The sequence below is a fragment of the Mobula hypostoma genome, chromosome 4 (genome assembly GCF_963921235.1).
Source record: "Mobula hypostoma chromosome 4, sMobHyp1.1, whole genome shotgun sequence".
Taxonomy (NCBI): Eukaryota; Metazoa; Chordata; class Chondrichthyes; order Myliobatiformes; family Myliobatidae; genus Mobula; species Mobula hypostoma.
This window is the reverse complement of record NC_086100.1, coordinates 134,339,072-135,492,504: the sequence shown is the minus strand read 5'-3', so window position 1 is coordinate 135,492,504 and position 1,153,433 is coordinate 134,339,072. Positions and strand designations below refer to the sequence as shown.

The following is a 1,153,433-nucleotide window of genomic DNA, read 5'->3' as shown; positions in this document are numbered from 1 at the left end:
TTAATAATAAATTTCATGTCATATAAGACAGTGATGATAAAATAAAGTCTGAAACCTGAAATGTGTGATACGTATCTGTTTAAAATTTAGTAGAAAAGTCTATATATGGAAATGTTACTTTTGTGACAATTTTACACTTTTGTCAGTAATGCATTTGAGGAGACTCTGTTCTGTGTTTATTACACTCCAGCTGTAGATTCCCTTATTTAAAATAAAGCTTTACTAATTCTCTAATATCCAAAACGATTATAATTTACAAAAATTAAAAGATTAAATCTATTGCAAAAGCAAGCACAGCCACAGTATTATACCTGCAACCTTAAGCTCTCCCTGGTTTGAAGATACATGTGGATGAAAATTCTACTTTCAACAACGAGGTGACAGGAGTTGGGTGCTACTGTGCAAAAGTATAGATAGCATCCTGAAGGAGCTTAGACACTTCACCATTGTTACAAACAGATATCAGGAACCCTAATCAAGATTTGATAGTGCCCTGTTTTCCCAATTTGCTGCCAATCCTATGCTATCAATTTTCTTAATGCACCTGGCCAAAGAAGCCTTCTGCCGCAAGAAAAACAACAAGCTATTCATAGCACATAAAGAAGATCAAAGAAGTGGTATACGCAGATTTGAAAGGCTATCTCTTCCAAAAGAGCATCATACAGTAGGAGAAAGAACATGGAATAAAAATAATTAAAGACAAGGGACCATCACAAATGAGTGGATGTTTTTACCCTGGGTTGTTTTTGATAATGTGCATTATATGTACATTGTATCCCACCTACGAATTTTGTGCAATTATCTTTAAAGTTTTACTTTAATGGAATTTCACACAAAAATTGCAAATCTGCTAGTCCGCTCTTCTGTGGTTTTAGAGATCTGGAAATATGGTACTTGTTATGTTTTGTTGTGAAAACATGGTAGCTGGAAGTCTGAGTCTAACTTTGCTTTTACTTTAAGCGAGGTGCGCATGTATGACATATGCCATTTACGTACTTTTACATATAACTCACAATGCATTATGTAAACAACAAAGAATGCTTAATCAAAAAATATATTTACAATATTACTCAAATCTTGCTGAGTAAAACTCGAACATATCACAGATCCGAATAGAACTTTTCTTCTTGGCTACTGGAACACTGGTGTTGCTTGTGGGCTCAACTCTACTTTGGAAAGAATTTCTTTAACCTTCATGCTCACTGGCTACCTTATCATGGATGGTATTAGGAACCAGATGGGCTTTGTAAAACTTGGAGGTGGCATTTTCATTTAGCATCATCTTATCCTTGATACGTTTGAGTTTTACACTCAAATACGCAACAGTCTTCCCTGTTTAGCTATAAACTCCAACTCAATATAGAATGCATCTCAACTTATATTCATATATGTAAGTTGTATAAATACAGTATACTATAGAATACAACTAATATTTAGACATCCTCAGCATAGTAAATTTTAAATACTACTGATCTTAAATACCGTTCAGATCTAAAGATTTAAAGACTGTGGAGGCTTTCTTACTGTTATGGGACAACATCTTTTCTGACAAGGTGAGGGGGTTACTTTGCTTGGCAGGAGAGACTTATGACTGTGAAATAATCTCAGGTTCTAGGGCCTCCTCCATGGTGGTTGTTTGTGGGACTGCAGGACAGCTTTAGACACCTTTCTTCTGAACGCATTGGCATCCCAAAAAGTGCATGGCAAGCTTCACTGGATGATGTGTATCATAATATGTGAGTACAGTGTCTTACGTCACCATCTTCTTCACCTTTTGGAAAGCCACCTTACACTGTTTTGTCCATTGCCATTTCTTCCTGGTCGGCAGTAGTAAGTTCACCCCGGAGCACAGCAGCCAAGTTTGGCAGGAACCTGTTATAGAAATTGACAGATCCAAAAAAGGACCACAACTCTGACACGTCCTTTGGCCTTGGAGCATCCACCACAGCTTGAATTTTTTCAGTACACTTGTGTAAATCTTGTTTATACAAATCTGCTCGGTATACAATGTCTAGTTATCTCTTGTGCAATCGAACACATCTACCCTTCCAATGTAGCCAGCCATTTCTGCTTTTTATTATCACTGAATCCATAAGTTTGTTTGTTTTCTACTTTTTTTAAAACTTGACTGTGTTCTTTTCCAAAGAAGCAACTTGCTGCACTTTTTTAAAAGAAATGTCGAATGTCTCTCTGCTCATTTTGTTTTAACTTGAAATTTTTAACACTGCACTTCAACAGGTAGACAGCTGTCTTGAGTTCTTTAAAACTTACTCATCACCAACGTTATGTTTTGTAACTCAAAAACATAAAAACTAATTGACAGGAAAACAAGGGAGCTGGGAATGTGAGCCTAACTTCAGTTTTCCTTCAAGTGAGGTGCATGAATATGACGTGGCAGAGTCATGAAGTTTGCCAATTATGTACTTTTACATATAATCAGCAATCTATTATGTAAACAACAAAGAATGCATAATCAAACAATATATTTACAATATTACTGAAACACAGTATTAAATACACAACACTATTCACTACATTTGTAGAGAGGTCCAAATTTCTGCCATGTTTGTCCAAGTGTGGGTAACAACAGCAAGGCGTGCTGGAAATACTCAGCATGGCAGGCAGATTCCATGGATAAAGAAATGGCATTAAAATATAAGTGGAATTACCTTTTTCCTTATGAGGGTGAACCCAAGGCCTCAGTAGATGAGAGTGTGGGGGTAAATGATATCACCAATGACATGGCTGTATAAAAGCCAGACTGTTCTCCTCAGAGTTGATCAAATTTCCCAACAGTGACCGTGTAATTTTCCCTTTTAAAGGATTGCAGAATATTTGATCCCTGAAGAACGTCCTGATTGAGTATACTTCTCAGAAAATATCTATATCATAACATTGAGGGAACATTAATATTTCTAACAAAGTAAAAGGTTACAACTGGTGGATGTGATGTGAGGTTCTGTCAATAATGCCACCCGATGCCTGAGGAAAGCTAACTGAATGTGGCTGTTCAGGTAGTGCATGTGATGATGGGATGGACTACATGATGGTTTCTTGATGGACGTTCCTTGTTGACACCATGAAACACAGAGTGGCGTTTAAGGTTGGTGCAGTAATCACTTCCACATTTACAAGGACTGTACGTTGCGTTGTGGTTGCCAGTCTGGTTTCAGCTGCCGACATGATTTTTGGATTTCATTCTTACGGACGTGTAATGTTTCTTTTTTATAAAAATACTTTATTTTCAAAATTTTCAAAAAAAAATGAAGTCAGCAAAAACATACCAGCTCAGACATGTGTAAAAATGAAATAAGCAAAAAAAAGGGACATAACATTAGAGGGATGCCTATTGTACAAAGTGCTTAAAAATACTAAACATTAAATCTCAAATGAGGGCCGTGAGAAATCAGCTGGGGGAAAATTGCTCATCCGCTCCCGGCCTCATCCAGGTAGGCAAGAAATGGATCCCAGATAGCCGAAAAATTTTGATTGAATTGGTTCTCAAGAACCTAAGTTTCTCCATCTGTATGACTGAGATCGTATCAGCCATCCATCTCCGAAAGGAAGGGGGAGAGGGTGATTTCCATTCCCTCAAGATAAGTCTTTTGGCAACAATCATCCCCAGCAACAGAGACTGTTGTATGGCTGCAGGGAAACAAATAGTAGATTGTGAACAGCCATTGATGGCGAGACCAGCTTCCAAGGGGAAGGATCTTTTATAAGCCTTCGAGTACCAGTCAAATACTTTGGACCAAAATCCAGTCAGTAATGGGCAAAACCAAAAGGTGTGTGATAACGTGGCTTCCATCCCTTGGCATCTATCACACATTGGCGAGACAGAAGGGTAAATCCTGTGCAATCTAAGTTTAGAGTAATGGAGATGGTGGACAACTTTAAACTGGATCAGTTGGTGCCTGCTGTTAACAGAGCAAGCCTGTATCATAGACAAACTCTTGTCCCAGGCAGCTTCAGACAATTCAATGCCCAACTCCTCACTCCAGGGGTCTCTAATCTTCATAGTAGACGCTACAGTGCAATTATCACACAAATGTACAAACTTAGAAACAAGATGCCTGGAGTCAGAAGTGTTCTTTCAAATATCAAAAAACATATGTTTCCCTGGAAGAATTTCAAAATTACAAATCTTAGATTGAATGTAGTGTCTAATTTGCAAATAACGAAACAAGTGCGAATGAAGCAGCTCAAATTTCTCTTTCAGCAGACTAAATGTTGCAAACCGTCCCTCTATGTACAGGTCTTCAATAGAAACCAGACTCTTCTCCCTCCAAGCATGGTAGGTTTTATCTGATCATGAGGATAGAAAGCAGTGATTGAAACAGATTGGTGTTTGTACAGAGGTCTCTGGTAAATTCAGAATGCTCCTAATCTGATTTAGAGTTCTGATGGAATTTTTCAAAATGAAACTTAAACTTTTTGGAGTCCCAGGCCTCTCTAACTTGGAGAACAGCATGGCTGGCAAGGAGGAATTGACAACAGAGTTGGACTCCATACATAGCCACAAGGGAGCCCCAGGGGCTAGGTTATCCGGAGCCCCCTGTTGCCAAAACATTAAAGCCCTAGCACTGACAGCCCAATAATACCGCCTAAATACAGGTAATCCCAGCCCGCCTTCAGACTTTTGATAGCTTCATGATGAATTTTCGAAATGAATTTTTGAAATCCTGTGATTCTTATAATTCCAGATAGAAGACAATATTATGGAGTCCAGCTCTTTAAAGAAAGCTGATGTAAGAAAAATGGGGAGATTTTGACAAAGATAGAGAAAGCTAGGAAGGGAAACCATTTTAATTGAATTTATACAACCAATCATGGACAGAGGTAGGGTTTTCCAACTTTCTATATTCTGTTTAAGTTTTGAAATAAACTCCGCGAAGTTTAATTTGAATATTAATTTAGGATCTTTGGGGATTGTCAAGCCGAGATAAGTAAAGTGATCTTTAACTACTTTGAACGGGACACTTTCCAAAAAACCCCGCGTGTAATCGTTGGAGAGGGGCACAAAGTCACTTTTTGTCCAATTGGTTGAGTATCCTGATAGTCTGCCAAAAGAGGTGATTAAAACTAGAAGAAGAGGGACTGATTTTTCTGAGTTTTGTAAGCAGAGTATCACATCATCAGCATATAAACTAATAAGTGTTTCAATACCTTCCACTTTCAAACCCAGAATATTTGGGTGATTTCTTATTTTTAGGGCAAGGGGCTCTACCGCGACGGCAAAAAGGGCCGGTGAGAGAGGGCAACCCTGCTGAACTGAACGGTGTAGGGGAAACATAGCAGAATTGTCACCATTAGTTATAATAGAGCACATTGGGCTGGCATATATCAGTTTTACCCAAGATACAAATGACTCGCCGAACCCAAACCTGTACAGTGACTCAAACATGTAAGGCCACTCAATCCGGTCAAAAGCCTTCTGTGCATCGAGGGATAAAATTGCTGCCCCACTAGCTTTCCCATGATCAGCATACACAGTATTAAGGAGGCATCTGACATTGGAAAAAGCGAACCTACTCAGGACAAATCCTGTCTGATCCTTGTTCTCCACAAATAGAGATATATCAGAAGCACTAATGCTGACTGGAAGAAAGAATCTGCTTTGGAGTTCCACCCTCTTCTGTTCTTTTTGTTTAGTTCTTGCTCTTCTAAAATATCTGTGAAAGAGTGACTTGGTTACTCTCCACAAAGAGACTAATTTTGACCATTTTTGTAAACTTCTTGTCTTTCTAATGCACTCTCAGCAAGCACAGTGAGGTAAATTTAACTGCAAATACAAATAAGAGTAAATTCTAGGTAAGTCTGCATGGACCATGCAAATTTCAGCCAAACAAGCACATGTTTGGAATTTTTATCAGTGAGTCTGTGCATTAAGTTCATACCTAACTCTTTATAGTGCATGATGCAAGAGGGGGTTATTCAGGCCATCAGATCTCTGCCATTTTCCAGCAGAGAAATCCCATCAGAACCCTCCCCTCTCTGTTTTTTATTTATTTATTGAGATATAGCACGGAGTAGGCCCTCCCGCCCTTCGAGCCACGCTGGTCAGCAATCTCCCAATTTAATCCTACCCTAATCATGGGACAATTTAAAATGTCCAATAACCTACCAACCAGTAGGTCCTTGGACTGTGAGAGGGAATTGGAGCACCCAGAGGAAACCCAGGTGGTCACGGCGACAACATACAAACTCCCTACAGGCAGTGGCAGAAACTGACCCGGGTAAAAGGTCGTGTTAACCACTATGCTACTGTGCTGCCCTGTTTGCTTTTGCCTGTTCCAGAATTGCTGCAGAGCATAGAATGTAGAACAGTACACCACAGGAACAGACACCCTGGCCCACCGTGTTGTGCCCAACCAGTTAAATTAGTAATAAAGTGGCAAGCTAAACCAATCCCCTCTGTCTACACAATGTCCCTATCCTTTCACTTTCCTCACATTCATGTGCTTATCTAAACATCTCTTAAAAGTGTCCAATGCATCTGCCTCTGCCACCACCCCAGGCACCCACCACTCTTGTGTAAAAAACTTACTCCTCACATCACCTTTGAAATTACCCTCTCTCATCTTAAATGCATGCCCTCTGGTACTAGACATTTCAATACTGGGATAAAGAAACTGGGTATCCACTCCATCTGTGCCTCTCATAATCTTATAAACCTCAATCAGACCTCCACTCCACGGCTGCCACTCCAGAGGAAACAACTCAAGTTCGTCCAACTTCTCGTTAAAGCACATACCTTCTAATCCAGGCAGCATCCTGGCAAACCTCTTCTGCACCCTCTCCAAAGCCTTGACATCCTTCCCATAATAGGGTGACCAGAACAGTATGCAGTACTCCAGATGTGGCCTAACTAGGGTTTTATAAAGCTGCAACATAATTTCCTGACTTTTGAACTGAATGTATCGACTAATAAAGACAATTATGCCATATGCCTTCTAACCACTCTGTCAACCTGTGTAGCCACTTTCAGGGAGATATGAACTTGAACCCCAACTTTTGGTGTATTTGAAGAAATTAGAGCACCCAGCCGAAGCCCACGCAGTCACAGGGAGAATATGTAAACTCCACATAGAGATCAGCCAAGTCAGGCCCAAATCCCACTACCTGGAGATGTAAGGCAGCAGCACTAATTACTGCAATAATCTCACGGTAACCTAGTGAGGTTGATAAAAGTAAGTATTCCTGACTATTGTACAGGATCTCTCAACTTGCTGCGGTCATACTATTCAATACATTTGGACTAACGTACAAAAAGATATTTTTCCTTCAGCTTTGCTGGTCTGAAATTGTAACGATGGATCAGAACAATCTTAATAGAAATGCAAAGCCCCTTACAAATGTAAGTAAAATTGCTGTTCCTTCCAACAAACTGAAACCTTCACTGGATATAACTGTGAGTTGCACTTTATTAAGTATTTTTAAAGTTTACTATTACAAAATTTATGAATTACATTATAAAATGTAACTAGTTAAAAAACAATCTACTTTTATTTCTGTCTCAGAATGGTTAAATCATCTTGACATTAAGTGACCAAATGTTTGATTACAGCCAGTTACAGCAATGTTTGAAGTAGCAGTGAAGGAAAGTATTGCTGGTGTATTTTCCTAGCCACTAGAGAGCACTCTAACATTAAGAATCAGCAGAAATCACATTCTCAAAAGTCTGGAGGCTAAATGAAACAGCTTACTTCATTGTACAACATTAAACTGTCCCTCTGAAGCCAAAGATTTTTACTTTTCTCTTTATTTGAATCCTCCAATGTAGTTGTTGCAATTTTAATGTGTTTGTTATCCATATTTATCAGTCACTGTGCAAAAGGTTTCTGTTGAGTAAGTCCTCGTTTTTGGTAGTAATAACCGTTCTTTGTATTGTCTGGGTGCTTCGCACAGGATGAATTGTGACTAGGGCACTGTGCCTGCATTTTCCTTGGACTATGGGAATATTGCCTGTGGGATGCTACTGGCTACTATTGGGTCTGTAGACTGTAATGTCAGACTGACATCTTGGCATTTTTTTACATTCCAGATTGAAGGGCAACTTTCAGTCCACAATGATGCAAATCGCACAGTCATCTGCAAAAGGTTGGAATGATTAGGGTAATTGGCCTTTCTCTTGCTTCATAATCACTTTGTTAACCAAATCCAGTCTATTAGAAATGAGCACTGCCCCATTGCTTCAAAAGCAATGACGCACCTCTAAAATATGCACACCATTGTAAAACAAAACCGGTCATTTCACACATAATAGCATCTCTCACTAGCCACATAGTGACATTGAAATGAGTTTGTGAAGTGCTGTTATTTGGCAAATTGGTTTATTTTTGTCACATATCCCAAAGTATAGTGAAAAATTAGCTTTGCATACCATGCATACAGACCATTTCATTACAATGGTACTTTGAGGTAGTACACGGGAATCAATAACTGAGTGCAGAATTAAGGGAAACAATAACAGAGAAAGTGCAATGTAGGTAGGCAGCAAGGTGCAAAGTCACAATGAGGCAGGTTCTGAGGTCAGGGGTCCATCTTATCGTACCACGGAAACATTCAATAGTCTTATAACATATTCAGGCTTTTGTACCTTTTGCCTGAAGAGGGTGGGGGAAAAGAGAGAATGTCTAGGGTAAGTGAGATCATTGATTATGCTGGATGCTTTATTGAGGTAGTGAGAAGTGTTGACCGTGTCCATGGAGGGGAGGCTGGTTTCCTCATGTGCTGAGCTCCTCTTCCTGAAGTCAATGACTTAGTTTGCTGACACCGAGGGAAAAATTGTTGTCATGATGCCATGTCGCTGGGCAGTCTATCTCCTTCCTGTACTCTGACCCATCATTACTTGAGATACGGCTCACTACACTTGTATCATCTGTAAATTTGTTAACTTCCTAATAAAGCAATCTTAACATTTCACTTGAAAGATAGAGTCCTAGAAGTGAAATCACATTGGTACATGACAGGTGCACATTTGTCATCTCTACTGGAATATTGAAGCACAAATGCATTAATGTGTAACAGTGTAACCTTGAACAAGGCAGAAGAAAAGCCTTCCTGAGAATTTCCTGAACAAATGGTCCTTTCCTGAGCTGTTGCTGCAGAGTTTGTCATGGAAGACAGCCGTGGATTCTTCCCTCATGCACTGTTGGATTAGATCTCTTAGCATTCCAGTTTCTTTGGTGAGAGCTGAGGTGTGGCTCCAGCCAGGCCAATCCTTGCCCCAGGCACCTATCTCCAGAAAACACTGTCGATGCGTTAGAAAAGCTGATGCATTAAGTGGAGAGAATCCTTCCCTGCTTCTGGTTGTTGTATTTTGTATGGGATTCTGGCTTTAAGAACATTCCACGTGATGGATTACAGCATGAATAAATTTAAGTTCAATAGATCTATTTAATATCAGAGAACGCTTACAACGTACAACCTGAAATTCTTACTCTATGCAGACATCCTGAAAACAGAGGATGACAGGAAAAACTTTAGAATTCCCAAAGCCCCCTTCCCCCTCCCATGCACAAGTAGCCTCAACCCTCTCCCTCCCTCCACTTATTCCAGCATAAAATACCAGCATTCCCACTGCCCACCATACAAGCAACAACAAAGCCCCCAAAGAGAGATCATGGTCTATAGTACATCAAAAACTAACTGTTCACTCCAACAATTTTGACATTCTGTAAGATTGTAAATGTATCAAATGTACCATGTACATTGGTTTGGAGTAATGTTGTGGGCCACAGGGCCTATTGCTGAGTTGTACCATTCTATGTTCCATGTTCAACAGTGAAAAACCTGTTTTGCATGCCATCCATGCAGTCTTTTAATTAATGCATTGAGGTAGTACAAGTGAAAAAATAACAGAATGGAGAATAAAGTGTTACAGTTATAAAGTGTGGTGCAGGTAGACAAAGTGCAAGGCCTTAACGAGGTAGATAATGAAATCAAGAACCCATTTTATGGTGCCAGGACACTGTTCAATAGTTTTATAACAGCGGGATAGAAGCTGTCCTCGAGCCTGGTAGTGTGTGCTATTGGCTTCCATACCTTCTGCCAGATGGGTGGGGTGGGGAAGAAGGAGAATACGGGATCTTTGGTTATGTTGGCTGGCTTATCAAAGCAGTGAGAAGAGTAGACAGAGTCCATAGAGGGGAGGAAGGTTTCTATGATGTGCTGAGCTGTGTCCACAACTCTCCACAGTTCATTGTGGTCCCTTACATAACTCCTGAACTTGCATATATGTGTGTACTAACTGTGCTGAAGGCTAAGGAATCAAGCTGTTGATACATTGCACACTGTGTTATGCAAATCACTTCCCCCATAGCTCTTTAGCCCCTTAAAAAACTATTTCTAACTGAATACAATTTCTACCGCAACACCTCCTACAATACACCACTCTCATAGTATCCCACCAAATTTTCGCATAGATAAATTTAATTGGTAAATTTATGACATGTACCATCTAACATAATGAGTTTGGCACGACAGTGCGGGTTAAAGGAATGTTATGTAGGAGGGGAGGGTTAGATTGATTTTAGAGTAGGTTAGAAGGTCAGCACAACATTGTGGACTGAAGGGCCTGTGCTGTGCTGTAATGTGCTATGTTCTATGTTCTATGTCAATGTAGCCTTTGTCCTTTCCTTTCTGGGTCCAGGACTGGAATCTCCAATATAGAGTTAGAACCTCACTCAACCTCCCAACTTTGGTTAAACCTTTTATGATAGACACACAAATTCAAGCCTTGCATTATAATCTGGAGTGAAGCTGAGAAATCATCCATCTTAGACAAAGTGAGTTGATACTTCACAAAGAACTGTTATTTCGGTTATTGTTAAAATATTGCAGATGCTACATATAATAGCAGATTGTTGGTGTATTACCTTGTGATATTGCTGAAATAACTTATTATTAAGTATTCAGACGAGAATGCAAAACATCTGAAGCATTTCTTAAGCAGGAGAAAAATAAAAAAAAACATATGTTCTATTGATGGGAATTGATCTGAAACATTAGCTCTGGTTGTCTCCTCAGATGCTGTCGGACTTGGGGGTTTAGAGTATCTTCTGATATTATTTCTGATTTCCAGCATCTGCGGTATTTTACTTTCGAACATGCATACACAAAGAGATGTTTTTGAATGCTTGCTGTTTTGCTTCAGGTGAATAATTAAGTTTGTCTTTAACTGTCACTTATGAACCATGTTGTTGCAAGCTATCGGGCAAATAATCGAATCTGCAGCTTTCTGATCCTTGATATTCCACTGTTGAAATCAACTTGGTTTGGTTATCCTTAAAGTGATTTAGAACATAGAATAATGAAAATACAGCACAGGAACAGGCTGCTTGGCCCATGATCTTGTGCCAAACTAATTAAAGTAGTAAATAAAGACCTCATTAAACCAATCCCTTCTCTGTACAATATCCATATCTCCCCATTATTTGAATATTCATGTGTTTATTGTATTTGTCTCCAACATTAACCCTAGCAAGGCATTCCAGGCACCCATCACTTTCTGTGCAAAAAACTTGCCCGGATCACCTCCTTTTGAACTTTCCCCTCTCACATTAAAAATATGTCCGTTACTACTACACATTTGAACTCTGGGGTAAAAAATTCTTGTCTGTCTACTCTATCAATGCCTCTCATAACTTAATAGCCTCTGTCCCTCCACTTCCAAATCTTCCAGGTTCCACTTACAAAATGTTCCACAATTCATCTACAGTGAATTAGCTCAAGGTTACTCTTATGGGTTGCTGGATATGAATGCCTGGCTTTGACTAATCAGCACTTTTATGGCTGTGCCTCAAAAGGTCTTTAATATTCCCAGCTGTTGTCATTTATTTCTGCCAGTAATCTCATAAATACTGTGAACAATTGGGTTGACTTTCTATCTGTTACTCCAAGCTGCGCTGGAAAGCGATGGGTCAATGAAACAGACTGCCCAAACCTCCTGTTCTGGGCATTGATTCTGGCATGATTCTACTGAACTCCAATTTCACAATCCTAAGTACTGTGCTCTGTACATGCTACTAAGTGCTGCTATGTGTGTTTATGGACTGGCATAAGTAGTTTTGGAAATGGTTCCAGGAAAAATAGCTTAACTCACACATGTGCGCAGATTCCACTTATGTCTTTCAATTTAACCCTCTATTACTTATCTTGTTCATTGCCAACATCAACAGAAAAATCTGCAGAAACTGGACGTATTTTTGTCCCAGTTTTAGACACTTATTTATGAAATATCAGAACAAATGATCAGATATCATGGTACAATACATTTAGACACAATGTGCAAATCAAAAGAGGGTATGTAGCAATATTTTAGGACTGTAAAGTCATATCTGGCACTGACATTAATGCTGTCATCCATTTTGTGAATTATACCAATGATTAGAATTATAGTTTTGAATAGCCAACACTGAAACCTTAAAAAAAATGAAGAAAAAACAATTTGAGTTAGTGATGTGTTCTCTCTCTAAAATTTTGCCAAAGATAATAAGTCAATTTGCATGTCAGGCATGCGATTACTGTGGAATATCTCAAGGGCATAACATTATGTTCTTATTCTTCATTCAAGGGTAAAGAAGATGAAATTTCACTTTAACAATAGAATATTATTTTTTGCATATTTTTAAAATTTCAGAAATATAATCCTAGCACAAAAGTTGTTTTAACAGTCTTTGAATGTTCAGATAGACAAATGCAGTTGACAATGGAAGTTAGATGAAATCACTTAACTGCAGTTTTAGAGGAGGGATTTACTAACCTGCTGAATTCATTGGTCGGTGGCAGAGTGAAGATACATCTCTACCAAAGCAGGTGTAAGGCACTCCTTCCCTCCGCTAGCCCACAGGTCACCCTTGGGCAAGTTGTAGCACGTTCTCACCATTCCCCTCCCCTGCTGATCAATGTCACATGAAGCTTTAGGAGCAGGTGGTGGATGGTCAAATGAACAGCTGGTGCATATCGCAAGTCCTGGTTATAGGACCACTGATGCCATGCAGACAGTCTCTGAAGAGTGTTGAAAATGGCTGGGGTTGCCCGTCTTGTAAAGACATTACCCCAGAAGAAGCAATGGCAAACCACTTCTGTAGAAAAATTTGCCAAGAACAATCATGGTAATGGAAAGACTATGACCGCCCACGTCAAACGACACAGCACATAACGACGACGACAAAATGAATAGAGTTTTGGCTTTCCTCACAGATGACAGAATCAGAAACAGGTTTACTATCCCTGATATATATCGTGATATTTGTTGTTTTGTGGCAGCAGTACAGTGCAAAACAGTGCAAAATTGCTATATGTTTCAATAAAAATTAAATAAAAAGTGCAAAAGGGGTAGTGTTCATAAACCATTCAGAAATCTCAAGGCAGAAGGGAAGAAGCCGTTCCTAAAATGTTGAGTGTGGGTGTTCAGGCTGTCATACCTCAACCCTGATTGTAGAAATGTGTATAGGCATGTCTCAGATGGTGAAGGTGCTTTATGATGGATGCTTCTTTCTTGAAGCACCACTTTTTGAAGATGTCCTCAAAGGTGGGGGAGGTTTATGCTTGTGGTGGAGCTGATTGAGGCTAAACCCTCTAAAGCTTCTTTCGATCCTGTGTATTGCATCCTCCGTACCAGGTGGTGATGTAACCAGTCAGAATGAGCTCTACGATACATCCATAGAGATTTGCTAGAGTCTAGGTGACATACCAAATCTCCTCAAACTCCTAATAAGTATAACTGCTGGAGTGCCTTCTTTGTGATTGCATTAATGTGCTGGGTCCAGGATAGATCCCCTGGGATGTTGGTGCCCTGGAATTTGAAACTGCTCACCCTTTCCACTTCTGATCCCTCAAGGAAGATTTATGTGTTCTTTCAACTTCCTCTTCCTGAAGTTCACAATCAGTTAGTCTTACTGATGTTGGTTGTGAGTTTGTTGCTGTGATACCATTCAACCATGTTTCCTTGTTACCATCTGAGATTCTGCCAACAACAGCATGGTCATTAGTGAATTTATATATGGCGTCTGAGTTATATACAGCCATACTGACATGAGTGTATAGAGAGGAGGGCGGTGGCTAAGCATGCATCCTTGAAGTGCACTTACTGCAAGGAGGAGATGATATTATTGACCCAGAATGACTGTGGTCTTCCGATGCGGAAGTCAAGACTTCAGATTCAAGATTGTTTAATGTCATTTTCAGTACACAAATGTAAAGGAGAATGAAATAATTGTTACTCTGGAGATCATGCAGCCCAAAGAAAAACACAGTAAGATAAAAGACACAATAATAATTAAAAACACAATAAATATAAATACATAAAATAGTTTATATACTGTACATAGAATGATTGTATATCCATAAAGTGAAACTAGGCACAGGAGTGGCTGACAGTAAGTAATAAAGTATTGGTGGCTGTGGGTGTGGAGTGCTGGATTAGTGGGTGGAGGTGTTGATCAGCCTTACTACTTGGGAAAGGTAACTGTTTTTAAGTCTGATAGTCCTGGATTGGATGGTATGTAGATGATGAGGAAAGTACAAAGGCTCAGGTTTTGAAGCTCATTGATTAATGCTGAGTTAATATTGAATTAATATTGAATGCTGAAATGTAATCAATAAACAGCAGGTTTTGCTGGTCACAGACCAAGTGGAGAGCCAGCTGTTTGAACGGAATCACTTTTATTCATTTGTAGATTGTCTCATTTTTCATGTGCTGTTCTGATAAAAACTCAAAAGTATGATAGCTAATTGTGCAAAATGCTTGTTTAATTGCTCATTACATAACTAAGTTATCTAATGGTGATTCTAAATATGAAAGCACCATGCAAGAATACTGCTGTATAAACAATGCTTGAACAAAATTTCCAGTAGATGGAGTTGGTAAACTAAAATTTATACTGATGTTTTGATTTAAATTATTATAATCTAGAAATTCCATTCCATAGCACAATATTTTCCAGTGCTATCAGTCTGAACATTGCTTATTTCAAGAGTTAAACAGATTTCCAACAACTTCAGGGTAAAATGATGCAACATTCACTGTTTAACAATTCCAGGAAGTTAGGTCACATTGATCTGTGGAATGCTGATAATTGGCCAATCCTAGAACTACTAAACAGTGCTATTTTTTTCTGCAGTAGTATTACTGAAAGAAGGACTTCAGGAGCAGGATCCAGACCAGTGCTGAAAATCCCACCCCAGGCCTTTCCTGAGCTTCTCCCACCTAGCAGCCGCCAACAGTGTTGACTCTCCTCTTCCCCCACCTTCCCACATCCAAATCTCATTTTCCCATTCCCTCACTCCAATGTCCTATCCTCTTGCCATTCCAATCCCAAGTTCTGATTTGGTCTCTTATTCCAGGCTCTTTCTATCCCAATCACAGTCTATGTATATTTTCCTGTACCTTGACATTGCACGTTGGGGGTGTATGCAACGGGTAAACAATAAGGGTATGGGCACTTTGCAACATTGGGACCAGAAATGAGGCAGCATTCATCCTGCTTCACAATTCCTTTTCACATCCTCTTAATTTCTAGACCTCTTTTTGTACATCAAAATAGTAGAAATAAAATGTCTTAAGTTTTCTGCTTCAAAGACTTCAAATTTGGTTAAAATAGCAATCGGATCTAAAAGAATGATCTATTATCAATTTTTTCAGGAACATGTTTGATGCAGTTCAAACTAAAAGCTGGTTCATCTAATGGCAAGAGCTGCCACTGATTGAAGTTTATCTTCCTTGATAATTCTATTTACAATCCTGCCTCCAGTCAACATTCCCAGATGGCAGATGGAAATGCTGATGATTGGTTGACCTACTGTATGTAATAGGAATTTTTCTCATACATGTTATTGTACAGTACATAATGGGAGCTTTTAATTGTATCTTCTGTCAAAATGCACACCCTTGTTTTCTACGTTCACAAGAAAATCTTTACTGTTCAAAACAAAGGGGAACTGTCTGATACCTTGATGTTGAAGTAAAGTGGAGAGGTATTTTGGTTTGAAGTGAAATATAAGTCATAAACCAATTCACCAAGTTTTAGGAGGATCAAGTGGCGATTCGTGTTGGTAACATGAGACCAATGTCCCCTGCGATCATCAAGGGTCACCCTTCATTCTAGGTTCTGGATGCCGGTAGCGTTCTGGCCTGCCTGTTCATACAGCAAACTGTCAGGAAGGGAATTTTTGAAGGATGTTGTTTGTAAATAGAACAAGGTGTTTTCCGAAGAACAGCTTTCATGTATTATTTATGGCTTAGCATAATGATGAAGGAAAATTTTCCCTGCATCACATAAAGGCAAGATCTCTTAATACCTTCACTTTTGCAGAATATCATTACTCTCTTTCTATACCTTCAGCAGATCCAGATGTTATCTTATTCACTCTCATGTCCCAGTCATTCAGTTTGAAGGGGCAAAAAACCATAATGCGAAAAACAACCAAGGCAACACACACAAAATGCTGGGAGAACTCAGCAGGTCAGGCTGCCTCTATGAGAAAAGTAAACAATTGCCATTTCAGGCTGAGACCCTTCTTCAGCACTGAGGTTGAAAAGAATAATAGAAAATAAATCATGAACCCCGAATGAAGGAAGAAGTGCTGAGATGGAAAAACATATTTAGAGTCTTTGTAAGGAGAAGGATTGCTACAAATATTGTATTCATTTACTGCTGTTTTCTCTAGAAGATGCTAAATAAGGTGGAGTAGCATACTGTGACGAAAGGTAATGTCCTGAATTATTTATGAGCAGGATAGCATGGACACGTATTATGTAATGAATATGTTGTGTTCACTTTGGGAGCACATGGCCACAACTGGTTGATGTGGTGATGCCAGTGATGTCCATCTATGATAATTTCAGAGAGTACTTTCTCCACTTGTTTGACAATCTGAACTGGTACCTAGTGGTCTTGCCCATTGTGATACTGTCTGGTCCATACTGCAGCTCAAGGCTTGAATGACTTCACCTGTCAATCACGGCCTGTGTGGCTGCCTTTGTGCAACTTGACCATCTGCTGGATCGGATGTTGGATGCCATGGTTGTATTGCATCCAACACCCTGCAGTTTGCCTCCCAAAAGTGCTTCAGCTGGAGATCTCCCCTTGAGGCCTGGACGTGGCATAATGTCAACAGAAATGGGTTGAGTACCTTGGCCAATATTTCCTTCCTCTTTTGATCCCAGAAGCGAATGCTTGAAGGTATTTACAACCCTCTCTGCTTGGCTGTTTGACTGTGGATGATATGCTGATGAGTGGATGTTGGATGTTGATAATTCTGATGTTCTGGCAGAATTTAGCAAACTGTTGTGAACTGCATTGAGAGCCATTGTCAGAAACAAGTGTTTCTGGCATCCCGAAGCAGCTGAAGATCTGCAGCAGTGGAATTGTTGCAGTACTTTTGGTCAAAGTGTTTGTGGAATCACTATTCGGTTTCCAAACATTAGGCAGGAGTCTACAGTTATGAGTGATGTATGATATCAGTAAAAGGATATGACATCTTCCTCAACCTTGACTGGCTATCTGTCGACGCGGTATCTGGAGGTAAGCTGAAGAAGAGGATCTGCAGCCATTTCTGCTCTGATCTTGTCAACTGTGACTGGAAGATCTTCAGCAGCATCTGATGCAACCCAGTGCACTTCACAATCAACTGAAATCACAGCCACAACTGTGTCTTTATTTTCAATAACTCACTGATTCATAAGCCTGGAGAGGGCATCTGCCTGAACAAGTCCCTAGGTTGATGTATATTTGATTTCAGAATCATAGGCTAATTAAATCATCGCCAATCTTTGTAGATGGTTAGCTGTATACACCAGGATGTCTTTCTTAGATCTGGAGATGGTCAACAGTACCTTGTGATTCGTAAGGAGTCTGCCATGAAGCATCTTGTAGAGTTTCTTCACAGCAAAGATAATTCCCAAGGCTTCATGATTCCAGTGTAACTCCAGAAGCAGCATCGAAATGGAATTTGGTAATGGATGCCACAACTGACTCACGTTAGTTCTGTCTGATCTCTGACACCGACATCGTTGATAACCAGCTGATCGAGGTTAACTTCAGCTGAACCGCTCAAATTGAGTTTGCTGCCGTTGTAGAACTGCGTGTAAGTCTTCTGCTGAAATTGCCATGTTGATATAATAGGGCACCTCATTGTCAGTTTGTTGGGTTCACTCACCAATAACTACTGATGAAATGCGGAGCCACGAGATAGAAAGGCAGAATATGAAATAAATCTTTATTTAGTAAAACTACGCACCACAAAAGCCTCAAAACTCAACAGTACATCCCAAAGCATGACTATTATAATTGTTTACCCTAAGAACATACAAGACCTTGATAGGAATATCAACCTACCAGTGAAAGTCAGCCTGGGATTGGTTGTTGCCATAGCAGAACATGTTCCAGTTGGTCCTTTATCTATTGTGACATGAGGAATGTAGAAAGTACTACAGAGCAGCATGGAGAGCTCTCGAAGGTGCATCTGCTTTCATCCAGATTCTTCTTAGATTCGGCACATGCACAGTTCCCCTCTTATTCTGCTCCATATTTCTTGGATGTAACTGCTTTGGTCTCATTTGATGCATCCTAATTTATGAATGGTGCATTATATCTGTGTTGGATTCTATGTACAAATATACCAAATGTACAAACATGCATCCAGATCAGTCAGAATTATCTAGCATATTAGAAACCATCTCCATCTCTCTGGTGATTTTACACACACACACACACACACACACACACTCACTCAAATGTTAGATGTTGTGCATTTAATAACTCAAGTTGAATTTGCTCATCAGCTAAGTCTCACACGTTCTGGTCCCACAAGGCTTCATTTTCTGAAGTTTTCAAAACTGCAGTGTGAAGGCAAATTCTTCAATACAACCTATTGGTCATCAATGATTTTGTCTGACCTATGGCTTCTGCTTCCAAGTTTGTAGCTTTCCATGATCACTGAAGATATTGGATTAAAGTGATTCTGTGATCTCTTTATTGCATCATCAAATCAAAAATCTTCTGCCTTGTGTAGTGTCAGCTAAAGTAGGACTTGTATCATGGCTGTCATTATTGGTAAATTTGTTTTCTTGTGCTCCTGCATGGCTTTGTTTGACCAAGCAAACTTTTACCCTTGCCTTCAATTTCAGCAACATTGTTTACCCTGAGTCACATCTTCATTAGCTTTATCTAAGAGTTGAAGGGGTTTATCATGGTTGACATGGTTCCCAATGCAGCCAGGTTGGATCTAGGCTACCTTGTTGGACCAATCCCATTTTAACGTTTACAAAGCTCATTTGTCCAGAATGCACTACTCTGTTTCTCCTGTGGTCAAGTTTGTTCCTTGTAGGTATTGTAACTAACAATGACATTTCAGATTCACTTTAGCACCATGCATTTGACAATGGCCTTACTTCTTCAGAATCAGAATCAGAATCAGATTTATTATCACTGGCATGTGACATGAAATTTGTTCATTTAGCAGCAACAGTTCAATGCAATAGATAATATAGAAGGAAGAAATAAATAAGTAAGTAAGTAAATCAATTACAGTATAGGTATATTGAATAGATTAAAAGCATACAAAAATCAGAAATACTGTACATTAAAAAAGTGAGGTAGTGTCCAAAGGTTTATTTGCCATTCTTTCTTTGTCATCGATGTTAAATAATTGTGCATCTCGTTTATTGGTTGATAGAGAAGTGGTGGTGGTGGGGGCATTGAATGTACTTGGAAATGTAGAAATCGCTTAAAAAAGGAGGCTACTTAACTTTCGTACTGTGCAGATGCACAAAACAACATACATGTTCATATGCAGGGACATTGTGCTCATTTACAGAATAATCTGTATGTTTCATCATAGCATAAGGGTACTGCCTTATGCATTATGCTATACCATATACAGAGCACATACAATTGAATGATATTTTCAGATAAATGAGGCCTTATTTATTTGTGGAAATTACCTTTCTACTAAAAGGCACAATAGGAATGGAAGAAGAATTGTAAGCATTGAGTTGATAATGAGTGGAAGGTGAGATAAAAGTTTAAAATATCCAAAACTTGATCTGCACTTTCTCCAATGCACATACTTCTGTGCTCAGCATTGAGAACGTTGAGAACCAGAAGGCTAGTCAATTTTTAAGGAAACTTCAGATTCGTATTGAGATTGACTTATCGCATGTTCATTGAAACATACAGTGAAATGCATTATTTGCATTAACAACAAACACACCCAAGGTGTGCTGGGAAGTGTTGTCATACATTCCGGCACCAAGATAGCTTGCTCACAATGCTCAGTAGAACAATGCAGAACGTAGGAAAACAGAACACAAGTGACAAAGCAACAACAGCAAAACAAGCCCCGTTCCTCCCAGCCAACACGCTCAACCACCGATGCATGCACACACAGAGTCCTCTAACTCAAGAACAAGCCATCTTCTTCAGCCTCCATTCTCTAGCAGACTCATGGATCTGCGGACACTGGGCCTTCAACATCCTCAGAAGACTTGCCAAGATTCGGAGACTTTGGGCTCCGGCCATTGGGCCTTGCCTTCTGGAGATGAGGGTAGTGCAGTGGATGTGACCTACATGGATTTTAGTAAGGCATTTGACAAGGTTCCACACGGTAGGCTTGTTCAGAAATTCAGAAGGCATGGGATCCAGCGAAGTTTGGCCAGGTGGATTCAGAATTAGCTTGCCTGCAGAAGGCAGAGGGAGTACATTCAGATTGGAGGATTGTGACTAGTGGTGTCCCACAAGGATCGGTTCTGGGACCTCTACCTTTTGTGATTTTTATTAACGACTTGGATGTGGGGGTAGAAAGGTGGGTTGGCAAGTTTGCAGACGGCACAAAGGTTGGTGGTGTTGTAGATAGTGTAGAGGATTGTCGAAGATTGCAGAGAAACATTGATAGGATGCAGAAGTGGGCTGAGAAGTGGCAGATGGAGTTCAACTAGGAGAAGTATGAGGTGGTACACCTTGGAAGGACAAACTCCAAGGCAGAGTACAAAATAAATGGCAGGATATTGGAAGTGTGGAAGAGCAGAGGGATCTGGGGGTACATGTCCACAGATCCCTGAAAGTTGCCTCACAGGTAGATAGGGGTAGTTAAGAAAGCTTATGGAGTGTTAGCTTTCATAAGTCGAGGGATAGTGTTTAAGAGTCACGGGGTAATGATGCAGCTCTATAAAACTTTGGTTAGGCCACACTTGGAGTACTGTGTCCTGTTCTAGTTGCTTCACTATAGGAAGGATGTGGAAGCATTGGAAAGGGTCCAGAGGAGATTTACCAGGATGCTGCCTGGTTTAGAGAGTATGCATTAAGATCAGAGATTAAGAGAGCTAGGGCTTTACTCTCTGGAGAGAAGGAAGATGAATGGAGACATAATTGAGGTATACAAGATATTAAGAGGAATAGATAGAATGGACAGCCAGCAACTCTTCCCCAGGGCACCACTGCTCAATACAAGAGGACATGGCTTTAAGGTAAGGGGTGGGAAGTTCAAGGGGGATATTAGAGGTAGGATTTTTACTCAGAGAGTGGTTGGTGCATGGAATACTCTGCCTGAGTCAGTGGTGGAGGCAGATACACTTACATTTAAGAGACTACTAGACAGGTATATGGAAGAATTTAAGGTGGGGGGTTATATGGGAGGCAGGGTTTAAGGATTGGCACAACATTGTGGGCCAAAGGGCCTGTACTGTGCTGTACTATTCTATGTTCTATGTTCTATGTCCTACTTCCGATTGAACTTCGGGCTTCGATCTGGACTTCCAATCAACCTTTGTGCTTTGACCTTTGGTATTCACTCAGGATTTGCCGATGACGAATGATGACCTGAAATCCCGCCTCGAGCTTCGGACTCGACGATGACGGGCCTCCTGAACACTCGGCTCTGTTTTAACTATAAAAGCCAGTGCACACCTGCCCCTGAGATCTACAGTTCACAAAGCATTATAGCTGTGCTGTTTGATCACTGGAAAGGAGTCTGAAACTCAGGTTGAACATGAATTCCAATTTGCCCCATTTCTGGGTTCAATAAAAACCTCTCCCCATCATACCCTGATGGTCTAAACACTTACAAAATGCAGGAGGAACTCAGCAGGCCAGGCAGTATCTATGGAAAAGAGTAAACATTCGACGTTTTGGTCCGGGACCCTTTATCAGGACTCTGAACACTGAAATTGCCAAGCTTCAGTCTATCGCTGCCTGAAACCTGACTCTTCCACTCACTCCTGTCCCTGAATTCTTATTGCAGATTTATCTTAAGCATCATTTCTTACTCTTTTTCACCTTTTCCAAAGGACTTAATATCCAGCTGCAGTTTTACTTGCTGCTCACTAAACTATCCATGTTTCGTTAGTGTATCTAAGAAGTGATTATTTAACTGTTGGTAATAAAACATCAGCACCTGATTCTGACTTAGTCTGTGTGAAAAAAAACATAAATAGCAGGTTAATTACAGTCTTAACAATGTTGAGTGCCACTAACTCCCTCCTAATGTACGTTTACCACCAAGACTTGTTAAATCAAAGTATAATTAGTATTGCCTGAACATTAGTTTAAAATAAATTAAACTACTTAATTCTGAGAATGGGTGCTCTTTTCTTCATGCTCTCCTGATAGTTATTCTAGATCTTGCATACATCTGAATATTTGTAGGCCTTGTGGCTGAATATACAATAAATTGCATGGTGACAGAATTGGAAATTAGGCCAGTCATGTTGCATCTGGAGTATTGCGAGTTAATCAATGACATTACTGTGGAACCACTTTGCCTAAGTAAACGATATGTGATTACAGCTGCCTAAAAACACTTACATTTATATAATATATAACAAATAATTTAAAGATGTTGGTTTGCAGATGTGAGGGTAATCAGTGATCAGCAACAGTGGAAGGTTTTGCAGAGGTCACTAAAGATATGACCAAGCAAGTAAATTGAGACCAAGCTTTGAATAAACTTAAAAAGTAGGCATTTTAAGCCACAAGATAAAGATTATTTCAAGAGTTTGGCCAAAAGGGATAAAGATTTTGCTTTTAAGTGTAGAGCAGTGATGGAATTGGATGCAAAGCAGCTTGTTACTGGGATGAAACTGGGCTCAGCCTATTACGTGAAGTTAGATGAGATTGCAAAGTCCTCAGTGGTGAAGGTATGTGTATGTTTTTGTAAAGGAGAGCAAGATCTTTGAATTTATTTCATTGGAATTGATAAAATAATTCTTTTATATATAGGCATCCGTTAGTCTCGTGAGACCATGGATTTGCGCCTTGGAAGGTTTCCAGGGCGCAGGCCTGGGCAAGGTTGTATGGAAGACTGGCAGTTGCCCATGCTGCAAGTCTCCCCTCTCCATGCCACCGATGTTGTCCAAGGGAAGGGCATTAGGACCCATACAGCTTGGCACCGGTCTCATTGGAGAGCAATGTGTGGTTAAGTGCCTTGCTCAAGGACACAACATGCTGCCTGAGCCAAGGCTCAAACTAGCGACCTTCATATCACTAGACCAACACGTTAACCACTTGGCCACGCGCCGACACAAACAATTCTAGAGGAATGGAAACATGCTGGATGGGAGAAGGGTAGTGTAGTTTTATATACTGTTGTTTGTGTATCATTTAAGACCAGTTTGGTGAGAATGGATTAGCCTGTTCTGTGACTAATGGAGCTAGTGATTAGGATTGTGCAGTTGAGGATAAAGTTAGAATAGAAGAAATAAAATGTAGAATATTCCAACCTACCCCACTACACCCTACATGATGCAGAAATTCTAGTGTATATTTCTTACTGATTCAACAAGCTAGATACAGATGGATCTAATTATCCTGTAATTAATTTTCTTGGGAACATCTTCAAAGTTTCTGATGAAAACTCATAAGCGTATGACACATGTAGTGCACAAACTTCTTTATTTCAAATTAAAAATAATTGCATTATTGGAAAGTGCAAGTTTTTCAAAGTCTGTGTTCAGATTTCTTAGTAACATTGGTTAATCTTCTAAAAGGACCGAGGATTGTCAGATGATTTTTACAGGTGTGGTCCTTTGTATTCTCTATCTGCAGCATCCAGACAGGAACGTAAGCAACAGGACAACTGGGAGAAGGTGATCGGAAAATGGAAAAGAGCCAGAAATACAAAGAACATTCAAATAATCAAGCTGGAACCCTGCAGAGTTTGAAACTGGGCCAATTTCTTCCTTGGCCAGGAATGGAGGAGTTAATTGAGTCACCTGAGACTTTCTGAAGAGGGGCATATGGAGCACTACAATAATTGAAGTTTGGTGGCCTAGGAAAAGTAACAAATATCCTGTTGTCAGGGGATAGTTACGTATTTATAAGTAGTGTTTGAAAAATATGTTCCCTATCTATTGTCACGATAAATTAATATTAAAGAGGCTGCAAATGGTAAGCATGTGACCAGTGATCAAAGTACATATGGAATTTAATGGTGTGCAGAATATTGATGGAGCTTTCCTCTAAAATCATGAGAAAACATGGCAGAATTTGGGTTATTACCTTCAGGGTTATTGCCCGTGGAACATAAAAGACAGGCAGGCAGAATAAAATTAGATAAGTTTGGGGTAAGATTGACAACATAGCAGAAATCATCATTTTTAACTCTCCAAGGGCAAGAGAATAGTTTAAGAGGGAATTATTGTACTGAGGAGTGAAAGACCAGTTCTAGAGGAATTCCATGGAATTACGTACAGAAATTACAGAACATGTGTAACAAAGTACTATAAGAGTCTGTTGAAGTAGTCGACATCATGATGTAAATATAAATAGATATAGGATCAAATAATAACAAGAAACATAGAAACATAGGAATCTACAGCACATTACAGGCCTTACGGCCTACTATGTTGTGCTGACCATGCGCCGAACCTACTCTAGAAACTGCCTAGAATTTCCCTACCACATAGCCCTCTAAGCATAATGTACCTATCTAAGAGTCTCTTAAAAGACCCTATTGTATCCACCTCTATCACTGTCACTGACAGGGCATTCCACACACCCACTACTCTCTGTGTGAAAAACTTACGTCTGACATCTGACAAGAAGGAATAGATAAAAATGAACATGACTAAAATCAACAAGACAGCTTTAACTGTGAATTTATTTTAACGCAAGCGATTCTGCAGATGCTGGAAATACAGAGCAGCACACACAAAATGCTGGAGGAACTCAGCAAGTCAGGCAGCATCTATAGAAAGGAATAAATAGTTGATGTTTCCAAAAGACCATAAGATATAGGAGCAGAAGTAGGCCATTTGGCCCATTAGCCTATCGAGTCTGCTCCACCTTTCAATCATGGGCTGATTCAATTCTTCCAGTCATCCTTACTCCCCTGCCTTCACCCCATACCCTTTGATGCCCTGACTAATTAAGAACTTATCTATCGCTGCCTTAAATGCACCCAATGACTTGGCCTCCACAACCGCTCGTGGCAACAAATTCCACAGATTTACCATCCTCTGACTAAAGTAATTTCTCCATATCTCTGCTCTGAATGGACGTCCTTCAATCCTGAAGTCATGCCCTCTTGTCCTATACTCCCTTACCATGGGAAATAACAATACCTAATCTGTTCAGGCCTTTTAATATTTGGAATTTTTCTATGAGATCCCCCTCATTCTCCTGAACTCCAGGGAATACAGCCCAAGAGCTGCCAGACGTTCCTCATACAGTAACCCTTTCATTCCTGGAATCATTCTCGTGAACCTTCTCTGAACCGTCTCCAATGTCAGTAATCCTTTCTAAAATGAAGAGCCCAAAATTGCACACAATACTCCAAGTGTGGTCTCACGAGTGCCTTACAGAGCCTCAACATCACATCCCTGCTCTTATATTCTATACCTCTAGAAATGAACGCCAACATTGCATTTGTCTTCTTCACCACCGACTCAACCTGGAGGTTAACCTTTAGAGTATCTTGCACAAGGACTCCCAAGTCCCTTTGCATTTCTGCATTTTGAATCCTCTCCCCATCTAAATAATAGTCTGCCCAATTATTTCTTCCACCAAAGCGCATGACCATACCCTTTCCAACATTGTATTTCATTTGCTACTTCTTTGCCCATTTCCCTAAACTATCTAAGTCTCTCTGCAGGCTCTCTGTTTCCTCAATACTACCTGCTCCTCTGCCTATCTTTGTATCATTGGCAAATTTAGTCACAAATCCATTAATCCCATAGTCCAAATCATTGACATACATCATAAAAAGCAGCGGTCCCAACATCAACCCCTTTTGAACTCCACTGGTAACCGGCAGACAGCCAGAATAGGATCCCTTCATTCCCACTCTGTTTTCTTCCGACCAGCCAATGCTTCTCCCATTCTAGTAACTTCCCTGTAATTCCATGGGCTCTTACCTTGCTAAGCAACCTCATGTGTGGCACGTTGTTAAAGGACTTCTGAAAATCCAAGTACACCACATCTACTACATCTCCTTTGTCTACCCTGCTGGTAATTTCCTCAAAAAATTATAGTAGGTTAGTCAGGCAGAATTTTCCTTTCAGGAAACCATCCTGACTTTGGCCTATCTTGTTATGTGCCTCCAGGTACTCTGTAATCTCATCCCTAACAATTGATTCCAACAACTTCCCAACCACCGATGTCAGGCTAACAGGTCTATAGTTTCCTTTCTGCTGCCTCCCACCCTTCTTAAATAGCGGAGTAACATTTACATTTTTCCAGTCATCTGGTACAATGCCAGAATCTATCGATTCTTGAAAGATTATTGTTAATGCCTCCGCAATCTCTCCAGCTACTTCTTTCAGAACCCGAGAGCACATTCCATCAGGTCCAAGAGATTTATCCACCTTCAGACCATTAAGCTTCCTGAGCACCTTCTTAGTTGTAATTTTCACTGCACAAATTTCACTTCCCTGACACTCTTGAATGTCTGGTATACTGCAGATGTCTTCCACTGTGAAGACTGATGCAAAATAAGCATTTAGTTCCTCTGCCATCTCTGCATCTCTCAATACAATATCTCCGTGTCTCTTATTACAATATCTCTAGCATTATTTTCTATTGGGCCGAGTCCCCTCTTCAGGACTGGAAAGGAAGGGGGATGATGCCAGTTTTAAAAGGTATGTGGAGAGGAAGGAATGTAAAATGTATTTTAAATATGTTTTGGAACCTTCCTAGATTTCCACATACATAAAATAGCCTGATTTGGGAATTGACAAAATAATATCAAACTTTTTTAATGAGAATAAATTAAATTCTTACCAGTTTGTGAGGAGCAGTACAAGAGACTGAAGGAAGACAACAGATTTTTACTGCATGCAGATGTTTGGCTGTTTTGTGCAGATAGTCATCTTAAACTGCTGGAGACAGTGGCTAAGAGTGGAAGTATATTCTTAATGTTAAATATAATACCTGGGCTAAGATCTTGAATGGAAATGCACAAACCTTTAAAATTAATTGACAGATGGAAAATGTGGGGCTTCTTAAAGAGGCAGAGAAGCTAATGCAGGGGTTTTTGTATGAGATTCTTGAAGGGAAAAATCAGGAGGTGATGCTGCCCTTTTACAAGGTTTTGTTAGATTGTATTTGAAGTACTGTTGTAGCTGTATTCATCCTACAGAAGGGATATCAGAAATTTGAAGAAATGAATTTGGTAGCATGGAACCAGGAATGAGATACTGTTATGGTAAGGTACTTGAAAATCTAGGGTTATAGCTTATTAAAACAAAGAAGAAATGCAGAAATATGCTGCAGATTAAGTAACATCTGTGGAGACATATTTGGAGTTAATGCCTCAGGTTAATGACTATTCATCAGAAGTGTCAATGGAAACTATGGTAGAAAAGAATATTTGAATTGAATGATGTTCTGGCTATAATTCAGTATCCAAGAATGGAACCAAAGAAAGGTGGTTTCATCTAGCCCTTGATTTGATCAGCTGAGTCAAAAGCTGCTGAGAGGTAGAGTGGGATAAGAACATAATGAGAACATAAGAAATAGGAGCAGGAGTAGGCCATCTGGGCCATTGAGCCTGCCTCGCCATTCAATAAGATCATGGCTGATCTGTCCGTAAACTCAGCTTCATCTACCTGCCTTTTCCTCATAACCCTTAAGTCCCTTACTATGTAAAAACTTATCTAACTGTTTCTTAAATATATTTAGTAAAGCAGGGATAAGCAGGGATGGTTTGCCATGGCTGTAATCAATAGTTTAGAGCCACCCCACTCTCTGTAAAATTACTCCCTTCAATACCCCATAACTCCTTTCACATTTTACTTGGATATTATTGACAGTTCAAAAACAAATTGTCTTGTGGGTTCACAACAGATCCATCAGATCCGAGACATATTGGAGACTAAGGTATACATTTAGTCTTGTCTTGGATCATTCTTTCTTTAGCCACACACTGTACACATGTCCCAAGATTGGGTTTAAAAATGGATCAACATTAATTTCTTTTGCATTATGGTTTCCATTGTCACATTGCTTGTTGCCAATATCACCAGCTGTTAAATTATCTCCAGCTTTCCAGCTTTTCACTGTTTGCTCTTTGTGTATGCATGTGTGTGTGTGTGTGTTTCTGCCCGTTTTTCCTTTTTCTTTTTTTATTATTCAATACCGTTATAACAGTTTCCCCAGCTGTGGGTAAACAGTCCTACTGCCTTGTGGGCAGCCTTGGGAGAGATGAAGACTACAGGAGTAAATCCAGATAGAAAATCTGGACCGGAGCCCCTAAATATCATTGAACATCCTTCCGGCAGCTCCTGCAGCCAAACTGGTGCCAAACATATTGCTTCATAAGCTTTCCTTTGGACTACACTGGTGAGGCTGAGAGGGGGATCTTGACGACTGGGCATCTCAGGATCTCCATACCTTCAGCCCAGGCTTGTGAAGATGATCATCATCACCCATTGTCCTTTGAGATGGACAGCCACCAACCACTGTTAGAACATTTTTAACTACTAACTGCAACATTCACCAGTTCTGAAAAAGTGTTCCCTGTTGAAAGTTTAGCTGATCTCCTGAGTGTCTCAAACATGCGTGCTGTTCATTCTTTTTTTTTGCTTTGCAGTTACAGAAAGCATTGGGGGTAAAGTGAATTACCCAACCACCTTAGTGGTGCAATTCACTATGATAACAAATACAACTCAAAGTTTGTATGTTCTTAACCATCTTTTTCCTGTCACAAGGTCTTTCTGAACATGGATAGCATCAGCTGTTCTGATAATGAACACTGTGCTGTTCAGAAAATGACTTAAAGATGTGCTACAATAAATTACAGATGCACACATAGATTTTACTGGTTTATGTAATGCCAACATGAGCACATATATTATATTGCAAAATATCTGAATCTCAGCACCTTACTCATACAGAAATTTTGTTTTTAACCCTTGATTTTCATTTTGCTATTTACTCCAGTTTCAATCACAAACTTCTGGAGGAGAATGGAGACACAAAAGATTGCAGATACTGGAACCCGGATCAAGAGACAATATACTGGAGGATCTCAAAGAATTGATCAGCACCTGATGTAGAGTTTCGACCCAAACTGTCGACAGTTCTTTTCTATCCATTGTTGCAGCTTTTCCAGCCTGGATTCCACCAACAGATTGTTTGTTGCTCCCATAGAAGCTTAATTTTTAACTGCTAATTCCTACCCCAGATTTATCCAATTTGTTTCTGTTTGTTATAGAGCTACAGTATAGAGAGTCCACCTAACTAGTCCCAAGTTCCTCCATACAGAAGTTTCACCCTTCCATTTACCTATCTAAGCTTCTCAATTGGTACTATTGCACCTATCTCAATCACTTCTTCAGGCAGCTTGTTCCATATATTCACCACTCTCTGCATAGAGAAGTTGTTTCTCAAGTCTCTTTTAAATCTTTCCCTTCTCACCATAAATCTATGCACCCTACTTTGGGATTCCTCTGCCCTGGGGAGAAGATTGTTACTGTTCTTCCTATCTATGCCTGTCATAATTCTAAGCATTTCTATAAGTTTGCACATCATTATCTTAAGTTCCAAGAAGTTAAGACATAGTCTGGCCAACCTCTCCCCATAACTCAGGCTGTCTATTCCTGGCAATATCCTCATACATCTTTTCTGCACTCTTTCCAGTTTAACCACATCTTTCCTATAATGGGGGGGGGGGACCAAAACTGTACATAGTACTTTAAATATTGCCTCACCAATGACTTATACACTGCAACAAAATGTCTCAACTCCTAAACTCAGTGCAGTGAGTGATGACGACCAGTGTGCTACATGGCCTTTTCATGACACTACCTCCCCGTGATGCTATTTTTGATGAACTGTGCTCTTGTATCCGGTCCCTCTGTTCAATTACACTCCCTGGTGTCTACCATTCAGAGTACTAGACTCATGCAGTTTAGACTTTCCAAACTGGACCACCTCACAGTTATCTGTATTGATATCCATTTGCCACGCCTTGACCCATTCTCCTAATTTATCAAACTCCCCCTGTAACCTATGGTAACCTAGTTAATTATCAGCAACACCTCCTAATTTTCTGTCATCCGCAAACTCATTGAGCATGCCTTGTGCATCTGCATCTATATCATTTATACGAATAAAGAATAACAGGTTCCTATGCCTAAACTTGCAGCACACAACAAGTCATTGGCCTCTAATCTGAGAACTAATATTGAACCACCACCCTCTGCTTCCTACCTCTGAGCCAATTTTAAATGTACCTAATTCCATGGGAGCTAACCAAAAAGACCAGCATGTCAGGCAGGGCTTCACTGAGGCCTTGCTAAAGCCAAACAGACGACATCCAGCCCAGTGAGTTATGTCTCCCTGAGTACAGCTGTGCTATTGTCCCTGATAAGTAATGCAACACCCCCCACCCTTTTACCTGGTACATTAATCCCCATTTCTGCCCCTCTCTCAACCAAGTTTCAGTAATGGCTACAACATCATAGTTCCATGTACTTATCCATTGTGACAAGAATACACATAGATAAGATGTTAGCTGTCCTGTGTGATCAGCAGTTGGTCTGCCACCTGTCTTCAAGAGAGAGATAAGGAACACAATGAAACAGCATCTGGAGATGTGTAATGAAGGGACGGGAGAGAGAGAGCTGTCTGGAGCGGCTTCCCCCTTTGAACCCTGAACTGTTTGAAGTGATGGACAGGCGATACCCCAGCAGGGGGATAAAAAGGGACAGGTTCGCTAAGGCAGGACACACGACACCTGAGGTAACGAGACCCTGGAAGCGGTGCGCCTCTCACGAGTCGGTGGGAAGTATCGGACCATAAACGCACAGGGTGGAAAGGTACGATCAGCGGGAACCCAGTGTGTGTCCACCCTTGCTTGGGTGCCGGGTTCACTGCAGAGGATCGACCGCATCTGGAGGAGGGGTCACAGTCGGTGACCTCAGGTGACATCACAAAGGACCCGCTCGAAAGCTGCTTGTGAGCAATATCGCCGGTCTGTGAGTGGAAGCCGTTTCTGAATGATCAGTCGTTCCCGTTCTCTCTCTCTCTCCCCCCACGTTGTCCATCGCCATGGCAATGATTACTGCGAACTGAACTATTAAATCGGACTGGACTTCTGTGTCACTTTGAAATTGGTCACTTACCCCTAGACAACGATAGAGCTTGATTGATGCTGTTATCTTAATTCTGTGCACATGTGTGTTTATCATTGCTGAACTGTTGCATTTATTATCCTTTCGATTACTGTGTTGCTTGTTTCTTTAATAAAACTTTCTTAGTTCTAGTAATTCAGACTCCAACTGAGTGATCCATTTCTGCTGGTTTGGCAACCCAGTTACGGGGTACGTAACACCATGCTCGAAGCTGGAGGATGCTGCAGGAACTCAAAAAGTCAGTATCTGTAGAAATGAACAAACAGTCAATATTTCGGGCTGAGATCCTTCTTCAGGACTGGAAAGGAAGGGAGAAGACACCAGAATAAAAAGGTGGGGGAAGGGGAAGGAAGATAGCTAGAAAGTGATAGGTGCACCCAGGTGGGTAGGAAAGGTAAAGGGCTGGAGAGAAAGGAATCTTATAGGAGAGGAGTGTGGACTATAGGAGAAATGGAAGGAGGAGGAGATCCAGGAGAAGGTGAGAAGAAGTTAGAGGCCAAAGAGGGGACCAAAGAAGGGGGGAGGAGGAGGAGGGAATTTTTGTTTTACCGGAAGGAGAAATTGATATTCACGCCATCATTTGGAGGCTACCCACACAGAATATAAGGTAACACACATCAAAGTTGCTGGTGAACGCAGCAGGCCAGGCAGCATCTCTAGGAAGAGGTACAGTCGACGTTTCAGGCCGAGACCCTTCGTCAAGACTAACTGAAGGAAGAGTTAGTAAGAGATTTGAGCCGAAGAAATTACAGATGGGGAGCAGTGAGAGATGGTTTCACTGAACTCCCGTTGAAGAGAAGATTTAAACTTCTTTAGTGTAGGCGTCACCGGAAGAGGCTTCGCAGTAGTGAATTTAAAAATGCAAACACAAGGAATTCTGCAGATGCTGGAAATTCAAGCAGAGGTGCTCGATGAAGCGGTCCCCTAATTTACATCAGGTCTCACCAATGTAGAGGAGGCCACATCGGCATCACCGGACACAATTGCTGACCCGGGCAGATTCGCAGCCGAAGTGTTGCCTCGACTGGAAGGTCTGTTTGCGGCCCCAAATTGAGGTGAAGGAGCAGGCAAATTAACAGGTGTAACATTCTGGGCTGCTTGTAGGAAGGGAGTGGGGGTGAGGGTAAAGATATGTTTGGTGGTAGGATCCCATTGGAGATAGCAGAAGTTGAAAAGAATGATGTTTTGGATGCAGAGGCTCATGGGGTGGTAAGTAAAGACAAGAGAAACTCTATCATTGTTAAGGCAGTGGGAAGCTGGGGTGAGAATGAACATTTGGGAAACAGAGGAGGTGTAGGTGAGAGTAGTATCAATGGTGGAGGAAAGGAAGCCCCATTCTTTAAAGTAGGAGGACATTTCTGTTGTCCTGGGAAGGAAAGCTGCATTCTGGGAACAGATGAGGTGGAGATGGAGGAACTGAGAAAAGGGTGCACATTTTTACAGGAGACAGGGTGAGAAGTGACATAGTCAGGATAACCATGGGAATTGGTAGGTTTATAAAAGATGTCAGTCTACAGGTTGTCTCTGGAGATGGAGACAGAGAACTCAAGAAAGGGGAGGGAGGGAGAAATGGATAGTGAATTTAAGGGCAGGGTGGAACTTGAAGGCAAAGTTGATGCAATTGATGAGCTCAGCATGGGTGCATAAGAACATAAGAAATAGGAGCAGGAATAGGCCATCTGGCCCAACGAGCTTGCTCTGCCATTCAATAAGATCATGGCTGATCTGTCCATGGACTCACCTCCACCTACCTGCCTTTTCCACATAACCCTTAATTCCCCTACTATGCAATAATCTATCCAATCTTGTCTTAAATCTATTTAGTGATGTAGCCTCCACTGGGGCAGAGAATTCCACAGATTCACCACTCTCTGAGAAAAAACAGTACCTCCTCATCTCCATCCTAAATCTACTCCCCCAAATCTTGAGGCTATGTTCCCTAGTTCTAGTCTCACCTACCAGTGGAAACAACTTTCCTGCCTCTATCTTATCTATCCCTTTCATAATTTTATATGTTTCTATAAGATCTCCTCTCATCTTTCTGAATTCCCGCGAGTACAGTCCCAGGCGACTCAGTCTCTCCTCATAGTCTAAACCCCTCATCTCCGGCATCAACCTGGTGAACCTCCTCTGCACTGCCTCCAAGGCCAATATATCCTTCTTCAAGTAAGGAAACCAGAAATGAATGCAGTGCTCCCGGTGTGGCCTCACCAGCACCCTGCAGATTTGCAGCATAACCTTCCTGCTCTTAAATTCAACCCCTGCATGAAGCATTGCCAATGCAGTGGAGGAAGAGTTGGAGAGCATTACCAGGGAATGCTTGGAACATGGACTGTTCTATGTCGCCAAAAAAAGGCAGGCATATCTGGGGTCCCTACTGGTGCCCATGGTGCTCGGGTCTGGAGAAAGTGGGAGGAGTCAAAGGAAATATCATCGAGGGTGTGGACCAGTTCTGCCAGACAGATGAGAGTGGTGGGGGGGGGGTGGTTGATTCTTTTATTGAGAAAGAAATGGAGAGCTTTAAGGCCTTTTAGATGGAGGATAGAAGTGTATAGAGACTGGACGTCTATGGTGAAAATGAGGCGGTCAGGACCAAGGAATTGATAGTTAGTGAGGAGATTAAGAGCGTGAGAAGTGTCGCAGATGCAGGTGGGAAAGATCTGAACCAAAGGGGATAGAATGGAGTTGATGTATGAGGACACAAGCTCAATGTGGCAGGAGTAGGCAGAGGTCATGAGTCTAGAAGAAGGGTCTGGGCATGAAACATTGACTGTTTATTCATTTCCATTGATATTGCCTGATCTGCTGAGTTCCTCTAGCATTTTGTGTATATTGATTTGGATTTCCAGCATCTGCAGAATTTCTCATGTTTATGGCAATGGATGTGCCTGGACACTCTGGTTTGTGGATCTTAGGTAGGAGACAGAAGTGAGCAGTGGGGGTTAAGGGAGCTATGAGTTTGGTGGCAGTGGATGGGAGTTCTCCAGAGTTGATGAGAGAGATGTCCCTCCACTGAGTTAAGAATTTAAACGCAAACAACAGGAATTCTGCAGATGCTAGAAATTCAAGCAACACACATCAAAGTTGCTGGTGAACGCAGCAGGCCAAGCAGCATCTGTAGGAAGAGGTGCAGTCGACGTCCTGACGAAAGGTCTCGGCCTGAAACGTCGATTGCACCTCTTCCTACAGATGCTGCTTGGCCTGCTGCGTTCACCAGCAACTTTGATGTGTGTTGACTGAGTTAAGAAGTTCTGTTTGTTTATATTCCACTCTAGTTTTTCTCAACACAGGTCTGAAAAGAGAACTTCGCAAATTAACAAAAAAAAAATCATGTAATATATTGTTACCCCATCATGGCGCCAACAATAGAATTTAAATCTGATATAAAAGTAACCTAATAAGCCCCCTACAGAAATTCTCATGGATTTTTGTCTAATGAATTTAACTTTGCTGGTGGAAGTTTCGTATGAAAACCACACAGCAAATAAACATTTCTCCCCATGATATATTTTTTGCATTAGTTTGACAACAGTGGACCAGGGAAGGATAGGGAAAGTAAGGACCTAGCTTCAACTGAGTTCACATTTGTCCTGCTGCTCCCTTGTTTCTCTAGTGACTGAGAGGAACATGACAACTTGCTAAGAACTTAAACTCCTAAAATAAATCTAATCGAAGTTTATGAAGCCCTCATGTTTAATTTATAATTCCCTCATGGTAGGTGATGATGTGATGAAAAATTGCCTCAACTACCAGTGAAAAACAATCTCCCATTTATACAGTATCATACAATACTGCCCAACTAATTTTCTATCTCCAATTTAGGGACACTTAAGCTGCCTGAAATATCCTCCAATATTGTATTTCATGCATAATTTGATGGAGTGACAATTGAGTACAATATTTGCCTACAGCTGTTTGGTCAGATGTCATCTGATGTCTTTATACAAATGGAAATAAAATGTATGGATTTCATTTTACTTGAAGGGAATCTTTACCCGGCCCTTCATTTGATCCACTTGCTATTAATTTCCTTATAGAATATGCATCCCATTTGTCTGATAATCTGTCACGCCATGACAATGACATATTAGCTGATTTTCAGAACTCATGTAAAAATGGTCCAGTGAAGAATTTGATATTTTTTTCTTTTCCCCTCCCCTCTACATGGAGATGATTGCAGAGGAGAAAGACTAAAGGCTGGGCACTGTGACTGCATTGTTGTGGTAAAGAATGGCATTCAAATGGTAAAACTCAGTATAATCAGGTGTTAGATAATGCCTTGAGTTCTAGCAAGAGCTCTGAAGTCTGCATTACTTAGCACATGCCAGGGTTAAAGACATCTACTTGATACTTGGAAAGAATGTGGAATGAGATCCAGATATCCTGGTCCCTGTAAGGAATTAATGATGTAAAGAGGACAAAGAAAGAGTCCTAGTTTGAGAAATCAGGGTCAAAATAGAAAGGTAAATTGCAGGGCAATAACATTTCAGAGTTCTTGATGCCAGAAGCAGAAGACAAAATGCTGAGACAGATAGAGTTAGTAATGAAGAATGAATTAAAGGTAGAAGTGTGGATTGATCACCAGCCAGAGTAGGAAACAGAATATCAAGGGTAGTAGTGATGATTCAACTTCAACCAGAAAAGCTGGAAACAATATCAAATGCAAAAGAATGCAAAATGTTTAAAACAGAAATAGAAACTGGCAAAAATGCTCAGGTGGTCATGCAACAACTATGGTGAAAGAAATAGAGGTAATGACTTCTGGCATTGGACTCACTATTAGTGGAACGAAGAGATAACAATGAATAAGACACCGGTGGTTATAGTTTACAAAATCTTCAAGAGCAATAATGGTTTTGCAGAGAATCAAAAGCTGAGAGGAGCTTTTATTGCAAAAATTTATATTAGGCTTGAGGACTTAGAGAGTTATCGAAGCAGCAACAGGTGAAGAAAAGTTATGAAGAGGAAGAGAGAATCTGAGGTTAAATTTATAAATAATAATAGCTTCAATAATAAACTAAAACAAATCTGTGTGAGTCCATTCTATGGAGACCTTCAGATGATGTTTAACAGCAGCTTGGTCATCTCTCAGGCTGAAGTACACAGGAGTTCCCAATGAATGGATACTCACAATGCTGCAGGACCAGACGGCATCCCAGGGCGGGTACTCAGGATGTGCGCAGCACAACTGGCAGGTGTGTTTACAGACATCTTTAATCTCTCCCTCTCCCAGTATAGAGTGCCCTCCTGCTTCCAAATATCCATGTTGTTCCAGTATCTAAAAAGACCAAGGTAACATGTCTGAACAGCTGGCGTCCTCCTGTTGCACTCACCTCAATAATAACACTGGACAACAAACTTTTTCAGACGTGTTGCTTCCTCAGAATTTTTTTTTGTTTATGATAGACTGCTTGAAGATGAACACAAATATAATTTCAGACTACTTGTATCACGTAGGAATTTGGAGGAACAACATATTAACTTTTATTGAATATAATGTGTTTAATTGCATAATGGTGCTGATGCTTTGCAATAGTTCAACTAAGTTAAAAATATTTTGTTAATGATTTTCATTTGTACTCAGTGTCTGAGGCTTCTCGCTTAATTGTCCAACAACAATTCACCAGCATTGATGGATTCCAGTTGCCCTAGTACCTTTTCTCCATGACCGCAATGTCCTGCTGAAACCTTTCACCATGCTTGTCACTAACAGCACCAGGGTTTGCAGGGAAGAAGTCTAAATGAGAATGCAAAAAATGAATCTTTAGTGACATGTTGCATTTCATGGTTTTATATGCTTGAAGCATGCTTTCAACCAGCTGCATATAGTTTGGTGCTCTGTAGATGCCGAGAAGAATTTTAACAACTTCCTTGAATGCCTTCCATGTGATTTTCTCTGGTCCCACTAGAAATTCTTCAAATTGCCTGTCATTGATGACCTATTTGATTTGTGGACCAACAAAAATGCGTTCCTTAATCTTGGCATCAGTTATTCTGGATGCATCTGTCTCAAATATCAAAATCCTTCATAGAAATTTTTGTGCCTGGTCATAGCAAATTCCATCCTTACAGTCCTGAACCCAATAATTATTGCTAAAACCTGTCCTGCCATGCAGCAGCCACACCGCCCAAGCATGCCTGAACAAGATAGGAAACTTACCAGCTTACATTGTAGGCAACATTTTAATTGACTTGAATTATGAATTGAAATAATAAGCATGTTTATTTAAAAAATGGTGCGTGATAGGGAAATTTCATGGTGATTTTCATGATCAGTAGCCCAAAATTCATAAGATACACCTAAAGGTATTCAGGAAGCAAAATCTTTGTTGTCCAGTGTAAGCAAATGCTTTGAGAGGCTGGTCAAGGACTACATCTAACTTTCCACTATTCAGGACATGTACAAAGGCAGGTGTGTAAAAAGGGCCCGAGGGATCATTGGGGACCTGAGTCACCCCAACCACAAATTATTCCAGTTCCTACCATTTGGGAAATGGTACTGCAACATAAAAGACAGGACCAACAGGCTCCGGGACAGCTTCTTCCACCAGGCCATCAGACTGATTAATTCATGGTGACACAACTGTATTTCTATGTTATATTGACTGTCATGCTGTACATACTATTTACTTTTTTTTTGTGTGCCATACCCTGCCAGAGCCTTGGCGACCACTTTTTCAAGTGGTTGTCTTGGAGGAAAGATTCTGTGAGTGGTCCCCCACGTCCTTCTCACAGCGCAGTTTTTTTTTACGGGGCCAAGTTGTGAGCTCGACACTCAACCTGGCACAGATGGAAAGCGTGCCCGGGGGCGGCCCGACTGGATTCGAACTCGGGAACCTTCGCTTCAGGTCTGGCGCTGATGTCACTGCGCCATCAGCCAGCCTCTATTTACTATAAATTACTATAAATTGCACATTGTACATTTAGATGGGGACATAATGTAAAGATTTTTACTCCTTATGTAAATGAAAGTTATAAAGTCAATTCAATTCAATTAAAGAGTTTAGACTAAATATTTTCAAAGGAAATGAAGAAGTGGCTGAGAGATGAAACAAATATGTAGTTTTTTTTTACTTCACTGTAAAAGATGCAATAAATGTAACACAATTAATGGGACACAATGTATTTATTGATGCTGAGCAGATTACAATAGCTTATACCATAAAAGATGAAGGACAGGAGAAATTTATAGACTAAGGCCCGAAAAAAATCTGCAGACCTCATAGTCCTAAGAGCTACACAGACCTATGAGGAGGCTAAAGAAATTGTGGATGAAATGGCGAAGCTATTTACATTTTACCCGGATTCTGCAAAAATGTACCAGCAGATTGGAATGTACCAGATGTTACATTGGTACCTAAGAGAGGAAGAATGGAGCAAGTATGGATTCATAGAAGTATTGACATTGATTATTGGCAAAGTATTTGAAATCCATAATGCAGACATCCCATCCTGCAAAAACTCATTTCAGGGAGGTAGCACCATCAATTTGCGGGAGACTCCTGGGAGAGGTGGGATGTCTGCAATAGAGTAGCTCCTTAGCAGCGAGCCAGCTAGTTTAAATAACGTTAGCTATACTAATGAACGAATGACACCTGTTAAACTCACCTCAACATGTCTTTTACAGTCTTAACCCACCATGGGCAATAGAAAAGTCACTGTTGCAAACAGTGCAGCGAGCAACACTGTCATTATTTTGACCCCTATTAGGCAGGGGTACACTTTAGGGTAGTCTGGGGTGACGTACGTTTTATATTTTATTTGGAATACTCTGCCACTCTGACTTTTTTTGGAACTCTCTTGCTCTTGCTCTTTCTCTATCGTGCGCATGCGCGCTCTCTCGCTCATGGTCGCTCTCACTCGCGCTTGTCTCTCTCTCTCTTACGCTTGCTTTCTCGCTCTCCCTCTCGCTTGCTTTCTTGCTCTCACTCTCTCTCTCTCGCTCTCTCGCGCTTGCTTTCTCGCTCTCACTCTCTCTCGCGCTTGCTTTCTCGCTCTCTCTCTCTCGCGCGCGCGCTCCCTCGCTGTCTCTCTCGTGGTCGCTCTCACTCGCACTCGCTCTCTCACACTTGGTTTCTTGCTCTTGCGCTCGCCCTCTCGCTCTCTCGCGCGCATTCTCTCACGCTCGCTCTCAAAAAAATCAATTTCCAGGACATTGTATATAATTTGCGGGCATCAGGGAGCCACTATTAATTTGCGGGAGACTCCCGGACCTTCCGGGAGAGGTGGGATGTCTGCATAATGATATTGTAACAGGACACTGAGGAAAATCATGATTATGTAGTCAATATGGCTTATATGAATGGAAAATTGTGTTTGACAAATCTAATAGTGTTTCTTTGTAATAAACGGTTATTACATAAAATCTAATTATATTAAATAAGTTATGTGATTGGGGGTAACATTTTAGAACAATTATAGAATTGGTTAAAGGATAGAAAACAGAAAGCAATAATAATCAGATACTTTTCAGGTTGACAGCCTGTTATTGCTTGTGTGCCACAGGGATCACTTCTTGGCCCAGAGTTACATATGTAATTAACATTATCATGAATGAAAAGAGAGAGGTCTAGAAATTGATATCTGGCTTAAAAAACATGATGTTTTTCCTATGGGAGTATTGCATGGCACAGCAATCATTATTTCTGTAAACCTTTGTAGCAATGATTGGTTTGGCTAGGGGTAACGGAGGACCAAAGGCAAATGCCCAAGCAGAGCCTGCAATTTTTGATGGCTGGCCAGACAACAAAGGCTGGATCAGGGCCTGGCCTGGTGGTGTTATTGGACGCTTGGGAAGATAGCACTTTGTGTCTGGAGGAGGAGGTGTGGCAGATTCCCGAGTCAGGGTGCCAAAAAATTGAAATCAAAGAGTTTGGATAAATTAGAGTTTGGGGTGGAGGAACTGTTGAGGTAGGGGTGAGAAAGTAGAGGGCTGTTATCTTGGGAAAACTGGCAAAATAAAAGGAGTGGAAACAAATAAGTGGGGATTTCGGATGGAACAGCTTCACTGGAACCAGTCGTCCTGGGAGTGTCCAGTGGCTGTCTTACCTCAGAACAAAAGGCACGATTTCACTGGCAACATGCCTAAAGAAACATTGCACTGGGAATGCCATCAAGATCTGTTGTGACGTGAGGTTTCTGAGGTGTAAAAGTGATTCACAACTAGAAGTATCCAGTCAAATTTCCATAGTGATGTGATTTGGCCAGGTATGTAAGAAAATGCATTGCACTCTCTCTTTTCTATACCAGAGTTTTCAGGCTTCCTGGTGATTCTGTGCACCACAGTTTCAGAGGAGACGTTGTATTGTGCATAATTAGGCACTTGGCAAGAACCAATAAGAAGTTATGTTTAAGCAGAGCTGCCACTGTGTGAGTGGGCCAGTGTTAGAGTGGGGAGTTCAGGCATTGGCTCAAGAGGTTTTGGTGAGAAGGGTGAATGCTGTAGACAGAGTGTTTTCATTTTTTTTTCTTCTTTTCTTTCTTCTTCCACAGTTAGAACAGTGGGGTGTCAGGCAGGATAGTGGGAGGCTTCTCTTGCGGGATGTGGGAAAGCAGGGAGACCTCCAGTTGCCCTGATGACTACCATGTAAGAAGTGTATCCAGCTGCAACTTCTTTCAGACCGTGTTAAGGAGTTGGAGTTGGAAATTTATGAACTCCAGATCATTCAGGAGGCTGAAGGATTGATCGACAGAACTTACAGGGAGAAAGTTACACTCAAGGTACGGGACACAGATAAACGGGTGACTGTCAGGAGGGGAAAAGGGGATAGGCAGACATTGCAGAGTATCCCTGTGGCCATTCCCCTCAACAGCGGGTATACAGCTTTGGATACTTTAGGGGGGAGTGATCTAGCAGAGGAAAGCCACAGGAGTCAGATCTCCGGCACTGAGTCTGGCTCCGTGGCTCAGAAAGGAAGGGGAAGAAAAGGTGAACTGTAGCGACAGGGGATTCATTGGTTAGGGGAACACACAGGAGGTTCTGTGGACGAGAACTGGATTCCCGGATGGTACGTTGCCTCCCAAGTGCTGGGACAAGGACATATCTGATCGAGTCCACAGCATTCTTAAGTGGGAGGGTGAGTAGCCAGAAGTCAAGGTCCACGTTGGCACCAATGACATAGGTAGGAAGGGTAACAAGGTCCTGCAAAGTGAGCTCAGGAGGTTAGATGCTAAGTTAAAGGACATGACCCCCAGGTTTGGGGGCGGGGGGGAGGTTTCAACAAGAGTTGCAGGGGATGTGAACCAGAGTGCCAGTGCTGACAGTGGTTTTGAGGAAAGATGTTAAGCCATCAAACAAAGTCAGGAATTGAAAGGTAGAGCATTGTGGGACTAATGTTCTGAGGTGTATATTTCAATGCAAGAAGTATTGTAGGAAAGATGGATGAATTTAGGGCATTGATCAGCATACAGAATTATGACATTATAGCCATTAATGAGACTTGGTTGTAGGATGGGCAGGACTGATGGCTCAGTGTTCTAGATTTCCATTGTTTAAGACGTGATAGAGCAAGATGGATTAAAGTGGAAGGAGCAGCATTACTAGTAAGGGAAAATGCTACAGCTGTGCTCAGACAGGACAGCTTGTGTACTAAGATATATTTGATTGGTACTGAGGAATAAGAAAGGGATGATCACATTAATGGGATTATATTATAGACTACCCAACAGTCTGTGGGATTTGGAGGAGCGAATTTGTAGAGAATTTGCAAGAAACTTAAGGTTGTGATAGCAGATAATTTTAACTTTCCACATAATGACTGGGACTCCCATTCTGTAAAGGGGCTGGATGGGATAGAGTTTGTCAAATGTGTTCAGAAACGTTTCCTTAATCAGTACATACAGTAGATGGGCCAGCTAGAGAGAGTGCGATACTGGATCTCCTATTAGTGAATGAGACAGGACAGATGACTGAGGTTTAGATAGGGCAGGGGTGGCCAACCTTTTACATTCCATGTGTCAATTTTTTCATGCACAAGTTCAGATGCGCCATACAACTCTTGTACACCCATTCAATTCTTGTAAAAATATGTTAATATAGACATATTTAGCATTTTTACATGGTATATTGATTTAATATAAAAACAAGATAAACGTTACTTAGAAGACAAATATATTTTGTCTTCTTTTGATTTCTTCCTTTTTCTTAATCACATATTCTTTCCATAACTCAGACCCAAGCACTAGCTTCAGTTTTTCTTCTATTTCATTCTGATGTTGTATTTTATAGTATCTACCAATATCATGTCTTCTATTATGTGAGAAAGTGTTTTCACAAACAATGCACAACAGTTTTCCTGACGGACCTGCTATAAATAAGAACTCATTTTCCCACTGTTCATTGAATTCATGTTTACTATCACTTTCTGCTTTTCTTTTGCATCGTGATGGGTAACTGAATGTAAATTAATTTCGAAAAAGTACAAAACTGCGAATGTTCACAAAGGACGAACAAAGCACAACTCCGTAGCGCATGAGTGTCAATTGTAAACTGACTGGCAAAAACCTGTGACGCACCACTGGTGCAGACACCTGGCGCCTCAGGATCAAACAAGTATCAAACATGTATTGAACAGTTATGGAATGACTGCAGAACAAAAGTCCTTTTTTCCTAGTTCGACTCATTGAACAGTTTTTAAAAATTGAAAACAGATTAATGTGAAAGAAGGTAACATTCACCAAAAGATATGCACGAAATAATAAAATCACTAAAAATAATTGCTAAGTTTTAGATTTATTCTCAGTAGAACCCATTTCTAGCTCTAAGCTACTTGAATTCCTGTTTTCCCAATTTTTTTTTCTACAAATCAGTTTTTGGTTAATACTTCTTGCATGAGCAAGCTTACTTTTTTATTAATATCACTGCGGTGCAATGCGCCACTTCTAATCATCCAATGCACCACCTTTGGCACATGTGCTACAGGATGGCCATCCCTGAGATAGGTGAATACTGTACTTTGCATTCAGTGATGATAATGCCATTAGTTTCAAGATAATTATGGAGAAGGATAAGTCTGGTCCTTGGACTGAGATTCTAAGTTGGAGAAAGGCCAACTTTGATGATATTAAATTTGATGTGGCAAGTGTGGATTGGGACAGTTTGTTTTTTTGGCAAAGGTGTTCTTGGTCTGTAGGAGGGCTACACAATTGAAATTTTGAACGCACAAAGTTTTTATGTTCCTGTCAGAATAAAAGACAAGGATAACAGGTTTAGGGAAACTTACTTTTCAAGACAAATTGAGGGCCTGGTTAAGAAATAGGAGGAGGTGCAGAGCAGGTATAGGCAGGACAGGGCAAATGAGGTACTTGAGGAATATAAGAAATAGGACCATAAAACATAGGAGCAGAATTAGGTCATTCAGCTGAACGAGTCTGCTCTGTTATTTCATCATGGTTAATCCCTTTCCCCCTCAACCCCAATTTCCTGTATTCTCCCCATAAACTTTCACATCTTGACTAATCAAGAACCAATCAACTTCTGCCTTAAGTGCACCCAGTGATCTGGCCTCCACGACTGCAGGTGACATTGAATTCCACAGATTCACCACCATCTCTCCTCATTTCTGAGGATGACATTCCTCCTCATCTCTGCAAAAAATACAAGATGCTGGAGGAATTCAGCAGGCCAAGCGGCATGAATGGAAAAGAGTAACCAGTGGACGTTTCTGGCCGAGACCCTTCATCAGGACTGGAGAGAAAAGATGGGGTCAGAGTAAAAAGGTGGCGGTGGGGAGGAAGAAATGCCAGGTTGTAGGTGATAGGTGAAACCAGGGGGGAGTAGGTGAAGTAAAGAGCTGGGAAGTCGATTGGTGAAAGAGATACAAAGCTTGAGAAAAGCGAAACTGATAGGAAAGGATAGAAGACCATGGACGAAAAGGAAGGGGGAGGAGAATCGGAAGGAGGTGATAGGCAGGTAAGGAGATGAGGTGAAAGAGGGAAATGGGAATGGGGAATGCTGCGGGTATGGGGACATTTCCGGAGGTCTGAGAAATCGATGTTCATGCAATCAGGTTGGAGGCTGCCCAGACAGAATATGAGGTGTTGCTCATCCAACCTGCGTGTGGCGTCATCGCGGCAGTCGAGGAGGCATGGACTGACATGTTGGAATGGGAATGGTAAGTAGAATTCAAATGGGTGACTACTGGGAGATCCTGCTTTTTCTGGTGCTCGGCGAAGCAGTCTCCCAATCTATGTCGGGTCTCACTGATGTACGGGAGACCTTATCTCCTTACCTGCCCATCACTAACCCTTGGTTCTCCTCCCCCTTCCCTTTCTTCCATGCCTCCTGTCTTCTCCTATCAGGTTTTTTTCTTTCCAGCCCTTCCCCTACCTTTTCACTCTGACTTCTCATCTTCTTTTCTCCGGTCCAGATGAAGAGTCTTGGCCGGAAATGTCGACTGTTTAACTCTTTTACATTGATGCTGCCTGGCCTGCTGAGACAGATGGTGGTGAATCTGTGGAATTCATTGCCACAGGCGGTTGCGGAGGCCAGGTCACTGTGTGCACTTAAGGTGGAGTTAGCGTGTGAAAGGTTATGGGGAGAATACAGGAAAATAGGGTTGAGAGGGAAAGGGATTAGCCATGATGAAATGTCAGAGCAGACTCGTTGAGCGGAATGGCCTAATTCTCTTCCTATGTTGTATGGTCTTATTTCTTATACTTTTCAAGTACCTCATTTGCTCCTTCCTGCCTATACCTGCTATACATCTCCTCCTGTTTCTTCCCTAGGGCCGCAATATGTCTTGAAAATTAAGTTTCCTTAAATCTGTCATCCTTGTCTTTTATTCTGACAGGAATAGAAAAACACTGTACATTCAAAATTTCATTTTTGAAGCCCTCCTACAGACCAAGAACACCTTTGCCAAAAAAAAACTGTCCCAATCCACAGTTGCCATATCAAATTAGAATTAGAATATTAGCCATATTAGAATCTCAACCCAAGAACTAGACCTATCCTTCTCTGTAATTACTTTGAAACTAATGGCATTATTATCACTGGTTGCAAAGTATTCCCCTGTCTAAACCTCTGTCATCTGTCCTGTCTCATTCACTAATAGGAGATCTAGTATCTAGTATCACACTCTCTCTACCCAGCCCATCTACTGTACGTACCCGATTAAGGAAACTTTCCTGAACACATTTGACAAACTCTATCCCATCCAGCCCTTTTACAAAATGGCAGCCCCAGTCAATATGTGGAAAGTTAAAATTATCTACTCGCAACCCCCTTATTCTTCGAAATTCCAATGAGTACAGGCCCAGAACCTTCAATCACTGATCATATGATAACCCCTTCATTCCCAGAATCATTCTCGTGAATCTCCTCTGAAGCCTCTCCAATACCAGCACATCCTTTCTTAAACACTACTACTACTATGTTGACTCAGGCCTAGGGATCCGGCGTCGGGCATGATGACGGACTCTCCACTTCTCCCTCTCCCCCATCAGTGTGTTCAGTTCATCTACATTAGCTGTGCCGCTGTCTTCTAGGAGCGTGTTGACCATAGTCTTGGGAGGGCGCCCAGGGTTCATCCTCCCATGCTTGGGCTCCCATATGATGACTAGGCTGGCAGGTAGATAGCTCGGGGTGGCATAGACAGTGCCCCGCTAGTTGCAGTCCTCTCGCCTCGATTTTAGTGGTGAGCATCAGTAGGTTATCATAGAGCTCGATGTTCGTCATGTGCTGTTGCCAACTCATGTCACGTTCTTAAACAAGGGGCCCAAAATTGCTCATAATACTCCAAGTGAGGCCTCACCAGTGCCTAATACAGCCTCAGCATTACATCTTTGCTTTATATTCTAGTCCTCTTGAAATGAGTGCTAAAATTGTTTTCGGTTTCTTCACCACCGATTCAACCTGCAAATTAACCTTTAAGAAATCCTGCACAAAGACACCCAAATCCTTTTGTACCTCAGATTTTTGAATTTTCTCCCTGTTTAGAAAATAGCCTATGCTTTTATTCCTTCTACCAAAGTGCATGACCATATACTTCCTGACACTGTGTTCCATCTGCCACCACTTTGCCCATTCTCCTAATCTGTCAAAGTCCTTTTGCAGCCCCTTTGCTTCCTCAACACTATCTGCTCCTCCAACTATCTTAGTATCGTCCGCAAACTTTGCCACAAAGCCATCATTGACCTAAATCATTGACATACGACATAAAACGAAACAGTCCCAATATATACCCCCGTGGAACACCAGTCATCACTGGCAGCCAATCTGAAAAGGATCCCTTTATCTCACTCTTTGCCTCCTGCCATTTAGCCCACGCTCTATCCATGCCAATATCTTTTCTATAATACGCTGGCTTCGAATCTTGTTTAGCAGTCTCATGTGTGGCACCTTGTTAAAGACCTTCTGAAGACCCAAGTACACAACATCCACCGATTCTCCTTTATCTATCCTTCCGTTAGAATACTTTTTCATCTTTGAGATGTATTTTTTCTATGCCTTTCAATTTGCTCCCAGAAACTACAGCCATTGCTGTTCTGTTGGTGTCCCTGCTAGTGTCCCCTTCCAATTGTCTTTCATCCCAGCTCCTCTCTTATGCCTTTGTAATTTCCTTTACTCCGCTGTGATACTGATACATGCAATTTTAGCTTCTCCTTGTCAAACTGCAGGCTGAAGTCTATCATATCATTATCACTGCCTCCTGTGCCCGTCACTTTTGTAGAGATCATACCTTCCCCAGCAGAGATCCCAATGATCCATAAACTTGAAACCCTGCCCCATACACCAGTTCCTCAGCCACACATTCATCTGCTGAATCATCCTATTCTTACCCTTACTGGTGTGAGTCACAGGCAGCAATCCAAAAATCATTACCTCGGAGGTCCTGATTTTCAGTTTTCTACCTAGCTCTCTAACTTCTCTCTTTGGGACCTCCTCTCTTTTCTTTGTTATGTCATCAGTACTGGTACAGTATATACTAAGACTTCTGGCTGCTCACCCTACTCCTTTAGAATGTCGTGGATATGATTTGAGATGTCCCTGAATCTGGCCTGGGAAAGCAACATACCATCTGGGTCTCTCTATTGAGTCCAACATCTCTCCATCTACTCCTCTACTTATGGAATCTCCTATCACCACTGAGTTTCTTCTGAGCCATAGTGCCAGACTCAGTGCCAGAGATGTGGTAATTGCAGCTGCCCCAGTAGGTCATCCCCCTCACCATATACTTGTTATTGAGGGGAATGGTCACTGGGGTATCTGTACCAGCTGCCTATTTTCCTTCCCTCTCCAGACTGTCACCCATTCATCTGCCTCCTACATCCTAGGGCTGAATACCTCCCTGTACCTCCTACCTACCATTTCTTCAGTCTTCCTTATGAGCCGAAGGTCATTGAGTTGCAGCTCCAGTTCTTTAACATGTCTTCTGAGGAGCTGCAGCTTGGTGTAGCTGGTGCAAATGTAGTCATCCGGCAGGCTGGATGTCTCCCAGAATTCCCACATTTCACACACAGACCAAAAACCTGGAGCCATTCTTGCTGCCCAAGCTATACACTTGCAAGAAAAAGCTTACCAGATACATACATCGCCCACACCTGTTATTGACTAAGTTCGTTGAGCCAAAGCTAAAGTCTCCCCTCTCTAACAATGGCTGCTCCACTCACTTTGCCTTATTTTTGTTTCATTTGGCTAATCATTCCCAAACTCCGACTGGCCATTATTGAAGCTCTGAAGAAACAGCTATGAAGCGCTGATTTTTAAATCTCTCTCCTCGACCTGAGTGAAGACACTGTTACTTTTCGCCTCCAAACTCCGATTGGTCACTGTTCAAACTCAAATGCAAGAGAACACTTAAGAAGGAAATCAGAAAGGCTAAAAGAAGGCATGAAGTTGCTCTAGCAGACAAGATGAAGGAGAATCCCAAGGGTTTCTACAGCTATATTAAGAGCAAAAGGATAGCAAAGGACAAAATTGTTCCACTGGAAGATCACAGTGGTCATCTATACATGGAGCTGAAAGAGATGGGGATGATCTTAAATGGATATTTTGCTTCAATATTTACTCAGGAGATAGACACAGACTTTATAGAAGTGAGACAAAACAGCAGTGAGGTTAAGGACTGTATGTAGATTACAGAGGAGGAGGTGTTTACTCTCTTGAGGCAAATTAGGGTGAATAAATTCCCAGGGCTTGACAAGATGTTCCCTGGCTCCCTGCGGGAGTCTAGGGCAGAAATTACAGAGGCCCTGGCAGAGATATTTAAAACATCCTTAGCCATTGGTGAGGTGCCAGAGGATTGGAGGATAGCTAATGTTGTTCAGTTGCTTAGGAATGGCTCTAAGAATAACCCAGGAAATTATAGGCAGGTGAGCCTAACATGAGTAGTGGATAAGTTATCGGAATGCATTCTAAGGGACCAGGTGTATAAGTATTTGGATAGACAGGGACTGATTAGGGATAGTCAACATGGCTTTGTGCATGGTAATACATGTCTAACAAATCTTATCAAGCAACATACATCAAAGTTGCTGGTGAACGCAGCAGGCCAAGCAGCATCTATAGGAAGAGGCGCAGTCGACGTTTCAGGCCAAGACCCTTCGTCAGGACTGACGAAGGGTCTCGGCCTGAAACGTCGACTGCGCCTCTTCCTATAGATGCTGCTTGGCCTGCTGCGTTCACCAGCAACTTTGATGTATGTTGCTTGAATTTCCAGCATCTGCAGAATTCCTGTTGTTTACGTAACAAATCTTATAGAGTTTTTCGAGGAAGTTACTAAGAAAGTTGATGAAGGCAAGGCAGTGGATATTGTCTACATGGACATTAGAAAGGCCTTTGACAAGGTACCGCATGGGAGATTAGTCCAGAAGGTTCAGTTGCTCGTCGTTGAAGATGAAGTAATGAATTGGATTAGACATTAGTTTCGCAGGAGAAGCCAGAGAGTGGTAGTGGATGGTTGCCTCTCTGACCAAAGGCTTGTGACGAGTCGTGTGCTGCAGGGAACGGTGCTGGTCAATTATTGTTTGTCATTTGTATCAACAATCTGTATGATAATGTGGTAAACCAGATCAGCAAGTTCAGGACATTAAGATAGAGGGTGTAGTGGACAATGAGGAAGACTAGCAAAGCTTGCAGTGGGATCTGGATCAGCTGGAAAATAAGGCTGAAAAATGGCAGATGGAATTTAATGCAGACAAGTGTGAGATGGACAAATCAGGTTAGGTCTTACACAGTTATAACTCCTGGAAAGTGCCGTCACAGGTAGATAGGGTCATAAAGAAAGCTTTTGGTACATTGGCCTTCATATATCAAAGTACTGAGTACAGGAGTTGGGATGTTATGTTGAAGTTGTAATAGACGTTGGTGAGACATAATTTAGGGTATTGTATGCAGTTTTGGTCACCTACCAACAGGAAAGATGTCAATAAGGTTGAAAGATTGCTGAGAAAGTTTATAAGAATGTTGCCAGGGCTTGAGGACCTATATATTAAATAGTTAAATTAAATAAGTAGTGCAAAAATAAATAAAAAAGTAGTGAGTTAGTGTTCAAACTCCATTAATTCAGAAACTGGATGGCAGAGGGGAAAAAGCTGATCCTGAATTATTGAGCGTGTGTACCTCCTTCCGGATGGTAGCAGTGAGGATAAGGCATGACCTGGGTGATGGGGGTCTTAAATGATGGATGCCGCCTTTCTGAGGCATTACTCCTTGAGGATGTCCTGGATGTTGGGGAGGCTGGTGCCCATGATGGAGCTGACAACTCTCTGTTGACAAGCTTACAACTCTCTGCAGCTAATTTTGATTCTGTGCAGTAGCCCTCCTCCCATACTGGATGGTGATGCAACCAGTTTGCATGCTTTGCACAGTACATCTGTAGAAATTTGCGAGTGTCTTTGGTGATGTACAAAATCTCCTCATACTTCCAATGAAATATAGCCATTGTTGTGCCTTCTTTGTAGCTGCATTGATATGTTGGGTCCAGGATAGATATTGACACCCAGAAACTTGAAATTGCTCACTCTTTCCTCTTCTAATCCCTCCATGTGTGTTCTCTTGTCTTACCCTTTCTGAAATCCACAATCAGTACTTTAAAACATAGAGAAACATAGAAACATAGAAAATGTACAGCACAATACAGGCCCTTCAGCCGACAATGCTATGCCGAACATGTACTTACTTTAGAAATTACCTAGGGTTACCCATAGCCCTCTATTTTTCTAAACTTCAAGGAGTCTCTGAAAAGACCCTATCGTATCTGCCTCCACCATCCTTGCCAGAGCCCATTCCGCAGACTCACCACTCTCTGCATAAAAAAAAGCTTACCCCTGATATCTCTTCTGAACCTACTTCCAAGCACCTTAAAACTGTGCCCTCTCATGTTAGCCATTTCAGCCATGGGAAAAAGTCTCTGACTATCCACACCATCAATGCCTGCCTCTCATCATCTTATACACCTCTATCAGGTCACCTCTCATCCTCTGTTGCTCCAAGGAGAAAAGGCTGAGTTCACTCAGCCTATTCTCATAAGGCATGCTCCCCAATCCAGGCAACATCCTTGTAAATCTCCTCTGCACCCTCCCTATGGATTCCACATCCTTCTAGTAGTGAAGCAACCAGAAATGAGCACCGTACTCTAAGTGTGGTCTGACCATGGTTGTCTATAGCTGTAACATTACGCCTTGGCTCTTGAACTCAATCCCACGGTTGATGAAGGCCAATACATCATGTGCCTCCTTAACCACACAGTCAACCCGCGCAGCATCTTTGAGTGTCCTATGGTCTCAGACCCTAAGATCCCTCTGATCCTCCACACTGCCAAGTGTCTTATTATTAATACTGTATTTTGCCATCATATTTGACCGACCAAAATGAATCACCTCACACTTATCTGGGTTGAACTCCATCTGCCACTTCTCAGCCCAGTTATGCATCCTATCAATGTCTGCTGTAACCTCTGACAGCCCTCCATACTATCCACAACATCCCCAACCTTTGTGTTATCAGCAAACTTACTAACTCATCCCTCCACGTCCTCATCCAGGTTATTTATAAAAATCACAAAGAGTAGGGGGTCCCAGAACAGATCCCTGAGGCACACCACTGATCACCTGCCTTCTGTGGGCAAGGCAGTTCTGGATCCACAAAGCAAGGTCCCTTTGGACCTCATGCCTCCTTACTTTCTCAATAAGCCTTGCATAGGGTGCCTTATCAAATGCCTTGCTGAAATCCATCTATACCACATCTACTGCTCTACCTTCATCAATGTATTTAGTCACATGCTCAAAAAATTCAATCAGGCTCGTAAGGCACGACGTGCCTTTGACAAAGCCATGCTGACTATTCCTAATCATATTATTCTTCTCTAAATGTTCATAAATCCTGCCTCTCAGGATCTTCTCCATCAACTTACCAACCACTGAAGTAAGACTGACTGGATTATAATTTCCTGGGCTATCTCTACTCCCTTTCTTGAATAAGTGAACAACATCTGTAACCCTCCAATCCTCTGGAACCTCGCCCGTCCCCATTGATGATGCAAAAATCACTGTCGGAGGCTCAGCTATCTTCTCCCTCACCTCCCACAGTAGCCTGTGGTATATCTCATCCGGTCCCAGTGACTTATCCAATTTGATGTTTTCCAAAAGCTCCAGCATGTTCTTTTTCTTAATGTCTATATGTTCAAACTTTACAGTCCACTATAAGTGATCCCTACAATCGCCAAGGTCCTTTCCTATAGTGAATACTGAAGCAAAGTATTCATCAAGTACCTCCGCTACCTCCTCTGGTTCTATACACACTTTTCCACTGTCACACTTGATTGGTCCTATTCTCTCACGACATATCCTCTTGGTCTTCACATACTTGTAGAATGTCTTGGAGTTTTCCTAATCCTGCTCACCAAGGCCTTCTCATGGCCCCTTCTGGCTCTTCTAATTCCATTCTTAAGCTCCTTTCTGCTAACCTTATAATTTTCTAGATCTCTACCTAGTTTTTTGAACCTTTTGTAACCTTTTCTTTTCTTCTTGACTACATTTTCAATAGCCTTTGTATACCATGGTTTCTGTACCCTACCATCCTTTCCCTGTCTCATTGGAACGTACCTATGCAGAACGCCATGCAAATATCCCCTGAACATTTGCCACTATTCTGCTGTACATTTCCCTGAGAACATCTGCTCCCAATTTATGCTTCCAAGTTCCTGTCCGAAAGCCTCATATTTCACCTTACTCCAATTAAATGCTTTCCTAACTTGTCTGTTCCTCTCTCTCTCCAATGCTACGGAAAAGGAAATAGAATTGTGATCACTATCTCCAAAATGCTCTCCCATTGAGAGACCTGATACCTGACCAGGTTAATTTCCCAATACCAGATGAAGTACAGACTCTCCTCTTGTAGGCTTATCTACATATTGTGTCAGGAAACCTTCCTGAACACACCTAACAAACTCCACCCCATCTGAACCCCTTGCTCTAGGGAGATGCAAATCAATATTGGGGAAATTAAAATCTCCCATCACGACAGCCTAGTTATTATTGTACCATCCCAGAGTCTGTCTCTCTGCTCCTTGATGTCCCTGATACTATTGGGTGGTCTATAAAAAACACCCAGTAGAGTTATTGACCCCTTCCTGTTTCTAACTTCCACCCACAGAGGCTCAGTAGACAATCATTCCATGACTTCATTCTTTTCTGCAGCCGTGACACTCTAAGTAGCCATTCCTGCCCCTGAGCCATCCAAGTCTCTGTAATGGCCACAACATCACAGCTCCAGGTACTGATCCACGCTCTAAGCTTATCCGCTTTGTTCATGATACTCCTTACATTAAAATAGACATATCTCAAACTATCAGTCTGAGCGCATCCCTTCTCTATCACCTGCCTATCCTCCCTCTCGCACTATTTCCAAACTTCCTCTATTTGTGAGCCAACTGCCCCTTCCTCCGTCTCTTTAGTTTGGTTCCCAACCCCCAGCAATTCCAGTTTAAACTCTCCCCAATAGCCTTAGCAAACCTCCCTGCCAGGATATTGGTCCCCCTGGGATTCAAGTGGAACCCATCCTTATTGTACAGGTGCGTTGGAGGGGTCATGACTGTGATGTGACAACACTGTCCATTTACCTGGACGAAAGACATGCCACCTGCCAATCAAGGTTTGACCCCTCCTGGCCCATCAATTCACACCTAACCATTGGCCCCTTTAATTAGCCTTGTACTTGACCTCGGGCAATTGGCCTTTGTAATCAGCTTAACCCTGCTGGCACCGAGCCATTGGCTTCCCTGTGAATCACCTGGGCTGGACTCATCAGCCCTGCTGCACTATGAAGGAAGCCGTGCGTGCTTGACCCTCTCTCTTTTTTTGCTCCCTCCGAGGCACCACCCTGCCATTGGTGAGTTGTGCATTGAATAGGGTTAGAGGTGTGGGTATCGTCCCTAATATCATAAGAGCCGTGCCCGTACAGAGTCAAGGGTGTCGGGTATCGTATTGACTTTTCCCTTGGTTGTATGTGTATGTGTGTGTGTGTGTGTGTGTGTGTGTGCATGTACTTTGTTCCCACGCAATTTTATTAATTGTCCATGTGTATTTTATTGCTGATCCGACTACTGTAAATTGTGTGTGTGTGTGCGTGTTGCTTCTGTTGCCATTTTCCCGCATTTAGATTATGAGAACACTCAGTCCTCTTTTATTGTCATTGAGAAATGCATACATGCATTAAGAAATGATACAATGTTTCTCCGGAGTGATATCATAGAAAACAGGACAAACCAAAGACTAACACTGACAGAACCACGTAATTATAACATATAGTTACAGCAGTGCAAAACAATACTGTAAATTGATGAAGAACAAACCATGGGCACGGTAAAAAAAGTCTCAGAGTCCTGAGTCGATCGACTCCCGAGTCCTCGATAGCAGGCGGCAAAAGGGAGGAACTCCCTGCCATAAACCTCCAGGCACCGTCAACTTGCCAATGCCTTGGAAGCAGCCAACCACAGCCGACACTGAGTCCATCTGTCCGAAAACTTGGAGCCTCCAACCAACCCCTCTGATACAGCCTCCCGAGCGCCATCCTCTGCCGAGCGCCTTCGACCTAACCCTGGCTGCTGAAACAAGCAAAGCCGAGGATTTCGGGGCCTTCTGCTCCAGAGATTCTGGTTACCACACAGTAGCAGTGGCAGCGAAGCGGGCATTTCAGAAGTTTTCCAGATGTTCCTCCGTACTCTCCATTTGCCTTCTGTAAATAAAATCCTTTACTACCAAGACGGTGTCCAGAGTCCTCGCCTTTGAGACCTATCGAATCTGTTTCCTCACTTACAACAACAGGTCACGCCTGCCCCAAAAGAGGCCCCAATGATCCAGAAATCTGAATCCCTGCCCCATGTTCCAATCCCTCAGCCATACATCTATCCTCCATCTCACTCTGTTCCTATACTCACTGTTGCGTGGCACAGGCAGTAATCCTGAGATTACTACCCTTGTGGTCCTGCTTCTCAGGTTCTTTCCTAACTCCCTGTAGCCTTTTTTCAGGACCTCTTCATTTTCCTATCTATATCGTTGGTACCAATATGTACCATGACCCATGGCGGTTCACCTTCCCACTTCAGGATATCGGGAATGCCGATCAGAAACATCCTGGACCCTGGCACCTGGGAGGCAAACTACCATCTGTATTTCTTTCCTCATGCACATAATTGTCTTTCTGAACCCATAACTATAGAGTCCCCTATCACTGCTGCCATCCTCTTCCTTTCCCTGCCCTTCTGAGCCACAGGGCCAAATTTTCTGCCATGGCGCGGCCACTGTTGTTTCCCCCAGGTAGGTCTCCCCAGCCCGCAACCGTACTCAAGCAGGAGTACTTATTGTTAAGGGGGACAGCCACTGGGGTTCTTTCCAGTATCTGAGTATCTGACTCTTGCCCTTCCCTCTCCTGACTGTTACCCACTTATCTGTCTCCTGAAGCCCTGGTGTGACTATTTGCCTCAAGCTCCTCTCTATCACCTCCTCACTTTCCCTGACCGGACGAAAGTTATTGAGCTACATCTCCAGTTCCCTAACCTGATCCCTAAGGAGCTGCAGCTTGACGCACCTGGCACAGATGTGGCCATCTGGGAGTCTGGGAGTCTCCTGGACATCCTATATTTGACACCCAGTACAGAACGCTGGCCTTGCAAACATACTTCCTATTCCTATTCTTCACAAGTAACTTACCTCGCCTCGACGCGTTATCACCGAAGCCCTGTTGAGCCAAAGCTCATACTCTGACTCCCTCTACTCCAGTGCCCCCTCTATAAAGATGTCTTCTTTTAAAATTCTTCCCACTGGTCTAACTCATTGACGTCCACGCACCTGCTCAGTTGTGGCTCAATCTTTGGTGCCTTTGGTCTCACTGACGTTGAGTACAAGGTTGTTGCTGTGACACCACTCAAGTAGCTGATGTATTGCACTCCTGTAAACCTTCTCATCACCATCTGAGATGGGAATGTTATTTTTCTTTTGATGTTTATAAAGGCAAAACAATAAAACAAGTAAAGTGTGTTTTTCATTCTCAGTTTCAATTGAAGTAAGTTTACAAACACGTATGGCTAAATCCTTTGCATTTTTGTATCTTTAGTGGGGACCGGAGAGGTTCTGGAGGATTGGAAGGTTGCGGATGTTGTTCCTTTATTCAAGAAAGGGAGTAGAGATAGCCCAGGAAATTATAGACCAGTGAGTCTTACTTCAGTAGTTGGTAAGTTGATGGAGAAGATCCTGAGAGGCAGGATGTATGAACATTTGGAGAGGTGTAATACGATTAGGAGTAGTCAGCATGGCTTTGTCAAGGGCAGGTCGTGCCTTATGAGCCTGATTGAATTTTTTGAGGATGTGACTAAACACGTTGATGAAGGAAGAGCAGTAGATGTAGTGTATATGGATTTCCGCAAGGCATTTGATAAGGTACCCCATGTAAGGCTTATTGAGAAAGTAAAGAGGCATGGGATCCAAGGGGACATTGCTTTGTGGATCCAGAACTGGCTTGCCCACAGAAGGCAAAGAGTGGTTGTAGAGGGGTCATATTCTGCATAGAGGTCAGTCACCAGTGGAGTGCCTCAGGGATCTGTTCTGGGACCTTTACCCTTCGTGATTTTTATAAATGACCTGGATGAGGAAGTGGATGGATGGGTTAGTAAGTTTGCTGATGACACAAAGGTTGGAGGTGTTGTGGATAGTATGGCAGGCTATCTGAGGTTACAGCGGGACATTGATAAGATGCAAAACTGGGCTGAGGAGTGGCAGATGGAGTTCAACCCAGAAGGTGTGAAGTGGTTCACTTTAGTAGGTAAAATATGACGGCAGAATATAGTATTAGTGGTAAGACTCTTGGCAGCGTGGAGGATCAGAGAGACCTTGGGGTCCGAATCCATAGGTGGTTCAAAGCAGCTGGGCAGGTTGACTCTGTGGTTAAGAAGGCATATGGTGTATTGGCCTTCATCAATTGTGGAATTGAATTTAGGAGCCGAGAGGTAATGTTGCGGCTATATAGGACACTGGTCAGACCCCACTTGGAGTACTGTGCTCAATTCTGGTTGCCTCACTACAGGAAGGATGTGGAAGCCATAGAAAGGGTGCAGAGGGGTTTTATTAGGATGTTGCCTGGATTGGGGAGCATGCCTTATGAGAATAGGTTGAGTGAACTCAGCCTTTTCTCTTTGGAGCGAGGGAGGATGAGAGGTGACCTGATAGGGGTGCATAAGATGATGAGAGGCATTGATTGTGTGGATAGTCAGAGGCTTTTTCCCAGGGCTGGAATGGTTGCCACAAGAGGACACAGGTTTAAGGTGCTGGAGAGTAGGTACAGAGGAGATGTCAGGGGTAAGTTTTTTACTCAGAGAGGGGTGAGTGCATGAATGGGCTGCCGACAATGGTGGTGGAGGCAGATACGATAGGGTCTGTTAAAAGACTTTTAGATAGGTACATGAGCTTAGTAGAATAAAGGGCTGTAGGTAAGCCTAGTAACTTCTAAGGTAGGGACATGTTCGGCACAACTCTGTGGGCTGAAGGGCCTGTATTGTGCTGTAGGTTTTCCATGTTTCTATGTTTTCTATGTTACTAGATTAATTTTTCAAAACAGGTAGAGTGTCTACGTAGAATTGAGGTGCATACAAATTTCAATGTAGACATTCTAAAAGATGCTTTAGTTAGAAAAGTTAGCAACAAACAAAGTTAATATATTATTCAATTCCAGAAGTTGTTATGAATCATATTCCAGTTCAGATTATACTCAATACTGAAAGGACTGAAAGTACGGAGAGAGTAGGTAACTTTAAGTTCCTTGGTGTTATCATTTCAGAGGATCTGTACTGTGTCCAGCACATAAAGAAGACATGGCTGTACATCTACTCTCTCAGATGTTTGTGAAGAATTGGCATGTCATCTAAAACTTGGTCAAGCTTCTATAGATGCATGGTTGACGTTATACTGACTAGTTGCATCATGGCCAGGTATGGAAGCACCAATACCTTTGACCAAAAAATGCAATGAGTAGTGAGTGTAGCCCAGTCCATCATAGGTAAAACCCTATCCACTACTGAGCACATCTGCAAGGAATGTTGTCACCGGAAAGCAGCATCTATCATCCAGGGCCCCCACCATCAAGGCCATGCTCTCTTCGTGCTGCGGCCTTCAGGAAGGAAGCACAGGATTCTTAGGCCCCTATGCAATGGGTTCAGGAATAGTTACTACCCCTCAACCATCAGGCTCCTGAACCAGAGCGGATAAGTTCCCTCACCCTAACACTGAACTGATTCCACAACCGATGGTCTCACTTTCAAGAGCACTACAACTCATATTCTCAATATTATCTATCTATCTATTCATTATTTTGGTTTATTTTTGTTTGTGTATGGTTTTTCATTGATTTTATTTGCTGTGAATGTCAGCAAGAACAGGAATCTCAGGGCAGAATATAGTGACATACATTTATTTTGATAACAAAGTTACTTTGAACTTTGAATTTTGAGTAACAACGCCTTGTTTTTAAAGTGTAGGATAATCAAAATAGATCTGGAGATGTGAAGTTTGTTATCTCTCTGCCATGGTCTACTCACCGCATGTCACAATGGTGGGGGCATTGAGAGCAAGGGTGGACCCAAGTGCAAGACACATCTTGTGAGGTTACTTAAATTGAGATTATTGTTCGATACCAGGAGAGCAAGGCAGGAGCAGGAGCAAACTGGACAAGGACTCAGGACTACGACTAGGCTGGGACTAAGGGTCTGGGCTTGGACTCGGAATCGGCTCCCAGAACTAGAGGAGATATGAAGAGGCTAGGGTATGGACTCCGAGCCCAAGACTGGGCAAGAACCCAGTACCTGGGTCTTGCCTCGGGCTCAGACCCCAGAACCAGGCATGGACATGACATGGGCTAGGGAGAGGAGGAACATGGAAAACAGAGCCTCGGTCTTGGGAGAACAGGTACATGGAACCATGGACACATACACAGAACGCGGAGTCGGGACCCTTCCTTGGGTACAGGACATAGGGCCGGGACTCACACACAGAACAGAGAGCCGGGACCCCTCCTTGGGTACAGGACATAGGGCTGGGACTCATGACCCTCTGCGGGGCAATGGCAAGACAGCCTGACTTACCCCACGGAGGCGAGGACAAGGCAAGACAGAACACGATCCCCCGCGGGGCAATGGCAAGATGGCCTGACCTACCCCACGGAGGCAAGGACAAGATACAACAAGACATGACCCCCTGCGGGGCAACGGCAAGATGGCCCGACTTACCCCACGGAGGTGAGGACAAGACAAGACATGACTCCCCGCGGGGCAACGGCAAGACAGCCTGACTTACCCCACGGAGGCGAAGGCAAGACAAGACATGACTCCCCGCGGGGCAACAGCAAGACGGCGAGACTTACCCCATGGAGGCGAGGATCAGACAAAACAAGACATGACCCCCCGCGGGGCAACGGCAAGACGGCCTGACTTACCCCACGGAGGTGAGGACAAGACAAGACCTACACGAAAGCACACCAGACAGTACCTATCTAGCTCCAGTAACAGAACTAGACCGAAGTGCAGGCGAGGGCTACAGACGAGGGCTAGAGGTGAGAGGGGCAGAGAAGGGATTCAGACAGGGGGGTAGGACAGGAATCACAGACCACCAGGGCCAGGACTTGACTCGGAACTGGGAAGCCGCCAGGACCCGGACTTGACTTAGTACCTGAGTGCTGCCAGGGCCAGGACTTGACTTCGTACTTGAATGCCGCCAGGGTCAGCACTTGACTTGGTACTCGAATGCCACCAGGGCCAGGACTTGACTTGGTACTTGAACGCCCTTGGAGCCAGGACTTGACTTGGAGCCTCTGGGTAGTGGCGAGCTCTCGACTTGTCCCAGGAACAGTAGACAGCGTCTCCTGATTCTCTCCGGCGGGTTAACTGACGGACCCACCTTGATGAGGAAACTTTGCAGGCTTGCTTCGGCGAGGTAACTGGACAGGGTTGCTCCGGTGAGGAAGGGCGAATTACCGACTCTCGCTTCGGCAGAGACTAGGCTTGCTCCGGCCAGATGACATCAGCACACTGTACCTTTGATGACTTTGCAGACGCTCCCGTGCCGAACGGCTGAAAGCCGGAGACCATAAACTACCGGTTCAGCCGAGCGTTGATTGCCTCTAATCGCCAAAGCCGAGGGACACGGGAAAACAGGGAATCAACGGTCCGGCTCGTAACATAAACAAGGTAAATTTAAAGGGACCCCAATCCGAACCATGACATCGCATTGTTATTGAAAAGAGCCTTGTTTCTTTATATCATTTCAAATTCATTTCAGCTTTTGAAAATGCACAGTGACAACACCAGTGGGTGAGGTTGGAGGGGAGAAGAGCAATTCAATTTATCTTCAAAGAACAACAGTCCAAAAACTATGTAATGTTGCTATGTGTGTGTGTACCACAATATAATGATTTTAGACACAAATGAAAACAAAACAGAAGAAAAAGAGAAAAACATAGTGCCATACAGAAGACCAAAGCTGGGGCGTTTGTCATCATGTGGTGATGCATATTGTGTTCCAGGCTCACTCTTCCAGTGAAGTTTATATTGCAGTTAATATCATTGCTAATATCAGGACTTAAGTGGAAAAATACAGATTTTTATAGAGTGGTTTACACAGGATTAACATGTGGAAGTACAAAGTAAATTTCAAATTAAGCTTAAGCCATGAGAAATATTGAAATTGCAAATGAGAAAAACTGTTTCAAAGATGGATGCAATTAACTGAATTTGATAGAACAGAATTTATTGATTATGAAGGGAAATAAAATGTAAAAATTGTACTATTTGCTGCTTTATTCTGTGAAAAAATATGAAAACGGCTTGCTGATCTGCAAGATAAAAAGAGAATCCGATACTGTAACAGCAATGTTAAAGATTCATTACTTTCCTGTTTCTGTGCTTTGCATAATACTGTACAGGGAATTGGAATTGTTGTTGATTTGGAGTATTATTATTGCACGTAATGAGATGCAGTGAAAAAACTTGGTTTTGCAAGACATCCATGCAGATCATTTCAAACCAGAGCTCACTGAAGTTGTACATTATAATGGAAAGCAATAATAGAATATACAATATAGTGTTACATTTACAGAGAAAGTGCAGAGCAGGTCGACAAGGGCAATAACAAGATAGAACATAGGACATAGAACTTTATGGTATAGTACAGGGCTTTTGGCCCACAATGTTGTGATGATCTGAGATTTACTCTAAGATCAATCTAACCTTTCCCTCCTACTAAACACTCCATTTTCTATCATGCATGTGCCTATCTAGGAGTTTTGTAAATGCACCTAAAGTATCTGCCTCTACCACCACCCCGGGTGTGGTATTCCACGCACTCATCAATCTCTGTGTGAAGAACTCTGGCATTCCCGCCCCACCACACTTTCCTCCAATCACAGTAAAATTATGCCATCTTGCACTCGCCATTCCCATGCTGGGGCAAATGTCTCTGGGTATCTATTTGATCTATGTTTCTTATCATCTTGTACACTTCTATCAAGTCACCTCTCATCCTCATTCGCTCGAAAGAGAATAGCTTTAATTTGCTCAATCTATCCTAATAAGGCATGCTCTCTAATCCAGACAGCATCCTTTAGGATGTTCTTTGCATCTTTAAAGCTTTGAGATCCTTCCTATAATGAGACGCCCAGAAGTGAACACAATATTCCAAGTGTGGTCTAACCAGGGTTTTCTAGAGCTGTCACATTACCTCACGGCTCTTGAACTCAATGTTGCAATTAATGAAGGCTTACACACCTTACACCTCCTTAACAATCCTATCAACTCTTGTGGCAACTTTGAGGGATCTATGGACATTGACCCCCAGATCCCTCTGTTCCTCCACACTGCTAAGAATCCTGCCATTAACCCTGTATTCCAACTTCAAAGTTGATCTTCCAAAATGAATCACTTCACACTATTCTGGGTTGAACTTTATCTGCCACTTATCAGCCCAGCTCTGCATCCTGTCAACGTCCTGTTGCAACCTACAACAGCCCTCCACACTACCCACAACTTCACCAATCTTCATGTCACCTGCAAACTTACTAACCCACCCTTCCACTTCCTCACCTAAATAATTTATAAAAATCACAAAGAGCCGGGGTCCCAGAGCAACATCCCCATTGATCACCACTGGTTACCGAGCTCCAGGCAGAATACTCTTCATCTATTACCACTCTCTGCCTTTATGGCCAAGCTAATTCTGTATCTACACTGCCAGGTTACCCTGGATCCCAAGCACTCTGACTTTATGAATGATCCTTTCATGGGAACCTTATCAAATGCCTCACTAAAAACAATATATGTACACGACATCCATTGCTCTGCCTCAATCTATGTGTTTTCTCACATCCTCAAAGACTTTAATCAGGCTCGTGAGGAATGACCTGCATCTTCACAAAGCCATGCTAATCAGACTATACTTCTCCAAATAGAGTGGATTCCGGTTAATAGAGCCATTGGTTAATCGGAGCAGCTGCTTATTTGGGACAACTCAGAGAATGAAAGCTAATTGAGCAAGTATCCTGGATTCCCTTCATTTATGCCACTTAATTGGGACAGGAGACTGTTATCGATGTTTCTAACTCGCATCAGCTGTGTACACTTATGTGGCCGTTAAACACTCCTCCATGCTGAGAGCAAACAGTTTATAAATGGCATCAGTTGCATGTGTTAGTGTTCAAAAAGCAGTGATTTTTGTCACTGATAGTTGGCGTGGAATTAGCAATAAGACACCTCAGAACTGTTTTGCTCACTGTGATTTCAGGCATTCAGACATGGAGAGGCCAGAAATGCCTGGGAGTGAAAATAAAACAATTTCATTACTTAAACAAGTTAGAAACTATGAAGAATTTGAAGGTATTGAAGATCATCTTGAATGAAAATGAGAATTTGGAGGATGCAGTCATCAGAAGAATTGCATGAATGCAGCCCATTATCTGCGCTAGATGTCTGTACAAATTTTTTTCATTTATAGTGCATGAAAAGAACATGGCCATGTACTCACTGGATGAATTCTGCCATCGATAACTATTAGGAACTATAGTTTTATAACATTGTAGTGGTATTGTTAGTATTCTAATTTGTTCTGTATTTAATTTAAATACATAATTTGTTACTTACTTAAATGGTAGTTTGTCTTTTTTATATGGTTTAACTTTTTCCATGAAACTTCTGCTAATTGGGACAGCCACTTAACTGGGACAAAACATACTGGTCATGATGTGTCCCAGTTATGTGTAAATCCTGTCTCTAAGACTCCTCTTCAATAATTTGCATACCACTGAAGAAAGACTCACTAGTATGTAATTCCCTTTCTTGAACAAAGGAAAAACATTTGCCCCCCTCCAATCATTTTGTATTACTCCTGTGGCCAACACCACAGTTGCAACAATCTTTCTTTGCTTCCTGTAGAAACATGGATATATCCAGTCTGGCCCTAGGGACTTCCTAATGTTTTTCAAAAGTCCTAGCACATCCTCTTTTTGAACCTTGACGTGTTCATTGTCAATGATGTCAAAAGTTCATCTTCAATGTACAAGAGGTCCATTCCAGAGTCTTATAACAAAAGGATAGAAGCTGTCCTTGAGCTTGGTGGGGCATGCATCAAGCTTTTGTATCTACAATGGGGAGGGGTGGGAGGGGTAGTGAATGGTGGGAGGACTATGTGGAAAGGTCCAGATGATTTTTTTTGAGGCAAGGTGTATACTAATTTTTTTCAAGCTAATTTGGCTGAGTAATTCAACCTTTATACCAGAATTAGAATTGCCACCTTCTCACTGCTTGCCCATCACTGGACATGTCATGTGTGCATATACAAGGTGAATGGTGGGCAGATATTGGATTAGTTCTTTCACAGAAAGTTGAAATCATCACAAGAGATATTTTACCAGTTAGACCATCTTGTTAATAATGCAATTACAATTTGATCAATGGATTTATTGATATTGAGAAAATTTAGCCATATGGGAATGGTACGATATTTAGAGTAAGTACAATCTTTGGAAAGTCATCTCACAGATGAAGTGGCAATTCCAGACTAAACTTGAATCAATGAAGGATGTTCGACAGTCATTGCAGGGGTTGAATGCCATCACTTCTTATAAAGTTAAATCAAACAACGTAGATGACAACAGGGCTTTGCTTCCAGATGAACTCAATGCCTTCTTTGCTGACTTTGACCAGGAAAGCTTTGAGGAAATGTCATGAACTCCTGCAGCCCCCAGTGTTCCTGTAATTTCAGTCTCTGAGGCTGATATGCAAGCATCCTTCAGGAGGGTGAACCCATGAAAATCATCCAGCCCAGAGAGGGGACCTGGCCAAGTACTAAAAGACCTGAGCTGGTAAATTGGCTGGAGTGTTCACTGAGATCTTTAACCTCTCACTTTGGCAGTCTGTCTGCTTCAAGCAAGCTTCAATTATACCGGTGCCTAAGGAGAACGTGGTAACTTTCGTCCAGTGGCACTTAATCCACAGTGAAGAAGTGTTTTAAGAGGTTGGTGATGAAACATATCAACTCCTTGGAAATAATTCAGAAGATGTGTAACTCAGGTGGTTGTTGGTTGGGTTGACTTGTTCTCTGACCTTGGCAATTTACTTGCAAACATTTCATCACCAAGCAAGGAGACATCGTCAGTGTGTTGTTGATTGTGGTGCTTCCTCCGAATGCTTGGCCTTTATATACTGAGTGGACGTTATTTCAGAAACAATTGTGATGTGGGGAGGAAATCTCGTCGCTGATTGGCTGTATGGTGAGCTTTGTGCATCGTGGTCTGGAATTTTGAACGCATTGGCTCATAAATAGGATTGAGGTCTGCGTGCTTGTCCACAGAATTGTTCATGGAAAACCATGCTTCCAGGAATTCTGTTGCATGCTGTGTGTTTGAATGAACCAAGCTATTAGACACGATCAATGTGATCTTCAAAATCCAATGCAAGGACTGTAGCAAATATTCCATCAACCAAACTGGGAGAAAACTATCCACCAGGATCTGTGAACATTGGGTGTGAAGTGACATGACCAGGTCTCTACCCATGAAGATGAAGATGGGCACAAATTCGACTGCGCATAAGTGAAAGTTATGTTGCAAGCAAACACGAGACACACAAGAGAATTACTAGAAGCATGGTTTTTCACAAGCAATTCTATAAACAAACAAATTGATGGCGATCCTATTTATGGGCAAAATTCCAGGCCACAATGCATGGAGTTCACTACACAGCCAATCAGCGATGGGATTTCATCCCCCCATCACAAATGAGTTTCTGAAATGACATCCAATCAGCTTATTGAAAAGTATATGAAGTCCAAGCATTTGGAAGACATACACAATCAACAGCACACTGATGATATTTCCTCACGTGGTGATGAAACATTTGCACGTAAATTGTCAAGACTGGAGAACAACCGAGTATCAACTCTTGCCTGAGAAGTGACTTGGATCCACTCCACTTTCCCTACCAGAGCAATAGGTCCACAGCAGATGCCATCTCATTGACTCTTCACTCAACCCTGGAACATCTGGACAGCAAAGATGCATACCTCAGGATGCTCTTTATTGACCACACCTTAGCATTCAAAATTATCATCCCCTCAAACCTAATCAATAAGCTTCAAGACCTTGTGCAATTGAAACCTTGCTGTCCTCACTTTCAGACCCCAGACAACTTGGATTGGTAACATCTCCTCTGCGACCTATATCAGCACAGGTACACCACAAGGCTATGTGCTTAGCCCCTGCTCTACTCTTATGACTGTGTGGCTAAGCATAGTTCCAATGCCGTATTCAAGTTGCTGATGACACCACTGTGGTAGGCCGAATCAAAGGTGGTGATGAATCAGTGTATAGGAAGCTGATTATTGACTTCAGGAGGATGAAACCGTAGGTCCATAAGCCAGTTCTCATTGGAGGAGCAGAGCTGGAGAGGGTCAGCAACTTTAAATTCCTTGGTGTTGTTATTTCAAAGGATCTGTTCCAGCACATCAGAGCTGTCCTCCTTCTCCAAAGAACGAGGTTTCCCATCCTCCACCATTGATTCTGCCTTCACCTGCATCTCCTTCAATTCCAGAACTTCCATGCTCACCCATCTTCCTGCTGCCTGAACAGGGATAGAGATCCTCACCTACCACCCACAAGCCTCTGCATCCATCACATCATTCTGCCCAACTTCTGCCATCTTAAATGGGACCCTACCATTATACATCTTTACCTGCCATCCCCCCACTCTCCACCTTCCACAGGGATGGCTCCTGCTGTGATTCCCTTGTCCATTCGTCCCTCCTTACTAATCTCCCTCCTGGTATTTACTCTTGTAAGCAGCAGAAGTGCTACATTTGCCCATTCACCTCCTCCCTCACCTCCATTCAGAACCCCAGACAGTCCATCCAGTTGAGGCAACACTTCACATAAAAATCTGTTGGGGATGTCTACTATAACAGTTTTCCCGGATGCGGCCTCCTCTACATTGTGGCAATCTGACGTAGTTTGGGGAATCTCTTTGTTGAGTATCTTAGCTTCATCTGCAAAAAGCAGAATTCCCCAGTGGCCAACCATTTCAATGCCTATCCCCATTCTCATTCCACATGTCTGTCCATGACCTCCTCTTCTGCCATGATGAGGCCACTCTCAGGATGGAGGAGCAACACCTCATATCCGTCTAGGTAGCCTCCAACTTGTTGGCACGGACATTGATTTCTGTCACTTCTGGTAAAGAAATTCCCTTCCTCTTCACTCTTCTTAATTTTCCCACTCTGGCCTCCTATCTCTTCTCTTCACCTGCCTATTGCCTTCTCTTGGTGCCCCTCCTGCATCCCTTCCTTCCATTATCCTCTCTCATTTACTATTAGATTCCTTCTTCTCCAGCCCCTTCGCCTTTTCCACATACTGCCTCCCAACTTCTTAGTACATTCCCTCTCCTCCAGTCACCTGGCTTCATCTATCACCTTCAAGCTTGTCCTCCTCCCCTCCCCCTCCTTTTTATTCCTACCTTTTCACCCTTCCCTTCCAGTCTTGATGGAAGGTCTCAGCCTGAAAGCTTGGCTGTTTATTCATTTCCATAGAAACTGTCTAACCTGCAGACTTCCACCAGTATTTTATGTATGTTGTACTAGATTCTCGGCAACCGCAAGATCTCTTGTGTTTAGAAAGAGAATGCTCAACTGTTTCTACAGCTACAAGCACATACATCAGGCAAGAAGATGCATATTGCAGATGTACGGATTCAAGTGTAGTTTCTCACAGGGAAGACAGGACTCTGAAGTAAGAGCATAGACTGAAGAATGAGCCTATAGCAGAAACAATGATGCCAAATCTACTGCAAGGTATACCAACACTGCAAGATTTGTTATGTAGTCATCAGAGAAAGCCCGGTAAAGCCACACAATATTTCCATGTTCAAGATGAGTTCCGGGTTTCTGAGGGATTGCTTCAGGAGGTAAAAGAAAATTGATGCCAAAATTTCTGAGGAAGCACAGATTAATCACACTGGGGAGAGAACAGCTGTTTGAAGAAAGCTTATCATACACTTAACTGGCCAAAAATAAAAGACTTCACACATGTGTGATGGGTGCAGATCAAGCAACAGGGGATATTCTTAGTCTGAAACCTATCATATTAAGTCTGCTGGTAGATGGTAGATTGTTTTCCCAATTTCCTGGAAACGAACTGCTTCATTTCAAACACATCATCAGCAACCAGTCACAAGCAGACGGCCATCTTGCAAAGACAATATTGGAGACAAGATGGAGTAGAATATGGCTGGAAGTTTGTTTCCTGTAGGTTTGACTTTGCGGGAATTCATTAATACGGTGCTGTCACTACACTATCCGTAATCCAAGTGGAAAGGAAAGGTTGTTATAAACAATGCAGCTCAACATGCTCATAATGCGCATAAAAACAGAAGATGCTGGAAACACTCAGCAAGTCTGGCAGCATCTGAGAAACAGAATTAACATTTCAGGTTGAAGAATCTCAGGCTGAAAATGATAACATTCTTTCTATTTTTATGGAAATCTGCTGTGTTTTTTGAACATTTTAAGATTTTCTTCCAAATTTCCAGCATCTGTAGTTTTTTAAAAAATTTTCTGATATGTATATTTATTGCTGGATTGAAAACTCATGTTGAAGTTTTATCCTGAAAGCACAGTAGGTACATTAAGAAGTTTAAATTGCATGGACATTAATGTTTGTAAATTTATTTAGGTTTATTGGACATGAGGAGTACAGATTCTGTTCCATTGAATAGTAAAATCAGTCTTAATTCAATAAAAAAGGAAGAACATGGGATATGTTACATAAGCACATGGAAAAGTATATGTAAACCATATGGCCCTTTGAGCCTGCTCCATCAGTGAACAAAATCAGGATTTTTGTTCCCTACCCCTATATTGTTTGATACCTCCAAAATCCCCCCAAAAAATCAGTCTCAGTTTTGAATTAAAAGAATGGCAGCTTCCATCGCCATTTTAGAACGAAATATCCAAAGATTCAACAAAATTTAGTGCAGCAACTTCTTTTCAATTTAGAAAAAATTGGTCTGGAAAATGGCACTATTTTTTGTCCAGCTTACTCTGCGAGCTTCACATGAGCCAGGAATTTCCTTGGTGTGTATGACAATAAACTAATTTACATCTGTTTCAAATGGTCTACTCTTTATTTCCTGACCACCTTTTTAAAATATTTCCTTGACTAACTTCTGAAATTTTATTACCCAGATCCACTCGTTTGGACTTCCACTTCTAGCTTTTCACTGTCTATTCTAAGGTGCAAATTCAAGGATGTGGCATTATTTTCTGTCATTCTAAACATTGCAGCTTACTGTGGACATTTTCTCTTTCAAAACATTCGTTTTGCTTGTACTAGGAATCTTTACAGTGGTTTTGGGCAAAATGGGAGCAGCAGGAACATTTTTGGAAATTGTCAAAGCAAAATCCTGTGAGTGCTGGATATCTGAAATAAAAGTTCTGGATACACTACCTATCTTAATGTCTACAATTTGAAAGGCGGTAAAGTGCCCGTTCTTTATGCTTTTGATGAACTTCATTGGTTCAGTGTAAGGGGCTGAGATATTTAGGTAAACGGTGAAAACATGGGAATTATGTAGCAGAAAACCGTGATCACACTTGCAGAATGAATGCGGGAAAGTTGTTTTTTGTTTGGCCACCCCATTGTAGAAAAGAGAACGTTGTAGGTAGAGAATGCAATGTAATATCTTGAAAGAAGTACAAGTAAACAAATGCTTCACATGGAAAAAAATATTGAAAGCTCTGGTTGGCAAAACGTAGTTTTTTGAATAAATTATAATGTTTAATTGATGAAAACTATCAATTTAATACTTGTTTGTATTAACTTTGTACAAAAGTAAAATTGAGTCCAATTATTGTCAACTAAAATCATTAATCCAGCATCACTTAAATTCTTATGTCCTGGTGATCTTGCAGTTCAATAGGATCAATAGGTGCATTTAATGTCAGAGAAATGTATACGATATTCGTCATTAGGTCACATCTGGAATTTCCAGTTGGAGGACGATTTCCCTCCACGCTGCTCTGTCCCGACACTTGTCCACAACATCCCTAGTCTTGTCCAGCTTGGCTCAATCCTTGATGTTATCCAGCTGAAGCACCTTCAATTACTCCAAAAGACTGAGGTTTGGTAAAATACTGAAAGGCTTTTATTCGCTGTACAATACGACCTCCACAGTGAGTGTCTGCCCCCGGACTGAGGGGGAGGGGCAAGGCGAACACCTTTATACAGGACTCTGTGGGAGGAGCCACAGGGGCAGTCAGCAGAGGGGTGTGTCCAGACAGGTAACCGAGTTACAACATATATACATGGTTTACCACACCAGCCACATTGTTCTTTGCCTTCCTCTTCCTTTCTTTCCCTCCACCTTTCCATATAGCAAGTCCAACAAGATGTTATCTCTCTGTGTAATGTGTCCACAATAAGCAACTTTTAAATTCATGATCTTCTCCAGCAGTATCGGTGGTCTATCAACTGCGGACAAAACCCTCTCATTTGAAACTTTCTCTACCCAGCTGATCTTCAACATTCGTCGATAGCGCCACATACGACATGCATCCTGAAATTCTTTTTCTTCGCAAACATCCATGAAAACAGAGGAGTGCCCCAAAGAATGAATGACAGTTAAACATTAGAACCCCAAAAGACAACAACTGAATTTTCCCAGCTATCATTGGTTACTTTAGTGATAGCATGTGATTTCTAGAGGTTTGCAAACCTTCATCGCTTCTCCCACCACCACTCTGCAATCCTGTGTCTCACAGTCACACCCCCAACAGCTTTTGGGTCCTCGGAGCCTCCATTTTACACCCACTCCACCTTCCCTTAACACCCCAACCCTCATCTCTTGTTAGACACTGCCAACCCTTTCCCCCCCTCTGATCCCAGCTCTCATCATGCCGGGTCTTTACAATTCACTATGACCTTCCCCTCTCTGAGGCAAAACGTTCTCAGGGAGTTCCTTACCCACCACGACATTGAGCTCTTCTTCCATTGCCTCCATCTCTGAGCCTACTTATTTGATAATGATTCCACACCCTGCTTTGATGACCTCTTCTCCTATCTCCAACCCTCTTCCTCGTCTTGGACACCTCATTCTGGTTCTCTGCCTGCTTTGGATCTTTTCATCTCTAATTGCTAATGAGACATCAACCATCTTACCACTCCTCTCTCCTCCTCCAACCCGACCCATTAAACACACTGCCCTCCACTCTCTCTGCACCAATCCTAACCTTACCATCAAGCCTGCAGACAAAGGGGGTGCTGTTGTAGTGTGGCACACAGACCGGTACTTGCTGAGGCCAGGCATCAACTCTCAGATACCTACCCCTCAAGGAGGAACCCACTCCACACCATCAGAAAACTGTCTCAGACACTATCACTGACCACATCCACTCTGGAGAACGCCCAACCACTGCCACCAAGCTTATAGTTCACTTACCTCACACCGCTCACTTCTACTTCCTACCCAAGATCCACAAACTGGCCTATTGTGTCTGCCCACTCCTGCACACTGAACTTGCTTTGACAGTGCCAGCGCATCAGGACATCAGAGGTCTGTGAACACTGTGGCTTCCAGCTGCCAGGGTCTCTACTGTACATTATAGTCACCCTTTTGGGGTGATGCTTCCTGTGTGACATGGGTGCTCAAGTGCTGATGAGAAGGCAAAGAGCAATAAAACCTTGCTGGAGGCCAATGGCAGCAGGATCCAGACTTATGGGACACAATGGGTGATGCACCACTTCAGAGAGTGATGTTACACATGAGACTTCGTCCTGGCTGAAGTGGCTAATCCTGTGCTCAGTGCATATTTCCTGTGTGCCCAAGGATTGTTAGTCAATCTTAGGAACTGCCAGCTTGTGGATGTCAAGGACTTTGGGCTCCAGTAAGTTGCCCACAACAACTCTGTCAAACTCATGTACCACCACATGTGAGTTTACTCGATTGCTAGGTGAATTACAGACCTCACCAAGCCCACATTCTTCACTACAGTAGCAAAACATGGGGCTGACCATCACACTCCCACATCCGGCCTGCCAGTCCGGGCCCACGTGCATAGATTGGACCCAGAGAAACTGGTAACCGCAAAGGCTAAGTTCACCAACGTGGTAAGACTCAAAATTATTTGCTGGTCGAATAACCCCTAGGCTTCATTCCGCCATATGGTCCCTAAGTCCAATGGTGGTTGTTGTCCACGTGGTGATTACAGACGCCTTAATGAGGCCACTACCCCCTGATCATTACCCGGCCCCACAAATTCAAGACTTTTCAGCATATTTAGCCGAAAAGTTAATTTTATCCGAAGTTGATCCAGTTAGGGGCTACCATCAGGTGCCTGTGCGCTTGGAGGACATTCTCAAAACAGCTGTGATAACCCGGCTTGGCCTTTTTAAGTGCCTGCGCATGCTGTTTGGGCTGAAAAATGCTGTGTTAAAAGACTTAGATTTTCTTTTTATTTATCTGCATGACTTACTTGTCTCCAGTGCATCCAAATCTGAACACGTATCTCATCTCCGCACACTGTTTGAGTGCTTAAGCCATCATGGGTTGATTATTAACCCTGTTAAATGCCAGTTTGGTTGTCAACTGTTGACTGTGTCGGCCGTCGCATCTCCGGAGAAGGTGCAAAACCACCCCCATCAAAGGTAGCCGCTGTTATGGATTTCCCACCGCCCCACACTACTAAACAACTACAGATGATTTTAGGTATGGTGAATTTCTATCATTACTTCATTCTGTGAGCTGTTGAACTTAGGCTTCGCCTGTATAGTGTGCTTAAAGGAAATACATTGAATCAAGTGTTTGACTCGTCAGCGGACATGACCAGGGCATTTGATGAAACCCAACAAGTTCTTTCTAACACGACCCTACTTGTGCACCCATAGCCATTACAAATGATGCCTCAGACTATGCTGTGAGGGCTGTGCATGAACAGTTGGTCGGAGGCGGGTGGCAGCTGTTCGCCTTCTTTAGTCGGCAGCTCTGCACCCCCGAAGAGAAGTACAGCACGTTTGACCGTGAGCTTCTTGGTCTCTACCTGGGCTGTCTGCCATTTTCTTTTTCTTCTCGAGGGTCACCGTTTCACCGTGGTCATTGACCACAAACCCCTCATGCACGTGATGGTCAAAATATCAGACACTTAGTCTGCATGGCAACAGTGCCACCTGGACAACACATCCGAGTTCACAATGGATATACAACTCATCAAGAGGAAAAATAATGCCGTAGCCGATTGCCTCTCACGGCCAGCTGTTGAGGCTGTGCATATCGGGGTTGATTATACCTTCGTGGAGGCTGATCAGGTTACTGATCCAGAGGCCTGGGTTTGCTGAACAGCAGTCACAGGCCTGAGGTTGGCTGACATTAAGTTTGCAGAGGCTGGGGTTTCTTTCCAGTGTGATCTCTCAACCGGTTGCCCATAGCCCATCGTGCCCACAAATTGGAGACTGACTATTTTCAACTCCAAACATGGCCTCTCATTTCCAGGCTGGAAGGCCTCACAGAAACTGATTGCAATAGAGTTTGTTTGGCACGACCTCAGAAAGGATGTGAGTGATTGGACTGCAGGCGTGTGGAGTGCCAGCGGGCAAAAATTAACCGTCACATTCAGGTGTCATTGGCACCTTTTGAGGTCCTTGAGCAACAGTTTGACCATGTCAATGGGATCTTGTTGGTCCTCTTTTCTCCTCCTGTGGTTTCACGCACCTTTTGACTATGATAGATTGGACCATCAGAACCTCCGTATTAGGATAGATCACACCACGGTGCATCACCTGCAGTCCAGTGGCCTATACAAGTGGCTTCATTGCTCCTTGAAGGCTGCTCTTCGGGCTTCCCTGACTGATTAGCATTGGCATGATCGGCTCCCATGGATCGCGCTGGGGTTCATACACTTCCTCCCTCCCCTCCATTCAGAGTCCCAAACAGTCCTTCCAGGTGAGGGCAACACTTAACCTGCAAATCTGCTGGGGTCGTCTATTGTGTCTGGTGCTCCCATTGCGACCTCCTCTATATTGGTGATAACCATTGTAAATCAGGGGGTCATTCGTCAAATGCCTCTGCAACATTCGCCACAAGCGGGACTTCCCGGTGGGCAAACATTTTAATCCCGATTCCCACTCCCAATCCGACGTGCCGATCCATGGCTTCATCTTGTGCCAAGATGAGGCCATCCTCAGGATGGAGGAGCAACAACTTACATTCTGTCTGGGTACCTTCCAAACTGATGCTATGAATATCGATTTCGCCTTCTGGTGAACAAAATCTACCCCCCCACCCCCCACACTTCCTTTATTCCCCACTCTGTCTTTATACATCTTCTCACCTGTCTAATACTTCCCCCTGGGTCCCCTCCTCCTTCCCCTTATCCTATTGTCCACGCTCCTCTCCTACCAGACTTTTTCTTCACCAGCCCTTGACCTTTCCCACCCACCTGTCTTCACCTATCACCTTCCAGCGAGCCTCTTTCCCCTCCCCCCACCTTTTAATTCAGGCATATCCCCGCTTCTCTATCAGTGCTGAAGAAGGGTGTTGGCCCGAAGTGTCGACTGTACTTTCTTCCATAGGTGCTACCTGACCTGCTGTGTTCCTCCAGCATTTTGTGAGTGTTGCTTTGGGTTTCCAGCATCTGCAGATCATCTCGTGTTCACCCAAGCTTTATTCACACCAGCGATTTCACACATAAGCCTGACCTAAATGTAAACATTACGTGTCCCACTCTCCTTCACGCAGTTGCTGCTCTTATATCTGAAGAGTCATCAGAACTTACTGAGATTCACAGAGCCGCAAAAAATTTGAGGGTGATATTCAGAGGTGAATTAATTCTATTCAGGAAATCTTAAAAGTACTGATGTTATCAACTGTACACAGGTTTAGCTCATTCACATGAAATGCTAGAGCCAACATTGAAAAGTTGGCACAATTTGTCATTCTGGGGAAGCTATTGGGGATAGATGCAATGTAGTAAGCTTCTTGGCAGAGGGTTCAGAAAAAGGAGGGAGAGAGAAACCGGGGAATTATAGACCGGTTAGCCTAACATTGGTGGTGGGGAAAATACTAGAGTTAGTTATCAAAGATGTGATAACAGCACATTTGGAAAGCGGTGAAATCATCGGACAAAGTCAGCATGGATTTGTGAAAGGAAAGTCATGTCTGACGAATCTCATAGAATTTTTTGAGGATGTAACTAGTAGAGTGGATAGGGGAGAACCAGTGGATGTGGTATATTTGGATTTTCAAAAGGCTTTTGACAAGGTCCCACACAGGAGACTAGTGTGCAAACTTAAAGCGCACGGTATTAGGAGTATAGTATTGATGTGGATAGAGAATTGGTTGGCAGACAGGAAGCAAAGAGTGGGAATAAACGGGACCTTTTCAGAATGGCAGGCAGTGACTAGTGGGGTACCGCAAGGCTCAGTGCTGGGACCCCAGTTGTTTACAATACATATTAGACGAGAGAATTAAATGCAGCATCTCCAAGTTTGCGGATGACAGGAAGCTGGGCGGCAGTGTTAGCTGTGAGGAGGATGCTAAGAGGATGCAGGGTGACTTGGATAGGTTAGGTGAGTGGGCAAATTCATGGCAGATGCAATTTAATGTGGATAAATGTGAGGTTATCTACTTTGGTGGCAAAAACAGGAAAACAGATTATGGTGGCCGACTAGGAAAAGGGGAGGTGCAACGAGACCTGGGTGTCATTATACATCAGTCATTGAAAGTGGGCATGCAGGTACAGCAGGCGGTGAAAGAGGCAAATGGTATGCTGGCATTCATAGCAAGAGGATTCGAGTACAGGAGCAGGGAGGTACTACTGCAGTTGTATAAGGCCTTGGTGAGACCATGCCTGGAGTATTGTGTGCAGTTTTGGTCCCCTAATCTGAGGAAAGACACTCTTGCCATAGAGGGAGTACAAAGAAGGTTCACCAGATTGATTCCTGGGATGGCAGGACTTTCATATGAAGAAAGACTGGATCGGCCAGGCTTATACTCGTTGGAATTTAGAAGATTGAGGGGGGATCTTATTGAAATGTATAAAATCCTAAAGGGATTGGACAGGCTAGATGCAGGAAGATTGTTCCCGATGTTGGGGAAATCCAGAACGAGGGGTCACCGTTTGAGGATAAAGGGGAAGCCTTTTAGGACCGAGATTAGGAAAAACTTCTTCACACAGAGAGTGGTGAATCTGTGGAATTCTCTGCCACAGGAAACAGTTGAGGCCAGTTCATTGGCTATATTTAAGAGGGAGTTAGATATGGCCCTTGTGGCTAAAGGGATCAGGGGGTATGGAGGGAAGGCAGATACAGGGTTCTGAGTTGGATGATCAGCCATGACCATACTGAATGGCGGTGCAGGCTCAAAGGGCCGAATGGCCTACTCCTGCACCTATTTTCTATGTTTCTATGTTTCTATAACACCATAATACATAGGAGCAGAATTAGGCCATTCAGCCCATTGAGTCTGCTCTGCCATTCCAGCATGGCTGATTTATTATCTCTTTCAACCCCATTCTCCTGCTTTTCCTTGCAACTTTTGATGCCCTGATTAATAAAGAACCTATCAACCTTTGCCTTAAATATACCCAATGACTTGGCCTCTACAACCATCTGTGGCAACAAACTCAACAGATTCACCACCCTCTGGCTATAAAAAAAATCCTCATTTCTCTCTAAATGGATGTCCCTCTATTCTGAGGCTGTGCCCTCTGGTCCAAGACTCCCCCAGTACAGGAAACATTCTCTCCACAACCACCCTATCTAGGCCTTTCAATATTCGATAGGTTTCGTTGAGATTCCCCTTCATTTTTCTATATTCCAGTGAGTACATACCCAGAGCCATCAAACAGTACTATATGCTAACCCTCTCATTCTGGAATCATTCTCATGAACATCCTCTGGACATTATCCAATGCTAGCACATCTTTTTTCAGTTAAGGGGCCCAAAAATACTTACAATACTCCCAAGTACAGTCTGACCAATGCCTTATAAAGCCTCAGCGTTACATCATGCTTTTGTATTCTAGTCCTCTTCCTTACCACTGACTCACCCTGCAAGTTAACCTTTAGGGAATCCTGCATGAGGACTTCCAGGAAAGCAGAGGAACATCTGGAGAAATTTCTGAAATGCCCGGTTTGCTGCTGCTGCTACTGTGCGATCGAGAATCTCCAGAGGGAAGGCCCCAAAATCCTCGGCTTTGCCTTCTGCTGGCGACCAAGGCTGAGGTCGAAGCGTTCGGCAGAGATGGTGCTCAGTACTTGGTGTTGGAGGGCTGATCGGAGCTGGAAGTTTTCGGATGACTCAGAGTCGGACTGTGGTCGGGCATGGCAGGGAGAATTTTCTTCCTTCTCCCGTCTGTGTGAGATGTGGGACTTTCGAGAGACTTTGAACTTTTTTTACTGTGCCATGGCCTGTTCTTCATCAAGTTATGGTATTGTTGCACTGTTGTAACTATATGTTATAATTATGTGGTTTTTATTAGTTTTTCAGTCTTGATCTGTCCTGTGTTTCTGTGATATCACACCGGAGGACTATTGTATCATTTCTTAGTGCATGCATTACTAAATGACAATAAAAGAGGACTGCGTGTCCTCATAATCTAATCTAATCTGATCTAATCTAACCTCTGAGTTTTGAATTTGCTCTCCATTTAGAAAATAGTCAGCTCTTTATCCTTTCTATCAAAGTGAATGATAGAAGGGAATTTGCCCAGTCTCTCAATCTGTCTAAGTCCTTCTGCAGACACTCTGCTTCCTCAACACCACCTGCTCCCTCCACCTATCTTCATATCGTCTGCAAATTTGGCTACAAAGCCATCAATTCTTTCATCCAAAGTATTGACATATAATTTTAACGCTCAGCTATATTGGCTCGTATATATCTAGGGGAAATCCCGCCCGACGCCCGCCTGGACGCCTTCAATTGGGTCGGTTGCTGTACCACTGCCACTCAAATCAGTTCCAAACATCAATCATCAGCCAACACACACAGTACACTTTACCAAGTACACTTTATAGATATTACTAAGTCTATGAAGTTAATACAAGTTCGATACAGAAAAAGAAGGAACGGAAAAAGGTGCCAGACTTATCAAAGTTCAAGTTCTTCGTGCACAAGTTGGAGCTCAGGAAGTTCTTCAGGACCACCCGGACCCTGTGGACTTGCAGCTCGGGACCACCCGCACCCCGCCGACTCGCGGCTCGGGACCGCCCGGACCCTGTCGACTCGCGGCTCAGGACCACTCGGAGTGATCGACTGGTGCCTTCCCGCATGTCCGTCGTCCTCTCCGTCTCTCGTCCCACTCCCCGCCAAAAACCCCCATTCCCAGTCACATGAGACAGCATTATCACCCCAAAAAATGATAACATGAACACCCATTGGCTAATAGCACCCTGCTGTCTATATTAACCCAGGCAAATGTCTAGCGAGAGACTTTCTCGGCATTTAACATAACATAGAAGCCATTCTAATCCACATACGCAGCAGTTTAATAGATTAACGTAACAAAGAAGCCACTTTAAATTTAACATAACAAAGAAGAAACCCCATACATAATACTTGGAAAAGAAATGGTCCCAACACTGAACCCTGTGGCACACCACTATTCACCAGCAGCAAACCTGAAAAGGTCTCCTTTATTTCAACTCTTTGCCTTCTGTCAGTCAGTCAATCTTCTATCCATGCTGGTATTTTTCCTCATCCCACAGACTCTTATCTTGATATGCAGCCTCACGAGCGGCATCTTGTCAAACGTCTTCTGAAAATCCAAATAAACAACATGCACTGACTCTCCTTTTTCTATCTTGTCTGCTATTTCCTCAAAGAATTTCAACAGATATGTCAGTGAAGATTTCCCCTTAAGGAAATCATGCTGACTTTGGCCTATTTTGTCATGTGTCTCCAAACCCCTAAAACCTCATCCACAATAATAGACTTCAACATCTTTCCAACCATTGAAGTCAGGCTAACTTCCCTCCCTTCTTAAAGAGTTGAGTGGCATTTGCAATTTTCCAGTTCTCCAGAACCATTTCAGACTCTATTGATTCTTGAAAGATGATTACTAATTCCTCCACAATCTCTTCAACTATCTCTTTCAGAACCCTAGGTGTAGTCCACCTGATCCAAGTGACTTATCGACCTTCAGACTTTTCAGCTTCTCAGACACCTCCTGAGCAACAACACTCACTTCTGCCCCCTGACACTCTCACATTTCTGGCATTCTGCTAAGGTCTTCCACAGAGAAGACTGACACAAATAATTATTGAGTTAGTCTGCCATTTCTTTGTCCCTCATTAATACCTCTCCAGCATCATTTTGCAGCAGTCCAGTATCCAGTCTTGTCTCTCTTTTACTCTATATATCTGAAAAAAAATTGGTACTCTCTTTTATATTATTGGTTAGCTTACCTTCATATTTCATCTTTTCTCTTTTTATGGCCTTTTTAGTTGCCTTCTGCTAGTTTTTAAGAGCTTCCCAATCCACTACCTTCTCACTAATTTTTGCTCTATTACATGCCCTCTCCTTTATTTTTATGCTATCATTGACTTCCCTTGTCAGCTATGCCTGTGTCATATCCCCTTCAGAATATTTCTTCATCTTTCCGATGTATCTTTTCTGCACCTTAGATTAGATTATGAGGACACTCAGTCCTTGTTTATTGCCATTTAGAAATGCATGCATTAAAAAATGATACAATGAGTCCGTCCGAAAAATTCGAGCCTCCGACCAGCCCTCCGACACCGAGCACCGAGCGCCATCCTCTGCCGAGCATTTCGAACTCACCCCGGCCGCTGAGCAACAAGCAAAGCCGAGGACTCGGGGCCTTCTCCTCCGGAGATTCTGGATCACGCAGTAGCAGCAGCAGTGAAGCAGGCATTTCAGAAGTTTTACCAGATGTTCCTCCATACTCTCACGTCCGTCTCCATCAAATCAGGATTGTGCACGGCACCCTACTTGACAGATAACAGATATCATCATCACGGGAGTGGCTGCTGTGAGCTGTATCACGCCACAATCTTCTCCTCCCCTTTCTCCTCCGCCACCTTTCAAATTGCTCCTAGAAATTACAGCCATTACTGTTCTGCCATCATCCCTGATCGTGTCCCCTTCCAATTAAGTTTGATCAGCTCCTCTCTCATGCCTCTGTAATTCCTTTTACTACACTGGTTGCATTACTGATGATGAGTCCCAGAGCACACCAGGTTAATTAAACCAAGTGGTGAAAGGCATGGGAAGATTAAAGTGGCTCCACTACTCTAGACAGTACAGCCCCACATACCTCAACACACTAAACTCCACAAGCCTATCTCTTCCAGCCCAACAAATATATCCCTCAACGCTACCCTCAAACCTAATGCTAATGTCCAAGTGGGCACCCACCTCCACTAACCCTAAGCGCACCCTGATTTACCCTGGCCACACCCCTACAATCCAGATGACTTGTGAAGGCAGGAGTAAGATCCCAATAAAGGCAAGTGTTGGACATGATCAAACACACGGGCCAGATCAAAGTGGCAGGATTGCATGACACTGAATCTCGAGTGACAAGATCAAGAAGCACAAGAGGGATGATTTTCCCACTGCCCACATAATCTCAACCCAATTCAAAATTGCTATTCCCCTCGTAGGTTCAGCCACAATGTGCTCTAAAATACCATCTCGTTGGCACTCTACAGATACCCTCTCTTTGGATCCAGTACCTACCTGCTTTTCCCAATCTACCTGCATATTGAAATCCCCCATGATGATTGTATCATTTTCTTCTTTTACATGCCTTTTCTTTCTCCGGATGTAATTTGTAGCCTACATCCTGGCTACTGCTTGGAGGCCTGTATATAACTCCCATCAGGGTCTTTTTATCTTTTCAGTTTCTTAACTCTATCCATAAGGATTCAAACCATGAGAGATAGATTTCTAATAATTAATAGCAGGATTAAAGGAGAATAAGAAAGATGCTTCTTTGTACAGAGAATGTTAAGAGTTAAAAATTCTGTGCTCAGAATTGTATGCAGGCACTTTGAATACATTTAAAAGTTACTAGGATACTGTATATTTGAAGAGGCCTGAGCCGCAGTGTTGCACACTCAGTGCTGCAATGTGGATTTGAGCTGGACAGCTTTTCTTAACAAGGCTAGGCATAATGGGCTGAACAGACTCCTACCATGAGATAAATTATTAAGCAGAGAGTAAGGAGTCAAAGTGGCGTAAGAGAAGAGAAAGTACACCTTATAGATTCCCAGATAGCCACAGGAAGGTACAGCACAGAAACAGGCCCTTTGGCCTATCTAGTCTGTGCCATTCCATTTAAACTGCCTACCCCCATTGACCTGTACCCAGACCATAGCCCTCCATACCCCTACCATCCGTGTACCTATCCAAACTTCTCTTAAATGTTGAAATTGAGCTCGCATGTACTGCTTGTGCTGGCAGCTCATTCCACACTCACAGCCCTCGTGCTCCCTTTAAACTTTTCACCTTTCACCTTTAACCCATGAGCTCTGGTTTTTAGTCCCATCCAACCTCAGTGGAAAAAGTCTGCTTCCATTTACTCTATGTATACTCTTCATAATCTTGAATACTTTTATCAAATATCCTCTTAATCTTCTACATTCCAAGGAATAAAGTCCTAACCTATTCAATCTTCCCTTATGATGCAGGTCATCCAGAACCAGCAATAGCCTTGTAAATTTTCTGTGAACTCTTTCAACACTACTTACATCTTTCCTGTGGATAGATGACAAAACTGATCACAATACTACAAATTAGGCCTCACCAAAGTCTTATACAACTTCAACATAACATCCCATATCCTATACTCAATACTTTGATTTATGAGAGCCAATGTGCTAAAAGCTTTCTTAGTGACCCTATCTACCTGTGATGCCATTTTCAATGAAGCGTGGACCTGTATTGCCAAATCCCTTTGTTCTTCTGCAATCCTCAGTGCCCTACCATTCACTGTGTAAGTTCCACCCTGGTTGGTGCTACTGAAGTGCAACACCTCGCACTTATCTGCATTAAATTCCATTTGCCATTTTCACCCCATTTTTCCAGCTGGTCCGGATCCCGTTGCAAGCTCTGATAGTTTTCCTCACTGTTCACTACACCCCCATTCTTGGTGTAATCCACAAATTTGCTGATCCCTGTGGCACTCCACTAATCACAGGCCTCAAATCAGAGAGGTAATCATCTACTACCACTCTCTGGCTTCCCCACAAAGCCAAAGTCTAATCCAATTTACTGCCTCATCTTGAATGCCAAGTGATTGAACCTTTTCACCAACCTCCTATGACCTTATCAAATGCCTTGCTGAAGACCATGTAGACATCATCCACTGCCTTGCCTTCAACCACTTTCCTGGTAACTTCCTCTAAAAACTCTATAAGATTGGTGTGACATGACCTACCACACTCATAGCCATGCTGTCCCTAATCAATCCATGTCTATCCAAATACTTATATATCTGGTCACTTACTGTACACCTCCGTTTGAATGGTGTCAAAATACTTCCCTCCACTTCACTATTAAAAATCTACTCAATAGTGATCAAAGTTGGCCATTAACATCAGCCCTCAAACTTCATCCTGAATTTATTGATTATGACAATATTGAGTGTGTCTGTTCTAGAGTCATAAATTTAAACCAAGATCTAAGTCTCACCTGTAACAGGTCTCTCCTGATATGAAATGATGGTCTCTTGACCTTAAAATGTATCTCATTATGATGTTGCAGCTTATTGTTTACTTGCAGCGCACTTTCCCTGCAGCTCTTACACTTTATTCTGTATTGTTATTGTGTACTGTATCTATTTTGCCTCAATGCTCTGTCTAATGTTTAATTTGCATGAACAATGTGCGAGAAAAGCTTTTCACTGTATCTCGGCACATGTGACAAAAATAAACTCATTCTAATTCTAGTTTAGGGTGTTTTACAATACCAATCCACTGTATATTTCAAATATTGATTCACTTAACTATTTTAATCTTCTCTGAAGCATTTTATCTGTCAATCACTATTTCAAGATGTGGGACCCTCTTCCCAACCAAGGAAGAGATGCTTCCAGCTAACAAAGCAGATTAAGCACAATTATATTATTTTAAATGGAGCACATTTTATTCTAAGGAGTAAATTATGGAAGAGTATGATTTTACAAAGTATTTTCAAAACACAAGGAAAATTCTTATGAACTGTGAAATCATACCACTAGGTTTCTGACAACCAAATCATCCATCACAGGAAGCTGGCTCTGAGAAGAAACCGTTCCTGGCCTGAGGCTGAGCAGTGGACTTTGCATCTTCCATATAGCTCCTATCAGTCCTTATTGTCTTCTAACATTTATACTGTCTGACAGGCCTTGGGGTTACATCACCATTTCTAAAAAAGTAGTAACAGTATAACATTTCCCAAAGGTAACCATCTTTCTACTTCTGCTAAGTCTTTTAAGAATAACATACATGATACAGCAAGAGCTATTGGCTTGAATAAACATTGAGGGGTTAACCATGAGACTATAATGTCATTATTATCGGTGCACAGTATATTAACAAAATGTAGTATATAAAGGCTTAAGAACCATATTCATTACCAAGATATCCATGTCAAAAATGCTTGTTAGCTCATCTTTTTGATAGATCATGTTATTAGACTGATTATCTGTGATAGATGCAATAAAGCTCCCCCGCCCCCCAAATATTCATACAAAGATCAACTACCACAAGAGTTAGCTTGGTTTCCATTATGGCGGGCTGGCTTGGTGTGTTAGAAATTTGGTACTCCTGCATTGGTGCCTTTGGTTTCCAGAGGAGGCTCTGTGACTACCCTTTTATTAGAAGTCAGACATACTTTACAATTTGCCACAAGTCGCTTCCAGTTATCAATATACAGTGTCACCAGTATATTAGTACAATACCAGCTAAATATCTATGAGTGGTTTGCCTGTCACCGTGATTGTTTCCAAATCCTTCTTTGAATCAGATCTTACTTATTGCTGCTTATTGGCAGGAGATATTTGTTTGTTCTATTTTTTAGGGCAGCATACCCAAACCTTACAAACACCATCAGCCTGTCTTACTGTACTGTGCAGACACAAGAGACCGCAGCTGCTGGAATCTGGAGGAACTCAGCAGGATGAGCAGCATCAGCTGGGTGGGAAGGAACCATTGCTGCTTGTATTTTTATCCTGCTGGAATTCTGTTGGAATTGGGTTTAGTAGTGCATAGGAATATCCTTAAAACATCATCCTGGTTACTTTTCTTTTGATTCTTGTTTAGTGCGAGTTTGGGAGGTGTTGATTGGGGTAAAGGAGCAATAATATAGAATGAACTGTCTCTGTCTGCTCGTGTCATCGGATATGTCCACACAGAGCCTCCTCTACTGCCATGATGAAGCTAAACTCAGGTTGGAGGAGCAACACCTCATATACCGTCTAGGTAGTCTCCAGCCCCTTGGTATGAACATTGAATTCTCCAACTTCCAATAATTCCCTCCCCCTCCCTTCCCCTATTCCAGTTTCACTCTGCCCCCTCCCCCAGCTGCCTATCACCTCCCTCATGGTTCCGCCTCCTTCTACTACCCATTGAACTTTCCCCTATCCCCTCCCTGCTTCCCCTCCCCCACCCCCACCCCTTTGTCTTTCCCCTTACTGGCTTTTCACCTGGAACCTACCAGCCTTCTCCTTCCCACCCTCCCCCCACCTTCTTTATAGGGCCCCTGCCCCTTCCCTCTTCAGTCCTGATGAAGGGTTCTGGCCCGAAACGATTAGTCAACGTTGACTAATCGTTTCCACTGTTGCTGCCCGACCTGCTGAGTTCCTCCAGCAGGTTGTGAGTGTTGCTTTGACCCCAGCATCTGAAGAGTATTTTGTGTTTACTGTAGGCTGCTTCTTGGGTGCCGGCATCTCTGAAGATATATTCTGGGCCCAACACATTGATGCAATGACAAAGAGTACTATTTGGAAGGAGCTTAAATCCCCTGTTCTAATGTCTATTTTTTCCCCTTTCAAGGTGGCTGGGGTCCTGTCAGCATCCATGATCTACAGCTATGCTCAAACTGCATGCTTCATGGGCGGTTATTTCTAGTTCTTTGGAAGTAGCCCGGCAGGCAGCATTTCTGGATCTCCAGAAGTGACTCGGAAGATGTCTGCCTTCAGGGTGCGGCCTTGTGTAGCCCTGTGGATGACACCATTCCTTGCCAATGTCGCCAACTGAAGCGCTGTGGGAGATTGAAACATTGAGCAGCGGGTGCGGCTGTCAGGGGCCTTTGCACTCGAGTGATCACTCGCTCTCTTACTCTCTCTATGGCGAGAGAGAGTTTGCTGCTGATTCTCGAGCAGAGGAATAAGTGACACTGAAACAGCAAGCTGCTGGCCTCCCCTCTTGCTGTTGCAGGAGCGATATCTCTCTCTCCCTCAGCAGTGAGAGAGGGCTCGTGGGATGTCGAGGTGTTGGGATGAACAGTAATTTTTGATGGACTATAGATCACGGTCTCTGGGGCTTGCTATTGCCTGCATGGTGGGTGGTGGTGGGGGTGTCTGTTGTTCTCTGCTAGAGTAAGTGGGGGGATGCAGGGGGGAGGGTTGTTGCTTGCTGCTGCTTGTGTGTAGGAGGAAGAGGAGCCTTTGAAGTTCTAATGTTTTTCTGTCATTCATTCTTTGGGTTTTATTTCTCTCAGTTTCATGGATGTTTGTGAAGGGTAAGAATTTCAGATTGTAAGCTGCACACATTCTCTGACATTAAATGGAACCATTGCAAGTTACAAACTAATGAGTTAACAAGAGACATCCTAACGTTCTATTTCCTCTCTATCTTGTTTTACGACAGTTGCCACCCAGCTTATTGGTGCATTACCACCACAATCATAAAGATCAGATAGTATTTTCTGCAGTGCTAAAAACTGAAGTTACCAAGAACATTTTGAGTCTTGAGAGTGAATATCCACCACACTATCTTTGATTTATTCTCAATGTTTAAAATAAGGGGACATTGATAAAAGAAATCATAAAATCAGGGTTACTACTTGTATTTAGCATAAGGCCTCATGGGCTCAATGGAGTAAATTATTCCCTTCCATTTCTAATGTCTGTATTATTTTCAGGATCAGATATTCTACTCAATAATTATACAGGTTTATCTCTACAAAGTTTATGTCATTCATCTGCTTTCAAGACATTATGTTTATTAATATTACTTTAAATTCCAAACTTCTAAAACAAACCAAAAGGTTAGAAAGCCCTTCTGAATAAATAAACTTTTTAAAGTAAAACCCTTTTAAATAACCTCAACCTTTTAGAGTCATGGAATCATACAACAGAGAAACAGGACCTTTACCTCACTATGTCTATCAAATACTTAACTGTACTCATCCCATTTTACTGAACTTTGTCTGTAGTCTCTCTGCTCTTTTCATGTTTAGACATTTTGTTTATTGTTTGACCAATGGAGCTGTAAAAATATTTAAATTGAGTCTTGCGTGTACTAATCAGCTTTGGCAATTAAGTAGTTCAGATTCAGCTCATTTACAAATTTTGCTCAATTAGTGAAATATATGGTAAGATAGCCACAAAAATTTACCACACATTTCCACATTTCTAACTTGAGGAAAATTGTATTTGGAAAAATAATCAGCCACTACCTGTAGTAGTAATAGAGAAACAGAAAATTCTGGAACCTAAAAATCCAACACAACAGTTGTAGAAAAAAACCCAAAAAGTTTTAGGTCAAAAAACCTTCATTAGTGCCAGTGAAAATGAGGAAAGAGAGGAAAGAAAAAGGTAAGGTATACAAGAGAGTGAAATGCAAGGAAGTAAAATACAAATAGGGCAGCAGTGCAAGGTGAAAGAGGCTGATACTGAGCAAAATACAAGCTGCCAGAGGATCTCAGAGGACCATGCAATGTCTATAGTGGGAAATGAATTGCTGACGTTACTGATCGAGACCCTGCTTCTGTTAGTAACAGGATGACTATAGAAACAAAACCAATCTAGAGAATGTGTAAATGGGAGATTTATCATCTGAAATTGCCAAAGAAAAATGCTGTGAATTTTGGAAAGTTGAAATATAACTGCTGGGGAAGTTCATGACCTGAAATTATTGAATATTGTTGAGTCCAGAGGACTGAAAGGATCAGAGAATCTAGGCAGAGGATCAGATGCCACTTTTCAAGGTCACATTGAGCTTCATTAGAACCATTAAGGAGGTTGAGGAAATAGTGGCTGGAACAGGACAGGATGCAGAATTAAAGTGTTAGGAAATGAATGACGTACAGAAGTGTTTCAAGAAGCAATCATCCAGTTTGCCTTTGGTCCCCTATTTAGATGAGACCACACTATGAGCAGTAAACTAAATAGAATTAGATTTAAATACCTGGAAAGTGTTTGAAAATTGGACAAAATGATGGAGTGTGGGACGGGGAAGATGTTGCGTTTCATTTACTAGTATGGGAATATGTTGTGAGGAGGAGAACTAATACTGACAAAGATGGAGGAGTGCAGAGAAAATGTTCCCTTTGGAAAGTGATGGTGAAGTTGAGGATAAACATGTTTGGTGGAGGACTGAAAGGTGGAAAGCAATGAAATTCATTAGGAATTTGGGGTTTGTTTTAGACAGGCAAAAGCTATTATAATCTACTCTTTATGTTTTGTTTGATTCAATATATAATCACAAATTAATAGTGTGTTAAATAATACACATCAACAATGACATTAATGATCAGAAACGGAACATTAACGTTATCATGGAAAAGGATAGAATCAGAGAGGACAGGAAAATTTTTAATTGGGGAAGGGCAAATTATGAGGCTATAAGGCTAGAACTTGCGGGTGTGAATTGGGATGATGTTTTTGCAGGGAAATTTGCTATGGACATGTGGTCGATGTTTACGGATCTCTTGCTGGATGCTGGGGATAAATTTGTCCCGGTGAGGAAGATAAAGAATGGTAGGGTGAGGGAACCATGGGTGACTAGTGAGGTGGAAAATCTAGTCAGGTGGAAGAAGGCAGCATACATGAGGTTTAGGAAGCAAAGATCAGATGGGTCTATTAAGGAATATAGGGAAGCAAGAAAGGAGCTTAAGAAGGGGCTGAGGAGATCAAGAAGGGCGCATAAGAAAGCCTTGGCGAGTAGGGTAAAGGAAAACCCCAAGGCATTCTTCAATTATGTGAAGAACAAAATGATGACAGGAGTGAAGGTGCGACCAATTCGAGATAAAGGTGGGAAGATGTGCCTGGAGGCTGTGGAAGTGAACGAGGTCCACAATGAATACTTCTCTTCAGTATTCATCAATGAGAAGGAACTTGATGAAAGTGAGGACAATATGAGTGAGGTTGATATTAAGGGAGAGGAGGTGTTGGAGTTGTTAAAATACATTAGGATGAATAAGTCCCCGGGGCCTGACGGAATATTCCCCAGGCTGCTCCATGAGGCAAGGCAAGAGATTGCTGAGCCTCTGGCTAGGATCTTCATGTCCTCATTGTCCACAGGAATGGTACTGGAGGACTGGAGGGAGGCGAATGTTGACCCCTTGATCAAAAAGGGTAGTAGGGACAGTCCGGGTAATTATAGACCAGTGAGCCTTACGTCTGTGGTGGGAAAGCTGTTGGGAAAGATTCTTAGAGATAGGATCTATAGGCATTTAGAGAATCATGGCCTAATCAGGGATAGTCAGCATGGCTTTGTGAAGGGCAGATCATGTCTAACAAACCTGATAGAGTTCTTTGAGGAGGTGACCAGGCATATAGATGCGGGTAGTGCAATGGATGTGATCGACATGGATTTTAGTAAGGCATTTGACAAGGTTCCACACGGTAGGTTTATTCAGAAAGTCAGAAGGCATGGGATCCAGGGAAGTTTGGCCAGGTGGATTCAGAATTGGCTCTCCTGCAGAAAGCAGAGGGTCTTGGTGGAGGGAGTACATTCGGATTGGAGGGATGTGACTAGTGGTGTCCCACAAGGATCGATTCTGGGATCTCTGCTTTTCGTGATTTTTATTAACGACCTGGATGTGGGGGTAGAAGGGCAGGTTGACAAGTTTGCAGACAGCACAAAGGTTGGTGGTGTTGTGGATAGTGTAGAGGATTGTTGAAGATTGCAGAGAGACATTGATAGGATGCAGAAATGGGCTGAGAAGTGGCGGATGGAGTTCAACCCCGAGAAGTGTGAAATGGTACACTTTGGAAGGACAAACTCCAAGGCAAAGTACAAAGTAAATGGCAGGATACTTGGTAGTGTGGAGGAGCAGAGGGATCTGGGGTTACATGTCCATAGATCCCTGAAAGTTGCCTCACAGGTAAATAGGGTAGTTGAGAAAGCTTATGGGGTGTTAGCTTTCAAAAGTTGAGGGATAGAGTTTAAGAGTCGTGGGTAATGATGCAGCTCTGTAAAACTCTGGTTAGGCCACACTTGGAGTACTGTGTCCAGTTCTAGTCACCTCACTATAGGATGGATATGGAAGCATTGGAAAGGGTCCAGAGGAGATTTACCAGGATGCTGTCTGGTTTAGAGAGTATGAAGTATGATCAGAGATTAAGGGATCTAGGGCTTTACTCTTTGGAGAGAAGGAGGATAAGAGGAGACATGATAGAGGTATGCAAGATATTAAGAGGAATTGATAGAATGGACAGCCAGCGCCTCTTCCCCAGGGCACCACTGCTCAGTACAAGAGGACATGGCTTTAAGGTAAGGGATGGGAAGTTCAAGGGGGATATTAGAGGAAGGTTTTTTACTCAGAGAGTGGTTGGTGTGTGGAATGCACTGTCTGAGTCAGTGGTGGAGGCAGATACACTAGTGAAATTTAAGAGACTGCCAGACAGGTATATGGAGGAATTTAAGGTGAGGGGTTATATGGGAGGTAGGGTTTAAGGGTCAGCACAACATTGTGGGCCGAAGGGCCTGTACTGTGCTGTACTATCCTATGTTCTAGAAACTCAGGTGTCATCCATGAAGTGAATATACACGAGGAAACTTGAAAATCCTGCAATTCTCTACTGACTCTAAAAGCAAAAGACTATTGTTTCCATTATGGTTTTATGATTTTATGATACCATTTTCTTATGTTCCCACATTATAGAATAATGGTTCAGAATTTTCTCACCACTGTCCTCCAAGAAAAAAACACCCACATACCTTTGGCTTTCTTTCAAGAGGATTATTCTGCTGGGAAAATGACTTGGTAGTCAGCACTGCCCAGCAGTAATACTTTGTGAATTGGGAGAGGTGTTGCATGAGGTGGCCAAAACAAGCATCCCATGCAAAGAGGAGAAAGAAACTTGATGGCTGGCCAAGTTATGCTTCTAGACTTGGACAGAACTGTCAAACAATATCCATGTATTAATGGAACCTGGATACTTCTGAAGATTTCAAACTATTAAAAACATTCCTCAACAAAATGTTTAAAAAGGTGTAATTCAATTCAAATGCTTCATCCAATCTTAATGCTAACAAGTCCTGCACAACATTTAAGCACTTTCAAATACTTTAACTGTTTACAATCTAAATCAAATGTATCTTAAAGTATTTTAAGCCCTTCAAGAACTGACAACGCAATCTCTTTTGATAACACCATGCCGTGCTAAGCTAGAGATCATTGCCAATCAGCCAATCCTCTATCCATGCTAGTATCTTTCCCATAATTCCATGGGCTCTTATGTTGTTAAGCAACCTCATGTGTGGCTCCTTATCAAATGCCTTCTGAAAATCCAAGTACACAATGTCCACTGATTCTCCTCTGTCTATCCTGCTTATTGCTTCTTCAAAGGATTCCAACAGACTTAACAGGCAAGATTTTCCCCTAAGGAAACCATGCTGACTCTGGCCTATTTTATCATGTGCCTCTAAACATAGGTATCTTGAAATCACATCCTTAACAATTGACTTCAGCATCTTCCCAACCACTAATGTCAAGCTAACTGGCCTATAATGTCCTTTCTTCTGCCTCCCTCCCTCCTTGAAGAGGGGAGTGACATTTGCAAATTTCCAGTCCTCTGGAACCATGCCAGAATCTATTGACTCTTGAAAGATCATTAATAATGCCTGCACAATCTCTTCGGCTACCTCTTTTAGAACCCTGAGGTGTAGTCCATCAGGTTCAAGCACTATCTCCCTAGTTACAGCAACTGTATACACTTCTGCTAGTTTACCTTCATATTTCATCTTTTCCCCCCCTTATGGCTTTTTAGTCGCCTTCTGTTGGTTTTTAAATATTTCCATGTCCTCTGACTTCACCTGATTTTTGCTTTATCATATGCCCTCTCTTTTGCTTTTATGTTGGCTTTGTCTTCGCTTGTCAGCTACTGTTTCACCATCCTGCCTTTAGAATACTTATTCTTCTTTGGGATGTACCTATCCTGCACCTTCAAATTGCTCCCAGAAACTCCAGCCAGGCTGCTCTGCTTTCATCTTTGCTAGTGTCCCCTTCCAACCAGCTTTGGCCAGCTCCTCTCATGCCTTTGTAACTCCTTTTGCTCCACTGCAATACTGACACATCTGCCTTTAGCTTCTCACTCTCAAACTGCAGGGTGAATTCTATCATATATGATATATTTATTAAAGAGCTGATATGACTTTCAGCAAACTTATATAACTTGGGTTGCGAATATTGCAACAATAAGTGACAGGTTGTGGATAGACAAGCAACACACATCAAAGTTGCTGGTGAACGCAGCAGGCCAGGCAGCATCTCTAGGAAGAGTTTCAGTCGACGTTTCAGGCCGAGACCCTTCGTCAGAACTAACTGAAGGAAGAGCTAGTGAGAGATTTGAAAGTGAGAGGGTGAGGGGGAGATCCAAAATGATAGGAGAAGACAGGAGGGGGAGGGATGGAGCCAAGAGCTGGACAGGTGATTGGCAAAGGGGATATGAGAGGATCATGGGACAGGAGGCCCAGGGAGAAAGACGGGGGGGTGGGGGGGGGAGAAAAACAGAGGATAGGCAAGGGGTATAGTCAGAGGGACAGAGGGAGAAAAAGGAGAGTGAGAGAAAGAATGTATGTATAAAAATAAATAACGGATGGGGTACTAGGGGGAGGTGGGGCACTAGCGGAAGTTAGAGAAGTCAATATTCATGCCATTAGGTTGGAGGCTACCCAGACGGAATATAAGACGATGTTCCTCCAACCTGAGTGTGGCTTCATCTTTATAGTAGAGGAGGCCGTGGATGGACATGTCAGAATGGGAATGGGACATGGAATTAAAATGTGTGGCCACTGGGAGATCCTGCTTTCTCTGGCGGACAGAGCGTAGGTGTTCAGCAAAGCGGTCTCCCAGTCTGCGTCGGGTCTCGCCAATATATAGAAGGCCACATCGGGAGCACCGGACGCAGTATATCACCCCAGCCGACTCACAGGTGAAGTGTTGCCTCACCTGGAAGGACTGTCTGGGGCCCTGAATGGTGGTAAGGGAGGAAGTGTAAGGGCATGTGCAGCACTTGTTCCGCTTACAAGGATAAGTGCCAGGAGGGAGATCAGTGGGGAGGGATGGGGGGGACGAATGGACAAGGGAGTCGCGTAGGGAGCGATCCCTGTGGAAAGCGGGGGGGGGAGGGAAAGATGTGCTTAGTGGTGGGATCTTGTTGGAGGTGGCGGAAGTTGCGGAGAATAATATGTTGGACCCGGAGGCTGGTGGGGTGGTAGGTAAGGACCAGGGGAACCCTATTGTCACCTGTGAGTCGGCTGGGGTGATATACTGCGTCCGGTGCTCCCGATGTGGCCTTCTATATATTGGCGAGACCCGACGCAGACTGGGAGACCGCTTTGCTGAACACCTATGCTCTGTCCGCCAGAGAAAGCAGGATCTCCCAGTGGCCACACATTTTAATTCCACGTCCCATTCCCATTCTGACATGTCCATCCACGGCCTCCTCTACTGTAAAGATGAAGCCACACTCAGGTTGGAAGAACAACATCTTATATTCCGTCTGGGTAGCCTCCAACCTGATGGCATGAACATCGACTTCTCTAACTTCCGCTAATGCCCCACCTCCCCCTCGTACCCCATCTGTTATTTATTTATATACACACATTCTTTCTCTCACTCTCCTTTTTCTCCCTCTGTCCCTCTGACTATACCCCTTGCCCATCCTCTGGTTCCCCCCCACCTTGTCTTTCTCCCTGGGCCTCCTGTCCCATGATCCTCTCATATCCCCTTTGCCAATCAACTGTCCAGCTCTTGGTTCCATCCCTCCCCCTCCCACTTTCAAATCTCTTACTAACTCTTCCTTCAGTTAGTCCTGACGAAGGGTCTCGGCCTGAAACGTCGACTGTACCTCTTCCTAGAGATGCTGCCTGGCCTGCTGCGTTTACCAACAACTTTGATATGTGTTGCGTGAATTTCCAGCATCTGCAGAATTCCTGTTGTTAGGTTGTGGATAGAGATGGTTGTGGAATGGACTACAACGTCCCAATGTTTAACAAAAATCTCAGGAGCATCATAGTCTGGGTGGACTAAATAGTTGCCTGTTATGATATATTCTGTGTATTCATGTTATATTCTGTAGTGTTATATTCTGGCTGAATGATAATTAAACTTGAACTTCTTTATATCAAACAATGTTTTGAAAGAAATGAGGAGAAAGACATTTTAATACCAGATGATACACAGGGGACCAGATGGGCTGTGAGTGGGCAAAGATCTGGCAAATGGAGTATGAAATGATGAGAAATGAATTTAACTATTTGTCTTAATCTCAATGGTGAGAGGACTGAGATGCAGAAGGTTCCTGGGTTTCCTAGTGCATGATTCACAAAAAAGAAGGCTGCTACAGCAGTTAAGTAAAAAAGATTAACAGAGTTTTCTCATTTATTGATAGAGGACTGAATACAAAAATAGAGAGCTTATGCTTCAGTTATAAAGGACTTTGGTGAGATCGCGTCTGGAAAAAATGACCTCCTCATGTTAGAAAGGATTTAATGCAATGCAAGATTCACGAAGCTAAGACCTGGATTAGGAGGGTCGGCTTATGCAAAAAGTTTGGACACCTAAAGATTTTTACAGACTAGCTTAATTTGTCACATGTACCGTACATCAAAACATTAAATCATCCGGTGAAATGCATCGTTCTGCGACAATGAGGATTGTACTGGGGCTGGCTGCAAGTGTCAGCACACTTTCGGCAGCACCATTGCATGCTTACAACTCACTAATCTTAACAGTATACCTTTAGAGTGTGGGAGGAATCCGGAGCAAACGCAGGAAACACACGCATTCATGGTGAGAACGTAAAACACCTCACAGTCGGCAGCTGAAACTGAACCCTGATCAGTGATCGCTGGCACTGTAAATTATTTGTGCTAACTGCTACACCACTATGCCTCCTAATGGAGTTCAGAAGAGTGAAGAGGAGTACATCAGCAATAAGATCTAGGGAGGTGTTTCAGAGAGGATGCTTCGTTTTGGGACAATCTATAGAATTAGGGCTCATTATATAAGTATAACTGACATTCATCTAAGGCGGGAACAAGGCAAATATTTTTCTCATTGGGTAATGAGTCTTTGGAATCTTTTTTTCAAACAGTAGTGAAACAGAGTTCAATATTTTTAATACAAGGCAAGGCAAAGAAACATTATTGTAATAGGCAAAAATTCAGAACTGAGGTTACGATTTGACCATTTGGAATTTTATTAAATGGCCAAGCAGTCTTGAGGAGCCTCCTTCTTTTCCTTGTTCGTATGTTTGTTGTCCCTGAAATCCGACAATTAAACTCTAAAGGCAACATTCCAGGCCATTCAGATACAAATGCAAAAAATCCTGGGAGTGTTCCCAGAAGGAAAAGCATTTTGTATTCTGGATGCATGTTAATCTTGGAAACTACAGTCCTTTTGAGATTTCAATTGAAATATATAAAGAGATATAAAAGAAAACTTCCTGTTTATCATCACCAATTATAAACAATTGCAAAAGTCAAATTGACCCAGTACTTTTTATCATTATTTTGATGTGAAATACAACACTATTTGTAACTTACATGAAAGAGAAAGATAGACCATGGGGGAGAAAAGTTTATTTTCTGAAAGGTTTTAGTTTTGCAAAATAACTACATGAAGGAAAATGTCTTTGTGTGGGCAACCATTTACTCAGTGGTAAAATACAAGTAATTAAAATTTGCCAGTCAGAATTTAGATCATTTGAGGGTAATGATAGAATTATAGGGTTAGTTATGCAGCACAGAAACAGCCTCTTCAATTCAACTTATCCATGCTGACCAAATGCTCGTCTATGCTAGTCCCATGTTTGACTCATATCCTTCCGAACCTTCTTTTATCCATGTACCTGTCTGACTGTCCTTTGAAACTTAACCACGGTAGCTGCCTCTCCTGCTTTCTCTGGCAGCTTGTTCCATATATCCAGATGGGTTTTGTGTGATAAAGTTTCCCTCATGTGTGTCTTAAACCTTTTTCCTCTCACCTTAAATCTATGTTCTCTAATCTGAGACTCTCCCGACCCTGGGGAAAAGCCAATGACTATCCATTTTATTTACTCCCTTTATGATTTTATATACCTTTATAAGGTCACCCCTCAGCCTGCTACGCTCCAAGGAAAATGTTCCAGCCTATTCAGACTCTTTTTGTAACTCAACCACTCTAGATCCACAACATTCATGTGCATCCTTTCTTAGAATCAGAATCAGGTTTAATATCGCTATATAATAAATAAATAAACAAACAAACAAACAAATAAATAAACACACACATGCATACAGTGTGTGTGTGTGTGTGTATATATATATATAGATATACAGTGTGTATACTGCATATAGTAGGACATTTTCCACTACACTTAATGACAACATTACAACATTTTTATAGCTGGGTGACCTGAAGTATGGACAATACTTTGTGTGATTTCACCAGTGTTATGTACAGTTTCCAAATAACCTCCAACTCCTGCAATCAATACACTGAGCAATGGAGATAAGCATGCCGAACACCTTTATCGCCTAGTTTACCTCGATCAACTATATCGCGTCTTTCAGATAATCATGTAACCATAGGTTCTTCCTATAATGAGGTGACCAAAGCTGAACACAATACTCCAAGTGTGGTTTAACTAGAGTTTTATAGAGCTGCAACATTACCTTGTGGCTCATTAACTCAGTTCCCTGACTAACAAAGGCTAATATACCCTATCAACTTGCACAGAAACATTAATGAAACTAATATACCTCTTGATTTTTTTTAATGTGTGACTTTTCTTCTAACCCTAAACTTGCCCCACTGAGAACACATTTGAAATATCCCTATTAGATATTCTAGTGATTCCAGGGACCATCACATTTTGCTATCTGCTAACATCTCATCTCAGTGCAACTACATAAAAGATAGCCTACAGATGTGAATAATAAACTATTGCAAGACCAAAAGTATAGAGCACTATGTTGCACTGGAGGGTTAGAATTGAAACCTGGATATTCTGGGCCCCTACTTGCATGGAGGTACCTGTGGAGTGTTTTTGAATGAAGCCTAGGGAAGGAGCAGTACCCATGTCAGATACCCTCAGCTGAGCTCTGCAAATCCTGCATTGGTTTTAAAGAGGTGAAAACACAGCAAAGCTTGCTGCTGCCTTTTATCCCCTAAATTTATTTCAGAGCAATTTTTTTTTGTGGAGCCAGCTGGCAGGAACTTCATGCTCACACAAATTCTGAAATAATGTCTTCAGATTTGTAGAAATCTAACACCAATGGTTAAAGGCGCTTGGATTGAAAACAACACATGAATTTATGTATGTATTTCCTTTCATGCCCTGAGGACTTCCAAAAGAACTAATTTGAAATGTAGGCAATGTTGTAACGTGGGTAACGTGTTTGGGTTCCACAAACATCACTGTGATAATGACTCATTAATTGGTTACTCCCACCCATTCTTCTTTAATTTAGTGCTTAAGGTCTCATAAGACAATCTGAGAGGGAAGATGGCACCCCGCCTTAAAGGCTCATCTGAAAGAAGCTGCATTTGTCAGTACAGCATCTCACCAGATTTGTCAGCCTGAGGCAGAAACTAATGGTAGAGCAGGAAAGAAGACCCCACAGGAGAAAGCACTGCCACTAAACCAAAGAACAGGAGTAGCAAAGGGGATAAATGATATAGGTTTATTGAGTAGTATTACTCAAAAAATGATCCGTTTAGGGATATTCTTACATTCCCAATGCAGATCCTCATATGCTGGGAGGATGGATTGGATTATTGTTGGCATGGACCTTAGGTCTAAAACTTAGAAAATTGTTTAATGGCTACTCTGCACTCAGTCTTGTGCAATCTAATTATAGATTAATACACTTTCTCTCTGGTGCTTGAAATCCCCTCTCAGCATTATTTCATGCATCAATTATCCATTATTCTGTAGCCATCCCTATTTGTACAAATTTATACCCAATTCATACGGCAGATACTCTAACACATGCAATTGAGCTAAAATGACTTTCATTTCATTTTAGAGATACTAGATAATAGAAACGTTTATATTATTGATATGCAATGCATACTTGTAGAAATTAAAAGATCACAATTTAGCCCATAAGTGTACTTCTTATATAATTGAAGTCTCCAGATGCTGTTGACAGAGACCCATTTAACATAATTTATGGAATTTATATTTTAAAAAGAAGTTATCTGCATCTGGAGACTTCTGAAATTTTGATTGTTTTTAAGTGACAATTTCCCGGTCAGCAAAGTTTATTGGATATGACACACTTATTAATTCTCATGATTCTGTCTCAAATTGAGTACTATTAGTGAATGGTCAGCCTAAAGAAAAGTACATTAGATAGGAAGTATTTATGAGGCTCTTCAGGACTCTGAGGAAGGGTCTCAGCCCCAAAATGTCGAATGCTTATTACCCTCCATACATGTTGCCTGACTTGCTGCGTTGCTCAGTAATAAGTCTTACTGACAGCAACCATATATGGTTGCCCTACTCCCTTCTGTTGCACTGTTTCATTTCCAAGACAAGATACTTAAGAATGGTTCAGTGCCCTTGAGTCAAAATGCAGCTGGTTCCAACTATACGCTACGGATTTGAACTAGGGCATGACAATGCAGTGCACCATTGAGTAATGCATAGGAAGGAGTGCTGTCTTCCAGATGAGATGTTAAACTGAGGCTCTGGTTGCCCTCTCAATTAGTTGTAGAAGATCCCATAGTGCCTCAGTGAAGAGGATCATAGATTTATTCTTGCTGTCCTATCATATATTTTTCCTTTAACCAATATCTCTAAAATACGTTAAATAGGCATGATTTTATTAAATGTGGTAATTTACTCTGTGCTGAATAACCATTGTTTTCCATTTATTACAAGAAGGACAACATTTCATTGGCTGCAAACTACTTTGGAACAGTTCTATGAATTAATTTAATTTCTTGTTGACTTCAAGACATTTTCTTGTTTTGTCTCTGTTCAGTCTAACACTTCACAATTTATGCTCTTTATAAAACTAATTATTTTTTATGTTGTTTGTCAGTCATCCCGCATTGCCTTAATTTCTCAGTACATTTTATGAGCATTATTCCTAGTGGTACTCCTGCCTTTTATTATTGACTTCCTTGCTCTGTTTCCTGGAAAGATATTCAGTGTTATCTGTTAACTTCCACATACATATCTGGAAAGTATTCTTGCATATATATTGTGGAAACTGAGCTTTCAGGTATCCCTGGCAACTCACACAGCAAAGGCTTGGCCATTCTAATTACATAGCTGATCTTAATATCTCGGGGCATCTGAATCCCTCCCTTATTCACCAACTCTACAGTAATGCAATTAGTTTTCATACTGTATCTTATCCCACTGTTCCTAGACCAACTGGTTTTTGTAACTGGGAATAATTCTGACATTGTTACTCCTGTTTCCTTTTGTCCATCTCAGTTCCATTTCTTACTATTCCTAATGCAAACTGTGGCTGTTCTTTACCTCTAAGCATGTTTGCATCTCCAATTCATTTCTTACCTTGACACATGGAGGTGCTGGTGTGGTTCGATGACTGCATGGAAATACTTTGAGGTCACAACAGCACCTATCTAATTTCTTTAAGCCAATGATGTTTGTGTTTTTCATTTTTTTCCCTCTCCTCGCATTCTTATCTCTCCAGCGACATCCTTCACCACTCTTCAGTACTCAAAGCAGCCTGTTGCTTCATGGTTCACTATGGTGTGCATAGAACATTTCTCCAAGTTTAGCACACTCAAATGATGCTGTAATTTCCTCCTGGTCTTTCTTGCTTAAAAATGAATAATCATACACTTACGCCGCTCATTAATTTACTCTCTCTGTGGAATTTACAAGAATATGTGCTTTAGAAACTCTTCAGAGACGTGATGCCCTCAACTAATACAAAATAACAAAATATATAGAAGATGTTAGCGACAATCAAGAAATCAAGATATCTGCATTTGTATCCCTGTCCACAGTTTCTGCCTGACCGTCTAAGCATTTTCTAGTTTTCTTATAGATTTCCTGCATCTGCCATTGTTTTTGATTATTTTGCTTTTAACTAATGCTTATGTTAAAAAAAGAACTAAACCCCAGACTCAGAAGCAGTTATTTTTTGTGGTATAATAGATAGATGAAAATTGCAGGACATCATGCAATTTACACAATTCATATGCACCATCTTTGCTTTCAGAGTGAATTAACTATTTTTTATTTGCTTATAATATCAAACATAATTTAATGTTTGATTCCCCTGATATAGTTGTAAGTGTAACAATATCAATCTGCAATAAAGAATATGGAACTTGAATTGTTGTTTGGGAGCAGTAGTAAATGGTGTCCTTATTGGATTATAAGAAGCAGGTGGACATGCACTATGTACAACCATTATTTGGCACCATGAATTACATAAGCATTTAAAGATTCTAACCTATGGCAAAAAGCTAGAAAACAGATTCTCTCACATGACTGTGTGAAACTGAATATTGACGGGACTACGCTGTCTGCAATAACCATTGGCAATTATTCAACGTTGCGCAAATGCACAAGAACTACAGTGTTTAACTGGACCAGAAAGTAAGATTTCTCAGTGCTTAAGACTGTCTGCAAAACTGAGAGAAGTCAATCAATTGCTATGATCTCATATAAGAGCAAAAGACATAGGAGTAGAATTAAGCCAGGCAGCCCATCAAGTCTACTCTGCCATTCCATCATGGCTGATTTATTATCCCTCTCAACCCTACTCTCTCCTTAACCTTTGACACCTTCACTAATCAAAAATCTATCAATGTCTTCTTTAGATTTACCAAATGACTTGGCCTCCACCACCATCCGTGGCAATGAATTCCACAGATTCACCATGTTCTGGCTAAAGGATTTGCTCCTCATCTCTGTTCTCAAGGGATTTCCTATATTATGAGGCTATGCCCTCTGGTCCTAGACCGCCCCACTATAGGAAACACCCTCTTTATCTAGGCCTTTCTATATTCAATAGGTTTAAATGAGATCCTCCCTTATTCTTCAAGCCCAGAGCCATCAAATCTTTTCATACATTAATCAATGCATGTGTATTATATGGATAAGTACCCAGTTTTAAAGCTAACTCTTAACATGTGATCATGTGGAATGCCTGCTGTGCTCTCCCTTTTCTGCAGAGAGGCGAAAAGTATAATACAATTATAACAATGCATCTAAGCTAGAGATACTTGGTTACACTTCATAATTATCAATTAGATTTTTGGACCAGACTCTGCCAGACCAGGCCTTCACAACCACATTCCAAACAGCCTGCACAGTGGGAAAAGCTGCAAAGCATCATTAAACAACGTTGTGGAGATAGCGCCTGCAAGTGCAAAATAGGCCAGCTGTTGGCAAAATCCCCATTAATAACTTGTCGATTTTTAAAAACTAATTTTTAATCATCCCATTTGGGTATTTTCCACTAGTAAGTGCACAGATAAGGTCTCAAGAAACAGCAGATATTTATGACATTTCTCCCACTATCTAGTGCTAAGAGTGTGTATTGATGAAATGAAAATTGGACTGAAGATGCACTCATTTTTGAAATTGACTTATCGCTTAATCTTTTAACAGAATGTTTATAGACCATTACCTATTACTTCTACCTAAATTTAGAAATACTGATTACATATCATCTTATAGTATGCGATTAATCATACTCTGTTAATTTTGTACTCATTGTATTGATCTTGCATTGAACTATGATGTTCTCAAAAGATCAATAGATTATGCACAATTAATGTTTTTGATATCTTATACAGTACTGTTAGCAATTGGTCTTAAATATAATGACATATTAAAGCAATTATTTAATCCTGTTTTTCATACTGATTTTCAAAAAAAAATCCTGGCATTCAAATTGAGCAATTTTACTTTTCCCAGTAAAATAATGTCTGTAGTGAATATTTCCAGTACTGTATTAGCCACAGATTTTAAACTTTCAATATAGAAAGTGTTTTTAGCTGTTTATGCGCTTTAGAAGTGTCATATGCAGACAAAGCGAAACAGAAGTGTGTGATGCAGTATCACATCAAGGTTATGATCCCTTGTAGCTGGACCAATGCATTTTTCCAACGGTATTCTTTGATGATGTTTAATAATGTGAATGGATGGCATCTCTAGCTGGTTTCATATAGATCGCACTGGAAATTCAGTTCAACAGTCCCCAAGGTAAAATCACTGAACCCAGAAATGAATGGCAGTAGGAATGCTTTTAGAGGTTATAATTGGAAACAGGTTGGTGTAGGGAACATTGGAAGTTATCGCTAATTAGCTTCAATACCAGTGCAGGGCCTTGTCAATGTTCAACAAAGAAAGTCACTTCTAAGGATTGAATGGAGGGATACCATGGTGTCTCTGTCCATTTACAATTATTTATATCATTTTCTTGTGTGTAAACTGGGTTTCACGATTCCTGCCTTAATATACAGCAAAGGAAATTTCCTGGCTAGAAAGCGTTTTGTGATTTCCTGTGTAAGTGCACAAAACTGCTCAAATCAACACCTTTGATCTATGATCTTACTTGTGAGCTTTCTCACAAGATTTAAATTTCCAAATGGAATAAAAGTCCATGGAACGATTCCCTACTGCTTATTGATTTCAAATGCTTCTGAAGTCAATATTATTATTCATTCACAATCAAAAGCTGTGTATTTACTCTTAGGACAAACGTGCTGCTTATGATGTGTTCCATGAAGCTGATAATGCCTTGTTATACCCAATTTAATTGATATATCTAAAGTGGAGGCTTTGATCAGCTTCCAAATCAATTATTCTGATGGTGTCGTCAATTTGAAATCTGCTAAGGAAGAACGTCTTAATTACTTCGTCCTATTTCAAAGCACACATCTTATCTTTATAACATAGGATTAAATTACAATGCTACTGTGACACTGTAAATTCCTTTGGGATCAATAAAGTATCTATCTATCTATCTATCTACTTATGAAGACCCTTCATCTTTCTTTCCTACATAAGGAATAACAGTAGTTAATGTACAGTCACCATTGTCCTTGTCTGGGGAGGCTGATGGTCTTGCTACCTTAACATATACTGGGGAAAGAGATAAACACATCGGATATCTAGACTTCGCGCATATTAATATCTTTATTTGCATGTTCATTTCAGCTTTGGGAATATATAAATTATTGGCTGAGTGACAGGGTATCTTTAAATCTGTGGTAATGTAACATGTGGACTTGTCTGCACAATCCCAGTGTTACATTTGTTATATTTTCATCCTTCATTCCAATAGATAAAACCAGTAATTTAAAAAGTTAAATTAACCTAAAAGAAAATAAAAGTAATAAAAATATATGGAATTGTTGCAATTTACTAATGCCTTACAAAATAAATTTCCTTCAGATTGGGGTTATATATGGGAATGATTATCTTGAATGTTATTGCAAGGAGGTCTAGTTTGTGTCAATAATGATTTTTCTACTGTGGTGGACTGCAATGATTCATAGGGACAATTAATTTGCCTATTGAAGTCAATCTCATTTTGACATGTCTATATACAAAATCAAATTCTCCATCTTATATGAACAGTATTTTGAAATCTGAGTTGCACAGCATAAAATTTTGTTGGTATTAATTGTGGAAATAAAGATACTTTTTGTCCGTGTACTTCACAGAACTGTTTTAACAATTTTACATTCCATTATTAACATCCAGTGGCTGATTTGTTATTTCAGCCTCTTCTCATCAGAGTGATCTTGCGTGACGGCCTACTTTTCTTGAGCTGAGTGTAAACCTTGATTAGAAGGGGCAAGATCAAGCCAGAAGTTGAGGCAATGGGGAGGAGAATGGAATCTAACACTGGGGAAGGCAAGACCAAAATAAAATACCAAACATAAAGAAGAAATTACACTCTGTATGGGCACAAATAAGTGAGCTCTTGTCAATCACAATTGCAATGTTCTTGCAATCAAGGTAAACTTCAGTTTACACCCTTGCTGTTGTCCAATCCTATTTTCTTTAAAATCCTCTTTCTTTTAATATGCTTCATCTTGTGCTGGAGTTTCTTTCTGCTTTTTTCCATTTTTCTTTTTTTCTTAATTCCTCTCTCTATCCTTTCCTTCTTAATTTGTGTTTAAGAATGGGTATGTTGTAGGAAAGCATTTTGGTGTTATTGGTATTGGTTTATTATTGTCACATGTACCAAAATAGAGTGAAAAGCATGCTTTGTATACTACCTGTATTCATACAGATTGAATCATTACACAATGCATTGAGGTAGAAGGTAAGACAGTACCAGTGCAGAATATAGTATAAAAGCTGTAGAGAAATTGCAATTCAGGCAAATAACGAAGTGCACGATCATACAAGGTAGAATGTGAGGTCACGAGTCCATCTTATTGTACAAGAGGTCCATCCACAAGCCTGATATTTCCGCTTTAGTGCAGGAAAAAGTGTTTTAGGGTGGTTGAATGGGAGAGTGACAGCAGGATTAACAGAGGAAAACAGAGCTAGTATTAGGTATTTCTCTGTGAAGACTATGATCAATGCAACACTGTGATTTTAAGACTTTCTCTTTCCAAACCATCTCTTGACTTGTTTCTTTTTCTCTAATATTTTGCTTATTTGACTACATCTACTGCCCGCCTCCACTTACCTTTCTTTTAATCATGTTATCCCCCCCTTTGCCTTGCTCTTTTCTCAGTAGTAAACTTCTATGTAAGTGCATTTCATTGTCTTCCACTTCCCACCTCTCTTGTCTATTATTCCCTCTAACTATTTCCGCAAAGGAAACAGTTTACTTCCTTAAATCCAGATTAGGATGAAGAAAGACACTATATGACACTTCAACTGTCACACATGTGCTTTACCCGAAGGAAGCTTATGCTAATTAGTAGCCAGCCTTTCATTTACAAAGATCAGGGGAGCTAGTGAGACATTCCAACCATTGATGTTCATTGACTTCAGTATAATGTTCCATGGATGTCATACTTAGTCAAATGTTGTCTTGATGTGAAGATGTGTCTTGATGTGTCTTTATTCTCATCCACCTCTGGAATTTATGTCTTGAATCCATGTTTGGACCAAGACTATGATAAGTTATGGAATTGTGTGGTCCTGGCCAACTCCTAACTCGGCATCAGCGAGAAGATTGTTGGTGAGAAAATGCCACTTGATGGCACTGTTGAAAACACCTTCCATCACTTTAGCAATGGTTACAAGAAGACAAGTAAGGCAGTAATTATCTGGATTAGATTTGTCCTGCTTATATGAGCATTTTTTAACTTTGTTGGAAAGATGCCAATGTTGTAACTGCAGAAGAAGAGCTTGGATAGAGATGTGATCAGTTCTGGAGTGCAGATGTTCAGTACTACAGATGGGTTATGGTCTGGTCCCATAGCTGTTGCTGTTTCCAGAGCTCAGCTGTTTTATGATATCACTAAGAGTGAGTTATGTTGGCTGAAGTTTGTATTCTGCTGTCATCAAGATCTCAGGAAGAAGCTTACTTAAGGTATTTCTGGCTGAACATTATTAAGGTTGGAAATGGCCTTGGAGCTTTCTTATCCTCTTTGCTGTTAATTGTCCATCATCATACATGTGGTGGGACTGGTCCTCTTTGAAGTGATCTGTCAATTATGAAATCATATAACTTTTTCTACTACATATCATTTTTGCTCTTTAGAATCGTGTCATGCAGCTTCACTGGGTTGGTGCTCTTTTATAGGTCTGCCTGATTGTTCTCCACGTATACTCTGTACTCCTACTGAACCAGACTGGTCTTTGAACTTGTTAGTAATGATAGAGCGAGGGACTTTTGAACCCTTTTCTCCCAGGTTCTAGTGTGTATATTTCTGCTGCTAATGGTGATTTGCAGAAAGTTGCCAGATCTATTCAAAGCCTGTCCCATTTAATGCCAAACAACACAGTAGAGTATGAAGATGCCATGAGTGGTTTTCATTTTCACAAATGCTGTAGTAGACAGACTTTTCAGCGTAGATAGATTGGGAAAGGCAAAGGCAAGTTCACTTATCCCTAGAACTGGTTTACAAGTCCCCTTCCAAAGACTCAATCTGATAGCTATGGCCTTCGAGATTAATTCAGCTAAGTCAGTACATGCTGCTTTTGGCAATAGTCGTTGAAATCCTCAGCCAGCATGCAGTCTATGTTCTTGCTATTTTCAGAGCTTCTTTGGAATGTTTTCACCATGAAGGGCAATAAATCATCAGCTGAGGGAGAATGGTAGATACTAATCAGGTGGGGGGGGGGGGTTTCTTACCAATGCCTGACTTGAATCCTTAAGAATGTATGGGAACTGGAGTCAATCTTGAGAACCCTCAGCGACTACTCCCTCCAATCTGAATACTACAGTGCCACCCTCTCTGGTGGATCTGTCCTGCTGGAAGAGCAAGATGTACCCAAGAGCTGTGATGGAAAAAACTAGCGTATTTTCTTCACATATGACTTTGCGTTACAACCATGTCAGGCTTGACTAGTCAGTGGAACAGCCCCTCCAGATGTTTGGAAGGAAGACTTGGCAAAATTGATGAGGTTGGGGAAACTTTAACTTGTCCAAAGATTGTGCTTAGTTTGATGCCACGTTGTCTGTTTGGCTTTCTTTGTTCTGTTTCATGATAATGATTTTGATATAATTGAATGCTCTGTGCGCCATTTCAGAGGACATTGCATTGGAGAACATATGAAAGTTGGCTCCAGTGAGTGGTGGTTATTTGTGTGCAGCTCTTGAAGGAATCATCAAATATTCCCATTCAGATCTATCACAGCTGAAACCAGTAGCCACAGACACTGCAGTAAGCAACCATGAAGGTATGGTCAAGGGCAGTGGAAGTGTGCTTATGGATCTACTTTGCATTGGTGGACCAGATCATATCCAGAGATTCATTTTAGGATTTGAGTCAATATGTGACAGTCGGCACTGACCATCAAGATATGTGGATGATTATATTCTCCGGGAACATACTGGGCCTACACAAACCAGAACCCGTTGAGGTCTGGATCTGTGACGTTCAACACTGGTGATCAAGAACCCTACAAGAAGTCCAGGTACAACCTACAGAAGACCGTCATAGGAGTGAAAAAGCAATTCTGTGTGAAGTTGGAGACACAATTGGATGCACAATGGCTGTGCAGGGTTTTTATGGAATTACCTCCTATAAGGCAAAAGCTGACGGCATAAACTGTGGTGATGCTTCACTCTCCGATGAGCTCAACACCTTTTATGCACGCTTTGAAAGGAAGAATAAAATGCACCTGAGCAAATCCCCATGTTTGAGTGACCCTGTGATCTCTGTCTCAAAGGCCTAACATCCTTCAAGAGAGTGAAACTTCATAAGGCATCAGGCCCCAGTGGTGTACCTGATAGGGCATTGAAAACCTGCACTAACAAATTCTCTGGGGTGTTTGTGGACATCTTCAACCTCTCACTACTGCAGTCAGAGGAACCCCCCCCCCCCACTTCACAATGGCATCAATCAAAATGCTCAGAAGAGAAGAGAAATGAAGAGGACTGCAGTGGAGAAAGGAAATTCTATCGTCAGAAGGACAGAGACAAGATCTGTGGGCCCGTTAGAGACACCCGGATGGTACGTTGCCTCCCTGGTGCCAGGGTCAGGAATGTCTCACATTGGGTCTACGATATTGTAAAGGGGGAGAGTGAGCAGCCAGAAATCTTAGTACACATTGGCACCAATGTCATAGGTAGGAAGGTGAAGAGGTCCCAAAGAGAGATTTTAGGGACCTATGTAGAAAGCTGAAAAGCAAACTTCCAAGGTAGTAATCTCCAGATTGCTGCCTGTACCAGGTGCTAGTGAGGGTAAGAACAGGAGCTTTTGGCAGATAAATGTGTGGCTGAGGAACTGGTGCATGGGGCAGGGGCTCATGTTTATGGATCATTGGGATCTCTTCTGGAGGTGGTATAACCAATACAAAAATGGATGGGTCGTGAGGATTTAAACTAATTTGGCAGAGTGATGGGAGAGGTTGAAGGTTGTGCCGAGGATGAGGTAGTGTGTAGTGACATTGCTAGAAAGGAGAGGCCGGTGATAGGACATAATTGCAGTCAACAGGATGAGTTGCAATATATAAGGTGGATAAAATCGAAAAGGGTGAATATATGACTGTAGGTGTTATACCTGAATGCACGTAGTATACAGAATAAGGCAGATAAACTTGTAGCTAAAGTCAGATGTTTCAGTATTACAGTGGAGTAAAGGGGATTACAGGGGCATTTGAGAGGAGCTGGCCAAAATTGATTGGAAAAGGACACCAGCAGGGATGATGACAGAGCAGAAATGTCTGGAATTTCTGGGACCAATTCAGAAGGGGCAGTATATGCACATCCCAAAGAGGAAAAAGTATTCTAAAGGCAGGATGATGGAACTGTGGCTGACAAGAGAAGACAACGCCAACATAAGATCCAAAGAGAGGGCATATAATAGAGCGAAAATTAATGGGACATTAGAGGATTGGGAAGCTTTAAAAAAAACTAAAAAAGTCATAAAGAAGGAAAAGATGGAATATGAAGGTCAGCTGGCAATAATATTAAAGAGGATACCAAAAGCTTCCTCAGATGCATAAAATGTAAAAGAGAGGCGAGAGTAGATGTTGGATCACTGGAAAATGATGCTGGAGAGGTAGTAATGGGGGACAAGGAAATGCTGGACAAATTGAAGAAATAATTTGCGTTAGCCTTCATTGTAGATGACACTAGCAGTTTGCCAGAAGTTCAGGAGTGTCAGGTGTCAGAAGTGTGTGAAGTTGTCTTTACTAGGGAGAAGGTTCTTGGGAAATTGAAAGGCCAGAAGATAGATAAGTCACCTGGATCAGATGTTGTACACCCCAGGGTTCTGAAAGAGGTGGCTGAAGAGATTGTGGAGACATTAATAATGATCTTTCCAGAATCAATTGATTCTGGCATAGTTCCGGAGGAATGGAAAATTTGAAATGATAATCTACATTTCAAGAAAGGAGCGAGGCAGAAGAAAGGAAATTATAGGCTAGTTAATCTGACCTCAATGGTTGGGAAGATGTTGGAGTCGATTATTAAGGATGTGGTTTCAGGGTACTTGGAGGCACATGATAAAATAGGCCGTACTCAGCATGATTTCCTTAAGAGAAAAGCTTGACTGCCAAATCTGTTGGAATTCATTGCAGAAATAACAAACAGGATAGGCAAAGGAGAATTGGTGGATGTTGTGTACTTAGATTTTTAGATGGCCTTTGACAAGGTGCACACACGTGGCTACTTAACAAGTTAAGAGCCCATGGTATTACAGGAAAGGTACTAGCATGGATAAAGTATTGGCTGATTGGCAGGAGACAAAGAGAGGGAATAAATGGAGCCTTTTCTGATTGGATGCCAGAGACTAGTGGTGTTCCACAGAGGTCAGTGTTGGGACTGCTTCTTTTCACGTTACATGTCAACGACTTAGATGGTGGTTTTGTAGTGAAGTCTGCGGACGATACAAAATTAGGTGGAGGGGCTTGATAGTTTAGAGGAAGTAGAAAGGCTGCAGAAGGACTTAGAAAGATTAGAAGGGCGAGCAAAAAAGCGGAAGAAGGAATACAGTTTTGGGAAGTGTATGCTATCCATTTCGGTGGAAGAAATAAAAGGTTAGACTATATTTTAAATGGAAAGAAAATTCAAAAACCTGAGGTGCAAAGGGACATGGGAGTCCTTGTGCAGGATCCCTAAAGGTTAATTTGCAGGTTGAAATGGTGGTGAGGAATGCAAATGTGATGTTAGCATTCATTTCGAGAAGACTAGAATATAAAAGCAAGGATGTAATGTTAAGGCTTTGTATAACACTGGTGAGGCCTCACGGAGTACTGTGAGCAGCTTTGAGGGTATACTGACATTGGAGAGGGTTCAAAGGAGGTTAATGAAAATGCTTCCAGGTTTGAAAGGCTTGTCATATGATGAGCATCTGATGGCTCTGGGCCTCTACTCACTAGAGTTCAGAAGAATGAGGGGTGACCTCATTGAAACCTATCGAATGTTGAAAGGCCTTGATAGAGTGGACGTGGGGAGGATCTTTCCTGTGGTGAGAGAGTCTAAGACTAGAGGACACAGCCTCAGAATTGAGGGGCATCATTTTAGAATAGAGATGTGGAGAACTTCTTTAGCCAGAGGGTAGTGAATCTGCAGAATTTGTTGCCACAGGTGGCTGTAGAAGCCAGGCTATTGGGTATATTTAAGGCAGAGTTTGATAGAGTCTTGATTAGTCAGGGCATGTAAAGATACAAGGAGAAGGCATGAAATTGGGGCTGAGAGGGAAAACGGATCAACCATGATAAAATGCTGGAGCAGACTTGACGGGACAAATGGTCTAATTCTGCTCCTGTATTGTATGGTCTTGTTGTCTTACGTGGCTGCCTGAGAAGAGTAGGGTGAGCTGCCTCAATGACTATCACCTGGATACATTCATTTTCCGTGTGATGAAGTGTTTTGAGCGGTTGATGATGACTAGAATTAACTCATATTTGAGCAAAGAGCTGGACCTGGTGCAGTTTGCTTATCGCCGCTGCAGGTCTGCAACGGGTCAATCTCACTCAACCTTGGGCCACCTGGACATGTGCACAGTGCTGCCCTCTTCAGCCTCCTCAGAGAGTAGAGGCATTGTCAGCTTTCTTGACTATACAGGTTTCCCCCGCCATCTGAAGGTAGAACGTTCCTACGAAATGGTTCGTAAGCCGGAATGTCGTAAAGCGAAGAAGCAATTACCATTTATTTATGTGGGAAAAATCTGCGAGCGTTCGCAGACCCAAAAATAACCTACCAAATCATGCCAAATAACACATAAAACCTAAAATGACAGTAACATATAGTAAAAGCAGGAATGATATGATAAATACACAGCCTATATAAAGTAGAAATACTTCTCTACAACGATTGCCTGCACAGATCTCCGTAACGAAAATCTCACGCAAGTGCTCTCGGCAGAAAATCTCACGCAAGCGCTGTTGGCATAAACGTGCTCTCCAGTAACCTTTAAACTATGAAGCTGCCAAATCTACCAAATAACACGTAAAAATACACAGCCTATATAAAGTAGAAATAATATATGTACAGTGTAGTATCACTTACCGGAATTGGGAAAACAGCACCGAGCACACTGATGATGGTGTGTTAGACTGAGTCATCGCAGGTTGGGGTGGTGCAGTGGCCCCCACCCTCCGGGCCGCTGACCCGATACATTGCCATGAAGAACGTAGCGGTAGCCGGGAGGCACACAGCACATCTTTAAGAAAAAAGCCAAAATAAACATGCTAATTAATTAGGTGCTGCCTGGCACATAATTGTCGGCCAGATCAGTGCCGGTTGCTGATTGCATCGCCTCTGATCTGGGCCGACAATTATGTGCTAGGCGGCACCTAATTAATTAGCATGTTTATTTCGGCTTTTTTCTTAAAGATGTGCTGTGTGCCTCCCGGTTGCTGCTGCATTCTCCGTGAATCGGTACAGTATCTGTCCGGGGCCCGGGGGTTGGGGTGGTGGGACATGGGGGTGTCATATCATCGTTGATCAGGGCAGGCAGCTCATCTTCTCCTGTGACTGCCCGCCTCGATGTCGAAGGTCGAGGTTCATCGTCTGCTGTGGCTAATGTGGAAGGCTTGCTTGACTGCTGAGCCTCGCGCATTTTTCTATCACACAGTTCTTTGTAAGCACTCAAACCAACCTGCAAATGTCCCCTAAACCTATGTACCCTTTCAAAATTAAAGGCATACTTTATCATTGCAGCGAAAATCTCACGCAGTTGCTTCACTTTCGCTACTGCATTCGGTTTCGATTGTTATCCTTTCCTCTTCCATTTGCATCAGCTCTTCATCTATCAGATCTTGGTCATGGGATGCCAAAACCTCTTCAACATCATCTTCGTCAGCTTCCACAAGCCAAACTCACTTTGTCCTTGCTTCGTTCACCATGATCGAAACGCTTAATTATGTTTAGTTTTACGCTAAGTGTAACACCCTTACGAGCTCTTTCAGGCTTTTCCGACACCTTAGAACTCATCTTGCTAACAGCTGCTCAACGCAATGTGTTAAAGCAATGCCAGTGAGAATGCAGTTTCGAATCCGGGAGAGTGGCTGCTCGGGGCGTGCACTGCCTTTTATTGTGCGCTGATTTTTTCGCGCTCTGTCTTTCTTCGTAATAGTGAAAACACCTTCTGAAAGCAAAAGCAGGGTACTAATGTAGGTGTTTCGTAACAGTGAGATTTCGTAAAGCGAACGTTCGAAAAGCGGGAGACACCTGTATATATGTTCTGGGACCATGTACGAAATGTGTACCCCCATGAGTTTGAAACTACTTGCAGTCCCTACTGCTGTGTCACCGATGTTAAGACGGGTGTGAGTGGTGTGAGTTCCCCTGAAGTTAATAACCATTTCCTTTGTCTTGGTGACATTGGGGAAGAGGTTATTTGCTCAGCACCAGGCCTTGAACTGTTCCACCTCCTCTTTCTAGGCCATCTGTTCATTGTTGGAGATGAGCCCTATCACTGTCATGTCGTCGGTGAGCTTGATTGTGTGATTACTCTGGTGTTTGACTGTGCAGTCGTGCGTGAGCGGAGTATACAGCAGTGAGCTCAGCACGCAGCTCTGGTTGAGGGGTGGGGCGTGCCCCTGTTCAGAATAATGGGGATGGAGGAGTGGTTGTGCATCCTGACTACCTGAGGACTGTGGTTAGAAAGATGCACAGTGTGTATATACACTGAAAAGTAGGAACTTGTACACTAAGGTTTGAGGGACAACAGTGATGAATGCCGAACTGAAATCCAGAAGCAACATTCTGATATAAGTGTCCTTGTTTCCTGGGTGTGTCAGGGCCAGAAACATGACGTCCGTTGTGGAGCGGTTCTGTCGGTGCGCTTTCTATTGAGCATCCAGAGTAGCAGGATTGGAGTTTTTCATATGGGCCAATACCGGTCGTACAAAGCACTTCAGGATGATTGGTGTCTGTGCCACTGGGCAGTAGTCATTTAGTTATGAATGTGAAGAGTTCTTTGGTACAGGGATGATTGATGGTGGCTGATTTGAAGCAAGTGGGGAGAACAGCCTGGATGAGTGAAATGTTGAACATGTCCATGAAGACTTCAGTAAACTGCTAAGCACACACCCTGAGTACTTGCCTGGGATGTTGTCAGCCTTACAGGGATTGACACTCAGCAGATTTCTCCTTAGTCTGCTGTTGTTACACACAGGATCTGCTCACCTGGAAGGTAGCTAGTTTTCTTGGCTGGTTTTGTGTTGCATGACTCGAAGCATGTGCAAAATTTGTTTAGAGCGTTGGGGAGGGAGACGTCACTGCTACAGATGATGCTGTTTTTCCTTATGTAGTTAGTAAGGCCCTTGATGCTCAACCATATACACCAGGAATTGTTATTGGACAGGTGTTGCTTAATTTTTTTGTGCGTCGGTGGTCTTTGCCCTCTTGGTGCTTTAGATGAGATTTCTCCCGGTTGCTGAAAGAGTTGTTCTGTCACCAGACTTGAAGGTAGTGTCCTGGGCATTTTAGTTGGAAATGCACCCCTGCCAGGGCTTCTGGTTGGGCTATGAGATAACCGTACTTGAGGTACCAACGTTGTCTACACACTTGCAGATGTAACTCGTGATAGAAGCTGCATATTTCTTGAGTCTGTGTTTTCTCTGTGTTTGTAGCAGCCTCCTTGAACATCTGCCAGGTGGTCCGTTTAAAGCAGTCTTGAAGCCGAGAGAATGACTCGTCAGATCATATAGTGATGGTCCTCTTGTCTGGTTTCTCCATGTTCATAATACACCTTATCTATTTGATTGTTTCAAAATTTTATTTTCTAGCTTTTAGGAAACATATGAAACAATTGTTAAGTTCTAAATGAAATATCCCAAGTGTACAGCTGTGTAATAGATAGAACCTGAGTATTTGGGTAAGGACAAATACACTTCATTGCTTTCAACTAATAATCATTGTTTTGCACAAAAGTAGTAAGCTCACCATTTTTAAGAGAGGTTGAAAGTATCCAAATAGGGTTTTCAATAAAATCATAGGAAGGCATAAAGACAATATAATTTGCAAACTGAACCATGTTATTATGAAATTTGTAAATTCCTGAATAATTTATCTTGTTTATTCTGACCACATCAATTTAGGAGAAATGCAGCAGATTAATTTCTTTAAGCATTTTGAGTGATTTCAGGGGAAAGGATAACAGCATCACATATTTAAATTTCAAGGAGGTGTGATGGATAATCGTTAAGACTGACTTTGGAACTTCATTGTCCACTGGGACTACAGGAAATTATAACAGGTAAGTGTACCAGATCAATCAAAACATTTCACACTGAAACGTCCATAGAAAATATTTACACAAAGATTTTAGTAGAGAGCCTAAGGATTTTAATATATTAAAGATTATCTTAATGTTTTTCTGGAGCCCACATTCACACCTGATTGGACCCCATTTATGGCAAAGATATCCGATCTCTTTGGGGATCTACATTCCAATCCTACCAGATTCTGTCAGTCTTGCTTCTCCATTAGTTGAATCAACACCAGAAAATGTCCCCTAGCTTTAATATGTTTTGCAGTTTTTGGACTTGGATAATTTCATAACAAAGGAGAAGTTTTCTGAGGTAGACCAATAATTTGCTACCCATTGAGTTTTAATGTTTAGCTCTTTACAAGCTATTGCTTTTAGCCTTCTGTCTACTGCTCCACAGTGACTTTATACTGTATGTCATTTCAGTCTTTCTTTGCATAAGATTTTACTTCTGTTTTGAGAATCACATATTGTTTTCACATTTGCCTTTCAAAGAAAAATGAGCCAGTGGAGCATCTTTATTATTTTTAGAATCTTCATAACAGTATTATCTTTCCAAATATCATTTTAGAAAAATAACTAATGGAAGTGAAATAAAGCAATGTGCATGATTTGTCATAGTTGGGGAATTGATTTGAAATTAATGCCATCTGGAGGCAGGGTTTCATTACCATGTGCTCCTGACAAATTGGTGGTAGAAAATGGTCATTCCAGGCTTGTCTTGCTTCCAAACATCCCTCTACAAATTATGGGTGGTTTGAAGTTCAGCATATCAATTTCCAATGCAATCTAAAGGAGCCCTCCAATGTAAACGTCTACAAGCATTTAGCAAATACCTTGCTGCTAGATCACAGTCATATTTGAAAATAGACTTTTCTTTTGCTTGGAGAGACAGTAGCATCTTCAGTAGCCTTAAAGTTGTACAAGCAACTCATTTCTTGAAACTGAAAAGGCAGAGGAGCATTTGGAATGTGTGAAAGAACTGCATAGGGTTGTGAAATTACAGAGTTATTACCTGAGGGAGCACTGCATAATTGGATTGTACTACTTCGGGGAGAGTTTCAAAGATCTGTGGTGCTTACTACAATAAGGTTCCATAGTACTCCGTCACAGCTGGCAGCCAGATTTGCTCTAGAACTCCATGCTCTACCAGGGATAGGGTTTCCAGCAGCATCAGTCACTCTATAGCCCCTGCTTGCAGTACGCAACTGACTAATGAACAATTTATTCTGATTTTCCACAGGCTCATGGATAGGAAGGCCTTCGGAATATCATCTAATACTTTGACAAACTTCTATAGATGTGTTTTGGAGAGTGTATTGACTCTCTGCATCACGGCCTGGTATGGAAACACCAATGCCCTTGAATGGAAAATCCCACACAAAGAAGTGGATATGACCCAGTCCATCACGAGCAAAGTCCTCCTAACCATTGAGCACCTCTACATGAAACACTATCGCTGGAAAGCAGCATCCATCTTCAAGGACACCCACCACCCAGGACATGCTCTCCTCTCATTGCTTCCATCAGGAATAAGGTACAGTAGCCTCACGGTTTGCACACCAGGTTCAGGAATAGTTACTACTCCTAAACCATCAGGCTCTTGAACCAAAGGTGATAACTTCACACAACTGCAATTGCCCAATCATTGAAATGCTCCTACAATCAATGGTCTCACTTTCAAGGACTCTTTTTCTCATGTTCATGAAATTTATTGTTTGTTTGTTTGTTTATTTATCTATCTATCTATTTATTTATTATTTCTTTCTGTTTGTATTTGCACAGTTTGTTGTCTTCTGCACTCTGGTTGAACCCAAGTTGGGTGTCTTTCATTGACTCTATTATGGTTATTATTCTATAGATTTATTGAGTATGACCAGAAGAAAATTGAATCTTGGGATTGTATATGGTGATGTGTATGTACTCTGGTAATAAATTTACTTTGGACATTGACAAAGCCCAGGAGGGGAGGCTGGTCAAGAAGGTTCAATCGCTTGACATTCAGGATGATAAAGTAAATTGGATTCAACATTTGCTTCTTGTGAGAAGCCAGAGAGTAGATGGTTGCCTCCCTGATTGGAGGCCTGTGACTAGTGGAGTACTGCAGGGATTGGTGATAGGTTCATTGTTGTTAGTCATCTGGAAGATAATACAATAAATTGGATCAGCAAATTTATAGATGACACCGGGATATGGACCAGGTGGAAAAAAATGGAGTGAAAATGGCAGATGGAATTTAATGCAGACAAGTGTGAGGTGTTGCACTTTGGGAGGACAAACCAGGGTAGGGCTTACACAGTGAATGATAGGGTAATGAGGACTGCAGTAGATCAGAGTGATTAGGGAATGCAGATTGATAATTCCTTGAAAGTGGAGTTGTAGGTAAATAGGGTCATAATGAAAGCTTTTGGCACATTGGCCTTCATAAATCAATGTTTTGAGTACAGAAGATGGGATGTCATGTTGAAGTTGTAAAAGACATTGGTGAGGCCTAATTTGGAGTATTGTCTCTAGGGAGAGAAAGCAGGCAGTGTGCGTGCCATGAGTTTCCTTCTAATGATATGAAACTCACCTGCTGACTTCCCAAATTTTTTATACCTTCCAGAAGCCACAAATCAAAAGTGTGTTAACTATTTTCCCACCTGATTGAAGCAATGCCTCAAGGTGGTAGCATCCCTCATCAAATATCCCCAACATCTGGGACATGCCACTGTTTTGCTGCTATAATTGGGCAGGAGGTACCTACCTAATATTCCTCACCATCAGGTTCGATAACTACTTGCCTTCAACCGTTTTTTTTTAATCAACTGCCACGAGATGACTAGAACTTAGCAACACTATGACTATTTTGGTAACTTTGCACTAAAGTGGACTGAGGTTTATGTTCTACTTGCATTTTTCCTTGTAAAAAATGTTCAATTTATTCCTTCTTGTGACTGCTGCTTATATGACACTATGCGCCTATGATGCTGCTGCGAGTAATATTTTCATTTCACCTGTGCATACATGTGCAAATTTGGCTTTGACTTTGATTAGTGCTTCAACAATAGTCTTAATACATGTCATCATCCAGGACAAACGATTGACCATCCATTCACCACCCTGTACATTCCTTCCTTCCAGCAATTGTAACCATGAAAACTATTAAGTTACAATGACTGTATCCAGTCATGGTAACTTAAGCTGATCCTGGCTGCCACATGACTTCACTATATCAGAGAAATTCCCTTTCTTCTACCCTAATCTTAGATCATGAGAACACTCAGTCCTCTTTTATTGTCATTTAGAAATGCATACATGCGTTAAGAAATGATACAATGTTTCTCCGGAGTGATATCACAGAAAACAGGACAAACCAAAGACTAACACTGACTGAACCACATAATTATAACATATAGTTACAGCAGTGCAAAGCAATACCATAATTTGATGAAGAACAAACCATGGGCACTGTAAAAATAGTCTCTAAGTTCCAGAGTCGATCGATCCCCAAGTCCCCGCTAGCAGGCAGCAAAAGGGAGAAACTCCCTGCCATAAACCTCCAGGCACTGTCAATGCTGATGTCTTGGAAGCAGCTGACCACAGCCGACACTGAGTCCATCCATCCGAAAACTTCGAGCTTCCGACCAGCCTCTCCGATACAGTCTCCTGAGCGCCATCCTCTGCCGAGTGCCTTTGACCTCTCCCCGGCGGCTGAAACAAGCAAAACAAGGATTTTGGGGCCTTCTGCTCCGGAGATTCCGGTTACCACACAGTAGCAGCAGCAGCGAAGTGGGCGTTTCAGAAGTTTTCCACATGTTCCTCCGTACCCTCACGTCCATCTCCATCAAATCAGAATTGTGCTCGGTCCCCTACTTGACAGATAACAGACGTCACCACTGAAGTGGCCGCATGTGCTGCCATCGCACCACCATCTTCTTCTTTTGTGCCATCCAGACTAACTTATTCCTCTTTTTCTCAGTTCTGGTGAAGAGTCTCTATCTGAAACATCAACTGCTTCTTCTTGCAAAGTTGCTCCCTGACTTGCTTACCTTTCCAGCACATTATTGTTCCCTGTTTTTGTATCATGTTGGCTCAGTCCTCTTTATCTGCAATGTATTAGCCTGGCCAGCTGGGCAATTCCCACAACCTGGCTATCAACAACACATTGATTGCACAGACCTACTAGCTTAATATGCTCATAACTATCACCATAAGCCATTTTGACTTGTCCTATCACTGACATTCTCTTTGTTCTTCACATCCCTACCCTTCCTTTCCTACTGCTGAAAATTACTTTGTATCTCTCTCTTTCACTGTTCTGATGAAGAGTCACAGATTTGAAACACTGGCTGTTTTTCTTTCCACAGATGCTGTCCGCCCTGCTGAGTTTGTTTAGCATTTTAGAAACATAGAAACATAGAAAATAGGTGCAGGAGTAGGCCATTCGGCCCTTCGAGCCTGCACCGCCATTTATTATGATCATGGCTGATCATCCAACTCAGAACCCCGCCCCAGCCTTCCCTCCATACCCCCTGACCCCCGTAGCCACAAGGGCCATATCTAACTCCCTCTTAAATATAGCCAATGAACTGGCCTCAACTGTTTCCTGTGGCAGAGAATTCCACAGATTCACCACTCTCTGTGTGAAGAAGTTTTTCCTAATCTCGGTCCTAAAAGGCTTCCCGTCTATCCTCAAACTATGTCCCCTCGTTCTGGACTTCCCCAACATCGGGAACAATCTTCCTGCATCTAGCCTGTCCAATCCCTTTAGGATCTTATACGTTTCAATCAGATCCCCCCTCAATCTTCTAAATTCCAACAAGTACAAGCCTAGTTCATCCAGTCTTTCTTCATATGAAAGTCCTGCCATCTCAGGAATCAATCTGGTGAACCATCTTTGTACTCCCTCTATGGCAAGGATGTCTTTCCTCAGATTAGGGGACCAAAACTGCACACAATACTCCAGGTGTGGTCTCACCAAGGCCTTGTACAACTGCAGTAGTACCTCCCTGCTCCTGTACTCGAATCCTCTCGCTATAAATGCCAGCATACCATTCGCCTTTTTCACCGCCTGCTGTACCTGCATGCCCACTTTCAATGACTGGTGTATAATGACACCCAGGTCTCGTTGCACCTCCCCTTTTCCTAATCGGCCACCATTCAGATAATAATCTGTTTTCCTATTTTTGCCACCAAAGTGGATAACTTCACATTTATCCACATTAAATTGCATCTGCCATGAATTTGCCCACTCACCCAACCTAGCCAAGTCACCCTGCATCCTCTTTGCATCCTCCTCACAGCTAACACTGCCACCCAGCTTCTTGTCATCCGCAAACTTGGAGATGCTGCATTTAATTCCCTCATCCAAGTCATTAATATATATTGTAAACAACTGGGGTCCCAGCACTGAGCCTTGTGGTACCCCACTAGTCTGTTTCTATTGCTGAACCACAAAGCCCACTATGAGAAAAAGAACTACAATTCCCCAGTTCCCTGACATCTAATAATCCTCATCTTAATAACCAATTCCCACAATGTCCCAGCATTTGCTACTTTGTTTAATGGAATTTCCTTTTCTACTTAACCCAAAGATCATCTCAAAGTTATTGGAGGCCTGGTAACGTCCTTAAATTATGGATACCCAGGGACACAGTTATTTGACTGGAATCTGAGCTTCCTGGCACATTTGGAAAGCCATCCAGAGGCGGAAGGGAGTGGGGGTCGGTCAGATCTGGAGAGTTGCCACCATGCCGTGAGGCTTAAATTCCTGAGGTGCAATTTCCATTTCTGCATCCATGGTGCTGGTAATTTGATCAGTAAAGACTGTCCAAACTTAAACTTTTCCCTGGAATTTTAAAATATATCTTGCAATTGCTGCTGACATGTATATATTCATCCATATAATAGCTTAAAATAGCTCAGAACTTGCAATAATAAACATTTGAAGTAACAGGAACGATTGCAATAATTGGCTGAGGAGAAATTCACCTTTGCTCATCAGCGGTAAACGTGGGTGAGAATATTGGCAAGCATTTGTATTTCTCACTCCCCCACAGTTTATTTGAATGTGTACAAAAACTGAAACTGGCATCTTATATCCCTTATATGTTGATTCAGCTGATACAACCTTAGTCCATTTTTAACCCACCTTCCTCTAATAAAATGTACTAAGTATCTGGGGAGGGGATTGCAGGGATTAATGCACCGGATAAACTCTGATATGTGTAGCATGAATTGATGACACTGGACGCTCTGGCTTGTTTGAAGGTGCTGCTGCTCAGTCTCAAGCCAGAATCCGAATCAGAACCAGAATCAAGTTTATTATCACCAGCATGTTGTGAAATTTATTTTCCAGCTGCAGTACAGTGCAATACATAAAGAATTACTATGCTACAGTAAGAAATATATACATATATGAAATTAATAGTGCTAAAGGAGAGAAAATAGGTAACGTTCATGGATCGTTCAGAAATCTGACGGTGGAAGAGAAGAAGCTGTTCCTAAATTGTCGAGTGTGCGTCTTCAGGCTCCCGTATCTCCTCCCTGATGGCAGCGATGAGAAGGGGGCACGTTCTGGATGGTGAGCGTTCTGAATGATGGGTGCAGCCTGCTTGAGGCACCACCATTTAGCTGTCCTCAGTGGTGGAGAAGCTGGTGTTCATGACGGAGCTAACAACAATCTGCAGCTATTTTTTTTGATCCTGTACATTGGAGCGTCCATATCGGTGGTGATGCAACCAGTCGGAGTGAGGTCCACCATGGAAACATTCTGGCAGGCTGCATCACTGTCTAGTATGAGGGGGGTGGGGGCTACTGCACAGGACCGAAAGAAGCCACAGGAAGTTGTAAGATTAGTCAGCTCCATCTTGGGTACTAGCCTCCGCAGTATCCAAGACATCTTCAAGAATTGGTGCCTCATAAAGACAGAGTCCATTATTAAGGGCCGCCATCACCCAGAACATGCCCTCCTCTCACTGTTACCATCAGGAAGGAGGTACAGGAGCCTGAAGGCACACACTCAGTGTTTCCGGAACAGCTTCCTCCCCTCTGCGATCCGATTCCTAAATGGACATTGAACCCTTGAATACTACCTCACTTAAAAAAATATTATTTCAGCATTATTTTTAATTTAACTATTAAACAAACAAACAAATAAATATATATATTACTGTAATTGATTTACGTATTTATTTTTTCTACATTATCATGTATTGTACTACTGCTGCTGCTAAGTTAACAAGTTTCACGACATATGCTAGTGCTATTAAATCTGATTCTGACCCTCCTTGAGATATTGAAACCCAGGAACATGAACCCTTTCCACTTCTGATCCCTCGATGACGTCTGGTGTGTATTCTCCTGACTTCCCCTTCCTGAAGTTCACAATCAATTCTTTGGTCTTACTGACGTTGAGTACAAGGTTGTTGCTGCAACATCACTGAATCAGCTGATCTATCTCACTCTGTACAGCTCCTTGTCACCATCTGAGATTCAGCCAACAACAGCTGTGTCATCTGCGTAGTTGTAGATGGCACTTGAGCTGTGCCTAGCCACACAGTCGTGTATATACAGAGAGTAGAGCATTGAGCTAAGCATGTATCCTTGAGGTATGTACGCATTGATTGTCAGCGAGGAGGAGAAGTAACTTTATAACTGCACTGACTGTGGGCTCTTGACTTGGAAGTCAAGGATTTAGTTGCAGAGAGAGGTACAGAGACACAGGTTTTGTAGCTTATTGATTGGTACCGAAGTGGTGTTGAACACTGAACGGTAGTCATTACAAAGCAGCCTGATGAAGGTCTTGGTGTTGTCCAGGTGGTCCAAGTCCGAGTGGAGAGCCAGTAAAATCACATCCACTGTAGACCTGTTGTGGCAGAGGGCAAACTGCAGTAGATCCAGGTCCTTGCTTAGACAGCAGTTAGTTCAAGCCATGACCAACCTCTCAAAGCACTTGACGTTAGTTGATCTGAATGCTACCAGGCCTTAGTTTTTGAGAGAGCTCACTCTGCTCTTCTTGGGTATGAATGATGCCCTTTGGAAGGAAGTGGGAACCCCCAGCTGCAGCATGGAGAGGTTGAAGATGCTCTTGAAAACACCAGTCAGTCGATTGACGCAGGTTTTTCAGTGCCTTACTAGATACACTAGGGCCTAGAGCTTTCCCAGGGTTTAACCTCTTTTTAGGATATTCTGACATTGGCCTCTGTAACATGGTTGTTGGATGCTGCACAGATTTGCTCATGCATAGTTTTATTCTCCCTTTTAAAGTGTGCATGAAAGGCATTGAGCTCATTGGGGAGCAAAACATCACAGCCATTCATGATGTTAGGTTTCACCTGATAGGAAGTAATGGCATGCAAACACTGCTACAGGAAATGTGCATCCAATAGCTTCTCTAATTTAACTCAGAATTGATTTCTTGCTCTTATGATAATGTTCCATCGGTTACCTGAACTTCTTGTAGGGTTCTGGATCACCAGTCTTGTATGCCATGTGTCTAGCTAGGTTAGGACAGGAACTTGAAATAACTCCAGAGAATGCCTTCAACTTCTCTCCATCATGCCTTTTGTGCTGATTAATATCATTGACCATATTCATTAGCCTATTTTATTGATTGGCTTTTAGTTAAGATACAAATGTGTAGTGCAGAACACTCATGTGCTATGTGGTAGAATTTCTGGGCAAATTAAGGCATCCATTAGTCTTGCTAGACCATGGATCTGCACCTGGAAAGTCTTCACTCTCCAGGTCACAGGCCTGGGCAAGGTTGTATGGAAGACCAGCAGTTGCCAATGCTGCAAGTCTCCCCTCTCCACGACACCGATGTTGTCCAAGGGAAGGGCAAGGGCCGATACAGCTTGGCACCAGTGTCGTTGCAGAGCACTGTATGGTTAAGTGCCTTGCTCAAGGACACAACATGCTGCCTCGGCTGGGGCTTGAACTTCAGACCTTCAGATTGCTAGTCAAATGCCTTAACCACTTGGCCTCGTGCCCAATACTTTCTGTATTTATGAAGTACATGGGATAAGCACACAAAGAACTTTATTTTCTCCTTTCCACACCAGTAGGTTCAAGAACAGCTACTTTCCTTCAATCTATTGTGACAAGCCCTTTTACCTCCCAGCTTCTTACATCATTCCCTCTCATTTGCTCCCTCACCCGTCCATCATCAACCTCTCATCTTTATCTACCTAGCTTTTCCCTCACCTTTTTTATAGAGGCTATCTCTCTTCTTTCTTCCCAGTTCTGAAGAAGGGTTTGACCTGAATCATCAGCTGGCCGTTTTCCTCCATTGATACTGCCTGACCCACTGAGATCCCCCAGCATTTTATGTGTTACTTTCCTTCAACCATTTTATTTTTGAACCAGCAGGCAAAACCCAAATCTCCATAATCACCACATTGATCACCTTGCACTAAGATGGGACTTTGTTTTGTGCATACATGTACTTGTGCTTATGAAAGTAAACTTGATTTTGACTTTGTAACTTTGACTTTAATCCCACCTGCTTGACAGTCTCAGACAGTCTTTATACTGTGCCATTTTTAAAAATGATACCCAAGATGTCCCCCATGGAATGGTTCTGATTGTGGCGCGAGGAGAATGATTGAAGAAGTCAAAAAGGAGCCAAGAATTCATGGATATGTCCATGGGACCCAGACATTATTGTAAATCACAAGATCAAATCAAAACAATTCTCTGGTGTGAATATGGCAATTCCTGTTACCAGTCTAATTAATTTTAAGCAGCAAACAAAGAAGCTGGAGGAACTCAGTCGGTTAGGCAGCATCTATGGGAGGGAAGTGGTTTCCGGTCGAGACCCTTCATGTGGTTACATTGATTGTCCACTTCTTTTTATAATGCTGTCTGGCATGCTCACTTCCTCTGGCTCCTTTGGGTGCTGCTCCAGATTCCTAGCATCTGCAGCCTCTGTGTCTTTACTAATTTTAACAAGTTCTTGTATAATATAAATGTACAAGGAGGCTGGAGGGCAGTGTTGTAAGCGTTCAGCATGATATCCTTTGTAACTATTGGGTTTTAATGCTTTTCTTGGCCTTTATATTTCAATCCTTCAATCAATAGCTAGTGCAAATCTGTTGTATTTCATTGGTTTACATTGTCAGTAATCTATCTTGCTTTTGCTATTTGCAGTACAGTAGGGGAACTTTTCACACACTTATCATTCTCTTTGTTAGAGGGAACTGCGCCGCGTGTGCGCAGCCCCCTGATGAAAAATGATATCGTATCTGTTAAATAGGGGCCGTGAACAATTCTGATTTGATGGAGATGGACGTGAAAGGACAGAGGAACATCCGGAGAAATTTCTGAAATGCTCGTTCGCTGCTGTCGTTACTGCGCGGTCAGGAATCTTTCGGAGGGAAGGCCTCAAAATCCCCGGCCTTGCTTGCTGTTGGCAACCGAGAAGGAGGTCGAATCATTCGGATAGGGATGGCGCTCAGTACTTGGTGTCGGAGAGCTGATCAGAGCTTGAAGTTTTCGGATGACTCAGAGTCAGACTGTGGTCGGGTATGATAGGGAGAATTTTTCTTCCTTTTCTCCGTCGGCGTGAGATGTGGGACATTTGAGAGACTTTGAACTTTTACCGTGCTCATGGACTTCTTCATCAAGTTATGGTATTGTTGCACTGTTGTAACTATATGTTATAATTATGTGGTTTTGTTAGTTTTTTTCAGTCTTGGTCTGTCCTGTGTTTTGTGATATCACACCAGAGGAAATATTGTATCATTTCTTAATGCATGCATTACTAAATGACAATAAAAGAGGACTGGGTGTCTTCATAATCTACACACAAAACAAATACAAACTCAATTTCTCTACTCCAAAAGAAATCCATATGAATTGTAAATAAGACAAGTTGTTATGAGTCAATTATTTATTCAACTAAACAATTTAAAATTCAGAGATTTCTTAGATTTTAAAATAATACAAATTATGTATAAAGTAAAAATGGACAGTTACCACAAAGTATCCAAAGGTTGTTTAAAATGAGAGAAAGTCAACATCATTTGAGAGGAACTTGTATATTTCAAAAACAAAGGGTAAGAACAAATGTAAGAAATCGTTGTATTTCAGTCAGAGGGGTGAATCTGTGGTACAGCTGTGGTGAGAATTTAAAAACATGCACCACACTTAACAAGTTTAAAAAATTATTTAAAAATAATTTAATAAACAAATATAAAATACATGATTTAAAATGAGTGGGAGTAATGTAAATAAATGATACTTGGAATTGGAATTTTGTGTTAAAAGATTATGAAATTTTCTGTTTTGATGTGAAGATTGACGCCCTAATGCGATGCCAAATATGTTTTTGTATAAGTAAAAGGGGTAGGCGTAATAAGCTGTAGCTTCTGCCTACACCCTTTTGGTCTGTTTTAAAGAATATCTATGTTTTTGTTGTTTTATGAAATCATCATTGAGAATGATGTTTTTTGTTATGTTTGTACTGACCAAAATAAAATTTCATTCATCAATTCATTCTTTAACGGCAATGAATACAGTAATTTATTGTTTAGCTCCCACACTTTTATTTCAATTGCAGTTTATACTTGCAGGTGAAGATTCTGGTAGAGTTATTGTGGTGGATTGCGGAAAGTGCTGAGGAAATTCCAGAAAGTACATCTGTCTGCATTCAAGATGTAAACTTCACAGGTGCTGACTGAGTGAGTGTGGGTTTGCAGTGTTTTCAGCTTTTATTTCAGGATAACATACGACTTGCAAGTACAGACTACTACACCAGAGCCACAGATCTGGAATCCAGCACCATGAGGTAATCTCATACCAACTAATGTCTAGAGCTAATCAAATGTAACAAGTACTGGTGGCTATGAAGCCACCTGGGATCTTCAATTAGACAGATTTAGTCGGTTCTCCCCCAACATTAAAATATAACAGAGATTCAGACACCAGTGACAGAGTTGCATAAATTCTGGGCAAGATCAACGTAGGTACACAATGATGGTTTTGAGCAATAGAGTCACACTTCTGCTTTAAATATGACTAGCATTTATTAGGACACCAAACATGCTTTCATGCTTCATTTTTAACACATAGTCATGTTGTCGTTTACGTTCATCAATGAAAGTAGATTCACCGTCTGTGTGTGCTGTTTTCTGCACATATTTTGCCTTTCATTGTGTCTGTCTTTTTTCCCCATGTCCTTCAAAACCAGAGGACATCTACTTAAGGGACCAGACACTCTGATGAATGCGGATAATATAGAGTGTCTTTATATCCTTGGTTTGCTTTTTAGTATTTGGGGTTACAGAAGCTTGCAGCATTGAGTCAGTATTTTACAGATTTGTTGAGAATTATTACTGTTCTGAGTCAGTCTGCTATAAAATTACTAGAGTACCCATTTCTCCTTGGGGAAGAGAATGTGATTCTCAATTCATTTTCTCACAGTTTGCATGGTTAACCATATGTGACAGAATCATTCAACCAAATGAAATGTTACTCAATTTTTTTAATAGACAGACTGGAATTGCCCTTAAGTTGGTCAGTGTTTGTTGTTTTATCATATATATCAATGTTTCTCTTGAACCATCTGACATTCCATCCATCATGAATGTAGTTCTATTTGCTGTGGGTCTCAGCTTGCTTTAAATTAATGTGAATGATCCCATATCATTCAAGTATATGAGTGGCGTTTTGAGGTGCGAAGAAATTTTTTCTCCTACCTGTATTTCTCACTTTCTTGCATTCTTATTTTTCTTTTCAGATGGACATTGTTGAACAGGATTTTTGAATAAGGTTCTTATTTTGCCACCCTTTTCCCTTTTAGGTACCTCCTCCCCACTCTTTTCTCTTTCTTTTACTGAACCCTTTATTTTACTTTCACTACATTTCTGAAGCTCATGATGGTGGAGGCTCGCAAACAGAGGCAATAATATCAGCCAGATATTACTTCAAAGATGGACAAATCTTTTGAAAGACCAAGAATGAGGTTTCGGGGAAATAACAGAGAAGAGCAGTTGAAGCAACATGATCATACTAAATGGTAGCAACACACACAAAATGCTGGAGGAACTCTGCAGGTCAGGCAGCATCTATGGAAAAGAGTGAACAGTCAACATTTCAGGCCGAGACTTTTCTTCAGGATTTAATGAACCCCCTTCCTTTCATTTCAGTCTTTCCAAGTCTTGACCAAAGCATAACAACAGCTATACTCCCTATTTACCCTAGTCCTCTGTAAATGTTCTCATATTTGTGATACTAGTAGAGCAGGATTGAACAATCCGGTGGCCTTCTCCTGTTCCCATTTTTGTGATTTCTAATGCTTTGTGTGTTATCAAAATGGGCATTGTTTTCTGATGCCAACCCAGGTACCTACAACAACAGCAGGAATACTGTAAAAAAATTCTTGATGAATGTGTTGAATTACAGCTAGAAACTTCTCCCAACAGTAGCTGGATGTGGACCACAGATTACAATGGGAAATAGGAAAATGTGTCAAAAGGGCAATGTTATGATAGTCATGGGAGATTTTAACATGTAGGTCGATTGGGAAAATCAGGTTGGTAATGGATCTCAAGAGAGTGAGTTTGTTGAATGCCTATGAGATGGCTTTTTAGAGCCGTTTGTCATTGAGCCTACTAGAGACCATTTATACTGGATTGGGTGTTATGTAATGAACCAGAGACGATTAGGGAGCTTAAGGTAAAAGAACCCCTAGGAGGCAGTCATCACAATATGATTGAGTTCAACTTGAAATTTGATAGGGAGAAAGTAAAGTCTGACATAACAATATTTCAGTGGAGTAAAGGAAATTACAGAGAGAGGAGTTGGCCAAGGTAAATTGGAAGGAGATGCTGGCAGGGATAACAGCAGAACAACAATAGCATGAGGTTCTGGGAAAAAATGAGGAAGGTGTAAGATAGATGCATTCCAAAAATGAAGAAATACTCATCTAGCAAAATAATACAACCGTGGCTGACGAGGGAAGTCAAAGTTAATGTAAAAGCAAAAGAGAGGGCATACAACAAAGCAAAAATTAGCAAGAAGGTAGTGAATTGGGGAGCTTTTAAAAACCTACAGAGAACAATTGGAAGAATCATTAGGAGGGAAAAGATGAAATATGAAAGCAAGCTAGTAAACAATATCTGTTAAGAATGAAGTAATAGAGTACAAGGCACAGAACAAGATAGGACAAAGACAGAATGGTTTCCTTAAGGGGAAATCTTGCCTGACGAACCTGTTGGAATTTCTTGAAGAAATTACAAGTAGGATAGATAAAGGGGGTGTAGTAGATGTTGCATATTTGGAATTTCAGAAGGCCTTTGACAAGGTGTCACACATGAGGCTGCTTACCAATTTAAGTGCTCATAGTACTACAGGAAATTTACTGGCATGGTAGGAGGCAGTGAGTGGGACTAAAAGGATCCTTTTTTGATTGACTGCCAGTGACTAGTGGTGTTCCGTGGGGGTCGGTGTTGGGACCACTTCTTTATATGTTGTATATCAATGATTTAGATGATGGAATAGATGACTTTGTTGCCAAGTTTGCAGAAGATACAAAGATCGGTAAAGGGGCAGGTCATGTTGAGGAAACAGGTAGGCTGCTGAAGTAAGTAGACAGATTAGGAGAATGGGCAAGAAAGTGGCAAATGAAATACAATGTTGGAAAATACATGGTCATGCACTTTGGCAGTAGAAATAAATGTGCAGAATATTTTCTAAACGAGGGAGAAAATCCAAAAATCTGAGATGCAAAGGTACATGGGAGTCTTTGTGCAGAACACCCTAAAGGTTTACTTGCAGGTTGAGTCTGTGGTGAGGAAGTCAAATGCAATGTTAGCATTTATTTCAAGAGGTCTAGGATACAAGAGCAGGGATGTGATACTGAGACACTTCCTCATGGCATGGGGATAATGCACTGGTGAGGCTTCACCTTGAGTATTGTGAACAGTTTTGGGCTCCTCATCTAAGAAAAGATGTGCTGGTATTGGAGAATGTTCAGAGGAGGTTCACAAGGATGATTCTGTGAATGAAAGGGTTTTTATATGAGGAATGTTTGATAGCTCTGGGTCTGTACTCGCTAGAATTTAGAAGGATGAGGGGGGATCTTGTTGAAACCTTTTGAATGTTAAAAGGCCTAGACAGAGTAGATGTGGAAAGGATGTTTCCCATGGTGCGGGAGTCTCAGGCAAGAGGGCACGGCCTCAGAATAGAGGGACGTCCATTAAGACCAGAGATGTGGAAAAGTTCCTTTAGCCAGTGGGTGGTGAATTTGTTACCACAAGCAACTGTGAAGGCCAGGTCATTGGGTGTATTTAAGGCAGACGGTTTTTAATTGGGCATGGGGTCAATGATTATGTGGAGAAGGCTGTGGAGTGGGGCTGAGGAGGGGAAAAAAGGATCAGCCATGATTGAATGGCGGACCAGACTTAATGGGCCAAATGGCCCAATTCTGCTCCTATGTCTTATGGTCTTATATATCTATACAAGTTGTTCTTCCATCTTGATAGTTTCAGGATGAGTCAGTATATGAACACCCCTGCAAGGGTTAAAGGCAGAATCTTCTTACCTATCTGCCCCCCCATTTATCACTCCATCTGAGAGTGAACAGTACTGTACAGATAGGGAATTGAACTAATACCTTCCTGGCTGAATGCTGTTACCATACCATGAGGTATAATGTTATAAATTTAAACAATTTCATAAAAATTATTAAAGTAGTGTTTTCAGAGCTTTGAATGATGTAGTTCTGGGGAATTACCACAGTAGGCAAGTAATTCCAGACACTGCAGCTGAATAAACTAAGAGACCCATGAAAGTATGAAAAGCATCATTTACTGCTCAATGCTGGTACACATGAACGATTACTGTAGGGAGAGCTCAGTCCCTTTACATGCACAGGTCAGGAAAACATAAAAAAATGCATATCACCTGATTTGCATTTGGCATTATTGAGGATAATTTTCCACAGTTATTAACAAAACGGAGGACAATAATCCTGCAAACTGCATCAGGCATTATTACTGTTTGTTACCTTGTATGAAAATTCAGACATAGGTATCTGTGTATGTACTAAAACCAGAAAATGGGAACATGAGCCATTGCAATGAAAGACCCATCCCAAATCCCTTCTCCACATCTTCCATCCCTACTTTTTAACCAAAACAGTGGGGGAGAAAACATGGTTGTGCTATAACCAGACACAAAATATTAGGGTGTAGTTACAATACTTTTAGTCCATGAAACATTTAAGTTCATTTTATTATAACTTTCCTGAAGACTGTCTGTCATCACTGACTCTCCACCTGCTATACATCCTCATACCTTCCCAGTGTGACGAGAATACACATAGATTAAGATGTTAGCTGTCCTGTGCTGGCACCAGTGGGATCAGCAGTTGGTCTGCCACCTGTCTTCAGGAGAGAGAGAGATAAGGAAAACAATGGAGCAGCATTTGGAGATGTTAATGAAGGGACGGGAGAGAGTAACGGAAGGAGAGCTGTCAAGATTGGCTCCCCCTTTGAACCCTGAACTGTTTGAAGTGATGGACAGGCGATACCCCAGCAGGGGGATAAAAAGGGACAGGTTCGCTAAGGCAGGACACACATGACACCCCGAGGGAACGAGACCCTGGAAGCGGTGCGTCTCCCACAAGTCGGTGGGAAGTTTTTTGGACGGCTGGTCGCGGGACAAGCCATAGACGCACAGGGTGGAAAGGCACGATTGGCGGGAACCTGGTGTGTGTCCACCCTTGCCTGGGTGCCGGGTTCACCGCAGAGAAACAATTGTATCTGGAAACGGAGGGGTCACGGTCGGTGACCTCAGATGACATCACAAAGGGCTCGCACGAAAGCTGACTGTGAAGGTCTGTGTGTGGAAGCTGTTTGAATATTCATTCATTTTGCTCTCTCTCTCCTTCCCCCCACTGTCTGCAAACTGAACTGAACTAAATTGAACTGAACTTTGCGTCACTTTGAAACTGGTCATTTACCCCTAGACAACGATAGAGCTTGATTGATCCTGTTATCTTAATTCTGTGTACATGTGTGTTTATCATTGCTGAACTGTTGCATTTATTATCCTTTTGATTAGAGTACTGTGTTGCTTGTTTCTTTAATAAAACTTTCTTAGTTCTAGTAATCCAGACTCCAACTGAGTGATCCATTTCTGCTGGTTTGGCAACCCAGTTACGGGGTACGTAACATAAGTGGGGTTCTCGTCCGCAATTTTGAACGCTAAATTTGGGACGGAGTAAATTGATTGGGTCAAAATTCCCGAAAGAAAGAAAAGACAAACAGCAGAAATGGAGGCTGAGGAATTTATAAAGGCGCCGACCTTGGAGGCATTAGAGGATGCCAGGAAATCGGAATTGGTAGCTGTGGCCAAACGGTTGAATCTTGCTAAGGGGAAGTCGACAATGAGGAGAGAGGAGATACACAGAGCTATCGTAGAGCACTATGTATCTAAAGGTGTGTTTCCCCAAGGGGAGCTGGAGGTGGTGTCTATTGAAAAACCTGCTGGAGACGCGGTACAGGTGCAGCTTGAAAAACTGAGACTCGAGTACGAGTTCCGGGTATGGCAGTTGGAGCGAGAAGAGAAAGAGAGGGACAGACAGTTGGAGTGCGGAGAGAGAGTTAGAAAGGCAGGAGAGAGAGTTAGAAAGGCGGGAGAAAGAGAAACAGTTAGAAAGGCAGGGGGAGAGAGAGAGAGAGACAGTTGGAGCGAGAGGAGAAACAGAGGGAAAGGGAATTCAAGCTGGAGAAGTTAAGGATAAGGGCAGAGCAGGGGCCCGTGCCGAACCAAGGTGGAGGGTTCTGGGCGACCCAGGAGGTTAGGCTGGTTCCCCCATTTGACAATATTGACATGGATCGGTACTTTCTCCATTTCGAAAAAGTTGCTATCAGTCAGGACTGGCCGAGGGATAAGTGGGCTGTTTTGCTTCAGAGTGTACTGAAAGGGAAAGCCCAACAAGCTTACTCAGCTTTGTCCGCGGGAGATGCCCAGAGGTATGAGGTGGTGAAAGAGGCCATCCTCAGGATTTATGAGTTGGTACCGGAGAGGTTCCGGAATGCGAGGAAGCAGTGGGACCGCACGTATTTAGAGTTTGCCCGTGAGAAGCAGACATATTGTGAGCATTGGTGCGCCTCGAAGGGGGTAGAGGGGGATTATGACAGACTGCTACAGCTGATCCTGATTGAGCAGTTTAAAGGTTGTGTCCCTGAGGGTATGAGACCCTACCTAGATGAGAAAGAGGCAGTCACGTTAGCCGCAACTGCTAAGTTAGCGGATGAGTATGCGTTGACGCATAAAATGAAGTTTGCCCCGAGTAAAGGCTACCAGAAGGGTAGTCAGGATGGCGGGGAGAGTCCGCCAGAAAAGTCAGAAAGTAAGCCGGGGACTAGTGAGAAGGATAAGGTAGACCGGGAGCAGTCTGGTAGGAAGTCTCCTGGGGTCGTCTGTTATAATTGCGGGAAAGTCGGACACTTTGCGTCCAGGTGCTTTGCCCCAAAGAAGGAGATGGGAAAACGAAAAATGGCGATTTTGACTGGCTGTATCGAGCTGGTAAACGAACCGCTAGGACAGGACAGGTCTGCCAAAGTTCAGGAAGGGTGCGAGAAGTTTATCTCAGCCGGAATGGTGTTAGTGAAGGAGGGGTTAAAACCAGTTCCAATGCGGATCTGGAGAGACACGGGAGCGTGTCAGTCACTGATACTGAAGAGTGTATTAGAGTTTAGCTCAGAGACCCAGACTGGGGAGGTCAAGGTCAAAGGTATTGGGGAAGGGACAGAGGCAGTCCCTTTGCACCAGATACACTTACAAAGCAACCTGGTCTCTGGACTAGTCACGATCGGGGTGAGGTCCAAATTACCGATGAAAGGCGTGGAAGTCTTGCTCGGTAATGACCTCGCCGGGGGAATTGTGTTCCCGGCAGTGAGATTGACAGGTCAGCCTGCCAGCATTGAGGCCCCGCCCATGGACTCACAGGTTCATCACGGGACTGCGGTAGTAAATTTAGTTGAGACGTTTCTGCCAGCCTTGTACGAGAAGGGGGTAGAAAGTGAAAAGAAGGAGTGTAGTGAGGCAAGAGGTAGTGAGGGAGCTGAGACAGACTTAGCATTAGCCAGGAAAGAATTTGTGCAGGCGCAGGAGCGAGATGAGGGGCTGATGGTTTTGGCAGAGACAGCTCTCTCTGACACAGAATTAACAAGGGAACCAGTAGGCTATTGTGTGGAGGAGGAAGTGCTAAGGAAGAAAAGGAAACCAAGTACCGTACCCGCAGATGAGGAATGGGGGGTGGTGCAAAAGAGTTATGGGGATGAGATTTTTAACCTGGCCCACAAGGTACCCCCAGGTGGACATTTTGCGGTGCTGGAGGAAACAGTTGGTGGAATCATGAAAGAGGTTTACCGGCTGCACCGGAGGAAGGGTGTTATTGATTATGGCCGACGCGAACTGAGACGGTCACAGGCTTTTGATATGCTAACAAACCTAGTCGGTGTTAGCACGGAAATCAATGAAGCTAGGGGCCCCCTGATAAGAGAAAAAAACCATTTTGAAAAGATGAGTATGGTATCGACCAGATGGGAGAAGGCTATTGTTTTGGCCAGCTCTGCTGATAAGGTCTCTCCCTTAATCCCCGAACAAAGCGACTCTTTAGGAGAAGTAATTAAACGACTCGCACACGTGTGTTTGATTGTCCCGACGTGATGCAAAGAACTGGGAAGTTGGGTGGTGTTTGGCACACTAGGCCAGCCTAGCGAGCAACATTCCTATAGAATGAGTAATTCAGTGACTAAAGGGCTGACGAACACAGAGGTGTGTATTGGCAATGTAATACGGCTGTCTGAAGCCAGCTTGATAGTGAACCTTGAAAAAAATGAGTTCGGCCACACGAAGGTCACTTACCTGGGAATTGTGGTGACACAGGGGCAGCTGGCAGCGATGCAAGCTAAAGTGCGGGCTATCTCTGACATCCCAACCCCGACAGACAAGAGGACCCTCAGAAGGCTCTTGGAGATGGTGGGGTACTGTAGGAAGTTTTGCAATAACTCTGCGGTTACTATCCCTCCCCCTCCTACTAAGCCCTTGCGAGAGAAAACTAAGTCGGAATGGGACGACCCTTGTTATTGTGGTCCGGGACGAAACCCAATGAGAGGTTACATTGATCGCAATTCATCAGTGTTTTTGGCCACTATGAAGTTTGCTAAGTTGGAGCCTGGTATAAGGGATTATTAATAACACATATAAAAGGAACAGAAAATGTGATGGCTGACTGTCTGTCAGGTGTTGACAACTTCAAATTCGCTGTGTTAGCCAAATAGCTGATAAAGATGTGTATTTGTGTGTATCAAATAATGTATTCATGTTTGTAATTTTTACCCCGGTAAAAATCCTTAAAGGAGGGAAGTGTGACGAGAATACACATAGATTAAGATGTTAGCTGTCCTGTGCTGGCACCAGTGGGATCAGCAGTTGGTCTGCCACCTGTCTTCAGGAGAGAGAGAGATAAGGAAAACAATGGAGCAGCATTTGGAGATGTTAATGAAGGGATGGGAGAGAGTAATGGAAGGAGAGCTGTCAAGATCGGCTCCCCCTTTGAACCCTGAACTGTTTGAAGTGATGGACAGGCGATACCCCAGCAGGGGGATTAAAAGGGACAGGTTCGCTAAGGCAGGACACACACGACTCCCCAAGGTAAAGAGACCCTGGAAGCGGTGCGTCTCCCACAAGTCGGTGGGAAGTTTTTTGGACGGCTGGTCGCGGGACAAGCCATAGACGCACAGGGTGGAAAGGCACGATTGGCGGGAACCTGGTGTGTGTCCACCCTTGCCTGGGTGCCGGGTTCACCGCAGAGAAACAATTGTATCTGGAAACGGAGGGGTCACGGTCGGTGACCTCAGATGACATCACAAAGGGCTCACACGAAAGCTGACTGCGAAGGTCTGTGTGTGGAAGCTGTTTGAATATTCATTCGTTTTGCTCTCTCTCTCCTTCCCCCCACTGTCTGCGAACTGAACTGAACTAAATTGAACTGAACTTTTCGTCACTTTGAAACTGGTCATTTACCCCTAGACAACGATAGAGCTTGATTGATCCTGTTATCTTAATTCTGTGTACATGTGTGTTTATCATTGCTGAACTGTTGCATTTATTATCCTTTTGATTAGAGTACTGTGTTGCTTGTTTCTTTAATAAAACTTTCTTAGTTCTAATAATCCAGACTCCAACTGAGTGATCCATTTCTGCTGGTTTGGCAACCCAGTTACGGAGTACGTAACACCAGTCATTTAACTTCCCTCTCCTTCTCACACTAACTCACTACTACAACGATTCCAATGCAATTCTCACATGTGGATGAGTAAATTGGCCAAGAAATATCCGCAAGACATTGAATCATAGGGTACTGTCTCGGGGTCTGGCTGTGAAAAATGAAGACACTACTGGAATCTTACAATGGGGTAAGATGGCTATGCAGACTAGCTGATGAATTTTAGCTGAAAATAAGCTTACTCGGTAGCCCTCAAGCTAATTCAGCTAGTAAAGGATCATACCTTGAGCAATCAGGAGCCTTCGGATGCTGATTGGTAGCTGTGAGTAGACCATTGGGTATTGGATACTAGTGTGAGGAGGTGTGGCATTGAATAGGTGTTGAGTGATTGAAGTAGTAAACAGTGGCCAAATTTCTTGAACATCACCCTTGCACTGGCTCCAAAGCAGTCAAATATGGAGAATTACAGCAGATGAAACATCTCGTGTTTCTCCATGCCTATCCTGAAATATAGGTCTCCTATTAACAACTAACTCCCTGCTTAAGTCAAAATAAGTGACCTCTTCATGGTTAGCACTATGTGCTGTATGTCTTCTACAAATGGTCGGCAATTCAATTTAGATAAAGGGCATGGAGTAGTACTTAAATAACATATTCTGCTATTAACATAAACTGGACTGAAATTTGTGATGCTAGCACCACCACCTACAGCAACATTGGGAATAACATAAACAAGTGGCTCATGCAAGCTCAATTTCAACATTTAAGAGAAGTTTGGATAGGTACATGGAGAGTAGGGGTATGGAGGGCTATGGTTCCATTGCAAGTTGATGGGAGTAGGCAGCTTAAATGGTTTCAGCATGGACTAGATGGGCCACAGGACCTGTTTCTGTGCTGTACTTTTCAATGACTCTATGCCGCTATAAGTTCTCAGTGGATATGTTGAACTATGACTGAGCTCTATGGTTGAATATCTCTGCTACTTATTCTTCTAACTGTACAGTTTCAGGACAAGTCCAAATATGAACACCACTGCCTCAGTTAGTGGCAACACCTTTTTACCTACCTACTCAGTTCTAATTCCATCTGAAATGGAACAGTCCTGTACAGACCAGAAATTGACATTGGAACCCAGTGGCTAAGTGATGGTACCACATCATACGAGTAGCTGGGATGGCCCGTTATAACTGGTGCTGCACCTCCTGTCTTAGCAAAAGTGTTCACTTCTTGCTTTCTATATCAAAAAGTTAGGAGTTCATCTCGACTAAATTTCTTAACCATCACCTTTGTAGTGTCTTTAAGGAAGACAACTATTGGAAGTATAATTAAAGTGATGTACTATATTTTCCCATTAATCTAGCTGAGTGCCATGTTCAGCATCTGACATAAGAACAGGTGGGATTGTGACCTCAGGCATTTGTTGATATGCCACTAAATCAACTTAATATTTCCTTCAACTGAGTCCTCTCTTGCCTTTTTTTCAATGAACACAGAGCTCTGATGCAGGTAGATGAATTACAGCAGAAGCTCACATTGAACACTCCCAATGCCGGGAATTCATGCAAATTTTTGGTAGAAATCCTTTCTTGTAACAGAATAGTTTGCAGGTCTTTAGCATGGATGAGGAGTGGTGAATGATGGGAAATTTAGGTGAAAACAAAAAGTGTAGAGAGGCCTTTTCAAAGTGGGAAATGGGTTAAGGAGACAAAATAAAATTTTATGACTAAACAGTAATTTCTAAAAAATAAATGACTATAGGTCAAAAGAATTCAGAGATTCGCTGAATGTCCAAAAGTATTCAGTTTGTGTTTGCAACCCTGAGGCACATTACATGCTTTAATTTTATTTTCCTGGGGAACATATCCATACTCTGCAATGAAGAAGTACATTTTAAAGGATATTATTTAAAGATGGATGTCTATAATTAACAAAGAATATAAATTTTTAAAAAATGGGTTCAAAGTGTACATCAGCCCATCTAACAGACTGAAGTGCTCAATTCAGCGTGCCAATCTGTTTCAAATGATTGCTGTGAAATTTATACCGAATGCTACCAATTGTGTGCAGATTTTGTTGACAGCACTCCATGACCCTGTCATTCCTCAGACAAGGTCAAGCTGGTGAGGTCAAATTCTAAGACTGTTAGGCATAAATAAAAATACATATAATGTCGACCACTAACTCCGTCTGATCCATGGAGAACTTCTAGCATATTGAGGTCTTTCATGGATATGCATATTGATCCAATCTGTGTTTTAGTGAAACTAACAGAAACACCAGCAGTTTGCAAGAAAAACATGAAGTTGCTAATGTCTTCTTCATTCTTGCATAGAGTCACAGATGTTCTTGCATCCAGGAGTGATTTATCATGAGTAAATAGATTTGACAATTTCTTCAAGGAACCAACATTGTTAGGGTTTGTTTATGCTGTTTGCAATAAAAATGTCAGAATCTCATGACGTTGGACAGCTCTTGATTTGCAATTTGCGTCTCTATGTTCAGTACTAAGGGTTCATTGTTGAATTTAATGCTGCACCTGTTTAATGACCTTGATTGTAAAATGGCAAGACATTGATGGATTGCAGAGGAAAAAAAGGCTACCACCAAATGATGCAAGTTTAGTAGAACTGGGTGCAGCATATCAATTGAATCCTGGTGGAACAAAATTTCAAGGTAAGGAAGATGATCATAGATCAATTAACAAAAAAAAATGCAAATACTTTGTTTCCCAGGCAGATTGCTGATAAAAAATGATTGTTGGCCTTCTATAACTAAATGAGTTTTATGTTTTAACTTACCAATGAAAGGGAAAAAAAGAATAATTTGATCCTTTTACTCAGTTTTTCTTAGAAATGAAATTGAATGGTCTGGTGCATTTTAGAGTTGATACTATTTCGGTCTCCCGCTCTCATTTCAATTAAAATTAGGTTTTTGAATTTGTGTTACAATTAAGGTAGGTTGCCATGAAAAGAAGCTACATATATTCCTGGTGAAAAATCTTATATTCTGACTGACTTTAAGGTGCATAGCAATCAGGAATGCTAAGCAACATTAATAAAACAGAATGATCTTTATGCCCAAAGCTGAAAGCTGCTCCCTCAGTTCCCAAGACTGAGATATTCATTTAACTGGAACTGTTCTTCCCTATCCAGCTCAACAGAAGTCCTTTGAGGATCAATGGAAAGTTAGATTTTAATTGTTTAAATCTCCCTAATAAAAGAATTGCATTATTTTAAATACTCCTTATTTTTATTGAAATGAATTCCACGTTGGTGTGTCAAGGATATAAATGAATTGCACATAAATGAATTGCACTGAATTGCACTTGAGACTCACCCCACCCCAATATTGGAAAATGAGATGGAAGATTTGCCCATGATTTGCTGAATGTTTTCTAAACTCAGCTCAGAATCAGATTATTTCACATTTCCTCATCACCTTCCACTATGCCTAGTAATACATTCTCACAAGGTTGTGCAGTACTGGCACGGTTGCAGCTGGTTGGGAGGTCCCCCACCTGGGTTTGGATCCGACTGTTGGGCAGTCCTCACCTATTCCCTAAATCACCGGGGCAGCTATGCATGCAGGAGGAAGGATGGGCTCCAGAGTGTTGTTGTCCTTAGCAATGTCAAGCTGGCAGGAAAGAGCATCAGCCTTAGCATTCTTTCTGCTTGGATGACAAGTGAAGGTAAAATTAAACCAGTTGAAGAAGAGGACCCAAGGGGATTGATGGAAACTGAGTCTCTTGGCATCACAGATGTAGCAGAAGTCCTTGTAATCTGTCCATACCAGAAAAGGGTGCTCTGTCCCCTCCAGCCAATGTCACCATGCCTCCAGAGCTTCCTTGACAGCTTGAAGTTCTGGATTCCCGACATCACAGTTACACTCTGCAGGAATCAAGCATCAGGAAGGAAAATCACAGCTGTGCCACCAATTATCTATGAAGAGCATTGGGAGTGTACAGTCCAGTTCTGAGATATGATGCATCAACCTCGATGGTGAACGGACGGAACGGGTCCAGATTTTGCAGCTCTGAACAGTGGTGAAACATCGCTTTAGTTCTGAGAAAGCTTGGTCTGCTTCAGTTGTCCGTAGGAATCCTGCCGAGGTCGTCTCGGCAACTGCATTTATGTAGGCCATGAGTGAACTGCAGTTTCTGATGCAGTGGTGATGAAAGTTTGTAAACCCCATGAAACACCTCACCTGTTTGACCATATATTGTTTGAGCCACTTTGAGACTGCCTGAACTTTACGTGGATCCATGTGAATATTGGAAGGGTTGAAGATATAGCCCAAGAACAACACCTGCTGTTTGTGGAACTCACACTTCTTTGACTTGGCCAAAAGGTTTCTATTGAGAACCCTCTGGACATACTGGGCATGTTCCTGGCGAGATCAAGAGCAGATAAGAATGTCATCCAAATATACAAAAACAAACATCAAAACGATTCACAAAAATAGAAGCCCACCTCTATGGAGAGGTTGACAGATGAATAAACTTCAGGTCAATGCCTCTTTGATGTATTCTTCGACAGCCATCAATTCAGGATGATAAAGAGAAAAAAGGCGGCCATGGGAGGCCTAGATTAGTGTATTCAATACTTCAGTTATATTTGAGTAATATTGTAAATATATTGTTTAATTAAGTATTCTTTGTTTGTTTACATGATTTATTATGGGTTATATGTAAGAAGTATGTGAATGGCATATGGCATTATGCTACCACATCACATGAGAACACTTCACTGAAGAAAAATAGGACACAAATATTCTGAGCCTCTCGTGTTTTTCTTTCAATTAGTTTCTGGAGTTACAAAACATAACAGTGGTGATAAGGAAGTTTTAAAACAAACCCAGACGACTGACTACATACCTGCTGAATTGCGACACTTTTTTTCTTTGGAAGGGGAAGGAGATGTTTGAGTAAACAAAAAGGCAGAAAATGTACGAAATTCACAGGTTCATAAACAGTGAGTACTGGGTGATAATATTAATAAATGAAAATAAGCAGAAATGGCTTCCTACATTGGAGAGTGAGGCACATTCAATTGCACATCAGATAACTAGATGATGTAAACTGAATGAATTGGACAGTATTTTGAAGCAAATGAAATAGCCAATGAAAAGCTAGTGCCACTACTATTAAGTATAATAGGTGGAGAAGCATACAGTTTACTTAGACAGTTAACTGCTCAAAGCAAACAAGCGAAAATGAACTTTGCTGATATTGTGAATGGAATGCAGGAATATTTAGAACTGTTGTTGATTGCAGAACACTTTGGGTTTCAGAAGCAGAATCAAAAGGAAAGGAAGTCCATTTCAGGTTACATGGCTGAACTAAAGAAATTGAGTATTATTAGTTCAATGATGGGCTTAATGATTCATTGAGAGATTGTTTAGTTTGTGAAATCTTACAAGAAAACATTTAAAAATGCCCCCTAACTGAAGCACAACAAACATTTAAAAGAGCAGTTGAAATCGCTCTATCAATGGAAACAGCATACAGAGATGTAATTGAGTTTCAGTCAGGAATGAAAGTGAGTGTGAACAAAATTGCAACATCTAAACAGAAATCTGCCTGGCTGAATAAATTGTGTTACCGTTGTGGCAGGGGTTCACATACACCAGGCCAATGCAAGTTTAAAGGTGAAACTAACAGAAAATGCAACAAAGTAGGACACATACAAAGAGCATGTCGGACAGACAAAAATAAATGGAATGCACAGGGAAGGCTCAAAAGTCAGTTTTGAAAAGAACACAAATCTGCATGCTGTTGATGGTATAGGTGCTGTCATGTCACTGGTATGAGTGATGGAAGTGAAAACCCCATAGCCTTTGCTTCATGTTCCCTTACCGCTGCAAAGAAAAATTTTGCGCAGATTGATAGAGAGGCCTTGAGTCTGGTATGAGGTGTAAACCGTTGCAACCAGCACTTGTATGGAAAAGACTTTACCCTCATTACTGTTTATCAACCACTACTGTCTATTTTCAATCCACAGAACAGTGTTCCACTAACAACATTGCAGCATCACTGGATGATGTGGATTATAATGTGTGAGCGCAGTATCTGACATCACTATATCCTTTGAGTTATGAAAGCCACTTCCTACTGCTTTGCTACTCTGAAAGTAGTTGTCGTAGTGCATGAGTCACTTCTGCCAATCCAGTCTCTGCTGACTAACTTCTTCTTCATGAACTTTGGGTTGGGCTGGGCTTGTCATTCTGCGGGTATCTGTCACGCTGAGTGAGTCATCTCGCTAACACAGCCTCCACTAACTTTAACTTCTCTCCAGCCTAACCAAAGAATGTCAGGGCCATGGTCCGTTGTTCTCTCTGCACTGGGTTCATTCTTGCCATCGAGTCTTGTTGATAAGGATGCACAGTGAAGGCCCAGTGCAGAGGGACAGACAATGAACAGCTCCGTGAATTTTAATCAGAATTGTGCAGAACAAAAGGAAAAATAATAAATGCTAGGTCAACAGAGCCTTTAACTAAAACTCTCGAACTAAAGCTAAAGCTGATGCTGCAGCTCGGAAGCAGTAACTAAGTACTAAATTTATTCTGTGCTTTTAGAGCACCAATCTAAACTGGAGCCTTCCTTCCTGGAATGAGGACTAAGGTAAGCAGGGAGAATAGATAGATAGCTAGATAGATAGATATACTTTATTGATCCCGAGGGAAATTGGGTTTCGTTACAGCTGCACCAACCAAGAATAGAGCATAAATATGGCAATACAAAACCCACAAACAATCAGACAACAATATGCAAACTATGCCAGATGGAAATAAGTCCAGGACCAGCCTATTGGCTCAGGATGTCTGACCCTCCATGGGAGGAGCTGCAAAGTTCGATGGCCACAGGCAGGAACAACCTCCCATGACGCCCAGTGTTGTATCTCGGTGGGATATGGCCAGAGTCCAACAGCAAAAAGTTCAATATCCAGGTTACAAACATACACCTCGATCGTAATATGACCAGTATTGCACCATCCGTTGTTAACCAGAACAGCAAGCCCCCAACTCCTTTATGCTTACCGCTCTCAGTGCACTTCTGGTCAGCCCGAATGGTCTGGAAGCCCTCCAGGGAAAAGTTTTGGTCGGGTATGTCCTCATGCAGCCCTGTTTCAGTAAAACACATAGGATATCACTCTGGATCACTCTGATCCCCTCCCCCTCCTGTCTTCTCCTATCATTTTGGATCTCCTCCTCCCCCTCCAACTTTCAAATCCCTTACTCACTCTTCCTTCAGTTAGTCCTGACGAAGGGTCTTGACCTGAAACGTCGACTGCACCTCTTCCTAGAGATGCTGCCTGGCCTGCTGCGTTCACCAGCAACTTTTATGTGTGTTGCTTGAATTTCCAGCATCTGCAGAATTCCTGTTGTTTGAGGATATCACTCTGCTTTGGTTTTGGGGTGGGGGGGCAGCTAAAGATGGTGCTAGAGGGCAACTTCTCCCGGTTCATCAGTGAAACAGTTAAATTCTTCCTGTTTTCCTTTTCAGAGGGGCTGGGGTCCTGTCAGGCAGCGTGTTCCCATTCTTGGAGCTCACTGGAGGGCCACGTTTCGCTATGTCTGGGTTCGGCCCAAAGTCAGGCATCTTCAGGGTGCAGCCTTGCATGGCCCTGTGGACATGAATTCTTGCCGGTGCCATGAACTGGTGTAGTGGGAGCCAGAATATTGAAGACAGTGAGAGTGGCTGAGGGGGAGCTTTGCACTCAGGATCAATCTCTCTCTCTCTCTCACACTCTGTCTCTCTCTCTCTCAATGGTGATTGAGAGCTTGCTGTCAATTCTCGAGTGGGGGAACTCGAAATAAAAAATAGTGCTTCAGACTGACTGTCTGTAACATTGAAATAGTGACTGTTGTCTCCTCTCTTGTTAGTGAGAGAAAGAGCCTGAGAGATGTTGAATTTTTGAAGTGAATAGTTACTGTAACTGTCTCAGAGACATGTTTCATTGAGATGTTTATTTTATGTGTTTTTGTCATAAATTCATGATTATTTTATCACCTTAAAATATTTTACATAAGGTTTTAGTTAATGTAGAGTTTAATGGGTCACATGACCAGAGTTTAATGGGTCACATGACCAGAGTTTAACGGGTCACAGAGTTTAATAAAAGTATGACTGTAGTATCGACTGAGAGATGTATGTTTCAAAGTTCTTATGTCTTTTATTTTCTTGTAGTTTTCACTGTGTCTGCTGAAGAAAGGGAGAGAGAAATAAAATAAATCTTCAAGGATATCTGTATGTTGTGTAGCCATTATTTCATTGGACCGGTGCAGTTACAGTGAAAACGTACCGCCGCTCCTCGCGCCAAGTCAGTGCCGCCAACTGCTGCTCCTCGCTCCGAGCCAACAGAGATACGAACTGCTAATTCCACATTTAACAGTTTATGCCTGCTGTTAGTTTCTATCATTTGCTGCATTTCTCTCGCTTGTCCACGCATGGGTGGAGCTTTCGAACATTACATCTTGTGGTTTAATTAACCTGAGTTACGATACCAGAGGACATCCATTTGAGTGTAACTGTTTCAGAGAGAGTGAAACCCAGGAAATCTTCATGGGAAAGAAAGTTAACCCCAAAATTGCTGGAGCTTAAGCAACAAGAGGCTTCTCAGAGGGAGAGTAAATTCATCAAGCTATATGGAAGCTGGAAAGAACAAGTTAGAGCTACACGTACCAAACTTGAAGGTGAGTGCTCTGACCAAGACTTAGGTGACACGATGGATGCTGTTGAAGGGCTGGAGACACAAGTGAGAGATGTGTATGAAAATATACGATCTCAATCGGCACCTTCTACTGAGATTAGAAGAAAAATGGATTCCTGCACAGCAGTAACAGCAGATTTGATGGAGCCAATGAACGTATGAATGAGTGAAGAGGAGTTTGATGCTAAGGCAGAAATCGCAAGACTTTGTATGGTGCTTGAAAAAGAGTATGCCCAGTCAATATTTGGGACTAAAATCTCCAGATCCACTGTACGTAGCCAGCATTCAAGCTGTTTATCAGAACAGCAAAGCATTACAGTAAAAGGAGCAGGGTGTGCTGCAAAGCAGGCCGAAATGGAGATGGAGGAGGCTGTCGCTGTACAAAGGCAAGAACTTAAAAGACTAGAAAATCAGAGAGATCTTCAAGTTATAGCCACAAAGCTTAAGGCTTACTCTGAAGCTGACTCAGGTGAGGCCTTGGAGGAAAGTAGAACAGCAAGCAGTGAGCAGGCTAATTGTCCTCCCATACCTTATAAAGAAATTAAAAGGGAACAAACATGTGTGAACAAACAAACAATATTAACAATGAAGCATCGTTCGTACAAGCCCTACATGACACAATGGTTCTCACCAGATTTCCTACACCCGAGCCCTCAGTCTTCTCGTGGGACCCACTTAGGTTCTTAGAGCGGAGCACAAGTTTTAAGGCATTGATAGAACGGCGATGCATAAATGCAGCTGACAGGTTGTTCTACCTACAAAATTACATCAGTGGTGAGGCACGGTCTGTATTGGAAGGAAGCTTCTACCGAAAAGATGATGAAGCCTACGACCAGGCATGGGAGGCTTTGAATGCTCGTTATGGCCACCCCTTTGTAAACCAGTGTGCATTTAGAGAAAAACTGAATAACTGGCCAAAGATTGGCTCAAGGGAGTCAGTTAAACTGAGACAATTCAGTGATTTTCTGACAGCCTGCAGCAATGCCATGCCATACATCAAAGGGCTTCAGGTGTTAAATGATTGCGAAGAGAATCAAAAAAATACTCAGAACACTCCCTGACTGGGTGACCTCTCGCTGGAATCGTCGTGTCACAAAGCAGTTGCGGGGGTGCTGTTGAGCCATGAGCAAGCAGGACGCACCCTCCTGTAGCTCCGCCAGATTTGATATTAAAACTTCATTTACACAAAGTCAATTTGAGGTTTAGGGTGGCAAACGAAGGGGAGGTGCTCTTCAATACATAACAGAAGGAGAAAGAGTGAAGGAGTGCGCTACAAAATGCCGAGAAGAGGAATGGCTAAGGCAGGGATGAACGATAAAACAGGCCCAATTGACGCCTTGGAGCTCACGAGTGAGGGCCACGTGGTGCCATGTTCACAGAGTATGGACAACAATATGGTGTTGGTGGCCATAGATTCGCTACATGCAGAGCTAACTACGATGAAGTCAGACATCTGTAAGAAAATTGAAGGAAAAGTTGCAGAGGTAGCGGTCGCTTTGAGAAGTGAAATTGCTTCGTTGAAAGTGGAAAATGACGTTGCGATTACTGCATTGAAAGCCCAGCTGAATATACAAGATCAAACTTTGAAAGAGATAGCAGAGTCGGCTAACGGAGCTTTGGGCATAGTTGTGGAGCTGGAAAGCAAGGCGAAACGACTTTGTGGGCAAGTTGAACAGCTTGCTGAAAAATGCCTGGATTTAGAGGGACATTCGAAACGACAGAATCTGAGAATTGCGGGCCTACGAGAGGGGAAGAAAAATGGACAGAAGACGAGATTTTGCAGCACAGATGCTGAAAGAGGCTCTAAACCTGGAAGAAGCTCCGGTAATAGACCGAGCACATAGAGCACTTGGGAAGTGCCCAGGGGACGACGAGCCGCCGCGACACTTGATCATGAGTATCCGTTATTGCCATGTATTTGAAGGTATAATGCAGAAGGCGATAGGTACCAAGAATCTACAATATTAAGGACAAAGGATTCAGATCTTCAGAGACCTTCCATCCACGGTGGCTAAACGACGTGCGGCTTTCACACCGGTCAGGAGGTTGCTGTAGGATAGACCCGGAATCATGTTTGGCCTCCTCTATCCCGCGAAGCTACGAGTGACAATTAATGGAACTGAGGTGGTGATTACAGATCCAGAAGAAGCTGGCCGGTATGTGGAACATCATTTGGGAAATGCTGAGAAGTGACTGTGCACAGCGAGAAGAAACCCCTTACAGAATGAAGATGCCCCAAGTAAAACTCCACGGTAGGAAATTGTGAACATTTCGAACATTAATGAGGCCCTGCCTCTAATCCCTGTAGAAAACAGGACTCTTTGAGTTATATTTGGATTATACTATGTCGGATTAAGGCCCTATGAGTGCAGAGATAGTAATAAGAGTTGGTCTAAACTGGTGTTGTATGAGGAGTATGTTGTTAATGGTGCTAGACTTTCTGGTGCTAGAGTAAGTTATAGCTTTGAGAATCACACTTACTTTAACATCTTGATAATCTCTGTTTGCTAGTTTTTCTCGTTTTTTTCCATTCTGATGCCAGATTTGGCTTTGTGACCATCTATATAACTAGGGAGCTACTAAATTGGTTCAGAGAAGTGTTAGAAATCAAGAAGTTATTTTTTGACTAGGTGCATTTGTGTATGGAGATATGTTACTTTTGTTGGTTATTTCGAGCTTTCAAGGGTGATGGGGGTTGACGGGGGAGGGAGGGACAGGGGTAAGGGAGTGCTGTTTAGGGTCCATTCATTTCTAATGACCGATAGATTTACAAGGTCCAGAACAGATCAAAAACATTATCATACAGATGTTAAATACTGAGAAACCCTAGTGCCAAAATACTAACTAATCAGACCTTCTCGGAACCATTCAATTTGCACAGGGGCAAAAGACAGGGCTGTGCATTAAGTCCCTTATTGTTTGCGTCGGCCCTGGAACCACTGGCGGAGACTATACGTTCTCACTCCGAAATTTATGGATACAGTACAGAATATACTATCAACAAAATTTCACTTTATGCGGACGATCCTTTGTTGTTTGTAACGAAACCATATATTACTATTCAGTTTTGCTGGAATAATCAATTTATTTGGCACTTTCTCGGGGTATAAGATTAATTGGGGGAAAAGTGAATTATTCCCGGTCCGAGTAGAAGAACAGGAGGGGCTTAAACAATTTCCATTCAAAATAATTCTTGAGAAGTTTACTTACCTTGGAATTGCAATAACCAAAAAGTATAGTTCTCTATTTGAAGCAAATTTTATCCCTCTAATTGAAAAGATTAAAAAGAAAATAGAATTTTGGAAGACACTCCTAATTTCTTTAGTGGGTAGAGTAAATGCAGTCAAGATGATCTTTCTTCCCCGAATACTCTATCTATTTCAGAACCTGCCCCTCTATCTTACCGAAACCTTTTTTTAAAGGATTAGATTTGATAATTCTAACTTTCATATGGAATTATAAAGCCCATCGAATTAGGAAAGAACATCTCTGCAAGAATAAGACTAGTGGCGGGCTGGCACTACCCAACTTTATTTTTTACTACTGGGCTGCTAACATCAGCCATATAGCATACTGGATAGATGATACAGTTGTACTTCCCGGATGGCTGGAGATGGAGTGTGAGGATTGCCTACCATATTCCATAAGGGCAATCATTATGTCCCCTATTCAGTTAAATAAAGCCTGTTATAGAGGCAATCCCATTATCCATAGCACCATACAGATGTGGAGACAAGTGAGGAAGCATTTGAAACTCAGAACATTATCTTTTCTTGTACCTATATCAGCGAACTCTTCTTTTATCCCCTCATGTATAGATGGGGCCTTTGATGCATGGTGAGAATTAGGGATACGCAGCCTTGGAGACCTATACATACGTCATTTTTGTGTCATTTTGGCAGCTCCAGGACAAATTTGGATTGCAAAAGAGTCATTTTTTCAGGTATCTCCAGCTAAGACACTATATAAGATCACATCTTTCTGGTTTTGAGACAGCAGAACCTGATAAATTAGATAATCGTTTAAGATCACATTTAGGGGCAGAACACATCATTGCCTATCTGTATGATGCCATACAAAACAAGAGTCATAGAACAGTGGATAATATTAAAAAAGAGTGGGAAAAGGAGTTGGGTACAGAGATAGAGGAGGTTATACGGAATGAAGCTTTGGAGTATGTTAACTCCTGTTCCATCAATGCCAGGCATTGTTTAATACAATTTAAAATCCTATGTAGACTACATTACGTAAAAGTAAGGATTCATAAAATATTCCCAGAGGTGTCCCCAATGTGTGAGAAATGCAAGTCCTCGGAGGCAAATTGGTTACATAGTTATGCTTTATGTCCCAGGAATCAACAGTATTGGAAGCAAATATTTGAGCTCCTGTCGAAGGTACTAAAAGTTCAGATAATACCAGCCCCATTTTAATAATTTTTGGAACTTCTGCGAGGTCAAATAAATTCCAGGCTACCCAGCAACAACTCCTGACCTATGGCATACTTAATGGAAAGAAACTCGTACTGATGTTCCGGAAAAAGGAGGAAACTCCATCACTCAGACAATGGCTGGCTGCATTAATGGATACTCTGCATCTAGAGAGGATAAGATACATTATCAAGGACAGACTCAAGGAATTTGAAAAAATCTGGCAACCATTACTGTTGTACTTAGAAGAGACCGACAGCTGAACGAAGTGTGGGGGGGGGGGGCAATAGGACCTAAACAGCACATATGGGAAGGGGAAAGGAGACGGGATGGTAGGGTTTCCTTTGCTTTTTGCTTGTTTACTATACATACATTTATTTGACTTTCATTATGTTGTTATAAGAAAGAAAAGAAAAAAAGAAGCATTGTACTTTAGGGCGTTGTTGGTTGTGGTTAAGCTGATGTTGTTTCACAATAAAAACATTTGAAAACAAAGCAGTTGCGACAAACGGGGGAATTCCCAGATTTCAAGAAGTCTGCTGATTTTGTGGCACAAGAAGCAGAAATCGCATGCAATTCTGTAACATCCTTTCATGCCTCGAAGCCTACTGAAGAAAAGCCATCTAGAGACATGAAGTGCACAAAGGCTAACGCGTTCATCGCAAATGTGCAAGTGTTGGATAAATCAAGCACAGTGATGGAAACATACAGTGCTGTGGAGAACAGCTCAAAGGATTCAAATGGATTTAAGAAGGTAAACACTTCGTTTTCATCTTCAAACCCAGTCACATGCATGTGCTGTGAAGGAAGCCACTGCATCCACTAATGGCAGAAACTTGTCAATAAGACTGTGGAGGGCAAGAGAAGGTTCATATTGGACAATAACCTGTGCTTTGGCTGTCTTAGGAGAGGATACAATTCAAAGGATTGTAAGAGCAAAGCTACTTGTGGCATATGTAGGAAACATCATCCAACACCACTTGTTGAAGACCGTCCTTTTGCTGCAGCAGACACATCTTCTCATGTTATGCAAGAGGAAGGAAGTACATCTTCTCTTTCTTGCTGTATAGACAGAGGTGATGGTGGGAGCACATCCATAATAGTGCCTGTATGGATTTCTTCAATCACCACCCCTAAAACAGAGACCTTAGTGTATGCCCTACTGGATATACAGAGTAGCAACACTTTTGTAGACCAAGAGGTATGTGAAAAAATGGGGGCAGGATTAGAACCAGTCAAGTTAAAGCTTACCACAATGATGGGAAAAGATTCCATTGTTCAGAGTGGAAGAGTTAGTAGGCTTAGAGTTAGAGGGTTTTCCTTGCAAAGTTTTATCAACTTGCCACCTGCCTATACCAGAGATTTCATCCCACTCGAACGTTCCCACATTCCTACCCCTGAAACGGCCAAGAAGTGGAAACATCTGAATGGAATAGCACAGGAAATACCAAAGTGGATGGATTGCGAGGTCAGACTCCTGATAGGCTACGACTGCATGAGAGCATTGGCACCACGGCATGTCATCACGGGAGGTGACGATGAGCCGTGTGCCATCAAGACTAACCTGGGTTGGAGTGCTGTCGGCAGCTCACCACCGGTCGCAAAGTCAACAGAAGTGACAGGTCTGTGCCATCGTGTATCTGTCAAGGACCTTCCACCATTGACACCAGCCATTGCCATTAGAGCCCCTAACTCAGACTACAGAGCTACAAACCCTGGGGAAAAGAGCATGTCACAAGTTGACCACAAGTCCCAGGTCAATGAGCCACAGTCTTCGGAAGTTCAATCCCTGGAGAACACACCTACAGTGGAGAAAGGAGAGGTTTACAACTTGGAGCAAGTGAGACACTCAGTGCCTGAGAAGCTCCAACAGTCAGAGTTTTGTCTCAGAGTGTAGTCTCGTGAAAAAGGTGAAATAATTACACAGCTTGAGCAGGAAACAAAAGCTTGCCAGCAAGAAACTATAAACTTAAATGAAAAAGGCAAAATTTTAGAGGATGACCATTCTCTCCTCCAGGAAGAACTTGAAAATGTCAGGCAAAGTCAAGAATGAGAGAGAGTATCTGGAGACAGAATTACTAAAAAATATCAGCAAGACTGATCAATTAACTGAAGCACTAAAGACACTTTATATGCAGAATAATTCACTTGTCAATAAAGTAGACTGCTTCAGAGAAGAGAAACGTCATTTGATCAAAGAAAGAGAAACCCAGGAAGTAAAATTGGCGAAAGAGTTTGAGGAGCAGCTCCGGTCTGCTCAGAGGGGTAAGACCACATCCAAGGGTGAAACTAAGGAATTGCAAGAATTGTTAGAAGAGAAGTAACAGGAAATGATTCAGTTGCAGAAGGACAGTATCAATGACCCCAAAAGCCTATAGCCACTTACCCCAAACCATTTACTTACCATGAAAACCTTTGTCCCGCTACCTCCACCAGGAAAATTTATGGCAGAAGATCTGTATGCCAGGAAAAGCAGAGTGCAATATCTGACAGAGCAATTCTGGAGTAGATGGAAGAAGGAATATCTCGCAAACATCACCCTCAGACAGCGCTGGCATTCCTCAAGACGAAATGTGAGGATTGGAGATATTGTCATTGTAAAAGAGGAAGGGATTCCTCATAGTGAATGGAGACTTGGAAGAGTGCTTGATGTTTGTAAAGATGAAGGTGGACTGGTGTGAAGAGCCACAATACAATTAAGAAATAAAAAGCTAGGAAACAAGCGTCAACGACTCATTAATCCATCCATTCTTGAACGCCCTATTCATAAGTTAGTTGTCCTTGTAGTAAACAACTAAAATATGTTGCAATGGAACTAATTTCTAAACACCTACCTGTGTGGAGAGTTTAAAGCATCAGACTTGATCTTTGAGTTTGTTACAAATGCCAATTATTTGGTTCTGGAAATTACTAGATTTATTCAAATATTTGTATAAAGGTTATCATAAATCATAGTAATTTGTTGGGAGTGTAACTGTCTCAGAGACATGTTTCATTGAGATGTTTATTTTATGTGTTTTTGTCAAAAATTCATGATTATTTTATCACCTTAAAATATTTTACGTAAGGTTTTATTTAATGTAGAGTTTAATGGGTCACATGACCAGAGTTTAATAAAAGCATGACTGTGGTATTATGGGTCAGAACAACATGGAAGCAGAGAAAGACACATGGCCCAAAAATAACCTTATTCTGCATGTGGTCCGAGGGATGCACACGGTAATTGCTTTTTTTATTTGTTTTATATAATGTTGTTGATGTGCATTTACATGGACAGTGTGATATGTTTTTAGTGATTTTATTTGATTTCAGCACACTTTTGTTGTGCTGATGTGTTTGGGACCGTTTATCGGCGGACACTAGCTTGAGAGACTTTAAAAGACTGAGAGATGTATGTTCTAAACTTTTTATGTCCTTTATTTTCTTGTAGTTTTCATGGTGTCTGCTGAAGAAAGAGAGAGAGTGAAATAAAATAAATCTCCAAGGACATCTGTATGTTGCGTGGACATTATTTCATTGGACCGGTGCTGTTACATTTAGTTTTTGATGGACTGTAGTCCATGGTCTCTCTTTGGGGGCTTTGCTGTTGCTTGTATGGTGGGTGGTGGGAATGCTGATGCTTTATGCTAAAATAATTGAGGGGAGGGGAGGGGATGGGATGGGGGGAGAGTTGATGTCGCTTGCTGCTGTTGTGCATGGGAGGGGACAGAGGGATTTGGGGCTCTTACATTTTTTTCTATCATTCATTCTTTGGGGTTTTTTCTTCTGTTTTCATGGTTGTCTGTACAGAGTAAGAATTTCAGGTTGTATATTGTATACATTTTCTGAACCATAATAGCATGTAACATCCTCAACCATCTGGCTGTTGAATCAGTGGGGTTTTTTCTCCAGTGCTGCCTAAGGATCTTGGCCCAAAATGTCAACTGTTCTTTTTTCCGTAGATGCTGCCTGGCCTGCTGAGTTCCTCCAGCATTTTGTGTGTGTATGTGTGTGTTCCAGCATCTGCAGATTTTCTCTTGTTTGTACTTTGATAATAAATTTACTTTGAACTTTGACTTAAAATATTCATTGCTTTTCATTATCACTTACTTTTTTCTTGAAAGGCAGAATTGCAGTTGACCCCAAATGGTTATTAATGTAGCAAAAGGCATCAATAATACAAAATAGAAATCATTCTTGGAAAAAATAATCTCACTTTTTCATTGTTCATATTTTTCTTTAAAAGAGAACTAACTTCTCAAGAGTACTTCTCTAAATTACACTTTGTACTTCTAATAGTTCATTTAAACAGAGATTTTCCTTTATTGTTGTGCTTAAGAGGTCCTTGCAGTGTGACTTGGATCTAATATCTTCTTACTCTTAAAAAAAAAAATCTGCCCACAGTAGAGTAATGCATGGAAGCTATTGTGGTGGTGGATTTTAAACATTCTGGAGAAAAAAAACAGGTTTTGAAGTTATAAGGTGTATTTTTTTTTTGTGGTACTTTGGGTATTTGGGAGTGATTATAATTCTTGAAGAAAATAATTAATTTAGAAAGCTCATGAGTAGTTAATTCAGGTAGCACATTATATTTTACATTATTCTTCATGAAATATGGGTGAACCTGGTAAGGTTCACACATTAATGAAATAAGGTGAAAGGTAATTGATATTTCATCTTCAGTAATCACCACATCCTGTTCTCTGCTTGATTCAGATGATGGTGTTCCTGCTGTGATTGGAAGAAAACCTTGATTACAGTGAGGTGTTTGCTGACATAATTTGTGATTTATTCATCCAGGCATCTGTCCTTTGTATCACTTTAACTTTATTGAAAATATCAAATCACAGACCAGCAACTGAACAAGGCATAGTTCAAAGCTCCTCTCAAAGTTCTTGCCAGAGGAAGTGAGGTGGTTCATATTGAGAGCCCAACTACTGTTTGACCTATCTTTAAGCAGACCAGTACTTCCAGTCTCCAGCCCATGCATTATAACTTTGTGGTAATACAATGAAAGCCTTTACTATCATTTGGGGAGCAAGACGTCCACAAGGATCTGGAAGAGCATGAAGGAGAGGTGAAGCATTAACCAATAACACCTTCAAACGGTCAGCACTTTTTTTATGTTTATTATGCTCTATTTATGTTCATTGCTTGGCGATGCACTGTCTCTTCCTGCTGTTCAACGGGTTTGTCATTCCAACATTATGGGTGCTGCACTTGAATAAATACTTATAACCAACAATGAAAAATCCACAAAAAAATGCTGACAATTCTGTCCATAGAAAATTCAAGAGGATCCTTAAGAATCACCTTGCTCAGCTCTTTATTGTCCGTGTTCTGCACTTATTTGTCCAACCTAGGTGCCTATTCTGTGATAGGGTAGCAGTTCCCTTTCCTATGGACCACAGCCACTCTTCTGGAACGTCCCGGCAAGGAAGGTCAGAGTGCGATGACACTGGACACCTGCAATTCTTCCCAGAGACAAGGCCGAAACAAAGCTGGTGGTGAATCAGGCTATGGGAAGCAGATTGAAATTCTGTTTGAATACTGCCACAACAACAACCTCTCACTCAACGTCAACAAAAGCAAAAAGCTGATTATTGACTGCAGGACGAAGAAGTCAGAGGTCCATGAGCCAGTCTTAATTAGGGAATCAGAGTTGGAGAGGGGGATTAACTTTAAATTCTTTGGCATTATCATTTTAGGAGGATCTGTCCCGGGACTAGCCTGTCCACCATCTACAAGGCTCAGGTCAGGAGTGTAATGGAATACTAACCAGTTGTCTGGATGAGCGCAGCTCCATCAACACTAAAGAAGCTTGACACCACGACAGTCCACTTGAGTGATGCCCCTTCCACAAGCATCCAGTCCCTCCACCATCAACCAACAGTTGCAGCAGTGTGTATATCTGTAAGATGCACTGTAACAACACACCAATGTTCCTAAGGCAGCATCTTCCAGACCCACGACCACTACTGTCTAGAAGGACGAGAACAGCAGAAACCTGCGAATGCCATCACTTGGAAATCCCCCTCCAAGTCACTCACCATCCTAAATTAGAAACATATTGCCGTTCCTTCATTGTCGCTGGGTCAAAATCATGGAATTCCCCCCCTAACAGCACTGTGGGTGTACCCACACCTCAGGGACTGCAGTGGTTCATGAAGGCAGCTCGTCACCACCTCCTCAAGGACAACTAGGAATGGGCAATAAATACTGGCTTAGCTGGCGACACCCACATCCCATAAATGATGAAAAAAAAATGGCCTGCAAACCCCACCAGAGTTGACATGCATCTGATGTCACCTTCAACCTCTCCCGGAATTGTCTCTTGGCTCTTGAAATAGCCCTCTGCACATTATACCTGGTTTTCTTATTTAGACCTGGATCGTCAGACTTAAATGCCACAGATCTAGCCCTCAGCAGACCACAAACCTCCTGGCTTATTCATGGCTTTTGGTTTGGGAATATAGAGTAAGTTTTCATAGGCACCCACACAAGTTTTAATGAAGTTGATGACAATAATCATACTTATCCAGGTTCAAAGGTGACTCCCTGAACACAGTCCAGTCCATTGATTCAAAATAGTCCTGCAAGTTCTCCTGTGCCTCTCTGGTCTACACCTTCATGGAATTTACTTGGCTCATTTAAAGCTTTAGTTAATGATAACCACTCAGAATGCTGATGTTAGGAGATATGATGGTTGTGACGTTGAATGTTGATGGGAGATGGATAGGCTCTTTCTTAGTGGAAATGGTCTTTGTTTGGCACTTCCGTTGTACAATTGTCACCTGTCATTTATCAGCACATATCCGGATTTTTTCCAGGTTTGCTGCATGTTGATGTGGACTGCCTCATTTCCCGAGAAGTTGCAAACTAAAGTGAATATTCTGATAACATCAGCAAATATGATGGAAGGAAGATCATTGGTAAAATAGCTTAAGATGTTTGAACTAAATCTCTGATCTGAGGAAGCCCTTCAGTAATATGCTGGCACTAGGTTCAGAATCAGAATCAGGTTTAATATCACTAACACATGTTGTAAAATTTGTTGTTTTATGGCAGCAGTACATTGCAATGCATAATAAAACTATAAATTACAATAAGGTGTACATACACAAATATTAAATTAGTACAAAAAGAGAGGAAAGAAGGAAAAAAAATACTGAGGTCGAGTACATGAGTTCATCGTCCGTTCAGAAAGGAAGAAACTGGCAGAGAGGAAGAAACTGTTCCTGAAGTCCTGAACTGCTATTGTGACTCCCGTCTCCCCTTCCCCGACCACCACTCTGCAACCCCGTCTCCCTCAGATCCCACTGTCAGCTCCTGGGCCCTCAGAGGCTCCATCTTCCTCTCACCCCAACCTTCCCCTCTCCACTGACACCCCCAGCCTCCCCCCTCCCCCCTCTGATCCCAGCTCTCATCCGTGCCGGGTCTTTACCGTCCCTTCTGATCTTCAACTGTCTGAGGCAGAGCGCGTTATCCTCAGTAAGGGCCTCACGTTTGTCCCCCTTCGCCCACACCTCAGCGAGCTCCGCATTCGCCATGATGTGGAACTCTTCTTCCGCCGTCTCCATCTCCAAGCCTACTTCTTTGGCAAGGACTCTTCCACCCCCACCGATGACCCCTTCTCTCGTCTTCAACCCTCCTCCTCTTCATGGACACCCCGCTCTGGTCTTCTGCCTGTCCTGGATCTCTTTATTGCTAACTGCCGACGGGACATCAACCGTCTCGACTTCACCGCACCTTGTTTCCATTCCAATCTCACTCCTTCCGAACACTCTGCTCTCCACTCCCTCCGCACTAATCCTAACCTTACTATTAAACCCGCTGATAAGGGGGGTGCTGTTGTAGTCTGGCCTACTGACCTCTACCTTGCCGAGGCACAGCGACAACTCGCGGATGCCTCCTCTTATTTACCCCTCGATCGTGACCCCACTAAGGAGCACCAGGCCATTGTCTCCCACACCATCACCGACTTTATCCACTCAGGGGGTCTCCCATCCACTGCTACCAACCTTATAGTTCCCACACCTCACACTTCCCATTTCTACCTCCTACCCAAGATCTACAAATCGGCCTGTCCTGGCAGACCTATTGTCTCAGCTTGCTCCTGCCCCACTGAACTCGTTTCTGCATACCTCGACACGGTTTTAACCCCCCTTGCTCAATCCCTTCTTACCTATGTTCATGACACTTCTCATGCTCTTAAACTTTTCGATGATTTTAAGTTCCCTGGCCCCCACCGCTTTATTTTCACCATGGATGTCCAGTCCCTATATATTTCCATCCCCCATCAGGAAGGTCTCAAAGCTCTCCGCTGCTTTTTGGATTCCAGACCTAATCAGTTCCCTTCTACCACCACTCTGCTCCGTCTAGCGGAATTAGTCCTTACTCTTAATAATTTCTCCTTTGGCTCCTCCCACTTCCTCCAAACTAAAGGTGTAGCTATGGGCACCCGTATGGGTCCTAGCTATGCCTGCCTTTTGTTGGCTTTGTGGAACAATCTATGTATCTGTCCCCAACTTTTCCTTTGCTACATCGACGACTGCATTGGCGCTGCTTCCTGCACGCATGCTGAGCTCGTTGACTTTATTAACTTTGCCTCCAACTTTCACCCTGCCCTCAAGTTTACCTGGTCCATTTCCGACACCTCCCTCCCCTTTCTAGATCTTTCTGTCTCCATCTCTGGAGACAGCTTAACTACTGATGTCTACTATAAGCCTACTGACTCTCATAGCTATCTGGACTATTCCTCTTCTCACCCTGTCCCTTGCAAAAATGCCATCCCCTTCTCGCAATTCCTCCGACTCTGCCTCATCTGCTCTCAGGATGAGGCTTTTCATTCCAGGACAAGGAAGATGTCTTCCTTTTTTAAAGAAAGGGACTTCCCTTCCTCCACCATCAACTCTGCTCTCAAACGCATCTTGCCCATTTCACGCACACCTACTCTCACTCCATCCTCCCATCAGTCCACTAGGAATAGGGTTCCCCTGGTCCTCACATAGAAACATAGAAAATAGGTGCAGGAGTAGGCCATTCGGCCCTTCGAGCCCGCACCGCCATTCAGTACGATCATGGCTGATCATCCAACTCAGAACCCTGTACCAGCCTTCCCCCCCCATACCGCCTGATCCCTTTAGCCACAAGGGCCATATCTAACTCCCTCTTAAATATAGCCAATGAACTGGCCTCAACTGTTTCCTGTGGCAGAGAATTCCACAGATTCACCAATCTCTGTGTGAAGAAGTTTTTCCTAATCTCGGTCCTAAAAGGCTTCCCCTTTATCTTCAAACTGTGACCCCTTGTTCTGGACTTCCCCAACATCGGGAACAATCTTCCTGCATCCAGCCTATCCAATCCCTTTAGGATCTTATACGTTTCAATAAGATCCCCCCTCAATCTTCTAAATTTCAACGAGTATAAGCCTGGCCGATCCAGTCTTTCATCATATGAAAGTCCTGCCATCCCAGGAATCAATCTGGTGAACCTTCTTTGTACTCCCTCTATGGCAAGGATGTCTTTCCTCAGATTAGGGGACCAAAACTGCACACAATACTCCAGGTGTGGTCTCACCAAGGCCTTGTACAACTGCAGTAGTACCTCCCTGCTCCTGTACTCGGACCCTCTTGCTATGAATGCCACCCCACCAGCCTGCGGGTCCAACATATTATTCTCCGTAACTTCCGCCACCTCCAACGGGATCCCACCACTAAGCATATCTTTCCTTCCCCCCTTCTCTCTGCTTTCCGCAGGGATCGCTCCCTACGCGACTCCCTTGTCCATTTATTCCCCCCCCCCATCCCTCCCCACTGATCTCCCTCCTGGCACTTATCCTTGTAAGCGGAACAAGTGCTACACATGCCCTTACACTTCCTCCCTTACCACCATTCAGGGCCCCAGACAGTCCTTCCAGGTGAGACGACACTTCACCTGTGAGTCGGCTGGGGTGATATACTGCGTCCGGTGCTCCCGATGTGGCCTTCTATATATTGGCGAGACCCGACGGAGACTGGGAGATCGTTTTGCTGAACACCTATGCTCTGTCCACCAGAGAAAGCAGGATCTCGCAGTGGCCACACATTTTAATTCCACAACCCATTCCCATTCTGATATGTCTATCCACGGCCTCCTCTACTGTAAAGATAAAGCCACACTCAGGTTGGAGGAACAACACCTTATATTCCGTCTGTGTAGCCTCCAACCTGATGGCACGAACATTGACTTCTCTAACTTCCGCTAATACCCCACCTCCCCCTCGTACCCCATCTGTTATTTATTTTTATACACGCATTCTTTCTCTCACTCTCCTTTTTCTCCCTCTGTCCCTCTGACTATATCCCTTGCCCATCCTCTGGGTTTCCCCCCCCCCTTGTCTTTCTCTCTGGGCCTCCTGTCCCATGATCCTCTCGTATCCGTTTTGCCAATCAACTGTCCAGCTCTCGGCTCCATCCCTCCCCCTCCTGTCTTCTCCTATCATTTTGGATCTCCCCCTGCCCCTCCCACTTTCAAATCTCTTACTAGCTCTTCCTTCAGTTAGTCCTGACGAAGGGTCTCGGCCCAAATCATTGACTGTACCTCTTTCTTGAGATGCTGCCTGGCCTGCTGCGTTCACCAGCAACTTTGATGTGTGTTGCCTGAAGTGTTGAGTGTGTCTTCAGGCTCCTATACCTATTGCACCCCTCATGGTGGCAATGAGAAGAAGGTATATCCTGGGTGATGGGAGTTCTTAATGATGGATGCTGCCTGTTTGAGGGAATGATGTGGAGACTGGCGCCCGTGATGGAGCTGGCTGAATTTACAACTTTCTGCTGCGTTTTCTGAACCTGTGCAGTGGCCCCTCCATACCAGACAGTGATACAATCAGTTACAATTCTCTCTACAGTACATATGTAGAAATTTGTGAAGTGTTCGGTAACAAACCAAGTCTCTTCAAGCTCCTACTGAAATATAGCTGCTGTTGTGCCTTCTTTGTAATTGCCTCAAAATGTTGGACCCAGGATAGATCTTCAGAGATTTTAACACCTAGGAACTGCTCACCCTTTCCACTGCTGATCCCTCAGTGCGGACAGCTGTATGTTCCCTCAATTTCCCTTTCCTCAAGTTCACCATGTTGAGTAATGTTGAGTGCAAGGTTGTTGTTACAACTCTACTCAAACGCCTGATTTATCTCTCTCCAGTACGGCCTTTTGTCACCATCTGAAATTCTGCCAACAACAGTTGTGTTATCGGCAAGTTTATAGATGGTGTTTAAGCTGTGCCTAGTCACACAGCCATGGGTGTAGAGAGAGTAGAGCAGTGGGATAAACGTACATTCTTGAGATGCACCAGTGTTGATTGTCAGCAAGGAGGAGATGCTATTTCTAACCCACATTGTTTGTTGTCTCACGATGAGGAAGTCAAGGATCTAGATGCAGAGGGAGGTATAGAGGCCCAGCTTTTGGAACTTATTGATTAGTACTGAGGGTTTGGTTGTGTTGAGCATTAATCAATAAACAGTAGCCAAATGTGTAGGTGTTTCTATTGTCCTGGTGATCCAAGGCCAAGTGGAGAGCAAGTGAGATTGCATCCTCTATAGACCTGTTGTAGCAATAAGTAAATTGTAGCGGGTCCCGTTCTTTACTTAGTCAGGAGTTGCTTCTGGCCATGACCAACTTCTCAAAGCACTTCATCACAGTAGATGTGAGTGCTATTGTGTGATAGCTGTTGAGGTAGCTTACGCTGCTGTTCTTGGACATTGGCATGATTGTGGGAACCTCTGACTGCAGCAGTGAAAGACTGAAGATGTCCTTGAATACTTCTGTCAGGTGCTTGGCACATGTTTTCAGTGCCCTACCAGGTACACCATCAGGGCCTAAGCCATGCAAAGGTTCACCCTCTTGGAAGATGTTCTGTTGTCGGTCTCTAAGATAGAATCACAGGGTCACCAGATGCTGTAAGGATTCACACAATTGTAGTTTTATTCTCCCTTTGAAAGTGTGCCTAAAAGTTGTTGAGCTCATTTGGGAATGAAGCATCACAGCCATTCATGATGCAAGGTTTTGCCTTGTAGGAAATAATGACCTGCAAACCCTGCCAGAGCAGACTTGCATCTGATTCCGTCTCTAACCTCATAGGAGAGGAGAAGATGGCCGCGTGACACAGCGCGCGTGGCCACTCCAGTGATGAATATCTGTTATCTGTCAAGTAGGGTGCCGTGCACAATTCTGATTTGATGGAGGCAGACGTGAGAGCATGGAGGAACATCTGGTGAAACTCCTGAAATGCCTGTTTCGCTGCCGCTGCTACTGTGTGATCCGAAATCTCCAGAGGGGAAGGCCCTGAGTCCTCGGCTTTGCTTGTTGCTCGGTGGCCGGGGCGGAGTCAAAGCACTTGGCAGAGATGGTGCTCGGTGTTCATTGTCGGAGGGCTGGTCGGAGGCTCGAAGTTTTCGGACTGACTCAGGGTTGGCTGTGGTCAGGTGCTTCCAGGATGCTGCATTGGCAAGCTTGCGGCGCTGGAGGTTCATGGCAGGGAGAGTTTCTCCCTTCTACTGTCTGCGCGAGATGTTGGGGCTATCAGGACTTTGAGACTGTTTTACCGTGCCCATGGTCTGCTCTTTATCAAATTACGGTATTGCTTTGCACTGTTGTAACTATATGTTATAATTATGTGGTTTTTGTCAGTTTTAGTCTTGGTCTGTCCTGTGTTTCTGTGATATCATACTGGAGGAACATTGTATCATTTCTTAATGCATGCATTTCTAAATGACAATAAATGAGGACTGAGTGTCCTCATAATCTAAAAATTGAAATTGTTTTTTCACTGTTAAAATAGCCTTCCGTAGATTGTACCTGGACTTCTTGTTTCGTTCTGGATCACCAGTATTGAATGCCACAGATCTAGCCCGCAGCAGACTACGAATCTACTGGTTCATGCAGGGCTTTAGATTTGAGTATGCCCGCTATGTTCTCAAAGGCACACAACTCCTGATGGAACACTCCCAACCTAGATGCTGCTGGCCAAGGAACATGCCCATCATTGAATTACAAGGGGGCATAACAGGAAAGAGAGAAAACTAAATGGGGTGCAAAATAGGACAAAAAACAAAGGACAAAAAGTGGGAAGAAGGAGATAGTTTAGGAGTTAAAAAACAAGAGACAGAAATGTTGAATGTGTGATTTAAAGGACAAGAAAGTTCAAGGAAACAACTTGTATTTGGTCCGAATGGGAGGAAACTGTAATTGTCTAATAGATTAGTCTTTTCATGAAAACCGCTGTTGAGTTAAGAAAAGATTTTTGAGAAAAAAATGTCCTCCATGGGAATCTAGGAAATGCTTTTATGGATATTGTAGGAATTAATTAGAAATATTTGTCATTAGTTTGTGACTGCCAGATTTCAGTTAAGCTGTAAATCACTGGTGCAATGTTTGTTAATGTATGACGTTGATCTATGATGTGTCCACATGCACAATCTCATTAGTGGAATAAACAAGATGCACATGTTCTCCCAGCTCTCTGTATCTTCTCACAGACTCTTAATATTACCTGACTGTCCACTGTTAGAATAAGTAATATGTGTGTAATAACGAGAAAATCTGCAGATGCTGGAAACCCAAGCAACACACACAAAATGCTGCAAGGACTCAGCAGGTCAGGCAGCATCTGGTTCTGCCTGATGCTGCCTGGCCTGCTGAGTTCCTCCAACATTTTGTGTGTGATGTGTGTAATAACATTAGGTAGGTTTGAGAGAAATTAAAATGGCTTATCTAGAAATAGACTAAAGGTACTTTAAAATTTCCTTTTTGTATCAGCCTCATACCTAGCAGTTTCATACCTAGCAATTCATTCTAGGCATCTCCTAATCTCTGTGTGGGGTAATGAAACTACTTCTGACATCTTCCCTAAACTTTCCTCCACTCACCTTAAATATCCTCTGGTATTGAGAGCCATTGAAAAGACAGTCCCAATAAAAGGCAAAACATATACAGAAGATAGCACACACAAACAGCAAATTTACTTGTATTGGTGAAAGTAAGCAATAAAATGAGGATTAGCATGTGTTAATGAAGTTCAAACGCAGGTGTGGTGTAATAATAGATGCTAGTTATACTTAAGGTAGGAGTGTGAATCCATTGCTCAAAAATATCAATGTGTATATGGTTGGGTTTCAGTTTTCTCCCCTCAGGACTTGCATCCTTTTAAAATTATTTTTGCTGGTTTTGCTGGTGATATTGGCAGTAACATACACTATCATACATGAGCATATACACACATATGAATTAGGAAAAGGAAAACAGCATCTGTCCCCTCCAGCTTCCTCAGCCATTCAGTAAGATGATGTCAAATCTGATTGTACCATCAGCTCTGTAGTCCTGACTACCCTGATATGCTTCACCCCTTCCTTAGGGCAATCTATTGTTGCCTTAAACTTACCTAAACACTCTGATTCCATTTTCCTGAGAGAGTTAGTAGATTCACAAACCTTTCAAAGAAAAAAGTGACACATCTCAGACCTAATTGGGCAACTCATTCTTTTAAATAGTAACTCCAAAAGATTAAAGGTTAGCTTTATTTGTCACATGTACGTCAAAACATACAGTGAAATGTGTCAAATCATATCAACAAGGATTGTGTGGGATGCCCAGCAAGTGTCACCATGCTTCCAGCACCAATATCGTATGCCCACAGTTCACTAGCCCTAACCCATATGTCTTTGGATTCTGGGAGGAACCTGGAGCACCCAGATGGTCCCTACTGCACCCCAATCCTACAGCCAGTGCTCTAAAATGTGGCTCTAATACAACACAATGCTGCCCTGAGATTCACCCATGAGAGGAAACATTCTCTCCACATTCACCCTGCCAAGATCCCTAGTTATCTTATATGTTTCAATCAAATTGCTTCTGATATACAATAGACACAAAGTTGGACTGTCCAACATTTCCCAATAACATAACCTACCTGTCAAGCTTTCATATAATGATTCTGAATGACGGTAGCTAGTATTTTTTTTAGGAAATAGGACGATAATACTTTGGAGAAAGTGTAGGTTAAAAATGATGGAATGGGTGCATGAAGGTGGAAGAATAGCTTTAGAGAGTTTAATTTGGAAGAAAGAACAAATAGAAATGAAAGACAGCTCCTTTGCATTTTATGGTTTCATTTCCCACATGTTTGCTGCTATTTGCTTTGTAGCATGAGTTTATTTTTCTTGGTTCCTTCTGTTATGGTCTACGAAGCAATGTGGTGTGTGGTAACTTCCTCCTAATCCCTTGCTGCCCCATTAAAAGTTGGGTTATTCTATGGAAAATAGAGTTTTCACAGCCACTGAGATCACAAATTTTCCCAGGGATTTTTTTCCTTCTTAAATGATGCTTATTTTAATCCATTTTGTATCTAAATTCTAGGTTTCCAATGAGTAATCCTCAACATTGAGTTTCCTCAGTAACTGAAAGATAAGGCTGATAAATAACAAAGATGTCACTCTCATTTTATTTATTTGTATCTATATAAAACAGCATCTTGTATTAAGGTATAAAAACGCACAAGAGAATTCACAGGAGTATAGACAGCAAAAACATACCAAAGAAAGCAGATTCAGAGTCTGTGAAGTTTAGTTGGGTCTTGATATTTTGTATAGGAGCACAGGAATAAGAATAAACCAATCATCCTGGTTATATTGCAGCTTCTTTTCATTTCAATACTGTTACCCATTTTCGATCTATAATCTGTCAGTCCAATTACCTTGCAAAAATCTCTCTTAAAGCTAAAATTGACCCTGCATTTACGGCCTTTAGAGGGAGAAAATTCTAGATCTCTGTCATTCTGAATGGAAAGCTAATTTATGACTTTGCTGTTGAATATCTGAATTATATTTTTAAGATTACCAGCAGGGAATTAGGCTTGATACCTTTTACTTTTTTTTTTGCTGCTTAGAATTCCAAAACATCATTTGTGGTCATCATATTGATGAGAGCTCATTCACTGGAAATATATGGGGAAACAGGATTGTACTATCAATCAGCAAACAATGCCGACTTGAAGGCAGTATTTCCATTTTGGATTTGAATACTCCAGCTGGTGTCTTCACATGAGCTTGCCAAATGATCATTAACTAACAGCATTATTGAAGGGGATTAGCACCTACTTAGTTGTTAATTGATTTCCACTGCCTGCTGCCTTGATTCTACAAGTGTTTGATGCTTTCCACATTTGTCTCAAGTTTCGAAAATACACAGGGAATGGAGTGGCAGATGTCTTGGAGGAAATGTTGCTGAGTTCTAGACTTATGTACAATCCTCCAACATCTGAGTTGTCTGGTATCTCTTGTGTTCAATCGAGTTGCTCTCAAGCTATGTAATTATTGACATTCTCCTTGCAAAAATGTAACATGATGGGTAAAAGAAATTCACGCAGCAGGAGGACACCAATGCTCAAGAATTTCAGGGAGCAATTTTCCTCACTGGTCCACAGTGGGACGTCCACAATTCAATAAGAAAAGCTTCACTGTGATCTACTATTTTCTCCAAGTGAAACTGTAAACTCAGAACAGGCACCTCAATGAAAATGTGACAACAGGAATTGATATAGTTATGAAATTTTAAAAATATGTTTTCAATATAAATGTACCAATTCACCCAATAATGTGACATATTTAACTGACTGTTTATGAGTATCGAGATGGTGAGAATGCACACTGTACTCCAGATGTTCAAAGCTAATTTTGTTGAAAAAACAGCTTTCATACTGTGAGACTTAGGCAAGGTAAGTGAATGGGATCAGATCGTAAATAAATTACAGCTGGAAGTTTACTGTGTACTGTTAAAGTATAAACTAATAAGTGAATATTTAGAGTCAGTGTGGATACTTGTATCTGAGTTTCTTTTATTTTATACAGCACTTCTGCAAATATTGCTGACACAAAGTCAGTCACCATAGTAAATGCTCTTGCTCTGTAAAAGAGGCACAGGGAAACGGAGGCTCCATGAATTTAAAATGAGCATAGGAGATAGTGCCCTAAGGATGGTGATAAGAGTCCTGCTGAGTATAAAATGAGTGTGGCAAATAGAAGCACAGAGGATTTAAAACCAATCCTGAAAGCAGGTATAGTGGATATAAATGGACTGTGGGGAACAAAGGCCCATGAGTCCTAAAGATCAGGCACTTACTTAGTGAGGTATAAACAAGCAAACAAAACTGGAAAAGTCAAGGTAAATGAAGCAGGAAATAATTCAATGGCAATGCTGTAATATTCCTTTTGTTCTAGTCATTTAGTTAATCTAATAAATAGAGGTATGTCTAGACATTTCAGACCCAAGGAATACCCATCCTGTGCATATGGGAACGTCAGAATGCTATAGTACCTGCAACTGAGCATCAGCTTCAGGAACTATTGTCAACTGGAAATGCTCAATCCCTCAATTTTAAAGGTTGAGCGGCTGCTGATATACCTGCTGTCCATCCATGAGGTTGAGGGTCCTGGGGTTAGAACACTCTGGTCATCCAAGGCTCAAGGAAGGGCAGGCAGAGAAGAAGAGGTAACAGGCAAATGGCAAATCTTCACTTCTCTAATCTGTTGGCTCAGAAACTCTCCTAATCTCAGCCTCAGAGGGACACTGAGGGACAGACAACGTTTCTTCCAGAATTATACATTGCCTGGCTGGCTACAGAGGAGGCTTAGCAGCCAGAACTGTGCTTGGAGTTACCAAGACTTACCTTCTCCCCCACCTCCCTACCAAGGTGCACTGAAATTTCAAGGAAGATGTGCTTAAACTGTCATATAAGAAGGGAATAAAAACTTAGAATGTATTCTATCATAGGCATTCCCTCTGTTCTCTACACCTCTCATCTTCCCTGCAATTGTAAACATGCTTGCATTCTCATTTTCACATTCCAGTGGAGAGTCATGCACTGGAGTGTTGAGTCTCTTTCTTTCTCCATAAATAATGCGTGACTGACAAGTCATGCCATTTGAGTTTTTTTCAGATTTCCATCATCTACAGTTCTTTTGCTCCATGCATAATTTAAAAAATCAATTTTAAATGAATGTATATAGATTATGAAAGTAAGTGATTTTATCGGCATGGCAAGATGTTGACTTTGCTTTGATGTTGCTTAACCAAATTCCTTTCAAAATTCCCTGTACTTTTACTGATCGAAATAGTGCAATGTAGGATCAATCCAGAGAGTTGAAAAGAGCATGGAAATGCAATCTCCAAGTGAGCAGCTGGCTATAGAGCTTTTGAAAAATTTTTTTTTGGTTAAATTTGCCTATTTTTTTTCAAGCAGGAGTGCATCTTTATTCAGAGGTAAGACCGTCAGTGAGCCATCAGCATAGACTGTCAAGTTGGTGTAAGTTGGAGTATATTCCTTCATTAAGATTTCAGTGTTAACAGTTTAAATACAATCAAAATAGACTGCAATGCCCACAGTGATGATTTGGTTTGGATATAAAACATCTTCTCCAATGAACCACAGAGCCTCTCTCTATAACTGGATCCTTGACTTCCTTATCATGGGACCACAGTTAGTGTGAATTGGTAATAATCAACACTGATGCACCTCAAAGATATGTGTTTAGCTCTACTCCCCCTATGCTTATGACTGTGTGGCTAAGCACAGCTCAAATGCCATCTACAAATTCATCAATGACACCACTGTTGGTAGAATCTCAGATCTATTTATTTATTTATTTAGTTAGAGATGCAGCACAGCCCTTCTGGCCTAACGAGCCACATCGTCCAACAATCCACCTATTTAACTCTAGCCTAGTCACAGGACAATTCACAATGACCAATTTACGTACCAACTGGTACATCTTTGGGTCTGCAGGGGGAAATTGGAGTATCTGAAGGAAACCCATGGACTAATGGTGAGAACGTACAAGCTCTTTACAGACAGTGCTGGAATTGAACTCCAAGCTGTAATAGCATCGCGCTAACCACTACGCTACTGAGATGCCATTGTGGTGACAAGAAGGTTCATCAGAGTGAGACAGATCTGTTGGTTGAGTGGTGCTACAACAACAACATCACAACCCATCAGTAAGACCAAGGAGTTGAAGGTGGGACTTCAGGAAGGGGAAGTCAGGAGACCATACACCAATCCTTATTGAGGGGTCAGCAGTGGAATGATTAAGTCGCTTCAAGTTCCTGGCTATCAACACCTCAGAGGGTCTATCCTGAGGCCAGCATGTCAAGGGCTATACTTATTCGAAGTGTGAGGAGATTTTTTATGTCACCAAAGACTAGCAAGTTTCTACAGATGTACCTGACTAGCATTCTGACTGGTTGTGTCACGGCCTGGTATGTAGCCTCCAGTGCACAGGATCACAAGAGGCTGCAGACAGCTCCATCACATCTTCAAGAGGTGGTGCCTCAGGAAGTTGGCATTCACCACTAAGGACCCCAATCATATGCTCCCTTCACATTTCTACATCAGAGAGGAGGTACAGGAGCCTGAACACCCACACTCACCAATTTAGGAACAACTTCTTCCCTTCCGCCTTCAGATTTCTGAAGAGTCCATGAACACAACCTCACTATTCCTTTTTTTGCAGTTTGTTTTATACTAATGTATAATAATTGTAATGTCTTATACTTTACTGCTGCCACAAAACAACCAATCTCATGATATATGCCAGTGATAAAAAAACATAATTCTGATTCTCATTGTCATTCTGATCATAACCTTTCTTCTACTGCACTTGAGTGTTGGACCAAACTGGCTTTGCGAGTCTTTTGGTCTAACACATTGGGCCAGTGTCTGCTAATTTGGAGCAGATTCTTCTCAATAAATACACAAAGTTTAACAATGTTAAAAACTGCAGTAAAATATGTATTTCCAAACTTTATGATGCAAACTATTTAACACTCATCTGAGGAAGCTCTGTGCCATCTTTACCAAATGCAATGCATGCTTTCACATTAACACACACCGAAGGGACATATGAAGGACCTAATGATTTAAGGTACAATGAAAAGCTGCCTCAGTTCATCTTGTTCTTGATTTAATGCCTCACTAAGGTCTTTTCAAGGATTCCCATATGGTCTGAAACCGAAGTCTTATGGTTTGTGCTGGATTTGTAAAATTTTGTGGAGCGTTAATCATTTCTCAAAATAAAGCTCACTGTGGACAAGAGAGTCTGATGAAGAGTACCCAAATATAACAACAAGCAGAATTTCATCAGGAGATGAAATCCACCAAAACCAACCTGTAAAATATAAAACACACTTGAAGGTAAATGGAAAGCAGTGTAAAGAGCTAACTATTAGGTTTCTAGTTTATCTTTATAAGCATATTCTATATGTTTGTTGATTTGTTTAAAGATTCGATGGATTAATTTAAAACATAGAAATACAAACCATGACTTTGTGTGTGTGGTGTGAGAGAATGCAGTGAGAGTGGGGGTATCAGGGTGCAATGAGAAGAGAATGGTGAATACATCTGACTGTGTAAGTTACGGTGGACATAGTCTGGCAGTGTAGAAGTGTTAACGACTGGTCTCGCTTCACCCTGTCAGCACTGAACATGTTATTCCACCTTTTAGTAAACATACTCGTATTATTACGTAACTGCGTACAAAGGATCTTTGTCCACACAATTCCAAATTGTGAATATTGCAAAAATTTATGAATTATAGTTCATTTTCTTTACTCTTGGCAGCTTTTTCTCTGCTTGTTCCCAGCTTCAACCTTGACATGTGGGGAAAAAAAATATTCGAGTAAACATGTTAAGAGCAAATTTTGAACATCATTCTCAGCTGCCAAAGTTTCATAGATATGTCACCTAGCGGGTAAACGTCTACTGCCTCATGATCTGCTAACTCAATCATTTCCTCATTTGCCATGATTTTAGAGGATTAGCATCCAAGTAGAAAAGGTAAAAGTTCATATCTATACTCAAGGCTGGCCCCCATGTTCAGATAGCAAATTGATTCCTTCATCTACCTACAGGAATTAACCTTCTGAGATGGCATGCAAGCCCCAGTATATTCACACAGATTGGATTAGTGAATTTTATCTTATGAGATAAAGAGTAGAGAGAGAAATATTTTGAGATACAGATCCTGGCCACTTGTTTGTAGTTCAGGAGAGACAGAATGAAATACTCAAAGGAGTCATTAATGGTGGACTGAAGATTGGGAAAAACTCCATTGAAAACGTGAAAGCCTTGTATTCTTGATGCCAGGTTCTATCAGTCCAGAATTATTACCATTGCTGAATTTTGAAGGCCACCATCAGCTCTATTTTGCTGGGAAACACTTCAGGAATGAAAACAACCCTAACAGTCAGAGCTGGTCAGTTGAAATATTGGTGGGCATTGATAACAATGAGGAAGAAAATCCTGGCAAACTAACATTTTTGTATTTTGTCATTAAAATTAGCGTTATATTTCTCGTGCAGACTAAAGATAAAGGTATGAAACCAAAATTCAACATGATTTATGTGGGTAAAATGACACTGTCCAGAAATCCTCAATGTTTGGAACAGATGTTAAAATTGAAATAGACGAATAATGTCTTGCTTGTCACTCATGTTCCAGTTTATTATTTCTGTAGCCTTGTGGGTGGTGAGAAAACATTCCTGCTAATGCTGGAATGAAAATATGGAAAGCAAAAACTACTCTTTTCACTTTTTTTTCCAAACAGGAGCTAAACCATGACTAAAGTTTGTAGAGAAAAGAAAGTCATAAAACTATGGGTAGATTTTGGACTTCAGATAAAATAAAAGCAAAGCCCTTGGTTAACGTACAATATGTGATGGCACTATTGGTTATTTTAAATGTCTAAATAAATGACTCTCAATATTCAAATAAATAACTTCTGCAGGAGGATCTAGTATGAATCTTTCTTATTATGATTGGTTTTATTTGCTTTTTACATAGCAGGAGAGAGCTCTAATTTGTTAGTTTGGTAAAATTAGGTCACAGTGTTAAACAGAAATTATTGTTGTGTTACTTGTTTATCAGTACTGGGGACATTAGACTTAGTTCTTGCTGTGAGTGAACTAATGATCAATTAACTTAATCATAACTAAATCTAAAGCATCTATTTCTGCCATTATACCTTACAGATAAGTAGCCTGAAAAAGTTGATTATTTTTGTGTGGTTTTTTCCTAGTCCTTATTCCAAGTTGTACCTTCTCAAATTTTTAACATTTGCCTTTCTTTTTGTATACTCATTAGATTAAAAGAGATGTCTTATATATACCTTATTTGTAGTGTTTAATTTCATATTTGTACTTGTTGAAGCTGATTACACAGTGCCTAAGGAATATTGGTACATCTCCAGTGTTTCCATAAAGCCTATCTCTTAACACTGAGAATCAGATTCTTTATGATTGTTGCGTTGTCTCTAAAACTAACTGTTCCTTCAGATTATGGTGACCAAGATCTGAATGCAGCGTTCAATATTGCGGTATGACCAGGGCATTAGGTAAGACATGTTTTGAAATACACTTACCTGACTGGAAAAATAATATAACATTCTGTTAGTTTTTACTTTTGCTGCTTCACTATATTTTGACAAGACAAACAGTAATTTCATGAAAACCTAAGGATGATTTCCTCCATTAGATATGCTGTTTCAATTTCCTCTACCATAACTTTACTTAATTGAAGATCTTATCTGATTTTTATGGATGCTTAGCTGCATCCTGTCAGCTGGCTGTCACCCTTTCTTAGTCTTGGTATCAGTTATGAATTAAAATAGAGTCATAGAATACTGCCGTGCAGAAAGAGACCCTTTGGCCCATCTAAACTAGTTTTTGTTGTACTTCTGATTCCAGGTTTGTAACTAGGTAATTCAGTATTTCCTCTTTCACATTGGACCTGACATTGCACCCTTGACAAACACCTCATAATTCAGCAAAAAGTACAGTTTTCCATGAATTCCCATTGCTTTATTTTATGGAAGATTTACGAGATAAACTTGATAGTGTATCTTCTGTAAACCCGTGTGTATCACACTTGCATCAGAACTAGACTTACCTCAGTTCAATCTGTCACTTGGACTTTCAAGTTGAGCAATCAAATGGGACACAGAAAGGGAAAAGGGCCAGTCAGAGATCAGGTGCTGGTGCCATAGCCATCCAAGTAGCAGGTATACATCTATGTTGCTGGTAATTGTAATGCTCGTGCATGTAAGAAGCTCTAGCTTCTTTCATTGGCTCCTTAAATTTTTAGAGACAGAGCTGATGCTAGAGGCTGGAATACTACTAAAAGGTGTCTCCAAGGGATGATGCATTCTGGGTGTAGTTTCTGGAGGAAGTAACTGAAGGCGGAGGGAGGACGATTTGCACCAAGGTTCTCTGATACTGCCATGGAGACACAGGTTATGACAATGGAAATAAAATTGGTAGGAAAGTCATTGGAGGGATCAAGAATGATATTAAAACCATAAGACATTGGAGGAGAATTATACCATTCAGCCCATCAAGACTGCTCTGCCATTCCATCATAGCTGATTAATTATCCCTCTCATTCCTATTCTCCTGCCTTCTCCCCATAAACTTTGTCTCTGATTAATCAAGAACCTATCAACCTCCACCTTAAATACATGCAATGACTTGGCCTGCATAGCCAGCTGTGGCAATGAATTCCATATTTTTACCACCCTCTGGCTAAAGAAATTTTCCTTCATCTCTGATCTAAATGGATGTTCCTAAATTCTGAGGCTGTGCCCTCCAGTCCCAGTCTCCCCCCCTATAGGAAAGATCCTCTCCATATATACTCTTACAGACCAATCAGAATTCGATAGTTCTTCTCTCATTCTTCTAAGCTCCAGCGAGTATAGGCCGAAAGCTAGCAAACACTTCTCTTATGCTAATCCTTTCATTCCAGGAATCATTCCCCTGAGCCTGCTCTAGACCTTCTCCAGTGTCCACAACTGCTTACAATACTCCAAGTGTGGTCTGACCAATGCCTTATAAAGCCTCAGCATTACATCCTTGTTTTCATACTCTAGTCCTCTTGGAATGAAAGCTAACATTGCATTTCCTTCCTTACTACCAACTTAAACCACAAGTTAACCTCTAGGGAATCCTGTATGAGGACTCCCAAGTCCATCTGCACCTCTGATTTTTGAATTTTCTCTTCGTTTGGAAAATAGTCTACACCTTTGTTCCTTTTGCTAAGGTAGTGATCTGCACTTCCCTACATTATATTCCATTTGCCACTTCTTTGCCCATTCTCCCAATTTGTCTAAGTCCTTCTGCAGACACCCTGCTTCTTCAACACTAATTGCTCCATCCATCTTTGTTTCGTCCGCAAACTTGGCCAAAAAGCCATCAACTCCGTTTCTCTAATCATTTACATATAGTGTGAAAAGAAGCGGTCCCAACACTGACCCTGCAGAACACCATTGGTCATTGGCAGCCAAGCAGAAAAGGCCCACTTTTTCCCATTCTTCCTTCAGCTACCTCTTTCAGAACCCTGGGTGTACTCAGCTGGTTCAGGTGACTTATTTATCTTCAGCCCTTTCAGCTTCTCGAGGACGTTCTCCTTAGTAATAGTAAGAAAACTCACATCTGCCCCTGACACTCTCAAATTTCTGACATATTGCTGGTGTTTTCCACAATTAAGTCCGGGCTGGCATGACGCTATTACAGCTCAGAATGTTAGAGTTCTTGTTGGTTTTTAAAAGCTTCACAAGCTTCCCACTAATTTTTGCTATATTATATACCCTCACTTTTGATTTAATGCTATCTTTGACTTCCTTTGTCAACTGTGGTTGCGTCATAATCCCCTCAAAATATTCTTCACCTTTGGGATGTTCCTTGGAGGTGTCTGTCCTAAGCCTCACAAATTACTCCCAGAAACTCCAGCCATTGCTGTTCTGCTATCATCCCTGCCTCTGTAATTTCCTTTACTCCACTCTAATACTGATGCATCTGATTTTAGCTTCTCGCTCTCTGCAGGGTAAATTCTGTCATGTTATGATCACTGCTGCCTAAGTGTTCCATTATCACCCGAATCAAATCTGGTTTATTATACAGCACCTAATCCAGAATTGCCTTTCCCATTGTTGGCTGAAGCACAAGTTGCTCTAAAAAGCTATCTCATAGAAACATAGAAAAACTACAGCACAATACAGGTCCTTTGGCCCACAATACTGTGCCGAACATGTACGTACTTTAGAAATTACCTAGAGTTACCCATAGCCCTTTATTTCTCTAAGCTCCATGTACCTACCCAGGAGTCTCTTAAAAGAGCCTATCGTATCTGCCTCCACCACTGTCGCCAGCAGCCCAATTCAATCACTCACCACTCTGCGCAAAAAACTCACCCCTGACATCTCCCCTGTTCCTACTTCCAAGCACCTTAAAACTGTGCCCTCTTGTGCTAGCAATTTCAGCTCTGGGGAAAAAGCCTCTGACTATCCACATGATCAACCCCTCTCATCATCTTATACACCTCTATCAGGTCACCTTTCAACCTCTGTCGGTCCAAGGAGAAAAGGCCAAATTCAACCAACCTATTCTCATAAGGCATGCTCCCCAATCCAGGCAACGTCCTTGTAAATCTCCTCCACACCCCCTCCACAGCCTTCACATCCTTCCCACAGTGATGCGACCAGAACTGAGCACAGTGCTCCAAGTGGGGTCTGACCAGGGTCCTGTATAGCTGCAACATTATCTCTTGGCTCTTAAACTCAGTCCCACAATTGATGAAGGCCAATGCACCGTATGCCTTCTTAATCACAGAGTCAACCTGCGCAAAAGTTTTGAGTGTCCTATGGACTCGGACCCCAAGATCCCTCTGAACCTTCACACTGCCAAGAGTCTTGCCATTAATGCTATATTCTGCCATCATAGTTGACCTATCAAAATGAACTATCTCACACTTATCTGGGTTGAACTCCATCTGCCACTTCTCAGCCTATCTCTACTGCAGTCCTCTTCAACCCTCTTCCCATCTGAGCCACAGAGCCAGACTCTGCAGCTGCAGTTTTTCTCTGCCAGGTCTTCCCCACTGCACCCCCCCCCACCCCAGCAGTATCCAAAGCAGTACATTTATTACTAAGGCCACAGGGGTATTCTGATGAAGATACAGGGGTTCTGCTGAAGAGACTTTCCATGATCTGGCTGGTAGTTCAGACTAAACGAATTATGTAGAAGTTAGATGGAGCAGATTTTTCCTTCTTTTTATAATTAAAACATATCTGGGCAATTTTCCACATTATTCCAGTACTATAATGGTTTGGCTGGAACTGCAACTAGTTATGGATTACAAATCTACTATGCAATAGCTGAGATACTGTCTGGAGCCATGGGCTTTGCTGTATTCGGCACTATCAGTTGTATTTTGGTAATACATGCAATACATTGAATTGGCTGAAGATTAACATCAGTGATGTTAGAGATCTCAGGAGATCAATCACCTCTGTCTACTTCTGGCTGAACACAGAAAGTTTTTAGCATCACAGGCTGGGAGATGATCTACCCACGGCAGACACACCAGTTATGACCGCACTGGTGGGAGTGACCACTACATGGTTCTTGTGGATGCTAACTCTAGGTTTTGCACTGAGGTCACCCTCCGATATGTTTGTAACTCTTCATTCATATGTAGGTAATAAACTCAACACAGATATGGCAGTTCAAAACTAGTGAGCCATCAATACCTGTGGAAATATGTACTGGCATACCTGGAAATTTTCTACTTCATTGTGTAGACACCAGTATGAGAACAGTTTGACTAGAAATGCAACATTGAAGGAATAGCTCTCGAGTCAGGGAACTCAAGGTAAAAAAAGTAATCCTCAGACTGACTGTAACGTTGAAACAGTGACTGTTTGTCTCCCCTCTCACTGTGGAAGGAGCAATATCTGTCTCTCCCTTGTTAGCGTGTGTGTGAGAGAGAGAGAGAGGGAGAGCTTGAGGGTTGTTGGAGTAAATAGTTAGCTTTTTTTTCATATAATTTTTATTGAGTTTTCAAGTGATACATAACAAAAAAAATCTACCCCCCCTCCCCTTAACCCTCCCAAATGGTTAGCTTTTGATGTATTGTAAACCATGGTCTCTCTTTGGGGGCTTTGCTCTTGCTTGCATGGTGGGTGGTGGGAATGCTGGTGTTTTATGCTGGAATAAGTGGGGGGAGGGGGAGGATTGATGCTTCTTGTGTGTGGGAGGTGGATAGGGGGCTTTGGAGTTCTTATGTTTTTTTTCTGCCATTCATTCTTTGGGATTTTTCTTGTTTCGAGAATGTCTTCAGAGAATGAGAATTTCATGTTTTTCTATTATACATATTCTCTGATATTAATTGGAACCATTAAACCATTGAATAGTGTTATGCAACCTGCTGTTTTCTAATTTTTGAGGCATATGATATGTTAGAAGTTATCAAGGTTCCAAATTTGATCATCTTATACTTTGTACAAATAATCTGCTAATAAATTGTTTGAAAATAATTCTAAAGAGATTTTAATATATCGTTTCTTGTATGGATTGTCTTGGGCTTGAGATAAGGCAGGCCATTGATGGGTTGTTCTCCAAGATATCAGCTTATATGAACTTCTCCTTGGCAGTAGGTAGAATGAGTGGTCAGATGGATTTGCATCATTGGCTGGCATCTCACATCTTTTGCTCACACATGGTAATTTGAGGATCACCAGATGCAATAGTAGCTTCTATCAGCAACAATAAATTTCATTCTCTCACAGTACAGCTTGAGCTCAACTACAGGTAACAGCTCAATTCATGAGACTATCATAAAGCCTTTATCCAATTTACCAATCCTCTTCACACAGAGAAGCAGATTATGGACTGAACAAAAGCACGTGATCACCCTTTTCATGTTTGGCTCATGGCAGCTATGGTGAATTCCACCAAAAAGGTGCAAGTGTGTTATAACAAGAGACATATAACACAGAGCAAGGCAGTGGCATATTGAAGATATTGCATCAACTTACCAGGCATATTGTAGCTAACAATATGACAATAAATTAAAGGTTCATTTACCAATCCATATTATAAAGTAAAGAAAATATCAGGTATTGTTGTGTAAATCATTAAATTCTATGTTTGTTCTTGATAAAAGACAAACTTTTTGTGGGTTTTCAAACACTAGCACTTTTAATAACAATCAGGCCTTCTAGCTCCACACATAAGTGCCTACTCCTTGTTCACCGACATCACCTCCAGTACATGGTAAACCTCCCGCAATGCACTCTGTGAACTGAAGTTCTTTATTATGTACACACATAATAACACATCTTCCATCTTTTAAGAAAATCAAACACATTAGCTTCATTAACTTCAATTGCCAAATACAGTCCCCCATTCACTCAGTCACTCTCAATCCATCTCTGGGGTAACTTAACGATCCCTTTTAGACTACTATGTTTCCACAGATGTCTTGCTTTCATTTGCTGCATTAATACCATTGTCCTTTTGAGAACTCTGATCTACATGTTCATTTCTTTCACATCCTTCTGCCAAGATGCTGTCTGTTAATTTCTGTTTCTGTTCCTGCTTTGGGAACATAATTTGCTCCATGTGCCTCATAATGGAGTCCTGGACTATATCCATGTGATCAGCAAGTCTTTGCACAAGTTCTAATTGAGTCTGTCTCAATTCACAGAGCTCCTTCTGTTGGCTGCGTATTGTAGATAGCAACTCCTTCTCTTGGTTTGCGCTGAACTGGTGCTGTTGTTCTGACCTTGGGGTTTGTGTGGTCTCTTCCTTTTTATTTTTCCTCTTCAGCTTCGGAGAGCATCATGGAGGTATTTTTGATTTCCGGTCTTTAATTAGAAGTTGATGAAAGACAGACTTTGAACCATTGCTGCATGATGTGGAAGCAAGCCTGGTGACTCTGTTCAGCCCTGGCATCCTGACTGTCATGCTGGTGTAGCTGATATCAATCTCTATGGAAGATGGAGTTCTTGTGCTCCTCTTGCATAACTTCTCTGGATCTCTAAGTTATGAGTTTCTTGAACCCCTCAAAGACATCTGCATACTCTTTATTGAGTGTTGCCTGGTCACTTTTGGTCTATGAAGCCACTACAAAAACTCTTTCCATCAGGTTGAGTCTTTCACATGCAGTCAGACCTAATATTGGCTGTACTTGCTTTTCAACAATCAGTAAGCTGTGTCTTTAGGTGTTGTCCTTTGTGCTTGAAGGTTGCAATACATCCTCCTTTTACTAGTATGCTCTCTCCAGTATAGCCTGCCATTTTTAACTTCACTGGATACTTCTTTCTATTTACTTTGAGAGTCTTGTAATCTTCCATAGACAACTGATTCACCTGGGCTCCAATGTCAACTCTGAATGGAATTATTGTCTCATTCACAGTCACTGGAACAATCCATTCTGTCTTACCCGCACCCACAGTGTGCAGAGAATCTATAAAATCTTCCGAAATTTCCTCATCAATAGTGTGCACCTTCCTGTTGGTAGCCCCAGCTTTGCAGCACTTTGGAAAATAATTCTTCTTCCCACAATTATTGCAGGATTTTCCATAAGCAGGAGACGTTTTTGGGACGTACCTAGCTCCACATTTGCTGCATTTGCTGTTTGAGCTTATCACTTTGGTTTGCTGTTGCTTTGTGAAATGTCTTGTGCTCTGCCTCATTTTCACAGCATGCACTGTCTTTTCTGCCCAGTGCAGCTTTTTACCTTGTGCTTGTGTAGTCTTCGCTCCCCTACATATATTCACAACCTTTTCTACTGTCAAATCTTTTTCATGGAGCAAGCTTTCTCTGAGCCCACTATCTGGGATTCCACAAACTTTTTTGTCTCTGACAAGTGAGTCACTCAAGTTTCCAAGCTCACAGGACTTACTCAGTGTGTGAAACTCAATTAGGTAGAGGTCAAAGCTAACACCTTATTTCTGTTTCACTAGAGAAGAACTTGTATCTCTCAAATGTGACATTTTTACTTGGGACAAAATACTCCTCTAATGTTATCATCAGTGTCCAATTTAAAGTCTGTCTCATGAATTTTGAAAGCTGTTCTAGATGTTTAAAGCATCTTCGCCAATTATGTAGACATTTTCAATTTTCCCTTTGTGCTTCTGGCTCTGCTTGCTGCTGAATATATATTGAATCGCCGTTTGAGGTGTTTCCAATTATCAGCTGGATTGCAGATAAACTGCATAGCTGCCTGAGGATTTAAGTCACAGACTCTCGTTTGGTATGCTTAATAAATCCCATAAACTTCAGCAGCTTCGAGACACAACATGCTCTCTGGGCGACAACGTCTCTTTCTTAGTCACTCACAGTATTCAGGTATGCTTCGTATTTAGACCTCACGCTAACTTCTCACTTCATGTTATGTTTGTTTCTGATAAAAGACAAACTTTGCATGGGTTTTCAAATGCTAGCGCGCTTATTAATGATCGTGGCTTCTAGCTCCACATCTTAGCGCCTGCTCCCTGTTCACCAACGTCACCTCCATTTCCAGGTGAACCACCCACATTTCACACTGGGAACTGAAGTTCCTTATTATGTAGACGGCACACTAATATGAAGACCATCAAACACCCAATGCGCAGGAAAAAAAAATGTCATGCAAACAGTAAAAGTAAGCAACTAACATTCAGAATGGAAGTTCATAAAAGTGAGTCCGCAGCCACGAAGCCAGTCATCACTGCAGCTGGTTCAGGAACCTGTTTACTTGCAGGCCACGGCCTCAATTCAGTGCAGAGATGAATAAACAAGACCTTCCAACCCAATGATCCCGTACTGCCCAATTACACCATGTGACCAATTAACCTAATAACCAGTACATCCTTGGAATGTGGGAGAAAACTGGAGCACTGGGAGGAAACCAAGCGGCCATGGTGGAAAATGTACAAACTTCTTACTGGCAATGGCAGGAAATGAACCTCAGTCACAGGTGCTGTAAAGTGAATTGCTAACTGCTACACTACTGTGTCACCCAAAAAAAGCAATTCAATCTACTTTCTGCAGCTGTTACTATATTTAAATATGCATTTAAATCAATGCATATCAGCAATATTTAAACAAAAACAGGCCACATACAAAAAATATTTTAACAGTACAAATTTAGTCTGACCAAAGGTGTAAAAATCTTCCTTACATTATTTCCCAGATTTTGGAAGGACCAATAATTTAAGAGAACTTAAATAATTAATTAAAGAATTTCCAAAATTTTGTTGAGAGTAGAAAGTTATAATTACACGGTGTTAGCTCAGTGGTCCCCAACCTCCGGGCCGCGGACCGATATCGGGCCGCGAAGAATGCAGCGGTGCAGTGGTGGCCAGGACGCACCCAGCATATCTTCAAGAAAAAAGCCGAAATAAACAAGCTAATTATTTGCGTGCCAGGCGCCACCTAATTAATTAGCTTGTTTATTTCGGCTTTCTTCTTCAAGATGTGCTGGGTGCGTCCCGGCCACCACTCCACCCCTGCGTGCTTCGCGGCCCGGTATTGGTCCGCAGCCCAGAGGTTGGGGACCACTGTGTTAGATAATAACATTCAGTCCAATGGTAGATACATTTCCTGGCTCATGTTGGATGGTCAGCTGGTGTCTTAGCTCTTGTGACTGAATGAGCATTAAGCAACTGCCAGGATGGACCCCTTTCTGAAGCTAATAGCTGGAAAATCTGTTCAAAGATTTTGACTTAGAAAGGGTGTAGTTAACTTGATCTCTGTTCTGTGGTCCCTTCCACACAATGTGTTGTCTAATCTTTTATATTGTGATGTCAGAGAAACTTACACATCCTGTGTTCCAAATGTTGGAACAAACAAAGGGCAAATTTCCTCTGAAAAATGCAACTAATCAAAATAAAGTTCATGCTATTGCAGTTCTTAAAATGAATCTGTTAATTCAGTTGCATTGAGAAGCCATTGATGCTACTACTGTTCCATTTGTTTATAAGGTTAACTGACCATATTGTTTCATCAGCAGGTTGAGGTACTACCAATGTTTTTCTATTCTGCTGCATGATTATGCCTCATGTATAATTCATTTGATTAATTTAAGCTATTATTGACTAATTCTGCATGATCGGCTTACTTATACCTTGCAAGATTATGCAAACATTGTACATCTTGTGGAGATTTGGATGACTCACAGTTCGTTCTCATCTCCTAAATATCTCACACGGCTGCTGCCGGATTTTAAATGCTCATAAGAGCATATCATTTGGAAATATGAAACATGAAAATTTTTGGCGTGCTTCTGCACACTTTTGTGATTTAAATTACAAAGAGTAGAGTTCTCATAAAGATTTAGAAAACTGGTGTTCTGTGTGTGGCCTTTGGCAGTCGTGGGTGATCATCTGAAGCATATAGCCCTAAATATACAACGAGAATAAAACCAGGGGAAAGGAAGTTCTGTAAGTTCAACTTTCATCTCTTACAGGCCAAGAAAAGCAATTCAGTCTGCTTTATGCAGCTGTTTCTATATTTAAATTGCAAATATATTTCAGCAATATGTAAAAAAACAGGCCACATTTTAGAGAAATTGTTATTTTAGCACAGAATAATGATCTGAGCAGTAGAAATATATTTGGTTGTAGACAAATATTAAACAACAACTGTTTAATTCACAGGAAACATAACTTCACAGATGTAGTTTGTTAAACACATTCAAAAGTAATTCTATTCAGATGACAAATTCTATTTAATCTAGCACTTTTTGCCTGTCTCAGTACTTTAACAGAACAGAATCTGCTTTGTTCACTGCAACATTATTTTGCTCTTATAATAAGGTTTCAAATTTGTGGAACAAAATAAAGAGCCCAACTTCAGTGCTGCTGTTAAGTTCTGGATAAGTCCTTGTTTTGTACAAAAGTATACCATCCAGATGTTGCAAAATGATGAGTTAGTTAAAAATAGTTTGCAAAAGTTTTTTGTGCAGGGATGAAGAGCAATCAGTACTATAGACTGGATCTGTGCATGAGTTGAGATAAACTACACAGAAGAAGCAGGTGCTGCTCAAGAATGAATTTTCCCAAAATATTTACTGTTACTTGACCCAAAGTTTTTGTGTATTATTAGAATACACATGCTTGTGATGATTGGATAACAATGTCCAGTACAAATTGCTGCCAAAATCACTTCCATCATATTAATATTAAGGTACCAGTTGAACAACGTAAACTGGGATGATGGAATTATATTGATATAACTTAAGAGGCAGAAGGAAAAGATAGGCTTGTAAAATCAGTGGTGCCATTCCAAGAGATTAAAGCTATTTCAACTTTACTAACTCTCCGAAAGCTGGGTTCAAAGTGAGACGACTATGGAGATCTTGGAAGAGATATCCAAAAAAGCATGAGCAATGCATGGCAACAAATTTGTGGATGATGCTAAGACTGGGGGTGCAGTGAATAACGAGGAAGGCTATCATGGCTTTCAGAGGGATCTGCTTCGGATGGAAAAACGGCCTGAAGAAAGATAGATAGGATTTAATACAGACAAGTGCGAGGTATTGCACATCAGTAGGACCAACCAGAGTAGGTCTTACACAGTAAACGGTAGAACATTGGAATGTGATAGAACAAACGTGGTATCACAGGTAGATAGGCTCATAAATAAAACTTTTGGCACATTGGCCTTCGTAAATCAATGTATTGAGTACAGGAGATGGGATATTATGTTGAAGTTGTATAAGATATTGGTGAGGCTTAATTTGGAGTATTGTGTGCAGATTTGGTCATCTACCTACAGAGAAAGTATAAATAAGATTGAATCTGTGCAGAGAAAATCTACAAAGATGTTTCTGGGTCTGAAGGCCTGAGTTTTAAGGAAAGATTGAATAGGTTAGGACTTCATTCCTTAGAATGTAGAAGATTGAGAGGAGATTTGATAGAGGTATACAACATTATGAAGAGTATAGGTAGGGTATACTTTTTTCACTGAGGTTGGGTGGGACCACAACTGGAGGTCATGGGTTAAGGGTGATAGGTGAATATTTTAAAGCGAACATAAGGGGAAACTTCTTCACTCAGAGGGTCGTGAGAGAGGGAAATGAGTTGCCAGCACAAATGCTGCATGTAAGCTTAACTTCAATGTTTAAGTGAAATTTGGTAGGTATATGGATAGTAGGGATTTGGAGGGCTATGGTCCCAGTGCAGCTTGAAGGGAATAGGTAGTTTAAATGGCTCAGCACAGACTAGATGAGCCAAAGGGCCTGTTTCTGTGCTCTACTTCTCTATGACTCTATAATAAAGAAATTATGATCCAAATTAAAGCGTGATGAAACAGAAATATGGGAGTTTCCACCATACGCAGAGAATAGTCAGTGATAGATAATCTCATGAAATGGATGAGTGCCTTGGACAGCCATCTCTTGGCTTAATGACTTTACTTTTCTGGCCAGATTCTATTATTTCGTTACATCTAACTCGTTATGAGCCATTGCTTAGTCAAATTAATGAAGCAGTCCACTGCTGGTCAGTTTAGCTTTATCAATAAATAAATACCAAGGAAGTCACAGGTGCTGGAAACTTGATATAAAAAAAGAAAATGCTGGAAACACCGGGCAGGTAAGGCAGCATCTGTGGAAAGAGAAACAGAGCTAACATTTCAGGTTTAAACATTAATCTTTGAAGTCACACATGCTAAATTTGAAAGGGTCCTCCTAGAAACTAGTCTGCACCAGCTTTGGCGTACTCAAATACCACTGCATTTTGCTAGGCAGCAGAAAATTGTGAAGTCCGCCAACATTCAATATGAATTGGAGTAGAGGAGATATAAACCGAGAAGTAAGCATTGAAACAAGATTTGTGCCGTTTCAACAGACTTCACTCAGTTCAGCACAGCTCCTGATAGTTCGTTGTGTATACATCAGTGAAAGACATCATCTCTGAAATAAACATTCCCTGATATAGCAAAGCAGCAGCAGGCTTAGGGCATTCAGCAGACAGACTTTGTCGGAGATAGGAAGACATTTATTCATTGAAAAGGACACCCAAGTCCTGCTTAAAGAGACACATGGCAGAAGGGAGAATCTATGCCTCAGAATTGGAGAAGATTTTCCAGATCCAACTTGAGATGAGTCTGGTTAGAGAGGCTGCAATGATCAACTCCAAGGGTGTGAACCTCTGCATATTGGACTTAACACAGAAAGAAAGTTCAAATCCCTTAAAGGTATGTCAGAGTGTTCTGTGTGTTACTGTTAACAGCCTCAGAAAGGGGATCGTCATGGATACCCTCTTTACCATAAGTACCAGCTGGCCCTTTGAATCAAACTATTTAAGCACATGAAGAAGATGCAATACACTGCATGTCACAATGAACCATGTCATGGGTTAATAAAGCTGACAAGTCTAACTATCCTGAACATATGATTCTGCTGGGCAAGGAATAGTTTACAAAATTGGACTATAACAGGAAGGATATATTCAGCTTTTGTGCTGATATCTGGAGTTGTCTAAATATAAGGTTTTTTTTTACAGAAGCTTCACAGAAGCTGTTGGATCTAAAACACAAATCAAATCTGTTTTCAAAGCTGTTTACAATATGCTCATTTTTTTTAATTCCTTGAAGATCCAGTTGGAAGCATAGCTTAAGACATTGCAAGGGAGTGGAGTTAGAGCCAAAATAAATCACAACGCTAGGTCATCTCCAAAGGGGATAACAAAATAAGTCCCTGTTGTGAAGAAACTTTAAAAGGACAGTTGATAATAAAAACAATTTTAACCACCTTCCAAATGTACACTTAGCACTTTCTAGCTTTTCACGAAACTTTAACTATTTCATGCAAATACACAGCATTAAGAGTCAGATATACTTCATAATCAGTACATGTAATGGATTTTACATGTATACTAGATTGCTGTACAGAGACAAATCTTCATCAAATAATGAAAATGTGTAAGGATAAATTCATATAAACAGAGCTGGTATATCTTGGTCAGCAAGTAGATGCAAACGGACGGAAATTGTTCAAAGCAAGGCTGATGCAATAAAAAAACAAACATCCAAAGTATATTGCACACTTTCACTCGTTTCTCGATTCTTGACTGACCTAATGATGGTGCTAACACTGCATCAGTTCTTAAGAACTTGAAATGGAATTAGATTGATATGCAACTGAACATATTTGAGCAATGTTAGTTGAGTTGGGTAGTGAATTTCTACCGGTTCTCTATGATCTGACGGGAAACTCAAAGCCAACTTGTGATCCAAATTATAATAGCGTGTCATCAGCCATTTCAAAGGTGATTGGCAGTAACAGTATTTAGTTTTTTGTTTTATAGTCACAGAAAAATACAGAACAGAAACAGGCCCTTTGACCTTTCTAGTCCTTGCCGATCTGTTTATACCGTCTACTCCCACTGACCAGCACCAGGACCATAGCCCTCCATACCCCTATCATCCATGTACCTATCCAAACTTCCCTTAAACATTGAAATCGAGCTCACAAGTACCACTTGTGCTGGCGGCTCATTCCACACTCTCATGACACTCTGAATGAAGAAGCTTCCCCTCCTGTTTTTCTTAAACTTTTCACTTTTCACCTTTCACCCTTAACCCATGACCTCTGGTTGTAGTCCCACCCAACCTTAGTGGATGAATTCTTAAAAATAAAAAAGCAGAAGTAACTAATGTAAATCAAGAAAAAAAGCTTTAGCAATTATTTTGGTGTGAAAAATTCCCTTTGTTATTATTGAGAAACCCCTTTTTTCTCATTAGAGGCCAGTCTCAGGTTGCAAATGCCTGAAGTACAGCCATCTGCTCCCATAATATTTTTAAGTTCAAGTAGATACACATGCATGAATGGAGAATTGTTATATGGTTATTGTGCTTTTATATATTTGATATATTTGCAATAATGTGCAGATACAGGATGGGAGTGATTTTTGTGTATTTTTTGACTTATGGACAAAATTGACTTATGGATATTTGTAAAAATTGCAACCTTTTGTTACTTGTGACAGATGCAGATCACAAACTTTTATTACCAATTTTAGGTTACCACAGCAAAACTAACAATGCAACCTTGGAGAAAATGATGGCAATTTTGCCATCATAACGTGAGTGTATACAAAAGAATACCTGCAGGCATTCTGACTTCTACAAGGGACTGGCAGCTGTTGGTGGACCTCGAAGGGCAGCTGAAGTTCCCCAACCATATCGCAGCCACCACCCTGCGACCAGACATTGTCCTAGTGTCTGAGTCTACTAAGCAAGTGGTGCTGCTGGAGATAGCATGGGAAGATAGCTTGGAAAAGGCCTTTGAAAGGAAGCTCTCCAAGTTTTCAGGACTGGTCAGCAACTGTCAGCAGGCTGGATGGAGAGCGAGGTGTCTCCCAGTGGAGGTTGGTTGTAGGGGATTCATAGCCTGTTCTTTAGTTAGAGCCTCAGCATTTTGGGCATCGAGGGAGAGAGGAAGAGGAGAGCCATCCGCAGTACCACCGATGTGGCAGAGAGGGCCTCAAGATGGCTGTGGCTCAAAAGAGGGGAGCCATGGAGTCATAAGTAGCTAGCCATCTGGACACAAGCTGGGGTCTGATCAGCCCCGGCTGGGTCACCTGGAGGAGGTTGTATGATGTTGAAAGACCCGAAACACCTGATGATTCCAGGAACATCACTGAAGATGTGTCCAGAAGCATCAATAGATGTATGTACACAGCGACCATGGCAAGATGATTCCTGGAGCGGAAGCCCTGTTTGTTTCTCATGTATCCTGTTGTCTGCAGATATGATCTTTGTTGCCCAGTTCATTACTAAGGGTAATGAATACAATTCATTATTAAGGAATTATTCCCTATAGAGAAGAATAACCATTACGGAGTAGGAATTTAGTAGTTCTCTTAAAAATAAAAGGTGTCAGGAACAAAATCAAGAACTGTGCCAAGCTTATAGTAACTGTAGCAAGTCATTTGGTTCCCTAAATCATGAAGCTCTGTGGATCCTTGCTTGCCTGCTAAATTTTATCTCCATGTTGAGACTTGTGCTTGTTTTTGTGATTGCCATTGTCCCAGAAGCTTTGGTGCTTCGCCCTTCAACATCCTGATTGAGTTCAAAGATGTGTGATTCCTTTCACGTTTTTCACCACCTTCCTGATTGCCTACCTCATCTGAGAAGATTCAACATTCAACAGCAGTATCCTGCATTGATTTGATGGGAAACATTTTAAGCTTGGCTGCATGCAAGAAAATTAATCTCAGGTTTGTATATTGTGACATATATGTACTTTGATAATAAAGTTACTTTGACTTTGCAAGTTAAAACCAATTCATTAGCAGGGACATCCATGACCTTAAGTATGCATGATGGCTCAGTCTCTGGAGGACTCTCAAGTGAAACCAAATTGCTTCAATGCTTCATTTTATAGGCTTGCACTGTACATGCTCATTGCAAGCATCAAGGTCCTCCATCAAGCCAGCCAAGTATTCTCCTTTCTGTCCATGAAGATCAGGATAACGATTAAAGGTTAGTTTTGTTTGTGGCGTGTACATCAAAACATACAGTGAAATACGTCATTTTGCATCAAATCAGATCAGCGAGGAATTGTGCAAGAGGTGCCACATTTCCAGCACCAACATTGCACGCCAACAACTTACTAATCTAACAATACGTTTCAATGACGTCACTGCTTACTGCCCTCTGCATGAAAGCAAAACCTGAAACATCTGTAATGCCACATTAAGGCCCTTAAGGGCTTTCACTAATGCATGAATACTGGGGATAAAACGGGAGGATCACCAGGCCAGCATGTGTGTCCTCTATGAAGCTTCAGCCACTGGCTTTGAAACATTCCTCTGGACAAATAAATTCTGATGTGTCAGGATTCCAGAGAACTGCCTCGCTCACCAGGTACTATTCTCCCGGCTCTCTGTTGACCACAAGACAGTCTATAAAAAACAGAAGGTGGAGGGTAGCCCTCATGCACAGAGGAACCAGTGCCAATGAACGGGAGAAGAAGCTGCAAATTGTTAGACATTGTGCCATTGGGTCCATCAAGGCACATGACATTGCAAGCGTAAAGAACAAGAAACTAAAGTGGCCAATGAAAGAGAAGGGATCCAGTAGGGAGACACAAATTACACGTCACAGAGCAACAATATGTGCTGAAGAATGTATGTGTCTAGAGATAGTCTCCCCAGCCACTTGAAGACCCACCAACCTTGTCAGGTCACCATTGATACTGGGGTCCCCCAGTGATAAACAATGGAATATTGTTTGCAACAAGAAGATGTAATTGTGAATAATCTATCCAGGTTACTGTGTGAACTGCCTAAAATGTTACAATAGGCACACTTAATGTCAAAGAAATGTATACAATATACATCCTGAAATTCTTTTTCTTTGCAAACATCCATGAAAATAGAGGAGTGCCCCAAAAAATGAATGACAGTTCAATGTTAGAATCCCAAAGCCCCCACAACTCTCCCCTCCCACACATTGGCAGCAGCAAAGCAATGATCCCCCCTCCCCCACCAGCAAGAAAACATTGGAACTCCTCCCCCACCCCCACCAAGCACTCAAGCGTGCAGTAAGGCATCAATAAAGACGCAGACTTGCAGTACCCCAAAGGCTGCTCATTTACCCGGTATTTGACATATCTCTCTCTCCCCCTCCCTCCCCCTAATAAGGGAAAAAGAGGTGTCCCCATTTCACAGTGAGAAGGGAGACGTAACAAAACAATTCTCTGATTTATAGTGTTAGAAGTCTGTTGTGTCGCTTTTTCCGAACCCTGTGCCCAAAGAACTCGAGTCCCTAGGCTGACAGCCAGCAGCCAGCTTGCTGCTTTCGATCTTCCATGTACTCTCACGACACATCAGGCGGCAGCACTGGCCTCGAATCACCCCATCTCCAGAGCCACAAAAATCCGGCATCCTAAAGGCGAGCTAGTCTTCCAGGCCACGTCCTTGACATATCAAAAAATGGCCGGTCGTGAGGCCCTGAGAGCGGGTCCCACTTCCACAAAGAACTGAAATCTGCATGTAGTTCCAGGTCCAGGTCTTCAAAAGAACCCTGAAAGGGAAATAAAGAGGTACCAAAGATAGAAATAAAGCTGTTTCTGAAGATGCAAGCAAAGGAGTAGCCATTAGGTGCCATCATCCTCCTAAGCTCCACCCACAATGGGTAATGAATAGTGAAAGTATGATTTTCGACATCCAGACTATGATTTCCCAGTCATAGCCATGGAGATTACTCAGGCAAATCAGCAAGATGTATTCCAGAAACAAGTCTAGGAAGATGCTCTGAATGTCCAACCAGAGATTCACAGACTAACTTTGGAGGAGAGTATGAGGAGGCAATGATGGAAGCAAAAGGCAGTGACCTTTGTTTCAATGAAACGACGTACTAAGTCGAAGTGTCACAATCACCAAATCACCGAAAATGTATGAAACAGAATCTCGGCGATGTAGTACAAGTCTGTAGTTCAAACAAATTGTTCACTGTATTTTGAAAGTGAAGTCGGAAATGCAATGTTTTTTTTTAAATGACAACAATAATAGAGACACCTGAAGTCAGTGAAGTGATCATAATCATGAATTTATTCCTAATGTCGATGTATGCTAAACAACTGCTGTAAACTCAGAAGGCACAGAGTTGAGTCAGGTGGTTACAAGTTTATCAGTTGGAAGTGCTAGTTTGATCTTGTTGGTAAGTAAACAGCTGAGCCATTTGGAGCAACATAGAAACCAGGCGATGGATTGAATTGGTGATGATTGTATATATGTGTGTCCAGAGGGGTCACAAGCCTTTTTTTTTGTAAAATATTAAGTTCCGTGGTATATTTATGAAAAATAAATAAATTATTGGATTCAGGAGTGGAGTGATGGTGTGTGTATACATACTATGAACAACAGGGGTTGGTGTATATAACTGTTCGGTTGAAGTACACAACCTTATTTACAAACTCCTGGTGTTCTGCAGATTTTATTGTGGTTACAAATCACTAGCATATGTAAAATCTGTTACACGGAGTCTCGCTGGAGAAAGTCGAGTTGGTTTGTCAGGGTCAAACCATCATTTGTCTCTGCACTCTAGAATCCCAAGCTCGGATAGTGTTGTACCCATGTATAACAGCCATCTCAAGTACCCGATTTGAATGTAACTAACACAGGACAGCTCTTAGCTCAATGAAGGTCCCAACACTGTCTCCAGGAAAGTATATTAAACTTGGCAGTTCTCTGGTGAACATAAAAATTCTCAGGCAGTATTAAAAAAAAAATCAATGTTTTCTGTGCTTCAAAACTGACGTATTTTTCAACACTATTTAAAACAAATTATAGACCATAAGATATAAGAGTAGAGTTAGGCCATTTGGCCCATCGAGTCTGCTCCACCATTTCAACATGGCTGATCCCAATTTTTATCTCAGCCCCAATTTCCTTCCTTCCCCTGTATCCCTTTATGCCCTGACCAGTCAAAAATCTATCAGCCTCTGCCTTAAATAAACATTAAGACTTCAATTCAAAAAAAAACTTTATTGTCATTCTAACCATACATCAGCTCTGCAGGGCAGAATGAGACAGTGTTTCTCAGGGGCTGTGCAATCATAACGTAACAAACACAACACTAAATAATAAACATAACAATAAATAGTAAAACACAACAGCTACATGTCAGTTAAATTCAGTTATAAGTGTCCAGTTTAAGTTAAAAGTGTCCAAAGCAGAGTCAGGTAGAGCAGCTATTTAGCAGTCTGACTACCTGTGGGAGGAAGCTGTTTAGTAGTCTTATGGTTTTAGTTTTGATGCTCCTGTAATGTTTGCCTGATGGCAGAAGAACAAACAGTTCATAGAGAGGGTGTGAGGGGTCTTTAATGATGTACCGTGTCTTCTGGAGGCATTGACTCTGAAAGAGGTCTTGGACAGAAGGTAGGGAGACCCCAAAAACCTTCTCTGCTCCCCTAACCACCCTCTGCAAGGCTTTTTTGTCGACAGCACTGCAACTGGAGTACCAGGTTGTGATGCAAAGGGTCAGCACACTCTCAACCACGCCTCTGTAGAATGTAGTTAAGATGTTAGTGGGGAGTGATGCTTGTTTAAGCTTCCTCAGAAAGTGCAATCTCTGCTGGGCCTGTTTCACAATCCCAGTGGTGTTCCTGGACCAGGTGAGATTGTCCGAGATCTGCACCCCAAGGAACTTGATGTTTTCCACTCTCTCCACTGTGGAGCCGTTGATGCTCAGGGGTGTGTGTTCAGGCTGAGACCGTCTGAAATCGACGATCATCTCCTTGGTTTTGGTGATATTGAGCATCAAGTTGTTATCCCTGCACCAGCTCTCTAGGTGTTTGACCCCCTCGCTGTACATTGTTTCATCATTTTTACTGATGAGCCCCACCACTGTGGTATCATCTGCAAATTTAGTGATCAGGTCCTCCTTGAATCTGGCTGCACAGTCATGTGTTAGCAGTGCAAACAGCAATGGGCTAAGCACACAGGCTTGTGGGGATCCACAGCGGCCTGTGGCAAAGAATTCCACAGATGCACCACTCTTGCTAAAGAAATTCTTCCTCACCTCCATTCTAAAAGGTCAAACCACTATTCTGAAGTTGTGTCCTCTGGTCTTAGACTCTCCCACCATAGGAAACATCCTCAGCACATCCACCCTATCAAGCCCTTTCAACATTCAATAGGCTAAAAATCTCTCAATTAGTTGGTTTGGAAAAGTTGACTGCATACCTTTTGGATGTCCGTACCAATACAGCTTTTGCAGTTGAACTGAGGATATTTATTGTGCAGTATTGATGCTGTCAATGAGTTTATAAGTCAAGAATCCACTTGATCTTTTGAAGTCACATACCAAGGTAACATTATGGACTCTGATTGCAAACTGTTTCCAGAAATGATGAAAGATTCCTGATGTTGTCTGGTCTGGTAAGTACGCATAGCATTTTCTGCTTTACTTCCTGCATCTGGAATACTTTGTTTATTAATTTTCCTTTCCTCACCTTCATTATATTGGGATTGTGACAGAAAAGGAAGGCTCTGGTATAGATTAAAATACTTGATTCTGAGGATGGGTGCGGAGATGTGGAGGGCAGCAGAGTGGGGTGAGAGTTGATGGGTTAGATGCCGAGAGAATGTTTCTTAAGGGACAAGTTCAAGTTGAAGGGCAATAGTTTGAAAATAAGATATAGACAAGTTGAAGTTTCTGGAAGAGTTGGCTGTCCCGAAAGCGATGAAGGCTGGATCAATTATTATTTTCAAGGTCATGCCCTCTTCTTGTTCCTACCATTTGGGAGGAGATATAGAAGCCTAAAGATCCACACTCAATACTATGGGAACAGCTCCTTCCATCAGGAATTTGAATGGACCATGAACTCATGAGCACTACTTTTCTATTCTTCTTTTTTGCATTTTATTTACTTTTGTTACTCACAGTAATTTTTAGGCCTTGTACTGTACTGCTGGCACTAAACAACAAATTTATGACTTCAATGATAATAAATCTGATTCTTATTCTGATTCTAAGGTAATGAGGCATAGGGATGAAAGTGGAGCTGAAGGCAAGGTCAGATTGGACACAATCTCAACGATTGGCAAAGCAGACTCAAGCTACTATGTGCTACCTACTGCTTCGACTACTCATGTACTATAGATTGAATACATTAATATAATGTGTGGCTTTATCTGTTTTGCAGGTTTTTCATTAACTAATAATGCAGAACAGCCACAGCTAGAAGCTAACCATATTTTTGTTGCATTATTAAACAAATAAAAAAAATCCAAGTTTTGCAGCAGGAAGGTGTTGTGGTCTTAAATCAGATTAAAGTTTGCATATATTGTTTGCAATTCTGGAAGGATTATGGCTATACAGTGGATTATGGTAAATTGGAACACACCGGGGCCAGTATATTTTGGCCCAATTAAGCAGCTGCCCCAATTAGCTAGCTTCATGGAAATTGTTTAAAAGGTATAAAAAGGACAAACTGAGTAACAAATTATGCATTTAAATGAAATACAAAACAAATTAGAACACTGCCAATACTACCACAACACTATAAAAACTGTGTATTAGTTCCTAATACTTATTGATGGAGGAATTCATCTGTATCACATTCTTTTGACTCTAAATGAAGAACAACATTGAAGATACCTACTCCAGATAATGGACTGTCTTCATACAACGCTATTGATGAATGCATCCTTCAAATCATTGTTTTCATTGTAACATTCAAGATGATTGTCAATACCTTCAAATTCTTTGTAGTTCCTAACTTGTTGAAGTACTGAAATCATTTCATTTTCACTCTTGGCTGTTTCTGGTATCTCCCAGCCTGAATGCTTGGAACTGCAGTGAGCAAAGCTGTTCTGAATTGTCTTACTCCTTATTTCTTACCAACTATCAGTGACAAAAATCGCTGCTTTTTGAACACAAACACACACAACTGATGCTATTTAAAAACTGTTCACTCAAAGCACAGTATGTGGCTAACTGCCATGCAAGTACGTGCAACTGACACTAGTTAGAAACCGTTTGACACCAGTATCCTTCTCCAGTTAAGGAGTATAGTGTCCCAAATAAACAAAGGGAAACCTGGTTATTTTTTTGATTAGTTTTTGTTCTTTAAGAGTTGTCCCAAATAAGTGGCTGTTCCGATTAACCGATAGCCCAACTAACCGAAATCCAGTGTATTCTTAATAGTATTCCCAGTAGTTGAATGACAGACAACTTAGAGGGTCAAATGATGTTTAACTGATGTTAGTGGTAAAATATGTCACATTTTGCATTAAATAGCTTTCACTGGCATAAGTGCTGACAGAACAGGCACTGAGCCGTATTTGTGATTGTTTTAAAGATTTGGTTTCTGAATGAGTAGGACTTTATCTGATCTCCATCTAGTTCATACAAACTCTACATTGAGCTATCAATGACTGCTTTATGTACCTGTACAGATTTCATACAGGACTCAATACTGTTAGAATTTTGTGGCACAATCTGCTAGTTTTATATTTGACCTGACTGCATCCTTTTTTAATTGCCTGACTAGACTGTTTGAAAAATACAGCTATATACTGGATCTACTTATATTGTTGCATAAGTTAAGTTGAAAAGGTCAACTTTATAGACCCACGTTTTTAAATGAAATAAAAAATAAACACCCTTTTATGCTTTTAACTAGTTTGGGATATTCATACAATGATTAGTTTAGATATTGAATTCTTAATTGCCTTTCTGGTGTGCTGATGCAGGTGTTTTATCTTAAATGTCATTGACTTTTTTTGAAATATTTATGCATTTTGTTATTTTTAAATTTTCACTTAAACACTTCCTTAGGGTCGATATGAACACCTTCTTTGAATAATGTAATCTTGTGTATCTCCAGTCTTCATGACATTTCAAAGTGTTAAATGTAACAATCAAAATAGGTACGACTTATTCTGTTAGAGAGAAAGCTGGCATAATTAAAATAAGATATGAATTCCTTTTGAAAATTTGCAGAGGAAATTCTATTTTAAAAATCTATTTTCCAAAAACAGCAGAGATGTTAACACAATATAAAACGTTAATGTTTGGAACTGTTTTTTTAAATGTATTTTTAGAGTTTAGATAATATACGTTAAGTATTCTTATTTTGATTCCATGTTGATTAAGATTCTGGCATTGCTTTAGCACAGTGATACAGCTCCTGAGTTGTGGATTACTAAATTATAGATACAATTTTTCATTCATTTTTCAAATGGAAAACTCAAGTCCTAATTGGCATTTCTTCTCCTTTTCATAATCTCTGAATATTGTTTCACTCACATCCTCTGAAAGTGCATTCCACAACTTCACTATCCCAGGTTATAAAAATGGTTTTAATGTTTTGTGAGTAAGTTTTAAAAATTTGGTCTTATTGACATATCCTTTTGACCTAGACTTGGATTTGGTATATTGTGGTATAATTAGAAGAGGAGAGGAGAAGATGGCAGCGCGATGCAGCACGCAGTGGCCACTCCAGTGATGAATATCTGTTATCTGTCAAGTAGGATGCCGTGCACAATTCTGATTTGATGGAGGCAGACGTGAGAGCACGGAGGAACATCTGGTGAAACTTCTGAAATGCCTGTTTCGCTGTCGCTGCTATTGTGTGATCTGAAATCTCCGGAGGGGAAGACCCCGAGTCCTCGGCTTTGCTTGTTGCTTGGCGGCCGGGGCAGGGTCAAAGCGCTCGGCAGAGATGGTGCTCGGTGCTCGGTGTTGGAGAGCTGGTCGGAGGCTCGAAGTTTTCGGACGGACTCAGAGTCGGCTGTGGTCGGGTCTTCCAGGTTGCTGCATCCGCAAGTTTGTGGCGCTGGAGGTTCATGGCATGGAGAGTTTCTCCCTTCTACTGTCTGCGTGAGATGTTGGGGCTATTGGGACTTTGAGACTTTTTTTTACCGTGCCCTAGATCTGCTCTTTATCAAATTATGGTATTGTTTTACATTGCTGTAACAATATGTTATAATTATGTGGTTTTTGTCAATTTTAGTCTTGGTCTGTCCTGGGTTTCTGTGATATCATACTGGAGGAACATTGTATCATTTCTTAATGCATGCATTTCTAAATGACAATAAACGAGGACTGAGTGTCCTCATAATCTAATCTAATCTGTCACACCTTGCATCACATCTTCACAATTTAAAAACCTTCTGTCAAATAACCTGTAATCTTGCTGTTCTAAGGAAAATGCATCCATTTATAAAGGCTGTCTTTGTATTTGCTTACAAGCAGCATGGATACTTGAGGCTGCACTTTTTTGCTTTAACATCCATTTTGTACAGAGGCTGAAGCTACATTGACAAATTGCAGTGTTATTAATGTTTTATTTTGATTCACCATTGCATTTTGATGTTTATATTCTATCCTTATGGCTACAAAAGCAAGAGTTCCATTGAATGAATTTATTTTTATAGTGTAATCCACTTCAAATTCTTTGAACCCTTTCTGAATCTGAACATCAAACACACTTCACTGAGGTTTGCCATTTCAAAGTGTAGTTATTGTCTTTTCACCAAACTGAATCGCAAAGCCACATTTTCATTCCACAATCTTGACCATATTTCATGCTAAACCCTTTCATTTCCCCACTTTTATTTAGTGTGCTTATTTTGCTATCTTCTGTGAATTTGGTCAAACTTCATGATAACATAGTAGTTAGTGCGACGCTATTGCAGCTCAGAGCGCCGGAGTTTGGAGATCATTTCCAACCCCATCTGTAAGGAGTCTCTGTACGTCCTCCCTTAGGAATGTGTGGGTCTTCCCCAGGTGCTCCAGTTTCCTCCCATAGCCTAAAGACGTACCAGGCAGGTTAATTGGTCATTGTAAATTGTCCCATATTAGGTTAGGGTTAAATTGGGGTTGTCAGGGCTTGAAGAGTCAGAAAGGCCTACTCCGTGCTGTATTACTAGATAAATAAATAAACCAACAGAACCAAGTTATTGCAGTAATGCACACAATGAACAGAAGTCACTGAAGAACAGTAAACTCTGAGCTCCCTGCTACCCCATTCCATTCACTCTGAAGAGCAGGGCCTTTGATGATTTGTTTTCCTTTCATGCGATTTTGATCTAACTCCATATCACTTCACATTCCCTAATTGTCTCAGTTGAACACCTGGCCAAAGTTACTTCCTAGAACTTTGCTACCAATTTTTCTGCTTCAAGAATATGATATCCACTGAATGTTCCACGTCAATTATGGGGAAGAAAATTGTTACCTGTAAGATCATATCTTTTTCCAAAGATCACAGATTACCTAAATTGTTAAGGAATGAAACAGCACGATGGTTAATTAAGAAATGAAGGTTGCTTTAAATATCAGAACTCAATTATATAAAACGGAGATAAAGTCCATAACAGATGAATCAAAGTAATGAATGAACATTGGGCAGCTCTTTCTTCACCTTGTTCATCTTCTTGAGCTTGTCAAGATATGGCAGGTCAAGATTAGTATAGATCCACATCCCCTACCCTCTTCATCCACATCATCTCTTCCACCTCCACTCCTCTCTCTTCACCATCCTCCTCCTAGATTGTGTTCTGCTTTGTCTGTTTTTATGATGGATTTTAGTGATTGTGAAGACTCTTAAATTATCATCAATTGATAGCACCCCTCAATATACCCATGCAATTTTAAAAGGCAGGTACACTATAGTGTTCCACCATGGTGACATATATTTTACTTGTCTTCCTCCCATACATAGTCTTTCCCAATCACCTTCACAGTGCTTCCCATATACAATCATCCCAGATAAGCAATGTCTTGGAGTCACCAGAACACACACCTTCCATTGTACTTCCCAGATGAAGATCACTTTTTGAAATTCTGGAAGTTGAAGATAGTCACAAGTTAAAAACTCCACTGTGTTGGTTAACTTGTAGCCCAATTTTCAGTGCATTAATAATGCTCTTTTACTTATTATTTATCAACCTTGCAGCTATCCCACCCTGCAAAAACTCATTTCAGGAAGGTAGCACCATCAATTTGCGGGAGACTCCTGGAACTTCCGGGAAAGGTGGGATGTCTGCAATAGAGTAGCTCCTTAGCAGCTAGCCAGCCAGTTTAAATAATGTTAGCCATGCTCATGAACAAATGACACCTGTTAAACTCACCACAACATGTCTTTTACAGTCTTAACCCACCATGGGCAGTAGAAAAGTCACTGTTGCAAACAGTGCAGCGAGCAACACTGTCATTATTTTTGACCCCTATTAGGCAAGGGGGGGGGTGTGCTCGGGCCAGACTTTAACTTTAAAATTAGGCAGGGGTACACTTTAGTGTAGTCTGGGGTGACGCATGTTTTATATTTTCTTTCTTTGGAACACTCTGTCATGGTGCTTGCTCTCGCTTTCTCGCTTTCTCTCTGCTCTCTCTCGCTCTCTCTCTCTCTCTCTCTCACCCACCCTCTCTCTCTTGCTCGCTCGTTCTCAAAAAAATCGATTTCCGGGATATTGTATATAACTTGTGGGCATCAGGGAGCCACTATCAATATGCGGGAGTCTCCCGGAACTTCCGGGAGAGGTGGGATGTCTGACATTGTGGGTGAAAACAGCCTTCACCATGTCCACCAAGTCACTTTTTGTTCATGTTTGAGGAAATGCATTTATTGCTCATCCTTAGGCTTGCTTGAATATTTCTGAGAACGTTTAAGAGTCAACCACATTTCTGTATGTCTGGAATTACGTATAGTCAGATAATATAAGGATCTCTCTGAAGGCCATTACTGAGGCAGATGGTTGGGGGGGTGGGGTGGAGGGGGGGTATTTACAGCAATGGTTAATATTACCAGGACTGGCTAAATCTAGATTCTACAATATTGGAGGCTGAACTCAGGCTAAATCAAGGGTTTTTCCTTCTGTTAAGATAGTCTTGCCTACAAGACATGTCCAACAGCATTGCTATTAACAACACATAACACAAACAAAGACGTGTAATAGGGCTTCTAAATGCTGCTTTAAATAATTAAATAATGCTTCCCAGCTGCTGAAAAATTATGTGTTTTCTTATTCTCAGTTGCGACAAAAGTTCCAGGACCTGAAACGTTAACTGCTTCTCTTTGTACAGATTCTTCCTGACCTGCTGAGATTTTCTTGCATTTTCTAGCATTTTCAGTTTTTTATTTCAGATTTCCCGCATCTGCAGGTTTTTTTAAAACCTTCATTTGCTGACTAATACTCAAGACTGCTGAAATAAAAAATTTGTTCTATACTTGGACCATTAACTGCTTTAGAGCTTTTCACCAGTATGGTTAACTCTTAAGTTCCTTGAAGTTATATAGCAAGACTATGCATGGGCAATAAATTGCTTCTTGAAAAGTGACACATGCTTGCCTGCTGCTTTGCTTTTCCTCTGCTACTGTCAGTTTGGTTATGTCCTATTCCTTGTTCAATGCATTTTTCTCCACTTTGATGTTCAAGTCACCAGAAGTGCAAGCTGTTATGGAACAGAATATTTGATTATGTATAGTGCCAGTGAATAACAGATATAATAATACTGTGTCTCCAGTCATACTGTGGCCCTTTTTGACCTCCATTGGCATTATAGAAAGGCAGATAAGGGATTTGGCAATCATGAGCAGAAGAGGAATTATTATCAACTATTGGCAAACTTACATAAATGGCTTCACTTTTTACTTGGTAAATATTTTCAATATTAAGCAAGTATTTTGCCCAGTACCATATGTACAATGTAGCAACAGCTGCACTTTGAATTCTGCTTTTGAAACTCAGACCCGTTACTATCAACCAAACCACATTTCAGAATGATGCTGCATCTAGGGTATTGAATGTTTAGTCTTAGCAACCAAAGATGGATTTCTCCTTTCATTTTGTGACCCGAGCCTTGAAATTCTGTAGGAGCTCTTCTACTTTGCCGCAGGGACTCTAGAGTTACACGGATGACTGCAAAATTTCAGAACTTTGATGTCTTGCGAGAACTGATGTAGTGAGTGGTATATAATTATCATAAACATGAAAATATTGACAGTAATGGATACTTAGGTGGCAAAAGCTCAGCTTGTTAACATATGTGTCTCACATTCTGTTGCTATCCATTTTCTTCCCTCATTCAGCTTTTCTCTTCTGTTTTTCTTTGTTTTATTTTCAGTATCTTTTAGTAGATATGTGGCTGGTAGCTATTGACATCTTTGATGTAGGTTCAAAATTTGCAGGGAGGTTACAATTTCAAGGTTGTTGCTGCCACTATGCTTGCAAGGAAATAAAGCAGATTTCTCTGTTTCCAGAGCATGTCTCAGCGGCAGTGGTGGAAATGTAAGGTCAAAGGAGATGGCTGAGCTGCTCTGTCAGCTTTTTATTTGTTTAAGGCTGACCTTTTGTTTTCAAAACTCTTTAAGTTTTTAAAAAAGTTTCTCTGGGGAAGTCATAGAAAGGCCTTATATCACCAGCTGTTGCACTATTGAGGGGAGACTAAACTGAAACTTGTTAAGATGGAGTTTGAAGATTAAGTTGGTGAAATGATCTCATTCAGACCAAATGTCTGAAATCTGCACTGCTCACAACACTTAAAGTAAAACTAAAGCCTAGAGTTTTTCAGATATATTAAAATAGGTAATAAAATGACTTTGTGAGGGAGATTGCACAGTACTTTTTGTAGGCATGAGTAGAGAGGAATTTTCTTACTCAACGCAGAAACATGTTACCTGTGGTGGGAGTAAAACGAACCGTTCAGGAACTGAGCATAAATTGAATTGGGAGTAAATGGATAGATTTAGAATTTGGTACCAGATTTTTTGATGGATGATCAGATGCGCCAGAGAGAGACTCTCCTGAACTTCTTCACGTCAGCAAAAGTAGGTCTTCTGTCTATATGTACAGTTCAGTATTAAACAGTGATCAAACATACATAGAAACATAGAAAACCTACAGCACAATACAGGTCCTTCGGCCCACAAAGCTATGCTGAACATGTCCTTACCTTAGAAATTACCTAGGGTTACCCATAACCCTCTATTTTTTCTAAGCTCCATGTACCTATCCAGGAGTCTCTTAAAAGACCCTATCGTATCTGTCTCCACCACCATTGCCGGTAGCCCATTCCACGCACTCACGATTCTCTGCGTAAAAAAAAATTACCCCTGACATCTCCTCTGTACCTACTTCCAAGCACCTTAAAACTGTGCCCTCTCATGCTAGCCATTTCAGCCCTGCGAAAAAGCCTCTGACTATCCACATGATCAATGCCTCTCATCATCTTATACACAACACTATAGTGCACCGCTGTCTCTGAACAAAACTGCCTTGTGTACTGAGTTAAAACAGAAAATGCTGGCATCATTCAGCAGGTCAAGCAGCATCTAGGCATCGAGAAGCAAAGTTAATGTTCCATATTGCGGCCGGTTCTATCTTTGACGCTAAAGCATTAACAACCCTTTACTTTTTTTCATATTTCCAGCATCTGCAATTGTTTTCCTTTCATGTCCTGAGTTACAATTTGACTTTGCCTATGGAAATGCCAATCACTTTTTGCTTTGTTTTTCAGCTTCAAATCTGTGATGTAATGTTTAAAAATACACGTTAACCCTATAATATTTTTCAATATTCACTGATTACATTCTAATAATTATTAATATCCATCAGTACAACCTTGGTATTGTTCACAGAGCTAGTGTAGAGCACGGTAGAGGTAAACTGATTCAAATTTATTAGGTTGCATACATTTAAATGTAGAAAAAGACTGAACACAGAGACAAATACTTTTTCAGTCTTTAGAAAGCTTAGAAGTATATTTGTTTGCCACCTTTATCCAGGGTTGATGGAAATGTGATGCAGAAATAGACTTTCTCACATGAGGTGAAAAGTGTCCACTGAGGTCTACAATGAATTTGGTGGACTAGCAACTGAGATGCATGCATCATACACCTTGTTTGATACTGAGGGAAGAATAATTGACTGAAATTCATTCCTTCAGGATGATACAAAGTACATGCAGTCAATTACAGTTGAAGTGTAAGCATTATTGTGTGAACCAATGCAGAATTCGGTGCATTTTGATAGTGGTGTTTGAATGTCTGTGGCAAAAACATGAGCAAAACACACTACTCCTTCCAAAATAACATCATGGAATTATTAAATTGAATGTATGGGGCATAAAATATGCAAAACTTCCCCATTACTGTGTAAATTATTAGCTTAGCTGATGCCTTAAGGGGCTTTAGATTTAGGCATAAGAGTTCTATTACTGAGCCAAAACTAATAAATGTAAGTGCCACTTACAAATACATAAAGTAGTTTTGAGTGGAATTATCCTTTCTGACACTTTAGGGCTCTGTGCCCAGAGAAACAGTGCACCATTTATGGTAATGAATAGTGGCCAGATTAAATAATATTTCCAGCACCAGGTATATTTTCTCTTAGGATAATAACACCTATTAATATAATGTATTGGATAAACAGTTTATGACTGAATACTATTATGGGAAACACTCAATATACAATTGAAAGTTCTGCATTTCTCAGATATTTCAGGAGTTTACACTCCAAGACTTGGTTACGAAGTGCGTAAGAAACATTGGACCTTCGCAACTGCCTCCTCCCATTTATTGAAGAGCTCCTCCTGGGATCACCATGTGGATTCTGTTCATACAAAGTCATAATGGTTATGATCTTCATCACATGTTAGCTTCAAGACATATGCAGGGTGTTACATTAATCACTGTAGATGTCATTTTTGATCTCACAAAAGTCTTTGATTCCATCAGTCAAAAAGCATTGTTAAGTATCTTTCTCAAATTTGTTTGCCTGTGGAAATTTATATGCATCAAGTTTAATATGGTCGCAATATCATGTAAAATTTATTGTTTTACTGTAATAAAAACTATAAATGACAATGATAAGAATATATAGAAATAAATTTAAAAAGTAGTGCAAAATGAGAATAGAAAAGTACTGAGGAAGTGTTCCAATCACAAACAAAAGAAAATCTGCAGATGCTGGAAATCCAAGCAACACTCACTAAATGCTGGAGGAACTCAGCAGGCCAGGCAACATCTATGGGAAAAAGTATAATTGATGTTTTGGGCTGAGACCCTTCCTTTCTGCTGAAGGGTCTCGGCCCAAAATGTTGACTGTACTTTTCGCCGTAGATGCTGCCTGGCCTGCTGAGTTCCTCCAGAAATTTGTGTGTGTTGCTGAGGAAGTGTTCATGGGTTCATTGTCCATTCAGAAATCTGATGGCAGAGGGGAAGAAGCTGTTCCTAAGACATTGAGTGAGTGTTCAGGCTTCTGTATCTCTTCCTTGATGGTAGCAATGAGAAGAGGGCATGTCCTGGGTGATGATGGTCTTTAAATATGCATGCTGCCTGTTTGAAGGTGTCCTGAATGTTGGGGAGGTTAGTGCCCATGATGCATCTGGCTGAGTTTAAAGCTTTCTGCAGCATCTTATCATCCAGTGTCGTGGCCTCGTCACACCAGACTGTGGTGCAACCACTTAAGATGCTCTGCATGGTACATCTGTAGAAAATTGTCTTTGGTGACATACTAAATCTCCTCAAACTCCAAATGAAATACAGCCACTGTCATGCATTCTTTGTAATTGCATCAATGTGTTGGGCCCAGGAGAGATCCTCAGAGATGTTGACACCCGGGAACTTGAAACCGTTCTCCCTCTCCTTCATTTATCTGCTGCATGATGCAAGCCATGACCTTAAACAACATGGTTCATAACAGATCCAGTCTTGGCATAGACTGGTTTAACTGTCCAACATCATCCAAGCACTTGACTTCATCTTTCTCACTCTGCAATTTACACCCAACACTCACTGGAGAAGAATTAATTTACAGGACAAATTTATATGTTCAACATATATTGTCTGTACTTCGGAACCAATGTTGCCGCAACTTCGGTTGTCAAGCTGTGTATGCATGCATTTGGATGTTGAGCTCCAAGTCATTGTTGGTTTGTTCACAGAAGAACACAAAAGAATGCATCTGGTATCTGCAAAACAAGGGACCATTGCGAATCTGTCCATGCTGGACAACACTGTCTCTGGCTGTTTAAGGTCACCATAAGGTACTGGAAAATGTGGACTGAACTCCATGTCTTGGCATCAGTCTTTCAATGCTGCTTGTTTTTATCAAAGTTGATGAGAAATTCGCTTTATTCAAACAGTTGCAATGTGCGGAGAGTTGATGTGGACTAATACATGCAGCTATTGGTATAGTTTGGATGACACTGAAAAATACTCAGCAGGCAGGCAGAGGTAGGAGAAATATGCAGTTAATGTTTCAAGTTGAAGACCCTGTGTTAGAACTGGGAAGGGGATAAAAGAATCTTGTTAAACTGTAGAGAGGGTGGGAGTGGATAGTCTCTGATGGGATAAAAGAGATTTCCCAGAGAGCAGTGAATCTGTGGAATTCTCAGCCCAGGGAAGAATTAGAGGCCACTCATTAAAAATATTTAAGATACTGTTAGAGAGAATTTACATAGTAGGGGATTAAGGGTTATGGCCAAAAGCCAGGAAGATGGAGATGAGTGCATGGTCAGAGCAGCTATGATCTTATTGAAAGTCGGCCCAAGCTTGATGGGCCAGAAGGTCTACTTCTGCTTCCATTTCTTAGGTTATTATGTAAACTCAGAAAGACTATAGAAATAAGGTAACCTGTTAATAAGTGAATGAGAGGGGATGAGATAAAAGCCCATCTAATAATACAGATGAATGACTAACATTGGTGGAGAAATCGAGTTACCAGAAGTTGTAGAATTCAATATTGAGTCTAGGAGACTGCAACATTCCTGTATGGAACATAAGGTAGTGTTTCTGAAGCTTGTGTTAGGCCTCATTTTAATAGTACAGGGGGCACAATAGACAGTAGGTGCAGGAGTAGGCCATTTGGCCCTTCGAGCCAGCACCGCCATTCACTGTGGTCATGGCCAATCATCCACAATCAGTACCCCGTTCCTGCCTTCTCCCCATATCCCTTGACTCCTTGACAGACAAAGGATTGGCAGCAGGATGGAGAATTAAACTGGTAAGCAACAGGAGGCTCAGGGTTGCAAATGTAGGCTGAACACGGGTGCTTCATAAAGTGGTTAGCCAATCTATGTTTGGTTTCTTCAGTGTGGAGCAGACCACAGTGTGCACACAGCACGGATGAAACATTTTCAATAGACTAATGACTGGGTAAAGGAAACAGCCTATTGCATAGAGTGATGGATGGAAAAGGTGCACTTCTAGTAAAATTAAACTCTTTAGGAAGCCAAATAGATACTGTTGGTAAAGTGTGTGCAGTTAGAATTCAAAATATTCTTCTGAGTAATAGGTGGACAGAGATGTGACAACAAACAGTATGATTCTATAATAACAGATTTACTTTATTAACTTCTGGGCTGAATCTTACAGATTCTATGTATCCCAGCAAGGTTATTCCAGGAATTATTAGTCTCAACAAAGATATTTTAAATAGAATCCAAATACAAATTCCTGTTACGCACATAAAAGTTGCTGGTGAATGCAGCAACTTTTATGTGTGTTGCTTGAAATTCCAGCTTCTGCAGATTTCCTCATGTTTGCGTTTACAAATTCCTATTATTTTACTTAGATTTCTAAAAAGAAAGCTGTCACAGCCCTTGAATGATACATTGGTGTTGGTAGTGAGTTGTCGGAGTTTTGATAATGCTGGGATTTTCCATTGTCAGATGTAGATAATAAGCTACAAAGTACACTCTGTGATTTTCTACAGATGTATTGTCATTGTGTTGCACAAAAGCTTCAGGCTTGCAGAATGCTGGTTCTGGTGATGTTTGGCGCTATAGTTTGTTTCCTGGTTGGGCAACTGCATTAGTGATATCAGGTGATTGGCACAATGATAATGGGTTACAAACCTAATTCTTGATACCAAACAAGGTAAATTCCTTGAGGAGAAAATACTGGATAATTCCAAGCTCTTTTTAAAAATAATTTCTCTGTGAATCATATAGATGTCATATGACCATTTTGCAAGAACTCATTATTAGTCTGGAGCCATGTACCTATTTTCCGTCTGTCCTTACTGTATTTTGTGTTGCGTGTTTTATTATGGGTTACAGTAATTTGTCACGTGGGTAGTGGCGCGGTAAAAGTAAATTGGCATAGTCACATATTCACCCTTTGCGCTGATAGTTTAGTTTAGTTGTAGGGCGGTGAGACAGGGAATGAATATTTTTTGTTGATCATTTATATTGTTAATATGTTGTTAATTTCACTATCTTTATATATATAGGCATCTGTTAGTCTCATGAGACCATGGATTTGCGCCTTGGAAGGTTTCCAGGGCACAGGCCTGGGCAAGGTTGGAGATGGAAGACCAGCAGTTGCCCATGCTGCAAGCCTCCCCTCTCCATGCCACCGATGTTGTCCAAGGGCAGGGCATTAGGACCCATACAGCTTGGCACGGGTGTCGTCGCAGAGCAATGTGTGGTTAAGTGCCTTGCTCAAGGACACACACGCTTCCTCAGCCAAGGCTCAGACTAGCGACCTTCAAATCACTAGACGAACATCTTAATCACTTGGCCAAGCGCCGAGACAATTTCACTATCACTAGGTTAGTTTCACTAATATTGCTAATTTTGATCACTCATCTTTGCTAGCTTTGTAACAAAGGGTGAAATGTACTGTTTTTCTGACAAGGGACTCAGTTTTTTGGAAGACGTCATGCAGTGTTGAGTCCTTTACTTAGTCTCTCAACGGGTTTCCGTTTGTTTTTCAAGATAGCACTACATTTTGTAAACAAAAAATAGTTATACCAAGTGAACATCAGTCTACAGCAAAGGATTACCTCGGACCTGTTGGTGAAATTGGAATCGCAACTTGCAGTAGGATAATCTGCAACCTTTTATTGATTCATTCTGTGCGTTTGTGGTTTGAACACAGATTTGAAAAGTCAGCACTGCCTGCCCACTGGGGACCATTGCTTGATTGTGTGGTGTTTGCTTGAGGATTCGTCACTTTGTTTTACTGAAGTACTGAAAAATTATCCTAGTTGTCAAAACTTGCATTGAATGCTATTAGTTTGGTTTGATTTAAGTGCTGTGGATGTGTGGACAGTTTATTTGTTGCCTACGTTTATCACCAGCGCATTTTACGAATGTTCTGTGGGCAAACAAAGAGTTAATTGCAATTTGTGCAATAAGAAGAAAGTAGCATGAGTGAATTGAAGCACGGAAATGACATCAGCAACCTTGAAGTTGGGGCTGGCAAAAGAGAAATTAAACCTACTGCCAAAGCTTTGGTGAGTAGAATAGAAAGTCTTCAAAAGGAAAATAAAACAAATGTGAACAAAATTAAAGGTTTAATACCATCAATTAAGGATCTTATGCAAAATAAGGAAAATGCCTTACAAGTGCAGTCTCATCTTGAGGATTTGACTGAGCTCTGTGAAGCTGCTGCCAAGCAACATCAAGTACGAATTTCATTACTTCCCAAGGACGAGCAGGAGACAGAATGAATGTTTTTCAAGCATTGATAGCTAGAGCAGTGCATTCAAAGAGGATGTGAAACAATGGTTGACCCGGGCATGTTACAGTGAAGGTCATGTTGCTGCAATCAGTGAACATGTGTCTCACCTTCAAACAGACGATGTTTCTCAAATTCCAAAGCATGTTTTGACTGCATGTACAGCAGAATGACCCAAAAGGTGATGTGACACTGTGTGGTAGTGTGTCAAATGTCAACACTTGAAGGTCTGCTGCAGGAAAGGAATCCCCTCCACACACCTTAAAACAGAGGCTGATTTAACTGCATTAATGGCCCTTCAACAATTATTGAAGGATAAATGTGTGCTGGAAGAGCAAGAGGAATGACTAGCTACAGGGTTGTGGAGAAGGGAGGAGCAACTACAGTAAAGGAAGGAACGGTTTAAGTTGAAGGAGGAATTTCCACATGTTTGGTCAAAGTTAATGTGCTAAGGGCTTCAGGTGTGGTGAGTGCTCAAAGTGCTCCAGCAGGTCAGTCCAATGGCATGAATTCCTATATTGAAAAGGTACAAAGAAAAACAAAAACACTCAATGTCAACGCTGATTCATTTTTTTCCTCAAGTGTCCGTGAAATATGAACCAGACCCCCAAGAGGTAGCTCAGTGTGTTTACTCTCAACTTGTACTAATGAGACACTCTGAATCTATGTCATATCCAACAGTTCAAAGTGCTCATGGGGGACATTCACTCACAGCATGGAATCACATTCATTTCAGACGATAGAGGTCAAAATGTATTAAAGATATTATGAGCAAGCAAAATGAAAAACAAACTTATTGGGAAAACATCAATGCATTTTATTTTTGCTGAAAAGAGAGATTTGAACATTTGATGGTGATCCATTGTCGTATCATGCATTCATGAACCAATTTGAAAAGGGTGTTGAAGGCAAGACAGGCAGCCATAGTGACCACCTCTATCTCCTTGAAAAGTAGACGAGGAATTGCCCCAGAGAACTTGTCAGAAACTGCCAGCATGTCAATCTTAAGAAAGGATATGTGAAGGCTAAGGCTTTAATACAGGAACATATTGATAATGAACAGAAAATTGCATTAGCCTACATGCAAAATGTTCTTTCATGGTTACCTATCAAAGCTGAAGATGTGAAAAGTCTTTTTCTTACAGGCTGTTGCAATGCCATGGAAGAACAGCAGTACATGCACGAGATGGACATACCTGGCAATATGTTAATTGTCGTAAAGAAACTGCCCTATATGCTTAGGGATAAATGGAGAATGGTGGTCTGTGAACTGCAAGAAAGGCACAACTGTAAGACCATTATCACTGACATTGTTGATTTTATTGAAAGGTAAGTAAAGATTGCTACAGACTGGGTGTTGGAATATACAGGATCATATGCTAAGGGCTTATCATCATGGGCAACAAGCAACGTGTGAAGAAAACTAAGCCACAGCTTTGTTCTAAAGCTTAAGGAAGCAACTTTCCCAGTACTGTGGCCTCTGTGAAAAGTAAAGCTAAAACTGAACCTGGAACTAATGGAAGGGAAATGGTATCCACAACCAAAGGTGCTTGTCTGTTCTGCAAATGTGAACACACATTGGATTTCTGCCCTCAGCTGGAGAAAAGGGTTCATAGTGATTGCCTTCCTAAAGGAAAATCGTTTCTGTCTGGCAGTTTGTGTACAGGACACATTAGCAAGGATTGCAGGAGGTGCCTTTCATACAAGGTATGCAGTTTTAAGCATCCCAGCATACTCTGTGTTCACTCTAATGAAAAGGGTACAGAGTCAAACAAGCAGTGAAAGAATCTGATACAGCAGTGAGTAGTGCCCTGGTATCTAATGACCTTGGAGGGGCTGGCAATCATGAATGTAAACTTCCCATAGTTCCAGTACAATTGAAGTCTAAGAAGGGTAATAAGACAGTGGTTACTTATACCTTCCTAAAAGTGTTCTGCACAGTGGGCGAAATGCACAAGCTCAACCTCACAAGAAAAAGGACACACATTCTCTTATGCACCAGAGGTCAAGAGAACATCCTGAGTAGCTGCATTGTCTCAGGATTGGAAGCGGTTGGCTTAGATGGTGAAAACTATTGCAAACCACCAAACACCTACACACAGGAAAGTATGCCTGACCATGGAGGGAATATTCCATGACAGAGGAACCTCCAGGGTGGTCTCAACTGCAACATGCCCATTCGACAGGGATTGATTCAGAAACTGAGCTGCTGATAGGGACAAATCAGAATCAGAATCAGGTTTATTATCACCGGAATGTGTCGTGAAATTTGTTAACTTAGCAGCAGCAGTTCAATGCAGTACATAATATAGAAAAAATAATAATAATAAAATAATAATAATAACAAATAAGTAAATCAATTACAGTATATGTACATTGAATAGATTAAAAATCATGTAAAAAAACAGAAATAATATATGTTAAAAAGTGAGGTAGTGTTCATGGGTTTAATGTCCATTTAGGAATTGGATGGCAGAGGGAAAGAAGCGGTTCCTGAATCACTGAGTGTGTGTCTTCAGGCTTCTGTACCTCCTACCTGATGGTAACAGTGAGAAAAGAGCATGCCCTGGGTGCTGGAGGTCCTTAATAACGGACACTGCCTTTCTGAGACACCACTCCTTTAAGATGTCCTGGGTACTTTGTAGGCTAGTACCCAAGATGGAGCCAATAAAAAATGTGTCAAAAGCATTGGAGCGGTTGCAAGTGATTTGCAGTGTTAATGATGGACTCTATGCAATCAGAACAATGCTGGGTTGGACTGTAAATGAACAGCCAGAGCTGACAGTTAATGGGATCTCAGTTTTGAACTTGGACGAGCTTTGGCAGCAGCAGTTTAAGTCAGACTTCTCTGAATGCAGTCGGATGAATACCTGGTTTGTCAAGAGAAGACCACATGCTCATGGAGCTGGTTACAAATTCTGCAAAATTGCTGGACGGCCACTACCTTTGAGAAAGAAGATTTAACATGTCAAATAACAGGAAGCTTGCAGAACAGCATGCTCAAAATCTGAGGAAGAGGTTAAAGAGGGAATTTGTCATTTCACACCAACTCCACCCCTTTCATGAAGGATGTGATCTCCAAAGGTTATGTTGAAAGAGTGTTGAAGGAGGATTTGGACGCAGTGATGGGAAAGTCTGGTATATTCCACATCATGGTGTTTACTAGCCCAGAAGAGGGAAACTTTGTGTTGTGTTTGACTGTGGAGCAACTTTTCAGGGAACATCACTTAATGTTCACCCCTTGCAGGGACCGGATCTTACTAGCTCACTGATTGGAGTCATAACCATATTCAGAAAGGAACCAGTGGTGATAATGGCAGATATTGAATCAATGTTTCATCATGTTAAAGTACCAGCAGAAGATGCAGACCTGCTGACATTTCTCTGGGGGCCTGATGGCGACCTCAGCCAAGATGTAGTGAACTTTGGAATGGTGGAACATTTCTTTAGGGAAACTTTATCACCGAGCTGTGCCAACTTTTCCTTTAGGAAAAGCTCAGAAGACAATGAAGAGCAGCTCAGCTGTGAGACAGTGGATAAGGTTTTGTATTGCTTCTATGATGATGACTGCCTTGTTACAGTGTTCTCTGAGGAAGAAGCGATGCCCCTCTATCATTGCTTTGTATCTATTTGTGCTAAAGGTGGCTTGCGACTCACAAAGTGGATAAGCAGTAGACATAATGTGTTAGGGGTGAAGAGCAAAAGGCATGAAGGATTTGGATTTACATCAAGATATACCTTTGGTGGAGAGCGAGTGCTGGGTGTGCAATGATGTATTCAGTCTGAAAATTTCAAGTTTAACATCACGATTCAAGATAGACCACTCACCAGAAGGAGGATCCTCTCCACAGTTAGTTCCATCTATCATCCTTTAGGAAGCTTGAGTCCAGTGGTGCTAAGAAGATCCTACGAAATCAACGTTAGAAGGAGCTTGGCTGGGATGATACTATGCCAACATCAGTTGTTCATAAGTGGACAAGCTGGGTAGGAGAACCCTGTCAGTTGAAAAACTTTAAGGTTGTTAGATGTTTGAAACCCCTGGATTGTGGAGAAGTTACTGCTGCACAGTTACACCTCTTTACAGATGCAAGCGAAGATGGCTATGGAGAAGTGACCTAACTATTGCAGTGGGTTCCATCCCTTGTATGGAACCCACTGCTGCTACAATGGCAAGCCGCATGGACAGATTGTGGAGGAAGGAGTTGCATATGCAGCTTCATAATTCAGTTTTTGGACTGAGAGCATTGCTGTACTGAAATATATGAAGAATGAAATTTGCAGATTCTGAACCTTCATTGCAAACAGCACTTCATAACTTCTTAAGGTCTCACAGGCATCTCAATGCAGGTATGTGAACACTTCAAGCAACCTGGCAGGTGTGGCTTCCAGAGGGTTGAAAGCCAGGGCTTTCCTGAAGAATGAAACATTGGTGTCAGAGTCTCAGTGTATTCTTCAGCCTGAAAAGGAATGGCTATGAATCCTGCACAAAACGCTGGAGGAACTCAGCAGGCCAGGCAGCATCTATAACATTCCATAGACTCTGGTTGGCCTGCTGAGTTCCTCCAGCATTTTGTGTGTGTTGCCTAGATTTCCAGCATTTGCAGATTTTCTCTTGTTTGTGATTGGGTTGTGAAGCTGTTTGTTTTGAAGAATACCTGCTAGATGGTATGGAAGTCAAGAGGTGTGCTACAATGAATGCCCTGCAGAATGAAGAGGAGGGAGATGCGGTAACACGTATCACTTCTCGTCTTGTACCCACTTGAGGAAGATAGTGGCCTGGACTCTTAGGTTTAAGAACCTACTCTTATTTCTTTGTCAGGAGAGAAAGCAACTAAACATGGCTCTTGCTCAGTCTGACTTGGATGAAGAAGAACAAGGGTATTCTTTAGAGAGAGAGAGATGGAAAGGGTCAAAGGTCAGATTGGCTAAGGTCATCTCTCATTGGAAGAGCTCAGAAAGGTTGAAATGAAGATCATAGGGTTTTGCCAAATATAGAGATTTCCAGATGAATTCTCAAGTTTGTAAAGGGGAGAAACTGTGAAAAGGAACAGCATATTTTCAAGCTCAGTCCAGTACTTGAAGATGGTGTCTTGAGAGTTGGTGGATGGCTTAGCAGGGCAGCCTTGCCTTGAAGAGTCTAAACATTCTGTTACACTAGCAAAGGATCTCCATGTCTCAGCCATCCTTCTGAGGCATATACATGAAGAGGTAGGACATGGTGGCTGTAACCAGATGTTATCCAGTTTGCAACAAAAATACTGGATTCCCGGTGCTAGTACAGCTATAAGAAGAATCCTGTTTAAGTGTGTTGTTTGTAAATGGTTGCACACAGCTGCAGGATGCCAGCACATGGCAGATCTACCTCCGGACAAGGTCTCTCCAGATGAACTTCCGTTTACACATGTAGGAGTTGACTACTTTGGACCTTTTGAGGTGAAGAGTAGTAGGAGCCCTGAGAAGAGGTATGGTGTCATATTTACCTGTCTAGCTATACGAGCTGTTCGTATTGAATTGGCATCTTCTTTGGCCACAGATTACTTTGTTAATGCATTTCGATGCTTGAAAACAAGATGAGGACAGGTTTTGAATTGCGCTCCGATAATGCGACAAACTTTGTTGGCACTGAGCGTGAGTCGAAAGAAGCCATTGAGATGTGGAACCATTCAAAGATCAGTGATGTCCTTCATGAGAAAGGAATTAAGTGGATTTTTAACCCCACCACCCCCACCCCAGCTTGCTCACATCGTGGAGAGACATGGGAAAGATTGATCAGGTCAAGGTGAAAGGTCCTCAATCCACCATGAAGATACAGAATCTTGACGAAGAGAGTTTCCACACAATCCTTTGCGAAGTAGGCTATTATCAATGGCCGTCCAATTAGTAAAGCATCCTCAGATCCCAATTGATTTGGAAGCACTAATACCCATCCATCTGTTGCTTCTGAAGACCTCACCGTCCTTACCACCAGGGGAGTTCCAAAAGGAAGACATTTAGGCTCATAGTAGATGGAAGCAGATCCAAAACATGCCAAACTTGATTTGGAAATGATGGGTTAAGGAATACTTACCACAGTTACAGGAATGTCAGAAATGATCAGGCATAAAGCGCAATTTCCTTCCAGGAGACATTGTGCTTATAGTTGATAACACAGCACCTCACAACTCATTTATCATTGGAAAAGTCATTCAGGTCTTTCCAGACAGAAAAGGATTTGCTCAGCAGGTGTGCTTCAAGACCAAGACCAGCTGTGTGGTGTTTTACAGATCTGTCTTTTATAGGAGGCAGAGGTTTGAGGAGCTACAGCTCTGGAATCATCACATACTCCAGTTGTTTGATTTCATGACTTTGACTTGACAGAGAGTGGTGGTAAGAATCACTCTGTACTGGGCTAAGTGCTGGTAACCTCTGGCCGAGATGACAATTTAATGATTTGACTTGAAGAAGAAAGAAGAAAGAGGCTATTTGCATAAATGTTAAGATGCTTACCCTTGTCCCCTATTTTTGTAGTATGTACTTGTAATTATTATAGTGTCATAATGGGAGCTGGGATGTAGGAGTCATGTACCTTTTACCTGTCTGTGTGTATTGTATTGTGTTGTATGTTCTATTATGGGTTACAGTAATTTGTCACGTGGGTTGGGGTGTGGTAGAAGTAAATTAGTATAGTCATGTATTCACCCTTTGTGCCATTATTTAGAGAGTGTGAGCTAGGGAATGAATATTTTGTTGACTGATAATATATCATTAATATCGTTAATTTCACTATCACTACACTAGTTTCACTAATGTCACCAATCCTGATTGCTCTTCTTTGCTGGTTTCATAACAAAGGATGACACATACTTTTTTTTCAATTTGGAACTCAGTTATTCAGAAGTTTGTTACATAATGTTGAGTCTCTCATTCAGTCTCTCTGCGGTTTTGGTTTGTTTTTCAAGTAACCACTGCAAGTAACATACTTGCTTGGCTTAATGATTGAATTTCACACACACAGAGAAAAAAATAAATTAGGTGACTAGTTTAGTTCCAACTTTTTCACTTTAAATTAATCATAATAATAATTCATGATAGAGGATGAATTTTAATCTGTTGAAGAACTGAAACTTGATGGAGTAAATGTTGGTTTCTTCAATGTAGAGGAGACCACAGTCTGAACACTGCATGGAAGAAACTCTTAGGGTAGACTAATGGATGAATAAAGGAACTAGCCCATTGCATTGCAAAATGATTTATAATATTCTGTACTGTATTTGCCAAAGTTATTTCAACTCAGCCACAGTATTTCCAGGTTTCCCAATTAACTAGGTTGAGTGAGTATGAGAACATGATACATAATTCTGTTTTCTCACAATTATTTAAAAGCACATGGCAAGTGGGACCTTTGGTGGATTCTGAGTTGGCTTCATGAATCAGGGAAGGCAGGAAGTACTAAACCTTCCACTAGGTTCAGTAACTCCTTGCTTGTTTGATATTGTAACTATTGTGATGAAAGAAGAAAGCATAGGCAGCTCCAAGAAAATAAAACTGAAGGTTGCCATGGTATTGAGCAGCTGGAATGTGGTTGCTTCCTATTGGGGGTCATTGCTGCAGTCTATTGACCCAGTCAGTCTAGGAAAGGTGAGTACAGTAATACATACCTATTCTATATATTTCAACATACCCTCAATACTACTGTAAATATATAATTATGCCTATTCTATTTTCCAGTTTGCAGGAGTAATATATTTTCTTATATAATTCTGCAACAATCTCAGCACTCTGTTTGATATTTATTCTGCACAATTTAAAGTCAAATATGTTTATTTCTGGGAAACTAAACTGAACACGTGCGGAAAATCACTTTTTCAGATGTTTGAAAGATGTGCTATAATGATTAATTCTAAAACCTTTTTTTTACCCCTTTTTACTTACACAGGAAATAGTGCTTATCTTCATCTATGCATGTTTATTTTTGTAGCCTACACAATTCAGCCCTGCTGTCCTTACGTCAGTTTCTTCTTAGTTTCTCAGTCTGCAATTCATTGAACTTGCTTTTTGGATGACATCACCAACCAAAAAGAGAATTATACATTTCAAAATTATCACTGGCTAGCCAACTAAAGATTCAAAACATTTCAAATTATTTGGGAATGCAGCTTCCAAACAAGGAAATAGTTCTCACTTTACATCATCATGTGTAGATTTGAATTGCAATTTAGCTCACAGATAACACAGAACAATTCTTTCAGGAAAGTAAGTCATATCCTGCAAATGAAATTTGCTTAAGGTAGGCTTTGGCACCTTTTTAACAATGACGGACACATTTACTTTAAATTTCAAAGTATAATTTATCCCTCAATCAAAAACAAATTTTATCTTTGGACTATAACTTAGAAAAGTCTGCAATGTAATACTCATACCAACATTGCATGATTTTGCTGACACTCTCTCAGGTGGCCTACAAAGGATATTTTATTTAATATTGTGAATTACCAGCAAGGTTATTCCTTCCATCATATGAGTGGTGATCGATAACTTTGTGGCCTAAGGTAGACGGAGTTATTAACTTCAAACTTTCTGCATTTTCCCTCAGAGTTGCACTGCATGTGCATATAACGAGAGCTGTATAACTCATCTCCTTCTACCTTAGGCCACAAACTTATCAATCACCCTGCTGTGGATCACCTGGAGGTCCAAGACGCTCTCGTGACATGCACGTGCAGTTCAACTCTTTGAGTGAAAATGCAGAAAGTTTGAAGTTAATAACTCATCTCCTTCTACCTTAGGCCACTAACTTATCAATCACCCCTCATACATGGCTCCTGGAACAGTATGAATAACTTCAGCTAACTCAGCAATGAATTGTTTCACAACCTATATGGACTCTCTTCCAAGGAGTCTACAACTCGTGCTGGTCAGTGTTATTTATCTATCTACGTATCTATTTACTTATTTGTATTTGCAGTTTGTCTCCTTTTGCACACCGGTTGTCAGTCTTTGTGTGTAGTTTCTCACTGAATTGATTTGTTCTACTGTGAATGGCTGCAAGAAAATGAATCTCCTCAGGGTAGTTTATGGTGACATATACAGTGCATATTGGACAAGAAATTGACTTTGAACTTCGATTCAGTGATTCCATGTCAATATGCAATGGTTCAAGGCAGAGTTAAAGTGAAATTTGCTAAGGGAAATCTGGCTTCTTTGCTTGCATAAGCATTGACTCTGGACTTTTCAGAATTAGAATACTTGAACATGTTCTTATGTATCAAGCATTAATTTGTTATTTATAGGTTAATGAAAAAATTCGAAAGCTGTAGTCAGGCAAAGAGGAATAGTAAGGTCAAAGAGAAACCTTATCATTATATCAGGGTTGTGCTACTTACAATGGAGTCATCAGAAGGTCATGTCTACAAGCTAAAGACGGTGCCACAGTAGCATTTGGGGACACTACAGTAGTTTAGTGGTTAGTGTGAGGCTATTTCAGATCAGGACATTGGAGTTCAATTACGGTGTCCTCTGCAAGAAAGTTTGTGCTTTCTTCCCATGGGTGCATGGGTTCCTTCAGGTGCTCCAGTTTCCCCTCACTGTCCTAAAACATACTGATGAGTAGGTTAATTGCTCATTGTAAATTGTCCTGTTATTAGGCTAGGATTAAATCAGTGGGTTGCTGAGTGTCGCGGTTCTGTGGGCCCGAAGGGCTTGTTCCACAGTGTATTTCTAAATAATAAATCAATAAGGCAATGTGCTCCTGGCCAGTTTGCAATGTTTCAACTAAATTCAACCAGGGAAGCTGGGATTCTCCTAAATATTGAATTGGAAACAGCACCCAACCAACATCCTTGACTCCATTTGTGGGAGAACAGTAAAGCAGAGCAGGAAGCTTGTTTGATGTTATTAGCTTGTTGGCACAATATTATTTAGGCCCAATATCACCATCTGCTGTATCACAGTGAACCCAACCACTCAGTTCCATTGGAAATTTATGAAAAGAGCATTTTGCACTAACGTAAACAGATTGTATATGTGTCGCCGGCTTTTCGAACGTTCGCTTTACGAAACCTCACTGTTACGAAAGACCTACATTAGTTCCCTATTTTCACTAACAGAAAGTGTTTTCACTGTTATGAAAAAAGGCAGCGTGGGGGAAAAACAGCGCATGAAAAAAAAATCAGCACACGCCTCGAACAGCAGCTCTCCCCCGGATTCGGAACTGCATTCTTGCCGACATTGCTTAAACACGTGCCTGTGAGCAGCCGTTAGCAAGATGGTATCGGAAAAGCCTAAAAGAGCTCGTAAGGGTGTTACACTTAGTGTAAAACTAGACATAATTAAGCGTTTTGATCATGGTGAACAAAGTAAGGACAAAATGAGTTCGGCTTGTGGAAGCTGACGAAGATGATGTTGAAGAGGTTTTGGCATCCCATGACCAAGAACTGATAGATGAAGAGCTGATGCAATTGGAAGAGGAAAGGATAACAATCGAAACCAAATGCAGTAGTGAACGGACCGCGGACAGATACCGATTCGCAGAGAATGCAGCGGTAGCCGGGAGGCACACAGTACATCTTTAAGAAAAAAGCCAAAATAAACATGCTAATTAATTAGGTGCCGCCTTGCGTCGCCTCTGATCTGGGCCGACAATTACGTGCCGGGTGACACCTAATTAAATAGCTTGTTTGTTTCAGCTTTTTTATTCAAAATGTGCTGGGTGCGTCCCGGCTACCGCTGGACCCCTGCATGCTTCGCGGATCGGTATAGGTCAGCGGCCCAGAGGGTGGGGGCCACTGCACCACCCAACCTGCGACGACTCAGTCTAACACACTATCATCAGTGTGCTTGGCAAGCTGTCTTCCCAATTCCCGTAAGTGATACTACACTGTACATACATTATTTCTACTTTATATAGGCTGTGTATTTATATGTGTTATTTGGTATGATTTGGCAGCTTCATAGCTTAAAGGTTACTGGAGTGTTTTTGCCAACAGCGCTTGTGTGAGATTTTCGCTACGGTGGACAGTGCGGCAATGATTGTGGAAAAGTATTTCTACTTTGTATAGGCTGTGTATTTATCATATCATTCCTGATTTTACTATATGTTACTGTTGTTTTAGGTTTTATGTGTTATTTGGCATGATTTGGTAGGTTATTTTTGGGTCTGCGAACGCTCACAGATTTCTCCCATATAAATAAATGGTAATTGCTTCTTTGCTTTACGACATTCCGGCTTACGAACCATTTGATAGGAATGCTCTACCTTCGGATGGCGGGGGAAACCTGTATTTGAAAATTATGACGGTCAGCATGCGAATAGTTTTTACTGTATTCTTATTGCTGTAGTCAATATTAAAACTTTAGTGTAGCAGCAAATTCACACGATTCTTGAAGTTATTTTCAGATCAACCATCCAGGATAGGTGGAAGTAACACTCTAAAGCAGCACACACAAAACGCTGGAGGAACTCAGCAGGTCAGGCAGCATCTATGGTAATGAATAAACAGTCACTGTTTTGGGCCGAGACCCTTCTTCAGGACTGAAAATGAAGGGGGAAGATGCTAGAATAAAAAAAGGTGAGGGAGGGGAAGGAGGATAGCTAGACGGTGATAGGTGAAGCCAGGCTGGTTGGAAAGGTAAATGGCCGGATATGAAGGAATCTGATAAGAAAGGAAAGTGAACCATAGAAGAAAGTGAAAGAGGAGGGGACCCAGGGGAAGGTGATAGATAAGTGAGAAGGGGTAAGAGACCAGAGTGGGGAATAGAAGAAGAGGGGAGGGAAGAGGATTTTTTTTACCAGAAGGAGAAATCGATATTCATTCCATCAGGTTGGAGGCTACCCAGATGGAAAAGAGGGTGTTGCTCCTCCACTCCGAGGGTGGCCTCATCTTGGCACAAGAGGAGGCCACGGAATGACATGTCAGAACAGGAATGGGAATCAGAATTAAAATGTTTGACCACTGGAATGCCCCGCATGTGGCAGATGGTGTGGAGGTGCTCAACTAAGCGGTCCCCCAATTTATGACGGGTCTCACCAATGTAGAGGAGGCACATCAGGAGCCGCGGACACTGGACAATCCCAGCAGATTCTCAGACGATGTATTGCCTCACTTGGAAGGACTGTTTGGGACCCTGAATGCAGGTGAGGGAGGAGGTGTATGGGCAGGTGTAGCACTTTGGCTGCATGCAGAGCTAAGTGCTGGGGGGGTGATTCGTGGGGAGGGATGAATGGACAAGGGAATAATCCCAGCAGAAGGCATGGTGGGGAAGGGAGGTAAAGATATGTTTAGTGGTAGGATCCCTTTGGAGACGGCAGAAGTTGTGGAGGATGATGTGTTGGATGTGAGGCTCATAGAGTGGTAAGTAAAGACAAGTGGAAATCTATCTTTGTTAAGGCGGTGGCAAGATAGGGTGAGTGCGGATGTTCAGGAAATGGAGAAAGTGCAGGTGAGGGCAGCATCAACAGTGGAGAAAAGGAAACACATTCTGTGAAGAAGGAGGACATCTCTGATGTCCTGGAAAGGAAGGCTACATCTGGGGACAGATGTGGTGGAGGTGAAGGAACTGAGAAAAGGGAATAACATTTTTACAGGAGATAGGAAGAGGTATAGTCAAGGTAACACTCTAAAGTTCTTCCACAGAAACAAATAAACTCTTAAACAATGAAATAAATTTTAGATCTGAATAGCCAGAATGTAACCTTTTACAGTTTCTAAAGAAATTTTTATATTGCAGGAAAGCTTTCTGTTCAGCTGAACTGTGAATGCACAGGAAGAGGAAGAATATATGAAGCATATTCACGTTTGTCAGTTCAGTTCTAGATGGGAATATCTTATGGTTTAAAAGAAACATGCACGGAACATAATGTAGTACAATTAAACTAATTATTAATATGCAGTGCCACAAACAATCTGCTGGAGTAACTCAATGGCTCAAGTAGCAGCTATGGAGGCCAGGAATTGTTAATGTTTTGGCTCAAAGCCCAGCAACAAGACTAATACAGGGTTTTTAGCCATTATGTTGACAATTCCTTTCCCCAAGAGACACTGTTCAACCCACTGAGTTCCTGCAGCAGACTGTTGTTCCAGATTCTAGCATCTGTTATCTCTTGTATTGCCATGAATATTTAGCATCTTAGGAATGGACATAGAACATTTCAACGTATTTATTTTGTATTTATATTTCTTCATGCACTTTGTGGCCTTCCTGTGTCAGGTTGCTGATTTGGTGCTAAATATTTTAGAGGCACTTTTTAGAGGCTCCCCGCCCCCCCCCACCCCGATTCTTCTACACTCAGCAAGTACCGGCCCAGAGCCATCAAATGCTTCACCTTTTCATTCCTGGAATTGTTCTCCTAAGCCTCCCCTTGATCCTCTCTAATCACAGCACATCTTTTCTTCATAAAAAAACACGAAACTGCTTCATAATGCTCCAAATGTGGTCTGACCAATGTCTTATAAAGCCTCAGCATTGCATCCTTGTTTTTGTATTCTAGTTCTTTCGAAATAAATGCATTTGCCTTCCTTACTACCGACTCAACCTTCGCACCTCCAATTTCTGAATTTACTCGCCATTTAGAACATTGGATCCTGGTTAAGCAATAACTCAGTATTTAAAACTCCACTCATTCCCAAATCCCTCCTATGGCCTCACTCCTCCTTATCTCTGTAATATCCTTTAAATCAAAGATCAGGGGTTCTGCACTGTTGCCATTTTAGCTCCTAGATTTAATTGTTCTGCTGTCTGGCAGGGGGCGGATATGGGGTGGCTCTTCAGCTGCCTCGGGTCAATGCTCCCTCAACCTTTCCATCTCTACCTCTTCTTCTTCTCTTTCCTGATGCAGACCTTGATGTACCCATGCATGACTTTATGGTGTGAAAATATTTTTGACAGTGCTTCTATAAAAACATTACTGAGTCATTAAGTGCTCTATTTGTTGTCATTGCCTTCTACTGTACAATGGATTTGTGGATGACTTGACTGACAAGCAACTGGTGCCAATTGCCAGGAAGGTCTATGTGTTGGTTACCTAGGATGCATCTCAACGTCATGAAACACGGATTCTATTTTCCCTTATTATCAGAGTTTTATATATATTTCAGTCCGTTAACACTTCATGTACATATGCTGCTGGATTCAGATGCACATTATTTACTCAAGGTAATACCTCTCCTCCATCTACTGCATTGTTAAGATGTCCTAAGAATGGAGGGAATTCATAGAGGAAGTAACCATCTACCCATCTCTTTAGGCTCTAAGGACCTAGCTACTGTAATATGGTCACAGATTGATATCAGGTACTCTACATTAAATTAAAAATTTCTGTAGCCACTATTTCTGGCACCGGTGCTATTCATTTATTCAGTTGTCTGGGAGAAAGAAAATTCAGCAATCAAGTGTAAACCATTTAATAGTCAGAAGCAATCTAGTATATTTTTATTAATGGGTGTCAAAGATGGCTGAATCCCTTGTCGTCCAAAGTATTTTACATGTTTTTCCAAATGGTCCATCAAGGAATCATAGACCCTTTCATAGGAGTTTTCTTTCTTGCATTGTTCCCAAACAATCTGAGTTTTTGTGACCACCTCACACCAGCCACAAAATTCTTCTTCCATCTATTCTGCTTTAAAGAGGCGTGAAGAAGTCGATGTTTGAATGTGAACTTCTGTCCACCTGACTGCTGATTTTTTTTCTCTCTAACATATTTTATTTGTTGGCATTTATTTCCTGTAATGTGCCATTTATGTTCATGTCTAGCTTCTGTTTCCGTGTCTGTCTCAGACTTTGAAGTAACTTCCTGTTGAAGGTTGGATTGGTTTTGGTGTACACTGGAGACTGTGAGACCACTCTCAAAAGGCTTCAGCAGGAAATGTTTCAACTTCATACAGATTGGGTTTTGTGGATTGATGTCCAAAGCATTACATTTTTAAATAAACTTTGTTGCCTTAATGGATTTTAAAATTCTGTATTTTGTAAAGTGATAGAAAATACCTCAACCACCCTTCAAACCTAAAATCTCATCAGATTTACTCAATTTCAGTAGAAGTGTTAAAGATTGACACAATCCATATTATTTAGTTTTAAAATCATTACTATAATGAGCACGACTACAATTAATGGTGTCATAGTCAGTATTGCATATTGCACTTGGAGTATTTGTAATCGTGGGTGGTTTGGGTTTGAAATCCTGTCAGGGTTACTAGGGGAGGCAGGCTGAATTACAGCGTTCAAAGGGAGCTGGAAATGTATCTGAGTAAAAGGTAATGGAGTGGAGTTGGCTGAAATGGTCGTATATAGAACTGGTACGGACTTGATGGGCTGAATGTTCTCCTTCCTTACTGTAACCATTCTGTGATACAGTGCAAAGTATTCACATGATTAAATAGACATTTGCTATTTCATTTTTCACTTAACTTTGAAAGTTCAACTTGTTGAGTTATTAGTGACTGTCAAAATCAGGGTAAGGTTGTGAGTATTGGTTATTGTCTGTGCAGGAAGGAATCAGCACAGCTGAGTGATGAGTAGATATACCTGTACATAGCCAAAGTCAGAGTTGTGCCATATGGATGCTTATTTTGCAAATATGGCAACCTCTACTGTGCCTCCTGTTTTTTTTTTCACAGACTTTGACTAATCTCCCTCTAATTTTCCACTGAACTTGACATAAAAAGCAATGTCACAAGTGAGTGTTACTGACTACCAATCAACCTCTGACACTAAAAAATAACCACTGAAAATGTCAAGTTTGAATACACTTTTGGAAGATCTTAAATCAAATATTTATGTAATTTCCCTACACTTTGTTTATGTACTTTTCTCCCATATTTCACCCTCATGATCTATATTTTTACTATGACACTTAAAATAATCTACAAGAGTTCACCAGCCAAAATTGTAAGCATTACTCATGGCTACCCCTATTCATTCAGTCCCCAGTTACCATGCTTTTCCCTCTAACCTTTGTTTACTCTCATATTGACCAGGAACATAAGCTGATGATTTGGAACAGAGCTGCTGTGCAGATTCACCTCATTCATCATCCTCGGTGATTCTGTAATTGCGTTGCAGCCAGCAGGTACAGAATACAGTGGGGGTTAGCACTGGGAAATCACATCTCAACCTACAGCTGAACTCACCAAGACCAGTTCTGAATCATTCTGAGCAGAGGTGCTGGATACGTTTCACCTCTGAACCTCCCCTTTCTGTCTGCGTAAGTGAATGTGGGTGAGTTTCTTTAATTTAATTTTACATTTAAAATTTACTTTAAATTAAATAGCTCACATATTTTACTTAATTTACATCTGACCAATTTTAAAGTAAATTTTTAAATGTATTTTTACTCATTGTATGAATTTTTACTCATTGTATAAATTTTTTAATGTATTTTTAATCATTGATTTCATTTGAGAAGTTAGTATCCGAGATCATTCACCTTTGACAGCATGAATCTCTCACCTGTTCTTCCAAGCTAACTCTTTGAGCTCCATATCTCAACAATCTTGTCAATAGTCTACCTTTTTCATTTCCAAGCCTAGTGATGTCTGCCATCTCCAAAGAGATCCTACCACTAAACGTATCTTCACCTCCCCACTCCCCCCCCCACCCCACCTTGCCTTCTGCAGGGATCGCTCCCTCCAGGTTTTCCTTGTTCATTCATTCCTCCCCACTAATCACCCTCCCAGCTCTCATCCCTGCAAGCAGCGGAAGTGCTACACCTGCCTATTCACCTCTTCTCTCACCTCCATTCAGGGTCCCAAATGGCCCTTCCAGGTGAGGCAATACCCTTATCCCTGTTGATAAGGGGTCTTGGTGTCCGAGATCATATCTCCATGAAGACGGTTACACATGTTGGTAAGGTGGATAAGAAGGCAAATGGCATGTGTGCCTTTATTAGTTGAGGTATTGACTTTGAAAGTCCTGAAGTTGCATTGCAGTTTTATAAAACTATAGTTAGGCTGCATCTGGAGTACTGCATACAGTTTTGGTTGCCTCAGTTTTAGGAAGGTTATCAAGGCTTTGGAGAAGGTGCAGAAGATTATTATGAGGATGTTGCCTGGATTAGAAGGCATGTGCAACTCCAAGAGGCTGGACAAACCTGGACTGTTTTCTCTGGAGTGCAGGAGGCTGAGGGGAGATCTGATGGAGGTTTATAAGATTATGAGAGGCATAGATAGAGTAAAAAGACAGTATCTTTATCCCAGGATTGAAATGTGTAACACGATAGGGCATGAAGTTGCGGTAAGAAGGGGTAATTTCAAACGAGTTATGAGTGGCAAGTTTTTACACAGAGAGTGGTGGGTGCCTGGAATGCACTGCCTGGAGTGGTGGTAGAGGCGGAAATATTAGAAACTTTTAAGAGGTGTTTGGATAGGCACATGAATGGGAGGAAAATGGAAAGATATGGACATTATGTAGGTAGAATGCATTAGCAAGAGTGGCTATTGGATTACTATGTTAACTGGATTGGGACAACATTGTGGGCCGAAAGACCTGATCCTGCGCTGAACTGTTCTATGTTCTACGTTCTGGACCGCTTTGCTTTATTGCATGTGTGGTGACGTTTTCTCTGTTTCTAGTAAGCTCTTACTAGCTCTTCTTTCAGTTAGTCCTGACGAAGGGTCTCGGCCCAAAACATCGACTGTACCTCTTCCTAGAGATGCTGCCTGGCCTGCTGCGTTCACCAGCAACTTTGATGTGTGTTGCTACAATGTCGTTGTGAGCCACTTTCAGATTTGAAATGGTGCTGTGGCTATGATCTGCAGTCTTGGCAGAGTCTGCACTCATGAGCTGCCTCATTAAGTTTCTTTTCTATTCTGGGCCAATAGAAAAGGCTACAAGTGAGTGTTTGTATACTATGAATAATCCGCGTGAAATGTCTTCATTATTCTGCTTCATTGTCTTCAGATATGAGCTACGTCATGGGCCAAATGAATGCTGTCTTGCTCTGCTGAGAGTTTGTAAACTCTAATGGAAAGGCTTGATAGTTTCATGCAGACATGTCTCTGCCTCAGTCAAATTGCCCATTTTATGCTAGTTTACTTGATTTAATGCTGAATGCTCTCGCTATTTTCTACAATCCCTTGTCATGCCTGTAGGGTGAACATTATATTCTTTACATCTGATTCAATGTCTTTGGAGAGCAATCTTGTAAATGTATGCACTGTGGCATTCTGCTTGAGTGCTCAGTATTCAATTTTAGACCATGTTGGCACAACATTGTGGGCCAAAGGACTTGTACTGTGCAGTAATATTTCAAGTTTAACTTGGTTCATTCTTGAAGTTTCTGTTATTAGAATTGCGGACCTGAATCCAAAAGGTGTCCAAAGTAAATTATATTACAGGGTAGAGTAAGGAGTGTAAACATATGCATAATTCACAGCCACCGACATTGAGTTGAGGTTCACTCTAAGAGTCTGGTTTGATGTGATGATGTAATGACATGAATTTTTATTTCTGCATATTATGTTCTGTGTTTGGTTGACAATAAAGGAGTTGTTACGGTTTCCCTTAAACTTAAAACACCTCTGGCATTTTATTTACAAACATCCACAGTATGTTTAACAAGAATGGGAAGAACTTTGTGATCATAAATATAATTGTCTCTGCCACCTTTCCTATTTGTGCACATTTCCTCTTTGCTGTCTGTGTGCAAGACTTTTCCTGGCTCTCAACTAATAATGTGGTTTATAACTGCCCAAAATGTAGAATTCTTTGACAGAGGTTACAAATCTTCCGTTGTTCCATTCCAAATTGCTCTGCTTATCCTTCTTCAGTGGTGCCAGGATAATATTGGACCATGTATTGGAAAAGTTAAATTTTGCTGACATTGCAGAGCGTTCATGCCTCGACCTTTTCCTTCACAGGCTGTTGTCAAGAAAATAAATGATTCATTTGGTCCACTACGCTCAGAGACTTCAAGAGTTGTATATTATGTCAAAGCCTCCTGAATGTCTTCAAACATTTGAAGATTTTTCTTTTCTGTAGCTGTCACAAGCAAGATATTGTCTTTGTTGCATAGATAATGTTGGACTCCCTCTAGCATCTTGCTTATGATGGCTTGAAGAACAGGGTTATAATACAGCATCTTGGTATATTATTAAAACCTTTTATGAATGTTAATTGTTGGATAGTGAACACTTCAGCTATGAGTTTATTTTCATAAAAAAACAAAACAATCTTCTACATGCCATGCATAGACTATGAAGCAAGAACATTGCAATTTTCAGCCTTTTCCATTGTTTTATATAATGACATTTTTCTGCTTCAGTTTTAGAAAAAAAAATTCTGCTTCAAATAATTACTTGATTATTCTTATCTGACATGGTGATGAGATGGGAAAAATAGAATACACTTCCTGAGATACAGTAAAAACCAACCACCCCTTGGAAAAACAAACATGAAGGACTGTTGTGCTAAAGGCTGATGAGAGACAGTGCATGAACAAAATTGTAAAAGAACACAGTATCCAAATTCAAATTTGTGTTTTTGAGAAAAATATTAAGAAATAGCTTAATATTGTTAGAAATTTTGCAAGTTGTTTAAGATTTCTGGATGCATGAATACTAGACATGCAAGAGTTTACTGTATAATGTACCATAAGACCATAAGACATAGGAGCAGAATTAGGCCATTCAGCCCTTCAAATCTCCTCTACCATTCCATTATGGCTGATTTATTATACCCCTCACCCTTATTCTCCTGCCTTCTTCCCATCACCTTTGATGCCCTGACTAATCAAGAGTCTATTAACCTCTGCTTTAAATATACCCAAGGACAATCAGCCTCCACAGCTGTCAGTGGTAATGAAGTCCAAAGATTCAATACCCTCTGGCTAAAGAAATTTCTGCTCATCTCTGCTCTAACTGGATGTCCCTCTAGTCCGAGACTCCCCAACTATAGGAAACATCCTCTCCATATCTGCTCTATCTAGGCCTTTCAATATTTGATAGGTTTCAATATGATCCTCCTTAGTTTTCTAAACTCCAGTGAATACAATCCCAGAGCCATCAAACTCTCATCATATGTATCATATGTTGACCCTTTCATTCTCGGGATCATTCTCATGAAGCTCCTCTGGACCCCCCCCAATACCAGTATATGTTTTCTTAGATAAAGGGACCAAAAGTGCAATTTGACCCAATGCTTTATAAAGTCTGAGAATTACATCCTTTCTTTTTATATTCTAGTCCTCTCAAAATACATGCTAACATTGCATTTGCTTTCCTCACCACAGACTCAATCTGCAAATTATTCTTTAGGGAATCCTACACGAGGACTCCCAAGTTCCTTTGCACCTCTGAGTTTTGAATTTTCTCCCTATTTAGAAAATAGTCTGTGTCTTTTTTCCATCCACCAAAGTGCATGACCATACTATTCCCTACACTATATTCCACCTGCCACTTCTTTTCTCATTCTCCCAATCTACCTAAGCACGTCTGCAGACTCCCAGCTTCCTCAACATTATCTGCCCCTCCATCTATCTTTGAATCATCTGCAAACTTGGCCACAAAGACATCAATTCCATCATCCAAATCATTGACGTATAATTTGCAAAGAAGTTGTCCCAACACTGACCCTTGTGGAACACCACTAGTCACCAGCAGCCAATCAGAAAAGGGGCCCCTTTATTCCCTCTCCTTTCCTCCTGCCAGCCAGTCAATCTTCTATCCATGCTAGTATCTTTCCTGTAATACCATTGACTCTTATCTTGTTAAGCAACCTCATATGTGACACTTTGCAAAGGCCTTCTGAAAATCCAAGTTTACAACATCCACTGAGTCTCCTTTATCCCTTCTGCTTGTTATTCCCTCAAAGAACTCCAACAGCTTTGTCAGCCAAAATATCCCCTTACGGAAACTATGCTGACTGTGGTCTATTTTATCATGTGCCTCCAAGTGCCCTGAAACTCCATCCTTGATATTGGACATCTTCCCAATCACTCCCCAATTACTATCTCATTTAGAACATAAGAACATAAGAAATAGGAGCAGGAGTAGGCCATCTGGCCCATCGAGCCTGCCCCACCATTCAATAAGGTCATGGCTGATCTGTCTGTCATTTTCCAGCAGTCTGATATCCATTCTGGCCTCTCTACTACTCTTTATATATCCGGAAAAAATCTGTTAAATCTCACATACTCATTTTAGGAAGATGCACAATTACAGTGTTGAGAGGATGATTCTTCAACATGACTAAATTATTTTAAAATTGCAGATCATGAAACTGCCCTTTGGCCCACTAAATGACCCATGAACATTAATCCCACTTTATTCCCCACACATTCCGTCAACTCCCCGCCACCCCCAAAGCCTACTCCCATACATTCTAACAATAACTTACTTCCAACCTGTACATCTTTGGAATGCTGCAGGAAATCGAAGTGTTCGGATGGAGAACACACAACACAGACAGCACTGGAGGTTAGGCTTGAATAGTGAGAAATAGCAGTGTACTGTGCCTCATCACTAGGAGTTTCGCATGATCTTTGTTTTCTGGATCTGCAGCTGTAGTTTTCCATGATCTTTGAGGTGTTGGATTAGAGTGATTTTACAACCTCTCTATCACCCTATCAAATATTTTGCCTGTCTAATAACAGATGTCCCACCAAAGAGGCCAACTAGTCAATCTTTATTAGCTATCATATGGTTTTGTTCTGAGCAGGAATACTTTCACCAAAACTTTTATTTTCAACAATGTTGTTTTCCGCAAGGAGCACGTGCTTTACAAATGATTATAAGACTCTCATGGTATTTACCATAAACATCAGATTCCCATTGTGTTTGCCATCTGCATTGTTCTTGCTTTAGCAGTGTACTTGAAGATTGGCAAGCACTCCGTTTTGTTTCTCTCCCCTGAGTCAGAATGCAAGTCGCATCACCTTGAAGGTGCGTGCTGAGGTTACTGTGAGTTTTCATCCAACCTAGTGATGAGTAAATAGGCACTTGAAATATTCTACTTCAAGATCAGGCTCAAGTTTAATTGTCACTCAACTATATACGAATACCCATGAATACAGGAAAATGAAACATTGAGGACTGAGGTGCAAAACACAGTACCAACATTCACACACAGCACAAGGCATATATAGCATATACAATTATGACAGCAGCAAACATACTGTCACAAAAAATAGTCCAAGTCCCTGAGTGTCATGTTCTGTAGTTTGATGGTGTATGGGATGCTGTCGGCAAGAACAAGCCTGCAGAAATCCAATCATCACGCACTAGTCCAGCCGCTCATGAACGTAATCCAGCTTGTCTTCCACCGACTGAACACTGGAGAGAAGTGTTGATAGGAGGGGCCAGCACCCAACTGAGCATGGACACCAGCCATGCCACACTGCCTCCAATGTCTCTTCCCATGGCAGCTGCAACAGGTGACCTGGTCTGTGCAGCACCCCCACCATCAATCTCGCCAATGATTTGCAGTATTTTACATTACCAAATGACTTCATGGCTTTGGGTAATTTTAATTCCTTTCAAAACTTTATATGATGCTGGTTAAAAAATATGGAAAACACAAAATACTCTGCAGATGCAGGGGTCAAAGCAACACTTCCAACACGCTGGAGGAACTCAGCAGGTTGGGCAGCATCTGTGGAAATGATCAGCCAACATTTTGGGCCGGAACCCTTCGTCAGGACTGCAAAATATTGAAAAATATGGAATCTTTTCAATAACTATCATGAAATAATCAGAAAGAATCATGCTAAGTATTAACGATCTCCTTCATTGTGAAATCTACTGCAGAAAAGTAGCATGCTTTCCTCTTATTGGTTTTAACAACATTGGTTTTCTAAGAAAAGACTATTCTAATGATAGAAGTCACAGCTCATGATCCATAACGTAACAGTTACAAGGTGTTAAACTTAAGGACTGACGTCTCAAGTAATTTGCACCAGTAGGCTTGATGGTAAGGTTGGTAGAGCCAAGCAGTCACATGGTGTCTTTCAGCAAGAAGAATTACTTTGTATGAATTTCAGATACTACACACTTTTGATTATAACTTTGCTACCAAACGTTAGAGGTATTCTTTTCATGAATTTAAACAGACAAAAGCAAAGTTCTCAAGGAAGAATTTCAGTAATCAGAATATAATCCTTGAAAGTCCAATCAGTATTATGTGGACAAAGTATAATTTACTGCAGCTGTGTTAAAATCAGTTCAACATGCTGCTCCAATTTTTAATCTCACTTCATATTTATAATGGGAATACAGAATTGATCCATGAGATTTCCTAGATTTGGCCTTTATTCATTGCCAATTGATTTCAGAAGGTTATTTTGAAAGCACGTTTGAGGATTCTTCCATTCCTGGGTTCTCAGTCACTTTATGCAGACCAGTAGTTTCCCATTAAAAAGTGCACATTTTTTTTTACTCACTTTGTCATTCCTACTTAACCTGCTCCTGATTATTTGTTGCTTCAACCAGTTTTCATTTTTGGGTTAACTGCAAGTCGTGCTCTTACTGAACCCCTGCTCTTGCCATGTCAAGAAAAATTAGTGGTCTTATGATGTGCATTAGTAGCAAAAACCTACCCGATTTAGAGTTGAGTTTAAGCTTGGAGTAAGTTGAAGCGATAGTAAGTAAGTAATAGATGAGTTTGCTTGAGGCAGAGGGCAAATTTGTTCTGGGGTTAATGTATTTTGAGTAAAAATTATGAGGGATTATTAGATTTGTCAAAATATTTTCTGCAAAAATGAAACTGCGACATAACCATAACTAGTCAAATGTTCTTTACAATAAATAAATTGTCCTGCGGAGTTTATTATGATTAAATATTCATAAAATGTGAAGGAGCATTGGACAGATATTTCAGGTGGTGAGTGAATCTAGAGAATACACAGAAGTGATGTGTAAATATTCTTTCTTTAACAAATTCAATTTTAGGCATTGCATAGAAAGCAAGCTTTTTTGACAACTTGTTTGAAAATGCATGTGTTTTCTTAGGCTTGAAAATCCAGACATTTTGTCTATGCTACCTTACACTATCACAGGCTGTTGTCGGTACCTCCAGTTGAACTCTGTCTTTTGTGTGTTTTCCCCCTAGCTGTTAGTCTGTGGTTTTGTATTGCCATGTGCTCCTGTCCCCACTCCTGCTCTACTCTAGCCCCTGTATTACAGAGTAATCTGTCTCTCATCTGCTTCTCATTGTTACCTGTATTGCTGCCGCCTGTGCCTCATTGTGCTCCACCTATCACCCGCCTCTCTGTTTATTGCTCAGTGTATTTCAGTCCTGTGTTTTCACCTGTTTGTTGCCAGATTGTGCCAGTGAGTTTTCCTGAGCTGTTCCAGCATGTGTTTCTGTACTCTGTTGGAATATTGATTCTACCTGTTTCTGGTTTTTGGATTTCTCTGGGTGTTTGGATCTTAGATGCTGACCTTGTTTGCACCTTGGGATTTGATACTCAATTAATACCATTGTGTGTACAGTACTAAGTCTGTGATTGGATTCCAGCTCCAGCATCCTGACAGTACAATCTGGCCAGATTGGATCCAGCAGATCCTGGAACAACGGAGTGTTACTGGTGAGACTCCAGAACCAGCTGGAGTCTGTGTTTGAGGCAGCGGAGTTGCTTTCTGCTGATGTAGCTGATTTTGGGGTAGACTCAGTCACTCCAGCTGCCCCAGAACATCTATCAACATTCTGTGACTGCATCTTCCACCCTTCCCTCTGTGTTGTTGTATACTTCTCCTGTCCAAGAGCCCTGTCTGCGTCTTCCAGAAAAGTACTCAGGTGAGCCCGCTACCTGCCGCTCTTTTTGGCTGGAACTTGGAGGCAGAGTTTGACACCTTCCTGAACAGCCTCTCTGAAGACAAAGATGAACTGGTCACCCAGGACCTTCCTGCCACCTTTGAAGCCCTAGGGTATTTAGCCATGCGTATTGATGTTTGCCTCCAGCAATGCTGCTGAGAGAAGGGTTCCAGAAGGTCCCTGGGGGTGCTAAGTGAGTTCCAAGCTCCTCGTCAGTCTACCTTGCCCTGCCGTTTGCCCCCATCTACAATTCCTGCTTCAGAGCCCGAGGCTATGCATGTTGACCGTACCCGCCTGACGCTGACTGAAAGACAAAGGAGAATCAGCACCCTCTCCTGTCTGTACTGTGGCCAACCAGACCACCTCATCTCCACCTGCCCAGTAAAAGCCAAGCGCTCACCAGTAGGACAAGGAGTACTGGTGAGCCTGACACCTGTCCTGCCCTCCTCGACACCACTCACTCTCATACCTGCTTCTCTGGAGTGGGGGTGTCCAACAGCAAGCAGTCTCTGTCTTGGTCGATTCTGGTGCGGAGGGGTGTTTTATCGATTCCGGCTTGGCTGCCCAGTGGGGATTACCCACGTCTGCTCTCCAGTCACCATTGGTGGCCAATGCCTTGAACGGTCAGAGACTAGCTAACATCACCCAGGTCACAGCCCTGGTGAGTCTCAGTTTATCCGGCAACCATCATGAACAGTTAACTCTTTGTTATTGACTCTCCTCAAGCTCCCATTGTCCTGGGCCATCCCTGGTTAGTCAGACACACACATTGACTGGCTCAGTCCAAGATTGTAGGCTGGAGCCCATTCTGTCACTCCCACTACCTCCGTCATGCTCAGATCCCCTTGTCTTCCCTCGAGGAATTTCCGGACCTTGGTCCTATCCCTCCTGAATACATGGACCTCAAGGCTGTGTTCAGCAAGTCCTGGGCCACTTCCCTGCGGCCTCATTATCCACATGTTTGCGTCTTTGACCTCTTGCCTGGAACATCTCCCCCAAGGGGCCGCTTGTATTCCCTGTCTGTACTTGAAACAGAAGCCATGAATAAGTACATTCAAAACATCTCTGGCTGCAGACATCATCTGGCCATCTTCCATCCCCTGCTGCTATTTTGTTTCCTTTGAAAAGAAGGACGGCTCCTTGCGTCCATGCATTGATTACTGGAGACTGAATGAAGTCACTGTTAAGAACCATTACCCTCTTCTGCTCATGACCTTGGCATTTGAACTGCTACAAGGAGCCTCAGTTTTCACCAAGCGTGATTTCTGTACCATCTACCATTTTGTCTGCATCTGCAAAAGGGACGAGTGGAAGATGGCCTTCAACACTACTTCAGGCCATTACGAGTATCTGATCATGCCATTTGGTCTCACCAATGCCCCTGTCATCTTCCAAGCCCTGGTAAATGATGTTCTCAGGCACATGCTGAACCAATTTGTTTTTGTATCTCTCGATGATATTTGATTTTTTTCAAAATCCTTGCTGAACACTGGGACTTCCAGTGAGGCACGAAGCAAGGTGGCAGCACAGCACTGTGCGCTGACGTATAACCCTCCTTTTTCAAGTTCTTTAGGGCTCATAGATGGTCTTAATACAAGGTTGAGTTGGAGAAAGATCTAACTAAAGACATGACCTCAAAAAATCCAAATTCAACCAGGAAACAAGATACCAGCAGATGACACCGAGTGATTCATCTGAGGAAATAGCTATGCTAATTAAGCAAACAATGACAATAGAGATGGAATCACTGCAAGAAATGGATATGGCAGAGAATGGTAACATTCTCCAGTCGTTAAAGGAGCAAGCAGACATTCATGCTGAAAAATTTAGCACGGTCTTCAACAAAATAGACAACATTCAGGTTTACTTATGCAAGAATGAGAAAGTTACTAACTCCTGTCTTGTGGAGATGACTAAGATATGGAAGAAGCTGAACAGCTTGGACAGGTCCAGGAGAAACAATGTGCGGCTGGTAAACTTTCCGACAGGCGCTGAGGGTGACAATCCAAGAGGTTACCTCCAGAAGATACTGCCTAATTGGATTCCAGCGCTCAAGAATTCCCACAGCACTCCACTGGAGATCGATAGAGCACATAGGATCTTTTCCAACAGCACCCCAAGACCGTAGGCCATGATTTTTAGGCTTCTACAGTACACTGACCGGCAGGCTATACTGGAGGGCGCGAGGAAAGCCAAACCTACTCTCCCTGATGGCACCCAGCTACAGTTCTTCGCCGACTACAACCCCAGCATGATGCAGGAACGGCAGGGATACAAGGAGATCCGCGCTAAGCTTCGACAGAAGGGGATTGATTTGTTCCTCATATACCCAGCGATGTGTGATGAATATCAAGGGCATGAAGATGTCATTTAACTCAGCAGAGGAAGCGAAAGAAGCCCTGAATTCATCGGTGCTGGGAGATATCTTCCATTGGTGATGGAAGAAGACCCTGGGCAAAAGTCCACATGCCCCTTGGGAGGAGATGGAACTGCATTAAGAACTTGGAGCAGCCTGTATGCGCAATCTAACAGGCATGGGCAAGTTGACATCCTAGATGTGAAGTTTTCAGGTTATTCTTTTATTGGAAAGTCAATCGTTGCACTTGTATTCAGTTAATTAAGGGGCCAATCTGTTTCTGAGTATTGCAGGTCAGTTTTAAGGTAATGGCTCAGTTAATTTGTTAGTACAAGGATAACATGGTAAGGTGATATAAGTCCGCCTAGATTTACTTTTTATCTTTTACTTTTGAAGGTGATACTCAATAAACCCAAACGTCATAATTCATCAAGAATGAAGCTGCAAAACATCAGTTTGTTCTGAATAACTTTAGAACGTTATGTCTCCAGTAGACCTGATTACGTTCCTGGGTGACAGATAAGACATCACTGGCGCCATCGCTAAGCGACGGTCTATTAAAGCAACAATTTCTCACAAGAGTTCTGCTGGGGTCTTGATTATGTTATAATATATTTGAAACAGAAATGGTTTTAATTATATAGGTTAAGGGGTTTGTCCAGGTTTTTTTTTCCTTGTCTCCTTGTCTCTTTGATATGATTGTCTGAGAACTGCTTTGCCTTTCTAAATTGTTGGTGCTAGAGGGGGGTGGTAAATGTTAACGTTCAGTGTCTGACATTGCTCAGTGACTTTCAAAGATGTTACAAAGTAAAGGGTTGAATGGAGGAGTGATGGGAGGGGGGTGGGGGTGGGAAGGGGCTCCACCACCAAACTTACAACAACAGATCTAGGTGAAGATGAGCAACACAGATAAATTAGAAACATCTTCTAAATGATGACTCCCACCTTTCCCTTACTGAAAAAACAGTCTGGCTGGCAGGCCTGACTGCGGCTAAGAAGATTGTAATCCAGCGTCGGAAACCTCCCCATGATATTTCAAATACTCACTGGTTTCGGAGCTTTTTGGACATTTCTTACCTGGAACTTTCATCAGCAAGAGTAAATGATGCACGACCAAACACAATCTTAATGTGGACAAATTTAATATCTAACTTAAAAGATCTTTTGTTAAATAGGAATGATTTGTCTGTGTATGCACTACTATTCAGTTGGTTGGTGGAGGGGAGAGAGGGGTGGAGGGGGGATGGTGATGAAGGTTGGTGGCTGGCTGGGTTACAGTCAAAATGTAATTGGCAATTGGTTGTATTGAATGTAATTTGTGTTGCAATAAAAAAAATTACTAATAAAGATAATCCTTGCTGAGCATACAGGTCATATCCGCAGAGTTCCCCAGCACCTTCTGGAGAACCAACTCTTGGTTGAGAAATGTGAGTTTCATTGCAATAGTCTCCTTCCTGGGGTATGTTATTTCAGGCGGTTCCATTCAGATGGACCAACAGAAGGCCAAGGCGGTAGTCGAATGGCCCCAACCCTTGACTCGTTGGAAGTTGCAATGCTTTTTGGGCTTCGCTAGCTTTTATTGCCGCTCCATCAGAAATTACAGTACACTGGCTGCACCACTCACTGCTCCTACCTCATCGGCTGTCAGAATCTCCTGGTCCCCTGCTGCTGAAAGGGCATTCTCTGACCTGAAGGAACCTTTTACCTGCGCGGGTCTGAAATTGGTGTAGGAGCTTCTCTCTCTCGGTGCTCAGCCAAGGATGAGAAGGTACACCCCTGCAGCTTTTTCTCTCACCACCTCACTCCCACGGAGTGGAATTATAATGTCAGAAACTGGGAGCTGCTGGCTGTGAAGTTAGCTCTGGAGGAGTGGAGGCATTGGCTGGAGGGAGCAAAGGTGCCTTTCTTAGTCTCGACTGATCACAAGAATCTGGAATATATCTGTACGGCCAAACATCTCAACTCCCGTCAAGCTCGTTGGTTTGTTTTTCTCAAGATTAATTTTACTCTGTCCTTCTGCCTCAGTTCCAAGAATGGAAAACGTAATGCCCTCTCCTGAAGATTTCCTTCCTCTGAGACCCCTGAGGTACCCATGTCATCCTCCCTGCTCTGTCTTGTGGGTGCAACACAATGGGGAATTGAATCCATGGTGCAAGCTGCTCAACAGATCAAGGCAACCCCTAGTCAATTCCCCACTAACCGTGTTTATGTTCCCAGTTTTGTACTCAGTGTACTCAGGCCTTCATCAGTCGGTGGTTCTGGTGGCCCTCCATGGGAGATGACATCCGCAACTTTGTCTCAGCCTGCTTGGTCTGTGCTCAAGGTAAGAACTCTAACCAGTCACCTGCTAATCTGTTACAACCGCTGTCTGTCACCAAGAGACCCTGGTCCCACATTTTGTCACCGGTCTTCCCCCATCAGATGGTAACACTGCACCACCATTCTCACAATAATTGATCATTTCTCCAAGTCTGTACACTTAATTCCTTTACTTAAACTCCCCTTGGCCAAAGAAACGGTCAAATTACAAGTACTGCATGTTTTTTAAATTACATGTTTACCTGTAGGTGATGTATCAGACAGGGGCCCTTGATTCACATTCAGCTTCTGGAGGGCATTCTGTAATCTTTTGGTGCCTCTGTGAGTCTGTCTTCAGGATTCCACCCACAGACCAATGGCCAGACCGAGCGGGCCAACCAACAGCTAGAGACAGTATTGCGATGTCTGGTCGCTCCAAGGCCCCACGTTACCGCCAGAGCCAGCGTGTGTGGCTTTCAACCAGAGACCTATCCCTCAAAGTGGATTTCTGCAAGCTCGCCCCTTGCCTCATCGGTCCCTTTCCCATTGCTGAGGTCATCAGCCCTGCTGCTGTATGTCTCAAGCTCCCCTCCACTCTCCGCCACATTCGTCCCACCTTCCATGTGTCCCACATCAAGCCTTCCATGAGCCTCCCCTTGTGTCCTGTCCCCAAAACGACCGCGCCCCCCGCCCCCGCATTGCTCATCGATGGGTCAGAGGCCTTCATAGTGCGTCAACTGCTGGACGTTTGTCACTGGGGCTGTGGCCTCCAGTACCTTGTGGACTGGGAGGGCTATGCTCCGGAGGAGAGGTGCTGGGTCCTCGCCTGTAACATCCTGGACCCCTATCTCATCAGGGACTTTCATCACCAGCACCCAGCTCTTCCTGCTATGATGCCAGGAGGCATCCATAAGGAGGGGGGTTACTGTCAGTACCTCCAGTTGAACTGTCTCTTTCTGTTTACTCACCACCCCCCCCAACTGTCAGTCTGTGGTTTTGTATTGCCATGTGCTCCCGTTCCTGTACTACAGAGTACTCTGTCTCTCATCCGCTTCTCATTATTACCTGTATTGCTGCTACCTGTCTCATTGTGCTCCACCTATCATCTGCCTCTCTGTTTATTTCTCAGTGTATTTTAGTCCTGTTTTTTTTTCCACTTCTTTGTAACCAGATTGTGCTAGTGAATTTTCCTGAGCCTGTCCAGCATTTGTATCTGTACTCTGTCTGTCTGAATATCGACTCTGCCTGTTTCCTGATTCTGGTTTTTGGATTTCTTTGGATGTTTTGATCTCTGCCTGAACTTCGATGCTGACTTTGTTTGCACCTTGGGATTTGTTACTCAATTAATATCACTGTGTGCACAGTACTGGGTTGGCAATTGGATCCCCGCTCCAGTGTCCTGACTTGTAATTTTACATGTAGAGTTTCATTGCTTTAGATGTTCTGTATTACTGGAGACAGATTTTAAAGAAAAAAGTAAAATACTGTAGCGGTGTGCTACACACAACGCTAGAATAACCACACGGAGTCGGTGAGTTGGAGTTGCGATGAAAGCAATTTATTCAAACTTCACGGCCTGCTTTAAAGCCCTCCCGTTCTCGCCCTCCCTGGGTGGGACTACTGTGGGGAATGCATATTCCCAGACCCTTTCAACGCGTGGGATTTTCCCCCTGCTGGTGAAGATGGCCTGGCGCCCTTTTTGGGGCCAGCCCTCTGCCTGCGCGTTCGTGTGTGCCAGAAAGTGGGTCGCCACATAACCCCCCCCCCCGAACCGGCGATACCTCCCCCAATGTCCACAGTCTGGATCGGCCTCTCTTTGGGAGGTCTGCCCCTGCGCCGTGGTGCCTGAGCCTGGACCGGCTGTGCCAAGTCCACATGGGCCAGTTTGAGTCGGTCCACCGTGAAAACCTCCTCTCTCCCCCCAATGTCCAGCACGAACGTGGACCCGTTGTTCCTGATCACCTTAAACGGCCCCTTGTAGGGCCGCTGTAGCGGTGCCCGGTGTCCGCCCCGTCGTACAAAAAGAAACTTACAGTTCTGCAGGTCTTTGGGTACGCAGGTCGGGCTCTGTCCGTGCTGTGAAGTGGGGATGGGGGCCAGGTTACCGAGCCTCTCACGTAGTCTGTCCAGGACTGCTGCGGGTTCTTCCTCTTGCCCCCTTTGGGCTGGTATGAACTCTCCTGGGACTACCAGGGGTGCGCCGTACACCAACTCGGCCGACGAGGTGTGCAGATCCTCTTTGGGCGCCGTGCGGATTCCGAGCAGGACCCAGGGCAGTTCATCCACCCAGTTAGACCCTTCCAGGCAGGCCATGAGAGCCGACTTCAGGTGACGGTGGAAACGCTCCACTAGTCTGTTCGACTGTGGGTGGTAGGCAGTTGTGTGGTGTAGCTGCGATCCTAAAAGGCTGGCCATAGCTGACCACAGGCTGGAGGTGAACTGGGCTCCCCTGTCGGAGGTAATGTGGGCCGGTACCCCGAAGCAGGCTACCCAGGTTGCGATCAGTGCTCGGGCGCAGGATTCGGAGGTGGTGTCGCTGAGCGGGACTGCCTCTGGCCATCTGGTGAACCGGTCTATCATAGTTAGGAGGTACCGCGCTCCTCGCGACACTGGCAGGGGCCCCACGATATCCACATGGATGTGGTCGAACCTCCGGCGGGTGGGTTTGAACCGCTGCGGTGGAGCCTTGGTGTGCCGCTGCACCTTGGCCGTTTGGCACTGCATGCACGTTTTGGCCCATTCACTGACCTGCTTACGAAGTCCATGCCACACGAACCTGTTGGAGACCAGCCGGACGGTTGTCCTGATGGAGGGGTGCGCTAAGTTGTGAATGGATTCGAAAACCCGCTGGCGGCAAACTGCTGGGACGACAGGGCGGGGTTGGCCGGTAGCCACGTCACATAGTAGAGTCCTCTCACCTGGGCCTACAGGGAGGTCTTGAAGCTGTAAACCGGAGACTGCAGTCCTGTAACTGGGGATCTCAGCGTCTGCCTGCTGTGCCTCTGCCAGCGCTGCATAGTCCACCCCCTGGGTCAGGGCCTGTATGGTAGGTCTGGATAGTGCGTCCGCCACGACGTTGTCCTTTTCAGAGACGTGCCGGATGTCCGTCGTGTACTCGGAGATGTAGGACAGATGTCGCTGCTGGCAGGACGACCAGGGGTCGGACACCTTCGTGAATGCAAAGGTAAGCGGTTTGTGGTCGGTGAATGCGGTGAAGGGCCTATCTTCTAAGAAGTACCTGAAATGCCAGATTGCCAGGTATAGTGCCAATAGCTCCCGGTCGAAAGCACTGTATTTGAGTTCGGGTGGTCGTAGGTGTTGGCTGAAGAATGCCAGGGGTTGCCAGCGACCCTCTGAGTTGTTCCAGCACTCCACCGACCGCTGTGTTGGATGCGTCCACCGTGAGGGCAGTAGGAACGTCCGTTCTGGGGTGCACTAGCATCGCGGCATTTGCCAAGGCTTCTTTGGTTTTAACAAAAGTGGCTGTGGCCTCTTCGTCCCAGGTAATGTCCTTGCCCTTACCCGACATTAGAGTGAATAGGGGGCGCATGGTTTGGGCTGCTGAGGGGAGGAAACGGTGTTAGAAATTCACCATACCCATGAATTCCTGCAGGCCTTTGATTGTGTTGGGTCGGGGGAAGTTGCGGACCACGTCTACCTTGGCAGGCAGTGGGGTTGCCCCGTCCTTAGTAATCCTGTGGCCCAGGAAGTCGATGGTATCGAGTCTGAACTGGCATTTGGCTGGGTTGATTGTAAGGCCGAATTCGCTCAGGCGGGAGTAGAGTTGGCGGAGGTGGGACAGATGCTCCTGCTGACTACTACTGGTTATGAGGATGTCGTCCAAACAGATGAATGCAAAGTCCAGGTCGCGTCCCACTGCGTCCATTAGCCGCTGGAAAGTCTGTGCGGCATTCTTTAGACCAAACAGCATTCGGAGGAATTCAAAGTCCGAACAGGGTGATAAGTGCTGTTTTGGGGATGTCGTCCGGACGTACTGGGATTTGATGGTATCCCCAGACGAGGTCTACCTTGGAAAAGATCCTTGCGCCGTGTAGGTTTGCTGCAAAGTCTTGAATGTGTGGAACAGGATAGCGGTCTGGCGTTGTAGCCTCGTTCAGTCTGCGGTAGTCACCGCATGGTCTCCAGCCCCCCGTTGCCTTGGGCACCACTTGCAGGGGGGAGGCCCATGGGCTGTCGGACCGTCGTATGATCCCAGTTCCTCCGTCTTCCTGAACTCCTCCTTCGTCAGTCGGAGCTTGTCCGGGGGAAGCCTTTGAGCACGGGCGTGGAGGGGTGGTCCCTGGGTCGGGATGTGGTGCTGTACTCCGTGTCTGGGCATGGCTGCCGTGAACTGCGGTGTCAGTACTGATGGAAAATCCGCCAGGACCCTGGTGAATTCATCGTTGGACAGTGGGATGGAGTCCAGGTGTGGGGCTGGCAACTTCGCTTCACCCAGGGAGAATGTTTGAAAAGTGTTGGCGTGGACTAATTGCTTCCCTTGCAGGTCGACCAGCAGGCTGTGGGCTCGTAGAAAATCCGCCCCCAGGAGTGGTTGGGCCACGGCGGCCAGTGTGAAGTCCCACATGAACCGGCTGGAGCTGAATTGTAGCCGCACCGTGCGGGTGCTGTGGGTTCGTATTGTGCTGCCATTTGCGGCCCTCAGGGTGGGTCCGGGTTCTCTGTTGTGGGTGTCGTAACTTGTTGGAGGTAAAACGCTGATCTCCGCTCCGCTGTCGACCAAAAATCGGCATCCCGACTGCTTGTCCCAGATGTACAGGAGGCTGTCCTGATGGCCAGCCACCGTAGCGATCGGCGGCGGCTGGGCCTTGGCGTTTCCTGGGAATTTGCAGGGTGGTCTACAGCGGCGGGCCTCTGTGCCCCACCACTTGTGGTAGAAGCACCATTGTTTGTTGGGCTCTGCTGCCGGGCCTGGTCTGGTCTGTCGTTGGGCACGTGGCTTGGTGATCTGTGCAACGGACACCCCTCTCTCCTTCTTGGCATTCCACAACACATCTGCTCGGGCCGCTACCTCCCGGGGGTCACTGAAATCTGTGTTGGACAGCAGCAGGTGTATGTCCTCGGGCAGTTGCTCTAGGAACGCCTGCTCTAGGAACGCCTGCTCAAACATAAGGCAGGGTTTGTGTCTTTCAGCCATGGCCAGTATTTCGTTCATTAATGCCGATGGCAGCCTGTCTCCCAAACCATCCGGGTGCATTAAGCGGTGTGCTCGTTTGTGCCGTGAGAGTCCAAAAGTCCTTATGAGCAGGGCTTTGAATGCTGTGTATTTGCCGTCCTCCGGGGGCGACTGTATAAACTCCTCAACTTGTGCAGCAGTCTCTTGGTCGAGAGAGCTCAGCACGTAGTAGTAGCGAGTGGACTCCGAGGTTATCTGCCGAATGTGGAATTGTGCTTCTCTCTGTTCCAACCACAGATGGGTCTCAGCGGCCAAAAGCTTGGCAGTTGTAACGAAACTGCGTGAACAGATGCGGCGTTGGTCATCTCTCGCCCAAATATCGTTTGGGCCGTCGGGGTCACCAATTGTAGCGGTGTGCTACACACAGCGATAGAATAACCACACGGAGTAGGTGAGTTGGAGTTGCGATGAAAGTGATTTATTCAAACTTCGCGGCCTGCTTTAAAGCCTTCCCTTTCCCGCCCTCCCTGGGGCGGGACTGCTGTGGGGAATACATATTCCCAGACCCTTTCCGCGCGTGGAATTTTCCCCTGCTGGTGAAGATGGCCTGGCGCCCTTTTTGGGGCCGGCCCTCTGCCTGCGCGCGCTGTTGTGAGCCGGTTCATGTGTGCTAGAAAGTGGGTCGCCACAATACACTTTTTTAAGTCTTGTTGAATAAATTTTTTGAAAGGATTTGATCATGCCTGTTTTGGTGAAAATTTGTCAGTCTGATTAGTCTTGTAGTTAATTTTAGTGCTCACACCAGCTGCAGATCCCTCTTGAAGAAACCACACTGGAACAATCAGCAATCACCGAGGCAAATCGAGAGCATTCCACAATGCAGATGACTTGTCCTTTGTAGATGGTAGAAAGGGTTGGGGATTTGAGAGCAGAGTCACTTGCTGCTCAGTGCCCGATATCTCACCTGCCATGGGAATCTGTTCAGAAATTCCACTGAGCCTTCAATGAACAGAAGCTCAACTGTCCATCTGAGGTCCTGTTCAGTGGTGACCCCAGGAGGCTGATGTTACGGGATTCAGGGATGGCTATGTTGCTGAACATCAAAGGCGGGTAGTAAGACTCTCTTACTGGAGCTGGTGATTGCCTGGCACCCAGTGGCACCTATATTACTTGTTACTTTTTAGCTCATGCCAGAACTTTATCTTTAGGCTTGAACTGATTCAGATAGACGACTATCCTGTGAACAAGGACCATTCTGATATCAGTGTTTATGGAAGGGGGAAGGTAATAGATGAGGCAGCAGAGGAACTGTAGCAATATTATGTGGCTGAGATGATTGATCTCCATCTACCTTTGTGTAAGAGGGAAGGAGCCCACACTTTCATAGAATGTAGCCTTTTGATGATAAACAAGACCCGTTCTTTGTCATCCATCATCGTTCAACAAACGTAGCAGGCTGCAGTGAGCTTCGGTCCTCCACTCTCTTCACTTCATTCACCTGAAAAGACTTCTCAGTGAATCATGTGCTGTAAATCTTTAAATCCCATCACGAATACTGATAATTTGCTCAGTAAATTCCTGGGTACTGATGAAAGGTTCTCTCCCGGAATAAAATAAGTGCATCAAATTTAGTTAGTTTTTATTTCAGGCTTCAAGCAGCTGTGGCATTTTTATTTTTGCTTCAATAACAGATATTCATCTTGGGAGAATTTGGTATGATTGTCTAAGCAGCTTTGACCCTTAGAAATGTGTGATTTCTAAACCCACACCTTAACAGTGGGCCCTGCCCTATTGACATCTACTCTGCAAGCATCACAAAGGATTCACCATTATGTGACTGACTGTTCTACTGGAAAGGTTTCATGAAGATATTGCACTTCTAAATATTTGTCAGTGCAAAAGGGAGTAGGAATGGGTTTATTTATTTCTGTTTTTGCAGCCTTTCAATATGACTCACTTGGCTTTTGCATGGTGTTAGTGGAAGTGTTTTGAACAGCCATTATTTTATATAATGAAGGATAAGGTTCATTATGCACCTAACTGAATTATTTGTGATTTTTAAACCAGTACTTCGTTCTCCATTGCAATGTTAGCAACTCAGAAAACTGTATGCAGTAGATCCATATGTTTCCTGCATTAAATTTGAATCCTTTACTGCAAAAACTTATTATTTGAACCAAAACTGACTGTGGTGCTCTTCCATGGTCACTTTCATATTCCTTATCTGGATTTGGTGCTTTTTAATCTGAGACCACTATTGCTATGTGTGCTCACTAAGCTTCTCATTCCATGTCCAGATCTCCAGGCAGTTAAAATTAGGCACTGTTCCAAAGTCGAGTGGTAATTACACAAGGTGACCTAGTATGACAATGATACCCTGCTGTTGTTTTTATTAAACACATTGAAATTGATATGGAACTTTCTATCTATAGCTGAAAAGTTTGCAACTAATTTGGAAAAAACACATCAATTGATCAATGTTTGGGGCTTGTTAAAAGTTTAGGGTCTGCCTTGGATTTTCTCTTGTTTACAGCCTCTCCCATTTATGGTCTGAACATCTTGCCTGCACCAGTATTTAATTACCAGGGGTGTAAAAATAGGATGCTCTTGCAATCTGAACTTGCGATCGGTGGAACTGGCAAGCAGTTAAAAGGACAGAAAGGGATCACTTGCTAATATCCTGTATTATTCTTGAGGGTGTCACTTCTAATCTGCTCACTTGACCGGGTTACAGAAATGTAGAAAGAATGCAGAGCTCATCTTTAGATGTTCAGTTTAGATGAACATCAGGTACCTAGTTGTTTTTCCATCTTTGGACCCTGGCAGGGACTGATTTCCCCATTTAGTTTGCCATATGTAAAGAGCTGCCAGGGCCAGAACAACAATGTTTGCATGAACAACTTCTGTTAACCACTTCTGTCTGTCCCTTCCCTTTTATTCCTGATGCACTAGCCCCCATCACCCCATTTCTTTCCCTATCACCCATCATCCTGCCCATTATCTGCACATTCCTCCCACTGGGTCCCCTCTCCTTTATTCCATGGTCCGCTGTCCTCTCCTATAAGATTTCATTTTCTTCACCCTCTGCCCCAGAAGGCTGTGGAGGCTAAGTCTTTGGATGCTTTCAAGAAAGAGATGGATAGAGCTCTTAAAGATGGCGGAATCAAAAAATATGGGGATAAGGCAGGAACTGGATACTGATTGTGGATGATCAGCCATGATCACAGTGAATGGCGGTGCTGGCTCAAAGGGCCGAATGGCCTTCTCCTGCATCTATTGTCTCTTCACCTATCACCTCACAGCTTCTTACATCATCCTCACTCTCCTCGCCCTCACCTGCATATTGACTTCCATGCCTGCATCCACCTGTCCATCACAAACAAGAGAAAATCTGCAGATGCTGGGAATCCAAGCAACACACGAAATGCTGCAGGAACTCAGCAGGCCAAGCAGCATCAATGGAAAAGAGTATAGTCAATATTTCGGCCCAAGGTACCTATCAATGCTAGCTACAGTTGCTCTAGGAGGGAGGAGAAGATGGCGGAGTGACGCAGCGCATGCGGCCGTTCCAAATGATATCGATATGTGTTAACTAGGGGGCTGTGCACAATCTGGATTTGATGGAGACAGCTGTGAGAAGCATGGAGGACCACGTGGAAAAACTTCTGAAATGCCTGCTTCGCTGCCGCTGTTACTGTGCGATCGAGAATCTCCGGAGGGGAAGGCCCCAGATCCTCGGCTTTGCCTGATGCCGGGGCCAGGGTCGAAGCGCTCAGCAGAGATGGTGCTCGGTGCTTGGTGTCGGAGAGATGGTTGGGGGCTCGGAGTTGGATTGTGGTCGGATGCTTCCAGGATGCTGCATCGGCAAGTTTGTGGTGCTGGAGGTTCACCGTCTGCATGAGATGATAGGACTTCCGAGAGATTTTGAGACTTTTACTGTGCCCATGGTCTGTTCTTATCAAATTACAGTATTGCTTTGCACTGTTGTAACTATGTTATAATGTGGTTTTTGTCAGTTTTGCAGTCGGTTTGTCATGTGTTTCTGTGATATCATTCTGGAAAAACATTGTATCATTTCTTAATGCATGCATTACTAAATGACAATAAAAGAGGACTGCATGTCCTCATAATCTAATCTACTGTTCTACTCCTTTTTTATCCCCCCTAAATGTTGATGGGTCATTTCCATAGATGCCCCCTGACCCATTGTGTTCCTCCAGCTCTTCTGTGTGTTGCTCCAAACTTCCAGCATCTGCAGTCTCTTGTGTCCCCTCCCCCCAAATGTTTACAGGTTTTTATCTTGTCTTTGATATTTACAACAAGCCTTTCTGTCTTTTCTGTTATCTCCAAGTTTAGCTCCACTGAATGCACATCTGAACATACAAAATTAGGGGCAGGAGACGGTCACTAGGCCCCGAGCTATTTAAAAAGATAATGGCTGATCTGAAAGTGACATCAACTGCTCATTATTACCTACTCAAGGTAACCTTTTGCCTCTTTCTTAAGATTCCATCTATATTAAAAACATTTGAAGACTCTGGTTTCATCACCCTGTCAGAAAGAGTGCTCGAACAGTTCACAACCCCCGAGAAACGCATCTGCCTGGAGTTCAGTAGTGCACCAGCATCCAGCATTTACCCAGGGGAAATCCACCCTTGGCTTCAGTGCCAGATTAGACCAGGTGCAGGATGTATGAGCCATTCAGAGAGTGGATCTGCAAGGAAACAATGTTTGATAAAATATTTTTTAATTACTTAGTGTTTTTATATCTTAATGCATTTCATTTTTATATTCTATAAATGTCCCTAATATTTAGAAAGGTTTAAAAAATGGCTGGAGCAGGACGTTGCTATCGAGCAAAGATATCCAGAGGAGTTTTGTAGCTGGGGCTTTTTTCTGGCACTTCCATTATATCACTCAAAGCTTCACCCCTTGGGTCGAAGGTCACCTCAGTCAGCAAAATGAATTGTCCAAGTCTGGACTTGGTCAGGTGAAACTTGGGCTGAGTGTTGGCAGTGGGCTTTAGTCACCAAAGTTCAATTTTTCTAAGGCAGATGTATTGAAAGGAACAATCTGTGATCTAGGCCCTAATTTTCATTGGATCTCAAGTGTGTAAGCATGTTACCAATCTGGAGACACAAGAGACTGCAGGTATTGAAATCTGGAGCAAAGAACAAGCTGCTGGAAAAAGTCAGTGGGTCAAGCAGCAGCTGTGGACACAAATGGATGGTCAGTGTTTTGGGTTGTGACCTGCAACAGGATGTTGATTATCCCTTTCATAGATGTTTGATCTACTGAGTTCTGCCAGCAGCTTGTTCCGTGCCACCAGTCTCGCTTTGCGGACTTCATCACTGCATTGCATTGTAGAAAAGGTCCCAGCACAGTAGGTCATTGCCTGGTACAGCAATTCCAAAGCACGGGAGTATCCTCTTTGATGGGCAGAGGCTCCCATCATCAAAACCATCTGCGTGATGCACTGCCCTGCCTCAAGGAGGCTACATTGATCAGCAAGTTCCCTCACTATCAGAGCCATCATCTCGGGGGGGTATAGTCAGACTGGAGGTAGAGAAGCCTGAAGCCCCACAGCACCTGGTTCAAAAACAGGTACTTTCCTAAAATCATCACGTTTTTGAAGTGACCTACCTAACCATAAACCTATGTCAGCAATGGAACTCAATAACTCAATAGAACAACTCTTGCACTATTCTGGACTTGTTTCTAATGGTATTTGTGAACTCGTGTCTTGTTTTGCATAGCTTTTTTCACTTCCATGTAACGAGCATACAGTTTGTGTTCTGAATCTGCATGCCTGTGGTGCTACTGAAGCGAGCCATTTATAGTACCTGGAGGTCACCATAACTGAGCAAATGATATACAGCTCAACTTCACTCCCACCTCTTTTATCCTGACGAAAGGCCTCGGCCTGAAATGTCGCCTGTGCTTCTTCCTGCCTGGCCCTTTTGTGTGTGTTGCTTGAATTTCCAGCATCTGCAGATTTTCTTGTGTTAACATTCTTTTTCTACCAACTTATTGAACTATTCATTCTTGCTTCACACTTAAAACTTAACTCATTTTGTTTCCCACAAAATCTCACATGCATCCATTACAGCTTCCAAGCAATTGTCCAAATTGGGCCCAGCCAAAGATGATGTAAATACAATTAACGGCTGCTCTTGAAGTGCATGAAACTAGTGACTTTTTGGGAGCAGTAAAGGAGAATTAAATGCAAAGGAATACTTGGCTATAAATGTGTTCAGCAACCTTCTTTATTAGCCTAACTGTCTCTTCTAATTGCTCTTTACAATGTTTTTGCCTGGTGGAATAAGCAGAACTCCATTTCCTCTACATATCTTTCATCTGTGTATTTGTAGTCCAAGATAAATATCGATTCATGGCCTTTTCACTGATGATGTCTGCAACTGGGAGCCAGCATTTGACTCTTCCTTGGTCAATGGGAGGTGTATTCTTGGAAGGCTTACGTACCTTTGAAGCTTTGGCTTCGCAAATAGCTACAGTGCTCGGTCCAAACCCAAAACAACACTGAGTTTGAATTCATATTCCATTGACGGCTCTTGTATGTAACGCTGTCTGAAAATGGCAGGAATGTGATTCCAACCATCACTATAGTTTTGTTCTTGAAAATGTTGATTGCCAATTATTTCAGTGATCAATATTTCAGTAACGTAAAGGAAGCTGAAAGCACAATTGTGAATGGTTTGACTTAATTGAAGTTGGCAACGATGCCAAGTTTCACACATAGTGAAAACTGAAATCTCTCCTGAGGGACTGAGATTTACAAATTGGATATGAAATGGATGTGCAAGGGAGTTACATTAGGTCACAGCTGAAAATGTGATGTGATGAAACTCTGTTAATCAGGTAGCATATGGCTTTTGTGCCAAATCACCATATAATGTTTGTTTTGTATAGCAGATGCATTCCTGTATTGATGGCCAGGAGAGGCCCAATATCATGAATGGCCATCAGTCCTTTGCTCACGTCTCAAAGGGAAGGAACAAAGGAGGGGTGCTGAGATCATCAGTGACAAAGGGAGAAAAAGACATTGGACTATGTGTGCATGGCAAGCGGATTTTGAAGTTATTGTATCACTCTTGAATTAAATCCTTAAACAGAATCTGTAGAAAGGCGTTTTTCAGGTTACAGCTTCCTTCTCTCCCACATCTATACACACCTCATCTCAGTCCACCTTCTCATCCTCCAGTAATCTGTCCTCTCTGATGGATGGTAGCTGGGCTTTTCATAGCAAAGCCTTAGAGTATGCAACCAAGTACTGTGGGGCTTCTCTAGAGTGAGTCAGGCAGAAGAGGGATTACTTTAGAACTCAGGTGACTTGTTCATTGAGATTTATTGGGGTAGTCTGGCTCTTGTTAATTTTCTGCTGTGTTTGTATGTGTTACAGAATTGCAGTCACCCATTTGGAAACAGTATGGGGTTTACCTACCACAGCAACAACAGTTGCAGTGAGCCACAACCTCATCATAACTTTCAATTTCTTGTTTATTGCTGTATTTCCTCCTTTATTAACATTTTTTTTTTGCTCAGTAAACCAAAATAGCTTTAAATTCCCAGGTGTTAGCATACTGGATGGCCTTTCCTGGGCCTAGCAAATAGATTCAATCATGAGGAAGTTGTCTTTGCTTTCTTAGGAGGTTAAGGAGATTTTGCATGTCACTGAAGACTCTGATACAGAAAAACCTTGGCAGATATACTGTAGAAAGTATCTTGACTGGTTGCATCATGATCTGGTATGGAAATCTGAATGTGCAGGAACGTAAGAAGTTGCAGAGCAGTCATAGAAACACAGAAACATAGAAAATAGGTGCAGGAGTAGGCCATTTGGCCCTTCGAGCCTGCACCGCCATTTATTATGATCATGGCTGATCATCCAACTCAGAACCCCGCCCCAGCCTTCCCTCCATACCCCCTGATTCCCGTAGCCACAAGGGCCATATCTGACTCCCTCTTAAATATAGCCAATGAACTGGCCTCAACTGTTTCCTGTGGCAGAGAATTCCACAGATTCACCACTCTCTGTGTGAAGAAGTTTTTCCTAATCTCGGTCCTAAAAGGCTTCCCCTTTATCCTCAAACTGTGACCCCTCGTTCTGGACTTCCCCAACATCGGGAACAATCTTCCTGCATCAAGCCTGTCCAATCCCTTTAGGATTTTATACGTTTCAATCAGATCCCCCCTCAATCTTCTAAATTCCAACGAGTACAAGCCCAGTTCATCCAGTCTTTCTTCATATGAAAGTCCTGACATCCCAGGAATCAATCTGGTGAACCTTCTTTGTACTCCCTCTATGGCAAGGATGTCTTTCCTCAGCTTAGGGGACCAAAACTGCACACAATACTCCAGGTGTGGTCTCACCAAGGCCTTGTACAACTGCAGTAGTACCTCCCTGCTCCTGTACTCGAATCCTCTTGCTATAAATGCCAGCATACCATTCGCCTTTTTCACCGCCTGCTGTACCTGCATGCCCACTTTCAATGACTGGTGTATAATGACACCCAGGTCTCATTGCACCTCCCCTTTTCCTAATCGGCCACCATTCAGATAATAATCTGTTTTCCTATTTTTGCCACCAAAGTGGATAACTACACATTTATCCACATTAAATTGCATCTGCCATGAATTTGCCCACTCACCCAACCTATCCAAGTCACTCTGCATTCTCTTAGCATCCTCCTCACAGCTAACACTGCCACCCAGCTTCGTGTCATCCGCAAACTTGGAGATGCTGCATTTAATTCCCTCATCCAAGTCATTAATATATATTGTAAACAACTGGGGTCCCAGCACTGAGCCTTGCGGTACCCCACTAGTCACCGCCTGCCATTCTGAAAAGGTCCCGTTTATTCCCACTCTTTGCTTCCTGTCTGCTAACCAATTCTCCATCCACATCAATACCTTACCCCCAATACCGTGTGCTTTAAGTTTGCACACTAATCTCCTGTGTGGGACCTTGTCAAAAGTCTTTTGAAAATCCAAATATACCACATCCACTGGTTCTCCCCTATCCACTCTACTAGTTACATCCTCAAAAAATTCTATGAGATTCGTCAGACATGATTTTCCTTTCACAAATCCATGCTGACTTTGTCCGATGATTTCACCGCTTTCCAAATGTGCTGTTATCATATCTTTGATAACTGACTCCAGCAGTTTCCCCACCACCGACGTTAGGCTAACTGGTCTATAGTTCCCCGGTTTCTCTCTCCCTCCTTTTTTAAAAAGTGGGGTTATATTAGCCACCCTCCAATCCTCAGGAACTAGTCCAGAATCTAACGAGTTTTGAAAAATTATCACTAATGCATCCACTATTTCTTGGGCTACTTCCTTAAGCACTCTAGGATGCAGACCATCTGGCCCTGGGGATTTATCTGCCTTCAATCCCTTCAATTTACCTAACACCACTTCCCTACTAACATGTATTTCGCTCAGTTCCTCCATCTCACTGGACCCTCTGTCCCCTACTATTTCTGGAAGATTATTTATGTCCTCTTTAGTGAAGACAGAACCAAAGTAATTATTCAATTGGTCTGCCATGTCCTTGCTCCCCATAATCAATTCACCTGTTTCTGTCTGTAGGGGACCTACATTTGTCTTTGCCAGTCTTTTCCTTTTTACATATCTATAAAAGCTTTTACAGTCCATTTTTATGTTCCCTGCCAGTTTTCTCTCATAATCCTTTTTCCCCTTCCTAATTAAGCCCTTTGTCCTCCTCTGCTGAACTCTGAATTTCTCCCAGTCCTCAGGTGAGCCACTTTCTCTGGCTAATTTGTATGCTTCTTCTTCGGAATTGATACTATCCCTAATTTCTCTTGTCAGCCACAGGTGCACTACCTTCCTTGATTTATTCTATTGCCAAACTGGGATGAACAATTGTTGTAGTTCATCCATGCAACCTTTAAATGCTTGCCATTGCATATCCACCGTCGTGTCATTTGCCAGTCTATCTTAGCTAATTCACGTCTCATACCTTCAAAGTTACCCCTCTTTAAGTTCAGAACCTTTGTTTCTGAATTAACTATGTCACTCTCCATCTTAATGAAGAATTCCACCATATTATGGTCACTCTTACCCAAGGGGCCTCTCATGACAAGATTGCAAATTAACCCTTCCTCATTGCTCAAAACCCAGTCCAGAATAGCCTGCTCTCTAGTTGGTTCCTCAACATGTTGGTTCAAAAAACCATCCCGCATACATTCCAAGAAATCCTCTTCCTCAGCACCTTTACCAATTTGGTTCACCCAATCTACATGTAGATTGAAGTCACCCATTATAACTGCTGTTCCTTTATTGCACATATTTCTAATTTCCTGTTTAATACCATCTCCGACCTCACTACTACTGTTAGGTGGCCTGTACACAACTCCCACCAGCGTTTTCTGCCCCTTAGTGTTATGCAGCTCTACCCATATCGATTCCACATCTTCCCGGCTTATGTTCTTCCTTTCTATTGCGTTAATCTCCTCTTTAACCAGCAACGCCACCCCACCTCCTTTTCTTTCATGTCTATCCCTCCTGAATATTGAATATCCCTGAACGTTGAGCTCCCATCCTTGGTCACCCTGGAGCCATGTCTCTGTGATCTCAATTATATCATAATCATTAATAACAATCTGCACTTTCAATTCATCCACCTTATTACGAATGCTCCTTGCATTGACACACAAAGCCTTCAGGTGCTCTTTTACAACTCTCTTAGCCCATATGCAATTATGTTGAAAAGTGGCCCTTTTAAATGCTCGCCCTGGATTTGTCGGCCTGCCACTTTTACTTTTCTCCTTGGTACTTTTTGCTTCTACCCTCACTTTACACCCCTCTGTCTCTCTGCACTGGTTCCCATCCCCCTGTTGTGAACTAACCTCCTCACGCCTAGCATCTTTAATTTGATTCCCACCCCCCAACCATTCTAGTTTAAAGTCACCTCAGTAGCTCTCGCTAATCTCCCTGCCAGGATATTGGTCCCCCTAGGATTCAAGTGTAACCCGTCCTTTTTGTACAGGTCACACCTGCGCCAAAAGAGGTCCAGTGATCCAAAAACTTGAATCCCTGCCCCCTGCTGCAATCCCTCAGCCACGCATTTATCCTCCACCTCATTGCATTCCTACTCTCACTGTTGCGTGGCACAGGCAGTAATCCCGAGATTACTACCTTTGCGGTCCTTTTTCTCAACTTCCTTCCTAGCTCCCTATATTCTCCTTTCAGGACCTCATCCCTTTTCCTACCTATGTGATTGGTACCTATATGTACCACGACCTCTGGCTCCTCACCCTCCCACTTCAGGATATCTTGGACACGATCAGAAATATCCCGGACCCTGGCACCAGGGAGGCAAACTACCATCCGGGTCTCTGGACTGCGTCCACAGAATCGCCTATCTGACCCCCTTACTACTGAGTCCCCCATCACAACTGCCCTCCTCTTCCTTGCCCTACCCTTCTGAGCTACAGGGCCAGACTCTGTGTCGGAGGCACGGCCACTGTCGCTTCCCCCGGGTAAGCTGTCCCCCCCAACAGTACTCAAACAGGAGTACCTGTTGTTAAGGGGCACAGCCACCGGGGTACTATCTATTACCTGACTCCTCGCCTTCCCCCTCCTAACCGTGACCCACTTGTCTGCCTCCCGTGGCCCCGGCGTGACCATTTGCCTGCAACTCCTCGCTATCAACTCCTCACTCTCCCTGACCAGACGAAGGTCATCGAGCTGCAGCTCCAGTTCCGTAAAGCGGTCCCTTAGGAGCTGCATCTCGATGCACTTGGCGCAGATGTAGACGTCCGGGAGGCTTGGAGACTCCAGGGCCTCCCACATCCGACACCGAGAACAGCAAACTGCCCTCACAGTCATAATGCCCCTCTCCTCAAATAACAACAGAAAATGAATGCCAAACCTTCTCAGCCATCTCAGCCCAATACACCATGGGCACATCTCTCCTCACTATCACAGGCGTCTGCATGATGTGCTGCCTCAGAAAGGCATCGTCCATCTGAACAGCTACATCCCTTCAGTTATTTGGTTTTTGAACCAAGCTGCACAGCGCTAACCATACCTTGTATAGCAATATTACGACTACTTTGAATTACAACGTATTTGTTCATTTTTGTTCTAATTGTGATTGTTCTTGTATAAGTTATGTTTAATGTATGACTTCCTTGTGAACGTTGTATTGCTGATGCTATATGCCTTTCATCTGCGTAAATAAGGTTTCCATTGCATCTGTGCCTATCTGTACTTGTACGTGTGACAATAAACTTGATTTTGACTTTGGAAGATAAGAAGAATTGCTTTAAAATGAAGGCATTGTGATCATAGGCAGGATCCTGGGCTTTGACTGTCATAATGCAAAGCCTTTGGTCTTTCATATTGCAGAGTTTAAATGAGTCCCATTCAAAGCTATTTCTATCTGATTAATGGAACATCTAACACAGGGATTACAGGGAAGTCTTAATCCTCCAATAAGCACTCTGAGCACTCCACTTGCTTATCTGTGGCAAGGATAAAAAAAATTGAATAAAGTGAAAAATGTGATGAGTATTCACTAGCTCAATTGGCATCTGTAAACAAAGTAACAGTTTATTTCACAGATAAATTATTTTTAACAGAACAAGTAAGATTAGAGTTGCAGTTTGTTTTAAGCAAATACTGAGGCAGAAAAAAGGAGAAAGAGAGCCATATGCTAATGAGAAAATCAACATTAGAGTAGAAGAAGGCAGGATAGATTATAGAGTTTCCTTAATTGAGAGTCATGGTCACACATTCATGCCATATCATCTATAGGTGCTGATATCTCAAGCAGCAGTTTGAAAGGAGCAAAGCTGATCAAGAAATGCAGTCCCTCTGGGTTCTAATTTTGATTACAATGGGTAGGGGATTTCAATAATAAACATTTTGTTACCACATTTCAAGCAATTGTGAATGAAATTGTGAGATGGAAAATTGTTCCCTAAATACCATTTGTGGATAAAGCTTATAGAGGGTCAATTTTCCCTTCTACATCCTCCATCTCTTAATAGTTTGGCTTGTTCTTCATATTTTTGAATGTCTGGGAACAACTGATCTGTGCAAAATAATGATTTAAACTTATAAGATAGTCGAGCAGAGTAAAACCACAGGTAAACTGACAAACCCTGAAGTTCTAAACATAATTGTAGAAAAGGAAACAGGTGTGTCCAATTTGCTTGAATTTTGATTATCTGTCAATAAAAGTTTACTACACAATATAAGTGTACATGGGATTGTGGGTAATGGTATGGATAGGAGATTGACTAGCGGAATATACGGAGCAAGATCAATGGGTCATTTTTAGACTGGCAATCAGTAACTCATATGGTGTCATCAAAATCAGCAAATCAGTGATGGGAGTTCCATTATTTCCAGTTTGTTTCCAATAGAGAATTTAGTACTAAAACTCATTCATTGGTAGGTTCCATCAGCTCAGAATTTTCTGAACCAGTCACTGACAAAATTCACTTATTGCTGTGAGAAATAGGAAGCTCAATCAGATGATTGGATTTGGAGGTGCTGATGTGATTTGCATCATTGAAACTAGCTACTGTTGAAAAAAGTTAAAGTTATCTTGAATATATTTCAATAGAAAGCTAACATACCTTCATGTCAGAAAGTTTATGAGAAATTGAATTGGATTGACTTTATTACTTACATCCTTCACATATATGAGGAGTAAAATTATATTTATGAAAAATTATATTTAAGAAAGGAACAATGAAAATTCAAAGCTGGAAACTTTAAAAAAAGATTCACGATTCAAGATTGTTTAATGTCATTTCCAGTACATAAGTGTAAAGGAGAATGAAATATTTGTTACTCTGGATCCAATGCAGCACAAAAAAAAACAAACACAATAAGATAAAGAACACAATAATAACAAAACACAATAAATATATAAGATAGCTTATATACACAAATTGATTATATGTCCATAATGTGATGCTAGACACGGGGTTGACTGACAGGAAATGATAATGTAGTTGGGGGTGTGGAGAGGTGGTTTAATTGGTGGAGGTGTTGATCATCTTTACCACTTGGGGAAAGTGACTGATTTTGAGTCTGGTGGTCCTGGCATGGATGCTACGAAATCTCCTCCCTGATGGGAATGGGATAAGCAGTCCATGAGCAGAGTGGGTAGGATTCATCATGATGTTACTACTCTTTTCTAAATATATACGTACTTGTTATCAGGTAGGCTGGTGCCAGTGATGTGTTGGGTAGTTCTGAATACCCATTGTTGAGCCTTCCTGTTCACCGCAAAGCAGATTCTGTACTCTGCAGTGATGCAGCATGTTAGGATGCTCTCTACTGCTCATCTGTAGAACGCCTTGAGTACAGATGTACATAGTCCAGCTCTCATCAGCCTCCTCAGAAAGTAGAGACGTTGGTGAGCTTTCCTGATCGTGTAGAATGTGTTTTGGGACCACGCGAGAATGTGCGAGATATGCACTCCCAGAAGTTTGAAACTACTCAGAGTTTCCACTGCTGTACTACCGATGAAAAGAGGGCTGTGAGTGATGCAAGTTCTCCTGAAGCCAATAACCACCTCCTTTGTCTTGCTGATATTGAGGAAGAAGTTATTTGCCTGGCGCCAGGCCTCGAGCTCTTCCACCTCCGCTCTGTAGACCCCCCGTTGTTGTTCCATCGGCGAACTTGACAATGTGGTTACTTGGGTTTAAAGGCCTTGCAGTCATTTGTGAGCAGAGTGTACAGCAATGGGCTCAGCACTCAGCCCTGGGGGGACACCTGTGTTGAGAACGATGGGGAGGGAGGAGATGGGCTCAGCACTCAGCCCTGGGGGAACACCTGTGTTAAGAATGATGGGGAGGGAGGAGTGGTTGTGCACCCTGACTATCCAAGGTCTGTTGGTTAGGAAGTCCAACACCCAGTTGTGCAGTGGTGTATTTAGACCAAGGAGTAGGAGTTTGTTCAGCAAGGTCTGTGGGACAACAATGTGGAATGCTGAACTGAAATCCAGAAACATCATTCTGACATAACTTTATGACTAATTTTAAACATTAGTTTAACAATTTATAGCTGTAAAATATATTATTGTAAAGCTTTCAGATTGCTTAGGATGCCTCTGGCTTCAGTCAATGCAACTCACCTTTGTCATGGAGATTTGATGTAAGGTCTGACTGCTTTACTTTCCTTGGCCTGCCTCACGTAACTTCCTCTCAACCAAATTCTGCAGCCTGGTGTGTTTGTGTTGTACCCTTATCGTGTGGTTACTTGATGCCCTCCGTTAGTTAGGGTTGACCATAGAAGTTGCACACCCGCTGAATGTGATATGTAAGCCAGGACAGTATGATATGTGGAGCAAGCTGTTACCCATGTAGCAAGCTCCCCTTTTTGACACAGCTGATGAATCCGAAGGAAAGGCAGAGGCTGTTAGATTTTGTTCCAGCGCAGGGATTGCCACTCAGCGTTGAACTTAGCATAGGTCTACGTTAGGGACTACAGGTCCAGATTTTTCCTCAGGATTTACTCCTGAAGCCTTCCCCATGAATTACTCATGAATGTGACTATTTCTTCATAATAAGTAGTAGCTGCAGCTTTCAAAATGTATATTTACTGGCAGTTTTTTGCAGCTATGTCATATTATCATGTACTGAATGGTAGTGGGGATGGTGGAAGGAATTTTAAAACACATAAATGTGTTGTTGCATCTCAGTAATAAACCTAGGAAATCCTAGAAAGTAATGGTAAAATCCTGAAATATGTTATAAAGGTTAACAGATGGTGAAGAGTTGGTACAAAGTAGAAATTTAATCTTCTGCTCCAAGTTATATCCCCACACAGATCAAGGAATGCTGTTACACAACATTTATCCATGACATTTGGCCCCTTGATTAAATTATTGACTATAGAATCACTCAGCCATAATTTATTCGGCGTAGTATCATTTACTTGTTGAATGTATAAGTTCTACTGTGGCCTCCAGGTGACTTCTTAGGAATTTTCTTGAACTGTGCGGAGAAGATTGACTGGTTGCAGACTGGTGTTATCAGCAAAAAGACATATGGGGTAGTGTTCTCAGTGGCTGTGGGTACACAATTCAAAAGCATATTTAAAGATATAAACCTCCTGATAGTTTGCTAAAGCAAGTAGATATCATATGAAAATTATTTGCGATCTTAAGCCACTTGGACACACAAAGGTTAAATTCAATAGTCCTCAGAATTGGGCACGGTAATGGTAATGCACAATCAACCACACCCAATGATTACAATGCAGACAGGATGCCAGCTGCAATCTTCCTGATCATTACCAAGTTTTTCTCCATTGCTTAAAGCTTGTCTTCAACTATTAAAGGGGTTATGAATAGCTGAAGCAGTTACCGGGACAGTTTTCATTTTGAATCTGAATTGGGAAACAGAGAAGAATGTCACTCCAATGCTACATTGGTAAAAGAATTGGAAATCAGATATGCTATTCTGGGCCAATTGTCATACTCTCTGGACATATGCTCACAACTGGCAGTAGGTAGCTATGCAGATCACTGTCAGCCTCCCAATGAACTGGATGCAAAGCCAGAAGTCCAATGACCTCACATGAATGGTCAAGAACTGTGAGTGCATTTTCTAACTCCTTATCCAATTTACAGTATAACTAGTTACAAAAACTTATTTCATTGGAGTCCCATTGGATCCAGAACTGGCTTGCCCAAAGAAGGCAAAGAGTGGTTGTAGATGGGTCATATTCTGCATGGAGGTCAGTGACCAGTGGAGTGCCTCAGGGATCTGTTCTGGGACCCTTACTCTTCGTGGTTTTTATAAATGACCTGGATGAGGAAGTGGAGGGATGGGTTAGTAAGTTTGCTGATGACACAAAAGTTGCAGGTGTTGTGGATAGTGTGGAGGGCTGTCAGAGATTACAGCGGGACATTGATAGGATGCAAAGCTGGGCTGAGAAGTGGCAGATGGAGTTCATCCCAGATAAGTGTGAGGTGGTTCATTTTGGTAAGTCAAATATGATGGCAGAATATAGTATTAATGGTAAGACTCTTGGCAGTGTGGAGGATCAGAGGGATCTTGGGGTCCGAGTCCATAGGACGTTCAAAGCAGCTGCGCTGGTTGACTCTGTGGTTAAGAAGGTGTACGGTGTATTGGCCTTCATCAATCATGGAATTGAATTTAGGAGCCGAGAGTTAATGTTGCAGCTATATAGGACCCTAGTCAGACCCCACTTGGAGTACTGTGCTCAGTTCTGGTCGCCTCACCACAGGAAGGATGTGGAAGCCATTGAAAGGGTGCAGAGGAGATTTACAAGGATATTGCCTGGATTGGGGAGCATGCCTTATGAGAATAGGTTGAGTGGACTTGGCCTTTTCTCCTTGGAGCGACAGAGGATGAGAGGTGACCTGATAGAGGTGTATAAGATGATGAGAGGCATTGATCGTGTGAATAGTCAGAGGCTTTTTCCCAGGGCTGAAATGGCTGCCACAAGAGGACACAGGTTTAAGGTGCTGGGCAGTAGGTACAGAGGAGATGTCAGAGAGTGGTGAGTGCGTGGAATGGGCTGCCGGCAACGGTGGTGGAGGCGGATACGATAGGGTCTTTTAAGAGACCTTTGGATAGGTACAGGGAGCTTAGAAAAATAGAGGGCTATAGGTAAGCCTATTAATTTCTAAGGTTGGGACATGTTTGGCAGAACTTTGTGGGCCGAAGGGCCTGTAATGTGCTGTAGGTTTTCTATGTTTCTACAATAGATTGTTCTCAAATCTAACATTCATGCTCAGTTGCTCCCCTGCACACTTTGCATAATTTACAACTGTATCTCACAGTTTGCATAATTCAACAGATTAAACAGCTCTATGTGATAGTTTAAACGCAACCAACAGGAATTCTGCAGATGCTGGAAATTCAAGCAACACACATCAAAGTTGCTGGTGAACGCAGCAGGCCAGACAGCATCTGTAGGAAGAGGTGCAGTTGACGTTTCAGGCCGAGACCCTTTGTCAGGACTAACTGAAGGAAGAGTGAGTAAGGGATTTGAAAGTTGGAGGGGAGGGGGAGATCCAAAATGATAGGAGAAGACAGGAGGGGGAGGGATAGAGCCGAGAGCTGGACAGGTGATAGGCAAAAGGGGATACGAGAGGACTATGTGATAGTTGCTCTCTCCTCCAGGAAACAGACGTGCCTTCATGTCCTAATGTAAAGGGAGGAGCTCGCCATCATTAGATGGACCCTTAAAAAAAAACTGTGGCCAAAAGTGGAGATGAAGTAATTGCAAACTTTATCTTCAACCTTACACACAACTTATACTGAGCCAAGAGCCCACACTGTCCTGCACTGAAGCAAGGACTCTTAAATAGGCAAAGCACAGAAGCACACAGTCTTTAGGTAGGCAAGTAAGGTTAGTACAGTCGGGCAAACAGTTGGCATGGAAGGGCCCATTTCTGTTCTATTTGACTCTGTGCTATGCTGGAATACAGACCCAGACTGCAAACTTCAAGGGTCTTGGAGCCATTATCAAAACAAGTTCTGAGGTGATCCTCCAGGGAATGATCAGCAATGCAGAGCTACCGCCGTGAGCCTGCACCAGAGGCTTCACGCAGCAAGAATGAGCTCAGGATTACAGCTTTTGCAAATTCCATCATTGCCATTCAGTCAGTGTGACTTGCTGTTTCATGTCACCCAGCTAGCCTAGATCACTGCCACTTGAAATGACACAATCTGAGGCAGAGGCGCCAAGCTCCAAAGGTGCTCAGGGTACTCAGTTGCCACTTAGATTCTCCCCCACTGCCTACCATTGGTCAGCATGAAGCCACTGGAGGACCATTGCATGGGAACAGGAAAATAAGTAAAGGTCTATGGAAGACAGGAACTAAGTGCAACTCTGAGTGATTACACATTGATTTTGTGTCCTTGGTTTTGATTGATGTAGAAGTATAACATTTTCTGATCATGTATGACCTCATATTGAGCTCAAGTGGACACTTGAGCTGTGAAGGGAGGAGAAGATGGGAACTGTGCTGTTATAATAAACATATATTTTTAAACTTTTATTTATTGTTTATAATTACCATTGGCAGGTCAGCATTTAATGATTTACACAAATGGCCTTGAGAAAACGTTGAGTTGCCAAATGCCTATTAGACCGCAGAGGCCATTACATGCAACATATATGACTGTCCTAATAGCAACACACATGACAGATCATGCATTGCACTGACCTGAATGAGTATAACTAGACAGTTTAATAAAAATAGCCAATTCATTACTAAAGCATAGTATGAATATTTATGTATTTAACTGATTCAGCATAATCTGAATTGCTTTTGGACATATGAAATTTTTCAGTTCTATCCCCATATTTAGTTTCTGTATAGAAGGCTAAATTATTCCCCTAGGCTGCTCGGTTTTAACTCTTTATTTATGACAATATTTCTAGCCTGAGTAATGCATTTCTCCCCCTTTTAGATATGAGTTTCTCTAAGGTTTAACCCTATATCCTCTTGGTCCAGAATCATCAGGCTTTTCCTGGAAATTGCTTGAAAATTGGATCTTGTGTAGCAGAACCTTTGTTACTGTATCTTCCTCTTGCACCATTCAGTGGTGGATACATTAGACATATCTCAAGCAAGTACTCGTTTAGTAATGAATTTTATATCTCATCAGATCAAAACAACTCAATAATATGCTTGGGATAAATACAGCTACCATGTGAGTAGGGGGTTTATTTTTGTCTGCATTGCAAACTGTACCTCACAGGGGCATGACAGACAGCATAAGTAACTAATTTCTCATATTCATTCAAATTGTCAGTGTTTTTCAAAGAAATATTACATCTTTAGATGTCTGTATTTTGAATCAAAGCTTTTTCTGTTAGCAAATTATGAAGTCAAAACCCTATTTTTATGGAATTGTAAAGCAAATTCACATCAGGCAGTAGTCTATTAACTGAAATGGCATCAAGTTTGTTTTTTCAATTAATTTAAAGTAACTCCAGATGTAAAAGCACTGAAGGTTTATGTCAGACTAAAACCAGTGAATTCACTACCAAAAACAACAATCTTTTGTGAAAATGCTTCAGTCCTTTATAGACTTCTTTATGACTTTCCATAGTCAAGCTTTTCCACAGACTAAAGTATTTTACTTCTCTGATTATTTTTTCACCCCTACAAAAGTCCATGCGGTTTAATTTTGTCCCATATATGTTTATATGATTTTTGTTCCAATGTTTGTAATTAGAATGAAATCTTCAGTTGTATACAACCATTTTAACAATCAACCTTATGAATGATTCACCTTTCTATATTAGAGAAATTCTGTAAGACTAAAATACATCAAGTTTGTTCTTGTTTGAATTGTCCTGAAAATTGACTATTCTGCACAAGTATTTGCATACCCTGCAAGTTCACTGAACATGCATATTTTAAAATATATTTTTAATCTTATATTTAAATCTATAATATTAATAAGCTTGTACTGCAATCAGTATGAATGACAAGAAAATAACCTTATAGATCATTAGATTTCCCTTAACAGAGAGAAGACTACAGACAGGACCACCCCAGAAGACATAACCTGGTACAAGGACAGGTAGTGAAAGACTTTGGGGCTGTGGAAGATCTGACTTATTGAATCCAAATGCCTATTTGCATAACCTTTTAATATAATCACTTAGTTATCACTATTAATTTCTTTAAAATAGGTTGATTTCATCAAAGTTAAAGATAATTACTAGAATAATTATTTGAACCTTCTGGCAGTGGCACAGCATTAATTGAACTCTAGAAGACCCCTGATGGTGGTAGGCATTTTGTAACCATTTCTTTTCTTGTTTTCTTTTTATTATTTCTAATGGGAACCTCCAAGGTAGCATTCAAGAAAATCAGTTATTATAATATTAATTCAAATATACTTGGACATAACAATGGCAATAAAGTTGCATTACAGGTCATCTGGTATTCTATTTCATCATGTTGGTATCATGTTAAAAACAGAAATATTTGACGTTCAGTTCATACTCTGAAATGGAGGCAGGAAGGCCCAAATTACACCATAATGGTTTGAAGTTACACTTCATAAAAGTGAAGTAAAGACAAAAACTCATTTTTATGGGATCTCAGAAAGAAACTACTCCACAAGATTGGATGGATGAAAACAAGATATAACTTTCCTGTGTATTATACGAAAAAGATGAAGCAATATGAAACTGTTCGATTAGGGGCAAAGTTGGGACGATGTGCTGGAGCTCAAGTTGGACATTGACATAACATTAACTATTATGCAATCAGATCAAACTTGAGAAAAAAATGACTTTACCAAAATGTTCAACTGATGTCAATTGTTTGTCTGTTGGTAAGTAAAGATCCATGTGAAGCAGAATAAAACTGCAGATAAGGATAAAGATTCCTCATTGATAGGTCAAGTTAATCAACATATCATGACTAAAATTGGAGTATTCAGCAGGATGATGCATGGATTGGAGGGATATAGTTGTAGGGAAAGATTGGATGGTTGGGTTTCTTTTCCCTGGAGCAAAGAAAGCTGAGAGATGATTTGATTGTGGTATTTAAAATGATAAGAGGCAATGTTTAGGACAGATGGTTAGAATCTTTTTTCCATAGTTGGGATATCACTTACAAGACGGTATTCTTTAAAGGTGATAGGATGGATTTTTTTTACACTTGGGTTAATATCTGGAAAGTGCTGCCAAAGGTGGTGATGGAATCAGAAATAATTGTTACACTTAAGAGACATTTAGACAGGCACTTGAATAGACAAGGCAGAGACAGGAATAGTCCTTACTAATGTGAATGTATTAATGTAGATGGGTTGGTATGGATGTGGTGGGTCAAAGAACCTAATTCTGTGGTATATGACTCTACGACTTTAAGTGTTATGACTTCTACTTCAGTTCCACCCATCTTTATGTGGTATGAGAGAGAGGTAGAGAGAGAGAGAGAGAGAGAGAGAGAGAGAGAAATGATTTCAGATATTTGATTTCTAATCTAATAGAAGAGATAATATGAATCTTATAAATTAGAACTGAACTGACTGCGTGGCTACTCAAGTCTTCTAGGCTTCTTCACCCATCTGTAATATTATGGCTGATCTTTAATGTCATACCTTCCTTTTTTATCTTGATATCTTTTAATTCTCTTATTTTTGAATAATGTAACATGAATAAAACCTCAAGTCTCTTCGGCCATTCAATCATATCCTATCTCACATAAAACACAATTTAATTTCCATGCTCATCTTGGTAATTTTTCCTTATAAAATTATATCAATAGTCGGCATTAATAATCTATAAACCCAGCTTATGGGAAAATGCGCTCCGATTTTATTTCCTTACTTATATGAAGGAATGTATTCTGAGTTCACTGCTAAGCAGCCAATCTGTAAATTTAAGCTTATTCTCTTAAGATTCACCCCTCAGAAAAATATGATTTTACTCTATCTATCTTGTTTATTGCTTTATTATAAACACCTTTATCAGATCACTCTGAATCTACTGTACTCAATAAAAAGCAGTTTTTTTGCATTTTTGTTCAATTTTTATGTTCTCATAAGCTTTTAAACTCATGAACATAGGACTATCTTCCTATGCCTACAGGCAGGTAACTGAATTACCATCAGCCATGCAAAAGTCCCAACTAGGGATTTTGAGAAGGTTCTTTATTCTGTGTTGAAGTTGATATATTACATAATCACCATGTACAACTGCTACATTAATCACACTGACTGAGTGGTTGGCACTAGTATGCCCTTTCCTTTCTCTCTCCGCTTTTTGCTATGAGCTGAACCGAGGCGTACTCCTGACCGTTCAAAGGGTCAATATGCTAATAATCCAAATGAGACATGACTTCCAATATCTAGCCACTTCTTTCCCTTGACACAGCAACATACTAGCTGAGAATTCTTACTTCTAAGGTAAAGCTCTGGTGCCGTGAAGTATTAAAACTGCAGCTTTTTCATTGATTTAAAATTAAATTTCACCCATCCCCTCTGCACTGACCTGAGCAAACAATACCTCACATCTCTTCTCCTTTTCTCTCTGTTGTCTGTGGATGCTGTTTGATATATTTTTTTTATGTTATGTGGTAGTAATTTTGAATTACATTTCAGGTTATTTAATAACATTTCAGTAGTTACAATGAAATACATTTTACTTGAAAATAATTCAGATGATGAACATTTCTCAAATTGTAAAAAAAAACTTGACAAAAACCTTCCCAGTACCTGTACCTCTGCTTTCGAACCAAACTAGTCTCATGCTGAAGTAGAATGCCATAGGCAAACAGACAATTGCTGTGTAATAGTATTTCTGAAAGCATCTTGGGATATAGGAAGACTAGATTGTGAGTATATTTGCCATGTGAACAATCAAGTAACACAGAAGGTAAGGCACAGGTTTCTGTTTCTCTCTCCATCTGAATGTCAGACAACTGCATATTCCAATCTGGAATAGTACACCAATTGGCCAATTTCAGTAACAGAGGTACACATGTAATTTCTTATTGTATAGCTGCTCACTTTCTTGCCCCATCAGGTTAATGTAGGTACAGTTAGACTCACTTTCTGCAGTTATTACCCCAAATATCATTTTGGTGAATCTGTATAGTGCTTCCTCTAGAGCCCATAACTGAGTGTGGTACTTCAAATGATGTCTGACCATGCAAATGATAACAGACTGCTTAAGAAGCAACATATTGGTGATTCAAAAATTGTTATTTTCACCTCATCATGCTCTTTGTTAAACTATTCCAAAACATATGAAGCATAAGTTGCCTCAATTTTTTTGTCTTCCATGAGATGATTGTAAACACTCTGATTACTTCTTGAATTCTATAGTATCAAATATCACCTGAACACCCATATCCGTTTGCTGCTCCAATCTTTCTAATTTCTCAATATTAAGAAAATACTCCTGTTTGATCTAGTGAACTCCATTTACAACAGTTTTTCTCACTCAGCTTATTCAAGTTCCTTTTTGAACTTTTAATTCCATCTGCATAATTTACTGTGCCTCCACACTTAAATATTTCATCATTGGAATGCAATGCTAAGGCACCAAAATCTGTTAAGTTATCACTTGCCATTGATAATCCATTCCTGTTGTCACAATCAAATTTCTATTTTTCAGACAATTTTAATCTATCAAACAATTTTCTTCCAAATCTATATATTTTTCTCTGAAAATGCCTAGTGTTGAAACTTATAAAGTCCCTTCTGGAAATCCACTAGCTTAGGTTTATAGATGCACTGTCATTTGCTTTGTTTGTAGTATCCCGAAACTATTTACCTGGATTACTCATGTAAAATCCACGTACAAATCTGTGCTTGTACTTATTCAATTGTTCAACCAATCTATCTCCGTTGAACAGCTTGAGTAGCTGTCTCTATTAAGACACATTTTAAACTTAGTTTTGTTCCAATTCTTTCGGTGGTTATAACTCTCAGTTGTACTACCATCATAATTATCATTATATTTTGTAATATTATTTGTACCTGTGCCTATGTTACATTTGTAATCCTTTTAACAAATGTTTACCTTACCATTCCTTGTAAGGTCCCTTTCAATGTTTCCCTTTGCACCTTATAATATTTTATTTGTAAGCTTTTCTTCCTTATAATAGCTCTCTCAGTCTGATGGGTTTGGACACAGCACAACTGTGGAAGGGAAAAATGTTAACTAAAAGTCTATAGAGTTACAAGTAGTAGCATCAGGGATATGTTTCCTGGACATAATCCAAAAGCCAGGCTAATGATTCAGAAGAATGTTCAAATTCCATTAGGGAATTTAAATTTGGTTAATTAAATAATGTCCCTATATTTGTTCATGCATTAGTCTGCCAATCTGCATGTCAACTGAGAAAAGTCACAAATTTGAGCGCTCTGTGAAAAGAGCTGACAGCTGAAATAGCAACTGGCGACTTAAGTTGAGCTCCAAGTATAAGGTTTGACCAGAATGGTTGCCTTACAATAATTGAATAAGATTTCCATCAGTAGTTTAGGATCTGATTTCACAACTTTTTTTTCCTTTTGTCTGTGAAAATCAGAAGCTATGAGGACAAATGTGATGGGATGTGAACTGCATGAAATGTTTATTAATCAGATGCAGGTACATTTGAGATGAGTGTGTGTGGTATATACTGAAACTCATGAAAGCAAATGGAAATGATGGAGGTTTAAGATGTGGACAGCTGCTCCCCTCCACTTTACAAGAAGATGCAAATTTCTGACATTTATTCAGAAATTTTACAACATTTCTAGATATTAGAATCATGGAGTCATACAGCACAGGAACAGACTCTTCAACCGACTATCTTATGACTACCAAGTACCCAGCTATATTAATTCTATTTACCAGGATATTATCAAAACATTCAAAGTTTCAAAGGTTCATTTATTATAAAAGTATGTATACAGTGTACAACTCCGAGATTCTTCTTCAGATAGTCACGAAACAAAGAAAAACCATGAAAGTCAGTTCAGAGATAAACAACAAACCAACCCCCCCAAACACAACCTTGCACAAAAAAGAATGGCAACATAATCATCAAACTTCCCCTGGCACGAAACGCAACAGAACATCAGTTCCCAAATCCCCCTCTCCCTGCACAACATACTCACAAAAGTGCAACAAGCACATTGACCCCCAAACCCCCGTGGCTCCACACAAAAGACAATGAGAAAAAATGGTGAAAAACAGAATATAAAAACCATAAGAATGAAAAAAGAGGGCATAGTCCATAGTCCAAAATCCTTATGCAGAAACCTAGGTAACATTCACCAACATTATTGAAAGAGAGAGACTTCAGGCACAGCAATAGGCCACACAGGCTTCCTCTTCGACAGCAGGGTGATCCCACCCGTGGTCAGAAGGCCATTGGCATTAGCCCTCTGCATTTGTCAACCTTCCTTCTCACTCAAATCAGCAAATAATGGAAGCTTTAATCCATGGCTCATGTTATGTAATTCAGTCTTAACCTCAACAATTATTTATTCCAGAAAGATCTTAAATATTAAAATCTCAAAATAAATTATTTACTCCACATTGACACAGCAGTCTTGGTTTTATGAGGGAAGGAGGTTATGGGGTAGAGGGTAGTATTCTATAAGTTATGAGAGGACATTAGAATTGGCAATGCAGCAGTGCTTAATCACATTGTCATAGCACATTTGTTTTTAATAGCAGCATTTGCTTTCTTATCTTTAAGCATATTGTTCAAGCATTTTGAGAACTTGAGAACAAGCAATTTTTCACCCAGAATACATGGTTTATTTGGAACAGAATTTTTATTTGTGATTGTGCATGTAATCACAATGCCAAATTTTAATTCTATTTTCTCCTTTATGTTCACTAATTGTTGGGCTTGTTCATCAAAGGTTAGCTTGCATTTCCTATTTTCATGATATTTCCTGCACTTGATCTTAGCACAATGGTCTACAAGGGGTTTACAAGGTATCACAAACTTTTTTGATAGTTAGGTCTTTAAGACATACAACACTTGCTACCTCAAAAAATATAATTTCTTTATGATTGTGCTATAGAGTGCTGGGTGATATTGGACCTCTCCTAGTAAACTAGGTCATCATGGGCACGGATGGAAATGTTCATATATATTTTGGGTCAGTAAGTCTGGCCCATTGAGAACAATAATGAAAATTGCACAAATGCAACTGTTATGTAAAATTTGGTGTTAATCTTGAAAACAGCTCCTTTTATCATGTTTATTCTTTAGAAGAAATCACGTTTTTAATGGATGTGGTAAATTCAAATTATTTTCTTGGTATTTCGATTCACAATGCTTGTGACAATGAGTACTAATTGGGGATTTCATGTCGGGCCAGAATTTATTTCCAGCAACAAGTTGCACAGGTTTGCCATTGATCAACATGCTGAGGATGAGTTTGCCTTTTGTGGGTCGGCTATTATCTGTAAATAAACAGAGGGAATAAAGAGTCAGCATTTTGTGCTGAGATGATTTACCAGGACACTCATGGTTATCAGGACTCATGAGTCCTGACGAAGGGTCTCGGCCTGAAACGTCGACTGTACCTTTTCCTAGATATGCTGCCTGGCCTCCTGCGTTCACCTGCAACTTTGATGTGTGTTACTCATGCTTATGTTGTACTTATCATGAAAAGTTTGACTTTGTACTAATACATAATAGACCTGCCAAAGATATTGAATATTTCTGAATGTCTGTAAGGATAATTGCTAAAATTAACCATTAATAAAAATAAATAGAGTAAAGAAACACTTGAACTACAATAAACAAATTGAAACATGGAAGTCAATTGATCAAAAAAACTTACCTAATACCTAGTTACCTTGCAAAGTTCCTGTACAAAATGAATGAATTTGCTGTTCCTCTTCAGGGAGTATAGTTGGGCTCTGCCGTTGGAGTTTATGTGGAATCCAACATTTGTGTTTATTTGGAGAGTTGCTGGTGAAGAGAACCAGCAAGTTTGGGGCTTCTATGTTCGCATGGGAATCGTGAAACTTGGTGGCACTTAAGTGCAGGAATGCCAGCAGTTTGGTGCAGACCTACCAGAATTCCCCAGTAAGTTCCAGTCCATAAAATCTTAGGCATCTTCACACTAATTGAGTTGAAAGAACATCTGTGAATATATTTATAGTCTGTAGACTATAGTTGCCTTACATTACAGTAACATGCAACCTGTTTACACACTTCATTATAAGTGATTCAACAATTTATTACTCAATATTGCCTTGTTATGCATAACTTAATGATGAGCTTTACCTGTAAATTATGGTGGCCTAAGTATGATTAATTGCTTTGGTCTAACACTAGTGGAAAAAAGTAATTGCTTTAATCTGGAGAACTGAGCAACGGGAGAATGTCGACCATGGCCATGTTCAATTTTTAACAATCATTAACTGAACAATATAATACAAAAATAATATTCTTTATTGAAACTACATTTGTAAATGTTATCAGAATCAGGTTTATTATCACTGACGTCAGTTGTTTAACAGCAGCAGTACCGTGCAATACTGTGGACTCCACTTAACTGGGACACATTGAGACCAGTATACTTTGGGCCAAATAAGACAACCTGAGCAACAAATTATGTATTTAAATGAAGTACAGAAAAATTAGAACATCAACAATACTATAAAGCTATATTAGTTTCTAATACTTATCGATAGAGGAATTCATCTGCACCTTTTGATGGTAAATGAACTAAATCAGTGCAGACACCTAATGCAGATAATGCACTACCTTCATACAATGCTTTTCATGATTAGATCCTCCAAGTCTTTATTATAATTGAAACATTCAAGATGATTGTCAATATCTTCAAATTCTACTAATTTGTTGAAGTAGTGAAATTATTTCATTCTCACTCCCAGCTGTTTCTGACATCTCCAAGCCTGAATACTTGAACCTGCAGTGAGCAAAGCAGTGTTAAATGATCTTCCCACTTATTTCTTGCCAACTATCAGTGACAAAACTTTTTGAAGACAAATCCACAAAACTGATTCTATTTAAAACTACTCCCTCAAAGCACAGTGTAATGTCTAATGGCCGTGCAGTGCATGCAACTGACACAAGTTAGAAACTACTTGGCAACAGTGTCCTGCCCCAACTAAGTGGCATAGCGTGCCAAATAAACAAGGGCAATCTCAGCTATTTTCCTGATTAGTTTTTGTTCTTTATGTCCCAGTTAACTGATGGCCCAATTAACTGGAATCCACTGTACATAAAAAATTCCTGTTATAAGTTACAATAAGAAATATAAGAAAGTAAATCAGTAGTGCAAAAAAGGAACTGGAAGTGAAGTAGAGGGGAAGAAGTTGTTCCGAAAATATTGAATCTGTGTCCTCAGGCTCCTGTGCCTCCTCCCTGATGGTAGCAGTGTGAAGAGAACATAAGTGATACCTTCTTGAGGCACCAGTTACTGAAGGTGACCTTGATGGCGTGGAGGCTAATGCCCATGATGAAGTTGACTGAGATTACAATCCCTTTCTTGATATGTAAGAACCCAGTTTTGTTTTGAGAGTCTAAATCCCAGTTTATTACGGTGCATCTCTAATGCATCTGTATTATCTTCTATGCAGTGGTGTGCTGGGGCAATGACATCTTCACGGGTGATGCCAACAGGCTCAATAAACTGATTAGAAAGGCTGGTTCTGTTATAGGAGTCAAACTGGACACACAGGTGGCTGTGGTAGAACAAAGGACCTTATGGAAAATCCTGGCAATTCTGGACAATATTTCTCACCCATTTTGCAAATACATTTTTGTTCATAAACTTTTAAATTATATTTCCAGTTCTCATGTCCAAGATTTTTTTCTGTAGATGGTTCAGAACACGTGAGCTTAGCACTTATAACTCTGGAATCCACTCCCCATATTTTGCCAGTATGAGTAATGCTCTTTGAGCCTTACATTCTTTTGATTGTTTTATTGGTAGAATGTTGGTCAAGTTCTTCGGCATTGCATTGTATAAGCAGAATAATAGAGCAAGTGTTCTCCTTTGCTCTTGGTAACATATTATCCAAAATCAATACTCTTCTGCATCATTTACAGAAATGACTTAGATTTGAGAAATAGAATTATAATTAGAGAATTTGCCTCAAGTTTCAAATTTAGTAAGAATAGCTAAGAAAGAAAATCTTCAGTTAAATACAAGATGAGATGATCATTGAATGAACATGTAACAAGAGAACATGATTCTACTATCACTATAAGATTTATCAAGCAACATTCAACGGCTGGTTGATACATTAGTAGATTAGAGTAGAATTACATTTAGCACACTGACCAAAAAGACATATGGAGGTTGTCATTTGGTGACTTGAAGATTCCCTCTTTCCACCTGAAGACAAGATCAAACGCCCACAACTATGTACGGAACTGGATTAATCCTGCTACAACCCAAACTACAATGGGGGGGTGTTAAAAGAAAGTATTTATCCATTATTTTCAACTGCAAAGAATATATACACACTGATATGACAGATATTAAAGAGGAATAACATTTAACAGTTGAAGAATGATTTACTTTTGCATTTGCTAAATTTGTAGTATATCATTAGTAAAGCTGACAACATCATAGAAAGAGTGACATCACAAAATATGAAAGAAAAAGCAGGAGCATTTGTTGATCACTCTCTTCCTGCAGTTCCTTACGCACAGTAATCTAAATTATGGTGCAAAGTTTACAATGAATGCACATGTGAGAAAGAGAATGACTTCTTGGATGATCACTTCAGAAACAACCAGATGCTTGCTTTGAAGCAGATCATTGAATGGTGATGCAATTCCAGCATACGTGCCTGAGAAATGTCGGTTACTTTAAACAACCCTTTGGTTCAGGATAACATAAAGCTTTGTATATTTATTATTCCCAGATGAAGTGTTAACAACTTTTGTATAAGATGAGAAACTGTGCATACACTTGCTTGGGTTGTTTCCCATCCACTTGGGTGTCCATTGAGATTGTGTGTGGTAAAGTCATTTAGTGTGCATTGGGTAATTAAGGAGAAGCTGACAATAGTTTTCCAATGAAGCTGGTAATACACAGGTAACTGACTGAGTGAATCAACGTAAATCCTTTTCATTGCAGCCACATAGGAACTAATTTTATCCAGTTCTGAGGAGAAAGTATCTTCAGTATATGAAATGAATATAATGTCACTAGTTACACTTGTGATATTTGATGGGGGGAGGGGGAAGTACTTTAGGATTGATCTTCTATGCCAGTTCCAATTCCTCTGCTGGTAGTCATTGGCAATTCCACATGAAAGTCCCGGATCATATTAGCTGCTGGCTAAACATAGAACATAGAACATAGAATAGTACAGCACAGTACAGGCCCTTCGGCCCACAATATTGTGCCGACCCTCAAACCCTGCCTCTCATATAAGCCCCCACCTTAAATTGCTTCATATACCTGTCTAGCAGTCTCTTAAACTTCACTAGTGTACCTGCCTCCACCACTGACTCAGGCAGTGCATTCCACGCACCAACCACTCTCTGAATAAAAAACCTTCCTCTAATATCCCCCTTGAACTACCCACCCCTTACCTTAAAGCCATGTCCTCTTGTATTGAGCAGTGGTGCCCTGGGGAAGAGGCGCTGGCTATCCACTCTATCTATTCCTCTTATTATCTTGTACACCTCTATCATGTCTCCTCTCATCCTCCTTCTCTCCAAAGAGTAAAGCCCCAGCTCCCTTAATTTCTGATCATAATGCATACTCTCTAAACCAGGCAGCATCTGGGTAAATCTCCTCTGTACCCTTTCCAATGCTTCCACATCCTTCCTATAGTGAGGCGACCAGAAATGGACACAGTACTCCAAGTATGGCCTAACCAGAGTTTTATAGAGCTGCATCACTACATCGCGACTCTTAAACTCTATCCCTTGACTTATGAAAGCTATCACCCCATAAGCTTTCTTAACTACCCTATCCACCTGTAAGGCAACTTTCAGGGATCTGTGGACATGTACCCCCAGATCCCTCTGCTCCTCCCCACTACCAAGTATCCTGCCATTTACTTTGTACTGTGCCTTGGAGTTTGTCCTTCCAAAGTGTACCACCTCACACTTCTCCGGGTTGAACTCCATCTGCCACTTCTCAGCTCACTTCTGTATCCTATCAATGTCTCTCTGCAATCTTTGACAATCCTCTACACTACCTACAACACCACCAACCTTTGTGTCATCTGCAAACTTGCCAACCCAGCCTTCTACCCCCACATCCAGGTCGTTAATAAAAATCATGAAAAGTAGAAGTCCTAGAACAGATCCTTGTGGGACACCACTAGTTACAATCCTCCAGTCTGAATGTACTCCCTCCAGCACGACCCTCTGCCTTCTGCAGGCAAGCCAATTCTGATTCCACCTGGCCAAACTTCCCTGCATCCCATGCCTTCTTACTTTCTGAATAAGTACCATGTGGAACCTTGTCAAATGCCTTACTAAAATCCATATAGATCACATCCGCTGCACTACCCTCATCTATGTGCCTGGTCACCTCCTCAAAGAACTCTATCAGGCTTGTTAGACATTATCTTCCCTTCACAAAGCCATGCTGACTGTCCCTGATCAGACCATGGTTCTTTAAATGCCCAGAGATTCTATCTCTAAGAACCTTTCCAACAGCTTGCCCACCACAGATGTCAGGCACACTGGTCTATAATTACCCTGGACTATCCCTACTACCTTTTTTGAACAAGGGAACAACATTCACCTCCCTCCAATCCTCCGGTACCATTCCTGTGGACAACGAGGACATAAAGATCCTAGCCAGAGGCTCAGCAATCTCTTCCCTCGCCTCATGGAGCAGCTTGGGGAATATACTGTCAGGCCCCGGGGACTTATCCGTCCTGATGTATTTTAACAACTCCAACACCTCCTCTCCCTTAATATCAACATGCTCCAGAGCATCAACTTCACTCATATTGTCCTCACCATCATCAAGTTCCCTCTCATTGGTGAATACCGGAGAAGTATTCATTGAGGACCTCGCTCACTTCCACAGCCTCCAGGCACATCTTCCCACCTTTATCTCTAATTGGTCCTACCTTCACTCCTGTCATCCTTTTGTTCTTCACATAATTGAAGAATGCCTTGGGGTTTTCCTTTACCCTACTCACCAAGGTCTTCTCATGCCCCCTTCTTGCTCTTCTCAGCCCCTTCTTAAGCTCCTTTCTTGCTTCCCTATATTCCTCAATAGATCCATCTGATCCTTGCTTCCTAAACCTCATGTATGCTGCTTTCTTCCACCTGACTAGATTTTCCACCTCACTTGTCACCCATGGTTCCTTCACCCTACCATTCTTTATCTTCCTCACCGGGACAAATTTATCCCTAACATCCTGCAAGAGATCTCTAAACATCGACCACATGTCCGTAGTGCATTTCCCTGCAAAAACATCATCCCAATTCTCACCCGCAAGTTCTAGCCTTATAGCCTTATAATTTGCCCTTCCCCAATTAAAAATTTTCCTGTCCTCTCTGATTCTATCCTTTTCCATGATAATGCTAAAGGCCAGGGAGCAGTGGTCACTGTCCCCCAGATGTTCACCCGCTGAGAGATCTGTGACCTGACCCGGTTCATTACCTAGTACTAGATCTAGAATGGCATTCCCCCTAGTCGGCCTGTCCACATACTATGACAGGAATCCGTCCTGGACACACTTAACAAACTCTGCCCCATCTAAACCCTTGGAACTAATCAGGTGCCAATCAATATTAGGGAAGTTAAAGTCACCCATGATAACAACCCTGTTATTTTTGCACCTTTCCAAAATCTGCCTCCCAATCTGCTCCTCTGTATCTCTGCTGATACCAGGAGGCCTATAGAATACCCCCAATAGAGTAACTGCTCCCTTCCTGTTCCTGACTTCCACCCATACTGACTCAAAAGAGGATCCTGCTACATTACACACCCTTTCTGTAGCTGTAATAGTATCCCTGACCAGTAATGCCACCCCTCCTCCCCTTTTTCCACCCTCTCTATCCCTTTTAAAGCACTGAAATCCAGGAATATTGAGAATCCATTCCTGCCCTGAGTGCCAGCCAAGTCTCTGTAATGGCCACTACATCATAATTCCATGTATGTATCCAAGCTGTCAGTTCATCACCTTTGTTCCTGATGCTTCTTGCATTGAGGTACACACATTTCAGCCCTTCCACCTTACTGTCTTTGCACCGTTTATTCTGCTTCTCTTTCCTCAAAGCCTCTCTATATGTTAGATCTGGCTTTACTCCATGCACTTCTTTCACTGCTCTATTGATCTGGGTCCCATCCCCCTTGCAATTTAGTTTAAACCCTGAGGCTGGTAGTAGTATGTTTTACAATACTCCGTGTTGCCAGCTGCTCCATTTTACTGCCCAGGCTTCTCCACAGCAACCAGTGCAGAAAAAGAGCCTTCCCTGTAGCATCAAATGACCCTGCCCAATCAGGATCACCACAACAAGGCTTCTGCAAACACGAGTATTATTTATAAGCTCCAAGGAATAATGACACGCAACTCTGGCTGATCTCCAATGTTCTTTTTGTAGGGTTTGCATGTTATTCTTCTGACAGCATGGACTTCAGTTTTTGCCACATATCAAAATCACGCTGGTAAGTTCCTAGGCTATTGCAAATAGCTCCTGGTTTAGGTGTAAGGAAGAATGTTATTGAAAAAGGGGGAAGTTAATGGGCATGTGAGAAAAATAGATCCGATGAGGATGTATTGGGAGGCAGAATGTACTGAAGATCAGGTTGAATAATGAAACTACTATAGGAACTCAGCAGGTTAAGCATTTGTGGAGGCAAAGGATAGTTGACGTTTCACCAATGTAGGAGCAAAATAGGTCTGGGTAGATGATGGGTGGAATCTGGTGAGCAGGAGGATGATAGGTGGATGGAGTCAAGTGGAAGAGGGAAAGGGGGAGGTTGATGAAGCTGCCGATGTAACCATGGTTTGGTACAACCTTTATGCAGCCTTGAGAGAAGGTAGACGCCATCAAAAAAGGGGCTTGTTCAAAGATTTTGGTATGGAACATGAGATATGGGTTAGGATTTCCAAGGAGAGAATAGTTGACGATAGTTTCCTTTGACAAGACTTTTTCGAAAGTGTGCAATATGAGAGAATTAGGAAGGGGAATTACTTGACCAGCATCTTATTAGGAATAGAGCTAAGGAAGCAGTAAGTGGACATTGATGGGATACTACAGGAATTCTGCCCTTAGTGATCCCATATCTAGTGAGAGCCAAGGTATTTTCTGCTGTGTACTGATAGGACCATGAATTAATTCAATATATAGCAATCATTCCTAAACTGGTCTTTTCTCCCATAATTATGTCAACAATGCTTTTCTTTGTCATTGAGCTTATGATATCTTCTAGTACACTAGCCTTGAATTGGGACAAAGATAGCAAAGACGTGATGAGTTTTGGCAACATTCTTGGGTGGTCACTTCTGTTGTGATACCTACCTGCCACTTATAGTGAAATGACTCTCTCCAGAGCTTGGTGGGGGGATAAGGCCAAATAATGACCAATATTGTATAAATAATGACTAATGTTTATTTTTCTACTGTACCTGCACGCTGTAGAACATAAAGGTGTAGGATGGATGATCACTGAATGGAAAACCAGGGATTCACAGTTTTGACATTATTCCCTCGGCTGCAAATGAACCTTGATTTTGCGCCTGAGATGGTTGACCGTAAAACTTTACTCGACCATGCTCAAGTGTAGGAGAAGCATGCAGAATAAGAAATTAATACACCTTAATCTTACTGGTTTTATGTCTCAGCACAGGAAAAATAACATGTTGAAATAAGTTAAGGTTTGACAAATATGTTGATAAATGGGTGAGACCAAAGGCCTCTGGGAATTTTGATTTTTATGTTAAATCCTTGCACAAAAAGGATCTGCATTTTTACAGAAAATATGATGCTGACACCAGGTGCTGGCTCATTTATCTACATTACACAGGACTTATTGCATAATCTTCTGCACATAAATTCTATTTTTGTACTCTTGTGTTTCACTGCCTTCATACACATGTACTCTTTGGGTTTTCCTTGACCCATGCCTTATACATCATATGTTTATTTTCCTAGGTCTCTTTGAGGACTGGCTTATTAATCTCTCTCAATCATCCTTTTGTTACAGCCCCGGTCTACTTTGAGCAGCACAATGGCCAGACTGAAAAGTCAGATATGCACGGCTGAATGAGCATTGCCTTTATCATGGTACACAAGTATGATTTTTGCTCCTGCTGTGACATTACCCAAACAAATTGTGGTTATGCTTATCTATTGAAGGCATTTGCTCTGGAAATTCCATTGAATATTCTACCAATAGTCCTTCCTAAAGTTCAGCTTTTGTGTAAGATTTGGGCCCAAGAAACAAGTCGGAAGCAACTTTAAAACCTACCCGATCTCCAGAGAGAACTAAGTAACTTCAGTGATTTCCCCAGAAGGAACATGGCATCAGAAGTGTGACATTTTGACTTCCGTTTTCATCTCAAAGCATATCTGCCCAAAGCTGGTGATATAACAAGGAGTGGACAAGGAGGCAATAGCTCATTCCTTAATCACTTAAAACTGAGAAAGATTCAGAGGAATAACAAATAAAGAATGGTGTGAATGATACAACATACATGCAGGCAATACTACAGATTTGGAGGCCATTCCGTAAATCATACTCATGACAGATCTTTGAAAGGGCCATACAGTTAATCTCATCACACTGCTCCTTCACCAAATTCCAGCAAAACCATTTTTCAAAAGTTTGTTTGATTCCCTTTCTTAAAAGTTATTTTGAATCTATTCTGATTCCCTTTTCAAACCATGCATTCTAAATCACAGCAACAAACTGCTTAGTATTTTCGGCCTTGTGTTACCTCTTGAGATTCCTTAAATCCGTACCTTCTGTTTTAAAAGTCTGTGTTTGGTCACAGAGCTCCTTATTTAGTCTGTAAATTCCTTCAAGATTTTGAACATCTCCATCAATTTCCCCTCAGCTTTCCCTGTTTAAGCATAACAATACTATCTTCAATGGTGTCTCTAGGTAATTGAAATATTCTCAACGTATCACTCCAATGAATCTCTTCCGCAGGGGAAGGCATTGATATCCTTCTTGAAGTGTGGTGCCAGAATAAATGAAATCTCTTCAGCTAAAAATAAAACAGTGATTTTTTTAAAATGGGAAAGTTTATTTTTAAGCTTCTTTAAATTTGTACTCTATGTCACAGTTTATAAAGTCAATGGTCCTGCGTACTTTTTAAATATCTTGGCATATCTACAGACTTGCATTTGTACCCCTTTGAAAGTCTCTTTATTTCTTTATTGAGAGATACAGCACAGTAAAAGGCCCTTCTGCCAATTAATGTACTAACTAGTATGCCTTTGGAATGAGGGAGGAAACCGGAGCACCCAAGGGAAACCCAGGCAGTCATGGGGAGAATGTACAAACTCCTTCCAGACTGCACTGGAATTGAACCTGGATCGCTGGATCTGTAATAGCTGTATGCTAACTGTTATGCTACAGTGCCACTCAAACTGCTTAGTTCATATATCCTCTCCTCATTCTTATTGTCAGATGAATTACTTCATTCCAGACGAGCTAAATCTTCTTTTATGCTTAATTCGATGTCGCCAATACTGAGCCCCTGAGGAGACCTGCAGATGATGTGACGAGCAGCTGGGTCATCACTGAGGCCGAAGTGAGCAGGTATTTCCAACGGGTGGACACTCGCAAGGAACTGGATGGCATCCCAGGGCAAGTACTCAGGATGTGCGCAGTACAACTGGCAGGCGTGTTTACAGACATTTTTAATCTCTCTCTCTCCCAGTGTAGAGTGCCCTCCTGCTTCAAAACATCCACCATTGTCCCTGTACCTAAAGAGACCAAGGTAACATGTCTGAACGATTGGCGTCCTGTCACACTCACCTCAATAATAAGCAAATGCTTTGAGAGGTTGGTCAAGAATTACACCTGCAGATTGCTACCACCCACACTGGACCCCCTACAGTTCACCTACCAACACAACTGATCAACGGATAATGCAATAGCCACAGCTCTACACACTGTCCTTACACAGCTGGAGAAGAGGGGTGCTTATGTGAGAATGCTGTTCTTGGACTACAGTTCAGCACTCAATATCGTAATTCCCTCCAGGCTCGACAAGAAGCTCAGAGACCTCGGCCTTCACCCTGCCCTGTGCAGCTGGATTCTGGATTTCCTGTCAGGTCACCGGCAGGTCATAAGAGAGGGCTCTCTCACCTCTGCCCCTCTGACCCTCAACACAGGTGCCCCTCAGGGCTTTGTACTAAGCCCCCTCCTTTATTCTCTGTATACCCATGACTGTGTTACCACCCACAGCTCCAATCTGCTAATTAAATTTGCTGATGACACTACACTGATTGGCCCAATCTCAGATAATAACGAGTTTTCAGAGAAGAAGTCATCATCCTGACACAGTGGTGTCAAGAAAACAACCTCTCCCTCAATGTCTCAAAAACAAAGAGCTGGTTGTGGACTACAGGAGGAATGGAGACAGGCTAACCCCTAATGACATCCATGGATCTGGGGTTGAGAGGGTGAACAGCTTTAAGTTCCTTGGCATAAACATCACCGAGGATCTCACATGGTCTGTACACATCAGCTGTGTGGTGAAAAAGGCAAATCAGCACCTCTTTCACCTCAGATGGTTGAACAAGTTTGGTATGGGCCCCCAAATTCTAAGAACTTTCTATAGGGGCACGATTAAGAGCATCCGGACTGGCTGCATCACTGCCTGGAACGGGAACTGTACCTCCCTCAATCGCAGGACCCTGCAGAGAGTGGTGTGGACAGTCCATTGCATCTGTAGTTGTGAACTTCCCACTATTCAGAACATTTACAAAGACAAGTGTGTAAAAGGGCCCGAAGGATCATTGGAGACCTGAGTCACCCCAACCACAAACTGTTCCAGCAGCTACCATCCGGGAAATGGTACCACAGTACAAAAGCCAGGACCAACAGGCTCTGGGACAGCTTCTTCCACCAGGCCATCAGACTGATTAATTCATGCTGACACAACTGTATTTCCATGTTATATTGACTATCCTGTTGTACATAATATTTATTATAAATGGCTATACTTGCACATTGCATATTGCACATTTAGATGGAGATGTAAAGATTTTTACTCAGGTGTATGAAGGATGTAAGTAATAAAGTCAATTCAATTCAATTCTTCTGTGTTAAATTTCATCTGGCAGTTACCCATTTCAAAAGTATGTCCACGCCAAATTAACTGTTTTAACTTTTCTTTGATTTTGACTTTTTCTTGTGAATGCGATTTGAAAACATAGAAAATATGCCCTGAATTTCCAAACACAGGTCAGTAACTTATAAGAAAATTACCATGGTCCCAATATTGACATTTAGAGGACCTTACTGTATGCATATAATTAGTTTGAATAACACTTGTGTTTGAATCTTCTTTGCTTTTTGTCTCTTAGTTAATTGATATAAACCTACCCTTGGCCCTTTTTATCTCATAGCAGTTTATTTTTCCAACGTGTCTGCCAAGTGGTGCTTTGTAACTTACATTTTAAAAGTTCATATGCACAAAATCAAGTGTAGTGCTGTTTGTCGTCTGTGTCGTTTTATCAAAAGGCTCATTAGGTTTGAAGAGCATGATTTAAAAAAACTGTACTGCCTTCCGTCTGTTAGCCATTGATTAAAATGTGAAACATAAGGAAGGGGACATTAGATTAGATTAGATTCAACTTTATTGTCATTGTGCCGAGTACAGATACAATGCAGTTAGCTTCTGACCAGAAATGCAAAGAATAGTGTTATTTAGAAAATAACTGCGAATAAAAAGTAAGTGCTACAGCCACAAATATAAAAGTACTGAGACAGTACAATATGGATGCAATACTGCTTAACACTGTGATGTGAGGTTCAGCAGTGTCACAGCCTCAGGGAAGAAGCTCTTCCTGTGCCTGCTGGTGCGGGAGCGGAGGCTCCTGTAGCGCCTACCGGATGGGAGGAGAGTAAAAAGTCCATGGTTAGGGTAAGATGCATCCTTGATAATGCTTTTCGCCCTGCCCAGGCAGCGTTTAAGGTAGATGTTCTCAATGGTAGGCAATTGGGTGCCGATAATCCGCTGGGCAGTTTTCACCACACACTGGAGTGCTTTGAGGTCCGATATGGGACAATTGCCACACCACACTGAGATGCAGTTGGTGAGTATGCTCTCAATGGTACAGCGGTAAAAGTTCATCAGTATCCTGGGATAGAGGTGAGCTTTCTTGATGCTCTGCAGGAAATAAAGGCGCTGTTGTGCCTTTTTGATTAGGATGGAGGAGTTCAGGGACCAAGTGAGATTCTCGGAAATGTGGACACCAAGGAATTTGAAGCTTGATACACGCTCCACTACAGCTCCATTGATGTAGATGGGGATGTGAGTGTGGCTCCTAGCATGCCTGAAATCCACAATGATCTCCTTGGTCTTCTGGGTGTTAAGGGCCAGGTTGTTGTCGGCACACCATGTGGCCAGGTGCTGGACCTTATCCCAGTAGGCCATCCGTCATCCCCTCTGATCAGGCCAGCCACCGTGGTGTCGTCTGTGAACTTGGTTATGGAGTTAGAACCATGTACAGGAACGCAGTCATAGGTGAAAATTTGGAAGATATGCCAGCTTTTGACTGAAGACCTGCTCTCCCCTTCCATTTGGAAAACAGTTCTGTCTGCTTCACTCAGACTCACAACTGTCTTGACTTTTGTTTTGCAGCTGGATCCTTACACCACATCTGGTGAGATTTCCCTCATTAATCAGGAAGTAGGCATCACTGCATGGAGAAGGTGACTGATGTTCTCTTTATGTAATCTTCAAACTCGATTAGGCCTCAGTCGAACCAGACCAGCAAAGAAAGTATTGCAGACAGGGAAGTTTCTGCTGGAACCATTAAGAAAAAAGCAGATTGCAACCAAAGACCCTTACATATTTTGACCATTAAAATACCTCCAGTAGTGTAAAATACATCTTCAGGCACAAAATCACTGATATTGAATGTTCACTGCCCAGAATGATTCCGATAAACAATTAATGATATCATTCATTGTATAATTCCTAACCTAGTTTTCCCCCTTATCATTTCTTGGCTTGGGTTTTGATATATCACTCAAGCATTGATGTGCATTCACTCCTCAAGGTGGGTTACTGTGGTCGTTGTTTATTTGGTCAAGTATCACAGAAAATCTCATAACATTATCACATTTCTTCCTGTCCCAGTTTTAAGAAAATATATAACCGTATATATCGCAGTTTGGGATTTCTTCTATTGCAATTTCATTTAGGATCTTTGTAAATACTCTGGCTTTTTTTTGGAAGAAGTGAATATTGAAATGTCTGAAGTCTGTGTAAACATCATGCAGCTGCCATTCTGTTGATAGCAGTCCTAATGTCACAGGTGTATCCTGAAGATAGAAGTTTGAAGAAGTTTGGTACGGGCCCCCAAACCCTAAGAACTTTCTACAGGGGCACAATTGAGAGCATCTTGACTGGCTGCATCACTGCCTGGTATGGGAACTGTACCTCCCTCAATCATAGGATTCTGCAGAGAGTGATGTGGACAGCCCAGCACATCTGTAGATGTGATCTTCCCACGATTCAGGACATCCACAAGGACGGGTGTGTAAAAAGGGCCCGTAGGATCATTGGGGACCCAAGCCATCCCAACCACAAACTATTCCAGCTGCTACCATTACCGCAGCATAAAAGCCAGGACCAACAACCTCTGGGACAACTTCTTCCATTAGGCACCAGACCTCTTAATTCATGCTGATGCAACTGTAGTTCTATGTTATATTGACTGTCCTGTTATACTTAATATTTATTATAAATTACTATAAATTACACATTGCACATTTAGAAGGAGACGTAATATAAAGATTTTTACCATGTATATGAAAGATTTAAGTAATGAAGTCAATTCAATTCAATACTTGTAATATCATCACTAGTATTAATAGGCTGAGGCACTGTAAGATCAATATAGGATACAAGAGGAATATATTACCTTCTGATGCTAAAACATACCCCTCTGTTTTATATATATATATAAAATTCTCATTCTCATTCTCACTCATATTTGTTCCTGTAATAGGAGGGAGGTATCAGATAAAAGTCCAGATTTTAGCCATTATGGTTATGTTTAGTTTTCTGACCCACTCTGCAAGAAGCTCTAAAATAACTACAGCTCAATGTTCCACAATATTTCTAATAAGGAAGGGATTTCTTAGACACAAGAGATTTTTCAGGTGCAGGAAATTTTATGCAACTCGCACAAACTAGTGGAGGAACTCAGCATGTCAAAGACTCAACCATAAAATATGCCTCAGTCATTATTACATGTCCTGGAGTTAAATGTATTTACAGAAATTAACTCAGCATTTTGTGTGGTTATCTATGTCAATATTATAGAACACCTTTCATATAAAAGTGTCAAAATTCTAACTACTACATTTATGAATTGCTGTTAACTTTGTGTCTATCTCTATGCCAACTGCATTAATTGCTTCAGCTTGCCATCCCCTACGTCTCAGACACACAGATTCAGCAAAATGTGAATGGCTGGTCAATGGCTGTAGGATAAAAACCCCACAGTAAGCTGATCCTTTTCACAAAATCAGGGGGTAGCAGGCACTTGCATGAGAATTCCTCTTGCGAGGACATTTCTGCTCTCTGCAGAGTCGTCTACGATCCCAGGTTAAATTCCACTGCTGCAGGATGCAGAAACAAAGATCCATCTGGTTAGACCAATTGATCTCAACCAGGTCTTGGAAACTCCTTTCAGGCAATATTTGGGTGTATCTTGGAACCATCTTCTGAATAAAATGAAGGTGGCTGCTCTGGAAGCCATTGTTGTCTGCACTATTTTCTCTCATTTCTCTAACATCATAACCATATGCGAAGCTACAACCTCTACCAGCTCCCCAAGAGATTAAGGTTTTGGGAAGTGACGGTTCTTTCTTGCAGATTTTGTTCTTACTCATACCCTGTACTTCATCCATCGATAAGTATTTGTACAGCTATCAAATTTTATCTCTTGACTGGGTGTCTCTGAGTTGCTGCTTGAGCAGGTAATGCTTGAATTATTGAGAAGCTACAGATCTGAAAGGGAAAGATATGTGGAGTTGGAATTGCAAGAGTGGACATGAAGATAGCTAAACACTCTCTGAAGATTCTTGAGGATGCCTGTCACTGAAGAGATTGATCTTGAAGAAACAATGGATGACTCTAAATTCGTTGCAACATTTTTGAAAAAAACACTTGAATCTCACATTGTGCTTTTTACCAACATGTCTGCAGCCTTACTCTCTCTTATAGTCCATCTCATCTGTCTCTGTATTTTCAAGAGAGATTCCTTCTGTAGGAGCCTCAGGGTGTTCCTCTTCCTGCTAGAGCAGGGGTGTCAAACTACCGGCCTGTGAAGGAGTCCAATTCAGCCCGCGGGATGATTTGGGGGGAAAAAAAGTATATTCACGACCATTTATTATGTATCTGTACGGCAGCCGCTCTCTCTCCCACCGCTGTCTGCACCGCCTGCTGCGCCGGCAGCTTGTTGTGTGTACTCAGAAAACAATAGGCGGCAGTTAAACCACCCGCTGTGCATAAACACCTACCACCCCGCACTGAAGACCACTAGGGCCCCACTTACGTCGTCAGACACAGTGTAAACACACAGAGTACTCAGGTAAGTAACACCTGTAGCAAAGCTGAGACTGTTTGTTGCTGTGGTTCAAAATGCTTTCCAAGAAAAGAAAAGTTGACATCGAAGGTCGGATATTCAACGATAATTGGAAAGATCGTTTTTCCTTCTGTGAGGTCAACGGCAAACCTGTGTGTCTGATATGCTCGCAACAAGTGGCTGTGGCAAATGAATACCATATCAAACGACACTATGAGACGTCACACAGAGAAAAATATGACAAGTACACAGGACAACGCAGAACGCAAAAGGTAAACAAGCTTGAAGCAGCTCTGAAAAAACAGCAATCTGTGTTCACCAAAAGTCGAGAGACTCATGATGGAGCTGTCAAGGCCAGCTATATTATTGCCAACAAAATAGCTGCTGCGTCGAAGCCATACTCAGATGGGGAATTCATCAAAGCGTGCATGCTGACGGCGTCTGAGCTGGTGTGCCCTGAGAAGAGACAGGCTTTTAGTAATATCAGCTTGTCAAGAAATACTGTGGAAGAGAGAATCGGGGACCTTGCAAGAGATTTGAACAGTCAACTAAAAGACAAAGTGACACACATAAAAGTTGCTGGTGAACGCAGCAGGCCAGACAGCATCTCTAGGAAGAGGTACAGTCAATGTTTCCGGCCGAGATCCTTCCTCAGGACTAACTGAAAGAAGAGCTAGTAAGACATTTGAAAGCAACTTTTATGTGTGTTGCTTGAAATTCCAGCATCTGCAGATTTCCTCATGTTTGCATTTAAAAGACAAAATGAAGTCATTTATTGCCTTCTTTATTGCAGTTGATGAGAGCACCGACGTGACTGATGTAGTTCAGTTGGGAATATTTATTCATGGTGTCAATGCATCTTTCACCGTCACCAAGGAGCTTGTGGAGATGGTGCTCATGACAAACACCACAATAGCGAATGACGTTTTTTCCAGCCTCGTCGAGGCCTTGGACAGACTGGGGTTGACTGGAGTCACGCTGTTGCACCGTCCATGGTCAGGAAAAAGGCAGGAGTTGTTGTGAAACTCAGAGAGGAAGTTCAGACAGAGAATCCAGAACAGGAATTCTGGAATTTTCATTGTATTATATACCAAGAGGCGTTATGTAGCAGGAGCCTGAAAATGGACAATGTCATGGATGTAGTAATCAAAACGGTTAATTTTATTAGAGCCAAGGGACTCAACCATCGGCAATTTGACACTCTTTTATTCGAAAGTAATATTGGGCACGGCCTACCTTACCGCTGGTTGAGCAGAGGGGTTGTGCTCAAACGTTTCTTTTTTCAATTACGTGCGGAAATTGGACTATTCATGAATGAGAAAGGGAAGCCAGTGGCAGAGTTGGATGACCCAGACTAGCTTCATGATCTTGCATTTTTGGTGGATATAACAGGGTACTCAAATGTGCTTAATGTTAACATGCAAGGCCGCAACAAACTTGTTATGGAACACTACGACAGCATTTGTGCCTTTCAAATTAAATTGGGCTGTGGGAGATGCAACTATCCTGGAGAAACCCAGCTCATTTCCCCTTTTTGCAGTCTGTGCGTGTCACTAATGGGAATAATGACAACATGGACATGTACAAGGACAAAATATCCCGACCGAAAAGTGAGTTTCAGAATCGTTTCCAAGTCTTCACTCAGCTCGAGAAGGAATTCTCACTATTTTGCTCGCCGTTTGCCGTCAATGCAGCATCAAATGTGCTGGAGGAACTCCAAATGGAACTAATTGAATTTCAGTGCAACTCGGCTTTGAAATATAAATTTGATACTGTGGGTCTGGACTCATTCTATCAATACCTGGGACCGATGTACTCCAAGATGACAGACTTTGCCTCAAAGATCCTTTGCATGTTCGGGACAACATATCTCTGTGAGCAGGCGTTCTCCATAATGAACATTAACAAATCCAAACTGCGCTCGCAGCTGACACACAGACATCTAAATGATATTATGAAAATCACAACTGCCCAGAAATTGGTCCCTGATGTCGACAGGCTGGTTAAAGCCAAGAGGTGTCAGGTGTCTGGAAGCAGCAAGTGAAAAATGAGTGACACTGTTTGATGCACTGTGACATGTAAGCAAAATGCATTATGAAATATTGAGTGTCATAATATTGTCATGCATTCATTTTCTGACTTCTATTATTGTAAATGTGATCACTTCAATAAAAATTAGAAGCTAACTGTGTTCATTGTCTGAGTTTGATTGCTGGAAGCAGGCTAATAAAAATTAGGTGCAGTTGTGTAGCCTACATTTACAATTTGTTACGTTAGGTCTACATTTGTGTCTGCTAATGTTCGACTTCAAATGGTTTATTAATGGAAAGCGTGTGGCTCCCAAAACAATCTTAGCCGAAATAGCATCATTTTTTCTCTCTCTTGTCACAACTTTCTTGTAGCCTACGTCTGTAAGTTAATACCAATGATAAAAATAATGCTTGCTAGGCAATCTTCTTCATAAGAAACAAAATTGGTAAAGTGAAACACTTTGTAGTTATAGCAGAGACTGAGATACATGAGAGTAGGTTGAAAAAATGAAGGCAACGAAAGCTGTGGGAGCACGCTCGCGTGCACAACTGATCCGGCCCGCATGAGGTCGCATTTTGCCCAATCCGGCACGTGACCTAAAATGAGTTTGACACTCCTGTGTTAGAGCTATGCCATTGGTTGTTCCGAACCACTTTTTGTTCACAGGATAAGGACATAATGCTTAAAGAATGTGAGTGTCCTGAACATCTGTTCTCTTTCAGTGTTTGCATCCTATCTCAATGAGACATGCAGGTGCATTTTCCTTGCAAATGAGCTGATCCTCAAGACCAGCAGAAGCCCTGGGGGCCGCCAATGTGAGTTGACAGCAGTGGAGAGTTAAGATGGATCTTGACTGCTTACACCAGGTCCTTTTCACAAAACATGGTTTATGAAAAAAAAATCACAGCCACAATCTGCTGGCATCATTTCAGACTTTCAGTAGATTTCCTAATGAGGAATCATTCATCTTTCAGACTCTTTGATGTCAGCAGAGCAGTTCTGGAGCCAGAATCGCAAGAGTTTGGTTTGCTTTTTCCCTCTCAAACGTAGGCACATAATCTTTCCAAGTACTGAATAACAAATAGATGTTCCGAAAAGGGGCTTTCTCACACTGTCAAGTGTTGTATTTACTCAGGATGTTACACAATAGGATAATAGATATTAATTATAGAATAATTGTTTCAATTTATACAGTATATCAGAGAAAACAGCTGGAACAAAATATCTGAGAAGGAACTTTAATGTTGACTATTATAATTTAAAGCAGCAGTTGCTATAGGAAACAGCATTTAGTTTATTTCATACTTTCGGCTCACTGTTTCACACCAAAGCTGGCTGTTACCTATTGGCACGATTGCAATGGGAACAGGCAGAGAGAAAATATCTAAATAAATTGCAGACTTCTTTCTCAAAGCAAGCCCCACTTTAAAGGAGAACTTCTTTTTGAAGATACACCGACGTATTATTATCCAATAGATAGAAGTGCCGACTATTTATTGATCTCAATAATTTTATACATAAGTGACTTATGGGTGTCCTTGAAGACTAGACTGATGGATTGTGTGCTTGAAAACAAAGGAAAATACTTTATTATTAAATATGTTTTACTTAAAGTTTTGAATAATTTCTGTTCAAAATGAAGCAGTTTAAGAATGTACTTCTACCACAAGCTGCTGTGCTAGATATTAAATTTTCAAGGCTAATCCATTTCACAAATACAGAATACTCTTGGCTGGTTTTCAACACTGGACACTCATTTTTCACTGAAATAGAAGAAAATAGGAGCTGGGGAAGGGGACTGTCTTTGACCCATGGATATAATTCAATTTTCAGATAAAGTCACAAATGTACATGTAGCATTTCTAGCTGTTTCCAGCAAAAGGATTTAAATGTGTGCTAAACAAATTTCCTTATCAGTTAGTGGACCAGTTTTTAAGCACATGCAGGCAAAGAATACAGATTTGTATTGAGGGGCTGATCTCTTTGTTTTTAATGTTTCCTAGGCATCCTTACAGAATGGTGGTGTGATGTCAGCCTGCTCTCAAAGGTTAATGAGGGTAATTAACACCAATATTTTCACATTGCTTTAGAAATACAGCCCCCCACACCACTTTAAGCAGGAGCAATGATATTACTGTAATTTATCCTCGCTATCTGCTAGATGTTAAAACTGAAAAAAAGTTAAAAATAGAGATTCCTCTGAACAACTGCCACACCTAACTGTTAGCAGCTGCACCTAGAATCTTGCTATGTCTATGAAGGTTCTCAGTCTATCAAGCAGTGGTAAATCAAAGCAACTGGATTTGCTGTGTTGTCTAGAAGATGTTTCACCATTCATCTGAGAGGCTTCTTCGGTTTTAATCTATGGTGGGTAATTTTCCGGTTTATAAACTCTGAGTTGTTTAAAGGTACAGCAATCACATGAGAATCGTTAAGAGTCATAGAGGTAACGAGAGGGTGATTTGTTTTATCTTTGCATGAATGGAGGTGTGAACTGTTGAGGAGACGGATGAATGGCGAAACATCTTCTAGACAACACAGCAAGTCCTGTTGCCTTGATTTTCCAGCTTTCGACTTTCTAGCTCTTAACTCCATCCCTCCCTCTCCTGTCTTCTCCTATCATTTTGGATCTCCCCCTCCCCCTCCCACTTTCAAATCTCTTACTATCTCTTCTTTCAGTTAGTCCTGCCGAAGGGTCTCGGCCCGAAACGTCGACTGTGCTTCTTCCTATGGATGCTGGCTGTCCTGCTGCGTTCCACCAGCATTTTGTGTGTGCCTTGATTTACTACTGCTTGATATCTAGAATGTCAATGTTAACTGCATTTTAACAATGAGTAAACAGGTAATTGAAACTGCTTCATCCATAATCAGCAGAAATCTTGAAAGGAATAAATGCAGACTTAGTATATCTGAAACTGTTCACAATATTTGGCAGTGTTTAATCAATGCATTTGTAATTAATGCCTACTATAGTAATGCTGGTTTATTAGCAGAGTCATAGAAAAGTACAGCACAGAAACAGTCCCTTTAGCTCATCAAATCCATGCCAAAACCATTTAAACTGCCTACTCCTATTGTCCTGCACCAGGACCAGAGCCTGTGCTACCCAATGTTCCTATGCAAACTTCTCTTGAACGTTGAAATCGAGCTTGCATGCATCATTTATGCTGGTAGCTCACTCCGCGCTCACACAACCCTCTGAGTGAAGAAAATTCCCCTTTAAACTTTTCACCTTTCACTCTTAACCCATGACCTTTGGTTGTAGTCCCACCCCCCCAGTGGAAAAAGCCTGCTTGTATTTACTGTATCTATAACCTTCATAATTTTGCATACCTCTATCAAATCTCCTCTCAATCTTCTACAGTCCAAGGAATAAAGTCCTAACCTATTCAATCTTTCTTTATAAGTCAGGTCTTCCAGACTCACCAATGTCCTTTTAAATTTTCTCTGTACACTTTCAACCTTATTTACGTTTTTCCTGTAGGTAGATGACCAAAACTACATACAATGCTCTAAATTAAGCCTCACCAACGTCTAATACTACTTCAACATAACATCCCATCTCCTGTACTCCATACATTGATTTATGAAGGCCAATGTGCCGAAAACTTTCTTTATAACCCTGTCTACCTGTGACGTCACTTTCAATGAATTATGCACCTGTATTCCCAGATCCCTTTGTTCTACCACACTGCTCAGTGGCCTAGTGCTTACTGTGTAAGACCTACCCTGGTTGGTCCTACTGATGTGCAACACCTCGCACTTGTCTGCATTAAATTCCATCTGCCATTTTTCAGCCCATTTTCCCAGCTGGTCCAGATTCTGTTGCAAGCCATGATAGCATTCCTCGCATTCATTACAAGCCCTATCTTGGTGTTATCTGCAAATTTGCTGATCCAGTTAACCACATTATCATCTAGGTGGTTGATATAGATGACAAACAACAACAAATTCAGCACAGATCCCTGCGGCACTCCACTAGTTACAGGCCTCCAGTCAGAGGAGCAGCCATCTACTACCTTCTAACTTCTCCCATAAAGCCAATGCCTAATCAAATTTACTACCTCATCTTGAATGCCGAGTGACTGAACCTTCTTGACCAACCTTCCATGTGGGACCTTGTCAAATGCCTTGCTAAAGTCCATGTAGACAACATCCACTACCTTGTCTTCACAACTTTCCTTGTAACTTCCTCAGAAAACTCTATAAGACTGGTTAGACATGACCTACCATGCACAAAGCCATGTTGAGTATACTTAATCAGTACATGTTTCTTTAAGTACCTATATATCTGGTTCCTTGGTATACCTTCCAAAAACTGTTGCACTACTGATGTCAGGCTCACTGGCCTATAATTTCCCGGTTTATTTTTAGAGCTTTCCTGAACAGTGGACCAACACTGGCTATCCTCCAATCCTCTGGTACCTTATCTGTTGTCAAGGATGATTTAAATATCTCTGCTAGGACCCAGGCAAATTTTGCAATTACCTCCTACAGGGTCTGAGGGAACACCTCGTCAGGCCCTGGGGCTTTATCCACCCTGATTTGCCTCAGGACAGTAAACACCTCCTCTGTAATCTCTACAGGGTCCATCAAGTTGATGCCACTTTGCCTCACTTCTACACACTCTGTGTCCATCTCCTGAGTAAATAGAGATGCAAAAAATCTACTTAAGATCTCCCTCCATCTCTTTTGGCTTCACGCATTACCATTCTGATCTTCCAGAGGACCAATTTTTTTTCCTTGCAATCCTTTTGCTCTTAATTTTTGTGTAGATTTCCTTAGGATTCTCCTCCACCTCATGCCTTCTTTTAGCCCTCCTGATTTCTTTCTTAAGTGTTCTCTTGCACTTCTTATACTCCATAAGCATCCCATTTGTTCCTACCTGCCGATACCTGCTATGCACCTCCTTTTTCTTATCCTAGGCCTCAATATCTCCTGCAAAACAGGTTCCCTACACTTGTTATCTTTATCTTTTATTCTGACAGGCCTGTACAAGCTTTGTACTCTCAAAATTTTGCCTTTGAAGGCCTCTCACTTACCAAGTACACTTTTGCCAGGGAACAGCCTGTTCTAATACACACTTGTTAGTTGCTTTCTGATCCCATCAGAATTGGCCTTTCTCCAATATAGAATCTCAATCCGCAGCTCAGACCTATCTTTTTGCATATTTACTTTGAAACTAATGGCATCATGATCACTAGATGCAAAATGTTCCCCTACACAAACTTTTGTCAGTGGCCCTGTCTCATTCCTTAACAGCAGATCAAGTTTTGCACACGCTCTCATTGGGACTTCTGTGAACAGAATAAGGAAACTTTCCTGAAAACATTTGACAAACTCTATCCCATCTAGTTCTTTTACAGTATAGGAGTCTCTGTCAATATGTGGAAGATTAAAATCACCTACTATAACGTTATTTTTCTAGCAGACGTCTGCAATCTCTCTCTAAATTTGTTCCTCTAAATCATTTGGACTGTTAGGTGGTCTGTATATTGCCCGATTAACATGGTCATCTCTTTCTTAGTTCCACCCATAACATCTCACAAGATGAGTTCTCCAGTCTCCCCTGACAGAGCACAGCCATGACACTTCCCTGACTAGTAACACCGCTCTTCCTCCTTTAATCCCTCTCACTCTGTCGCATCTAAAACAACTGAACCCTGGAATATTAAGCTGCCAGTTCTTCTCCTCCTGCAAACAAGTCCCACTGGTGGCTACAACATCATAATTCCAGGTATTGATCCATGTCCTGAGCTCATCCGCCTTTTCTGCAATACCTGCACTGAAATACGCAGCTCAGGACACTAGTCTCTCCACGCTCAACCTTTTGGTTCCTGATTTTGTCTGACGTCTTAACAACATCTCCACAACTTCCCCACTGGCTGTCCTGGCACTCTGGTTCCCATCCTCCTGCAACTCTAGTTTACAGTCCAGTGCGCAACAATAGCAAACCTTCCCACTATGATATTAGTCCCCTTCCAGTTCAGATGCAAACTGTCTTTTCTGTACAGGTCCTATCTTTCCTAGAAGAGAGCCCAATGAGATAAAAATTCTATGGCATCTCTCCCACACCAAATCCTTAGCCTCATGTTAAACTGTACAATTTTCCTATTTCTGGCCTCACTCGCTCTTGGCATGGGTAGTAACCCTGAGATCACAACCCTGGAGGTCCTGCTCCTTAATTTAGCACCTGACTCCCTGAACTCTCTTTGCAGAACCTCATCACTCTTCCTACCTATGTCATTGGTCCCTACAGTACATGGGTGCTCACCCTCCCACTTAAGAATGTTGAGCACTAGATTCGCAATGTCCCTGATCCTGGCACCCAGGAGGCAACATACCATCCAGGAATCTCATTCTTGTCCACAAAACCTCCTATCTGTTTCCCTAACTAATGAATCCCCCATCAGCACAGCTCGCCTCTTCTCTCCCACCCCCTTCACTTCTGAGTCACAGAGTCAGACTCAGCATCAGAGATTTGCTTTGTAAGTTATTGAAGGTTCAATGGGACAGCTGCCAAAAATAGGCACGGCCATCGTGATGGACATTAACCTGAAATAAATGTAGCTTGCCATGCTCTGTGCAGTTGGATTTCTATAAGACTATAAGACATAGGAGCAGAATTAGGCCATTCAGCCCATTGAGTCTGCTCCACCATTCCATCATGGCTGATCCCAAATCCCACTCAACCCCAAACATCTGTCTTCTCGCCATGTCCTTTGATGACCTGACTGATTAGGAAACGATCAACTTACACCTTAAATATACGCACGGATTTGGCCTCCACTGCAGTCTTGGCAAAACATTCCTATGTGCATTTTACTTTCTCTGTACTCTCCCTTCTAATTACCAGAAGTGCTGAAATTACTCAGAATAGTCTATGCGTAATGATTAACCACAGCAGGCCACTGGAAACAGCTGGTGGATTGGCTTTCAGAAATTAAAGAGGCAAAATCATATATTGCAATGTCATATATTGTCAGAGAGGGGATCCTTGAACCCTCCTCTCAACATGCCCTATAGTAAGGATGGATAAAAATGGATAAATTGCTCTAAAATATGAATGCTGTGTGCAGAAGTTCAATAATCTGAAATATATCTGCCAGGAAAAAAAGCAAGTCCTAACCGACTGGCTCTCCCATTCATTCTGCTCTCCAATGTCTGCTTGCTGAGGGAATGGGGCCTGCAGTCCTTGGAGTCACCTGATGCCGGTGGCCAGAGGTGGGGACGTCGTAAGCAGTGTGCGAGGAAGTGGAAGCGAGGCGAGTGGGCAGGAGTCTGTGCTAGGAAAAAAGCAAACCCTAGCCGGCCAGCTCTCCCGTCCATTCTGCTCTCCAATGGACATTATATTGGACGACATCCGACTCCAACGAAATACTCGGAGGGACTACAGAAACGGACGGAATCCCGGACGCCGCATTTCAGCTGTTTATTTATGTAACAGTTTTACCCCCAAGCCATCGGCCTATCAACCTACTGCCCTCTGCTGTGCCTATTGTCTTGTTTATTATTTATTGTAATGCCTGCACAGTTCTGTGTACTTTATGCAGTCCTGGGTAGGTCTGTAGTCCAGTGTAGTTTTTGTATTTTTTTAAGTAGTTCAGTGTAGTTTTTGTATTGTTTCATGTAGCACCGTGGTCCTGAAAAACGTTGTCTCATTTTTACTGTGTACTGTACCAGCAGTTATGGTTGAAATGATAATAAAAAGTGATTTGACTTGACTTAACTTGAATAACTGGTCAAGGTCAGTGTATCTTCTAATACCATATCCACTCAACATTGGCCTCAGCCACTGCTCTTTTCACCTCACCAGATCTCTCAACAACCAATCTTTATCATAAAGTTAAGCAGTACAGGAACAGACATAGCTTGTCCATGCCATTTACGGAGTCCCATTTGCCTGTGTTTAGTCCATTTTTAGTCCATGTATCTTCCCAAATGTAATTGCAGCCACCTCTACCACTTCCTCTAGCAGCTTGTTCCACATACTCACCATTCTCCATGTGATAAACTTTTCCTTCAATTTCTTCCCCTCCCAGCTTAAACCTATGCCCTCTATTTTGAGATTCCCCAACCCTGGGAAAAAGACTGACGATTGACCCAATCCACCCCCCCCACCCCCAATTCATCTGTAAAATGTTATAAGGTCATCCCTCAGCTTCCTTTGCTCTGGGGAATAGTTCAAGCATATCCAAACCCTCCTTATAACTCAATCTCTCCAGTCCTAGCAACAATCTTGCTTATCTTTTCTGTGCCCTCTCTAGCTTAATCACATCCTTCCCGTTGATCCGATGTGCAGACAATACTCTCAGCACCATCTCACCAGCCTCTTGAACATCACGTCCAAACTCCTGTACTCAATAGCATTTTTACAGTGAAAACAATAATGCTATATGCCTCCAAATCACAGACAAGAGAAAACCTGCAGATCTGGAAGTCAAAGCAACACACACAAAATACTGAAGGAACTCAGCAGGCCAGGCAGCATCTATAGAAAAAAGTACAGTCGATGGTCGGGGGCCTCGACTCGAAATTCCACAGATGCTGTCTGGCCTGCTGAGTTCCTCCAACATTTTGTGTGTGATGCTATATGCCTTCTTCACTACCCTGTCTAATTGTGTTTCTACTTGTACCCCTTGATCCTTCATTTCATCAACACTCCACAGGGCCCTGCCATTTGCTGTGTTTATCCTGGCTTAGTTTACCTTTCCAAAATACATCACTTTACATGTTTCTGAATAAAATTACATCTGCTATTCCTTTTCCAACTTTCCCAGTTGATCCAGTTCCTGTTATAACCTTAGACAATCTTTTTCACTGTCCATTATACCATCAATTTTATCATCTCTAAACTTACTAATCATCTTTTCTATGTACTCTATTACTTTCTGTGTAAATATTAACATACATATCAGAGGCCCTGCACTAATCCCTGTGGCACACCACCGGACATTAGCCTCCAATATGGAAATCAGCCCTCCACTACCTCTCTCTGCTTCCTACCATCAAACCAATCTGGTATCAATTGCTCAGCAGACTCGAGATTCCATGAGATCTGATCTTCCAGTCCAAGTTACATTGTGGGGCCTTGTCAAAGTCCTTACTAACATCCGTATAGACAACATTCACCACACTGCCCTTGTCAATCCCCTTGGTCAGCTATCAATCTGAACTATGACTGAACATTCAAGTATTTCACCCCTGTCCTTGATTGCTGCAAGCCTCAAATCCACACCTCACAGTTGACAAGCGTGCACAGAGCATCCTACAAGCATATTGCATAACGTTCACACTTCTCTCTCTCTCTCTCTCTCTCTCTGTCTGTCTTTCTCTCTCTCTGTATCTCTTGCTCTGTCTCTCTCTGTCTGTCTCTCTTTGTCTGGGTCTTTCTCCCTGTCTCTCCCCATCACCTTGTTTCATGTTTAGAACTGAATGTTCAACCATTTTTCATTTCAAATGAGAGCATGTTTTCACAGGATCAGTGTGACATATTCTACTGCTTCCAAGAGCTTTTGGAAATGTCAAGGTTTATTCTGGATATTATTGGACATATTACTACTTCAAGATTATTATCTATGATCAGATTGCACTGTTAATTTCATGGCTCCCTGCCATAGCATGGAAACTGCTCCAAATGAATTCGAATGTGGTAGATCTTGAGCAGATTTCCCTTGCTCTGTTTTTTGTGAAGTGAGTCAGAACATTGGAGGTTGATAAGTTCAATGGAATACTCAATTTCTCCATTCCTAAAATGGGCTAGCAAATAAATTCACATTATCTCCGTATTGATCTCCATATCAATTCACAATCTGTGAATTGCAGCTTAAATGAATACTGGAGCCTGTTCACAATTAGATCCTGAGTCCAATGGATCTCACAAAAGACTGGCAGGCAGGTAGGATAGAGAAAGAGATCACAGCACTGCTGATTCCTCATCATTTTATGTTTCCTTATGACACAGAAGGTGGACATTTGACCCATCAACCTATTGATAGCTCTCAGAATAATCCTGTTAATCCTATTTATCTATTTTTGCCATGCAACTTATTTTCCCTCGCCTGGCCATCAACTCCACCCCAATTATCCAACCACCCACCTTGTAAGAGGAAATTTACAGTACATAGAACATAGAGCATAGAATAGTACAGCACAGTACAGGCCCTTCGGCCCACAATGTTGTGCCGACCCTCAAACCCTGCCTCCCATATAAGCTCCCACCTTAAATTCCTCCATATACCTGTCTAGTAGTCTCTTAAACTTCACTAGTGTATCTGCCTCCACCACTGACTCAGGCAGTGCATTCCACGCACCAACCACTCTCTGAGTAAAAAACCTTCCTCTAATATCCCCCTTGAACTTCCCACCCCTTACCTTAAAGCCATGTCCTCTTGTATTGAGCAGTGGTGCCCTGGGGAAGAGGCGCTGGCTATCCACTCTATCTATTCCTCTTATTATCTTGTACACCTCTATCATGTCTCCTCTCATCCTCCTTCTCTCCAAAGAGTAAAGCCCGAGCTCCCTTAATCTCTGATCATAATCCATACTCTCTAAACCAGGCAGCATCCTGGTAAATCTCCTCTGTACCCTTTCCAATGCTTCCACATCCTTCCTATAGTGAGGTGACCAGAAATGGACACAGTACTCCAAGTGTGGCCTAACCAGAGTTTTATAGAGCTGCATCATTACATTGCGACTCTTAAACTCTATCCCTCGACTTACGAAAGCTAACACCCCATAAGCTTTCTTAACTACCCTATCCACCTGTGAGGCAACTTTCAGGGATCTGTGGACATGTACCCCGAGATCCCTCTGCTCCTCCACACTACCAAGTATCCTGCCATTTACTTTGTACTCTGCCTTGGAGTTTATCCTTCCAAACAGTAACCAGTGACACTAAGAACTAGCATATCTTTGTGATGTGGAAGAAAATCAGAAGACCCACGGGAAAGGCACACTGTCACATGAAGAACCTATACTCTTCAGACAATTGTGCCAGGATCAGTTCTTTTACAATAAGTCAAAAACAAGATTTTACAGATATCAGTTATTCCTGTTCTGATGGTCAGTAAGGAAAGACACATCACAAAGCCTCTTGGCATATATATGGTATGTCATGGGTTTTTCTTTCACTGTCACAAAAACTCTAATCTCTGACAGCAATACCACAAACCTTTCCAAGACCTTCCTAATGCTGAGCCATCTTCAAAATTACATCACCAAACCCAACGTTAACTTCTAAGTACATTTGAAATTTATGACGTTAATGTCAGGTGAATTTGTTGAAGTTGACCATGGTGACAATGGTGGTCATCATTTCAGAGAAACCAAATATTTGGTCAGATGTTAGAGATCCTGTGGAATTCACTACCACAAAAAGTGGGAAATACACTTCAGAAGAAATAGATTTAAGAAAACTGCTTTTATTTTTCTGTTTCTGAATTTGCAATGGATAATTGATGCCATTGTTGGAGTGAGACATTATTAGCTTTGGCTCAACAGGCTTGGATGAGCATAGACTTGGGCAAGCACAGTAGGAGGTTCCAACCAATGAAGTTTCTCTTAAGTTTTTTTTTCCTCTCTTGGTACATAGATCGTGGACTGAGGATGGATCTGGGTGTAGTAGTACGTTCATTGTGTGAGATGTGGGAGGCAACTATCAGGAAGTGCCTATCAGGAGAAGGAAAGGGAATAGGCAGCTAGTACCCCTCTGTAATAAGTATACCGCTTTGGATACAATTGGGTGGGGGCAACCCAGTAGGGGAAAACTTCAACGACCAGGTTTTTGGCACTGAGACTGTCCCTGTGGCTTAGAAGGGAAGGGGAGAGATGATGATTGCAGTAGTGATAGGGATTCTATAGTTAGAGGAGCAGAAAGTGAACAAGGCATGTTTCCATCCAGGTTCCAGGTTCATGGTTGTCTCGAATCTGGTCCATGGCTTTCTAAAGAGGGAGGGTGAACAACCGGGAGGTACATATTGGTAGCAATGACATAGGTAGGAAAAAGAAGGAGGTCTTGAAGAGAGAATATGGGAAGTTAGGCAGAAAGCTTAAAAGCAGGACCTCCAGGATAGTCATCTCTGGATCGCTGCCTGTGCCATGTGCCAGTGTGGGTAAGAATAGGATGATTTGGCAGATGAATGCATGGCTGAGGAATTGGTGCAGGAAACAGATTTCTGGTACATTCAGATCTATTCCGGGGAAAGTATGACCTGTAAAAAAAAAAGATGTGAATCCAAGGGGACCAATCTCCTTGCAGGCAGGTTTGCTAGAGCTGTTTGGGAGAATTTAAACTAAATTGGCAGGGGATTGGGAACTGGATTGATAGGGCTGAAGATAGGGCAGTGGGTATACAAGTAGATGCAGTGTGTAGTGAGTCTGTGAGGAAGGACAGGCAGATGATAGCGCAAAATTGCAGTCAGTGGGATGAGTTAAAGTGTAACAGGGGGACATAATCAAAAAGGGTAATGAATACAGGACTGAAGGTGATACATTTGAATGCACCCAATATACAGAATAAGGCAGATGATCTTGTAATCTTGAAAGGCCGAGTTTAGGAGGGTTAATGTGCCTAATGGCGACTCCTTTGCTTACATCTTTGGAAACAGCTCTATTTCCATCTTTAATATCTCTATTTTTCCATTTCAGGGTTCTTTTGAAGACCCTGACCTGGATTTACATGCTGACCACGGTAATTTGAGGGAATGGGACCCGCTCTCGGAGTTCCATAACCGACTGTTGTTCGGCATGCCAAAGGCTCGGCCTAAATGTGCGGCTCAGATTCAGAAGCCTAGGATCTCGGGGCTCTGGAGATGGGCGGATCGAGGGTCAGTGTCAGGACAGGAGACCCGGTATCTTTGCAATTTTCAGGCACAGAGCTTGAAAAAAAGCGACGTAATGGACTTTTAATATCGTAAACTGGTGAGTTGTTTGTTATGTCTCCCCGCTCGCTGGGAAAATGGAGACATCATTTTCTCGCAAACAACAGGAATTCTGCAGATGCTGGAGATTCAAGCAACACACATCAAAGTTGCTGGTGAACGCAGCAGGCCAGGCAGCATCTCTAGGAAGAGGTGCAGTCGACGTTTCAGGCCGAGACCCTTCGTCTTCCTAGAGATGCTGCCTGGCCTGCTGCGTTCACCAGCAACTTTGATGTGTGTTGCTTGACATCATTTTCTCCCTTATTAGGGAGAGAGAGAACCTGTGGTATTTTGAATACCGGGTGAAACGCCAAGACTTTAGGTTAACTGCAAGTCTGTGTCTTTGCTATTGCTTTACTCACACTTGAGTGTTCGGTGGTGAGTGCTGATGCTTTTTTTGCCGGTGGGGGGAGGGGGGATTGCTGTTCGCTGCCACTTATGCGCGGGACGGGGGAGCTGGGGGGGACTTTGGGGTTCTAACATTTAACTGTTGTTCATTCTTTGGGCACTTCTCTGTTTTCATGGATGGTTGCAAATAAAAAACATTTCAGGATGTATATTGTATACATTTCTCTGAAATTAAATTGTACTTTTGAACCTTTATTACAGTTGGAGATGAGCAGGTATGATGTTATGGTCTTCACTGAGTTGTGGCTGGAAGAAGATCATAGCTGGGTGCTAACATCCAAGAACAAACATTGTATGGAAAATACAGGCAAGTAGGCAGAGGAGGAGGTGGCCCAGTTAATAAAAATTGTAATCAAATCCTTAGAAAAAGCTGACATTTGCTCGGAAAATAAAGAATCTTTGTGGGTAGAGTTAAGAAACTGCAAAGGTAAAAAGATCATGATGGGAGTTATATACAGTCCTCAGGAAAAGAGAAGGCACATAACAGAACAAAAATTATTGGGAAGTTAGAGGATTGGGAAGCTTTAAAACCAAAAGAAGGCAACTATAAAAGCCATAAAGAGAGAAAAGATGAAATCTGAAGATAAGCTAGCCAATAATATAACAGAGTATACAATTTTTTTCCAGATATACAAGGAAGAAAAAGAGACGAGAGTGAATATGAGACTTCAGAAAATTACTTTGGAGAGGTAGTAATGGGGGACAAGGAAATGACAGATGAACTTAATAAACATTTTACATCAGTCTTCACTGTGGAAGACACTAGCAGAATGCCAGAACTGCGAGAGTGTCAGGGGCAGAAGTGAATGTCATGGCTATTAATAAGGAGAAGGTGCTTGGGAAGCTGAAAAATCTGAAGGTAGATGAGTCACCTGGATCAGATGAAGTACACTCCATGGTTCTGAATGAGGGAGATGAAGAGATTGTGGAGGCTTTAGTAATGATCATTCACTAGATTCTGGAATGGTTCCTGAGGACTGGAAAATTGCAAATGTCACTCCACACTTTAAGAAGGGAGGGAAGCAGAAGAAAGGAAATTATAGGCCAGTTAGTCTAACTTCAGTAGTTGGAAAGATGTTGGCATCTATTATCAAGGATGAAGTTTCAGGGTACTTGGAGCCTTTTCATAAAATGGGCCAAAATTAGCATGGTTTTCTGAAGGGGAGATCTTGCTTGACATATCTGTTGGAATTCTTTGAGGAGTTATGGGGTTAGACAAAGGAGAGTCAGTGGATATTTTTGATTTGGATTTTCAGAAAGCTTTTGACAAGGTGCTGAACACGAGGCTGTTTAACAAAATAAGAGCCCATGGTATTATGGGAAATGTACTGGAATGGATAGAAGTTTGGAACCGCTTCTTTTCATGTAAGTCAATGATTTGGATAATATGAAGGTAGATGGAAAAATAGGTAGTGTTAAGGAAGTAGGGGATCTGCAGAGGGACTTTGACAGATTGGGGGATGGGTAATGAATTGGGAGACAGAATATGATGTAGGGAAGTACATAGCCATGCAGTTTGACAGAAGGAGTAAAGGCATGGACTATTTTGTAAATGGGGAGAAAATTCCAGAATCAGAGGTGCAGAGGGTCTTGGGAGTTCTCATGCAGGATTCCATAAAGGTTAACTTGTAGGTTGAGTTGGTGGTAAGGAAGGCAAACACAATGTTAGTATTCATTTCGAGAGGTCTAGAATACAAAAGCAAGAATGTAATGCTGAGGCTTTATAAGGCATTCGTCCACACTTGGAGTATTGTGAGCAGTTTTGGGCCCCTTATCTAAAAAAATGAATGTGCTGGCATTGGAGAGAGTCCAGAGGAGGTTCATGCAAAAGGTCCCAGGACTGAAAGGGTTAACCTGTAAGGAGCATTTGATGGCTCTCTGCCTTCTCTTGCTGGAGTTTAGAAGATTGAGGGGGGATCTCATTGAAACCTATTGAATACTACAAGGTCTGGATAGAGTGGATGTGGAAAGGATGCTTCCAGTAGTGGGGGAGTCTAGGATGAGAGGCCAGAGCCTCAGAATTGAGGGACGTTTATTTAGAACTGAGATGTGAAAATGTTTCTTTAGCCAGATGGTGATGAATCTGTGGAATTCTTTGCCACAGATGGCTGTGCAGGCCAAGCTATTTGGTATATTTAAGGTGGAGGTTGATAGGTTCTTGATTAATCAGGACATCAAAGGTTATGGGGAAAAGGTGAGAGAAAGGGGTTGAGAGGGATAATAACTCAGCCATGATGGAATGCTGTCAGACTCAATTGGCCAAGTGGCCTAATTCTGCTCCTAGGTCTTATGAACTTATGGTCTTATAATATAGTGTTAATGGTGCTTTCTTTGGTTTAATCACCCACTTTCCATAATGCACGCCAGTCATTGAAAGGTCATGATTATATTGTCATCCAGTTTGTCCCACTCTAAACCCCAAGTTTTAATCTTTGGCCAGATTGGTAAACAAAATCATGCTTCCTTATCATCTTTGAAGTGATGCTAGTCCCACCAGTTCGTTGTCAACCTCAGTCCATTCATCAATCCCTGCCAGATGACTGCCATCAGTTCACAAACCAGAGAAAATCTGCGGATGCTGGAAATCCGAGCGACGCACATGAAATGCTGGAGGAACTCAGCAGGCAGCATCTATGGAAAAAAATTACAGTCTACTTTTCGGGCCAAAACCCTTTGACAGGACTGGAGAAGAAAAGCTGAGGAGTAGATTTAAATGGGGGGGGGGGGGATGGGAGAGAGAACCACCAGGTGATAGGTGAAACCTGGAGGGGGAGGGATGAAATAAAGAGCTGGGAAGTTGATTGGTGAAAGAGACAGAAGGCCATGGAAGAAAGAAAAGGGTGGGGGGGGAGGGGGGAAGGGGGAAGGAGCAAGGAGCATCCTTATAGTTTTAGGTATTGAATTCTACAGTTTTGGGGCATAGTTCAAAAAAAGCAGACCTGCTAATTATCTTTTGAGGGAGATTATTTTAATGTAAGGGACCAGCAGAGAGCTCAAGCAGTATTATAAACTGTAGCAATGTGTAGGAATACTGCTCTGGTCACTTTCTTTATGAGGGATTTAAAATTCAAATCTGAATCAAGGATATCACCCAGGTATGTTATTTCTGATTTTACAAAGGGAGCCAAGTTATAAAGAAGTTTATTTCTTTAGGCTTTGAGATCAACCAAAGCTACGTCAGTTTTATCTTCAATTAGTTTTAGGAAATTATTGCTTGTTCATTTATTTATTGTGGCTGTACCAGAAGTCAGAGAAGGTATGGTGTTATTATCATCAGCCTCAACCAAGATATACAATTGTCATCTGCATAACCATGGAAATCAAGTTTATGCTCTCCATTGATGTCTCCTAAAGGCAGCATGTATAAGGGGAAAAGTAAGGGACCAAGAGAGCTTCCCTAAGCCACAACAAAAGGTACATCGTATCTCTTAGAAAATTGGTCTCCAAGACAGACAAAAAATTTCTCTCTTAGATATACTGTATGAACAAACCAATTAAGGGCACTACCAGAGAGGCCACCCCAGTTCTCAAGGTGATCTAGGAGAATACTGTGGTCAATTGTGTCAACAGCAGCGCTTAGATCTAGAAAAATTGGAAATGAGACTGTTGGCATCAGTGCTGAGCCTAATGTCGCTGGTATGGGCTGTCTCTGTGCTGCGGTTTGCTCTAAAACCTGACTGAAACTTTTCTAGAATATTGTTCTCATTCAGAAAGTTGTTGAGTTGGTTGAAAATTACTTTCTCAAGAATCTTGCTCAGGAAATGAAAATTTGATGTAGGCCTGTAGTGGATATGTGGCAATCTCAAAGCCATGTTGATGACACTCTTGATACATTGCAAGTTTGTGTGTTTGCAATGTTTGTTGGCTGTCTTGAAATGGAGAACATCATGCAACAGATGTTGCCAAACTACAAGATATTAATATATCTAGAGCCTGAAAGGTTCTGGATGCATAGATATTAATTGCTAGAATAACCTTGACAGTACTGACAGTCCAGTCTTTGACCTGCTGTGAAATTGGAAGTGTGCATGCAGCAGTCAGCATGTTTCAGTCTTGATGCTCTTAGTGAGGTAACGTTGTCTCATATGCTCTTCCACACTGATGTTCATGTTGGATAATTGCTCCCTGAATTATTGGGATTATAGAACTTCTGCTGGGATCTCTTACCTTTCTCCTTCCCCCTTCTAGCAGTTCATCCTGTCCCATTTTCATTCTGGTCACTGTCTGTGTGTACAAGAGGTAAATACCCACTAATGCCCTCTTGTCTGGGAGCAACTGGTTTGTGCATAAAGCACAAGCTCAAGACAAAATCCATTTGCCCTTGGCACAATGCTCCTGTAGATCCTAAATTAACTAAACATTTATTGAATCGCGGTTTGAAGATCCACTAAGCGAGGATGAAGTGTTTGGCGGGAGCAGGAGCAGCACAACACACAGGTGTCCAACCTGGTGAGACGAAGGAGGGGCCAGGCCCAGAGTCACCCTATGGTGCCCGGAACCTCCAAGTGTTGCAAACTAATCCCTCTAACATGAAGTGTAACAGGAGGTGGATCAAATGGCCTGCAGCTAACATGACTTCACTGTGGAAGCAGTTTGATGACGATGTTAACCAAATTCTGGAGGCAACGGCGAAGGGAGGGGTTGATAGGAAGCTGCAAGCCGTGACAACAATTATTGTCAGTATCGCAGTTGAACGGTTCGGAGAAGAGGAGAAGGAAGGCTCCAAAACATCTTACTCGAAGAACCAAAGAGTATTGAGGATCCACAACATCAGGCAGGAGATGAAAGCGCTGAAGTCCCAAGGAGACTGCTGAGGCAGGAGAAGAGGAGCGCATTGGCTTGGCCCAGCTGATGTGCATACTACGAAAGAAGATCAGGGTCCTCCGCCGGGCAGAGTGGCATCGAAGGCGGCGTTGTGAAAGGGCTCGAAAACGTGCTGCCTTTGTCACCAACCCCTTCAAGTTCACCAAGGAGTTGCTGGGGGAGAAGCACAGTGGGAAACTGACCTGTTCGCAGGAAGACATAGACCAACATCTGAAGAAGATATATAATGATCCTGAAAGAGAGCAGGAGTTGGGAGAGTGCGACATCCTAATAGACCCACCTGAACCGGATGTGCAGTTCGACATGTTAGAGCTGCAACTAAAGGAAGTCAGAGAGGTCGTCCGCAAAGCAAGGGCAAGCTCGGCTCCAGGACCAAGCAACACCTCGTACAAAGTGTACAAGAACTGCCCCAAACTCCTGCTGTGTCTGTGGAAGATCCTGAGAATCTTCTGGAGAAGGGGGAAGATCCCAGAACAGTGGAGAGTGGCTGAAGGGGTGTGGATCCCGAAGGAGGAAAATGCCACCCAGATAGACCAGTTCTGCATCATTTCCCTGCTGTGTGTCGAGGCGAAGATCTTCTTCAGTGCAGTTTCCAACCGGTTGTGCACCTACCTAGCAAAGAACACCTATATTGATACATCAGTCCAGAAGGGTGGCATTTCAGGGATGCCGGGCTGTCAGGAGCACATCGGTGTGGTGACACAGCTCATCAGGGAGGCCAGAGAGAACAAGGGCAACCTGTCAGTGTTGTGGCTCGACCTGGCAAATGCATATGGCTCCATTCCACACAAGCTGGTGTAGCTCACACTGACCAAATATCACGTCCCCAGCAGAATCAGAGACCTTAGTGCTGATTATTACAGCAACTTCAGGATGAGGGTCTCTTCAGGAGCAATTACATCAACCTGGCACAAGGTGGAGGTCGGCATCATCACAGGGTGCACTATCTCAGTGACACTGTTCTCCCTAGCCATGAACATGCTCACTAAGTCTGCTGAACCAGAGTCCAGAGGGCCCAGAATGAATTCCGCTCAACGGCAACCACCTATCAGGGCATTCATGGATGACCTCACAGTCACCACAGAATCAGTCCCAGGCTGCTGGAGGATTCTGCAAGGGCTCGAAAAGCTGGTGGAGTGGGCCCGGATGTGTTTCAAACCTGCCAAATCAAGATCGATGGTGCTGAGGAAAGGGAAGGTGGAGAACAAGTTCCGGTTCAGCATCGCAGGCACAGCCATCCCAACCATCACAGAAAAGCCAGTCAAGAGCTTAGGCAAAGTTTTTGACAGCTCTTTAAGGGACACAACATCCATTCAGACAACCTGCACCGAGTTGGATGGCTGGCTGAAATCTGTGGACGTCTGGCCTACCTGGGAAGTTTAAAGCCTGGGTGTATCAGCATGGCATTCTTCCCAGAATCCTGGGGCCCCTCCCCGTCTATGCAGTTCCGATCTCGACAGTCGAAACCTTAGAGAGGAGGGTTAGCAACCACCTCAGGAGATGGCTGGGGCTGCCAAAGAGCCTGAGCAGCATCGCACTCTATGGACACCACAACAAACCGCAACTGCCCTTCAAATCCTTGGAGGAAGAATTCAAGGTAACAAGAGCCAGAGAAGTGCTACAGTATAGGGACTCAAGTGACCCGAAGGTGGCTAGAGCAGGGATCCAAGTAAGTACTGGCAGGAAGTGGAGGACAAAGGAAGCTGTTCAGGAGGCAGAGGCAAGGCTGTGTCACAGGAGGCTGGTGGGAGTGGTCACGTGAGGCCGAGCTGGGCTAGGATCCTTTCCAACTCCCCAAATGGACACCAGAGGGGAGGAAAGGGGTCGTCTAGTCCAGGAGGAGGTGAGAACAGTACTGGAGGAGATGAGAACCTGCAAGGCAGTGGGAATGAAGCAACAGGGAGCTTGGACAAGATGGGAGAATGCGGTTGAGAGGAAAGTGACCTGGGCCGATCTTTGGAAAGCTGAACCACTCCGCATACAATTTCTCATCCAGGCAGTGTATGATGTGCTTCCAAGCCCATCAAACCTGCACACATGGGGTAAGGCAGAGTCATCTGCGTGTCCACTGTGCTCCAAGCAAAGAACACTGGAGCACATCCTCAGCGGCTGTGCAAGGGCACTTGGTGAGGGACAGTACAGGTGGAGGCGTGATCAGGTCCTGAAGACCATCGCTGAAGCCGCCAGCGCAGGAGTTGAGTGGGCGAAGCGGTCCCGACCCTCCAAGCAGACCATTGCCTTTAGTCAGAGCTGGGGAGCAGCCAATACCTGCCAAAAGAACATCTGCAGGCATTCTGACCTCTGCAAGGGATTGGCAGCCGTTGGTAGACCTCGAAGGGCAGCTGAAGTTCCCCAACCATATCGCAGCCAGCACCCTGCGACCAGACATTGTCCTAGTGTCTGAGTCTACTAAGCAAGTGGTGCTGCTGGAGCTGACAGTCCCATGGGAAGATAATTTGGAGGAGGCCTTTGAAAGGAAGCTCTCCAAGTACGCAGGATTGGTCAGCAACTGTCAGCAGGCTGGATGGAGAGCGAGGTGTCTCCCAGTGGAGGTTGGTTGTAGGGGATTCATAGCCCGTTCTTTAGTTAGAGCCTTCAGCATTTTGGGCATCGAGGGAGAGAGGAAGAGGAGAGCCAACCGCAGTACCACCGATGCGGCAGAGAGGGCCTCAAGATGGCTGTGGCTCAAAAGAGGGGAGCCATGGAGTCATAAGTAGCTAGCCATCTGGACACAAGCTGGGGTCTGATCAGCCCCGGCTGGGTCACCTGGAGGAGGTTGTATGATGTTGAAAGACCCAAAACACCCGATGATTCCAGGAACATCACTGAAGATATGTCCAGAAGCATCAGTAGATGTATGTACACAGAATAATAACAACTGACGTAAATGAATCGGTACCAAATCGGCAAGCACTAATTGTGTCCTTTAGATAGCAATGGTTGTGGGAGTGGGGAAGGGGCAGCTTCCTACTGCTAGCTATGCTTTTGAAAGCACAAGGCTAAAGGATGCTGTTTGGAGGGCCGTTGTGTTTCAGTTTGGTCTATGGCAAGCATTTGCCTAACCAATATGGCAACTCTCAAACTTGTACACATTCGTGAGTTGCTAAATTAACACTAATCTGACAACTGAAGCACCTGAACAGCAAGTGGAGAGAGAAAAAAATATGCAGGCACTTCTTGTTTGAGCATGCAGCAAATGTACATCATTAAAAAAAGCATCAAAGTCTAGACACTGTATATGTTCCTTCATTTCTTATTGGCTCATTGCATTGTTAATATCTGGTCATTCTGCCCTTGAACCTAAAACTTGGCTTCCCTTTATGCATCCTAATGAATTATGTGCTTTAAATAAATATGACTTTTAAATTGCATGTCATTCTTCACCTCAGTTTATCACAAATCACAGCAGTAACTAACCATCCATTAGCAAGCCAGATTTCTTGTCTGGTTCCAACCTGGATACTTTGAATGTTTCCCAGGTGATTTGTTCTGAGTTGAAACCTTGCTTTCTTTGTTATACATCTGGCTAAGTTTCACTACAGAAATAAATCATTCTACACCATATTCAGAAATCTATTTTCAGACAAGCTCTTTTCATTATGAGTCCAGTCACCTTAACACTGAGCCATCAGACTAAAAATCATCATATTCCTGTTGCACACCTTTCCAGTCCTACATATTTTCTTTCAGCATTTAATATCTGAGACAATCAGGAAACTCAGTTCTCACATCTCTCATATCTTTCAGCGGAGAGCTGGAAAATCTGGTGTAAAGCCCACATGAATGTCCTGGATGTCTTGCTCTGTGGGCGATCTATTTCTTCAACTTCAGCTGCCCCCTGCACGGGTCCGCTGATGTAAGACGGGTGCAGGGGACTGAGTACACCAGTTAGAATATCCAGTTCCAACTGGACAGGACATTAGCAGTCAAAGTTGGAGTTTATTTTCTATGTCGGGTCCAAGTATGCACAGGTGCAATGAAAACCTTCCTAGCAGCTGCATCACTGGTACATATCATTAGATAAGCAGCATTCACATGTAAAACAGAAATATAACAAACATTGAAAGGTGCAGTGCCGGAACCGGCTCTTTGGCCCGTGATGCAGTGCTGAGCTCTTCAATTGCCTCACTAAACTAATTCCATTTACCAATACAATGTCTATGCAGTCTCTTATTATTTTTACATGTACCGAGATCTAGAGAAACTCATTGTTTTGTATGTCATCCATACAATTGTTTCAGTACCACAGTGCATTGAAGTAGCTCAGGGGAAAACCGTAACAGAGCACAGAATGGACTGTTACAGCTACAGAGAAAGTGCAGTACAAGGCACGATGAGGTAGATTGTGAGCTTAAGTCCATTTTATCATACTGGGGACCATTCAATATTCTTATAACAGCAGAATAGAAGCTGTCATTGAACCTGCTAGTACATGCTCTCAGGATTTTTGTATCTTCTGTCCAATGGGGATGAGGGAGAGGAGAGAGTGATGGGCTGTGCTGGTCCCATGCTGAGTGGAGTATATAGCATAGGGACGGGGTGGGAGATGCAAGAAGGTGATCCAGACAATGTTTTAGGGGAAGGGGAGAGGTGTGTTGTCACCTCTCCTTAAATCCCATCCTTTTCCCTCATATGTCCTCCTCTGACACCTTCCCTCACTCCCAGTTAGCTCACAAAGGAACATCTACCTCTCTGTGACATCACAAGGCTGCCTCATCCTGGCAACAGGTGACACTTAGGACATCCATTTCCGGGGTGCGTCCAGAGAGTGAGGAGCATCTCATAACCTCTCTCCAGCCAGCAAATTGCCAAAGGTCGGATTAGAAATCACCAGTTTCTGCATCAACTCACTAAGCTACATTGCTGAGGAAGATGGAGCCAGCAAACAACATGACCCAATGGGAATGTTCTTCAGACGGTTCATGAAACTACTTCTTTTACCTCTTCTTTCAAATATGATTCTACTGAGATTAGAACCTGTGATTTACACAGTTGCTGGAAATCCAAAGCAGCACATACAAAGTGCTGGAGGAGCTTAGAAAATCAGTCAGCGTCTAGGGAAGAGTAAGTCATCGATATTTTGGGCCGAGACCCTTCATCAGGATCATGGAAAATGCTAGCATTTGATGGTGTGTTTTCAGCCCAATTGAATGATCTGTCTTCAAGGGAGTTCAGTGGGGTTTGGAGTTGGCTGAAAGGACTGGAGGCCAAAAACGTAGAGACAGGGTGTGAGTCCATGATGGACTCCATTTCACGCCAATCTCAGTGATTAAAGCATTGATCAGATCAAAATCAATGGGGACAAGAGTGGAAGGCAAGCTGTTTTTCAGTGCTGTCTGCTGTGTGTGACTGTACTCTCTCTCACCCTCTGGCTCGCTGATGCCGGAGTATGATGCCAGATTATTAAGCCTTGGGAAAGGTTTAATCAATGTGGTTTGTTGCTTGGACATTGCAGTGTTTCCAGTTCTTGGTTACTCCTTTTTGATTGCTATTTTGTATGATTCTGATCCCCTCTCTTCCCTTCACCCCATATCCCACCCAACTACCCTCTTCCCTCTCCACCCCCCCCCCGGTGAGCTCATAAAGGGATATCTACCTCTCTATGGTGTAGATATCACATAATATAGAAGGAAAAAATGTAAATAAATAATTAAATCAATTACAGTATAAGTATATTGGATAGGTTAAAAATCATGCAAATACAGAATATATATTAAAAAAGTGAGACAGTGTTCACAGGTTCAATGTCCATTTAGGAATTGGATGACAAAGGGGAAGAAGTTGTTCCTGAATTGCTGAGTGTGTGCCTTCAGGCTTCTGTACTCCTACCTGATGGTAACAGTGAGAAAAGGGCATGCCCTGGCTGCTGGGGGTCCTAAATAAAGAATGCTGCCTTTCTGAGACACCGATCCTTGAAGATGTCCTGGGTACTTTGTAGGCCAGTACCCAAGATGGAGCCGACTAAATTTACGAAACTATGCAGCTTCTTTCAGTCCTGTACAGTAGCCACCGCAGCACAACCCATACCAGACAGTGATGCAGCCTGTCAGAATGCTCTCCACAGTACATCTATAGAAGTTTTTGAGTGTTTTTGTTGACATACCAGATCTCTTCAACCTCCTAATGAAATAAAGTCGCTGTCTTGCCTTCTTTATAGCTGCACGATATGTTGGGATCAGGTTAGGTCCTCAGAGATTGTGACACCCAGGTACTTGAAACTGCTCACTCTCTTTGATCCCTCTATGAGGATTGGTATGTGTTCCTTCATCTTACCCCTCCTGAAGTCCACAATCAGCTCTTTTGTCTTAGTTACACTGAGTGCAAACTTGTTGCTGCGACACCACTCCAATAGTTGGTATATCTCACTCCTTTACACCCTCTCATCTCCATTTGAGATTCTACCAACAATGATTGTATCATCAGCAAATTTATAAATGGCATTTGAGCTATGTCTAGCCACACAGTCATGTGTATACAGAGAGTAGAGTGGTGGGCTAAGCACACATCCCTTAGGTGCACCAGTGTTGATAGTCAGTGAGGAGGAGATATTCTCACCAATCCGCACAGATTGTGGTCCAGTTAGGAAGTCAAGGATCCACTTGCAGAGGGAGGAACAGATGTTCAGGTTTTGTAACTTATCAATCAGAATTGTAGGAATGATGTTGTTAAATGCTGAGCTATAGTCAATGAACAGCATCCTGACATAGGTGTTTGTATTGTCCAGGTGATCTAAGGCTGTGTGAAGAGCCATTGAGATTGCACCTGCCATTCATGGTATTAGGTTTCGCTTTGTAGGAAGTAATGTCTTGCAAACCCTACCAGAGTTATCATACATCTGATGATGCCTGCAACCTCATTCGGAATTGTTTCTTTGCCCTTGAAATAGCCCTCCGCAAATCATACCTAGTCTTCTGGTACAGACCTGCTATATACCGAGTTTTCTGGTATAGACTTGAATGCCATAGATCTAGCCTTCAGCAGATGACGTACCTCCTGGTTTATCCGAATGAACCAAATAAAATCCAAATGGGAATACAGAAAATGAATCTTTAGTGACATGTTGCAACGGTTTTGTATGCTTGAAACATGTTGTCAACCAGCTACACATAGTTTGGTGCTCTGTAGTTGCCAAGAAAATTTTCAACAACATCCTTGAATGCCTTCCATGCAATGTTCTCTAGTCCCACTAGAAGTTCTTAAAATTGCCTGTCCTTGATGCCCTATATGATTTGTGGACCCACAAAAATACCTTAATCTTGGCACCAGATATTCCAGGAAATCAACCACAAACAACAGAAAATCTGCAGATGCTGGAAATCCAAGCAACACACAAAATGCTGGATGAACTCAGCAGGCCAGACAGCATCCATGGAAAAAAGTACAGTCGACATTTCAGGCCAAGACCCTTCAGCAGGAAACATCTGCCTCAAATATTGAAATCCTTCACCTTCCTTGTTCATCACTTTCACTAAAAGTTTCATAAGCCCCAGTTCTATATGAAAAGGAGACAAAAATGTCTTTGTTGGGTCTACAAGTGGTTTATGTGTCACCCTTTTCTGCCCTGGAACCAACTGCTTACGGAGTGGCAAATCCTTTTTAATATAATGAGATTCTTTAGCACAGCAAATGAAACAACAGTACTTGGTGTATTTGAGCTGCATTCTAGTAGCAGTGCTACTACTTTCAGATCACTACAGATATTCCAGTTGTAGTTGCTGTACTGTATGTGTTTCAACAAGACTTTCAAATTTCAGTAGCTTTCTTTCATGTGTATCACAAAGCTGATTGGTATTGAAGGGTTGATATTGCCATTGTGTATCAGCACAGCTTTCAGGCTGAAGAATCAATGAGCAGATATCATTGTTGTGGGTCATGCTAGCAACCAAAAACATGCAAAAGCCCATTAATATCAGTGCAGAAACATAGATTATCAACCTGACCAAAGAATTGCATCAAACCTTCTCAGCAAAAGATGAAAATTTTTGTGCCTGGTGACAGCAGGCTCCATCGTTGCAGCCTCAAGCCCAGTAATACTGTTGTTGCCTTTGATAAAGCCAAGTCCCTGATCAGTTCATTTAATTGAGATAGAGTTATCAGAGGAGGCTCACTCGACATAAAGGATTCGAAATCTTAATCAGTATCTGTGTCATTTTCCATTCCTGGCTTGTGCATCATGTCATCTTCGTCTGCCTCTTCTAGCCGCCATTTCTCTGGTGGCTTCGTTACTGAAATACTCTGGTCATGTGGCACAGGTCTTACGGCTGAAGGGAGGTTGGAAGATTCAGTGGGTTTCATGGTTTTAGCAGAGAAACCAAACACACTGGTCAGACAGAAGTAACAGTCTGTCACACGATCCTTCTGCCCTCCCCATAACATTGGGACAGCAAACGGCATTGACATCTGAGTTTCTCTGAGCCAAGCTCTAATAAAGACTGTGATGTTGCACAACAACTGCAAGGAGCCCAGGCTTTGACTTGGTCGCCAATTTTACACCCAAGCTGGAGCTCATAAGCTTTCTAAATAAGAGGAGTCATGTTCTTTCTTTGAGATTTAAATGTATACTTGCCACAAATATAACGTGCAATATTAGCAAGACATTTTGCTATCATAAATACTCCTCAAAATATAATTACTTTATTATAATGATTTCACCCAATGTTATGTGCATAGAGCATGCCCATCAATGTGATCACAAACCAATATACATGTAAATACAATGCACAAAACGGTGTCTGCATGATGGTTTTATAGCCTTTTTAAAACCCTGTCCTGCAATGCAGCATCTGCCCTATCTAAGCATGCTCAGGCATGCCTGGACAATATAGAAATCCTTTCAGCTTACATTGTGGGCAACATTTTAATTGACTTGAGTTATGAATTGAAATAACAAATATAGGCGATTTTTAAAAACGGGTGCATGATAAGGAAATTTCATGGTGATTTTCATGATCAGAAGCCCAAAATCAATAAGATACATCCAAAAGTATTCAAGAAGGAACATCTTTGTTGGCCAGTGTAACCACTCTGTTTTTGACTTTGACTGCAAATGGTTTATTGTATCCAAATGAATAATAGTTTGGAGTTTTTTATTTTTTAGTTTGGAATAGTAGTATGGAATTGTTGATCAATGTGAATACAATATATAAATGGTGCAAAGAGAATTGATGGCATAATTGCACATATTTTTAATGACTGAGCCATTAAGCAGAGGCGGCAGGAAGTAGAAGAAAGAAGTGATATTGCATGGCATCCCCATCAAAGTACTTGCAAAAATCTATCACTGTAGGGGAAGTGAATCTTGTGACTGTTTACACAGATAAAATATAATCAGTTTTGTTGGGTTTTTTTGCTGTGTGATCTCTTCCAGTCTCCATCCCTCGCTCATTTGTTTCAGGTTCACCTAGTAAACACTTCTCAGTCACAAAGCACAGGAGCACCACACTAATCTTTCTGAGTGTTTAATGCATGAAAGACCAGCAAATTCAGATACTGCTACTAATTATTAATTTTGGGGAAAAGCAGGGTGCAAATGCTTCAGGTATAATGGTGCTGTGTTTATTCATACCAAATTATTTACTTACAGAATATGTTTTTTAACATAAAACAGATCAGATCTGCTGGAGAGAGGACCTGCTATCAGTTCAGGAAGTAACACATTTGAAAAGTGGTTCACAAAGCACCAACAATGTAATTTAACCGAGGTGACACGACTGAGATGTGAGCTGGATGTTTGTAAGAGTTCTGTTGTCTTTATTTTCTTTTGCTCCTTATTAACTCTGAAGTCGGTCTTCCTGAGTAAGCTGACTGCAATGATTTAACCACAAGATTATACATGTATCCTTGTGAATATATATTTTTCTTTGAAAACCTTCACAAGAACATAAGAAACAGGTGCATGAGTTCATCAACTCACTCCACAATTCAGGGGGATCATATTTGCTTTTAGTGTCACTCCCCACATACTCCTTGACTAATTTCTAGTATAAGTGGCCATCAGACACTGCCCTAAATGTATTCAATGAGCCATCTATCTATAGCAATCCAAAGGCAGGTTCTCCACGTGATCGGATGGAAGCAGCTCATTCACAACATATTCACAATTTCTTGAACTTAAATAGAGCACTCCAGTAAATCCAACTGTGGCTACTCTGTAGGAAATTATATAAGCTTTTGTTCCTATTAAAACAAGAAAAAGAAGAATTGGGCTTGTCAGGAATACAGCATCCCTCAGTTGCTTTGCAGGAACTGAAGCTAAATCTTTATAACCATGTATGAAGAAATTTGTACTTGGTGGTATGATTTAACAATGGCAACTAGTTTTAAATGTGTTACAGGGTGTGAAACAAAGATTCTGTGCTTATGTGAATAAAGTAAAACTTTATTCACAAAAAACATATCTTTTTACAAAAAAATGGAAACTTATAAAATTCTGAGGTAACAATCCAACTATATGAAAGTGTTTTTGGACAGTAAAGTCTTTCAAGCAGTAATTATGATCAACATGAAAACAGTCTCTTTAGCCCACTGAGTATACATGTATATCGTCAAATGAAACAAAGTGCACCTTGATCCAGAAAAACATTGCTTCATTGACAGTATACATATATACGGTTGAATAACAATAAACTTAAACTTGAACCTTGAGTGGTGCCAACTCTCAAGCACCAACTTTTACACTCATACTATTCTAACTCCTTCCATTCTCCCCACAAATCAATCAACTTACCTCATCTTTTATCTCCCACCTACAAACTCTCAAGAGTTTACAGGTGTCAATTAATCCACATCTTTTTGGGGATGTGGGAGGAAAATGAAGCACCCAGAGAAGCCCAGACAAAGGGAAAATGTGCAAACTCAACACAGACAGCATATTTAGTGGCCAGACACTTAGGCAACATTAGAAAACCTACTGTCTGGAAATGTAGAGCAGACTTGACCCAAAAGCAGCACAGTGGCAATGATTTAGTGGTGAGTGATAACTTTTATAATAAAATGAAAAAGAAACATCCATGAGGGGCCACAAAACAAGAGTGAACAGACACTAAACATCGCGGGGAACAAGGTAATTGAAAGCTAGGAACAATTAGTTGAGTGAGGCTGGCTGGTTTGATGAGTGAACAAGGGTTGTGGATGAGAGCTGGGTTTAAATAGGCTGCAGGTGATGAGTTGGTAATGAGTGGCAGGTGACTCCTGTTCACTGGGTTGAGACCGGGAGGTGCTTGACTGTGCAGGCCTGACAGGACCTCTCTCTCTTCCTATGGTCAGCAGCCGATAGCCCAGGAAGATCTATATGGGGCCCAGAGGAAGTCCTCCATGACCAATGGATCCAAAGTGGAACTGGATGGCACCCAAGGCCTCTCCTCCAGGCCATACCCTTCCCAGTTAACCAGATACCGCACACCCCATCCACACAATGTGAGTCCATCAACCAGTGAACCATGTACACGGAACCACCTTCTACCATCACACACAGACCCAAGGCCGGAGTACTCTGGCTGGGCACCACTGGCAGTAGGCAGGGATAGCAGCTAGGATGACCCTTTATGCCCTCTTCCAAGCCTTCCAGCCGCAGGAACCAGGGCCCTAGTGGACAGGGACTCCATGTTGGCTCCTGAACTCAACTGAACATTTTAGACTTTTTCAAAGACTTTGTGGTTTGTTGTTTCATGTTCTGTGGCGTTTTCACTTGTTTTTCTCGCTTGGATGATCTGTCTTTTTTGCGCGCCTTGGGTGTTTGATGTTTTGTTTGAACAGGTGCCATGGTGTTTCTTTGTTTTGTAGCTGGCTGTGGGAGGAGAATCTCAGGGTTGTGTACTGCATACGTACATCTTGATAATAAATATACTGTGATATTCTGGGTGGGGGAATGGTCAGCAGCCTGCCCCCATGTTTCTAATGAACAGTACTGTTTATTATTGTTGTGTTAAAATGATTTTCTGAGATTATGGTGGGAAGTTGCAGTTCATTTATTGTTACATTTTAGCTTAGGTTATGGAGTTATTTGCTTGTGTATTTGTGGGTCACCCTAATTGTAACTGGGGTGTATGATGGTTACTTCCCCCGTCGGATGAGACTGGTTGGGATCACTCTCTGGGTCATGGTTGTTTGTTTTGTGTCTATCATAATAAAACTGTTATTGAGTTAAAGAGCTTCCTCGCCAGTCATCATGGACCAAATGCTGGCCACTTTGGTGTTAGGAGTGGGATGCGAGATCGACAACGAGATTGAAGAGCTACGATGTCGGATAGAGTGCCTTAAGTACCCGGGGAATAAGATGAGGGACCGAGCAGTATCCCCCCACCGCACCCACGGGCAGGGTTCGTGAAGACGGGAACCGGAGAGAGGACCTGGGAGCCAAGCATTGTGCTTTCCCAGAGAGCCCCGATGGAGCGAGCGTACCCAGGCTCACCAACCCAGGGGACAGAGCCGAGCTCATCACTCACGTCCATAGCGACCCGTACCGAAGAACCCAAGACGTAGTAACCATGGGAGGATGGGCATCATGGCATACGCTTCCGGAACAACAGGAAGATCAAAGGGCCTCAATGATTTGCACCTCAAGGTCTACCCTGAAGCTCCCCAGATACGACGGTACGAGCCGCCTGGATCCTTACCTGGTGCAAATCAAACGCTGCATGACACAGAGGGTGGAATCCCACCGAGACGGCGGTGCACCTTGCCCTGGCACTGGAGGGTGATACCCTGTGAGCCCTCCTCAACCTAATGCCGGCGGAGCAGCGTGACTACAGGGGCCCTTGTAGTGGCGCCGGAGTGGTGTTTCGAGCAGAAGCCTTGGGCGGAAGCAATGAGGGAAGAGCTGTGCAGCAGACGGCGCCATATGGGAGATAACTTAGGGGCGCTTGCAGCAGATCTCTGGCACTGTGCTCGGCGTGGCTACCCACAGTTCCCTCCCGCGGCCCGGCCCGGGAAGAGCTTGCCCTCCACGCCTTTGTAAAGGCGCTGACGTCGGAGTGCCTTTGGCAGCATGTTCGCCTGATGTCGCCATCATCACTGGACGAGGCGCTGGCTGAGACGGAGAGAGCAGAAGCGATCTTAAGGCTGATTTATACTTGTGCGTCAACTCGATGCCGTAACCTACGCAAGTGGCCTACGCTGTTGTGAGCATTTATACTTGTGCGTTGATGTGTCTGAGTCATTCTGCAATTCGGGCACATCGCACATGCGCACACACCTGCCCACGCAAGGCTTCATGGTCATGGTAGTCTTTCTCGGAGTAAACAAGTTTAAAGCGAGCGTCTTTTTCGTAAAAGCGAAATGTGTCCTCCATTATTTCAGAGGTCTGTATTGCAGCCAGAGTTCCTTCCCTGCCCTTCAGTTGGCTAATGGGAAGCTATTGCAGCACAGAAGGAAATGAGATGCTACCAGACGGACCAGTCACAGTTGTCGCGATCTGCGTTGCTGCGACGCGTAGTTACATTTTGGGAAAGGTGCGCGTCAGGCTACGGCGTAGGAATCTGCGTAGGCTTTGTGTAGAGTTTGCAGCTATGCCGTGCCTACGGTGTCGAGTTGACGCACAAGTATAAATCAGCCTTTAGCTGCCCAAAGTGTTCCAGTATCGCCCTGCATGCAGCGAACCTGGGCTTGTGTCACCGAGGCGGAGGAGGAAGCTGACGAGGAGGAGCCCATGAGACAGGTCTGATCAGCGCCGTGCAGTGCCCGCCGGTGGCCACAAAATGACCTCTGCTACCGGTGCAGTGAGGCAGGTCATTTGGCTTGGGAAATGTGGATTGGGCAGTGCTGCCCGAGTACTCCAGCAGAACCCCTCCGTTGTCGCCCCTCCGGGTGGGCCGTTTTGGGGAAGAGCAAGGCTTTTACATGGACAGCATGGTGGAGGGCATCCGATGCCATGCGTTGGTGGGTTCTGGGTCAACCATCACTATCATCCGTCCTGGTGTTCTCCCCAACACGGACCTGCCATCCCCGCCTGGGTGGACAACGATGGCATCCAACTGGCTACGGTCACTGGTGACTGTGCAGCGATGTGCGGGAAGAGGAGGCTGTGCATCACAGTGGGGGGGGGCGGCGGGAACCACAGTGGAGCTCAAGGTGTGGCTCGCTGACATCTGACAGTCCTGCATCACTGGCCTGGACCTGTTGTCCCGCTGGGCGGCCCGTGTGGATGTGTCGGGGGAAACACTCTACCTCGGTGCTGAATCTGTGGCTCTCCAACAGGCCAGCTCCAGGCAGCAGTCCCAGCAGGGGCAGCAACCACCGCCAGTTTCACAACGGCCCGGGGCAGTGCAGCACACGCGGCAGCAGCCCAACGCAACACAGCTCAGCCACGGGCAAGCGATCTTGACAGCACTTCAGGTGAAAGCCAGCGACGACCTCCCCGCCATGGCCCAGCAGCTGCGCAGTGAACAGGTAAGCAACCCCGTGTTGGCCTGAATGAGGGAATGGCTGAGTGTGGGACGACGGCCAGAGTGGGCAGAGGTCTTCACCCTGGACCAGAGACCAAAGCCCTAGACTTACATTGGGGAACACCGGATGTTGCTGTTCAGGTGGTGGCAGTGTCCGATGGAGACAGACTCCTGCTCTACTGGGGGCTCTGTGCCGTGATGCTGTGGTCGGTGCAGGGACTGGTGGGGGCTGGCCATCTCAGAGTTGCAAAGACGTGAGGCAGGCTGCATGAACGCTTCTACTGGCCTGGGTACAGGCAGGACGTGGAGCTGTTTGTGCACGGCTGTGACGCTTGCAAGTCCAGAAGGGACTGGGCTGCCAGTCTAGGGTGCCAATTCAGCAGTACATGGTGGGGGCCCCAGTATGGGTCTACAGCTCCTCCCGGAAGAAGGGACTATGCCCCAGGTGTGGAAGTCACTAGAAGGGGCCGGGCGAGGTGCTCGACCGCATCTCCAGTGTGGTATATTGGGTGCGGCTGCCTGAGCAGAGGAAGGCAGTCGTGCTGCACCGGGTCCGGCTGGCAACGTTTCAGTCCTTGGCCACCACTAACCCAGGAAGTTTGAAGGAAGGAAATGACACACTGAGTGCCCTGCCCCTTGCATCACACAAAACAGGTGGCAGTGTCAACACCTACTGGATCCTTTTGTTGCAAGGACGAGGCTGAGGATGAACCCAAGTGCAGGACACTGGTGCGGAGGCAGAGTCGTGAGGCGTTAGCACCGCCACAAACGGGGAACCGGTTCCAGGAGCGTCTTTACACAGAGAGAAGGTTTAGATTAGATTAGGTTAGGTTATGAGGACACTCAGTCCTCGTTTATTGTCATTTAGAAATGCATGCATTTAAAAATGATGCAACGTTCCTCCAGAATGATATCACAAGAAAACACAGGACACTACTACTACAATGACTCAGGCCTAGGGGGCCGGCGTCGGCCGCGATGACGGACTCTCCACTTCTCCCTCTCCCTCATCAGTGTGTTCAGTTCATCTACATTAGCTGTGCCGCTGTCTTCTAGGAGCATGTTGACCATAGTCTTGGGAGGGTGCCCAAGGTTCATCCTCCCGTGCTTGGGCTCCCATATGATGACTAGGCTGGCAGGTAGCTCGGGGTGGCGTAGACAGTGCCCCGCTAGTTGCAGTCTTCTTGCCTCAATTTTAGTGGTGAGCATCGGGAGGTTGTTGTAGAGCTTTACGTTCGTCTTGTGCTGTTGCCTACTCACATCAAGAGTCATCCGGAGCATTCGTGTATAGCAACCATCTAGAGATACAGGACAAACCAAGACTGAAACTGACAAAATCATGGCAGACGAGAAAGTCTGCAGTTTCCTGAGCAGAAGGGAGTTTAGGGAGGGCTTCGAAGTGCACTGCCTTGGAGAACCATGGTGAGTATGGTGGTGTTTCCGTGTGAAGGGGGGAGACTGGTGACGAAATCTAGGGCGATGTGCGATCAAGGACGACCAGGGACAGGTAGGGGATGAAATAATCCTGCAGGTGGCCAATGGGAGGCTTATCCACAGGTGCAGACAGAGCGTGCAGAGACATAGGAACGGGTATCCGCCTTCACAGAAGGCCACCAAAAGTGTCTTTTCAGGAGAGCCAGGGTCTCGAGATGTGTGCCCCCACCAGAGAACCTGAGACCTGACGGAATCAGGCACAAAAAGTCGATCAGTGGGTCCATTGCCTGGGTCAGGGTCATACTGTTGGGCTTCCTTTACTGTGGATTCAATCTCCCAAGTGAGGGTTGCCACCACGCAGGATGGTGGGAGGATAGTCTCTGGGCTGGAAGTGTCCTCCTTGGAGTTGTATTGGCAGGAGAGTATGTCCGACTTCCTATTCTTGGACCCTGGACTGTATGTGAGGGAAAACTTGAACCATCCAAAAAATAATACCCAACGGGCCTGGCAGGAGTTCAATCGTTTGGCGGTCTGAATATATCCCAGGTTCTTATGATCAGTACAAACAATAAACGCGTGTTCCTCCCCCTCCAGCCAGTGCCTCCACTCCTCCAATGCTAGCTTGACCGCCAGTAGTTCCCAATTCCCCATGTCGTAATTCCGCTCGGCGGGGGACAGTCGGCGAGAAAAGAAGGCACAGGGATGAAGCTTTTTGTCCGGACTTGATCTTTGGGACAGGAGTCGGAGGTGTCAACCTCAACAATGAATTGATGGGAGTGGTCCGGTTGGACCAGGATGGGAGCGGTTGTGAACCGCCTCTTCAGGTCAGTGAATTCCAAATCAGCCGCGGAGTCCTAACAAAGAGGTGTGGTAGGCGAAGTAAGTCAGGTAAAGGGCGCCGCCACCCGACTGTAATCCCTCATAAATCGCCGATAAAAGTTTGCAAACGCCAAAAACCGCTGAAGTTACTTGCGGGTCATGGGTCTGAGCCATTCTTCCACCACCCGGATCTTCTTGGGATCTACCGTCACCTGCCCGTTCTCGATGATGTAGCCCAGAAAGCTGGCTGAAGGGACGTGGAACTCACATTTCTCTGCCTTCACAAATAACTTGTTCTCCCACAGTCTCTGGGAGGACTAGATGGACATGGTGAGTGTGTCCTTGGGGGCTGCTAGAAAATATTAAGTTATTAACTAGGTAGACAAACTCGAAGCGATTAATAAAGTCCCTCAATACATCATTGATTAGGGCTTGAAAAATGGCAGGGGCATTGGTAAGGCCAAACTGCATGACCAAGTATTTGAAGTGTCCCAAAGGTGTATTAAAGGCCATCTTCCACTCGTCTCCCTCCCCTGTCCCGACTAGATGGTAGGCGCCTTGAAGGTCCAACTTCGAAAAGATGACGACTCCGTGAAGTGGTTCAAATGCAGAGTTAATGAGGGATTGTTGGTACTTATTTTTAACTGTTAGATTGTTTAGGCCTCGGTAACCAATACAGGGACGAAGTGACCCATCCTTCTTCTCTACAAAGAAGAAACTGGCACCTACTGGGGAGGATGAAGGTCGAATAATGCCTGCCGCGAGGGACTCACTAATGTATTTCTCCATGGTCTTGCTCTCCGGTCGGGATAAGTTATAAAGCCGACTGGTGGGTAATGAGGCCCCGGGGAGAAGGTCGATAGCGCAATCATACGGGTGGTGCGGAGGCAGGGAAAGAGCCTGTTGTTTGCTGAATACCTGTCCCAGGTCATGGTATTCTGCGGGGACTCCGGACAAGTCGAGGAGTTCCAAGACAGGCAGGGTCGCGGTAGCCTCCCTAGGGGGTGGAGCCGACCGCAGACAGGTGGCGTGGCAAAACGGGCTCCAGCTGGCTATCCTCCCGGTAGACCAGTCGATGTAGGGGTTGTGGTGGTTTAGCCAGGGATATCCTAGAACTACAGGAGCTTGAGGAGAATGGATTAAATCATACCTCCTCTCGATAGTTTCCGGACAGAATCAAGGTCAGGGGTGGCGTACAGTGGGTAACCCAAGCCAGCCATTTTCCCATCCAGTGCCTGGGCCTCCAGAGGGGTACTTAACGGCTTCCGAGGTATTCCGGCCCGGGAGACGATGTCCTCGTCCAGCAGATTTCCCTCAGCACCGGAATCCACCAAGGCGGTTAGGGACAGAGACTGTCATTGATAATTCACGGTAGCCGGGGTCTGCATCTGGGTCTGGAGGACTGAAGGGAGTGTCGTCCAGTTCACCAGGGTCCCCCTTTCGACTAGTGAGCCCTCCCTTTTGTCTTCCATCCCAGCTGCATTGGTTCCTCCCCCAGGGTAGTGGGGACGGTTGGAGCAGGAGCTATCCTTGGAGCCACTGGGGAAGGGAGGCTGGCTGAAGATGATAAGGTGGGACGTGGGCCGACCCGAGGAGCGGGGGTGACTGGTCTTTTCTCTCAGACGGTCTTGAAGTCGATTATCGAGCCTGGTGGCTAGAGAGATCAGAGAGTGCAGGCTGTCCGTATCATCCCTCGCTGCCAGTTCCACTTTTATCTTATCTGAGAGGCCCTGTCAGAACACTTCCCGTAGTGCCTCGTCACTCCACCCAGTCGGCTGCTAATCTTCAGAACTTGATGGAGTATTTTGCCACGCTTCGCAAACCCTGACAGAGAGTTAGCAAGTGCTTAGCAGCATCCTTACTGCGAATGGGCTGTTCAAAGACCTTCCTCATTTTGGAGGCGAAGGAGGAGAAGAAGGAACAGACCTCTGGTTGGTTGTCCCAGATCGCGGTGGCCCATGCCAAGGCATTCCCTCATAACAGCCCCATGATGTATGCAAGCTTTGATCTCTCTAAGGTGTACATACATGGATGTTGCTCAAAGACCAAAGAGCATTGTAATAAGAAGGCCCGGCACTTCCCTTGGTCCCCAGCATAGTGTTCCGGTTCAGGTACGTACGGCTCTCGAGGGGATTGGGTTGCCGATCCACGGGGTGTAGCCATCCCATGCTGTGCAGTTTGGTCAGTCAGGGTTCTTTGAAGGGACGGAGTAAGGGAAGCAGATACTCGGTCAACCTGCTCACTGACCTTCCTCACATTCGTGGACAGTGCACAAAGGTTTTCCGTGACCTCTCTGAGCAGTTGGTCATGGGCGTCCAGTAGGGAGCCCTGGCTGGCAAGGGCCTGTTGCATGGGGTCTGTGTCCGCTGGGTTCATGCTGGGCCAGTTCATTCTGTTGTAAGGACGAGGCTGAGGACAAACCCAAGTGCAGGACACAGGCGCAGAGGCAGAGTCGTGAGGCGTTTGCTCCACTGCGAGTGGGGAACCAATATCCAGGATAGTCTTTACATGGAGACAAGGTTTACTCAGAGCATCCAGGAGATGATGCAGAGCTTAGACTGACAGTCCCAAGGAATCAGGAAACAAGATTTACTCACACTAGAGTCGACCAACAAACTGGCAAAGCATGGCTGTGCCGCCTGAGTTTTATCCTATGTTCGCTAATGGGAACCAGGTGTGCTGTAATTAGTGGAACTGGGAAAGATTGGAAATCAGACGAGGGGATTAAGGCCCAATTCAGGAGGTAATAGCAAGATGGGGAATTGCCAGACGGGACCATGACACTTTTGGACCTTGCTCTGGACTCTGGGGTTGCCGGGGACGGATGACCCCTTGGATGGGGGTGTGATCGACAGCTTGGCCCTGCGTTTCTAATAACCAGTATTGTTTATTGTTCTTGTGTTAAAATGCTTTTTTGGGATTATGGTGGGAAGTTCCAGTTCATTTATTGTTATGTTTTAGTTTGGGTTATACAGTTATTTGCTTGTGTATTTGTGGGTCCCCCTAACTGTAACCGGGGTGTGTGATGGTCACCTCCCCCGTCTGTGTGAGACTGGTTGGGTTCACTCTCTGGGTCATGGTGCCCGGTCTGTTTTGTGTCTATCACAATAAAACGGGTGTTTAGTTAAAGAGCTTCCTCGTCTGTCATTATGGACCAAATGCTCGCCACAAGTACTTTGTAAACTAGTTACTTCAGCCTACACAATGATCGATATAAAGTTGTTTATTTTAGTTTCAAGTACCGAGATCCAGTGAAACTCATTGTTTTGCATGCCATCTATACAGACAATTTCATTGCAACAGTGTCTTGAGGTAGTACAAGGGAAAACAATAAGAGCAGAGAATGAAGTGTTAGTTACAGAGGAAGTGCAGAACTGGGTATGATGAAATAGATTGTGAGGCCTGGTCTATTTTATCATACTGTTGCCCATTTAATAGTCTTATAACAGCAATGTGGAAGCTGTCATTAAGCCTGATAGTAGGTGCTCTCCAGATTTTGTATCCTCTGCCTGTTGGGAATGAGGGAGAAGAGAGAATGATGACTCCTCAGTTACTTTTATACAACATGATATTATCTCTGATCCGAATGGTAGATTTCTACTGGTTAGTGGTCTACTATTTAATAAAAAGGTAGTTTTGGTTAATGTTTATGCTCCCAATATGGACTGTCCGGAATTTTATAAATCATTATTCAATCAGTTCCCAAATTTGAATGAGTTTTCATTGATCTGGGGCAGAGATCTTAATACCTGTTTATCTCCAGTTTTGGACCGTTTGGCTCCTCTACGGACCTTACCTAATAAATCTGCAACTTTGATTAATTCATTCCTCTCTGATTCTGGGTTGACGGACATTTGGCGTTTTTTGCATCCTCAGGAAAAAGATTTTTCTTTTTTTTCACATGTTCACCATTCCTATTCAAGAATTGATTATTTCTTTATTGACTCTCGTCTTATTTCTTCAGTGATTAAATGTGATTATGACTCTATAACTATTTCGGATCATGCTGCACTTAAGCTTTCTATTAAAATTCAGGCCAATACACAAAATAATAGACAATGGTGTTTTAATTCGCTGTTGCTTCAGGACTCGGACTTTGTTAACTTTATGAATGAACAGATTGATCTTTTTTTTACAATTAACTATACAGAGGATATTTCTGTCAACATTCTTTGGGATACTTTTAAAGCTTATATTCGTGGTCAGATTATCTCGTATTCTGCTGCTTTGAGGAAGAAGCTGAAGCAGGAGGAGTTGGTAATTGTGGACAAGATTAAGGAAATTGATAAGAAATATGTTACAGCTCCCTCTGAGGAGTTATATAAACAAAGAACTGAACTTCAAATGGAACACAGTTTATTACTTTCGTCCTCGATTGTAAACCAATTAAAGAAAACAAGAAGTGAATTTTATGTACACAGTGACAAAATTGGCAAACTGTTGGCTAACCAATTGAAGTCTAATTATGCCAAATCTCAAATTAATCGGATTTATAATCAAAATGATCGACTGATACTTGATCATGCGGGGATTAATCAAACCTCCTTTGATCCTTATATCAATCAGAGTCTTCTCGAGACTCTAAATATATGAATGATTTTTTAGATAACCTAGATTTCCCTGAGATTTCACAGAATATGTCTTCTATGCTAGATACTCCCATTACCACTGATGAGATTAACAATGTTATTTCCTCTATGAACCTGGGGAAAGCTCCTGGCCCTGATGGGTTTACCGCAGAATTTTATAAATGTTTTGCACCTTCATTAATCCCTTGGTTCTGTAGGGTTTTCGAGGCTTCATTAAAACTTGGTAAACTTCCCGAATCTTTCAATAGAGCATCAATCTCTCTAATATTAAAGAAGGATAAAGATCCTGCTCAATGTGCATCTTATAGACCAATATCTTTATTAAATGTTGATTCTAAAATTTTTTCTAAATTATTAGCAAACAGATTAGAAAAAGTACTTCCTTTTATTATTTCGGAAGACCAAACGGGTTTTATTAAAGGTTGTTACGCTTCTTATAACATTCGCACACTGTTAAATATTGTTTATACCCCCTCACAAAATGTTCCTGAGTGTGTTATCTCTTTAGATGCTGAGAAAGCTTTTGATAGAGTAGAATGGCCTTACTTATTTAAGGTGCTTGTAATGTTTAATTTTAGCTCAAAATTTATATCCTGAATCAAACTGTTATATCATTCTCCTGTGGCCTCGGTCTGTACTAACTCTTTAAGCTCACCTTTTTTCCCTCTTTTTCGAGGTACTCGACAAGGTTGTCTTCTTAGTCCTTTATTATTTGATATTGCATTAGAACCTCTTGCAATTGCCATTCGAGAATCTCCAAATATTACTGGGATAACTCGGGGCTTAAAATCCCATAAAATATCACTCTATGCTGATGACTTACTTTTATATATTTCTAATCCTCAAAAATCCATCCCTGCTGCTTTAGATTTATTAGCACAATTTAGTCTTTTTTCAGGTTATAAATTAAATCTTAGTAAGAGTGAACTTTTCCCGATTAATAAACAACTTCCCTTATATCATAACTTTCCGTTTAAATTGATTAATAATTATTTTTCATATCTTGGGATTAAAATTACTTGTAAACACAAAGATTTATTTAAGATTAATTTTTTACCCTTAATTGACCATATTATTCAACTTTCATCTAAATGGTTTCCATTATATTTAACTTTGATTGATCGTATTAATTCTGTTAAGATGTTTTTTCTGCCAACATTTTTATATATATTTCAGGCATTACCGATTTTTGTTCCAAAATCTTTTTTTGATAAAGTTGACTCAAAAATTTCTTCATTTATTTGGCAAAATAAAAACCCGAGACTGGGTAAAATACGTTTACAGAAAGCTAAGAGAGATGGAGGTTTAGCATTACCTAACTTTAGATTCTATTATTGGGCAATTAATATTCGACATATGAAATTTTGGTTACTTGACCAGGATATACTATCCATTCCTAAATGGGTAGCATTGGAATTACAATCTGTTCAGGGCTATACACTTGGCTCTATTTTAGGTTCCTCTCTTCCTTTTGATTTGAAATGGCTCAAACAGGTCTCTGACCCGATAGTTAAATATACCTTACTTATTTGGTTTCAATTCAAAAATTTTTTTGATCTTAACCAATTTGGGCTAGCGATTCCTATTTTAGGTAACATATTTTTTCCTCCCTCTTTCACAGATCGTGCTTTTCAAATTTGGAAGACTAAGGGTATTTCACGGTTTTTGGATTTATTTTTAGATGGTTCCCTTATGTCTTTTGAACAATTATCTAATAAATATAATTTATCGAGAATACATTTTTTTAGATATCTACAAGTTAGAAATTTCCTAAGTACTATACTTTCTTCCTTTCCAATGCTTCCTCCTACATATATTTTAGATACTATAATTAACCTTAATCCATGTCAGAAAGGTGCATCGGCTATGATTTATAATATTATAATGAAACTTAGGAAAGCTCCATTTGATAAGATTAGGGTAGATTGGGAACAGGAATTGGGTTCTATCATTTCCGTGGATGACTGGGGGCAGATTTTACAATTAGTCAATACTTCCTCTATCTGTGTTAAACATTCCCTAATTCAATTTAAAGTTGTTCATAGAGCACATATGTCCAAAGATAAATTAGCTCATTTTTATTCTCATATTAATCCTTTTTGTGATAGCTGTCCGGGGCAGATAGCCTCTTTAACTCATATGTTTTGGTCTTGTCCTACTCTGGAAACGTTTTGGAGAGACATTTTTAATATTATCTCAAAGCTATTGAATATAGATATCTCTCCTCACCCTATTACTGCTATCTTTGGATTACCTAAAATTTCCAGTAATCTTTCCCCTTCAGCCCGTAGAATGATTGCATTTCTTACTTTAATGGCGAAAAGATGTATCTTACAACATTGGAAAGAGCTTAATGCTCCAACTACCTTTTTTTGATTTTCTCAGACGATATTATGCTTGAATTTGGAGAAAATTAGAAGCAATCTCTATGATTCCTCACTTAAATTTGAACAGACCTGGAGATCTTTTATTCAATATTTTCATTTAATGTAATTTTTTTTCTTCTCTTTTTTGCTCCATATTTGTATTCCCTTCTTGTTTTTTTTTACTGTTTTTAATGGAGGTCGGGTTTGAGGACGTGATTTTAAGTTCTTTAACTCTACTTGGTTCCAAGTTAGCCCATTGCTTTGCTTGCTTTACTTTTAGTTTAGTTGCACGGTGGGTTTTTTTTGGGTTTTTTTTTTCCTTTTCTCTATTGATATATATATATATATATATATAAATTAGGATACTATTATGTTACCTTATTATGTTATGTTTAAATTTCATTGTTTGTATCATTTTTTTATCTGTATTAATATCTCCTGTTATTTTATTATATTCTAACAGTGTATTAGTGCCTATATGGCTTACCTTTTTGTATACTTATTCAATAAAAAGATTTAAAAAGAAAGAAAGAAAGAGAATGATGTTCCTTGTCCCATGCTGAGTGGGGTGGACAACATCGGGAGGAGTGGGGGATGCAAAGGGCAGATGCAGACAATGTTTTAAGGAGGGAGAGATGTGTTGTCACTTCTCATTAAATCCCCTTTCTTCCCCTCCTATGTCCTCCTCACCCAACCCCCCCTCCCTCCCCTACCCCCGGTGAGCTCACAATGGGACCTCTACCTCTGTGTGACATCACAAAGCTGTCTCGTCCTGGCAACAGGCAGTGAGGTGAAGTTTAGGGCAGACATTTCCAGGGTATGTCCAGAGAGTGAGGAGCATCTCAGAGCTTCTCCATTGGTCAGATTAGAAATCACCATTTTCTGCAGCAACTCTCTAAGCTACATTACTGAAGATGGAGCCAGTGAACAAAGCAGCCAATGGCAATGCCCTTCAGACAGTTCGTGGTACCACTTTTACCTCATCTCCATTCAAATATAATTCTACTTGGACTGGAACCTGTGATTTACATTTTGCTGAAATGGCCTCAGACCGATTGAGTGATCTGGTGCTTTGCTGTCTTCGAACGAGTTCAGTGAGGTTTGGGACGGAGTGTGCCCAGAGGCCACAAAACCCGGAGATGGGGTGTGAGTATGATTGACTCCACCTCATGTCGATCTCACTGATTAAAGCATTGAGCAAGATTGAAATTAACAACAGCGAGTGGAGGTTAAGCTAGTGTTCAGCACCGTCTGACTGCATTTGACCGGTCTTTCTTTCCCTCTCACTTGCTGATGTTGGAGGAAGGTGCTGGAGTCTTGGGACTTGGGCAGGGTTGAATTAATGTGATTAGTGGATTGGACTCTGCACTTCATGTTAAATGTGTTTCTGATTTCTGATTACTCTTTTTTTATTGTTGTTTTGTGCGTTTGTCTGGAGCAGTCTGGCACTGTGGGTTGCAGTCAACAGAAAATTGAACTGAACTGAACTAAACTGAATATTTCTGAATTTTCTTGAAGACTTTATAGTTTGATATTTTATGTTCCATGCGTGTTTTCGCTTGTTTTTGCCGCTTGCGCAATTTGTTCTTTTTTTTGCACGTTGGATGTTTGATGCTTTCTTTGAACGGCTTCCATGGTATTTCTGTACTCTACTGCCATGATGGGGCAGCTTGGAGGAGCAACAGCTCATATTCCATCTGGGAAACCCCCACCTTGATGCCAGGAACATTGATTTCTGTTACTACCCCCTCCCTCCTTCTCTCTTTATCCATTCCCCATTCCGTTTACTGCCTCACCACTCCTCTTCACCTGCCCATCACCTCCATCTGGTTCCCCTACTCCTTCCCTTTTTTCCCATACTCTATGCTCCTCTCCTAGTAAATTCCTTTTTCTTCAGTCTTTTAGTGATTCTGATATATAAAGTTGATAATAGGAAACATTTTATTATGGCAGAGGGCATAGTTTTAAGGTACAGGGTCAGGGACAGAGAAGGGTGATTGGAATTTGCTTCCTGAGTGACTGGTGGAGGCAGAGACTCTCACAACATTTGAGAAGTAGCTAGATGAGTGCCCACCTGTATAGAAGGCTGGAAAACGGGATTTTGTAGAGAGGTACAATGGTTGTATGCACAGGATGGGCTGAAGGGTGGTCTGTTCTTATCTTATACCTTCTCTCTTCGAAGGAACCTCACAAACTATTCAGTTTTACCGGACTGCCTAAGTTACTGGATTTGCATTTCATGGGTTGAACAGATGATCCAAGAATGAGTTCAAGTCCTACCATTGTGACAGGGGAACTTAAATTAAGTAATCAAGCAAACTGATCAATATAGTTGACTCTGAGTTATGGGAAAGTTTGAAAAGATGGAATAGGTTAGGACATTATTCCCTGAAGTATAGGATAATGAGGGGAGCTTTGACAGAGGTATTCAAAATTATGAGGGGTATAGATAGGGTAAATGCAAGCAGGCTTTTTCCACTATGGTTGGGTGAGGCTAGAATAGAGGTCATGGGTTAAGGGTGAAAGGTGAAATGTTTAAAGGGAACATGAAGGGGAACTTATTCACTCAAGTGGTGAGTGTGCCAGCGGAACTGGTGGATGCAGGTTCAATTGCAATATTTAGGAGAAGTTTGCCAAAGTAGATGGATGATAAGGATAAGGAGGGCTATAGTCCAGGTGCAGGTCGATAGGTCCACTGCTGTCTCATTTTATGGAATTTGGAGTGAGAAACAGCAAATAAAATGTTATCTAACAGCACTGATCCAGAAGGATGACAGTGATTGAAGAGAATGACTCAGGGGTATTTAGGATTGAGAAATAGCACTGGCCTTGCAGCAGTACCCATACCATACAAAGGACTTTTAAAACATCTTGCAAATATCTACTTTTAGTTAAGACTTAATGTTGTCTGTTAGTATTTGCCAACAGAAATGTGGGCCTAGAGTTAAGAAATATTCAGGTTATGCAGCATACAGAAATTCCTCTACAGAAATTCAAGCATGGTAAATGGAAGATGTGTTGTGTAGCTTTGTGCAACATTGTTCATCGCATCCTTCATTAAGGATCACCATCCAGGACACGCCCTCTTCTCTTTACTACCAACAAATAAGAGGTACAGGAGCCTGAAGATTCACTCTCAGTGGTTTAGGAACAGCCTCTTCCCCTCCACCATCAGATTTCTGAATGGTCTGTGAAGCTTGTCGTATTGTACGGAAGGGGATTGGAATATAACCACCCACCCAAACAGTGACAAGAACTGGTAGCAAAACTCTGTCTGCAGCCTCATGAGTGTTTTATACAATCATGTTATGATAGTGGTCTTCCTAAAGCAGGTGGGGACCTCATTTTGAAGCAGGGAGGGGTTAAAAATGTCTGTAGATACTCCACTAGCTGGTCTGTGCAGGATCTATGGCAAGGTACACCATCTGGGCCCAGTGCTTTCCGTAGGTTCAGTCTTTGGAAGACTGATCTTAGATCTGTGACAGTGATTGTGGCCTCAAGTACACTGAAGACTGTCGGGGTGGGTAGGATATTCCAAGTTATCTTGTGCAATATGTAGACAGAAACCATCAGTACATTGGCCAGAGATGTGATGTTGTCAGCAATGCTGCCCCGTAGGTCTCACTCTTTTCTCATTTATTTGTCAGTCAGACTGGGTTCCTCCACCTTCTTATCCTCACCATTGGACTCTGACCAACCGGTTCTCACCAATCATTGATGTGCCCTACCCTTTCTTACCCCTTGCCAGTCATTCCCAGGCCCCGACACCTCTCACCATCCTGTCAGTTAATGATAAGGCACCACCCCTTCCTTCTCCTGTCAATTAATTGATATTGTGCAGCATCTTCATAAGTAATTGTCAATCAGTGCGAGGTCGTGCCTCCTCCTGTCCTAGTCAATCAGTTGCTCAACATCTACTAGTCAATCAGAGGTCACCTCCTTCTTGAACCAGCCAATCAGAGGCTCCATTTGCAGTTGCTAATCAATGAAAGTTTCTGCCCCTTCTTGTCCAGCCAATCAGCCCTAAATCCAGCCTTTTCACTCACCTATCAATCAACCTGAATCTGGTCTTTCCTACTCCTTGAAAAAAAAAGTCATTGGTGTTTCGAGCCTAAGCCTTTCATTAGGGTTGGAATGGGGACTGCTTTGTTGATCACCTTCAGCCCATCCGCCACTAAAGGCAGGATCTCCTGGAGGTGACCAATTTTAACTCCACTTCCCATTGCCATTTGACATGTCTGTCTATAGCCTTCTTGACTGCCACAATGAGGCCATTCTCGGACCTCATATTCCATCTGGGTAGCCTTCCATCAATCGCAGGACCCTGCAGAGAGTGGTGTGGACAGCCCAGCGCATCTGTAGAAGTGAACTTCCCACTATTCAAGATTTTTACAAAGACAGGTGTGTAAAAAGGGCCCGAAGGATCATTAGCGACCCAAGTCACCCCAACCACAAACTGTTCCAGCTGCTACCAACCGAGAAATGTTACCCCAGCATAAAAGCCAGGACCAGTGAGCTCCGGGACAGCTTCTTCCACCAGGCCGTCAGACTGATTAATTCATGCTGACAGAACTGCATTTCTATGTTATATTGACTGTCCTATTGTACATACTATTTATTAAAAGTGACTATACATTTCACATAGCACATTTAGACGGAAACGTACAGATTTTTACTCATGTAAATAAAGGATGTAAGTAATAAAGCCAGTTCAATTCAATTCAAATTCAATCTGATGGAATGGTATGGACATTGATTTCTGAGGCTTGCATTAATTCCCTCCTTCTCTTTTTTTTCTCCATTTCCCATTCTGGCTCCACAACCACTCTCTTCACCTCACCTGCCCATCAATTTCCTCTAATGCCCTTCCTCTTCCCTTTCTTCGAAAGTCCACTCTCCTCTCCTATCACTTTCCTTCTACAGCTCTTTACCTCTTCTCCCTATCACCTTCCAGCTGCTTACTTCATTCCCCTCTTCTCCACTCAGTTATCTTCCCCCACAGCTGGTCTCACCCATCACCTGCCAGTTACTGCCTCCATTCTCACCCCAGCATCTTAATCTGGTTTCTTCCCCTTTCCTTTTGGGTCTTAATGAAGAGTCCTGTCCTGAAACATTGACTGTTTATTCTTCTTTATAGATGCTATTTGACTTGCTGAGTTCTTCTGGCATTTTTGTGTGTTGCACGGTAATTATGGCATCTGCAGAATCTCTTACATTTGTAATCTGTCAGTCCTATATACCTCTCACTTCCCTTTCAATCATTTCACCTTCCCATCCATCCTCCACTACTCCCGTCACGTTCAGACCATCAGCCTTCCAGAGACCCTAGTGACAGCAAAGGCAGGAACCTGGAGACACCAGCATCTCCACCCACATCGCCTTGGAACACTGCCAAAGAACACCTAAAATCCACTTATCCTGCGGGAACCGAAGATCTTCCTGGCTCGACCAAAACCAGCCTGCGAAATGACAGAGAGAAGGTAAAGAAATCAGTTTAGTCTGAGACACAGCTGTAGGGTAAATCTTGCTGGCTGGGACAACAGTTATTTCCGAATTTCTGTGCACTGCATCTATCATGAATCCCCATGGAGTCCAATGTTGAAGAGATCTCTTGTTTGGATTCTCAGCAATGCACTGGGGAACCATCTTCTGGATTCAGTATAGGATCAGTCCAAGGTATTGGATTAGACAACTCAAGGATTTTAGTTTTGGTATGATGATTAGGTGCAAAGAGAATGGGAAGTTTTAATTCATATTTTACATTTGTTTATGATTTTAGTAATGTTTCTATATGTTTTCAATTAACTCTTATGGAAGATATTAAAATGCCTTATGATATTGACAGGACAACTTCTTGCCACATTCTCGCCTCTGCCAGATATCATGTGGAGCTTTCTGTGACCAGATCTCTGCACTACACTGTCCATGCTCAAATTGCCGTGTGAGACTATCACCCAGCCTCTGGGTGTGGAGGGCTGTGGGTTCAGCTCCCAACATTTGACCTGGTTCTTAAGGACATGTAAGTGGAGTTACTGGGAGTCATATCAATGTCATGCAGCCAAATATCCGGTGAATCATAACATCATTTTTCTTCACATCAGAATTTCTCTAATTGTCCAAGGTATATAATAAGACCATAAGACATAGAAGCAGAATTAGGCCATTCTGCCCATCGAGACAGCTCAACCATACCCACATGACTGACTTATTATCCCTCTCAACCCCATTCTCCTGCCTTCTACCCATAACATCTGATGCCCTGATTAATCAAGAAACTAGCCACTCTGCCTTAAGTATACCCAATGACTTGGTCTACACAGCCATCTGTGGAAGTGTATTCAACATCATCTGGATAAATTTTTTTTTTTACTTACTTTTGTTCTAAATGGACATCCCTTAATTCTGAGGCTGCACCCTCTGGTCATAGACTCCCCCACTAGAGGAGACATCCTCTCTACATCCCCTCTGTCTAGACCTTTCAATATTGGATAAGTTTCAATGAGATACCCCCTAATTCTTCTAAACTCTAGCAAGTACAAGCCCAGCACAATCAAACTCTCCTCAAAGGTTAACCCTACCATTCTTGTGAAGCTCATCGGGACTCTCTCCAATGCCAGCACATCCTGTCTTGGATGAGGGCCCCAAAACAGCTCACAGTACTCCGTGTGGTGTGACCAATGCCATATAAAGCCACACACATCAAAGTTGCTGGTGAACGCAGCAGGCCAAGCAGCATCTGTAGGAAGAGGTGCAGTCGACGTTTCAGGCCGAGACCCTTCGTCAGGACTAACTGAAGGAAGAGTGAGTAAGGGATTTGAAAGTTGGAGGGGGAGGGGGAGATCCAAAATGATAGGAGAAGACAGGAGGGGGAGGGATAGAGCCAAGAGCTGGACAGGTGATAGGCAAAAGGGGATACGAGAGGATCATGGGACAGGAGGTCCGGGAAGAAAGACAAGGGAGGGGGGACCCAGAGGATGGGCAAGAGGTATATTCAGAGGGACAGAGGGAGAAAAAGGAGAGTGAGAGAAAGAATGTGTGCATAAAAATGAGTAACAGATGGGGTACGAGGGGGAGGTGGGGCCTTAGCGGAAGTTAGAGAAGTCGATGTTCATGCCATCAGGTTGGAGGCTACCCAGACGGAATATAAGGTGTTGTTCCTCCAACCTGAGTGTGGCTTCATCTTTACAGTAGAGGAGGCCGTGGATAGACATGTCAGAATGGGAATGGGATGTGGAATTAAAATGTTTGGCCACACATTTTAATTCCACATTCAATTCCCATTCTGACATGTCTATCCACGGCCTCCTCTACTGTAAAGATGAAGCCACACTCAGGTTGGAGGAACAACACCTTATATTCCGTCTGGGTAGCCTCCAACCTGATGGCATGAACATCGACTTCTCTAACTTCCGCTAAGGCCCCACCTCCCCCTCGTACCCCATCTGTTACTCATTTTTATGCACACATTCTTTCTCTCACTCTCCTTTTTCTCCCTCTGTCCCTCTGAATATACCTCTTGCCCATCCTCTGGGTCCCCCCTCCCTTGTCTTTCTTCCCGGACCTCCTGTCCCATGATCCTCTCGTAGCCCCTTTTGTCTATCACCTGTCCAGCTCTTGGCTCTATCCCTCCCCCTCCTGTCTTCTCCTATCATTTTGGATCTCCCCCTCCCCCTCCAACTTTCAAATCCCTTACTCACTCTTCCTTCAGTTAGTCCTGACGAAGGGTCTCGGCCTGAAACGTCGACTGCACCTCTTCCTACAGATGCTGCTTGGCCTGCTGCGTTCACCAACAACTTTGATGTGTGTTGCTTGAATTTCCAGCATCTGCAGAATTCCTGTTGTTTGCTATATAAAGCCCCTCAGCATCGTACTGCTGCTCCTATATTCTAGTCTTCTCAAAATGAATGTCGATGTCCTTACTGTCAACTCAACCTGCAAGTTAATCTTTAGGGAATCCTGCATGAGGACTCCCAAATCCCTCTGCACCTCTTATATTTGAATTTTCACCCCATTTAGAAAATAGCCCACACCTTTATTCCCTTTGCAAGTGTGCATGACCATGCACTTCCCGCCATTATATTCCATCTGCCACTTCTTTGCTAATTCCCCCAATCTGTCTGTCCTTCTGCCTCCTTAACTCTAACTGCTCCTCCACCTATCTTTATATCATCCGCAAACTTGTCTACCAAGTCATCAGCTCCTTTATCCATATCATTGACATATAATGTGAAACAAAGCAGTCCCAGAACCAATTACAACATATTTGTCAGGCAAGATTCCTCCTTTAGAAACCATGCTGACTTTGGCCTATTTTATCATGTACTTCCAAGTGCGTTGAAACCTCAGGCTTATTAATAGACTCTAACATTTTTCCAACTATTGAAGTCAGGCTAACTGGCCTATAGTTTGCTTTCTTCTACTTCCCTCCATTCTTGAAGAGTGGAGTGACATTTGCAATTTTCCAGTCCTGAGAAAACATTCCAGAACCTGAAAGATTATTACTAATGTATCCACCATCTCTTCAGCTACCTCTTTCAGACCCTGAGGGTGGTTTATCAGATGACTTATCTACCTTCAGACTTTTCAGCTTCCCAAGCACCTCTCCTTAGTAATAGCAACAAAACTCAATTCTGTCCCCTGACACTTTTGAATTTCTGGCATACTGCTAGTGTCTTCAACAGTGAAGACTGATGCAAAGTACATATTGAGTTGTCCACCATTTCTGTATACCACATTACTACCTCTCCAGCATTTTCCAGTGGCCCAATATCCACTCTCGTCACTCCTTTATTCTTTACATATCTGAAAAAAAACTTTTATATTATTGGCTAGCTTGCCTTCATATTTCATCTTTTCTCTATGGCTTTTTTAAAGCTTTCAAATCCTCTTTCCTCCCACTAACTTTTGCTACATTAAATACCCCTTCTTTTGCTTTTATGCTGTTCCTTGTCAGCCACAGTTGCCTCATCCTCCCTTTAGAATACTTCATCGTCTTTGGGATGTACCTTTCCTGCATCTTCTGAATTTACTCCAGCAACACCAGTCATTCCCATTCTTCCACCAGCTCTGCAGTGTTCCCTTCCAATCAACTTTGTCCATCTTCTCTGTCATGCATCTGTCATTCCCTTTACTCCTCTGTAATACTGATAAATCCAAACTTACTTTCTCCTTCACAAACTTCAGGGTGAATTCTAACATATTATGATCACTGTCTCCTCAGGGTTCCTTTACCCTAAGCTTCCTAATCAAATCTGGTCATTACATAACACCCAATCCAGAATTGCTGATCTCCTCATGGACTAAACCACAAGCTGCTCTAAAAAGTCATCTTACAGGCATTCTATTCTCTCTCTCTCGTAATCCAGCACCAACCTAATTTTCTCAATCTACCAGCATATTCAAATCCCCCATGATTATTGCAACATTGCCCTTTTCACATGCCTTTTCTATTTCCCATTGTGATTTTTAGCATACATCCTTGCTACTGTTCAGAGGCTTGTATGAAGAGTAACTCCATTAGGGTATTTTTACCCTTGCAGTTTCTTAACTCTACTCACAAAAATTCTACATCTTCCAATCCTTTGTCACCTCTTTCTAAGGATTTTATTTCAATTTTTTTACCAACAGACTCACCCCACCCCCTCTGACTACCTGCCTGTCCTTTAAATACAATGGGTATCCTTAGATGTTAAGCTCTTGACTATGATCTTCTTTCAACCATAATTCAGGGTTGCCCACAATATCATACCTGCCAATCCCACTGCGCTACAAGATCTTATTCTGTATACTGCATGTCCTGTATTCATCACCCTTTTTGATTTTGGTCCCCTGTTGCACTTTAAATCATCTCACTGACTGCAGTTTTGCCCTGTCATCTCCCAGTCCTTCCTCACAGTTTCACTACACACTGGATCTAGTTGTATACCAACTGTCTTATCCTCAACCCTATTACTCTGGTTCCTACCCCTTGTTAAATTAGTTTAAACCCTATCCAACAGCTCTAGCAAACCTTCCTGCCAAGTTATTTGTTGCCCTTGGGTTTAGGTGTAATCCATCCCTTTTGCACAGGTCATACCATCCCCAGAAGAGATCCCAATGATTCAGAAATTTGAAAACCCACCTCCTGCACTAATTCTTTAGCCACATGTTCATCTGCCTTATTCTTACCCTCACTGGCATGTGGGACAGGCAGCAATCCAGAGATTACTACCTTGGAGATACTGCTTTTCAACTTTCTGCCTACCTCCCTCTTTTCTCTCTACAGGACCTCCTCTCTTTTTCTAACTATGTCATTGGTACCAATATGTACCATTACTTCCAGCTGTCCACCCTCCCTTTTAGAATGCAATGGACCATTCTGAGACATCCCTGACCGTAGCACCTGGAAAACAACATCTGTGTGTGTCTCTTTCACGTCCAGAGATATCTGCTTTCTGCTCCTCTAATTATCGAATCCCCTATAACTACTGCACTCACCTTCCCCACCTTCCCTTCTAAACCACAGTGCCAAAGACCCAGTTGCCACAGCTTCCCCTTGGTAGATCGTTCCCCTCAACAGTATCCAAAGTGCTAGGCTTATTACCGAGGGGAACACCCACAGGTGTACTCTGCAATGGCTGCCTATTGCTTTTCCCTCTCCTGACAGTCACCCAGTGTACCTACTTCCTGTAAAGTAATGGTAATTACCTCCCTGTAGCTTCTAACTATCACCTCCTTGTTTTCCCCTATGAGCAGAATGTCATCAAGATACATCTCCAGTTCCTTAATACAGTCTCTAAGGAGCTGCAGTTCGATGCACTTCATGCAGGTGTAGTTATCAGGAAGTCTGGCTATGTATTAACTGAAAAAAAAGCTTACTACAAACTTAGAACCTCTGCCTGTTCTCACCTAAGCTTATTGATCCACAGCTGGACCATTCCAACACTGTCCACTCACACAATAACCGCTCCACCAATGGCTGCTCTGCTTGCACCTCCTTTCTTTCTATTGACTGCAGCCCACTGAAAAGCACCTGAGGTCTTTTTAAACCTTGCACTTCATCACAATGGATAACCTCTCATGTTGATTGCATCCCACCAAAAAAGGGCTTAAAAGTACCCAGACTATTTTTAAACCTTGCGCAGTGTCACCAGCCAATGACCTCTCACATTGATTTCAGCTTGCTGAAAAATATTAAAAATATTCCCAGAATTAATAGGTAAATTTTCTTTATTAATCTGTAAGTTTTAAATTATTTCCACTTCCCCACAATGTGTTGGATGGGGAGATGGCCATCAGCATCAATCTTGCTTCCTACCTCCGTGTCCTTGCTCTTTCAAGCAGATGCACAGGACAAGCAAAGAAAGGAAAAACAGTCAGGTTTTCAGGAGGTGGTTTGGATCCAATGATTATTACTGAAATGTTGAGCAGAGGAGGCAGTAAGTCCTCCTTCAACAACTCTTCCACTCAAAACCTACCAGAGAAACCAAGAGAATCACTAGTTGAGAAAGGATTGGAAGAAACAAGAAGTATTAGGGTAAGAATTTGCATAGTCTTTGAAGGGATCAGGGAAGAGAAAAAAGGTACTGTACAAGATAGTTTTATTTCATTTACAACACATGGAAATCAGGATGGTGAGTTGCAAATGTTATGTACCCCGTAACTGGGTTGCCAAACCAGCAGAAATGGAATGCTCGTTGGAATCTGTGATTACTAAGAACTGATAAAGTTTTATTAAAGAAATAAGTAATACAGTACACTAATCGCAAGGATATAAATGTAACAGGTTAGCAATGATAATATACACATATGCACAGAACTAGGGTAATAGGAATCAACCAAGCTCTATCGCAGTCTAGGGATAAAATGATCAGTCTTAAGTGAAGCAGAGTTCAGTTCAGTTTAGTGCAGTTCGAAGTAGTCGCTGCTGTTGTACCGTTGGAGAGAGAGAGGAAGAGAGAGAGTGTGAGAGATGCAGTTGGTTTCAGGCAGACCTTTTGATGTCTTCTGATCCCGCTGTGGTCACTGACTGTGACCCCTCCGTTCCGGATACGATCGTTCTTCCGCGGTGAACCTGGCACCCAGGCAAGGGCAGACACACACCCCAGGTTCTCACCGATCGTACCTTTACACCCTGTGAGCCTCTGACCAATTCCCGCGAACCGGTCCTCCAAACTCTCACCAATTTGTGGGGGCACGCTGCTCTTTCCAGGGTCTCATGGCATGTCATGCCTTAGCAAACCTGCCCTTTTTATTCCCCTGCTGGGGTATCACCTGTCCATCAAACTTCAAACAGTTCAGGTTCAAAGCAAACGGTCTGTCAATATCTGAATTGTGTTTCTTTCTCATTAATCTCTCTCTTCTCTCTTATTAGCATTTTGAATGTTTCTCCATTGTCTTCTGTTATCTCTCATTAGCATCATACGTCTGGTAGCTCTGCTTGGCGTCACACATGACACAAAGTATAATAAGGATATGGCAGTATCCTTACTTTTTCATAGTTCATATGATAAAAGTGAACTATGAACAATGAAAAAGTAAGGATACTGCCATATCATCCTCATTGACCACAACTGGCTAAAAGGACATAGAAGAGAAAATTTGTAGGAAAATTAGTAGAAAGAGCTATAGAATTGTTATAATGTAGCACTTCAACTATTTTAATAATAGACTGAAATAAATGATTGTCACAGGCAAAGAAGGGAAGGCTGAACCAATTGCCCAATGACAATGAAAAGAAGTTACTTGTTCAGTTCATTTTCAGTCCAATGACAAAGGAGGCTGTGCAGAATCTGATTCTTAGAAAGGATGTGTGTTCAGTGGACCTTGTGCCATTGTTGAAACATTTGGAAAGCTGTAATTTTAGTATCATAAGAATTACATTAACTAAGAAACAGCAGCATTTAGCCTGAAGTAAAAGAAATTAATTGGAGGAAGGCCAAGTTCAGTGTGTTAGAAACACATCTGGTTGGGAATCAATAAATGTGAGACAAGACAGTAAACAGCTGTAAATAACTTTTAAGTAGGAGATGGTATGAGTGGAGTCCAGGCACATTCCCTCAAGGGGGGAAAGATAGGTCAATCAAAGGAAGAGCTCAAAGTTTGTTGAAAGGTAGAATTTAAAGTGAAGCTGAAATAGAGGCGCATGACAAGTTTTGGTAGGATAATCCAGGGATCTAGAAAATTCTGAGATTCTGTGAGAAAGGAAATGAAAGTGCACTAAGGAGAGCGGGAGATACCATTAAAAGAAACACAAAAATCCATATACTTAAATGGGAAAAGGAGAAATGGATTCAATCAGACTGAAGTCAGACAGCATGGGCAAATGACTGCGTTAATAAGAGAAAATCAATGCAAATTTGTTAGAGGCAGTCTGTGTTTGACTTAATGGAGAGATAATAATAATGATGAATTTAATTCCATGTATATGTCACGGTCCCGACCGTTAGTTCCTCATATTCTCCTAATTCCCTTTTCCCCGTGTTATCCTGGGCTCCTTGATTGCGGCACCTGATTCTCATCTGAACCTGCAGCATAAAAACCCTGGCTTTGCATCCACTTATCGCCAGATCGTTGTTTCAGCCAATGTGGTAATTCATGTTCCCGGCTGCTTAGGATTGTGTACTCAAAGTTTTTCTTCAGTACTGAGGTTTGCCTGTGTAACTCTGTCTCCCATGTCAAGATAAGTATTGTCTGCCATCTTCCGTTCCTCCTGTTTGCTGTTCAGCTCCAGCAACACTCCGTGTCAAGATAAGTGTTGCCTGCCGCCTGCCTTTCTGTTCACCCTCCTGTTTGCCGTTCAGCTCCAGCCACGCACCCGCCCTCGTCTGCATCCTAACTCTATCTCCGTGCCAGTGTCCTGCGGTTGGGTTCACCTATTCATTGCAACAGAACAATCTGGCCACCATGGACCCAGCGGACACAAACACCCTTCAACAAGCCCTCGCCAGCCAGGGTTCCCTACTGGGACAGCACAACCAACTCCTCCGGGAGGTCATGGAGAACCTTTGTTCTCTGTCTGCTCACGTCACGCAGATCGGTAACCAGGTGGACCGCGTCTCCACTCATATCACTCAACCCAGTTCTGGAACCCAGCCTAGCCAGCCCAGACAGCCTGTAGCGGCAACCCCCCACGTGTCACCAACATCCCTGCCCAGAAAGCCTCACGTACCAGAGCCGGAGCACTATGGGGGAGATTTGGGAAAGTGTCGGGGTTTCCTCCTTCAGTGCTTCCTGGTGTCTGAACAGCAGTCATTGACTTACTCCTCAGGTAAATCTAAAATTGCTTATGTCATGGGGTTGCTGCGGGGAAGAGCCTTAGCGTGGGCCGCAGTGGTTTGGAACAACCAACCGGATATCTGCTCCTCTTTTGCTAGTTTTATCGTGGAGATGAGAAAAATCTTCGACCACCCCGTCCGTGGTAAAGACGCTGCCAAGCATCTACTCACTATCCGCCAGGGCTCCCGCAGTGTTGCTGAATATTCAGTGGAGTTCCGGACGTTAACAGCCGACTTGGGATGGAATGATGAGTCACTCCAGGGGGTTTTTTGGAATGGACTCAGCAACCTGGTGAAGGACGAATTGGTGGCAAGAGACGACACCGACAGGCTGGATTCCCTGATCTCTCTAGCCACCAGGTTGGACAATCACCTCCGAGAACTCCATAGAGAAGGAACTGGTCGTTCACCACCTTTGGCCACTCCTCGGCACTCTCTACTGCCTCCCGCCAGAACAAACCTCTCTCCTCCTTCTGCACCCTGAGTAGCTCCCACTGCCCCGGGTGAGGAACCCATGCATCTGGGACAGAACTGCCTTTCTCCCACTGAATGACTCCGGAGAATGAGAGCGGGTGAGTGTCTATATTGCAGTCAGTCCGGCCACCTCCTTGCCACCTGCCCTCTTGGGCCAAAAGGGGGGACCCTGGTGAGCCAGAAAACATTCCCTTTTGACTCCCGACCCCAGATGCAGCTTCAAGCCACTCTGTGTTACAGCCAACAGTCCTTGCCTCTGCTAGCACTAGTGGACTCCGGCACAGAGGGAAACTTCATGGACGAAAACTTAGCCTTCCAAGCCAGTACTCCTTGTGAACCTCTGTGTGGCCCCCTGGATGCCCGGGTGCTAGACGGTAGACTCCCGGCCCGTGTCACACACTGCACAGAACCCCTGCTCCTCCTTCTCTCTGGAAACCATCAGGAGCAGGTACGATTTAATCTAATTTCCTCTCCTCAAGCCCCTATCGTTCTCGGCCACCCTTGGCTTAGCTGTCATAATCCCCACATCGACTGGCCCACCGGGAAGATAGTCAGCTGGAGCTCGTTCTGCTATTCCTCTGCCTGCAATCAGCCCTTCCCCCAGTGGAGATCTCTGCGACCTCATCCGCCTCCAAGCCCCCTGACTCGTCCACGGTTCCCGTAGAGTATCACGATCTGGGAGAAGTGTTTAGCAAGCAACGGTCCCTTTCTCTGCCTCCACATCACCCTTACGATTGCACGATTGACCTTCTTCCCGGAGCCTCATTACCCACCAGTTGGCTGTACAATCTGTCCCGCCCAGAAAAAGAAGATATGGAGACGTATGTAAATGACTCCTTCACAGCTGGCATTATCTGACCCTCATCTTCCCCTGTAGGCACTGGTTTCTTCTTTGTGGGGAAGAAAGACGGCTCGCTACGCCCGTGTATCGACTACTATGGCCTGAACAACATTACCATAAAGAATAAGTATCCCGTGCCTTCTATCAACTCAGCATTCAAGCCTCTTCACTGAGCCACAGTATTCTCTAAATTGGACTTGCGGAACTGATCAGGATACGGGAGGGAGATGAATGGAAGATGGCCTTTAACACCCCACTTGGTCATCTTGAATACCCGGTGATGCCTTTCGGCCTGACCAACGTTCCTGCGGTGTTCCAGGCTCTGGTCAACGACATCCTTAGGGACTTTATTAACCGATTTGTTTTTGTTTATCTGGATGATATCCTAATCTTCTCCTGTAATCTCCCGGAGCACATCCACCATGTCTGCCAGGTTCTTCAGATGCTTTTGGAGAACAAGCTATTTGTTAAGGCAGAGAAGTGCGAATTCCATGCCCATTCTGTCAGTTTCCTGGGGTACATCATTGAGAGTGGGTAGCTGAGGGCGGATCCCGAAAAGATCCGGGCAGTGGCAGAATAGCTCAAACCCACGACGCTTAAACAACTCCAGCGGATTCTGGGATTCGCCAATTTCTACTGTCGCTTCATTAGGGACTACAGCTGGGTGGCAGCGCCCTTACTCAGCTCACTCTCCTGTGACCCCCTTCCATTAGACCCCCAAAGTGGCCTCAGCCTTCTCTGAGGCGTTTCACCTCCGCACCCATCCTGTCCCATCTGACCCATCTCGCCAGTTCATTGTGGAAGTAGACGCCTTCGACACTGGGGTGGGAGCAGTCCTCTCTCAATGCTCCATCCCAGACCAAAAGCTCTATCCCTGCACTTTCTTCTCTTGCCGTCTATCCCCCGCTGATCGGAACTACAACGTTGGGAACCAGGAGTTGTTGGCCGTCAAACTCGCCTTGAAGGAGTGGAGGCACTGGCTGGAGGGAGCAGAACACCCATTCCTTGTCTGGACAGACCATAAGAACTTGGCATACATCCAGACAGCTAAATGCCTTAACTCCAGCCAAGCCTGTTGGGCACTGTTTTTTGGCCGCTTCAATTTCACCATCACCTACCGTCCTGGTTCCAAGAACGTGAAGCCAGATGCCCTCTCTCGTCAGTACGTCTTCGAGGAAGACCCTTCCAATCCGGATAGAATCCTTCCACCATCCTGCATTATGGCTGCCCTCACCTGGGAGATCGAGTTTGTAGTTAGAGATGCCCAACGGACTCAACCCGACTCAGGTGATGGCCCCCCCAATCGTCTCTTCGTGCTTGACTCTGTCCGCTCTCAGGTTCTCCAGTGGGGGCATACTTCCCGTTTCGTCTGCCATCCTGGAATGGCATTTCTGCCAGTAATCCGTTATCCTGGAGCACACATCTCCCTTGGGTTGAGTATGCCCATAACTTCCTGACCAGCACCGCCACCGGCATGTCCCCTTTCGAATGTTCCCTAGGCTATCAACCCCTCTGTTTCCTGCCCATGAAGATGACATCGCCGTGCCTTCAGTTCAGGCCCATCTCCACCGGTGCCGCAAGGTCTGGAAGGATGCTCGCTTGGCCCTGCTCCGCTCAGCTAACCACAACCGGAGTATCGCTGATTGCCACTGGATTCCAGCACCCAACTATCAGCCTGGTCAGAAGGTTTGGCTCTCTTCAAAAAACATCCCCCTCAAAAGTGAATCCAAGAATTCACCCCCCGTTACATCGGACCATTCGAGATCGAAAGCATCATCAACCCCTTGGCGGTCAAACTCAAGCTACCCAGATTCATGCGCATTCAAACCACATTCCACTGAAAGCTGTGTCTGTCAGCCCTTTGTGCCCTCCTGCTGAACCTCCTCCACCTGCCCGAGTCATCGACGATCACCCAGCTTACACCGTCCGGCGAGTACTGGATGTGCGCCTCCGAGGCAGGGTTTTCCAGTACCTCATCGATTGGGAGTGATACAGTACTGAGGAGCGCACCTGGATCCCCTGCTTTTTCATCTTAGACCCTTCTCTCATCCGAGTCTTCCATCTTCCATCGCGACAATCCGGGCAAGCCTGGTGGTTCGCCTGGAAGCTCCCGTTGGGGCGGGGGGGGGTGTGGTTACAGTCACGGTCCTGACCGTTAATTCCTTGTATTCTCCTAATTCCCCTTTTCCCACGTTCTCCTGGGCTCCTTTATTGTGTCACCTGATTCTCATCTGAACCTGCAGCATAAAAACCTCGGCTTTGCATCCACTCATCCCCAGATCATTGTTTCAGCCAGTGTGGTAATTCACATTCCTGGCTGCTTAGGACTGTGTATTCTAAGTTTTTCTTCAGTATCGAGGCTTTGCCTGTGTAACTCTGTCTCTCCGTGTCAAGATAAGTATTGCCTGCTACCTGCCCTTCCTCCTGTTTGCCGTTCAGCTCCAGCAACGCTCCATGTCAAGATAAGCGTTGCCTGCCGCCTGCCTTTCTGTTTCATCTTCCTGCTTGCCGTTCAGCTCCAGCCACGCTCCCGCTGTCGTCTGCATCCTAACTCTATCTCCGTGCCAGTGTCCTGCACTTGGTTTCACCCGCTCGTTGCAACAGTATAATTTTTTCTCATTTATGTATTTTTTTTCTTGTAGCCTAATTGAATTGAGAATGAAGGCTACACACAGGTCGGAGTAAGAGTTTTTAAAAAGGAGCACATGCAGGCTTTTGGCTTTTACTGGCAGCCCAATCAAATTGTGAATCATTAATAAGGACAAATAAAAATAATGTGAGAAGGTGCTTGGCAAGCTGAAAGGTCTGAAGGTAGATAAGTCACTTGGGCTAGATGGATTACACTCCAGGGTCCTGAAAAAGGTAGCTGATGAGATTGTGGAGGCATCAGTAATGATCTTTCAAGAATCAACAGATTCCGACATGGTTCTGGAGGACTGGAAAACTGCAAATGTCACTCCACTGTCAAGAAGGGAGAGAGGCAGAAGAAAGGAAATTATAGGCCAATTAGCCTGAGCTCAGTGGTTGGGAAGACATTGGAATTGATTATTAAGGATGTAGTTTTGAGGTACTTGGAGGCACATGATAAAATAGGCCAAAGTCAGTATGGTTTCCTTAAGAAAAATCTTGTCTGAGAAATCTGTTGGAATTCTTTGTGGAAATAACGAGCAGGATAGACAAAGGAGGATCAGTAGATGTTGTGTACTTCAGATTTCAGGAGGTCTTTGACAAGGAGCTACACATAAGGCTGCTTAACAAGAATACAGCTCACAGTATTACAGGAAAGATACTAGCATGAATAGAGGATTAGCTGATTGGCAGGAGGCAAAGAGTGTGAATAGAAGGAGCCTTTTCTGGTTGGCTACTGAGAGTTCTTGGTTGTTTTGCAGGGGTTGGTGTTGGGACTACTTCTTTTTACATTATATGTTAATGGTTTGGATGCTGGAATTGATGGCTTTGAACCCAATTTTTCAGAGGATACAAAGAAGGGTGCAGGGACTAGTAATGTTGAGGAAGCAGGGAGGCTATGGAAGGACTTAGAAACATTAGGAAAGAGGGGAAAGAAATGGCAGATGAAATATAATGTCAAGAAGTGTATGGTCATGATTTCTGGCAGAAGGAACAAAATTGCAGACTATTTTATAAATGGGCATAAAATTAAAAAAATCTGAGGTACAAAGAGACTTAGGAGTCCTCATGCAAGATTCCGAAAAGGTGAACTTGCAGGTTGAGTCAGTGGTGAGGAAAGCAAATGTTAGCATTCATTTTTAGAGACCTAGAGCAAGGATGTAATGGTGAGGCTTAGAAGGCATTGGTGAGGCCTCACCTGGAGTATCGTGACTAGCTTTTGTCCTCTTATCTAAGAAAGAATGTGCTGACATTAGAGAGGGTCCAGAGGAGCTTCACAAGAATGATTCCAGGAATGAAAGGATTATCATATGAAGAATGTTTGATGGCTTTGTGCCTGTACTAGCTGGAATTTAGAAGAATGTGGAGGAATCTCATTGAAACTTATCGAATGCTGAAAGGCAAAAATCGAGTGGATGTGGAGAGGATATTTCCCATAGTAGGTGAACCTAGGTCTAAAGGGCACAGCTTCAGAATAGAGGGATGTCCATTAGAATGGAAATGAGCCAGAGGGTGGTGAATCTGTGGAATTTGTTGCCGCAGGTAGAGGTGAAGCCAAGGTCACTGGGTGTATTTAAAGTGAGGTTAATAGACTCTTGATTAGCCAGGGATTGAAAGGTTCTAGGGAGAAGGCAGAAGAATGGGGTTGAGAAGGAAAGTGGATCAGCCATGATGAAATGGCAGAGCAGATTCGATGGGCCAAGATAGCCTGACACTACTCATCCCTTATGGTCTTACGGTCGATAGGGATTTTCAAATGACATTTGTGAAACTACGACATAATTCATATGTTAGAAATATTGAAGCTCTGGAGATAAAAGGGCAGTGCCAGATGGATTTAAGATTGGCATCCTGACAAGAAACATAACAGGTGGTCACATGGCAGATTAAATTTAATGTGAACATGGTCAAAGCAACATTTTTACTAGGAAGAATGAGGGAAATGTACACACTAGATGCTGAAGCACAGAACACAACATGATCAAATCCTTGAAAGTGGCAGAACAAGTTTGAGAAAGTTGTTAACAATGTGTAAAATGCTCTAGACAAAATAAATATAGGAATATAATTCAAAGCTATGAAGTTGTTATGAATATTTAAAAATCATAAAATTGTGCCCATTTCAAAGCAGTGCACTTCAGGTACATTTACATGCCTTGGACATCCTGTGAGAAAGATTCTATAAGAGTTCTTGGCATGAGGAATTTCAGCTGTATGGTAAATACCTGGAACTGTATTTAGAACACAATGTTTATTTGGAAGAGATCATGAAAGATGCAGGCAGGTTAAATGTACAGAATAAGCTTCCGTAAGTGAGGAGAATTAGAAACTATAGATTTAAGGTAATCATTTAAAGAACCATAGGCAATATAAGGAATCCCGTTACTAATGTAGCATCTATTGGGATCTGGAATGCATTACTTAAGAGCATAGTAGAAACAGAATTGATCGTAGCTTTTGAAAAGGAAATCGACACATTTGTAGGAACAATGTTTAGGTTGCTGGAGGGAAAGAAGGGACTTATAAAAGACCCAATACAAGAAGCCAATACAAGTCTGATGGGTAAAATGGCTTCCTTCTCTGCTGTCGAGATGTGGCACTGAATCTGATGGCACAATAGATCTATTTACAGCTCTCCCTTCAGCTGCTCAGTGCCTTGGCTTCATGGCTTATCGCTATAGCTTCATTAGCTAGCTGTTTCGTAATTAGCTAGTTGTACGGTTTTAATGCGATCACACAGCACCTTCCAACGATTGTACACTTCCATCAGAAAGCTGCATTCTTCCTCCCCAGTTAAAAATATTTTGTGAGAATTTGCAGAGTGGCTTCTTAGTTTAGTCAGCAACCACACAATGCACTAAAATGCTTAGAGAACAGGAATTAGTCTAATGATCAAATGATTAAAAAAAAAAGCTCTGAATGCAGAAGCGGAAGCAATTCAGAGTGAAGCAGTACATACTTGCCTCTGCCCTGAGTGGTAACAAATTGGATTCAGTCAGAAGCAGCCCTGGTGAGATAGTGGATGTGGGCAACAGAAATGCTATATCAGTGCAAAAAGAAAGCTCCATTATGAGATGAGGATTAACACATTCTGTTGAGTTAGGCTATGCTCTATCCAGTTCCTATTAATTCTTGCGAAAGAGGATTTGTTAAGATTTCAGGCAAAAAAATTATACCACTTAGTCCTGATGATCACAATATGTGAACAATTTTAAAATGTAAATTTATGAACACATGGATGGCAGTGGAAACTCTAACAAAAACTAACAAACTGCTTGGATAAAGCCAACACACTAAAACTGCCTTGAAAGTAGGTTTTTTGTTAAATAATTATCATTTGGTAGCTGAGCTGAAATGAGTTGACAGCTCTCAGACTTTTGAGTCATAACAACGTGGCTTCAATGCCAACTTTGGTTCTGAGGAAATAATCTGTTTACTGCACATATGGCCATATGAATTGCTCACTTAAATTGAGATGTGCTCCACAAAAGAAAGAGTTTTATTTCCTGAGGTAGTGGCTGATCTATGACTGCCAGCAATGAACCATGCCAGAGAATGCCTGTAATCTACACTCAGTGCCACATTGTCAGGTACATCTGCACACCTGCTCATTAAAATATCTAAACAGCTGATCATGTAGCAGCAACTCGATGCATAAAAGCACTGTCAAGATTTCACTTGTTCAGATGAAACATCAGAATGGGGTAGAAATGTGATCTAAGTATCTTTGATCAAGGAATGATTGCTGGTGCCATATGGGGTGGTTTGAGTATCTTAGAAACTTCTGATCTCCTAGGATTTTCACATACAACAGTCTCTAGAGCTTACAGAGAATGGTGTGAAAAACAAACTTCCAGTGAGTGGCATTTCTGTGGGTGAAAATACCTTGTTAATGAGAAGGTCAGAGGAGAATGGTCAGACTGCTTCAAGCTGATAGGAAGGCAACAGTAACTCAAATAACCATGTATTACAACAGTGGTGTGAGAAAAGAATTTCTGAACACACAACACATTGAATCTTGAAGTGGATGGGCTATATCAGCAGAAGACCTTGAACATATACTTAGAGGTCACTCTGTTAGGTACGGGAGGTAGCTAATAAAGTGGCCACTGAGTGTATATTGCAATTTATTAATAATATACAAGAGATGATGTTAACTATAACAGTCTGGTGGATGGTCAGGTATCCATTCCTTATTTCAATTTCTCTACTGAGAAAAGCAACAAAGCTAGAAGAAGCTTCTAGAGTTTTGTTCACAATACATACAGGAGATAGGTGATATCAATTTGCTTCAACTGCAACAATATGTAGACAGCCCAAGTGACATTTTGCGATAGCTAATGTCTTCACATGTATTGAGGGAACCACACAGAAAGGAGTCAAGCCCAAAGCACAGAAGCAAAACATTCTTCTGAACACACACATGCATATCTAAGCCTTCTCTTGCTCTGACTTCCTTCTCCTCCCTCACTTTCCAATATCTTAGTCACAGGATTGTGTGAATAGCCTTTTCTGTCATTTCTGTTGGTGGGATTTAATTGAGGCTCACTAAAACAGTCCAGATCTCAATTTATGTAATACATTTATTGCTTAAAGGAAAAAAGTAATGTCCAAAATACCCTTGCTAAAAGTTAGCTCCCATCTGTGTGAAAACATAGACAACTTAACACAAATGGATCATATTCCCTTTCCACATGTAGCATTTGCTTTGTTCGTCTGTAAGTACAAAGACTTCCCCTAATAAATAGCAAATGTAAAATCAGTTCCATAGGAAACTGTGTAAAATGAAAGCAAATTAGGCAACTGATAGAGCAATCAGATGTATTCTTCAGTGAAACATTGCTCTCACTACTGCTTTCTGATTGCCTTCCAGCAATTCACAAACAATCACAATATACTAAGCTGATACCTTAAGAACCTTTGTTCTTGCCGCTAAAGGAAATGAGGGGAAAACTTGCACAAAGTAAATGGAAACCTGACGTGAATTGTTTTAGAATGACAATAATTTATGTATAACAAGACCTCTACTTTTATTGACCTTCAAAATACTTCCTGATTAAATATTGTAGTTTCATCATCCTTGATAATCAATTTCAGTCTAAGCTTTTAAGCTGCCTCAGTCAGCCTATTCACTTTTCTTACATGTCTTTCTGATAACTTAAGACTAACTTAATGACTCTGCAGAACCCAAAACTTTGAGAGAATATTGTCTTTCTGATAACTTAAGACTAACTTAATGACTCTGCAGAACTCAAAACTTTGAGAGAATATTGTCTGTCCAACTGCTTTTCTGTTGACTGTTATGACTTAATTTAGAGACCTGTCTAACAGAATTAATGAAAATAAATGCTAAGAACATGTAAACGGGTTTGGCTACTCTGATGATGCTGAAGCTCTCTGTGAGGTGGTTTCAGGTAACCTTGAATTCAAAATTATAATGTTCACCATCTCTCGGGGATTCCATGTGAACAGAAGATTTTCCCAAGGGACCTTTACAGTCAATGAAAATAAATCAGAAGTCAAGCCACAATCCTTTCACTGTCATCAATATTATCATTGAAGAAGTGAAAGATTTCATGTGCATGGGTGTTAAAGTGGCAACAGAGACTGAGAGATCAACTCAAAAGTTAGCAAAATAAAATTAATTTTGGTAATAAAGTAATTAGAAATAAAAATGTAAAGGTTCAGAACAGCTTAGGACACCTAAAGAGGCTGTTCCAAGGGGATCTGAAGAAATGCACAGAATGAGATGAAGGCACGCAGTCTGATGTTAGGTAAGTCACTTCTTATCCTTCTTAGCGGATGATGATGTGACTTGATTGGATAAAGCCATCATTTGGCCAATGAGCTGAATTCGGCCAATGATACAGTGAATGATAGTATGCTGTGTTGATGGATGATACAACATTATTAATGGGAATAGAAGATGACAACACACTGTGAACTGTGGTGTATGATCACTTCTTGTACTTGGATCAAAAACTAATTATTATGTTACCCTAAAGTGCAAGGCTCCCCTGCTTACCATGGCACTAGAATCAGCTCCAGGCTTATTACTGCTGATAAATTTAATGAAATTTGCTGTTTTGTGGCAGAACAGGACATAAAAATTAAGTTACAAAATAAATAAGTAGATGAAAAGACAAATACGAGGTAGTGTTCATGGAGTGTACAAAAATCTAATAGTGGAGGGGAAGAAGCTGTTCTTGAACGAAGGTTTTAGTTTTAATTGCAATTGGATGAGCGGTGAAAAGGGAAGATAAGGCAAAAGTCAGCAATGAAATTCCACTAAATGGGTCTTAAATGTCTGCATGAATAAGCATTCATATTTCCAATTGTGTAGGAAATCTGATAATAGTTTTTCTTGATCTTTATTATCAGATGAGTGATGTATCAAGATATACACGAAGTAGTAGAGCAATACTATTCCATATGCCCCCACATTCTCTAAGATATATTCATTTTACAAAAGCAGTTGACACGTAATGGTTGAAAACCAAAAGGAAATTGAAAAGATGATTATTCAAAGTTAAAGTAGGAAGTTGTAATAATTTTCATTGTTCAACTTCACAACCTTACACATGGAGATTGAGACTAAGTGCTTATTGCATCATGTATGACAATATTATTTATTTTCATCCATAGGGCCATTGGTAAGGTTATTTTTCTTTGACTTGTGGTAACATATCACTCAGTAAAAGTAAGTCACTCTGGTTCATAATCCAAGTAAAGAGTCAACATCACAAAGGGCATTTGCTTGTAAGAAAAGCTACTAAATTGTCTGATGTGCTTCCAGGAAAATAATCTAGTTGAGTTGCCTGTGAATCCAGTGGAGAGCCAGGATCTGCAACTGTATCCATATTTTGATTGGACAGGAGAGAGAATTTGAAGATGTAGAGCCACTCTATTTTCTGTTTGACTGTTTTTCTTAATGTGATTGAGAACCATAATGAAATTTGATCCAGATATGGTAAATCAGTCCTGATAAAGGGTCTTGGACAAAAACATCCACTATTTATTTCACTCCACAGCTGATACCAGACTCGTTGAGTTTCTCCAACATTTTGTGTATGTTGATCAAGATTTCCAGCATCTGCAGAATAACTTGTTTGAAAGTAAATATTATTTTACTAATATAGTTATGTTTGTCTCATTCATAATCAAATCAGAGAGACCTTGAAGTAAATAGTACTTGTATTTTCAATAGTTTATACATTTGCAAAATATATTATGATGTATATTCAGAGAGAGTTCAATTTGTTTCTTTTTCTGAATTTGCTTTCAGAGATTTAGAATGAAAATCAAAAGCCTGCAGATGCTGATAACCCGAGCTGAAATCAGAAAAGACTGGAAACATTCAGATGGTCAGATAACATGCTTAGAAGGAATAAAAATTTAACATTGAGTTGAAGACATATCCATTTTAAAGTGAGATCAGGATGGAAATTGACAACAAAAGTAATGACATTTTTGAATTCTCTTTGAATGCAGGAAGGAACTTTGACCTGAAGCAATGACTCTGTTTCTCTTTATATTTGGCTTTGTCTTGCTGGCGGTGCACTCCATTGTAGTATGAGACTAACTGCAGTTTGGACATATCACAACAATGCTTAAAAAGGAGTTCTGGGAAATTACTATTTTTGTATGGAAGCTTGCTTATCTTTGTATAGCAGAGATACAGCAGACAGTGTTTCTCTGTATATTCTTGTTTAATAAGACATTTTGTTACTTTGATTGACTGACAATCCTCCAGTATCTTCAAAAGTGATACAGATAGGTATGTCAATAGAATAATGCATTGTATCTACTATAATCTGAATTTCAAAAGCTTTGATAAGTACTTGGCATGACTAAGGCAAGATCATTTTGTATCAAACAATGGAATAGAAAATAATCCTAAATGTGGAATAGCATTGGAGACACCAAAATGACAGAAGCTTTCCTAAGGGTGGGCTATGATTGGCTGTATTAAACTTAAGTGGCGTGTTGAACTTGCTTCTTGCAACTCACAACTAAGTTTGCCATGTGCATTCAACTGTCAAGTGTGGAACTAGTGGTTTTGATATATAGACTTTTCAAAATCATTTAAATTGTTATAAATGGTTAAAAAGCTAAAATAATCAAAAATAGCTGCATGAACAGCTTCTCACTGTAAACTGAACATGTGACCTTCTGACTTGTTACTGCAATACCACTACCCACTGAGTCATTGCTGACACCTAACTCCACGTCCTAGCTCTGTGATCCTACAATCCCAGTGGGAATTTGGGAACATTTCAGTCAAAGGGAGCATGGATCAAAGAGCAGACAATCTCCTCGCCCTGAGCCTCTGATCTGTGTTCTGCTGTGTAGCTCCCTGCTGGCAGCCTGCAACTGCAGAACTAGTTCTGTGGTATCATCACCGACTAAGAGGCACAAGATCATGAAGGCAAATCAATTAATTTGTGATTGCTCCCAGCCTACTTTGCAATCTTTTATTGCAGGTATAAAAAATACATCATATGGCATCACTGCAATAGGCCCGTCAGCCCCTGACGTTGTGAGAACTAATTCAATTATTTAAATGCCTAACTAAGCTATTCCCTTCTGCCCACCACCGTAGAACAGTGCCTGGCACCACACAGTGCTTCTGTGCTCGTAAGTCGTTATACTGCTGAAAGATAGAAATAAAGATATTGCAACATCCTGAAACATGGATTTGAACTACATGGGCTGTGGTTTCTAATCCTCATATAGCAATGCACAAATGGTGGGATAGATATTTTTAAACTGAAATCATCCAATTAGCTTCTGCATGAACATTTCATCATGTTTCCCTCTTTATGCTTTGTGTTGACAGTATATGGTTCCTCTCCAGGGTGTGTTTACATTAAAAAGTGATGCTTCTATTCACTGAAACTTTAACAATACATAGTTATGTAAAGGAATTTGTGTTGACATTAAGAACCAAAAATATGAACCAAATGTGTGTTCCTGTTTAATGTTGCAAATTTCTGATGTTGCAAAATTGAGAATGCCTGATGTTATAAGGCATAACATTGTACAATCAATCTCTTAATAAAGCTATTGTCTTGATAACAGTCCATATAATAAAGCTTCCATCGCAACTGCCTTTCTAGTTATCGTTAGCTTATAGTCAATGTGTTTTTCATTTGATTTTTTTTTATCATGAATGACAACTTTCAGGAAAACATGTTATTCTGAAAATCTGATAAATAACTTAAAAGGTATAAAAAACATACACAAATTGCAGGAAGACCTCAGCAGGCAGACACTAGCTTGGTTTGAAAGCTTGATTGTTTGTTCATTTCCACAGATGCTGGCTGACCTGCTGAGTTCCTCCAGCATTTTGTGTGTGTTGCTTTGGACTTCCAGGATCTGCAGAATCTCTTGTGTTTATGAGAGGTATAAATAATGAAAGGCAAGAACTAAAGTTGGGGTGTTCCAATTTATTATCACCACACGAGTTCTGAGCTGCTGTCAGCAGCGTTGTTCATCATGTAATCCATAAAAAGCTTAAGATATAACTTTTCATATCAGAACCAGGCTGCAGTGACAGAACAGATAACAGCTCACCCCTTCTTCTCACCCCAACACTTCTGTTTACTAGTTGGAGGGTAGAGAGAGGCTAGGTGTTATGGTTAGCACTGGAATATTTAGCTGTCTAGAGTTTGGGCAGTAGTTTAGGTAATAGGTGGACACTGTGTCTGGGTTCTCAGTAATACCACACCACCCCCTCTCACTCAAAGGCCCAAAAGAACAGCATTCATTAAGCTTTATTTCTGTTCTTTGAAATATTGTACTTACATAAATGAATCACAGAAACACCAAAGGAGCATCTAATTGTTATACATAAAATGATTATAGGATATGATAAGGGCAGTAGGGAGATTCTTTCTTCTTTAGTAGCAAGTGAGAAGAGGAGCAAATAACCTTAATTATGACCAGAAAGGCAAGGACGAAGTCAGGAAACCCTTTTCCAGTAAAAAGGGTTGAGATTCTGGTACAATTTGCTCCAAAAAGCTGTTGAAACCGAAAATTTAAATGTTAGTATTTTTATTAGGTAAAGGCAAAAAGTACAGTGGAATCAAGACAGGTAAATAATGCAGGCTATAGATCACCTATAGTATAATTGAATTCACATTATTTCATTGAGACAAACCAAGTCTTGTTAGTTTTCATGGTATCATCCATTGCAATCTTGCAGCTCTTCAACACATTGAATTTTAATTAATTATTGAAGGAAATCCACTTAGGTTGGCTAGTTCAAAAAAAAGTAATTTAAGTATCTTTGGACAACCTAACAGATCCATCTTAAAAAGCCAAGGTCAAGGCCATAATGTGTAGCATTGTTGTTACATGTTTTTACTTTTACTTTCAGATGTCATATAAGAAAATACAGGATAGGTGCAAAAGTGATACTGGTATAAAGTTGCTAGTCCAGTCTTCAAATCTTTATCAAAATAAAGTGAGACTACTGCCTGTGCAGTCATTTATTTTAATGAAATCCATTTCCTTTCAGCACTTAAATTTTCATCCCGTTGCTCTTAGCAAATCAATCACCTACATCTTCTAAACAGCAATATTTAAGGACAGACAGTAATGTTATAAAGTGATATTCAAGGATACATTCATACTTACCAATTGGAAAACAGATCTTACATTCATCAACATCCACGGTGAGATTAATGTTTCAGGGCCTTCATCATTAAGGTGATTTACCTGAAACTATGGAACAGTACAGCACTGGACAGACCATTTTGTTCCCAGTGCTGTGCCAACCCTGATGCTAATTTATACTAACATACATCAAAGTTGCTGGTGAACGCAGCAGGCCAAGCAGCATCTATAGGAAGAGGTGCAGTCGACGTTTCAGGCCGAGACCCTTCGTCACGAAGGGTCTCGGCCTGAAACGTCGACTGCACCTCTTCCTATAGATGCTGCTTGGCCTGCTGCATTCACCAGCAACTTTGATGTATGTTGCTTGAATTTCCAGCATCCGCAGAATTCCTGTTGTTTGCTAATTTATACTGAACATTCTTGTCCTGTATATCATCCATAGCCCTCCATTCCCTTCATATTCTTGTGTCTATTTAAAGCCTCTTATAATTGTGACGGGATCCTGAATTACCCCTATGAACTGTGCTCGTTTACCCCCTATTAACTGTGCTTTTGAAAAGAAAGAGAGAGAGAGTTATTTAACATCGATATCTTGTTTTTAAGAGAGAGAGAGAGACAAATGCTAACTGTTGGACTGTCACTTTAAGGCACTGGAAGTAACTTTTGGATTTCTGCTGAGTTGGAGATGGCACTGAGTAGCACATAGATTGCTACGGTAACCGAGGGCGGTTATTTAATGGACACTCGATGTTATGATTTTCGGCAGGTTGTTGATACTTCTCAAGGACTTTTGCCTGCTTGCATTTCTTACACAGAGAGAGGAAGGAGCAGTTATTTGAATGACAGTTGATGCTCAGCACAGGAAGATAAAATAGGAGGTCAGATGATAGACCTCAGATACATGTTTTGGACACTGAATGAGCATTGTTGTGCCTGCAGAAAAGGTGGGTTTTGGAGGATCGATCAGTTGCTCTTGCAGTGAAAAGAGGAAAGGGGTTGACTGGTGGGGAGTTGTCCATGTGTCCACCCTTGCCTGGGGGATAGCTCCACCACAGAAAACCGGTCCCCTGTATTAAAGTCACAGCTGGTGACTTTTAAAGGATTTCGAGGGACAACGAGAAGATCGACGGCGTCAGCTCACCTGAAGACTCAAATCTCTCCCTCTCTCTCTCTCCATCACTACTCAACTCAATACCACGAACTGAATTGAACTGAACTTTACTCATCATTGTAAGACTGTATCTTTTTACCCCTAGACTTAAAGAAGCTTGGATTTTCATACAAATATTTCCATACTTACTGATATATATATATAAAATCATTGCTAACCTGTTTGATTTATCTACATTTATATTACTGTATTGCGTAGTTACAAATAAATATTATTAGTTTATAGCAATACTGGACTCCAAAGTGTTTTCCATCTCTGCTGGTTCCTTATTCCTGTCATAGGGTATGTGACATAATTCATGCCCTCTAATCCAGTCAGGTTCCTTGTAAACTTTGTCTGCACCCTCTCCACAGTCTCGACATCCTTCCTATAATGGGGCAACTAGAACTCCACATATCATCCAAGTGCATGTTGCAGCATAACTTTCTCATTAATATACTTAGTCCTACCGGTGAAGGCTAGCATGCCAAAGGTCTTCTTTACTACATTGTCCACTTTCGTAGCAATTTCTGTAAAACTATGGATCCAGACTCCAAGATCCCTCATACTCAGTGCTATTAAGAGACCTACCATTAACTGTATACTTTCTCCTTCTATTTGAACTCCCAAAGCATAACACTTTACAATGGCCTGGATTAATCTCCACTTACCACTACCGGGCCCATTTCTGTAACTGATCTATATCCTGGAGTATTCTTTAATAGTTCTTTAATAATTCACAGCTCCACCAATCTTGGAGTTATCTGTAAATTCACCCATCTATATTTTCTTTCAAGTCATTGAAACATAACACAAGCAGAGGTCCCATCACCAATCCGTGTGGAACACCACTTGTCACAAACTCCAGCTAAAATAGCAGCCTCCAACTCTTTCTGTCGTCTATAGGTAAATCAGTTCTGAATTCAAATTTGCAATTCACCCTGGATCCTTTCCTCTTCATATTTGAAGAAACCTACCATGACAGACATTATAAAATGTCTTATTAAAGTCCATGTAGATAATGTCCACTGCCTTACACTCATTAAGCTCTTCTGTTGCCTCATGTTTGTAAGGCAATGGTCTGCCTTACACAAAGCCATTCTGATTGTTCCTAAGCAGGTCATGCTTTTCTAAATACACACAAATCCTATCCTTTAGTATCCTCTCCAATAGCTTCCCAAACACTGACATGAGGATCATTGGCCTGCAATTATTTGGATTATCCTAGTTCCTTTCTTGAACAAAGGCACAAAATTTGCAGCTCTCCAGTCCTCTGGGATCTCATCTGTCAATAGTGAGAAGACAAAGATCTTTGTCAAGCCCCCAACTATCTACTCACTTGCTTATTTCAATATTCTGGTATATATGCCTTCTGGATCTGAGGACCTATCCAAATTAATGTTTTTCAGAAGACTCAGCACTACTTTCTCAGTCTCAAAATATCCCTGTCATGGTCCCGTCTGGCAATTCTGCATCTTGCTATTACCTCCTTAATTGGGCCTTAATCCCCTTGTCTGATTTCCAATCTTTCCCAGTTCCACTAATTACAGCACACCTGGTTCCCATTAGCGAACATAGGATAAAACTCAGGCGGCACAGCCATGCTTTGCCAGTTCATTGGTCGACTCTAGTGTGAGTAAATCTTGTTTCCTGATTCCTTGGGACTGTCAGTTCTAAACTCTGAATCATTTCCTGGATACTCTACGTAAACCTTGTCTATGTGAAAAGACTCTCCTGGATACTGGTTCCCCATTCGTGGTGGTGCTAACGCCTCGCGACTCCTCCTCTGCGCCTGTGTCCTGCACTTGGGTTCATCCTCAGCCTCGTCCTTGCAACAGAACGAACTGGCCAAGAATGATCCCAGCAGACATGGAACTCATGCAACAGGCCCTCACCAGCCAGCGCTACCAACTGGGCGCCCATGACCAACTGCTCAGAGAGTTCACGGAAAAACTTTGTGCACAGTCCACGAATGTGAGGAAGGTCAGTGAGCAGGTTGACCGGGTATCTGCTTCCCTTACTCCGTCCCTTCAAAGAACCCCAACTGACCAAACCGCACAGCATGAGATGGCTACACCCCATGGATCGGCAACACAATCCCCTCGAGAGCCGTACATACCCGAACCAGAACCATACGCTGGGGACTGAGGGAAGTGCCAGGCCTTCTTATTACAATGCTCTTTGGTCTTTGAGCAACAGCCATGTATGTACACCTCGGACAGATCAAAGATTGCATACATCATGGGGCTGTTACGAGGGGATGCCTTGGCATGGGCCACCGCGATCTGGGACAACCGACCAGAGGTCTGTCCTCCTTCGTCTCTGAAATGAGGAAGGTCTTTGAATAGCCCATTCGCAGTAAGGACGCCGGCCGCCAAGTGCTTGCTAACTCTCTGTCAGGGTTTGCAAAGCGTAGCAAAATACTCAGTTGATTTCCGAACATTAACGGCTGACTCTGGGTGGAATGACAAGGCACTAAGGGAAGTGTTTTGGCAGGGCCTCTCAGATAAGATAAAAGATGAACTGGCAGCGAGAGATGACGCGGACAGCCTGGACTCTCTGATCTCTCTAGCCTCCAGGCTCGATAATCGACTTCAAGACCGTCTTAGAGGAAAGACCAGTCGCCCCACTCCTCAGGTCAGCCCATGTCCCACCTTATCATCTTCAGCCAGCCTCCCTTCCCCAGCCGCTCCAAGTATAGCTCCTGCTCCCTCCGTCCCCACTACCCTGGGGGAGGAATTGATGCAGATGGCACTGAACCGTCTCTCCCCTACCTAACAACTTCGGAGACAGAGAGCTGGGGACTGTTACTATTGCAGCCAGCCGGGATATTTCCGGGATTCCTGTCCTCTGCGGCCAAAAGGGAGGGCTCACCAGTAGAAAGGGGAACCCTGGTGAGCCGGATGACAGATTATTAAGGGATTGGACACGCTGGAGGCAGGAAGCATATTCCCACTGATGGACGAGTCCAGAACCAGAGGCCACAGTTTAAGAATAAGGGGCAGACCATTTATAATGGAGTTGAGGAAAAACTTTTTCACCCAGAGAGTGTTGGATATGTGGAGTGCTCTGCCCCAGAAGCAGTGGAGGCCAAGTCTCTGGATGCTTTCAAGAAAGAGATGGATAGAGCTCTTAAAGACAGCGGAATCAAAGGTTATGGGGATAGGGCAGGAAATGGATACTGATTGTGGATGATCAGCCATGATCACAGTGAATGGCAGTGCTGGGTCGAAGGGCTGAATGGCCTACTCCTGCACCTATTGTCTATTGACACTCCCTTCAGTCCCCCAGACCCGGATGCAGAATTATCAACAACCTGTCCCTATCCAGTGCCGAGGAAAATCTGCTGGACGAGAACATAGCCTCCCAGGCCGGAATACCTTGGGAGCTGTTAAGTACCCCTCTGGAGGCCCGGGCGCTGGACGGAAAACTGCTGGCTTGGGTTACCCACTGTACGCCACCCCCGACCTTGATTCTGTCCGGAAACCATTGAGAGGAGGTACGATTTAATCTCATCTATTCTCCTCAAGCCCCTGTAGTTCTAGGATATCCCTGGCTGAACCACTACAACCCCTACATTGACTGGTCTACCGGGAGGATAGCCAGCTGGAGCCCATTTTGCCACGCCACCTGTCTGCGGTGGGCTCCACCCCCTAGGGAGGCTACCGCGACCCCGCCTGTCCCAGAACCCCTTGACTTGTCCGGAGTCCCCGCAGAATACCATGACCTGGGACAGGTATTCAGCAAACAACAGGCTCTTTCCCTGCCTCCGTACCGCCCGTATGATTGCGCTATCGACCTTCTCCCTGGGGCCTCATTACCCACCAGTCGTCTTTATAACTTATCCCGACCGGAGAGCGAGGCCATGGAGAAATACATTAGTGAGTCCCTCACAGCGGGCATTATTTGACCTTCATCCTCTTCGGTGAGCACCGGTTTCTTCTTTGTAGAGAAGAAGGATGGGTCACTTCGTCCCTGTATTGGTTACTGAGGCCTAAACAATCTAACAGTTAAAAATAAGTACCCACTATCCCTCATTAACTCTGCATTTGAACCACTTCACGGAGCCGTCATCTTCTCGAAATTGGACCTTCAAGGCGCCTACCATCTAGTCAGGACGGGGGAGGGAGACGAGTGGAAGACGGCCTTTAATACACCTTTGGGACACTTCAAATACTTGGTCATGCAGTTTGGCCTCACCAATGCCCCTGCCGTTTTTCAAGCCCTAATCAATGATGTACTGAGGGACTTTATTAATCGCTTCGTGTTCATCTACCTAGATGATATCTTAGTATTCTCTAGCAGCCCCAGAAACACACTCACTATGTCCGTCTAGTCCTCCAGAGACTGTGGGAGAACAAGTTATTTATGAAGGCAGAGAAATGTGAGTTCCACGTCCCTTCAGTCAGCTTCCTGGGCTACATCATCGAGAACGGGCAGGTGACGGTAGATCCCGAGAAGATCTGGGTGGTAAAAGAATAGCCCAGACCCATGATCTGAAAGCAACTTCAGCGGTTTTTGGGGTTTGCAAACTTTTATCGCCGATTTATCAGGGATTACTGTCGGGTGGCGGCGCCCCTTACCCGACTTACCTCATCTACCACACCTTTTTGTTGGGACTCTGAGGCAGATTCGGCATTCACTGACCTGAAGAGGCGGTTCACAACCGCTCCCATCCTGGTCCAACCGGACCTCTCCTGTCAATTCATTGTTGAGGTTGACGCCTCCGACTCTGGGGTAGGAGCAGTCCTGTCCCAACGATCAAGTCCGGACGAAAAGTTTCATCTCTGTGCCTTCTTTGCTCACTGACTGTCCCCCGCCGAGCGGAATTACGACGTGGGGAAGCGGGAACTACTGGCGGTCAAGCTAGCATTAGAGGAGTGGGGGCACTGGCTGGAGGGGGCAGAGCACCCGTTTATGATCAGTCCAAACAATAAGAACCTGGGATATATTCAGACCGCCAAACGTTTGAACTCCCGCCAGGCCCGTTGGGCATTATTTTTTGTTTGGTTCAAGTTTTCCCTCACATACAGTCCAGGGACCAAGAATGGGAAGCCGGACACGCTCTCCTGCCAATACAATTCCAAGGAGGACACTTTCAGCCCAGAGACTATCCTCCCACCATCCTGCGTGTTGGCAACCCTCACTTGGGAGATTGAGTCCATAGTAAAGGAAGCCCAACGGGATGACCCTGACCCAGGCAATGGACCCACCGATCGCCTTTTTGTGCCTGATTCCATCAGATCTCAGGTTCCCAGGTGGGGGCACACATCTTGGTTCGCCTGCCACCCCAGGAGTGATTGGACCCTGGCTCTCCTGAAAAGACACTTTTGGTGGCCTTCCATGGAGGCGGATACCTGTTTCTATGTTTCTGCATGTTCCGTCTGTGCCCGTGAAAAAGCCTCCCATCGGCCACCTGCACGACTTCATCCCCTACCTGTCCCTGGTCATCCTTGGTCGCACATCGCCCTAGATTTCATCACCTGTCTCCCACCTTCACACAGAAACAACACCGTACTCACCGTGGTAGACCGGTTCTCCAAGAAGGTGCACTTTGTAGCTCTCCCTAAATTCCCTTCTGCTCAGGAAACTGCAGACCTCATCTGCCACGTCTTCTGCCTCCATGGAATCCCGCGAACATCGTCTCCGATCGAGGTCCCCAATTCATCTCACAGGTATGGAAGGCCTTCTATCAGGCCTTGGGTGCCTCGGTCAGCCTGTCATCTGGCTTCCACCCACAGACGAACGGACTCACGGAACGGGTCAACCAGGACTTGGAGGCATCACTACATTGTATTACAACCAACAACTCATCTACCTGGAGTGACCACCTCACGTGGGTTGAGTACGCCCACAACTCCCTGGTTAGTACTGCCATCGGAATGTCTCCCTTTGAGCGCTCCCTTGGGTACCAACCCCCACTGTTCCCCGCACAAGAAGAGGAGGTTGCGGTGCCATCTGTTCAGGCCCATATCAATCGGTGCTGCAAGGTTTGGGAGGACACACGCACGGCCCTGCTCAGATCAGACGATCGCAATAGGAGGATTGCCATTCGACACCGGACTCCTGCGCCTGAGTATCGACCTGGGCAGATGGTGTGGCTTTCATCCAAAGACATCCCTCTCAAAAACAAGCCTAAGAAACTCGCCTCTCGCTTTCTGGGACCTTTCAAGGTCGAAAGTATCATCAACCCCACAGCAGTCCGACTTAAACTACCAAGATCTATGCACATCCACCCTACTTTTCATGTTTCCCAATTAAAACCACTTTCTGTCAGCCCCTTATGTCCTCCAACCGAAACCCCTCCACCAGCCCGGATCATCGACAACCATCCGGCATACACCGTCCGGCGGCTACTAGACGTGCGCTGTCGGGGCAGGGGCCTCCAATACCTGGTCGACTGGGAAGGATACAGCCTAGAGGAATGTTCCTGGGTTCCCCGCTCCTTCACCCTGGACCTCTACCTCATCCAAGACTTCCATCGGGACCATCCGGACAAGCCTGGAGGTTCACCTGGAGGCTCCCGTTGGGGGGCGGGTGGGGTGGTATTGTCATGGTCCCGTCTGGCAATTCCCCATCTTGCTATTACCTCCTTAATTGGGCCTTAATCCCCTCATCTGATTTCCAATCATTCCCGGTTCCACTAACTACAGCCCACCTGGTTCCCATTAGCGAGCATAGGATAAAACTCGGGCAGCACAGCCATGCTTTGCCAGTTCGTTGGTTGACTCTAGTGTGAGTAAACTTCATTTCCTGGATACTCTACGTAAACCTTGTCTCCGTGTAAAGACACTCTTGGATACTGGTTCCCCTTTCATGGTGGTGCTAACGCCTCACGACTCTGCCTCCACGCCTACGTCCTGCACTTGGGTTCGTCCTCAGCCTCATCCTTGCAACAGTCCCAGCATATTAGTATGCCCTGGTCTGTTTTCACTATCTTCCAGTTCTTCTCCTCAGTAAATAACTGACAAAGTACTCATTTATTAGTTCAGCCATGTCCTCTGGCTCCAAGCACAAATTCCCTTTTTTTAAAAAACCTTTGAGTGGACCACCTTCTCCTTAGTTATTCTTGTTCTTATACAAGTATAAAATGCCTTGAGATTATCCTAACCTTGTTTAAAAAGGACATTTTATGGCCTCTTTTGGCCTTCCTAAACACCTATATGAGCACTTTCCTGCTCTCTTTATATTCCACAAGGCCCCAATCTGATTTTAACTTCCAAAACCTTTTTCTTTCTGACTACATTTGGAACATCTCAGGTTTCCTTTGCCTGCCATTTCTGTCCTTATTCCTTATGGAACATGCTGAACCTGAGCTCTGATCAGCTGGCCTTTAAACAACTCCAAGCCAGGCAGGGACCTGCCCATCAGTATCTGTTCCTAATAAATGTCCCTTAGCTCTTGTCTTAGCCTGTCATAATATGCTCTTCTCTTATTTAGTACCTTTCTGTAAATTATGATTATATCTTTACTCGTAACTATCTTAAAACATAATGAACTGTTGCCATTATTCACAGGATCTTCACACACACTATCAGGTCAGTTTCACTTCCCAAATCCAGGTCCAGTATGTTTGCATGTTTGCTTCTCTAGTTGGACTCTGCACATATTGTTCAGGCATCCCTCTTGAGTGCCCTAAATAAATCTTACCCATCTAAACCTCTTGATTTAAAGAAGTTCTTATAAATGCTGGGGAAGTTAAATCTCCTACTATGATGATCCTGTTTCTACACCTTTCCATGGTGCATCTATGTATCTGTCCTCTTTGTCTCAGTGGCTTTAGAGAAGTTTATAGGATAACCCTGTTAGTACAATTCTGATGGGATTATACTATAATCTTCTTATTTCTGACCCCCACCAAAATTGCCTCTGTGAATGAACTCTCCAGTAGGTCCAAATACTGTGTGACATCCTTCCTCAGAAGTGCAGGCTCTCCATCTCTTTTTTGTCCATCACTATCAGGTCTAAAACAACAAAACCTAGGACCGCTAGTCCTGTCTCTCATACAACCAGGTGTCAGTCATAGCAATAAATCACAATTCCATTACCAGTATAGGCTCTAAATTCTTACCCATAATACTAAAATAAACTGTTACATGCTCAAGGAGATCTGTTTTTTTTGTGAGAATGCTGTAATGGTCTTTTGGAGATCACCTGATGTGATTTTCCCGCCGTTGTGAGGTCACGTGATGACATGTGCCCCATGACTATATAAGGGTTGACTCAGGTGATGCAGTGGGATTTTGAGTTTGTAGATTTCCAGGTTGAACGTGTTGTGCCTCCATTACTGTTGCGTGTTTGTTTCTGTGACACAGTATCATTTTTAAAACGGAAGGTGCGTTCTCTTACAAGATTTGTATTATTGAACTGGAAATTTGTGGCTGGAAGTGCCAACTTACTCAATTCCGACAGTTTTGAAGGGAGAGTGAAGAATTCATCGAAGTGAAGGATCGAGAGAAGTCGGCATCGGTTGGCAGTTTAATAAAGGATCGACCTTATTGAGTCTTCGTTGAAGAGAAGCTGCATTGAGATAACTCTTGCAATAGAGCAATAAGTTCATGCACTAAGGCGCTCTCTCTCTCTAAAAGGAACTTAAGGTCAGTCGATTTAAACTGTTTATTTTCGTCATCGGGAATCCTGTGGACAGAACCAGCAGTAAAGGTGCGTTGGTGAAGAAATCGTTCTCCAGAGAAGTCTCTCCCAATTGAATGCGTAAAACTGTTGGACTTTTGAAGTTATCGCTTTAAGAACTGTATCTGACTGTATCGCTTTAAGAACTGTTTTCGCAATTAACGGTTTAAGAACCAGAGCTGAGTGGAGTTGATGAACGGCTGCGTACCTGTTTAACCTCCAGTCAAAGTTTTCCTTTGTTTTTTTTTCCCTTATTGTTTATATGTGTTTAATAAATGTTTGGTTGTTTTTATAAAACCTGTCTCGATTAATATTCATTGTTGCCGGTTACGTAACATAAACACACTTAGTCCATTGGGCCCAGCATGTTTATTAGTCTATCCTTTGCTGTCTTTCCTTTCAATCTTTCTTGTCATACCACCTTTCCTGCCCACGACCCTACCAGCTGTTACAGTGTTGCTGTGTTTCTTGTCTTCTTGCCACACTGTTTAAACCCTCATGAGTAGCACTACTATCTCTCCAGCAAGGACACTGGCTCCCCTCCAGATGTTTGTGCCTAGAAGAGTGCCCAATGATCCACAAATCTGAAGCCACCCTTCCTGTACCAGCTCTTTAGCCATGTAAAGAAGTGTACAATGTACAGTATCTACTTCTGACCACACTAGCACATGGTATGGGTAGAAATCCTAAGATTACAATTCTGGAAGTCCTCTTTTGTTTTTAAACTTTTCACCTAGTTTTTAACTTTCCAACATTTTGCAAGACCTCACCCTTTCTACTGCAATTGGTACCAATATAGACCACAACCTCTGGCTCCTTACCCTCCCCTTTCAAAACATCCTGTACCTACTGCAAGACATCCTTGACCCTGGCACCAGGGTGGCAACATGCTATCTTGGTGTTGCACGGGGTGACTAAGGAGAGCCCAAGTGCAGGACACCGGCACGTCAACTGAGTTGGGGATGCTGGCGTAGACGTAAACGTAGAACAGCAAACCACAGGAATCTTGACAAGGAGACAGGATCTATATGGACTATCTTGAAACTAGAGCAGAACTTGGAATTAAACTTAGAACTAACGGTTCTAAGCGGATGAGAGAACGAAGTATCACACAAGAATAGACCAACAAACTGGCGACCTGTGTAGTGATGCCATTGTACTTATTTCACAGTCTCTGATGCAAACCAGGTGTACTGTAATTAAGTAAACTAGCAGCAATTGGAAATCTAATGGCTGAGATTAAGGCATAATCAGGGAGAAAGGAGCGTTAAAGGGGAACAAGCAAACCGAACCATGACAGTTCCCTCCCTCAACGGGAGCCCTCTGGCGATCCCCCAGGCTTGTCTGGATGGTCCCGATGGAAATCCTGGATGAGAGAAGGGTCCAGAATGTAGGAGCGGGGGAATCCAGGAATGTTCCTCCGGGCCGTACCCCTCCCAGTCAACCAGGCACTGGAGACCCCTGCCCCGACGACGGACATCCAATAACTGCCAGATGGTGTACGCCAGATGGTCGTCGATGATCCGGGGGGTGGCGGTGGTGGAGGGGGTACGGTTGGAGGGCACAAGGGACTGACAGAAACTGGTTTTAACTGGGAGATGTGAAATGTAGGATGGATCCGCATTGTCGTAGGTAGTTTGAGCCAGATTGCCGTGGTGTTGATAATGTTCTCAAAACCTCGAAAGGTCCCAGAAAGCAGGGGGCGAGCTTCTTGGGCTGGTTATTCAGGGGAATGTCTCTAGACGAGAGCCACACCATCTGCCCAAGTCGATACTCAGGAGTAGGGGTACGTTGGCAGTTTTCCGGTTACGGTTGGCTGAGTGAAGCAGGGCCGTGCGTGTGTCTTCCCAGATTTTTTGGCACCTGTGTATATGGGCCTGGACTGACGGCAACGCAATCTCTTCTTCCTGGGCGGGAAACAGCTGGGGTTGATCATCAAGAGAGCATTCAAAAGGGGATTTTCCAGTCGCGGTGCTGACCAGAGAGTTGTGGGCGTACTCTACCCATGTGAGACGATTGCTCCAGGTAGACGGGTTGTTGGCTATTATACAACATAATGCCGCCTCCAACTCCTGGTTGACCCGCTCCGTTTGCCCGTTGGTCTGTGGGTGAAACCTGGATGATAGGCTAACTGAGGCACTAAGGGCTCAACAAAAAGATCTCCAAACTTGTGAAATGAATTGAGGTCCCCGGTCGGAAACAATATCCAAAGGGATTCCCTGAAGTAGGAAAACGTGGGTGATGAGAAGGTCTGCGGTCTCCTGCGCGGAAGGGAGTTCAGGGAAGGCTACAAAATGCACCGACTTGGAGAAACGGTCCACCACAGTTAGTACGGCAGTGTTTCCACGTGAGGGGGGTAGCCCGGTGACGAAATCCAGAGCGATGTGTGACCAGGGACGACCAGGGACAGGCAGGGGACGAAGCAATCCCGCGTGTGGCCGATGGGAAGCTTTTCCATGGGCACAGACGGAACATGCAGAGACATAGGAATGGGTGTCAGCGTCCATGGAGGGCCACCAGAAATGTCTCTTCAGAAGAGCCAGAGTCCGATCGATTCTGGGGTGGCAGGCGAAACGAGAAGTGTGCCCCCACTGGAGAACCTGTGATTGGACAGAATCAGGTACAAAGAGGCGATTGGGAGGTCCGATGCCTGGGTCAGGTTGAATCCATTGGGCCTCTTTGATTCCGGACTCGATCTCCCAGGTGAGGGCAGCCACTACACAGGATGATGGAAGGATGGTCTCGGGGTTGGGAAGGCCCTACTCGGAAACGTATTGACGAGAGAGAGCATTGGGCTTCCCGTTCTTGGACCCCGGACGATGGGTGAGGGTAAACCTGAACTGGCCAAAAAATAATGCCCAACGGGCCTGGCGAGAATTCAGGCGTTTGGTGGTCTGGATATATTCAAGGTTCTTATGGTCTGTCCAGACGATGAACGGGTGTTCCACCCCCTCCAACCAGTGTCTCCATTCTTCCAACACAAGTTTGACCGCCAGTAGCTTCCGGTTCCCCACATCGTAATTTCGTTCAGCGGGAGACAGTCGGCGAGAGAAGAAGGCACAGGGACGTAGTTTTCGATCCAGGCCCGAACGTTGGCACCACAGCCTCCACAATGAATTGACAGGAGGGGTCCGGTTGAATCAGAACGGGAGCAGACGTGAAGCGCCTCTTTAGTTCCGCGAATGCTGAGTCCGCCTCGGAATTCCAAAGGAAAGGTGTGGCAGGTGAGGTAAGTTGGGTCAGGGGAGCCGCCACCTGACTGTAGTTTATGATGAACCGGCGACAGAAGTTCGCAAACCCCAGGAACCGTTGAAGTTGCTCGCGGTCTGTGGGTTTGGGCCACTCCGCCACAGCCTGGATCTTCTCGGGATCAGCTCTCACCTGTCCGCTCTCGATGGTATAACCTAGGAAGCTGACCGAGGGGACGTGGAATTCACACTTCTCCGCCTTTACGAATAATTTATTCTCCCGCAGCCTCTGCAGAACTTGGCGGACATGATGAACGTGTTGCTGGGGATTGCTGGAAAAGATTAGGATGTCATCCAGATGGACAAACACAAAGCGGTTAATAAAGTCTCTTAGTACATCGTTAATCAAGCCTTGAAAAACTGCGGGGGCACTGGTGAGGCCAAAAGGCACGACTAAGTACTCAAAGTGGCCTAAAGGGGTATTGAATGCCGTCTTTCACTCGTCCCCCTCCCTTATTCGGACCAGATGGTAGGCACTTTGTAGGTCCAACTTCGAGAAGATGGTGGCTCCGTGAAGTGGTTCAAACGCAGAACTTATCAGAGGCAGTGGGTATTTGTTCTTCATGGTTATATGATTTAGGCCTCGGTAGTTGATGCAGGGATGTAGGGAACCATCCTTCTCCCCACAAAGAAGAACCCTGCGCCCACCGGGGAGGATGAGGGTCGGAAGATGCCCGCCGCGAGAGATTCACTGATGTAACCCTCTATTGCTTCCCTCTCTGGCCAGGACAAGTTATACAGCTGACTGGTGGGTAGAGGAGTTCCGGGGAGAAGGTCGATAGCACAATCGTATAGTCGGTGTGGAGGCAGGAAAAGAGCGTGTTGTTTACTAAACACTTGTCCCAGGTCGCGGTACTCTGCTGGAACCCTGGACAAGTCAGGGGTTCAATGGTAGGTGAGGTCGAGGCGGTTTTTATAGGAGAAAGAGCCGACTGCAGACAAGTGGCGTGACAAAACGGACTCCAGCTGGCTACCTTCCTGGTGGAGCAATCAATGTAAGGGTTATGGCGGCTTAACCAGGGGTACCCAAGAACTACTGGAGCTTGAGGAGAGGAGATTAAGTTAAATTGTACCTGTTCCCAATGGTTCCCAGAGAGAATCAAAGACAGTGGTGGGGTACAGTGAGTGACTTGGGCCAGAAGTTTTCCATCCAGTGCCCTGGCCTCCAGAGGGGTAGTCAACGGCTCCTGAGGAATTCCAGCCTGGGAAGCTATGTCTTCATCCAACAGATTCCCCTCAGCACCGGAGTCTATCAAGGCAGACAAGGACAGGGACTGTTGGTTGTAGCTTACAGTGGCTTGGATTTGCATCCGGGCTTGGGGGACAGAAGGGAATGTGGTCTGACTCCCCAGGGGCCCCTTTCTACTGGTGAGCCCTCCCTTTTGGCCAAAGGGAACAGGTAGCACGAAAGTGGCCAGACTGACCGCAATAGAAACAATCCCCTGCTCTTAATCTCCAGAGTCGCTCTGAGGGAGAAAGACGGCTCCGTCCCAGCTGCATTGGTTCCTCTCCCGGGGTGGTGGAAACGGCCGGGCTGGATGCTATTCTAGGAGTGGGAGGAGGAGAGGGGTTAGGACTGGGAGTAGATGGTAAAGCATGCCGTGGGGTGGCCAAAGGACGACCGGTTCTCTCCCTCTGTTGTTCTCGGAGTCGGTTGTCCAGCCTGGTGGCTAGGGAGATCAATGAATCCAGGCTGTTAATGTCATCCCTAGCTGCCAACTCGTCCTTTACCTTGTCACAGAGGCCTTGCTGGAATACCTCCTGGCGTGCCTCATCATTCCAGCCCGAGTCGGCCGCTAGTGTCCGGAAGTCCATGGAGTATTCGGCAACACTACGTGAGCCTTGATGAAGGGTGAGTAGCCGCTTAGCGGCATCTTTACCATGGACGGGATGGTCAAAAATCTTCCTTATTTCTGAGATGAAGGTGGGGAAGGAAGAGCAGGTCTCTGGCTAATTATCCCAAATCGTGGTGGCCCATGCTAAGGCGTTTCCTCATAACAACCCATAATGTAAGCTATTTTAGATCTGTTCGTGGCGTACGTGGATGGCTGCTGCTCGAACACCAAGGAGAATTGCAGCAGAAAAGCCCGGCACTTCCCCAGATCTCCGGCGTAGGGTTCTGGTTCAGGTACATGCGGCTCTCTTAGCAGACGTGTTGTTGACACATCGGGCGTCACTAGCACAGACTCTCTAGGCTGGTTAGACGGAGTTCCCGGAGTTGATGGGGTAAGATAGGTGGATACTCGGTCGACCTGTTCACTGACCTTTCTTACGTCTACTGACAGGGAATGGAGGTTTTCCATGACTTCCTGGAGCAGCCGATCATGCAAGCCCAGTAGGGAGCCCTGGCTGGCAAGGGCTTGTTGCAGAGGATTTGTGTCCGCTGGGTTCATGTTGGCCAGTTTGTTCTGTTGCACGGGGTAACTGAGGAGAGCTCAAGTACAGGACACCGGCACGTCGACTGAGTCAAGGATGTTGGCGTAGACGTGAACATAGAACAGCAAACCAGAGGAATCTTGACAAGGAGAAGGGATCTACAGGGACTAGCTTGAAACTGGAGCAGAACTTGGAACTAAACTTAGAACTAACGGTTCTAAGCGGACAAGAGAACACAGTATCGCACAAGAATAGACCAACAAACTGGCAACCTGTGTAGTGATGCCATTGTACTTATTTCACAGTCTCTGATGCAAACCAGGTGTACTGTAATTAAGTAAACTAGCAGCAATTGGAAATTTAATGGCTGAAATTAGGGCATAATCAGGGAGAAAGGAGCGTTAAAAGGGAACGACCAAACTGAACCATGACACTTGGAGATTCAGTTGTAGTCACAGAAGTTCCCATCTGGACCCTCTACTATTGAGTCCCCTGTCACTGTGACTCTGCCTGAATTTATCCTTCCATTCTTTGCTTCAGAGCAAAACACAGCATCACTAATCCTGCAATTGCTGCTGGTTTCTGAGAGGTCACCAGACCTCCTCAATAGTAATCAATCGGGTAGAGCTGTTACAGAGGGGAATGGCCATAGAGGAATTCTGCACTGGCCTGCTTACTCTTCTTGCTTCCTCTTGAGTCAGCCATCTATCTGTAGCCTTTACCTGAGGTGTGGCAACTTCACTAAAGCTCTAATCTGTGATATCCCCAGCCTCTCACCTGCACCCGCACCTACACCTCCACATTGTTGACCCAGCCTGTGATGAGCTGTAGCTGGGTGCACTGTTGTATGAGAGAAAACATGAGGTTCACTGATTTCCAACATCTTGCAGGAGGAATAGTCAACTGGCCTGGGGATAGGCAGGTGATAGAGAAGGGACGCGCTCATATGGACTGTTTGAGATGTGTTTATTTTAACGCAAGGAGTATTGTGAATGAAGCAGATGAGCTTAGAGCGTGGATCAGTACTTGGAGCTATGAGGTAGTGGCCATTACGGAGACTTGAATGGCTCAGGGACAGGATTGGTTACTTCAAGTGCTGAGTTTTAGATGTTTCAGAAAGGACAGGGAGGGAGGCAAAAGAGGTGGGGGCATGGCACTGTTGATCAGAGATAGTGTCACGGCTGCAGAAAAGGTGGACGTCATGTCGGGATTGTCTACGGAGTCTCTGTGCGTGGAGGTTAGGAACAGGAAGGGGTCAATAACTCTACTGGGTGTTTTTTATAGGCCGCCCAATAGTAACAGGGATATTGAGGAGCAGATAGGGAAACAGATCCTGGAAAGGTGTAATAATAACAGAGTTGTCGTGATGGGAGATTTTAGTTTCCCGAATATCCATTGGCATCTCCCTAGAGCAAGAGGTTTGGATAGGGTGGACTTTGTTAGGTGTGTTCAGAAAGGTTTCTTGACACAATATGTAGATAAGCCTACAAGAGGAGAGACTGTAATTGACCTGATATTGGGAAATGAACCTGGTCAGGTGTCAGATCTCTCAGTGGGAGAGCATTTTGGAGATAGTGATCATAATTCTATCTCCTTTACAAAAACATTGGAGAGAGATAGGAACAGACAAGTTAGAAAGGTGTTTACTTGGAGTAAGGGGAATTATGAGGCTATCAAGCAGGAAATTGGAAGCTTAAATTGGGAACAGATGTTCTCGGGGAAAAGTACGGAAGAAATGTGGCAAATGTTCAGGGGATATTTGTGTGGAGTTCTGCATAGGTATGTTCCAATGAGACAGGGAAGTTATGGTAGGGTACAGAAACCGTGGTGTACAAAGGCTGCAGTAAATCTAGTCAAGAAGAAAAGAAGTTTACAAAAGGTTCAGAGAGGTAGGTAATGTTAGGGATCTAGGTAATGTTATGGAACCGGAGGAAATAGCAGGGGTACTTAATGAAAACTTTACTTCAGTATTCACAATGGACAAGGATCTTGGTGATTGTAGTGATGACTTGCAGCAGACTGAAGATCTAGAGCAGGTAGATATTAAGAAAGAGGATATGCTGGAGCTTTCGGAAAGCATCAAGTTGGATAAGTTGCCGGGACCGGATGAGCTGTACCCCAGGCTACTGTGGGAGGCGAGGGAGGAGATTGCTGAGCCTCTGGCGGTGATCTTTAAATCTTCAATGGGGACAGGAGAGGCTCCGGAGGATTGGAGGGTTGCGGATGTTGTTCCCTAGTTCAAGAAAGGGAGTAGAGATAGCCCAGGAAATCATAGACCAGTAAGTCTTACTTCAGTGGTTGGTAAGTTGATGGAGAAGATCCTGAGAGGCAGGATTTATGAACATTTGGAGAGGTATAATCTGATTAGGAATAGTCAGCATGGCTTTGTCAAGGGCAGGTCGTGCCTTATGAGGCTGATTGAATTTTTTGAGGATGTGACTAAACACATTGATGAAGGAAGAGTAGTAGATGTAGAGTATATGGATTTCAGGAAGGCATTTGATAAGGTACTTCATGCCAGGCTTATTGAGAAAGTAAGGAGGCATTGGATCCAAGGGGACATTGCTCTGTGGATCCAGAAATGGCTTGCCCACAGAAGGCAAAGAGTGGTTGTAGACGCGTTATATTCTGTATGGAGGTCGGTGACCAGTGGTGTGCCTCAGGGATCTGTTCTGGGACCCCTACTCTTTGTGATTTTTATAAATGACCTGGATGAGGAAGTAAAGGGATGGGTTGGTAAGTTTGCTGATGACACAAAGATTGGGGGTGTTGTGGATGATGTGAAGTATGAAATGGTTCATTTTGGTAGGTCAAATATGATGAAGAATATAGTATTAACGGCAAGACTTTTGGCAGTGTGGAGGATCAGAGGGATCTTTGGGTCCAAGTCCACAGGGCTTTTTCCCAGGGCTGAAATAGTTGCCACAAGAGGACACAGGTTTAAGGTGCTGGGGAGTAGGTACAGAGGGGATGTCAGGGGTAAGTCTTTTACTCAGAAAGTGGTGAGTGTGTGGAATGGCCTGCCAGCAACGGTGGTGGAGGCGAATACGATAGGGTCTTTTAAGAGACTTTTGGATAAGTACATGGTGCTTAGAAAAATAGAGGGCTATGGGGAAGTCTGGTAATTTCTAAGGTAGGGAAATGTTTGGCACAACTTTGTGGGCTGAAGGGCCTGTATCGTGCTGTAGGTTTTCTGTGCTTCTTTGAAAAGAAGGTTAGATTTGACTGATCATGAGGAAAGTGCTCAGAGCTGCCGAGCGAATCATGATGCAACATATTCTGCTGACTAAATCCTGTTGTGTCAGCAGGAAGGGTAGATATCCAACCATTTATCATCAATCTTCATAGTTATGACCAACATTAAGCAAGATATCAAATTGCTAACTATAAAGACAGATCTAAAAAAGCTTTTCAAGTGTGAAAATTAGGCAGAGCATGTCTGTGAAAAGCCATGACCAAACTTTAAAGTGAAGATAATAGAATGAACATCAAGAATCTGGAAGTGAGAGAGAAGCGTTTTTCCATATGCGTTTATCATCTGACTGAGGCCAAGAGAAAATATAGAACATTGAAACAAGCTCAACTTGGCTCAGCATTCCCACACTGACTTCATTGTTGCATATGTGGAATTGGAAATTTAATGGTTTAGAGAGGGGGAGAGAAGGAGAGGGAAGGAAAAAGAGAGAGGGAGAGAGAGAGGAGGGGGAGAGAGAGGAGAGGGAGAGAAAGAGTGAAAGAAAAAGAGAGAGGGAGAGAGAGAGTGAGAGAAAGAGGGAAGGAAAAAGGGGAAGGGAGAGGAGACAGCGAGAGGGAGAAAAAGATGAAGGCATGGCCAGCTATTGTGGGGGATGTACCAGGTTAGCTTTGAAGGAATGCAAAGCTCCTTGAGGTTCTCATGCCAAAGGAGTTTACAGAGATCATCTAGGAGCATAGAAAGAAAGAGAAGGATGAGAACACCAGATGTAAGGCACTACAGGACAAGATGTCAGGTAAGATATCAAGCATGTAAATGGTGGCTGAATGGGATGGTTCAGATTTTTGGATCATTTAAATTTTTTGAGAAATATACAGCACTCGCCAAAATAACACTGGATCAATCAGCTCTGGAGGTAAAAAAAAAGTACAGATGAGGCAAGAGTTGAGATGTATAATAATGAGGGAGATACTATTAACAGAGATAAGATGCATTATAATGGGAAAGTTGGATGGTCCTGGTAACAAGGATATGAGCTTGAATGGCCTAGTCTTAGACATATAGGATACCTGGGTTCCCTGTGGATTGAGTCTGTAACCATGGAAGGAATATAGTTGGTAGCTGGGGGATAGCACTACGAACATTAACCATAAACTTATCTTCCCATATAAAGCATTTTTTAATAAATGAGGTTATAAATTAAACTGGTGCCGGCTACCCTCAGATAACAAATTAATTCCATTTTTACAGTCATCATGAAATGAAAATTTCCATGAAATACATTAAAATCACTCAATATGATAAATGCACCTCCACAGTATTGTAATAAATTCCATCAAAGGCATATTTCTTATGCAAGACTAATGTATGATCAGGATACTATTGAAGTTGGAGAGCTGCGACAGATCTTTCGGAGCAATTAAGTCATTGCTAATTGTCTCTCCTGATCCCTAGTTATGGGTTTCAAACTTAAAACCTTCCACAATCTCTCCTGGTATGAAATTTCCTTATTTCTATTTTAACCTAGGCAACCTATTCATATTCTATACCTTCACAGTATGGTCCGGGTCAATTTTGACCCAGCCCAAGAAACCCCTCATAATAAGTGTCTATACCAAATTTTAAACCACAGATCTATTTAGAAGGTATAAATTGCCTATCTGACATTAATAAATGGGTGATTAATCCTTAATTAATGTTTCAGAGATCTAAAATCCATTTCAATAGATATGGGTCAAATTTGACCCAGATCAGCCTCAATGTACAAAAATTTGTAGCACCTGTGCAAAAGTATAAAAACTTTTAAATATTTTCATATTTGCGCATTTTTAGGTCACTTTAGGAAAAGTCATCAAATTTCAGCTAAAAAAACGGCACTTAGGGTGTTTTTACTGCTGTCAGATGTCAAAACAGGTCAAATTTGACCTGAACAGTATGTAAGGGTTAAATGTGATATTGATTGTCTGTTTGGTGCAAGTAAATGTCAGGCCTGCACAGGCAGGCACCTCCCAGTCTCCACCCATCTGACAGGAGTCTCCTCATTTCCAGCTCAGCACTTGTAGCCCAGTTCTCATCCACAGTCCTTGTTCGTCCATTGAACCAGCTAGCTACTTCTAGCCTTCAGTTACCTTGTTGCTTGTGGTGTTTAGTACTTGTTCTTTCTTGTTTTGTGGTTTATTATTTTGCGGATTATTATTAAAGTGAGCACACACCCAGAAGCGACCATCTGCTTGCCACTCTCAACCAACTCTCTCTCTCTCAATACAGCAACTCTGCACCAGTCACCCTCCTCCCTTGGAGCCCTAGAGTCCTACGTCCAAACACTTTGATGGATCCCCAACCTGATGCTTCAACTTCCTGTCCCAGTGTGCTTTGCACTTCAAGCTCCAGCCATCTCTCTATTTTACAGTCCGAGTCAAGATTGACCTTGTCATATCTCTTTTGACTGGATGAGCTCTGACCCCACTGCTAATTAGAGCAAGAAGACCTCTCCTTGAAACAGCTAAAAGGATTTAATTGCTGAGATGCACTGGGTTTTTGATCATTTGGGAAGTGGAAGGGAGGCAGCAGATTGGATACTTCGCCCATGTCGAGACTCATCTTGTGCTGGAGTACACCATGGAATTTAGGACCCTCGCAGTGGATTGCAACTGGAATGCAGAAGCACAGCTGCCCCATTACTATCTCTGTCTCTTGAAGTGCTTGAAAGATGAGCTGTCTACCTGGGAGATGTCCACCAACCTCAAAAGCCTCATCAGTCCAGCCCTCCGTATTGACTCGCATCTTATGGAATGAGTAGCCAGTATCCCTGTTCCATTCCCAGAACCATTTCAGGCTGGACAACCCTCTTCAGTAATGCCTCCACAACCCATGCAGTAAGGGAGAACTTCTGTTCATCCCTCATGAGCGTGACCATTGGTGGAGAAACTACTTGTGTATTTACTGTGGAGCAGCTGATCATGCTGGCATCAAATGACCACTGCTCCCAGGAAAATGGCAACACCAGGTAGTGACAAAGAATCTTCTATTTGGTAAGCTTCCCCTAGTCCCTCACTCCAGCCTCATAGCTCGACTCTCTCTCTCTCTCCCTCTCTCTCTCTCTCCTTCTCTCTCTCTCTCTCTCTCTCTCTCTCTCTCTCTCTCTCTCTGTCTTCCTCCACACCCTGAAAGCTCTACACACACACACACACACACAGGAGATTCTGGTGGATTCCTGTTCAGCAGGCAACTTTCTGGACTGGGCACCTTGAACTCCCTAAAAGTTATCTCTCACCCCTTCTGCATCACAGCCATTGACAGTTGTCCCTTGGGGTCTGGGATAGTCAGAGCACTCACACGGCCTGTACTCATGATCCTCGGAGAGCACCGTGAGTTTATCCAATTCCTCCTGATCGATTCCCCCAGCACTCCTCTCATCCCGAGTTACCCCTGGCTCCCCACTCCCAACCCTCCTTTTGCCTGGTCGTCTGGTTCACTGCTGAGTTGGGGTCCCACCTGTTGGACCACCTGCCTGCCTGCAGCCTCAGTTGATTTCACCCCATAAATCCATGGAGACGGAGGAAACTCTTGGCCTCCCCAAACTCCCACAGGAGTCCCATGCTTAGCCATCGCCTTCAGTAAAAGGGAAGCCAGCGCCCTACCAGCTCACAAACCACATGATTGCCCAATCGACCTCCTCCCGAGTACCACCCCTTCCCGATGTTGTCTGCTCTCTCTCTCCCCTCGTGAGATCCAAGCCATGAATGACTACATCTCCGAGTCTCTATGACGTGGCTTAATTCGACTATCCCAGTCAGAAGCTGGTGCAGGATTCTTTGTCAGAAAGAAAGATGTGGCTGTCCATCCCTGCATTGACTGCCATGGACTCCACAAAATCACCATGAAGAACTGCTCCCTGCTCCTCTTGATCGATAGCACATTTGAAACACTCCGTGGGGCCTCCATCACCAAACTGGATCTACGAAGCATGTGCAATCTGATCCACATTCATCAGCGAGATGAGTAGAAGACGACATCCATAAAACCCACTGGCCACTATGAATATGTGGTGATGTCTTTCGGACTTTTCAACAGTCCAGCTGTTTTACAAGCCTTCAGAAATTAGATCGTCTGAGACATGCAGCACAGGTATGTGTTCATCTCGGTGACATCCTCATCTTCTCTAAGAACCCCCAAGACCATGTCTGTTACGTCCATTCAATCCTCTGCGTCTCTCAAAAACCAGCTATACTGCAAACCTCAATCAACTCTTTCCTGGGATACGTCCTTTCACCCCACGACCACACTTCCTCAAACAGCTGCAGAGCTTCTTGGGCTTCTCAGATTTTTACCATGATTTCATCAGAAACTACAGCCAAGTTGCTGCTCCTCTCACCTCCCTCACCTAGTCACCTACCTCACAGATAACCTGATTTGCTGCTGCAGACTATGCTTTTGAGGAGCTCAAGAGATGCTTCACCACCACTCCTAGTCTCTGCCATTGGAACCCCTCTGGACCTTTTTTGGTAGAGGTGGATACATCTGACGTGGGTGTCGGAGCCATCCTCAACCAGCAATTACCAGTTGGGAAGACACACCCTTCTGCCTTCTTCTCTTCTCATGCAAGTTCAACTCTACACAGCACCGTTATGGAGTAGGAGACAGGGAGATACTCACCATTAAATAGGCCTTGGAGGAACAGGAACAGGAACATAGGCTGATGGAAAGCACCAAGTCCTTCCTGATCTGGATTGACCACAAGAACTTCATATCCATTCAACAGACCCGCTAACTCAACCCACCTCAGGGGCCCTCTTCTTCAAGCAAATCAACCACCATCTCCTACTGACCTGCTCTAAGAACACAAAGGTAGATGCCCTGTTACATAAGTCTGACCCAGCTGAAACAGATATTGACCCTCAGTCCATTATCCTATCTTCTCAGATCCTTCCCCTGATCATCTCAGACCTTGATCAAGAGCCTACTGCAGCTGACACACCTGATAACCACATGTACTGTGTGGTCTGAGGCACTTTAGTGGGCCCACTCCTTGCGGTGGTAATCACCTTGAACAAAAAAAATTTGCAAATTTGCATAGTTGGAGGTGAAGTTCTTCGGCTACCAACTGTCCTTACAGGGTCTACAACCAGATTCAGACAAATTGGCAGGAGTTTGGAACATGGAAGAACCTACAAATGTGTCAGAGATCCCCAGTTCCTTGGAATGCTAAACCAGTTGGGAAAGTTCTTTCCAGATTTGGCAGAGAAAACAAAGCCACTATACAACTTCATATCTCAGAGGAATGTTTGGCCCTGGGACACAAGAGAGGTCATTCTCATCACTTAAAGCAGAGCATATCGCTCGGCCAGCATTGGCAATCTTTGATCCGAGAGAAGCAACCAAGGTCTCAGCAGATGCCTCTTCCTTTGGCATAGGGGATGCTTATGTAAAACTGCAGTAGTGTATGGAAACCAGTGGCATATACATCAAGAGCACTGACTCCTACTGAACTGCATCTTTCCCAAATTGAAAAGGAGATGCTGGCACTCGTGCGGACTTGCAACACTTCAGTAACTACTTGTTAGGCACTAAATTACTACTTGAAACATACCACAAGCCATTTGTCAGCCTCTTCAGCTCGAAACACTTGGATGACTTACCTCCACATCTGCAAAGATTCAGAATGAGGCTTATGTAATATTGATATGACATTGAGCACGTGTCCAGCAAATCTTTCACAACACCAGACACACTGTCAAAGATGCCATGCAAAAGTGAGTGAACGGAAGCAGACTCCGCCCTCATGGAAGATACCAACATCTATTTAGAACAGGTATGTGAAAGCTTCCCTGCAATACCGAGTAAACTGGAAAAAAAATTTCACTGATTTGAAAAAAGACCTAATCTGCAGCAAGGTCAAGGTCATGCAATGCTGTGAGCATGAATTGCCAGCTGTTCCAAAAGGTGCTCATGAACTCAGACCTTACTGGCTTGAAAGAGACACTATCACCATTCTTGATGGTTTGCTGCTAAAGGGCTCCAGAATTATCATTCTTGTTTCCATGCATGCCAAAATCATCAATCAAATCCACCAAGGACATCAAGGCATCAAAAAATGCCACCTAAGAGCAAAGCAATCTGTGTGATAGCTTGGTCTGAACACATAGCTTGGAGATTTTGTAAGACAATGTGAAGCATGCAGAAAAATGCACACAGAAAATCATGCTGAACCTCTCTTTCCCACAGAACTGGGGCAGCATGGTAGCATAGTGGTTAGCACAATGTATTACAGTACAGATGATTTGAGTTCATTTCCTGCCACAGCCTGTAAGGAGATTGTATGTTCCTCTCGTGACCATGTGGGTTTCCTCCAGGTGCTCCGGTTTCCTCCGAATACCTGTTCATTGGTAGAGTAATTGACCATTGTGAATTGTGTCATGATTAGGCCAGGATTAAATCAGCAGTGTGGCTCGAAGGGCTGGAAAGGCCTATTCCACACTAGAGTTACAAATTACACGTGGACTAAGATGTTAACTGTCCTGTGCTATCACCAGTGGGATCATCAGTTGATCTGCCACCTGTCTTCAGGAGATTCAGCCCGCTTATGATCAAGACTCCCTCCAGGTGGTGGGCCAGCAGTGCTAAAGCACCACCTCCCACTGGTGAGCTTAAAAACTTGGCATCTGCCTCTATCAGTCACTTCCATCCAACAGATAGTCTGCTCTTCAGGTGTCTATGCAACTACTGAAGGGTTTGCAAGATATGTATACATTGTCTGACTATCTGCCCCTCTGGACATACTTGGTCCACATCCATGCTGATCCTTTCCCGGCTGTCTCAGCTACAGCCCTGCTGGTTGACTTGATCTCTCTTCTAGTGAAGCCATGGTCACACAGCACTTCTGGAGAGTGAATGCAATAAACCCACGGCAGCCTACTTCAAATGGATAGCATGAGACCTTCCACCCTCTGTCTCTGTACTCTGATCTTAATTCTGCATACTTGGTTAACTTGCGCTCATGGGCTCCATCGATGTTGTCTTCCCAGGGGACTGTGAGTTCACCAATAACCACTTCTCTACTGCTGTCAGACCATACGATTATATCTGGACGCAATGTTGTGAAAGTCATTTGCTCTGCGAAACTGCCTTTCCCGTCCAGGTCAGCCTTGACACACCAATCATTGGCTGAAGAAAGTATGCTTGATCTTGGGCCTGCGCTGTACACCCTTGACTTGGAACCTTCTTTCACATATGCGATGTTCTGTGCAGCATGGGGCATGAGATAAGTTGTGCTGCGTACTCTCTGCTCAACCTCTTCTGTTACAACTTTGAGAACATTGTAATGTCTCCAAGTGTACATGCCGCTGGAAAGATTGACTCTGCATGCACTCAAGATATGTTGAAGAGTTCCCTTCTCACCACAAGCAGCACACCTGTCTGTCTTATCTTCATACCAGGTGCTGAGGTTGGCAGGTGTTGAGAGCAGATCGTACGCTGCTCTGCATAGAAAAGAAATGCGGAGCGATTCCATCTGCCACAGAACATTCCAAGATAGATGTCGTTGTTCAACACTTTCCCACCAGGTCCAAGCCCCTTGTTTGGCCAGGCCATCTGTTTTAGTTAACCTCTTCTCCTCTTCTACCTCTTGTATTTCCCGTGTTACAAGCTCACGGCACTCCTTACCTGTAGAAGATGACCACCACTTGTGGGTTGTGCATCCAAGTCCCTGGCGGCCCAGCTGGATAGCCCCAACTGTCTCCTTGTGCTTCAATCTAGACTCTGCTTCATCAACTGCTACATGGGCTGACCACTTCCTGCTTGATCTCACATCCCGCTGGGTGTTCTTGGTGACAGGGTCTTTTGAGTCTCGAAGCATCAAGAATGATCTTACCTTGGCTACCTTGACCTGTTCAACAAGGGTTTGCACTGGGATGGTAAGCTTTGTCTGGCTACTGTAGATTGCAACATTGGTGAGGCTGTTCAGTACTCCAAGCCACTTCTTCACATACTTGTTGATCTTCCATTCCATTGCCTCAACATGGAACATTGCCACTTCATAGACAGCTAGTGGCCACATTATCCGTGGCATCAGTCTGTACTGCAAGCACCATAACTTCACCTTGCCAGGCAAGCCACACTTGTCAACAGATATCAAACATTTGCTGATCTGTTCTCCTGTCTCTTGAACCCTCTTCGTGTTTCTCAGCTGCTCTGTGTACCATCGCCTGAGGCTCTTAACTGGTTGGTCCTGAATGGATGGAATCTCCTCTCCATAAAGGGTGAAATGAAAGTCAACCAGCTTTCCTCTCCTAAGAACAAGGCTGCTTGACTTCTTGGTCTTGAACTTCATTCTTCCCCAATCCATCAGCTCCTCGGGTCTGGATAGTACATTTTCCACTGCCTCCGTGCCGGGACCCAAAAGGGTAAGATTGTCCATGAATGCTCGTATTGGTGGTAACTCCTCTCCGCCATCAAGTGCGACACCTGGTCCCACTGATTTTGCAACCCTCACAATGACCTCCATGGCTAATGCAAAAAGGATGGGTGAAATTGCACATCCCATTGGGATTCCAACATCCAAGCTCTGCCACCTAGTTGTAAACTGCTGAGTGGAAAACCTCATCCGGAAATTGTTGTAGTACTGCGTAACAAAGTTCCTCACCTTAGCAGGAATCCATAGGAATTCCATCGCAAACTCAATCAGGACATGGGGAACAGAACCATACGCATTTGCCAGATCAAGTCAAGCTACAGCCAGATTTCATCTCAACCTTTTTGACTCTTGGATGGTATGCCATATCATACTAGAATGTTCAAGGCATCCTGCGAAGCCTGGTACTCCTGCCTCCTGCACAGATGTATTTACTAATCCACTCTCTATCACAAGTGAAGATATTATTTCTGCCAGAAGGCCAAACATAATCTTCCCCTCTACATTCAGGAGTGAAATTGTTCAGAACTGATTCAATGTAGAAGAATTCTCTCCCTTCGGGATGTATACTCCTTCAGCCTCACTCCACGACAAAGGAACAACACCTTGTCTCCACACCACCTTTAACAATCTCCACAAGTATTTCCTCAGCTCTTCACACTTCTTGAACACCTTATACAGCACTCCATTAGGTGCTGGCACTGAGTCTGACCTTGTCTTTCTGATGAACTGTTCGATTTCTGCCAGTTTGGGTTCTGACAGATCGAACTTCACTCCTGGCTTGGTAGGCTTCACAAGCCCTGAAATGTCAAGCAAAGGAGCCTCCCGCTGTTTGTTAGAGTAAGTGCTTGCCAAGTTCTTGTTGAGAGATGTTAAGCTGCCCACTCTTACTTTGTTCAAACAGTTTCTTTGTGAACTTGTGACGGTTCTCAAAGAACGACTTTCTTGGCTTCTCTCTCTTCTTTCTGTTTTTACGTTGTGACTCCACACAACAGAGTGATGCTAACTTTCTTTGAAAATGCTCTCGGAGATTAGCAAGCCCTGGCTGGTCACCCTCACTTGCTACCTTCCACCTCTGTCTCAACGTTCTAAGCTCTCTCCTCAACCTACTAATCTCCTTCTGGCGCCCGCCTGGCTGCTGTGTAGGCTTTGCTTTCTTCAACTCAACCAAACCAAACCTGTACTTTCCAACATTGTAAATCATATCGCCCATCACTTCCAACTTTCTCTTTGATGTTCCCCTGAGAGTGTTCTCCAACACCATACTGATATCCTCATCAAATACACGCCGAGCCTTCTCATCTCCCATTGCTGGCAACTTGACCTTCCTCTTCTTCTCTACTGCCACACCACCGCCATCATGCGAAGGATCTACCTGGGTACTGTGGTCTGAAACCTGACCTGGGTTATCTCTCGTCTGACCTGGAGTATGATGACTCTCTCCAGAGCCAATCGCTGTGGCTTGTGAATCAGTGGTTGAAAAGACCACATCATCTGTGCTTGGTGAAGTAATCTCATCTTCATCCACTGGGATGGAATAGCACCTCAACTTTGCTTGGTGGACTCGTAAACCTTTAATGCTGGAAAATGCTCTCCCACACCAACACACTGGACACTCAGAGCCTCTTATCCTAGCTCTTGGTCGTAGTCATTTCCTGTAATTAACTGTATCCAATATCTCAATAAATAAAATCCCAGACTTTCCACGGTAAATTGCAGGCACAAATATTTTTGAGCTGAAAAGAGACAAATATCTTCTCTCTCTGGTTTACTTCTCATGGACTGCTGAGGTGTCCAGGCTATCCTCAGCAGCAGTTATACGGGACCTGAAAGCTGTATTTGCTCACCATGAAATATCAGAGACACTTGTGTCAGACAATGGTCCACAATTCAGCTGTGGGGAGGGGGAGAGGGGGATAATGTTGACAATTCCTTTTTATGTTTATATAAGAGCATAAGATACATACTCTGTTAAGTGAAATGAATTGCTCAATTTCAGTGACAATGATTTCAATGCAGTTCTATAGACAAGAAGCACACACCTAGTTCTTTTTGTAAGAAGGGGAGATGCTGTGGTAGTTAATAAGTTAATTCCATTCCACTCAGTTAGCCGCTCCCACATGGGAGGAGTTCACGGACTGTACAAGCAGCGTTATCAATGGGATATCCTACAAAGCTGGCCTCTGGGATCCTCTGCCCTGTCCTTCAGTATCGAACACAACACTCCTCACCACTCTGTGACCATCCAGGCACAAGAAGGCCTCTGGATTTTCTACAATGCCAGTCTTGGTAGCCCTCCATGGTTGGAGGTATGGCAGTTCATCGCTGCTTGTCCTCAAGGTGCTCAGTTCAATTTCTTTAACCAGCAGCCGTCTGGGCTCCCGCGACCCCTGATGGACCCTCAATGCCTGCAGATCCAAATATCATCATGGATTCCATCACAGTGTTTGTCACCTTCCGAAGGGGCCACAGAGATCATGGCAGTGGTGAATCACTTTGTTGCCCTCAGCAAACTTTCATTAGTCGCTGAGACATAGAAACACAGAAAACCTACAGCACAATACAGGCCCTTCAGCCCACAAAGTTGTGCCGAACATGTCCCTACTTTAGAAATTACTCGGGTTACCCATAGCTCTCTATTTTGCTAAGCTCCTCTGTATTTACTCCCAAGCACCTTAAAGCTGTGCCCTCATGTGGCAGCCATTTCATCCCTGGGAAAAAACCTCTGACTATCCACACGATCAATGCCTCTCATCATCTTATACACCTCTATCAGGTCACTTCTCACCCTCCGTTGCTGCAAGGAGAAAAGGCCAAGTTCACTCAACCTATTCTCATAAGGCATGCTCCCCAATCCAGGCAACATCCTTGTAAATCTCCTCTGCACCCTTTCCATGGCTTCCACATCCTTCCTGTAGTGAGGCGACCAGATCTGAGCACAGTACTCCAAGTGGGGTCTGACCAGGGTCCTATATAGCTGCAACATTACCTCTCAGCTCCTAAATTCAATTCCACGATTGATGAAGGTCAATGCACCGTATGCCTTCTTAACCATAGAGTCAACCTGTACAGCTGCTTTGAGAGTCCTGTGGACTCGGACCCCAAGATCCCTCTGATCCTCCACACTGCCAAAAGTCTTGCCTTTAATACTATATTCTTCATCATATTTGACCTACCAAAATGAACCATTTCATACTCCACATCATCCACAACACCCCCAATCTTTGTGTCATCAGCAAACTTACCAACCCATCCCTCTACTTCCTCATCCAGGTCATTTATAAAAATCTCAAAGAGTAGGGGTCCCAGAACAGATCCCTGAGGCACACCACTGGTCACCGACCTTCATACCCATCTACAACCACTCTTTGCTTTCTGTGGGCAAGCCAGTTCTGGATCCACAAAGCAATTTCCCCTTGGATCCCATGCCTCCTTACTTTCTCAATAAGCCTTGCATGGGGTACCTTATCAAATGCCTTGCTGAAATCCATATACACTACATCTACTGCTCTTCCTTCATCCATGTGTTTAGTCACATCCTCAAAAAATTCAATCAGGCTCGTAAGGCACAACCAGCCCTTGACAAAGCCATGCTGACTATTCCTAATCAGATTATACCTCTCCAAATGTTCATAAATCCTGCCTCTCAGGATCTTCTCCATCAACTTACCAACCACTGAAGTAAGACTCACTGGCCTATAATTTCCTGGGCTATCTCTACTCCTTTTCTTGCAACCCTCCAATCCATCCGGAACCTCTCCTGTCCCCATGATGATGAAAAGATCATTGCCAGAGGCTCAGCAATCTCCTCCCTCGCAATCACATCCTATCTGGTCCTGGCGACTTATCCAACTTGATGCTTTCCAAAAGCTCCAGCACATCCTCTTTCTTTACATCTACATGCTCAAGATTTTCAGCCCACTGCAAATCATCACTACAATCACCAAGATCTTTTTCCATAGTGAATACTGAAGTAAAGTATTCATTAAGAACCGCTGCTATTTCCTCCGGTTCCATACACACTTTCCCACTGTCACACTTGATAGGTTCTATTCTTTCATGTTTTATCCTCTTGCTCTTCACATACCTGTAGAATGCCTTGGGATTTTCCTTAATCCTGTCCGCCAAGCCCTTCTCATGGCTCCTTCTGGCTCTCCTAATTATCCTTTTTAAGCGCCTTCCTGTTAGCCTTATAATCTTCTAGATCTCTAACATTACCTAGCTCTCTGAACCTTTTGTAAGCTTTTCTTTTCTTCTTAACTAGATTTACTACAGCCTTTGTACACCTAAGATAACTTTCCTATCACGAGGAACATACCTATGCAGAACTCCTCAAAAAACGTCCCCTGAACATTTGCCACATTTCTTCCATACCTTTCCCTGAGAACATCTGTTCCCAATTTAAGCTTCCAAGTTCCTGCCTGATAGCTTCATAATTCCCCTTACTCCAATTAAATGCTTTTCTCTCTCCAATGCTATTGTAAAGGAGATAGGAATACGATCATTACCTCCAAAATGATCTCCCACTGAGAGATCTGAGACCTGACCAGGTTCATTTCCCAAAACCAAATCAAGTACAGTCTCTCCTGTTGTAGGCTTATCTACATATTGTGTCAGGAAACCTTCCTTAACACATCTAACAAACTCCACCCCATCTAAACCCCTCGCTCTTGGGAGATGCTAATCGATATTTGTGAAATTAAAATCTCCCACCATGACAACTCTGTTATTATTACACATTTCCAGGACCTGTCTCCCTATCTGCTCCTCGATATACCTGTTACTGTTGGGTGGCCTATAAAAAAACATCCAGTAGAGTTATTGACCCCTTCCCGTTCCTAACCTCCACCCACAAAGACTCCGTAGACAATACCTCCATGACTTCCACCTTTTCTGCAGCCGTGACACTATCTCTGATCAACAGTGCCGTACCCCCACTTCTTTTGCCCCCCTCCTTGTCCTTTTTGAAACATCTAAACCCGGCAATTGAAGTAAGCATTCCTGTCCCTGAGCCATCCAAGTCTCTGTAATGACCACCACATCATAGCTCCAAGTACTGATCCACACTCTGAGCTCATCAGCTTTGTTCACAATACTCCTTGCGTTAAAATAGACACATCTCAAACCGTCAGTCTGAGCGCGTCCCTTCTCTATCACCTGCCTATCCTCCCTCACACACTGTCTACAAGCTTTCTCTATTTGAGAGCCACCTGCCTCTTCCCCAGTCTCTTCAGTTTTGTTCCCAACCCCCAACAATTCTAGTTTAAACTCTCCTCAGTAGCCTTAGCAAATCTCCCCACCAGGATATTGGTCCCCCTGGGATTCAAGTGCAACCCATCATCTTTGTACAGGTCACACGTGCCCCAAAAGAGGTCCCAATAATCCAGAAATCTGAATCCCTGCCCCCTGCTCCAATCCTTCAGCCACACATTCATCCTCCACCTCATTCTATTCCTATTCTTACTGTCACGTGGCACAGGCAGTACCTTTGCAGTACTGCTTCTCAACTTCCTTCCTAACTCCCTGTGGTCTGTTTTCAGGACCTCTTCCCTTTTCCTACTTATGTCGTTGGTACCAATATTTACCACAACCTCTGGCTGTTCTCCCTCCCACTGCAGGATATCGAGGTTGCAACCTGAAACATCCTGGACCCTGGCACCTGGGAGGCAAACTACCATCCAAGGTTCTTTCCTGCATCCACAGAATTGCCTGTCTGACCCCCTAACTATAGAGTCCCCTGTCACTACTGCCTTCCTCTTCCTTTCCCAATCCTTCTGAACCACAGGGCTGGAGGCGACGGAGACAACAGACCTTATTCTGCAACACATATTTCAGCTTCCATGACTTCCCTCAGGACACTGTGTCGGACCACAGCCCACAGTTGGTCTCTCATTTCTGGCAAGCATTCTGCTCCCTCCTCCACACCTCAGTGAGATTGTCCTCCGGTTATCATCTGCTGACCAAGCGCAGGTCAGGAAGAACAAATCAGCAAGTGGAGATGTTTCTGCAATGCTTCGCCACTTTTAAACCTTCCATATGGAAGAATTATCTACTCTGGGCCAAGATGTCCTCCAATCTACACACCTCCTCTGCCATGAGTATGCCTCCCTTTGAAGTGCTTCATGGCTACCAACCACTGTTGTTCCTTGTGGAGGAGCCAACATGGAGTCCCTGTCCACTAGGGCCCTGGTTCCTGCGGCTGGAAGGCTTGGAAGAGGGCATAAAGGGTCATCCTAGCTGCTATCCCTGCCTACTGCCAGTGGTGCCCAGCCAGCGTATTCCGGCCTTGGGTCTGTGTGTGATGGTAGAAGGTGGTTCCGTGTACATGGTTCACTGGTTGATGGACTCACATTGTGTGGATGGGGTGTGCGGTATCTGGTTAACTGGGAAGGGTATGGCCTGGAGGAGAGGCCTCGGGTGCCATCCAGTTCCACTTTGGATCCATTGGTCATGGAGGACTTCCTCTCAGCCCCATATAGATCTTCCTGGGCTATCGGCTGCTGACCATAGGAAGAGAGAAAGGTCCTGTCAGGCCTGCACAGTCAAGCACCTCCCGGTCTCAACCCAGTGAACAGGAGTCACCTGCCACTCATTTCCAACTCATCACCTGCAGCCTATTTAAACCCAGCTCTCATCCACAACCCTTGTTCACTCATCAAACCAGCCAGCCTCACTCAACTAATTGTTCCTAGCTTTCAATTACCTTGTTCCCCGTGATGCTTAGTGTCTGTTCACTCTTGTTTTGTGGACCCTCATGGCTTTATGTTTTTCATTTTATTTTAAAAGTTATCCCTCACCACTAAATCATTGCCACTGTGCTGCTTTTGGGTCAAGTCTGCTCTACATTTCCAGACAGTAGGTTTTCTAATGTTGCCTAAGTGTCTGGCCACTAAATATGCTGTCTGTGTTGAGTTTGCACATTTTCCCTTTGTCTGGGCTTCTCTGGGTGCTTCATTTTCCTCCCACATCCCAAAAAGGTGTGGATTAATTGACGCCTGTAAACTCTTGAGAGTTTGTAGGTGGGGGATAAAAGATGAGGTAAGTTGATTGATTTGTGGGGAGAATGGAAGGAGTTAGAATAGTATGAGTGTAAAAGTTGGTGCCTGAGAGTTGGCACCACTCAAGGTTCAAGTTAAAGTTTATTGTTATTCAACCGTATATATGTATACTGTCAATGAAACAATGTTTTTCTGGATCAAGGTGCACTTTGTTTCATTTGACAATATACATGTATACTCAGTGGGCTAAAGAGACTGTTTTCATGTTGATCATAATTACTGCTTGAAAGAATTTACTTTCCAAAAACACTTTCATATAGTTGGATTGTTACCTCAGATTTTTACAAATTTCCATTTCTTTGTAAAAAGATATGTTTTTTGTGAATAAAGTCTTACTTTATTCACATGAGTACAGAATCTTTGTTTCACACTCTGTAACACATTTAAACCTGGTTGCCATTGTTAAATTATACCACCAAGTACATGGTTGGTTATGCATGGTTCATGCATGGTTATAAAGATTTAGCTTCAGTTCCTGCAAAGCAACTGAGGGATGCTGTATTCCTGACAAGTCCAATTCTTCTTTTTCTTGTTTTAATAGGAACAAAAGCTTATATAATTTCCTACAGAGTAGCCACAGTTGGATTTACTGGAGTGCTCTATTTAAGTTCAAGAAATTGTGAATATGTTGTGAATGAGCTGCTTCCATCCGATCACGTGGAGAACCTGCCTTTGGATTGTTATAGATAGATGGCTCATTGAATACATTTAGGGCAGTGTCTGATGGCCACTTATACTAGAAATTAGTCAAGGAGTATGTGGGGAGTGACACTAAAAGCAAATATGATCCTCCTGAATTGTGGAGTGAGTTGATGAATTCATGCACCTGTTTCTTATGTTCTTGTGAAGGTTTTCAAAGAAAAATATATATTCACAAGGATACATGTATAATCTTGTGGTTAAATCATTGCAGTCAGCTTACTCAGGAAGACCGACTTCAGAGTTAATGAGGAGCAAAAGAAAATAAAGACAACAGAACTCTTACAAACATCCAGCTCACATCTCAGTCGTGTCACCTCGGTTAAATTACATTGTTGGTGCTTTGTGAACCACTTTTCAAATGTGTTACTTCCTGAACTGATAGCAGGTCCTCTCTCCAGCAGATCTGATCTGTTTTATGTTAAAAAACATATTCTGTATGTAAATAATTTGGTATGAATAAACACAGCACCATCATACCTGCAGCATTTGCACCCTGCTTTTCCCCAAAATTAATAATTAGTAGCAGTATCTGAATTTGCTGGTCTTTCATGCATTAAGCCCTCAGAAAGATTAGTGTGGTGCTCCTGTGCTTTGTGACTGAGAAGTGTTTACTAGGTGAACCTGAAACAAAATGAGCGAGGGATGGAGACTGGAAGAGATCACACAACAAAAAAAAAACAACAGAACTGATTATTTTTTACTGTGTAAATGGTCACAAGATTCACTTCTATAGTGATAGATTTTTGCATTTATTAAAAATAAGATTATTCCAATGAAAATTAATAAAAAGATTTAAAAAGAAAGAAAGATTTTTGCAAGTACTTTGATGGGGATGCCATGCAATATCACTTCTTTATTCTACTTCCTGCAGCCTCTGCTTAATGGCTCAGTCATTAAAAATATGTGCAATTATGCCATCAATTCTCTTTGCACCATTTATATATTGTATTCACATTGATCAACAATTCCATACTACTATTCCAAACTAAAAAATAAAAAACTCCAAACTATTATTCATTTGGATACAATAAACCATTTGCAGTCAAAGTCAAAAACAGAGTGGTTACACTGGCCAACAAAGATGTTCCTTCTTGAATACTTTTGGATGTATCTTATTGATTTTGGGCTTCTGATCATGAAAATCACCATGAAATTTCCTTATCCTGCACCCTTTTTTAAAAATCGCCTATATTTGTTATTTCAATTCATAACTCAAGTCAATTAAAATGTTGCCCACAATGTAAGCTGAAAGGATTTCTATATTGTCCAGGCATGCCTGAGCATGCTTAGATAGGGCAGATGCTGCATTGCAGGACAGGGTTTTAAAAAGGCTATAAAACCATCACGCAGACACCGTTTTGTGCATTGTATTTACATGTATATTGGTTTGTGATCACATTGATGGGCATGCTCTATGCACATAGCATATTGGGTGTACTCATTATCATAAAATAATTGTATTTTCAGGAGTATTTACGATAGCAAAATATCTTGCCAATATTGCACGTTATACTTGTGGCAAGTATACATTTAAATCTCAAAGAAAGAACATGACTCCTCTTAATTAGAAAGCTTATGAGCTCTAGCTTGGGTGTAAAATTGGCGACCAAGTCAAAACCTGGGCTCCTTGCAGTTGTTGTGCAACATCACAGTCTTTACTAGAGCTTGGCTCAGAGAAACTCAGATGTCAATGCCGTTTGCTGTCCCAATGTTATGGGGAGGGCAGAAGGATCGTGTGACAGACTGTTACTTCTGTCTGACCAGTGTGTTTGGTTTCTCTGCTAAAACCATGAAATCCACTGAATCTTCCAACCTCCCTTCAGCCGTAAGACCTGTGCCACATGACCAGAGTATTTCAGTAATGAAGCCACCAAAGAAATGGCGACTAGAAGAGGCAGACGAAGATGACATGATGCACGAGCCAGGAATGGAAAATGACACAGATACTGATTAAGATTTCGAATCCTTTATGTCGAATGAGCCTCATCTGATAACTCTATCTCAATTAAATGAACTGATCAGGGACTTGGCTTTATCAAAGGCAACAACAGTATTATTGGGCTTGAGGCTGCAACGATGGAACCAGTTGTCACCAGGCACAAAAATTTTCATCTTTTGCTGAGAAGGTTTGATGCAGTTCTTTGGTCAGGTTGATAATCTATGTTTCTGCACTGACATTAATGGGCTTTTGCATGTTTTTGGTTGCTAGCATGACCCACAACAATGATATCTGCTTATTGATTCTTCAGCCTGAAAGCTGTGCTGTTACACAATGGCAATATCCACCCTTCAATACCAATCAGCTTTGTGATACACATGAAAGAAAGCTACTGAAATTTGAAAGTCTTGTTGAAACACATACAGTACAGCAACTACAACTGGAATATCTGTAGTGATCTGAAAGTAGCAGCACTGCTACTAGAATGCAGCTCAAATACACCAAGTACTGTTGTTTCATTTGCTGTGCTAAAGAATCTCATTACATTAAAAAGATTTTGACACTCCGTAAGCAGTTGGTTCCAGGGCAGAAAAGGGTAGCACATAAACCACTTGTAGACCCAACAAAGACATTTTTGTCTCCTTTTCATATAGAACTGGTGCTTATGAAACTTTTAGTGAAAGTGATGAACAAGGAAGGTGAAGGATTTCAATATTTGAGGCAGATGTTTCCTGCTGAAGGGTCTTGGCCTGAAAAGTCGACTGTACTTTTTTCCATAGATGCTGTCTGGCCTGCTGAGTTCATCCAGCATTTTCTGTGTTGCTTGGATTTCCAGCATCTGCAGATTTTCTGTTGTTTGTGGTTGATTTCCTGGAATAACTGGTGCCAAGATTAAGGCATTTTTCTGGGTCCACAAATCATAGTGGGCATCAAGGACAGGCAATTTTAAGAACTTCTAGTGGGACTAGAGAACATTGCATGGAAGGCATTCAAGGATGTTGTTGAAAATTTTCTTGGCAACTACAGAGCATCAGACTATGTGTAGCTGGTTGACAACATGTTTCAAGCATTCAAAACCATTGCAACATATCACTAAAGATTCATTTTCTGTATTCCCATTTGGATTTCAGGTCTCGGCCTGAAACGTCGACTGCGCCTCTTCCTATAGATGCTGCTTGGCCTGCTGCGTTCACCAGCAACTTTGATGTATGTTGCTTGGATTTCATTTGGTTCATTTGGATAAACCAGGAGGTACGTCATCTGCTGAAGGCTAGATCTATGGCATTCAAGTCTATACCAGAAAACTAGGTATATACCAGGTCTGTACCAGAAAACTATGTATGATTTGCAGAGGGCTATTTCAAGGGCAAAGAGACAATTCTGAATGAGGTTGCAGGCATCATCAGATGTATGATAACTCTGGTAGGGTTTGCAAGACATTACTTCCTACAAAGCGAAACCCAATACCATGAATGGCAGATGCAATCTCAATGGCTCTTCACACAGCCTTAGATCACCTGGACAATACAAACACCTATGTCAGGATGCTGTTCACTGACTGTAGCTCAGCATTTAACAGCATCATTCCTACAATTCTGATTGATAGGTTACAAAACCTGAACATCTGTTTCTCCCTCTGCAAGTGGATCCTTGACTTCCTAACTGGACCACAATCTGTGCGGATTGGTGATAATATCTCCTCCTCACTGACTATCAACACTGGTGCACCTAAGGGGTGTGTGCTTAGCCCACCGCTCTACTCTCTGTATACACATGACTGTGTGGCTAGGCATAGCTCAAATGCCATTTATAAATTTGCTGATGATACAATCATTGTTGGTAGAATCTCAAATGGAGATGAGAGGGTGTAAAGGAGCGAGATATACCAACTATTGGAGTGGTGTCGCAGCAACAAGTTTGCACTCAGTGTAACTAAGACAAAAGAGCTGATTGTGGACTTCAGGAAGGGTAAGACGAAGGAACACATACCAATCCTCATAGAGGGATCAAAGAGAGTGAGCAGTTTCAAGTACCTGGGTGTCACAATCTCTGAGGACCTAACCTGATCCCAACATATCGTGCAGCTATAAAGAAGGCAAGACAGCGACTTTATTTCATTAGGAGGTTGAAGAGATCTGGTATGTCAACAAAAACACTCAAAAACTTCTATAGATGTACTGTGGAGAGCATTCTGACAGGCTGCATCACTGTCTGGTATGGGTTGTGCTGCGGGGGCTACTGCACAGGACTGAAAGAAGCTGCATAGTTTCGTAAATTTAGTCGGCTCCATCTTGGGTACTGACCTACAAAGTACCCAGGACATCTTCAAGGACCGGTGTCTCAGAAAGGCAGCATTCTTTATTAAGGACCCCCAGCAGCCAGGGCATGCCCTTTTCTCACTGTTACCATCAGGTAGGAGGTACAGAAGCCTGAAGGCACACACTCAGCAATTCAGGAACAGTTTCTTCCCCCCTGCCATCCGATTCCTAAATGGACATTGAACCTGTGAACACTGTCTCACTTTTTAAATACAGTATATATTATTTCTGTTTTTGCATAATTTTTAACCTATCCAATATACATATACTGTAATGATTTATTTATTTATTTATTTACAATTTTTCCCTTCTATATTATGTGTTACATTGAACTGCTGCTGCTAGGTTAACAGATTTCCTGACACATGCTGGTGATAATAAACCTGATTCTCATTTAGACTTCTTCCCTGCAAGTCTTGGCACTGTCAGTGACGAACATCGTGAAAGGTTTCACCAGGACATTGTGGTCTAGGAGAGACGGTATTAAGGCAATTGGAATGCATCAATACTGGCTGATTATTGCTGGACACTTAAGCGAGAAGCCTCAGACACTGAATACAAATGAAAATCAACTTCCTTTCTTTTTTTTTCTTTATTAATCTTTTTATTGATTAAAAAAAGCATAAATACAGTCAAGAGGAGAATTAGTTCAAATATATATATATCAGTAACAATATAAACCAAGATTAAGATAAACGTCAAAATCGTAGATATTGCTAACTAGTATAAAATATATAATAATAAAAAAAATGAATATAACAATTCTCCTCTTACCAGTTTATGAAGAGAAAGAAAAAAACATTGAGTTTTAAATGAAAAGAAAAAAAAACCACTACACTATAATAAAACAAAAAAAAAAGGGACTGGGCAGTACATTCTGAGGATACCACCAAAAAAAGAAAGAAAGACTTTCTGATCAAATCTAAAACTTCGAAAAAAAGATTGAAAGAGTAATAAATCAAATTAAATGGAAATATTGGATAAAAGGTCGCCATATTTGCTCAAATTTAAAGGATGCATCAAATGTCCGACTTCTTATTTTCTCTAAACTTAAACAGGACATAATGGAGGAGAGCCAGTAAAAGACTGCAGGTGGATTAGAATCCTTCCACTTCAGTAAAATGGCAAAAATCATCATCAACAATACATTTTAGCTTAGTTGAACTATTGCAAAGTGTCAGCACTGTTATGCAAATAAATGTGTTATATATAATAAAAGCTAATTTATTGTTTCTCCAAATTCCTACAAGTTGTCTGAAATTATATTTGTGTTCAACTTCAAACAGTCTTTCATAACCACAAGAATGTATCTGAGGGAGCAATACTTTTGGAAAAAAAATCTGTTTATTGTAATAAAATGTTGGCAAAATAAATTCCACAGCTTTGTATTTTTAATGTGAGCACAACATGTTTTCTGCAAGTGTCTAGCCACTAAACAGTTAATTTTTGTTACAATTGAACACAGGCACTACTTGTTTACTATATAGTTCTAATTCTCCCTAGTTGCCTCATCTCGTGGTTTATAAATTTTTTTATGCCATGAAGCCTTGTCATTAACCGAGGGTTTTGTGGACGCCAGATTGAGAACTCCTGCTCTACAGTTGCAGTTGGAATAAATATATGTAAGGTAGAAATCAAGGCAATTCTGAATAGTTGACACATCTCTCATTAATATTTGTTTAATAAAATCAGTTCTAAAAATTTCACTGATTACTTAAAATTTCAGGGGTCACATTTTAGAGCTCACTCAATTAACAGCAATAAATATTTAATACACATATGAAACTTCACTTCTAACCCAAATAAGGTATGACACAAAAATATATTATTGACAGTAAGATACATAGAGATTGTCAAAAATTCAAAATGGGAAAATAACATAGAGTACTTGATTTTGATCCATCTTCAGTTTCCATTCTGTCAGAATATCAATATTTCTGATACCTTGATGATGTAGGTAACCCTTCAGAAGTCTGAGTTGGCCCTTTTATCATATTGGTGAGCTGCTAATGGGGCAATGCAGACTTCTACCCATTACCCTTCTCTCAGAATGAGAAGACTGACCATTAAGCCTCTGCCAACTTAAATCAAGTACAAATCAGCAATCTCAATCAATAGAGAAAATCAGTAATTGGGAGAAAATGTGTTTAGTATCTATTAATATTCAGTGCATTTATGTAATGCACAAAGGTCTTTTCATGTATTTGTTTAAACAATATGTTTTATGTTTCATATGTTCCCAACACTGCAACCTGTTTGGGAACATGAAAGGTGTTCACAAATGTTCAATGATTACGGTAATACTGATATCTTTAATAGCTGAGGTGGGGCCTAATCGGAGGGCAAAACCACTCCGAGTACAGATGGCTGATAGTTCTGTGCTGGGAGTTCCATTCCCAGCAGAGAACCACACCAGCATCTACTATAAGCTTAAATGTTGCTCAAGAGCTGCTGGTGAGCGATTTTGGTCCAGTAGAAGATCTGCCCAGTAACTCCATGACTCTAGCATTAATGCTTATTTTCACATGGCATTCTGAGTGGTCAAATGCCTTAGTGGCGTCAGTGTACTGGATAGAAATGTTGGGAGTTGGTTCCTGAGAAATGAAGGAGGTATATTATGTTTACGTGTTAACATAAGGCCCTGAAAGATTCTTAAGAAATGCACTTCTTTATTTCTTTAGTGGAATATTTATTTTCTATTTCCCTGAAGATACCCATCAGAAGATCCTGGTCCTTTATGATCTTTGAGAACCCTTTCTCATCTGTTAAACCTTCAAGTATGCATCCCAGTAACTGGATCAAATGTTGAATAGCACTAATTACTCCTATTGTCTCACATTAACGAAGGATTCTGGGAATATTACTGGGAGAACTATTCCAAACTAGTCTGAGCTGTGGAAATAATTAGCCTTACTTTCAGGAAATGAAGGATGGTGAAGTCAATTGAACAGGAAATGGGAGGTGGTGTAAACCAAGCTGGGAAATTTATTTGAGTCTTTTTTTTTCTGCTTCGTTAGCCCAATTTCACCCCAGAGAGAGCTTTGTTACTCCTTAATATGATGTGAAAATAAAGTCTAGACTAATGAGATTTGTAAAATAGAAGTCTCACTTACCATTGGAAGTCTGCCCCTTTTTTTTCTGTTTCTTGGCAGCCCTTGATTTAGGTGCCAGTGCTTCTGGGGGAAGCAGGGGAAGTTTCATTAAGGTATTGAAATAGAAGTCAACTTATGAGGTTACAGTTTCAACATGATGCTCATGTCAATTGATATAACTGCTGCAACTTTGTCAACCCATGCTCACATCCTGAGCACTACAGGTTAGAAGGTGACAATATCTTGCTAATTAACTGAACCACCACTTGCTGCAAAGGAAACATGAGAAAAAAACTAAATTTTCTTGATTCTTCTGGGAATTTTGAGCATTATGGCTTGCACTTCAACTTATTGCTGCAGGGAGTGATCTTTAATTTTCTAAGTACAGAAATGCTAATCAGCCACAACCATAAAAACCTGGCATTGTCAATTGGTGGGCTGCACTGAGCAAAACACATTTGCCATCTAATTGAAAACATCCCCTGAAATTCTCACAATGTTACACTCCTTCAATACTGCACAGAATTTTTTTGGGGGTTTGAACTTACAAACTTTTATCTTGCAGGTGAGAATGCTTCCAGGTAAGCCAAAATGATCTGGTTATGCTCGTACATGTGTACACGTGTAGCATATTTTGGCAAAAAAATTTATTTTCAAAGTTTATTTTTATCAACCATTCTGGCTCTGACATCAATTTGCAAATAATTCTGTTTGTCTCTTGGTTTTTAAGCAAAATGTGAACCTAAATAATAATAGGTTATTCTTCTGAAAGAGTATTGTATTTGTAATAGTTATTGAGGGTAACTAGGTAACTCATTGTGTAGTTTCTCACATCTTCGCCTTTCATATTCTTCAAATTGTTGCTTTAAATGCACTTATATACTTCAACTTTCTTTATATATACATGTAAGAATAGGAATGGCCCTCTGACCTCGGGAAAACAAGGAACAGCACAGCACAGTAATCACTCTTGGCCCTTTCAACCTACATCAAGATCAATCTAACCCTTCCCTTCTACATAAGTCCCAAATTCTCTTTCATCTATGTGCCCGAATGTCTTAAGGAGATAACTTAATTTATCACATATACAGCGCATGGAAACATACAGTGAAATGTGATATTTGTGTGAGAATTATGTCGCCACACTTCCAATACCAGCAGAGTGCCCACAACTTACTAACCCTATGTCTTTGGTATGTGGGAGGACAATGGAAAGCCCAGAGAAAACTCACATAGTCTTCACAAGAATATAGAAACTCCTTACCAATCAGGATGGGATTTGAAACCTGTTCAGTGTTGGCTGGCTCTGTAATGATTGGGTGTAGCAGCTGATTATTCAAAACACCAGCAACCTTTTGCCATCTGCAAACTTACTAACCCACCCTTCCACTTCTTTAACTAAGTCACAAAGATTAGAATCCCTGAACAGATTACTGTGGAACACAACTAGTCTTGGACATCCAGGCAGAATAAGCTATATCTACTACCACTCTCTACCTTTTGTGGGCAAGCCAATTCTAAATCCACATAGCTATTCTCCTGGATCACATGCATCCTAACTTTCTAAATGAGCCTACCATGGGGAACCTTATCAAACACCGTACTAAAATCCATATATACCCCATCCACTGCTCGACCTTCATCAATTTGTTTTATCACTTCCCTCAATTCCCATAGCACCCTGGCATGCATCCTGTCCAGCTGTGGGGACTTATCTATCCTAATGTTTTTCAGAAGTTCCAGGACATCTTCTTTCTTAACCTTGACATTTTCCAGCATTTTAGCCTCTACTATGCCTCCTCACATTTATCAATCTCACTCTCACTGGTGAATACTAAAGCAAAGTATTCATTAAGGACCTCCCCTACCTCCTCGGACTTCAAGCAAATATCTCTTCTTTTATCAGTCCTCTCCTCAATCTAGTGATCCTCCTGTTATTCATCTATGTACATAACATCTTAGGGTTTTCTTTAAACCTCACAATGCCTCTTCATGTCTCATTATAGCTCCTAAAACCCTTCTTAAGCCCTTTCTTGGTTACTTTATAACTCTAAAGTTCAATTATCAAGGTAAATGTATTATCAAAGTACATATATGTCATCATATACAACCTGGGATTCATTTTCTTGTGGGTATACTCAAGAAACCCATAATAGAATAATAACCACAATAGAATCAATGAAAGACTGCGCCAACTTGGCATTCAACCAATGTGTAAAAGACAACAAACTGTAAATACAAAAACAAATAAATAATAATAATAATAAATAAATAAGCAATAAATATTGAGAACATGAGACGAAACGTCCTTGAATGTGAGTCTATAGGTTATGGGAACATTTCAGTGAAGGGGCAAGTGAAGTTATCCCCTTTCATTCAAGATACTGACAGTAGAGGTGTAATAACTGTTACTGAACCTGTGATGTGAGTTCTGAGGGTCATGTGCCTTCTTGTTGATGGTAGTAGTGAGAAGAGAACATGGAGATCAGGGGGTCCCTGATGATGAATGCTATCTTCTTGCGACAACACTTCATGCAGGATTTTTCTTTCAAGGGCTTTGGTGTTCCCAAACCAGGCTGTGTTGCAACCTGTCAATATACTTTCCTTCGCGCATCTCTGTAAGCTTTGCAGACTTCTAAGGAAGGAGAGGAGCTGCCATGCCTTCTTCTTAATTGCACTCATGTGCTGGGCCCAGGACAGGTCTTCCAAAATAACAACACTGAGGAATTTAAAGTTGCTGATCCTCTCCATCTCTGATACTCTGATACTCTGCTGAGGACTGGCTCCTGGACCTCTGGTTTCCTCTTCCTGAAGTCGATAACCAGCTCCATGGTCTTGCTGACATTGAGTAAAAGGTTGTTGTTATGGCACCACTCTGCCAGATTTTCAGCTTTCTTCCTGTATGCTGATCCATCACCATCTTTGATTCAGCCTACAACAGTGGTGTCATCAGCAAACTTGAATATGGTATTGGAACTGTGCATAGCCAAAAGTCATAACTATAACGTGAGTAGAGCAGGAGGCTAAACACACAGCCTTGTGGTGCACCTGTGCTGATGGAAATCATGGGGGAAATGTTGCTGTCAATCCAAACTGACTGGGGTCAGCAAGTGAGGAAATCCAGCATCCAATTGCACAAGGCGGTATTGAGGTCAAGGTCTTGAAGCTGACTGATTAATTTTGAGGGGATGACGGTATTGAAGTCCAAACTGTCATCAGTAAAGAGCATCTTGATTTATGCATCTTTACTGTCCAAGTGTTCCAGGGTTGAGTGAAGAACAAATGAGATGGCATCAGCTGTGGACTTGTTGCTCCAGTAGGAAAATTGGAGTGGATCCATGTTGCTTCTCAGGCAGGTGTTGATATGTTTCATTATCAACCCCTCAAAGCCCTTCATCACTGTGTATCTAAGTGCTACTGGACAATAGTCATTGAGGAAGGTTACCACTTTCTTCAACATCGGTAGAATTAGAGATTGTTTGAAGCAGGTGGGTACCTCAGACTACCGAAGTGAGAGGTTAAAGATCTCAGTGAACACTCCAGCCAGTTGATCAGCACAGATCTTTAGTACTTGGCCAGGTACCTCATTTGGGCCAAATGCTTTTTGCAGTTTCACCCTCCTGAAGGCTGCTCACACATTGGCCTCAGAGACTGAAATCACAGGATCATCAAGGTTGTGGGAGTTCGTGATGGTTCCTCAACGTTTTGATGGTCAAAGTGAGCATAGAGGCCGTTGAATTCATCTGGAATCGATGCCCTATTGTAGTTGATATCATTTGATTTAACTTCATAAAACGTGATAGTAACTGTTCATGTGTGGATGTGAACTTCCCTCCATTAAGGACATTTACAGCAGCAGGTGTGTAGAGAAGGCCTGAAAGATCATTGGAGACACCAGTCACCCCAGCTGTAAACTGTTTCAGCTGCTTTCATCTGGCAAATGATACCACAGCATTAAAGCTAAGACCAATAGACTACAGGACAGCTTTTTTTCTACAAGCCATTAGACTTATAAATCCACATGTCTGCACATAGCAATAGAACCATAACACAAAGATTTTTACTCCCTCACATTGTGGACAGATGTAAGATTTAAATAAATTCAATTCAATATTCAAGCCCCCGCAACAATATCAAGGATTCTTTGTTGATACATGCTTAGATTGGAAATGTCACTTCGCCCATGAGATGGCTTTTTGGAGATTGTATCTGGACCTCTTGTAACTTTCTTGGTCACCAGACTCTAAAGAACCCCATCTGATTCTTGCTTCCTAAACCTATGCTTCTTCCTCGTCTTAACAAGAGGTTCTGCTTTAATAAAGCATGGTCGCTTCACCCTGCCAAGCTTTCCCTGCCTCAATAGGACAAACCTCTCCAGAACCCCATACAAGTGCTCCCTAAACAACCTCCATATTTCTGTTTACATTTCCCCAACTTACACTCCAAAGTTCCTGCCTAATGACATCATAATTCAACTGCCCCCCAGTTAAATACTTTCCCATACCATCCGCTCTTAACCCTGTCCAAGGGAGTTATGGCCACTGTCTCCGAAATGATCACCAGCTACGGGATCTGTCACCTGACTAGGTTCATTGCCTAGAACTAGATTTAGTATAACCTCTTCTCTAGTCAGCCTGATTACATATAGCGTCAGGACACACATAACAAATTCTGCCCCATCTAAACTTTCTGCATTAAAGAGCTGCTAATCAATATTAGAGAAGTTGAAGTAATCCATGACAACAACCCTGTTATTTTCACTCCTTTCCAAAATCTGCATACCAGTCAGCTCCTCAGTGTCTCTGATGAATTGGTGGTGGAGGGGGCAGAGTCTATAGAATACTCCCAGTGGAGTTACTGTTCTTTTTCTCTTTCTGACATCCACCCACACAGACTTGGTAGACAAACCCTTCATGAAGTTCTCCTTTTCTGTGGTTGTGATAATATCCCTGATTAGCAATGGCACCCCCCTCCTCTTTTCCCTTCCTCATGTCCCATTTGAAACATCTAAAAGCCCGTAACACCCAGTAGCCATTACTGTCCTTGTGGCAGCCAAGTATTTGTAATTGCCACAGTTTCATAGTTCCATGTACTGATCTATGCTTTAAGTTCAGCACCCTTGTTCCTGATAATTCTCACTTTAACATAGATACATTTCAGCCCAAGAATCTGACTGCATTTATACCTATCTCTCCTCACCATAAGACCACAAGAGACCATAAGATATAGGAGCAGAATTAGGCCATTCAGCCCATCAGGTCTGCTCCGCCTTTCCATCATGGCTGATTTAACATCCCTTTCAATCCCATGCTCCTGCCTTCTTCCTACAGCCTCAATTACCTTTATTTCCAGAACCTATCAGCCCAAGAACCTCACAGTCTCTCTACACATTGCATCTACTTTTACACCAACTGTACCATGATCTGACCTATTGCTCTGGTTCCCATCCTCCTGCCAAGCTTGCTGAAACCCTGGTCAAAAGCTCTAGCAAACATGCTTTACAGGACATTGATCTTTTTTGAGTTCAGGTGCAATTAACCCCTTTTGTATCAGTCATAAATTCCCCAGAAGAATCTCTTGTCTGAAAAAATGACTTGGATTTGCTCTAGTTTGCCTACCCTCACAGTAGGTAAACGGTAGATGCTATTTCATTGACTCTTCACTCAACCCTGGAACATCTGGACAGAGGAAATGCATACATCAGGATGCTCTTCATTGACTACCACTCAGCATTCAAAACTATCATCCCCTCAAAACTAATCATTCAGCTCCAAGGCCTAGGCCTCAATCCTCCTTTTGCAACAGTATCCTCGATTTCCTCACTTTCAGACCCCAGTCAGCTCAAATTGGCAACAACATCTCCTCCACAATATCCTTCAGTGCAGGTGCACCACAAGGCTGTGTGCTTAGGCCCCTGCTCTAGTCACTTTACACTGTGAAGCTTCAATACCATATTTAAGTTTGCTGACAATATCATGGTCTTTGGCGGAATCAAAAGTGGTAATGAATCATCATATAGGATGGGAACTGAAGATCTGGCTGAGTGGTGCCGTAGCAGCAACTTTTCACTCAATGTCAGCAAAACCAAGGAGCTGATTATTGACCACAGGATGGGGAAGCTGGAGGTCCATGAGCTAGTCCACATTGTGGATCAGAGGTTGAGAGCGTCAGCAGCTTTAAATTCTTCGGTGTCAGAGGATCTGTCTTGGTTCCAGCACGTAAGTGCCATTATGAAGAAAGCATGGCAGTGCCTCTACTTTCTTAGAAGTTTTCAAAGATTTGGCATATCATCTAAAACTTTGACAAAATCCTAGAGATGTGTGGTGGAGAGTATAGTGACTGGTTGCCTCATGGCCTGATATAGGAATACTTATGCCCTTGAATAGAAAAGTCTACAAAAGTGGTGGACGTGGCCCATGGGTAAGGCCCTCCCCACCATTGAGCTCATCCACATGGAACATTGTTGCAGGAAAACAGCATCCATTGTCAAGGTCTCTCACCATCCAGGCCAGCTCTCTTCTTGCTACTGCCATCATCAGGAGGGAGGTACAGGAACCTCAAGATCCACACCACCAGGTTCAGGGGCAGTTTTTACCCCTCAACCATCAGACTTCAAAACAAAATTATAACTTCAGTCAATTTCACTCAACTGAAAACTAAATGGTTCCCACAACCTATGGACTCACTCTCAAGGCCTCTTCATCTCCTGTTCTTGATATTTATTGCTTATTTTTTCATTATTTTTCTTTTTGTATTTGCACATTTGATTGTCTCTCACACATTGGTTGTTTGTCCATCCTGTTATATGCCAACTTTCATTGATTCTATTGTTTCTTTGTATTTACTGTGAATGCCCGCAAAAAATGATTCTCAGCGTTGTATATGATGACATATATGTATTTTGATAATAAATTTACTTTGAACTTTGAACTCTAAGAGATCCCAAGATCCACAAATCAGAAACCGTGCCTCCTGCACCAATTCCTCAGCCACCCATTCATCTGCCAAGTTATCTCATTCGCACTCTCACTGGCATGTGGCAAAGAAAGCAATGCAGAAATTACTACCCTTAAGTTTCTGCTTTTCAGCTTCCATCTTACATAGTCTCTCTTCAGCACTCCATCCCCTTTCCTAGCTATGCTGCTGCAGCCAATTTGTATCACAACTCCTGGCTGCTCACCTTCTCCTCTTAAAAATGCTGTGGATCCGATCTAAGACTTCCCTGATCCTAGCACTCAGGAGGCAACATATCATCTAGGCATCACCTTCACATAAAGAATCCCTTTGTCTGTTCCCCTTACTAATGACTCTACTATCACCATTTCTCTCATCTTCTCTGCCCTTCCATTCTGACCCACAAAGCCATACTCAGTGCCAAAGAACCTATTGCTGTGGCTTTCCCATGGTCAGTCACCCTGCCCCTCCCCACCAGTATCCAAACTGGTAGACCTGTTATTGAGGGGAACAGCCACAAGGATACTCTGCACTGTTTGCCCATTCTCTTTCTGAATCCTGACAGTCATTCAGCCACTTGCCTCTTGCAACTTAGTTGTGACTGCCACCCCGTACTTGCTATCTGTCAACCTTTCCGTCTCTTGGCTGGGCTGTAAGTCATCCAGCTCCAGTTCACTAACACAGTCTGTAAGGAGTTGTAGCCAAATACACTTCTCGCAGATGTAGCCCTCAGGGACTCTGGCGGTCTCCCAGACTTCCCATATCATGCAAGAGGAGCACACCACTTCCCTGTGATACATTCTTGCTGTTCTATCTTTGTAATGATAAAGAAAGAAAGAGAAACATGACAAAAGCATGAACTTAGCCTCCAGCTCTTCTTGCCAAAGCCCAAGTCCCCACCCTTACTCTATCCACTCGCACTATGTCTGCTCCTACAATGGATGCTCTGCTTAAACCTAAATTCTTTTTATTGACCCTTGCCAATTGCCTAATTACCCGATCATTTGAAACAGAACAGAAAATCCCAACAGGCTCCGCTTTTAAAATCTCAAGCAAAGGCTTCTGCTACTGGAAACTGCATAGAAAGTCCCAACAGGCTCTGATTTTCAAAAGCTTCATAGAGGTGTGGTAAACCATTTTCTTTTCCCTAATGGTTCGATTCAGAATTTGTGCTGGAATTTGAAATACAAGAAAGAATATACAGTGCATACAGTGGAAGACACGTTCCATTTTTATTTACCATGTGGCTTCTTGGTTGGATATTGATGCACTATCAATTACTCCAAAAGACTGGAAGTAGAGTAAATACTGAAAGGCTTTTATTAACAGTAAATGGACCAACGCCCATGCTGAGTATCTGCCCTGGACTGAGGGAGGAGCAGTGACACAATCACCTTTATTCAGGGGTCTGTGGGAGGAGCCGCAGGAGCAGTCAGCAGAGGGGCGTGTCCAGGCATGTCCAGACAGGTAACCCGGTTACAACCTATATATATACGGTTTACCACAGATATTAACATTGCAAATATTTTTGTTTACTATCACTATCACTATCACTAAAGAAAATAATTTTATTTCTGTTTTGATTAATAATATCTCTGGACCCTAGTAATTTGTGTAGGTAAAGTAATAACTCACTATTTGCTTATGGGGAATTCCCAGTTACTTGTCATCTGGGTCTCAGGTAATGTTTGCAGCATTCCCTTTCCATCCACTGGGAACTGTGTTTCCTTACTTCCTTTCAACTCACTGGGTACTTGGCTCCATGCTCCTTTTAAACTACCCTGGTTTGATGGAAAATTTATGATCAAAAACAAGGTGGATGAAGAGTAAATTTGAATATTATTAGAAATTAGCATCCAATAGTCTGGAAAACCTGCCAGTCCAGCATCATAAACTTTTGAGTGGCCATCCAAAGTTATGACAGACTGATGCAGGAAAGGAATGACAAGTACATGAATTGCACAAAATTTGGCAAGATACAGCTGTGTTTGTGGTGGGTTGTAGCTTTTCCCGAAGAGTATTGAAAGTTATGTAGCACCACAGGGGAGACGATAATTAGCCCGATTATATTTGCGCAGTGGAGAGTAATGTCTATCGGAGTTGGGCTAACACAAGATAAACTCCTGGCTGTGAACCTACAACCCCACAATACCCTATTTTGTGACTTTTCACTGAAAATTCCTTCAGTGAAACAATGGACTATTTCTTAGTGCCAACACACTGTTAAAATACTGTGGCTTGGCAGCAAATTCTAGTCATATTTCAACCACATGTACATTGGAAAAAAAATCAAAAGATAGTGATCTGGCACATTATTCCATCAGCTCAGGAGTCTTGGTTTTCTAGCCAGTTATGGAAACAATTAAAAGCAGGGCTTTGCAAGATTTATAGAAACATGATGAGGAGTTCAGTTGAATGTGTGCAAACGTAACACACTAACAATGTCTAACAAAGTAGAGGGTCATCAATCAAAGTTCTTCTGTATTTCTAATGAACTGGACTTCTTCAAGTTTAAAGTTTCTAAAAAGGAAAACAAAGTCAAAGGAGAATATAATCTAAATATTTGCCTTCCTCTTACTGTTCTGAACAGGAAGGTAAAATGGCAAGGAACCAGTTTTCAACAACTTTTGCATTGTGGCTCATCAATAGGAACAGCAGTTACTTTAGAAAAATGTCATGCTAATTCACTGTTCTTGTATTGCCAGTAGGTTCAGTTTGATCCTGCAGATCATTTGCATGTAGTTTTCTACTTAATAATTGACCTTTAAAGTTATGAATTATGTCCTTGCAGCAAATGATTATCATAATTTGTTATTTAGAACTATCTTAATTTATGTGAGACTTCCTATGCAGCTTCCAAACTATTCAGTTAAAAGGGCTGAATTGAACAAGTATTTAATCATAATGCACAAAATGATTATGCCTTCAGTGGATGGACAGCAAAATATATATAATTAGCAATTTTTCTAAAGACAGGGAGGGTTGAAAAAACATCTTAATCATTTGAAAGTAATGAAAACTTTTACCTAAATCAAATTATTTGAAGGAAACTTCCTTGATGTGCTTTGAAGAAATTGGAGCTATGATTTTACTGATGCACTAAGCAATGATGTCACCTTTGTTGTCCCCTAGTTTAAAACAATTAATCAATTCAGAAACAGGTAAAACTGCAAGTTTCTGGCAAGCAGTAAAAACATGTGAGAGGAAGATGGAATCATAAATTATTTTCCTTATGTTTTTTTTTAATTGCGCTCATTGGTTTCATCAATGTCATTGCCTTGAAGGTCTCTCTTTCATTTTGGGCACCAGTTGTCAGTGTAGAGGGATCAGGCTTAACAAAGCTCAGGCAGAAACAAATACATTTAACAAGTCTAGTAAAGAGTCACAGATTCACAACTGCATCATCATACCAAATTATGCAGCAAAATCAAGGATTCAACCAATGGTCATACATGATTTCTGCATATTGCACATACAGCTTTGTGTTCGTATCCATTCAACTGGGAAACTCGCTCTGGCCTTTACAAATGTGATTCACTTCAGTGCACCAAATAACTGAGCAGTATCAGATATGCACCCAATGTCATCACTTTGTGTACTATAATCATTCTAAAAAGTGGAAACGTAAGACCAGAGGACCATAGGATATAGGAGCAGAATTAGGCCACTTGGCCTATCAAGTGTGCACAGCGGTTCCATCATGGGTAATTTATTATCCCTTTCAGCCTAATTTTCATACCTTCTCCCTGTAACCTTTGCCATACTGTCTAACTAAGTATCTATCAACCTCTGTTTTAAATAAACTCAATGACTCAAGGAAATGGTAGGTCCATGAGTCAATTCTCATCCGGTGGGTCAGAGGTGGACAGCATCAGTAACTTAAGTTCTTCAGTGTTATCATTTCACACAATCTGTCCTGGGTCCAGCACTTAAGTGCCATTATAAAGAAAACACGGCAGTGCCTCTACTGTGTTAGAAGTTTGCAAAGATTTACCATGTCACCTGAAACTTTCACAAACTTCTATAGGTCTGTGTCGGAGGGTATATTGTCTGGTTGCATCACAGTCTGGTGTGGAAACACCAATGCCCTTGTACGGAATAGCCTACAAAAAATAGAGGATACTGCCCAGTCCACCATGGGTAAGGCCCCCTCTGTCAGGGTGCTGTCACAGGAAAGCAGTGTACGTTATCAAGGGCCCCTCACCATCCAGGCCATTCTCTCCTCTCGCTCCTGCCATCAGGAACAAGGTACATGAGGCACAGAATCCACACTACCAAGTATGGGAACAGTTTTTATCCCTCAATCATCGGGCTCTTGAACCAGAGGGGATAACTTCACTCAACTTTACTCACCCCGTTATTGAACTGTTCCCACTGAAGTAGACTCACTTTCAAGGACTCTTCTTCTCATGTTCTCAATATTTATTGCTTATTTGTTTATTACTATTATTTCTTTTTCTTTTTTTCTCTTTCTTTTTGTATTTGCATAGTTTCTTGTATTTTTTTTACACATTGGTTGTTGTCCATCCTGTTGGGTGCAGTTTTTCATTGATTCTGTTGTGGTTTTTGTATTTACTGTGATTGCCCACAAGAAAACAAATCTCAAGATTGTGTATGGTGACATACATATACTTTGATAATAAATTTACTTTGATCTTTGAACTTTGACTTCACCTCCACAGACACCTGTGACAGTGAATTCCACAGATTCATCACCCTCTGGCTACAGAAGTTCTTTCTCATCTCTGTTTTAAATGGACATCCCTCTATTTTGAGGATATGCCCTCCGGTCCTTGACTCACCCAGTATTGAAACATCCTCTCCCACCCACTCTATCTAGGCCTTTCAAAATTCGATAGGTTATGATGAGATCCCCCTTTATTTTTCTAAACTCCAGTGAGTACAGGCCCAGAGCCATCAAATGCTCCTCATATGCGAACACTTTCGTTCCCAGAATCATTTTCCCGAATCCCATCTGGTCCCTCTTCAAAGCCAGCACAGCTTTTCTTAGATATGGGAACTAAAACTGCTCATAATTTTCCAAGTGTGGTTTGAGCAATGCCTTATAAATGCCTCACATCCTTGCTCTTATATTTTAGTCCTCTTGAAATGAATGCTAACATTGCAATTGCCTTTCTTACCATCACCTCAACCTGCAAGCTAACCTTTAGGGAATCCTGCATAAGGTCTCCCAGGTCTCTTTGTACCTCGGATGTTTGAATGTTCTTTCTGTTTAGAAAATAGTCTATGCCTTTATTCCTTCAACCAAAGTGTATAACCTACATTATATTCCACCTGCCTCTTATTTGCCTATTCTCTCAATATGTCCAATTACTTCTGCAGACTCCCTGCTTCCTCAACACTACAACTCTATCTATGTCATGATCCGGTCCGTGAAGTCTGGATTCCGATTCACGGTCCAGACCATCGTTCCTTTTTCCAGGTTTTCTGGTTTTCCCTTTTTTCTGTTGGGTGCTCTAGTTGAGGCAGCTGATTAAAATTTTGGGCTGGCTACATAAATAGCTCCTTGGTTCAGCTTCAGTTGCTCAGTACATAGTGGAAAATGGCACACCTCAAGGTGGTGTGATTAGCCTGTTACTTTTCATCATTATGATCAATGATGTCTTCACAAAGGTACCAGTGAATATAGGTAGGTCACTGTTTGTGGATGATGGGGCCTTGTGGAAAAGAGGCAGGAACATGGACCATATAACCTGGAAACTACAAGAAGCAATTGATGAAGTGGTGGAGTGCTGTTATGATTGGGGATGTAGATTTTCAGTAGATAAAACTCAAACTGTATTTTTTTTACCAGGAAAAGGGTTGAGGTAGGGAAGAAGTTAAGGATGTATGGGGTTGAATTAGAAAGGGTTGCATCATTTAAATTTCTGGGAGTTATATTTGATTCATGATTAACATGGGCAGACCATATCAGGAAAGTTGAGGAGAAATGTAAAAAAGTAATAAATGTGATGAGATGTTTGACTGGTAGGGAATGGGGAGCAAGTTGTTCAGCTTTGAAGGGAATGTATGTGGCTTTAGTAAGATCTGTATTGGATTATGGAAGTATAGTATATGGATCAGCAGCTAGGTCTCTTATAAGGAAGCTGGATGTGATTCAGGCTCAGGCCTTGAGAGTGTGCAGTGGGGCTTTTAAAATGTCACCAGTGTCAGCCCTACAGGTAGAAATGGGAATAATGCCTTTGGAACTAAGAAGGATGCAACTGATGGCAAACTACTGGGCTAACTTGCAGGGGCACAATGATTCTCACCCTACTAAAGGAGTGTTGCAGGAGTGCTGGGAAAATGGGAGGTTTCAGAGGGATCCCTTTAGTCGGGTAGGGAATGATATCGCGAAAGAATGTGGAGTATTTGATGTGAGGATAAGTCCTTCAGTAGTTTATCTGGTTGTAGCTCCATGGAAGCTTGTATGGCCTGACATAGACTGGCATTTGTTAGAGGTAAAAAGGAAGGAAAGATATAAAACAGATTTGGTAAATGCATTTAACTGTCATGTGATGGAAAAGTATAGTGATTATAATCACATTTATACGGATGGTGCGAAGGAACCTGAAACAGGAGTGACAGGGTTTGGGGTGGTAATACCAGCAAAAGAAATTGGAATCAGCAGAAGAACATCTAATAAGTTAGGGGTGTTTACAGTGGAGATGCTGGCAGTGTTGGTTGCGTTGCAATGGGTGCAGAAAGCCAGACAAGCCAAAGCATTGATATGTTCAGATTCATCCTCAGTTCTAGCAAGTTTAAGGTCTTTTCACACAAACAGTCGGCAAGATGTACTTTATGAAGTCCTTCAGTTAGTTACAAGAATTGCAAATCAGGGAGGTCAGGTAAAATTTCTATGGGTTCCAGCACATGTAGGGGTGAAGGGGAATGAGAGGGTGGATGAGTTGGCAAAGAGTGCGTTAAAGAAAGAAAATGTGGAAATGCACATTAGTATCAGTAAAGCAGAGGTTAAGTGTGTAATCTGGGAAAAAGTCAACCGAATGTGGCAAGAAAGATGGGACAGGGAGGGGAAAGGGAGGCATTTATATCAAATACAAAAGAGTGTTGCAGTTACTAGGGTAGGTGATGGAAACAGAAGAGAGGAAATTGTGTGGACTAGGTTAAGGCTGGGGCATTGTGCATTAAACAAAACATTGAAAATGATAGGGAAACACCAGACAGGATTGAGGGAGGAATGTCAGGAAGAGGAGTCAGTAGAACATGTAGTTTTGTGTTGCAGGAAGTATGGGATACAGAGAGAGATGATGAGAAATAAATTAAGGGAGTTGGGGATGCAGGAATTCACATTAAAAGGGTTGCTGGGCATGGGTGAGAGAGCACAAGTCCAGGTATTTTTAGTGTTTTTAAGGGGTACAGGGGTTTTTTATAGAATATGACAAATAAACAGGAATAGGATACTAGGATGGTCAAAGATGGGAGGGTGAAGTGTAGGTTTGTGTGTGTGTGTGTATGTATATATATGTGTATATGTGTGTGTGTGTGTGTGTGTGTGTATATATTATACACACGCGATTGGGTGAAGGGATTTAGAATGTATGTCTAGTGCACATTCTGGAGCAGAGGGTGGCGGTAATGCGCCATTAAGCTGGATGCCAACCGCCGTAAAACAAGATACAGACAGACAGCTTCAGTTGCTGGATTGTTCCCATCAAAACCCCCTGTGTGAATCCCTTTTTGGCCCCTTCCTCCTGAAGCCTTGCCCTGCAGCCAGTGTCTGTAGTCTTGCCTAGCCTCACCTCGCCTGATCCCCTGCAAACTTCGCCTGCACCACTGTCAAGTTCAACTGTTGGAGCAAGACTGGAGACTTGCTGTGTCAGGATAAGAAACTATCGGTGTCTTGAACTGTCTCTGTGTCTGTGCCTTTGCTAGATAAGTCTGGCTGTTTGCTGGTGCCTAGTGTTGGAAACTGCCTGTGTTCATGCCTTCACTAGGTAGGTCCGGCCATTTGCTGCTATCTTGTGTTGGGAACTGTCTCTCTGTGTTCTGTGTATGAGTCCCGGCCCTATGTCCTGCTCCCGAGGAGGGGTCCTGACTCTGTGTAGAGCCCTGGCCCCAAGTCCTGAGCCCAAGGAGAGGTCCTGGCTCTGTGTTCCTGTCCCTCCCTCGACCAGGTCAAGGCTTTGTGTTCTCGTCCTGTCCATGTGCTTCATCCTGTGCTGGAGTTCCCTCGTCTTGCCCAGGAGTCTCTCGTTCTGTCCTGTGGCCTCGCCCAGTCCTGCCTCCCAAGACCACATCATGTCTTCGCCTAGTTCCGGAGTCTGAACCCAAGTCAAGACCCAGGTTCTGGGTCCTTGTCCAATCTCTGGCTCGGAGTCCGATCCCAAGCCTTGTCATGCCCTCGCCTCAAGGACCCCAAGCCTCGTCATGCCCTCGCCTCGGACCCCAAGCCTCGTCATGCCCTCGCCTCGAGGACCCCAAGCCTCGAAGAACCCAAGCCATATCCAGTCCTGTAGTCACGTCATGTCCTCACCTAGTTCTGTAGTCTGAGCCCGAGTCAAGACCCAGGTTTTGGGTCCTTGTCCAGTCTCTGGCTTGGAGTCCAAGCCCAGGCTCCTAGTCCTGGTCCTGCTTGCCTAGCCAATGTTCTAGCCCAAGTCTGTGTTCTTGTCCCAGCTCCTAGTCTGCATCCAGTCACGTCCCTAACTCTAGTCTCTAGTCCTGTCCTGTTCCTAGTACTTCAGTGTCTGTGTCTTACATTTAGGTCTGCCACCAGCGCCCCATTATGACAATCTATATTTCTATTGTCTGCAAACTTGGCCAAAAATCCATCAATTCTATCATCCAAGTTGATGATTTATGACATGAAAAGAAGCGTTCCCGAACCAGACTATTGTGGATCACTACTAGTCACTGGCAGCCAACTAGAATAGGCCCCCTTCATTTGAACTCTTTGCCTCCTGCCTTTCAGCCAACCTTCTATCCCTGCTATTATCATTCCTATAATATCATTTGTTCTTATCTTGGTAAGCAGCCTCATATAGCACCTTGTCAAAGGTCTTCTGAAAATCCAAATATGTAACATCCATTGACTCTTTATCTACTCTGTCTGTTATTTTCTCAAAGAATTCCAGCAGATTTGTGAGGCAAGATCTCCCCGCATGGAAATCACGCTGTTTTTGGCCTACTTTATCATGCATGTCCAAGTATCCTGAAACCACTTCCTTAATGAACTCCAACATCTTCCCAACCACTGGAGTCAGGTTAACTGGCCCATAATTTCCTTTCTTCTGTATCCCTTCATTCAGAAAAGAATGGTGTAACATTTGGAATTTTCTGCCTCAGGAATCATTCCAGAATCTAGTGATTCTTGAAAGATCATTACTAATGCTTGTACAATTTCGACAGCTTCACTTTCAGAACCTTGGAGTGTAGTCTGTCTGGTCCTGGTGACTTATTTACCTTCAGACCTTTCAGCTTCCCAAGCACCTTCTTAGCAATAGCAAATTCTCTCACTTCTACCCACTGGCACTTGATTTTTGGCATCCTGCTGTATCTTCCACAGTGAAGACTGATGCAATATACTTATTCAGTTCATTTGCATTTTGTTGTTCCCTCCTTTACTACCTCTCCAATATCATTTTCCAGTGGTTCAATATCCACTCTCACCTCTTTTACTTGTTATGTATCTGAAAGTTAATTTGGTATCCTCTAATGCTATAGGCTCGCTTCCCTTCATATTGCATCATTTCTCTCCTTGTGTTTTTTAGTTGCCTTCTATTGGTTTTTAAAACTTCCCAATCTTCTAGCTGCTCACTAATTTTTGCTATATTATATGCTCCCTCTTTTGCTTTTATACTGACTTTGACTTTCCTTGTCAGCTATGGTTGCCTCATCCTCCCTCTAGAATACTTAATCTTTTGGATGTATTTACCTTGCACCTTTTGAATTACCTACGAAACTCCTGCCACTGTTTTGCTGTCATCCCTGCTGGTGTCTGCTTCGAATCAACTTTGGCCAGCTCCTCTCTCATGCCTCTGTAATTCCCTGTACTCCACTCTCGTATTGATACATCTGACTTTATCTTCTCCTTCTCACTCTCAAGCAGCAGGTAAGTTCTATCATATTATAATCACTGCCTTCTGAGAGTTCCTTTAACTTAAGCTTGCTAGTCAAATCTGGGATTTGATTACACAACACCCAATCCAGAATTGCCTTTCCCCAGTGGACTCAACCATAAGTTGCTCTGAAAAGCCATTTCGAAGGCATTGTATAATTTCCCTCTCTTGGGATCCAGCACCAAGCTAATTTTCCTGGTCCATCTGCCTATTGAAATCACCCATGACTATCGTAACATTGGCTTATTGCATACCTTTTCTATTTCCCATTGAAATATATATCCCACATCTTGGTTACTTTGGGGGCCGGTATATAACTCCCATCAGGGTCTTTTCATCCTTGCAGTTTCTTAACTTTACCCAAGGGTTCTACATCTTCTGGTCCTATGCCACTTCTTTCTAACATGCAAGCTGGGCTTATAAATTAGTCTAACAAGGACAGGTCAACAAAGTTAGAATGAAATCAATGAATGAGGTCAATATTTTGCCCACAATCTCTGTCAGCCTCCTCTTCATAATATAACCATATACCAATTACAACATTGAAACAGGCCATCTCGGCCCTTCTAGTCCATGCTGAACTCTTACTCTCGCCTAGTCCCACTGACCTGCACTCAGCCCATAACCCTCCATTCCTTTCCTGTCAATATAGCTGTCCAATTTAACTTTAAACGACAACATCGAACCTGCCTCAACCACTTCTGCTGGTAACTCTTTCCACACAGCTACCACTCTCTGAGTAAAGAAGTTCCCCCTCATGTTGCCCCTAAATTTTTGTCCTTTAACTCTCAACTCATATCCTCTTGTTTGAATCTCCCCCATTCTCAATGGAAAAAGCCTATCTACGTCAACTCTATCAATCCCCCTCATAATTTTAAACACCTCTATCAAGTCCCCCCTCAACCTTCTACGCTCCAAAGAATAAAGACCTAACTTGTTCAACCTTTCTCTGCAACTTAGGAGATGAAACTCAGGCAACATTTTAGTAAATCTCCTCTGTACTCTCTCAATTTTATTGACATCTTTCCTATAATTCAGTGACCACAACTGTACACAATACTCCAAATTTGGCTTTACCAATACCTTACAATTTCAACATTATATCCCAACTCCTATACTCAATGCTCTGACTAATAAAGGCCAGCATACCAAAAGCTTTCTTCACCACCCTATCCACGTGAGATTCCACCTTCAGGGAACTATGCACCATTATTCCTAGATCCTTCTGTTCTACGGCATTCTTCAATGCCCTACCATTTACCATGTATGTCCTATTTTGATTAGTCCTACTAAAATGTAGCACCTCACATTTATCAGCATTAAACTCCATCCGCCATCTTTCAGCCCACTCTAACTGGCCTAAATATCTCTGCAAGCTTTGAGAACCTACTTCATTATCCTCAATGCCACCTATCTTAGATAGATAGATATACTTTGTTAATCCTGAGGGAAATTTGGTTTCGTTACTGCCGCACCAACCAAGAATAGAGTGTAAATATAGCAATACAAAAACCACAAACAATCAAACAACAAAATGCAAATTATGCCGGATGGAAAATAACTCCAGGATCAGTCTATTGGCTCAGGGTGTCTGACCCTCCACGGGAGGAGCTGCACGTTCAATGGCCACAGGCAGGAACGATCTCCCGTGCCAAGTGTTGTATCATCTACATACTTACAAATCCAATTTACCACCCCATCATCCAGATCATTAATATATATGACAAACAACATTGGACCCAGTACAGATCCCTGAGGCACACCGCTACACACCGTCCTCTAATCTGACACACAGTTATCCATCACTACTCTCTGGCGTCTCCCATCCAGCCACTGCTGAATCCATTTTACTACTTTGATATTAATGCCTAACGATTGAACCTTCCTAACTAACCTTCCGTGTGGAACCTTGTCAAAGGCCTTACTGAAGTCCATATGGAAAACATCCACCGCTTTACCCTCATCAACTTTCCTAGTAACCTCATCAAAAAATTCAATAAGATTTGTCAAACATGACCTTCCACGCACAAATCCATGTTGACTGTTCCTAATCAGACCCCGTCTATCCAGATAATTATATATACCATCTCTTAGAATACTTTCCATCAATTCACCCACCACTGAAGTCAAACTCACAGGCCGATAATTGCTAGGTTTACTCTTAGAACCCTTTTTAAACAATGGATCCACATGAGCAATACACCAATTCTCCGGCACCATCCTTGTTTCTAATGACATTTGAAATATTTCTGTCAGAGCCCCTGCTATTTCCACACTAACTTCCTTCAAGGTCCTAGGGAATATCTTGTCTGGACCCGGACACTTATCCACTTTTATATTCCTTAAAAGTGCCAGTACTTCCTGTTCTTTAATCATCATACTTTCCATAACTACCCTTCTTGTTTCCTTTACATAACACCATTCAATATCCTTCTCCTTAGTGAATACTGAAGAAAAGAAATTGTTCAAAATCTCCCCCATCTCTTTTGGCTCTGCACATGTCTGTCCACTCTGATTCTCTAAGGGACCAATTTTATCCTTCACTATCCTTTTGCTATTAATATAACTGTAGAAACCCTTTGGATTTATTTTCACCTTACTTGCCAAAGCAGCCTCGTATCTTCTGTTAGCTTTTCTAATTTCTTTCTTAAGATTCTTTTTACATTCTTTATATTCCTCAAGCACCTCATTAACTTCAAGCTGCCTATGTTTATTGTAGATCACTCTCTTTTTCTGAATCAAGTTTCCAATATCCCTTGAAAACCATGGTTCTCTCAAACTTTTATCCTTTTCTTTCAACCTAACAGGAACATAAAGATTCTGTACCCATAAAATTTCACCTTTAAATGACCCCCCATTTCTCTCTTACATCCTTTCCATAAAACAAATTGTCCCAATCCACTCCTTCTAAATCCTTTCGCATCTCCTCAAATTTAGCCTTTCTCCAATCAAAATTCTCAACCCTGGGTCTAGTCCTATCCTTCTCCATAATTATATTGAAACTAATGGTATTGTGATCACTGGACCCGAAGTGCTCCCCAACACAAACCTCCATCACCTGCCCTATCTCATTCCCTAACAGGAGATCCAACACTGCCCCTTCTCTAGTTGGTACCTCTATGTATTGCTGCAAAAAACTATCTTGCTCACATCCAAACCATCCAGCCCTTTTACAGAATGGGCTTCCCAGTCCATGTGTGGAAAATTAAAATCTTTCACAATCACAGCCTTGTGCTTACTACAAATATCTGCTATCTCCTTACAAATTTGCTCCTCCAGTTCTCGGTCCCCATTAGGTGGTCTATAATACACCCCTATAAGTGTTACTACACCTTTGCTATTCCTCAATTCCACCCAAATAGCCTCCCTAGATGAGTCCACTAATCAATCCTGCCAGAGCACCGCTGTTATATTTTCTCTGGCAAACAATGCAACACCTCCCCCTCTTGCCCCTCCAATTCTATCACACCTGAAGCAACAAAATCCTGGAATATTTAGTTGCCAATTACACCCCTCCTGCAACCACGTTTCACTAATTGCTACAACATCATATTTCCAGGTATCAATCCATGCTCTAAGCCAGCGGTCCCCAGTCACCGGGCCGCAGACCGGTACCGGGCCGCAAAGCATATGCTACCGGGCCACGAGGAAACGATATGATTTGGTAATATGAGTCAGCTGCACCTTTCCTCATTCCCTGTCACGGCCACTGTTGAGCTTGAACACACGCGAGACCATTACCCGTGCGTCATCCATGTCAGCACGGGAAGGAGATCAACTCCTTGAGCTTGCAAATGATGGCGGGCTGAAAAGTATGTTTGACATCTCTGCCAGCATTCTGGATCAAAGTCATGGCTAAATATCCCAAGATAGTCACGAAAGCACTGAAAACGTTGCTTCCATTTCCAACATAACTCTGCAATGAATGCAACGAAAACTAAATTGCGGAATAGACTGGACATAAGGAACCCCCTTCGAGTATCACTGTCTCCCATCACCCCTCGATGACACTGTCTTGTTGCAGGGAACAAGTATTCAGCCCAGGACTCCCATTGATTCAACGATATTGGTGTGTTGCAATGATTTTATATGTTCATACCGGGAAAATATGTGCTGTGTGTTTAATATCCAAATGTTACTTAAAATGTTATGATGCTATTGACTTATAAGTGACTTATATAACCATATAACAATTACAGCACGGAAACAGGCCATCTCTGCCCTCCTAGTACGTGCTGAACGCTACTCTCACCTAGTCCCGCCGACCTGCACTCAGCCCATAATCCTTCATTCCTTTCCTGTCCATATACCTATCTAATTTTTCTTTAAATGATAATATCGAACCTGCCTCTACCACTTCTACTGGAAGTTCGTTCAACACTTACTTCAAGCTCCCCTGTCCTCCCCTGATAATTGACTTATCACTATATTCATGCGAGGAAAATATGCACTGTGTTTAATATTAAATTTGTTTGATAAATCCTTTTAGAAACAAAATTGAGTGTATTAGCCACTTATCACCTATATTCTCGTTGTGATTAACACCCCCCTCTACCCCCCCCCGTTCTGTTTTAGTGAACAGATTCGCCAAAAATGATTTGTAGAAAAAAATTGGCACGTACACGCATGCACACTGGTGCCCGTGCAAGGCTTCATAGTCATGGTAGCCTTTCTCGGGGTAAACACAATGTATTTGACTGCTACTCTTGTCCGTTGGCAACCCTACCCCACCCCTCCCCCAGTCGGCCGGTCCGCAAGAATATTGTCAATAACAAACTGGTCCGTGTAGCAAAAAAGGTTGGGGACCCCTGCTCTCAGCTCATCCACCTTTCTTACAATGCTTCTAGCATTAAAATAGATGCATTTAAGAAATTCTCCACCTCTTACTCTCTGTTTATCCTTAATGGAGCAAACAACTTTGTTATCTTTTTCTTCCTTGTTCCCTAAATCTTTGTTCTGAGTGCTCCTGATCTTTGTCCCCTGCTTATCCTCCCTCACACACTGTCTACTAGCTTTCTCTATTTGTGAACTACCCTCCTCTCTTCTAGTCTCTTTAATTTGATTCCCACCCCCCAATCATTCTAGTTTAAAGTCAGTTTTGTCTACAAGTATTACTGACAGTGACCTCAACATCTCACTATAAAACTGCTGTGACCATTGACCCTATAACTGATGTGTCTCAAGGCCTCCTGTGGCATGGAGGTCCAAACCATTATATGGGCAATGCCCAATCAATAAGAGAGTCCAAAGCATGCTCTTCCTGTCTTACATCCCCTACACCCACAAACTTTGTGTGCAGTTTTCAATAGCAGTCGAGGTATGATGATTGCTTTAGAAGGAGTTCTGTAAGAACTGATTCAATTCTCAATAGATCATCTCTGCAGTCAGCTGGCATCAGAATCTTGACTGGCAAAGTTTTATCACATGCTTCAGGGTGAACACTATGCTAACAATTTATTCACCAATTTTCCAATCTTTTATAAGTCACACAGAGTCCAGTAAGTGAACCAAAAGTGACTAACTTCAAATTTCATGGCAGAGTCCACTGGTGGAGATAATCAACCAGGTGATCAAAGGTTTGGTTAGAAGGTGGGTTTTATGGAGTACCTTACAGGGAGAAAGAGGTAAAATTATGGAGAGTTGTTGGAATCAAAGTAAAGAACAGTGCCAATGTACCTTCAAACAAGATGGCGGAGTGGAGAAGTCAGGAAGGGACAAGAAGCCATAATCTCAAAGCGATGTAGGTTACTGAGGGAGGGAATAGCGAGATCATAAGAGAATTTTGAAAATAATGATGGTGAATATGGTAGTGATGGGTGAAATCACAGAACATATAGCAGAGAACATTTTAATATTACACCAACTTGGCGAAATGATCAAAACTCTCTCCACTTGGCTCTGATAGTTAAATTATTGAAACAGACATACAGCTCTGTAACTGGTTTTCACTCCTTCTGCCAGTGCTAATGCCTCAGTTTTTAATTGTGTTGCAAACATGGGCTAATCTGGATCAGTTTTACTGCTTGAGGACACTTGAGAAACTCTTGGATAGGCACATGATGGGAGAAAGATGGTGGATTATGTAGGAGGGAAGGGTTAGATTGATGTTAGAGTGGGTTATAAGGATGGCACAATATTGTGGACCGAAGTGTCTGTACTGTGCTGTAACGTTCTGTGTTCTATTACAGCACTGTACTGACCCTATGGCCCACAATGTCGTGCTGACCTTTTAACCTGCTCTACGAGCAATCTAACCATTCCTTTTTACTTAGCTCTCCATTTTCCTATCATCAATGTGCCTATTTAAGAGCTTCTTACATTTCCCAATGTATCTGCCTTTACTACCAGCCCTGACAGCATGTTCCATGCACCCACCACTCTGAAGTATTCTTTGGAATACTTTTTTTTGGAATGTATCTATCCTGAGCCTTCCAAATTGCTCCCAGAAACCCCAGCAATTGCAGTTCTGCCATCATTCCTGCTAGTGTTCCCTTGTAATCAACTTTGGCCAAGTCCTCTCTCATGCCCCTGTAGTTCCTTTTACTCCACTTATACATAATGATGCACTGATTTTGGCTTTTCTTTCTCAAACTATATCATATTATGATCACTATCTCCAAGGGTTCCTTTGCCTCAATCTCACAACTAAAGCTTGTTAATTGACAAGAGAAATTTCTGGTTAATTCATTACCTGGATGAAATGTCTATTCTTTGGGCACTGAATAAGTAGTTTGGCACTTCAGTGTCAGTGAAGAATTCAAGTCAAATAACAATGAGATGCTGGCTGTAACAATCCAAGTTGTTTAAAATTATTTTAAAGGAATTCCAATTAGCTTTACTGTCTTATACTCTCTTAATCATTCTTCTTTCCTTCCTTCATTAATAGCTTAAACATTGGGCGTGCAAGTTGCCACAGATCTTCACAAATATTATACTGTAAACATCAACAAAGAAGTTCAAAGTAAATTTATTATCCAAATACATATATATCATCATATACAACCCTGAGATTAATTTTCTTGCAGGCAATTACAATAAATTCAAGAAACACAATGGAATTGAGTGAGGTGATACTTTTTGTTTTGAATTCTAATGGTTGAGGGGTAATAACTGCCCCTGAACCTGGTGGTGTGGATCTTGAGGGTCCTGTACCACCTCCTTGATGGCAGTAGTGAGAAGAGAGCATGGCCTGGGTGTCGAGAGACCTTGGCAATGAATGCTATTTTCCTGCGATAGTGCTCCATGTAGATGTACTCAGTGGCGGGAGGGCCTTACCTGTAACGGAATTGGCCATATCCACCACTTTTCTAGACTTTTCTATTCAAGGGCATTGGTATTCCCATATTGGGCCATGATGCAACCAGTCAATATACTCTCCACCACACATTTCTAGAATTTTGTCAACGTTTTAGATGACATGTCGAATCTTCGCCAACTTCTAAGAAAGTAGAGGCACTGCTATGCTTTCTTCATAATGGCACTTATGTACTGAACACAAGACAAATCCTCTGAAATGATAAAACCGAGGAAGAAAGTTGATGACCCTTTTTACACCTCTGATTCCCCATTAAGTACTGCCTCATGGACCTCTGGTTTCCTCCTCCTGCAGTCAATAATGAGCTCCTTAGTCTTGCTGATAATGAATGAGAGGTTGTTGTTGTGACACCACTCTGCCAGATTTCCAATCTCCCTCTAAATGCTGATTTATCACCATCTTTGATTTTTCCAGTGACAGTGGTGTTATCAGCATACTTGAATATGGCATTGAAGTTGTCCCTTGCCACATAGCCATAAGTATAAAGTGAGTAGGGCAAGGGGCTAAGTGTACAGCCTTGTGGTGCACCTGTGCTAATGGTGATTGTGGAGGAGATGTTGCCAAATTGGGGTCTGCGAGTGAGAAATCGAGGATTCAGAAAGGGAGGGGCTGAGGCCTATGTCTTGAATCTTACTGATTAGTTTTGAGGAGATGATGATATTGAATACTTGGCTGTAGTCAATGAAGAGCATGCTGATGTATGTATCTTCACTGTCCAGATGTTCTGGGGTTCAGAGAAGAGCCAATAAAATGGCACCTGCTGTTGGCCTGTTGCTCCAGTAGGGAAATTGGAGTGGATCCAAATCACCTATCAGGCAGGAGTTGATATGTTTCATCACAATGGATGTAAATGCTACTGGATAGTCATTAGAGCAGGATTCCATGTACTTCTCAGGCATCAGTATAATTGAAGCCGCCTTGAAGCAGGTGGGTACCTCAAACTGCTGAAGTGAGAGGTTAAGTACATCAGCTCAGGTCTTTGGTACTCGGCCAGGTAACCTGACTGAGCCAGATGCTTTCTGAGGGTTTACCCTCCTGAAGGATACTCTCATATCTGTTTCTGGGACTGGGATCACAGGGTCACTAGGGCTATGGGAGTTTGTGAAGTTGTCTTTGATGATCGAAATGTACATAAAAGGCATTGAACTCATCTAGGAATGAAACCTTGTTGTCACCTATGTCACTTGGTTTCACTTTGTAATAAGTAATTGTGTTTGGCCTCACCACAGCCGTCGAGTATCCTTCAGTAATTCAGTTTAGATTGGAATTGCCAATTCACATGTGAGATGGCTTTCCAGAGGTTGTACCTGGACCTCTTGTGTCTTACTTGGTCACCAGATCTGAATGTCACTGATCTGGCCCTCAGCAGATTGCGAAACTCATGAATTCATCCAAGGCTTCTGGTTGGGGAAGATTCTGAATAATTCTGAAGAAAATGAAAATAGTTGGAGGTGACTCACTAGACAAATTTCCCTTTTTCTGTGGGAAATGTACTGTATGGATTCCATAGTTTGGGCAAATTAGGTTTGTGGAAAGTTTTGTTGGACACTTTCAAACTAGATGCCTTACAATATTGTGGTAAACTGATTGAGAACATGAATAGCAGTATATTATTAACAGATTTTCTGTAAAATGACAAAATGTTCTAATTTTCCTTTATTCATTTGATTTAACATACTTTGCTTTAGTCTGCACAGAGTGAAGGTATGCTTTAACTATTAATGTTTTTTACCATTAATGTTTTTTACAATTAATGATAGTTGTTTGGAATGTGACCAGTTGCTTTGCTGTCCATTATATCTAGTGTTTCTAATCAAACTTTTTCTACTAATGTTTTGGTTGCTTTTTAAGTATGTGAGGGAGGATGTTGAATTGGAATTATTTCCCATATTCAAAATTATACACTGCACTTATTTCCCAATAAAAACAGAGTAATTTCAATTACAGAGTCCTGACGAAGGCTCTCGGCCTGAAACGTTGACTGTACCTCATCCTAGATATGCTGCCTGACCTGCTGCGTTCACCAGCAACTTTGATGTGTGTTGCTTGAATTTCCAGCATCTGACAATTCCTCGTGTTTGCAGAGTAATTTCAATAGTTATTTCTCTGGCCAGGCTCATTGAACTAGCCAGTACCATCATAAATATAAATGCTTGTCATATTAACTTATTCTTTTCTCTCTCCACAGTTACAACGAAGATGCTGACTATTTCAAGTATTCCTGTTGTTTCAGATTATTTGCAGCTCACTTCTGCGGCATTTTTTCTTATGTCTTTTAGTCCCAAACTAGAGGACAGTTTTAAGGTGAGGGAGGGAAAACTTAAAGGGAATCTGAGGGGCTCTGAAGAGTAAGTTTTTTCACGCAGAGAGTGGGTACATGAAATGTGTTTCCAGAGGAAGTGGTAGAGCTGGGAATAATTACAATGTCTGTGAGACATTTGGACCATTTCATTAGTCTTCACTGTGGAAGACACTGGCAGTATGGTGGAAGTTCCAGGTGTCAGGGGTCATGAAGTGCGTGAAGTTACCATTGCTAGGGAGAAGGTTCTTAGGATGGTACAAAGTTAGGTGGAGGGGCATGTAGTTTTGAGGAAGTAAAGATGCTACAGAAGGACTTAGACAAATTAGGACAATAGCAAAAGAAATGGGAGATGGAGTATAGTGTTGGGAAATGTATGGTCAGGTACTTTGGTGGAAGAAGTGAAAAGGTTGACTATTTTCTAAAAGGAGAGAAAATACAAAAAGATGAGGTGCAAAGGGACCTGGGAGTCCTTGTGCAGGATTCCCTAAAGGTTAATTTTCAGATTGTCTGTGGTACAATGTTAGCATTCATTTCAAGAGGGGTAAATATAAAAGCATGGATGTATGGTTGAGACTTTATAAAGCACTGGCGAGACCTCACTTGAAGTATTGTGAGCAGTTTTGGGCCCCTTATCGTTGAAAGTATGTGGTGAAACTTCAAAGGAGGTTCACAAAAGTGATTCCAGGGTTGAATGGCTTGTCAGATGAAGAGCGTTTGATGGCTCTGGTCCTGTATTAACTGGAAGCCAGAAGAATGAGGGGTGACCTAATTGAAACCTATTGTATGGTTAAAGGCCTTGATAGAGGGGATGTGGAGAGGATTTTCCCTGTGGTGAGAGAGTCTAAGACCAGAGGACACAACCTCATAATAGACGGGCGTCCATTTAGAATGGAGATGAGGAGGAATGTCTTTAGCCAGAGGGTGGTGAATCTATGGAATTCATTGCCACAGGCAGCTGTGGAGGCCAAGTCTTTATGTAGGCAGAGGTTGATAAATTCTTGATTGGTCAGGGCATGAAGGGATATGAGAAGAAGGCAAGAGATTGGAGCTGAGAGGAAAATTGAAACAGCCATGATGAAACGGCCTAATTCTTCTCCTGAGGACTTATGGTCTAAAGTATCACTCTATTACATTAGGCATGTCTTGTATTGTAATGCTTCTTAAGAAGGAGACAAGTTCCAACATAGTTCTCAGCATGAATCTCTTAAGACTAATTCTGCATTTTTCTTTGACATGCTCAGTACATACTTCCAGTTGATTCTCTCTTCCTAATAGAATTACTCAGAGTTTACAGTATAGAACTAGAGCACTCATTCTAAACTGTTTTTTATCCATATAAAACCTACAAGCTTATCACCATATTTTATTTCTAACCCTGATTTACCCTGTTGTCACCTTGAATCCATTTACGATATTCTAGCTCACAATGAGTCCCGAATTCCAGCATTGTCTTGTTAAAGAAGTGATTTTCCAGAAAATGGATTGTGAAGCATTATACAAAATGCAAGACTAACTCAGCAGGTCAGGCTGAGTTCCTCCATAAATTCCTTATGAAACATTACTTACTGTAGTTTCCTCACTATTGGGGAAATGTTTCTTTAGTAAAACGCAAAGACATAGTTAATCCGTAAAAACTGTGCACATGTGGTTATGCTGCATGCAAGTGAATATCTGATATCTATCATAAAGCAGCCTCGTGAAGTGACATCATTCATTGTGCAATGCTCATCCATGAGATTTGGCAGCAGAAATTGGACAAGGATTTTCCACTCATCATAAAATGTCAGTCACTCACGTACACGCATGTTTGTTCAGTGTTAATGTTTGTCCCATGAGGCTGTGTTGTGTGAGGTGAAGCTGGATGTCTGTTGTCAGAGGTGAGGCAGACATGCTCAAGTATTCTGAAGAAGGAGGGGGAGAAAGCTTTGCCTCTTTGAACTTTGTTCCCCGAGAATCTATGTAAGCCATGCTCCTCCCATCAACTCCCCAAGTATCTGGAAGGTAAGGCAGCGTTCTAGGACAGTGTTGGCAGCATTCTGTAACTTTCTGCAGCAAAGATGGAGATATGCATGTTGCCTGGTCAGTTTTCTACCGCCTGACTCATTGACCTCTTGACCGTCTGATCCTTCAATACTTCAGCCTCTGTTATTCATCGCATGATTAGGAATGACTCTGGTTTCCCAGACAGAATGAGATAGATGATCCTTTTCCATGTGGTAGAGATCATCAGGCTGAGTTGGTATGTGGGCTGTGGGCTTTCCAAAGACCCAGGCGGAGAAGAACTGTGCTTATGTAGCACTTTGGGCTCCTCTTCAGAAGTCAGTGCTCAAGTGCTATCACTACATATGTGTACTTCTCATGGTTAACCAAGAGTTGAGGCAGAGAGTCTATCAGCTTCTTCCTTGTGGGGCATAGATTGAGAGAATGCACACAGTCTTTTATCTGCAGGTTTGGGGAGTCACAAACTAGAATGCATAGGTTTAAGGTGAGAGGGGATAGGATCTTGATGAGAAACCTTTTCATGCAGAGAGCAGCCAGGGGACTGAAACTTGAAGGGAAACCTTTTCAGCAGCGAGTGGCCAGGGGATAAAAACTTGAGGGGAACCCTTTTTGTGCAGAGTGTGACCAGTCTACCAAACGAATTTCCTGTGGAAGTGGCTGAGACAGGTACATTAGCAACATTTAAAAAATTGTTTGACAGGTGCATGGATAGGAAAGGTTTAGAGGGATAAGGGCCAAATGGGACGGGCTTGGATATGAATCTTGGTCAGAACAGACCAGTTGGGTCAAAGGGCCTGTTTCTGTGCTGTCTGACTATGACCTCCATTAGTGCTAGAACAAATACAGCTGAGTGCCTCTGTACTGATTATCCTGTGACAATGGTGAGCCTAGTGAAAAATGCTGTCTGGGCTCTCATTCAACTGTCTACACTGCTCTTGGGGAAGCTGCCTTATTTCACTGAGAAGGTTTAATTTTCATCATTGCCTGTGATCTCTGACACATTCCAGGTGTGAAAAGGCTCAGGCATTGCCTGAGATCCTTTCAGCAAGAGGAGGAGAAGGAGAACAATAAGGAACAGGTCCTTGAGAACGTTGAGTAAAGATTAAAGTTCATCTTTATTTGTCACATGGATATGAAACATTGAAGCACACAGTAAAAAGCATCAATGTCCAGCACAGTCTGAGGATCTGCTGGGGGCAGCCCACAAGTGCTGGCATGCTTCCAGTGCCAACAATTTACTAACCTTCACCTGTAGGTCTGTGGAACGTGGAGGAAACTGGAGCACCCGGTGGAAACCTATGTGGTTATGGAGGAGAATGTTCAAACTCCTTACAGACAGCAATGGGAATTGAACGCTGATCTCCTGACCTTCCAAGTGCTGGTATCGTAAAGTGTTATGTTAACCACTATGCTCTGCATAGAGGCAGACCGTCACTAGACATACTGAAAGAGGCATTTTGATTTCTTGGAAATCTTCTTGCGGATCACACTCCACGTGCTCCATTCACATGCTTTGTATTTGTTTGTTAATGTCCCATGATGCAAAGTAACTGATTCAGTTCCAGTCTGCGTTTCAGATGCAGAAGGACCTCTCCTTAGCACCATACATAAAGCTTTGCCTCTTGTCAGTACTGAAAAATGCAACAAGCTGTGACCAATTGGCTGCTCCTACCGAAGAGCAGATCATACTTCAGCCGCATCTGTAGCGCTAATGGGAAAGGGGGAAAGCATTAAAACTTCCTTCCTTTAATAAGTGTTCTATGCCTCAAGCAAGCAATGAGTCAGGATGGATAATAGTCACTTTGAGGAACGTCAGACAGTGCTTCAACAGCAGCAGCATCTGTGCTCATGATGATCCCTCAGCATTCAAAGAGGAATCATTCATTCCTATCAAGTGGATTCATTAAAGAACCTTACAGACAAGTGCTGTGATTGAAGGGTAGTCAACTGCGAACTCGCTATCAGCAATGGAATTGGCAGTCACACTGCTTGTGGAGTCTGCAGTTGTTTGACTTGAGGCAACATCAGAGCAGACTCTGCAGCTGGATAGCCGTGTTTTTATTTGTGCTGTCTGGTTTGCAGAATTGAGTCCAGAGTGGACTGCTGTCTCAGACAACAGTGAACGAAGCGACTTGGTGCTGAACAGAAACCTCAGGAGATCTGAGACAGAGAAGATTTACTAGAATGTTACTTGGGTTTCATCACCTAAGTTACAGAGAAAGGTTGAACAAGTTGGGTCTTTATACTTTGGAGCATAGAAGGTTGAGGGGGGACTTGATAGAGGTATTTAAAATTATGAGGGGGACAGATAGTTGACGTGAATAGGCTTTTTCCATTGAGAGTGGGGGAGATTCAAACAAGAGGACATGAATTGAGAGTTAAAGGGCAAAAGTTTAGGGGTAACATGAGGGGGAACTTCTTTACTCAGAGAGTGGTAGCTGTGTGGAATGAGCTTCCAGCAGAATTGGTTGACGCAGGTTCGATGTTGTCGTTTAAAGTTAAATTGGACAGCTATATGGGCAGGAAAGGAATGGAGGGTTATGGGCTGAGTGCAGATCGATGGGACTAGGTGAGAGTAAGAGTTCGGCACGGACTAGAAGGGCCGAGATGGCCTGTTTCCATTCTGTAATTGTTATATGGTTATATCTCTGTTCCCACATGGTTTAATATTGCGAGTTTCAGTACCATACAAAACAGCAAAATGATGAAGCAGAAACAATGCAGCAATATAGATTAAAAAAACATCAATGGCACGTGTTTAGGTATAGTAATCTACCCTTGTAGCAACTTTGCCAGATGCTGGCCGGTTACAGGTTGTACCATGATAGATAAGAATTTGAAGTGGGAACCAACTAGGTGTAAATTCCATTGGTTTGAGTAATCACTTACAGTAATGTCACAAAAAAACAACAAAAAATGTTGCTCTTGAAGTTTGCTGGAAGTTTCAGTCATGATGCAATCCCTAACAGAAGCAAAGGGTGTTCTCTGAACATGCAAGTGCTTGAATTCTCCCTAAGGTTTGTTGATGCTCACTTTGCTTTCAGGTTTCTTTCATTTATCTAGCTTAATTACAATCCACACCTGACTTTCAGTCAAAACTGTAATAGATCAGAGCCAAGAGAATGCAATCCAGCATCAGCTGCCACCAGTAAAATGAAGGGAAGGAGGAGATATTGACTCAAAATATCAGAGTAATAAGCAAAGAATAAGTATTCTGAAACAGGTCAATATACAAAGTTTCTCTTTATTACATCAAAATCTCCTGTGAGAGCTGTAAGTTAGCTCTGCACCCTCCTCCCCAGCACCTGTACAATCTACACTCTGCTGAAAAGGAAGAACAGAGGACAAAGAGTCCCCATGTCAACGTACCTGCAACTGACAGGCACTAACACAGACACAAGTACTGCAGGGTCAGAAGAGACAGGTCACAGGCCTGTGTTTCATGTGGAGCAATTGATGGGAATGGTAGGCCACAGTCATGTGCAGGAGGTGTGGGAGCATGGTGGTTAGAGTAACACTTTACGGTTCCGGTTCAATGCCACGGCTCTCTGTAAGGAATTTGTATGTTCTGCCCATGACTGTCTAGGTTTCTTCCTGGAGCTCTGGTTTCTTTCCACATTCCAAAGACCTATAGGTTAGTAAGTTATGGGCATGCTATGTTAGCGCCGGATGCATGGTAACACTTGTGGGTGACACAACGTTTGGATAAAAAGAGCAGAAGTAGGCCATTTGGCCCATCAAGCCTGCTTTGCCATTCAATCATGGCTGATCCAATTCTTCCAGTCATCTCCACTGCCCTGCCTTCACCCCATATCCTTTGATGCCCTGGCTAATTAAGAACCTATCTATCTCTGCCTTAAATATGTCTACTGCATCTCCTTTGTCTACCCTGCTTGTAATTTCCTCAAAGAATTGCAGTAGGTTTGCAGGCAGGATTTTCCTTTCAGGAATCCATGCTGGGTTTGGCTTATCTTGTCATGTGCTTCCAGGTACTCCATAATCTCATCCCTAACAATCGATTCCAACAACTTCCCAGTCACTGATGTCAGGGTAACAGGTCTATAGTTTCCTTTCTGCTGCCTCCCCCCACTTCTTAAACAGCAGAGTAACATTTGCAATTTTCCAGTCATCCGGTACAATGCCAGATTCTTGAAAGATCATTGTTAATACCTCCACAATCTCTCCAGCTACTTCCTTCAAAACCCAAGGGTGCATTCCATCAGGTCCAGGAGATTTAATAAACGGGCAGACTATTATTTAAATGGGGAAAGAATTCAAAGTTCTGAGATGCAACGGGACTTGGGAGTCCTCATACAGGATTCCCTTGCAGTTAACCTCCAGGTTGAGTCGGTAGTGAAGAAGGCGAATGCAATGTTGGCATTCATTTCTAGAGGAATAGAGTATAGGAGCAGGGATGTGATGTTGAGGCTCTATAAGGTGCTGGTGAGACCTCACTTGGAGTACTGTGGGCAGTTTTGGTCTCCTTATTTAAGAAAGGATGTGCTGACATTGGAGAGGGTACAGAGAAGATTCACTAGAATGATTCCGGGAATGAGAAGGTTAACATATGAGGAACGTTTGTCCGCTCTTGGACTGTATTCCTTGGAGTTCAGAAGAATGAGGGGAGACCTCATAGAAACATTTCGAATGTTAAAAGGCATGGACAGAGTGGATGTGACAAAGTTGCTCCCATGATGGGGGAGTCTAGTACGAGAGGGCATGACTTCAGGATTGAAGGGCGCCCTTTCAGAACAGAAATGCAAAGAAATTTTTTTAGTCAGAGGGTGGTGAATCTATGGAATTTGTTGCCACGGGCAGCAGTGGAGGCCAAGTCATTGGGTGTATTTAAGGCAGACATTGATAGGTATCTGAGTAGCCAGGGCATCAAAGGTTATGGTGAGAAGGCGGGGCAGTGGGACTAAATAGGATAAAATGGATCAGCTCATGATAAAATGGCGGAGCAGACTCTGGGCCGAATGGCCTACTTCTGCTCCTTTGTCTTATGGTCTTATTTATCTACCCTCAGACTATTAAGCTTCCTGAGCACCTTCTAAGCCATAATTTTCACTGCACAAACTTCACTTCCCTGACACTCTTGAATGTCCGGTCTGCAGTATACCACTGTCACTGTGAAGACTGATGTAAAATGCGCATTTAGTTTCTTTGCCATCTCTGCATCTCTCATTACAATATCTCCAGTGTCATTTTGTATTGGTCCTATATCTACCCTTGATGTTTTACCCTTTATATACTTAAAATCTTTCAGTATCTTCCTTGATATTAGTCACCAGCTTCCTCTCAAAATTGATCTTTTCTTTCTGAATGACCTTCTTAGTTTCCTTCTGCAAGTTTTTAAAAACTATACAATCCTCTATCTTCTCACTAGCTCTGGCTTCCTTGTATGCCCTCTCTTTTGCTTTTACTTTGGCTCTGACTTCATTTGTCAGCCACGGTAGTGTCCTTCCCTTTGAAAATTTCTTCTTATTTGTAATATATCTGCCTTGCACTTCCCTCATTTTTCGCAGGAACTCCAGCCATTGCTGCTCTGCAAATGCCCCTTTCCAGTCAACTTCGGCCAGTTCCCTTCTCATGCCATTGTAATTTCCTTTATTCCACTGAAATACCCACAGATTGGATTTTATTTTTTCCCTCTCAAATTTCACTGTGAACTTGATCATATTGTGATCACTGTTCCCTAAGGGTTCCTTAACCTTAAGCTCTCTTATCACCTCCGGATCATTGCACAATACCCAATCCAGCACAGCCGATCCCCTAGTGGGCTCAGCAACAAGCTGTTCTAAAAACCTATCCCTTAGACATTTTACAAATTCTCTCTTGAGGTCCAGTACTGACCTATTTTTCCCAATCCACTTTCATGTTAAAATCCCAAACAATTATCATGACATTGCCTTTCTGACATGTCTTTTCTATCTCCTGCTGTAATTTGTAATCCACATCCCAGCTGCTGTTTAGATGCCTGCATACGACTGCCATTAGAGTCCTTTTGCCCTTGCCATTTCTTAACTGAACACATAGAGACTCTGCACCTTCCAATCCTAAGTCATCTCTTTCCAATAATTTAACATTATTTCTTATACACAGAGCCACACCAACTCCTCTGCCTACTAACCTATCTTTCCGATGTACCATATATCCTTGGACATTCAGCTCCCAATGGCAGCCATCCTTTAGCCAAGTTTCAGAGATGGCCACAGCGTTATATTTGCCAATCAAGATCGTCCATTTTATTCCTTATGCAGCGTGCATTCAAATACAACACTCTCAGTCCAGTATTTGCTGCTTTCTGTTTTAATTGGTATGGCCCATGTGCAGAAAGAGAGTGACAGAGTGAGAGACTGACACTGAAGCAGGTCAACAGTTCACTGACTTTAATGAGAATGTTACGTACCCCGTAACTGGGTTGCCAAACCAGCAGAAATGGATCACTCAGTTGGAGTCTGGATTACTAGAACTAAGAAAGTTTTAATAACGAAACAAGCAACACAGTACTCTAATCAAAAGGATAATAAATGCAACAGTTCAGCAATGATAAACACACATGTACACAGCATTAAGATAACAGGATCAATCAAGCTCTATCGTTGTCTAGGGGTAAATGACCAGTTTCAAAGTGACGCAAAGTTCAGTTCAATTTAGTTTAGTTCAGTTCAGTTCGCAGACAGTGGGGGGAAGGAGAGAGAGAGCAAAACAAATGAATATTCAAACGGCTTCCACACACAGACCTTCTCAGTCAGCTTTCGTGCGAGCCCTTTGTGATGTCATCTGAGGTCACCGACCGTGACCCCTCCGCTTCCAGATTTGATCGTTTCTCTGCGGTGAACCTGGCACCCAGGCAAGGGCGGACACACACCAGGTTCCCGCTGATCGTGCCTTTCCACCCTGTACGTCTATGGCTTGGTCCCGCAACCAGCCTTCCAAAACTTCCCACCGACTTGTGGGAGATACACCGCTTCCAGGGTCTCGTTACCTTGGGGTGTTGTGTGTGTGTCCTGCCTTAGCGAACCTGTCCCTTTTTATCCCCCTGCTGGGGTATCGCCTGTCCATCACTTCAAACAGTTCAGGGTTCAAAGGGGGAGCCGGTCTTGACAGCTCTCCTTCCGTTAAACTCTCCCGTCCCTTCATTAACATCTCCAAATGCTGCTCCATTGTTTTCCTTATCTCTTTCTCCTGAGGACAGATGGCAGGCCAACTGCTGATCCCACTGGTGCCAGCACAGGACAGCTAACATCTTAATCTATGTGTACTCTCGTCACAAGAACTGTTGTGGAATTTAGAGAAACAAATAACAACAAACTTTTGGCCAACAGGTCCATTAACTAAAACTCTCAAACTGAAAGTTAAATGCCAGCAGTGTGGCTGGAAGCAATAACTAAATACTAATTGAATACCGCTCCTATACAGTGTCAATCAAAACTGTAGTCCTCTTCCCGGACAAGGGTAAACAGGGAGTGTAAATGATGCTGTGCTTTTGGTTAAGTTTTGGTTAAGACTCGAACGAAAAGGAATTAAATACCACCATAATGAAACAGTAATGATCTGCAAAGTGCATACTCAAGAGCACAATTGCCAAACAGGTTTTGCAGCCTGCCTGCACAGGTGCATAGAAACTACAGCAGAGTCCATGGTTATGACAAAGACCCCACCCCCAGCCACAGCCCCCGATGTGCCACAGGCCTGTGCCTGCTGGAAGTTCCAGATGAGAGATGGCCAGCCAGATGGGAGGAGTGACCCCATTCCTACAGTTTGGAGTGCACTGTAGCAGAGACAAACGGCCAGTTGGGAGGTCTCCTACATGGGTCTGGATCCAACTGTTGGATGGACTTCACCTCCGCCTCTTTTCCTCAAATCACTGGAGTGAGGAATGATGGGCTCTGGATAGGCATTGTCAAAATGCCAGGAGAGAGCTTTAACCTTGGTATTCTTGCTGCTGGGACAATAGGTGAGGGTGAAATTAAAATGAGTGAAGATGAGAGCCTATTAACTTTATGGGAGTTGAGTCTCTTAGCATCCCAAATGCAGGAGAAGTTCTTATGATCTGTCCAAACCAAACAACGATGCTTTGCCCCCTCTGGCTAGTGTCACCATTCTTTCAGGACCTCCTTAACAGCCCAAGGTTCTCGGTTCCCGATATTGCAGTTACTCTCGGCTAGACACAAGTGATGTGAAAGAAAGGCACAAGGGTATAGTCAACTATCTGCAGAAGAGTGCTGAGAGAGTACAACTCCAATGCTGACTCCTGATGCATCCATCTCAACAATGAATGGCTGGGATGGGTCTAGATGTTGGTCTGGGTCTGGGGCAGTGGTGAAATGTCACTTTCGTACTGAGAATGCTTGGTCTACTGCGTTTGTCCAGTGGAATCCTGCAGACATCTTCCTAGTGAGTGCTTTTATAGGAGCCGTGACCGAGGTGAAATTTCAGATGAAGCAGTGATAAAAATTTGCAAACCCCATGAAGTGCCATACCTGCTTGACTGTAAATGGTGTGGATCACTCTGTAACTACTTGAACTTCACTCAGGTCCATTTGAACAATGGAAGGGGTAGGTATATAGGCCAAAAACAACATCTGGTCTTTATGCACCTCACACTACTCTAGCTTGACGTACAGGTGATTCTTGAGGAGCCGTGTGAGAACTCTCCAGACCTATTGGACGTGTTCTGGTGAGAGCAGGAATGAGAGCAGGAATAGGTCAAAACAACAATGAACTGATTAAATGAGTCCCTGAGCACATTGGTTACTAGGGACTGAAAAACAGCGGGGGCATTTGCCAGACCAAAAAGCATTACAAGGTATTCATAGCTGCTGGTGGAGGTGTTGAAAGGTGTCTTTCACTCGTCCCCTTCTCTGATACGAACAAGTTTATAAGTATTGTGCAGATCTATTTCTGGATAAACCCCAAAGCCAGTGTCTCTTTGATGTACTCTTCCATGGTCATCGTTTCTGGATGAGAGAGAGAGAAGTGTCAGTCATGGGGAGGACTAGTACTGGGTAAGAGGTCAATGGCGTAGTTGTATGATTGGTGTGGAGGCAGGGAGGTGCCCTTCTTTTCACTGAAGAGCTCAAGAAGATCAGCATATTCAGCCAGAGTACCAGGTAGATCCACATCAGTAATTGACTCAGGAGGGGACTCACAAGTTGGAGCTTGAGCTGGAACTGGGCAGGTGGATAGGTGTGCTTGTCCCTTCTCTTGGAGTGCTTTAAGGGACCAATCAATCCTTGCAAGCACCAGTAGGCAGTTCAGGTGAATCAACCAGATAGAAGGAGAGTTGTTACAAATGGTTGCCTTGTAGCACAAGTTGGAGGGGTTCGGTGGAAAGGTGGATCTGCTGGTGCCCAGGGGTCAACCATCCATGGCCTAGATGTTGATCTTCTCTCAATTTCTGAGTCAGAACTCCCCACCTTTGAGTCAAAGAGATGTCCAAAAGATTCCTGGATGCCCTGGAGACGACAAACGACTGTCCAAGACCCCCCATGATAAGGAAGCTGGGAGCATCACATAATTAGGGGAAGCCAATAGCAGGGAGACCGACCCATCAGGAATTCCCTCCCTGTAGATGGATATCTTCCATCACTGGGAGCTTGGGACATGATACTGGAAATATCCTGGATCGCAACAATAGAGGCAAGAACCTGTTCTCTTGTGCCAACCTTGATCCTTCTGAGACAGGCTCATGCACCCCACTTGCATAGGCTCCTCCATGGACTGGGTGCTGGGTGATGAGTGAGAGGGTGATAACAGATAGTGATCCAAAGTGTAGGACGCGCGAGACATTCTTTCCCTGCGTTAGTCACTTATCTGTCATCAGCTCGAAAAACCAAAATTAATCAGGTCATCCAGACTATCTTGCCCATCAGGGAGAGAGATCTCATGCTGGACCTCTGTATTCAGTCTGCGTTGGAAGGCAGTGATGAGGGATCTGTCATTCCATCCTGTCTCCACCACAAGTGTACAGAGTTTAACTGCATATTTCCTCATCATCCCTCTACCTTGCTATAGGCCCAAGAGTCTGTAGGCAGCCTCCTGACCCCATAGTGGAAGGTCAAAAAATCTCCTTAACTCAGCAACAAAATGTCAAAATGATGAGTGAGTGAAGGACCATCCAGGAGATTTACCATGTATGCCAGATTATGCACATCATCACCAAACTGACTACGCTGGCCTGGAAAGTCAGCTCAAATTGGATAATGAAATTCCTGCAGCTGTCAGGGTCACCAGAGTATCTGCCCGGTGGAGGAATATTTGGTTCTGATATGGACACGAGAGTAGTCCGTGGTGAGCTGCTGAACTGATGCTGTGAGAGATGATACCTGTTCTTCCAGCTGCAACTGGGCTTGTTGAACTGAGATTATCTATCGCATTGCTCTGGTCACTTCACCCTACACAGATTCAATCGCCTGTAACTTCTCCACTACCTAGGCAATGAATCTCAGGGCCAAGTTCTCTCTCTGTTGAATCTATTTTTGTGGTTGTGATTTGCTGACACAATGTTTGGATATGGCCCAAGTGTGGAGGGTGGGAGGGGGAGAGAGAGAGAGACTGAAGCAGTTTGACAGTTCACTGACTTTAATAAGTTTTACTGTGGAATTTAAAGAAAAAGAAAAACAATAAATGCTAGGCCAACAGTGCCATTAACTGAAAATCTCAAACTGAAAGATAAATGCTAACTGTGGCTGGAAGCAATAGCTAAAAACCAAATGAATACTGCTCCTTAAAGGCTGTAATGGTAGTCCTCTTTCCTAGACAAGGATGAGGATAAGCAAGGTGCAAAATGTTGCTGTGTTTTTGGTCAAGTCTTGACAAGACTCGGACAAAAAGAAGGGAGTTAAATACCACCAATAATAAAACAGTAATTAGCTGGAACTTTCATACTCACAAGAACAGTTGCTGGACCGTTCTGCAGCCCACCTGTGTGAGTGTGTAGTCCCTGTAGCTGGGTCTGTGTATATGACAGCAGGCTGCCCTAACACATCCATGGGCTGTGTTGGATATTGACATGAACAATGCATTGCACTGTGTGTTTTGATGTTTCAATGAAAATGTGACAAATAAAACTAATCCAATCTTTCAATCTTTACTTTGCCAGATGCAAAGGGTAGGTAGCATTTGTTAGCTTCCTGGGAGGAGATCTTATACAATAGGATTTCCCTGAGGTCGATAATAGGGAGGTATTCCTTCAATTCAAAAGGAAAGAATAATAACAGTCAACCCCTCATCAGGTCAGGAATATGTGAGTGTTTGTGTATGTATACGTGTTTGTATGCACATATATATGAGTATATCCCTGAACTAAGGTATACTTCCAAGTGTTAGGCTATTCTTCTTGGCATTCCTGATGCAGTAAAAAATTTGTTCTCATTCAGCTCTCCTTGTGAATCAAAAAAGGAACTTTATCTTTCAGCCATTTCAAAGATTAGCTTTATTTCTCACATGTACATCAAAACATAGAGAGAAATGCGCAGTTTGTGTCAATGAACAACATGATCTGAGGATGTGCTGTGGATAGACTGCAAGTGTCGCTATGCCTTTTGGGCCAACATAACATTCCCACAACCTATTAACCTGCTCACCTTTGGAATGCAGAGGAACCTGGAGCACCCAGAGGAAACCCGTGGGCCACGTGGAGAACAGGCAAACACCTTACAGACAGTGGTGGAAATTGAACCTCAGTTGCTGACCCTATGAAGCATTACACTAACTGCTACATTACCGCTTTGGGTGTGTCACAACCAGAAGCGCCTACTTGAATTTCTGGACTGGAGTAATTCACCCTAAGGAAAGCAATAATCACATTTTACTTTGGAAAATAACAAATTTTTGAATTTCTGGGCTGACTTTTCTTTCCTCCCCAGCTTTGAGATGCTGCTCTTTTTGCCTACTCCAATCATAATTGCTTGCAGGTTTGGTGCTGATAGATTTATCGAGTGCTGGTCAATGTAAGTTATTGGTTCATCTTTTTTTTCCAGACATTATGGTAGTTTTGAAAGAGCACATGGCTAGTTTTTCTAACGGAAATGAAACTAGTGTTGAATTGTAACTTCAAATTCCATTCGTAATGCAGCCTGAAATGGGGAATAGGAGAGCAACCTTTCAGATGAGGGAAGAAGAGGCATGGGAGAAGAGCCCTCAGCAGCTGGCCTGGCCAACATTGATGCTTAGGGAGCAATGTTTCTTAAAAATCAATGATTTATGAAATGTTTGAAATGTTTTGGCTCAACCAAGGATATACTGTTGTGAGTATGGGCTGTACATGGGTTGCAAATCGAGTTTTATAATAAGGCCAGAACCAAATTGCCAATGGCTGCAAATATTACAGCAGCCACCAGTTCTTATCTTTTGGATACTTCATACTGGTCCAAGGATTTTTTGCAATATTACGATGCTCAAGGAACAACATGTGACCATATGCATGCCCTTGATAAATGGGTAGACTACAGAAAAATATCATTTTTTTTCAACACATTTTCCATTTGCTGCTGAAGTTTAGCATCACTGAAACAAATGTTTTTATTTTATTGAAGGTTGCTGTTCCTCATTCTTTCAACTAGAAAATAGCTCTAGTATTGTCTGTTACTGTAATTGAAAAAGTTTAAATTATCTTTAATGTGAGCACTTAACAAATATATTGCTACAATTCTTTTTCAAGTCCATGGAATGTGTGTATAAATGATGCTTATCATCTGTTCTTCGCTGATTTCAGAGGGGGAAGTGAAATTTTGCTCCTCATTGCTGATGCTTGGTTATCATGCCATGATCTTCTCTTCTAGCGCTGGGTCGCAGTCTTGAGCAGAACCTATTGCAGAGCAGATTAACACGAGAATTATGGCTTTCAGCCTCATTTGTAGTTGTTGGATAAGATTGATTGTGTTAGCCCTTCTAACATTGAAAATTAAAAACATAATAGGGAATTCATAGGGTACCTGTACTAGCTCGCTGTGCCTGTGCAATGCTTTGATACAATATCTAACTGAACAATTCAAAACTCATTATGATTTCTTGTAATGATTTGACATAATGCATGCTTAAAAATAAACTACTGTGATGAGGTAAATATAAGGGGCACCAAACTTAGTAATGACTCTTTCTTCGGTGTTGATCAATAGTTCTGCAGTGTTAGCCAAGTGATATCCTTGAATGAAAACTAATTTCACTGTCAACTTTCTGAGGGAAATTAGAGTACATTGGCCAGAATCTGGATTTCTCCTTATGGCCAAGTGCTTCACTCTCATTGTGCCCTTCGTACCCTGGGATTCTGGACTCCAGTTTGGAATCACCCATAATATTGGAAAGAACGGTATGATTAATCTTCTGTGTAAAATTAATCTGTGGCCTTTTCTGATTGGGGTGAAGTTATGGCTCACTCACAGATGTCAGTTCTTATTAGATAAATAGATATCATATATGAATCAGATAGCTTTAGTTTCTTATTATATTTCTCTGTGATCAGATACTAAGACTTTAAAATGACTTTGACCTTTGCGGTGTTGCCAAAGAAATAGCATGTCTGGATGAAAATACCATAATTGCACTGTCTGTAACTTGTTCTGTTCTGCTTTAGCACTTCTTTTTCTGGGACCAAGGCATTCATAACAGCTTAACCAATCACTTCATTAATGCAAGCAGGTCAGATATAAACATGAGAAAATCCGCAGATGCTGGAAGTCCAAGCAACACACACACAATGCTGGAGGAACTCAGCAGGCCAGGCAGCATCTATGGAAAAAAAGTACAGTCAACGTTTTGGGCTGAGACCCTTCGCCAGGACCTGATGCTGCCAAGTCAAATATAAACCTTGGCTGACTGTGAAGATGGACTTTGAAACTGACATTAACCAATCAATGATCAACTCTTTTTGCAATGCTCTTGCTTCTAATGCGTTAATTGGAGAAATAACACATGTGGTCCTGCAGTGGCAGATTTGATGGAACAGACAATCACAATCCAGAACATACCCTCTTCAAATGAATATGATCAGAGAAGAGGTACAGGAGCCTGGAGACCAAACTCAATGTTTTAGGAACAACTTCTCCCTTTCCACCATCAGATCTCTGAAGGTCCATGAAGCCATGGACACTACTGTGTTATTTGTCTTTTGCATAATGTATCTATTTTACAGTATCTATCTTATAGTAATTCTTATGTCTTGCACTGTACTGCTGGCACAAAACAACAAATTTCATAGCATACAGTATGTGAGTAATAACACACCTGATTAAGGTTTTGGTTAAAAAAAAGTAAAATCCAAGAAGGAAAATGAAGAAATGCATCATAAAGTATGACTGATTATATAATGTGCATTGTGCTTGATTTTGAAGCAGTATAAATGTTTGGACTCAATAACATAGAAAACAACACCCATAGTAAATTGAAGGTCCTGATGAAGAGTCTCAACTCCAAGTGTCAACTGTATTTTCTATTGGTGCGGCCTGGCCTCCCGAGCTCCCCCAGCATTCTATATGTGTTGCTTGGATGTGTAGCATCTGCAGATTTTCTCTTGTTTACCCATAGTAAATTGTCTGTTCTGTCCAGGAAGAATGTTTGTCTGTTTATGACTGCTAAACCCATAAATGCTTCTGTTGCATATTTAATCACTTTGGCAGGTTTGTTGATGAATCCAGTTTAACTTTTTAAAAATCATTAAAACCTTTTTTTTGTTTCTCATTACTTTTCCATTACTGGGCAATAGCTCTAGATTTGCTTAGGTTTCTCCTGAACTCCTGTTGCAGAAACCTTGGTAGGAAAATGAAAGAACCCTGAAGGTAACCACCTCATTAATCAATATTTATTTTCTTCTGTTCAGTGTGCTCGATTGATCTTCTATGACACCAGAAGGATTTCTGTGGAAGTTCAGGGCTAATACCTCACATAACAGTAAAATACAGTTTCAGATTTGTTTCCATGTTTAACTGTTTAAAATCATGGATTTATTCCATTTTTCTTTTGCTTCTTTGATGTCATGTTCTAAATATAGTCACCCACATATCTGTTCAGCATTGTACTGTAAAGGCTTGAAAATAAAATCAAATGAGCAATCACAAGCCTACCAATGGAGAAAATCTAAGTCCACTGATTGTTCACAAATATTACAATGCACCAAGTTAGGGTACAGACCAAGCAACACACACACAGTGCTGGAGGAACTCAGCAGGCCAGGCAGCATCTATGGAAAAGAGTATAGTTGATGTTTCCAGCTGAGACCCTTTGGCAGGACTGGAGAAAAAAATCTGAGGAGTAGATTTAAAAGGTGGGGGGAGGGGAGAGAGAAACACAAGGTGATAGGTGAAACCTAAAGGGGGAGGGGTGAAGTAAAGAGCTGGGAAGTTGAGTTTTGGAAGAAATAAAGGGCTGGAGAAGGGAGAGTCTGATAGAAGAGGACAGAAGGCCATGGAAGAAATAAAAGGGTGGAAGGAACACCAGAGGGAGATGATGACAGGCAATTTCCTCCCTCCCCTCCCCCCATGTTTTAAGTTTGCTCATCTTTTTTTCTCCAGTCCTGCTGAAGGGTCTCGGCCCGAAACATCGTCCCTTTTCCATAGATGTTGCCTGGTCTGCTGAGTTCGTCCAGCATTTTGTGTGTGTTGCTTGCATTTTCACCATCTGCAATGAAGATTTTCTTGTTGTTTGTGATAAGGTACAGACCAGCCTGTTCTCTGATCATCTGCCCTCTCCATCAAAAGTGTTTTTCCATTAGCAATTCAACAATTGTATCACTGTTGTAGAACAGAGGTACTTCTTGTTCTAAAAGACGGAGAGTATAGTCTAAGGTGGATTTATCAAAGGCTATTAATTTGTGTTGTATATGAAGGTGAACACAATGAATGTGACATGAAGCAAAGATGATGTTACAGAGCTGAAAGTAGTAGAACCGTGAGCATTTCTGGCACATACTAAAAAGAGCATTGATTTCCTTGAGCAAGCAAGTGTAACAGTGTTTCCCATGTACTGTATCTTCTGTAAGGTACCATAAGAGCATACGATAGCAGTAGCTGTTCCCTTGAACCCACACTGCCATTCAACTAGAATCCCTATTTGGCCAAAACTCTATTCATTTCAATTTTACAGAAATTCTGAAGCTGGGTATCTGCAGCACTGGGATAGAGAGTTGTGAGGATCATTAACTTTCTGAGATGAAGCTAGGCCTGTAGGAGAAGTTGCTGACCGTAGAGACAGTAATTCATTGGCGGTCACTACAGCATAAATGAACTTTTCCATGAATTGACTGAAAAATTACAGTTGTTTACGCATCATATTAGAAAGAGCCAAGCCTCAGATGGCTCTGGATACAGGCTCTTGGTTGTGAGGAAGAGAACAGCTGTACGACAGTGACTGTGAGAGAAGGAGGGGATGTCATAAGTCTGTCCTCCTGGGATATTTATGTATCTAAGAACTCTTCTTCTCCTTTTTTGGCAATCCTATTGGATTAAGGGTGACTTGCTTCCACTCTGTTTATGTGGGACCTGAATTGACAGATGAGGAAATGCAGGAGCCTTTGAATCTTCCATAGATGGGAAAAGAGGTGCTTGATGGGTAGACTACGAGGTAATCTTCCGCTCATTACACAGCGCTTCTGTGTACTTCTGATGCATGCACTTGAGGTGTTCAATGCCATCACTGATACTGCTTCACCGTTTGGGATTCTCAGGAGACAGTGGAGATATTGCATTTTGTCAAGGAGGCATGTGCACATCCTTTATTTTTTCTGGCAACCTGGTACGTCTTCACTTGACAGAGATCTGACAGCATCTCTGTTTCAAGGATATGGTATTGAGCACATGAAAAATGGTGTCCTACCCAAAGAGCAAACTGACTACAATTAGGGAATCAGTGTTGAGGGACATATCATTGTTCCTACACTTTTTTAGCCTTCTTCACTGCAATGTTGTTTAATGCTGCCATTATTTCCTCTGTGTTTCACTGAAAACTTCCAAAAAACCAATGCAAACCAAATTAAGATCCAAACTCAACATTACACTCTGTCTGAAGAGACAACCTACCCCTTCTAGATTTTCCAGTTGCACCATGGTGTGCTTGGATTAAACAGCTAGTGAGTTTCTGATACATGGTAACATTTTACCCTTTTAGCTTCTCAATCCATCTACTCACATTGCTTAAAATTATGCTCAGTGGCCACTTTATTAGGTATCTCCTTTACCTAATAAAGTAGCCATTGAGGATATGTTTGTGGTCTTCTGCTTCTGTAGTCCATCCATTTCAAGGTTCAATGTGTTGTGAATTCAGAGATGCTCTACTGTGTAACACTGTAACACATATTTATTTAAGTTTCTGTTGCCTTCTTGTCAGCTTGAACCATTCTGACTATTCTCCTTGATCCACTCTCCTTAACAAGGTGTTTTCACCCACATAACTGCAACTCACTGGAAGGCTTTTGTTTCTCACATCATTCTTTGCAAACTCTGGAGACTGCCCTGCATGAAAAGCCCTGGGACCACTCTGCTGCCAGAGAGGGGAGAGCCTGCCACTGTGTCTGTAGAATGTTACCCAGGTTTTCTGCATTTTGGATATGGACTTGGTCTATAGACTGTTTTCAGTCTTATAGTTTTTTTATATTCTATGTTTTTCACCTGGTAGTTCACATTTTTTTGTGTGGGGAAAGGAAATTTGTGCATTAATGCCTTTTCTTTCTTGGTTTCATGGCTGTCTGGAGAAGAAGAATTTCAGAGTTGTATATTTTGATAATAAATAAACCTTTGAGTTTCGAAGATACTCAAACCACCCTGTCTGGCATCAACAATTGTGCCACAGTCAAAGTCACTAAGATCATATTCCTATCTTATTCTGATGTTTGGTCTGAAAAACAACTGATCCTCTTGACCCACACACATCAAAGTTGCTGCATGGCCTGCTGCGTTCACCAGCAACTTTGGACGTGTGTTGCTTGAATTTCCAGCATCTGCAGATTTCCTCGCGTTTGCGAATCTCTTGACCATGTCTGCATGCTTTTCTGCACTGAGTTGTTGCCACATTTGCATTAACAAGCAGATCTAAATGGGGTTAAAATTCAAAAATCAGAGGTGTGAAGAGACTAACTAGGGAGTCCTTGTGCAGGATTACCTAAAGATTAACTTGCAGGTTGAGTCAGTGGGAAGGAAGGCAAATGCAGTGTTAGGATTCCTTTTGAAAAGACAAGAATATAAAAACAAAATGTAATACTGAGGCACGGTCAGACCGCACTTGGTGTATTGAGAGCCAGTTTCAGACCATAAGACCTTAAGATATAGGAGCAGAATTTGGCCATTTGGCCCATCGAGTCTGCTCCACCATTTCAGCATGGTTGATCCAATTTTCCTCTCAGCCCTTATCTCCTGCCTTCCCCCTGTATTCTTTCATACCCTGACCAAATAAGAATCTATTAACCTCTGACTTAAATATATGTAAAGACTTGGCCTCCACAGCTGCTTGTGGCAAAGAATTCCACAGATTCACCACTCTCTGGCTAAAGAAGTTCTTCTTTATCTCCATTCTAAAAGGATGCCCCTCTATCTGAGGCTGCGTCCTCTGGTTTCAGGACCCTGACGAAGGGTCCCGGCCCGAAATGTCAACTGTACCTCTTCCTATAGATGCTGCCTGGCCTGCTGCATTCACCAGCATTTTTTGTGTGTGTTTCTTGGATTTCTAGCATCTGAAGATTTACTCATGTTTGCTTTTCTAATGTATGAAGAGCATTTGATAGTACTGGGCCTGTACTCGCTGGAGTTTAGAAGAATGTGGATGGATCTTATTGAAACCTATTGAACATTGAAAGACCTATTGTAGATAGTGGATGTGGAGAGGATGTTTCCTATAGTGGGTGAGTTTAGGACTAGAAGACACAGCTTTAGAATAGAGCGACGTCCATTTAGAACAGAAATGAGGAGGAATTTCTTTAACGAGAGGGTAGTGAATCTGTGGAATGCAATGCCACGGACGGCAGGGGAGCCCAAGTCATTGGATATATTTAAAGCGGATGTTGATAGGTTCTTGATTAGTCAGGGCGTCAAAGGCTACAGAGAAAAGGGAGGAATATATGGTTGAGAGTTCAACGTTCAAAATGTAAAGGAAATTTATTATCAAAGTACATATATGTCACTATATACAACCCTGTGGGTATACACAATAAATTCAAGAAACACAATAGAATCAATGAAAGACTGCATTCAACAGGACAGACAGACAACAAATGTGGAAAACTATGCAAATAGAAAAGAGAAAAAAAATCGACAATGTAAGATGAAGAACCCTTGAAAGTGAGCCCATAGGTTGTGGGAACAGTTCAGTGTGGAGTGAATGAAGTTACTTGCTCTGGTTCAAGAGCCTGATGGTTAAGGGATAATAACTGTTCTTGGACCTTGTGGTGTGGATCTTGAAGCTCCTGAACCTCTTTCCTGATGGCAGCAGCAAGAAGAGAGCATGGGCTGGGTGGTGGGTATTCTTGATAATGGATGCTGCTTTCCTACGGCAGTGTTTTGTGTAGATGTGCTTAATGGTGGGAAGGGCTTTAGCCATGAAGGATTGGGTCATATACATTACTTTTTGCAGGATTTTCCATTCAGTTCATTGGTGTTTCCATACCAGGCTGTAATGCAACCAGACAATACACTCTCCACTACACATCTATAGAAGTTTCTCAAAGTTTTTGATGTCATGCCGAATCTTCACAAACTTTCAAGGAAGTAGAGGCACTGCTGTGCTTTCTTCATAATTGCACATACGTATAGGGCCCAGGACAGATCTCTGATGTAAAATAATGGAGGGCTATGGGTAACCCTAGATAATTTCTAAGGTAAGGACGCTTTTGACACAGCTTTGTGTGGCCGAAGGGTCTGTATTGTGCTGTAGGTTTCCTTTGTTTCTATGATATGATAACAATGGGGAATTTAAAGTTGCTGACCCCCTTCATCTCTGATTCCCTGATAAGGGTTGTCTGATGGACCTCTGGTTTCCTCCTGCTGAAGTCAATAATCAGCTCCTTGGTCTTGCTGACATTGAGTAAGTAATTGTTGTTGTGGCACCACTCAGTCAGATTTTCAACCTCCCTTCTATATGCTGATTCCTTTCTACCTTTGATTTGGCCCACAGCAGTGGTGTCATCAGTAAACTTAAATATGGCACTGGAACTGTGCTTAGCCTCACAGTCATAAGTAAAGCAGGAGGGCGAAGCAGATAGCCTTGTGTTGCACCTGCGCTGATGGATATTGTGGAAGAGATGTTGTTGCCAAACTGAACTGACTTGGGTCTGAAAGTGAGGAAATGGATGATCCCATTTCACAAGGAGGTATTGAGGCCAAGGTCTTGAAACGTATTAAGTTGATTTGAGGGGATGTTAGCATTGAATGCTGAGCTGTCCAGATGTTCCAGGGTTGAGTAAAGAGCCAATGAACAGGGATTGGCTGTTGACCTGTTGTGCCAGTAGGCAAATTGGAGTGGATCCAAGTTGCTTCTCAGGCAAGAGTTGATATATTTCATCACCAACCTCTTAAAATATTTCTTCACAGTGGATGTAAGTGCTACTGGATGATAGTCATTGAGGCAGGTCACCATGTTCTTAGGCACTCGTATGATTGAAGTCTGCTTGAAGTATGTGGGTACTTCAGACTGCCAAAGTGAAAGGTGAGATATTTCAGTGAACCCTCTAGCCAGATGATTGGCACAAAGTCCACCAGTTACCCTGTCTGGACCAGATGATTTTTGTGGATTCACCCTCCTGAAGGATGTACTCATGTCAGCCATTAAGCTGGGTGCCAACCGCCGTAAAACAAGAAGAAGAAGTTGAGAAAAGACTGAAATCACAGGGTCATTAGGGTGTGTGGGAGTTCATGAAGTTTTCTCCATGTTTTCACGGTCAAAGCAAGCATAGAAAGCTTTGAGCTCATCTGGCAGTGAAGACTTGTTGTCACCCATGTTGCTTGGTTCACTTTGTAAGATGTCATAGAATTCAACCCCTGCCACAGCTGTCGAGCACCCTTCAGTGATTCAAGATTGGTCCAGAATTGCCACTTTGCATGTGAGATGGCTTTCCGAAGATTGTACATGGACCTCTTGTATCTTAGTTGGTCACCAGACCTGAATGCCACTGATCTGGCCCTCAGCAGATTGCAGACCTGGATTCATCAAGTGCTTCTCGTTGTGGAAGACTCTGAATGATTTTGTGGGGGCACACTTGTCTATGATTGTTTTTATAAAGTCTGTGACAGCCGTGGTGTATTCATTCAGATCCACTGATGAGTCTTTGAATATTGCCCAGTCCACCAACTCAAAGCAATCCTGGAGCACTGCTTTGCCTCCCACGATCACCTCTTTGCTTTCCTTGCCTCTGGAGCCTTGCTCTTTAACCTCTGCCTGTATGCAGGTTAATGAAGCTCAGCTAAGTCATCAGATTTCCTGAAATGTGTTCAAGGCATGAGAGAGATAATAAATTAGCCATGATGGAATGGTGGAGGAGACTCAATGGGCTGAATGGCCTACATTTCCTCCTATGTCTTCTGGTCTTATAGTGTACAGGTGTATCTAATGAAGTGGCCACTGATTGTATTTCCAGTGCACTTTTTTTTAATGAGAAAATATTCCATCTTAAATATTTTAATGTTGTCATTATTTTAAAACAACAGATCAAGATTTTACTGGCTTGTCTTTGTGGACAGTGCATTCATTTGCATTGCTGCACTGCAAAATTGATTTTTAATTATCCAGCAGGATGCAGGGGAAATAACTGAACTTTTGCCACCATCTCATTAGTGAAACAATGCAGCTAGTGGAATAAACTGAGATAATTGTTTATATAAAAATATTCTATTAATGACATTTTAAACTTCCATCAAAATCTCTCAAAATTATAAGTTTACTTTAAGCGTTTTAAAATAACTTGCAATTTCTTGAGATTTTAAAGAAAGTTAATTTGTTTTTGAAAAACAAATCACTGGTTTTTATCCAGTGACAGGAGTTGGTTCCCACTGTGGTTAATTATTTACATATGCATTTCCTGTTCTTAATATAAAGATTAAAATTCAAGTGATTCAAAGATATCTGCAAATCATTTAGAGGTATCTGTAATCTATTTCCAGGTCTCTTTAAATTATTTCAATAAATCTATACATCTTGAAATGGTACTAAATGATAAATTGACAGATCTAATAAGTGAAAGTCATGTGATAGCTAATGTACTGTAAGTCATTTTAATTTCTGGAAATGCATTCAACTTTATGAAACAATACAGTGCTGTCCTGATGAAAGGTCTCAGCCGGAAATGTAAACTGTTTACTCTTTTCCATAGATGCTGCCTGGCCTGCTGAGCTCCCCCAGCACTTTGTATGTATTACTTTGATTTCCAGCATATGCAGGTTTTCTCTCGTCTGTACTGTTCCATATTCTATATCCTTTGCTAACATCAGAACTTCATTGTTTTTGTGAGATGACTTATCTATGTCCGTGCATGCTGATTATACTGATTAGCAGGCAAGTATTTCTCTATGGTCGTTGCATTTGGCTAGAGCTCCATCATTTCAGGTACTGTGCTCATGTAACTTCCCTGAACTGGGAGCAAGGCCGCTCTACCTTGACCACCTCTGGAGAATGCATTAGTATGGATTCCATTTCACTTCACAAGGACGCTCCTGAAGAAAATTATTTTTTGTTATCTTGGGGCACTGACCAAACTGACCACTGTTGTGTCCTGTCAGCTTACAGAAGTCCTGCTGAAGGGTCTCGGCCCGAAACGTCGACTGTACTCTTTTCCATAGATGTTACCTGGCCTGCTGATATCCTCCAGCATTTTGCGTGTGTTGCTTGGATGTCCAGCATCTGCAGATTTTCTCTTGTTTGAATAACATATGTGTATGGTTTCTGTCCCCACTCACCTCCTAAAACTCAAGAACAAACTTAAATGGACATGTACCAAATGGCAGCTTCAGATGTGAATTGTAGATTTAAGATCTCTCACCATATTGAGAGATCAGGAGGTAAAATTATGCTTCTCACTTGATTTTACTCTGCCACATGATTTTTGTGTGAGTAACGATACAAGGTATGATTTCATTCCAAACATGTGTTGCCTATTGGGTGTTAGAATATTAATCCTCTGCCGCCTTGATCTGAATTGAATTAGTGCCTTGAGAAACATTGATTCAACTGAGCAATTTTTTGGGTTAGTTCTCTACTCCACAAGAGTAGGACATGACCTCATTATCTAATTCTTTCGTTCCCCGTCTTCACTTCCTTTAAGTGACAGAGATTGGAAGTCCGTCTGAAAAGCACCATGATTCCCTCTCAGATGCTGGAGCTGAAATTCTAGTGCCCTTTAATTCATTGCTGAAATTATGTAGCATTATAATTTCCATGCTGTTGCTAATATTACAATAAGTGATTTGAAGAACCTTTGCAGAAATTCAACTTCATGGTATCCAGGTGATCAGGATACAATTAAAGAAATTGTCTGTACTGTTCTATATTCTATATTCTCTTTATTCTTTGCACTAAGTAGTGCAAAGTGATTGTTGCAGAATAGTGTACTCTTGCACCATCTTTATTAATTACAACTGTCATACAGAACAATGGTATATTATTTGGCACTATTCATATTTAAAGGATTAGTGATTTTGTTAAGGAAAAGCTAAAACTTCAGTCTGATTTTTCCATCCTCCCCTCCATGATTTCAGCAGGACATCTCTTTAGGGATACAATCTCTTGCCAAAAGTACAGAGGAGACCAGAACATTTTTGATCAATAGAACTTCAAAGTCAATGTTATTTAAAAAAAATGCTTGTCATAATACCCTGATAGTTTCTGCAGAAAGATGAATGTATAAATGTAATTTTGATGCTGACATACATGTAAAGTGGAATCACTGGAATGCTCAGTGAGAGGGATAAAGGCTGATGCAGTAGGCATCGCATCTGAAAACAATTCACCCAGGAAAAACGCTTGTTCCCATGTTGACTCTGTGGCTCACCCTGCAGCAAGACGGAAAAAAATTATAAACATCACCAGACAATATGCAGGACAGAAATTTCCCAATAAGCTACATATGCTTCCTCAGTAACTTGAAAGAGAATATAAAGATCCCTGTAGTTGTAAGGGTGAAGTATACTGTATATCTTAATTCCAGAGACAGGAATAATGTTCTACAATGAATAGGATAATGGTTCAAGGCTACAATGGAAATGTGCTAAATATTTAGTAACCAGAAGTACATTGAGTTAGACAGTGGAAATATTACATGAACAAATTACAAATTCCATTTCCCGTTTTATTGTTGCTAACAATTGAGTTATTGGCCTTTTGCATGTTCACTCTCATTAATAGTATTCCCATATCTCTCTACTGCCTGAAGGTCACTGGCTGAGCACCATACTAAAGACCATCTTAGAGGAAATATAAATGTGATGCTTTGAGTTTGTCAATTACTTGCAGACATATACCCATCAGAGTAGCTTCCTTTGATCAATTCTTCATTTCCCTTCAAAGTTTTTCCCAGTTTGCTTGCTTGGCTCTGTACCTCCGTAATTGAAATGGCCTTGAGGAAAAGAAACAGAAAATTAAAACACAGCAGAAGTGATTTAATCCCATAGGAAGAGTTTTCCAGAGCAAGAAGGTTTAGGGTAATGCAGAGGAGGAGATTTTGTTTCATCCAGTGGATGTTTGGGATCTACACTGCACATTCTCTGAGGGGGTGGTAGAGGCAGGTACTCCTTTCTGCACCATTTAAGCAGTATCTAGACAATCACTTGAGATGCCAAGGCATATAAGGTTATGGAAGAAGTGTCAGTAAATGGGATTGGTATACTTGATCGTCAACATGAACATAAGGACTGAAGGGCCTGTCCCTGTGCTGTCTGATACTATGACATCGGGTCACAACTGGGCCACAGAGTTCCCCTTTTTAAGGGATCACATTGATGATTAATTCCCCAACACACTGCTGGTATGCCAACCACTCCTATCTGTAAGTGCACTGCCTGATAAACTGACACAGGAGGTCGTATTTTCATTAGTTTGCAAACAAACTGTGAGGCAAAGAAAAGTAGTTGTATAAAAGCAGCAGAACCTATCGCTGCAAAATAAATTTCCAAGGTTAATGCAAAACAACAAATAGACCTCAAAAATGAAACAAAAACCAAAAACACCAAACCAGAAACTAATCGGTAAATACTGCATGGTCTCTTTAAAATTGCTTTGGTCAGGGTCCTTCATGCCTATTTCAAGGGTAGATAATTTTATAGAAATTAAGATAATCTTTCAAGACACATTTTCCATTTTGGACAGCTGAGGTGCTTCAGCTGTCAAGCTCTAACCATACCTGGCACAATGCGATGTCATATGGACATGAAGACCACTCACCAAGCCTATTGAAAAGGCTTATACAGCACTAACTAATTGGCTGTTGATTTGGTATTACAGGTTATTGCTTGACTTTTTGAATTTTATTGTTGTTTTGTATTATTTCTTAAGAGTCTGAGCAGGAAGAAGTTCTACTGCGTTCGTATTGTTGTTTATCATAGCCTCACAAACAGTTTGGCTGTACACTTGGGTGGTCTGGTAGAGATGCCTGTGGGACAAGAAGAGGAGGAGGATCAGGAAGGAAATGCCATAGAAAGGGAGAAGCTGCCAGAAATGAGGGAAGAAATAGGGCACTGAACAGAGAAGCCAGGCTCAGCTGGGGTACGGTAAAGTGGTTTTGAGATTGAATTATACTCGATTTGTAATTCAGAGACCTAACCTGAATATCTAGAGACATATTCAGGTTCCACCATGGCAAGTGCGGAAATTTAATGTAATTAATTAAATATATTTGAATTTAAAAATGTGACTGATGGCCACTATGGAATTACTCGATTGCTGACAAAATTCACCTCATTCACTAATGCTCTGAAATCTCTTTTATTGAATTGAATTGAATTGGCTTTATTACTTACATACTTCATATACATGAGGAGTAAAAGTCTTTATGTTACGCCTCTGTCTAAGTGTGCAGTGTGCAATTTATGGTTTGGGAACATTCAGTTGTATAAAGCAAAGTTTGAAACCATGGATATGGTGGTTAAACCACCTGCCACGGACAGCCACTGACTGCGGCCTTGGCCTCTGGGGAAAGCACTCCTCAGTAACCTTTAGCACTTATGGCTAAATTCAGAGAGCAATCTCACAGATTAGCCAATTTACAGCCTGACATTCAAGTTCAAGCTCAAATTTAATTGTCGTTGACATGAACACAACCAAATGAAGTAGCATTCCTCTGGGTCCATGGAGCAAAACAGATCCAACGGTCACACACAGTACACAGAACATATAGCACATATAATGACAATAGTGGAAAAAGATACAGCTACAATACTAATAAAAAAATCATGAAGTAGCCCATATCCTGAGGTGTCATGGCCTGTAGAGTGATGGTGCATGTAAGTTGTCCTGGAGATATGTTTCTACAAGAACGGCCTGCATCAACTCCTCATATCGTGCAAGGCAGCCATAGATGAACACGATCCAGCTGGTCTCCTACCGAGTGAACACTGGAGAGCAGCACTGGCAGGCAGGTTAGCCCCCAGCCCCGTGTTGAATCCAGTACGGCACAGCAAACGCCAGCACCTCCTTCTCCGGCCGCCGCAGTAGGCGAACTCTAGGCATGAGCAAGGGTCTGGTCTGCAGCACAACTGAGGCCACGCAGCTCCCTCGCCATCATTCTCGCAAATGAACCAGTGAATGGGGCTCACAGTATTCTACATTACCAATGTCCAACAAGGTCTTGAGATCACAACAATAATGTCCAAAACAATCACCAGCACCGTCCATTGGATCATGCACCACTACTGACACTTTCTTCCCTGAGTGGCTGAAGCAGGCTGCAACATGGTGTGCAACAAGTTCAGTTCCACTGCTATCCAACAACTTGCTAATGGGGTAGACCAGCAGTCCTTGTGTTCTTAATATACAACAGTGTCTTGTGAATGTGTGAAAGACATAAAGGAGGAAGAATTACACCTTTGGTTAGACCCAGAGAAGCTGTTGCATACAAGTGCACCATCATCTTAACTGAAGAGTTATACTTAGACACATGTTTTGTAGTCAACATTCCTGATCACTCCCTTTGCATTTCTGTTCTTGTCCTGCCCCACCAGGAGGACAGTCTACCCAGAGCTGGCATCTGTATTTCAGTGGAAATGCCCTTGTGTCAACACTGACTTTGGACCTAATAACGTGTTATGTCTTTGGGATAGGCATAGGTACAGAAAAAAAACACAATCATTGGTCAGCAGATTGACTTTCAGGACAGTAATGAATGCAATTGTCAGATTGTAGCATAGAGGTAAGGGTAGTAAGGAAAGAGTATTCATAGTGTCAGCCATTAGATGGGGTTATTATGAATGAACTGTGAAATGCACAAACTTCCCCTGAACGGTGCAAAAAGCCAAAGATTTTATCGATGTGGCAAATCCTCCCACGATGCAAAATGCTGTTGGTTCAATGAAAAAGTCTGCAGAATGTGTCACCGACCAGGTCACATGGGGAGAATGTGCAAGGCAATCAAAAAGCACAACTGAGTGAAAAGTCTCAAACACAAAACTAAGCAAATCATAAAGTTACTGAATGTAAAACAGAATCAGACAATATAAGGACTGACAAGGTGAGCTGTCCTATCTAGAACTGCATAGTATAACTGAAGCAGATCACGAAATCATCTGGATCACAATAGAAGCAACACACATTAAATGCTGGAGGAACTCAGCAGGCCAGGCAGAATCTATGGAAAAAGAGTACAGTCAACATTTTGAGCCCGAAACGTCAACTGTACTTTTTTCCATAGATGCTACCTGGCCTACTGAGTTCCTTCAACATTTTGTGTGAGTTGCTTGGATTTCAAGCATCTGCAGATTTTCTCTTGTTTGGATCACAATAGATGTGTCCAGTGTAAAACTGAAAATGGAGCTGGATATAGGGTCAGCTTTGTCCATAATTCCAGAGGCAGACTACAACAGACTGTTTTCTAAGTCACCATAAGAGAAGACTTCAGTGATACTGAAGACTTACTTAGGCAACAAGTGTCTTCAAAAGGCAAACTGAAAGTAAATGTGATCTATGGAGCCCAAACACAACTGTTAGAGCTCTATGTATTCAAAAGTGGAGGGCCAGCACTTTTCCAACATGAATGGTTGAGAAAAATCCAACTAGATTGACGGTCAGTCAAAGCTCTCAATGTGGCATCAACAGGCAACATCAGCCCAAATGGAAGCACTAAGCAGAGACTGTCACAGCTGCTTAATGCTAATGAGAAGGTGTTTGAGAAGGGAATAGATAAACAGATTGAAGACTTGGCCAAAAGCTGTTTGGGACGCCAAAAGGTTCAAAGTCCTCCCGAGGCAGCGTTACACCCATGGGAGTAGCCAACGTTGCCATGACAAAGAGTACATATTGACATTGCTGGGCCATTCATGGACTCCATGTTTCTGATTACTATGGATGCTCATTTGAAGTGGCTGGAGATTATACCGATGAAGTCAACCACCTTAGCAAAGACTGTCTCAGCTCTGAGGACTATTTTTGCCGGAAATGGCTTACTAGAACAAATTATGAGTGACAATGGACCACAATACATGTCAAAAGAATTCTGACTATACATGAAGAAAAATACCATCAGACATTTCAAGTCAGCTCCTTACCACCCAGCCATGAATGTGTTGGCTGAAAGGTTTATCCAAACCTTCAACAAGTCCACTAAAGTGATGGACAAGGAGCTCATTTCTCTGCAGTGCAAGATGGACAACTTGCTTTTTGTGAATTGGAACTCTGTTCATGCAATGATAAATCAAACACCTGCAATGCTGATCATGAGCAGGAATCTGAGATCTCGCATAGATCTCCTGAAACCAGATCTCTGGAGGGAAGTATAGAATAAACAGCATTATTACTGAGAAGACAGGTAGACACCTGGTAGAAGAGCTACATGAACTGGACCACTAACACAGTGAATGCTGGAGATCAGATATGGAGACGTCATGTGGACCAGATACTGCATGCTCAACCAAAGAACACACCTAAGCTGATTGTATCCAACAAGATGGACACACTACAGTCACCGGACTTACCTCTCAGTAATGATCATGTCATTGACAGCAACATGACACCGAAAACTGAGAACGTTGTCTTAGACAAGACACCACCAAACCTGATACCACTCTACAGGTCCAGAGACACTACCCTGAAAGAAGCAAATCGCCACCCAGAGGACTGAACCTTCAGAACTGTGAAGTTAGTTATGAACTGTTATTGTGAAAGCCTGTTTACTTGGAATATGGGTTCATGAAGGGGAAATTGAATGTTTTGTACCTATATAGTTTTATGTTTCATTAGTCCAAAGGGGGAGAAATGTAATGTATGGATCGATTTCTTTTAGAGCAATGACTCCCTACCCCCCAACACTACCTATTGGTATATTGTCTTTGCATATGTTTTTGTCCATGCAAGTATATTGTTCTCCCTCTCTCACTGCAATGTGAATATACTGTTAAAGCCATCTCCCACATATATGCTTTTATTTAATGGGTATGTAGTTGTGCACAGACACAGCAATTATCTGCATCTTTTTGATTTCCAGCATCTGTAGTTTTTTTTTCAAAATGTTATAGGGGATGTTTGGTTGAAGTTTCCATCTGCAAATTCAGATTTTGAGAGTGAAAACATGAGAATCGAAGAAGATTTTCAGACTACATTAACATGGCTGCAGTTGATGAGAAAAAAACTATATATTTCTGTAAATTAGATTAGATTAGATTACGAGGACACGCAGTCCCGTTTTATTGTCATTTAGTAATGCATGCATTAAGAAATGATACAATATTCCTCCGGTGTGATATCACAAAAACACAGGACAGACCAAGACTGAAAAACTAACAAAACCACATAATTATAACATATAGTTAAACAGTACAACAATACCATAACTTGATGAAGAACAGTCCATGGCACAGTAAAAAGAAGTTCAAAGTTTCTCGTAAGTTCCACATCTCACGCAGATGGGAGAAGGAAGAAAACTCTCCCTGCCATGCCCAACCACAGTCCGACTCTGAGTCGTCTGAAAACTTCGAGCTCTGATCAGCCCTCTGACACTGAGTACCGAGCACCATCTCTATCCGAACGCTTCGACCTCAGCCTCGGTCGCCAGCGGCAGGCAAAGCCGGGGATTTTGGGGCCTACCCTCCGGAGATTCTCGATCTCACAGTAACAACAGCAGCGAACCAGGCATTTCAGAAATTTCTCCAGATGTTTCTCTGCTTCTCATGTCTGTCTTCATCAGATCAGAATTGTCCACGGCCCCTATTTAACAGATACGATATTATTTCACCAGAGAGCTGCACGTGCTGCGTCGCACTGCCATCTTCTCCTCCCGCCTTTTAGAGTATATCTAAAAATGATAGACTAAATTAAACATGTGTTTATTATGTTTATAAATTAAACATATGAGATGATGCAATAACCTGAAGATATGAGGTTATTATATATGAAAACAAAGAGGGAAATCAGGAGGGCTAAAAGAAGGCCTGAGGTTGTTCCAGAAGACCAGATGAAGGAGAAGTCCAAGAACTCTACAGATATATTTAGAGCAAAAGGATCGCAAGGGACAAAATTGGTCCTCTTGAAGATCAGCACAGTCATTTATGCTTGGAGCCAGTAATGGAGGCAAAACAGCAGTCATGGACCATGTACAGATTGCAGAGGAGGAGGTGCTTTTATGTTAAGGAAAATTAGGGTAGATAAATCCCCAGGGCTTAACAAGATGTTCCTTTAGACCTTGTAGGAGACTGGTGCAGAAATTGCAAGCGCCCTAGCAGAGATATTTAAAGTGCCCTTAGCCAAGAATGAGATGCTAGAGGATTAGAGGATGGATAATGTTTTTCTGTTGTTTAAGAATAGCCCTAAGAATATGATAGGAAATTATAGGCCAGCGAGCCTGATGTCAGTAGTGGGTAAGATATTGGAAGTTATTCTAAGGGACCTAATATAAAAGTGTCTGGATAGACAGGGACTGATTAGGGATTGTCAACATAGTTTATGCATACACGAGGAAATCTGCAGAAGCTGGAATTTCAAACAACACACATGATGGCATGAACATTGACTTCTCAAACTTCCGCTAATGCCCCACCTCCCAGTCATACGCCATCCATTATTTATTTATTTATATTCACACATTCTTTTTCTCTCTCTCCTTTTTCTCCCTCTGTCCCTCTCACTGTACCCCTTGCCCATCCTCTGGGCTTCTCCCCCCCACTTTTCTTTCTCCCTGGGCCTCCTGTCCCATGATCCTCTCATATCCCTTTTGCCAATCAACTGTCCAGCTCCTGGTTCCATCCCTCCCCCTCCTGTCTTCTCCTATCATTTCGGATCTCCCCCTCTCCCTCCCACTTTCAAATCTCTTACTTGCTCTTCTTTCAGTTAGTCCTGATGAAGGGTCTTGGCCTGAAACGTCGACTGTACCTCTTCCTAGGGATGCTGCCTGGCCTGCTGCGTTCACCAGCAAGTTTTATGATAGTTTATGCGTGATAGGTCTTGTCTAAAAAATTTTATAGAGGAGGTTGCCAGGAAAGTTGATGATGGAAAAATATGCATGTTATCTACATGGACATGAACAAGGTCTTTGACAAGGTCCAGTTTGGCAAGTTGGTTAAGAAGGTCATTCACTTGGCTTTTAGGATGAGTTAGTAAATTGGAATTGACATTGGCTTCAAGGAAGAAGCTATAGAGTGGTAGCACATGATTACCTCTCTGACTTGAGGCCTTTGATTATTGGTGTGCTGCAGGGATTGGTGCTGAGTCTATTGTTGTCATCTACTATACATGGATGTTAATGTGGGCAACTGGTTCAGCACATTTGCATATGACAAGATTGGAGGCATTGTGGGTAACGATAAAGGCTATTAAAATCTTACAACCAGATATGGACAGCTGGAAAAGTAGGATGAGAACAGCAGATAAAATTTAATGCAGTCAAGTGCGAGGTATTGCACTTCGGGGGGACAAAACAGGTTAAGTTGTACACAGTGAATAGTATGTCACCAAGAAGTGTGATAGAACAGAGGGATCTGGGAATACTGAAAGTGGCACGCAGGTAGATAGAGTCATAAAGAGAGCTTTTAGCACATTGGCCTTCATAATTGAATTATTGAGCACAGAAGTTAGGATGTAATATTGAAGTTGTCATTACATTGTTGTTGGTGAGGCCTAATTTGGTGTACCGTGTGCAGTTTTGGTCACCTGCCTATAGGAAAAATGTCAATAAAATTGAAAGAGTACAGAGAAAATTAACGAGGATGTTGCTGGAACTTGAGGACCTGATGTCTAGGGAAAGGTTGGGACTTTATTCCATGGAACACAGGAAAATGAGGGGAGATTTGTTAGAAGTATATAAAATTATGAGAAGTACAGATGGGGAAAATGCTAGGAGGCTTTTTCAGCCAAGGATGGGTGTGACTAGAACTCTAGGTCAATGGCTAAGAGTGAAAGATGAACTGTTTAAAGGGAACTTCTTAGTTTCGAGAAGTACATGGATGGGAGAGGTGTGGAGGGCTATGGTCCAGGTACAAGTCAATGGAATTAGGCGTAATACTAGTTTGGCAAGGATTAGAAGGGCAGAAGGGCCTGTTTCTGTGCTGTAGTGCTCTCTGATTTAATGGCTCTATGAGTTCCCAACAGGACATCGATGTATTGAATGGGAAATCAGAGTTGTCACACCGAATGTGTTAACAAGTGATTTATTATAAGAGATTTTTTGGTCTTGTAAACATGAAGACAATAGCCAAAGATTTTTCATGTTGGCAACAAGTGCAGCATCTGTCAACAATGCAGAGCCAAGCCAACAAGGAGCAGGTAATTGAAGCATTCCTATTCTTTTTCAATCTGTTCTAGCCTGGTCACTTCCATCATTCAATAATGCAATATCTGATCATCAATGTTTTGGCTTTCACTAGAGGAGAAATAATGCCGTTTGAAACTCAGAATAGACAGTTGTGATGGCTGCTACTGTACTGTTCAAAGGAGCTTCAGTCTGCCACAAGGACGCATCAGTTACCAGATTGTATAGTTCGAGGTGAACATATTTACTCTTGTACTCAGATCTGTTATGTTTTGTAACTTCAAAACATTAAACTAATATAGGAAGACACAAGAATCTGAAATGCAGGTCCAACTTTTGTGTTTACTTAAAGCGAAGTGCATACATCATCAAGCAACCACATGATACATGCATGACTCATTTAAAGTAAACATGAAGTTAGACTCACATTTTGGAAGACAGGGAGTCTGTTTCAGCTCTTTTTTTATGATTATCATCGCCCAGTACTCACTCTTTATGAATCCAAGAATTTTTCAGTTTACTGCATTTGTTTTTGCGGGTCTAACCATGTTTATTTTAAGCTAGGAACACATGTATCACATGGTAGCACAATGACGTACACTGTTCACGTATTTATACGTATAAGGTGAAATGAATTATTTAAATGAACAAGAATGCTTAATCAACCGATATATTTATACATGATTACTCAAACGTTATTGAAATATTAAATACACAACACACCTCCCTGCTTAGCTATAAACTCTAACTCAATATAGAATGCATTTCAACTATATACCTATGTAGCTATATAATTCAACTACTTTACAGACGTCCACAGCAAAGTAAATTTTAATTTGTTCCATTCAGGCCAAAAGAATTAATCACTGCGGAGGTTTTTTTTACTCCTGTGGGCTAACGTCTTTCCTGACAAAGGAGGATCGTGTTGCTCAGAGGAATTGTGAAAGTGACAAAAGAAGTGATCCGACTGCAACAGTTTTTGCAGTCAGCAGATCAGAGAAAGCTTCTGATATGTTAATCAGGCAGTTACTTGTGAAATGTTGCTTGGTTTTAAACTGGAAGAGAGTTCAAGGAGCTTCAGGAAATTTGCAAGCATTTGGCTTTTTGTGAGTATAAAAAAACAGAACCTACTCTGTGTGGTTTAAGGTTATTGCGCGAACGTCACGTGGGAGACAAAAAGCTGCTTGTAAATGCAGATGCAAGGACCAAAGCCCAGCTGAATGAATGGAAGGCCAAAAAGAAAGGAGTCAATGGAGATACAAAAACAAAAGGATTTGTCAGATGATGTTGTGGATGAGGAAACCAAGAGGAGAGTTCAGATCATAAAGGGAGCAATAGGAAGATTAATACCTAGTTTCAGTAGTCTAAATGGACCTTCCCAGGATCAAGATGAACAAACTAGAAGAAGAAAGGTGTCCACAGCTGTCAGAACTACTTCCTGCAGTCTCAGAGTGAACACCTACAACCACCATGGAGGAGGCCCCCCCGCCCACCCCCCCAGAACCTGAGGTTGCTGCATAGCCACAGGTCTCACCTGCCCAGCAGAGTGATCCACCCTGCCAGGAAAGATATTATCCCACATGTGCAGAAATGGTAGAGTGCAAAACAAAGACAGTAAATAGTAGAATTCACAGTGAGAATTCTGCTAAGAGTGAGTACTGGGTGATAATAATCATAAAAAAAAACGCAAAAATTGCAGGCTACATCGGAAAAATTGAGTAGCTTGATTACACAATGGGTAACTGGCTCATGTATTCTGAGCCAATTCAACAATATTTTGAAGCAAATGAAATAGTCAATGATAAAAAAATAGCAATTTTGCTGAGTACTTTGGGATTAAAGGCATACAGTTTGCTTTGAAGTTTAACTGCTCTAACCAAATCAGCAGAAATGAACTTTCCTGATATTGTCAAAGTAATGCAGGAACATTTAGAACCAAAGCTATTATTGATTGCTGTACATTTTAGGTTTCATAAGTGGAATCAAAAAGAAGGGGAGTCCATTTCAGCAAATTATCAGTTCAGTAACAGTTTAATGATACACTGAGAGATCTTTTACTTTGTGGAATCTTAAAAGAAAGCATTCAATAATGGTTCCTAACTGAAGCACAACTTACATTTAAAAGAGCAGTTGAATTGCTGTATCAATGGATAGAGCAGACACAGATGTAATTACGTTGCAGTCAGGAGTGAAAGTGAGTTTGCACAAAATTGTGACGTCTAAACGGAAAACAGCCTGGCCAACGAATTGTGTTACCGCTGTGGCAGGGGCTCACATTCACCTAACAAATGCAGGTTTAAAGGTGAAACCTGCAGAAAAAGAAACAAAGTAGGACACATTCAAAGAGCATGTCAGACAAACAAAACATAACAAGCTCCTCCTGCAATGAAGGCCAACCTTGCATATGGTTTCTGAATTGCTTGCTCCATCTATGGGTTATCCTTCCAAGATATGTTAATATGCAAATTTTTCAGAAGACTAATGGTAACTGATTACAACCACAAAAGACAAATTTGTTGAACATGGTTTCCTTTGATAAATCCACCTTCGCTCTGCCCAATCCCCGTACTATTTACTAAGAGCTATGCTACCCTTTCCTTAATAACTAATTTGAGAAATTTTCCTCCAAACCGTATCAGATTAATTGTTTTTTTTAAACTTTTTTCTTTCTGTTCCTTTTTAAAATAACACAGTTGTCTTGAAACAAAAATCAGGTTTCAATAAATTGATGAATAGTTGTAACATAAAGAAGTTCCTTTGATGGTAGTAGTGAGTACCATTGTATGTTCTGAGCATCGAAGGGCATTGTTTCTTCTGCAGTGGAAGCCACAACCTTGGTGAACTGCAACTGCACCTTAGTGCTTTCCTTGGCTTATGCCAGTGACAAGGCTAGAACAGATGGGAAAAGAATAGGAAATCCTCAATTAACTCATAACCTCAAAAAGGTATGACTTAACTGTATAAAACATATTATGACCCTTAAGCCTGTTTTTTAGCTTTAGCTAATTTCTTCTCTGCATGTCTCCAGCCTTTCACAATACTTTGTAAAACTTCAGGCCTGTAAAATTCAAATTAGCAGAACCAGAAATAAGATAAAACTGTCTGGCAGGTGAAGAGCTGACATAGTCTAATTCACTCTAGTATAGAAACCCTAAGCGTTCCATTTTAGTGAAAGATAATTCAATGCAGAGAAGTATAAACACTACAGGTTTATCTTTACTGTGGAAAATAAAGGTAATGTAACTTTATTGTTTGATGTATTTAACATTCACTGTCTGCTTAATCCTCAGTATTATGTTGCAGCGTTATTAAATATGAAGTAGAAAAAAATTAATTACCATGAGGTGGTGTGTTGCTTTCATTGGCAGCATAATATAATTTGTAGTAGCCATGGGGAAATATGACAAGTCTCAGGTCTGCTCTTTCGGGCAACATCTGCAGGACTTCTTAAAATACAAAATAAAGGTAAAAATAATACTGGATATTCCGCATTGAAGTGAAACCAAAACAATCCCTATGAAATAACATAAGACATTAAAAATGGATATTTATGCAACCTCTCAGAGGTTTTGCAGATCTCTTGATGAGATTATGGCACAACACCAGAAAAAAGTGAAAACAAAGTGTGGAAATTTTCTTGCAGTGTCTGCATCAATGGCCAGCTCCTTCAGTCCTCGTGAGACAGCTATGTGCTCTCCTCCTTGCTGCTCTCCTACCTCCTCTCAATACTATCCAGCCAAACATTGAGGCAGTCAGCAGCAGTACAATATTAACCTTCCTTTCGAGTAGCTTTCCAATCATAAATAAAATGAGAAAATGCTTAGAAATTAGTGAGCAATTTGAAATGACATTACATCTAACCAATAGGTTATTCACTATCCTTTTAAACAAAGATTTGTTTGACTTTAATCATTAATTTCAATGATTACAAAAATTCTCTGGCTATCCATCCCATAGGATGATGATGGTTCCTTTCAGTCAGTTAGTGGGGTTTGATATGTGCATCCTGGAGTGTCTGTACAGGCCGATCCTTGACAGACACTGCTTGCCACATACTTGGCAGGTGAGGCCTGGAGGGGCAGCAGGGGCAGAAGCTCTGTTGTGGCGCTTCCTGTGCCTTTCCTCTGTTGCCTCGTTGAGCTTGTTCTCAGCAGCGTCCACACTTATTCTGATGGCGTCCCTCCACTGTGAGCGATCTTGAGCCAGATCCTCCCATGTTGGTGGGGCAATGTCAGCTTTCTAGAGGCTCCTGTGCAGAACATCCTTGTATTGTAGTCGCTGGCCTCCTCATTTTTGGGTATCACTGGACAGTTGGCCGTACAAGGTGTCCTTGGGCAGTCTTCCATCAGGCATTCTGACAACATGTCCTGCCCAGCGCAGTTGGGCTGACATCACCAAGGCTGAAACTACTGGCATTCTGGCTCGAGAGAGGACCTCAGTATTGGAGACCTTGTCTCGCCAGGTGATCTTCATCCGAGAATATAGGTGATGCTGCTGCGTAAGTGTCTCTGATATGGGCACCATGTCTCACATTCGTATAACAAGGTTGTTATGACAACGCCCTGTATACCTTTCACTTGGTGGCCAACCTGATGTTCTGTGACCAAACTCGATCTTTCAGCTGACCAAAAGCAAAGCAGGCTTTTCTGGTTCTTGACTCAATCTCTACATCCAGAGAAGCTGAGGATGTTATTATGCTGCCCAGGTAGCAAAACTTGTTGACAGCATTGAGATGAGTGTCATCAATGAGGACAGTTGGTTCTTCGTAACTTGAGCCAGGAGCCAGTTGATACAAAGCTTCAAACAACAGGAATTCTGCAGATGCTGGAAATTCAAGCAACACACATCAAAGTTGCTGGTGAACGCAGCAGGCCAAGCAGAATCTGTAGGAAGAGGTGCAGTCGACGTTTCAGGCCGAGACCCTTCGTCAGGACTAACTGAAGGAAGAGTGAGTAAGGGATTTGAAAGTTGGAGGGGGAGGGGGAGATCCAAAATGATAGGAGAAGACAGGAGGGGGAGGGATAGAGCCAAGAGCTGGACAGGTGATAGGCAAAAGGGGATACGAGAGGATCATGTGACAGGAGGTCCGGGAAGAAAGACAAGGGGGGGGCACCCAGAGGATGGGCAAGAGGTATATTCAGAGGGACAGAGGGAGAAAAAGGAGAGTGAGAGAAAGAATGTGTGCATGAAAATAAGTAATAGATGGGGTATGAGGGGGAGGTGGGGCCTTAGCAGAAGTTAGTGAAGTCGATGTTCATGCCATCAGGTTGGAGGCTACCCAGACGGAATATAAGGTGTTGTTCCTCCAACCTGAGTGTGGCTTCATCTTTACAGTAGAGGAGGCTGTGGATAGACATGTCAGAATGCTGTTGTAGTCTGGCGTACTGACCTCTACCTTGCCGAGGCACAGCGACAACTCGCGGATACCTCCTCTTATTTACCCCTCGATCGTGACCCCACTAAGGAGCACCAGGCCATTGTCTCCCACACCATCAGCAACTTTATCTGCTCAGGGGATCTCCCATCCACTGCTACCAACCTTATAGTTCCCACACCCCGCACTTCCCGTTTCTACCTCCTACCCAAGATCCACAAACCTGCCTGTCCTGGCCGACCTATTGTCTCAGCTTGCTCCTGCCCCACCGAACTCATTTCTGCATACCTCGACACTGTTTTATCACCCCTTGTTCAATCCCTTCCGACCTATGTTCGTGACACTTCTCACGCTCTTAAACTTTTCGATGATTTTAAGTTCCCTGGCGCCCACCGCTTTATTTTCACCATGGATGTCCAGTCCTTATATACTTCCATCCCTCATCAGGAAGGTCTCAAAGCTCTACGCTTCTTTTTGGATTCCAGACCTAATCAGTTCCCCTCTACCACCACTCTGCTCCGTCTAGCGGAATTAGTCCTTACTCTTAATAATTTCTCCTTTGGCTCCTCCCACTTCCTCCAAACTAAAGGTTTAGCTATGGGCACCCGTATGGGTCCTAGCTATGCCTGCCTTTTTGTTGGGTTTGTGGAACAATCTATGTTCCGTGCCTATTCTGGTATCTGTCCCCCAATTTTCCTTTGCTACATCGATGACTGCATTGGCGCTGCTTCCTGCACGCATGCAGAACTCGTTGACTTTATTAACTTTGCCTCCAACTTTCACCCTGCCCTCAAATTTACCTGGTCCATTTCCGACACCTCCCTCCCCTTTCTAGATCTTTCTGTCTCTGTCTCTGTCTCTGGAGACAGCTTATCCACTGATGTCTACTATAAGCCTACTGACTCTCACAGCTATCTGGACTATTCCTCTTCTCACCCTGTCTCTTGCAAAAACGCCATCCCCTTCTCGCAATTCCTCCGTCTCCGCCGCATCTGCTCTCAGGATGAGGCTTTTCATTCTAGGACGAGGGAGATGTCTTCCTTTTTTAAAGAAAGGGGCTTCCCTTCCTCCACTATCAACTCTGCTCTTAAATGCGTCTCCCCCATTTCATGTACATCTGCTCTCACTCCATCCTCCCGCCACCCCACTAGGAATAGGGTTCCCCTGGTCCTCACCTGCCACCCCACCAGCCTCCGGGTCCAACATATTATTCTCCGTAACTTCCGCCACCTCCAACGGGATCCCACCACTAAACACATCTTTCCCTCCCCCCTTCTCTCTGCATTCCGCAGGGATCGCTCCCTACACAACTCCCTTGTCCATTCGTCCCCCCCCATCCCTCCCCACTGATCTCCTTCCTGGCACTTATCCGTGTAAGCGGAACAAGTGCTACACATGCCCTTACACTTCCTCCCTTACCACCATTTAGGGCCCCAGACAGTCCTTCCAGGTGAGGCAACACTTCACCTGTGAGTCGACTGGGGTGATATACTGCGTCCGGTGCTCCCGATATGGCCTTTTATATATTGGCGAGACCCGACGCAGACTGGGAGACCGCTTTGCTGAACATCTACGCTCTGTCCGCCAGAGAAAGCAGGATCTCCCAGTGGCCACACATTTTAATTCCACATCCCATTCCCATTCTGACATGTCTATCCACGGCCTCCTCTACTGTAAAGATGAAGCCACACTCAGGTTGGAGGAACAACACCTTATATTCCGTCTGGGTAGCCTCCAACCTGATGGCATGAACATCGACTTCTCTAACTTCCGCTAAGGCCCACCTCCCCCTCGTACCCCATCTATTACTTATTTTCATGCACACATTCTTTCTCTCACTCTCCTTTTTCTCCCTCTGTCCCTCTGAATATACCTCTTGCCCATCCTCTGGGTCCCCCCCCCCCGTCTTTCTTCCCAGACCTCCTGTCCCATGATCCTCTCGTATCCCGTTTTGCCAATCACCTGTCCAGCTCTTGGCTCTATCCCTCCCCCTCCTGTCTTCTCCTATCATTTTGGATCTCCCCCTCCCCCTCCAACTTTCAAATCCCTTACTCACTCTTCCTTCAGTTAGTCCTGACGAAGGGTCTCGGCCTGAAACGTCGACTGCACCTCTTCCTACAGATGCTGCCTGGCCTGCTGCGTTCACCAGCAACTTTGATGTGTGTTGATACAAAGCTTCCGTCTTTTTCAGGCTGATTGTCAGTCCAAAGCTTTTGGCTGCACAGGCAAAGCGACTGGTGATCTCCACAGTCATCAGCAAACTGTAGCTCATGTGCTACAATGTTCCTGACGTTTGTTTTTGCTCTCAATCTTGCAAGGTTGAGGAGCCTGCCATCAGCCCTCATTTGTAGGAAGACCCTAACTTCAGGTCTGATATGCCATCCTGAAGAACAGCAGCAAGAAATAGTCCAAACAGAGTAGGAGCCAGAACACAACCCTGATTTACGCCGTTGCTGATGGAAAATGGGTCTGACAACTCACCACACATGTTGACGCGGCCTTCCATGTCTTCATGGAACTGACGGATGATGTTGGTTAGGCGTGAGGGGCAACCCAAATTTTGGTAGGAGCTTCCACAGGCCATCTCTACCAATGGCGTCAAATGCTTTGGTTAGATCAATAAATGTGACAGACAGACTTCTCTGCTGCTCAACACATTTCTCTTGGAGCTTCCTCAGTGAAACAATCATGTCCACTGTACTACGGTCTGTTCAAAAACCACACTGGCTTTCTAGAAGGATGTTGTCACTGATGTTAGACACCAAGCGTCTAAGGATGATCTTCGCGAGGCGTTTTCCTGCAACTGACAGAAGAGAGATGCCACGGTAATTGCTGCAGTCTCGCTTGTCTCCCTTGCTCTTGTAGATGGTCATGATTGATGCATCTTTGAAGTCTTGTGGTAGTTCTGCAGCTCCCCACAACTTTGTGAACAGCTGGTGCAGGCATGATGTCAGTGTGTGACCACCATACTGGTAGATTTCAGCTACAATACAATCAGGCCCTGGTGCTTTGTTGGGTTTTAGCTGTTTGATGGCTTTGATGACCTCGTGAAGAGTAGGGGGAGCATCTAGCTCGAATAGTATGAGTCGAGGGTGTACATTATTGACATTAAGAGTGAAATTGCACCTTTACCAGCATTTTGATGCAAACTATTACAGAAAACCTTTAACTTATCTTCCAGGAATTAAAATACTGTATGTTAATTTATGGATTGTGAACCTTGAAGTCACTTTTTTACAACCAGGGTGTATTTTAAAATAAGCCAAGAAATGAAATGATGGCATTCTGCTGAAAGTTATAGCCATATTCTCAAAATCTATAAGTCAAAACGGATTAACACCAGTCCTGCCAAAGGGTCTCGGTCTGAAATGTCGACTGGACTTTTTTCTATACATGCTGCCTGGCCTGCTGAATTCCTCTAGCATTTTGAGTGTGCTGTTTGGATCTCCAGCATCTGCAGATTTTCTCTTGTTTAACATTATTGCCTGATGGGTTTTGGAGAAAGGAATTCACTTTCTCTTTAATAGCCTCCATTATCTACATTTTCCACATGCTGAAAGTCTGACTTTTAAATCAGATACCATTATTTCAATTATTTCTATATGTTATAATGTGCACCATTAATTTCTGAAGTTTGTAGTGAAGTTACAACATGAACAATGTAGACACCAAACCATGTAGCCATATAAACATTCTATTTTTCCTCCAATTTATCTGAGAAGCATTGAACTTGACAAAAGGTGATAAACTAAAACACCTGCTATTTCATATCATACATATTGTGTTTCAACATTATTTTTTCGGGCAAAGTTTTGGGTGGTGGGAGGCTGATGATCTGGTAGAAATTAATAACATATTTAGAAGGCTGTTCTTTAAGTTTTGATAGTATAGTCACCTGCTATGTCATGTGTGAAAGTCTCAAGACTTAGAAAGCTATTGGTGTGGTTAAATACATAAACAACCTTGTTCAATAATGACTAGAGTCTTTGAAGTTAGTTTAACCATCACAGTGACAAGCAAGGGAGGTATGGATTTGTGCAAGGAAGAAGGGTAGTTTAAGTTGGCACAGATTAGAAGTGCAACTCCCAGTTGCTGTACACACATCTACTTCCATTTTGCACATGTAATCATACTGTTCACACATCTAGTTCCAGTTTACATGAGTAATCACTTGGTCAAGTTCGCCAATAACATGTCTCATCACCAACAATGAGACAACCTAGAGAGAAGATGAAAGAGCTCGAGGTCTGTTGCCAGGCAAATAACCTCCTCCTCAATTTTAACAAGGCAAAGGAGAGGGTTATCAACTTCAGGAGAACACGCAGCACTCAAACCCCTCTTTCCATTGGTGGCACAGCAGTGGAAACTGTGAGCAGTTTCAAACTCCCTGGTTAACACATTTCACACAAACTCTCATGGTCCCAGAACACATCCTAAACAATCATGGAAGCTCACCAATGTCCCTTCTTTCTGAGGAGACTGAAGAGAGCTGAGCGCTGCAGATCTACACTCAAGTCCTTCTGCAGTTGTGCAGTCATCAGCATCCTAACACACTGTATCACTGCATGGTGTAGGAGCTGCACTGGAAGGTTCTGCAAAGGATAGCCAAAACTGTCCAGTGCATCACTTGCACCAGCCTACCTGCCATCAAGGACATACTGTATATACAGAAAGGTTCCTGAAAAGGGCTTGTAACATCATGAAGGATTTCATCCTGCTCATGGCTTGTTTGTCTGACTGCCATCAAGGAGGAGGCTATGTGGCATCCATACCAAACTCAAAGCAGTTACTTTCCCCAAGCAGTTAGGCTAATTAATGATTCCACGCACTGATCACCCCTCCACACCCCACACCACTTCATCTTTACAGTAGAGGAGGCCATGGATAGACACCTATGCTCTGTCCGTCAGTGAAAGTGGGATCTTCCAGTGGCCACAGATTTTAATTCCACGTCCCATTCCCATTCTGATATGTCTATCCAAGGCCTCCTCTACTGTAAAGGTGAAGCCACACTCAGGTTGGAGTTATATTCCGTCTGGGTAGCCTCCAACCTGATGGCATGAACATTGACTTCTTAAACTTCCGCTAATGCCCCACCTCCCCCTTGTACCCCATCCGTTATTTATTTATATACACACATTCTTTTTCTCTCTCTCCTTTTTCACCCTCTGTCCCTCTCACTATACCCCTTGCCTATCCTCTGGGTTTTTCCCTCCTACCCCTTTTCTTTCTCCTAGGCCTCCGGTCCCATGATCCTTTCATATCTCTTTTGCCAATCAACTGTCCAGCTCTTGGCTCCATCCCTCCCCCTCCTGTCTTCTCCTATCATTTTGGGTTTCCGCCTCCCCCTCCCACTTTCAAATCCCTTACTATCTCTTCTTTCAGTTAGTCCTGACGAAGGATCTCGGCCCGAAACGTCGACTGTACCTCTTCCTAGAGATGCTGCCTGGCCTGCTGCGTTCACCAGCAACTTTTATGTGTGACACTACCTTACTATTTTGTTCTATTTACTTGTTAATTTATTTTTATTTTTATCTTTCTTATTTAACCTATAGTAATTTTTATGTATTGCAATGCAAAACAACATATGTCAGCAATAATAAACCTGATTCTGATTCTAATTCAGTGGCTGTGAGCACTCAGTTTTGCTTTAAGTTGATAAGTCCTTTAAGGATTGCTTTTTGTGACTAGCTGCTTTCTGGTCTGCAACAATAAGTGCAGAAATTCCAGAGGTCCAAAAATAAAACAAATTGCAGTTTGACTTCCTCGTGTCTCACGCGTATCAGTAAGTGAACTCTGCAATGGACTTTGCTAGAGGTTGAGTGCTCACTGAGCATACACACATTACAGCAATATTCACACTTTATTTAAAACTCTAGAATGGCTGCAGCACCAAAAGATGTAGGTTGGCTTATCAGTTCAATGCATGTTTCTATCAGAGTTATCTAACAATACCATCCCTCTGCTTTTCTCCATAAACCCAACATATTAGAGAGAAGTAGCATAGAATAGGAAACTGTAGAATCCTTGTGTGTAGAGTTAAGAAGCTGCAGGGGTAAAAATCCCTGATAGGAGTTATATGCAGGCCTCTAAACTGTTGCCAGGATGTGGGATACAAATTACAATGGGAGATAGAAAAGGCATGTAAAAAGGGCAATCTTAAGATATTTATAGGGGATTTCAATATGCAAGTAGATTGGGAAAATCAGGTTAGTGTTGGATCTGTGGTGGATATCCACTCCTTACCCAGTGTACTCCTTGTTTGTTTTGCTAATCTTGGCTTTCTAAACACAGCTTCTGCTACTTGTAAGATCAAAAACATTTGTAAGTATATTTCCAGCTTACAGTTTGCTTTGTTTCTGGTTGTAAAAGGAAGTCTGACTTCGGTCCTTAAAATGTAAATGGGAAGCAGTAATCAGTCTGAAGTTAAAACAACGTACTGTCCATAGAACAGCGTTGCAGATGCTCTTTCTGTGAGAAAGCAGATGCTGGTTACTCCACCTGTCTTATGCTGGTATAAGACAATGGGTTGTTTAACTTAGATTGTTTTGAACAGACAAGTTAACTCTTAAGTTGCTTAGTTCAAGGAAGCTTTCAGAACAGAATAGATAGTATACTTTAGCAAATCAATAACTGATGTGTTCACAGTTGGAAGAGTTTATGTAGTCAGAGAAGTTAGTATTTACAGGAATAATTAGGATCTATGACTCCAAAATGCTTTTAGACCACCTGTATTAAATGATATCCGAGAAAATATCATATATGTGTAGTCACCCAAGTAGTAAGGAAAAGGGTATAAACGTAGAGAGCAGTTCTGGTTTATTAGGAATGGGGTGAAGGAACATGGAAGAAACATGGGCTGAACTGGAATCCATTCCTCCAACTTTGGTTTCTATGATGGACAGTTTGTTTGTCTGCATTATGGTATGTCTTGTAGGCTTTAGTAATTGTACCTGTGTTTTTGAAATTCTTTGTCCTTTATGTTTAAGAAATGCTTTATCTTTAGGAAATGGATTATGTTTAGGAAATAGTTCGTATTTTGGAAATGTTTAAGATAGAAATAATCTAAGTTTTATATGTGTTTTAAGAATCTTGTTTGGATTTAAACATTTAGCATTGAAAATAAATTAACTGTATTTTGGACTATGTTGTTAACTGGAAATATCTACTTGGTAGGGAGAGGGGATCTACCACTTGACTTGTGAGTATTGGCAGCTAAACTCTCTGTCAAGAATAAGCAGAGAATTAAATTAGACTTTGAAGATTGGGTAATTATAGCATAATCTCCTTTTAGTGAGAATATTCATGGCTTTTAAGGTCTTCATTTAAACTTAGAAGTTCGCAGTCAGCAAATCCAATGCCATCACAGACCCCAAGAGAGGGATGTTATAGATTGCCTATTTTTAGAGCAGGTTGTGGTTCAGCCCTCCAGAGGAAAGGCAATTCTGGATTTGGTGTTGTATAATGAGCCAGATTGGGTTAGGCATCTTAAGGTATAGGAACCCTAAGAGGCAGTGATCATAATATGATTGAATTGAATATGATAGGCCAGTTAGTCTGACTTCAGTGGATAGAAAGATGTTAGAGCTAATTGTTAAGGATATGAGTTCACGGTACTTGAAGGCACGTGATAAAATAGGCTGTAGTTAGCATGATTTCCTTAAGGGAATATTTTACCTGACAAATCTGTTGGAATTCTTTGAAGGAGTAACAAGCAGGGTGGACAAAGGAGAGTCATTGGATGTTGTGCACTTGCATTTTCTGACAACGCTGCTTAACAAGTTAAGAGCCCGTGGTATTACAGGAAAGATACTAGCATGCATAAAGCATTGGCTGATTGGCAGGAGGCAACGAATGGGAATAAAGGAGCCTTCTCTGGCTGGCTGCTGGTGACCTGTGGTGTTCCACAGGGATCTGTATTGGAACCACTTATTTTTATGTTATATGTCAATCACTTGGATGTTGAAATTGATAGCTTTGTGGCCAAGTTTGCAGACGATATGAATATAGGTGAAGGGGCAGGTAGTTTTGAGGAAGTACAGAGGCTACAGAAGAACTTAGGCTGATTAAGGGAATGGGCAAAAAAGTGGCAGATGGAATACAATTTTGGGAAGTGTATGATCATGCACATTGGTGGAAGAAATAAAAACATAAGATTATTTTCTTAATGGAGAGAAAATTCAAATATTTGTAGTGCAAAAGGACTTGGGAATCCTTGTGCAGGACTCCCTAAGGCTAACTTGCAGGTTCAGTCAGTGGTGAGGAAGGCAAATACAATGTTAGCATTCATTTTGAGAGGACTAGAATATACAGTAAAAGCAAGGATGTAATTCTGAGAATTTATAAGGCATTTATCAGACCCCATTTGGAGTGCTGTGAGCAGTTTTGGGCTCCTTATCTAAGAAAGGATGGCTGGCATTGGAGAGCAGACTTTTACAAAAATTATTCTGGGAATGAAAGGATTAGTGTATGAGGAGCATTTGATGACTCTTGGCCTGTACTCTCTGGGGTCTGGAAGAATGAAGGGGAATCACATTGAAACCTATAGAATATTGAAAAGCCTGGACAGAGTAGATGTAAAGGATGTGTCCCATAATGGGGGAGTCTAGGACCAGAGGCTCAGCCTCATAATAGAAGGACCTCCCTTTAGAACAGAGATGAGATGGAACTTCTTTAGCTACAGAGTGGTGAAACAGTGAAATTCATTTCCATAGACTGCTGTGGAGACCACATTATTGAGTACATTTAAAGCACAGATTGATAGATTCTTGATTAGTATAGGTGTCAAAGGTTACAGGAAGAAGGCAGAAGAATGGGTTTGAGAAGGATAAATTAGCATGACAGAATGGTGGAGCAGACTTGAATTCTCTTCCTATGTCTTATGGTCTTCTATATTTTCTCATGTTTATTACTAATAAATTGTTGAAATCACCATTATTCTATAATGTGGAAGTAAGTATGTTGATTCTGATCATTCTTGCAATTCCTCTTTTCTGTCACACTCTGTTTTTGTTTACTTTGTTAATTTATCATTTTTCCCTGTAACCAGGATCTATGCCAATTTTGTACTGTTGTAGACTTTTAGTTACATGCTGTCATTCACCTCTTCGGTCATCCATAATTTTTTTGGCAAGTAGAACCCTTTCTCCTTAGGGCCATAGGCTGATTAGGTTCTTTTTTAAACACCCACTGCTTATCGTCTATTGATTTATACACTCAGTTTGTTCAGTAATTTCACATGGCAAGGAATATATATGAATTCATAAATCTGCCTGGTTCCAGATCACATTTTTCTAACCTCACACCTACATGAAACACTGCACACTATTGCAGCCGAGATTTGGTGGAAGCCAGCATGTCTCGGAGATAAGAGTTGTGGGATCAAGGCCAACACCAGACCTTGAGTTGATATGCTTCAGCACAGTACCCAGGGTGTGTTCAGAATTGGGGCTAAGTTCATCACCAGTTACATAATGGCTTAACTGTGTTATCCTTAGCTTCAGAAATTCAAGGAGTTGAAGTCAGTTAAAGTTAATATAGAAGTAGAATATATTACAACCACTCTGCATGTGATTGCGGATGTTTTTAAAATGTAACATTGGATTGAAACCCTGTCTATTGGCTAAGGTGGAGGTAAAATCAGAATTAGGGCATTATTCAAGAAATACTGAGAAGTTTTTCTAGTGTCCTGGCCACTATATAAGAAAAGTCTTTTATGGTTGATTCTAAGCTCATGTGTACACAAGAGCATTCTTTCCAAAGGGTTAAATAGGGTAACTACTGAAAAAAAAATCACCTATATCAGTCATCATATTATTGCCAATCAGTCATTTACAGTGCCTATTAAAAGTATTCACCCCCCCCCCGGAAGTTTTCATGTTTTATTGTTTTACAACATTGAATGACAGTGGATTTAATTAGGATTTTTTGACACTGATCTACCCAAAAAGACTCTTGTGTCAATGTGAAAACTGATCTCTACAAAGTGATCTAAATTAATTACAAGTATAAAACACAAAATAATTGATTGCATAAGTATTCACACCCTTTAATATGACGCACCAAATCATTACTGGTGCAGCCAGTTGGTTTTACAGTCAAGGTGTTTCAGTTGAATGTAGTAAAAATACACAGGTATCAGGAAGGTCCAACTGCTGGTGAGTCAATATCTTGGCAAAAATTACACCATGACGACAAAAGAACACTCCAAGCAACCCAGCAAGAAGGTAAGTTAAAAGCACAAGTATGGAGATGGATACAAGAAAATACTTATACTAAATTTCCAAGTCACTGAATATCCTTTGGAATACAGTTAATTTAATCATCAAGAGAAGGACAAAATATGGCACGGCTTTATATTTGCCTAGAAAACTGAGTGACTGTGCAAGAAGGGGGTTAGTGAGGGAGGCCACCAAGAGATTTATGACAACTCTAGAGGAGTTAGAAGCTTCAATGGCTGAGATGGGGGAGAATGTGCATACAACTGTTGCCCGTGTGCTTCACCAGTTGCAGCTTTATGGGAGAGTGGCAAAGAGAAAGTCACTGTTGAAAAAAACTCGCATGAAAACTCAGCTAGTGTTTGCCAGAAGGTACGTGGGAGACTCCAAATTCAGCTGGTAAGAGGTTCTATGGTCCGATGAAACCAAAATTGAGCTTTTTGGTCATCAGCCTAAATGCTATGTTTGGTGTAAGCCAAATACCACACAACATCTAAAACACACCATCCCTACAGTGAAGCATGGTGGTGGCTGCATCAAGTTGTGTGGCTGCTTCACTGCAGCAGGCTTGTGAAGGTAGAGAGTAAAATGAATGCAGCAAAACATGGAGAAATCCTGGAGGAAATCCTGATGCAGTCTGCAAGAAAACTGTGACTTGGGAGAAGCATTGTTTTCTAGCAAGACAGTGTCCCCAAGCATAAAGCCAAAACTACACAGGACTGTCCTAAAATCAACAAAGTTTATGTCCAAGTCAGAGCCCAGGCCTCAACCCAATTGAGAATTTGTGGCTGGATTTGAAAAGGGCTGTCAACTCATGATCCCCATGCAATCTGACAGAGCTTGAGCAGTTTTGTAAGGAAGAATGGGGGAAAATTGCAGTCTTCTGATGTGCAAAGTTGATAGAGATCTATCCATACAGACTTAAGGCCATAATTGCTGACAACGGTGCACCTACTAAATACTGACTTGAAGGGGGTGAATACTTATGCAATCAATTATTTTGTGTTTTATATTTGTAATTAACTTAGATCACTTTGTAGAGATTTGTTTTCACTTTGACACAAAACAGTCTTTTTCTGTTGATCAGTGTGTAAAGCCAGATTAAATCCATTTTGATTCAATGTTGTAAAACAACAAAACATGAAAACTTCCAAGGGCAGTGAATACTTTTCATAGGCACTGTATAATGTTCAGGCAATGGGTATCAAGCAGCTGAATTTTATGGCCAAGATAAAGCATGTTTAAAACCTAGCCTCGTGAAAACATACATGAAAACTTACTCACTTTAATTTAGGGACACCTTTCTCACCATCAATATTTTGTGACAAAATGAGTTTACTTGAATCTAGATGAGGACATCAGATTGTCTGATTCTACCTGAACTGCAAACCTTTCATTTTAAAAGGAAACTTCATTGCTTCTTTCAAACTTGAGAAACTCTCTTCAGTCAAAATGTTCAAATAATTCTGGCAACTGTACAGCAATATGCTTGCTTGCTAAGTTATGAACTCTAATTCACCAAAATCAGCCCATTATGGGACAACTTTCTGACTCCAAAGCCCTCAGGAAGTTGAATTATCTTGTGTGGAAAGTGTCACAAATTACAATTCTGTTTCCTTTTCATTCAATGAATGTGAGTTTTGCCAGCGAGACAGCTTTTATTGTTCATTCCTAAATAGATTTAAGAAAGGGGTAATGCACTTCCATGTTAAATCATTCAGGGTTTGTGATAAAATAGACTCACAAGGCTATAATTGACCAGACACACAAAATACTCTGCAGATGCTGGGGTCAAAACAACAAGCACAACATGCTGGAGGAACTCAGCAGGTCAGGCAGCATCTGTAGAGAGGTTGACTGTTTGTTTCCACAGATGCTGCCCGACCTGCTGAGTTCCTCCAGCGTGTTGTGCATATAATTGACCAGCTTGTACCTGACCAAATTTTTGTGGAGAATGTACCTAGGCCATACTTTATTTTATCTGGTAGATGTCAACATTGTAGTTGTACTGGTAAATCCTAGCTGGAGATGTGGCTTGTGCTGGAACACAATTCTTCCACATAACCTCTGGGATATTGATGGATCTTTCTGTACCTGGGGCTCTTAGCTGGTCTGCACGGATTAATCAGAATGATTAAGGCAGGATTCTGTTATTGAGGAGTTATGGGGAGGATGCTGAGATGGATCACCAATTTGGTATTTCCATATGCAAATGAATCACCCTTGTTTGTTTTACATGAATTGTTCAGACCTGTTATTTTTGAGGATGTAAAGTTCATAGCCTTTTCTTCTTACAGGGAAGTATTAAATATCTACAAATTGGATTTGTCAAGACTATAGAACTTTACATTGTTAGATTGCTTAAACAAATCTCAGGGCCATCCTTTCTCAAGTAACTCCCATTGTTTGGATTCCTGCTTCTGGCAGTATCCGGAGTGATGCTGATAGAAGAGCATTTAAAAATGGTTGAAAGGTCTTATTCCATAAATAATACAATGTAAGGTTTTTCTTTGGTTTTGCTATGAAACAGTTTTCCCAATACTGGCATATGTTAATGATTGCAACATGAGAGCCTTGGTTTTGTGCAATATCTGTGTTGGTGGCGGGGTGGTCTGGATAGTTTAATAATGTTTTTGTTTTCTTTTAGTGGTTTGATACAACTGAGTGGCTTGCTAGGCTATTTGAGAGGGCAGCTATGAGTCAACCACATCGCTGTGGGTCTGGAGTCACATATACACCATATCTGGTAAGGACAGCTGATTTCCTTCCCTCAATGATATGAATAAGAAAGATGGAATTCTAATGGAAATCTATTAGTTTCATATGTCATTATTATTATACAGTATTATTGACATGGGCTTTTGATTCCAGATTTATTTAATTAACTGCACTCAAATTCCACAGCTAGTGGAATTTGAACTCATGTCTCCAGATCATTAATTCAGGCCTCTGGATTTCTAGTTTAATTACATAACTACTCTGCTACTGTATCACTAATCAGATTATAATTAAAAGTGTTCTTAAAATGTGTTTGAATATTTTGCAGAGCTTTAATCTTCTGCAGAAGAAATAAAAGTTTGTCCGAAATCCTTTGAAAAATATGAATTTAAATAGGGTTCTTTCAGCTCTCACACCACAATTAACTCAACTAAAGTATCTCCCCAGAGTTTCATTTTGCTTTTGTGGAAACATGAAAGATAAATTCTTGTATACAATTCTCCTCCTACAATGTATTACTGCTTATGTAAATGATAATTAACATAGCTTCTATCTGATCATGAATTTGTCTAGGCTGGGTGGGATTCCCTGAGGATAGACATAAATATTTTGTGTTTTGTCAAAGGAAAGTTCTCCCTCAAGACAGATGTATCCCTACAGGCAGATTGTGGAGAGGACAGAGCAGATCAGAACAGTAGATCTTTCAATTAAATGATGTCAGTGAGTTGATTGGCAGCTGAAAACAATCTGAGCACCTCAAGTGGTTGGCCATATACATCTGCTATAGATTCTTGATCAATAATCCATTGGCAAATGAGAGCTAGATGTTATTAAGACCATAGTCCCAATCCTCCCAAGTGAATTACCTTTCTCATACTAGTAAATAAAATTGTATTTCATGATTAATAAGAAATCACTTTTAAAATGTTCATATGTAATAAAGAAGAGAGATTTTTGGTCTGCCTGCTGCAAATCAGAAATGTTTACCAATCTCTTAGATAGTTTTACATGCATTTAATTTCTTCAATACAATGATGTGTTCAATGGAACGGTAATGTTTTCTCCACAGCATATGGAAACTATAATGCAATTTACCTTCTGTACAAGTTAATTGTCAAAGGTTTAAAGATTCAAAGTACATTTATTATCAAAGTAGGTATGCTGTATACAACTCTGAGATTCATCCTCTCAGAGACAGCCACAAAACAAACTGTGGAATCTGTTCAAAGACAAACATCAAACCCCCAACTGTCCTTGTTGATTTCAATTCTCCTTGATGCTTTAATTGGTGAAAAATGGAGTCGATCATGGGCTTACCCCATCTCCAGGCTTTTCAGCATCTTGGCTTCACACTTCACTCAAAACCTCACTGAACTCTTCTGGAGACAGCAAAGTGCCAGATGACTCAATGGGCCTGAAAACACAACATCAAAATGTAGATCACAGGCCCCAGTAATAGGGGAATCGTATTTGAAAGAAGAAGAAGAAGTAAAGAAGTAAAAGAAGTAATTTTGTGAACTGTCTGAAGATGTTGCCTTTGTTTGCACGGCTCGCTGGCACCATCTTCTCCATGACACACATGTGTAATCAATAATCAATTGAGTACTCAATAATCAATAATCAATGCAATGTACTCAATAATCAATGCAAAACTTTAGTAGCTCCTTTCAGATATCAGAAATATTCTGAATTAGTGTGCACAAATGTTTCTAAGCACATGCAAAATTTAAAATATATTGTAAGCTAAAGATCTACTGATTATTAGGTGAACAGAAACATAGACAATTCAGGTGGTTTAGTACAGACTGTTGTCCATGTGACATATGAAAATAACATTTCCTTTTCCAGGGGTTTAGTGGTTAACTGAATTCTATAAACAGTGCAGTAATTATACAAAGTTATGTTGTAGTGTACCGACAAAACATGCAATAAAAATAAATCACTCACTAACAGTTAAATTATCTAAACTTGTTGCAAATGTAATCTTGCTCTTAATGGAAACACCATGAGTTGGAAATATTCAGACCACCCAAGATGTTATTTTTGTTCTTATTCCTGAATGGCTTTGTATGGAAATAAATTAATTCTTGTAGCAAAAAAACCTGATAATAGGAAGTACAATGTAATGGAGGACACATGGATAAGAATAGAAAGGGGAACAATATGTCTATCGTGGACTGTATAAGATGTTTTCTAAATTACATTGTGCCATGCTGAAACAGTGAATCTATGCATGACTTCTCTAGCTCTCATCATGAGCTGATGACCTGGGAAGTTAGTCACGTAATCAACTCAAGCTGGGCTAGCTAGGACAAGCATAATTGTACAGAACTGATTACTTTTCTCCAAGAGTTGATAATGCTGTTCTTATCAGCATTTGCCAGGCATACTGTCACGATATGTGCTGGCAATGTCAGAACTCAAGTGCAACAAGAATTTATTGGTAATAATTCCAAAAGATCATCGGTGGCTCAGCCGAGTGACACTGTGAGAAGTAACAACCTCAAAACTAGGACCCCACGATCAGCGTTAACCGGGCATCTGGATGAATAATACAAACAATATGGAATCCATGCACTTATCAAAATAAACTTAACAAGCTTAAACAGAAAGCACCAAGAAACAGCATTACAAAGAATGAGTCACTTGAGAAAAACACAAGGAATTCTAAACGATTAAACAGCAATTAACCAATTTAAGTGCTTAAAAGCCTTGGAGTCCAATGCTCTCCAGTGCCCCACACAGGTCTACGGAGCTCATACACATACGTGCTCCCTTGGGCTGTCAATGTAATCACAGCCCTGAAACAATTCAGAAGGAGGAACTTCTAGTATCCTAATGTTAAATTATTGGGAAATGATTAAATATTTTGAATATATGGTTAGTCAATTTTTGTTGGATACTAATTTACATTTGTTTGTACATGTCTTCCTCTTAGACTTGATCATCTGGACATATGGCTGGTAGTGATGGCTTTTGCTGATCTTTGGTCAACCTGAACAATTAACCGGTTAGGTTTACTTGTATTCTTATTATGAATCGCAGTATGTGGACTGAGACAATCATTAACATAGTAGAAAAGAAACATCTTTCAAAGTCTATTTTATGTTATTGTAGGGCATGACACGTGGCTGTGTTATTTTCAATGTCAACTGTGTGCTGAAGTCAAAGCTACTGAATTACTTTCAAATGCATCTGCTAAGCTTTCTCTATTACTAACCTCAGCCAATGCAGCTTGAAAGAGAGATTTAATGGTAATGTTCATGTAAGCGCCTTTGAACCTGATATCAGGGAACACCAGATTTGATACAGTTACTGCAACAGTTGAATCGGACGATGAACTCTCTTTTTCAGTGCACAGAGACACATTTCGGTAGCAAGTTCGGGCTAAACCACAGGTACAGGGAAGCAGGTGTGTCCATTCGTTAACTGCAAATCAGTATGACCAAGTGGATTCTGATGCCAAATAGCTACATGGAAAAGCTGATATGGATGGATATCGAAATGCTTGGTGCGTTGTGTCAATTGCTTGAAAGAATAGAATCAAAATGTTAAGGATCACGTGGCATTCGTCTCCAACCTATATCAGGACCATGAGGTGTCAGAAGATTGGAACTGGAATTGGAATTGGTTTGCTTTTGTTGTCACATGCACTGAGGAAGAGTGGAAAACTTGTTCTGCATACTGTTCGTGCAGATCAATTCATCACACAGTGCATTGAGGTAGTACAAGGCAAAACCAGAACAAAATGCAAATCAAAGCATACCAGCTGTAGAGTAAGTGCAGAGTAGGTAGACATGAAGATGCAAGATTGTAACGAGGTAGATTAGGAGGTCAAAAGTCCATCTATCGTACGAGGGAACTATTCAATAGTTGTATTGAGGTGGGATAAAAGCTATCCTTGAGCCTGGTAGTACATGCTTCAGGCTTTTGTGTCTTCTGCCTGATGGAGAGGGGAGAGGAAAGAATGCATGGGAAGGATGGGGTCTTTAGTTATGCTGGTTACTTCACTGAGGCAGCAGGAAGTATGGTCAAAAGAGGGGAGGTTGGTTTCAGCTGTTTAATTGTTATTTCCTTTGCAGTAAATAAGCAGAGCAAAAGAAGAATAGCAAAAAGGCTCCTGAAGAAGGGTCTCGGCCTGAAACATTGACTGTTTATTCGTTTCTATAGATGCTGCCTGATTTACTGAGCTCCTCCAGCATTTTGTGTGCATTGGTGGGGAATAGCAAGGTAGTGTTTATGAGTTCAGAAATCCAATGGCAGACAGGAAGAAAGAGGGGAAGTTGCCATCATCATCCTGAAATATTCCTGTTCTTAGCTTGTCAGGTTTGTATCTAAGCTGCTTTTATAGGAAATTTATAGCCCAGGTTTCATTATTCTAGACTTAACAATGAACCTGTCAATGAAATATTTCCTTCAACCTTATAAAAATTCCAGGTATCAATTGATCCCTTTTATTGCTCCAGTTTTGGGATCCATATGAAATTGCTTTTATAGAGAATTGATTATAAAAGAGATAACTTTATATAGCAATATAGTCATACACAGTGACTTTGAAATACTTTTTATAAAGGAATTTTATGAACTTAAGTATATTATGTCTTTTGTGCCATATCTGGGTCTGCTTTTTATAGTTAAGACAGATTTAATCTTTCAGTGTAATGTATGGAATTATGCACTCTTTATATAATTATCCAGCTTCTGGTGCTATATCTGAAGTTTATAAATATGAGATGAAATTCAAGCACCACATTTGTAAAGAAGCATCTACATCTCTGAAATAGAGGACCCACAGGGCGTACTCATGTTATAAACTGCCCATTATATACTGCCCATTATATTGCTGAATGCAAAAAGATGGGTTAAGGGAGCCTAAAACTAAAATGCATTTTCCCACACATCTGCCGTTACCTCATCCTCCAGCTGCCATAATAGGGATAGGGTTTTCCTTATCCTAAACACATCTTTCCCTTAAATTTAAATCTGACCAAACTTAAATTAATGAGGGATGCTTAAAAGTTGTGGCAGGACTTGAATATCACCACCTCTTATAAAGGTAAATCAAATGACATGGGAGACAGCAGGGTCTCGCTTCCAAATGAGCTCAATGCCTTCTATGCTCTCTTTGCCATCAAGACGTGGAGGAACCATCACAAACTGGCATATCCCCCAGTGGTCTGGTGATTTTAGTCTCTGAAGCCAACGTGTCAGCAGCATTCAGGAGGTGAATCCACAAAAGGCATCTGGCCCAGATGGGGTTCCTAGCCAAGTACTAAAGATGTGTGCTGATCAACTTGGTAGTGTGCACACTGAGACTTTTAGACTCTTGCTTTGGCAGTGTATGGCACCCAACTTCTTCAAGCAAGTTCAATTATGTCGGTGCCTAAGAAGAACGTGGTAACCACCCTGAATGGCTATCACCCAGCAGCACTTACATCCACAGTGATGAAGTGTTTTGGGATGTTGATGATGAAACATATCAACTGTTGCCTGAGAAGCCGTTTTATATGATTGAATCCACCCTGAAATTTGAGGAGGGGATAAAGTCAAATGTATCAGTATTACACTGGAGTAAAGCTAATTACAGAGGCATGAGAGAGGAGTTGGCCAGAATTGACTGGAACACATTACTGGCAGGGATGATAGCAGAGAAACAATGGCTGGAATTTCTGGAAACAATTTGGAAGGCACAGGCTATATACATCCCGAAGAGGAAGAAGTATTCTAAAGGCAAGATGACACAATCTTGGCTAACAAGAGAAGTCAAAACCAGTATAAAAGCCAAATAGAGGGCATATAACACAGCAAAAAATTACTGAAAATTTAGAGGATTGGGAAGCTTTTAAAAATCAACAGAAGGCAACTAAAAAGTCATGAAGAAGGTAAAGATGAAATACAAAAGTAACACACACAAAATGCTGGAGGTACTCAGCAGACCAGGCAGCATCTATGGAAAAAAGTTCAGTCGATGGTTTGGTTCTGCCAAAGGGTTTCGGCCTGAAATGTCGACTATAGTTTTATCCACAGATGCTGCCTGGCCTGCTGAGTTCCTCCAGCATTTTGTGTGTGTTTTTCAGATTTTCAACTTCTGCAGATTTTCTCTTGTTTGTAAATACAAAAGTAAGCTAGCCAATAATATTAAAGAGGATACCAAATGTTTCTTCAGATACATAAAGTGTAAAAGAGAAGTAAGAGTGCTGGAAAATGATGCTGGAGAGGTGGTAATGGGGGACAAGGAAATGGAAGATGAACTTTTGCGTCAGTCTTCACTGTGGAAGACCACTTGCAGTATGGAGTCAGAGATCATGAAGTGTGTGAAGTTACCATTACTACAGTGAAGGTTCTTGGGAAATTGAAATAGCTGAAGTTAGATAGGTCACCTAGACCAGCTGGTGTACACCCCAGAGTTCTGAAGGAGGTGGCTGAAGAGATTGTGGAGGCAATAGTAAAGATCTTTCAAGCATCACTAGATTTTGGAATGGTTCTGGAAGACTGGAAAATTACAAATGTCACTCCACTCCTCAAGAAGGGAGAGAGGCAGAAGAAAGAAAACTATAGGCCAGTTAGTCTGACCTCACTGGTTGGGAAGATATTAGTGTCCATTATCAAGGATGAGTTCTTGGCGTACTTGAAGGCACATGATAAAAATATGTGGTAGTCAGCATGGTTTCTTTAAGGGAAAATCTTGCCGGACAAATCTGTTGGAATTCTTTGAATATCAAAGCAGGATAGACGATCAGAATCAGTTTATTATCACTGGCATGTGTTGTGGAATTTATTAATTAGCAGCAGTTCAATGCAATACAACATAGAAGAAGAAACAAATAATAACAGTAATAAATAAATAAATAAATTGCAATATACATATATCGAATAGATTAAAAATCGTGTAAAAACAGAAATAATATATATTAAAAAATTGAGGTAATTTTCAAGGATTCAATGTCGATTTTAGAATCGGATGGCAGAGGGGAAGAAGCTGTTCCTGAATCGCTGAGTGTGTGTCTTTAATCTTCTGTTTCTCCTACCTGATGCTAACAGTGAGAAAAGAGCATGCTCTGGGTGCTGAAGGTCCTTAATAATGGATGCTGCCTTTCTGAGACACCACTTCCTGAAGATGTCCTGGGCACTTTGTAGGCTAGTACCCAAGTTGGAGCCGAATAAATTTACAACCCTCTGCAGCTTCTTTTGGTCCTGTGCAGTAGTCCCCCCCACCCATACCAGACAGTGATGCAGCCTGTCAGAATGCTTTCCATGGTACAACTATAGAAGTTTTTGAGTGCATTTGTTGACATACCAAATCTCTTCAAACTCCTAATGAAGTATAGTCGCTGTATTGCCTTCTTTATAACTGTATCGATATTTTGAGACCAGGTTAGGTCTTCAAAGGTCTTGACACCCAGGAGCTTGAAACTGCTCACTCTCTCCACTTCTGATCCCTCTATGAGGATTGGTATGTGTTCCTCCAATTTACCCTTCCTGTAGTCCACAATCATCTCTTTCGTCAGTAAGTTGAGTGCCAGCTTGTTTCTGTGACACTACTCCACTAGTTGACATATCTCGCTCCTGTATGCCCTCTCATCACCATCTGCGATTCTACCAACAATGGTTATATCATCAGCAAATTTGTAGATGGTATTTGAGCTATGCCTAGCCACACAGTTATGGGTATAGAGAGAGTAGAGCAGTGGGCTTCGCACACACCCCTGAGGTGCACCAGCATTGATTGTCAGTGAGGAGGAAATGTCCAATTGGAAGTTGAGGATCCCATTGCAGAGGGAGGTACAGAGGCCCAGGTTCTGTAACTTCTCAATCAGGATTGTGGGAATAATGGTATTAAATGATGTTATTCAGATGGTCTAAAGCCATGTGAAGAGCCATTGAGATTGCATCTGCCATTGATCTATTGTGGCATTAGACAAATTGCAATGGGTTCAGGTCCTTGCTGAGGCAGGATTTCAGTCTAGTCATAACCAACCTCTCAAAGCATTTCATCACTGTAGATGTGAGTGCTACCAAGCGATAGTCATTAAGGCAGCTCACGTTCTTCTTCTTAGGCACTGGTATAATTGTTGCCCTATTTGAAGCAAGTGGAAACTTCCGCCCATAGCAGTGAGAGGTTGAAAATGTCCTTGAATACTCCCGCCAGTTGGTTGGCACAGGTTTTCGGAGCTTTACCAGATACTCCATTGGGACCTTCTGCCTTGCGAGGGTTCACAAAGGAGAATCGGTTGATGTTGTGAACTTGGATTTTTAGAAGGTCATTGACAAGGTGCCACACATGAGGCTGCTTACAAGCTACGAACCCATGGTGTTACAGGAAAGATTCTAGCAAGGATAAAGCAGTGGTTAATTAGCAGGAGGCAAAGAGTGTGAATAAAAGGGGCTTTTTCTGGTTGGCTGCCAGTGGCTTGTGGTTTTTCCACAGTGGTCTGTGTTGGGACCAATTCTTTTTATGTTATGTCAATGATTTAGATGGTGGAATTGATGTCTTTGTTGCAAAGTTTGAAGATGTTATGAAGAGAGGTGGAAGGGCAGGTAGTTTTGAGGAAGTAGAGAGGCTACAAAAGGACTAGGACAGATTAGGAGAATAGGCAAAGATATGGAAAATGGGATACAGTGTCCAGACGTGTATGGTCATGCACTTTGGTCGAAGAAATGAAAAGGGTGACTATTTTCTAAATGGAAAGAAAATACAAAAAACGAAGGTGCAAAGGGACTTGGAAGTCCTTGTGCAGGATTCTCTAAATGTTAATTTATAGGTTGAGCCTGTGATAAGGAATGCAAATGCACTGTTAAAATTCATTTCATGAGGACTAGAATATAAAAGCAAGGATGTAATTTTGAGAATTTATAAAGCACTGGTGAGGCCTCACTTGAAGTATTGTTAGCAGTTTTAGGTCCCTTATCTTAGAAAGGATGTGCTGAAATTGGAGAGGGTTCAAAGCAGGTTCTTGAAAATGATTCCAGGATTGAATGGCTTGTCATATGATGAGCGTTTGATGGCTCTGGGTCTGTATTCACTAGAATTTGGAAGAATGAAGGGAAACCTCATTGAAACCTATCGAATGGTGAAAGGCCTTGATAGAGTGGAGTGGAGAAGATGGTTCCTATGGTGGGAGTGTCTAAGACCAGAAGACACAGCCTCTGAATAGAGGAGTGGCCTTTTTGAATGGAGATGAGGAGGAATTTCTTTAGCCAGACAGTAGTGAATCTGTGGAATTCTTTGCCACAAGCAGCTCTGGAGGCCAAGTCTTTATCTATATTTAAGTCAGATGTTGATAGATTCTTGATTTGTCAGAGCATGAAGGGACACGGGGAGAAGGTAGGGGATTGGGGCAGAGAGGAAAACTGGATCATCCATGTTGAAATGACGGAGCAGGCCCGATTGGCCAAATAGCCTTATTCTGCTCCTATATCTTATGGCCTATGGTCTTATGGTCTCATGGTCAATTTTCCTACCAGAGCAACAGGTCCACAGCAGATGCCATCTTATTTGCTCTTCACTCCATGTGGATCATCTGGACAGCAAAAATGCATACATCAGGATGATCTTTATCGACTACAGCTCAGCATTCAATCCCATCATTGCCTCGAAACTAATCAATAACTCTCTTGGCCTAAATACCTCCTTGTCTAATTGGATCCTGGATTTTCTCACTTGGAGACCCCAGTCAGATTGGATTGCCAGCAACATATCTTCCATGATTTCCATCAGTACAGCTGCATCACAGGGTTGTGTGCTTAGTCCCCTGCTCTACTCACTTTACACTAATGTTTGTGTGGCTAATCACAATTCCAATGCCATGTTCAAATTTTGCTGACGATGCCACTATTGTTGGCCGATCTAGGAGAAAGACTGAAAATCTGGCTGAATGGTGTCATAACATCAACCTCTTGCTCAATGTCAGCAAGACCAAGGAGCTGATTATAAACTTCAGGAGAAGTAAACCAGAGGTCCATGAGCCAGTCCTTATCAGAGGATCAGAGGTGGAGAGGGTTAGCAACTTTAAATTCTTAGGTGTTATTATTTCAGAGGCCCTGTCATGGGCCCTGCACATAAATGCAATCGTGAAGAAAGCACGGCAGCATCTCTACCTCCTTTGGAGTTTGCAGAGATTTGGCATGACATCATAAACTTTGACAAACTTCATGCAGTGGAGTGTATACTGACTGGCTGCAACACAGCCTGGCATGGAAATACCAATGCCCTTGACCAGAAAATCCTATAAAAAGTAGTGGATTAAGCCCAGTCCATCACGGGTAAAGACCTCCCAACCTTTGAGCACATCTACACAAAACACGACCACAGGAAAGCAGCATCCATCATCAGGGACATCCACCACCCTGGACATGCTTTCTTCTCACTGCTGCCACCAGGAAGAAGTAACAGGAGCCTCAGGACTCACAGCACCAGGTTTAGGAACTGTTACTACTCTTCAGTCATCAGGCTGTTGTACCAAGGGGGATAACTTCACTCAACTTCACTAGCCCCATTATTGAAATGTCCCCATATCCAGTCGACTCACTTTCAAGGACTCTTCATCTCATGTTCTTGATATTTATTCCTTATTTATTTACTTTTATTATTTCTTCTTTCTGTGTTTGCAATTTGTTTTCTTCTGCACTCTGGTTGAATGCCCTGGTTGGTGCGGTCTTCCATTGATTTTGTTATGGTTATTATTCTATAGATTTATTAAGTATGCCCACAAGAAAATGAATTTCAAGATTGTATATGGTGACCTTCTCCGTGGATTGTCACCTTGTCGTGGTGGAGAAGCTTGTGTGGTCCTGTGATCCCGAGAGCAATGCCGTCTGGAGCTATGCTCCTGGTAGGGTCACCCATGGCAGTAAGGTCGTGGGTGAGGTCCCTGACAAAGAACAAACCAACTAAAACCTCAACACTGGAACAGGCGGATGAAGTTACTTCAAACTCAACGGCTGTGAAGGCGGATGAAAGCTGCAACAAATCCATCAGCTCCAATCATCGTGGTTACCATGCCATTGAAATCAGTTGGTTGATTTGTGAAGTATCATGTGCTTCTTGGAGTGCAACACCAAGTACACGTTAAACAAATACACGCACAGGCATCTTCACTCTGTGGGCCACTTCTTCAGAATGAAGACCATCATCCTCGACCTTGAGGGATAGCCATGACAACGACGATATGGTGACATATATGTACTTTGAAAATTAAATGCACTTGGAACTTTGAACATGTTGAGGTCAGATTATAATCATACCTATTCAGCTTCTTGGCATGCATGCAAATACTATATAATTGTAGAGGCTTCAAGCTGTTGCAATGGCTTGCTAATCTATTTTCTATTAGTTCTCTAGGATTGCTGATGCTTTATTTGTCCCAATAGCTCAAGTTCAGATAGCAAAGGAAGGTAAGTGTAATCATTAATCACTGCACCACAGCAATGCCCACAATCCTAGTAATGCCAAGAATTGCTTTCTTGACAAGACTGAGGAAGTTTTATTCTTAGGAAGGTAGCTGCTCCCTTACACAACAATAGACAACAAATTATATCATGTTTCAGGTATCTCCAGCTCCTAAGTGGAAGGTTCCAGTGGCATTAAAGATCATATCCATTTATCTTGACAGGCACTGGAAAAACAGTCCTTACCCTGATCTTTGGTTGAAATTGTTTCTGGATTATATGAGGTTGGTCTCACCATAGTTCAGATTTCACGTTGTTTGTAGGATTTAGAGAGGAGGTCTCTGAAAATCTTGGGTAGATACAACCTCTTTTGAAATGCCTCTCCTCCTTCTCTTCCTTCCTCTTCAAACAGATTATTATGCTTTGCATGCTGTCTGTTCAATCTCTCTGTCATGCTGTGTTCCAAATTGGATGTATTTAAAAATCAATTCCAGTACCTTGAACTTCTGCTACAAAGGACTCAAGTGAGGAATTGTATGGAGCAGCCCACTGGGCTTGAATTCTCTTCTCATCTTCCGCTCACTACTCCTTGAAGACCTTAGCAATGGTAATTAGGCCTGGATGCCTTAAGCACAAACTGAATTGAAGTAACAGGCAAGCAAAAAGAATCAACAGCTAACCTGTAAGTAGCTGATGATGGCTTTAACTCTTGCTTTGGTTTTGGAGTGAGGGAGACTGATCGGTGGGGGGTGGGGGGTGGGTGGGTTTGAGGGGGAGGGGTAGATTGGACTCTGCTGCTGAAGTTGTGTTCAGCTGTACAAGCTTAAACCCCTCATTGTTAATTGTATCACTGAGCTCCAACTTGGTTGATGTTAAATGCTTCCTTAAACTATATACAAACTTTGTACTATGTATACTTATGACCCCTTTCCTAATATGGCATTTATTAAGATTTAGCTTGCATTTTCCAGCACATTGATAACAATGTACTTCCTCAGCAGCCTAGATAACAGGAGGGGTGCAGTTGTTTTTTGGATGCTTACATTTGCAAAACAACATATCATATATCCCAGCACATATATGCAGGTGAAAGCTCCAGAAAATGATAGTTTAGATGCATTGTAGTGGCACATACAGGGATGCTAGCCTACTTTTATTTCATTGTATCTGTCAGTCGCTTACACAAATCTACACTCAAATAAGATGCCACTTGTGTAGAGTTTTATATAGTATATTTTTAGTCCTAAGCTTTCTGAAGTTTAATTGAGGATGTGTTTATCACAAAAAAAAATGTAGATATGAGAGACCATATGGAGAATTTTGGCTCAGCAATGTAGAGTGATTATACAAGTGGAACACTACTGCTCTTTCCAGGTTCCAAGCCTCACTCCACCACTTTAGTATATAGACCAGTCTTGGGACTGATCAGTTTTGTATTACGTCTCTCATTTACCACACAGACTTTGTACTGACGACCCATTGATAGTGTTCTAGTCAAAGGTATTTACAAGACCTGTAGCCGTTCCCTTAATTTATGAGTCCTCAAGCATAACATGCAGCCAAGAAGGGCACAAATCTTTCCTCTGGCCTCACAACAAAGTTCTATTCAACTATTAACTTTGGTCAACACCCTACTCATTCATTCCCCCTCCCCCACCAAATGTACTGCTAAAATCACTAATGAACAGAGGATTCAGGGAAAGAAGTGGACTACATGTCACTCGAGCTTGGCCCACCATACAATAATACTGAGATTGATCTGACTGTGAGCTACTCTTCACACTTCCACCTATCTCCAATCTGTAGATTGCACCCTGGAAACAAAAAATACCTAGTTTGAGGATGTGGTGATTCAATTGAATTTATTAACATTGCTTATTGTCTTATAGTTATTCAATAAATCTGATTTTACTCTCCATTGAAGAAGAGGGAAGCAATTTTACATCATCTTTGTCTTAAATGCATGGCACCTAATTTTTAAATAAAGCTAATGAATTATTTGGCGACAGCCTCAGTTCTTTCTCTGCACTTGTAGCTTAGTCTGATATATTAATGGGACATGAGGGATCATAAGGATTTGGATCTTCTCCAATGGACATCAAATGGGTAGCTTGATTTCCTGCTCATTGCTTGTCTCATGCTTATCAGAATCAGGTTTAATATTATTGGCATATGGCATGAAATTTGCTGTCTTTGTGGCAGCAGTACAATGCAATACATGATAATAAAAAACAGTGAATTGCAGTATATTAATATATATATATATATATACAATATTTAAATTAAATAAGTAGTGCAAAATATAATTTAAAAAAAATAGTGAGGTAGTGTTCATGGGTTCAATGTCTATTCAGAAATCGGATGGCGGAAGGAAAGAAGCTGTCGAGTGTGTGCCTTTAGGCTTCTGTACCTCCTTCCGAATGGTAGCAACGAGAACAAGGCATAACCTGTGTGATGGGGGGTGGGGGGGGGGTAGTCCTTAATGGTGGACATCACTTTTTTGAGGCATTGTTCCTTGAGTGCTAAATTATTTCAGCTTTGCATTCTGGCATTAATGGAGGTCTTTTGAAAATATATACAGTATGTTGGAAGTTTTATAAATGTAGCATTTGAAGTCATGTTTGGTTTCAATAAGTGAACTTACAAACACTGACTGTTAATTAAGAAATAAACTGTGTTGAACTTCCTTCATATAGATCAATTATTCAGTTGCGTTCCCTCATTCCTATAGTTTGCACCCATGAATATTCTTTCTTTGATCTGAATTGCTGGTATCATGTCCTGAACTAATTTTAATGATGTACTCTTGGTGCAGAGAAATACAGGTTCTGTATTTACCAATAGACCTGTACCTGAGAGAAGATAAAATTTGCTAACTCCAACTTTTATGGGTCCCCAAAATGGCTGGAATTTGCTGACAGGAAAACAAGTTTTAATGAGTCATAGTTAGCCACACATTGAGCACAAATATTCACTTATCATATGCAATTGCATCACCGTTGCTATAACGTTCATAGAAAGAAAGAGACAATACAGGAAAAATACTGCCTGTGGTGATTCAGTTGGATTTAACAGTAGGATCTCATACTCTTTTTAAAAATATTTTTATATTTGTTAATAGATGGAAAGTGTTATTAGCAGGTGACCATAGTCAGTGTTGGGGGCAGCATCAGTAGGAGAGAAGAGGCAGGAGATTTGGGGTTGATCTAGGAGATGTAATGAGAAGAAAGGAGTGAGATATTGAAACCTGCATTTCACTGTACCTTTATGCATGTGACAATAATAAACCAATACTGTTACCAATACCAGTATTTCACAAGGGAAGATGTGAAGAATTAGGTCTTGGTGTGGATAGGGTACCTCTAATCAGATTAGTGAGTAGAACAGCATTGAAGAATAGAAACCATAGACTTCCTTGAGAGGCCACTGGGAGCACTCTTGAACTTCACACTTAGGAGGGAGTAAATTTTAGCAGCATTTTACTCCTGATTTCTTAAGCCTTGGAGAATGTACATGGCAATTGTTAAATTTAAATCGGTCTCCTAACTGTAGAGTGGAAGCGTGAGTTAAAATGTATTCATAAAATAGCTGGCTCCCATGGGTGGAACAATTACACATTACAAAGCCTCCTGGCATAGAAATGGGATCAGATATGTTTGGTGAATTGTGGAATCAGACTATTTTTAGGAAGGCTTTAGCTTAATCCTTTTCCAGCTATAAATTGACCTTACATATGAAAGCCGATGTTCTAATATTTAGGTGACTTCTATTATTAGTCTTAAATAGTCCCATTTTAAGCATTTTCTTCTTATTGTTAGTCCACATAATCAATCAGGATTCCTTTTAGTTTAAGAGCTTTGGGTGTATATATATGTTTTTCATGGATTTGCAAGTTGATTGCCCAGTAGATTTGGTATGCCTTCAGGTTGTGAGAGTGTTTGCTTAGTTATAGAGTTTGATTCATTTCTAAGAAATCTTGATATACTTTTCACAGCTTGTAATTTTCCCCACAAATGTTTGCACAAAAACAGGCTATTCCCTATGATAGGTCAGTGTTGATGTTTATGATCTACATGAACCACCGCCAATCCCTCATTATTCATAGACCTAAACGGTACAGAAGCAGTTCCATTGACTTATTGAGTTCACACCAATCAGTAACCATTTACACAAATACGATTTTATTCCACATTCCTGTCAACTCCCTCTGCATTCCACCATTCGCCTACACTCTATGGGCAATTTATAGTGCAACTGAACCTCCTAATCCACAAGTTTTATGATGTGGCAAGAAACCAGAGCACCTGGATGGCCACAGAGAGAACGTGCAAATTTCACACGGAAGCTGTGAGGTAGGAGCTTCCCTGGCTGTGTCACTGTGCTGTTCCTATCTTTCCACAACCACCTATTCTTCTACAAGTTTTTTACACATTTATGCATTCATCTATGTGAAGTAACTCAGATATCTATTTTGGTTTTATCAGTGACTCTCTAATATTGTCTTACCTTACTTATTCATAAGGCATGTAGACCAATAGCAAGCCAGGAATATAATTGTAAAATATCTTTTCACTAAATGGCTTTCTTGGCTATTCCAAAATCAGCTATGTTGTGAACTTAGAGTTACACAGAGAACTGATCATGGAAATATGGCATGTTTTCTTTCTGAATGGCAAAGTGATTATTTCATGGTCAGCATTATTACCACTATTGTAAAAGCAGAACATGCTGAATACAGGTAAAGGGACTTTGCATCCGATTTTGGTAAAGTTAGGGTGCAGAGAAGGGAAAGGTGCGTGATATTGTGGATACCAAAAAGAAATGAATGACATAGTATCATAAACACAAGGGATACTGCAGATACTGGAACTCCAGAGCAATACACACCATGTGCTGGCAAGATCAGCAGGTCAAGCAGCATCAACGCTGCCCTCAGTTGCATCTCTTCCATTTCGCACATGTCTGCTCTTAACCCATCCTCCCACCACCCCATCAGGGATAGCGTTTCTTTTATCCTCACCTACCACCCTACCAGCCTCCATGTCCAGCACATAATTCTCTGTATCTTCTGCCACCTCCAATGGGATTCCGCCACCAAGCATATCTTTCCCTCCCCATCACTTCTGCTTTCTGCAGAGATTGCTCCCATGACCATTCATTTCTCCCCACTGATCTCCCTCCTGCCACTTTTCCTTGCAAGCAGAACAAGTCCTACACCTCCTCCCTCACTACCATTTAGGACCCCAAACAACTCTTTCAGGAGAGGCAACACTTCACCTGTAAGTCTGTTGGGGTCATCTGCTATATCTGGTGCTCCCAGTGTGGTCTCCTGTATACCGGTGAGACCCAACATAGATTGGGAAGCTGCTTTGCAGAGCACAGAAAGCTCCATCTGCCAGAAAAAGTGGGATCTCCCAGTTGTCACACATTTCAATTCCACTTCCCAGTCCCTTTCCAATATGTCAACCCAAGGCCTCCTCTACTGTTGCAATGAGGCCACACTCATGTTGGAGGAGCAACACCTAATATTCCGTTTGGGTAGCCTCCAACTTGATAGCATGAACATTGATTTCTCAAACTTCCAGTATTACTTCCCACCCATTCACCCATTTCACCATTCCCCATCCCCCTTTCCCTCTCTCACTTTATCTCCTGCCTTTCCATCATTTCCCTCTGGTGCTCCTTTGCCTTCTTCTTTCTTCCATGGCTTTCTGTCCTTTCCTATTAGATTCCCCCTTCTCCAGCCCTGTATCTCGCTCACCAATCAATTTCCCAGCTCTTTACTTCACCCCTCCCCCCTCCTGGTTTCACCTATCATCTTGTTTTTCTCCATCCCCTTCCCCCACCTTCTAACTCTGACCTATCATCTTTTTTTCTCCAGTCCTGATGAAGAGTCTCAGCCCGAAACATCGACTGTACTCTTTTCTATAGATGCTGCCTGGCCTGTTGAGTTCCTCCAGTATTCTGTTTGCAATGCTGGCTAAGTTGCTTAGCTCAAGGAAGCTTGCAGACCAAATGGATAATACTACTTAGCATATCAAAAATGGATCTATTAATAAGTTGGAATGTTTATGTACTCAGGGAAGTTAGCTTTTCAGCATCAATTGTGGCTTGCTGGGATGTGTGTCTCCGGGAAACTTTTAGAGCGTTTGTGTTAAAAGGTATCTGAAAGATTATCACATGTGTGAAGTCACCCAAGTGGTAAAGAAGCTGCAGAAACTGATAAAGAACATTAAGAAGCATGAAAGAAACACTGGCTGAAATAAAGTCCATTCTTCTGACTTTGATTTCTGTGATGGACGACTAGTTTATCTGCATCATTGGTACGTCTTTTTAGCCTATTGGACCTGTGTTTGGAAATCCTCTGTGTTTTAGAGATGGTTTGTAAATTGGAAGTCTTTTATGAGATATAAATCCTCTGAGAGCTTTAAATGTTTTAAGGATGCTGTTTGGATTTAAATGTGTATTACTCAAAATAAGTGAACTTTGTTTTAAATTACTTTGTTGGCTGGAAGTATCTTCCCCTTGGTAGCAATATCCACTGCTCAAATGGTGGGTATTTGCAGCTAAACTCACCATCGAGAATAAACAGGGAATTAAATTAACCTGAAAATTGAGAAGTTACAGTATAATCTCCCATTAGTGATAGCACTCATGGCTCTTTATATCTGGTAGGGCTTGCGTTTAGAACTTTATGGTCAGCAATCCCAGTATCATCACACCACCATACTAATCACCTAAATAAACACTGGGCAATGTAATTATTTAATATTTCTGCTTTCTATCATCATCTGTGTGTTTGTTAATGTATTTTCTCTGAACTGGTCTATTCTTATCCTGATGTATTTGTTGCTCATTGTATGCCACACCTGCACCTGCTGTCCAAAAGACAGCAGCTCCAGCAATGCAACAGCCTGCTGCATGATCTTCAGACCTCGAGGTAAGAATGCAAGTCTGAATCAAGGCTGACGTTTTGATAAATATTCTCAATGTTTGTAAAATATTGGGAAGTGCCAGATCCGTACACATAAATGGGTAATGGTTCTTCCAAAAGCCTAGATACTTCAGGGTAGGGCCATAGTGATATTCAATTTGAACTAGCTGAGCTCTTATCCTGAGAAATGTCCAACCTGCTTAAAACTAGGTGATGGAATGTTCAGATACATTTGGTTGATTATTTTTAGCAAAAACTTAGCAAAAACAAAATATAATTTGAAAACAATAAATGTTAGTTTTCTGATCCCGAGTATTCCTGGATTTGGTTGATAATTCCACTAGATATTAAAGCTGTATTCCAGTGTTAACAATAGTACTACCATGTTTTTATTGTTACCTCCATCTACATTCTGATCATTATTAGGTGCTAGTTTAGCTTGAACCAATCTGAATTAAATGTTCATTTCTGTGAGGCCAGGAGGATAGCATCAAACAAAAAGGTTCCTTTACTGCCCAAAAGTCGATTTTGTTTCATCAGCTTTTCAACATTCAGATCTGCCCCCAAAAGTCTTTCTTCCTTTAGCCTGGTAGCAGAACAGATTGCTTGCGGTCACAGAACTTGCTTATAGACTTCAGAATCTGGCTACATCTTATTATTCCAGGGATAAGGTTGCGGTGGATTGGATTCATCACTGGTCATTCCTGCTTAAGGCATGTAAAAGTATCAGATGAACTTACACTCATCTCCTGTATATTCAGTTCTGTTAATATTAGTGCATGTCTACAGTTAGCAACAGAAGTCAAATTTCCCTCTCTGCTTTCTCAACCATCACTCACCAGTTTTCAAACTGAACTGTACTTCCTGTTGTGACTGCCAAACGGAAAGTCAACCTGCTTTACTGACTTGGTGACTTGGCCAGTTAAGGTAAGAATTCCTTGAGTAAAATTTTACATAATTGAGATGTGGGAATACTTCCCATTATGTTCTTTCACCTGTACAGGTAATGATACCCAATCTTCAGTTGCCTTCAGGAATTCCGTGGCTTGGCCAACAGCAAAAGGAACTTATTAGTATGGCCCCTCTTTAAAAATGGAATCTGGGGAATTGAGTCCACAAATATTGGGGTTGGAATATTTTAATGTACTATTTGAATAGATGCCAATTGTTGTTCATTTCAGTATAGATTATAAATTTTGACTTCTGCAGTTGTTTGAAATTGATACTTAAATCTTTTAAGTATAAACAGTACTCTGCACAAGACCACCCTGACATTTTGATCTAAAATTCTACGTATATCTGTTCTCCATTTATTTCTAATTTTTTTTTCCATTTACTTTCCAGCTGCCCAAAAACCACTGGAGTTATACTCCTGCAGATGCTAGCCGATCTTTAGCATGGTGCAGTCATGTCTCAAGAAGCGTGTCCAGCCACAGACACATTAACAGGACTGAGTGGCTGTTGGATGGACGAAGTTTATATGTGGCCCACCTAGCTAGAAATTGAGCATCGGTTTTATATCTTGACATGCTACGAGGGAACGAAGGACTCTTTACTTATACAAGCTGTGACAGTGAGAGAAAGAGAGGGAAACAAAATGCTGATGTTGAAGTTTACTTGTGTGTCTCTTCTCTGATCCCCTTTTTTGGCTATCCACATCCATAACAGTCACAATATTATCATAATTAAAGACTCAGCATATCTTACTTTAATATATAAAACCTTTTGAAATGGAAATACTCAACTATGCAAACTCAATTTAGATATTTGTATTTTCCCAGCTAAAATATAAATCTGTTCAGTATAAGTATTTCTGTTGAAACTCTTTGCCAATCTGAAATGCCTCACTATAAATATAAACTCCGTTGTAACTATTGAAATTATGTTTGCACATATAGAATATAATATAAAACTCTGACATTGTAATATCTAACAGGTGACATAGATAACCGGGGGGGCGGGGGTGGTGGGGGGGAAGAGGAGGAAATAGATGAACATCCAGATTACTAAAGCCAGGAAGGGAGAAAGAGTGTTTAACATAGTTCTGGACAAAAAACAGAGCTAACATTTTGGCTGTTTAACCACTAGACAGTTTTTACCTTGAAAATAAGAACACTCAGCCATTAGGGCATTGGAGCCAGATAAAAAGAAGAAGTTATAATTGAGTTAAATATTACAGCAAGGCAACAAATTCCAAATTTCCAATGTATATATTTTACCACAAAATGAGCAATACTGATCTTCTGTTATGTATTAAGTCTCCAGTCATGGCTTCTGCACAAACAACATCAGGTGCTGACACATATCCTATAGCACTCCAAAGCAGTTGATTCTCAGCAGATCTGCATTTTATATCATTGCTTTAAACAGCTGTGATGCTTCTGCTGCCGGACTGTGGAGTCATCAGTCGGGTCCATCCGTCTTCAGACGTTTCAGCCCCTAACCCGGAACATCCTCAGGATGGTGGGACAGCAGAGGGTGATCAGTCTTCTACCCCTGACAGCCAGACTTCCAGCTACTGCCGTCCCTTCGCAGCCAAACCCAACTGGACGCTCCCTCTGCTGCTTGGCCCATGGTGTTAACGGCTCTCTTCCTGGTTCTCCCTTGTATCCCTAAAGCTGCCATCATCTTCCAGCATGACATGGCGGGAAATCCTCTTGCCCCCCACTTCGACAGGGAAGTTCCACGTCTGCCAGCCTTGTCGTCTGCAGACCGCTGCCAGGTCTTCGTACCTCACAAGCTTCCTCTCGTGAGCCTCTTGGCATCGGGCCTCCCATGGTACTGTTAGCTCTATCACCACGAGATTCTTTGCACTCTCTGACGATAGTAGAACAAGTGTGGTCTCTACTATTGGTGGGAAACCAGCTTCTTTCCAAGATCGACCTTCATCTCCCAGTCCTTTGCCATGCTCAGGATACCGTTTCTATGCTTGTTTGTTGTTGCAGCATGTTCCCCGGTCCTGATGAAGTTTGGTTGGCTGTCCTTTGTGTGGTCCTTTTTCCTCTCTGTCTCCAAAATGTGGGCGAGTGCTCTCAAAACCTCGTCGTGTCCCTGGGAAAGGGCAACCTGGCACGAGGAAAGGATATGCTCTAGGTTGGCTGGTTTCTGGCACAGATGGCACGTTGGGTCTTCTGTTATTCCCCAGTTTCGCAGGTTTGTTGGAGTTGGTAATACATCGTACACAGCCCTCAGTGAGAACTGGTGTTGGAAAGATGTATATTTCCATATGTCATCCCATGTCAACACTCTCTGTTCTGTTTCCCACTTTGTCCAGGTCCCTTGACTCCCCATCTCCACGGCTCGCACATATCTTGCCTCCTCCTCTTTCTTCCTTAATTCCTGCTGGACCAAGTGCCGTCTGTCCTTAGGATTGGCCTCCTCCACCTGATTGCTGACTCACATCCTAGGCCTTGTCTGCCCTTACACACTATTCCGACAACGTCTCTGTGGCGAAGTCGGGACTCTGCCTCCTCTACCGCCTCTGCCGCCTTCCATTTGCTCCCTGTCTGTATCTTGACTCCTGCTTCACTGACCTTGTCGTCCTTGCAGTCTTTGAGGGTCATGATGAGGCGTGCTTTCCCTGCTTTAAATTCCTCTACAACTGAGGAGCGGGGCAGCCGGGGCTTGGCTGACTTGCTGTATAGCCCTGTTGAAGAGAAGCACTACGGTACTCTGAACCACCTTCTCAGATACCGGTTAATCTTCCTCTCCATGTCCCCAGTCGTTGACAGGGCAATGTCATACAGCATCATTGGCTACATTAGTCTGGGTAGGATCCACACCTTAAACTTTCCTGGTAAACCTGATTTGTCGATCTTTACCAGCCTTTCTGTTGTTTGTTGCTCCAGACGTCTGCAGTTGTTGACATCCTTCAGGCTGTCATCATACCATTTCCCTAGGCACTTGGTGGGGTTTCCTATGATAGATGGGATTTCTTCATCCTGGATCTTCAAGGTGAACTTCTGGGTAAGTTGACCTTTCTTTATCACCAAACATCTGGATCTGGCAGGTTTAAATTTCACTCGTGCCCATGTGGCTGTCTCGTCCATTGCTTGGAATATCCATCTGGCCTGGATATGTGTTGTGGTTGTAATTGTAAGGTCATCCATAAATCCTCTGCCTGACGGCTGTCTGATATTAGTGCTTGCCTTTGGCCCTCTGGTCTACCTTCTCCCAGCCTCTATAAGTAGATTCATGGCCATGATGAAGAGGACTACTGATATAGTGCAGCCATTCACAATACCCTTCTCTACTTTCTGCCATGATGTTATGTAGTCCTGCACTCTGAACCTTGATCTCTGATCTTCATCCCTCCCTGGATATCTGTGTGATACCATGATGTGGTTATGAACATTCACAGCTGCACCTTGCTGAGAATTGAAATGAGCTACTGAGTGGTAGCTATTTGTAGCATTGTGATATGTTGAGAGGATAGTTGTGCAAAGGGTTTATGAAAATATGCAGTTTTGATAAATACGAGTGCAATTGTAATTTTGTTCAATTTAAACCAGATGCTTTATTAATATGTAAATGATAAATAATAGAGGGCCACACATTAACTTGAACTCAGTGCATGAACATTTGGCATAACATATAAAATATGACATCTGGCTTTTCAACTTGAGCTAACTTCAGAAAGCTGTTACTTTTTCTGTGTCAAACACTTCTCTCCCTAAATAACCTTTGGCTCCATAATGCTTGTCCATGATTTATGTACTGTTTCCATTTTGAGAGAAGCGCCATCTGCCTATTCTTACATAACCGGTCAACACAGCATGCTGGAAAAGCAAAAATGGTGCAGACGGATAAGTTTCTAATCTTGCACTTCAACTTCCCAACTCCCCAGCCCGTGGTCTTTCTGTCTATACTTTCTATACATTTGTTTTTTGTCACTATGCTTTAACAGATTAGGTATGCTTTCCTATATTCCTTAGAATCTCTGGAAGGATACTTAACTATGTGTGGAGAGTTTGTGAATCCAAGCCCCATTATTGAAACACAAAATTGAGGCAGCATTGTCAGTGTCATGCCAAATATGTCAGGAATGCCCTTTATTCTGCTTGAAGGAGGCTGGAGGAGAATTTTATTTAACATTAATGCATTAACTGACACCATCAAAATAGGGTGTCAAGTTATTTATCTCATTGTAGTTTGTGGGCTCTTACTTTGTCTAGACTGGCTGCTATATTTCATTGTACTGTAAAAATTGCATTTCAGTAGTATTTAATTGGCAGCAAAGTAGTTTGGGGTGATCGGAGATTGTTAGCGGGTAATAAAAAAATGAAACCTTTTCTTTACTCTATTTCACTTCGCTGCTGCTACTTTGAAAATTGCTCCCCTGTTTCTAATGAGTTGTAAATATATTTTCCTATATGCTTAGCTTTCCATTTACTTTCGTTATATAGAAGGCAATATTATTATAACCTCTTATACAGTGAACGATCTTACAAGGGGTTCGTAAAGGGATTTCACCAGTTGCTCTGGCTACTTGCATATGTTCTTCGTTCATGAGGTTTCTTATACCATCCTCTTTTTATGTACAGTATCTGCCAATGAAAACCATTTTCTGCCTCACTGTAGCTGCTTTCCTTTGAGCAGTTAACATTACAGTGCTAATTTTAAGAGAAATCATGTGCAGATAATTATACAGTGTAATTTTTGGGATCTTAAAGCCTCAGTGTCATTTGTGACCCAAAACTGACACGTGCCCAATATTGGCAGGGAAAGCATTAGTAATATTGAAGAAAAGAGGACAGTTAATTTAGTTCAGTTGAAAATCCACAGGAAGGAACTCTGACAAAGTAAATGAAGAGATAGAGAGTTGAGAGAATTTGGAGAAGTATGAGTAAGACTTGCCCCTCAGATCACAAGAGGGCTAGTAGTCTTGTATAGGTAGTGACTATTTCTCGTGATCAAACTCCTTCAAAAACAAAACCTGAAGCAATTATTTAAGCATTACTATTTGTTGATTTGGCTTGCCATCAGCATTCATTGGTGTGCGCAAGATTTTAGTTGGCCAGCAGATAAAAAGTTGAAGATAGTTGAAGTTAGTTTCACAACATTGGAACACAATGGTGATTTCAGCTAAGTTGAGATTGTGGGAACAAGAACACACCCAGATTGCTCTGAAGCTCTTCTGCCAACTTATGCTCTCATAACATCAATTCTTATAGGCCAAAGGAAGGGTATAGGTTAAATTTGAGTTTATCATTTGGGTTTGTCCATCACAATGAGGAACTCCTGGTAGAGTAGCATATTTTTCTAAGAGCTTCCCAAATTCAAGCAGTAGTACAACACTGATTTGATCAAGGAACTCCAATCTCAAATAAAGATCATGCAGTTAAATATTCTTTGAAAGTTACTCCCTTGAGATTGGTTATATAGTCAATAATGAAAGATTGTTGTTAAGAATTTCCCCCAGCATTTTCTTGCCAATGTTGATAGTTCAGGATTAAGTGTAACACTTTCTACAGAGATAACATTAGTGATCAAAGATTTTTTTCAACAAGTTAGATCATTACCCATTGAGGTACTCTAAAAAATTCATTTAGTTTGCAATCGTTGCTATCATTAAACATAATAAAGTGTTTGATGATTTTAAATATTGTGCTAAAAATATTCATTCTGTAGGATTCATTTCTCCTGTACAACAAACCTCTGGACTTGCAGGATCTGGGCAATTTAAAACATGACATCCATTGTTTGCTCACTTCTGATAACCTTATGAAGTGGCCTATTAGACATTTGTTGAAATCAAATTGTTTGCAATTCAAGAATGTAGTCCACCAACTGCTTGGAAGAATGAATATTGTCCTGCTGGAAAAGTCCCATCCTAAGGTAAATCAAGCCAAATGCAGTGAGTCATAAGTATAAGAATTTCTGACTGGATTCTTACCTATTCAAGAGGAGGATTTGGAAAATAGTGTGCTTTTGCTGGATATAATGGACTGTAGCAATTTAATGGGACAGCCATATAAAAGTTAATATGGATAGAGTTAAGAAATTTCTGAATGCAATAATGACTCACAGTTTCTGGAAAGTTCCAGCAAAACTATGAGATGAGAAGGCTCAAATAAATTGGCATTAGCAGATTTACACTGTAAAATGTGTTTTGTTGACAATTTCTGCCTTTTGGTGTGCATACATTTGTATTGTCTGGAGTGTATTTACTTAGACCTGTCCTCATGTAAGAGGACAGCATGAATAATAAAGATTTCCTGGCTTGTTGACAAAATTAATATTGTCATTGTTCTTTATCCAAATATATAGGGGTAGTCACACCTGAGGTTCTTTTATATTGGCCTGAGTGAGACTTCTGGAGGTGAGTTGTAGTATTTTTCACAGTTTTTAAAAAATTTTTATGTGGTGCTCTGCACTATAATTAACGAGAATTCTATCAGTCACAGTACAGCAAACTTTTCAAAGGTAATTTTCTTTCTGCATTCAGAGGATCAGAAATGGCTTTTGCAAAGGGCCCAGGGCGATTCTGCATAATATTGGAAGAAGCAAAAATCAGCATAGCATAATAGAAAGTACCACAGAATTAAATCACTGTCTCACTAACACAATAGTTGGAAAATTCTTTGGAGTTACCCACACCTTTCTGAGATAATTCACTATCAGGTTAGTGCTGATGTAAAGCATAGGTCACATCACCCATGCTAGCCTCTTATATTTAGGAAAAGCAACATTTGTTGGACAATTAAGAACCTAGAATGTTCTTCCGTTTGCTCAATACATGGGAAACCTAGACTGAGTCCACAAATTATTTTTTCTAGGCTCATAAAGGCAGAGAGTTAGCTTTCTAGTTATGTTCACCCAATCTGTTATAGTCTTCATTATATTGTACAGAAGACATCATTACTTGGTTCCTTCACACAACTCTAGGGAGGTTTCACGAGTGTGGCATGGTGTTAAAACAGACGGATGACCAGGCAATTGTGAGCAATGCACTTCCATTCTTATATTGAAATATAGTTGGAAGAGACAGGTGACAGTAGAATTTCAAAGATTAACACATGTTATGAAACTTCTGGTGATTATACAATCTTCATTCCATTATCACTCAATGTATATCGCTATTTTAATTAAAATAATGTAATAATTGATAAGCATATACAGTTGGGCAGAGAGTACTGTTATATTCTATTGGGCAGAAGATGCAGAAACCTGAAAGCACCTACCACCTGGCTCGAGAACAGCTTCTATTCCACTGTTGTCAGACTTTTAAATGGCTGTCTTGTGCGGTAAAATGGTCTCCTGGCCTCACAATCAACTTTGTTATAAACTTGCAATTTATCATTTACCAACACTGTATTTTCAAAGTTTTTACACTGTATTCTGCATTATTATTGTCTTACCTTATTCTAGCACAATGCACGGTGCAATGATTTGATCTGTATGAGGAGTATTCAAAACATGCTTTTTGCAGTGACAATAATAAGCAATTTCAGAGATCCTGCAATTATTTTAAGACTTATTAATGATGCACTTGGCAGGCTGTCATTTAAAAATGTATACTTTAAGTAAAATAGAATTCTGAATCGTAAACATTTGTGGCAATCGAAAGTGTATTTTGATGTTTAAGGCTCTAGAATACTGATACCTGACCTTTAATACACATTTTTGAAGAAGGTATTCCTGCAGTAGTTGGGATACATTGCCATATGCTTAGGATCTCTATTCTCTCATCCTGTATATAGGGAAAGCCACATGGATCCCAGAAAGATTTTACCATACATTTTCAGAGTGGCGTTTAAATGTCTGAGCTTCTCAAATGGGATGTTAGTCAGGAGATCATAAAGTAACTGAAGATTTCTGTTAAAAGTTTACGTTACTTCCTTCTTTTTCTATTAAAGCCTGCACTGCCAGAAAGCTACATGAGTTTGTCAGTTATCTCTTTTTCCACTCCTCTGATTACAATTTTAAACTTTTTCTTCTTTTCTTTTAATAAATAAAATCATAAGAACTAGGCCCATCGAGACTGCTCTGCAATTCCATCATGGCTGATCCTAGAAACCACAACCCCTTATACTTACCTTCTCGCCATATCCTTTAAAGCCCTGGCCGATTAGGAAACTATCAACTTCCGCCCAAAATATACCCATGGATTTGGCCTCCGCTGCAGTTTGTGACAGAACATTCCACAGATTCACCACTCTCTGACCAAAAAAAAATTCTCCTTACCTCTGTTCTAAAAGGTTGCCCTCAATTTTGAGGCTGTGCTCTCTAGTTCAGGACACCCCCACCACAGGAAACATTCTCTCCACAACAACCCTACCCAGTCCTTTCAACATTCAATAGGTTTCAATGAGATCCCCACGCATTCTTCTAAATTCCAGTGAGTACAGGACCAAAGCTGCCAACTGCTCTTCATATGTTAACCCCGTCATTCCTGGAATCATCCTTGTGAACCCCCTCTGGCCTCTTTCCAATGACAACTCTTTCTGAGATATGGGGCCCAAAACTGTTGACAATACTGCAAGTGCGGCCTGACTAGTGTCTTATGAAGACTCAGCATTATCTCCTTGCTTTTATATTCTATCCTGCTTGAAATAAATGCCAACATACGCAGGAGGCCCTTTGGGGTTCTCATGTTTAACTGTTGTTCATTCTTTGGGGCACTTCGCCGTTTTCGTGAATGTTTGTGAAGAAAAAGCATTTCAGGTTGTAAATTGTATACAGTTCTCTGACATTAAATTTGACCTTTGAACCTTTGAACATTGCTTTTGCCTTCTTTATCACAGGCTCAACCTGTAAATTCCCCTTCCAGGAGTATTGTATGAGGACTCCTAAGTCCCTCTGCACCTCTGATCTTTGAACCTTCTCCCCATTTAGATCATAGTCTACACTATTGTTCCTTTCATTAAAATGCAATATCGTACATTTCCCAACACTGTATTCCATCTGCCATTTTTTTGGCTGTTCTTCCAATTTGTCTAAGTCCAGCTGCAATCACATTGCTTCCTCAGCACTACCTACCCCTCCATCTATCTTCGTATCATCCTCAAACTTTGTCACAAAGCCATCAATTTCATTATCCAAATCACTGACAAACAATGTGAAAAGTAGTAGTCCCAATACTGAGGAACACCACTAGTCACTGGCTGTCAACCAGAAAAGGCCCCCTTTATTCCCACTCACTGTCTCCTGCCTGTCATCCATTCCTTTATCCATCTTACCGATGTTGATAAAGTAGATGTAGAGAGGATGTTTCCTCTGGTGGGGGTATCCAGAACTAAAGTTTCTATAATTTATAATAATTATTATCTTTTCTCTCTCTGCTAGATTATGTATTTGCCACAAAGTCATCAATTCCACTATCTAAATCATTGACAAACAATGTGAAAAGTAGCGGCCTCAATACTCACCCTTGAGGAACAAAACTAGTCACTGGCAGACAACCAGAAAAGGCCCCTTTATTTCCATTCGCTGCCTCCTGTCAGCCATCCCTCTATCCATGCCAGTATATTTCCTGTAAGACATTTGGATTTTATCTTCTTAAGCAGCCTCATGTGTTTCACCTTATCAAATGCCTTCTGAAAATCCAAGTAAATGACATCCACTGCCTCTCCTTTGTCCACTCTGCTTGTTATTTCCTGGAAGAACTCTAACAGATTTGTCAGGCAAGATTTCCCTTTACAGAAACCATGCTGACTTTGACTTATTTTATCATTAGTCTCGAAGTACCCCAAAAACTCATCCTGAATAATAGACTCCAACACTTTTCCAACCACTGAGGTTAGGATAACTGACCTATAATTTTCTTTCTTTTGCCTTCCTCCCTTATTAAAGAATGGAGTAACATTTGAAATCTTCTAGTACTCCGGGTGCATGCCAGAATCAAGTCATTCTTGAAAGATCATGACCAATGTGTCTGCTATCTCTTCAGCAACCTCTCTCAGGACCCAGAGATGTAGTCCATCTGGTCCAGGTGACTTACCCACCTTAAGACCTTTGAGTTTGACTTGCACTTTTTCCTTTGTAATAGCAAAGCACTCATTCCTGCTCCCTTACACTCACAGAACTTTGGTACAATGAAGACATATGCAAAGAACTTATTAAGTTCATCTGCTATTTCTTTGTCCCCTATTACTACCTCACTATCATCATTTTCCAGTGGTCCAATATCAATTCTCACCTCCCTTTCACTCTTTATATAACTGAAAAAGCCTTTGGTATCTTGCTTTATATTATTGGCTAGTTTGCCCTCATATTTCATCTTTTCCCTTCTTATAGCTTTTTAGTTGCCTTTTTTTGGATTTTAAAAGCTTCCCAATCATCCAACTTCCCACTTACTTTTGGCTACCTTATATGCCTTGGTTATTATGCAGTCCTTTACTTCCCTCGTCAGCCACGATGCCTACCCCTGCCATTTGAGAAACTTCTGTGGGACATATCTATCTTGCACTAACTATTCCCAGAAAATTCAGGCATCTCTGCTCTGCTGTTATCCCTGCTAGTATCCTCCTCCAATCCACCTTGCAAGCTCCTCTACCATGCCTCTGTAATGCCCTTTATTCCATTGTGATATTGATACATGTTATTTATGCTTCTCCCTCTCAAATTGCAGTTTGAATTCAATCATATTATGATCACTGTCTCCTAAGGGTTCCTTTCCATTAAGCTCCCTTATTAGATCTGGGTTACTTCTAGATTTGCACTGAAATATCCCAAAAATAATTTGAAAATATTAACACATATAAAATGAACCACTTTCTCCTTCCTAAGAATTAGCCCAAAGGCAATAATCCATGCAGAATAAGGGACATGAGCTACAGTCAAATTGCCTTATGGAACAAAATGGATGGAGAGTTTATGTAAAAAAACTGGTCCTTAATTCCTAACTAAGACCTTTACATCAAATTGGATAATACTCAGAAACATTCTTCAGTTGAAGTGTACACAATCTGGTAATGTAATGTATAAAGCTATCTGCTTAGAATAAAAAATAGCATTTTTAACAAGATCAGAATAAAATTAATTAGAAAACTTCCTTGAATTCTAGAGACACAAGGAACTACAGGTGCTGTAATCTGAAGTAAAATACAAACTGCTGGAGGAACACAGTAAGCTGAGCAGAATATGTGGAGAAAAAGGAGTTGTCGGCATTTTGGGTCAGGATCTGTTGCAATTTATTTTTAATTTTAAATTCTGCTTTGATGTGAAATGTTTCTTTTCACTGGGATATCCAAACATTCAGATAATATTCTAATAATTGTACTTTTTCTACATGGAGGGTACAGCAAATTTTTGTGGTGTGTTATCACTGATAGATGGAAGAAAGCAACAATAAACAGGATGTAAATGGCTGTTTCCTATTATCTTTCTTATTAAATTTAAAAAATTCCATCTGTTTTCCCTAATAATCTAATGGATCTAATGTGTGTTTCTTGAATGCAGAAAGGTGATGGCATGTGTTAGAACTTTGCTGTTTGTGAATGCATCACTCTCCTGATACTGGGTCCAAATTGGCAGCTCCAAGTTGAGTAATAATGATGTTTGTGGTGGGGGTAACTCACCTTTTCATAATGCAGTTTAAGGATATCTTCTATTGCCTTTGTGGTTGCTGTGGGAGAACATGGCTAGTTTTCCTTGCAGTTTCATGGTGGGAGCCTTCTTGTCTGCAGACGTTGTCATCCTGCCAAGTTTTTCCAGAACTCAGATACAGATACCTGAATTTAAGGCAACTCAAATCCAAATTCAAAATTCTTCCAATTGTTCTTTCATATATATGTCATTTGCAGAATTCTTCCAACTTGAGAAATTAAATTATGAGGTTTAATGCCAAAAACATAAAATGAACCCAAAATCATCAGGGATTGCTTTTGGTCCTTGTGGGCTTTTGGCTGTCACAAAGTCTTCATTTATTTTGCTTGATATGATACTGTAGAACATTAGAAATGGAAGAAACTTAGAATGAAGGTAGTTGATTGAAAACATAAGTTTTAAAGTCAACATAAGATTTTAAGGCCTACATTTTACACTCCTTATATTTACACAAATGTAGTGAAACCTGAAGTGTTCCTACAATGTTACTTTTAGAGTACTGTTACAGGCTTTAGACAAGGAAAGTGGAGGTGTACTATTCACTCATAAAATTTCAGTGTGGTGATTCATTCAGGCTGGCAAAGGTTGCTGCAGGTTTTTTGATAATGTTTTTCCACAAGATAAGTAACGAGAATAGTGCTTTTAACCAAGCATGTTATTGAGGTTGAGCAGCACTAAACTAATGGCAATGGCTGATGCAAAATGTATCAGAAGTAATACCACACAATCCACATTGCTCTTGAAGGCATATACCCACTCAAAATTCTACCTTGCTTTCCATTTTGGAGAAAAAATGTTCCACTTACTGCTAGGTTACCTATCAATTACATATAGCATAAAATTATACAAATTATTATTCATTGAAAAGATGTTAGTATAAATATAGCTTAACATATACTTCAGTTTTAATCCGTTCAAATATAATTATAATATAAGTCAAACAATTAATCAATATGAACTCTTCATACAGGTAAACCCAATAACTGTTCAGTAGACTTGACATGAAAAATCTCACTTTTGACTATTTGCTTTGACTGTACATAATGAGAATACACCTATTAAATGCCACAGTTGTCACAATAATACATTGATTCTGAAATAATGCCATATCATTTATATAGAAATAACAATTTTTAACTTAACTTCTTAATTCTTCCCCATCTCTCCCAAGGGTCCCCAGTGTATGCTGACATTGCTTGACCAATCCCTTGCAGTACTCTACACTTAATTCACGTCTATTCTTTATGAGCAGTAAGGAAGAAATCAAACTGAGACCAGCAAGGCTGAAATCAATGCAGTCTTCATTTATTCATTGTCTTCATATCACACTTGGCAACCTTGCTCCTCTGTTCTGATTCTTGGCCATTGGCTTAAACAATTCCCTCCTCTCTGTTCACAGCGTGGACTAACATAGGAGGATTAGCCTATCTTTGCCATTTGCTGAAGTTAGTGATCTAAGTGTAACCACGTCACTGAAAGCACATAAATTCCTAAAGCTACCTTGGCTTCCCCTTTTCATCCTGTTTTGTATATGGACTCCATTCATTTGATTTCATTCTCTCAATTTCACAGTCTCTACTATCCTGTTCTGATGACAAAACCTTCCATATGAGCACCTCTGAGAATATTTTGCTTTTCCTTAGTTATCTACCATAGTTGACAGAGAACTTTAATGTTTGTCCTCAGTTTTGTTCTCACCCCCTTGCCCTTATCTTCCACTGGGACTGAATATTGAATTCAAAAATTCCAAATCATTAGCACTTTCTATCTGTGTCAGAACCAGCTAGTTCACTGTAAGGTTATCTGTTGTAATATTAACTCATTTTTCTCTCTTGTACAGGTGCTGCCTGATTTGCTGGGTGTTTTTTTATATTTTCTTTTCCTTCAGATTTCCAATAGTTACTGTTCAAAGTAAAATGTATTATCAGAGTACATACATGTCACCACATACAACCTTGAGATCCTTTTTCTGAGGACATACTTAACAAATCTAAAGAACAATAACTGTAAACAAACGATCCAAATGCAGATAAAAATAACTAGCAATAAATATCGAGCATGAAATAACAATACAACATCCATCAATATAATAATAGAGTCCTTAAATGAGATCTTAAATAAGTGTAGCTATGCCCTTTTGTTCAAGAGCCTGATGGTTGAGGGGTAGTAACTGTTCTTGAACCTGGTGGTGCGAGTCCTGAGGCTCTTGTGCCTTCTACCTGATGGCAGCAGCGAGAAAGGAGTATGGCCTGGGTGGTGAGGATATTTAATGATGAATGTTGCTTCTTTGCAGTAACGTTTCATGTAGGAGTGCTCAGCAGTTGTGAGTGCTTTATCCGTGATGTACTGGGCCGTATCCACTACCTTTTGTAGGATTTTCTACTTAAAGGCATTGCTGTTCCCATACCAGGCCATAATATGGCCAGTCAGCAAACTTTCCATCACACAATTATAGAAGTTAGTAAAGGTTTTTAATGACATGCCAAACCTGCACAGACTCCTGAGGAATTAGAGGCACTGTGTGCTTTCTTTGCAATAATATTTATATGATGGGTCCAGGACAGGTCCACTGAGATAGTGAATTTAAAGTTACGGACCCTCTCCACCTTTGGTTCTCTGATGATTCCTGGTTCATGGAACTCTGGTTTCCCTCTCCTGAAATATACAATCAGTTCCTTGGTCTTATTGACATTGAGTGAGAGGTTCTTGTTATTACACCACTCAGCCAACTCTTCAACCTCCCTCCTGTATGCTGATTCGTCACCCCTTTTTGATAAGGCCCACAACAGTGGTATAGTCAGCAAACTTGTATATGGTGTTGGAGCTGTACTTAGCCATACAGTCATAGGTGTGAAGTGAGTAGAGCAGGGGGCTAAGTACATATCTCTGTGCTGCTCCTCCACTGATGGAGATTGTGGAGGAGATGCTTTTTCCAATCTAAACTGATTGAGATCTACAAATGAGGAAATCCAGGATCCAATTGCACAAGGGAGTACTGAAGCCCAGGCCTTGGAGTTTACTGATTAGTTTTGAGGGGATGATGCTGTTAAATGTCAAGCTGTAACTGATAAGGGGCATCCTGATTTATGCATCTTTGCTGTTCAGATGTTCCAGCGTTGTGTGAGGAGCCAATGAGGTAGCATCTGCTGTAAACCTGTTGCTTCAGTCGGTGAATTTGAGTGGATCCAAGTAACCATTCAGACAGGAGCTGTTAAGCTTCAACACCAGCTTCTCAAAATACTTCATCACTGTTGATATACAGTAAGTGCCACTGGGCAATAGTGATTGATGCAGGTTACCAAGTTCTACTTGCGCACCGGTACGACTGAAGTGTACTTGAAGCAGGGGGGTGCCACACACTGCCGTAGTGAGAGGTTGAAGATATCTGTGAGTACACCAGCCAGCTGGTCAGCACAGGCCTTCATTACTCAGCCAGGTACTCTGTCCAGACCAAATGCTTTCCGAGGATTCACTCTCTCGAAGATACCCTGCATGTCATCTTCAGTTACTGAGACAAAAGGATCATCGGGAGACATGGGGTTGTGTGATGGTTTCTCTCTGTTCTGGTGAGCAGAGGAGACATTGGGGTCATCAAAGCAAAGCTCTGCTGTCCCCTATGTTGCAAGATTTAGCTTTGTAGGAGGTTATAGCATTCAACCCCTGCCACAGCTGTTGAGTTTCCCTTGTTGATTCCAGTCTAGTCTGGCATCTCCACTTCGTCCGAGGGATAGCTTTCTGGAGGTTATACCTGCAACTGTTGTAGCTTCCTTGACTTTCAGACTTGATAGCCTTGGATTTGGCTCTCAGCAGTTTCCAGATTTCATTCTTCATCCAGGACTTCCGACTGGGGAAGACTCTGAAAGATTTTGTGGGGCCACACTCGTCGACAGCTGTTTTAATAAAGTCTGTTATGACCCTGGTGTAGTTGTTCAGAACCTCAGATGAGTTCTTGAACACAGCCCAGTCCACCGACTCAAGGCAATCCTGTAACCATTCCTCTGCCTCCCGCGACCACCTCTTAGTTGTCCTGATCTCTGGAGCCTGGCTCTTTAAGCTCTGTCTGTATGCAGGTAGAAGGAGTACAGTCAAATGATCTGACTTGCCAAAATACGGTCTCGGGAAGGAACGATAGGCATGTTGTGTTCCGTTTCCAAAAGCAAAGCTGTAGAGACAGTTCAGCAGTGAATAATAAGTTTGATGACAGACCACAAAATAACAAGCCATGAGGAGCCACAAAACAAAAGAGAACAGAAAATGAACACAACAGGCAACCTGGTAAACTTTAGGCAGGGAGAGTAAAAGCTAGGAACAACTGGTTGAGGTTGGCCAGTGCAATGAGTGAACAAGAACTGTAGGTGAGCACTGGGGTTAAATAGACTGTAGTGAATCTGGAATGAGCGGCTGGTAAATCTTATTAGCTCGGTAGAAACTGGGGGTGCCTGCATGTGCAGGCTGGGAGGTGCCAGCAGGAACAAGTCTGACAGCATGTTTTTTTTTTGTCTTCTTCATTCTCTTCATCTCTCTTTCTTTCCCCCTTTTCTCCAGCTATCACTTTTAAACCCATTTAGTAGATAGCACAAGAACATGGTGTCACTTGGATCACCATGGTCAGTGAAGGCAGACGTTAAATTTTCTTTGAATTTTTTGTCATTTCCTTATCTTGTAATCTACTAGAGATGAACAATAGTCTGTCCTGTTTTAACCACATAGGTGCTATGTCCAAGGAAGTTCTCAACACATCTACTTCTTCAGGATCCTAAAGAAATTTGACATTGGACTGACCTTTGACCTTCACCAGTTTTAAACAATGCACCATAGAAATCATTCTATCCAGATGCTTCACCGCTGATATAGCAACTGCTCCGCTCGTGACTACTAGCTATGTTATGAACACAGATTGACTTATCGTGAAAATCCAGCCTACCTGCCATGGATTCTATCTACACTTCCCACAGCCATGGTAAAGCAACTAGCATAATCAAAACCCCACCTAACCTGGACATTGTCTCTTCTCCACCATGCCCCCCATCATAGAGAGGGTATAAAAACCTGAAAGCATATGTCACCAGTCTCAAGTTCCGATTCTACCGAACAGTTTCCGGGTACAATAAGACAGACTCTTGACTTCACAACATACTTCATTAAGGCCTTGTACCTTATTATCCGACTGCACTGCACTTTCTCTGTAACAATTTTTGCTGCATTCTTTTATTGCTTCCCCTTGTGCTACCACATTGCAGTGTCGCAATGAAATGCTTTGCTTGGATGGCTTGTGAAACAAAGCTTTTCATTGTACCTTGGTACAATTGGCAATAATTAAGCAATTCAATTCAAAATGTAAAGGTTTCAAAGGTACATTTAATGTCAGAGAAATGTATACAATATACATCCTGAAATGCTTTTCCTTTGCAACCATCCATGAAAACAGAGGAGTGCCCCAAAGAATGAACGACAGTTAAATGTTAGAACCCCAAAGCCTCCCCAGCTCCCTTCCCTCTCACATGTAAATGGCAGCAAGCAACAATCCTCCCTCCCCCCACCAGCAAAAAAAAAACATCGGCACCTGTCACCATGCACTCAAGCGTGAGCAAAGCAACAGCAAAGACACAGACTTGCAGTTACCCTAAAGACTATATTGTTCACCCGGCATTCAACATACCACAGCCTCTCTCTCTCTCTCTCACTCTCTCTAATAAGGGAGAAAGATGTGTCTCCGTTTTCACAGTGAGTGGGGAGACATAACAAACAACTTGCTGGTTTATGATGTTAAAAGTCTGTTACATCACTTTTTTTGAGCTCTGTGCCCAAGGATCTCGAGTCTCTGGGCATACAGCCATAGATATTCCGACTCCCCCAACAACACACGGGTGCCCTGCCGTGACACCGACCTTCGATCCGCCCGTCTCCAGAGCCTCGAGATCCTAGGCCTCCAAAGACAAGACGAGATCTACGGCTGAGCCCTTGGCGTGCCGAACAACGGCCAGTTATGAAACCTTGAGAGCAGGTCCCATTCCCGCAAAGAACCATAGTTAACGTGTAACTCCAGGTCAGGGTCTTCAAAAAAACCCTGAAAGGGAAAAATAAAGATATTACAGCTGGAAATAGTGTTTCTGAAGATGCAAGCAAAGCAATCGCCGTTTATAAATTTAATTCCATACATAGTCTTGTCTAAACTTTTGCAAACTTTTCCTTTTCATATCGCTTTTACTGGAAGTCTCTGGAAGTGCGGCTCGTTAGCACCTCGCTAACAGCCACTGGATTCTGAGGCGAGAACCTACCTTTTTCCGGCTCCATATGTCTAGGGAGTATATGATTTTGGTTCTGCCAAATATGTGGGACTGGGATGTCTAACCCACCCAGACCCTGTTTTATGTGAATGCTGTGTGGTTTACTGCCTCTGCAATAGTCTGACGGTTTTAAATAACAGATCGCATACTACATACAATAATATAGAAGTAATTTATGAATGTTAACTTAACCAAAGTGTTAAGAAAAAAAAACAAGAAGGGCCCATTATACTTAAACAGTCAAATGTGTGTAGGTTGGAGCTCGAATCTTCCAAAAGCCATATTCATCGATCCTTGGTTGACCTCCACACCTTGGCTCCATTGACTCACGTTTTCCCACCGGATTGAATCCTACAACCAGTTCCCTCCAGTTTCTTCTCTCTTAATCTCCCACTGAACAAAGATCAAGACCAACCTTAGTGTCCTTCACAAAACCTCTCCATCCAGCATTCTCAAGAACCTTATCCCAGTTCCACCATCCTGATTGGATGACACACATTTCTCAGCATCCCGTATCTTCAACAATAACCCAAACAGGCTGAAAGCAAAACAGGCTGCTCTGATAGAACTGTTAAAATGAAATACCTACAGCATAGCACTAAAAATGTGAAGCAGGGTGTTACATATGGATGCTATGTAAACCATTTTTTATGTTTCCAGATTATTATATATTCCATTTTCTCTTCCTTTATATTTTTGCTCCTCGTTCACTTAGTCCTTAGACTTGCTGTTCTATTTTGCAACATGATAAATGTTTCACTTGATTTAATACCATCTTTAACTACTCTTGTTAGCCATGGCTAGACCAAATTAATTGGTTCTCTTTTTATGGATGCAACCTTATTTGCTGAGTGTTTCTAGCATTTTCAGTTTTTTGTAATTCTGATTTCCAGCATATTCAGTTTTCTGGTTTTCATTTAGAACTAATCATCAGATATGCAGTCCCCTGAGTTGTGCAGTTGAAAGAATATGATTAGGTTGTCACTCAGCTAGAAGAATCTACTATTTATGTCTTTAACTTGCCAACTCCCAACCATTGATATTTTCTAATCCTTAGTGAATCTATCCAGCTGTCCTGTGTAGTTATTGATCTATAGATCATTACACTGAGAAGTAGGGAGAATACTTCAATGTTTCTGTTAAGCTAACTGGCAAACATCAAGATTCTTCTGTAAATGAAACATGATGGCTCAGTTGTGGGAGGCACAGTTCTAAGGAAATAATTCTAATGCTAGTGAATATGTTGGGATTAGAAAATGTCTAAAATAGGAACAAGTCAGTACACCACTACCTAGGGCAAGCACTTGGAAAGCAAACCTTAATGCAGGAATACAAAGATGAAAAAGGGCAGAACAAGTTGCATCATCATTGGAAGTTCAGCGATGATTTGTTAGCATTGACCCCAAAATTCTGAGAGCTGGGAACAAAATGGGCTTGACCTGTTTGCTCCTCTCTACCTCTTGCCTTGTCTCCTTCACCCACTCACCTCTGTCCCACAATCACGAGGAATTCTGCAGATGCTGGAAATTCAAGCAACACACATCAAAGTTGCTGGTGAACGCAGCAGGCCAGGCAGCATCTCTAGGAAGAGGTACAGTCGACGTTTTGGGCCGAGACCCTTCGTCAGGACTAACTGAAGGAAGAGCTAGTAAGAAATTTGAAAGTGGGAGGGGGAGGGGGAGATTTCTGTCCCACTTTTTGTTCTTATTGGATCAAGAGTTCAGTAATTGGTGTGATAAGGCATGAACCAATTGATTGCACAGAATGCTACTGAGAGATCTCTTTCCAAGACCTACGTCTGGGAATTAGCCCTATATGACTGAAATTGATCCCTCAGGACAGACTTTTCCTCATTTTGGAATGACATTTGTTAGATCCATAAATGCAACAATTTGTAACTGATGAGTACTAGACAGGGAGTAGGGACCTGCCACATTGCTTGTACCAAAGAATATGCTGATTGAAACCATTTGGCTGCTGTAGCCACTGTATAGTTTAGTAGCTTTATCACTTTCTAATATTTCACATAGGCTGTTTCAGGTAGAACATTGGTAATTTGACGACTCAAGATAATGTAATTCATTCAGGATGTTAAAATTATATTTAATAATGTTTACACCAATTTGCACTTTAGCATTAATTTAACACAGCAATAAATGATTTAACATTAAAAAATAAAAATCAACAATTTAACAACTTAGGAAGGGAAAATAACTTTATAAAAATGCCAAATATGCTTTTTGATTAGATGAGGTTTCAACGCTTGATTAAGATGCGCTTAAAATCTCCTCCTTACTGCTTAAATGTTATGGCACTGAAGAAGAAAATTGTCAACTATAAATTCTGGAGCATTTAATGACTTCAATTACTAGTGGTTAAATCTGTTTATGGATTAGCACAATGTCAGGTTAATGATATACAGTATCATATCAGCCTTTGAATGTTTCACTCAAAGGCTGATCTGATAAAAAATGTTATTCTTCAGGACAAGTCTATGTCTATTAAAAGCCACGACCTAAGGTTTGAAAGCCACTCAACATTTAAAGATTCCTTTAAAGCTCTAAAAGGTTCAAAAGTTCAAAGGCTCATCTTATTGTTGAATTATGTATGTTAAATACAATAGAACTCTGATATTCATCTTCCCCAGGTAGCCATGAAACACAGAAAAACCACAGGAGTCATTGAAAGAAAAGACATCAACACCCCCCCCCACACGAAGAAGAGAAAGAAACAAAAACTTGCGAACCCCAACCCCCGCAACCCCTCCCTCGCACATAAGCTAACAGATCACCCATACAGAAAGAGGCAGCTGGAACATTAAAAACCCAACCCCCAACCCACTCCTTTGCAAAAGAGCTGCGACAATAACATCGGACCCCAAACCCCCTCCCTTGTTAAAAAAAGGACAGCGACAGTAGGATCAAACCCCAACCCCCTCTCCTGCACACAAAAAACCAACAGATCGCTCACACAAAAAAACACGGACAACAATGACAGACTACAAATACTCAACCCCTCCCTCACTCTACTCTCAGTTCTTGAAAAAAATTAAGGTTGATTTTACTTGGATATTGCTATCCTTTATTGATTGTAATAATGAGAATTAATGAGAAAAAATATGGATCTGGTTCTTAGCCCTGTGCTCCAAGTCATACAACCAGACATGGTAAACTCCCCTCCCCCTCACCCTTTCTCCCTTCTTTCAGCAACTGCTGATGAATATTTAAGCCTATGACAGATGATTGGAACTATTTCAAGTTACTCTTTACCCAGGAGCTGTTTTGATGTGCCCTGTGTTGTTGTGTGAGCCAGCTCTGTCTTTTGATCTACAGCAAGAGCAGAATAAATTAAATTCAGTATAACAATGTTGAACAGCTAAGTCTGAGGTTGATTGTTTGTTTCCCAATAAGGCATATCTTATTCCATGGGAGATATTTGTGATCTGACTTGGTTATGCTAAAAATAAAAACAAACTTTACTTTTACTTGTGGGTATACTAAATCAATCATGAGCATGCCAGCCTTTGGAAGAAGTTTCTGCCATTATAAGCCATGCCTTGTATTTCCATATATTTTAGAAGTCACTCGAATTTTCAGGATTCTTCCAATCTCAAGTCTTAATAAGTTTAAGGCCCACTGTTTCTTTCAAATTACTGTTGTATCTTAATTGCAATTACGGGTACTAATAGAGAAAAGAAAACAGACAGAGAATGATCATGTGCACAATCATGCATGTAACAATAATTTTGTACTTTCTATTTTTTTCACATTTTCTCACAATATGGTTCATCAAATGTGTTGGCTTTCAGAATATTCCCATCATTCCTGGCCCCAACTTGTTTTGCTGCATCCTATTCTCTGTCATACAGTGCCTATAAAATGTATTCACTCCCCTTGGAAGTTTTCACGTTTTATTGTTTCACAACATTGAATCACAGTGAATTTAATTTGGCTTTTTTGACACTGATCAAAAGAAAAAGACTCAGTGTCAAAATGAAAACAGATCTCTACAAAATGATCTAAATTAATTACAAATATAAAACACAAAATAATTGATTACATAAGTATTCACCCATCCTTTAATATGACACACCAAATCATCGCTGGTGCAGCCCATTGGTTTTAAAAATCACAAAATTAAGTAAATGGAGATCTGTTTTTGGAGACGTGTATGTGGTCGAGGTGTTCCAATTGATTGTAGTATAAATACACCTGTATCTGGAAGGTCTACTGCGGGTGAGTTAGTATCCTGACAAAAACTACGCCATGAAGACAAAAGAACACTCCAAGCAACTCCGCGAAAAGGTTACTGAAAAGCACAAGTCAGGAGATGGGTACAAGGAAGTTTACAAGTCACTGAATATCCCTTGGAGTATATTTAAGTCAATTATCAAGAAAGAAAAAGAATATGGCACAGTTGTAAATCTGTCCAGTTCAGGCTGTCCTCAAAAACTGAGTGACTGTGCAAAGAGGAACTAGTGAGGGAAGCCACCAGGAGACCTATGACAACTCTGGAGGAGTGACAAGCTTCAGTGGCTGAGATGGGAGGGACTGTGCATACAACAACTATTCCCTGGGTGCTTCACTAGTCACAGATTTCTGGGAGAGTGGCAAAAAGAAAGTCACCATTGAAAAACTTCAGATGAAATCTTGGGTAGAATTTACCAGAAGGCATGAGGGAGACTCTGAAGTCAGCTGGAAGAAAGTTCTATAGTCTTTTGAAACCATAATTGAACTTTTTGACCATCATACTAAACACTGTCTTTGGCCTTAGCCAAACCCCACATGTCATCAAAAACACACCATCCCTACTGTGAAACATGGTGGTGGCTGCATCACGCTGTAGGGATACTTCACTGCAGCAGGCCCTGGAAGGCTTGTGAAGGTACAGGGTAAAATGAATACAGCAAAGTACAGGAAAATCCTGGAGGAAAGCCAGATGCAGTCTGCAAGAGAAGTGTGATTTGGGAGAAGATTTGTTTTCCAGAAAGACAATGATCTAAGCATAAAGCGAAAGATACACAGGACTGGCTTAAAAACAACAAAGTTAATATCCTGGAGTAGCCAAGTCAGAGTCCAGACCTCCATCCAACTGAGAATTTGTGGTGGCACTTGAAAAGGGCTGTTCACTTACAATCCCCATGCAATCAGACAGAGCTTGAGCAGTTTTGTAAAGAAGAATGGGGAAGAATTGCAGTGTACGGATGCGCAAAACTGATAAAGGCCCACCCACACAGACTCAAGGCTGTAATTGCTGCCAAAGGTGCTCTACTAATGTGGGGGGGGGGGCGGTGAATGCTTATGGAATCAATTACTTTGTGTTTTATATTTGTAATTAATTTTGAATGCTTTGTAGAGATCTGTTTTCATTTGACACAAAAGAGTCCTTTTCTGTTGATCAGTGTCAAAAAAGCCAAATTAAATGCACTGTGATTCAATGTTGTAAAACAATAAAACATGAAAACTTCCAAGGGGGGTGGTGGGTGAATACTTTTTATAGGCACTGTATGTGCACTATCTCTCCCTGATTCACCTGCCATTATGTATAATTGGGGTTATTTAAAGTGGCTATTTAACCTATTAACTATGCTGTTCTGTTTCTATTTCAGATAGTTTGAAGGGTATTTTGATCTACTTTGCAGCCTCCAAGCTAAAGAAGTTAGTTAAGATACTGGCCCCTAGTTATCAACGAATTATCTTTTATAATGTGGATAGAAAAATCAAAATAAAGGAAATTAGAAGGAAAATAAATGGTTTAGTTAATGGCTCTCAGACTAGATGTAAAGAGACTTAGTTTTTATGCGTCTCAGGACTTTAGTGTCATGGTCTGGCCCATGAAGTCCGTATTCCGGTTCACGGTCCCCGGTCCATCGACCCTTGCTCCAGGTTTTCCTGTCTACCCTGTTTGTTTTTGTTGAGCTCTAATTGAGTCAGCTGATGCTCGTTGGGGCTGGCTGCATAAATACCTCCAGAGACCAGGGCGTGGCTGCTGGATTGTTCTTGTCCCCACTCCTTGTATCCCTTCCCCTGTCTTCTGTTTCCTCGCCTGAAGCCCAGCCTTGTCTTGCCGGTAACTATCGCCTCGCCTGAAGTTCTGTCTCGCCTTGCATTGCCTGAAGCCTTGCCTTGTCTTGCTGGTAACTCTCGCCTTGTCTCACCTGCAGTCTTGTCCTGGAGCCACCCTGTACCTAGCTCCCTTCCTGTCCCTTGCCTCCGCCCAGGTAAGCCAGGCCGTCTTGCCGTTACCTATGGTTTCTTCTGTCTCTTCCTGTCCCTTGCCTCCGTCGGGTAAGTCAGGCCATCTTGTCATTACCCACGGTTGGTTCTGTCCCTTCCTGTTCTATGCCTCCGTTGGGTGGTGATCCGCGCCCTGCCCAGGAGTACCGCGCCCTGCCCAGGTGAACTGCGCCCTGCCCAGGAGGAGCCCACCTAGCCTCAAGCCTGAAGACTCCAGCCTCCTGCCTAGCCTCAAGCCTGAAGACTCCAGCCTCTTGCCTAGCCTCAAGCCTGAAATCTCTGGCCTCTAGCCTCTAGCCTCAAGCCTGAAGACTCCAGCCTCTAGCCTCTAGCCTCAAGCCTGAAGACCCCAGCCTCTTGCCTCCTACCAAGCCTCGGCTCTAGCCTCCTGCCTCCTGCCAAGCCTCATCTCTAGCCTCTAGCCTCTAGCTTCAAGCCTGAAGATCCCAGCCTCCTGCCTCCTACCAAGCCTCGGCTCTAGTCTCCTGCCTCCTGCCAAGCCTCATCTCTAGCCTCTAGCCTCTAGCCTCAAGCCTGAAGACTCCAGCCTCCTGCCTCCTGCCAAGCTTTGCCTCTAGCCTCAAGCCTGAAGACTCCAGCCTTGTCCTGCCTGCCTGCCAAGCCTCGTCCTTGCCTAGTTCTGGGGTCTGAGCCAGAGGCAAGACCCAGGTACTGGGTCCTTGTCCAGTCTCTGGCTCGGAGTCCAAGCCCGGGCTCCTAGTTCTCTTGTCCAGTCCTGTTCCGGGTTCCCGGTTTTCGTGTCCATGTCCTTGCCCTCAGCCTGTATCCTAGTCCTGTCCCTAGTACTTCAGTGTCTGTGTCTTGCACTTGGGTCCGTTCCCAGCCACCGCCCTATGACATTTAGGAGATCCACTCTCATGTTCTGCAAACCTCATGACTCTCAGAAGCAGAAACTGAACATCCTGTTAAACTGCTGAACCTGAAACAGGATATCCCAGGGTTGTGATGATGTAATACTTGTTAGATGAACTGAGCAACGTATTCCCATCGTTGTGAATGCATGCACTCTTAAATTACAAAAGCAGTCAGGTAAAGATTTTATTGGTTGAAACTCTATTAGAAATCAATAGGCTGATAACTTACAAATTGATGCAGTAAAATTCCCAGGAGTTGACTGACCTCCATTGACCAACCTTCTCCACTGACTAACTGAAGTTAAGTGCAATATCCTGGATCTTGACAGCATTGACAAAACCCCGAAGGTATCTTCATTATTGCAGATGATTTTAATCATGTGAACCTAAAGGCAGTCCTGCCTAAATTCCACCAGCATGTTGATTTTGGTGAAAATACATTAGACCTGGTTTACGCTGACATACCAGCTGCCTATAAAGCAGTCCCTCAACCCCTCATTGGTCTCTCAGATCACTTATTTGTAATGTTAGTTCCAACATACAAACCAGCGGTCAAGCGGGTCAAGCTAAAGGTGTGAAAACCTGGTCCAAGGGTGCAGTCTCTGCACTGCAGGACTGCTTTGATGATACAAAATGGAGAGTTTTCAGGGAGGATGCTACCTATGGCAACCATGTTAACATTGAGGAATATGTGGATTCTGTGACCAGTGACAGAGAGAAGTGTACTGAGGGTATTACCATCACGAAACACATCTAGGTGAGGGCAAATCTGAAGTCATGGCTTACTGCAGACATCCGTGCCAAGCTGAGGGATTGTGACGAGGCCTTCAGATTAGGAGATGCGACAGCTCTCAGGGAAGCAAGAACTGTGCTTTTCCACTCTATCAAGAAACTGAAATGGGAGCATTTTCAGATTTTACACCATTTCTTCTATACTAGAGACACTATAAGATCATAAGACCATAAGATCATAGGACAAAGGAGTAGAATTAGGCCATTCAGCCCATCAAATATGCTCTGCCATTTCATCATGGCTAATTCTGGAACCCATTCAATCATGTACCACCAGCCCGCTCAACAAATCCCTCGATGCCCTGACCAATCAGGAAACTATCAACTTCCACTTTGAATACACCCATGGACTTGGCCTCCACCACAGTCTATGGCAGAGCATTCTGCAGGTTCACCACTCTTTGACTGAAAAATTCCTCCTTCCTTTAGTTCTAAAAGGTCACCCCTCAATTTTGAGACTGTGCCCTTTAGTTCTAGATACCTCCACCAGAGGAAACATCCTCTCCACATCTACCTTATCAAAATTCGGTAGGTTCCAACGAGATCTCATGCATTCTTCTAAATTCTAATGAGTACAGGGCCAAAGCTTCCAAACACTCCTCATATGTTAACCCCTTCATTCCCAGAATCATCCTCATGAACCTCCTCTGGACAATACATCCTTTCTGAGATAAGAGGCTCAAAACTGTTGACTCCAAGTGTGGCCTGACTAGTGTCTTATGAAGCTTCAGCATTATCTTCTTGTTTTTATATTCTGTTTCCCTTGAAAAAAAATGCCAACTTTGCATTTGCCTTCTTTACCACAGACTCAACCTGTGAATTAACTGTCTGGGAGTCTTGCACAAAGACTCCTAAATCCTTTGCACCTCTGACATTGGAATTTTCTCCCCATTTAGATAATAGTCTGCACTATTGTTCCTTTTACTAAAATGCATTGTCGTACTTTTCCCAACACTGTATTCCATCTGCCACTTATTTGCCCATTGCTCCAAATTGTCTAAATCCTGCTGCAATCACATTGCTTCCTCAGCACTACCTACCCCTCCAGCCATCTTCGTATCATCTGCAAACTTTGCCACAAAGCCATCAATTCCACTAACTAAATCATTGATAACAATGGGAAAAGTAGCAGTCCCAATACTCACTTTTGAGGAGCAACAGTAGTCACTGGCAGACAACCAGAAAAGGCCCGTTTATTCCCACTCACTGCCTCCTGCCTGTCAGTCATTCCGTTATCCATGCCAATATATTTCCTGCAACACCTTCGGATTTTATCTTGTTAAGCAGCCTCATGAGTGGCACCTTATCAAATGCCTTTGATCCAAGTAAATGTCACCCACTGCCTCTCCTTTGTCCACTCTGCTTGTTACTTCATGGAAGAACTCTAACAGATTGGTCAGGCAGAATTTCACTTTACAGAAACCATGCTGACTTTGACAAATTTTATTATTAGTCTCCAAGTACCCCGAAATCTCAACCTCAATAATAGACTCCAACACTTTCCTAAGCACTGAGGTTAGGATAACTGGCCTATAATTTTCTTTCTTTTGCCTTCCTCCCTTCTTAAAGAGTGGAGTAACATTTGAAATCTTCTAGTACTCTGGGTGCATGCCAGAATCAAGTGATTCTTGAAAGATCATGACCAATGCGTCTGCTATCTCTTCAGCAACCTCTCTCAGGACTTAGGAATGTAGTCCATCTGGTTCAGGTGACCTATCCACCTTAAGTCCTTTTAGTTTGCCTAGCACTTTTTCCTTTGTAATAGCAATAGCATTCCATCCTGCTCCCTGATACTCACAGAACTTTGGTACAATGAAGACATATGCAAAGAACTTATTAAGTTCATCTGCCATTTCTTTGTCCCCTGTTACGACCTCACTACATCATTTTCCAGTGGACCAATATCAATTCTCACCTCCCTTTCACTCTTTATATAACTGAAAAAGCCTTTGGTATCCTGCTTTATATTATTGGCTAGTTTGCCCTCATATTTCATCTTTTCCCTTCTTACAGCTTTTTAGTTGCATTTTGTTGGATTTTAAAAGCTTCCCAATCATCCAACTTCCCACTTACTTTTGCTACCTTATGTGCCCTTTCCTTGGCTTTTATTCAGTCCTTAACTTTCCTTAACGGATGCCGAGCCCTGCCTTTTGAGAACAACTTCTTCTGTGGGACATGTCTATCCTGCGTCATGTGAATTATTCCAGAAACTTCAACCATTTCTGTTCTGCCATAAACCCTGCCAGTATAGCTGTCACGGTCCTGATTGTTTACTCCCTAGTTTCCTCTAATTTCCTTTGATTGTGCCACGGTTCCGACCGTTAATTTCCCAATTGCTTCTAATTTTCTTTGATGACAGCACACCTGGTTTCCATCAGGTTATTAAAGTCTATCCCTAGCCTTGTGGCCCATCAGGCCAGTGCTTATGCCGGTTTCTGTGGCGTGAAGTGACTGAGAGTATGAGACTCCCCCATGGATAGGACGCCAGTTTATCACGAGTTTAACCCTCAGCATTTGCCGGTGCCCATTTTCAGCTGGGTGGACTGGAGCAGTGGGTGGTTAAGTGCCTTGCTCAAAGACACAACATAATACCCTGGACGAGACTCGAACCCACGACTTTCAGATCGTGAGCCCAATGCCCTAACCACTTGGCCATGCAGTACGTTTCCATCAGGATCTGCAGTATAAGAACCCCGGCATTACAAACCCTTGTTGCTAGATCATTGGTCTTTTTCCTGCATGATAACTAACATTTCCCGACCACTTGGAACCATTTGTTCTAAGTTTAGCTCCAGTTTCAAGATTTTCCTATGAGACTGTGTTTCTCTGAGTCAAGGCTTCATGTCAAGATCCCTCCTGTTTGCTGTTTGGCGTTTACGCCCGTGTAAGCATCCTAACTCAATCTCCGTGCCTGTGTCCTGCACTTGGGTTCGCCTCATTTGCCACGTTCCATTGCAACAGAACGATCTGGCCACAATGGACCCAGCGGACACGAGTACCTTGCAACAAACCCTCGCCAGCCAGGGCTCCCTACTGGGTCTACACGATCAACTTTTCCAGGATGTCATGGAGAACCTCCGTTCCCTGTCTGCTAATGTAAAGAAGATCAGTGACTAGGTGAACCGAGCATCCACTCATCTTACCCCATCCACTCCTGGAACTCTGTCTAACCAGCCCAGACAGCCGGTAGTGGCAACCCCCTACGTGTCAGCAACACCCCTGCCAAGACAGCCGCATGTACCCGAACTAGAACACTACGCTGGGGATTTGGGGAAGTGCCGGGCCTTCCTTCTGCAATGCTCCTTGGTGTTCGATCAGCAGTCATCCATGTACTCCACAGACAAGCCGAAGATAGCTTATATCATGGAGTTGTTGTGGGGAAGTGCCTTAGCGTGGGCTACAGCTATCTGGGATAATCAGCCAGATATCTGTTATTCTTTCCCCACCTTTATCACAGAGATGAGAAAGATCTTTGACCACCCCGTCTGTGGTAAAGATGTCGCTAAGCGTCTACTCACTCTCCGTCAGGGCTCACGTAGTGTTGCCGAATATTCCGTGGTGTTCCGGACTTTAGCAGCCGACTTGGGGTGGTACGATGAGGCACTCCAAGGGGTATTTCAGAATGGCCTCAGCGACATGGTGAAAGACGAGTTGGTGGCAAGAGATGACACCAGCAGCCTGGATTCCTTGATCTCCCCAGCCACCAGGTTGGACAATCATCTTCGGGAACGCCATAGGGAGAGAACTGCCACTCCATGGCACTCTCCACACCGGGAGTTACTGGCTGTCAAACTCACTTTGGAGGAGTGGATTCATTGGCTGGAGGGAGCAGAACATCTGTTTATTGTCTGGACCAATCACAAGAACTCGCATACATCCAAACCGCCAAAGGCCTGAATTCCTGACAAGCCCGTTGGGCATTATTTTTCGGCTGGTTCAGGTTCACACTCACCTATCGTCAGGGGTCCAAGAATGGGAAGCCCGATGCTCTTTCCCATCAATACGTCTCCAAGGAGGACCTTCCCAACTCCGAGACCATCCTTCCACCATCCTGTGTTGTGGCTGCCCTCACCTGGGAGATCGAATCCATAGTCAAAGAGGCCCAATGGACTCAACCTGACCCAGGCAACGGACCCTCCAATCGCCTCTTCGTGCCCGATTCTGTCGGGTTGCAGGTTCTCCAGTGGGGGCACACTTCTCGTTTCACCTGCCATCCCTGAATCGATCAGACTCTGTCCCTTCTGAAGAGACATTTCTGGTGGACCTCCATGGACGCTGACACCTGTTCCTTCATCTCTGCCTGTTTATGTCCGTCGACCACCTGCTGGATTGCTTCGTCCCCTACCTGTCCCTAGCTGTCCTTGATCACACATTGCGCTGGATTTCATTTCAGGACTACCCCCTTCACATGGGAACACTGCTGTATTCATCATGGTGGACCGCTTCTCCAAAACCGTGCACTTTGTAGCCCTTCCCAAACTCCCTACAGCCTGTGAGACAGCCGACCTTCTCATCCATCACATCTGCCACCTTCTTGGGATTCCTTCTGACATTATTTCTGACTGGGGTCCCCAATTCGTCTCTCAAGTCTGGAGATTTTTTTGTCAAACCCTTGAATCCTCAGTAAATCTGTCGTCCAGCTTTCATCTGCAGACAAACAGTCAAACAGAATGGGCAAACCAGGATTTGGAAGCAGCATTGCGCTGCATAACCGCCAACAAACATCTTTCTGGTGCACCTGTCTCGCTTGGGTAGAGTACACCCACAACTCCCTGGTTGCACCACCACTGAAACGTCTCCCTTCGAGTGCTCCCTCGGTTACCAGCCCCTTCTGTTCTCCGCTCATGAAGATGACATTGCTGTGCCTTCTGTTCGGGCCCATCTGTGCCGGTGCTGCAAGATCTGGAAAGACACACGCGTGGCCTTGCTCCGCACAACCGACTGCAACTGGAGGATTGCTGATCGCCATCGGATTCCTGCACCTGATTATCGGCCTGGGCAGAAGGTTTAGCTAACTTCTAAAGACATTCCCCTCAAGAATGAACCCAGGAAACTCGCTCCTCGCTACCTGGGACCAATTGAGATTGAGAGTATAATCAACCTCTCGGTGGTCAGAATCAAACTGCCAAAATCCATGCACATTCATCCCACATTCCATGTCTCCCAATTGAAGCCGGTATCTGTCAGCCCTTTGTGCCCTCCTGCCGAACCCCCTCCACCCGCCCTGATCATTGACGACCACCCAGCATACACTGTCCGGCAAATACTGGATGTGCACCACTGAAGCAGAGGCCTGCAGTACCGGTCCTGATGAAGGGTCTCGGCCTGAAACGTCGACTGTACCTCTTCCTAGAGATGCTGCCTGGCCTGCTGCATTCACCAGCAACTTTGATGTGTGTTGCTGGAATTTCCAGCATCCGCAGAATTCCTGTTGTTGGCCTATAGTACCTGGTCGATTGGGAGGGATATGGCCCGGAGGAATGTTCCTGGATTCCCCGCTCCTTCATCCTGGACCCTTCCCTCATTCATGATTTCCATTGTAACAATCCAGACAAGCCTGGTGGTTCGACTGGAGACTCCCGTTGAGGGAGTGGTACTGCCACGGTCCTGATCGTTTATTCCCTAGTTTCCTCTAATTTCCTTTGACTGTGCCACAATTTCCCATTTGCTTCTAATTTTCTTTGATGACAGCACACCTGGTTTCCATCAGGACCTGCAGTACAAGAACCCCGGCGTTACAAACCCTAGTTGCCAGATTGTTGGTCTTTTTCCTGTGTGATAACTAATGTTTCCCGACTGCTTAGAACCATTTGTTCTAAGTTTAGCTCCAGTTTCAAGGTTTTCCTATGAGTCTCTGTCTCTCTGAGTCAAGGCCTCATGTCAAGGCTCTGTGTCAAGGCTCCATACCAAGGCTCCGTGTCAAGATTCCTCCTGTTTGCTGTTCAGTGTTTACGCCCGTGTAAGCATCCTAACTCAATCTCCATGCCTGTGTCCTGCACTTGGGTTCGCCTCATTTGCCACGTTCCATTGCAATAATAGCCCTCCAATCCACCTGGGCAAGTTCCTCTCTCATGCCTCTGTAATTGCCTTTATTCCATTGCGATACTGGTACATGTGAGTTATCCTTCTCCCTCTCAGATTGCAGTATGAATTCAATCATATTATGATCACTGCCTCCTAAGGTTCCTTTATCTTAAGTTGACTAATAAAATCTGGGGTATTAGCCTGTAGCCTTTGGGTGACTACCTCCCTGTAGCTCCTGTCTATCACCGCTTCACTTTCCTTAACAAGCCAAAGGACATCGAGCTGCAGCTCCAATTCCCTGACATGGTCTCTAAAGAGCTGCATCTTGATGCATCTGGTGCAGATGTGGCCATCGGGGAGCTGGTAATCTCCTTGATATCCCATATCTGACACCTAGAACAGAACATTGGCTCTGCAGACATACCTCCTATTCTCTCGAGTTAATTAAAAAAAGAAATAAAGAATGAACTTACCTACTTACCTTGCCTCCGCCTGTTCTCACTGAATCTTTGTTGAGCCAAAGCCTCACTACTCTGACTCAGACTACTCCGATGACGACCACTCCCACGATGACCGCTCCACTTGGTGGTACCTCTCTTTTCTAGAGACTGGGTTTTTAAAGCTCTTCACCAGACCTGCACGGGAATGCTTCAGTAGCATCTGTGCAGAATTCCAATCGAAGACTCATGCCAAAAAACTTCCTGCTTTTTTAAGCTCTTCACTGGACCTGCATGTGATAATTTCTGTCGCATCTGTGCTGTACTCCAACCAAAGACATGAGGCACATGTGGCAGGGAATTTAGAGGATTACTATGCACGTCAGTGACCAGGATACTTCACTCCTTGGGAGGTTGAATGTTTTCTATACCTGGTTTGATATGCAGAACAAAGTGCTGGTGAGGAAGGCATCCCTCTCCTCAGGGATTAGTTTCTCCGTCTGGCTGGAGCTGAGGTGAGGAAGCCCCTGGCCTGACTCAACCCATGCAAAGCTGCGGGGCCTGATAATATACCAGGTCAGGTTCTGAAAGACCGCGCAGCCCACCTGACGGAGGTGCTGATGGTTATTCAACATCTCTCTGGAACAATTCATTGTTCCCTTGGTTTTCAAAGCATCATTCCAGTGGCAAAGAAGGTGAGTGATAGTATCCTGTATAAATTACTATCATAGGGTGGTATTAACATCAACCATTATGAAACGCTTTGAGTGGCTGGTCATGGAACATATTAATGCCTTTCTCCCGGCTACACTGAACACTTTCCAGTTTGCTTCTCACTCAACTGATCCACTGACAATTCAATAGCCTCTGTCCTGTCCTGCCTGGAAAATAGAGTCTCATTTACTGGAATGCTGCTTATAGACTTCATTTCAGCATTCAACTCCATCATACCCCAGAAACTGGTAGGGAAACCGTCCTCGCAGGGTCTCAACACCTCTCTCTGCAATTGGATACTGGAGTTCTTAACAGTAAGAGCACAGTCAGTCCGTGTGGGCAGCAACGTCACTCGTCCCATTACGCTGTGAACTGGCGGTCCCAAGGCTGCGTGCTCAGCCTGCCTGTGACTGTATCACAGGATCCAGCTCAAACCGTGTCATCAAGTTTGCAGATGACACAAAGTTGTTGGCCTTGTCAAGAATGATGATGAAACAGAGTGTAGAGAGGAAGCGGAGCAGGTGGTGGATTGGGGCGAGAAGAACAACCTGAGCCTGAATGTGGAGAAGACAAAGAAAATCAGGAAGATGCAGATGAACCATCCTCCTCCGCGAATACATGGCTCCTCCATAGAGAAAGTTAAGTGCACCAAGTTTCTGGGAATTCACATCACAGATGACCTCACCTGGTCCCTTAATAAAATCCTCCTGAACAAGAAGGCATGGCAGCGCCTCCACTTCCTAGGAAGATTGAGGAAAGCAAGGATCCTCCCCCCACCCCACCATCTTAACTGTGTTTTACAGAAGAACTGTCCTGACAAGTTGTATCTCCATTTGGTCATCTGGAATGGGAGCAGTCGAGCATCGGTCTAGAAGTCCCTACAAAGGACTGTGAGTACAGCTGAGGGGATCATCGGGGTCTCCCAACCATCCATCCAGGACATTTATCAGGAGTGCTGCATATGCAGGGCCCTTAGTATTATTAAGAATCCCACCCATCCATCCAACATCCTCTTTGACTTTCTCCCATCAGGCAGGAGACCACGATGCGAAAAAACAAGACCGGTCAGGATGGGAAACAATTTCTTCCCCCAGGCTATTAGGCTTCTGAACTCAGGGCGGCATCGTATTTGAAGTGTCATTGGTTACTCTGTTCCGTACCTTACAATTTTTAATATTAATGAACTTAAGTTTGTTATTTACAGTATGTGAGATTCATCGGTAGATTTTATTTCTTCATAAGTTATCTGTGCTATGTGTGTTAAGTGTACTACTGTACTTTACACCCTGGTTTGCAGAAACAATGTGGGACTGAGGAGGGGAAAAAAAGGATCAGCCATGATTGAATGGCAGAGTGGACTTGATGGGACAAATGGTCTAAATCTGCTCCTATGTCATATGGTCTTATGGTTTCTATATACATTATATGGTTACATTATATAGAACGTAGAATAGTACAGCACAGTACAGGCTCTTCGGCCCACATTGTTGTGCCGACCCTCAAACCCTGCCTCCCATATAACCCCCCACCTTAAATTCCTCCATATATCTTTCTAGTAGTCTCTTAAATTTCACTAGTGTATCTGCCTCCACCACTGACTCAGGCAGTGCATTCCACGCACCAACTACTCTGAGTAAAAAACCTTCCTCTAATATCCCCCTTGAACATCCCACCTCTTACCTTAAAGCCATGTCCTCTCGTATTGAGCAGTGGTGCCCTGGGGAAGAGGTGCTGGCTATCCACTCTATCTATTCCTCTTAATATCTTCTATACCTCAATCATGTCTCCTCTCATCCTCCTTCTCTCCAGAGAGTAAAGTCCTAGCTCCTTTAATCTCTGATCATAATGCATACTCTCTAAACCAGGCAGCATCCTGGTAAATCTCCTCTGTACCCTTTCCAATGCTTCCACATCCTTCCTATAGTGAAGCAACCAGAATTGGACACAGTACTCCAAGTGTGGCCTAACCAGAGTTTTATAGAGCTGTATCATTACCTCATGACTCTTAAACTCTGTCCCTCGACTTATGAAACCTAACACCCCATAAGCTTTCTTAACTACCCTATTTACCTGTGAGGCAACTTTCAGGGATCTGAGGACATGTACCCCCAGATCCCTCTGCTCCTCCACACTACCAAGTATCCTGCCATTTACTTTGTACTCTGCCTTATATACATGTATATGGTTAAATGACAATAAACTTGACTTGACTTGACTTGATTGTAGGAGGTTCACATCTTGCATTCCACTGATGGTGACCACTCTAGAATGAACAGGGCATCCACTGCTTCACTTTGTCAGTAAATTATATTGAAATCAAATTATTGTCAAAGAGCAGTATAGCACAGAAGCAGGTCCTTTGGTTCCCACTGTCTTTGCTGAGCACAATACGAAACCAAGTCTCTCCTGACTGTACATGACACATATCACTTTATTTGCTGCGTATTCATGTACCCATCGGACATCCTCTTAAATGTCACTACTCCTGGCAGCCCATTTAGGGCAGCTACAACTCTGTTTAGAAAAGCTGCACAACTTCTTAAAACTTTCCCCCTTTACCTTAAAAGCATTTCATCTCATATTTGACATTTTTACCCTGTCCATGCCTTTTCTAATTTTATAAACTTGATTCGCTGTCTCCTCAGCTTCCACAGAAAGCAGCTTGGTTTGTCCAACTTCTCCTTCTAGCTCATGACCTCTAATGCAGGCAGCACCCTGATAAACCTCTTCTGTAGCCTTTCCAAATTTTTCACAACCTTTCCTTAAATGGAGTGACCAGAACTCCACACAATGACGCATAAAAACCAAAGATACCATTTCGGATCCATGTGAAAGGATCCTGTGCATTATTTCCCTTCCTTAACTTTAAAAGTCCGTCTTCTGGAACCAATACACACACAACTTCTATTCCTCGGCATCCTGGTTTCATCAAAGGGTCTAGAAGAGTTGTCAGGCCGCACTAAACACAAACCAGAAAGCAGAAAATGTAACACTGCTGTTCAATAGTAGGAAAAGTGCCTATATCTATTCCTGCAGATGCAGTAACAGGGCAGTGAAAAATCAGCGGTATCATTTTGCAGAGGCTACATGATTTCTGTCTGCTCAATCAAAAGTATGTGTGTGGTATAGGTGCTGAGATAATTGATCAACCATGATCATGTGGATTGCCAGATACTTTTTTCCAGGGCTGAAATAGCTAACACGAGGGGGTATAGTTTTAAGGTGCTTGGAAATAGGTACAAGGGGGATGTCAGAGGTAAGTTTTTCACACAGAGAGTGGTTGGTGCATGGAATGCACTGCCAGCGACGGTGGTGGAGGCAAGTACAATAGGGTCTTTTAAGTACATGGAGCTTAGAAAAATAGAGGGTTATGCAGTAGGGAAATTCTAGGCAGCTTCTAGAGCAGGTTACATGTTTGGCACAACATTGTGGGCTGAAATGCCTGTAATGTCCTGTAGATTTCTATGTTTCTATGATCCTGTTGAATGGAGGAGTACTAAAGAGCAAATTGGCCTATTCCTGCCACTTTAGTATGCTCTCTTATGATTACAATAGAAATATAAAAAAATAAAAATACTGTAATATAAGTGCACAGATAAATATAAGGTGAGTATTGAAGTAAAATTCAATTCATGATCATCAATGGATCATAGAAACATAGAAACATAGAAAATAGGTGCAGGAGTAGGCCATTCGGCCCTTCGAGCCTGCTCCGCCATTTATTATGATCATGGCTGATCATCCAACTCAGAACCCTGCCCCAGCCTTCCCTCCATACCCCCTGATCCCTGTAGCCACAATGGCCATATCTAACTCCCTCTTAAATATAGCCAATGAACTGGCCTCAACTGTTTCCTGTGGCAGAGAATTCCACAGATTCACCACTCTCTGTGTGAAGAAGTTTTTCCTAATCTCGGTCCTAAAAGGCTTCCCCTTTATCCTCAAACGGCGACCCCTCGTTCTGGACTTCCCCAACATCGGGAACAATCTTCCTGCATCTAGCCTGTCCAATCCCTTTAGGATTTTATACGTTTCAATCAGATCCCCACTCAATCTTCTAAATTCCAACGAGTACAAGCCCAGTTCATCCAGTCTTTCTTCATATGAAAGCCCTGCCATCCCAGGAATCAATCTGGTGAACCTTCTTTGTACTCCCTCTATGGCAAGGAGGTCTTTCCTCAGATTAGGGGACCAAAACTGCACACAATACTCCAGGTGTGGTTTCACCAAGGCCTTGTAAAACTGCAGTAGTACCTCCCTGCTCCTGTACTCGAATCCTCTCGCTATAAATGCCAGCATACCATTCGCCTTTTTCACCGCCTGCTGTACCTGCATGCCCACTTTCAATGACTGGTGTATAATGGCACCCAGGTCTCGTTGCACCTCCCCTTTTCCTAATCGGTCACCATTCAGATAATAATCTGTTTTCCTATTTTTGCCACCAAAGTGGATAACTTCACATTTATCCACATTAAATTGCATCTGCCATGAATTTGCCCACTCACCCAACCTATCCAAGTCACTCTGCATCCTCTTAGCATCCTCCTCACAGCTAACACTGCCACCCAGCATCATTCATACTATTCATTGCCTTCATTGTCAGTTCTTTTGAACATCGTTGAAGAAACCTGCTGAGACATGGTAGGTGATAGCTGGATACACTCCATGTGTTTACTTTGAAACTTAATGGGAAGAGGAATTGGTAGGAATTTCCTGCATTTTAATAAAAGCACATAATATTTCTCTGAATTTTCCATCTTTCAAAGCAGCTGGACTCTAGCAGAGAAGACATGTAGTCATGGTTAACTTTGCAAAGCTGGAGATAGCTTTGATTTGTGCAAGGTTGAATATCATTGATTTAGCTCATTCTGTTGTATAAGGTGATCTCCCCAGGGATCCCTATCAGGAAATAAAGTGGATTTAGATCAGTTATAATCATCTGTAGCTTTGGGTAATTTGTCATCACACCTATTATAATGTCACCACATCAAATATTCAGTACTGAATTTCAAGGTCAAATATCATTACAGTCATGCTTATTTAGTGCAGTCACAGCCCAAAACCAGTTCTGCTCATTTGTTATAAGTAGTATGGTATTAGGTAGGAATTTTTACACATGGCGGATTGACAATACTGTTTTGATTAACTCCCTGGCCTGAACCATAATTTATAGTTTGGGTTACTAGCTGTCTATTTTAGGTAGGTTTGGCAAATCTTATTAGATAGTAGAATTACAGCTAAGAGTTTGCAATCAATGGCACACATTCTGCACTTTTCACTGACCTACATAAATGACTGTACTCACCTCGTGCAGATTTCCTTATTCCCTCTGTTCCATTACATTCCCAGTGCTGTAAAAGTCGAACTAGCATAGGATTTATACAATGGTAGGATTTGTGTGTATTGGAATCCATTTGCCACTCCTTGGTCTACTTGCTGAACTGATCAAGAACCTCTTCTAATTGACAATAACCTTCACTATCAACAATAGTGTCATATTTTGTGTCGTCCAAACTTTTTGATCAAGCCTTGGGTATTTGCATCCAAATCATTTATATAAAAAAGAATAACAAAGTTTCTAGCACCAACTCCTGAGCACACCACTAGTTACCCACCTCCTTTTCAAGAAACAACCTTGAATCACCACTCTCTACTTCCTACCTTTGAGCTAGTTGTGATTCCATCAAGCCAGCTCTCCCTGGATTCCATGGGTCTTATCTTTCAAGACCAGCTTATCAAACTGAACTTTGCTGAAGGCCTTGCTAAAGTCCAAATAGACAACATACACTGCCTTACCTTCATCTAACCTTTTGGTCATCTCTTCAAAAAAATTCTAAAAGGTTATGAAGCACAACTTTCCATGCACAAAGCCATGCTGATGACTCCTAATCAAGCTCTGTCTATCCAAATGTAGGTATATTCTATCCTGTAGAATCCCCTCCAGTAACTTCACCATTAGTGATCTCAGGCTGACCAGACCATTGTTCCCTGGCTTATCTTTACTATCCTCTTTAAACAATGGAATAACGTTAGCCACCTTCAAGCCTTCGGACATTTCACCAGAATCTAGTGATGAAACAAATATCCCTGCAAGGGCCTCTGCAGATACTTCTCTCATTTCCCACAAATTCTGAGGATGTACTCGGTTAGGCCCTGAAACTATCCACCTAAATGTGTTATATGACTGGAAATATGTCCTCCCTGGTAGTATGAGGTGCTCCAAAATATGTTCACTTATTTTTCTTATTTCTTGAGCAACCATAATTTTCTCAGTAAACACCAATGAGAAGTATTTATAAAAATTCCACTCATCTCCTGTGGTTCCAGGCATAGGCAAGCCTGATGATGCCTAAGGGGACCTACACTTCCCCCAGACACTCATACTCTTAACATAATTATTGCATATCTTGGGAATCTTCTTAACCTTATTTGCCAGATCCAATTCATTCCCTCGCTTTATCTTTTTGATTTCGCTTTTCAGAGAATTCTCAAGCTTTTTGTAGTTAACTTCCTAAACTTCCTAAACTTCCTTTTTTATTTCTTGACCAGAGCCTCAATGTCTCTTATCAACTTGCACAAAATGTTGGAGGAACTCAGCAGGTCAGGCAGCATCCATGGAAAAGAACAAACAGTTGATGTTTTGAGCCAAGACCCTTCTTCGGTATGTTGCTATGGATTTCAAAGTACAAAGTTCAAAGTAAAATTTGTTATCAGAGTACATACACATCATCACATACAACACACAAGAGAAAATCTGCAGATGCTGGAAATCTGAGTAACACACACAAAATGCTGGAGGAGCACAGCAGGTCAGGCAGCATCTGTGGAAAAAAGTACAGTCGATATTTCAGGCTAAAATCCTTCGACAGCACTGGAAGGTCAGTAACTGTTCTTGAACCTGGTGGTGCGAGTCTTGAGGAACCTGTACCTTCTACCTGATGGTAGCAGCAAGAAAAGTGCATGGCCAGGGTGTGAAGATGTTTGCTGAAGGATGCTGCTTTTCTGCAGCAATGTTTCATGTGGATGTGCTGATGGAGGGCTGATGTACTGGGGCCGAATCCACTATCCTTCGTAGAATTTTCTGCTCAAAGGCATTGGTGTTTCCATACCAGGATGTAACACAGCCAGACATCACAGATCTATAGAGGTTTGCCAAGGTTTTTGATGACATGCAGATTCTCTGCAGACTCCCGAGGAAGTAGAGGTGCTGTTGTGCTTTCCTTACAATTATACTTATATGATGGGTCCAGGACAGGTCCTCTGAGATAGAAACACCCAGGAATTTAAAGTTACTGACCCTCTCCACCTCTGATCTTCCAGTGAGTACTGGCTCATGGACCTCTGATTTCCCTCTCCTGAAGTCTAAAATCAGTTCATTGGTCTTATTGACACTGAGTGAGAGGTTGTTGTTATTACACCACTCAGACAAGTATTCAATCTTCCTCCTGTATGCTGATTCATCACCACCTTTGACGTGGCCCACAACAGTGGTGTCATCAGCAAACTTGTTGAGGGTGTTAGAGCTGTACTTAGCCACAGAGGCATAAGTCTGGGGCAGTTGGCTAAACACGCATCTCTGTGCTGATGGATTTTATGGAGGACATGTTTTTGCCAATCTAAACTGACTGGGGTCTGCAAGTGAGGAAATCCAGGATCCAATTGCACAAGGGGGTATTGAGGCCCAGGTCTAGGTGTTTACTGATTAGTTTTGAGGGGATAATGGTAATAAATGGATAGTGGCTGAGAAACTGGTGCAGGAGGCAGGGCTTCAGGTTCTTGGATCATTGGAATCTCTTCTGAGGGAGGTGTGACCTGTTCAAAAGTGCACCAGAACCCAAGAGGGACCAATATTCTCGCCAGCTAGTTTGTTAGAGCTGTTAAGGAGAGTTTAATCTAATTTGGCAACGGGGGGGGGGTGTTGGGAACTAAAGTGAAGGGACTCAGGATAGGACGGATGGTAAAAAAGCAAAGATAGCATGCAGTCAGACTGTAAGGAAGGACGGGTAGATGATAGAACAAAATTGCAGCCAGCAGGGTGAGTCTCAGTGCATTAGGGATGCAGAATCAAGAAGGGTAGCAAATGCAGTATTCAAAATTTTATATCTCAATACATGAAGTGTAAGAAATAAGGTGGATGATCTTGTTGCACAATTACAGATTGTCAGGTATGATGTTGTGGCCATCACTGAATTGTGGGTGAAGGACAGTTGTAGTTGGGAGCTGAATGTCTAAGGGTACACAGTGTATCAGAGAGATGAGAAGGTAGGCAGAGGGGGTGGTGTGGCTCCGTTAGTAAAGAGAGGGGGTGGTGTGGCTCTGTTAGTAAAGAATGGCATCAAATCAGTAGAAAGATGTGACATAGGATCAGAAGATGTTGAATCCTTGTGGATTAAGTTAAGAAAATGCAAGGGTATAAGGACCCTGATGGCAGTTATATACAGCCCTCCCAGCAGTAGCTGGGATGTGGACTACAGATTACAATGGGAAATAGAAAAGGCATATCAAAAGGACAATGTTATCGTAGTCATGGGAGATTTCAGCATGCAGGTCAGTTGGGAAGATCACTTTGGTAATGGATCTCAAGAGAGTGAGTTTGTAGAATGCTTACAAGATGGCTTTTTAGAGCAGTTTGTCATTGCACTTATTAGGGGATCAGCTATACTGGATTGGGTGTTATGTAATGAACCAGCGATGATTAGGGAGCTTAAGGTAAAAGAACCCTTAGGAAGCAGCAATCACAATGTGATTGAGTTCAACTTGAAATTTAATAGGGAAATAATAAAGTCTGATGTAGCAGTATTTCAGTGGAAATTACAGTGGTATGAGAGAGGAGTTGGTCAACGTAAATTGTAAGGAGCTGATAGCAGGGATGACAACAGATCAGCAATGGTGTAAGTTTCTAGGAAAAATGAGGAAGATGCAGGATAGATGTATTTCAAAAACAAAGAAATACTCAATGGCAAAATAGTACAACCCTGGCTGACAAGGGAAGTCAAAGCTAATGTCAAAACAAAAGAGAGGGCATACAACAACACATAACTTAGTAGTAAAGCAGAGGACTGGAAAGCTTCTAAAAACCTACAGAGAGCAACTAAAATAATCATTAGGAGGGAAAAGATGAACTATAAGAACAAACTAGCAAACAATATCAAAGTCGATAGTGAAAGCTTTTTCAAGTATGTAAAAAATAAAAGAAAGATGAGAGTGGATATCTGACCAGAGAAATAATAAAGGGGAACAAGGAGATGGCAGATGAACTAAATGGGTATTTTGCATTAGTTTTCGCTGAGGAAGACACTAACAGTGTGCCAGATATTGAAAGGCGCTAGGGAAGAGAAGTGAGTGCAGTTACTATAACAAGGGAGAAGGTGCACAAAAAGCTGTAAGACCTAAGGGTAACAGAAGTCACCCAGACCAGATGAACTGCACCTTAGGGCTCAGAAGGAGGTAGCGGTAGAGATAGTGGAGTCATGAGTAATGATCTTTCAAAAATCATTGACTCTGGCATGGTGGCAGAGGACTGAAAAATTGCAAATGTCACTCCACTCTTTAAGAAAGGAGGAAGGCAGCAGAAAGGAAATTATAGGCCAATTAGCCTGACCTCAGTATTTGAGAAGATGTTGGAGTCAATTGTTAAGGATGAATTAATGGAGTACTTGGTGACACAAGACAAGGTAGGACAAAGTCAGCATGGATTCCTTAATGGAAAATCTTGCCTGACAAACCTGTTGGAATTCTTTGAGGAGATTACAAGAAGGATAAATAAAGGGGATGCAGTGGATGTTGTATATTTGGACTTTCAGAAGGGCTTTGACAAGATGTCACACATGAGGCTGCTTACCAAGTTAAGAGCCCATGGTATTACAGGAAAGTTACTGGCATGATTAGAGCATTGGCTGGTTCGTAGGAGGCAGTGAGTGGGAATAAATAGATCCTTTTCTGGTTGGCTGTCGGTGACGAGTGGTGTTCCGCAGGGGTCGGTGTTGGAACTGCTCCTTTTTATGCTAAGTATCAATTATTTCGATGATGGAATAGATGGCTTTGTTGCCAAGTTTGCAGATGATATGAAAATTGGTGGAGGGGAAGGTAGTGTTGAGGAAACAGGAAGGCTGCAGAAGGGCTAGACAGATTAGGAGAATGGGCAAGAAAGTAGCAAATGAAATACAATGTTGGAAAATGCACGGTATTACACTTTGGTAGAAGAAATAAATATGCTGACTGTTTTATTAATGGAGAGAAAATCCAAAAATCTGAGATGAAAAGGGACTTGGGAATCCTTGTGCAAAACACCCTAAAAGTTAATTTGCAGGTAGAGTTGGTGCTGAGGTGTTCGTATTCATTTCACGAGGTCTAGAATACAAGAGCAAGAATGTGATGCTGAGACTTTATAAGGCACTGGTGAGGTCTCACATAGAAACATAGAAACATAGAAACATAGAAAATAGGTGCAGGAGTAGGCCATTCAGCCCCTCGAGCCTGCACCACCATTCAGTATGATCATGGCTGATCATCCAACTCAGAACCCTGTACCAGCCTTCCCTCCATACCCCCTGATCCCTTTAGCCACAAGGGCCATATCTAACTCCCTCTTAAATACAGCCAATGAACTGGCCTCAACTGTTTCCTGTGGCAGAGAGTTCCACAGATTCACCACTCTCTGTGTGAAGAAGTTTTTCCTCATCTCAGTCCTAAAAGGCTTCCCCTTTATCCTCAAACTGTGACCCCTCGTTCTGGACTTCCCCAACATCAGGAACAATCTTCCTGCATCTAGCCTGTCCAATCTCTTTAGAATTTTACACATTTCAATAAGATCCCCCCTCAATCTTCTAACTTCCAGCGAGTATAAGCCTAGTCGATCCAATCTTTTATCATATGAAAGTCCTACCATCCCAGGAATCAAGCTGGTGAACCTTCTTTGTACTCCCTCTATGGCAAGAATGTCTTTTCTCAGATTAGGGGACCAAAACTGCACACAATACTCCAGGTGTGGTCTCACCAAGGCCTTGTACAACTGCAGTAGTACCTCCCTGCTCCTGTACTCGAATCCTCTTGCTATGAATGCCAGCATACCATTCGCCTTTTTCACCGCCTGCTGTACCTGCATGCCCACTTTCAATGACTGGTGTATAATGACACCCAGGTCTCGTTGCACCTCCCTTTTCCTAATTGACCACCATTCAGGTAATAATCTGTTTTCCTGTTCTTGCCACCAAAGTGGATAACCTCACAGTTATCCACATTAAATTGCATCTGTCATGAATTTGCCCACTCACCTAACCTATCCAAGTCACCTTGCATCCTCTTAGCATCCCCCTCACAGCTAACACTGCCGCCCAGCTTCGTGTCATCCGCAAACTTGGAGATGCTGCATTTAATTCCCTTGTCTAAGTCATTAATATATATTGTAAACAACTGGCATCCCAGCACTGAGCCTTGCGGTACCCCACTAGTCACTGCCTGCCATTCTGAAAAGGTCCCATTTATTCCCATTCTTCACTTCCTGTCTGCCAACCAATTCTCTATCCACATCAATACCATACTCCCTGTACTGTGTGCTTTAAGTTTGCACACTAATCTCCTGTGTGGGACTTTGTCAAAAGCCTTTTGAAAATCCAAATATACCACATCCACTGGTTCTCCCCTATCCACTCTGCTAGTTACATCCTCAAAAAGTTCTATGAGATTCGTCAGACATGAATTTCCTTTCACAAATCCATGCTGACTTTGTCCGATGATTTCACCGCTTTCCAAATGTGCTGTTATCACATCTTTGATAACTGACTCTAGCATTTTCCCCACCACCGGTGTCAGGCTAACCGGTCTATAATTCCCTGGTTTCTCTCTCACTCCTTTTTTAAAAAGCGGGGTTACATTAGCCACCCTCCAATCCTTGGAGAGTTGAGTATTATGAACAGTTCTTGGCTTTTCCTCTAAGAAAAGATGTGCCGATATTGAAGAGGGTTTGGAGGAGGTTCACAAAGATGATTCTGGGAATGAAAGGGTTATCATATGAGGAAAGTTTGATAGCTCTGGATCTGTACTCACCGGAATTTAAAAGGATAAGGGGGGATCTCATTGAAACTTTTCGAATGTTGAAAGGTCCAGACAGAGTAGATGTGAAAAGGATGTTGCCCTTGGTGGGGGAGTCTAGGACAAGAGGGAACAGCCTCAGGATAGAGGAGTGTCCATTTAAAACAGAGAAATTTCTTTAGCTACAGGATGGTGGTTTGGTGGAAGTTATTACCACAGTCAGCCGTGGAGGCCAGGTCGTTGGGTGTAATTAAGTCAGAGCTTGATAGATTCTTGATTGGACATGACTTCAAAGATTATGGGAGAAGGCCGGGGAGTGGGGCTGAGGAGGGAGGAGAAAAGGATCATTACTTTCTGTAATTTTTCAACTTCCTGGAGCTTCTTTCAATCCTGTGCCATAGACCACCACCACCCCCCACCCCCCCATACCAGACAGTGACACAGCCTGTCAGAATGATCTCCATGGTACCTCTGTAGAAGTTTTTGAGTGCTTTCTGTAATACACAAAATTTCCTTAAACTGCTAATGAAATATAGCCACTGCTCTGCTTTCTTTGTAGTTATATCACCCAGGAACTTGAAATTGCTCACCCACTTCTGATCTCTCTCTGAGGAATGGTTCATGTTCTCTTGTCCTCCTACCCTTTCTGAAATCCACAATCAGTTCTTTGGTTTACTGATGTTGAGTGCAAGGTTAAAATGCCACAGATCCATCCCTCAGCAGATGACGACATTCCTGGTTCTTCCACAGCTTTTGGTTTGGGAATGTACAGCCAGTTTTCACAGGCACACATTCGTTCACATGGTATGAAGTTGGTGACAGCTGAAGAATACTTATCCAGATTCACTGATGTATCGTTGAACACAGTCCAGGCCACTGTTTCAAAGCAGTCCTCGAAGTGCTCCTGTGTTTCCCTTGTCCATACCTTCTTGATTCTCATTACAGGTGTTGCAGTCTTCAGTCTCTGCCTATACTCAGCTAGTAGAAGTACAGTCAGGTGATCAGACTTTCCAAAGTGTGGGCGTGGAACAGCATGGTAAGCACTCGTGGTCTTAATGTAACAGTGGTCCAGTGTGTTGTTTCCTTTGGTACTACAAGTGATTTGTCGATGATAATTATTTAGTGACTTTTTTACACTGGTCTGGCTGACATCCTCCAAAATTATGGTGAAGTTGTCAGCGTCTGCTGTTTTGTGCATGTTGATCACGTTGCTCAGAGCATATAGAGCCTGTTTGACATGACTGAAGGTGGAATGTACATCACTACCAAAATGATTGCTGAAAACTCCCACAGCAGGTAAAATGGCTGACACTTCATTGCAAAATATTCCAGGTCCGGTGAGCAGAATTGGGACATCACTGACACACTTGTGCGCCAAGTGGAATTGTCATTCACGTGCTTCTACATGAATTATGTAAACAAACAAAGAATGCTTAATCAAACAATATATTTAGAATATTACTCAAATATTACTGAAATATTAAATATACAACACTCCTCCTTGCTTAGCTATAAATTCCAACTCAATAGAGAATGCATCTCAACACAAATATGTAACGCATTGCTCTCTAGTCATTATATAGTCTCCAGATGTCACTAGATGTAATATCCACTGGGAGAGTGGTCCAGTTCTGTCCTTAATCTTTCCAAGTAACCACTTTTGATCACCTCTGTAGTCCCTCACCAGGACTGCTTGTCCAGTAATGAAACATTGAACCTCCTTGTTTGAGGAGCCCTCAATTTGTCTCAGTTGCTTGACCTGCGTCCTCCTTCTGAGATTGGGTTGAGGAGATCTAAATGTGAGTGCAAGGGATGGCCCAGGAACAGGATAGCTGCTGAATTGTTGGTTATGGCGTGTGCTGCATTGTGATATTCATGAAGAAAATTGGCAAGCTTCTGATTCAGTGTCAGTGTAGAGTGTTCTGCTGACATTGTTTGCAGTGCATTCTTTAGACTCTGGACAAACCTTTCCACCAAGCCATTTGTAGCTGGGTGATAAGCTGCAGATCTGATATGCCTATTCCGTTCCTTTTCAGGAATGACTGAAACTGTTCTGCAACAAACTGTGTGTCACTGTCACTGACTAAGTGTTTTGGAACACCAGTCCTTGAGAAGAGGCTTCTCAACACATCAGCGATGTGCAAGGCTGTAGTGAAGGCTATTGGGAACATCTCCAGCCACTTTTCAGCTTCATTCACAACTATCAAGAAATTTGTGCCCTTGAATGATCCAGCAAAATCCTCATGAATCCTCTGCCAATGTGATGCAGGGCATTGTCATGGATGGAGAGGAGCTGCTTTTGGCATCTTCTGATTGTGTTGGTATAGTGAACCATGCATGGCAAACTGCTTGACCTGCTGATCATTTTCTGGTCACCAGACAAAGTTTCGAGCTATCACATTCATTTTGGTCACAGCTAGATGACCGGCATGTAGCTTCTCCAACACTTAAGCTCTCAGCTTGGAGGGTACATCAACTCTTAATCCCCACATCGGGAAACCCCTTTCAAGAGCAGGTTCATCCTGGCACTGGTAAAAATGGGGGAAATGGAATTTCTGCTACACTTTACAACCATTTTTGATTGACATGTGGACTGGAGACAGTGTGGAGTATTTTCTGGTTGCCCTTTGGATCATCTCTGCCATTATAAGGAGACTTTCGATTTGCCTTAGGGAGAATACATCAAAAGGAATTTCTTTGCAGCTTTGGTTCGCACATTACTATACTGTATTTTCCAAATTACTGCCAGAACTTGAAACAATCATACTAATGTGTATGCATTCAAAAAAATATAAATTTGCAAATACGTTCTGGTATGTGAAAATATTTCCACATGTTACCCACCTGCTTCTTGGTATTACTTCCAACTGGTCAAATGAGTAACAATATTAAGTCCAAGTGCCAATCCAGATTATGTACTTAATTCACTTTGCACTGTTTTAACATCTAATGATACACCTAAGCATACATTGCACATCTAATATTGCGCACCACACAACTCTACTGTCTAATGTGATAAATGATCAACAGGATCCATGCTTTACGATAATGTTCACTGCCTCCACTTTGTATTGCATAGCACTTCAAAGCATTTAATGACCAACAGTTTTACACGTTTTCTAGAGACACAAGCGGTTGTTGATGCTGTAATCTGGAGCAAAAGATAAGCTGCTAGAGGAACTCAGCAGGTCAAATAACATATTTGGAGGCAGAAAGATAGTTGATATTTCAGGTGAGGTCTCTATATCAGGACTCCTATTTTTTCCTAGTTCTGATGAAAGTTCTGAAGCACCGACTTTGTTTCTGTCTTCTACTTTCTGGGAAAAGCAGTTCCTCCTCATCTCTGTCCTAATCTTGAGGCTATATCCCCTAGTTTTCATCTTACTTATCTGTGGAAACAGCTTTCCTGCCTTTATCTTGTCTATCCCCAGTTTTGCTTTTGTAAGGTGGAAAAGATAAAGGGTTGGAGAAGAAGGAATCTGATTGGAGAGGAGAGTGAACTATGTGAGAAAGGAAGGAGGAGGGGCACCGGGGGAGAGAGGTGACAGGCAGGTGAGGAGAAGAGGTAAGAGCGGGATCAGAGTGGGAAAATGAAAAAGAGGGAAGTGAGAGGAGGACAACAACGGAAGTTGGAGAAATCAAAGTTCATGCCATCATTTGGAGGATCCCTAGACAGAATATAAGGTATTGCTCCTCCAATCTGAGAATAGCCTCATTGTGGCCATTGTTTGTGTTCTATTGGGCAATGGTTCATGGTGTACAGCATGGAGACATTTGTGTCATCATCTTTACCATCCTAATTCACTTTCAGTTGACTATTACAGGGGATGTAGCATGCAATTGGTGGACAGACCACCAATCAAATTGTAGTTGTCTCTGCCAATCACATCCCTGCAATGCTGGCCCTCCTGTTTTTACCACATACAAGCCCAATGTGGCTTGTTGGTTGTTGTATTTCATTGCTAAGAAAACCATTCCCTCAGGAGTTATCTTTTCTCCAAGTTCTTAGTTGGATATCTACATGCTTCAGATCAGTTTCTTTAAAATGCCACTCAAATTCAATTGTGGATTGACTGAAACAGCCAACCCAGTGTCCAATTCATTTTAATTAATTTGCTGTTCACTTCCGGTTTAAGCCATGTTGCTTGTTTATTGTCAGTGTTCACTTTGTAAATCTCAAGGCTACACTCTCATCATTATCAGACTTTTGATCAACAGTATGCAGATTAGGCTCTTTTTAAAACTGCAACTTGACTTTTTATCTTTTTCTCTTCCCTGTGCAGTCTATTTATTTTTGCCTCCCCAACATGCTCTTTGTATGTGTCCATGTTTGTTGCATTTTCTGCAACTTCTGTCTTTAAACTTGCATTAGTCTGTTGTATGAGTCCCTGCCACAATGATAACACAATTTGTTTGGTCAGGCAGGTTTCTGTTTAGACGTTAGAACTTCATTCATGCTCATTTTCATTCCTCACTGCAACTTAATTATGTCTATGTCTGCCATTTCCATTGATACACCAATTTCAGTTACTCATTTAAAAGTGAGATGTGCTTCTGTTAGGTGCTGTTTTTGATTGCTTTCTTGTCAGATTCCACAAACTAAAAGATCACTAAGCCCATCACTGAAGTGACAATGCTCAGGCAACTTCTTCAATTCAAACACATGCACTGAAATAGACTTCCCTTCCTTTTGATTCCACTTATGAAACCTAAAAGTATTCTGCAATCATCAATGGTTTAGGTTCTAAATGATACTGCATTACTTCCACAATTTCAACAAAGCTCATTTTGGCTGGTTTGGTTGGAACAGTTACATTTCTAAGCAAACTGTATGCCTTTAAATCTAATGCACTCAGCTAATTTGGTACTTGCTTCTCACTGGCTATTTCATTTGCTTCAAAATACTGCTCAATTTGTTCCACATACAACAAGTTATCTGTTGTGCAATTAAATGGGTCAATCTTTCCGATGTAGCCAGCCATTTAAAGATTTATGAATACTATGACCCAGTACCCACTGTTTGTAAATCCTCTAATTTTTCTGTTTCCTGCCTCTTTTTAAAAACTTGAATGTTTTCTCCTGTTGTGGAGAAAGTGTGCTGTATGTTTTTACTCGGCTGTTTCTTGCTGCGCTTTTTTAAAAACTCAAACATCTTGGGTTTGCTTAAAACTTCCTCATCACCACTACTATGTTTTGTAACTCCAAAACATAAAACTAATTGCAAGAAAAAAATGGGAGCTCGGAAGAACAGGTCTTAGTTTTGTTTTTACCTAAGTAAGCACATATGACATGGTAGTGTCATGACACATGTAATTCATGCATTTCATACATGTATCCATAATAAGTTATTTAAACAACAAAGAATGCTAAATCAAACAATATATTTACAGCATTACTCAAACATTACTGAAGTATTAAAGATACAACATAATGCAGAAATTTAACCCCTTATCTAGAATGGGCTTGATAATAAACCTGAGCATGTTGCGTTTTTTTTTATTACCCGGACTTCTCTTTTGAGTGAGTTTTGCTAACTTGTAGGATCAATTAACCCCACCCTTCTGGTGATGATAGAGGCATGTTAAACAATTGGAATGTGGTAGTATTTGGAAGGATAGGATGTCATATAGAATACGTGCATACATGCCTGACTTTACACAAAACATAGCACAAGAAAGGTCCTGTGGCCCACAATGTCTGTGCGCACAATGATGTGAAATTAAACTAATTACATCTGCCTGCACCTAGTCTATATCCCTTCACTCCCTGCTGATTTAAATCTTGCTATTGATTCTTTTTCCACCACCTTCGTGGCAGCCTATGACCTGTTAAACACTTTCTTCTTGGGAAAAGGAGTCTAATTAGCGATCCTATATATGTCTCTCATGATTTTATATACATCTATCAGGTCACCACTCAGCCTCCGATGCTTCTGAGAAAACCATCCATGTTTGTCCAACCTCTCCTCATACCGAAGTTTTATACAGCTCCAACATGACTTCCTACTGATGAAGGCATGCATGCTGTACCCTTTCTTTATCACCTTGACTACCGGTGTTGCCACTTCTAGGGAAGCATGTACTTACACCTCAAGATCCCTTTCTATATTAGTGCTCCACAGGATCTGCCATTTAATGTAAACTTTCACCTTACATTTGATCTCTAAAATTGCAATAACTCATTAAGCTCCTTTTGCCATTTCTCAGCCCACACGTGCAACTGATTTATATCTTATTATATCCTTTGACATCCTTCTCCACCATGCACAACTCCACCAGTGTCAGTGTTCCCTACAAACATTTCCATCCAAATCAAACAGAACAGCACCAGTTACAGACCATCAGTCAGAAAATCACCCCTCTATCTGTCTTCTACAAATTGAAATTGCCAGATCACTGTGGATCCTATGTGTTCTAATCTTCTGGATCTTCTGAGGTATCTTATCAAGTGCCTAACATCCAAATTAATTAAATTTATCCCTTATCAATCATCCTTGTCACTTCTTCAAGAGGCCAATCAGGTTCCTAAGACATGACCTTCCTGCATAAAGCCATGCTTACTATCCCTAATAAGTACTTTCCTGTCCACTGGGAACTTGCCTGTGGCTAGTCAGATAGAAGATCTCTATCAAGGTCACAATAATCTTCGCTGTTTCTTCTCTCTATAAACTGGGATAGACCTTTCAACCTTGGGAATTTATCATCCCAATGTCCTTCAGTAGAGCCAACAACTCATCTTCCTTGATATCAACATGCCCTAGAAGATTAGCATACCCACACTAATCTCATCATCCTCTCTGTGTTTGTCCTTGGTGAATACTAATGCAAAGTACTCACTTAGTTCCTTACCCCTTTCAGGCATAAATCCCCTCCTTTGTCATGCTTAACGTTGATTGGGAAGATGGCATGTTGTTCATTGGTTCCTTGTACATATTTACTGATTAAGAATGGAGTTACATTTACTATCTTGAAGCATCTGTATATTTTGATAGTTGTCTTGAACACCATCTGCCAGTGTCACTGTACTGCAAAATATTTTAACCTTTAAGTATATTATTGTGCACCACTTTTTGGCACTATTTAAAATTATATTTCCTTTACGAAAATAACTTATCTTGGAAGAACTTCTGTAGTTTAAATTCACCGTTATCAATTCTTTCAAAATTACATAGATTTGTCCAGCATAGACTTGTAAGCAAACCTGTAATAATCCATGACGACTGGCTATAATGCTCAGAAGGATCAAGCCATTTAAAATAAAGCACGCAGACCTCAAATTTCCGATGAAGTGGTAATAAAGAAGCGAGACAGACTGGCTGAAAGGAAGGCTCAGTTAACAAGTGAGCAGGATCAATGGATTTTAGCTCAGTACCTCTGAACAGAGGAACATTTTAATCCTTCAGCTGTTTTCACCAATTCCATTGCCAGCTTTGGAAGCATATTTGACAGCTTCACAGTCTAGCCTGTAACTCCATTTTGTAGAGTGGATGCTTTCAAAGATCAATGCAACAGAGATTCAACAAAAATAAGCAACCCACTGTCATTATGAGTACTTCCATTGAGCAGTTACACAAAATTGTTTTAAGCACTATGATGCATCATTAGTGGAGGCTATCGGACGGAAAACCACAGAAGGACTATCACTGTAGTTAACAGAATCGCTATAGAAACTATGTAGCTCTCATTGCCCTGTAAAAGTGTGTCTGAAAAAGGCCACTAATAGAAATAAAATATGTGTGAATCAGTTGGCTTTGATTTCCCAGATTGGCTGTCCAGCTGATACCTTTGAAGGAACTCCCTGACATATGAAGGACTGTTATTGTCATGTCAGTTTTCATTTTAGATCATATAACTGAATGAGAAAGCAATTGGAGAGCCTTTTATCAGAGCAAATAAGAGCCTGAGTGTTGGATCACTAGCAATGATGTTTTTATAGGGCAATAACCAACTTCCATATGTGTGCATTTGCTGGCAAAGGTTTTTGGAGAAATTTCAGGAATGGAAATATGGATCAATTTTATCTACTTTTTGGCATCCTTGCTGGGACTGGTTAACAGCATAGACCAGGCTAAAGTATTGTCATTGCCAAAGAAAATACATTATATAATGCCTCAAGTTATTGGCGCCTCTGAAAACATTTCATACATAATTAGGTTTCATCCACAATTATGAATGAAACAAAATCGCCCCGATTCTGTAGAGAAATCATGACCAGAAGATCCTACAAGTGCCAATGAGGAGAATCAATGGATCATCTGTTTTAGGTACCCATACTCAGCTATATGGACACCCAATGCCTGCACCTCTTTAAAGTACATCAATAGGGGACATCCAATAAACAATTGTGCTGGTCATACCTGTCTTTCCTTCAGATTTACTTCAGGGATGTCTGTATTTCTCATGCAGAAAATTGAAGCAAAATGTGTTCTTTAAAATTATTTTGACTGAAATTTCTGGGCTTCCTGTCATTCCTTAACTTTGGCATTAAATCTCTTCTATAATCAGGTTCAGGTTCACTGCTATTGTCATGCAGGATGAGTTAGTTTAGTAGAACGGCAACAGAGGAATCTACTTCTATGAGCTGATGGTTGGAAGGCACAGGAGTTAAAAGAAACATTTTAAGACCCAATATCAGATTTATAAAGTTTTTGTCATACTAGATAGCTGGTAGGCTGAAATGCCCCGTGCATTCCCTAGACCAAACCTCCTAAAATTGTTGCAGAGTCACAGAGTTATCCCTTGCACCTTTGCAACATAGAACAGCTCATAAGTAAGATGGAAGCCCAAAGGATTGGATGTACAGTATACTTGATATCCTCTGGGGAAACCATTATTTGTGATTTTTTGCTTCCCCATAATTTAAAAATTTGGGACTTTTCAGAGAAAATTGTTGCCAAATCACTCACTCACTTTCCTGAGAACCACAAGCCTTGTGGGATAACGTACCGCTGTCCAAAAATCTGAGATGCAAAGGAACTTGGGAGTCCTTGTGCAGAACACCCTAAAGGTTAACTTACAGGTAGAGTCAGTGGTGAGGGAGGCGAATGCAATATTAGCATTCATTTCAAGAGGTCTAGAATACAAGAGCAGGGATACGATGCAGAAACTTTATAAGGCACTGGGGAGGCCTCACCATGATTATTGTGAACAGCTTTGGGCTCCTCATCTAAGGTAAGATGTGCTGGCATTGGAGAGGTTTCAGAGGAGGTTCACAAGGATGATTCCAGGAATGAAAGTGTTATCATACGAGAAATGTTTGAATGGTCTGGGTCTGTACTTACTGAAATTTAGAAGGACGAGGGGGGATCTCATTGAAACCTTTTGAATGTTGGAAGGGCAAAATAGAGTAGATGTGGAAAGGATGTTTCCAATGGTGAGGGAGTCTAGGACAAGAGGGCTCAGCCTCAGGAGAGAGGGGCGTCCATTTAAAACAGATGCAGAGAAATTTCTTTAGCCAGAGGGTGGTGAATTTGTGTAATTTATTACCACAGGCAGTTGTGAGGCCAGGTTGTTGGGTATACTTAAGACAGAACTTGATTGGTTCTTGATCAAAGGTTACGGGGAGAAGGCTGGGGAGTGGGTCTGAGGAGGGGAAAAGACAGTCAGCTATGATTGAATGGCGGAAAAGACTCGATGGGCCAAATGGCTTAATTCTGCTCCTATGTCTTATGACTTTATGGTCTTATACAGTAAACACTGTTTTTAGTAGGTAAGGCTTGTCTGCTACTTCCACCTTAATGATGTAACAATAAAGAGAATTCCTCTTATGGTTTTATGTGCACTTAGTTCACACATTTTACATCAACACATAGGTCCCAGAAAATGCAATCTACTTGGGCCTTACTGGTTGACAAATCTTAATTAGTCATGTATGTGGGAAAGTTTCATTTCTCATCATATTTTTAAAATGCTCTGCTAAAAATTTATGAATTTTTTTTTTAGTAACTGGCTCTTCCAGCTCAACAAGCCTGCACCACTCAACTATACCCTGTGACCGGTAAACCTTCAAGCCTATACTTCTTTGGAATGTGGGAGGGAACTGGAGTACCCAGAAGAAACCCATATAGTCATGGTGAGAACATACAAATTCCTTACAGGTAATGATGGAACTGATTCAGAATGCTGGCACTACACTAGTGTTATACTAATCCCTACATTACTGTGCTGCCTTTAAATTTACAGTATATAGAAAGCACTGTTCCGGTAATTTATGAAACCAGCTTGACACTGTGCAAGTGTAATAAACTTTAAGAGAGGGACAAAATTTGCAATTATTTGATGAACAAGTGCATGCTATAATAAAAAGGTTTGTCAAATCTTTTGTGATAAGATGAATTAAATGAAGAAATTTGCCTTCCTTTCTACTGATAGGGTGGTACAATGGTACATCGTGTGGAACAATGGCTCAGCTATTAGTGCTGCTGCTTCACAGGTCCAGGGAACTGATTGTGATCTGGAACACTGCCTCTGTGGAGCTCGCACGTTGTCCCTGTGGCTGAAACGGTTTCTGCCAGGTTATTCTGTTTAATAACCCCTTCCCAAGAATGTGCTTGAGAGTTAAGTGTCTGCAGTAAACTACTTAGTCTGGTTAAGTTGCGAAAGAATCAAAGGAGACTTGATGGACATGTGAGAGAGAGTTTGTGGCAGACTTCAAGGCAATGAGAAGAGAGGGAATGATACTGATGGGGTTTCTCTGCTTGATGCTGGCATGGATTCAGTAGGTTTAATGTCCTCCTTCTGTGTTTTGATAAGTATGTAATTTTATTGTAATTTTGTGATTTCACAGAAGCAGTATATTTCCCCGAGAAAATGCCTGTCTGATGGATGCTGTGAGAAATAGGAGTGTTTTCACGGCTGTGTCTATTTTTCACACCTTAGACAATACGTCAGGGCGTGGTGGGTATGCGGTGACAACTCACCAGTAACGACTTCTGGGGAGAACGTCTGGGATGCTTATGGGGATGGGTATTGTTATTGGTTTAGTATTGTCACTGGTACCAAAATTGACCACCTTGCACTAAAATGGACAACAATTTTTTTGCTCTAATTGTGTTTCTTCTTGTAAATTTCTGCATAATTTATGAGTAATTTATGTTTCTCTCGTGACTGCTGCTTGTATCATGCTATGAGGCTGCTGCAAGAATGTTTTGTATCGCCCCTCGCATCTTTAGATTTCTTGCTCCATCCACCTTCACGCCCTAACTCACACACCTGCACATCAACTCCTTCCCTGACCTTCACTTTGTGTGCAGTAGCTGAGTCCTGCAAATATTTTAGCAATAAGGTATGGCTTTTTTTCAGCTGCATTGGTCAGTTTTCTTTGTAAACAGCTCCTACTTCTATGCTACAAGTTTGGGTTTTACACCGAGTTGCTTTCAAAAATAGTGAAGTTTTTATAATTTAAAGTGTTTTGTGTGGTAAAGCACTTTGCTGTGACTAATTCATTCAAACATTTAGCATGGCATCTGACACCCCTGCAATCAGATCCAGTAGTAGAGCCAACCTTTACATTCCTGCAGTAAATTGTAATTCGGGTAAAGGTCACTGTGTGGAACATATTTTGCTCAAGCATGAGGTATTTTTTAGCCTAGCTTTTCAGTGTGAAGATTAATGACTATGTCCAGTCTGAGTGCTTGACTGTTTGGTGAATTTGATGAAAATGATATTTATCATGGAAAAGTCAGAATGTTGTCATGATACCAGTATGGGCACTGGCCCTTCAGTTCTCTGCCTTATTGTCCCGATTTCTGCTTTGGCTATTGGGGCTGATAGAGGGAAGGGCGGCAGAATTTTCTGTGATGAGATTGGTTTCTATGCTTTTTCCACTAGACCTTGGTTGAAACTGAAGGGAAAGGGACACAAGCAAGACTTTAAATATATGATTTGTCTGAGTTTCCATTTTTCTTCTGTAGAACTGTCATTGAACAAGTTAGCAAGGTACCTTGAGAGATTATGAGTGGAAGTTCAACCCTCATATTTCCAAACAGGTTTTACCAATCTATTCTCTGTTAAATGAGGCAGTTCACTTGGTTATAGTCAGTTGAATGTTACCTGAAATGTAGGCTTGCAGCAATTACTGCTGTACTAATAAGTTCAGGCAGGTAATGAAAAAGAAAATCAAACTGTATGATACAAAACTTGTTGACGTACAATACATCAAGAAAATCATAACATAAGGTTATTTCCCGCAAACAACAGGAATTCTGCAGATGCTGGAAATTCAAGCAACATACATCAAAGTTGCTGGTGAACGCAGCAGGCCAAGCAGCATCTATAGGAAGAGGCGCAGTCGACGTTTCAGGCCGAGACCCTTCGTCAGGACTCTACGAAGGGTCTCGGCCTGAAACGTCGACTGCGCCTCTTCCTATAGATGCTGCTTGGCCTGCTGCGTTCACCAGCAACTTTGATGTAGGTTATTTCCCCATTTTTTATATATTGATAGATAGGAATGACACTGAAGCAAGTGTGCCAGTATATCACAAACTGACCAATTTTAAGATGCTCCTTTTCCCCCACTATACTCAACAACGGATGTCACTGTGAAGCAGTTTGTTCCAAAATAATTAATACCACCATCCATGTTATCCTTCTGAAGAAGGGTCCCAGATCGGAAACACCAAGTGCTGATTCTGAGCAGCATTTTCTTGCTTAATTACCTTTTCTTCTATCAGTGTGTTCAGACATGGGGATAAATCTGGCGGTAAGTTGTTTTAATCAATAATTAATGGTATTATATTTTAAGTTATTCATGACTGATGTCTATGATTTGTGGCACAGTCCTACAGTGTTCAAGGTACAAGTTTTACTGTCAAATTAAGTAATTCCATGCCACTGCCTAGTTCATTTGTTATGGGATTGCACAATTATTATCTTATTAGCATACCAAAAATGTTGGAGTTTTATGCCAGTTGTGCTCAGTCCTTTGGAGAGGATTGTTAGAGACAGGATTTACAAGCGTTTGGAGATGCATAGGGATAGTCAGTTTGGCTTTGTGAGGGGCAGGTGGTAAGTTATGAGTCTGATTGACTTTTTGAGGAAGTGACAAAGCAAATTGATGAAGGTAGAGCAGCGGATGTGGTGTAAGCTCATTCAGAAAGTCAGGAGGCATAGCATCCAGAGTAACTTGGCTGAGTGGATTCTGAATTGGCTCACCCGCAGAAGGTAGAGGGTGGTAGTAGGTGGAATGTATTCTGCTGGGAGGTCCGTGATTAATAGTGCTCTGCTGGGATCTGTTCTGGGAGTGACTTAGTAAGTTTACAGGTGACATATAGGTTGGTGGTGCTGTAGATAGTGTAGAAGGTTTTCTTAGGCTATAACGGGACATTGACAGAAAGCAGAGCTGGGGTGAGAGGTGGCTAATGCAGTTCAATCCAGGAAAGGGTGAGGCGATACACTTTGGTAGGACAAACTTGATGGTAGAGTACAATGTTAATGGCAAATCTTAGCAGTGTGGAGGAACAGATAGATCTTGCGAGTTCAAGTCCATAGATCCCTTAGAGTTGTCACCCAAGTTAATAGGGAGGTTAAGACTACATGTAGTGTATTGGCCTTTGTTAGTCAGGGGATTGAGTTCAAGAACCATGAGGTAACATTGCAGTTCTATTTAAATCACAATTGGAGCATTGTGTTCAGCTCTGATCACCTCATTATATGAAGGATGTGGAAAATTTAGAGAGGGGGTAAAGAAGATTTACCAGGATGCTGCCTGGATTAGAGAACATGTCTTAAGTGTAAAAGCTGATTTATACCTGTGAGTACAAGCTTACGCCGTAGCCTACACAAGTGGGCTACGCCGTTGTGAGCATTTATACTTGTGCATTGGTGTGTCTGCGTCGCTCTGCAATTCACCGCCAAAACGCTACTGAATTTTCTGTGCTTGTCTGGCCAATGAGAGACATGGACGAGGAAATGCGTTTCAAATATTTTCGGATGTCGGCAGATAGATTTGATGATTTGGTTCATCGTCTCCAACCATTTATTTTGCATCAGTGTACGCACAGTATACTCAGGGACTGGCAATCACCATTCGAGTTTTAGCTTCAGGTGAAAGTCAACAGGCTGTAGCAGCTAGCTACAGACTGGCGTCAAGCACAGGGTCCTCCATAATTTCGGAGGTCTGTAAAGCTTTATGGAAAGCATTGCAGCCAGAGTCCCTTCCCTGTTTTTCAGTCGCCCAATGGGAAGCAATTGCAGCGTAGGAGGAAATGCAATGCTACCAAGTGGACCAATCACAGTTCGGTCTGTGTCGCCGCAACGCGTAGTTACATTTGTGGGGAGGTGCGCGTCAGGCTACGGTGTAGGGTACACAGCTACGCCTTACCTACGGAGTCGATTTGACACACAAGTATAAATTGGCCTTAAAAGTTGAGCAAGTTAGTGCTTTTCTCTTTGGAGTGAAGGAGGATGAGAGGAGACTGCATCGAGGTGTTTAAGATGATAAGAGTTATAGACAGAGAGGGAAGTCAGCACCTTTTTCCCAGTGTGGCTATGGCTAATGAGCGAGGATGTACTTTCAAAGATTCAAGACTGAAGATTCAAAGTACATGTATTATCGAAGTATGTATGCAGTACACAACCCCGAGATTCGTCTTCCCACAGACAGCCATGAAACAAAAATAAAACCATGGAACCTGTTCAAAGAAAAGCATGAATCCCCAACACGCAAAAAAGAAAAAAATCTTTCAAATGGCAAAAATAACGAGAGAAAAGCACAAAATATAAAACATCAAACCACAAAGTTATCCAAATAGTTTAAGATCTTTGGAGTAAAAAAAGGGGGATGTGAGAGGTAGGAATTTTACACAGGGAGTGGTAAATGCATGGCGCATACTCTGGGGGTGATGGTAGAGGCAGATAGGCACATGGATGAAATAAAAACGGAGGGTTGTGGACTCTGTCGGAGGGAGGGTTAAAAGGTTGGCATAACTCCATGGGCCAAAGGGCCTGTACTGTGCTGCAATATTCTATGTTCAATGGTCTAAATTGTGACAGAAAACAAAGACATTAACCATTTTATATCATAATATTAAAGGAGCGTTACATCATTCAGTCTTATTATTCTTTGCTATAAACTGTGGAGTTAGCACTTCATAAATCATGCGAATTAAGTTAAGGTGAATGTATTACTAGTAATTGTATATATACTAATGTTGCACAGTTTGTTAAATGTGTTGAAATTAACTGGTTAATATAGTTTTACTAAAAGGAAAAAACCTTGATAAATTCTCTTCAGTTTATCTAGTGTGTTGTAGGAAAGCCAAGGATAACTTAAAATATCCAAGGAATTTAGTGATGCTCGTTACCACTTGAATAGGGGTGGCTATGAACAAAAATATGGTTTGCGATATCCTGAAACTTTTGAATAATTGGCAGCAAATTGTTTTGTTTTTATTGTAAAACTGGTAGCTTGAGATGAAGTAACACTATATTTATTTCTGCTTTTACTGATGAATGATTATTTCTGTTATGGTACTTCATTATATCTATGAATTCACATCATTCACAGTTTATTTAATTTGGATTGAGTGTCACATTCATTGAATGGAATTCTTATTCCAAAGTTGTAGCTGACAATTGAGAAAAAGCATTATAGTGACTACAAATTTCATCTACCTTAAAATTTCAGTCTGTTTATTTTTCAGTGGTGTTGATTTTCCTCTTCCCTGGGGAGCTAAACTTAAGGGGATAGATATTGCTTTCTGTGAATATGATGTGATAATCAGTAAAGATAAACTTTTTCACTTTGGTGGAAATCATGTGCCCTCTCTGTATTGAGTTTCACTGTCCTATCCTAACACAATTATCACTCCGTTTCTTCTCCTTTGTCCCCACAGTTGTACACATGGCTAGGTGCCCTCAAAATAGTAAAGTTCAATCAACAAAACAAATAAGGAATCCTTTGAACAAATATAATTTTAAGACACAACTTTTAAATCTCTAAACCAAATGTAGACACCTGTCAAGTAAGGTTTGGCTCAAATTTCTCGTATCCTTGCTGGATAGTAAAATTTAATTATCACTACTTTTGGGATCTTTTCTATTTCTAGTATACCAAAATAAATAAAACTAAGATAAACTGACAAGCAGAAGACACTGCTTAGCAGTTATGATATGGCACAGAAATATCAAAGCAAAGAGTTGCATTTATGACCCCCTCTTTCCTAGTTCCCTAGGGGGAGAGGAATATCAACAGCTAAAAGGTAAATAAATTCAAATTTTAAGGAAGATGAAATTTGTAGTCACTATAATGCTTTTTCTCAATCAACAGCTTCAACTTTGGAATAATAATTCCATTCAATGAATGTGGCACTCAGTCATGGAGGCTGTGAAAGATGCAAGGTCCACCTTCAATCAATAATCCACTTGGTCACTGCTGCAAGTGGATTTCAGTCTGTGTTAATACCCCAGGAGAAAGGGTCAGACTAATTCACTTAACTCTGCAGGACATTAGGTAAGTAAGTCTGAGCTGATCGATGAAACATTTGACCTGCGTCCTCCTGCTGCTCACTGGTTGTGATTACCATGAATGGCATGGATGATAGCCATTGGGCACAGCACTGGTACATCCCACTTAGCAATACCACTGCTACCTTAATAAAGAAAGGCACGTGGGAAGAAATAGAATGTAAGTGTACATGATTGACTGTTTCACGATGCGATTGCTTTTTGAAAGTGTATAATACATTTATCTAGCTCTATCTTAAAAGAGGTAAAATTTAACGCACTTAACATAAACTGAGCTTTCTGAAACATTCTTGGCATCAACGCAAATATAATTACCAGCAGTAAAAGAAGCTGAGTTTTACCCACGTGCCTTATGAAGCTCCAATTTCAAGAGCTCATGCCAAAAATATTAATTCTGTTGGGTGAAATAATGGATAGATTAATGTTACTGAATTATTATTTCTCAGCTCATAATATCTCAAATAGTTTATTTGACTCCATCGGGGGAGGTAAAGGATTCCAAGTCTTTGTCTGTGAGATTTGAGGGACTTAACTATAGTTTAAAGTGTAAGATAAAATGTCACAAATAAAGTTAGGTGTAGATTTGTGATTCCTTTAGTAAGAGATGCAAAAGTTTACTTTATAATCAAGCTCATGAAAAATATCCTGAATTAGGCCTACATAAACTATTATCCATCATGTGGCCCACTGCCACAACTAATGAACAGAATTCCGATGAAATTAGATTTCTTGGCAGGAAGATGGGGCAGATGAAATTCCTCTGTTCATTATTCTACATTCAAAGTTTGTAGAAGAGGAAAATAGGGATCAACATTTACACTAGAGAAGGAATTTTACATACTTGTAGTTTTAAATTTCACAATCATTATCTGAGCAAAAATATACCCTTCTTTTAACTTGTTAACTGAATTTAAGTTAAATAAAATAATGAAAAAGAAAGAAAGCTGCAAAATGAATAACATAAACATAACTAAAGAAGGCTCAATATCTTACACTGATTATTATCTAAAAGGACTAATCAACTGTTTGTTCATTTTTCAATGATGTTTTGCAAAATTACTAGTAATATTCTTATCTAGACACAGGATGTAAAAGTTGCTGGCAAGGCCGCATTTATTGCCCATCTCTGATTGTCCTTGCAAATGTAGTAATTAGATTTCCTACAGTCAAAGGTGACGCGTCTCTCAATATCCTGAGATGGGAATTCTAGGATGTTAGCAGGCTGTGATGAAGGAACAACAACATGCTTCCAGTCAGGACCTTTCATTACTTGGTAAGGAACTTGAGGTGGTGTTGCCACTCATGTGCTTCAATGTTCTTCCAGATGATGGGGGTTGCAGGTTGATGAAGCTTTGGTGAAACACCACAGTTATGGAATATTGGTGATGACAGGGTGAATATTTTGGTTGCTGAATGGAATGCCTCTGAGTGTTTTACCTTAACCTGGACTGTGTAAGGCTTCTTGAGTGTCGTCGAGTCAGGAATCACCCAAGTGATGGGGATGAGTCTGCACATATGACAGCACAACAGATAGCACAGAACATCTTTCTCTTTTATCAGTCAAAGATTGAATACGGTGTTAGTACATCTAGACTGCTTCATTTTCTGAAATACTATGTAAGAAATTAAAACATGCAATGAGCACAGACATTGCCTCTTCTGTTCTTATGATGAAGGGAAGTCTATGATGAATCAATTGAAAATGATTAGCCTTAAGGCACTGGTCTAGAACTCCTCCATGATGTTTAGGGGCTGGAAGGATTAACTTCTAACAACTGAAATTCCTTTCCTTTATGCTCTGTGCGACCTCTGCAGTGACAAGTTTGTTTTCTCTCACTTCCAATGATCTCAGTTTTACCCAGTGTTCCTTGACACCACACTGGGTCTAAAGCTACCCCGCTCCCCAAAGTGATCACTTTCACCTTAGTATACTGAAAGTTTAGATGCATAAGAACAAAATCTCCCGTTAGTTTTGCCCCAAGTCTCATGCAATCCTGATCTGGAAGTCTATGACTGGTCCTTCTTTGTTGCTGGTTCTAGATGCTGGAGTTCACCCAGTGGCACTGCAAAAATTGCTTCAGCAAAAGAGCAGCAATGCCTTGATATACAGTATAGTTAGACATAGAAATAAGCACGAAAACAAACAAACAAACCAATCAACCAATCAGCAACACACACAAAATGCTGGAGGAACTCAGCAGGTCAGGCAGCATCTATGGAAAAGAGTAGACGGTCGACGATTCAGGCCAAAATCCTTCAGCAGGACAATCAATCTATCAATCAATCCTTTGAAACCCTGCTCTTGCTCCCACATTTATAGTAAACACAAAATAATCTGCAGATGCTGTAAAAGATCAAAGCAACACTTTCAGTATGCTGGATGAACTCATTTCATCAGTCAGAAATGATGAGTTGACGTTTTGGGCCGGAACCCTTCATCAGGACTGAAGAATGAAAGATGGGGAAGGATTTGAAGAATGCTTGTAGCGTCAGTTGATAGACCCGCAATTTGAAAGACAAAGGGGTGGAGGAGGGGAAGCATTGACGTCATAGCCCAGAAAACAATGGATACTTGAAGAAGGAGGTGGAATCATGAGGGATCTGGGGGAGGGGGTAGAGTGAAATAGGGATAGAGGAAGGGAGGGGGAGAGAATTACCAGAAGCTGGAGAATTCTATGTTCATACCAAGGGGCTGGAGACTACCTAGACGGTATATGAGGTGTTGCTCCTCCAACCTGAGTTTAGTCTCATCATGGCAGTAGAGGAGGCCATGTATGGACATATCTGAATGGGAGTGGGAAGCAGAGTTGAAGTGGGTGGCTACCAGGAGATCCTATCTGTTGTGGCGGATGGAGTGGAGGTGCTCGACGAAGCGGTCCCCCAATCTGCGTCAGGTTTCACGTATGGAGGCAACCGACAGGGAGTTCATGGACAGTATGACCCGGCTGACGACAAACGTTGAAAACTGACTAACTCTGTTGCATTAATAAAGCACCTTGTTAAATGTATAAAACATCTCTGCATCAGTGTTATCTTGTATTTCCATACAATGTTACATTAGGCTGTTTCACATCTATTGTCAGAGAAATACTTGCATAAATAGGTGAACCACCTTCATACAAGCAAGGACGGAAAATGGGGCAAAGTGAGTATACTTATTTATTCAGTAAACTATGGGCCCAAGTATTTGGTGGGTACATTTCTAACTCTTCTGGCTTCAGTCTCATTGCCGTCTGTTCTGAAATTGTTAGGTTATGTGGGGGGTTGCGTTCAAGAAAACAATGAAATGCTGTGCTGCTGCCATCTGTTCCGGCACGTCATGACAGCGTTTTTAAATAGTCAAAAAAACTCACTTTACAATTTAACTTTCACGCCGTTCACACCGACTGCGCATTATAACAGCCGTATGGCAGTGCTTGCGCAGTACCAAGCAGACGCAGAAAAAGCATTGTTGTTGTGGTGTTGTCATGACAGCGTTTTTAAATCTCTCCGTTTACCCCGTAACAACTACAATGGATATTAGGCGTTTTCAGATTTATTCACTCTGGAGACAGTTTCTGAAAATCTCTGTTTTCGGGGGATGAAAACGCTGCTTTAGTGTGGACGGAGGATCAAAACGAAGAGAAAAAGCTTTGTTTTCAAAATTATCCGGCGTAGTGTGGACATAGCCTAAGAAGAGAAACAAAATTAAAGTTTCAGATCCATGACCTTTCATTGGAGCCTGAGTGCAGATCTTTCTTTGTTGTCGGTGAAGTAAAACATTGAGCTGCCATAAAGCTTGAAGGGCATCATGAGTAAATTATCTCTTTAACTCTTATTAATGGACACGTAAAAAAGTGGAGGCTAATGTGATTTTTTATTTTCTTTCACAACAATCTTTTATTCTATTCTGTGTATCCTATCCAGTTTATTCAATTTTGTGGTATGAACCAACTTCCATGCAGAATTGATTTGACATAAAATGTTTTGATTGGGACAAGTTCAATTTATTGTCATCCGACTGTACACATGTATACTGCCAAATGAAACAAAGTTCTTCTGGACAAGGCGCACAACACAGTTGATGTAACTCTCATACATAACACAAAGTAATATTACCACTAATAGATTTTCAAATAATAAGGTGCATATATGATACAAGTTAAAAGGTAATTCACTTCTTAGAGTGTATCCAATTGTGTATCTTAGTATAAACAAGAGAATATCTGCAGATGCTGGAAGTCCAAGCAACACACACAAAATGCTGGAGGAACTCAGCAGCCCAAGCAGCATCTATGGAAAAAAGTAGTCTACATTTTGGGCCGAGACCCTTCGACAGGACTGGAGAGAAAAAGCTGAGGAGTAGATTTAAAAGGTGGGGGAAGAGGAGAGAGAAACACAAGGTGAGAGGTGAAACTTGAAGGGAGAGGGATGAAGTAAAGAGCTAGGAAGTTGATTGGTGAAAGAGATACAGGGCTGGAGAAGAGGGAGTCTCATAGAAGGGGACAGAAAGCCACAGAAGAAAGAAAAGGGTAAAGGAGCACCAGAGGGAGGCGATGGGCAGGCAAGGAGATAAGGTGACAGAGGGAAAAAGGGATGGGGAGTAATGTGGGGGGGGGGGGCATTACCAGAAGTTCAAGAAATCGATGTTCATGCCATCAAGTTGGAGGCTACCCAGATGGAATATAAAGTGTTGTTCCTCCTACCTAAGTGTAGCCTCATCACAACAGTGGAGGAAGCCATGAATAGACATATCGGAATGGGAATGGGAAGTGAAATTAAAAAGGGTGGCCACAGGGATTCCCATTTTTTCTTGCGGATGGAGTGTAGCTGCTGGGCAAAGCGGACTCCCAATCTATGCCAGCTCTCTCCGACATACAGGAGGCCACACTGGGAGCACTTGACATAGTAGATGACCCCAACAGACTCACAGGTGAAGTGTCGCCTCACCTGGAAGGACTGTTTGGGGCCCTGAATGGTAGTGAGGGAGAGGTATAGGGGCAGGTATAGCATTTGTTCCGCTTGCAAGGATAAATGCCAAGACGGAGATCAGTGTGGAGGGTTGAATAGACAAGGGAGTCGCTTAGGGAGAGATCTCTGTGGAAAACAGTAAGTGGGGGTGGAGGGAAAAATGTGCTTGGTGGTGGGATCCTGTTGGACCTGGACTATACCTCCTCCCACCGTTACTTGTAAAAATTCCATCCCTTTCTCTCAATTCCCCCATCTCCACCGCATCTGCTCTCAGGATGAGGTTTTTCATTCCTGAATGGAAGAGGATGTTCTCCTTCCTCAAAGAAAGGGGGTTCCTTTCCTCCACCATCAACGCTGTCCTCAACAGCATCTCTTTAATTTCACACACATCTGCTCTCACCCCATCCTCCCGCCACCCTACCAGGGATCGGGTTCCTCTTGTCCTCAGCTACAGCCCAACCAGCCTCCATGTCCAGCACATAATTCTCCATCACTTCAGCCATCTCCAATGGGATCCCACCACCAAACATATCTTTCCCTCCCCCTCCACTTCCTGCTTTCTGCAGGGATTGCTCCCTACGCGACTCCCTTGTCCATTCATCTCTCCCCACTGATCTCCCTCCTGGCACGTATCCTTGCAAGTGGAACAAGTGCTGCACCTGCCCCTACACCTCCTCCCTCACTACCATTCAGGGTCCCAAACAGTCCTTCTAGGTGAGGCGACACTTCACCTGTGAGTCTGTCGGGATCATATAATGTGTTTGATACTCCAGGAGTAGCCTCCTGTACATTGGTGAGACCCAGTGTAGGTTGGGAGACCGCTTCACAGAGCACCTACGTTCCATCGGCCAGGAAAAGCAGAATCTCTTTGTGTCCGCCCATTTTAGTTCCATTTCCCATTCCCATTCCCACATATCCGGCGATGGCCTCCTCTACTGTCGTGAGAAGACCACACTTAGACTGGAGGAATGACACCTTATATTCCATCTGGGTAGCCTCCAATCTGATGGCATGAATGTCGATTTCTCGACTTCTGGTTATAACCCCCTTCTCTCCTACACCATTCCCCATCCCCTTTTCCCTCTCTCACCTTCTCTCCTTGCCCACCCATTGCCTCCCTCTGGTGCTGCTCCCTGCTTTTCCTTCTTCCATGGCCTTCCGTCCCCTTCTATCAGACTCTCCCTTCTCCAGCCCTGTATCTCTTTCATCAATCAACTTCCCCAGCTCTTTACTTTATCCCTCCCCCTTCAGGTTTCACCTCTCACCTTGTGTTTCTCTCTCCCTTCCCCGCACCTTTTAAATCTACTCCTCAGCATTTTTTCTCCAGCCCTGCTGAAGGATCTCGGCCCAAAATGCCGACTGTACTCTTTTCCATAGGTGCTGCCTGACCTGCTGTGTTCCTCCAGCACTTTTTGTATGTATCCTAGTATTGTCATTTCACACACTTCTACACCTATTCAGAGCACCATTTAATCACTATATGAATCAATTGATGAAGCTTGTCCCGCAAATAATGATACTACAATTCCTACATTTCTGCAGCAATAAATCTGAATCAGAATCAGGTTTATTATCTCAGACAAATGTCATGAAATTTGTTGTTTTACAGCAGGAATGCAGTGCAAAAATAAATAAATTGTGCAAATGCAGAATAGTGAGGTAGTTTTTTTGGGTTCGTGGACTGTTCAGAAATCAGATGGTGGAGGGGAGGAAGCTATTCCTAGGTCATTGAGTGTGGGTCTTTGGGCTCCTGTATCATGACCCCACCAATGTTAGTCAGAAGAAGATAGCATATCCAGGATGGGGAAGGCCCTTAATGGTGGATGCCACCTTCTTCAGGCACTGCCTCTTGAAGATGTCCTTGACGGTTTGATGGTAGGATAGGTTGTGCCTGTGATGGAGCTGGCTGAGTCTACAGTACTCTGCAGTTGATTTTGATCCGGTGTTTAGGAACCTCTATATGATGCAAACGGTCAAAGTGCTCTCCACCATGCGCCCAAAGATAATAGCAAAAGCCCTGGTTGATATATCAAATCTCCTCAAACCCATAATAACGTAGAGCACTGGCATGCTTTCCTCGCGATTGCATCAATGAGTTGGTCCCTAAGATAGATCATCTGAAATGTTGTCACCCTGGAACTTGAAGCTGCCCATATTTTCCATTGTTGACCCCTCGAGGAGGACAGGGGCATGATCTCCTGACTTTGGTCTTGTTGATGTTGATTATGATTTTGTTGGTGAAACATCAGTCAACCTGCTGATCTACCTCACTCTTGTACACTTCCTTGTGACCATCTGAGATTCTGCAACAGTGGTGTTATTCACAAATGTATAGATGACATTTGAGCTGTGCCCAGCCACACAGAGGGACAGTAGATCAGTGGGCTAAGCATGCATCACTGAGCTGTACCTGAATTGATTATCAGCAAGGAAGAGATGGGTATTGACTGTGGGCTTCCGAAAAGGAATCTGAGGATCCATTTGTAGAGGGAGGTACAGAGGACCATGCTTTGAACCTTGTTGATCGGTACTGAGGGGATGAAGGTGTTGAACGCAGAGCTGTAAGTGATAAATGGCATCTTGACATATGTTTTGCTGTTGTTTAGGCATACCAAGGCTGAGTGGAGAGCCAGTGAGATTGTATCCACTGTAGATCTATTGTAGTGATAGGCAGGAGTTACTTCTAGCCATGAACAACCTTTTGAAGCACTTCATCGCTGTAGATATGAGTGCTAACGGATGATGTTACCAAGGCAGCTCATCCTGCTCTTCCTGTGCACTGATAAGATTGCTGTCATTTTAAACTCCAACTGCAGCAGTGAGAGGCTGACGCTGTCCATGAACACTCCAGCCAGCTGGTTAGCTCAGATGTGTTTAGTATCCTGCCAAGTATACTACTGGAGCCTGAGGCCTTGCTTACCCTCTTGAAAGCTCTTTTGACATCAGCCTCCAATACAGAGGCCACAGGGTTGCCAGATGTGAGGATTTGCATAGTTGTAATGTTAATCATCATTTTAAAGTGTGCATAAAAACTGTTGAGCCTATTAGGAAGTGAAGAATCACTGCCAATTCTGTTGTTAGTTTTTACCTTATAGAAAGTAATGGCATGCCATAGCTACTGTGCATCCAATTGTCTTTCAAAAATCACGTGGAATTGCTTTTTCACTCTCAGGATGGCCTTCCATAGGTTGTAGTTGGACTTCTTGTAGTGTTCTGGATCAGCAGTCTTGAATGCCACAGACTGTGAATCTATTGGTTCATCCAAGGCTTCTGCCCTGGGAAAGCTTGGTATGAATTTCTTTTTCTCTACGTTTGTTAAATTAGCCAATAACATTTGGGCAATAAGATGCCCCAGAACATCCTAGAGAAATCAAGCAGAGGCCATTTTTCAGGAGAGAGTGCAGGTGTTTGGAGGAAGAAGGAGAAAGGAGGAAATTGTAAACACTCAACAAACACAGCAGAAGAACACGAACTCATTTGGAAGGACAGGTACTGCTGTCGGCAAACCCTCATGCAGGCAATACCCTCTGAGAAAGCACAGATAATTTTTAATTAGCTACTTATCATTTAACCTTGGAAAAAGTTTGAGAAACCTTGCCCTTGGACATTCTTTGGTTATTTGTTTATGTTTCGCTTGGACTGAGTTTTCAGGCAGAATTGTTCGGTACCAAGAGCAAATAAAGTAAAGCAAATCAGATTGATTATGTAACAATGAGCTCCAACGATTATGTGCACACTGTAGGATAATTAATACATGTGTAACGGGTACTTTTCTTTATTGTGTTTGTTACAGTTTAAAATATTTTGTCAATACAATTTTTGTCTAAGTTTATACTGGTATGAGTTAAATTACTGCTTCCTGACGAACAATAAATTTACATGGGTGTCAGTATTCATACAAATAGCAGTCCTAGCTTCCCTTAAAGAACCATTCATGTTTTGTGTTTGCTTGATGTGTTATTTATTGGAAATGGCCTCATCATTACCCCCCTTGCATTGTAGTTATGTTATTGTTAGTTTGCATTCACTGTTGTTAGCTAACTCACTCCTACAAAATCCTACCTTGGCGCCTCATCGTGGTGTAGGAGTGACACTGGCCGAACATCAGCGAAGTATGGCAGAGATTCGTTCTCTGGCAGGTCTAATCTAGCCACGAAGGTGATGTTCCATCGGTATACTACTAGACTAGATCTAGTAGTAGGATCGTGGCTAGCTAAGTCAAGGAGGTAAGCATGCCTTTGCTACTTTGCAGGTTATGCCTCTTCTGGCTAAGGCTGCACCCAACGAGGACGCCGGCAGCTGGGCGTCTGATGGTGTCTGTGGCAGATGAATCCAAAAGGGTCAATGGTACAGCCACCTTGGTGGCATGCGGAGGAACCAGAGTGCTGGTCAACGGATGGCATCACTGCACTAGTTAGTTGTCACTGCAGGGCAGCTTCCTTATCCGCTAAGTCTATTACACTCCTGTGTACCACTTAGCATCAGATTTGGAAGCCCAGAGAGACTGTATGGTGGGGGCACGACATTGTCTGTCTTATTACTGTGCAAGGTGTGTACAGTCAACAGCAAAATCAATGGACAGCCGAAGGAGAAGATTAGCTGACTCATTACAAGCCTACAGTGAGAGGGTTACATATGATTTTGGTAGAAATATGAAAAATGATTTAAAATAGAATGATAACACAACTATTGAAGCTGCAGCTGCAGACTGAATGTAACTTATCTCACAAACTGAGCTAGTAAAATTTTACTCCAGTAATGCCGTTCTGAGGCAAAAGCATCGATGCTATCCAGATTATTTTCAGATTATTAGCTATTGCTTACCTTCTTTTCTGATCGTCTCCCTGATTTATAACAAGTATAATTTAAAATAATTGAGAAAATATACAATATTTTTAGTAGATTGATATGCATTTAGAATAAATCCCGGATCACAAATGTCAAACGTGATGCAGTTCTGCCAAGCATTGCAGTTTTGACTGCTGCATCCAAAACAGTTAAGTTGGGTGTGGTGCAATTTGCTGCTCTTTTTGGGATTTTAAAGGATGGAAACATAGAATTGAAGGCTGGAAACAAACAGCAGGCTAATCAGCATCAGTAAACACAAAACAATTATGGGCTTAGATATTTGCCCTGGCAGTAGCATAAGAAGACCAGATGGTTAATCAGTTCTGGTGAAGACAATGAGTCATTTAATGAATATCCCATGCTAAATTGCCCATTTACTGTTGCCATTTGAGACAAATTTCTACCTTGTTTGTTTCATGTTTGTAATTCTGGAAGTGAAATGTAACAGACAGGAAAAGAGATCAAGTAATTCTAAGCAGTTTCTAGAGTCGTTTACATGGTTGGCACAACATTGTGGGCTGAAAGGTCTGTAAGGTGCTGTAGATTTCTATGTTTCTATGTTTTATGAAATAGTAAAAAGCAAAACAGGTATAGGAGAAATAGGAAACAACATAGCACTTGGAGATGAGGTCAAATTTGAACAAGGCACGTATACAACAGTTTCACCTGTTGACAAAGTAGGAGTGCAAATGCGCAATGGAAACCTGCCTCTCACCCATTCACCATCTCGGTGTCTTGCTGTATGAAACATACCTTTGCACTACGTTAACTCTCTCCCTTTCTTCGGCAGCCATCCATCAACAGAAATGGTCGGACTTTCAGCAATAACATTGGAGAAAATCAATAAGGAAATCAGTTGTTCTTGATGCCTCAGAATAAAGATCTAGAAATTAGAATTTTGGAGGTATGAACCAGGAAAAAATTTTGCTTCTCTGGATGCAATCTAGTACAGTCGATTACATACTCTTTGCAAAATCTTCTTTGCTTTTCATTTCATTGAACAAGACAGGGACTCCTTTCCTACCTGCCTACAACAAAGACAAGCTTCTAACCTATTATGCTGTGGAGGGAATTGTTACCTGTGAAATAACAACATTACTTTTATGTAGTACCTTTCTGATGTACATTAGAACTGTAGTCACTGATCCGGTTTAAGAAGGTGCTACTGAAGATGGATGACAGCTTACTGGTGATTCATAAAGTAAGAAATACAACTAAATACTTTATTAATAAGGCTTTTTCAGTGGAAATTTGAGGTAAATTATCACTGTAAATGTTAGGTGTCGGTTTTTAAATTGGGTTCTTTCAGCTTTGAGGCTCTCTGTAAGGAAACAAATTTCAAGGTCGTATAATTTATACATACTTTGATAACAAATGTACTTTGAACTTTGAACTATATATGCCAATAGGACAAACTGGTCATCTAATCCATTCTAAAGGTATTGGCAGAGAGATACACAATTATTTGTGTAGTGACAGGAAACAAGAAACTTGACCATCTTTAAATTAGTATGCACTTCCATTTTGTGAAGTTGGCAAAATGACATCAGATTAATCTATCAGACATACTTTCACATTACCAAATAAGTTGTAGGCTTGTCAAGCACTCCCATAGGCAGAAAGATCAATGGAAAACGCAAAAGCAAAATGCAATGGATCAATAAAAACTGAAACTGAATCCAAATATTAAGAAAGTTCAAAATGAAGGAGAGAGAGAACTAGACATACCATTTCTTTTTGGTGACTTTCAATAACATTAGAAATTTGTTGCAGATGAATAACCTTTAAGCCAGCACAGGGTTGAGGAGAGAAGGGTTGAAGAAAAACAAAAGGGCAGAGTGATGATTAATAGCCACAAGGGCAATAAGGTCACCCTTTGCCAGCTGTAAGAATGGGAGGGAATAATAACCATGTGTAGAAAATAGTGTGATCCCTTGTTTGGCTGTCTTTGCAATTTTAATCCAATTATTGAGGATGTCTGAGTAAGTGGCATATGCAGGGATCTTGATCATTTTGTTAACAATTAAATGGCAATTTACCATCTGCCATGGAATTATTCCCCTGTCTACTTAACTGGGTATACAAAGGCATCCGTTAGTCTTGTGAGACCATGGATCTGAGCCTGGAAGGTCTTCACTCTCCAGGGTGCAGGCCTGGACAAGGTTGTATGGAAGACCAGCAGTTGCCCATGCTGCAAGTCTCCCCTCTCCATGACACCGATGTTGTCCAAGGGAAGGGCATTAGGACACATACAGCTTGGCACTAGTGTTGTCACAGAGCAATATGTGATTAAGTGCCTTGCTCAAGGACACAACACGTTCCCTCGGCTGGGGCTCGAACTCATGGCCTTCAGGACGCTAGTCCAATGCCTTAACCACCTGACCACGTGCCCACACTGGGTATATACATAAAGAAGAACTAGCAAGCAGAGTTTGATATCAGCTGTGGAAAGGCTAGCTTTAGAATCCTCTCGGATTCACTCCTTTTCTTTTTCTCTCCATCAATAATTTCACAAATGACACCTTTACAAAATGTTAGTTACACAGATTTCCTGGGACTATCCTCTGCAAAGTTTGTTCTCATTTATCCTATTCTTATCTAATAATAAACTGGAGTGTACTGGGTGCGTGGACATCTGAACACATGTGGCTGCAGAGATATATTGCACATCGAGGAATTACTTCTGTATCACTTTAACAGAGCCAAAAGCTATATTTTTAAATAGTACATACAAGTAGTGCCTTGATTAGGATGAGTATATATTTTTAGCAGTGAACTCAATATAAAGTTATCTTTGTGTATGCATGACCAGCAGTTAATGGATAACAGGTTGAGAGGAAATACTTTGCAGGAGGCATACTTTGGCCATCTATTGAGTGGAAGTTTTCAAGTTTAGTGGACTTCCTTCACAAAAGCCTCTGAGTGCTGGTGACAGCATTGAAGCTACTTCCTTTTTTATGTGTTGTCTCGTTCTTGTGTTCAGCCATCAACAGCCAAGTCACATAATTAAGCCCTCAATCCCATTGAACCCAAATCTGTCAGCTATCTGGAACTAGAGATGTCTGGATCTAGGTTGAAAGTACACTGTTTGCTTGGTTTATGGGAGGCATTCCCATAATTTTTCCATAATGTTTTAGCTGTTTTAAACTTCAAGGTCAATTGCACCATGATAATCTATAAAACTACAGCTCGCATCTATTAATAATAACAGAGGTAACTAGTACATAAATATCAATTCAATAACAAATATAGAAATGGTTTAAAGAAAATATTATTCCCTGATTGAATAAATGAAACATATTAAGTAAACACGTACGAAATAAATAATAAAACTAACAGAGTGGGACAATGGTACAGCAGATAGAACTGCTCTAGTAACTTGGGTTTGATCTTGACCTCAGTTGCTGTCCACGTGGAATTTTCATGTTCTCCCTATGATGGCAAGGATTTCCTCTGGGTGCTCTGGTTTCCTCTCAACTGACGACTATAAATCCTCTCTAGCGTACATTGGTTGCAGGAGTTGAGGTGCAGATGGATTGGGTTACAGGGAAACAAATAGAGGAATGCGATTGGTGGGATTGCTGTGAGAGCTGGCATAGCTCCAGTGAGATAATATCATCTTGAAATATTAGTAACAAATATAATAAAAAAAAGGTAAAAATGAAACTTGGGTAAAAATACATCAGGCAAGGCATGTGAAAGAAAAGTGGTAAAGGAATGATTAGTTTAAATTATAGCACCACTTTACTTATAAATTTCCTTTGTAATCGTTGTCTTGTGTTGGTCGTTAGGTTTGCACCATGACCAGGAGGAAATTGTAATGATCAGTGACAGACAAAAGCAGTCGATGGAAAGGTTTGGATCTGCCTGGTCACAAAATTGTGCAGTATGCATAAGATCTCCACCAATCTTGACATTAGATTTGCTAAATACAGGATTCCTACAGAATGACCCTGAAATTGGCAGCATGCTCTTACCACATCAATGGTTTTCTGTGAGATTGCCAGAGGTGGAATGAATTTCAACAAATGAAAAATATGCATATACAAGACTTGCTAACTAAAGTCTCAAAATCCCAGTCTTTTGGACAGTATAGAAGTATATTGAACAGTCATCTTGAATGAAACTTGCATGTGGTCTTTGCTTTATTCACTGTGAATCATTGAATAAAGTAAATGGAAATTTAATGAAGGTCCCTCACAAAGATACTGAGTCTTTAACATTGTATTTTTAAGTAGCCATGGCCATCTGCTTTCTCTTTCCCTCCTTTCTCCTTCAGAAGCGTGTCCTTTTCTGTGAGTCCCCTGCTCATTTTCCCAGTCATCATGCATTCCAAGGTGATTTCACACCAATGCATGGGAAGATCTGTGCATGGGAACAACTGGTTTGTACAAAAGGCTTGAAATCAATCCTTGCCCAACTGTTCCCAATAGACTTTTAAACCTTGAACACACCAAATACTTGCAGCATTGTAACAATGACCAGAATAAATCAACAAGTAACTAACATGAGTTGGAAAGAATCCCCTCAAAAAATGTGAGATTCTTCCTTCTGCTGATCCTGTATATAGCATGTAAGTTGGTTGAGTTGTCCTCTTGGGTTGAAACAACATTATAGTCACTAAATGCTTGAACATTTTCACTGATTGCATGATAAGGACCTCACCACTGTGCCATCTGGCGAAATTTCTTCCTGAAAATGCCTACAGTTTAAAGCACAAAGCCACACATGAAACATAATACTTAAATAAGTGATACCAATTATTAGAATTAGATCCAGATTTAATATCATTGGCAGATGTTGTGAAATTTGTTGTCTTTGCAATAGCAGTACAATGCAATACATAATAATATAAAAAAACCTGAATACAATGAGTATTTACCCCTCTTGGAAGTTTTTGTGTTTTATTGCTTTACACATTGAATCACAGTGGATTTAATTCTGCTTTTTAAAAAAAACATTTTATTTATTTTTTTTTGCTCAGCATAACAAAACTTTCAATTTCCAGATACACTTACATTTACATTTCTTCCCCTTACAGATATCAGGCATCAGAATACCTCCATCAAAATATAGACATCACAGCAACATCCATTACAAAAGCCCTTATTAGTATAGCAGACAGGTTTACATCTATATACTGCAGAAAAGGTTGCCATGTTTTATGAAAATTATTGGTTTTTGAGTGTACCATATATGTCAAAAAGTCCAAAGGAATATATTCCATGATAAATTTACACCAACCAAAAAGTCCAGGGGCCTTAGCGGATATCCAACAAAATAAAATGTTCTTCCCCGCACAAAAAGTCAGGCTGTTAAAAAGTTTTTTTCTGATGTGCACTAATAATACAATTGTTGGGTAAGCCTAAGAGAAAGATTCTGCTTTTTTGACACGGATCAACAGAAAAGACTCTTTCATGTCAAAGTGATCTAAATTAATTACAAATATAATGCACAAAATAGTTGATGGCTTAAGTATTCACCCGCTTTAATATGACACACCAAATCATCACTGGTGCGGCCAATTTGTTTTAGAAGTTACATAATTAGTTAAATTGAGATCTGTTTTTGGAGATCTGTGTGCAATCAAGGTGTTTCAATTGATTGTAATAAAAATACTCCTGTACCTGGAAGTTCCTACTGCTGGTGAGTCAGTATCCTGGCAAAAACTACAGCATGAAGACAAAAGAACACTCCAGACAATTCGCAAAAAGGTTATTGCAAAGCCCAGGTCGGAACAATGATACGAGAAAATTTCCAAGTCACTTAATATCCTTGAAGTATATCTAATTCAATAATCAAGACATGGAAAGACCATGACACAGCTGTAAATCTGCCTAGTTCAGGCTGTTCTCAAAAACTGAGTTACTGTGCAAAAAGGAGTTAGTGAGGGAGGCCACCAAGAGACCTATTACAGCTCTGGAGGAGTTACAAGCTGCAGTGGCTGAGACGAGAGAGACTGCGCATGCAACGACTGCTGCCTGAGTGCTTCACCAGTTGCAGCTTTATGGGAGAGTGGCAAAGAGAAAGCCACTGTTGAAAAAAATCACATTAAATCTTGGCCAGAATCTGCCAGAAGGCACATGGGAGACTTTGAAATTAGGTGGAAGAAGGCTCTGTAGTCTGATGAAACCAAAATTGAGCTTTTTGGCCATTAGACTAAACACTATGCATCAACAAAAACACACCAACCCTACTGTGAATCATGGTGGTGGCTGCATCGTGCTGCGGGGATGTTTCATTGCAGCAGGCCCTGGATGCTTGTGAAAATAGAGGGTAAAATTAATGCAGGAAAATTCGGGGAAATCATGGAGGAAAAGCTGCAAGAGAGCTGTGACTTGGGAGAAGATTTGTTTTTCAGCAAGACTTTGACATGGAAGAGTCTTTTTCTGTTGATCAGTGTCAAAAAATGCCAAGTTTTAAATCCACTTTGATTCAATGCTATAAAACAATAAAACATGAAAACTTCTAAGGGCGGAGGGGATGAATACTTTTTATAGGCACTTTATTATATATACAGATATAAGTTTAAATAACATTTCAATATTTTAAATTAAACTACTCATTTAAATTAAATGGGTGGTGCAAAATTTAAGATAAATAAGTTGAGAGGTAGTGTTCATGGGTTCAATATGCATTCAGAAATCCAGTGGCAGAGGGGAAGAAGCTGTTCCTGAATCATTGAGTGTGTGCCTTCAGGCTTCTGTACTGCTTCCTGATGTTAGTAATGAGAGTAAGTATTGGGGGTAAGGTATTGGTGTGGGTGGAGAATTGGTTAGCAGACAGGAAGCAAAGAGTGGGAATAAACGGGACCTTTTCAGAATGGCAGGCGGTGACTAGTGGGGTACCGCAAGGCTCAGTGCTGGGACCCCAGTTGTTTACAATATATATTAATGACTTGGATGAGGGAATTAAATGCAGCATCTCCAAGTTTGCGGATGACACGAAGCTGGGTGGCAGTGTTAGCAGTGAGGAGGATGCTAAGAGGATGCAGGGTGACTTGGATAGGTTGGGTGAGTGGGCAAACTCATGGCAGATGCAATTTAATGTGGATAAATGTGAAGTTATCCACTTTGGTGGCAAAAATAGGAAAACAGATTATTATCTGAATGGTGGCCGATTAGGAAAAGGGGAGGTGCAACGAGACCTGGGTGTCATTATACACCAGTCATTGAAAGTGGGCATGCAGGTACAGCAGGCGGTGAAAAAGGCGAACGGTATGCTGGCATTTATAGCGAGAGGATTCGAGTACAGGAGCAGGGAGGTACTACTGCAGTTGTACAAGGCCTTGGTGAGACCACACCTGGAGTATTGTGTGCAGTTTTGGTCCCCTAATCTGAGGAAAGACATCTTTGCCATAGAGGGAGTACAAAGAAGGTTCACCAGATTGATTCCTGGGATGGCAGGTCTTTCATATGAAGAAAGACTGGATGAACTGGGCTTGTACTCGTTGGAATTTAGAAGATTGAGGGGGGATCTGATTGAAACGTATAAGATCCTAAAGGGATTGGACAGGCTAGATGCAGGAAGATTGTTCCCGATGTTGGGGAGGTCTAGAACGAGGGGTCACAGTTTGAGGATAGAGGGGAAGCCTTTTAGGACCGAGGTTAGGAAAAACTTCTTCACACAGAGAGTGGTGAATCTGTGGAATTCTCTGCCACAGCAAACTGTTGAGGCCAGTTCATTAGCTATGTTTAAAAGGAAGTTAGATATGGCCCTTGTGGCTACAGGGGTCAGGGGGTATGGAGGGAAGGCTGGGTTCTGAGTTGGATGATCAGCCATGATCATAATAAATGGCGGTGCAGGCTCGAAGGGCCGAATGGCCTACTCCTGCACCTATTTTCTATGTTTCTATGTTTCTATGTTTCTATGACCTGGATGTTAGGGGTTCTTAATGATGGATGCCGCTTTTTTGAGGCATCCCTCCTTAAAGGTATCCTGGATACTACGGAAGCTAGTGTCCATGATGGGGCTGACTAAGTTTACAACTCTCTGCAGTTTATTTTGATCCTGTGCAGTAGCTCCGCCCCCCCCATGCCAGACAATAATGAAACCAGTTAGAATGCTCTCCACAGTGCATCTGTAGAAATTTGTGGGTGTCTTTGGTGACATACCAAATCTCCTCAGACTCCTACAAGAGGATAAGGCGTGAGAGAATAGGACCAATCAAGTGTGACAGCGGAAAAATGTGTATGGAACCGGAGGAGACAGCAGAGGTATTTAATCAGTACTTTGCTTCAGTATTCACTACGGAAACGGATCTTGGCGATTGCAGGGATGACTTGCAGCGGACTGAAAAGCTTGAGCATATAGATATTAAGAAAGAGGATGTGCTGGAACTTTTGGAAAGCATCAAGTTGGATAAGTCACCAGGACCGGATGGGATGTACCCAGGGCTGCTGTGTGAAGCGAGGGAGGAGATTGCTGGAATGATCTTTGCATCATCAGTGAGGACGGGAGAGGTTCCGGAGGATTGGAGGGTTGCGGATGTTGTCCCCTTATTCAAGAAAAGGAGTAGAGATAGCCCAGGAAATTATAGGCCAGTGAGTCTTACTTCAGTGGTTGGCAAGTTGATGGAGAAGATCCTGAGAGGCAGGATTTATGAACATTTGGAGAGGCATAATATGATTAGGAATAGTCAGCATGACTTTGTCAAGGGCAGGTCGTGCCTTTTGAGGATGTGACTGAACACATTGATGAAGACAGAGCAGTAGATGTAGTGTATATGGATTTCAGCAAGGCATTTGATAAGGTACCCCATGCAAGGCTTATTGAGAAATTAAGGAGGCATGGGATCCAAGGGGACATTGCTTTGTGGATCCAGAACTAGCCTGCCTACAGAAAGTAAAGAGTGGTTGTAGATGGGTCATATTCTGCATGGGAGTCGGTGACCAGTAGTGTGCCTCAGGGATCTGTTCTGGGACCCCCAACTCTTCATGATTTTTATAAATGACCTGGATGAGGAAGTGGAGGGATGGCTTAGTAAATTTGCTGATGACACAAAGGTTTGGGGGTGTTGTGGATAGTGTGGTGGGCTCTCAGATGTTACAGCTGGACATTGATAGGATACAAAACTGGGCTGAGAAGTGGCAGATGGAGTTCAATCTAGATAAGTGTGAGGTAGTTCATTTTGGTAGGTCAAATATGATGGCAGAATCTAGCATTAATGGTAAGACTCTTGGCAGTGTGGAGGATCAGAGGGATCTTGGGGTCCGAGTCCATAGGACACTCAAAGCTGCTACGCAGATTGACTCTATGGTTAAAAAGGCATACGGTGCATTGGCCTTCATCAACTGTGGGATTAAGTTTAAGAGCTGAAAGGTAATGTTGCAGCTATGTAGGACCCTGGTCAGACCCCACGAGTACTGTGCTCAATTCCGGTTGCCTCACTGCAGGAAGGATGTGGAAACAATAGAAAGGGTGCAGAAGAGATTTACAAGGGTGTTGCCTGGATTGGGGAGCATGCCTTATGAAAGCAGGTTGAGTGAACTCAGCTTTTTCTCCTTGGAGCGACAAAGGATGAGAGGTGACCTGATAGAGGTGTACAGGATAATGAGAGGCATTGATCGTGTGGATAGTCAGAGGCTTTTTCCCAGGGCTGAAATGGCTAGCACGAGAGGACATCATTTTAAGGTGCTTGGAAGTAGGTACAGAGGAGATGTCTGGGGTAAGCTTTTTATGCAGAGAGTGGTGAGTGTGTGGAATGGGCTGCCTGCGGCGGTGGTGTAGGTGGAAATGATAGGGTCTTTTAAAAGATTCCTGGATAGCTACATGGACCTTAGAAAAGTAGAAGGCTATGGGTAAGCCTAGGTAGTTCTAAGGTAAGGACATGTTGGGCACAGCTTTGTGGGCCGAAGGGCCTGTATTGCGCTGTAGGTTTTCTATGTTTCTATGTTTCCTAGTGAAATATAGCCAATGTCATGCTTTCTTTTTAACTACATTGATATGTTGGGCCTAGGATACATCCTCCGAGATAATGACACCCCAGAACTTGAAATTGCTCACTCTTTCCACTCCTGATCACTCTTTGAGGACTGATGTGTGTTCACTTGTCTTACACTTTCTGAAGTCCACAATCAATTCTTTGGTTTTACTGGCATTGAGTACAAGGTCATTGCTGCAACACCTCTCAACTAGCTGATATATCTTACTCCTTGTATGCCCCTTCATTACTATTCGAAATTCTGCCAACAATAGTTGTGTCATCAGCAAATTTATAGATGTTATTTGAGCTGTGCTCAGCCATTCAGTCACAGGTGTAGAGAGTGGACTAACCATGCATCCCTGAGATGTGCCAATGTTGATTGTCAGCGAGATGGAGATGCTATTTCTGATCTGCATAGGTTGTGATCTTCTGGTTAGGAAGTCAAGGATGCAGTTGCAGAAAGCGGTACAGAGGCCGAGGCCCAGGTTCTGGAGCTTTTCAGTCAGAACTGTAGGAATGATTGTGTTAAACACTGAGCTGTAGTTAGCAAACGGCATTCTGACACAATATTTGTACTGTGATACAAGGCTGTATGAAGAGCCAGTGAGATCACATCCACTGTAGACTGATTGTGGTGATATGCAAATTGCAGCGTATCCAGCAAGGAGACCACATACCAGGTCTCCTTGCTAATCCTGGGACCTTATTGCATGTAAGTTGACTTGTGCATGTTATATTACAATAGTCATTTCATTTCCAAAGTACAGTACTTAACTGACACTGAAATGCAAAAGGCAAACAGTTTTATTCTATTTTCTAGTTGAACCATGATTTACATTTTGCCCCAGTATCTGAGTCAAGACAAATCCTGACCTGTCTGGTTCAGTGGTACACCAATGAACACGAGAGGCAACTCAGATGACCTTTTAATCTTTTAAAATTTGAATATCAGTTTGGGTTTGATTTCCAAGTAGTTAGTAAAATATTTTAGCAGAATTGAGGAATGACATCAGAGCCATGCAAGAGGCTTATATCTTTTTAGCGGGAGTAAATACCCTAACAGACTTTTATAAGAGAAACAATAATAAACTCTCACAATATACAATATTTCTGGGAAGAAAATTGCATAAGTTTTCCACTGCCTCCTTACTTAAAGTCTGGTATTGTAAGTTTAAATTATATCGCCTCCTATAGTGGCTCAGCAGGACAACTTTGGCTCAGTATATGAGGAAGTGAAATCATTCATTTGATTGCCTTTCTCCCAGAGACCTCATTACAAACCCAAAATTCCAGTAGTAAAGTCTTAATCCTCTCTGTTTGGTCACATACTTTATTTAGGATTATTGGACTACTAAAAATGAACTATTTTCGTCATTTTGCATTGTGCTTTGCTTTCCTTATGTTATATCCACCAGAAATTATTAACTTAAATTTTCTTAAATAAAATGACACATTAAAACATTGCTAAAAATTTCTTGCTTTAACAGAATTTGCTGGATTTTACTGACAAGGTCATAAAGCCTACATGTGCTTTTTACCAATTCATAATTACGTGTAAGTTATTTTATTAAAAGGTATACAATAATGTACTCACCTTAACAATAATGATACTATATTCTCCAAATTATATTAGTTGAAACTAGCAGCATTGAAAATAACTTAGAAGAGATAAATCTGCCAAGCATTGTAAAATAAAATAAATTTTGAATGGAATGGAAATACTTTAAAAAATCTTTCAACTGGAGTCAATTGTAAGTATAATAATGAAATATATTAATGCATCATAAGAATGAGAACACAAAAACACAGAAAAGCACAGCACAGGAAAAGGCCCTTTGGCCTGCCCTGGCAGTGCTAAACATAATGCCAAGGTGACTAATTCCATCTGTCTGCCAGTGGTCTGTAAACATTTATTCCTTGCCCGTTCATCTACCTGTCTAAATCCCTCTTAAATATTGCCATCTTATCTTATCTGCTTCCATCACCTCTTCTAACAGTTTGTTCCAGGCACCGACTGCTCCTTATGTAAATAAATTTGCCTCATATGTCTCCCTTGAACCTCCCAACCACCACACTCTCCCCTATCCACACATTAAACCCACACCCTCCAGTACATTTTTCACCTGCGATAAAAAACTCTGCCTATCTAAGTCTCTTAATTTTCTACACATCTGTCAGGTTGTCCCTCCCATACTTCATGAAGACAGTCCAGTTTGCTCAATCTCTTCTTCTAATTAATGCACTTTAAAACAGGTAATATCATGGTAAACCTCTTCTGCTCCCTTCCCAAGCCTTTGCTTCTTTCCTGTAATGTGGTGATAAAAACATTACACAATGCCCCAAATGTAGCCTGACTAAAGTCTTATATTGCTGCAGCATGACTTTCCAACTTTTATACTCAGTGCCCTAACTAATGAAATCAAGCGTGCCATGCCTTCTTTATCATCTTATCCACTTGTGATGTCACTTTCAGGGAGCCATGGACCAGCACTCCACGATGACTCCAAACGGTCCTGCCATTTACTGCCTACATTCCTCTTGCATTTGACCTTCTGAAGTGCAACACCTCATCTTTGTCCAGGTTAAATTTTATCTGCCATTTCTCCTCCCAAGTTTCCAACTGATCTGTATCCTGCTGTACCCTTTGAAAGCCTATTTCACTGTAAACAACTGAAACAATTTTTGTGTTGTCTCCTCCAAAATTAAAAATTACATTTTATCCATATATATTGGAAACAGCAAAAATCCCATCACTGATCCCAAAGGAACACCACAAGTTACAATCCTCCATTCAGAAAAACATCCCTCCATCACTACCCTTTGACCTCTAAGGCTAAAGGAATTTTGTATCTAACTTAGAAACTGTACCATGGACCTCCTGTGACTTAATCATGTGGGCTTTGCCCAGCACATTCTTAGGTAGTGTTGGTTGTTAACACAAATGCCACATTTCACAATATGATTTGATGCATGTGCAAGAGATAAACAGATGAATCTGAATTTGCACTCGACCAGAAATCTTGTCAAATGTTTTATAAAGTCCATGTAGAGATCATCTTCTGCCCTAGTCTCATCAGTCATTTTCATAATTTACTCAAAATTCTAAATCAAATCAGTAGGACGTAACTTCCCTGCAAAAAGCACTGCTGACTTTTTGTAATGAGCACATGCTTTTTCAGATGTGAATAACACCTGTCTCTTAGAAACTTCTCTTGTAATGTTGCTACCACATTACATATTTTGTCCCAGTTGCCCTTCCCAAACTAAAACATATTATAACTAGAGATCTTCCTTGCTTCCTTCAGTATTCTGGGATACAGACATGGAGACTTTTCCATTTTAATATTACAAAGTTCAAAGTAAATTTATTATCAAAGTACATATATGTCTCTACAAACAACCTTGAGATTAATTTTCTTGCAGGCATACACAGTAAATCCAAGAGGCCCGAAAGAATTAATGAAAGACCACACCCAGCAGGACGGACAAACAGCCAATGTGCAATGGACAACAAAGCATGCATATACAAAAAGCAATAAAATATATTAATAATAATAACAACAATAATAATAATAATAAATAAGCAATAAACATTGAGAACATGAGATGAAAAGTCCTTGGGGAGATTTTGAACAATTTCTTTTCTTCAGTATTCACTAAGGAGAAGGATATTGAATTGTGTTAGATAAGGGAAACAGGTAGGGAAATTATGGAAACTACGATGATTAAAGAAGAGGAAGTACTGGTGCTTTTAAGGAATATAAAAGTGGATAAGTCTCCGGGTCCTGACAGGATATTCCCTAGGATCTCGTGGGAAGCTAGTGTAGAAATAGCAGGGGCTCTGACAGAAATATTTCAAATGTCATTAGAAACGGGGATGGTGCCGGACGATTGGTGTATTGCTCATGTTGTTCCATTGTTTAAAAAGGGTCCTAAGAGTAAACCTAGCAATTATCGGCCTGTGAGTTTGATGTCAGTGGTGGGTAAATTGATGGAAAGTATTCTTAGAGATGGTATACATTATTATCTGGATAGACAGGGTCTGATTAGGAATAGTCAACATGGATTTGTGCGTAGAAAGTCATGTTTGACAAATCTTATTGAATTTTTTGAAGAGGTTACTAGGAAAGTTAATGAGGGTAAAGCAGTGGATATTGTCTATATGGACTTCAGTAAGGCCTTTGACAAGGTTCCACATGGAAGGTTGAATTGTTAGGTATTAATATTGAAGTAGTAAAATGGATTCAGCAGTGGCTGGATGGGAGATGCCAGAGAGTAGTGGTGGATAACTGTTTGTCAGATTGGAGACCGGTGACTAGTGGTGTGCCTCAGAGATCTGTACTGGGTCCAATGTTGTTTGTCATATACATTAATGATCTGGATGATGGGGTGGTAAATTGGATTAGTAAGTATGCAGATGATACTAAGATAGGTGGCGTTGTGGATAATGAAGTGGGTTTTCAAAGCTTGGAGAGAGATTTATGCCAGTTAGAAGAGTGGGCTGAAAGATGGCAGATGGAGTTTAATGCTGATAAATGTGAGGTGCTACATTTTGGTAGGACTAATCAAAATAGGACATATATGGTAAATGGTAGGGCATTGAAGAATGCAGTAGAACAGAGGGATCTCGGAATTAAGGTGCATAGTTCCCTGAAGGTGGAATCTCATGTGGGTAGGGTGGTGAAGAAAGCTTTTTGTATGCTGGCCTTTATAAATCAGAGCATTGAGTATAGGAGTTGGGATGTAATGTTGAAATTGTACAAGACATTGGTAAGGCCAAATTTGGAGTATTGTGTACAGTTCTGGACACCGAATTATAGAAAAGATGTCAACAAAATTGAGAGTGTACAGAGAAGGTTTACTAGGATATTACCTGGGTTTCATCTCCTAAGTTACAGAGAAAGATTGAACAAGTTGGGTCTTTATTCTTTGGAGCATAGAAGGTTGAGAGGGACTTGATAGAGGTATTTAAAATTATGAGGGGGATAGGTAGAGTTGATGTGGATAGGTTTTTTCCATTGAGAGTGGGGGAGATTCAAACAAGAGGACATGAGTTGAGAGTTAGGGGGCAAAAGTTTAGCAGTGACATGAGGGGGAACTTCTTTACTCAGAGAGTGGTAGCTGTGTGGAACGAGCTTCCAGCAGAAGTGGTAGAAGCAGGTTTGGTATTGTCATTTAAAGTAAAATTGGATAGCTATATGGACAGGAAAGGAATGGAGGGTTAGGGGCTGACTGCAGGTCGGTGGGACTAGTTGAGAGTAAGCGTTCGGCATGGACAAGAAGGGCTGAGATGGCCTGTTTCCGTGCTGTAATTGTTAATGGTTATATGAATGTTAGTCCACAGGTTGTGGTGACAGTTGTGATAGGACAAGTGATGTTATCCCCTCTGGTTCAAGATCCTGATAGTTGAGTGGTGATAACTGACCCTGAACCTGGTGGTGTGAGTCCTGAGGCTCCTCTACCTTCCTCCTGATGGCAGCAGTAAGAAGAGAGCATGGCCTGGGTGTTGGGGGTCTCTGATGATGAATGCTGCTTTCTCGCGACAGCACTCTCTGTAGATGTTTTCAGTGATTGTGTGTGTGTGGGGGGCGGGGTGGGGGGGGGGTGTTACCTGTGATGGACTGGGTTGTATCCACTACTTTTTGTAAGTCTTTACATTCAAGGAGGGCATTTATGTTTCCATACCAGGCCAACATGCCACCAGCAAATATACTCTCCACCATACATCTACAGATGTTTGTCAAAGTTTTAGATGGCATGCCAAATTATCACCAACTTCTAAGGAAATAGAGGCGCTGCCTGCTTTCTTCATAATGGAATTTCTGTGCTGGACCCAGGACATTAGTCTGAAATAATAACACTGAGGAATTTGAAGTTGTTGACCCAACATTTTTCGAGATACCCAACACCTGCTCCTTAATATCCACACGTGATAGAATATCAAAACGCATCACATTGATCTCACTATCTTCTATGCTCTTCTTTTCATTAATACTGATGAAAACTACTCACTTAGGACCTCATCCACTTCCTCTGGCTTCAGGCTTAGACTTCCTTCTTTGTCTTTGAGCAGACCTTTGTTTTCCCTAGCTACCCTCTTCCTTTCAATATAGTATAAAGTGCCCTGGAATTCTCCTTAATCCTATTTACCAAGGGCATTTCTTGACTGTCTTTAAGTCCTCCTAATTCCTTGTTTAAGTTCTTTCCTGCTTTTGTTATGTTCCTTAAGGGGCTTGTTTGATCTCAGCTTATTAAATCTTATATATGCTTTCTTTTTTGACTAAAGTTACAATATCTCTTGTCATTCAAAGTTCACAAACCTTGCCATCTTTGCCTTTCATTCTCATAGAACATGTTGGTCCTGAACTCTAAACAGTTTGCCTTTAAAGGACTCCCACATGTTACATGTGGATATGCATCCAAGCAGCCAATTCCAATCTATTCTGCCAAGTTCCTGCCTAATACTGATGTGATTAGTCTTTACCCAATTTAGCACTTTTATCTGAGGGCTAATATTTTCCTTGTCCATAACAATCTAAAAACTTACGGAAATAGAAACATAGAAACATAGAAAATAGGTGCAGGAGTAGGCCATTCGGCCCTTCGAGCCTGCACCGCCATTTATTATGATCATGGCTGATCATCCAACTCAGAACCCAGCCTTCCCTCCATACCCCCTGACCCCTGTAGCCACAAGGGCCATATCTAACTTCCTTTTAAACATAGCTAATGAACTGGCCTCAACAGTTTGCTGTGGCAGAGAATTCCACAGATTCACCACTCTCTGTGTGAAGAAGTTTTTCCTAACCTCGGTCCTAAAAGGCTTCCCCTCTATCCTCAAACTGTGACCCCTCGTTCTAGACCTCCCCAACATCGGGAACAATCTTCCTGCATCTAGCCTGTCCAATCCCTTTAGGATCTTATACGTTTCAATCAGATCCCCCCTCAATCTTCTAAATTCCAACGAGTACAAGCCCAGTTCATCCAGTCTTTCTTCATATGAAAGACCTGCCATCCCAGGAATCAATCTGGTGAACCTTCTTTGTACTCCCTCTATGGCAAAGATGTCTTTCCTCAGATTAGGGGACCAAAACTGCACACAATACTCCAGGTGTGGTCTCACCAAGGCCTTGTACAACTGCAGTAGTACCTCCCTGCTCCTGTACTCGAATCCTCTCGCTATAAATGCCAGCATACCGTTCGCCTTTTTCACCGCCTGCTGTACCTGCATGCCCACTTTCAATGACTGGTGTATAATGACACCCAGGTCTCGTTGCACCTCCCCTTTTCCTAATCGGCCACCATTCAGATAATAATCTGTTTTCCTATTTTTGCCACCAAAGTGGATAACTTCACATTTATCCACATTAAATTGCATCTGCCATGAGTTTGCCCACTCACCCAACCTATCCAAGTCACCCTGCATCCTCTTAGCATCCTCCTCACTGCTAACACTGCCACCCAGCTTCGTGTCATCCGCAAACTTGGAGATGCTGCATTTAATTCCCTCATCCAAGTCATTAATATATATTGTAAACAACTGGGGTCCCAGCACTGAGCCTTGCGGTACCCCACTAGTCACCGCCTGCCATTCTGAAAAGGTCCCGTTTATTCCCACTCTTTGCTTCCTGTCTGCTAACCAATTCTCCACCCACACCAATACCTTACCCCCAATACCGTGTGCTTTAAGTTTGCACACTAATCTCCTATGTGGGACCTTGTCAAAAGCCTTTTGAAAATCCAAATATACCACATCCACTGGTTCTCCCCTATCCACTCTACTAGTTACATCCTCAAAAAATTCTATGAGATTCGTCAGACATGATTTTCCTTTCACAAATCCATGCTGACTTTGTCCGATCATTTCACCGCTTTCCAAATGTGCTGTTATCACATCCTTGATAACTGACTCCAGCAGTTTCCCCACCACCGACGTTAGGCTAACCGGCCTATAATTCCCCGGTTTCTCTCTCCCTCCTTTTTTAAAAAGTGGGGTTACATTAGCCACCCTCCAATCCTCAGGAACTAGTCCAGAATCTAACGAGTTTTGAAAAATTATCACTAATGCATCCACTATTTCTTGGGCCACTTCCTTAAGCACTCTGGGATGCAGACCATCTGGCCCTGGGGATTTATCTGCCTTCAATCCCTTCAATTTACCTAACACCACTTCCCTACTAACATGTATTTCGCTCAGTTCCTCCATCTCACTGGACCCTCTGTCCCTTACTATTTCTGGAAGATTATTTATGTCCTCCTTAGTGAAGACAGAACCAAAGTAATTATTCAATTGGTCTGCCATGTCCTTGCTCCCCATAATCAATTCACCTGTTTCTGTTTGCAGGGGACCTACATTTGTCTTTATCAGTCTTTTCCTTTTTACATATCTATAAAAGCTTTTACAGTCCGTTTTTATGTTCTCTGCCAGTTTTCTCTCATAATCTTTTTTCCCCTTCCTAATTAAGCCCTTTGTCCTCCTCTGCTGAACTCTGAATTTCTCCCAGTCCTCAGGTGAGCCACTTTCTCTGGCTAATTTGTATGCTACTTCTTTGGAATTGATACTATCCCTAATTTCTCTTGTCAGCCACGGGTGCACTACCTTCCTTGATTTATTCTTTTGCCAAACTGGGATGAACAATTGTTGTAGTTCATCCATGCAACCTTTAAATGCCTGCCATTGCATATCCACCGTCAATCCTTGAAGTGTCATTTGCCAGTCTATCTTAGCTAATTCATGTCTCATACCTTCAAAGTTACCCCTCTTTAAGTTCAGAACCTTTGTTTCTGAAATATGATCACTGTCCCCAAAATACTGGCCCCGGTGGAACTTTGATCACCTGGCCAGGCTCATTTCCAAATACAAGGTCTAGAATAAGTCCTTCTGACACTGGATTACCTACTTGACATTCAGATACAAAGTACCCTGTTGGACGCTTTAAGAAATGTTGTTCCATCCAAGCTGCTGGCAAAAAGGGAATCCCATCCATATAGACAAAGTTAAAAAAATCACTCATTAAGCTATTCTGCTCTCTTTATATCTTTCCATGACCTGTCTGCATTTCTGTTGTAGATCCTGCTGGTTATTGGGAGTCCTCAAAGTTCAAAATATATTTATTATCAAAGTATACATACTTTAAACAACCTTGAGATTCATCTCCTTACAGGAGGCCACAAAACAGAGAAACTGAATGGAACCCATTGAAACAAAAGAAGACCATCAAACACCTAATGTGCAGAGAAAAAAACAACATTGTGCAAACAATAAAAATGAGCAAATAACATTCTGAACTGAAGGCCACAAAGCCGGGCATCACTGTAGTCGATTCAGAAGTTCATCAGTTGCAGGTAACAGCCACAGTTCAGGGTAGAGATGAGCAAACCTCACGGAGCAGCAAGCTCAACTCTCTATTAGAAGTCCATCAGAATGACCGTACCTTTTTTTAATCCTGAGTTTTACCCAAATGGCCTCACTGGACGAGCTTTCAGGATGGCATATGCTGTGACATTCTTCCTGATCAGTAATGCAACTCTCCCAAACCTTTTACATTTCTCCCTATCATATTTGAAAAAATCTAAACCCTGGAACATTGAACTGCCAGACCCGCCCTTCTCTCAACCAAGTTTCTATAATGGCTACAACTCTGTAGTTCCATGTACATCTCTCAGCTCTGTGCTCATCTGCCTTAGCCATTACGCTCCTTGCAGTAAAATAAATATACTTCGGACCACCAGTCCCACTTGATGTCTCTCTAATCTCCCATTTCTCACAGGAAGTCTATACCATTCTGCTGTATAACTAATGGACTAAGGAAAATAAAAGACCTCACCTTGCTTTATCATAATATCACTTGCCCTCCTCACTGAAGTATTCACCAAAGCTTACACTTTGACCTCAGAGCAGTACTGTCACCTCAAGGCTGCCTTTCTTAAAATGGCTGCTCCAAAGTAGCTAATCATGCAGGAACTTCTCTCCCTTATTTGACCTTGAGAATTTTTTGAGATCTGTCCTCAACCTTGATGCCAGGATGCTAGTAGAATTGAATTATTCAGCCTTAACTTGCACTGCCCTTTTAATACTATTTAATGAACATTATTAGCTTCAGGCCAGGGTATAATAGCAATTTTGATTTTGATATTAAACGTGGATGTTGCATTTCATTACTCTAATATCCTTCCTTCCTCTTTCAGCATTCACTGCTCACTGCTGTCTTGCCCAGGGAGTCATTCTTTACCACGTAGCCTGAAAAGTCAGTGGTATTATTCAATTGTGAAACAGAGGCCGATTCTGTTTTCATCTGCACATGTGCACTCTCCAGCATATCTTAACTTCTCTTTGCTAGTTCAGAAATCTTAAAGACAAATATAAGACAGTTGAGGAAAGTCAAAATGCATTCAGCTCACAGAGGCTTCATCACTACACTACCATCACATACCATTGTACAACCTGATCTCCTTTTCACATTACCTCATCAAGAACTCTTGTCTCCAAACCCCCATTCTCTCCTCCTCCACCCCACCCACCTCCTTTAAGCAATCTTGGATCTCAGACTCCTACCTTCAACTATGACATGATACAATAGTTTAGCAAACATCCTATCCTCCAATTCAATACCCCAAAAACCTGTAGGTCATTGAGTATTGTTATTAGCAGTGCTGGCAGTGAGGGGTGGTTAGTAAGGTGGTGCCCCTGCTGCTGAGATTAGTTGTCTCATGACTAATTCACTCTGGCTTTAGCTGAGTTTTGTCACAGGATATACCAATGCAAATATGTTTCTGTATGGAGAAACATTGGAAGACCACGATGTGACCTCTGTGAAGGTTAACCTAGCTGTACTCATAGTAATTCCTTTTAATGTTAACTTTACTGTTTTTTAAAAAAAATTTTGTTTTACTCCCATTTGAATTTGCCTGTGAACTATTGTAGGGATGATAGTCTTGAAATCTGCTCACTATAGGATTTTCAGAAATGAAAATACGTGTAGTCATGTGGCTTTTTGAAATTTTCCAATGACCCAATTTGCTAATTTGACCATTGGTTTCTAACTCTGCCTAGTCCCCATAGATTTTGATTCTCTTAAACTCCAGGTAATTCTTCCCCAACTTAATTCCTTATAAGTGCAGCTGAAGAACTGGGCATTAGACCTGGGCCTGGATATGCTTGGTAGAATGTATTAGCTGCAGTAATGAAGTCATTGGTGTGTCCTTACTTGACAATTTCAGTATTATCTCATTTCCACTGGAAAGCATCACTGAAATTTCCATGTTGGGAAAGCAATTATCTACTGCAATCAGTTAGTTTTGATTCTGTTTTATTTTTGTTCAAAGGGTTTGTATCTGATGCATTATGGATTGAAATTTCCTGTCCTTATAGTGTGCATATCATTACTCTTCTTATCTCAGAATACTTTGACATTGCCCTCACTAACACACAGGTTTTGTAACAACCTTCTTTGATTTGAGTCTTCCTCTGGGATGTAGATTTACCTCCCCCAATTCTCAACATTTGCTGAACATAACACATCCACACCTTGTGACTTTTCTCTCTTCTATAACTTACTTTTACCTTGCTTATTGAATTAATTCCATTCATCTTGTAGACCATGTTTCCACAACAGCAGCATATTTCTCACTTATACATCTCCTTTAATGTACTCTACTAAAGTGCTTCTAATGCGCGAGTGTAGATTACAGATTAAAATTGTTTTTCTCTTGAATGGGTTACAAGCTCTGATGTTCTTTTGTTAAATCTGTCCACCTCTCAGTTCCATTTTTCATCTTTAATACACCAATTTAAAGCCATTGGCCTAACTGTGAGCATAATATCCTCTTTTAAAGCTTGATATTATGTTTTGTTTAATAACAATTCAGGGCAGTATTAGAAAATTAAAGAAGATTGCAAATATTGGAAATATGAAATTTAAAAAAACCCAGAAAATGCTGAAAACACTCATTGGTGGAAAGAGAAATGGTTAACTTTTTAGGTCTGGACCTCTGTCAATCTGGGAATGAGAGATAAACAAAAGGGATGCAATACCCTTTTCTTTTACACCTTCCTTTCCCACTATCCTGATCCCCAACAGCCCTCCTTAGTGAAGATTCCTAAGAAATTAAATTGGGGAAGAACGATCCTGGGATTTAACGGAATCAATTGCTCTAGGAACTAAGCAGCAAAATGGAGTTAAAACCAATGATCAAATTGACAAAGATCTTATTGAGATCTTAGAAGAGGTTCAAGAAGCTACATAGATTACACCTTTAATTTCTGATATTCCTAAACCCTACAATGGGTCACTTGAACTTCATCTAATCTGTGATACTGCATCCAATGTACACAAAGCAGTCTTCTCCACACAGAATACTGATGGGGTACTAGCTGTGAGGAACTCCAGCACTCAGTCTGTGGGCATGCCTCCTGCATTCCAGTTGCTGGCCACTTTAATTCACCATTCCATTTCTGCTCTGACCTACTGTATCTAGAAGTCACTACCTGCACTGTTTGAGAAACAATGCCTCTTTTTCCTTCTGGGCAGCTGCAGCTCTCAATATCAAATTCTCTGATGTTAAGTAAGTCACTATTTCTTTCTGCTTTATCAGAACTGGCAATTTCGCTCTGTTTCAGTTTTTCACTGTCTGTATTGTCTGGCTTTCTGGGTATGTCCCACAGCCTTGGCATTAGTAACACATTATTTGACAAATAAGCACAATGTAACTGCTTCCATTACCCAGCTGGACTCAGCTTATCAGCAATAATCATTTTAACAAGGATGAAGGTCTCACTCTGAGTAAGAACTGGAATTCGATTGCAAACAAGGTGGGAGGGCAGAAACCTGATTGGATGATGTCTAACTAGTCAGGAGTGATGGATTACGGGGGTATAAATACCACTGGACTAGATATGCCCAGGTATCATCCCTGAAGAAGATGGTAGAAATTGGCATCAAAACGTCTGTTTTCATCGATACCTGTACCTGGCTGGAAGTGTGATAAGAGTTTATTTGCCATATATGCCGGGAAAGCTCTAGATCCTTTTTTGATAATCTTTTTGTTCAATACATCCCTCCGCACCTTCTCTCCTACTGAAAACTAATTTAGATTAAAACTTTTTTAAATTTCTGATATTCCTAAACCCTACAATGGGTCGCTTGAACTTCATGTAATCTGAACCCTACAATAGGGTTCTAATCTGATGAAGATAATGAAGATGGCAGAGTATGTCTTCGAAACATTGTTTATAATTGATACCTGTACCCGGCTGGAAGCCTAAGAAGAGTTTATTCGAAAACTAATTTGCACATCCTTCTTTCCTATTCCTTATGGAATGTCCCGCACATGAAACAATAACTGATGAAGGGCCTCAGCCCGAAACGTCGACTGTGCTTCTTCCTATAGATGCTGTCTGGCCTGCTGCATTCCACTAGCATTTTGTGTGTGTTGCAATAACTTTATTTTCTCATTCCATAAACACTGTCTGAACTTTGTAGTGTTTCCAGCATTCTGTCTGTTTATTTCAGTGTAGTAGTACTTACGCAACCTTCAGTGATTGCAGCTCAGAACCAATATGACACAGGCCTCAGCAGATGAGCTGACATTTGCAGGTGACAGTCGCGTATACGTGCAATAAGAATTTGAGCTCTAAGCCGCTGTCAGCCTCTTAATTGAAGTATTGGTCTTACACTCAACATTTGCAAGATGAATATTCTTTACCAGTCTGCCACCATTTTATAAAATCACCCTCTGGCCATAAAGGTTCACAAAAGGACCCCAGAAAGTGTGGACCACTTCTCTCATCCAAGGGGCAATCTCTCAGTGAAGTAGTTGTTAGTTGATGGTTTCGTTCATCAACATCCTTCAGTTTGCCAGCATGGTCCTTGGTCAAACGAGGAAAAGGCGTTTGAAGATCAAGGCCTCGGATCTCAGCTGTGGAGGAGCTGTTGTCTCACACCTCCGGAGACTTGAATTTGATCCCGACTCTTACAGCTGTCTGCATGGAGCTTACACATTCACCCTGTGGCCTCATGGGTTTCCTCTGGGTTCTTCTGTGTCCTGAAGTGGAAGAACCTATGGGAGTGGGTGGGGTGGGAACAAAATGGGTTAGTGTAGGATTGGTGTAAAGATGGATACTTGATGGCTGGCAAGAACTCATCTGGCTGAAGGGGCTTTCCCATGCTGCATCTTTCTATGATGCTCCATAAACTGGTACAAAACCTACAGTCTACTGGGCAGCAGTGATCACCCCGCCTTCCTTTATGCTTCTGAGACCTGAACTTCACTGGTGGACACCTCAAGGCACTGGAAGAATAACAGCAATGCTGCCTGTGCAAAACCCTCCAGATCAGCTGCAAAGATAAGCAAGCAATATCATTGTCCTCTGCACTCAGAGCCTACTTACGGTCTGTTGGGCGTCCATGTTTGATCCACATTCCGGAAACAGGCATTCAGGAATGTCTGTGATGGGAAGAGACACGGCAGAGAGAAGAAAGAAATAATAACAAGTACATTCTTAAAGACTTCTTTGGAAAAGTCCAACATTCCCACTGAGTCATGGGAATCCCTGGACCATAATCACTCAAAGTAGAGAGGGATGTTGAACGGAAATGAATAGGATATCGGAGTAAACAACAGAAGGAAAACATCACCTCAAGCTCCGTGCACCACCTGCCCAATCAGAGGAAGAGTCAATGGTTCTCACATTAGTCTCATTAGTCAGATTAGAACCCAAACCTGAACTGAAAATGGGGCATCCTCAATCTAAGATGAAAACAAGTATTATTGATAATTTACTACATTATATACTGTAAATAGAAATTGTTGTGGGGGCTACCTCCTGCCATATGTTCCTCTTTTTGTGGCCACAAGGTAAAGATGCAAGGTCCACACAGGCAGCAGTTGAAGTCATGATCAAACCCAGGTCACTGGAAGCACAAGACAACAGTTCCTCTTGATGCAACACTGTGCCACACCTGAGATCTCAGGCCTTGATCTTCAAACACCTTTTCCTCATTTGACCAAGGGCTGCACTAGCAAACTGAAAGATGCTGGTGAACTAAACCATCAACTGCTTTCATTTGCTTAAAGCTGACTCCCCCTTCTCAGCCTCACCTTCACTTTGCATATGAGGTTTAATTCTAGACAGATCTTTGCTGTGATTCTGTCTGTTTGACACATGGTCCATTCATTGTATCCAGGCCGGCTAACCCCAGCAGTATGACCAAGAGTATTAAACTATATGAAATTTAATTTTCATTAATTGTCTATCCCTCATTTTGATTTGTTAATTCTTTTGATCTTCCAATAAGCCTATTAGCATAGAGTGCTGTTACAACCACTCTGCTTCAATCTCTAGACACCAGGTTTCATGATTTTTCAGGACCTCTGCAAAATTTTCCCCCTATAACACCGATTTCTTTATAATCACCTGCTCTCCACACTAGCATCCATCATCGCTTCCATATCTACAATCTTAGTGCTTTTACTCAAAGGGAAAGCTTCCCATTAATCATGCCATTGAATATTTTATTAAAGTATGCTTAATTTTTATCATTCTTACTTGCACCATTTTTTTTCTGTTTTCCTCATGTTCCACTTCCTGAATAAAACTTACAGTGATGTCCAATCCCTGAAAAGCACTTAAGTGAATATTTTCTTCTTCAACTTTTTTGATCCCTCCTAAAATAAGCCCAATCACTCATCAGTGGAAGTGTATTCTGAACACATTTTTGTGTTGAAGTTTTTCAAGCTGAAATATTAGCTAACTCTTCCTCTTTTCACAAAAGCTGCCTGACGTGCTGAGTGTTTTTTTTAAATTTTGGCATTTTAGGTTCAGTTTCAAAGTTCTAGCACCTGCAGTTGATTTTAATTTCACATATTTTTATGTAATTCCTCTAGACACAGGTTGTTGGGATGCCAGTCAAAAACTGAGTCTTATCTTTCTGGAAGTTAACCTTTCAGCATGTCTTTCCTCCCTCATTAATGCCATTATCTTTCTTGGTGGCACTATTCAGGTCAGTCTAACATGAGCCCAGAACAATGAAGGGTCTTTAACCTGAAATATCATTCTTTTTCTCTGTCCACAGATGCTGCCTAACCTGCAAACATTTCAGGGCATTTCGGTACTTACATCAGTCTAGTTGTGTTTGGTCATCAGTGCTAAAGATGGCTGGTCATTGTTCTGTTTTGCTCATCTGGCTATACCAACTGGGTCATCAGGGCCACTGTATTTTCATTTCATACTTAAAAAAACATTCTTGCTAATACAGAAATATTGCCCTCTCCTAAACTTATAAATCACCAATATTTAATTCAATAAAATTTTCAAATGAATTGAAAAATACAACACACACACACACACAATGAGATCACCCAGATATCAAACTACATCAATCTAGTTGCTCCAGACAATGAACTTAAAACCTCCCTGCTGCTTGTACAAGTTGAACTAGTTGACAGTTGGTGAACATATCAAAATATTCTATTATGTTTACATCAACCTGATTGAATTTAGAGAGATTACATTGACATCACAGTGTCTCTTTTGTGAAGTTGGAGATATGTTCTAATCATAAATCTGATTCATTCCAGTGGAACAAAGTAAGAATTCCGTTGGAGCAACTTGAACCTGATTCCAATTATTCTCCAGCCACGTAACCCTATATTGCCCTTAATAAAATATACTGGAAAGAATGGCTGTTAAAATGAAAGTTTAATGAAGAAAAACATAACTAAAATGAAATGAAAAGTATCTGAAATTCTATACTTTGCTGGAAACTGGCAAAATTACAGTGCTGGTAATTCCGGTAGACTGAAATTGACTCCTCTAGTGCTAACAGACACTTTATTCACAAAAAAAAAGAATAGAGGTTCTGTGGACTAAAAGGTTTGAAATCAAACTATATTCAAATTCAAACATCATTGGTAACACTGAGAACTCTTTGAATGTGGGATTTCAAGGCAATGTTTGCAGGTTTCTCTGGATTTGTTTTGAGAAGTGAAGCCGTTTGTACCCTCAGTGAGATGACATGTTTCTCATCATAGCTCCATGTACTGTACCTGATCTTGAAATTCAGATTTATATTGCTCTGCAAGAACAAAGCCACGGGACATCAGCTAGTGTGTATATTTTTACATCATTATGCTTGTACATACAATCTTCAAAGGCCTAAATCTGAATTTTATAGAAGCCTGCTCAGTTTGTAGGTGTACTGCGAAACACACTAAGGTAGAAATGCTGTTATTTGATACACAGAGCCTCGGATCCCGGTCCAGATTAATGGGATGAAACCATTTTGTCTTTTATATATGTTTAGTCTGAAATGAAATGAGCTTGGACAATCTCAATCTGTGTCCCAGAGGATGCCAATCTACAGCAAGGAACTAATCATAATTTAGGACTAATTTATACTAATTCAACATTGCAGCTCAGAGGCCAAGAGGGTAGAATGATGTGAGAAGTTCACAAGCTCTTCTATTTCAGTCAGGTGAATTTTGAGAACGTTGTATAGAAACGTAAGGAAAGCTCTGCATTTTGTCTAGTCTTTCTTCATAATTGACTTGTAGACAAGTCAAAGTTTGGTCATCCTTGTGCAGACAGTAGAACAATTTTCTGTAGCCAGACTCACACCCAGTAACTTACATTTCTCTGGCATTATACTGACTATAAAAACAGATTCAAAAAATAAAGCACAGTCCCGTTGAAGGGTCTCAGCCTGAAATATCGACTGTACTCTTCCCGAGATGCTGCCTGGCCTGCAGAGTTCCTCCAGCATTTTGTGTGGGTTGCTTGGATTTCCAGCATCTGCAGATTTCCTCTTGTTTGCAAAGAATAGAGCTTAATTGGCTACAAATTAGCTATCTGAAACATATCTTTATGGTCAACTATGCAAACGTTGCCCATTGTTTTGCACATGGAAAAATCTGAGGTAATTCTGTGGATGTGTTTCCAGTGCTATCTGTTGCTCCACAACATGGTTCTAGGCAACAATAAGGGATTATTAGTTTCCAAACATATTATAACTTCTAGGTTAGAGTTACAATTTACATGTTACAGCTACGAATTACAATAGTGCTGAAACGGTCACTTCCTGACCCTGGAGGAATAAAGTAGGCAGACTGTTTTCTTAAAAATTCAATTTATAAAACAAATCCCCTAGCTTTTTCATTGGAATGTTGAAGCGTGTTTGACATGACAGCACACCGGTTTTTGTACAAGGTTGCTTGAGTCAATGTTAAGCAGCTTAAAATATTCAGAAAAAAATCCTGTTATAGAAAAACATTTGACTCCAATATAAAAGCCATTCTTTACTGATAGCAACATAATTTATTGTGAATTAAGTCCACGCAGTATGGTCTCATCTTCCATACTAAAACGTTACAGATAGTGACTTCTTCAAAAATTTAAGGACGCTGACATTTAACAATTGATAGATTAGCATTTCTGTATAGGCATAGCTCTAGGAGGCTTAGTTTTGGTGTATTATCTGGGCTGAGACATTAAGTCTGCTGTTCTTGGTCTCAGCATCAAGAGGTAAGGAAGGAGAAAAAGTAGCCAATTGCTACTAATGACTATTATCCTGTAACTGTGCTGAAAAATTAACCCTACTTTGGTGGGACAACACTGGGGCTGCCAGTGGTGACAGTTCATGATAACTTTTCCAATATTCACAGTGCCAGAATACAAATAGAATAAACCTCTGTCCAATGGGGAAGTATAATAATGCCTTCAGAATCACTATAGGTACCAACAGTAATCACATCACCATGATTATGTCAGCCATCCCTCTATCCATCACAGTATATTTACTGTAACACCAAAGGATTTAATCTTGTTAAGCAGCCTCATGGGAGGCACCATATCAAATGCTTTCTGAAAATCTAAGAAAATGACATCCATTGCCTCTCCTTTGTCCTCCCTGCTTGTTACTTCCGCAAAGAACTCTAATGGATTTCTCAGGCAAGAATTCCCTTTACAGAAACTATGCTGACTTTGACTTAGTTTTTCATTAGCCTTCAAGTACCCTGAAATTTCATCCTTAATAATAGATTCTAACACTATCCCAATCATTCAGCTTAGGTTAACTGGCCTATAATTTCCTCTTTTTTGTCTTCCTCCCTTCTTAAAGAGTGGAGTGACATTTGCAATATTCCAGTCCTCCAGGATCATGCCGGAATCAAGTGATTCTTGAAAGATCATGACCAATGTATCTGTTATCTCTTCAGCAACCTCTTTCAGGACTCTGAGATGTGTATCATCTGGCCCAGGTGATTTATCCAGTTTAAAAACCTTTCAGTTTGCCTAGCAATTTTTTCTTCGTAATCGCAATGGCAGTCACTTCTGCTCCCTGACACTCATGGACCTCTGGCGTACAGCTATCGTCTTCCACAGTAAAGACTGAAGCAAAATTCTAATTAAGTTCATCTGCCATTTCTTTGTCCCTCATTACTACCTCTCTAGCATAATTTTCCAGTGGTCCAATATTAATTCTCACCTCCCTTTTATTCTTAATATAACTGAAAAAAGTGTTAATATCCTGCTCCTGCTTTATATTAGTTTGCTCTCATATTTCACCTTTTCCCTTCTTACAGCTTCTTAAATAGTTTTTGTTGGATTTTAAAATCTTACCAATCATCTAACTTCCCACTCACATTTTTTTTTACGTTGTATGCCCTTTCCTTGTGTAAGGGGGTTTCGACTTTTATGTTACTGCGGAGGTTAATTAAAATGGCGTCTTTGTTATGTTAATCTGGGGAATGCGGCTTTGTTGTGTTAAACGCTGAGAAATTTGCGCTAGCAGCTTGTTTTGGTTTAGAGTGTGATAATAAATATGTTATGAACCAATTGGGATAGTTGTTATGTTTTTGGTGTATTTGAAGATACTGTATGCGCGGGGTTTTGGGGGAGAAGGCGGGAGAGCGAGACAGAGGATGAACGATGTGCTGTGCTGTCCGCTAACGGGGTCAGACCCCGAGGAGGGCGTTCGGCGAGGAGACGGAGACGGACTCGTGTGGAGCGTCTGGTCGACCACCGTTGTTGGTCCCAGGCGGCCGGTCGAGGTGGTCCGAGGGGGTCGCAGGGTGAAGAAGAAGGTCCTTGAGCTCCAACGGTTTTTGTGCACGAAGAGAATGAACTTTGATAAGTGTGGCGCCTTTTATTTTCCTTTTATATTTTATTCTCTCTTAATTATATAGTTCCAGTAATATCTATAAACTGTAAATCATTTAATTGCATCTGGTGTATTGTCTGTTATTCTGGGCGGGGTGGGGTACCTCACACAGCATCCACACAAACGAATTACCCAGTTTGCCGGGGCCAAGACTGTTTCCCTAGACGACCGCGAGCCGAGCGACCCTGAGGGTGGCCAGGGGGGGCTACACTTGGCTTTTATGTAGTCCTTAACTTTCCTAGTCAGCCACAGTTGCCCAGTCCAGCCATTTGAGAACTTCTTCTATGGGTCATATCTACCCTACACCTTGTGAACTATTCCCAGAAACTTCAGCCACCTCTGTTCTGCTGTCATACCCGCCAGTATGCCCCTCCATGTGGACTGCCAAGGTGCCACACTGACAGCTCAGCTAGATCATATGGGATACAGGGTGAGCCAGCCAATTAGATATAAAATTGGCTTGGTGGAAGGACTCAGAGGGTGGTTATGGAGGGTTGTTTTTCACATTGGAGGTGTGTGTCTTGATGTAGCCATAGGGATAGTTACAATTGTCACCACCAAAATTAACTTCTGCTGGTGTTGCTATATTAGATTTGGATGAGAGCTGGTGACATAGAGAGCAGTGATGAAGGTCATCCAAGATTACAACAGGATCTAGATCAACTGGGTAATTGGCAACATAATGACAAATAGAATTTAACTCAGACAAGTGAGAAGTGATGAATTTTGGAAAGTCAAATTAGGCCAGTACATACACAGTGAATGGCAAGCCTTGGGGAATGTTGTCGAAACAGAGGTTACAAACATAGCTTCCATGAAAGTAGCAACAAAGATGGGTGGCAGCAAACTTGCCTTCATTATCGGGGCATTGAGTATTGGGACATCACCTTGCAGCTGTATAAGGTATTAGTGAGCCTGCAGCTAGAATATTGTATGCTGTTGTGCTCACCACATTATAGGAAGGGTGTGATTAACAACACTAACTTGCATGTATACTGCACTTTATTCTTGGCAAAAGTCCAAATAGTTTCCAGAGAAGAATGGAGTTTGATTCAAAGGAGACATCAAAGAGCAAAAAGAGTGGCAAGTGCTTGGATATAAAGATTGTTTGAAAGGAGCATGAGATGAAGAAATGTTCTAAGGATTTGGGTCTATCGGATTCAATGTGACTGAAGGTGCAGTCATTAGTAGAGGTGTGAAGGGAGAGGAACATCCAATGGATTAAATTTTGAGAAATGGAAAATTTGGTGGAAGGGGATTAAAAAGTAAGTGATGTTATTGACATTGATGCCTGAAGTATTGGTACTGATATTTATTTTAGTGGCAAGGTCGGAAGTGGTAGTGTTAACAATAGTAGTTTTATTAATAAGATGTGATATTGGCCATGTTTGTGGTTATATTTACAATGATGATGAAGGTTGTGGAAAAAGATGGAACTTTTGGTGGCGATGCCTGGTGAAACAAGTTTTGTGACAATGGTGTTGAATGGTGGTTGTATGCATAGTGGTGATGATATTAGTAGTGGTAATGACAGTAATGCAATCAGTGGTGACAGCATTAATCATTGAGGTGTCTTATGATGATAAGGGGGAATTTAAGCCCAGGCATGAAAATTTTAAATCTGAGGTACGGGGCAACAAAACCTAATGTAAGTAGTGACAACAGAATGTATGTATCTCCTCTCCAATTTCCCATATCTTCAGAAAGAAAGAAATGAATAGGAATAACACAAAAGAGATAAATAAATTATTCATATTTCTGTCAGAAATGTCTCCTGTTTATATTACTCCTTTCCACCTTTATAGGATATTCCTGTAAATAGATCGTAGCTGTCATTACATAATGGAGATAGCCTTGTCATATAAATCCAGTCAACATCAGTCAGCTTATATTACTGACCATTATCTAAACCATCATTATTTCTACACTTTTGAAATTGAATGGTGTAAATTTTTTTTACTTAAACTGCAATGCTGCTGTCATATTGGAATAAATATTACAAGTACATTCTGTGCATTTGGCTGGTACTCAATGTTGTAATTTTAGATCTAAGCACTGCTTTGGACTTTAAAGCTTTTCGGCATCAGAACAGAAAACTGATACAAGTTGAGACACTTGAGACATTAAAAAGCAGGTCTTGAAAGTGTTGTGGAAGTAGAAATTGAACTCGAGCTTCCACATCTAGATTACTCTATTTCACGTCTATTGCTGATTGCAGTGCAAGACCTTTATGGTAATGTAGCACCTAAGGCGATGATAATTATTCTGTGTGCTCCATGTAAACACAGCTTAAACAGATGAGCACATGTTCACTTAAACATTAATTAAGATAATTATGAGAAAGGTAAGTTTATTTGAATCGGCAAGACAGCACTGATATTTTTGGGATTGAGCCACAAAGGTTGTGCTGTTTATGTCAAATTGTAAGCAAGATTTATTACACCATTTACACCAACGCTATGCACATATATCTTTTTGACTCTTTCCTTCAGTACGAATCTGCTACTAATCAAAGGGGCACGTTGTTCATTGCTGACACCATTGAAGTGTTTTGAACAATGGATTATCTTTCATAGAGAACCATTTTAATTCATGAAAGTTCAAAGTAAATTTATTATCAAAGTACATATAGGTTACCACTAACAGTAAATACAAGAAACACAATTGAATCAATGAAATGCTGTACCCAACAGGACAGACAAAGAACCAATGTGCAAAAGACAGCAAACTCAAAAAGTAAAAGGGAATAATCCTTACTTACAGTACTCACACAGGCACAATCAAGTGGCAAACCTCATTCACCAAAATCTTGCTTTAAGATACAAACTCATAAAAGACACCATACTTTATAATAAATACAAGTTTTAGAGACTGAGTCCTACAAATTATATTACAACCCTTCTATTATTACAGATAGGACAATGCATTATAAGTGTCTGGATATAATACAACAGATAAACAAGCAAGGACAACTTACTTAATAGATACAGCCATTTCAAATGCACACAACATACAGAAATCACTAAGTGAAAAACACCAGAAATTTGCTGAATTAACAGAGGAAATTGAAAGACTATGGAACATGAACAGGGTATACATTGTCGCAATATAATATCCACAACTGGTATCATCCCAAAGTCACTACACAACAGCATTAGGCAATTAGGCATACAAAGCAATATTTATGTAAGTATTCAGAAAGCCACAATACTATAAACCCCTAGAATTATCTGAAAGTTCCCAGCAATTGAGAAATGAGTGTGCTTGGCTATGCCCATACCTCAGGTTTTACCAGCTTGAGATAAGAAAAAAAAAATCGAGAACATGAAATGAAAAGTCCTTGAAACTGATGTCCATAGGTTATGGGAAGAGTTCAGTAATGGGGCGAGCGAAGCTGAGTGAAGTTATCCTCTTTGGTTTCATCACATGATGAAATGGATTTGAAAGGGTATTCCAATTCTAATTATAATTTATTATTTTAAAAACAGAATAAGTGTGCACATTTCCTGCCCCTCTGGCAGTATGCTTCCTGCATTACACTCTGGCATTCCATTTTTTGATTAATTGAAATATAAAGCATAATTACAATTCTGGAAATTAATTCAATAAGACAAATCCATCAATCAAAAATACTCAACAACTGAGACACGCAAATTGCCTGATTTTAGCATAAAATTTGATTCACTAATGTCTTTTAGGAATGGAAATCTGTGGTCCTTATTCAGGCCAGCAATCTGCACAATATAATAATCCTCTGAAAGGGCCTTATAAACCAATCAAGCTTATGACAACTACAGGTAAAATGGAATAAACAAAATTTAGATGGATCGCTCAACATTTATCAGGGCACAGAATGTGAATGTGACAAAATAGTTTCTGACTTATTTGACTTGGGAATTGGGTACTTACACAGGGAGAACTGTCCAGCAGTTGCCTGATGTTGTCATGAAAAAAGTCAGAAATATGATAGAAAACTCTCCAATTGCCTGGATGAGCCTGGCTCCAATAATCTTCAAAGTACAAAGTGAATTTATTATCAAAGTACGTATATGTCACCGTATTCATTTTGTTGCAAGCATATACAGTAAATCCAAGAAACACAATAGAAACAATGAAAGACTGCAGCTAACAGGACAGACAACCAATGTGCAAAGAACAACAACTGTGCAAATACGAAAATGATAATAATAATAATCATAATAATAAGTACATAGGCAAAAAATATCGAGAATATGAGGTGAAGAATCTTTGAAAGTGAGTCCATAGTGGTGGGGCAAATGAAGTTGAATGAAGTTATCCCTTTTGGTTCAACAAAAGCCTGATGGTTGAGGTGTAATAATTGTTGCTGAACATGGGTGGTGGGGTCCCTGATCATGGATGCAGTTTTCCTGCAACAATACTCTGTGTAGATGTGCTCAATGGTTGGGAGAGCTTTACCTGTGATGGACTGGGCTGTATTCACTACCTTTTGTAGAACTTTCCATTCAAGGGCATTGGTGTTTCCATACCAGGCCATGAAGCAACCAGTCAATAAACTCTCTACCAAACATCTCCAGAAGTTTGTCAATGTTTTAATGTCATACTGAATCTTAGCAAGCTTCTAAGGAAATAGAGGCGTTACCGTGCTTTCTTGATAATTGCACTTATTAGCTGGGCCCAGGTCAGATCCTCTGAAATGATAACATTGAGAAACTTAAAGTTACTGACCTTCTCAAGATGTCAAGAGAACAAAATGGTGGAAAATGTCATTGACAGACCAATTAAGCACACATCAATTACCATCTCTTCGTGCCCAATTCAAGGTTTGCTGGGACTACTTGGCTCTATACCTGAATAGATCATTAATCTAAACATAAATCAGAGGCAAGCAACAGAAAGAAATTTGCCTGTATGTGTCTGCATACCTTGACTCCATAAGACCATAAGATCATAAGATATAGAAGCAGAATTAGGCCATCTGGCCCATTGAGTCTGCTCTGCCATTCAATCATGACTGGTCCTTTTTTTTCTCCTCCTCAACTCCAGTTCCAGCCTTCTCCCCGTAATTTTTGATGCCATGTCCAATCAAGAACCTATCAATCTCTGCCTTAAATACACCCAATGACCTGGCCTGCACAGTTGCATGTGGCAACAAATTCCACAAATTCATCACCCTTTGGCTAAAGAAATTTCTCCGCATCTCTGTTTTGAAAGGGCGTCCCTCTATCCTGAGGCTGTGCCCTCTTGTCCTAGAATCTCCCACCATGGAAACCAACCTTTTCACATCTACTCTGTCTAGGCCTTTCAACATTCGAAAGGTTTCAATGAGATCCCCCCTCATCCTTCTGAATTCCAGCGAGTACAGACCCAGAGCCATCAAACATTCCTCGTATGATAACCCTTTCATTCCGGTCTCTGCAAGCGTCGTGGAACGTATAGAGCAGGACAAGACACAGAAGACGTACTGGTCATCCACTGCGCCCAGTCCCATCTCCAGCCACCTCGACTCTGTCTTGCCACTGGATCCAGAAGGGAATTGGGAAGAGAGAATGAGGCTGATACTGCACAACTCTCCCTCACTTAAATCCAAATCACGCGCTAGTCTCGACACCATCATAATGGTGTCAAGGTCCTCATCGACGTCGACAATGGATGAACACATGACTACATCAATATATTGGGACCAGGTTAAATCCTCAGAGATCTTGACACCCAGGAACTTGAAGCTGCTCTCTCCACTTCTGATCCCTCTATGAGGATTGGTATGTGTTCCTTCATCTTATTCTTCCGGAAGTCCACAATCAGCTCTTTCATCCTACTGACGCTATGTGCCAGGTTGTTTCTGTGGCACCACTGCACTAGTTGGCATATCTCACTCCTGTACGCCCTCTTGTCACCAGCTAAGGTTCTACCAACAATGATTGTATCATCAGCAAATTTATAGATGGTATTTGAGCCACACAGTCATGTGTATATAGAGAGTAGAACAGTGGGCTAAGCACGCACCCCTGAGGTGCGCCAGTGTTGATCGTCAGTGAAGAGGGTATGGCCCAATTAGTTCCCGCGTCTTATGATCTTATTGTCCAATATTTCAGAAGACAACTAATGAAGATCTTCTTTAGGAATTAGTGAATTGCCTTTAATATGAAAAGTGAGCAACTACTGTATGTCCTGAAAGAATGGAAAGGTTGATTGTGAATGCAAATAACTGTGTGTCCACAGCCCTAATGGGCCTTAAAATATAGAGTTGAAGACTATCATCAGAATGAGAGTTCACCTTTACATCTAAACCATGCCATCATACTTCCAAGTCAAAAACTGTGTTGATTCCCTGGGAAACACAGACTGGCATTAATAATTCACAGAGGGAAAACGGCACATCAAAGTATGGCCATAAAATGAATGGCTATTCATATTGTGGATAGTTAACAGGCTTTTGTATGTCAGGGATAAAGTCTCATCTAAGAGCTAGAACATTGATATTAATTGTTACAGGATCAGTTTCACAGGTGCTTGCTATAATCTGTATTACTAACGTGAATCCTGCTATATGCATTCCTAAGTGACCTTTAACCTTGGCTTTATTATTTGAGGAACTAAGTTCAAAACTTGGGAAGTTATTTTGCAGGATTATCAAACTAGTTGGACTGTATCTAGAGTATTGTATTCCATTCTGGTTGCCACATTATAGCAAAGATGTTGAGGCTTTGGGGAGGGTACAGAAAAGGCTTACCAGGATGCTACCTGGATGAGAGGACATAAACTAGGAGAGGTTGTCAAAGATAGGTTGTTTTCCATAGAGCAGTGAGAGGGTGAGGGGACATCTGATAGAAGTTTGTAAGATTGTGAGAGACCTAGATAAGAGTAGATAGTCAGCATCTTTTCACCAGAGTTGAAATGTCTAATACCTGAGGGCATGCATTTAAGGTGAGAAGGGCAATTCAAAGGAGATGTGTGGGGCAAGTTTTTCTTTTACACAGAGTGTAGTGGATGCTTGGAATGCACTGCTGGGGTGGTGTTGGAGGCAAATGCAATAGAGATGTTCAAGAGCTTTTAGATAAGCAGATGAATGTGCAGGAAATGGAAGTATATGGACATTGTGTCAGTAGTAGGGATTAGTTTAGTTGATTTTTTGGTTACTAATTTGATCAGTTCAGCACAACATTGTTAGGCCAAAGGGCCTGTTCCTGTGCTGTACTGTTCTATATTTTGTGCTCTGTGTAACCTTCTTCACTATCCACAGTTGTACTAATATAATTTATAGCATTACCAATCACATTTCCTATGTTCGTGTAGAAGAAGTTAATATACAAACAGCAAAGGTCACTGATTCCTGTGGTACACCACAAGTCACAGACTTCCAATCAAAAAAGCATCCTTCCACCACTCACCCCAGCCCCGGCTCCTATCGGAAAGCTACTTTTGGATAATAAATGCATTTCAGACTGACAATGGGGACTTCCTTTGCACAGCAATTGAGATTGAAAAAGGGTGCACTGAAACAAACAGCAACAGAGATCCTGGGCAGACCCATTTAACACAAATCTCTAAGGGCAGAGACATTTCAAGTTCTCATGTTTCTTTCTCTTCTGTGATATACAAATGGCATTGGGCTCATGGCATACACTGCATCCAGTATTTAAACAAGCTCTCTGCACAGCGATGAGACTTAGACAAATACGTCTGTTTAAAAAGTTTGAAACCTATAGGAATTAACTCAGATTTTCTGATCTCCGACATGCAGAGTAGATACACATTTCTCTGATATACTCAGTTCTTTGATACAAAATAAATTTCTGATATTAAATGATTTGCTAATGAGATATCTAGTGATACGAGGAAATTACAGTTCATGTTTTTTGAGAGGATGAAATCAAATAACAGAAGATATGGTGCTGGATGTGTTTCTAGGATTTCCATGACTAGGGGAGAATGAAGTGTTAAGTTAAAATTCAGATCTCTGAAGGGATCTGAAATGTCAAGTCAAGTCAAGTCAAGTCACTTTTTATTGTCATTTCAACCATCGATGCTGGTACAGAACATAGTAAAAATGAGACAACATTTTCCAGGACCATGGTGCTACATGAAACAATACAAAAACTACACTGAAGTATGTAAGAAAAAACACAAAAACTACACGAGACTACAGACCTATCCAGGACTGCATAAAGTGCACAAAACAGTGCAGGCACTACAATAAATAATGATAAATAATAAACAAGACGGTAGGGACAACAGAGGGTACAGTAGGTTGGTGTCAAGCCAGGCTCTGGGTATTGAGGAGTCTGATGGCTTGGGGGAAGAAACTGTTACATAGTCTGGTCGTGAGAGCCCAAATGCTTCGGTGCCTTTTTCCAGATGGCAGGAGGGAGAAGAGTTTATATGAGGGGTGTGTGGGGTCCTTCATAATGCTGTTTGCTTTATGGATGCAGCGTGTGGTGTAAATGTTTGTGACGGCAGGAAGAGAGACCCCGATGATCTTCTCAGCTGACATCACTATCCGCTGCAGAGTCTTGCGAATGTGTAAGAGATTCAGAGAAGTAAGAGAAGGAGAATGTTGTACTTCAGAGATATAGGTCTAAAGGTAAAGTGAATATGATTCCAGAACTGCCACTGCCACTCAAAGATAGGTTGAGGTCGCCATTGTACCGTATTACTTGCGTCAGGAGGAAGTGTAAGAGCAGATCTGGGGGGTGGGGGGATTTAATAATATTATTATTTATTATTTGTTTATTTGTGCAGTTTGTCTTCTTTTGCATATTGGTAGTTTGTCCATCTTTTTATGTGTGTAGTTTTTCATTGAGACTACTGCATCTTTTCGCTCTACTGTGAATACCCACATGAAAATGAATCTCATATGCGTACTTCGATAATAAATTTACTTTGAATTTAGCGCTTTGAATAAAAATAAAAAATGTTTGAAACCATTCATTCAAATTCCAATACAAACCCCTTACTACACTTGTAGATAAAGTTATATTTCTGCCTAAGTTATCAGAAATAATTCTTAACTTCATATAATGAAAATAGACAATTTTCCAATTAGCAGAATTTGGAACTTTTTTTTGCACATACTTTATTTTCAAGCAAATTAGGCTGAAGGGATCTCTGTGGTCTAGGATCCCAAGGAATCAATGATTTTACTAATATGGCTCAAGCTGCATGTAAAGATGGGTAATCTGTTGTGGTTTTATCTCTCAAATATACTCGGTCCTTTTATGAAGAGCAATCCTGGTGATTAATCAACTATGCAGATATTTGCCTTTGTGTCATCAAGCTGGAATAGTGAATTGTCCTAATGATTGCAACATGACAGCTCGGTTCTGTTAGGTGAATGGTGGACCAGATTCACGTTAGTCAAATACATGTGATAATTACCTTTGCATCCACAGGAACCCGAGAGGCTGTTGATGTGGAAAGCCCCCGCTTTTTGTTTGGAACTATTTGTAATGATAATATGAAGTGTGTAGGAGATCAACTGCAGTGAGTATTGGCACATTTTCATACAGAGTTGTTTATAGTCACAGTAGGAGATAATCCCAAATGTTGCTTGCACGGATCCAGCTGTAAAACAATTGAATATGTAAATGACTTCAAGTAGTTATGGTGCTGTTTTTGTAATAAAATAGTCATCAAGAAAAAAAACTGACAAGTCTCCCATTTACCTTCTTCCTGGATTGGATATGAGCTGGAGTATAGATTTCTGTAATAATAGCAAGAGAGAAAAAGTTAAGTAAGATATTTTTACTTTCTAAACCCAGTGAAATATTAACTTGGTATATTTCATTTTGTTGCTTTCTGAGAGCCTTTAATCAGGATTTATTTTTAAAAAAACTAATTCTGCTCATCTCCTCTGGCAAAATTAAGACCCACAAGGAAACTCCTAATCATGGTCCAAAACTGAATTCTGCTGAAATGACAAAATGGGACAGAAAGCATTAATAAAACCTCAAGAGAAACACACTCTTAACATTAATATTCAGACAGACAAAGTTTCAGCTCATTCTGCATCCTAAATCATTGCTGTAATAATCTGAGATAGATTCAAAATGGCACTGGAAAAAGTGGAATGAAGATTAGTAATGCCCAACTGACTAACTTAAATTGAGCAGAAAGGATTCTAGCAGCCAGTAAAGAGGAAATGCATTATTTCTCAAGGATAAAATATTTTTACCATCAAAATTGAGAATGGTAGTCATATCCCTGACTTCATTATCCCAAAACAGCTGGTTAATCGAGGCAAAATTATGTCCTGAGTATTTTATTTACCATATGTTAAGGACCAAGGGCTAATATAGTAAATATGCATTTTTTTCTGATTAGCTGTCCCTTATAAGTCTGTTATGAGCATTCACTTATGGTCAAAGATTGCACAATATGTTAAATTTTGCAAAACTAAAGATGAAAGTAATAAATCCACCCCTAATGCTCAAAGAAAATTAAACACACACCCATATCACCTTTCCTGCATTCACCCACCTCCTCCTGCAGTCCGTAAAGAAAAATTGAATGATATTAGAGAGCAACAGTTCATTGGCATATCAGTATGTAAATCTCATGGGCCACTGTTAGAAGTCCAATTTTGTAATTTAACTTCTTTTTAGCAGCTGTTAGCCCAAGGGAGTTTAACAAAATTGAGCTTGAATACAATACTGAAAGTGTTCTTTAAAAAAAATAAATTCTCCTTCCATAGTTCATTTATTATGGACTGACTTTTAATTTTGAGCAGCAAGTAACTTGTGAGAAAAAAAAATCTGAATGATTTATTATGTGCTAGAGTATTAGAAAGGTCTATTTTCAGCCACTCACCAGTATAAGATATTTGAAAACTCCAAGGATAATTGAGTTTGTGGCTATAATAAACATTCCATTCTGTCGTATCTTGCAGACGGGAACGAGAAAATGACTTTCATCACATGGTACGACAGCTATGGGTGTTTGTAACATGTGCAATGCACAGTGAAGTCTTGTTTTTTGACTGAATTTTTTTTGGCATAGGGGAAGGCCATTCAATCCCTCATGTTAATACAGGTCAAAAATGATTCTTCTCATTTTCCAGCCCTCATTCTGCAGCTTGTAGGTTTTGCCTTTTCAAGTTCTCATCCAGGAACCTATAAATGTGATAAGATTTTCAACCTTTGCCACTTTTACAGCTGATGTTTCCAGATGTCCACTACTCCTTGGGTGAAAAAAATCTCAACTTCCATACTAATTACCCTAAACCCATGATACCAGTAATTGACTTCTCTGCTAAGTGAAGTAGGCCTATCCTTTTCACTCTATCCATGTCTTTCATAATTTTACACATCTGTTTATTTCTTGTCTGTCTCCTCTGCTTCAAAGAAGAAACAATAGTAACATCAACATTTCTCATATCCATAATCCTTCAGTCTCGGCCAACCTTTTCATGTTCACTAATGCTATTAAATAGTTATTTATATTTTAAATAATTCTTTGAAAATAAAGCTGTATCAGCTCTTAATCCATGTTTAAGGACCACCTAGGACTTCAAAGATTCAATAATGAACTCAGAACAACCCACATAATAATCCACAATGTTTGCTGTACATGCAATAGCTGCATTGACTGCCAGCTATGGAACCTTTGGTTGCTTCTAAAGAACCTGATTGTCTCCTTACCAAATCTTGTGCTACAGTAGATTTATTGGACAGCCCTTTTTTAGATCCTTCAAGATAATAAAATCAGAGTATAAAATGAGGAAGAGGGATCAGCTATATGGCCTGAAGTTGGCTTCACCATTCAAAGTTCAAAAGTTCAAAGTAAATTTATTGTCAAAGTGCATATATATCACCGTATACATCCCTGAGATTCATTTTCTTGTGGGCATACTCAATAAATCCACAATAGAATAATAACCATAATAGAATTAATGAAATACTGCACCAACTTGGGCCTTCAACCAGTGTGCAAAAGATAACAAACTGCAAATACAGAAAGAAAAAAAAAAATACAATAATAAATAAATAAATATCGAGAACATGAAATGAAGAGTCCTTGAAAGTGAGTCCATCAGTTATGGGAACATTTCAATAATGGGGCAAGTGAAGTTGAATGAAGTTATCTGCTTTGGTTCAAGAGTCTGATGGCTGAGGGGTAATAACTGTTCCTGAAACTGGTGGTGTGAGTCCTAAAGCTCCTGTACTTTCTTTCTGATGGCAGCAATAAGAAGAGAGCATGTCCTGGGTGGCGGGGTCACTGATAATGGATACTGCTTTCCCGAGGCCCTCTTTATGTCGATGTGCTCAATAATGGGGAAGGCTTTACCATGACAGACTGGGCCATATCCATTACTTTTTGAATGATGTTTCCATACCAGGCTGTGACGCAGCCAGTGCCAGTCCATATCATCTCCACTACACATCTATAGAAGTGTGTCAAAGTTTTAGATGCCATGCCGAATCTTTGCAAATTCCGAAGGTGCTGTTGTGTTTTCTTTGTAATTGCACTTACGTTCTGGCCAAGGAGGTATTAAGGTCACGGTCTTGAAACGTACTGATTAGTTTTGAGGAGATGATAGTATTGAATGCTGAGTAGTCTTCAATAAAGAGCATCCTGATTTATGCAGCTGTGCTGTCCAAATGTTCCAGAGTTGAGTGAAGAGCCAATGAGATAGCATCTGCACTCAACTCTGGAACATTTATCAGTGATAATAAACCTGATTCTGATTCTTAGGTGCAAATACTGGGATTGCAAGAAAAAAAAGAAAGACTATCAAAGAGAACAGGAAGAAAAAAAATAGTTATACATTAAGAGAAAGAAGATAGCTATGAGTAATGTGATCTTTTTACAGACATTCTTCAGGAAAAATAATACTGAAGTTCAAAAACTTGACATTCTTGCTAAACATTTACATTTCAGTTGCTGGAGATCAAATATCAGCAAGATAAGGGAAAATAAACTTAAATAATTGGAGAAGTTTGTTAGATTTAATAGATAGTATAAATAGAGAAATTAATCAGGTCAAAAAGAAACAAATCTTAAGAACATAAAACTTCCTCTTCTTGTGTGAAAAGAATAGGTGATAAAATAGCTGAAGAAAAAATTTCCACAAGTTACTGTATATTGTTTATCTGATCCAGGGAATGTTCTCTCTAATTTTTAAAGTTCCAATTCAGTTGAGGAAGGTATACTAAGGAGCTATAGTCCTGCTGGTCTAAAGCTGCTGTGATGGAGTTGTAGAGTCTATCATCGTTTTTGGGACAGTGTGACTGAACACTTGACTAATCTGAACTGATCAGAGACAGCAAGGATCTACTGAGCTGTGATGAATTTTCTAAGCCTTAACCAATGGATCAAAACGTGCTTATCTTTGGATAGCAGCTCCGTGGAGACTTGCCAGAGATGTCTCTTCATGGGTCACCTTGTCTCTGACTTCCGCACCTAAACATTGAAATATGACACTTAGAGTTGAGATGGACATCAGATATCGCTGCATATGACTTTCCATTCAATTGTTAGATTCACAGCTGAATGAAATGGCAGAAATATACATCATGACCTGAGTGAATTCAGCCATTTAGCTCCACGTGATCACTAACCTTGCCTAGCTAGGTAAATGCGCAGAATACAAGTGCTTTGTTTTTCTTAATTTTACTTCACCTTTGTTTCTTTCTCTGACAATCCAAGTTGCCTGCATTTGATTGACTGTTTCTCCCACCACTTCCCCCTCCAAGTTCTACGCACCACCCTCTGTGCCATGCGGATATACTCGTAGACCTTGTCTCAGTCTCTGCCACAGTTCCAGGCCTCATTCTCCTCCATCTGCCATGGACTTCCTTGTCATTTCAGCCTCCACTAGATCCATGCCTTCAACCACATGACTTTTTGCCTTCCTCACATCCAGGGAGGATTGGAAGATCGGCCACCTCCAGACTACTGCCCTTACCACCTCTTGGCCAGACCTTGATTCGATCGGAAGAATAAAATCTGTACATCCCACCATCTCCAACTCTGGTTCTAACAACCCTGGATACCTTCAGATTACACACCATCTTCGCCAGCTCTGACTTCACCAACCCCAGGCAGCTCCAGACCTCGTATCCCACCATCACCAGTTTTGGCTCCAACAATCCTGGGCGGCTCCAGACCTTGGTCCCACTGTCGCCAACTCCAGTTCCAATTACCCCAGAGGTCTTCAGACCGTGAATTACATGATCTCTAGCTCTGGTTCCATCCGCGACTTTGGCCCCCTCCACCTCCAGCCTGAAACCTACCTCGCTGCCATTGGGCCTCTGGGCTCCCCTACCTCCACCACCACTCCCCAACCCCTGGTCTCTCAGTCTCCTCTGTCACCTCTTGGGTACCCCCCCACCTTCCTTAAACACCACAACCCTACCTCCTCCTCTGATGCCAACATCTATCCTCCCCACTCTGATCCCAGCTCTAATCCTTGCTATGTCTTCACCATTCCCTCTAACCTTCCCTTCTCTGAGATCTATTCTCAGCAAGGGCCTCACCTTTGTCTCCCTTTGCTCACATCTCAGTGAGTTCTGTGCCCACCACAATGCCAAGCTCTTCTTCCATCACTTCCATCTCTGAGCCCACTTCTTTGGCAAGAATTCCCTACCCTGCACCAATGACCACTTCTCCTGTCTCCAACCCTCTTTCTCTTCTTGGACATCCTGCTCTGGACCTTTTCATCTCTAATTGCGGATGAGACATCAACCGGCTTGACTTCAACACCCCTCTCTCCTCCTCGAACCCTACCCCCTGTGAATGCACTGCCCACCCCCATTTCCTCGACACCAGTCCCAACCTTACCATCAAACCTGCAGGCAAAGGGGGTGCTGTTGTAGTGTGTTGGACTGAGCATGACCTTGCTGAGGCCAGGCGGTAACTCTCAAACATCTCCTTTTACTTACCCCTTGAAAAGTCTCCTTCACCATCACCAACCTCATTAACTCCTGAGATCTCCCATCCATTGCCACTAAACTCATAATACCTCCTACCCAAAGATCTACAAACCTGATGTCCTGGTAGGCACATTGTCCCTGCCAGCTCCTGCCTCACTGAAATCGTGTCTGCATACCTCAACTCCATTCAATCCCCCTTGTTTCAGTCGCTTCACACCTACATCTACAACACTTCACATGCTCTAGGTATCCTGAACAACTTCAGTTCCCTGGCCCTGACTGCCTCATTTTCACAGTGGATGTCCAGTCCCTATACACTTTTATTCTGCATCAAGGAGGTCTTAAAGCTCTTGGCTTCTTTCTCCAACTACCACCATGCCCTTAAATTCATAGTCATAGAAAAGTAGACCACAGAAACAGGCCCCTGTTGGTCCATGTTGAACCATTTAGACTGCCTACTCCCATCGATCTGCACCGGAACAATAGTCCTCTATACCCTGATCATCTATTTATCTATGAAAACTTCTTAAACATTGAAATCAAGCTCAGATGCACCTCTTGTGCTGGCAACACATTCCACACTCTCATGACCCTCTCAGTCAAGATGTTTCCCCTCATGTTCCCCTTAAACTTTTCATTTTTCTCACTTAACCCGTGACCTCCAGTTGTAGTCCCACTCAATCTCAGTGAAAAGCTTGGTTGCATTTACTCTATCTATACCCCTCATAATTTTTTATTTCTCTATCAAATATCCCCTCAGTCTTCTATGTTCCAAGGAATAAAGTCATAACCCATTCAATCTTTCCTTATAACTCAGCTCCTTCAGACCCGGCAACAACCTTGTAAATTTTCTCTGTACTCGTACAACCTTGTTAACATCTTTCCTGTAGGTAGGCGACCAAAACTACACACAATACTCCAAATTAGGTTTCACTAACTTCTTATACAACTTCAACATAACATCCCATCTCCTGTACTTAATACTTTGACTTAAGAATTCTTACAGTGGCATGCAAAAGTTTGGGCATCCCTGGTCAAAATTTCTGTTACTGTGACTAGCTAAGCGAGTAAAAGATGAACACAAACAACAGGAATTCTGCAGATGCTGGAAATTCAAGCAACACACATAAAAGTTGCTGGTGAACGCAGCAGGCCAGGCAGCATCTCTAGGAAGAGGTGCAGTCGACGTTTCAGGCCGAGACCCTTCGTCAGGACTAACTGAAGGAAGCAACATACATCAAAGTTGCTGGTGAACGCAGCAGGCCAAGCAGCATCTATAGGAAGAGGCGCAGTTGACGTTTCAGGCCGAGACCCTTCGTCAGGACTAACTGAAGGAAGAGTGAGTAAGGGATTTGAAAGCTGGAGGGGGAGGGGGAGATGCAAAATGATAGGAGAAGACAGGAGGGGGAGGGATAGAGCCGAGAGCTGGACAGGTGATAGGCAAAAGGGGATACGAGAGGATCATGGGACAGGAGGCCTAGGGAGAAAGACGGGGGGGGGTGACCCAGAGGATGGGCAAGAGGCATATTCAGAGGGACAGAGGGAGAAAAAGGAGAGTGAGAGAAAGAATGTGTGCACAAAAACGAGCAACAGCTGGGGCACGAGGGGGAGGTGGGGCCTAGCGGAAGTTAGAGAAGTCAATGTTCATGCCATCAGGTTGGAGGCTACCCAGACGGAATATAAGGTGTTGTTCCTCCAACCTGAGTGTGGCTTCATCTCCACAGCAGAGGAGGCCGTGGATAGACATGTCAGAATGGGAATGGGATGTGGAATTAAAATATCCTCTCGTATCCCTTTAAAATAGGCAAAAGGGATACGAGAGGATATTTTAATTCCACATCCCATTCCCATTCTGACATGTCTATCCACGGCCTCCTCTACTCTAAAGATGAAGCCACACTCAGGTTGGAGGAACAACACCTTATATTCCGTCTGGGTAGCCTCCAACCTGATGGCATGAACACCGACTTCTTTAACTTCCGCTAATGCCCCACCTCCCCCTCGTACCCCATCTGTTACTTACTTTTATACACACATTCTTTCTCTCACTCTCCTTTTTCTCCCTCTGTCCCTCTGAATATACCCCTTGCCCATCCTCTGGGTTCCCCCCTCACTTGTCTTTCTTCCTGGACCTCCTGTCCCATGATCCTCTCGTATCCCTTTTGCCAATCATCTGTCCAGCTCTTGGCTCCATCCCTCCCCCTCCAACTTTCAAATCTCTTACTCACTGTTCCTTCAGTTAGTCCTGACGAAGGGTCTCGGCCTGAAACGTCGACTGCACCTCTTCCTAGAGATGCTGCCTGGCCTGCTGCGTTCACCAGCAACTTTGATGTGTGTCGAGTAAAAGATGAACTGATTTCCAAAAGGCATAAAGTTAAAGATGACACATTTTTTAAATATTTTAAGCAAGAAAACTTTTATTTCCATCTTTTACAGTTTCAAAATAATAAAAAAGGAAAAGGGCCCAAAGCAAAAGGTTGGGCACCCTGCATGGTCAGCACTTAGTAACACCCCCTTTGGCAAGAATCACAGCTTGTAAACGCTTTTTGTAGCCAGCTAAGAGTCTTTAAATACTTGTTTGGGGGATTTTTGCCCATTCTTCCCTGCAAAAGGTTTCTAGTTCTGTGAGATTCTTGGGCCATCTTGCATGCACTGCTCTTTTGAGGTCTATCCACAGATTCTCCATGATGTTTAGGTCAGGGGACCGTGAGGGCCATGGCAAAACCTTCAGCTTGCACCTCTTGAGGTAGTCCATTGTGGATTTTGAGGTCTGTTTAGGTTCATTATCCTGTTGTAGAAGCCATCTTCTTTTCATCTTCGGCTTTTATACAGACAGTGTGATGTTTGCTTCCAGAATTTGCTGGTATTTAATTGAATTCATTCTTCCCTCTACCAGTAAATGTTCCCCGTACCACTAGCTGCAACACAAGCTCAAAGCAAGATCGATCCACCTCCATGCTTAAGAGTTGGAGAGGGGTTCATTTCATGAAATTCTGCAGCCTTTTTTCTCCAAACATACTTTTGCCCATTGCAGCCAAAAAGTTCTATTCAAAAGGTTCAAAGGAACATCTAAACAAGTCTGATGCATTTTGGAACAAGTTCTGTGGACTGATGAAGTTAAAATAGAACTTTTTGGCCACAATGAGAAAAAAGGGTGCTACAAAAAGTGTTTACAAGCTGTGATACTTGCCAAAGGGGGTGTTGCTAAGTACTGCCATGCAGGGTGCCCAAACTTTTGCTTCGGGCCCTTTTCCTTTTCTGTTATTTTCTTATTGTGTTGGCACGTGGCCAAGTGGTTAAGGCGTTTGTCTAGTGATTTGAAGGTCGCTAGTTCGAGCCTTGGCTGAGGCAACGTGTGTGTCCTTGAACAAGGCACTTAACCACACATTGCTCTGCGATGACACTGGTGCCAAGCTGTATGGGTTCTAATGCCCTTCCCTTGGACAACATCGGTGGCGTAGAGAGGGGAGACTTGCAGTATGGGCAATTGCTGGTCTTCCATACAACCTGGCCCAGGCCTGTGCCCTGGAAACCTTCTAAGGTGTAAATCCATGATCTCATGAGACTAATGGATGCCTATAAAATATATATTTTGAAACTGTAAAAGATGGAAATAAAAAAGTTTTCTGGCTTAAAATATTAAAGAAATGTGTCATCTTTAATTTTAGGCCTTTTGGAAATCAGTTCATCTTTTACTCGCTTAGCTATTCACAGTAACAGAAATTTTGACTGGGGTGCCCAAATTTTTGCATGCCACTGTATGTGTCAAAAGTTTTCTTTATGACCCTATCTATCTTTAACGTCACTTTCAATTAATTATGGACCTGTATTCCCAGATTCTTTAGTTCTACAGCACTCCTCAGTACCCGTCTGTTCACTGTGTGAGACTCATCCTTGTTGGTCCTACCAAAGTGCCACGCCTTACATTTCTCTGTATAAAATTCCATCTGTCATTTTTCAGCCCATTTTACCAGCTTGTCCAGAACCCACTGCAAACCATGGTAGCCTTCTTCAATGTCCCCTACACCCACAGTCTTGGGGTCGTCTGCAAATTTGCTGATCCAGTTAACCACGTTATCATCCAGATCATTGATATAGATGGCACACAATAATGGACCTAGAACTGATCCCTTGGCACTCCACGAGTCACAGACCTCCAGTCAGAGAGACAACTATCTATTACCACTCTCTTGCTTCTCCCACAAAACCAATGTCTAATCCAATTTACTACCTCATCTTGAATGCCAAGTGACTGAACCTTTCTGACCAACCCTCCATGTGGGACCTTGTCAAATGTTTTGCTAAAGTCCATGCAGACAACATCCACTGCTTTGCCTTCATTAACTTTCCTGGTAATTTCCTCAAAAAAACTCTATAAGATTGTTAGAGATGACCTACCATGCGTGAAGCCATGCCGACTATCCTTAAACAGTCCGTGTTTATCCAAATACTCAAATATCCAGTCCCTTCAAATACCTTCTAATAAGTTTCTCACTACTGATTATAAGCTCCCCAGCTTATAATTTCCTGGTTTATATTTGGAGTCCTTTTAAATAGCAGAACAAATTTGGCTATCTTCTAATCCTGTGCTAACTCATCTGACACTAAGGATGATTTAAATATTTCCACTACTCCCTTTTCTCAGTTCCTTCACCACCATCGCATCTATGCACAAGATGAGGCTTTACTTTCATTGTACTCTTTTCCATAGATGCTGCCTGGTCTGCTGAGTTCCTCCAGCATTTGTGTGTGTTTCCAGCATCTGCAGATTTTCTCTTGTTTGTAATGAGGTCTCACTTTCCAGGACATTAGTCCCTGTATCCAACACATCATTCTCCACAACATCCACCATCTTTAACAGGATCCTCTTACCAAGCACATATTTACTCTCCGACTCCCCATCTAACTCTCTGCTTTCCATAGGGAATGCTTCCTATCTCAGATCGAGTTCTCAGTATTCTCAAGAGGGAGGGTGAGCAGCCAGATGTCGTGGTCCATGTAGGGACCAATGATGTGGATAGGAAGAAGGAGGAGGTCCTGGAAAGAGACTTTAGGGAGTTAGGTGTAAAGTTGAAGGACAGGACCTCCAGGGTTGCAATCTCAGGATTGCTACCCGTGCCACGTGCTAGTGAGGCTTGAAATAGGAAGATAATGCAGCTAAATATGTGGCTAAGGAGATGGTGCAGGAGGGAGGGCTTCATGTTTCTGGACAATTGGGCCTTACAAGGAAGGTGAGACCTTTTCCGAAGGGTTGGGTTGCACCTGAACTGGAGGGGGACTAACATCCTTGCAGGAAGGTTTGCTAGTGCTGCTGTTAGGGGGGGGGGGTTTAAACTAGATTTGTAGGGGGAGGGGTACCAGAGTGTTAGAGCATATAGTTTTCTAGGAGGATAAAGGTCATGTGAGAACTGCAAGTATATTTCATGGAGTAAAGCCAGATCTAACATATGAAGAGGCTTTGAGGAAGGAGAAGCAGAATAAAGGGTGTAAAGGTAATAAGGTAGAAGGGCTAAAGTGCATGTACTTCAATGCAAGAAGCATCAGGAACAAAGGTGATGAACTGAGAGCTTGGATACAGACATGGAATTATGATGTAGTGGCCATTACAGAGGCTTGGCTGGCACCAGGGCAGGAATGGATTCTCGATATTCCTGGATTTCAGTGCTTTAAAAGGGATAGAGAGGGTGGGAAGGGGAGGAAGGGTGGCATTACTGGTCAGGGATACTATTACAGCTACAGAAAGGGCGGGTAATGTAGCAGGATCCTCTTTTGAGTCAGTATGGGTAGAAGTCAGGAACAGGAAGGGAGCAGTTACTCTATTGGGAGTATTCTTTAGGCCCCCTGGTAGCAGCGGAGATACCAAGGAGCAGATTGGGAGGCAGATTTTCGAAAGGTGCAAAAATAACAGGGTGACTTTAACTTCCCTAGTATTGATTGGCACCTGATTAGTTCCAAGGGTTTAGATGGGGCAGAGTTTGTTAAGTGTGTCTAGGACAGATTCCTGTCACAGTATGTGGACACGCTGACTAGGGGGAATGCCATACTAGATCTAGTATTAGGTAATGAACCAGGTCAGGTCACAAATCTCTCAGTGGGTGAGCATCTGGGGGACAGTGACCACCGCTCCTTGGCCTTTAGCATTATCATGGAAAAGGATAGAATCAGAGAGGACAGGAACATTTTTAATTGGGGACGGGCAAATTATGAGGCTATAAGGCTAGAACTTGTGGGTGTGAATTGGGATGATGTGTTTGCTGGGAAATGTACTATAGATATGTTGTCGATGTTTAGGGATCTCTTGCAGGATGTTAGGGATAAATTTGTCCCGGTGAGGAAGATAAAGAATGGTAGGATGAAGGAATCATGGGTGACAAGTGAGGTGGAAAAGGTAGTCGGGTGGAAGAAGGCAGCATACATGAGGTTTTGGAAGCAAGGATCAGATGGGTCTATTGAAGAATATAGGGAAGCAAGAAAGGAGCTTAAGAAGGGGCTGAGGAGAGCAAGAAGGGGGCATGAGAAGGCCTTGGCGAGTAGGGTAAAGGAAAACTCCAAGGCATTCTTCAATTATGTGAAGAACAAAAAGATGACAGGAGTGAAGGTAGGACCAATTAGAGATAAAGATGGGAAGATGTGCCTAAAGGCTATGGAAGTGAGCGAGGTCCTCAATGAATACTTCTCTTTGGTATTTACCAATGAGAGGGAGCTTGATGACGGTGAGGACAATATAAGTGAGGATGATCTGCTGGAGCATGTTGATATTAAGGGAGAGGAGGTGTTAGAGTTGTTAAAATACAATAGGACGGATAATCCCCGGGGCCTGACGGAATATTCCCAGGCTGCTCCGCGAGGCGAGGGAGGAGATTGCTGAGCCTCTGGCTAGGATCTTTATGTCCTTGTTGTCTACGGGAATGGTACCAGGGATTGGAGGGAGGCGAATGTTCAAAAAGGGTAGTAGGGATAGTCTGGGTAATTATAGACCAGTGAGCCTTACGTCTGTGTTGGGAATGCTGTTGGAAAAGATTCTTAGAGGTAGGATCTATGAGCATTTAGAGAATCATGGAAACACTCACAACACACTGGAGGAACTCAGCTGGTCAGGCAGCATCCGTGGAAACGATGAGTCGACGTTTTGGGCCGGAACCCTTCGTCAGGACTGTAGAGGGAAGGGGCAGAGGCCCTATTAAGAAGGTGAGGGAGAGTGGGAAGGAGAAGGCTGGTAGGTTCCAGGTGAAAAACCAGTAAGGGGAAAGATAAAGGGGTGGGGGAGGGGAGGCAGGGAGGTGATAGGCAGGAAAGGTGAAGAAGGAATAAGGGAAAACACAACGGGTAGTAGAAGGAGGCAGAACCATGAGGGAGGTGACAGGCAGCTGGAGGAGGGGGCAGAGTGAAACAGGGATAGAGGAAGGGAGGGGGAGGGAATTGCCGGAAGTTGGAGAATTCTATGTTCATACCAAGGGTGGGCGGGAGACTACCAAGACGGTATATGAGGTGTTGCTCCTCCAACCTGAGTTTAGCCTCATCATGGCAGTAGAGGAGGCCAAGTATGGACATATCTGAATGGGAATAGGAAGCAGAGTTGAAGTGGGTGTCTACCTGGAGATCCTGTCTGTTGTGGCGGACGGAGCGGAGGTGCTCGACGAAGCGGTCCCCCAATCTGCGTCGGGTTTCACCGATGTAGAGGAGGCCGCACTGGGAGCACCGGATGCAATAGATGACCCCAACAGACTCATAAGTGAAGTGTTGCCTCACCTGGAAGGACTGTTTGGGGCCTTGAATGGTGGCAAGAGGGGAGGTGTAAGGACAGGTGTAGCACTTACGCTTACAGAGATAAGTGCCGGGTGGGAGATCCGTGGGGAGGGACGTGTGGATGAGGGAGTCGCGGAGGGACCGATCCCTGTGGAAAGCGGACAGGGGTGGAGAGGGAAAGATGTGATTAGTGGTGGGGTCCTGTTGAAGGTGGCGGAAGTTGCGGAGGATAATGTGCTGGATCTGGAGGCTGGTGGGGTGGTAGGTGAGGGCAAAGGGAACTCTGTCCCTGTTGTGGTTGCGGGAGGATGGGGTGAGGGCCGAAGTGCGGGAAATGGAGGAGATGCTGACGAGGGCATCATTGATGACGGTAGAAGGGAAACCACGATCCTTAAAGAAAGAGGAATGGAATGGAAAGGCTCATCCTGGGAGCAGATGCGGCGGAGACGGAGGAACTGGGAATAGGGAATGGCATGTGGCAGGGTGGGAAAAGGTATAGTCGAGGTAGTTATGAGAGTCAGTGGGCTTGTAGAAGATGTCAGTGGACAGTCTGTCTCCAGAGATGGAAACTGAGAGATCGAGAAAGGGGAGAGAAGTGTCCAAGATAGACCAAGTGAATTTGAGGGCTGGGTGGAAGTTTGAAGTAAAGTCGATGAAATTGATGAGCTCAGCATGGGTGCAGGAAGCAGCACCAATGTAGTCGTCAATGTAGCGAAGGAAAAGTTGGAGAGCAGTACTAGAATAGGTTTGGAGCACAGACTGTTCCACATAACCAACGAAGAGGCAGGCATAGCTGGGGCCCAAGTAAGTTCCCATAGCTAAACCCTTAGTCTGAAGAAAGTGGGAAGAGCCAAAAGAGAAGTTATTAAGTGTGAGAACCAGTTCTGCCAAACGGAGGAGGGTAGTGGTGGTGGGGAACTGGTGAGGTCTGTTATCCAGAAAGTAGTGGATAGTAGTCTATTATCCAGAAAGTAGAAGGCTTTGAGGTCTTCTTGATGGGGAATGGAGATGTAGAAGGATTGGACATCCACAGTGAAAATGTAGCGGTTGGGACCGGGGAATTGGAAGTTATTGAAGAGGTGGAGGGCATGGGATGTATCCCGGATGTAGGTGGGGAGGGACTGAACTATAGGTGACAAAATGGAGCCCTCCCTTCCTTATCCTTATTTCACTCTGCCCCCTCTCCCAGCTGCCTATCACCTCCCTCATGGTTCCGCCTCCTTCTACTACCCATTGTGTTTTCTCCTGTTCCTTCTTCACCTTTCCTGCCTATCACCTCTCTGCTTCCCCTCCCCCACCCCCTTGTCTTTCCCCTTACTGGTTTTTCACCTGGAACCTACCAGCCTTCTCCTTCCCACCCTCCCCCACCTTCTTTATAGGGCCTCTTCCCTTTCCCTCTACAGTCCTGACGAAGGGTTCCGGCCTGAAACATCGACTCATCGTTTCCACGGATGCTGCCCGACCGGCTGAGTTCCTCCAGTGTGTTGTGAGTGTTGCTTTGACCCCGGCATCTGCAGATTATTTTGTGTTAGAGAATCATGGTCTGATCAGGGACAGTCAGCATAGCTTTGTGAAGGGCAGATCGCGGCTAGCAAGCCTGATAGAGTTCTTTGAGGAGGTGACCAGGCATATAGATGCGGGTAGTGCAATGGATGTGATCTACATGGATTTTAGTAAGTCATTTGACAAGGTTCCACATGGTAGGCTTATTCAGAAAGTCAGAAGGCACGGGATCCAGGGAAGTTTGACCAGGTGGATTCAGAATTGGCTTGCTTGCAGAAAACAGAGGGTCGTGGTGGAGGGAGTACATTCGGATTGGAGGGTTGTGACTAGTGGTGTCCCACAAGGATCGGTTCTGGGTCCTCTACTTTCGTGATTTTTATTAACGACCTGGATGTTGGGGCAGAAGGGTGGGTTGGCAAGTTTGCAGACAACACAAAGGTTGGTGGTGTTCTGGATAGTGTAGAGGATTGTCGAAGATCGCAGAGAGACATTGATAGGATGAAAAAGTGGGCTGAGAAGTGGCAGATGGAGTTTAACCTGGGGAAGTGTGAGGTGGTACACTTTGGAAGGACAAACTCCAAGGCAGAGTACAAAGTAAATGGCAGGGTACTTGGTAGTGTGGAGGAGCAGAGGGATCTGGGGGTACATGTCCACAGATCCCTGAAAGTTGCCTCACAGTTAGGTAGGGTAGTTAAGAAAGTGTATAAGTCGAGGGATAGAGTTTAAGGGTTGTGAGGTAATGATGCAGCTCTATAAAACTCTGGTTAGGCCAAACTTGGTGTACTGTGTCCAGTTCTGGTCGCCTCACTGTAGGAAGGATGTGGAAGCATTGGAAAGGGTACAGAGGATATTTACCAGAATGCTGCCTGGTTTCGGGAGTATGGATTATGATCAGAGATTAAGGGAGCTAGGGCTTTACTCTTTGGAGAGAAGGAGGGTGAGAGAAGACATGGCAAAGGTATACAAGATATTAAGAGGAATAGTTAGAGTGGACAGCCAGTGCCTCTTCCTCAGGGCACCACTGCTCAATACAAGAGGACATGGCTTTAAGGTAAGGGGTGGGAAGTTCAAGGAGGATATTAGAGGAAGGTTTTTTACTCAGAGAGTGGTTGGTGCGTAGGATGGGCTGCCTGAGTCAGTGGTGGAGGCTGATACACTAGTGAAATTTAAGAGATTACTAGATAGGTATATGGAGGAATTTAAGGTGGGCGGTTATATGCCAGGCAGGGTTTAAGGGTCGGCACAACATTGTGGGCTGAAGGGCTTGTACTGTGCTGTACTATTTTATGTTCTAGATTCTATGTTCCTCTGTGTTTCCATTGTCCTTTCATCCCCCCTCACTAGTCTCCCTCCTGGCAAGTGACAGAAATGCTACTCCTGCCCATTCACCTCCTCCCTCCCCTGCCCTCAGAGTCTCAAACAGTTCCTCCAGGTGAGGCAATACTTCACCTGGAAATCAGTTGTGGTTGTCTATTGTATCCAGTGCTCCCAATGTGTTCACCTCTACAGTAGTAAGCCCTGATGTAGACTAGGGGTCCACTTTGATGTGCACCTCTGCTCCATCCACAAAAAGTCAAATATCCTGGTGAATAACCCTTTTAATGTCCTTTCTCACACGTTGGTCTCTGGCCTCATCTTCTGCCTCTCTCAGGGTGGAAGGGCAACACCTCATATTCTGTTTATGTAGCCTCCAATGTGATGGCGTGAACATTAATCTTTTTCCCCTCTACTTCTCTTCCCCTCTCTGACCTCTTACCTCTTCTCCTCACCAGCCTATTACTTCCCCCTTGTGCCTCTCCTTCTTCCCTTTCTCCCATGGTCCACTCTCCTCTCCTTCTTCTCCAGCCTTTTATCTTTTTCACCTATCACCTTCCAACTTCTTACTTCATTCCCTCCTCTCCCCCCCCCCGCCAACATCCCCCGCCTCCACCTGGCTTCACCTATCACTTTTTCATTTGTCCAGCTTCTGCGTCCCCCACCTTTTTATTCTTGTGGCTTCCCCCTCCCTTCTAGCTGCAATGAAGGGTCTTAGCCTGAAATGTCGACTGTTTAATAATTTCCACAGATGTTGCCTGACCTGCTGAATTTCTCCTGCATTTTGCGTATGTTGTTTTGAAAACAAACATTTTTCAATTGAGAACCACGTAATGCACTTAAATCCTCCTTGTTTTTCCACAATAGCAATAGCAAATGTATGCATATCTTCACCATGTTGGTTCTTGTCACCACTTAAACTGAATTCCAAAGAAGTCTTTTCCATCAGTGGAAAATCTCCCTATTTACATTTGATCAAGCAACTTTCTGTCACATAATAAATCACATATAAATTATTATACCCTTAATTAAGTTTCCTAATCCTTTGACAATGACCACTCCAGTGCTTTTCTCTTAAAAAAAGCAGTATTAGCTACTCATAACACAAGGTACAAAAAAAATCAATGACAAACTTTCTGCTGTTTCTGCACCATACTACTGCGATATGAGAGTATTTTGAGAAACTGAGCAGTGATGTTAAGTGATCTAAGTGCTGGAAAGTAGATAAGTATAAAATAAAACAATGAAAACCTGCATTGTTGGTCACATCTGAAATAGGTTGAAATTCAAAGAGTTGAAAATTTAATATTTATGAAGTTCTGGGCATCTATGTGTGGGCACGTGGCCAAGTGATTAAGGCATTCGACTAGTGAACTGAAGGTTGTGAGTTCAAGCCCCGGCCGTGGCAGCATGTTGTGTCCTTGAGCAAGGCACTTAACCACACAGCGCTCTGCGACGACACTGGTGCCAAGCTGTATCGGCCCTTGCCCTTCCCTTGAACAACATCGGTGTTGTGGAGAGGAGAGACTTGCAGGATGGGCAATTGCCCGTCTTCCATACAACATTGCCTAGGCCTGCGCCCTGGAGAGTGAAGACTTTCTAGGCGCAGATCCATGGTCTCGCAAGACTAATGGATGTCTTTATTACTTATGGGCATCTACCTCAATATGGATTTACAGGTTGAGTACCCCTTATCTTTAATGCTAAGGGCCAAAGGTGTTTTGGATTTTAGGATATAGAATGAGTTAGTTGGAATCACCATCATATCTGACTCTGTATTTGTGCTGCCAGTAATCAGTCTTACATCTGATATATGATTCATATGTACTGATGCAACCATTTAAGTGTGTTAGATTTTCATCAGCAACAATTTTGGCCAACTCAGCAATGAATTTCTCTGCTACTTTGTGAGCAGCAGACACTTTATCACAGCAAATCCTTGAAAATTTAATGCCATGCCATTTGTTAAATTTCTGTAACCAGTCTGTTGAATAGTCTCAGTTATATTCAATTTTCAGTTCATCATGATAGATCTTTGCTTGTTTTATGGTCAGCATACCTTTAAGTGGCATATGTTCACTCCAACACTGATGAATCCACTCTTTCAATACACATGTCGAGATCTTTATTTACGCTTTATGAAGTGATGTTCTATTTTTCATTAACTTCTGTTCATTACATATGTGAGGTCATTTCTCCAAACTGTCTGTGGTGCACAAAGACCCGTGAAAACCTTTCTAGCATCATCAAATTTTGCATTTTTGACATCATGTCAGTGCTCAAAATAATTTTGGATTTCAGTGGTATTCAGATTTTGGAATGCTGGATAAGGGGTACTCAGTCTGGGTTTGTTTAAAGAGGAAGAACACCAGAAACTAAAAGATTTAAATCTTGTATCTGAGTTGCATGGACTAGGTTTCTATAGCTCCAAATGAAGAGTGTTATAGAGTGATGTTACTGTGGTTTTTGAGAAAATGACAGGATAGGCAGAAAACTTTTTCTACTTTGTCTGTTGGGAAATTTGATGAGTCTAGAACAAAACAGCAAAAGAAACTTAGAAGAAAGACCAGATGGGGTGACATGTGTTGTGGAAATATAATGCTCTCTTTAGCAAAGGGTTGTAAAAGACAAGATCACATAAAAATGCACAACTGGAATTGATAAATGTTATAGAGCAAGATCAAGTTAATAGGTTTCAGATATAGAACAATGATGATTTGACTGAATGACGGAATAAACTTAAAGGACTGCATAGTCCACTTTGTCCCAATGTTGTTATGAACATTAAACGTTGATGCTGAGGCTTTATAAGGCACTGGTGAGGCCTCGCATTGAGTATTGTGAACAATTTTGGGTCCCTCTTCTTAGAAAAGATGTGCTGGCATTAGAGAGGGTCCAGAGAAGGTTCACAAGGATGATTTCAGGAATGAAAGGGTTGTCATATGAGGAATGTTTGATGGCTCTGGGTCCATACTCACTGGAATTCAGAAGGATGGGGGGTGGATTTTCATTGAAACTTTTTGAATGTTGAAAGGCCTAGACAGAGTAGATGTGGAAAGGATGTTTCCCATGGTGGGAGAGTCTAGGACAAGGGGGCACAGCCTCAGCATAGAGGGGCACCCTTTCAAAACGGAGATGCGGAGAAATTTCCTTAGCCAAAGGTGGTGAATTTGTGGAATTTGTTGCCACATGCAGCTGTAGAGGCCAGGATGTTGGGTTTATTTAACCTTTACATTCTGTTCGGGTCAAATTTAATCGGTTTTGATATTTGACACCCTAATTGCCATTTTCTTAAGCTGAAATTTTATGACTTTTCCTAAAGTGACCTAAAATGCACAAAAGTGAAAATACTTAAAAATTAAACATTTCTCTCCAGTATTTTCCAAGACTTGGCATGTCCAAAACATATGAATGAATGAAGCTTCTCCATTATTACACTTATCACAATACGGAGATATATCTAAATAAAAATGAGACAACTTATCCTTGGTCATATGGGCTCTATGGACCACTTTAAATTGTAGGAGAAAGTGGCAGGCACATAATGATGAAGTGTTAACCAATTTAAAAATTTGATTCCAAGTTTCCTCAGGAAGTTTCCTCAGAAAGTATTTCAAACTTTCTTAATACTTTTCAAAGTAAACTCTAAGCGTAATCCTTTGACTGCCTTATTTAGTATTGTTGGAGGAGAGGATGAGTGCGCATGCGCCGGTCGTGCATGCAGCCTGGTACAGCCGTTCCAATCTATTCTTATTTTCTTCTTCTTACTTTATAATTTATGTTATTTTTTGTATTTTTTTTCTCACGGTAACACGTTGAAGCTGCACCCTCTCTAACATGCTGGGAGGGAGAAGTTTTATTTGGGTTTTCTTTAGCGCTGGAAATGGTTACATCCCAACACGCGGGACAGAAGCAAGGCCGCATTGTGTATTCCACTGACCAGCAAATACCGGCCGGTTTAGCAAGCAGAGCAGCGGACACCCCTGCTGAAATCCGGAGGAAAACAGACAGAGGATGCAGAGGGGGATCACAAAGCCGAGGAAAGAGGACCGGGCCGAGACAATAGAGACTTTTGGAGAAGAGGATTTCTGTGGGTAATACCATTCCGGCTGACCGGAAGTGCACTGAAAGCGGTAAGCGTAAAGGAGTTGGGTGCTTACTGATCTGGTTAACAACGGATGGTTCAATCTGGGGCATATTATGATCGAGGAAAGTGTTTGCAGACTGGATATTGAACTTTTTACTGTTGGACTTCGGCCACATTCCACTGTGATACAACACTTGGCGGCACGGGAGGTCGTTCCTGCCTGTGGCATTGAACGTGCAACTCCTCCCGTGGAGGGTCAGACACCCTGAGCCAATAGACTGGTCCTGGACTTATTTTCCATCTGACATAGTTTGCAACTTGTTGTTTGATTGTTCAGGGGTTTTGTATTGCTATATTTACGCTCTATTCTTGGTTGGTGCGGCTGTAACAAAACCAAATTTCCCTCGGGATTAATAAAGTATACCTATTTATCTATCTATATTATTTTGGAGTCATCTGACTTGCACATTTTGGGTTTTATTTCTCTTATGGCCAGAAGGACGCTCTTGCTTAAATGGAAAGATGCAGCCCCTCCTATTCACGCTCAATGGTTACGTGATGTGAGGTCACGTTTAAATTCAGAGAAGATTCGATTTTCAGTCTCTGAATCTAGCCAAGACTTTCAAACATTGTGGGGACCTTTTTTGAATTATTTTCAAAACCTTTGATTTACTGTTAAAGCACAGATGATGACTAATAATTTTTTTTTCCTTTTTTACTTTACTAATCAGCTTCGGACTTGGTAGTGGGTTAGATTTTTTTTATATAATAAAATTACTATATTTCAATGTTACTAATTAATTAATCTGTATGAATATAGGGTAAGGAGTCTTTATATGTGATTTAGTATAATGTATTGATATATATTTTTTTCTTGTACTCTGTATTCTTATATGTAAAATTAATAATAAAATATTGGAAACGAAAGAAAAATTTATCTCCTGTGCGATATATTAGCCAGTCACCCTTGGCCCATCATGCCCACAAACTGCAGACAGATGTTTTCAACTTCATACGTGGCCTCTTGTATCCGAGCCAAAAGGCCCCACAGAAAATAGTTGCACTAAAGCCTTTGGCATGGCCTCAGAAAGGACGTGCATGATTGGACTGCAGCCAGTGTGGAGTGCCAGAGGGCAATATTTAACCATCATGTTCAGGCACTATTGGCACTTTCTGAGGTCCTTGAGTGACAATTTGACCATGCCAATGTGGAACTTGCCGGTTCACTCCCCCCTTTCCGTGATTTCACGCACCTTCTTACCATGGTGGACCCTACCACCAGGTGGCCAGAAGTCATCCTTCTAGCATCGATGATGACCACAGACATGACTCAGGCATTCATCAGCACCTGGGTTGCTTGGTTTGGCATGTCATCTGATATTTCCTCTAACCGTAAGTTACCAATTCATTTCAGACCTCTGGGCTATGATGGCCAAGACCTTGGCGTTGGTTGACATCACTCCATGGTGTATCAACTGCAGTCCAAAGCCTATGCGAGCTGTTTCACCGTTCCTTAAAGGCTGCTCTGTGGGCTTCCCTGACAGATGAGTATTGGCCTGATCATCTCCCGTGGATCCTGCTGGGGCTCAGAGCTGCTCCAAAAGGGGATCTGCAGTTGTCCCTGATAGAGTTGGTATACAGGCAGCCGTTATGAGTGCCATGTGATTTCATTCCTGACATCTGCCTGGTCGGTCTCTCGACAGCGTTCCATCCTCCTCAGTAAATTCAATTCCCTTTCACCTATTCCTACCTCCTAACATGACATATAGCAGTCTTGGGGTTTGGGTTCCTCTTGACCTACATTCTGCCCTTTTTGTTCTCATCCACCTAACGTCCCCTTAGGCCCCCTTACAATGGCCTGTTTCATGTTCAAGAATGTGGACAAAAGACTTCTGTGATAGATAAGAGGGGTAAAGGTGAATGTATTTTGGTTTTCACCTTAAGCTGACCCACCAAGATTTGGAGTATTCCCATGACATGTCCCTGGCCTGAAACATGAGCATGAGTGTGTCAACACATCTTTGGGCGAGCCAGAGGTACCTGCTATTACTCCACCTTTGGGACACAGCACCCAAGCCGGCCAGCTTGTCCAAGCTCTAGACAGGCTTGCAATATCGGTTTTAGTTAATTTTGGGGGGTGGGGAGGCTGTGTGGGGTAATGTAATTGGGAGAAATGTATATAATTCATAACCACTGACATTGTTGGGATTTCAATTTAAGATGCTGGTCTGATGCGATGAAATTTTTATGTAAAGAGTTTTTTTTAGCATGCTTTTGTGTGTAGGTTTTGGAGTTCAATAAAATGTGCTATGAGTTTCATTAAACATAAATGCCTCACTTCGGTTTATTTGTGAAAACCCACACAATTTCACTGGGTCTTGTTGAGACCAGACATGGATTATTGTTTTCAGTTTAGATCTCTTTATCTAGGAAAGTATAAATTTGCTGTTGAATGAATACAACAAAAGCACAGATCCCTGGAATGGTAACACACACAGAATGCTGGAGGAGCTCAGCAGGTCAGGCAGCATCCATGGAAATCAATAAACAATCGACATTTCGGGCCGAGACCCTTAATCAGGACTGTAAAGGAAGGGAAAAGACACCAGAATGAAAAGGTGGTCAGGGGGAAGGAGGGGAAGGGGAGCAAGCTAGGTGATAGATTAAACCAGGTGGGTGGGAAATGCAAAGGGCTGGAGAAGAAGGAATCTGATGGAAGAGGAGAGTCGACCATGGGAGAAAGGGAAGAAGGAGGGGTACTGAGGAGAGATGATAAGTGAGGACAAGAGGTTGGAGGCCAGAGCTGGAACAGGATAAAACAAAAGAAGAGAAAAAGCAATTACCATTAGGAGAAATCGATGTTCATGCCATCAGGTTAGAGATTATATAGACAGAATATGAGGTATTGTTCCTCCACCTTGAGACTGGCCTCACCTTGGCAAAAGAGGAGGCCACGGAATTACATTTTGGAACGAGAATGGCAAAAATGGTTGGCCAGTGGGAAACGCCACTTTTGTTGGATGGAGTAGAGCTGCTCAACAAAGCGGACCCCAATTTACGTTGCGTCTCACTAATGGAGAGGAGGTCACCTCGGGAGCACCGGATACAATAGATGACCCCTAAAGATTAGCAGGTAAAGTGTTGCCTCACTTGGAAGAACTGTTTGGGGCCCTGAATGTAGGTGAGGGAGAAGGTAAATGGACGGGTGTAACATTTACGTCGCTTGTTGGGATAAATGCCGGGAGCAAGATTAGTGGAGATAGGTGAATGGAAAAGGGAATCATGGAGGGAGTGATCTCTCCAGAAAACAGAGAGTGGTGGTGGGGGGGGGGGTAAAGGTATGTTTGGTTGTACGATTCCATTGATGGCGGAAGTTGTGGAGGATGATGTGTTGGATCTGAAGACTCATGGAGTGGTATGTGAGGAGAGAGAAACTCCATCCCTGTTAAGGCAGCGGGAAGATGGGGTGAGTGTGGATGTCCAGGAAATGGAGGAGGGCAGAATCAATGGTGTTACACAATGAGGAGAACTTGAGTTGACTATGCCTGTATGCCCTAGAGTTTGTAAGGATAGGAGCAAATATAATTGAAACATACAAAACTCTGATGAAGTTCAATAGGCTGGATGCAGGGAGAATATTTCCCCTAGCTGGGGGTGAGTGTGATTTCCAGAAATAGAAGTCACAGTTCCAGGAAATGGAATAAAGCATTTCAGACTGAGATGAGATGAGAAAAAATTTCTTTGCTCAGAGAGTGGCAAACCCATGGAATTCTTTATCACAGATGGCTGTAGAAGCTAAGCCACTGAATATATTAAAAAAAGATTTCTGCAAATATAAGGCATCAAGTGGTAATGGGAAGAGATCAAAAATAGAGACTAAGAAAGAGGAAATCTACGATGGTTTTGAATGTTGGAGCATGATCAAAACGGCTTATTCTTACTTCTATTTCTCAATCTACTGTTAGCCTATGTTTTGGAACACCTCCATCTCTCTAATTTTCAGCAGATCTTGGCTTCTCATATTTACAAAAAGGCAGAGTTATACTGCATCCTGAATGTACAACTCTTTATTCCTCCACTTAAGTGACTGGTAAATATAGGATCTAATACAGAAGTGCAAATTCCTGTAAGCCACACTGACACATCTCTAGCAGTAGAGAGACTACTGGTGGCTACTCAGTAAATGGCTGACAAGACTTGTCTGGCCAGGAGAATTAATAATGCTTTTGCTGTATACTTTAAATAAAATTGGCCCATTTAACAGCTATTCATTGTAAGAATGGGGCTGGTTGCTTGCTCTCTTGCAGCAGCCAGGCTTCCAAAGCATCCTCTTTTGGCACCAGCAGCACTAAATTAATACCTGACAGAATGTACTTTGGGTACCTGTCAACTTGGGATTGGTAACATGGTCATTATGCCAACAGTGGAGTAGAAACTGTGGATTCCTCCCTCTACTTCTGCAGGAGACATGTTGCTGACTAAAATATCTGGCAAAGTGCCATTGATAACTGGCAGATTCATACAACATAGAAACACATACTTTTGCCCCATCAAATCTGTTGTGACAATTCACACTGATTATCACATTTTTATTAACCCCACATTATCATCAACCCCTCTAGATTCTATCAGTCATTACACACATGGGGCAATTTGCATAGACCAATTTAACCTCTCCATATGCACTTACCTGAGATGTTGGAAGAATCCCAACAAAGACCAGACCTGAGATAAGAATCAAACCTGAAGTTGTGAGGCAATGACTCTACCAGCTTTGGCAAAATTTCCTTATTATTTCCTGTTTCTTCTTTGCATTTCTGTGCAGTTAGACTTGAGAATGCAGCCATTCTGCACTATGGACTGAAGGAATTATGTTGACATTTTCATTGACTGTGTCACTGCCTATGGGAAGTTCTCTGTTGACACTCTCAAACCTTTCAGCTGGGAAGAGTGAACAAAAGCATCACACTTCCATGTTCTTCAAATTCTCTGCCTGATTAACTGAACTAAATGACTACCTTTAATAATTTTTTGAACATGAGTGCAAGTCCTGACTCAACCCTTGTATTTTTTTTTTACGAGGCCGAGTGGCTAGCTCGACACTCAACCCGGCACGGATGGAAAGCGTGCTCGGGGGTGGCCAGACCTAGATTCGAACTCGGGAACCTTTGCTCCGGAGTCCAGCACTGATGTCACTGCGTCACCAACCGGCCAAGAGTGCAAGTCAATTATTACTAGTTCTATAAGGGATAAGACTTTTATTAGCCACTGTATACAACGGCATGTATTTGTAAAACATCCTCTATTTTGAATTTCGTGGAGGAATCATAATAGCCTACAAAAGTATAATTATGAGGTAGTTACAAAAAGCAACAGGAGTTCATGCTGTAATTAGACATTGGTGTGGAATTAGAGAGCAAATTTTAACACGGTTTCGAACTTGAGAATCTATGAACTTATGATAGTTAAAAGAATGCCAAAGCACTAGAGAAGGCGCCTATGTGCAAATCTTTTTTTATCCTTTTGGATTTCTGAACCTTCACTGCTGCATGAGGCACTACATGTGTATTTTAGCCACCAGCTGATGTACATAAATTTTTGAGCCTCCACGTTACTCATTCAAAAGAGAAAAATAAGTCACCCTTGGATTTGGAACATTAAACATGAAAATGGTAGCACCAGTGCACAGATAGTATCACTTGTAAAATTCACCTTCATATTTCAATTTCCTGGTTCTTGATTCCATGCATTACTGTCGATTTGCTTGCAAATATGATTGGTAAAGAAAATATAGCCAGCTGGGGAAAATTTGACCAAAATCTTAAAGAATGTTTTTTACGTAAGCGTGCAATGAATGCTGCTATTAAATCAGCACTTTTCTAATTACTGGTAGTAATCGGGTTTGGAAACCAAGCAATGGAACTGGGCCATCTGGCCCTTTGAGTGTGCAATTTTAATTATGGCAGCTCGATTTCATTAATACCAGTTTCCTGCCTTTTCATGTCAAAGTGCTCCCATGATGTATGTTATTGTTCTTTTGGGCTTGTAACAAAAAGACTCTATGTAACTTATTTAACAGGGGAACAAAAACAATTAGATTTGAAAGCCGGTTCTGATACTATGGGAGATTCTTACCTTTGTTCACCCACCTGTCTCTCTCATCTCTTTGTCTCTGATATGTTTGGCTAACAAAAGTCTAAGTCTGGGTTGATTTATACCTAATAGAAAAGAAGACAATGAGTATAAAAGACAGTTATCAGGGCATTGCAGCAGGAGTTTCTCAGGGTAGTTTGGACATAAGCCAGGAGCTTGTGCACCACCAGCAACAGATAATGGTCATCTCCAGCAAGAGAGAGGCTAATTCCTGTCCTTGATGTTTAAGAACATTATCATTGCTCCAGCTCCCTCTGTGGATATGCTGAGGAAGTCACCACTGAGCAAAATATAGTTAAGACTGTAATTGAAGGTAAATGGACTTTATCAGATAAATTAATGCAAAAGCAAGCTAGTATTTGAAAACACAAACACGAGGAAATCTGCAGATGCTGGAATTTCAAGCAACACACATAAAAATTTCTGGTGAACGCAGCAGGCCAAGCAGCATCTCTAGGAAGAAGTACAGTTGACGTTTCGGGCCGAGACCCTTCATCAGGACTAACTGAAAGAAGAGCTAGTAAGGGATTTGAAGGTGGGAGGGGGAGGGGGAGATTGGAAATGATAGGAGAAGACAGGAGGGGGAGGGATGGAGCTAAGAGCTAGAAAGTTGATTGGCAAAAGGGATATGAGAGAATCATGGGACAGGAGGCCTAGGGAGAAAGAAAGGGGGTGGGGGGGGAGCCCAGAGGATGGGCAAGGAGTATGGTGAGAGGGACAGAAGGAGAAAAAGGAGAGGGAATAAATAAATAAATAAATAACGGATGGGGTATGAAGGGGAGGTGGGGCATTACCGGAAGTTAGAGAAGTCAATGTTCATGCCACCAGGTTAGAGTCTACCCAGACGGAATATAAGGTTGGAGGCTTCCCCCCTCCCCCTTTCTTTCTCCCTAGGCCTCTTGTCCCATGACCCTCTCATATCCTTTTTGCCAATCAACTTTCCAGCTCTTAGCTCCATCCCTTCCCCCTCCTGTCTTCTCCTATCATTTCAGATCTCCCCCCTCCCTCCCACTTCCAAATCACTTACTACCTCTTCTTTCAGTTAGTCCTGATGAAGGGTCTCGGCCCGAAATGTCTACTGTACCTCCTCCTATAGATGCTGCCTGGCCTGCTGCGTTCACCAGCAATTTTTACGTGTGTTGGTAGTATTTGAAAATCCTGTGTTGAATGTTTTACCTCCCCTCCTAAAATCCTTCAACCATCTATCAGATGCAAGATAGGACTGTGAATGATATTCTGTGCTTCTCTACATTGATACAGCTTCAGTCGTACTCAAGAAGGAAAATGCAGTCATTGTGATTGATACCCTGTCTTTCATCTTAAGTCTGTACCGTTCCACTGGAACACCATAATTAAAGTCTTTCCTATCTATAAAGTGCACAGAAATAATATAGCAAGGCTTTTATCTTATTGAACCTGTTTATAAGTATAGTCACTGTTGAATCAAGTTGTCACAACCATGGATTCGGCTGCGCAGTAGATTCGGCAATTGCTCTCGTGAATATGTGCGTGTCAGCTAATTATTATTTTATTGCGATAGTATTTAACTCCATTCATTCCGTCATAGTATTTGTCGAGACTTAGACACAGCTTGCATTTTGTCTTGCCTGAGATATTGGACTGTCAAGTCAACTGACTCAGAAGACTAGCGGTATTTGTTTTATTCTTAGTTGCTCTTTTCAGCCACAGTGTAGGTTTCGTTTTCCATTTGAGAGTTTTAGTTAACGGCCCTGTTTGGCCTAGTGTTTATTGTGTTCTTTTCCCTCTAACACTGTTCACATTAAAATCTGTGAACTTTCAACCTGCTTCAGTGTCTCTCACTCCGCACTTGGGCCATATCTGAACCTGGTGACATAGGTAGCTGAGTCTTGTTAGATTTAGTATATACCCTTTTTAGAACATAATAAATACGAGCTGGCGTAGGCCATCTGGCCCATTGAGCCTGCTCTGACATTCATGAGAACAGAATTTTTTTTTGCTGGATCGGTAATTTGTCTTCAGTTCCATAATTTGTATTTCTAATGCCTTCTGGAAATCTTCATATTTAACATCCACAGACATTAATTTGTCTACTACTTTAATTTTTTTTTCAGAAAATGCAGATAGGTTTTCACTGATGTAGATTTAGACCTGATTAAGGCCCAACATAGGTTGGGAGACTGCTTCGCCAAGCACTTAAAACTCAGTCCACCAAAAAAAGCGGGATCTCCCAGCGGCCACCCATTTTAATTCCGCTTCCCATTCCCATTCCGATATGTCCATCCATGGTGATGAGGCCACACACAGGTCGGAAGAACACCTTGTATTCCACCTGGGTAGCCTCCAGCCTGATGGCATGAACATCGATTTCTCGAACTTCCGGTAATGGCCCACCCCTACCCACTCCTTCACCATTCCTCATCCCCTTTTCCCTCTCTCACCCTATCTCCTTACCTGCCCATCACCTCCCTCTGGTGCTCCTCCCCTCTTTATCTTTCTTCCATGACCTTCTGTCCTGTCCTATCAGATTCCCCCTTCCCCAGCCCTGTATCTCTGTCACCAACCAACTTCCCAGCTCTTTCCTTCACCCACACCCCTTCAGGTTTCACCTTTCACCTTGTGTTTCTCCCTCCCCTCCATCCACCTTCTTACTCTGACTCCTCATCTTTTTTTTTCTCCAGTCCTGATGAAGGGTCTTGGCCTGAAACATTGACTGTACGCATTTCCATAGATGCTTCCTGGCCTGCTGAGTTCCTCTAATATTCTGTGTGTGTTGCTTAGGTTTTCACATATGTGGTTGGTGCTACATATTATACCAGTTTTCTCACTCAGCTGACAATTTCAAAGTGATTAGCCATTCCACTCTTAATTATGGATTCCTCTTGTGCTTTTCTGACAGCCAATATTAAGAATTGTATTATAACTACTTTGTTTCGCCTGTTTAATTCGCTAAGTGTCACATACAATTTAAAAATCTGTGCCAGAAACAAGAAAAGCTTGGAGAGTTATAGTCAGGATGCAGTTCTTTTTGTTCGAAAATTATATGCGGCAGCCACCTACTTACTTTAAAATTCTGGGACAATAATTTTCAGGTCCTTGCAATTGATGATTCCCTGTCCATGATCTTGCAACAATACTGTTATTTAGCTCATATTAATTCTGAGAAGTTCCAGTCACTGATTCAATAACAGTTTCTTTGGGGTGACGTGCATTTTATCCTCTTCCTTTCACAATCATTTGTGTTAATTTAGGCTTTTTGTATGCTTTTAAAGTTTTATTATGTTTTTTAAATCTTTGCTTGTGTATACTTCTCTTTGACATTATAATAGGTTAGCATGAAAGGAAGTTTATAGAAACCTTCGGCAGCAATAAATTTTGCATTGTCATTTTCCATATTAATTTGAGAATCCTTCATATTCACAAAAGTAAGGCTTTCAGTGAATATCTTAATTTGTGATTCAGCATCAAACCAAGGACATATTTTTTGTAAAATAAATGAAGCAACAAAATCACTTTACTTACACAAGTTTCTGCAGATTCCGGAAATCGAGAGTAACACACACAAAATACTGGAGGAACTTAGCAGATCAGGCATCATCTATGGAAGGGAATAAAGAGTTGACATTTCAGGCCAAGACCCTTCATCAGGACTTTATACTGTACTATTACTACTTAATCTACTATTAGTTATTGTCAACTAGACGGAGAGTTATTTTAGGGCCTCTGCTGAAGAAAATAGATTTGTAAGATATTTCTTCCAATAACCATATTCTGCTTCTCACTTTCTCAGGTAGTGTCCCTGGGTCATCAAGACAATCAATTGATTCACCAATGGTATCTCCTCATTCAATGATCTCGGTAGGTCTATCTGTTCTATGAAGATAACACACTTTTACCTTGAGCCATGTTGCTGATTTGCATGCTGTCATGTTGCATTTTGAATCTCTAACTAGAGCGCATAAAAACAGAATGATTTCTTCTGGTCTCCATCTCTGTATGCTCATCAGTTCTCACCAGAACCCGTGTGTATTCTTCAAAGAGATTGTTGAAAGTCCTTGGAAAGTAGTGTGATTGCATCCAAAATGGACATTGTGTCTTTTTGGCAGTTCTGTGATAGCACCGTGAAGGGCTTTTCCATGTCCCTCGTCATCTCCTGTATTCACAGAGGTAGGTCTGGCAGTTCACACATCCACGTCAGCCTTGTCTTGAAATGAGGCAGGATTGATGCATGGATCTACTCTCTGACAAGAAACATAGAAACGTAGAAAATAGGTGCAGGAGTAGGCCATTCGGCCCTTCGAGCCTGCACCGCCATTTATTATGATCATGGCTGATCCTCCAACTCAGAACCCCGCCCCAGCCTTCCCTCCATACCCCCTGACCCCCGTAGCCACAAGGGCCATATCTAACTCCCTCTTAAATATAGCCAATGAACTGGCCTCAACAGTTTCCTGTGGCAGAGAATTCCACAGATTCACCACTCTCTGTGTGAAGAAGTTTTTCCTAATCTCGGTCCTAAAAGGCTTCCCCTCTATCCTCAAACTGTGGCCCCTCACTCTGGACTTCCCCAACATCGGGAACAATCTTCCTGCATCTAGCCTGTCCAATCCCTTTAGGATCTTATACGTTTCAATCAGATCCCCCCTCAATCTTCTAAATTCCAACGAGTACAAGCCCAGTTCATCCAGTCTTACTTCATATGAAAGCCCTGCCATCCCAGGAATCAATCTGGTGAACCTTCTTTGTACTCCCTCTATGGCAAGGATGTCTTTCCTCAGATTAGGGGACCAAAACTGCACACAATACTCCAGGTGTGGTCTCACCAAGGCCTTGTACAACTGCAGTAGTACCTCCCTGCTCCTGTACTCGAATCCTCTCGCTATAAATGCCAGCATACCGTTCGCCTTTCTGACCGCCTGCTGTACCTGCATGCCCACTTTCAATGACTGGTGTATAATGACACCCAGGTCTCGTTGCACCTTCCCTTTTCCTAATCGGCCACCATTCAGATAATAATCTGTTTTCCTATTTTTGCCACCAAAGTGGATAATTTCACATTTATCCACATTAAATTGCATCTGCCATGAATTTGCCCACTCACCCAACCTATCCAAGTCACCCTGCATCCTCTTAGCATCCTCCTCACAGCTAACACTGCCACCCAGCTTCGTGTCATCTGCAAACTTGGAGATGCTGCATTTAATTCCCTCATCCAAGTCATTAATATATATTGTAAACAAATGGGGTCCCAGCACTGAGCCTTGCGGTACCCCACTAGTCACCGCCTGCCATTCTGAAAAGGTCCCGTTTATTCCCACTCTTTGCTTCCTGTTTGCTAACCAATTCTCCACCCACACCAATACCTTACCCCCAATACCGTGTGCTTTAAGTTTGCACACTAATCTCCTGTGTGGGACCTTGTCAAAAGACTTCTGAAAATCCAAATATACCACATCCACTGGTTCTCCCCTATCCACTCTACTAGTTACATCCTCAAAAAATTCTATGAGATTCGTCAGACATGATTTTCCTTTCACAAATCCATGCTGACTTTGTCCGATGATTTCACCGCTTTCCAAATGTGCTGTTATCACATCCTTGATAACTGACTCCAGCAGTTTCCCCACCACCGATGTTAGGCTAACCGGTCTATAATTCCCCGGTTTCTCTCTCCTTCCTTTTTTAAAAAGTGGAGTTACATTAGCCACCCTCCAATCCTCAGGAACTAGTCCAGAATCTAGTGAGTTTTGAAAAATTATCACTAATGCATCCACTATTTCTTGGGCTACTTCCTCAAGCACTCTAGGATGCAGACCATCTGGCCCTGGGGATTTATCTGCCTTCAATCCCTTCAATTTACCCAACACCACTTCCCTACTAACATGTATTTCGCTCAGTTCCTCCATCCCACTGGACCCTCTGTCCCCACTATTTCTGGAAGATTATTTATGTCCTCCTTAGTGAAGACAGAACCAAAGTAATTATTCAATTGGTCTGCCACGTCCTTGCTCCCCATAATCAATTCACCTGTTTCTGTCTGTAGGGGACCTACATTTGTCTTTACCAGTCTTTTCCTTTTTACATATCTATAAAAGCTTTTACAGTCAGTTTTTATGTTCCCTGCCAGTTTTCTCTCATAATCTTTTTTCTCCTTCCTAATTAAGCCCTTTGTCCTCCTCTGCTGAACTCTGAATTTCTCCCAGTCCTCAGGTGAGCCACTTTCTCTGGCTAATTTGTATGCTTCTTCTTTGGAATTGATACTATCCCTAATTTCTCTTGTCAGCCACGGGTGCACTACCTTCCTTGATTTATTCTTTTGCCAAACTGGGATGAACAATTGTTGTAGTTCATCCATGCAACCTTTAAATGCTTGCCATTGCATATCCACCGTCAAGCTTCCAAACTAGATTTCCAGTGCTAGGATGTGGCCCGCTCTTGCCCGTTGCATCTCTCTGTAACATGCATCACTCTAGCCTAATCCATTCATTTGTTGCAATGCCATTACCTGAGACAGTTGTTTGTTCCATGTTGGAAGCAAATACTGTGGTCTTCACCATCATCACAATTTTCCAAAATCACTTGATGAGTTTCTTCATGTTCTACAAAGGGGGAATCAAAAACCTCTGCTATTACTTGACAAAGGCAAGAGAGTTGTAGTGCTGCTGTACTCAAAAAGCCATTCTGATAATGCACTGATGATAACGGGATCAACCAAATCAAAAAGGGGATGAAGTTATCATGGCAAAACATTATTAGTGATGCAGACTTTCTTCCAACCTCATCTCATGAGATAGTTATAGCCTCTATGATCCCTCTGATTATTAATTTTGTAGTTTTGTGAGACTTTGAAATATGAGTAGATTCCTTCCATTCTTTGACCTTTGATTCGATTGGGAGAAGTGTGCAGATGCAGTAGCTCATCATCGCACAAGCCCGCTGAGAAGATTTGAAAAGCAAGGAGCTTCTTTAAGTGGGAGATTCCATTGGGAAAAGTGTGCAGGCGCAGTTGCTCATCATCGCGTAAGGGTGCTGAGAAGGTTCCAGGATGAAAAGGAGACACTGCCTAGCCAAGTGGTCGTTGAAGGAGCATGAGTCAGAATAGTAGGGCTTTGACTCATCGGGGTTTCGGCGAGTTAAGGAGATGAGTTACTTTCATATCTCTTTTTCCTTCGAACTTAAGAATAATGGGTATGACTGCAAGGGCAGTTTTCTGCTCTGGATGTTAGATGTGGGATATCCGGGAGACTTTTAGCCACACCTGCGCCAGGTGCATCCAGCTGCAGCTCTTTAGAGACTGAGTTAGGGAACTGGAGCTGCAGCTTGATGACCTTTGGCTTGTTCGGGAAAGTGAGGAGGTGATCGATGGGAGCTACCGGCAGGTAGTCACACCGGGGCCACAGGAGACAGATAAGTGGGTGGCTGTCAGGAGAGGAAAGGGAGAGCACCTTTGTGGCCGTCCTCCTTAACAACAAGTACCTGGGGGAAGCATCAGTGGCCATGCCTCTGGCACTGAGTCTTGCCCTGTGGCTCAGAAGGGTAGGGAACTGCAAAGGACAGCAGCAGGAAGGGGGACAGATAGGCGATTCTGTGGATGTGAAAAAGAAACATTGATGAAAGTTTGCCTCCCAGGTGTCAAGGTTTGTGATGCTTCTTAATGCGTCCACAATATCCTGAAATGGGAGGGTGAACAGCCAGAGGTCGTGGTACATATTGGTACCAATGACATAGGTGGAAAGAAAGGATGTCCTGAAAGCAGAATACGGAGAGCTAGGAAGGAAGCTGAGAAGCAGGACCTCAAGGGTAGTAATCTTGGGATTACTGCCTGTGCCACGCTACAGTGAGTATAGGAATAGAATGAGGTGGCAAATAAATGCGTGGTTGAAGGATTGGAGCAGGGGGCAAGGATTCAGATTTCTCGATCATTGGGACCTCTTCTAGTGTAGGTGTAATCTGTACAAAAAGAACAGGTAGCACTTGAATGCAAGGAGGACCAATATCCTGGTGGGGAGGTCTGCTAATGCTCTTGGGGAGGGTTTAAACTAGATCTGCAGGAGGGTGGAAACTGAAGTGGAGAGGCAGATGATGAGGCAGTTGGCACACAAGTAGATACAGCTTGTAGGGAGTTCCTGAGGAAGGACAGGCAGATGATAGAGCAAAGATACACTCAGCCTGATGGCTTGAGGTGTGTCTATTTTAATGCAACAAGTATCATAAACAAGGCAGATATAGATCAATATGTAGAACTATGACACTGTGACCGTTACAGAGACTTAGATGTCTCAGGCGCAGGAATGGCTGCTGAGTGTGCCAGACTTTAGATGTTTCAAAAAGGACAGGGAGGGAGGCAAAAGAGGTGGGGGCATGGTATTGCTAATCAGAGATAGTATCATGGCTGCAGAAGAGGAGGAAGTCATGGAGGGATGGTCTACTGAGTCAGAATGGGTGGAAATCAGAAACAGGAAGGGGCAATAACTCTACTGGGAGTTTTATTATAGACCCCCCAATAGTAACAGTGGCATTGAGGAGCAAATTGTTATGGTCTGGTCTGTGAAGTCCGTGTTCCGGTTCACGGTCCGGTCAGTGGACTCCGGACTCCAGGTTTTCCGGCTGTCCCTAGTTTCAGTTGGGCTTAATCATATACACCTGATGCTCATCTTGGGGCTGGGAATATAAGTGGCCCTGGGTTCGAGTATGGTTGCTGGTTTGTCTTGTCAGTATCCTGTCCTGGCCTCTGTGGGGTAAGTCAGGCCGTCTTTGCTGTTACCCTGATGCTGGACTCTTCCCTTCCCTTCCCCTTCCTTCTGGATCCTTGCCTGCAACCTGTGTCTGGAGCCTTGCCTGTAACCTTGTCAACTTCAACCACTGGAGTGAGACTGGAGCCTTGCTGTGTCATGATAAGGAACTATCTGGTGTTGAGTTGGAACTGTCTCTGTGTCCATACCTTCACTAGGTAGGTCTGGCCATTTGCTGCTACCTAGTGTTAGGAACTGTCTCTGTGTCCATGCTTTTGCTAGGTAGGTCTGGCTGTTTGCCACTACCTAGTGTTGGGAGCTGTCTTGTTCAGCATTCCGTTTATGAGTCCCAGCCCTATGTCCTGTTCCCAAGGAGGGGTCCTGGCTCTGTGTTCTGTGTTCCTGTCATCCCAAGTCCAAGGCTTGGCTGTTCCTGAGTACCAAGTCAAGGCTTCTGGCTTTGTGTTCTGAGATTCCTGTCTCCCAAGTCCACGGCATGTCTTCGCCTAGTTCCGGAGTCCGAGCTGGAGTCCGAGCCTGAGTCAAGACCCAGGTTCTGGGTCCTTGTCCAGTCTGTGGCTCGGAGTCTGAACCCAAGCCTTGTCACGTCCTCGCCTCGAAGAGCCCAAGCCATGTCCAGTCTTGTAGCCACGTCATGTCCTTGCCTAGTTCCGGGGTCCAAGCCCCAGCCAAGACCCAGGTTCTGGGTCCTTGTCCAGTCTCTGGCTCGGAGTCCATGCCCAGGCTCCTAGTTCCCAGTTCCTTGTCCTGGGCCCGCTTGCCTAGCCAATGTCCTAGCCCAAGCCTGTGTTCCTGTCCCAGCTCCTTGTCTGCATCCAGTCACGTCCCTAACTCTAGTCTAGCCCTGCTCCTAGTACTTCAGTGTCTGTGTCTTGCACTTCAGTCCGTCACCATTGCCCCCCTTAGGACACAGATAGAGAAGCAGATTCTGGAATGGTGCAATAATAATAGATTTGTTGTTGATGGGAGACTTTAACTTTCTTAATATTGACTGGCATCTCTTTACAGCAAGGGATTTAGATGGAGTGGATTTTGTTCGCTGTGTTCAGGAAGGTTTCCTGATGCAATATGTAGATAAGCCAACTAGAAGGGAGACTGTATTTGATCTGGTATTGGGAAATGAACCTGGTCAGGTGTCAGATCTCTAGGTGGAAGAGCATTTTGGAAGTAGTGATCACAACTCCATCTCCTTTACCATAGTGCTGGAGAAGGATAGAAGCAGACAATTTGGGAAAACATTTAATTGGGGTAGGGGGAAATATGATGCTATAGGCAGGAACTTGTGAGCAGATGTTCTCAGGGAATTGCACGACAGAAATATGGCAAGTGTTCAGGGAACATTTGCATGGCATTCTGCATAGGTATATTCTGCTGAGGCAGGGAAAGGATAGTAGGGTAAAATAACCATGGTATACAAAGGAAGTAGAAAATCTAGTTAAGAAGAAAAGAAAAACTTACGAAAGTTTCAAGAAACTAGGTACAGGCAGAGCTCTAGAAAATTACAAGGTTGCCAGGAAGAAGCTTAATAAAGAAATTTGGAGAGCTCGAAGGGGCCGTGAGAAGGCCTTGGTGAGCAGGATTTAGGAAAATCCAAGGCATTCTACAAGTATGTGAAGAGGAAGAGTATGAGCTGCGTGACAATAGGACCAATCGGGTGCGATAGAGTTGGAGGAGGTAGCGGAGGTACTTAATGAATTCTTTGCTTCAGTATTCACCAGGGTAAAGGACCTTGGCAATTATGGGGATGATTTATAGTGGACTGGAACACTTGAGCATATAGACATTAAGAAAGAGGATGTAGTGGAGCATTTGAAAAGCATTGTTAGATAAGTTGCCAGGATCGGATGAGATATTCCCTAGACTATTGTGGGAAGTGAGGGAGGAGATTCGCTGAGCCTCTGGCAATGATCTTTGCATCATCAATAGGGATGGGAGAAGTACTGGAGGACTGGAGGATTGCAGATGTAGTTCCCTTGTGCAAGAAAGAGACTAGTGATAGCCAACAAATCATAGACCAGTGAGTCTCACTTCGGAGGTGGGCAAGTTGGAGAAGATCCTGAGAGGCAGGATTTATGAGCATTTGAAGAGGCATCATCTGATTAGGGATAGTCAGCATGGCTTTGTAAAGGGCAGACCATGCCTTACGAGCCTGATTGAATTCTTTGAGAATGTGACTAAACACTTTGATGAAAGTAGAGCAGTGGATGTAGTGTATATGGATTTCAGTAAGGCACTTGATAAGGGTCCCCATGAAAGGCTCATTCAGAAAGTAAGGAGACATGGGATCCAAGGGACCTTGTTTTGTGGATCCAGAACTGGCTTGCCCACAGAAGCCAAAGTGTGGTTGTAGATGGTTTGTAATCTACATGGAGGTCAGTGACCACAGTGTGTGCCTCAGGGATCTGTTGGGGATCCCTCCTCTTTGTGATTTTTATAAATGACCCAGTTGAAGAAGTAGAAGGATAGGTTAGTAAGTTTGCTGACGAAACAAAAGTTGAGGGTGCTGTGGAAAGTCTGGAGGTTTGTCAGAGGTTACAGCAGGACATCAATAGGATGCAGAACTGGACTGAGAAGTAGCAGGTGGAGTTCAACCCAAATAAATTTGAAGTGGTTCATTTTGGTAGGTCAAATTTGAAGATAGAGTATAGTGTTAACGGTAAGACTCTTGGACGTGTGCAGGATCAGACAGATCTTGGGGTTTGTGTTCACGGGACACTCAAAGCTGCTGTGCAGGTTGACAATGTTGTTAAGAAGGTGTACGGTGTTTTGGCATTCATCAACTGTGGGATTGAGTTCAAGAGCTGTCAGGTAATGTTACAGCTATGCAAGACCTTGGTCAGTCCACACTTGGGGTACTGTGTTCAGTTCTGGTCATCTGACGACAGGAAGGATGTGGAAACCATAGAAAGAGTGCAAAGGAAATTTACAAGGATGTTGCCTGGATTGGAGGGCATGCCTTAAGAGAATAGGTTGAGTAAACTTGGCCTTTTCTCCTTGGAGCAACGGAGGATGAGATGTGAACTGATAGAGGTGTGTAAGATGATGAGAGGCATTAATCATGTGATAGTCAGGCTTTTTCCCAAGGCTGAAATAGCTAGCACGAGAGGGCACAGTTTTAAGGTTCTTGGAAGTAGGTATAAAGGGGATGTCAGGGATAAGTTTTTCAGAGTGGTGGGTGCGTGGAATGCACTGCCAGCAACGGTGGTGGAGGCAGATACAATAGGGTCTTTTAAGAGACTCTTAGATAAATATGTAGAGCTTAGAAAAATAGAGGGCAATGCAGTAGAGGAATTTTAGGCAGTTTCTAGAACAGGTTCCTTGGTCGGCACAACATTGAGGACAGAAGGGCCTGCAATGTGCTGTAGATTTCTATGCTATTTGCCTACACAAAGAAAATAAAGTATATTGCCTAGCATTTTCTTTACCCTATGCTTGGTCTGACCTATTTATAGGAATCAGACAGAATAGAATTGTATAGAGAAGATCGTATGTTCAAGTGTTACAGAAGGTATTTCTGTGTTTGTACATGAATGTTTGTGTGTAATGATACATAAAAGTGGGAGAGAGGGGGAATTTCACTAGAGCGAAGCTCATTTTCTGAGACCAGGAAGTTACTCACAACATTGCTCAAGTATTCTGGAATTATCACTCCGAGAGACACATCTGAAGCCATCGGTTCATCTAATAGTAACCCAAGGGGTTTTTCTTTCCACCCACACCCCACTCCCAAGTACCCAATCACACAAACCACTTTCTGGCAGTAATCTCATGAATCAGATTTACACAGTCCCTTTCTGTAAAATTCCCTCTCTGGTAGTTTTTTTTTCCAGTGTTCATAATGTCGATTGGGTCTGGTTGCCAATGGGTGTGTGCTTTTAACTGCTGAGTCCTTACGGTGAACATTATCTAGCAAAGTGTCAGTGGTTGCATTTGGTTGAGTCTGATCCCTTTGAGAACCTGCAGATCCAACTCAAATGCACAGAATGAACATAAACCAACCAAATGTTGTTTCTTTCTTTTTTTCTTTTTCAATCATTTTATTGGTTTCATAATTATAAACATATCATAGTACTGATATAAAGTTATTGGGATTACATTGTTATGATTAACATAGTTAAATATAAACCCAGTTGATGCATGGGTATTTAACCTCCCAATCATATAGGATACAAATATAATATACAAAAAAAAGAAAAAAATATAATGAAAAAGGGGAAAAATATATAGAATATACCCCAAAAGAAAAACTAACCATTGGTGTCGTAGACTCTGCTCCTCTCAACATATATTAAAAAGAAATAGAATAAGTTTGGAAAAGGTCAAATTACATCATATGGAAATGTTGAATAAATGGCCTCCAAGTCTTTTCAAATTTAATAGAGGGATCATAAATAACACTTCTAATTTTTTCTAAGTTCAAACACAACATAGTATGAGAGAACCAATGAAATGTGGTAGGAGGATTAATCTCTTTCCAATTCAGCAGAATGTATCTTCCAGCCATTAATACAAGAAATGCAATCATCCGACGAGCTGAAGAGGCTAAATGACTTGATTCTATCATTGGTAACCCAAAAATTGCAGTAATAGGGTGAGGTTGTAAATCAATATTCAGAACAGTTGAAATAATATCAAAAATTTTTCCAATATTTTTTCATAAAAGGACATGACCAAAACATATGAGTTAAAGAAGCTATCTCAAAGTGACATCTGTCGCATACAGAATTTATATGAGAATAATAATGAGCTAATTTATCCTTAGACATATGAGCCCTGTGCACTACTTTAAACTGTATCAACGCATGTTTAGCACATATAGAGGATGAGTTAACTAATTGAAGAATTTTTTCCCATTTTTCAATCGGTAAAGTAATCTTAAGTTCCCTTTCCCAATCAGTCTTAACTTTGTTTGATACGTCTGGATGTATTTTCATAATTATATTATAAATAGTTGCTATTATACCTTTCTGAAAAGGATTTAAATCTAAATTTTTTTCCAAAATATCCATTGAATATAAATTCAGGAAGGTAGGAGAAACAGTATTTAAAAAGTTTCTAATCTGTAAATATCTAAAAAAAAATGGGACCTAGGCAAATTATATTTATTAGATAATTGTTCAAAGGACATGAAACAATTATCCAAAAAAAAAAATCGCAAAATCATACTATACCTTTCGTTTTCCAAGCCAGATATGCTTGATCCATAATAGAGGGTTGTAAGAAGAAATTAGATATAATAAGACTTGCTAGAATAAATTGATTCAACCCAAAAAATTTTTGAAATTGAAACCATATACGTAAAGTATGTTTTACTATTGGGTTATCCATTCGTTTACACAATTTAGAAAGAGTAAAGGGAAGCGAAGTCCCTAAAATAGAACCTAATGAAAACTCTTGTGTAGAATTACATTCAAAATTTACCAAATGTGGGCTTGAAGTTACGTCCAAGTCCCATAACCAAAATTTTAAATATCGAGTATTAATTGCCCAATGGTAAAACCTAAAATTCGGCAAAGCCAAACACCCGTCCTTTTTAGATTTCTGTAAATGTCTTTTACCTAAGCTAGGATTTTTCTTCTGCCGTATATATGAAGAAATTTTGGAATCAACATTATCAAAAAAGGATTTCGGAATAAAAATTGGCACCACTTGAAATAAATATAAAAATGTAGGCAAAATAATCATCTTGATAGCATTAATCCCACTGATCAATGACAGAGACATTAGTGACTATCTAGTAAACAAAAGTTTAAACTGATAAATTAAAGGTAAAAAATTAGCCTTAAATAAATCCATATACTTTTCGTAATTTTAACCCCTAAATATGTAAAAAAGTCAGTAACCAATTTAAATAGTAAACATCCATAAATAGGTACCTGCATATTTAGGGGAAATAGTTTGCTCTTAAGGTTCAATTTATAACCAGAAAAATTACTAAACTGAGCCAACAAAGATAAAATAGTGGGAATGGACTTCCCAGGATTAGAAATGTATAATAACAAATCATCTGCATATACTGATAAGCAAAAATGTTAGGTGAGTCTTGGATAGCAATTGCTAAAAGTTCAAGGGCAATATCAAATAATAATGGACTAAGAGGGCATCCCTGCCTAGTACCCCGAGATAAGCAAAAAAAGGGAGATCTTTGATTATTAGTACAAACCGAAGCTACAGGGGTATGATATATCAGTTATAAATATCGGATTAAAATTAAATTTCTCAAGCACACTAAATAGATATGGCCATTCAACTCTATCAAAAGCTTTCTCAGCATCTAATGAAACAACACATTCTGGAATACTAAGTGAAGGAGTATAAACAATATTCATTAACCTCCTAATATTAAAAGATGAATAATGATTTTTAATAAATCCAGTTTGGTCCACAGATAATTTGAGGTAATGCCTTCTCTAACCTAGTGTTAATATTTTAGAAAAAATTCTTGAATCTACATTCAGGAGAGATATTGGTCTGTATGATACACAATCAGTAGGATCTTTATTCTTTTTAAGAATTAAAGAAATAGAAGCTCCATAGAATGATTGTGGTAATTTACCTAATCTAATTGCTTTTTTAAAAACTCTAGACAACCAAGGAGAAAGAACAGGGAAAAAAAACTTTAAAATTCTACTGTAAAACCATCTGGACCAGGTGCTTTTCCGGAATTCATTGAGGAAATAAAAGCTGTTATTTCTTCATCCAAAATAGGAGTTTCTAATGTTAAACATTCTTTGGGTGATGATTTCAGAAAATTCAGTTTCCTTAAAATGTCATGCATGGTGTTGGGATCATGAGGAAATTCAGGGTGGTATAAGGAGGTATAAAATTCTTGAAAAGATCTGTTTATCTCGTCGTGATTAACTGGCACAGTGTCATCATGTTTACGAATCTTGATAATTTGACGTTTAACCGAAGCAGTTTTCAATTGATCAGCTAATAAATTAACTGTCGGCCTGAAACGTCGACTGCGCCTCTTCCTATAGATGCTGCTTGGCCTGCTGCGTTCACCAGCAACTTTGATGTATGTTGCTTGAATTTCCAGCATCTGCAGAATTCCTGTTGTTCTAGTTTTCAATAATTGATTTTCAATCGATGATGTTAATAATAAGCTGTGTTCCATTTGAAGTTCGACTCTGTTTATAAATCTCCTTACTAGGAGCAATAGAATATTTCTTATCAATTTCTTTAATTTTATCAACCAATGAAAGTGTTTCATTCTTATTAAGTTCTTTTCAAACCAACAGAATAAGAAATAATCTGTCCGCAGATACATGCTTTAAAAGTGTCCCATACTATCCCGTTGGAGATTTCTTCTGTAATGTTAGTTGAAAAAAAGAGATCAATCTGTTCCTTCATAAACTTAACAAAATCCGGATCTTGAAGCAAATTAGAATTAAATCGTCATTGTCTAATAGTAGAAGAAGTATCCATTAACTTGATAGTAAGTTTCATTGGAGCATGCTCAGAAATGGCGATGTCATAATTGCAGTCAATTACAGATGGAATTAAATGAGAGTCAATAAAAAGGTAGTCAATTCAAGAATAAGAATGATAAACATGTGAGAAGAATGAAAACTCTTTATCCTTAGGGTATAGAAATCTCCAAATTTCTGAAATTCCAGAGTCAATCATAAAAGAGTTAATAAGAGTAGCCGACTTATTCGGTAAAGCCTGACTAGATGGATCTATCCAACAGGGGATTTAAACAGCAATTAAAATCACCACCCATTATCAACATATACTCGTTTAAATTAGGAAAAGGAGTGAATAAATGCTTAAAACATTCGGGATTGTCTACATTTGGAGTATAAACATTAACCATAGCAGCTTTATTATTAAAAAGTAACCCAGTAATTAACAAAAATCTACCACTTGGATCTGAAGCAATGTCTTGATGAGTAAATGTAATTGAGGACTCTATAAAAATTGAAACTCCTTAAACTTTGGCCTGGGAGTTCGAGTGGTACTGTTGATGCTTACAAAAACTAAAGAAATATTGATTATCCTCTTTCCTCACACGAGTTTCTTCTGCAAAAATAAAGTGAGCATTCAATGTTTGGAATACTTTAAAAATCTTTTTCTGTTTTATTGGATGGTTTAAACCATTTGTATTCCAAGAGACAAAATTAATAATCTGAACCATAATTTAAAGTCAACCCTTTGGTATATAAAGAGTTAACCATAACGTAAACTCATGAAATTGGAAGAGGAATAAATATTTAGAGTGGAACCGGAAGTCACAACATTGCAGACATCTTTGTGGTATTGAATCAGCCCAATAGAAAAGAATAATAAAAAAGTAAAGAATCCCCTGCCCTCCACCCCTAAAGTCCCGAAACTAAGCCAGAAAGGGCAGAAAAAGAACTAAGAACCAATACTAAATCTACCCCCATTTCTCCAGAAGGCAACTCTAAATATATGTTAAAAAGAGAACCCCCGTGAAATCCAAAAAAAAACTGAACACTATACTATAATAATCTTCATATTGTGATTTTTAAAATGAATGAAAAAAGTAAGTGCTGATGCATATTATTAATCAATTACAAACATAAATAATTGAAAATGGCACTTCAAAAAAAGAAAGGAATTATGGGGAGAAGGAACCTGAAAAGATGGTGCAGTGAAAAGAACAAAAGATATTATAGAAGGGATACAGACCGTCATCTTAATTACATGAATCAAAAAAACAAACAAGGTATTCCTCCGTACAATAGAAATTCACCATCAAATCGTTAGTGACAATGTCAGAAATCAAATAATTAAAAATTAACAAAGTAAAGTAAAATCATCAACAAAAAAACTTTAATTGAGATGTGAAAATGCCTACACTACTAACTGAAAATGAAAATCTTGAACTTATAAAAGACCTTCTTCATATGATGATTATAGGCTTTAAGGAAAAAGCATGTGAAAACAGAACTGATGCTGCAAGAGCTAGACATTAATTAGAGCAAAGTATCCGTAGCAGTTGAATAGTGCTCATCCAAAAAACTTTGAGCCGCACTTGTGGAATGGAAGACACAACGTGGACCCTCTGAAGGAGAAATTCTTAGACGGGCAGGATACTATAGGGCTGGTCTGAGACCTTTTTGGTAGCATTCCGACATCAAAGGTTTAAAAGCCAGCCGCGCCTTCATCACTTCTGGACTGTAGCCTTCCAGTAAACGGAACTGATATTGTTGAAATTTAATCATACCTTGCCGACAGGCAATACGAATAAGATGTTCTTTAACGTGAACATAATGGAAACGGAGGATCACTGGCCTCAGTTTAGACCCGGGGTCCCGTTTTGGATGCAATGTACGGTGAACACGGTCAAGCAATGGAGGATAGTCGGGGAATACAGAGCTAAACGTATTCTTTAAAAGTTGAGAGAAGAATTTTGAAGGGTCCCCTTCCTCAACATTCTCGGGGAAACCAATTATACGCAAGTTCCGTCTTCTAGATTGGTTTTCAAGATCAATAATCTTGGATTTAAAATATTCCAGCCGTTTAGTCGTCGAAGATAATTTTTGCTCCAAATTTTCAATTTTCAAATCTCTCTTTCGAGCTTCATTGTTCAATTCAGTAATTTTTACTTTGATGTTACTTAACTTCACAATCAAGTGATTTCAGAGTCCATAATTGACTTTAAATCTTGTTTAAAACATTGACATTGTTGTTCAAATTTTTCAGTTAAGCTTTGATGTTGTTCTTCAAATTTTTCATTTAAGAGATTCAACAGAATATCATAAAGTTCAGTTTGCTTAGATTCACCTTTTTTTTTTCCGTTCCCATCGGAGTCCTTCCCATTTTTAGGATCTTGCACTTTAGATCTTGTACTTATTTCTTTGCTCATTTCTTCAAATTTCACAGTTACAGTTCAAGGATAAATCAATAGTATAGAATAAATCTTCTAGTGTAGGTAAAAATAAATTAAGGGAGATCATAGGTTAAAAAAAAAGTAGGGGTAAAGGAGCGAAGCCAGAAACAACCTCACTCCATGAGCACTTCCTGGAGAATCTCCCAAATGTTGTTTCAAGTGCCTTTTTAAAATTATTTTTCATTGTGAGGGATCCAATTTTGCGCTAGAACCAATCACAAAGGTGATTTAGTGCAATAAAAATAGCAAATACTCTTCTTTTGTCTCATTTCCAGATAAGAAGGGATATTAACTCTTATTAAGCTACATCTTTGGCCACAAACTAAATCTTCCACCCTTACAAGTATCTTCAGCAAATAACAGTATTAATCTAAAGACCAGGCAGCTTCTATGGAGAGAGAAACGAAGCTAATACTTAAAGTTAATGGCATTTTTTCTCATTTCTGCTGAGCGTTTTTAGAATATTCTACTTAATAATTCCAGCATATGTGGTATTTTATGGTACTTTTTGACAAACCATCTTTTGCCCTATGTAGACTTTCATGGCACTCATGTGTATATTTCTGAAGAAAAAGAAATGTACTTTCCCATGATCACAGGCACTGCAGTAAGCACATGCTAGACCACAGGATTGTCTGCATAAATTGTAATAAACTAAATTGGCTGAGTGCAGTTTATTATTAATGTTTGGTCAAAATGCCAAACTTAAATCCCACAATTTTTCATAATTCTGGAACAGGCCGATTTCCCTCGATAATTTCTTAGCAAACAAAAGTAAAAATAAAATCATTACTAATGACTCCATGTTCTCAAGAACATAAGTTTTGTTTTAAGAGCAGGATGAAGCTATTGAGTACAGCATCTTCCAAAATGACTCTATTAATACTCGCTGGAAGCTTGCCAAGTAGGCTAATTAAGACATCAATCAGCGTGCAGCACTGATTTCATGTATTGATGCCATTTTACAGCTCAGAGTTCCAGCTGCATCTTCTGTTAATTGAACAAGGCTGAACACATGGACAACAGCAGATTTGAATCCCCATCCAGCGTGATTTAAAGGATTCATCACTAATTTCAGGTTAATTTATGATCAATTAAAACCAGCTGTTGTTAATATTGTATAAACACCTGGTGCTTTCTTGCATACTTTGTGACTGCCGAAGTCTACATTGAATGATGTAGCAGTAATTGAAGGATTTTGAGGATTTTGCACAAAGTAGTTCCTCACTCACCCAGACAAGAGCAAGCTGAGAGATTTTTACCTTGTAATGTAGCATAATAATTCATAAAACATAGAATTGGCCTATTTGCTCTATCGAGTCTGCTCTGCTATTCCATCATGGCTGATTTATTAGCCCTCAGCACCATTCCCCAGCCTTCTCCCCACAACCTTTTCTGGTACCCTTACTAATCAAGAAGTTATCAGCCTCCTCCTTAAGTATACTCATGGAAGAATGACAAACTATTGGGTGAAGGGGAAAACATTCTTCCTTGATGCTCAGCAAGGAGTAACGTGTGGGACATCTGAGCATCAATTCAGATCTGCCTGTACAAAACTTCCATGTATTTCTTCATCATAAACTGCTGGCAGGCTTTAATTCATCCTGGCCCTTTTAACTTTAGCCATTTACAATGTTGTTTCCCTGTCACCATCCAATGGCTGACCCAGTCACTCATGATATGGTTAGTACTGTTTATGTTTGTTCTAATTAGCAGCCAGAGTCCTGCATTACAATTCCTTCACTTATGTTCTGAGGCTATTAAATTTAGCCTCGATTAATGCATTTTATAATTATTTAAGTAAGTTTGTATATGAGCAATGGATTATTATGTGGGGCAGAAAGCTTTACAGTGATATATAGCCCTTCATTTTGAAACTTTTTCAAATGAGTGAATGCAATTTTCCTTCAAGAAATTAAATGAAACTTGCAGTTGCAATCTCTTGAAAAACTGACCAAACAATCGCAGAAGTCAACAATTGTTACAACATTCACCAAATGAGCTGCTAATTAATGTCTGTGCTAAATTATAAATTACGGAATGTCAAAGGAATGAGTTAAGAGTTCATCCAATAATCTTGGTAAAAGTAACTTCTAGACAAGAATATTTAAAATAATATCCCTTCTAGAGTCTGTTGAAAACTTACAAAAGTAGTAATAAATATTGAGTTATAGGCCCAGGTTTTATGAATTCGAGCATTTGGTCTGGAACAAGCTGGATATGTACAAGCAGAATAGTAAAGCCCACAGAATTTTCCATCCATTAATCTATGATATTCTTCCTTCGCTTGACTTTGCAAAGATCCTGTATTAAGAGTTTAATACAATTTGACATCCAGTCCTGGAAACACTGAAATTCCTTTCAATTAAACACTTGAAAGATTGAAGGCATTTAATTTAGTCCCTGCTATAAACTACCTTGACTTCTCCTGCATGTCTGGCTGCTGTCTCAGACTGAATGTCTGCAAGCCCACAGTTCCATATCCCCTCCATTGGATCAGGTATTTTTGATGAAATCCTTATCCATCCTTTAGTTAATTCTAGGCTTGTAAAGTTTCAAAGCTTTGCCAGTTGATTTTCTATCTTCCATTCACCATAGATCTAAAGGTCTCCTCTTCATACACTAACCTTTACCAAGTTCACTTCCCTCATCAACCCATTTCTCATTGTACTGTATTAAGTCCCTGTCTAGCAACACACAATATTACCATAAGACCATAAGACAAAGGAGCAGAAGTAGGCCATTCGGCCCATCGAGTCTGCTCCGCCATTTTATCATGAGCTGATCCATTTTATCCTATTTAGTCCCACTGCCCCACCTTCTCACCATAACCTTTGATGCCCTGGCTACTCAGATGCTTATCAATCTCTGCCTTAAAGACACCCAATGACTTGGCCTCCACTGCTGCCCGCGGCAACAAATTCCATAGATTCACCACCCTCTGACTAAAAAATTTTCTTTGCATTTCTGTTCTGAAAGGGCGCCCTTCAATCCTGAAGTCATGCCCTCTTGTACTAGACTCCCCCATCATGGGAAACAACTTTGCCACATCCACTCTGTCCATGCCTTTTAACATTCGAAACGTTTCTATGAGGTCTCCCCTCATTCTTCTGAACTCCAAGGAATACAGTCCAAGAGCGGACAAACGTTCCTCATATGTTAACCCTCTCATTCCCGGAATCATTCTAGTGAATCTTCTCTGTACCCTCTCCAACGTCAGCACATCCTTTCTTAAGTAAGGAGACCAAAACTGCCCACAGTACTCCAAGTGAGGTCTCACCAGCACCTTATAGAGCCTCAACATCACATCCTTGCTCCTATACTCTATTCCTCTAGAAATGAATGCCAACATTGCATTCGCCTTCTTCACTACCGACTCAACCTGGAGGTTAACTTTAAGGGAATCCTGTACGAGGACTCCCAAGTCCCGTTTCATCTCAGAACTTTGAATTCTTTCCCTATTTAAATAATAGTCTGCCTGTTTATTTTTTCTGCCAAAGTGCATAACCATACACTTTCCAACATTGTACTTCATTTGTCACTTCTCTGCCCATTCTTCCAATCTATCCAAGTCTCTCTGCAGACTCTCCGTTTCCTCAGCACTACCGGCCCCTCCACCTATCTTCGTATCGTCAGCAAACTTGGCCACAAAGCCCTCTATTCCATAATCCAAATCGTTGATGTACAATGTAAAAAGAAGCGGCCCCAACACTGATCCCTGTGGAACACCACTGGTAACCGGCAGCCAACCAGAATAGGATCCCTTTATTCCCACTCCATGTTTCCTGCCAATCAGCCAACGCTCTATCCACGTATGTAACTTTCCTGTAATTCCATGGGCTCTTATTTTGTTAAGCAGCCTCATGTGTGGCACCTTGTCAAAGGCCTTCTGAAAATCCAAATATACAACATCCACTGCATCTCCCTTGTCTAGCCTACTGGTAATTTCCTCAAAAAATTGTAATAGGTTTGTCAGGCAGGATTTTCCTTTAAGGAATCCATGCTGAGTTCTGCCTATCTTGTCATATGCCTCCAGGTACTCTGTAACCTCATCGTTGACAATTGACTCCAACAACTTCCCAACCACCGACGTCAAGCTAACAGGTCTATAATTTCCTTTTTACTTCCTTGCCCCCTTCTTAAATAGCGGAGTGACATTTGCAATCTTCCAGTCCTCCGGAACCATGCCAGAATCTATCGACTTTTGAAAGATCATCGCTAATGCCTCCGCAATCTCCACAGCTACTTCCTTCAGAACACGCGGGTGCATTCCATCTGGTCCAGGAGATTTATTGACCTTTAGCCTATTCAGCTTCCTGAGTACTTTCTCTGTCGTAATTGTGACTGCGCACACTTCTCTTCCCTGCCACCCTTGAGTGTCCGGTATCCTGCTGTCTTCCTCAGTGAAGACTGATGCAAAATACTTGTTCAGTTCCTCTGCCATCTCCTCATCTCCCATTACAATTTCTCCAGTATCATTTTCTATTGGTCCTATATCTACTCTCACCTGTCTTTTATTCTTTATATACTTGAAAAAGCTTTTAGTATCCTCTTCGATATTATTTGCTAGTTTCCTTTCATAGTTAATCTTTTCTCTCTTAATGACCTTCTTGGTTTCCTTTTGTAAGGTTTTAAAGACTTCCCAATCCTCTGTCTTCCCACTAATTTTTGCTTCCTTGTATGCCCTCTCCTTAGCTTTAACTTTGGCTTTGACTTCTCTTGTCAGCCACGGTTGCATCCTTTTTCCACTCGAAAATTTCTTCTTTTTTGGAATATACCTGTCTTGCACATTCCTCATTTCTCGCATAAACTCCAGCCACTGCTGCTCTGCCGTCTTTCCCGCCTGTGTCTCTTTCCAGTCAACTTTGGCCAGTTCCTCTGTCATGCCACTGTAGTTTCCTTTACTCCACTGAAATACCGACACATCAGATTTCGGCTTCTCTTTTTCTAATTTCACAGTGAACTCAATCATGTTATGATCACTGCCTCCCAAGGGTTCCTTCACCTCAATCTCTCCAATCACCTCCGGTTCATTACACAATACCCAATCCAGTACAGCCGATCCCCTAGTGGGCTCAACAACAAGCTGTTCTAAAAAGCCATCTTGCAGACATTCTACAAATTCTCTCTCTTGAGATCCAGTGCCGACCTGATTTTTCCAATATACTCGCATGTTAAAATCCCCCACAATTATCATAACACTGCCCTTCTGACAGGCCTTTTCTATTTCCAGTTGTAATTTGTAGTCCACATCCCTGCAGCTGTTTGGAGGCCTATAAATAACTGCCATCAGGGTCCTTTTACCCCTGCTATTTCTTAGCTCAACCCATAAAGATTCTGCACCTTCCGATCCTATATCACCTCTTTCTAACGATTTAATATCATTTCTTACCAATAAAGCCACGCCTCCCCCTCTGCCTACTTTCCTATCCTTCCGATACACCGTGTATCCTTGGACGTTCAGCTTGTGGATTATTGTTGTGGATTATGTAGGAAGAGTCAGTACTTATTCATATAACTGATACCATTTCCTCTGCTAATTTTGAGATTTTTTTTTGCATGAATACATTCTCATAGACAAGATCTACATAGCGAAAGAGATAATGTATGAACCCCACACACAAAATGCTGGAGGAACTCAGCAAGTCAGGCAGCATCTATGGACAAGAGTAAATGGTCAATGTTTTGGGCTGAGACCCTTCATCAGGACTGGCATTCTTATTCCCTTCCACAGATGCTGCCTAACTTGCTGAGCTCTTCCTGCTTTTAGTGTGTAAGATTTCCAGCATTTGTGGAATCTCTTGTATAGAAAATATGAGCACACTGCATAATCATCTCTTGGCTGAGCTATAGGCCAAAGTCTGGTAGCTTAGTGAAATAGGTTTCCAATTTACTGGAATAGCAAAATTAGCATTTCAAACTGATTTTATAAATCAGTGCTTTCCCTGACTATTCATGCACTTTTTATATTGGAGACAATTCCTTTCAAAATTCAGCCATGATATTAATGTTGTATAACCACAATAACTTTATTTTAAAGGTACTGTGAATAGCTTTAACCATGATTATGCATTTTCATAATTGTTTTCCCTCTCAAAAATTAGATTTTATAAGATTCAAAGTACTGTACATCTTATTTAATTTGTTTTCATTAATATAATAATTATGTTACTTTTATTTTGTCTATCTGTCTGCACTGCAGTTTCTCTGTATGTGTAACATTTTACTCTGCACTCTGACGTTGTCCTTCCTTGTACTACATTAATGCTCTGTTGTGATGAATTGATCTGTATGGTTGGCACGTGGCCAAGTGGTTAAGGCGTTGGTCTAGTGATCTGAAGGTCGCTATTTCGAGCCTCAGCTGAGCAGCATGTTGTGTCCTTGAGCAAGGCACTTAACCACACATTGCTTTGCGACGACACCAGTGCCAAACTGTATCGGCCCTCATGCCCTTCCCTTGGACAACATCGGTGGCGTGGAGAGGGGAGACTTGCAGCATGGGCAACTGCTGGTCTTCCATACAACCTTGCCCAGGTCTGCGCCCTGGAAACCTTTCAAGGCACAAATCCATGGTCTTATGGGATTAACGGATGCCTATGAATAGATGGCATGCAAAACAATACTTTTCACCGTACCTCAGTACATCAGAATCAGATATTAAACCACTGGCATATGTCATGCAATTTGTTAACTTTTCAGCAGCAGTACAATGCAATACATGATAAATAAACATAGAGAGAAAAAACTGAGTTACATTAAGTATATATACATGTGACAGAAGTAAACCATTTTACTAATTTTATTTTAAGGAAGCAAATAAAAATGTAACAAAATGGCATCATATTCCAAGCACCTCAGAAAATAGTAATTAGAAACGTCTGAAACGTCGACTGTACCTCTTCCTATAGATGCTGTCTGGCTTGCTGCATTCACTAGCATTTTGTGTTCGCGCGTGCGCGAAATTTTTGGCCATTTTTCCTTACTTTGTGCTTAAAGCATTGAGGACAATTCTAAAACTTTTCACAGCAACTGAGAAGCAAACTAAATTGTAATAATTTGTAGAGTCAGACCTTTTAGACAAGAGTCAAGTAATGGCTAATAATTGAGCGGTGAGATTTTGGCCTGATTGATTTAAAGGATATGGCAACTTGAGCTGTGTATTTGCCAGGATAAATAAAATTAAGGCCATCATTCTACAGCTCGGTCAGAACTTCTTATTTTACTTTTCCAAAACATGCTTTACTTTTCTTTTCCAACACTACAATGTTGTACTATGAGGGAGTAACTTGTATGGACTTAATCCTTAATCTTACCACTGCTGACAAGTACACTCATTGGCACGAGCACTCTGTGTTTGAACAAATCTTAGGTGAACCCACATGTCAAGCTCCACATTCAGAGTTTTTAATAACTTAGAAAGATGACCTTTGATGCAAGTTTTCTGCCAAAAAATGTTATTGTCTTTCCCAATATGTACAGCGACGTCAGAAGAAGGAAAATGAGAGTTGTCGAAAATAGGTTCAGTGTTACTTTTAAAAAAAATTAGGGCAAGATAAAGGAAAATAAAATAAAATTATAGGTGAAAAAGAAGGGTCATGAAGGCTTTCTGACTTTGTGCTCCTATTATTGGCTGCAGTGTCTGGCCTTGAGTCCAAAACGGAGTCTATTGTTCAGACACACTTTCTTGGTCAATTTTTGATAAATGCCATTATTCTGATAAATGAAGATTGTCCGTCGAATATGTTTCACAAGAAACAGATACAACAGGTAGATCATGGAGGAAATCAATATGCAACTCAGATAAAACTCTTGCGCGAATATTTTAGACCTCAGTATTATCAACATTTTTGGTTTAAAAAAAAGCATTGATTCCAAACGTTTACTCTGTTTCTCCTCTGGAGATGTTACCTGAAGTATTAAAGATTTCAAGTGTTTCCTTTTCTTTATTTTTAGGTTTTAAGCAGTGGCCATATTTCACTTTTACTACAATGGTTTTTCAATCACTATATGAGGCAGGTTACTGGTATAATGGCTATAAAACACCTCCTCTTTCTCAGAAGTTTGCGAAGTTTCATAGAACATAGAAATCTGCAGCACATTACAGGTCCTTTGGTCCATAATGTTGTGCCGACCAGGTAACCTACTCTAGAAACTGCCTAGAAGTTCCCTACTGCACAGCTCTATTTTACTAAGCTCCGTGTACCTATCGAAGAGTCTCTTAAAAGACCCTATTGTATCCGCCACCATCACCGGCAGTGTATTCCATGCATCCACTTCTCCGTGTGAAAAACCTACCCCTGAGATTGCCTCTGTACCTACTTCTAAGCACCTTAAAACTATGTCCCCTCGTGTTAGCCATTTCAGCGTGTCATTTAAACCTCTGATAAACTTTGAAAGATGCATGGTGGAGAGTATACTGACTGGTTGCATCACAGCCTGGTATGGAAATACCAATGCGATAAAAAGATGAAGCCTACAAAAAAACACGAATATAGCCTATCCATTACAGGTAAAGCTCTCCTCGCCATTGAGCACATCTACAAAGAGCACTGTCACAGGAAAGCAGCATCCATCATCAAGGACCCCCACCATCCAGAACATGCTCTATTCTCAATGCTGCTACCAGGAAGGAATTACAGGAGCCTTAGTTCCTACATCAACAGGTTCTGGAACAGTTATTACCCATCAGCCATCATACACCTGAATCGGAGAGGATAACCACTTCACTCACTTCAATACTGAACCGATTCCATATCCAATGGACTCACTTTCAAGAACTCTGCAAAGCATGCTCTCCATATTATTTATTTATTGTATTTGGCAATTTGTTGTCTTTTGTATATTCCTTGTTTGACCATCTTTGTGTGCAGTTTTTCATTAATTCTAATGTATTTATTTGTATTTACTGTGAATGCTACATGAAAATGAATCTCAGGTTAGTATATGGTGACATGTACTTCAATAATAGATTCACAATACGAGTTCTGCAGATGCTTGAAATCCAGAACAACACACATAAAATGCTGGAGGAACTCAGCAGGTCAGGCAGCATCTATGGACATGAATAAATAATTAACATTTTAGGCAGAGGCCCTTCTACAGGACTGGAAAGGAAGGAGGGAAGATACCACAATAAAAAAAATGGAGGAAGGAGAACTAGTTAGAAGGTGATGGGTGAAGCCAGAAGGATGAAAAAAAGAAGGAACCTAATATGAGAGCAGAATTGACCAGGGGAAAAAGGGGAGAAGGGGGGGAACCAGGGGAAAAGTGAGGAGAAGAGGTAAGAGGCTAGAGTGGAGTATTGAAGAAGAGGGAAGGACAAGGAGGAAAAATATACTGAAATGAGAAAATGATCTTTCATGCCATCAGGTTGGAAGCTACTAAGAGGAAATATGAGATGTTGCTTTTCCACCCTGAGAGTGGCCTCATCATGACAAAAGGGTTGGATTGGGAATGGAGATAAGAATTAAAATGATTGGCTAATGGGAAATTGTGCTTTTATTGGATCAGAGGTGCTCAATAAAGCTGTCCCCCAATTTACATTGTGTCTCATGAATGTAGAGGAAGCCGCATTGGGAGAATGGATACAATAGACGACCCCAACAGACTCAGAGTTGTTGCTTCACCTATAATGACTGTTTTGGACACTGAATGGATGTGAGGGAGGAGGTGAATGGGCAGGTGTAGCATTTCTGTCACTTGCAGGGATATGTGCCAGGAGGGAGATTAGTGGGGAGGGATAAATGGACAATGGAATCACAGGAGTGGTGAGTGGGGGGGGGAGGTAGTACAGACACGTTTGGTTGTAGGATCTTGTTGATCTGGCAGAAGTTGCAGAGAATGATTGTGCTATATGCAGAAGGTTATTGGGTGGTAGGTAAGGACCAGAGGAACTCTAGTCCTGTTAAGGCAGTGGGAAGATTGGTTAAGCGTGTATGTCCGGGAAATGGAGGAGATGCAGGTGAAGGCAAAATGAATGTTGGAGGAAGGGAAATCCCTTTCTTTGAAGGAAGGTGACGTTCTGGAATGGATGCAGTGGAGATGAAAGAATTAAGAAATGGGAATAGCATTTTTGTAGAGGTAGAGTGGGAAGAGGTATAGTCAAAATAGCTTTGGAAATTGATAGGTTTATAAAAGATGTCAGTGGGCATCTATTCAGTAGATGTTGGTAAATCTTATACCAGGAACTTTGCTCAATCATCACTTATGCTATGGTGACAATAAATTACTTCTTTTCAATTTTATACCAGACAATTGAGAACTACGTTCAGCTGCAGCTTCTAACACTCCATGTTAAGGAACTGGAGCTGGAACTGGATGAACTTCAAATCACTTGGGAGGCGGAAGGGGTGATAGATAGGACCTGTACAGAAAGGATGGTCTGTAACCGAAATGGAGGGGGACTAATATCCTAGCGGGAATGTTTGTTAATGCTACATGGTGGGGTTTAACTAGAGTTGCAGAGCATTGGGAACCAGAGACCAGTACAGATAGTCGAGAGACTGTGGAGGCAAATGTTGATAAGACATCAGACAAAGTTAGGTTGAGCACAGAGTGACTAATGTCTTGAGCTGCGTATATTTCAATGCAAGTAGCATCGTAGGAAAGGTAGATAAAGATAAGGCAGCTGGTTTACAAACAGTGGCAATGTGTAGTGAGAAGAGGCTGTTGATAGGGCAAAATTTCAATCAACAGGATGAGTTCCAATGTAAAAGGAGGACAAAATTGAAAAGGGTGAATTCAGTACTGAAGATGTCATATTTGAATGAGTGTAGTATACGGAATAAGGTAGATGAATTTGTAGCACATTTGCAGATTGGCATGTATGATGTTGTAGGCATCACTGAATCATGGCTGAAAGAAGATTGTAGCTGGAAGCTTAATGTCCAAGGAGATAGAGGGATAGGTGGTGGTGGGCGGGGTGGGGGGGAGTCGGTGTTGCTCTTTTGGTAAAAAATTGCAAACAAATGATTAAAAAGAGGTGACATAGGGTCGGAAGGTGTTGAATCAATGTGGATAGAACTAAGAAACTGCAAGGGTAAAAAGACCCTGATGGGATCTGTATACGGACCACCAAACATAGTAAGGATGTGGTCTACAAATTACAATGGGAGAAAGAAAATGCATGCCAGAAGGGCAATGATACAATAGTCATGGGGAATTTCAAATTGCAAGTAGGTTGGGAAAATCAGGTTGGTGCAGGATTCCAAGAGGGGGAATTTCTAGAATGCCTACAGGATGTTTTTTTTAGAGCAGCTTGTGGTTGAGCCCACTAGGGGATCAGCTGTTCTGGACTGGTTGTTCGCCAATAAACCAGAATTGATTTGTGAACTTAAAGTAAAAGAACCTGCAGGGGAAAGTGATCATAATATGATCATTTGCCCTGAAATTTGAGGAGGAGAAGCTAAAGTCAGATGTATCAGTATTACAGTGGAGTAAAGGCAATTACAGAGACATGAGAGGAGTTGGCCAGAATTGATTGGAAAAGAACACTAGCAGGGATGACAACAGAGTAGCAATGGCTTTCTGGAAGCAATTTGGAAGGCACTGGATATATATATCCCAAAGAGGAAGAAGTATTCTAAAAGTAAGATGACACAACCATGGCTAACAAGAGAGGTCAAAGCCACCATAAAAGCCAATGTAAGGGGGTTTCATCTTTTATGTTACTGCGTAGGCTAATTAAAATGGCTTCTTTGTTATGTTATACTTGGGAATGCTTCTTTGTTATGTTAAACACTGAGAAAGTTCTTGGCGTTAGCAGCTTGTTTTGGGTAGACTGTGATCAGAAGATGTTACAAACCAATTGGGATAATTGTTATGCTTTTGGTGTATCTGTAAGATATTGTATGCGCGGGGTTTTGGAGGTAGAAGTCGGGAGAGAGAGACAGAGGATGGACCAGGTACTGTGAGTCCGCTAACAGAGTTGGACCCCGAGCGGGGTGTTCAGCGAGGAGAGGAGACGGAGGTGGACTTGTGTGGAGTGTCTGGTCGACCACCGTTGTTGGTTCCAGGCGGCCGGTCGAAGTGGTCCGAGGGGTCGCAAGGTGAAGAAGAAGGGTCCTGAGCTCCAACTGTTGGTGCACGAAGAGATTGAACTTTGATAAGTGTGGCGCCTTTTATTTTCCTTTTATATTTTATTCTCTATTAATTATATCGTTCCAGTAGTATCTATAAACTGTAAATCGTTTAATCTTATCTGGTGTATTGTCTGTTATTTGGGCAGGGTGCGGTACATCACACAACATCCACACAAGCTAATTACCCAGTTTGGTGGGGCCGAGGGCTGTTTCCCTAGACGACAGCGAGCCGAGCGACCCTGAGGCTGGCCAGGGGGTTACATTGTGTGGGCTTTTGTCCAGGATTGGATCTACTGGTATGCTGTGTGGGTGCCCTGTCAGTAATGTGTGTCTCCATGGGTTATTTGCTGGTTATTGCTGTATGCGTGGTGGGTGAGGTCTTTGTTTGAGTTCAGACTAGCATTGACGAGTTGGAAGTGGAACTTGGGGCTGTCCATGTTGTTGGGAGAGAGAGGAAAGAGTGGTTTGATTTGGAGGTAGCGTGTGCGAATAGATGTTCTAGCTCTGGCAGACTCTGCCTGGCACCTGGGATAGTGTCCTCCCCAAGAGAGGCGGAGGCATGCGAGACGTGGGCGGAGCGGATCTCTCAGTTGTTAGCTGAGTGGCAGTGCTCGGTTGAGGGAGAGCGACAGGGATTGGTTGAAAGTTTGAGTAGGCGGGCTGGTGACGGTGTTAGAACTGTCAGGTTCACTTACACCGTAGTGACAGCTGTCAGTTATTTGAAAGAGGGGGGAAAGTTTTCAGTGTGTCTTCTCTGGCTAGGAGGGCAGCTAAATTGCTTGCAGTGCCAGGGGGATCATTTCAGGGGATCAGCCCCTCCTTCAGTTGTTCAGCTGATCAGAGAGGTGTCGGGAAACTTAGTGGAGGCCCAGGGGGGAATGGCTTGGGGTCTCTGGGGAAGCATGTTCCCAGCAATGTACCAATGAGCTTCTGAAAGGAAAAGACCCTGTTCCTGAAGGCTAAGAGGGACCACGCCCCAGGGTGTCATTACGGATAGAGGGAAGTGATGCTAAAGCCATCCTCGACCCCGGGGCGCAGGTCAAGTTGTTGTACAGTTCGTTTTACAACTGGTGTCTGAAACATTTACCCTTGACAAGCGCAAGGGCACCGGAGACTTTGGGTACTAGTGGCAGTAGTTATCCAGAAGACGATGATTGGTTAATGACCCTGGAGTTCATGGGGGCATTGTGTGGGCACCCAGCGTGTCGAGTTGCTTCTGAGGACGTGTGTAGTAGTCTTGAGCCGGTACCGAATTTAAACGAGACCCAGCGGTGGTACGGCCTGGGGAAAGTAGCTGAGGGTGAGACCCTCTTAGTAGACGCTCCAAACTACCACGAGGGAGTGGAGTTGACCGCTGAAGACACCTCAGTGAGAGAGAGGTCGCAGCAACTGGACCCTGGCGGCGTGGAAGATGAAGGCAGCTTGTGTGTGGATTATGCGATGTGGTTTAATGTGCTGGATCTGAGGAGTGGATGTTGCCAGATCCTGAGGAGTGCGGCTGTTGAGCCGAAGACGGCCGTTATTAGTTCCCTAGGATTCTTCTGATCCGAAGAGATGCCCAAGGGCATATCCAGAGCCCCTGCATCCTTCCCGCGGGGCATGAGGAAGACCATAGGGGAAGTGAAGGTGTGTGGAGTTTTGGCGTATGTGGATGAACGCCTAGAGCTTGGATTTGCCTGGGGGGACTATAAGGCGAGGTGAGTGGCTGAGCCCGGGCGACAGAAGCAAAATGTCAAATGTGGAGGAGTTTTTGGCCGGAGGAGTTTGTGCAATGTGAGAAAAATGACCCGACATACCAGTTGAACTTCTTGGTGTTGGAACAGATGGTGGTGGACCTGGGGATGGAAACCCAGGTCATCAACCTGAATGAGACACAGGGGAGAGAGGGGATTTGCAACACTGAACTGAGTGCTCAGAAATGCCGGCCGGAGACTGAGCGCCGCACTTGTGGGATGACCATTGCAGACTTGGAATTCACGCTCATCAACGTGGAGAAGTAGCAACGGAATTCCAAGCCGACACTGTGGTCATGTACTGATGAATTAATCCAGCGAGAAGAAACAATGACCCACCTTTGAAGGGATCAGCAGAAACTCAAGACGTCCATTCAGAAAAGATTCGAAGACTTACAAGTTGGGGAAGATCAAGGAAGGGTTCTGACTAAGGCCAACAGAAAACCGAGAGCCCAGGGAGGGGAGTTTTACTACACTCCCGAGGAGGTGAAGAAATAGAGGACAGATCTCTGAAAAGGGGGGCGGACGTTTGAAAGGAAACTGAAGATGACTATCCACAGTTTAAATGAAGTGGAAAAACTGAACGTTGACCTGGAAGACGTCATCAGGAAGAAACAACCAGAGGCTGAACATCCTTTAACTGCTGCTTTTCAGGTCAGGGTGAAAGAAGCTGGTGGGGTAACTGCGTCCCAGGTTGAGATGGCCAAGAACCGTCAGTCAGAACTACTAAGGCTGTGGCGAGAGTTGAAGGAGTCCCCAAAGAAGCTGACACCTCGACTGCAGGAGGCTGAAGGGGTAGCCCCGGTTAAAAGTTTCAGTGTGGAGAAACTCAAACAGCAGCTACCGATCGAGGGAATGAGGAAGAATAGGGATTTGAAGGATGATGTGCTGGACATGTGGTACATGCTGCCTTTTGCTAACTTCCCCGTGATTGAGGAAGAGACCTTTGGCCCTTCTCCCACTGAGTCAGGTGTAGTGTGGAGGGCTAGCTGTGGGCAATCTGAGTTACAGCAGGACCAGGAAGGAAAAGAAGTGGGGCCCTGGACACGGGACAGGGGCTCCGAGCTGTAATCATGGCCTGAGTGAGAGAGAAGTTGGCAAGCAGGCCTGAGGTATCCCTAGTTGTGTCTGAGCGTTTAGGGTTTAGATAAGGGGGTACGGAGGTCTCGGAGGATTAGGAAGCTCCCAAATAGGTTGGCCTATGTAGCGCCCGTGGGACGGGCGTAAGGTCCACTGTTTGGGGAGCACTGTCGCTGTGTGTATCTGTGTATGTGTGTGTTGTGTGTCTGCAGGACTGGTTGGCGAGTTAGTTAAAAGTCATGAGGACAGGACTTTGTTTGGTGGGGGAGAGTGTAAGGGGGTTTTGTCTTTTATGTTACTGCGTAGGCTAATTAAATGGCTTCTTTGTTATGTTAACTGCTGAGAAAGTTCTTGCGCTAGCAGCTTGTCTTGGGTAGACTGTGATAAGAAGATGTTACGAACCAATTGGGATAGTTGTTATGCTTTTGGTGTATCTGTAAGATATTGTATGTGCGGGGTTTTGGTGGCAGAAGGCGGGAGAGAGAAACAGAGGATGGACCAGGTGCTGTGAGTCCGCTAACAGGGTCGGACCCCAAGCGGGGCATTCGGCTAGGAGAGGAGACTGACTCATGTGGAGCGTCTGGTCGGCAACGTTGTTGGTCCCAGGCGGCTGGTCGAGGTGGTCCGAGGGGTCGCAGGGTGAAGAAGAAGGGTCCTGAGCTCCAACTGTTTGTGCACGAAGAGATTGAACTTTGATAAGTGTGGTGCCTTTTATGTTCCTTTTATATTTTATTCTCTATTAATTATATAGTTCCAGTAATATCTATAAACTGTAAATCATTTAATCTTATCTGGTGTATTGTCTGTTATTTGGGCGGGGTGGGGTACATCACACAGCATCCACACAAGCTAATTACCTAGTTCGGCGGGGCCGAGGGCTGTTTCCCTAGCGGACAGCGAGCTGAGCGATCCTGAGGCTGGCCGGGGGGCTACACCAAAGAGATGGCATATAATAAACATTAGTGGGAAGTTGTAGGATTAGGAAGCTTTTAAAAACCAATAGAAAACAACTAAAAAGTCATTAAGAAGGTAAAGATGGAATCAAATCAAATTGGATCAAATCAAATTAAGTTTAATTATCATTCAAACCATATATAGATACAGTTGAAGAAGACAATGTTCCCCTCTGGGACCAAGGTGCAAAATATTCAAAATAGGAAGCAAATATTCAAAAATAGCAAGTAATATAATTCAAAATATTGAGCAAAGAAGCATATTCACTCAAAGAAAAAAAACATGTATGGTCCAAGACCCTGAGCGACAACGTCCAGCACTCAATAGAACAGTCTCCCGGCAGTGTACAGACGCACGCAATCCAGCCTGTCATCCCACCGCTGGAACATGTGAAAGCAGCACTAATAGGTGAGACTAGGCCCCAGCCGAGCTCCGTGTCTCTCACCTGGCCTGTAGCAGTAGGCAAGCCTGAGTCTTGAGGCCTAGTTCTTGCTACAACTTAGGCTACACAGCTTCCATGCCAACTGTCCGTCCAACAGACAAGAGTAACAGGCCTGTGGCAACTTACATTATCACTGTCTGATGGAGTCCTACGATCGCACATGAGAAGTCTGAGAGTATCTCCTGTGGTTATACTGCACCAAGTTAGATGCTTCCGATTTGCCGGCAGCAACATGGGTGGCAGCCAGGTCAGCTCCTCTGTACCCAGACTGGCTCCCCTGACACATTGGTGGGCTGCACCGATATCCCGATGTGCTCTTCCTCTGATTGGCTCCTCTGATATCCCGACCGACTCCTCCGACATCCCGATATCCCAACTGGCTCCTCCAATATCCCGATGGGCTCTTCTTCCAACCAGCTCCTCTGATATCCCGACTGGCTCCTTTGACACCTCGGATGGCCACCCTGACACCTCAAAAATAAGCTAGCCAAATATATTTAAAAAGTATCAAAAGTTTCTGCAGATACACAAAATGTAAAAGAAAGGCGAGAGTGAATATCAGACCACTGGAAAGCATTGCTGGAGAGGTAGTAATGGGGGACAAGGAAATGGGGGACAAGGAAATGGCGGACAAGGAAATGGCAGACAAACTGAATACGTGTTTTGCATCAGTCCTGACAATGGAATACATCAGCAGTATGGTGGAAGCTCCAGGTGTCAGGGATCATGAAGTGTGTGAAGTTACTTTTACTAGAGGGAAGATTCTTGGGAAACTGAAAGGTCTGAAGGTAGATGAGTCACCTGGACCAGATGGTGTACACCCCTGGATTCTGAAAGAGGTGGCTGAAGAGATTGTGGAGGCATTAGTAATGATCTTTCAAGAATTACTAGGTTCTGGAATAGTTACGGAAGACCGGAAAATTGCAATTGTCACTCCACTCTTCTGGGAAAGAAGCAGAAGAAAGGAAACTATAAGCCAATTAGACTGACATCAGTGGATGGAAAGATGTTGGAGTTAATCATTAAGAATGATGTCTCATGGTACATGGAGGCACATGATAAAATAGGCTGTAATCAACATGGTTTCCTCAAGGGAAAATCTTGCCTGACAAATCTGTTAGAATTCTTTGAAGAAATAACAAACAGGATAGACAAAGGAGAATCAGTTGGTTTTGTGTACTCGGATTTTCAGAAGGTCTTTGACAAGTGCCACACATGAGGCTGCTTAACAGTCTATGAGCCCATGGTATTAGAGGAAAGATTCTAGCGCCAATAAAGCAATGGCTGATTGGCAAGAGACAAAGAGTGGGAATAAAGGAAATATTTTCTCTGGTTGCAGGGGACTTGTGGTGTTCCACAGGGGTCTGTGTTGGGACGGATTCTTCTTATGCTATATGACAATGATGAGTGGAGGGGCAGGTAGTCATGAGGAAGTAGAGAGGCTTACAGAAGGACTTAGACAGATTTGGATATGAGCAAAGAAGTGGCAGATGGAATACAGTGTCCAGGAGTGTATGGTCATGCACTTTGGTAGATGAAATGAAAGGGTTGACTATTTTCTAAACGGAGAGAAAATACAAAAGAACTGAGGAGTAAAGGGGCTTGGGAATCTTTGTGTAAGATTCCCTATACATTAACTTGCAAGTTGAGTCTGTGGTAAGGAACACAAATATGATGTTAACATTCATTTCATGAGGACTAGAATATAAAAGCAAGGAAGTAAAGTTGAGACTTTAAAAAAATACTGTTGAAGCCTCACTTAGAGTATTGTTCGCTGCCTTCAGCCCCTTAGCTCAAGGGAGGTTCAGAAAAATGATTCCAGGATTGAATGGCTCATCATCTGAACAGCATTTGATGGCAACACACATCAAAGTTGCTGGTGAACGCAGCAGGCCAAGCAGCATCTATAGGAAGAGGCGCAGTCGACGTTTCAGGCCGAGTAGTCCTGACGAAGGGTCTCGGCCTGAAACGTCGACTGCGCCTCTTCCTATAGATGCTGCTTGGCCTGCTGCGTTCACCAGCAACTTTGATGTGTGTCGCTTGAATTTCCAGCATCTGCAGAATTCCTGTTGTTAGCATTTGATGGCTCTGGGCCTGTATTCACTGGGATTCAGAAGAATGAGGGGCGATCTCATTGAAACCTATTGAATGGTGAAAAACCTTGATAGAGTAGATATGGAGACAACGATTCTGATGGTGGGAGAGCCTAAGACCAGTGGACATGGCCTCAGAATAGAGGGATGTCCTTTTAAAACGGAGATGGGGAGGAATTTCTTTAGCCAGAGAGTGGTGAATCTGTGGAATTCTTTGCCACAGGCAGCTATGGAGGTCAAATTTGTATGTATATTTAAGGCAGAGATTGATAGATTCTTGATTGGTCAGGGCAGGAGGGGATATAGGGAGAAGGCAGGAGATTGGGGCTGAGTGAAAATTGGATCAGCAATGATGAAATGTTGGAGCAGACTTGATGGGCTAAATGGCCTAATTCTGCTCCTATATCTTATGGTCTTATGATCTTATATTCATTGAAAACTAAAACTCAAGCAGGCAACACAAACCAAAGTAGGTACAGTATATAAGTAATATGCCATTTCAATTAGGATGGATCTTATTCCAATTTATTATTATGTTGATGAAATTTAAATAATTCTGTATAAATTCATTATTCATTCATTATTACAGTGTGAGAACTTTCTTTGCCATGTGGAAAATAAATACTCCTTGCAGTTTCCCACATAATTAAGTGATGTCTATCAGCTATATTGTACGAGATGAGTCAGATAACTGGAACCAATAGGGAACTGAGTGGAGACCAAAGAATCTATTTCAATCACATGGATCATCACAACTTCATGGACTGTAGATGACTTCAAGTTTCCATGACATTTTAATGAAGAAAATTATTCGCAAGTTTTTTTTACAAAGTCATAGTATTTTTCAAGCTATAGTGCAGCTAATTTATAATCTCTTAAAATAAGTATTTTTCACATCACATTCTACTAGAAATTCCTGGTGAGTTTGAAAGAGCAGAAACAAGAAAGAATTCTAATTATTTTGATATAAAAAAACCTAAGTTTCCATTTTTACAGCACCGTGCTTGCCTTTTTCAGTCACAAAAGTGGTGTCTATTGAGGTGCTTCCTAATCTGGAGGCCCTCTGTTGGTTGCGTTGACGATGGATGCTGCGTCCTAGCTGCCTACATTGTCAGTGCAGGACCACCAATACTCAAGCTAGTGCACGAGCCAAAGTAGTATGATATGGAAAGCAAGCGGTTGCCCGTGCAGTGGGTTCCTTCTTTCAACACAGCTGATGAATCCAAACAAACAGGAGAGATCGATACAGTTTGGCACCAGCAGCATCACAGGAGTTGCTAGTCAGAATTGAACTCAATGTAGGATTGCCTTAGGGACTCCAGCTCTGTATTTTTCCTTGGGGTTTATTCCTGAAGCCTTCCCCATGAGTAGGCAGAGCCACAGGACAGCAAAGATGAGTTGGCTGTCAAGCTCCATCTGCCCAGATCTTCCTAAGTTATGGGTTATGTTTCAAAGCTGTGACTGTGGTATAGATGGTTACAGTTTCAGGAAATGACAATAAATTAAAGCTCTGTTATTGGTACATTCCAGTTTTGGACATTGCCACTAAAACAATGAGTGCTCTCTCAATACTGTCCCTCAATTGATCCAACTCTTTCCCTGGTGCAGTCCTTCTACCAGCTTACTACTTCCTTATTGTTGCCCCTCCATTGGTCTCAACTAATACCATTTAAAATACCAGTTACTGGAGCATGCTGGATTGTAAAATGCTATAAAACAAAGATTTTACTGCAGTTGCTTTCATAGATAGCAGTAATTTGCAGGAGTTTGTTAGCAGATTTGTTTCTGGGCTAACAAAATAACCAAAGGTACATAAACATTATTTATACTCTCTGATACATTTAAGTCATTTCATTACTGAGGAACAATCCAGTTTTTCACACTAATCCAAGGTGCAGTGCAGTTGTTTGCTTCAGTTCAGGGAGATAACTTTTAGCTCTTGGATCTGAGATAGAGTGAGAAAGTAGTGCATCCTGGGTGTGGCTGACATGAAGATCAATGATTCGTGGAGTGGTTAAGGTGAGACCAAAGACTTTGAAAGCAGCCAAGAGTTATAGAGATGTGCAGCAGAGGAAGAGGCCCTTCTGCCCACTATAACTATGCTCACCCTATTGCCCACTGCACTAATGCTATTTGGGAAAGGTTTCACTGCTAATTATTGTAATGGTTTTTCTGTAGAAGCACTGCTAATGTAATGGTTTTCTGTAGCAGCAGTGTTTGGGTTATGGCTAGAGATAACAGGGGTTTTGAAATGTGTGCCATCCAATGAAGGGAGTGTTTTTCCTTGTGTGCCTGAGACCGAGCCCGGGGAAATCGATGGAGGACCAACAGAAGGGAAACCGTGAGGTCCAACTTGTGCACATTAGACTGTTTCACTAAGATGGGCCCTTTTCTTTTTGTTTTTCTTTACTAACCCCTTGGCACTGGTGTCGTCGCAGAGCAATGTGTGGTTAAGTGCCTTGCTCAAGGACACAACACGCTGCCTCAGCTGAGGCTCGAACTAGTGACCTTCAGATCACTAGACCGACGTCTTAACCTCTTGGCCACGCGTGATCAGCTGTTTCGGTCCTAGTGCCCTTCCCTTGGACAACATCGGTGGCATGGAGAGGGGAGACTTACAGCATGGGCAACTGCTGGTCTTCCATACAACCTCGCCCAGGCCTGCGCCCTGGAAACCTTCCAAGGCGCAAATCCATGGTCTCACGAGATTAATGGATACCTATTATTACTAACTCTTTAGTCAAATTAAGAATTATAAAGCTAAGTCATTTAATCGCTTATAGTAACACACATCAAAGTTGCTGGTGAACGCAACAGGTCAAGCAGCATCTGTAGGAAGAGGTGCAGTCGACGTTTCAGGCCGAGACAGGACTGTCCTGACGAAGGGTCTTGGCCTGAAACGTCGACTGCACCTCTTCCTACAGATGCTGCTTGGCCTGCTGTGTTCACCAGCAACTTTGATGTGTGTTGCTTGAATTTCCAGCATCTGCAGAATTCCTGTTGTTAATTGTTTATAGTGTACTGTTTGTTATTTCGTGGTACAGACTTGTAACAGGGGAACAGATCATACAGCATCCACACAAACAAGAGGTTTTGCACCTCAGATTTCACATGTTTGGCGGGGCCAGAGACTGTCTTCCCTAGGCTAACGCCACCATCTGAACCTGAGAGTTACACTTGCACTAGGAGTGTATTATTGTGAGCATTGCCTATTAATTTTTCTGCTTAAATGCTTCTAAAGTGGAGAAATCATATCTGGTTCCACCAACTCATCCTTAACATTCATTTTGTATTTGCACAACAAAATATGCAAATACAGAGAGAAAGAAAGAACAAATGAATGAATGAATAAATAAACAAACAAGCAAACAAACAAATAAATAAATAAGCAAGCAATAAATATTGAGAACATGAAATGAAGAGTCCTTTAAAGTGAGTCCATAGGTTGTGGGAACAGTTCAGTGATAGGGCAAGTGAAGTTGTTTCAAGAGCCTGATGTTTGAGGGGTAATGACTCTTCCTGGACCTGATGATGTGTGTTCTGGGGCTCTTGTACCTCCTTCCAGATGGCAGCAGTGAGAAGAGAGCATGAACTGGGTGGAAGGTGTCCCTGATGATGGATCACTAGCACAAGAAAGCCTGCAGATGCTGGAAATCCAAAGCAAAACACATAAAATTCTGAAGGAACTCAGCAGGCCAGGCAGTATCTATGGAAAAGAGTAAACAGTCGTCGTTAGGGGCCTAAACCCTTCTTCAGGTTGATGGATGCTGCTTTCCTGTGACAACACTCTGTGTAGATGTTCTTAGTGGCGGGAGAACTTCATCTGTGGTGAACCAGACTGTATCCGCTACTTTTTGTAGGATTTTCCATTCAAGGGCATTGGTGTTTCAATACCAGGCTGTGATGCAAAACAGTCAATGTACCATCCACCACACATCTATAGAATTTTATCATGCTGAATCTTCACAAACTTTTAAGGAAGTAGAGGCACTGCCGAGCTTTCTATGCAAATTGCACTTATGCGATAGCTCAACTTGATACCCCTTAAACTATGCAGTATGCCAGTATGACCAACTGTGTCAAGGAAAGTGTGGATTCCATGCAACTGAGTGCTTCCCATGCTAGTGACTGTTGCCTCCTCCCTTTACTGGTCACTGTTCCACTCCTGATTATTACTCACCCACTCTAGTTCATGACCTCTCTTGTATTGGTAAATTAAATTGGCAAATTAGTGTATTATTGTCACATGTACTGAGGAAAGAAAATAATCTTTCATACCATCATTACAGATCAATTCATTAGTATGGTGCTTTGAGGTAGTACAAGGAAAAGAGTAACTGGGTGCAGAGAAACTGCAGTGCCGATAGACAAATAAGGTTCAAGGTCCATGATGAGGTCGATTGAGAGATCAAAGGTCTATTTTTATTGTACATTATACTTAAAAGAGTGGGACAGAAGTTGTCCTTGAGCCTGGTGATGCATGACCTCAGGCTTTGGTATCCATTGTTTCTGACACAATGGTTCAGAGTAAATTCTTCTTCCTAAATGGGTTCACTTAAATGATTATACACAATATCATTAACGACTACAATTGTCTTTTAGGGTAATTAAAAAGGCTGGTAGTTTCCAATCTCTGGGCACTATGGAGAGTGAATCTACACAATTCTTGGAGTGCTGTGGGTCATTCTAATCTAAATTAGTTAACATAAGAACTTAAGAAGTAAAGGTATGATTTGAAAGTTGGGAACAAGAATGAAATTTACAACTACGTACTCAGATACGTGGTGACATATTCCAAATTATCAGTAGTGGTGCCAAGTTTCTCCATACTTGCTTGTCTGAAAGTGGCAGCTTTTATTTACAGAACAACCAGTTTTTGCTAATACCATTTTCCTTGAAACAGTGCTATTTAAAAGGACAACATGCTAATTTCATTAACGAGAAAATCTGCGGATGCTGGAAATCCAAAGGAACATACACAGAATGCTGGAGGAACTCAGCAGGTCAGGCATCAGGCAGCATCTATGGAAAAAAGTATACAGTCAATGCATGGATTTGGCCCGAAACCTTGACTATTAACTCTTTTTCATAGATGATGCCTGGCCTACTGAGTTTCACCAGCATTTTGTGTGTGATGCTAATTACATTGTTTATTTTCAATGAGTCATCCTGCAATGTGATATGTACATTCACACATATAATTGGATTGTTTTTCCATTAGAAGTCAAGGTCAGAGTCATCTTCAGCTTCTGAATCTCGAGATCATCCAACTGCAGCAGTCTCAATTTGCTGCAGAATGAAGTTCACTCAAGCAATATATTTAAGGATGGAAGATTTCATTTACTTTTTCTACAGCTCAGTGCAACAGGTAGAGTGAGCACAAGGACTTGCCTACAATACAAGCCTGCCCAATGCAGAGCATATATACTCTGCATTGCTAACATTATTATTATGCATTGAGGAATTCTGGCAACCTCATGCTAAGAGAACCTGGTGGTAGCTCTGCAGGGTCCTTGTCTCCCTCTCCCTGCACAATGACATTCTTCCTGTGGGTACTATCCTTTGCCAGTTCATTCAGCTCACACTAATTCTCTGAAATACTCTCCCATACATTGCCATCATGGAAGATCCATTAGTTAAGTAGCTTCACTCTTCAGTGACTAGAAGGTTTCTGCTTTTCTTGAGTGTAGGTAGGCTGCAAAGATAGTCCTTAGTTTCAATGCAGACACCTGTGAGATCTTGTAATAGAACAATAGAATAGCTGGCCGTGAAACTGACATGATGTAATGTTCAATAAAGAATTATTGCAAAGTTATTCTGGGAATATTGCAGTCAAAGATATCAAGCTTTTTGAGACTTACAGGCAACATTTGGGTGATATATAATACTATCTTAACACAACTAAGAAGTGGTAACACAAGTTTTAATTTATTGAATCTTAACAATTCCTGTAATTTGCTGCATGTGTTATTTATACCAAGTAAGCTTTGAATCAAACCTGATTTACCTTCAGTTTTAAGACAAAAGTAATGGATATATCTAAGGTTCATCATCTTTTAACATCAATAAAGGAATCACATTCTAAATCTGAAAACACATGCTCATCATTCTTTGCTAAGATATTCAAAGGTATGCTTATTTATATTTTTAAAAATCAAGCAAATTGGTGTTTTTGCATGTTAACCTCACAACTTCTGTATATTTGGAAGTAAAATTTTCTTATGCTATGCCTTAAACCTATGAGCAATGCAATTCTTATGATTTAATTAAATAAATTAATATTCTATTAAAGTTGACAGAGGACAAAGATGAACATCTTTATACTAAGTAGACCAAGACACTATGGATTAATGACATCCTTGGCAAACTTACTTGTTTCTATCCCATTGGAATTGTTATCTTTGAATTTCAAAACAGTATTTGATGTTCAAGATGGATCAAAGAGATGAGATTTTGGCTTTATTCCACAAGCAGCTTTGTTAATTTATTGGATATCATAATAATATGTATTGTTAATACTTTACTTGTTGAAAGAGAAATAGACAGGAAAAAATGTGACTTTTAGTTTTAAAATCTTGGTGAAATTAATGGAGAGAATTTAAAAATAAAATGAAAAAGAAATGTGACTTTTGTCCGAAATTGGATATGCAGCTAAATTGGCTGTCCTGTTGTATTTTCCAACCAGTTATGTTTTTAATTTAAACTTAATACATATCCTTGTCAATATATAAACTGTGATACATATTGAAGTGAATTGACTTTATTTCTTACATCCTTCACATACATGAGGTGTAAAAATCTTTACGTTACATCTCCGTCTAAATGTGCAATTTATAGTAATTTGTAATAAATAGTATGTACACCAGGACAGCAATATAGCATAGAAATACGATTGTATAAGTGTGAATTAATCAATCTGATTGCTCTGATATTTTTACCAATATCAGAGCTATAGTATGATTTCTTACCTTGGAAAAATGGCCATGAAGATTCTGAATAATGATTACTTTTCATGACTTAACTGTATACCTGCATAAGTTTATATCATATCACTGATTTCCATTTTTTGAGATGGTGTTTAATAGTATTATAAAGAACTATGATCCTTAAAGTACCTCCAAAACCATTGCGTGAGCATCAAACTTTGAGAACATGATCACCTGCAGGCTCTCTTCCAAGCTCTTCAATGGCCTAACTTGGAGATACATGGCCATTTCTTCCTGGAACTTTCTTCCCAAAAGCTTGCAATGGTTTGAGCAGACTGCTCACTTGTTTCTCAACGGAAGTTAGAGATGGGCAATGAACATTGGCTTTACTAATGATGTAGGTGTTCTTAATTTAAGATTAAAAACATGCTAGACTTAACCACTATAGGAAACATCTTCTCCACATCCGCTCTATTTAGGCTTTTCAATATTTGATAAGTTTCATTGAGACCCCTTCTTATTCTTCTAAACTCCAGTGAGCACAGGTCCAGAGACATCCTCATATGTTAACCCTTTCATTCCCAGAATCATTCCTGTGAACCTACTCTGGACCCTCTCCTATGCCAGCAGAGCTTTTCTTAGATAAAGGGCCAAAAATTGCTCACGATACTCCAAGTGTGGTCTGACCAATGCCTTAAAAGCCTCAAATTTACATCCTTGGTTTTATATTCTAGTCCTCTTGAAATAAATGCAAACGTTACATTTGCCTTCCTCATCACCAAGTTAACCTTCAGGGAATCCTGCATGAGGACTCCCAAGACTCTGTGCACCTCTGATTTTTGAATTTTCTCCCTGTTTAAAAAAGAGTCTATGTCTTTATTCCTTCCGCTGAAGTGTATGACCATACACTTCTCTCCAGTATATTTCATCTGCCATTTTTTGCCCATGATGCCAAACTATCTAAGTCCTCCTGCAAACTTCCTGCTTCCTCAACACTACCTGCTCCTCAATCTATCTTTGTATTGTTTGCAGACTTGGACATAAAGCTATTAATTCCATCATTCTTCTGTTATATGGTTTTCACTCCTTATTTCTGCATGGTTATTGTGTGTCCACAAGAAATTTTATGGTTTATTGGACTAAATTTTAACTGGCAGTTGGACTATTAAATCACTCGGATGTATATCTCACAGAGGATCGGGGGTTAGTGATTTATAGTTTGTCTTTGATGTTTGTGAAAGGCCTATAACTCATGAGTACTGCAGTTATAAGATATTCTTTATATTTCATAAGTACAGTCTCTTGGCAATCTGCGATGTGCCATTAACTGTTTTCTGAAACATTCTTCAGTGCTGCCCATATTTCACAATACAGGACACCAATGGCAAAATTCTAATGCCTGATAACCTGCAGACATTTCAGATAAAATTTTAAAATTAACGGTACTTTATAACATAAATAATTCTTCTCTTGTGTGAATGTTTTTAGCAATTAAGTAAAATTACCGAAAGAAAAGAAGGAACTAGGAATTGAAATCCTTACGAAACAAAAATCGCTGGGTGCAGAACAGAACATTCTCTCAGGGTTACAAATGTTGGACAAGTTACAGCCGTTTATCATCCAGGAAATGGAACTCTATGCAACCAGTTATAGAATATCAAGGAGACGATTCAAGAGTCACTAGAAGATAAAGGCAAGATTGGATCTGTTGGAAGATTAGCTAACAGCATTTTATCAAGCCAAATCATTATTCTCATACAAAGAAATAAGGAGCTAAAATCTCATAATTCCATTCAAAGAAAAATATGATAGCGTTCACATTTTTCTTGAGTTTTCCAAATTCGTTGTTCAATTTTTTTCCAAATTTTCAATAATTTTCAAGTCGATCTCCACTCTTCTTTGAAGAATAAACACTAAGCATGCCTGGTTTCTCTGGTAGGGACATAAAGGATAAATGTTATATTGAGATCAACCTGTCAACTTTCAGGCTATTCCACTCAGAGATGTATGCTAATCTTATTTTATGACTGTGAATGCCAGATTGTAACTATGTGTGCTGTATGTGATTGTACTGAATGCACTGTTTTCCAATTTGGCCCCAGAGGAACAATATTTAGTTTAGCTATATAGTTGAATCACAACAAACTTGAACTTGAAGGAGCAGATAGGAATGGCTCTGTGCAGTGGAGCAGCAGAGCACTTAGTTTGTGAAGTGGGGATGACATTGTTTCAGGTGGATTGGTGGAAGGTTGCCCTTTATTCCATTTTAGAATGTGAAATAGCAATATAACTCTCTGTGGGAAGCATGAATAGATATAGTGAAATTTGCAGTATGCTACAGTATACACTTGAATAGAATGGGCCTCAATACATGGGAATGTCTTGCTTGGAGAATTAAAGCCCATTCCTATATAAAATAAAAGACTACCACTTACAATGGAGATTCTAGCCGGATAGGTCACTTTTTCTTAAAGGGAATTCCAATCCTGCAATCTCTTTACCACCCTTCCATGATCTTCAACCATTGATTCTCTCCATCCTCAAAGTAATCTATCTTCCAATGAGCTTCTTCCCAATGTCCAGTGTAGTTTTGGTATGAACGCTATGTTACATCACCTTTTAACCCTTTTAAAGGATTTCCTTTTAATACCTTGGGTTTTGCTTGGAGAATACGTGGACTATAAGGTCTAGCAATTAAGAAAGCAACCAAGTTTCCTTCTTGTACAGTTAAGTGTACGACTTAAAAGTGTTAGAGTTTCCACTCCAGAGCTCTTTATCTGTTACCTGAAGAGTTAACTATTAATTGTGAGCATGCTAATGGAATTTACTAGAATAATGGTGTACACACTGATGAAATTTACTGGAATAATGGTGTGCACACTAACGAGATTAATTTCAACAATGGTGTTCAGCTGGGTCAAACAATGTTTTTGCCAAAAGCTAATGAAATTGAAATTTTAATTCAAAAAGGAAAAATTAAAAAATTTGTTTCTTGTATGTATAATTTGATTCAAGAACAGACAATTAAACAAGGAACCCATAAGTCAAAGCAAAAATGGGAAACAGATCTGAATATTAATATTGATGAAATAAATTGGTCAAGACTTTGTCTGGACAGTATGACAAATACAATAAATGTTCGACTTAGATTAGTACAATATAATTTTTTACACCAATTATATATTACACCACAAAAAATAAATAGATTAAATTCAAATATATCTGATAAATGTTTTTGGTGTAATCAAGAAATTGGTACTTTTCTACATTCTACTTGGTCTTGTTTTAAAATTCAACCCTTTTGGATAAATTTAAGAATCTTATTGGAACAAATTACTGGAATTCAACTTCCACATAACCCTGTATTATTTCTATTAGGTGATATTGAAGGGATAAAACCGAAACTTAAATTGAATAAATATCAGAAAGAATTTATAAAAATTGCATTGGCAGTAGCTAAGAAGACTATAGCAGTTACTTGGAAATCTGATTCGTATTTAAGTATGGATCGTTGGAATAATGAAATGGCTAGTTCTATTTCACTTGAAAAAATTACTTATAATTTAAGAGATAATTATGTAACATTCTTGAATATTTGGCGCCCTTATTTATAAAAGATAGGATGTCATATTTAAGTGCTCCGACAAAGAATTTGGTTACTTGGGGAAAGTAACGAATAATTATACCAAATTTATTTTGAATCCCATGGAGCGTGTGGAAACCTTCCAATACCCAGGCGGCTCTTCTTCTTTTTTTCTTTTTTTCTTTTAGGTAGGACTATATATGGGGGGGGGGAGGGTTAAGGGGGGGGGTAGATTTTATCTTTTCATGTATTCTTTTTGAAAATTTAATAAAAATTATATATAAAAAAAAACAAAAAACAATGGTGTTCACAATAAAGAGATTGTGCACATCATCAAAAACACACCATCCCTACTGTGAAGCATGGTGGAGACTACATTGTGCTGTGGGAATGCTTCACTGTAGCAGGCCCTGGAAGGCTTGTGAAGGTAGAGGGTAACATGAATGCAGTAAAATATAGGGAAATCCTGGAGGAAAGCCTGAAACAATTTGAAAGAGAACAGAGACTTGGGAGAAGATTTGTTTTCCAGCAAGGCAATGACCCCAAGCATAAAGCCAAAGCTACAGAGGAATGGATTAAAAACAACAGAGTTAATGTCCTGGAGTTTCCACATCAGAGTCCAGACCTCAATCCAATTGAGAATTTGTGGCTGTACTTGAAAAAGTCTGTTCGCTCATGATCCCCGTGCAATCGGACAGACCTTGAGCATTTTTAAGACCATAGAACAAATGAGCAGAATTAGGCCATTTGGCCCATCGAGTCTGCTCCTCCATTCAATCATTTTTTTCATCTACTCAGTGCACTCCTCCCTGGCCTTCTCCCTGTAAACTTTGACGCCGTGTCCAAACAAGAACCTATCATGCTCACCCAATGACCTGGCCTCCACATCTGCCTGTGGTAACAAATTCCAAAAATTCACTACCCTCTGGTTAAAAATTTTTTTTCTGCATCTCTGTTTTAGATGTACCATGGATGAACCAAGAGGTATATTGTCTGCTGAAGGCTAGATCTGTGGAACTCAAGTCTGGCGACCTAGGTCTGTACCAGAAAACCAGGTATGACTTGCAGAGGGCTATTTCAAGGGTGAAGAGACAATTTCAAATGAGGTTGGAGGTGACATTGGATGCACGACAACTCTGGCAGCGTTTCCAAGACAGTACTTCCTGCAAAGCGAAACCCAATAGCATGAATGGAGTGATGCTTCACTACCAGATGAACTCTATGACCTCCTGTCCCATGATCCTCTCGTATCCCCTTTTGCCTATCACCTGTCCAGCTCTTGGCTCTATCCCTCCCGCTCCTGTCTTCTCCTATCATTTTGGATCTCCCCCTCCCCCTCTAACTTTCAAATCCCTTACTCACTCATCCTTCAGTTAGTCCTGACGAAGGGTCTCGGCCTGAAACGTCGACTGCACCTCTTCCTACAGATGCTGCCCGGCCTGCTGCGTTCACCAGCAACTTTGATGTGTGTTTCTATGCCTTTTTTGCACATTTTGAAAGGGAGAATATAACTTCAGCGCTGAAAAGCCCTGCTGCACCTGATGACCCTGTGATCTCTGTCTTGGAGGCTGATATTAGGCTGTCTTTAAAGAGCGTGAACCCTCACAAGGCGGAAGGTCCTGATGGAGTACCTTGTAAGGCTCTGAAAACTTTGCCAACCAACTGTCAGGAGTATTCAAGGATATTTTCAACCTGTCACTGCTATGGGTGGAAGTTTCCACATGCTTTAAAAAAGCAACAATTATATCAGTGCCTAAGAAGAATAATGTGAGCTGCCTTAATAACTATAGCCCGGTTGCACTCACATCGAAAGGGATGAAATGCTTTGAGCAGTTGGTCATAACTGGACTGAACTCCTGCCTCAGCAAGGTCCTGGACCCAATGCTATTTGCCTAATGCCACAATAGGTCAACAGCAGACGCAATCTCAATGGCTCTCCACACAGCTTTGAACCACCTGGACAATACAAACACCTACGTCAGGATGTGATTCATCCACATTTAACACGATCATTCCCACTACTCTGATTGATAAGTTACAGAACCTGGGCCTCTGGACGTCCCTCTGCAATTGGATCATCAATTTCCTAACCAGAAGACTACAATCTGTGCCGACTGGTGATAATATCTTCTCCTCGCTGATGATCAACACTGGTGCACCTCAGGGGTGCGTGCTTACCCCACTGCTCTACTCTCTCTATACCAATGACTGTGTGGCTAGACATAGTTCAAGTACCATCTGTAAATTTGTTGATGAAACAACCATTGTTGGTAGAAACTCAGGTGGAGACGAGAGGGTGTACAGGAGTGAGATATGCCAACAAGTGGAATGGTACTGCAGCAACAATCTGGCACTCAACGTCAGTAAGTCAAAAGAGCTGATTGTGGATTTCAGGAAGGGTAAGACGAAGGAACACATGCCAATCCTCATAGAGGGATCAGAAGTGGAGAGAGTGAGCAGTTTCATGTTCCTGGGTATCAAGATCTCTGAGGACCTAACCTGGTCCCAACATATCGATGCAGCTATAAAGAAGGCAAGACAACAACGAGTTTGAAGAGATATGATATGTCAACAAAAACACTCAAAAACTTCTATAGATGTACCGTGGAGAGCATTCTGATGGGCTGCATCATCGTCTGATATCGGCGGGGGGGGGGGGGGAGCGGGTGATACTGCACATGACCAAAAGAGCGTTGTAAATTTAGTCGGCTCCATCTTGGGTACAGGCCTACAAAGTACCCAGGACATCCTCAAGGAGTGTTGACTCAGAAAGGCGGTGTCCATTAAAAAGGACCTCCAGCACCCAGGGCATGCACTTGTCTCATTGTTACCATCAGGTAGGAGGTACAGAAGCCTGAAGGCACACACTCAATGATTCAGGAACAGCTTCTTCCCCTCTGCCATCCAATTCCTAAATGGCCATTGAAACTATGAATACTACCTCACTTTTTTAATATATATTATTTCTGTTTTTGCATGATTTTTAGTCTCTACAATATACATATACCTTAATTGATTTACTCATTTATTTATTTTTACTTTTTTCTTCTGTATTATGTACTGCATTGAACTGCTGCTGCTAATTGCTGGTGATAATAAACCTGATTCTGATTCTTCTGAATGGATGCCCCTCTATCCTGAGGCTGTGATCTCTTACCCTAGACTCCCCTACCATGTGAAGAAGAATGGGGAAACTTGTAGTGTCTAGATGTGCCAAGCTGATAGAGACCTATCCACACAGGCTCAAGGCTGTAATTGCAGACAAAGGTGCATCTACTAAATACTGACTTGGAAGTGTGAATAATTATGCAATTAATTATTTTGTGTTCTAATAACTGTAATAAATTTGGACCAATTTTAGAAATCTGTTTTTACTTTGACATGAAAGAGTCTTTTCTGTTGATCAGTGTCGAAAAAGCCAAATTAAATCCACTGTGATTCAATGTTGTAAGCTAATAAAACAGGAAAACTTTTTATGGGCACTTTTAATGTACGTGGAGGATTTTGCACCCCTTCTGTTTGCTGAGCACCAACACCTGAATAATAAATGGTTAATAAGATATAACCATGAAACAGCTTCTGTAGGGGACCAGGTGGCATCTGATGGAAGTGCCGACTTGAAGCTAGACTCTGATCTTTGTGGCAAATTGAAACTGATCCTACCTTTAACATCAGTTTAGTTTCTCTACAGCAATGGGAAATTCTGCCTCAGATGCTTGGTTATTTCATAAGCTCCAAGTAAAAACTTCTCTTTCATGTCCACTTTATTATGTTATTACATCTGATTCAACCACATTTTTTTTAAGATTATGAGAACACTCAGTCCTCTTTTATTGTCATTTAGAAATGCATACATGCATTAAGAAATGATGCCATGTTTCTCCGGAGTGATATCACAGAAAACAGGACAAACCAAAGACTAACACTGACAGAACCACATAATTATAACATATCGTTACAGCAGTGCAAAGAAACACCATAATTTGATGAAGAACAAACCATGGGCACAGTAAAAAAAATCTCAAGGTCCCCGAGTCGATCGACTCCCGAGTCCTTGATAGCAGGCGGCAAAAGGGAGAAACTCCCTGCCATAAACCTCCAGGCACCGTCAACTTGCCGATGCCTTGGAAGCAGCCGAGCACAGCCGACACTGAGTCCGTCTGAAAACTTCGAGCCTCTGACCAGTCCCTCCGATACAGCCTCCTGAGTGCCATCCTCTGCCGAGCGCCTTCGACCTAGCCCCGGCCGCTGAAACAAGCAAAGCCAAGGATTCGGGGCCTTCTGCTCCGGAGATTCCGGTTACCACACAGTAGTAGTGGCAGTGAAGCGGGCACTTCAGAAGTTTCTCCAGATGTTCCTCTGTACTCTCACATCTGTCTCCATCAAATCAGGACTGTGCACGGTCCCCTACTTGACGAATTACAGATATGATTCACTGGAGAGTCCGCGCATGCTGCTGTTGCGCCGCCATCTTCTCCTCCTCCTTTTGCAAATTAATAAGCAATTTCTGACTTTTTAATGACAATAATTAATGTTGGAGAGGAAGAACTCATAAAGACAAACATTTCATATAATTTGTAGCAAACATTAATGATAAAAACTGGACTGTAAAACTGGAAAATCTTATAAAAAGCCTTAGTCTGAAAGAACCCATTACTCCTGGAGCCCTTTAGGTCTATTCCAGAATGAGAAAAATTTCATTTGGTAAATTGTGGTGTGAATGGTTGGGAAAAACCGTTATTTCAAAGCACTTAAGTGATAATTTCTTTCCAGGGAAACTACTTAAGGTCAGTTTAAAGTTCCTGCTGGGTGAATCAAAAGCAACACATGAAAAATGCTGGAGGAACTCAGCTGGTCAGGTAGGATCTATGGAAATGAATAAACAGTCAATGTTTTGGGCTGAGACCCTTCTTCAAGATTGGAAAGGAAGGGGGAGATGCCGGAATAAAACATTTGGGGGAGGGGAAGGTGGAGAGCTAGAAGGTAATAGTTGAACCCAGATATGTGGGAAAGATAATGAGCTGGAGAGGAAGGAATCTGATAGAGGAGGAGAGTGGACCAAAGGGAATGAGGAGGAGATGATAGGCAAGTGAGAAGAGGTAAGAAGTCAAAGTGGGGAATAGACGAAGAAGGGAGGAGGAGGAGGGAAATTCTATTTTACCATAAGGAGAAATTGATACTCACACCATCAGGTTGGAGGCTACCCATATAGAATATGTTGCTCCTCCGCTCTGAGGATGACCTCGTGATGGCACAAGAGGAAGCCATGGATTGACATGTTGGAACGGGAATCAGAATTAAAATGTTTGGCCACCAGGAAATAACGCTTTTGGTGGGTGGAGTGGAGGTTCTCAATGAAGTGGTTCCCCACTTTATAATGGGTTTTACCAATGTACAGGAGGCTCATCAGGAGCACCAGACAGATTCACAGGTGAAGTGTTGCCTCACCTTTAAGGATTGTTTGGAGCCCTGAAAAGAGGTGAAGGAGGAGATGAATGGGCAAGTGCAGCACTTTAGACACTTGCGAGGACAAGTGCAGGGGGGAGATTAATGGACAGGCATGAATGGACAAGGGAATCATGGAGAGAGTGATCCTTGCAGGAAGTGGAGAGGTAAAGATACATTTCATGGTAGGATCCCCTTGGAGATAGCAGAAGTTGTGGAGACTGATATTTGGGTGTGGAAGCTCAATGAGTGGTAGATAAGAACAAAGGGAACTATTAAGGTGGTGGGAAGATGGAGTGAACACGAATGTTTGGGAAATGGAGGAGATGTGGGTGAGGACAGCATCAATGGTGAAGGAAGGGAAATCCTGTTCTTTGAAGAAGAAAAGCAGCATCCTGGCAATAGATGTGACAGAAATGAAGGAACTGTGAAAAGCAGATAGCATTTATATAAGAGACAGGGTGGGAAGAAGTATGGTCAAAATAACTGTGGTAATTGATAGGTTTATAAAAGATGTCGGTCATCAGTTTGTTTCCAGAGATGGAGACAGAGAGATCAAGAAAGGGGAGGGAGGTGTCAGAAATGGACAAAGTGAATTTAAGAGCAGGGTGGAAGTTGGAGGCAAAGTTGATGAAATTGATGAGGTCAGCATGTGTGCATGAAACAGTATCAGTGTTGTCATCAGTGTAGAAATGGGGAGCATTACTGAAGAAGGCTTGGACCATGGACTGCTCTATGTAGCCAACTAAATGCTAGGCACAGGTCCTGACGAAGGGTCTCGGCCTGAAACGTCGACTGCACCTCTTCCTAGAGATGCTGCCTGGCCTGCTGCGTTCACCAGCAACTTTTATGTGTGTTGCTTAAATGCTAGGCATAGTTGGGGCCCATACAGGTGCCCATGGCTAACCCGTGAGTCTGGAGAAAGTTGGAGGAGTCAAATGAAAAATTGTTGGTGAGGACCAGTTCTTCTAGACGGAGGAGGGTGTGGAGGAGGGGAAGCAGCTGGTTCTTTTATTGAGAGAGAAGCAGAGAGCTTTAAGGCCTTTTTGCTAAGCAATGGAAGTTTCTAGGGACTGGACATCCATGGTGAAAATGATGCAGTCAGGGCCAGGGAATGGAAGTTAGAGAGGAGTTCAAAAGCATGAGAAGTGTGGCAGATGTAGGTGGGAAGGGATAGAATGGAGCTGAGGTATGAGGACATGTGTTCAGTGTGGAATGAGCAGGCCTCAGGCTTGTGGGTCTGGGGTTGGGGGTAGAAGTGAGTAATGAGGGGTAAGGGAACTATGAGTTTGGTGGCAGTAGATGTATTTGATGCTAAGGAAACTCTGGTCAATGGGGCTTTGCCAGGTTTTTCAGTCCTTACCATCTACTATAGACTTGCGCAAGCCTCAAAAATCTTGCATTATGAAACATTTCCAATGGTGGAAATGTAGTAATCATATAAATGCACTGGCACTTTACACACTGAGAAGCATTTAAATGTAAATTTAATTCCCTGCAGTGTTTTACAAGGTCTTGATGACAAGCAGTGGGATGGAAGGGAGGAGCACAGCTGGTTATTGGTGTTAGTACTTGGTGCTTACTGTGTCCTGTGTCTGCTGAGTATAATGGGTGTGCTATGTTGGTATCAGCATGTGCGGCAACACTTGTGAGCTGTCCTGCTGACACCCTCGGGTGTGCGGCTTGTTAATGCAAATGGCACGTTTCGCTGTACACATGGCAAGTAAACTGAATGTTGAAATAAACTTGAATCTTTGATGATAAAATGTAAGGGGGGGCAGAATGAATGGGGGGGTGGTAGGGGGTATGAAGCTGTAACAAATTCAATTGCTTACTAGATAAGGCTGAGCATTCAGAGCAGTCAGCTGATGTATGCTTTAATCAAGAGAGTCTGTTTCTACATGTTTAAATGAATAGAGTCAGTATACAGGTTATGACTACCTTGATGTCATTTACTGGTATGAATTGCTAGATGGATCTATTTTGCTAATTTTTGTTTTGTCTGTTTGCCCAATTATCCAACATGATTGAGTCCTCATCTGTTTCTCGTCTCACCAACATGACAATTTCAGCTTCCAACTTTGATTAAAGCAGATAGAGTACAAATGTTCATCTTGACTGTTCCTAATCAAAATATAAACAATTGGCCAAATCTTCCTGGGGCAAAAAAAAAGTTGAGGATGCGTGCTGTTGTTATTGCAGAAATGTGCCAAGGTATTTCAAGATCAAAAAGGTTTGTTGTGAGCTGCAAATCTTCAGGAGGTGCTGGTTGACTTAATCCATTTATTAATCAGCTGATATTTCCAGCAGCAAGTTGCGAAACATGTTGAGCTGATTAGACAGCGAACTGTGTAACTGATTGCAAATACCAAGAGGTTGACCAGTTTTTCAGGTTTCAATCTAATGTTGTCTGCTGGTGCTGTCAGTGCCACGTCCTTCCTACGACCACATGGTTTTCCTCCAGATGCTCTCATTCTCCCGGCTTTTTTTTCCTCCAATGTGCCAAAGTTATGGAGACTTGTAGATTAATTAGCCTTTGTAAATTGACCCCTATTTATGCAGAACTGAAACTAAGTTTTAAATTAAATTGAAATGAAATATTGAAATTTAAAATAGCTTTTATTAGAACTTGGGAGGAGAACAAAAGAGGATTGGTGTAGAGTTAGTATAAATGGGTGCTTGATGGTCAGCTGCATCTCAGAGGGGCCTAACAGGCTGTTCAATGCTGTCCGGCTTTATGACTCTATCATACACATTGCTCATCACATTTCTCTAAATAAAAAAGGCATGGTGGGAATCAGATTCCTCTTTCAAGTTTTCATCATTTTAAGCTTACTGTACATGGCGCTCAAACTCATCTGTTTCTACACTTCTCTCTATTTTCTCTGCTTCTTACTAAACAATTTCTGTCTGACCTAATGAAGATTTCTATCATTTATTTTAATAATAATAATTAATAGTCTGTGCTCTTAAAAATAACAATTTTAGATTGCAATAACAATGATTAGAAATGATAGCAATTTGGCAGGTTGTGAAGGAGTCAAACAGTTCCTTGCTCAAGGAAATGGTGAAAAGTACTAAAAAGATCAAATGAAATGTTGAGGAATGCCTGGCAGGTGAACAGAAGTAAGTCATTTCAGAGAGAAAGCACATTTCACAATATAACTATCTGAAGAGCATATGAATCAAGCACTTCAACATTGCCAGTATTTATTATTCATCTGGTAACAATAAAATGATGAACAGAAGAGCAAAATACAAATATTTGTGGTTTAATCAACGTGTATTGCTTTAACAATACACATTGCTAGATTTACAACATGAAAAAATTAGTCAGTTAACCTGGAATAATTTGTAAAAAATATAAAGAATGATTTGGTTGATCATTATAGAGGCAACTTACAAATTTTCTTTGCATGCAAGACATCTATGATCCAATTTATGGGAAATAATAAAAAATTGTGCGAGAATTATATACCAGAGCAACTTCAAATTGTGAACTGAATCATCAGAGTGGGAATTTAATGGCGTACAAAAGCAGTTGTCGCATTGAGAGTAAAGTTGTTTTTACGTGGCACCTTACCATATGCCATTTAGAATTGCAAACACACGACATTTATTGGCTCCCCTACACTTGCCTCAAAGAAATCCAATAAATTTTTCAAGCACAATTTCCTTTTCAAAAACACTTAATTCTGCTCGATTGAATAAAGATTTTCCACAATTTTATCTACTTATTAGTTGATTCCAAGATTTTCCCAATTACAAATGTTGGGCATTACTGTTATTGCTTCTTGCTTTTTTTCTCCCTCCATTATCGAAAAGTGGAGCTGCAGTTCTGGTTTTCTTAACTGCAGGGTCTGCTACTATGGGAATGTATAAAAATTATTTATTTATTCCCAGTCTGCGGATATCATAGAGTAAACCATTGGTTTCACTGCCTATGCTACTCTGGAGAAACAGGCATTGCACTTTGAAGATCTTTTGTTTCATGGTATCTTGCTGAATCCGGCACAGCCTGGTCAATAAACTGATTCTGCAAGTAAAAGGTGGAAGAGGAGAAAGAAGGAGTGCAATAACTGTTATCTTTTGTGTGACGAGAATACACATAAAATTAAGATGTTTGCTGGCCTGGGTTAGCATCAGTGGCATCAGCAAGTGGTCTGCCACCTGTCCTCAGGGGAAGGAGAGATAAGGAACAATGAAGCAGCATCTGGAGATGTGTAATGAAGGGACGGGAGAGAGAGCTGTCTGGAGCGGCTCCCCCTTTGAACCCTGAACTGTTTGAAGTGATGGACAGGCGATCTGGAGATGTGTAATGAAGGGACGGGTGAGAGAGCTGTCTGGAGCGGCTCCCCCTTTGAACCCTGAACTGTTTGAAGTGATGGACAGGCGATCTGGAGATGTGTAATGAAGGGACGGGTGAGAGAGCTGTCTGGAGCGGCTCCCCCTTTGAACCCTGAACTGTTTGAAGTGATGGATAGGCGATACCCCAGCAGGGGGATAAAAAGGGACAGGTTCGCTAAGGCAGGACACACACGACACCCGAGGTAACGAGACCCTGGAAGCAGTGCGCCTCTCACGAGTCGGTGGGAAGTACCGCACCTTAAACGCACAGGGTGGAAAGGTACGATCAGCGGGAACCCGATGTGTGTCCACCCTCGCCTGGGTGCCGGGTTCACTGCAGAGGATCGACCACATCTGGAGGAGGGGTCACAGTCAGTGACCTCAGGTGACATCACAAAGGACTCCCCTGAAAGCTGCTTGTGAGCAATATCGCCGGTCTGTGAGTGGAAGCCGTTTCTGAATGATCAGTCGTTCCCGTTCTCTCTCTCTCTCTCTCCCCCCCACGTTGTCCATCTCCATGGCAACGATTACTGCGAACTGAACTACTAAATTGGACTGAACTTTGTGTCACTTTGAAATTGGTGATTTATCCCTAGACAACGATAGAGCTTGATTGATGCTGTTATCTTAATTCTGTGCACATGTGGGTTTATCATTGCTGAACTGTTGCATTTATTATCCTTTCGATTACTGTGTTGCTTGTTTCTTTAATAAAACTTTCTTAGTTCTAGTAATTCAGACTCCAACTGAGTGATCCATTTCTGCTGGTTTGGCAACCCAGTTACGGGGTACGTAACATTTGTAACTCCAAAACATTAAATTAATTCAAAGGAAGACACGAGTAGCTGAGCCTAACTTCGTGTTTACTGTAAGCAAGTCATGCACTTATCACATGGTAGCATCAAGACGTAGGCAATTCATGTATTTTTACATACAGCCTGTGGTGAATTATTTAAATGGACAACAATGATTTATCAGCCTGTATTTTTACAAGATCACTCAAATAAAAAAGAGCCTTTTCTACCTAATCTGTAAGCGATAATAAAAATATTACACTGAATAACTCAATGCTTAAGTAAAAATCTGGGCAAAATTCACGCCGCATTGGTTTCTGGTAATGACCACATCCAATAATAAGGGAGAGTACAAGCTCATTCCATGTACTAACTGCACCTAATCCTCACCATGTAGATCATGGGTGAATTAAGACAGAAACCTACATGATTCCATCATCCTGTATCATAGAGGGATCAGAAGTGGAGAGTGAGCAGTTTCAAGTTCCTGTGTGTCAAGATCTCTGAGGGTCTATCCTGGTTCCAACATATCAATGTAGTTATAAAGAAAGCAAGACAGTGACTATACTTCATTAGGAGCTTAAAGAGATTTGGCATGTCAAAAATGCAGTCAAAAACTTCTATAGATGTACTGTAGAGAGCATTCTGACAGGCTGCATCACTATCTGGTATGGAGGGGCTACTGCACAGGACTGAAAGAAGCTGCAGAGGGCTGTAAATCTAGTTAGCTCCATCTTGGGTACTAGCTTACAAAATACCCAGGACATCTTTAGGGAGTGGTGTCTCAGAAAGGCAGCATCCATTATTAAGGACCTCCAGCACCCAGGGCATGCCCTTTTCTTGCTGTTACCATCAGGTAGGGGGTACAGAAGCTTGAAGGTACACACTCAGCAATTCAGGAATAGCTTCTCCCCTTCTGTCACCTGATTCCTAAATGGACATTGAACTCTTGGACGCTACCTCACTTTTTTAATATACAGTATTTCTGTTCTTTTGCATGTTTTTTAATCTATTCAATATACCTATACTGTAATTGATTTACTTATTATTATTTTATTTATTATTATTTCCTTCTCTTCTATATTATGTATTGCATTGAACTGCTGCTGCTAAATTAAAAAAATTCACGTCATATGCTAGTGATAATAAACCTGATTCTGATTCTTTCCTACCTCTACTCCTCTTTATGATAGTTGCAATTTATCCTATTTATGAAATGCATGGTTGCGACTTGTCTGGGTATTTTGTAGCGAGGGAATGACTTCCAAAGTCTTACAGCCATCTGGGAGATATGTCAGGCGTTTGAGGGAATACTTTTCACTTAGATGACAAAGTACCAATAACATTCAGGGACCTTGTTGCCATCAAGGACAAAGCAATACAACTGATTATCAATTGTCCATCAGTCTGTACTTTCCTTCTCTCCTTTAGTACTTCGATGTATCTGCAATAAAACGTACAGCTGAATTTTGTCTGGAATACCTTGGAGGCACATTTATTTCTTACACTCAGTTGCATACAGGCACCAATTGCCCGAGGAAACCCACAACTGCAGGTCATTCGAATAGGAAATAGATCCCCCATTGCTGCTGGATCAAAATCTCAGAGCCTCTCTACAGAAGAATACTTTAACATGATGTCATAATAACTGCTCATGCAAACCCTGCCTCATCTCAAGATCCTTAGGAATGAATATTAATTGTTGTCTCCCGATGTCGACAATGACTCATGAATGACAAAGCAAGTGTGCTTCCTTTGTTTTGGCATTCCTTCTGTAGCTGATTGTCTCAGTATCTGCTTGACCAGAATTTGATGGTGTCCCCAACAAATCATCTAGTAAGGAATCATTATATGAATTGAATTGAATTGAATTGACTTTATTTCTTATAGCCTTCACAGACACAAAGAGTAAAAATCTTTGCATTATGACTCTGTCTAAATGTGCAATGTGCAATTTATAATAATTTGTAATAAATAGTATGTACCATAGGATAGTCAATATAGCATAGAAATACAGCGGTATCAGTGTGACTTAATCAGTCTGATGGCCTGGTGGAAAAAGCTGTCCTGGAGCCTGTTGGTCCTGGCTTTTATGCTGTGGTACCATTTCCTGGATGGTAGCAGCTGGAATAGATTGAGGTTGGGTTGGCTTGGGTCCCCAATGATCCTTCTATTCCCTTTTACACACCTGTCTTTGTAAATGTCCTGAGTAGTGGGAAGTTCAGATCTACAGATTTGCTGGGCTGTCCGCACCATTCTCTGCAGAGTCCTGTGATTGAGGGAAGTACCATTCCCATACCAGGCAGTGATGCAGCCAGTCAGGATGCTCTCAAAGGTTCTTAGGATTTGGGGGCCCATACCAAACTTCTTTAACCGTCTGAGGTGAAATAGGTGCTATTGTGACTTTTTCACCACACAGCTGGTGTGTACAGACCACGTGAGATATTTAGTGATGCTTCTGCCGAGGAACTTAAAGCTGTTCACCATCTCAACCCCAGGTCCATTGATGTCAATACGGGTTAGCCTGTCTCCATTCCATATGTATATAAGGCTTAAAATATTAACAAAATGTGCTGTAAGCTGGTGTCAGCCTGTGAAGTAGTATCTGTGGAAACAGAAAGATAGTTATCATTTTGTGGTAAACCATGTATATATGTTGTAACTCGGTTGCCTGTCTGGACGCACCCCTCTGCTGACTGCCCCTGTGCCTCCTCCCACAGAGTCCTGTATAAAGGTGTTCGTCTTGCCCCTTCTCCTCTGTCCGGGGGCAGACACTCACTGTGGAGGTCGTATTGTACAGCGAATAAAAGCCTTTCAGTATTTTACCAAACCTCAGTCTTTTGGAGTGATTGAAAGCGCTTCACATTTCAAAATGAAAACCCTTCATCAAAACTGGAAAAGGGAAAACAGAGTTTTAAGGTGTAGAGAGGATGAAGAAGGGATGGATATGGTGAAAAGAAGGATCTCAGATAGAATGAGTTTGGAATTGTCATCGGAATAAAATGGACTCATCTGGTTGGTAGCATAAAGTTTCTTTGCTCACCTTGATTGTGCAGTCATTGCCAGAATTCATTAAACTTCATGCTTGCAATAATCCTTTTTAGTAATGAAGCTAAAAGTAATTCATGTTTGGCTCCAATTTATCAGTGCATGGTCATCATTAACTTGGTTAAAAAAGCTGAAAGTAATGGCCCTGGATCTGCTGGAGTATACCAAAAGTTCCACATGCAATTGTTGGCACTCATTCTTGTAGGCTTTGCCATTGAGGTCTCATATGTGAATGCAGAAATCCTTAATTAGCTGGCCAACTGTTTTTTCAGTGAGATTTTTAATGGCTTTCCAACAAAGTAACAGGAGCTTGCTGTCGCTCCCAACATTTATACTGGAAATTTTGCTCCTACTCCCTCAACTAGTTTAAACCTTATACAGGATCTGTAAAACCATTCATTATACAGGTTGAGCACCCTTTATCTGAAAATCCAAAACTTTAAAACCTCTGATATATGAAATTTTTTTGAGCTCTGACATGACACCACAAATGGAAAATTCCACAAGGCACTGGGTAGGTTCCCAGGTGATGGTCAGGTCTCTGTGCACCATGGACATTTCTGAAAAGAGACCTCATAGACTCCGAGTGGGGCCCTGTTGGTACCAGCTTGTTTTCAGCTGTCACCATCGCCAGACCTTTGTGCATTACTCACAGTGTTTATCATGTGTCTTGTGCTTATTCTCTGCTTTATGCTATGAAAATATTGTTGAAAGTGTCAGAAGGGCCTGCAGTTACTTGATGGGTAACAGTGAAAAGAAAAAGAGGAAACATTTATGTTTATCTATAACACAGAGATTCAAGTTGTTGGAAAAACTTGACAACAGTGTAAGTGTGAAGCACGTGACAGAGGATCATGGCACTGAAACAACCACCATCTATGACCTGAAGAAACACAAGGACAAACTGTTAAACTTCTATGCTGAAAGTAATGAACAGAAGTTAATGAAATATAGAACAACACTGTAAAAAGCAAAAATGAAGATCTCTATCGTGTATTGAAAGAACAGATTAGTTGGTGTCTGGCTGAACATGTGCCACTTAACAGTATGCTGATCATGAAGCAAGCAAAGATCTATCACAATGAACTAAAAATTGAGGGCAATTGTGAATATTCAGGGGCTGGTTGCAGGAAATTAAGGAAAAGCACAACATTAAATTTTTAAAGATTTGTGGTGATAAAACATCTGCTGTACTCGAAGCAGCAGAAAAAATTCATTGGTGAGTTTGCCAGAATTGGGAATGATGGCAATGCCAAACAGCCTGTGACTGTCCGGCTGAAGTAGTGATAGCTTACTTTCCTGATGGTTCAATATACACATTATTGTTTCATGCTCAAAATTATTTAAAATATGATATAAAACTACCTTTGGGTATATGTAATGTAAGTGGATTTTGTATTTCGACCTGGGTCCCATCTCCAAGCTATCTCATTATATAGATGCAAATATTCCAAAGACTGAAGAAATCTGAAATTCGAAACACTTCCAGCCCCAAGCATTTTGGATAAGTAGTGCTCAACTTGTAATGGGAAATTTTATAATTGTGAGGAAAAATGTAAGGTCAAGTGAAGTAATTAAAATTGTGTGTGTTTTCAGCAACCTTTTTATTATTTTTAAGTTTTTGTAGCAATTTTCCGGTGAATTTTTAATTAAAAGCCATCTTTGTTTTTTTTTAAATTTCAATTGTTAAATATTTCTGAGGAAGCACTGGAATCCTCAGAGTTGACAAATGTGAAGCTGGAGCTGGAGATTTTCTGACAGGTTTATTTTGGGAGGTATTGCTGGTGGGTTATGATCTGGCCTCTTATGTGTATTTGCTACACTGTGTGAGGCCAAGTTTTCAAGGAAGGTCAGGATACATGGTTGTCAGAAGGTCTTGACTAACAAGATTATCTGTCTCTACACAGACATGGCAAGTCTGCAAAATGAAGTTGACCCAGTGGCAGTTGAACCCAGCAGACTACATGAGGAGAAGTACAGGGTTTAGTTAAAGTGTTGGCTAGTGCTGAAGAAACGTTAGGGTTTCCTGCAGGTTGCCTGATCTACGCGCTGTTTCCTTCCTGTCTTGTTTTCACACATGCAAAATCATTCCTGTTCAGTTCAGTGTTGTCCTTGGCAAATTCAACATCAAAACTTATTGTGGAAAATTAATGCTTATTGTGTGGGAAGTAAATATTGATGTGGCTAGCTGGTTGACCGATTTAAATAGAGGATAGGCATAAATGTATGTTCCTCATGTTGCCAATAAATAACAAATGATGTACCACTGGCATCAGTGCCAAGTCTTCAACTTCTTACTATTTTTATTAATGGTTGGGATGAAAGCACAGAATACATGGTTGCTAAATTTGATGATAACAAGACATTTGGAAAGTGCTTTGTAAACAGGACACAGGTGGCGACATAGGAATATGGATAGGTTAAATCATCAGTTTCCAACCTTTTTTATGCCATGAACCCCCACCATTAACCGAGGGGTCCATGGACCCCAAGTTGGGAACACCTGAGTTAAATGAATAGGCAAAATTCAGACAATGAAGTGGATTCCTAGTTTCCATTGTGGTATGTGAAAAGCCAAATGCAGCTAGTGGAATAAATAGGAAAGCTAACTAAATGCCATTGTTTATGCAAGAAAGAAATGTAAATACAGGGATATGTTGTGTCAGACATTGGCGAGGCCACGTCAAAAAACTGTTATCAATATTAAATGGGTCATCCTCTGAGAACAGGCTACACTTGGATTTGCTGGATCTTAAAAGAGTGGAACATATCTTGACTGAGGGATCTCAACAGGATGAATGTTTCCTTTTGTATGAAGATCTTGAAATAGTCCTGCAATTAAAAGTAAGAGGCTGCTGCTTGAGAGAGATAAGGTGACATCCTTTTCTCTCTGAGGATCAAGATTCTTTGGGACTCTCTTTCTTAAAGAGCAGTAGAGGCAGTGTCTTTCAGTATTTCTAAGACAGAGGTCATTAGATTGTTTTAAAGCAAGAGTGCAGAAGAGTTACTGGGTGTAGGGAAGACTGTAGAGTTGTGGGAAATAGATCAGCCATAATCTGATAAGAGGCAGAGCAGGCTCAGGAGGGTCAGTGAAGTGCTCTGCTGCTCATTTATATCTTTACTTGTTTCAGTTCTTGTAATCATGTCTTCTGTTCTCCATGCATAGTCTCCTTTGCTGCCAGACCACACCAGTTGCAATGATAGTGCATCTCACCACAACTCATTAGCAATCAACTGCAGTCGTGACTTCATCTTAGCCTTTACAATGATCTGAAGCTGAATCAACCTCACCAAATCTTCCCATATGCTGGAGAGCTTGCAATAAACATATGCAGGAAGTTCATAGCAGTAACAATACAAAAATCACACTCATGACCTGCAGGAATCTGCACAGGGAGAAGATTTAATAAAATTCACTGAACTTAAGAAAAACTCTGCTCGGTTTTGTAGATAATTTTGTTGTGTATCCTTATCCAAACTGAGTCGAAAAATAATAGCAGATGGTGAAGACTGATAGAAAACTCAATTGATAAGTAAACTCAAAATGGCTCCTATTGTTTTTGAAAGAAGAGTTCTACCTTCTTTAATCAATTATACATTTAAATAGCTTATTTATTAACATACTGTTCTGCCAAGTCTTCAGAATCGAGTGCAGATGTGTAGGAAAAAATTTCAACTTGCAGCATTGGAACTTCTTTTGTCCACAGACACGGCGACTTAGTGTCTTCCCACTTCTAGTCTGGTGACTTCATTGCCAGTTTCCCAATAATAACTGGATCCAGATGGGGTGCACAATTCAAAGTATTTGATTGCAAAATACTGTCCTCTTAATGGACCTATATTCTCTAACCTTTTATGGATAATGCTTTTCATCTGGGATCACTTTCAGCTAGAACAAACCTTCCCACAGGGTTCTTTTTCAAAAACAGCACTTCAGAATGAGTTAAACATTATAAAAGAAACCATGGTACAATTTTATTTTTCCATAATATTTGCAACTGCATTTGTAGATTTCTTATACAGAACTCTACTCATATCTACCCAAGGTGGTGAATATCCACAATTCAAATAGAACCAGAGTTCTCTGTCCAATATCAACAGAGTTGCCTCGTCACCCTTGTATTCAGTCTGATGGTATGATTCCATTTACAGATAACTTTTGTTTGAATCTCTTTTACGTTGAGGAAAAATGTTGCAAACTGGCAACTGGGCAATATTAAGATGATAGAAATCGAACAAGATATCAGTGGTTGTGAAGAGTGAAATTGTGATACCATGTCCACAAGCAGGATAGATCCAATCCAGTCAACCACAACTTCACTAGTATACTCAGAATCATTAATAAAATGATGCAAGATACTGCAAACCTAGAGCATAAAAAAAACCTTGTGAAGACAAGGGGTTTATTACAAGGACAATGTGCTATATCCAAACATATTCAACTGCATTGTCAATAACTTATTTTCTTTCATAAGGTTAGAAGTGGGAATGTTCATAGATGATTGGACAATGTACAGTTCCATTCACCGCTGATCAGAAAATTGCCCCCTTTTTTTTGAGAGGCACACAATTCTTCAGTTCTAAACTTCCTGAGATATCCTTTTCACTATCATTTCTAATCCTCATGAAGCCAAATCACAAAGACGCAATCTCTGGCAATTTCCCAGCAGTTGCACAGAGATTCGGCAGAGTATTGAACAAATCTAGACTTGATACAGCAATGTTATTCATTTCATGGAGAGGAATTGCTATGAGAGAGAGAGGCAAGTTATTGATAAATTTTTTTGAATTAATGAGTTAACCTAATGAGACGTTTCCAGACGTACAAAGTCTTTGACAATTGGCCACCATTAAGCTGTGAGGTGTCGCAGTCAGCATTTGGGCTTGTTGTTATAACATCATAAGTGTAGCACGCTGCAGTCTTATTGAGCAGTTTGAGCAGGCTTTGCAAACTATATAAACACTCAAGGATCTGTTCATAAAAGTGCAGAGCTACCATAAAAAAAAATCAAATCCCACGAAATGTTGGAACATTGAGGTAGTCTGTGTGTACTGTACAAATAGAAATGTCTAATCAATATTTAGGCTTGGGCTGATAAATGGCAAGTACTAGATGCAATTACTTCAAGCAATCTCTTGACATTTAATGACGTTATTGTCATCAAGTCCACAAATGTAATTGTCCTTGAATTTGCCTTTGAACAAAAGCTGAATTAATTTAGCCAGTGTATTGTTGTGACTGACTAATCCCACCAGTGTTCAAAGTTCTTTTAAGACACAAGTGAGGATTTTGAAGGAATCCTCTCCATTTATTTGGGTTAGTACAGTTGGGGAAACTGAGCACTATCCTCCTGGGCAAAGCAGTCACTTTCATTGACACCTCACCCAACACTAAATATTCACTCTTCTTTCTACCATCAGGGCAATGTGATTGAAGTATACCCTATCTATCAAATTCATTGCTTTGATTTACCCAGAATACAAAGGACAACAAAGGTTTTGCTTCCTGAGTACTTTTGGGTGTATGTTATGGATCATAAAAATGACCATGAAATTTCCCGATTATGCTCCTTTTTTTTGGAATGGACCATACAGTATAGAAACATAGAAACATAGAAAATAGGTGCAGGAGTAGGCCATTCGGCCCTTCGAGCCTGCACCACCATTTATTATGATCATGGCTGATCATCCAACTCAGAACCCTGCACCAGCCTTCCCTCCATACCCCCTGACCCCTGTAGCCACAAGGGCCATATCTAACTTCCTTTTAAACATAGCTAATGAACTGGCCTCAACAGTTTGCTGTGGCAGAGAATTCCACAGATTCACCACTCTCTGTGTGAAGAAGTTTTTCCTAACCTCGGTCCTAAAAGGCTTCCCCTCTATCCTCAAACTGTGACCCCTCGTTCTAGACCTCCCCAACATCGGGAACAATCTTCCCGCATCTAGCCTGTCCAATCCCTTTAGGATCTTATACGTTTCAATCAGATCCCCCCTCAATCTTCTAAATTCCAACGAGTACAAGCCCAGTTCATCCAGTCTTTCTTCATATGAAAGACCTGCCATCCCAGGAATCAATCTGGTGAACCTTCTTTGTACTCCCTCTATGGCAAAGATGTCTTTCCTCAGATTAGGGGACCAAAACTGCACACAATACTCCAGGTGTGGTCTCACCAAGGCCTTGTACAACTGCAGTAGTACCTCCCTGCTCCTGTACTCGAATCCTCTCGCTATAAATGCCAGCATACCGTTCGCCTTTTTCACCGCCTGCTGTACCTGCATGCCCACTTTCAATGACTGGTGTATAATGACACCCAGGTCTCGTTGCACCTCCCCTTTTCCTAATCGGCCACCATTCAGATAATAATCTGTTTTCCTATTTTTGCCACCAAAGTGGATAACTTCACATTTATCCACATTAAATTGCATCTGCCATGAGTTTGCCCACTCACCCAACCTATCCAAGTCACCCTGCATCCTCTTAGCATCCTCCTCACTGCTAACACTGCCACCCAGCTTCGTGTCATCCGCAAACTTGGAGATGCTGCATTTAATTCCCTCATCCAAGTCATTAATATATATTGTAAACAACTGGGGTCCCAGCACTGAGCCTTGCGGTACCCCACTAGTCACCGCCTGCCATTCTGAAAAGGTCCCGTTTATTCCCACTCTTTGCTTCCTGTCTGCTAACCAATTCTCCACCCACACCAATACCTTACCCCCAATACCGTGTGCTTTAAGTTTGCACACTAATCTCCTGTGTGGGACCTTGTCAAAAGCCTTTTGAAAATCCAAATATACCACATCCACTGGTTCTCCCCTATCCACTCTACTAGTTACATCCTCAAAAAATTCTATGAGATTCGTCAGACATGATTTTCCCTTCACAAATCCATGCTGACTTTGTCCGATCATTTCACCGCTTTCCAAATGTGCTGTTATCACATCCTTGATAACTGACTCCAGCAGTTTCCCCACCACCGACGTTAGGCTAACCGGCCTATAATTCCCCGGTTTCTCTCTCCCTCCTTTTTTAAAAAGTGGGGTTACATTAGCCACCCTCCAATCCTCAGGAACTAGTCCAGAATCCAACGAGTTTTGAAAAATTATCACTAATGCATCCACTATTTCTTGGACCACTTCCTTAAGCACTCTGGGATGCAGACCATCTGGCCCTGGGGATTTATCTGCCTTCAATCCCTTCAATTTACCTAACACCACTTCCCTACTAACATGTATTTCGCTCAGTTCCTCCATCTCACTGGACCCTCTGTCCCTTACTATTTCTGGAAGATTATTTATGTCCTCCTTAGTGAAGACAGAACCAAAGTAATTATTCAATTGGTCTGCCATGTCCTTGCTCCCCATAATCAATTCACCTGTTTCTGTTTGCAGGGGACCTACATTTGTCTTTATCAGTCTTTTCCTTTTTACATATCTATAAAAGCTTTTACAGTCCGTTTTTATGTTCTCTGCCAGTTTTCTCTCATAATCTTTTTTCCCCTTCCTAATTAAGCCCTTTGTCCTCCTCTGCTGAACTCTGAATTTCTCCCAGTCCTCAGGTGAGCCACTTTCTCTGGCTAATTTGTATGCTACTTCTTTGGAAGTATTTGTTATTTCAATTCGTAATTCAAGTCAGAATAACCAATGCCAAGATTAAGGAAGACATCTTTGTTGGTCCACAAATCAAACAGGAGTCAGCAATGATAGGCAATTCAAAGAACTAACAAGAGAAAAATCTGCAGATACTGGAAATCTGAGCAACACACACAAAATTCTGGAGGAACTCAGCAGGCCAGGCAGCAACAGTGGGAAAAAGTACAGTCGACGTTTCAGGCTGAAACCCTGTGGCAGGATCCTTTGGGTCAAAGCGTCGACTGTACTTTTTTCCATAGATGCTGCCTGGCCTGCTGAGTTCCTCCAGCACTTTGTGAATGCAATTCAAAGAGCTTCTGGTGGGACCAGAGAAAAATCGCATGGAAGGCATTCAAGGATGTTGTTGAAAATTTTTTGGCAGCTGCAGAGCACCAAACTATGTGCACCTGGTTGACAACTTGCTTCAAACATACAAAACCATGAAGTGCAACATGTCACTAAAGATTCATTTAGACTTCTTCCCTACAAATCTTGGTGCTGTCCGTGATGGTCATGGTAAAAGATTTCACTGGGACAGTCCGTTAAAGGAGAACCTGTATGAGGGCAACTGGAATCTATCAGTGCTGGTTAATTATTGTTGGATACTTACATGAGAACCCTCAGACACTGAGTATCAATGAAAATCATCAAGACATTTTAGCCTAGTTGAACTATTGCAAAGTGTTAGTACCGTTATGCAATTAAACACATTATATTCCATAAAAACAAAAAAAGTACAGCAGAGATCACAGAGGGGGAGCAGTGAGAGAGGGTTTACGGTGAAGGGAAGGTTTAAACTTCCTCAGGGTAGGCCTCCCTGGAAGAGGCTTCACAGTGTAATAATCAAATCACAAACAAGAGAAAACCTGCAGATGCTGGAAATCCAAGCAACACACATAAAATACAGGATGAACTCAGCAGGCCAGGCAGCATCTATGTAGGAGCCATCCTGCCGAAAGGTCTCGGCCCAAAACACCGACTGTACTTTTTTCCATAGGTTCTGCCTGGCCTGCTGAGTTCCTCCAGCATTTTGTACGTGTTGCTTATATTCCATAGAAGTTAATTTTGTTCAAATTTCTATGTGATACAAGAAGTCTGAAAATATATGTGGTCAGCTTCAAGTGGTCTATCATAAAAGAAATTCTGAGTAAGCAACACCTTCAAAAAAATTTGTTGTCGGAGTTTTCTGAGAGGATATCCAAAATCCATGACTTCCCGAGCAGGAGGACAAAGACAGCAGATGCAGGAGAACATCACCATCTACAGGCTCCCCACCAAGTGACTTCTTTTAATCAAGCATTGCTATTTTAGATGGGCACAAACAAACTGTGTGTTTCCCACTACTATGAGAGAGCTCGGTTTTGTCCCTTGTAAAAATGCCACATATATAAATAGCCTTCATTCTAAAGCATTCATGCCAAATTATTGGTACAAAAAACTGGGATTCTATATAACAGTTTGGGATTGATATTTATAAAAGGATTCAATTAATGTGAACAAGTCCTATTGGAAACTATAGAATAAACTTAGCTTCACTTTGTTATGTGCATGGAAAGCTACAAGAAGCACAATATTGGGAACCAATGCTTTAGATTTAGAGGAGGCCATTGACATAGAACATAGAAATTTAAAGCTCATTACAAGCCCTTCGGCCCACAATGTTGTGCTACTCTAGAGACTGCCGAGAATTTCCCTAGCGCATAGCTCTCTATTTTTCTAAGCTCCATGTACCTATCCAAGATCCTCTTAAAAACCCTATTGTATCCTTTTCCACCACCACCACCAACAGTGCATTCCATGCACCCACCAATTTCTGTGTGAAAAACTTACCCCTGACAACCTCAGGGTACCTATTTCCAAGCACCTTAAAACTATGCCCCCTTGTGTTAGCTATTTCAGTCCTGTGAAAAAGTCTCTGACTATCCACACGATCAGTGCCCCTCATCATCTTATACACCTCTATCAGGTTACCTCTCATCCTCCGTCGCTCCAAGGAGAAAAGGCCAAGTACACTCAACCTATTCTCATAAGATACACCCTACAATCTAGGCAACATCCTTGTAAATCTCCTCTGCACTCTCTCTATAGTATCCATCTCTTTCCTGTAGTGAGGTGACCAGAAATGAACACAGTACTCCAAGTGGAGTCTGACCAAGGTCTTATGTAGCTGTAACATTACCTCACAGCTCTTGAACTCAATCTTATGGTTGATGAATGCCAACACACCATACGCCTTCTTAACAACACTGCCAACCTGTGTGTTGAGTGTCTTGTGAACACGGACCCCGAGTTCTCTCAGATCCTCTACACTGTCAAGAGTCTTACCATTTATATTATATTCTGTTTCAAATTGGACCTACCAAAATGTCAGGGACCTCGGCCTGAAATGTCGACTGTACCTCTTCCTAGAGATGCTGCCTGGGCCTGCTGCGTTCACCAGCAACTTTGGTGTGTGTTGCTTGAATTTCCAGCATCTGCAGAATTCCACGTGTTTGCATGACTATGACTATGACTTTGGAGCGAAGGCTCCCGAGTTCGAATCCAAGTTGGACCACCCCCCAAACATGCTTTCCATCCGTGCCGGGTTGAGCGTCAAGCTAGCCACCTGGCCTTGTTAAAAAAAAAGGTCGAGTCAGGAACGTTCATATCATGACCCAGTTAATCCGAAAGGAGACCAATCCTGACACTGCACGGCGGAGAAGAATGGCTGACTGTCTGGTGCGACACGCTAGGAAGGAATTATTCATTAAATTATGTTGTCTAAAGACTTTTGCAATACAAATTCCTACTATTTAGAGTTTACTCTTTCCTGTCTAAAAATTGAAAGATCACAGGGTATGGCCTAAGTTATGTATTTCTTTTTCTTTTAAGTCATTGTCCTTGAATTACAAGAAGCTGACAGCACATGTGACCGTAAAACCATATGACATAGGAACAAAATTATACCATTTGGCCTGTAGATTCTGCTCCATCATCCAATCATGGCTGATTTACAGTACTGTGCAAAAGTCTTAGGCACATGTAAAAACAATTCTGTAAAGCAAAAATACTTACAAAAATAATGAAAAGTTTCTAAATATCAAAATATTTACTATAAAGAGCAGTAAACAGTAACAAAAAACTAAATCAAATCAATATTTGGTGTGCCCAAACTTTGGGGACACTATCATGCTGTTTTATAAGAAAATCAGCTGGTAGGTGCTTTGAAGCATTTTGGAGAACTTGCTACAGTGCTTCTGCAGACTTCGGCTGTCTCGCTTGCTTCTATCTCTTCCAGGTAATCCCAGACAGCCTCGGTGATCTTGAGATTAGTACTCTGTGGAGGCCATGCCATCTGCTGCAAAACTCCTTGTTCTTCTTTTTGCTGAAGGTTCTTTATGACCATGGCTGTGTGTTTGGGCCATTGTCCATCTGCAGAATGAAGTTGGGACTGATCAGAGGCCTCCCTGATGGGATAGTGTGATGGATAGGAATCTGCTTGTACGTCTCAGCATTGAGGTTTCCATTAAATCTGATCAGATCACCAATTACATTTGCAGAAGAGCAGCCCCAAACCTGCAGGGAGCCTCCACCATGCTTCACTGTTGGCTGCAGATCCGTGCAGTGCTCTTCAGCTCTTTTCTGGCCAAACTACCTTCTAATTAAGCGAAAGATTGCAAACTTTTTGACTTGTCAGTCCTGAACACTTGCTGTCATTGTCCTTGTGTTTTTATGCATAGTTGAGTCTCTTAGCTTTGTTTCCACTTGGGAAGAATGACTTTTTGGCAGCAACTCTTCCATGAAGATAATTTCTGACAAGACTTCTCCCGACTGTAGAAGGGTGTAAATGGGTTCCAGTGATTTCTGTGAGCTCAGAGCTGATAGTAGTGCTGGACTTTTTCCAATTTAGAAGTGTCATCAGTTAGATGTGTTTCTTGTCTGCTGTACTCTGTTTTCATGGCCAACCATTGCATTTCTGGTACTCATTCTTGCTCATTTATTTGTGTTTCCTCAAAAGAGCTTGGACAGCACATATTGAAACTCCTGTTGCTGCAAAATTTCTCCTTGAGAGAGACCATGCAGATGCAAGATGACTACCTTGTGTCTTGTTGCTATGCTCACTCTTGCCATGGTGTAAGAATTGACGATTTGAAGGTTAAACTGTCACACTCTCACCTTTCAGTTTGGTTGTCCTTCGCCCAGTTTGATTCCTTCTGTACCCATTGCTGTTTCAGTTAATCAGTTTCGTTCATTCAACTTACTATGTCATTGAACACTAACGCCTGTTTGTTATCTTTGTTTTATCATGCACTGGGCTGTATACCTACCAATTAATCAAGTTTTTATTTGAAAAGTGGTCTTTTACTTAATATAATAGGCATCCGTTAGTCTCATCAGACCATGGATTTGCACCTTGGAAGGTTTCCAGGGTGCAGGCCTGGGCAAGATTGTATAGAAGACCGGCAGTAGCCCATGCTGCAAGTCTCCTTTCTCCACGCCACCGATGTTGTCCAAGAGAAGGGCGTTAGGACCCATAGAGCTTGGCACTGGTGTCGTCGCAGAGCAATGTGTGGTTAAGCACCTTGCTCAAGGACACAACACGCTGCCTTGGCCAAGGCTTGAACTAGCGACCATCAGATCACTAGACGAATGCCTTAACTACTTGGCCACGCGCCAACACTTTATTATTTACTTAATATGTTACTTTCTTTAATGAAATGCAAAACATTCTCTGTAACATTTAACTCTTTTGGAAAATGAATAATAAAGGGCAGAGCTACCATATAAGAGTGCAGCAAATGAATTAAAATCCTAGGAAATGTTGGAACTTAGAAGCAGTCTGTATGTACAAAAAGAAATGTCTGATTAATATAGAAATTTCTCATCTTCTCTGTTCTCAAGAGATGTCCTTGTATTTTGAGGTTGTGCCTCCAGTCCTAGACTCCTCCACTATTGGAACACTATTTCTCTCCACAGCCACTCCATCTAGGCCTTTCAATATTTTATATTTCAATGAGATCCACCTCATTCTTCTAAACCCCAGTAAGTAACAGTCCCGAGCCATCAAATGTTCCTCTCGTGTTAACCCTTGCATTCTTTCACTTATAGAGCATTGAACAGTTTAGCTCAGAAATAGACCCTTTGACTCACAACGTTGTATTGAACTAACTACATTAATAATTAAATACCCAACTAAACTAATCCCTTCTGTCTCAATAATGTCCACATTTGCGTGCTTATCAAAGAGCCTCTTGTAAAATACTGCCCAGGTCACAATATATTTGCATAATGGTGATTGCTGTACAAATTCTAAATCTTTGATTTCAAGCTGCGGCAGATACGACAGATTGGTAAATTGGAAGAGGGGTCTGTGTCAGCAGATTGACCGGGTCTTTTCTCCTTCCTTTTCTTTTCGGATTTATTTTCTCCTCCAAGGTAGATATCTGTTTAAAATTGTTATTGCCATGTTTAACGGCAGAATGCTTTGTAGACTTTATAATCCTGCTGTTCTTCTCCGCCTCTCCATGTTTATAATGAGATGCTAATTAAATTGTGCGGAAGTCCTGACCCTCAGGGTCTCAGCCCAAAACATCAACTGTTTACTTTTTTCCATAGATGCTGCGTGGCCTGCTGAGTTTCTCCGGCATTTTGTGATCGTTTGTCAAATGAAGGAATTATTCAGTCGAGAAAGGAATTCTGGATCTATTTATTAACTCCTCAGTCAGGACTTCTGCATGATTTAATTGCCATCTCATTTTGATGCATTTTTTTGTGTGTTGCTTGGATTTCCAGCATCTTCAGATTTTATTGTGTTTGTGTCCTTTATTGGATGTCTGAATTACTTGAATACAGAACTTGCATATTAGATTTATGACAGTATTATGAATATATATTAAGTAGCCTTAATATGACAGCTGGCATTATGACGTCCTTATCTTTTACTCTATCCCTTTGTGTTTGGGTACTCATTTTGAGGTTAATCCACCAATGATCTGATGAGACATGACCTCTGCCAATTGAACCCAGTCATTATTATCATATGTGCAGTGTCGTATGATGTAGGTGATCATAGTCCTGCGACCGTGATTGTTCTTGACAAATTTTACGAATGAAGAGGCTTACCATTGCCTTCTTCTGGGCAATGTCTTTACAAGAGAGGTGACCCCAGCCATTATCAATCCTCTTCAAAGATTGTCTGCCTGGTGATGTACATGAGCTGCTCATATGACTATCCACCACCTGCTCCATGGCTTCATGTGACCCTGATTGGTGGTTTGACCAGAGTGACCTGCAGGTTAGCGGAGGGAAGTAGAGCCTTACACCTCCTTTGGTAGAGACGTATCTCCACCTTGCCACCCACATTAAACCTAGTACCCTTCCAAAAAGAACTTTGATTTTATGGTAAGACCCCTGTGAAAACAGTGGAAATTGATCTAACCCAGAGTTTACCTATGGGATGAATACACCGGTCTTCACTTCTTTCCTGGTCCCCTTTCTAGCATCTCTGTTAAGTGTTTGATGATGTTAAAAAATCACAATTGTTATTACATTCCAGATGATCAAACGCTGATACAGGTAAGTAACATTTCTAATAGCATTTCACTGCAAATGGGTAGGAAACTTCAACAGAATCATATACTCACAATGGAGTTACAATATAGGTGAGAAACTATGAATGTTTGAACTCTCTCATTTGAAGATTTGTTGTTAAGTGCATTTTGAGCTAAAGTACAAACAATAAACAAATATATAGTGCAATTCAAGTGCAGTACCTATTTTCAGGGTTAAAGTACTCCTAATTGTTTTAAAATTAACAGCATCAGACAATTCAAATTTCTGAAGTGCATGGATACAGAACTTAGATATTAGCCTTATGATAGTATTAAGAATATTATAGACTTGTGGATGGTCAAAAACTACAGGGAGCTTAAAGAAGGGAGAAAAAACATGACAAAAATTAATAAATGCCCATCGCTACTCAGGTCATGAATTAAACATTTGTTGTACTTCTAGATATGTGGGCCACAACTACCTTTTCTGTCCTAGCTCACATCTACTTATTTACAGTTATCTGTTCTTCCTGAGCTACACCTGTCTTGAATTTATACTGTGTCTCCTACTTTCTGGCATTCAGCACTCCTTTGTGTTCATTTTTAAGGATTTCTTTAAAGTATTTCTTCGCCTTCTCCTTGAGTAAATTAATTCCATAGTATTTGTTTAAGCAAACATATGCAGACATACATATGCTTGTTTTATGGTCACTGATGTTGGATGATCACTCTTTCAGTGCCAGTGGACATAGGAATTTATTCTAACATCAATTTGTTTAAATTGAATCTGCCAGTTGTTGTCCAAGACAACTATGTTTTTCTATCATAATATAATTTCTAAGTTTCTGCATTCAGATCTATTTCTCTTTTGCCAGTATACCATTTTGCATTGCGATTCCGAATTCTGTTCATTTACGTAAATAAGAAACAGTTGTGCTGTCAACACTGAGCCCTGAGGCAGCATATTCATCACACCCTTCCCCCCAAAGCTCTGCCCTGACATAACTCCATCAACAAGAGGCATTGTATTGTACCCTGCAAGCAATTTCCTATCCATTCCGGTAAAGCTGAATCCATTCAACTTTGAGGACTGTGCATATGCCTCAACATATTCAAACAGAACATCTGATAACTTATCATTTTACTTTGCAGTGCACATACTGACTGTTGTATCTCCCTGTATTGCAATGACTACAATGTTTCTACACTGTCTGTTAAGTAACTTGCAACAATACAAGTGTGTAAACTGAGTGACTTAAATTTTTTCGCTTGCTGTGTAGAGGTCACATTACTGTACTTCAACCACTGTTTGCCTGAACATCAGTGTGGGTAGATGTCAGAACAGTACCAAATGCAAATCCATGACTGTGTGGGCTTTCTCTGGGTACTTTGGTTTCTTCCCACATTCCAAAAAAGTGTATGAGTAGTGTTAGTGAGATGTGAGATGTTGACACAGGAAGTGTGGCGACACCTGTAAGTTGCCCCCAGCACAGTCCTCAGACTGTGCTGTTCGTTAACGCAAACAACACATTTCACCATATGACAAAAATAAAGCTAATGTTTAAACATAGAATGGGATTTGCTGTTGGAAGACATCGCAAAAGTTGTCTTATTGGGTCTTGTATTAAAGTGTCTTTTACTGTACAACCCCATGAATGTAGGTGCGGTAAACTCTGCCATCCAGATGCAAATGAGTTTTATACTGAATTAGAATATGAGGGATTTTTCCAGCTTCTGGGCAGTATGAGTGGGCACGGATAACTCAGGTTTACTACTTTTGTTGGGCTAGAGTCAATTTTGATGTATCTATTTGAAATTCTTTGATTCAGCAGATGCAGTGAGATTACTGTCTGTAACAGGAGAGCTTAAACGGGTAAATTTATAAATTGGTTTCTTAACTTCTAGCAAGATGGCACCGGTGATGAACAGCTATGTTTTGCACACTGCACACAAAGCTACTCGAGACTCAAGTAGGTATACTTCTCTGAACTGTGATTGCTGCAGTCTGCAGTCTGCAATTTCCTGTTTAAGGGTGTACTTCCAAACCAGCTCAATGATCTGGCACTCTTGAGATCTCCTGGGGAATTTGGCAAACTAGACTCTCAAGAGTCAGGTACAGCCAGGTATGCTATCACCGAGGGTGGGTCTGACAGCAAAAAACGAGCCTGTAGATGGCTCTGTTACTCCACGCCAATTAAAGTGTCAAGCAAGATTAAAATCGATGCGGACGAAAGTGGAAAACCAAGGGATGTTCAGTGTTATCTGCCTGCACTTGACTGGTCTCCTCTCTTCTCACTACTACCATTGGGTGGGAGATGCAGGAGTCTTGGCTCCTGTGCCATGAGGTTTGTGAGCAGTTGTTGAATGGGTTTCATTCGCCTCTGTGCTGAACTGACATCAATTTGTTTAAATTGAATCTGCCAGTTGTTGTCCAAGACAATTATATTTTTCTATCATAATATAATTTCTAAGTTTCTGCATTCAGATCCATTTCTCTTTTGCCAGTATACCATTTTGCATTGCGATTCCGAATTCTGTTCATTTACGTAAATAAATGAACTCTGCAGCCTGGGGACTCATTTTTTGGGGATTCTGCAATTCATGTTCCATGTGTTTTTGTTTATTTTTTTTACTATTTGCATGATTTGTCCTCTTTTGCCAATTGGATATCTGGTGGTCTTGCTGTGTATGTTTTTCAGTGAATTTTATTGTGTTGCTTTGTTTTGTGGGTGCCTGCAAAAAGCTGAATCTCAAGGTTTTAAATGAGGTACATACTTTGATGCGTGGCCAAGTGGTTAAGGCATACCTGAAGGTTGCTAGTTCGAGCCTTGGCTGAGGCAGCGTGTTGTGTCCTTGAGCGAGGCACTTAACCACACATTGCTCTGCGACGACCCGGTGCCAAGCTGTATGGGTCTAATGCCCTTCCCTTGGACCACATCGGTAGCATGGAGAGGGGAGACTTGCAGCATGGGCAATTGCTGGTCTTCCATACAACCTTTCCCAGGCCTGCGCCCTGGAAACCTTCCAAGGCGCAAATCCACGGTCTGATGAGACTAATGGATGCCTATATAAAAAAAAACAAAATTTGGTAATATATTTGAAAGTTGAACTTTATTGGCATATTACCAAGGTAAGGAGAAAAATTTGCCTTGCATACCATTCCTACAGATCAATTCATGACTACAGTGCATTCCAGTAGTAGAAGGTAAAAAAAATATCAAAATGCAGAATAATGTGTTGCAGATCCAAAGAATGTGTAGTGCAGTTAGGCAGTAAGATATAAGATTATAACAAGGTATATTGTGAGGTCAAGAGTCCATCTTATTGTACTAGGGTATTATTCAATAGTTTTATAACAACAGTTAACCTGATTTCAGTGGCTGGGGAGATGTTAGAGTCCTTTACTAAAGATGAGGTTTCGGCGTACTTGGAGGCCTAACAGATTTGTTGGAATTCTTTGAGGAAATAATAGGCAGGATAGACAAAGGCGAGTCAATGGATGATGTTTACTTGGATTTACAGAAGGCCTTTGACAAGGTGGGCAAATGAGGCTGCCAGACAAGTTAAGAATCATGGTATTACAGGAAAGATACTAGCATATCTGCAGATTAGCAGAATGGCAGAAGGCACAGAGAAGACCTTTTCTGGTCGGGTATTGATGACTAGTGGTTTTCCACATGGATCGATGTTGGGTCCACTACTTTTTACATTATACTTTAATAATCTGCATGATGAAGTTGATGGCTTTGAGCCCAAGTTTGCAGATGATAAAAAGGTAGGAAGAGAGGCAGGTAGTGCTGAGGCAGCAGGAAGTTTGTAGAAGGACTTGGACAATTTGAGAGAATATGCAACAAAAAGGCAGATGGAATACGGAGTAGAGAGGTGTATGGTCATGGACTTTAGTAGAAGGAACAAAGGTGTAGACTATTTTCTGTACCTTTTATATCCTTCTACCAAAGTGTATGACCATACTCTTCCATCTGTATTCTATCTGCCATTTGCCATTTCTTTGCCAGTTTCTAAATGGGGAATGAATTCAGAAATTGGAAGTACAAAGGGACTTGAGAGACCTAGTGCAGGTTGGCTGAAAGGTTAACTTGCAGACTGAGTGGCAGTAAGGAAGGCAATGCAACGTTGGCATTCATTTCAAGAGGGCTCGTTACCAATAATGATGAGATGGTCTACAAAGAGAAAGTGGGAGAGCTTGAGTCCTGGTGCCAGGGAAATAACCTCTTCCTCAATGTCAACAAGACAAAGGAGAACTCACACACCACTCCCAAGTCCTCTTCACGTCAGTGGCACAGCAGTGGAAACTGGGAGCAGTTTCAAACTCCTGGGAGTGCACATCTCGCACATCCTCCCATGGTCTCAGAACACATTCTACACATTCAGTGAAGCTCAGCAATGCTCCTGCTTTCTGATGAGGATGAAGAGAACTGCACATCAATACTCACATCATTCTACAGATGCACCTAACAAGCTGCATCACTGCAATCTACAGAAACTGCACTGCAATGGGCAGAAAGACTCTACAATGGGTAGTCAAAACTGCCCAGTGCATCACCAGCACCAGTATACCTGCTATTAAGAATATATATACAGAAAGGTGCTGGAAAAGGGCCACTGGCATCATGAGTGATCCCACCCACTCAGCTCATGTTTGTTTCATCAGGGAGGAGGCTATGTGTGAAGTAGCAATTCCAGACCAAATTTGAATTACTGAAGGATACTTGACAGCTGTGGCAGGGCCTGAATGCTATGACCTCTTACAAAGCGAAAGCAAGCGACATAGGTGACAGCAGATCCATGAGTTGCCATTTCACTGAACCATGGAACATCTGGAGAGCGAGGATGCATATATCAGGATGCTCTTCATCGACTACAGCTTGGCATTCAATACTATCATCCCCTCAAAACTAATCAAAAGCCTTCAAGATCTTGGTCTCAATACCTCCTTGTGCAGCTAGATCTTCGAGTTGCTCACTTACAGACTCCAGTCAGTTTGGATTGGCAAAAAATGTATCCTCCACTATCTCCATCAGCACAGATGCACCATAGGGCCGTGTGTTTAGACCCTGTTCTACTCACTTTAAACTTATGACTGTGAGGCTGGGCGCAGCTCCCATGCCGTATTTAACTTTGCTGATGATACCACTACCGTTGGCCGAATCAAAGGTGGTGATGAATCAGCATATAGGAGGGAGGCTGAAGATCTAGCTGAATTCAAAGTTCATTTATTATCAAAGTACGTTTGCCCCATAGACAACTATGAAACAAGGAAAAACCATGGAACCCATTCAAAGAAGATCATCAGACTCCTCTCCAGCATGCAAAAAAAATGTGCGAACGGCAATGAGACAAGCAAAAAACAAAATATAGCACCAACTCGCAAAAGTTATCGAAAGATGGTGCCACAACAACAATCTCTCACTCAATGTCAGCAAGACCAAGAAGCTGATTATTGACTTCAAGAGAGGGAAACTAAAGTTTCATGAGCCAGTCCTCATTGGGGATTAGAGGTGATGAGAGTCAGCAATTTTAAACTCCTAGGTGTTATAATTTCACAGGATTTGCCCAGGGTCCAGCATATATAACTTCCAGGTTGTGTTGGTAGTGAAGAAGGCAAAAGCAATATTGGCCTTCATTTCTAGAGGTATAGAATCCAAGACAAGGGATGTGATGTTGAGGCTCTATAAGCACTCGTGAGACCATACTTGTAAGATGCAGGAGCTTCAGGACACACAGCGTCAGGTTCAGTAACAATTATTACGCCTCAACCATCAGGCTCTTGAACCAGAGGGGATAACTTCACTCAACCTCACTCACCCCTTCACTGAACTGTTCCCACAACCTATAGACTCACTTTCAAAGTCACTTCATCTCTTGTTCTCGATGTTTATTGCTTATTTATTTGTTGCTTTTTTTTGCACGGTTTGTTGCCTTTTGCACACTGGTTGTTTGTCCATCCTGTCGGGTCTGGTCTTGCATTGATTATATTGTTTTTCTTGTATTTACTATGGATGTCCACAAGAAAATGAATCTCAGGATTGCACATGGTGCCATGTATGTACTTCGATAATAAAGTTACTTTGACCTTTGAACTTTGAACTTTGAATGTAGCATTCCCGTCAGAACTATCAGCCTCGAAACAACTACTTTCCCCAAGCTCTAAGGCTGATCAACACTTCCATGCACTAACCCACCCCTCCACATGCCCAACCACCATTACTTCATCATTTCCTGTTCGAGTGACCTTATGTGCTGTCATTCCTGTGTCTAGTGCACTTTATGGACATCAAACAATCTTTGTATGTAAGCTATTTTATGTATTTATATTTAATGTATTTTTATTGTTATGCTCTTTATCTTATTGTGTTTCTTTTTGTGCTGCATCAGATCTGGAGTAACGAGTATTTCATTCTACTTTACACTTGTGAATTGGACGTGATATTAAACAATCTTGAATCTTGAAACTTGAATTGTGAGACACTGGCTTGTAAGCTGGAACAAACAAATCTGAGGGTCTTTTCAAATAGATCCTTAAAGATAGAAAGCATCTTAGTAAAAGCAAAGATGTCATGCTGAGACTGTATTAGGCATTGATTACACAACTATTTGGAGTGCTGTGTGCAGTTTCGGGCCCATATCTAAGAAAGGGTGTGCTAGCATTGGAGAGAGTCTAGAGAATGTTTATGAGAATGATCCCAGGAATGTAGGTTAATGTTTGTGGAGCATTTAATGGCTTTGGGTCTCTACTCACTGGAGTTTAGAAGAATGAATGTGGATGTTATGAAAACCTACTGAATATCGAAAGACCTAGATAGAGTGGATGTGCAGAGAATGATTTCAATAATGAGAATCTTAGACCTGAGTGTGCAGCATCAGAACAAAAGGACATCCCATTAGAACAGATTTGAGGAAGAATTTCTTTAGCCAGGGGGTGAGGAATCTGTGGAATTCATTCCCAAGACAGCTGTGGAGGCCATGTCATCAGGTATATTTAAAGTGGAGGTTGGAGGTACATAATTAGTAAGAGCATCAAAGGTGACGGGGAGGAAGCAAGAGATTGGGGTTGAGATGGAAAATAATTAGCCATGATTGAAAGGTGAACACACTCAATGGACTAATTCTGCTCCTATGTCTCATGGTGTTGTAGGAGAACAAAGTATGTCCAGGATAGGTGGGGAATTTCATTATGTTGGTTCTTTTACCGAGGCAGTGAGAACTGCACCCAGAGACGACACTTGTTTCTGTGATGCAGTGTGACGTGACAACCATTCCCTGCAGATTCTTGTAGTCATGGGTGGAGCGACTGACAAACCAAACCATGATGCATCTTGTGATACTTTTCATTTTAGTTTGTAGTCAGTGTGGTCTGCTAACTGAAGTAGCTGTTAAAGAGAATTTATTTCTTTGTGCTTTTCTTTGGTTCACCTGCATAGAATTTGTGAGTTAACATCTGAACTAAATTTGAAAATTTAGTCAATCACATTTCTAAAATACGTATAGAATAATGAATAGTTTGAGGTGGGATGAATTACTTTTGTGCAGCATGTAATATATTCTTTTATGATTCATTGGTAATTCTATACAGAACTAACAACCCGAAACTACCTGCATCATAGAATTCGGAAACAGAGAGGCCATGCCAGGAAATGTTTGCTTTCTGTACAATACTGTATTCATAAAGGAACAGGGAAAATGTGTTTTACCTAAATTTTGCTATGTAGGAAGCAGAACCAGACACTTCTTACATTTAAAAGTAAGCCCACTGTATCATATGAAAAAAAATGATGGAAATGCTAAATTAGATACTTGTTCATTAAAAGGTGTCCAGTATTTTTAAGCACTCTTGGCAGGTTTGTTGGTGATATCCATGTGCATTGTAACATAGAACAACAGATACAATCAGGCTTATTATCACTGACATACTGTATGTCATGAAAATTGTTGTTTTGTGGCAGCAGTACAGTGTAAGGCATAAAAGTTTACTATAAATTACAATGATATTCCAATTCTCCTCAAACTCCTAATGCAATACTGCATATTTACTGGACTGCTTTTGTTGTGATTGCATCAATACTTTATGCCCAAGATAAAACTTGAAGCTCCTTGGCTTTTCCACTGCTGACTCCTCGATGAGAACTGGTGTGTGTTCTCTTGGCTTCCTCTTCCTGAAGTTCACAATCAATTCCTTGGTCTTATTGACATTGAATGCAAGATTATTGTTGTGACACCACTCAACCAGTCAACCTATCTTTACTCTTGTACGTCTCCTCATCAACATCTAAGATAGTGTGAATTAATAGATGGCATTTGAGTTATGCCTAGCCACACAGGCACAAATGTAGAGTGAGTACAGCAGTGGTCTAAACATGCATCCTTGAAGTGTGCTTGTGCGAATTGACATTGAGTGTGTAAGGATCCAGTTGAGGGGGTACAAAGGCCCAGGTTTTGAAGTTTGTTGATTAGTACTGAGGAGATGATGGTGTTGAATGTTGAATGCTGAGTGGTAGTTAATAAATAGCAGCCTGACGTAGGTAGCATTGTTGTTCAACTGATCCAAGGCCAAGTGGAGAACCAGTGAGCTTGCAACTGCTGTAATCCTGTTGCGTCAGTAGGCAAATTGCAAGGGGTGCAGGTCCTTGCTCAGAAAAGAGTTAATTTGAGCCACAACTATGGCAAAGTTATTTCCCATGGTAGGGGAGACTAGGACAAGAAGGCATGACTTCAGGATTGAAGGACGTCCATTTAGAACAGAGATGCGGAGAAATTACTTTTGTCAGAGGGTGGTAAATCTGTGGAATTTTTTTGCCATGAGTGGCTGTGGAGGCCAAGTTATTGGGTGTATTTAAGGTGGAGATAGATAGGTTCTTGATTAGCCAGGGCATCAAAGGGGATGAGGAGAAGGCAGGGGAGTTGGGATGACTGGTAGAATTGGATCAGCCCATGATTGAATGAATGGCAGAGCAGACTGGATGGGCCAAATGGCTTAATTCTGCTCCTATATTTATGGTCTGATGACTAACCTCTCTAAGTACTTCATCACAGTAGAGTGCTACTGGGCGATAATTGTTAAGGCAGCTCTCCTTGCTTTTCTTGGACATCAGTATGATTGGTGGCTTTCTGAAGAAGGTGGGAATCATCAACTGCAGCAGTGAGAGGTTGAAGATGTCCTTGAACACTCCAGCTGGTTGGTGAGAATTGGCTTTCAGTGCTCTGTCAGCTACACCATCAGGACCTAATGCCTTGTGAGCGCTTACCCTCTAGAAAGATGTTCTCCTGTCAGCCTCCAAGACAGATTTCAAAGGGTTACTAGATGCTACAGGGATTTACATAGATAGTTTTATATCCTCGACTTCCTAACTGGAAGACCACAATCTGTGTAGAATGGTGATAACATCTCGTCCTTACTGACAATGAACACTGGCGCACCTCAGGAGTGTGTGCTTACAACGTTGCTCTACTCTCTCTATTCCCATGACTGTGTGGCTAGGCATAGCTCAAGTGCCATCTATAAATTTGCTGATGATACAGCCATTGGTAGAATCTTAGATGGAGATGAGAGGGCGTGCAGGAGCGAGATATACCAACTAGTGGAGTGGTGTCGCAGCAACAACCTGGCACTCAACGTCAGTAAGACAAAAGAGCTGATTGTGGACTTCAGGAAGGGTAAGACAAAGGAACACATACCAGTCCTCATAGAGGGATCAGAAGTGGAGAGAGTGAACAGTTTCAAGTTTCTGGGTGTCAAGATCTCTGAAGATCTAACCTGGTCTCAACATATCGATGCAGTTTTAAAGAAGGCAAGACAGTGGCTATACTTCATTAGGAGTTTGAAGAGATTTGGTATGTCAAAAAATACACTCAAAAACTTTTATAGATGTACCATGGAGAGCATTCTGACAGGCTGCATCACTGTCTGGTATGGAGGGGGGGGGTGGGGTGCTACTGCACAGTACCAAAAGAAGCTGCAAAGGGTCATAAATTTAGTCGGCTGCATCTTGGGTACTAGCCTGCAAAGTACCCAGGACATCTTCAAGGAGTGGTGTCTCAGAAAGGCAGTGTCCATTATTAAGGACCTCCAGCACCCAGGGCATGCCCTTTTCTCACTGTTACCATCAGGTAGGAGTACAGAAACCTGAAGGCACACACTCAGCAATTCAGGGACAGCTTCTTCCCCTCTGTCATCCGATTCCTAAATGGACATTGAACCCTTGAACACTACCTCACTCTTTCAATATATAGTATTTCTGTTTTATTGTACGATTTTTAAGCTATATGATACATATACTATAATTAATTTTCTTATTTATTTATTTTTTTTTCTTCTTCTTCTATATCATCTATCGCATTGTACTGCTGCTGGTAAGTTAACAAATTTCACGACACATGCTGGTGATAATAAATCTGATTCTGATCTGATCTGATCTTGATTTTCCCTTTCAAAATGTGCATGAAATGCACTGAGTTCATTCGGGGATTGAAACGTCACAGCCATTGATGATGTTAGTTTTTGCCTTTTAGGAAGCAATGGTTGAGCAGAGTGAGGTGCCTTCAGCCAGTCAATATAAAAAAACTACATTTGACCTCTCGCCTAAATTTTCCTCCAGTCACCTTAAATGGAGGCCCTTTAGTTATGGCCATTGCCACCTCGGGAAAGAGGTGCTGTCTGTTTTCCTTCTTTATGGTACTCATAATCTCATACATATTAATCAAGTCACCTCTTCTCATCTGTCGCTCCAAAAAGAAAAAGCCACAGGTTGATCAACCTTTCCTCAGTAAATATGTTCTCTAATCCAGGCAGAATCCTGGTAAGCCAGGCAGCATCTGTAGGAAGAGGTGCAGTCGACATTTCAGGCCGAGACCCTTTGTCAGGAGTCAGAAGGGTCTCGGCCTGAAACGTCGACTGCACCTCTTCCTACAGATGCTGCCTGGCCTGCTGCGTTCACCAGCAACTTTTATGTGTGTTGCTTGAATTTCCAGCATCTGCAGAATTCCTGTTGTTTGAGAATCCTGGTAAATCGTTTTTACACTCTCTCTAAAGCTTCCACATTCTTCCTATAATGAGGCAACCAGAAGTGAACGCAAACACTAAGTGTGGTCTTACCAGACTTTATTGAGCTGCAACTTTGCCTCATGACTCTTGAATTCAATCGTTTGGCTAATGAAAACCTGCATACCATATGCCTTCTTAACTACACTATCAACTTGCATGGCAACTTTAAGGGATCGATGGACTTGGGCCCCAAGTTTTCTGTTCCACTGCACTGATAAGGATCTTGCCATCATCATTGTGCTTCACCGTCAAGTTTGATCTCCCAAAGTGGTTATGTCAACTTTCCATATTGAACTCATCTGCTACTTCTGTGCCCAACTCTGCATGCTATTTATATCCTGTTGTAACCCACCACAACATTCTACACTATCCATGCACCTCCAAATTTCTTGTAATTTGCAAAAGTATTAATCATAACATCCACTTCATCATGTCATTAATAAAAATTGGTAAGAGATGGGTCGTAGTATAGATCTCTGCAGGACACCACTGGTCATAAAAACAAATAAAGGACCATACATTCTCAGTATTACATACACGTGGAGTTTATTTTATCACTCAAATGTGCAATGCCTTCATTCCAAATTTAAGCAGTAGATGGAGGCCAGATGCAGGAGAGATTCAATAAGAAAATACAGGAGGTGAAAGTCGTTGAACAGGGTAGTGACTTGTTTTGATTAGCAGAATCAGAATTAAGAGATCTTGACAATATTGCCACAGCAACAGCCTTTCACTCAGCACCAGCAAAACCAAATAAATGATTATTGATTACAGGAGGAAGAAATTGGAGATTCATGAGTCAACCTTCATTAGGGAAGCAGAGGTGGAGATGAGAAGTAACTTTATATTCCTTGGTGTTATCGTATCAGAAAATCTGTCCTGGGACCAGCATGTAAGTGCCATTACAGCACGTAAGTGCATGAGAGTGTCTCTACTTTCTTAGAAGTTTGCGCAGATTCAACATGTCATTTAAAACTTTGACAAGATGTACAGTGGAGAATATCCTGACAGGTTGCATAACAGTTTGGTATGAAGACCCCAAGGCCCAAGAATGGAAAACGTATGAAAAGTGGTGGATATAGCCCTGTGCATCACAGGCAAAGCCTTTTCTACCACTGAACACATATACAAGGAGTGCTGGCACAGGGAAGCAGTATCCATCATCGGGGACCTCTACCATCTAGGCAATGCTTTCTTCTTGCTGCTGCCATTGGGAAGAAGATACAAGAGTCTTAGTTCCCACAGATCCAGGGTCAGGAATAGCTTAACCATCAAGCTCTGGAGAAGTCTCAACTTTGAACTGATTCACAACCTATGGACTCGCTTCCAAGGACTCCACAACTCAAGTTCTTAGTATTATTTATTTATTGTGTTTTCACAGTTTGTCTTCTTTTGCACATTGGCTATTTGACAGTTTTTGTTTGTGTGCAGTACTTCATTGATTATTTTGTACATGTGTTTATTTTTCTGCCATGAATACCTGGAGAAAATAAATCTCAAATAGCATACAGGGACACATACCTACTTTGATAAACAATTTACTTTGAATTATTAGAGTTGGGCTAAGGTGTAAATATTGGAAAAAGTAAAAGAAAAGTGTGTTTTTGTTAGTGTGTGTCATAAATAAAGGTGGATCATAAGTGGACACAAAGTAAATAAGAACTGATGGGTCTAACAGAGGGGTTGAGGAATATGTCCCAAAAATTGCAGAACAGTTGTTTTATATAGTTATTATGGATATGACAAAGCTGTTTGTTATTGGATCATCACTGTGAACTCAGCACAGCACTCAAGTGTGATTGAGTGGGGATAGCAGTTTCTCTGGAGAAGTGCTTAATTGTATTTATGTTTGTGGGGCTGTACATTAAAGGAGAGTTTATGCTCCATAATTCCAAGAATTGACAAGTGTGTCTATAAAGCACTGTCACAGTGACAGAGCAAATAAAACAGACCTGTGCGATTGCCTGTGGTTTCCAATTTCCATGGAAATAACTCCTTTAACTAACTTAGGCAGACCTTTTCATTTGGCCACAGCTTTTTTCCATTCTGGTATTATGTACTCTGTGGTGCCTGGTGAGGTCAATGTGGGAACTACAGATTCTGACACTGAAAGGACGAAAAGTATGTGAAGTTCATGGGGTTGAATCCTCTCTCACCTATTTGTGCAGAACTTCTGAATGCTCGCAATGAGATTTTCAATGTCATTCTGAATTCTCCTTCTCCACTTTGAGTGGTAATTTTCCAAGGCTCCCGTGAAACAGGAAGCTTTCAGCACATCCTTAAATCTCTCCTTTCGCACACCTGATAATCTCTTCTCTTCTCATGACATCCAAACAGACACCAAAATGTTAGTGTACAAAGCAGTGGTAATCCCAACGCTCCTGTATGCATCAGAAACCTGGACAACATAACGACGACATCTGAAGGCACTTGAAAAGTTCCATCAACGCTGTCTTCGACACATCTTACATATCAGCTGGGAAGATAGAAGAACCAATGGCAGTGTGCTAAATGAAGCAAAAACAAGAAGCATTGAAGCCTACGTCATCAAGAACCAACTAAGATGGAGCGGTCATGTTGTTCGGATGAAAGACGAACGTCTGCCAAAACAAATCTTCTATTCCAGCTTAAAGAAGTCAAACGTAAAAGAGGTGGACAACAGAAGAGATTCAAAGACGTCTTAAAAGCCAACATGAAGAAATGTAACATCGACATCAACAATTGGGAAACCAATGCCAAGGACAGGAAACGCTGGCAAGCCATCATCTGAGAAGGAACAGCAACTTTCGAAGCCAACAGATGTGCAGAATTAGAAGAAAAGAAGAAAATGGAAAGAGAGGCAGCAACAACCAAAGCCCGATCTGCTATCTGGAACTACCTGTCCTGAATGCAGAAGAACTTTCAAAGCCATGATTGGACTCATAAGCCACTTGAGAGCACATAAGTAGATCAACAGAACGAAGACCATCATCCTCGACTTCGAGGGATAGCCATGATGGCGAATCTCTTCTCAATGGAGTTCAGAACATAGAGTCTTTTTTAGGCTTCTGGTGTCATGCCTGACTGAAGAGAGTTGATTGGCTGAGAGCAATTAGGGTCACAATGCTAGGGATGCTGGCCTGGGAGAGGATGCTATTAGTGATTTACTTATACTTTCAGTGAATTCAGAGGACTTTGCAGAAGCAGGATTGGTGGTATATTTCTGGTGCCTTTAGGTATTTTCTGGTGGCAATTTGAACAAACAGGAGGGCAAAGATCACTACTGCTCAGGACACCATGAGTATTGCTCCAAGTATAAAGTATTTATCTTCAAACACCCTTTTCTTCAATCAGCCAAAGTCTCTGCTAGGATATTGAAAGTGATGGTGAATTTCTTCATTCATGCTGCCTTTTCTGAGATGTGGCCCCCGAGATATGAGAAGTATACAATGTTTTCCAACACCCTGCCCTAAATCTTCAGTGTTGGGGTCACTGCTATTTTCAGCATTGGGCAGGCTGGTTGAGAAAATTTGTCTTGCAAATATTGTGTGCAGGGCCCACCTTCTTAAATGGTTCCATCAATGAATTGTCAATGGCTTTCAGCTGGGTGTCTGATTGAGCTCAGCTATAATCTTGAAGGTACTTTTCCATCTGGACTCCAGGTCTCAAGGTTAATGTACAGCAATGTAGCTACCTCATATCTCCAGTGACATTGGATTAAATCCTGTTCTCCAGTGCTCTCTGTGTGATGTTTTCACATTCTACCTGCAACTCCTGGGTGCTTTGGTTTCGTCCCATATCCCAACATCATGCAGGTTGATAGGTTAATTGCCTCATGTAAATTGTCTCTATTTTGGAAGTGAGTTGTCAAATCCGTGAGTGAGTTAGTGAGAGAGTGGTGAGAATAAAATAGGTTAGGCTAAGAAAAGATTGTCTGTTTGATGGTCGGTGCAGGACCTGTTTCTGTGCAGTAGGGCTCTGAGTTTATGACTCTATTAATTCCAGTCCCATAGGAAGTTTTCTTAAAAGCAAGTTGCAGCAAAAAAAAATGATAAAAAGGTATTGGAACAATGGTGAAGGCATTAGGTTCAAGTTTTAATTGATTTTGGCACTGCTGTAGATCTGTTGATCATAGCTTGAAACTAATATAAAATGGTGACTAATTCTGTTGACAACTAGAGTTATGACACTCACAATAATGTAAAATTGAAGCTTTTTAAATCCTGAAGAGGTTTTAGAAATGGTGATCTGTGTGAGTTGTCTCTTATTGTACAAGTTAGCTAGCTTCAAAATAGAGAAAAATTTTTAGGAAGTTTTTAGATTTTTATTTTTCCATTCTGGTCGCCTCACTATAGGGAGGACGTAGAAGCCATAGAAAGGGTGCAGAGGAGATTTACAAGGATGTTGCCTGGATTGGGGAGCATGCCTTATGAGAATAGGTTGAGTGAACTCGGCCTTTTCTCCTTGGAGCAACTGAGGATGAGAGGTGACTTGATGGAGGTGTACAAGGTAATGAGAGGCATTGATCGTGTGGATAGTCAGAGGCTTTTCCCCTGGGCTGAAATGGCTAGCACGAGAGGGCATAGTTTTAAGGTGCTTGGAAGTAGGTACAGAGGAGATGTCAGGGGTAAGTTTTTTACACAGAGAGTGGTGAGTGTGTGGAATGAGCTGCCGGCGGTGGTGGTGGAGGCGGAAATGATAGGGTCTTTTAAGAGACTCCTGGATGGCTACATGGAGCTTAGGAAAATAGAAGACTATGGGTAAAGCCTAGGTAGTTCTAAGGTAGGGATCTGTTCAGCACAGCTTTATGGGCCGAAGGGCCTGTATTGTGTTGTATGTTTTCTATGTTTTCTATATTTTCTTCTAATTCCCTTGAGCATGTATGACATCTTATATGGTAAGTCAATTCCACTGTAACCATGGATATTGCATTTAATCACCTAATGTATCATTCAAATGATGCTGTTATAATGATAAGAACTGTTTTAATTAGTTTATATGGACACCACAGAGGAAAAGAGAGCTGAAGTACTCTTTGCTTGGAATGGGGGTGTAGGTTCAGGTGAGATTGTATTCATTCAAAGCTGAAAAAGCAGCTTTAGTGGAGTTTATATTAACAGTTAGATCCTTCATCCACAAATTTATCACAGTCAGGGAAAGGTTGGAAAGGTGGGTTTGGTCAGTCAGTGTAATTCATGCCTCCTTGGATCATTGCCAAATGAATCATTTTGAATTTGCTCCTAACAAGGAGATGTAGGGATTAATGGAAGGATCAGATAATGTTTTAGGATTATTTAAATCACTCAATTTCAAGGCATCTCACCACAGATTAATTCTATTTTCCGTTATCAAGAATCCTTTGTTAGGACACCTTTGAAGTTAGTGGTCAATCAATGACTAGCCCTTTGTAGATGGGGTACACCTGGATTCTGGGTTAAGGAATGGGGGCTAGTCTCTCTAGTTTGTTAAGGCATAGAGATGACGATCTGCTGAATCAGTGGCAGAATAGTGCATAGACATGTACGTCATTTATCTGAGGTTAGCTTGAGGCATTGAGTAAGCAAAAGAGTGGGTGTCCTTTGGTCATACAAGACCTGATCATGCTATGGAGTTCAGGACTTTTCATTAGTCATGGATCAATACTTTGTTTGGGAGAGTGGGTTTGCAGTGTTGGAGATTAAGGTTACGATTTAGATGACAGGCATTTATGGGGGTGGTCAGAAATCAAAGGACCAGAGGAAATGAGTTGGATGTACAGAGTTCAGAGTAGTGTGAAGTGAAGATTCAGTCAGTCGATGCCAGGGTAATTGAAGTGTTGGGTTTGGGCAAGGCAATTTTGGGGCTAATGCAATTAGTGAACCAGGGCTAGGAGGGGCCTGGAAGCTAAAGACAGGGTAACGAAAGTTAGGGACAGGATGATCCGGAAGTAGGGGGCCAGAGCAACTAAAAGTTAGACAAACATGAGAAAATCTACAGATGCTGAAAATCCAAAGCAACACACACAAAATGCTGGAGGAATTCAGCAGGCCAGGCAGCACTTATTGAAAAGAGTAAATAGTTGATATTTTGGGCTGAGACTGTTCACTGGGTCTGGCAAAAGAGATGAGAAGTCAGAGTAAGAAAGTGGGTGGAGGACAGAAAGAAGTTCAAGGTGATAGGTGAAACTGGGAGGGAGAGGGGTGAAGTAAAGAGCTGGGAAGTTGATTGGTGAAAGAGATAAAGGCTGGAGAAAGGGGAATCTGATAGGAGAGGAGCACCATAGGGAGGCGATGGGCAGGTAAGGAGATAAGGTGAAAGAGGGAAACAGAAATGGGGAATTATTCTCCTCCTCCTTCCCTCTCTTCCATGGTGTTCTTTCTCCTATCAGAATATCCCCCCTCTCCAGCCCTTTATCTCTTTCACCTATCAGCTTCCCAACTCTTTACTTCACCCCCTCCCCCTCTTCCAGTTTCAACTAAAAGTTGAGCCCAGGAAAGTGAAATGCAGGTATGATGATGGAGAAAGAGGTTAGGGTGATCAGAGATCAGATTTGGGGGTGGGGGAAGCAGAACCTACCAATTAGCATGAAGGATGAAACGTCCACAAGATAAAAGGACTGAGACAGTTTAATGGAGACTTAATTGGTTGAACAAGTGTCCAATGATGCGTGCTACTGGGCAACGTGAATTAACTTCCCGGGCAATGCTCCAAATGTTGTCATTTGATGCATGTTCAATGTGTGGAAATAATTTCAGACATCTAAGCACTACTCAAACAGGGAAATGTCTGTTTGAATTTCCAGAATGATGTGAAATGATGGGAAAGGTCATATTCAGTTTCATTCGAGGAAAAATCCAATTCTAATCACATTGTGTTGAAAGTAATAGTACTATTTGATCAAATTTCAAGGCAATTATTTTATATGGTGATTATTTTAGTACATAGAATTCAAAAACTGCATTGAAGGTATAATTTATTGTAAATTTTTAAAAAACTAGATGTTAATAAAGGCTAATCTTGGAATAGCTTGGAAAAAGGTAGTTAAATTATTCTCAGTGAGCCAGGATGGGAAGCGATTCTTCCATCTGTGGTTTAAAATGTGCTAGAGGTTCATGTCTCTGTTATTTGGAAGGCAATTAGCGGAAATTCGTAATACATGCCACAAATAATTGTTTACATATTTTCACCAATGTTTTTGCTGTTTTTTAATTACTACAGGATTTCGATGGAATTCAAAGAAATAACTAATAATGACTTATAGTGAGAAATGAAGAGTATACTATTCTGATGACATGGACTGATTACTAAAGCAGAATAATGAGGTGATCTGAATCATTCCTCCATCTGGCTTTTCAAGTACTCTCTGATCTGTTATACTTTCAGCTATTTTCCTTTGTGCTCAAAAGTTAGGTCACCCATGACATATTATGGGATCAGCACTTTTAGTAGACCAAGAATGTCATACTATATTGTGTTTGCAACATAATGGAAGAAGTGGTTATTATATGTTAAGACACATTTTATTCTGATTCCCTTGTGAAGCTGTGTTTCTTTAAGGATGGAACATCAAATTTTATAACTTTTATGGAGACCTATATTTTCTTTTGACTAGAAACATAGATTGGAAAATATTAGCAAATTCCTCTTTCATATCTATAATAATGTATGATAGTATGCAAGTCCATATTCCACACAGAAAATGGAAGATAATGTTAGAAAGTGATGCAGAGAGACAGAGGAATGATTGCAGAATTGATCTAAGATTATAGTTAAAGGATTCTGCATAATGTGTGCAAAATCCGTGCTGTAGGAGACTCAGGGAGTTTGCAAAGTAGTCTGCAAAAGAAAGTTTTTTTTCTTCTTTTGGATCCATTCATGAAATCTAAAGTTGCTTTGCTTTCTACATCACTCCCATGATGATGTTTCAATCCTCAATGTGATTGTGAGGTTTTAACAAAGTATGCAAAAAGGGCTTTTTGTTCCATTTTCACCTTCATTAGGTTTCAATGTAAGGGCAGAATAAAGATGGGAAGAGTCTGCTAATTCCTAAACATTTCTGTCAATCATCACGACACAGACACAACAAATATTTTAATGAGTTGTACATGTGATCAGATATTAATTTGCAATTCAAATGGCTCTTCTTCTTTTGAAAGAACTTTGCTGTTGAGACACATGTGTTCACACCAGTTCCTGTAGACTACAAATACTTCTTTATAATTGAAATCTGATCTGGGTTTAAATGTTCTTGGCAGTAATCTTCTGAAAATTAAAGTACAAGACAGGAACAAAGATAATTCAGATGAAATTAAGTAGTCAAGACATTTATAAGAGAATCAGTATGCATATGTTAGATTTAATGAAACATGAATAACATAATTTGTCACATTTTCTTTGGGAAAAATATTACTTCAAGATCTTATACACAGTGTGAAATATTTGACAGAGCAATGAAAGAGTGGGAATGTACTAATCCCATCTTCCATCACTAAAATCCACAGAATGACTAGTTCTTATAATTCATATGACCTTCTTCCAGCTTAGTTTGATAATTTTGTCAATATTTTGTGAATAGTTTGTTCCATTGTCAAACACTGTATGTACAGTACTGTGCAAAAGTCTTAGACACATATACATAGCTAGGGAGCCTAAGGTTTTTGCATAGTACTGTAGTAATTTTATGTATTGCACTGTACAGCTGCCACAAACAAATTTCATGACATATATGAATGATGTGAACATTCACTTGATTCTAAAATGGGTCACTATTGGGGACTGAGAGTGGAAGGAGACAGGGAAAGGGAATCATGGTTGGGAAAATGGGAAGGAAGAGGGAAATAGCAATTGTTTGGAATCAAATAACTTTGCCTGGTATCTCAGGGCTGAGTGTATCTGCACCTGTGCCACCCACCACCCCTGGGATTCTTTTTCTGCTATCTGTCCCACACCCCTCCCTTGACACTCCTCCTTCAACATTCACAACTTTTTTTTTCTCCCGCAAGTTTTACAAACTTGCACTCTGCTCCACATTGACAAATACAGTGCTGTGCAAGATGCTTAGGCACGCTAGTTATATATATGTATCTAAGACTTTTGCCCAGTACTATACATCATTCAGTTGATGTGTTTGTTTTAGTGAAAGGGATCCATTACAGTTTATTCTTGTCTGTTTTACTATATTTCATAAGATAGACATGGATTTAAATTGTATTGATTGTGCATCTTCCCCATGTTCCTTTAGAAAAAGCTCTCTATCAAAGTGTTGAGAGACTTTGTTATATTACTTTCTGTCATTATAGGTTGAAAAACCAGAATGAAGAAAAGGAAATGAATTTCTATAGAAATTTCCATTATAGTTTGAGATAATTCAAAACAATTGCAATAGCTACATAACTAAAATTCAGGATTAAGATTGAAAGCTTATGATGACATACAACTGATTCAAATTTTCACCTCAATATTAGTGTTATCACATAAGGTCGTTGGAACAGAGAGTAAATAAAAAAGTGAAAACTAGGCAACGATGTTGTTTTGAATACATAATTAGCAATGGCTTTCAGTATGCCAGGATTGCTGAAAGCACTTTACAATCGCACTTCAGAAGAAAAGCAACTGAAATGTAGGAAATACCGTAAGCAGCTAGTGTACAGCAAAGACCCACAGCTACAACGAGGTCAAAGCCAAATCTCTGTTTTTGAGATGTTGGTGGGGGAGGGGGATATTGGCTAGAACACAACCATAAATGCTTCTGGTTTTAGATGCAGTCATTAGTTTAAGTTTCATGATAAAACGAGTCAGAATTGTCAGTTCATCATGTTAACACGACCCATATGTGCTGGGCTAGTCTGGCATTTCTTGAACATTGTTTTGTGAGAATGTACTGCAAAGATAAAGAAATGAATCCCTATGCCCTCCAATACTGAAAATGGTTTAATGTGATTTGGTACATTTTCCTGATGTTAAATTTAAGATTTATTGAACTAATAGAGCATGCCAGTTGTTCGTATTTGGATGTCACTTGTGCGTTTATAACCCAGATGCTTAGAGTGAATATATTATTAATTTGACAAAAATCTGGCAATTGTTTTAGTTTCCCAGAGTCATAAGATTTATCATAGCATTTGAAATATTTTAAAACATCATAGTAACGAGAGAATTTGAAACTTACTACTTTAGGTACCCAAGCATTTTCTCTCTAATTGTAGCAACACACATAAAATGCTGGAGGAACTCAGCAGGCCAGGTAGCATCTATGGAAAATCAACATTTCAGGCCGGGACCCTTCATCAGGAGCTTTAATTTAATTGTATTCAATTTGTCTAATGACTTCATTCAATATAGTGCAAATACTACCCTCTGACTTTACCAATATGCACTCAGCTGATTGAAGTCAATGGAGAAGGTCTCAATGGACGTATGGTCAATGGCCTCTCTCAACTCTAAGATGACTTTTGATTTATTTTTAAGTCTTCATATTTTATCAGTTTACAGAAAACACATCTTTCCAATCTCCAAATGCATAAGAATTTAATATCGGTGGCCACAAAGCATTTCAATCATTGTGAATTATTATTTCTCCATAGTTTTTTCTCCAGTTGCAGAGTGATAACTATGGATTCTTCATAGTAAGTATATTTAAAGACTTGGTAGTAGTGACAGCCTTACAATGTCTAACAATGGCATTCATCAAAAACTGAGGGATATTTCGAAATTAAGATTAAATATCAGAAAGCAATTTTGATGCGTAAATGTAATCTGTAAATTCAGAAAGCTGATAGATATATTTTTGAATTTCTCACCTATTTCTGGATTACATTACTGATGTACTTACTGCCAGATATTCACAGCTCTCCACATAAATTCCATAAAACCCTAACTCAAATCCTTCGTAAGAGTAAACTTAGAAAAAATTTAATTTAAATCAAACAATTGCTTTTTTTCCCCCAAAATCAGCAATTGATAAAGATGAAAATTAAGATGAAGTTCCTTCTAGGCTGCTTCAGTAATGAAGGTATACCCTTATTGCATTTATAGAGTGAGTCCTCTCAGGAATTAAGTTGAGAATAATTTATTCTTCTTAACATTATTTAGCGTAACTTGGTATTTAGGTCATCAGTGTTCAATATTTTAAGATTATGCCTTTTATTTCAGGAATGTAACTTTTGAAATTCATTATAGCATGGGAGTAGAAATCTTTAATGTTTATGTGGAGAAGTGGTCAATTTTATCCTGATGAAGTTTGCAGCAGCCATGACACATCTTCACATGGCTTGAGTGAAATAAAACAAAAGAATGTTATCCAACACAGTTATGAAGGATTGTGATTTTTTTGCACTAACAAGAACCCCAGTTTATGAATGTCAAATTACAATTTTTTTAAAAGCAAATGACTGATTGGGTATACATACTTGATGGACAAATTTGTTTTGCTATAATGAGCAATCCTTAACATGAAGTGGAAAATAGAGAGATTAAAATTGACTATAAAAATGTACCAATTGAAACAAACTGCTCTTTATTGATATAATCATTTATTGACAGTTATTGACTTTTGGAACGCCTAACAGGTTCAGCAATTATTCTCTCTTTCACCACCACCCTCCCTCCCCCACCACTTGGGCTATAGGCGAACACTCTGACAATAGGCAAGATAGAAAGAGCGTTAAAGACATGTTTAAAAAAATCAGATTTTCTGTAGTTTGCCTCCCAGGTGCCACGGTCCAGGATGCTTCTGATCGTGTCCACAATATACTGAAGTGGGAGGGAGAACAGCCAGAGGTCGTGGTACATATTGGTACCAATGACATAGGCAGGAAAGGGAGGAGGTCCTGAAAGCAGACTACAGGGAGTTAGGAAGGAAGTTGAGAAGCAGGACCACAAAGGTAGTAATCTTGGGATTACTGCCTGTGCCATGCGACAGTGAGTATAGGAATAGAATGAGGTGGAGGATAAATGCGTGGCTAATGATTCAGATTTCTGGATCATTGGGACCTCTTTTGGGGCAGGAATGACCTGTACAAAAAGGATGGGTTGCACTTAAATCCCAGGGGGACCAATATCCTGGTGGGGAGGTTTGCTAAGGCTATTGGGGAGAGTTTAAACTAGGATTGCTGGGTGGTGGGAACCAAACTGAAGAGACAGAGGAAGAGGTGGTTGGTTCACAAATAGAGAAAACTTGGAGACAGTGCGAGAGGGAGGATAGGCAGATGATAGAGAAGGGATGCCGTCATACTGATGGTTTGAGATGTGCCTATTTTAATGCAAGGAGAATTATGAACAAAGCAGATAAGCTTAGAGCGTGGATCAGTACTTGGAGCTATGATGTTGTGGCCATTACAGAGACTTGGATGTCTCAGGGGCAGGAATGATTACTAAGAGTGCCAGGCTTTAGATGTTTCAGAAAGGACAGGGAGGGAGGCAAAAGAGGTGGGGGTGTGGCACTGTTAATCAGAGATGGTGTCACGGCTGAAGAAAAGGAGGAAGTCATGGAGGGATTGCCTATTGAGTCTATGTGGGTGGAAGTTAGAAACAGAAAGGGGTCAATGACTGTACTGGGTGTTTTTTATAGACCACCCAGTAGTAACAGGGATATCGAGGAGAAAATACAAGACAGATTCTGGAGAGATGTAATCATAACAGGGTTGTCGTAGTGGGAGATTTTAATTTCCCAAATATTGATCGGCATCTCCCTAGAAGAAGGGGTTTAGATGGGGTAGAGTTTGTTAGGTGTGTTCAGGAAGGTTTTCTGACACAATATGTAGATAAGCCTACAAGAGGAGAGACTGTACTTGATCTTGTATTGGGAAATGAACCTGGTCAGGTGTCAGATCTCTAGTGGGAGAGCGTTTTGGAGATAATGATCACAATTCTATCTCCTTTACCACAGCATTGGAGAGGGACAGGAACAGACAAGTTAGGAAAGCGTTTAATTGGAGTAAGGGAAAATATGAAGCTATCAGGCAGGAACTTGGAAACATTAATCGGGAACAGAGGTTCTCAGGGAAATGTATGGAACAAATGTGGCAAATTTTCAAGGGATACTTGCGTGGATTTCTGCATAGGTTCATTCCAAAGAGACAGGGAAAGCATGGTAGGGTATTATAAGGCTAGCAGGAAGGAGCATAAGAAAGAAATTAGGACAGCCAGAAGAGGCCATGAGAAGGCCTTGGCAGACAGGATTAAGGAAAACCCCAAGGCATTCAAGGCCCACGGTATGTTAAGAACAAGAGGATAAGACATGAGAGAATAGGACAAATCAAGTGTGACCGTGGAAAAGTGTGTATGGAACCGGAGGAGATGGCAAAGGTACTTAATGAGCAGCATTCACTACGGAAAAGGATCTTGGCGATTGTAGGGATGAATTACAGCAGACTGAAAAGCTTGAGCATGTAGATATTAAGGAAGAGGATGTGCTGGAGCTTTTGGAAAGCATCAAGTTGGATAAGTCACTGGGACCATATGACATGTACCCCAGGCTACTGTGGGAGGCGAGGCAGTAGATTGCCGAGCCTCTAGCGATGATTTTTGTATCATCAATGGGTTCGGGAGAGGTTCCAGAGGATTGGAGGGTTGCGATGTTGTTCCATTATTCAAGAATGGGAGTAGAGATTGCCCAGGAAATTATAGACCAGTGAGTCTTACTTCAGTGGTTGGTAAGTTGATGGAGAAGATCCTGAGAGGCAGGATTTATGAACATTTGGAGAGGCATAATATGATTAGGAATAGTCAGCATGGCTTTGTCAAAGGAAGGTTGTGTTTTACGAGCCTGAATGAATTTTTTGAGGATGTGACTAAACATAGTGATGAAGGTAGAGCAATAAATCTAGTGTATATGGATTTCAGCAAGATATTTGACAAGTTACCCCATGCAAGGCTTATTGAGAAGGTAAGGAGGCATGGGATCCAAGGAGACATTGCTTTTTGGATCCAGAACTGGCTTGCCCACAGAAAGCAAAGAATGGGTGTAGATGGGTCATATTCTGCATGGAGGTCAGTGACCAGTGGGGTGCCTCAGGGATCTGTTCTGGGACCCCTACTCTTCATGATTTTTATAAATGACCTGGATGAGGAGGTGGAGGGATGGGTTAGGAAATTTGCTGATGACACAAGGGTTGGGGGTGTTGTGGATAGTGTGGAGGGCTGTCAGAGGTTATAGTGGGACAGTGATAAAGTGCAAAACTGGGCTGAGAAGTGGCAGATGGAGTTCAACCCAGATAAGTGTGAGGTGGTTCATTTTGGTAGGTCAAATATGATAGCAGAATATAGTATTAATGGTAAGATTCTTGGCAGTATGGAGGATCAGAGGGATCTTGGGGTCCGAGTCCATAGGACACTCAAAGCTGCTGCGCAGGTTGACCCTATGGTAAAGAAGGCATACGGTGCATTGGCATTCATCAACTGTGGGATTGAGTTTTAGAGCCAGAAGGTAATGTTGCAGCTATATAAGATGCTGGTCAGACCACACTTGGAGTACTGTGCTCAGTTCTGGTCGCCTCACTACAGGAAGGATGTGGAAACCATAGAAAGGGTGCAGAGGAGATTTACAAGGATTTGACTGGATTGGGAAGCATGTTTTATGAGAATAGGTTGTGAATCAGCCTTTTTCCCTTGGAGCGACGGAGGGTGAGAGGTGACCTGATAGAGGTGTATAAGATGATGAGAAGAATTGATCATGTGGATAATCAGAGGCTTTTTCCCAGGGCTGAAATGGCTAGCATGAGAGGGCACAGTTTTAAGGTGCTTGGAAGTAGGTACAGAGGAGATGTCAGGGGTAAGTTTTTTACGCAGAGTTGTGAGTGCGTGGAATGGGCTGCTGGCGATGGAGGTGGAGGCAGATATGATAGGGTCATTTAAGAGACTCCTGGACAGGTACATGGAGCTCAGAAAAATAGAGAACTATGTGTAACCCTAGGTAATGTCTAGGGTAAGGACATGTTTGGCATAGTTTTGTGGGCCGAAGGGCCTGTATTGTGCTGTAGGTTTTCTATGTTTCTGTGTTTCTAAGTTTTTAACAGCATATTTTCTTGAATTTGATACTCCAGTAAATTGTAAGCTATTTCAAGGCCAGGTTGTTTTGAACTTATCAAGAGTGCAACACTGTATAATATACATCATACAGAGAAGATAGAAAACAAATCATTGAGGAAATCACTGTTCAATGTCATGCAATAAATGTCGGGTTCTTTTGGAAGACTCGCACATGTTCAACTTGAAGATGAGAAAATTGCTGCAAATTTCAATGCAGCCAAAGACTACTTTCCTTTTCTCCTTGGGAGAATTGCTGTTGCTGGCTGCAAACTTATGTTTTCCATAGTATACACTCAGAGTCTGAGGGTTCTAAAGGGATAATAAAAAGCCAGTTAATGTAACCGTGCGGGAATGAATAGGTGTGAGGAAGAAATTATGAGCTAAGTATGTCCATGAGTCTGGTGTGTTTACAAACATGAAAAATGATTGGAAAGGAGAGGATAAGATGGTGGTGCGACACAGCTCACAGCGGCCACTCCAGTGGTGATGTCTGTTGTTTGTCAAGTAGGGGGCCGTGCACAATCCTGATTTGATGGAGATAGACGTGAGAGCATGGAGGAACATCTGGTGAAACTTCTGAAATGCCTGCTTTGCTGCTGCTGCTACTGTGTGATCCAGAATCTCCGGAGGAGAAGGCCCCAAGTCCTCGGCTTTGCTTGTTGCTCGGTGGCCGGGGCGGGGTCGAAGCGTTCAGCAGAGGATGGTGCTCAGAGAGGCTGCGTTGGAGGGGCTGGTCGGAGGCTCGAAGTTTTCGGACGGACTCAGAGTCCGCTGTGGTTGGGTGCTTCCAATGTTGCTGCATCGGCAAGTTGGCGGCGCTTGGAGGTTCATGGCTGGGAAAGTTTCTCCTTTCTGCTGCCTGCGTGAGATGATGAGTCTATCGGGACTTTGAGACTTTTTTTTACCATGCTCATGGTCTGCTCTTTATCAAATTATGGTATTGTTTTGCACTGTTGTAACTATATGTTATAATTATGTGGTTTTGTCAGTTTTAGTCTTGGTTTGTCCTGTGTTTTCTTGTGATATCATTCTGGAGAAACGTTGTATCATTTTTTAATGCATGCATTTCTAAATGACAATAAATGAGGACTGAGTGTCCTCATAATCTAAAAAAAAATCCAAGCTAACAATGCCTTGTTGATAAAAGAAGTTGGGTTTGAAGAAGCTGACCAGGATGAATGGAAGACTTAGTGAAATTGAATGAAAAATGAAGATTTGTTAGAACTTGACAATACAAGTTACAGGAAAAGCAAGAAGCATATAACGTAGCAGCACTACCTTTAGAAAACCTCATCTCCATGATGAGGTTTTTGGAGGGGCTGTCACATCAAAAGAATACTTCAAGTTTTTGTATTGAAATATTCTTGAATGTTTATGATATTTGACTAAGATTCTTTATCTCTGCAATACAACCAGGGTACTAACTTTGCAACAAATGGAAAAAAATCTTGATTTAGAATTATTTGTAATGAAGCATTTCCTCTCAACTATCAATGTAGCTGGAAACTATCTTTGCTGAGCCTGTTTGACTGGTACATTAAAAATCCAAATTCACACGCATCATACAGATGCAAACACAGACAACACTGAGGGGCTTCTACTATGGTTTAGCGTTTTGGTGCTGAAAGGTGGGGAGACCACCTATCTCCAATCTGCTAGTGTTTTCTGAATGTACTGGCTCCCCAGGTTAAAAAGATAGAATAGGGATAGAATAAGATGGAATAGAGTCATGAGCACCAAAAATAGACGGTGGTACAGAAATGACTCGAGGTAAGGCAGTAGCAGCTGGAAACAGAGGAAAGCTATGGAAAGTTGAATCACAAAGTGGTAGAGATGTTAAAGTAGTAGAGGTGAGACAGTGGGCACAGCTGAGGGCATTGGGGAGAAGTGCCATGTAAAGGGGAATATCAATGGCCAAGATCGCAGAAGCCCTATCGATGCATTGAAATAACCATAAAGCCTCAGATTTCTTTATCTGTGCCAATGGAGGCTAATACTTTGTCATATCAATGAATGGCAAACACCTGCAGCCTCCTAGATAAAGTCCCTACAGTTGGTGCAAGAACTAACAGGGCAATTACGTAAGTTATACTCGTGTGGAAGTTAGCCATTAATGAGCTAGTGCTCAGTTTGGACCCACACTCTTAAAGGGTTGTTTCCATAAGACAAAGCATACTTCAGACTGGGTCACAATAAGCAGAGTCCACAAGGTTCAAGAGCACAACAAGTAATCCTGAATGAATATAATCAAAAAGTTGTGGATGCTAGAAATCTGAAACGAAAACAGAATTCTTAGATAAACTCAGAGGACAATCATCATCCATGGAAAGAGAAACATGTTAACATTTCAGGTCAGAACTTGATGTTCTGATGAAGGGTTTATGACTTTGAAACATTAACTTTATTTTCTTTTTCACATGCTGCCTGGCCTACTGAGCATTTCATGCATTTTCTGTTCCAATTTCAATTTTCCTATAATTACTTTGTGAGGCAATACACAGTGTTTAAAAAAAAACACTTAACCGGCCTGGTCAAACTGGTCAAGCCAGAGTGATAGAATGAAGTTGACAGCAAAGAGGATTCTGAAAACATCCAAGGAAGAGAATGTCAGGTCTTATGCTGAACTGATTTACCCACTTAGCTGCCTGAGGTACCATGGATTCCCAGATCAGCCAACTGATATCCAAGACAGGTTGTAATGTGTTTTGATAGGTGATGCTTCCATTATTTGCTCTGTAAGGTTGATTCTGGGCAGCAGGGGATCCCCGACTGTCATCAAGCTACTGCTCATAAAATTCAAGTAACACAAAAAAAATTATTGCCACTTGGAATGTAAGAACCCTATATCAAGCAGGAAGATTGGACAATGTGATAAATGTAATGGAAAGACTAAAGATTAACATCATGGGAATTAGCGAAGTTCATTGGACAGGTGCTAGAACATGTCAGAATAGAAATAAAACACTAATTTATTCTTGTGGAACATCCCATACTAATGGAGTAGGAACTCTTATGGATGAAAGCATGGTAAAAATGTTTTAGGACATTGGGCAATATCAGAAAGAGTCCTCCTTGTTAGATTCAGAGGACAACCATTTGATTTAGCAATTATACAGGTAAATGCACCAACAACAGATGGAACAAATAAGAATATAGATAAATTCTATGAAGAGCTTGATCAAGCAAAGAATGGATGCAAATCTCAAGATATTGTTATTGTCAAGGGAGATCTAAATGCTAAAGTGGGACACGGAGCTGATGGAAATACCATAGGAAAATTTGGACTGGGGAAAGAAATGAAAGAGGTGAGAAATGAGTAGAATGGTGCAAGATGAATAATCAGGTCATTATGAATACCTACTTTAAAAACCATCCAAGATGCTTGTGGACCTGGAAAAGTCCAGGTGATAATACTAGAAATCAAATTGACTTTGTTACTGTAAACCAAAGATTTAGAAACTCAGTGACTCAATGCAAAATAGGTGCAGACTGTAATAGTGACCACAACCCAGTAATATGTCATGTGAAAGTAAAATTTAAAAAAACTAAAGAAGCAAAAACCTGAACAATCCCTTGACTACTCGCAATTAATTAAAGAAGAAAACTTAAGACAAAAATTTACAATTGAATTAAGGAATAGATTTCAAAGTCTAGAAATAGAATCTGTTGAAGATGATGGCAATCATGTAGAAATGAAGCTTAACTCTCTAAAGGATGCCTTGGTAGAATCAGCAAAGTCAGTGATTCCTAAAAAAGAAAAAAGCACAAAGAATAAATGGATGACAGATGAAATCAAAAATCTAAGGGAAGAAAGGAGACGGAAGAAAGCAAATCCTATAGAATATAAGTCCTTAGATAAAAAAGTTAAAAGCTTATGTCAAAAAGCCAAAGAAGATTGGTTAAACCAGGAATGTGAGCAATTAGAAAGAATCCTTATTACTGATCCAAAAAGGTTACATCAACAAATCAAGAATATCACTGGTAAAAGCTCCTCTGTTCTTCAGGTGGATGTTTGAAAGCAAAGGACGGTACCATTATCATGGAAAAAGATGAGATTATGAACAGATGGACTGAGTATATTCAGGAATAGTTTGAAAACAATTGAGGAGAAAAACCCGAAATTAAGAAGAACATTGAAGGTCCAAGTATTTTAAAATCTGAAGTTCGTAATGCAATAAATAAGATGAAGAAAGGAAAGACAGCAGGTCCTGATGAATTAGTACTAGAACAAATTATAGCCGTTGAAGATTATGGAATTGAAAAACTTACTGATTTAATCAATGACATTTATAAGACTAGAATAATACCAGAAGAGATCAAAAAAATCAGTATTTATCACTCTTCCTGAGAAACCTGGAGCAATGGAACCTGAATTACATAGGACCATAAGTTTAATGAGTCATATCACTAAGATACTTCTAAGAATTTTGATGACAAGAGCTAAAAGTAAGATACAAGCTTTAATAGGTAAAGACCAATGTGGTTTTGTAAAAGACAAAGGTACAAGAAATGGGATATTGATGTTAAAGATACTATCAGAACAAGCTATTCAAGTGCAAAAAGACTTGTTTGATTTTTTATCGACTACACAAAAAGATTTGATAAAGTGAAGCACAATAAGTTACTTGAAATATTACAGGAAACTCTAGATCTAGACTCGAAAGACCTCCGCCTAATCAGAAATCTGTACCGGGAACAAACTGCCGCTGTAAGCATAGATGGAGATGTGAGTCAGTTTACGAAAATCAAGAGATTTGCGTTAGACAAGGGTGTGTTTTCTCCCCGATTAAAGTGAAACAGTATTACAAAAAATAAGAGACATCTTGGGAAACAAATTTGGCAGTGAAAACATCAATAATTTTAGATATGCAGATGATACTGTGTTAATTACAAGTACGGAGGAAGAACTACAAAACTTAATTGATATATTTGTTGAAGAAAGTGCAAAAATAAGTCTATCTATCAATTGCAAAAAGACAGAATGTATGGTGATATCCAAGAGGAAGGAGAATCCTATCTCCAGGCTGAGAATAAATGGGAAAGACATAGAACAAGTACAGAACTTTTGCTACTTAGGAAGCTGGGTGACATCAGATGGCAGGTGCGACATAGACATCAAAAGAAGAATAGGGATGGCAAAAGACACCTTTATGAGAATGGTGAGTATACTGACCAACACTACAATATGCATGACAACCCGCCTCAGAGCACTGAAATGTTACGTTTATCCAGTTACGTTATATGGCTCAGAATGTTGGACAGTATCCAGTAACTTGAGGAAAGTAATTGAAGCAGCAGAGATGTGGTTTTTGAGGAGGATGCAAAGATTATCATGGATGAAACGACTATCTAATGAGGATGTCATGAACAGAGCAAGCACAAAAAGAGAAGTAATGTAAGAGATCATGAAAAGGCAACGTGACTTAATTGGACATGCGATTAGGGAAGAGGAGTTGGAATGTACGGTAATTATGGGAAAGATTGAAGGGAAGAAAGCAAGAGGAAGGCAAAGACAAATGATGATGGAGTCAGCAGCCAGAGAACTGGAAATGCATACCAATGAATTGATCCACTTGACCCGAAACAGGAGTGTGTGGGCCATGGCAGTCAAAGCTCAAACTGGGCATGGCACCTGATGATGATAATGATGATGATGATATGTCAAAGGGGATGTAAAACAATTATGTGACTTTATAAGTTGTACGACTAAAGTTATCAACATTGAATGACAATAATGAGCCTTATTTTGCATTTGATTGGAAGTATATTGTGTAACTGAAGCCAAACTATTGTATGATTAATATGAACTACTTTGTGTAACTGATATGAATTGCATTAATTGGCTGAATAAGTCTGCTGTGATTTCTGGTATCTGACTGATGTAATTTGATAGTATAGTTAAATAAGTGATAGTTGAGATTGATCTGTGTTACACTATGTGTCAAATGTGAACATTTTTTGTGACAGATAATGTGAAGAATATGCATGATTGTGACTGTATAGCATGTGTGAGGATGCCCATAGAAAGGTGCGACTTCTGACCCCAAAGTGTGACGAAGCCCAGGAAGTTGTGCGTGAAGAGATTTGGAGTCACAGAGACCTTCTGCTCAGTCTGGGAGCAAGCCCACAGATGCAGTGTATCCTCCATCTCTGCGCATGGGAAGACCCAGTAGGGAGTGTGGATTCAGCTCAGTGAGAAGAGGCCAGTTGTTGCTGTGGCCTTGAGTTTAGTGTAGGTTCAGGCTCAGGGGAAATAGTGTAGCCTTCAGTTCAGTGGAGTGTGTGCTGCTGTATGGTGCCATGAAGGGTCTCTGTATTGTGTGAACACATGAGCTATATTATATTACTGACAGCTGTCACACTGCATGAAAGGTCAGAGATTAGATGTAAATTGTGATTGATGGAAACTATGTCATTGCTTTCTGGTCTATTCTATGAGTAATGAGATGTAAAATGGGTTTGATGTGTGTCATATGACTAATATGTGCTGTATAGTATGAACTACACAAAGTGAATTTAGTGAATAAAGTGAACAGGATTATGTAAATGTCTCACTGCTGTTGTTTGATTGATGTAAAGCATACAATGAGACTGAAAGACATTTATTTTGTAAATAACATGAGCTGTTCTTATAAAGTGCATTATTTGACTGATTTAATAGAAATTATGAATAATGGGTGCTGTACAATGTAACTCAGCTGAGCTGTAATGGCAACTGGTTTGAGCTATTTTGTGTGACTGCTGTTTGATTCATGTGTGTTTTCTTATCATAGCCAGCGAATTACCAGTAATGGCACCTTTTCCCGCCTGCATCATTGCCTTTGGTAATGACTACTCTCTCAAGGATTTGCATTTGACTCCTATTTCTGAAGTACATGCCTTTCCTCGGCAACACCATCTGAATACAATGTGTCAGATTGTAAATGTGTGCTCACAATGCCCAGCCTTACCTCTTCAACTCCCTTGAACTTTATTGCCCTCTCCACTAACTAGCATTCAGTTCTGGAGAAAAATAATTTTTTTTCAACTAAATATTGGGTAGATTGAAGTCATCATCTCCATTGGAAACTGATGGAGTCAATTTCTCTCTGCTAACTTTCAGAAACTAAACTGACTGTTCAAAACTGTGATGTGACTTTTGACCACGAGATGACTGTCACAGCACATATCTATGGCTCCATTACCTCTGTAGTTCAGATTTCAAGTGCACATGGGCTAAGGCAAGTCCCATTTCATCACAGTCTAACCTAACCATAGGTTTATTACTTCAGAATTCAACATTTCCAATTGATTCCCAACTCGTTTCCATTGTTCCACTCATTCCTAGCTTTAAACCATAAAAAATTATCCTACTCATGTCTGAAGCAGGTTTAGTCCTGTTCACCACTACTATTGCATTTGTTGACCTATGTTAGTCGCTAACTGAAATTCACATTCACTTTAACATCCTTACAGATGGTTTGCAAACACATCCATGTTCTTGCCGCTCCTTCTCTGTCATTTCCTCAAGCTTTGTAAACCACCATTATATCTACTAAACACGAGGAATTCTGCAGATGCTGGAAATTCAAGCAACACACATCAAAGTTGCTGGTGAACGCAGCTGTGAGTTGGCTGGGGTGATATACTGCGTCCGGTGCTCCCGATGTGGCCTTCTATATATTGGCGAGACCCGACACAGACTGGGAGATTGTTTTGCTGAACACCTATGCTCTGTCCACCAGAGAAAGCAGGATCTCCCAGTGGCCACACATTTTAATTCCATGTCCCATTCCCATTCTGACATGTCTATCCACAGCCTCCTCTACTGTAAAGATGAAGCCACACTCAAGTTGGAGGAACAACACCTTATATTCCGTCTGGGTAGCCTCCAACCTGATGGCATGAACAGTGACTTCTCTAACTTCCGCTAATGTCCCACCTCCCCCTCGTACCCCATCCGTTATTTATTTATATACACACATTCTTTCTCTCTCTCTCCATTTTCTCCCTCTGTCCCTCTCACTATACCCCTTGCCCATCCTCTGGGTTTTTTCCCCCTCTCCCCCTTTTCCTTCTTCCTAGGCCTCCTGTCCCATGATCCTCTCATATCCCTTTTGCCAATCACCTGTCTAGCTCTTGGCTCCATCCCTCCCCCTCCTGTCTTCTCTTATCATTTTGGATCTCCCCCTCCCCCTTTCAACTCTCTTACTAGCTCTTCTTTCAGTTATGCCTGATGAAGGGTCTTGGCCCGAAACTTCGACTGTACCTCTTCCTAGAGATGCTGGCTGGCCTGCTGCGTTCACCAGCAACTTTGATGTGTGTTCATTAATCTACTAATTCTTTTCATGCTTCTGGTCTGGTTTGTGGGAACTATGATGGCCAATGAGGCCAATGTCAGGCACATCCCAGACTCTACCCAGTTAACAGGATTCACCTGCCACTCGTTTCAGACTCATCAGTTGCAGCCTATCTAACCACAGTTCTCATCCACACTCATCCAACCAGTTGCTTCTAGCTTCCATTCTCCCTGTCTGAAGTTTACCTTATTGTCAGTTGTTTTAGTATCTGTTTGCTCTTGTGACCCCTTGTGGCTGGTTATTTTGTGCTTTATCATTAAAAGTTATTGTTCACTGCTAAATGTCTCAGTGCTCCATCTTTTGGGTCAAGTCTCCTCTACATTTCCTGACAGACAGTGAGAGGACTGTGGGCTTTTCAATAGCCTGATGAGTTGGGTGTAGTCTTTCCTTTCACCAGGGAATTCTGAGATTTCCTTATACATGGATTCAAGGTTCTCAATGCTATCTTGAATGCTCGTTCTTCAATATGAGTACTCATGGACCTGGGCTTCACAAGAGTGATTACATTTTTTCAAAAAAACTTTAACACATCTAAGAACCTACCTTCCAGTGACAAATCTTGAAAAAGGGTGTCTGTTTTGGGTGTCTGATGCTTTATCCTAACGATGTGACTTGTATTAAATAACAGCTGTGAGTTATAGTGATGGAGATGATGTGAAGTATTTCAGTGAAAAATATGGAATAGATTATAGTATATAACTACAAAAATCTCTGAACTGTATGATGACATTGATTTATATCATGTAAGTTATATTATGTGATGTGAGTAGATCTGATGTAAACTGCATGGTAAAGCTAATTTGAACGAGTGGATACTGTGACAGGATCGTGGGTCGATTGCAATATGCGCCTTGTATTTAATGTTATAGGTACAAAAAAATTAGAGGTATTGTACGGCTAACTATATCTATCCATACTATCCTTTGGCCTTAACAGTCACGTACTTACAGATACTGATTGCATTGTTTCAGCGGTAAACCCAATGCCTTCCTCCATCTCTAGTGATTCCCTAATCTTTCTCTTGCAGGCATTCTTTTCCTTGCCAAAGGGTAGTATGTGACTGTTCAGGCCAAAGGATAGTATGGATAGATTCAGTAAGCAGTCATAAAGCTTCCATAGTCGAGGCTAATTATGTTAACTTTAACTTATAATCAGCATGAGCAATATAAGATGATCATTGTAACCAGTGTTATGTGCAGAATTTAGCTATACTATTTTGCGGCAATGCGATATACAAACCCCATTTCCAGAAAAGTTGGGATATTTTCCAAAATGCAATAAAAACAAAAATCTGTGATATGTTAATTCACGTGAACCTTTATTTAACTGACAAAAGTACAAAGAAAAGATTTTCAATAGTTTTACGGACCAACTTAATTGTATTTTGTAAATATACACAAATTTAGAATTTGATGGCTGCAACACACTCAGCAAAAGTTGGGACAGAGTTAAAATAAGATTGAAAAGTGCACAGAATATTCAAGTAACACTGGTTTGGAAGACTTCACATCAAGCAGGCTAATTGGTAGCAGGTGAGGTATCATGACTGGGTATAAAAGTAGCGTCCATCAAAGGCTCAGTCTTTGCAAGCAAGGATGGGTCGTGGCTCACCCCTTTGTGCAAAAATTCGTGAGAGAATTGTTAGTCAGTTCAAAAGGAACATTTCTCAACGCAAGATTGCAGAGAATTTAAGTCTTTCAACATCTACAGTACATAATATTGTGAAAAGGTTCAGAGAATTCAGAGACATCTCAGTGCGTAAAGGGCAAGGTCGGAAACCACTGTTGAATGCGCGTGATCTTCGAGCCCTCAGGCGGCACTGCCTAAGAAACTGTCATGCTACTATGACAATTATAGCCACCTGGGCTCGGGAGTACTTCGGAAAACTATTGTCACTCAACACAGTCCGTCGCTGCATCCAGAAATGCAACTTGAAACTGTATTACGCAAGGAGGAAGCCATACATCAACTCTATGTAGAAACGCCGGCGAGTTCTCTGGGCCTGAGCTCATTTCAGATGGATCGAAAGACTGTGGAACCGTGTGCTGTGGTCAGATGAGTCCACAGTTCAGCTAGTTTTCGGAAAAAATGGGCATCGAGTTCTCCGTGCCAAAGATGAAAACGACCATCCAGATTGTTATCAGCGAAAGGTGCAAAAGCCAGCATCTGTGATGGCATGGGGGTGCATCAGTGCCCACGGCATGGTTGAGTTGCATGTATGTGAAGATACCATTGACTCTGAGGCGTATATTAGGATTTTAGAGAGATATATGTTGCAATCAAGGCGACGTCTCTTCCCGGGACGTCCATGCTTATTTCAGCAGGACAGTGCCACACCACTTTCTGCACAGGTTACAACAGCGTGGCTTTGTAGACACAGAGTGCGTGTGCTTGACTGGCCTGCTGCCAGTCCAGATCTATCTCCTATTGAAAATGAATGGCGCATCATGAAGAGGAGAATCAGACAACGGAGACCACGGACCGTTGAGCAGCTGAAGTCTTATATCAAGGAAGAATGGACAAAATTTCCAATTGCAAATCTACTACAATTAGTATCCTCAGTTCCAAAATGATTAAAAAGTGTTATTAAAAGGAAAGGTGATGTAACACAATGGTAAACGTGCCTCTGTTCCAACTTTTGTTGAGCATGTTGCAGCCATCAAATTCTAAATTTGTGTATGTTTACAAAATACAATTAAGTTGGTCAGTAAAACTATTGAAAATCTTTTCTTTGTACTTTTGTCAGTTAAATAAAGGTTCATGTGAATTAACATATCACAGATTTTTGTTTTTATTGCATTTTGGAAAATATCCCAACTTTTCTGGAAATGGGGTTTGTAAGATATTAACTGTATTACATGGAAGACAGGAAGTACAATGCAACTAACACATTGTATTATTAAGCTAATGTGAGATGGTTAGTGATACTTTATCAGCACTAGTCATAGCTTTACTATGGGAGTAATGATAGTGTGTCTGAAGTTGTCTTCATTGCGAGTTTTCATAAGAACTCTATTGTATGACTGATGAGAGTTTTATTACATAAATTATTTGAATTATGTTGTGTGACTGAAGAGAAGTAGAATGCAATGACTGTGTGAAATTAAGTACCTGAGGAGAGGTGATTCGTACGACTGACATGAATTATAGAAATATGCTGCCTGTGCTGTGAAAATGAATAATCTGCAATATGCTTGTGATCAATATGACCTGGAGTTTTTGACTGCAATGAGCTCTATTATGTAGTGAAAATAGACCGAACGATGTGGCTGATATAAATCATATTTTCTGAACAGTACTTTGTATGACTGATGTGAATGATGTGTGACTATTCTGAGTAATAGTGTATGCACAATGTGAGCTATCCTGTACTATGTTCTCCCCTGGAAATTTTTTGAAGATAAAGTGCAGGATTGCTGCATGAAAGATTAAGAAAAGAATTCAAGCAATGAAACCATCTTACTTGACATGGGTTCTCACTGAGATTGGTTCCATTTCAAACTTTTGGTTAGGATCATGGCTTGCATGCTATCATAAAGCACGAGCAAAAGATAAATTTCTGTGGGCAGCTGAATTTGGTGTTTTTTCACAATAGCCCCTGGTTGCTGGCATCAATGGTTTTGGTCTGGTTGAAAAGGGTCATCTATAGTGGATAGTGTTTCTCGCTATATTTCTCTTGGAGATGCCATGTGGTGTAGATTGCGTCCATTGTGAGTGGAGATCGATGGAATGAGCTCTGCAATTGGAGGAGCAACTCTTCTACCACTTGTAGAATGCAGATAAAAAAAATCCTGATCTTGATATTCCCTCAAGTAGAAACCAAAGAGATTCCTCCAGCTATCATTTGAATTTTGTTGAAGATGTTCAAGATTACATAGCAATTTTCAGAGCTAATAGAAACTATTCAACCAAGATCTTTTGAACCAGAGTCATACGGAAAATTAATGGCTGACCTGTCACATAAGGATGAATCTTGTATTTACGCACACTTAGCGTACCAGAACATCATTGAATTTGGCAGTGAAATGCATCACTCACAGGTCCTCTAACAATAAGGGATCATGGCAAGATCCTGGAAAACATTGATTAGTTTCAATATTTCAGGAGTTGCCTTCCAGTGAAGGTAAACATCCATGATAAAATTTGCTAGTGTCCTCAAGGTTTGATCAATTGAAAGAAAAATGTTCTCAAGATCTATAGATGTGCTCAGAACCCCTTTGAGGAAATACAACATCCCCAATGGCTCCAGGGATTTGCTGCCTCGTCACCTTTCAAAGGGAAGAAGCAGCACTTGAATTGCTACTTGACCATCCATTTGGAGCACACAGAAGCCCTATGTAGATGAGGCAAAAAATATACGATCTCATGAACTACCCACTTGCCTATCCCAACATTTCCCTCTTGCCCATTTGTCAAAGATCTGTGCTTCTCTCATCAGCTCACCTCAGAACCCATAGAACTGGAGTGGAAGTAAGTTATCCTTTGTCCTGCCAAAGAAGAAGAAAATATTATACGATTTGTGTAAGCTATCATATTTTCCCAGTATTTACTAAACTATATAAATAAAGTTCCCAATGAAAAGGATATGCTCTGCATTGTACCTGCTGGGAACAAAATTCCAACATTGGAATTACCCTGGTTAAAAGATACAAGGTGGCTTATAACAGAATTAAGCAGAATGTTGCTAATAATATGAGATGAGTTATGTGTCTATTTTGAGTTATATTGCACAACCTGATAGCTATTCCTTTTGCTCTGTGAGTTACACTGTGCCATTAATGTGAGCTACAAAGAATGATGTCAGCTGAATTATACAATTGACATAAACTGCATCATGTATTGTGAGACTGACCTGTCTTGCTTTATGTGCTTAATTGTCAATGATGTTACTTGGATCATTTGGTGAATAAGATACTAAACTGAGTGTGCTGAGCTATATTATGATGCAGATAGATTTTGCATGGTTCCTTAAGGTTGTCATACCCAGGGGAGGTGGTGGGGATAAGCTCCCATTACCATTAAATGCTCCCAATGCGTGCATCTCAAACAGCCTCTGACAGCCAAGTCCATTTCCTAGCCTTCACATGTCACATAACTACTAAGCCCAGCAGAACAGTTTCTACTGATAGGAGAAGGGGAGAAGGGGCAAAGGCAGAATACTGGTACATTAAAATCAATTGCTTTGGGAAGATCAGGCTTATCAGGCATGTTTGGCAGCTCATTTAGGAGAAGGAAAACTCTGATCTCAAACCTCTGCTGCCTTGCAGCTATACTTATTCATGGGGAAGGCTTCTGGAGTAAACTCCGAGGAGCAAAATGTGGGGCTGGAGTTCCCAATTGTAGTCCTACGTGAAGTTCAACACTGACTGGCAACTCCTGCGACACTGGTGTCGAACTGTATTGGTGCTTGCTGTTCTTTCGGAAACATTAGCTGTGTGGTGAAGGGGAGCCTGCTGCGTGGGCACCAGCCTGCTCTCCATATCACACTACCCTGGCTTGCCTATCACATGGACAGTTAGATGGCAATGCCCATTGTTGACACAATGGTCTCTAGAATTTGCATTTTTCCTTATCATAGTGTTTTGTGGGCACTCTGGCTGTGTTGTACAACTGATAAATATAAAAAGTGACTCATGGGAGATGTAGTATGTGCATCATGTGATCCATGTAATCTGACTGATGCAAGATATATTGCATGGCTACTGTAACTCTAATATGTTCCATGTATGTGACATATTATTTAAATGAAGAAATAGAAATGCTTGTTTAAATTTGTACTTTAATCAATGATATGAGCAATATTAAATGTAAAGCATGTTTAATTTTTAGAATCTGATTTACATTACGTGACTTGTGTTCTCAAATTACATGATGGAAGAGAAGTAATATCGACTGCTAGGAACTCATTTATGTGACTGATGTCAACTGTACTGTATTACTGATTAGATATACATGAGAATGATGAAGCTACTATATAGTTTGTGTGGTTTGTATTGTGTAACAAATGGGAATTCTATTGTGTGTCCAAAGAATTTAAACTGGAACTCATTTCATCTCTATTTTATGACTACTAAACTTTTTTCTTCCTCCTAGGAGTGAGAGTGGTGTGTGCTAAATTACTTTATTCATTAGGTGGAAATTATAACTAATAAGGTGCTTTGTTGTGTGATTGCTATGTGCTATATTGCACAGCTGTTGCCAACTGTAATTTCCTCATGCTGTGAGTCTCATCATTGGTGTGACAGTGCAGTTTTATAACTCAGCTACGCTATTATACTGTGTAAGTGATGTAAGCTGCATCATGTGATTTGTGTGGGTCATTCTGTGGCTGTTGTGAGCTGTTTATTATTAGTTGTATCAGCTACATTACTTCACTGCTGTGACCTATACGATGTAACTGATGTGTGATGTATTGTGAAACTAGTGCACACATTATTAAGTGCCTGCTGTGATTTGTGTCATGTGAATCATGTAATATGAGGCAGATATTAGATGTAATAGGAGACTATTCCCTTCTCTATTATGTAACTTATTTCAAATATATTATTAGTGTGAACTGCATTATACAAAGAGGTTTGTGGTATATTTTACGAACTATTGCGTGAATAATATAAGCTATGTTATGTGAGTAACTTCTCTGCAGTATAGGACTCGTGTGACCTGTTTGTAATTGAACTGTATTCCATAAGTTGACTAAAGGAAACTATCTGTGATCTTGTGTTATTGATATCATCAGTATTGGATGACTGCGTTAAGCAATAATGTATTACTGATGCGAGTGGCATTAAGTGATGGTTGAGATTGAAAGCATGTCTGCTCTGAGCTGTATCATACCTAAGCATGACCTCATTATACAAAATTAAATCCAATATAGCTTGTTCTGCTTTTGGTTCCTGGTAATGCTGCTACAGAATGCATTACATTCCAGAAATGCATTGCTTTCCAGTGGCCATGACTTAAGGCTTGCTCATTTAAACTAATCAATCTCTGTAGTCTCTCTTCTTCGTTGTCATGGCTATCCCTCAAGGTCGAGGATGATGGTCTTCGTTCTGTTGTTCAACTTATGGGCTCTCAAGTTACCTCTCCATTTATATATTTCATGAATGTAGAGTTTCAAATGGGAAGCCTGTACATACTTCATACTGAATTATTAAATCATCTTCTGTTTCTTAGTTCTTCAAAACCTTCTGCAATGTCTTCTTGCTCTAAATTTCAGTTTGACGTAGACAAGGTTGAACGCCAAGACTATCCCTACCCTACATTTAGATATATCTAGTTTCCCCTTCTGAATATGTTTCAAGATGGCTACCCAATCAAGCCTGACCCACCTGTAACATTTGTTTGCCCTAATGGAGGAATCTAAGGTGGGGGCTTATATGGGAGGCAGGGTTTGAGGGTCGGCACAACATTGTGGGCCTAAGGGCCTGTACTGTGCTGTACTATTCCATGTTCTAAGTTCTATGTTAATTGTACATGAACGCTTGGCAGAGCTGCAGACTTAATTAAATTCAGGGGTTTGCAGCTGTGGCCAACTTGTAAGACAGAGTGGCCAGCTAGCTGTAACTAGGCCTCAGGTAGCAGAACTTGAGGCCCCATCCTTGAATGGCTTGATGAAAATTCATTAAAAACTTCTTAATATCAATTAACAGAATGAATTGTGAAATATTCAAATGATTGTTAAGGTGGATACACTGTCTACAGCAGACATAAAGCTGAGGGGGCTGTATATGAAGTATATTCTGTCCCTCAGCTCAGTTCAATCTGGAATCACCCCTAAACCCAGTATTGAATAGAAAAAGTCATATTTGAGTTTATTGTCATATGCACAAGAAATGTATGTACCATGAAATACAAAGTTTATTTGCAGCATCGCAGCCATATAGAATCAGATATACAAGCAACGTAAGACAAATAATATAAATCATACAAGATAAAAACATAATTAAAACAAAGAAAATGAAAACAAGTCCATTATAGTGCAAAATAGTTATAGTGTTACTCTAAGACCATAGACTTAGGAGTAAAATTAAGCCATATCGCCCATCAAGTGTGCTCCACCATTTGATCATGGTTGATTTGTTTTGCCCCCATTCTTCTGCCTTCTCCCTGTAATGTTTGATGTCCTTACAAATCACAATGTTATCAACTTCTATTTTAAATATACCCAGTGACTTCTCTTCCACAGCTGTGAATTGCAATGAATTCCTCAGATTCACCACAAACTGCCTAAAATAATTTACATTTCATCTCCGTTTTAAAGGAATGTCCTGTTATTCTGAGGCTGTGCCCTCGGGTCCTAGACTCTCTCACTATTGGAACCATCCTCCCCAAGTCTACTCTATCCAGGCCTTTCAATATTTCATACATTTCAATGAGATTTTATTTCCGACATTCCCCCCAGCCTTCTAAACTCTAACAGATACAGGCCCAGTGCAATCAAACACTCATACATTAATTCTTTTATCCCCTGTTTTGTAAATTTCTGCTGCACCCTCTCCAATGCCAACACATTCTTCTTTCAATATGGGGCCCAAAACTGATGTGATCTGACCAATGCCTTCTAAAGCCTCAGCAGTACATTCCTGCTTTTATATTCTAGTCTTAGACCATAAGACCATAAGTTATAAGAGAACAATTTGGGTCATCAGGTCTGCTCCGCCATTTCATCATGGCTGATCCAATTTTCCTCTCTGCCCCAATCTCCTGCCTTCTCCCTATATCCCTTCATGCCCTGACCAATCAAGAATCTATCAACTTCCACCGAAAGTATGCATAAAGACTTGGCCTTCATAGCTGCCTGTGGCAAAGAAGTGTATAGATTCACCACTCTCTGGCTGAAGAAATTCCTTCTCATCTCCATTATAAATGGATGTCCCTTTATTCTGAGGCTGTGTCCTCTGGTCTTAGAGTCTCCCAGCATAGAAATGAATGCTAGCATTGCATTTGCCTTTCCTACCACTTAAGTAACCCGCAAGTTAACCTTGAGGCAATCCTGCACTTGGACTCCTAAGTTCTTTTGTACTTCTCACCTATACTGAGATATTTCTTTCCACTGGAAGTTTACTACAGAAAGTTGCTGTATAGGGTTTTATGTGTATCTGTGTACATGAAACAGAACATTAGCATGCCTGTTGAATAAATAGGAGATGGTATGATGTCCTTCAGCTCAAGCAGGAATTGCCATCAACAACAAAGTAAGCCCAGCCTATTGCATAACCTAAGTTAAATGTATGCGTCCAGTTCTCTCATTCTGGAGTGAGAGGGTGAACAGCCAGTGGTCATGGTGCACATAGGTACCAACGATATAGGTAAAAAGCAGGATGAGGTCCTACAAGGTGAATTTAGGGAGTTAGGAGATAAACTAGAAAGTCGGACCACAAAGGTAATAATCTCTGGATTGCTACCAGTGCCACGTGCTAGTCAGAGTAGAAATAGGAGGATATTTCAAATGAATACGTGGCTTGAAAAATGGTGCAAGGGGGAGGGTTAAAATTTCTAGGGCATTGGAACCAGTTCTGGAGGAGGTGGGACCAGTACAAACTGGACGGTCTGCACCTGGGCTGGACTGGAACCAATTTCCTAGGGGGAGCATTTGCTACTGTTGTTCAGGAGGATTTAAATTAATGTGGCAGGGGGATGGGAACAAGTGCAGAGAGACAGAGGGGTGTAAAAAGAGGGTAGAAGCAAAAAGTAGTAAGGTGAAAAGTAAACGTGGCAGGCGGGCAAATCCAGGGCAAAAATCAAAAAGGGCCACTTTTCAACATAATTGTATAAGGGCTAAGAGTGTTGTAAAAACAAGCCTGAAGGCTTTGTGTGTCAATGCAAGGAGCATTCGTGACAAGGTGGATGAATTAAAAGTGCAGATTGTTATTAATGATTATGATATAGTTGGGATCACAGAGATATGGCTCCAGGGTGAACAAGGAGGGGAGCTCAACATTCAGGGATATTCAATGTTCAGGAGGGATAGACATGAAAGAAAAGGAAGTGGGGTGTTATTGCTGGTTAGAGAGGAGATTAACTCAATAGAAAGGAAGGACATTAGCCGGGAGGATGTGGAATCGATATGGGTAGAGCTGCATAACACTAAGGGGCAGAAAACGCTGGTGGGAGTTGTGTACAGGCCATCTAACAGTAGCAGTGGGGTTGGGGATGGCATTAAACAGGAAATTAGAAATGTATGCAATAAAGGAACAGCAGTTATCATGGGTGACTTCAATCTACATATAGATTGGGTGAACTAAATTGGTAAGGGTGCTGAGGAAGAATATTTCTTGGAATGTATGCGGGATGGTTTTCTGAACCAACATGTCGAGGAACCAACTAGAGAGCAGGCCATTCTAGACTGGGTATTGAACAATGAGGAAGGGTTAGTTATCAATCTTGTCGTGCAAGGCCCCTTGGGGAAGAGTGACCATAATATGGTGGAATTCTTCATTAAGATGGAGAGTTATACAGTTAATTCAGTAACAAAGGTTCTGAACTTAAAGAAGGGTAACCTTGAAGGTATGAGACGTGAATTAGCTAAGATAGACTAGCAAATGATACTTAAAGGGTTGACGGTGGATATGCAATGGCAAGCATTTAAAGATCGCATGGATGAACTACAACAATTGTTCATCTCAGTCTGGCAAAAGAATAAACCAGGGAAGGTAGTGCACCCGTGGCTGACGAGGGAAATCAGGGATAGTATCAATTCCAAAGAAGAAACATACAAATTAGCCAGAAAAAGCAGCACACCTGAGGACTCGGAGAAATTCAGAGTCCAACAGAGGAGGACAAAGGGCTTATTTAGGAAACGGAAAAAAGATCTTGAGAGAAAGCTGGCAGGGAAGATAAAAACTGACTGTAAAAGCTTTTATAGATATGTGAAAATAAATAGATTGGTTAAGACAAATGTAGGTCCCCTACAGACAGAAACAGGTGAATTGATTATGGGGAGCAAGGACATGGCAGACCAATTGAATAACTACTTTGGTCCTGTCTTCACTAAGGAGGACATAACTAATCTTCCGGAAATAGTAGGGGACCTAGGGTCTTGTGAGATGGAGGAACTGAGGGAAATACATGTAGGGAAGTGGTGTTAGACAAATTGAAGTGATTAAAGGCAGATAAATCCCTGGGGCCAGATGGTCTGCATCCCAGAGTGCTTAAGGAAGTAGCCCAAGAAATAGAGGATGCATTAGTGATAATTTTTCAAAACTTTTTAGATCCTGGATTAGTTCCTGAGGTTTGAAGGGTGGCTAATGTAACCCCGCTTTTTGAAAAAAAGGAGGGAGAGAGAAACCGGGGAATTATAGACCGGTTAGCCTGGCATTGGTGCTGGGGAAAATGCTAGAGTCAGTTATCAAAGATGTGATAACAGCACATTTGGAAAGCGGTGAAATCATTGGACGAAGTCAACATGGATTTGTGAAAGGAAAATCATGTCTGACGAATCTCATAGAATTTTTTGAGGATGTAACTAGTAGAGTGGATAGGGGAGAACCAGTGGATGTGGTATATTTGGATTTTCAGAAGGGTTTTGACAAGGTCCCACATGGGAGATTAGTGTGCAAACTTAAAGCACACGGTATTGGGGGTATGGTATTGATGTGGATAGAGAATTGGTTGGCAGACAGGAAGCAAAGAGTGGGAATAAGTGGGACCTTTTCAGAATGGCAGGCAGTGACTAGTGGGGCACTGCAAGGCTCAGTGCTGGGACCCCAGTTGTTTACAATATATATTAATGACTTAGATGAGGGAATTAAATGCAGCATCTCCAAGTTTGCGGATGACACGAAGCTGGGCGGCAGTGTTAGCTGTGAGGAGGATGCTAAGAGGATGCAGGGTGACTTGGATAGGTTAGGTGAGTGGGCAAATTCATGGCAGATGCAATTTAATGTGGATAAATGTGAGGTTATCCACTTTGGTAGCAAGAACAGGAAAACAGATTATTATCTGAATGGTGGCCGATTAGGAAAAGGGGAGGTGCAATGAGACCTGGGTGTCATTGTACACCAGTCATTGAAAGTGGGCATGCAGGTACAGCAGGCGGTGAAAAAGGTGAATGGTTTGCTGGCATTCATAGCAAGAGGATTCGAGTACAGGAGCATGGAGGTACTACTGCAGTTGTACAAGGCCTTGGTGAGACCACACCTGGAGTATTGTAAACACGAGGAATTCTGCAGATGCTGGAAATTCAAGCAGCACACATCAAAGTTGCTGGTGAATGCAGCAGGCCAGGCAGCATCTCTAGGAAGAGGTACGGTCGACGTTTCCGGCCGACACCCTTTGCTAATCACCTGTCCAGCTCTTGGCTCCATCCCTCCCCCTACTGTCTTCTCTTATCGTTTTGGATCTCCCCCTCCCTCTCCCACTTTCAAATCTCTTACTAGGTCTTCCTTCAGTTAGTCCTGACTAAGGGTCTTGGCCCGAAACGTCGACTGTACCTCTTCCTAGAGATGCTGCCTGGCCTGCTGCGTTCACCAGCAACTTTGATGTGTGTTCCTGGAGTACTGTGTGCAGTTTTGGTCCCTTAATCTGAGGAAAGACATTCTTGTCATAGAGGGAGTACAAAGAAGGTTCACCAGATTGATTCCTGGGATGGCAGGACTTTCATATGATGAAAGACAGGATCGACTAGGCTTGTACTCTCTAGAATTTAGAAGATTGAGGGAGGAATCTGATTGAAACGTATAAAATTCTAAAGGGATTGGACAGGCTAGATGCAGGAAGATTGTTCCCGATGTTGGGGAAGTCCAGAACGAGGGGTCACAGTTTGAAGATAAAGGAGAAGCCTTTTAGGACCGAGATGAGGGAAAACTTCTTCACACAGAGAGTGGTGAATCTGTGGAATTCTCTGCCACAGGAGACAGTTGAGGCCAGTTCATTGGCTATATTTAAGAGGGAGTTAGATATGGCCCTTGTGGCTAAAGGGATCTGGGGTGTGGAGAGAAGGCAGGTGCAGGGTTCTGAGTTGGATGATCAGCCAACTCAATGGCATACTGAATGGTGGTGCAGGCTCGAAGGGCCGAATGGCCTACTCCTGCACCTATTTTCTATGTTTCTATGTTTCTAATTTGCTCTTTATACTCAACACATAAACAAAGCTTATTTGGGACATCCCGTCTAACCTGTACTAATGCTTTAACATTTTCATGGCTGATCTATTATTCCCTCTCCTCTTTATTAAATTTCCATTGTTTAATTTTCCCTTTAATGCTAGTACCCTATGCACCATTTCTAGTTATTAGCCTACTATCCCCACTACAATTTTTTATTATTGTGAACTTTCTTCATGGGACTTCTCTGTATTTTAGTGGTTTAAAGTCCTTGTGATGTATAATTTTTCCACATGAACCATAAGCTCATCTTGGTTCAGGTGGAGGTTTCCAAGTGGGACTCTGTCTTCTTTTTCCACAATTCGTGCAAGTGTCCATGAAATGGATACCTCTCCACAGAACTTCAGCTACATGCTTTTCACTAGGACATAAGAATCCATGTACATAAGAAATGAGAACTTCAAACCCTCAAACCTGCTGTTTAATAGGATCTTCTTGCCCTCAACTTCACTTTTGGAGTCAAGGAGGAATACAACATGGGTACATGCCTCTTGACCCAATCAGTCAATGCCAACCACTGTGCCTCTTCCCCCAAGCTAGTCCAAATTTCCCGTGTTCGGGCCGTATCTAGCTAAGCCCTGCCCCTCCATGTACCTATCCAAATCTTCTTAAATAATGATTACTCCTCCCTCAATCACTTCCTTGGTGGCTCAATCCATATACTATTTTCTGAGTGAAAAAAACTAGCTTTTCAGGTCCCTTGTAAATCTTTACCCTCTGGGAAAAAAATTTAAGTGTAGGGGATTTAACTATGGATAGAGATTTTCTGCCCGTTATCTCTAAATCCTGATTCCATTATGGTGCTAAAGTTCTTCTTTGCCTTAAACGTATTTAGTGACTTAGCCTCCTCTACTCTCTGGGGTAGATTCATGATCCTCAGAGGCAAAAACTTTGTTCTTACCTCCATTTTAAATGTTGTCCCCTCGTTTCAGATTCTATCTAAGGGAGAGCTTCAACTCTGCACCTACCTTTGCAAACTTAGTCATGTCATAGATATTTTAATAAGAAATGCATTCTTTAAACTTCATTGGGTGTAGGTCCAATTAACTCAATTATTTCTCATATGACATCTCATTAATCAACCTAGTGAGGCTTTCCTGAAACATCTTCAATGAAAGAATATCCTTCTTAAATAAGGAGACCTAACTAAGTGCAATACCCTAGGAATGGTTTCTCCAATAGATGAAAAAGAACTTCTGTACTTTAATTCCTAAAGTCCCTGCAATAAAAAACTTTTCTAAGTGTTTGTTAAAACTGCTTAATATTTCATAAAGAAAATGCAAAAATTCCCCTGAACCACAACATTCTGGAGTTTCTTTTCACTTAAACCATATGCGTGCCTCAGGGATCAGTGCTTGATCCCTTGTTATTTGTGTGTGTGTGTCACAGAGATAGGTGCTCATTCCCTGACCGTTTATCATGTATATTAATGATTTGGATGAGAATGCTAGACGCATGCTTGGTAAGCTTGCAGATTTAACAAATTTCACATCACATGTCGGTGATAATAAACCTGATTCTGAAATGAAAATTGATGATATAACGGACAGGGAAGTAGGTTGTCCAAGTTTACAGAAGGATTTTGGTCAACCAGAGAAGTTGCTGGAGGAATGACAGCTGGAATTTACCTCAGATAAGTGCAAAATTATGCATTTTGGGGTTAAACCAGGCACAGCATATACAATGGGGAGTGTTGGTGAAGAGGATGGCTTTGCTTTTCGAACTAAAGGTTGCACTTTTCCAACTAAATATCACCTATTTACCCTGATACTTAGTTTTTGCTGCTGTCAATCTCCGTCCATGCTAATGCATTGCTTCCCATCCCACAAATGTCTATTGTGTAATAACCCATTTATGCAACACCTTATCAAATGAAATATGTTGGTTCCCCTTTATCTATCTTTCTTTTCACATCCTTGAATAACTCTAATAAATTTGACAATCATAATTTTTCTTTGACTATCCTGAATATGATTACCTAAATATGTTTTAACTACTTTAACAATAGATTTCAACACACATAAAATTTTCTGGTGAATGCAGCAGGCCAGGCAGCATCTCTAGGAAGAGGTACAGTCGACGTTTCGGGCCGAGACCCTTCTTGCTACAGTTTCTAATAAATGAAATATTAGTCTAACTGGCCTAAAGTTTCCAGATATCTGTTACTTTCCTTCGTTGAGTATAGGTAAAAGATCCCTAGAGTGCACAGATTTCATATCATGATTCCGGTCCGTGAAGTCCGGATTCCAGTTCACGGTCCGGTCCATTGTTCCTTTTTCCAGGTTTTCTGGTTTTCCCTTTTTCTGTTGGGTGCTCTAACTGAGGCAGCTGATTCACATTTTGGGCTAGCTACATAAATAGCTCCTTGGTTCAGCTTCAGTTGCTGGATTGTTCCTGTCAAAGCCCCCTGTTTGAATCTCTTCCCTTCACTTTCCTCCTAGAGTCCTGCCTGAAGCCAAGCCTTGCCTTACCTTGCCTCGTTTGTAGCCTCTCCTGAAGCCCTGCCTCACCTGAAGCCTTGCCTCGCCTGTAACTCTTGCTTGCAACCTTTGCCTGTACTGCTGTCAAGTTCAACTGCTGGAGCAAGATAAGGAACTGCCTATCTTTGTTTTGAACTGTCTCTGTGACCATGCATTTGCTGTAGGTCTGGCCATTTGCCGCTACCTAGTGTTGAGAACTGTCTCCCTGTCCATGCCTTTGCTAGGTAGGTCTGGCAGTTTACTGCTATATTGTGTTGGGAACCGTCTCTGTGTCCATGTCTTTGCTAGGTAGGTCTGGCTGTTTGCTGCTATCTTGTGTTGGGAGCTGTCTCTCTGTGTTCTGTGTAGAACCCCGGCCCCAAGTCCTGTTCCCAAGGAGGGGTCGCGGCTCTGTGTTCCATGTCTCTGCGTTCCTGTCCTCCCTCGACCAAGGTTCTGCGTTTCTGTCTCCCAAGACCAAGGCTCTGTGTTCCTTTCTTCCTCGACCAAGGCTCTGTGTTTCTGTCTCCCTCGACCAAGTCAAGGCTTCGTGTTTTCGTCCTGTCTATGTGCCTCATCCTTTCCATGTGCGCCGTCCTGTGCTGGAGTTCCCTCGTCTTGCCCAGGAGTCTCTCATTCTGTTCTGTACCCTCACCTAGTCCTATCTCCCAAGACCACGTCATGTCTTCGCCTAGTTTCAGAGTCCGAGCCCAAGTCAAGACCTAGGTTCTGGGTCCTTGTCCAGTCTCTGGCTTGGAGTCCGAACTCAGGCCTCGCCGTGCCCTCGCCTCGAGGAACCCAGGCCTCGCCGTGCCCTCGCCTCGAGGAACCCAGGCCTCGCCGTGCCCTCGCCTCGAGGAACCCAGGCCTCGCCGTGCCCTCGCCTCGAGGAACCCAACCCATGTCCAGTCCTGTAGCCACGTCATGTCCTCGCCTAGTTCCGGGGTCCGAGCCTGAGTCAAGACCCAGCTTCAGGGTCCTTGTGCAGTCTCTGGCTCGGAGTCCAAACCCAGGCTCCTAGTTGCCATTTCCTTGACCTGGCCCTGCTTGCCTAGCCAAATGTCCTAGCCCAAGTCTGTGTTCTTGTCCCAGCTCCTAGTCTGCATCCAGTCACATCCCTAACTCTAGTCTCTAGTCCTGTCCTGTTCCTAGTACTTCAGTGTCTGTGTCTTGCATTTCCATCCGCTCCCAGCCGCCCCATTATGACATTTCAGATTTCCTGGGATCTTTTCACAAACTAAAGAACAATAAAATACTTAAGTGAATGTACCCACGGCCTTTGTAGCCACTTCTCTTAAATCCCAAGAACACAGATCAGCAGTCCTAAGGATTTATCAGCCTTTCGTCCAAGTAGTTTGTATAGTTTGGCAAACTAATTGTAATGATAATTATTTCAATTGCTCTCTCATTTAGCCTTAAATTTTTGACTGTTACTTGGGTGTTTCTAGGAAGTTTTTTTTACAGGGAAGGCAAAATGTTTACCAAAAAAAATTGTTATTTCCTTACTTCCATTATCAAGTCCTTATTTCATTCTCCAATTGATGTTTAGAATTGTCTGTTTTTTTTACATTTCTTACAAGGTTACTCCCATTTTCTTCTGTTAATCATCCTTTGGTGGTTTGTAGAACATTCATTACTTTCTGACCTTTCTTTCTAATGGGTTATCTCTTGATTGAGAATTATGAAGTTACTTTAAGGCTCTTCAAACTATCCAATGCTGCTGATATTTTTGCTTTGAGTTTTATTTTGTGACAGCTGCATTTTGTGATTAGTATGTTTTTTTTCTGTTTGTGTGCTGCTTTCTGATGAGTAATCAGGACGACGCATGTGGAAAGGATGAGGCACATGATGCATTACATCATTATTGCAAGTTATTGTGTGATTGATCTGAGTTTTACCATGTGGTGAATGCAAGCTGCAATCTGCACCTGGCATGAGAAGTATTGTTCAGTGGATAATGGTTTATAGTACACAAAAAAAATTTACTAAATTATATCACAAGAGTGAGTTGTAATATGTGAGTGATGTGGATTGTCATGTGGAACTGTGCATTGATAAATTGCAGGATGGTTTGAGTCCTTACAAACAACTGTATGATAGAAAAATGCGCGAGGCTCAGCAGTCAAGCAAGCCTCCCACATCAGCCACAGCAGATGATGAACCTCGATCTTCAACATCGAGGTGGGCAGTCATTGGAGAAGATGAGCTGCCTGCCCTGATTGACAATGAGATGACACCCCCATGTCCCACCACCCCAACATCTGGGCCCCGGACAGATACTGTACCGATTCGCGGAGAATGCAGCAGTAGCCAGGAAGCACACAGCACATCTTTAAGAAAAAGACCAAAATAAACTAGCTAATTAATTAGGTGCTGCCGGCACGTAATTGTCGTCCCAGATCAGTGCCAATTTCCAATTGCATTGCCTCTGATCTGGGCCGACAATTACGTGTCGGCGGCACCTAATTAATTAGCATGTTTATTTCAGCTTTTTTCTTAAAGATGTGCTGTGTGCCTCCCGGCTACCGCTGCGTTCTTCGCGGCAATGTATTGGGTCAGCGGCCCGGAGGGTGGGGGCCACTGCACCACTCCATCCTGCAACGACTCAGCCTAACACACCATCATCAGTTTGCTCGGCAAGCTGTCTTCCCGATTCCGGTAAGTGATACTACACTGTACATACATTATTTCTACTTTATATTGGCTGTGTATTTTTACATGATATTTGGTAGATTTGGCAGCCTCATAGCTTAAAGGTTACTGGAGAGCGCGTTTATGCCAACAGCGCTTGTGTAAGATTTTCTGCTGAGAGCACTTGCGTGAGATTTTCACTACGGAGATCTGTGCAGGCAATCGTTGTAGAGAAGTATTTCTACTTTATATAGGCTGTGTATTTCTCATATCATTCCTGCTTTTACTATATGTTACTGTTATTTTAGGTTTTCTGTGTTATTTGTCATGATTTGGTAGGTTATTTTTGGGTCTGCGAACGCTCACAAAATTTTCCCATATAAATAAATGGTAATTGCTTCTTCGCTCTATGACATTTTTGCTTACGAACCGTTTCATAGGAACGCTCTACTTTCGGATGGCGGGGGAAGCCTGTATTTTCCAAAGCCAAAAGATCATTGAGTAGGAGGACGGTGCCGAAAATAGCTATTGAATGCTGCAATGAGGGGAAGTAAGAAAGTAGCGTTAGTTATAGCAATCCTTTCTGATGTGTATTACACACTCATGAACTTAGTAACTGGTCAGGAAGCTAAGTATGCTGAATGGTCAGAGGATGGAAGAGTATCAATTCATTCGCATAAGATAGTAAAGAGGTCTAATTTCAACCATCAAAATCTCAGGGAAACATGAGATTCATGTCATATTCAAAGGTCTACAAAAACACAAAAAGCCTTATAATCAGGGATTAAAGTCTGTGGATATGGCAGCCAAATGTTTTGGGTTTCCCATCAAGTGTTAGCCACAAATGAAAGAGTAGTCTACAGACCACAAGACTTTGGTCCAGCGTCATGTGACCGCAAGTATTTTGAGACATTTGTGCAGATGTATTTGTAAACATTCACGATTCACCTGTACTTTTATTCATATCATATTGGCAAAAATGATATTTGTTAGCAATGCACACAAGATATTTTTTCGTAGCTTGTAAATGAAGAGTAAGGTTTCCAGTGCCACATCAACACAGATAAAAGCTTCTCATAAGTAGCAGAAAATAGGAATCTGCACAAAATTATATTCACAGCAAATGACACAAAACCTTTCTTACCGCAAGCTGTGGTAATATAGGATGGCAGTGCAAAAATTATCTTCAAATTATCTCATAATGGTTTGCAGGAGTCTATTCATTGTCTACTGCATTTTCTACAAGTAAGACTCTATATTTCAAATGTTATTCATGTATTAAAGTGCTTTCTGCTGTCTTGAAATTAACAATGATACAAAATAGTTGCAAGTCATGTCTGATTTAAATTTTATTATTGACTATTGTAAACTGCATTGCAAGACTAATGTGGAATATAATATTCAAAGTTCAATGTACATTTATTATCAAAGTGTACGCTTTAAACAACCTCGAGATTCATCACCTAACAGGCAGCCATGAAACAGAGAAATACAAAAACAAGCCATATATATGACTATATATCATTGTGTACATCTATTGATGTTTCTGGACACATCTTCAGTGATGTTCCTGGAATCATCGGGTGTTTCGGGTCTTTCAACATCTTACAACCTCCTCCAGGTGACCTAGCCGGGGCTGATCAGACCCCAGCTTGTGTCCAGATGGCTAGCTACTTATGACTCCATGGCTCCCCTCTTTTGAGCCACAGCCATCTTGAGGCCCTCTCTGCCACATCGGTGGTACTGCGGATGGCTCTTCTCTTCCTCTCTCCCTCAATGCCCAAAATGCTGAGGCTCTAACTAAAGAACGGGCTATGAATCCCCTACAACCAACCTCCACTGGGAGACACCTCGCTCTCCATCCAGCCTGCTGACAGTTGCTGACCAGTCCTGCGTACTTGGAGAGCTTCCTTTCAAAGGCCTCCTCCAAGCTATCTTCCCATGGGACTTTCGGCTCCAGCAACACCACTTGCTTATACAGTGTGCAGAGAATAAAAACCACATCATGCTGATAAACAAAATAAAATAACACTTCAAAAAGAAGACGATGGAACACCCATTGTTCAATGAAAAATAAAACATCATGCAAACAGTAATCACAAGCAAATAAAGTCTCTGAACTGAAGTTCATAAACAGAGTTCCATAGTTCAGTGCAGAGCCGAGTAATCATCGTGGAGCAGTGATCCAAACTGGCCCATGCCTCATATCGGGCCCTAAAACCCTGACCTTTTCAATCTGGCCTGGCGCTTGACTCTCTGTCTGAACAATGGTTCCTCTGCTTTGAGCAGTAATCTAAATGGGCCTGTAACACACCTTGGGCCTCAACACTGTGACCTTTTCAATCTGGCCCAGCGCTTAAATCTCCGTCCAAACAACAGATTCTGCCACATGGACATGCTGGACTTCACCCTAAGTGACTGACCTAAGCTGCATTGTATTAAAATTACCATGATGTGTGATGTGAACCCTGCTAAATGACTGATGCGATGACAATGTGTTGCATTATTTGACTACTCTGTTGTGCATTGTGCGAGCAGGTTCCTCAAAGAGCATCGAATTTTGATCTCCATCCAACCTGGTGTGAAGCTCACAAGCTTATTTTTTACCATCTCCTCTGTGAGATAGTTAATAGGATAGGGCATGTATCGCAGTCACGGGCAATAGGGGTCACATCAAGTCTAATGCAATACTGATTTGGCACCAGTAATGCAAAACAGGGCCATGGAAAGTCAAGTAACGCAAATAGGAAGAGCTATCTCATATCCTGCATGGTTTACTGGGATCTTCAATTTCTAGCAGATTTGTTGTGGAGTAATTTTGTGTGTAGAGCGGATTGTGAAGAAGTGGCCCTTCCTGGATTTTTCGAGGTTATGCATTGTGCAGAAGCTGATACCAGGAATTTACTTGTGTCTATTCCCAATTGAAATATGAGAATTACATTAACTGTACAGTACCTTTAGTAATGACTGTGAAGATGAGGAGAGGAGAACTCCCAGAAGAGGAAAGAGGGTAGAAAGGCTCTATTCAGGAAAGGCCACAACCTAAGTATTCAGGAAGCATTTCAAATTTGAAGAGTAGGTTCTAATACTCAAAGGGCCCTCATAGAAATTTGCTGTATGTTGCAGGTTTAAAGAGTGGCTTAGAGGTGGGATCTGAGATACTAAGGACTTTAACAGCAAGGCCAAGGAGCAAAGGTGATGCGTTTGCGAGATCCCCGGAGGAAGAGGCTGTCCATGTCATCTGTTGCGCAGGATTAAGACTGATACTTCAAATGGGCAGGAGATTGAAGAAGATTTACTGCATGTGCACTATGCATTGCATTGATTCTTGGTGGGCATGTCAGGAAGCGGACTTCCAGTGTTATGGAGAAATCTAATAGAATGCAACCCAGCACCTATTTCCACATTTGGCTTACTTCCAAATGCAAAAAAAAAGAGCTGATCATTTCCTTCTGAATGTGGAGTAGTGCACCTGTGGTATTGAGGTTGAGAGCTTCAGGTTCGTAGGTGCGAACATTGGCAATAGCCCGTCCTGATTCAGCCATGTTGATGACATGACCAAGAAAGTCTCCCAATGCCTTTACATTATTGGGAGACTGAAGAAATTTGTCCTGTCCCGTCGACTCTTATCAATTTTTTTACTGAGGTACCGTAGAAAGTTAATCGCAGAGGCCTCTCAATCGACACCAAGAAGACAGAAAGCATGGTCATCTCCAGAAAGACAAATATCCCACAATGTGTGATCAAGATCGGAAATACAAACATCAAACAAGTCAACAAATTCAGATATCTTGGCAGCCTAATAACAAGGGATGGCAGATGCGACACAGATATCAAATACAGAATAGCAATGGTGAAAGAAGCTTTCCAAAAAATGAAGACCATATTAACAGACAGAAAGATGAGCATGTACACTAAAAACAGAATACTACAGTGCTACATTTATTCCATCCTGACCTTGTGGAGGTGAATGCTGGACCATTTCTCCAGCAATGGAAAAGAGAGTAGAAGCAGCTGAATTATGGTTCTACAGGGGAATGTTAAAAATATCATGGACCACACACACGTCAAATGAAAAAGTTCTCAGAAGAGCCCAAGCAGTTCGATCACTCATACCAACAATAAGAGAAAGACAACTCAGATTCCTAGGACACATCATGTGGAAAGATGAACTAGAAAAACTCATACTCTCTGGAAAGATTGAGGGGAGTAAACCCAGAGGAAGACTTTGGCTTATGTACATCAAAGGCATAGCCAGGTGGCTACCGTGAGGAGATCCTGGAGTACTCCTATTAACTGTGCTTTTGAAGAGAGAGAGAGAGACGAAGATTAACGGTTGGACTGTCATGTTAAGGCATTGGAAGTAACTTTGGATTTCTACTGAGCTGTGTTTGGAGACAGCAGCGAGCAGCTCAAAAGTTGCTATGGAGACTGAAGGCAGGTTGTTGATATTACTTCTTCAAGGACAGGTTGCTTGCTTCCATTTCTTCACAGACAAAGGAAGGAGGGACTCTTTGAATGACAGGTGATGCTCAGCCTGGTGAGATAAATATGAGGTCAGATGATACAGACCAAAGACACATGATATGGACACTGAATGAGCATTGTTGTGCCTGCAGAGAAAGTGGGCTTTGGAGGATCGATCAGGAGGATCGATCCAAATTGCTATTCCAGTGAAGGAGAAGGGATTGACTGGTGTGGAGTTGTCTATGTGTCCACCCTTGCTGGCGTGATAGCTCCACCACAGGAAAACCGGTCCCCCTGGTTAAAGTCACAGTCGGTGACTTGTGAAGGATTTCGGAGGACGACGAGAAGATTACCGGCAACAGCTCACCTGAAGATATATCCCTCTCCCCCTCTCCCCCTCTCCCCCTCTCCCCCTCTCCCCCTCTCCCCCTCTCCCCCTCTCCCCCTCTCCCCCTCTCCCCCTCTCCCCCTCTCCCCCTCTCCCCCTCTCCCCCCCTCTCCCCCCTCTCCCCCCTCTCCCCCTCTCTCCCCCTCTCCCCCCTCTCCCCCTCTCCCCCCCTCTCCCCCTCTCCATGAACTGAACTTTACTCAACAGCGTAAGACTGTATCTTTTTACCCCTAGACTTAAAGAAGCTTGGTTTTCATACATATATTTCCATACTTACTGATTTACATACTCATATATATAATCATTGCTAACCTATGTGATTTATCTTCATTTATATTACTGTATTGCATAGTTACTAATAAATATAATTAGTTTATAGCAATACTGGACTCCAAAGTGGTTTCTATTTCTACTGGTTTCTTTATCCCCGTCACGGGGTACGTGACACTACACATCGAGGAAATGGAAGTCATCCAAAAAACAAAGGATAGATCTATATGGAAAACCATGGTCACAAGTCCGCATCGGATATGGTACCTAGACAGACAGACTGTAGAAAGCATTCTGTCTGGAAGCATAATGGCAACTTCTCTGCATGTGACCACAAGAAACTGCAGAGAGTTTTGGACACAGCTCAGCACATCATAGGAACTAACCTCCCCCTCTCTACTTCTCACTGCCTTAGCAAAGCAGCTAGCGTAATCAAAGCGGCCACCCACTTCAAGCATTTTCTCATCTCTCTCCCATCAGGCAGAAGATACAAAAGCCTGAAAGGCTCAAGGATAGCTTCTATCCCATTGTTATCGGACTATTAAATGTACCTCTTGTATAATAAAATGGACCCTTGTCCTCACAATCTGCCTCATTATGATCTTGCACTTTATCATCTATTTGCACTGCAATTTTTCGTAGCTTTTATACTTATCGATTATTATTCTAGTTCAATACACTGTGTAAGGATTTGATCTGTATAAACAGTACGCAAGCTAAATTTTCATGTGTATCTTGGCACATGTGACCATAATAACTCAATAACTCAACCCTCCCCCACCTGGGACAGTCTGACCATCTTTCATTGTTTCTGCATCCCAAGTATAGCCTGGTCATTAAACGTGTGAAACCCACAGTGAAGACTATTCAGATCTGGCTGGAGGGTGCTGACTCTGCTCTTCAGCACCAATTCCAGCACACAGGCTGGAGCACGTTTGCTGCCCATGCCACCACAGACTCAGATTAGCATTGATTTATGTACCCACTCTGTCCTTGAGCACATCAACAAGTGGGTAGATAGAGTGACATCACCAAAACAAATAAAAGTTTTCCCCAATCAGAAACCATGGATGAACAGAGACGTTCACCTCCTGCTCAAAGCCAGAGATTCAGCCTTCAGGTCTGGAGACTGGGAGGCTTACAGCTCAGCTGGGGCCAACCTGAGGAGGGCAATGTCTCAGGCTAAACACATATACAAACAGAGAATCGAGGAGCATTTCAACTCCTTGGACCCCCGGTGCATGTGGCATGGCATACAGGTCATTACAGACTTCAAACCATCTAGTACTGTGCCCCCTTCCAGCTCTGCTTCCCTCCCTGATGAGCCCAATTACTTCTACGCTCGCTTTCACTGAGAGAACAATGTGGTCACCCTCAAAGCGGATCTCCCACCTGGTGAACTGCCTCTCTGATTTTCCACCTCCAATGTTAGCGCCACCCTGAGCAGGGTGAATGTACGGAAGGCAGCTGGTCCGGATGGAATACCTGGCCGTGTGCTCAGAGTCTGTGCAGGGCTGTTGGCCGGGGTCTTCACGGACATTTTTAATCGGTCCCTGGCCCAGGCTTCCGTCCAGTTGCACTCACCTCCATCATTGCAAAGTGCTTTGAGAGACTGGTTCTATCACATCAGAAATCCTGTCTGCCCACTACCCTGGACCCCCATCAATTTGCCTATCACACCAACAGGTCAACAGAGGATGCCATCTCCACAGCACTTCACTCTGCCCTGACCCACCTGGACAGCCCCAACTCTTGCGTCAGAATGCTGTTCATGACTTTAGTTCCGCATTCAGTACTCCAAGCTGATCGCCAAACTTTGCCAGCTTGGTATCAGCTTATCTCTGCAATTCAACCTTAGACTTTCTGACTAACAGACCCCAATCAGTTAAGTTAGACGACCTCTCCTCCTCCACTCTCACCTTGAACACTGGCGTGCCTCAAGGCTGTGTGGTGAGCCCTCTTCTGTACTCCCTTTTCATCTATCACTGCGTTCCTATACATGGTTCTAACTCCATAATCATGTTCGCAGACGACACCAGTGGTTGGCCTGATCAGAGGGGATGACAAGACGGTCTACAGGGACAAGGTCCAGCACCTGGCTGCATGGTGTGCCAACATCAATCTGGCCCTTAACACCCAGAAGACCAAGGAGATCATTGTGGACTTCAGGCATGCCAGGAGTCACACTCACATCCCCATCTACATCAACGGAGCTGTAGTGGAGCGTGTATCAAGCTTCAAATTCCTTGGTGTCCACATTTCTGAGGATCTCACCTGGTCCTTGAACTCCTCCATCCTGATCAAAAAGGTGCAACAGCACCTTTATTTCCTGCGGAGCATCAAGAAAGCTCACCTCTGTCCCAGGATACTGATGGAATTTTACTGCTGTACCATTGAGAGCATACTCACCAACTGCATCTCAGTGTGATATGGCAATTGTCCTGTATCGGACCGCAAAGCACCCCAGCGTGTGGTGAAAACTGCCCAGCGGATTATCGGCACCCAGTTGCTCACCATTGAGAACACTTACCATAAATGCTGCCTGGGCAGAGCGAAAAGCATTATTAAGGATGCATCTCACCCTAACCATGAACTTTTTACTCTCCTCCCATCCGGTAGGCGCTACAGGAGCCTTCGCTCCCACACCAGCAGGCACAGGAAGAGCTTCTTCCCTGAAGCTGTGACCCTGCTGAACCTCTCATCACAGCGCTAAGCAGTATTGCACCCATATTGTACTGTCTCAGTACTGTTATATTTGTGTGCTGTAGCACATACTTTTTATTCGCAGTTATTTTGTAAATAACACTATTCTTTGCATTTCTGGTCAGATGCTAACTGCATGTCATCGGCTTTGTATCTGTACTCAGCACAATGACAATAAAATTGAATCTAATCTAATCCAATCTAATACCAATACCAAAAATGCCATGAAACCTCACAGGATATCACAACAACAACAAAATTCCATTCATTAGTCTCTTTAGTAAAGTAAAAATCCCACAAGATGATTCACAGAAGAGCTATCTATCTTTTAAAAATTTGAAGAGATTGAAGTACCATCAACTGAAAAATTGTTCAAAGAAGAAATTTTAGGGACTGCTGCAATCACAAACAAGAGAGAATCTGCAGATGCTGGAAATCCGAGCAACACACACAAAATGCTGGAGGAACTCAGCAGACCAAGCAGCATCTATGGAAAAGAGTACAGTCAGCGTTTTGGGCTGAAACCCTTTGGCAGGACTGGAGAAAAAAGATGAGGAGTAGATTTATAAGGTTGGGGGGAGGGGAGAGAGAGAAAGAAGGTGATAGGTGAAACCTGGAGGGGGAGGGATGAAGTAAAGGGCTGGGAAGTTTATTGGTGAAAGAGACAGAAGGCCATGGAAGAAAGAAAAATGGGTGGGGGAGGAGCACCAGAGGGAGGCGATGGGTGAGCAAGATGAGAAGGTGAGAGAGGGAAGAAGGGATGGGAAATGGTGAAAGGGAGGGTGTGGGGACATTACTGGGAGTTTGAGAAATCGATGTTCATTCCATCAGGTTGAAGGCTACCCAAATAGAATATAAGGTGTTGTTCCTCCAACCTAAGTGTGGCCTCATCATGATAGTGGCAGAGGCCATGTTTAGACATATTGGAATGGGAATGGGAAGTGGAATTAAAATAGGTGGCCACTGGGATATCCTGCTTTTTCTGGCAGACGGAGCATAGGTGACACTGAGCTCTTCTTCCACCACCTCCATCTCCGAGCCTATTTCTTTGGCAAGGACTCTCCACCCCACACTGATGACCCCTTCTCTAGTCTTCAACCCTTCTCCTCTTCCTGGACACCCCGCCTTGGTCTTCTGCCTGCTCTGGACCTTTTCATTGCCAGCTGCTGACAGGACATTAACCGTCTAGACTTCAACACTCCTCTCTTCTATTCCAGCCTCAGTCCTTCCAAACGCTCGGTTCTCCACTCCCTCTGCACCAATCCTAACCTCACCATCCAACCTGCAGATAAGGGAGGTGCTGTAGTAGTCCGGCGTACTGACCTCTATCTTGCTGAGGCCAAGCGGCAACTCTCAGACACCTCCTTTTACTTTCCTCACTAAGGAACACCAGGCCATTGTCTCCTACGCCATCGCCAACCTTATTGACTCTGGGGATCTCCCATCTGCCGCCACCAACCTCATAATTCCCACACCCCGCACCTCCCGTTTCTACCGTGCAAACCCGCTTGTCCAGGTAGACCCATTGTTTCAGCTTGTTCCTGCCCCACTGAACTCATACTGGCATACCTTGACTCTGTTTTATCCCCGCGATTCAGTCCCTTCCTACCTACATCAGTGACACCTCACACGCTCTCGATCTTTCAAATAATTTCAGGTTCTTTGGCCCCCATCATCTTATTTTCACTATGGATGTCCAGACCCTATACACCTCCATGCCCCACCAGAGAGCCTCAAAGCTCTCTGCTTTTCTCTGGACACCAGACCTAACTAGATCTCCTCCACCACCACTCTCCTCCGCCTAGCGGAACTTGTCCTCACTCTAAATAATTTCTCCTTTAGCTCATCCCACTTTTTTCAAACAAAAAGGGTAGCCAGGAGAAATCCTCTTTTTTGTTTGTCGGCTATGTGGAACAGTCTATGTTCCAAGCCTGCAGTGGTGTCCGTCCTGCACTTTTCCTACACTACATCGACGACTGCATTGGTGCAGGTTCCTGCACCCATGCTGAACTTGTTGACTTCATCCACTTTGCCTCCAACTTCCACCCTGCCCTCAAGTTTACCCGGTCCATTTCCAACACCACCCTCCCCTTTCTTAATCTCTGTCTCTTTCCCTGGAGACAGCTTATCTACGGATGTCTACTACAAACCCATGGACTCTCACAGCTACATGGACTATACCTCTTTCCACTTTGTTACTTGTAAAAATGCCATCCCCTTCTCTCAATTCCTCCGTCTCCACCACATCTGCTCTCAGGATGAGGCTTTGCATTCTAGAACGAAGGAGACGTCCTCTTTTTTTCAAAGAAAGGGTATTCCCTTCTTCCACCATCAACGCCGCACTCAACCGCATCTCTTCCATCTCATGCATGTCTGCACTACCCCATCTTCCCAGGACCCTACCAGGGATAGGGTTCCCCTTGCCCTCACCTACACCCCACCAGCCTCCGCATCCAGCACATAATTCTCCGAAACTTCCTCCACCTCCAACGCGATCCCACCACCAAATACATGTTTCGTTCCCCCCACTTTTTGCTTTCCACCGGATCGGTCTCTATGCGACTCCCTTCTCCATTCGTCTCTCCCCACTAACCTCCCTCCTGGCACTTGTCCTTGCAAGTGGAACAAATGCTACACTTGCTCCACTTGCTCCTACACCTCCTCCCTCACTACCATTCAGGACCCTAAACAGTCCTTCCAGGTGAGGTGAAACTTCACCTGTGAGTCTGTTGGGGTCATAAACTGTGTGTGGTGCTCTTGGTGTGGCCTCCTGTATATCAGTGAGACCTGATGTAGATTAGGAGACCACTTCACTGAGCACCCATGCTCTGTCTGCCAGGGAAAGCGAGATCTCCCAGTGGGCTTGGAAGTGTAGTTCACTCAATGCTGGTAATTACATTTGGGGATTCTCAAAAGACCAGAATAGGAAATCTTGAGAATTTTTTTATAAAAACCCGATGAGATTATGGAGAAAAAGAGAAATGAACACTCAGCAAAATTTCCAAAGAGCACCAAGAATATTTAGATACTGCTCTCAATAAATGTCAATGGTTCTGCCGAGTATTCTGTCAGAAGCTCTCATTCATGCTCCCATCATTAACAAGTGGTGTAGTTCATTTAACAGAAAGAGATAATGGCATTCTCAGTTAAAAAGAACAAAGTCTTGAATAAAGATCCCCAGCACTGTCCATACAGAGTCGCATTCTGGACTGCAAGATGTGGTCAGTGCTGAACCAACTATTAAGCTATAGCTGTCACCTGATGCAGATATGGCCCAAGTGTGGAGTGAGAGACACTGAAGCAGGTCGATAGTTCACAGACTTTAATGCGAACAGTGTTAAAGGGAAAAAGAGAACAATAAACACTAAGCCAAACAGGGTCATTGACTAAAACACTCAAATGGAAAATGAAGCTTTCACTGCGGCTGAAAAGAGCCACTAAGAATAAAACGAATACCGCTAGTCTTCAGATTCAGTTGACCCGACAGTCCAATTTCTCAGGCAAGTGGGAATGCAGTTAACGAAGCGTAGCTATCTCCTGGGTTCAAGTCTCGACAAACACTACGAGAGAACGAATCGAGTTAAATACCATCACAATGAAATAATAATTAGCTGGTATGTGCATATTCACGAGAGCAACTGCTGAATCTGCTGTGCTGCCGAATCTGTGGTTGTGACAATAGCTACCTTTTACAATATGGAAACTCAAATAAAATCCCAGTAACAATGGAAGTCAAACAACAAAACAACTCTTCAAAAACCAAAACACGAGGAATTCTGCAGATGCTGGAAATTCAAGCAACACACATCAAAGTTGCTGATGAACGCAGCAGGCCAGGCAGCATCTCTAGGAAGAGGTACAGTCGACGTTTCGGGCAAAGGGTCTCGGCCCGAAACATTGACTGTGCCTCTTCCTAGAGATGCTGCCTGGCCTGCTGCGTGCACCAGCAACTTTGATGTGTGTTTCTTCAAAAACCACCCTCTTTGACCTTTTCCATGCAGCAAGGCTAATGTTTATGATGCAGCCACACAGACACGGTTGCCTTGTTCCAAAACCTGGACATCAACCATAAGTTGTACCACTGCAACAAAATAAGAAACCCTGATGGCTGCTCTTGTCAACATGGTGTGGGCTGGAGCAACATGTTTTCCACTGTGCAAACTCAGCAGGTTGAGCAGAACCTGTAGGCGGGGAAAGAATTATTAATGTTTCAGATTGGCAGTTTCTCTTCCCCACAGACACTGCTTAACCCCTTGTGTTCCTCCAACAGATTTGATTTTTGTTCCAGGTTCCTTCATTCTGCTTTGCCTACTTGATGACAATTGTTATCATTGTCACTACAGGGTATCTACAGGCACCCTTCATTAGAGCCAACAGCCTTCCACAAATTGCAGAGCAAACTACTGGGGAAGCCCCATGACAAACAAAAGAATTTGATGGAAAGGAACTAGAAAACACTGAAGCTGATCAGTTGACTTTTATATGTGATGCATTGGGTTATAGCAAGTCCAGTGGGCTGATTTCATTGAGGATGCCCAGTAGAATGTGGGTTTGCGAACAAACTGTGGAAAGAGATGAACACCTCATCTCAGTGTTCTCTGGCAGCTTCCCATCGTCGTTGATTAAGGCAAACAAAAATTGCCTCTGGTAGATTATCAAACAACGGAAGATAATCTCCAGTCTGTCCAAATCCCGCTGGTCTGCTTCTGCAAAGTGCTTTCTATTAAGGCGTATTGTGGAGTTACGGATTATAGCAAATAATAATTTTAACAGCAGCCTGTCTTAAGATCTGAATGTGGATTGTAGATTGAATTTAAAATGCAGCTCAGAGCAATGGTCTTCCCGGAGCTGCAGACTGGGGCCGATTGCAAAGCAGGAAACACCCCATTGACCTGAGATTGACTTGGTTGTGAATTATGCTTATGTTTCCACCTATTACTTTATCCTAAACAGGCCCCCGCCCCAGAATTCACTAAAACCGACATTGTGAGAATGTCCAGAGCTTGGTTGATCCACCCTGTTCCATGGGTGGAGGAACAGCAGGTGCCTTAGGCTCATCCAGAGATGTGTTGACGTGCTCGTGGACAAGTTGTGACACCGGAAGCATGGTAGCAGTATCCTCCAAATCTTGATGGGCTGGTTTAAGGCGATCAACCAAAACACATTCGGGTTTACCCCTCCTATCTATGATAAAATCCTTTTTCTCTCTGTTCCAAAACATGGAATAGGCCATCGTAAGGGAGCCTAAGGGGATGTTGACTTGCCTCATGGTGGACAAAAATGAATGAGGCGGAATGTATTCAACAGGAACCCAAAACATGCTGTACGCCATGATGGGAGGTGGGAATAGGTTCAAAGGAATTGAATTTACTGAAGAGGCTGGAAAGTTGTTGAGAGGCTGAACAGGTGGTGGTAGCATCAGGAATAAAATCATCTGGCATTCGTAATGGCTGCCCATTTGCCAACTCATCTGTGGACAACTGCAGCTGTTCTGATCTCCATCAGGACCCACCGGAGACCATGCCAACACTCATCCATCAGGGAAACCCTCAGAGCAGCCTTTAAGGAGCGGTGGAACAACTCTCGTAGGCAATTGGACTGCGGGTGATATGCCATGGTGTGATATAGCCTAATCACGTGGTTCTGGGCCATCGCAGCCCAGAGGTTTGATAAGAATTGGGGACCGCAGTCGGAGGAAGTATCAGTTGGGGTGCCAAACCGAGCAACCTAGGTGCTGATGAACGCCCATGCCACATCTGCAGCCACTGTTGATGCTAGAGGGTTGACCTCTGGCCGTGTGGTGGTACAGCGCATGAAACCATGGGGGGGAGTGACAACCAGGTCCACATTCACATGCTCAATCCATCGCTCAGGGACCTCAAAAGATGCCAATGGTGCAAGAACATGATGGTTAATTTTTGCCCACTGGTACTTAACACAAGCTGCACTCCAATCACACTCATTCTTTCTAAGACTGTGCCAAGTAAACTTTAGTGCAACCAGTTTCTGTGAGGGCTTCTAACCCAGATGCAAGAGGACATTTACGGAGTCAAAAACAGTCCACCTCCAGTTTGTGAGCACTCTGGAGCATAGGAGAGAAACTCCAGCTTCCCCGAACTTAATGTCAGCTACTCGCAGGCCCATGACTGCTGTTCAGTAAGGCTGGACCTTTGGGTCATTAGCTTAGCCAAGGGGTTGTGGTCAACGAATGCTGTGAAATGGCGACCATCTGGAAGAAAACGAAAATGGTGGAGAGTCGGATGGAGACCAAGAAGCTCACTGTACTTCCTTTCGGGGGGACAGAACTGCTGGCTGAAGAAGGAGAGCAAATGTCACACACCTCTGACCAACTGTTCATGCACAGCACCCACAGCATAGTCTGAAGTGTCAACAGTAATGGCTATGTGTATGTTGGAGAGCAAGTGTGCTAGTATGGTCACATTGGAAAGAGTTCATTTGGTGTGATCAAATGCTCTGGTCTTGTCCGCTGACCTGTCAAGCATGTGATTGGCAGCATTGGCTCTAAGGACACTATACAGGGGGAATATAAGTTCAGAAGCTCACGGAATGAAGCAGTGATTGATATTCACCATGCCTAAAAACTCCTGAAGTTTTTTAGTTGTGCGGGGCGCTGGGAAATCTACAATACTTTTGATGGGAAGGGTTTTTCACCCTCTGTGGAGATGTGATGGCAGAGAAAGTCAATGGTTGACAACTTAAACTGGCATTTAGCAGGGTTAATAATCAATCCATGTTGGCTAAAGCGTTCAAAGTATCCGGAGATGTGATGTGTCCTTGGCTTTGGATGCACTTGTGTCCAGATACACAAGAAGAAAATCTCTGTATTTTAATACAGAGTCCAACAGCCTTTGGAAAGTCTGTGCTGCATTTTTCAGCCCAAACGGCATGTGCAGAAATTCAAATAGGCCAAACAGGGTTATCACAAATGTTTTGGGAATGTCCTCCGAGCATACAGCCATCTGATGATAGCCCTGAACTAAGACAACTTTAGAAAGAAAATTACTTTCCAGCTAAACATGCCAAAAAGTCTTGGATGTCTGGTACCAGGCAACAGTCGAGGATGGTGACCTCGTTAAGGCATCGATAATTGTCACATGGTCGGCCACCACCATTGGACTTAGGGATGACATGAAAGGGCAAAGCCCAGGTGCTATTTGACCTGTGTACAATGCCAAGACATTCCATATTGACAAACTCAGCCTTCGTGTTTGCCAGCTTTTCTGGGTTCAGTCTACACAAGTGGGCATGGACTAATGGCCCAGTTGTGGGAATGTGGTGCTCGACCGCATGTTTTGCGACTGTAGTGGAGAATGTGAGCTTGGTGAGGTTTGGAGATTCAGCCAGCAGTCAAGTGAACTCACATGCAGTGGTGCACGTGCTTGACAGTCTTTGTGCGGACTTACTGGAGAGGGAGCATAATGCCCCAAAGTCCTTGACATCTACAAGCCGACAATTGTTAAGATTAACTAACAGTCCTTGGACACACAGGAAATCTTCATCATGCAGAGGTCTATCCACTTTGGCCAGGACAAAGTCCCATGTGTAAAGTCACCTGCTGAAGCATTACCTGTCGTGTCCCATAAGCCTGGATCCTGCTGCCATTGGTGGTCTCCAATGAGGTTTCATCGCTCTTTGCCTTCTGATCAATAGCACACTCACTTGAGCACCTATGTCACATGTGAAGCGTCGCCCTGCTCATAATGAACAGTAGATGGCCCAGGCAGCTGGAACCCACAGTGTTCACAAACCTGTGATGTCCCGATGCATTGGCACTGTTGAAGCTGCAAGGTGGTCAGCACTTCTTAGCATTCATACCAAAATGTGTGTGGAAAAAGCTGTTGCCTGTTTTGCAGCCACAGGCATAAGTGTGTTGGAGGCCCAGCTGACCGAGCTTATTGGGGCGGGAAAAGGGGGAGGGATTATGCACTTCTGCCTGGCTGAGTAGACTATCAAACATGTTGGTAAGCTTCCTATGGTCCGCAACAGATGCATTAGCGAGACCTATGCGGATTTGACCTGGCATTTACTGCATGAAGAGCTCTTTCAAACTTGAAGGAGGATGGTGATTTACCAGAAGAAATGGCATGTGGTCCATCAGCTCTGAAGTCCTAGCATTACCGAGATCGGGTAAAGAGTTTGGTGTGCTCAGACTCCAGTAGTCCAAAGGTCTGTAAAATGTGAGTTTTCAGCGTACCATATTCACCGTGTTCTGGCGGGTGTTCAAGCAGGCTCACCACTCTTGCTGCTGTGGAACTACTCAATGATGCTGCCACGTAGTAATATCGGTTTTTGTCCATAGAGATCTCTGGCAGCATGAATTGGGCCTTGGCAATTCAACAAACCAAGTGACGGCATTTTGCCCCCAAAACTCTAGCAGTTTCAAAGCGACTACATTGGCTAACGTGATGAATAACTCTGGAATCATCCTAGAGCATTGGGATTAACAATGTAGGTTTTTGTAAATAAAACAGCAGAGGCATTTTACATTTAAGGGAAACGATAACAACTCCTTTATTGTCCTCCAAACACAGAACATAAAACGTGTAAAAAAAAAATCACACCAGGGCAACCTCTTAAAGTGAACCCCAACTCAATGTCGATGGTTGTGAAATATGTATATGTTTCCACCTGTTATATTACCCTACACTGTCAGCTTGTGTGTGCCGAATAAAGACTTTTATACTATCAGCCACGTGTCTCTCCGGTGGCTTACGCTGACGGTCACAATACTCTCCACAAGCAAACATTGTAGACTGACTTTTTCCAAGGTACCAGACCTAGTGCTTGATCTTACTGTAGTGATATTTTGATGGAGAAAGCCCACAGATTAAGGTCCTCCTGCTATTCACTGGAACCAATGTAAAAATCTCTTACACACCATGTATGGATACACATGAAAGACGAAATGATATCATGCTATTCATCTGAATCTTGCAAAGCAAATAGAATGATATAATTTGTACAGTGAATGGTGAGATACTTATCATATAGATGTTATTTTTATGGATGAAGTAGTTATTGTTGACGAACAGATTACGAGGTGGAGAGATCCCACACACTATACCCGTTGAGCAGCTTTCCAGACCACACTGTAATATTTGGTCTTCCTGCTTGGAGCACTTCTTCCACTCAGTCCTCTCACACACACCTGATCATGCCTTCGGTTCAGACTCAGTCCTGCTGTAATTTCAACAGGAATACGTGGGAACAACTGTGTTGCATTTAGGTCCAAATCTTTCTGCAGTTGTACCTGAAGACGTCGACAGCAGTCACGCCACCTGGAGATCACTAGCCAGCAGCTATCAATCAGCTGTAAGGTAGTGATAGCTGGTGGAGTCCTTTTGCTCTGCCGCTGTACATAACTCATCCACACACAGCCCACTGGTGTACCGAATGCAAACATTTGCCTACCCTGCAATGAGTGGATGTGCCCACCCTGCACAGTGTCATCATGAGGTACAGTATCTATTTGAATCCAGCAGCTCCCATAAACCATTTACAACAGAATACTGTTTTGTGCCAAATGTTTATCCACCTGCCAACCAGAGATTTGTTTATCTGCCTTAAGCAACAGAAATCCCGTCAAGACCCAACACTGCACACGATGGGTTGTCATGGGCAAGCACAAATTTTAAGCCATAAAAACTAATAGGAAAGTGGTCTTTAATATAGAATCACACAAAAGTAGGGCTCGGCCCATCAAATCTGTGTTATCTCTTTACCGGAGCAAAACCAATTCCACTCAGTGGTTTCCTTCTCCATATTCCTGCAATTTTTTCCATATTGTGTACTTATTTAATTCACTGTTGAAGGCCTCAATGGACTTTGCCTCCACTGCAGCTGCAGCTATTGCATTCCAGATTCGAAGCATATGCTGCATGGAGATTTTTCCTTGTGTAATTATTAATTCACCTTCCCTTTACTTTATACAGTAGTTCTTGATGTTCAGTGGGTCCAGTCTTCCTCTGTCCCCTCTGTCCGATCTATAACTCTTTCAGATATCCTGTTACCCTCTCTAAAGAAAACATTCCAAGCCTCCCCAAACTACCCTTCTGAATGCAATCCCTCATACCAGGAACCATTCACATAAATTTTTCTGGACTCTCTCTAATACCTTCACATTCTTTGGATAATGAGGTGACCAGAATTTAACACTATACTGTGACTGAAATTGGACCATCCCTTCAGCCAGCACAAATTCCCCATTTTTACATCTTGCAGATTTTACAAGGGGATTAAAAAAAGTTAAATATTGATGTTATTCCACCTTTATTCCATATCTAGATTCACACCTCTGTTTTATTTTAAGTAACACCTCCTAGGACAATTATATTGGCTTCGTAGGCAGAGCAATGCTGAGCCTTCAGAACAAAACTTGAATCCAATGCTAAAAATAGATGAGGTAGAATGTTATAAAATAACCTTAAATTCCTTGGATATTAATGAGTTTAGGGGTGCTTTGAATGAAGTTTTCAAGTTTTGCATAAGAATTGAATAGACAGAAACTGCTTTTACAGGTGTGAGAGTCTTGAACAAATTGGTGCAGAATAAGAATTGAAGGCACAGTGGTCACTGACCGTGACTGTGGAATGATTATTGGAGCCAGATGAGGTGGTTTCAGTATCTCAGAAACTTCTGATCTCCTGGAACTTTCATGTACAATATTCTCTAGAGTTTACAGAGAATGGTGGGAAAAAACAAAAAAAAAGAAGCCACTTAGATCACATTTTTTCTGCCATTCTGATGTTTGGTCTGAACAACAACTGAACCACTTGACCATGTCTGCATGCTTTTGTGCATTGAGTTGCTGCTACGTGATTGGCTGATTAGATATTTGCATTAACAAGCATGTATACAGGTGTACCTCATAAACTAGTCACCGTGTGTATTTTTCAGATTCCTAACATCTGCAGTATTTTGATTTTTGGCTGAAAATTAAAGTCTTCTTGTTAGTTCTTTGGTTTGTTGTTGTTCCTTTTCACTCCTTGTGGTGCATTGGGCAGCATTTTTGCTGTTTCCGTAGCATTTGACTGCTTTTTACAAGGCGGAGTTGCAAGTTCGATGCTCGACAAAGCATGATGGAGTGCGTGCAAGGAGCAGGCTGGATTTCAACTGGAGACTATTTGCCTTGAAGTCCAGAGCTGATGCCACCACATCACTGGCTGGCTGGTTCTTTGGTTTGCACATAGTTAAAAAAAAGAATATCAGTGTGCAAGTTATCATCGGAGATATAATAAAACAGCACAGAGGAACAAATAGGAGAAAATCTGCAGATGCTGTAAATCCAATCAATGCACATAGAATGCTGGAGGAACTCAGCAGGCCAGGCAGCATCTATGTAAAAGAGTGAACAGCCAACTTTTCGGGCCAAGACCCTAATTGCACTTGTGGAGGAGGAGACAATGGCGCCTAACGATGACTCCTTTGATTGCATCTTCAGAAACAGCTTTATTTCCTTCTCTGATATATCTATTTTTCCCTTTCAGGATTCTTTTGAAGACCCTGACCTGGAGTTACACGCAGACTTCGGTTCTTTGCGGGAATGGGACCTGCTCTCGGGGTTTCACGACCGGCCATTATTTGGCACGCTAAGGGCGTGGCCTAAGAGCTTTGCTCGCCTTTGGAGGTTTGAGATTTCATGGCTCTGGAGATGGGGGGGGGGGTTGGTTTAGAGGTCAGTGTCCGGCAGGAGATCGGTGTGTCGTGGGAGATGGAAGATCAAAGGCTATGTGCCCAGAGATCCGAGATCTTTGGGCACAGAGCATGAGAAAAGTGATGCAATGGACTTCTAACATTGTAAAGCAGCAATTTGTTTATGTCTCTCCGCTCACTGTGAAATGGAGACATCTTTCTCCCTGATTAGGGAGAGAGAGAGCCTGTGGTATGTCAAATACTGGGTGAACAAGTAGTCTTTAAGGTACTGCAAGTCTGTGTCTTTGCTGTTGCTTTGCTCATGCTTGAGTGCTTGGTGGCGGGTGCTGATGCTTTTTTTTGCCTGTGGGGGGTGGAAATCCTTGCTTGCTGCCGCCTATGCGTGGGAGGGAGTGAGCTGGGAGGGGGACTTTGGGGTTCTAACATTTATCTGTCATTCATTTTCTGGGGACACTCCTCTGTTTTCGTGGATTGTTGTGAAGAAAAAACATTTCAGGTTGTATATTGTATACATTCCTCTGACATTAAATGTATCTTTGAAACCTTCGATGTGCAACAGTATAGTGAAGATCAACAATGGCCATGCATTGTGCTGAATGTGAACACATTCACTCAAAAACTGGCACTAATATGAGCAGCCATTTAAAGGAGGAGAGAGAGGGAGAGAAGGCAAAAGGACAGAAAGCTCGAGGGAGAAAATCCTTTAGTTTAGGTCCAAGGCAGCTGATTGCATTTTGCTACCATTAACTGAACAATCGACATAGAATGAGCAAGAATTCAAAGAATGCAGAGATTGTGATTGTGCAAGGTTGTGTAGCTGGAAGCTACCTAAGATCTTTCAAATTGGACTGAGGATCTAAAAGCTATTATAGGAGTAGGAACTGGTATTGATCAGAAAGCACAGGGTGTGGCTAAAGAATACATAGAACCAATTAAAATATGAGCAATAGATACTTGATGTAGATCCAGTACAAGATGGGAGGCTGGCCTGGAGTTCACCACCTCCTTCTTGTGGCTTTCCTCTAAGGTCACAGAACCTTCCTCTGGCAGGAGTGTGCTTAACCATTGCATGATCAGCCTCCCACTTCCACAGCATGGTGCTGCTAAACTTCAAAGCCAAATTACAGTTGCATACTGGAAATCTGAAATAAAACAGAATATACGAGAAATATTCAGGAGGTCAGTCAGCATCTAGGGAAAGAGAGCAATTCCATGCTGCTGTTGATTGGAATCGTGTGGTCTAGAACTGGGATTCCCAACTATTTTTATTGCATACACTAATACCATTAAGCAAGGGGTCCATGGATCCCAGGCTGGAAACCCCTGGTCTAGAGAAGTAAAATTGTGCTTGAGTGTTTCATAATCAGAGGCAGGGGTAGAGCTGTCCAACATTTCCAAGATGAACACACGCAGAGCATGTGCGATATCAAATCAGCTGACCCCAGACACAGTGTCTGTATAAACAAGTTTTAGATAATCATAAACATGATATTACTTTCACCAGCCCCACAATCAGGTCACAGGGAATCATCACAAAAAGACCATATCACAAAAAAGACGTCTTTCAATCTGCCTCGGTGTTAATCACATTCAGCAGAGAGAGGGGTGAGGGTAAACTTCCCTCACTCTTTGTTCCTGTGAACACACATTGGGAACAATCATCCACAGATCACAACACATTGATCCTCCCCCCTGCCCCCCCCACACACAATCGATCCAGTACAATCCCTCTACTGCTCTCCTTATGATAAGCCCCCCACATAATATCCTCCCACAATGATCCTGCCCGCAACACTGATAATGTTACAGGTATAAAGAGCTTTATTTGTCTTAAGTACATCAAAGCATACCCTTTGTGTCAAATCAAATCAGTGAGTATTGTGCTGAGCAGCCCACAAGTATTGCCCCAATCCCAGCACCAACATGGCATGCCTACAATGCATTAGCCCTAATCCTGTGTTATCCTTGGAACATGGGATGAAACCAGAGTATCCAGAAGCAACACACACGGTCCTGGGGAAAATTTATAATTCCTTACAGACTGCAGCGGGAATTGAACCCTGATCGGTGATTGCTGGTGCTGTAGTAGCGTTTCACTAACCACTATATTACCATGGCACGCCATGCGGCCCCTGCAGACTGCCCTCAGGTGTCACTGACGTCACCCCGACTCTGCCCACCACATTAACCTATACACTCACTCAAAGTACATTTATTATCAAAGTCTTTATGCATTATATAACCTTGAGATTCGTCTCCTTTCAGGCAGCCACAAAACAAAGAAACCCAAAAGAACCCCTAAAAAAAAGACCGTCAAACGCCCAATGTGCAAAGAAAAATAGCAAATCATGCAAGCAATAGATGCGAGAAAGCAGCCTTCTGAACTGAAGTCCACAAGCCCTTAGTTCAGCGCAGAGTAGAGCAGCGAGCTGAACCAGCCCATCCTTCGCCTCAGGCCCTGACACCCTGATCTTATCAATCTGGCTCAGCACTAAATCATCATCCAACATCGGGTTCAGTTGCTTCGATATGCCTGGGGCCTGGGATCTGGACCCTGCCACTTCGATTCAGCCTGTATCTGACTTTTTCAATTCAACCCAGCGCTTAAGTCTTTGTCCAGTCATCAGATTCTGTCTTTTCGTTACGCTGTGGGGCGTGGACCCCACCACCGCGTTTCGGCTTGTACCCGACTGCTCCCCATACTGCTTCTGAAAATGACACCCATGCTGCCATCCTCCTCTCCCCCCAACAGAATCCCTCTCACCCTCACATTGACCCTCAACACAGCCCACTGACCCTACTAATTGCTACCTCACATGTTCCCACTGTGATTGCATACTCTTCCCAAACACAGCACCACCTACACAGACCTCCAACTTAGGACCCACGCACTGACACTCAAATTGCCCCCTAAAAACAGCTCCACAAACACATGCACTCCTACTGCTTCCCTCTAGACTGAGCCCTGCACAGCTCCACACTCTGACCCCACTATAGCAAAACCCTCAAACAGCTCTCCATCATCCCACATAGTCCCTGTGCACAAACTATTCACACAGCAGCACCCACACTGCCACACCCTCCCTGCCACTTCCACACTGCCCTGTCTCCCATATTGTCCCTTCAGAATGACCCCATCCAGCATCCCCACTGCACAGCATAGAGCTCACCATAACGACCCTCCACATTGTCATCACAGAGCTGCACCCACCTTGACCCCCAGAAACAACTTCCCAATCCTGACGACTCCTTCCCCTTTGCCTGTTCCCACTCTGCTCCACAGAGCCCCACAGATTCTCCCCATCCAGCACTCAGTGGTAAACATTGCCCACTAAATAGCCCACTCATGCTGGTATCCCTCTTTAACCTCCCAAAGAGTTACCTCAACCACTGATTGCCCTTTACCACCAACTTTACCCACGCATCCTGCTCTGTCACTGGCTCCCAAGAATTCATGTGCTCCACACAGCGGTGGAACTAGGATTTGTAATTTGGCAGTATGCTGGAAATTACTGCATTACGTGTATGCTAGCACCCTGCTGCATTCCTCCTTTCTGTGTCTGTGTTGCATGCTTCTTCTCAACTCATTAACTTGCTGAGCATTATTAGTTTCTGTGCAGTGATAACGAACAGAAGCTATTTAGTCGCTAAGATTGGTGGCTAAATTAACAAAAGGCAACTTTGCACTTAATGAATAGCTTATGGCATGCTCCTCAACCTCTCTGAAAACCTTCTTATCTAGCTAACACATTCTTAGCTAGTTAACACAAAATATTTGTAATAAATTGTCTCATCTCTTAAATATTAAGTAGAAAGTTGGCCCAGGACATTTGACCTTAAGTTTGACTTTAAGTTCTTATCTTTCTGTGATATACAGTGCTATGAACCTGAAACAAATGCTCACATTGGTTTGAATTAAAAAAAAACTTAACATGACCTTCATCTTACCACTGCTGACGTCCAGGTTTCCTGCAGCGAGGGCCACAGTTTGAATAGATGCCTGGTTTGCTGTTTCCTGCTATTCAATAATCCCTTTGGCTGATCTAAAGACAGCAAGTCACCAGCTGGCAAAAACTTAACAGTGTGAATGTTGCCAGTATACGTATTTAATATTACTGGTATATTTAAAGTGATTCACTTCATGGATAAACGTTTGGAGGGTTTTTCAGAGAAGATTTGCGTTAAACATGAAGGTCACTCTTCAGTATTTTGACATCGGAGTCTGGTTGTTCATGAGTATTCTAGAGGAAGTATTTTACATTGAATTTCCTCCTCAACTAAGGCCTCCACCCATATAGCCCTTAATATAGATTGCCTTTTTTCTATCCATGTTCAAACCTTGAGTCCAGATTAAGTAAACAATGCAAAACCAAATTACACATTGTTCACATTTTAACTTTAAATAAAGATGTCAGAGACTAATGGTACTCTAATCTACATGAACAATGAATCAGCTAATGAGCGACGCAGGGTGACATTTTATGTTACACTCCAGTCGGTGTTAAAAAGCAGAAAGTTCTTGATCTCAATATGCACCCATTGTTGTACAGCAGATGGCAGCAACACCTAGAGAAAAGCAAGCTGCAGTTTTCCATGTTGCTTTTCCACAGATAAAACGCCAGCAGCTGGCATGTGAAACTGTTATGGACTTTATGTGTTATGAATGACAAATGGTTCACAGAAGCTAATACATTGATAAATTTGAATACATGCTTTAACTCTTGTTGAAAACAATGAAGACAGTGTATCTACCCAAACAATATTTTGGTATTGGTATATTATTGTCACATGTTTACAGCTTGTCTTGCATACTGTTTATGCAGATCAAATCATTATACAGTTCTCTGAATTAGAATAAGGTAAAACAATAACAATGCAAGATATGGTGTAAAAGCTACTGAGAGTGTAGCGCAGGTAAACAATAAAGTGCAAGATCATAACGAGGTAGATTGTGAAGCCAAGATTTCATCTTATTGTTCAAGAGGTCTTTTAAAGAGTCTGATAGCAGTTGGATAGAAGCCACGCTTGAGTCTGCTTTCAGGCGTTTATATCTTCTGCTGATGGGTGAGGGGAGAAGACAGAATGGGTGGGGTTTTTGATTATATGGTAAATCACAGAAAATTCAACCTCTGACTATCGTAGACTGAGGAGTAGTGCAGCTTCTCAGGAACAGTAATGCAGAATGACTGATTTTCTGCATCTATCTGGGAATGTAAATGTGCGAAGGGTAACTATATACTTTTTTCAAGTGCCTATACAGCAAACCTACTGTAGTGCTGATGAAAATGTGACATTTATGTATGATGTATATACAAGCTCAGTGGTGTGAGAGAATTAAATAAATCAATTCTAGCAACTCTCTATGTAGCCGTCACTGTCTGAGTTTGAAGTAAAAAACACACGGTACCTCCATAACAAACTAGTAACAAGAATAGACCAACTAATAAAGTTATAACTCTCAGCTTGTACAAGGATTAGTTTGAGTCTGTGGAAAAGACTATATTGCAAGAAACCTCAGATAAAAGGCAGAGGAGAAATAATAACAGAGTATGTAATAGTCCTCGAACAGAATTTGTATCAAATGTAAATACAGAAACAGAACAAAACAACTGCTTAGACTGAAGCTGGTTACGTTGAAAGTCTTGGTGTAAATGATTCAATGTGTGAACCTTTCAGTTCATGCAGAGAACATATGGAAATATTTTTTACAGCAAATAATATGATTGAAATTGATGGTGGTGGTGAGGATATACTTGCACAAAATGGTGCTCCACAGGAGCACAAGAAAGCTGTTGCAACTGAAAATAGTTCAGAAATAATTCATATATTAGCAAAACTTTTAATGCTATGAAAAGCAAAAATCGCTTTGCACAGCAAAGTCATGGAGAAGGATACAGGATTGTTTAAATCACACGCTATCAAAAATTACAAGGAGCTGTCGGGAAATAGGAATCAGAAGTCCGTGGAGAATTCAGTGAGTGTACTTTCTTGTTATAAGACTTATCTCACCACTGCATTTTGGTACTTTTTTACACCAGGCAGAATATATTTAATCAATGTGCAAATTCAGTCACAGTTACTAAACACAGAAGTCTAGAAAATAGATTCAATTGTACCCATTTATTAAACACAAATCCCTCATGGCATTCTATTGAAGTTCTTCTCATCGAAGAATGCCTCTTGCGACTGTGATCCACCTTTTTGTGGCTGTTATTTCTCTGCCATCATTCATGCATGAATTCATGACGTCAGCTTGCTTGACATTCATCTCTGTCACACTGATTCAAATGGAGCAAGAAAATATTGCTCACTACCGTCATTTTTAATTCTGTGAAACAAAGAGCAAACCAATACAAATCAGCAAAGCGGCAAAATATTTAGCGTTTGGCCTGGCCGTAATTACAGAAGTAAAGCCTTGACTAACAGAAATGTTCAGACAGCTACTCAAGTACAACGTAAGCCTCACAATAGGCACATTTTCATTCATGCATGTAGTTGATGTTGAGCTAAACATGCAACCAGTCAAACAAGGAACAGGTGAAAGCAATTCTACTAACTTAGAACCATGGCTGATCTTGGGCATGGTGCAGCTTTACCCTGAAAGTCTTTCAAATCTTGCCCCAGTATTGACACAATTACAGCCATCTGACAAATATGGAATTGGAGCGAAGAATAATAAAAATGACTGACCAGAATGGATGTGGGTGCTTGTTAATTCATCATGACACTTCATGCTGATAGTGAAGCTTTGATTTCTGGAGTTGAAGCTGTAATGATCTTGCTTGTGCTTCTTTCTCTCTTACACATGGCTCACTGCTGCCTTTTAGGATACAGTGCTGCAAACCAAAGGCTTTACCGTCCACTGAAAAGACAGGGTGGCTGACTCTTTTGAAGGTAGAGGAGGTGGCGTATGGTTTATGATTAACTCGTCGTGATGCACAGACATGGCAATTCTGACTCAATCCTGCTCACCCGACCCAGACTATCTCATGGTTGAGTGTCATCCATTTTATCTGCTGGGGGAGTTTTCCGATATCATCTTGGTAGCTGTGCACCTGGTAGGGCACTGTAAAACCTATGTCAACCAACTGGTGGGAGTGTTCAAGTACACCTTCAACTCTCTCAGTGCTGCATTCGATGTTCACACCTGCTTCAAAAGGGTGAAAATCATACCAGTGTCCAAGAAGAGTAGGGTGAGCTGGCTCAGGGTCACCAGTTGTACTCACATCTACTGTGATGAAGTGCACGGAGAGGTAGGTCATGGTCAGAATCAACTCTTGCCTAAGCAAGAACCTGGACCCCTTGCAATTTGCCTATCATCACAGTAGATGCAATCTCACTGGCTGTCCACTCAGCCTTCAATCACCTGTACAATAGCAATACCCACATTAGGCTGCTATTTTTTGATTACAGCTCAGTGTTCAAAGTCATCATGTCCTCAGTACTAATCAACAAGCTCCAAAACCTGGGCCTCTGTACCTTCCTCTGCAACTGGATCCCTGACTTCCTCATCAGAAGACCACAGTCAGTGTGGATCAGAAATAACATCTGCACCTCGCTGACTGTCAACACTGGTGCACCTCAAGGATGCGTGCCTAGCTCACTGCTTTACTCTTTCTACATCCACGGCTGTGTAACTAAGCACTGCTCAAGCACCATCTATAAGGTTGCTGATGACACAACTATTATTGGTAGAATTTCAGATGGTGATGAGGAGGGGGAGTACAGGAGTCAGATAGATCGGCTAACTGAGTGGTGTTGCAGCAACAAACTTTGTCAGTAAGACTAAGGAATTGGGTGTGGGCTTCAGGAAGAGGAAGTCGAGGGAACACACACCAGTCCTCATTGAGGGATCAGCAGCGGAAAGAGTGAGCAGTTTCAAGTTCCTGAGTGACAACATCTCTAAGGATCTGCCTTGGGCCCAACACATTGAGGTAACTACAAAGAAGGCATGACAATAGCGATATTTCTTCAGGAGCTGGGGAGACTTAGTATGACACCAAGACTCTTGCAAATTTCTACAGATGTTCCGCTGAGAGTATTCTAACTGGTAGCTTCACTTTCCGGCATGGAAAGTCCACTGCACAGGATTGGAAAAAGCTGCAGAAAGTTGCAGACTCTGATAGCTTCATCATGGCCACTAGCCTCCCCAGCATCAAGTACATCTTCAAAAGGTGATGTCTGAAAATGGCAGCAGCTATCATTAAGGACCCCCCTGATCTGGGACATGAACTCTTCTCATTGCTACCATCAAAGAAGAGGTACAGGAGATTGAAGACACACACACACACAACGCTTTAGAAACAGCTTCTTCCCCTCTGCCATCAGACTTCTGAATGGACAATTAACTCATGTACACCACCTCAATTTGCTTACTCTCCTTCTGCACTGCTTGATTTATTTTTAAAAATATATTTCTTTTTGTATTTTATAGTTTTTAAAATTATTATGTATTGCACTGTACTGCTGCTGCAAAACAACAAATTTCATGACATACACCTGTGATTTTAAACCAGATTCTGATAGACCATCCTCCTCTCACTTTAAAGCTGATCAGTTGATTGCTTGTCATATCCAATGGTGACCGTTTAGATAATGTGAACTGAACAAAGAAAACTTTGCGAGAGAGTTTTTAAACTGGAAAATCCTTTGCTGTGAAATAGTTCCACCCTCTCAATTTCAGAAATCTGGATCCCGTTGTACGAGTAGACGTCACAACTGAGGTCTTCCTTAAATGCAGTGGATGGCCATGCCTTTTTCTGTACCTTGCCATGCCCTTCGCTCTCCATGAAGTATTGCAGAACTGTCTACCCAGCTGTTGGAACTTACTGTTGGTTTCATCCACCAAGTCCATTGGAGCTAACATCGCATGCCAGGACAGGCGATTCCCTACCTCGCCTGGTATGAGGCCTGTCAGTTACACTCACCTGGTTTAGACTGCCTGTTGCAGCAGTGCCCTGGGGTGTGGTTGCTGTCACATGCAAACTGCTACTTAGAGCCACAGCTGAGAGCTGAGTGTCCAGTGGGGATCAAAGGTGAAAGAGCTTCCCCTGAATGGACATGATAAGCTTCTTCACCAAAGGTGAAGAACATCCCATAGTTGAAAGAAAGACATCAGTCCCCCTGCATGAAAAGAAGAAGAAACAAAAACTCACAAACCCCACATACTCCAACCCCTCCCTCGCACAAAAACTAACAGATCACCCAAACCCCCAGCTCGCCAGTCCGCAACAAGAAAGAATGGGTGAGAAAATGATAAAAAAAAAAGAACTGAAGGGAACCAATATGAACTTCAGTCCAATCCATAAATCTCAGAATTTTAATAACACCTCTGAGAGCATTGAGACCCAGCGGCTCCTCTGAGGGCAATGACTCAAACCAGCGGTCCCTCATGATAGTGGGTGAAGTAACCCAGTGCTTATTCTCATTTAGTCCTTTTATCTGGTATTGAGTGGAACTTGCTTGCTGGAGAGACATAACTCACAACAGTCTAGAGCAGTGGCTCTCAAAGTGGGTAATATCAACCCCTCCCCCCAGGAATGTTTGGAGTTTCTAAAGGAGCGATAAAGATAAGATAAACGGGGCAATGGTGGTATGCTCAGTAGAAAGGGGGTAGTTGAGGGGGCAGCTGTGTAATTTAATAAATGAGTTACTTATTATAAGCATTTGGTCCTCAATGCCTCATACTGATTACAATAATCATGTAATCACCTCACCTCTTGCTAACCTACCATTCTCTTCGACTTTGCTTGAAGAGCATTACAGTTGTTGAAAGCAATGTAATATATTTGGCATTACATGATAAATCTCGAGAGATGAAATTGTGTTATTTCCAGGCCTGGTCTGAGCGATATTGCTGTTCACTACTGTAGTTGTGTTACCAGTATGATACCCATACTCTAATCACACAGTGACACAATTCCTGTGAATTAGGCTATGACATTCAAAGGGAATAAAGTTCAGAATCTGTCCTTTTGAATGGTCTTGACCGCATTTATCTAGCCCATAGTCCAACCAAGATATCACTGCCCTGCTTTATATACGTTCAGGCAGAGAGTCAGATTTTACCTGAGGTATAACGACATCATAACTTTCTCCTTGAGGATGGATTTAAACAATAGGTGATTGACTGTGGTTGTTAATCCATATGAAAATGACAGATCAAATGAAAAAGAAGTGTAGACAGTATAGTGTGGAGTACCTGAAATGTAGATTTATGCCAGCACCAAGCAACCAACAGCAGTATGATTTTTTCTTTCAAACGAGGCAATGAAAACATCCATGCTCCTTGAACATTTGAAGAGAATATAGTCTGCTAAAGAAAACTAGAGATTGGCTTATTTTCAGTCACTTTATGAAAACTTACAGAAATCGAAAGCACTTCAAAACATCTTTATCAGTCTTTCACAACAAAACAGTGATTGTTTGTGTGTTTCATACAATACTTTATTGCTCATTGCTAAAATTAGAAAGCCTTATATAATCAGAGAAGAATTTATTCTGAGTACAATTTTGCATAAGTCACCAGACCAAATAATTAAAGTGATTCCACTTCACAGCAAATCTTTTCAAAGACGAAATGTCTCAGAATGTGGAAAACACATTGTGTAATATACTTAGGAGAACAGAACTTTCTCTGCCGTCGGATGAGCCAACTTTGCCAGGCAACAAACCTTTGCTTCTTGGTTACGTTTGCTTTATAAAAGATGGGAGCATGGTTCAAGTGCTGTCATTTGCAAGGGGACTGGAAACACATATGAAAGGGCATTCAATATTTTGGGTTGTTGAGAAATTTTTCAGAGAGAATAACATTCTGCTCAGCAACATTCCTGTTTGTGCAACAGATGGGGCACCATCAATGACAGGGCACCACCGTGAGGTTATTACATTCTCGAGAAAATCTGTACCTAACATTCACTGTGCAATTCACAGGTAACATGTTGCCTCAAATAAACCTAAGTGATCTGCTGCTCAAACCATTAAATACTTTTATCACAGTGGTAAATAAAATCAAGTTCCATGCTCTCCATTCTCAACTGTTTTAAAAGCCTTGTAATGAGAATGATGAACAGATTGAATGGTTGCCTTTGCACACAGAAGTCAGATGGTTCTCAGAAACAAACTGTCTGAGATATTTTTATGCACTTTTTGAAGCCGTGATAAAATTCTCTGAAGACTCAAATGCTTCATTTAGTAATCAAATCACGAATATTAGGCACGGCATTGCTTATTTCTCAGAATTATTCACAAATTGTAACAAAATCAATCTTCAATCGCAAGGAAATGTAAATCTTATCAAATCCAATCAGCCATTGCCACATTTCTATCCAAGGTCACTCTATTTAAGAGTGACTTTGACTGTTGTGACCCTTTCCAATTTCCAAGCCTTTGTGAGTTGGAAGAGAAAGAAGGAATGCCAGATGATGATCTTCAAGTACCTGCATACTGTGCCCACCTGGGTGAGCAGCATAAAGACATGTCAGAGAGATTTCAGAGTTTTCTCTCGATCGAAGTTGCAGATTGGGTAATTCTTGACACTTGTAAAGAGGAATTAACAGAAATGATGAAAAACTGATGTTGCTAGAAAAAGACAAAAAGTTGAAGCTGTGGTTCAAAAAAATATCATATCAAGACTTTTGTTTTACAGGAATCTCTGACTGTTATCATGCACTGTGGAAAGTGGTTCTTCATTTAGTGGAGACCAACTTCTTTCAAAGCAATGAAATTGACTGAAAATTACTGAATGTGAGGATCCAAGACGCCTCCTGACATTCAGCCTGAATTTGAGAAACTGAAATCACTGCACCAAGCCCACCATCACACTAAAAGTTGAAAAAGTAATGAACTAGTGAATAGCTGGACTACTAATGTACCACTCTAAAATTGTTAGTGAAAATTGTTTTTACTGTAATTGAATAAAGAAATAATTCTATTTGTAGCTTTAAATAGATTTGAATAGTTTTTGCAATTATTTGTTACTACTTGGAATTTGCAGTCCTATTTTCTTTTAGGGTGTATCATAAATCAAAATTCTTTATAGCTTTTATGAAATGGCTGGAAAGGGAGAGGGAGCACTGGGGATGTGGTCTGGGAGCCAGGGGGGTGGAAACACAAAAAAAAATCTGTTCAAGAAGAGCAAGATAACCATAGTTCTATTTCGGCCTTGACCATTGCACCTAAATATCACTCAGGGGCACTGCAGTCATTATCACTCCTATCATTGCCTACTTTCTGTTTTCTGCTGAAGTAAGCAATAATCCTTTAGGGTTCTGTGCTTGCTGAAGTACATTAAAGTTGCTAACATCCCAGAGCAGTAAGCATAGAATGACTTTTCCTGACTTTAATGCTTCTGTACAAATCATTTACTACCAGTTGTGGATGCACTGGAGGACACTCTCTTCGGAGTCCAGCATGACCATAGAGAGTATATTCTATGAGGAAGAGGGAGCAGTATTTCCCAAGGTGTTAAAGCAGTAAATTAGCTAAAAGAACCTCAACAAATAACAATATCTGAGCTTCACTAAGAATGTTCTCACTGCAATCTTCAGCTGCTGCACTCACAATACACCACTCTTTTAAGAGGTGCTGAGAGATGAGATTGGAGCAGTGCAGGCTAGCTTTAAGAGATGCAGACCTCACATAATTGTATGCTGCTGCCTAAAGATTGCAGTAATGTAACTGTTTGTGAAAGGCAAGCTGCTTACTGCAGCCGTGTTAATTAACAGGGAACGCAAAGCTGCCATGCCACCTGCATTGGAAGCAAAGAGCATAGGTTAATTCTATATTGTGATCCCTGCAGCTGTTTCCAGAGGCCCCTGATCCTTGAGCACGTAACAATGTGCATAACTCTGTCAACAACCCCACTGGGTCTCATTTTAGTTGCTGCTAAGTTCAGGCTGGTCAGCTTTGTGGCTTTTCAAGTCTCTGAAGGGTTTTGGTCAGGTGGCAAAAGCAGCTGGGAGTTCCGCGTAAATATGGAATTGGGATGGACTTCCTGTAATTCACAAGCGCAAGAAGCTCAATGTGAGCAATCTGAAGAAAATTAGTGCACCAGGTTAGGGACTAGCTGCTTCATCAAGGATTTGTATATATAGATATCAAGGCCTCTCTGCTCAGCTAGGTTCATTAAAAGCATTTCAAAATCCATCATCTTTGTTTATTTTGTTAGAGGTTTAATGTTTCAATAATATTTGAGTAATCTTTTATATATATTGTTTGATTAAGCATTCTAGTTCATTTAAATAATTAGTTATGAATCACCTGTTAAAATATTTTAATTTCATACCTCGGTTTAAATAAAGATGAAACTACATCCATACTTCAGACTCCCATGAGTTTCTTTGAATTAATTTAATGATTTGAAGTTACAAAACATAATTGGGTGACAAGGTATTTTTAAAATGAAGCTGACAAGACTACTCAGATGTTAAAGTGCAGCGAGCCGTTCCAAAATAAAATAAAACACAGCAAGAGCAAAGTCGTAACAGAGCAGTTTATGCTCTTTGGAAGGGAAGACACGATTGAGTTTTTTTTAAAAAGGAAAACTCAGAAAATGTAAGAATTCACGGGTTCATAAAGAGTGAGTACCAGGTGATAATAATCCTTAAGAAACTCAGAAGTGGTTGGCTACATCAGAAAGATCGACAAGTTTGATTACACAGTGGGTAATTGGCTTATGTATACTGATCTATTGGAACAGTATTTTAAAGGAAATGAAATAACCAATGAGACAAGAGTGCCAATTTTGCTAAGTGCATTGGGTTTAAAGGCTTACAGTTTGCTTCCAAGTTTGACTGCTCCAAAAAACCCATCAGAAATGTGATGCAGGAACACTCAGGACCAAAGCCATTGTTAATTGCAGAATACTTTAGCTTTAATAAGAAGAATGAAAAACAAGGGGAGTCCATTTCAGCATACATGGTTGAATCAAAGAGATTACCTGAGCATTGTCAGTTCAGTAATGGGCTTAATGATGTACTGAGAGACTGTTTAGCTTGTGAAATCTTAAAAGAAAGCATTCAAAAATGGCTCCTAACTGAAACATGGCTTACATTGAAATGAGCAGGGGAAATTGTTGTTTCAAAGGAAACCACAGACAGAGATGCAATTAAGTTGCAGTCAGGAATGAAAGTGAGCATGAGCAAAGTTGAATCATCTAATCAGGAACCAGCATGGCCAAACAAATTGTGTTACCATTGTGGCATGCTGTACAACAAACAAATGCAGGTTCAAGGGCAAAATTTGCAGAAAATGCAACAAAGTAGGACACATACAAACAGCAGACAAAAATAAATGGTTTGCACAGGGAAGAGAAAAGATAAAAAGTCAAGTCGTAATTTCCAAAAGAGTACTAATATTCATGCTGTTGATGAAAAATCTGATAGTGATGAATGTAACACAGGACTGACTAGCCTTGAGAATTACAGTGTGAAAATTAACAATAGACAAGCAATATGGCTAACATCAGAAGTGAACAGCAAATTAATTAAAATGGAATTGGACATTGGCTCAGCTGTTTCAATCATTCCACAAAATGAGTTTGAAAGGCATTTCAAAGCTACCAAACCAAAGCTTGCAGATATCCAACTAAGAGCTTATACTGGAGATAAGATTGCTCTGTGGGAATGACATCCGTAACAGTGAAATACAACGACCAACATCAAGCTTGTATGTGGTAAACAGAAGGACCAGCATTGTGGGGCATGATTGGCTGAGGCAACTACAACTTGTTTGGAGATCCATCCACAGTTTGCATGCCACATCCCCTGCAATGAAGTCAACTGAAAGCGAATTAAGAAAGATACTGAATGATGCCACAACTACATCCATGCTGAACACCATTGCCCAACAGAGGACAAAGAGGTATTAATGCCAGCCTCTGTACCTCTGGTTGGAAAGCATATTGGACTGTGGAAGGACCATGCTGTTCATAAGGATCGTGAAAGTAACGGAAGCAGTTTTTATAGTTTTCATCGGCAACATATCTGCGAAAATGTTTGGTATGTTAATCAGACAGTTACTTGCAAACTGTGGCTCTGTTTTAAGCTGGAAGAGAGATCAAGGGGATTCAGGAAAGTTGCAAGCATTTGAATTTTATAAGTATAAAGAACCAGTATCTACTTGGTGTGCATTAAGGTTATTGCATGAATTTCAAGTGGGAGATAAAAATCCGCTTGTAAAAGTAAATGCAAAGACCAATGCCAAGCTGGATGAATGGAAGACCAAAAAGAAATGAATTAACGGAGATATGAAAACAGAGGATTTGTCAGATGATGTTGTGGATGCGGTAACCAAAAGGAGAGATCACATGATAAAGGGAGCGATAGAAAGATTAATTAGGGAATACTCTAGCAATCTAACTGGACCTTCCAAAAGGCAAGAAGAGAAATGAAGAAGAAAATTGGCTATTGCTGTCAGAGCCACTTCCTGCACTCTCAGAGTCAACTGCTACACCCACCATGGAGGAAGCCCCAGAACCTGAGATGGTTTCACAGCAACAAGTCTCATCTGCCAAACAGAGTGTTCCCCTTGTCAGGAAAACTGTTATCCCACAAGAGTAAGAAATTCTCCACAGTGATTAAATCTTTAAGCCTGAATGGGACAACTTCGAACTTACTCTGCTGTGGATGTCTGTATATAGTAGTTGAATTACTGTATATGATATAATTGAGATGCTTTCTCTATTGAATTGGAAATTATAGGTAAGTAGGGAGGAGTGTTGTGTACTTAATATTTCAGTAATATTTGAGTATTTTGTATCTATATTGTTTGATTAAGCATTCTTGTTCATTTAAATAATTAATTGTGGGTTATATGTAAAAATATGTTAATTGCATACATCCTCACACTGCCATGTGATATGTGTGCATCTCACTTGAAATGAGGACAAAACTATACCCGTACTTTCAGACTACCGTGAGTTTCTTTGAATTAACTTAATTATTTGAAGTTACAAAACATAAGATATTCATCTTCCCAAAGTGCATCACTTCCCAGTGCTCAGCTACAAGCCCATCTTGTAAATATTTTCTCATTTCAATATCTCTCACTATGCCATCCTGAGACCAATAACTATGCTCAAGACCATCCATTTTGCCAAGTTCCCGCTTATCTGTTGCTCCTACTATTGAGTTAAGGTCAATTTATAAAATTAGATAGAGTAAACCAACCATTGAAGTCATACTCCCAATCTGATAAATGTCCACTCATGGTGATTGAGAGGCAAAAAAAGAACTATGGATTCTGTTAATCTGAAACATAAACAGAAAATACAGAGGATGTTGGGCAAGTGAATCCTTGGAATCAATATTCACTAAGGAGAAGGATGTGGAGGATAATGTAATTAGTGTGGAGTATTCTAATATGGTAGGGAATTCTCAAATCAAAAGGGAGAATGTTTTGGGTTTCTTGAAGATCATGAAGTTGGATAAATCTCCAGGGCCTAGTATGATCTATGTCAGGTTATTGAGAAAGGCAAGTGAGGAGATTGGAGGGACTTTTACAAAAATCATCGTGTCCTTTCTAGCCACAGGTGAGATCCAAAGGAATGAAAAGTTGCTAATTGTTCCTTTGTTTAATAAGGGGAATGAGAATAATCCAGGAAATTATAGGTGAGGGAGCCTTACATTAGTAATATGGAAGCTGCTGGAGAGAGGTCTTCAGGATACAATTTACTTGTATTTGGGTGAACGTTAATGAATTAGATAGTCACCATGGCTGTGTATGGGGCAGGCCATGTCTTACAAACCTGATACAGTTTTTTGAGCAGGTGACTAAGGTGATTGGTGCAGGTTGGGCATTGGTTGGGCATTTGACAAGGCCTGTAATGGTCGGTTGATCAGGAAGATTAAGATGCATGGGATCTGGTAGTTTAGATTAAGAACTGGCTTATCCATAGAAGAGAGAGGGAGAGAAAGAAAGATATTATTCTGGCTAGATGAGCATAGGTTAGTGTGGGGACCATTGCTGCTTGAGATGTATAAAAATGACTTACATGAAAACTTTGATTGGTTAGTAAGTTTTCTGATGGTACAAAAATACATGGAGTTTCAGATAGTGAGGACGGTTGTCAAAAGATAAAGCAGGATACAGTTACAGTTACAGGTGGAGAAATAGCAGATGGGGTTTAATCCAGAGAAGTGAGAGGTGTTGTACTGTGGAAGTCAAATGTAAAAGGCAAGTATACAAATACAAACGAATCTTGGAATTCAAGTCCATATTTCCCTGATAGTGACCATACAAGTGGAGAGGGGGTGGTATAAAGTTTGGTTAAGTACTGCATGCAGTTCTGGTTGCCCCATTACATACAGTGCCTGTAAAAAGTATTCATGACCCCCCCGTGGAAATTTTCATGTTTTATTGTTTTACAACATTGAATCACAGTGGATTTAATTTGAGTTTTTGTTCACTGATCAATATAAGAAGACACTTTCACTCTAAATGGAGATCTGTTTTTGGAGACCTGTGTGCAATCAAGGTGTTTCAGTTGTTTGTAGTAAAAACTACACCTCTATCAGGAAGGTCCAACTGCTGGTAAGTCAGTATCCTGGCAGAAAACTACACCATGAAGAGAAAGGAACACTCCAAGCAACTCTGCGAAAAGGTTATTGAAAAGCACAAGTCAGGAGATGGATACAAGAAAATTTCCAAGTCACTGAATATCCCTTGGAGTACAGTTACATCAATCATCAAGAAATGGAAAGAATATGACACAGATGTAATTCTGCCTACAGCAGGCCTTCCTCAAAAACTGAGTGACTGCAAGAAAGGTTCTAGTGAGGGAGGCCACCAAGAGACCTATGACAACTCAGGAGGAGTTATCAGTTTCAGTAGCTGAAATAGGAGAGGCTACACATACAACAACTGTTGCGCAGGTGCTTCACCAGTCACAGTTTTATGAGAGAGTGGGAAAGAGAAAGCCACTGTTGAGAAAAACTCACAATCTCGGCTAAACCTTGCCAGGAGGCATGTGGGAGACTCTGAATTCAGCTGGAAGAAGGTTCTACGGTCTGATGTAGAAAGCGGAGCTTAGGAGGGTTAATGGCATCTAACGGCGACCCCTTTGCTGGCATCTTCATAAACAGCTCCATTTTCATCTTTAATATCTCGATCTTTCCCTTTCAGGGTTCTTTTGAAGACCCTGGCCTGAAGTTACATGCTAACCACAGTTTTTTTGTGGGAATCGGACCTGCTCTCGGGGTTTCATGACTGGCTGTTATTCAGCACGCCAAAGGCTCAGCCTAAGAGCTCCGTTAGCCTTCGGAAGACTGAGGTTTCGTGTCTCTGGGCACGGGGGGATCAGAGGTCAGTGTCCGAGCAGAGGACCGGTGTGTCAGAGGAGATGGAAGATCTCAGGCTGTGTGCCCAAAGACCTGAGATCTTTGTGCACAGCGCTCGGAAAATGTGACGCAATGGACTTTTAATATCGTAAGCCAGTGAGTTGTTTGTTATGTCTCCCCTCTTGCTGTGAAACGGAGAATCCCCTTTCTTCCTTATTAGGGACAGAGAAAGAGCCTGTGGTATGTCGAATGCCAGGTGAACAATGTAGTCTTGGAGTACTGCAAATCTGTGTCTATGCTGTTGTCTTGCTCCCGCTTGAGTGCTCGGTGGCGGCTGCCGATGTTTTTATTTGCCAATGACCTGAGGGGGGATTGTTGCTTGCTGCCACTTATGTGCAGGGAGATGGGGGGACTTTGGGGTTCTAACATTTAACTGTCGTTCAGTCTTGGGAGGCACACCTATGTTTTCATGGATGGTTGCAAAGAAAAAGCATTTCAGGATGTATATTGTATACATTTCTCTGACATTAAATGTACCTTTGAAACCTTGATGAAACCAAAATTGAGCTTTTTGGCCATCAAACTAAATGCTACATTTGGCATAAGCCAAACATCGCATGTCATCAAAAACACACCATCCCTACCATGAAGCATGATGGTGGCTGCATCATGCTGTGGGGATGCTTCACTGCAGCAGGCCCTGGAAGGCTTGTGAAAGTAGAGGGTAAAATGAAATCAGCAGTAAAAAACAGGGAAATCCTGGCGGAAAACCTGATGTAGTCCGCATGAGAATGCAATTTGGGAGAAGATTTGTTTTCCAGCAAGATAATGACTCCAAGCATAAACCCAAAGCTACACAGGAATGGTTTAAAGATGACAAAGTTAATGTCCTGGAGTGGCCGAGTCAGAGTCCAGACCCCAATTGAATTGAGAATTTGTGGCTGGACTTGAAAAGGCTGTTCACTCACAATCCCCATGTAATCTGACACAGCTTGAGCAGTTTTGTAAAGAAGAGTAAAAATTGCAGTGTCCAGATGTGCAAAGTTGAAAGAGACCCATCAACTCAAATCTGTAATTGCTGCCAAAGGTGCATCTACAAAATACTGACTTGAAGGGGGTGAACACTTAAGTTATCAATTATTTTATGTTTTATATTTGTAATTCATTTTGATCACTTTGTAGAGATTTGTTTTCACTTTGACACGAGAGTCTTTTTTCTGTTGATCAGTGTCAAAAAAGACAAATTAAAATTAATGTGATTCTAAAACATGAAAACTTCTGGGGGGGTGTGGGGAGGGATGAATACTTTTATAGACACTGGTAAAGGATGTGGAGGCTTTGAAGAGGATTCTGAAGATGTTTGCCAGGATTAGAGGGTATTAGTTATAAGGAGAGTTTGGGCAAACTTGCATTGTTTCTCTGGAGTGACACAAGATGAGGGGAGACATGATAGAAGATTATAAAGTTATGAAAATGGCTTAGCTATGAAAGACAGCCAGATTCAATTTCCCAAGGTTAGAAATACTGAGAACTAGAAGGGATATCTTTAAGGTAAGAAGGGGAATGTTTAAAAATGTGCAGGACAAGTTGTTTTACATAGAGGGTGGTAGTTGCCTGGAATGTGTTGTGTTGGAGGGATTTGGAGGAAATGGAGAGTATGGATTCATATGCAGGCAGTAGGAATTAGTTTAATTTGGCAAAATGCTCAGCACAGACATTAACAAAGTTCAGAATTCGAAGTAAATTTATTATCAAAATACATACTGTGTATATCACCATATACTACCTAGAGTTCATTTTCTTGCAGGCATTTACAGAAAAAGAGAAAAACAGGAACATTCCAATGGAATTTTACAAAAAAACTACATGAATGAAGACTAACAAACACCAATGTGCAAGAGAAGACAAACTGTAAATAAAAATAATACTGAAAATATGAATTGTAAAAAGACCTTGAAAGTGATTCTGTAGTGTATAAAATCAGTTCGGGGTTGAGGTGAGTGAAGTTATCTATGCCAGTTCAGGAACCTAAAAATTGTGGAGTAATAGCCGTTCTTGAACCTAACGGTGTGGAAACTGAGTTATTTGTACCTCCTGCTCAATGGTAGTAGTGAGTAGAGGACAGCCTGAATGATAGGGATCCTTGATGACAGTAATCTGGAAATTGAGAAACAAAAACTACTGGACAGTCATTGTAACCCTCCTAGCTCATCAGTATCCTTCAGGGAAGGAATTCTGTCACCCTTACTTGTCATGGCTGTTCCCCATCTCGCTCCTATCTCCGTGATAATGCCTTAATTCCAGTCATTAGATTCCCAGTTGCTGCTAGTTCACTTAATTACAGCACACCTGATTTGCATCACAGACTGAAGGATAAGAACTCTGGCGTCACAACCACGGATCGCCAGTTTGTTGGTCTATTCCTGTGTGATAACTTCATTTCCTGACCGCTTAGAACCGTTAGTTCTAAGTTCAGCTCTAGTTTCTAGTTATTCCATGAAAACCCCATCTCTGTATCAAGAGTCTATATCAGAGCTCCGTGTAGAGATTCCTCCTGGTTATCTGTTCAACATTCGCAGCTGTGCAAGCACCTCTCAACCCTATCTCTGTGCCTGTGTCCTGCACTTGGGTTCACTTCAGTCGCTCCTTGTAACACTACTTGGTCTGGCCTATATATTGTTGAGCCTTGAATGGCTTGACAAATGTCTCAGTCCATGGTCAAACTGCCAACATTACCAGTGATGTCCAGATAATGAATTTTAAAAATGTTAGCCAGCAGCTACGTAGAGTGAAACTGAGTCAGTGTTAATGTTAAGCTTGATGACTTTTCAACTCTGCCGAGGGGTTATTAATGTGCAGCATTGTTGATTAAAATAAAAGCACGCAGGTTGGAGCTGGCTTCAACTGGTACATTCACATTGCAGTGAAAGAGAGAGCAATGTGCATGCATAGACAACATACCAATATGTAGTGGTAAGGGGAATCATTGCTCTAAAAGAAATAGATCCATACATTACACTTTCGCCCTCTTTACTTTAACGTAATATAAAACTGTATATGTACAAAACATTCAATTTCCCCTTCACACACCATATTTAAATAAGCGTGCTTTCACAATAACAATCCAAAACTAACATTACTGTTCTAAAGATTCGATCTTTTGGGTGGTGCTCTGTTTCTTTCAGGATAACGTCCCTGGACCTGTGGAGTGGCACTGGGTCTGGTAAGTGTCTTGTCTAAGACAACGTTCTCAGTTTCTGGTGTCACGTTGCGGTCAATGACATGATCATTACTGAGAGGTGACTCCGGTGGCTGTAATCTGTCCATCTTGTTAGATGCAGTCAACTCAGGTGTGTTCTCGGTTGAGCATCCAGTACCTGGTCCACAAGACGTCTCCAAGTATCATCTCCAACATTTAATGTACAAATGTTTGTTTATATCAGTGGTCCAGTTCTTATAGCTATCCTACCAGGTGTCCACTTGTCTTCTTGGTAATAACATGCTAGGGCTTTCTGTCCAACCTCGAAGCTCCTTGCTAATTCACTTAGCAACTGGCTGAGCTGTTTATTCTGCACTTCCCTCTGTACATCTGATTTCAAGAGGTCTATGCAAGATCTCAGATTCCTGCTCATGAGCAGTATTGCAGGTGTTTGATTTGTTATCACATGAACAGAGTTTCAATACACAAAAGAAGTTGTCCACTTTGTGCTGTAGAGAAGTCTCCTCCTTGTCCATCACTTTAGTGGACTTCTTGAAGGTTTGGATAAACCTTTCAACTAACCCATTTGTTGCTGGGTGGTGAGAAGCTGACTTGGAATGTCTGATGCCACTTTTCTTCACGAATATTTGGAATTTTTCTGATGTATATTGTGGTCCGTTGTCACTCACAATTTGTTCTGGTAAGGCATTCATGGTGAAGATAGTCCTCAGAGTGGAGACTGTCTTTGACTTCATTGGTATAACCTCCAGCCACTGTTGATGCCGCATTGAGAGCTTTGATTGTGTGCCAGTCTAGTTGGATTTTTCTCAGCTATTCATGTCCAAAAAGTGCTGACCATCCACTTTTCAACACACGAAGCTCTAACTGCCGTGTTTCACTTCCATACATCACATTTACTTCCAGTTTGCCTTTGAGTGACACTTCTTCTTCAGTATAGGTCTTTAGCTTCAGTGCGGTTTGTTCTAATGGTAGCTTAGAAAGCAGTTTGTATAGTCAGCCTCTGAAATTATAGACAGAACAGACCCTGTATCCAGCTCCATTTTCAGCTTTACACCAGACACATCTGTGGTGATCCATATGATTTTGTGATCTGCTTCAGTAGTACTATGCAATTCTAGGCACGACATTTCACCTTTACTAGACACTGTGTTGCCTGATTCTGTTTTGCATTTTGTCACTTTATGCACTTGCTTAGTTTTGTGTTTGAAACTTTTCACTCAGTTGTGCTTTTTTATCTGCCTTTCACATTGTCTCTCTGTGACCCTGTCTGTGACACATTCTGCAAACTTTTTTTTGAACCAACAGTCATTTGCATCATGGGAGGATTGCCACATCAATAACATTTTTGGCTTTTTGTACCATTTAGGGACATTTTCGGCATTTCATATTCTAACCTCCTATTCTGTACTCCTGTTGCAGTCTCTAACAATATTGTAATGGTCAATGCCTGTTTTAAGGTTAGGTGTCTCTGCCAATAGCCTCTTTTGAGTGATTTGACTATGCACGCTACATACAAGCTTGTCCTTTAATGCATCAGGAAGTCCATCTCTAAAGTCATAGTTCCGGGAAAGTTTGTGCAGTTCTGCAATGTATTCAGTAAGTTCAATAGGTACATTTAATATTAGAGAAATGTATCCAATATACATTCTGAAATTCTTTTTTCTTTGCAAGCATCCATGAAAACAAAGGAGTGCCCCAAAGAATGAATGATAGTCGATGTAAGAACCCCAAAGACCACCATCTGCAAAAAAGTATCAGCACCCTCCACTGAGCACTCAAGTATGCAGCAGAGCATCAATAAAGACACAGACCTGCAGTACACCAAAGACTACCCGTTCACCCAGTAATTCAACATACCACAGGCTCTCTCTCTCGCTGATAAGGGAAAAAGAGGTGTCCCAGTTTTCACAGTGAGAGGGGAGGCATAACAAACAACTCACTGATTTACAATGTTGAAGGTCTGTTGAGTTCCTTTTTTCAAGCTCTGCACCTGAAGAATTGGCTCTGGACACCCAGCTCCTGATGTTCTGTGTTCTCCCGCGATACCTCAGTTGGGGGCACCAGCCTTGAATCAGTCCGTCTTCAGAACCACAAAAATCTGGCACCCTGAATACATGCTAGTCTTGTAGCATCCTTGGCATATCAAAAAGCGCTGGTCGTGAGGCCCTGAGAGTGGATCCCATTCCTGCAAAGAATCATGTTTCCGAAGATGCGAGTAAAGGAGTCACTGTTTAGCACCATCTTAACATTGTTCCACCCTCAGAGTTAAGCACGAACGCGGGAGATGTCTTTAACTGATGTATTCACATTGCAGTGAGAGGCAGAAAAAGAGAAAAATGCTTTCATCATTTGACTGGTTTCTTTTGTAAAATCTAAATCTCTCAGCCATGACCAGCAGTTCAGGGTTCAAGTGATTTTATAAACATAACAATTTCTTCGAACATCTTGCTTGCTGGGTTTTCAGGAGTTACTAGGTTCCCTAAGAGACTGTACGTTATTGCACCAATTAAGTTAAGAATCATGTGGGCTTTCTTTTGTTCAACTACACTGTTCGCCTTATAATACAGTTCAACCCTTTTGATATACTCCCAGCCTTCATTAGCACTATCAAATTTTTCAACTTTCCTGACTGAAATCGTTGCTGCAGTATTTTAACCTTAAGTTTGCTAGTTGTGTCTTTCACCATGCACTGTAATCACATGCTCCTTTGTTAGCGACCATGATGGTTTTCTCCGTACTGTTTAACTCTTTCCTCTCACTGTTTCATCCTGTAACTGTCATTCCAGTCCCTCATATTTTCAGGTTGGTACTTGTCACCGATTTGTTATGTCCGTGCAACTACACATCAATTAAAATAAAAGCACGGATGCAGATGGCTTTAACTGGTGTATTCACATTGCAGCGAGCCAGAGAGAGAGAGAGAGAGAGAACAAGAGATCAATACATTGACAACAGTGCATGTGTAGACAACAGATAAAGACATAAAGCTAAGGGGAGTCATTGCTCTAAAAGAAATAGATCCGTACATTACAGTTCTCATCCTCGCCAAATTGGTTTGGCATTTAGAGCAATTGAACCTCATCTGACTCTCGACACCTTGCCTTTCCAGTCTATCCGGGCTAGTGTTTAAGTTATCTGTTATCTCGCATTAGGTCCTGGGCCTCACTGTGGTGAATCATTCCAGGCCTAGAACATGTCGCCCAGTGATTTGCTTTGGATCTGGATTTCGCTGCCGAGAAAGCCGTACTCGACCTCAGCGAAATGACTTGGAGTTAAAAGAGATCCAATCCTGCACCAAGGTAAGTTGGTCAGGCATCGGAACTCCTCCGTCCCATTTTCTCCCCTCCAAATTGTCTACCCCAACCAGCATGACTCCAACTGAAAATGTGTCAATTTTGCAGCGTAGCAGAAGGGCGCATCTTACAAATTCGCTTAGTATTGTCACGGCAATAACCTGGCTGTGATCATTGGTAATCTTTCATTATGTTCCTCCTATCCACATCTGGAATGTAATAGAGGTATCTTTCCTTGCACAAACCCAAGTTTGGAGATTACAGATTGGAAGGGATCATTTTATTGTGACTGCTGTTGTACAAGGGCTGCAACCATTGGTTTGTCAAGCAAGAAAAGGATCATGTTATTTCATTTAAAAAAAGATTAATGCTGTAGCCTCTTTAGCAGGACTGGAGTATTTTTGATACATGAGAAATATGCTGAATCTATCTTAATCAGCAGCATAGAGTGCTTCAGAGGCAGGAATGAAAGCTCACACTCAGTGGCCACTTTATTAGGTACCTCTTGAACCTAATGAAGTGGGAACTGAGTGTACGCTTATTGTCTTCTGCTGCTGTATCCCATCCACTTCAAGGTTTGACGTTGTGCATTCAGAGGTTCTCTTCTGCACACCACTGCTGCAATCTATGGTTATGTGTTACTGTCAATATCATAGTTCCAAGTACTAATTATGCTTTAACTTCATCACATTTACCCATGATACTCATAGCATTAGAATACACATGCTTCAAGCTATCTATCCCGTTGTATCTATTACATTGCTCCTGCCTGCTTTTACTGGCTCTGACCTTCTCCATTCCACCACTTTATGATTTGGTTCTCTGGATCCCATCCCCCCTACCAAACTTGTTTAAACCTTCCTGAGTAGTACTAGTGAACTTCCTGGCCAGGATATTGGATCCCCCCCAGTTTAGGTGCAACTCGTCCCTCTTTAACAAGCCATCCCGTTCCAGAAGAGATTCCAATAATCCAAAAACTTGTGATCCTGCCCCCTGCACCAGTTCGTCAGCCATTCATTCATCCGTATTATAATCCTATTTCTGCCCTGACTAGCATATGGCACCAGGAGTAATCCAGAGATTACTACCTTGGAGGTCCTGCTCTTTGGCCTCTTTCCTAGCTCTCTAGATTCATTGTGCAGGACCTCTTCCCCTTTCCTACCAATGTTATTGGAGCCAATGTGCACCATGACCTCTGGCTACTCAACCTCTTTCTTGAGAATATTCTGCAGTTGCTTTCAGAAATCCTGGACCGTAGCATCTGGGAAGAAACACCATCCTGGTGTCTCTTTTGTGACCACAGAAACGCCTACCTGTTCCTCTAACTATTGATTCTCTTATCACTCTTGTTCTGGCTGATTTGACCCTCCCATGCTGAGCCTCAGAGTCGAGTGCCACTGGCCTGGCTGCTGCTTCTGTGTCCTGGTAGATCATTCCCCACCCCCAGGGGTGTACTTGTTTCTGAGGGGAATGGCCACAGGAGAAACCTGCACTGACTGCTTACTCCTCTTACTTCTGGTGGTCACCCATCTACTACCTGAAATGTGTTCTCTGGATGTCACCACCTCAGTAAAAGTTTTATCTACAAGCTTTCCAGTCTCCCAGATATTCCTGTGTACATCTAGCTCAGCTCCATTTCCTTGAGCTGGTCTGTCAGGAGCTGAGGTTGGGTGCACTTCCCGCAGATGTAGTCATCAGATGTCCCGAGAACCCACATCTTACAGGAGTGGCATTCCACTGCCTTAACTACCATCCTGCCCACACAGAGTTAAGTACTAAGGATTTACAGACAGCACAAAAAAAAGCTTACCTGCTCTTACATTTGCCTTCTCTCTGAAAGCTTTGAGTTTCACACTTACCTAGGTCACTTACTCCAGCGGTCCCCATCCTGTGGGCCGCGGACTGGTACCGGGCCGCAAAGCGTGTGCTACCGGGCCGCGAGGAAACAATATAATTTGACGATATGAGTCAGCTGCACCTTTCCTCATTCCCTGTCATGGCCACTGTTGAGCTTGAATGCACGTGAGGTCATTACGCACGCGTCATCCATGTCAGCGCGGGAAGAAGATCAACTCCTCGAGCTTGCAAATGACGGCGGGCTGAAAAGTATGTTTGACATAACACCTCTGCCGGCATTCTGGATCAAAGTCAAGGCTAAATATCCTGAGATAGCCACGAAACCACTGAAAACATTGCTTGCATTTCCAACATATCTCTGCAATGAATGCAACGAAAATTAAATTGCGGAATAAACTGGACATAAGGAACTCCCTTCGAGTATCGCTGTCTCCCATCACCCCTCGACAGGACCGTCTTGTTACAGGAAAACAAGCCCAGGGCTCCCACTGATTCAGCGATATTGGTGTGTTGCAATGATTTTATATATTCATACGGGGAAAATATGTGCTGTGTGTTTAATATCCAAACGTTACTTAAGATATTATGATGCTATTGACTTATATAACCATATAACAATGACAGCATGGAAACAGGCCATCTCTGCCCTTCTAGTCGGTACCGAAATCTTACTCTCACCTAGTCCCACCGACCTGCACTCAGCCCATAACCCTCCATTCCTTTCCTGTCCATATACCTATCCAATTTTTCTTTAAATGATAATGTCAAACCTGCCTCTACCACTTCTACTGGAAGTTCGTTCAACACTTACTTCAAGCTCCCCTGATAATTGACATCGCTATATTTATGCGAGGAAAATATGCGCTGTGTGTTTAATATTAAATTCGTTAGATAAACCCTTTTAGAGACAAAATTGAGTGTATTAGCCACTTATCACCTATATTCCGGTTGCGATTACCAACCCTCCAACCCCGCCCCCCCCGACCAGAATCGCCAAAAACGATCTGTAGGAAAAAACGGCACGTACACGCATGCGCACTTGTGCCCACGCAAGGCTGCATGGTAATTGTAGTCTTTCTCGGGGTAAACCCAATGTATTTGACTGCTACTCTTGTTCGTTGGCAACCCTACCACCCGCTCGCCCCGGTCGGCCGGTCCGCAAGAATATTGTCAACATGAAACCAGTCCGCAGTGCGCAAAAGGTTGGGGACCCCTGACTTACTCAGTCATTTCTCACTGAGCTTGTTATACTTTTGGCTCTAACTTCTCAAGCCCAAGTTCAATCATGATACTAAATGATTACCAATGACTCAGCATCCTAAGCCTCCAGCTTTTCTCGCCAAGCCTGTTGAACCAAAGCCTGATCACTCTACCACAGGTCCACTTCCACAATGGCTGCTCTGCTTACACCTCATGTCTTTTTATTGGCCTTTGCCAACTGCCTAATAGACAGTGATGTTTACAAGCCGCTGAAAGTACTGAAAGGCCCTGAGTTCTAAATAAACCTCACACCACCTCTCCTACAAGCAAACACTAGAGATGATTGCAGACTGCCAAAAAGACCTTAAGGACCTCACACTCTTTTAAAACCTCTTTTAGTGCATTCTGTTGCTGCCACATGATTGACTGATAGATATTTGGATTAATGAGCAGGTGTACAGGGGTACCTACTAATGTGGCCACTGAGTGTAGGTCAGTGTGCCGCACGTCATGGAACTGTTAAGAATGTTTGAAATTCAGTGAAGATCCCTCATCTCCCATCTGCTAATGAGTGAATGCTATTTTATATCAATTATTTAGGTTGGTTGGTGGCACAGTGAGATCAGCGCCGGGCTCGAGAACAGAGGTTCCCGAGTTCGATCCAGTGACAGACCGCCCCCATGTGCGCTTTCCATCCGCGTCGGGTTGATGTCAAGCTCACAACTTGGCCTCGTAAAATAATACTGCGAAATGTCTGTGCGTGGAGTGGCACCCCACACAGCCTTTCGAACTGCACCTTGTAAGGCATGAAAATGCCCGACGTTTGCCTCTCAGGTCTGAGTCAACGTTATCATTATCATCAGCATCATCATCACACAGGTCAGAATTCAAAGTTGAAACGGAATTGGAGTCTTGTAGGTTTGAGTTGGTGAAAATATTCCCAACAGAAGTTCTTAAAATTAGAGAGGCATTGATAGAGTGGACAGCCAGAAATCTTTTCCCCGCGTTTGAATATGTTTATTGCTTCTGATTAGTTTACTTTATGATGCTTTGTCAATGGTATTGATGAGGGGCAGGTAGCTTTGGGGAAGCAGAGAGGACTTAAGACAGATTTGGAGAATGGGCAAAGAAATGGCAGTTGATATATACTGTTGGCAAGTGTATAGATATGCACTTCAGTAGAAGAAGTAAAAGCATAGACTATTATATAAATGGAGTGAAAATTAAAAAAAATAGAAGGTGGAAAGGGACTTGGGAGTCCTTGTGCTGGATTCTTAAAGGTTAATTTGAAGATTGAGTCAGTGGTGAAGAAGGCAACTGCAATGTTAGCATTCATTTCTATTTCAAGAGGACTAGAATATAAAAACAAAGAAGTAATGTTAAGGCTTTATAAGGCACTGGTGAGGTCTCACTTGGAGTATTCTGAGCAGTTTTGGGCTCCTTATCTAAGAAAGGACATTTTGACATTGGAGAGGGTTCAAAGGAGATTCACAAAAATGACTCTGGCATTGAAAGGCTTATCATATAAGGAGCATTTGACAGCTCTGGGCCAGTACTCTATGGGATGCAGAAGAATGAGGGGAGGGGATCTCATTGAAACCTATTGAATATTGAAAGGCCTCAATAGAGTGGATGTGTAGAGGATGTTTCCTATGGTAGGGGAGTCTAAGTCCAGAAGACACAGCCTCAGAATAGAGGACATTGATTTAGAATGGAGATGAGGAAGAATTTTTTTAGCCAGAGTGTGGTGAATCAAATTGAATTGTATTCACGTTATTTTTTAAAATACTTTGCATACATAAGGAATAAAAATCTTTACATTACGTCTCCATCTAAATGTGCAATGTTCAATTTATAGTAATTTATAATAGATGGTATGTACAACAGGACAGTCAATATAACATAGAAATACAGTTGTGTCACCATGAATTAATCAGTCTGATGGCCTGGTGGATGAAGTTGTCCCAGAGCCTGTTGATCCTGGCTTTTATGCTGTGGTACCGTTTCCCGGATGGTAGCAGTTGGAACAATTTGTGGTTGGGGTGACTTAGGTCCTCAATGATGCTTCAGGCTCTTTTTACACACCTGTCTTTGTAAATGTCCTGAATAGTGGGAAGTTCATATCTACAGATGCGCTGGGCTGTCCTCTCCACCCTTTGCAGAGTCCTGCAATTGAGGCAATCTGTGGAATTTGTTGCCACAGGTGGCTGTAGAGACCAAGTCATTGGGTATATTTAAGGCAGAAGTTGATAGGTCTTGATTAGTCAGGCATGAAGGGTTAAGGAAAAAAGCAGGAGATTGGGACTGAGAGGGAAATGGATTCGCCATGATGAAATGGCAGAACAGACTTGATGGGCCAAATAGCCTATTTCTGCTCCTATTTCTTATGGTCTTATGTTCTTAAATGTCTTTTATAAGTTCATATAAATTCATTCACATGTCCTTCATCTACTCATTCCAATGCTTCATTAAAAACCTCAATCAATCACAGCTTTCCTTTAAACAATCCTTTGTTGTCTTCTATTTTTCCAGACCAATTAATTTTGCTATAGGTATTAAATTGATTGGCTTTGTGGCTGATCCTTTCTCCTTTGGTAACTATTGGGTTAATATTTGCAAAGCTACAATATCGTGGCATCAAGTTTGTATTCAAGAAGGACATGAAGATTATTGATACAGACCCTACTATTTCCTTCAGTAATCCAGGATGAATCCTATCAGACCAGATGATTTTTCTATTGTGAGAAGTAAGTCTTTGAAGTAAGTACTCCTTACATCTTTTGTTGTCTATTCAATATTACTGCTGCTTCCTATTTCTACATTGACATCATTCTTCTCCTTGATGAAAGTAAACGTTAAGCAGATCTCCTTTCTAATCCTCAGAAGCTCCATCTTTCCTATATCTAGTTATTCACTCTTTAAATGTTTGCAAATTATTTTACATTCACTTATTTTTATTTTGCTTTGCTTACGCTTACATATCTTCTCCACCACAAGCTTTCTTATTTCCTTTTTGAAATGTTCCCCGCAGTTTTAATATTCAGTTTGTATTCTTTTTATTGCATTGTCACTCTTACAATTTCCATAAGCCACCATTTCCTGCTTCATTTTATCCTAGATATCTATAGTCATCTAGGGAACTTTACCTTTGGATGCCCTTTCTCGTCCCGTCATGGGAATCTGAGAGCTCTTTACCTGAATCATATCCACTTTGGAGGCCTCTGCTTGTTTAATTACTATTTAAACCCCTGATATTTAATTAAAATCCACCTGGGACTGATCCTTTTTCAGCTCACTCTTTTGAGCTTACCTACTTGTGTATTTTTTTATTCTTAATTGTTCTTCATTTTTTCCATGGCTAATCTAAACCTTGAATTAATATAATCACTCTTCCCAATATGTACTCCCAGTGCTACATTTGTCATAGTTCATGCTCCAGGATTTATTCCAGTGCTGCTTCCTTTATAGATGAACTCGAAAGATGTCATTCATTAATGCTCTCTCGTACACTTGAGGAATTCTTCCCCTTTGACTTTTCTCTTTCCTTTTTGTGAGAATTGGAGAAGCTCTTAATTATAACTGTCCTACTTCCTTCCAACTTTTTGTAAATGATATGAAAAATTGCTTCTCTGTATATTCCATTATTATATGTCTATCTAAAAAGAGAGTTTCTGGCACTTCTTAATTAAAATTTGAGCCATCATCCGCATGATTGCCTTCTCATGCTGCTATAGATTGATCAAAATTCCACCCCACTTCTTTATTCTGATAATTGCTCTCATAAGTGTACTGTCAGGTTACACCCCAATTTGGTATGTCATTCCCCTTGCACTACATTCAACTCAAGATTAACTTAACATTAAGAATACATAGGACAGGATGTTATTCCTGATCACAGCTCAGCCTTCAACACCTAATAAGCTCATTTCTAAACTCTTGGAACTTGGCCTAGACACTCCCATCTGTAACTGGCTTCTAGACTTTCTGCCTGGCTGGATTCAGAGTTGGTCATAACATTTCATCAACCTTTGCATTCAACTCTGATGTAGTTCAACTTTGTTTGCCCTTTCTGATATTTCGCCCTGGTGTCCTTCTGTCATTCAGGTCAGTTTAAACCCTCTCCTACAGTTTAAGTTGATTTGCTCATGAATATTTTCCTCCATCTTTGTTGAGGTGCAACTTATTATCTTCGGTAGGCTGCTTCTGCCACGGAATAATTCCCAATCTTCCATGGCGAATAATGTTCTAGATATGGGGTCTTATGTTAAGACAAGGAGAACCCTATCCCTGTTATGGTGGTGGGAAGGTGAAGTGTGCAGAGCATTAAAACCCAGGCAGGCAGAAGCAGACAGCATCATATCTAGTCTCATAATGACTCTTTCAATTTATCTCCTCACTGACTTGCTATTTGTTTCTTGTATTATCTAGAAACTTGGCACAAACCTGGCCTGCTGAGGGTCTTTCTTATGGTGGGTTACTGGGTTATAATTTGAACTTTTCTTGCTCTGCCAGGTGGTTGCTCACTGCTAAGTGCCTTTCTCCGTTTCTCCTTCCTGAATATTTTTGTGATGTAAGACTCCAGGTGCTTCCTCTTTTCCCCACAAAGTTTATCATCATCAGTCGCTTCAGGTTTTGGAAGCCATTCTTCATGATAATGTTGTGACATATCCTAGGGACTCTGGTTGAGTTCTGCTACAGCTTTGTCCCTAATGCATTCAGCATACCACAATGGTCCCAGAGTAGCTAAACCTGACTAGACATCTCCACCTGATTTATCCAGGGATCTGTGCAGGACTTAACATTCATCCAATGTACTCAATAACACATCTTATGGCTGCTTGGCTCTCACTTTATGCATTTTCCCCAGCTGCCTGTGAAAGCCTCACTGAACCATCAGTCATGACTGGACAAGTTATGGTTTAACTGTATTTGCATGAGGTTTTAAATGCACGTTGTCAGAAGGCTAAAGAATCATAGCAGCACCATTAATGTTTGACAATGGCACAGATTTGCCTGTGCCCAGGAAACTTCCATTCCCATAACAGCTATTTACTAGCTTTTCTCCTTGGAATCTTGGCATCTAGTCCAGGCAGATTTCAAAGCTGAAGTGATGACTTTCCAATTCACTGCACTTCGATCCTGGAACTCTGAGACCTCCATCAAACTTAAAGTTCCAGCTGTACATCAAAAAGTTCTTTTGTGCTGTTTATGTCATCAAGTAACAGAGACAGAGCTATCAACAGAATAATCTTTATTAGAGGCCGAAATCTCTCAGCCAAATGCAGTATATGGTACAAAAGCATTCTCCTTAACAAGTAACACATATCAAAGTTGCTGGTGAACTCAGCAGGCCAGGCAGCATCTCTAGGAAGAGGTACAGTCGACGTTTCAGGCTGAAACCCTTCGTCAGGAAGGGTCTCGGCCTGAAACGTTGACTGTACCTCTTCCTAGAGATGCTGCCTGGCCTGCTGAGTTCACCAGCAACTTTGATGTGTGTTGCTTGAATTTCCAGCGTCTGCAGAATTCCTCTTGTTTGCCTCCTTAGCAAGTATACCACTTTGGATGTTATTAGGGGGAGTGGCCTAGCAGAGGGAAGCCACAGCTGTCAGGTCTTTGACTGAATCTGGTTCTGTGCCTCAGAAGGGAAGTGGTGAGAAGAGCCAAGCTGTAGTAATAGGGGATTAATTGGTTAGGGGAACAGAAAGGAGCTTCTGTAGATGAGAATAAAATTCCTAGGTAGTTTGATGCCTCCTGGGCGCCAAGGTCAAGGACATCTTGGATCAAGTCCACAGTGCTCTTAAGTGGGAGGGTGAACAGCCAGAAGTTGTGGTCCATGTCGGTACCAGTGACATGGGTAGGAGGGGTGATGAGGTTCTTCAAGGTGAGTTCAGGGAGTTAGGTGCTAAATTAAAGGACAGGATTTCCAGAGTTGTGACCTCAGGATTGCTATCAATTCCACTTGCTGGTGACGCCAGAAATAGGAAGATCATTCAATTTAACACATGACTAAGGAGTTGGTGCATGAGGGAGGGCTTTGCATTTCTGAATCATCGGGATCTCTTCCAGGGAAGGTGGGACCTGTACAGAAGGGACAATTTGAACGAGAACAGGAGGGGGCGAATATTTAGAGGGAAGGTTTGTTTGTGCTGCACAGGAGAGTTTAAACTGGAGTTGCATTAGGATGGGAACCAGAACAGATAGTGGAGTAGTTGTGGAGAAGGATGTTGTTAAGCCTACATACAAAGCCAGGAATTGAAAAGTTGAGCATGGTGTTCTGAGCTGTGTGTATTCCAACACAAGGAGTATTGTAGGAAAGGCAGGTAAGCTTAGAGCATGGATCAGCACGTGGAATTATGACATTGTAGCCATTTGTGAGCTTTGGTGGCAGTTTAATGTTCCAGGATTCTTTCGTTTTAGACATGATAGAGAGGGAAGGATTAAAGAGGAAGGGTTGGCATTACTAGTCAGCAAAAAATGTCACAACAGTGCTCAAACAGGACAGACTGGAGAGCTCATCTACTAAGGCTACACACATTATATGGGTGAAATTGAGGAATAAGAAAGAGACGCCCATATTAATGAGAAAAAGTTACAGGCTTTCCGACAGTCCGCAGGATTCAGAGGAGCAGATTTGTAGAGGGATCACAGACTGTTGCAAAAGACATAAGGTTGTGATAGGTGATTTTAACTTTTCCTACACTGACTGGGACTCCCATACTGTAAAAAGTTGGATGGGATAGACTTTGTTAATTATGTTCAGGTAAGAAATACCAAAGCTGATGATATCAAAAAGGATCTGGCAGGTGTGGACTGGGACAAGCTGTTTGCTGGAAAAGGTATACATGGCCAGTGGGAGACCTTTAAAGTTGAAATTTTGAGAGTACAGAACTTGTATGTTCCTGTCAGAATGAAAGGCAAGGATAACAGGCTTAGGGAACCTTGGATTTTAATAGATATTGAGGCTGTGGTTAAGAAAAAGGAGGTTCGTAGCAGGTATAGGCAGGCAGGAGCAAATGAAATACTTGAGGAGTGTGAGAAATGAAAGAGAATATTTAAGAAGAAAATCAAAAGGGCTAAAAGAAGACATAAGGTTGCTCTGGAAGGCAAGGTGAAGGAGAAGCCTATGGGCTTCTACAGATACCTTAAGAGCAAAAAGTTAGCAAGGGAAGATTGGTCTTCTGGAAGATCAGAGTGGTAATCTGCACATGGAGTTGAAAGCGATGGGGAAAGAACTTAAGCAAATTTTTTGCATCTTTATTTACTTGGGAAGTAAACAATTTATCTATTTATTTATTTATTTATTTATTTATTTACAGAGCCTATGGAAGTGAGGCAAAGCAACAGTGAAGTCATAAACCCAATACAGATTACAGAAGAGGAGGTGCTTTCTGTTCTGAGGCAAATTAGGGTGGATAAGTCCCCAGGACATTATAATATGTTTCTTCAGACCTGTGGGAAGCTAGAGCAGAAAATACAGGGGCCCTCGCAGAGATACTGAAAATATCCTTAGCCACAGGTAAGTTGCTGCAGGATTGGACAATAGCTTATGCAGTTCTGCTCTTAAAGAAAGGCTATAAGAATAAGCCTGGAGATTATTGGTCGATAAGCTTGACATCAGCAGTGGAAAAGTTATTGGAAGGCACTCTAAAGGAACTGAATATATAAGTATTTAGAAAGGCAGGGACTGATTAGGGATTGGCAATATGGTTTTGTGCATAGTAAGTCATGTCTAACCATTCTTATAAAGTTTCTCAAGGAAGTTACCAAGAAAGTTGATGAAGGCAAGACAGTGAATGTTGTTTACATTGTCTTTAGCAAGGCCTTTGACAAGTTTTGCATGAAAGGTTGGCCAATAAGGTTCAGTTGCATGGCATTCAAGTTGAGGTAGTAAATTGGATTCGATAGTGGCTTTGAGGAAAAAGCCAGGGAGGGGTTGTAGATGGTCGCCTCTCTATCTGGAGGCCTGTGACTAGTGGTGTGTCACAGGGTTGATGCTGGGTTTGTTATTGTTTGCCATCTATATTACCATCTAGATGAGAAGATGGTAAACTCGATCAGTAAAGTTGCAGATGGAATCAAGATTTGGCGGGGGGAGGTAGTGGACAGTAAGAAAGACTATCAAAGCTTGCAATGGATCTGGACCAGCTGGTGAAACTGAGTGAAAAATGGCAGATGGAATTTAATGCAGACGTGTGTGAGGTGTTGAACTTTGGGAGGGCCAACCAAGGTAGGTCTTACTTGGTGAAGGGTAGGGCACAGAGGAGTGTGGTAGAACAGAGGGATCTGGGAACACAGATCGATAATTCCTTGAAAATGGTGTCACAGGTCGATAGGGTCGACAAGAAAGCTTTCGGCACATTGGTTTTCACCAATCAACAGGAGAAGGGATGTTACGTTGAAATTGTACAAACTGTTGTTGAGGTCTAATTTGGAGTATTGTGGTCACCTACCTACAGGAAAGCTGCCAAAAAGATTGAAGGAGTGCAGAGAAAATTTACAATGATGTTGCTGGAGTTGCCTATAACCTGGTTTACAGGGAAAAGTTGAGCAGGTTAGGACTTAATTGCCTAGAACATAGAAGATTAAGGGGACAATTGAAAGAGGTATACAAAATTATGAGGGGTACAGTTGGCGTAAATGCAAACAGGGTTCTTCCACTGAGGCTGGATGTGACTAGAACTAAAGGTCATGGGTTAAGGATAAAAGAGGGCGGTGAGAGTGTGGTATCAGTTGCCAGCAACAGGGATGGATGTGGGGTTGATTTCAACATACAAGAGAAATTTAGGTAGGTACGTGGATGGGAGGGATATGGAGGGCTAAGGTACAGGTGCCATTCAGATAGGACTAGGCATTTCAATGATTCAACATGAACTAGAAGGACCAAAGTGACTGGTTCTGTGCTGTTGAGTTCTATGACTCTATGACCTGCCTGATTTTGTGAAAAAAGCATACCCCTAGTCTGTCTCACAATTTTAAGTAACATCTCCATGTTTGTGGCAATCCTGCATGCTCTCTTGAATGTTAATTCAACCATGTTAAAGCATTTTGTCCAAATTTGTTCAATTATCAGCCACCAGATGATCTTACAATGTCTGATCTAAAAAGGTCTGGAAATTGCAATTATTTTCCAGTATCTTCATGTACAAACAAACCAATTCTTCTCACTTCTGGCTTTATGTGACTATGTTGTAACTCTAGAAAATTTTTGATCGTGACACAGTAGAATGCTTCTTCAAGGTTTCTATCATATTCTTGTAATGAGGCCGTGCCTGTTGATTATAGTGTTGGTGGATTCATCAATGGCTTTTATGAAATACAAGCAGCAGCTCAGGTTCCAGCTGTGTGAAATAGAAAGTGTTAAACTTTCAGGTAAAAGACAGTGGAATAGTGACACAGTGATGATGGATCTTCAACCTAAAATGTTAATTCTCCTTCTCCTGCCATGGTGATGGCTGACCTGTTTAGCACTTCCATCACTTTCTGTTTTTAATCTGGATTTGCAACATCTGCAGTCTCTTTCACGCCTTTCATCCCATCACCAGCAACAATATTGTCTTCTTGAGTATAGCTACAGACCTCTGTTTTCTTTTCTGTTATAGGTACAATTTGCTTTTCTGTCTCTCTTTGAAGCAGTTTCTACATTAATCATCTGAAAGGCTTTCTCAATCTTCCCTTCCTTCCTTCTTGTTCTGTGCAAAAGTTCAGAGTCAGAGTCATAGAGTAATACAACATGGGAACAGAGCCTTTGGCTCAGCTTGTCCATCTGTACACATACAGCCTATTGCCTCCTGAACCCTTCCTATCCATGTACTTAACAATGTGACTTTTAAAATGTTGCTAATGTTCCTGCCTCAACCATTGTGCCTGGAAGCTCATTCCAAATATACCCCACCCTTTGCCTGAAGAAGTTGCCCCTGATGTCTTGTTGATTTCTGATCACCTCAGATCTTAAACCCATGCTTTCAGCACCCCTTCCCTGCAAGAAAACACAACGTGCTTTCACCCTGTCTATGCTCCTCATGATCTTATGCTTGCCTATCAGGTCACTCCCTCAATCTCCTACATTTCAGGGAATAAAGTCTGAGTCTACACCATCTCTCCTTGTATCTCAAGCCCTCAAGGCTGGGTAACATCCCAGTGAAGTTGCTCTGCCCTCTTTCTATATTAATGACATCTTTCCTATAACCAAAATTGTACACAATACTCCAAATGCAGGCTTGTAGAACTGAAACATAACTTCACCACTCCTCTTGTGACGAAGGATTGTGGCATAGTCTGCTACAGTGATCTGTTTCTGGTTGAAGACCCAGCGAGAAACTAAGGGAATGGAAAGGGTGCAGCTTGCATACAGAAGAAAAGAAGCCTTAATCATTATAGCTGCAGGAGGGTCAATAATGAAAAATGATCCCTGAGGAACCATTGTATATTCTACACAGTATCCTTCCCTCTTCCAGAAGCTATGTCCTGAAAATCGCTGTTTTGAAGGTAAGGAACATTTGCCATCTGCTGTTTCTTCTCTGCAGATTGACTGACACTTTGGGCCTCAGCGTTTAACTGTCACATCAGGACCATCAATCATGTTGTTAACAGAGTTCATGATGTCATTAATCACAGGTGTTACACAGCTGTGGTGGGATTAATATCAGCACAGTAGTGTAGCAGTTAGCATGATCACTTTACAGTGCCTGCGAACACTGATTGGGGTTTGATCCCTGCTGTTCTCCTTGTGGCCACATGGGTTTCCTTTGGGTGCTCTGGTTTCCTCCTACATTCCAAAGATGTATGGTATGGTTAGGGTTAGGAGTTTGTTGGTTATGCTATGTTGGCTCCAGAAGCATTGTGACCCTTGTTCTCAAATTGTGTTGGTTGTCACAATAAGACACATTTCAATGTACATTTCAACGTACATGTACCAAATGAAGCTAAACATTTTTTTTAGATTATGAGGACACACAGTCCTCTTTTATTGTCACTTAGTAATGTATGCATTAAGAAATGATACAATGTTCCTCCAGTATGATATCACAGAAACATAAGACAAGCCAAGACTAAAAAAAACTGACAAAAACCACATAATTATAACATATAGTTACAACAGTACAAAACAATACCGTAATTTGATAAAGAACAGACCATGGGCACGGTAAAACAAAAGTCTCAAAATCTCTCGAAAGTCCCATCATCTCATGCAGACGGTAGAAGGAAGAAAAACTCTCCCTGCCATGAGCTTCCAGCGCCACAAACTTGCCGATGCAGCATCCTGGAAGCACCCAACCACAGCTGACTCTTGAGTTCGTCCAAAAACTTTGAGCCTCTGACCAGCCCTCCGACACCGAGCACCGAGCACCATCTGTGCTGAGCGCTTCAACCCCGGCCCCAGCAACAGGCAATAGGCAAAGCCGAGGATTTGGGGCCTTCCCCTCCAGAGATTCTTGATCACACAATAGCAGCGGCAACGAAGCAGGCATTTCAGAAGTTTCTCCAGATGTTCCTCTGTGCTTCTCACGTCTGTCTCCATCAAATCAGGATTGTGCACGGTACCTACTTAACAAATACCAATATAATTTCGGAGCGGCCGCGCGCTGCATCGCGCCGCCGTCTTCTCCTCCCCTTTATCTTTAGAAATTCAACCATCACAGAGAGAAGCTCGCCTAAAAGCTGATCTACTTTCTCCCAAAGCCAGTGTCAATCGCCTTACCCCAGTATCCTGCAGTAGTTCCAGCCCTGTGCTTCCAGATAGTTCCACTGTTCCAGCAGACTATTTATCAAATCCATAAGGAAATCATGACCCCAGTTCCCAAGCGGGAAGATCTGTCTCTGAGCCTCTGCTGGGTTGAATAATCAAATGCTGGATGAACTCAGCAGGTCAGGCAGCACCTGAAGAGAGAAATGGGCAATCTCTGTGTCCGGTGGACATCATTCGTCTAAAAGTATAGAGAAACCTTGCAAGGATGTGTCTAGACTTGTCACTGGTTGCCTGCTCCATTGTTGGTCATGAGGAAAACCATTTGTTTCCACCTCTGGGTAATAAGGTCAAGAACAGAAAGAAGAGGGAAAGGAGGAGGAGGACTTCAAATTAGAGTAATCTCAATCTACAGATGCCTCTAGATCTCAGGTAGTTCCCATCAAAAAGTGTTTCTCTTTGACTATCCCAACACACCAGGAGACCCTGATTCTTATTCACCACAATCTGCACTACAGCTATGCATCTGTTTTCAATCCTCCCTTGTAACTCATGCTATCAGAGGAGAGTCCTTTCCCATTAGTAGGGATAAAACTGCTATTTGTGGATCTCTTGTCATCGTTTGTGTGGCTATCCAGGGAAAGCCCGAAGTGCAGAGGTTGCTCTCAGAGTCAGGAAGTTAGCTTACTGGGCTTCTGTGGAAGTTGCTTGCAATATCGCTCCCTGAGGAGATGGTGCCTCTGGTATTTTATTTCCCTTGACACCTAACTCTTTCCTCAGTAATTTGTCATAAAGAAAATATTTCTGGCTCAATCTCTAAAGTCCCTGTGCTGTCCGAGTAGTGCTGTTATAATCAGATTGAGTTATATGGATCTTCCTGAGGATAGTCTCCTCATCCTGCACTGACACTTTCAATACGAGTGTGAAAGATTTGTTAACTATAAGGTAGCAGGGAAGCAGTAGAGAAGTGATTGAGGAGACAAGTTGCATTTTGTCATAGAATGTACAGAGTTAGTTAGAAGTAAATGAGAGCAAGAAATGTGGGTAATACCTTTGCAGGTATTAAGAATGGCTACAGAACCAAGGGAACCAATGTTCTTACATTTAATTTTTCAAACTTCCTTTACATACACCCTTCGTATCCTTATTTAAGGTGGTGGTAGATAGAACATATTCTGCCTGGAGGTCAGTGACTACTGGGATCTGTTCTGGGACCCCTACTCTTTGTGATTTTATAACTGACTTTGATGAGGAGGTGGAAGGAGGAGCTAGAAAATTTGCAGATGACGTGAAAGTTGTTGGTGTTATGGATGGTGCAGATGGTTGCTATAGACAGGATGTAGAACTGAGTGGAGTTCATTCTGGAAATCTGTGAAGTGATACATTTTGGAAGATTGAAGGTGGAGACAAGCTTGATGTTTCTTAGCAGTCTGGAGGAACAGAGCTATCTTGTGGTAAAAGTCCATAGATGGAGGAAGCAAGTTGCATTTTGTCATGGAACGTAGAGAATGTGCTTGCTGTGCAAGTTGATGGAATGGTCAAGAGCCAGATAATATTGCAGCTCTATGAAACTCTGGTTGGACCACACTTGGAATATTGTGGTCTATTCTTATTACCTTATTATAGGAAGGATGTAGAAGCTTTGGAGAGGGTGCAGAGGAGACTTACCAGGATTAGAGAATATGTCTGGATTAAAGAACATATCTTGTGAGGAAAGCTTGAGTGAGCTAGGGCACATCTGTTTGGAACGAAGAATGTGGAGAGGTGACTTTATAGAGATGCATAACATTATGAGAAGTATAGATGGACAGGAGACACCTTTGTCCTGGGGTGGTATTGACCAATACCAGTGCACAACAGTTTAAGGTGAGAGGAGAAATATTTAGGAGAGATGTTGGGATGGGATTTTTATACAGAGTGTGTAACACACCGCCGGTATCATGGTAGAGGCTGATACAATAGACACAGATTGGCACATAGAAAGAAAAATTGAGAGTGCATTAATCAGGAAATTGTGTTTCAATATTTTTGTAGCCCTCTAAAAGGAATCTGAAAGAGTGCTGAGAAAACTTAGCATAATCTCTTTGGACTTGCACTTTATTTTATATCCCAGCATTCCCTGTTTTAATTGGTTCACTACACTGTCAAAATCATAAGTCTACACTCTCTCCCAAGTCTTTTCTATTTTTGTTAACTGAAAGAGTTCTGAAAAAAGAATAAAATTGACAGGAGAAGGGTGGTGGAGGAAGTTGTATCTAAAGAGATTGTACAGAGTGAATAAAATAACTCGAGGGAATCAGTGAAAGGTAGTATATTGGTACATCAGAGGATATTTCAATAAATTGTCCTCCATCATGCTCATCAAGAGACCATAAGACCATAAGACAGAGGAGCAGAATTAGGCCATCAGATCCATTGAGTCTACTCCGCCATTCAATCATGGCTGGTCCTTTTTTTTCCCTCCTCAGCCCCACTCACCAGCCTTCTCCCCGTAACCTTTGATGCCATGTCCACTCAAGAACCTATCAATCTCTGCCTTAAATACACCCAATGATCTGGCTTGCACAGCTGCATGTGGGAACAAATTCCACAAATTCACCACCCTTTGGCTAAAGAAATTTCTCCACATCTCTGTTTTTAAAGGGTGCCCCTCTATCCTGAGGCTGTGTCCTCTTGTCCTAGACTCTCCCACCATGGGAAACATCCTTTCCACATCTAAATCTGTCTAGGCCTTTCAACATTCGAAAGGTATCAATGATATCCTCCCTCATCCTTTTGAATTCCAGCAAGTACAGACCCAGAGCCATCAAACATTCCTCGTATGATAACCCTTTCATTCCTGGAATCCTCCTTGTAAACCTCCTCTGGACCCTCGCCAATGCCAGCATATCCTTTCTTATATAAGGAGCTCAAAACTGTTCACAATACTCAAGGTGAGGCCACACCAGTGCATTATAAGGCTTCAGCACCACATCCTTGTTCTTGTATTCTAGACCTCTTGAAATGAATGCTAACGTTCAAGAAGAAATGTTGAACATTCAAGAAGAAGGCATTTGCCTTCTTCACCAGTGACTCGACCTGCAAGTTAACCTTCAGGGTTTTCTGCACAAGGACTCCCACGTCCCTTTGCATCTCAGATTTTTGGATTTTCTTTCCATTTAGAAAATAGTCCACAGATTTATTTCTACTACCAAGGTGCATGACCATGCATTTTCCAACATTGTATTTCATTTGCCACTTTCTTGCCAATTTTCCTAATCTGTCTAATTCCTTCTGCATCCTACCTAGTTCCTCAACACTACCTTACCCTTCACCAATCTTCATATCATCTGCAAACTTGGCAACAAAGCCATCTATTCCATCATTTAAATCATTTATATACAGCATAAAAAGAAGTGGTCCCAACACCGACTCCTGTGGAACACCACTAGTCACTGGCAGCCAACCAGAAAAGAATCCTTTTACCCCCACTCACTGCCTCCTACCAATCAGCCCATGCTCTAACCATGTTAGTAACTTTCCTGTAATACCATGGGCTCTTAACTTGCCTCATGTGTGTCATCTTGTCAAAGGCTTTACTCACTTACTTTAATGGTAACCTTACTCATAATTCAGCAATTTTGTGAAAACTTAAAACAAGGCAAGCAAAATAAATGATCAAAGCACATATGCAGCATCTTATAGGTACTGATAGTAAAATATGTAATGCCCCAAGGAATGGTAACAAGTAAAAATATTTCAATTATAAGCTACCCAAATTGCTAATGATTAAAGGTGCACTACTTGTTACAAGATACGCATAGAAACAGGGTGGGACTGGCTGATTCAGTCTTGTGCAAGAACTAACACTACAGAAAGATTACAAAATACTTTATGTGTAATAACCTTCAGATACATCAAAGTTCTTTCCAATAGTGGAGGTGAAGAAACATTACTGTAAGACAGTGCTGTCATGAACATGGGCTCCAAATCTAAGTAAATGATCTCTCCTTGATTTCACTGAGGGAACAGTCCAAAAGTATCAGTCCTGATGAAGGGTCTTGGTCTGAAACATTGACTGTATTTTTTTCCATTTATGCTGCCTGGCTTGCTGAGTTTCTCCAGCATTTTGTGTGTGTTCCTTGGATTTCCAGCATCTGCAGATTCTCTCTTGTTTGTAGTCCAAAAGAATTGCACATTTTATTGACTTCTGAATATTATAATAGATTTACTTACTAAACTGAAAGATTAACATATTTTAGAGCAGTGTCAAAAGGAAGTCCTCCTGTTATTTAAATTTCAGATACATTTCCTTGTATTCTTTCCCTTGTTATTGCAAAATGGAGGAGAATTCAATGGCTTTTCAGTTTATTTATTACTTAGGAATCATAAGGACTGATGTAGTTTTGTGAGTCATTTACTAAGAATTAGACCAGAGTTTAGATATTAATTGTTAAAGACAATGAAAATTACAATGTTACTTCAGCAATCTGTTTCTCTGTTAGGTTAGCATGTGACTTACTTGTTAATTTTCTGGGAACAATCATGAGTTGATGAATAACAAGCAGTAGCTCTGAAAAATGTTCCGTGGAGCTCTTTGGCCTGTGTTAGAAATATGGCTTAGCTAATGCAACAATATTTGGATTAGATGAACTGTGAAAGGGTGGAAGGAAAAACAGGTCTAGTTATTGATTCAATAGCTCACAAGTTCTTACCTTTGTATAAATACACCAATAATTAATAATAGTATATTCAAAATATCCAAATTAGGAAGAATAAAAAAAATCTTGTAATTGGCTAGATGGGTAGACAGGATTTAATCCTGTCACTGAATAAAATGTTCATTAATATATGACCTACTGGAACTTCTTCACAATACATTTTGTCACTCTTTTTCTTTAAGCCACTTTAATCTCTTGATAATTGAATTTTACCAAATAATTAATGCACAACTTACCTCAACATTTTTCTATTTTCTATTTATGATTTATAATTTAAATGTTTAATATTTACTATTTTAATTATGTTTAATATTTTTAATATTTAATATTTGTAATCCAGGGAGTGGGAAGTTCAGAATCAAATATCGCTGTGATGATTGTACATTCTAGTACCAATTGTTTGGCGACAATAAAGTATAAAGTATAAAAGTATAAAGTATAAAGCACTAGAGACAATATTAGGTAGATTATTCCAACTCAAATGCATTTTCCAGCCATTGAACACGGATCTGGATGATGGCATTGGAAAAGTTACTGTGCAGAGATTGGAATCACAGCCTAGCTAGTCTTGATGAAAGGTGGAAGACTGTTTTTCCTAACTTCATAAGACAACTTCAAGTTTTTGCCAGCTCACATTCATCCCTGTTCCTCCTGATTTTTCATTGTCTTATTTAACCTTATCTTTCAATCCCATATGATTATGTAAATCTGAAATGTGGACTGTTATTCATTATGTGAGAACCCCTGGGAGTGAAGTGGTCATCTCTTGGGGCTTCATGTCCTCCCACAGTGCAGAACTAGTTTGTTTACTCCTTGACTGGTGGTGACGCAAAATTGGAACAGTTATCTATTACTGGAACTGAAGGGGATATGCTGTATTGTTAAAGCCGCTTTTCAATTATTATACCAAGGCTAGAAAATTGCCTCGTTCAGTTCGTGACTGATACCTTAATCAAATTTGCAGCAGGAGCTACAACTGTGCGCTTAGTCTAATTGAATTTGAAGTACCATTGGTGAAGCAGAAGAAATCCTATAGAATTTTATAGCCAGGGACTTATGAAATTCAGGAGTGTGTGGACTTTGTCACCTCTGAGAAATTATTCTCTGTGCTCTTAGTGTCCATTTACCAGGACAATGCTGCTCATTGTGTTTCCAAAAAAATGATTTTAGCTGGTTTTCAGCTCAGTTAGAACTACACATTGCACTTATATGTTCATATATAATCTTTAATGTTTCTTGCATCCAACTATTTTGTGACTACTGACAAATTTTATATGTCAGTGCACAGAATATTGGAATTCCAGCATCTCTATGCTTTTTTAGACCAAGTGCTATCTAATTTCTTGGGTACAATGAGGGCCAATGATACCATTTCCATGTTTCTCTACAGTCATTGCCCATTGAGTCAACGTCTGTTCACAGTGTAATCCCAATCCCCCATTAATAACTTCCTGCAACTTTTTACTATTAACTTCCCCCAGATTCTACTAACTGCCTAAAAAAGAGGAAATTTAGGTAAGTTGCCAACTAATCTACCAACTCGCCTTTCTTTAGGATGTGTGAGAATGCCAGAACAGCTGGAAGAAAACCACTTGGTTGCAGGGAAAGCATGCACACTTCATGCAGGCAACACTGAAGATCAGAATGGATCCAGGTTACTAGGGCTGTAAGACAGCCACTCTACTCGTGCACCTTTATGCCACTCTATTTGCAGTTTATAATACCACTGAGCAGCACAGTGACAGAGCTCCATGGCAGAGTGCAGGGAAGATTCATGCTCTCCAGTCTCTTCAGGATGTCTCTAATGTTGCCTCAGAGGTTATACATTAATGTTATATTTTCCCTGGTTTTACTTTTCAGCAAAGTCTAGAACTTGACAACCCTGACGAAGAGACAGAATCAAAAACTGAACCCCCGAGGAACTTATAAGTGAGGAAGACACAGACAGCTGCTGGAGGGCAATCTCCAAAGGCAGGTCTTTAATGTTATAGTTATATAACATCTGTAGTAAACAGGTTGCTGCACCTAATTTGAAACAAGTATCCTTCACAAAAATCCATTCATCATTAGAGCAGCAGTCCCATGAGGTCACAAACATCTTTTTTCCATTTTAAACTAACTTTGAGTGTCCAGTCAAAAAGTCAAAAGTATCACAAATAGGCTTCACAAAGAAATTCATAAAATATTTTGAGATCTTTATGAATGCAAACAACAGATGAAACCAAGCAAAATGCTATATGTTTTTGTTAATATCTAAGTGCTAAATTAGTTTTTATTGAATACAATACAAAACATTCTGAAATGATGCTGATTGGGTATTTGAATCCGGCAGTTTTGTTGGTAGTTTGTAATCAGTGTGGGACCAATAAAAAGGAAGTATGTGGAAACAAAGCAGGCATTGTTGGAGTGGGGCATTGTTACAGTGGTCTGGCTTTGGCTCAACAGGTTTAGACAAGCACAGGTGGAGGTTCTAAGTAAGTAAGTAAAAAAGTTTCTAGTAAGTTTTTTTTTAGTTAGTACATAGCTGGTGCCCTCCTTGTATGAAATGTGGGGAATTTAGGAGGCAAACATGAAGAAATCTGCAGATGCTGGAAATTCAAGCAACACACACAAAAAATGCTGGTGCCTCCAGTCTTCCTGATAACTATATTTGCATAAAGTGCATCGAGCTGCAGCTCCTTAGAAACTGTGTTAAGGATCTGGAGCTGCACCTTGATCAACTTTGGCTCATTTGGGAAAATAAGGAGGTGATAGGTAGAAGCTACAGGGAGTCACCCCTAAGTTGCAGGAGGCAGGTACCTGGGTGACTGGCACTGAGCAGGCTTTGGGCATTCGGCCCTTTGAGTCTGTTCTGCCATTTTATCATGGCTGATCCAGTTCCTTCTCAATCCAATTCTCCTGCCTTCTTCCCAATACCTTTCAGACCCTGACTAATCCGGAACCTATCAATCTCCACTTTAAATGCACCCAAAGACCTGTCCTCCACAGCCATCTGTGGCAATGAACTCTACAGATTCACCATGCTCTGACTGGAGAAATTCTTTGTCATCTCCATTCTAAATGGACGTCCCTCTGTCCTGAGTCTGTGTCCTCTGGTCCTAGACCCTCTGCCCACCCCCACCGTAGGAAACACCCTCTGCCCATCCATTCTGTCTAGAGCCTTTCAATAGTTGACAGGATTCAATGAGATCCCCCCTCGTTAATCCAAACTCCAGTGAGTACAGGTCCTGAGCCAACGGACACGCCTCGTTCATTAACCCTTTCATTCCCAGAATCATTCTTCTGAACCTCCTCTGGTCCCTGTTCAAAGCAAGCACATCTATTCTTAGATAAGGGGCCCAAAGCTGCTCACAGTGCTCCAAGTGTGGTCTGACCAATGCCTTATAAAGTCTTAGCATTACATCTTTGCTTTTATTTTCTTCTCCTGCACAAGGACTCCCAAGCCTCTTTGCACATCTGATATTTGAATTTTCTCCCTGTTTAGAAAATAATCTATGCTTTTATTCCTCCTACCGAAGTACATGACCATATACTTCCCTACACTATATTCCCTCTTTCACTTCTTTTCAAGAAAGGGATGGAAGGATTCCAGACCTAACCAGTTCCCCTCTATCACCACTCTGCTCCGTCTAGCGGAATTAGTCCTTACTATTAATAATTTCTCCTTTGGCTCCTCCCACTTCCTCCACACTAAAGTTTTAGCCATGGGCACCCGTATATGTCCCAGCTATGCCTGCCTTTTTGTTGGCTTTGCGGAACAATCCATGTTCCAAGCCTATACTGGTATCTGTCCCCCTCTTTTCCTTCACTATATCAACAACTGCATTGGCACTGCTTCCTGCACGCACACTGAGCTTGTTGACTTCATTAACATTGCCTCCAACTTTCACCCTGCCCTCAAGTTTACCTGGTCCATTTCCGACACCTCCCTCCCCTTTCTAGATCTTTCTGTCTCTGTTTCTGGAGACAGCTTATCCACTGATGTCTACTATAAGCCTACTGACTCTCACAGCTATCTGGACTATTTTTCTTCTCACCCTGTCTCTTGCAAAAACGCCATCCCCTTCTCGCAATTCCTCCGTCTCCGCCGCATCTGCTCTCAGGATGAGGCTTTTCATTCTAGGACGAGGGAGATGTCTTCCTTTTTTAAAGAAAGGGGCTTCCCTTCCTCCACCATCAACTCTGCTCTCAAACGCATCTCTCCCATTTCACACACATCTGCTTTCACCCGAACGTCCAGCCACTCCACTAAGAATAGGGTTCCTTTTGTCCTCATCTACCACCCCACCAGCCGCCGGGTCCAACATATAATTCTCTGTAACTTCCGTCACCTCCAACGGGATCCCACCACTAAGCACATCTTTCCCTCCCCCCCCTCTACTTTCCACAGGGATTGCTCCCTATGTGACTCCCTTGTCCATTCGTCTCCCCCATCCCTTCCCACCGATCTCCCTCCCAACACTTATCCTTGTAAGCGGAACAAATGCTACACATGCCCTTACACTTCCTCCCTCACCACCACTCAGGGCCCCAGACAGTCCTTCCAGGTGAGGCGACACTTCACCTGTGAGTCGGCTGGGGTGATATACTGCGTCCGGTCCTCCCGATGTGGCCTTCTATATATTGGCGAGACCCGACGCAGACTGGGAGACCGTTTTGCTGAGCACCTACGCTCTGTCTGCCAGAGAAAGCAGGATCTCCCAGTGGCCACACATTTTAATTCCACATCCCATTCCCATTCTGATATGTCTATCCACGGCCTCCTCTACTGTAAAGCTGAAGCCACACTCAGGGTGGAGGAACAACACTTTATATTCCGTCTGAGTAGTCTCCAACCTGATGGCATGAACATTGACTTCTCTAACTTCCGTTAATGCCCCATCTCCCCTTCGTTCTCCATCCGTTGTTTATTTATTTTTTATTATTTTTAATTTTCTTTTCTCTTTCTCCTTTTTCTCCCTCTGTCCCTCTCACTATACTCCTTGCCCATCCTTTGGGCTTACCCCCTCCCCCTTTCTTTCTCCCTAGACCTCCCGTCCCATGATCCTCTCATATCCCCTTTGCCTATCACCTGTCCAGCTCTTGGCTCCATCCTTCCCCCTCCTGTCTTCTCCTATCATTTTGGATCTCCCCCTCCCCCTCCCACTTTCAAATCTCTTACTATCTCTTCTTTCAGTTAGTCCTGACGAAGGGTCTCAGCCCGAAACTTTGACGGTACCTCTTCCTATAGATGCTGCCTGGCCTGCTGCATTCACCAGCAATTTTTGTGTGTGTTGCTTAGAATATCTACCTTCCTCTTACATCTCCATTCTCATCAAATTCTCCTTGAGTTCCTCACAATCTCTTTGGAAATTAACCTCTTTTTTTTAGGAAATTCACTATTTCTGGGATCAAGCAATAATTTATTTAAAGACCTCCTCATAGAATGAGCCAATACTGAGGGAAGTGGGCATTGGGATTGCACAGTTCATATTTTCTAACGATCTATGTGATCTAAAGATCTAAACCAAGCTGGCACAAAATTAAGCTAAGAAGAGCAAGACATATCTACCCGCCTCCATATTCTTCATCAATTCCCTTGGCAAGCCAGGATCATGGTCTCCTATTCTCTCACTCTTCACAGGACTTGACTGAGGATTGATGCCAGAAAGCCCAAATTAGTGTTGGTTAAACTACTAAGCTGCCACTGGAGCTTCAATTTGGCATCTATAACTCCCCCAAAATAAGTTGTTGAGGCCCAAATCCCATTTTGGGGTGAGCCCCAAGCTCTTGGCACACACACTGCTTATGTTCTATCAATGCTGCATTTAGAAACAGTCCTGGATAACTGTCCAGTCCCTGGGAAGAAGTAAAGAATGGGAAACCCTGGGGCCAATTTCACATAAACTCTGGGGTACTCTTCCAAGCCAAGCAAAAGCTCAGGTAATTTCTAACTCCTTTTAATGCCAGTTCATTTGTAATTTACCTTCTATAAATGAAAATATGATGATTCTTCAAGAACTTTTGATTGAGGATTTTACAGAAATTGAGGTTTAAATTGAATATTTTGCAGATGCATTGACCAGATTATCTTTGCCTACAGATTGAATTACTTTTAAATAGTAAGACTAGATTCACACTGCACAGTTAACCCACATGTACTTATGCTGCTGTACTATATATCACTCCTGTATTGGATTACAACTGGTGTGACAATGTCCAAGTGACATTTTTAGGCTTCTTTTCCTGTTAATGCCCAGTTTATAATCATTAGCAGCTTAATATTTCCTATTTTCTGACAAATTCTTTTCTTGTTCAATTCCAGAGGGAACATCTTCTGCTCTTCACTGAGTTTTTGGCAAATACGGTCCAATCCAAACAGCTACGAGAGGGATGGTGCATCAAACCCCCTCCCCCTTCTGCTTTCCAGACACCAGCAGTATTTCCTTGTGGATGACGTCGAGTGGAGATGGTTTCAGGAGAGCTGCTCAGTGATTCACTGCTGGAAGGAATTCTGCAACCTCATCAGATGTGGCAAGGGTTGTGCATTAACAATTGGAACTGTAGCTCACCAAAGCACAGAGTCAGGTGTGTAATACTCCTACAGAGCTGAATTCACACACGGACAGCTATCTCACTGTGGCAGTCACATCACCTCTCTATATTGACTCCATGCATTTTCAGCAACTCACACAATTCATATTAATGTACCGGTCTCTCTCTCTCTCTCTCTCACACACACACTCACACACTATAGTACAATGACATAGATATCATTACTACTTTGATGATAACTTACCCTTCTATCCCTATTTGGCCTTGAGAGGATAATGTTTTTTCAGCTTCTTGAACTGCTGAAGTGCTTTTAATGACAGTACTCAGTGCTGTTAAGCCAATAAAACCAAAAAATATAGGAGCAGAAGTAGGCCATTCAGCCCGTCGAGTCTGCTCCACCATTTAATCATGGCTGATCCAATTCTTCCAGTCATCTCCACTCCCCTGCCTTCTCCCCATACACTTCGATGCCCTGGCTAATCAATAACCTATCTATTTCTGCCTTAAATGCGTCCAATGGCTTGGCCTTCACAGCTGCTCATGGCAACAAATTCCACAGATTTACCACCTTCTGACTAAAGTAATTTCTCTGCATTTCTGTTTTAAATGGAGGTCTTTCAATCCTGAAGTCATGCCCCCTTGTCCTTGACTCCCCTACCATGGGAAATAACTTTGCGTAGAGACTTCCAGAATCCAGTCCCAGCAATGATGAAGGATCAGTGCCATGTTCCCAACTCGGGATGATGAGTGACTGGGATGGTAACCTCTAGATGCTGGTGTTTACATGCACCTGCTGCCTTTGTCTTTCTTGGTGATAAGACTCATGGGTTTGGGAGATATTGTTAGAGTAGCCTGGGTGGGTAATTGCTGTGCATTTTATAGGTGATATATATTGTGGACCTTGGGGACTTGTGGTTGAGGGAATCAGTGTTTAAGCTGGTTGATGGGATGCCAATCTAGTGGACTGCTTTGCAGGACATCAAGCTTCTTGAGAGTTGTTGGCACTATGCTCTTTCAGGTAAGTGCAAAATGGCCCATCGTCCACTTAACTTGTAATTTGTATGACTGTTATTATTTTACCTTCAGCAAAATAATTCATCTCCAGAATTCATCTTTCTTTAAAATTCTCATTATTAGCAGCAATGTAAATTACACTGTCTAATATTGAATATCACTTCAGTTGATCCTGTACACTTTGATATGGGTCACATCTTCCACTGAAGGACAGTCTCTACTCAAAATTTTCTGCAGTTTTCCTTGTCAAAGCACTGAACAAAAAGACATGATGTACCCAAGACAGACAAGTTCATCTCCAATTTCCTGTCAGTGTGTTTTAATTGGCTTATTGTTACCTATAAAATGGAAAAAAGGAAGAGATTAAGTGTATTATTCTTCCCTCGCATCAAAACAAAGCTCATTTTTCTTAATGTGAAATGCATAATACCATTTTCCAGGATACAAGGTGCAGGTCTGCATGGAGGCATAGTGACAACAGGCTTGGTGATGTATAGCTGGAGGGGGAAGATCCTAATGCTTGCCTTCCTTATCCTTGCCATTGGCTGTCAGAAATTCCTTATACTTTATCAGACACTTATTGCTCAGGCCTCAGTTTTAACATTCTTGGCAATCCTTCTGATGTGATTGTTCTGCCATTTCAGATGTTGATAGCTTTTCAATGTTACAGGCCTATCATTTAAATTTTTTTATGGAGTCAGAATCCCAACAAAGGACCTTAGAATTTGTTATTGTCTACATTCTGTTTTCTCCAATAGTGAAATGTTGTTGCAGATATAATTCATACGTTGTTGGAAATACATAGGTAAGAAAATCTAATTTCATAGTTTATCAGTATTGGGGGTGAAAAGTAAAATTTATAACTACATTCCACACATTTTTCAGACCTTTCAACACTCAGAATAGGACAGAGGTATCTAAAATATTGCAATTTAATTGTGATATCTTAGAAAGAAATAACAGTGAGTTTTGAAGAGGACATCTGGCATATTTTACATGTTGTTTGGGTTTAACTGAAGACCTCCTAGTGACCACTTTCTCCGTGCCTAGTTCAGGCTACTGTACATTTCTCAGTAATCATAATTTTTCTGTGCTCTAACATAAGGAAAGTATAACATTGTATTGGCTTGCACATAGCTTTCTTTAAAATTTATTGTTTTAAAGTTTTGTAACTTTTCAAGATGTCGGCATGACTGTTGTCTTTAGGGAAAATCAAACGATTTCCATTGGTGGGAAGAAAGTGGGTTTCCATTAGTCTATGATGGGAATAGGGAGGGGAGAAGAGAGAAGTGAATCTGGTGCAGTTCCCAGGCTGAGCAAGAAAAGATTTGTTTATTAATTAATTTTAAACAGGATTATTACATCTTGTTTAAACAAATCGTAATAAGATTTAACAAGATCTTAATAGATCTTCCACAAGATTTGTTTAAGAGATATTTATTTGGATTGAAAGTGGAAAATGTTTGGGGTGATGTGCTTGCTTGCTGATCTTATCCAGCTGTGATTGCAAATAAAAGCATTCAGACGATGAGGGCACAGAGACGGTTGAACAAGGTGAGAAAAGACAAGTGGCAAGTGAATTAATCTGATTAGTCACAGACCTCAGACAAGAATTTTATGTCAGAGTTTCTGGCAGGAATATCCAGTGAGGATGAAAAATGCTCCTGGAAAATGCCAGCTTTCTTTCTGCACTATATATATGGGAATATCCCAAGTGGGGCATCTATATAATGGAAATCATCTATAATGGATAGAAAATATATGTATATATAAAGAGGCTCTTTCAATTTTAAAAACATCTGGAATAGATTATAAAATGAAAGCTTTTCAAATAATTTAGACATTATGCAGAGTTACAGGTACAATGTATTAATAAATGTACAATATATTAGTCACACAAATTTTATTAGGAATATGTAAGGAACAGTGATATAAGACAGCGTAATTATTACACGATGATTATTACTATTACTGTGCAATTTGTCATGGGTGTTAAAGACAACGCTGTGGGCAAAAGTGAAAGAGATTTACTGTTATGTCTGTGCTGTGGGACAAATGATTCCTATGGGACCAAATACATCCTCAATGTCTAAACACAATAAGTTTCTTACAATGGCTGATTGTGTACTCAGAACCACGAAGAGAGAACATGTCAGTTCTTCCCAGGACAGAATCAAGTCAGTGGGAGCCAGTGAGTCTACCACTTATGCATGTCCATATACAGCAGAGCAATAAATACCTGCAGCTTGGTTTCTTTTCGGACAGGCAGGTGGCCAACAACACCCTACTGAGAAGCATGCTAAAAGACAAAGCACACAATGCTCCAGTTGTCACGGCCAACAAGCTGTATAAGAGGGCATGTATTCAGATTGACATTCATTTCTTATTATATGATTGTTAATACAGTTCACAAATTCCCCTTTGAGGGAGTTTTATGCGATTTACTGTTCTTCCACTAGGTAATCCCAGCTGCAGCATTCTGTCAGTCAGTTAAAAGCTAATCACATTCAGTGAGTACAAGAGAACTAACCCCTCATCATTTTCCACATGTTACCTTAGTGGATGACCTTTCATCGCTACACAGTTTTCTCATTGCTGTGTACCTGCAAAGGAAGATATCAGGCTGGGTAATAAATGAAACTGTAAAATTAAAAGGAAACAACATGACAAGACATTGATAGAAATCTATTTGGGGGGGGGGTGTGAGTTGAAGGGAATAAATGCTCCCTCTCAAGAAATAAACAAAGTAATATTAGTTAATGCAAGGCATTTTTTTTTACATTTACTTAATTTATAGTTCCTTACAGTGTGAATTAACAGCACAACTATGAAATTTCTCAATCCTTTCACAATAGTATTTCTGAAAAATGTCATTGCACAGTGTTCTTAAGAGTAAAAAGAAACAATTATTAACAGATGCCTCTGACAACAGCTAACAGAGCTGATGCAGGTTTTCAACCTGAAATGTTGACCAGCCCCTTGTCTCTGCAGATGCTGATTGATCTGCTGAGTTCTTCCAGCAACTTCTCTTTGCTCCAGATTCATGTGTCTGTAATCTCTTGTGTCTCCAAGCTCATTGTCTGTCTTTGTCCTCTTTTATCCTTGAATTTCTACAAATTAATACTGAGAAATGCTACCTTATAGGCATTTTTACACGTGTTTTCACATCAAGTTTTATACTTCTTGTAAAAAGGTATATTTATCAACAATTGGAAAACAGTGTATTTGAATAATGAAGGTTTATGTATTGAAGTCAGAAAGGAAATGTATTAACATTTCATATCAGGCTTTGGACAAAGAGACAAATGAACAAGGTGAAAGCCACTACAGCATCATGTTTGTTTCTCCTGATGGAAGATAGGTTGATGGAAGATAGATAATTTATTCATAAGATGATATCACTTTCAAGGAAGCTTTTATTGCCCAATCTTAATTGTTCTCAAGGAAGGGATAGTGAGCTGATCTTAAAGCATTGAAATTTCTCTGAATATTCTATTGAATCTAGAGTCCCAGGTCGTAGAGCCAGTAATATTGAAAGATTGGTGATATATTTCCAAATTTTGGATGGCTCTTCTGGGCACTGCATGAAAGTTTAATAGAAAACATTTAAAAATAATATTAAGATGTAGGGGAATCCTTCACATGACATATGATTTGCATGGACTTGGAAGGGGGATGTTGTCTTACAGTTTCCACCCTTGATCTTCTAGGCACCACTTTAAGGCACACTAACAGGGAATTCTTAGAGAGCCTTAAAAGAATCATGATAGATGATTGTAGAAAGAATTAAATTTAAATAGACTGAGTGTCAATGAAGTGGGTTCTTCTTGATGTGCCAGCTCCTTGAGTATTGTTGAAGCTGCCTGCAGACAGCAAGCTAGGGTGTTTCTATCACTCTTCTGGCATGCCTGATAGTGGTGGAAGAACTTTAAGAGGAGTCAAATGACTAAGCATACACCTGTGAGTATATAGCTTCTGACTTGCTCTTATAGCTTCCATATTTACCGCACAGGTAGAGTGAGATCTCATCTTACATTTGCAATGACAGAAAAATAAGCCGCTGGATTCATGTTAGCTTCGACAAAACCAACCCCAGTAGTGTAATTTCTTATCTCCTTATCTTCCTGTATCCCTGCAACTTATGCCCTATTCAATCTTTTTGTCATTATCTTAGCCAAGGGGTAACTTACAGTAGCCAATTAACCCTATTAGGACATCCTTAAGCTATGAGAGGAATTCTAGACCATTATGGAGAGAACATATGCTTGGACATGAACACATATCCCTGGAACTATAAGGCAGCAATACTAACATTCTGATTTAATGGTATCTTCTAGGGTGTCCATAGTGGGCAATTTGACAATGATTGTGCCATGGAAACTTAAGGGGAGGTTGTCACATTTTAGTTGGACATGCAGACAGTCATTGTATTGCAACTGTGTGGTGTGAAGTTTAGTTTCCACCTTCTAATTCAGGCTTGAGTAATTGGTTCCTGCATCAAGCAGTACTGATTGTTTCATTATATATGGAATTCCAAATAGAAATGAATGCCATGCATTTATTAGTGAAGATGCTCATGGCCCTATGATGGAGCAAAAATGGTCATTCATCCTTTGATGAAATTGCACTAATATATTAATTTATTCTACGTAAATTGTTAGAGGTTTAGATTCAATGCTTGGGAACTAGAAAGAAAAAATATTACTTGGAAGAAATAATCTAAGGATCTTAATGGAGTAAGTTTAAGAAATATTTTATGATAATCCAGCATAGAGATGCAGTGAGTCTTTCATATTTTTAGTTGGAAATGACATAACAGTTTGCATTCTAATATTTGCACATCTGTGTTTCATGTGGCCTTAGGGGACCTTCCACTGCTGGAAGACAGTTATCATCATTAGGCTTCTATTGTTTGGGATGTCTCATTCTGACCACTCGGATCAGCAGCATCATCAATTGACATGAATAACTGCAGAATGCGGACAATGCTACTGAACCTGCCCATTACTTCATTACAATCATTCAGTTCTTTATAAATCTTCATTAACTTTCCCTGGGCTAGTCCATTACCTAACCTCTGCATTAATCCTAATGGTACAATAGTCTCTTTAAAAAAACATGGATAGCAAGCAACTGGAAATTGGGAGATCCCTCGCCACTGCTGTGTTTGCCAAAACCTGCCAGATGTATTTTCACATTGGCCTGTAAATGGCCCAACAGTCTGCCCATCTGTTTAAATGTGAACACCGAGATTTTTTTTGCTCATTCTGTCAATTGATTCAAGATGGGAAATGGTTGATTCCCAGTCAATCAACAACTGAGAAAATGCAGTGAGACACTTCAAGTGCCCACAGTTTACTGGCAGTATGAATAGGATGTTCTCAAAGCTCAGACCTTTAAGGACTTTGGTTTCATAGTGGCACCAGTGGGTGATAACAGAACAAGGATTAATACAGACATTAGATAATGGACTAGCATAAGGAGAGTTAATACAGATTTATAAAAACTGAATAATTATAATAATGTAAAGGGAAGACTGAGTAGCATTGTCTACATTCAATGTCCCATTAGCAAATGGAAGATGTCTTGTGTGTGGTACCAAGTACAGGTGGTGTAAAAGATTTATTTTGTGTATCCCCAATTGAACATAGATTCCGTTGTTCTGATTGAGAAACATTATGGAACACTCACAGGACAGTAGTTTTACACTGCAATGGAGCTTGAAGACTGACAGGGACCACAGTGGCAGAGGACAAACTGCTGCACTGAAGTGCACAGTCTCCTGTCATTACCCAGGTGTACTTCTGCGGTGGTCTTACTGAGTTTACAGCACACGCCGGAACAAGAAGACAGTTCCTATGGTGAAGTCAGATGTACATAGAAAGGAGGAGGGACTTTATTCCTGAAGAACATACAGCCTTTAACTATAGCTGCAGATCTGTTCATTTAGAAATGAAGAGCACCGATTGTCTGACTTTCTAAGCCATTTAAATGCTCCAAATAGGGGCAAATCGGCTATGCCATACACCTCAGTTCATAACGGATTGGTGCACTAGGGAACTCACTGATGCTCTCTACTCATGTAAGAGGGACATTGTTTCATAGAGGCATAGAACACTACAGCAGAGAAACAGAACCGACGGACCATGTAGTCCATGCCAAACTACTAATCTGCCTCGTCCCAGCGACCTGTACCCGGACTACAGAACTCCATCCCCCTACCATCCATGCATCTATCTAAATTTTTGTTAAATGTTGAAATTGAACCTGCATCCATCACTTGTGTTGAAAGCATGTTCCACACTTTCACCACCCTCTAAGTGAAGAGGTTCCCCTTCATGCTCCCCTTAAGCAGTTCACCTTTCATCCTTAAGCCAAGACCTTTAGTTCTAGTCTCACCCAAGCTGGTGGAAAAAGTCTGCTAGCACTTTTCCTATCTAAGCCCCTTATAATTTTGTATACCTCTATCAAATCTTCCCACATTTTACTATGCTCTTGAAATAAAGTCCTAGCCTATTCAAACTCTTCCTATGACTCAGGTCCTCAAGTCTTGGCAACATCATTGTAAACTTTCTCAGCACTCTTTCAATCTTTTTGAGATCTTTCCTGTAGGTAGGTCACCAAAACTGCACACAATACTCCAAATTAGGTCTCACCGACATCTTATACAACTTCAATATAACATCCCAATTCTTGTACTCAATATATTGATTTATGAAGGCCAATGTACCAAAAGTTTTCTTTATGACCCTATCTACCTTTGACATCAGCTTCAAGGAATTATGGATCTGTGTTCACAGTTCCCACTGTTCTACTGCACTCTTCAGTGCCCCATACACACTGGAGAAGTCCTACTCTGGTATGTCCTTCCAAAGTGCAACATCTCATACTTGTCTGCAAAAAATTCCACCTGCTATTTTTTTCAGCTCACTTTCCCAGCTAGTCCAGATCCTGCTGCAAGCTTTGATAGTTTTGCTCACTGAACACGATACCCCCAGTCTTGGTGTCATCCACAAATTTGCTGATCCAGATTACCAACATCTCATCCAGATTGTTGATATAGATAACAAACAACAAAAGTTGTTTGTGTCCAACTCCGGAGTAAATGGTGGCATCCGTTAGTCTCGCGAGACCATAGATCTGCGCCTGGAAAGTCTAGCTTCAGACTGTGTTAGAGCAGCGTCTATTGTGGCTGTAGAGGTCCACACGGGAGTGACAGTCTCGGCTGCATCGACCGCACTTGAAGGCACTGTCCTCCAGTGTTGTCTTGGTGCTGTTTTTCCAATGAGTGAGCTTTTCTTCAGTAGCAAGCCTCAGCTTCTCTTCTCTTTTCAGACCACTGCATAGTTCCAGTCTCCAGTGAGAGCGATCGCTTGCGATGTCCTCCCACCTCTCCACGTTCATTTTCAGTGTCTTCATGTCTCTCCTGCAAACATCTTTGAAACAAAGATGGAGCCACCCTTGTGCTCTCTTGCCGGAGGCCAGTTCTCCATACGGCAGGTCTTTCGGGATTCTTCCGTCTGACATGCAGTGTACGTGGCCCAGCCAGTGGAGATGGCGTTGTTGGAGCAGGGTGAAGAGGCTGGGTATCTGGGCGTGGGCCGGGACCTCATTGTTGGTGACTCGGTCAATCCACATGATGTCCAGGATGCGTCTCAGGCTGCGAAGGTGGAAGGTGTTGAGATGCCGCTCTTGTCTGTAGTACAGGCTCCAGGTCTCACTGCCGTAAAGCAGTGTGCTGAGGACACAGGCCCTGTAGACTGCAACTTAGGTGTGCGTCATCAGCTTTCTGTTCTCCCAGACTCTTTTTGTCAGCCTGGCGAAAGTTGAGGCTGTTCGTCCGATTCGCCTGTTGATCTCCTGGTCTAGGGAGAGACTGTCCGTGATATTGGAGCCAAGGTATGTAAATTCGTGGACTACCTCCAGCTCGTAGTTGTTGGTGGTGATGGCAGGGGGGTGCTCAACGCCTTGGCCCAACACGTTGGTCTTCTTCAGGCTGACGGTCAAGCTGAAGTCCTGGCAGGCTCTTGAGAAGCTGTCCATGAGGCGTTGCAGTTACTCTTCAGAGTGTGTTGCCAGTGCTGCATCGTCTGCAAACAACATGTCCCTGACGAGTACTTCACGAACCTTGGTTTTCGCCCTCAGCCAGGACAGACTGAACAGCCTCCCGTCCGATCTGGTGTGGAGATAGACACCATTAGTTGATGTTCCAAAGGCGTGCTTCAGCATGACTGCAAAGAAGATGTCAAATAGGGTGGGGGCAAGTACACAGCCCTGCTTCACACTGCTGCGGATGTTGAAGGCCTCCAAAGAAGAGCCGTCGAACTGAACGACGCCCTTCATATCTGTGTGGAATGACTGAACTATCCTGAGGAGCCTTGGGGGACAACCAATCCTGGAGAGGATTTTGAACAGGCCGTCTCTGCTCACAAGATTGAAGGCCTTCATGAGGTCAATGAAAGTGACGTAGAGTGGTTGTCTTTGCTCTCTGCATTTCTTTTGTAGCTGTCGAAGGGAGAAGATCATGTCGATTGTGGAGCGTTCTGACCTGAAACCGCACTGAGACTCGGGATATACCCTTTTAACTATTTTCTGCAGTCTGTTCAGGACCACGCGGGCGAAGACCTTCCCAACGATGCTCAGCAAGGAGATTCCCCTGTAGTTGTTACAGTTGCTTCTGTCCCCTTTGTTCTTACATATAGTGACAATGTTGCAGTCCCTCATGTCTTGCAGCACTGCTCCCTCTGTCCAGCACTGGCACAGTAGTTTATGCAGGTGGTTTAGCAGGACACCCTTTGCGCATTTGATGGCTTCTGGTGGAATGCCATCCAATCCTGGTGCCTTCCCAGTGGGCAGGCTGTCGATGGCTTTACTCAGCTCTTCGGCGGTTGGCAATGCATCAAGTTCCTCCATGACAGGCAGGCATTCCACAACATCTAACGCGCTGTCCGAGATGCTGTTTTCTCCAAAGTAAATACAGATATGTAAAACACAATTAAGACCTCCCTCATCCTTTTTGGCTCCATGCATAGATGACCACTCTAATCTTCCAGAGGAACAATTTTGTCCCTTGCTACCCTCTTGCTCTTAATTTATATATAGTTTTCCTTGGGATTCTCATTCCTCTTGTCTGCTAGAGCAACCTCATGGCTTCTTTTAGCCTTCTTGAGTTCCTTCTTAAGTGATCTCTTGCATTTCTTATGCTCAAGTACTTCACTTGCGTTTTCCTCCCTATGGCTGCTCTGCACCTCCTTTTTCTTTCCCAGGGCCTCAATATCTCTCACAAACCAATGTTCCCTTAAACTGTAATCCTTGTCTTTTATTCTAACAAGACTCTCTCACTATACTCTCAAAATTTCACGTTCAAGTTCTCTTACTTCCCAAGTACCTGCTTGCCAAAAAGCAACCGTTCCCAATTGACACTTTTCAGATCCCTTCTGATACGATCAACATTGGTCTTTCTCCAACTTAGAATCTCAGACTGAGACCAAACCTATCCTTCTCCATAATTATCTTGAAACTAATAGCACTATGATCACTAGATGCAAAGTGTTCCCTTACACAAACTTTTGTCACCTGCCGTGTCTCATTCCCTAATAGGAGATCTAGTATCACTCACTCTGGTTGGGACCTCTATATACTTCTGATGACAGAAACTTTCCTAAACACATTTCAAAAATTCTATCCCATCCAGTCCTTATGCAGTATGGGAGTTCCTGTCAATATGTGGAAAGTGAAAATCACCTACCATCACAATCTTAAGCAAGGTGACACCACTGTGACACAACTCCGACCAACAAGAGAAGCTAAAGCCAACAGAAAAGTCAAAGAGAGGGCAGTTAATAGAGCAAAAATTAATGGCAAGTAAGATTGAGAAGCTTTGAAATACCAAAGGGAGACATTTAAAAATCCATTAAGAAGGAAAAGATGGAATGTGATAATCAATAATATTAAAGATGATACCAAAAGTTTCTTCAGATACATAAGGTGTAAGAGAGAGGTGAGAATGGATATCAGACTATTGTAAAACAATGCTGGAGAGGTTGTAATGGGGGACAATGAAATGGTCGACAAACTGAATTCGTATATCTTCACTGTGGAAGACACTAGCAGGATGGTGGAATTCCTGGTGTCAGGGGTCAATGAAATGTGTGAAGTTCCATGGCTAGAGAGAATATTCGTGCAAAACTGAAAGGTTTGAAGGTAGATACTGTAAGTCATCTGGACCAGAGTTCTGAAAGAGGTGGCTGAAGATATTGTGGAGGCATTAGTAATGATCTTTCAAAAATCACAAGATTCTGGAATGGTTTTGGAAGACTGGAAAATTGCAAATGTCACTCCACTCTTCAAGAAGAGAGAGAGAATGAAAGAAATCATAACTTAGTCTGACCGCAGTGCTTGGGAAGATGTTGGAGTTGATAGTTAAGGATGTGGTTTTGTGGTTCTTGGAGGCACATGATAAAATATGCTGCAGTCGGTATGGTTTCGTCAAGGGAAAACCTTGCCTGACAAATCTGTTGGAATTCTTTGAAGAAATAACAAGCAGGACGGAGAAAGGAGATCAGTTGATGTCGTGTACTTGGGTTTTCAGAAGGCCTTTGACAAGGTGCCATATATGAGGTTGCTTACAAACAACAAGCCCATGGTATTACAGGAAAGATTCTAGCATGGATAAAGGTTACTTCTTCAGCGGTTTGACCAGGGCACCACTGCACAAGCATGTGGATGTCAGCCAGTGAGAACAGCGAGAAGAGGTTAAAAGGAGACAGCTTTATAGAGCGAGTGAGAGAGTAGAGGGAGACAGAGTAGGAAGGCTTTGGCACAACTGGGCTTTGGCGATAACAGGTCGAGGCGAGGTAGGTTATCTGTGTAGATTACAACAGGAAGATTGTATGTGAGGCTGGTATTCTGTGCTCGATGTCAGATATGGGAAGTCTAGAGCGCACCCCTGTGGCTGTACTCCTTGACAATAAGTACTCCTACTTGAATACTGATGGGCGGGGCGGGGACTACCTGGGGGAAGCAACAGTGGCTGCACCTCTGGCACAGAGCCTGGCCCTGTGGCTCAGAAGGGTAGGGAAAGGAAGAGGATTGCAGTAGTGATAGGGGACTCTATAGTTAGGGGGTCAGACAGGCGATTCTGTGGAGGCAGGAAAGATACGTGGATGGTAGTTTGCCTCCCAGGTGTCAGGATCCGGGATGTCTCTGATCGCGTCCACGATATCCTGAAGTGGGAAGGAGAACAGCCAGAGGTTGTGGTACATATTGGTACCAATGACGTAGGCAGGAAAAGGGAGGAGGTCCTGAAAAAAGACTACAGTGAGTTAGGAAGGAAGTTGGGAAGCAGGACCACAAAGGTAGTCATCTTGGGATTGCTGCCTGTGCCACATGACAGTGAGTATAGGAATAGAGTGGGGTGAAGGATAAATGTGTGGCTGGAGGATTGGAGCAGGGGGCAGGGATTCAGATTTCTGGATCATTGGGACCTCTCTAGGGGCAGGAGTGATCCGTACAAAAAGGACGAGTTGCACTTGAATCCCATGGGGACAAATATCCTGGCGGGAAGGTTTGCTAAGGCTATTGGGGAGAGTTTAAACTAGGATTGCTGAGGGGTGGGAACCAAACTGAAGAGACAGAGGAAGAGGAAATTGGCTCACAAAAGCGGAATAGCTTAGAGCATCGATCAGAATTTGGAGCTATGATGTTGTGGCCATTACAGAGACTTGGATGGCTTGGGGCAAGAATGGTTACTTCAAGTGGCAGGCTTTAGATGTTTCAGAAGGGATACAGAGGGAGGCAAAAGAGGTGGGGGCTTGGCACTGTTGATCAGAAATAGTGTCACAGCTGCAGAAGAGGAGGAAGATATGGTGATATTGCCTATGGAGTCTCTGTGCGTGGAAGTTAGGAACAGGAAGGGGTCAATAACTCTACTGGGTGTTTTTTATAGACCACCCAATAGTAACAGGAACATTGAGGAGCAGTTAGAGAGTCAGATTCTGGAAAGGTGTAATAATAACAGGGTTCTTGTGGTGGGAGATTTTAATTTCCCTAATATTGATTGGCATTTCCCTAGAGTGAGGGGTTTAGATGGGGTGGAGTCTGTTAGGTGTGTTCAAGAAGGTTTCTTGACACAATATGTAAATAAGCCTACAAGAGGAGAGGCTGTACTTGATCTGGTATTGGGAAGTGAATCTGGTCAGGTGTCAGATCTCTCAGTGGGGGAGCATTTTGGAGATAATGATCACAATTCTATCTCTTTTACCACAGCATTGAAGAGGGACAGAAACAGACAAGTTAGGAAAGCGTTTAATTGGAGTAAGAAGAAATACGAGGCTATCAGGCAGGAACTTGAAGCATAAATTGGGAACAGATGTTCTCAGGGAAATGTATGGAAGAAATGTGGCAAACATTCAGGGGATATTTGTGTGGAGTTCTGCATAGGTACATTCCAATGAGACAGGGAAAGGATGGTGGGGTACAGGAACCGTGGTGTACAAAGGTTGCTGTAAATCCAATCAAGAGGATAAGAAGAGCTTACGAAAGGTTCAAAAAACTAGGTAATGATAGAGATCTGGAAGATTATAAGGCTAGCAGGAAGGAGCTTAAGAAAGAAATTAGGAGAGCCAGAAGATGGCCATGAGAAGGCAGACGAGATTAAGGAAAACCCCGAGACATTCTACAAGTATGTGAAGAGCAAGAGGATAAGTCGTGACAGAATAGGACCAATCAAGTGTGACAGTGGAAAAGTGTGTACGGAACCAGAGGTGATAGTAAAGGTACTTCATGAGTACTTTGCTTTAGTATTCATTACGGAAAAGGATCTTGGTGATTGTCGGGATGACTTACATTGGACTGAAAAGCTTGAGCATGTAGATATTAAGGAAGAGGATGTGCTGGAGCTTTTGGAAAGCATCAAGTTGGATCAGTCACTGGAACCGGATGAAATGTACCCCAGGCTACTGTGAGAGGTGAGGGAGCAGATTACTGAGTCTCTGGCGATGCTCTTTGCATCTTCAATGGGAACAGGAGAGGTTCTGGAGGATTGGAGGGTTGCGGATGTTATTTCATTATTCAAGAAAGAGAGTAGAGATAGCCAGGAAATTATAGACCAGTGAGTCTTACTTTAGCGGTTGGTAAGTTGATGGAGAAGATCCTGAGAGGCAGGATTTATGAGCATTTACAGAGGCATAATATGATTAGGAATAGTCAGCATGGCTTTGTCAAAGGCAGATTGTGCCTTACGAGACTGATTGAATTTTTGGTGGATGTGACTAAACATAGTGATGAAGGTAGATCAGTAGATGTAGTGTAGATGGATTTCAGCAAGGCATTTGACAAGTTACCCCATGCAAGGCTTATTGAGAAAGTAAGGAGGCATGAGATCCATGGGGACATTGCTTTGTAAATCCAGAACTGGATTGCCCACAGAAGGCAAAGTGTGGTTGTAGAAGAGTCATATTCTGGATGGAGGTCAGTCACCAGTGGTGTGCCTCAGGGATCTCTTCTGGGACCTCTGCTCTTCATGATTTTTATAAATGACCTGGATGAAGAAGTGGAGGGATGGATTAGTAAATCTGATGACACAAAGGTTGGGGGTGTTGTGGATAGTGTGGAGGGCTGACAGTGGTTACAGTGGGACATTGATAGGATGCAAAACTGGGCTGAGAAGTGGCAGATGGAGTTCAACCCAGATAAGTGTGAAGTGGTTAATTTTGGTAGGTCAAATATGATGGCAGAATATAGTATTGGCGGTAAGGCTCTTGGCAGTGTGGAGGATCAGAGGGATCTTGGCGTCTGAGTCCATAGGACCTCAAAGCAGCTATGCAGGTAGACTCTGTGGTTAAGAAAGCATATGGTGCATTGGCCTTCATCAGTCGTGGGATTGAGTTTAGGAGCCGAGAGGGAATGTTGCAGCTATATAGGACCCTGGTCAGACCCCACTTGGAGTACTGTGCTCAGTTCTGGTTGCCTCACTATAGGAAGGATGTGGAAACCATAGAAAGGGTGCAGAGGAGATTTACAAGGATGTTGCCTGGATTGGGGAGCATGCCTTATGAAAACAGGTTGAGTGAACTCAGCCTTTTTTCCTTGGAGTGCTGGAGATTCCTCGCCCAGCCCAGGGGTGCCTCTCCCAGCCCGATACTGGAGATTCCTTGTCCTGTGCTGGATCGTCCCCATCCAAATCCTCAGCAGTTTACCTCGGCAGTCATCACGGCTCTGCATCCTAGAAAGTGTCCTGACCCTGTGTCCTAGGAGGAGTCCCGGCTCTGTACCCAAGAGCCTAACCAAGCCGAGTCCAAGAGCTGAGCCAAATCTAGTCCAAGATCCACGTCCTGTGCTGGAGATTCCTCGCCCAGCCCAGGAGTACCTGGCCCAGCCCGGTGCTGGAGTTCCCTCATCCTGTCCAGGAGTCTCTTGTCCTGTCCAAGCCATGTCCAAGAACCTTGTCCTGTCCAAGTCATGGCTTTGTGTTCTCATTCTGTCCAGGTGCCTCGTCCTGTGCAGGAGTTCCATGTCCAGTCCTGTAGCCATGTCTTGTCCTTGCCTAGATCTGGGGTCCGAGCCCGAGTCAAGACCTAGGTTCCGGGTCCCTGTCCAGTGTCTAGCTCGGAGTCCTACTCCAGGCTCCTAGTTCCAAGTTCCTTGTCCTGGTCCCGCTTTCCTAGTCTTAGTCCTAGCCCCAGTCCAGTGTCCTTGTCTCGTCCAGGGCCTGTGTCCATGTCCAGTGTCGTTTCTTCCTGACCCCCCCTTGCTTTCTTGATAAACCTTGTCCTGTTCCAAGTACTTCAGTGTACGTGCCTTGCATTTGGGTCCGCTCCCAATGCCCCCTTGTAACAACTACAGCTTGCCTCTTCTCCCTCTTCTCTTCTGAGCCACTGAGCCAGACGCAGAGCCAGACACCTGACCTCTGCAAGGTCATTCCTACCCACCCCCCCAACAGTATCTAAAGTGGCATTGCTATTGTTAAGGGGAACGGTCATAGGGATACTCTGCATTGTCTTCCAATCTTCTTTCCCCCTCCTGACAGTTACCCAGTTACCTGTATCCTGCAGCTTGCTTGTATCGACTTCCTTGAATGTCCTGTCGATCAAACCTCATCTTCTTAAACAGATGCGGATTGGGGTGGTAGGCTTTTGAGGACTGCAGTCCTCCCAAAACTCTTGAGAAGAAGTAAGATACTTTATCACCTTAATCAATCAACACAACCTTGTCTGAAGACCTCCAGTAAGGAGAAGAAGAGAAGGGGGAGTAGGTGGTGAAGAATGCCAGCAAACAATAGAATGATCCTCTTTGGACTTGCTGCTATAGTTACCTGTTTCTGTATATTGCAATAAATGGCTCCATCCCCAATCAGGTGAATATAGCTGGTGTAATGATGATCCACTTCAACAGCACATGGATATGAATTTCTACCATTAATGCGTCATGGTTGCAGTGCACTCAATTTCTGAGTGCTCATATTTCAAATGTAGCAGATATCACCAAGCGGTGACCAGTTCAATCTTCATACTGTGCGCATTTTGCGAGAGATTGATCAAAAGGAGAGGAGAAGATGGCGGCGTGACGCAGCTTGCAGCGGCCACTCCGGTGATGATGATATCTGTTATCTGTCAAGTAGGGTGCCGTGCACAATCCTGATTTGATGGAGGCAGACGTGAGAGCACGGAGGAACATCTGGTGAAACTTCTGAAATGCCTGTTTCACTGCTGCTGCTACTGTGTGATCCAGAATCTCCGGAGGGGAAGGCCCGAGTCCTCAGTTTTGCTTGTTGCTCGGCGGCCGGGGCAGGGTCGAAGTGCTGGACAGAGATGGTGCTCGGTGTCGGAGGGCTGGTCAGAGGCTCGAAGTTTTCGGATGGACTCAGAGTCAGCTGTGGTCGGGTGCTTCCTGGTGCTGCATCGGCAAGTTTGCGGCACTGGAGATTCATGGCAGCGAGTGTTTCTCCCTTCTACCGTCTGCGTGAGATGATGGGGCTATTGGGACTTGAGACTTTTTTTTACCGTGCCCATGGTCTGCTCTTTATCAAATTATGTTATTGCTTTGCACTGTTATAACTATATGCTATAATTATGTCGTCGTGTCAGTTTAGTCTTGGTTTGTCCTGTGTTTCTGTGCTATCTTTCTGGAGGAACATTGTATCATTTTTTAACACATGCATTTCTAAATGACAATAAACGAGGACTGAGTGTCCTCATAATCTAATCTAATCTCAAAAGAGAACAGAGCATCTAATAATCAATGCCTTCAGATTCCCACATTGGTAATGGAACTGTGTATATGAACTTTTTAAACTTCATAGTAAATCTCTCTCTCTAGGATATATTAGTTCAAAATTTTTCAGAATCAATAAGAAAAAATATTTATCAACAGCACCCACTTTCACGAAGGATCCTTTCAACACCAGGAGAATTCTTTGAATGCAACTACCGGACATGATGAAGTTTCCTTTCAGTACAAAGAAGGTTCGCTAATTGCAAGCCCCTGGCCTCATTAAACCCATGGTAGACGTCATGAAGATTAATGAAGCTGAACTGCCTAGTAGACAACTAGCACTTAAGTACTTGGCTACTGAACTTCTGACCCCAGCAGGAAGATGCAAGAAATGATTCTTTCTGATCAATGATGACAGATTTGGAAGTAACTGTAGATGCCTACTTGACATCTCTGGTGGTACATTGATCACTTCTGAAGATCTAGTTGCACTAGACGTAACTACCTGACAATTCTGTGCCTTGGTGAATGAGATCCATCTCTGGCTCACTATGCCTCTTATTCAGTCAAAAGAACATGGAAACAAGAAGTAATAGTAGGTCATTTGGTACCTCATGTCTAATTAGATCATGGCTGATCTTCAGTGTTACTTTTCTACACTAATCCCATATCCCTAAGTGTATAACATTCTATCAGTTTTAACATTGAATAAAAGCAGAGACTGAACTCCCAGTTTCTGTGGGAGTTGTTCTTTAGCAATTTTCCCACTGATAAGTGATAGAATCAGGAAACTAGTTTGATAAGTAAAAGGAAGGAAATTAACTCCCTCTTCCTTGAATTGAGAGCATTATTGACTTCTGTGATAGATTAACCATGAACTGAGAATTATGACATAATAATCCACATACACAAGGTGCTGGAGGAACTCCACAGGTTAGGCAGCTTCTATAAGAAAGGAATAAACAATTGATGTTTTGGGCTGAGACCCTCCTTTGGGACTGGAAAGGAAAGGGAAGAAGCCGGAATTAGAAAGTAGGGGGGAAGGGAGGGAGTGCAAACTGGCAGGTGGTAGGTGAAACCAGATGAGTGGCAAAGGTGGGCGAGGGGAATGAAGTAAGAAGCTGGCAGGTAATAGGTGAGCGAGAGGAATGAAGTAAGGAGCTGGCAGGTAATAGGTGGAAGAAGAAAAGGGCTGTAGAAAAAAAAGAATCTGATAGCACAGTACAGTGGACAATGGAAAAAGGGAGGAGAGACACCAGAGGGAGGTCATGGGTAGGAAAAAAGAATGGTTAAGAGGGGAACCAGGAAAGGAAATGGGAAAAGAAAAAGGGAGAGGAGGAGAAATTACTGGAAGTTAGAGAAATGGATGTTCATAACCCACCTTTCCCCTTCCCCACCTACCTACCTTCTTCCTCACCTGGTCTCACCTATCACTTGCCAGCTTGTGCTCTTTCCCCTCCATCTCCTACCTTCTTGTTCTGGCTGCCTCCCCACTTCCTTTCCAGTCCTAATGAAAAGTTTTGTCCCAAAACATCTATTATTTATTTCTCCCCTTAGATGCAGCCTGACATGCTGAGTTCCTCCAGCACTATGTGGATGTTGCTCAGGATGTTCAGCATCTACAGAACCTTTGTGTTATAAATAATCCACAGCCAATTGCTATGCTAAGGCAGCTAAAAGTTTTAGGATTCTAAAGACTTAGCATTCTCTGGCTAAAGAAGTGCCTTCTCATCTCTGATCTGAATGGCTGTCCTATTATTTTAAGAATACAATTCCTAATTCTAAACTTCCAGCCTTTGGAAGCATCTACCCATCAGAACTTGTAAGATGTTTGTTCATTTTAGTGAGATCATTTTTCAATCTGCTCATCCAAACACATCTATACTAATAAGGATAGAATATTCCTTTGTGCATGGTGATGTAAAATAATTGGAACAGTACATTAATACTGTACTAGTATTGTACGTGGGGTGTCTGGGGTGTCTAAGGAGGGGTAGCACCTCTGGTGAGGGGGCCTGCCGTGCCCTTTTTCAGGGCAGCTCATCCACCTTTGGTCCCCACCTGGCGCTCAGCTCTCACTTGTGGCTCCAAGTAGCTGTAACACACACAATGGCCACACACCTGGTAAACCATTGCGGCAGACGGGCCAAACCAGGTGAGGGTAGCGGACAGGTCTTTGACCCTTGGTGAGGGAGGGGATCTGTCTATCCCAGAGTGTGAAGTCTGGCCCTGGCAGATGGAGCGGAGGAGACCGATTAATGGTCCAACGGTCAAGAAGGCAGGCCAGCAGGCGTTGTGGAGCGCTAAGAGCATGACAAGACACTTAGATGTCCTGGTCATCCACTGCAGCAGGAGAGGTCTCCAGCCGTAATGGTTGTCTGTGCCACTGGATCAAGGTCTCTTCTGCTGAGTGAGTGGGATTGCCCCTGTGCAACGGCTGTTCCACTTAAAACTCCACCACGCACAGGTTTCAAAGGTGTCTTCTTCGAATCCGAAGGACTACCACCACAGTATTGTACGAGGGATGGGCAGTAAATGCTGGCTTAGCTGGCGACTCCCACATCCCGTAAATGAATAAATTTAAAAAAATCACTGCTAAGCCTTCATGAAGTAGGGAAGATTAATACAGTGTCTTCCAGTCTTAAAACACTGGACCAGTTCTTTTTCACTATAGCTAACTGTCTTGTGGTGGATAGCTCATAGGATCATGGAATCATAGTTTCAATGAGTTGTATAGCACAGAAATAAATCCTTTTGACCACCATATTCAGACTTCTTTACTCATATACATGAATCCCAATAGCCATATTAAGATCCACAAACCTGCCTGTCCTGGCCGACCTATTGTCTCAGCTTGCTCCTGCCCCACCGAACTCGTTTCTGCATACCTCGACATGGTTTTATCCCCCCTTGTTCAATCCCTTCCGACCTATGTTTGTGACACTTCTCACGCTCTTAAACTTTTCGATGATTTTAAGTTCCCTGGCCCCCACCGCTTTATTTTCACCATGGATGTCCAGTCCCTATATACTTCCATCCCCCATCAGGAAGGTCTCAAAGCTCTACGCTTCTTTTTGGATTCCAGACCTAATCAGTTCCCCTCTACCACCACTCTGCTCCGTCTAGCAGAATTAGTCCTTACTCTTAATAATTTCTCCTTTTGCTCCTCCCACTTCCTCCAAACTAAAGGTGTAGCTATGGGCACCCGTATGGGTCCTAGCTATGCCTGCCTTTTTGTTGGCTTTGTGGAACAATCTATGTTCCGTGCCTATTCTGGTATCTGTCCCCCACTTTTCCTTCGCTACATAGACGACTGCATTGGCGCTGCTTCCTGCACGCATGCAGAGCTCGTTGACTTTATTAACTTTGCCTCCAACTTTCACCCTGCCCTCAAGTTTACCTGGTCCATTTCCGACACCTCCCTCCCCTTTCTAGATCTTTCTGTCTCTGTTTCTGGAGACAGTTTATCCACTGATGTCTACTATAAGCCTACTGACTCTCACAGCTATCTGGACTATTCCTCTTCTCACCCTGTCTCTTGCAAAAACGCCATCCCCTTCTCGCAATTCCTCCGTCTCCGCCGCATCTGCTCTCAGGATGAGGCTTTTCATTCTAGGACGAGGGAGATGTCTTCCTTTTTTAAAGAAAGGGGCTTCCCTTCCTCCACTATCAACTCTGCTCTTAAATGCATCTCCCCCATTTCACGTACATCTGCTCTCACTCCATCCTCCCGCCACCCCACTAGGAATAGGGTCCACCTGGTCCTCACCTACCACCCCACCAGCCTCCGGGTCCAACATATTATTCTCTGTAACTTCCGCCACTTCCAACGGGATCCCACCACTAAGCACATCTTTCCCTCCCCCCTTCTCTCTGCATTCCGCAGGGATCACTCCCTATGCAACTCCCTTGTCCATTCGTTCCCCCCCATCCCTCCCCACTGATCTCCCTCCTGGCACTTATCCATGTAAGCGGAACAAGTGCTACACATGCCCTTACACTTTCTCCCTTACCACCATTCAGGGCCCCAAACAGTCCTTCCAGGTGAGGCAACACTTCACCTGTGAGTCGGCTGGGGTGATATACTGTGTCCGGTGCTCCCGATGTGGCCTTTTATATATTGGCGAGACCCGACGCAGACTGGGAGACCGCTTTGCTGAACATCTACACTCTGTCCGCCAGAGAAAGCAGGATCTCCCAGTGGCCACACATTTTAATTCCACATCCCATTCCCATTCTGACATGTCTATCCATGGCCTCCTCTACTGTAAAGATGAAGCCACACTCAGGTTGGAGGAACAACACCTTATATTCCGTCTGGGTAGCCTCCAACCTGATGGCATGAACATCGACTTCTCTAACTTCCGCTAATGCCCCACCTCCCCCTCATACCCCATCTGTTACTTATTTTTATACACACATTCTTCCTCTCACTCTCCTTTTTCTCCTTCTGTCTCTCTGAATATACCCCTTGCCCATCCTCTGGGTCCCCCCCCCTTGTCTTTCTTCCCAGACCTCCTGTCCCATGATCCTCTCGTATCCCTTTTGCCTATCACCTATTCAGCTCTTGGCTCCATCCCTCCCCCTCCTGTCTTCTCCTATCATTTTGGATCTCCCCCTCTCCCACCAACTTTCAAATCCCTTACTCACTCTTCCTTCAGTTAGTCCTGACGAAGGGTCTCGGCCTGAAACGTCGAATGCAACTCTTCCTAGAGATGCTGCCTGGCCTGCTGCGTTCACCAGTAACTTTTATGTGTGTTGCTTGAATTTCCAGCATCTGCAGAATTCCTGTTGTTTGCAGCCATATTAAGACCTTTTATACCTTGCCTACTTAACTGTTTGTTTAAATGCCTCTTAAACTTTATAATTATATTTGATTTTATCACCTCCTCTGGGAGAACATTCTAGATATCAATAACTTTCTGTATAAAAATCTTACCTCAATATCTTCTTTATATCTCCTACTTCTCTCATTGAAATGACACCCTCTTGCTTTCGATCACCCTATCATGGGAGAAGAGATTTTGATTATGTTTCCTATCCAGATCTAAAGGCCTTATATACATCTACCAGGCCATCGCTCAGCCTCCTTCACTCCATATAACTCTTTAAGGGCTTTTGAGGTTGTAGAAAAATAATGTAGTTGAATTCAATGCAATTATATACACATCACGAGAAAAAAAAATCAATGGAATATTAGAAAACTGACAAAATCTTTGTATACCTGTGTTCTAAATTGATATTTAAAGTAAAGATTATTTTGAGCTACAACTTATCAATATTGATTTCTAAACATTATTTCACTAAAACTCTGGATGGACTCTGTATTAATCTGAGAAATAAGTGGTCCACTCCAATACCATGAAAAATATTTTTGATTGAAAAGAATAAAGATTGAAATTTAAAGAGAGTGGAAGAAAACATAAAAATAGGCTTAAAAGTAGATCAAGTTTGAAAGGATGTACTGAACAGACATCAATAGTTACAATAAATATTTACATGATAGAGAAGAAAATCACTTTAAAAATTGGAAATTTATAGAAAATATTGGAAGTAGTCACAAAGGATGAAAGTAGTAAATATTGTCTTGATATTCAGTAACTGGAGGATTTTAACCACACATAGAAGAGGTACTTGATAAGGTACTCAAGAGAAAACATGTATTGGTCTGATGGACATTCATTCCAGATTAATGGAGTAATTCTAAAATTAAATCGATGGAAAACTGGTTCATGAAAGTCACAGAGTATCAATGTTATTCCACAAGCAGCATATCTGACCAATTAAAAAAATTACACCCACAATTGAGACAAATTCAGATCTAACAGCTTGATATCCATGGAGCATGAGTACTGAAAACATTCCAGTGTGTAAATTGGATAATTATCGATGTTAAAAGCAACCCCATAAACTGAAAGATAACAATTAATTTTATAAAAGGCAGCAATGGGTTCAGAGGCACATTTTATGATAACACAAGATAACTCAAGTTACCATTTTGAAAATAGATGTCTGAATCAAATTTACTAAAACTTTCATGGTGTTATTAATAACAGAATATGGCTGTATGTCATAACTGGATTTTTGTTATGAACAGAACAGTTCAATTTCCATTCATCTGTTCCATATTAAAATAAGTTCAGTCTTTTTAAGGTGAACCATGGATTTCAGAATAATAATTAACCTCAATATTTGACACAGAACATAAGATTATTGCTAATGTTAGTATTTGGCTAGAATTCCTTATGGAGCAAGTGACTGGAATTTATCAGCTTTCCCCCAAAAAGTATTATCAGCTGATTGATTTCTACTGGGTGCTGTTTCAAATCTATGAGGACTAAGGTTGTTAAAACACACAGAGAGGTATCTCTTGGAATGAATAACAAATGTTTTCCAGAGGATGACAGAGGAGGCAACCCAGTGGTGTAGCAGTTAGTGCAATGCTGCAAAGTGCCAGCAACCCAGGCTCACTTCCGCGGCTGTCTGTAATGAGTTTGCACACTCTCCCCATGACCACATGGGTTTCCTCCAGGTGCTATGGTTACCTCCCACACTCCAAAGACCTATGGGTTAGTAGGTTAATTGGCACATGGGTGTAATTGGGTGGCACAGATTCATTGGGCTGGAGGGGCCTGTTACCGTGCAGTATCTCTAAATATAAATAGGACAGAAACTTCTCACCATGACACATAATATCTGAGAGCTATATGTCAGCTTGGAGAATTACCATATCCCCTCATTGCATCTAGTTGTCTGTGGTTGTATATAGTACAATTCATAAGCCACTTTCGACGATTCTGTCTACAGTCAATGTCTTCATTCTGTGACAGTTCATTCTATGACAGGTCATTCTGTTGCACCTCGTTCTGACTGCTGCTTTGAGCATTTGTGGCAATGCAAAAGTGGGCTTTTGAATAAAAAGGACTATTTGCAAGTGAACAATTCTAGACAGTGTAACCTTGTGTAGGCAATACACATGCAACAAATTCCAAGCTAATGTAGGAAACAGGATAGTCCATTTGGTAATCTGATGTTAAAATGGTGATTATGTTTCCTGAACAACTCTGGAAAAGTCCTGCTTTACTTGGCAGAGTGAGTCTCATGAATTTTTATCTCTTCTTTGAAAATAGCTCAGCTTCCATTCTGGTCTGTGTGTTCTGTGATGAGTGTGGGTCCTGAAGACTCTGCCGCAGTATTTGCTTATTACAGCAGAGAAGGAAGCCATTCAACTCATTGCATTCATACTTGCTGCCAGCAGAGGAATCATAGCAGCATCATTCATTCTTCTGGTTTATTTCTCTGCAGTTCTGCAACCTATTCTCTCCAACATGATCGTCATCTTACTGACACAAAGGGATAACTTTCAGTAGCCCATTCGCCTACTACCAAATCTTTGAGATTTGGCAAGAAACCAAACAATTCAGCTGAAACCCATTAGTCACTAAGCGAATATGCAAACTTTTTCATGGGCAGCAGCTGAGGTCGGAATTGATCCAAGGTCTCTGGAGCTGTAAAGCAGCTGAGCTTGGCAAGCATTGATTGTTACCATTCGGCATTGAACTTGGGTCCGTCTTGCTCCTTTTAACAGAGATCATGGTTTGCATACCATATTGTAGGTTGTGTGATTGAAGATTAATTTTTTTAGGTGGAAAAAATGACAAAGATTCACTACAATCTCTATCAATTAATATGAGGTGTTAAAAGAACATGTTTGGTTGGTGGTATTGCTCTCAGGATTTCAAATGGATAACATGTGCTATGGGGCTTTTGATGTTGTGAATCTACATGCAGGTCATGGAAAAACACTTTGCACAGGGAGAGGAAGTGGTTGAAGAGAACTCTTGCAATGATTTCCTTGTATAATGCAGGCACATTACTCTACAGTTATCCAAGTCTGTTTTGCCTCCTTCCTTGAAGATGGTCATTATTATAACCCCTAGAAGTTCCTCCTTTTCCTGGATGTAGGAGATGAGTTTGTGAATTTTTCAGCAAAGTTTTAGCACCCTAGCAGGCATACTGCCTGCTTTCAAGGATCTGCTGTCAATGTGACCTTTTGATGCTACTTAGTATTTTAGGGAAAAAATAAAACTGAACATATTAAACATTCAAAATAATTAAAATTGGAACCAGGGGAATTACATACCACTAACCATGCCACGTAGCCCCTGTTTTGCTTCCTCACTAACTACAGAGAAAACGGGAAACACCTCTGGAATGATATTAGGAGAATCTGCGCACCTTGGAGAACTAGATTTGGATGGTGTTTTCTCGGCAGGAGTGCCAGAAGTCTGGGTTAGGACACGCATCACCCAGAGGCTGATGGGATAGCAAAAATAGGGGAATGAACACTGTCATTCTGAAAGAGAACCATGGTCTGTACTCAATGGATCCATTCCCTGTCTACAGGAAGATTTCCTTGTAGTCTGTTGGAGGATGGATTGCTGAAAAATAGTGGCATCTGTAGCAACAAAAGCAGAAAATTAGACCGTCATGGCAGTGACTTCAGTTTAGCACCCAAATATTTGGTGGTTTCTGCTTGTGCTTCAGTAGAATTGAGGTACCAATTTCCAGACAGTGGCATCAGTTATGCCAATAAATGTCCTTGTTGAAGATTCCTGTCACAGATTACCCATTCTGGAGCTTTAAAATATAGCCAGTGATATGCAAATAGAAACAAAGGTATAACCACATTTAATTATTTGTCCTATTCATTTCCTGTACTGTAATAATCCACTTCATTTCAAATTCTGCTTTATTCTATTTCAAACATATTATTTAAACAACACATTTGTTTCAGTTTGTGTACCAAATTAATTTGGGAAAAATTCCTACTTTCCCTATGTCCATAGAATGTTTTTCAGAAGAGATGTGTTTGCAGTTTTTAAGAGGAAAACCTATAAATATATTTCCTTTATTGTTATATATAAATCCTCCTTTCATTACAGAATATACCACATATCTTGCTCTATATAACATACATTTCTTAATGACCCCATATTAAAGGGAAAAGCAAAAACATCTGATAATAAATCATTTAGTATGTGTTCTCACAGCATGCATTTCATGATGTGTAGTAACGAATTGTAACAGCAGTCATTACTGAAAACATTACTCTAATTTGTAATTATTCAATGGTGCAATAAACTCTACTTAGAACCACTAGTATACTCAATTCAATCATGTGGTGATTTAATTTTATACACTGTTTGAGTTCAACTCATTATTATTAAATATGTTGATATTGATTTTAAAACTATACAGTATTTTACTCTCATTGACCACCACTCCACTAACTTGGTTCCAGTAAAAAAAAATTAGTGGAAGTGGTTGGGACAGGTACTATAAATGTCATTCAAGAGGTGCTTGGATAGGTAAATGGTGAGGCAGAACTTAGAGGTTTATGGGCTGAAGGCAGGAAATTGGGAGTGGCTAGGTGAGCACTGTAATTAGTATGGACTTGTTGGACCAAGGGGCCTTTATCTGTGTTGACTTTATGACCACTCTGAGTGGCATTAGTTGTGGCTGTCAAACATTAATATCCATCTCCTTCAGTTTTCAAGTTTTCAAGTTCCTTCAGACTTTTCCTCACTTAAATATAGTGAAGCAATATGGAATTTGATGGCTCCACATTCAATACTGTTCTCCACTAGCCAGTCAGCACCATGACTTTCGAGACCACCTGTAGGTAACGAAGGCATATGACAGTGGTAAACAAGGCATATGACATAGTGTACCTGCCTTTATTAGTTGAGGGACTGAGTTCAAGAGTTGGGAAGTCGTATTGTAGCTCTATAAAACTCTAGTTAGGCCACATCCGGAATGCTGCATTCGGTTCTGGTTGTCTCATTATTGGAAGGATTTGGACACTTTGGAGAAGGTGCAGAAGAAGTTTACTGGGATGTTGCCTGGATTTGAAAGGAAAAGCTATAAGGTGAAGTTGGATAAACTTGGGTTGTTTTCTCTGGAGCAGTGGAGACTGAGGGGAGATCTGATAGAGGTTAAGTGAGGCATTCATTAAGTAGACAGTAAGTATCTTTTCTCCAGGATTGAAATGTCAAACACCAGAGAGCATACATTTAAGGTGAGAGGGAGTAAGCCCAAAGGAGATATATTGTGCGGAGCAAGTTTTTACAGAGAGATTGTTGGGTACCGGAATGCACTGTCTGGGGTTATGGTGGAAGTAAATATGATAGCAGCATTCAAGAAGCTCTTGCATAGGCACATGAATATATAAAGAATATATATATATGGACACTGACAGCAGAAGAGATTTAGTTTATTAGAGCATTTCATCAGTAAATTTATCATTTCGGCAGAACATTTTGGGCTGTAGAACCTGTTCTTGTGCTATGCTGTCCTATGCTCTACAAGCTTTTGAAATACATTTCCCTGAAGATGAAGCTGAGTGGATCAGGGCATTTTTTTACATTCCTTCATGAAAAGCAGATACAAAAACAAGAAGTGTTGAAAATAGTAGATGATGGAGAAAGAGAAACTGATTCAAAATCTAGAGTGGACGATTTAGAGTGGAAGTGTCCTGTGGTGATACAGAGAAAGAGAATTACCTTTAGTTATAGAATTTGACACTCAGCCCGAAGGCTGCAACACTCCCAGATAGAAGATGAGACGTTGTTCCTCAAACCTGCATTGACCCTCACTGTAATAGTTCGAGTGACCACAGATATGTGAAGGTAGCAGTAGGGTGGAGAATTAAAGTGACAGGCACTGAAAGCTCAAGGTCATTTCCCCAGATGTAGTCCCCTGCATTGGAAGAAATTCAGTAAATCATCAACCCTCACCCCCCGCCCCCAACCAACTGGTCTGTATTCTCATTACTCCTCCATTCTGACTGCCCACTTCACCCACCAATCTCTGATCTCTGACACTTGTTTCTAAATCCCATTCTTACTTTATTTTATTTAGAGATGTAACGTGGAACAGGGCCTACCAGCCTAACGAGCTGCACTGCCCAACAACCCACCTATCTAACAATAGACCAATCACAGGACAATTTACAATGACCAATTTACCCACTAAATGGTACACCTTTGGACTCTGGGAGAAAACCTATGCTCATGTACAGTGGGGGGGGGGGGGGGCTGCTTCATATCGTCTGCTTCTAACTGCACAAACCGGAGATGAATCCTGCCATTTGTTAAACTGGCTGTACCCAAATTCCCATGACCCCCGTCACTACAGCACAGCAGCTTTCACAGAATTTGGAAAGTTAAATATCACTCTGGTCTGTTGTTCATTTCAAGAAATAAGCTCTTGCTGCTACCTGGAAGAAGTTTCGATGTTCTCCCTGTGTGAGTTTCCTCCGGGTGCTCCAGTTTCCTCCCACAGTCCAAAGACGTACCAGTTGGTTGGTTAGTTGGTCATTGTAAATTGTCCCACAATTAGGCTCAGATTAAATCTGGGGATTGCTGGGCAGCGTGGGCCAGAGGGCTTATTCTACGCTGTATCTCAATACATAAATAAATAAAAGAAATTAGTATTGTGAAAGCACGGGGGTGGAGGCAATGCTTCAGTAATTCTTATTTTGTTTCTTCTATTGGATAGGCAAAATAAAGATTGACTCTTTGACAGAAGTCCACATAAAACTTCATTCCATGTGACAAGAATTGAACATAATTTGAAAAGATCACCCCTTGATTACTTAATGAAGTCAATTATCATTTTATTTTGTGACGAAAAACCAAGTTATCAGAAGATTGATACTGATGAGAGAGATAAGGGAGACAATGGAGAAGCATTCAAAATGTTAATGAGAGAGGAGAGAGGTAACGGAAAAGAAACACAATTAAGAGTATTGACAGACCGGTTGCTTTGAACCTGAACTGTTTGAAGTTTGATACCCTGGCAGGGGGATAAAAAGAGCAGGTTCGCTACACCACGAGATCACGAGATAACGAGACCCTGGAAAAGCGGTGTGCCCCCACAAGTTGGTAGGAGTTTGGAGGTCTGGACGCGGGAATCGACCATAGATGCACAGGGTGAAAAGGTACGATCGGCTGGAACCCAGTGTGTGTGTCTGCCCTTGCCTGGGTGCTGGGTTCACCGCGGAATAACGGTCGTATCCGGAACGGAGGGGTCACAGTTGGTGACCACAGAAGACATTAAAAGGGCTCGCCCGAAAGCTAACTGCGAAGAACAAAGGTCTGTCTGAATCAGATTTGCATATTCTCTCTCTCTCCAACGACACAACAGCGATTACTGCGAACTGTACTAAGCTGAATTGAACTCTGCGTCACTTGAGACTGATCATTTTACCCCTAGACTGCGATAGAGCTTGATCGATTCCTATTATCCTAGTTCTGTGTACATGTGTGTTTTATCATTGCTAACCTGTTGCATTTATATCCTTATGATTAGAGTACTGTGTTACTTATTTCTTTAATAAAACTTTCTTAGTTCCAGTAATCCAGACTCCAACTAAGTGGTCCATTTCTGCCGGTTGGCAACCCAGTTACGGGGTACGTAACAATTTGAAGCCTCAGCCTTTTCATCAAAGCAGGTCTCATAGATTGATCTCCCTGATGCAATTCACCTTGTCTATTCTGATCCTTACAGAGTACGTATTTTCTCATTATACTCAGTAGTCTATTTCCAATAACTATTTCCAATATATGCTTTGTTACTTCTAAGCTTATTTAAAGAATAATGTCATCAAATTTCAAAAGCTATATCCATGTAAATTCTAATTTTTGTTTAATTTATTGGTATTTGCATTTGGATGTGCCAGTAAATGTAAAAAATCATTTCTAAAATCCATGAAAACCCATAAAACAATTAAATTTGAAACTTCATTAAATATGATTAATTAAATCAAGTACAAATGCTTCAAAACACTTAAAAATAAATAAAAACCATGAATTCCAAAGCATAAATTATTAACTTTAGTAATATATCTCAATTACATTTTCCCTTCCTGGGCTAGAGGGATGGATAGTGTTTTGTTATCACATTGATAAATAAGCTGATACAGCAACTAACAGGAACATCACTTGCATGAAATGTATGTTAAAGAAAAACTCGCAATTCATACTTGATTCCCAAAACTTTTAGCTCAATATCTAGAGAGAACTGGGCAGTTAAGTTTCTGGAAAAAAAAAACTGGACAATTAATCTTAATGTTTACATCAGGTCCTTATAAATTCACAAGCCTTAACTGCAGATATTGGGTTGCCCCACCCAGTGGAATCAAACCCTATTTCCCTTCCCTTCCTCTTAGTACTGATAGATTCCAGGAATCTTCCAGTAAGCAAAAGCTCACATTCCAATTCAGATGATCCAAACTCAAATCTGCCTTTATAGTTCTGCCAAACCTTATGTTTCTCTACCATAATGATGCTAGATCACAGGATCTTCATCGCTGCCAAATTCCAGCTTTCCACCCAATTCTCATAAACTCCTAGACTTTCTACCCCACTGTTTCCAAAACTAAGACCTGTCTGTCCACCACTGAAAACCCATCCATACTATGGTAATAAGTGTAGCCCCGGTAAGCCTCAGGATCGCTCAGCTAACTTTCGTCTAGGGGGAGCAGCCTTTGGCCCCACCACACTGGGTAATCAAGTTTGTGTAGATGCTGTGTGATGTACCCCACCACGCCAAATAACAGACAGTACACCATATGCGATTAAATTATTACACTTTTTAGATCTTACTGGAACTATGTAATCAATAGAGATACAAAATAAAAGGAAAGTAAAAGGTGCCAAACTTATTAAAGTTCAACTACTTCATGCACAACCATTGGAGCTCAATTAACGGAGTCTTCCTTCCACCATCGATCCCCTCCGACCCCCTCGACCCTCCGACTGGGACCAATCACGGTGGTCAACCAAAGCGCATCCAGCACGTCCTTCCTCTTCAGTTCTCCTCCAGAAAAGCCCTGGGCCTCAGACTCCCTCTTGGGTCCAATCCTCGCCCATCTTACAGCATCCCTCTCATCATGTCTCCTCTCTCTGTCCCCATCATGCCTTCTGTCCAAAGCCCGCGAAAACGATAGCTTACAGACACACAAGAAACAATAACATCTATCCCAATTGGTTAGCAAATGAATACAATTCTCGTTATCAGTAATTATAACCCAAACAAGCTGCTACCGTTAACTCAGTAGTTAACATTACAGAGAAGCCATTTTATTATAACATAACAAAGAAGCCATATTATTAGCCTTAGCAGTAACATACAGAAGAAACCCCTTACAAAAGGACCAGAGAGATTCAATGTTCAAAGTTCAAAGTAAATTTGTTATCGAAGTACATATATGTTACCATATGCTACCTTGGAAGGATTCACAGAAAAGAGAAAGAAATATACAATCACTTAAAAAAATCTGCACTCAAAGTATAAATCACTGGCTTTAATCTTAAACTCTTTTTTTGGCATAAAATTCCCTAAAATTTTATAAAACAAACTTTTGCATAAGGAGCATTGTGACAAATTTTCAATACATTATAATTCTGTAAGCGATAGTGCCCTGGTAAGAAGAGTAAATGTTATAAGTACAATGGTAGGTCATAAAAACATGTATTCACTTCAAATATGATGGAATTTGGATTGAATCATTTGTGCTACATCAACAGGGTGCAATGATTAATCAATGCACTTTAGCACTTCAAACCAATGCTAGATTGACTTTGAATCTCATCTGAAAAATTGGTATAAGTGTAGCCCCATAGTAAGCTTCAGGCTCACTCAACTTGCTTTCGTCTAGGGGGAGCAGCCTTCAGCCCCACCAAACTGGGTTATCAAGTTTGGGTGGATGCTGTGTTATATACCCCACCCCACCAAATAACAGACAGTACACCATATGTGATTAAATGATAACACTTTATAGATCTTACTGGAACTATGTAATTAATGGAGATAAAATATAAAAGGAAAATAAAAGGCGCCAAACTTATCAAAGTTTAACCACTTTGTGCACAGCAGTTGGAGCTCAATTAATGGAGCCTTCTTTCCACCATTCAATCCCCTCAGACCCTCTCGACCTGCCGCCTGGGGCCAACCACGGTGGTCAACCAGACGTTCCACTCGAGTCTATCTTCGTCTCCTCTCCTCGCCGAAGACCCTGGACCTCGGAGTCCCGCTTGGGGTCCGTCCCGCCGCCCAGCTTACAGCATCGCGTCTCCTCCCTCTGCCCCCAGCTGCCTTCTGCCTCAAAGCCCACAAAAAACAATAACTTACAGACACACATGAAAGAGTAACATCTATCCCAATTGGTTCGTTCTCTTTCTTATCAATAATATAACCCGAAAAATCAGCGAAAGAAAAGCACTTTCTCAGTGGTTAACATAACAAAGAAGCCATTTTATTCTAACATAACAAAGAATCCATTTCCATTAGCCTTAGCATTAACATAAAAGAAGAAACCCCTTACATAAGTTTTTAACGCTATTGCTCATCCATTGAATGCATGTCCACGTCAGCAGATCTGAATCAGAATTGGCTTTATTATCACTGATTTAATTGTCATGGAATTTGTTGTTTTGTGGTAGCAGAATAGTGCATAGACATTAAAATGACTAAATAAATAGAGTGATAAAAGGAATAACAGAGTAGTGTTTTTGGGTTCATGGACCATTCAGAAATCTGATGGTTTCTTGCTATTGGCAGCCTTAGGGTATATACAGAGAGGAGGAACTGAAATGAACCATTAATAGCACTCAGGAGGGTTGTATAATTGAGAACTGTGTTCTTGCTCTTCCTGATTCCATGTGGGAAAAGAAAATACTTACTTTCTATTGGCTGTTAAACTTAATCAGGAAATGGGAGATTTGGGTTTATCACCTAAAACTTCTATGGATGTACCATGGAGAGCATTCTGACAGACTGCATCACTATCTGATATGGGGATGGGGGGGGTGCTATTGCACAGCATTGAAAGAAGCTGCAGAAAGTTGTAAAGTTAGTAGCTCCATCTTGGGTGCTAGCATCTTCAAGGAGCAGTGCCTCAGGGAGGTGGCATGCATCATTCATCACCCAACACATGCTCTCTTCTCATTGTTACTCTCAGGTAGGAGGTACAGAAGCCTGAAGCCACACACTCAACAATTCAGGAACAGCTTCTTCCCCTCTGCCATCCGATTCCTAAATGGACATTGATCCATGAACATTACCTCACTTTTTTTTAAACTATTATTTTTGTTTTGCTCTATTTTTAATTTTCTATATTAATAGGCATATATATACTTACTGTAATTAATTTACTTTTTTTTCTTTCTATATTATCCTGTATTACTTTGTACTGCTGCTGCTAAGCAAACAAATTTTGCGACACATGCCAATGATAATAAACCTGATTAAACCTGATTCTGATTCTGAAATGGGAAATTTATAGACAATTCAGGGGTTTTAAAAGAACAGGGTCAAGCTGAATCATAAATAAACTGGGATCACTGTAATTGCAGGAGAGTTATCTAATGCATTCAGTGTGGGTTTAACGTAAGTGTTAACAGAGTGAATAGCAGCTTCTCACATTAGGGAATAAGGGTAATGTGTTTAAAGATGTTATTAGCATTGAGTAAAAGAAGAGTTAAAACACTAGAGGATGGAGATCAAGAACAAATATGTAACTGTCCAAGCTTCTCATGAATGTCAATGCATGCACAACAAGGAACTGCAGGTGCAAGAGGACAGATGAGGTTTTGTCATTTGCTAATCACAGAGGAATAAGGACAACACACACAAAATGCTGGAGGAACTCAGCATCTCAGGCAGCATCTCATGGAAATTAACTTTTCTTTGTGTGTTCACAATTGCAGAGCACCAGAGAAAATGACGGGTAGGTTGGCTGTCTGTATATGGATCATGCAAGTATGGAGAGATAGATAAATGACAGCAGGAGATTATGTAACACACATCGAAGTTGCTGGTGAATGCAGCAGGCCAGGCAGCATCTGTAGGAAGAGGTGCAGTCGACGTTTCAGGCCGAGACCCTTTGTCAGGATTATGTAACAGTTCCAGACTTACTTAACTTTCTTATTGGACACAGATTTAATTTGGTTTCAATGTGTCAGCTGGATTTTCCAAAAATACTGAATGCTTTCAACTTCTTATACTTCAAAGTGAGGCTTCCTCTCAAATCACATGCATTGCATTAATCAAATGGCATTCTAATCAATGAACTTGTTATACTAACCTTTATTATGATAAGTCCCCTGGTTTCATATATGATCTTTGCATTTTTGTATGCCAGGATTCCATACAGAGGAGCTCACCAAAAACAAATTGCAGTTGATGCCACCAATCCTAAACCTCGAAAGTAACAAAGGTTGGTGAAAGTAATTAGTTTGTTTTTAGCAAATTCATTGCTGCCTTTAAAGTTTAAGATTGGTAAAGGGTGTGCTTGTGTTTATTTTAGTACTATGTATTGAAAATTCTTGCTGATCCTACAATTACATAATTAGTAAGAATATAGGACATTTATGTATTGATTATAGAAGCTTTGATAAGTTCTTCAATGTGAAATCACCAAATACAATTCCTTATTTAAAAGAACATTTGCTTCAGATCTTATTTGGTACCAGCAAAATAAAAGCAACCAAGTTAAATCACATGTATACAGAAAAACCCAGGCAGAGCACTGGAGATACAGAACATTGGAATTTTAGTCTGAAAGAAGTACTAAGAATGAAAGATCAATATAAGTACTGAAAAAAAGTGAATTAACAAATTTATAGCCGCCCAGTGGTGTTTTGTACACAATCACACAGCAGAGGTGAAATGGTATTTTCAAGCTTATAATATGGTTCGGTGAGTTCCAAACTTGGGTGTGACTCGTAGCATGCACAAATTAACTGTGCAGAAAACCAATATCAGAAAACCAGCCATCTATTGGCTTACTTTTTTGTTCCCAATTCATTTGCTGTTTGAAAGATAATGAAGCAATATTTCACTAGATAAGAATGTATTTGGCTCTACTGCTGGGTTAACACCAGCGAAACCAAGTTCCCTAAATCAGAGGTTTATGCATATAAATAATTACACATCTATTTTTTTCTATTTATAGATACAGCACGAAATGGGTTCTTCTGACCAAACAGCCATGTCAGCCAGCAACCCACCTATTTAACTCTAGCCTAATCACAGGAAAATTAACCAACTAACTGTATAACTATAGGAGGAAACCAGAGCACTTGGAGGAAACCCACGCGGTTATAGACGGCACTAGAATTGAACTCTGAACTCCAATGCCCTGAGCTGTAATGGCGTTGTACCAGCTGCTATGCTATGGTATCCCCATTTGCTAATGAGGATGCGGAATGACATGAAGGGTGTTATTGGCAAGTAAGTTATTGATTTTCCTGATTAATAATTGGAGAAAGAAGGTGGTGTACAAAGAGATCCATTATAGCTAAGGCTGGAAAAGTTGACATGTGCACATACATAAACACCAGTGTTTATAGTAAGTATGCTTTACTCAGAACAATAACATTTATTTTCAACTTTACTAAAAAATGTGTGCAATTTAAGTTATTTTTAATATGCCTTTAAATATTTATAAATATTGCAAATAAAGTCACACACTTACCCAATGATATCATTTTTATTTCTACAATGTAAGAGTACAAAGTGACCTTGGGTTTGTTAATTCAATCAGTCAGTCTGTTGTCGATAGTCATTTGGCTTATTAGGCATCACAAGCCTTTGCCAAAATCTCATGTGCCAGCTCCTGCTGATATCTGACCATTGTTATTCTTCTACTCCGAACTTCTTGTGCAGTGTTTCAGCTTTGAAGTTTCAAGTAATTATTTTCAACTTGGCTCCGATTCCATCACTTTTCAAGGATATTTATCACAGCTGCAGGCTATATAGAAGCATGCCCTAATATATTGCTATCCACAGAAGTTTTTATCTTCACTAGTTCACTCACTCTTCTTCTAGCTGTTATAAAATATATTCACTCAAGCAAAGAATGACCACAGTTTAAGCAGGATGAGTGTAAAGATTAGTGTTTTGAGAAATTTGAGTTTATCTGAGAGTTTTAACTTTGTGTTTTACTGTTATAGCTTTTTGAATTAAAAAAAAATAAGTTTTAATATTTCTTTTAATTGTTACTAATTTTGAAATATTTTTGAATAATTGTGAATATCGGTAATGTTCAGGAGCTTTCAAAATATATCAACAACATTGACAATTGACTAAGTCTGGGGTATGGCTTCACCAACTGTCAAAACATTTACCAATTTTGATAGCAGGCCTTGTTCTGAACCATACCGTCACTTCAACACATCCTTGCACTCAACCAACCAGTCAAACAATATGACAAAGCCTTGCCATTAAGGGCCTGGCAGCCTTTATCCAACAAGTCCTCACTGGGATTATTTCATTAAGTGAGGGTCTATATCAAAGGCTTGAATGAAGAGTGATTACCATTTTCTGTCTTTTGGATACTAACACATTAAATTCGGAATTAAAATCTAGAAGTGAACTAGCAAATGCAAACACAGTTGCCAAAAGGTGAGTACATAATCACATCTGAAGCACACAAGGAAGATGTCAAGTACAGCATTGTGTTGTTGTCAGTCTCACTCCTGTCTCCTCTGTTCAGTTTGCAGGACATTTGGGAAGATTTTAAAGAAGAATGCAGAGATAAGCTGCAAATCTTCTGGAGACAGAAATAAAGCATATATATATACCACTGTACTTATTAAAGAGACATCCAAGTAATTGCAGTACATCATTATATTTGTTATTTCTGGGACATGACTGAAGGTCAATTCAGCTCACACTTTGTTTTGTCAAATGTTCTCACACTGGCCACCTTAATAGAATACCAGTGTACCATGTTGTCCATTTACCAAAGCAGATTACTCCCAACACTTTCACCAAATCAATTCAAACTCACAACTTAATGTTTTCAATCACTGTTCAACTGCATTGGAGCATTGGTCAGTTTGGAACAAAATTAGGAGCTGGTACTAATTTCCTGTGCAGGTGTACAATTCCTATTCTTACAGAAACATCTGCATGATGCTAAGCTAGGGCACATCATCAGTGATGTTACCTGGGGTCGTCAGGTGTTTCAGGTCTTTCAACGTCATATACTCTCGCCCAGGTGACCCGACCGGGTTTGATCAGACCCTGGCCTGTGCCCTAGCAGCAACCCATGGATCTGCCCTCGTTATCCAGAGCCATCTTGACGCTTTCTCTGCTGCATCTGTGGTGGTAGAAATGGCTCTCCTTCTTCTCTCTCCCACTATTCCGAGCGCAGTGTATATTTTGCAGACACGGGCCAACACTTTGCTCTCCAGCCTCTTCTTTGGCAGTTGTTCTTCAGGTCTTCATACTTGGCTCTTTTCCGGTTTAGGCCTCCTCCATGCGTTCTTCCCAAGGCACAGTAAGTTCAAGCATAAGAACATGCTTCGATGAGTTGGACCACAACACAATGTCAGGCCAGAATGTAGTGTCTGTAATGTGGGGAGGAAACTGCAGTTGTTTTCCCAGGTCTGCTTTCAGCTTCCAGTCCTGTGCAGTGAAGAGCAACCCGGTTGCTTCCTGGTGTTCTGTTGGTCTTTCCCCCTTTTTGACAAAGCAGATGGTATTCTTGACCGGACTTGTTTTCCAGCAGATGTTAAGGGTGCTGCAGATTGTCTCAGCAATTATCTGGAGGACCTGGTCATGCCGCCAGCAATAACGGCCATCGGCAAGAGCTCTGGGGCAGCAGCTCAGAATATGCTTTAGCGTACCAGTCTTCTCACAGAGGGAACAAGCTAGTCGTTCTACAAGGCACCAGCAGTGCAGGTTGGATGGGTTAGAAAGGATGTCATAAACAGCCTGGATAAGGAACTTGATGGGGTGTGGATTTACCTTCCAGAGATCGTTCCACGAGATCTTTCGCTCGATCACCTGCTCCCATTTGGTCCAGGCTCCTTGCTGTTTCATTGCCACTGCTCTGCTGGTCCTCTCCTCCTCCAAGCTGCCCTTACTTCATTCTGGACCAGTTCTCGTCGCTCTTTCCCTTGTACTTTGTCAAAATGAGGGACTTCAAGGCTTCCAAATCCAACTCCTCCCTTGCCGACTGCCCCCACCAGCACGTTGTGGCGCAGTTGCGCCTCAGCTTCTTCCACTGCAGCCTCTGCTCTCCACTTTCTTCCAGTTCTCACTGCCAGTCTTGCTCCGGCAACCTTTGGATCTGAAGATTCCTGGAACTGCAACACCTCCTTTGCTCACAAAACCTTGAACTCCTCCTTGATGGATTTCAGGGGGAGCCTCGGTTTGCAGTTATTCCCGTACAGAGCGAAGCTGCTGATGTTCCTTGGTAAACCTGGCCATCTTTGCAGGAACTGGATGACTACCCTCTCTAATTCAGCAACAGTGGAAATTGTAAACTCATAGAGAAGCGGTGGCCAGAGTATTCTTGGTCGTATACCATGCTGGTAAATCCATGCCTTAAACCGCCCCGGAAGGCCAGTCCTGTCAACCTCTTGCAACCATTGTTCAAACTCCCCACAGGTGTTTCTTATTGCTGCCTTATCTCTGAGTGTTGCATCAACCATCTTCCCAAGACTTTTAACAGGGTTCTGTGATGGTGGGAGTTGGAATGTCCTCAATAGAGAAACAAAATTTCTCCTGTACTCTCGTCTTCTTCAGCACGACAGATCTTGATTTTACAGGCTTAAAGGACATCCTTGCCCACCTCATCAACCTTTCCAGCCCCTTAAGAATCCACCTAGCACCAGGCTCTGACTCTGTAGTGATAGTCAGATCATCCATGAAGGCTCGTATTGGTGGTTGGTGGATCCCAGATCTTGATTTCGGGCCTCGACACTCTGGCTCGGCAGATTTTACCGGCATGTTCATTGCCAAGGCGAAAAGGATGACTGAGATGGTGCAGCCTGCGATGATACCAGTCTCCAGCCTGCACCAGTCTGATGTTATTTGCCCTGTTGAGACTCCAAGTTCCACCTGTAATAGTCCATAAGGAGGCCTCTGATTCCTTCAGGAACATGGCGCCTCCTCAGAATGTCTTCAACAACCTTGTTGGGGATTTATCCATAGGCATTGGCCAAATCCAACCACAAAACCACTAAGTCACCCTTATTCTCTCTGGCCTCTCTCAGGAGCTGTGTGATGACTCTAGTGTGCTCCAAGCAGCCTGGTAACTTTGGAACACCGCCCTTCTGGATAGAGGTGTCAATGTAATCGTTCCTCAGGAAGTACTCTGTTAGGCGCTTTGCCACCATGCTGAAGAAGATCTTCCCTTCAACACTCAGCAAACATTATCCTAAACTGGCTGATGTTCTTGGAGTTCTCTTCTTTTGGACTCCACACTGGTACTCATTCCCTGCACAGGTGTACAATGCCTATGAGAGTTGTCAAATGTAGATGTAGTGCTGATGGGACATGGTACACTGATATTCTATTCAGGTGGCCAGTGTGAGAACATTTGACAAAACAAAGCGTGATTTGAACTGAGTCATCGGGGTCATGTCCCAGAAATAACAAATATAATGATATGGTGCAATCATTTGGATGTCTTTTTAATAAGTACAGAGGTGTATATATGCTTTATGCTTTAATCTCCAGAAGGTTTACAACTTATCTCTGTGTGCTTCTTTAAATTCTTCCCAGACATCCTGTAAACTGAGCGGAGGAGACAGCAGTGGGACTGGCAACAGCACAATGCCGAACTTGGTGTCTTCTTTGTGTGCTTCAGATGACTTTTCCCAGATGTGATTATGTACTCGCCCCTTGGTAAATGCATTTGCATTCGCCAGTTCTCTTCTAGATTTTCTCTGCTGAAACCAGATGTTGCCGGCTGTTTGGGTTATTTTTCACGGTTACTCCACACTGCAAGGTCGGATTTGTAGATATAGCAGAATTTATTAGGGTCAGTTGGCATGTTAGTTTCCAATCATTATTATTGCAGGCTTTGTTCTTGACTGTTACTGAGGCAGATTCAGTAGGGAATCCAGTGGAATGTTGTGAACACCCAGTTTGCTACTTTTGGTTGAAGGATTTCTTCATATATAATGGGCTACTGCATACCTTCAATAAAAGCTAAAATAATATCCTTTGTGTAGGTTTTTCTTGTATATAAACAATTCAGATCCTTAATGCTTTAAGTTTCTTCAAACCATTTGTTCTTACTGGCTTCCATCTATATTTCACATTCCCAGACAAAACTGATTGGATCTGGAATTTATTCAGATTCATATTTGCTGATGTGAAGACTTAATTTAGATTGTTCCCCTTTGTGTCCAAATCATTCATCTCCTTGCACTGAATTTTCTGAGCATTGTCTTATGCACATGTTCATCTACATGATAATTACTGTATAAAAATAATATAGCGAGAGAACTATTAAAAATTACAAGATCTTTACTGATAATTTACATTGCATGCTTGAAAATTTGCAAAAGCTTGATCTAGCCTTAATGCTCCAGGCTGCTTGGCTGCACTGCGATGATGATCTCCCTCTCTCTATCTATTTTGTCCATTTGGAGATCAGATTCTTATGAGCCAAGAATAGGAACTCACTCAGTTTAAAGCCACTACCATCATCCCAAATCTTCTGGAATCCTGTGAAGGCCATGTGGAGATTATGCTCTTTAGAAAGCTAATTGGGAAATGTCAAGAGATGAGTATCCAAGCTTTAGCCTTTTCTAAACTATGCTCTTGAATCAGACAAACTGCTGAGGAATCTTTTTATTCTCTCATCTACAGCCAATTCATTCTGAAAAGCTGTTGGTTGTTAAGTTAAAAGAAATGGTTACAACGATGATGGTATGTGGTTAAACCACATCAATTCTGTGCAAGAGGGATAGCATACCCACTATAATTTTTTGTGTACAATGCTTGTCAATGGCTGAAATAATCAACTTGGAGTCCAATATTAAGAGTGCTTAATGTTCTATTTTAATTGAGATGGCATTATTTATAAGTAGTACTTTATGTGTAAGAGGCTGGAAAATCTTTGTACATGAATCTGATCTGGAAAAGAGTGAAGAATGGTTGATCATGTAAAAATGAGGGTACTAATGCTTTATGATATGAGAGAATTAAGTCATATAGCACAGAAACAGGCACTTTGGCTGAATTGTTTCATGCTGAATAAGCTTTCTTATTTGCCAGCATTTTGCCCATACCTAAGCTTTTTTTTTACTCATTGTACCTGTTCATCTGTCTTTTAAAAGTTGTTAAAAGGCCATAAGACAGAGGAACAGAATTAGGCCACTTGGCTCATCGAGTCTGCACTGCCATTCCATCATGGCTGATTATGGCCCCTCTCATCCCCATTGTCCTGTTTTCTCCCTATAACCTTATTAATCAAGAACTTATTGATCTCTACTTTCAATATATTTAATGACTTCACCTGCACAGCCATCCGTGGCAATCAATTCCACAGATTCACCACACTCTAGAAAAGACATTCCTCCACATCACTGTTCTAAAGGGTCATCTTTGTATTCTGAGGCAGTGCCTTCTGGTCCGAGACACCCCAACTATAAGAAACACCCTCTCAATGTCCACTCAGTCTAAGTCTTTCAATATTCAATGGTTTGCAGTGAGATCTCCCCAGTTCTTCTAAGCTCCTGCAAGTACATGGCCAGTGCCATTAAACACCCTTCATATACATACCCTTTCATTCCCGGGATCATTCTTAGGAACCTCGTCTGGACCCTCTCCAATGCCGGTACATCCTTTTATAGATAAGGGACCCAAAGCTATTCACAATACTCCAAATGTGGTCTAATCAACACTTTATAAAGCCAAAGTATTACGTCCAAGCTTTCACATTGTAGTCCCCTTAAAATGCCCTTCCTAATCAAGAACATATCAACCTCCACTTTAAATATAGGCAATGACTTGGCTTCCACAGACATTTGTAGTAAATCCACATATTCACCACCTTTAGATTCCAGAACTCTCGGACACATTGATCCCATAAGGTCTAAGCAAAGGTGTATCTGTTCATCCTGTACATCTTTTGTATGATTGCAAGTCACTGCTGGATACTAAGAATATCACATACTACAGGACTATCCCATTACAATAGCAATGGAGCTGGACTTACTGTGTGCTGTTGTTGTGTTATCATCTATGCTGGTTGTGTACCGTTGCTGTGCCGAGATGGTGCACTGTGTGAGCGATTGTCTTGGACGTTTTTATTGCGATCACAAGACCCTGCTAGATATTGGTAATGTAGAATACTGCAAGTCTGGGTCACTGGTTCATTGACATGACCAACGGCAGAGGAGCTGTGTTGCTCCAGTTGTGGCGAGGACCAGGCCCTTGCTGCGGGTTGCCTGTTGCAGTCGCCCGGGGGGGGGAGATTCTGGAGGCGGTGTGTGGGAGGTCAGAGGACTCTGATGGGCGTGCTGGAACATGTACTGGCTTAGGAGCTGGCTCCTTCCATTGCTACTGCCCTCCAGTATTCACTCAGTGCTGCTTATAAGAACATAAGAACACAAGAAATTGGAGCAAAAGTAGGCTGCCTGGCCTGACAAGCCTGCTCTGCCATTCAATAAGATCATGACAGATCTGGCCATGGACTCATCTCCACCTACCTGCCTTTTCCCCACAACCCTTAATTCCCCTATTATGCAAAAATCTATCCAACCTTGTCTTAAGTACGTTTGTATATTTATTGACGTAGCCTTCACTGCTTCATTGGGCAGAGAATTCCACAGATTCACCACCCTCTGGGAAAAGCAGTTCTTCTTCATCTCCATCCTAAATCTACACCCCCAGTGGTTGCTTAATGCTGTCTCCAATGTTTGCTTGATGGAAGAACAAGCTGGACCATCAATCATCAATCTTGCCACACAGGGACTTGGACGATATATATATATTTTTCTTTTTTTTGAGGACTGTGCCCCTGACCCACAGAGTCGGCAGCTGAACAATCCCATCCCTCAACATCAAATGCCCGCAGAACTCATTTTTTTAAGTGACAGTTTTTATGACATCATAGCTGTATTGCTATTTGTGCAATGTGCTGTGTGCTGTTGGTAATGTGTTTTGCACCTTGGGCTTGGAGGAACATTGTTTCATTTGGCTGTATTCATGTATAATGAATGATAATTAAATTTAAACTTGAATTTGAAATTGAACTTGAATGCTAACATTGCATTTGCCTGCCATATCACGGACTCAACATGCAAGTTAAAATTTAGGGATTCCTGCATAAGGACTCTTTAGTCCCTTTGCACCCCTGATTTCAAAATTTGCTCCCCATTTAGAAAATAGTCTGTGCCTTTCTTCCCCTTTACAAACTGCATTCACTTCTCTATACTGAAATCCATATGCCCCCTCTGCCTATTCTCCAAATCTGTCCAAGTCCTTCAGCAGACTCCCTGCTTCCTCAACACTACCTGCCCTCCTATTTGTATCAATAGCAAACCTGGCCACAAAGCCATCCATTCCAAAATCATAATCATTGACATGTAACATGAAACGAAGTGTTTCCAATACTGACCCTACAGAGAAATTCTAGTTACCTGCAGCCAACCAGAAAATGGCCTCCTTTATTTCTAGTCTTTGCCTCCTGCCAGTCAGCCAATCTTCCATTTATGCAAGTATCTTTCCTGTAATACCATGGACTTTTATCCTGTTTAGCAGCATCATATATAAAACCTCGTCAAAGGCCTTCTGTAAATCGAAGTAAACAACATCCTTTGTCTATCCTGCCTGTTATTCCCAAAATGTTTGTCAAACAAGATTTCCCCTGAAGAAAACCAAGTTGATTTTGGCTTATTTTATCATGTGCCTCCAAGTACCCAAAAACCTCGTTCTTAATAATGGACTCCAACATCTTCGAAATCACTGAGGTCAGGCTAACTGGCCTACAATTTCTTTTCTTCTGCCTCCCTTCCTTCTTAAAGAGTGGAGTGATTTTCCAGTTCTCTGGAACCATTCCATAAACTAATGATTCTTGAAAGATCACAATTAATGCTTCTACAATCTCTTCAGCTACCTCTTTCAGAACTCTGGGTTGTATTCCATCTAGTCCAGGTGACTTATCTACCTTCACATCTTTCATATTCCCAGGCACCTTCAGCTTATTAATATCTATCCCTTGATTATCTCAAATTTCTGGCATACTGCTGGTATCTTCTCCTGTAAAGAGTGACACAAAATACTTATTGCAATCCTCTCCTCCAGCATCATTTTCCAGTGGTCTGATATCTGTTCTTGCTTCTCTCTTATTCTTTATATATCTGTAAAAAAACTTTAGGTATTCTCTTTTAAATTATTAGCTAGCTTCCCTTCAAATTTCATTTTATTTCTCTCCTCATTGCTTTTTTTGCTGCCTTCTGTTGTCTTTTAAAAGCTTCCTTAAACTCTAGTTTCCCACTAATTTTTGCTCTGTTATGTGCCCTCTCTTTTACTTTTATACTGTCTTTGACTTCTCTTGTCAGCCATGATTGCCTCATTCTTCCTTTAGGATACTTATTCTTTGGGACATAACTATACTGTGCCTTCCGAATTGCTCCCAAAAGCTCTAGCCATTGCTGTTCTGCTGTCATCTCTGCTGGTGTCCCCATCCAATTAACTTTGGCTAGCTCCTTTCATCATGCCTCTGTAGTTCCTTTTCCTCAACTATAAAACTGATACCATCTGATTTTATCTGTTCTCTCTCAAACTGCAGGGTAAATTCGATCATATTATGACCACTGCCTCCCAAAGTTCCCTTTCCTTCAAGCTTCATAATCAAATCTGGTTCATTACATCCAATCCAGAATTGCCTTTCCCCAGGTTGTCTCATAGGCCTTCTACTTTGTACAAGTCCTTCTTTTGGGATCCAATACCAACGATTTTCCCAATTGACCTACATATTGCAATCTCCCATAACTATTGTAACATTTTGACATATCTTTACCATCTTCTGTTGTAATTTGTAGACTACATCTTTACTACTATTCAGAAGTCTGTATATAAATCCCATCAAGTCTTTTTACCTTTGCAATTTCTTAACTCTACCACAAGGATTCTATATCTTCTTATCCTATGTCACCCCTTTCTAAGTATTTGATTTCATTTTTTACCATCCCCTCTGCCTGCTTGCCTGTGCTTTTGATACAATGTATATCCTTGGATGTTAATCTCCCAACTATGATCTTCATTCAGCTATGACTCGGTGATGTCCATATCACCATACATGGCAATTTCTAACTGTGCTAAAAGATCATCTACTTTATTCTATATACTGCCTGCAATCAAATATAACACTTTCAGTCCTGCATTCATCACCCTTTTCCATTTTTCCTCCATATTACCAGAAGTTAAATACTTATCCCATTCCAAACTTTTTGTTTTTTAATTTATTCTGGAGACTTTGTAATCTCCCCTGTACCCTCCTTCCTTTTTATTTACCCTCACTACTCACTGCATCTAGTTACATACCCCATCTGCCCCATCCTCTGCCCTATCACACTGGTCCTCACTCTCCCTGCCAAATTAGATTAAACCCTCACTAAAAGCTCTAGCAATCCTGTCTGCTAGGATATTGGTCCCCTTCGAGTTTAGGTATAACCCATCCTATTTGTATAGACCATACCTACTCCAGAAGAGATTCCAATGATCCAGAAATTTAAAACCCTGCTGCCTGCACCAATTCCTCAGCTACCTCCATATATTTTTTCTTCAGGACCTCATCCCTTTTCCAACCTATGTCATTGGTGCCGATATGTACCACAATTTCTGGATGTTCATACTCCGCCATTAGAATGCTATGGACCTGATCCAAGACGTCCTTGACCCTGGCACCTCGGAGCAACATATCATTTGAGTGACCCCTTCACTTCCAGAGAATCCCCGTATCACAAGGTGCGGAGCACGTGTGGACCCAAATGCAGATACAAACACGTTTTGTAGTGTAAACAAAAATAGAGTTTATTAATACTGTAGTTAGTAGGAAAGCAGGGAAGCCAGGATTGTACAGCGAGACATCAAGGAGTGAATGAAGTGGAAGCAGGAATATGTGTGGCTGAAGTTGGGCTCAGACCCTGGACTTAGACTGGGACTCAGGGCCTGGATTTGGCCTGGGAACTCGGAACTCGGGACATCAGAGCTTGGACTTGGAACTCGAAACATTGGAACACCAAGCCGGGACTCTTCCTTGGACACAGGACACAGGGCCAGGACTCTTCTTGGACGCAGGACACAGAGTCGGGACTCTTCCTTGGACACAGGGCACAGGGCCAGGACTCTTCTTGGACACAGGACACAGAGCCGGGATTTTTCTTGGACACAGCACACAGAGCCGGGACTCTTCTTGGACACAGAACACCAAGAGACAGTACTCCACTCAGGGTAACGGCAAACGGCTGGACCTACCCAGTGGAGGCGAGGACACGAAGAGACAAAACCACACAACGATAGACAGTTCTTTACCTTGGCATGAAGTAGCTCCAAGTAATGGCGAGTTCTCCACTCGGCCCCGGAACTACAGACAGCAGCTCTTGACTTACTCCGGCAGGTTAACTTGACGGACCCGCTCCGGTGAGGTAGCATAGCAGGCTCGCTCAAGTGCAGTAATTTGATGGGCTCGCTGCGACAAGGAGAGGCGACTTACTGGCACTCGCTTCGGAGAGGAGACTAGACTTGCTCCGACGATGTGACTTGCTCGCACTTGCTTCGGTGACGTCAAGTAGCTGTAAGCTGGACACTAAATACTGCTCGCTCAGCTGAGAATCAATTGCCTTTAATTACAGAGCCCAAGAAACAAGGGGGAAACAATGAATTAAAGGAAAACAAGGAGTCAACGGTCCCGATTGTGACACAAAGGAAATTTAAAGGGAACCAGGGAATAACCAATCAGGACCGTGACACCCCCATCTCTTTCTCTAACTATGGAATCTCCTATCATTACTGCTCTCCTCTTCTCCTCCTTCCCTTCTGAGCCATAGAGACAGACTCAGTGCCAGAGATATGGTCACTGTGGCTTTCCCCCGGATGTTCATCCACCCCCCCCCCAACAGTACTTAAGGTGGTGTATTTATTATTGAGGGGAATAAGTAGATAGTGAGTACTCTGCACTGCCTGCTTATTCTCTTTTTCTTTCCTGATAGTCACCCAGCTACCACACTGTAGCTCCTATCTGTCACCTCCTCATTCTCCCATATGAGTCAAAGGTCATCCAGCTGTCGCTCAATTTCTCTAACATGGTTTGTAAGGAGATGCAGTTGTATGCAGTTGGTGCATATATATTGGGGAGACTGAAGGTCTCCCAGAGTTCCCATATCTCACAGGAAGAACATAACACTGACCTGGGACCAATTGTCACTGCACTAGCTATATATTAACAGATAAAGAATGATAGAAATTTATCTAGTGCTTTTGCCTCTTCTCTGCTAACCCTCTTGTGCTGAAGCCTGAAATAACCACTCAAACACTGTCCTGCTCCCATAATGGTTTCTCAGCTTAAACCTAACTTCCTTGTATTGGCTTTTGCCAAGTGCCTAAAAAATTGCAATGTTTGAAGCCCAGCAAAAAGTCCCGTAAGGTTCTGAGCTGGTTTTAAATCTCACACTCACTCACCAACAAGTGACTGCTTGCGATGATTGAAGCCTGCTGAAAGGCTCTAACTTGCTCTGCCATTTGACAGCCACAGTTGGCAGTTAAAATTGCACAACCTACAATGAAAGTTAGACTAAAAATTGCATTTTAAGGAAACAAAGGAGGTAGATGCAGCAGCCACACATCACTGTATCTTAATCGTAAAGATATTTCGATTACAAAGCTATTAGAATTGCTTTCATCAGAAGCATGCTGTTAGACATTGATGTTAGCCTACTGAACTTGTCAGGCTGCTTTCCTGGCCTGTTGACTGACTGGGAAGGATTTCAAGGGTAGAAAGTTCTGATACACGATGGGCAACACAGGAGCCAAAACAATGAGTAAAGCCAAAGAATTGTTGACAGATCAAGCAACATCAACTCTGAGAGCTTTCATGATGATTTTGTCTGTAGGGCTATCAAAGTTGCTTTATCTACAATAAAGTACAATTTATGAGCTTAGAGTTCTGAAGTAGTACAAAGTTTTATTTTGACTTTTAATCCTGCACATAGATAAAAAGTAATATATGTTTTTTTAAAGCAACACACAAAAAATGCTGGAGGAACTCAACAGGCCAGACAGCATCTATGGAAAAGAATAAACAGACAACAATTTGGGGCCGAGACCTTTCATTAGGACTGGAAAGGAAGAGGGGAATTCAGAGTAAGACTTCTCTTCCTTTCCAGTCCTGGTGAAGGGTCTTGGCACAAAACATCGACTGTTTACTAATTTCCATGGATGTCTGACCTGCTGAGATTCTCCAGCATTTTGTATGTGTTGCTTTGGATTTTCAACATCTGTAGATTTTCTTGTGCTTGTATGTTTAATTTTTTTTTAATGTGCTGATTGTATATGTGAAGCAAATATAGCAGCTGCAAAAGACAATAATTTATTCAGTAATATGTTTTTGTTTGAAAGATATTTGGGCCTAGGATATGCTGCATATTTACATAAGATTCTTCGCACTCATTTGAACAGGCAGTTAGAACCAGGTGTGTGCTTGCATTGCTTCAAATATGTGTCTCTGACCACAGAGGCAACCTGACACTGTTCAATAGCATTTAGTATTAAGCCTGTTTGTGTTCTAAATCTTAATACCTATTATCCAAAGATGAGGAGATTACGAAGGGCCTTCTGTCTATTGGATTCTGGTTAAGCTACAACTTCAGACGTCGGATCAGCATAGGAGACCGAGAAGTGAGCTATGAAGGGCAGACGTAGGGTGAATGCACTCAGTCTTTTTCCCAGGGCTGGAGAATGAAGAACTAGAGGGCATAGGTTAAGCTGAGAGGGGAGGAGTAAATGGGAACTTCAGGGATAATGTTTTTATTAATTAAAGGGAAAATACATGGAGAGCACTGCCTGAAGAAGTCAGATACAGTAACTAGTCAGGCAAGTGTGGATATCAGACCACTGGAAGGTGACACTGGAGAGCTAGTCATAGGAGACAAAGAAGTGGTGGAGAAACTAAAATATTTATGGATTCTTGACTACCTGACTTGCAGACCACAGTACGTGAGCTTGCAACACTATGTGTTCGACAGAGTGATCAGCAGCACTGGGGCTCCACAGGGCATGTGCATGCCTTGCTTAAAGTAGACATGAAGTTAGACTCACATTCCCAGCTCTGTGTACTTTTTCTTGTAACTAATTTTATGTTTTGGTGTTACAAAACATGACAGTGATGATGAGGAAGTTTACAATGAACCTGAAACAACCTGTTATAACTCAGCGAGATGTTTGAGTTTTTTAAGAAGTGCACTGAGAAATGGTCATCAGCACTTTTTTTTTCCTTCAGAGCTGTATATTTTCTTCACAAAAGGAAAAATGATCCTGTTAAAAAAACATTTTTTTTAAAAAAGCAGAAATGAAGGCTACATTGGACAAATAGATACTTCTTATTGCAGAAGATATAACTGAAATATATATACTGAATGAATTGAGCAGCATTTTAAAGCAAATGAATCAGCCGATGAGAAACAATTACTAGTTTTGCTGAGTACATTGGGTTTAAAGGCATACAGTTTGCTTTGAAATTCAATTGCTCCAATCAAACCAGCCAAAATGAGCTTTGCTGATGTTGTGAAAGTAATGCAGGAGTATTTAGAATCAAAACCAGTATTGATTGCGGAATGCTTCAGGTTTCATAAACAGAATCAACAGGAACGGGAGTCCATTTCAGCATACGTGGCTGAATTTAACAAGTTGTCTGAGCATCGTCAGTTCAGTGATGGGCTTAATGATGCACTGAGAGATCTTAAATGAAAACATTCAAAAACGCCTCCTAACTGAAGCACAACTTAAATTTAAAACAGCAGTTGAAATACCTGTGTCAATGGAAACAGCAGGCAGAGATGGCAAGTGAGCATGAACAAAATTGCAATGGCTAAACAGAAACCTGCATGACTAAACAAATTGTGTTACCATTGTGGTAGGGGTTCATATACATCAGACTAATATAGATTTAAAGGCAAAAATTGCAGAAAATGCAACAAATTCGGATACATACAATGAGCATGTTGGGCAGACTAAAATAAATGGACTGCATAGGGAAGAGAAAACAGTAAAAAGTCAAGTGGCAGCTTCAGAAAGAGCATTAATCTGCATTCTGTTGATGAAAAATCTGATAATGATGGGAGTATCATAGGAATGAGTAGCCTTGACATTTACATTGTGAAAACTAACAAGAAACAAGCAATATGGCTTACATCAGAAGTGAACGGCAAATTAATTAAAATGGAATTGGACACTGGATTGGCTGGTTCAGTCATTCCACAAAATGAGTTTGAATTGCATTTCAAGGTACTAAACTGAAGCCTTCAGGTATCCAGCTAAGAACTTACACTGGGGAAAAGATAACTCTGTGGGAATGACATTCATAGCAATGAAATACAAGAACCAACTAGCCACATTGGTCTTGTCTGTGGTAAAAACAAGAGGGCCAATATTATGGGGACATGATTGACTGAGACATCTACAACTTGGTTGGAGATCAATCCACCAATTCTATCCACCATATACCCTGCAATGAAGCCAACTGAAAGTGAATTGTAAAAAGGTACTGGATGATGCCACAGCTGTCTCCTTGGTGTACATCATGTACCATTGCTCAACATAGGCCAAACAGGTGATGATGCCAGCCTCTGTGCCTCTGGTTGGAAAGCATATACAAAGATTAAAAGTACATTTATTGTTAAAGAATGTATAAATTACACATCCCTGGGATTTATTTGCCCACAGGTAGCCACAAAGCAAGAAATCTGAAAGAATCCAAATAAAAAAAAATAAAAAATAAAAATAAAACCAACACCCAATTTGCAAGAGAAAGGAAAACAAAGCACAAATCATGCAAACAATTGAAGTGAACAACAACAATCTGAACCAAAAATTGAGTCCTCAGATCCAAACCCCAGAGCAGCTTAGAGTAGGTCTAAAGCCTCACTTACCAGTTTATCATGTTAGTGGGCATGGAACACAACAGCCAGGGCAGCCTTCATAGCCTCAGCACCACAGAGAGAGAGGAGTGACCATCGTAGTGAACAAGTGAATTTGGCTCTCACCCTGGATCTTGACACCCTGTCTTTGCAGTCAATCTGGGCTGCTGTTTAACTTAACTAAACAACAGAACAGCAAGAGGTTCTGGCACCATGGGGAGAGGTGTGAATATCATGGAGAGCAAACAAAATTGGCTCTCACTTCCCATCTTGACCAGTGATTAAATTGTCTAGAGAGCAGATCATACCTCACACTAGAACCTGGCCACAGTGAAAGGCTCCGGGACTAGACCATGCTGTCCAGTGACTTACTCTAGGACCAGATTTCACTGCCTAGCCTGAAGCCCTTCTCAAGCTCTTCAAATCAGATTGGTGCCCAGAGCAATCTAACTTCGCACCCGGGCCTGTTGTACGGGTACCAAATCTCCTCTGTCCAGGTCCTAACCTCGCCTTTCGGATCCCAGAGTGATCCAACTTCGCAACTGGGCCAGCTGTATGGGCATTGAGATTCCATCTGCAACGATTCTGCAATGCACCATCTCGGCTCATCCCCTGAACTTGCCTCATCATTGCTCATCCCTTCACTCTTTGCAACAATAATTTAACACAATTTACCCCAGAAAAGGTATTTTTATTGATGTTTTCAGTATGATTTCTTCATTTTTTGACTACCAGAAAGCTGCTACATCCGTTTGGTAGCACTATCTTAACCTGAAGCCAGAATTAAATCAAATATTCGACTAAGGAAGGACCAGGGCATTGAGGGATTCTGAAAGTTGTCTGCTTAAAACAGTTTTTGTAAGCAATATATCTGTGGATGTCTGAATATAGTAGTTGATTATACAGTTGAGGTGCATTCTATATTGAGATGGAGATTATAACTAAGCAAGGAGGAGTGCTGTGTATTTAATATTTCAGTAGTATTTGAGTATTTTTGTAAATATATTGTTTGATTAAGGATTCTTGTTTGTTTAAATAATTCCTTATGAATTATATGTAAAAATAAGTGAATTGCATATGTCATGATGCTACCATGTGATATGTGCATGCCTCACTTAAAATAACATGAAGTTAGACTTGATTCCTGGCTCTGTGTTTCCTTGCTTTTTTAAAAAATTTTATGATTTGGAGTTACAAAACATAACATCCTCCACTTGTATTGTGGTGCTGGTAAAGTTAAAAGTGTGGAAGAGAGAGAGTAAGAACGAGAAAGAGAAAGATGTAAACTTTTAGCTTTATTTTAGCATTTATATGCTCTATATATTTAGCAATCATATTTTAAAATCAAACCAAGAATATTCTGTAAAAGTTAATTTTTTTCAAATTGTAGGTGTAGTTCGATAATGCCTCCACTTTGTCATAATTAAAATGCAAAATTTCACCTCAACACGCTCCAGGAAAATCCTAGCAACACTTATTTATGTTGCTGTGAAAATAATATAACAAAATCACATAGAAACATATATTTGTTCTTATTAAGGTATAAATACCTACTTTATGCATGTAAAGTATAAGAACTAAACTTTTTGTCCTGACTATTAACATGTAAGGGGAGAGGTGAATGCATTCCCTGGCCATTGTTAAGTCACACTTTTCTATTTTATCTCATGGAGTTCAAACAGGTTTAAAAGATCCCCTGAAAGGGTGTTGTTCTCTCTCTAGGAAAATACCCATTCAAATTGTGAAAAGACTATTTAGTACAATTCAAAATTCACAGCCAAATGTTTTCCTGAAGCAATTTCACAAGCACACATGTGCAATGTGTGAATGGGTATAGCTGTGTTGCAAGTCAGGTGCACAAACGCTTGATTTAAACAGCAATTTCCCTGGAAATAGCCAAATGGTGAGGTAATGCTGTGTCTGGTTTAGGTGGGAATAGTGTGCACATCTTTCCACCTCAGATCTTACACTTTACAGATTTAAAAGTCCAAAGTTCAAAGTAAAATGTAAAATTTATTATCAAAGTGTGCATTTGTCACCATGTATTACCTTGAGATTCATTTTCTTGCAGACATTTACAGGAAAATAGAGAACTACAAGATGATTTACAAAAATCTATACATAAACAAAAATGGCAAATGAATAATGAGCAAAAGAAGAGAAATAGCGCAAATTTTTTAAAAAATTGAGAACATGAGTTCTTGAAAGTGAGTTTGTAGGTTGTAGAATCAGTTCAAGGTTGTGGTGATTGAACTTATTCATACTGGTTCAGAACCCTGATGGTTTTAGGGTAACAATTGCTGAACCTGGTGGTGTGGAACCTAAAGCTTCTGTACCTCCTGCTTGATAGTGGTAATGAAAAAAAGAGAAGAATGCATGAGAATACGGTGCTGCCAATATATGGCGATGTTTTGTGGCATGCCTTTGTAGTTAGCAATATCCAAATTGTTCTTGTTCTTAGACCAACTATTGATAACAAAACTCAGCCTCAATTAGTTTTTAGTATGCTGAATTGCAGATCTAAATTGTTGGAATCATTTGAAGCATTTGAACTATTTTATCATCTGCAGCAGTGATTTCTTGATGAAAACAACGAAGAACAGCCCCTTTCTCAGTTCACTGTAAAACAGTAGCATGGAAAATGTATAGACACATCTGAGATCCTTTGGTTAATGATGGTGAGTGTTCCCTTACAGCTAAGTGACCTCAAAAATAAATAAGTCTGGACCCTGCGATCTTGTAGCTGTTCCCATAGTTTACTTGCTTATGCGTTCGGGTGTGCTTGAGTACGGTGGATGAATGCAACTTTCTTTCACTAAGGTCCTGAAGCACACAGTACAATAACAGACTAATATTTATAAAAGCAACTGCCTGCTGCCATTCATTTACTGCCCCTCCTGGGAACATAAGATTGATGCTGCTATTTAAATGGTTTAACATTGGGAATTTTTTGAGGTGGTATTGTGAAAAGGGCTGAAGAAAAATAACCATTATGTATGTTATATATAAGAAATTCCATTTAATCTTAAACAAACAAAGAACATCTGGGTATAAGATCTCTACCAAAAAAAAAGGATAATTGGAGAATTTTCTTGTTTTGTTTCAGTCAAGAAAAGCTGGTGAAGGTTTCAAAATGGACCTTTGGTTCAAAGTGATTGCATCTTGTTTTGATTGTTTAAAAGATGAAATAAATTCCAAGTACACTTTGTCTCTGAGAAAGTATGGGAGTTTCTGGACTGCATTTAACTGCCAGGTGGCATTAAGAAGTGGTGCGCAAAATGTCTTCAGTCATCTGCGCCTGCACTGGTTTGCAGTCTTTAATATGGAAGCAATACTGCAAGATCACATCAAGGTGAAAACACTAACTTTCTCTGGGGACAGCATTAAAAATAGAATGAGACTCAGGCTTGACATTCGCCTCAAAAGCTATTGACGTTGAATGCTAACCAAGTAATAGTATTGTGAAAATAGCTGACCTATCACTGCCCAGTCCATTTGCCATATATGTTGAGAGCATTATAATATTTGATAAAGAGATATAATTTCAGAAAAAATCCTCCATTCAAAGGAAGCTCAAAAGTGAGCAAACCAATTTCTATTTGGTCTTCAGTTCTACACCTCAGTGATTGTTTTCCATACTTACCTTTCAATAATACTTGTGAATCTTCTCGCTGTAACACTAATTTTGCTTTCTGATCTGAGGCAATGGTATCTCTGGGCTATAACTCTGTTGTGTGATTGAAATAATCTTAACAGTCTGTATTGTGACAACTTCTGAGTCTCTTAATACCTGGAAGGAAATACGACCCTAGGCTTTCCATTTTCCTTCTCAGCAAAAGAAACATATGCTGCACAGTGTGACGTCTTGGGGTAGAAGACACATGGATTCTGAGTGTGCTGCAGTAAATTCAATGCCTCTTACCTCTGGCAGCTCTTACACCTCTATATCATCATGACATCACGGTCAGCACATCTGGCTCCACTTCTCACGATACAGCAGTCATAATCTGTGTGACTTCTAACTGTGATGTCAGATTCAGTGTTGTCAATGGGTATGGTCACATATAACAGTGAAATCAATGGGTATATGTGACCATCAACATCCTTGGCCAACAGCATCAGAATGAGGTTTAATATCAGCGGCATATGTCACAAATTTTAACTTAGCGGCAGCAATGCAACGCAATACATGATAATATGAAAAATAAGTAAGTCAATTACAGTAAGTATATATGTACAGTATATTAGATAGTTAAGTTAAAAATAATGTAAATAATATAAAGAAGTGATGTAGTGTTCATGGGCTCAATGTCTATTTAGGAATCAGATGGCAGAGGGGAAGAAGCTGTTCCTGTATCACTGAGTGTGTGTCTTCAGGCTTCTGTACCTCCTACCTGATGGTAACAGTGTGAAGAGGGCTTGTTCTTGGTGATGGGGGTCCATAATAATGGATGCTGCCTTTCTGAGACACTGTTCCTTGAAGATGTCTTGGATACTACAAAGGCTAGATCCCAAGGTGGAGCTGACTAATTTAACAACTTTCTGTAGCTTCTTTCAATCCTCTCTCCCCCATACCAGTTGGTGACAGAGCCCGTCAGAATGCTCTCCACGGTATATCTGTAGAAATTTTTGAGTGTTTTAGGTGACAAACCAAATCTCCTCAAACTCCTAATGAAATATAGCCACTGTCTTGCCTTCTTTAGAGCTGCATTGAAATGTTAGGACCAGGTTAGATCCTCTGAGATCTTGACACCCAGGAATTGCTCACTCTCTCCACTTTTGATCCATCCATGAGGATTGGTTCATGTTCCCTTGTCTTACCCTTCCTGAAGTTCACAATCAGCTCTTTAGTCTTATTGATGCTGAGTGCACAGTCGTTGCTGCATCACCACTCAAGTAGTTGGTATATCTCAACTAGCTGGTATAGCCATCATATAAATCTGTGATCTCCTTCCATGACATTATACAGTAGTTACCATTTATATGACCTTGACCCATAACAACACAGTCAACATCTGTGTCCATGGCACCACACTATCAGTTTGACTCAACCAAAGCTGGAAAGAGTGCAGAGACGATTAATGAGGATGTTGCCAGGTCTCATGCGACCAAGTTATGGAGAAAGTTTGAGTAGACTACGACTTTATTCACTGGAACATACAAGAATGAGCAGAGGTGTACATAATCATTAGGAATATGTATAGGGTGAATGCACACAGTCTTAATCACAGGGTTGGGGTATCAAGAACTAGAGGGAGAAAGTTTAGGGTGAGAGGGGAAAAATTTAATAAGAATCAGAGAGGAAGTTTTTGGAGGTATATGGTTAGGGAATGTTTAAGGCCAAACGGGGGCAAATTGAACAAGCTTAGATTGGAGTCTTTGTAGGCATGGACCATTTGGGCTGAAGGGCCTGATTCTATGCTGTACGACTACATGGCTTTAATCCATTTGACTGCTAACCATGATATCAGACTGACCAGAAATGTAACCTTTATAATCTTATTCCATATTCAATATGTTTGGCAGCTCTTCCAATGACGTTATACTGACTATTAGTTGAAACTTCGATGATATCACACTGACCAGCATTGTGGTCTTTGCACACAGCATCATATCAAGCTAAGTGATGAACAATGACGAATGCTTCAGGGCATGGCAAGAGCAACACATGACGACTAAAAATGAAAGTGCTTAGTAAAGCTGCTTCTCAGGACAACATGATGTTAACGAGCATAAAAGTCGAGAACTAATACCAATAGATCAAACTAAGGCTACGGCCGCACTACACCGGATAATTTTGAAAACAAAGCTTTTTCTCTTCGTTTTGACTCTCTATCCACACTAAAACGGTGTTTTCATCCCCCGAAAACGGAGATATTCAGAAACGGTCTCCAGAGTGACTAAATCTGAAACCGCCTAATATCCGTTGCAGTGTGTATGGGGTAACCGGAGCTTTTTAAAACCGCTGTCATGACATTCCGGAACAGATGGCGTCAGCCTGGCATTTCATTGTTTTCTTCTTCTTATTATTATTATTACTTTATTGTCGCCAAACAATTGATACTAGAGCGTACAATCATGGCAGCGATATTTGTTTCTGCGTTTCGCAGAACCTAACAATTTCAGAACAGACGGCAATGAGACAGAAGCCAGAAGAGTTAGAAATGTACTCACCAAATACTTTGACCCATAGCTTACTGAATAAATAAGTATACTCACTTTGCCCTGTTTTCTGTCCTTGCTTGTATGAAGGTACTTCACCTATTTATGCAAGTACTTCTCTAACATTAGATGTGTAACAGCCTAATGTAACATTGTATGGAAATACAAGATAACACTGATGCAGACATGTTTCATACAGTACATTTAACAAGGTGCTTTATTAATGCAACAGAGTTAGTCAGTTTTTCAATGATCATCATCAGCCGGGTCATACTGTCCGTGAACTCCCTGTCGGTTGCCTCCATACGCTCCAGTATTTGTTTTTTTTTTGTTTTAAGCCCTCCTGTGTGAGAGCTAAGAGCAATTCCTTTTAAGTTTTTCTACTCTGTAACTGGGCGAACGTGCACTAAGTATACCGTTTCCTCTTCGCTTGTTTTCTGTGTGTCCTGCGCATGCCCAGTAGAGGAGATTCACCCAAATATCCGTGTTAGTGTGGACAGAGATATTTTGAAAAACGCTTAGTGTGTACTCCTGTAGTTTTTACTCGAAACCGGTGTTTTCAAAATTATCCGGCGTAGTGTGGACGTAGCCTAAAGCTCTGCAGTCCCATTGCATCTGGTTGTGAATAGTGATGGATTTTATACATTTAATGGGAGGATGAGGCACTAATAGAATCTGCATCCTTAAAGCTGGCAAGGCCCAGCAGATAAATGCTAATTGGAAAAATCTGAAATAGTCACAAGTACATTGAGTTGGAAGAGCCAGATGCATGAGCTATCTTACTAGTCATTGCCTCTCAATTCTTTCCATGTATTTTCAAGAAATAGCTGAGAGCATCAGATGCAGAAAATGGCAGAGAAGATCACAGGTTACTGAAGAGTTGTGCTCCTAAGCTAGCCTTGCCTCCTCCCAAACGATTGCAGTACAAAGACTACACTGGCATTTACAGAACAAAGATGTACATGTGCAGCCCCTGAGCATGGTATCACACTGAACTTTTCTATGACCACTTCATGATAGTACATGTCCTCTGGTGCTTCTCTCCTAATAATGTCACACTCACTCTTTTAGTTACCTTTTGCCATTGTTACGTACCCCGTAACTGGGTTGCCAAACCAGCAGAAATGGATCACTCAGTTGGAGTCTGGAGTACTAGAACTAAGAAAGTTTTATTAAAGAAACAAGCAACACAGTAATCGAAAGGATAATAAATGCAACAGTTCAGTGATGATAAACACACATGTGCACAGAATTAAGATAACAGCATCAATCAAGCTCTATCGTTGTCTAGGGGTAAATGACCAATTTCAAAATGACTCAAAGTTCAGTCCAGTTAGTAGTTCAATTCGCAGTAATCGTTGCCATGGCGATGGACAAGGTGGGGGAAGAGAGACAGAGAGAACAGGAACAACTGATCATTCAGAACGGCTTCACTCACAGACCGGCGGGATGGCTCACAAGCAACTTTTGGGCGGGTCCTTGGTGATGTCACCTGAGGTCACCGACTGTGACCCCTCCTCCAGATGCGGTCGATCCTCTGCAGTGAACCCGGCACCCAGGCAAGGGCGGACACACACCGGGTTCCCGCTGATCGTACCTTTCCACCCTTGTCGTTGTCTGGTACTTCTCACCCACTCGTGAGAGGCGCACCGCTTCCAGGGTCTCGTTACGTCGGGTGGCGTGTGTCTCCATCTTAGCGAACCTGTCCCTTTTTATCCCCCTGCTGGGGTATCGCCTATCCACCACTTCAAACAGTTCAGGGTTCAAAGGGGGAGCCGCTCCAGACAGCTCTCTCTCCCACGTCCCTTCATTACACATCTCCAGACGCTGCTCCATTGTTCCTTATCTCTCCTTCCCCTGAGGGCAGGTGGCAGAACAACTGCTGATGCCACTGATGCTAGCCCAGGCCAGCAAACATCTTAATTTTATGTGTATTCTCGTAACACCATGCAGTTCCATTCACCAAAACTTCAGCCTATTCTACCATTCCGTAAAGTCAAGTCTAATCTTCCGACTTCACTTTCCCACACAAATTCCCAATGAATCAATTCTGATGACTGAGTACATAGCGCAGAGAATTCTACACCCGAGTTATCAACTATTACTTTGTGGTAATCAACAATGGCAGCCAGTCATGTTGAAACTGTTCCCGTATACTAGTCTATCCAGACTAGCCCTCAGTATTATATGCTTCATTGAAATCAAATTACTTTATGTTAAACTTCAGAGAGTATGGGCTTATCCCACTGAACTTTCATAAGAAAACATTCTCACCCCAGGAATCATTGCTCAGATTATGTATAGTTTTATTGAATGCCTTTTGGAAAAGCAAATTTAATACTGATAGTAATATCTTGAAAACATTTGTTTAAACTGCACATATTCCCTTAATTCTTTTGAGGCTGTCATCAAATGAATCTAACTTTTCACACTAATATTAAACAATATAACTTAATCTTGACTAAATAGAGTATGCATTTTAAGTTCGAGCATTTATGGATAAGTTTACCATATTGTTGAATTCTTCAAATGTTTGTTTACAGAACAATTTACAAATTCATATTGGTCAGTATTTGGCCTGAGAATAGATAGCTACCCTGCAGACCATGCTGTATTGTTCATCAGATATTAACCAATTTCAGCCAATATCTATTGAGGAAAATATTCAACAAGGAGGTATGGGAAAACACATTTGAGTTTCATGGTTAAGATGCAAATAAGTGAGAAAATATAGCAGCAAAATCACTAAAGAGTCACTGAAATAATAATTGAATGGTACAGAAGGTCTCTCGTTGGTCAGGGAGAGATTGTATTTGCATGCAGGTAAATTACTTTTTGAGGTGGGTTTATGTCTATGTTTCTTGAATAATCATGTTACTTTCAGTATATTCAAAGACTACTGGACACTTTATCCATTGTGGATAAAGTTTCACCTGTGAGTCGGCTGGGGTGATATACTGTGTCTGGTGCTCCTGGTACGGCCTTCTATATATTGGCGAGACCTGACGCAGGCTGGGAGACCGTTTTGCTGAACACCTACACTCTGTCTGCCAGAGAAAGCAGGATCTCCCAGTGGCCACACATTTTAATTCCACATCCCATTCCCATTCTGATATGTCTATCCACGGCCTCCTCTACTGTCAAAATGAAGCCACACTCAGGTTGGAGGAACAACAGCTTATATTCCACTCTTGTCCTCTCTTGATATTTGTGGAAATTGGGATTTTACCTAAAAAGACAGATGCCATAGTCAGAAAGGCACTGTAGTCAGGAATTGTAATTAAGCTACCAGAAGCTGTGCCTCAACTGGCTATTAGCAGCTTGAACCACGAGTCATACACATATGCATAGTTCACCTTGTGGCATAGAGGGATGGAGAGAAAAGGAAAGATATTTATATGTTAATGCTTATATTAAGCTTACTATAATTTCTCAACCTCAAGTGAAGATTATCCACCACAAAATAAATAATTTTGTTTATCTATCACCCATTAAAATGTCTAATACAGACCCATGATACTTTATCTGGATGAAGGTCCTCGGCCCAAAATATCGACTGTCCATTTCTGCCCAACCTACTGAGTTCCTCCTGCAAAGTATTTTTTGTATTAATATTCCTAAATCGGTCTTTCTGCACAGCCAGTGTGCATTCAATCACTAGCACATTATACATTGAAAAGGGGCTAGCAGTGCAATCAATAGAAAAGATCATGCCTGTCTAAACATTTCTTAAAAGTTCCTAATATTTCTGTTGTCCGTAACACCACCAGAGGCAGCACATTCAAGGCACACATCACTCTGTGTAAAAAAAAACTTTCCACTTACATCTCCTTTGAAATTACCCCTTCCCACCTTAAATGCATGCCCTCTGGTATTAGACATTTCAACCTGGGGAAAAGGTATAGTCTGTCTACTCGATCTATGCCTCTTATAATCTTTCAAATCTCTATCAGACCTTCCCTCAGCCTACTCTGATCCAACCTCTTGTTACATAGCACTGTCCTCTAATCCAGGCAACATCCTGGTAAACTTTCAGATCTGGCCTAACTAAAGTTTTATACAACTGCAACATAACTTCTTGACTTCTGAACTCAATTGCTCAACTAATAATGACAAGTATGCCATATGCTTTCTCAACCTTAGGAGGAGACAATGGCGCCTAATGGCGACTCCTTTGCTTGAATCTTTGGAAACAGCTCTATTTCCATTTTTAATATCTCTATTTTGTACTTTCAGGGTTCTTTGGAAGACCCTGGCCTGGATTTACACGTTGACTTCAGTTCCTTGCAGGAATAGGACCAGCTCTCGGGGTTTCACGACTGGCCGTTATTTGATATGCCAAGGATGTGGCCTAAGAGATTAGCTTGCCTTCAGAGTTCTGGGATCTTGTGGCTCTGGAGACGGGCAGACTGAAGGTCAGTGTCTCTGCAGGAATCTGGGGTGTCATAGGAGACCAAAGATCTTTGGCACAAAGTTCTGAAAAAGCGACGCAATGGACTTTAACATCATAAATCAGCGAGTTGTTTGTTATGTCTCCCCTCTCGCTCCTTATCGGGGGAGAGAGAGCCTGTGGTATGTCGAATACCATGTGAACGAGTAGTCTTTGGGGTACTGTGTCTTTATTGATGCTTTGCTGCACGCTTGAGTGCTCGGTGGTGGGTGCCAATGCTTTTCTTTGCAGGTGGGGGAGGGAGGATTGTTGCTTTGATGCTGCTTGCATGTGGGAGGGGGGAGCTGGGGGAGCTTTGGGGTCCTAACATTTAACTGTCTTTCATTCTTTGGGGGCACTTCTCTGTTTTCGTGGATGGTCGCGGAGAAAAAGTATTTCAGGATGTATATTGTATACATTTCTCTGACATTAAATGTACCTTTGAAACCTGTGTAGCCACATTCAGAGAGCTATGAACCTGGACCCCTATGACCCCTCTGCTCATCAACACTGTCACTGTGTGCAGTCTCTTTATCTTTGACCTACTAAGGTGCAACATTTCACACCTGACTGGGTTCAACTCCATCTGCTATTTCTCCAGTATCTTTTCTGCTTGTGTATTCTTTGCCAGGACTCTACATCATCCACAAAACCACCAATCTTTGTGTCATTGGCAAACTTACTAACCCACTCATTTAACTTTTCATCCACGTCATACATATATATACACACACATCACAAACAGCTGAGGTCCCAGTACAGATCCCTGCGGAACACCACTAACCACAGATCTCCAGCTAGAATAAGCCTCTTCAGCCACTACCCTCTGCCTTCTCTGGCCAAGCCAGTTCTGAATCCAAAATGCCAATTTACCGAGGATTCCATCCACCTTAATCTTCTGAATAAGAATCCCTTGAGGGGCTTTCTTGAAGGGCCAGAAGGGCCTATTCAACACGATATCAATAATTAATTAAATAAATAAAATCTGTATTATTAAAAATGGTTCAAATGGGAGATGCTGAACCATATTCTATGAAAAAGCTGAAGCTGTATTAATGACAAATGAAATGGATTAAACTTCAAATTTTTAGAATGGCTACTTTTTATAAATGATATTGCTCATCTGAAGTGAACTTTTGACCAAATAGGAATGTGGAATTTTAACTCGAAATAAAAAAAAGTTGTAATTTTATGCCTCACTTTTACTGAACTCTGGATATCACAATGTGCAGAATGTCTGGAAGTGCAGTTCCAAATCCTGGAACTTCTGAACCAGCAGTATCAATTTCTTCAAAATTCTGCCTACTACCATTTTCCCAGTGTTAAGTGCATCCCACAAATGTACAACTATTTTAAAAGATTTTCTGGAGACCAATTTTAAAATTAGTCATGGTATTATCATTAGATTCAGAATAGTTCTGCAGAAAGACTTGAAGGTTTAAATGATATCGTGTGTGGTGAAGGGAATAACTTTACTGAGCTAGAAAGTGAACAGGCTTGGACAACTTGAAATCAAAACTAAACAGGATAATCTTACAAATGGATAACCTTCAATGAGGAGACAGGTTGCCTTTAAGGATGAAAAAATATCTCCTGTCACAGTAATGGAGAAGGTGTTTATGTGTATATATATATATATATATATATATGAGTGTGAGTGTGTGTGTGTGTGTGTGTGTTGGAGAAGGTAAATAGAGTAAATATATGAGATAGTAATAAAAGACAGCACTTCCAAAACAACAGCAATAGTAAAAATGTAAAAGTAATAAAAGTATAAAGACTGCTATTTTTTCATGCCTATTATATGAACAGTATCCAAGACAAACTTTTCTCTGTTTCTTGGAATGTGACGATCAAAAAATCAACTCCAATTCTGATTGCAGCATTTATAGAGACACATGTCCTGTATGATTTTTTCCAACCTGTCTGTATTTACATGCACCAAGGCTAATAACTCTGTACCCTCAGTAAAATTCTACATTCTAGCTTATGTTGCTTCTCTGTGTTCTACCACCATTTGATGTCGAGCAACAGAGAGAAAATAAATACAGCAGACTCCAGTCAAGAGCTATATTTAAACTGAGTTTATAAAGACTTGATAGGAAATAATTTACAGAAATTTAGAGAAGGTGCAAGGGTGTGGCTTTTTTCTTGGGTGGGAATGGTGGACAATATGGCTTATTTCTGTGCGGTTAAATTTTTTAATTGACATCTCTTGTGGCACATAGCACTTGCTTAAATACATCCCACCACGGTAAAGTTTCCAAAATGTGCAAATTATTTCACATTGTTATTTAATGTTCCAAATCTTTTTTGAATAGCTCTGATGCGTTGAGTAATACTTGTCATGCTCTTGGGATGAACACAATTTATCACAATAACCCCAGTTTTCTTATACAGCTCTTAATGGTTCCACTTATTGCCAACATATATGTTCCTGCACAGTACTTCAAGAGTTTGCATTGGTGTAGTTTAACCCTCTGAGAACCAAGAGTCATTTCTGTGCCAAAGTAAATGATAAGTGACACTAATGTTCTCTTTATTTTCTAAGAAACTACTGAGTTAACTATTTGAAGCCATAGTTCTATTTTTTTTACACAAAATTACCAAGTTTGTAATTTATTTTGTCAGAAGATGCAATGAAGTAAGACATGCTGCTGGATTCTTTGCACTTCTCATATTCTACATTATTATACCTTACACTGGAAACATACCAGAATGGTTTTTTCAGCTGTTCTGTTAGAGACAAGCTATATTTTGAAAGCTGCAAAATGCATTGAGTACTCAGAAGATTAATAAGATTTTGTGGTCCTGTCATTTTCATCCCTTCTAGTTTATTATATTTAACACTAGAATCTGACTGGAAAATTACTTTTACAGCTGGTGCACTGAATGACAAAATATTTTGAGACACCTTTTTCATTCTTTGCAACAATACAATATTAGCATTGCAAAGGAACTTTAATACCTGATGCTTCTGGCATTCTGAAGAAATTTCATCCTTTTATAGTCATTTGTATTGCATTTAAGTTGGTCACTGTACTCATGCTATTTCGGGAGTTTTTCTCCCCCCACTAATATGCTGCATGAACTCGACCTGATATTCAGAGTATATGATTTAAGCTGCAGACATTGCCACCTTAACTGTAATCTTATTTCAACATGCAATCTGTTACAGAAAATTGAATTACTCAGGTCTATCTTCTGAAGTAAAGTACCATCCTGGTTATAATTAAAAACATAACATTTCATGTTACAGTTTAAATATTTTCCTAAATTTGATTTGGATTACTACAATGTCCTATCCATCTTTGGGTCCCTACAGCTCATAAATATTTTTCTCACTTTTCCTTCTGTTTATGTTATACTTATATACCAACTATGCAAAGAAGGAAAATGGTAATGTTTTTAACAAAATTTTGTTTGGCAAAATGATGAGCAATGTGACTTGCCTTTATTTAGCTTTAATTTCACCCTGCGGTGAAAATTTTGGTTACAAAATGTATTGATCATGTTTAGCTTCTTCCACTGAACATCATAATACCATTATCTCGGCTGGATTTCAGCTAAACTATTAGAAATCTCCTTGACCATTATGCCAAATGAATAACAATGATGCATTCACTGCAGATAAGGGACCAGAATTGCCCAGCACTCGAGGAACTTAGCAGCAGCATGGATTCAGGGTCCTGAGAAGTAAAAGGGGGAGAAAAAAAGAACAGTGGCTGTACAGAAAAATGGTCAATGAATGATAAGAGATCTCAAAGGAATGATTTCCGTGTTGCTATTGGAAACATGCTCTGGCTGTTGCCAGCTGCTTTGAAATGAGATGGTTTAGGGAAAGATGCAATGCAAGGACATGAACTATCAATAAATATCATTAAAATGAACACAGAGATCTCCCAGTGAGTCTCCTACTGGAAAACTCAAAGCGTCTTGTCTGCAACTGCTTAACAGCTCTTGGAGGATAGAGAAGTGAATTGCCACCATGGTGCCAATTCATTTAAGCAGAGGAAATATACAGTTTGTGCAAAAATATTTCACTGCAGGATGCCGTGGAAGACACATGGATAGAATGGAGCCTGTGTTCAGTATTACAGGCTTGAAATAAAACTAGACAAAAAAAGTAAAACATTGTTAATTGTTGTAACTTTCTCTCGTGTCTTGTTTATTCCCTGAAATGCTGAGCATTCGGAGCAGCTTTTACGTTCAGCTACGCTTTCCCTCTGGAGAATAAAGAGGAATCTTGGAAGCAGCTGCTTAATAAAACACAGCTCAATAAAACCTTAGCTCACTGCTCAGTAGCACTCTTGGTAGCAGAGATTCATCTCTCCTGAGTATTTAAGTATGAAGGAGCTTAGTGAAAAACTATTATTTTGTATTCAGCACATTTCTAAATGGAGGTATCTTAAATAAATAGGAATTTCACTACTTCTTAAACTCAATAGCAGACACTGACATGAACTGAGACTCCACATGAAAAGATCCTGAAAAAGTTGAAGTTAGACCTCACTGCAAGACATTCTGTTATGATAACTTTCTCATTATGTTAACATATTCATTTTCCCTGTTGGTTGCAGCTCCATTAAATTCAAAAACTGAGCTCAGGCATAAATAGGATGAACCCCTGGTAAGGAAAGGAGCTCTGTTGGTTGCTGTGAGTTTATAATAATGAAATGTAATAGCATTCACATGGATAATATTAATATTTCAATATAAATCTACTGGCTCTTTCAAGGGGAAAAATCTTTGTGATAAACATTTGAACTATTAAAAGCATTTATCACAGACTCTGAAATTGTACTGTATTTACCATTTATAGCTTATGGTCTCACTACCTGTGAATTAGGCTTTTCTTCTGAAAATGTTGCTCCAAGGTGATTATGACCAATCTTTTTTACTGATAACAGTTTCTAATGATAGGACAGAGGTGGAAGAGCTTAGCAACAAGCTACAAAACATAAACAGTATCTTTGACTAAGTTTGGCTTTCAAAGATATTCATTTTCTTTAAGTAATATGACTACTGCACTTTTGCACTGTTGATCTCTGATGCTATCCTCAAGCTGAGAGTTCACAAATATCAAGAGAGGACAAGAGTAGAGGTTATAGCTGAAAGCATATGGGAACTGTATTTTTCTATTTTTACTGTTTCCTTTACCAAAAAGGGTGTACCTTCTAAACTAATTATTTCAGGAATGTGCTTTATTTTCACAGGTGAAATCCTTTAGTGGCAAACAAAAAAAAAGCTCATGGTGCTACAGGTTTGAATTTCAGTGTTGAATTTCCTTTGAGATTTACAAAATATGTTGCTTTTATAGGATACTTTCTGCAGAAGATAATAAACGTTTTCTAATTAACTGTGTGGAAATGACTAATTGCTTTCACAGACTGCTTACTCCCAATTACACCATTATTCCACAAGAAATAGCATTATTCAGTCACTCAAATCTATTTTAGATTTGTTAAGCACATTACTATATCTCCATACATTTATCAGAATCAGGTTTAATATCACTGACGCATGTCATGAAATATTGTTGTATTGTGGCAGCAGTACATTGCATTGCATAATAATAAATAAAACTATAAATTACAATAAGTATATATATATATATATATATATATATATATATATATATATATATAAAACATAAAATTAAATAAGTAGTGCAAAAAGAGAAGGAGAAAAGGGATGTAGTTTTCATGGGTTCATTCCCCATTTGTAAATATGATGGCGGTGGGGAAGAAGCTGTTCCTGAAGCGTTGTTGCTATGTAGTTAATATTTCAGTAATATTTGAGTAATATTGTAAATACATTGTTTGATTAAGCATTCTTTGTTGTTTACATAATTCAGTAGGGGTCGTACGTAAATGGCATGTGTCAATATGCCACCACATCGTAAGTGGATACCTTAATAAAGGAAAAAAGAAAGTAGACATGCATTTCTTGGTTCCCATGTTTTTCTTTTGATTAGTTTTTAGAGTTACAAAACACAACAATGGCAACAAAAAAGTTTTAAAATGAACCTAAGATGACTACCTACCTGTGGAAACACAGATGAGACAAATCGAGGGCTCCACAAACAAGGAGGTTTGATGTTTCACTCCTGGATGAGCAAACCTGGGGAGGGACTACAGATACAGACATGATCAAAAATGGAAGTTGTATTATCTAGTATACTGTATTATATGTGTGCATATAAATATATGTGTGTGTGTGTGTGTGTGTGTGTGTGTGTGTCAGTGTGTGTGTGTGTGTGTGTGTGTGTGTGTGTCAGTGTGTGTGTGTGTGTGTGTGTGTATGTGTGTGTGTGTGTGTGTGTATCAGTGTGTGTGTGTGTGTCTGTGTGTGTCTGTGTGTGTGTGTGTGTGTGTGTGTGTGTGTGTGTGTGTGTGTATGTGTGTGTGTGTGTGTGTGTATTTAAGTTGAGATGCATTGTAGTGTTCTCTTGCAGTGTGTTGAAACTCTGACTAAACACCAAGTTAAACCGGAGCCAATGAAGACAGAGTCGTAGTAAGGTTAACCATTTACTGTGCACTCTTCCACATTAACATCATATAGTGAAAACTGTTGATAAAAAAACACAAATATATACAGCATCTGTTTCATTCTGGAGACCACGCACGCTCTCTTCCTTTAGCAGGTGTCTCCAGCTGCCCCAAGTAGAGAGCGAGGGCATTGCGTCAAACCACCATCGGGCTCGAGCCGACCCCGTGTTTGAAATTGAAAAGCCGGCACGTGCGCCACCCAAACCGTCGCTTCCTTAACAGAAACCGCATTAATATTTTTACTTCAAATACATTCTTATGAACTTACGGTATTGCTTCTATAATATTTCTTAGTGGGTAGAAACGGAGCTCTTCACAATCTTGCTGCACGCATGGCACCCGCCTTCACACCTTCTCCGAACTGGAGGTTACACATAAGACGCAGCAAAACCGGAGGTGACGTCATCTCATGCCGCGATATACCATAGACAATGAATTTACCTTTGTTAAACTGTAACGTAATTATCAACCTTTGATTTTAACTAGAAAATAGTTACAAACAAATCATTTAAAGCGTAGACCCAATAAAGTCAAATAAATGCCTTAAGGGCAACACATGCATTCTATATTGAGTTGGAGTTTATAGTTAAGCAGAGAGGAGTGTTGTCACAACACTGTTGTGAATTTAATATTTCAGTAATGTTTGAGTAATATTGTAAATGTATTGTTTGATTAAGCATTATTTGTTGTTCACATAATTCATTACGGGTTATATGCAAAAGTATAAAAATGGCATATGTCATCACACCAGCACGTCAGGAGTGAGGGTCTCACAAAAGTAAAAAGTAAGTAGACACGAGTTTTCCAATTCCTGTGTCTTTCCTTCAATTTGTTTTTGGAGTTACAAAACAGCTGAGAGCGTGTCTTCAGGCTCCTGTAGCTCCTCCTTGATGGTAGCAATAAGAAGAGGGCATGTCCTGGGTGATGGGCGTCCTGAATGACATATGACATCTTTTTGAGGCATTGCCTATTGAAGGTGTCCTCAATGCTGGGGAGGTGAGCACCTGTGATGGAGCTGGCTGAGTTTACAACTTTCGGCAGCTTTTTCTGATCCTGGGCAGTGGCCTCTCCATACCAGACGGTGATGCAACCAGTTATATGCACTCCTCGGTACATCTGAAAAAAGTTGTGAGTGTCTTTAGTGACATACCAAGTATCCTCAAACTCCTAATGAGATATATTATATGTATATAATCTAATTGTTTGCAGCTTAGAGTCAAGCCTAATAGTTTAAGACAATAAATAAATCATCAGTTATAGTTAATCAAAAGCAGCTGTTTATAATGAACTGACTTAAAGAGAGCAACATTTTACGTATTAGTAATCAGGTCATTGCTAGAATAACCTATAATTTAATATTGGGTCTGGAAACAAAGTTTGTGCACTTGTGTATTGGCTTAACCTGAAGGGAAATGTGATTCCCAACTTTTCAGTTGGATTTTCTTTTGCCCTAGTAATTTTTCCCATTGAGAAACACACCCCCAAATAACGTAAATGTTGTTGCAAATACGAAATTTGACTGTGATACTATCTTACATCTTCACCCTGACTGCTTTGAAAATAACAGATCGTATTTACCCACAAAAGAAGCGGGAGTCGCAACTGAAGATTTTGATCTGTATGTGATTTTCATTGCGTTATAGTGATTCACAACACTGTTTTAACATCAAAGCAATTTACCTTTAATAAAATTAGCTATGTAACTTTATTACAGAGCTAACTTTATTAGATCACCATGATCATGATTAAGCTAACTTCAGAAGTATACCCAGGCGAGGTTAAAATTACTATCGATAAGGATTATATACAGTTAAATATTTATTTCTTTTCTACATTTTATATTTAATCATTTTTATCAGAGTCAAGAAGGTAATGCAATGCAACGATAGAATACTTTTGTGTTGTCTTTTTTTTCCAGTGACAACTTAATTAGAAATATATTTGAATCTTACATTAACATCAAGTAAAGGCCAGTAACTTCATTGGCTCAATATTTTGGTCAGTAATTTACCAGAATTAAATAAAGAAATATGACAGCAGTAGGCCATGATTTTTCCTGGGATTAGTTATAAATTTACAGAGATAAATGTTGCATTTTGACTTTTGTCAGTTGACACTCAGCAAAGTAATTTTGATGGCAAATTGTTTAATCTTGAATCGCTCTTCTATTTCAACTTGTATATCAAAATAACTATGATTAAAACATTGTATGAGTGAGTTGAAATTCTCTGCACACCTCTATTAACTGACAATTAATTTTATTACCATACCATCCAATGGAAATGTGTCACTACTACATATGAAGCATTTTCTTCTTTAAAGAAATACAAGAAGAAATGTTTCTGAATTGGCTCAATATGGGATTTTATCTTTGGCAGTTATTTGCTTTTTGGTGAAGGTAAAATCTGGAAATGAAATCAGGGAACTGCTTCTACCCTACCAGTTTCTGCATTCAATTTTGTTAAATTAGGCTTCTTCATATAATGCCCTCAGGAAACTCGAGTTGTCAATTTCAATGTAATCATCACTTAATTACACTGATTTTAACACAGCTTTTGGAACTTAGCTGTGGCTTCCTGGGCTTCCTGGAGCTTCCCAGTGAAAGAAAAATGAGGAAACTGCAGCAATCAAAAACTGGTACTGGGAAACTTGCCCAATATTGACTCTTCACAACTTCTTTGATGAACGAGTTTGTTAGGTAAGCCTATGCTGTGATGTTATTTCATACTCATTGGAGGTTACCCTTTCAACATTTGATACTTTGTTGCTTTTGGGTTTGATCTATATGGTAGACTATTGATCTTTCAAGAAGTTTGGGCATTAGTTCTGCTATGTTGCTTTGCCCCCAGATAACAACAAATATGACTTGTGGCAACCTCACTGCTTGCAAATGAACCACTCAATTCTGGTAAAAGTCTGAAGGGCCATTTCTGCAGTATTGCCTAGATGTTGCAACATGAATAAATTTTAAAAAGACCTATTGAAAGAATAAAGCATAGAGTACTAACTCTTCTGCTGATTCTGAGCATGAAGAGATGCCTGTCTATAAGGAGCAAATGTAACAACTACATTGTGCGCTGGAGCCAAAGATGCCTGAGAATCACTCATTGGTTTGAAGTTCTCCAACCTACACATATAAGCACTGAAGAAAAACTACTGGTCTCACACAGCAAACATTCATCATCTGAAATACCCACTAGTTATCTGGTAAATAAGATTCCAAAATGGGTAAGTAATGGAAAGAAAATCCAACCCTGAAGAGCTCCTTTGGCATCAGAAAGGATGAGAATGTTGTCCTACTTCAGGGTGTTAGCATCAATTGTTCCATCATTCAGCTGACTGTCCCACAATTGATCCAAAATCCGCTCCCTTGTGGCAGATACTGTAATTGGACACCAGCTTCAACCCCCACTCTTCCCCCAGGTCAAAGGCAGCTACTAATCCAGAAATGAAAAGAAGTAGACTTTCATTAGCCTGTAAGTCATTGCAGGGTACAGAGAGGGAAAACAACGATACAGTATTGGAGTGGTAGGACAAGAAAAGTGAGCTGGAAGGCAAATATGAAAGTGAATTACCAGAGAGAATTAACAGTAGGTAAGAGCAATCCAGTAACTTTCATTTTTATTGCTTTATATTAATTTATTGTAAATTAAAAACTTTCCAACTTTAAAAAACTGATGATGATTGATGGTGGATTGAATATGAACTTATAGTCTTATCAGGGATATGATATTGGATTTTACAGTGCTCTCCCTTATTGTAATTTACATCCCTCACTCAATTTAAGGTAATGAAAACATAGCTGAAATGAAATTATCTCAGAATATCTGAGAGATTTGTCTTCATAATGGATAACCAATATTCCAAATTTGGAGTAACATGGCAGATGTCTTCAGAGTGTACTTTGACTGGGAATTGACAAATTTCCCTCATAGCCTTAAGATTAAATTCATAACATTTTGTAAAATACACAGAAATTTAATATATGTCACGTGACCATATGTCATCACTTATTCGTTAAACTCAGGTGGACAATCAGTGTGCAGAGATCAATGGATAAAACTCAAGTGAGCAAAAATTTTGTGCTCATCACTACAGCAGTCAACCAAAATATTGCAAAATCTGTCAACAGTCAAGAAGATAAGATGTCATTAGATGGTTAACCTTCCACCTGCCAAACTCATTTCATAAGTGAAAGGGTTCATTGGACCTTATACTGTGTTAGTATCCTTCAGGGAAGTTTATCTGCTTTGCCTAGTCTGGCTACTTTGTGACTCTAGGCTCGACAAGTACGATTCTCTTTTAACTGTCCTGTCCCATTCACTGCCAGCAGTGTAACCATCTTGTGGATGAACACATTAAAAAGAATCTGCTTTCACTCTCCAGAAATTCCTTTCAAATTTATCTCCTGCTTCATCTTCTCTTATCTTATATGACTATGTGTATGTTCACCAATGAGTGTTGATTCAATACCTATAACCTTCCCTGAAGAAGTTGAGGTTATCAAGGAATACTGATGAAGACAGGTTAAGTTTGCCTCATTTGCCTGGTGTTGATTTTGTTAGATTTTTGTGGCATTAATAAACAAAACCAGTAATGTAAACTGCAATTTAGAAGAGCAAAGCATTCTTCACACAAATTTATCGGCTCAGTGGCACTTTTGTTTATTGCAGATTTTTGTAGTCAGAGCAGACAATGCCTGATTAAATAATTAGCTGGTTGTCCATTATTGTTGGATTTGGCAATAGTTCAAACACTTGAAAGAAATCTCTTACTGCCAATTATGTTTCTATGGAAATTTTGAAAAAAGAGACATCAGTGAAGGGATTTGACCACAAGATACTTGAATTAATGCATTTGATTGAAACCTATTGAATATTGAAAGGCTTAGATAGAGTGTATGTTGGGTAGTGTGTGAATCTTGGACCAGAGGGCATGGCCTCAGAATAGAGGGATGTCCATTTAGAACAGAGATAAGGAGGAATTTCTTCAGCAAGAGTGTGGTAAATCTGTGGAATTCATTGCCACGGATGACTGTGGGGACCAAGTCATCAAGTATATTTAAAGCAGAGATTGATAGGTTCTTGATTAGTCAGGGAATCAAAAATGATGGGGAGAAGGCAGGGGAATTGCTTGAGGGGATAATATATCAGCCATGATAGAATGGCAGAGCAGACTTGATGGGCCAAATGGCCTAATTCTGCTCCTGTGTCTTATGGTCTTATAGCTTAAAGGTTCTTAAATAGAATTAAATGCTTGTAATGAATAATGTGTCCTGTTTGCTTTGGGAGGCCCAAAGCTGATAGCACAAAGGGTAAATGCTGATGTCATCTTATGCGCAATGTGTTGAAACCACTATCTAGACGATCTAAGCATTAAAACAAAACTTGCGAAAATAAAAAAAGATCTTTTTACATAAATGTTTTGATTTTCTCCTAACATGGGGGCTCATTAATATAATTCTGAATAAAAGTTGGGGTGGCACAGTAGTGCGGTGATTAGTGCTTAGCCGCATAGTTCCAGAGACACAAGCTCAGTCCTGACTACTGGTGCTCTTTGTGCGGAGTCTGCATGCTCTCCTTGGACAACACTTGCCTTTCCTTCAGATGTTCTGGTCTCCTCGCAGCAGCCAAAAATGTTCTGGCTGGTGCATTGATGAGAAAATCTGCAGATGCTGGAAATCCAAGGAACACATGCAAAATGTGGGAGGATCTCAGCAGACTAGGGAACATCTATTGAAAAGGGGAAACAGTAGATGTTTCAGGCCATGACCCTTTGGGAGGACTGGTGAAAAAAAGATGAGGTTAGAGCTAGAAGGTGGGGGCAGGGGAGGAAGTACGAGGTGGTAGGTGATAGGTGAAACCGGGAGACGGAGGGGGGTGAAGTAAAGAGCTGGGAAGCAGATAGGTGAATGAGATAAAGGGCGAGAGAAGGGGGAATCTGATAGGAGAGGGTAGAAGACCATGGAAGAAAGGGAAGGGGGAAGAGAACCAGAAGGAGGTGATGGGCAGGAAAGGAAATGAGGTAACAGAGGGAAATGAGAATGGAAATGGTAAAAAGGGAGCAATTACCAGAAGTTCGAGAAATCGATGTTCATGCCATCAGGTTGGAGGCTATACAGATGGAATATAAGTTATTGTACCTCCAACCTGAACATGACCTCATCACTGCAATAGAAGAGGCCCTGGACTGACTAACTGGTACATTAATTGACCATTGTAAGTTGTCCTTAAATTAGGGGGTGCACAAGAATCAGGGTAGGGGGAAAATGGATTTGATGGGAATGTAAGAGGGAAAAATAGGATTAGTGTAGATTGAAGATGTACGGTTATCATTCAAGCAGTGGGCATAAGGTCTGGTTCCATGCCCTACAACTGGTTATGTCCGCACCTTGAGTTTTTGTCCTGTAAATCTGTCTGCAGGCAAGTAACTTCTGTGTGTGCAAGATACTTGAAGAAATCATGTTTTATTGACATCTTGCTATAGAACATTGTTAAAGAATAACAGGTGGTTGTTTTGTTCCATACTGGGAAATGTATATGATTGAGTGTGGAACAGAGAATTCTGTAGACAGTTAGAGATTGTCCTTGACAGGACATTATTATGGCCACAGCGACAATCTGTATGTCCACTTGGTGACATGGAGGACCTCCTTTCTTCTACACTTCCCATGATTCACATTTTCTGATGCCTTCTCTGCCTAACATGGACATATCTGCTCTTCCACTTTTGCTTCCTTTTGCAGAAGTATTCAGCTCTGCCTTGGCTGGGTTCTGCAGGATAGAACAGGCAATGGCAAAATATAAAACCCTTTCTGTTGAGAATTTGGGATTGCCTGCAAAAAATACAGGAAGTGACTTGCATTAGGACGAGGCTGATGGTATTCTCCACAAGGCCTCTGGTGTCACCAAGGCTTTCATTGCAATGACATTCAGTTATGGTCATTGGAGCATGTGTAGACTAGGGACAAAAGGAAGAAGACAATAGTGCTGCATATCTGAAACATGGTTCGCAAGGTGGATTGGCTAAGAATGAATAAGTCATGTAAGCTCCCTGGATACTTGGCATTAGTATGTGGGAATTCACTTCATTATTGACCATGATTTATCTATTCAGGCAATGCTCCACCTCATGAAGGAACCTGGATTGAAAAATAAAACCTAAACCAAAACATTCATTACCTTCTGAACTTTGAGAGCATTGCTTTGTTGATGCATCTACTTGCTGACTTGCTCCCATGACTTCCACTTAAGGTAAACAAAAGGAATTCCCTTTTCCTTGACTGAAAGACAACAGTGCCTTCCCTAAAGTTGCCTTGAGTAGCAATCTGTCAGAGATGGTATGGAACTGCTTCTACCGGTTTGATCCAAAAACCTCAAAGTTGAGAGTGAAGATAATCTTGACCTTGGTGAAATTAGGTCCTGCTGCGGATTGTGTCAGAGAATGTGAACCATTGCAAGCTTCCTCCCTTGAGTTCCTGGGACAAGTCCCTGTGCCTCTGATATTTGACCTCCCACTCTGATTCAGGCAGCACATGCAGCGCAGCCATTGGAAAAACATGACTGCGAAGGTTTCAAGTATGGAAATGAAATGAAGTTCACCTGAGATTTCTGTGAAGTAGGTTTCAAAATCAGCAGTTGGTTTCTCATGTGTCTCACAGCAGCCTGAAGTATTTGAGCAAAATGTGAGTGGCCCGTGAAATCATGCAGCTGTGGAAGTTGGTTATGTTGTGACTGACTGTCTACTAAGCCAATATGAATCAGCATGAACTAATTTTCCCCACAATACACTGCATGAGAGTTGACATCATAATGTGTGCTTTCTAGGTAGAGAACAGATTATTTCCGTAACAGAAAACCACAGTGAGATGTGCTTACTAAAATATCTGTAGCGGCGCAGTTGAGATATTTTTACAAAAACTTATTATTATGTTTCTCTCTGGAAAACATTTAGTTTTGACTGTGAATCCTGTTGGGAAGATGATGAGGTTGGAAGTGTAGCAGGCACCCCTGACTGAGTGCAGTTTAGTATTATCATAGTTATTTCACTGATGCTTCTGCAATTCATCAACTCCTACATCTATCTTTCTCTCTTTCCTTCTCCTACAGTCCGTCCTTTTGCTCTGCCTGGGAATTATTTCAGAGTATTTATGCAATGATGCCCACAGATGATGTCAGGCCAAGAGCATAAGTTGAGTCTATGTTATGAGATCAACAAATAATGACTATATCCATGAAATACAGGCTCAGGAAGCTAAAAAGTCCCCTGGTCCCTAATTGGGGAATGTGTCAATTCCTCCATTAGAATGAATAAGCAAGCACACAAAAAAAAATCAAAAGGGAAGTCACAAATGTGATGCATGACTTAGGGAAATACAAAACAGAAGAGCAAAGCATTTGTGTACACACTTAACACCTTGGTTCAATGTAACATGGCCATCTCATCACAGAGATGGAAGACCATTCAATCCCCAATCTTCACAAACCTGTTGATCAAAGTATTTCTCCCTCGGAATAGTAGATTGAAAACAAACAGACATTGCTGGAAACACTCAACAGGTCAGGGAGCAGCTGGGAAAAGAGCACAAGGGGCATTGTTTCATGTCGAACACACTTTGTCAGGCCTCAGTTTTTTTTTTGATTAACAATAGTGTCTTCCCTTTCCCTCCTCAGATCATATCTATAAGAGGAAGTGAATAAGGACAAGCTCTGACTGAAGTTGCTGATCTGAAATAGAAACATTCTTTCCCTCTCCATAAATCCTACCTGTCTTGTTGAGTATTTGCTGGTTTTATTTCAAATTTCCAGCTTCCGAAGAATTCTAATTTTGTGTCAAGAACAAATTCCTCGTGACTCACTATGGCTCTTAGCCACCTGCCTTTATCTTTCTCAAAAAATCATCTTGATAGGCACTTGCAAAATATTTGAATATAGAGATCAGATTAAATCCACTCATGCCCTTGCCATAGTTTCATACAGTATATTTGCACTGAGAAGGTTTCTGTGTTAATGTTCTGTCACTTCTTATAGCAGAGTAGTCAACACCAGTTAGAAATGTTTCAGCTGAGCAGACTAACTGTGGTCACTTTGATGGACCAAATTTCAGTGCTCCTTTATCAAATTGGAGAGAACCGAAAATTGTTCTTTGTGTTTCGTAATATTGAATTGAATTGACTTTATTTCTCACATCCTTCACATACATGAGGAGTAAAAATCTTCACATTACGTCTCTGTCTAAATGTGCAATGTGCAATTTATAGTCATTTGTAATAAATAGAATGTACAACAGGACAGTCAATATAGCATAGAAATACAATTGTATCAGTGTGAATTCATCAGTCTGATGGCCTGGTGGAAGGAGCTGTCCCGGAGCCTGCTGGTCCTGGCTTTTATGATGCTGTACCATATCCTGCATGGTAGCAGCTGGAACAGTTTGTGGTTGGGTGACTCCGGTCCCCAATGATCCTTCGGGCCCTTTTTATACACTGGACTCTGTAAATGCCCTGAGTAGTGGAAAGTTCACATCTACAGATGTGCTGGGCTATCCGGACCACTCTCTGCAGTGGCCTGGGATTGAGGGAGGTACAGTTCCCATACCATGCAGTGATGCAGCCAGTCAGGATGCTCTCAATCGTGTCCCAGTAGAAAGTCCTTAGGATTTGGGAGCTCATATCAAACTTCTTCAACCGTCTGAGGTGAAAGAGGTGCTGTACACACAGCTGGTATGTACAGACCATGTGAGATCCTTGTGTATGCCAAGGAACGTAAAGCTGTTCACCCTCTCAGCCTCAGATCCATTGATGTCAATAGGGGTGAGCCTGTCTCCATTCCTCCTGTAGTCCACAACCAGCTCCTTTGTTTTTGTGACATTGAGGAGGAGGTTGTTTTCTTGACACTACTGTGTCAGGGTGATGACTTCTTCTCTGTAGGCTGCCTTGTTATTATTTGAGATAAATCCAACATGGTTGAGCCTAGGACAGAACACAAAGAAAACATTGACCCAGGCAGTGAAATATAACATTGACTAAATCAGTTGAATACTATCTGTAATTATCAGAAAAGTAAGAGGACTTGAAATTGCCAATGACCTAAAACTGTTGACTTCAACATTGAGTCAGGCAAGCTGTGATATCCTTAGCTGGGATGTGAAATGTTGCTCTTCAAGCTCATGTTGAAAGAGTAGGAGTAAAGTGGATATTTACCTTCTGGTGACCAGCTCTTTGGATTAATTGATTTCGCTATCAGTTTATGAAACTGGAATTCATCTCTATGTTCATAAAGCTTATTACTGTCAGTGTAACATAGGAACTTAGGGGTTTATTAAGTCAAGCCAAAAGACAAAATAAGTACCTGCCAACAGTAAAGTGAGACCAAGCTGTGGCAGCATAAGTTGGAGTGAGATCTCATTTTGGACACAGTACAGAAACTAAGAAAATTATCTGGGTGTTTTATTAAGTGTATCTACATTTATGTTAGAAGCATTACAAACAAATTGGCAGACCTACAACTTAATACTGTGACTGAGACTATTGAGCAGTTAGGTCTTATACAAGTGTTGAGAATAGGTTTAAATTTCACAAACCACAATATACATAGTTTGCAGCATGCAAGGAAAGTAGAGACAGGGGAGTGACCATCCTGGGAAAGGAATAAGATTGGTGGGGCAATCTGATATTGGAAACTGAGAAAACAATGAACATAAGTCCGTTCTAACTCGCAGTATAACTTTTAACTTCTGAGAGTCATTTTATCTTTTCAGATCTGCCAAAAGCTACCAAAAATGGCTTAGCAGCAGCAACCTTGACGCCATGCTCCCTTGTAACAAATGAAAAAATAAACCTCTTGGTGCATATAATGGTGCTCTCAGATGATGGATGGAGTTTCCTATGATAAGGGTGGAGATCAAAGACAGGAACAAAATTATGTAAGTGTGAGTCAGTGTGAGTCATGGAGGAATAGATCTCGGCATGGAATGTTTGCAAAGGAAAGTCAAGATGGGTGCAACGCAATGAATAATTGATATGTGATGGATTACGTTTGAGAAGGCGGAACGATGGGCTTTCTTGAAACATGCAGAAAAATATAGGTGAATATTTAACCATTTTTAACTTTTCTAAGTTGGTTCAGTTATTAAAACTGCATCCAGAAACTTTGCACCTATTGCTTATTCTGACATCAGTGTCACTTTAATTCTTTATTTCTGATGCAATTCTCTTTCTCCCATTCCTGGAGTATAATATCTACTTCAGCTGCTTTTAATCTCCAGCAGCTCAGTGGGAAACCTCTCCAATTTTTATCTTCCTCTTCTCCTGTAAGTTCTGCAAAGAATATCTGGATTGGCCCTTTATAATACAACAGTGAATTGACTCATGAGGCTTCTCACCATGCCCAATTCATGATGTGTCAATGTAGTACAAATATAATGAGGCAGTTGAGTTAATTACAAGTGACAGTGATCCTCAGTGTGTGTCTCCATTCCCAACACAAACTTGGTCCTTTGACCCAGTACATCTCCTGGTTATTCTCAGCATCTATAACAATTCACATACACAATAATCTTAATTAGTGTTATAGATCATTAAACTGATCCTTCTACAGATTTGTCTTTCCACATTGCTCTCCTGAAACAGAAGTGCTAAATGAGGAGCCCTCCAGGTTTTTGCTACCAATGCAGTATTTCAGAATGCTCATAAGCTTATAGTCAGAGTATGTGATATTCCCCTGACTTCTCTTGGTGTTATGATCCATGTTGTAAGTGCTGGCACCTTTTCCACTTCTCTATACTCCCATTACTCCCCTTGAGATTATGTTTTATTGCAGCTCTGCATACTCATTGGAACTCTTCTGTTGTTTTTCCATTCTATTTAGGAAAAAAAAAGGGTAGGACTAGGTTAGGACTTACACGGTGAGCATTAGGGCACCAAGGAGTACGGTTGAATAGAGGGATCTGTTAATACGGATCCATAAATTCTTGATAGTGGTATCACAGGTAGACAGGGTCATAAAGAGAGCTTTTGGCATTTTGGCCTTCATAAATCAAAGTATTGAATACAGGAGTTGGGATTTTTTGTTGAAATTGTATAAGATGTTAGTGAGGCATGATTTGGAGTATTATGTACAGTTCTGGTCACCTACCTACAGGAAAGATATCAATAGGATTGAAAGAATGCAGAGAGAATTTACAAAGATGACACTAGGACTTGAGGACCTGAGTTATAGAGAAAGGTTAACTAGGTTAGGACTTTATTCTCTTGATCATTGGAGAATGAGGGGAGATTTGAGAGAGGTATACAAAATTATGAGTGGCATCGATAGGGTAAATGCAAGGAGGCCTTTTCCACTGAGGATGTGTGGAACTAGAACAAGAGGTCATGGGTTAAGGATGAAAGGTGAAATGTTTAAGGGGAATATGTAAGGAAACTTGTTGATTCAGAAGGTTGCAAGAATATGGAACGAGCGACCAGCGGAAGTGGTGGATGTGGGTTCGATTTCAATCTTCAAGAAAAATTTGTATAGGCACATGGAGCAAGGGATATGTAGGCTATGGTCTGGGTGCAGCCTAGGGGGATTAGGCAGAATAATAGTTCAGCATGGACTAGGCTGGCGGAATGTCCTGTTACTGTACTGTAGTGTTCTATGATTCTCCAATTCTTTCTTCTTAATTTTCTATTTCAAGTTTGTTACCTTGTCAATCAAGTAAGGGTCCGGTATCCAGGGATACTAATGATAATTTCAGCTGAGACATGAATCTCATCTGAGACTTTCCTACCTCAGTGATTGTCACTAAATTTATTGAATTGTCAGATAGCCCAAAGAACATTTAAACTGGCATCATCTATTGTAATTCTTAAATGTCTCTAGATAGCTCATCACTACTTAAATATTGCAGTTGCTAAAAGTCTCTAGGTTTCTCATCACTACACACTTGATCTGATATATAATGAAGGCATTCTATGGAATATGTTAACTGTGGTGTAAGTGCATTTATTGGTTCTTCTATTGGTATTGGTTTATTATTGTCATATGTTCCTGAGATACCATGGAAAGCTTTTATTTGCATGCCACCCAGACAGATTATTCTGCACATAATTAAGTGGAAGTAAATTAAAGAAAATAGGATGTAGGATATGCTGTTACAGTTACAGAGGAAGTGCAGTACAGGAAGATGAATAAGGTGCAAGGTTCACACTAAGTTCTTCATCCAGCATACAGGAAGTCCATTCAAGAATCTGATGACAGAGGAATGGAATCTGTCCTTGAGCCTGTTGGTACATGCTCCCAATCTTTTCTATTTTCTGCCTAATGTTAGAGGGGAGAAGAGAGAATGACTAAGGTGGGAGGGTTTCTTGATCACATTGGCTGCTTTCCTGAGGAACTGGGAAACATAGACAGGGTGAATTGTTAGAAAGATTGCTTAATGGACTGGGATGTATTCATAATTCGCTGCACTTTCTTGCAGTCATAAACAGATCAGTTGCAATACTAAGCTATGATGCACCTGATATGATATTTTCGGTGGTGCATCTATAAGAGTTGATAAGTCATCAGGCATTTGCCAAACTTCCTTAGACTTCTGAAGAAATACAGAGTGCTTTCTTGGCTATATCAGCCTGATGGCTGGACCAGGACAAATTAGTGGTGACATTTACGCCTATGAACTGAAGTTCCCAACCATTTGCAATATCTGTCATTTTTATTCTAGAGATTACAATTTCAATGGAGCTATTTACTTCCCTATTGCAAAGGGTGCAAACTTGTCCTATCTAGTCAGTGAGATAAATGGTAGGGCAATCTTCCCTAATAATGATTTCAAAATCCCTTGTATATCTCAGTGAATGTGTCTACCCAATAACCACAGACTTGCAGCCTATTCTGTCCACACGCCATGAAGATTAGTTGGCTGGAAGATGGAGAATAATTTGACAATAAATATATTCTCCACTTACATTCAAGTTTCAGACTACCAATTCTATTATTGAAATAAATGTCATAAAGCCATGTATTTATTTGCGCTCTAAAGGGTGAGTGTTGACAGTCATGAAAATGAACTATTTTTCAATGTGTTTCAGTGCACTGGATATGGATGTAAAGTACTATGTACCCCAGCAGCGGTTCTTGGCATCTTTGCATTGTCTCAACTCTTTATTTACTTTCTTTGAATGGTCTCCATAATCTCCTGGTCTTCTTTTCCGTCTGCTAATGAAGACAAGCAGCATGGAGAAGCATGGAGCCTAGTCAACGAGATCAGCAGATGGAAGAAGTCCCCATCAGGTCAAATCAATTGTAAACAGCAGAGGACCGTGTCCAGACATGGTTTACCCACTTTAAAAACCGCTGGGAAGACCTCCAACGATCACGGAGGAAGAAGAGGACATACACACCATTCTAGTGCGTCGACATCGATGTCGACCCATTCACCATTGAGGAACTGAAGACGGCCAAATATGCACTCAAACAGGGCAGGAGCGCTGGACCAGATGGGATACCACCAGATGTCCTGAAGAACTGCGACCTGGACGACATCTTGCTGGACGTATGTAATACGGCACTGATGAAAGGTGACAAACCAGAACAGTGGTCACTCTCAAACATTATCCCAGTCCCCAAGTCTGGATCCCTCACAAAGACAGATAACTACCACGGTATCAGCTTGAACTGCATCTTAGCAAAGCTATACGATCGGATGATTTTGAACAGGATTCACACCGCCATTGACCCTAAGCTAAGATTCAATCAGAATGGTTTTCGGCAGAAGCGCACAACAGTAATGCAAATACTTGCTCTCCGTAGGATCATCGAGGAAGTCAAGAAGAATAACCTACCAGCCGTGCTTACTTACATCCATTTTCGCAAAGCTTTTCATTCTATTCACTGAGGTAAAATGCTGAAGATCCTGAAAGCCTACGGAGTGCCAGACCATCTACTGAGAGCAATAGAGTCCAGCTATAGCAAAACCATGGTGAAAGTTGTATCACCAGACGGAGAAACAGCAGTGTTCGAGCTCCTAGCTGGTGTGCTGCAAGGAGAAACTCTGGCACTCTACATCTTTATAATCGTCCTTGATTACACTCTGCGTCAAGCTACCAAAGATCATGACAAGCTTGGTTTTACCATAAAACCAGGATGAACCAAAAGGTTCAGACCAGTTACGCTCACAGATCTCAATTTTGCAGATGACATAGTCCTGCTCTCTGACCAGATGGAGGAAGCACAGCAGCTACTGACAAAAGTGGAAATTGCGGGCAATAAAGTTGGACTTCACCTAAATGCTAAAAATACAAGAGTACATGGCGTTTAACTGAGACGAAGGTACTCTCAAGACCGTAAAGAATGATACCATTAAGAACTTTTTTGACTACAAGTACCTTGGGTCAAGAATGGTGAGTTTGGAGAAGGACATAAAGATACGGAAGGCGCTGGTGTGGAGGGCTATGAATGACATGAAGGAAATCTGGAAGGCGAACCTGACCAGAGGGCTTAAAAAGAGGATCTTCATAGCAGTCACAGAGTCCATTCTCACATATGGATGCGAGACGTGAACACTCATCAAGACTATGCGAAAGTCTCTAGATGGTTGTTATACACGAATGCTCCGGATGGCTCTTGATGTGAGTTGGCAATAGTACATGACGAACGTTGAGCTCTATGACAATCTACTGAAGCTCACCACTAAAATCGAGGCGAGAAGACTGCAACTAGCGGGGCACTGTCTATGCCACCCCGAGATACCTGCCAGTCTAGTCATCATATGGGAGCCCAAGCATGGGAGGATGAACCCTGGGCACCTTCCCAAGACTATGGTCAACACGCTCCTAGAAGACAGCGGCACGGCTAATGTAGATGAACTGAACACACTGATGGGGGAGAGGGAGAAGTGGAGAGTCTGCCATCGTGCCCGACGCCGGCCCCTTAGGCCTGAGTTGACGTAGTAGTAGTAGTTCTTTTCAAGATGAATTGGTTGCTGTCTTGATAAGAGATACTCATATTGTTTAATTTCAGGCAGCCGGTGTCAGCATGAAAACCTAGCAAGGTTGATTTTGAAAGATGGGAAAATAAATGGGAGTGCATTTAGATGGTCTACGGTCAGCAAAGATCACCTTAAAGTGATTGTGTATCTGCAGAGAGGAAATTGAAGATATTTTTCACCAGCGTTTTTATAGTGATGCTTTTTGGCCTATTAAACATAAAAAATGTCCTGCTGTGTCATCGTTTTTCACAGGCGGGCCATGGGTGGAGGAGGAGGAGGAAGTCAATAAATAGGAATCCTCATGTTTACCTCAGCATCATGTTTTTCATGAAGCAGTTATTAATCTAACACAAACAGAAACAATGTCAGATGGACTCCAAGAATTTACTTCTCAGTTTAACCCTTTACATACTGTTCAGGTCAAATTTGATCTGTTTTGATATTTGACAGCAATAAAAACACCCTAAATGCCATTTTTTTTAGCCAAAATTTGATGACTTTTCCTAAAGTGACCGAAAATGTGCAAAAATGAAAATATTTAAAAAGATTATAATTTTGTACAGGTGCTACAAATTTTTGTACATTAAGGTTGTTCCAGGTCAAATTTGACCTGTATCTTTTGAAATGGATTTTACATCTCTGAAACATTAAGAATTAATCACCTATTTATTAATGTCAGATAAGCTATTTATACATTCTAAATACATCTGTGGTTCAAAATTTGGTATAGACACTTGTTATGAGGGGATTCTTGGGACAAGTCAAAATTGACCTGGACCATACTGTGAAGGTATACAGTGGCATGGAAAAGTTTGGGCACCCCTGGTCAAAATTTCTTTTCATCTTCAGGTTTCTTACAGATGGTGTGATGTTTGCTTCCAGAATTTGCTGGTATTTAATTGAATTCATTGTTCCCTCCACCAGTGAAATGTTCCCTGTGTCGCTGGCTGCAACACAAGCCCAAAGCATGATCGATCTGAACAGTTGGAGAGGTGTTCTTTTCATGAAATTCTGAACCCTTTTTTCTCCAAACATACCTTTGCTCATTGCATCAAAATATTCTAATTTAACTTCTTCAGTCCACAGGACTTGTTTCCAAAATTCATCAGGCTTGTGTAAATGTTCCTTTGCCAACTTCTGACGTTGAATTCCGTGGTGAGGACGCAAGAAATGTTTTCTTCCGATGACTCTTCCATGAAGGTCATATTTGTGCAGGTGTTGCTGCACAGTAGAACAGTGCACCACCACTCCAGAATCTGCTAAATCTTCCTGAAGGTCTTTTGCAGTCAAACGGGGGTTTTGATTTGCCTTTCTATCAATCCTACGAGCAGTTCTCTCAGAAAGTTTTCTTGGTCTTCCAGACCTCAACTTGACCTCCACCGTTCCTGTTAACTGCCATTACTTAATTACATTACGAACTGAGGAAATGGCTGCCTGAAAACGTTTGGCTATCTTCTCGTAGCTTTCTCCTGCTTTGTGGGCATCTTTCATTTTAATTTTCAGAGTACTAGGCAGCTGCTTAGAGGAGCTCATGGCTGCTGATTGATGGGACAATGTTTGAAGAGTCAGGGTATTCATAAAGCTTTGAAATTTGCTTCACCTGGCCTTTCCTAATGATGACTGTGAACAAACCATAGCCCTAACAAGCTAATTAAGGTCTGAGACTTTAGTAAAAGTTACCTGAGAGCTCAAATCTCTTGGGGTGCACAAACATTTGCATGGTTCTCCTTTCCTTTTTTTCCCACTCTAAAATTGTACAAAACAAGAATAATACACTAATCTTGCTTAAAATATTGAAAAGAATGTTTCATCTTTAACTTTATGACTTTTGGAGATCAGTTCATCTTCAACTCACTTACCATTCACAGTAACAGAAATTTTGACCAGGGGTGCCCAAACTTTTTCATGCCACTGTAGAATATGAATTGTATGTAATGGTTAAAGAGGATAATGCAGTTGATCTCAGTTGAAGAAGAAACCAGTGTGATTGCTAAGTAAGTGTTGGTTCACTTTAATCTAAGATTGTAAAATACAACTAAATACTAAGATAGTAGTGTTTTGTTGGCAAAAAATATAAAATACAAGAGAATGAGTTTCGAAGTTCAAAGTAAATTTATTATCAAAATGTATGTACTGTGTATCATCATGTACAACCCCAAGATTCATTTTCTTGCGGACATATTCAATAAATCCGTAACAGAATAATTACCATAATAGACTACACTAACTTGGATGTTCAACCAGTGTGCAAAAGACAACAAATTGTGCAAGAACAAAAAGAAATTATAAAGCAAGTCACACAGTTCTGGATAAAGTGGTGCTTTCTGTCAATAATTGGGCATTGCCATGCAGTGAGAGCTGTCAGTTCTGCATAAGCACACACACAGCATGTAACATCTGCAATGTCTGCAGTAGGAGGCTCAGACATGCAGATGGTGTGCACAGCTGGAGCACTTCTCAGAAATATTGAAAGTCCACCGCTTAAGCTGCAAAGTAAGATGGTTTTGACATTTTGAAACACAGTAGGCGCAGTCAAGGCGAGGTTCAGAGACTGCATAGCAGCATTTCAACAGCTTCCATATCCAGATATGTAAGCCACAGTGACTTTTCACCTACTTAAAATGAATGTACTAAAAATTCACAGAGTTCAAAATACAGAAGCGAGAATCATAACTGTGGATAATGGGAAGGAGTTGGTCTTCAGAAATGGAATAAATGCCAAAGCATTGATACCTGTGGGTGGCCTTTTAAATAACATTCACATCATTGTTGGCGCCTGATAAATGTAACTCCCGAAGCACTCAGACCTCCACCAAGTGGAACTAGGGCAAGGGACTCCCTCATTTGGCACAACCTCCAGCACCTCAGCACTGAAAGTACTCAATATCTGTTATTTGAAATTGAGCATCAGTGAAGGATAAGGGGCATTGGGGAGAAATGAGCTTTCTCCCATTTCATATGCAGTCTTAAAACACTAACACAATGTTGAAATGTTAAAATTAATGTAAAATATTCTGCTAGCAAGGCATCATGTGTGGAGTGAAAAACAGGTAATGTTACAAGTTGGTCTGTCTGCAGTATGAAGTAAGATTATAAATCTGGTTAAACCAGCTTTCTTTAATTCTTCCTATCTCTGATGAGTGCTTTTGCCCCCTCTGCCGACCTGTCTGTCCTTTCAATTCATTGTGCATCCTTGGATGTTAATCTCCCAACAATGATCTTCTTTCAGCCATGACTCAGTGACGGCCACAATATCATACTGTTAAACCACTAAGTGCATTACAAAATCATCTACCTTATTCTGTATACTATGCGCATTTATATATAACACATTCAGTCCTCTGTATTTATCAGCCTTTTCAATTTTGTCTCATGTCAACATAAGTTAAATTATTACCCCTTTCTAGACTACACACTGCACCTACTTTATACCAAGTACCCCAACCTCTGATCTATCATCTGTTCCCCCATCTTCTGCTCCATCACTTTGTTCCCTCTGCCAAAATACTTTAAACCCTTTCCAACAGCTCTAATAAACTTGCCTAGAAGGATATTGGTCCCTTTCAAGTTCAGGTGTAACTTGTCTGTTTTGTAAAGGTCATACCTTCCATCGAAGAGATCCCAATGATCCAGAGATCTGAAACCTTGCCCCCAGTACCAATTCCTCAACCACCCATAAATCTTTCAAGTCATCCAAGTCATACTACTCTTACCCTCAATGGCACTTGGTACGTGCAGCAATCCAGAGATTATTACCCCTGTAGTCTTGTTTTTCAGCTTTCTATCTAATTCACTATATTCTCTCTTCAGGTCCCCATCCCTTTTCCTGACTATGTTGTTGGTACCAATATGTACCACCACTTCTGGTTGTTCACCCTGAAGGAAATGTAGGGTGGGCTTGACTCAATTGCAGAGCAGCAGAGTCGATTTAGCAGTGAACTATCACTTTAATAATAAACTGCAAAATAACAAGTCACGAATGCAAGAGAGGACAGATATTTAACACATCAAGGCAACAAGGTAATCGAAGGCTAGGAGCAACTGGTTGAATCTGGTTGGTCTGATGGGTGAACAAGGACTGTGATGGTTGAAAGTGAGGGACAGGTGGCTCCTATTAGCTGAGTGAAGACTGAATAGATGATGAATCCAAGATGAAACTAGATAGCACCCAAGATCTCTCTTCTGAGCTGTACTCTTCCCAGTCGACCAGATACTGCCTACTCCATCCACGACAGCATAAATCCATCAACCAGCAAACTGTGTACACAGGACCACCTTCCACAATCCGAGGTTCCAGAGGTACAGGCTCAGGTGGGTCAAGTGGTCCATGGACAACAGGCTTGAGGCTGGACACATGGAAGTTAGACGTGATCCTGAGGGTTGGTGGCAGATCATATAACCGTATAACAATCACAGCACGGAAACAGGCCATCTCGGCCCTTCTAGTCCGTGCCGAACTCTTACTCTCACCTAGTCTCACCAACCTGCACTCAGCCCATAACCCTCCATTCCTTTCCTGTCCATATAGCTATCAAAATAATGATAGCTATATAAGATGGAAATGTTAAGTGACTGGATTGATGTGATGAGTAATCTTGTATGGACCAATGTACCAGGGTGAGAGCTTGTGGGAGTCAATGCACAGGGGCAGATCTTGGGTGGACAGCTGGACACAGTCCTCAGGCCATAGTAGTCTGGATGGGCACCAGCAGCGTTTGGCCTGGCAGCAGTAGGTACAGTTGGCAGCTAGGATGGCCTTCTGTGCCTTCGTCAAAGCAATCTGGCAGTGGTAAACCAAGGCCTGGAGGACGGAACCTCCACCATTCACTCCTCTGTAGGAACAACGGGATTGATAGCCATTCGAAGGCTGACATACCCGTGACAGAGCAGGTGCGTAGACTGTGGGATAGCTCGGGCCAGAACAGATACTTCTTCCAGTTGGAAGGGTCAGAGGTGGCAAAGCATTAAAAGAAGCTTTTCCAGTTGCTGATTAGCTCTTTCTGACTGACCATTGGTCTGTGGATAGCAGCCAGATGACAAAATCGCTGAGGTGCAGAGGAGGGAGTAGAAGACCCACCAGAAGCAGGAGATGAATTGTGGGTCCCAGTCCAACACAATGTCTTGACAGGAACCATGGAGGCGAGCAACATGAGGATCCTTGGAGATGATGAGAATATCACCAGGGTATACAAACACACACCCGTGTAACAAGTCTCAGAGGATCTTGTGAATGAAGGCTTGGAAAATGGCTGGACTGTTGGAAAGTCTGAAAGGCATCAGGAAATATTCGTGGAGTCACTGGGTGTTATAATTGCTGTCTTCCACTGATCCCCCTGATTGTTGTGGAACCAGGTTGTTCGTGCTCCGTAGATCCAGTTTGGTGAAAATCTGGACACAGCAGAGGTGTTTGAAATGTGTTGTCCATCAAGGGGAGAATGTGGCAGTTTTTAAAGGTGATTTTGTTGAGTCCAGAGCAGTCAATGCAGGGACAGAGACCCCCATCTTTCTTTTTGACAAAGAAGAATCCTGCAATGTCTGGGGATGGGATGGTGAAATTAAACAGTGCTGTAGTCATTCATGGCTTGGGTGTCAGGAGGGGAGAAGGAAAACAGTTGACCTCACGGAGGAATGGTCCTCAGGAAGAGGTCAATTGCACAGTTGAGCATTCTGTGAGGCGGTAGGGATGCTGGTTTCCCTTTTTACTGAAGGTGATGGCCAAGTCGTGGTATTGCTATGGGAGATGGTGAGGTTGAGGGCTTCCTCTGACTCCACGGATTTATAGGTTGAAGTCAACAGAGGTTGCAGGCAGGTGGGTCCCCATCTCAGCAGTGGACTGGATGACCAGGCGAGGTTGGGGTTGTGAGTGGAGAGTCAGGGCTAACTCAATATGAGAGGAGTGCTGGGTGAGTCGATAAGGAGGAATTCAATGTATTCATGGAGCTCTCTGCTGCTCATGTGCACAGGCCGTGTGTGAGTGCTCCGACTATTCCGGACCTCAAGGGACATCCATCAATGGCAGTGACGTGGAAGAGGTGAGAGTTAGGCTCAGTAGGGTGCCCAAACTGCTCATACTGAGTCTGGACCAGAAAACTGCCTGCTGAGCTGGAATCCTTCAGTGCCTCCTGTGTGCATAGAGTGTGGAGGAGGACAGAGAGAGCGAGTCAGGCTATGATGCTAGAATGAAAGGTCTGGTGGGGTTTACCAGATAGAAGCCCCCTTGCCTCTACCTGGTGGTGCCGTTTTCCTGGACAGTGGGTATTTGATATGTGGGTGATGGGCTACTCCACAGTAAACGCACAAGATGTTTCTCTACTGATGCTCACGCCCTTAGGGGATTAAGGGAGCTGTCCCTAACTGCATGGGTTGTGGAGGCATTGCTTGTGAGGGTCCTGCAACCTGAAATAGTTCTAGGAATGCAATTAAGGTTCTGGCTCGTGATCTTCTGGGCATCTCCCGGGTAGACTGCTCATCTTTCCAGAGCTCCCAGAGGCTGTGATGTTAATGGGTAAGCCGTGCTTCTCCAATCCAGCTACACTCTGCTAGAAGGGACCTGAATTCATGCTGTAATCCAGCATCAAGTGTGAGCCTTAATGCTGCTGAAGTACCCGATCTGCTGCCTCCCTTCCTCTTCCCGGATGGACAAAAACGTGACGCATCGCAGTTACCGACGGCCTAGGTCAGAGCCTGCCCAGTCAAGAGACAAGTGATGAAGGCAACCTTGGCTCGGTCTGTAGCTGCTGCTCAAGACGTACTGGGATAAGGGGCTGCGGGCTCAGGTTGGGAATCTGTTGAAGTGTTTGGGCACTGGAATCCAGGGCTCCAAGGGAGGAGGTTGACTGCTGTGCACCTACCAATCTCCACCCTGCTAACAGGAATCTCCTGCTCATTCCCATCTCATCAGCTGCAGCCTATTTAAAGCCAGCTCTCATCCACAGTCTTTGTTCACCCATTGAACCAACCAGCCTCAATTAGTTGCTCCTAGCCTTCAATTACCTTGTTGCCTTGTTGCATTAAGTATTTGTTCTCTTTTGATTTGAACCCTCCCCCTTGAGAATGCTCTGGACCTGATTCGTGACATCCCTGACCCTTACACCTAGAGGCAATGTATCATCTGGGTGTCTCTTTATCTCCACATAAACACCTGTCTGCTTCTCTAACTATGGAATTCCCTTTTACTACTGCACTCCTCTTCACCCCTCTTCTCTTCTGAGCCACAGACCCACACTCAGTGGCAGAAATCTGAACGCTGTGGCTTTCCCTTGGCAGGTCGTCTCTCTAACAGTATCCAGAATTGTATACTTAATAATAATGAGGGAAATGTCCACTGGGTATTCTCCAGTGTTTGCTTATTCCATTTCCCTCTCCTGACAGGCACTCAGCTACCTTCCCCCTGCAACTTAGGGATCACTACCTCCCTGTAGCTCCAACCTATCACCTTCTCATTATGCCTTATGAGCCAAAGGTCATCCAGCTGCATCTTTCCTTAACACAGAGTGTGATACTTTCAGGCTTCTGATTGATGTTGAAGGGCCACTCAATTCAGATGAGTAGAACGTGTTTCAATACATTCTCAATGTATTTTGGGAAGTCTAGACTGAATGTCAGGAATCTGAAGCTGTGGGGTATCCAGTTTCTGAACAGGTGTTGTGGCCATAGTTTTAAAGTGCCCGATCCATTGCAATTCAGAGCCAAGCAAGTGAAAAGATATCAAAGGAAAAGTCTTTCTTTCTCTCCTTGCTGTCTCAAATTGTTTAGATGACAAATGCACTCTTTACAGAGACACCAGGACTTTCATATTTTTATTTCTATTAAATATGAAGGGAAATAGAGCAACAGCTCCATTGAAGTACACACCAGCCACGATATAATTAGGTGGTTTCTCCTACAATAACATTTCTGACATTTCAGTGGTGCTTCAGAGGATTAGTTAGAAAATATTCACAGGACGATTTTAACATCATGCAGCATGTCCAATATTGCTATTGAAAGAGGCAATGATCCAAGAATCAATTCCTCCAAGTCACCCTTGGAAAAGGATAAGAGGAAGATCCCTTTCACTCAGTGACAGCAAAAGCAAAGAGCTAATTATTGGCTTCAGGAGGAACAAACTGGAGGTCTATGTGCCAGACCTCGCCGAGAGATCAGAGATGGAGAGGGTCGGCAACTTGAAATCCCTTGCTGTTAACATTTCAGAGGATCTGTCCTGTGCCCAGTATCTAAGTGCCATTATGAAGAAAACATGGCAGCACCTCTACTTTCAAAGAAGTTTGCGAGAATTCGGCATGTCATATAAACTTTGGCAAACTTCTATGGAAGTGTGGTGGAGAGTATACTGTCTGGTTGAACCATGGCCTGGTATGGAAACACCAATATTCTTGAATGGAAAAGCCTTCAAAAAGTAGTGGATACAGCCCAGTCCATCACAGGTAGTGGGGAACAGATGAATGTTGTATACTTGGATTTCATAGAAGTGATTAATAAGGTGCCACATAAAAGACATCAATAAGATAAGGATGCATGGATTTGGGGGTAATGTATTAGCATGGATAGAGGATTGAAAATCAATGGAGGGCAGAAAGTTGGGATATAAGGAGGTTTCTCTGGTTGGCAATCATTGGAGAGTGGAGTGCTACAAGTATTGGTGAAGGGCCCTCAACTGTTCATGATATACTATTTTGAAGAGAAGACCGAGTAGCCTAGCTAAATGTGCTGATGTCATGGAAGTGAGTGGAAAAGGAATAAATACATGGTTCCAATGGTCAAAAAATAGATACATGGTCCAACGGACAGAAAATAGATACATGTCAGAGGATGCAGAGAGTCTGTAGAGAGAGATATAGATAGTTAAGAGAATAAGCAAGAGTCTGGCAGATGGAGTACAACATTGGTAAATGCAAGGCCATCCACTTTGGAAGGAACAATAAAAGATCAGATTATTATTTAAGTGGTGAAAGATTGCAGCATGCTGTTGTAGAGGACCATGGGAGTGCTTGTGCATGAATGATGAAAGGTTGTTTTGTGGGTGCACAGGTGAACACAAAGGCAAGTGGAATGTTGGCATTCATTGCTAGAGGGCTTAAATTTAAGAGCAAGGAGGCATTACTGCAACTGTATGGGAAGCTGGTGAGGCTGAATCTCAAGTACTGAGTGCAGTTCTGGCCTCTTTACCTGAGGAACAAAATACTGGTTTTGGAGGTGATGTAGAGGAGGTTCACTGAGTTGATTTTGGAAGTGAGGGAGTTAGCCTATGAAGAGAGATTGAGTTGCTTGAGATTAATCTCACTAGAATTCAGAAGAATGAGAGGGGAAACATATAAAGTAAAATAAACTAACGAAGGAGGTAATTAAGATAGAACCAGAAAAGGTGTTTCTGCTGGTAGATGTATTTAAAACAAAATTAGATAGTATTTTGCAAAGGGAAGTTATAGGTTTTGGTGAAGTGCAAGTAGGCAGATTTGAGTCCATGGTCAGATCAGCCATGATGTCATTGAATGGCAGAACAGATTCAATGGGCCAGATGGCCTGCTTCTGGTTCTATTTCCATGTTCTTATGCTCTTATGTTAAGAACTCGCTTGGGTGGCAGTAAGAAGGACCCTACCCCCCGTCAGAACCTTCCTATATAGACAACCTATCACCCTCAACACATGCTGCCCTTGGGACAACTGAAGGGGAAAGAGACAACCACCCATCACTTTGTAGACTGTGGATTTGCTAAAAGGGGATGGAGAAGGATGCAAGGTTTCATGACCCAGCTCATCCCCAGCAGCTGTTTAACTGAGCACTCTCTAATCTATGGGCTGTTTCCAGGAACACATCTCAATGCAGAAATCAAATACCACTGTAAGAGCATCAGCTCACTAAAGATGCCCTTTGAACTGCCTGAAACTTGTTGGTATTTCTGAACTGTGAGATGTCCATAAGGGAATGTTAATGTGTATTTAATGTTTCAATAGTTGAGTAATCTTGTATATACAGTGGCATGCAAAGGTTTGGACACCCCTGGTCAAAATTTCTGTTACTGTGAATAGCTGAGCGAGTAAAAGATGACCTGATTTCCAAAAGGCATAAAGCTAAAGATGACATTTCTTTAATATTTTAAGCAAGATTACTTTTTTATTTCCATCTTTTACAGCTTCAAAATAACAAAAAAGGAAAAGGGTCCAGAGCAAAGGTTTGGGCACCCTGCCTGGTCAGCACTTAGTAGCACCCCCTTTGGCAAGATTCACAGCTTGTAAACGCTTTCTGTACCCAGTTAAGAGTCTTTCAATTCTTGTTTGGGGGATTTTCACCCATTCTTCCTTGCAAAAGGCTTCTAGTTCTGTGAGATTCTTGGGCCATCTTGCATGCACTGCTCTTTTGAGGTCTATCCACAGATTTTTAATGATGTTTAGGTCGGGGGACTGTGAGGGCCAAGGCAAAACCTTCAGCTTGCGCCTCTTGAGGTAGTCCATTGTGGATTTTGAGGTGTGTTTAGGATCATTATCCTGTTATAGAAGCCATCCTCTGTTCATCTTCAGGTATTTTACAGATGGTGTGATGTTTGCTTCCAGAATTTTCTGGTAATTAATTGAATTCATTCTTCCGTCTACCACTGAAATGATCCCCGTGCCACTGGCTGCAAAACAAGCCCAAAGCATGATCAATCCACCCCCGTGCTTCACAGTTGGAGAGGTGTTTTTTTCTGCACCCTTTTTTCTCCAAACATACCTTTGCTCATTGCATCCAAAAAGTTCTATTTTAACTACATCAGTCCACAGGACTTGTTCCCAAAATGCATCAGGCTTGTTTAGATGTTCCTTTGCAAACTTCTGATGCTGAATTCTGTGATGAGGACGCAGGAAAGGTTTTCTTCTGATGACTCTTCCATGAAGGTCATATTCATGCAGGTGTTGCTGCACAGTAGAACAGTGCACCACCACACCCGAGTCTGCTAAATTTTCCTGAAGGTCTTTTGCAGTCACACAGGGGTTTTGAGTTTCTTTTCTAGCAATCCTACAAGCAGTTCTTTCAGAAAGTTTTCTTGGTCTTCCAGACCTCAACTTGACCTCCACCATTCCTGTTAACTGCGATTACTTAATTACATTACGAACTGAGGAAACAGCTACCTGGAAATGCTTAGCTATCTTCTTATAGCTTTCTCCTATTTTGTGGGCATCATTTATTTTAATTTTCAGAGTGCTAGGCAGCTGCTTAGAGGAACCCATGGCTGCTAATTGTTGGGACAACATTTGAGGAGTCAGAGTATTTATAAAGCTTTGAAATTTGCATCACCTGGCCTTTCCTAACTTCAATGACTGAAGAAGCCATAGCCCTAACAAGCTAATTAAGGTCTGAGACCTTGGTAAAAGTTATCTGAGAACTCAAATCTCTTGGAGTGCCTAAACTTTTGCCTGGTGCTCCTTTCCTTTTTTTTTTACCCCCCACTCTAAAATTGTACAAAACAGAAATACACTAATCTTGCTTAAAATGTTGAAAAGAATGTTTCATCTTTAGCTTTTACTTTTGGAGATCAGTTCATCTTCTACTCACTTAACTATTCACAGGAACAGAAATTTTGACTGGGGTGCCCAAACTTTTATATGCCACTGTATATTGGTTGATTAAGCATTCTTCTTTAAGTAATTCTTTTTGGGTTATATGTAAAAATTTGTTAATTGCTTCCATTATCAGACTACCATGTGATGCATATGCACCTTGCTTAAAGAACAAAATAGACCCATATTTTTGGACCCCCATGTTTTCTTTGAATTAGTTTAGTGTTTTGAAGTTACAAAATTGTCACAATGGGGTTGCTCTGAGTCACAGTTACAGCCAGCAACCTCCACTGGCTACGGAAACAGCCAGATCCATACCTAGCTCGGAGTGGCTGACGGCCACTCAGCTGGCCCAGGAAACAGCCAAATCCATACCACAAAGACTACTTCAACAAGTGGCAACAAGGCTCCATGAAGCAGTGGTCCTCCAACCAGGCCTAGAGATCACAAATGGTTTCACTAGCCTTCCATCAGCAGGTTGCTCCAAGGAGGACTGACAAGACCAGCCAGCAGCCCACACTCAACCCCAAGGCTACTTATATTCCAAGCCCAAAGATGGGAATCAGGTGCCTATGATTAACTGTAACAAGGGACAGCTGGAAGACCCAGCATCCTGAGTCCACAGACCAGACCATGACAGTACCCCCCCCCTCTAAAGGAGCCTCCAGGCAACTAAAGAGGCTCTCCAGGACTAAGGACAACTCAGGCAGGTGGGGGGGGGGGGGAGGTGGTTTCAACACTAAGGAATCTTGGATGACAAGTTCATCTTCAGTGTCTGTGTCACTTGGTCCATGGTTGTCTGGTTTGTTCTGTCACAATGGGGTTGCTCCAAGTCACAGTTACAGCCAGCAACCTTCACTGGCTACAGAAAGAGCCAGATCCCTACCTAGCTCAGAGTGGCTGACGGCAACTCAACTGGCCCAGGAAACAGCCAAATCCATACCACAAAGACTACTCCAACAAGTGGCAACAAGTCTCCATGAAGCAGTGGTCCTCCAACCAGGCCTAGAGATCACAAATGGTTTCACTAGCCTTCCATCAGCAGGTTGCTCCAAGGAGGACTGACAAGACAAACCAGCAGCCCACACTCAACCCCAAGGCTACTTATATTCCAAGCCCAAAGATGGGAATCAGGTGCCTATGATTAACTCAATCAAGGGACAGCTGGAAGACCCGGAGTCCTGAGTACACGGACCAGACCGTGAACCAGAATGCGGATTTCACGGACTGGACCATGACAAAAATAAAACAAATGTGAATGGTTGGTATAGCCTAGCTTGCTGAAGAATACACTGAAGCTCAGTGTAACTAATGCTAAGGCTCAATGCGGAAGAGCCACAGACTAGGGTCCTTCAGCTACCACACTTGGAGGGTCAGAGCTGGGTGGTGAAATCCTTCATACAAGGAACAATGAAAGGGGTATCATCTCAGGGAGCCATCTGAGTGACCATGGTGCTACATTTGTTAGTCTTTATTTTCTTAAAAATTTTCACTATTCTGAATGTATTGACTATCAATATAATACTTTTTTATGCTGTTCCTTCCTTTGTATATGTTTTTAATTATGAATGAAATCTATTTTTGAAACACAAAAAAAGACTTAAATGGTGATCAATCACAAAATGCTTTCACATTTCACTTGGAGAATACACAGAATGCAGGTCCAATGCTTTAAATTGGTGAAAAATTAGCATAATTATGGCTTAAAGCAAAATGCTTTTGAGGAGAAGGAATTACTTTTTCCGAATTCCTGTAATGGGGAAGAGTTCAAATTAATCCCAGGAATGGGATTATTTTTATTATCGTTGCTTTCATGCAACATTATGCAAAACAAAAATTTTATACCATGTTTGATGTGTCTTAGTTACTTTTCTGTAAGCAGGAATGTAGGTATAATACTCCCTCCACAGTGTGCACTCTACAGGATACTGAAGCTCAATTCATTTGATGTCTGAGGCACTGATGTTTTGATCTCAAAATCTAAAACAGTCCTGGAGTGTCATGACCCACTCCAACAACCTCCATTGCACCTGAACCCTCAGTCACCATTGAGGGCTGAAGGTCAGTCTTCCTGAGAGTGAACCCACAGAAAATAATTGCCCCAGCTTATGTCACAGGCTATGTCTTTAGATCCTGCACAGATCAGCTGGTGGTATTTGCAGACATTTCTAACCTCTCCCTGCTTCAGTATAAGGTTCCCATCTGCTCTAAGAAGTCTACTGTCTTCTATAATGTCCCTTAATAACTAGACTATTACCTGTGGCTCAGATATACACTCTCATGAAGTACTTTGAACAGTTGATCATGGTATGCAATAACTCCGAAACAACCTTGACCCACTACAATTGGCCTACAATCAAAACAGGTTCTCAGCAGATGTCATCCCCCTGCCCTACACTCATACCTGGAGATACCTGGAGACCACGATTGGACTCATAAGCCACTTGAGAGCCCATAAGTAGATCAACAGAACGGAGACCATCATCCTCGACCTCGAGGGATAGCCACGACGACCTGGAGAATCTGGACAATAAAGGCACCTAACTTAGTCTGTCGTTTATAGACCACAGCCTCGCTTTCAATACAATAATTCCAAGCAAACGCATCTCCAGACTCTGAAACCTGGGACTCACCACCTCCCTTGGCAACTGTATCCTTGACTTCCTGACAAACAGACCATAATCAGTCAGGATAGGTAGCAAGATCTCCACCATCATTACTCTCAGCACTGGTGCCTCACAAGGCTGCATCCTCAGCCCCTGTACTACTCACTATACATTTCAGTACTGTGTGGCCAGATTCTGCTCTGGCTCCATCTACAAGTTTGCAGATGATACCATTGTAGTGGGCCATATCTTGAATAATAATGAGTTAGAATGCAGGAAGGAGATAGAGAGCCTGTGATATGGTGTCATGACAAAAACCTCTCCATCAATGTCAGCAAAATAAAAGAGCTGGTTATTGACTTCAAGAAGAGGAGCAGTGCACATGCTGCTGTTTTCAAGAGGTGATAGTTTCAGATTATTAGGAGTGAACATCAGCAATAGCCTATTCTGGTCCAAACAGGTATACCAACATGATATAAAAAACTCAGCAGCACCCTACTTCCTCGGGAGGCTGAAGGAATTTGATATATACCCTTTGACCCTCGCTAATTATTATCGATGCATCAAAGAATACATCCTATCCAGATGCATCATGACTTACATTGTGACTGCTCTATACATGACCGCAAGGAACTGCAGACAGTTGTGGATATCACTGAGTGCATCACAGAAACTAGTCTCTCCTTCATGGACTCTGTCTGCAATACTTGCTGCCTCAGTGTAGCAGCCAGCATAAACAAAGATCCCACCCTCTGTGAAAACTCTTTCTTCTCCCACTTACCATCAGGGGGAAGATACAAAAGCCTGAAAGCACATATCACCACACTAAAGGACTCTTTTTATCCCACGTGGTTTAAGACTATTGACCTTTGTACGATAAAATGGACTCTTGACCTCACAATATTTCCTGTTGTGACATTGCACCTTACTGTCTGCATGCTCTGCACCTTCTCTGCACTGAACCACTTTATTCTGCCCTCTATGATGTTGTTTTATTATCATTATTAAATCATTATTGCAATGATTTAATCTGTATGGACAGTTGAGGTATTTACTGAACACTGTGGGGAAATATTGGAAGAAACTGCTATCATATAAATCTGTGTCAATGGCCTCAGTGATTATTCTGTATTTTTCTGTCTTATCTCTAACCTGTTTACAGCAACATGCTGGAAAATGTGGACCAGTTTCCAATCTCTTTAATTCACCACAAAAGTTTATCAGCATATCGAAATAGTTCTGAGGCATTAATCAATTCTAAAGCAAGCATAATTGAAGGCATCTATTGAGTAAAAAACCTAATTGATTTTCATTATGTACTGTTGGGCATGGGGGACTGTAAAAATTATAGCAGTGGTCCCCAACCTCCGGGCCGCGAAAAATGCAGTGGTGCAGCGGTAGCCAGAAAGCACCCAGCATATCTTTAAGAAAAAAGCCAAAATAAACAAGCTAATTAATTAGGTGTTGGGCAGCACCTAATCAATTAGCTTGTTTATTTCGCTTTTCTCTTAAAGATGTGCCGGGTGCATTCCGGCTACTGGTGCACCGCTGCATTCTTCGCAGCCCGGTATCGGTCCGCGGCCCGGAGTTTGGGGACAATTGGATGATAGTATTGACTACTCACTATTCAATTGCTGCAGATATTAAATATCAACCACAGAATATATTTTAATAAAATATGCATGAAGCTCTCAAATTAAAAACATTAATTGTATTATTATAAATCAAATCAAAATAAAATCATTTAGTTATTTGCAGTCAGGGAATTTATCAAAGCCAGATATGTCTTTTTTTTTTCCTGAGTGCAATTCCTTGCCAAGAATGTGAGAGAACTGCATGTTTTTTTAATACAGAATTACATGATGAAATACATTTCATTGCCTTGGAATTATTTTGGCAATATTGAGCAACTGCACTCACTGCCCCCAACTTGTTAGAGGGCAGCACTTATCTGGAGTATACATTCCAGTGACAACTTGGTTCCTGAACTAATGAGGAAGATGCTGCTCATTCTGTAAAGCCCATCACATGGTGGGAACTGTAAAAGCTCCGTTTACAGAAATGTTTTCATGGCTGGTTAAGCCATGTCCTGGCTTTCAAAACTAATAAACAGCTTGAATGCTTTTGCATCTATCAGATTTTCATAAATACTAAAAAGATCAAAAACTGCTGAAAATGATTCACACTTCTATGGATTTTAAAAACATATTTTTCCAAATAGAACATTAAAACACATAAAAAGATTAATAAATATTTAAAGCAATTTCTTAAGTTTAAATTCATTCCATTAGGTTAAGGAATTGTACAGTATCTGAAAGGTACCTCTCTCCTCTGTGGAAGTTCTTCTCCAATAAAATGAATGTAGTCACTGAACCTGTGCTAATGATTTAGTGGACCAATTTTCCGACATAACTGCCTCTAAATTACAGAGCATTGCCTATCTTCTCTCAAAAGTCCAACTTCAAAACAGCATCAAAACAACATTTCTCACTGGGATTTTTTCATGAAACTTTGTGTTCCCAAGATAATTCCTGTTATATGAGGAAATCTTGACATTAAATCATTAATTGAGTGGTAACTAGTAAGAATACTAGTACCAAGATGAGTGAATTGGCAGCACAATGGAAATCAGAATCAGGTTTAATATCACTGGCATATGTTGTGAAAGTTGTTAACTTTACAGCATCAGTAGGATGAAGTACATGATAAATAAATATAGAGGAAAAAACTGAATCACAGTCAGTACTTGCATGTCTATTAAATAGATAAGTTAAAAAGAAGTGCAAATCACAACAGAAATAATAAAGTATTCAGGTAGTGTTCATGGGTTCAATGTCCATTTAAATGTCAAATGGCAGAGGGGAGGACGCTGTTCCTGAATTGCTGAGTGTGTGCCTTCAGGCTTCTGTACCTCCTTCCTGATGGTAATAATGAGAAGAGGGCATGTCCTGGGTGGTGGGGATCCTTAATAGATACAATCTATTAGCCATTACAGAGTCAAAGAGTTGTGCAGTGCAGAAAGGAACATAATGGTCCACCCATGTCCAGGCTGACATTTTGACCCATCTATACAAATCATATTTTCCCACATTAGATCCATATTCTTCTATGCCTTTACTTTAATCAGTTTTCACTAAAATGGACTTTTTTGTTCAAATTTTGTTCTTTCTTGTTAAAATTTGGTTTAGTTTAGTTCAGAAGCTCAACATGCATGTAGGAGCCATGTACTCTGTGTTGCTTATTTATCACGTTTATTGTGGTAACTAGTCACATTAGTGGGGGCACAGTAAAAGCAAATTACATATTCTTGCTCATTTTATGACAGTTTGTGGCTTGGGACTGGTGAAGTTCATATCTTTGCTGACCACTTATTATCACTTAATAATGTTTAATTGTATGCTTGCCTATTGCTAATAAAGGATCGAAATAAGGAACTTGATTCTTTGAAACAATCATTTCATTGGAGCTGAGGATGTGTCATGCAAGTATAACAACCCTGTGGTTGTTTCAGGCTAGCAGCAATTGCTTTGATTTTGAATTAGATTTTGCCACTACAATGTAGATTAAATTTGAGTGAAGATAAGAAATAGTAAGCAGAAGACAGTGCTGGGGAGAGTAAGTAATTTATACTATAGGACAGAGCATAAATGAAGAAATACTGGGGACTTACAAGAAATGGTACGTCATTAATCAAGGCATCAAATGGATGGCCAGAGACTTTTCCCCAGGCAGAAATGGCTAATACTAAGTGGCATACTGTTAAAGTGATTGGATGAAAGTATAAGGGCGATATCAGAGGCAATTTTTTTTAACACAGAGTCGTGAGTGCTTGGAACATGTTGCCTAGGGTGGTGGTATGGACAAACACATTAGAAAATTTAAGAAAATCTTAGATATGCACATGAGTGATAGAAAAATGGAGGGATACATAGGATAGAAGGATAAGATTGATCTTAGAGTTGGTTAAAAGTTAGGCACAACTTTGTGGCACAAAGAGCCTGTACTATGTTGTAATGTTTACTGTTCTGTGCTCTGTGTTAAAAGAACTGGTTGCAGAGACAATGGATGTACTAGATGCAATCTATGAATTTTTCCTAGTCTGGAGGATTGGAGAACCAGAATCACTGCTCATGAAGGAGTGGAAGAGAAAGCTGCAATTGAGCAAATGCACAAATCCATTATCAAAGAGGTAACAGCAATAAATTTAGAACATCATAAGACAATCAAATAGAGTCAATGGGAGATCATGTTTGACAAATATACTGAAGTTCTTGAGTATATCACAAACAGGATGAATAAATAGTAATCAGTAGTTGCTGTGCATCTTGATTTCCAGAAGGCCTTTAATAAGGTGTCACGTAAGATGTAACTTTACAAGGAAAGAGCTTATGGAGTTGGAGATGGTATATTAATGCAAGGAGTTAATTGGCTAAGTAATGGAAAATAGTGTGAGATTAATAAATAAATAAATGGGTTGTCTTCAGTTTGGCAATCAATAACAAAGGGACTGCTACAGAGATCAGTGTTGGAACCTGTTTTCAACCAGCACATAACAGCCTCAGATGAATGGAATCTTTTTCCCAGGAAACTATCATTCCAATTAGTTTTCTTCAATCATTTCTTTGGCTAAACCAAAGTATTTCTTCACTCACCTCACCTCATAAACTCAGCAATCTGAGTATACAAACATGTTGAGAGAAACCAGAAAATAAAATGATGAATAATGAAAATCTAGAAACTTGAAATAGGAAATAAAAGATTTTGAAAACTCTTCATGAGTCAGGCAGTATCTGGATAGACAGCATTGTCCCATCATTAAAACAGTCTGCTCCCTCACCAGAAACTCTTTAACCTGCTGGGCACTTCCAGAAACTTCTACAGCACAATGTGACTTTAATGTCCAGACAATCATTTATCACAAAGAGGTCAATTGATTTAAAATAACAGCCACATGGAATATCTGACAATGATCACTGCTGTAGCGGAGTTTTCAGCTTTAGCTTGCTTCTTTCTCTGGTATTTCTTCACTCACCTCATAGGGAATACATGCAAGATGATATATCTGAAATTCAGTCAAATACTGATGACACTAGCATTAAATAAACAGAGAAAGGCAGGAAGGTTAACGATAAAGAATAGTAAGTTGGAAACTAGTAATTAAGCCCAGATGTGCAGAGAGTTTGCAGAAGAATCTTTTCGCCCGATCAATATTCACCTTGGATATAAGACATAAGGTGGTTTGAGGATTTTCTATGACCAGAAGAACTACTGCAAAGAGTGGTTTTGCAGTAGACATTTTGATACCCTCTTTGCCTTGCTGTTTGTACAGTGTTTATGCTGTAAGTTACCCGAAAATTTATACAATAACACAATAAATGTCAATATCGTCAAAACCTTGATGTTTTTCTCACAAACCACAAACAGCTGAGTATAGGCAATATTACACAACCAAACTGTGGGACGGGGGCTCATCACTAAAAGGAGAATGATAGTAGATCTATCATTGTTTTGGAAAGAAAATATAGGTAAAGAACTTCATAAGGCAGATTCCAGGATTCTTTCTTGTCTCAACACCAGATGATCATTGGGATGAAAATGCACAGACTCCTGTCACTCACGATCAAGAGAGTAGATAGGGAACAGTGATTGTCATCATAAATGCTTACATTGGTTTAAATTTGATGTCCTCAATATGTTAATTATATAATATTTTAATGTTTCCTGTCATCCATTTCTAGAACTAAAATATTTCAACACCGGCAAGCAACATGAGAACCAATTATACATTGTGCTTTTACTGCTAAAGCTGAAGGGACACTCTAGACCTACAGTTACATCCTAGTGCCTGAATCATAAGACCCAAGGATTGCCTTTATAATGGAGCTACCATGGTGTAGTGGAGTTACTGACAACTTGAGGAAGAAGGAGAAAGGATATGAAATGTTGGGATGCAAAAAATGGACTGTGAAAATGAGAAACAAGAAGATAGAAGCCTAGACTGGGGATTAGAGAAAATCAGGTGCTAGATGCACAAGGACTGAATGATCTGCAGCTGGAAATGAAGACATGAATGTTTGGAGTGAGTGATAACATTTCACAAAGCAGCCCCAACAGCAGGAGTTTTGTTTAATGTTGTGTCAGAAGATGCATTCCTCCTACTAGATTTATTGTGTTTGTTTTTTCAGTACTGACAGCCAGAAATGTATAATGTTATTCCTCCTTCTATGAGTACTGACAGGCATTCCTTGGCACTAGTTTCCCTGAGTAGAACCAAGATAAAATCCGAAGAGACAGGGAGCAACTCAATGGTGATAATGGAGGCACGTATAAATGCAGGTGCTGGAACCTGGAACAATGAAGTATCTGCTAGAAGAGCTCAGTAGGTTGAACAGCATCTATGGAGACAAAGGGAAAGTTATCATTTTTACCTGCTGACTTCCGGCAGCAGTTTGTACTCCATTTGTAGCATTACTGTGTTAATAGTATTTTATATTGCTCTGTATTGCTGCTGCATTGTTATATCTTTCCTGATGGTGTTTTCATCTTTAATATCTCTTCCTTATTTTGGTATCTCCTACTATTTTCTATTACTCTACTGCCGGAGATATTGCACAATAAATATTCCTGTGCAGTAGATTTATTGTGCTTGTTTTCCCCAGTACTGACAGTCAGAAATTTATAATGTTATTCTCCCTCCTCTTTTAGTGAGATTATCCATAATCAATATTTAAATTTCAGGATCTGCTTTTTAGCTCTAGCATAATACTGAACTGTAAATTGTTCTTAATTACATTTGTAGTCAGTTAGTTGAAGGTGAGGTGAACTATATAGTACAAGATTGTCCTATAATAAATGAAAATGATTTGTACTGTGTCAGTGCACATCCCAGCAGGATTGTGGAATGTGTGTGCCAGGAAGCAAATCTGATTTTTTTTCCAAGTCAATGCAAACTGTAATGTTGTAACTGAATCACACTAAAGTGCTTTTCAAAATCAATACATTGGGGACCAGCAAAAATAAATTCAAAATGTTCCTATATTTGAAAAATAAGCTGTGCGATTATTACCTAGAACCCTGTACAATATCCATGTAGGCCCGAAAACCAAAGTATTATCCATCGATTGTAATTTGTATCAGAAATGGCAAAAATAAACTGCATTTTCTAGGCCTCGTTAGAATCATTTTCTGTTTTAAAGTCTGTTTTGTATAAATATAATGGTGATTAGAAAAACATACCATGTGTATTATTCTTGGAATTGAATGAGAACTGAAAGGCTTGCCATTTCAGGGCACTGCAGGAGCCCTCAAACATGCTGTATGGTGTTTGGATTTAGTCAATTCATTGTTCTGAGGGATTCTATTAGCTTTTTGGTCCTTAACAAAAGATTGCATGAATGGGGAAACAAATGTGGACAGTGTCTCTTGGACAGTGATCTCAAACAAATTTCAAGGTAAAATTGCAGTGAAGGTCAATAGTCAGCCACTTTTGCAGTTGTGTAGCTTGTCTCCCAGTGGAGTGACTGACATTCCTTGAGCATACAGCATGGTTAACCCTTTGAAGATTGAACTCAGCATAAAAATAATTCAAATTTGCAGCACTCCAGTTAGGCCAAGGTTTATTACAAAACATGCTGTAATTTGCTTTCACTGTGTTCTGATTATAGGTTAGCAGTTGAAAGGTTAGGTCTAGAAAAAATATGCTCAGTACTCATTTTCTCAAAAGCAGATAAAGTGTTTCAATCTCCAGAGAAACAATGAGTTCCTAGTTATATAGTGCAATGTATTATAAGCAGGGAGAAACTGCTAATGTTAATTGAAATATAAACCTGTAATGTTAAACTGTTTTCACTCATTCCAGCTATTGGCCATTTCAAGTATTCACACTACCTATGGAACTGTTAACTGCTGGCCGTGGCCTTTCATTTTACTTCAGACCATGATGATAAAACATCGCTGATTATTACAGGATACTTTCATACGTGTGGAAAGCCTCCCTTTGGCTTTTGACACATTTTACAGTAAAACTTCAAATTATAAATATCTCACTTACAGGTGTTACCACTTCTAAGTTGGTAAATGCATTGAACATACTGGATTCGAGACAGATTACAATCTTACTGTGCATAGCCTCGAGTCAGTAACACTCCTGTTGAACATTATCCTTTGCTTTATTTCACTGAGCCTATTTTTTAGACCAACTTGCCAGTTCCTCTTGGTTCCTCTTGGACCTCTACTCATTGGAATTCAGGAGAATGAGGGGTGACATAATTGAAACCTATCGAATATTGAAAGACCTTGATAGAGTGGATGTGGAGGTGATGTTTCCTAAGGTGGGGCAGTCTAAGGCCAGAGGGCACAGCCTCAGAGTAGAGGGGCATCCTTATAGAACAGAGATGAAGAGGACTTTCTTTAGCCAAAGAGTGGTGAATCTGTGGAATACTTTGCCACAGGCGACTGTGGAGACCAAGTCAATAAGTATATTTAAGGCAGAGGTTGATAGATTATGGATTAGTCAGGGCATGAAGGGATACATGGAGAAGGCAGAAGACTGGGGCTGAGAGCTAAATGGATTAGCCATGATGAAATGGCGGAGCTGTTTCGATGAGCCAAGTGGCTTAATTCTGCTCCTACAGTATACATTCTGCTCTTGCAATATACATTTTTACTTTCATGTTCAGTGCCTTATTTAAATCTAATGCATACCAAATTAAATACACCACTCTCATCAACCCACCTTCAAACATTCAGTTGTTAGTCAGGCAGTAATACATCACGATCAGTGTTTTTTTTAAATCAGGTTCTGCCTCTTTTGCTTCCTTGAAAATGTGAGCACTTCAAGCATTCCTTGAAAACCTGGTCCTTGTGCATCCGTTATGAACCAGCCTCGTGGGATGTTAGAATATTATTTATAGATTTTATTTTTATTTAGAGATACAGGCCCTTCTGGTCCAATGAGCTGCACCTCCCAGCAACCCGTCTATTTAACAACAGCCTTATGACAGGACAATCTACAACGGCCAATTAACCTATTAACCGGTACATCTTTGGACTGTGGGAGGAAACTGGAGCACCCAGAGGAAACTTGCATGTTCACGGGGAGTAAGTATAAACTCCTTACAGATGGTACTGGAACTGAACTCTGAAATGCTCCAAGCTGTAGTCACTAGGCTACCGTGGTGTCTTTAAATGCTTATCTGCTAAAAGGCACACTCTTTGTTCAACTTGCTGCTTCTGACTGTTACTGGTGTACATGTATGAATTCAGACAGAATTGAAATGGTATTTGAGGCCTCCACAATCGGATAGAAGGAGTGAAAGTATTGTAATTATATTGTGTTTTTTTATGAGTTTAGTAGTTCAAAGAGGGTCTCTTTTTCCATATACCTTTCATCTGCTGACGGAAAAAGTGCAGCAGTGACAACTGCTGCAATGTGGAAAGACAGACAGCCAAATCACATAAAATGTGGAGGGTTTGAGCAAGTTAGGGAGTATCTGTGGTGGAGGATAAGCAGTCAACATTTTGGGCAGAAACCCTTCATCAGATCTGCAAAGGAAGGGGATAGAAGCCAAAATAAGAAGGTGGAGGTGGGGGGAGTACAAGCAAGACTAGGAGGGTGGGAAGGCGGGTCAGTGGGGGAATGTGAATGAAGTAAGAAGCTTGAGGTGATAGCAAGAAGAGGTAAAGGGCTGAAGAAAATAAATCTAATAGGAGAGGACAGTGGACCATGGAATAAGAGGAAGGAGGAGGAGGGAACCAGAAGGAGATGATGGGCAGGTAAGCAGAAGAGAAAGGGGTGAGAGGGTAACCAGAATGTGGATTAGAAAAAAAGCCAAGACCCTCCTCACAATATGATAATGGCAATGGCAGTCACCCCAGTAATTGAGAATTAAATATTTGCCAAAATACTCAGCAAATAACCCCACCATTTTTTCCTATTTTCATAGGCAGCCTCTTTATTTTAACATCTAATTTGAAGCACAGCATCTCTGATGAGACAGCATTACCTCATCACCTCACTGAAAAATTAACTCCCTACAGTTAGATAAGTGATGTGAAAATTGCCAGCAACTGTGAAAGTGCAACCGAGTTATTATGTAAAACATCCGAGAAGATTTATGAAAATTAGAGAGGACCAAATGAAAATCCTAATACCCAGAATGTAATTATGGCACATACTTTGACAATCTGGATGAGAAAATTAATAACTAGAACCAATTTTTGTATGTTCCTGAGTTAGGAGTAATGACTTATGAAACATCTGGGCAGAAATACAGTCCCTGAAGAAATTTCATAACATTTCAGGAACTGAACAAATGCAAGTTCTGGGTATTAGTGGGCACTGATGTCCCTATATAAGAGTATCAAACCAGAGATCTTCTTGATCTAACTGGTTAACTGCTACACAGTGAGATAAATATTTGCATCCAACGTTTGAGGAAGTTAACCTGATAAATGATGCTCTACTTGTGCTCAGAGTCATTGACCTGGAAACTTCATGGCTTTGCCTGATCTTTCCCTCGTGGGGGATTGGTGAAACCTGGAACCCCCGGAGGGACCACGTAACTGACTGCTTTCAGTCATTCATACCATCTCCCTATGGGCACTGCTGGGTGTCTGCCAAAGTTAAAAAACCTGGTGGAATTTCCATGTCATATAATAGTGCATACTGTGTACAATATAAATGTTGTACTTCTTACATAGTATTAAAAGTCTCATGTTGAATTTATACATCTATCAGAAATGCCACAAAGTTTCAGTTCTACAACCTAGCTAGAGTGAGTAGATTTTCTTAGCAGATATAAGAGCTGTTGCAATCATGAATTAATTAAGGATGACTACTTTGTGTTCTTCATCTAACCAGTTAATTAATTGTCATCAGAAATTAAATATACTCAGACAAAGGAAATAATACAGTGTGCATTCTGACAATGCACAGTCTGCTGGGTGGCTAACTTCTCTGGCTGCTTGTTATGTCAAGTGCTTACGCTTTGATGCAGAGTGACACTTGGCTACGTGAAGGTGATAGAGCAGAGTTGTAATGGGGTGGGGTCAAAGTATTCTGTTTCCTCTTGAATTCTCTCCTACTGTTTCCAGCGCTATATGGCAGGGTGACGTGAGCTAACAGAGCATATCATGCAAATCATAGAACATATGATTTGTTTGTATATTGCTGGTAGTTCTGCAAATACCTGAAATCTGAAGATCTATGACTCTGCCGATTCTCCAACCTGAAGAAACTGATGCCAGTTCTTTATATGGAATATGTTATTCCATGTGATGGTGTTCATCACTTCTTCTAGGCTGTATATTGTTACTTTGCATTAGCTTGTTAACAGGATTTAAAAGGGTGATTTGAAAAATGGATGTCCTTTTCCTGCGATCCATGGCTTACCCATTATGGTAAATATAATACCATTTACATAATTAATACTTCCTTGCTGCACTAGTGTTACTATTTCCTGATGTCAGTCTAATATATATTGTTGTAACTCTATTACTTTACTTCATGCATCCTGTGTTGCTACTTTACAGAACTGACTTTTAATCTGTGGTCTCTGGTGAATTTGCAAAGCCTTCAGCTTTCTCTCCACTTTTAGCTGAGAATGGTACCTGCAAGCACTTTATTTCTCTTGTGCAATAATAGAGTATTACTTGCTTTGCTTTACTTTGGATAACTGTGAGTAACTTTTAGAAGGGAGTACACCAGAGGTCTGTAGATACTGTGTGACTATTTACAGTGGGTTCATCAATAAAATATTGAGCAAGCACCAAATTACTTACAGTACTCATGCTTCACCATCCTGTTTCTATGCAGATCAGCAAATACTTCTCTATCTCCAACTAAATTTTTAGTGTATTCACTTTTAGTGTATTCACTGATAGTGTATTCACTTTTTGTTTTTTATATATATATATATATAAAAAAATATTCAATTCCTGCTGAGTTGTTCCAGCATTTTGTGTGTGTTGCTTGCCACTGCAGATTTTCTCTTGTTCCCGGTTCTTCCTTAATTATTTTAAAGCCTGTTTTTCAACTACTTTCTCAAAAATGCACAAGTTAAATGCATGATTTTATTTTTTATTTTTAGATACTAGTTAAGCTGCTTGTTACCTGTTATGATCATTATTTCATGTCGGCTGTGATTGACTTCTATTCACAAGCTCTCATGGGAATGCACGTTTCAAATTTGCAAATGCCCATCATTTCATTGGTAAGCAAACACTTATGCGGACAAGTTGGCTATTACTTTCACTATAATCTAGACTTCTCATTGAGATTATAATGGTTTGAAGCTCTACAGCCTTGGAATTCCCAACACAATATTTGCTTCTGTTGGATCATGGAATATCAAAGAATACAATAAGGAAGAACAACAAGCATATCTAGATCTCAGAAAATGGGATCAACTTTATCCTATTCCTCATTCCACTTTGATATTTTCCCATGTAAATTGACTATCCATTTGGGAGTGAGGAATAGTGCATAAAAGGAAATGGAGAAATTGGATAGGATAGGAAAATGATAATGCACAATTCATTGGTATCTATTTGACCCCATATAAGATGTACACAATATTTGTTGTCCTGCTTCATTATAGTTGTGGCATCCAGTCAGTACCACCCAGGCTGTTTATTCCTTCAGTACAAAATGAGTGATTTCAGGGCAGCTAGCTCTAGCTGGAAGCTAAATAGTGGTGATAAAATCAATGTTGGTACCACTTAAGGAGAAGATGCTTCAAGTATGAAACTTTTGTTGGATGTCATTTCAATGTTTATGCAATTATTGGAAACTAATACAGAATAACAAAGAGACCCCTAATTTTTGGATAGGTACATTCTGGCATTCATACTGACATGAATCCCCACTAAGACCTTTGTTATTGAGTCATGCATAATTTAATCATACAAAATTACCTTGTGCTTTTGTGAGCATTAGTTTTATCCTAAATTATAAAGTTTAACTATTACCCCTTAGATTAAGTAATACTTACTCCATCTGGCCTCAGCTTTGTAGCTTTTTAATCTCGAAAGTTATGCTTAAAATCTATAAAGAACAATTTTGAGTAAGAACTAACATTGTTTTCTTGGAAACTGCATTGAAAGTCTTGTCGAAAAACTTTTGATTAACTTTCTTTATTTTGATAGATAAACTCTTCTCGGGCTTTCAGCCAGGCACAGGTATTGACGATAACTGACGCTTCGATGACATACTCTGCCATCTTCATCAGGGATGATGCCTGGGCATGTCTAGTCTATGGTGGTATTTATACCCCCATAGTCTGTCCCTCCTGATTAGTTAGTCCTCATCCAACCAGGTTTCTGCTCTCCCACCTTGTTTTCAGTCGAATATAATTCGGTTGTAATCAATACCTGTACTCGGCTGGAAGCCCGAGAAAGGTTTATTTGTCATATACGCCGTGAAAGAATGAACAGAAAAGTAGCGTTCGCATTGAAGCATATCATGATCTCAACAACAAACTTTCTTACTGTCAATAAAAGGACTTTTAACTGTGAGTATTCAATTTCCCCACCTGGTTTATAATACGGTGGCTGGATTGTGCACCATTTAATGAATTCATTGAATTTTGATATTATGAAATCTACCCTGTTAGATTACCGCCCAGTTTCTGAGCATAAAAATCTACTCCTTTGCATCTCATATTTTGATTCATTTTCAAACAAAGTATTCACTAATTTTTTTAGATAAATCATAAGCTAGAAATTCCATAGAAGTACAACTGATCTTCCTTCATTATTTTTCTGGGAGGCCTAAGAGGTTGCACGGATGTCTCAATCTACTCATTAGCTGTTCCTCTTGAGTTGGAAGATCAGGAGGTCACCAGTTGATTTCCAGCTTGACATCTCTTTACTATGTACTCTAAGTTTACAGAAATCTTTAACGTCCCATCTCAAAAAAGACTACCACTGATCCAGCCAAGGTCATTACATTAAGTCTGAATATTAGCAACATACTTAATTTAATGTCTTTTTTCCATGATTCAACTGAGCCCAATGAATGCATTTTTTCCACAAATTGCTCAGCACTAAACTGGGTTTGATAGCTGTACTAGATCTTCCTAGATTCTTATAACTAATCTTCTAATAAGAAATGCAATGCACATTTGACCACTTGATGACAATAAAGCTACCAATGAACAAGGGAGTTGTTTTCTTTTAAGGTTCCTCATTGAAAATCAGTGTTACAAAAAGTTACTGGCATTATCTTAGTCAAACATATTGTATTAGACCACAAAGCCACAGGACATCTGGATCAAATGTAACCAGACAGCTTTAATGTACAGAATAAAGGGAACTGCATTAACAGATTGGTTCTGTAATAAGTAGCTTGTTGAACATTGAAACATATCCTAAGCACAAGCAGGAGAGTGATTTCAACTGGAAAATTCTGACCACAAAAGGTTCTGAGCGGTCTCATCACTAGAAAGGTTTTCGGCTTATAAATTCCTACAATGTGTGTTCATTAAACAAGTAAGTGACCCAAGTTCTTGCAAGCTATTGTTGATTGCTTATTTTATATTAGGTCAGATCTTGCTGGCTGGTCCCATCATCTGGAACTTATCTTGCAGTCCCTCTCTGCCCATATTTAACTGTTTGGGACATGGAGGGCTAATTCCTTTTGCTTGCAGAGCACAGGGCTCCACCCATATGGTATTAGTGATAGCAGGAACTCCCATAATGCAGTGAGATTTTGCTACGTCTGAAATGCCCTGAAAGTTTTGACAGCTGGCAAAATCTTGACTCTAGGCCTGCTGGCTGTGGATTCTGTGAGAGATTTTATAATTTTAAACTTTTTTGATATTTGGGATATTTACAAACTACAACATTTGAAATTAATTATGAAAATAAACAAAAACAAGCAAGATTAAACACCGAGAAAGAGACAAAAAACAGTTACACATTAAACTAATATTTAAAAAATATTAACTTTACTTTTAGTTCTAATCCATAGCTCTACATTTCCTATCGAAATCAAACAGTCTCAGACCCTGCTTGGGTCCTAAGTTGATGAATCTCAGTAGTATTTGACCTCACTGCTGGAGTCCATGCAGGGTCCAACAGTGGAGTAAAATGACTGACTCAACCCCTGAGATTGTCAGCAAGTTTGGTCTTCTGTTTCAGAGTAAATGTGGCATGGCACAAAATGAGTTGAAGAAACAGATCTTTAATTTTATTTGATTCTTATTAATGTAACACTCTGTAATGTTTCACTGTTAATGTAATGGTTTCTCTGTAACAGCAGTGTTGGGGTTATGACTAGAGATAACGGAGGCTTTGGAATATGCGCCATCCAATGAGATGCATGTTGTTTCTTTCTTGTGTGTCTGAGAGAAAGATTCACAGGCTTTTGTTCATTGGGAGACGGAGAGAGAAGATGCCAGAGTGGGGAAGTCGTAGACTACACGATGGAGTGGACTTGGAATGGGGCCAGGAGTCGACAACGCCTGGGGGAAGTTGATGGAGAATGAACAGATGGGAAAACATTGATCTCCAACATTGTGCATTAGACTGTTTCATGAGAATGGGCCCTTTTTCATTTTTGTTTCTTTGCTAAACCTATAGTCAATTTAAGAATTATAAAGCTCAATCGTTTAATTGCATATTGTGTACTGTTTGTTATTTCGTGGCACTGATTTGGAACAGGGGAACACATCATGCAGCATCCACTAAATCCAGCATCCAGTAAATGTACATAGAACATAGAACATAGACATCTACAGCACGTTACAGGCCCTGGGGCCCACAGTGTTGTGCCAACCACGTAATCTATTCTGGAATCTGCCTAGAATTTCTCTACTGCATAGCCCCCTATTTTTCTATGCTCCATGTACCTATCCAAGAGTCTCTTAAAAGACACTATTGTATCCGCCTCCACCACCATCACCAGCACCTTATTCCACACATCCAACATTCTCTGTGTGAAAAACTTACCTCTGACATCCCCCTTGTACCTATTTCCAAGCACCTTAAAACTATGTCCCCTCACATTACTCCAACTGAGGACTAACCAGGGTCTTATACAACTGTAACATTACCTCTCAGCTCTTGAACACAATCCCATGGTTGATGAATGCCAGCACACCATACGCCTTCTTAACAACACTGTCAAACTGAACAGCAGTTTTGAGTGTCCTATGGACATGCACCCCAAGATTCCTCTAATCCTCCGCACTGCCAAGAGTCTTGCCATTAATATTATATTCTGCCTTCAAATTTGACCTTCCAAAATGAACCACTTCACACTTATCTGGGTTGAGCTCCATCCGCCACTTCTCATCCCAGTTCTATTGATGTCCCACTGTAACCTTTGACAACCCTCCATCCTATCCACAACACCCTAAACCTTTGAGTCAATAGCCAACATAATAACCCACCCTTCTACTTCTTCATCTATGTTATTTATAAAAATAACAAAGAGGAGGGGTTCTGAATCAGATCCCTCTGGAACACCACTGGTCACCGACCTCCATGTAGAATACAAACCATCTATAACCACTCTTTGTCTTCTGTAGGCAAGCCAGTTCTGGATCCTCAAAGCAAGGTCTCCTTGGATCCCATGCCTTCTTACTTTCTGAATGCATACCATCTCTAAGATGGCACCCTGTACGGCGGCCATGTTGCGAGCTCTATTCCGACTTTACAGTATACTTTTAATTTCTGTGACTTCCTTCGCATTTCTTATTCAAGTAGCTGATAGTCACATTAGATGTGATAGACTGACTCTGCTGAACATCAGGAAGATGGCATTTACCCACTAGGTGCTGCCTTTTCTCCACTTGGAACCGCTGCTTGTGCGATCAATGGGAGGCTCACCTACTACACTGCCGCTACCTCGGAAGCAGCGCCGGCGGCGAAGGAGAAGGGCCAGCATCCTGGTGAGGTTGAGATGGTGTGCTAATCGGCCATCGCTCCTTAGCATGCTCCTGGCTAACATTTAGTCCCTGGATAACAAGCTGTGCGACTGAGAGCCAGAATCTCCTATCAGCGTGAAACAAAGGAATGCAATGTTTTGAGCTTCGTGGAGACTTGGCTAATGGATGAGATACTTGATCATGCCATTGAGCCCCCTGGGTTCTCCCTGTTCTGGGTGGACAGGTCAGAAAACCTCTCCGGGAAGAGTAAAGGAGGTGGGAATGCTTCATTGTCAATATTCCTGGTGTGACCCCCGAACGTGCATGACTTTAAATACTTTTGTTCCACGAATCTGGAGTACCTGGTGCTGCTGTGTAGACCCTTCTGATTGCCTAGGGAGCTCACGGCTGTTATCATCACAGCGGCGTACATTCTGATTGCCTAGGGAGTTCACGGCGGTTATCAGCACAGCGGCGTACATTCTGATTGCCTAGGGAGCTCACGGCTGCTATCATCACAGCGGTGTACATTCTGATTGCCTAGGGAGCTCATGGCTGTTGTCATCACAGCGGCGTACATTCTGATTGCCTAGGGAGCTCACGGCTGCTATCATCACAGCGGCGTACATTCTGATTGCCTAGGGAGCTCACGGCTGCTATCATCACAGCGGCGTACATTCTGATTGCCTAGGGAGCTCACGGCTGCTATCATCACAGCGGCGTACATTCTGATTGCCTAGGGAGCTCACGGCTGCTATCATCACAGCGGCGTACATTCTGATTGCCTAGGGAGCTCACGGCTGTTATCATCACAGCGGCGTACATTCTGATTGCCTAGGGAGCTCACGGCTGTTATCACCACAGCGGCGTACATTCTGATTGCCTAGGGAGCTCACGGCTGCTATCATCACAGCGGCGTACATTCTGATTGCCTAGGGAGCTCACGGCTGTTATCATCACAGTGGCGTACATTCTGATTGCCTAGGGAGCTCACGGCTGCTATCATCACAGCGGCGTACATTCTGATTGCCTAAGGAGTTCACGGCTGTTATCATCACAGCGGCATACATTCTGATTGCCTAGGGAGCTCACGGCTGTTATCATCACAGCGGCGTACATTCTGATTGCCTAGGGAGCTCACGGCTGTTATCATCACAGTGGCGTACATTCTGATTGCCTAAGGAGCTCACGGCTGCTATCATCACAGTGGCGTACATTCTGATTGCCTAGGGAGCTCACGGCTGCTATCATCACAGTGGCGTACATTCTGATTGCCTAAGGAGCTCACGGCTGCTATCATCACAGTGGCGTACATTCTGATTGCCTAAGGAGCTCACGGCTGTTATCATCACAGCGGTGTACATTCTGATTGCCTAAGGAGCTCACGGCTGCTATCATCACAGTGGCGTACATTCTGATTGCCTAGGGAGCTCACGGCTGCTATCATCACAGCGGTGTACATTCTGATTGCCTAGGGAGCTCACGGCTGTTGTCATCACAGCGGCGTACATTCTGATTGCCTAGGGAGTTCACGGCGGTTATCATCACAGCGGTGTACATTCCAGCGCAGGCTGATACTGACCTGGCTCTCAAGGAACTGTATGAGACCATCAGCATGCTGGAGACTGCACACCCAGGAGCTGCCTTCACTGTCGCCGGTGACTTTAATAGAGCGTCGCTGACGAAAGTCTCTCCGAAGTTTTGTGAACACATCCAGGTGAGCACATGAGGAGATAGGATACTTGACCACTGCTACTCTCCCTTTCGCAATACTTACAAAGCACTCCTTCACCTTCCATTTGGAAAATCGGATCACTCCTTCATTTTGCTGCTGCCAAAGTACAGGCAGAAGGTGAAACAAGAGGCTGCCGTAGTTAAAACTGTCCACTGTTGGTCTGACCAGTTGGCCTTCATGCTACAGGACTGCTTTGATGATGTCGACTGGAATGTCTTCCATGACAAGGAAGCCTTTGAGTTCACGGATGGGGTCACAAGTTTCATCTGGATGTACATCGAGGATGTTGTCCCCAGAAATTGGTCAGGGTCTATTCAAACCAGAAACCCTGCATCTACAGCTCCATGCAAGCAGCATTTACAGTGTGACAAAGAGCAATGCAGCTACAATCTACGCAAAGTCACCAAGGCAGTGAAACAATACTGGAACAAGATCCAGACATAACTTTCCACCAACAATGCACACAGCTTATGGCAAGGTCTGCACACCATCACAGACTTCGAAGCTAAACGCAGTGGAGTTTCCAGCATCTCCCAGATGAGCTAAAATCTTTGACGTTGCCAATACAGAGCCCCTGTGGAGACCTATAGCTGATGCGATCTGCTGTTTGGTCGTCTCTGAAGCTGAAGTACACAGGTGATTCTAACGAGTGGACAGTCGCAAGGCTGCGGGACCAGACGGCATCCCAGGGTGAGTACTCAGGATGTGCGCGGCACAACTGGCAGGTGTGTTTACAGACATTTTTAACCTCTCCCTCTCCCAGTGTAGAGTGCCGTCCTGCTTCAAAACATCCACCATTGTTCCAGTACCTAAAAAGACCAAGGTAACATGTCTGAACGACTGGCGTCCTGTCACACTCACCACAATAATAAGCAAATGCTTTGAGAGGCTGGTCAAGGATTACATCTGCAGCTTGCTACCACCCACACTGGACCCCTACAGTTCACCTACTGATACAACCAATCGACAGACAACACAATAGCCACAGCTCTACACATGGTCCTTACACACCTGGAGAAGAAGGATGCTTATGTGAGAATGCTGTTCTTGGTTACAGTTCAGCATTCAACACCATAATTTCCTACAGGCTCGACAAGAAGCTCAAAGACCTCGGCCTTCACCCTGCCTTGTGTAGCTGGATCCCGGACTTCCTGTCAGATCGCCAGCAGGTGGTAAGAGTGGGCTCCCTCACCTCTGATCCTCTGACCCTTAACACAGGTGTCCCTTAGCGCTGTGTCCTAAGCCTCCTCCTTTACTCTCTGTATACCCATGACTGTGTCAGCACCCACAGTTCCAATCTGCGAATTAAATTTGCTGATGACACTACACTGATTTGCCTAATCTCAAATAATAATGAGGCTGCCTACAGGGAAGAAGTCATCACCCTGACACAGGAGAAAACAACCTCTCCCTCAACATCGCAAAAACAAAGGAGCTGGTTGTGGACAACAGGAGGAATGGAGACAGGCTAACCCCTATTAACATCAATGGATCTGGGGCTGAGAAGATGAGCAGCTTTAAGTTCCTCGGCATAAATGTCATCGAGGATCTCAAGTGGTCTGTACATACCGGCTGTGCGGTGAAAAAGGCACCACAAGTGGTTGAAGAAGTTTGGTATGGGCCACCAAATCCTAAGAACCTTCTATAGGTGTAGATTTGAGAGCATCCTGACTGGCTGCATCACTGCCTGGTATGGAAACTGTACCTCCCTCAATCGCAGGTCTCTGCAGAGAGTGGTGCAGACAGCCCAGCGAATCTGTAGATGTGAACTTCACACTATTCAGGACATTTACAAAGACAGGTGTGTAAAAAGGGCCCGAAGGATCATTGGAGACTCGAGTCACCCCAACCACAAACTGTTCCAGCTGCTACTATCTGGGAAACGCAACAGCAGCTTAAAAGACAGGACCAACAGGCTCCGGGACAGCTTCTTCCACCAGGCCACCAGACTGCTTAATTCATGCTGAAGCAACTGTTTTTCTATGTTATATTGACTATCCTGCTGTACATAATATTTATTATAAATTACTATAAACTACACATTGCGCACTTAGACAGAGATGCAACAAAGATTTTTACTCCTTATATATATGAAGGATGTAAGTAATAAAGTCAATTCAATTTAATTCAATTCCATTCAATTCCTTGCATGGGGAACCTTATCAAATTCCTACCTGAAATCCATGTATGCTACCTCCACTGCTCTACCTTCATCAATGTATTATGTTACATCCTCAAAGAATTCAATCAGGCTTGTAAAGCACGACCTCCCTTGACAAGGCCATGCTGACTATCTCTAATCAGATTATGTCTCTCCAAATGTTCATAACTCCTGCCTCTCAGGGTCTTCTCCAACAACTTGCCCACCACTGAAGAAAGACTCACTGGTCTATAATTTCCTGGCTTATCCCTACTCCCTTTCTTGAACAAGGGAACAACATTTGCAACTCTCCAATCCTCCGGTGCTTCTCCTGTCCCTATTGAGGATGCAAAGATCATCGCTAGAGGATCAGCCATCTCCTCCCTTGCTTCCCACAATAGCCTGCACTATATCTCATCCAGTCCCAGTGAGTTATCCAACTTAATGTTTTTCAAAAGTTTCAGCACATTCCCTTTCTTAATGTCTATATGCTCAAGCATTTCAGTCTGATGTAAGTCATCCTCATATTTGTAAATGTCCTTTTCTCTGGTGAATGTGCTTTGAATCTTAAAAATTTCAGCAACCAATCTGTTGAATATTCTCCATTATATTCAATTTTCTGTTTGTCATGATAGATCTTTGCTTGTTAATGATCAACATACCTTTAAATCGCATATGTCTCACTCCAACACTGACAAATCCACTCTTTCAATACACGATTGAGATCTTTATTTACAGTTTATGAAGTGATGTTCTATTTTCCATTAACTTCTGTTCATTACATATGTGAGGTCACTTCTCAGAAATGTCTGGTGCATAGAGACCTGCGCAATGCCTGGGAACCTTCTCAGCACCTTGTGAAATACTGTGACATTATTCGCATTATTGCAGCACTCAAAAAAATCTGATTTTGAAGATTTTCAGATTTTGAAATTTCAGATAAGTGATGCTCAGCCTGTACTAAGAATACCTGAAGCAAGGTTACTTTTGAAAAGCTTAAGAGCTGTGATGCAATCTGAGTATCAAAGTATACACAGGATGTGATCCTTTATGCTTCACTGAATACTTTTGCAGAGCTTGCCTAGAAGAACAATTTTATCTTCTAAAATCCTAGCAAGTGTCCTTTGCAGAGAACATAGAAGCCCAGAGTCTTCTCATTTGGTTTTTTATGAAGTTTGAAACCATTGTTGGTGTCAAGTCTGTGATGGCAGAGGTCAGTTACTTACGTGTTTACCTCAGTGATCCAACAAGAAAATTTAACAGATTGTGCTAAAACTGAATATTCCTGAAACATTGTCATATACTTCCCTCTTCAGTCCTGACGAAGGGCTCCGGCCTGAAACGTTGACTGATCATTTCCATGGGTGCTGCCGCCTGACCTGCTGAGTTCCTCCAGCATGTTGTGAGTGTTGCATTGTCATATACTTGACTTTTACATTAGCTATAAAATCCTATTGTTTTGTGACATTTGACAATCCAAGCACAAAAGATTATTTACTTAATCTGCTTCATTAAAGGAGTACACAATACAGTGTGCAGAGATAATCTTTAAATAAATACTAATTAGGAATTTCACTCTGGAAATGTGGGAAAATCCTGGAACGTTCAGGATCAAAATTGCAGTCATTGTTTCAGGGAGCATTCAAAATTTTACAATATTAAAAGGAACATCGAAAGAATGCTCCTTTAAATGTGCATTTCACAGAGAAAGAAGAGAAATTTTAACACAATTAGCAGGTAGGAAACACTTGGATCCAGTGGAATGTTGGTTTTATGCTCCACTCATTTTTATGTTTTATTGACTTCAACTGAGAGTAACATTTGGTAGACCAGGAAACTAGTAATGGGCCCAATCCATCAGCTTCTTGCTGTGGTTGGGGTACAAGGCCCCAGAGCTTTTGTCTGTCCTTGCTGCCAAGAATTTATCTATTACTATAGCCATCAAAGAACGTTTGAAGACTGCGACCTACGGGTCTAAACAAAACTATTGTTCTATGGAGCTGTCATCCTTCCTACATTACTGTATGGAGCTGAATCATGGACTGCCAGATTTTGAGGTTCAGCTGGAAGGACAGACGAACTAACACCAGTGTACTGTAGGAGGGCAACATGAAGCAACACCAAAGCAACATAAAGCAACACCAACTCCGGAGGAAAAGTCATGTCCTTCGGATGCCTAACTCACGTCGCGCAAAACAGATTCTTTACTCGCAGTTGAAGGTCAGTGAGCCCCAGTTGACAAAGGAAATACTTCAAAGATAATATCATAATCATAAACACAAGGAAGTCCAAAGATGATGGAAATCCAAAGCATCATACACAAAATGCTAGAGGAACTCAGTGGGTCAGGAAGCATCTATGGAAATAAACAAACATTTCGGGCCGGGACCCATCTTCAGGACTCATAATCATGATCAGCCTGAAGATCTTCAACATTACATCTAAAAACTGGAAAGATACTGTACTCAATAGATACATCTGGAGGAAATCTGTTCAAGAGAGAGTTGAGCTACTTGAGAATGACCTCTGCCTTACCACAGAGAATAAGCAACAGTTGCAAAAGGAGAGAATGAACAACCAGAAAACCCAACCACTAACCATAACCACGCTTGCCCACATTGCAGTAGATTATGTGGATCCCAGATCAGCCTCTACAACTACCTGAGGACACACCAATAGATAACTCCTTAGGGGAACATCATACTCAACGTGGGTGATCTCTACTATTATTATAGCATTGATAGGATATTAATGATTACAAGGCTTGAGAACACCCACTGACTATTTTCCAGGGTGCTATGAAATTGCTTTCCTGAGTGAAGCTCACAGTATACATGGTAATAATACACAGAACTATAAATACAGCAACAAGTGCAAAACTACAGAATGGAGTAAAGTGGCAAACTGAAGAATTCCAAAAAGAAATGCTAAATTAATGACAATGAATGGTTAGAATTAAAGGGACGAGAATGTGGGAAGCTGATATGAAAGCGATTATTGGTTCAGAAACCTGATAGTAGTGGGAAAAAGCTGATTTTGAACTCTGTCATCCAGACATCCAAGTCCCTGTATGTTCTCCTGGAATGCAGAAAAGAGAAAAGGGAATGGCCAGGGTGGCAAGTTTCAAATTCTTGTGTTTTCTCCTGGAAGAGGGAAAGACAAAAGGGAACAGCCACAGCAGAGGCAACCTTGCCAAAACTCTGTCACATTGATTTCCAAAGGTTATTGAACTGGTTATCAGGTAAGGTTTATACCCAGACTAAAACATTTGGAGAAATTGCTTAGCACCTTGATACATCAGCTTCAGTAAGAAAGAGCAATCTTAAATAAGTAAATCCAGAATTTGTAATTTACTTAAGCCTTTATTAATTTGACAGTTATTAATCTTAGTAGAACAGCTTCATTTTTGATGCTTGAATATCTTATAAGCAGCTAACAAGCTACCATAATTAGAGGATATTAATGTACAAATTAAGGAATTTCATGAACAACACAGGAGTTGAAATACAAGTCATCAGAGCATTGAGAACATTACAGTCATTACTGCAAAGCAAAATACTGCAGATGCTATGATTCCAAAATAAAACTGAAAGCTCTAGAAACTCAGCAGTTCAGACAGCATCTCTGGAGAGAGAAAAATAGAGTTAATGTTTTAGGTTAGTATAAATTCAACACTAATTCATGGAAATTTTAAAATAATTGCAGAAAGCAATATTTGTAAGTAGGTTTTTGACACTGCCACTATGTTAACATGTTAACTCCAGGATTCATAACCATTTAGATTGAGCGGGAATAATGACTAACATCAGAGGATTTCATTGCTTGTATTAAAAATGGCTGTATTAAAATATGGTAAGGTGTGTCCCACCTCTTCAAGGAGGGGGATGTGTATGAAATAAAACCTGCGGTTGTAAGAATTGCAATGGGTTCATGTTGTAGGGATACGTTCTGGTTTAAGCATCAATGCACAAGGACACTGGGAGAACTGAGAAACAAGATGGTAAATTACAATAGTCGGGTTGAGTTTTTGCTGCCATTGTTTTTTTTTCCCCCTATTTGCATTCTAAGTTGAATACAATTTCCTTGGTTGGCAGCATCTTGATAATTACTTGGGACCATGAGCAGACCCGGGAATAAGGGGAACATGAGGATGAGAGGATAATGAAAGTTAGTGTTGTTGCCTAGCCCACATCTATTGCCCATCTTGAATGACCCTTGAATTGAGGGGTTTGCCAAGAAATGACAGAGTCAGTTATGAAATATTCCCAACACAAAATGCTGGAGGAACTCAGCAAGCCAGGAAACATCTATGGAAAGGAGTATAGTTGATGTTTTGGGTCAAGGCCCTTCATCAGGACTGGAGAAATAAAGATGAGGAGACAGAGTAAGAAGGTGGGGGGAGAGGAGAATGAAATACAAGGTGATAGGTGAAACTGGGAGGGGGTGGGGAGAGGGGTGAAGTAAAGAGCTAAGAAGTTGATTGGTGAAAGAGATACAGAGCTGGAGAAGGAGGAATCTGATAGGAGAGGACAGAAGGCCGTGGAATAAAGAAAAGAGGGAGAAGCACCAGAGGGAGGTGTTGGACAGGTAAAGAGATAAGGTGAGAGAGGGAAATTGGAATGGAGAATGGTGAAAGGGGGGCATTACCTGAAGTTCAAGAAATCAATGTTCATGTCATCAGGTAGGAGGCCACCCTGGTGAGATATAAGGTGCTGCTGCTCCTCCAACCTGGATGTGGTGTCCAGAAAAAAGGCAGACCCAACCAGTTCCCCTCCGCTACCACTCTCCTCCACCTGATGGAACTGGTCCTCACTCTCAATAATTTCTCCTTTGGCTCCTCCCACTTCCTTCAAGCAGAAGGGTTAGCCATGGGAACTTGCAGGGGTCGCAGCTATGCCTGGCTTTTTGTTGGTTATGCGGAACAGACTATGTTCCAAGTCAATACTGGTATAATTCCCCAAATTTTCCAAGGCTACATCAACGACTGCTTTGGCACTGCTTCTTCCACCCATGTGGAGCTTGTCGACTTCATCAACTTTGCCTCCAACTTTCACCCTGCCCTCAAATTCACCTGGTCCATTTTTGACATCTCCCTCCCTTTTCTTGACCTCTCTGTCTCTATCTCTGGAGACAGCTTTTCTACTGATGTCTAATAGAAACCCACTGACTCTCACAGCTACCTGGACAATACCTCTTCCCACCCTGTTACCTGTAAAAATGCCAACCCTTTCTCTCAATTCCTCTGTCTCTGCCACATCTGTTCTCAGGAAGAAGCTTTTCATTCCAGAACTAAGAAAGGGGCTTCCTTTCCTCCACCATCAATGGCGCGCGCTACCGCAGTGCTTTCATTTTGCGCACATCTGCCCTGACCCTACCAGGGATAGGGTTTCTCTTGTCTCACCTACCACCCCACCAGCCCCCCAGCACTCAATTCTCCACAACTTCTGCCATCTCCAACGGGATCCCACCACCAAACATCTTTCCTTCCCTCCCACTTCTTGCTTCTTGCAGGGAACACTCCCTACGTGACTCCCTTGTCCATTCATCCTTCCCCACTGATCTCCCTCCAGGCACTTATCCTTGCAAACGGAAAAAATGCTACACCTGCCCCGACACTTCCTCCCTTAATACTATTCAGGGCCCTAACAGTCCTTCCCGGTGTGACAACACTTCACCTGCGAGTCAGTTGGGGTCATCTACTGTATCCAGAACTCCCGGTATGGCCTCCTGTATATCAGTGAGACCCGACATAGATTGGGAGATTGCTTCACTGAGCACCTACGCTCCATCTGCCAGAAAAAGAGGGATCTCCCAGTGGCCACCCATTTTAATTCCACTTCCCATTCCCATTCTGACATGTCAGTCCATGGCCTCCTCTACTGCTGCAATGAGGCCACACTCAGGTTGGAGGAACAACACCTTATATTCCATTTGGGAAGCCTCCAACTTGATGGCATGAACATCAATTTCTTGAACTTCAGGTAATGCCCCCACCCCACTTCACCATTCCCCATTTCCATTTTGTTCTCTTACCTTATCTTCTCACCTGCCCATTACCTCCTTCTGGTGTTCCTCCCCCTTTTCTTTCTTGCATTGGTTCTGTCCTCTTCTATCAGACTCCCCCTTCTCCAGCCCTATGTCTCTTTTATCAACCAACTTCCCAGCTCTTTGCTTCACCCCTCCCCTTCCCAGTTTCACCTTTCACCTTGTGTTTCTTTTCCCCTGCCCCCACTTTCTTACGCAGACTCCTCATCTTTTTGTTTCTCCAGTCCTGATGAAGGGTCTCAGCCCAAAATTTCGATGGTACTCTTTACCATAGATGCTCCCTGGCCTGATGAGTTCTTCCAACATTTTGTGCATGTTGCTTGGATTTCCAAAATCTGCAGATTTTCTCTTGTTTAAGAAATATTCCTTTGCGTCCAGCATGACATATGGTTCAACAGATTTTCTTCACGAAGGAACATCTGGCTTTTTTTTAATCATGATTATATTTTTAAATGTTTTATTGCATATTTTCTTTTAATTATCTAAATTTAAATTCTCTCATGGTGGAGTCTGAGCTAATGTTTATAGATCAATACCATTTAGAGAAATATTCCAAATTATGGGAGGATATAACCGTTACTGTGAAGAGAAGACCATTTGAACCTTCAATTCAATGTTATCTCGTGGTGAAACAACTCCATTAGTCCCCTTATCCTTCCCTTTACTAATAATATTTCAAACTATTCTCTCCGAAATGCCCGACCAATCCCTCATGAAGGGGCTTCTGCTTTCACCAGACGGTGAATTTCAGTAACATACCCTGCATCCTCTCACACCCTACAGCAGGACTTCTTCATTTTTCCAGCTACTTTCCTGCCCCAGTCAACCTATTAGGGCTATGGGGTAGTAAAAGAGCTGATGAGCAGTTAGCAGGAGAAGATGATAACTGGGGAGGAAGGGATCTTGAAGATTGGAGGTATCAGATTATGATTGTGAACACTGGGGTTGTCAGACATAGATGGGGGATTGGGAGTAGGAAATGTATTGAGATGGGACTACTGGAAATTCTGGGAGTGGAAAGGTCAGAGATCACAAGGTTGTGGAGAGTCATGAATTCATGAAACATGCCAAATATTAACCTGTTTGAGCTCAGAGCCTGCTTCTCCTAATCCTGGTTAATCTAGTATAATATACTTAGTTCATTCCATGATACCCTCACCTTCTTTACCTTTATGTTTTAGAACTAAAATTGTTTTTAAAATAGAGGCACATTACCTCATTTAAAGATTTCCTTGTTTGATCACCCTCCATTGAGTGAATTAGGTCACTGATTCCCATTAAAATCAAGTTAAAGCTAGATTACAGTTGAGGTTGCATTCACCACCCAAATCTTCCAGTCCTTAGGGGTTAACATTACCTGCTATGTGTTTCAAAGTTCACTCGCATTTCAATCTGTCGAAAACTATTGCTATTCTGTTAAATCTATACTCTATCAGTAGTGGAAAATCAAGGGGTGCATTTAAAATGTTAATGAAAGTCTGCAAGGTATCAACAGCCTGACAGTTTGACAACCCTCCTGTGACATGTACCAGGATAGTATAAAAGAACCATTCTACAACTCCCTTTTTACCTTATGCAATATTCTATTTTAATCCTTGAAACAAATCCCAAGCAACTGTTATAAGAATATTATTAACATTTTTGCTACGTTTACATTCAACTTAATCCAGGTTTTTGGGAACCTACATTCAAACTGTGACCAACTTACTGATTCTAAAGCACACACATTCTGTCTTACCCAGAGAAATAGTCGGGAACAATTAAAACATTACTAGTGTTGAGTTTATTGGGGAACAATATTTGACGGTCACTTTTGCTCTTTCTTGGTGATAAATGCTGAACTAAAGTTTTGCAATGGAACAAATGCAACCAGTGCCAACCACCTCTGTCATTTTCTGGGCAAATATGGTAACAAGCTATCTCTGTCTGTCCCACTCCTGATACCTCTGAGAGCTGGAGTTACGATGAATAGACCAAAGTATTTGTAACTCTGAACCCTATAGTTATAGAATTACACGAACCAAGTCATTCAGTCTGTTCCACCTATTCTTCACAAAGGCACTATAATCTGCCCCATTCTCCAGCTAACCTGTATTTTTTTGCTTCTCTGTTATCTACACCCTATCTTCCCCACTTTACAGACACTGGAGTCAAGATCAAGATTACCCACTGAAGGAAGAGATTTCCCCTGATGCTTTTGATGATCATATAAAATCTATATTCTTTGGACTTAGACCCTACTGCTATGAGAAGGATTTTTCTTTTTCCTCACTGCCTCCATGATTTTCAAACGTTCATAGGTCCAAATTAATGTCAGAGAAATGTATACAATATACATCTTGAAATGTTTTATTCTTCACAAACATCCACGAAAACAGAGAAGTGCCCCAAAGAATAAACAACAGATAAACGTAAGAACCCCAAAGTGCCCCCCCGCTCCCCTCCCTCCTGTGCGTAAGCAGCAGCGAGTAACAATCCCCCCTCCCTCCACCGGCAAGACGAAAGCAAACATTAGTACCACCACCGAGCACTCAGCGTGAGCAAAGCAATAGCAAAGATGCAGACTTGCAGTTACCCCAAAGACTTTGCGTTTCATCCGGCATATGACATTCGGCAGATTCTCTCTCTCCCTAATAAGGGAGAAAAAGGTGCCTCCATTTTTCACCAGAGCGGGAAGACATAGCAATCAACTTGCTAGTTTACGATGTTAAAAGTCCGTTACGTCGCTTTTTCCGAGTTCTGTGCTTGAAGATCGCAATGACCTCGGGTCTTCGGGCCCACAGCAGATATCCTGACTCCCCTGACAACACACCAACCCTCGATTAGCCCATTTCCATAGCCCCGAGATCTTAGGCTTCCTAATTCAAGCCAGACTCTTAGGCCAAACCCTTGACGTGCCGAACAACGGCCAGTTGTGGAACCCCGAGAGCGGGTCCCATTCCCGCAAAGAGCCGGAGTCAGCATGTAACTTCATGTCAGGGTCTTCAAAAGAACCCTGAAAGGGAAAAATAAAGATATTAAAGATGGAAATAGAGCTGTTTCTGAAGATGCAAGCAAAGGAGTCGCTGTTTAGCACCATCTTAACTTCACCCCGCCTCGAGAGGGTTTTGTACACCTTTGTTAAATTTCTTCTTAGACTTCACTGTTTTGAACAATTCCATTTCTTGCAGGCTATTCATGCAACCATCACTCCTGAACTCTGGCATTTTCACCAAGCTCCTCGTGTATATCCTTCGTATGGAGCAATGAAAGGAATTGAATGCAATATTCTTATTGTTGCTGAGCCTGTACTTTATAGTGTTTTGGCATACTTTCTTTGCTTTATTTATTCTCTGTCTCTATTTATAACACTTTCATATGCTATTTAATTGCTTTCTCAACCTTATTCAAAAAATAACTTTCAAAGGCACGTGCACCCTGATCTTTCAGTTCTTACAGCACTTTAGAATTACAGTATACCACCTGCCTTCCACTGCCTTTCTTCCTTCCTCCTACCAAAATGTGTCATTTACATTCTCTGTTGCAGTTCATCTGTCTTCTCTCTGGCCATTAGGTCACCCGCCAATAACTTCAAATTTTATCCAAGTCTTTCTTGTCATTTACCACTCTTCCAAGTTTTCTGTCACCTTCAAATAATGCCACGGTATTACGTACGACTAATTTGATGACATTGATACAGTATATATCAACAACTGATTTTGGTATCCTGCATCTATCCTGCTCCTTCCTCATCTTTCCCAGAACCTCAAACTATTTTTGCTCTGCTGTCGTCTCTGCCAGCAAATCTTTCCAATTTACTTTGGCCAGCTCCTCTCTCATATCACTGTAATTTCCTTTACTCCACTGAAATACTACTGTCTCTGATTTATTTTTTCCCTATCAATTTTCAAGTTGAACTCAATCATATTGTAATCATATTGTGATCACTGTGTCCTAAGGGTTCCTTTACCTTAAGCTCCCTCATCACTTCCGGTTCATTACATAACACCCTATCCAGTATAGCTGATCCCCGAGTAGTCTCAATGACAAACTGCTCTCATAGGCATTCAACAAATTCACTTTCTTGGGATCCATTACCAATCTACCTGATAGAATGATAGTACAGATGAAAGATTGGCTAATAAAAAACAGGCAGAAGCAAAGTAGTAGATATGATAGGATGGATAGTTTGAAGTGTCTGTATTTTAATGCTGAGTATTATGGGTAAACGTAATGAAGTTAGAGGTGGATCAATACATGATGTTGTGGCCATTACAGAGACTTGGTTGAGAGAGGGACAAGAATAGGTTCTTACTGTCCCAGGGTTTCTATTTTTTAGAAGATATAGAGAAGGACATACAGTAAAGAGAGGTGGGAGGATGGAATTGACCTACTAATCAGGGACAATATCACAACTGCACTCAGCGGGGTCAAATTGGAGGGTTTGAGTTCTGAGTCTATGTGGGCAGAACTCAAAAACAGGAAGGGTGCAATCACTTTGCTGGGATTGTACTATAGACCCCTACCCATTCACCCCCACCCCCCCAGTAGCCACCGGGACATTGAGAAATAGATATGCAGGCAGATTAAGGAAAGGTATGAAAACAATAGGGTTATTGTCATGGAAGATTTCAACTTCCCTAATATAAATTGGGACCTTCTTAGGGTAAAGGGTTTGGATGGAGCAGAATTTGTTAGGTGCTTTCAGGAGAGTTTCTTCATTCAATATGTAGATAGTCCAGCAAGAGGAAGGGCTGTACTGGACTTGGTGTTATGTAATGAGCCAGGCCAGGTGACCAAATGTTCAGTGGGGTCACTGAACAGTGATTGCAACTCCTTAAGTTTTAAGATAGCTGTAGATAAAGATACTGTAAGTATAGACCTGGCCTGCAGAAGAATATTAAATTGGATCACGACCAGTTACGAGAACGTTATTCAGGAGGAGCTAAATGGGAACAGCTGTTTTGGGTAAATCCATGTCCAACATATGGAGGCTGTTTAATGACCAACTGCACAGATTACAGGACAGGTATGTTCCAGTCAGAAGGAAGCACAACGATGGCAAGGTAAGAGAACTTTGAATGTTGACTGGGTTGATTAATTTAATCAAAAAGAAAAGGGAAAAGATGTAAAGCTTCAGAAGCTAGAATCAAAGAGACCACCGGAATTATAAATAAGCCAGAAAAGAACTCAGGAAGGGAATTAGGAAAGCCAGGAGGGGCCTTGAAAAGTCTTTGGCAAGTAGGATTAAAGAGAATTCCAAGGCATTCTATACATACATCAAGAGCAAAAGAATAACTAGGGAAAGGGTAGGACACTCAAGGATAAAGTGGGGGACATATTCTTGAATGTGGAAGATGTTAGTGAGGTCCTTAATGAGTACCTCACATCAGTACTTACCAAGGAGAAGGATGTGGAGTATAGGGAGATCAGTGCTGAGAGATTTAAAATGTCAGGGCATTTCAAAGTAAAGAAAGAGGTTGTGTTGCAACTCTTAAAGAGCATCAAGGTGGAAAGGTCCCCAGGGGCTGATGGGATAAAGCCAAGATTATTGATAGAGGCAAGAGAAGCGATTGCTGGGACCTTGATTAATATCTTTGTGTCCTCTTTAGCAATAGGGTAAGTCCGGAAGTCTGGTAAATAGCTAACGTTGTTCCATTATTCAAGAAAGGAAACAGGGATAACCCATGAAACTATAGACCGGTGAGTCTCATGTTGGTAGTAGGGAAAATACTAGAGAGAGTACTGAAGGATAGGATTTATAAACATTTGGAGAACCATGGCCTAACTAGGGAGATCCAACATGACTTTGTGTGGGACAAGTTGTGTCATACTAACTTGATTGTGTTTTTTTTGACGAGGTGATGAAGGTAAAACTATGTGTGTTGTTTACATGGATTTTAGTAAGGTGTTTGACAAGGTCCTTCATCAGAGGCTCGTCTGGAAGGTAAAGATACATTGCATCCATGGTGAATTATCAAGATGGAATTCAAGTTTTGGAGAGGATACAGAAGAGGTTTATCAGGATGTTGCCCACATAAAAGGGTATGTGCTATAACGTGAGGTTGGACAAACTGGCATTATATTCTCTGGAGTGGCAGAGGCTGAGGAGAGATCTGATTGAGGTTTATAAGATTATGAGAGGCATAGATAGAGTCAACAAGCAGTATTTTTTCATAGGATTGAAATGTCTAACACTAGAGAACATGTTTTTAATGCGAGGGGATAACTTCAGAGGAGATGTGAGGGACAGGTTTTTTACACGGAGAGTGATGGGTGCCTGGAATGTGGTGCCCGGGCTGGTGGTAGAGGCAGATACATTAGAGATGTTTGGCTAAGCACATAAATGTGAGGAACATGGAAAGATATGAACATCATGTAGGCAGAGGGGATTAGTTAGATTGGGCATTTGATTACTAATTTAATTGAATTAGCACAATATTGTGGGCTGAATGGCCTTTTCCTGTGCTGTACTGTTTCATGTTCTATGTTTGTCTCACAGACCTGATGTCAGACTGGGCCCCAGCCTAATGATAAATTGAGTCAGTTACAGGGGGATACATATTTGGTAATAAGAAATATTAGATGTAATTATGTCATTTTCTCCAGTTGGTCTCTGGGTCAACTATTGTGGTTTTAACAGGGATTGGATAAACTCTCTCAAAGATTCTAGAAAGTACCATACAGGGTATTAGGATCTCCATGTTTCACCACCTGGTGAGGTAGGTCTGTCGGTGAGTGGTTAGCAAGCTGACCTCAGGAACTGCCTATTATATTCCTGACAACCTGTTTTGCCAGAAGACCTTTTCCATTGTCTTCTGATTCACAAACATTTAGAAACATAAAGAATACAGCTAGATGTTTAACTGATTTGAGTGACGTAAAATCAAAAAAAAAATTGGTGTAAAAAAACTGCTTAAAGTAAAGGAACAAACCATAGAGATCAGTGACTTGACTCAAAAGGTTATTTGCAAGCTATTTGGTGTAAGGCTGAGCTGGCAGATGCCAATGACTTCCTACCCCTCCTGTAACTGTCAAATCCAGGAGCACTCTGGGTGTACAAGGGTATTTTGTATTACATCTCCAGTGCCTGCTGCACTTTCATTTCGCCTGCAGCAGCACAAAATCCCACAATGTTTCGATGTACAAACCGCTGGCTTGCCATTAATACCTTCCGGTCCATTGTTTCTAGTCCGCAGAAAGCACACTCATTTACTGGATCTCCAGCAGTGATTTTCAGGTGTACGCCAGTTCTTATCATATCACTGATTTAATATTTCTCATAGGCACAGCAGGAAGAGCTGGTGCGTCACAATTCCAGAATCCTGGACTCATTCCCAACTTCTGGTGGAATCTGCATGTTCTCCCTGTGGCTTTAGACCAGGTGCTTTGGTTCATTGATATGTTGATTGATAGGATAATTAGTTTCTGCAAAATACCCCTAGGATTGATCAATGATAAGAGAATTAGGGTGGCATGTTTTTTTTTAAAAAGAAAAGGTTGCAGAGAATCAATGGGATTTCGGTGAACTTAATAGACCAAATGATCTTCTCTCTTAAAAAAGATGAACTTAAAAAAGAGATATTTAACCCTTTCCATTATCCTAGAGTCTTTCTGATTCTGCAGTACTGTATGTTCATCAGACACAGGTTATGCACCTCTTGACATTTTGCAAAGTGATTTCTGTGCAACATAATGTAAGTTAATACAAAACAGAGGCAGAATGTCTGAGGAAATTCAGCACCATAATCACCACAGAATGAGTCATAAATCTCTGTTCAAAGGTTATTTTCATTATTTAATTTTGAGTCAGAATGTGTGTATTGAAGCAGGCATTGTAATGTGTACTTTTGCAGAATAATACTTGCAATCATTTTCAGCCCAGGTGCAATGGTTTAGTGTCTTCAGCTGTGCTGTTTGGCAACACAGTTAATTAAAAAAGCATCATAAATACCAGGTTAAAAGACCAGCTATGTCGGACTTTTATATAGCAATAAATAGAGTCTATTGATGCAAACAGGAAAGTAGTGTGGCAAACATTTTGTCTATGCTTACAACAGATAGGTTCGTAGAATGCACACTTAAAAATAGAAAATAAACTTCCAATACACTTCTTATAGACTTTTAATCGGATAAAAATGGACATTAATTCAAAGAAGATATTTGACTCTCAATAGTCCTTAAAGCAAGATAGGTAGATGAGTCAGTGGAGGGATTTAGGAAGGGAATACCAGAGCATTGGACATACAGTATGCAGTTGAAAGCTCAACAACATCTACCAGGATCAAGGTAAGGGGATGCCCGTAGCAAGGGTTTGTGAAGGGGTGAGTTAAAGATGGAGATAATGGTATTTTAAAGGAGAATTTAGCAAGGGTGAGGTGCTTTAAAGGGGAGAAAATACTACAAAATTGAGGCTAGGGTATGATATGTTCATTATTTTATTCTGAGTTCCCCGTCTCTTCCATCTTCACCTTCAAAGGCTTCTTTATCAGTGGGAATGTAGCTGCTGATCAGTTTTACCAGATGCTTCCTCCTTATTCTTTAGTCCATCAGACCAATCATCTTTGAAGGTCAGGCAACATCCATGGAAAGAGCATAAACAGAAAAAGCTACCGGTGCTGGAATCTGAGATCAATAGAAAGAGAAGCAATGTTTCAGGTTAAAGACTGTATGCTTTAGATTGCTGGATTTTGATGGGTTGGAGTGAGCAGAGGGATATTCTGTAATATGGCTAGATTGAAGTTGCCAAAGTAATAATTACTTTAAAAATGGCAATGAGAAACAGTAAAACAAACAGACTTGAAACTGAAAGTACAGCCATATTGCGGAATAGAAAAGAAAGGAGCTTGCCTGAAACTGTTAAACACAGTATGAAGCCAAGATGGAGGATGTGTTGCTCCTCAAACACATGTTGGGCATATAGATCAATATTGCTGAAACTGGAGCAGAATTTCATTGGTCCGGTGAGGAGAAGGTAAAGTCAGTGGAGGATGAGTTGGCAGAAATGGCTCTCACTGTGTGACAACTACTCTTAGAACAGCAAGCCCAGTCCACGCTGGAAGAATAGGTGTCAGCACCTGCAATGATAGTTCAGCAACTCACGACAGACAGACAGTCAGGTTACAGCCATTACTGCTTTCACTGACACTATTCAGCAACTCTTTACCAGGCAAACCCCACTTTCAATACTGTTACCTCCCCCAGCCTCTTCTATAACACTCAGCCACTAATGTCCTGATTCCAAACAACACAACGTCTGTAGATGCTGGAAATTCAAGCAACACACACAAAATGCTGGAGGAACTCAGCAGGCCAGGCTACATCTGTAGAAAAGAGTGCAGTTGGTGTTTCAGGCCAAAACCCTTCAGCAGGACTGGAGAAAAAGTGCTGAGGAGTAGATTTGAAAGGTGGGGGGAGGGGAGAGAGAAACGCCAGGCAATAGGTGATGGGTGGGCAAGGAGATGACATGAAAGACAGACAAGTGGATGGGAGATGGTTATGGGGAATGGTGGAGGCATTACTGGAAGTTTGAGAAGTCGATGTTCATACCATCAGGTTGGAGGCTACCCAAATGGAATATAAAGTGTTATTCCTCCAACCCAAGTGTGGCCTTATCCCGGCAGTGGAGGACCATGGATGGACATATGGGAATGGGAATGGGAAGTGGAATTAAAATGGGTGGCCACTGGGAGATCCCGCTTGTTCTGCCAGATGGAGAGTAGATGCTCGGCGAAGTGGTCTCCCAATCTATGTCGAGTCTCGCCGATATACAGCAGGCCATGCCTGTCCCCTGCTCCAATTCTTCAACCACGCATTTTCTGCCACGTTATTCTATTCCTATCCTCACTGTTGCGTGGCACAGGCAGCAATGCCGAGATTACTACCCTTGAGGTTCTACTTCTCAGCTTCCTTGCTAACTTCCTGTGTTCTTTTTTCAAGACCTCCAACCATTTTCTTCCTATGTCATTGGTTCAGATATGAACCATGACTTCTGTCTGCTCACCCTCCCTTTACAGGATATTGTGGACGCGTCGAGAAACATCTTGGACCCTGGCACCTGGGAGGCAAACTACCATTCGTGTTTCCTTTTCACATCCACAGAATCACCTATCTGCTGCCTGGCTATAAAGTCCCCTATTATTGCTGCCATCCTTCTCACTTCCCTAACATGGTCCCTAAGGAGCTGCATCTTGATGCACCTAGTGCAAATGCGGCCATCGGGGAGGCTGGAAGTCTCCTGAACATCCCACATCTGACACCCAGAGCAGAACACTGGCTCTGTAGACATACCCCCTATTCTCTCTAGAGTTAAATCAAAAATAAGGAATTAACTTACCTAGACTCCACCTGTTCTCACCGAAGCTTTGATGAGCCAAAGCCTTATGACTCTATCTCAGACTCCTCCTACAATGACTGCTCCCGCGATGACCGGTCCATTAAGCAGCACCTCTCTTTTATGGAGAATGGATTTCCCACGGAAAATCTTTGTTGGACCTGTGCAGGAATGCTCCTGTTGCGTCTGTGCTGTACGACATTCAATGATACTCGTTGGAAAACTTGCTACGTTTTCAAGCTCTTTGTCAGACCCGTGCAGGAACACTTCTGTTGCGTCTGCGCAGTGCTCCGATCAATGACTCCCGTCGAAGAACTTGCTGCTTAAGAGGGATGGAAAGCTCCATCCCTGCATTGATTATCGGTCCCTCAACAATATCCCGGTGAAGAACCGCTTCCCTCTTCCCCTGCTTAGTTCTACATTTGAGCATCTCCAGGGAGCAACCACATTCTCTAAGATAGATCTGCACAACGTTTACAACCTTGCTCACATCTGAGAAAGAGATGAGTGGAAGACAGCATTCAACACCCCCCATGGCCATTATGAGTACCTTAAGATGCTATTTGGTCTGGCCAATGGCCTTGCTGTTTTTCAAGCCCTGGTTCAAGACATCTTAAATCTGTTTGTTTTTGTGTACTTGGATGACTTTCTTATCTATTCCCTCTCTCTCCAGGAACATGCCCAGAATGTCCTGAAGGTTCTCAGACAGCCTTAAGAACAACCTTTATGCCAAACCAGAGTAATATGAGTTCCACAAAGAGCAAGTGCCATTCTTGGGCTACATCCCTAGCCCTTCCAGAGTACCCATGTACAGTTTAGCGGTTATGGAGTGGCCCAAATTTGTGTAAAAGATTGTGTCAGAGACCAACGGTGAAATTCTTCAGACAGCTCACAAAACTACCTCTACTTTTTTTTAGATATGCTTCTTATCCAGAACCTGTAATTTCCATATTGATGATGTATTTTTGGGCCGTCTGAGTGACCTGGGGAATTTGGCGAGGTTGAAAGCAGAACGTGTGGCGATCGTTTCTTGGTGGAAGAGCATGAATCCATGGTTGGGTGCATCAGTCCTTGCTGATTAAAGCATCAGGCAAGATTGAAATCAATGAGGAAGGGGGCAGAAAGTGAGCAGGTGCCATCTGCCTGCGTTTGACTGGTCTTCCTCTCATTGTTGCCGGAAGAAGAAGCAGGTTTGATCCCCTCGGCCGCATGGCTCTTGGCTGTGGGACTTTGCGGTTTGATATTTAATGTCCTCGGCACTGAGTGCACTCTACAGCTGTGAACTCATTATTGGAGGACTCTGCGGTTTCTGTTCCATTTGTTTCTGGATACTCTTTTTGCTATTGCGTGAGGAGTTGACTGAGGCACTTCAGCAGGGAATTGGCTCTGCAGCTGAGGCCAGTAGACATTGACGCAGTGCTAAAATGAACATACTCAGTAGCTGTCACTCCTGGACCATTTCAGGGGTCTTGTGGTTTGATATTTAATATTCTGTGTTATTTGTTTGCTTTTTGCTGTTTGTGCAATTTGTTCTTTTTCACATGTTGGGTGTTTGATGTTTTCTTTAAATGGTGTTTCTTTGTTGTGTAGCTGCCTGTGGGAAGATAAATTTCAGGGTTGTAGATTGTACACATACTTTGATAATAAATGTATTTAATGTTAAAAAACCTAAAGTCAAACAAGTAAGGCGCTTCATGGGGTTTGCAAACTCTTATTGCTGGTTCATCAGAAACCTCACTTTCATTGTGGCTCCCATAAAGGTACGCACCAGGATTTGATTGGACAAGTGAAGCAGACAAAGCATTCTCAGAGCTAAAGCAATGCTTCATCACTGCCCTAGTGCTGGAACAGCCAAACCCATCACATCCATTCATTGTCATGGTTGATGACAGCATTAGAGCTGTAATCTCCCAGCGCTCTTCAGTAGATAATAGGCTGCACACATGTGCTTTTCCTTCCTTTTGCTTGATTCCTACAGTGTGCACCTATGAAGAGGGGTTCTGAGAATTGACTGTCAAAGAGGTTCTGGAGGCATGGAGACACTGGCTGGAGGAAGCACAGTACCCGTTTCTGGTATGAACAGATTACAAAAATGTTTCCTACATTCATAAAACCAAGACACATTGAAGACTCAACTCCAATCAAGCTCTCTTCTTCGTCCAGGCAAGTTTCTCCCTACCATCCTGACAACAAGAATACCAAGGCTGATGCTCTCTCTTGAGGACAAGGCCAACTCAGAATCCTTCCTTCCCTGCACATGCATAGCTCTTCTGGTGATTTAAGCAACAAAAACAGAGATGAAGGCTACCCAACAGTCAGATCCAAGCCCAGGAAGGGGGACCTCCCAAGAGGCTGTTTGTCCCTGTCACTGTGTACCCAAAGTATTGGAGTGGGATTACTCTCCTAGCTGGTCAGTCACCCTGGGACTCAAACAATCCTTGATTTTATAAAGGGACTATTTTGGTGGCCATCTATGTCCCATGATGTGCATAAATTTGTCTCTGTCTGCCCCACATGTGCTCAGTCCAAGCTATCATATCAACACCTCATTGATCTGCTCTTCCCACTATCTGTACCTCACTGCCCCAGTCCCTCCTTTTGTTACTGGTCTGCCTCCGTCAGATGGGAATACTAACATTCTGGTAGTTGTGGCCAATTCTCCAAGCAGTCCACTTCATTATTCTCCCCAAGCCCCCGCCAGCTCGTGAGACTGCCAACTTCATGGTTTAGCTTGTGTTAAGGCTACGCGGCTTCACTCAGGAAATGGTGTCTGACCGAAGACCACAGTCCACCTCCCATTTTTAGAAGGCTTTCTGTTCCCTTTTGGGAGCCACAACCAGGCTCCCATCAGGTTTCCACACCTAATCTACAGCCAGACTGAGAGAGTAAATCACAGACTGGAGACAACGCTGCGCAACAGGCCCTCGCCAGCCAGGGCTACTTACTGGGCACCCAAGACCATCTGCTCAGGGAGGTTACCGAAAACCTTCGTACGCTATCCACGAGTTTGAGGAAGGTCAGTGAACAAGTGGACTGGGTATCCACTTCCTTTACTCCATTCCCTCCAAGAACCTCGACTGTCCAAACTGCACAGCCAGGGATGGCTACGCCCCTGGGATCAACAACACAATCCCCTGGAGAGACGTACGTACTCGAGCCACAACCCTACACTGGGAACCTAGGGAGGTGCGGGGCCTTCTTATTACAATGCTTTGAGCTACAACCACGTACGTACACCTCGGACAGATCAAAGATCGCGTACATCATGGGGCTGTTACGAGGGGATGCCTTGGCATGGGCCACCGCGATATGGGATAACCGACCAGAGGTTTGTACCTCCTTCCCCTCCTTTGTCTCTGAAATAAGAAGGGTCTTCGAACAGCCCATTCGTGGTAAGGACGCTGCAAGCGCTTGCTGACTCTTTGTCAGGGTTCGCGGAGCGTAGCGAAGTTCTCCATCGAGTTTCGAACCTTAGCGGCTGACTCAGGGTGGAATGACGAGGCCCTACAGGAAGTGTTCCGATAGGGCCTCTCAGGTAAGATAAAAGATGAACTGGCAGCAAGGGATGACACGGACAGCCTGGACTCTCTGATCTCTCTAGCCACCAGGCTCGATAATCGACTTCGAGAGCGTCTGAGAGAAAAGACCAGTCCTCGGGTCCTCCCACGTCCTGCCTAACCATCTTCTACCAGCACTAACCTCTCTCCCCCCGCTATTCCTTGCAGAACTCCCACTCCTACTGTTCTGGTGAGTCAGACGACACACCCTCCTGTTCCCCAAAACCAGATGCAGATCCCAGCTACTGTGAATTACCAACGACAGTCCCAGTCCCTATCCGCTTTGGTGGATTCCGGTGCTGAGGGCAATCTGCTGGACAAAGCCATAGCCTTCTGGTTCAGGTATTCAGTGAACAACGGGCCCTTTCCCTGCCTCGACACCGCCCATATGATGGTGCCATTGACCTTCTCCCCAGGGCCTCACTACCCACCAGTTGCCTTTTTAACCTATCCTGACCGGAGAGAGAGGCCAGGGAGAAGTACGTTAGTGAGTCCCTTGCGGCGTGCATTATCAGACCTTCATCCTCCCCGGTAGGCGCCAGTTTCTTCTTTGTAGAAAAGAAGGACAGGTTACTTCGTCCTTGTATTGATTACAGAGGCCTAAAGAGTATAACAGTTAAGTATAAGTACCCTCTACTCCTCATTAGTTTGGCTTTTGAACCACTGCATGGAGCCACCATCTTCTCAAAGCTGGACCTTCATAATGCCTACTATCTAGTCAGGATGAGGGAGGGGGACGAGTGGAAGAGCCTTTAATAAACCTCTGGGCTACTTCGAATATTTGGTCATGCCGTTTGGCCTCACCAATGCTCCCGCTGTTTTTCAAGCCCTCATCAATGACGTACTGAGGGACTTTATTAATCGGTTCGTATTCATTTACCTCAATGATATCCTGATATTTTCTAGCACCTCCCCAAGAAAACGTTCACCATGTGGGTCAAGTCCTCCAGAGACTGTGGGAGAACCAGTAATTTGGGAAGGCAGAGAAATGTGAGTTCTATGTTCCTTCGGTCAGCTTCCTGGGATATATCATTGAGAGCGGGCAGGTGAGAGCAGACCCCGAGAAGATCTGGGCAGTGGAAGAATGGCCTAGGTCCACGACCTGCAAACAATTTTAATGATTCCTGGGGTTTGCAAACTTCTACCGCCGATTTATCAGAGACTACATTTGAGTGGTAGCCCCCCCTACCCGGCTTACCTCGCCTACTAGCCCCTTTTGTTGGGACTCCGAAGCTGACTCAGCATTCACCGACCTGAAGAGGCATTTCACCACCACTCGCATTCTGGTCCATCTGGACCCAGACCGTCAATTTGTTGTTGAGGGATAGGAGCAGTCCTGTCCCAACGATCAAGTTCAGACGAAAAGCTTCAACCCTGTGCCTTCTATTCTCACTGACTGTCCCCCGCCGAGCGGAATTACGACGTGGGGAATCGGGAACTCCTGGCGGTCAAAATAGCATTGGAAGAATGGAGGCACTGGCTGGAGGGGGCAGAACAATTATTTGTTCTGCCCCCTGGGGTATATTCAGACTGGCAAACGTTTGAACTCCCGCCAGGCCTGTTGGGCATTATTTTTTGGACTGTTCAAGTTTTCTCTCACATACCGTCCAGGGTCCAAGAATGGGAAGCCGGACGTGCTCTCCTGCCATTACAACTCCAAGAAGGACACTTCCAGCCCAGAGACTATCCTTCCACCATCCTGCATGGTTGCCACCCTCACTTGGGAGATCAAGTCCAAAGTAAAAGAAGCCCAACGGGACGACCCCGACCCCGGCAAAGGACCCAACGATTGCCTGTATGTGCCCGTTTCCGTCAGGTCTCTGGTTCTCCAATGGGGGCACACATCTCGGTTCACCTGCCACCCCGGGAGTGATCGGACCCTGGCTCTCCTGAAAAGACACATCTGGTGGCCTTCCGTGGAGGCGGATACCTGTTCCTATGTCTCGGCATGTTCCATCTGTGCCCGGGGAAAAGCATCTCATCGGCCACCTGCAGGTTTACTTCGTCCTCTACCTGTCCCTGGTCATCCTTGGTCGCACATCACCCTAGATTTCGTCACTGGTCTATGCCCTTCACAGGGAAACACCACCGTACTCCCCGTGGTAGACCAGTTCTCCAAGGCAGCGCACTTCATAGCCCTCCCTAAGTTCCCCTCTGCTCAGGAAATCGCAGACCTTCTCATCTGCCACGTTTTCTGCCTCCACGGAATCCCCCCCCGACATCGTCTCCGTTCGAGGTCCCCAGTTCATCTCACAGGTATGGAAGGCCTTCTGTCAAGCCTCAGGTGCATCAGTCAGCCTGTCATCCGGCTTCCACCCCCAGATGAAAGGGCAGACGGAACGGGTCAACCAAGGCCTGGAGGCGACGCTACGTTGTGTAACGGCAAATAACCCGTCGACCTGGAGTGACCACTTCCCATGATTTGAGTACGCCCACAACTCTCTGGTGAGCTCTGCCATTGGAAGGTCTCCATTCAAGTGCTCCCTTGGGTATCAACCCCCGCTGTTTCCCGCGCAAGAAGAGGAGATTGCGGTACCGTCAGTTCAGGACCATATCGATCAGTGCCTTAAGGTCTGGGAGGAGACACGCACGGCCTGAGTACCAACTGGGGCAGATGCTGTGGCTTTCATCCAAGGATATCCCGCTCAAGAACGAGCATAGCAAGCTTGCCCCTTGCTTCCTGGAATCATTCAAGGTTGAAAGTGTTATCAATTCCGCAGCGGTCCGCCTAAAACTGCCGAGATCTATGCACATCCACCCAACTTTTCATGTTTTCCGGTTAAAGGCAGTTTCTGTCAGCTTCTTGTGTCTCCCGGCTGAGACTCCCCCATCTGCCCATATCATCAATAACCATCTGGCTTACACCGTCCGACGACTACTGGACATGCGCCGTAGGGGCAGGGGTTTCCAATACCTGGTAGACTGGGAAGGGTACGGTCCAGAAGAGCGTTCCTGTGTCCCCCGCTCCTTCATCCTAGTCCCTTCCCTCATCCAGGACTTTCATCGGGACCATCCAGACAGGCCTGGAGGCTCCCATTGAGGGAGGGATACTGTCATGGTCCCTTCTGGCAATCCCCCACCTTGCTAGTTACCTCAGGAATTGGGTCTCAATCCCCTCGTTGAATTTCTAATCTTTCCCAGGTTCCACTAACTACATGCACCTGCTTTCCATCAGAAAACGCAGGATAAAGACTCTGTGATCACAACAAGGAGCTGCCAGTTCATTGGTCGACTCTAGTATGAGTAAACCTGGTTTCCTGATTCCTGAGAACTGTCAGTTCTAAGTTCCGCATCGTTTCCTGGATACTCTACATGAACCTTGTCTCTGTGTAAAGACTCTCCTGGATACCGGTTCCCCATTCGCGGCAGTGCTAATACTTCACGACTCTGCCTCAGTGACTGTGTCCTGCACTTGGGTTCATCCCCAGCCACGTCCTTGCAACACCTTCAGGTCTGAGACTCTCCCGCTACTGGAACCATCCACTCCACATCCACTCTATCTAGGCCTTTCAATATTCAGGAAATTTCAATGATATTCCCCCCCCCCTCCACCCAATAATTCTTCTGATCTCCTGTGAGTACTGGCCCAGAGCTCCTCATACATTAACCCATTCATTTTTGGGATTTTTCTCATAAATCTCCTCTGGACTCACCCCAATGCCAGCACACCCTTTCTTAGATAAGTGGTCCGAAGCTGCTTACAATATTCTAAATGTGGTCTGATCAATTCCTTATAAGGCCTCAGCATTACATCCTTGCTTTTATATTCTGGATCTCTTGAAATGACTGCTAACATTGCATTTGCCTTCCCTTTCATTCATAGTCTAATCTTTAGGGAATCCTGATCAGGATTCCCAAATTCCTTTGCACTTTCAATTTCTGAATTCGCTCTCTGTTTAGAAAACAGTCTATGCCTTTATTCCTTCTATTAAACTGCATGACTATACACTTCCCTACACTGTATTTTATCACCCAACCAAAAATAGTTACAAACATTATGTAGAGTTTCACAGATTAGTTACTAATCTATCGTTTCAGAATTGAAAGAATTTTACATTCTGAAAGGGATCCTTCAGTTAAATCCTGAACAGTTTGTCTGCATGCATAGATAGCTACATGGGTAAGTCTTGGGCATTAGTGGATGAGGGGAACAGTGAGGGGAAAAAACAGATATCAAGAGCATCTACCAAATAGAGCAGAATTAGAGAGTGGGTATTGCACTGGACAAAATTCCCTCATAAGTTTGCTAGAGAATTACTGCTTTGATTTGACCAAGAACTATTCCTTGAGGTGCCTTCATATGAACAATGTTCATACTTTCTAGAAGGTTGTGAGGCACAATGACAAAGGTAGCCAACAACAAGCACCACGAGAAATTAAAGTGAGGAGTTAATTGATAAGAACGCCTTAGGATTACCCTAGCATCTTCTGCCTATATCTTTACATGATTTTGTTGTGCTCTCCTGAGAGAGCATTGAGTTGTCATTTTTTTGTAGAGCATTAATGTGCAAAAGATCCCAGGAACTGAGATTCTTAATTTCCTGCTTCTGCCTTAATGGTCACACCAGTTCAGTTGTGCAAGGAGGCGTGACATTTTTGGTTCACATGATGCTCAATGCAGGGGCCTGACCACAAAGTAGTTGCAGTCAGTAATTTCCTGGAGAGAGGGAAAGAAATCTCTCTTGTTTCAAGGCTTTCTTTCTCCTGTTGCTGCTACTGCTAATCAGGTGCAGCGCAGAATAACAAAATAACTTGTGACCCTCTTAACAAACACTGCAGGGTATTTTCCAGTGGTATGTATATAATAGAGGAGCAAGAGTGATCATCATTGATGGTGTCAAACAGATATCACATTGTGCGGTTATCTTTCTGAAGAAGGGCATGCTACTTGTTGCTTCCTGATAATACTCTGTCTCCTTAGATGTATCTAATTATCATTAATGTTCTCTAATTCAATAAGGCCAATTTGTACTGGGGATTCATATCATTTCAATGTACATTGAGTGCCAACTGACATCATGAGCACCCATTCCTACTCTTTAAGATTACATCTGTTAAAATATCCAGTGTTCTCTCAGTACTGTTCATAGAATTAGAATATACATTAAAACAAATCAGCAGCTTGTCAATAAATGAAAATTATAGATATCACACTGCAAGCTCTCTGAGGAGACTGTTTATTTGGGCAGATTCCATGACCTATGTAATAGTATGGCAATCATACCCGTCTTCTCAATTAAATACTAAGTGAAACTTCAAGCAATCATTTTGCAATGGGTAGGAAACCACACCCAATATTATTCATATTCAATGCTAGGAGCAATTTTAGATCTGTTGCCCTATTAAAAGTTCATGTTTCTACATATACACATGAGAGACTTTGTAATTATATGCTAGCTATGTGTTTCCACTTAGGCTGAATGTCAGAATTGAGACACAAGACAGGCTTGTAATTACCATACTTCATAATTGTATTTTAAATATTCATTTTCAATACATCTAGGGTTATTTTCCTTATTTTCCAGACTTAATAATAGCTTGTTCAAAATCCAATTAAACAGAAAAAAAAAAGTCTGTCCTGAGCCTTTGTGACCCAGCAGGCCGGTGCTTGTGCCAGTTTCTGTGGTGTGAAGTGACTAAGAGTATGAGACTCCCCCCTGGATAGGACATCAGTCTATCGCAAGGTTAACCCTCAGCATTTTGCCGGTACCCATTTTCAGCTGGGTAGACTGGAGCAGTGGTTGGTTAAGTGCCTTTGCTCAAAGACACAACATGCTGCTTTGGCCAAGACTTGAACCCACGACCTTCAGATCATGAGCCCAATGCCCTAACCACTTGGCCACGCGCCACAATTAAACAGAACATGACAAAAAATATTGAACTTGGGAATGTGTCTATGTTTGACAGAAGTATTTCTATATATCAGTAGTTATTATACTGGATTCAATTGGTCTACCTCTCTGATTCCTACTCCATTCTATTTCTTTGGTTTACATAACACTCAATGCAGAGGCCTGACAGGCAGTATGGTGAGGCAACACTTCATCTGCGAATCTGTCTATTGTAACTGGTGCTCCTGATGTGGCCTCCTTTACACTGGTGAGACCCATCATAAATTGGTGAAGTGCTTTGGTGAGCACCTCTGCTCCATCTTCCAAAAGTAGAATTTCCTGGTGGCCATCCATTTTAATTCCTCTCCTTATTCCCATCCTGATATGGCATGAAGAGGCAAAACCGCATATTCTGTCTATGCAGCTTCAATCAGATGGCATAAACATTGAATTCTCCTTCTTATATGTACTTTTTAAACTTTTTTTTCTTTTTCTTTCCATCTTCCCTCTCTATTCGCCACTCTGGCCTCCGGCCTCTTATCTCTGCTTCTCATCTGCCTGTCACCTCCCCATTGTGCCCTACCTTCCCTTTCGCCCATGGTCCACTCTCATCTCCTATCAGATTCCTTTTTCTCAAACCTTTTATCTTTCCCAACCAAGTGGCTTCACCTATCACCTTCTAGCAAGTCCTCCTTTCCCTTCCCCCACCTTTTTATTCTGCTGTCTTCTGTTCCAGTCCTAAAGAAGGGTCTTGGCCCAAAACATCGACAGCTTATTCATTTCCATAAATGCTGCCTGACTTGCTGAGTTCCTCCAGCATTTTGTGTGTGTTCCTCTATTTCTTAGCTTGGTTCTTTTTCTCTGAGAACATTATTGTCTTGTGAACTTTTGCAGAATGTCCTGGGATGTCCAAATGATGTAGATCCAATAGCACAAAGGGCTAGGAGGCCAGGAATAAACATCAGCTTAATAATTGTTCTGTCTAACTTGTATATTTAGTTCCAGGCTAAACCCTCACCTTGCCTATCACTTCTTTCCCAGATATCCCTGAGTACTATCCAGGGTGCAGTGCCCCTGGCCTCCACCACATTATCACTTCTTTGATCCCAAAGAAATGGATATTCTTTTAGGACAAGGTTCACAAAATGCTACTCTTACCTGTCTGGCATGTAGAAAGCTTTCTGTCAACACTGGAATTTGCATTTGTGTCAGTATTTAGCAATACAAGTACTTCTTACTTCCTCAGAAAAAAAAGAGTTGCAATTTTTTATATTATGAAAAATTGTTTCTCTTCTTTTTGAATTCCCTGTGACAGGCAATATTTCTGTTTCAATGCAGAAATGTGAGTCAAATATTTCTTATATTGATGTGCCACTAGTTATATTCTAAGTACCCACTGTTACTGACAAAGAAATATTTAATATTTAGAATGATTTTCCATATTCCCAATAGGAATAAGTTCCTCACTGGCACACATAGTACAACCATTACAGAAAGATTTTAAAACAATATTTGATTATGAGGACACTCAATCCTTGTTTATTGTCATTTAGAAATGTATGCATTAAAAAATGATACAATGTTCCTCCAGTATGATATCACAGAAACACAAGACAGACCAAGACTAAAACTGACAAAAACTACATAATCATAACATATAGTTACAACAGTGCAAAGCAATACCGTAATTTGATAAGAGCAGACCACGGGCACGGTTAAAAAAAAAGACTCAAAGTCTCGATAGCTCCAACATCTCACGCAGACGATAGAAGGGAGAAACTCTCCCTGCCATGAGCTTCCAGCACTGCAAACTTGCCGATGCAACATCCTGGAAGCACCCGACCACAGTCCGACTCTGAGTCCGTCTGAAAACTTCGAGCCTCCGACCAGCCGTCAGACACCAAGCACCATCTCTGCCTAGCGCTTCGACCCTGGCCCCGGCCACCAAGCAACAGTCAAAGCTGAGGATTCAGGGCCTTCCCCTCTGGAGATTTTGGATCACACAGTAGCAGCGGCAGCAAAGCAGGCATTTCAGAAGTTTCACCAGATGTTCCTCCGTGCTCTCACGTCTGTCTCCATTAGATCAGAATTGTGCACGGCCTCCTACTTGACAGATAACAGATATTCATCACTGGAGAGGCCATGCGCGCTGCATTGCACCGCCATCTTCTCCTCCTCACGAGAAGGAGAACAAAATCCTCTATGCTGTAGAATTGATTAACGTTAAAATTAAATGATACCAATGCTACCAAGGATTGTGCTTAAGGTAAATCTCTCTCTTCTTGGCACATTGAGTTAAAGACTCCACAAGCAATACAATAATTTTGGAACTACATCTGATAAATCTGTGACAAAGAGAGTCTCCTAGCTGCTACTCAATAGACATTTTTGTTGAATAGGAATCTTGATGAAACAACTGACCAAAATTAACCAAGGAAAGTCATAAGGATATTTAGTTATACCCAGATGTTTTTTTTCTCTGTGTGCAATTTACACAAGGAGAAAGCATTATCTGAAAATAATTCAATACTACATAATTAAAATACTATATTCTGGGAATCTGAATGATTTAATGCTGAATGTGTGCAAGTAAAAGTCTTTTTTACACACTGAAATTCAAGTTCAAGTTTATTGTCATCTCTCTGTCTCTCATTTATAGATTTTTTTCTCACTCCTTATGGGTGGTGTGCATGTGTATTTTTCCCTCAATCTCTGGTCCTCTACCAGATGTCTGGCAGCTTGAGGGTTCAGTGCGGTACCTTGCTGTTGCTAGTAGTGCTCTCTTCTGGATTGAGATCTCAGATGTTGTCCCCGGGCTTTGCTGGAACCACTCTCCCAGTCCAGGTGTCACAGCTCCAAGTGCTCCTATCACCACCGGGATTACTCTGGCTTTATCCTTCCACATCCTTTCTATCTGCTCTTTCAAGCCCTGGTATTTCTTCCACTTCTCATATTCCTTCTTCCTGATGTTACTGGCATTTGAGATTGCTGCATCTATTACTATTGCTTTCTTCTGTTCCTTGTCCAATATGTCTGGTTAGTTGGCCAGTATCTGCTTATAGATATATATATATCTAAAAGAAATAATATTCCTCTGGACAATGGTCACCCACAAAACATATATCACACACAGAACTTAATATATTACCACAAATAAGTGCATGCAATGCACAGCACAGGTAAACTGTAAACAGCTCGCTGTCCAAAAGATGAAACCTTGGTGGTGGCAGGGTATTTATTCATCTGTCAGTCTGATGGAAGAAACTGTTACCCAGTCTGGAAGACCTAGTCCTGATGCTCCTGTATCTCCTTCTGAATATGCAGGTTAAGGAGATTGTGGGATGGGTGGTAAGGATCCTTAACATTGCTTTGAGCCTTTTGCATATAATGCTTCGAGAAAATGTCACAAATGGGGGCGGGGAGGGGTGGGGAAGGAGAGAGAGACCCCGGTGGTCCTTTAAGCAACTTTTACCATCCTCTGCAGGGTCCTGCAGTCCGATGCCACGCAGCTTCCATACCACTCAATGATGCTCCAGATAGAACTCTCTTGATGATGCTCCTGTAAGAAATTGTTACAATGGGGTGGGGATCCTAGCATGCTTCAGCCTCATCAGAAAAATGTAGACACTGCTGTGTTTTCTTGAATAATGAGGATGTATTGTGGGTCCAACTTAGACTGTCCATTATCTCTACTCTATGGAACTCTGTGCTCTTCACCCTCGCAGCAATGGAGCTATTGAAGTGCAATGATAAGTGGCTGACCTGAGCCTTTCTGAAGTCCACAATAATTTCTTTTGTCTTGTCCAAGATGAAACACAGGTTATTGCTCTCACAGCATTTGCTAGGCCTATCTACCTCCTCTGTGTATGCTAACTCATCATTGTTGTTGATGAGACCAGTCACTGCGAACCTGATGATGTGGTTTGAGTTGGATCTGGCTGTGCAGTCTTGAGTCAGCAGTGGGCTGAGCACACACCCTGAGTGGCACCAGTGCTCACTGTGATGGAGCTTGAGATGTTGCCACCAACTTGGTCTGACTGGCGTCTTTCTGTCAAGAAGCTCAAGATCCAGTTACAGAGAGGGGTGCTAAACACCAAGGACAGTATACCCACCAGCCTCTGAGGGATGATCATATTAAATGCTGAGCTGTAGTCAATGAACATACTTCATACTTCATACTTTATTGTCACCAAACAATTGATACTAGAATGTACAATCATCACAACGATATTTGATTCCGCGCTTCCCACTCCCTGGATTACAAATATTAAATTTAAAAAATAGTAATAATTAGTAAATATTAAAAAATTAAATTGTAAATCATAAATAGAAAATAGAAAAATGGAAAGTAAGGTTGTGCAAAAAAACCGAGAGGCAGGTCTGGATATTTGGAGGGTACGGCCCAGATCCGGGTGTATGACACTTTGCTTTCTTGGTGAGACAGAATGGAGTGGAGGATCAAGACTATGGCAACATTAGTGCACTGGTTTCAGTGGAAGGAAAACTGGAAAAAGTCCCATGTAGTTGCAATCATATAAAAGGGGTTTTATTACCAGCTGCTCAAAGCACTTCATAATTGTCGACACAGGGACAGTGGACTGTTGCAAAAGAGATATTAAAGATGTCCATTAAGACCTCTGTCAGCAGGGACGCACAATCCTTCATTGCTGACCATGTGCAGTATTTTGTCCGGCCCACAGCTTTGCATGGGTTTACCCTGGCTCAGATCCTCCTCACCATGGCTGTGGCCAGATAGGGTGCCTGTTCCTCAAGGGAAACGGGCTGTTTCCTTGTCACATCATTCATTGTGCAATGGGTGACTTCAATGATTGAGATTGTGATGAAATTGGTTCCGGAATGAAGACAACAGAAGTTGAATAGTTTTCAATTTACCCTGTAAATGAACTCCATCAGGAATATTGCTGGAGACAAGGTGAATCATTACAGTGACAAAGATAGATAAGTGGTTTGGTGTAATGCAGCAAACTTGCTTGAGCCCATTCTACAATGGATTGTATCTATGGGGGAGTTACTGGTTACTCACAACTTACTTTTCTTTGTACAGCATCTTCCTCAATAGAATAATAAAGAATTACAAAGGAGATCCAAATTTGAGGATTATCCATAACCTGTCAACTACTAGTCAAAGGTTTTGTGAAGTTGATAAAGACTATATAGCCAATGCTACTTGCTGCATTTTCTTTAGGTCTAAGATAAAATATCTTGCCAAATATACCTCTTTAAAGATGGGACCTGCATTGTGACTATCAGAAGAGCTTCCAGTAATTTCACTCCCCTCCTTCCTTCTCACGTTTCAGTTTTGTCCATTCCAGTTTCCCACTCATATCTTCTCCAATCCTACACTTCCAAACACATCCCTTTGGTTCCCTTCTACTTCCCTTTCTTCCATGGTCAACTGTCCTCTCTTATAGAGAATGTGTGAAGTGTCATGGATGTAGGTCGGAAGAGACTGAACTAAGGGGGTCAAAATGGAGTAGAGGTATGTGGACATGAATTCAGAGGGGCAGGAGCAAGCAAAAGCAATGGACCAACTGGGGTGGTTTTATTTGTGGATTTTGCGTAGGAGATGGAAATGAGCAATGCAGGGAATGGGAACAGTAAGGCTGCTAGAGGTGGATGGGAGATTTTCAATGTTGATGAGAGGGGTGATGGTGCAGGAGGTGAGACCATAAGACATAGGAGCAGAATTAGGCCATTCAGCCCATCAGGTCTGCTCTGTCATTTCATCATGGCTTATCCTGGATCCCATTCAACTTCATACGCCTTCCCTCTCCCCATATCCCTTAATGCCCTGACCAATCAGGAATCTATCAATTTCAGCTTTAAATAAACCTATGGACTTGGCTTCCACCGTAGTCTGTGGCAGAGCATTCCACAGATTCACCACTCTTTGGCTGAAAGAAAATCCTCCTTACTTCTGTTCTAAAAGATTACTCCTCAATGTTGAGGATGTGCCCTCTAGTTCTGAATATCCCCACCAAAGGAAACATCCTCTCTGCATCCACCTTATCTAGTGTTCAACATTCAGTAGGTTTCGATGAGATCCCCTTGCATTCTTCTAAATTCCAGTGAGTACAGGCCCAAGGCTGCCAGATGCTCCTCATAGGTTAACCCCTTCATTCCTGGAATCATCCTTGTGAACCTCCTTTGGATGCTGTCCAATGTCAATACATTGTTTCTGAGATAAAGGGCTCAACACTGTTAATAATACTCTAAGTGCAGCCTGACTAGTGTCTTATAAAGCTTCAGCATTATCTCCTTATTTTTATCTTCTATTCCCCTTGAAATAAATGCCAACATTGCACTTGTCTTCTTTTCCACAGACTCAACCTGTAAATTAATCTTCTGAGATGATGTCCTGATGCTCCTTAGTGGGGTCCTATTCAAGGGGTAAGTGAGAGGAGGTGTTTCAGAGCTGCTGCCTGGCCTCAGCAAGGCAGAGGTTAGTCCATCTGACTACAACAGCAGCTCCTTTGTCAGTGGGTTTGATGGTGATGTTGGTATTGCTTTAGTGAGAGTGGAGGGCATTGTGTTCAGAGGGGTGAGGTTTGAATAGAGAAGAGGAGTAGTGAAGTCGAAAGTAGTGAGATGCGGAGTGGGTAAAATAATTGTATCCTTAGCATCATGCATTAAGAGTTCATGTAATACAGAGTTATTAAAAACATTAAGCATGATAAGTTTTACCAGTTGTAACATCTGGCATGCTGAGACAATTATATTATAAATGAGAATGAAACAAGCGACTGGGGAAATCTGCAAAATTACCAGCAGCAATCAAAAGTAACATGGATTCAGTTTAGAGTTGAAGCCTTGTCTAAGACGTTTAACAAACAAAGCTAAACACCTGGAGACCCTGGATCATAACGTACCAATTCCAAGGATCATGCCACTGACCTTTCCAAAAGATTGGAATAACACAAGCTATTTTTCAATATCCTCATACCATCCACATGGTCAATGAGCTGTGAAAAATGTCTACTATTGTACCCCCTCCTTCTAACCTAATTTCTCCAAGTGCTTTTGGATGCATTCCATGTGTTTTCAGTGCCTTATAAATATTCAAACACTGTTTTTTCAAAATGATTCCATTAGTGATCTTTGTTTTTCCACCACCCTGAAAGCAGCTCAGTTCCTCATGTAGCTGAGAATAAATGCTAGTATAAAAGTACCATTTTAGATTTTAAGCTATATTTTTCCATCTTTTCACTTACTCTTTAATATTTTGTCCGCTGTACCTATTCACAAAGAATGATTAATTATCCATTTTTGTTTCATTAATTTTTCAACTTCTCATTGTCACAGAACACATCCTACACAGTCCAGAAATCTCGTAATGCTTCTACTTTCTGAGAAAGCTGAAGAGAGCTGGACTTCGTACATCCATACTTGCTTCATTCCACAGTAAAGAGCATCCTGACAAGCTGCATCACTGCTTGGTATGGAAGCTGCACTGTGACAGACAGAAGGGCTCTACAGCAGGTAGTCAAAACTGCTTAATGAATCACCAGCACCAACTAACTCACCATCGAGAGCATAAATATAGAAAGGTACTGGAAAGAGCCAGTCATGACGGATTTCACCGTCATTGCTCATGGACTGTTTGTGTCATGCTCTCAACCGTTAGTTAGTCTTATTCTCCTAATTCCCTTTTCCCCATATTCTCCTGGGCTCCTTGATTGTGGCACCTGATTCTCATCTGAACCTGCAGCATAAAACCCCCGGCTTTGCATCCACTCATCAACAGATCGTTGCTTCAGCCAGTGCGGTAATTCACGTTCCCGGCCGCTTAGAGTGGTGTATTCTAAGTTTTACTTCAGTACTGAGGTTTACCTGTGTAACTCTGTCTCTCCATGTCAAGGTAAGTATTGCCTGCCGTTGGTCTTTCCATTTGCCGCTCCGTGTCAAGATAACTGTTGCTTGCTGCCTGTCTCCTGTTTACCGTTTAGCTCCAGCAATGCCCTGTGTCAAGAAAAGTTTTTGTCTGCCTTCTGCTCTCTGTTCATCCGCGCCGTTTGCCTGTGTTAACTCTGTCTCTTAACTGCTTAGAATTGTATATTCTAAGTTCTGTTCCCGCGCTGTTTGCCGGTGTTAACCCTGTCTCTCGCCCACTTAGAATTGTGTATTGTAAGTTCTGTTTCCGCACTGTTTGCTGGTGTTAACTCTGTCTCTCGACCGCTAAGAATTGTGTATTGTAAGTTCTGTTCCCGTGCTGTTTGTCTGTGTTAACTCTGTCTCTCGACTGCTTAGAATTGTGTATTGTAAGTTCTGTTTCTGCACTGTTTGCTGGTATTAATCCTGTCTCTTGACCGCTAAGAATTGTGTATTCTAAGTTTGGTTTCCGCACTGTTTGTCTGTGTTAACTCTGTCTCTCCACGTTAACAGGAGCATCACGTGCCACTCGCCATTCTCCACCAGCCACGCTCATCCCCTTGTCCGCACCCTTCTCTCCCTCGTCCTGCTGTCCACCTACACTCTCTGCTGGCTCAGTGGTTAAACGCCGCGTTCTCACCGTAGTGACCCGGGTTCGATCCTCAGTCCAGCCTCGCTCACTCCTCGGCTTTCCTCTGCCTAATCCTCACTCCCTAGCCTTCCCTGCGACCATTAATAAACATCTTCTGATTACGCTACCTCCGTGTCAGTGTCCTGCGTTTGTGCGTTTTGGTTCATCTGTTCCCCGTGACAGATTGACCCACTCACATCATGGAGGAGGCTATGTAGCATCCACACCAGGACCACCAGACTCAAAAACAGTTACTTTCTCCAAGCAGTAAGGCTGATCTACACCTCCACTCACTAGCTCCACCACTACCTCATTATTTCCTGTCTGTAACCTGATGTACAACCTAACATCACTTTATGGACATACAATCATTCTATTTATATAAGCTATCTTGTGTATTTATATTTATTGTGTTTTTAATAATTATTATTATTGTGCTCTTTCTTTTTTTTGGGCTGTATTGGATACAGTGTAACTATTATTTCATTCTCCTTTACTCTTGTGAATTGGAAATGATATTAAGAGAATGATGAGTGACTTCATTGAAACGTTTCAAATGTTGAAAGGCTTTGTTAGAGTGAATGGCGAGAGGATGTTTCCTATGGTGAGGGAGTTTTAGACCAGTGGACACAGCCTCGGAATGGAGGGACGTCCATTTAGAATGGAGATGAGGAGGAATTTCTCTAGCCAGAGAATGGTGAATCTATGGAATTTGTTGTCACAGGCGCATGTGGAGGCTAAGTCATTGGGTAAATTTAAGACAGATGTTGATAGATTCTTGGTTAGTCAGGGCATGAAGGGATACCGGGAGACAGCAGGAGATTGTGGCTGAGAGGGAAAATGGATCAGCCATGATGAAATGGCAGAGCAGACCTGATGACTTAATTCTGCTGTTATATCTTTTTGTCTTAAACAATCTTGAACCTTGTACTTAACAACATTTGAGAGCAGTTTCATCTTCTGCATGCTTAAATTCATGTTAATTATCTTTCCTTAGTCATTTTAAACCTTCATAATTAACCTTTTAAGTTTCTTAATACAGTACATTTCTGTTCCTCTCTGCTTTATGGGGGCATAGAAGATGTTTATTTTGAAACTGCTTCAGTGGCAATTGTTACACGTTCAATTGCATCATTTTGCCAATGGTTTTGCCAGTTCTGTTTTGGAGAATTTTGTCATTTCCAATTCTTCACTCTAGTCTTCACCCTCCCAACAAACAATCAGCATTTTTTACACCTGCTACATTTATTACGTAATTGGATCCTTTTGCTTGTGTGACACTGTATTCTGGGTTTCTGACCATTATTAATAAAACACACTATTTTCTTTTCTCATGCTTCAGTCTCTTCAAACAATGATTAGTTCAGGTATGATTTCTTACTTTAGCTCTTCTCTAATATTATTTCTGGAATTACAATAGTCTTTTCTTATCTGTTGAAAGTTCCTGTTTTTAAGTCTAATTAAGTTTTGAAATAATCCTGATCATACAATTGACTAACATAGACAATCTGTTTCAATCTCTTGGTCAGGATTTTAAGCTATAATGATGGAAATCTAATGGTACTCTTCATGATTACACCTTTAAACTAAAGTAATAAATGTCAGATCACTGATTTCCAGCAATAATGGATAATACGTTTGGAGAAGACATACAATGTTCTTACTGTAAAATTATACACTTTACTACTTGAGGTGTAAATGATACTTGGTAGACTAAACCATAACTAATACACCTAATGACCATCTAGAAGCTCCCAACTTGCAAAGAAAACAATCTTTCACTTTCAGTCTAGGCAGTATTGTTATGACTGTTCTCTGCACCATCTCTACCTTAATTACAACATATCAATCGATTCTGGCAACCAGAACTGCACACTGTTCTGCAATTGTGTCATAATCAAGTTTTTTGAGCTGCAGCATGATATCCTCTGTCCTACACTCAATGCCACAGTAGATCATGTGGGGGTGAGTAAGGTTTGCATGTTCACCAGGATCATGCAGAGGGGAAATGTAGGAATGATCTAGCCTAATAATTTGTTAGCTGTCATCTCACATCTATGGTGGTGAGCTCTTTCTGCAATCAGGTGCAGGTTGCCAATTCTTGGGTGCCCTGTAACATTATAGTGAAATACTTGTACGATATTAGATTTACCCTTGCAATACGTATAAAGAAAACATATGGGCTACTGGCCTTCATTAGTTGAAGGACAAATGCAAGAGCAGGGAGGATATTGTTACGTTTTGTAAATGCAGAAAAAAAAAATTGAATGAAAAACATGGGAATCTGGGAAAGCGTGTCTACTTTATTTTACTTTAGTGAGGCCCTCACATATGACGTGATAGCGTAATGACATATGCTGTTCATTAACTTAGAAAAATATAACCCATAATGAATTGTGTAAACAAAGAACGCTTAATCAAATGATATATTTACAGCATTATTCAAATATTACTGGAATATTAAATACACTACACTCCTCCCTGCTTAGCTATAGATTCCAGCTCAGTATATAATGCATGCCCTTGTGCCAACTTACACACACACACACACACACACACACACACACACACACACACACACACACACACGTATAAACTTATATATATTACTATATTGCAGTATGCTAATACAACTACTATATAGACATCCAGAGTAATATATTAAATTTTAAATTGTCTCAGCAGACCTAAAGATTTAATCACTGTGGAGGATTTCTTATTCCTTCGGGATTTTGTATTTCCTGATGTGGGTGGGGCTGTCATTCTGCTTGCCAGGAGAGATTAGTGGCTGTGAAACAATCTAAGGTTCTGGGACCTTCTCTGAAATGGTTGTAGAAATTGACACTACGATTGCAGGAAGTGGTTCCGACACTTTGGACACTTTTCTTCTCCAGCAATTGATTCTTCTCTCCTCAGCAGATTGATGTGTCAGCTGACATCAGACACAATCTTCACTGTGTAGGAGAGAGCTCCAGCTCTGTCCTTAATCTTTCCAAGTACCCACTTTTGATCACCTCTCTAGTCCTTCAGCACGACTTCATATCCAAGAGTGAAATATCAAACCTGCTTGTTTGAGGAACCTTCAATTTGTCTCAGCTGTTTGTTCAGCATACTCCTTCAGAGATTGGGTTTGAGGAGGTCTCATGAACAACTTAGCTTGTGAGTTCTGGATTCTGAAGTGTGCTGCATTGCGATATACAAAGGGGAAATTGGTGAGCTTCTATTTCATTGTTAGTGTGGCGTGTTCTGCTGATCTTGCTTGCAGTGTGTTCTTTAGACTTTGGACAAACCTTTTCTCCAAGCAATTTGTAGCTGGGTGGTACGGTGCAGGTGTAATAAGTCTTACTCCATTCATTTTCAGGAATGACTGAAACTGTTCTGCAACAAACTGTGGCCCATTGTCAATGACTAAATGTTCTGAAAGACCAGCCCTTGAGAAAAGGCTTCTCAACACATGAACGGTGTGCGAGGCTGTAATGGAGGCTATTGGGAACACTTCTGGCCACTTTGTAGCTGCATCCAGTACTATCGAGAAATTTGTGCCCATGAATGGTCCAGCAAAACTTACATGAATCCTCTACCAGGGCAATGCAGGCCTTTCCCAGGGATGGAGAGGCGCTGTTTTTGGCACCTTTTGGACGTACTGGCATCCCGAACAGTGAGCTACTCAATCTGCTGACCAACCCAAAGCCACCAGACAAAGTTTTGAGCCAACACTTTCATTTTCATCATGCCTAAATGACCAGCACGTAGCTCCTCCAACACTGTAGCTCTCAGCTTACATGGTCCAACATCTCTCAATCCACACCCAAGGCAAGCCCTGTTATAGGGCATGTTCATCCTGGTGCTGGTAAAAATAGGGGAACTGGAATTCTGCTGCATATTCCAGCCATTTTCAGTTGCCATGTAGAACTGAGAAAGTGTGGGATTTTTTCTGGTTTCCCTTTGGATCATCTCCGCCATAAGAGCGACACTTTCAATTCGCATTAGGGAGAAGAGAAGAAAAGAAGAGTGTCCTCTTTTGTAAATCTTACTGGCATTTCCTTTTCAAGGGTAAACAGGACAATCCTTCAGCATTTCAATAACTAGTTGTCCTCTTGGATTCAATTTTGTAAGTGTGTCCTCCAAGAAACAAAGGCTATCTCTGCATCACACATCAAAGTTGCTGGTGAACGCAGCAGGCCAGGCAGCATCTCTAGGAAGAGGTACAGTCGACGTTTCAGGCCGAGACCCTTCGTCAGGACTATCTCTGCACTTGTGCCACTGTTATTAGTGGAATTGTTATGACACACCAACCACGCCATCTTCCAGGGTTTAGACGCTGTAACTCCCTGGAGTATGGATAGCTGGTGTGGCCCCTTTAAAGATTCAGGACCACCCCGCTAATTGGCAATCATGTTTTGGATGCCAAGATTTGAGTATTTAAAGAGCATCTGAACTGAGGTTTGGTACTCAGTCGTAAGCTTACTAGTATTTTCGTCTAAGGTTGGTTTTGTGCTCAGTTCTCGATCCAGTTTGATACAGTGTCTAGATCCTTGCTTCGGATACTCCAATAAATGGGTTCAAACCATCCTCATCAAGGATTCTCATTACAGTATGATTGAGGCAACATGGATGCAGTGGGATATCGGAGCCTTTCGTCAGTTGTGGCCAGCCACAGTGAGAACATTTCAGGCAGAGCCTATAGATACATAGACCCCAGGTCGTCATTTGCCAACTATTGCAGGGAGGAAGCCAAAGTCGCTTGGGTGAGGCTGTCGGTCGCTCTGCGGTGCCAATCCATCTTCTGACCCCAGAGAGATTCGATGGTGACCCGGGTTCTTGCCGTCGCTTCCTTATCCCATGCTCATTAGTGTTTGGGCCCTAGCTGTCCCAGTTCCATTTAGAACATGGATGGTTGGCCTTCATTATCTCTCTTGTGACTGGAAGAGCCTTGGCCTGGGCCATTGTGCATTGGGAACAAAGAACAGAGATTTACTCAGATTTGGAGGAATTTGTGGCTGCGTTAAGGAAGGTGCTCCATCACTCTACTGGAGCCAGCCAAGTCTTGGACTGCTTGATGAAGATTCGACAGGGTGGAAGGTCAGCGGCCAACTATGCAATCGAAATTTGGACCTTGGTACAAGAGTGTGGCTGGAACGGGGAGGCCTTGGTTACTGAGTCAGATGAACTGAAGGGTGCCCTCAGCTTGGGAGAACCAGCAGAGGACTTAGAGGCTCTGATCAACCAATCCATTTGTCTTGATAATCGTCTGGCAGAGCGCAAGTGGGACAACATCAAGAGGTTGAGGAGTGTGAGCCTGAGCCTGGCCTCAATGCATTGTAGTTCAATCCATCATCTTGGATCATGGCCAGCCCATCTCCTGTCCTGTGCAGGATCCTGTCGAATAAGAATCTCCGCCGAGAGGTTTTGGTGTCGAGGTTACTCCCGTTACTGCAGGGAAGCAGTTCACCTGCAGGCCGAATGTCTGAAACTGCAGCTTTTGGGAGAAGTGTTGACCGTCTGATCTTGGGAGGCCTGTGACGGTAGCAGCCACCACCTCTCCCCCACCAACCCCACAAGTTTTGGTGTCGTGCGGAAGGCAGAGATCTTCTGGAGTATGAACTGACAAGAAGTGAATGGTTTTTTGGAATCTGGAGCAGCGGAAAATTTCCTGGACTTGGGGACCGCCCATTGGCTCAACACACCTGCGCAGATGTTGAGTCAGCACATGTCTGCAAATGCCTAGGTCAGCCGTTCGCTTGTTTCCGGGTAGGTCTGGCAGCAGACATTGGTCTTGTAGATGAGGGTAGAGGATCATGTGGAAGACATTAGTTTCTATATCATTAAGTCTCCTCACATACCCCTGGTCCTCGGGCACCCTTGGTTGTCCCAGCATAACTCTTCTGTGAACTGCAAAGGACGATCATTGCTTGGTCCAGTCGCTGCAAGAAGGTATATTTTCAGCTTGGTGTTCTGACCCCCAGATTCTCCAGAGACCAGCCAGCTGACTAGGAGGCAGACTTCTTTTCAGGAGAACCTGGAGCCTTCGGGAAACCCTGTCCTGCCTTCAAGGGAAGACAAGCTGGCTCCAGCCAATAGACCTGTGTGAGTCCCGAACCTATCTAGTCAGGGATGCACTGGACTAGATCTCTAGTTCAGGAGCAAACCAAGGAGATGCCCAAGCAGTATAGATTCTAGCAGCTGAGCCAAAGGGGTCCAGGTTACCAGATCCTGCCTAAGGGGGAAGGCTCCAAGATGGAGACCTTTGTAGCCCAGTCCCAGGAGCACAAGGACCACTTGTTTCACCTCACTGCATATGTCCGAAGAGACAGATGAGGAATTGGACTGTGATTTGACCTATGTTTTCACTAAAGATTTTTAGGGACCTATGGGGAAACTCTGGGTTTGGTGAATCACCCCCACTACCGATGAAGTCTCAGGAAACAACCTTGGAGGAAGGTTTGGGGGTAATTGCAGCACACAAGCTGGCTGAAATTCCTTCCATCTACAAGGAATAGGAAGATGTCCTCATTAAGGGAAAAGCCTCGAACTCTTCTGCCACACCAACCATACGACTGTGCCATAGATCTACTGCCTGGTTATCCGTGGGGTCAATTGTATGTGCTCTCAGGCCCGGGGAGAAGTGCTATGAGGGAGTATATAAAGGAGGCTCACCCTGGGATTTAATCGGCCCTCCACCTCTCCAGCCGGTGCTGGCTTTTTCTTTGTACAGAAAATGGATGGGAGCCTGCAGCTGTGCATTGATTATAGAGGGCTCTTCCGCCCATGAACACTGCCTTCAAGATTTTCCAAGGGGCAAGGGTATTCTCGAAGCTATACTTATGGAATGCACACATCCTGGTTCACATAAAGGAGGGTGATGAGAGGAAGATGGCATTGAACACACCAACAGGGCACTATAAGTATTTGGTCATTTCCTTCGGTCTTGTGAATGTGCCCAGGCCTTTATAAACGACATGCTCTGGGATGCTCTCAATAAGTACAGTATGCCTTTATCTACTTGGATGACATCCTAATTTTCTCGAAGTCCATGGTGGCGTACATCACTCATGTCAGAGATATCCTAAAGAGGTTCTTGATCATGGACTTTACATCAAGCTGAAGAAGTCTGAAATTCATGTAGTTATCATTTCATTTTTGAGCTTCATCATCTCTAATGGTGATCACAGGATGGACACTAGTAAGATGCAGCCAGTCAGAGAATGGCCACAACCATCCAGTGTGAAACAAGTCCAACGATTCCTGGGATTTGCCAACTTTAACTGAAAGTTCATCAGAAACTTCAGCTCAGTGGTGGCTGTGGAGATACCACTAACCAAGAGATCCACAGGCCCTTTTGTAAGGACTTCTGAAGTGGAGCCTGCTTTCGCAGAGCTCAAACAGTGGTTCACGACAGCTCCCATTTTGATTGTACCTAGCCTGGACCTTCATCATGGAGGTGGACACCTCCGGCTTTGACTGGGTACAGTGTTGTTTCAACAGACACCTTCAGACAATAAACTCCACCCGTGGGCATTCTTTTACAGGTGTTTATCCCCAGCAAAGGTGAACTATGACATCGGAAATCGGGAGCTTCTTGTGGTTAAGTTAGCTTTGGAGAAATTGCAGCACCGGCTAGAATGGCTAAGAACCTTTATATCATTTGGACATACCACAAGAACCTGGCTTATATTCAGGAGGCCAAGAGGCTGAATTCCAAGCAGGCCAGGTGGATTTTGTTCTTTAACTACTTTAATTTCATCTTGACCTATCGACTGGGGTTAATGAACAAGAAGCCAGATGCCTTTTCCTGTCATGTTGACAAACCGGAACAAGAAGAGCAACCTACCACCATTTTGCCCCAAGCCAAGCTGGCAGCACCAATTCGTTGGAGAATTGACGCCCTTGTTCGCAGGGCCCAAGCACAAGAGGAGATTCTTAATAATGGTCCTCCAGGTTGGCTGCTCGTTCCAAGTTCTGTCCGGTTCCAGGTACTCCAATGGGGACATTCATCGAGAATGACCACTCACCTAGGGATTGCTAGGACCCTTGAGTTTATCAAGAGGAGGTATTGGTGGCCCAGAATGACGAAGGAAGTTCAGCAGTATGTGCAGGCATGTGAGGTGTGTGCCCAGAGCAAGAATCTTAGTACCTGATCTCAAGGGCTTCCCCACCCGCTACCTGTTCCAGACAGACCAGAGGCCCACACCTCCATGGGCATTGTCATGGGTCTTCCTCCTCCCAAGGGAAAGATTGTTATCATGGTAATTGTGGATCATTTATCGAAGGCTTGCAAACTCATCACCTTAGATTGACCTCAGTCCTCGGTGGATATGGCTGAAATTGTCCTGCAGCAGATCTTCAGGATCCATTGTTTTCCAATGGACATTGTGCCGGATCGCGGTCCACAATTCGCATCATGTTTCTGGAGGTCATTTTGCAAGCTGATTGGGGCAACAGTGAATCTTTCCTCTGGGTTTCATCCACAGTCCAATGGCCAGATGGAGCGGATGAAACAAGGTATGGAATGTACCCTAAGATGCCTGGCCTCTGAAAGACCAGATGAGTGGAGCAACTATTTGATGTGGGCAGAGGTTGACCACAACACTTTACAGCATTCAGCGCATGGGATTTCCCCTTTTGAAAGCCAATTTGGGTATTCTTTGCCACTTCTCCCTGAGCAGGAGGCCGAAGTTGGGATTCCTGCAACCAAAGGTCTTGTATGATGCTGCAAGGGGAGATGGACTAGGGCAAGGGAGGTTTTGTTAGCTTCTATCCGGAAGGCTAACCACAAGAGGAGACAGGGATCAGTTTTGCAGCCTGGACACAATTGTAAGCCTACAAGTTATTTCATCTAGCATTTGTTTTGTGCTCAGTTTTCGATCAACTTTGATACCACCTCTCAATCCTTGATTTAGATACTCCAGCAACTAGGTCCAAACCATCTTCGTCAAGGACTCTCATCACAGGAACACCCTTCTTTGGAATGAAAATTAATACCAGTGTTTGATGATCTGTAATGAGGGCAAACTCATTCCCATACAAGTACTGGTTGAAATGCTTTTACACCCCAAACCAGACTCAAGGCTTCTCTGTCAATCTGTGCATATTTTTTTTCTCTGTAGTGGTAAGGGAACATGATGCCAAAGCTATAACATGTGATATGACTACACCTATTAGGTGAGACCATTAGATATAAGAGTAGAACTAGGCCATTCGGCCCATCGAGTCTGATCCGCCATTGGGCTGATTTAATTCTTCCAGTCATCTCCATTCTCTTGCCTTCTCCCTATGTCCTTTGATGCTCTGACTAATCAAGAACATATCTATCTCTGCCTTAAATGTACCCAATGACTTGCCCTTCACAGTCTCTCACGGCAACGAATTTCACAGATTTCCCACCCTCTGATTAAAGTAATTTCTTCACATCTCTGTTCTAAATGGACATTCTTTAATCCTGAAGTCGTGCCCTCTTGTTCTAGACTCCCCTACCGTGGGAATTAACTTTGCCGTATCTAATCTGTTCAGGCGTTTTAACATTCGGAATGTTTCTATGAGATCCCCCCTCATTCTCCTGAACTCCAGGAATGCAGCCCAAGAGCTGCCAGACATTCCTCATATGGTAACCCTTTCATTCCTGGAATCATTCTCGTGGATCTTCTCTGAACCCTCTCCAATGTCAGTATATCCTTTCTAAAATAAGGAGCCCAAAACTGCACACAATACACCACGTGTGGTCTCAGAGTGCCTTATAGAGCCTCAACATCACATCCCTGCTCTTATATTCTATACCTCTAGAAATGAATGCCAACATTGCATTCGCCTTCTGCACCACCAACTCAACCTGGAGGTTAACCATTAGGGAATCCTGCACAAGGACTCCCAAATCACTTTGCATCTCTGCATTTTGAATTCTCTCCCCATCGAAATAACAATGTAACACCTTAGGAAAGGTTTCACTGCCAATGTAATGGTTTCTTTGTAGCAGCAATATTTGGGTTATGATTGGAGATAATGGGGGCTTTGGAATGTGTGCCATCCAATGAGAGGAGTGTTGTTTCTTTCTTGAGTGTCTGAGAGGAGGTATTTGTGGTCTTTTGTCAGCGAGAAATGAAGAGAGAAGACGTGAGAGGAGAGAGCTGGTAGACCGCAGGATGGAGTGGGCTTGAAGTGAGAGTCCGGGAGTCGACAATACTCGGAGGAAATCGATGGAGAACTAATGGACAGAAAATCGTGAGCTCCAGCGTGTGCATTAGACTGTTTCATTAAAATGGGCCGTTTTTCTTTTTGTTTTCTTTACTAACCCTGTAGTCAAATTAAGAATTATAAAGCTCAATCGTTGAATTGCATATGGTGTCCTGTCTGATATTTTGTGGTACTGATTTGTAACAGGGCAACACATCACATAGCATCCACACAAACGAGATTTCACAGGTATGGCGGTGCCGGACATTGCCTTCCCCTACACTAACACTGCCAGCCGAACCTGAAGGTTACAATTATGAGGCTCATCTGCGATTGATTTCATTGGATGTTGTGTGACTGCCTTGAGCATTGAACCGGGGGTTGTGTGTACTGGTACAGATGCTGCCGGGGTGGAACGGTGGTGTGCCTCCAGGGGGTTACCGGTAACAAATGCGTGAATTTTGCGTGGTGTAGATATTCGTACTCTGGATGAATTGGTAATTCACCTGTTAAGTACTGTTAAAGTTGTCAGCAAAGTTATGATTGCGGGGTGGAGGTTTGATAAAATAGTGGGCACAGACCTCATTTTACTGCAGACTAGCGCTGACGTAATGGCAGTGGAGCTGCCCGGTACTATCGCTGCTGCAGGTGAAGCGGGGCCGTGGACTGTCCATACTGTCAGGGAAGAGGAGAGTGTAGCGGAGTGGGCCGAATCACAAGCTGAGTTTCCCATAGCTGGGAGCGGAGACTTCAAAGACAGAGTTCTATCATTTCTGAGGAGGGAAAGGAGTAGTCAGATTTGGAATGTCTAATTAGTCCCCGTCCCCCAGTGAAGAATGAGAGTTCTGAGCTGGCATTAGCCCTTACCTCTCTGGAGAATAAGTGGCCCAGTACACAGGCAGAGGGTCCACACCAGAAGCTATGAATATTCTCTGGAATAGTGCCCAGCCCCCCAAGGGGGAGGAGGAATATGAGACTTGGGCGGAGAAGACCTCTCAGTTGCTAGATGAGTGGCAGTATTCTGATGATGTGAAGTGTCAGAGAGTGCTTGAGAGTTTGAGGGGGCGGGCTGCTGACGTGGTGAGAGCCGTGAAGTCCCGGTACCCGCCTCGCCAATGCTCCTGATTACACGGAAGCACTGGAAAATGTATTTGGCATGACGGGGAGCCCAAGGGAGCTCATGACAGTGTTTCAGAACATGTGTCAGGAGAAAGGGGAGAAGCCTTCTGCCTACATTTTTCAGCTAGAGAGGCAGCTAAATTGCTTGCGGTGCAGAGGGGTCTTTAAAGGCTGAGGTGGATCGGTTAAGAATGGATCAAGTAGCAAAGGGTGCCCAGTCTCAGGACCTGATTGCTTGGGGTCTCCGACTATCTCGTACGACACACCCCTTTTCCCCTTTTGTTGAGCTGATCAGAGAGGTACGGGAGGAGGAGAACACAGCGGAGGCATGGGGGACCTCCGTCAGGAGGGTACAGTCTTCGGTAGAAGCCCCTTGTGGTAAAGTGACTACTCCAGCCCAATCCGAGGAGTGGTAAAGGAGATTGCGGCAGAGTTGAGAACTGAGATGTCCTGGTTGTTAACAGCGGGTGTGACCCCCCCCCCCATCCATGATGGGGCTGATAGGGAGGCAGATCCCCTAAGGGGACAGACTTCGCAGAGGGCTGCTGGTGGCCAGGGTTCTGCGAGAAGGGGGTGGCCAGTATTGTCTGTTATAGCTGTGGTGAAGAGGGACACTTCAGGTGGGAGTGTGAGCGGCAGGAAGCCCCTCGGAGAGCGAGCCCCGGGTACCTAAGCCGGGACAGATGGCGGGAGACTTAGAGGAGACCCAGTGAGGGAAATGCCTGGTGCCTCTGGGGGAAAACGTTCCCAGCAATTTACCAAGGAAACCCGGAAAGTGAAAGACCCTATTCTTGAATGCTTAGTGGGGCCATGCTCCAGTGTATCACTATGGATGTAGAGTATTTATGCTAAAGCCATACTCGACACCGGGTCACAGGTCATGTTGCTGTACCATTCGTTTTACAACCAGTACCATTGACACCATTCAACACACTAGAGATTTGGGGTCTTAGTGCTGGTGGTTATCCATACGATGGCTATTTGCCAATGAAGCTGGAGTTCTCGGAGGTCGATGTGAGAGTGGCTGAAGTCCTTGATACATTAGTGCTGGTTTGTCTGGACCCTGTTGAGAAGGGTGGCTTTTCAATTCTGGTGGGGACCAACACTCCTCTTGTGAGGAGGTTCTTGGGGGCCTGCAAGGAGAAGGTTGGTGAGAGCTTTCTGGGAACATTGCCTGTGCATCTGGTGTTTCGGGCTGCTTTTGAGGAGGTGCATGGCTGCATTGGGCCGGATACCAAACTTAGATGATGAACTGTGTGGTTCATCCAGTTAAAGCCAATGGTGGTACGGCCATGGGAAGTCGCGAGAGTGATGGGGACCCCCAAATTTCTCGGAATGCCTGAGGGGGAAGCCCTCTTAGTGGACGCTCTGGAAGCGGGATTTCCGGCTGGGGAACTGCAGAAGCCCTCAGTTGTGCAGGCGAGCAGGGTGGTAGTGATTGTAAGTATCACTGCAAAGAAGAAGGCCACCTTCAGGTGGGGGATGCCCCTGGCGCATCTCTTCCCGGTGACGGTAGTGTTTCACGTCTCTGTGAGACAAGCCGAGGAGAAACCCTCTGTAAAGGGGAGCAAGTTGACTGCTGAGTCATTTAACTTCGGGAACCCCCCAGTACCTGCGGGTTGGAAGAGGAGGTTGATAGAGAAGATTTCGAAGCTGGAAGGTGTCTTTTCCACTGACGAGTTTGATGTGGGTTGTTTCAAGAGCACTCGTCACACTGTCTGGGTGACTAAGGACACCTATTCAGAGAGAGGTCACAGCATCTGGCCCCTTCAGAGGTAGAAGGCATTCGGCAGCATTTGTGTAAGCTGAAGGAAGCTGGGATCATCACCGAGTCCTGAAGCCTCAAGTGTCCCCAGTAGTAGTGGCCAGAAAAGAGAATGGGATGGTACGGATGTGTGTGGACTATAGGACTCTGAACAGGTGCACCGTCCCTGACCAGTATACGGTCCCATGAATCGAAGACATGCTGGCCTGTCTGAGTGGTGTGAAGTAGTTCAGTGTGCTGGACTTGAGGAGTGGATATTACCAAATTCCCATGAGGGAGGCTGATAAAGAGAAGATGGCATTTATATGTCCACTGGGATTCTTCCAGTTTGAAAGGATGCCCCAGAGCATATCGTGAGCCCCTGCAAACCTCCAGTGGGTCATGGAGAAAATGGTGGGGGCTATGGACTTGCTTGAGGTATTGGTGTATCTGGATGACCTCATAGTGCTTGGGTCCACCTTGCAAGAACATGAAGCGAGGCTGCTGAAGGTGCTTGGCCGCCTGAAAGCTGAAGGGTTAAAACTTACCCTGGACAAGTGCCAGTTCTGCAAGACATCTGTCAGCTATGTTGGGCACATAGACTCATTAGATTATGACAACACTCAGTCCTCTTTTTATTGTCATTTAGAAATGCATACATGCATTAAGAAATGTTATAATGTTTCTCCAGAGTGAGATCACAGAAAACAGGACAAACCAAAGACTAACACTGACAGATCCATATAATTATAACATATAGTTACAACAGTGCAAAACAATACCATAATTTGATGAAGAACAGACCATGGGCACAGTAAAAAACATCTCAAAGTCCAGAGTTGATCGACTCCGGAGTCCCTGATAGCGGCAGCAAAAGGGAGAAACTCCCTGCCATAAACCTCCAGGCACCGTCAACTTGCCGACGCTTTGGAAGCCGACACTGAGTCCATCCATCTGAAAACTTTGAGCTCCGACCAGCCTCTCCGATACAGCCTCCCGAGCGCCATCCTCTGCCGAGCGCCTTCGACCTCGCCCCAGCCACTGAAACACGCAAAGCTGAGAATTTTGGGGCCTTCTGCTCCAGAGATTCCAGTTACCACACAGTAGCAGTGGCAGCAAAGCGGGCATTTCAGAAGTTTTTGAGATGTTCCTCCGTGCTCTCACGTCTGTCTCCATCAAATCAGAATTGTGCACGGCACCCTACTTGACAGATAACAGATATTCATCACCGGAGAGGCAGCGCTACTTCTCCTCCTTCTCATTAGGTGGAGTAGTTACAGATCCGTCTAAGATAGAGGCAGTGACCACATGGCCAAGGCCCCAGACTGTGAGTGCTTTGCACTCGTTCCTCATATTTTGTGGTTACTATTGGAGGTTCGTGAAGGGTCACGCGAAAGTGAGTTACCTGTTGAATCATCTACTGTGTGGTTACCCTCCCTTAGGGAAGAAAGGGAGGGGGACAAAAGAGTGGAGGGTGTAGGGTATCTGAGCCCTTCAGAGCCTTTTAGACCAATGCAATATGTGAAGAGGCCTTTCAGTCGCTGAAGGAGATACTGACCCAGGCGCCTGTGCTGGCTTTTGTAGACCCTCAATTGTCGTATGTACTGCATACGGATGCCAGCAGAGAACGCTGTATCAGGATCAGGGTACTGGTTTGAGACCTTTTGCATTTGTAAGCCAGTCTGTCGCCCTCTGAGAAAAACTATCCCATGCACAAGTTGGAGTTTCTGGCATTGAAATGGGCTATAGTGGATAAACAGAGTGACTACCTTTACGGGGCCAAGTTTGAGGTGAGAATGGAAAACAATCCCCTAACTTATATCCTGACCTCAGCAGAATTGGATGCCACAGGTGGTTGGCGGCCTATGATTTCAGCCTGAAGTACTGGCCGGGAAGCAGGACCATTGATGCTGATGCTTTGTCCTGACATGCGCGTGAGGGACTGGTGAGGGACGAGGAGAGGGAGAGCATTCCTGTCCCGGGGGTGAAAACCATGTGCAGTTTGCCATCATGGTGAAGGCGGACAGAAATTGGGAGCTTCTGATGACGTTATTGCATAAGTTTACTGTAACCTGACTGCTCTGAAGACAAACCAGTTACCAGTATTGAGTCCTGGTGAAGTGGCAGCCGCTCAGCGGGATGACCTGGGCATCGGTACCATCTAGGCAGCGGTCGAAAAGGGAGACATGGCTCAGGTGGTGAAGATGAAACACGCTGCGGTGCCTCAAATACAGAGAGAATGGCCCAGGCTGGAGCTGAGGAGCCAGATCCTATACTAGGTCACATCACCCCCCAACTGACCGCGTCATTCCCAACTGGTTCTGCCTGAGAAGTATTGGAGGAGTGTATTGAAGTCACTTCATGATGATTCTGGACATTTGGGGGTTGCAAAGACCTATGGATTGCTCAGAGACCAGTTCTATTGGCCCGAAATGAAGCTGGAGGTCGAGGAATACTGTAAGTCGTACATTGTCACGTGACCGGCAACAATGAATATAGAATTGAATTGAGTCAGGTTTTATAAAAACAATCAAATATTTATTAAACTCTGCTCAATATAAAAAAACAAACAAATGAAAATCTTAACTGGAAGTAAACTGCTATGCGGCCATTTAATAAACCACCACTCAGTACTAGTTCTTAAAGAGATAAATGTGAAAACAGTTCTTAAAGCGGTAAATTCAAACACAGTTCTTAGAATGGTAAATTTGAAAGTCCAAGAGATTTATACAGTCAATTAGGAGAGACTTCCCTGAAGTAGGGAATTCCTCGAAGACACGACATCACGCCAATCCCATCCGGATCCTGCCTTGTCTGCAGGATTCACGATGACGGAAATAAAACGGTTTAAAGGCACTGACCTTTCCCTCTGTATACTAGATCCTGCACAGCCTTTTCTGCCACTTTTAGCAGAGGCTATCTCGTGCAGATCACTCTTTCTTGAACAAATTCAATAATGGTTGATCCTTTCAACCGTCAAACAACTCCTTCAGGTTCCTGTCTTCACTCTCCAATATTACTGAAAAGATACATCAACAAACCTGGCAGAAATTGGTTAAACTGCCGGTCCAGCACTTTTATACCTTACAATAGAACGTAAAACTCCGTTTTAAGTCGAAACTGTGTCATAAAGCAAATATGCAGTGGAGCGGAGCATCTGGCTAACGTACTAACTGCGTCACCAGGGGTCTACACTTATATACCTGGTGAGAACAGGTCATCACATGACCTCACATTGGCGGGAAAATTACATCAGGTGACCTTCAAAAGACCATTACATCATCCTCATAAGACAATCACAAGATATCCATGAGGTATGTAACGGCATACAGCGGAATCGCTGCATATGTGGGCAGCTCCCATGTCCCACTTACAGAGTGCGGGGCCCCTGGACCTGGTGTGTATGAATTTCCTGTCAATAGAGTCAGATGCCAGCAACATGACGAATATCTTAGTCATAACGGATCACTGTACCCGCTATGTGTAGGCTTTCCCTACCAAGGACCAGAGGGCGTCCACAGTAGCCAAAGTGTTATAGGAGAAGTATTTCGTTTATTATGGCCTTCCCAGGTGGATACACAGTGATCAGGGATGGGATTCCGAGAGTAGGCTCATCCACGTGTTACTGAGCACGCTTGGAGTTGAGAAGTAGAGGACCACGCCCTATCACCCGCATGGTGATCCCCAGCCTGAGAAGTTTAATCTGACCTTGCTAGACATGGTCAGGACCCTGGAGATCAGCAAGAAGAGCAGGTGGAGTCAACATATTGGGCATCTGGTTCACTGTTACAACTGTACACAAAATGAAGCTACTGGGTACTCACCATATTATCTGATGTTTGGGCGCGAGGCGAGGTTGCCCATTGACCTTTGTTTTGGGACTGACGAGGGTGACCTACCAGCGAAGACTTATCTGAAGTATATGTCTGATATGAGAAGGGAGCTGTAAAAGGCTTATGAATTAGCCGAGGTCGCGGCTGTGAAGCAGGATCAAGGAAATAAGAGGAAGTATGACCAAAGGGTGAGGTTCTCCCAACTGTTGCTGGGAGACCGAGCCCTCATAAGGAATTTGGGGCTACCTGGAAAGCATAAATTGGCTGACTGCATGGGTCAGGTGCCAAACGTACCAGGTTTCCGGGTGAAACCAGTAGATAGGAATGGGCTTATCAAGATTCTCCATCGGAATCAACTTCTGCAGGTGGGACAAGAGGTGCAGGCTGATCCGGAACCTGACCTGGAGCGTACACTTAATCAGAGAACTCTGCGGCGACACGGGGCGACTGCAGGACCCACAGCCGGAGAGATTGTTGGGCTCCACCCCTCAGTGGGATACTGATTCAGAGGATGAGTACATGGAGGTGTGGTATATGCTGCCGTTTGCTAACTTCCCACTGACTGAGAAAGAGACTCCCAACCCTTCTCATGCTGAGTCAGGTGAAATTGTGGGGGGCTATCTGCGGACAGCCTGGTTTGCAGTAGGACCCTGCAAGGGATGAAGCAGAGCTTAGCCAGGAGACGGAGGGGTCAGAGCTGCAGGTGGGCATGAGTGATAGGCCAGGGGTTGCCTCACCAGGTAGACCAAAAGTATCCCCAGTAGTGTCGGAACATGAAGAGGTAGATGAGGGGGAACGGAGGTATCAGAGAATTAGAAGACCACTGGATAGGCCGGCCTATGTAGCACCGGGGGAACAGAGTGTAGCCACTACCGTTGTGGGGAGCTATGTCACTGCCTTTTACACCTGTGTTGGACTTAGTGCTTCGCAGGAAGGGTTGGCAAATTATCTCAAAGTCATGAAGGCATGACTAAATTTGGTGGGGGGGGGGAGGGGAGAGTGTAACAACCTGGGAAAGGTTTGACTGTTAATGTAATGGATTTTCTGTAGCAGCAGTGTTTGGGTTATGATTAGAGATAATGGGGGCTTTGGAATATGCGCCATCCAATGATGGGAGTGTTGTTTCTTTCTTGTGTATCTGAGAGGAGGTATTTGCGATTTTTTGTCAGCAAGAAATGAAGAGAGAAGACATGAAAGGAGAGAACTGGTAGACCGTGGGGCTGAGTGGACTTGAAGTGAGGGTTCGGGAATCGACGATGCTCGGAGGAAATCGATGGGGAGCTAATGGACGGAAGACCGTGAGCTCCAACGTGCACATTAGACTGTTTCACTAAAATGGGCCCTTTTTCTTTTTGTTTTCTTTACTAACCCTATAGTTAAATTAAGAATTATAAAGCTCAATCATTGAATTGCAAATGATGCACTTTCTGATATTTTGTGGTACGGGTTTGTAACAAGGCAATACATCATGCAGCATCCACACAAACGAGAATTCACAAGTTTGGTGGTGCCGGAGACTGTCGTCCCCTAGGCTAACGCTGCCATTCGAACCTGAGGGTTACAATAGTCTGCCCATTTTCTTCTTCCACCAAAGTACATGACCATATACTTTCCAACATTGTGTTTCATTTGCCACTTCTTTGCCCATTCCCTTAAACTATCTAAGTCTCTCTGTTTCCTCAACACTACCCGCTCCTCCACCTATCTTTGTATCATTGGCAAATTTAGCCACAAATCCATTAATCCTATAGTCCAAGTCATTGACATACATTGTAAAAAGCAACGGTCCCGGCACCGACCCCTGTGAAAATCCACTGGTAACCGGCAGGCAACCAGAATAGGATCCCTTTATTCCCATTCTCCGTTTTCTGCCGATCAGCCAAAACTCCACCCATACTAGTAGCTTCCCTATAATCACATGGGCTCTTATCTTGCTAAGCAGCCTCATGTGCAGCACCTTGTTAAAGACCTTCTGAAAATCCAAGTACACCACATCCACTGCATCTCCTTTGTCTACACTATGTGTGATTTCCTCAAAAAATTGCAGTAGGTTTGCAGGCAGGATTTTCCTGTCAGGAAGCCATGCTGGGTTTGGCCCATCTTGTCATGTGTCTCCAGGTACTCCGTAATCTCATCCCTAACAATTGATTCCAACAACTTCCCAATCACTGATGTCAGGTTAACAGATCTATAGATTCCTATCTGCTGCCTCCCACCGTTCTTAAATAACAGAGTAACATTTGCAATTTTACAGTCATCCGGTACAATGCCAGAATCTATTGATTCTTGAAAGATCATTGTTAATGTCTCCTCAATCTCTCCAGCTACTTCCGTCGGAACCCAAGTGTGCATTCCATCGGGTCCAGGGGATTTATCCACTCTCAGACCATTAAGTTTCTTGAGCACCTGCTCAGTTGATATTTTCACTGCACAAACTTCACTTCCCTGATACTCTTGAATGTCCGGTATACTGCAAATGTTTTCCACTGTGAAGACTGATGCAAAATACGCATTCAGTTCCTCTGCCATCTCTGCATCTCTCATTACACTATCTCCAGCATCATTTTCTATTGGTCCTATATCTACCCTCAACGCACTTTTACCCTTTATATACTTAAAAAAGCTTTTAGTTTCTTCTTTTTTATTAGTCGCCAGCTTCTATTTATAATTAATCTTTTCCTTCCTAATGACCTTCTTAGTTTCCTTCTGCAAGTTTTTAAAAGCTTCCCAAACCTCTATCTTCCCATTAGCTTTGGCTTCCTTGTATACCCTCTCTTTTGCTTTTACTTTGCTTCTGACTTCACTTGTCAGCCACGGTAATGTCCTTCTTGCATTCGAAAATTTCTTCTTATTTGGAATATATTTGTCTTGCATTCCCCTCTTCCTCTCATTTTTTCACAGCAACTCCAACCATTGCTACTCTGCTGTCCTTCCTGCTAGTGTCCCTTTCCAGTCAACTTTGGCCAGTTTCCCTCTCATGTCATTGTAATTTCGTTTATTCCACAGAAATACTGACACATTGGAATTTAGTTTCTCCTTCTCAAATTTCATAGTAAACTCTATCATATTGTGATCACTGTTCCCTTAGGGTTCCTTAACCTTAGGCTCTCTTATCACCTCCAGATCATTGCACAACACCCAATCCAGCACAGCCGATCCCCTGGTGGGCTCAACAACAAGCTGTTCTAAAAAGCTATCCCTTAGACATTCTACAAATTCTCTCTCTTGAGGTACAGTACTGGCCTGGTTTTCCCAATCCACTTTCATGTTAAAATCCCCAATGATTATCGTGACATTGTCCTTCTGACATGCCTTTTCTATCTCCCGCTGTAATTTGTAATCCATGTCCCAGCTGCTGTTTGGAGACCTGTATACAACTGCCATTAGGGTCCCATTTACTCTTGCCATTTCTTAACTCAACCTATAGAGACTCTACAAATTCCAATCCTATGTCATCCCTTTCTAATGATTTAATATTATTTCTTATACACAGGGCCACACCACCCCCTCGGCCTACTAACCTATCTTTCCGATACACTGTATATCCTTGGACGTTCAGCTCCCAATGGCAGCCATCCTTTAGCCAAGTTTCAGAGATGGGCACAATGTCATACTTGCCAATCAGTAGCAGAATTTCAAGATCGTCCATTTTATTTCTTATGCTGCATGGATTCAAATACAGGTATAACCCTTTCAGTCCAGTATTTGTTGCTTTCTGTTTTGACTACATCATGCCTCTATTGCCCTGTGGATCATCCCACTGGCTGTGATTATGCCTCATCTCCTGCCTGTCCTTTCTATCATCTCTGTTGCACGCTGTCTTTGATTTATTTCTGTTTCCCACTTCCTCAGCCCTAACACTCTGGTTCCCATCTCCCTGCGGAATTAGTTTAAACCCTCCCTAACAGCTCTATTAAACTGGCCTGCTAGGATATTGGACCCCTTTGGGTTCAGGTGTAACCCGTCCTTTCCGTACAGGTCGTACCTCCCACAGAAGAGGCCCCCGTGATCCAGGAACCCGAAGCCCTGCCCCCTACACCAGTCTCTCAGCCACGCATTAATATGCCTGATCATGTTATTCTTGCACTTGTTAGCACGTGGCACAGGCAGCAATCCTGAGATTACTACCTTGGAGGTCCTGCTATTCAGCTTCCTACCCAATTCCCTGAATTCTCTCTTCAGGACCTCCTTCCTTTTTCTATCTATGTCATTGGTACCAACGTGTACGAAGACTTCTGGCTGTTCACCCTCTCCCTTCAGAACAGTCTGCACCCGATCCGAGACATCCCATACCCTGGCACCTGGGAGGCAACACACCATGTGGGTATTTCTATCAGGCTGACAGAACCTCCTGTCTGTTCCCCTCACTATAGAATCCCCTATGACTACTGCATTCCTCATCTTCTTCTCCCCCTTCTGCATCACAGAACCAGGCTCAGTACCAGAGACCCGATCGCTGTGGTCATCCTCTGTCAGGTCACCCCCCCCCCCCACCCCCGCAACAGCATCCAAAACAAGGTAACAATTACTGAGGGGGTTGGCCACAGGGGTGCTCTCTACTATCTGAGCTCTTCCCTTCCCTTCCCTGACGGTCACCCACTTGTCTAACTCCTGCAGCCTCAGGGTGACTAACTCCCTGTAGCCCCTATCTGTCTCCTGCTCACTTTCCCTAATAAGCTGTAGGTCATCAAGCTGCAGCTCCAGCCCCCTAACACGCTCTTTAAGGAGCTGCATCTCAGTGCACCTGGAGCAGATGTGGCCATCTGGGAGACTGGAAGATTCCCAGGACTCCCACATCTAACACCCACAGCAAAGCACTTAACCTTACAGACATGCTCTCTATTCCTCAAAAAATGCAAGGAAAAAATGGAGTCCACTTACCCACTTACCTTGCCGAAGCCCGAATGAGACAAAGGCCTACCACTCTGACTTAAACCGTTCCTTTGATGACCGCTCTGCTCGGCAGTGTCTTCCTTTCATGCCTGAAGCTTCTCTGTTCTCCGACACACGATCGATGTGTCGGTTATAGCCCAGTTCCCACGAAGCTTTCCCCTTGTAAACTTCGCTCCCGGACCTGGGCACCACCCTCCTCGCTCGTAGCCCTCCAACACATGACTGGTGCTCCGGTTACATCATAAGGTGAGTCATCACAGGAAAGCTTCACTGGACAATGTGTGAGTACAGTGATTGATGTCACTATTTCCTTTATCTCCTTGACAACCACCTTACAGTGCATTGTTCATTGAATTTAGAAACGAGTTGAAGTGGTAGAGCACAGTAGCCAGGTTTGGCAGGAACTTGTTAAAGTAATTGCTAAAATCCTAAAAGGACCAGAACTGTGACATGTCCTTTGGCCGAGGGACATCCATCACTGCTTGAATTTTCTCAGCATACTTGTGCAAGTCCTTGTGCGTCAGTGATGCGACCTCAGTAAGAGATGCTTGTTTAAAGAATTCATACTTTTGCATCTTGCTCTGAACCCATAATCTTCTAATCTTTTTAACACTGTCTTGAGATTTTGGAGGTGTTCCTTGTCATCCTAACTGGTAGCAATGATGTCATCCAGGTAACACTGAGTGCCTGGGCAGTCTTGCAGCACCACAGCTTTCTGTCAGAGTGCAGATGCAGATGCTACACCAAAAATACACCTATTATCACAATAAAGCCCTTTGTGAGTGGTTATAGCGAGAAGCACTTTGGAGTCTTCTTCCATCTTAAGCTCTTAGTTGGATATCTGAAGGCTTCAGTTCAGTATCTTTGAAATGCGTTCAAATGCATTTTGTGGAATGACTGAAATAGCTGAGCTAGTGTCAAATTCCATTTTAATTAATTTACCATTCACTTCTGGTGCAAGTAACATTGCTTGTCTCTTGTTAATTTTCACACTTTAAATCTTAAGGCTACTCAGTCCTGTGTCACTCACCACTGTCAGATTTTTCATCAACAGCAAACACATTAATGCTCTTTTTGAAACTGCAAATTGACTTTTTATCTTTTTCTCTTCCTTGTGCTGTCCAATTATTTTTGTCTGCCCGATATGCTCTTTGTATGTGCCTTATTTTTTTGCATTTTCTGCAAGTTTTGCCTTTAAATCTGCATTGGTCTGGTGAATATGAGCCCTGGCCACAAGGTAGCACAATTTGTTTTGCCAGGCAGGTTCCTGTTTAGATGCTGAAAATTTGTTTAACACTCACTTTCACTCCTGATTGTAACTCAATTGCATCTACTGTATCCATTGTTCAGCTGGTTTGGTTGGAGCAGTCAAACTTCTAAGGAAACTGGATTCACTTCCACCAAATGCATTCAGTATCAGCTATTCCATTTGCTTTAAAATACTGCTCAAATCGTTCAGTATATATCACCCAGTTGTCAGTTGTGCAAGTGAATTTGTCTATCTTTTGATGTAGCCATCACTTCTGCTTTTTTTAAAAAAAATTGTAATTATCACCTAGTACTCATTGTTTATGAACCTGTGAATTTTGACTATTTTCTACTTTTTTTTCATTCGACTGTCTCTCTCATTTTGTAAAGAAACATGTGCTGCACTTTTTAAAACCTCAAATGTAGTCTTGTAAAGAAAAACGGTGCTGCGCATCAACAGGTGGGTCGTCATCCTGGTATTTGTTTTAAATCTTCCTTGTGACCACTGTTCTGTTTTGTAACTCCAGAAACAAACCAAAAGAAAAACACAGGAGCCTGGGAAAATGTGTTTACTTAGTGAGGTGTTCGCAGATGACGTGGTGGCATAATAACATAAATGGGTGTCCACCGCTCAGTGTAGGTCAGGTGGGCCAAACAGCCTGTTACCATGCATGCTCTGTCTCTCTCACTCTCTTTCTTCATTGCTATCCGTGGTTGTCTTTTTCTTCCTCCTCCTTCTGGACAAAGTGTGTTTTCTATAATATGGCAAAATCATGGAGTGTGCAGCTGATTAAGACAACGTTGTAGTTTGCTGAAAAACTATGCAGAGCAGCACCTAATTGACCCAGGCCTTGGAAACATACCCTACAGCTATGGCAATAATATTCGTGGAGGCCAGACAGGGGTGAGGATCCATGGACAGAATAACCGTTCTTCCCAAGGCATGCACAATAACTCACCTCAAGATCAAAGAGCTATGCACATTTCCCAGATGCGGCAATTGTAGTAACATACAGCCGGTGGTTACACTATGCCTGGAGGCACATGAAGTAACAACCCTTTCAATTGACAGAGATCCAGGTTGATGACTGGATTCCTAAATGCCACATGGGTACAGTCTACTACTCCCTGAACTTGAGGGGAACCTGCAGTCTAGACAAACCTGCCAGTGATCATTAGCAGGCAAACCCATATTAATTGCAGAATTAGATTGGGCACTACTGGATATGATTTACATAATGAAATGAATTACTATGCAATGCTTGTTTGAAACTTCCTGGCATAAATTGGAACACTCAGGTCCATAAAATGATTGTGCATATGCGTAGTTTGGTTGGGTGAGCATGTGTAAGAAAGATTGGCCAGAGCCTCATTTTATTTCCATGCTGCAACCTGGGATGCATTCCATCTGGAACAGATGATGTTTCTAATTTGAGTACTTCCAATTTGTTAAGTACTCTCTTAAAGTGCTTATATTCCAGCCAATTTCTCATACCTCATCCTTTACTGTGAATTTGGCTGCAACCTTCACTATCGAAGAATAGGTGCAACACGCTAATTTAGTCCCCAAGTCTTCCACTTTGTCTTCACAAGGTGACCTTGTTTTTAATTGACCCCATCTGCCTCGATGACTATCTTTTTTGTCTTTATATGTTCATAAAAAGACTTTATGGATCGCTTTTATTTTACTCACTACTCTCTTCATTCAGTGTCTTTCAATCCTATTTTCAAATTCAGTTTCAATCTGCAACCTCTAATCATCCAGATTCTCCCCTGTCTTTTTCCTTCATTTTAGTAGCAAAGGAATTAATAGAGTCTGACAGAAACAGTCAGTACAGAAACAATCCCTTTGAGTCTGTGCTGACGAATGACATTAACGGAGATACAAGAGATGGCAGATGCTGAAATCTTGATTTTCTCCAGCAAAGAACAGTATAATGGAATCATGTCAAACTTTATTCTCTTCACGTTCCCATCAACCCTTCCCAGATTTTACTGTCTTGTTTGTTGCCCCTGACCCATTGAATTCTCTTCACATTCCCATCAATTCCCCTGCGATTCTGTCACTTGACCACACACTGGGGGCAATTTGCTGTGACCAATTAACCTATTGATCCACATGGGAAGAATGTAGAGCACCCATAGGCTGAAAAAAGAACATGAAGACTCCACAGAATCAGCACCACTAGTCAGAATTAACCCAGGTCATGGGACTGGCGAAGTGGCAGCTCTGCCAGTCCTACCACCCCTCAAAGTTTGTTATTTTAGTGGGCTTCCTTTACTCACATGGAAATTATTCGATTCTTTCCTGAAATTTCCCATTGTTGATTTACTCTTTCTGTGTTTCTATCCATCTGAACAAATTCGGGTTTTTGGACCTCTACACATAACTTTTCTCCTCTTCGGTATGCTCAGGTTTGCACTCTTCACTTTGCACAAGGATTCTGTGAAGTTTGGCACTGAAATTCATTCACACTAATCCAGTACCCCGAAAACTCCGCTCTGTGACCACTTTATTAGGCACCTCCTGTACTTAATAAAGTGGCCACTGGGTGTATGTTTGTGGTCTTCTTCTGTCATCTCACCATTCAAGGTTCAACCTGCTGTACATTCAGAGATACCCTTATGGACACCACTGTTATAACCTGTAATTATCTGAGCTACTGTCACTTTCCTGTCAGCTTGAATCAGTCTGGCCATTCTCCTCTGACCTCTTTCATTAACAAGGCATTTTTGACCACAGAACTGCCACTTGCAACATATTAAAAGAAATTTGAACCATTCTCTGTAAACTCTAGAGACTGTTGTGTGTGAAAATCCCAGAAGATTACCCAATTTCTGAGATACTCACACCACTCTGTCTGGTACCAGCATTCATTCCACATCACTGAGATCACATTTCTTCCCCATTATGATGTTGGTTCTGAACAACAATGGAATCTCTTGACCATATCTGCATTAAGTTGCTGAAACACAATTGGCTGATTAGATTATTTGCATGAACAAGCAGATGTGGCCACTGAGTGTACATCTGGAACTATGCTGGAGACACAATGATCCAGGAAATCTTTGTCTTAACATTGTAGACATTCATCTCCCCAGCTGCCTTTTACAATACCTTTATTTCAGTTTGGACTGAAACAAATCAGTGAGGTGCAAGAGACCGCAAATGCTGGAATTTAGAGCAGAGTATGAACAGCTGAAGAAACTTGATAGTTCAGGCAGCATCTGTGGATGGAAATGTAAAGTCAACATTTTGAGTCGAGACCTTCATATGGACCAGAAGTATAGAAGTGAGATAGTAATGTGAAGAGGTGAGAGAGAGAGCAGGGCAAGAGTTGGCAAGCAATAGGTGGAGCCAATTCTGAATCAGATCCAGGTTTTATACCATTGTCATATGTCATGAAATCTGTTGTTTTCTGGCAGCAGTACAGTACAAAAAAATAAAAAACACACTATGTTACAGTGAAAAAAGGTATAGCCAGAAGTAGTATTCATGGACTATTCAGAAATCAACAGCAGGGGGCAAGAAGCTGTTTGTTAAATATCGAATGTGGGTCTTCAGGCTCCTGTACCTTCTCCTGATGATAGTAATAAGATGGCATGTCCCAGATTGTGAGAGTCCTTAATAACTGGTGCCCTTCCTCAGATGCCGTTTTCTGAAGATGTCTTTGATGGTGGGGGAGGTTGTGTCTGCAATGGACTGGCAGAGACTACAACCCACTTTTGATTCTGTTCATCAGAGCTTCCATACAAGGCAGTGATGCTACCAGTCACAATTGGCTCCATGATACTTGCAAGAGTTTTTGGTGACACACCAAATCTCCTCAAACTCCTAATGATGTCACGGTCCTGACCATTAATCCCTCATATTCTCCTAACTCCCTTTTCTCCGTGTTCTCCCGGGCCTTCTGATTGCACTACACCTGACTCTCATCTACCTGCAGCATAAATACCGCGGCTTTCCATCCATTCATCGACAGATCGTTGTTTCAGCCAGTGTGGTAATTCACGTTCCCAGCTGCTTAGGATTGTGTATTTTAAGTTTTACTTCAGAACTGAGGTTTGCCTGTGTAACTCTGTCTCTCCATGTCAAGATAATTATTGCCCACCGCCTACCTTTCCGTTTGCCGTTCAGCTCCAGCAACACTCTGTATCAAGATAAGATTTGTCTGCCTTCTGCCTTTCCATTCACTCTTCTGTTTGCCGCTCAGCTCCAGCCACGATCATGCCCTCGTCTGCTCTATCTCCGCACCAGTGTCCTGCGTTTGGGTTCACCCGTTCATTGCAACAAATGAAACAGCGCCACTAGCAAGCCTTCTTCATGATTGCATCAATACGTTGGGCACTGGATAGATACTCTGAGATGCTGACACCCAGGAATTTGAAACTGTCACCCATTCAAATGCTAATCCCTCATTGAGGACAGGTACATGTTCTCCACAATCAATTCCTTTGTCTTGGTGATGTTGAGTGCAAGGTTGTTGTTGTGACTCCACTTAATCAGCTGATCTATCTTGCTGCACTTCTCCTCATTGCCATTAGGATTCTGCCAGCTACAGTGGTGTCATCTGCAAATATATAGATGGAGTTTGAGTTGTGCCTGGTCACGTAGTCAAAAGTGAGAAGAGAATAAGGAAGGGGGCACACATCCTTGAGATGTGCCTATGTAGGTAACCGAGAGAGGATGTTATTACCGATTTGCCCAGATTTTGAAGTTTGTTGATTAAAACTGAAGGGATGATGGTGTTCAACATTGAGTTGCAATGGATAAACAGCAGCCTGAGGTATATACTGTTGTTATCCTGATGTTCCAAAGCAGAGAGGAAAGCCAGTGAGATAGGGACTACTCTAGACCAGTTGTGATGTTAGATAAATTGTAGCAGATCCAAGTCCTTGCTCAGGCAGGAGTAAATTTCGGCCATGACTAACCACTCCGAGCACTTCATCAGAGTAGAAGTGATTACCCATTAGGAAATGGTCACTGAGGCAGCTCACCCTGCTCTTCTTGGGCACCAGTATGATTGATGTCCTTTTGAAATAGGTGGGAATGCCCGATAGCAGCAGTGAGAGTTTAAAGATGTCCAACCAGTTGGTTAGCATATGTCTTCAGTACCCTGCCAGGAACACATCTGGGGCCTGATGCCTTGCGAGGATTCATCCTCTTGAAAGATGTTCAGGCAGATGCTATGCAGATTTACACAGGTGTCATTTTATTCTCCCTTTCAAAATGTGTATAAAAGATGATGAGCTTATCGGGAGCAATGTATCACAGCCATTTATGCTGTTGGGTTTTTTCTTATAGGAAGTAATGTCATGCAACCTTGCCACAGTTGACGTACGTTCAATTGTGTCTGCTATTTCACTTGGAATTGCCTTGTTATTTTCATGATGGCCTTTAAGGTCATACCTGGACTTCATGTAGGGTTCTGGACTGCTGGTCTTGAACATCACAGATCTAGCCCTTAGCAGATTACGAATTTCCTGGTTCATCTGGTTTGGGTATTTCTGGTATGTTCTCAAAGGTGCACACTGATTTTCAGATGTCTGTGATGAAGTTGTTAAAGACTGTGGGATATTCATTCAGATTCAAGTTGAATCCCACAGTTCACCAATTCAATCAGTTTTGTAAGCATTCTTTTGCCTCCCTTGACCATACCTTCACCATTCTCACCACTGGTGCTGCAGTCCTCGGTCTCTGTCTCCACCTGAGACAGCCAGATGATCAGACTTGGTCGTCCAGTTGAGGAGGGATGACTGGCAAAGGATATCATACTGGGGAGGAAAGGGGAGGGAATGGTAGCAAGAGTGATAAAGGTAGGCAGGTTTTAGGTGGAGGCATCAAAGGACTGCAGATTATGGAATCTGATTGGAAAGGAAGATGGAGAGGAATGAAGTAAGGAAGTATAGTGGGCAGATGGGAACAGTGAGAGGAGAGTGCTTAGTGGAATGTGTGTGTGGGCAGATAGAGTTTGGAGGGGAGGGCAGAAAGAAGCAGGGTTATAAGGGCTGGGGGCAGATAGTTGTTGAAAGAAGGGTATATGTGAGAGGAACTGGGTAAATCAGAAGGAAAGAGGAAGAAACAGAAGGGGAAGTAGGTTAACTGACATTGGAAAATGCAATATTTATGCTGTTGGGTTGCTGCATGACAGGCTGAATTCCTCTAGCCTCTTGTTTTTTTGCCATTGACCCAAATCAACTCATAGTAGTAAGACGTTGGCTTCACACTTTTAGAGCAGTTTGACTTTTCACAAGACCTAGTAGCCTAATTGGGAGCCACATAGTCTGTTGTGGATATATTACTTATGATAGAAATAATATTTTAACAATTGAACTGGATTCACTGAGGGAAATAGGGAAAAAAAGCACAATGCTAATGTCATTTTAACATTGGCCTAAATAAAGCTGCAGAATAGAAAAATGAAATGGCAGTCAAATTGGAAACAAGATCTTCAGACCAGGACTAGAGTGGCCCAGTCACCCTTTTGCTGAAGTGTACATTGAAGAGGAGTTACATAATCCGGCAGTTTATCCCATTTGGCAGCTATGTGGCACATCGCCAACAAACCTATAGCATAAATGCACTTGTGAAGATTAACAGCGGTGAAGCTGTGCTGCAATTTGGATGTAGATCTGATAGCCTCAAGCAATATAAATCCAAGTGTCTCTTAGGGGGAACAATGCAACTGCGTAATATCATTTTAGCAAGTCAAGTTTTTGTGATTCTTCTAACCTCATTGTTAATAGATGACAGTATATCAGATATAGGGGGATACCTCTTATATACTGAAATGACAGCTGACTTCCATTATCCCATCTTTCCTTCTTTTGTTCAAACAAGAAGATTAAGCATGAAGTTTTCACTTTCGTTCGGAAACCTACTGACCATTGAAACTATTGGGGAGAAAATGGCAGCAAAAAAATTGGCAGTAATGTACTCAATGGAAGCTAACTGGCAGTTCATGAAAAATGGTGTAAAGGAAGAATGAAATTGTTCACTGAACCTTCTTTGTGGGCCTTTTATCATTTTACTAGATCTTTTAACTTTACCTCTGTACACAACACATTGCCTAGCAACCCTGGAAGCCTATTATTTATTGGTGTGAAGACCATTGTGCGCAATGCATGCTGGAACATTGGGATAATGGTTGCATGGCAAAATGAAGTCATGTGCCCTTAATTTTAACATCCCAGAGAATCTGCTGTATTTGATGGGCCTGAGTCTTTTATCGTAATCCTTTCTCCAAACAAAAATGCATGTGCCAAATTTCCCACTGAATAAACTAACAAATATGGTACATAACAGATGTAAGCAATATAACTCATGTTAATAAGTAATAAAAATTTAATGTTCATCTAATATAAGATGTCATATACCTAAGTCAGATGATCAATGAAAACCCACAACCATTATCTTCTAAAGATACTTACCTTGACAAGTTTCATGTTTAAGGAATGTCTTGGCACTCTTTTCCAGACCATGATTAGAAACACATAATTAACTCTGATCAACATTCACTACACACTTCTCATAAGCACTGTCTCTTCTGCCAAGCAACAAAAGCACCACTTTACCCTTCACCAATTTGGGGGGAAAATGAATAAACAGAACAAAGGGGGCAAATATAAAATATCAAATATCAAAATAGAGATGGCCTACATCAAGCATATATATTACATAGTGAGGTAGGTGCGTACCAATGATAAATATTTAAACCAAGTCAGCAAAACACATATTTTACCCACCACTCATGATCTTATCAAACAGGGTCACCAACTTTAAAAACCACATTAACTTTGTGATAAAACTGTTCTTACTTGATGTCATTGGAATAAAGATTTATTAGCAAATCCAACACTTGATGGTTATCAGTAAATTATAATTCACATTTCAGTTATTTGCTTTTGGGCAGAGTACTCCTTATAGCATTCTGATATCTATTAAGACAGAACAAATTTTAGCAACTAGGTGATCCCTTGTTGAAAAATACTTAGCTAAGGTATGATCCAGTTGAAATGAGGTGATGTGTTGCAATGTTTTAGACATGTTATGAAAGCTACATTAAAGAAGGATTCATTGTAAACATCTTGCAGTGGGGAAGACTTTGGCCTTAAGATGGCACTGCTGCTGATCATACATCCCTGTCCCACTTACACTGAAAATTAAAACCAGGTTCAAGCAAGGAATCATGATGCATCACAAAGCTTAACCAGGGCTGAGTCAAGCATTTGGTATAAAAATCCAGATGAGAACAATTTAATACAACCAGCTACAGAGGAAGGAAGATGCCAGCAAATATTGTAAGTCAATATTCCTTTTAAATCACCACAAAATTGAAAAAATAAAGTTAAATCTTTCAAGCAAAGAATGGCTTGTCTTTCTTCAACATTACAAAGCAGCAAGGCGGACTCAGGCATGAGATCATGACAATACTAAATTTAATTGGATTATCTCTTTTTATGCACTGAAATCTCCCATTTATCTTTCTTAATCCTACGACAGGCCCATACAATACAGCACCCTCTTTTCTGTTGATTCTGTACCAGCAGTCTTCAGCCTGTAAATGAGTTTCCAAGCCACTGATTGAATAAACTGCTGCAACTGTCAGGATATTTTCCCTGCATTGACTACTGTACATTTATTAAAATATTCTCAGAATGTTTGTTCTGTCCATTTTCAATGTAACCCATTCAGTCTCGTGTTTCGTTGGTACAAGGGCTATCAACAGATGTTGCCAAACAGTTTTCTGGCACTCTTCTAAAGAAGTATTTGCTTTTTCTGAGCCGCAATCACTTGCCTTACATTTCCCTCACAAATTTATACCTTGGGCACCAAAATCTTCAAACAATCTGCAATGTGCAAGATAACTCTGACTTTCTTTTGACTATGATGATGCTCTGTCTGTAGTAAAATGTCCTTATTTTTGTATTTAGTCCCTGCTGCAATAAAGGACAACATACGATTAGCTTTCCAAATTACTTACTGCACCTACAGGTATTTCTGTATTTCTTATTTGATGATATTCCACTCCCTCTGTACATGAGTATTCAATAATCTCACACCAACTAAGTAATTTTCAGCTTTTATTTACTTTCTTACCTACTTACTGTCCATTATGCCACTGGTGTTTAGGGTAGCAATGAAGTTCCTCCATCTCTGGTGGTGTTCAGGACTTCCTTCATCATGTTGGTAGCCTTCCTCTCAGTTTTCACTACTGTCATTCATACAAGTCCTGGGTGGCGATTCAGGAATACAATCACACTCAGATGTAGAAGGATTCTTCATTGCTGTTTCCTTAACAACTTTGTTTTACCAGTCAGAGTTGTTAGCCCTGAGCTGAACCCCTGAACCTGGAAGACTAATGGACCACTCTTAGTATGACCTCTCCCTACCCTTTGATATATTTAGCATGGGTGACCCTACAAAGAGCCAAAGCATAAAGCCCTGGCTCCAGCCAACATACCTCTCCAGTCATGGAGGCATGCAATCCTCCAAACTCAATGACAAGGATGTGGTCCTCTTGGAGAATTTATTTTCCTGACTATGTGACTAAATCACATTTCTTCATATCCTACTTCTGCTGGCCCAGTTCCTCAACCCCAATGCATCACTTTCTAAGCTACTGCTTCCTCATCATCATATACTTTCCCATTTATCTTTGTATAATCAGAAAACATGGTGGCCATGCAATCTATCTTTCTTTAGATCATTAATGCAAGGAGTAAACAGCTATGGCCCCAGTGCTTACTCATGTGGCTTTCCACCAGTTGCAGCTTGATAACCTGAAATTAACCCATATATCCCAATTTCCTGCTTTGTTTCAGATAATCAATTGGAATTATAGAGTCATAAACCATTATAGAGTCCCCCTTTGTCCATCTACCCTGGTCCTGCTTTAGGACAGTATTTTTCTGTTTTCTCTAGATTTTCTGTCAAAATTATTCCTACTGCTATGCATTCCTGTCTTCTTTGTGGCATATATTATCAAATGTCCTTTAGTCATCCAAATGCTCTATGTTCATTGTTTCGCTTATGTTCACCTGGCTTGTTGCATCCTCAAAGAACACTATTCATTACATCTTCCTTCTCATCAAAGCACGTTGTTGCTCCCTAACAATATTATGATTTTTGATATACTTCATTACAACTGACAAAATTCTGAGGGACCCTTTACAGGGTAGATACAGAGTTAATATTTCCCCTTGGTTAAGTGTCTATGACCAAGAAGCACAGTTGAAAATGCTGTAAGTGGCTGGCCGCTCAGGATCGAGGTCAGAAGTTTCATATGGTGTGTAGTGAATCTTCAGAATTTTCTGCCTAAGAGGAGTTATTCAAGACAGAGGTAACAGACTTGTAGATAGTTATGGAAGCAAGTGATGCTGGGCAGGAATGTGGTACTAAGAGAAAAGTTCAGCCATAATTTTGTAGAATGGCAAGATAGTATGAAGAGCAGGATGGCCTATTCCTGCTATTTTTCATTGTGTCTTTACAGGAATGAATTTAGCACTTACCAATATCAGATTTTAGGCTAACTGGCTAGTAGATTCCAGCTTTTTCCTTTCTTGAACTTGTGCTAGGAAATTTCCAAAATTTAACAGAAGTTGAAAGAGCACAACCAATTCATTCACCATATCTGAAAATAAATCAATGCCTGGTATTTCACTCAGTAAGTCTTATCATTGTCATCTTCTTGTGCTTATTTGAAAATATATTAGTATTAAAGGTTTATTCCAGTAAGATAACACCATTTAATTTGTATATCTAATTTAAAGTCAATTAGGTTTCTATTTGAACAGCATGTATATTTTCTCAAGCAGAATTTAACTGAATTTTGAAGCTGTAGAAGACATTAATTATTCAACTGGTAAAAGTGGGATATTCAAACTAGTAATTCAAAGCGATAAAGCAAGTTGAATAATTAATCAGCTATAAATGTTTAAATGACCTTACAAAGGCTTAGCAAAAAGAAATGGAAGTATTTGTGTTGTATGGTTTGAGTTGGAAAAAGATAATAACTATTGAGCTTCACAATCAAACAAAATTAACGTGGTTGAGGTGGTTCCTTTTGTATGATATTTATTAATTATGTGACTGGAGACAAAAGAGTCAACTGTATTAATATCCACTAGTTAATTAAATAAGCAAATAACTTTAATTTGTTCATTAATGAATTTAAATTTAAAACAGTATAATTTGTAACTTTCTGTTGATTACTTAATTGTATCCCATTATTTTTGTTATAAATGTGATCGAGGTGATCATGTTATTTCTAAGCCCATTCAGTTATGCTATACTATTTCTGGGGAGGCAATAACTAGCTTAAAAAAAGCCTGGTAATCCCTTGGGTAGAAGAACAATTGAGGAATATTTCCTGGACTTCGTTCGAATCACTTTCCGCAGTCTTCACATACCCACCTTTACTGAGGCCAAATGGAGAGTGCATATCTCACTGACATCCTGCATCCTCAACTCTAGATGCAGGCAATCAAATGAAGAGACTCCACACCCCTGAAGTCTCAGGATGACTTTCACAATCAATAAAACTGGTACAATGCTTTGCCATCTGTGAAACCTGTAAGCAATTTAAATAGTTATACAAATGCAAAAATGTGAAGTTGTTCACTTTGGAAGGAAGAATGATAAAGAAGATTTATTATTTGAATAAAGAAAGATTGCAGAAATCTGAAGTGAGTTGAAAACCCTCTTGCATGAAACAAAAAGGCACTTACTGTATGAGACCACATCTTGAATTTAACGTATCATTTTAACCCTTTATTGAAGGAAACATATATCGTTATTGAAGACGCTTCAGAGAAGGTTCTCTAGAATAATCCCATGGTTGAAAGAATTGCCTTGTAAGACCATAAGATATAGGAGCAGAATTAAGCCATTTGGCCCATCAAGTCTGCTCCACCATTTCATTATGACTGATTCACATTTCCTCTCGGTCCCAATCTCCTGCCTTCCCCTTGTATCCCTGTGTGCCCTGACCAGTCAAGAATCTATCAACCTCTGCCTTAAATATACATACAGAAGTGGCCTCCACAGTTGCTTGTAGCAACAAATTCCACAGATTCACCACTCTCTGGCTAAAGAAATCCCTCCTCATCTCCATTCTATAATGGTGCCCTCTGTTCAGAGGCTGTGTCCTCTGGTTTTAGATTCTCCTGCCATCAGAAACATCCACTCTATCAAGGCGTTTCACCATTCGATAGGTTTCAATTCTGAGTTCCAGTGAATTCAGGCCCAGAGCCATCAAACACTCTTCATATGACAAGCCGTTCAGACGTGGAATCATTTTTGTGAACCTGTTTTGAACATTCTCCAGTTTCAGCACAATCTTTCTAAGATAAGGGGCCCAAACCTGCTCGCAATACTTCAAGTGAGGCCTCATCAGTGCTTTATAAAGTCTCAACATAACATCTTGGCTTTGATATTGTAGACCTCCTGAAATGAATGGTAACATCACATTTGCCTTCCTCACCACAGACTCAACCTGTGAATTAACCTTTAGGGAATCCTGCACAAGCACTCCCAAGTTCCTTTGCACCTCGTTTTTTTGCATTTTCTTTCCATTTAGAAAATGGTCTACCCTTTTATTTATTCTACTAAAGTGCATGACCATACACTTCCTGACACTGTATTCCATCTGCTACTTCTCTACCCATTCTCCTACTCAGTCTAAATCCTTCTCTAGTTTCTCTACTTCCTCAAACCTCCCTGCTCCTCCACCTCATCTTCATATCACCTGCAAACTTTGCAACAAAGCTATCAATTCCATCATTCAAATCATTGACAAATAATGCAAAAACGGTCCCACCACAGACCCTGAGGAATACCACTAGTTCCCAACTGCCAACCAGAAAACGCTCACTGTATTCCCACTCTTTTCCTCCTGTCAATCAGCCACTTCCTTATCCACGCTAAATCCATTGTCCAAAATCACTCTCACCTCTTTTTTACACTTTATGAATCTGAAGAAACATTTAGTATCCTTTTTAATATTATTGGCTAGATTACATTTATATGCCATCTTTACTTTCTTAATGACTTTTTAGTTGCCTCTGTTGGTATTTGAAAGCTTCCCATTTCTCTAACTTCCCACTAATTTTTGCTCTATTGTATGCTCTCTCGTTGGCTTTTATGTTGGCTTTGACTTCTCTTGTTAGCCACAATTGTGTCATCTTGCCTTTAAAATATTTCTTCCTCTTTGGGATGTATATATCATATGCCTTCCAAAATTTCAAGCCATTGCTGCTCTGCTGTCATCCCTGCCAGTGTTCTTTTCCAGTCAATTCTGGCCAACTCTTCTCTTATGGTTCTGTAACCCCCTTTACTCCACTGTAATACTGATGCATCTAACTTTAGCTTCTCCTTCTCAAATTTCAAGGTGAATTTGATCATATTATGATCACTTCCATAATATTTAATAACTCTAATCAAACAACTTTCATACCACTAATTAATTCTGGTTCTTTGCCGAACTCCCAGTCCACCCCCTACCCCCCCACCATCCCCAGTGGGCTCTACTATGAGCTGCTCTAAAAAAAATCATCTCGTAAGCCTACTGGAAATTCTCCCTCTTGGAATCCAATTTCCCAATCTTCCTGCATATTGAAATTCATCATGAAGAAAAGTTGAACACATTTGTTCTACTGGAGCTCAGAAGAATGAATGAACATAATAGATTCTTAGGTAGTTTGACTTGGTAAAGATTGGAAGGAAGTTTCCCTGTATGGGAACATTTAGCACAAATAAGGCAGATGAATTAAAGACGTTAACTATCACATGGCATATAATATTGTTGCTATCATGATGACGTGGTTGGAATATGGGTAGTCCTAGTAACTCAACATTTTTTGGTTGATAATCTTCAGGTATGATACAGGAGTATGTAGAAGTGGGGGAAACATAGTAAGATTATTCAAGGAAGTCTTACAGTAGAAAGGAGGCTTCCAGCAAAACAGGACCATTAAAAGAATAGGGGGGAACTTAAGAAAGTAATTAGAAGGTGAAGAGGAGACAAGGTGACATTGCTGGATATGTTTAAGGAAAACCTAAAACAATTATGTAAGTTGGATATATTAGTGGGCTTAAATGTGGATACTTTCTCAGGCCTGATGAGATGTATTTTACTAGAACAAGAAAGGAATTCACTCAGGCTCCCAATGAAATATTCAAATCCCCTCCAGCCAACGAAGAGATGTAGATTGCTTAAGGACAGTGAATGTTGTACTTTTATTTGAGTAGGATAGCAGGGATACACCAAGTCTTGCAAATTATAAAGGTATTTATTTTTAAAAGTCCTGAAGAACAGGACACTTGGAGAGACAGATATTAATATCTTTGAAAAATGAGACCAACTGACTAACAGGACTGGAATTTTGACTGAAAGTGGTTAAATGTAACAAGGGTAATGGTGCAATTTATAGAGAATTCATAAATTTTAATAAGGCCTTTGACAAGGTTCCACATGAGAGACTATCAACAAGAGAACAGTCCATCGAATCTGGGCCAGTTTAATGTAGCAGATGTGAAATTAGCTTTGTAATGAGGAGGTGGAAGGATGATGGTCATGCGTTTTATGATCGGAAGACTGAGATCAATATGAGCGGTAGGGATTAGAACCAGAAATCCTGCAGATTGTCAGGTACATTAATGATATGGATGTGAATGTAAGTCCACAGATACAAAATCAAAATTTGTGGTGTGATTCATAATATGAGGTATTTTTCAGCTACAGAACAATATTGATAAATTGGGTAAGATGGTAGAGAAATAGCAAAAGGAATTTAACACTGAAGAATTTGCATTTTGGGAGGGCTAGTAAAAGTAGGAGATATCCCCATTGAGGGACTTAAACAGTCCTTCCAGGTGAGGCAAAGTACACATGTATCCCCTTCTATCTTGTCTTCTGCATTTGCTGCTCCTGGTGTGGCCTCTTCTACATTGACAAGACCCAGCGCAGACTTGGCAACACTTTTGCAGAATACCTACACTCAGTCTGCAACAGCCATATCAAGCTCCCAGCTGCAGATCATTTCAATTCCCCTTTCCATCCCCCTGCTGACTTGTCCATTCTTGGCCTTCCCTACTATCTGGGTGAAAAGTCAAAAGTCAAATGTTCCACCTGGTTCAAGAGAGCATCAATCATACCGGTGCTCAAGTAGAGAGGGGTTAGCTGCCTCAATGACTATCTCCTGGTACCATGTACATCTACTGTGATGAAGTGCTTTGAGAGTTTGGCAAGAATTAACTCCTGCCTGAGCCAGGACCTGGACCTTCTGTAATTCATCTAATGCCAGTGAGACGCAATCTCACTAGCTCTCCACTCATCTTTGGAGCACCTAGGCAACAACAAAACATCTGTAAGGCTGCTGTTTATCGATCACAAATTAGCATTCAACACAATCATTCAATAAGTACTACTCAATAAGCTTCAAAACCTCTGGACCTTCCTCTGCAACTTCATCATCGGGAGACTATATTCAGTGCAGATCAGTAATAACACCTTCTCCTGACTGATCATCAAAACAGGTGCACCTCAAGAATGCATGCTTTGCCCATTGCCTTGCTCTACATTCTACATTCATGGCTGTGTAGCTAGGCACAGCTCAAACATCATCTACTAATTCACCAATGGCACTACTCTTGTTGGCAGAATCACAGATGGCAACGAGGACGTGCACAGCAGTGAGATAGATCGGCTGCTTGAGTTGTGCTGCCACAAGAATCTCGCACTCAACATCACCACGACCAAATATTTATCTTAGATTTCAGGAAGGGGTAGCTGTGAGAATGAATACTAGTCCTCGTTAAGAGAAAGGTGGTGAAAATAGTGAGAAGCATCAAGTTCCTGGATGCCAGCCTCTCAGAAGATCATTCCTAGTCACAGCACACTGATGCGATCACAAAGAAGGCATGCCAGTGGTGATACTGACAACGTCAGGAATGAAAAGGTTGAGCTTGGTGCGACTTGTGTCCCGAGTTGTGTATATTTCAGTGCAAGAAGTGTCATGGGAAAGGCAGATGAGCTCATGACATGGATAAACACCTGGAATTACGATACTATAGCCATTAGTGAGACTTGGTTGCAGGAGGGCAGGACTTGCAGTTTAATATTCTGGGATTCCATTCTTTTAGACATGACAAAGCAGGAAGGATTAAAGGAGGAAGGGTAGTGTTACTAGTCAATGAAAATGTCATGGCAGTTCTCAGTCAGGGCAGACTGGAGAACATCTCTAGTGAGGGGTTATGGGTGGAACTGAGAAATAAGGAAGACATGACCTCGTTAATGGGGCTATATTACAGACTACCCAATCGTCCAAGAGATTTAAAGAAACCAATTTGCAGAGTGATCGCAGACTGTTGCAAGAAACATAATGTTGTTATAACAGGTGATCTTAACTTTCTACATATTGACTGGAACTCCCATACTGTAAAAGAACTAGATGGGATAGAGTTTGTCCAATGTGTTCAAGAAAGTTTCCTTAAGCAGAACGTAGAGATCCCAATGAGAGTATGTGCAATGCTTAACCTACTATTAGGGAATGAGACAGGGTAGGTGACAAGAATTTTTTTTGTACGGGAACACTTTGCATCTAGTGATCACAATGCCATTAGTTTCAAAGTAAATACGGAAAAAAACAGGCTGTTCTGCGGGTTGAGATTATAAATTGGAGAAAGGCCAATCTTGGTGGTATCAGAAATGGTCTAGCACGTATAGATTGGGGCAGCAACACACACAAAATGCTGAAGGAACTCAGCAGGCCAGGTGGCATCTATGGAAAAAATGTACAGTCGACATTTCGGGCCAAGACTCGTTGGCAGGAAGAAACTGCTGACGGGTCTCGGAGCGAAACGTCAACTGTACTTTTTCCATGGATACCGCCTGGTCTGCTGAGTTCCTCCAGCATTTTTCTGTGTGTTGCTTTGATTTCCAGCATCTGCGGAATTTCTCTTCTTTGTGAATGGATTGGGGCAGGCAGTTTTCTGGCAAAGGTGTAACTGATAAGTGGGAGGCTTTGAAAGTGAAATTTTGAGAGTACATAGCTTGTATGTGCCTGTCAGAATAAAAGGTAAAGATAACTACTGTAGAGAACCTTGGTTTTCGAGAGATATTGAGGCCCTGGTTAAAAAGGAAAATGAGGTGCATAGTGGGTATAGGCAGGTAGGATCAAATAAGGTACTTATAGAGGATAAGAAATGCAAGAAAATGCTGAAGAAATAAATCAGGTGGGCCACAAGAAGGCATGAGGTTGCCCTATCAAACAAGATGAAGGAAAACCCTAAGGAATTCTACAGATATGTTAAGAGCAATAGGTGTCACCTGCCCCAGCCTTGCAGCAATGATCACTCTGTACAATCTGCAGTTGCTGAGAGAACTAAACACCCCTCTTTTAAGAGGTACTGGCATGAATTTAATTACTTTCAGTTATGCGTTGTGATATGAGAGACTGTCTCTATTACACTTCACAGAATTGTTGCTTGGGATATCCTGAGGTCATAGTATAAATGCATTTTTTTTTCTTATTGTGCTTTGACCAGAATGAGACACACTTCCCACTATATTGCCTGACAATATTACTATAAAGTTTGATCATGACTGCCTCTGACATATATTCAATTGTTTTGTAATATAGTCCAGCATTCTATTGGCATTGTTAATTGTTGCTGCACATTGTTTTGACATGTTAGGCTTCAAGTCCACTAAGACTCTTACGTCTCTTTCAACCTCATCCATAACTATTTCACCACCATGTATAGAATTGATGTATTTTCCTTCCTTTCTGAGTACTTTACAATGTCTGTATCAAATTCCATCTGTTACTATTCTGCACAGTCATATATTTTATCCAATTCATTCTGTAATTTCTGATCCATTTTCTCAACTCCAGTACCTCTCATATTATCTTCATGTTTGATCAATTTGAATTGTTTTAACTCCAAGTCTTTGATAGATATTAGAAACAATAGCTGTTTCCACTCTGATCCCTAGAGTCCCTGAGTCAATTTTCAATGACATGGTTCCTCCAACAAATACCCATTGTTTTCTACCCTTCCAGAAATGCTCTTACTCATTCCCAAAACTTTCCAAATTTACAGTAGTGATGTACAAAGAATACCCATTCACTACTTCACAAGACAACCAGGGATGAGGAATAAATTTTTCTCTTGCCCATAGTACGAACAATAACTTTAAGTAATACATATATAATGCTAGAAGAATTCAGCAAGTCAGTTAGTACCTATGGAAATGATTAAATATTTGGCCTTTCCAACCCCAATGATGGGTCTCGGCCCAAATATTGACTGTTTATTCATTTCCATCGATGCTGCCTGACCTGCTGAGCTCCAGTACTTTGTTTGTTTTGTTCTGAATTTCCAGCATCTGCAGAATCTCTGGTGTTAATGACTCTTTGAGAATCTAACCAGAATAATAAAAAAATCTAGCATGATTTACAGCTAATTTGTTAATAGCAAGGTCCCACAAAGAGCAATGGAACAAATGACCTGACAATTTATTTTAAATAGGGATTAAATGCAGGTCATGACACCAGCAACACTTTGCTGGTTTTCCTTGTTTAGTGCTATGTGGTTTTATTTTTATCCGCAACTGAGAAAGCATTGCATCACTTTAGCACCTCATTTAAATTACTCCCTTGGTCTGCAAAACAAAAATGTCTGCCCAAATTAAGTCTCTGGAGTGGTGCTTGAAACCAAACCTTCCAAATCAGAGGAAAAGGGTCTACCACAGAGCCAAAACTGACACCTTGAAAGTAATAAGCCAATGTACAGATCTTGCAGCAACAATTTCTGCAATTGCTTAAGTGTCTGTTATATCGATTGCTCATAACTTTGAAAAGCACTCGAGTGGTCCATGGAGCCAAAAGCAAAAATATTCCTCAATGCTACGATATTGAAATAAATGGAAGTTCTTCTTATCTCCGAACCACCTTCTTTTGACAGATCACCTTTCTCTTGAATTCCCTTGTTTCATGCATGTGCTGGCCATCTGCCTTGACTGCTATTTTCGAGCAGATTTATGAACTTCTGCAATGGCTCCCATGGGAAAAGCAGAACAGAATGCGGCCAGTACTTCTCCCAACAATTATTTATCTCAGACAGTACATTCATTGTATTAGTATTGTTTTTATTTTCTTCAGAATTACAAATAAAACCTTTCACTTGTGTAATTATTTCATTTCATTGGCTGACATTTTCATAAACTAAGTCCAGCCACCCTGAACTGAGTGGCATTATTCAAAACTAGATATAATTTCCTCAGCATATAACAGCAGTAACAAAAATGACTAATTCCAGCAGAGCAAGTGGAGCATGTGACTTGCAGACATGTGGGTCTGCAATTTGCATGTAATTGACATGACCTGAACTATTATATTTCAGTGTAATTTCAGGCTGTAGACTTTGCACCAAATCCTTTGTGGCCAGCAGTTTGCAATCACATTACTAAATACAGTAGATCTCTTGGTGAATAAGAGACAAATATTGCAAGGATGGAGGCTTATACAAAAATGACATTTGTCACTTTGCCTTCATAACAGTCAGTTTTGGCAGATAAACTTGTATAAAATACAACAATGATGCAAATATATTGTTATTGTGAACTGTGACTTTTTCACCTTACTAAATGGGACAATCTAACGATAAGCTGAGCTACCCAAATATGAACAATGTTCCAGTGCTCTGGATCACCATCTGCACACATAAAATGCTGGAGGAACTCAGCCCATCAGGCAGCATCTATGGAGGGATATAAACAGTTGATGTTTCAGGCCAAGACCCTTAAGCAGGACCCTTCATTGAAATATTGACTATTTATTCCCCTGCATTGATTTGTGCACGTTGAGCAACATTTCCAGCTTCTGCAGAATCTCTTGAGTTTACCATCACCTTCATTATTGTTCTCATTTATTGTCAACATTCTGTTCCATCCCAGCTTAACCACCTGACTTCAGGCCACTTTGCCATAGCCTTAAACCAGAGATGTAATAAAATCAACATATTGTAGCTATGAACACATGTAGCCATTCTGAAGATTGGTAATATATGTTTGGAACAAGTCAACTAGTGGTTTCAAACCTGGCTAAAACTTAACTAGTTTCCATGACTAGTCGGTTTGGAGGATAGAGCAAAGACACCTCCAGTACCTTGAGATCCCTGGTATAAATGGTCCATGTCAAATGGATACAAAACCAGAGATCACTGCTGCTCAGTACACTATGAACTTTTTTCCTGCAGTTGAATTCTTGATCTTCAAATACTCCTTTGCACAGATAGCCAATACACAGACTGTCTGAAACGTGACTCTTGAAATATGGGAAGCAGGTCACATCCTCTATAGTCTACTGTTGATAGGAAGTGGGAAGAGTGAAGCAAGAGAGTGGCTTGGAAGGAGGGTTTTGATGCAGAATATCTGTCAATGAATTTGTTTACTTCAAAACATGGAAGATGGTAAATTAAACCTCTCTAGTCCATGCCAGCTCACAGCACAGAAATTCATTTAGCCCTGTTTTGCCCCTTTATCTCGCTGCAACCCTATAACTTACTCCCTGTCACATACTCATTGACTCCCCTTTGATCCATTTATCATTTACCTATAGCAGAGCTAATTAACAGTAACCGATTACCTACTAGTTGATCTTTTTTTGAGCATCTGGGGGAGGGAGTGGGGATGGAGGGAACCTATACTATTACCAGAGAGAATCTGCACACTCCACACAAAGAGTACCAGAGGTTAAAATCTAACCTGGGTTGCTACAGCTGAAACACACCTTCTTTGCTATCTCTAGTAGACAATGACTCCATTGTAAGTTTAAAGGTGGCATAGAATTCAGAAGCCCCATGAATTTGGGGGCCTACATTCCATTGACTGGAGAATGGAAACTGGAGGCCTGGAGGGCTGTCCTGTAGTTGAAGGGCTGTTCAGATGTGTGGAAGGGTGGGAGGGAGGAAACGGGCTTGTTTTGCCATTGTTATTTTATCCCATGTTGTGTTTACTTTTGTTGTGTTCTGTGTTGTCCTGGCAAACATTGTTAGCATGCTATGTTGGTGCCGGAATGTGTGGTGACATTTGTGGGCTGACTCCAGTACATCTTGAGATGTTTTGATTGTTACACAATCAACACATTTCTCTGTATGCTTCAATGTACAGTTCGTGTGATAACTAAATCTAAATCTGAATCTGAATCTAATTGACATTCAGAGACAGAGGGTTTTTGAGATGAGAAACAGAACAGGGACTACAGCCCTATGTAGTTAAAGACAGCATTGGTTGTGATGGGGAAGACTTAAGATGGAGCGAGAGTTCCAACTTGGGTATTTCTCTGTACACATCATTCCCCTTCTGAGGTCCTCCATGGGGCATATCCACACAAGCTGAGGCCACTGTGATCAGCGCCCTCCAGAGAATTATAGCCTATTTCTCTGGCAATATTGCTCAGCAATGGTACACGGGCTTCTCTTCAGAGAACGGAGAAGTAATGGATTTGGAGCATTGCCAATGGAGAGAGAGAGTCCAAAATAAGAGAGTGAAATGGTTGCATGGTGCAGGCAAGGAGGGAGAGGACTAAGCAGCAGGGGGCAAAAGAGAAGGATGGGAGAATATAATTTAAGGTAAAGAGGGTCAAGAGAGGAGGGTTAATGATCACAGGGACACAGTAGGAGGTGAAATTCAGGGATGGAAGGACTAGGGTGAGGGAGGTCAAGGGGAGGATGGTGAGAGTCAAGAACATCAACATAATAGAAGATAAGGAACATGTGATAGGGGTTGATGAAAAACATGGTGGGCTGGGGGGAACAGGTTGTTTCCCAAAAGATTTAAAGTGACCAATGTCATTTGCTTTTTATGGAGTAAACACTTACAGTCCTCCTAGGCTGATGAATATCTGCTAGTGGGCTCAGTGAGGCAGCATACAATTGAAAGAACTTGGCTCTGTGGAGCAATCTATTTTCCAAATCTACACCGGTAATACTCCCCAACTCGTTCTCCACTACATTGGTGCTGCTTCCTGCACCCATGCAGAGCCTGTCAATTCCATCAACTTCACCACCAACTTCCACCTCGCCCTTAAATTCACTTGGTCCATCTCCAGCAGATCTCTTCCTTTTCTTGATCTCTCTGTCTCTCTTTCTGGAGATAGATTATAAAATTTCCCTTTGCAAGTGTTGCCTGACCTGTTGAGTTCCTCCAACATTATATGCGCTTTGAAGGATCTTTCTTCTGTGCGTTCACAACTTGACCTGACAAATGACATCATGATCAAGATGGGAGGTATGTCCTTAGAGTAAGTTCTAGATACTGTGTTACTAGCAAGATTACTTAGACAGGATATAATAAAGTGAATTGGCACAAAGTAAGTTTTGAGCCAGATTGTCACCTTTTGATCCTCACCCACCATAGCCCCACACTAACTCTCTGTGATTTTGCAAACAGATTTCTTGTATTGACCAGTTCTTAGGTGTTGTATCCTGAACTCTCACCAGCATGTCCTGATGAAGGTCTGTTTCACTGTTTCTAAATATCTCTGATGATCAAGGATAAAATGGCATAAAGACAATTGACTGAGATAATTAAATACACTAAAATTTCTTTAAAAATGAATTATTACATTATTTGAAAGAAGTTTAATTAAAAACCTAAACATGCAGCAAAATAAAAAATAAGTAAAAAAAAAACTTAGCTAATCTTCGGTTTGTAATTAATTGTGGTAGTCACTCATATAATTGATCTGCCCTAGCATCCTCAGCTGTGTTTTAGACCATGGGACATAAAAGAAGAATTAGGCCATTCAGTCCATCTTGACTGTTCTGCCATTCAATCATGGCTGATTTATTTTACCTCTCAACTCCATTCTTCTGCTTTCTTCCTATAATATTTGATACCCTTACTAATTAAGTACTTAACAACCTCCACGTTAAATATACCCAATAACTTTGCCTCCACAGCCATCTGTGGCAATGAATTTGATAGTTTCAGTACCCTCTGGCTAAAGAAATTCCTCTGCATCTCTATTCCAGAGGAATGTCCTTCTGTTTTGAGGCTAATTTATGGAAAGATGAGAAACCAGATACAGTTTATTCTATCTCTTGTTTCATTAAGTTACAGAAAGGCACTAGACTCAAGGTGAGTCTAAGTAAGGGGTTTCTAACCTTTTTTATGTCATGGACCACTACAATCAAGCAAGGGGTACATGGATCCCAGGAGCCCCTGGTCTAAGGGGAAAGCAAAAGGTCAAATCTGCATGTACTTAATTGCTAATATATTCTATAATATATTGTCATAATGCACAGCATAGCAGTCAGGAATGGTTAGCTTACAATATTCCATTGAACTATTGTTTGTTTTTTTGCATCATGTATACTAAACAGAGATATTAGAGTGAACTTTTAAAGGTAATAAATTGTTAAGAAACACCAGCTCTAGACTGGATCAAGAAGCAGTGGGAAGCAGATGGAAATAAGGAAGATGATTCACTATTTATTCTTTCAGATGAAATGGTAAGCATTCACCTACACATTTATAAGTCTGGTTAATTAACATCTTTCCCAGCTAGTAGTGGACATGATTAACAAATAGAAGACATAATCATATCTCTTCCTTTCACACAACTAACAACACAGCCAACCTATCCAATCTCACAATGAAAATCAAAACCTGGTAATCTGAATAGAAAATATTGAAGCGCAAAAGAGTATTTGGGAGAAAATGTCTCTCTTGGTTTAACTTCAGGATTGCTAGTTTTATATGTGATTAAGTAGTCTATTACTTGTATCTCAATAACAAAACATACAGTTTCTACCCCCATTTTCATTAATATAATAATTCTGATTAGTCCTGATGAAGGGTGTTAGCTAGAAATATTGACTGTTTATTCCTCTCCATAGATGCTGCCTGACCTTCTGAGTCCTTTCAGCATTTTGTGTGTGTTAATATATTAATTTTCATTTTGTGCTAACATTAATTATCCTGTGCATTACCATATGTTTATCTATGTAAAAGGACCAATTTTTGACATATCTCTATTTTGTTTCCAGTTGAGTTTTAAATCTATCTATCTCCCTCACATAAGGCACATTTTATCAATGAACATTGTGTTACTGCTGGACGTAATGGAAGTACTGAAGATTAAGCATAGTCGCGTTCACTCTGGACAATTATACATGGCAAAGTTTAATAGACAATATTTTGCTCAGCATCATTGTATAAAATGCATAATATATTTGTTATCAGTGCTTTATTGATTGTGCTTAATCTTTCTTAAATTAGCATTAATGAATTAAGGCCAGAATTTTGACCAACAGGATAGTGCAAATATTCATGGAGTACAAGGAATTACAGTTCAGCTTTTTAACATTTTTATATTGGCATGTGATTGAGCTTATGTGGCTCAGTTTAACATATTATTCTCAAAAGTGGCTAGAATCCCATCCTCTCAGATTTAATTTATCATTTGTATTGCAAAAAGGAAGGAAACTAATTTTTCAATGTAATGTGTACTGATAGAGTAAATATAAGGGAAAATTGTTTTCTGCGGCAGCAGAGTCAGCTCCACAGAACTTGAAAGTGAGGTAAATGGGTAAAGAACCAGGGAAAAGGTGAGAAATTATTTCACACAGGTCTCAAATGTACTTCCCTAAAAGAGCTATGGAAGCAGATTAAAAATCATTTTCAATGTGATTTAATGAATACTGGAAAAAATGTTAAGGAATTAGGTTTCTATTGTAGATAACAAGTTAGAACACTTTAGGTAACACAGCCTCATGTGCTGTAATGTTCTGTATTCCCATGAAATGATTTTTGTTTTGTTGTCTGAACTTCCTATTATATTTCTACTGCTTTCTGCGGCTTTTTCCTAAATCAGCATTTCTAAATCATGTAACTTTATAAAAAATGCTGGTTACAAAAATTTCTAGTAACTGTTCTCAGTAGTAAAACAATGAGCCTGTCTTTACTGACAATTTATTAAACATTATAATTCAAGCTTTACAGTTTGATTGAAATTCTCTAGTCTAGAAATTCAGATGTGGAGCAGCAATCTGTCAGCAACTTACCAGTTCCACAAAATACAGTACATTTGTATATGGAGCTTTTGAAGCATTTCTAGAGAAATTAATCTATATTGTGCCAGGAAGCCCGATTGCTTAGCTCTTCTGGAGCAATCATAACATTTCTTTCGATGAGGTGCCCACCCAGTTACACCCACAACATATTTCCTTGCAATACTCTGAGATATAGAACAAGTAAGAGCTATTCAAAGAGTCGTTAACTGCGCAGGATTCACTCACTGCCATTCACTGTATTCACTGAACCATGAACCGAGCAGGACTCGTTCACAGAATCGGTGGTAAGAATCACTCATTGAGTCACAAATTGTGCAGCATCCATCCAGCTACGGCCGCAAAACCAGTCATGATACAAACACAAAGTCATTAAACCAGACAGATCCACACAATAAACCATTAACAGTGCAAAAACCATTCATCCTCTCAATAACCAGGCAGAATCCTATCATCCATCCACTGGCTTGTTGCAGACTCTCGCGAAGATTTGCTTCTTTTTTCTCACTTTCCAATCAACAGCCACCCACTCTTCACTGCCTCATAGCACTGATCAGATACTCCTACATTGTTATTAGCAGCTATTTCATTCATACGGCCAACAGTTAAAAAGGAGACTGCTTTGTGAATACAAAACGTCCGCCTACATACTATTATATCTAGTTTCATTATGCATATTTTCGTTATTTTTAATATTATTAAAAGGAAGAGCCCATGTTAGAGGAATGTGTTTATTTTGAACCTTAACCAATGGATAAAATAGCTTCACTGTGCTTGATTAAGCATTTCTCTGGTTATGTATAGGTTAGCTTGGGATACCAGGCATAGCTCAGGAGATTCATAGGAAGTTAGCACCTCTGAAACCTGTTCCTTCCCATCACCCCAACAAATGTCCCCATTCCATGAGTCCCAGACTGAATCAGAAAACTTCTACCTTTCCATGGTATCATTCCACTCCTGCCACTCAAAATTTCTGATGTGCCATGTAGATATTGACACATTTTACAAGGAAGTTGCCAGGTCTGGAGGACCTGAGTTATAAGATAAGACTGAATCAGTTAGGAGTTTATTCGTTAGAGTGTGGAAGATTGAGAAGAGATTTAATAGAGGTATACAAAATTATGAGGGGTATAGATAGGGTAAATGCAAGCAGGGCTTTTTCTACTGAGATTGGGTGGGACTACAAATTGAGGCCATGGGTGTTATGATATACTTGTACATGCACTTGTGAGCAGACGATTAAAATTAGTGCACATGCGCTGTTGTTTTTATCTGAAATATCTATCTTGAAATATGATGGCAGCGATGGGGCTCAGAAAATTGCTTTTTTTAACCACAGCGCCCAATTTTTTTCAACTTGTAGTTGGCAGCATAATAATAGCGCAACTCTGAAAGATCAGAGGGTAAGAGTTGACTGAGATGAGCAACCAGCCACAAATAGAGACGGGTGCAGTAGCAATGCCTGGAGGTGAGACAGCAGAATCTCAGCGGCACCCAGCACCCACGGGCGACCCCGTGCCGGGGAACCATGGTCAGGGCAGAAGTCCTCCCCCAGTCAGTGGCATCCGCCCGCCACCAGCCATGACGGTGAACCGCGGAGTGATAGACGGATGGAAGACATGGCAGCAGATGTGGACTAACTACAGCATCATAGCACAACTGCACAAAGAAGTTCCAGCATACCAGACGGCATTATTTTTACATACAATTGGACCATCAGGCCTTGAGATCTACAACAGTTTTGTGTTCGCAGATGAGGCTGAAGGCCAAGACCTCACAAAGATTTTAGCTGCATTTGACAGATATGCAGTTGGTGAGAAAAATGGGACATATGAACAGTACTTGTTCAACAAGCAACAGGAACAAGGTGAGATCTTTGAACTGTTTCTTGTCAGCCTTCGATCTCTTGCAAAGACGTGATTTTTGCTCGTATGTGTCAGACAGTCTGCTGAGAGACAAGATTGTACTGGGCATTAACCACTCCCAAACCAGAAAACATCTGTTACAAGAGAGAAAGCTATCGCTTAATGACTGCATTGACATCTGTAAAAGCACAGAAATGGCTGAATCACACCTACAAGCATTCAGTACAGCTGCAGATAGCAGGTCTGCTACTGTCCATGGGATTAAACCTCGCACTAACAAGAAAGGTTCAAAGCATCCTGGACAGAAGGCTGGTGCTAGCGGTGGAGCCAGAGCAAAAGGCACCTTGAACAGCCACGGAAGCAAAGTGAACCCTTGCGTGTACTGTGGCACAGAACATGCACGAGACAAGCAACAATACCCAGCATACGGACAGGTGTGCAAGGCGTGCGGCATTCGAAATCACTTTGCAAAGGTATGCGAGCAGAAGCCCGTGCATGGGGTGGAAGCACAGAGCGATGACCAAACTGACCGTGACAGCAGCACCGAGTTTATCGACAATGTCATACCGGTGGTCAACAGTTTGAGGACAAAGGATGACGTATTCGCACAGATGCTCATCAATGGAAAGCCAACAGACTTCCAAGTCGACAGCAGGGCGAGCATTAACATTTTACCCTGAAAATAGTTGGAGGGAGTAGACCACACACTAAGACAATGCACAAATAAGCTGATGATGTGGAACAGACCACCATGGATGCAGAAGGGATGTGCGGAGTGAAATTGCGTAACCCCTTGATGAACCGCAAGTATTCTGTCAAATTTGTTGTGGTCACTGACGACTTTACACCATTGCTGGGAAGCAGGCCAGCCAGCAAATGAAGCTGACTGCGGTCAATGATGACAACTTTCGCAGGATGCACGCATCTACATTCCAAGAAAAACGATGCACACCATAAGAACGCTATGCAGATGTGTTCGATGATGTGCTCGGGACCTGGAAGGTGATAGCTCCTGCCCATGAACCTACAAGGTGGGTTAGCCAGTTAGTGGTTGCAGAGAAGAACAGCAATCTTCGTATATGCATTGATCCTCGACCATTGAACAAAGCATATCAGGCTCAATAAGAACACATCTGTCTTTAGAGTGACAGAGATACCCTTTTTGGGGCATCTCATCACAAGTGAGGGACTTCAGCCTGATCCTAAAAAAGGTCATTGACGTTCTCAACACGCCAGCACCCACGGATGTGCAGGGAGTGCAGCGATTGATCGGATTTGTCAACTACCTGAGCTGTTTTCTACAAAGTCTCTCAGATACCCTTGAGCCAATAAGACAGTTGACAAAGCCAAATGTAGCATGGGAGTGGTCAGCTGAGCAGCCACCGCCCTCCCCAAGATCAAGCGGATGGTATCTGAAGCACCGGTGTTAGCATACTACAATTCTAAGGAAGAGCTAACCATCCAATGTGACGCCAGCAACAAAGGCTTAGGGGCGGCACTCCTCCAGAATGGACGTCCGACCGCATATGCAAGCAGAGCGCTAACGGACACAGAAACATGTTACGCAGAAATCAAAAAGGAAATGCTCGCAATTGTTCTCGCACTAAAGCGTTTTCATCAATACACTTCTGGCTGCTTCAGAAGAGTACTCAGTGATCACAAGCCGCTCGAAATGATAGTTAAGAAGCTGTTGGTGAAGGCACCAAAGCGCCTACAGGGAATGCTTCTTCACCTGCAGAGCTATGACTTCGACATCACCTACTGTCAAGGAAAGCTCATGCACCTCGCGGATACGTTATCGTGAGCAGTTAGCGGTACTCCAGGCCAGGATAACAGCTTCGACGAAGTCAACATGCTATCGCACCTGCTAATCCACGATGAGCGTCTAGATCAGATTGGCATAGAAACAGCGAAAGACGGCACACTACAATGGTGAAACAGGTAATCATCAGTGGATGGCCAAGAGAACGTGACACGCTACCAGCGCAACTCACACCTTACTATAGCTATAGGGATGAGCTCGCAGTCCAAGGCAGCTTACTCTTCAAAGGTGAGCATGTCATCATACCTCAAAGTGAGCAAAAGCAAATGAAGGAAAGAATTCATTCGTCACAATTGGGCATAGAAGGATGCCTCAGTACGCAACTTCTTCACTCAGTGGGTAGTGACAGTATGGAATGAGCTGCCAGCATAAGTGTTCCTGCGAGCTCAATTTCAATGTTTAAGTGAAGTTTGAATAGATACATGGATAGTAGGGTTATGGAGGACTATGGTCTCTGCTCTGGGCAATGAAAATATCACAGGTGAATTAAGTAGCTTCAACATGGACTAGAAGGGATGAAGGGCCTGTTTCTGTGCTGTACTTTTCTATGACCCTATGACTTTCTGACTGTTTCAATCACTGGTAACGAATACTACCTATTAGTACAGAGGCCCATTTGATTCCCTGCACCATAGAAGTCTAGTGTAAAACAAGAAACCATCTCAAAGGGTTAGGAGTAGTTTGGAGCATCTATAATTATCATGTATCTTCATCAAAACAACTAGAAAAGTAAATGTAATACTACAGTTAATCCCAATCCAGCCTAATATAAACTTCAACTGATTGTGACAGGGACGTACCTCTTTTAGAAGATTTGTACAGGAAAAAGGTAAAAAAGGATTATCCTTATGGTTGATCATGATTTTCAAAGACATATTTTATGGATAGGCAGAAGTGGAAGACAGATTTATGAATCAATTGACCTTAAATTATATGAATCTCTTATTGGAAACATCCATTGTAGGAAAAACTAGTACAATTTGCAGATGACAGGTAATTTTAGTTCACTGCAATGTCTTCTGTCTTTCTGAAAATCTGGAATGGGCGGCCTGCAGAAATTACACAGACAGCTCAAGTCTTGGAAAGCACTTCTTTGTACTTAATATAACACCAACCATGGTCACTGACAGAATAAATATCTATCACAACGTAAATGAAGATAATTATATTGGTCTGCCATGGTCCGTTCAAACTTCAGACTTAATTGTCATATTGTTTCGCTTGTTTAGTGAATGGAAAATGAGTAAGGTCCATATGCAGTACAGATACTTGCCTTGTCGACAGTTCAAAAAATGGAAACTGAAGACATCTAATCATATCCAATTACCTTTCTGTATATAGGATATAGGAAGATTTTTGGAAATCTGAATTAATTTTTTAAAAATTAATTTTACCAGCAGATCAAAATTTTTCCATTAATTTCTTGGATCAAATCATTCAAAGTACTCAGCTGAACAAACAGACAAGGATTTTGTTGCATATCCTGGCAAAATGGCTGCATCATTAGATATGCACCAGACAGAAGAACTGTCTCATTACTATTCTCAGATGGCAGCCGGCACTATGTATTCCAGTCCAACAGTGTGGGTTAAGTGCATAATATCCTGTTGGAGGTGACAGGGTTACTGACTATGGCCTATTTTTATTGTTATTGGCCCTTTCTCTCTATTGCAATCAATTTTTAGAATTACTTAAACATTGACTCTCTCAGGGTGCAATTGGACTCGTTACAAAGAGCCCCTGAGATCCAAATGCTGTCTGTGATGCACAGCCATACTTGGAGATTTCTAGAGACCAAATCATTAAGTCTGCAGGAGTACACATTCTGCGCCCCCAAGAAAGTACACTGAGTGGGCAGATCATAATATTAATCAGTATGCAAAGCTGGCTTGATGCCAGTACTGTCATTTTGGAACTCATAGCTGCAACTAACAATATCGTTTAGTATCACTCACTCATTCAGCAGCTGGAAAGACTCCCTTGTACCTCAAGCCCCTACTTATCCTCAACCCCCATATTACCCCCCACCTGTGCTGTTAAAGGGATTGAAAATTACTTACAGATGAATTTCTGGTTGATTTCTGACTTGACATCATTCAAAGAGAGTTTGATGCTTTCTAGAATTGTTAGCTTAAGTAGTGGAAGTCCACAGAGAGTGGTGTAGCAGGTGTTGGAGGATTATATGAAAAAATCAGGCGTATTACAACCCGGCCTGTCCCAGATTTGGACATGCGAGATGGCATTCCCTAATCAGAAGCTTGGCAAGGAAACAAGGTAAGAGTTACATGCACTGAAAGCTTCTAGAGACACAACTGCCAGTTCTCAGAAAGGCAAAGATTGCATTGTTAGCAGATGTCCACTTCAGAGAAATTGCCAGCCTCTCGAATCTTGCCATTTATTGATGCATTAGGAAAGACCATTGACAACTACCTAAATTTCTCTCCGTCTTGTCGGATGGCAGCAAGTGGAGAATGTAGATTATAAAGGCTCCAGTGAGACTCAGTGATTGCCCACACATTGCATTGTGGATGGCCACATGTCATCTCTCCTCTTTAGCTCTGCTGCATGGGGATTCCATTCAGTCAAAGTCCAGTTGGTATCTGACCATGTGCAGTGAATATTGTAGATTAATTTCCAAGGGAGAGATCAAAAGGTGGAATTTGGGGAGAGCAGGAGTCTCAGGGAGATCAGAAAGTTGAAGACAAAGCAGATCATAGACCTCATGGAAGCTATTGGAAGGATCGAGGTTTGATTGGAAGGATCGAGTACTGTTGAATTGTTCTGTGTTGGTAATTTTGAGATGCAGGTAAAGTAGAAGGTAAATGGAAAACCACAAATGCAAAGAACAGCTGTACTTACATTGCATCAGCTACCGTGGAGTTTTGTGAGCCTGGAAAACATGTCAGGTTGCAGTAACATTTTAAATAGTGGAAATCAAGTGGTGCACTAACGCATTATAAAGCTTAAATTGTAAACCATTCTCTTGGGAGAGGGATGGTCGTCCAACTACTTATTTTATTTCCACTAAAATCGGAAATGCATGGGTTGAAAGCCACTTGTGTTCTAGAGTCAGAATTTCAATATGTTAAGTTTCATACCAGATCCAAAACCATCTGTTTTTAAAGTTAAAGTATCCTCCATCCCCCTTTTTTAAGCATAAAAAATTCATGTAGACTTTGCTTGACCATAACTTCAAGAATTTATCTGCAAACACTTTTGTAAAACAACTTTGTGCAATAGAGGTAACTTAGAAACAAATATTGTCTTTCATTTTAGTGTTTCAACTCCTGCCCAACCCCCTCAGCTCCAAAATTGGAGCAGAAGTGGTTCAGTGAATGAGCTAAAAATTGAAAAGTTGGATCCAGCATGGAAGCTGTATTGTGCTGAAGCACAGCTGAATACAAGGCAGAGATTTAGTTCCTGTTTGAATGTTATTTCCATCGTCCCAATCCTGCTGAAGTATCTGAAGGAATTGTAAACTGCTCACTCAGACAGCACAGTATGTTGACAACTAACTGATTCCAATTGGGAACAAACTGCATTAATGCACAATTAGTATGAGCAGTTTAATCATATGAGCTAGCTATCTAAGCTTTTTTAAAAAGAATTATTTTGCACTGTGGTTACTATTAACATGAAAAAATGGCTGATTTTTTTTTACAAAATGTCTTGAAGTAATCTATTTGTTCTATTTTTGAAACCTTTATGTTGAACCAGAAGGCTTTCTGGTTGAATCAGGTCTGCTTTTTTTCATAAGTTAGATGCTATTCCTTCTCAGTAAGATTCTAAACACTTTTCTGTGTTTTCATATAACTTTTTTTTATAACTGTGAACAAATTAAGAGTTCCTAAGATGATTGCACATTTTCTACTGTCTGCATATCACTGGGTGAGCTGACTTGTTCAGATTTGAATGAGGGAACATATGCAAAACCATATCGATAATAAATGCACAACAAAGCTAGAATTTGCCAGATTGTGTTACACCAACTGCTCTTCATTTCTATCTTCTTTTGGATCTTATGGAAAGGGAACAGGCTGAAGACTGTAGGTCGCACTGTCAGAAAGCTATTCCAATAATTTCTAAAAGACTCATGAGCAGAGACATTCACTTATCTGTGAGGAACACTGCAATCACTTTGGAAATAAAATAAAAACACTGGAAGGATATGGAAAAATATTAAATTAAATTTAAAGCAGTTTATTTCATGTATAGCCCCCGGTAAGCCTTAGGCTCACTCAGCTCGCTTTCGTCTAGGGGGAGCAGCCTTCAGCCCGCCAAACTGGGTAATCAAGTTTGAGTAGATGCTGTGTGATGTACCCCACTCCGCCAAGTAACAGACAATACACCGTCCCATATGCGATTTACAGAATACAATTTATAGATCTTACTGGAACTATGTAATTAATAGAGATACAATATAAAAGGAAAGTAAAAGGCGCCAAACTTATTAAAGTTCAACCACTTCATGCACAACCATTAGAGCTCAATTAAGGAGTCTTTTTTCCACCATTTGATCCCCTCCGACCTCCTTGACCCTCAAATGGGACCACCCTCAGTGGTCGACCAAACACTCCTCACAAGTCTGGCCTTGTCTCCCCTCCTTGCCGAAGACCCTGGGTCTCGGACTCCCACTCGGGGTCCATTCCATTGCCCAGCATACAGCATCGCGTCTCCTCTCTCTGTCCCCATCGTGCCTTCTCTCCCAAAACCTGTGAAAACAATAGCTTACAGACACACAAGAAAGAATAACATCTATCCCAATTGCTTAGCAAATGAATACAATTCTCTTCATCAGTACTTATAACCCAAACAAGCTGCTAGAGAGAGAAACACTGTCTCAACAGTTACCATCATGGAGAAGCCATTTTTTCAGATTTTTTTAGATTATGAGGACTCACAGTCCTCTTTTATTGTCATTTAGTAATGCATGCATTATGAAATGATACAATGTTCCTCCAGAATAATATTACAGAAAACAAAACAAATCAAGACTGAAAAGCTGACAAAAAGCACATAATTATAACATATAGTTCCAACAGTGCAAAGCAATACCATAATTTGATAAAGAACAGACCATGGGCACAGTAAAAAAAGTCTCAAGGTCTCTCAAAAGTCCCATCATCTCACGCAGACGGTAGAAGGAAGAAAAACTCTCCCTGCCATGAGCCTCCAGTGCCGCAAACTTGCCGATGCTGCACCCTGGAAGCACCTGACCACAGCCAACTCTTGAGTCCAACCGAAAACTGCGAGCCTCCGGCCAGCTCTCCAACACTGAGCACCGAGCACCATCTCTGCCGAGGGCTTCAACCCCGGCCCGAGCAATAGGCAAAGCCGAGGATTTGGGGCCTTCCCCTCCGGAGATTCTCGATCACACAGTAGCAGCGGCAACAAAGCAGGCATTTCAGAAGTTTCTCCAGATGTTCCTCCATGCTTCTCACATCTGTCTCCATCAAATCAGGATTATGCATGGTACCTACTTGCAAATACGATATCATTTCAGAGATGCCGCGCGCGTTGTGTCACGTCGCCATCTTCTCTTCCCCTCCTCCTTATTTTTAACATAACAAGAAGGCGTTTTATTATCCTTAGCAGTAACATAAAAGAAGAAACCCCTTACACATGTAAATTATTTACAAATATTGATATAAATTAAGTGAAGATATATGAAAAGGTAGTTTTATGCACTTTTAAATGTTTTAATGCAGGTCAGTGATGTTATTTGAATTAATAAATCAATGGTGTTGCATTAATCAAGGCTGACATAAAACAGAGGGGCCAGAAGGAAAGTGCATCCAGTCTCTCAACTTAGCGAGCACAGCTGGACTCAGTGTCTATGGTAACTGGCCTGCAGTAATTCTAGAAATCCCTCGCATGCACAGTACAAATAGTTGACAACTCACTATGGAACTGATAGATAAAAGTCAGCAATGTCTTCAAATCTATTAAGAAGCACAAGTAGATGGTTTATGATTTGCAACTGGGTGCTCACAGCCACTTGTTTTAATTTTGACTTCTCAAAAGATTGATTAAGGTCTGAATTGAATTGAATTGAATTGACTTTATTTCTAACATCCTTCACACACATGAGGGGTAAAAATCTTTATGTTAGGTTTCCATCTAAATGTGCTATGTGCAATCATATTAATTTTTAATAATTTATCATAAATAGAACAGTAAATGTAATATAGAGTACACTCAAATCAGTGTGAGTTCATCAGTCTGATGGCCTGGTGGAAGAAGCTGTCCTGGAGCCTGTTGGTCCTGGCTTTTATGCTGCGGTAGCATGGTAGCAGCTGGAATAGATTGTGGTTGGGGTGACTTGGGTCCCCAATGATCCTTTGGGCCTTTTTTTCACACTTGTCTTTGTAAATGTCCTGAATCATGTGAAGTTCGCATCTACAGATGCGCTGGGCTGTCCGCACCACTCTCTGCAGGGTCCTGCGATTGAGGGAGGTACAGTTCCCATACCAGGCGGTGATGTAGCCAGTCAGGATGCACTCAGTTGTGCCCCTGTAGAAAATTCTTAGGATTTGGGGGCCCATAATAAACTTCCTCAACCGTCTGAGGTGAAAGAGGTGCTGTTGTGCCCTTTTCACCGCACAGCTGGTGTGTACAGACCACATGAGGTTGTCGGTGATGTGGATGCCGAGGAACTTGAAGCTGTTTACCCTCTCAACCCCAGATCCATTGATGTCAATAGGTGTTAGCCAATCTCCATTCCTCCTGTAATCTATAACCAGCTCCTTTTTTTTGCAACATTGAGGGAAAGGTTGTTTTCTTGACACCACTGTGTCAGAGAGATGACTTGTTCCCTGTAGGCCACCTCATTATTGATTGAGATAAGGCCAATCAATGAAGTGTCATCGGCAAATTTAATTAGCAGATTGGAGCTGTAGGTGGTGATACAGTCATGGGTATACAGGCAGTAAAGGAGGGGACTCAGTACGCAGCCCTGAGGGGCGCCTGTATTGAGAGTCAGAGGGTTGGAGGTGAGGAAGCCCACTCTTACAACCTGCTGGCATCCAGAATCCAGCTGCACAAGGCAAGGTCAAGGCTGAGGTCTCTGAGTTTCTTGCTGAGCCTGGATGGAACTATGGTGTTGAATGCTGAATGCTGAGCAATCATTTTATGATGAGAAACAAGAGGAAATGGTTGAAAATTACAGGAAAAGTAGTATCAGCAATCCACAAATAGAAACTATTTCTTAGTAAGATTGGAAGAGGATGAAATAACTAATCAGATCCAATCCGATACATGAAAGCCTTTCCATTTCATCTTGAGATAGACGGCATGGAATTATAGTTCAGAGCAAAGAGCAATGTGCAAATTGCTGATGATGGTGAGAATGCCCCTGTATAAAATGCTGCCATCTGGAAGCTCAAGATATCTATTCACCTAATTAAAATGGGTTCCAAATCACACACTACATTAGAAAAGTTTTTAATATAATTGAAAGCCAAAGGTACTATGTTTGGCAATGCACAGTAGTATAGAAATTATAGGATAATTTTAATTCTAAAACATTAGGAATTGAATAGAACTCCAGGTTTCAAACTATTTTACAATCTGCAACAAACAACTTGTCTTGTTCAATGAAGTCTCAGCACATATACACTGGCACCATTTTTTATACCATGTATTGTGTGACAAGTGATTTAATTTTTGAGTGCATTCCATTGAAGATATTATGTGCACAGATTTTCATATTTCAGCTTCTTTGCAAAATTGTGAGACCTACAGGAATGGCACCAATGAGTGCAAAGGAATTCCAATGCATAATACAAATATGGGTGCAGCAATGAAAGATGAAGCTATAAACCTTAAGGGAGAATTGTCATAGATATGGCAAGGACCATCCACCACAACAAACTCAATTTAAAAGACTAATTAGTTTATGAATTGAGAGGTGATAGTGGTCTACTAGCATCACATGTCCTGTCCTCAGTGGATATCTAGATAATAACATCAGGAGTTGGAATCCTTGGTAAACTTTGCAATATTAATGTTTCTTTTCATGACTGCAAAACTTTCATCAAGATGTTGTTCCTCAATGTATTTACCTCAATGGCCTACTGTACAGATACCAATAGACACCAAACTGAAAATAATAGCTTCTCCTTGATGTCAGTAGCTATGCAGTGTGTACTAGAAGCTAGGAACACCAGACATTACTTGCAGAGAGACCAGTGCCACTGCGTCACTTTGCCTTTGAGTCACCCATGAGACAAAGCACATTCTGCTGTCAAAGTAACCATAAGGATCTCAGGACAGTAGAGATTTTTGAATCTACCAGAAGGCAAGTGCTTTTATCCAAACAAATAGTTCAATAGCCTTATGACCCCCTAATTCCATTTTTTACAATTAATTGTTGTAGCTTTTGACCGATGACCGATCACATGCCAATGCAAATGTCAATAGTAAGTTCTCTTAACAAAAATATGTCAATCTGACAATGTGGAGAATTGCCCCAAGTACTGTATGTCCTGTTCCCAAAAAAGCAGGATGAATCCATTTTAGTTCATTTGCTCCCAGTCAACCCACTCTTAGTGCTCATCAGAGTAATGCAAGGTCTCACTGATTGTCCTATCAAATGACACCTATTCATCAAGAACCTACTCATCAAGACCTTGTTGAAGTTTTACCAGGACTACCCAGCTCTAGACCTCAACACTACCTTGATCCAAACATGGATCAGTGAACTGAATTCAGGAGTGAGGTGATTGTAACTGCATTTGACATCAAGCAGCATTTTACTGAAGATGGTGTTGAATACCCCTGGTAAAAGTGAAGTTAATGGGAGATCAAGACAGTAGCACCCTTAAGGCTGGAGTCATTCCTTGCACATAGAAGAGGGTTGTGGTTGTCAGAGGTCAGTCTTCCAGCTCCATAGTTTCAGTGGCAGGATTCCCATAGCAGAACTCTAGGATCGTCTTCAGCTTTTTCATTAACGATGCTTTCAGCATATGATGAGAAGTGGGGAAGCTCAGTGATGACTACACAATATTCGTTTTCATCTGTGACACCTAAACATGTGAACTAGCTCTCACCTGCACGCGGCCAAACATCAACGACTCTTAAACATGGGCTGATGAGTGGTAGGTAATGCTCATGCCACAAAGTGCCATTGAGGGACAATATCTAACAGGAGAGAGTCTCTCCACCTATCCTTCCATATTCAATGGTACCCTACCTTCCACATCCTGTAATTCCTAATGACCAGAAAGTCAGCTGGACCTGCCAAGTAAATACCAAGAGCAGGTTAAGGTCTGGGAATGCTGTAGCAGCTTCCTCACCCCCTGACTTCCCAAAGCCCTTCATATTCCTTACTCTATTTACCATACAAGGAGGCCATTCAGTACATCAAGTCTCAACTAGCACTCAAGACAACCTCAATCCTCCATGTATCTTCCTGTAAACAACTCTCTCTCAAACACCTATTAACATAGCTTCCACAAGGGGCATTTAACCTGCTGAGCTACCCATGGGGTAATGGGAGAAACCTTAGAGTCCACACACTCATCACCTGAGATTAAGATTGAACATGGGTCTCTGTAGCTGTGTCACAACTGCACAGATCGAAGTGCTACTGTTCTGACTGTAGTGCAATGACGCTGATGCCAAGCTGTATGGGTCCTAATGCCCTTCCCTCGGAGACAACATCAGTGTCGTGGAGAGGGGAGACTTGCAGCATGGGCAACTGCTGGTCTTCCATACAACATTGCCCAGGCCTGCACCCTGGTGAGTGAAGACTTTCCAGGCGTAGATCCATGGTCTCGCAAGACTAACGGATGACTTTACTCTGCCACCTATAAGGCACTGGTCAGAAGAATAAAGAAATACTCTCGTAAACACGAGGAATTCTGCAGATGCTGGGAATTCAACCAACACACATCAAAGTTGCTGGTGAACGCAGCAGGCCAGGCAGTCCTGACGAAGGGTCTCGGCCCGAAACGTCGACTGTACCTCTTCCAAGAAATACTCTCTACTTGTTTGGATGAGTGCAGGTCTAACAAGACTCAAGAAAATATTGATATCACTTAGGCCACAGGAAATAATTTTGATAAGTTTGCCATTCACCAGTCTCAACAGCCATTCCTTCCACTAATGATGTACAGTCTGAAAGGTGCTACCTACAAAAGTCAGGCATTTATTCCGATAGCACCTCCCAAACAGGAGACCTCTACCATCAAGGACAAAAGTTTCTAGTATAATGGACATGAACACTGTTCTGGCTTGGAAATATGATGCTTTTCCTTCAATGCTGCTGGTCTGGGAAGACAGTGCTGTGAGAGTACCTTTACCAGAAGTATCGCAACCATTTCAGAAATCCACAGATTAAAGATAGGAAATAAATGCTCCTCATGGCTGTGATACCCAAATCCCAAAAGTCAAATTAATTACCATACAAAATACTTTTAGGGAAAAAATGTTAACAAGTTGTCTTAGAGGATACCTGTCACCGATCTGTACCACAGAAAAAAAGAGCTGAACACTTCACTGCCATGATAAACGGATGACCACTATCATGAAAAAAATAGCTGTTGAAGCCTATTTAAACTAAACTTGTCTGCAGAATGTCTTCTCCCAGAGTTCTTTAAAACATCTTGAGAGTGGAAAACTGAATGTAACACTGTCATAGCTCTTAATGGAAATCTTGCATCATACAAAGATAAAGTGCATTCAGGCATCTGCGATAGTTTAAAAATCTGAACATTGCGAGCAAGAATAAAAAAGTAAGCAGTTGAAGGAATCCTTACCTTTATACTTTGCCATCTGTTTCTCATTAAATGAGAGATCTAATTTATTACAAGAAGCTAGCCAGAAAACAGAAATGGATAGTTTTCTGTATTCTTAGCTAAGCTGCCACCCTTTTTTGCTTAACAAATCCTCCACTTCATTTGATAATTTTAGATTAGTACAAATGTTCAAAAATGCATTTTGAATACAGTGTTTACCTTTATAAGTCCCCATCAGGAAATGAAATGGCTGATGCAGGAGCTGTAATTTCAACCACTGGCTTGCCTTTGTATTTGCTCTGCAGAAGCTGTGCACGTCCAACTTATTTTAACGTAGTAAGTACAAATTGTTAGAATGACAACATGCATCTTTTTAGCGTCAAGAAAATGCTAGAATTAATAAACCATATTTTATATTGTTCTTTGTATATCTGCTTTGTCCTTATTACAGTTCAGCAAGACTCTCTCAGAGTTGTGGTGCTTGTGTTCCTTCAAGAAACTCTCCTGAAATTAACTTTAACATTTTACCCACATATAAAATCCTCTCGAAAGTGGTTAGACTGCCGCCTTTGTGTTTATCATCAACTTTGTAACATTAACACAGATTTTTTTTTCTACTGGGTGTGGTGGGGTGGAGTGCAGGGACATGGTGATGGCCAGACACGACAACTCTCTTTTCATATATCATACTCTGTGAAGGAAGACATTGGAGCTTTTGGCCTATAAACAAAGCACAAAATGATTGTTGTGTTGCAGCCAACTTTCTCTGGAAAGATTGATAGTTCTGTCTCAGAGGTTTACAGAACTGCCGGAGAGCATGCGCAGAATGCAGAAGATATCACAGATACCATAAATAGTTTGTCTGTTATATCCTCAGTGGAAGTTATACTATGTTGCTGCCAGATTGTCAGCCACAGTGTAGTACATATCAAATAGTGAAAACCCTGTCACGTTTCCCTCTATTGGTGAAAAGGTTTTTGCATACAAAAAGTGAAGATGACTTTATCTACATGGCTAAGGATTTTATTAACCTTACAAAACAATGGAATATATAATCCACCATCAATATAAAATTTAAAAGTAACCGGACTGAAAGAAATAGAGGATCAATTTGGTAAAAAGTGCACCGGTGTGAAATTGGAGGTCTTGAGAATTGAGACGGACATTTTCCTTTCGATGATTCAATTAGCATTATTGTGAAGTACTTTTTAAATCAAAGCTCCCTCAAAATATGTGTTGTAATATGAGCATTATTAAAAGTAAGTTAATACTAATTAGGATAACAGGGGTTTTTACTTCCGGTGGGCTTTGGATATAGTGTACCTGCTATGCCGTACAGGTTATGAAAGCCTCTGTATATACATAACGGTTTTGAAGTTCAAGATAAAGTTGTTTCTTGGGCATGAAGTTGTCGAGTGTGCCTTTTTCAAAGTAGAAGTTACTGCATATTTTTGGCGATGAGGATGAGATTTTCCAGAGGACAATAGACACTTTGCTGCAGGGGATTCCGCACATAGCAGTGTACCTTGATGATATCTTGATCACGTGGGCTACGGGGGTGGAGCATCTGGCTAATTTAGAACGGGTGCTGAAGAGGCTCTCAGATGCAGAGCTGCGGTTGAAAGGCGGAAAATGTGTGTTCCTGGCATCGAGTGTGACTTACCTGGGACACAAGATCACAGCTGAGGGGCTTTGCCCTGTGGAGGACAAAGTGAGAGCTATTAAGGAGGCCCCAAGCTCTAAGACAGTCACGAAACTCAGATCATTTTTGGGCATGGTGAATTATTATGGCAAGTTTCTTCCTGACCTCTCAAGGGTTTTGACCCCACTGTATAAGCTGCTTCACAATGACACTAAGTGGCAATGGGGTGAAGAGCAGGAGAAAGCTTTTAAGGAAGTGAAAGAACTCCTTCACTCAGCGAAGCTGCTTGTTCACTATGACCCAGACAAGGAGATCACCCTTGCATACAATGCCTCGCCCTATGGAGTCGGGGCAGTTCTCTCACATGTCATGGAGGACCATTCAGAGAAGCCTATTGGTCTTGCTTCACGTACCCTGACAGCTGCTGAGAAGGGATATTCACAGCTCGACAAAGAATGTCTGGCCATTGTTTCTGCAGTCAAGCGCTTTCATCAGTACCCTTATGGACGCATACTTACTTTATATACGGACCATAAACCACTGATGAGCCTGTTCAGTGAGACTACGTTTGTAGATGCATCCCACCGCTAGCCTCAGCTAGGATACAGCATTGGGCTCTTACATTGCCAGCCTACCAGTATACTATAGTGTACAGAGTGGGTGAGGATAATGCAAACGCTGATGCACTGAGTCGACTACCTTTACCTGAGACACCTGTTACTACACATGTGCCTTCAGAGACTGTGTTTTCATTGGAGAGGCTATCAGAGACACCTGTAAAGGCGACCCAGATCAAGCAGTGGACAGAGAGGGACCCAGTCCTGTCCCAAGTCAAGGCTTTTCTTTTACAAGGTTGGCCCAGAGTCGTAGAAGGAGAGGAACTCAGGCCTTATGCCAAACGTCAGACAGAACTGAGTCTGCAGGATGGCTGCATTTTCTGGGGGGTGGGGGAGGGTCATCGTGTCTCCCCCTGGCCATTCACAGATTGTGGAGGAAATTCATGAGGCTCACCCAGGAGTGTCTCGAATGAAAAGCCTTGCAAGATCCTACGTTTGGTGGCCAAGAATGGATCAGGATCTGGAGAACAAGTAAAATCTTGCACGCAATGTCAGACTAATCAGAATACACCACCACCAGCTCCTTTGCACCCATGGAAGTGGCCAGACCACCCCTGATCTAGGCTACGTTTGGACTTTGCTGGCCCTTTTATGGGGCAGATGTTTCTTGTAATGGTAGATGCACATTATAAATGGATCGAAGCTCACATCATGAGTAACATCACAGCCCCCTCAACCATAGACAAACACAAGCAAGTGTTTGCAGTCCATGGGTTGCCTGACACTCTGGCCACTGATAATGGCCCGACGTTCACCAGTGAACTGTACAGTGAGTTCATGCAGCAGAATGGCATTCATCACATTCGGATGGCCCCTTTCCACCCAGCCTCCAATGGTTTGGCTGAGCGGGCTGTTCAGACAGTGAAGGAAGGCCTGAAGCCGATGACAGCGGACTCTCTTAGCATGTGGCTTTCACATTTCCTGTTTAAATACCACCTCACACCACAGACTATGACTGCCCGCACTCCAGCAGAGATGCTGATGGGGTATAAGACTAAGTCAAGATTGGATCTGCTGCACCCGGACATGAAGGCGAAAGTGGAGGGAAAGCAGGGAAAGCAGAAGAAGGGACCTCATCAACATGCGTGAGAGAGACAGTTAAAACCTGATGACAATGTCTATGTGAGAAACAATCAGCAATGGCTGCCTGGGGTTATTCTTAAGCAGAGTGGTCCCGTCTCCTATGTTGTTAAGCTGACTGATGGGCGTGTTTTCTGCAGACATCAGGACCATGTGAGCCTGCGTCATGATACTGGCTCAGAGGCAGACAGCTCCATGGAGTTTCCATTTGTGAGACAGACTACGGTGGAAACATGTCCATCAGTAACTTTGCCAGAGGGTGAGACGCTGGCAGAGGGGTCGGGGTCCCCTGAAGAGGATGGACATTCTCACGCAGATACACAGACCCCTCTCATGCTCCCAAAACCAGATCCACCCAAAACACCTGCACCAGCGGTGCCTGCTGGGTCACTGGCAGTAGTGCATAGATCACAGTGCACGTGTAAACCTCCTGACAGACTGAATCTTTGACAGGACAGTTTTTTTGTTGTTGTTAGATTAAATGTTGAATCTGTCACATTTTCCATATGTTTTGTATTGATGAACTGTTGCTGAGATACCAGTATAAGTTTTCAGGGGTACGCAAGTTAATAACATCACTTTTTATTTCCTAGTTTTTACATTTGGGAAATGTTGGATTTTAAAGGGGGAGAAGTGTTGTAATGTGAGCATTATTAAAAGTAAGTTAATACTAATTAGGATAATGTGGGGTTTTACTTCTGTTCTTTTACTTCCGGTGGGCTTTGTATATAGTGTACCTGCCATGCCGTACGGGTTGCGAAAGCCTCTGTATATACATAACGGTTTTGAAGTTCAAGATAAAGTTGTTTCTTGGGCACGAAGTTGTCGAGTGTGCCTTTTTCAAAGTAGAAGTTACTACAATATGTGTGAATGCAAATTTTCCATGATCCAAAATAATTATTTCCTTCATTTTAAATTATTCTTTGATGTTGAAGAGAATGACTTAGAAAAGTATGATTAAGGAGCTGGAAATAGTCTTATCACAATAAAATGATTTGTTGTAAACAATTTCTATTTAATATTTTGTGATATGTTGTGTCTATTGCCTATATTTTTTTACCTATGCCAAAAAAAAACAATAAAATTAAACAGACTCTCTAAATCAGATTGATCCTAAATCGGAACACTGATTTGATGCAGCACCATTAACCTGTGATTATTCACACCAGTACAACACTAACCAGACAGAACTTTAAGTCACAAGTATGGTGAAAATGCAGAGGAAGCATGTCTGAACTTTCAAATGCTTCCAGAGCTGGAACCTGCTCAGGTGCTAACAATTACTACTTGAATTTAACACAAGTATTGGTACTTCCTAGTGATCACTTATTTATAGCAGGATTCCTATCCTTTACAGAGACTGCTCCGAATCACTGTAATGCAGGAAGTGTTGGATGCTGCTACCTCATTGACAGAAATGACTGCCAGGTATTGTAGTTCCACTCCCAGACCACAGACCCCCACAACTATTATTACTACACTACCTTCATCTCCTCTTCTTGTAAGGGCTCTCTCCCATCTCACAGTTTCTCCAGCTTTTTTCGATTCTTTTCTGACAATGCCATTTATCACACCAATGCTTCTGGTATGTCCCCACTTATCTCCAACCACAATTGTGGACTGTATAGTTTCTTCTCCACCACAGCTGACATATCCATCTCTACTCATCTCCACTCCTCTTTAATGTACCTTGACACGTAACCACCGGAGATGCAGTGACAGCAATTTTATCTCCTGACTTCCCTTCATCTGGTGACACAAACCATCCTTTCAAATAAAGCAGTGATTTATATATATTTCTTCCAATTTATTGTACTACATCTCACTTTCCTGTTTGGAACATTACTGCCTTTGGGAATTGAAATAAAATCCATCAATTTCAGATATTCAGACATTTCCTGTCCTGTGTCTCATGTTTACAGCAGTCTCTTTTTCTGGTATTGCAGATTCTATTTTACCAGCCTCTGCCACCAGGTAACATCACCACATCACTTATTCACTCTCCGTTGGTGTCCACCTTATCAAAGGCCTTTCCTTTTGTGCTGTCTACCAACACTAGACTTCCCATTAACTTAAAACTTCTTTCATTTGTATTTTTCCAGTTATGATGAAAGGATGTTGACTTGAAACATCAAATCGAGATCTGTCTTCACAGCTGCCCCTCAAGTTTCAGTTTTAATTATAATTAGTGCCTCTACAGCAAATCTGAATTGCTACCAGTTCCTTAGTAAAAATTGATGCAGTTATTTCTTTATCCACAGTGTACCTTGGTGACTGCTCAAATGCAGTGCTGGGATTAGCTGTGGCCATGATGAAGATGTCGAGAGTAAGCATGATCTTAATTTCCACAGACCAAGCAATCTAAGTATTGCCTGAAAATGGGGAAATAATGAGCCTGTAAATTATTTTTCATTAGGGAGGCCCAAAGTAGGACCTCGTGTCTCTGAGAATTTACTGGGATTGTAGTCTTCATAGCAAGATAAGACTTTGCTTTCTACCTCACGGTCATGGCCCACACTAAGTGTACAGACATGTCAATAACGATCCCTTCAGTAATGGAATGATGCCTACATTGTTGCCAGAAGAGCACGCATTGAATGAGTATGTATGTCAGCAGCTAACTGCTGGGTAAAACACTCAATGTCAGTTGTAGCACAAATGCATATTTGTTGCATCGGTCTGCAATCAATTCTGAATCTACCTGCTCAGGTCTCCTAATATCAGTAAAGATGTAAAGTAACAAACTAGTAGAATATACTGTGGAGTCATAGAGTGGCAGGGTTGTATAGCACAGAAAAGGTCCTTCTCCATATGTGTCCATGCCACCTAAAATGTATATTTAAATTAATCCTATTCCTTAGCACTTAGACCATTGCTGTTATCAATTTAGGTTAATGGCCCATCACCAGAACTGGAAAAATGTTTAAAGTTCCTGAGAGTGAGAGGGATAGAGAGAAGAACTGCAATGTATGTAGAAGAGTACAGACCTGTGAAAAATTGGTTGGGAGCCTTCCAAAAAGAGGAAAATGAATCTTTGATATTTCTGATTGCAGGTGTATAACAGAGGAGGATGAATGAATCTGGTTAGAAGGAGAGAGAAGCAAATCACTAAAACTGAAAGGCAGAACATTCATTCACCCTAAATCTGAAATGAAAAAGTATGTTAGAAACCATGCTCATCCAATCTGGAAAAATCATGGAGAGATGTATACTCTGTTAACACTACAGGTGGATGGTCTTGCATTAGAATGGGCAATCTGTCAAAAACAGGAAGGGCTGGTTATCTGAAATTGTTGAATTCAATAGTAAGTGTGCATTTACGTTAGCTGATTGCAGAGCCAGTTGTAATGTTGCCTTGAGTCAAATAATTACAGCCTTTTTGGATAGTTTGACTGGAATTTTCATCAATTCAATCACAGCACTTGTCTATATTCACACAATTCTACTTGATTGGGGTAATTGATTTATTTTTGTATAGTAATGACCAATCATTAGCAGAATTATTGCTGATGCAGCACTGTCCAGCATTCCTCAAGCACATTATCATCCATTCAGACCAATTAGGTGCCTATGGCAGAGAATTACTTTCATCAGAAGAACATTTTAAACTATTGCTGCTGACACAGCTGAGGATTGATCTGTCCCTCTTTCAGAACAGCTAGTTGGAATGGCTATCATTATGCCAGCTTGGTCCATATTTCACTACAGACAAATAAGGCTTTCTATGGTGTTCCCAGATGAGGTAATTCAGTTGAAGTGCAGATCACAACTGGACTAGTTCTCAGTGTGGGATCTTGACAAATGAATATGTCAGGTTTTGTGGATGTGTCCAGGAGCATATCAAAGAAGGACAAGCAGGGACACGAATGTACCCAATACTCATTGAAGAGAATTATGTACATGAGGTTAAGGACATGACTCACATTGTTGTACAGTATTCAGGATGTGCGCAGATGACCAAGAATATATTGATAATTTATTGAAATAATTCCAATAGTATACCAATCAGTGAGCAGATGTTATTGATATAGGGTGAATCAATGCTTTCTCTATCAGCAGAGGGGACTTTTTGACTTCTTTCGTGTATCCCTCAAAAACTGACAACACACTGCTGGCATCCTTGCTTTTGATCTGTATAGTTAGATAATTGGTTCGGAGCATCTTAAACTTCACTTAACAAAGTGGTTTCTACAGTAATTCCATATTCATTAGTCATCGTACAGCAGTACGTCAAACTTATCTGTTGCTATTGCATTCCTTAAGAATCCTCTAAGTGTTATCTGAAATCCTTTTGATCTAATTTGCAGACTCAGTATTCACTATATAAACTATCTCAGAACTTGATAGTACTTTAGAAATTCCTCCTTTTCTTGTTTATCTTAGCTTCCTAATACTCTCTGACTATCTTTCCAAGATACATCAATTCTCATTTCACATAGTCTGCTCCTTGATTTAAACCTGAGTATTGCCTTCCTAAAAGAAAAGCCTTCTGATAAAAGGTTATTGACCTGAAATGTTAACTTTTTCTCTCAGCAGAAATGCTTCCTCACCTACACAGCATTTGCAGCATTTTCTGATTTTGTTTCAAATAATCATAATATTCCAACATAAACATTATTCTCTGTATCAGAATTCCAGTGCTGACATCATTGTGTGGGGTACTGGCATATGAATATATAGAATTTATCTGAAACTCCTGTCTCATTTACTTCTAAAGACATGCCAACCTCTTTAAAACAAATGGCTTAAACTTTTGAAAAAAAAGAAGTGATAAGGGTTTGAAACAGGCAGAGAGTTATCGACTACTCTCCCCTGGAGTAAAATTAGGAGCCAAACTCTCCACATGCAATATCCCCTTGACATACACTCCTCTACCTCCTCTACCTAGTAAAGTGGGCACTGAGTGTATAGAACCTTTGTGATCTTCTGCTGCTGTAGTCAATCCACTTCAAGTTTCAATATGTTGTGCACTTAGAGGTGCTCCTTAGCACACCACTATTGTAACCTATAGTTATTTGAGTCACTGTTGTCTTCCTGTCAGCTAGAACAAGTCTGTCCTCCCTCCTCTGACCTCTCTCATTAACGAAAATTTCACTCACAAAATGGCCACCCACTGGATGTTTTTTTTGTTTCTCACACTACCCTCTGTAAAGACCAGTGACTGTTGTGCAAGAAAATTCCTGGAGATCAGCAGTTTCTGAGATATTCCGTTTGGCACTGACAATCATTCCATGGTCGAAGTCACATAGATTCCATTTCCTCCCCATTCGGATGTTTGGGCTGAACAGCAGCTCAACCTCTTGACCTCGTCTGCATGCTTTTGTTCACTGAGTTGCTGCCACGTGATTGGCTGATTAGATATTTGCATTAACAAGTAGATGTACAAATGTATCTATTAAAGTAGCCACTGAATGTACAGGTAGAAAAAGGGAGGAGGTCCTCAACAAAGAATACAGGGAGTTAAGAAGGAAGCTGAGAAGCAGGACCTCAAAGGTAGTCCTCTCAGGATTGCTGCCTGTGCCACGTGACAATGGGGATAGGAATAGAATGAAGCGGTAGATAAATGTGTGGCTGAAGAACTGGAGCAAGGGACAGTGATTCAGATTTCTGGATAATTAGGATATCTGCTGGGGTAGGTGGGACTCATACAAAAGGGATGGGTTGCACTTGGATCTGAGGAGGACCGATATTTTTGCAGGCAGATTTACTAGAGCTGTAGGGAGAGGTTTAAACCAATATGGCACGGGGGTGGAACCAGGATGATAGAGCTGAGGATGAGCCAGCAGGTTTACAAGTAGATATTGGATGTAAGATGAATGTAAGAAAGGTTAAGCCAATGATTGGGTACGAGGAGTAAAATTGTACCACATAGGCAAAATTCAAAAGAGTGAAGGATGGAGGACTGAAGATGCTGTAATTAAATGCGCGAAGCATTTGGAATAAAGTGGACAAACTCGTGGTGGAATTAGAGATTGGTCGGTATGACATTGTGGGCACCATTTAATCGTGGCTGAAAGAAGCCGATAGTTGGGAGCTTAACATCAAAGGATATACTTTGTATCGAAAGGACAGGCAGGAATGCATAGGCGGTGGTGTGGCTCTGTTGATAAGAGATGGAATTACATCTTTAGAAAGAGGTGACATAGGATCAGAGAATGTTGAATCTTTGTGGGTGGAGTTAAGAAATTGCAGGGTAAAAGAACTATTATGGGAACCATATATAGGCCTCCAAATAGTAGCCAAGATCTGGGATTGAGATTGCAAAGGAAACTGGAAAAGGAATGTAATAAGGGTAATAACACAATTGCAATAGGTGACTTCAATATGAAAGGGATTGGGAAAAATCAGCTTGGTGTCAGATCGCAAGGGAGGGAAGTTGTTGAATGCCTATGAGATGGCTTTTTAGAACAGCTTGTGCTTGAGCCTATTCGGGAAAAGGCTATCTTAGATTGGGTGGTGTGTAATAACCCAGATTTTATTAGGGAGCTTAATGTAAAGGAACCCTTTAGGGGCAGTGATCATAATATGATCGAATTCATACTGCAATTTGAGAGGGAGAAGCATAACTCACATGTATTAGTATCACAATGGAATAAAGACAATTACAGAGGCATGAGAAACGAGCTTGCCCAGGTGGATTGGAGGAGGATACTGGCAGGAATGATGGCAGGGTAGAGACGGCTGAAGTTTCTGGGAGTGGTTTACAAGGTGCAGAATTGATATGTGCCACAGAGGAAGAAGATCTCAAATGGGAGGAGTAGGCAACCATGGCTGATAAAGGCTTAGGGGCTGCACAAAATCCAAAGAAAAGGCATATAAGGTAGCAAAAGTGAGTGGGAAGCTGGATGCTTGAGAAGCTTTTAAAATCTGACAAAATACAACTAAAACAGCTATAAGAAGGGAAAAGATGAAATATGAGGGCAGACTAGCCAATAAAATAAAGCAGGATACCAAAAGTTTTTTTCTGTTATATAAAGAGTAAAAGGGAGGTGAGAGTGCATATTGGACCACTGGAAAATTATGCTGGTGAGGTAGTTATGGGGGACAAAATATAGCAGATGAACTTAATGGGTACTTTACATATGTTTTCACATGTGAGACACTAGCTGAATGCCACAAGTCCATAAGTGTCAGGGAGCAGGTGTGAGTGCCATTGCTATTACAAAGGAAAAGGTGTTATGCAAGCTCAGAGGTCTTAAGGAGGATAAGTCACCTGAATCAGATGGACTACATCCCAGAGTCCTGAAAGAGTTGCTGCAGAGAGTGGGTGCATTGGTTATGATCGTTCAAGAATCACTCGATTCTGGCATGGTCCCAGAGGACTGGAAGATTGCAAGTGTCACTTCACTTCTTAAGAAGGGAGAAAGGCAAAAGAAAGGAAATTATAGGTCAGTTAGCCTAACCTCAGTGGTTGGGAAAGTGTTGGAGTCCATTAGTAAGGACAAGGTTTTGCAGTACCTGGAGAGTAATTACAAAATAAGTCAGAGTCAGCATGGCTTTTATGAAGGGAAAACATGCCTGACAAATCTCTTTGAGTTCTTCAAGGAAGTAACAAGCAGGGTGAACAAAGGAGAGGCAGTGAATGTCATTTACTTGGATTTTCAGAAGACATTTGATAAGGTGCCACAGTTGAGGCTGCTTAACAAGATAAAATCCTATGGCGTTACAGGAAAGGTACTGGCATGGATAGACGAATGCCTGACAGGCAGGAGGCAATGAATGGGAATAAGAGGGGCCTTTTCTAGTTGGCTGCTGCTGACAACTGGTGTTCCTCAGGGGTCAGTATTGGGACAGCTACTTTTCACATTGTTTGTCAATGATTTGGATAATGGAATTGATGGCTTTGTGGCAAAGTTGGCAGATGATACGAAGGTAGGTGGAGTGGTAGGTAGGTAGTGCTGAGGAAGCAATGAGATTGCAGCTGGACTTAGACAAATTGGAAGAATAGGCAAAAATTAGCAGATAGAATACAGTGCTGGGAAATATATGATAATGCATTTTGGTAAAAGGTACAATAGTGTGAACTGTTATCTAAATGGGGAGAAAGTTCAAACATCAAAGGTGCAGGGGGACTTAGGATTCCTCATGCAAGACTCCCAGAAGGTTAATTTGCAGGTTGAGTCTGTAGCAAAGAAGGCAAAAGCAATGTTGGCATTTATTTCAAAGGGAATAGAATATAAAAGCAAGGAGCTAATATAAGACATGATTCAGACGGCACTTGAAGTATTGTCAACAGCTTTGGGCACCATATCTCAGAAAGGATGTGTTATCATTGGAGAGAGTCCAAAGGAGGTTCATGAAGAAGAAAAAGTATGACCTGTGATGGGTTGGACGGCATTAGATACTAAATGACAACGTTGTTGTTTGGTTGTTAATGACAAGTAAAGAAAGACAAAATTGGTCTAGAAATGGTGCAGATACTAGGATTATTATTGCTGCTTCTTGTTAATGAAATGGTAACAGTGCCATATTCTGAATCGGTGAACTGAATATATTCTCCTAGTAGCTTCTCCACTAATAATAAAGAGAGAGATATTCTGGGCAGACCATTATGACAGTGTAATCCAATTCCATCTGCTAGCACGTGGTCTGTTTCCCTCTATCTCCCTGCCTTTTCAAGTATCCGTCTAAATGTATCTTAAATATTGCTGTCAAATATACTTTTACCATGTCCCCATCAGTATGTTCAAGCACATATCATTATTATCTAATAGATTTACTTCATAAATCTTCTTTAAATTTCTACCACACATCCCCTACCCTTAAGCCAGTGTCCGCTGGTATTTGACATTTCCACTCTGGCGTAAAAACTCTGACTATCGACCCTATCTATGCCTAATTGTAAAATTTTACACACCGCTATCTGGCTGCTCCTCAATCTCCAAGGCTCCAGAGAAAACAATTCAAGTACTTTATACTTTATTGTCACTAAACAATTAGTACTAGAACGTACAATCATCACAGCGATATTTGATTCTGTGCTTCACACTCCCTGGATTACAAATATTAAATATTAAGAATATTAAAAATAGTTAAAATTAGTAAATATTAAACATTTAAATTATAAATCATAAATAGAAAATAGAAAAATGAGAAGTAAGGTAGTGCAAAAAAACAGAGAGGCGGGTCTGGATATTTGGAGGGTACGGCCCATATCCGGGTCAGGATCCGTTCAGCAGTCTTATCACAGTTGGAAAGAAGCTGTTCCCAAATCTGGCTGTACAAGTCTTCAAGCTCCTGAACCTTCTCCCGGAGGGAAGAGGGATGAAAAGTGTTTGGCTGGGTGGGTCATGTCCTTGATTATCCTTATAGCTAATATGCTCCAGTCTGAGCAATATCCTGTTGAATCTCTTCTGCACCCTGTTCATAACCTCCACACCCTTCTGGATTTGGGGTCCCATGTTAAATTAAAGGTTGCTTCTGTGATTTTTACCCCTGCATTGTTTTGATTGTGTTTTCACCTGTTTGCCGTTTGCCTTTCTCCTGGTGAAGGTAGCTGCAGTTACTTGTTTTCCTTTTGATTAACTTCATGTGTGATGTTTTCATTGTTGCATGATACATTCGCTGATTGGTACAGGATGTGTAGGCACATCCTGAATTAATACTGGAAGCATGACTCATTTCCACACCATCTCTGTCCACATGTGCAAATCAAACACTAAATTAGGCAGCTAATAAACACCGGATACAACAATCACGCCTTTCCACAACCAAGTACACATCTCCAACCATTCGCTACAACTGAAGGGCAATAAAAACCATATGAAGCATGCAGAAATTACTGTATCGCCTGTACTTGTGTACACAGAAGATTTATCACAACATAATGTCTGGAGACACCCTGGCTGCTTTAACTTCTGAATTAATTTCCAACATAAAACAGGCAAATGCTGGAAATATTCAGAGAGCCAACCAGCATCTACGGAGAAAGAAGCAGAGTTTTTTTTTCAGGCCTTTGACCTTCTAGAAAAATGCAGAGAAGTTGAAAATGAAGCAGGTATTAAGTTGCAAAGAAAGTATGTGGAGGGGCAAAAGAGGGGTGGAGTCTGGGATAGGCTTGTGACAGGAATGATTGAATGACAAGTGGCAATGTAGCTGAGAGAGGATCAACAAGATCTCTGAGTGGCAAAAGCTACATTCAGATTATGTGTGATGTGTGAATAGAGAAGTAAAACAAAACTGGAAGTACCTCACAGACTCTGTTTAAAATGCAGTCACAATATTCATCTTCCAAAGTCTTATTTTTACCTAAGTGCTCTACAGCTCATTGAAAGGCAGGCAGAATCAGGAGAGTGAAATGTTGAAACTTGAACTGTCGGAATCCAATCAGACATATTGTGACTGCTCTCAGATTCAAAGCCATTCAGGGCACTTAAAAAAATTCAAAGCAATCAGGGAAAGTAAATATGGTTTCATAAAAAGGAAATCTTATTCGAACAATATATTTCTGACATTGCCCTGTGTCTGCAGTACACAGCGAGGTTGTGGTGGTTGCTAGAGTTTACAGCCAGCACCATGTTAAATCCTCTGAAGCAGTTGTCTGTTTGGATGTGCAGCAAGAGTTCTCCAGTTCCTGATTTAAGCAGAGCAAGCTAGTTACTTGCTAAGAAATACCTGCAATGGAATGAGTTAGTCCTGCAATTATGTTAATGAACTATCTAAAGCAACCTTAACTGCAGATTGGGGAATTTATTTCCAAAGTGCAATGGAATCCTGAGCTCCTTAAAAATTACCAAAACGAGGTGAATGGCATTGGACAGAGGCTGATGACCTGCAATGCAACTCCACTGAGAGGTTTTCACTACAGGGATTCACCTGGTTCTTAGCTTTATTATTTATTAGCTTTGCACATAGAGTCATAAAAAACATAGAAAAACTACAGCTAAGCTGTACTTCGGCCCACAAAGCTGCACCAAACATGTCCTTACCTGAGAAACTACCTAGGGTTACCCATAGCCCTCTATTTTTCTGAGCTCCATATACCTGTCCAGGAGTCTCTTAAAAGACCCTATCGTTTCCGCCTCCACCACCATCATCGGCAGCCCATTCCACTCACTCACTACTCTCTGCATAAAAAACTTACCCCTGACATCTGCTCTGTACCTACTTCCAAGCACCTTAAAGCTGTGCCCTCTCATGTTAGACATTTCTGCCCTGCGAAAAAGCCTCTGACTATCCAAACGATCAATGCCTCTCATCTTATACCCCTCTATCAGGTCACATCTTATCCTCCGCCGCTCCAAGGAGCAAAAGCCAAGTTCACTCATGTTTTCTATGTTTTCTATGTTTCTATGTGCAAAGCTAAAAAATAATTTGTTAAGATCAGTTTTCAATTGCTCCTACTGTTTTTTTTTATAGTGGTTATCAAGTCTCCCACCGGGACTCAAGGGTGGGTCTCCTATCGTCATCAATAGACTGTCAAATGAAGGTGAAGCTCATGGTAAACGTGCAATGCTCAAGAAACTCTACCTTGCACAAAGAAGCAAAATCAGTTTTGAACACATGAAATGGGAGCAGGATGAGCTTACCCAGCTCTTTCAGCTCCACTAAGGTTTAGTAATATTGGTTGTTCTAAATCTGTCTCAGTTTCACATTCCTGCCTATCCCTGATATCCTTTTTCTATTTTCCTTCTCAAGTCCATCTATCTTGTGCCTTATATATATATATAATAATATTCAAAGACTCTGCTATCCTTGAGAAATAGAATTCCAAAGATTTACAAGCCTCTGAGAGAATAACATTTATCTCATCTTTGTCCTTAATAAACAGCTCCTTATTTTTAACCAGTGACTCTACTGGCAAACCCGCGGCCCCCCCCCCCCACCCCATCCCAGTTCTAGTTCTACAGGAACAAACATTCTCTCCACATCCAACCCATTAAGCCTCCTCAGGAGATTACACATTTTGATGAAGTCCCGTCTCTCTTTTCAAAGCACCAGTAGATACATGCATAACCAGTCCAACCTTTTCTCTTCACTATTTATGTTCCTCCTTGGAACAAAAGCAGAATACTGGAAGAACCCAAAGTATCAATATCTTGTATCTATGGAGGAAAGAGATACAAGCTGACATTCCATGTCACCAAAGGCTTTGGCGAAGTTCTACAGATGTACCATGGAAAGATTTTGCCTGGTTTAATGGCTCCAATGTACAGGACCAGAGGAAGCTGCAGGGGTTTGTAAACTCAGTCAGTTTTATCATGAGCAATTGCCTCCTCACCATCAGGAACAGCTTCTGAAGGCGGTGCCTCAAGAGAGCAGTACCAATCATTGAAGACCCTCAACATTCACGACATGCCTTCTTCTCACTACTACCATCAGGAAGGAGCTGCAGGAGCCTGAGAACACACATTCAGTGTTGTAGGAACAGCTTCTTCCCATCCACCATCAGATTTCTGAACAGTCCATAAACATTATATAAAATTGTAACATAGTGTATTTGTGTATTATATTGAACTGTACTGCTATTGCAAAACAACAAAGTTCTTAATATGTGTTAGTGATAATAAACCTGACTCTGATTCTGTACCAGAGGCTGCCGTTCACAGGTTGATCTGTTAGACCACTCCAGAACAACACAACTGCACTGAAAGCAGGTCATCTTTGATACCATGGGACTGCATAAGACGAAGAGTGGTATAAGCACCGACAGGTTACTTACGTTGGCAAGGTTTTCAGAGATCACTGTCTCAATAGGCTCAAGCTATAGCACTAAGTGATAAAGGAAGAATGAAAAGGGATCTCACTGAACCATTGGTTTCTGAAGGGACCTGACAGGAATGGATGCTGAGAGGATGTATTCCCTCATAGGGGTATCCAAATAAAGAGGCACCTATTTTAAATGGAGAGGTGGAAGAATTTCTTCCTTCAGAGGGAACTGTGCAGATTAAATCACTGAATACATTGAAAAGTGAGATAGATAAAATTTTGGACCATATTGACGTTGTGATTTAAGAGGAATAGACAGTAAAGTGGGGATGAATCCAAGATCAGATCAGTTATAGTTTTATTGAATGACTGAAAAGGTCTACCCCTACTCCGATTTCTTAATGATGTTCTTGTCAAAATGACTGGAGCTTTCAATTTCTACACAACAGAATCACATTAAAGTTCCGCTTGAGACAACTGGAGAAACTCTCATAAATGAAATAGACAAGTATCAGATGCCTTGATTGTAAAACCTTCTACATACATTAACTTCATCATGGATTATGCTGAGAGAAGAGAAGGCACAAGGTTTTGGTGCTTTGTCTAGATTCCTGTTGGTAATAGGCTGCACTCCTGTGAGAATCATCTATTTTCATGAAGCAGAAATGGTACCATTTCATTAATATGCAGCTGATCTTTGTCTAAAGAATGATGTGCTTAAGATATCCAAGCATTTGCTATGCAATTTTCATCCTGCTCTTTCTATTTTATTTAATTCTGCAAGTAGCCTTAAAGATGGCTACTTCCTGAAGATAGCATGTGGCCAAATAAAGAGGGATGTTATTGGAACAAAGGCCATCAATACACTGGAACCGTCATATAGAAAGCCACTGGAATGATTAACGTTCTAAGCACCGAAGAAGTACTGAAACATCTCTCTGTTGGGCACTTGATGATACGAGTGTGAGGACAAACAGGCAAGGATCAGGAGAGACAGAGAGGAAAATGGAGGAGAAAGGAAAGATGCAATAAGTAGAAGAGCAGCGTTATTGACTGGATGCCTATGATAAACTACAGCAGTGAGGTTTATTTTAACTACAGAAGTTGACATCCAGGCTGAACTATTCACCAGCTTAATCCTTTCTCCCAATGCCAAGGTGTCGCAAAAAGAAAAAACTAAATCCTTCACCTGGCATCAGCATCAATCCATGATGCACCTATTCTGTGCACTTAACTTCAATTTGCTCTTTAAAATTCCTCCTGCTGTAGAGTAGTAAAGGATGCTAAGTAATTGTTTATGTGAGCATGAAAAATGAAAACTTTATATAACATTGCACAATATAATAAATCAGCAGTGCAGTGCTTTCTTCTTCTTAACATTCCAATATGAGAACAGTTGATTTTTGCTTGAGAAAAAAAGGATATTACAAACAAGAGAAAATCTGCAGATGCTGGAAATCTGAGCAAACACACACAAAATGCTGGGGGAACTCAGCAAGCCAGACAGCATCTACGGAAAAAAAAGTATAGTTGACATTTGGAGCCAAAACCCAAATAATCTTTCTTTGCATGATAACATTGTTTTGCTCCCTCTGCATGCTAAATGAACAGGTAACAGATAGCAAAACTGGATTTCTTAAGAATAACTTTGCTTGCAACAAGACAGAGCACTACTATGATGCACTATTTTGCAATTATTCAAGACTACATTGTGATGGTATTCCTGTGTATTTCAGTCAGCAGCAAGCAGTGTGACAAGATCTTGCTGCATCTCCTTTCACTAACAGTTGGGTGATTCAGAACAGTTCAGCTAGTCCCAGAACTTCCAATTCCACAGCTGCAACAAATTAAAAAATAGATAAATATTTATGATTTGGTAAAGTGAAAATTGTTGCTGTGGAATTTAGTTTAAAATACACTTCCCAATGAATAAATGCATCAGTACGTGACCATTAGTAAGTCACTAAACAGCAATTGAAATGATGGCTTTAATGATTGTAAATTGTAACAACAATGAACAAATAGTCTGTGCGTTTATAAGAACCTCAAAATTGTCTCCTGGTGTAAATTGCTGACAACCCAATGATTTGTTTAGTTTGCAGGATAAAAAAAAGTTTGAAATTTTATAAATGTTAGTTCTGTACTCATAAAATAATCAAATGCAATCAATAATAAAGCCAGCATATAAACAGACACAGAGTGACGTTGCCAGGCAAGGACCAACAGGAAGAGCAGGCAAGGCTTCAAAAGCTGGATAGATGCAATGAGACTATTCTGGAAGTGAAGGCTTTGGCCGTCTTCTTGCCATGTTTAATGAACGTTGTTGAATCTTGTAACAACGATTGAAAGGTAAAGAGGTGCAATCAGTTTTGCTGAGATTAACCCAAGCACAGTGATGGTTGATTTGCAAATAATAAAGTGCTAAGGACCTCTTATTTGCTCTTCACTAAATTACCGCTCTTTGTTCTCACCACACTTCATCCAGGCATAAAATTGTCATATTACCACTAGTATGTACTGGAAAAAATAATGCCATCAAATGAAAAGCATTAAACCAAAAGTCAAAGCATAATCTGAATAACCAAAAGTTTAACCATCAATGATCAATATCTTGAAATACTAAGATCTGCCTTCTGCCAATATAAAGTTGAAGCATTTTGGAGAATGTCTCAAACAGCCTGTATTTAATTTAAACCTTGAGTCATTTTACAAAGCTACGAAGAAAGGAAAGTTGTGAAATTTCTTGGGCATGCTGGGTCATGTGGAAATCTCTTTGTAGCCCTGTGGCTATTAATTTGTTTCCAAATTTAATTGTAAAACATGAGTGTGCATTTTTGCAATGAAATATTACTTGGCAGCTTGCATAGCCTTATGTGTTGTGTTTACTGATGACCAATATAACAGGGAGAAGAAGAGTGCTTGAAGATCAGAGTATGGTAGCTGAAGCCAAAGAAGAACCCCTTGATAATATTTAGGGAGCACAGATCATCCATTAACATCTTGAAGAAGCTCTCCCTGTGGAGTTATTGCCTGATTGGAGGTGGTCACTAAGATATGCTCATTTCCACAGATGGAGCTGCAGTCAGAAGTGCAGCAAACATAACAGTGGGCCTCAGCCTAGCAGTCATCTGTCAATATCCCACTTGCCATGCACTGTTTCACTCACACTGTGACAGAACCACTCCATAAAGACCAGGGTAGAGAGCAACAAGAAGTTTGCGAGTAACTACTTTTCAGACGTGTCTGGCTTTCATCTTATGCAGGAGATATTTGACTTGTCACATTCAGTTCATCCAGGAAGGGGCAGCCAGTCATTTGGATGGAATTTTCCCACAACGTGAGTCACAGAGTCACCTGAATTTTCTGTGAGGACCAATTAGCTCCCAAAGCAATGGCACTGACATTTGAATACACTCAAAAAACTGTCCCTTGATTTATTACAATTTTACCTGTCCTTTACATTAAGGGAAAGGCAAATTATGAGGCTATAAGGCTAGAACTTGCGGGTGTGAATTGGGATGATGTTTTTGCAGGGAAATGCACTACGGACATGTGGTCGATGTTTAATGATCTCTTGCGGGATGTTAGGGATAAATTTGTCCCGGTGAGGAAGATAAAGAATGGCAGGGTGAAGGAACCATGGGTGACAAGTGAGGTGGAAAATCTAGTCAGGTGGAAGAAGGCATCATACATGAGGTTTAGGAAGCAAGGATCAGGTGGGTCTATTGAGGAATATAGGGAAGCAAGAAAGGAGCTTAAGAAGGGGTTTAGAAGAGCAAGAAGGGGGCATGAGAAGGCCTTGGTGAGTAGGGTAAAGGAAAACCCCAAGGCATTCTTCAATAATGTGAAGAAAAAAAGGATGACAGGAGTGAAGGTAGGACCGATTAGAGATAAAGGTGGGAAGATGTGCCTGGAGGCTCTGGAAGTGAGCGAGGTCCTCAATGAATACTTCTCTTCGGTATTCACCCATGAGAGGGAACTTGATAATGGTGAGGACAATATGTTCTGGAGCATGTTGATATTAAGGGAGAGGAGGTGTTGGAGTTGTTAAAATACATTAGGACAGATAAATCCCCGGGGCCTGATGGAATATTCCCCAGGCTGCTCCATGAGGCGAGAGAAGAGATTGCTGAGCCTCTGGCTAGGATCTTTATGTCCTCGTTGTCCACGGGAATGGTACCGGAGGATTGGAGGGAGGAAAATGTTGTCCCCTTGTTCAAAAAAGGTAGTAGGGATAGTCCGGGTAATTATAGATCAGTGAACCTTACATCTGTGGTGGGAAAGCTGTTGGAAAAGATTCTTAGAGATAGGATCTATAGGCATTTAGAGAATCATGGTCTGATCAGGGACAGTCAGCATGGCTTTGTGAAGGGCAGATCGTGTCTAACAAGCCTGATAGAGTTCTTTGAGGAGGTGACCAGGCATATAGATGAGGGTAGGGCAGTGGATGTGATCTATATGGATTTTAGTAAGGCATTTGACAAGGTTCCACACGGTAGGCTTATTCAGAAAGTTAGAAGGCATGGGATCCAGGGAAGTTTGGCCAGGTGGATTCAGAATTGGCTTGCCTGCAGAAGGCAGAGGCTGGTGGTGGAGGGAGTACATTCAGATTGGAGGATTGTGACTAGTGGTGTCCCACAAGGATCTGTTCTGGGACCTCTACTTTTTGTGATTTTTATTAATGATCTGTATGTGGGGGTAGAAGGGTGGGTTGGCAAGTTTGCAGACGACACCAAAGTTGGTGGTGTTGTAGATAGTGTAGAGGATTGTCAAAGATTGCAGAGAGACATTGATAGGATGCAGAAGTGGGCTGAGAAGTGGCAGATGGAGTTCAACCTGGAGAAGTGTGAGGTGGTACACTTTGGAAGGACAAACTCCAAGGCAGAGTACAAAGTAAATGGCAGGATACTTGGTAGTGTGGAGGAGCAGAGGGATCGGGGGGTACATGTCCACAGATCCCTGAAAGTTGCCTCACAGGTGGATAGGGTAATTAAGAAAGCTTATGGGGTGTTAGCTTTCATAAGTCGAGGGATAGAGTTTAAGAGTCGCGATGTAATGATGCAGCTCTATAAAACTCTGGTTAGGCCATACTTGGAGTACTGTGTCCAGTTCTGGTCACCTCACTATAGGAAGGATGTGGAAACATTGGAAAGGGTACAGAGGAGATTTACCAGGATGCTGCCTGGTTTAGAAAGTATGCATTATGATCAGAGATTAAGGGAGCTGGGGCTTTACTCTTTGGAGAGAAGGAGGATGAGAGGAGACATGATAGAGGTGTACAAGATAATAAGAGGAATAGATAGAGTGGATAGCCAGCGCCTCTTCCCCAGGGCACCACTGCTCAATACAAGAGGACATAGCTTTAAGGTAAGGGGTGGGAAGTTCAAGGGGGATATTAGAGGAAGGTTTTTTACTCAGAGAGTGGTTGGTGCGTGGAATGCGCTGCCTGAATCAGTGGTTGAGGCAGATACACTTGTGAAGTTTAAGAGACTACTAGACAGGTATATGGAGGAATTTAAGGTGGGAGCTTATATGGGAGGCAGGGTTTGAGGGTCGGCACAACATTGTGGGCCGAAGGGCCTGTACTGTGCTGTACTATTCTATGTTCAATGTTCTATGTTCTATGTTCTGTGTGTACGTAGCCATTGCCCATGGCTACAGAACAGGAAGAGGATGAAGAGGAAGAAGAAATGGAAGAAGAGCAGGAAGATCAAGCAAGAGGTAATGAGAGGTGACCCCCTCTGAGAAACTTGTTTGGCCTTTCTATGAGGGAGCCTGAATAATAAAAACGTGGCTTAGATAATGAAGCACAACATTACCACATGCAGTAAGACTTTGGTAACTTTCCAACCCGGATTTTATTTAGCAAGAAAAGTTCACATCATGCAAATGCCTGGTTATGTTCATCTGTGACAAGGTGACTTCTAACTTTGCTAGTTGTGGGCATTAGGGCAGATTTTGCGGTCAGCAATGTATGCAGTTAGCTCACCACTGATTTCACTGAAGAAACACAAATTACCTCATGAAATCTTCCCAGTGGGAACTTATGGAAACCTCCAGCAAGATTATTCATAGTGAGACCCTAAATATCACAAAGACATTTATGTTCTATGAGGCATCATGTGGGGCTGTCACAACAAATCCCATTCTCAAAATATATAAAAGAAAAGAGACAGCTGGCCAAATTACAGCCAAGGATGTAACCCAAATGCCAGACTTTAATCTTTAAACATATTCTAAATGTTGCTGAGATATTCAGAAATATTCAGGTATTTTCAAAAAATTTTAAATTCTTAAAGAACAAAAATTAAGAAATTATGTTTGTCTAAATAAAAAAAACAAAATTAAAATACAGGGGACTCTTAAACACTTTAAAACCATAATTTAGCAAGGCCTACAACTTCTTTTTGAAATTACCTTGGAATGATTTAAAGTCTTTTTGAACTGATAACCTATCTGAAAGTCATTTTAAATTATGTGATCTGAAGCTTCTGCAGTCGTTTGCTTTCTTTCAAATCAAAATCGGACACTCCTTGCATCCCTGTCAGTGCAAAACATAAAGGAGGTCACTGGATCCAAGGTCCCTCCCCCAAGTTGAAAACTATTTGGATTTCAGTATCATTACAGACTGAATTACTGATAGCAAGTTTGTGTGCAGGGAAGAACTGAAATTACTGTCAATTATGTGGGGTAAAGACAATGAATTCTGACACTTTGCATTCATTATCCCATCTTACCTTTTACTGATCAGCATGTAGTTGTTCCATACAAAACGGAAATAATTCACCATTCAAAACAATATCTATGAACCCAATTGACAACAAATATAAAACCTTGACTTATCATCCTTGTGCCTCATTTTAGAGTCTGCTTTTCAGCAATTTGTCATATTACTTGCTGCCAAATTGAGTTGGAAATCTTCACCATTACAGAATGGCAAGGAAGGGCAGCTCTGGTTTGGATGCCCTAGCTTCAGACAACAGAGATCTGTGCTGACTAACTGGCAGGCAGCTGCATGCTCACTGGCTGAAATGTAGTCGAAGGGTCACAAATGCTGTCACGTTAAAGTTCTAATGAACCATTACAACTCATCTGATGTAGACACTCAGTAGAACTAGTAAATCATGGAGAATGGATTGTTGGGCATCTATGGCACCCAGTCTCCAGAAGCATTGTCAGAACAGTCAGGGTTTGAAGGACAAAGTCTGAGCCTCAAGCAGATCATTGATATCCAGTGACATTAAAGGTTATCACATGCACGAGGTTGGTCTCCATACACATTGAAGAAAAGGTTAATGATGTAAACGATAAGTCTTCAGTTCAAGGATTTTAGATGGCTCTTCCAATTCTGCAAATATTTTGCCTCTCAGGTTCCTTCTGTTGAATACTCCTTTAATCTCTTCATCTAAATCTTCGATAGAAGTAATCAAATAGCTGGTATCTAGGCCACTGTTTTCCCTCCCTGGTTCCTTATTCCTTATGCTTTATCACATGTAGATCCTACATCTCTCGATAGCTAATTATTGTGATGGTATTGGCTCTTCTGACTGCGAAGTTCTAAACTCAAGCAAAAAACCTTAACCCTTATTCGATATGGATAGCTACAGGTAACCTCACGAAAGGGAGACTGTGTTGTAGCTACCCAATCTTCAAAAGCTAGTTCACTTCATTGTTTATTCTCCATGGTGAGTTCAGCCGCCAATACCCACTATTTGAGTAGTGGGCACCCTTCCCTACCAGGGAGGAGGTTCTTCCAGTTATCAAAGTTGTTTAAACAGAGTTCATTTATTTTCAGTGATACACATTTAAGTCCATACAATATTCTTAAAACACATTTAAAACTCACAGAGGATTTATATTGTATAAATATTATAAACCATCATGGGCATTAGCCTTCCCAGCTTCAAGGACATCTTCAAAAAGCAATGCCTCAAAAAGATGGCATCTATCCCAGGACATGCCCTCTACTCATTGCTACCATCAAAGAGGAGGTATAGGAGCCTGAAGACACAAACTTTGCATTTTAGGAACATTTTCTTCCTGTCTGCCATCAGATTCTGAATGGACAATGAACATATATACCCTACTTCATCATTTTTCTTTCATTTTTGCTCTTTTTCACTGATTGTTTGATTTAATTATACACATATTTCTTATTGTAATTTAAAGTTTTTATTATGTATTCCAATATTCTTCTGTCATAAAACAACAAATTTCATGACACTCTTCAGCAGTTAGTCCAGGTGCTGTGGGGCAGCAAGTCGGTGTCTCAAGACAGTACAGTTTGCAAAGTTTTTTTTTATCTTCAAGCTGATGACTGCTGGCATTAACATTGAGATCTAAAGTCTAGCTCCTATTCACAACCAGAAGCTAAAACAAAGAATATTGGTTGCAAGTTTAACTTATTCAAAAACAGCACTTTGATCTTTACAAGTGACAATTGCTATGTTTAGAAAATTTAACTTAGCAAAAAAAAAAACAAGGTCCCTGGCCCAGGACAGTGAATATCCACCACACAGTCAAACAACGTCTGAACTGGTGACAGCAGGTACCAAATTTGCTGAGGTAGTCTCTAGGGAGATAAGAACCTTAGCCATGAACAAGCAGAAAGGTCCAAGCAAGAACATTTAGTCTACTCTATCTGTAAGCTATTAGTTGAAATACATGCTTAGATATGAGGATCCCAATGTCATCTATGAACACCACTGTGCTACTGACCTCAACACTCTGATGATTGCTCCATTCAGAGACAACATGTTCTGCTTAACATTGCTGAGCTGGTATTTACCGCTGGTATTCTGGCTTCCTAATGAAGATTTGTCTCAGCTTGTGCTGCAGAAGAAACTTGTTAATGTTACTTAGTGTGCAATAATGTGTGGGCAATGTGCTTTCTGTGGTAAAATGCTTAATTGTGAGAGGTAGGTGTGTATATTGGAGTAATGGTAAATACTTGAGACCATTGTAGGGCATTAGATGATGTAGACCACATTGGGAGATGGAACATGTTGACCTTGACTGCAAATGTAAAGTCATTAAAATTTGTCCATGCCCTGGGTGCTTTTTATTGTGTTGGTGATCCCCATTAACTACCTCTTCACACTTGGTTAATTAACCTGGCATGAACAGTCTACATTCAAAATTTCAAAGTACATTTATTATCAAAGAACATATGCAGTATACAACCCTGAGAATCATCTTCCCGCAGGCAGTCACAAAACGAAGAAACACCTTGAAACCTGTTCAATGAAAAATCAAACAACAAACATGAGAGAAAAAAGAACAAATCACGCAAATGGGAAATACCAAGAGAATAACACACGGAATATTAAACATTAAACTGCAGAGTCCTTGAAACGGTCTAGGAATATTCAGTTTAGTTTATTGTTGTGTCATTCATTGACTGCAGGCCACAGAGACAGTCCATGTTGAAGCACCCCAATCAAAACTGTGCAAAATAGCAATAAAGAGGAGTAACTAGAAGTCAGAAACACATGTAACATGAAATGCAGAGTCCTCTAAAATGAGTCCAATCCACAAGCCACACCACTCAAAGCTTGCCCAAGATTCTTGCATCTTCCTTCGGCAGCAACGAGCAAGAGGGAGAGGGAAGCCGGTCAGACACAGGCAGATGGCGCTAAACACCCACTCGCCTTCTGCTCTCATCCTTGTCAATTTCAATCTTGCTCACCACTTTAATCAGCGAGTAATGGAGCCGATCATTCGCGCTCCGCACGCTCCGTTCTTGACCTCGATCTCAATCATGTCAAATTCCCCCAGAGACAGCAAAAATGTAAATTGCAGGCTCCAATTGAACACAGTTTAGTTGTAGGAGCGTGTTCCCTCAATATTATTTACAAAACTATGAAGATCAGAAAGCCTGTTCTGTGCCCTCCGTTGACAAGTCTTGCAATATCCTTAATAGAAAAAGATTTGGAATAGCTTCCACCTGCATGGACGAGATCATTTCAATCGGCACGTGAGAGCTCCAACTGAAATGGCCACTTATGAAATTGCACAAATGCAATAAACAGCATGAAAAGTACGGTGTGAATGCTAAATCAGGAGGAGGTGAGGACATGAATTTTATTTGCAAGCTGTACCAAGTCAGGCAGTGCAGATTAATAAGCTGTTTTGATTCCAACACTCATATTCCAGTGGTATCCAATTTCTCTCCTGTGCAATGTTTCCCAGAGTATCCTGTCATCAAGGTAAAAACCTTTTGTTTGAATGGCAGATTGAGTTTATGCTGTTCTTTCTATGATTATAGCCAAGATGGCAGAGTGTTATCACTTTGAACCTTATCACCATTTATTTTTGACATACCTGCAATGAAATATTATGATGTTATATCATAAAAATTCCTGCAACTATTCTTCCCAAGCTGCTTCTAAACTATATGCTTATTTTCATATGACATATAGCATAATTGGCCCGAAGCAGCCTTCAAATATTCTGGCAGCCTTTGGTGAAAGGGCCTGTTGCTAGATAGGAAATCTGCTTGCTGATTTCAAGTACTAGCTTTTTTTTATTATGCTATTTAATATGTTTTAAAATTGGGCTGTTTGAGTCCAATATTCCAGTAACTGAAGTCATGTGAAAAATACCAGTTGTTGGGCCAAAAAAAGAAAAGCAAAACACAAAATCAAACCGTTACTCCTTGGGTAGAGAGAATTGTTTAATGGTAGGTTGGGGTTGGGAGTAAATTGTAGCCAGGTCCGGATGTTGTTGAAGTAGTGCAGAGAAATCTTGAGAGAGCTTGTTGGGGCTCATCAACACCTAAGGGCCTTTACAGAACTGCCTTCCATTGCCGAGTTTCTTGACACCTGGAAAACAGGTCATCCTGAATTAAAAATAGACACACTTTTTGGGATGAAGTCCAGCAGTATTGCTTGTATGCGGGGAGATTAACCAAAAGAGTTCCAGTTATGAGGGTCCTCAGTTGTGCAGAGAGACTTGTGAAGTAGGATTCTATTCCTAAGAGTAAGTGAGGTTGTGAGGAGATGTGATAAAGGTATTGAAAATCGTAAGGGTATAAATAGGGTTAACAGAGATTCTGTTTCTTCATCCAGCAGAAGTGTTTAGAATAGTGATATAGAATATAGAGAGTGGTAAACCAACCTGAAAGTGGCATGAGGTAAACATATGTGATTTGGTCTGGAATGTATTGCCTGAGGTAGTGTTGGGTGCAGATTAGATTACCATTCCAAAGGGAACTGGATGGATACCTGGACAAGGGCTCTGGATACATGGCAAGCAATTTGATTAACTGGTTTGCTTTCCTATAAATCTGATAAAATTTGACACGATGAAAAATTTCCTTCCATGCTATAACCATTCTGTGATTCCTTGAGATCAGAAAAAGGAATTTGGTGAAGGCACATTAAGCTTTTCTTTGGACACATCGTTTTCAGCAATGTTCACATCTAAATGTAACTTTTAAATGTGTATGTTTCTTCGTAGATGCCTTGTATCTCTTTTTAACATCTTTATTGCTGTTTTTCACATCAATTCTTCAGGAAACCCTCTTACATTTATCAAACAGAGCAATTACATTTTGTTTGTACCTCAACATATGGCACTGATAGATCACATGATTTAAACACCCTTTGCCTTTTCCGGAATGAATACTGATGCAGGAGTACAGGAGTTCAAATTGCATTAATTAATGATATTGATGCAAATTTGCATAACCAACTAACTTGTGACTTACTTCTCTGAAAATGAACATTTTTTTTCTGAAAATGAACATTTTTAAATAAAACACTCTGAAAAATAAGAAACTTCAAAATATTATATTGTCAATTGGAATTGGTGCAGGAATGTTACCACAGACCTGGGAGACCTGTACATTTATGGTTCAAGGTTATTAGAACTGATATAACCACTGACTGAAGAAAGAAGTATGGCCAAGTACTAATGAAAATCTAGCAAACATTTGTAGCCGTTGTTTTTGGCATCTGCTTCCAGCTCATGCTGCTCTTATCCCATTGATAGAATGCCAATAATCTTGTATACAAGTTGTATCTAGTCCATAAGTAAAAGGAAATTATTCAAAGATTTAAACAATTTGTGAAACTTTTATTTTGAAACACCACCAGAACTTTCAAAATAATATAAATGGAATCAATCCATTAAGTGCTGCTTTAAAGTGAGGTCTGCTCCTCCTTGGCACAGTATTTGCATTTTTGTGTCTGAGTCAGAAGTGGAGTTCAAAGTCATGTTGAACTTCTGATCTAAATTCATTCTTCTGCACACTACTGAAGGACTTTACATACCTTGAGATGCTATCTTTTGGATGAAAGACAATTTATCCTCTGTTGTCGGCAAAAATCCCATAGTAATACTTTCAGAAAGGGTATGGTTTTATCCAGTGGTATTGCCAGTATAAATACTGTTTAACCAGATGATGGTCACTCTTCATTTGTGAGCAGTTTTATGTTTGCTGGAACAACTGAAAAATACAGCACTTCAAAAGCACAACTTTATTTGGTGTTGTGTTTGCAAAAAAAATCTTATGTTGATGTTTTAAAAAATTTTTTAATTAGTTTTGGGAAATGCTTGGAATAATCGCATTTAACTTACTGCCATCAACTATATCAAAAATTGGAAAAAAAATGTCGATCAATAGTGGTAATCATTGCTAGGTATGTGAAGATAAACACTGAATGGTTGGTGATCAAATTGATAATTGACATTATCTATCCATACAAAGGAAAATTACACTTCATCGTGACAGAAATGAATTGTTGTAAGTAAAACTAGCCTGGCTTTCTGTGGAATGTGTTGGGCATTAAGTGTGGGCTTGCCAAAGTTAATGAATCATCTGGGCTCAGGCAGTTTGCAGATTATTATAATGGACAAACAGCTGGGTGGCTTTGAAAAGATCACAATTACAGGGCTCAGAGACCATCTGTTTGCATCAAGCCAAGTCACAACAAATTTTAACTTTTAATGACCCCTAACCCAGAGAATGTTGCCATCTCTCCTGGGAGTTTTCAGTCATCTCTCCTCTTCACATGAATCCTTGCTGTCTTGACTTCTGCAGCTCTATTTCAGGGATTGGCATGGTAACCAGACAAGCTCACAGACTCCCCAAACTATTTTGATCACACTGCTTCCTGAAAAGACATCACTCCATGTCCCTGTTTCTATGTCACTTGTTATGAGCCGTCATGTGTAGAGTCATTAAGCCCTTGTGCTTTCTGTTTAATCTTGTCAAGTTTAATTTGACTGGCATGGGTTTTCAGCCTACTGTGAATATTTAAAGCGGACTCCCAGTTAGCACTTATCGTGGGGTCCTTGTGTGTGTTCGTGAATAATTCATCTTGCAGTGTTGCTCAGTCAAGCTATCAATGTCAGTTGGGCTTCCTATAAATAAACTCTTCTTTCTATCTCTACATGAGAGTCTGTCATTCCTCCGCACCTGGGTTGAGTCATTTGTCAGTGCACACCATAACAATCACTATGGCAGTTGATTTGCTAATTACACCTTCTGTTACTGCTTTCAATAGATTTTACTTGGGCCTCAATCAAACATTTACCTTTTATCATTTAGGACAGTGGTGGCAGGAATTGTAAGGGAATGGGAAGTGTTTCTCCTTTTAAAGTTTCCATTGCACAATCATTCTGACCGTGTTGAATCAGATACATCAATTTTCTGTCAGGAAAGTTCACGAGAATTTTGCTCACCATTTTTCCCATTAGTGCAGTCCCTGCTGTTGTCTTTTACGTTTGCACTGATGCTACTATCAACCATAAGCTGATAGCACTGCTAATTCGCCCATTGCTCCCCATCAACAGCTATTAACCTGATTACAGCCTTAACCACGATCTGAAATCCTGTTTGATGTTCCATATTTCTTCCATCCACACCTCTCTGCCCCAGACCTTCCTCAAACATTCCATCACCAATGCAATCTATAATCTGTCTTCTTATCTCAATTAGAAAATACTTTTGTGTGTATTTGCATGCATAAGGCCATTCTATCTTACATGTTGCCTTGATATTAAAAGCATTATAATAGTCTGCTGTGAAACCATAGAAACAATAGAAACTACAGCACAGAAACAGGCCCTTTGGCCCTTCTTGGTTGTGCCGAACCATTTTCTGCCTAGTCCCACTGACCTGCACACGGACCATATCCCTCCATACACCTCCCATCCATGTATCTGTCCAATTTATTCTTAAATGTTAAAAAAGAACCCGCATTTACCACCTCGTCTGGCAGCTCATCCCATACTCCCACCACTCTCTGTGTGAAGAAGCCCCCCCAATGTTCCCTTTAAACTTTTCCCCCCTCACCCTTAACCCATGTCCTCTGGTTTTTTTCTCCCCTTGCCTCAGTGGAAAAAGCCTGCTTGCATTCATTCTATCTATACCCATCATAATTTTATATACCTCTATCAAATCTCCCCTCATTCTTCTACGCTTCAGGGAATGAAGTCCTAACCTATTCAACCTTTCTCTGTAACTGAGTTTCTCAAGTCCCGGCAATATCCTTGTAAACATTCTCTGCACTCTTTCAACCTTATTTATATCCTTCCTGTAACTTGGTGACCAAAACTGAACACAATACTCCAGATTCGGCCTCACCAATGCCTTATACAACCTCATCATAACATTCCAGCTCTTATACTCAATACTTCGATTAATAAAGGCCAATGTACCAAAAGCTCTCTTTACGACCCTATCTACCTGTGATGACACTTTTAGGGAATTTTGTATCTGTATTCCCAGATCCCTCTGTTCCACTGCACTCCTCAGTGCCTTACCATTAACCCTGTATGTTCTACGTTGGTTTGTCCTTGCGACGTGCAATACCTCACACTTGTCAGTATTAAACTCCATCTGCCATTTTTCAGCCCATTTTTCCAGCTGGTCCAAGTCCCTCTGCAGGCTCTGAAAACCTTCCTCACTGTCTACTACACCTCCAATCTTTGTATCATCAGCAAACTTGCTGATCCAATTTACCACATTATCATCCAGATCATTGATATAGATGACAAATAACAATGGACCCAGCACTGATCCCTGTGGCACACCACTAGTCACAGGCCTCCACTCAGAGAAGCAATTCTCTACCACCGCTCTCTGGCTTCTTCCATCGAGCCAATGTCTAATCCAATTTACCACCTCTCCATGTATACCGAGCGACTGAATTTTCCAAACTAACCTCCCATGCGGGGACTAAGTAAAGTGCAGTGTTTATAAAACAGGAGTAGTCCTTCATTTGTCGGAAGAATTTCTTGGGCACCCTAACCATAATCAGAATCGGACATTTATTATCACTGACATATGTTGTGTAATTTGGGGCAACAGTACAGTACAAGAAATAAAAATAAATTATTATATGTTACATATAACAAATAAACAAACAAACAAATAAATCATTGGTGCAAAAAAGAGGTATAGCAAAGTAGTGTTCATGCAATCATGGACCATTCAGAAATTTGATTGTAAAGGGGTGGAAGTTAATCCTAAAATTTTTAATGTGGGTCTTCAACAATATTCACACTTGGATATATTTTCAAGAGAATTACTGATTTCAAAAGTTATTGTTCGCTTTAATTACAATAATCTTGTATTGTCCAACAGTAACAGAAACACTCGCAAACTTTTCTCAAACAAGAGAAAATCTGCAGATGCTGAAAATCCAAGTAACACACACAAAATTCTGGAGGAACTCAGCAGGCCAGACATCTATGAAAAAGAGCACAGTCAATGTTTCAGACTGAGAAAAATAAACTGCTGAAAATTTGTGTGTTACTCGCAAACTTTTTTGACTTTCATGATGTTAACTCAATAACAAATAACATTCTCACTTGTAGTTAGTGGTGAGAAAAGTAAAGGTGGTTAAACCTTTATTTGGCAGTCACAGGGCATGCTGGAGTCTGACAGCCATTTCTGTAAAAATGAAGTGTGTACTCCATGAATGATGAGGGAAAGGTCGGCATGTAACGGCTGTTTGGGTAGAATTATTTTTCTACTGATTAATTTCTGGTAAAGCACTATGTCAGAAGAAAAGATGATAGTTCAGATATCCTGAAACATATTTCAACCCAGATTTGCAGCAAAAACAAAATGACTTTTCCTCAGTGTCCTTGGTAATAATAACTTATATTCAAGTAGCTTCTTTAATGCTGTGATGCCTTCTAAGGTGCTTTACCAGAGGACTATCAATCATAATTTGATACTGCCCCTACAAAGAAACATAGAAACATAGAAACATAGAAAATAGGTGCAGGAGTAGGCCATTCGGTCCTTCAAGCCTGCACCATCATTCAGTATGATCATGGCTGATCATCCAACTCAGAACCCTGTACCAGCCTTCCCTCTATACCCCCTGATCCCTTTAGCCACAAGGGCCATATCTAATTCCCTCTTAAATATAGCCAATGAACTGGCCTCAACGGTTTCCTGTGGCAGAGAATTCCACAGATTCACCACTCTCTGTGTGAAGAAGTTTTTCCTAATCTCGGTCCTAAAAGGCTTCCCCTTTATCCTCAAACGGTGACCCCTCGTTCTGGACTTACCCTACATCAGGAACAATCTTCCTGCATCTAGCCTGTCCAATCCCTTTAGGATTTTATACATCTCAATAAGATTCCTCCTCAATCTTCTAAATTCCAACGAGTATATGTCACAATGGTGGGGTATTGGGAGCAAGGGTGGACCCAAATGCAAGACACATCTTGTGAGGTTAATTAAATTTAGTTTATTGTTCGATACCGGGAGAGCAAGGCAGGAGCAGGAGTAGCAAACTGGACAAGGACTCAGGACTACGACTAGGCTGGGACCAAGGGTCTGGGCTAGGACTCAGAATCGGCTCCCAGAACGAGAGGAGACATGAAGAGGCTAGGGTGTGGACTCCGAGCCAGAGACTGGGCAAAGACCCAGTACCTGGGTCTTGCCTCGGGCTCGGACCCCAGAACCAGGCATGGACATGACATGGGCTAGGGAGAGGAGGAACATGGGAACACAGAGCCTCGGTCTCGGGGAGCAGGTATATGGAACCATGGACACATACACAGAGTAGAGAACCGGGACCCCTCCTTGGGTACAGGACATAGGGCCGGGACTCGCACACAGAGCAGAGAGCCAGGACCCCTCCTTGGGTACAGGATATAGGGCTGGGACTCATGACCCTCCACGGGGCAACGGCAAGACAGTCTGTCTTACCCCATGGATGCAAGGACAAGACAAGACAAGACATGATTCCCTGCAGGGCAACGGCAAGATGGCCTGACTTACCCCACGGAGGCGAGGACAAGACAAGACAAGACCAACACGAATGAACACCAGACAGTACCTATCTAGCTCCGGTGATGGAACTAGACCGAAGTGCAGGCGGGGGCTGCAGACGAGGGCTAGAGGCGAGAGGGGCAGAGAAGGGATTCAGTCAAGGGTGTAGGACAGGAATCACAGACCACCAGGGCCAGGACTTGACTCGGAACTGGGAAGCCGGCAGGGCCAGGACTTGACATGGTACTGCAATGCCGCCAGGGACAGGACTTGGATGTGGTACTTGAACGCTGCCAGGGCCAGGACTTGACATGTACTTGAACGCTGCCTGGAGCCAGGACTTGACTTGGAGCCTCCGGGTAGTGGCGAGCTCTCAACTCGGCCCGGGAACAGTAGACAGTGGTTCTTGATTCCCTCCAGCGGGTTAACTGACGGACCCACCTCGGGAAGGAAATTTTGTAGGCTCGCTTTGGCGAGGTAACTTGACAAAGTTGCTCCGGTGAGGAAAGGCGAATTACCGGCACTCGCTTGGACAGAGACTCGGCTTACTCCGGCCAGATGTCATTGGCACGCCGTGACTTTGCACACGCTCCCGCCCTGAACGGCTGAAAGCTGGAGACTATAAACTACCGGTTCAGCCGAGTGTTAATTGCCTCTAATCACCAAAGTCGAGGGACACGGGAAAACAGGGAATCAACGGTCCGGACCGTAACATAAACAAGCTAAATTTAAAGGGACCCCGATCCGGACCATGACAGTATAAGCCTAGCCGATCCAGTCTTTCATCATTTGAAAGTCCTGCCATCCCAGGAATCAATCTGGTGAACCTTCTTTGTACTCCCTCTATGGCAAGAATGTCTTTCTTCAGATTAGGGGACCAAAACTGCACACAATACTCCAGGTGTGGTCTCACCAAGGCCTTGTACAACTGCAGTAGTACCTCCCTGCTCCTGTACTCGAATCCTCTTGCTATGAATGCCAGCATACCATTCGCCTTTTTCACCGCCTGCTGTACCTGCATACCCACTTTCAATGACTGGTGTATAATGAAACCCAGGTCTCGTTTCACCTCCCCTTTTCCTAATCGGCCATCATTCAGATAATAATCTGTTTTCCTGTTTTTGCCACCAAAGTGGATAACCTCACATTTATCCACATTAAATTGCATCTGCCATGAATTTGCCCACTCACCTAACCTATCCAATTCACCCTGCATCCTCTTAGCATCCTCCTCACAGCTAACACTGCCGCCCAGCTTCGTGTCATCCGCAAACTTGGAGATGCTGCATTTAATTCCCTTATCTAAGTCATTAATATATATTGTAAACAACTGGGGTCCCAGCACTGAGCCTTGCGGTACCCCACTAGTCACTGCCTGCTATTCTGAAAAGGTCCCGTTTATTCCCACTCTTTGCTTCCTGTCTGCCAACCAATTCTCTATCCACATCAATACCATACCCCCAATACCGTGTGCTTTAAGTTTGCACACTAATCTCTCGTGTGAGACCTTGTCAAAAGCCTTTTGAAAATCCAAATATACCACATCCACTGGTTCTCCCCTATCCACTCTACTAGTTACATCCTCAAAAAATTCTCTAGGATTCGTCAGACGTGATTTTCCTTTCACAAATCCACGCTGACTTTGTCCGATGATTTCACCGCTTTCCAAATGTTCTGTTATCACATCTTTGATAACTGACTCCAGCATTTTCCCCACCACCGATGTTAGGCTAACCAGTCTATAATTCCCCGGTTTCTCTCTCGCTCCTTTTTAAAAATGTGGGGTTACATTAGCCATCCTCCAATCCACAGGAACTAGTCCAGAATCTAAAGAGTTTTGAAAAATTATCACTAATGCATCCACTATTTCTTGGGCTACTTCCTTAAGCACTCTGGGATGCAGACCATCTGGCCCTGGAGATTTATCTGCCTTTAATCCCTTCAATTTGCCTAACACCACTTCCCTACTAACAGGAATACCCAGACCTCCAACCAAAAGACTGAGCAAGGAGGTAGGTTTTCAGGAGCATTTTAAAATACAGCAGTGTTGAAGGTTTAAGAGACAAATTTCCAAAGCTTAGGGTTTTATCAGGTAAAATAATATAATATGAGTTGTTCCTTTCCTCCTAGTATCAGAAGTGCAGAGATGACAATATCGCTGAGGAACATATGTTATCATTCTGCTCTTGTGATTGTAGTTTTACACCTTAAACAGAAGACATACGTTCATAATTATAAACCACCTGTATACTTATATTGCTTAATCAGTATGATGAAAGCAAAATTAGACTTATTAAACCTGATACAAAAGGGAATCAAAGTAGCAGACCATTTGTTATTCACTGAGTTTTAGTTCAGTCTAAACAGATTTTGAGACACTATTTTGCATTTGTATTTCTTTGGAGATTTGGTCCATTATTTTCTGAATAGATTTGATTAATATAACGCTTAAAATGCTATACATCAGCTGAGATAATCGGCTAAATTTTGCAGGGCATATAACAACATCTGTTGCCAATTAAACCTGTCCTTGCAATTTTATGTTTTGGTTTTTTCATCGTACTTTGCTAAGGGAGCTAGCTGCTAACATCTTGAAGAGGAAGCCAAATGTCTGAAATCTAAGTGACCTTAACCAATACTTAAAACAATCAAATTGCTCTGTGTGAAACTACAGGACCAAAGACTGAAGAGAAGGCTAAATATTAAAAGCTTCTATTGCACCCATTGCTTTGGACATGACGAGATCAAAATTTATTCTAAAGTAAACACAAAGGCACAGACTCACATATGTAATACAGTTGAACTATCTGACATATCGGGAAGGGTACTCACGTTTGCAGTGTACACTGCAACCCTGAGTACCATGGAGAGGTTATTAGCTTCATAGAGAGATCATGACATCAACCAAGCTTCTTGTGATGTTTATTTGAAAGCAACACTCCATAAGTCTCAGCAGGGTGTAGTTGATACCCTGTGTTCAACATGGTGACAGGGATCAAGTGTTCAGCAACAGAAGGGAATCCAACTTGCCACCATTTGTTCCTTTCTACTATGCAACTGCACTTCTCATATAAATAATCCAGTATTTGAGGGAGCTTTATTACTGACTCACAGTGTGGCTACTGAAATAGTCATCATTCAATATGTTTTCAGATATTGTGGATTCAGTAAACGACATTAAAATGGCCTTCATAGAGATAAGAATATACAGTTTCCATTGTAGAACAAACCAAGTTTGTATTGCAAGTAGCCTATCATGATTGGGCATTTATTGTTATGTTTCTAGTTTCTTCCTGACTGGAGCAGGCTAAATTTGCATCATTTTCACGGTGTACAGCACTTCACTGCATTATTAGATAGAACGTATTGGATACTCTGTACTCTTGGAGATCAAAATTCTTCTCCTTCTTTTGTTAGAGAACAGCAGACTTGCTAATTCAAATGCTCTGTGGCTTTCTGAAAGCTGTGATGTGCCTTTGATCATACACGTATTCAAATGAATGGACTACCTGCGGATTCCACGATGTACCACAACCATAAGGAGCCAGAATGAGCAGGTAGTGGGTTCTCTGCTTGTGCCATTCTTCTGTATCCTCTATGTTTGAACCATTATGCCAAGCCAAATCATGCTAGCAGTAGACACACATTGGATTCTGACCACTCATGAATTCATTACCCAACACGAACATAATGAGACAACAATGAGAGCCTTTCTGTCCCTGACAAATTCATAGAGCAGATATTGGTGTCATCAAAACCCTTCCAGTCTTTTGAATGCTCTGTTCGAGCCTTGCAGTGTTTAGCTGAGTGGGTTGAAGGATCAGCTGTAGCTTACTTTCTGTAGCTCAATCCATTCCAGAAGCTGCAGAGTTGCTTCAGGAGGAGGAGAAGGAAATGAAGGAGGAAGGGCAAAGAGCTAACTTCTTTTTGGCCCAACAACCTGTCAACAACTAGCCTGCCTCCACTTTCAATGCATGCAGTCTCAGTTTCAGGTTCAAGACCCTTCATCAGAATGAGAATGAGAGATTAAAAAATATATACTTAACTTTAGAGTAGGTGGTGAGAGTGATGAATAGGGTAAAGGAATATTTGTAATAGCATGAGGCCAGGAAAAATTGGTTAACGGAGACAGTTAGAACTTTATTTTAGTTCTTTGCATCAGATGCTGCTAATAACAGGGCTGTGGGACATGCCCAGCAGATGAGGCTGATCTGATAGTAAAGAGAATAACTGAGCCAATATTACATATAGTTGAGTTCCTGGTTTCTCAGAACTACCCTTTGCCATCTTGCCATCATGTCAGTGATTCAAATGTAGATACTACATTTAAACTACTTTCTCCAGTCAGCAAAGATGGCCCCTTTTTCTCAATTGGTCTGTAGTTACAGTTTTTTACTTACAGGTATAGCCATAAATCAGACTATGCTTCTTCTTCATATGAGATTCTTCCCATCATTTTTCAATTAACTTTATCAGAATAGCTTTATTTTCTAATTTTACTTTGATCTTTATATCACATCCCCTCAAATTTAGTAAAGTTTATCACCTCAGCTAGTCTTGGAGATTCAGGTTTCAATTTTTTTTCATTAAGTTTCTGGGTGTGGACTTCAATGACATGGCCAACATTTATAGTCTATTCTTAATTGCTCTAGAAATTGTAACCTATCTTCTTGAACTGCTTCAATCTTTCTGGGACTCCCTATAAACCACTGGGAAAAGTAATATCCCAGTTGCAGTACTTAAGAGTTGCAACTGTAGCTAGATTGTTCTAGTATATTTTAGTACTGACATCTCTCTAGAGATATGGAAAATTACCCAAATTTATCTTGCCCAAACAGCGATTGAAGGTAGATCCAACAGAACTTTTATACGTATTCACTGATAAATTCTTACAATTGCCTGGTTTGAGATTCACTCCTCGTAAGGAGTTTCAGGACTTGGATTCAGTGATTATGAAGGAATGGTGATTTATTTCTAAGTCAAAATGGTGTGGGCGTAAACCAGCAGGAGGACATTCTTCCCATGCAGCAGCTGCTCTTGTCTTTCAGGGTTGGAGAAGTTACACATATCATAGGTACCCAGGTGAGCAACTGCAATGCATTTTATAGATAGTACATACCTTGGCAAAGATATATCTATAGTGGAGGGAGCAGCAATGGAAGCAAGTTTATTGATGAAGAAGATCAGCTTAGGTTCTGGTAAATGATGGAGCAGAATCTGATGGTCCGCTTCTGCTTTTAACCTTATGTTCTTAATTGAGATGAATGATTAACTGTTTGACACCTCAGCTAATTGCACCAGAGCTCTGTGCACCAGCACTAAGCTATCACAGTGGAACTAGAGCTGACAATGGGCAGAGGGGTCTGATCCAAATATCACAGACTTTAACTGTGTTCAGAACGGCCATGAGGAAGTGACATAAGAAAATATGAAAACAGGAGCAGGGTTCACCATTCACCAAGATCACAGCTGATCTTCGACCTCGATGCCTTTTTCCTACATCATTCTCAAATCCCTTAAATCCGTTAGTATGGAAAAATCCAAATGATCTCTGCTTTGAATTAACTCAATGACTGAGACTCCATGGCCTCTTGGGTAGAGAATTCCAAAGATTTATCACTCTTTGTATGAAGACATTTCTGCTTATCACAATCATTAAGGAGCCAACATCTTATTCAGAGATTGCAATCTTTGTGATCTCAGGTTCTGGACTCCTCGGCAAGGGCGGATGTGAGGGTAGTGGGTCTGGAAAACAGCAATACTGCATCCACCCTGTAAGAATTTTGTACTTTTAGTAAGATTTCCACTTATTCTTTCAACTTCCAGAGAGTACAGGCCTAGTCTACTGAATTTCTCCCCATTCAGCAAGCCTGCCATCCCTGAACTGGAACAATGATTTTTCATAGCATATTCTCTGTGCAGGGACAGCATTTTTAGGGAAGGAAATGAAAATTCAGTACTGTTGATCATGATTAACCTGTTCCAGACATTCTTTCCTCACAGTTCTCTATAATCTGTGTCTTCCTGCTGTTTCAGATAACTGTGAAAGCATTCAGTATTCCTACTCCTACCAAACACATTTGGGCCTAATCACAGAAAACTATGTCGACTCAAATTTAGAGTTTTTCCATTCAAATTTTGAATATAGTAGTTAAACAGAATTCAGCACATCAAGAGAGCTTTTTGAACAAATGACTGAGAAATAAAAAATTATTTGAATTTCTCTTTGTGTGTACTGCATGTGCAAGAAATGCCCATAAAACTGCGTATCAGACAGGCCCAGATTTCCAGCAATAAATGATGACAGACTGCTCTCCACGGATAAGACTGGGAAAATTCATGAGGAAGAAAGTTTGCATTATTTTGTCCAAGAAATAAGGATGCTAATGCTCCCAACAGCAAAACGGGAAACATACCTCATAACATGCTCTAATACTACAGCCATAAAAATGTCGCAGCATAAGCAAAGCTGTAAATTTTCCTTTAGTCATTACTGCTACTGAAATGCCAAAAAGAAAAATTGATATCAACTCTGAGCAGCTTGGATTGTCATGAAAGTTAGCAATTCTCGACCTTTATTTGAACAATGGAATACTAATGCTGATTGATTTACTGTATGTACACGAAGCACCAAGGAAATCTTCTTGTCGTATATCTGATCATTTACGAATTTGTGGCACTATGCCTACTCTTTACAGTAATATCTTCTGAAGTGTACCTACTAAAATGTGTCAGGACACAATTTGTTCCCTACGAGGAATCTGGTCATCGGCAGTTATTGATATGGATTAGCTACCTACTATTGCTTATTGTAAAATTAATTCACTGAATCTGACAATCTATGACCTGGTGCAAGAAAATGGTAAGAAACATGATTGTTGCACTGTAAAAACTAACAAACTTCAGAACACAGGACCTGAAGTCCTTACCTGGCATGACCTACATTTTGACTTCAGTCCCTTATTCTGTGGTTGACTCTTAATGTCCTGACGGTGACTAGAAATGAGTAATAAAGTACAGGCCACATTTCAAGAAATAAACATCATGGCCAGGATTCTGCAGCAGGCAGTGCACCAACAGAGCTTGCTGCTGACCTCAGTAAAAAAATGCACATCTCTCTGCACCAGTCACCAAGCACGAACCTAGAGAAAGTGTCGAGGGGTTTTACAATTGTGAGATCTCGATCTCTCACAGAGGATGTAAAAGGATGAGGACTTGAATGGCCATTACTAATGCAATATCACCTCTCCCTCCAGAACACACAATATGAAAAATAATTGATGACAGACAAAGCCAAGTATCCAGCAAAATACATTACTCTTTATTTCTGTGTATTTAATATGTCAAAAAATTAGAGTTAAAAAAACACTTTGAAAGAAAAATTCCTTTAAAGCCTTCAAAGCAGAAATAACTTTTACATTACATTACCATTATCACTATTTACAAATCATTAAAGAATGTTTTAAAAAAAATGAATCGTTTTGAGGTGTAATTAGTGAATCTTTGTATATTAATGATCTATTGCGTGCGTCTCACAGACTTATTTAAAATCATCAGGGAAGCAGTCAGCGGACCTTCCCAGACCTGGTGCTGAATCATTGAGTAAGCTTCATTTGCTAGTCCAGATTAAAACTTTCTTGCTGAACATGTATTGGATTCAGTGGTGGTGTATAGACTGTCGCTGGAGTCCAGGCCATATCCACATTAATTCTAAAGCTCTGTCAGTTTCTTACTGTAAATCAGTAAATGACATTAGTTTCACAGTCATTACTCCTGAAGAACTGGGCCGAAGCAAAATCCTCCAAATGCAATTTCTTGAACCATCCTTGTGTAACTTCATAGCATAGTTTCTAGTTTTAAATTACTGAGTGTGCATTCCATCATCATCACAGCTGTCAACACAAGACTTCTAATTATAGAAGTGAAATTAACGGATGATACAGCATTCCTTGTCTTATCTTTTTCTTATGTTGACACAGAAAGAGGCCATGCCCCTCCTGCAAGAACAAGGTCATTTCCCATCACTTTTTCTCGCTGTAGCACTGCAACCCCTTTTCTCTCACGTGTGCCCTTTGACTCTGAAGAGCCAGTGCCATTACTTAAATCAGGAGATAATTTGCAGCAGCCAATTAACCTCCAGATCGTCTGTGGGATATGGAAGTAAGGTGGTGGACCTGAAGGGAAAACCATGCAGGCAGAGGGAGAACACACACCAATAAACAGCCCCCAGGATCCGATTTTATCCTTGGTATTTGGAGTAGTGAGGTAACAGCCCTGACAGACGGCTGTGTTTGCATTGACTACAGCAAAGCACTGCACCATGCAGAGAATCTATTACAAATACCAGGGGGAAATATGCAAAATTCTTATAAACTCAGTAATACTTTGACATTAATTTTCTGGGAGCAATATGAAAATTAAAAAATCATATAAAAATATGAGACTGTCATTTCACTAAACCACCAACCTTTCCTTTATGGTCAAGAAGATAACTAGTTGCAATTGTCGATTAGCACTACCATGGCAACTTGATTCCTTTAAGTGATTGCAGGAAAAGACACACCACCATCTAGCCAAAGTAACTGGTAATGTGAAATACACTCAGTGGCCACCTTATCAGGTATACCTGTACACCTGCTTGTTAATGTAAATATCTAATCAGCCAATCATTTGGCACCAACTCAATGCAGAAAAGCATGCAGACATGGTCAATAGATTCAGTTGTTGTTCAAACCAAACATCAGAATGGGGAAGAAATTTTACCTAAGTGACTTTGACCATGGAACGATTGTTGGTGCCAGATGGGGTGGTTTGAGGATCTTAGAAACTGCTGGTCTCCTGAAAATTTCAAACACAAGTCTCTTGCGCTTACAGAGAATGGTGCAAGAAACAAAAAAAAATTAGTAAATGGCAGTTCTGTGGGTGAAAATGCCTTGTTAATGAGTGAGGTCAGAGGAAAATGTCTAGACTGTACATGCTGAGAGGGAGGCAACAGTAACTCAAATAACCACACATTGCAACAGTGGTGTGGAGAAGTGTATCCATGAATGCACAACACATTGAACCTTGAAGTGAATGAGAGACAACACCAGAAGACCATGTGCGCACACTTAGTGGACAATTTATTAGATATAGGGGGTATCTAATAAAATAGCCACTGAGTCTAAATGCAGCCCAGCACATATCCTGAGAAAATGTATCTCATTTCTTGGTTCAGATAATTGTTTTTGTAGAAACTTGCCAAAATCTTAAAAGTCTGATGGTAGAGACTGCACGAATATGTATTATGATCCTTGGCTTCCTTATCAGGGGACCACCTGTCAGTGCAGATAACTAATAGTATCTTCTCCTCACTGACAATCAGTGCAGGCAAACATCAAGATGTGCACTTAGACAGCTAGGCCTTCTGGGGCACCACAACAGCACAGTGGTTAGCTCAATGTTATTACAGCTCGGGGATGTCAGAGTATGGAGTTCAATTCTGGTGTTAAATATTTGCTTTGGCCCGTCAATCCTGCACCACCATTCAATAAGATCATGGCTGATTTGGCCATGGAGTCAGCTCCACTGTCTGCTTTTTCCCCATAACCTGGAATTTCCCTGCTATGCAGAGATCTGCCTAACTGTGTCTTAAATACATTTAAAGAGGTAGCCTTTACTGCTTACCTGGCTGAAATTTCACAGATTCACGGTTCTCTGGAAAAAGCAGTTTCTGCCCATCTGTCCCAAATATATATTCTTCAGAGTCTTGAAGCTATGTCCCATGATGCTTGAATCTATTGGAAATGTTTCTGTAGAGTAGGATATTGTCTGTGAGTTTAAATAACTATTCATATCTGAATTTTCTTGAGTAACACCAGACTTTAAGTGTCTTATTATCTTTCCATTCTTTCAGTAATAAACAATTTATTGAGCTAAATTCCCTAGTTCTGCCTCTTTCAATCCTTTTACATTATCCCTACAGTTTGTCATCCGATTAAGTTTCATTTCCCCGTTTTCCTTAAACTTTCCCATATCTATCTTCCTCATTTCCTTGTACCAGCTGCACAAATGTAATCAACAAAAATGCCTTCAAAAATTGTTCCACAGCAGCTCCTGAAGAAAATGAATAAAAAGATATTGTCACACACTGTATCATTGTGTGCTAGCAATGTTTTAGTAGTATTGATGTGTTAATTATGCATAATATGTAGAGTGATCACTTGAATCTATTAAGATGTTCTCCTATGAGGATGTCTATTAGTGGGTCCTCAGGTGGCTGTAGAGGCGATTCTGGGATCCACATATTTTGGTGTAGAGTGGGCAAGAGTGGCTGTGGTTAGTGGTTTGGTCTTTTGGTAGTTCAGTCCCTCCTTTCATAGCTGCCTCTTGTTTTCTGCGGCACAGGGAAAGTCACCCTGAAGGAGTCCAGCTCCTCCTTGAACAGATTTCCTCCAGGTGGATCAATTGATTGCAATGTCTTCTCAGTTGTTTAGCTGGAATGTTGAATTTCTTCAGTCTGATTTTGATGTTATCTTTGAAGCATTTCTTTTGCCTAACCAGGGGCTTGCTGACCATCCTTCAAATGGGAGTAAAAGATCTGTTTGGGGAGTCGTGAGTTAGGCATCCAAAGGACATGACCTATCCACTGGAGTTGGTATTGCTCTGTTAGGTGGAGATGTTCTTTGTGTTTTCCTCTTCCAGTAAGCTGGTGTTAGTGCAGTCGATGTCTGCTTTTGAGGAGACAATGCTGCCAAGGTAGGAAAAGTGGTTTACATTTTCAAGGGCAATATCGTCAATTTTTATAGTAGGCTGGATAAATGGCTGGTTGGGCATTGCTGATATAGGACTTATGTAATTTTATATTTAAAACAAGACCCAGAGTCCTATTTATCTAGGTAAAGGCATTCAAGATACATTGGAGGTTCTATTCCAAGTGTGCTGCAATGGCATGCATCATTAACAGTGAGCTGTGAGATACAGCCTGGTAAACTACTAGTTATATGTGAAGTTGATGGAGAGAATAAAACATCCGGTAATGCAAATTTAACAGCTTGCAACTGGAAGTAAGCCAACTGACACCAATGCTCTGAAGATTGACGCATGAAAACAGTTGCCAAGTTATATAATACATATTTGTGAAAATAGGAAGGATAAATAATAATATATTCTAGAGATGAAGCATATCTCAAATGCTTGGCAACTCTCAAACGAAATGGATTAAAATGACCTGAAACAATAATTAATTTGGCAGCTTACAAAGACAGAATCAACTACAACCCTGGCAGTCTGCTGTTCCAAAGTTCCACAGAGTCCAGAAACTCTGTAAAATTCCTTCATCTACTTACCAATTAATAATTCTGTTAACCCATTTTGCATGTTGTTTACCACTTTTGGGAATATTTTTGAAGCCATTTGCTGCCTTACAAAGTGAGGGACGTTCTTGCAATACTAATATCATTCAAGTTCATGTTTATTACCATTTGAACAATATACATGTATCCTGCCAAATGAAACAGCATTCCTACAGACCAAGGTGCACAATACAGCGCGTATAACTACACACAACACATAAGGTAATACTACCACAAATAAATTAACAAATAATAAGGTGCATCTTATGTGCTCCTGGAGCTTTATATGTGGTGAGACCTGGATGGTGACAAGGAGTTCAGTAGTTTTATGGTCTGGGCGAAGAAGCTGACCGTCCTTGTCCTAATGATACAGTACCTCCTGCCTGATGGTAGGGGGTCCGAGATTGTGGGGTGGATGGGAGGAATCACTGACAATGCTGAGGGTCCAGTGTAAGCAGCACTCCTGGTAAATAACTCAGATACAGCAAGGTGCTTCTTAGTGAAACGACTGATAATAGCATGCGCAAAAGCAGCAAAATGCACTGGTTAGTAAGCAGTAGGGAGCTTGTTAATTCACAAATAGTTTTCACATACATAGAAATGAATAGCAAGACACAAGTGCTGTGGAATGAGAGTTGCTAAGCTAACAGTCGTGTGATTCAACCATACCACTGGAGAGTGATACTTGCGGTCAGACCTCTTCAGGAAGTTTCATCATCATAATCATGCTTTTCCATCAAGTAAAATTTGAATTGATTGTTATGAGTTGGCAATCCTGTAATTTCTCAAAACCAGTAGGCTAGACAAGGGAGATGCAGTGGATGTTGTATATTTGGATATTCAGAAGGCCTTTGACAAGGTGCCACACATGAGGCTACTTAACAAGATAAGAGCCCATGGAATTACAGGAAAGTTACATACGTGGATAGAGCGTTGGCTGATTGGCAGGAAACAGAGAGTGGGAATAAAGGGATCCTATTCTGGTTGGCTGCCGGTTACCAGTGGTGTTCCACAGGGATCAGTGTTGGGGCTGCTTCTTTTTACACTGTACATCAACAATTTGGATTATGGAATAGATGGCTTTGTGGCTAAATTTGCTGATGATACGAAGATAGGTGGAGGGGCTGATAGTGCTGAGGAAATAGAGAGTCTGCAGAGAGACTTGGATAGACTGGGAGAATGGGCAAAGAAGTGGCAAATGAAGTACAATGTTGGAAAGTGTATGGTTATGCACTTTGGCAGAAAAAATAAACGGGCAGACTATTATTTAAATGGGGAAAGAATTCAAAGTTCTGAGATGCAACGGGACTTGGGAGTCCTCGTACAGGATACCCTTAAAGTTAACCTCCAGGTTGAGTCAGTAGTGAAGAAGGCGAATGCAATGTTGGCATTCATTTCTAGAGGAATAGAGTATAGGAGCAGGGATGTGATGTTGAGGCTCTATAAGGCACTGGTGAGACCTCACTTGGAGTACTGTGGGCAGTTTTGGTCTCCTTATTTAAGAAAGGATGTGCTGACGTTGGAGAGGGTACAGAGAAGATTCACTAGAATGATTCTGGGAATGAGAGGGTTAACATATGAGGAATGTTTGTCCGCTCTTGGACAGTATTAGAAGAATGAGGGGAGACCTCATAGAAACATTTCGAATGTTAAAAGGCATGGACAGAGTGGATGTGGCAAAGTTGTTTCCCATGATGGGGGAGTCTAGTACGAGAGGGCATGACTTAAGGATTGAAGAGCGCCTTTTCAGAACAGAAATGCGAAGAAATTTTTTTAGTCAGAGGGTGGTGAATCTATGGAATTTGTTGCCACGGGCAGCAGTGGAGGCCAAGTCATTGGGTGTATTTAAGGCAAAGATTGATAGGTATCTGAGTAGCCAGGGCATCAAAGGTTATGGTGAGAAGGCAGGGGAGTGGGACTAAGTAGGGCCTTGGCCTGAAACGTCGACTGTACCCCTTCCTAGAGCTGCTGCGTGGCCTGCTGCGTTCACCAGCAACTCTGATGTGTGTTGCTTGATTCTTTAGTTTTTGTGGGTTTTTTGAGCACTAAGAAATACAGAAATATTTCTCCAGCAACATGAGGAAAGTTTGAATTGTGATTGCAGATTCACTCACAAGAACTCATGCTGGCGGGAAGCCTTTGACATGCATTATTTTTCATTACTTCCCACCCAATATCAGCAGCGCCTTTGTACAAGAAATATATAAACTTGACTTAGAGCTCAGTAGTCTCAGATCAGGAGCTTGGCCTTAATTTTTTAGTGTGTCCTGAAAAGTTGGATTCTTCTTCTGTCATTGTAAAGTTATCAAGTCTGTACTAAACTTGGTTCCTGGCTCCCACATTCCCCTGACCGTAGATGCTCCTGATCCCTGGCCCTTCTTATTCACCTTTCCAGAAGCGGTTTCTGTGTCTGTCAGTCTCATGCCAGTTTTAGGTGATACTATTCCCAGTGGATTTGCAAAGTTGGGATAATTCACCTTCTTGGGAAATAGCAATGATATTCAAAAACAGCATATGGTAGTATGCAGTGTGGGGGTGGGATAGAGGGCATGTTAATGTTGGTGCTTCTTACACTTCTGGTAGTGTACTCTTGCACCTATCCTCTCTCTGAGCTCCATCTGAACCCGTCTGGGATAAAATAAAACTAGTAAAGCTTCACGTAGCACTATGGCCAAAAAATATTTTTTATTTAACTTGAGCAGCACCACAAACAAAATAACAGAAATACAAACACTACGAACAAGATCACATATTACATGAAATTATCAAAGATTATGCCATGCAAAAACTGCAAGCTGTGGACACAGAAATTATCTCTGTACTCTGTACCTTCAGATTCAGATTAATTTATCACATATACTTTGTACCTCAAAAACATACAGTGAAATACGTTGCCTGGGGGCAGCCCGCAAGTACCGCTTCACAGTTCGGTGCCAACTTTGCATGCCAACCATGTTCTGCAGAGAAACGCAGAACGCAACAAGCAACAAAATATCAGCAGTAGAACAGCCCCATTCTTCCCTCCCACCTTTACTCATATACACACTGTAATCTTACATATCCTAAATCCTTAACTATAGTCTATGATGGATACTCGCTTGTACCTCTTTCTCTGTATAGGTAATCATCTCTGTTTTTAATGTTACTAGTCATGTTTCTGGGCGAGCATTCAGCTCTGTGCAGAATTCCCTTGCACATTGCCACAGTTTACCTTGCATTCTCCATGCTTTATAATCCAAACGCCACAACTGTGACAACTTGATTGATACAAGGTCCACCCATGTTTTTGCCACATTCATTCCAATGCCCTGCTACAAATTCCTGAATCAATATAGGCATTTTTTGTTTTCATCTTGTAAAACAACTAATATACTGTGCACTGAGTGGCCACTTTATGGGTGTATTTTACCTGGCACTGATACAAATATCTAATAATCCAATCAAGTGTCAGTAGCTCAGTGCATAAAAGCATGCAAATAATTGAATCTCTTCAATTATTTCACTTTTTCTACATCTTCTGCTTGTTCTTTTTGTCTTGTTTGTGTTACAGAAACTGTTGGAGCCAGTGACATGCAGTTTGGAACTCAATCGGGTGACCTAGTGCACTGCTGTGTCTGGAGAACTGCCTCGTGGAGAAGATCAGAGACAGGGACCTGTGAAGGACAAACCCGTGGAAAAGAACAGAATCAGGGCACAGGAACTTGATTGACTCCATTTCAAAGTGTCGAGGAAGACTGAAACATCAAGGTGAATGCGGAGTGGGTCAACAATCGCTCCCAGCGAAGCCACCGGGACGATGACAGTCGGCAGCCGGGTCAGTGGCAGGCGGACTTGGTGTGACAGTCATTCTTCATGGAGGGATTGAGCTCATGCCACTTAAGTGCTGACAGGAAGATGTTTCTGATATTCTGAGATTTATGTGATTATTGGAGTGTACTTTATATTGGTCTCCCTCAGTTTTTTTTTGGTGTTTTCTTTCTTGTGGGGATTGGTGGATGGATGATCTGTTAAATTTTTGTATGTGAGAGGGGAGTAGTTGGATATTTTGATGCTATTGACACTTTTCTTTTTGTGAGTGAGAGGGTCGAGGATTTAATGTTTCTGTCACTGCTATTTTCTGCAGGGGAGGGGGTGGGGGCTTTAATGTTATTGTCGCTGTTTTTTTCTGGGAGAGAGGGGCAAGAGATTTTGGGGGTGGCGAATTTTGTTTTTGTTTTTCTTTTTTGTGCCTAGAGAGAGTTGGTGTCTTTTTCTTCAATAACACCCATAGTCTGTCTGTATTTCATGGCTACCTGGAGAAGATGAATGTCAGAATTGTATTCTATATGCATACTTTAAGAATAAAATGAACCTTTAAACCTTTGATACAATTAAGCGGTTCAGTTGTGATTCAGACAAAACATCAAGTGGGGAAGAAATGCGACCTAAGTGATTTTGACCATGGAATGAGTGTTGGTGCCAGACAGGGTGGTTTGAGTACCTCAGAAACTGCTGATCCCCTGAGATATTCATGCTCAACAGTCTCTAGAGTTTACAGATAATGGAGTGAAGAACAAAATGCATCCAGTGAACAGCAGTTCAAGGTTTTAAAGGTACATTTAATGTCAGAGAAATGTATACAATATACTGTACATGCTGAAATGGTTTTTTCCCAACCATCTACGAAAACAGAGGAGTGCCCCCAAAGAATGAATGACAGTTAAATGTTAGAACCCCCAGCTCCCCTCCTGCCCGTGCATAAGCAGCAGCAAGCAATGATCCCCCCTCCACCGACCAGCAGAAAAAAGCATCGGCACTCGCCCTACTTGTTCACCCGGTATTTAACATACCACAGGCTCTCACTCTCCCTAATAAGGAAGAAAGGGATGTCTCCATTTCACAGCGAGAGGGGAAACATAACAAACAACTCACTGGTTTACGATGTTAAAACTCCATTGCATTGCTTTTTTTGAGCTCTGTGCCCAAAGATCTCGGGTCTCTGGGAACACACAGCCTTAGATCTTTCATCTCCCACGACACACTGATCTCCTGCTGGACACTGACCTCCGATCCCCCCATCTCCAGAGCTACAAAATCTTGAATCTCCAAAGGTGAGCGAAGCTCTTAGGCCGCACTCTTGGCAAGTTGAATAACAGCCAATCATGAAACCTGAGAGCAGGTCCCATTCCCGCAAAGAACCCTAGTCAGTGTGTAACTCCAGCTTAGGGTCTTCAAAAGAACCCTGAATGGGAAAAATAGAGATAGTAAAGATGGAAATAGAGCTGTTTCCGAAGATGCAAGCAAAGGACTCGCTGTTAGGTGCCATTGTCTCCTCCTGTGGGTGAAAACCCTGGGTTAATGAGGGGAGTCAGAGGGAAATGGTCAGACTAGTTCAAGCTGACAGGAAGGTGACAGTTGCTCAAATAACCATGTGTTACAACAGTGCAATGCTGAAGAGTATCTCTGAATGCACAACACATCAAAATTTGAAGTAGATGGGCTACAGCAGCCGAAGATTACAAACATATACTCAGTGGCCACTTTATTCGGTGCATCCTGTAACTATTAAAGTGGCCACTGAGTGTACATTTAAGGGGAAAAATGTGTGAGCTCACTATTATTGTGAAAGATGGTGAATGGGCTTTATTCTGGTGTTTACTTGGGATGTTGGGAATGGGGCAGGTGCATCAGCATATCCCTGTAAATTTTGATGTGATTGCCATATTCTAAAGAAAAAAAATTATATCTATATAAACAAATCTATCCAGATTGCCTTTCAGTTACAGCTTGTATGAAGGGTTCAGTACCATTGGTCAGGGTTCTGCTTGGCATAATAGAGATTTTGGTCAAATTCCGTCCCACCATGAGTGAAGTACTTCCCGTTGAATGTACGTAACCACATTTGAGATGACAAAGACATCAGGAAAATCTTGGATCTCAGTTTCTGAATTTACAAGATGAAAGAAATGTCTATGCATTGTAAATGGATGAATAAAGTTTAGGAGAAGTTGGTTCTTGAAAAGAGACAATGGTTGTTTGTCAGATTCCCATTCATCCTACAGTCATTTGCAAGTGAAGTGCAGACCTGAATCAAGGAAGGTTGTTGGAGGGAGCAGGAATGATGACATACCCTTGCTTGAGTCCAGTCTGCACTGAGTGGAGTTGAGTCTGGAGTGCAGCCCTTGATTATGTAACACGCTGTAAAGTTTCACTGCTAATGTAATGGCTTCTCTGTAGTGTTCCACTGCTGAGGTAATGGTTTCTCTGTAGCAGCCATGTTTGGGTTATGACTAGAGATAACGGGGCATGCTAGCCAATGAGCAGGATGTTGTTCTTTCTTGTGTGTCTTGGAGCTGGGAATTCATGGTTCTTTTGCCAGGGAGAGCTGAGGAGAGAAGACGCAAATGGAGAGAGTTAGTAGACCATGGACAGAGTGAACTTGAAGTGAGGGTCCGATGGTCAGTGACAATCAGAGAAGGTCGATGGTGGAGGAACGGTCTTATCAGTGAGCTCCAACATTTGAACATTGGACTGTTTCATGAGAATGGGCCCTTTTTCCTTTTTTGTTTTCTTTACTAACCATATAGTCAAATTAAGAATTATAAAGCTCAATCAATTAATTGCATGTTGTGTACTGTTTGTTATTTCATGGAACTGATTTGTAACAGGGGACACATCGTGCAGCATCCACCCAAACGAGATTTCTTAAGTTTGGCCGGGCTGTTGGGAGCAGGTATCATCCCCTATATTAACCCGCTGGCTGAAGTGAGAGTTGCAATTGTGGGGGCACGTACGGGATTGATTCCGTTGGATGCTGCGTGATTACCCTGAACATTCAACCAGCGGAGTAGATACTCATACTCAGAATCCGAATCAGGTTTATGATCACTGGCATGTGATGTGAAATTTGTTAACTTAGCAGCAGTTCAATTCAATACATCATCTAGCAGACAGAGAGAAAAAAATAATAATAATAATAAATAAAATAAACATAATAAAGTAAATTAATTACGTATGTTGAATAGATTATTAAGAATGTGCAAAAACAGAAATACTGTATAATAAAAAAAAGTGAGGTAGTGTCCAAAGTTTTAAAGTCCACTTAGGAATCGGATGGCAGAGGGAGAAAAGCTGTTCCTGAATCGCTGAGTGTGTGCCTTCAGGCTTCTCTATCTCCTACCTGATGGTAACAGTGAGAAACGGGCATGCCCTGGGTACTAGAGGTCCTTAATAATGGATGCTGCCCTTCTAAGACACCACTCCTTAAAGATGTCATGAGTACTTTGTATACTAGTGCCCAAGATGGAGCTGACTAGAGTTACAACCTTCTGCAGCTTCTTTTGATCCTGTGTAGTAGCCCCTCCCCCCTCACCACCCCCTATACCAGACAGTGAGGCAGTCTATCAGAATGCTCTCCACGGTACACCTAAAGAAGTTTTACTTTACTTTATACTTCATACTTTATTGTTGCGAAACAAATGATACTAGAATGTACAATCACCATATCAATATTTGATTCTGCACTTCCCGCTCCCGGATTACAAATCGATAGTAAATATTAAAAACTTAAATTATAAATCATAAATAGAAAATAGAAAAATGGAAAGTGAAGTAGTGCAAAAAAACCGAGAGGCAAGTCCGGATATTTGGAGGGTATGGCCCAGATCCGTGTCAGAATCCGTTCAGCAGTCTTATCCCAGTTGGAAAGAAGCTGTTCCCAAATCTGGCTGTACGAGTCTTCAAGCTCCTGAGCCTTCTCCCGGAGGGAAGAGGGATGAAAAGTGTGTTGGCTGGGTGGGTCGTGTCCTTGATTATCCTGGCAGCACTGTTCCCACAGTGTACGGTGTAAAGTGAGTCCACAGACAGAAGATTGGTTTGTGTGATGTGCTGCACTGAGTTCACGATCTTCTGCAACTTCTTCCGGTCTTGGACAGGACAACTTCCATACCAGGTTGTGATGCACCCTAGAAGAATGCTTTCTATGGTGCATCTATAAAAATTAGTGAGGGTTTTAGGGGACAGGCCAAATTTCTTTAGTTTTCTCAGGAAGTAAAGTCGCTTGTGAGCCTTCTTTGCAGTGGACTGTGCTTGGTTGGACCAAGTCAGGTCATTTGTGATATTGACCCCGAGGACCTTAAAGCTTTTGACCTGTTCCACTTGCGCACCACTGATGTAAATTGGGTCATGCGGTCCGCTACTCCTTCTGAAGTCAACAACCAATTCCTTCGACTTGCCGACATTGAGGGATAGGTTATTGTCTTCGCACCATGCCACCAGATTCTTCATTTCCTCTCTGTACTCAAACTCATCATTACCCGAGATACGGCCTACAATTGTTGTGTCATCAGCAAACTTATATATTGAGTTTGATGGAAACTTGGCTACACAATCATGGGTGTACAGTGAGTACAGCAGGGGGCTGAGTACACAGCCTTGTGGGGCACCGATGCTCAGCGTGATTGTAGAGGAGAGCTTACCCCCTGTTTTTATGGCCTGGGTTCTGTCTGTGAGGAAGTTGAAGATCCAGCTGCAGATCTGAGTGCTAAGGTCCAGGTTCTGGAGCTTAGGAATCAGTTTATTTGGAATGATGGTATTAAAGGCAGAGCTGTAGTCAATGAAAAGGAGCCTTACGTATGCATCTTTATTCTCCAGGTGTTCTAAGGAGGAATGTAGGGCTAGAGAAATGGCATCTGCTGTTGACCTGTTGCTCCGGTAGGCGAATTGCAAAGCGTCGAGGTTGACCGGTAGGCTGTGGTTGATGTGTGTCATAACCAATCTCTCGAAGCACTTCATAGCAATTGATGTCAGAGCCACAGGTCGATCGTCATTCAGGCATGCCACCTTGCTCTTCTTCGGCACTGGGATTATCGTTGCCTTCTTAAAACATGAGGGGATCTTAGACTGAAGCAAAGAGGAGTTGAAGATGTCAGCAAACACTCCAGCTAGCTCGCTTGCACAGGCCCGGAGAACCTGTCCTGGGACACCATCAAGGCCCGTTGCCTTCCTTGGATTTATCTTCAAGAAGGCCCTTCTAATGTTCTCCTCGGTGACAATGAATCTCAATGCCACCAGGTCCGGTTCATCCAGAGGGAGAGGGACGCTCCTCTTCTGTTCGAGTCTTGCGTAGAATACGTTAAGTTCATCAGGAAGAGAAGCACCACAGTTACTGATATTCCCAGCCTTTTCTTTGTGCCCAGTGATCTCATTTAGACCCTGCTATAGTCTACTGGCATCCCTCTGGTTAGCCTGGGCTTCCAACTTGGCTTGATATTGCCTCTTGGCACCCTTAATGGCTTTCTGGAGTTCATGCCTGGATTCCGTGTAGTGACTGGTATCCCCAGACCTAAAAGCCGCAGCTCTAGCCTTCAAAAGGGATTTGACCTCATTATTCATCCAAGGTTTCCGGTTAGAGAATACCCAGATCGTCTTGCGAGACGCACAGTCCTCCGTGCATTTCCAAATAAAGTCTATGACAGCTGAGGCATTCTCGTTGAGGTTAGCTGCCGTGTCCTTGAATACTAACCAGTCCACTGATTCAAAGCAGTCATGGAGGACCTCATCTGTTTCCTCTGTCCAACGCGACACTACTTTTGACACCGTGACCTCCCGCTTCAGTTTCTTTTTGTAAGCAGGGAGGAGGAGTACGGCCTGATGGTCCGATTTTCCGAAGTGAGGTCATGGGACGGAACTGTAGGCATCCTTGAGTGTATTTGTTGACATGCCAAATTACTTCAAACTCCTAATGAAGTATAGCCGCTGTCTTGCCTTCTTTATAACTACATCAATATGTTGGGACCAGGTTAAATCCTCAGAGATCTTGACACCCAGGAACTTGAAACTGCTCACTCGCTCCACTTCTGACCTCTCTATAAGGATTGGTATGTGTTCCTTCGTCTTACCCTTCCTGAAGTCCACAATCAGCTCTTTTGTCTTACTGACGTTGGGTGCCAGGTTGTTGCTGCGGCACCACTTCACTAGTTGGCATATCTCACTCCTGTACGCCCTCTCATCACCATCTGAGATTCTACCAACAATGGTTGTATCATCAGCAAATTTGTAGATGGTATTTGAGCTATGCCTAGCCACACAGTCATGTGTATACAGAGAGTAGAGCTGTGGGCTAAGCACACACCCCTGAGGTGCGCCAGTGTTGATCATCAGCAAAGAGGATATGTTATCACCAATCCGCACTGACTGTGGTCTTTTGGTTAGGAAGTCGAGGATCCAATTACAGAGGGAGGTACAGAGGCCCAGGTTCTGCAACTTCTCAATCACGATGTGGGAATGATGGTATTAAATGCTGAGCTATAGTCAATGAACAGCATCTTGACGTAGGTGTTTGTGTTGTCTAGGGTAGTCTAAAGCCGTGTGAAGAGCCATGGAGATTGCATCTGCCATTGACCTATTGTGGCGATAGGCAAATTACAATGAGTCCAGGTCCTTGCTGAGGCAGGAGTTCAGTCTGGTCAAAACCAACTTCTCAAAGCATTTCATCTCTGTCATGTAAGTTCTATTGGGCGATAGTTGTTAAGGCAGCCCACATTATTCTTCTTTGGCACTGGTATAATTGTTGTTTTTTTGAAGCAAGTGGGAACTTCTGCCCATAGCAGTGAGATGTTGAAAATGTTCCTTGAATACTCCTGCTAGTTAGTTGGCACAGGTTTTCAGAGCCTTACCAGGTACTCCATCAGGATCTTCTGCCTTGTGAGGGTTCATTCTCTTTAAAGACAGTCTAACATCGGCCTCTAAGTCAGAGATCACGGGGGCATCAGGTGCAGCAGGGATCTTCACAGCTGTAGTTGTGTTCTCCCTTTTAAAGCGTGTATAGAAGGCATTGAGTTCATCTGGTAGTGAAGCATCGCTGCATTTATACTCCAGGTGAATTGTTAATTTGCCTGTTAATTACTGTTAAAGTTGCGATTGTGGACAGAGGTTTGATAAAATGGCGGGTGCAGCTCTCGCTTTAAGGCCGACCAGCACTGATGTGGCGGTAGCTGGGGGCGGAGATTTCATAGACAGGGTTCGATCATTTCTGATAAGTGAAGGGAAGGAGTGGTCAGATTTGGAATGTCTAATTAGTCCGCGACCCCCCAGGGGAGAGTGAGAATTCTGAGTTAGTATCCACCCTTAACTCTCTGGCGAATAAATGGAAAAACAGGTTCAAAGTCCCAGCTATGGTAGGCTCTGCCTATTCTCTGGAATTAAGCCCACCCCTAAAGGGGAGGAGGAGTATGAAACTTGGGTGGAGTGGACCTCTCAGATGTTAGATGAGTGGCAGTGCTCTAATGACTTAAAGCAACAGAGATCGGTTGAAAGTATGAATGGGCGGGCCACTGACGTTATGAGAGCCGTCAGGTTGCAGTAACCCGTAATGACAGCTGTCAATTACATGCAAGCACTGGATGATACCTTTGGCATGACAAGAAGCCCAATGGAGCTCATGGTGGGGTTTCAGAACAAGCATCAGGAGAAGGGGGAGAAGCTTTCTGCTTTTATTTTTTAGCTAGAGAGGCAGCTAAATTGTTTGCAGCGCAGAGGGGTCATTCAGGCGGCTGAGGTGGATCAGTTAAGAATGGACCAGATAGCTGGGGCGCCCAGTCCCATGACCTGATTGCTTGGGGCTTCCAACAATCTCATAAGACGCGCCCCCTCCATCTTTTGTTGAGCTGATCAGAGAGGTACGGGAAGAGAAGAATGCGTTGGAGGCGCGGGAGGCCTCCATCAGCAGGATATAGTCCTCGGTAGTGGTCCCCTGTGGTGAAGTGACCACTGGATAGGCTGGCCTACATAGCACCAGGGGAGCAGAGTGTGACCCCTACCGTTGTGGGGAGCTACGTCACTGCCTTGTGCTCCTGGATTGGGCTTTGCATTTTGCAGGAAGGGTTGACGAATTATCTCAATGGCATGACACATTACTAAATTTGGTGGGGGGACAGTGCAACACACTGTAAGGTGAAACTGTTAATGTAATGGCTTTTCTGTACTGTTCCACTGCTGAGGTAATGGTTTCCCTGTAGTGGCAATGTTTGGGTTATTTCCAGAGATAACAGGGCAATGAGCGGGATGTTGTTCTTTCTTGTGTGTCTGGGGGCTGGGAATTCGCGGTTCTTTTGCCAGGAAGAGATGAGGAGAGAAGACGCAAATAGAGAGAGTTGGTAGACCTTGGATGGAGTGGACTTGGAGTGAGGGTCCGAAGGTCAGCGACCATCGGAGGAGGTCGATGGTGGACGAACGGCCTTATCAGCGAGTTCCAAAGTTTGTGCATTAGACTGTTTCATGAAAATGGGCCCTTTTTCTTTTTTTGTTTCCTTTGCTAACCATATAGTCAAATTAAGAATTATAAAGCTTAAACGTTTAATCGTATATAGTGTACTGTTTGTTATTTCGTGTTTCTGATTTGTAACAGGAGACACATTGCGCAGCATCCACCCAAATGAGATTTCTTAAGTTTAGCCGGGCCGGGGAGGGGGGCTATAATCCACTATATTAACCCACTAGTCGAAGTGAGAGTTGCAGTTAGGATTATAGCTCATATGACATCACGTGGTAGCTGTGGAACAGCAATATGTTTCTGATGATGGCCAGATTTGTGAAGGATTCTACATTATTTTTCTCATCTGATGGAATTGAATGCTTTTGCCCAAACAGGAAAGCACATTTCCAGTATTTCTACTATTTGCATTTTTCTTTGACTTTTCTTGCAGAGTGTAAATGATGTCCACTGTACAACTTAATTGATGGAATCCATATTGCAACACTTTGGGGAGTGCTACAGCTACTGGGATGAGAAAACAGAAGAGGAACATTGTGATGACTTTTCCTGTGACAGATGGCTGCGATTACCACAGTTAGACTTGGCTCCTTTACAGGAGATCATAGCATCGCTGACATCTGTAAGTATGTTCTCCTTTTCCTAAATGAAATGAAATCACATTCAAGATTCAAGATTCCAGATTCTTTGTTGTCGTTCTTCAGTACACGAGTATAAAGGGGAACAAAAAGATTGTTACTCTAGATTCAATGAAGCATTAAAAATACAATAAGCATAAATAACAATAAAAAACAAAACAATAAGCACAATAAATATAAATATAAAAGCAATCCTGTAAAACACAAGGTGCAATTAACTGTTACGTACATAGACTGACAGTAGAGACACAAAGTGATGCTAGGTGACATGTGGTGGTGGGGATACCGGGTTTGGATTAATAGGTGCTGGTGTTAATCAGCCTGATGGCTTGGCGGAAGTAACTGTTTTTGACTCTACTGGTGCTGGTGTGGATGCTTCATGGCCTCTTCCCTGATAGGAGTGGGACAACCAGTCCATAAGCAAGGTGAGTGGGATCCTTCATGATATTGCTGGCATTTAGGATCATACTTGATATTGTTGGCCTTTTTCCATTGCAGTGCCAAAATTCAAAGTGAGTTTGTTGTCATACCCATAAGTGCATATATGCACAAGTGCAGTGAAGAGTTTACTTGCAGCAGCACCACAAGAAGATAGCATCACGTTCTGAAAAGAAACATAAATGAACTACATAAGTTATACTGAATTGTACAAGAAAGAACACAAGTGGAACAAATAAGATGTCTACTGTAGTGCAAAGTGATCGGAGATGTCATAATGTTGCCAGACTGAAGTAATAATAAGGGTTGTGCTGTTTAGTTCAAGAACTGAATGTCCAGTGGGAGCTAAAAGGAGATGGCATGGGTCGGGTAGTGGGGATCTTTGATGCTGACTTCTTAAGGGAATGCTACTTGTAATGATGGGGAGGGATGTGCCAATGATATAATGGGTTAAGTTCATTAAACTCCGTACATTCAAATTGCAGTATTAGACAATAGATCCAACTAGTCAGGATAATTTCAGCAGAAAATCTGCAGAAATTTGGTAGTGTTCAGTGATATGTCAAACCTCTTTAACCTTCTAAGAAAGTAAAGACACTGGTGCGCCTTATTGTTAGTGCACATGTGTGCTGAGCTCTGGGTAGGTCATCTGATACATGAGGAAATAAGGTCATGTATTTGTGTCAGAATTACTTCTCCATCATGTATGCCACAGTTTAGTATGTCATCAAGATTTCTTTCTGCTCCAGCGGTATTAATGTCTTTCAGCTGTCATTTGGCTTCTTGAGTACTTTGCTGAATTGGTGTTAGGCTGCGATTGTTGCAGAAACTGCTCCAGGAGATGGGAGTCATGGACAGTAACAACAATCATGAGGTCATAGTTGAAATAAAATGAAGTCGTAGGTGAGAAAAAGAGACCCAGAGGAACTTTAAGGGAGAGGTGAAAAAAAATTGTTCATAAAGAACTGATAGTCAGCGCTAAGAGTGCTTGAGATCCAGCAAATCACTGGCTTGGATTCTTCTATCCTGTCAAAACCATTTACTCACAAACAGACAAGGTTTCATTAGTCTGACAGTTAAGAATGAGTGATTATCAAAGATTTAGAGGAAGGAACTTTTTCATTCTGTGCTAGCTACAATGTAGAGTCCACCAATTTTTATACCTAGGATACCCCTCAATGCAAATTATGCAGAATTACACAGATTCAACTCTTCAAGCCTAGATACATGTCTGTGTTCGGGCTGAACATAAATTAATTCCCATTCTTTTTCATCTAAAAATGTATATCTTTCCAGTCCCTGTCTCCCTCAAGCACTTACTAAGCTTAATGCAATCCATACTGATCTCCTTAATTACTCATTTGGCAACAAGTTTCATGTTTAACCACATTTTTTATTACTAGATTTATTAGAGATTATCTCAGTTATATGACCTTTAATTGTGGACTTCCCTACAAATGGAAACATCTTTCCATGTCCACTGCAGCAAACTCTTAACAACTTAAAGACTTCTGTCAGGCTTTCCAGCTTTTACAATTTATGTCTGGACCCCCTAATCACAGAGTAACACTGTCTGTGGTCTGAAGTAAATCACAATCATTTTTGGCTGTTGGAGAAAATGCCACAGCAGACTGAGATGAAATGTTTGGCACATTTATTTTGGTGATTTCTTGCTGGTATATATCATTCATATTCATAGTACAGTAAAGTGATTAAATAAAATTGTTTTTAAATGTACTGTACACTGTTTCATAGGTGACTGAAGATAAGTGAAACATAATAGAGATTAGATTTTTCCAGACAGATCAACACTATCAACTGCCAGTCAAGAGACGTGTTCAATCATATAGCACAGATTCAGAATCAGAGTTTAATATCATTGGTCATATCTAATGAAATTCTGTTGTTTTGCGGCAGCAGTGTAGTGCAATACGTTTTTTAAGTTCAGTAAATAGTGCAAAATGAGAACCAAAAAAATAGTGAGGTAGTGTTCATAGGGTTATCAGATATGATTAAGTGCACCAAGGCATAAGACTTACTGCTCAAATTGGCACAAGGACAATATAGATTTACTGTTTAAATTGCAGTGCCATTTTTAAAAGTCCTTCAGGGAAGTTTGGCAAAAAATATAATGGTTCAGTAAGACATTTTACAGCACCATCAGTTTATGGCAACAGGACTTGGCTCACTTGCAGTAAAATGAGAATGTCAAACTGCAAATGACGGAGAATCCAGCAGTAATAATTTGGAATTGGTTCGGTTTTTTCTGAAATGAGGTAATGCAGTTAAAGACTTCTGAGAAGCTTGCTTTTAAAAGTGCACAATTCTGGAACTGACCTGTTCAATACAATCAACAAAATGTTATAGACACTGTAAACTGATTTTTTTATATGCCACATTTTTTTTCGTAAAAACAATCATATGTACTTAATATGTTGAGTCGGGATTCTTCTGTTTGCTTGGGGCTCTTTAATCATTTATATTGCATAGACTTACAGTGTTCAGTTTTGTAAATTTCAACATTCATAACACCTTGAGCTATGCAAGGCTCTACATGCAGATAAAATATGAAGATTGATATTGAAGCCAACTCTGTATAAGAAGCAAGCAGTGCAATCATTAACCAGGAACAAAGGCCAGGATAATTATGTGGGGAGGGATGAGTATGGGGAGTTGGGACTTTAAGCCAGAAGTTTTGAAGTGTGTGATTTCATATATAATGAAGAGGTTTAACTCTATAACAAATATTCTGGGCTCTGACAGTTCCCTGCCTGGAACTCAGCCTAACTGGGAGACTTGGTGTTCATTTAGGCAGGGCGATATTTGAAGGAAGCCATGCAATCCAGTAGATTGCCTGACTGATCAATAAGCTCCAAGACCTTTCCCTCAATGCCTCCTTGTGCAATTGGATTCTGGATATCCTCACTTGCAGACCACAGTCAGTTTAGTTCGGCAACAACATCTCCCCGATCTCCATCAGCACACGTGCACCACAAGTCTATGTGCTTAGCCCCCTGCTCTACTTGCTTTACACTGTTGTATTATTGGCAAACTTGTCAATGTGAATACTCGGGCATTTGGCCATGTGGTCTTGTATGAGCAAAAAGCACAGTAGTGAGCTCAGCACCCAGCTCTGGGGGCACCTGTGTTGAGGATGATGGGGAACAAGGAGCGGTTATGTACCCTGACTATCGGAAGTCTGTTGGTTAGGAAGTCCAACACCCAATTGTGCAGTGGTGTATTTAGACTGAAGAGTAGGAGTTTGTTCACCAAGGTCTGAGGGACAATAGTGTTGAATGCTGAACTGAAATCCATAAACAGCAATATGACATAAGTATCCTTGTATAGTAGATGTGTCAGGGCCTGGTGCATGATAGATTCCATGGCATCTAATATTGAGTGGTTCTGTCAACTGGCAGGAATAGACGCATTCAAAGTACTTCATGATGATGGGCATCAGTGCTACCAGGTGACAGTTGACTAGTTTTGAAGGTGGAGATGATGGTGGCCGATGTGAAGCATTTGGGGACAGCAGTCTGAACGGGTGAAGTGTTGAAGATGTTACTAGTAAGTCCAATTTTAATTTCTTGAATATTTCTGGAAAAAGCCAAAAATTATTAAGTCACTAAAAATGAACTGGAATTTGTTTTAATGGAAGATATCAAACTTCATAAGGATTGAACTCTTCAACTTTTCCAAAATAAAACAAATTGGGAATTACATCCGTAGTTATTTAGAATTACAGTATTTACAGTACTTCATAAAGTTCAAGTAAAGTTACATTTCACAGTAGAATATTTAATGCATCTTAAATATTTACAGCAACTATGTTTTTAAATGTTTACACCAAGAATTCCCAAACAATTTGTGTAAAACCAAATATAAAGGAATTTGTGAAATACTGAAACATTTTATAGAAGCAAATTATGATTAAAAGTTTTGAATTGGAAATATTTGGTCAATGTTTTCTGTTGTGAATGCAGAGTCATGGAGAAATTGAAATTAGGTCTCATGCTGAAGGAAGAAAATAAATACCATAATATCTAGATGCTGAACTCTTCTAGTCAAATGATTAATTACATAAGCCAATCACAGCACATGATTTATACTGCTTTCCAAGCACTGTCCTTAGACTTTATCATCCCCTCTCAGACATTCTTCACAATTTCATTTAAGCTCTCCTTCCTTTCATCCCATCGAACTTGTCCTTCTACATAATCACTCTCTACAAATTATGACATATTCACCTCTAACTTTTTCTAGTTCTGATAGGAGCCATCTTCCGGAAATGTTAGACAGAACACAAACATGAGGAAATCTGCAGATGCTGGAAATCCAAAGCAACACACACAAAATGCTGGAGGAACTCAGCAGGCCAGGCAGCATCCATGGAAAAGAGTAAACAGTCGATGTTTCGGGCCATGAGACCCTTCATCAGGGCTAATGAAGGATCTCGGCTCAAAACATCAACTTTTACTCTTTTCCATTGATGCTGCCTGGCCTGCTGAGTTCCTCCAGCATTTTGTGTGTGTTACAATGTTAGATGGATTGCTCTTTCCACAGGTGGGGACGGGCCTGCTGAGTTACAATATCTCCAGCATTTTTTATTTTTATTTCAGCACCTGCAGTATTTTTCTTTTACACCTCCTTAATGTAGAGGTGAGGGCTAATGTTGTATAAAGTTTGATCTTTGGCTGGAGGAATGACAAGTAGATCTCTAAGTTTCTCAAGAGAACTTTAGGTGGCCTATGTTTGTCGTGGCTATCCCTCGAGGTCGAGGATGATGGTCTTCGTTCCGTTGATCTATCACAGAGTGAAAACGCCTGTGCGTGTATTTGTTTAACGTGTACTTGATGTTACACTCCAGGAAGCACACAATACTTCACAAATCAACCCACTCATTCCAATGGCATGGAAACCATGATGAATGGAGCTGATGGATTTGTTGCGGCCTTCATCCGCCTTCACAGCTGTTGAGTTTGAAGTAACTTCATCTGCCTGTTCCACCACTGAGGTCTTAGGCCTATGTTATGCAGATATATTTATATAACTAGACATAGATATATGCCATAGTGCTTTATATCTAATTTATAGATGAGACTGCTGGAAACACCATCAATGTTGTAAGTGAAAGAATATTCTGAAATAATATAGATCGACTGAAAGAGTGAAGAATACAAAAACAAGAAGAAAGGGGAGAAGAACTTTATGCCATACTATCTAGTAGCATGCGCTAGGAACAACTGTGATTCTAAATTGCAAGCTGTGGAATACAAAAATCATCGACTGCGTAAAAGCTGCTCCTTTATTTCTAACTAACTGCCCACCAGTGATCTTGCAGAGAAAAAGATCCTAGAATTTAAAAAAAAATCTTCAATTGAATTTTGTTATGTATGCTGAAGTTATGGTGCTTTCTTTCCACTTTGCTTTAGATTCTGACTGCTCTTTTAGCATTTTAAGTGTATTTAATAATTTTTCATGGTGTACTAATATCATATTCAAATTATTCCCATTTTCCTAATCCTGTTACATTTTTTATAACTTCATTCACCCCCAACTGGGGCAAGCTGGAGCCCAGTTCTATCCTTCACTGTAATAACAAAGATCTATTCTTACTTGTTTCCCTAACACTAGAATTTGAACCATTATAGTATAGTATGCATCTCCATAAGTTTCAGGATTGTATTATATGTGCTTCCCCCACTTCTTTGTTCAAATAAAGCTGATGCAAGCAAGTGGAATTTTACCATATCACGTGACGGCTTTAACCCGAAACAAGAATAGCTCATTGGGGATGCAACTGAAACCATTTTGGCTAAAAGTTATTCCTTGGAAAATGTTTTTGAGCTGGCTCCAGCCAAAAGTTCCAGGCTTATACTTAGTATTTATTTTAATTTGCTAATCAGTGGCAGCTTACGTTATCATGTGGGCTCCATTAAATAAATTGTCTTGGGGTACACAGACAGACACAATCTCTGCTCTGTTTACTTATGTGGTAAAAGAGCAGTCAGCTTCCTGTCAAACATCATTGGTCCTGCAATATTGTGAAGCAATTAAGACTCAGCTGAAAATTAAGGCTCCACCTTGCTATGCTTTAATTGGTCTGGACAATTCAAAATCAAGTCTTTTAGATGCTAACATGCTATGTGTTTTTCATAAGAAGAAACCCTCCAACATTTATGGTGAACAAATGCTTTTTGAATATTTTACACAGACCAAGATGAGATATGGTGGTTCAAAAATACATTTTTTCATTTATTTCATGGATAGAAGTACAGTAGCTGAAATTTTATCAATTAATGAAACATGATTACTTCAGTATTTGGCTCCTTTTCATCATGCGACACATCTTATGTTTATCTATTGCTGAAGTATAAGCAGAGCCCAAAATTTGGCTCTGTTTCTGCCTGTGGTTGAAGAGGAGACTGAGTACTTCCTGTTGTATGTGTGTTTGCAAACGTGGAGACCTCAATCAAATTCCATTACAGTTTCCATCATTTCATTTTCCCTGACATAATTACTTCTTTCCAGCTTTTTCTTAATATTACATTTCAGGGCTTTAAGGCTGTAGGAAATGTTCTAAGTGACATGTGTGATGGAAATAGTTCAATTTGACTGTTAAACATTGATACAGTTGCTTTTGCTGATGTCATGTTACTTGAGGGGGCATAACGTGCAGCCAAACATGTGACACTTAGATGATATTTTAAATAAGATTAAACTACTGAACTGAAACATTTAAATGAGAATTTTAAGTTTTACAGGGAATTAAAATATACACCTTCAATCTTGTACAATCTTGTATCTCTATTTTTTAATGCAAAACCATTTTATGCCTCTCTTGTCCTCTTTCTCATTCCCCAAAGACCTCTTTATTCACCTCATTCCTTCAGCACTTCACTTGTTGTTTTTTAGCCTTCTTCCATCCTGCGATAAGAGGTGAGACTTGTTAGGGCGATTACTTGGGTGAGTTTTTCAAGGTTGGGGAGATGACCAGATATGCTGATGGTATGATGATGGTGGAATATTGATAGAGGAAATGATTAAAGGGTAATTCAATTATGGAGATTGGAACTAGGGAGACTAGAGACAGACTCAGAACACCAAATCAAGGGGAGAGGGAGGGATGTAACTTCGAGAGGAACACACTTGATGAATTTAAGCAATCTTTCAACTGTGGCCAATGAATGATTGAGTCCTTTTAAATAATGCCAAATCTGCTTTCATCAAATGTAAATTGGCATTTCTGTGCATCCTTAGCAGCCTTTTGCATGTATACTTCATGCTTATGAAAGGCCCAGATATAAACTTTAATCGACATGCAGCAGGCAGATCAATACATGTACAAAATACCTGACCATACTTAAAATCTTTCACCCTCTAATAGTACTGCACTATGTGACACAGTCCTCGATGTTTGCTATCATCTGCTTTCTCAGGAGCACCTGGCCTCTTGAAATCTGTACGTTAAATGAGCGATACATTGTAAGAAGATTCCCGACACTTCTTTAAAATACTAGTCCAGGATGAGCATTTCTACAACCATAAGAGTCGAGGGTCTTCCTGCACTTATTTTATCTTTCTAAATATGCACATTGTTTCGGTCAGTTAATCTTATCACTTACGATATGAACTCTTCACCTTCTCCCCCGAAATGCGTGCATAATGTTCTCAGTCTTTTGAAAAAAATCCAGGTTTGCATTCACTTTTGCTCTTAACTTAGTCTGAATCAGTTCCTGCTTCTTCTTACAACCACACACTTTACACCTGCCCCTTTTATGGCATTTGACTTTTCTGTAAATTGCTATCTCAATTCATACCAGGGGTGCTTTCTTGCAGACAATTACTTCCTGCACTTGTGCATACTCTTCTTGGTTTTTTTTACTCAATTAACAGGCAATATGATGATATATAACAAATGTGCATAGTCTGCCTGGAGAGGTCCAAAGCTTACCTATTCCCATTGCAATGCACATTTGGAACTGGGGAAGATGCCAACTCAGAAAAGGATGATAATATTAACAGTGAAAACTTCTACAAATGCATTAAGATAAAGACAGATGCACTTAGAATTATCATAGGCAATGAGTACATGACAGATTTACTGTTTTTAAACAAAATGTCTTGGATTTTCTCTCTTAGTAAATGAAGAGGACAGAAACGTATCAGTAAAAAGAAACTTACAAGTAATTCAGGGGAGTAAGTTGCTTGGGTTAATAGATAAATGAAGACAAATAAAACTCCTGGACCTAATATTTCCCCTCTAGGATATAAAAGAAAGAATGCTCTTCATTTTCCAAATTCAGGAATTGTATTCTTGGATGATGAAAAGGAAAACCCATATCTTGTTGTTCTGTGTTAGCTATGTACATGTTACAGGAACCTGTCATTTTGAATATTTGGGTAAGCATCATCTGATTAAAGGAAGCTGGTGTGAATTTGTAGTGGTGTGTCATGTCTTATAAATCCAGATGATTTTGCAGAGATCACCTGAAGATGGAAAAAGGTCATGGCTTCCAGAAAACAGTATCTGTTTAAGTTTCACACAAGAGAAAAGTAATAATGGCTTGCAAGGTAAAAGATGGACTAAGGGAATAGCTTCAATTGGCTGGTTTTGTGAAATATTATTCTCCAAGGGAACTCTTTAGCAACTTCATCTTCTCACCATCCATCAATGACTTAAGTGAAGGAATGGAATAATAGATTCAAATTTTCAGATAGAGTTGTTAGATGATGCAGTTGGTTGCTTGGATGGGAGATGCCTGTTGTAAAGCGAAGCAGAGAAAACAGTAAAGGAATGGAAAATGGAATTTAAAATTAAAAATATGCCAATACTACCCTAAATCTAAAACATGAGAATTCAGAGCATTTTCTAAATGGTCAAAAGTTATAAAAGCCAAAAGGACTTTGATTTATTTTTCAACATATACAGCTGATAACTAATGAACACTACAAAACTTTAAAGAATAGTGTCAGGCCTGAGGATTGTGAGAATTTTAGCCAGCAAAGGAAGACTAGAAAATCAAGAAGTAAACGTGCAGGAAATATAAGAATAAATCATTTGGACTTATACTAATATATGAAAAGAAAGAGAATTGGCAAAACAATTTAATTTTGAGACAAGTGAGTAAATAATAGGAAAAAGACAAGTATATAAAATATTAATTTTATGTATTATTTTAATCTACTTCAGATTGGAAGACATTAATAGTTTCTCAAAAATAATGAATAATCATGAGAAATAGGAAAAAGATGAACACAGAACAATTATTATCATGAGAGAAAAAGTGTGCTAGATAAATTAATGGGATGAAGGCTGATAATGCAGGAAATAATGATCTTTAACCTGAGGTTATGAGGGTGCAGTTAACAAATGCAATGATTGGGTTCTTCCACAATTTCCTAGATTTGGGAACGGTTCCAGTGAATTAAAAAGCAGCATCCCTACTGAGGAAAGAAAAGAGAACAATCTTATTTATGTTGCTGCTTCCTGCATGAACTACCAAATCTGGATCCTATCAATCCAAAGTAAGTTCCAGTCCTTAACCCTGGCACCAGGCGGCCAACTCAGCTCTCCAGAATCAAGGATAGCTATCTAATCTATTTACCATGGTGATACCTGTTCCTCGCTCTGAAACAGATCCTTTACCACGTGATGTTCTCATTCCTGCAAGCAGCCTGAAATTCCAGCACCATGTCCATGCCTGATAACACCCTACCACAATCTCTTTGATCCTGACCAAATCCCAGCCTCCACTTAATGGCTTCTTGGATCAAATAAGAGGTAACTTTTTTCTCTCTGTCACACATGTAGCTTGGACTTCAACAACTTGGTCTATATGCCTTCAAGATGTAGACACCAGCTGTGAGTACCAGACTGAACAGATACCAATTCCCATATGATATTATCCTCAAGCCTTGATTTGTATATTCAATGATGTTAACAAACTAATTAATGTTTTTTTTACTTTAGATTACTTTTTTCCTATCCTCAGTCAATAGTTATTAAGTTATCATACTTTTTCAGCTGTTTACTTGAACCACTGAAGTGACTTAAGGAGCGAAGATAGATATGACTCAATGACCTAAACCCTACCCGACATCCTTTGACACCCTCATTCCAGTTCTCTTTTTTACAGCCTCTGTGACCACTCACTATGTCTTCTATCTGTCCTCTGTCCTTGGTTTTCGCTTTCTCAATGCCTGTGAGGCTTCTTTCCCAATCTGTGCTCTCAGTTCCACTGCTTTCCACATCTCCAGGGTTGTTCCTTCATACTCACAGCTCCTGCTGGTGCTCTGAACTCCCACTCCTTCCCACTCTTTTTCAGATCTTTCCCTTCAAACTAATTCTATTCTCTCAGTTCTCATGGCCTCCAGAGCTCTCACTGTGTGCCCTCAGCTACCACAATCTGCCAATCTCCCTCTCAGCCCTTACTGTTCTTCCCTACCAGCCTTCACACCATCTCAACCTCTCTCAGATGAAGGAAGAGCCATTTTGTTTAGAACCCTTACTTTCAACAACCTACCACACAAACATGTATTCAAGTTGGATGGAGTTAGGTGGCAGTGCCTGTCATGCAAATTCTGAAGCAATGAATGAATGGCAGAGTAGTTGTGCAGAACAAGTAATTCATCTTGAAACCCTGCACAATATTGGAACAATGTTCATTAGTAGGAACGGGGATATACTGCTATCATGGAAACATGGGAATTGCTAAGAGACTGTCTCGTTCACCTATTAGTATAACATTTTTCACACAATAGAGTAGTGATGGAGAATTAAATTAACCAAAGCAAGCAATCACTTTAAAGTAGTTCATCCAAAAAAAACAGACTTACCACGAAGAAAGCAACAGCAGTTGAAAGCTTTTGGAACCAAAAATCAAAGGTATCTGCATCTCCCAATCATGTCACACTTGAAATTTCTCCCTCAGATATTTTCTGAAAGGAATCTGTCTGATTTGCATTTATGTGTGTCAAATAAAGCAAAGGATGCTAAAGAAGGGGCCATGGCTTAAGTGATTGGTATAATAATTAGAAAAGAGATGAGGAAAAATATTTTGACCTTGGGTATCATGGAGATCTGGAACTCACTGCTTAATCGAGTGATAGATCCAGAAACCGTTATCATTTTTTAAAACTTGGATGTAGGCTTGAACAGGTATGACCAGAAAAGATATGGACTTCATACTGGAATGTGACCTCACCCCTGGGGAAATCCTTTTCATTCAGCATCATACCCTCTTTAGTGGCATAGATTTTCTATCAGTCTATGAAGTTATTCTTGCTCTCTGAAACTTACTGACTTGCACCACAATCAAAAATAAGGATAACTGAACTAGCACGTAAGGCTACTTCAGTAGATAATTCATAAAAACCAGATGCTACAGTACACTACCAGATGGACAGATTCCACAGCTTCATCAGTCTCATTATAGGCCCCCAGTGTTGAATGACATCCCGGAACTATAAATTACATAATTAACAGGGTTCTCCGTGATATTATTTATTCATCCAATACAGCTTCAGCTGGAATATTTCATATATATACTACTAAAACTCTCATGCTCTGTCTGTTTCTCTGTTTGTGACCTCCAATCAGCGCAAACGCTGCATTACAGCGGCACTTTTTTGGCTACATCAAATTGAAATGCGCTAACTTACAGAATGCAGGCAAAGTTCAGGGTTATATATGTGTATAAAATTGCTCAGATGCTAAAAATCTACAGGCTGGCTTTCACCCGAGACCCAATCGGCCATCATGGAAATTGGGATGCCACAGCCCAACACATGCGCACAGCCAGCCTCAGCAGCGACACCTACCGGAGCAAAAGGGCAGGGCAGCTTTATTTCGAGGGAATAAAATACTCTGCAGATGTTGGGGTCAAAGCAACAATCACAACACGCTGGAGGAACTCAGCAGGTCGGGCAGAATCCATGGAAAAGAACAGTCAACGTTTCGGGCCGGAGCCCTTCGTCAGGACTGAAGAGAGAAGGGGCAGAGTCCCTATAAAGAAGGTGAGGGGAGGGTGGGAAGGAGAAGGCTGGTAGGTGCCAGGTGAAAAACCAGTAAGGGGAAAGATAAAGGGGTGGGGGAGGGGTAGCAGGGGAGGGGATAGGCAGGAAAAGTGAAGAAGGAATAGGGGGAAAGCACAATTGGTAGTAGAAGGAGGCGGAACCATGAGGGAGGTGATAGGGAACTGGAGGAGGGGGAAGAGTGAAACTGGGATGGGGGAAGGGAGGGGGAGGGGGAGGGATTTCGAGGGGTGACATTCTGCTAATCACCATCAGCATGTGCAGGATTGGGTCAGATCTAACTGCCACCCATCAATAAGAGATAATTAAATCTTATTGTAATGACGTACTTCGAAACACCCATAAAACCCTTTGCTGCAGTCAAAGGACAGCGGTGACTATATCACGTCCATTTAGGAGAGCGCCAAGCACATCATCAAGAATAATCAGCATCCTTCGGTGTTACTGCTTCATATCGTCTATCCAGCACTAGGGTAAAAAAAAGAATGGTCAGCCTAATTATGCCGCATGGAAAGGGAAGGGGGACATTATAGTCAAGGGATGCCGCCAAACGTCGTCGGGAAGTGGCAAGGAGAAAGGGAGAACAAGAATTAGATGAGGTCAGGGCCACACGACTCCAGGATCAAAGAGTCAGGACAAAAAAAGATGAGAGAAGAAGAGACAGAGGAGGAGAGGCATGCACATCCTCAGGATCAGAGACAAACAACAAACAGCAGAAGAGCTGAAGAGACGGGGGATGAAAGGGCTGCACGTCTCCAGAATGACAACGAGAGGCACAAGATGGCAGATAAACCAGAAATGATGCCATCAAAAATATCCTTCGTTAAATGAGGATCAGCTATATTTCCTTTGCTACGCGTCGTTCTTCTTTAATAAACTGAGGTTTTCTATTTCAGTTTCCAAAGCAAAGTGATACCAATAGCATTCAGGAAAATTTAATGTTCATTCTGCTCATATCAGACTGCACTACCCTTCTCTCAAAGGGTGCCCCAATGGGTCACCCCGTTGCCTAGTAATGTTATAAATATAAACATTTCATGACTGTTGGTAAGTTCAAAATGGAGACGTTGCAAAATAGTGCATTTATGGGCTTTAAGAAGACAGGAGGTGATGATAACCAAATTGTTCAGTAATTATCTGAGAACTGCAATTCATAGTAATTCTCTTTTGTACTGAATATTCTTGTTTTTTAACCATATGGTATTGGTGAATGACATTAATCCGAACTTTACATCCCTCTTGCTGTTGATTTGGAGGAGAGTAGAAGTCAGGACATTGACCATCTGAGCTCCTACTCAACCACTGGGTTCAGCACCAAGACTGGAGTTTGATGTTTTGCACTTCTTCTGTAATGACACTGCATTCATTTAAATGGAATTGCTGATCTAATTGAAAATTAAATGCAAATATAAATTTATTTCTTAATGTTATTAATTTTAATACGTATTTAATGTTTATCAGATCATTACGATTTTAAATAAATAGTACGTTTTTACTTTTAAATATTAGAAAAATTGAAATCCAGATAGAAAAGGTTTTTTATACAGGTGTGCTCCAGAGTTCCAGAATCTACCAGAATAGGCCTGGATTCTGCTCATGAACCATTCCACATCATGGAACAACTGCAGCAATGAGGTGTGAGCTTGTTATCTTACTGAGGTTTTTGTTTTTGGTACTGCATTGGATCTGGAGTAACAATTATTTTGTTCTCCTTTATACTTGTGCACTGGAAATGACATAGAACATCTTGAATCATGAATCTTAATCTTGAATTTTGAATTTTGATTTTGTTCCAGTGCTGCTGTGGAGGAAAGATCAGATGGGGATGCACACACAATTTCGCCCAAAATTTGCATCTTTCTAAAGGATCAACTTGCAGGCAGGTTTTGGCCTGATCCATAGCATCAGCACTGATTGTAAGTTCTGGCAGCTCACGTTACATCTCTTGAATGACTGAATGGAATGACAATTAAGTCAGATGTAAAGCTGCTGTCCCAGTAAATATAGAATGGTTTGTTTGACAAAGAGTACTGTAAAAATTACCCTTTACAGGATCCACGGTAAAAAATAATACCATGTGAATTGGGATTAGCCAGTTGCTGAGTTGATCTTCTGCAGATCCATGAGAACATTTGATATGACCTGTCCAGATGATATGGAAAGTCTGGACTAAGTATTTAGGTTAGGAAGTGCTGGCCCCTCTTTCAAGTCAATGAACTTTAACCAGCTCTAGAGGTGTAAATATTGTATTGATTTGAGTATTCTAGTAGTTTTAATATCAGGATCACAGTTAATATCACTGGCCTACTGTATGTCATGAAATTTGTTGTTTTATGACAGCAGTACATGCAAAATATAATAAAAACATACAGATTACAATAAGATGTATATAACCTGTGTATATATATTTAAAAATAAAATTAAGTAAGTAGTACAAAAAGAGAGGGAAAAATAGTGAGGTAGTATTCATTGCCCATTCAGAAATCTGATGGCGGAGTAGAAGAAACTGTTCCTGAAACATTGAGTGTGTGTTTTTAGGCTCCTGTACCACCTCCTTGATGGCAGCAATGAGTAGAGGTCATATCTTGGGTGATTGGTGGCCATAATAATAGATGCTGCTTTTCTGAGGCATCACCTTTTAAAGCTGTTCTGGATGCTGGAGAGGCTAGTGCCCATAATTGAGCTGGCTGAGTTTACAACTTTCTACAGCTTTTTCTGATTCTATGCTGTGGCAACCAGTTCGAATGCTCTCCACAGTACATCTGTAAAAAATTGTGAGTATCTTTGGTGACATACCAATTCTCCTCAAACTCCTAATGAGATATAGCCACTGTTGTACCTTCTTTGTAATTGCATCAATATGTTGGGTTGAGAATAGATTCTCAGAGGTGTTGTCACCCAGGATCTTGAAACTGCTCACCCTTTTCATTTCTGATCCCTCAATGAGGACTAGTGTGTGTTCCCTTGACTTCCCCTTCCTGAAGCTCACAATCAATTCCTTGGTCTAACTGATGTTGAGTGCAAGGCTGTTGCTGTGACAGTACTCAATCATTTGATCTATCTTGCTCATGTACACCTCCTTGATACCATCTGAAATTCTGCCAAAAATAATTGTGTTGTCGCAAATTGATAGATGACATTTGAGCAGTACCAAGCCACACAGGCATGGGTGTAGAGAGAGTAGAGCAGTGGGCTAAGCATACAATCTTGAGCTGTGCTAGTGTTGATAACCAGTGAGGAGGACAAGTTATTTTCATTCTGCACAGACTGTGGTCTCCCTGTGAGGAAGTCAAGGATCCAGTTGCAGAGGGAGGTACAGAAGTCCAGGTTTGGAGCTTGTTCTTTCGAACTGAGGGTATGATTGTGTTGAATGGTGAGCTGAAGTCAATAAACAGCAGCCTGATGTAGGCTATTGTCCAGGTGATACATGGTTGAGTGGAGAGACAGTGCAATTGTATCCATTGTAGATCTATTGTGGCGATAGGCAAATTGCAGTTGGTTCAGGTCTTTGCTTAGGCAGGAATTGATTCTGACCATGACCAACCTCTCAAAGCGCTTCATCACAATAGATGTGAGTGCTTCTGGGCAATAGTGATTGAGGCAGTTCACCCTGCTCTTCTTGGGTACTGGTCTGATTGTCACCTTTTTAAAGCAAGTGGGAAATTCTGATTGCAGAAGTGAGAGATTGAAGATGTCCTTGAACACTCTCTCCAGTTGGTTGGCAACAGTTTTTAGAACCCTTCCAGGTACACCATATGGGCCTGATGCCTTGTGAAGGTTCATCTTCTTGAAAGATATTTTGATATCAACCTCTGAGACAGAAATAACAGGTCACCAGATGCTGCAGAGATTCACATGGGTACAGTTTTATTCTTCCTTTCAAAGCATGCATAAAAGGCATTGAGCATATCTGGGAGTGAAGCATCACAACTATTCATGATGTTTGGTGTTGCTTTGGAGGAAGTAATGGTCTGAAAACCCTGCCAGAGATGGCGTGCATCTGATTCCGTCTCTAACCTCAATCAGAATTGTTATTATGCTCTTAAAAAGCCTTCCATAAGTCATACTTGGACTTTTCCTTCAAATCTCTTACTAACTCTTCCTTCAGTTAGTCCTGACGAAGGGTCTCAGCCTGAAACGTCGACTGTACCTCTTCCTAGAGATGTTGCCTGGCCTGCTGCGTTCACCAGCAACTTTGAAGTGTGTTGCTTGGACTTTTCCTATAGTTCTGGATCATTGGTCTTGAATGCCACGGATATAGCTAATATTTTTTTCAATATTAAGCATAATTGGTTGTGATGGCCAATCAACTTCTCTAGCTAAGAAATATTGAGCTATTAAAAGAGTGGATCTTCATTAGGTCAGAAAGCAAGTTGTTGAAGATTTCAAACATAACAGATTGTTTTTTGTTTCACATTCACACTCTGTATTTTTTTCTCTCTTAATCCAATGTTTCTTTCATTCCATATATTTTATTTGGTCTTGAATTCACTCTTTTCATTCACCATAAACTCAATCCTTTTTATATAGGTTCACAATTGGAAAATGAATATGTTTACACATTTTGTGTGCAATAGACTGTGTTAGGTATTATTTCTAGATTGATTAGTGATCTTTGGAGCAATTTTCCTTGGAATTTCACACCTACACTATTTTTATAAGAAAATATTCAAAATGGATATAAAAGTAACCTATCAAATTCACACAATTATCAATGTTTTGAATCAGAATCAAAATCAGCCTTACTAATACTGACATAGGTCATGAAATTAGTTGTTTTGCAGCAGCAGTACAATGCAATTCATAAATTACAGTAAAAATTATACATACAACTAAATAAGTAGAACAAAAAGAGATTTAAAAAATGATATGTTCATGGGTTCATTACATTGCCCATTCAGAAATCTGATGATGTTGGTATAGAAACTTCTCCTAAAGCATAGAGCGTGTGACGTTTTGCACATTTCTGTTTGATTTCAATGCAGTTGTACGCTCCAACTTGCATTATTGTAGCTGGTTCTCAGTTGCACAAAATCTTTCAAAAGAATGAAATTGAGAATGCTGGCCCATAAGCAATGTTACCTCAGCAAATAAAAAAAAAATAATGGCACACTACTTGCTGGTACTTCATAGATTATATTAGCAAGCAAAAGTCAACAATTTATCTGTCCTTATCTAGTAACTCCACACATTTTGGCTATTGTTGACCAGGTGCACAACATTCTTGTATTGAAATAATTGCCATTTTCAGTGACATTTGGAAAAGTTCAATACAAGTCCTACACATGATGCTGAAGAAACAATGGACCAGAGTTTATTGCAAAAAATAATCGTGAAGCTAAGAATACTCATACTTTTATGACTTCAGCTCAGACATTATTTTTAGCCAAGCGAGGTATTCAGTTAGGCTTGAAATTCCAAAGGATGCTCCGCAGTTAGTTGTGTGGAAATGGGATCTTATGGTCAGGCTTCTATTTTTGTACCTTAATTCTGTAAACAGATTAAGTTAATCACAAAAATAACATAAACCTGAATTTGTGGTCAGTGGCCTTATGATTTACATTCCTTTGCCGTTTGAAATATTTATGTAAAAGTGCAATTACATAAAATATAATCACAAAAGATTAGTTTTAGAGAGCTAGGTGCTTTCTGATCTGTAATGTTGTCTTAATATAGCAATAAATGTTTATTTAGACCTCTCATAACAAGGTGATTGAATATCAGGGTTTGAAAAAGAGGTTATGTTTAAGCAGAAAGTGAAAATAAAACACCACTAAATATATGGTATGTTATAATGTGTGGAGTCTAAAATATTCAACATAGACTGTTGTATAAGTGAAATCACTAACCACATCAAAAAAAGTGGACATTATTAACCAAGCAATTGAACCTAGAGTCTGGAGTCTGAGCACAAAAATTGTAAGACCAGACCAAATCTAGAAAGGAAATATTCTCCTGTTGATCCTTGATTATCTTCAGAAATGCACCTCCTTCTATCTGTGGCACAAGTGAAGAGTTGACAGGGTGTGAAACTTCTCTTACTTCTGAGAGTTTTCATTCCATCATCAGTTAGTTAGCTACTGCCTATTATGCCACTAGTGTGGTGCGGGGCCAAGTGGTTAAGGCGTCGATCTAGTGACCTGAAGGTGGCTAGATCGAGCCTCAGCTGAGGCAGCGTGTTGTGTCCTTGAGCAAGGCACTTAACCACGCATTGCTCTGAGACAACACTGGTGCCAAGCTGTATGGGTCCTAGTGCCTTTCCCTTGGACAACATCGATGGCGTGGAGAGGGGAGACTTGCAGCATGGGTGACTGCCAATCTTCCATACAACCTTGCCCAGGCCTCAGTCAACATCGAAAATCAATGGACAGCCGAAGAAGAAGATGCCACTACTCTTTAGGGCAGCAATAAATGTCCTCCATCTCTGTCTGTTCTGGGTCATCTTCTCTATTGTGCCCCAAGTGTGGTTCAGTGTTCTCATTTCTGCTTCTATGTTATGATGTCCAGTTGTCTTTGGTCTTCTGCAATTCCTCCATTCTTCTGTGGTCCAATGAAGCACTGTCTTGATGATAGAGTTGGCCTCTCTTTTCATCACATGTTGAATCCATCTCCAACATTTCCTCATGATGGTTGTGGCCATGTCCTCCTGGTGGCACTGATGGAGTAGGGTGTGGTTCGAGATCTTTCTTGGCAAGAAAATATGGAGGATCTTCTGAAAGCTCATGGTGAGGAATGACGGCAGCTTGATAAGGTCACTCTCTATCATGCACCAGCATTCTGACCAGTACAAGACTCTGGGCAGAACAGAGCTCTGGTAGAGCTTCACCTTGGTGTGGACATTGTATTGGGTTGATCTCCATATGTTGCACATTGATCTGAAGGCGTTCCTAGCTCTGCTGACTCTGCACTGGATGTCGACCTTGGTCCCATCATCCTGCCAAATGATGCTGCCCAGATAGTTGGATCTGCTGATGCTGGGTAAGTCAATGCCATATGCCTTGATGGGGGGAGAAGACTCTACATTGAGGATCATGGCCTCAGTCTTTCTCTGGCTGACTGTGAGTCCAACATCCACTGAAGGTAAATAGGCACTGAATTTTCTCTTACATGTGCTGGTATGTAAGTGATAGTAATGCAAAGTCATCCACAAAGTCAAGGTCTCCTAAAGCAGAGAATAGAGACCACTTATTGCCTCTCTGCGTAGATTTTGCTGTTTGCCTCATAATGCAGTCAGTTACCAATATTAAATAATATTGCCGAAATCACACAACCTTGCCTGACTCCTGTCTTGACTTCAAGGCTCAAATTGCAGTCCTCAACTGTGCAGGTGATGTTAGTATAGAAACATTGGATAAGCTGGACAATTTTGGAAGGGACCCCATATGATCTGAGAATTCATCAGAGGCTCTCCCTGCAAATATCATCAAAAGCCTTTTCAACGTCCATAATTTCACATACAGTTGTTTCTGCCACTGTTCTATGACGTTACTCTGCATGAAGATCTGGTTGACACAGCCTTGGTTCTCCTGAAGCCAACTTGCTCCTTCCTCAAGCACACATCGAAAAAGTCTGTAATCCCTTGGACAATGACTTGGCAAGAATCTTGCTGAGCACTGACAAAAGTGTGATGCTACACCAGTTGTTGTGATCACAGCTCTCCTTCCTTTGTCCAGTTCTTGGCTACTTGTCCCTGTTCCCAGATTATAGTAAACAGTGGTTGCAGGGTGGCTGCCACAACATTTGGTTCAGTTTTAAACAGTTCAGCGTTCAAATTGTCATATCCTGAAGCTTTGCTTTTCTTTAATGGCTTAATCGCAGCAACAATCTCTTCTTTCTTGTGTGGATCTGCTGTCAAGGTCCTCTGCTGCTTCTTGTATATAGGTTCTTCATTTGATGGTGATCTATTCAGTAATTCTCTGAAATACTCTGTCCATCTATTGTGCTTCTTGAACATTCTCAGTTGTCAAAAGCAGGCTGTTCTTTTCTCTTATGGGACCACTGGATCTGGCCTGGAACTTTCCACATACCAATTTTGAAATATTGTATATTTAAACTGATCATCTCAATAGGCTGCTACTTCAGCATCCTCTGCAAGGTCTTTCTATATGCATTCCACCATTGGACTCTATCAAATCGTTGATGGTGGAACAACCTTAATGGGATAGTGTGGACTATCTGAAAGTAACTTTGGAGTATCCATTTTTAACAGCAAACGTCAGTAAGTTTCATTTTCTATTTAGTTGTACTTGGGGTCTATCTATTTCTTTCAACACATGCATTTATTGTTAATATGAGAAAGTCTGCGGATGCTGGAAATCCAAAACAACACTCACAAAATGCTGGAGGAACTCAGCTCATCAGGCAGCATCTATGGAAATGAATAGATAGTCAACGTTTCAGGCTGATCCCTTCTTCAGGACTGAGCCAGAAGGGGGAAGGTGTCAGAATAAAAAGGTGGGTGAAGGGAAAGAGGCTAGCTGGAAGGTGATAGGTAAAGCCCGGTGGGTGGGAAAGGTCAAGGGCTGGAGAAGAAGGAATCTGATAGGAGAGGAGAGTGGATCATCGAAGAAAGGGAAGGAAGAGGGGACCCAGGGGGAAGTAATAGGCAGGTGAGAAGAAGTAAAAGGTCAGAGTGGGGAACACGGGGCGAGGGTTAAATTTGTTTGACGGAAGGAGAAATCAATATTCATGCCATCAGTTTGCAGGGTACCCAGATGGAATGTACGGTGTTGCTCCTCCACGCAGAGGGTGTCCTCATCTTGGCATAAGGAGACCATGGACCAAAATGTCAGAAGGAGAATGGGAATAGGAATTAAAATGTTGGGCCACTGGGAAGTCCCACTTGTGGTGGATGGTGTGGAGCTGCTCGATGAAACAGTCCACTAATTTGCAACAGGTCTTACCAGCTTAGAGGAGGCTGCATCGGGAGCACAGGACACAATAGACGACCCCAGCAGATTTGCAGGTGAAGTGTTGCCTGGCCTGGAAGGACCCTGAATGGAGTGAGGGAGGAGGTATCATCACAACCACGGATTCGGTAGCGCAGTAGATATGGCAATTGCGCTTGTGAATTTGTACGTGTCAGCTAATTATTATTTAATCGTGACTTGGACTGAGCACGCAACGCCTTGCTGCCTGTTTGCATTTGGCCTTGCCTGAGAAGTTGGACTTACGAGTCAACTGACTATGAAGCCTAGCAGTATTCGTTTAATGCTTAGATTTTCTTTTCAGCTGCAATGTAGGCTTTGCTTCTCATTTGAGAGTTTTCGTTAACGGCCCTTTTTGGCTTAATGTCTATTGTTTATTTTCCCTTTAACACTGTTCGCATTAAAGTTTGTGAACTATCGACCTGCTTCAGTGTCTCTCACTCTGCACCTGGGCCATATCTGAACCTGGTAACAGCAAGTCTCGACCACATAAAGATGGACCCAGAGAGACAGAGCAGCTGAGCTCATTGGTCAAGTAGGAGACAAGCTACAGGCAATGGAATCTGTTCACAGTGATATTATGGAGACAAGGAGGCAGGTAAACCTGTGCCGACAAGCCCAGTCTCACTTGGATGAACAGGTATCATCCCGAGCCATAAATGTTCAACAGCTCACCGCAGACAATCGGACTCAGGCGTCTACGATTTCCACACTCACGGCCGCTGTCCATGAACTTACTGTGAACAGCCAGCATCAGCTGACAGCCATTAACATTCTTGCCAGCTCAATTCAGCAGCTTCAGGCTGGATCAGTCCCACTCCCAGCATCTCTCAAGTCCTCCTTTTCTGCTGCCCCGACAATCTCTGCTATGAACGCTCCAGCTCCCGCACCCACCAGCAGATATTCCGGTGATCCCGATGGTTGCAGGAATTTTATTACCCAGTGAGAGCTGACAATCCAAGCCCAGCCTGGTCATCTTGGTGATCATGTGTGAAAATTGGCGTACATGGTCAGTCTTCTTGACGGACCTCCACTCAGCCTGTTCAACGCTTTACGGGAGTAAGGATACCCCACAGCCAAGTCGTTCTGACATTTCATGGTGGAGTTAAGGAGGGTTTTTGATCTTCCAGTACGGGGTCAGGAGGCTGCCCGCCGACTCTTGGACTTGTGCCAAGGCAGAGGAATGGTGAGAGCCTATGCAGTTAAATTCTGTACCCTTGCAGTAGAGACGGGATGGAATGAGAGATCTCTCATCACTGCCTTCCAGCGTCGACAGAACACAGGGGTCTGGCACGAGATCTCTGTCCGGGACAAGCAGGATAGTCTCCCCGGTTATCCTGACATAACCCACGGATCAATTGGTCTCTGAAGGTACTCCAAGAGTGGGGACGGGCATGCCTGTCTACCTGTCTGGGTCCAGCTCAAGCTCCATTCCATGAATCCTCTCCTGTGTCAGCTAAGGATGTGGACCTGTCGGGGATTCTGGCTGAATATGCGGATCTCCTTGAGGTTTCCAATAAAAGAAAGGCCACCACCCTTTCCCCACACCACCCATACGACTGTGCCATAGACCTCCTATCTGGCACTAGTCCTCCCCGAGGCCGGCTCTTTTCCCTCTCTCATCCTGAAAGAGTGGCTATGGAGGAATACATTAAGGAGGCATTGAGCATGGAGTTTATCTGTCCGTCAACCTTGCCGGCAGGAGCAGGCTTCTTTTTTGTGAGCAAGAAAGATGGCAAGCTCCATCCCTGCACCGATTATCGACCCCTGAACAACATCACTGTGAAGAACCGCTGCCCTCTTCCCTTGCTGGGGTCTGCGTTTGAACATCTCCAGGTAGCAACAATATTTTCCAAAATTGATCTGCGCAATGCTTACAATCTGATTCACTTAAGAGAAGGGGATGAGTGGAAAACAGCTTTCAGCACCTCTAATGGCCACTATGAATACCTGGTGATGCCTTGTGGTCTGGCCAGCTCCCCCACTGTATTCCAGGCCTTGGTTAATGATGTGCTCAGAGACATGTTGAACCAGTTTGTGTTTGTGTATTTAGATTACATCCTTATCTATTCCCTCTCTCATCAGGAGCACATCCAGCATGTCCGGAGAGTATTCAGATGCCTTCTTGAAAATAACCTGTACGCCAAGCCTGAGAAATGTGATTTCCATAAAGACCAGGTGTTGTTTTGGGCTATATACTTACCCCATCCAGTGCTCAAATGGACCCTAGTAAAGTTCAGGCTGTTGCAGAGTGGCCCAAACCATCTACAGTCAAACAGGTACGGCACTTCATGGGGCTTGCAAACTTTTATCGCTGCTTCATCCAGAATTTTGACTCTATCGTTCCTCCAATTAATGCACTCACCAAGAAGACCTCGGCAGGATTCCACTGGATGGACGATGGCAACCAAGCATTTTCAGAGCTAAAGTGACGTTTCACGACTGCCCTGCTTCTGCAACACCCAGACCCATCTCAGCCATTCATTGTCGAGGTGGATGCACCCAATGTGGGCATTGGAGTTGTCCTCTCTCAGTGCTCGTCTGCGGATAGCCAGCAGCACCCCTGTGCCTCTCTTTCCTGACGCTTGACTCCAACCAAGAGGAATTACAATGTTGGGAACCGGGAGTTTCTGGCTGTCAAGAGGCCCTGGAGGAATGGTGACACTGGCTGGAGAGGGCAGAGCATCCATTCTTGGTCTAGACAGTCACAAGAACCTCTCCTATATTCAGGATGCTAAGAGACTCAACTCTTGTCAAGCCAAATGGACTCTCTTCTTCACATGGTTCAATTTTGTCCTCATTTATCATCCCGACAGCAAGAATACAAAGGCCAACATTCTCTCCCGGCAGTTCGACGAATCTGAGGATATTGTCGATCCAGAGTCCATTCCTCCTCGCTCGTGTATCGCTGTTCTGGTGATCTGGGGAATAGAGGCAGAGGTGAGGGCTGCCCAACTATCAGATCCAGTCCCCAGTGGGGTTCCTCCCAACTGGCTGTTTGTCCCTGCTGCAGTGCATTCCAAAGTGTTGGAATAGGGTCACTGCTCTTGTCTGGCTGGACATCTGGGAATTCAATGGACTCAGGAGTTTATAAAGAGCAAATTTTGGTGGCCATCTATGTCCCAGGATGTCCACGACTTTGTATCTGCCTGTCCCACCTGCGCTCGGAACAAGACATCACGCCAGTGTCCTGCAGGTCTGTTATGTCCACTGCCTGTGCCCCACTGCCCCTTGTCTCACCTCTCAGTAGATTTCATCACTGGTCTGCCCCCATCTAACGGAAACACCATCATTTTGGTTGTTGTGGATCGATTTTCCAAGGCTGCCCACTTCATTGCCCTCCCCAAGCTCCTATCAGCTCGTGAGACTGCCACACTCATGGTTCAACATGTGTTCAGGCTTCATGGCTTTCATCAAGACATAGGGTCTGATTGTGGACCACAGTTCAGTTCCCACTTTTGGAAGGCTTTCTGCTGTCTTGTAGGAGCCACGGCCAACCTCTCGTCTTGCTTGCACCCCCAGTCTAATGGCCAGACCGAGAGAGGGAACCAGGAGTTGGAGACAACCCTGCGCTGTCCTGCCTCTTCCAACCCCACGTCCTGGAGCTCCCATTTGGTTTGGGCAGAGATCGCCCACTATAACCTCCAGTCGTCCTCTACTGGGATGTCTCCCTTTGAATGCCAGAAGGGATTCCAGCCCCACTCTTCCCTGATCAGGAGATCAATGTAGGAGTTCCTGCTGCTGAACAGCTGATCCAGCGCTACAAGCTCACCTGGAGACAAACCAGGGCTTCTCTGCTACGCGCCCAGAAACAGCATTCCTGGCAGGCTGATCGGCTCTGTCGACAGGTAAGGCCATTCAAGCCAGAAAAGGAGGTCTGGTTGCCATCAAAGGATCTTCTCCTGAAAGTGGAGAACTGGAAATTGGCACCGCGCTATGTGAGACTGTTTGCAGTGGAAAAGGCTGTTAACAAGGTGTCTTAAAGATTGCATCTACCAGCATCACTGAAGGTCCACCCAGTATACCATGTTTCCTAGCTTAAGCTGGTTACTACCTCTCCCCTGGCCCCAGTCACCCCACTTCCCCCACCTCCCTACCTGGTAGCTGATTCCCTTGTCTATACTGTGCGGCGCCTCCTGGCATCTCGCCGGGTATGTGGTAAGGTCCAGTATCTTGTGGACTGGGAAGAGTATGGCCCAGAAGAACGTACTTGGATCCTGGTGAAGGACATCTTGGACAAATCGCTGATCCGGGACTTCCAGTGGATACAGGTTTGTGGCGCCTCAGGGGCTGTGCCTAGAGAGGGGAGCCCTGTCACAACCACGGATTCCGCAGCGCAGTGGATACAGCAATTGCGCTTGCGAATTTGCATGTGCCAGCTAATTATTATTTAATTGTGATAGTATTTAACTCCATAATTGTCGTCATAATGCTTGTCGAGACTTGGACAGAGCACAGCAATGCTTTGCTGTCTGTTTGCTTGCGGCCTTCCCTGAGGAAATTGGACTTTCGAGTCAACTGACTCAGAAGACTAGAGGTATTCGTTTAATGTTTAGATTTTCTTTTCAGCTGCAGTGTAGACTTCGCTTCCCATTTGAGAGTTATAGTTAATGACCCTTTTTGACCTAGCGTTTATTGTTTTATTTTCCCTCTTACACTGTTTGCAATAAAGTTTTCTGACGTATCGACCTGCTTCAGCGTCTCTCACTTTGCACTTGGGCCATATCTGAACCTGGTAATGGGTATATGGGCAGATGTAGCACATAGGCCTTTTGCAAGGATAAGTGCCTGGAGGGAGAGTAGTTGGGTGGGATTAATGGACAAGGGAATTACGGAGGTTGCAATTCTTGCGGAATGCAGAGGGGAGGATGTAAAGATATGCTTAGTGGTAGGATAGCTTTGGAGATGGCAGAAGTTGCAGAGGATAATGTATTGGTTGAGAAGGCTGATGAGGTAGTTGGTAAGGACAAGAGGAACTCTATCTCTATTAAAATGGCAGGAAGATGGGGTAAAGGCAGATGCACAGGAAATGGAGGAGATGTAGGGAAGGGCAGCATCAATAGTAGAGGAAGGGAAAACCACATTCTTTAAAAAAGAAGGACATCTCTGATGTCCTGGAATGGAAAGCTGCGTCCTACGAACAGATGCAGCGGAAGCGAAGGAAGTGAGAAAATGGAATAGCGTTTTTACAGGAGATAAGGTGGGAAGAGTATAGCTGAGATAATCATAGAAATCAGTAGGTTTATAAAAGATGTCAGTTGACATTTTGTCTCCAGAGATGGAGAAAGGAAGTTTGAAAAGGGGAGGGAGATGTCAAAGGTGGACCAAGTAGATATAAGGGCAGGGAGAAAGTTGTAGGCAAAGTTGATAAAATTGACGAGTTCAGCATGGGTACATGAAGGAGCACCAATGCAGTTGTTAATGTAGCAGAGAAAGGCTTCAAACGTGGGCTGGTCTATCTGGCCAACAAAGAGGCTGCCATATCTGGGACCCTTGTGGTTGCCCGTGGCTATCCTTGAGTCCAGGGAAAGTTGGGGGAGCTGGACAGAAGAGAGGTATTGGTTGATTCTTTTCTCAAGAAAGAAATGGAGAGCTTTGAAATCTTCTTGATTTCAAAGAAGTATATTGGGGATAGAAGTGTATTGGGTCTGGACATCCATGGTAAAAATTGTTGTTCATCTGATTTTGCCTCTGAAATAAGAAGGCAATTAAGAGACAATGACATTTTGGGCCTGTTGTCACATAAATGCCAAACAAAGCAAGCATGGGTGTCGATATCCCCTTGTTCCATAGATTCAATACTTCTATACTGCACTACTATTGCCTGAACAAGTTACTTAATAGTTTTAAACATCTGGAAGATCTCTGACACACCAGAGCACCGAGTTTCCATGGGGATTCATCCATTTACCCACTCCTTTAATATGAAACAATAGCTCCATGGCTGATATTGTTATTATTACAGAATTTAACGTAAAGTGGGCTTCCTCCAGGTGCTCCATTTCCTCGGTTATTTGGTTAATTGGACACTTGGGTGTAATTGGGTGGCGTGGGCTCGTTGGGCCAGAAGGGCCTGTTACTATGCTGTACCTCTAAATTCAAATAAAATATATTAATAAGGTGCTGTATTTTCAAGGTGAATGCACAGAGAAAATTGAAAATGTACCTAAAAGTTTCACTTGTTATTTTTGGCAACTGCATTGTCTTTTGAAACTTTCTGGTGATATGCCCTTGTTTGGCTTGCGAGTGAAAATAAAAATCTGTTATTAGCAGAATAACACTGTATATCAGTATGCAAGTCAGAGTCCATCAGTTGCCAAAATGGTAATTTCTCTGTATATTTTACTGCTGACTTCAATGTAACAAATATCTTTTACGTTCATAATAAAGCTCTATGTATTATTTTTGCAATCCTAGTCATCCAATAATGATATCAATTTCAGATCCCTCACCAACAACATTCTAGGAATGATGTATATCAGCACAGATCAGTGAGAGGTAGCACATTTGAAAAGGAGTAAAGATATCTGGGAATACAACACATTTCTGCATTCTGTTAATATATAAGTCAACAGAGAATAATGCGTCAACACCAATAGATACCTGGCTAGCTAACAGAAAACAGAGTCAGGATAAATAGGTCACTTTCAGTTTTGTAATTCTAGCTATTTATTTGCACAAGAATCAGTGTTGGAATATTAGCTACTTGCAGCTTACTGTAATAACTCAGATGTGGGGACTGAATATGTTATTGTCAAAGTTGCTTATGATACAAAGATAAATGAGAAATTAAGATGTGAAGAAGACCAAAAGAACCTGCATGGGAATTGCAAAACAATAGATTAATTGAGTAAGCAAAAGCTATGATAGTTGAGCTATCCTTTAAGGAAATGTGAGGATTTTTGATAGGAAAAAGTAACACAGTGTCAGAAAAAATCACAAGAGACCCTGTGGATGTTGAAAATTCAAAGCAGCATACACAAATGCTGGAGGAACACAGCAGATCAGGCAGCATCTATGGAAAGGAATAAACAGTCGCTGTTTCGGGTTGAGGCCCTTCTTCAGGGCTGGAAAGGAAGGGGAAAGAAAACAGAATATGAAGAGGGGGGAGGGAAAGGAGCACAGGCTAGGGGGTGACGGGTGAACCCAGGTGAAGGGGGATTGTCGGTGGATGGGGGAGGGGGATGAAGTGAGAAGTTGGGAGGTGACAGGTGGGAAAGGCAAAGGGCTAAACAAGAATGAATTTGATAGTAGAGGAGAGTGGGCCATAGGAGAAAGGGAAGGAGGAGGGGCACCAGGGGAGTAACAGGCAGGAGAACAATAACTAATAAATATATACAGTAAAAATAGTTTTAATCAAGAGACATTGAGCAATGCTACTGTACAGCAGGATCTGGCTGCCCTTATGCATGAAACACAGGAGGTTAATGTACGGGTGCAGTAACTATATAGGAAGGCAGATGGAAGGCTGGCATGTCTATGAATACATAAATAGCTGCGCAGATCTTTGCTGAAACCATACTTGATATATATTGCAAGGCTTGATCTCATTTAGGGATGCATAAACTTACATTGAGGACACCTTAGGGAATTTTTGCTCTGTGGCTTCTCACAATAAAGGGATTGTCTTGTGAGGAATCATTCAGTAGGATGGGCTTGCACTTAATCGAGGTTAGAAGGATGAGCTATGATTCTATCAAAATATAAGACTCTGAGAGTGCTTAACAGGGGATATATGCTGAGAGAACCTTATTCCCCCAGGGGAATCTCGAATTTGGGAACAAAGTTTCAGAGCAAGAGGTTACCCATTTATGATAAAGATAAGGAGGATGTTCTTTTCTTAATAAGTTCTGCACCTTTGGAGTTTCTTACCCCAGAAGGCTGTGGAGATCAAGGCATTGAATGTAGTCAAAGCTGAGAGACTGTTCTCAGACTATAGGGGATTCAAAGGATAGTGGGAGCAGACAGGAAAGTGGAGCTGAGGCCAAGATCGGATCAATCATGCTCTTATTAAATGGTAGTGCAGGGTCAAGGGACTGCCTGCTTAACTCTTACTTTCACCATAAGCTAAGACCTTAAGATATAGGAGCAGAATTAGGCCATTCAGCCCATTGAGTCTTCTTCACCACTCCATCATAGCTGAAATTTTATCCCTCTCAACACCATTATCCTGCCTTCTCCCCGTAAAGTTTGCTGCATTGACTAATCAAGAACCAAATGGATCCTGGATCCTCACCTGTAGACACCAGTCAGTTTGGATTGACAAAACTACCTTCTCCACAATCTCCGTCAACACAGGAGCACCACAGGAATGTGTATTTAGCCCCCTGCTCTTTACACCTATGACTATATGGGTAAGTACAGCTCCAACACAATATACAAGCTTGCTGTTGACACCACTATTGTGGGCTGTATCAAAGGGGGTGATGAATCAGCACAGAGGAGGGAGACTGAAAACTTGGCTGAGTGGAATAATAACAACAACCTCTCACTCAATGTCAATAAGACTAAGAAACTGATTGTAGATTTCAGGAGAAATAAACCAGAGGTCTATGAGCCAGTAATCATTGGAGGATCAGAGGCAGCGAGGGTTGGTAACTTTAAATTCCTGGGCTTCACTATCTCAGAGGACCTGTCGTGGACACATCATATTAATATTATTGCAAAGGAAGCATGACAGCGCCTCTAATTACTCAGGAGTCAGAGGAGGTCATTGAAAACCTTGGCAAACTTCTATAGATGTGTGGTGAAAAGTGTGCTGACTGGCTGCATTACAGCCTGGTGTGGGAACACCAAGGCCTTTGAGTGGAAAATCCTACTGTACACAAGGTAATGGATTTGGCCCAGTACATCACGGGTAAAACCCTCACTGAACACGTCTACATGAAATGTTGCTATAGAAAAGCAGCATCCATCCTCACCGCCCAGGCCATGCCCTTTTCTCACTGCTGCCATCAGGACGAAGGTACACGTGTCTCAGGACTCACACCATCAGGTTCAGGTTCAAGAACAGTTACTACCCCTCAACTATCAGGCTCTTAAACAAAAGGGGATAGCTACACTCATTTAACTGATTAATTTAAGGACTCTGTTATGCTGTTATTTTATGCTCTTTATTTATTTATATCTGCATTTGCAGTTTGTTTACAGTTAACAGTTCCTGATGCTGAGGATGTTCTACGAGTCTGTGGTGGCCAGTGCTATCATGTTTGCTGTTGCGTGCTGGGGCAGCAGGCTGAGGGTGGCAGACACCAACAGAATCAACAAACTCATTTGTAAGGCCAGTGATGTTGTGGGGATGGAACTGGACTCTCTGACGGTGGTGTCTGAAAAGAGGATGCTGTCTAAGTTACATGCCATCTTGGTCAAAGTCTCCCATCCACTACATAATGCACTGGTTGGGCACAGGAGTACATTCAGCCGGAGACTCATTCCACCGAGATGCAGCACTGAGCATCATAGGAAGTCATTCCTGCCTGTGGCCATCAAACTTTACAACTCCTCCCTTGGAGGGTCAGACATCCTGAGCCAATAGGCTGGTCCTGGACTTGTTTCATAATTTACTGGCATAATTTACATATTACTATTTAACTATTTATGGTTCTATTACTATTTATTATTTATGGAGGAACTGTAACGAAAACCAATTTCCCCCGGGATTAATAAAGTATGACTATGACTATGACTATGTTTACAGTTTACAGTTACTGTTCTATAGATTTGCTAAGTATGCCTACAGAAAAAGAACCTCAGAATTGTATGAGGTATGTACATGTATGTACTGCATTCTGATCATAAATTTTACTTTAAACTTTGAACCTATCAACCTCTACTTTAGTTATACCCAATGTCTTGGCCACCATAGATTCATTACCCTCTGGCTAAAGAAATTCCTTCTCATTTCTGTTCTAAATGGACTTCTCTGTATTCTGATCCTATACTCCCACTATTGGAAACATCCTCTCCACGTTATCCCTTTCTTGGCTTTTCAATGTTTAAGAGGTTTCAATGACATCCATATAACCATATAACAATTGCAGCATGGAAACAGGCCATCTCGGCCCTTCTGGTCCGAGCCGAACTCTTACTCTCAACTAGTCCCACCGACCTGCACTCAGCCCATAACCCTCTATTCTTTTCCTGTCCATATCGCTGTCCAATTTTTCTTTAAATGACAACATCGAACCTGCCTCAACTACTTCTGCTGGAAGCTTGTTCCACACAGCTACCACTCTCGGAGTAAAGAAGTTCCCCCTCATGTTACCCCTAAACTTTTGCTCTTTAACTCTCAACTCATTCTCTTGTTTGAATATCCCCCACTCTCAATGGAAAAGGCTTATCCACATCAACTCTATCTATCCCCCTCATAATTTTAAATACCTCTATCAGGTCCCCCTTCAATCTTCTACGCTCCAAAGAATAAAGACTCAACTTGCTCACCCTTTCTCTGTAACTTAGGAGATGAAACACAGGTAACATTCTAGTAAATCTTTTCTGTACTCTCCCAATTTTGTTGATGTCTTTCCTATAATTCGGTGACCAGAACTGTACACAATACTCTAAATTTGGTCTTACCAGTGCCTTGTATAATTTCAACGCTACATCCCAACTCCTATACTCAATGCTCTGATTTACAAGGACCAGCATACCAAAAGCTTTCTTCACCACCCTAACCACATGAGATTCCCTTCAGGGAACTATGCACCATTAGTCCTAGATCCCTCTGTTCTACTGCATTCTTCAATGCCCTACCATTTACCATGTATGTCCTATTTTGATTAGTTCCACCAAAATGTAGCACCTCACTTTTATCAGCATTAAACTCCATCTGCCATCTTTCTGCCCACTCTTCTAACTTGCCTAAATCTTTCTGCAAGGTTTGAAAACCTACTTCATTATCCATAACTCCACCTATCTTAGTATCATCTGCATACTTACTAATCCAATTTACCACCCCATCATCCAGATCATTAATATATATGACAAACAACATTGGACCCAGTACAGATCCCTGAGGCACACATTTTTCGAAATTCCAGTGAGTACAGCCTCAGAGCCATCAAAAGCTGCTCATATGTTAACCCTTTCATTCCCAAAAATCAGTGTCATGAACCTGCTTTGGACCCTCTCCAATGCCAGCACATATTTTCATAGATATAGGGCCAAAAGCTGCTCACAATAATCCAACTGTGGCCTGACCAGTGACTTATAAAGCCTTAACATTACATCATTGCTTTTGTATTCTAGTTCTCTTGAAATGAATGCTAAAATTTCATTGGCCTTCCTTGCCACTGACTCAGCTTACAAGTTAACCATTAGGGAATCCTCCATGAGGAATCCCAAGTCCTTTTACACCTCTGATTTTAAATTTTTCTCCCAATTTACAAAACAGCCTATGCCTTTATTCCACCTACCAAAGTGCACAATACAATTCCCTAAATTATATTCTATCTCATACTTCTTTGTCCATTCTCCCAATATGTCTAATTTCTTCTGCAGATGGCCTGTTTCTTCAACAATTCCTGCTCCTCCACCTATATTGATATTGTTTTCAAAGTTGGCCACTAAGCCATCAATACCATCATCCAAATCATTGACATATAACGTGAAAAGAAGCAGTCCCAAAACCGAGCCCTGCAGAGCACCATTAGTCACTGGCAGCCAACCAGGAAAGGCCCCTTTTATTCCCACTCTTTCCCTCTTGCCAGTCAGCCAATCTTATGCCATAAGACCATAAGACATAGGAGCAGAATTAGGCCATTTGGAGTAACTAGAGGAGACTGCTCTGCCATTCAATCATGGCTAATACATTTTTTTCCCTCCTCACCATGTGCTCCATAATCTCATCCTTAACAATTGACTCCATCATCCTCCCAACCACTGAGGTCAGGTAACCGGTCTATAATTTCCTTTCTGCTACCTCCCTTCTTTCTTAAAGAGTGAAGTGTCACTTGCAATTTTCCAGTCCTCTGGCACCATGCCAGAGTCTAATGATTCTTGAAAGATCATTACTAATACCGCCATAATCTCTACCACTACCTCCTTCAGAACCCTAGGGTGCATTTCCTCTGGTCTGAGTGATTTACGTACCTTTCGGTCTTTCAGCTTTTTGAATATCTTCTCCCTTGTAATAGTAACTGCACTTACTTCAATTCCCTCACACCTTTCAACACCTAACACACTGCTATTGTCTTCCACAGTGAAGACTGATGCAAAATACTCATTTAGTTCATCTGCCATCTCCTTGTTCTGCCATTAATTTTTCTCCAGCCTTATTTTCTAGTAGTCCTATATGCACTCTCATATCTTTTTTCATTTTTTATATACTTGAAAAAGCTTTTTCTATCCACCTTGATATTGTTTGCTAGCTTGCTTTCATGTTTCATCTTTTCCTCATAATGGTACTTTTAGTTGTTTACAGTAGATTTTGAAAAACTTTCCAATCCTCTATCTTCCCACTAATTTTTGCTTTGTTGTATACCCTCTCTTTTGCTTTTATATTAGCTTTAACCTCCCTTGTCAGCCATGGTTGTACTATTTTGCCATTTGAGTATTTCTTTGCTTTTTGAATACATCTGTCCTGCACCTTCCTAATTTTTCCCAGAAAATCAAGTCATTGTTGCTCTGTTGTCATCCCTGCCAGCATCGCCTTCCATTTATTTTGGCCAGCTCCTCTCTCATACCACTGTAATTTCCTTCAGTCCACTGAAATACTGCTAAGTCAGAATTTACTTTCTCCCTATCAAATTTCGAGTTGAACTCAACCATATTGTGTCTCTGTCTCCTAAGGGTTCCTTTACCTTAAGTTCCCTAATTGCCTCCAGTTCACTACATAAGACCCAATTCAGTATAGCTGATCCCCTAGCAGGCTCAATAACAAACTGCTCTAAAAAGCCATCTCATAGACACTCAACAAATTCACTCTTTTGGGATCCATTACCAATCTGATTTTCTCAATCTACCTGCATGTAAAAATCTCCCATGACTATCATAACATTTTCTTTTTGACACACCTATTCCTATTTCCGATTGTAATCTGTAGTCCACATCCCAGCTACTGTTTGGAGGCCTGTATATAACTGCCATCAGGGCCATTTTACCCTTGCAGTTTCTTAACTCAACCCACAAAGATTCAATATCTTCTGGTCCTATGTCACAGCTTTCTAATGATTTGATGCCATTCTTTACTAGCAGAGCCACACCACCCCCACCACCACGCCTACTTTCCTATCCCTCTGATATAATGTGTAACCTTGGAAATTTAGCTCCTAACTTCAACCATCCTTCAGTCATGCTTCAGTGATGCCCACAACATCATACCTGACAGTCTGTAAAAATGCAACATGATCATCCACCTTATTTCTTATACGCCGTGCATTGAGATATAACACTTCGAGTACTGTATTTGCCACCCTTTTTGATTCTGCATCCCTAAAGCACTGATACTCACTCTGCTGGCTGCAAGTTTGTTCTATCATCTGCCTGCTCTTCCTTCCAGTCTGACTGCATGCAAACTTTGTTTTACGATTTGTCCTATCCTGGTTCCCTTCACTTTGATTCCCATCCCACTGCCAAATTAGTTTACACTCTCCCCACCTGGGAGGCAACATACCATCCGGGTGTTCCCTTCATGTCCACAGAATTTCCTGTCTGTTCCTCTGACTACTGAGTCCGCTATCACTACCCCTCCGCTCTTCTCCCTCTTTCCCTTCTGCACCATGGACCCATGCTGAGTGTCAGTTATCCGGTCTCCATGCAATTCCCCTGGGAGGTTATCCCCCACAATAGTATGTAAAACACTCATTATTGAGAGGAATGGCCATAGGGGTGCTCTGTACTAACTGCCTATTCGTCTTCCCATTTCTTCTCCAAACAGTCACCCAGCTACTCGCCTCCTACAACATAGGGGTGACTACTTCCCTGTAACTCCACTGATGATCTTCTCACTCTTCCATACAAGCCAAAGATCATCCAGCTGCTGCTGCAGATCCATAGCATGATCTTCTATCCATGTTAATATCTTTCCTGTGATACCATGGCCTCTTACGTTGCTAAGCAGCCTCATATGTGGCACCTTGTCAAAGACCATCAGAAAATCCAAATTTATCACATTCATTGACCATCCTTTGTCTGTCCAGCTTGTTATTTCCTCAAACAATTCTAACGGATTTGTCAGGCAAAATTTCCCCTTAAGAAAATGATGCTGACTGTGGCCTATTTTATCATGCGCTTCCAGGTTCCCAGAACTCATAAGCTTAATAAAGGACTCCAACATCTTCCCAACCACAGAAGTCACGCCTGTAATTTCCTTTCTTTTGCCTCCTTCCCTTCTTAAAGAGTGGAGTGGCATTAATAATTTTCCAGTCCTCCGGAATTATTCCAGAAACTAGTGATTCTTGAAAGAGCATTATTGAAGAGTCCACAACATCTTCAGCTACCTCTTTCAGAACACTGGGGTGTAATCTATCTGGTCCAGGTGACTTATCTACTTTCAGACCTTTCAGCTTCCCAAGCACTTTCTGCTTAATAATAGCAACTACAATCACATCTACTCCTTGACAATCTTGAATTTCTGGCATATTGTTTGTGTCTTCCACAGTGAAGACTGATGCAAAATACTTATTCAGTTTGTCCACTATTTCTTAATCCCCCATTACTACCTCTCCAGCATCATTTTTCAAGTGGTTTGATACCCTCTTTTGTCTTAGCTCTACATATTTCATCTTTTTTTCTCTTCATGGTTTTTTAGTTGTCTTTTGTTGGTTTTTAAAAGCTTCCCAATCCTCTAACTTCTCACTATTTTTTGCTATGTAATGTGTTTTCTCTTTAGCTTTTATGCCGTCTTTGACTTCCCTTGTCAGCCATTGTTGTATCATCCTCCCTTTAGAATACTTCTTCACCTTTGCTATGTATCTATCCTGAGCCTTCTGAGTTGTCCCCAGAAACTCCAGCCATTGTTGATCTGCTATCATCCCTGCTAGTGTCCCCTTCCAACCAAACCTGGCCAGTTCCTCTCTCATTCCTCTGCAATTCCCTTTACTCCACTTAAATACTGACACATCTAACCATTGATTCTCTCTCCCAAAAAGCAGGGTGAATTCTAACATATTATGATTACATGCATTTTTTATCTACAGCTGTAATTTGTAGCCCATATCCTGATGACTACTCAGAAGTCTGTAAATAACTCCCATCAGGATTTCTTTACCCTTGCAGTTTCTTAACTTTACCCACAAGGTTTCTACATCATCCAATCCTACATCACCTCATTCTAAGGATTTGATTTCATTTTTTTCTCCAACAGGGCCACCCACTCCCTCTACCTAACTGCCTGTCCTTTCAGTATAATATGTATCTTTGGATGTTAAGCTCCCAACTTCATTCTTTTATGGGCCATGACTCAGTGATGACCACTATGTCATATCTGCTACTTGCTAACTATGCAACAAGATCATCAGTCTTATTCCATATACTGTTTTCAAATATAACCGTTTCAGTCCTGTATTCATCACTCATTTCTATTTTGCCCACATGTTACATTTCAACTTGCCCCACTGACTGCATTTTGTTCTATCATCTGCCTGTCCTTCCTCACAGTCTCACTACACATTGCATCAACTTGTATACCAACTGCCCCATCCTCAGCCTATCACTTAGTTTCCCATTCCCCTACCAAATTAGTTTAAAACCTTCCCAGCAGCTCCTACAAACCTCCCCACAAGGATATTGGCTCCCCCTTGTGTTCAAGTGTAACCCGTCCTTTTTGTACAGGTCATACCATCCTCAGGAGGAATCACAATGGTCCAGAAATCTGAAATTCTAACCCCTACACCAATTCTTCGGGCATGCATTCATCTGTTGAGTCATGCTTTTCTTACCCTCACTAGAGCATGCAACAGGCAGCAATCCAGAAATTACTGCCGTGGAGGTACTGCTTTTCAACTTTCTACCTAATATCCTATATTCTTTCTTCAGAATCTCCTCCCTTTTCCTGCCTATGTCATTTGTCCATACCAATATGTATCCAAATTCTGGCCTTCCCACCCTTAGAACGCTGTGAACCTGATCCGACACAACCATGACCCTGGCATCTGGGAAGCAATATACTATCCAGTGTCTCATCCACAGAATCTCCTGTCTGCTCCTCCAAGTATGGAATCTCCAATCATCGCTGCACTTCTCTTCTTCCCCTTCCCTTCCGAGTCACAAAGACAGGCTCAGTGCCAGAGACCTGACCACTGTGGATTTTCCCTGCAAGGTTACCCCCCGCCCCCCCCGAGCAGTCTCCAAAACAGTATACATGTTATTGAGGGGAATAGCCACAGGGGTACTCTGCACAGGCTGTCTATTTCCATCTCCCCACCTGATGGTCATTTAGTTACCTGGGTCCCGAACTTTGGTTGTAACTACCTCCCTGTATGTTCTTTAATCAACCCTTCATCGTCCTGAATGATCCAGAAATCATCCACTTCCAGCTCCAATTCCTTAACAAGGGATGAAAGAACTTGCAGTTAGATGTTCTTCTTGCAAGTATAGTCATCAGGGACACTGGAAATCTCCCTGCCTTCCCTCAATCCATAAGAGGGGCATCTCCACCACTTTAACTGTGCAATAAGAAAGAAAGAAAGAAAGAAAGAAAGAAAGAAAGAAAGAAAGAAAGAAAGAAAGAAAAATTAAACAAAAAAAAAATCAACTTACAGCCTCTGCCTCTCCTATCTGAAGTCTCAATGAGCCAAAGCCAGAGCTCCCCACTCTAACACCTGCCCACTCACAGAATGGCCACTTTGCTTAAACTTAACTTCTTTTTATTTGTCTTTACCAAGTTCCTAGTTATACACAATCCAACATCTCCCTGGGAACTGCGGTGTGTAGAATGTCCCAAACGCCACCGTTCACTTATTTTAATGTTATTAACTTTGTTTGAGGTATTATCACAATGAATCATTACTGGGTCTAATCCAAAATGAGCATATGTTTTCCAAGGTAAAGGCTGGAAGAAGTTTTAAGCTATCCCCGAGGAACTACTTGTTATGATTGGCAATTTCAATGATTTGGAAAAAGTCATGGCATCTCAAGTGAAGGGACAAAGTGATCTCGGGATACAGATACACCATCACTAGCTGTGTACATACATCTACTGATGCCTCTGGACACATCTTCAGTGATGTTCTTGGAATCATCGGGTGTTTCAGGTCTTTCAACATCATACACCCTCTTCCAGGTGACCCAGCCGGAGCTGATCAGACCCCAGCTTGTGTCCAGATGGCTAGCTACTTATGACTCCATGGCTCCCCTCTTTTGAGCCACAGCCATCTTGAGGCTCTCTCTGCCACATCGGTGGTACTGCGGATGGCTCTCCTCTTCCTCTCTCCGTCGATGCCCTAATTGCTGAAGGCTTTAGTTAAGGAATGGGCTGCGAATCCCCTATATCCAACCTCCACTGGGAGACACCTCGCTCTCCATCCAGCCTGTTGACAGTTGCTGACCAGTCCTGCGTACTTGGAGAACTTTCTTTCAAAGGCCTCTTCCAAGCGATCTTCCCATGGGACTGTCAGCTCCAGCAACACCACCTGCTTAGTAGACTCAGACACTAGGACAATGTCTGGTCGCAGGGTGGTGGCTGCAATATGGTTGGGGAACTTCAGCTGCCCTTCGAGATCCACCAACAGCTGCCAGTCCCTTGCAGAGGTCAGAATGCCTGCTGATGTTCTTTTGGTGGGTATTAGCTGCTCCCCAGCTCTGACAAAGGCAATGGTCTGCTTGGAGGGTCGGGACTGCTTCGCCCACTCAACTCCTGCGCTGACGGCTTCAGCGATGGTCTTCAGGACCTGATCATGCCTCCACCTATACCGTCCCTCACCAAGTGCCCTTGCGCAGCCGCTGAGGATGTGCTCCAGGGTTCCTCGCTTGGAGCACAGTGGGCACGCAGATGACTCTGCCTTGCCCCACGTGTGCAGGTTTGATGGGCTTGGAAGCACATCGTACACTGCCTGGATGAGAAATTGTATGCGGAGTGGTTCGGCTTTCCAAAGCTCAGCCCAGGTCACTTTCCTCTCAACCACATTCTCCCATCTTGTCCAAGCTCCCTGTTGCTTCATTCCCACTGCCTTGCAGGCTTTCACCTCCTCCACTACTGTGCTCACCTCCTCCTGAACTAGACGACGCATTTCCTTCCCTCTGGTGTCCATTTGGGGAGTTGGAAAGGATCCTAGCCCAGCTCGGTCTCGTGTGACCACTCCCACCAGCCTCCTGTGACGCAGCCTTGCCTCTGCCTCCTGAACAGCTTCCTCTGCCCTCCACTTCCTGCCAGTCCTCACTTGGATCCCTGCTGTAGCCACCTTCGGGTCACTTGAGTCCCTATACTGTAGCACTTCTCTGGCTCTTGTTACCTTGAATTCTTCCTCCAAGGATTTGAAGGGCAGTTGAAGTTTGTTGTGGTGTCCATAGAGTGTGATGCTGCTCAGGCTCTTTGGCAGCCCCAGCCATCTCCTGAGGTGGTTGCTGACCCTCCTCTCTAAGGTTTCGACTGTCGAGATCGGAACTGCATAGACGGGGAGGGGCCCCAGGATTCTGGGAAGAATGCCATGCTGATACACCCAAGCTTTAAACTTCCCAGGTAGGCCAGATTTGTCCACAGATTTCAGCCAGCCATCCAACTAGGTGCAGGTCGCCTGAATGGATGTCGTGTCCCTTAAATAGCTGTCAAAAACCTTGCCTAAGCTCTTGGCTGGCTTTTCTGTGATGGTTGGGATGGCTGTGCCTGCGATGCTGAACCAGAACTTGTTCTCCACCTTCCCTTTCCTCAGCACCATCGATCTTGATTTAGCAGGTTTGAAACGCATCCGGGCCCCCTCCACCAGCTTTTCGAGCCCCTGCAGAATCCTCCGGCAGCGTGGGACTGATTCTGTGGTGACTGTGAGGTCATCCATGAATGCCCTGATAGGTGGTTGCCGTTGAGCGGAATTCATTCTGAGCCCTCTGGACTCTAGTTCAGCAGACTTAGTGAGCATGTTCATGGCTATGGAGAACAGTGTCACTGAGATAGTGCACCCTGTGATGATGCCGATCTCCACCTTGTGCCAGGTTGATGTAATCGCTCCTGAAGAGACCCTCATCCTGAAGTTGCTGTAATAATCAGTGATAAGGTCTCTGATTCTGCTGGGGACGTGATGTTTGGTCAGTGTGAGCTGCACAAGCTTGTGCGGATGGGAGCCATATGCATTTTCCAGGTCGAGCCACAACACTGACAGGTTGCCCTTGTTCTCTCTGGCCTCCCTGATGAGCTGTGTCACCACACCGATGTGCTCCTGACAGCCCGGCATCCCTGAAATGCCACGCTTCTGGACTGATGTATCAATATAGGTGTTCTTTGCTAGGTAAGTGCACAACCGGTTGGAAACTGCATTGAAGAAGATCTTCGCCTCGACACACAGCAGGGAAATGATGCAGAACTGGTCTAGCTGGGTGGCATTTTCCTCCTTCGGGATCCACACCCCTTCAGCCACTCTCCACTGTTCTGGGATCTTCCCCCTTCTCCAGAAGATTCTCAGGATCTTCCACAGACACAGCAGGAGTTTGGGGCAGTTCTTGTACACTTTGTACGAGGTGTTGCTTGGTCCTGGAGCCGAGCTTGCCCTTGCTTTGCGGACGACCTCTCTGACTTCCTTTAGCTGTAGCTCTGAAGTGTCGAACTCCGGTTAGAGTAAAATAGACTATAGTAACGAATAAAGCTGTGAATGAGAATGTTAAAAAGCAACATAAAAGGGATGTTATTGTTTCCTGTCTTTCCCAAGTCCATCTCCACTGCAATCTCTTGGTAAATAGCAGGAAAAAGGTACTCTGTTTCAAGCATGTTCATCTGGTGCACACACACTCAGTGAGGCAGGTAGCCAATAGTAACATGGACAGATTCCCAGAAAATTCCTTAGGAATCATCCACATCTTTTGTTTCTAATAGTGCAACTTCTAGAAGTAGTACATTGAAAAGAACAAGAAGATTTGGTACACTGAAGATAAAAGAGAGGTGTAATGTCACAACACCATCAAATACATCGGTTTATTGGTTTGGAAAAGATGGGTTGTCAACTTCATTGCCAGAAGTGAGGGCACACCTTTCGTTCGGAGAGAGGCTTATTTACATATTTACACTAAAAGGTAATAGCTGCTTCTGTGGGCATAAGAAAAGGACAATGTGTATAGCCTTGATTTTGCTGCAATGTACTTGGTACTTTGGGATAGAAGAAGATGGGCAATCGATGAGATTTATGATGAATGCAGAAATCCCAGCAGTTTCTTCTGATGTCCAGATGCAACCTGTAAGCAGAACAATTCATTTTTCTTATCATGCATGGTAGGTGATTCAATCATGTGTGATAAGGAAAAGATTTGAATCCCACAACAAATCCACATGGCCTTATGTCCCAAAGCCACAGGCAATTATACTGAGGCAACAGGTCATGATATAATTTCATGCATGCAGTGTGAAATGCATTAACAGTACAAAATTCCTATATGTTAATGCATCCTCTAAAATTTCATAAAATGTAATCTCAAACAAATACACTGCTTATATGCAGAATATAATTAACTATTACAGTGGCAGAATCAAATACCGAATTCTGCAAAATTTGCAGCAGATAATTTTCAATTAGAATTACTAAAAGAAAAACTGTAATGTACTTTATGGTGGAAAATAATCACATTTTTTTGGATTTATTGTTGTCTGCATAGATTTCAGTTTGGTTAAGAGTTGGTGCATCTCAGCTTCTTCCCAAGATCTCCTCAGTCATAGAAACGAGGATTCAACCAACTTTATTAACTTAATATTGCATTAGGAGATTACTGAAGAAAAGATACTGCAAAGGCTATGGGGGCAGAAAATATCTCACCAGAATTCATGATGCCTTGCTCTCCAGATCTAGCTAGGCATCTAGTTAATCTTCTTCAGTGGTTGAAATACCTGATATCTACCTATCATTGCGGAATATTATCTAAGTATATCACAAAAAACAGACAAATCCATTTTTACCATTTGCCATGCAATCAGTTTATTCTCAAACGTTAGCAAAGTGATGACTGTATCACCTCTAGTGCAAATAAATGGTACAGACCTGCCTATAATGCAGCTCATGTATTCAGGTTTCATCAAGACCCTACAGTCCCAGAATATCTCAGTGCAGCCATGGTCAAAACATGAATCAAAAGCTGAATTCCAGGGGTGAAGCGTGACTGGAGACACCAGAGACTGCAGATGCCGGAATCTAGAGCACTGGAGGAACTTAGAGGTCAGGTAGCGTCTATGGAAGGAAATGGACAATCAACATTTCAGTTCAAGACCACTTATCTGGACTGGGAAACATCTCGACCCAAAACATCGACTATCCATTTCCCTTCATAGACACTGCCTGACACATTCAGTTCTGCCAGCACTTTGTGTGAAGAGAGACTGACTGCTCTTAATATAAAGGGAGAATGGCATCAAGGAATTCTGGTAAAAGTGACATCAATGGGCTGTCATGAGTCAGGATGTGTACCTGAAATACCTCAAATATTTTCTGTTCAGATAGAACAAAACAGTGTTATACACAAGCATAGATAAGACCCTCCAAGTTATGGATTTGACAATGTTTAGGACTCTGAAGGAGATGGGCCCTGTTCTTTACCATATGTGCAGGTTATGAATTTGTCCCAACAGCCATGGAAGAGGACTAGACTGAGTTATTGCACTGAGGAACCAAATATCTGTAGACACTGGAAATATTTACCCTCAGTGGAGAGAGGACATTGAACATGTATGTACAGCACAGTACAGGCCCTTTGACCTTCAATATTATGCTGACCTTTTAACCTATTCCAAGATCAGTGTAACCCTTCCTTCCTACGCAGCTCACAATTCTCTGTTTTCTTTCATCCATGTGTCCATCTAAGGGACTTTTAAATGTTCCTAACGTATTAGCCTCTATCACCACCCCAGCACTGCATCCAGGCACCTACTACACTTTTTTAAAAAACTTTACCTCTGACAACTCTCCTAAACTTTCTTCCAATCACCTTAAAAGGATGCCCTCTGATATTAGCCATTGCCACTGTGGGAAAAAGGTGCTAGCTTTCCACTCTGTCTATGTCTCTTATACAAGGTATGGGTCATGTCTCATCCTTCCTTAGTCCAAAGAGAAAAGCCTTAGCGTGCTCAACCCTTCCTCATAAAACACGCTTTTGAATCCAGGCAGCATCCTGTTAAATCTCCTCTGCACTGTCTCTAAAGCTTCTACATCCTTTCTATAATGAGGCGAGCAGAACTGAAAACAATACTCCAATTGTGGTCTGTGCAGAGTTTTATAGAGCTGCAACATTACCTCGTCACTCTTGAACTCAATCCCCCAACTTAATAAGCTTCTACATCCTTCCTATAATGAGGCAACCAGAACTGAGTACAGCAGCTGTATTAACTTCACTCTCATTCCAGGTACCCTCATCAAGAGCAATGCAATGATATCAATTGGGTCTGGCTTCTGAGGCACAGGCAGTAATGCACCAGTACCAAATTGCAAAGTTTGTGAGGCTTAGTGTGACAAGAAAGACAAGCAATTAAATGCAAGGTCTACCCGGGAGAAGGTGGGATGAGGGTGTGGCATGAGCATGCAGAAGTTGTGTGCTGAGAAACTTGAAGTCATACAGCATAGACCTAAAGATGTGATAAAACAGCAACGTACTGAATGAAGCCTGCAGATGTGAGTCTGGATTGAGAGTGCAAATACCGTATTGACAAAGGGTTTACCTTCAGAGATATATCAACTGTACTGAAGGTATTTTTCAAGAGCTACCGCTCTGCACTGCTGTCTATTTAGATGGTACATTTATATTTCACCACTGGTCAGCAAGTGGTGTAGCATTGCAGCATGTGTGAAATGGAAGTGAAATTAATTTATTATGGTCATATACAGTATACTGAGATACGGTGAAAAGCTTGTCTTGTATACTGTTCATGCAAATCAAATCATTACACAGTGCATTGAGATAGAACAAGGTACAAAAGATAACAATGCAAAATAAACTGTAATAGCTATAGAGAAGGTGCAGTGCAGGAAGAAGGTGCAAGACCATAATAGGGTAGACTGTGAGGTCAAGAGTCAATGTTATCGTACTAGGAAACCATTTAATAGTGTTATAACAGTGCTGTCCTTGAGCCTGATGGTATGTGCTTTCAGGCTCTTGTGTCTTCTGCCCAACTGTAAAAGGGAGAAGAGAGCGTGCCTGGAATGTATGGGATCTTTGATTATGCTGGCTGCTTCACTGAAGCCGTGAGAAGTATAGACAGAATCCATAGAGCAGAGGTTGGTTGCAAAGATGTGCTGAACTGTGCCCGTGACTGCAGCTTCTTGCAGTCATGTGCAGAGCAGTTGCCATACCAAGCTGTTATACTTCTAGATAGAGTGTTTTTTTATGGTGTATCAATGAAGGTTCGTAAGGATCATGTGGGCATGCCATATTTCTTTAGCCTTCTGAGGAAGTAGTCGTGCTTATGTGCTTTCTTGGCTGTGGTGTCTACATGGTTGGGCCAGGGGCAGACTATTGGTGATGTTCATTCCTAGTAACTTTAAAATCTCAACCCTCTCAACCTCAACACTTGGTGTGAGCAGGGGCATGGGCACCACCCCTTTCCTGAACTCAATGATCAGCTCTTCTGTTTTTCTGACATTATTGAAAAGATTGGTGCCATGACACCATGGTGCAAAAGCTCTCTATCACCTTCCTTGGCAGCAAAACCCTTGTGTGGATGACACTGATTATAGTGTCTCTTGTTAAAGCAGCTACTAGACTCAGAAACAGAATTACAAACAAAATAATGAGCTGGCCAAAGAATTAGACCAGGTGGAAAGGTGTTCTGAGTCCAGGACCCAAAGAAAGTAATCCATTATGAGGTCACTATCCACTGTGATTGTGACATGGCAATTTCACTCTACTGGCAATCCTCGAGGGCAGGAAGTTCTGATGAACTGTATGAGTGAAGCAGTTCACAGAGGTTTCAAGAAAACAGCAATATTATTATAAAAGCAGAGAAGCAAAGTATGAAGTAGCAGGCCGCATATACTAGCTTGAGATTCATTTACAGAAAAATAAAGAAATGCTACAGGATTTATGTAAAACTATGCATAAATAAGGCATGTCAAATAGCCAATGTGCAAAGGAAGACAATTTGTGCAAATAAAAAAATAAATAATACTGAGAACGTGAGTTGTAGAGTGCTTGAAAGTCTGTAGATTATGGAATCAGTTTTGAGTTTAGTGAGTACAGTTATCCATGCTGGTTCAAATTGATGCAGAAAAGATGTGAGGGTGCCAGCTTGGGGAAAGAACTCAATGCCTCCATGGATCTTGCTATTCAGTAGACTGCTGAATCAAGCACAAATTGAATTGGTGGCTACGGTAGAAGACTTGCAATATTGACTCAGTCCAAAAGCTCCTAAGATCCTTTAAAGGAAGCTACAGTATGCAGGTAGTTAAATGAGCTGATCCTAATACAATACAGATGAAGTGCCATAAAATAAACAAGTGAGACTATTTTCATGGATAAAACCAAAGGAGGTAACTTCAAAACTGACAATAAGAAAGAGGAAAGGATGTTTTTATTGATTGTTATAATGTAGTCAGGATGCAGTGGAGTTGTTAAGATGGCTTTAAGAAGGGATCAAGGCCTAGTTTGCTGTGAATATTATCATTGTATTGAGTAACATAGCAAATACAATGCACTTGCAGATAACAGACATGGCTTACATTTTAAAAACGCAAACAACAGGAATTCTGCAGATGCTGGAAATTCAAGCAACACACATAAAAGTTACTTTTACCAGCAACTTTCATGTGTGTTGCATGGCTTACATTTTGTTTCTCCAAAGTAGAAGGGACTGCCTCATGAGCAGCACATACAATACATTAAATTGGAAGTGCAAGTGAACTGCTGCTTCATCTGGAAGGACTGTTTCGGTCTTTGAATGATGGTAAGAGAAGAGATACAAAGTCAGATACTGCATACTACTGATTGTGTGGAGTGTTTTATGGGTGGTTGATGGTGATACAAAAATGAACCAGGGGTCCTGGAGGGAACAGCTCCTTTAGAGAGTAGAAGATACCCCTGTTGGTAGTGGAAACAGACTGGAGGTGGCAGAAATTATGGAGAATTAATTTGCTTTTGAGGAGAGAGAGAATTCTGTCTTTTTTCTATCTGGGAGGAGATAAATAAAAATAGAAGTTCAGGAACAAAGAAGATGCAACTGAGTGCTTGTCAGCCATAATGGCAATGAAGCAATGGTGGAAGATAATAGTGTTTAACAAATGTCAATAAAATTAACATGGCATTGAGAGAAAAAAATAGAGACATTAGGAGGACACATTCTTCAGGACTAAGGCAGGCTAAAACAATGGGTCTGCCAAGACAGTCCAAATTATAGGTCTTTAGGATGATGTAGAATTGGCTGTTTGAGGTAGGGGGGAATTATAAGGCCAGGGACTGTGAAGAGAAGCTCTTCAGAAGAAATGAGGTAAAGGCTGTCTGGTAGACCGAGTCAAAGTTCAGGGGAGGGATCAGGTTCAATACGTGGTATGAGGAGGAGTCCATGAAGCTCTGGTTAGTTTGGCAAAACCACAACAACATCATATGTACTTGTTGATTAACATGTTGGGCTAGGCACCTAGTGGGTGGACAGCTGCAAACTTACAAGATTGGGTTTGGGAAAAGACAGAGGAAAAATTGAGGCTGTTAATGTTACATTGACAGTTAACCCTAATTCTAACTAGCGAAAGGGTATAATGCTTAAAAGAGGAGTCTAGTTTGATTGTGAATTCTGGAGAATAGAGAAATGATCCAGGTTTTCAGAAGAGGCCACCAGGGCAAGGAAATGAGCACATTGGTGAAAGTGCTGGTGGATGAGTCGAACCTCAACATTCATAAACCTGGGTTACGGAGGAATGTGACTGAGGCCGCTGCTGAAGATCAGAATCAGAATCAGGTTTATTATCCCTGACATGCAGTATGTTGTGAATTTTTGTTATTTTGTGGCAGCAGTACAGTGCAAGATATAAAAATTTCTATTGTTACCTATATAAATAAACAAACAGATACTGTAAGTAGCTCCAAAGCAGAACAGCAAGGTGGTGTTCATGGGTTCACGAACAGTTCAGAAATCTGACAGCAGACGGGAAGAATCTGTTACTAAAACGTTGACTGTGGGTCTTCAGACACCTGTACCTCCCCTGCAATGGTAGTACTGAGAAGAGGACGTGTCTCAGATGGTGAGAATCCTTAATGATGAAAGCTGCCTTCTTGAGGCCCTGTCACTTGATCCTTGGAGATCAGAATCAGGGAGAAGGCACTCAGTGAGATAACAGAAGCAGGATGCTGATGGAGAGATGGTATAAGAGGGAAATGAAGAGGGGAAATGTCCAGAGAAATATTCCATTTCAAGAGCTGTTGACCAATGGACTTTGATATATGAAAGGAAGGAGAAAAGATTTTTTATTGTAAAGTATTAAATGCCGTAAAATATAAACAAATCTGCCGACCAGGACGGCTCTTATACAGAATAATTCAGT

At 41.8% G+C, this 1,153,433-nt stretch overlaps 1 pseudogene; it reads left to right on the top strand.

The window, feature by feature from the left end:
- Nucleotides 1-284,706: 284,706 nt before the first annotated feature.
- Nucleotides 284,707-306,018, top strand: LOC134345983 (uncharacterized; annotated as a pseudogene).
- The last annotated feature ends 847,415 nt before the right edge of the window (nt 306,019-1,153,433 follow it).